Source organism: Narcine bancroftii, chromosome 1 (genome assembly GCF_036971445.1).
Source record: "Narcine bancroftii isolate sNarBan1 chromosome 1, sNarBan1.hap1, whole genome shotgun sequence".
NCBI classification, from domain to species: domain Eukaryota; kingdom Metazoa; phylum Chordata; class Chondrichthyes; order Torpediniformes; family Narcinidae; genus Narcine; species Narcine bancroftii.
In genome coordinates, this window is record NC_091469.1 from 280,553,912 (window position 1) to 281,707,344 (window position 1,153,433).

The following is a 1,153,433-nucleotide window of genomic DNA, read 5'->3' on the forward strand; positions in this document are numbered from 1 at the left end:
AAATGGCCTCTACAGATTCACAATTAAAGTGTTAGGAGCCCTGGATACCGATGAGAAAGGAGGTGTATTTTTTCAGTCACAGGAGCAAGTACCAAAAGCATGACCTACTGAGTTTCTCCAGCACATTTGTGAATTGTACTTGTCCCCTAGTATATGCAGATAATTTTGTTCAACTACATCCATGCTGCCCTAAGTTTAGCTTCTTCAAGTAGTTATTATGCTTTGCTATAAAATTATTAAATCTCTAATTTTATCTTGTCATCAATTTAAACTAAGGCTGGAAATGACTGAAAAATGGTGGCAGTTCTCCAACTGCTCTAGCTGTGCTCCAAAGTAGGAATCCCCAAGGAATCAAGTCACAGAGCACAAATTCTTATGCTAGAAAATTTACTGATCTAACTTACACTGGGTTAGACTTGAAGGAGGAATGGCAAGTAATTCATTTGAATAGAGTATTCTGGTTGAAAATGACAGAACAGATATGAGGTTATTTGCATTTTTAATGAATCAAATGACTTTTAATCTCTTTAACAACTTACTGGCATTTTAAGTGATTTTTTAAAAAATTGTTCAATTGATTTTAACTGTCAGTCATTCAGTTGATTTATCAACATGAATGATTTCAATAGCATGTGACAGAACCCAGCTAAAGTTGACTGGGAGAAGCTTCTAGAGGGAGAACAACCACCAATAGATGGATGGATGAGTTAGGATGTGCTAGTAAGGGCAAGAGGCAAAGATAGTTAACAAAGGCTTGATCAAGAAAAAGGAAAAATATGTTGGCCTTGGCATTTGGTTTCAACTGAGACTTTTTAAAGTTTATAGGGGATATCAGAGAGAACCTAAGAAAGAAATTAACAGGCCCAAGGGCCATGAAATTATCTTGGCAAAAAGAACTAAGAAGAATCCTAAAAACTATAAATCACACAATAAATGGCATGGTTAGCATAGCGGTTAGTGCAACACTATTACAGGGCCAATCACTGGGGTTCAAGTCCGGCGCTGTCAGTAAGGAGTTTGTACGTTCTCCCAGAGTATGCATGGGTTTATTCCAGGTGCTCCAGTTTCCTCCCACACTTTGAAACATACTGGGACAGTAGATTAATGAGTTTAATTGGGCAGCATGGGCTTGTGGGCTGAAAGAGCCTGTTATCATGCTGTATGTCAGAATCAGAATTTATTCTCATGAACAAGCCATGAAATTCAGTGTTTTGCAGCAGCATCTTAGTCCAGATATATATATTATCACCATCTTATGACATTACTGTATATAAAAAAAACAATAATAGGGCACAAAAAGTAAGGCAGGGTCTTTGGTTCATTGATTATTCAAGAATCTGATGGCAGTGGGGAAGAAGATGCCTAAATAAATCTAAAATTTAAGCAAAAGGATAGCTGGGGACAGCAGGAAAATCTGTGTAGAGAGTTAGGGGATAAGAGTGGGGACCTAAATGAATAAGTCTCATCCAACATTCATCAGGGAAAAATATAGGGAAAACAGAAAGTGAGTGGATAAATTCCCAGGGTATGACAAGATGCTAAGGGAAGTAAGGAAAGAGATTGCAAGAGTTATGATGGAGATTGTTTTCATCTTTGGTAACCTCAGGTGATGTCCAGAAGACTATAGGATGGCAAATATTGTTCCCTTATTCAAAAACAAGATAAACCAGGAAACTACAGTTGGTGAGCCTTGCATCAGTACAAGTGAAATTTTAACAGAATGGTTCCCCTGTTCAATACATGGTGTGGTCCTGAGCATTCAGGCACAGGGAAGACCATTATTTGATTCTTAACTACGCTGGGTTCTTTTTAGTTCAATAGATAGATTCATTGCCTAAAGCAGAAGAATGCAAATGAATAATTCCCTTTTCATTTCTGATTATTGTCCAGCGTGAGATTGCTAGAAATAGCAGTATATGCATGAGTGCACGATGAAGGCACAATAAACAAATCTGTGATGTTCCTTCACACAGAAGCATTATGGTGACTGATCTCACAAATGATCAGGGTCTTCAGAAAACCAATAACAAGAGTCACATAGCATGAAACAGACCCTTTGGCCCAACTCATCCATGGAAAGTTGGCTAGACCCAATTGCTTGTATTTGGTCTATATCTGTTCAAATCTGTCTTAAACATTGTTATTATACCTGCTTCTATAGCTTCCTCTGGCAGCTTATTTCAGATACGGCTACCTTCTTGGTGAAAATGTTGCCCTTTAGTCTCCTCTTAAGTCTCTCCGTCCTCTAGTTCTAGACATCTACCCTAGGAAAAAGACTGTGAGCATTCCCCATAACCCCATGATTTTATAAGCCTCTATAGAGGTCACCCTCAGATCCTAAATTCCAGTGAATAAAGACCGAGCCTATCCAGCTGCTCCCTTTAACTCCTGGCAACATCCGAGTTAATCTCCTCTGCACCCCTTCCAACTTATCTTTCCTATAGAGAGACGCTCAGAACTTAGCCTTTGGCTTCAAGTTCTTCACGTTGTTGTCTTACTGCTGTTGTCCTATCACTGTGCTCTCAGGAACCTATCCACCTGTGAAAGATGAGACGAGTCCAGTTTCCAAGATGTCCTGTCTGCTTAGTCAACATGGACAGACCCAACCGACTCAGAATGGAGAACGGGTAGAATTTCAGTAACTGGTAGCATTTGGTGTTCGTATCCCAGACTCTATGCACAACTGTGGCCCACACTCAGTGTAGTATTTGGAAAGCTCTTTAGCCTTTCCATGTCATCCTCTAAATAAATAGAAGATTTTTTAAACCAAAAATAGACTTTACGCACATAGGTGGAGATGAGCCTATCATCAGATCAGCCATGATCTCATTGAATGGCAGAGCAGGCTCGATGGGCCGGATTGTTGACTCCTGATCCTATTCTTGTGTTTTTATGTTTATTCACAATAAATTATTTACAAAAGGAAAACTATTCAAATTATCTTTCCACCCTTAGCTTCATATCTATACATTTCCATCACTGTACATTGTAACTTTAATTTATATTTACACCATTACCACCATTGTGGTGCCTTGTCATTACTCCTCCTTGGTTTCAGCCCTTTAATGCCTAGTAGTGGAAGGACTCAAGACTGCAGTCCTTCCCCTCAGTGCCCTCACGTTGGCTATGCCAACCCTCAGGGCATTCTTCAACACATACTTCTCCATCCTGGAATCTGCCAGTTGGCAGCATTCAAGCACCAAGATCTCCGTGTGCTGAAAGACCAATAGGTTTCAGGCACACCAAAGTGCATCTTTCACCAAGTTGATGATCTTTCCAGCAGTTCTGGATAATGAGTGAATGTGACAACAATATTATATTGCTGTGGGGAACAAAGAGGACTTAAGCTTGTACAGCAACACTATCAATAAGTCACTAAGTTCACATTGGCTATGGAAAGGGAAGGTATCATCCACATTGATACTTGGCTTTGTTGATTTGTCCCCACTTTTTGGTGCAAGCTTGGGGGGCCCAAACCAGATCTTGTTGCACTTTATGATGAAAAGTATAAAGGACTGGCTGACCCAACTATCAAATACATGATCTTATTTCTGCTCTGGTTCATCCTGTTGCCCGAGGCCAGTTCGAAATGGTCAATGATGCCCATGAACCTGCCGAATGACTGCTCAGTAAAAAAAAAAAAGAAAGAGATGTCATGGTTTCTGTGCTGAATATGAATGCAACTACTGCCTGGGATAGTCACCACCACCTTAACACCAGCCTCCACCGCTCTTCCATCCTTCCCCCCCCCCCCCCACCTCTAGATACCTGTGATTTGTTGGAAACATGCACAATACCACAAATGAAAAAAGTCAATAGACTGCAGTTCTACACAATTCCAGATTGTACTGGAAATCTCTTAAACTAATGATTAGAACTCTGCCATAAATGTTATAAACAATTGTATGGAATAACAGACTCTCCTCACAACTCTTTGAAGAAAGCAAGACTAACATTTACATGCAAGATATTCTGCTATTATTTTGGGCTGAATATGTCCAGTACATATCCACAAGTAGCAGGAAACTTCCAGCTCGGTATCATACAGGTCCAGTTAAGATATGGGTTACTTGCTCTAATGCAGCTGAGTATTGTGCCAATGGCCTTAGAGAAAACCCTGTCATCAATAAATAGGTTGCTAATTTAATTCCTTTACAACTTTTGCATGTAGGTTAGGACGACCATGTCTTTCTGGAGATTGCATAAAGGTGTGCCTCATTTCCACCTGATGTGCATATTTTAGTCTGATCAGGTTGAGGATGTGTGAAACAGTAGGACAAGAACCCTTCTTCAGTCAAGATCAGTAACGGATTTCGGCAGAAAATCTTGCATGTGAATACTGGCCTTGCTCTCCTCAAAGGAACTGGAAGGAGAACATGTCATTAGATCCAAATGTTCTCATACACACTCATAGGAAAGTTATAATCATTGGGTTATAGAGATTTCCAAGATGTGGAACTGTCCACTCTTTGTGATCTTTTTCAGTCAATACTTCATCATCTTCACATTTATTTTCGTAGGCAGTTTCTTGGGACTGAATCAATTTCATTTTGTGGGTTGGAGGTAGCTAACAAAGCCAAAGAGAATTGCAGACACTTCAAAAGAAACTAACCAACATGTCTGCAACAGAACAAATCTCATGAAAACTACCTGTAATGTTAATCAACCATACATGGTACTAAGCAGTGGAGTCACAGACCTTTTACTGCAGTAACAACATACATAGACCACAAAAAGGATTTAAAAACACCTTCATTTCCCACAGAAAATAAGATGCTTAAATAAAATTATGTTATAATGATTGGGAAAGAACAGACTGGTTGAGAAGTACTTTGCATCAGAAAAGTGTGCAGCTGACAACAGCGAGCAGTCTTTGTGGTTTTAATAAGATGTGTAAGTACAGCTCGTGCTTAGTCATCCACTGCCTGACCCTCTTCTGAGAGCAGCTGAGAACACTTCAAATGAATCAGATAAAGAGGCTGCATTTCATGTGCAGCCTCTTTGATATTCAAGGAACCACAGTGAAATGCCCTCAACTACCCTGATAAGCTACTCTGAAATCTAACCATTTTCTAAAAAAGGCTTTGCATTTTGATGAAAAAGATTCAAAGCAAATTAATTATGTCACACATTACACATCCAACTAACAATGGCTTATTAATTCTTCTCTTCTCCTTTACTGAAGGTGGAGCAAAGCAGTGCTTTATTTAAAATAGGTGGTCATTGTTGAATGGACCATATGACGATTGGCAGACATTTCAATCAAAACATTATAACTGGGTTTAATCCCTAGCCCATTACCACACATTAGTTAAGTCAACTCTAGCCCTCCCTATTTTTCACTTTGCAGTCAGTTGACAGATTAGGATTTAAGTGGAATTCAAGATGGAAGTGAAGCTTTATGCGGAATTTGCAAGCCTGTGTATAGCATCGAATCCATGCTGCTGAAGACCCAACTGCGCTGGGTGGGTCACGTCTCCAGAATGAAGGACCATCGCCTTCCCAAGATCGTGTTCTATGGCGAGCTCTCCACTGGCCACCGAAACAGAGATGCACCAAAGAAGAAGTACAAGGACTGCTTAAAGAAATCTCATGGTGCCTGCCACATTGACCACCGCCAGTGGGCTGATCTCGCCTCCAACCGTGCATCTTGGCGCCTCACAGTTCGGCGGGCAGCAACCTCCTTTGAAGAAGACCGCAGAGTCCACCTCACTGACAAAAGACAAAGGAGGAAAAACCCAACACCCAACCAATTTTCCCTTGCAACCGCTGCAACCGTGCCTGCCTGTCCCGCATCAGACTTGTCAGTCACCAACAAGCCTGCAGCAGACGTGGACATCACCCTCCATAAATCTTCGTCCGCGTAGCCAAGCCAAAGAAGAAAAAGAAAAGAAGTATAGATAGATATATTTTCCATGTTTTTGAAGGTTGCTTGCAAATAGGTTCTGGTTTCCACAACCATAAAGGAGCAAATGCAATTGGGCAAATACTTCATTGCTCTCTTAAACATCTTTGAGTTTTGAAAATGATGATAATGTAAATGCAAATCTTTACTCTCATGTACTGTTCCTCCAATCTCATATCTGCACTCACTCAGTTCTCCAATCTTCCCTTTTCCCTCAAAAGAGTCTCTTGTAACATAGCTGGACCACACACAGTACCAGCCTCGATTATGCTTATACAATAAATAATAGACAAAAGCTGGGGTACTGAAATGGAGGGAAGTATGGAAGATTCAAGCCTGTATCAGCAGCCACAAACATTTCAACTCAAATATTGACTGGAGATATTTGGTATTGTAATGCATATGCACTCAATCTTTCACAGGACCACAAGTCAGAGCTAACTCGTTCCCTCAGGCTTCCTCTTACAAACTTATCATAACTGACTAGTGCTACCTGTTTTTCTTTATCTTTTATTCAAAACATTGTAGTCATCATTGTTCTCATTTTAATGATCTTCAAATTTGAGTTGGTATGTTTTTTGGTTTAAAAGCACTTGCTTTCTCCACTTCCACTAGAGGATGCACCATACCTGGATTCAGTGAAAGTGTAATTAACATTCATTCAAGGTGTTTGTTACCAGCATCTCTGTAGCCTTTCAGGCATAAGGACTCTTTAACATATAACAGTTTTCATTAACGGCTAGTCTTTCATCTCTGGTCAAACCAAGAAATAGCAGCCAAGGAGAACAGCTTCAAACTCTACTCACTCAACCAATTAGTTACAAACCATAGAAGAGAACCATTCAGAAATGAAATAAAGACTATGTTTAAAAGACATTTAGATGGGAACATGGACAGGAAAGATTTAGAGGAATATGGGCAAACCTCAGGCAAATGGGACAAGATCAGATGAGCAACTAGATTGCATGGATCAGTTGGGCCAAATAACCTTTTCCATGCTGTAGAACTCATACATCAGGAAGCTCTTTATCAGCATTCAATATCATCATCCCTCAAAACTGATCAGCAAACCCCAAGACCTGGGTCTCAATACCCCACTGTGTAATTGTACCCCACTGAGATTTCCTCACCTCCAGACCACAATCAGTCAGGATTAGTAAGAACATCTCATCCACAATCTCCATCAGTACTGGAGCACCACATGACTGTGTTTTTAGCTCCCTGGTCTACTCGCTTTACACAATGACTGTGTGGCTCAGTACAATAGCACCATCTACAAATTTGCTGATTATAACGTAATGGTTGATTGTATAAAAGGTGGCAATGAGTCAATATACAGGAGAGAGATTGAAAACTTGGCTGAATGGTATGCCAACAATAACCTCACATTCAATATCACCAAAATCAAGGGTGTGTTTGTGAACTTTAGGAGGGGAAAACCAGAGGTGTATGATCCAGTGATCATTGGGAGAGGTGGAGACGGTGAGCAAATTAAAATTCCTGGGAGTCACCATCTCAGAGGATATTTACTGGGCCCAAGACAAGGATGGCATCATGATGAAAGCACATTAGTCCCTCAACTTTCTCAGGAGTTTGTGGAGGTTTGGTAAAACATTGAAAATCTTGCCATACTTCAGAATCAGAATCGTGTCATGAAATTTGTTGTGTTCTTGGCAGCAGTATATTGCAGAACAAGATGCAAAAATTACTATAAAGTTACAATTACAAACTCTTCTACAGATGTGTTGTGGAACATGTGCTGACTGGCTGCATCGTGGTCTGGTGTGACAAAAGCCTTGCAAAAGGTAGTGGTCGCAGGCCAGTACATCACAGGCAAAAGTCTCCCCACCATTGAGAAATCTACCCTGAACTCTGCCATCAGAGTGTAGCAGCAATCATCAAAGATCCACACCATCCAGGACATTTTCTGTTCTCACTGCTGCCATCTGGAAGGAAGTATAGATGATACAAGACTCATACCACCAAATTCAGGAACAGTTGATAACTGCTACACCATTATTTGCCTGGCCTGAAGTGTTCAGAATTTAGAAAAGGTCACACAGGAATCACAAAGGATGCACTGCCTTGTGTAGACGGATAAAAGATTTGTTTGACTTACAGATAGACAATTACCATTAATATAAACAAATGCAGAAATATCGCACAGGAATGGCAAACACTAAAGAAACTTCCTTTGCTTTGTGTGCGTTAAAGATTTGATTTACCCTGCAGATAAATAATTAGCATTAGACAATAGGACTGAAACCAAAGCAACACAGATGCTTGAAACATATTAGAAACAAACCCTTGAGATGTTATCTTAAATATGTAAGGACCGAAACTTGAATCTGGATTAATGTGATTAACTGTTTGATGTCTCAATAATTTACATTCCTAAGAAAAAAAAACACAAAATACAGATGCTAATAAGAAAGAGGAACAATAAACTTTAAAAGCAATCTGTTTAACAACATGTAAAAAAGGTAGTGCCAAAAAGAACCATACAAGGTGTACCAAAATGCTATGCATTTTGAGTAAGGTTCAATGCAGAGAACGTGATACTGCCTACTCCTCTTTGCTTCCCTTACTCCTGCTAGCGTAATATAAAGAACTTGGTTGTATGCTCCGTGGTTCTGTTGTGACAGTGCAGGATGACTACCACAGAAGAAAAAAGAATCTCAGGGTTATTTGTGATGCCATGTATGTATTCAGACAATAAATCTGAACTTTGAACTTAAATACTGTGACTTTGTTTTAAAGATCCTAGACTGCCAAAGTTAGAGAGAATTTCTTAGAGGACGTGAAGCTAACTCTGCCTTTCATGCGCCAAAGTGCTTCACGCAGGTAATAAATTTTCAGAGCTTCTTTCGAGGCCTGCAACACCTCAACTCTTTACTCTGCATGGATACTTGACTGTTAGATCTGTCTAGCAATAGATCACTAAAATAAAACAAAGGGATAGATTTTATATAAGCAGCAAGCTCTGTTAGCTCAAGAAGAACTGCAAAAATATACGTATTTATCACAGTCCATCTTCCCAGTGAAAACTTGCTGATCACTAATATTTATTATTATAGAGCAGCACAATTAAGATATCTATCGGATTTTTATCAAACAAGGGAAAAACCAGATTGGACCAAGATAGAACTAGATAAAATAGGGGAGAAGGTACCAGAACATACACTTTATAAGTGGGATGAAAAATTGGTGCAATATAGAAGTTCACCAGTACTGCAGCATTTACTCAACATTTGGAAAAGTAATTAAAGCTATTGTTGGGCTATTTTTCAACTCTGAATTTTTCAGTTCAATTTTACTTACATTTATTCATTTTATTGGGTATTTTATGAATATTTTGTTTATAGTTCTATGAAAATGATTAATGTTATTATGCTTTCTTCCAATTAACTTTCATCTCCCATTTCAAAATGAAGAACAGCGAGCTACATATAAAGTACCAACAGTTGTTTAGGATTCAGTATAGAATAGGAAATGGGTTTTGGGGTTAAGTCATGTTTATTGTCATCTGATTGCACAAGTACAACCCGATGAAACAGCGTTCTCTGGTCCTCAGTGGAAAAACACACAGACACAAACAGACATAGCACATATACAGAAAAATAATACATATGCAGGACAAATATTCTATCTATGAAAAATAAGTAAATAGTTTCAAACCATAGGAGGATATGAAAAACATAGCATACTTTTTGATAGACTGAAAATTATCCATTACAATTGGTTAGACTCAAAAAATTCACTTCATATGTACCTGATATTTGATTACTGTTAAACAAAGTGGAGTTTAAATGTTAATTTTCATTAAATGATGAATCATCATCGTCAATCTATTGGCAATTATAGATTAGTCCAGCTACAATTCAATCAAAGCACCAGCTTTATCTTTATTTTTTTAAAGCATTATTGGAATGTTTACGAGTTTGCTCATTTATTTTATTATGACAGGCCTTCAAAAAGATCATGAAAGAGTGTAATCATGTACAAAACAAAGAATCCAACCTCGTTGGATTTGCTTTGCAGTGATATCAGAGCCTCCCACGGAGAATCAGGTCATTGACTCTTTGCAGATCTTTGCGCAAACCTCTTCCAGGTTTGCAAGATACACCTGAAAACTTTTGATGCATCTGCGATGGAAATTTCTGGTGTATCTGTGAATTATGAAATCATTAGTTTAAGGCAGACCACTGCTTTCTTCTTCTAGCTGTACTGCAACGTTTCACATCTGATTCCAAGGGTCAATTGAGAATAATATAGTGGTCTGGCATTAAGTGCATCAATAAAAAAGCATGGTGCATAAACTACAAAATAAATCCAGTTGTATTGGTTTCTTCTCCATGAGTCATTGTCCATTATCTTTAGTTTCAATATAAGGATCCACCTGTCAAGGATAAGGAGATGCGAGAAATGCAGGAACTTCAAGGCAGGGGAGGACTGTCACAGGATGCAGCTACAAAAGTTGAAAATGACTGACTCTAGCTGGAAAGCAAATGGATGATACTCTTATTATAAGAGAGGAGTCTTCACAACCCAAGAGATGCAAATAGTATGGTGGGATAGAAAGGTCAACTGTTCTGCACTCTGACAAGAGAAACAATTGGTCACATCTTGTGTGGTGAAGAAAGAAACAATTGTGATAAATCACTGCAATTACTGATAACATTACTGCTTGGAGTTCAGTTATCATGAAGGGGAACATGGAATGTGTATAGTGCTGAATTAAAGGCAAGTCCTACTTAACAACTAGCTGTGAGAATGTTTATCCTTAAAAGGCTTAGAGATAGCAAAATTGCTAGTCAGGCTTCTTTGAAAATGTTCCAAAAAGTTTCAATTGCAATCATTTGACCACTGCATTCACTTTACACTTTACAGCCCAACTGTTACTGAAACACCTTTATCATTTGACTTTTTCAATCCTCTCTTGGACCCCTGTTCATCATTTTATATACACTTCAGCATCTTTTAAGATTTTAGCTCCCATAATCCAGAAAGCCTCAATTATAGTTACCTCATTTCTCTACTTCTCAAACTAAAACTTAAATTTACTGAATTCCGTAGACTAGAATCATATTTATCTTTCTCCAGTGCATTAAGAAGAGTATTACCATAATACTACACATTTTTGTTGAAGAGTGATCAAGGATTAATGTCTTGTAAGTCTGATGCTTTACAGTCTGGAAAATTTGAGGAAAATTACACAATGCACTTTCCAATATAGAACAATTGATGAGGAAGTTGAATGAACCTTGGTTTTAGGAAGTAATAATTCCTGTTTAATTGTAGTATCTTGAAATCCATTTCCTACTAGCTCAGAGGTGACAGATGGTTGATCAATCTATTAGCTGTTATTTAAATACATGATACAAATGCCTGGCAACTGAAAACTTGTCACTAATCACAGGAAAACCCCAAAACAAATGCACACAGTTTAATAACTGTACCACTGATAACTTCAGCTCAAATATTAAATGATCAACACATCACATCCAGCACATCCTTGTACTTCTCACTGTCCTTTCATATATTCAGTCCTCTTTTCCCTCTGTGACTCAGTAATACCACATACAATGCCTCTGTGTCATGCTAAATCAATTACAACCCAGTTGTGCATCGCATTTTACATTTCACTCTTCATTCAGAATCAGTCTTCCGATGGATGGAATGGTGTTTTTACCACATTAAAATATTCCAAGCCACCTTACTGAACAAAAGTTAGCACAAAATTACATAAGATGATAGGACAGAGATTTAGCTTCAGGGAGAGAATATTTTGCATTGATTTGTTTTTCATTTTATTCTTGCATCAACCATCCCCAACTACAATATGGCACCATGAGTATAATGCTCCAGGAATATTTTATAGGACCCAACCAAATATAAACAACAAGCTGCAGAAAGAGATTAGCTCATACGATTAAAGCCTTATCTTAAGAGTTGACTTTAAGGGTTTTTATTTTGAAGGAGAGGAGCGATGTAATGAAATAAAAAAGATTTAGAAATTTGAGCAGCTAGCTGTGGCTAAGCCACCACAAGTGAAGTAGTCAAAAGTGTGAACATGCAGCAGGCCATACAGGACTAGTTCAGACATCTCAGGAAATTATAACACTACAGTAAGTTAAAGATAGGGAAGAAAGTAACCATGGAGTTTATAAGAGGAAGTATGGATCAGAAGTATGGTTGCTGTGAGGAAACCTCGAAAGCTTAGGGTTTGCCTAGACCATAAAGACCTCAATCAGAGAGTGAACCAGAGAAAACTGACGGAAAAGGATGTGAAATGGTTTTGGGGCACAGAACAAGAGTCAGCCTGCAACTGCATCAAGCACCTGGTCACTGCACCAGTGCAGAAGTACTATGATGTACACGATGAAGTGATGTTACAGTGTGATGCCAGGGAAACAGGCCTTAGAGCAATAGAAAAGGAATGTCTGGCAATTGTTTCTGCGTGTGAACACTTCAACAGGTACTTGTTTGGCAAAGAAAAGATCACTGTGGAAACAGACCACAAACTGCTGCAAACCATCTTCATGAAACCTCTACTAACATAATCCAAACACCTGCAAAGAATATTGTGAAAGTTACAGAAGTACAACCTGGATGTGAAGTATAAACAAGGAAAGCTCATGTACATAGCAGGCATATTATTGAGGTCAGCTCTACTACTGAAGAAAGCAGAAGATGGCACAGATTATCTTCACCATGAGTCAACACAGCAAAATTATGTGAGAAATCAAGGAAATAAACCCAGCTTCGATGCTCAAATTGACTGACAAAAGACTTCAGCAAATGAAAGAAATTACCTAAAGAGATGAAAAACTTCAAGTACACAAAGATATGGTGATGAGAGGCTGGCCAGATACAGTTGGCATATGCAAGTATTGGGTATACAGGGATGAGATTACAATTCATGATGGCATTCTCTACAAGGGTATGAGAGTCATAGTCCCTTAACAGATGAGAAGAGAGATGTGCAACGTGCCCATGCAAGCCACTAAGGAATTGAGTCAAGAATGAGGAAGGTTAGAGTTGTTGTATTCTGGCTCAACATGAGTCATGAGATAAGAGACAACATCAAGCAGTGCAGTGCTCATAATGAGTTTCAAGCCCTGCAAGCTAAAGGAACCCCTCTGGACTTATGCAATCCCAGACAGACTGTGGATGAAAGTAGGAACAGACCTATTCACACTGAATGGAAAAGACCATTCGATTACAGCTGATTAATACTCAGACTTCTGGGAAGTAGATGAGATGGAGTCAACTACATGTGCAGACATGATTATGTGTCTCAAATCACGTTACAGCCGCTATGGTATCCAGAATAAATTAATGAGTGATAACCAACCACAATACGCCAGTGATGAGTTTCAACACTTTATGGATGAGTGAGAAACAACACACAACATCATCCCCTCATCGTCTGCAATCCAACAGCAAGGCAGAGTCAGCTGTGAAGATTGCCAAAACAATCATGAAGAAATGAGCTCAGTCAGGAACAGATGTGCACAAAGCGATCCTCGAATGGAGAAATACTCCTACAGTAGGAATTGCCAGCAGTCCAGTGTGGAGATTAATATCACGGACAATATTACCAACAGCAAAACAATTCCTGAAGCCAAAGGTTGTGAAGGGAGTGCAGAGGAAGAAGGAAGAGAAAAATAGAAAGTCAAAATCACAGTATGACAGGTCAACAAGACATCTACAAGAACTGAAAGTGGGAGAAGCTGTCAGAGTGCAAGTCTTCAAAGCTCATGGTAAAGGACATCCTACGTGGCAGTTTGGGTGTATAGGAAAAAAGTGTCCCCTCGGTCATATTTGGTAAAAGCCAATGGGCAACTGTATTACTGAAATCAATCGACATATGAAGCACCCCCCCCCCCCCCCCCCACCAAAGACCTAGGCAGAACAGATAGCCATGTCGATGGAGATGTGCATACACAGGCAACTCCAACAACATCAAGTGCAACATCAGCAACTTCAGCAATAGTGCCTACAACTGCCGCCACAGTCAATATGGACATTGTCATCCCAACTCAACATGTGATCAGCAGTAGCAACATGATCAACAACTACCACAGGATGCAGCAAGAGACCAGTGAGATGCAGCAAGAGACCAGTGCGCATCAACACCACCACGACCAGTTCCAACACGCACGAGAACCATCAAAACACCAGCATGACACAAGGATTTAGTAAAATATTAAGAATTGACATTTTTCAAAGGAATTCATTGTAAGACTTGAGCTCAAAAAAGAACAATAAGAACAACTAAACAGTGAAATTATTAGTTTTTTATGGACTATGGAGATTTAAAGTCTGTTGGAAAAATATGATAATACATGTTTATGTTCATATCTTGATGTATAACTGGAAAAAATCACTTCTGGTTTTGAAAAAAATGAAGAGGAGGATGTTGGGATGAGGCTTTTTTCACCAGTGGCTTGCCATACATACACTGTAATGAGATACAGCATACCAGTGTTGACCCCAGGGATCACAATATGATAATAAAGGCTTGTCATGGATACACCACATGAAACCATGGCCATGTCTTAATAATCAGCATTTCTTGAAGCACTCATAAATGCTCTGCTCTGCTGAATAAACATCCCTGTACAGTCTTTCCCCTCACTGTATCCCCACCATGGCGTGGAACACACAGTTCCCTAAAGAGGTGTCACAAGTAGACAGTGTGGTGAAAGCAGGATTTGACATGGCATACAGGAGTTGAGATGTCATGTTATAATTGTACAAGATGTTTATAAGCCCACACTTGGAGCATTGTGTGCAATTCTGGTTGACCAGCTATAGGAAGGATTTCACTAACCTGAAAAAGGTGCAGAATAGATTCATGAGGATGTTGCCAGGACAGGAGAGCTTGATTTATTAAGGAGAGGCTGAATCAACTGGGACTTTTCTTCTGGAGGGTTGGAGACTCAAGAATGAACCTAAAAGCATGTAAAATCATGAGACCCATACATGAGGTAAATAGTTACGGTCTTTTTCTCAGAGCCAGGAAGTCTAAGAGCACATACACTGAAGGGGAGAAGGGGGAATAATTCAAAAAGGACCTCAGGGGCATCCTTTTCACACAGAGGGTGGTAGGTATGTTGGACAAGCTCCCAGAGGAAGTGATAGAGGTAGGTACAACTGCAAAATTGCAGACATTTCATAACACAGGTATATGGATAGGAAATGTTTAGAGCGATGTGAGCCAAACACAAGCAAATAAGATTAACTCAGATAGGTAACTTAGTTCGACAGGTGTTTCCATACAGTGAAAATCTATGAATCCATGACTATGTTCAGATCAAAATACAATTTATCTATCCAATTATTACAAAGAACTTCAAAACTGTATACTTTTCTTCCTGTTTTCTTTCGAACAGGAACTTTAAAAAACCTACACTTTACATCACCCAATTACTTTCTAATTCCTTATTATTTCTATATTTTCCTTTTATTGCTCCATGGCCTTTGGCTTTTACAGCATGGTTTCTCAGTTCAAAACGATGCTGGATTTAAATGACTTGATTGTTGTCTCAGATTTGCTGTGCTCTTATATGCTCAGTCCCATCAACAAACAATGTCTCCTAGCAATTCCCAACCATTGTTGGATCAGCTTATATTGAGTATTCCCAATAAATCTCCATACTTGCATCATATTTGAACGCTCTACCTCATAAATGATGTCACATACAATACAGCAATACTAATCTCACAATACATGATTGCCCAATATGTCATCTTAATATTTGTAGAATGACTTTGATATCAGCTCGACTAATTGAGACAGTTTGTTGCTGTCTTCATGCTTCATCTACTAAAAAAAATCTTTAATTATGACAGGTATCTTACTAAATAAACCTAAAAATGCAGGGAATATTTTTTGTTTATTTGTTAAAGTGCATCTGCAAGGCAAAGTGGTGGAGTGCTTGCTAGTTAGAGGGAGACCTTGTATAAGTCTGCCAACTGGATAGGTTCAAGACCTAGCCCAACAGATTTGCCGCCATATTTCAGATTTGGGTTGTTCAGAGAAAAATGTCTATTTGTCTGTTTGCCCATTGATGCGCTAACAATAATTCCAAAGAATAGAAGTTACCTAACTGATAGACGTTTATTACCATAAACTGATGGCACATTTCAGGTTGTTGACCTGAGATGCAAGCTTGTTCTGGGAGAGGGGTTATGACGTTGCTGCCTTTATTTGGAGAATCAAGGAGGAGGAGCCACAGGTACAAAATTAGGATGGGGGCAGGTCAGCCAGACATGGACAAACAATAATATAGTGATTCTACCACACCCATGTGTGGAGACATTAGTGAGAAAAATATTTGACTCAAAAAGCATTGTTCACATCCCCCTACCCCTGGTACACCAAACTCCAGTTGGTAGTGATCTTAAATATAAAAATACACAGAAGTGCTGGAGAAACTCAGCAGGACACGTATCATCAATAGGAAGCAAAGGGTAACCAATGTTTCAGGCCTGAGCCCCTCGTCATGTCATGGGGGAAAAAGCAGGCAGCCACCTGAATAATAAGGTGGGGAGCGAGGGGAGGAGAGAAGAGGGAGGAAGGGGCATGCTAACAGGTAAAGAGGTCATAGGTGGATTTATGTGGGAGAGTAGAAGGGAAAAATGTGTGAGATGTGATAGGGGGAGGGGATTACTTTCTGAATAAAGAGGGAAGGGGTGGGGAGCTAGAGGAAAGGAGATGGAGAGCTAGGGAAAGAGAGAGACTCAGGGGAGGGTCATCATGAAAATTGGAGATTGATGTTAATGCCATCTGGTTGGAGAGCACCCAGACAGAATATGGAGATTTTTTAAAACAAGTTATCTATTCAGGTGAAGCAAGTAGTAATTTCAAGCCTAAAAACATTGTAATTATATGTATAATAAATTCATTATCGTAAGATTTCTATTATTAACCACGGCTCTAGACCCAATTGTTACAGAAATATTTTGCTTGAGAAAAATTGACATTGGCCCAATTTTTTTGGAGTTATGAAACCTTGCACATAACAAGTCAATTAGGTACGAGTAAAACAGTGGTTTTGAACCTTCCCTTCCCACTCACATCCCACCTTAAGTAATCCCTTACTAATCACAGAGCACTAATGGCATTATGATTACTTAAGGTGGTATATGAGTGGAAAGAAAATGTTTGAAAAGCACTGTTTTAAATGCTGCTTAAGCACCGTGATTGTATCTGATTTCATCTCCTCCTTTGGCAGTGTTCCAGACACCAACCACTCAATCTAAAAAAAATCTCCCTTCAGATCTCCTTTAAAAATCCTTTCTCTCAGCTTAAAACTTTGCTGTGTTTTTTTAAACTCCTACTTTGTGGAAAAGATTCTACCTGCCCTATCCATTCCTCTCATAATTTTATATACCTGTCAGTTCACTCCTCACCTCCTTCACTCAAGGGAAAACACACCCAACTTATACAAGGTCTCCCTCTAACTAAAGCCCTCCAAACCAAGCTCCAGAGGACCACTAAATGGAGATCCTTGTGGGGGCCATACTGGGAGGTTTGAAAATGGAACTAGAAACACCTTGCCCCTTTCTCCATTCTCTCCTCTCCCCTCCCCTCCTTTTTTACTCAAGTGCTTTGATGAAGGGCTCAGGCCCGAAACATTGGCTGCCCTTTTCTTTCCATAGAGGCTGCACGACCTCCTGACTTTCTCAAGCACTCTATGTGTTTTGCATAAGCAACATCCTCGTCATCCCCTCTCCAGCAAGAACCACACACAATACTTCAAGTTGAAGAAAATAGAGATAATATCACTGTGATAGTTAACTAACCAGCAGTACACACAAGCTGTGAAATGTGAGAGAGAATTTTGAGAAACAAATGTGTGAAAATGAAGGCAAGCAGGAAATTTAGGTACAAGTTCGGAATGACAGAGATTGTTAATAGAAGATTAATTTGAAAACGATACACTGGACAGTGGCTGTCTAGTGAACTCCTAAAGCGGCATTTTTTACACTTGCACACTCTTGAGGTATTAATTAGACTTCTGACAATGCTGCAATCAGGTTCTTTGGCTTAAATGCCCTGATATTGATCCTTGCAGCCAACTGTTGTTCACTGGCCTCAAATGCTGGATATCTACCCACTCCACTAAGACCTCAAAAGCCAAATCACTTGAGTTCTCCCTATCAGCCATTGCTTTTAGATTCAAGATTCAATTTATTGACTGCAGATTCCAGAAGCCCAGAGCCTGCGTGGGTTCCTCGCCTCGAGTCGCCAACAGCCTGCATAGTTCCTTCGGTTGCAGAATCGCTCACCGATCTGCCACTGTGGTCACCATCCCATGGGGTTGTCTCCTCTGCCTCTCCTTCTCAGACAGGGGTGTGGGGGTCTCCCTATTTCCGTTGCCCTGCACCAGTCCTCTGCTTCCCTGGAGTCTGTAATTACCCCCTTGAATGCTGCTGATCAGAGGCTGCCAACCTGGGCATAACCCCCGCAGTCGCAGGATTTTAAATAAAACTACCATCGGAGTTAAAACTCCTTTAATGGAACGTTCAAAGCCTGAGATGACGGCAGTCAGACTGGGTGGTGGTTGGACCCTGTGGGAGAGCTCCGTCAGCACCGCTATTTTTTTTTAGCTACCCTTTCTGAATTATGTAAATACCCTTAGCAGGCAAAATGCAGCCCTTTCCCACCCTTAATTTCAGGTGGTACTGTTGAGCTTTAAAAAGATTCATAGATTTCTACAACATGGAACCAGGGCCTTGTCCTCCATCAATAAAGCTGGTGTCATTCTCCTGGGTTAAGTACATATCTCTCTAAACTTTCCCTATTCATTTGAACAGTACAAATGCCCCTGCTTCAACACTTCCTCTGGCAGCTCTATATTCCAACACTCTTGTGTGAAGAAGATGCCTCACAGATCCCTTTTAAATCTTTCCTCTCTAACCTTAAATGTTATTCTCTCTAGTTTAGATTCTCCTACCCTAGTAGAAATGGTTATTTACCTTATCTATGTCCCTCATGATTTTATAAACCTCTATGTTGTCCCTCCTTTGCCTCCTACACTCCAGAGAAAAGTCCCAGCTTACTCAGCTTCTCCTTATACTAGAAGCCTATCTGTTCTAGTAATGTTTTGTGAACAGCACAGTGTCCTGATGCTTTTGACCACTTTTTATCCCTTCTGATGCTCCTCAAGAAGGAACAGCATAACAAATTACATATAACCCAACAGAGATCAATGAAAACTTCAAGGAATTCTATGAGCAATTATACTGAACTGAGAACGGAGGGAAAAAAGACAAAATAGATGAGTTTTTAGATAAAATTTAACTACCAAAATTGCAAGAAAAGGAGCAAAACAAATTGATAAAACCATTTGATATAGAGCAAATACAGGATATATTAAAAAAGCTACTGAACAATAAAACACCTGGAGAGGATGGACTCCCAATAGAATTCTATAAAACATTTAAAGAGTTATTAATTCCTCCTTTCCTGGAAGTAATGAACCAGTAAAACTTGCCAGATTCATGTAAAACAGCAATAATTTAAGTAATATCAAAGACGGGGAAAGATTCACTAACACCAGCATCGTATAGACCAATATCTCTACTTAACTCACATTATAAGATAATTCCAAAACTATTAGCAAACAGATTGGCTGACTGTGTACCAAAAATAGTAAAACTAGATCAAACTGGACTCATTAAGAAAAAGCAAACAATGGACAATGTTAACTGAATCCATGCAGTATAAGGAAATAAGATACCAACAGTGGCTGTTACTTAAGACGCAGAGAAAGACTTTCACAGGGTAGAATGGAATTATTTATTCAAAGTATTACAGAGGTTCAACCTACCAGAGAAATATATTGATTGGATTAAAGCATTATATAAGGGACCAATGGCGAAGGTGACATTAAATGGATATATATCGAAACAATATAAATTAAGCAGGTCAATTAGGCAGGGATCTCCACAATATCCCTCACTTTAGCAATAGAACCATTGGCAGAACTAATAAGAACAGAAAATAAAATAAAATGGATAAAAATAAAAGAGAAGGAATATAAAATCAGTTTATTTGCAGATGACACCATAGTATACTTAACAGAACCAGAATTATCAATAAAAGAATTACATAAGAAATTGAAGGAATATGGAGAAATATCGGGGTACAAAATCAACGCAAATAAAAGTGAAGCGATGCCAATGAATAATGCGGATTACACAGAGTTTAGAAAAGAATCACCATTTAAATGACAAACACAAGCAATCCGATACCTAGGTATTAGATTAGACAATAATTTAGGCCTCTATACAAATTTAATTATCAGCCATTAATGAAGAAATTACAAGATGACTTAGAACATTGGAAAGATTTACCACTAACACTGATAGGAAGGGTAAATTGCATTAAAATTAATATCTTCCCAAGGATACAATACCTACTTCAATCGTTACCAATTCCCTTAACAGAGAAATTCTTCAATGAACTAAAGAGAATAATAAGGAAATTCTTATGGAAAGGGGGGAAACCGAGGATAGCACTAGATAAATTAACAGAATGGTACAAACAAGATGGTTTGCAGCTACAAAACTTTAAGAATTATTATAGAGCAGCACAATTACGATATCTATCGGATTTTTATCAAACAAGGGAAAAACCAGATTGGACCAAGAAAGAACTAGATAAAATAGGGGAGCAGGTACCAGAACATACACTTTATAAGTGGGATGAAAAATTGGTGCAATATAGAAGTTCACCAGTACTACACCATTTACTCAACATTTGGAAGAAGATTCACGTAGAAAGGAAAAAAACAAATTACCAACTACCAAAATTATTATTGACGTAAAAATCAACTAATCCCTTTCACAATAGATAACCTTTCCTTTAGAGAATGGGAGAGAAAAGGAATTAAAAGAATAGAAAATTGTTTTTTGGGAAATAATTTATTATCATTTGAACAAATGAAGTACAAATATGGAAGAACTCATGGTACAATGTTTGGATACCACCAACTGAAAACCTACTTAAAGGATAAATTGGGAAGCAGACTGAGATTACCAGAAGGAAGCGCTTTGAATATGTGATTACAGAAACAACAATAATAAAAAGATTTATAACAAACATGTACATCAAGCTGCAAGAGAAAGAAAATGATGAAATAAGCTATAAACCCAACCAAAAATGGGAAAAAAATCTAAACATAAAGATAAAAGATGAAATATGGGAAAAGTTATGCTCCAGAACTATGAGAAATATAATAAACACAAGGTTACTCATGACACAATATAATTGGTTACACAGGTTATACACCACGCCCCAAAAGTTAAAAAAAATGGGATCCAACATTATCAGATAGATGTTTTCGCTGTAAGAAGGAAACGGGAACAATAGTACATGCAATTTGGGCATGTGAGAAAGTGAAAACATTTTGGGAAGATCTAAATCAGATATTAAATAAAATCACAAAAAGCAACATACCAAAAAATCCAGAGATCTTTCTTCTAAGTAATATAAGAAGTAAAGGATTAGGCCTTAAACTGGATGAAGCGCAAAAAAGATTTATTATGATAGCCTTAGCTGTAGCAAAATAATGTATAATGTCAACTTGGATATCAGAAGAGAGCCTGAGAGTACAGCATAGAAATGAATAAATGTATTCCATTTGAAAAAATAACATATAATTTAAAAAATTATTTGAACAAATTTGGGAACTGTACATGGAACATAACAGAGAGGGCTTGCCTCGGACCTCCACCCCCCAAAATGATAGAATGATAAGAAGACGAAATGAACTGACCCAGTGTGTAAAAGTAGATGACACAATTTTCTTGTTTATTTTCATTGTGTGATGACATTGCTTAATGGGTTTATTGTATTGTATATATTGAATGTTTAATGGGTTTGGAAGGGGGATGGGAAGGAGGAAGGGAGGAAAAAGGGGAGAAAATGACACTGAGTATATTCAAGAGGGAAATGTTTGTGTGTATTTTGATTAATATGGTTCATAATGTGAAAAATTTTTTAAATGTTTTAAAAAGAACAGCATATTTATTACTACCCGTGTGCAACAATGATGAACGTGAGAAACAACAAAAAAAAATAACCACAGCATATATGCCAAGATGCAAAGCAGGATACAGGACATCATATTCAAGGCACCTGTATCTGGGACTGTCCAATTTAGCCACTCCTCGTTTCAAAAAGAATACCCAGCAGATGAAGCATTAGAGATAAAACCTGTACTGACAACTCTGTGATTTAGGGTATTGGAAATCCTCCAAGGGAAAACCTAGGAGAGATCAATCAGATGTAACCTGAAACAGTTACAATGCTGCAGACAGAAATGAACAAGAGCTGAAACTCATCATCATCAGTATATCCTGTTCAATGATTATCTTTTAGTGTCCTTTTGCAGGAGGTAAGAGATTAAAAGTCCTTTGCACGTTTAAGAGGAAAAAATTATTGCATATGAAAGTGAGAATCTGATTGGTGTGAGAGTTCCAAATGACTGGCAATTTCTGGCAAAGTTCATTTTACTAATTCACCAGTTAAAGAGAAAGGCAAAACCATTAGAGTAGGACAAGAGTAGAACTCTCCAAATAATCTTCAATCACCAAGGAATTGTATAGTTTTGATCCAATTCTAAGCAGACATAAACTTTAAAAAAAAATCAACTCAACTAGAAACCCCAAGAAATTAAAAAGCACTGCCGACATAATTCAATACATAGAATTCACATCTTCAGGATTTGAATAGGCAAACAGGAAATATCGAATGTTATTAATGTACAGAGAACTTTTGTAATGTGGGATTGGAGCCTGACTGTTAATATGTGAGTATCCACTGAGCATATTAACTACACAACAGTAGCATGAAGTTTCCTTTACCATCAACAGTTAACTTACATAGTATTTCCAACTCATTTTTGCTCTAGGGACTGCTGGAATGGAATAATGGTCAGAGATGTCAAACTATATTATATATCAGTGTTTCCATAGTCTTAGTGCATCTGAGGTATGGCAAACTGCAGTAAGCTTTTCACACAAGAAGGATCTTGTCATTCTAATAAAAATAAATGCCAATATGTTGAAAATGAGCCTGGAGTGATCCTTCAAGCACCTGTCTCTTTCAATAATACTTCATTGTTGAATGACAGAATAAAGATTTTGAAAGGAACTCAACAAAGATTTCACATCCATAAAGTTCATTGGCTAAACAACCTTGTTCAATTTTTAATTATTTGCCTAATTTTCCTCATTGTTTTGTTGGTTTCATTTTGCACAATCTGGTTGGATGCACAAAATCAAGACATTGAAAGCAAATGCCTATTTTTTTCTTCCCCTGAAGTTACTTCAGAAGGCTCGGTTTCTGGAGTCTAAAACAAGGCCCATTGGTTCACACAAGAACACAGACAGGCCCTTCAAGTCTGCCCTATCATTCAATATAATCATGGCTGATTCTCCAACTTTCCATTCAAGGAATATTAATTGTTAAATATGCTCCATTATATGGAACTGTTTGTTATTTAAATACTAAAGTCGAAACAAAAAAGTAACTACAAGAACCCAGTCCAGAATTGCTCTGTCCTCATTTGACTTCCTAATATCCTCTTATCCAACACACATATTCATAATTACTCTTTAAGGAGGGTCCACTTCACAAAAACCTTTAATGCAAGAACCACATGATGTACTTATTGTAATTACTGTTCCTTCTGGTCATCTGCCCTTCCAAACACATGGGGATTCAGGCTTGGAGACCCTTGCCCACTTCTTCCTTCCGCTTTGACCTCTTCATTTGGAATTGCCCACTCCTTTGGCACACCTGACCTTGTTTTCAGCCTCACTCCAGTATCCTGCTTTGACGTCGGACATGTTCCGGCCATCAGGTCTTGGACCATGATCCGGGCCTTGTTCTGCCCCTTAACTCCTGTTGTACACCTGCTCCCCCTCCTCAGCAGCACTATCCCCCAGCTATGGCTGTGTTCGAACACAACCAGCTCCAGTTGACCTTGTTCTTGGAATACTTCTGGAGTTCTCCTTATCATTGACGGTTCCTAGTGCTGATGTAGGCTCACATACTTGCCCATTACGTAGTATAGAACATAACTGATAATCCAGTCATCTGCCTCACCCCACCATCTACCCCCTCCCAATCTCTCGCCATCACTGCGCACCAACTAGCCCTTCATTTAACCAAAACAACTTGCCCTGCATGAAATAGAATGAAAAGCCAAGACCACTTTCTGTATTCAATTATGGGCAAAGCTTTGAATTAATACGTTTTATATGGTGCTATGAAAATAAATGTATCATTTCATCTGTGTACCTATCCTTAGTGAAATATAATTATTTGAATTTACATTTGATCCTGCTTCTGTTAAATCTAATTCAGTGCTAAGGTAGAAGTAGACTTCTCCAATGCCAGCATACAGACTGGACATCTGGGATATTACGTGTTGCTCAATACTTTAAGAAATGGAAGCTTGAGTTGTTAGTACAGTGGCTCATCTGCCTCACAGCTCCAGGGTTTTGTGGGTGAAATTTGTACTATCTCCAACCTCCCTGTCAATTTCCTCACATAAACCGAAGATGCACTGTTTAGTTGGGTACTGTAAATGATACCCAGTGTAGACTGGGAGGAGAATCAGGATGGAGTTAGTGGGCACATAGAAGAAAATAATTAACGAGAATAAATGGGGAAATGGAATTGATAGGGTTGCTCTGCGAGCAGAATAGACTCAATGGCCTTCTATAATATATTTTAAAAATGAGTAGTCCATTCAGCCTCTAGTACCTGCTCGGATATTAAATTTGATCCTGGTGTGAATCTTAAAGATTTTGCATTTACAGAATATGTGGGGCCCTGAATAAGATTTAGGGAGTTTCAACAGATGAGAAGTGAGAACACTCTGAATGAAATTTTGTTGTCTGTATTCCTTCTATGGAGCAATGTTATATTATTCCCACTGTTCTACTGTTGGTTAAGTTTTTACAAAGCTTCTAGAATTCCCTTTCTCCGTGACAGTTCCAAGTTCTGATGAAGGGACTTCACCCTTAAACATTAACTTTCTGATTGACTTGCTGAGGGCCTCCAGCATTTTCTGTGTTCATTCCCCCAATTCACTGATCTAGAGGCCACTATATTTGCATAATATTTCTACATTACACTCAAAATTTGTGTGATTTTTCATTGCATTTATAACTCTTCAATGTAGAATTCCATTCTTGTGATTTCAGGTTCAAATGGACTTTGAAAATTGCAACATTCCTAATCTATCCTCATTATTTTCAGATGAAATTAATTTATGATATTCCTCTCACAACATGATCTTTTTACATGATACTCTTGATCCAGAAGATTGGCTAAAAATTCATCACCAGGCATTACCAGTCTTTCCTAGTCTAGTGTTCAAAACATTTTTCCATATAGTGCTTTTATACATTTCCAAGAGATGAAAATACCCTGCATCAATCTTTATAGCTCAATTACTGCAATCATGAAGATGCTCTTCCAAAAGTAAAATTCATCATATTCAAACTAATACAACATCAAAAAGCACACAAAAATATATATGAAATAATACATTGAAATCTAATAGTGTACACATCTAGGCTTGCAGAAGAATTATTTTGAAAAAGCTATTTTGGTTATTCACACCTTTCTACAAGATACACAAGGATTTATACCTAGATCGTCCTTTATGTTTGCAGGGTATTGACTCGGCTTCACATTAGCAGCTGTAAGGTAGTGGCATTTCAAATAATGTGCAGCCTTAATTGAAGTCATGGAAAATATGAAATGTTTAATTAAAGATGAATTGATAGACTGTGTTCTTTGTGATGCAGATAAACAAAGTGGATGCTGAAAGGTTAATGAAATGGAAAACTCAGTGCTGGATAAAGAATTTCAACAATAAGTTGAAGGGACATTCTAGTCTAAGAGGCTGTTCCTGAGGGAAGGAGACATTTTGAACAGATGTTGACTGATCTTAAGAGTTTTCAAAACAGAGAATCGAGCAGTGAGCTGAAGGTCAATTTTGGAGGGTTGTGTTAAGTGATGGTTAATGCACAATCAGGCAAGTTCAATTTTTCAACCTATTAAAACCTGGTAGGAAGTGACTACCAGGGTGAAGAAGCAGGGATTAATGTTTGGGCTACAGCTATGGACAATATACATCATTGATTTGGATAAGGGAACTGAGAGCAAAATTTCCTAATTTGACCCAAAGCTGGGTGGAGAGATGACTAGTGGGGTGCTGTGAGGAGAATACAAAGTGGCTCTGACATGCTTTAGACAAATTGGTGAATGGGCAGAAATATAACATGGATGTGTCATTATCAACTTTGATTCTGAAAACACAAATACCTTAATATCTGAATAGAGATGGTCTTGGAAAAGGAATGGTGCCATTAGACCTGGGGATCCTTGGAGACAAGATGCAGAAAGAAACTGTTTAAAATGGGTAAGGCAAATGATAGGTTGGTCTTCATAGCTCGAGTATTTAAGTACAGGAGCAAGGAGGACATTGTGAGACTATACCTGGAATATTTTGTGCAGTTTGGCATTATTTTTTTTTAAATTTAGACATACAGCATGGTAACAGGCCATTTCAGCTCACGGGTCTGTACTGTCCAATTTGCAACCAATTAACTGACATCGCCAGTACATTTCAAATGGTGGGAGGAAACTGGAGCCTCCGGAGAAAACTCACGTAGCCACGGGGAGAATGTACAAACTTCTTACAGACAACGTGGGATTCCAACCCCGGTCCCGATCGCTGGCGGTGTAAAGGTGCCGCCCATCTAAGGAAAGAGGGTACAGAATAGAGTTTTACCAAACTGATTTTTGAAATGGAAAGACTGATGTTCAAGAGATTAGATTGACATAGATGTCTGTGGGAGGGAATCCCATAGTCTTGTAACTGTTGTTAACCACAATCAAATTACTGGTCAGGTGCACTGTCACTTTTAACTCCCCAGTTTGTGTTTGAAATACATGCTGTTGCTTCTGATTATAAATATTTGCACACTTCACGGCATCTTAACAAGTCACCTATACTTGTATCTATCTAGAGAACCATTCTTTTTCTGAACATATCACTGCAGAACATTTATAGAAGTGGTTCCACGTGTCAACAATCCTCCAGATAGATCGAGGGACATTAGACCTGATTAAACTAAAATCAAGCAATCTGAGAAATCAAGTATCTTTATCATGACCATATCTTGCTAACATGATTCATGTGCCTATCCCAAAACCACACTGATTCACTGCTTTCAATGCTCCCTTATGCCATCTTATATGGTCCCCATGAAAAGTGCCTGTCTTCCTGGAAATAAACATGAGGTGTGTGGCCTGGATAGGAGCAGGGCCTCTGGGGGTGCAGTGGAGATCCAAATTGAATAACCGTCCTGAAAAATTAAAATGCCAGCAAAATTCTGCTTCTAATGGCTGTAAAAGCTGAATTACGTTTAATCATCTTCAACTGCCTTTGATAATTAAAGAATTTCAAAACAATTAAAATTAAGTCAGGTAACTGTTTTTTGAAATAAAAATAAAATCACAGAATTAAAAACATCAGAGTGAATTAAGAAAAGCAACATACCTTCTCCCTTGCTTCCTAATCCACTGCTCTATATCCTCATTGAAACCAAGCCAGTCTCAGATTCTAATCAAGTCCTGAGCTTCTATTTTCAATACCTGAAGCCCACGTTCACAGGTTTTGAGCCTCCTTCTAGTACATAGACTACATGATGTTGGGAATGCACATAGAGTCTATTTCCTTCCCTGACGGGCAGTGCACCAATCTTGAGCATTTTTGCAGTTTAATCAGAACAGTCATATGGGAATGGAAATGTACAGTAGGCCTCCTGGTATCTGGCAAATATGGGATTGGTAGATGGCAGATAAGTGCTTGAGATGACAGATTGCATGATTGGCGAACTAACTGCTCGGTGCCAATTTTTTGGTAATACTTTCGCATTTTTTACCTTTTCTTTGCCAGATGCTTGAGGCTACCAGCTGCTTGAATTCCAGCTAACAGGGATTTTACTCTCCATCTTTTTCAAAAAAAACAATTTCAGCAAAAGGGTAAAGAATCTGGAAATCTACTGCACAGTACTTCTCCTTTAGCCCACAGTGTTGTGCTAACCTACTCTAACAACTGCTAAGAATTTCCCTACTGTATAACCTTCCATTTTTCACAGTTCCACGTACTTATCTAATAGTAAATCACAAAAAACTTTTGACACTGTTGAAGTAAAAGCACAAAATACTGGAGAAGCTCAGCAGGTCAGTGTCCTTGATGTACCAAAGGAAAAGATACATAACTGACGCTTTGGACTTGAGCCCATCATCGAAGTATAAGAAAATGCCGGCAAGCGTCTGAACAATAGGGGGGAAGGCAGGGTAGCAAGGCAGGAGATGATAGGTGGAGAAAGGAGGGAGGGGACATCAGCATCAATGAAGGGGAGGGGGAATAGTGTGGGTGAAAGAGCTGGAAGGACAGGAAAGGAGATGGAGGAAGGAAAGGCAAGCAGGCTTAATGGAAAGCAGTAAAGTCAAAGTTCATGTCATGTAGCTGGAGGGTGCCCAGCTGGAAAATAAGGTGTTGTTCCTCCAATCAGCTGGTGGTCAGGGTGGGACACTACACAAGACCACGGACAGATATGTGAGCGTGGGAGTGTGACCCAGAATTGAAATGATTGGCTACTGGGAAGTCATGGTTGCGAACAAAGCGGAGGTGCTGAGCGAAGCGATCTCCCAGTCTGCGACGGTCTCTTCAACGTAGAGATTGCTTCAAGGGGTGCACCAGATAAGTCCTCTGGATGTACAAGTGATCTCTTAAAAGGTCCTATGTATTTACCTCTACAACTGTTGCGAGCAGCCCATTACATGGACCCAACACTCTTGTGAAAAACTTACCTCTTACATCCCCCCCTGTACTTACTCCCAGACACCTTAGAACTATGCCCCTTCACTTTAGTTATTTCAGTCCTGGGAAAAAGCCTCTGGCCATCTACACAATCAGTGCCTCTCATCATCTTGCACACTTCTTGCACCCTCCTCTGTGGCTCCAAATTCAACTCAACCAATCCTCATAAGCCATGATCTCCAATCCAGGCAGCATCCTTGTAAAGATCTAGTATTTAAACAGAATCAGTAGAATGACTGGCTATTTAATGGGTTACCATGTGTATTATTATTATCTGTAATGCTCTAGCTTGAAGTGTGATGAAATTAGTGTGACAATAATTTAATTTATTATACCAAATTGAACATCACATAAATGCTGAAGTACCAAGAGAGAGAAACTAGGGTCAACCTTCTGAAAACATGATGTCTGATTAGATTATGATATGAGTACCAGATGACTATGAAGAGTCAAAATGTGAAATGAAGAACTTTCAACACCTCTTGATTGTGACACAGTTTCATCATGGAATAATCTGGCCAAATGAATACAACAAATGACAGAAATGCAACTCTCAAATCAACACCAATTTTATTTCTGTACATTAGTAAAGTACTCAAAGCTCTAATTACGTGGGTTACATTCAACTATCCTGCACTTACACTGCCGCCAAGTGGCAAGTTAACTTTTCACATTTGCAGCAAGGGGCCATTAATGCAGAGGTGAAAATTAGTCAGTGGAGCAAACTGATGCATCAGTACAAATCAGTTAAATCTGCAACGGTAATGATTCCATCTCATCAGTAAGAAATTTGTTACTTTTACCCCACCTGAATTAGGACAATATTGTAAATTGGATCCTACAAAGTAATTCATGAACTTAATGCTATAATATCAAAGCCAATTGCATGCACAGAATATATAAAATTAATTTTAAAATTATAAAAATATTAAGACAGAGCTTTTATGACTTCAAGTATGGTCCACATTATTATTTATTCAAAGTACTACAAAAATTCAGCCTACCAGAGAAATATATTAATTGGATTAAAGCATATAAGGGGCCATTGGCGAAAGTGACAGTAAGTGGATATATATCAAAACAATTTAACTTAAAGCAGATCAACAAGGCAGGGATGTCCACTATCTCCCTCACTGTTCGCGTTAGCTATAGAACCACTAGCAGAACTGATAAGAACAGAAAATAAAATAAGAGGGATAAAAATAAAAGAGAAGGAATATAAAATCAGTCTATTGGCAGATGACGTTATAATATACTTAACAGAACCAGAAATATCAATAAAAGAATTACATAATGTAGTTTGTTTCGACAATACTATGTGAAACTATATAAATCAGAATTAGTAGGAGATGAAAATGAAATGGAAGAATTTTTAATAAATGTTGAACTCCCTAAACTAGAAGAGAGAAAAAGATGACTTAGATGCACCTTTTACAAGGGAAGAAATAGAGAAAGCTCTGGGTACTTTACAAGCTAATAGTCCTTGGGAGAAGATGGGTTCCCTCCTGAGTTCTATTGACAATTTAAAGATTTGTTGATGTCGCTTTTGATGGATGTGTTAGACCAGGTGGTGGAGACCCAAACTCTCCCAGAAAGAACAAGTATTTACCATCTATTTTTCTCTTGAGTAGATCAAGTAAACAGCGGTGTCGCCTATCTCCAGCTTATTCATACTAGCTATTGAACCTATAGCAGAGATTAGAAGAGATCCGGATATTGAGGGCTTCAAAGTTGGACAGGAAGAACATAAATTAGTTTATTTGCTGATGATGTGGTATTATATATGTCTGACCCAGCTGAATCACTGAGAAGATTACAAACAATGTTAGAAAAATATCGAAGAATATCAAGATATAAAATAAATAAGAATAAAAGCGAGATAATGCCATTGCAAAATTTTGATTATGAAAGATACCAGAAAGGTGGTAGATTTAAATGGAAGATGGAATTAAATACTTAAGAATAATGACATAATAATTGACATAATTTAGATAATCTTAGTTATACCCTTCTATTATAAAAAAATTAGAAAAAGGCCCACTGAAATGGAACGATCTATTACATTAATAGGAAGGGTAAATTGTATAAAAATGAAGGTAATGCCAAGACTACAGTATCTCTGTCAATCGGTGTCTATTGTACTCACTAAAATTTTCTTTAAATTATTACATAATTGTATAAGATAATTCCTATGGAATAACAAAGTATCATGAATTGCACTGGAAAAGTTAACATGGGACTATAAATTGGGAGGACTTAGACTACTGGATTTTAAGAAGTGCTCTCTATCAGCACAAGCAAGATTTTGATCATCTTTCTTTGAAGAAAACAGCCCCACTTTGTGGATTCGAATGGGATTGAATTCAATAAAAGACTTAATTTATGTGGAATGTTGTCAATAATTAAAAAAAGGATAATCTTATATTAATACACATGATTAGAATATGGCAAGAAATAAATGAATGTATCAGGAAAAAATGTACTACTGCCTATGAATCTGAGTAACAAAATACTGAATTCATGGTATGATAGGAATATGATGATGACTGCTATATGGAAGGATCTCTTTTGTCTTTGAACAATTAAGAAATAAATGTGAAGTAGTTAATGGGAGATTCTTTTGTTTTCTCCAGTTAAGATTGTTGTTAAGAGAAAGATGAGGACCAAACTTGGCCCCACCTGAAATTAGTGAAATGGAATGATCGATTTGGCTGGGGAACACACCTAAATTTATATCTAAAATGTACTTTGCTCTCCAAAATGAAAGTGCAAAACCAGGTTTACAGAGATCGAGAGAGAGATCAGAGATCGAGAGAGAGATGGGAGTCAGATTTAGGAGTTGTAGTAATGGAAAAATGTTAGTCTGATTGGAGTTTGGATAACATGTCGTCAATTATACAATATAATTTTCTACACCAATTATACCATAAACCATAAAAGTTACATAAATAAGAAATGGAAATATCAAAGATGTGTATTAAATGTGAAATAGGAATGTTTGTACATGCTATGTGGTTGTGTATGAAAGTAAAACCTTTCTGGCAGGATAGAATGAAATACTAACTGGAGCTTTATCCTTTGGGCAATGTTATTGAAATAATTAATAAATTTCATTTGTTTAAATAGATTTAGCTGTGGTTATAAATGTATTACGATTACTTGGAAATCTGACTCCCCTCTACAGACAGCACGATGGAAGACTGAGATGAACAGTTATATACCTATGGGGGGGGGGGGGGGAAATCACATATAATCTAAAGAACAAATATAACAAATTTAGAGATAAAATATACAAGTATCTAGAGAGACCATGTCTGAACAGGAACATACATCCGATTTGTGCGTGGAAGGTCTTGTTGAATTTTTTGAAGAGGTGACTAGGTACGTTAATGAGGGTAGAGCAGTGGATGTTGTGTATATGGACCAGTAAGGCCTTCGATAAGGTTCCACATGGAAGGTTAGTTAAGAAGGTTCAGTCACGAGGTATTTTGAGATAGTCAAATGGATTCAACAGTGGCTGGAAGGGAGATGCCAGAGAGTTGTAGTGGATAACTGTTTGGCTGGAGGCTGTTAACAAGCGGTGTACCCCAGGGATCTGTATTGGGTTATTTACATTAATGATCTGGATGATGGGGTTCTAAATTGGATTAGTAAATATGCAGATGATACTAAAATAGGTGGAATTGTGGATAATGAACAAGGTTTTCAAAGATTGCAGGAGAATTTGGACTGGTTAGAAGAGTGGGCTGAAAGATGGCAGATGTAGTTTAATGCTGAAAAGTGTGAAGTGCTTCATTTTGGAAGGAATAATAAAAACCGGACATGCGTAGGAAATGTGAGGACATTGAAGAATACAGTGGAGCAGAAAGATCAAGGAATAATGGTTCATCGTTCCCTGAGGGTAGAATCTCATGTGGTGAAGAAGGCTTTCAGTATGCTGGCCTTTATAAATCAAAGCATAGAATACAGGAGTTGGGAAATGATGTTGAAACTGTTCAAGGCATTGATAAGGCCAAATTTGGAATTTGTGTGTGCAGTTCTGGTCATCAAGATATAGGAAGGATATCAACAAAGTAGAGAGAGTGCAGAGAAGATTCATGAAAATGTTACCTGGGTTTTAGAGTCTAGATTACAAAGATAGATTGAGCAGATTAGGTCTTTATTCTTTGAAGGTTGAGAGGGGATTTGATGAAGACATTTAAGATTATGAGGGGGATAGAATGAGTTGATGCGAATAGGATTTTTCCTTTGAAGGTCGGAGAGATTGAAACAAGAGGTCATGAGTTAGGTGTTACGGGGCATGTTTAGAAGTAACACGAGGGGTAACTTCTTTACTCATAGAGTGGTGGCTGTGTGGAATGAGCTTCCGGGAGAAATAGTGGGGGCAGGGTCCATTTTGTAATTTAAGGAAAAATTAGATGGATATAAGGATGGGAGAGGTTATGGGTAAAGTGCAGATTGGTGGGACTAGAGGAGAGTACTTAGTTCGGTGCGGACTAGAAGGGCCGAAATGGCCTGTTTCCGTGCTGTAATTATATGGTTATAAAAATATGGCAACCGTATATATAGGAAATTGAAGGAATATGGAGAAGTATCGGGGTACAAGATCAACGCAAATAAAAGTGAAGCAATGCCAATGAATAATGCGGATTTCACAAAGTTTAAGAAAGAATCACCATTTAGATGGCAAACACAAGTAATGCGATACCTAGGTATACAACTAAATAAAAATCTTGGCCATCTATATAAACTAAATTATCATCCATTAATGAAAAAATTACAAGACGACTTAGAGCATTGGAAAGACTTACCACTAACACTGATAGGAAGGATAAACTGTATTAAAATGAACATCTTCCCAAGGATACAATACCTATTTCAGTCATTACCAATTCACCTAACAAGAAATTCTTCAAGGAACTAAAGAAAATAATAAGGAAATTCTTATGGAAAGGGGGGAAACCGAGGATAGCACTAGATAAATTAACAGAATGGTACAAACAAGGAGGCTTACAACTACCAAACTTTAAGAATTATTATAGAGCCACACAATTAAGATACCTATCAGATTTTTATCAAACAAGGGAAAAACCAGATTGGACCAGATTAGAACTAGATAAAATAGGGGAGATACCTGAACATATACTATATAAATGGGATGAAAAATTGGTGCAACGTAGGAATTCACCGGTATTGCATCATCTGCTCAACATTTGGAAGAAGATTCATGTAGAAAGGAATAAAACAAATTACCAACTACCAAAACTAATATTGACACAAAATCAACTAATCCCTTTCACAATAGATAACCTTTCCTTCAGAGAATGGGAGAGAAAATGGATCAAAAGAATAGAAAATTGTTTTTCAGGAAATAAATTATTATCCTTTGAACAAATGAAGGATAAATATAATATAACTCACGATACAATGTTTGCATACCACCAACTGAAAACCTACTTGAAGGACAAATTGGGAAACAGTCTGAGGTTACCAGAAGGAAGCAATTTTGAATATGTGATTACAGACACAATGATAATTTTAAAATTTGTAACAAACATGTACATCAAACTGCAAGAAAAGGAGAACGAGGAAACAAACGGTAAACCTAAACAAAAATGGGAACAAGATCTAAACATAAAGATAAAGAATGAAACATGGGAAAAGCTATGCTCCAGAACTATGAGAAATACAATAAACACGAGGTTACCATGATACAATATAATTGGATACACAGGCTATACATCACACCTCAAAAGTTAAATAAATGGGACCCAACAGTATCAGACAGATGTTTTCGCTGTAAAAAGGAAACAGGAACCACAATTCATGCAATTTGGACATGTGAGAAAGTGAAAAAATTTTGGGAAGATCTAAACCAGATATTAAATAAAATCACAAAAACCAATATACCTAAAAACCCAGAGATCTTCCTCCTAAGTAATATAAGAAATAAAGAATTTGGACTCGATTTGGATGGAGCACAAAAAAGATTTGTTATGATAGCCCTAGCTGTAGTGATCAAAAGAATAGAAAATTGTTTTTCAGGAAATAGATTATTATCCTTTGAACTAATGAAGGATAAATATAATATAACTCAAGATACAGTGATGGCATATTACCAAATGAGATCCTACTTGAAGGACAAATTAGGAAGCAGTCTGAGGTTACCAGAGGGAAGTAACTTTGAATATGTGATTACAGATACAATGATAATCAAAAGATTTATAACAAATATGTATATTAAACTGCAAGAAAAGGAGAATGAGGAAACAAATGGTAAAACTAAACAAAAATGGGTACAAGATTTAAATATAAAGATAAAGTAGGAAACATGGGAGAAGTTATGCTCTGGAACGATGAGAAATACAATAAACACGAGGTTACGTATGATACAATATAACTGGATACACAGGCTATACATTACACCTCAAAAGTTAAATAAATGGGACCCAACAGTATCTGATAGATGTTTTTGTTGTAAAAAAGAAATGGGAACAACAATTCATGCAATCTGGACATGTGAGAAATTAGAAAAATTTTGGGAAGATCTAAACCAGATATTAAATAAAATTACAGAAAACAATATACTAAAAAACCCAGAGATCTTCCTCCTAAGTAACATAAAAAACAAAGAATTTGGACTTGATTTGGATGGTGCACAAAAAAGATTTGTTAAGATAGCTCTAGCCATAGCAAAAAAATGTATTATGTCAACCTGGAAATTAGAAGATAATTTGGGAATACAACAATGGTACATAGAAATGAATAAATGTATTCCATTAGAAAAAATAACATATAATTTAAGAAATAACATCACAATATTCGAACAAATATGGGAGCCATACATGAAACACAATAGAGAAATCCTACCATGGACTTCCACCACCTAAAATGACAGAAGGAGAAGACAACGAAAAGAACTGACTCAGTAAAATTTCTTGTTTATTTTTATTAAGTGACAACATTGTTTAACGGGTTTAATGTATCTTATAGATTGAACTTCAAATAAATGGGAAGAGGGGTGAGGGAGGGAGGGAAGGGAGGGGGAAAAAGGGGGAGAAAATGACACTGTATATATTCAAGAGAAAAAACATCTGTATGTATCTTGGTCAATATGGTTTATAGTGTGAAAAATAAAAAAAAATTAAAAAAAGTATGGTCCACATTAAGGATTGTTGATTAGTTGAGTTGCAATAGTATTAAGGTGAAAATATGTAAAAGATTCTATAGCTACTTTGAATTTTATATCCAGTGGCATATTAAGTGCATCAATGTCAACTGCAGGGTAGGGTGGAGGGAGGGAGAGGCAAGGAAAGGACCCAAGTCGATAATGTTATCCTCTCTGCTGATCTTATGGTCCTATGGATTGACCTCCAATCCAGTTCTCTACAGCAACCATAATCCACTGTGATGCAGTTGGCCAGGATGCCTCAATAGAGCTCCTGTAGAAAGTTGACAGGATGGTGTCCAGTAACCTTGCCTGCCTTACTCTTAGGAAGTGCAGTCGTTGTTGCACCTTCCTGACAAGTGAGAAGATGTAGTTCCAGGATAGGTCATTTATTAAGTGGGCTCCAAGGAATTTGGCACACTCTATAAATGAGTTATTAATGTTTAGTGGAGGGCAGTTGTTCCTGATCTTTCTGAAGTCCACGATCATCTCTTTTGTCTTATCCACCTTGATACTCAGGTTGTTATTCTCACACATCACCGGATTTTCCATCTCTTCTCTGTAGTGCGACTCATCATTGTTGCTGATGAGGCCAACTACTGTCATGTCATCTGCAAACTTGATGACACCATTAGTGATGCGGTCATGGACCAGTGGTATGAACAAGAGTGGGCTGAACACACAGCCCTGAGGCGTTCCAGAACTCACCATGCTTCTGACCCTGAAATTAATTAATTTTGCATCATTTGTCATTTGTAAAAGGGTCAAAATTTCTACCACTTTCAGCATTTAAAGTACTTCCTACTAACACTCTAGTTCTTGTGGCTGCTAAGCCACTAAACTGAAAGGAATACGCTGAGCCTTCCAGAGTTCTGGAGTAACTGCTTTACTGGCTTGAAATTGCATGCTTACCACCCAGCTCCAGAGTCCTTAGCATCCCACCAGGGAGATGTGACGTCAGCTTTGGGCTGCAGCTTTGCCCCATGCTGTGCGTCTCTGTGGATGCCACTGGCAGCAGACTTAACCGTGGCTGCAGGCGCAGGAACCGTAACCTGTATTGTCTGTTTTGAGTGGTTGGCCTCGTATCTTAGCAGATGGTGTAACTGGTTGTTCAATATTTAGGTGTGCCTGTCTGAGATGGTTGATGGTAAATGTTTAAATGTTTTTTCCTGGCCCCCAATGACCAAAACACAGTCTGTCCCATTGTGTTGCACTGCCCTGAAGGGTCCTTCGATCAGCCATTGTAGGGGTGGTCTGTGTGCTCCTCTGTGGATGAACACATACTCACTATGCCACAGGTCATCGGGTACAAAGGAGGGTGCTGCTCCGTGGCGGAACTGGAGCCAGTGTCTCTATTCTCTCCCGGAGCTTGGCCAGCACCTCTGTCAGTGTGTCTCCTTGGCTGTGGTGTGCAGGCATGAACTCGCCAGGTAATGTGAGTGATGAACCATAAACCATAAACCAACTCAATGACACTGCTAGGCCTTCTTTGAGTGCTGTGCAGATGCTCAGCAGCACCCAGAGGAGCTCATTTACCAGCCGGGTCCTAGGACTCGTGCCATCAGGGCTGATTTTAGATGCCTGTTGAAATGCTCCACAAGGCCTATCGATTGGGATGGTGCACAGTTGTTCGGTGTAGCTAGATTCCAGGAGCTGTGCCATCGCAGACCACAGGGTTGAGGTGAACTGCGCATCTCTGTCTGAAGTGCTGTGGGCAGGGAAGCCAAACCTTGCCACCAAGGTTGTCATCAGGGTCCTGGCATATGTCTCTGTTGTTGTGTCACTGATTGAAACAGCTTTCAGCTATCTCGTGAATCTGTTCAGAGGTACCTTGCCCCTCTTGAAACAGGTAGAGGGCCAACAATGTCCACCTGCACATACTCGAACCTCCTCTGCATTGGATGGAAGTGTTGCAGTGGCGCTTTCATGTGTCTCTGGATCTTGGAGGTTTGGCAATGCATGTGCTGGTGCAATGTCTGACCTGTTTGCGTAGGCCATGTCACATGAACTGTCCCACAATTAGCTGGGTGGTCACCCAGATGGAAGGCTGGGCCAACTCAAGTTAGGCGTTGAACACTCAGCACCTCCAGGCAGGAGGTACAATAGGCCGTGGGTGCCCAATGGAGGCATTGGGGAGGAGTTTGTTACCTCTGGGCCCAATGGGTACATCTTCAAGGCAGAGGCCAGTGAGCATGGTTCGGTATGCCAGTATTTTGCTGTCCTCCTTCTGTGCTGCATAATCCACTCCTGGGGCTGGGGTTTAAAGAACCTCTTATCTGTCCACCTAACTATGGAATCCCCTATCACTAAAGCTCACCTCTTCTCCTCCCTTCCTTTTTTAGCCACAGGACTAGACTCCATGCCATAGACCTGAATGCCATAGCTTATCCCTGGTAGATGGCAACCCCCCCCCCCCCCCCACCAGAAGTGCCCTGCACTGCCTGCCTATTCCCTTTCCTTCTCCTGTTTGTCACCCATCTACCCTCCTTCTGCCTCCTAGGTGTGAAACCCCTGATTTTACCCACCCCGATTTAACATGAATTCGGATATAACGCGATGTGTCATTCGACTTGGGCGTCAGGATCCCGGCAGGTGTGGGTACCTCGGGCAAATGCAAGTACAGTGAAACCCCAATTTAGCTCGACCCTACTTCTTCGTGATGAAATTTTATGGACCCCAATGATCGCGTTATAACAGGGTTTCACTGTATTGTCCCTGTAACTCCTGTCCATCACCCCTTCTGCCTCCCAAATGATCCGGAGTTCATCCAAATCCAGCTCTAATTCCTTATCAGAAGCTACAGCTGGATGCAATTCTCACAGATGAAGTCGTCAGGGATACTGCTGGTTTCCCTGATGACACACATTCTGCAAGAGGTGAATTCCCCTGCCTTGGCTGCCATTCCCATTGTTTATGACTAGAGGAACAAAATATATGATATATGAAACCTTCCCTTATCTGTGCCTACCTGCCAAATCGTTTTTTCGTTCCTTGAGAAGGGTAGTCCTTTCTTACTTCAACTCCCACTATCCCTCACCAAAGCCTTACTACTCTGGATCAGCCCACACTGACAATGATCACTCTGTCAAAAAGATGTGATCATAGATTTATTTATAACTATTACCTAACAAGTACTTCTGAAAATATATCACACTAATGCAATAGAATTTGTTCTTTTTAAGTTTAAAATAAAACAAAAAGCATAAATGGAATGAGAGGTTTCACTTTTGCTGTACCCTGCTGAAGTGAGCATGCTCTGGCATATCTTGTAAGCTTGACAATGTCATTATTATCTTCAAGCATATACATTACAGTCTTTATGTTCTCATTGGAAATGGATGAGCAAGGAATACATCTGTTGCCCTATCTATATCCTCTTCACAAATTCGGCTTTCATTTTTCTTTTTTTTCCAATTTTGGTAGAGTTTAATGAGTTTTATTTTAAATGATATTTTTTAAACTGTTTATGTTATTAAAACTTTCAATCAAGATATGTATAAAATTTCAGTCTCTATAAAATATACCTCAATTGAAATCGCCAAAAATAACATGCTTTGAGATCTATTGGAGATGTATTTTAAACAAGCTTAATGACTGAAGCAGCAAATTCTGCACACTTGGGATTTATTACCAACAAGACAATCTAACAGTGAGGAAAAGAAAAACAAAATTTTCCAAGCAGATATTCAGGGGTGTTTCTTAAATATTTAAATTAGATATAAGAGGTTTCTAGATAGACAAATTAAATACAAGAAATATCAAAATATCAATCATGTGTACGAGAGATTTAGCTTATTGGTGTAAACATCACAGGCAAAAGGGCCTATTCCTGTTCTGTAATATTCTATGTAAAACTGGAAAAAAAATTGGTCTGAAAGGGTGTATCATTGCGTAGCACACAAGTTCTTAACTCTTGTTTCAATACAATTCCCAAATTAGAATAATTGAAAAGTCCTGAGAAAATGCTTTCTTGACTGTTTATTTCATCCCACTTAACTTGAAATCAATCGTGAAAATAGGTGAAAGAATGGAATTTAATTGTGAGTTGCAAGGTAAAACAGTTTGGACTTGCACAGTAAATAACAAGGATCATAGAACAGAGTCTCCATGAAATACCGGTCCTTGAAAGTGGTGACACGAGTAGACAACATGTTGAAGAAGGTGTATGGCACGTTTGCCTTCATCAGATAGGTCACTGAGTACAAGTGTTGGAATGTCGTGTCATGTCATAGCTCCATAGGATGTTGGTGAGACCACACATGGAATTTTGTGTATTCTGGATTCCAAACTATAGGAAGGATATGGTTAAGCTAGAGAACATGCAGAAAAGATTCACAAGGATGTTGCCAGGACTGAAGTGCTTGAGTTGCAAGGAGAGATTGGATAGGCTGGGACTGTTTTCCCTGGAATGAAGGAAGGTGAGAAGTGACTTTATAGAGGTTTATTAAAAAAACATGAAGATTATAGACAAGGTGGATGGTCACAGTCTTTTTCCAAAGGCATAGGAGTCTAAAATAAGAAGGCATAGATTATGGTAAGAGAAAATATTTTAAGGGGACCCGAAAAGCAAGTTTCATCACAGTAGATGGTGAGTTTATGGAATGAGCCACCAGAGGAAGTGGTAGAAGTGAGTAGAATTATATTATTTATAAAATTTTGAGACATTTACATGGATAGAAAAGTTGTAGATGGATATGTAGGCAAATGGAACCAGCTTAGGAAAACATCTTAGTCAGCATGGACAAATTAGGCCAAAGGGCTTGTTTCCATGCTATGTCACACTATGACTCGAAGTGCTCAGCCATATGTAGCAATTCCAGTGCTATCACTTTGGCTAAATATTTTTACCCATAGAAATATCAAGTTGATGTAGATCGAAGCCTGTTGTGACCTGAACTTATTCTCAACTATTTATGTAAAGTGAGACACGTCAACCAGATTAAAACATTTTTTAATTTACATATACTAACACTAATAAAAAGAAAATGAAAAATTAGGATATTTTAATACTCTGTGCTTAACATATAGTCCATCAGTATAGGTGAAATCATCAAAATGCCGCTGGTAGGGCAATTACTGAGCTTAACAGAGGTTTTCAGAGGTTGCAGACACATGAAAGCTACAAGTACCAGTTGTTAGTTTCTAGTTCTGTCACCATAAGGTACAAGATGAATTTGCTGATCTACTAATATATTATCCAGAGGCTAGAAAAAGAGAGACCCTTTGTTTCCAAACTTCACAGTGACACTAAGCGGAAAAAATTAAGATACATTTCAATAAAAATTGTAATCAAACTAAACCATCGGGCAACTGATGCTCAGAAACTATGTTGAAATGTCTGCAGCTAAAACTACTTAAATGCAGTTCTGTTCATGTGGTACCTCTTAAATTGACAAGGCTCCAGTCATCAGTCTATGCGCCATCAAAAGACATTTACATTTATAGAGCTAGAGTTTGTAGCCCTTGACCATCTGCTCCCAACTCAACACAGCTCCTTCTCAGCATTGGTAATAAGTCCTGGTCAAGATTGGAGACTGTGGGACTTCAATTGTAATTGCTCTGCAGTGTCTGGTTGTACTTCTTTTAAGATATCATGTAACCTTTCAACCTGGAAGAGATTAAACTTAATCAGTCAGTTGTGACAATTTGAAATGGGATGAAATGTACAAGAATCTTATTAAATTTTACTTGGCACAACTGCTTTGTTCTCATTAATTTGAGGAACATTATTCCAAAGAAAGGAACATCTTTCTTAATAGATATAAGCAATACACATACCCTCTCAGAATGATGCAGTGCTGTTTGGAGCTGATTATTGCAAGGCCCAAAGTGTTCCATTCACCATGCGTTGTGGTTTAATGCAGAGTAACATGGTTCATTAGTGCAGCTTTGGGAGTGCATCTTTCCATCACCTACCACAATCACCCCATTCATAGAACATGACAGCATAGTACCAGCCTTTCGGCACATGATGTTGGCTGACCAATAGAAATCTTCTTAAAAAAACCTAATATCTGACTATCTCATAACCTTCTATTTTTCTTTCATCCATGTGCCTGTCTGATAGTCTCTTAAATGTTCCTATTGTTCCAGCCTCCACTGTCACCACAGGGCACCCACAACTCTACGTGTAACAAACTTATCCCTGATGTCTCCTCTAAAGTTTCCTACCTTCACTCTGACCAGACGTCTCTGGTGTTTGCTACTCCTGTGACCTGGAAACAAGGTGCTGGCTGTCTACCTTATCTGTGCCTCCCATAATCTTGTAGACATCTATTAAGTCACCCCTCATCCAAAGAGAAATGCCCCAGCTCTGCTAACCCTGCCTCATAAGACATTTTCCAATCCTGGCAACATTTTGGTGAATCTCCTCTGTGCCCTCTCCATAGCTTCCACAGCTTTCTTGTAATGAGGTGACCAGAAATGAACACAATATTCTACGTGTGGTCTCTCCAGAGATTTATGAAGCTGCCACATCACCTCATGACCCCCAAACTCAATCCCCTAACTAATGAAACCCAGTATACCAGCCTTCTTAATTATCTTATCAACCTGTATGGAAACTTTGGGAGATCTATGGTTTTGGACCCCAAGGTCTTTCTGTTCTTCCATACTGTTCAGTATCCTACGATTAACTATGTACTCTGCCTTCAAGTCTGATCTTCCAAAATGCATTGAACTCCATCTACCACTTTTCCACCAACTCTGCATCCTGTTTATCTCCTTTTGTAACCCATGACAACCTTCAACATTATCCACTACTCCTCCAACCTTCATATCATTTGCAAACTTACTGACCCATCCCCTTCCATCTTCATTTAGGTCACTGATAAAAAAAAATAACAAATATCAGGAGTCTCAGAACAGATCCTCATGGAACACCACTAGTCACTGACCTCCAGGCAGAATACTTTCTGTCACTACTACTCCCTGGTTTCTACAGGCAAGCAAATTCTGAATCCACGCAGCCAAGGTTCCATGGATCCCATGCCTTATGACTTTCTGAACGCATCTCCCATGGGGGACCTTGTCAAATCCATATACACCTCATCTTCCACCCTAGTTTCATTATTTTATTACTATTGATCTACTATGGAATCTCAGTCACTCGAAGAACAACTATTTTTGACAAAGGGGAAAAACCAAGTTCAACACTTCCTCATCATTATGCACTGATCTCAGATAAAACACATAAACAATGACCAAATTTGCTGCATTATCAAGTGATTTGTAAACATTCAATAGTTACTGTCCACTCCCAAAATTAAGCTGCAGAGAAATGAGGATCAGCTAGAAATCAAAAGATACAAATGAGAGAGAAGTGAATAAAAACATTAAATTCAGATTATGTTTAAACAAAAAGGCATGATTCTCAAAAGAGCAAAGGTTAGTATTTTTTCCTTTGTACTAACTCATAGTTGATCAGTTGTAAAGAAACTCTTTGATTGCTGAAAAAGCTGGCAGCTTTGGATAGAGGGCATAGATGTTCACATGTCAACTCGATGGAAGGTTTGCCACTTGAAATGTTGAACTGTTTTTTTTCCAGATTATGAGAATCCCATGATTCAGTTGTGCCAGCAAGATTCCCCCAGACAAAGAATCAGGGCTGAAATTGTAATTGTTCTTTGATTGTGATTTTGTGAGTGCAAATTCAGGATTATTATGTCTTAGAGTCTAGCCAAGAGTAAATGTTCACAACAAATTTAAAACAGACATGCAGAAATACTCACCGCAGTGGTATACAGAGGAAGAAGATGATGAACAGCACAGATACACATCTTCTGATTCAGATATCCTTCTTCAAAGCTTTTCATCACAAGCTCCTAGAGAAGAGAGGATCAGAGTTAACACAGTGCAACATGATTCTTTTTGACTTGCAATGAGGCAACTACACCACTAGTCAGTCATACCAAGATCAATGGTTAGTTTACAAACAGTTTTCACAAGTCCTCTAAACACAAGCTTCCTCACTGAATGTTAGATAATCTCTGCTCACCAAACAAACCCATTTTTGCAGCATCTTCAACTCCATGGACTTGCCCACCTACACCTCACTTCCTCCATTTAACCCTCTTGTAACCCCAGTGGAATTTCCACTCCCTACTGGGAATCTTATCACATTTATTCCTTTCTCCCCAACCAACACAAAATTATTACTTATCCTTCATAATGACCATCTTACTGAAGTTCCCAACTTAATTTTACCTTAGAAATGTCCATGAAAATTTCAGAGAGGAATTCACAACAGATATTCAGCAGAATTTTCATGTGGAAGCCTCCTTCCTGTCTTTTCCCTTTCTGAGCTCCTACCGGAGATGGGACAGACCATTTGTCTGCACTGGGTCGCCTTGTTCCTTCTGGTGGTTTCTTCGGACATTCTTCTGCATAGAATAGAACACGCAGCAATGTACCGAGCAAGGGAAGATCTGCACCCAACAGAAAACAAAGCAAGGAATGAAATGGCAAGATGAAGTGAACCAAGTAAAGATCCAACAGAATAAGGCAGAGACCTATGACCACAAAGATGGCAATCAATATAGTACTTGTCAAAAAGAATAACAATTAACATTGCAGTTCTCAGTCATCAATAATTGTGCCTAATTAGAAAAGAGCATTTAACATCGGCATAAAAACTAATACAAAGCACTCACAGTGATAAGACAAAGAAAATGTTGGCAGAGTAAAGAGAGGCAGTGGGGAAGTCCATTAAAAAAAAAATTGGCCCAAGCAGTAAATCTTAAAGCAGAGTAAGGAAACTGAATGATACAATTAGTTCAGCTCTTCTGTTCTATTACTACTTGAGTAATACAACAAATATAATATACAAACCATATTATATATTGAATCTCCTTTTTGACAGTACAATGATAAAATCTAAGTTCTGGCTCATACTGTTATAAAACAGATTAGCAACTTCACCAAAGGTTGGAATTTTTTGTCCTCCCAAAATCATTCAAAATTTCTACTAAATGAGACCTTGGCTCAATTGTTTTTTTCTCTATATGTTGACCAACATAATGTTTCAAAAATAATTTGCTAACGTTATTCTGTGGACAAATTGATCATTGTTCAAAGTACAATACAAAGATTTAAATGATTGACAATGTCCAATTTTACCCGCTGAATAAGCAATGAACTTGTCCCAATCACCTAAACTCATCATGGATGAGCTGGTTTTATTAAAACAGTGGTTTTCAAATTTTTTGTTTTCACTCACTTACCACCTGAAGTAATCCCTTTGTAATCACAGAGCACCCATGGCATAGGGATTACTTCAGGTGGTATGTGAGTGGAAAGGAAGTTTGAAAACCACTGTATTAAAGCAATTAGTTCACATTTGGTGTCCCCAAGTTCCATAGTTAACCTTCTACCAATACGTTTAGGTTGCTGCAAAAGGCTATAAGGATCCAAGTGGCAACTGCTTTCTTGTGAATGAAGTAAGATTGGAATTCTTAAACTACCAATCAATTTCATAAATGCCTTAATTAATAGTTGGCCATCTCAGATCACAATCTTATTTATGCTCACAAGATACAAGGGCTGAATTTATTTTTCTCTGAACCTCAATCTCAATATTTTCCATAAACTGCTGAACTCACTTTGCTCAACCTTGCTGAACTTCTCCATGTGTGAGGCAAATATCACAGATAAGATAGCCACAGCAGAGGACAGCACACTAGCCTGCTCTTCTATGATTATTGATGGGTCATCATCCTGGCAAAGGTCAGTGCAAACTATATCACACAGTAGAGTCCAGGTTGCCTCTCCCTTGTCTGGAGTTCTCACTACAAGGAGAAAAATATACAATAATGCAGTTAACGAACAGCATTCTACTCTTTAAAATTATGCCCCAAGCAATGAAAATCTGTTCGGTATTATTTCAAATGCCCCTTTTATAGCAGTTTTCAAATATATTATCTTGATATTACGTTTAAAAAAATGCAAGTTCTATTTTCTATCAAAATCAAATGGAGATTCTACATAAAAATAGATAATGGAAAGGATTATACCAGTGTTGTTCCACTAAAAGCAAGAGTAGAAACAGGACTTTGAATGAACTAAGATAATTTAAATTAATTGCAGAAAAAAATCTCACTGATTTATACAAGATTATTTTTCATTCCTTTACATTTAAGTGGACTTTAAGTTATCACCCCATTGCTCCTCATATATCTGTTTTGCCATCACAGAAACTATTTGAGGAAATTTTGCTACATTTTCTCCATGGTGAAAACATCCTTCCTCAGATAAGGAGACCAAAACTGAACATGCTGCTCCAGTTGAGATTTCAATACGTCTCTGTACAAGTGCGGCAAGGTTTCCTTACTCATGCACTCAAATCCTGTTGCAACAAAGGCCAACAATACACTTACCTTCCTAACTGCTTGCTTATACCAACCATTTTCATCAATTATTAAAAGCAATTGGATAAAGAAACACAATTTTTACAAGTGGGCTTCGCACTGCAGATTTCAGTTGCTACATTTTAAACGGAGTTAAACTACTACATTCAGAGATTAAATGAATTCCATGCACAGTAAGTTGCTTTGGATGGATTTCAATTGTAATGTAATGTCAATTGTCTTGCATAACTCTGCTGCAGTGTTAACTTTGTTTATCTGCTGAGTATTTTGATCATTTTCTGTTTCTGGGTAAAGTGCCTTAATTACCAACAATAACTTACAATGCCACTGAATTACAATCGATCCGTTTGTTTACAACCTCAAAAGCAACAGATATCCAAAAGAAATACCACTGTAAAGTAATAGAATAATGCCGGACTGTAGAGCTGTAGTTAAGAATGTTGAAAATAAGCCATTTACCAATTGCTTGGATCCCTTCATCTATTGTAGTGAGAAGTTGGAGTATATGAACATAAACTTCTAGCCCCCCAACACTATCTGACCTAAACAAAAGGAAAAAAAAACAATGAGATTAAAGAAGACTTTCTACATAGAGCAGTAGGTGGAAAGATTAAATATTTGTAATTGTGATAACTAAGTACCTCAAAGATCCACACATCCATTATGTGCCAATCAAATTTTACATCGATGTAACCATGGAGCTTTCCACCTCACCATTCTCCAAACTCATTAGCACTGATCATCCAACATCTCACAGAGCTGAGCAGTTCAAGACTGCCAATCAACGCTGATATTTTATTCTTCTACCAACTGCAATGTTCAGCCATTTACAAATGTTTTCAGTTCCAACAAAATGAGTCATGATGGTACTGGGAAACATGTTGCTTTCAATTTCAACACAGCATAGATCAAATGTAAAATAAAGCACTAATAGTGCACCTTGACACCAATTTCATAAAACACTGCTCCATTTTTATGATAATAATGTCAATCAGCACTGCATTAGGGGGCTTTTAAATTTTTCTAGGTGAAATCAAGGAAATGTTTGGTTTAAGCAATTCTTTTTTTAAATTATTTTATTTTATTTTTCACACTGTGAACCATATCAACCAAAATACATACAAACATTTCCCTCTTAAATATACACAGTGGCATTTTTCTCTCCTTTTTTTCCCCCTACCTTCCTTCCCCCCCTTCCCACCCCCCTCCAAAACCAAAAAACGTTCAACATATACAATACAATAAAACCATTAAACAATGTCATCACACAATGAAAATAAACAAGAAAACTGTGTCATCTACTTTTACACACTGGATCAAGTCATTTTGTCTTCTTATCATTTTATCATTTTAGGGGGTGGAGGTCAGAGGCAAGCCCTCTCTGTTATGTTCCATGTATAGTTGCCAAATTTGTTCAAATAATGTGACTTTATTTTTGAAATTATATGTTATTTTTTCCAATGGAATACTTTTATTCATTTCCATGTACCATTGCTGTACTCTCAGACTCTCTTCCATTTTCCAAGTTGACATTATACTTTTTTTGCTACAGCTAAGGCTATCATAATGAATCTTTTTTGCGCTTCATCCAGTTTGAGGCCTAATTACTTACTTAGAAGAAAGATCTCTGGATTTCTTGGTATGTTGCTTTTTGTGATTTTATTTAATATCCGATTTAGATCTTCCCAAAACTTTTTCACTTTCTCACATGCCCAAATTGCATGTACTGTTGTTTCCATTTCCTTCTTACAACGAAAACATCTATCTGATAATCTTGGATCCCATTCTTTTAATTTTTGAGGAGTGATATGCAACCTATGTAACCAATTATACTGTATCATGCGTAACCTTGTGTTTATTATATTCTTCATAGTTCCAGAACATAACTTTTCCCATGTTTCATTTTTTATCTTTATATTTAAATCTCTTTCCCACTTTTGTTTGGGTTTATAGCTTATTTTATCATTTCCCTTCTCTTACAGCATGATGTATATGTTTGTTATAAATCTTTTAATTATCATTGTGTCTGTAATCACATATTCAAAGCTGCTTCCTTCTGGTAATCTCAGTCTGCTTCCCAATTTGTCCTTTAAATAAGCTTTCAGTTGGTGATATGCAAACATTGTACCATGAGTTATTCCATATTTGTACTTCAATTACTCAAATGTTAATAATTATTTCCCAAAAAACAATTTTCTATTCTTTTAATTCCTTTTCTCTCCCACTCTCTAAAGGAAAGGTTATCTATTGTAAAAGGGATTAGCTGATTTTGCGTCAATAATAATTTTGGAATTTGGTAATTTGTTTTTTTTTCCTTTCTAAGTGAATCTTCTTCCATATATTGAGTAAATGATGCAGTACTGATGAGCTTTTATATTGCACCAACTTTTCATCCCATTTATAAAGTATATGTTCCGGTACCTTCTCCCCTATTTTATCTAGCTCTATCTTAGTCCAATTTGATTTTTCCCTTGTCTGATAAAAATCTGATAAATACCTTAATTGTGCTGCTCTATAATAATTTTTAAAGTTTGGTAACTGCAAACCACCATGGTTGTACCTCTCTGTTAATTTATCTAACACTATCCTCGGTTTCCCCCCTTTCCACAAAAATGTCCTTATTATTCTCTTTAGTTCATTAAAGAATTTCTCTGTTAAGGGAATTGGTAACGATTGAAATAAGTATTGTATCAAGGATACATTCATTTTAATGCAATTTACCCTTCCTGTCAGTGTTAGTAGTAAATCTTTCCAATGTTCTAAGTCATCTTGTAATTTCTTCATTAATGGCTGATAATTTAATTTGTATAGATGCCTAAATTATTATCTAATCTAATACCTAGGTATCGGATTGCTTGTGTTTGCCACTTAAATGGTGATTCTTTTCTAAACTTTCTGTAATCCGCATTATTCATTGGCATCGCTTCACTTTATTTGATTTGATCTTGTACCCCGATATTTCTCCATATTCCTTCAATTTCTTATGTAATTCTTTTATTGATAATTCTGGTTCTGTTAAGTATACTATGATGTCATCTGCAAATAGATTGATTTTATATTCCTTCTCTTTTATTTTTATCCCTTTTATTTTGTTTTCTGTTCTTATCAGTTCTGCCAATGGTTCTATTGCTAAAGCGAACAGTGAGGGAGATAGTGGACATCCCAGCCTAGTTGACCTGCTTAATTTAAATTGGTTTGATATATATCCATTTACTGTCACCTTCACCATTGGTCCCTTATATAATGATTTAATCCAATCAATATATTTCTCTGATAGGTTAAACCTCTGTAATACTTTGAATAAATAATTCCATTCTACCCTGTCAAAGGCTTTTTCTGCATCTAAAGCAACAGCCACTGTTGGCATCTTATTTCCTTGAACTGCATGAATTAAATTAATAAATTTACAGACATTATCCACTGTTCGTCTTTTCTTAATAAATCCAGTTTTATCCTGTTTTATTATTTTAGGTACACAATCGGCCGATCTGTTTGCTAATAATTTTGTTATTATCTTATAATCTGAATTAAGTAGAGATATTGGTCTATATGATGCTGGTGTTAGTGGATCCTTCCCTGTCTTTGGTATTATTGTAATTATTGCTGTCTTACATGAATCTGGCAAGTTTTGTGTTTCTTATATCTGTTTCATTACTTCCAGGAGAGGAGGAATTAATAACTCTTTAAATGTTTTATAGAATTCTATTGGGAATCCATCCTCTCCAGGCGTTTTATTGTTCGGCAGCTTTTTTTAAAATATATCCTGTACTTATTCTATTTCAAATGGTTTTATCAGTTTGTTTTGTTCCTCTTGCAATTTCGGCAGTTCAATTTTAGCTAAAAACTCTTCTATTTTATCATCTTTCCCCTCGTTCTCAGTTTGGTATAATTGTTCATAAAATTCCTTAAAGTTCTCATTAATCTCCATTGGATTATATATAATTTGTTTGTCCTTTTTCCTTGATGCCAATATAGTTCTTTTAGCTTGTTCTGTTTTAAGTTGCCAGGCTAATATTTTGTGTGTTTTTTCTCATATTTTGTGTGCTTTTACAGAAGTCTTCTCCACCTTATATGTTTGTAATGTTACGTATTTTAATTTTTTTGTCCGCCAATTCTCTTCTCTTTGTTATATCATCCCTTTTTGCTAGTTCCTTTTCTGTACTTAATATCTCCCTTTCCAACTGTTCTATTTCCTGATTGTAATCCTTTTTCATCTTGGTTACAGTTCAAGCAATTCTTGTAGGACAGTCATTCCTCCAGTGAATATTTTCCATATATGAGAGTTAGCTCTATCAGGAGCCTTCCTCCCATCAAAGTAATTGAGAGCAATTCCAAGTTCAAGAATAGAGGTTCTATGGAACTCAACTATGTACACAAAAGAGAGAACAGTAATAAGTACACACTGTGAAATATCCATCTTGCACATATATAGCTCAGAATAGTTTTCCATCCAGGGTTTGTTCCTGCCAGCAAGTACTTCACCATCTACAGATTTTGAAGGGACAACTTTATTGATGGCAGGGCCAAATGTTACCTTAATACCATCAAACAAAGTGCAGGGATTTCCATTGTTATGAGTAATCTGAACTTTCTGATGTAAAAATGATCAAGTACCAGAGTTCACAATTGCCTTGCCTCCGTTTAGAATGATATTTATTTTAGAATATGGACTGTGTAATTTCACACCAATCAGGTAAGAGTGCACCCAGTTGCACAATGTAGCTTTAGAGTGGAAAGTCCAAGAGCCGACACTATCAACTTGATACGTCAACCACAAAGGCAGTGGAGGGAGCAGCAAACACCACTCACTGGTTTCTGAATTTATGTCACCGAAGCATTTGACACCATCAACATGCCAGTTCTTTACGAGACATTGGCAAAAATTGGTTGTGCCCCCCCAAAACTTTTAAGTTTCCTGCATTCCTTTAAGGTCAACATGCAACGTTTCTTACAGTTTTGAAGTGAGTAATGGAATGAAATGGGCTGTTTTAGTCCTGACGCTTAGCATTTTTTCTGTACTCTTGAAGGTCTATGCAGACATGGAAAGATTCTTTCTTCATACAAGATCGAGCTGTTCTTCATCTGTTCAGGCTGAAAACTAAGACCTGATAAGAGAACTCGTTACCCTGATAAAAGATCAACTTCAGTGCACTCATGCACCTTCTCCCTCTCTAATGAATGTCAAGAAAACATGAATTGCCTTGGCTCATTCCTCATGAGCTGATACAACAACTGGGAATGGTCCACAAAATTTGTTTCCTTATGTCCTTTATGCCAGATATTTCACTGAGAAGGACAATATGCCTATTCTCTTTTTGATTTCCATCCTTCTACAAACATTCCCTTTGTTCTCACCCCATATTCTCCTATTTTGCATCTTGAAATTTGTCAAAATTATTTCCCGTTCTGATAAAGGTCATCAACTTGAAATGTTAAATTTGTTTCTCTCTTCTCAAATTATGCCTGTTAAGTATTTCCCAAAGTTTAAAGTTTTTATTTCAAGTACCTTACTATTTTTCAAGCACCAAATTAAATGAATAGTTGTGTCTATCTAAGGATGTGTGTTAATGAAGAAACTATTGTTGAGTTTGCAGAATTATCTTGTAATTCCAAATATATGGGATACATTCCTTTTCTCAAAACTTACCTGACTTGCCTGGCTGCTTCCAGTAAACAAGGGACCAATAAAATCTCAGCTGTTTTTTCCTGCTCTGTCACTGTTGCAGAAGGCTCATTTGATTCCCCGATCCAGCTCAGCATTAGCTCCTTGTCCAAGTCAAAGAGTTTATCAATCATCTCACCAATCTTTCCCAACAAATCAGCTGACAAGACAAAAAATAAAATTAGTATGTTTACAAAATGTTTGGCCAAACTGCTCCATTGCAATTGGATGTCTCACAGTTATAACCATATAACTATTTATGGAGCGGAAACAGACCATGTTGGCCTTTCGAGTCCGCACCGGTTCACTGATTTTGTGCGCCCTCTTCAGGCAATAGTCCCGATGGGTTTGGCCCTCGAATTCCAACTTCAGTGGCTGAATTCTTCCATTATGACTTCTCAACTTGTGAACTCAATTCCTCTATTTAATGAAGCCCGACATCCCATAGGTCTTAACTATCCTATCAATGTATGCAGCGACCTTGAGGAATGTATAGATTTGGTTGACATCCAGCTGAGTTGAGGTGTATTCCATGGCAATAAATGGATCTGAACATGCATGAAGCTTTGCATGAAGAAAAGCATTACCCTGATCTGCAAACAGAAGCAGGAGAGGCAAGAGGTTGGAAAGTATTGACAATCTCACTACTTGACATTGGTCCATCCAAAACCCAGCATTCAGAACAAGTCTTCCCTTGGGATGGCTTGAGAGATATTCAGCAAAATCTCCTTACTTCATTTCATTTGAGAGGATAGACAGTCTAGATTTAACTCTTACTCAAAGACAGCATTCAGTTACTCTATCACAGCAGAACTCTACACTCCATTTTCAGTCGAGATTTTGTGGTCTCAAGACTGATAATCAAATACAGTAGAAACCTGAGTGGCTGACTAGCTCCCACAGGTCAATGTAACAGTGTAAAATTTTCAGTCAAAAATTGCATTTATCCATTCTTCCCCATATTACAGATGTATCTAAACAATGCATTGTTATACCCAACTTTACTCTTTTCTTCCACTACCCTTAAAATCTTCACCAAGATTCTTCCTTAAGTTGCATAAAACTAAAAATAAGGTTGATGTTAATATTGTGTGTGAGACCACTTACTATTTGTGGAGCTCTGCATTATGAAGCATACGTTATCCCGAACAGCAGGTTGCTTATGGATTTGGTCAACCCAGATGGTGGCAACATCTGGCTGAGAAAGGCATGTTAGTATTAACCTGCCAAAGAAAGACAGTTACCTTAATATTTACCATCATGGAAAGGCCAGTGGTTCTGTCAATGCAACTGTATCAATAAATTTGTAAATATGAACACTTCTTGCTGTTTCTCAAACGCATACAAGATGAAATTTAATTCTATGGTTAGTTGTGCCTTACAATTAACGAGGCAGTCATTTTTATATTTTGCAGTATTTCCAGGTCAACCAGTACCCATAAAGAACTCACACTGCTTGTAATTAGGAATTATCACAGTTTTCACATGTAGGAATGAGACCATGGGCATAATGGCATTGTCACAGGCAAATCCTCTATTATCAATATAACGGAGAGGGAAAAGGATGACCATCATTGACCAGATACACAGCTGGATCAACCAAAAAAATACCGTGGTTATAAGAACAGGTCAGAGACTGGGTATCCTACCAGTGACTCACTTCCTGGCATCCCAAAGTCTTCCCATCATCTACAAGGCACATGTCATAATGAATGCAGTGCAAACAACTCTCAAGCAATCTGATACTATCCAGGACAAAGCAACCTGCAATGTTTCACAGTGGATATATAGTATACCATCAATAAAGTGCACTGCAGTTAGTTGCCCAGCTTGCTCTAACAACACCTTTCAAACCTACAATCTCTTTCACCACGAAGGACAAAGCCTCCAAGTTCACTCCATGATGTATACATCCTGATTTGGAAACAAATCTTCAATTCTTAATTGTCACTGGGTCTAAATCTTGGAATTCACTGCCTAATAGAATTGTGGAAACATTTTCATTTGGGGAAAAAAAAAATCAGTGATTCAAGAAAGACAGGGCTCACTACCACCTCCAAAGGGCAATCAGGATGAGTAATATATTCTGGTCTTGCTTCAATAACTAGATCGTGAAACTGAATACAGTAAAACCCCTGATATCTAGAATTCAAGCAAATGGCAGCCCCAAGCAACCGGCAAAAAAAAAATCTATATTCAACTTGTCTGGTTAGAAGAAATCAGCAAATCATGAGGCAGTGGATGTTTTAGTTGGGCATTGTAAGAATAACTCTCAACCAATCCTCATTGGTGCCAGTTACCAGGGGATTTTACTGAATATAAAAAAAACTGCAACCAGGTCAAAGCAGACAGACTTTGGATCCATATTAACATATTAAGTGAATCAGCTAATTAGGTAATTAAGCATCATGCAATCTTCACAACTTCAATACACAGAATTATGCAGATAAAGCAATATTCAAGTATATACCTGCTGGTCTCCAAGAGAGTCGGTGGATCAGAATCTCCCAGTAGCAACAGCAACACCTCACTATCGGACATAAAAGAAACACACCATCAGTCCAGACTCCCTCAACTCCAAATCAAAGGAGCATATAATTTTCCATAAGTTAATTTAACATCAATTTCTCTCTGGTCATCTTCCTCAAGCAATTATCTCTTGCAAATATGGGACAATTACAAGAATAGTCCTACGTGAAAAAACAGAAACAGAGAAAGACCAAAAGCATTCTTAGTGCCAGGCACAGCTCAACTTGCCACCTTAGTTTCTTGAATCCAGAAGATAAGTCAGATCCAAAAAAACACCAAAAAGGCAGCATAAACCTTACCTGCATAAGACCTTACTTCTACAATTCACAGCTCAAACCTAAAAGTGCAGCATGATGGAACAGGAATCTTTCCAGATTAATGGACTGCATCATCCAGAAGAATTAGTAAATTTATAAAATTAATATGGTACAGATGCATCCATTCATCCCATCAAGTCTGTGGCATCCCATCACAATGAAAGAGCCACAAACATATCATCATCATACTTCTAATCAATTTTGTACTATTTAATAAATTATTTGCCAACGTTTGTATTTTTCAAGAGGGGTGAGCAGGGGGGAAGTGGCAGCACTAAGGCAGGGGTGGCGGCGGCAGCACTGAGAGGGTATGACACTGATACCAGCTCTCATGAGAATGCTTTGTTGCCATTTATTTTGCTCACTTCTGCCACCCCAAGTCTAGCCAGAAAATTACTGCACTGGCTTCTTCATTAAACTTTGCAGTAGACTGAATAATAACAAGACTGAAGGTTTGGAATGTCCCTTTTTCCCTGACCGCCCCCTTGAATCTTTCCACTTTCGGAATCATTATTCCATACCATTCCATGATTTGTGTCCCAACTGCACCAAGAGCAACATTCACAAGGTTGAAGTGCAAGGACTCCATATGCAATTGCACAAAGCTAATGTGTTTTCTCCATATGAAGTGGCTTATGTATTTTTTTTTTAATCCTACATATCTAATACAAACTGGATTTAGACAACTCAATATAGAACTCTGCAGGATATTTATTCTGTCTGGGCTGGATTCTAAGCTATGATTCAAAGTAAAAAGACTCCTATTATGCAAGTGGTTCTCACCTATGTTTTGCCCACAGACCACCATATCACTTATCACAGATCACCTATATAAACCCACAGACCATCAACAGGCGGAGGGAGCTGGCCAGCTGGATCCCTTTCCCGGACCGCTGATGGGATTTTTTTGTTTTTTTTTGCTGTGGGATCATTTTTTGAGAATTTTTATTACCAAATTTACCACCTTATTTTACAAATTCATTTATCACTTACATTGGTCTTCGGTGTAGATCACCCAGAACAAGCCCAAGGGCCATCAGTTAAGAAATAGTGCTGTTTTTTTCTCATTAAAATAGCCTTTTTTTAAAAAATTACAGCCATAAACTGTAAATCCCTATAGTGCAACCAAGGTTTTCATTGTTTTTCAAATGGAAAACAAGTAGCAGAATTTATTTGTGCACTGAGTTTATCATAATGTAGGAGGCATTATGGGGGTGACACAGTTAAGGGAATCAGCGCCAGCGACCTGGGTTCGAATCTGGTGCTGTCTGTCAGGAGCTTGTACATTTTCCCAGATACTCTGGATCTTCCCACCCTTCAAAACATACCAGGAGTTGCAAGTTAACTGGGTGGAAATTGGGTAGCATGGGGTCATGTATAGGAAGGGCCTGTTACCGTGCTGGATGTCTAAATAAATAAATACATAAGCATTTTTTTGTTTGCAGCTCAAACTACTTTCAAAATTGCGTGACGTGTAAGGTTGCGAAGAATAAAGAAAGACAATATCTTTGATTTAAGACCAATCCTCTCATGAAGCTTTTCTATTGTTGTGAACATATATGATTTACCCCACTCAATATATAAAGTATACAGGGAAAATGGGAAAACAAAGTAGACAAAATTGGAGATAAGGAAATTAGATTTTATCCATTTTTTCCCCAAAATATCACAATGATATCAAGATTTAATATTATCAGAAGCATGATACAAGAAAACACCAAAAAGGCAGCACAGGAAGCCGAGCAGTACTCACACTAGATTATCATTGTTTGTGATCGACTGACAAGTTTCCTTATAACAAGCCATGTTGCCCAAGATACCAACGCAGATCTCCTAACCTCAAAGAAAAGTAATGTTATTAAATAATTTCACAGTACTGCTGATTAAAAAAAACAAGGACAATCTCTTAGCTGAGAGCAGAAAACATACAATTCCTCTGTTAATTTCTGCAGGACAAATTCTGTACATCTCAGGACGGGACGAGAGGGCTGGGAGAGTCAGGAGGCAGCTCAAGGTGAGTGCCTTTAAAATGCAAGTGAAGCGGGACTCAGGTCACAAACACCTTGGGACCATTACTGAAAAAAAAAGCGATGTGGGACTTGAGAAAGAGCTGGGAGTGTCAGGAACCAGTTTGAAGGGAGTGCCTTTAAAAAGTGAGTGGAAAGCAAGTTAAGGGTTAAACAGAACAGTGATTGGTGGGAGCAGTAATTAAGGGGAAGTGACAAATAAAAAGAGGGATAGCTCAAGAGGAGTGGCCAGTGTGAGAATGGCTCAGGATAGGAGTGGGACTTAAGAGGCTTTGACTCATGAGGTTTTGGGAAGTAGAGGACGAGCTTGATTCCAGTAAGGCAAGATCTTTGAATTTAAATTAGAGAGTTAATGGAGACAACAGCTAGGGCAGTAGAATGCTCCAAATGTAGGATGTGGGAAATCTCTGACGATTATACCTGCAAGAGGTGCATCCAGCTAGAGCTCCTGGGAGACTGAGTTAGTGAACTGGAGCTGGAGCTAGATGACCTATGGATCATTCAGGAGGCAAAGGTAGTGATAGAGAGGAGCTTCAGGGAGACAGTCATCCCTAAAAGTCAGGAGGCAGGTAACTGGATGACTGTTAAGAGAGGGAAGGGGAATAAGCAGACAGTGTAGAGTACCCCTGCAGCCATTCCCCTCAACAAGTATACTGTTTTGGATACGGTTGGGAGGAACGATCTCCCAGGGATGAGCTGTGGTGGTCACATCTCGGGTGCAGAGGCTGGCCCTTCAATTCAGAAGGGAAATGGTGGGGGGGGGGGGGGAAGAAGAGGAGAGCTATGTTAATTGGGAACATTGGTTTGGAGAGCAGATAGGAGGTTTTGTGAACAAGAACAAAGCTCCAGGGTAGAATGTTGCCTCCCAGGTGCCAGAGTAAGGGACGTCTTCACAGCGTTCTGAAATGGGGGGAGGATGAGCAGTTAAATGTCATGGTTCATGTGGGGACCAATGACATAGATAGGAGTAGGGATGAGATCCTGAAGAGGGAATATAGAGTTAGGAAATAAGTTAAAAAGCAGGACCTCAAGGGTGGTAATCTTAGGATTGGTGCCTGTGCCACGTCCCAGAGGATAGGAATAGGAAGTTGTGGCAGATGAATGCATGGCTGAAGAGTTGATGCAGGGAGCAGATTTGTGAATTGAAGAGATTAGGGTAGGTCAAAAGTATGATGCCATGCATTCTGAGTTTGTGAGGAAGGACAGACAGAGGACAAAACATAAATGAAGGTGGATAGAGGGGTTGAAATGTGTCTATTTCAATAATAGGAGTATTAGGAATAAAGGGGAAGTACGATATTATGGTCATTACAGAGACTTGGCTGGAGGAAGGGCAGGATTGGCTGATGCAGGTACTGGGGTTTTGGTGTTTTAAAAGGAACAGGATGGAAGGTGAGTAGTCAGGGATAGCATCACGGCTATAGAAAGGGAGGACACCGCGAGGGAGTGTCAACTGAGTCAGTATGGGTGGAAGTCAGAAATAGGAAGGGAGCAATCACTGTACTGGGAGTAATCTATAGGATGCCAAATAGCCCTCAGGATACTGAGGAGCAGATAAGCAGGCAGATTTCGGAACGATGCAGGGTTGTAGTTATGGGTGATTTCAACTTCCCTAATATTGATTGGCACCTCCTAACTGCAAAAGTTCTGGCTAATGAACCTGGTCAGGTGGCAGACCATTTGGTGTTCAAGCATTTTGGTGAGAGTGACCACAACTCCCTTTGCTTCAGCATAGCTATGGAAAAGGATAAAAATAGACAAAATGGGAAAGTGCTTAATTGGGAGCCAATTACGAAGGGATGAGGCAGAAACTAGCAAGAGTAAATTGGAAACAGATGTTCAAGGATGAAAGCACAGAAGTAATGTGGAGGAATTTAGGTTTGTCCTATTGGGACAAGGAAAAGAGGGTAGGAAAAAGGAACCATGGCTGACATAACAATGGAAAAAGGAAGCATATATTAGACATAGGAAGCAAAAAACAGGAAAGGCTTATGAGAAGTATATGGTAGCCAGGAAGGAGCTTACAAAAGGACTTAGGAGAGCTCAAAGGGGGCATGAGAAAGCCTTGGTATGTAGAATTAAGGAGAATCCCAAGACGTTCTATGCATATGTGAAGAACAGAAGGATCACAAATGAAATTGTAAGTGGGGCCACTAAAGGATAAAGATGGCAACATGTGCCTGGAAGCGGAGGAGACTGAGGAGATCCTAAGTGAATACTTCAGGCTCATCCAGAAAGTCATGAAGCATGGGATCAGTGGAAGCCTGGCTGTGTGGAGAAAAAATTGGCTTGCAGAAAGAAAGCAGAGAGTTGTAGTGGAAGGAAAGTATTCTGCCTGGAGGTCAGTGACTAGTGGAGTTCCACAAAGATCTGTTCTGGGACCCCTGCTCTTTGTGATTTTCATAAATTACCTGGATGCAGAAGGATGGGTGAATAAGTTTGCATATGACATGAAGGTTGGAGAAGTTGTGGATAGAGCTGAAGGTCCTCCATCAGCCAGCTCCCCACCATGACTACCAGCCCCCCCACATCTCCATCGGGCACACAAAACTCAAAACGGTCAACCAGTTTACCTATCTCGGCTGCACCATTTCATCAGATGCAAGGATCGACAACGAGATAGACAACAGACTCGCCAAGGCAAATAGCGCCTTTGGAAGACTACACAAAAGAGTCTGGAAAAACAACCAACTGAAAAACCTCACAAAGATAAGCGTATACAGAGCCGTTGTCATACCCACACTCCTGTTCGGCTCCGAATCATGGGTCCTCTACCGGCATCACCTACGGCTCCTAGAGCGCTTCCACCAGCGTTGTCTCCGCTCCATCCTCAACATTCATTGGAGCGACTTCATCCCTAACATCGAAGTACTCGAGATGGCAGAGGTCAACAGCATCGAGTCCACGCTGCTGAAGATCCAGCTGCGCTGGGTGGGTCATGTCTCCAGAATGGAGGACCATCGCCTTCCCAAGATCGTGTTATATGGCGAGCTCTCCACTGGCCACCGTGACAGAGGTGCACCAAAGAAGAGGTACAAGGACTGCCTAAAGAAATCTCTTGGTGCCTGCCACATTGACCACCGCCAGTGGGCTGATATCGCCTCAAACCGTACATCTTGGCGCCTCACAGTTCGGCGGACAGCAACCTCCTTTGAAGAAGACCGCAGAGCCCACCTCACTGACAAAAGACAAAGGAGGAAAAACCCAACACCCAATCCCAACCAACCAATTTTCCCCTGCAACCGTGTCTGCCTGTCCCGCATCGGACTTGTCAGCCACAAACAAGCCTGAAGCTGACGTGGACATTTACCCCCTCCATAAATCTTCGTCCGCGAAGCCAAGCCAAAGGATAGAGCTGAAGGGTGTCGAAGGTTACAAGAGGATACAGGCAAGATGCAGAGCTGGGAAGAAAAGTGGCAGATGGAGATCAATCAGAATAAGTGTGAGGTGATGCATTTTGGAAGGACTAACCAGAAGCATGAGTATAGGGTTAATGGTTGGTTATTTAAGAATGTGGATGAACAGAGGGGACTTGGGGTTCAAATCCATACATCCCTCAAGGTTGTCACACAGGTTGATAGGATAGTTAAGAAGGCCTATGGGATGCTGGGCTTCATTAATAGGGGAATTGAGTTCAAGATTAGAGAGATCATGTTACAACTCTACAAATCTCTGGTAAGACCACACTTTAGAGTACTGTGTTTAGTTCTGGTCACCTCATTATAGGATGGATGTGGAAGCAATGGAGAGGGTGCTGATGAGATTTACCAGGATGTTAACTGCATTGGAAAACAAGTCTTGAGGCAAGGTTAGCAGAGCTGGGATTTTTCTCTTTGGAATGTAGAAGGATGAGAGGAGTCTTAATAGAGGTCTACAAGATTATGAGAGACATTGATAGAGTGGACAGCCAGTGCTCGTTTCCCTGGGCAGAAATAGCAAAAACCAGAGTACTTATGTACAAAGAGAAGGGACGAAAGTTTAGGGGAAACATCAGGGGTAATTTTTTTTTATACAAGCATAGAGAGTTGTGGATGCCTGGAATGCCTTGCCAGGGATGGTGGTGGAGGCTCAAACATTAGGACCATTTAATAGACTCTTAGATGGGCACATGGATGGAGGTAATTATAGTGGACAACAATTTATTTTCTTAACATGTTTGCTTCCTGAAATAATTGAGGATTATGATAGACAACTTCAAGCTGAACTCAAAAATAATTCCAGATTAGATGTATCATGTAGGAAGTTGGAGAAACATTAAATGAACTTTTATTGAAATTAGCATGTTTAATTGCATAATGATGCTGAGACAGTTAGATCAACTGACATAAAAATATTTTGCCACTGATTTTTATTTGTACTCAGCATCTGATGCCTCTCATGTCAGTGTCCAACAATAGTCAGCCAGCATTGATGGGATTCCAGTTGCCCTGGTACTGCTTTTCCATGGTCGCAATGTCTTGGTGAAACCTTTCACTATATTCATTACTGACTGCACCAAGATCAGCAGGGAAGTGGTCCAAGTGTGAATACAAAAAAATGAATTTTCAATGACATGTTGTACTTCGTGGTTTTTATGCTTGAAAATAGGCTTAAGACAGGAAATCTCAAAAATATGTTGTATCTAAAAAAAAGTATGCGATAGGAAGATTTTAAGGTGATTTTGTGATCAGCAGCTCAAACTCCATCAAATACACCTAAAAGTATTCAGGAAGCAAAATCTTCATTGTCCAGTATTAGTTACTATGAACATAATACACTTATTGGAGCCAAGTATCATTATAAACTACATAACATTGCTGTGTGTAATATTATAATAGAGACCAATGGACAATTTTGATCGGCAACTCAACTCCTCAGACACAGTACAATTGATGAAACTATAACAGACCTTACAATGTGTGTGCAATTACTGACAGAATTCAGTACAAAGTTGTAATGGAGCAACACTGGAATTAACCCCAGACTTGCTACACAATTCACTTACCGTTAGTCGAGGACACTTAGATTTACCAATGATTCCTAATAAAATGTCTGTTACATTGAATTCTTCCAGAAACAGAGTAACATCCTGCAATACAACACAAGCTTGCATTAGCAGACTGTAAGAGATCCAAGTCTGCATCTATGAGTAAAAAGCATTAGATTGGAGGTGAGACACATTCAAAAGTCACAAAGCAGTACTGCATCTGCCATTGTGCAAAGTGCTTTTTTTTCTTCCCCAAAAAGAAAAAGACAAATCCAGCAGGGCCATATATTTTGTTAGCACGGATCATGCATCACAAACATCAGAGACAATGACCACACTAACTGGGAAAACCCAAACGTTTTTCCTGAATGAAAAGTGTGCTGCCGTGGCAAAATAAAATTTCACTAATGCTCTAGAACGATGACTTTTTTCATCTTAAAACTCCTTGGTATCTCAGTGTGCCACATTACAGTGAAGATAAATATTAATATTTTGACTTCCCCATCGCACCTTAACTTTCCCCCAGAGAAAATGAATGATGTCAAAATAAAAACTCAGATACTTCAACTAGGTGATGTTAAGATTCATTTGTAAAGCTAGATACCAAATCAGCTACTTGTTCACTGATCTTAGAGATGGTGTGGAGCCAGAGAGAAGAATGCAAAGAAAGAACAACCTGTGGCAAAAAAAATTACATGGTAATTTTAAGTGAACAACCATATCCTAGTCATAGTCTGGTTGCCTTTCAGATGCATTTTGCTCCAACACAGAGTAAATAACCTATTTTCAAACAGTTTTTAATTATGATGACATTCAAGTTCCACCACTGCTCTTTGGTTACCTCATCCATAGACATGTCCCAGACTTTACAGATCTCATTCTCAAGGTCCTCATCCAATTGTGTTTCAGTTTTCAAAACTTCTGTCTCTTCGCCCTCAGTAGAGACAAACTAGGAAAGCAAAATGGGATAGTTAATATTCTGGGCACTTAACACTTTGTTGGCATTGTACATGTACGTTTTTGAAAAGAAACCCAGTAAAATAGTAAAAATTATAAAATGCAATGAAGTTAAGTTCATACAAGTCAATAGAAGAGCTCTCTTCTCTCGCACAAAATAAAAACTTTAAACAGATAAAAGCAATGAGTATCACTTTCTTTTTGTCATTAAGTAGCCCAAACAACTCATGTTTGGCACATTCATGAGCCAAGATGCATCAGGAAGGTTTGTATCTGCTATAAATTTTATTTGTTTTGTAATCCCAGGTTGATTTAATCCTGCTCATTCAACTAAAGACAATAGAAATTCATATTCATTTTTAAATTTGGAGCTGAATACTAATTCAAGTCTGTTGAAGTACCACCTTCTGCAATGACTGACTCAAGTCATTCAAGTCCAAGTCATTGAATATTTTCAAGGAAGTGGTGGAAATGGACAAAACACAAAAGGCTTAAAGGTTTAGAATGATGATATCAATAAGCCCTGTGTGTTAAGTCAGGTTCAGACATATTCTGGTTGAATCAAGTTTTAATTTTAGACCTCTTTAAAACTCCTTAGGATATTACAGGTATGGAATATCCTTACTGACACATTAACTGTGAGTTGGTAAATAGTCTTAGCCAAGTATTCAATCCATGATGTATATAACTGAATAAAAGACCATTGGATTTGGAACTTGAGTTTCCAAACAAGTTAAAAGATCAAGTTACCATTGAACAAGTATGCTCTGATGTCACATCATAGTACAAGCTGTATTTTTGTGTGCACATGATGCGGATGTTACCTTGATTAGCTGCATGAGTGTGCTAAACAGCCAGTGCTTGCTATATACTGTGCTTCCAATTGCATCATCTCCAGTGGTCTCACTATCACTTTCATCGTTTGGAGGTGGGGATGGATTGCGATCCATCCCCGCTACTTTAATCAATCCTACCAAGAGAAACATAGGAAAATGTATTAATTCATCAGGAGGATTTGATGGGTTAGAAGACAGCCTAGATATTTTTTCCAAAAAAACAGGCTAAATAATATTGAACCACCCATACTACTCTCACCATGAACTACTCCAGGATCACTAAAAGATCTGTCTGTGTTATTAAAGCATCGCTTTTTATTTGCACTAACTTCAACTACGGATATTTTTTTTTCTATCATTTTAACATATATCATATGTGGAAATTTAATTTATTCTATTGTTGGTGTGTTTTCTTTTCCTGTGTTTGCAGCAAGTGAGATTTTCAGTGCATCTGCACATTGTACTTGTGCAGAGAACAATAACCTCTTAGAATGCCCAAACTCTGCAGCTATAAAAACAGCATTCAATTTATAAAATGAATACAGATCTGTAGAAAGACACAGCAGTGCTCACATCAGAAATATCAATTAACCTTTTAACATTTATCAAGATATGATGTTTTTTTTGTTTAATATATTTCCAGGGTGAAGATATTCATCACCAGTCACCTAACCCAGCTTGTGAGGCGTGAAAACTGCACTGTTTTAACATTTTAATTTTAGTCTGCTTTCCAGCAGTCTGCCACTATCCTTCTGTCGGTCAGCATCCCACCGATTATTGCCCTCATGCAGCGCTTCTACTTACAGCAAAGGCTGAGTAAAGTTCATCTCCCACCCTCCATCCTCAATACATTCTAGAGCACACATGTCAAACTCTGGCCCGCGGGCCAAATTTGGCCCGCAATATAATTATATTTGGCCCACAAGATCATATTAAATATATATTAGAGTTGGCCCGCTGGCCGCCGCGCCAGTATAGCGCATGCACACTGAAGGTGAAAATGAAGATGCCGGAGGTGTGGAGGGATCTCAGAGTCCCGAATCCTGGGGATTGGAGCACCGCACTCAGCCCGCCTGGCTCCCGGACACACAGACGCGGCTGGAGTTGGGGACCATCCTCGTTGGGTCTGCGCTTCAGCGGCGACTCCAGACCGAACGTCTCGTTGGCGATGCCTTCCCCCTCGCTCCGTGCGCGGCGGACCCTGCCTCCCGCTCCTTTTGTTGGAGACGAGCCCGGCGCCGTGAGATCGCAGTTAAATCCCTCTCCAACCATGGGAGGGGGTTGGGAGCAACGCGCTCTTCTCAGCCAATTCCTCCACCGCCCCGGACACCGGCGTTTCAACGGGGGGGTCGGGTGCCTTCGTCAGGCGACCGACCTGTTGGTCCAAGACAAGGGGAGAGCGTACAAACTCCACACAGACAGCACCTGAACTCGGGTGAAAGTGGAGCTGCGACCCCACATTCCACATCAGGACTGTGTGTAAGATTGGGAGCAGTGAGACGGAAGCTTATTTTGTTCCTGTGATTTAAGCCTTTCTTGGGGTGGGGTCCTTCTCTGACCACTTGCCTAACAATTAACCTAATCAGATGTGGAGTTACCAGAATACAACAGTTCTCAACCTTTTTCTTTCCACTCGCGTCCCTGTGCCATTGGTGCTCTGTGATTAGTAAGGGATTGCTTAAGGTGGTCTGTGGGTGGGAAGAAAAAGTTTGAAGACCATTGCTTTAATCATCCCTCATTGACTCGTCATGTGCACGGTTTCAGAACACTAAAGGAAATGGGCCAATGACAATTTTTCTCAAGCAAAATATTTCAGTAACAATTGGGTCTAGAGCAGTGATTCTCACCCTTTCCTTCCCATTCACATCCCACCTTAAGCAATCCCTTACTAATTACAGAGTTCCGATGGCATAGGGCACACATGTCAAACTCTGGCCCGGGGGCCAAATTTGGCCCGCGATATAATTATATTTGGCCCGCAAGATCATTTCAAAAATGTATTAGAGGTGGCCCGCTAGCTGCTGCGCCAGTATAGCGCATGCACAGTAATACAACAAATCCCAGAATGCATTGGCGTCAGCCTGCTAATCGCCCCCACCTCCTCAGTTTACGTTGCAGGGTCTCACCGTGGACTCTGGTTTTGGGGCCTGGCCGGTGTCAGGGGAAGCCAAGGCCGCTTCCCAGCGCCCGGAACCGGAGGCCTCGGGCCTGACCTCGCCAGGACCGTTGCCCACTCCCCCTCCCTGCCGCAGGCCGACCCGCGACTCACGGTGACAGGGCCGCTGATCCGCCGAGATGCCGCCCTGCAGCGAGAGCCGATGCCCCTGCACTGTCGTTGTCCAACCCGATCGCCCGCAAACCCCGCCCTCCCGCACACAGGCCTGAGTAAGGATTATGAACTTTAATCTCAGGATAAAACGATCTTCCAATAGTTTCAGGTCACAGTGATAAATATATTCCTGGTTAAAAATGGTCCTGCACCTGGATACAAGCTCATTAGGCATAAAACTTGAAAAGTGTGTAAATCAAAGGATATCTGTACCAATGGAAAAAGGGCATGGCAAATAACCCTGCTAGAGTTCATGCCCACAATCAGTCACCCATTTGATTGTTTCAGGAATCATGTTATTCTCCCACATTCTCAATAGCCCTCAGATTTTACTATTCGACAGCACACTAGCAACATTTGACAAATCCTCTATAGAGAAATATTATTTATTGAATATTTTATTTCTCATTTGTTAATGCTTCTGGAAAGAGTTTATCCAAAACTATTATTAAACATTTATTTTAATAAGAAAAAGTTTAACGTTACATATGTTGAAAGAAGAGAAAACATGCAGATGTTGTTGAAAATTTTCAATTAATATTTAGTTCGGCCCTCGACTTAGTCCAAGTTTTTAATTTTGGCCCTCCATGAATTTGAGTTTGACACCCCTGTTCTAGAGGATGTATTGAGAGCATCCTGTACAACTGCATCACCTCCTGGTTTGGAAGCTGCAGCATAAGACTCTGCAGAGGATAGTGAAGACGGCGGAAAGGCCATTGGGGGAATCTCTTCCCTCCTTCAAGGACATCTACAGCGCTCGAAAGGCACTAAACATTGTGAAGAACTCCACACACCCCTAATGTAAACTGTTCTCCCTTCTGCCAAGTGGTTGGAGGTACCGTGGCACTCAGGCCCTTTCGTCCAGATTGGGCAACAGTTTTTTTCCCCTCAAGCCATCAGACCCCTGAATTCCCAGAACATATGTGGCTAGTGTACCGTGGACTTTTACTGTATACATCTTAATGGGTTTAACTTCTATTCTAATTTATATTTATGCAAATATGCTCTGTGGTCCTGGAGAAAGGTGACCTCATCTTTACCATGCTATGAACGATAAATGATGGAGACTCGACTTGATTTAATACCACTGCTGCCCCCAGCGACCCCTCCCCTTCCCCGGGTCTCAGGTGTAAAAATCTGCAAGCAAATAGCCAGAACTGAGCAGATCCAAGTTTGCTTGGGCAGGATGACAGCTCCAACCTGCCATGGATTCGTGCGTGATGTTCCGCTCCTCTGCCTTCCACTCCACCGGCCAGGAAACCCACCTGCTGCCGGGTAGAGGGCGAGTGAGCCCCTCCCTCACACCGGGCTGCAGACGGCTCAGGGGCCCCGTCGGTCGCCATTACTCACCAAGGGCCGCTTCCTAATGGCTGATGGCGCTCAACCCCTCTTCACACCAACAGAAAATGCGATCTACTGCCCTGCGCAGCCATCATCCTTTTAAACGTTTCACCCTCCCTCTGCAGCGCCCCCAGTCGGCTCGGCGTCACACCACGTTTTTCCCCCTGCAGCGCCCTCCGTCGGCTCGGCGTCACACCACGTTTTTCCCCCTGCAGCGCCCTCCGTCGGCTCAGCGTCACTTCACACCTTCCCCTTCCGGAGCCATCCACCGGATCGGCAACATTCTGCACACCCTCCCATCACACGACCCCATCCACCCTCAGATGATCTCCCATCACAATGTTAGTGGATGTTTGCAGATTCCCCAAGTTTAACTACTTGTATTTCCCCACATGACAAAGTCTTGTGTCAATAAACCACGGGCGACAAGTGAAGTCATCCATTCGAAATGCTCCCTGTTGGTAGTGAACACAAAAAATACCACTAATTGACCTTGGATTGGGAAGGAACTTTATCCATGACTGAACCTCTCCAGTCATCCCATACAGGAAAGGGCTAAAGAAAAAAAAGGCACAAAGAATATCTTATCATTCCTGACTAGGTAATTGCATCTAAAAGGTTCTCTTTCAGTAGTCGACAAACAAAAATGTTCCTTCTCACTTGGCTTGTCCATATCCTGCTGGTCTCAAAAGACGAATTACCCAAGCACACCTGTTGCCCAAGAACTCTCAAGGTACATCATCAATACTGATGTCTCAATTAGACATATAGAAATGGATTTTGTTATACCTTCTATTGGTGAGCAAGGTATTGGTGGGGTATTTTCATTCAAGAATTTTCACATTAATTGCCATTGGAATCAAAGGTCAATCAAAACATGCAACTGGTCAATAAGTTATTTTAAACCAAAACACTACACAAACAGAAGGATTCCTTCCAACCTTCCATCATCCATTCCAAATTAGACATGTCATGGTTTGCACAGCGGTTATGACGCTATTACAGCACCAGTGATCTAGGTTTGAATCTGGTACTGCCTGTAAGGAGTTTGCACACTCTCCCTGTGACCTGCATGGGTTTTCTCCAAATGCTCTGGTTTCCTCCCACCATCCAAAACATAGTGTTTGTAGGTTAATTGGGTGTAATTAGGCAGCACAGATTTCATGGACCAGAAAGGCCTTCTATCATGCTTTATCATAAAAAATTTAAAAAGGAGTGGTCCTCTTGCGATATCAGTATGAGGGAAATTATTGGCAAGGCCAATTCCAATGGTGTCCTTCAACTTAGCTGCAAAGTTATTCTTCAACTCTGCAAATGTATGGACCATGGCCTTGTGGCCACAAACATCTTCAGACATTTAGCAAAACTGCTTGGGCACCCCTCCATTTAAAATAAAAACACTTCTTGGGCAACATCATTGTAAGATTATGAGATCCAAGAGATTTCAACTGATCTGTGTCATGAGAGAAATTGACAACTGTTGAGTGGTTTGGTGAAGTCAAACTTGTCTATCAGGCATGCATTAAAACACAGAAAACAACCCAAATCTCATACATAGCATGAGAGCTTCAGTAGTAAGTACACCAAAGGAAATTTCTAGCACTCTTCAGTGAAAAACTGCCCACGTGTACAGTGCCCTCCATAAATTTTTGGGAGACAACTTTTTCCTTTATTTGCTCTGTGCTCCCAATTTCAAATTGTAATCAATATACATGTGATTAAAGTGCACATTCCAGATTTTATTCAAGGATATTTGTGTATATTTTGGTTTGACCAAGTAGAAATTACATAGTCCCCTATTTCAGGGCACCATAATGTTTGTGACATTTGGCTTCACAGGTGTTTGTAATTACTGAGGTGTTTGTAATTACTCAGGTATATTTAATTGCTTCATTGGTGCAGGTATAAGAGCTAGGCTTGCTTCTAAGCTTTTGATCACCTTTGGAGTCTCTTGTTGCCATTTTTCAACATGCGGACCAGAATTATGCCAATGAAAGTTAAAGAAGCCATTATGAGGCTGAAAAACATGATTAAAACTGTAAGAGACATCGGTCATACCTTAGGATTACCTAATCAACTGCTTGGAACATCATTAATAAAGAACATACTTGTGAGCTCAGTAATCAGTAAGGGATTGGTAGGGCAAGGAAGACCTCCACTGCTCAGTGGCACCACGAGGGTTGGTGTCACCTAGTGCGGTAACATTGTGTCATCCCCCACCCCGTGGACTGAGTGTACAAGTATACCAAGCATAAAAGAAACAGATGTGTCCACTTTGTATGTCTGGGGTGGGGGGGCTGCAGCACTGAGTGGGGGGAGGGGGGGGGGAAGAGGGCTCCGATTGGAGCGCATTATAAGGTTCATAAAGTAAATTAGCTTAGAGTTTTAGCCTTGTAAGTATATTGATACATATGAGCTGGGGTTACAAAAAAATTGTTGTAACTAAATACAAGGTTATTTTTATTTTAAAAAATTCTACTGAAATATTTTAGTCATCTCTTCTGTGTCACCTGGTGCATTCCGCACCTCCCTTGTGATGCCACCGCCATTGCTGATGACAGAAGAATTCTCATCATAATGGAGAAAAATCCCAGGAAAATGTTGGATGTTGTAGGAATGTTGTCTTGTAAAGAGTTGAAAATAAGAAAACAGAAATGGAAAAGGAGGAAAGGTAATGATGGAAAAACGGAAAGAGAAGATAAACAAAATATAAAATGGCTACGCTGAACTATATGACTTTAAATATTAATGGAATACATAACCAAATTAAAAGGAAGAAACTACTAAATTTACTGAAAAAGGAAAAAATAGATATAGCATTTGTCCAAGAAACACACTTAACTGAATTGGAGCACAAGAAATTAAAGAGAGATTGGGTAGGACATGTAACAGCAGCATCGTATAATTCAAAAGCAAGAGGAGTGGCTATATTAATTAGCAAAAATGTGCCATTTAAAATAGAAGAGGAAATAATAGATCCAGCAGGGAGATATGTTATGATAAAATGTCAGATATATTCGGAGCATTGGAATCTACTTAATATATATTCACCTAACGAAGAAGATCAAAAGTTTATGCAAGATATCTTTTTGAAGGTAGCTAATACGCAAGGGAACATACTAATAGGAGGGGATTTCAATCTGAATTTGGATCCAAATATGGATAAAACGGGGAAAAAAATTAACAGGAAGAACAAAGTAACCAAATTTATAATTAAATCAATGCAAGAAATGAAACTTGTGGACATATGGAGGAAACAAAACCCAAAAGAAAAGGAATACTCATACTACTCGACTAGACATAAAACATACTCAAGAATAGACCTATTTTTGTTATCAGCTAGTATGCAGGATAGAGTAAGAAAAACAGAATATAAAGCGAGAATGCTATCGGACCATTCACCCTTAATACTGACAGTAAAGCTAGAATGTATAGATGGAGATTAAACCCCATGCTACTTAAAAGACAGGATTTTAGAGAATTTATTGAAAAACAATTAAAAATGTATTTTGAAGTAAATACGGAATCAGTGGAAGATAAGTTTATACTATGGGACGCAATGAAAGCATTCATTAGAGGGCAAATAATAAGTTATGTAACCAAGATGAAGAAGGACTACAATCAGGAAACAGAGCAGTTGGAAAGGGAAATAGTAAACAGAAAAAAAATTAGCAATGAAGGAAGATACAACTAAAAGAAGAGAATTGGCAGATAAAAAAATAAAATATGAAACATTACAAACATATAAGGTGGAGAAGAATATAATGAAGACAAAACAGAAATATTATGAACTAGGTGAAAAAACACACAAAATCTTAGCATGGCAGCTTAAGACAGAGCAAACTAAGAAAATGGTATTGGCAACAAGGAAAAAAGACAAACAAATTACATATAATCCGAAAGAAATTAAGGAAAACTTCAGAGAATTCTATGAACATTTATACCGAACTGAAAACGAAGGGAAAGAAGGGAAAATAGATGAATTTTTGACTAAAATTGAACTACCAAAACTACAAATAGAGGAACAAAATAAATTAACAGAACCATTTGGAACAGTAGAAATACAAGAGATAATAAAAAAAATTACCAAATAATAAGAGACCAGGAGAGGATGGACTCCCAATAGAATTCTACAAAACATTTAAAGACCTATTAATACCGCCCCTCCTGGATGTAATCAACCAGATTGATGAGACACAAAACTTACCAGATTCATGTAAAACAGCAATAATTACAGTGATACTAAAACAAGGGAAAGATCCACTCTCACCAGCGTCATATAGACCAATATCTTTGCTAAACACAGATTATAAGATAATAGCTAAACTATTAGCAAACAGATTAGCAGAACAGGTACCAAAAATGGTAAATTTAGACCAAACTGGATTTATCAAAAAAAGACGCACAACAGACAATATTTGTAAATTTATTAACTTAATTCATGCAGTAGAAGGAAATAAAGCACCTGCAGTAGCAGTTGCTTTAGACGCAGAGAAGGCCTTCGACAGAGTAGAATGGAATTATTTGTTCAAAGTATTGCAAAAATTCAGTTTACCGGAGAAGTATATTAATTGGATTAAAGCATTATATAAGGGACCGTTAGCGAAAGTGACAGTAAATGGACATGTATCAAAGCAATTTAACTTAAGCAGGTCAACGCGGCAGGGATGCCCACTATCACCGTTATTGTTTGCGCTAGCTATAGAACCACTAGCAGAATTGAAAAGAATAGATAATAATATAAAAGGAATAAAAATAAAAGACAGGGAATATAAAATCAGTCTATTTGCGGATGATGTGATAGTGTACTTAACAGAACCAGAACTATCAATAAAAGAATTATATAAGAAATTGAAGGAATATGGAGAAGTGTCGGGATACAAGATAAACGTAAATAAAAGTGAAGCAATGCCTATGAATAACACGGATTTCTCAAAATTTAAGAAGGAATCCCCATTCAGATGGCAAACGCAGGCAATAAGATACCTAGGTGTACAAATAAACAAAAATCTAGGCCAATTATATAAACTCAATTACAATCCACTAATGAAAAAATTACAGGAAGATTTAGAGCAATGGAAAGAGTTACCACTAACACTGATAGGAAGGATAAACTGTATTAAAATGAACATTTTTCCAAGGATACTATACTTATTTCAGGCATTGCCAATACAACTGACAGAAAAATTCTTCAAAGAGTTAAAGAAAATAATAAGGAAATTTTTATGGAGAGGGGGGAAACCGAGGATAGCACTAGATAAATTAACAGAATGGTATAAACAAGGAGGCTTACAACTGCCAAACTTCAAAAATTATTATAGAGCCGCACAATTAAGATACCTATCAGATTTTTATCAAACAAGGGAAAAACCAGACTGGACGAGATTAGAATTAGATAAAATAGGGGAAAAGATACCTGAACACATATTATATAAATGGGACGAAAAATTGGTACAACATAGAACTTCTCCAGTATTACACCATCTCCTCAATATTTGGAAAAAGATTCATGTAGAAAGAAATAAAACAAATTATCAATTACCAAAACTAATATTGACGCAAAATAAGCTACTCCCTTTTACAATAGACAACCTTTCCTTTAGAAAATGGGAAAAAAAAGGGATTAAAAGAATAGAAAATTGTTTTTCAGGAAGTAGATTGTTATCCTTTGAACAAATGAGAGATAAGTACAATATAACTGGAGATACAGCGCTGGCATATTACCAACTGAGATCCTACTTGAAAGATAAATTAGGAAGCAATTTGAGTTTACCAGAGGGAAGTAACCTTGAATATGTGATTACAGATACAATGTTAATCAAAAGATTTATAACAAATATGTATATTAAACTGCAAGAAAAGGAGAATAAGGAAACAAATGGTAAAACTAAACAAAAATGGGAACAAGATTTAAATATAAAGATAAAAAAGGAAACATGGGAGAAATTATGTTCTGGAACGATGAGAAATACAATAAATACGAGGCTACGTATGATACAATATAATTGGTTACACAGACTATACATTACACCGCAAAAGTTAAATAAATGGGACCCAACAGTATCTGATAGATGTTTTCGATGTAAAAAAGAAAGGGGAACAACAATTCATGCAATCTGGACATGTGAGAGAGTAGAAAAATTTTGGGATGATCTCAATCAGATATTAAATAAAATAACAGAAAACAATATACCAAAGAATCCAGAGATCTTTCTCCTAAGTAACATAAAAAATAAAGAATTTGGAATTGACTTGGAGGATGCACAAAAAAGATTTGTTAAGATAGCCCTAGCCGTAGCAAAAAAATGTATTATGTCAACCTGGAAATTGGAAGATAATTTGAAAATACAACAATGGTATATAGAAATGAATAAATGTATTCCATTAGAAAAAATAACATATAGTTTAAGAAATAATATTGAAATATTCGAACAAGTATGGGAGCCTTACATTAAATACAATAGCGAAAACCTACCGGGAACAAACATTACCTAAGTTGATGGAAGGAGAAGAGAAGAAAAGAATGGACTCAGTAGAATTTCTGGTGTATTTTTGTTGAATGACAACATTGTCTGACTGGCTTAAGATTGTATACCTAAAATGGATGAGGGGGGGTGGTGGGGGGGGGGGGGGCTTGGGAGGAGGGAGGGGGGGGGGAGAAAAAGTCACTGTATATGTGTGAAAAAGAAAAAGTGTATATAATGGCTAACGTGATTTATGGTGTGAAAAATAAAAAAATTAAAAATAATGGAGAAAAATCCCCAAATGCCTGTCTGACAGATCAGAAACACTCTTCAGGAGTCAGGTGTGGATGTGTCAATAACTAATGTCGGCAGAAGACTTCATGAACAGAAATTCAGACCACTGCAAGATGCAAACCACTAGTTAACCACAGAAACAGGATGGTCAGATTACAGTTTGCCAAGAAGTATTTAAAGTAAGCTGCAGAAATCTGGAAAAAGATCTTGTGGATAGATGAGACCATCTGTATCAGATTGATGGCGAGGGCAAATTGCGGAGGTGAAAAGGAACTGCCCAAGATCCAAAGCATCCCACCTCATCTGTGAAACATGGTGGTGGGGGTGTTATGGCCTAGGCAAGTATGGCTGTCAAAGGTATCGGTGCGCTCATCTTCATTGATGATGTAACTGCTGATAACAGTAGCAAAATGAATTCTGAGGTGTATAAAAACATCTTCTCTGCTGAAGTTCGAGCAAATGCCTCCAAACTCATTGAACGGTGTTTCATCCTACAGCAAGACAATGATCCCAAACATACACAAAGGAGTTTGTTCAAAGCTAAAAACTGGAAAATTACTAAATGGCCAAGTCAATCACCCGAACCAAATCCAATAGAGTTTACCTCTGATATGTTGAGGAGAAAACTTAAGGGGACAAGCCCCCGAAACAAGCAGAAGCTGAAGATGGCTGCAATAGAGGCCTAGCAGCATCACCAGAGAAGATACTCTATGAATCACAGACTTCAAGTAGTCAAGGGATATACAACAAAGTACTAAACATGACTACCTTAATATACCTGTACATACCATTGCTATGTCTGTACAAAAACAAAGGCAAGAAATCAGACTGCTCAAACTACAGGGGAATCACGTTGCTCTCCATTGCAGGCAAAATCTTCGCTTGGATTCTACTAAATAGAATAATACCTAGTGTCGCCGAGAATATTCTCCCACAATCACAGTGCGGCTTTCGCGCAAACAGAGGAACTACTGACATGGTCTTTGCCCTCAGACAGCTCCAAGAAAAGTGCAGAGAACAAAACAAAGGACTCTACATCACCTTTGTTGACCTCACCAAAGCCTTCGACACCGTGAGCAGGAAAGGGCTTTGGCAAATACTAGAGCGCATCGGATGTCCCCCCAAGTTCCTCAACATGATTATCCAACTGCACGAAAACCAACAAGGTCGGGTCAGATACAGCAATGAGCTCTCTGAACCCTTCTCCATTAACAATGGCGTGAAGCAAGGCTGTGTTCTGGCACCAACCCTCTTTTCAATCTTCTTCAGCATGATGCTGAACCAAGCCATGAAAGACCCCAACAATGAAGACGCTGTTTACATCCGGTACCGCACGGATGGCAGTCTCTTCAATCTGAGGCGCCTGCAAGCTCACACCAAGACACAAGAGAAACTTGTCCGTGAACTACTCTTTGCAGACGATGCCGCTTTAGTTGCCCATTCAGAGCCAGCTCTTCAGCGCTTGACGTCCTGCTTTGCGGAAACTGCCAAAATGTTTGGCCTGGAAGTCAGCCTGAAGAAAACTGAGGTCCTCCATCAGCCAGCTCCCCACTATGACTACCAGCCCCCCCACATCTCCATCGGGCACACAGAACTCAAAACGGTCAACCAGTTTACCTATCTCGGCTGCACCATTTCATCAGATGCAAGGATCGACAATGAGATAGACAACAGACTCGCCAAGGCAAATAGCGCCTTTGGAAGACTACACAAAAGAGTCTGGAAAAACAACCAACTGAAAAACCTCACAAAGATAAGCGTATACAGAGCCGTTGTCATACCCACACTCCTGTTCGGCTCCGAATCATGGGTCCTCTACCAGCACCACCTACGGCTCCTAGAAAGCTTCCACCAGCGTTGTCTCCGCTCCATCCTCAACATCCATTGGAGCGCTTTCATCCCTAACGTCGAAGTACTCGAGATGGCAGAGGTCGACAGCATCGAGTCCACGCTGCTGAAGATCCAGCCGCGCTGGATGGGTCACGTCTCCAGAATGGAGGACCATCGCCTTCCCAAGATCGTGTTATATGGCGAGCTCTCCACTGGCCACCGTGACAGAGGTGCACCAAAGAAAAGGTACAAGGACTGCCTAAAGAAATCTCTTGGTGCCTGCCACATTGACCACTGCCAGTGGGCTGATAACGCCTCAAACCGTGCATCTTGGCGCCTCACAGTTTGGCGGGCAGCAACCTCCTTTGAAGAAGACCACAGAGCCCACCTCACTGACAAAAGGCAAAGGAGGAAAAACCCAACACCCAACCCCAACCAACCAATTTTCCCCTGCAACCGTGTCTGCCTGTCCCGCATCGGACTTGTCAGCCACAAACGAGCCTGCAGCTGACGTGGACTTTTTACCCCCTCCATAAATCTTCGTCCGCGAAGCCAAGCCAAAGAAGAAACATGACTACCTTAATATACCTGTACCATTGCTATGTCCCAAATATTATGATGCCCTGAAATGAGGGGGCTAGGTATAAAAAGTGCTGTAATTTCTACATGGTCAAATCAAAATGTATGCAAATAACCTTGAATAAAATTTTGAATGTGCACTTTAATCACATGTAAATCACTCGATTACATATTTAAAACTGTGGAGCACAGGGGAAAATAAAGGGAAAAAAGTGTCTTTGTCCCAAACATGATGGAGAACACTGCATATACTTGGAAACAACACCATTGTTAAAGGCTGGAAAACTTACCATCATCACAAATGGTTCAATGACTTTAACAATGATGACAGTCTTTTTGTTCAGAAAAGGAAAGCTTTCTTTAATTTTCAAAACCTCCTTCTATCAAGTCAAGAGATCCTTACATCAGCTCCAAATCAATGTTCTGAGGCAAATTTAAGAACTCAAAAACATGTGGTAAACAAAGTAACAGAAATTTGGGTTTCTGCTGACAGACAAAAAGTGTAATTTTCTTTTGATGATCAAATCTAGACCAAGGTCATGTTGAGGTCTCAAACAGCTGAGGTCTGAAGATGGCCTACTTTTAAAAATATTGAATGCACAGTGTGCTGGAAGGAATACTTCCATCAGCTTCTAAGTTGAAAATCTATTGTGATAAATTACAGCATTAACTTAATCTCAGAATAAAAGTGTAATGAGATCTGTTTTTTTTAAAATTCAGTTTACGAGCAACTGTGAACTGTTAATCCAAGATAGTTTGCCACATGGCATTTGATTCCAAATATCAGGCTGATGCCAACTTCTTCACCCTTTCTTGCCCTCTAACATCCAAGTAAGACCTGTAACAATAATCAAACTCACTATGTTTATTGCACATTTTAAAGGTCCAGTTTCCCTGGAGTTTAGTATAGCCTAAGATTCTTCATCAAGCTCTGATGGATATAGCTTCTAGATTTAGCCTGCAGTTCACATAAGCCACGATACAACCAAACAACCCCCCCACACTGAACTAGCAGCCTCTTCCCAATTATTTCATTGCAGTCTGAATTCTGATGTTTACTCAATAATGTTGAAAATTTCCTGAGGTGAGTTGTTTGCAAAAAGATCAAATCCAATCCAACCAATTACTGACCAAACAGTATACTCACTTCAGTCAAGTTATAGAAAGCATTGTTGACAGGATTTATTAAACAATGCTTGCTTGCTCATATTCATTTTGGTGCTTCACAGGAGCACTTAGCTCCACGTCCTCACAATTCCAGTGGCAAGGTGACCAAGACTATCCATAACATCAAGGCATCGACTGAACGCACAATAAAAAATACAAGTAAAAATTAAATCTCTCCAATGTTTAAAATTATAGAATTTCTCAGGGTTTTAGGTCTGACTATCTTATCAATGGCCTCTCCTCCACCATAATTCAAATTTAGGGATGTTTCAACAAGATTGCCTAATGTTAAATTCTATTTGTAGTTCTTCAGCAAATAAAGGAACCCACAGTTGCATGTGGGGAAGTGTAATTGTGTTTCCTCAGAGAACTATGGTTTAATGGATAGTACCATTTCAGGCGAAATCTATGCAGATTGCCATTTATGAAAATATATGCATATTTTCACAACTGAAAACCAAATTTAATGACCTGTAACAGTTTTCTAAATTTTCCCCTGATGCAAAAATAAGTGGTAGAGCATACCACGATGAGGATATTGTGCTTCCGCAAGGGAATAAAGGGAAATTGAGAGACTGAGAGCAAACCTGGCAATAGAGTTCATGTGGTACAGTGTAAGAGGAAGCAGGCAAGTCCAAAAGTAGTTATAATGGGAAACGGCATGTCAGCCTTTAAGAATATGTAGGTTTTGTAACAATTGTACAGATTGCAAAAGGAAAACTATAGTTCAAAGACCAACAAATGAGATTGATTACTATTAAGTTAATTAGCGTGAAACCATCTTATTTATGTAATTTTTTTAGAAATGGAGAATAATAACATTTTTAATCATCCTTGCTGAAAGGAACTAATAATTTGTGCTCAGATTTGGTAGCAGCTGGGGTCCAAGTGGCCCTGAAATGGGGAAATTCCTGATCACTACTGTATCTCCCTGCTGCAAAGTGAGCTGTGAATAGATGTGGAGAGGACGGGAATGCTCAAACAAGTCATTAGCACTCATCATCCTGACTCATACATGAAGAGCTGCACCTTCATAAGAGGACATTAAATTGACAATATATATCAGCTTTATTTGTTGTCTGTCAGTGACTTTAAAACATTGGAAGTGCTTTTTACTTATGCACATACCCAGAGTGTAAAATGAGCATTTAGACATTTTAATTCAGAAAACTTTGACAACTTTTCTCCGCCCAAATTTTAAAAAGTGGGAGGACACTATTTGCCATTAGTTTAAATCAACATGATCCAGTGGGTATATAAAATATGATATCTCTTCATACTTCCAGATTGTGAACACACCATTTCATTATCTGTCAATTTCAAGGCAAAGTAAATGGCATCATTTCAATACAAGCCTCTGACAAACAAGGACCAGTGAATAATCCAGTTGGGTTCTCAAAGCAATAATGCAAAAGGGAAAGCAGAATCATTGAACACTGGAGATCAGCATGAAGCAAGTTTGCTTCCATTTCATAGGGTTCTCTATGCTTGGTTAGACAACAGGAAACGATCACATCGCTCCAGCATAGCCTGCACAAGGGCCCTGCAACAGAAAATACAAAGTCAGACATAACACAAAGCAGCTTGCCATTTATTTATTTATTTTTCATTTATCTTTTCCCAGGCCTGGGGATTGACTGCGGTGTCATGTCTATCTACTATGGAGAATTGATAGTAAACTTTGCGATAAGATTAAAAAGGCTTGGGAATTGAAACTTGCAACACCCTTATCGGAGGATCTATGGTGGGACAAGATTCTTAAACTGGTGAATAAATCTTCAATATGTGCATGACATTCATTAATCCAATTTAAAGAGGTACATCTTGTTCACATGGCCAAAGGTAAATTGGTTTGTATCTTTTCTAATATTAACCTTAATTGTGACAGATGCAAATCTGATATTGCTACATTGACATATTTTTTGGTCTTGTCCATCCTTAGAAATCTACTGGAAATAAAATTTTTTACATCTTTTCAACTGTACTTCAGGTGGAGGCACAACCCAATCCAATAACTGTTCTTCTTGGGGTTATCAAACCAGACGTAGGGAGACTTTCTGTACCTGTGCAATGGGTTGTGACCTTCTCTACATTGTTGGCTAGAAGAGCCATCTTATTAAGATGGAAAGACTCTAGACCAGGGGTGTCAAACTCAAATTCACGGAGGGCCAAAATTAAAAACTTGGACTAAGTCGAGGGCCGAACTAAATATTTATTGAAAATTTTCAACAACATCTGCACGTTTTCTCTTCTTTCAACATATGTAATGTTAAACTTTAGGATATAACTTTAGGAGGATAATGTTACAGGTCAGGAGTAGGTAGCTCAAGTTCACCCTTTGCTTGACCTGAGGGAAACATATTTGGTCCCTGTGGAGATGTAGTCAGCATTCACAGGCTGTGTCCATTTTGGCCTGCATCAGGACTCAGCATTTCCTGCTCACTCCTCAGGCTCTAGGCCTCTATTCACCCTCGACCCACCATCCCTCTACCTGACCAGTCCTTTACCCAACCTCTACTCACCCCTCACTCTGCCTCTACCCACCCCATCCTATACACGCCCCTCTACTGCCTCTCCCCTCAACCTGTTCCTCCCTCTACCTGTCTCTCACCCTCTAATCACCCCTCCCCTACTCGCCCTGCCCCTCCCCTTTTACCTCTTCCCTATCCACCCCTCCTTCTACTCATCCCTCCCTCTAACTGCCCCTCGCACCACCATAACTTCTCCTGCCCATTACTCCTCACCTACACCCTCTGCCCACCCCTGCTTACCCACCCACTCAGGCCCAGCGCGCTGCCGATCAGCCTTTGCAGACTGCCACTATCTCTCTCTTCACGTGCAGGGCCGAACCAGCCGTCCCTGGGGTCCGCGCGGGTGCAAGCGCTGAAGGCCGTGCCGACCGGGAGAAGTGTGCTCGCGCTGTGGAAGGGCCGTCCGGTACCAGTCGCACGGGGTTCGTGCTGCCCGGGGGCCGTGCGCAGCCTGCCATGCCCGTCGCGCCGACAGGAAATCACAGGCGCTCGCCAATCCGCCGCACCGCTCGACAGGTGGGAGAAGTGACTGGTTGTGCGGGGAGCCTTCCAACTGGCTTGCCGGCTGATGACATCGACAGACTTCTCGTGTTACAATTTCTCGTGTTACAATGGGGAAGGATGTGCAATGAAGGGGGAGGATGGTGGGGGTGACATTACCAAAAAACAGCATCGGCTCTCGCTGCAGGGCGGGCCACCTCTAATATATTTTTGAAATGATCTTGCGGGCCAATCCCGCGGGCCAGAGTTTGACATGTGTGCTCTAGACCTGTCCTTTTTAAGTTCAGAAAAAATTAGATATCAAGTATTTTGTTGAATATCATGATATCGTTGAAATTTGAAGCTACATGGGGACCTTTTATGTCTTATTTTCATTTGATGTAAATGTTTCTAATGCGATAAAATGTATTTACTCTTCCAGATGAGATATAGTTTTACTTTTGTTTTTTGATTCACGGTATGAATCAAAAATTACAAAAGACATGTGACCCTCAGGATAAGATGCTCAGATTTTTTTTTGGTTAATTTTTTTTTAATAGAGTAGGTTAGGTGGGGTATATATAAAATATAAAATATTTTTGATGTCTTTTCTGGTTGCATCCAGTGCAGTGAAAGGGGGATCTGACTTTATACTGTTTGAAGTTTTATCTGTTCTGTTCCCTTTTCTTCATTGTATTTTTTATAAAAACCAATAAAAAAGAGTAATGATAATGATGCTTAATCTTTTTCCTACCTACACCATAGACATGAAATCTTCCAGTTGGAGTTAAGAGGTCATGCTTGTGCAGACAAAAACACTCCATATCACTTCACAGAGGTGAAACAGGTTACAAACTTGGTGAGTTAAAAGGGACCAAAGGTCAATCAGAATCGTGTATTTGAGCGTAAAAGGCAATAGTCTCCAGATTATATTGTGATGGACAAAAAGCATCTCCATGGCTGCCATACTATTGGCAAAGGTGTTATTATTTAATTTACCTTGCCCCAGCAATACGGCATTTTGAGGATATTACCGATCATCCTTGGTACGGGATAGAGTAAAAAGAGATATTGTGGTCAGTGTGCTATGCAGTGAATAAAAGAAAAACCACACAGAAACTATGAGTGAGCTGAACCAACCAAATGACTTTCCTGGAACTCTCCAAAACCTTATCAGAACGGTCCCCATGATCCTTTGCGCCCCCCACCCCAACCCGGTCCATTGCGATGTCAGCCCAGCTTGCGGATCAGTGCAGCCCGCTACATGACCCCACTCGGAGGTGTTGAGTCCGCAGTTCGTACGTTCGGAAGGCCGACCTCTCTGCCACAGGGCTGGAAGTTACTGGTTGGTCAAGGTGTGCTGGTTTGAGGTGGTCAACCATGAACGTTTCCTGCCTACCCCCAATGTCCAAAGGCACATAGTCCAATTGTGTCGCAACACCTTGTATCCACCCTCATATGGGTGGTAAAGGGGTGTCCTGTGCATGCTTCTCCTTATGAAGATGTATTTGCAGTCTTCAAAATCCTTTGAGACGTAGAGCTGTGGCATGAGGTTGGGACGGGAGCAAGGGTACCCACCTTCTCGCAAAGTTGCGTTAGCAGGGCCGTAGTTGTTTCCTCTTGGCCACGTGCTGCTGACACAAACTATTCCAGGTCTGTCAGTGGGGCCCCATAGACAAGCTCAGCAGAGGATGTGGTCAAATCCACCTTTAACTCTGTGCGGATGTCAAGGAGCACGCAAGGCAGGCATCCACCCAATCTGGGCCTCAGAGCTGCACCAGGAGAGCAGTCTTTAAATACCGAAGGAACATTAGACTGTGGGTGGTAGGCCATGGTGAGATGTAACTGAGTCTCTAGGAGCTGTGTCAGTGGTGCCCATAGGCCAGACGTGAACTGTGCCTCCCGTCCGACGTGATATTGGAAGGAAGGCCAAAACGGGCTATCCAGTTGGCGAATAGGGCCCTGGTGCAAGGTGTTGTGGAAGTGTCCAAGAGTGGAACAGCTTACGGTCATCTAGTGAACTTGTTCACCATCGAGAACAAGTACTTGGCGCTTCTGGAAACCGGCAGCTGCCCGACGATGTCCATGTGAATGTGGTCAAATTATATGTGTGTCAGCAGGAAGGACTGAAGAGGGGCTGTCACGTGCCTCTGCACTTTGGATGTCTGACTGTGCAGGCAAGTTCTGGCCCAGTGGCCATGCTGCATTAATCTGTCTGCAACCAGTCGAATTGTCACCTGGATGGATGGTTGGGTGCACCAACCCATGTAGCATGTCGAAGACGCGACACTTCCACACAGAAGAAGCGATGGGCCTAGGTTGTCCGATGGAAACATCACAGAGAAGTGTTGCTTTGGATAGCCCAAATCGCAGGTCTTCCAGCTGTAGCCCAAAGATTGCAGTGTGGTAGGCAGATATCTTGCCATCCTGCCGCTGGGCCACTGGGAGTTCTGTATAGTCGATTCCGGGGGACAGGGAGTGCACAGACTGGACGAACGTATAGAACAGAGTGTCAACCATGAGGTTGTTCTTGCCAGAAATGTGCTTGATATCTGTCGTGTACTCCGAGATACAAGAGAGATGATGTTGCTGCCTTGCTGACCATGGGTCCGACACCTTGGCAAAGGAAAAAGCAAGGAGTTTGTGATCGGTGAAGACCATGATACCTCGTTCTTCGAGGAAACAGCAGAAATGGCGTACAGCAAGGTAGAGGGCCAGCAACTTCCTGTTGAACGCACTATTGCTCCGGAGGTCGCAGTAATCTATTGATGAAAGTGAGCAGTCTCCAATGTTCATCAATCAGCTACTCTAGGATGCTGCTGATGGCTGTATTGGATGCGTCGACTGTGAGGGTGGTGGGCACATCAATGCGCGGATGCACTAGAGGGGTGGCATTGGCCAGAGTGTCTTTGGCCTGGTCCCAGCTGAGTTCTTTAGTCTGACTGGACAGCTGGTCAAAAAGAGGTCGCATGATCCTGGCAGCTGATGGAAGGAAACGATGGTAGAATTTGACTATCCCAACAAACTCCTGCAAAATGACAGTACTTGGCTTATGAATGACCTCAACCTTTGACAGAAGAGGGAACACCTCATGTCAATCAATGCGGTGCCCAAGGAAATCCATGGCCATCAGGCCAAACTGGCATTTTGCTGGATTGATGGCTAGGCCGCAGTCACTCAGTCACTGGCAGAGCAGCTGCAGGTGTGCCTGTCATGAATTACTGGCAATGAGAATGTCATCTAGGTAGATAAAAATGAAATCCAGGACGAGCTCCACCGAATCCACGAGTCTCTGAAAAGTCTGCGCTGCGCTTTTGAGGTCAAATGGCATGCAAAGGAACTCGAAAAGGCCGAATGGAATGATGAGGGCTGTCTTGGGGATGTCGCCAGGGTGCATGAGGATCTGGTGATACCTCGAGACCAGGTCCATTTTTGAAAAGATCCTCGCTCTGTGTAGATTGGTCTTGAAGCCCTGGATGAGGTGAACCGGGTACCAGTCAGCTGTCATGGCGTCACTGAGCAAGCGGTAGTCCCCACAAGATCTCTATCCCCCAGAAGACTTCAACACCACATGTAGATGAGAGGCCCATGGGCTGTCCGAGTGCTATATGATTTTCACCTTCCTGAATTCTTCCTTCGCGAGCCACAGCCTGTTGGAAGTTTGCATGACTGGGCATGTAGTGGTGGTTCCTGCATGGGGATATGGTGCTGGACACCACATGTGGTGGAGAACTGAAGTGTTAAATTGGCTGGGAATCCTGTCAGGATTCTGACAAAATCATTGACCATACTGTTCTCGAAACTTGTGCTAGATGCTTTCCTGAATCTACAAATTACAGGTCACGCGAATAATCGTGAACAGGGCTGTAAATGGGAAACTAAACCATATATAAAGACTTGTGCCCATCTGCTTATAGGCTTTCTTGCAGAAAGAACCCTGTTGTAGGTTACAACAGGTCTTCTTGTGTAACAGAGAACCCAGTGTGCAAAGCTAACAAAGTTGTGTTTACTCGCATTAGTTGACAATCTCTTCTTTATATTTGATTGAAGTAACAGTACAAGCTTAAAAATTATGCAGTGATAACCAAAATTATTTTCTCAGTGAACCAAATGGAACAAAGTCCATTTAAATTAACATGCTACAGTTCAGAAATGTGTCAGCTTCTGCTCTACGTGGCTTGTACTCTGCTAAGTACTTTAAAGCAGCAAGAGTAAGATATTTCCAATACCTTATAAACAGGTTAATGTAACTTTCTGCCCAACTCACCTCTGTCTTTTTTCTGCAATCCTTAATATGTTGCAAACCTTGAGAAATCTCTCTGACATGTTTCCATGCAGGTTGCTGTCCTGTAACACAGTGAGTGCTTGGTCCGGGCCTACTGCCTTTGCAAGGAGAAGAGCCACATTTTCCAGAGTGATGCAATTTGACCAATCAGAATGATCCTCGATGAGACTGTCTCCATTCTGCATAGCAGCACAGTGAGTAATGTCATGGTGATTCTGAACCAGCTCCATAATAAATTTCCACTCCTCCAGGGTCTCTGGCATTACACCTGAACAAAATAGTCATGGTGTTAAAATTTTCTCCCACTGGTTCAATTAGTAGTTCGAAATGGACAATACAACAGGCACATTCATTTTATCCAGCTTATGTTAGGCATGGTGATACGGAGACAGTCTACAACTAGACAAATGTGTGCAGTACGAATATATTTTCAAAATAAAAAAGTAATTGAATTGTTTGTGACAAAATACTAGAGCAAAATACAGTAAGAAGCCTAATTTTTCCTATCTAAGCAATCCAACTCCTAAAGCTGATTGTGCAATAATAACAAATATTTTGTGTAGTATAGATACTCCCCGATTTTGGCCATAATTGGGACCAAAGGATCAATTGTATCTTGGAATGGACGTAAGTAGGTATTTTGCCTGTGCACGTGGAGTACTGAAGTCTTAAAGCAAACTTTTTAATCAAATGTTGTATTTGACAGGCTATAACAGGGATAGAGGGCATGTAAAAGCCAAAATGTGCATACTTAGCTTGTTAGTCGGCGTCCTGGGGTCCATAGGCTGGACGTGGCCATCTTGATTCCTGAGCGCATGCACGAGTCTTCGGTTAGTGCAAACGCAGTGGGTTATGTATTGGAGTTTGGTTGGCGCATGCGCGAGAGTTAAGCACCCTGACATTATTAAATTCACATCCTTAACTCTCGCGCATGCGCCAACTGAACTCCAGTACGTGAACCCACCACGCACGCGCCAATCAAACTCCAATTCGCGAATCCATCGCACATGCGCCAACCGAAGATTCGACTAACAAGGTAAGTACGTACATTTTGGCTCTTGCATGCCCTGCATCCTGTTATAGTTTGTCATATACAACGTAAACTGCGTAAATTTTATATTTTTTCTTACATATTTTTTTTTTAATTTGGTTGTATGTGTGGATGAACGTAACTAGCATAAATCACACATCAAGGAGTACCAGTATTAAATATAAGTGCAGAGAGTATTGTAACAAGTCAAATAATGCAGGATATGGAGAAAAGTTTTTAAAAGTGCAGAGAAAAGAGAAAAATACAGTTGTAAAAGACAGCGCATAGGCATCATCTTCTGCTAATGTGTGATACATTCCATAGCACAAGGAAAGGAACAGCCATACAGAGTGGGACAGATCCAACCAAACTAGAATTACTCAGAACAAGATATGAGGACACTCTGCCTTAGATGTAGAACATGTCAAGAAGCAAACTAACATAACATGATGACATGGAAAGACTTGGTTTTGCCTGTGATATTCAGAAAGGGAACTAAGAATTCTAGCAACATGAAGTAGATACCGTATATGCTGTCATATAAGGTGACCTGACACTTAAAAATTTTGCCCTAAAACCTGGGTCACCCTATATGTCATGTCTAAAATGCGTTCCTTGATGGCAAGTCTCAACACCACCATCATCTTCCCGCTGGGTCTGATGCAATCTTACTTATGCCCTGTTAGTTATTTGCGAAGTCGCAGTCCTTCTCTGCAGGGTCCATCTGCCAAGTCCGACTGCCGTTGGCTCTGTACAGGTTTTAAATGGCCTGTTACAGGAACCAATAGTGGATTATTTTAAAACATCCAAACAAAATTAAACCTTTACTTTGTAATTTGTTATTAAAATTATTGTCATTTCCTTTTAAAAGGCATCCACTTGTCAGCATAAGTGTCAGATTTGGGGATCACTCAAAACCAAGACTTTAGGTGGAAATTCCAGGGTTGTCCTATACAACAGCATATACAGTTCTTATCACTTCTTCACATATATCTATGCCTTAACATTTTTTCAATTGAACTCCTCAATCATATCTGACTTTTGGGGAATATTATGAGCATAGCAAAAGGGAAATTAAATGAATATTGAAATTATTTTGGGAAAGTCTGCTTGAAAATACAAACTCCAAAATAAATATCAATTCAATTTTTAGATGATGAAATACAAACCATTTTGTGAATCAAGAAGGCTTATATCATCAAGATAAACAATGACAGTGAAAGCTTCAGTTCTGCGCTCCAGCTGCAGACAAAGTGATAGATAACCAGGCCAGAACCTGAGGACACAAACGACTCAATGTTAAAAACAAATCATTACTCCAGCTAAAAAAATACCAACACCATATGGACATATAGCTTACAGATCTCACTTTATCTCACTCCATTTCCTAACTTGCCCTTTGCAACCCTCTCACAGATCTTTCCTTTCTGCCTTTCTCAGAATATGGGCTCATTTCAACAATTACCCTGATCCTCCCACAGTATGCTCCCATGGAACACTTTTCTCTCTGCCTCCCTGTAACTCTCTTTATTGGAGACTACCTTTTTCCTTTCTGTTATTCATTGTGGCCAATTATACCCTCCTGTAGTCCTCTTTCACAGGTTGCTAGATGTCTTCCATCCATTTCTTACCATGGTTTTTCCCTTTCTAAACTGGAGGAGTGCCGGTTCTTGGAGAACCCTTCACCAATCTGCAAGACTACTTAAATTCACCTCCACTTCAGCCGTGATTCAAACCACCAGGAGCACCCAAAACCAGTGCCAACTGAAGTCAAGAAAGGACAAACGGAGAACAAATTAAGGGGCAGAAGCGGCACGTGACAGATTATGTTACATTTTATATTGTATATAGATATGTTTTAAAAAGGGATAAATTGTGGCAGGTTTTTTTGGGGTAGGTCACATACAAACACTTCAAAACAAATCTCATTTAAAATGCCAGAGCTCAAGCCAAACAGTCCAGGCTCCGGGTGCCTTTGCACAGACTTTGAAGAATACCTATAAGGACTTCATAAGTAGGTGTTAATTGGACATGCTGTGGAGTAATGGATTATTGTTTTGGAAAGCAACAGATGAATGAACTCAGAAGATTATGCCTGGAGCCGCTGTCTGTCTGAGTGTATTTGGCTGTTCTAAGAGGGTGATGTGGTTTTCTCTAAATGTGTGTGAGGGAGAATTCAGTTCCACAGATCAGCAGCTGGGACTGGAACATGACAAGCTGGCAAGCTTGTGGAGAAACCCCATTTTGAAGACGGGTTGTGAGTTTTTAGTTCAGCCTGGTCAAAGTCCTTGTGGTCCATATAAGAGGAGAGGACTGGCTGCATAATGTTTCACTTGAAATAAGGGAAACAAAAAGGAATTCTGTGGTGACCTGAAAGAAAGAGGTTATTATCTGGAAGATCTTGATGGGGCACGTTTCTTTGGCAAGACACTGAAGTGGCTGATCAGAAGGAATCAATTGTGGGTGTCCAACAAGCAAGAAATCTCTCTGAAAACTGACAACAACCTTCCTGAGTGGTAACCATTTACCTTTCAAGCACCAAAGCCTGGTGAACTTTATAAATGTTAAATTCTGTGCACAGTATAAGAATTGCCCGATACCAGTGAATTTGGAGGATTGAGAAGTGAGATTGGACTGCAAATCAAAGAACTTTTCTGAACTTACATGCACATTACCTACACGTGTGCTTAGAATTAGAAGGGGGGGGGGTTAAGATAGCTTAAGTTAATAGTAACAAGTTAAAGTTTAATCCTCTTTATGTTTAAAGACAATTAAAAGCAAATTTTGTTTACGTAACCATTTGTCTTGGTGAATTTCTATTGTTGCTGGGCTTTGGGGTCCTCTGGGCTCATAACATACTTACCTGTTAAATGGAACGCCCTAGGATTCGTAGGACGTCCACGGCCAGCTGGCGCATGCACGATGAGGGGAAATGTGACTGCAACGCTCAGAAGCTGGATGGGGGGGGGTAGGGAGGTGCTATTTTAAATCAACCCAGTGTTATCGCCCCCCCCCCCCTTTTAACTCCTTGGCATTTATCGCCCCTCCCCCGACCACTTTGGAGATCCCTAGTTTAACCTCTGTCAGCTCCACTCAAGTCACTAGAAATGCAGATATCAAGCCTGGAATAAGCAGATGATGCTTGCAAACAATCATATCGAGGCTAAACTTAAAACCATCAATGATGCATTCATTGAAGACTCTGAGAGAAGAGTCTGAATTCCTGTGAAATAAAAGTCCTCTACCAAACTGTCTCTACTTCACACCAGTTTCTTTCAGATACAAGTTTCAAGATCAGAACCTGGAAAAAGTGGATCACGTTTCTTATTTTGAGAACCACCTCTCAATGCAGGCAGACAAGGAATGCAGAGCAGTCTTCAACCACCCAGGAAAAAGTGTTTGGAAAGTACTCATCAGAGAACCCTGTCTTCCTGTATATTCTGGAGACATGAAATTCCTACAATAGCCACCCAAAGCACTCAAGACCTCCCACCAAACGTGGCACTCAAGACCTCCCTCCAAATTCACTGGTAGAATAAACAAACCAACGAGCACTCTCTCCAAAATGAACATCCAGTTTCAAAGCTCTAATCAAACTGAGGTGGCTTATTTGAGTGGACTCCTAGGTATGCCATTGTTTAAAATGGAGAACTGTGGGAAGGTGATAAAGAACCTCAAAATTATTTGTCAGAAGCATGCTGAAACCCAGAGGAAATGGAAGAAGCATAGCATCCCTCAAACTTTTGCCCTCTTGCACATTTCAGCTCTTTTCCTGTATCAACTGTGGGAAAGTCCGCGAACTTGTAATGATATCATTAATCACCTCAGAACTTTCAAAATTAGCGAAAAAGCAAGTCATTATTGAGTCTTACTTTCGGCCTGAGGAGAAACTTTCCTCTCTTACACCCAACATGCTGTTCACCTCAACATGCTGTTCACTGCTGTTAATTTGATTTGGATTCTTTAGGAATCGTAAACAATTTAAAATGGAGAAATAAATTGCAGACTCAGTCTCTCACCATCAGCTTCGGTGATGCTTGGCTACACTCAAGTCAATTTGCTACCTGTCCTCCACTGTTAATTACCTGTTTTTAAGACATTTTAAAGAATTCTCACTTTCTTCACATTCGATTCCTCATTGACAGGATTCAGTTTGCTTCATTTTTGATTGATTAGTAGTTTTTTGGCTTTGTCTATGTCCCAACTCACAGACAGCAGGTGCTCTGGTTTCCTACCACCTTTCAAAACATATGGTGGTTGTAGGTTAATGAGGGTATTTGGGCAGAACAAGGCCGTGAGCAAGAAGGGCCTGTGACTGTGCTGCATGCCTAAAAATTAAATTAAATAATTAAATTTCCCCTCCAAATTGCTAGCTGGTTTGAAGAGCGCTGGTTATTTTACGGATCCAATTTCACAGGTGCCAACCTCTTCCCAGTCCTTCAGCTAATTCTTCAAGAGAGAATGGACAGTGGTGCTGAGGGGCTCTTCAAAAGTTGTGATATCTTAGAAAATGCTTACCCTAATATATTCCATCAGGATGAAACCAAAAGCTTTCTAAAATAACAAAAAAGGATATCCATTACGTCTTCCTCTATAATCCAAATAGTTTGGATCCATTTTCGCTCTTGAAATGCTGAGATTGACTGACCTAGAGCTTTCTGATTTTTACAGGGTAGTAGTACCCACTGTACACAACTGGTACAGAACAGAGACGCAGCAGCTAAGTACAGAAAGAAAAAGATTGGGTTGACTTACCCATGAGATCTGCAGATGTCCAACATGTTTTCCTTTGTAGCAAGATCTCCTGGCAGCTGAATAAAGTAACTGATCAGTTGAGCATAGCCCCAGGTAAATCGGTGGGAATGCACCCTGGGAGAAACAACAGAAGCAATTATCTACATCAAAACCCCACTATTGGATTAGCATTCCCATATTCTCAACTTTGATTTAGAATCAAACGTTGTACGTGTAGTTCCAGTCCATGGACTTGAAGAGAGTAATAGTAAGAGCCACTTCGCCGTTGCAGTTGCCATCATTTCGATAAGACGTTAGACTAATGCTCAACCCTCAGAGATGAAAAAGAAAACACATCCCGGAGCACTTATTCAAAGATGAGCAACACACAAAAACAAATGACCTGGTCAGTATCAAATAGATGTTTTGGCATGTCACATATCCTGCCTTGTAAATGATAAGTGTTCCCTGGTTGTACTTGTTTCTGTAAGATGATAATTAGACTTTTCTTTCTTTTGAAGTGATATTTTCTCACGTGCTTGGATTCTGTTGTCTCCCAGATTTTGGTAATTTTTTTCCAAAATCTCCAGATAAGACTTTTCATTGTTACCTCTCCACTGACAGCCTATCCATAGCCTTTAGAATAGTTGATCACACCATCCTACTCCAAATGCCTGTCCACAGTCCTCTTTCAGGGTATGTAACTTGCTTCACGCTTATCCATCTCTGAGAATCATCTCCTCCAGTTCCATAAGATCTATTTTTGGCCCCCCACTACTTCTCATCTACATGTTGTCCCTTGGTGACATTAACTAAAAACAACTATTTTCATTAGCACACTGAGAAGGAGCCCCCTCTCTACCATTTCTATCTTGTCATAACTACGATTCATGAGCATCATTTTCCTCCAAATTTTGGGATATAAATTTCAGTTCATGGGAGCCTCAGTCTGCTTGGCACAGCTGTAAATCTATCATGGAATAAGAGAAAAGTATTGAGAAGCAATAAATTGTAACAAGGAGAAAGTGTGCTTCTGCTCAATGCTAAACCATTTCTTAAGATGTCAAGAAAGCAGCCTCTATCCTCAAGGACCCCCACCCCTTAGTCCATGCCCTCTTCACTCTGCTACCATCCAGAAAAAGGTTTAGGGGCCTAAAGACGAGCACTCAGTGGCACAAGGACAGCTTCTTCCCCTCTGCCATCAGATTTCTGAACGAACAATGAACCATAGACACTACCTCACTTTGTCTTTTGTTTTTCTTGCACTATTTTTATTTATTTCAAAATGTGGTTTATAGAAATCTTTGCACTGTGATACTGCTGCAAAACAATGAATTTTGTGACATGTTCAAGACAATAAATTCTGAATCTGATTTCAAAACCTGGATCTTGACATAACACTTATTAAACACAAATGCTGAACCTCTTAACATATTTATGCAATTTGAAATTTATTCAAAGGTTATGCAAAATATAAAAGTATTTAATAAAATGCAAAAGTAAGCCAGGTCAATTGTGGTGCCAATAATTTATCAGTATCATTTACTGTAAAGAGCATCTTTAATGCATGGATTGCAGTCGTTCAACATCTTTTTCCAAAGATAATTAGTGGCTAGGAAATGCTAACTAAAAACACATATCTTATTAAAATGAAACAAAATCCTATAGTAAATTAATCTGAGAAAACCTGCAAAATTTGGAAAACAAACCACATTGCAAATGGTCAGATATTTTTCAGAACGTCTGGTAGATGCTACACTGTGTCAAATGATTTTCTCTCTTTATAATCCGAGCACACTGTGCTGCAGGGTCATAAATGAGATTAATGTGCACTGCAGTGTGTGTTAAGCCAGCATAGAGATCGTGAAAAAAATGCCCCCTACCTGGGATTTTCATCAATGTCTGTGGTGTCAGCCCTCTGAGGGGCGTCATGAGACACAGCAAGTTGCAGCCAATCCAATTTCCTACATTTTGGCTGAAGGATAGCCTCTAACAGGTTCAATCTGTTCATTAGAAACGCAAAAAAATCAGAAAATAGGTGTAGAACATGGGTAATCACATTTCCAGACAGCCCCATCTTATTTAATTTGTTTTTTTTTTAATTTTAACTTTTTAAAATATTTTAAAATTTTGAGTTACTTTAATTGACTAACAGGCTGCTGCCATCAGGGAAGAGGTATAGGTGCCACGAAGACTTGAATCTCCAGGTTCAGGAATATTTGAGATATTCATCTCAGACTCCAGAACAACAGATGAGACTCATTTAAGAACTCTTACTTTGCTCTTTATTATTTTCTGTATTTGTGTAGTCAGGTTGTTTATATTTCTTTCTTTTGTAAATATTTCTTTCTTCTTGAGTACAGCTTGTAGTTGCTGGTAATTGGAAATTATGCCTCACCAGCAGGAAAAAGAATCTCACGATTGTGTGATGTCATGTATATACTCTGACAATAAATTTGAACTTTGAACTTAAACTGTTTGTGGTTGTAAGGCCCTCTATCCAATTTGCAATAAAACATTTTTGCTCAACTTCCATCTTTTCAGGTCTCTCCACACTGGACAGAACAATGTTGCAGCTACGAAAGCCTTGATCTCACAGCTTCAGAAAACAAAGCTTAAGAGCCTCGTAACAACTAGGAAGAAAACTGGTTTGTGCACATGCACCTTCTGCTTGACAGAAGGGGAGGAATAATAGAGCATGTCTGGGTTGGGATGGTTCCTGTAATGTGACAGAGTTGACAGAGGAGAGATGGGTTTGTGTGATAACCTGAGCTGCATTTACAACTCTGCAGCTTCTTGTGGTCTTGGGCAGAGCAGTTCGCGTAGTAAGCTGTGATGTATCCAGCCAGGATGTTTTTTATGGTGTATCTATAAAAGTTGGTATGAAGCCTCAGGAATATGCTGAATTTTCTCAGGTTTCTGAGAAAGTAGAACCTTTAGTGCATTTTCCTGGTTGTAACATCGACATGATTGAATAAAAACAGTTGATGTTATTTCCTCCTTAGAACTTGAAGCTAAAAATCTGGATATAGTTGATGTAAAGGTGGGGAGAATAAAATTGAATTGGCATAGGCTTAGTGTAAATGGGTATTTGATGATCAGCACAGATTCGAGGATCCTGTTTCCGAGGTCACTCACCTCAGGTGATTATAGCAAATCTCTTCTGCACCCTCCATTAGATCTTCCCATCTTTCCTGAAGTCCAGAAATGCACACACCTGTGTTTGAACTGTTCTTGTATTCTACATCTCCATTAATAAAGCCCAAGATCCCCATGTTTTTAATTACTTTCTCAAACAATTCTATAACTTGCAAAAATTTGTGTACACACACACATCCTTCTCTTCTTTTATCTTATTTAGAATGGTGCTGTCTTATTTACATTGCTATTTGTAGTTATTATTGATTTATTGCAAAATGAAACTCACTTGTAAAGCTTTCAACAATCTGAATAGTTTCTGAAAAAACTGAAAGTTGCAGGAATACCTGCAAACACATGCACTTTGCAGAAAACTAAACAAAGCTCGTGATTGATTTTAACAGGGATCCTGAATCTAAACATTTCAATTTTGGAAAAGGATATTAGACTAGTGATCATCTACCGTACATTTCAAGGCTTACATTGATCAAACACCAACCTTTGATCCTCTGGCTTTGATTTAACCAGGTGGTCAATGTATGCCAACAAGTGACCTGGTTGATTCCTACACAATTCCTTTATGTCAGACGGGAGAATGTGGGGGTGGAACTGGACAAGAGATCTCAATGCAAGTTCACCAAATTTCTCGTACATTCTGCAGAGATTACAAACACAAGTTACGTGGAGGGACAACCTTCAATGTTATCTTAAACATTGGCTTTTACTGCACTGCATGTTCTCAACCTCCATAGCACTGCAATGTAGTGTAGAAGCATGGAATTCTAAAAGGTCACCAACATCCAAGAGCATTCCATAACTTGCTAAGCTGAAGGGCTGGAAATGCTTTGTATCTAAACCCTTAGCTTTAAGACAACCATACGTTGTGTATCATCTATAGATTTGAATAGGCTCACCAACATTAACTAAAAAGGTAAGCAAAGACAAGATTTAAAAAAAAACTTGAATATTAGTGTTATTAATTTGTATGTTTCTACTTATAAGACATTCAGAAAGAGCGAGAAAAGCCTTCTATGAATGGGGGTCTCTGTTTATCCTTCCTTCCACCTGACTTGCTACTTGCAATCCTCTTTGCCTGAAGGATGTACCAGCAAGGTCTGCAGGTCGATGCAACCATGTCTTTGAGAGGCAACTGTAAAGCATGGGGTGGGTCCAAGATGTTTCAGCCCATTATATTGCAGGTCAGCAAATGCACAGACAGCAACCTCAATTGCAAGAAGTGAACATAGTTCTGACCAAAAGTTCTGTAAATCATTCCATTGAAAAAGGTTCCTTTACCTCTTGTAAGGAAACTCGTTCCAAGTAGGATTCATTTAATAGGAATCGAAATGAATTAAGACATAAAACAAATCCTAGAAAGCCTGAAATCTCACAGAATAAGAAGTCTGTAAAAAGTTTGCAAACCATGGAATAATTGTGATTTGTAATGTAGGGACATATTAAAGAAGGCTAACCTGCTGAAAGTTTGAGGTTATTGGAGACAGGAAAGATCAAACTAAGCTAACACTCAATGGAAGGTGAATTGAATGAGAGAAATCTTCATACATTTTAGCAATGTTGATTAAAAGTGGCCAGACTTACCTCACTGCATGAGCTAGTATGAAAGAACTCCCTAACATCTTTTCATCACTGAATAATTTCAGTACTTTTCGCAGGTCCCCATCATTAATGGCGGTAGTAATTGGGTCTGAATGCGTTATCTCTGAAATATGAATAAATCGAATCTAACAACAGTTTCTCACAGCCCCTGTCATAATACTTGTTCTTACTTCACGGTTTTAGCAGATAATGTCATTATCTAACACCAACACAGTTCAAAACAGCTCCTACAAGTAATGCCTATATAATATAAAACCCAGCTAACCCTAAAGAGAAAAATTTAATTCCCAACCCTTGCCATGGATCTCCCTAATTATGGATACCACAGTTTCATATACTGTAGATCTCATCTCGTCACAGTGCAAGGCCTCCTTCTTCAGCACCAAAGTTGCAATGCCAGCTAGTGCCACCACAATTGGTTCACCATCTGCAAATTTATCCCTGATTCTACCCAATTGATTACCCTGCCAGAGATTCAAATATGATGGTAAGTGCACCCTTCATTAACATACAGCTCCAAGGCAGATTTTGGCCAATTCTATTTTGTCTTTCTCATTATGGCAGTGGCCATTATCAAGCCTAGTTCTGTATTCTTTCAATATCTGGATGCCCTCAGTGCTCACTGAACAACAATCCAGAGCAGACATTTTGTCTAATATTCCATTCCCAACGTCAATTAAAAAAGGAATACTGCAGTGCAATTTCAATCAATTAACTTTGAAACATACATCCAGCAAAGGTGAAATACAGGATCTTTCAAGTCTTTGCAACTCAACTGCTTGCTGGATAAGATATTGAGATTCACCTGTTATCTTTAACCAAAAATATTTTTCCAGTGAGATCACCGGAGAGATTAAAAGGAACAAGTTCTTTAATTCTCCCTAAATTCAGATTGAACCAGTTCAGTAAGCTAAAAGAGGATCAATGTTTATCCTCTCAGCAATGATGAGGTTTCTTATGAAATCAGAAGAATTTATTCTGCAAACTCCTCTCAAAGTCTTTGACTAGGGGACATGGAAAAGGATATCACTGAGCAAAATGGAGATTGAGAAAAACAAGATTGAAAGGTAGATTGAGAATAAAGAGAACAAAGTGCATACAAAGAAACAGGTTACAATTACCTTTCAAACCAAGGATGAAAGTTTGCCACAATAGTGGAGTGGCCCAGTTACAAGTCGTGATGCAGCGCCTCACTCGCATCAAGTCTAGCAGGAAGAAATAACTGCGCATGAACAGACAGGCCTGAGTTTCAGTCTCAGTTCCAGGTAATTCTCTTTCAATGTCCTCAGTCACAGTTTGAAATATTCTTAGCTCAAAACACAAGGTAGCAAGTTCCACCATGTCCTTGAATAGATCTGCTTGCAAGCTACAGAAAGGGACCATCACAAAGGGCACAGTAGACAAATCAGCTGAAACCTGCACTTTGTCAACCATTGAGCCCTTCAGAATGGCTCTCTGTTCTACCATTTCTTCTTCATGGTTTTGTTCTGACTCTGTCTCCAGCTCCTGGTGGGCAAATTGTCCTGAACTTTCCTTCTGCTCTTGGTGCTCAACTGATTCCAAATCCATCCCTTGCTCTCCATGGCTAGGAAGGGAAGACAGTTGTTCCTCCTCTTTAGGACAGAATGCAGACAATCCCTCCTGCTCCTCTGAATATGGCAAAGCTGGTTTCTTTTCATCCTCTGCATACCCAAATGTTTCTAGCCTCTCTTCATCCTCTTGATGCCTGAGTGCTTCTGGCACTTCCATCTCTCGATGTCTAAATGCTTCAGCATCACATTTCTTTTGATAGTTAACTGTTACTGGTTCCTCCTCCCCATTGTCTCGATGGCGATATGCTGTTAATTCCTCTAAGGTGGCATTAGCATTCACAGATTGAGTTATCACATTGGATTGAAATATTTTTTCCAAATTTCGTAGCCAGCATCGCACAGTATTTTTCAGATGTGTTGTCTCAAACAAAACAGAGGGGTCCTGTAACTTGTATCTGGAAAAAAAAGAAGATCCTTAATTCTTAAACTTCTCCAAACAGTTGTCCAGCTCCTGTCATAAGTACAGGCATTACTAATTAAAGAAGAAACATTTTAACCATTACTCAGTGTTCTTTACTAGATTTAGATTAATCAATATTCAAACAATTCAGTGCTAATTAATTTAGGACAGAAAGAACCAAGTTCAAATAAAGGTTCAGGGCAATTTAACTGCTTTGCAGTTGGGACTGCAAAGAGTGGTGTGTCACTGGTACAGTATCTGAGTTTTAGCTCAGAAAAGAGAAAAAAAAGTGACATCTTCAAGGGAAGAGATGTGGCTCAAGTAAATTGAAAGAAAAGCTTGGCGGGCAAAACTATAATTGAACAATCATAAACAAGTGGACAGTACAAAGAGAACAAATGTCATTGGTGACATTGGTTAACAACTAAGAGACAAAGAACGAAGGTGGCTGGCAGGATGGACAAAACTAACAAAAAGGAAAAGTGTCTTAAACAGCAAGAGGTTAGGATCAGGAATTCACTGCAAGGAGTACAGGGAACAGGATTTGATCTAGCACTGTACAATGAGACCTGGTTTCAGTAATAATATAACATATCACCTGGGGAAGAGTGATGACAAAATTTCACATCAGGTTTGAGAGTAATGAGGCTAATACTTAAAGGAAACTATAGAGCTATGAGGGAAGGTATCCAAGATATTTGGAGAAATTAAAAGATATTATAGCATTAAAATAATATCAATTAATATTCATTTCCATAACAGATAAATACCACGAGAAGGACAGTATTAGTTTATATGCTTACATTTTTGTCAAAAGTTAGCATGATGACTGAAAAGATTTTCAAAAGAAGAAAAAAAACACAAAATTTATATGCCAAAGTTTCTATTGGTATTACAAAAAATTAACAAATTAATTGTGTATCTCTTAAAAACATGAACTAAAATGTACTTTGCATTTGTTTTCACGGTAGAATACATTAATAACTACCAGAAATGATAAAGAATCAAATAACTAATTGTTATAATCCTTTATTTATTATCCCTCATCTAAGTGTTTTTGAATGAATAATAAAACATTTCCCAGTGTAATATTGCCAAAACTATATAATTGCAATGATTTCTTTACCTTCTCTTCCAAACCTCATGAAATAATCATTTATCCTCCTATTTTCTATCTTTAGCTGCATTTTGACTTTGTAAATTCTGTCTGAGGACAGCCATATACCAATGCTATAATTTACTAGTTTCACACACTTCAATATTTAGTTTTCCATCCACTCAAATGGAGTGGATAATTTTACATTTCCCAACATTAGACTCAAAATCTTTTTTGTCATGTGACCAGATATATTTTGGTTCCCCCTTATATTCCTGCTCAAGGTTTACTTTCCTGCCAAGGATTGCATTGTTAACCCTAATTTAGCTATTGATATAGCTTTCAAATACCCAAAATCCAAGAATGCATTTCTGTAGTATTCCCATAATTACATTCTGTCATCCTAAATTCACACTTTAATTTTTACTCCATTGTTTATTTGTTCGTTAACTATTTCACTTTCCTAGAAAACATGCCAGTCCTTATTCTGAGGTTACACAACCTCTTGTGTAGGACCTTAATAGAATGCTTTTCGAAAAAAAAATTATACTATATCATTTTTATACATGTGCCCTGCAAATACTCCCAAGGATTTGTCAAATACCATGATACTACAGGTAGTCCTCAATTTACGATGGGATTACATTCTGGCATTCCCATCGTTAGTCAAAAAGAGGCAGTGTGATCAGTGTAGGAACTGATAGTGCGCTGTCAGGAGAGAGCAGGGCAGTGCAGTGGGATCAGTGAGGAGACTGACACGGGGCTGTTGGGAGAGAGCAGAGCAGTGCAGTGGGATCAGCGTGGAGTCTTATAGCAGGCTGTTGGGAGAGAGTGGGGCAGTGCAGTGGGATCAGTGTGGGGACTCATACAGAGCTGTCGAGAGAGAGCAGGGACAGTGCAGTGAGATTAGTGTGGGGACTGACACGGGACTGCCGGGAGAGAGCTGGGCAGTGCAGTGGGATCAGTGTGGGGATGGATAGCAGGCTGTCGGGTGAGAGTGGGGCAATGCAGTGGGATCAGTGTGGGGACTGAACATCATAGTCTACCCTAGCTAAAATTCAAAGTACAGTACAGATTCTACCATCATGTTTGAAAAATTGTAAATCAGACCATCGTAAAATGGAGACTACCTGTATTCACAAAATTGTATTGACTCTGCCGAATCATAACATGATTTTTCAAGTTCCTTATTATCATGTCCTTAATATATTCTAGCAAGTTTCTTGCTATTAATTGCATGTTAATTGGGTTTAATGTTGTTTTTTTTTCTTGCATGGACAAGTCAAATTTGCTACATTTCAATCCTTGAGAACATGTAGAATCAAATAATATGGTAAAATTGAAACCAATGAGGCCATTTCTTTTAAACCCTTTAAGATTTGTGGGTCATTAGGTCCAACTTATTTTCACATTTTAGTCCCATTAATTACTCCCATTCACCCTGGTCTTGGCAATGCGATATCCATGCCAATGGTCAAATACAGATTCATGGGAAGAAAGATTTACATGCCTGTTTTTAGCTTACTTCATGCCTAATACTGAAAACATGTGCCCAAGATGACAGATATTTCATACCTCATCACTCATTAAACTAATAATGATCACAGCATCCTTGCTCATACTCACAGAGCTTCCTCTGTTGCCTGTCGCAAATCCCAAAGTTTATCTTCCCCCCGCAAAATGTCATCAGTCCTCATCCTGTGTGAATTGGACAGTGAATCATAGTTATCAATAACAATCCTTCAGATGAGGAGAGATATAAGTAAAGGAAGTAGGATAGAAATCCTGAATTGCAGACAGGATTGGTATCCCATCTTAACAAGCGAAAGAATCAATAACAATGGCAGTTTTCCTACAAAATGTTTCAAGAGGTGTAAAAGGAGGGGAAAGTGATTTTACATCAGCAAAGCATTCTGGAAACACTCAGCAGATTAAGCAGTATTTATGTAGATAGAGTCGACATTTAATTTCAAGGACCTCAACAGTAGAGGGAGAGGAGTGAAAAGCACCACGAATGCTGAAATCACTTAAAAGTTAGCTCTTAAAAAAGAAAATAGATATTCTCTCTGTCCCTTGTGCCTCTCTCAAATTAAAACACATTTGCTTTTTTTTCCCCCACTTTTCCAGTTCTGACGAAGTGTCCTTAATCTGAGTTTCATTTTCTCCGCATATATGCTTGACCTGTTGAATGTTTCCAGTTTTCTGTTTAAGCATTGGATTTCCAGCATTTGCAATGCTTTGTTCCAAAAGTGTCTTCAGTACACTTGGTGAACCTTGGAAGAGAAAAGAGTTTTCTTACTTATGCTGAACGTGAGGTGAATTTGCCACTGCAGTAATCTGAATCTCACTCTGTGGATCACCAATTTTCAATTCTGGTTTGACTCGGCAGTCAGAATTGGGATGAAGCGTGCCAATAGTTTCTTTTGTTTTTCGGACAAAACTAGAGACGCTGTAAAACAAATGAGAGAGTTCAAGAACCAACATGGAAGACACTGCCTCCTCGGGGATGTAGATGATTTCATAAAATAGAGGCATTCCCTGTAGCTCCAACCCAGTAACAAAGGAATGAAAATCAAAGAGTGACCTACTTTGTCTCTCCCTTATGCATAATGATGTAATTGACAGATGGTTGCATGAGACAAGTATCCAGTTGAAAAAGACTGTCTAAAGAGGTGGCCAAACTTTTAATTTTTAATTTAGACATACAGCACGGTAACAGACCATACAAATCCGTGCTGCCTAATTAACCTACTCGTGGGCTGAAATGACCTGTTACCGTACTCATTCCAACAGGACGCTGCCATTTTCACTGGAGACAAAGTTCCATGTTCTATTACTTAAATACACACAGGGTGGCCAATCAGATAAGTAGGTGAACTTTTATCTGGTCAGAAAGCACAATGTGTGAGCTCCCAGAGCGAAAATCAACAGACAGAATTGTATGAGGAAACAACAGGACTCTACCAGACCACATGTCAAATATTTCACATCTGTGACCCAATACCCTTCCTGAAAATATGCTACCACCCTTTCTGTAAAGAAATGTCTCCTGCCATTTGAGCTACAATCGTGGTTCCCACCAGAATGTTTTTAATGATTATTTTGCAGGTATTGTTGATATTTATTGACCATTTCCAATCACCAAGGAAGTGATGGTGATCAATCTTTGTGTGTGCCTGCAGTGCTTCTAGTGAAGGAACTTCCATGATGCTGTGGAATAGGGAGTATCAGGATTCTGACGCAATGACAATGAAGAAACATATATTTCCATGTCCTGATGTTATGTGACTTGCAGGGGAACCTCTAAGTGGTAATGTCTTGCATGTGCCTTAATGAGTATCAACACACATTTTCCATCTTCTGGGATGCTTCAATTTGAAAGGTTCAGTCAGAGTAGCTTTGGAGAGTCATTGCATTACATTTTGTAGATGGCAGAAACGTTCCAGACAAAATATGGAGGAGATGAATGTTTAGGATAGTGATTGGGTGCTAAACAAGCAAGGTACTTTGTCTGGATGGCGCTGAGCTTTTGGAATACTGATGATGCTGCACCAAACCAGGCGCATGGAAAATATTCCCTAACACTCTTGATTTGTGCTTTGCAGATGGTCCAAGGATTTGGGGGCTTTGGGATTTCAGGAAACAAATCATTCAACAGAAGAGGTCAGTGTTGGGCCTGCACCAGCAGCTAAAGAAAAGGTTCTGTTCAATGGTGATTCTCAGTACATTAATAGTAGGGTATTAAGCAACAGCATTGAATGTCAAAGGAAGATGGTTACACTCTCTTGTTGAAGACACCCATTGCCCAAGACTTTGATGGCCCAAATGTTATTTTCTGCTTGACTTTCCTGCATGCAGGCTTAGGCTGCTTTATTTGCTGAGGAGTTGTGAATTGAATCTAATATTCTACAATCATCAGTAAACACCCATGTATTGTACCTTACAGTAGGACAAGTTCACTGATGAAGCAATTATTTCTGAGGAACTCCAGCATTTATCTCCTTGGACAGGCAAGATTGCACTAACAAGCATGGTGACATTCTTTACATTTGGAGTGCTTCTTTCTTAATACCAAGTGACTTGTCGCAGAACCAGTCTGACAGCTATATCTTTCAGGACTTAGTCAGCAAACAGTACTGTTGCTACCAGTATACTCTTGGATAGAGAGGTTGAAGTCCTCCAACCAAATTACATTCTGTGCCCTTGTTATTTTCATTGCTTCTTAGTGTGTTCATTGGTTGCAGGGGAATGTTAAGTAATAACACTAGAACTTGCCCATTTTTAACTTGATGACAAGATATCCACACAGGGTGTTTCTGTGTCACCCTCCTGACAACTCTGATGGCTCTGGTCAACCTGAAGGGCTAATCATACCCTGGGATTATGATAGGGATCTAACATGTTATTTATAACAGTATGTTACTGTCAGTTTCTGAAGATGACATGCAGGCCACCTTCAGGAGAATGAATCCAAGGAAAGTATTCAGTCTGGACAGAGTACCCGGCCGAGCACTAAAAATCTGTGCTGACCAACTTGCCAATATATTTATGGATATCTTCAACAATTTACTTTGGCAGGGCAAACAGGCCTCAATCATACCAGAGAGTGTGGTAACCTGCCTAAATGACTACTGACCAGTGGTGCTCACATGCAGTGATAAAGTGTTTTGAGAGGCTGGTGTTGAAGCATATCAGTTCCAGAGAGGTGACATGGATCCGTTCAAATTTGTCTAGCAGGGCAATAGGTCTATGGTGGATGCCATCTCACTGGCTCTTCGCAAAATGCTACAACACCTGGTCAGCTAAGATGCTCTTTATCAACTACAGTGTGGTGTTCAACACCATCATCTTGCCAAAACAAATCATCAAACTCCAAGACCTGGGCCTCAGTACTCCACATTGGAATTGGATCCTGGATTTCATGTTCAGTCCCTAATCAGTGCAGATAGGCAAGAACATCTCCTCCACAATCTCCATCAGCACCAAAGCACCACAGGGCTGTGTTCTTATCCCCCTGCTCTACTTGCATTACATGTATGCCTGTGTGGCTCGGTACAACAATAGCCACATTTAAAAATTTTCTGACAATACCACAGTAGTGGGATGTATAAAAAGGGGTGATGAGTCAACATACAGAAAACTTGGCTCAATGGTTAACTAATAACAATCTCTCACTCAATGTCACCAAAACCAAATCATTAATAGTATACTTTAGAAAGGGAAAACCAGAGGTGTCTGATCCAGAGATCATTGGAGGATGAGAGGTGGAGAGGGTGAGCAAATTTAAACTACTGGGAATCACTATATTGGAGGGCCTTTCCTGGACCTAACATCCTAATGTCATCATGAAGAAAGCACGTCAGCACCTCTATGTCCTCAGGAGTTTGCAGGGGTTTAGTTTGACAACCGTGGCAAACTTCTACAGATGTGTCATGGAAACTGTGCTGACCAGCTGCATCATGGGACACTAATATCACTGCAAAAAGTAGCGGATGCAACCCAGTACCCTCCTCATCATCGAGAAAATCTACGTGGAACGCTGCCAAGGGAGAGCAGCAACAATTATCACACATTGACCACCGCCAGTGGGCTGATATCGCCTCAAACCGTGCATCTTGGCACCTCACAGTTCGGCGGGCAGCAACCTCCTTTGAAGAAGACCGCAGAGCCCACCTCACTGACAAAAGACAAAGGAGGAAAAACCCAACACCCAACCTCAACCCACCAATTTTCCGCTGCAACCGTGTCTGCCTGTCCCGCATCGGACTTGTCGGCCACAAACGAGCCTGCAGCTGACGTGGACATTTTACCCCCTCCATAAATCTTCGTCCGCGAAGCCAAGCCAAAGAAGAAGACACCACCCAGGACATGCTCTGTTCTCACTGCTGCCATCAGGAAAGAGGTCGAGGTGCCACAAAACTCATACCTCCAGGTTCAGGAACAGCTGCTTCCCCTCCACCATCAAACTCCTCAACAACAAACTCAATCAGAGACTCATTTAAGGGCTCTTACTTTGCATATTATTTATTACTGAATTTTTTTTCTCAGTATTACATAGCCAGTTTGTTTACATTTATTTCTTTGTTGACATTTATCTCTTTGGTATACGCATCTTTCTTCTCGTGTATAGTTTACAGTTAATGACAAGTATAAATTCTGCTTGACCCAGAGGAAAATGGATCTCAGGCATGTGTGTGATGTCATGCATGGACTCAGAAATTAAATTTAAACTTTATAAGAATGATTCGGTGTGTACAAGTTATCAAGTCATCTGCCTGTGAGACACCTCTTCCAGTTTAGGCACTAGGCCCCAAATCATCATGAGGGGGACACTGGGCCGTGAGAAACATTTGTGGCAAGGGGAATGTGAAACTGTCCATCTGGTTTTATTCTTTAAAATGGTTTGACATAATACTGTGGTGAAACCTAAACATTTGACAGGTCATTTCAGAGATCATTAAAGAGTTTGTAAGTTAGATATCACATGCAAGGCACACCTAGTATGGATGAGAAATTCTGAGGACTGGATGGGCTTTTATAAACATGTGATAGTTTCCTGGTAGATTATTTGGCCATCTGAGCCTTCTCTGCGATTCAATACAATTGTGGCTGATTGTCTAAATATTCCCACTCTCTCCCTAACTCCTCTAATACCTTTTTATTCCAGAAATCCACTTCTATCCTCTTTGAATGTATTTAGTAATTTGGCCTCCACCTCATTCTGTGCCTAGAAAATTCCACAAGTTCACTACCTCTAAGAGAAAAGATTTCTCTTCATCTCAATCTTAAATGAGTTATCCCACATCCTGAGACTATGGCACTTCATTATGCCCCTCACCTCAACCAGGGGAAACATCCTCCCTATACATTCTGCCTCACCCTGTCAGAATTTTGCACATTTAAATGCAATTCACTTTCACTGGGTCAGAACGTGAACTTGATCACTATGGATAATTTGGGCCAAAGGACCTGAGTATATGACTCTATATAATCTCTTTGAAATTCATTCTCATGTTTATAAACTCATGCGAGTACAGGCTAGTCAGCCCAATCTTTCCTCGCACAACAATCCTGCCATGCCACAAATGAATCTGGTAAACCTTCAATGTACTCCCTCTTTCTCGACTGCATCTTTTCTTGGGGAAGGAGTTTGAGACTGCACACATTTTCCAGATCTGACTCATCAAGCCTTTGTAAACCTGTAGCAAGAAATACCTTCTCCTCTCCTCAAAGCCTCTTGTAATGTGAATCAATACATCAGGCCTTCTAAAATTCCAAATGCACCTCATTCACCCATCTATTCTCCTTGTTGGTGTCCTATCAAACATTGATCCATCAGAATATTAAAGGACAGAGAGGGAACACCACTAATATGGTTTGATGGATTTTATAACTATAACAGTGGACTTCGTCCCAGCATCCCCCACCTTTCAACCAAGTTGAGAAGATTGCAAGGTGTTACATAACCCACAATAAATGTGACATGAGGCAGTCACTTTTTCCATAAATAACACAGCTATCCAACAGGATCAGGTCCACAGGAAACTTAAAGGATTTTAAAATGTGAATAAATATGAATTCATAAATGAAATGTTGGAATACAAGTCAAAAATGTAGAATAATAAATATGAATTCATAAATGAAATGTTGGAATACAAGTCAAAAATGTAGAATAATAAATATGAATTCATAAATGAAATGTTGGAATACAAGTCAAAAATTATTTCATTTGTGCTTGTTTACTCCTCTTCCTCTAGATACCAGTGAACTTTCTTTCATTTTTTACTTCTTTTTCAGATGTAAATTAGGCAGTGGATGCTAATGGACTATCTGATCAGGAGAAGCCACAGCAGAGAACTACCTTGTCATTATACTGTCATGTTATATTATATTGTCATGTACATCTTTCAATGGTGGACATTGGCTCACGTTTTTCTTTCTTAACTCAGTAACAAGAAAATTTATTCGCCGGGGGTACAAATTAAGATTCAACCCCAACATCCCATGCTATATGATTTAGGTACATGAGGGAGGAATTGTATTTATTGGTGTCTCACGCAATATCTAAACTGGGGGTGCCAGAATGATCGCTGAGGTTACCTTTCCTTCACAGCTTGCAAAGAGACTCGTGATGCAGTGGAACGAAATGACAATGGAAGATGGAATGGAATCAGTGTCTCGCTCCGATCACCTTCAATGTTCAGGAAAGAATGGGAGACATTGTCTAACAAATGAAAACAGAAAGAATATCAATGGACAACAACACAGAGAATAACTAGTTTCTATCAGGGCAGTTGGCAGGATTTTACTTTTGCCAGCCATTGAAATGGGTGAATGTCTACCTGCATGTACATCTATAACCTTGATGATAAAATGGGAGGGCTGTGCACCAGCAAACTCCACCTTTGACAGAGAACCCTCCATATACTACATATTCTCTCTTCAATATGCATTGTATTTATGTAAATGTAGGTGTTGCCATTTTATTGCAATAAACTGAACCGACAATGAGACCGATGTTCTCTGCAATATTTCTCAACTGCGCAAATCTCATTGAAGCCAATCAAGCAGAAATCCTGCAAAGCACAAATTATATTTAGCTGCAGTCTAATGCTCCTTTCCTAGTTCATCATCTATCCTTACCCTGCTCTCCTTGCTCTTCCTCCTGCACCAAAGCCAATTCCCTCAGCCTCTCCTCTTCAGACAGGTGGCTGTGCAACGAACCAGAATCCTCATCTGATTGACTGCCCCGACGACTAATCACACGATAAATACCAGAATCCAAGACATTAAAACTCTCCTGGAAGAAAGGAGGCACTAAACTTAAAACTCTGAGAAGCTAATCATTTGAAATTCTGTCGCAAAGCCTTTCTTAAACAAAGTGCCTTACAAGTCATGTTGTAGCATTTTGAAGTCTCAAATTACATTTGGGGAGCATATTCTCCTTCTGCATGAACACCCTTCCCAGGTGGCACGGTTAGTGTAGCAGTTAGTGCAATGCTATTACAGAGCCAACAACCTGTGTTCAAATCTGGAGCTGACTCCAAGGAGTTTGGGTGTAATTGGAAAGCATGGGTATCAATAGCTGCAATCGGCTTCTACTGCGTTGAAAATAAAAAAATTAAATTATCATTTTTTCTGCTGCAATAAAAAGGGAGACCCAACCAGTCTGGCTGGTAAGAAGAGTAGCAGGGATTGTTGGGAGTGGAGAGGAAGGACAGAGCCAGGGGTTGAAGATGTGGAGAAGTAGAGTAATAGGCAAGGCCAATTGTAAGGACCCTCTCCACTTCAATCCAAAGGTCTGGCACTACAGAACACAGCAATTCCCTGGGCATTGGTGCGTCATTTAACTGGTTATTCTTCCTCGGTAAATCTAGACAATGAATATCAATAAATTGTTCAACCCCAAAGGGACGGTACATTTGATCCAGTGTTGACATCTCTTTGGGAGAAACCAGGAAGAAACTTATCTCAATTGCACAAGAAATTGGCTAATCCATTAAAAAAACAATTAAACCAGTAACAAGTTTCATTTCCCCATCAAGTAAATTCTGAAACTGATATACAGTAAACTCCCCGGTATCCGGCACCTATGGGGATTGGCTGATGCCAGATAAGTGAATTTGCCAGTTGCTTGAGAATGTGTGTGGCTGCTAGGGTGGTGCCGATTTTAAACTTTCATATTTTTTTACCTATTTATTTTCTGCAATTTTTTTTTGCCGGTTGTTTGAATTCCAGATAATGGGGATTTTACTGCATTGTTAAAAATGGCCGGGCATCATTATTAACATGTCCCATTCCTATCTGGGTAGGCCCCCACCATCCTCCACCAGTCCATTGATCCTACAGATCACAATCTTAACAAATAACTTGCAAGGATGTAATGTCATCACAAAAACATACATGAGAAGAAAAGCTGCTCCTACGACTGCTGCAGGCTGAGTCAAAGGGCTCCAGCTTCACCAAAACTTCTTCTAAGTGGGCAACAAGGTGGCTCTGCGTGGCTGAATCCAGTTGTGCCTTCAGATGTTCCAATCTATCCACAGGCAACAGTTTACGGGTCTGAGGAAATGAACATCATCGGTAAGGTCAACAAAATGAAACAAAATGAAATGCCTCATATTCAAAACAGGATCTTTCACAATCTTTGCATTACATGACTCAACTTCTGCCTGGTCTACATTTTACATCTCAATGCATACATGTAACAATCATCATATCTTTCCACATGATCAACTTACGCACATTCCACCTTCCTTTCCATTTGGAAATATACTGGATTCCAAGGAGACATTAGAAACTGCAGATGCTAGAATCTAGAGTAAAGGCAGGGTCAGGCAGCATCAATAGAGCAAAATGGACAGACAATATGTCAGGTTGCATCCCTACTTCAGGACTGAGAGAGGGGAAACAGGCAGTAATAAAGAGAAAGGGAGGGATCAGTAGGCTTTAGGCTGACCAAGAAGGGGTGAAGGAGGACGGACAGATGGGGAGGAGAAGGGATGGAGATGGGAGACAGACACAGCAAGTGATAGCTGAAAGCAAAGGGGGAGAAAAAGCAGATGGAGCAAGGAGAGGGGAGGGGAAGCTGAAGGAGGAGGCAGTTGCTGAAGGATCCATACAAGAGAAGGATGGTGGTCAGACAGGAACAGTGGGGCGGGGGATAGGTGTGTGGGTGGAGAAGGTGGGGGCAGGTAAATAAACTGGCTAAAAGAGGTCCAGGGGAGGGAGGGTTTGAAAAGAAGGGTGTGAGACGATCTAGTTGAATGAGAAGGAGAAAAAAAAGGACAGAGGGGAATTGGATGACTTAAAATAGGAGAATTCAATGTACATGTCAATGGGTTATAGTTTATCTGGGAAAAATATGCTGCATTTTCTTACATTTGGCTTCACTCCAGCAATGGAAGAGGCAGAAGAGAGATAGATTGGTGTGGGAATGGGAAGTAAAATGGTTGGCAAATAGGAGCTCCAACTGGCACGCAAGGATAGAGCGCCAGGTGCTCATCAAACAGTTGCTTCATCTGTGCTTTGTCTCATCAATGTAGAAGAGGCTACATCGAGAGCACCATATGCATAAAAGATGTTGGAAGAGGTGCAATGATACGATGGTGATGATGGTCAAACATAAGTACAATGTACAAATACAATGAAAATCTCCCTAGCTGTAGTTACACAAGTATGTAAAATGCACTAACAAACAATAAGTATAAATTAAATTACCGAACGAGAAAAAAAAGGTAATAAATTTTCTCTTAGCTTAGATGGTGGTAAATCTGTGGAATTTTAGGAGGAGTCACGTGATGGAGTAGTGGCCGGACGGAGAACTCCAGCCCTCTCCAGAAAAGTCAGGAAAAACAAGAGAAAATACAAAGGCACAGAAATAAAAGTTAAAGAAAAGTGAGTATAAAGGTGGAAAGAAGATGGAGACAAAAAAGAAAAATCAAAATCAACGGAAAGAAGAGAGGAAGAGAAGACAACGGAGGAAAAAGGTGAAAGCCTTACCTGTCTGAAGAGGCCCACTGTGGAGAGAGGAGCCCGCATCCTCAGGTCGGTGGAAAAAGAACTACAACAATGGCTCGCAGAGCCGAGTAAAAGTGCGCAACCGCGCATGAAAAAAGACACACCGACAGGAGGGGGGACCAGCTGGGGAGTCGATCTCCACAGCCGGCAACGATAGCTGCAGAACACCTGCAGCAAGAAGAGACCACAGAAGACAATAGAAACAAGAAAGAAGAGAAGGAAAGGGCAACAAAGAAACAACAGATGGCCAACCCAGAGGAAGAAGAAGAGGAAGAAGAAGAGGAAGAATACAGTGAAATAGATGAAGGGAAAGGCAAGGTAAAGGATATACTTTCTCTTGGAGTCATTTAAAGAATGGCAAACACAGGAATTCAATGATTTAAGAAGAAGAATAAACAACACAGAAGAGAAAGTGAATAAAATAGATATGACCTTAACAGAAATGGGGAAAAAAATGGACAAGATGGAAGAATGGGCAGTAGCAGCAGAAATGGAGGTAGAAGACTTAAAAAAGAAATTGGAGGAATCTAATAAAAAAACTAAAGAGACACAAGAACTACAAGCTCAAAAAATAGATATAATGGAAAATTATAACAGAAGAAATAACATAAAGATAGCGGGCCTTAAGGAAGATGAAGAAGGCAAGAATATGAGGGAGTTTATAAAAGAGTGGATCCCTAAGACCCTAGGATGTCCAGAACTACAGCAAGAAATGGAAATAGAAAGGGCACATAGAGCATTGGCCTCTAAACCACAACCACAACAAAAACCAAGATCTATTGTAGTAAAATTCCTAAGATATACTACAAGAGAAAAGGTACTGGAGAAGACAATGGAAAAAGTAAGAGAGGGCAACAAACCACTGAAATATAAAGGGCAAAAAATCTTCATTTATCCAGATATAAGTTTTGAACTCCTAAAGAAGAGAAAAGAGTTCAATACAGCAAAGGCGATTTTATGGAAGAAAGGGTATAAATTTATACTGAAGCATCCTGCGGTATTGAAAATATTTATTCCAGGACAACAAAACAGACTATTCTCGGATCCAGAAGAAGCACGAAAATTTGCAGAACAATTACAAAAATAGACTGAGGGATGAAGACGGGTAATGAGAGTAAAAATGATCACGATTGATATGTATGTGGGTAAAGACAAAAATAGACTGAGGGATGAAGACGGGTAATGAGGGTAAAAATGACCACGATTGATATGTATGCGGGTAAAGAGGTATAAGAGTGAATAGAGACAATGTGCATACGTGAATGTATCTGTAATTAGAGGAAAATATAGATAGTATAGACAAGAATTAATAAGGGAAGGTAATGGAATAGAGAGAATAAGGAGGGAATTAAAAGAGTGACCTTTGTGACATATGAAAAGTGAAATCTTTTCTGGGGGGGGCTGGGTGGGGGAAAATAGCGGTCACTGCAAAATCAGTTGACGCTTGCGAGTGGATTCGCAAATCCAAATGGAGAGGGGAGATGTGGTTGTCCGACAAGGGATAAAGGACAACTCAGGAGGGGAAGGGGACATTGGGGATAAAGAAGATAGAAATAGGAGAATAAGGAAAATGTTGGATGTTGTAGGAATGTTGTCTTGTAAAGAGTTGAAAATAAGAAAACAGAAATGGAAAAGGAGGAAAGGTAATGATGGAAAAACGGAAAGAGAAGATAAACAAAATATAAAATGGCTACGCTGAACTATATGACTTTAAATATTAATGGAATACATAACCAAATTAAAAGGAAGAAACTACTAAATTTACTGAAAAAGGAAAAAATAGATATAGCATTTGTCCAAGAAACACACTTAACTGAATTGGAGCACAAGAAATTAAAGAGAGATTGGGTAGGACATGTAACAGCAGCATTGTATAATTCAAAAGCAAGAGGAGTGGCTATATTAATTAGCAAAAATGTGCCATTTAAAATAGAAGAGGAAATAATAGATCCAGCAGGGAGATATGTTATGATAAAATGTCAGATATATTCGGAGCTTTGGAATCTAATTAATATATATTCACCTAACGAAGAAGATCAAAAGTTTATGCAAGATATCTTTTTGAAGGTAGCTAATACGCAAGGGAACATACTAATAGGAGGGGATTTCAATCTGAATTTGGATCCAAATATGGATAAAACGGGGAAAAAAATTAACAGGAAGAACAAAGTAACCAAATTTATAATTAAATCAATGCAAGAAATGAAACTTGTGGACATATGGAGGAAACAAAACCCAAAAGAAAAGGAATATTCATACTACTCGACTAGACATAAAACATACTCAAGAATAGACCTATTTTTGTTATCAGCTAGTATGCAGGATAGAGTAAGAAAAACAGAATATAAAGCGAGAATGCTATCGGACCATTCACCCTTAATACTGACAGTAAAGCTAGAGGACATCCCTCCAAGAATGTATAGATGGAGATTAAACCCCATGCTACTTAAAAGACAGGATTTTAGAGAATTTATTGAAAAACAATTAAAAATGTATTTTGAAGTAAATACGGAATCAGTGGAAGATAAGTTTATACTATGGGACGCAATGAAAGCATTCATTAGAGGGCAAATAATAAGTTATGTAACCAAGATGAAGAAGGACTACAATCAGGAAACAGAGCAGTTGGAAAGGGAAATAGTAAACAGAAAAAAAATTAGCAATGAAGGAAGATACAACTAAAAGAAGAGAATTGGCGGATAAAAAAATAAAATATGAAACATTACAAACATATAAGGTGGAGAAGAATATAATGAAGACAAAACAGAAATATTATGAACTAGGTGAAAAAACACACAAAATCTTAGCATGGCAGCTTAAGACAGAGCAAACTAAGAAAATGGTATTGGCAACAAGGAAAAAAGACAAACAAATTACATATAATCCGAAAGAAATTAAGGAAAACTTCAGAGAATTCTATGAACATTTATACCGAACTGAAAACGAAGGGAAAGAAGGGAAAATAGATGAATTTTTGACTAAAATTGAACTACCAAAACTACAAATAGAGGAACAAAATAAATTAACAGAACCATTTGGAACAGTAGAAATACAAGAGATAATAAAAAAAATTACCAAATAATAAGAGACCAGGAGAGGATGGACTCCCAATAGAATTCTACAAAACATTTAAAGACCTATTAATACCGCCCCTCCTGGATGTAATCAACCAGATTGATGAGACACAAAACTTACCAGATTCATGTAAAACAGCAATAATTACAGTGATACTAAAACAAGGGAAAGATCCACTCTCACCAGCGTCATATAGACCAATATCTTTGCTAAACACAGATTATAAGATAATAGCTAAACTATTAGCAAACAGATTAGCAGAACAGGTACCAAAAATGGTAAATTTAGACCAAACTGGATTTATCAAAAAAAGATGCACAACAGACAATATTTGTAAATTTATTAACTTAATTCATGCAGTAGAAGGAAATAAAGCACCTGCAGTAGCAGTTGCTTTAGACGCAGAGAAGGCCTTCGACAGAGTAGAATGGAATTATTTGTTCAAAGTATTGCAAAAATTCAGTTTACCGGAGAAGTATATTAATTGGATTAAAGCATTATATAAGGGACCGTTAGCGAAAGTGACAGTAAATGGACATGTATCAAAGCAATTTAACTTAAGCAGGTCAACGCGGCAGGGATGCCCACTATCACCGTTATTGTTTGCGCTAGCTATAGAACCACTAGCAGAATTGATAAGAATAGATAATAATATAAAAGGAATAAAAATAAAAGACAGGGAATATAAAATCAGTCTATTTGCGGATGATGTGATAGTGTACTTAACAGAACCAGAACTATCAATAAAAGAATTATATAAGAAATTGAAGGAATATGGAGAAGTGTCGGGATACAAGATAAACGTAAATAAAAGTGAAGCAATGCCTATGAATAACGCGGATTTCTCAAAATTTAAGAAGGAATCCCCATTCAGATGGCAAATGCAGGCAATAAGATACCTAGGTGTACAAATAAACAAAAATCTAGGCCAATTATATAAACTCAATTACAATCCACTAATGAAAAAATTACAGGACGATTTAGAGCATTGGAAAGAGCTACCACTAACACTGATAGGAAGGATAAACTGTATTAAAATGAACATTTTTCCAAGGATACTATACTTATTTCAGGCATTGCCAATACAACTGACAGAAAAACTCTTCAAAGAGTTAAAGAAAATAATAAGGAATTTTTTATGGAGAGGGGGGAAACCGAGGATAGCACTAGATAAATTAACAGAATGGTATAAACAAGGAGGCTTACAATTGCCAAACTTCAAAAATTATTATAGAGCCGCACAATTAAGATACCTATCAGATTTTTATCAAACAAGGGAAAAACCAGACTGGACGAGATTAGAATTAGATAAAATAGGGGAAAAGATACCTGAACACATATTATATAAATGGGACGAAAAATTGGTACAACATAGAACTTCTCCAGTATTACACCATCTCCTCAATATTTGGAAAAAGATTCATGTAGAAAGAAATAAAACAAATTATCAATTACCAAAACTAATATTGACGCAAAATAAGCTACTCCCTTTTACAATAGACAACCTTTCCTTTAGAAAATGGGAAAAAAAAGGGATTAAAAGAATAGAAAATTGTTTTTCAGGAAGTAGATTGTTATCCTTTGAACAAATGAGAGATAAGTACAATATAACTGGAGATACAGCGCTGGCATATTACCAACTGAGATCCTACTTGAAAGATAAATTAGGAAGCAATTTGAGTTTACCAGAGGGAAGTAACCTTGAATATGTGATTACAGATACAATGTTAATCAAAAGATTTATAACAAATATGTATATTAAACTGCAAGAAAAGGAGAATAAGGAAACAAATGGTAAAACTAAACAAAAATGGGAACAAGATTTAAATATAAAGATAAAAAAGGAAACATGGGAGAAATTATGTTCTGGAACGATGAGAAATACAATAAATACGAGGCTACGTATGATACAATATAATTGGTTACACAGACTATACATTACACCGCAAAAGTTAAATAAATGGGACCCAACAGTATCTGATAGATGTTTTCGATGTAAAAAAGAAAGGGGAACAACAATTCATGCAATCTGGAGATGTGAGAAAGTAGAAAAATTTTGGGATGATCTCAATCAGATATTAAATAAAATAACAGAAAACAATATACCAAAGAATCCAGAGATCTTTCTCCTAAGTAACATAAAAAATAAAGAATTTGAAATTGACTTGGAGGATGCACAAAAAAGATTTGTTAAGATAGCCCTAGCCGTAGCAAAAAAATGTATTATGTCAACCTGGAAATTGGAAGATAATTTGAAAATACAACAATGGTATATAGAAATGAATAAATGTATTCCATTAGAAAAAATAACATAGTTTAAGAAATAATATTGAAATATTCGAACAAGTATGGGAGCCTTACATTAAATACAATAGCGAAAACCTACCGGGAACAAACATTACCTAAGTTGATGGAAGGAGAAAAGAAGAAAAGAATGGACTCAGTAGAATTTCTGGTGTATTTTTGTTGAATGACAACATTGTCTGACTGGCTTAATGCAACCTAGATTGTATACCTAAAATGGATGAGAGGGGGGGGTGGGGGGGTGGCTTGGGAGGTGGGAGGGGGGGGGGAGAAAAAGTCACTGTATATGTGTGAAAAAGAAAAAGTGTATATAATGGCTAACGTGATTTATGGTGTGAAAAATAAAAAATTAAAAAATAAAAAAAAAATCTGTGGAATTTTCTTGCAGGTTTCCAGAACTGGGATAGATCCATTTATGGACGAAGAGGGAAACCAAGATTTATAAGAATCAGGAAGTAAAGTGAAGCCAATATTGAAAAGCAGGGCAGTATGAAAAAGTCCTGCGATAACACAAAGGTGCCAGTCAATACAGTAGCCCATGAATTACATCCGCACTTCACATCCACTTTGAATAGTAGCTCCAATTGCAATTCTCACAAGAGGAAGTTCATCGAAGTTCACACAACAGAACACCTTGTCGTGAGGTGGCCCTGTGAAATGTAGAAAGGGGATGAAAGGGGAAGATGCGACTGGTGATAGGATCACGGAGCTGGCAGAATGTGAAGACTGGCGAAGAGGAAGGTGAGGACTGGGGAATTATCTTTGCTCTGCCCCATGGGGAAGGAATGAGAGCAATTATCTGGGAAACAGAATAAATGCAGTTTAACCAGGCCTGTGTCAAGTAAACCCTACCTTATTATCACCAGCGTGTAATCTGCTGTATCACTGGTCCCAGTGCACTTAATCGCTGCTGGTATGCCAAGGAAGGCATACCAGTCTTTCCCAAGACCGCAGTTTGGCAAGTTGGATCACCTGCCTTCATATTGATAATACCCAAAAAGAGGCTCCAGAAATCAAAAAAGCCAGAAGATGGTTGCGGGAGGCGGAAGAACAGCTACAGGACTGTCTCAACTCAGTGGATTGTGCGGTGCTCAAGAGCTCAGATGAGAATCTGAATGATTTCACCGGGGATGTTACAGACTTTATCAAAACAGCTGTGGATGAGTGTGTCCCCACCAAATCGATCAGGGTTACCAAGCCAGATGCACTGGATGAACAATGAAACCTGCAGAGAACCAGATCACAGGCATTCAAGTCCAGAGATACAGAACACTACACAAAAAGGAGGTATGATCTACGAAAAGCCACCTCCCAGTTTAAGTGCAGATTCCAGACAAGAATGGAAATAGTGAAGGACGCCCAACAGCTGTGGCAGGGCCTAAATGAGATAACCTGCTACAGAACCAGGTCCAGTGCAGTTGGAACAGAAAGGTTTCACTCCAAGATGAACTCAGTGCCTTCGACACCCAATTTGACAGCCAGAACAAGGAAGAACTACTGCGCTCCCCCATGATGATCTTCTACTGTCAGTATCCGAGAAAGACGTGCTGGCTGCCTTTGGGATGTGCTGGCTGCTTTTGGGAAAGCATCCAGTCTGGCAGAGTACCCAGCCGAGAACGGAAAACCTGTGCTGACCAACTTGTCAATGTGTACAGATATCTTCCACATCTCACTCCAGCAGAGCATGGTACCCACCTATTTCAAACAGGCCTTAATTGTGCCAGTACCTAGAAAGAGCATGGTAACCTGCCTAAATGATAACCGACCAATGGCACTCACATCCACAGTGAAGAAGTGTTTTGAGTGGCTGGTGTTGAAGCATATCAGCTCCTCTCTGAGTGGCGACATGGGTCCATTTAATCGACCCCAACAATAGGTCTATGACATTTGCTATCTTACCAGCATGGATGGCGTAGTGGTTAGGAAAATGCCTTTACAGTAACAGCGATCAGGACCGGACTGGGGTTCACATCCTGCACTGTCTGTAAGGAGTTTGTATGTTCTCCCCGTGTCTGTGTGGGGTTCCTCCGGGTACTCCAGTTTCCTCCCACTATTCAAAAAAAAAATGTACTGGAGATGTAGGTTGGGGTGTAAATTGGGCAGCATGGACTTGTGAGCCAAAATGGCCTGTTACTGGCTGGATAGTTATTTTTTTTTTAATTAAATACAAAACCTGGAATACCAGGACAGCAAAGATGCATACATCAGGATGCTCTTTATCAACTACAGTTCTCTTGCATATATATCATTTCTTCTCCTCAAAACTGATCAGCAAACTGAGCCTCAATACCCCACTGTGTAATTTGATCCTGGATGTCCTCACCTCCGAACTACAATCAGTGTGAATTGATAAGAACATCTAATGCACAATTTCCATCAGTACCAGAGCACCACAGGGATGTGAACTTAGCCTCCTGCTCTACTCACTATACACCAATGACAGCATGACTCTGTACAACTACACCACCTATAAATTTGCTGATCATACCACAGTAGTGGGTTGAATAAAAAGGGGCAATTAGTCAGCATACAGGAGGGAGAATGAAAACTTGGCTGAATGGTGCACCAACAACACCTTCCACTCAATGTCAGCAAAACTAATCATCTTTGGAATTGGACTTTGGAATTGGAAAACCAGAGGTATAAAATCCAGTGATCAGTGGGGGATCAGAAGTGGAGAGCGTGAGAAAATTTAAATTCTGCGGAGTCACCATCTTGAAGGACATTTCCTGGACTCAACACACTAATGTCATCGTGAAGAAAGCACATCAGTGCCTCTACTTCTTCAAGAGTTTACAGAGGATTGGTATGACAATGGAAACGGTGGCAAACTTCTACAGATTTGTAGTGGATAGTGTGCAGACTGGCTGCATCAAGGCTTGGTTGGGAGTACCAGTACCACTGAATGGAAAGCGTGCAAAAGGTCATGGAAACAGGCCAGTATATCACAGGCAAAACTCTCCCCACCATCGAGAAAATCTACATCGAATACTGCCATTGAACAGCAGCAGCAATAATTGAGGATCCACTCTACCTAGGACATGCTAAGTTCTCACTGCTGCCATCAGGAAAGAGGTATAGGTGCCACAAGATTTGTACCTATCATACCACCATCAGACCCCTTAACAACAAACTCAATCAGAGACTCATTTGACTCTTACTTTTGCACATTATTAATGAATATGTATCTTTTTGAATTGCAGAGTTTTACATTTATTTCTCTTGCATATATATCATTTCTTGAGTACAGTTACTTGCACTATCAATAAATAGAAATTCTGCCTGGCCTGCAGCAATCTCATATTTGTAAGGATATACGCGTGTAATAGTTGATATTGTGTAAAATTCGACCCCCTATTTTTGGCCCAAATTTCTGATATTTTCAATACATCCTGTGTAAAAGTCAACCCCACTATATCTGGCTCTAGCCGCCCACCTACTGGAGTTTCTGACACCCTAACCACCCAGCTAGTGGAGCTCCCGATGCCATGCCTCCGGCCACCTGTTCATCTGAACCCCTGTCATCCTGACCAGACTCTCTCCTAGGCCTCGCTTGCTCATCTGGGTTACTGACACCCTGACCGCCATCCCTCGCCCAGGCTCCAACTGCCCATCAGAGATACCGATACCTCAACTGCCGTCCCATGCCCCGACCCCAGCCACCCACCCATCAGAAATCCCAAAGACTCGGCTATGGACTCTCACTTAGGCCTCCAGGCTACTGATACCCCAACCGCCATCCTTTACCCAGGCCCCAGCCACCCGCCCATCTGAGCTTCAGACACTCCAACCACAGACTCACACCTTGGACTTGGCCGCCCTCCCACTAGAGCTCCCAACTCCCCAACCATTTGCCCAGCAGAGTTCCCAATGCCCCAACTGCTGTCTCTCACCCAAGCCCAAGCCGCCCACACATCCAAGCTCCTGACACCCTGGCTACTCCCTCATCTGAGCTCCTGATGCCCAGACAACACAGGTACTTACTACAGTCAAAAGTAGCATGTGTGTACTATTCAACCCTCTAAATTTTACCCAAAAAAATTAGTCCACAAAATTAGACTATTACATGCATATATACAATATGTGATGTAAAGTACTGTATGTTCTCTGACAATAAATGTGAACTTTGAAAACTTCATTCGCTACAGCAGAGGAAGGTGCCTTTGAGAAATAAGAAAACTGCTTGACCAGCATTTCTGTTTTTGTTGTAATGTTTTGGATCAGAAGTGCAATCTTTCAAATGAGACATTAAACCTAGTATCCTTCTGCCAGAACATTTGTACCCTGACATAACATTAACTTACGAAGTTGTACTACCTGATAACAACTGTGCTTCATACTGCAGTAATAAACACCTTAATTGGAAACTTCTTAACAATGTGAAAGGCTATATGCACAAGTGTACATCTTTCAGAGCCCAAGATTGCCAATCTCCACTCAAACACTAACAGCATATACTCACCCTGCTCAGAATAATGGAATGTTGGAAGAGACAACAGACTTGGGCAGCCAGTGTCCACATCTCCAGCCGAAGGAGACGCTCTATACAACGCTCCCCTGACAGCAAACATAGATGAGTTATCCGCCCATCATCGTGGAGACAGAACAGTTTGTTTTTAAAGACAGTCACATTTTGAACATCTGAAAAAGCAAACAGAAGGATAAATCTTGATAAGAGGAAGTGTGTAGTTACCGGAAATTGAGCCTCACAGAACTTTGAAGTAGTAGGAGTAATTTATGCACACTGACACGCTAACTTCGATATCTGTGCTTTCTCAGAAAAAAATATTAAAATTCCCCGATAATGTAATATAGGGCCAAAACACGCTGGATTTTTTTCCACAGTTCACACCAGCCCATACTGACCCAGAATAGACACATTGGCCTGATACTTTCAATAGTACCTAGGTTTCCCCAAAATCTCGAGGCCTTGCCATCCTCCCCCACAATGTTCCAACAGCCCTCATATAGAACCAAGTTAAAGACCTTCACCATCTGTCAAAGTTGTCATGAAACATTTAAACATTATTATTATTTTAACTAATTTAAAGTAAACCTTTAAGAAATAAGATTTATTGAAAACATGTTAAAATACTAATAACTTTAAACTATAAAAACAAAGTAAATTAAGCTATCAACAAATTTGCAGATGACTCTAAGATTGGGAATGTAGTGAACAGTAGGATCTGAACCAACTGGAAAAATGGCAGATGGAATTCAATGTGGTCAAGTATATAAATGGAGAGAACTAAAGAGTGCAGCGGAAAAGAGGGATTTAGGAATACCAATACATAAATCCTTGAAAGTGGTGTCACAGATATATAGTCGTAAAGAAAGCCTTTGGCACACTGGCTTTAATAAATCAAAGCATGCAGTACAAGAGTTGAGTTGCTGAAGTTGTGTAAGACATTGGTGAGGCCAAATGTGGAGCATTGTGTGCAGTTTTGGTCACCTACCTCCAGGAAAGATATCAATAAGATTGAAAGAGTGCAGAGAAAATTGACAAGATATTGCCAGGACTTGAAGAGCTGAGTTGTAGGGAAAGGTTGAACAGATGAGGACTTTATTTCCTGGACTGCTGGAGAATAAATGGATATTTGATGGAGGTATATAAAATTATGAGGGGTACAGATAATGCACTGATGTTGGGTGAGATGTGAACTATAGGACGTTGGTTAAGGGTGAAAAGTGAATGTTTAAGGGAAAATTAAGGGGAACTTTTTCATTCAGAGGGTGGTGAAAGTGTAGAACAAGCTGCCAGTAGAGGTGGTAGAAGTGGGTTCAATTTCAACATTTAAGAACAGAATGGATAGGTACATGGATGGGAAGGGAATGGAGGGCTACAGTTTGGATGCAGGACAATAGGACTTGGTGGAAAAATAGTTTGCCATGGATGAGATGGGCCAAAGGGCCTGCTTTTTGGTGTTCTATGATTCTAAATAAAGAATAAATGGACTTCTCAGCTCACCACCGCCCAAGTCTCATTCAAATGAATGGGAAGACCTATATTACGAATGCAAGATCACAAAAGTAGATTCCATACCATAATATGTGGAAACCACTCGCGTGGAGCGACTGATGGACTGACATCCATCAATCTGCTCGTCCCAGATTTATGGGAAAGTCTCTCAAGCACAAGATGTACTTAACTGCAAGCAGCAGAATATCTTCTAAATTCAGTGAATATTATGCAGTACGTACATATCTGGAAAGTGGGAGGAGCCAGGCAAACTCATTGGTTGAAAAAGGATCAGTATGACAAGATGCATCTTAAGAATTGCCTTCCAACTAATGCTACTTCAATAATCCAGATATATAATGAAGCTGAAGAAAACCCACTTGACACTAAAAGGTTCAATCAATTAATAAAACTTATTCGATATTACACTGCGTGGTAGATAATAGTAAAAAACTAAGAAGTGACATTAATTGTAAGAGAAATAGAGAACATTAATCACAAATTAACAAGTTAATGGGATAACATAATGACTGGACTGGTTCAATCTTGTAGATTCCTATGATTTTTTAGATAGAATTTGTGTGATTTTACCGGTCTGAAGAATGTCCAACATGTCAGCATGTGTGAACGACCAAAACTCGAAATTTCGGTTTCTTTACGCAAGTTTAGACAGCATACCATAAGTGCAGTAATTAAAGAGGCAGGACTTGCAATGCATGTTATTGATATGTGCTATTCATTAGCCCGTTGTTCATGAAATGCCTGCAGTTAACTTTAGATTGCAGGCATTCCAGAAAATTTACAAGGGGTCTAGGAAGTAAAATATTGGAAAGGGAATGGCACCCTCATTCCTGTTCTGACCTTTTTACACTGCACGCATTCCTGGACAATGGCGATAATTTCCTGGAACTCAGCGGCTGTGTAAAAAACATATCCAATAGCTGAATGCAGGCACTAATTACCTGAACTCATATGAAGAATACTCAGAGTTAATGATGTTCCGCCAGCACAAGTCAAAATACAAGGAGAGGATACGATCACTAACAGTTCACTAAAGAAATGCAAACAAAAAGCTCTGGAACACAATATCGCACCTTTTAACTCAGTCCAGAGGAGCAGCTGAACACAGTGTGGAATAAACACATAAATCCCTTGGTCTGTCCAGCTTAGAACATAATTTTCACTGTTGGAGAAGAAAACAAAAAAAAAGTCAATTGTTAATATTTGTCTAATAACTATTCCCAAGTCCATGCTATGTTCCATTCTCGGATACTCACTTGAAACACAAAAGTCGAGGAAAAGAGATAGATTGTGGAGAGCAGGAAGTCATGTTGTATTGTAGATCACACCTAGAAAATAAATGAGTATTTTTCTGAAAAAGTACCAAAATTCAAAGGAAAGAAATATCAGGGACTGCAACAAAAAAAACGTCCTATGTACTTTGCGACAGAAAATAACAGGAATTCAACAAAACTGTTTCGGATGCACCTGAACACTTGGATTGGAAACATTGATAAACTTTCATTGACCCAGTTGAACCTATGCACACATTTCATAGTGGACATGCACTACTGTTGAATCTATTACTAATTCTTTAGGATAGATTTAATCAATGGTTCTCTATCTTTTTCTTTCCACTCACATACAACTTTAAGTAATCCCAATGCCACAAGTGCTCTGTGTTTAGTAAGGGATGGCTTAAGGTGGTATGTGAATGGGAATGGAAGGTTGAGAATCACTGCTCTAGACCCAATTGTTTCTGAAATATTTTGCTTGAGAAAAATTGTCAATGGCCCATTTCCTTTGGAGTTATGAAACCATGCACATAGCCAGTCAATTAGGTACGACTAAAACAGTGGTTTTCAACCTTTTTCTTTCCACCCACATACCACCTTAAGCCATCCCTTACTAATCAGAGCACCTCTGGCATAGGGAATACTTAAAGTGGTATGTGAGTGGAAAGAAAAAGGTTGAGAACCACTGGATTACATACTGAAAGAACAAAAACAGCATAAATTATTTTGAGTTGAACCAGAAATTATTTAATTTGTAGCTAAGGAAAGCTCAGCAAATGTTATGTACTTCAATGTCATTGAGTAATATAGTGCTACAAATTCAACAACCTCTGAGGGGAAATGGAAATCATCTCAAGAGTTCACATAGAGGAAGCACTCTTTAAAGTGGTCAGTTTTATGTCTATATTGTAATAATAATTAAATGATTTAAAAGTAGGAATAGAAGCAAAACCATGTTATATTGTATCACCAGACAGAGCATAATCCTGCTACAACCTCTTATCCAGGCAGATGAAACCAAAGAACATTTCTGTTAGGAAGTAAAGATATATAACCAACGTTTCAGGCCTGAGCCCTTCGTCAATGTATGAACAAAAAGGAGGCATAAAAGATGTGGGGAGGAGGAAAGAAGGGGTGGAGGGAGGAGCACAGGCTAACAGGCCAGAAGTCATAGGTGGGAGAGCAGGAGAAAAAAAAAGCTGAGGAGTGATAGGGCGAGGGGGGTAGCTCTGTGAATGGAGTGGGAAGCTGGTAGAAAGGAGGCAGAGGGATAGAGAAAGAGAGAAATAGGGGAAACAACAGGAGTCCATGATAATGGCATCTAGATGGAGAATGCCCAGACAGAATATTAGGTGCAGCCCCGAAACAGTTATACATCTTTGCTTCCTATGAATGCTGCATTACCTGCCGAGTTCATCCAGCACTTTTGTGTATTAAACTACAATCATACAATCTGCAGACTTTCTTGTTTAAACAATAATTTTGTTAGGATTTGTCAAGGTTCAAAGCCAAGAAAATCAGGATAAAAGTAATGGCAAATTTAATTTTGGATTGTGGGTTTTTGCATCTTAGTGGCTGAAAGGTCAACTCAAAACATTAACTGTTTTCTCTGCAGGGATGCTGCATGACCTGCTGAGTATTTTCAGCATTTTTTGCTTTTAAAAATGAGGAATGGTGCAGAATCACAGGACATGCAGCTGATAAAGATGGCAAATAGCTCAAAAGACATTTGGAGCATAGATCAAAACTGAAAAGGTAAAACGCTGGTTGATACAGGAAGCCAGTGATTATCCTCTTGGGATCCAGCACAGAATAGGGGAAAAAGATGCAGCAAAGAAATTTAGGTGACACACATATAAATCATTAAAAGGTACTCAATAAGGACAAAAAAATTACCAAGGTCCAAAAGAATGTTTGGCATTTTTAAATAAGGGGATTGGAATTCAAAAACTTAAAAAAATATTAACTTCTAAATGATTAAACTGTTCAAGTATTCAAATTTTGACACCAAATATCAGGAAAAAGGTATTTACTCTGAAAACCAGAACAAAAGGAGACAAATTTAAAATGACGTTTAGCCATCAGGACACACTATTTCATCAGTGAACAAAGTAGTCATGAAAATCTGAAACTTACACCTCCAAATAGCTAGGGATTCTGAATGAATTAAAATCTTCACATTTGAGAACATCCATCAAAGGTCAAGAAGCAAGAAGTGGCAAAGGGAAATTGAGGTATGGTCAGCTTTAACATGGCAGAGTGGCATGCCAGTTGGTAGTCTCACATTCAATCCTGATCTCTGCTGCTGTCTATGTGGAGTTTGAATGTTCTTCTTTTGACCACATGGGTTTTTCCTGGTTTCTTTTTACATCCAAAAAAATGTTCTGATTGCCCGGTTACTGGGCCTCTGTAATTTGGTTCTTGTGTAGGTGACTTGTAGGATTAATGGCCAAATGACAGAGAATTTGGAACTCCTCTGAGTTGTGGGCCGAATACCATTTTTCTTCGTCATGAGGAAATATTATATTTTCGTTAGAAATTATAGCAAAGAAAGAAGTGTGTCAGACAAGCACACAAATACCTGCGGGAGATGATGGGAAGTGGAGGTGTTCCCAATAACTGCTTGAATTGGTGAGTGCTCAACACTTCCCCTTCAATGTTCACCTCCCACATCCGTGATCCTGGGCGTGCACAGAAAATGACTGGCTGAGAGATTCCCACACTCTTTGGAACTGGTAAGAAACAGGCTCCAAATTCTCCATCTCGTTCCTTGTTCCCAATTTTACAGAACTTCTCTCTGTTATTGAAAAAGTATTGACAAAGTAAATCAGATTACGTCCAACCCTTTGTTTTGTAACTTTGATACTGTAATTATAAACTCTAAAAGCCACTCAACCTAGTATTTCATCAGTCGCACTATGTCAAACTCTCATCTCTTTAGTGCTACTTTTTGGTGCTTTCTTTTCCTTCATTTAGCTTCTGCTTGACTCAGCTAGAGTAACTGTAGTCCCAATTGAAGCCCTGTTTTGTTTTTACACTAGATGATCAGTTCTTTCAATGAAAGAAAACTGGAGTTATCAGCATGCTTTTACAGAAGTCAAATCTTGAATCTGAATAGAAATGTGAAATTATGATCTTCGGCATAAGTCTGATACTCAATGCGAGAAAATAGATCAGATCAGTGGTTTGTCTGACAGTGAACGTGATTAAAACAGTGAGCAACTTGATCATGTAGAATGCCTAAAGGTCAATGACTCTAAATAAAATATTGTTTGAGCGCATAGACTGGTATAACCAGAGACTAATGCAAGGGAGGAGCTGAAAGAAATCAGTATCTCTAAGGACATGGTCTTGGGGAAATTGATGGGATTGAAGGCAGATAAATCCCAAGGGCCTGATAATCTACATCCTAGGGTACTTAAGGAAGTGGCCATTCAGATAGCAGATGCTTTAAGAATTATTTTCCAGAACTCGATAGACTCAGGATCAGTACCCATGGATTGGAGGGTAGCTAATGTTACCCCACTATTTAAAAAGGGGGAATAGAGAAAAAGCGGGGAATTATAGGCCGGTGAGCCTTACATCAGTCGTGGGCAGTCTGAGTGGCAGGCGGTGACCAGTGGGGTACCACAGGGATCTGTCCTGGGACTCCAGCTGTTCACAATTTACATTAATGATCTGGATGAGGGGATTGGATGTAATATCTCCAAATTTGCAGATGACACTAAGCTAGGAGAGGTTGTGTGCACGGAAGAGGGGGTCAGGAAGCTCCAGTGTGATTTGGATAAATTGAGGGACTGGGCAGATCCATGGCAAATGCACTACAATGTGGATAAATGTGAGGTTATCCACTTTGGTAATACAAACCGGAGGGCAGATTACTATTTGAATGGCAATAGATTAAGAGATGAGGAAGTGCAGAGAGACCTAGGGGTACTTGTACATCAGTCTCTGAAGGCGAGCATGCAGGTACAGCAAGTGGTTAAAAAGGCAAATGGTATGTTGGCCTTCATATCAAGAGGGTTTGAGTATAGGAACAAGGATACCTTACTGCAGCTGTACAGGGCCTTGGTGAGACCCCACCTGGAGTATTGTGTGCAGTTTTGCTCACCTTATCTAAGGAAAGATGTTCTTGCAATGGAGGAAGTGCAGAGGCGATTCACCAGGCTGATACCTGGAATGGCAGGAATGACTTATGAGGAAAGATTGCACAAATTGGGATTGTACTCGCTGGAGTTTAGAAGATTGAGAGGGGATCTCATAGAGACGTATAAAATTTTGGCAGGACTGGACAGAATGGATGCAGATGGGGTATTTCCAATGATGGGAAAATCCAGAACCCGGGGCCATGGTTTGAGGATAATAGGCAAACCGTTTAGGACCGAGATGAGGAGGAATTTCTTTACCCAGAGGGTGGTGAATCTGTGGAATTCAGTGCCACAGAGGGCAGTAGAGGCAGGTTCATTAAATATATTTAAGAGGGAATTAGATCTATTTCTTCAGTATAAGGGTATTAAAGGTTACGGAGAGAAGGCGGGGACGGGGTACTGAACTTTAAGATCAGCCATGATCTCGTTGAATGGCGGAGCAGGCTCGAAGGGTCGAATGACCTACTCCTGCTTCTATCTTCTATGTTTCTATAAAACATGCACAGAACTTGGACTGAATTTTTAGTCTCAGCAAGATTAACGCTATGTTAAAAAAAAACTTTTCTAAGCTTTACCCCCACAGGCAGTTTACTAATGCAATGAATAGGTGAGTGGAGGGGATGTAATTTTCTTAAACAATTGTACTCTTGCCCAATACGCATTTAGCTCTGACCCAAGTATGATTATCCTTATATATCGATTCGGGACAATCTCTGACACTGTTGTCATAAACTCCTTAACTATATGAGCCCCCGTCAAATCCACCATGTGTTTTCATGAAATTACAGTATGCACCAAAAATTGGAAGGTGTTTGTGAAACAATGTCCTAGCAAGAATCAAGACTTCCTGCAGAGGTAAAGCTAAGAAAGGTGTTTCCTTTTAATGTGGTATGACCTAACTAGCTGAAAATCAACTTGCTCTGATCCATCACACCTGACTCAACAGCGCACATTCTTCACAATCCAGCCATCAGATGCTGCCTTATACTAAAGGAAAGCAGAAAAATCTGCAAAGTGATTGAAGAAAGCAGCACAAGCTAGCGTCCAACCAATGTTATAAAGTTCACTTGTATTCATTTCAGTGGAACAGTTGATCAAAACCAAATCAGGGATAAAGGCAGGCCTGCCTCAGTAAGAATACAAGAAAAATCATAATGCCAATAATCAAGGTCATCATGTATGTGGAAATCTAGCAAATACCTCTCTGTGTCACACAGATAACAACGAGTGAGAGAGGAGATCAGCAACCTGCCCTCCAGGTAGTCAAGCTGCACCACTCGTGAGTCCACTGTTGTAATCACCTGAACTGGAAACATCACAAATCCAGCAGCCTAGTTCAGAATAGGAAAGTAATCAATAAAATGTATTTGAATGGTCCATGCAGCATCAGTCTAGCCAACATCCTCTCATCCCCCAACTGTTTCTTCCCCCAACACATACTTTTGATCTGCTGAATATTTTCTGTATTTCTTTTTTTTTGTTCTTTGTCTGGAGATCTGTGGCCAGGGGTGTTCAGATCAATGCTCGGATCTCTTGCTTGTTATAGTAAATGGCAGACAGAGTTTAATTTGGACAAGTGTATTTTGGGAGGTTAAATGAAAGAGGAAAGACTACAGTCAATGGCAAAACCTCTCGGGGCATTGATGTACAGGAGGAACTTAGGGTGAAAGTTCAGAGCTTCCTGAAAGTGGTGATACAAGTAGATGAACTGATAAAGGTGGTGTATGGCATTCCTGCCTTCATTAGCCAAGGCACTGAATAGAAAAGTTGCAATTCGAAAAAATTTGGATTGGTCATATTTAGAATATTGTGTACTGTTCTAGTTGTGACACTGTAGGAAGAACGTGAAGGCTTTGGAGAGAGTGCAGACGAGGTTTATCACAATGTCATCTGGACAAGAGTGTTCGTTTTCAGTAGAAGTTGGACAGTTTTTGCTGGAGTATTAGAGGATGTAGGGTGACCCAATAGAAGTTTATAAAATTAAGAGAAGCACAGATTTGGTTCATCTATGCTATGCTGCATCTCAGAGCAATTCCATTCCCTGGTACCTATTTTCTCACAGATACCCATTAGCATCCCTCCCACACACCAATTCAACTTGTATACTCAGGGTAAGTTTGAGCAGCAATTAACATAATAGCCAATATGTTTTTAGGACATGGGAAGAAACCCACATAGCCACACACAAGTTACACATGGACAACACTAGAGATAAAGATTAAACTCATGTTTTTGTAGCTGTGAGACAACAGCACTGTAGCATCAATATTTTGAAGCCCTTTGCAGTACAAACCTAGACTAGCTAACAGCAGACCTGGAGAAATTAATTCTGTGATGAATTGGCTTGTGGAGTCCGTTGGATCAAAAGAGCTGACCCTCAAAGTGTGCCATAGAAACAGTACACATTGTATGGAGTGGAAGTCATTACACAGCAATTGTTTCATCACTGGAAGTAAAAGAATACAAACCTTTCCCTGTTTTGAGGAATTAACTTTCAGGACAGAAACTTTTCCCAAACCGTCTCCCACAAAGATCCTGAGAGCAGCTATATCCCAGCAGAGGGCAGTAACCTGTCTACCCTTGTGCTCTGATGACACACAAATTCTTTCAGGTTTTCCGCGCCGCTCTTGATGCAACTCCCATACAATCACGTGACCTTGGCTGAAAGAGGAAACAGACCAATAATTGCAAAACTGTCATCATGGGGTTTATTTAGTAGAATCAAGATCAAATAATCTATTAACCAAATAACCTGTCACTGAAGTGTATTTGTAACTATATACAGATTTTTCTCTCTGCACCATCCATCAATCACAAATGAAATTATGCTGCCATTGAGATTTGTCCTTTCACTCACCCACTCTAAGGGGTGGATCACTCAGTACATCCATTCATTCTGCTGTACCCGAGCTTTCTCTCTCTTAGAACAGGGCATCACCAAGTACATATCCCATGATAGGCACATTACCTAATGATATGGACTCATTAATCCTGTAATTCAAAAACATGTCATTCTGCTGGTATATGAGGAGTAAAATCAACTTGATAAAGCAGTTGTTTATTCTTTCCTTGAAAATCAAAAAAAATAACTGAAGAGCCAGAAATTTGAGATTACAGGTAGTTAAATTTCAAGATTCCTTTATTGTAATACAGAAAATGAAATAGTACAGAAAATTTCCTTTTCCTGCTGTAAGGCAAATAAAAAGTCACCATTAGTATTGCCTGGAGCCCCTTTCAGTAAGAGAAAGAGAAGCAAAAGAGAATTCCTTCAGAGACACTGTGTGTGTGAATTTGCCTCCAGCATTCCCACAGCCTCTGCATTTGCACATACCCCTGTTCGAATCTTTGGCAACCCAAGCTCCAGAACAAAACCTCTGACATAATCAAGAAGTCTTCAGCACCATGGGCCCTTCAGGTGCCCTTCTTGCCCTCAACACCCTAACAAATCTCAGTTCCAATATCAATACCTGGCTCCCACGAACCAGTCTCCAGCAGCCCACAGCGTGCCTGGGTCCTTTGGCCGCAGGTTGCTACCAGCCTGCAGTGAGAGTCCCTCGACCACAAGTCGCTGACCGCCTGCAGCCTGTGTGGGTCCTTCAGTTGATGAGTCCCTCGCTCATCTGCTGCCATGGTCACCATCCTGTATGGTTGTCTCTTTCTCAATGGTGAATGTTCTCCCCGTTTCTGGTGCCCTGTGCCAGTCCACTGCTCCCCCTGGTATCTGCAACCCCTCATGGCTGCTGCTGAGCACAGATGCTGCCATCTTGGGTACAGACCCTGCAGTTGCAGGATTTAAATTAAAAACACCATTTAAAGTCTGTATGGAGCTGCTGGTATTATAACCGGATGTTGGGCCCTGTGGAGCAGCTCTATATCTTTGCTCCCTGCTCTCTTGTGTCCGCACTAGGGGCAATGCTTACATCACAACAACATCGCCGTATTTTTTTTAAATTTTCAACTAAACTTGCCAGTTATGTCACAAAGAAAGCCATATTCACTACGTCCCAAAGGCTGCAACATTCCAGATGGAAGATGAAAATGCTTATTCTTTGCTAAGTCTCTTCCTACCATCATTCAGTATGCAGCAATGACCCTGGGCTTCTTGTTGTCTGCCACATTAATTCTCCATCCATTGCCAGTTCAAATTATCTGTGGCCTCCTGACTGTGTCAATGAGGCCCAATGCAAGCTTGAAGAACAGTGCATTATTTTCAAATCATCTACAAATCCTAGCTCTCATATTCTGACAGCATTCTTGTCCACAAGATATTCCAGGTGCAGTCTCACTGACATCTTGTACAGCTGTAACATGACGTCCCAACTCTTGTACTCAATGGCAGTTCAATAAAGGCCAGTGTGCCACAGACCCTCTTGTCTATGCACTTTCAGGAAACTATGTAGTAATATTCTTTGATCAGACACGTTTACATTCTGCTTACTTAACCAGCTTAAATTCCAAATAAAATAAACTGTGCGATTTGTTCCAACGTGCTTTTGATTGGCAATTCCCTCTGAATCAGTAGCCAAACATTAAACCATGTCTTAATCACTGTTTTCAAGGTATTCATTAATTATTTCTCACAGTAAAACACCCCGATCAAAACAGATTTTTTTTTAAACAGTTGACTTTTGAAACCACAATGTTGTGCAGGAAAGTGAATCTCTAGTGTCAGCTTCAAATTTAACAGGAAAAGAATATATTGTTTCAATATATTGTTAAGGGTTATGGGGATAAGGCTGGAAAGGGGTACTGATGGTAGTGATCAGCCATGATCTGTAAAATGGCGGTGCTGGCTCGACGGGCCGAAGGGCCTACTCCAGCTCCTGTTGTCTATTGTCTATAATTAGTACTGGTTTATTCCAATTCTATGATATACCTAATAGTTGTCAGTGGCAGCCTTGAGAATAACTACTCCAAGGTTTCTGAGCATACCAAGCAATCAGTGAAGGTACATGCCTGAACTCGTAATAAAAATAATCTAAAAAAAAATGCTACCAGAGAATACTATAGATTTTAACTGGTTAACCAGATAACTGAAAAACCTTGCATTCAATATGAACAACTCGGCTTTCAAATGTGAAAGTAAAAATATAAGGAAGGATAAAGATTAAAGAAAACAAGGTAAAATAATGTTATCCATTGCAATATCTCACAGAAAAGCATGAAAAGGCTCCTGTAGACTACAGGAATAATCCAAAAATGAAAGCTTACTAATAGAGCACACTCACCTAGTTGATACAGCAACATAGTCCTCATCATGCTGACAGCAAGCAACATGGGTGAGAGCTCCTTCCTGAAGGACAACAAAATATTAGAAATTCACAACCTGATGCACAGCACCTCTAGGCCCCACTTATTTTTCTGCTTATATTGTGTTTTTATGGTTGACTGCAATGCTGCTTGAGGCACTTAAGGAGGTGGAGGAAGGCAGAAACCTGCAGCATTGCAAGAGCTGGTAGCAGATGTTTCACTCATGAGCTGCTTTAAATAAAGATACTGTCAGGTAGAAATGAAAATGTAAATACTCCTATACTACAGATGCAAATCTACTATCATTAAACTTTTGCAATGAATTTCACAAGATTATACAAACATTTCATTTATATTTGTCAGATAGAAAATATAGAACACATAGCATTCACAAAAAAATCAGCCCTCAGCTTCACCCTCCACATTGTCCATTACTCTCTTTTTTAAACTCACCTTATGAGTTAACATAATTCTCTGCTTCCAACCTTCTTTGTAAATGAGATGAAGTCCACCAGCTGAGGTGCCCAGTGCCAGCCATTTCCGTGATACTGACAAACAGGTACACTAAGAAAAGGAAGAAGCTTTTAAATGAACGGCTTAATACTTCCTTGGCCACAATTTAATTATTCTCTCTAATTCATCTGCTCACCATTATAGTGAATTATTCAGTCCAATTCACTACCCCCAATCCATTCTTGCGACAAGCCAACCCTATCATGTAGTTTTGAGCTCATTCCCCAAAATTACATCACCCATGAAAAGTATTAATTAATTCCTGGCTGATTCCATATTTATACTCTATACCTTTGAAGTTTTGATTTTTTTTTAGGTATAATTCCAAGAGTGCTGACAAACTTGACAAACAGTCTGGTTACATCACTGCCTGGTATCCGCCAACTCTCAGGACAAGAATCAACTCCAGAGAGTTGTTAACTTGGCCTGCGACATCACAGGCACCAGACTTCACTCTATCGATGACATCAAGATGAGACGGTGTCTTAAAAAAGCAGCCTCTATCCTCAAAGGCCACCACCACCACCATCCAGGCCCTCTTCAGTCTGCTACCATAGGGAAAAAGGTACAGGAGCCTAAAGGCAAGCACAAGGATAGCTCCTTTCCCACTGCTATCAGATTCTTGAATCCACTATTATTATTTTTTTATTTATAGTAAATATGGTTATAAGATGGCTACAATATGTACGTTTGCACTAGGATGCTGCCACAAAACACTAAATTTCATGACTTGTTCATGACAAATTCTGATTCCAGAATCTGATTCTAAAACTCCAACACCACCATTTTTCATAGTTCCATAAGGCATGGGAGCAGAATTAGGCCATTTGGCCCATTGAGTCTTCTCTGCCATTCTTTAGAATTGAGGAGAGCGAGGGGAGACTTAATTGCAGTATATAATATTATGAGGGGCCTTGATGTATTAAATGGGAATTATCTGACCAGAGGGACCAAAATACATAAAAGTTGTGATAGTAATTGATGGCAGAATTAACAGTTTTTCACCCATATGACCAAAGGGGTCTGCAGCTCACTGCCTGAATGGATGGTAGAAGCGCCATTATCACACTGAAATAATATCTAATGTGATCTTGAGCAGCCATGGCCTGCAAAGCCAAGGACCTGATCCTGAAAGTTGGGATTAGTCAGGCTAACTCATTTTCAATAAGCATCAATGAGATGGATCAAATGATATTTCTTTCATGAAAATTATATGATCCCACATGTGACATGAAGGTAGAAACTCACGTGAATAGGGTGGTGAAGAAGGCTTTTAGTATGCTGGCCTTTATCAATCATTGCATGGAATATAGGAGTTGGGAGGTGATGTTGAGACTGTATAAGACGTTGGTGCGGCCTAATTTGGAGTTCTGTGTGCAGTTCTGGTCGCCTAATTATAGGAAGGATATAAACAGAGTGGAGAGAGTGCAGAGAAGGTTTACCAGAATGTTACCTGGGTTTAAGCATCTAGAGTATAGGGAGAGATTGGACAGATTAGGTCTTTATTCTTTGGAGCGTAGAAGGTTGAGAGGGGATTTGATAGAAGTATTTAAGATTATGAAAGGGATAGACAGAGTGGATGTGGATAGACTATTTCCGTTACAAGGAGGAAAGATTAAAACAAGAGGACATGAGTTAAGAATTAAAGGGCAGAGGTTTAGAGGTAACATGAGGGGGAACTTCTTTACTCAGAGAGTGGTAGACGTGTGGAATGAGCTTCCGGGAGAAATAGTGGCGGCGGAGTCAATTGTACTATTTAAGAAAAGGTTGGACAGGTATATGGATGAGAAGAAGATGGAGGGTTATGGGCATTGTGCAGGGAGGTGGGACTAGAGAGGGGTGTTTGGTTCGGTGCGGACTAGAAGGGCCTAATGGCCTGTTTCCGTGCTGTAAATTGTTATGTTATATATGATTCAATTTATTGTCATTATGCTAGTATACCAGCCAATGAAGCATAATCAGCCTCAAACGGAATGTAAAATAGAGTTACATACATTACAGTAAACACATACAATAAAAAAACCCACAAAAACCACAATAAACCATGTACAATTAAAACCACATTATTCTAAAATGAATTGTTAAAAAAAAATTACTGATTCTGAAAGATAGGTGCAGCACCGCTCAACATCATGAATTGGTATTTAACAACATCACGGCTTCATGAAAAAAGCTTTTTAAATCTGGTAGTTCTCGAGTGAACGCTCCTATAGCGTCTGCCTGGTGGTAGGAGAGTAAATAGTTCATGATTAAGGTATGTGTTGCATCTTTAATGATATTCCTCATCCTGCCCAAACATCGTCCCCTACAGATTCAATGGAAGGCAATTGCATTCCAGCAATCCATTGGGAAGTTTTCACTACCTGCTGGAGTGTCTTCCTATCTTGAGCAGAACAATTCCCAAACCATAACGAAATACGGTAAGTCAGCACACTCTCAATAGTACATCTATAGAAATTCAACAGTATTCAAGGGCAGCAGTGTAACTTCCTCATCCATTTCAAAAAATCGTTGTGCCTTTTTGAGGCACAATTCCAAGTATTATGTCTTTTAAACATTGATGAATTCAAAGACCAAATGAGATCATCAGAGATATGGACCCCTCCCCCCCCCCCCTGCCTACCCAGGAATATGAAGCTCTGTAACTGCTCCACCACCACTCCATTGATGTAAATCAGGACATGCCTGTGGCTTCCCACCCATCTAAAATCCACAATTATCTCTTTTGTCTTCTGGTAATTTGCTTTGGAGTTGTAAATATTAATTCCAAATCCAATTAAGTTTATAGCATTACGTTAAACATAGACAAGGAAACCTTCACTTAAATACCAAGTTCCCTTAGCATTCCTCCATGTTCAATAACACATGGCAGAGGTACAGAGAAGCAGGAGCAGAAAATACACTCTGGTTTGGGGACTCACCAAGAATGGGTCAGCAGTTCCATCAATGATCAAGCCAAGTCCAAAGAGACAGGCCCTAAGCGATAAATCTTTCTAAACTCACCTTCACCAATCTATATCTATATAAATGATGTATCTGATGACCTTCAGAGAATTGGTAGGAATCATCACCATATACATCTTGTGCTGGCCAAGTTCTACCTTCACTCCAATGCTATCTTCAATGAGTATTGTGCAAAACTACCTATAATCTACTAAATACAGTAAAAATCCTGGTATCTAGAATTCAAGCAATCCGCAGCCTCAAGCAATTAGCAAAAAAAATTAGAGGAAAATAAATTTTAAACTTTAAATAAATAAGAATAACAGGTAAAAAAATACACAAGTTTAAAATTGTAAAAGTAAATGTTTTCTGAAGTAACACATAAGCCTTTGGTGAAGATGAGAGCAAACATTCAGCTGCGAAGTGCCTTGGTCATGCTTTATTCATAGTAGCTGTTTGAATAAAGTTGAGTGAAATACAAATGGCGTCACTCAGGATGAAGAGCTGGTTGATGCTGCTCGCTGTTGGGGTAACTCTCTTAAAGTGTCTCTTTATCCCTGCTTAGTAAAGCCCTGGTCAGAGACTTTATCTGGAAACTTGGAGGAGAGGGGCGGGGTTCATTATCTGTAATGTTATTGTTCGTCTTTCGGGTGGCTCCATGGAGGGGGAGGAAACTGCAGATGTAGGAATAGTTAAATGTTTTCAAAGAATGTGACTACAAATACATTTTTTAAGGTTTATATATTCATGGAAGTGAAGTTTGATCAATGTAAGAAGAGTATTGCATTTTTGTCTTTTAAACTGTTTATTCTTAATGCAGGTATATTAGTTAGGCATTGAAAGAGTAAGTCCCAAGCGACCAGAAAATAGACTTAATCAGCATCTACCAATCTCCCTAGAAGCCGGATACCAGAGGTTTTAGTGTAGAATAAACTGAGAACAGATTTAGCAATTCAAAATTGGGTATATATGAGAAAACAAGGGTCATCAGTAGCAACAGCATTATGTTCCACTGCAATGTGAAACTTCTTAGCCTAGCATATCACTCACTCTATTACTGTCAAGCCATGGGTTCAATTAGGTGCACACAAGAGTTTACCCAAGATACCAAGTGTACCTAAAATATGTGCTAACCTTGCAAGGTTGCTATTATGCTAACCTGGCAACAATCATGAGTGCTTAACAGCAAAAGCAAACTGTAATAGATAGATCCCATATCACATCCAGTCATGAATGGTGTTGGACAATTAAAACAGCAAATAAAAGGAAGTGGTTCTGCAAACATCCTTATTTCAGCACCCCTTTTCTCACTGCCGACCCGCCTAAGGAATGGGAAAAATTTCAGGGCAAGCTGAACCCAGCAACATTTCACATTGCACCATTATTTGCAGGTAATTCTGCTACTCGGGATTTTAAGGGGGGGTCCCACCCCCAGCGGTGACTTCGTGAGTGATATATTATGTACAGCGCTCTGACAGCCGAGCTGAGTGCACAGTGACATTTCACAGCTGTCAGAGCTTTGGATATTATGATCTTCATAAACACAAAATTATAGGGGGGGGGGGGGGGGGGCGTGGCAAGATGGCGTAGAGCATGTAATCTCGACCTCTCTGGCCAGACTTTTAAGAACCCGTTTTTAACTCTTTGTTTTCAGGTTTAAATTTTTTAAAACTTTGTTTAAAGTATCAAGGAATTGTTATGGCCATTAATGGTAAAAAGATTAAACCTCAAGTACAGAAGAAACTACATTTTCGGAGTGTTGAATATTTAGGGCCTAAACAGCCTGCTATAACTTCAGGTTTACTTTCTTTCAAACCTAAACCACAAAGATTGCCTGTGGGAGCTGAAAAAATGACTATTACTCACCAGGAGAAGGACATCGCTGGAATTACCCATTCTCAGAAGGAAGATGCGTGTGCCCCCGATGTGAATCCCGATCCTGGCAGCCTGCCGACTTTAACGGAGGGGGCACGCAAGAAGACGATTCCATTGCTTGAAATGCCCCAGGAAATACTCCAATCTGAATATTTTGATCTTTTTTGTGAGTTTTTGAAGCAACAACGGGTTGCGGAGGGAGAACAGCATCGGCCCCCTGAGGAAGTCGGGGTGGCGTCGCTGGGAGTCAAGACCCGTAGTAAAACTGTTAAACTGCCTGTTGTTGACATGCAGCAGGAGCTGCAGTTACCTGGTTCTGCCACTACGCAAGAGAAAGCAGGGCTGAGCTTTTCTGAATTACAATGTAAACAGCTAAGCCTTATCATTCAGCCTATGCTGAATGAAATGTCTCAAAGGCTCAGTTTGGAACTGGATACAGTTAAAATACGTGTGGAAGCATCTTGTGAGGATTTTTTAAAATTTCAGGCTGCTTTTTTGAAATGTCAACAACAAGTGGCTTCTAATACAGAAAAAGTGTTGGAGGTGGAAGAATCCGTTAAAGAATTGCGAGAACGTGAGAGGGAGTTAGAGAGGAAAGTAGATTATTTAGAGAATCAAAGTAGAAGGAATAATGTGAAGATTGTTAGTTTGCCAGAAGGTATGGAAGAACAAGATCCTCTTTGTTTTTTTACCGAATGGATTCCACAAATACTGGGGCAGGAATTTTTCTCTGGAGGTCTGGTATTGGAAAGAGCTCATAGAGCCTTAAGAAGAAGACCTCTGTCTGGTCAACCACCGAGACCCGTGATAATTCAATGTTTGAATTACTTAGACAGAGAAACGATACTTCGTCTAGCAGTGCAAAAAGCGAGACAACGACAAGCCCCGTTAATGATTCAGAATAGTAGAGTTTTTTTCTATCCTGATTTGAGTCAAGAGGTTATTCAGCGTCGGCGTTGATTTAATCCAGTTAAAGAAGTTTTGTGGCGTAAAGGTTATAGGTCTACTTTTCGCTATCCGGCAGTGTTGAAGGTGTTTTATGGAGACTTTCAATCTCAGTTTTTTGAGAATGAGCATAAAGCAATGAGTTCTGCTGATTCATTGCCAGATGTAAGAGGACAAAGATGTAGCCCACCATTGTCTCCTAAAGAAAAATCTGGTTGTTCTGGAAATGGAAGAAATGACAGAAATGTGAGAAATGGGAATGGAAAGAGTCCGTTCCCTTGAAATGGGGCCACCGAATCTGGAATCTCTTGGATGAATAGAACTTTTTTATTTTTACTTTCTTTTTATGTCATTATGATATCTTGTTGCTATTCTTTGTTTGGCTGGGGAGGGAGAGATTTGCTCTATGTTCTACGAGTCATCAGCCACACCCAAGTTTTGTTTAGGGATTACTATCTTTTGGTAGTTTTTTTTTGGGGGGGGGTTCTTTTTCCTTTTATCTTTTTTTTTAATTTTCATTTTATTTAGACTTTAATTTGTGGTTTCTTTTTCTCCTATTGGAGGGCCTATTTACGTTGTTCTGAGTCTTTATATATTGATATTATTAGTTTTTAGTAATATTAGTGGATATGTCAAAGTTGAAGTTTGCTACTTTCAATGTTCGGGGTTTAAACAGTCCGATTAAGCGTAAGCGTATTTTTATCAAGTTCGATCTTTGGTTAAACATGTGTTCGGTAGAGATATGATTTTACCTGAAATGATTAAATTTGAGACTTCTTATGAGGGTACCAGAGAAGGGTTATATTTTAGTTATGTATCAAATATTACAGGATGGTATGGATAAAAAGGGTTGGGATAAATCTAAAGGTAAATGGGAAGTCGATATTGGTTTTATTTTTTCCGAGGATGATTGGTCAGATATTTGTTATGATAGTGTAACTAGACTGATAAATGCACGTTATGCGATGATTAATTATAATTTTTTACATCAACTATATTTAACACCTGAAAAATTGAAAAAATATGGTCTTTAGGAATCAGATTTGTGTTTTAGATGTGGTAACGTTGTTGGAATTTTTTTTCATGCGGTTTGGGACTAGATAAACTTCAATTTGCTTTTGTGTATTTAGCACTATCTGTAGCAAAAAAATGTATTGCTAGTACGTGGAAAGATATGAATATGATTGATATTAATAGATGGCATAATAAGATGAAATATTGTTTAATGGAAAAAATTACATCGGTGGTTGTTATATTCAGAATATTTACATTTTGATTTATAGTGACTAGATTTTAATATGTATGCTTTACTTTTCTTTATTTTTTTTTCTCTCTTCTTTATGGCTCTCCTTAGAAGAGTTGGCTGAAGGTGGGGGGGGGGTTTCTTTTTTTATATATATAAAATATAACGTTCATGCTTTGTTTATTGTTATATATGTTACTTATTATCTGTAATTTGAATGAATAAATAAAGTTTAAAAAAAACACAAAATCATAATCAGATTAATTTGTCAAATGTTCATTGTTGAAATGTTAACGCCAACTGTACCCTTAACAGAAAATACCTTTTGTGTCATTTTTCAATGAAAAGCTTTCTAAATATTGATCAATAGTTCACCCTGGGCCAGCTCATCAGTGGCAAGTGAGTGAATGAGTAGCCAGCATCGGCTGCTCAGAGCTGGTGGCCAAATGGGGTAGAAGGCCGGATATCAGGTGGGGTCAGGTGGGCTCTGGCATCCCTTCGTGGTGGTGCTCGGGGTCCATCACAGCAGACCAGCCCCCCGCTTCCTGCAAGCAGGACACCACCGCCGCCATGTCGCTAGTGCCTAGGAACGCACACAGCACCTCGGCAGAACAGCTCCTTAAGCCAGATCTGCTACCCCGTCACGCTCCCCTCACATCGGGCCCACTCCCCACGCTGCCTGCTCCTTCACGCCACCAACTCCCCTGCCCTACTCCCTCATGCCACCCACTGTCTGCTCCCTCATGCTTCTCCCTTGGATAACACAACTGTTATTCGAAGAGGAAGTGGTGGTTGCTTTCAAGGGACTTAAACCATAGAGGAGAGCTCAGTTTGTGCTTGGATAGTGGGATAAGTCTCAGGTAGTGGTAAGTCTCAGAGCGTGGTTGTCAGAGTGGGGCTCAGGCAAAGGGGAAAGGGGTTGTCAGGGCGGGGCTCGGGCCGCAGGGCGGGGCTCGGGCCGCAGGGCGGGGCTCGGGCCGCAGGGCGGGGCTCGGGCCGCAGGGCGGGGCTCGGGCCGCAGGGCGGGGCTCGGGCCGCAGGGCGGGGCTCGGGCCGCAGGGCGGGGCTCGGGCCGCAGGGCGGGTGGCTGTCAGAGCGAGGCTCAGCCAGCGGGGACCTGGCAGTGAAGCGGGGGGCTGTCATTCCACTATGAAATTTACCTGCCAGACTGACAGAAGCACACAGGCACTAACATCATTAATTGTACCTGGTAGGACTGGTTGTCATTTCACATTGCCAGATGGCGATTGGTGAGTTAACTCGGTTGGGCTCTCAACTCTGCTCCGAACAGAGTGAGAACCCATTTGAAATTGACTCACCCTGCCCAGTTATTTCTTTTCACACCACATGATTCCCGTGATTTAACCCTCCAATTTGGAGGATTAACTCACATGTACACGGCGGTGTGAAAAGTGATGCCACAGTTCAGAATGAGAGCTATGGACAAGGCTGAAACTTTTGCAACCACAATCTTCCAAAAATGCTGAGTGGGTCAATTTCTTCTTCTTCCAGGGACCCACACTATCACAGAAGCAAGTTATTTGCCAATTCCTATAATTCCAAGTGATGGCTCATCAAACTGGATACAAAACATTGTGAGACTAAACACCATTCCAAAATTGTACTCAATCTGCCCAAAATGTTCCAGTACAGTTAAGATACTGGCACCTACCTGATACCATGTAAAATTACTCAGTTGCGTCCTACCCACAAAACAAAGGCCAAATCTAGCAGACTAATTACTCTCCAGTCTTCCTACACTCAGTCATCTAAATGAAACAAGGTGTAGTCATCAATATTGTTGTGGCAGTTGGTCACCGATAACATTCTCACCAATACTCAATTTTGATCCTGACAGGATGATTCAACTTCAGACCCACTCACAGTTTTGCACCAAATAGGGATTGGACCTTAATTCTAGATGTCAGGGAAGAGTGATTGCCAACAATAACCAGCAGAAAGTGTGGCATTCAAAAGCAATGCAAAACTTAAGTACAAAGTAATCGAGTGGATTCACAACTCTTACAAAAGAATGTGGCTGTGGTCATTGTAGGCTATTCATCTCAGATCAGGAAATGGTTTTGGGAGTTCCAGAGGATCATTTACATCGTAGTTGAATGGAACATGGGGACATAGCCTTAAGATTTGTTTGGGGGGGCGGGGGAGGGAGGGAGTAGATTTAAGGCAGAAATGAAGGGGAACTGTATTTTCCAGAGTAGTGAATCTATAGAATTCTCTGCCAACAGAAGCAGTAAAGGTTACCCCATTATTTCAGACACAGATGTATTGTTATACAGTGGGGGAATTAAGGGGAAAAGTCAAAGGAGCTGAATATGTCCAGATCAGCCATGATTTTACTGAATGGCGGAGCAAGCTTGATGGGCCAGATGGCCTGCTCCTCAATAATCACACCTGTAAAATAAACAGCATAATGTTTATTTCAAAAAGCTCTTTAATTTCTACTTTATGTAAAGACCTTGAATGACATCACTGTGTTACCCAACCATCTGAAGACTTCAAGAAAGTTTCTCCTTAGATCAGTACACCCACGAACCTCCCTCTTATTAATATAATGCATCTACTCCTTTAATTAGAGCAAGTATTGGAAGTGTCTTTCTCTCACCTTCAGCCTGTTTGAATCTAGTCTGAGAGATGATAACAGAGGATCCAGAGAGTCCAGTTCAGCTAAAATATGACTACATGATTCTGGGAGCACTGGTAATGACATTGTAGAATATTCACAGCAGCTCTAAGAAAACTGATAGAAACTTCTGTAATCACGCTTACAGTCTTCATTATAGATATGTTGCACTCATGCTGTAGAAAACAGATAAAACAAATATGCAATGAGTCTACTCATCCAGCATTATTTACATTTGTTCAGATATTTAAAAACATTTTTGCTCCTTTTCCAATCTCAGGCTCAATAATACATGATGTATCCAACCAGATGGATCAAAGAAAAATCATCTTCATCTTGTCCAAGATACTTCATCCTACCTTAATGAAGGGCTCAAGCCTGAACGTTGGTTAAGCATCTTTATCTTTGTTATACAAGGTACACTGTTTGACTGGTTTCTCCAGCAGTGTGTTTTTATTTCAAGCACGATGCCTGGAGACTTTTGTGTTTTACTTTTTAAAATCAAATCTGGTTGTAATTCAAAAATGTAACAGAATTAGCTGCCAACTTCAGAGTTTCCCAAATTATTTTCTTTCCAATGAAATAGATCATTAATAAAATTTTAAAACAATCTTAAACAGTTGCAAGAGAAACCCTGCAGAATCCAATTGCAGAATCAGCTAAAAGAAAAGTCAAACTCAGCCTGAATATAAGAACATGGAAATGCTGGAGGAACTCAGCAGGTCTTGCAGCGTCCATAGGAGGTAGATATATAACCAATATAGATGGCCTGTCCCCTTCTTCAAGGAACGAGTAAAAAGCAGGGAGGTGCCTGAATTAAAAGGCTGGGAAGAGGGGAAAAAACAAGAGCAGGGGAGAAACACAAACCAACAAACATAGGGCCTGCCTTTTTGTTGGCAATGTGGAGCAATCCATGCTACAAGCCTACACAGGCAATGCCCCTAAACTCTTCCTCTGCTTCAATGACCACTACATTAGTGCTGTCTCATGCACCCAAGATGTTATCCACTTTGCTGCCAACTTTCATCCCGACATCAAATTCACTTGATCCATTGCTAGCAACATTCTCCCCTTTCTTGATCTGTCTTCATATTGACTAAATCCTTCATGGTACTCTGATCCAGAAGGTAAAGATACATGGGATCTATGGTGAATTGATAGCTTGGATTCAAAATCAGATGGCTTTTGAAATATAAAGTGTAATGGCAGAAAGCTGTTATTCTAACTAGAGACCTGGGACCAGTGGTGTTCTGCAGGGATCAGTGTTATGACTTCTGTTCTTTATGCTATATATAAACAACTTGGATCAAAGTTTACAGTTAATACTTTTCTTTCTTTTTCAATCTTTTTATTAATCATATTAACGGTAAATAATATGAGAATCGGAGTATATAATCAAAAAGGGGAAAAATATCACTATATGACATCATATAACATAACTGCATCACACCACAATTAATGAATATGTTCTCATCTCTTCAAACTGAAATCTTCAAAAAGAAAATTTTCTTTGTTATATAAAACCCCACCTAATCTTAAAAAAAATAAAAAGACTGGACACCCCATCCTGAGAATTTATTAATAAAAAATTTGTCTAATCTTCACCAACAAAGGGAAAAGAAATATACTCTGGATGGGAAAATAATTATACTTAGTCATGTGGAAATAATTTACAAAAGGTCGCCAAGTCACTTCAAATTTAACAGAAGTACAGTTGACACTTAAGATTGGTAGAGTTATGGACAGTGAAGAGAGCAATCAAATAATACAAAAGAAACAGCAGATGAAGTTTAATTCACACAAAAAGTGTGAGTGTTGCACTTTGGGAGGTCATATATAAGTGAAATAGGAGTTAATGGGAGCCCTCTTAAAAGCTTTGATGTAAGGAGTTTCAGATCTTTTGAAAGAGGCCAAGCCTGTAGATAGGGTGGTACAGAAGAAGTAGATATCCTTGCCTTTATTGGATGGAATGTTAAACATAAGTAAGGAAGTCGTGCTGCAGCTACATAAAACTTTGGACAGGGTGCACTTGGAACATTGTGTGCAATTTTGGTTGCACAATTACAGAAAGGATCTGCAAATTTAAGAGAGTACAGAAAAGACACAAGGTTGCTGTCTCGATTAGAGGGTATACAGGTAAGTTATGAGGAGAGATTGAACAAACAGGGATTATGTTCTCTGGAGTATCAGAGGCTGAGGGGAGACCTGATATTTATAAAATTATGAGGCATTGATAGAGTAGACAGAATCTTTCTCCCCCTTCCAGAGTAAAATGTCACATATAAAAGAACATATGTTTAAGGCAAGGGGAAGGAAGTTTTATAATTTTTTTATTTGGCTTAACATGGTTATCATAGATTAATTCATTTACTTGTTTCTTATGTGGACTAAGTAAGAAACAGTCAATGTAGTTCCATCAGTTTTTAAAAAAAATTTTTTGTACTTATATGTATATGAGATTACTTGTTATGTGTTTTTCTTAAAATTTTGTGTGTGTTTATATGTTAACTCAAAATATTTTAAAAAAGAAAAAAATAGGAAACATGATGCATAGTTGTGCAATTACAGTGCAAGACATATTAAATAGATCAACTTGTATTTTTGCTCTCCATCACATGCATATGACTTAAGCCTCGAGAAACCAGGGTCTCATGATTCCAGTTCCAGGACAGTAATTGTAGATGTGCGGAGCCTTTTTGGATTTTCTAATCTTAGCTCTTGCCGTAGGTTAATGTGACATTCATTTCTTTTTCATTCTAGGTAGAGTTTGTACAATCACAGCTTTGTAATGAGAAAAGTGACAAACGTTAAGAGTATCTGATAATCTGGACTTGGGTGGTGCAATTACAGTGCAAGACATATTTTTATATAGTATTAGTATAAATTCCCTAATGAACCCAATAAATTTAAAAGATTCACAGGAAATGGGACTGATCAGTCTCAAGGCAGTGTGGGAAACAGATCCCTGGTGAGTCACATGGAGCAAGGGGACTAGTGGAGAGAAAGTGGGGCCTCAGCAAGTGGAAATGAAGCTTGGGTAACAGGTCCTCAATAAGTTGCAAGAGAGTGCAGCAAACATTATCTGGTGAACAAGCAGTCGAAATCAGGATTGTACAGCAAATTATCAGTTTCACTGCACCATTTAATACATGGCATTAGCGGCTGCCCTTGCGTAAATCAAATCAAATCGACTAAATGAAACTAAATTATAGGCTACAGCAAATTTGTTATCGCCAGTCTATATGTAAATAGTATCCAGATACCACAGGTGAAGTTTTGATGTCCAACACATACTGTATATTCTCAATATGGATGGTTCGGAAGACCCAGCACAGCATCGCAATTAGTGACTGCAGGCAGAAGATGCACCAAGATACAATGCATAACCATTTAACAGTCCAGGGAACCAGATTACAGATGGGCATTTACTGAAGACTAAATATGTAGACAGGTGTTGAAAGACTTAATAATACAACATGCAAACTGAACGATTCATCACTTGAGTTACACAAGCCTTACACCCAATGCAAAGTGTGTGAGTATTTTAATCACTGAAAATATCTGGGGCAATACCTGGCAGACAGCAAGAAAAAAATACCTTGGATATATAATGAAAACTGACAGAGTGAAAATCATAATTCACACACAAGCAATGCAGTGGGGTGAAAATGACAATAACCTTTCAGAGGAGTCTTTTCATTTGACAGTCCATAATCAGACTTGCTTTAGGCAGTTGCCTGTGTGAGATCTATTTTAACATGGGATATCCATTGCTCACTTGCCTGTAAGCAGTTCTGAGGAAGAGATTGTGGTCCAAAATGACAGAAAGTCAGGATCTCTCTCCCTTTCCCCAAACTACTTATCTTAGCTCTTCATAGCATTTCCAGAAGACATATTTCACAGCCTTGAGTGCACCTTTTCCCATTCGGCTAGTTTAAAAGTGGACCACAACTGTTGATTAGACATGGAGGGGAGTGAGAACTTTGCTCTCGTCCCTGCAGGTGGGAGTAGAATACAGGCGGCCTTGCGCTGGACTGGGGAGGGAAGGGTATGGTGCAGGAAGTCTGCCCTAGCATGTCGGGGAATGAGGGCGAGCCATCCTCCAGAGGTGGGTAGAAGAGTCAACACCGCCAACCAGCTGCAGGCAGGGAGTGCGGAGGCCAGCATGTCTCGCTGTCAACCTGCCGGCCTGTCATGTTTGGGGCGGCCTGTCTATCCCGGCTTTGCTGGGACTCGGACATTCCTGCTGCTGGGGCGGGAGGATGGAACCGCATTCATGCCGTGGGCGGCCTTTGATGGCGGGGGGGGGGGGGGGGGGGAGGGGGGGGAAGAGATGGGTAGAGCAATGGGCTCAGTTCCGGCCCACCATGCGGCCGCGCCTCCACCGGCGGGTTCACCGTCTGACCGACCCCCCAGCGAACCTGGCTCCTTTCCGCGGGCCGAACAGCGAGCCCGGATATTCGCCTGCACTTACCTGCCACGGCCCCAGGACAGCCGGCGACTGCAACTCCGTTAAGGTTAAGCCTTGCCCCCTAATGTGTGGTGAACTTCCCTGACCAGGCCCCTCCCCCAGGATGCCCCGCCTCTCGGGATCTCCGGCCACCGCAAGCATTGTCCAAGGGGGTTCCAGTCATTGCAGGGCAGGAGAAAAATCTGGGTGATGTCCTCAGTGCAGGGGGTGCATTCAGTTACTGGACCTCACATGTGCAATTAAACTCCAGAACATTTCTTCAGAATGGGGTTTTTTTTTCAATAACGATATTCACTATAAAAACAAACATTTTCCTTAATATAACAAAATATTGCATTAAATCAATGATTAAATATTTACGAGATTGACAGATGGAAATGAAATTAGTTAATCCTTGCAATACAAAATAATTTGTGTATACATAAAGAACAATTTAACTGGAATAGATTCACTGCAGAAATATCTCATTGAGGAAAAATGTTTTACAGAATTCATAGGCACTTGCATTTCTAGATACAAGATGCACAAATATATATTTGAATGCAACTCTGGGTAAGCATTATCCAAATTCAAGGTCAAGTATGTATTTAGCAGCCCATGCACAAGTTTTCAAGATTAAATGGGGCAGACTATTGTAGGTATTAAGCTTGACTAATTGCAGCATGAATATAAACCTTTGTGATTGTAGTTTCGATGATGTTTTAATCTTTTAAAAATATTTATGATAAATATTGAGAAGGGCCAAATTAATTTCACATTTATTCTTTATTTAAAATATCCACATCTTCCATTCCCCTCAGTTACAAACAGGATCCAAAAACATAGAGCTACACTTCTGAAAAAGTTGCACATTTACATGGTGCCATTCTGGTTTAAAACTTTACACAAAAAAAAATGAAAAAACTGTTTAGGCTAGAAAGACTGTTTCTAAATATATTCAGTTATTGTTTGACAGGATTTTTTTGTGTGCACAGAGGCAGCACTGACTTCCCAAGCTGTCTTACACAAGAATTTGTCCTGTAGCTCCCTCCAGTTTTGGTCAGTTGGTGAGAGCCACCCCGAGTGGTCCACCTTATTGCATTTCTTTCTCCCAGTGTGCAACTCTGTGTAAATTACGATGAGTCTCTGCAATATTGAAAGGCTCCCAGCTCCCTGTTCAGTGCAGCAGTTTTAGTGAACAAGTATCAAGTTGTGCTGGGACTTTGCAGATAACAATAGGTCATATTCTCAAATATCTTGAAATAATCAGTATCACGTCTTCTTCAGCATTCGTTTTGATTGCCAGGTATGATACTTATTGAAGGCTACCTGTAACATATCTTCTAAATGACCAGTAAACTGTAAAGAGAGAAAATAATGAACATGAACAACCTTCACAATACATGGAAGCTTAAAGTGAAGTGTACCATCTGCATCACACAGTTAGGATCATTCAAGAGCATTCCAATCTGAAATATTCAATGAAGACTGCTGCTTCAAGCAGCTGACACAAAAACATATTCGAAATGCCAATTATTCAAAGTCAACCCATTTTTTAAAAAAGTTTCTTTTAAACAGATCCCATATCCCTTCCTCAACCACATTAAATTATCTTGTATCTATGTTATCTGGTTACACAGCTTCCTGTCATTGGAAACAGTTTCTCCTTATTCACCATTCATGTGATTAACTATTGAATTTCCCCTCAATCTTCTCTGCTTTGACCCTCTGAGTTTCTTAACACAACTTGGTCTTTCATCTTTGATACCACTATGGAAAACCTCTTTATCATTTCTTAACATCTCAATGTCCTTCCAAAGATGTAGTTATCCAACCTTAGGCATGGGATTAGTACTTCCAACTTCTTCCATTCCCTTCTTAAATGTCTGGTTTTTTTTTTTTACTTCCCTAGATGATGCTCCTTAGCTTTTTTGTCATCAATGAATATTCTGTCTTATCAGATCTTGTGTGATAATGCTCACAGTACCTTGAGATGTTTTACATCACTTTCTGATCAAGATCAGGAAAGCCCCATCTGGAGGGACACTCTGTACAGAGGAAGCTATGATAGCTTGATAACACATTGGCACTTCATTAATAACTCCATCAAAAACCTACACAGTATCCATATAATGTATAAATTCCACTTTCAAACCTACATTTGTAAGCTGGAAAAAAATCTTACTCAATGTCACATAAACAATGAATTCAAGCACACAAGTATATTTACACTCCTTTCAAAATTTACAAATAAATCATTCCTACCAAAGCTGCATTTAACATAAATATTTGGTCAGCTCTGAAAGTTAAAGTCACATTGAAAAGGAATGAGCTTGGTTGAAAAGGACAAGTATTGATATCACTGGAAAACTATTCCCCCCCCCCCTCCCCCCCTCCAAAGATTTGTTTCCTGAAAATAAATATTGGGGATTATGATAGACAACTTCAAGAGGAACACAAAGCTAATTTCAGATTTGCTCTATCACGTAGAAAGTTGGAGAAACATTAAATGAACTTTTATTGAATTTAGCAGGTTTAACCACATAATGATGCTGACACATTGCGTTAGTTCAACTGACCTAAAAATGTTTTGTCGCTGATTTTCTTTTGTACTCAGCACCTGTTGCCTCTCATATCAGTGTCCAACAATAATCAGCCAGCATTGATGGATTCCAGTTGGTCTGTTACCGCTTTTCCATGGTTGCAATGTCCTGGTGAAATCTTTCACCATGTTCTTCAATGATAGCACCAAGATCAGCAGGGAAGAAGTGCAAGTGCAAATGCAGAAAATGGATTTTCAGTGACATGTTACATTATGCTTGAAGCATGTTTTCAATCATCTGGATGTAGTATGATGCTCTGTTTTTGTCAAGATTGAGCTGCTTTTATTGTCTGTCTGCATCTTTCCTGACTTAGCATGCCCAAGGATAAGACAATATTTGCATAGGACCTGCACTGAGTCCATGCCTGGACTGACCAAAACAGCTTGCTTTGTGGGCAGTATTCTAGTAGACTTAAAATATGACAGGAAATCACAAAAATAGGTTATAGCTAAGAATCAGTATGTAATAGGAAAATGTTATGGTGATTTTCGTGATCAGCAGCCCAAAATCTATAAAATGCACCCAGAAGTGTTCAGGAAACAAAATCGTTGCTGTCCAGTGTATTCAATTGTCTTGGATCACCTGGTAGACACCCGTGTCAAATTTAAGATTGCCATGGATTTAGAATTGTGCTCACTTCTGAATATAATAAGTGATAATCCATTTGTGTAAATAAACTAATTTCCAAAATATTCCTTGTCCAGTCAAATCAATTGCTGGACAACATCAGTGGAGTAAAATCTAAATCTAGCAGCAAAAAGAGATAATGTACTAAAATTATTGATCAAATAATTGAGAAGCTTGGACTAATGATATGATCACATGAAAATCCCAACATAGCAACTGTAAATTTTAAATTCAGTTAACCGAGTTATTTGAGTTAAAAACCTCGACAAGAAATAGCGACCATGAAACCACCAGCCTATTGCAAAAATACAGCTGGTTCATGAAATAGTGTTTTGAAAAGGAAATTTGATGTTTATATCCATTCTGGATTGCATGCAACTCAAAATCAAGAGCCGTGTAGTTGACTAACCCAACTAAAAACATATGAGATTAGCAACTCAAAGTAAAATTCCTGGTATCTGGCATCTACAGGGATTGGTAGATGCCGGTTAAGTGAGTTTCCTGGTTACTTGAAACTCACTCTTACAATGCCTAACTAATACACCTGCATTAAGAATAAACAGTTTAAAAGACAAAAATACTATACTGTACTTACACAGAACAAACTTCATTTGCATGAAATATATAAACCTTAAATAATTTTACTTTATTTTTAGTCACATTCTTTGAAAACATTTAACCATCGCTGCATCTGTAGGTTCCTCCCCCTCCATAGAGATGCTCAAAAGACTAACAATAGCATAATAATCAACTCCCCGCTCCCCCAAGTTTACAAATATACTAATAAAGAATAAAGACTCTTACTAAGCAGGAATAAGGAGAAACTTTAATTAAAAGATCAAACTCAACTTTATTCAAACAGCTGTTCTGAGCAAGCACGACCAAGACACTCCACTGGCTGAATATTTGCTCCCATCTTCACCTAGGATTTATGTATTACTTCAGAGAACATTTACTTTTACAATTTTAAGTTTCTATTTAATATTTTATTTATATTTATTTTCCAATTTTTTTTTGCTGGTTACTTGAATTCTAGATAACAGGGTTTTATTGTATAATTCATAATGGACATTGAAGAAAATTGCTGTCATACCTAGCATGAATTAGGACATGTTTCAGGACACCAGAGTAATAGTTGCTTATGGTGCTGTCCTAAGCTCAAATTTCTACAAATACCCTCCATTCACAACCCTTCAGATAGTAATAAATCATAATAAGCTCCATTCAGGCCACATATGGAGAATAAAGTGTAAACTGTTAAATGGGAAATAATAACCACATTACCCTAATATTGAGCAATGACCCATTCCAAACAGAGTTTAACAAGATACCCTTGAAATTAGCTGTCTGACAATAACATCCATGCCCCATTCACTCATCTTATTGTACGTTAATGCTCAGACTCACATTTGTACTGATGTATAGCTTCTGCAATTTTTCCCGAAACGGCCTCAGTTTTGTCAATTGAAATCTCTCCAGGCTATTCATCATTTTCCCAACCTGCCATACCAAACAAAAAAATATTATCCCACATAACAATATAAACCAGTGGAACGCCATCAAGTATTACTGAAGACTTCTCGGGAGTTTCCAAGATAACCTCAACTTTTAATTTTAATTCAGTATATTTAATATGGAACTTCATATGCTTCTATTGCTAGATATCAAATATTTTGCTGAAGTTTCAAATTTGATCCATATAAGTGCAGCATTAATACAATCTTGGTTTAGAAGCAAGACATAAAAAAAACTAGAAATAAGCAGCAAATGGGTGACACCATGAGTGAACATGCTGTTGATCATTATTTAGTGACCTTTTGATGTACACCCAAATGTTACCCAACTTTCCACTGCTTGCAATAAAGGTGCTAGAAATGTTCAGTTTCTACAAAGAAGAAAGTTAGATCTACGAGATAAGTTAAAGATGGATTATGCCGTGTCTTAACTTCACTGAGACAAATTTTAAAGTGAATGCACAACACAGAAGAGTGCATATAAGTCTATGGAAGGGATTCATTATCTGCAAAAGTGAAATAAAAGTGAAAACAAAACCATGAGGAATGGAAAGTGTAATTCAAAAATAAAGACCTCCTTTGAATGATCTTGGTTTGTCACAATAAAACTTAACTTACAGTATATACATTTAGTCAATATGCCAGAAATCCTACACAAGATGGCTGGCATAGCAGTTAGTGTGCTGCCTTTACAGCACCAGTGATTGGGACCGGGATTTGAATCCCACATTGTCTGTAAGGACTTTGCACATTCTCCCGGTCTGTGTGGGTTTTTTCTGGGGGTTCCAGTTTCCTCCCACTGTTCAAAAACCTACCAGGGTGTAGGTCAATCGGGTATAATTGGGCGGCACAGGCTCGTAGGCCGAAATGGCCTGTTACCATGCTGTATGTCTAAATTTTTTTAAAAATTGATATTAGCTTTGTTCTCATTTCAGAAACATGATCCAATTATATGAAATAGTTCTTAAAATTTAAAATCCAAAATGATGTATGAATGGGGCACTGCCAGCTTTGACTTTATCTCACCTTCTCCTCAAGGAATGGTGTGTTGACAGGAAAGCAGGACCAGAAGTGCCTGAGTAACTCTGCTACAGCTACGTACAAGTGTTTGAGTTCCATCTGGACATCACTTGGCACCATCTCTGCAACAAAAGCCACAAAGTAAGAAAGCAGAAACTGAAATAATTAAGATCACCCACCCATGTTTTTGATTTTCGAAGACTCACACAAATCCAAAACAGTACAATCTTCTCAACAATGATATATTCAGAGTCCATTCCACCTCCCAGCCCATCCCTTTCCTCCTATACCCTAATACCACAAGGAAAAGATTATGTAAATTAAATAAACATAAAGAACCAAAAATCTATTATAGAGTATGGGCAGTGTGGAATACGAGGAGTCCAGAGGCTATAGTTTCTCAGGCACTGTTACTAGAAATGATTTTTGTTTTGGCATATTACCATTATAGACCTTACAGTTTTTGAACTTCAAGTTTGTCTTGACAATTCAATCCCTATCATTCAGTCCATCTCTCAACAGTCTCCTTTTGCAATCATTCTAGAATTTCCTCGTCACTGTGATTCTCTTGTCCACTCATCCTTCCCTACCCACCTCCCTGTAACCCTGTACTTTCCCCTGCAACCACAGGAAATGTAACATTTGCTTTTAAACATCCTCCCTCACCATCTTTCAGGGACCTACTCAGGCAAAGATTCACCTGCATATCATTTAACCTCCCTCCTTAATCTCTAGTCTTTAGTTAAGATGCTTGCCTGACTTTTGCTTATACCTTAAAAGGCTCAGCCCCGAAACATTAGTAATATATCTTTACCTCCTACTGATGCTGTAAGACTGGCTGAATTCCTCCAGCAGTTGTGTTTTTACTACTGTTACGGGCCCAGAGGATCCCAAAACCCAACAGCAATAAAAATTCACAAGACAAATGGTTACTTAAACAAAAGTTGCTTTTAATGATCTTTAAACATGAAAACAGGATCAAACTCTAACTTATTACTATTAACTTAACTGAACCTAACTAATTCTAAGCGCATGTGTATGTAATGTGTGTGCAAGTTCAGAAAAGTTCTTTGATTCACAGTCCAATCTCACTTCTCACTCCTCCAAGTTCACTGGTATCAGGCAATTCTCATACTGTGCACAGAAGTTAACATTTATGAAATTCACCAGGCTTTGGTGCTTGAAATGGTCACCACTCAGGAAGGTTCTTGTCGATTTTCAGAGAGAGATTTGTTGCTCATTGGACACAAACTGGTTTCTTCCAATCAGCCACTTCAATGTCTTGCCAAAGAAACTTGTCCCATCAGGGTTTTCCAGATGATAACCTCTTTCTTTCATGTCACCACAGAGTTCCTTTTTGTTTCCCTTATTGCAAGTGAAACATTATACAGCCAGCCATCTCCTCTTGTACAGACCACAAGGGCTTTGAATAGGTTGAAGTCAGAACTCATAACCCATCTTCCAAAATGGGGTTTTTCCACAAGCTGCCAGCTTGTCCTGTTCCAGTTCCAGCTGCTGCTGCTGAACTGTAGAACTGAACTCTCTCTCTCTCTCTGCTTGCAAAACCACATGACCTTCCTAGAACAGCAAAGTGCAATCAGACAGAATGTGGCACCGGACTTAAATCTTCGAGTCCGTTCATCTGTTGCTTTCCAAAACAATAATCCATTACTCCATAGCATGTCCAATTAACACCTACTTGTGAAGTCTCTATAGGCATTCTTCAAAGATTTTGCCAAGGCACTTGGAGACTGGACTGCCTAGCTTGATCAGAGCTCCAGCATTTTAAATGAGATCCATTTTGAAGTGTTTGTATCTGTGTGACCTAACTAAAAACCCCACAATTTATCTCCTTTAAAACATCTATTTACAATATAAAATATAACAATCTGTTACACAGCAATATCAGCTTCTGCAGACTTTTGTGTTTCACTCCTTTCAATCCTTTAACTCTGCCATTCTCAATGGGGCCCTACGATCTCCCAGGGGGCCACAGTCACTTAATTAAAAGCCTTGTTTTCTCGTCACCATGCAACAAATATTTCTATGTTTTTTTATGTAGTCAGTAGGAGAGAAGTATGAAAGAAACCAAAACTTGACTGCTTCACATGGAAGGGGGCGCATGAACATTGAGCAGAGTTCTAGATTCATAGCCGATAAAAGGTTGAGAATGGCTGCTTTAACCCAGCAATGGACAACGGGGGACCGAACGGCCTCCCTGGTGGCCATATCACATTTAAGTGGAGATGGGTGGGTGGGGGTAAACAGACTGAATTCATAAAATATTTTTTATGTGTTTTATGTAGCTAGTAGGAGAGAAAAACAGAAGAAACCAATTAAACTTGACTGCTTCACAGGAAAGAGGGCCCATAAACTTTGAGTAGAGTCATTTGGGAGAGGGGGTGGAGGCACATACATAAAAAAACATTGAGAATGACTGCTTTAACCTCATCCACAGCCTCAATGTAGCCTCCTCTACATCTTCAAGAACAAATGCAGGCCAGCACCATAATGCAAAGTATCTGTGCTTTGCCCAAACTCCTGGTGTGTGCCTTTTCAAATCCCCTTCCTATTGTCACTTCGGCCTGTCTGTCTTGGTCATTCATAACTGCCAGAGTGAGGCCCAGTGTCAGCTCCAAGAGGTGAATCTTCCACAGGCATTGCTCCCCACCACCCCAAGCAAGGTGCTGTCTCCTCCCCCCACCCCCCAAACAGTCACGGTCATTGCCCCCCAACTCCCTCCCACTTCACTGTCATCTAGCTTGACACACACTAGTGACTCTCCACCTGCCCCTGGCTGCGTCACTAGCGTGTGTCAAGCATCGGGGCAGATGTTGTTAATGTTCGTCAAGAATTAGGTCTTGAGTCCTGGCTAGCAACCCCCTCCCCATTGACAGGTAGGTCCCGGCTAGCACCCCCTCCACCCCGAATGAGCCCCCCTATAATATTCATTCTGGTGTCGACCCTGGTGAGGCCCAATGTAAACTGGAGGAAAAACATCTCATGTTGCACCTGGTAGTCCACAGATTAATGAGCTGAACATAGATTTTTTAATTTCAAAAATTGATTCGCCCTCTCTTCTGTACCCCTTCTGATCTTCACACCTCCCTTCTGATCAGATTTCAGCACTGATAGTCTTTGTCTTCTAATCACCCACTCCACCTTGTCTGACTCATTGATACTAGTTATATATGTCTTGTATCTAAGGATTGATCCTAGGTTAAAGAGGAGATTGGCATTGTCTCTGTTTTAATATGCGGGTTAGAGTGTGCTTCTATTCTTTAGATAATCTAAAAGGATCATTTAAAAACAATCCCCTAACATATATATTTAAAATGAATAGTATAATAAGAAAACACAAGATATTTTTTAAAGTAAGATTTTTTTTCTTTTTTGATTTTGCTTTCTATTTTTTTTGAAAATAAGATTTTCAAAACAAGGTAGATAAATGGGAGGGCAAGAAGCAATCTAATTCATTATATAAGCATGCGATACAATACCTGAACACAACAGTTGAGAGTCATTAGACAAGTGTAGATATTAAAGAAATTCTATTTACAAGACATTTTATCAATCAGAACTTCATGTAATAAAGATGGAATGCAAGGGTAATGACCATTGAAGCAGACTTCTAAATGATCAAACTATATGGACAGCTATTATAATGCTATTAAACAGCCAGCGACCCAGATTCAAATCCTCTGCTGTCTGTAAGGAGTTTGTACGTTATCTCTGTGTCAGTTGCTGTTTAAATGGTGTGTTTGCATGGCATGGGTTCATGCAGGGAAGGCCTTTTACTGTATCTCTAAATTAAATACAATATTAACTAGTAATCCAAGATACATTCAAGATATGGGGAAAAAATAGATAAAACCAAGTGTTCCAAAATTATTCTAACAATAACAAAATTGATATCAAGTGAGTTATGCAGAAGAATGCTTGCAAATTGCTATAAATCAAGACAGTAGAACCAGCAACACAGCCAGTCACTCCGGAGGAAAAACGTGCTCTCACAATTGATAATTATCTCATTAATTTCTAAAATATCAACCAGTTGTTTGACCAATCTACTGGGGGCTAACTGAATAGTTGTTTGAGATCCTGTATCACTTTATAAATAGTGCATGACAGCTATTTGATTAAAGTCATGTATGAAATTCTCTCATTACACCAATAAAGTTCACTAGCAAATATTCATACCAAATGAGACTCCATTTTGAAGTGAGTGCCCTCATCCTCCCTTTGTGCTGGACACTCATTATTACAATTTAAGATAGTATACTGGGGCCACTATCCCAAAGTCCAATTAGCTAAATTTGATTCTAATCTCTCTTCTATATGTGACAAATGTATAACTGAAAAAGGTACATTTTATCATCTGTCCTTCTCTTTCCAATTTTTGGGAAGGTTTTTTTTCATACCTAGTCTTTAGTTCTTAACATTACTTTGACTCCAAATCCTTTCCTTGCTCTTTTTGGAATTAGTATTGACTGCTTCACAATCCCTTGCTTCCCTTATCGTGTGAAGGGACATATTAATGAGATGGAAAGATGCTGTCCCTTCCACTCAATATGATATGATGGCATGTTTGACTTTGGAAAAAAAAATAGATGCTCATCTACTGAAATTAATCTTTACTTTGTTTCTTTATGGGGTTCTTTTCTTAATTATTTTCAAAATTTGTAAGATTAGTTAACTTTTGGTTTTTGACCCCATTGATTACCTTTTTATTGTCAGGTAGTGGAATGCTTCTGTTTAGCCAGTGACCTCTAATTAGTCTAGTTTTTTTTAAATTATATGTTATTTTTAAAATATTTTATTATGTCCCTATGTAACATTTACTTGTCAAACCAATAAAACCATTGAAAAGAAATATTCATAAAGTTCCAGTGATAGATTATTCCAAAAAGCATCGTCAAGAGTGTTCTCCATGAACGATTGGCAAAAAGGACTTGCAATATTTGGAGTATATAATTTTGCAAATATCTGTCAAATTCAGATCCAGCTTCATTAAAGAAATTCACGTAATACCACTTGGGATTCCATGTTTGGAACTGTTAGAGCAGTAGTGACTTCTGGAAATTTCCTAGAAATCTAAGGGAAATAAAATCTGCCAGTATGTAAGTAGACACAGCTACTTCTTCCCAGGACAATCTGACTTAGCTGCTTCAAAACTGATAATATATGTGGATAACTGCTTTTGCTTTTTTGTCAATACAAATTTACATTCTTTTGAAAAATTGATATTTTAAGCAATGAGACTGGAAAACTATAGTAGGAAAACCCAGATTAAAGTTATAAATCTAAATATTTCAAAAACAAATTTGATAATTGATTAAATAATATGGCCCAGATATTTATACCAGCAAAAGCTAAAATGTTTGTTAGATTACTGATTTACCTGCAAAAATTCTCCTCCCAAATATCAACTTCTACTTCATTATTTTCTTACCACTGAGGGAATGAACAAAGGATAACATTTCTTTTCTCATTTATGCCTCCTCTCTCATGGTTACTCGAATAAAGATCAGCTCAGAACAATTACGTATCATGGAGCATTCTTATTCTACACCATCCATTATTGTGTAATTCTGAACCACAACACAGAACTCTGAGAACTGTTTCTGTGTAATCTCTAAATTAATCTCATGGTTAGCTGGTATGCATGATTTTTAGATAAAGGTTATGGTGAACAGTGAGGAGTTGTAATATAGTCATGCAAACTCCACTTTAGTGACATTTGCACAAATTTTTATGATGTGCTTTTGGACAAATACTTACGATTTATCGCTTGTGATGTTCCTCCCTGCATAAGCACGCCACCAGGTGAAAGGTCAGTTATTGCACTGCTGACCACACTGTTGGACAGAACCTATCAAGTAACATGGATATCAGTGAATTACCTTTTATTTCTGTCCCATAGATGATGAGATGTAAATAAAAACTCTATTACAGTTGATACCTATGCCATCAACCAGATAGTAGACTAGTAGTAAATTGAATTTTTCAGACTGCCTTTGTGTATCAAAAAAATACTGCTGATTTTCAAAGCTAGAAAGGCAGCTGCATAATGCACATGCACCTGAGCTAAGGAAGAGTAAGAACATTACTTGAAAGGACACTGGAAAAGGATACAAGCAGGCTTCCATAGGATTGAGTTTGGAGACATTTACTATCAAAAAATTAATGACAAGAGCAGATAGGTTAAGGATTTTGATGGATAATACAATGCTAAAATTCAAAGGGCAGCAATTTCTAGATTACTCCACTGCTGCCGTTGATGTACAGTAGAACAAGACAGATTAACATGTGATGTGGGATAGGAATTGTTTTCATATTTTTGGACCCTTGGTATAGGAACATAGGAAGTAGGAACAGGAATAGGCCAAAAATGGCCCATCGACCCTGCTCCGCCATTCAATACAATCATGGCTGATCTAATTTATGACCTAACTCCACCTACCTGCCTTCTCCCCATATCCCCTAATTCCCCTATCATGTAAAAATTTATCTAACCAAATTTTAAATATGTTTAATGAGGCAGCCTCAACCATTTCCCTGGTTAGATAATTCCAAACATTCACTACTCTCTGGGAAAAACTATTTTTCCTCATCTCTGTCCTAAATCTACTCCCCCGAATCTTGAGACTGTGTCCTCTCATTTTAGTTACCCCGGCCAGCTCAAAAAACCTTCCTACATCTATCCTATCCATACCCTTCATAATCAGATGACAGCAATGATATGTTCAAGTTGGGTGGATTACATCTCAATATAGCTGGATCCAGTCTATGTGAGAAATAAACCAGTGCAGTAGGAAAGGCTTTTAACTAATTCAATAGGGGTGTACAACAAAACTAACACTATACAGTAGGAACAAGGTACATTAAGCATCAGAAGACACTTAAAAAGACATCAAAAACAAGAAGGCAATGTGCCAGAAAGAAAAGGGTTAGAATTATGAAATTCTGAAGCTACATTTCTTGCAATGTTAGGTAAAGTAAAACTGAAAGACTTGAAATTTTACTATTTATCTTTCTTCTTCTTTGGCTTGGCTTCGCGAACGAAGATTTATGGAGGGGGTAAATGTCCACGTCAGCTGCAGGCTCGTTTGTGGCTGACAAGTCCGATGCAGGACAGGCAGACATGGTTGCAGGGGAAAATTGGTTGGTTGGGATTGGGTGTTGGGTTTTTCCTCCTTTGCCTTTTGTCAGTGAGGTGGGCTCTGCGGTCTTCTTCAAAGGAGGTTGCTGCCCACCGAACTGTGAGGCGCCAAGATGCACGGTTTGAGGCGATATCAGCCCACTGGTGGTGGTCAATGTGGCAGGCACCAAGAGATTTCTTTAGGCAGTCCTTGTACCTCTTCTTTGGTGCACCTTTGTCACGGTGGCCAGTGGAGAGCTCGCCATATAACACGATCTTGGGAAGGTGATGGTCCTCCATTCTGGAGACGTGACCCACCCAGCGCAGCTGGATCTTCAGCAGCGTGGACTCGATGCTGTCGACCTCTGCCATCTCGAGTACTTCGACGTTAGGGATGAAAGCGCTCCAGTGAATGTTGAGGATGGAGCTGAGACAACGCTGGTGGAAGCGTTCTAGGAGCCGTAGGTGATGCCGGTAGAGGACCCATGATTCGGAGCCGAACAGGAGTCTGGGTATGACAACGGCTCTGTATACGCTTGTCTTTGTGAGGTTTTTCAGTTGGTTGTTTTTCCAGACTCTTTTGTGTAGTCTTCCAAAGGCGCTCTTTGCCTTGGCGAGTCTGTTGTCTATCTCGTTGTCGATTCTTGCATCTGATGAAATGGTGCAGCCGAGATAGGTAAACTGGTTGACCGTTTTGAGTTTTGTGTGCCCGATGGAGATGTGGGGGGGGCTGGTAGTCATGGTGGGGAGCTGGCTGATGGAGAACCTCAGTTTTCTTCAGGCTGACTTCCAGGCCAAACATTTTGGCAGTTTCCGCAAAACAGGACGTCAAGCGCTGAAGAGCTGGCTCTGAATGGGCAACTAAAGCGGCATCGTCTGCAAAGAGTAATTCACAGACAAGTTTCTCTTGTGTCTTGGTGTGAGCTTGCAGGCGCCTCAGATTGAAGAGACTGCCATCCGTGCGGTACCGGATGTAAACAGCGTCTTCATTGTTGAGGTCTTTAATGGCTTGGTTCAGCATCATAAATAATGATAAAAGCAAAGAAAAGCAAGTTCTAAATCTGAAGTGTTACTAAAAGCTTATTTCAATGGGTTTTTTTTTGGTCAGTAGAAGATGGCAGTCCAGGAATTATTTCAGAGTTTCAGTGCAAGAGTATTTGAAGAAAAGTGGTTTCATTATGTTCAGAAGAGTCAGTCATACAGCCTTTTGTAACAACCTGTCCACACCAACCAAATATGTTCCACCCATACTAGTACCACCTGTCTGCATTTGGGTTGTATATCTCTAAACCTATCCTATCCATGTATCCATCTAAATGTTTCTTAAATGTTGCAATAGTACTGTCTCAACTACCTCCTCTGCACCCACCACCCTTTGCATTAATAAAAGTTACCCCTCCTATATTCCTATAAAATCACTGCCTCCTCACCTTAAACCCGTTCTCAGTTTCTCAATTGCTCCACTTTGGGCAAAAAAACTCTATGTTTACCAGAATTATTCCTCTCATGACATGGGAGAAAAAGAAACATTTTTAACTAGAGAGTGGATAACAAATGAGGAAATGTCTGACTGAAATTACAAACTGAGCTAATAGGAAGTCAAAAATTAGATGTCTTCAAAAGCTTTCAAGCTAACACAGCTTATTGTTCAGTTCTATAGATTCTTGCCTGGTTTAAATACCTCGTTGAAGTGAACTTTCTGTGAGACTATATGAAAGCAAGGGTGAGAATATCAGCTAATGTTGATCTGACGTAACATGGAGTCAGCAGCAAACAATCAAGCTCAGTTTCTCTATATCAGGGGCACTGAAGCAAATTGTTGATTCCTATTTGCCACTTCAACTACAGTGTTGGCCTGAAATAGAGGATTTCAAAATTTAATGTCTTATTCCTATAATAAACTTGTTGAAAATTCAATTTGTATAAATTAAAAGAGAGACCAACAGATTTGAACGAGCTTTGCAAATGAGAAGCAAGAACCACATCTACAAAGATGGATCCAATATTTTAATCTTTTCAATCTTCAGCATGTTGTTAAGTGGAAGGATAAATATTAAACATACAGTTCACATTATTATTAAACTCAGTAGTTCCCCATAATTGGTGTGCCGAATTTAAAAAGTCAATATTGCAGATGCTGGAAACACAAATATTTAAAGCATTTTCCGTCAAATGTAAGATTTATATAATAGTTTGCCTGTCAAAGGAGATCTTAATTATCTCAGTGGTTTAGCTTACATTTACAAAAATTATTTCTACTGTGCTCTGACCTTTTGGAAACTACACATGCGCAAACATGACAGGATTAGGCATAAAACATTTCTGTTTAATATTTTTAGACATATAATCATACCTGAGTAAGTCTGGGGCTATAGTTAGACATTTCTTGTTGAATACAGTGGACTGAGTTTATAATATCCTGACTAGATGCATAGTGCTGAGAATGAACAGGTGTTGGGCCATGAAAATACCTGAAAATAATTAAAAAAAGAATGTTTGGTATTCACCACAATATGTGAAGAAAACTTCCATTTTGTTAGTAGATCTCTAATTTTGTTGTATGAGAGCAATTTCCAGAACATTAAGAAACAACATACCGTATTTGACTTTCATATTTCATGAAACAATATCTCTGTTCATTCCAATCATAAACAGATTCAGAATGGCTCATAAATGTTCCCAGGTAAAATATTATAAACAATACAAAGTGCACATGATGCTGAATTTTTTTTTCCAAAAACATTATTTACTCATAAAATATAAAGCAAAGCAATCAGGACATACCATCTTTATTCCCTTCACCAAGCAATTCAAAGGAATTACTCAAAGTGTCAAGATATTAATATTTCTTCTTCAAACATTTCAATGAAGTGTTTGAAGGGATGTTATGCTGGGCTCAGCTTCAGTAGATCCCTATACTATTGTTTCTCCCTGTAGAGCCTTGCTGCAGTGCATCAGTCAGTACATACTCAGTGGAACGTGTCATTCAGCAGCATTTAGTTACTGACATTTTCTTCACTAGAAACTGCTTCTTCCATTAAGTTGATGATCTTCCAGCAGTTGTAATATTGGAATGTGTCCTCTTTGGAACAATCCAGAATTTTGTCATGCAGTTGTTTCAGATGAAATTTGACAGTGACCATAGTCAGACCAGTTGTTAAAGTACAACTGCTTTCTTTTACTGCAATTGACTTCACCTTCCTTCCCTTCCCATGACAAGTTCAAACTAGCTATTGATGTTGATCCATCTCCACACCAACAGGGGGCTCATGCAGGCAAATGAGACATAGATGACATACAAGAAAGCTTTGTCTCAAGTACCATCACCTCCTGAGAATATCATTCCTTTATACAAATGTCCTTCCCAATGGATTTATCAAATGGTTCAATAAAGCCCCAGAAGAAAAGATGGTGCCCAGTTTTTACATGGTATTCTCCTGACCCTGAATTAAATACAAAGCTGAAATTGAGGCAGAAACATCCAAAGAGGATGCCCTTAAATCTTAGGGCAGATAGGTTGCAGCATGGAAAGAAGTAATTTGGTTAATCAAGTCCATGCCAGCTCTATGCAAGAGCAATCAAGCTGATGCCATTTCCCATATTCTCTCCATAAATCTGCACTTTTTCTTCTCAAGTACCTATCCAGGTTCACTTTAAACAATGTTTGAATTTGCCTCCACCAGCCCACGGCATTCCAAATTTTAACTGCTGAGTACTTGAAGAGCTTTTCCCCAGAATCACTTTTGGTTCTTCAGGCAATTTGCTTCATACATTCTCTGGTTTTTGTTCATTCTGCCCATAGAAACAGTTTCCTTTTATATCTGTAGATTCATAATTATACTTCTCTCAGATCTCTGCACCATTGAGAACTGCCCAACCTTCACCAGTCTATCCACATTAATTCCCATTCTTGAATTACCTAACTGCCTATTGCCTTCCATGGATTCCACCTGACCTGCTGAGTTCCTCTAACACTTTGTGCTACTTTCCCTGGAATTTTTCGACTGTCTATTTGGGGATCGCCAAGATTTTCACAACTTTCCTTCAGCATGGTTAGACAACATGGCAGTTCAGAGACCAAAAGCAAGGCTCCCATATGCTTTAATTCTTTTCTATACCTATTATGGCACTTTCAAAGATTTTTGTACATATATCCATAGATTGCTGTTCCTGGGGCACATTTATAATATTTTGAAAAAAGAATTCTATTATTAATTCTCCTCATTTTTTCTACAATATGCGGTAATAAACTTAAAATAATGGTAGAATTATTCAGTATGGGAGTTGGTTATTACAAAGCTTGGACAGCATCAGCTAAATAATTTTTATTTATCAGCACAAGTCAATTAAACCTATCAACATCTGCTTTAAACATATCCCATAACTTCGCTTTCGCAGTCGTTTGTGGCAATAGATTCACTGATTCATCTCTCTCTGGCTGAAGAAACATCTTATCTGTTTTAAAGCGATGCCCTATTATTCCAAGGCTTTGCCCTCTGGTACTAGACTCTCCCACCACTGGAAACTTCTCTACATGCACTCGATCAACCCCTTTCAATATTCAGTATGTTTCAATGAAATCCCCCCCCATCCTTTTGAGCAGCAGCAGGTACAGGCCCAGAGCCATCAAGTGTTCTTTATACATTAATTTTGAGATGTAGAACACCTTTCCTGAGATATGGGATACAAAGTTGTTCACAATACTCCAAATGTGGTCTGGCTAATGCCTCATAAAGCCTCAGTATAACATCTTTACCTTTCTATTCTAGTCCTCTCAAAATGAATGCAAACAGTGTATTTACCTTCCTTACTACTGAATCAACCTGCAAGTTCGGCTTTTGGGAATCCTGCACTAGGAGTCCTAAATCCCTTTGGACTTCAGCTTTCTGAATTCTCTCCTCATTTAGAAAATAGTCTATGCCTTTACTCCTTCTACTGGAGTTCATGACAATACACTTCCCAATGTTGTATTCTATCTGCCATTTAACCATATAACAATTACAGCACAGAAACAGGCCAACTTGGCCCTTCTGGTCCTTGCCAAACACTTTCTGCCACCAAACCCTACTGAACTATATAACCATTCTTTGCCTATTCTCCCAATCCAAGTTCCTGTGCAGACAATCTAATTCCCCAGCATTACCTGCCTCTCCAATAACCATATAACAATTACAGTATGGAAACACGCCATCTCGGCTCCTCTAGTCTGTACTGATCTCCTCTAGTCCCACCTACCTGCACTTTGCCCATAACCCTCCAATCCCCTCCTACCCATAGACCTATCCAACATTTCCTTGAATGACAAAATTGACTTTGCAGTGACCACCTCCTCCGGAAGGTTATTCCACTCAGCCACCACTCTCTGAGTGAAGAGGTTCCCTCTCAAGTTACTTCTAAACTTTTGCCCCCAACTCTCAACCATGAACTCTCGTTTGAATCTCACCTACCCTCAAGGGAAAGAGCCTATTCACATCAATTCTATCTATCCCCCTCATCATTTTAAATATCAAATCCTCCCTCAACCTTCTACACTCCAATGAATAAAGACCTAATCAACTCAATCTTTCTTGGTAATCTAGATTCTGAAATCCGGGCAACATTTTAGTAAATCTTCTCCGCACCCTCTCTACCTTATTGATATTCTTTCTATAATTTGGTGACCAGAATTGTACACAGTATTCCAAATTTGGCCTCACCAATGCCTTGAATAGTCTCAACATCACTTCCCAACTCCTATATTCTATGCTTTGATTTATAAAGGCCAGCATACCAAAAGCTTTCTTCACCACTCTATCCACGAGATTTCACCTTCAAAGAACGATGAACCGTTATTCCTAGATCTTTCTGTTCTTCTGCATTCCTCAATGCTCTCCCCTTTACTGCATATGTCCTGTTTTGATTATTCTTTCCAAAATGAAGCACTTCATACTTACCTGTATTAAACTCCATCTGCCATCTTTCAGCCCACTCTTCTAATCAGTCCAAATCTTTCTACAATCTCGGAAAACCTTCACCATCCACAACTCCACCTATTTTTGTATCATCTGCATATTTAATAATCCAGTTTACCACTCCATCATCCAAATCATTAATGTAAATGACAAATAACAAGGAACCCAATACTGATCTCTGAGGCACACTGTTTGTTACTGGCCTCTATCCTGACAGATAGTTATCCACCATGACTCCCTGGCATCTACCTTCTAGCCACTCAAAATTAAAACCTAGCACCTGAACCTTCCTTACCAACCTTCCATGTGGAATCTTATCAAAGGCCTTACTGAAATCCAGATAGACAATATCTACTGCTTTACCCTCATCAACATTCCTAGTCACCACCTCAAAGAAATTTGTCAAATGTGACCTTCCATGCACAAACCCATGATGAGTATTCCTGATCAGACCCTGTCTCTCTAGAATCTTGTGTCTATATATCATCTCTAAGAATACTCTCCATTAGCTTACCGGCCACAGATGTCAAACTTACAGGCCTATAATTGCTAGGCTTACTCCTCGAACCCTTTTTAAACAAAGGAACCACATGTTCTATACGCCAATCCTCCGGCACTATGCCCCTCTCTAATGACTTGAAAAATCACTGTAAAAGCCTCCGCTCTTTCTTCCCTGACTTCCTTCAAGGTCCTGGGGAAAATTCCATCGGGACCCGGAGACTTATTCATCTCTATATGCTTCAAAAGCTCCAATACCCCCTCTTTCCTAATCCCTACATTTTCCATAATCACTCCTTTTGCTTCTCTTATCCTACACAATTCCATATTGTTTTCCCTAGTGAATACCGAAGAAAATAACTTGTTCAATATCTCCCTCATCTCATTTGGCTCCACCCACAATTGTCCACTCTGATTCTCTAAGGGACCAATTTTATCCTTCACTCTCCTTTTGCTATTTATATATTTGTAAAAATCCTTTGGATTTATTTTCACCCTGTTTGCTATAGCCAACTCGTCCCTTCTTTTTGCTTTCCCAATTTCTTTTTTAAGAATCTTTTTACAATCCATGTATTTTCCAAGCATCTCATTTACACCTTGTTTCTTATATTAAATGTAGGCCTCCCTTTTTATTCAAACCAAATTTCTAATATCCCTTGAAAACCATGGCTCTTTTGAACTTTTGGCTCTGCCTTTTATCCTAACAGGAACATAAAGATTCTGTACCCTCAAAATCTCACCTTTAAAAGACTTCCAATTCTCCTCTACATCCTTCCCATAAAACAAATCATCCCAATCCACTCCTCACAAATCCTTTCTCATCTCTTCAAATCTGGCTTTTCCCCAATCACAAACCTTAATCTTTGGACCAGACCTATCACTTTCCATAATTATATTGAAACTAATGGTACTATGATCACTGGATCTGAAGTGCTCTCAACACATACCTCTGTCACCTGCCCTATCTCATTCCCTAACAGTAGATCCAACACTGTCCCTTCTCTAGTCGTTACCTCAATGTGATGCTGCAAAAAACTAGCCTGCACACATTTTACAAATTCTAATCCATCCAGCCCTTTCACAGAATGTGTTTCCCAATCTATATTCGGGAAACTAAAATCCCCCACTAACACAACCCTGTCCTTATTACAAATCTCTGCTATTTCCTTACAAATTTGCTTGTCTATTCCTCATTCCCCACTAGGTAGTCTATAATACACCCCTACAAGTCCAACTTCTCCTTTCCCATTTCTCAATTCCACCCATACCACCTCCCTTGACGAGCCTTCCATTCTATCTTGCCTAAGCACCGCTGTAATATTTTCCCTGACAAGCAAAGCTACACCACCCCCTCTTGCCCCTCCAATTCTATCACACCTAAAGCAGCGAAATCCAGGAATATTTAGCTGTCAGTCACAACCCTCCTGCAACCACATTTCACTAATCGCTACCACGCCATACTGACAAGTGTTTAACCATATCGTCAACTTGTCCATTTTCCTTACAATACTCCTAGCATTAAAGTAAATGCATTTCAGAGATTTCTCACATCTTTCTCTTTGTTTGTCCCCATCTTTACAGTCAACTCTATTATTTCTTTCCATCTCTCCTCCATCACTGTACTGATCATTTTCCTTCTCAATCACCTGTCTATCCACCCCCAAATTTTGTCTACAAGCCTTCTCTATCTTTGTATCCTTTTCGACCTTGGCCACAAACCATCAATTCTATCATCTAAATCATTCTAAGGCAGCGTGAAAAGTAGCAGACCCAACACTGACCACTGTGAAACACGACTAGTTATCAGCAGTCAGCCAGAAAAGACCTACTTTCCCCACCACTCTAAGCATTCTCCCAGTCACCCTATCTTCTATCCAAGTTCTTTCCCATGATACCACAAGCTCCCATCTTGTTTAGCAGCCTCATGTGCTTCACCTTGTCAAAGGCCTTCTGAAAATCCAAGTAAACAACGTACACTGACTTTCTTTTGTTGATCATTTTCATTACTTTCTCAAAGAACTCCATCAGATTTGTAAGGCAACATCTCCCCTGAAGGAAACCATGCCAACTTCAATCCATGTTTCAAGTATTCCAAAACGTCATCCTTAATAATTGATTGAGAATCTTGCCAACCACTAAAGTTGGGCTCACTGGCCTATAATTTCCTGTCTTTTGCCTCTCTCCCTTCTTAAAGGGTGGACTAACATTTGCAATTTTTCAGTCCTCTGGAATCAGTCTCGACTCTAGGGATTCCTGAAAGATCACTACTAATGCATTCACAATCACTTCAGCTAAGTCTTTCTGAATCCTGGGGTATGGTCCATCCAGTCCAGGTGACTTATCCACCTTTATCTTCCCAAACACCTTCTCCTTCATAATAGCAGCGATACTCACTTCTGGCCCCTGACACTCTCGAATTTCTGATCTATCACTGCTGTCTTCCACAGTGAAGACTGATGCAAAATACCTATTCAGTTCATCGGCCATTTCTTTGTTCCCCATTGCAACTTCTCTAGTCTCATTTTCCAGCAGTCCGATGTCCACTCTTGACTCCCTTTTACTCTTCATATATCTGAAAAAATATTTGGTGTTCTCTTTCATGTTATTGCCAATCTTACTTTCCTACTTCATCTTTTTGTTGCCTTCTGTTGGTTTTTAAAAGCTATTCGATCCTCTGGTTTCCTGCTAATTGTTGCAAAACTGTATCTCACCCTCCCTTTAGAATGCTGTTTCTTCTCTGGGATTAAACAATTCAGTGTCTTTCAAATTATTTCTAGAAACTCCTGCCATTGCTGCACATCATCTTCCCTGCTAGTGTCCCTTCCAATTAACTTGATCAAATCCTCTCTCATGCCTCCATAGTAACTGTAATACCGATACATTCAACTTTAGCTTGACCACAAACTGACCTAAAAAGCTATCTCATATGCATTCCACAAATTCTCTCTCTCTTGGGATCCAGCACTAACCAGGTTTTCCCAGTCTACCTGCACATTGAAGTCCCCCATGACCATTGTATCATTGCCTTTTCACATCCCTTCTCTAACTTTTGTAATTTGAACCCCACATCCTGACTGCCTGTATGCAACTCCTATCAGTTTTTTTTTAACCCTTGCAGTTTCTTAACTCTACCCACAATGATTCAACAACCTTTGATCCAATGTTACTTTCAGTAAGGATCTTATTTCATTTTATTTTAAAAGCAATAGTGTCACCCAACCCCCTCTGCCCCCAGCCTGTCATTTCAATAGGATGTGTATCCTCGGTTGTTTGCTTCCAGATGTGATCCTCCTTCTGCAAAGTCTTTGTTATACACATATCATACCTGCCAATTTCTAACTGTGCTTTAAGATCACCTACCATGTTTTATCTATTTATTTATTTTACACTACCTTGATCTATAAATCAATCTATTTATTTATTTAACACACCCCGCAGGCATTTAAATACAACACTGTTGTATTAAATGTCCTTCTCACATTTGCCTCTGTGGTGCCAAAGTCCAAATTTTTATTCTTTTCTAAACTTTCTGACCTATCTTTTACTCTGGAGGCTTTAATAACCTTTCCTGTACTCTCTTTCCCTTTAACTTTACCCATACTTGTCCAAACTGTTAAACCCACCACCCTCAATTTATAGCCCTATCCAGCAGTTTCCTACTAAGCATTAATATCAACTTCCAATTTCCCTTAACCTCCTTCCCCTCATCCAGCTGCTCCCTTTCTTCATCTCCCTCGCTCCTTCCTTTCCTTCTCCCATCATACATCTATCTTTCTTCGCCCTCTGCCCTTTCCTCCTATCATCTCTCAGCTCCTTTCTCTTGTTCCCTCTTGGACTGGCATCCACCTATCACCCACCAGCCGATGCTCCTCCCCCTTCCCTTCTCCCTCCCATTTTCTTTCCATGACAATAGATTCTGGTATTTGTATGACTTGGAACATGATTGCTACTTTCAAAAGCAAAGGACAAATCTGGGTCCAGAATAAGAAATTGCATGAAGAAAATTTTGATGTCTAATTAAAAATTTTATTACAGGAATGTAGACCATGTTAAAGTGCTATTTCTTAAATGATTATAGATTCATCTTCCAGAGACACTGTTAGGAGAACGAGTTGCTTATTTTCTTAAAATAAATGTGAAAGGTTTTGGGGAAGAATAAGCAGTCTCTTATGTTCTCCCAAAAATATCACAAAACAGTGCAAGATTGAAAGATCCTCACAGTATCCTCCCAGAGCAAGTTCATTAAAGAATAAATTTTAAATGTTATCTGAAATGCATAGAACCAGAAGTGTTTTGGATTACGGATTTTTTTGGATTTTGGAACACCATTTAACAAATGCACTCAATCACTCAGACTTAAAGATACATGCATTCACATTACAATAGAAATATTTACATATGCATCCACACTATATAATGCACTACTTATGTCCGCTAAATTCCTTTCTCCGAACTCTATTACGTATTACCTTATGGGATCATGGACGAAAAAAGTTTCAGATTATAGATCATTTCAGATATTCGACTACGGGGTACTCAACCTGTACCAAAACATTTTTCATTATGTGTTTAATTTGACTACAAACTTAGGTCACGTCATCCTTAATAATGGATCCATGTTAAAAACTCTACCTGTCAGCCTTCTTCAAATTTAGTGCAACAGTCTTTTTTGTGTTCTTTTCTCCAAGGTCTTCATATTCTATGGCTTCTTGTAACTTCACCTTTGCAAAAGAAATGTAACAATATAATGGATATGTTCATTGTAAAAGGACTGGATGGCTTAAGAGTTTGTCAGGAATTTTTTTTTTAATTCAGTATATCAAAGTATCAATGGGAGAGTGCAATATTGACCTCCTATTAGGGAATGAGACAGGACAGGTAGCAGAAGTATAAATAGGGGAATATTTTGAGTCCAATGATCAAAATGCCATTAGTTTCAAGATAATTATGGATAAGGATAGGTCTGGTCTTAGGCTTGAGATTCAGAATTGGAAAAAGACCAATTTTGAGGAAATGAGAAGGAATCTAAAAAGAATGATTGGGCTAGATTGTTTTCTGGCAAGTAAGTGGAAGGTCTTCAAAGCTACAATTTTGAGAGTAAAGTGTTTGTACATTTCTGGAAGGATGAAAGGCAATGTTAACAGACAAGAAAACCTTGGTTTTCAAGAGATATTGGGGATCTGGTTAAGAGGAAAGATGTGTATTGCAGATAGAGGCAACAAAGAGCAAATAAGGTACTAGAGGGGTATAAAAAATGCAGGAAACAACTTGAAGGAATCAGGAGGGCTAGAGGTACCTCTATATGCAGACAAGATGAAGGAAAATCCTAAGGGTTCCTACAGGTATATTAACTACTATAATATTAGGATATTAGGGACAAAATTGGTCCTCTTAAAGATTAGTTGTTGGCTATGTATGGAGCCATAAGAGATGGGGGAGATCATAATTTTTTTCATCTGTATTTACTCAGCAAACTGTTATAGAGTCGACGGATGTGAGGCAAACAGCCAACAAGGTCATGGAACCTAGGGAGTTTAAAGAAGAGGAAATGCTTGCTGTCTTAAACCAAATAACAGTGGATAAATCCCCAGGGCCTGATGGAGGCTAGTGCAGAAATTTCAGGGCAAATACATTTAAAAGTCGCAGGTAAAGTTCTGGAGGACTGGAGAGTGGCACATGTTGTTCCATTGTTTAAAAAGGATCCAAATATAACCCAGGAAATTTTAGACTGGTGAGCCTGACATCAGTAGCAGATAATTTATTGAAAGGTACTCGAAGAAATCAAATAGACAAGTATTTGGATAATCAGGGACAAGTTTGGAATAGACAACATGGCTTTGTGTGTGTTAAGTCATGTTTAACATACCTTATAGAGTTTTTCCAAGGCGATTACCAGGAAAGTTGATGAAGACAAGGCTGTGGATGTTGTTACGGGTCCAGAGGACCCCAAAACCCAGCAGCAATAGAAATTCACCATGACAAATGGATACTTAAACAAAAGTTGCTTTTAATTGTCTTTAAACATAAAAAGAGGATCTAACTTTAACTCATTACTATTAACTTAACCTCCTTCTAATTCTAAGCACACATGTATAAATGTGTGTGTAAGTTCAGAAAAGTTATTTGATTCATAGTCCAATCTCACTTCTCACTCCTCCAAGTTCACTGGTATCAGGCCATTGTTATACTGTGCACAGAATTTAACATTTATGAATTTCACCAGGCTTTGGTGTTTGAAAGGTAAATGGTTAATGCTCAGGAAGGTTCTTGTTGGTTTTCAGAAAGAGATTTGTTGCTCATTGGACACAAACTGGTTCCTTCCGATCAGCCCCTTCAGTGTCTTGCCAAAGAAACTTGTCCCATCAGGGTTTTCCAGATAATAACCTCTTTCTTTCAGGTCACCATAGAGTTCCTTTTTGTTTCCTTTATTTCAAGTGAAACATTATGCAGCCAGTCCTCTCCTCTTGTATGGACCACAAGGGCTTTGACCAGACTGAACTAAGAGCTCACAAACTGTCTTCAAAATGGCATTTTTCCCAAGCTTGCCAGCTTGTCCTGTTCCAGTCCCAGCTGCTGCTGCTGAACTGTAGAACTGAAATCTCTCTCACTCTCTCTGAGAAAAAAACCTGTTTGTCTCTCTCTGCTTGCAAAACCACATGAGCTTCTTAGAACAGCAAACTGCATTCAAACAGACTGTGGCACCAGACCCAATCTTCTGAATCCATTCTCCTGTTGCTTTCCAAAACAATAATCCATTACTCCACAGCATATCCAATGAACACCTACTTGTGAAGTCCTTCAGCAAAGCAATTTCCATTGTCTTTACCAAGGCATTGGGAGCCTTGACTGTCTGGTTTGAGCAGAGCTCTGGCATTTTAAATGAAATCTGTGTTGTGAAGTGTTTGTATGACCTGCACTAAGAAAACCCACAATTTATCTCCTTTAAAACATATCTATATACAATATAAAATATAACATAATCTGTCACAATGTTGTCTACATGGACTTTAGTAAGGCCTTTGACAAGGTCCCGCATGGAAGGTGAATCAGGAAGGTTCAGTCGCTCAGTATTCATGATGAGGTAATAAACTGGATTTGACATTGGCTTTATGGAAGAAGCCAGAGAGTAGTGGTGGATGATTGCTTCTCAGATTGGAAGCCTGTGACTAGTAGTGCGCCTCAAGGATTGGTGCTGGGTCCATTGTTTGTTGTCATCTATATCAATGATCTAGATGATATTGTGGTAAATTGGATTAGCAAGTTTGCAGATGGTACAAAGAATGAAAGTGTAGTGGACAACAAGGAAGTTTTTCAAAGCTTGCAGAGGGATCTGGACCAGCTGGAAAAATGGGCTATTATATGGCAGATGGAATTTAATGCAGACAAGTGTGAGGTGTTGCATTTGGAAGGATAAACCAAGGTAGGACATACACAGTAAATGGTATGGCACTGAGGAACATGGTAGAAAAAATTAATCTGGGAATATAGATACATAATTCCCTGAAAGTGGCATCATGGGTAGATAGGATCATAAAGAGCTTTTGCACATCAGTCTTCATAAGTCAAAATATACAGTCTAAGAGTTGGGATGCTATAGTAAAGTTATATAAAACATTGGTTTGAGGCCATATTTGGAGTATTGTGTGCAGTTTTGGTCAAGTAACTACAGGAAGGATATCAATAAGATTGAAAGAGTACAGAAAATATTTACTGGTATGTTGTTGGGACATGATAAACTGAGTTACAGTTAAAGGTTAAACAAACAGGATAGGACTTCATTCCCTGAAGCGTAGAAGAACAAGGGGAGATTTGATAGAGGTATACAAAATTATGATTGCTATTGACAGAGCAAATGCAAGGAGGCTTTTTACTCTGAGGTTAGGTGAGACACAAACAAGAGGGCATAAGTTCAGGATAAAAGGGGAAAAGTTTAGAGGAATTTCTTCATATAAAGAGTGGTGGGAGTATGGAACAACCTACCATCTGAAGTGGTGAATGTGGGCTCAATTTTAACATTTATGAAAAATATGGATACCTACATGGATGGTAGGGGTATGCAGGGATGTGGAATGGGTGCAAGTCAGTGGGTCAAGTCAGAATAATAGTTTTGCACAGACTAGAAGGGACATTTTCTGTGCCGTAATCCTGAAAAATTGCAATAAATTTTCACAGTCAACTATGGGAATTAGAACCAAGATTAAATGCAAAAGATTCTGAACAAAATGCAATCAAAACTTATTAACACAGAAATATGAACAAATTTAAACATTTAGAATCACAGAGTTCTATTACATGGAAACAGTCCTATCGTCCCAACTTCTTTACACCAACCAAGCTAGTCCTACAAGTTTCAGCCCACATTCCTCTAAGCATATCCCATTTATGTACCTGTCTAAATGTCTTATGAACATTATAATTGTCCTTGCTTCTACCATTTATTCTGTCTTCTCTGTGTGAAGGTGTGTCGTGGTCGCGTACTTATCTTCGTCGGGAGCAGTGCGCCGCTAATAATGTAAGCGATGCGCGGGAGTAATAGCGCACATGTACGAATCTGTTAAGCGTCAGTATACAGGTGATGAATCTCAGATACAGGAGGAGAGTGAGAGCGTTAGGATCACACGTGTGGCAGTGAGCCAATGAGGTCAAAGGAGTTTAGCTAGGTGGTGTTTGGGTACTTGAAAAATACAATGTTGTGTCTAGTAAATATTAAAAGTCAATGTGCTGAAACGAGTGAGTGTATTCTTTATAAGCTGTGGTAAATCAGTGCTTTTACAAGTGGTGACCCCATGAATTTACAGTACCTTCTAATTTAAAATGAATAGTGATGAAGATAAATCCATAACAGGAGCAGTTGGGGAGGTCAAACTAAAGATTCTCCCTTTTTTATTAATAATGCACCAGCATGGTTCACGATCCTCGAAGCACGTTTCTCTGCCCTCAATGTGACGAGTCAGAAGAAAAAATAGGGTTTACTTGTGGAGTGTCTTCCAGAACAGATTGCCTGTGGAGGATGTCTTAGTGGATCCAGATGGTAATCTGCTATATGACATGGTTAAGGAGATTTTTGAGGCACTTCACAATTTATCGCATCCTGGCAGAAGAACATCAATCAAACTAGCTACAGAACATTTTACCTGGCCTCGGATTGTAGGCAAAGACCTGCCTGCCTTGTCAAAGCTCCTAAAGTCTCCAGACACACGAAATCCAAGCTGGGGGATTTTGTTGTGCCGGATTCCTGTTTCTAGCACATGCACCTAGACTTGGTAGTCCTGCTTCTGCCATCTCAGGGATATACTTATCTGCTCATGTGAGAAGACCAGACTATCAGGTGGCAGGAGGCCATTCCTATCATTGATATCTCTGTGGAGACAGTCGCTAGGGCTTTCATGAATCGTTGGATTCCATCTTTCGGTGTTCTGGTCACTATTACAATGGATAGAGGGTCTCAGTTCAAGTCAACATTGTTTCAAGCTCTCACTGATCTTTGCACTATGGCTTACCATCCATAGGCCAATGGCCTCGCTGAGCATTTCATCGACAATTGATGGCAGCATTAATAGCAGGTGGTGATGCATCTATATGGAGTGAACATTTGCCCATGGTTCTCTGTGGAGTACTCTCCCAAATCCCACTATTTACTGTGCAAATCCTTCCCTGGTATAACCGACAAAATTGCAACATCACACATTTATCCAGGTTAAATTCCATTTACCTTGGCCCACTTTTCCACTTCCTGAAGATGCTGTTTGTCCTTTCGGAATAAACAGCCACAAAAAATACTCTTATCACAATTTAAAATGCATTACCAGGTTGAAGGAAAAGAGCTGAATAGGATATAGAAAAAGTGTGGGCAATTGTAATTGGGACTGGTTGAAATGAATGACTATCAGTTACAAGGAGCTGGTCCTGTACTTCCTTCTTTGCAGAAGTTCAGTGTGGTGCCCCTATTGTTGCCACATTGGAAACCAACCAATTATTATTATTTTTTTTTTAAATCAAACAATAGTCTATCCTGGAGTATGTGACACTTGGATGCTCTTAGTGAAAGTTGCCAAGTCATCCGGGAAGAGTAACAAATTATTGACTGAAGTGAGTAAACAGTTTCCAGAAGAAATCAAAATAAGTCTCATGGATGGTTGTATTCAACACTAAAGACATTTTGTCAGCTGCCATCCTAACTACTACTAACTATTTACTGAAGTATGATCCTCATTAATCAGTATGGTTCACACTTTAGAAGGCAGCATTTTCCCAATTTTATATACTGCAGTATTTCTTCTGGGTTTTTGCTATATCCTCACCTTTTTGACTGGTGGCTGGAAACAATCAGAATCTCGAGAATTACCATCAGTGTTATTATTCTCACTGTTCTGATCATTGTGCAGTTCTCTGCAAAAGAGAGACAAAAATGAATATGTTACATAGGCATCCTTCCTCTGATCACTTGTTCATCCATCATCGGCAGTTGCCATTGCAGGATTAATGCCATTAACCTACCTTTCATAGGAAATAATTTAACTTATTTGATTTGTGTACTTTTTTTAAAAATAAAAAACTGCTTTATATGGTGAAATAGCCATACAGACATAATAAAGTAATTACTTTGTCAATTAATCAGACCACACTACTGCAAGTGACAAAGATGAACAATTCATTTGCAATTTTCCTTCAATTTGCACTTTTCTAACAAAGTTCCTTGCTGGAAAATGTGGCTGTAGTTTGTTTTGATTTCCTCTACTTTTTAATGTTCACTAAGTAAAAAGACTTTGTTTGCTGAGATCGTACCACTGGCAGATATTGACAATAAAACAAACAATTTTTTTTAAAAATCAACCTTAAAACGTATTTGAAAGATGTTCTCTTTTCTCAGTTTAGTAGACAGGAAATAAATTTTCCACCTTTGAAGCTGCAACTTGCAAGCCACAAGGCAAAAAATATGCACGTACAGTCAGAGTTAATCAATAGCAACAGACAAGATGGAAGCTGTGTTATCATAATTAATTGTGAATCGGTGTGGTGGGAAATCATATATGCCACCGCTGTCATCTGAATTCTGTGCTTCAATAGGCATCTCCAGAAGAAAGATCTGTTGCCTTGTGCACTGAACCTCCATAAAACTGCCAACGTGGCCAATGTATTTTTGAAAATTCCATAAATAGTTCAATTGCAATTTTCAGAATCGAAGCCCTAAGGCAAAATATCTATGCTTTTTTGGCAAAAAGGAAGCCTTAAAATAAGTAAGATGAAAGAATGTGTAACTGGACGAATTTAAATCTTAACAAAAAAATTAATTTAAAAAATGCTTAATTTTATTTTGAACCTGATAAACTAATTACTGAGAATACTGGCAGAAGTATGAGAACTATTAAATAATATGGAAAATATGTGATACTATGTAAAAGATTTCTAGAGTCATTGATTAAATTCACATCAGAATTTGAATGGTACACTAAAACTCTGGAACCTGCATCTGGCCATTCATTAGTCTGGAATGTGAGATGGGAGTCCAAAGTGTAAGCAGAATGTGCAGCCAAAGCTGAAAACCATGGTCAAGAACATGGTTCGCTGGCAGCACAACCCAGGGTCTGCAGTGTTTGCAGATTTTCTACTCCCTTTAATTCATAATTATAATCACTTTGTGGTATATGAAATAAAAACATTTGGATATTTATAGAGAAAAAAAATCTGGAAAATTTGCCAGTATATTGTCAAACCACTACTCAGTGTCTTGATAGTTAAACAGCCAAGTATTGACAAATTTAGTTCTCAGAGAATGTGTTAATATTGTTTCAATATTTTTCTTGCTTCATTCAAAACAAAGCAAAGCCTTAATGAACTGAGTGCAGACTAATGGAACTCCAAGGTAAAGTTCCAGATTACATTTGCAGCACATGATGTTTCAGCTGAACTCAATTGAGCAGTAATGAAACTGGATAGACTTGAGGCTTTGGACCACCAAAAAGACCCAGATGGTATTCAAGCACTTGATTTTTAGTCAGGAAAAGCTCCACTAGATAAGAAAACCCCACAAGAAAGCTGATGCATTTTGGGATCTCAAATGCATAAGGAATGGAAAGACCCTTAGGAGCACTGATGTACAGAGGTATTGGGATGTGCCAATAGCTTCTTGAAAATGGCAACACAAATGGATAGATAGTAAAGAAGGTGTAGAACAAGTTTGCTTTCATTGGTCAGGATATTGAATATAAAAGTTAGCAAGTCAAAAGTTAGCAGCTGTACAAAACTTTGGTTAGGCCACACGTGCAATTATGTGCAATTCTGGTTGCCACAAAACAGGAAGGATGTGGAGACTTTGGAGAGTATGCAGAAGAGGTTCACTAGGTTGTCGCTTGTATTGTACTGTGCTAGCTAAAAGGAGAGGTTGGAAAAACTTGGATTGTTTCCTCTGGAGTGTCAGAGACTGAGGCACCACCTGATGGAACCATTACACAATTGTGAAAGCAGTAAATAGCCTTGCTAGTAAGATTCTTCTTCCCACCCCCCCCCCACCCCCCACCCCAGATGGAAATGTCAAATGCAGGAGAGCATGGGTTTCAGGTGAGAAAGGAAAGTTTAAAGAACATTTGTACGATTTATTTAAACCTAGAGGGTCGTAGGTGGCTGCAACCCATTGTCAGGGGAGGTGGCAGAAGCAAATACAACAGTCATATTCAAGAGACATTAGACAAGTGAAAGGTAGGGGAAATACAGATATGGGCCACATACAGGAAGTTGGGACTAGTTGAGAATTATATCATATGGTGGGCCTATCTCTGCACTATTCTTTTCTAAGTTTTAGAAAGACACAGGCTTGAGTGTTCATTCTTCTTTATATAGGTTGGAGCAGGGAGAGAGAGAAGGTGTGAAAAAGACGGACAGAGATTTATAGAGGAAGTTGCAGTAAAAGAAAGTGATACATACTGTCTACGGAGGACAGCTGCCAGCACCATGGCACTGTGATGGTTGAAGCGACGGATTATAGCAGCATTGCTGCTCTCCCTATTGGATTTGGATGACGACTGTGCTGAAGAAGATCCATAACCCTGGGAACAACAATTTTCCACATATACAGTAGTTTTATTCGGCTTCCACACCAATGTAAACAACTTTGCAATGACTGCATGATAGCCACATAAAATTCTCCCCCTACACTATGCAAAATTAATTATCTGTGAGCAAACATATATACCTACTCTCACACATTACCCAAGTTAATCACACACACACACACACACACACACACACACACACACACACACACACACACACACACACACACACACACACACACACACACACACACACACACATTTCAGAATTTCTGTCAAATTTCAACACAGAGAAGTCTTGGGAGGTTAATCAAACATTTTTAAAGTTTTATCTAATACTTGTGGTTGTAAATGCCTGGAGTAGCAACGCACTGAGAATGTATGAAAGACAAATCAGTCATAAAATTTCTCATACACCACATATCAAGCTCAAACAGTCCATATAATTGAGGACAAGAGCATCTTTATGATCCTCACACAAGTCATCATTAATACAAGTTTGTGGTCAATTAGCTTTTGGGCTAGCCAATGACAACTCCCTTCTCCTGTTCACAGATAGGTGGGGGAGGTTAATTGCCCCAAAACTCCTTGACCAAAAGATATAGATACACGCCTACTTCAGAATATGAGCACACAATAGCAGCCTTCCAACTTCCTATGCAGTTTGGTGGAATTATTAAAATTGACAAAGGTGCACTCTTTTAGATTAAATTAACCTAAAATCCGAACAAAATACTGCAGATTCTGAAAATCTGAAACACAATAGAAACTGCTGGAAAATTGAAGAGGTTAAGCAACATTCATGCAGACAAAAAATATTAATGTTTTTGGTTGATAACAAATAATAGAAATGAAGTTTTCAATTGCACAAATAACAGAATTAAAATTTCCAAAGGTGAAATAAAAGATACAAGGAGCATATTAAAGGACAGAAAGATACAAAAAGGTTTTAAGTCTATGTAACTCAGAGAAAGGACTCTAATTGTTCAGATTTTTAAAAATCACAGATCGTCATTGGTGAGGCCAAATTTGGAGTACTGTGTAAAGTTTTGGTCACCAAATTATAGGAAAGATATAAACAAAATAGAGAGTGCAGAGAAGGTTCACGAGAATGTTGACATGCTAAAAATGTAGAAGGTTTCTGAAAGTGTGACAATTCTAAAAGTCAAGAGCATGCTAAATCAACAACCACTGAGGAAATTAGTTTTGGGTGACAGCAAACACTACAACATGAACAATGGATCAAGGTTTGAGTTACAGGGAAAGGTTGTGCAGACTAGGGCTTTTTTCTCTGGAGCGTAGAAGATTGAGAGGGGACTTGATAGAGGTGTTTAAGATTTTAAATGTGGATAGGCTTTTTCAATTAAGAGTGGGGGAGATTCAAACTAGAGGGCATGGTTTAAGATTGAAGGGGGAAAATTATAAGGGGAACATGAGGGGAAATTTCTTTACGCAAAGGGTAGTAGGGATGTGGAATGAGCTTCTGGAAGACGTGGTTGAGGCGGGATCATTGGTTACATTTAAGGATAGACTGGATAGTTACATGGAGAGGAGAGGACTGGAGGGGTATGGTCCGGGTGCTGGTCAGTGGGACTAGGAGGGTGGGGATTTGTTACGGCATGGACTAGTAGGGCCGAACTGGCCTGTTCTGCGCTGTAAGTAGTTATATGGTTATATGGTCAGAAAGTTAGAGGAAATATTGGAGTGAAAAATGTAGAAGGTTTCTGAAAGTGTGACAATTCTAAAAGTCAAGAGCATGCTAAATCAACAACCACTGAGGAAATTAGTTTTGGGTGACAGCAAACACTACAACATGAACAATGGATCAATTTTTAGAAATGACTCCTGATGCTGAACCTAATAGAGTATATTGTTAAGATTGGATATTAGTCATATTGAATATCCAGTTTATATACACAATACTCAACATACACAAGCCATGCTTGTGAAAGACAACTGCTCAGAATTCAATTTTAGAGATACAGCACAGTCACAGACCCACAAGGCTGCACTGCACAATAACACCCATACCATCAACTATATTACATTACTATAAAAGCGTTAACTACAAAGGAACTGCTGACACATTTTGATTGCGGTGTCTATTTTAGTTAATATTTTATCATGGTTTTTTCTCTTGCTTCAGATTTTGATTGTTCTCCATTCACTTAGATAGCCAGTGGTTTCTTTAAGCATTTGTGAGGAGATGGATGAGATGAGTGCAATTCTCTTCCCATTGGACCTTTATTTATACTACTTATGTAGATCCACACTCCCCACAACCATAAAGTCTTATGAGTGGAGGCAGGAGTAAGTAATTTAGATGTGTTCTTTTACTCCTGAGATTACAATCTAGCCAAACACTTGGCCAAGCGGTAATCACAATTTGCATCTGCATACCAAGATGTGTCTCACCATTTTGCCAGTTATGATCAAGACAGATGTAATTAATTACATGGCTGCTTTTGCATTTCCTCTACCTTGCTTTTTAGTTTATCACCAATAATAGGCAAATAGCTTACAAACCAGTGCTCCTGCTGCAAGTGACAAGCTCCACAAAATTTATGATTTTATCAGCTAGATGCAGGTCATATTGCTTATGAATTCTCTCATTCCAGTAACAGGAATTAATGCTCACCTCACCCAGTGATTTGTCCTCCAACGATGTCAAGTCCACTAAAGGGTTGCTCACTCCCTGACTAACCAGAGTCTTTAAACCTGACCAAAGAAAAACATTAGACCATTCCCCCTTGGATAGAGCACAAACGACATTAATGCAAAGCAAAATCCATGTCACCAAAAAAAAAGGTCATTTTAAAAGGACAGTCATAGGGGATCGCGTAACAGGAGAACGGAGATAATGATTCCTTTAGTTATTCTTGCAAGCATGGCTATCAAATATTCCTGCCAAAAAGGAGCAGCTCAGGGGCAAGATAACCATTAGACATCCAAACAATATCCTAAATTTATTTTAATAATATAGTCAGCCCTGACTAAACTGAATCAATTGATTTTAATATTTGTAAGGAGGATGATTGGGATGAATAAATCAGAATTCAACGTATCCATAATGAAGAAAGCACAAGGAATATAAATATTTATCTCTTAAAGCAGTGTATACAATAATTTAAATTTGCATGGTATCATATATTGCAAATCTGTATAAGTAATAGGTTGATTATTGGAAGGGTCTTGTGCCCCTCCTGGCAACATCATAACTAGTGGTGTACCTCAGGGATCGGTACTGGGACCTTTGATGTTTGTCTTCTAGATCAATGATCTGGGTGATAAATGTGGTAAATTGGATCAGCAAATTTGCAGATGACACAAAGTTTGGAAGCATTGTGGTCAGCAAGGAAGATTTTCAAAGCTTGCAGAGGGATCTGGACCAGATGGAAAAATAGGCTGAAAAATGGCAGATAGATTTAATGCAGACAAATGTGAGGTGTTGCAATTTGGAAGGACAAACCAAGGAATACCCAATAAATGGTAGGGCACTGAGGAGTGCAGCAGAACAGGGGGATCTGGGAATACAGCACATTATTCCCTGAAAGTGGTGCCACAGGTAGATAGGGTTGTAAAGAGAGCTTTTGGCATATTGGCCTTCATAAATCAAAGTATTGAGTATAGAAGCTTGGCTGTTATGGCAAAGTTGTATAAAACTGTGAGGCCAAATTTGGAGTATTGTGTGCATTTTTGGTCACCCAACTGCAGGAAAGATATCATTAAGATAGAAAGAGTGCCGAGAGGATTTAACAGGATGTTGCTGGGACTTTAGGAACTGAGTTACAGGGAAATGTTAAATAGGTTAGGATTTTATTCCCTGGAGCGTAGAAGAACAAGGAGAAATCTGGTAGAGCTATACAAAATTATGAGGGTACAGAGTAAATGCAAGGAGGCCATTTCCACTGAGGTTAGGTGAGATTCAAATCAGAGGACATTGGTTAAGGGTTCAAGTGGAAAAGTTTAGGAGAAACATAAGGGGGAAGTTCTTCATACAGAGAATTGTGGGAGTGTGGAGTGGTGAATGCGGGATCAATTTTCATATCTAAGAAAAATTTGGACAGGTACATGAATGAGAAATGTATGGAGGCCTATGGACTGGGGGTGCAGGCAGAATAATAGTGCGGTACAGACTAGAAGGGATTTTTTCTGTACTTTTATTTTATGGTTCTATCTTGCACATGATTCTGGGAAGAGATTTTCTACATGTTTACCACATTTTTTTTGTACTGACATCCATATTCAAGACTGCATCATTATCTAGTGAAGTCCCTTCTTCGAGCTTGAGCTGGAGGTTAAGGCTTACCTTTCTCATCAATCCTGGCACACTCAGAGAAGAGATCCTTCGAACCAGCATTAATCCTGTCCCTGTGGAAGTAGTGAGACTGAAAGAAGCGTGTCCAGAATTCCTTCTCTGTCATGTTGTGGGGAACATTCTCCGCATATTTTTGTTTCACTGCCAAGAAAAATGATGAATCCTTTATTCAAACTCATGTGCATTACTAGGAAATATTCCTGCCAAAAATGGTAGCATTGATCAGAAAATTATTGCACTGCATCGGAGGTTAATAGTAAAAGAAAGGCATCCTTCAGCCCCTCTCACCTGTCTGAAGAAAGTCATGAATCTTCTAGTGAACCAATATTTACCTGCAGGATATGTCCTAAATATTGACTCGATTATATCGGAGGTCAGATTATACCGTAGGCCATTACAGCCATCGGTCTGTGGTCGGATGTCCGCCTAGAAGGAAAGCAGGAAATGCTTAATTTGATATGGTAGCAAGCATTTTCAAATAGTTATTTCTGTTTCAAATGGAATAGTAAAATTTTACAAAGTAGTGAATGTCCTCGTTCCAATCCCCATTAGAACATGCCACATTTCCACCTACTTATCTTTTTCACACCTCAACCAATACTACTCACATTTACTCTCCTTCCCCACAAATGCCATTCTGAAACACACTTCTGTTCTCTCCTCTGCCATACCAACATATGCCAGACATCTTAACATAAATTCCCACATTCAGCCCATCCTCAGCACAAGCAGCCCTTCCCACTTTTTTTTTGCGCAAATATAGCAATATCAACAAGGAAAAGAATACCAAGCCAAAAATAAACCCTCACCAGGAATGCAGCAGAAATTCCAATATTTTGCTTGTTATTTGACATAGAATGATCCATGGAACTCCCAGTAAGACGATTGGCCCAGAATTCCTCAGCACTGATTACTTGGCTCACAACTAAATCTTTATAGAGTTGAAAGAGAACTGGGTCCTCTTGCAGCATCCTAAAATAGAGAAATGGATAGAGAGAGGCACACACACAAACACAGTGGGTACAAGTTATAAATAGATAATGGTATCACTGCATTTTTTTTTTGTTTGGGGGGGGGGGGGGGGGGGGGAGGTGTTTATTCTATCCAGAACTCTGAAAGCATCATAACCAACCATCTCAGCAAAGGGAACACTCTCTATGTTAATGCCAATAAGTATTATTGGGAGTTAAGGCTGGGGGATGCTAGTAAAGAGAAAAAGATGTTGCAGAATATACAAAATGAATCAGTAATTGGATTATTGAGTCAAAGTATGTTCCCTTTCCAATAGGATGATAGCAAAACATTTTGTCTATTTGCTCGCTCAGCGGCATCAACATCATTCATGTTTTTCCAGGTGCACAATCAGAAATTAACTGATGTCCCTCCAAGAGAGTTCATAATTGGAAATTAAATACTTCCATTAACATATAATAAATACATTAAGAAAGTCTACAGTGATTAACTTCATTTTGTAACAAGAAAGACGAGGATAGCTCTGTGAGGTTAGCTCACCTCAGTGCTGATCAGAACACTTCATAAGGAAGGTTTCAAGGAGAATTTATTAGGAAAGAAAGTCATTACGGAACTCTGATCTCTGCTAACTAAAAGCTTAAAAAAACCTAACATCTCCATTTGTTAACCTGATTCACCTGCACTAAATTTCAGTCAGAAATATAGTGTGGCACATGCTGTGAAAATGAATCAATTCTCTGATTAAAACTAATAAGATTTCCTCTCACTAGGTTTTAGTACTCCATCTATGAATTTAAAATAACAATTAATTATTCAAGATTAAACTGCTGTTTAAAAAAAAAACTCATTATGGAAATAGCGGGGATGGCACAATTAACACAACACTGTTTCAGCACCAGCGACCGGGGATCAAAACTGGCACTGTCTACAAGGGGTTTGTATATTCTGCGTGGCTTTCTTCTGGGTGATCCGGTTTCCTCTCACCCTTCCAAACATACCGGGGTTGTAAGTCAATTAGGTGTAATTGGGCAACATGGGCTGGAAGGGCCTGTTACCGTGCTGTAGGTCTTAAAAAATATATGTAAAACACATTGGAATTTGCAGCGTTTTCATGCTGATGAAATTTTTCAAAATAGCTTTTTGTAATTCAGTTGTAAAGCAGCAAGATCTGTCATTTTATCTCAACTCTTCTTATGATCCAAAAATACAAACACTCCTTCCAGGTGAAGTAGCAATTCATTTACATTTCTTACAATTTAGTGCTTTTATTTTATGCTTTCTGAGTGGTCTTCTATACAACTGCAGAAGCCAAACACAAATTGTACAACATCTTTCAGCCCTCGAGGTTAGTTTCCTGTTTGTACCAGAACTTGCTAGTTCTGATGTTAGAGCATCCAACTCTAACATCAAATCAAATTTTCTCTCTTCAAAAAAAATGTTACCAGATATGTTGAGTATTTTCTTTTATTTAAATTTTTCAGTCATTGCTCTGTTTTGCATATCAGTTTCAACAGTATTTTTTTATACTGTATTCATTATTCTTCCTCAATTTACATTCCTCCAGAGATCAAATATAATTATAAATCATTTGCTTCTCAGTGGCACCAAATGTAACGGTGTCAACTGGACAAACTTGGCTCAGACCCATCACAAATATTCTCTTCATACTATCCACTGATTTCCAACTTTCCAACTAAAAATACACTTGTTCACACACTTTTCCAATTCTAATAGTCATTGATTCAAAATGTTAATTCTTTATATTTCCGTCTCTGTCGCCTGGCCTGCTGAGAATTTCAAGCATTTTCCATTTTTATTTTGTATTTCAGTACCTGTTTTTTTCCTCCAATTCCTTATTTGCTTTTTTCTTGAACTTAGGAAGCAACTGTTGGAGCAGCTCTTTAGCAGCATCACGGTCTTTAGCTGCTGCAATAGCACTGTTCTCATTGGTAAAATGGAAGATCGTAGTGTCACCTGTATGCAAGATCAACTGAAGCTGCACCTTAGCTTTGCCTTCAGGGCTGATTTTCTGACCTAGAATTCAACCAACATAGTATTTGTAATGAAGAAACTATGAAAGCAGTTCAGTCTATGATATGAAGCAACTGTAAATTAAATTGATAAATTTCTACTCTAATTTTTATACTGTTTGTTACACTCCCCAGCAAAAATTAGGAGGCACATAAACAATGGTTAGGCTTAACACAAAATTTATTAACAAACTAACAATAATGGAATTAACCCGATAAACTTGATGCCTGAACACCAGCCTCAATACCAACTCTGTATACACAACAGATTATACAGTGTTTGTGGGGGAAAAAACCCAGACTGTTTGACTCTAGCTTGACTCTCAGCTGAAATGCCCCGAAAAATCATCATAATTCCCAAAACAAAACCCCCACGTCAGTCACATCAAGTCTGTCAAGAAGAAACAACTCACGGATCTGGTCTACAAGCTTGGTATTATTAGTTTTCCTGGTCTTTTAGTGTGAGGCTGTATCCAGATGACTGTGGTCCCTATAGACTTTCAACCCTGTCAGGGGAACACGAGACTGGCTTGAGTTTCAAATGTGGCCACAACCACCTTTACCTTCTTCACCTGTGAATTTCACTGTGACCTCCTGGTCACAATGAAATTCACACCTCTAAATCCCTCTTTAGTTAACAAATGACTTTCTGTCACGCAAGTCCTCTCCTTTGGACACCCTGGCTTGAGTAGTCCCATGACTCCTGTCACACAAAGTCCTCCTCTTGAAAGGGAATGGGAGAGGCACTGTTCAGTCCCACACACACTCTGGGTATCAGAGTTCTCCAACCTGCTGTCAGAACAGTGATAGCACCCATGACAAAGTATCTCAGTCTTCCTTTTCCCACTGAAGCTACTAGGTGAGCACACTGACATACAGCTCGACGGCAGTCTAGCACCTGTGAACAAAACAGCGTGTGGCTTGCTGAAGCTGCTGGGTGAGCACGCACAGTCAGACTGACTGTCTGACTGCCCTGCAGTCCAATCCACTGACTAACCTCTTCAAAACCAGCGCGCTATGCTTTTTAAAATGCCCAGCGCGTGCTTCCAACTCTCCCCATTGGTGGAGAGAGGTTAACAGATGCAGGCTCACTCTCCTGCAAGCCCGCGGACTACAGCTGTCAAAGTTCCCTAGCGGTAGCGCTACCACAGCACCTAGCAGCTGTCAAATCCTCCGCAGTAGGTTCAGTCCTGTTCTCAGTCAAAAATAAAATTATCCAAGATCCATGACAGGTTTCTGTGATGAAGGTGAAAGTCTCTTTCTAACACACAAAGACAAACTAGAATATCCTTAATTCAGTACAATACCACATTGCTTCTTCTACCTTCCTCCATTGCCAATCATTGGGACTACATTACCTTGCCCCCTCACTTCACTTCACCCAAAGAGATGGGAAAGAATTCCACCTGGTCTTGCTCCACCCAGGTATTGCAATTCACTCCATTAATACATTGCAGGCTCCCATCCTATCCTTTAATTCCCTCCAACCTCAGCATTTCTGCACATCCCAGCTTCTTCAATCTAATCACCACTCTCTACTCTGCCTTCCATTGGTTCAGACCCTATTCTACAACCTATTCCCCTAAGGGGATTTCATTTTCTTAGACTACATCCACTCCTTTCTCGCCCTTATTAACCTCAGCATCACCAAAACCAACCTCTCCCCTCTCACTTCTAGTCACCATAGATCTCTTCCTCAGCCCACCATCTCCAAGGGGTTCTCTCATTTCTCTAATGAATGCCCTTTCCATACCCACAAAACAGATTAATGTGCAAAATTAAAGCACAGGGGTGGGAAGTGCACTGTCCTAGCAGAACAGAAAACTGCTTGCAGACACGAAATAAAGGGAATAAATAGGTCTTTTTCAGGTGGCAAGTACCAGTGCTGAGAAGAGTGTTTGAGTTTCAACTATAATATATGTCATTGATCTGGATGAGAGAACTGTAATACTTTCAGGTTTGCTGACAATTGAAAATTGGCTGGGATTAAGATTTGCGATGATAATACAATAAGTGTGCAAGGCATTTTGGACAATGTGTGTGGTGGACAAATACATGAGAAATGGTACATAATATGATTAAATATGAAGTTATCTACTTTGGTAGAAAAAACAGGCAACAGTTTATTTAAACAGAAATAGATTTGAGTATCATTGTGCACAAAAGGAACCTGGATTTTACATAAATCAGTCACTAAAGACTAGTAAGTCTTTACTGCAATAAGTTTTACATTCAAATCCTTCTAATGTCCAAGAAAGAAAATAATTGCTAAAGTGAATGCAGTGAAGGTTCAGCAGACCAATCCCCAAGACATCATGTCTATTGTACAAGGTGAAATTGGGTCAACTGAAAAGAGTTCATAGAGCTAGATGGACCTGATTTTGGGAAATTGTTTCCCATGATTGGGAGGTCTAGAAAATGGACTCTGTTTCAGAACACATTGCAAGATATTTAAGAAAAAGATAAGAATTAGAAAAATAATGCACTTGGTACAGGAGAATCCTCCAGGGAAGAATGTGGAGGCAACATTGCCAAATGTATTTAAGATTTTAAGACAAAAAAAGGCATCAGAGTGGGCTCAAAGGGTTTAACAGCCTATGCTTGTTATCTTCTGTATCTATTTCCACTTTCTCTGACCCAGAGATTCCAAACCCCTTTTCCTGAGGATATCACCCCCCCCCACAAAGCTGCCGCCTCCCCCCCCAGCCTCATCCCACCCCCAGCCTCATCCCACCCCCAGCCTCATCCCACCCCCAGCCTCATCCCACCCCCAGCCTCATCCCACCCCCAGCCTCATCCCACCCCCAGCCTCATCCCACCCCCAGCCTCATCCCACCCCCAGCCTCATCCCACCCCCAGCCTCATCCCACCCCCAGCCTCATCCCACCCCCAGCCTCATCCCACCCCCAGCCTCATCCCACCCCCAGCCTCATCCCACCCCCAGCCTCATCCCACCCCCAGCCTCATCCCACCCCCAGCCTCATCCCACCCCCAGCCTCATCCCACCCCCAGCCTCATCCCACCCCCAGCCTCATCCCACCCCCAGCCTCATCCCACCCCCAGCCTCATCCCACCCCCAGCCTCATCCCACCCCCAGCCTCATCCCACCCCCAGCCTCATCCCACCCCCAGCCTCATCCCACCCCCAGCCTCATCCCACCCCCAGCCTCATCCCACCCCCAGCCTCATCCCACCCCCAGCCTCATCCCACCCCCAGCCTCATCCCACCCCCAGCCTCATCCCACCCCCAGCCTCATCCCACCCCCAGCCTCATCCCACCCCCAGCCTCATCCCCCTACCTATCCTGGAAGCACCAAATAACTCACCAATGATGCTCCTCAGTCTTCCCTCCTTATCCATCTCACATCTGGGAAATCTAAAGCCCCTTCTCTTTCCCCTCATTCATCCTCAAAATTCAGAAATTGATATTTCTGATTCAAGATCCGAATCACAAGCTCAGACAAAAACATATCTGGATGGAAAGTGGGATTGATTCAGCAACAATCTGACATTGAAGTAATTTAGTTGCGATTCGTAAAAGGTTCACGTCACAGTTGAGACAACCTACCTGACCTTGTGCAGGGTCTCGACCTGAATTGCTGATTAGCCCTCTGAATTAATATCAAGCTGTGGGAAAAACTCCTCTAGAATATAGTCCCTTTCCTATATTTATTATGTGATTTGTTTGATTTTGTACTTTTTTTTGAATTTTATACTCATTTTGTTCTATTTTAATTATTTATATTATTCTATTTTGCTAATTTTGCATTACTCTGAAGTGATTTTTTTTAAAATATCATTCATCCAAGCATGAATGCCACATTTAGTGTAAATTGCAAGTAAAGAGGTATTTTGATGTCATGGCCCGATGCTACAAGGCTGACAATAGGCGAAACCTCTGAAGCCACAAGTTTGTACTGTATCTGAACTGTGATTAAACAACAGTCAATTGCTCTGATAAAAATACTTACAGCGGATGTCAGCGTACATGTGACTAATGACAAACCGGTCCTTCCCTTCTGGTGTCCAGGCTACACGCTCTGCCATCAAATATAGGGCCCCATCCTGTTTTTTGTGCCGTACCTTCTTCACAATTAGCAGAACCTCTTCTGATGAAGTGGCCATGATTTATGGTATGGAAGCAAGTTCTGCAAAGAAAACTCAAAATCATCACCTCTTCACATGGTTAATTTGAGATCATGAAAAAAAAACCAAATCAAGCCTTCAACTCTTTGTTTTGCATCCAACTTTATTCAATCAGATCTCTAATCTGTGTTGTCTGTTAGCCAGATATCCAGTTCAGCACCAACTACTGTAGAACTAAGGCTAGTGATTCATAACTTTGCAAATTATCAAAAACACTTAAAAGAGCTCCAGTGACGAAAGCAGGTTTTAGTCATACCTAACTACACACTAGTACACTGAATAACATATATAAAGACAAAAATGCCATAGTTTACCAAAGAAATATTTGTCTTACAATTTTAAGATTTAAAGTACTCGCAGCTTTAGTAATTGAAGCTCAGTTTAATTTGTAAAGACATTATAAATATACCAGTGGATAATTTCTCAAAGTAACATGGTAATATCATTTGGGGAACATCTGGCTTTATTCTGCATGTTGCCAGATGAGAAAAGTCTGGAAGAACCAAATACTGCTTCTACATGATCTTTAATTCAATTGGACAATTTGGATTTATTAAGATGCAGAATGGAGAAGGTATGCTTTCATGAAAGCCCTGCCAAAAACGCAACAATAATTCACAGCTCAGAGCCATACTTCTGTATATAATTCCTGATCAAACATAAAAATGAACAAATTCCCTTTGCTACAAAGAAAATCAGGACACTGTCGGTCGATTAGTTCAAGTTGACCACTGAATTCTACTGTTTCACCTGAAAATAGATCCATGAATAACCTCTGCATCTCAATGAAAGCTTGGGAAAAAAATACATCCAAATAAATATTTGAGGTTTTCTCTCAGCTTATAATTTCAATTCCTCTTTAAAAAGTCACAATTTGTTGGGCTTCACAAATGATAAATTTTCCTAAAGACTACATTGACATTATTTAAACTAGCAAGCTTTGTCCACGTTATAATCATAAATTGAAAATGTTTATTGATAATAAGCTATCAACTCCAGCAACACTCAAAATTTTAAAGCACCAGAACTTCTTTGTTCCTCATTTCAGACGATACGAAGGTTGAAGGTGTTGTGAATGGATTGTAGAAATTTGTCAGTGGTTACAACAGGATTTAGACAGGATGCACAATTGGGAGGAAAAGTGGCAAATGAATCCAGATAAGTGTGAAGGGATGCATTTTAGAAAGCTGAACTTGAAGGCAAAGTACATGGTTAATGGCAGTATTCTTAACATTGTGGAAACACAGAAGGACCTTGGGTCCAAACCCATAGATTACTCATGGGTGCTGCTCAGAATGATAGAGTAGTTAAGAAGACATGGTCTGCTGGCCTTCATGAATAGGAGGGATTGAGTTCAAAAGCAGTGAGGTAATATTGCAGCTCCATAAAACTCTGGTTAGACTACACATGGAATATTGTGTTCAGTTCTGGTCACCTCATTAAAGGAAGCATGTGGAAGCTTTGGAGAGAATGCAGAGGAGATTTAACAGGATGTTGCCTGGAATGGAGAATGTCTTATGAGGCTTTGCTCTTTGGAACGAAAAAGGATGAGAGGTGACTTAGAGGCCTACAAGAGTATGAGAGGCAGAGAAAGGGTGGATAGCCAACACCTTTTTCCCTGGGGCAACAGAGGCAAATACCAGGGGACATCTGTTTACAGTGAAAGTTTAGGGAGACATTACACACACACAAAAGTGGGTGCCTGGAATGCAATGCCAGGGGTGGTGGATGAGGCTGGTATAATAGAAACATTGAAAAGACTCAGGCACGTGGTGGCAAGAGGGTTATGAGTGTGAGGTAGGGAAAGTTTAGATCAGTGGTTTTCAAACCTTTTCTTTCCACTCACATACAACCTTAAATAATCCCTATGCCACAAGTGCTCTGTGTAAGGGATTACTTAAAGTGGTAATGTGAGTGGGGAAAAAAGGTTGAGAACTTCTGCTATTGAAATATTTTGCTTGAGAAAATTGTCATTGGAGTTATGAAACTGACTACATATGATTAAAGCAGTGGCTTTCAGTCTTTTTCTTTCCACTCAGATACCACCCAAAGTAATGACAGAGCATCTATGGTATGTGAGTGGAAAAGGTTGAGAACCAATGGTTTAGATTATTGAATAGGTTTATATAGGTTGGCACATCGTGACCCAAAGGGCCCGTACTGTGCTGCAATGTTCTATGTTCTTTCAAACCTACTGGCTTACGCAACAGAGGCTTGAAAGTACTTAACCACCACTTCCTGTTCAAACATATTTTCTCTTTTGCTTGTTTCCTGCTTCTGTATCCAAAGGCATTCATGTACTCTCTGCAAAGACAGCACTGCCCATAGAATACATGAAATTACAAAAAACAGAAGAAACAATGGCAAAAGTACAATTAGCCCCACAATACTCCCAAATCAGAAACTAAAACAATATACCAAAATTTGCCATCTGAACACTATCTCTGAAAAATGTGAACATACAACAGGTTCAGCTGAACATGCTTTCTGAATTATGGAAATAATGGACACTTACCAGCCAACCTTTAACTTTCAGCATGAGCAGGGTCGATAGATGCAGAGGTGGGGGGAGGGAGAGGGAAGCTAAGGAGAGGGAAAATGTTGTTTAGTGAAAAACGTTTGAGACATTTCTACTTTACATTAAACTGAGACAAAGTATAGAAAACGTTCTCATGGAAATCCAACAGTGGGAAATCAATGAAAAGCAATCAAAACAAGATGGACACAACACTAAAATATTCTGACAATGACAAAAAGATGAGTTTTATAGAAAAACAGTAGATGATGATTAAACAATTAAAACAACAATCAATGAAATTCTAAAGAAAGCAAGTGGAACAAGGAGTTTGGTGAATCTGGGAAAGTACAAACAAAAAGAAATAATGATATGTTTTTGCAATTAAAATAAATTAATAAAGATAACTGCCTAACAAATAAAACTGTATTTTAAATATCAGAAACAGCGAATAAGCCCTGATGACATGCTCCTTTGGCCGATAAGAAAAGAATTTTAAAATGCAAGGACAGAGGTTATTCTTTGTGAGAGTTGTTGGCAAGAACAATACTTATTCTCCACCTTATTAATGAAAATGTGGACTTCAGTAAGGCGTTGATAAGGTCCTGCAGGGAGGCTGGCCTGGAAGTTCAGATTGAGCAGAATCCTAGATGAGCTGACAAATTGGATGGTGGTTGTGGAGGGTTGCTATTCAAATTGGAGGCTGGTGTGCAGCAGCGATCAGGGTTGGGTCTACTGTTGTTTGTCATCAACAACTTGGAAGACAATGTAGTTAACATAGATAGTAAGTCAGTGGATGACACCAAATTGAGTGGTGTAGTAGGTAGTAAAGAATCTAAAGTTACAACAGGTCCAAAATGAAGTGGTTAAGTGGGCCAAGAAGTCGCAGATGGAAGTTAACTCAGATGAGTGTTACAATTTGGTCAGCTAAATCAGGGCAAAGTGAACAGTAGGGCTGAGGAATTCTGAAGAACAAAGAGACTTGGAGGTCCAGATACATAGTCCCATGAAAGTGATGACAAGATTTGACAGGGCTTTGAAGAAGACATTCACCACACTTGCATTTATTGGTCTATTTGAGTACAGAAGCAGAAAGGTCATGTTACAAATGTACAAGATATTAGTGAGACTGCACTTGCAGTATTGTGCACAGCTTTGACCACATTGGTCCAGGAAATCATTAAGCTGGAAAAGATTTAGAAAAGACTCTCCACCTATAATCTCCCACCCTCACCACCCCTCCCCCCTTTTGTTCATACATCTCTCATGTTACCCCACACCTTGATGAAGGGCTCAAGTCCAAAACATTGGTGATGTATCTTTACCTTTGCTACATTAAGGCATTGTTTGACCTGCTGAGATTCTCCAGCATTTGTGTGTTTTTTCACTTAACCACAGAATCCTGTGTTTTACCCCCTTCACAAAAAGGTTACTGGAACTGGGTAAGGGGGACTTAAATTATATGGAGATGCTGCTTAGGCATGAACCTTCTGCTAATCAGATGAAATATTTCTGCCTCAGAAAGACTACCCTTTCCTTCTTCCCATAACACAATTACTACAATGGTAATAAAGTGACAATGGAACACAGTTTCTAGATCAAAAATCCAAGATTGAATCATCTCACGTAAATTGTCTTCATCTACATCAAACTCCCAACCTCACTGAAATCTCTTCCCTTTTGCTTTCTCTTTGACACTTATCTGTCATTAATTTTCTGCTTTTATAAGCCATTTATTCTTAGTGTTTTATACTTTCACCATAACACAGTTCCACTGATGACTCCTGTTTTTGGATACCTCTGCCTCATCCTTTACATTATTCCACTGTAATCTCAAGAAAATATTTTATACAAATATGAGTTTCAGAATCAGAATTTATTGTCATGAACAAGTGCTAAAATTTGGTATTTTTGTGGCAGCGTCATAGTGCAAACATTCATGTTATTACCATCTTACAACATTATTATAAATAAAAAGAAAAATAATAATGCACGAAAGGTAAGGCAGCGACTTTGGTTCATTGATTATTCAGGAACGTGATGGCAGCGGGGAAGAAGCTCTCCTTGTGCTTGTCTTTAGGCTTCTATTCCTTTTTCCCATGGTAGCAGAATGAAGGAGAGGCCTGGGTGGTGGGGTCTTTGAAGATAGAGGCTGCCTTTTTAAGACACCACATCATGTAGATGTCCTCAATGGAGTGAAGTCTGGTGCCTGTGATGTCACAGGCCGAATTAACAACCCTCTTGAGTTTATTCCTGTCCTAAGAGTTGGCACCTCCATACAAGGCAGTGATGCAACCTGCCAAAATGCTCTCCATGGTACACCTGTAGAAGTTTGAGAGTTTTCAGTGATATACCGAATCTCCTCAGTGGTTTGGAAACCACTCAAAATTTCATCTTATTTCTCTTGTTCAATATCATCACTTAGTAGCATTACTTCATTCAATGGGAAGTGTGAATGCTGAATGACCAAAGGAACTGCTCACATTAACCACCTAAGGCTCATATTCATGAAACATATATATATATATATATATATATATATATATACACACACACATATATATATATATATATATACACATACACACACGCACATATACACACGATATACACACACATGAAAACACACACATACACACACACACACACATATATATATATACACACACACACACACATATATATATATATATACACACACACACACACATATATATATATATATATATATATACACACACACACACATATATACACACACATACACACACATATTTTTTTCTTTGGCTTAGCTTCGCGGATGAATATTTATGGAGGGGTATGTCCACGTCTGCTGCAGGCTCGTTGGTGACTGACAAATCCGATGTGGGACAGACAGGCGCGGTTGCAGCGGTTGCAAGGGAAAATTGGTGGTTGGGGTTGGGTGTTGGGTTTTTTCTCCTTTGTCTTTTGTCAGTGAGGTGGACTCTGCGGTCTTCTTCAAAGGAGGTTGCTGCCCGCCAAACTGTGTGGCGCCAAGATGCACGGTTGGTGGCGATATCAGCCCACTGGCGGTGGTCAATGTGGCAGGCACCAAGAGATTTCTTTAATCAGTCCTTGTACCTCTTCTCTGGTGCACCTCTGTCTCGGTGGCCAGTGGAGAGCTCGCCCTAGAACACGATCTTGGGAAGGCGATGGTTCTCAATTCTGGAGACGTGACCCACCCAGCGCAGTTGGGTCTTCAGCAGCATGGATTCAATGCTTGCGGACTCTGCCAGCTCGAGTACTTCGATGTTGGTGATGAAGTCATTCCAATGAATGTTGAGGATGGAGCGGAGACAGCGCTGATGGAAGCGTTCTAGGAGCCGTAGGTGATGCCAGTAGAGGACCCATGATTCGGAGCTGATGCCACTTTAGTTGCCCATTCAGAGCCAGCTCTCCAGCGCATGACGTCCTGTTTTGCGGAAACTGCCAAAATGTATGGCCTGGAAGTCAGCCTGAAGAAAATTGAGGTCCTCCATCAGCCAGCTCCCCACCATGACCACCAGCCCCCCCACATCTCCATCGGGCACACTGAACTCAAAATGCTCAACCAGTTTACCTACCTCGTCTGCACCATTTCATCTGATGCAAAGATCGACAAAGAGATAGACAACAGACTCGCCAAGGCAAATAGTGCCTTTGGAAGACTACACAAAAGAGTCTGGAAAAACAACCACCTGAAGAAACACACAAAGATCAGCATGTACAGAGCTGTTGTCACACACACACACACACACACACACACACACACATATACACACACATTATTCAAAAAAAAATATATATATACACATGCACATTATATATATATATACACACACACATTATATATATATATATACACACACTATATATATATATATATACACACACATATATATACATACATATATATATTTATACACATATATATACACACACATATATATATATATATATATATATACACACACATACATACATATACATATATGAATACATGTCCTGCTTATATATTGTTTGTCTGGAGCAGCTGGGGCCGAGGCACTATGTTTTGCAACAAGGATTAGAGAACACTGTTTCATCAGGTTATACTTGTGCATTAAGATGACAATAAACTGGACTAGTTATTGAAAATATCCATTACAATTTTCTCCAGCTAAACCCTATAATAGTCTTCAACTATTATAATTCTTTTTTTAAATTTTTTTATTTTTCACACTATAAACCATATTGACCAAGATACATACAAACGTTTTTTCTCTTGAATATATAGTGTCATTTTCTCGCCCTTTTTCCCCCTCCCTTCCCTCCCTCCCTCCATCACCCCCTTTCCCATTTATTTGAAGTTCAATCTATAAGATACATTTAACCCGTTAAACAATGTTGTCACTTAATAAAAATAAACAAGAAATTTTACTGAGTCAGTTCTTTTCGTTGTCTTCTCCTTCTGTCATTTTAGGTGGTGGAAGTCCATGGTAGGATTTCTCTATTGTATTTCATGTATGGTTCCCATATTTGTTCAAATATTGTGATGTTATTTCTTAAATTATGTTATTTTTTCTAATGGAATACATTTATTCATTTCTATGTACCATTGTTGTATTCTCAAGTTGTCTTCTAATTTCCAGGTTGACATAATACATTTTTTTGCTACAGCTAGGGCTATCATAACAAATCTTTTTTGTGCTCCATCCAAATCGAGTCCAAATTCTTTATTTCTTATATTACTTGGAGGAAGATCTCTGGGTTTTTTGGTATATTGCTTTTTGTGATTTTATTTAATATCTGGTTTAGATCTTCCCAAAATTTTTTCACTTTCTCACATGTCCAGATTGCATGAATTGTTGTTCCCGTTTCCTTTTTACAGCGAAAACATCTGTCTGATACTGTTGGGTCCCATTTATTTAACTTTTGAGGTGTGATGTATAGCCTGTGCATCCAGTTATATTGTATCATGCGTAACCTCGTGTTTATTGTATTTCTCATAGTTCCGGAGCATAGCTTTTCCCATGTTTCATTCTTTATCTTTATGTTTAGATCTTGTTCCCATTTTTGTTTAGGTTTACCGTTTGTTTCCTCGTTCTCCTTTTCTTGCAGTTTAATGTACATGTTTGTTACAAATTTTTTAATTATCATTTTGTCTGTAATCACATTTTCAAAATTGCTTCCTTCTGGTAACCTCAGACTGTTTCCCAATTTGTCCTTCAAGTAGGTTTTCAGTTGGTGGTATGCAAACATTGTATCGTGAGTTATATTATATTTATCCTTCATTTGTTCAAAGGATAATAATTTATTTCCTGAAAAACAATTTTCTATTCTTTTGATCCCTTTTCTCTCCCATTCTCTGAAGGAAAGGTTATCTATTGTGAAAGGGATTAGTTGATTTTGCGTCAATATTAGTTTTGGTAGTTGGTAATTTGTTTTATTCCTTTCTACATGTATCTTCTTCCAAATGTTGAGCAGATGATGCAATACCGGTGAATTCCTATGTTGCACCAATTTTTCACCCCATTTATATAGTATATGTTCAGGTATCTTCTCCCCTATTTTATCTAGTTCTAATCTGGTCCAATCTGGTTTTTCCCTTGTTTGATAAAAATCTGATAGGTATCTTAATTGTGCAGCTCTATAATAATTCTTAAAGTTTGGTAGTTGTAAGCCTCCTTGTTTGTACTATTCTGTTAATTTATCTAGTGCTATCCTCGGTTTCCCCCCTTTCCATAAGAATTTCCTTATTATTTTCTTTAGCTCCTTGAAGAATTTCTCTGTTAGGTGAATTGGTAATGACTGAAAAAGGTATTGTATCCTTGGGAAAATATTCATTTTAATACAGTTTATCCTTCCTATCAGTGTTAGTGGTAAGTCTTTCCAATGCTCTAAGTCGTCTTGTAATTTTTTCATTAATGGTTGATAATTTAGTTTACATAGATGGCCGAGATTTTTATTTAGTTGTATACCTAGGTATCGCAATGCTTGTGTTTGCCATCTAAATGGTGATTCTTTTCTAAACTCTCTGTAATACACATTATTCATTGGCATTGCTTCACTTTTATTTGCGTTGATCTTGTACCCCGATACTTCTCCATATTCCTTCAATTTCCTATGTAATTCTTTTATTGATATTTCTGGTTCTGTTAAGTATATTATAACGTCATCTGCAAATAGACTGATTTTATATTCCTTCTCTTTTATTTTTATCCCTCTTATTTTATTTTATGTTCTTATCAGTTCTGCTAGTGGTTCTATAGCTAACGCGAACAGTGAGGGAGATAGTGGACATCCCTGCCTTGTTGATCTGCTTAAGTTAAATTGTTTTGATATATATCCATTTACTGTCACTTTCGCCAATGGCCCCTTATATAATGCTTTAATCCAATTAATATATTTCTCTAGTTGGCTGAATTTTTGTAGTACTTTGAATAAATAATTCCATTCCACTCTGTCAAAGGCCTTCTCTGCGTCTAAAGCAACCGCTACTGTTGGAGTTTTATTTCCTTCTACTGCATGAATTAAGTTAATAAATTTACAGATATTGTCTGTTGTTCGTCTTTTTTTAATAAATCCAGTTTGGTCTAGTTTTACTATTTTTGGTACATAGTCAGCCAATCTGTTTGCTAATAGTTTAGCTATTATCTTATAATCTGTGTTAAGTAGAGATATTGGTCTATATGACACTGGTGCTAGTGGATCTTTCCCTGTCTTTGGTATTGCTGTTTTGCATGAATCTGGTATATTTTGTGTTTTATCAATCTGGTTGATTACTTCCAGGAGGGGAGGAATTAATAAGTCTTTAAATGTTTTATAGAATTCTATTAGAAATCCATCCTCTCCTGGTGTTTTATTGTTCGGTAGTTTTTTTTAATATCTCCTGTAATTCTTCTATTTCAAATGGTTTTATTAATTTATTTTGCTCCTCTGTTTGTAATTTCGGTAGTTCAATTTTAGTTAGAAATTCATCTATTTTGTCTTCTTTCCCTTCATTTTCAGTTTGATATAATAGTTCGTAGAATTCCCTGAAGTTTTCATTGATCTCTGTTGGATTATATATAATTTGTTTGTCCTTTTTCCTTAATGCCAATACCATTCTTTTAGTTTGTTCTGTCTTAAGCTGCCACGCTAGAATTTTGTGCATTTTTTCCCTAGCTCATAATATTTCTGTTTTGTCTTCATTATGTTCTTCTCCACCTTATATGTTTGTAGTGTTTCATATTTTATTTTTTTGACTGCCAATTCTCTTCTTCCTTTATTGCTAATTCTTTTTCTGTATTTGTTATTTCCCTTTCCAATTGTTCTGTTTTCCGATTGTAGTCCTTCTTCATCTTAGTTACAAAACTTATTATTTGCCCTCTGATGAATGCTTTCATTGCGTCCCATAGTATAAACTTATCTTTCACTGATTCCGTATTTATTTCAAAGTACATTTTAATTTATCGTTCAATGAATTCTCTAAATTCCTGTCTTTTAAGTAGCATGGAGTTTAATCTCCATCTATACATTCACGGTGGGATGTCCTCTAGCTCTATTGCCAATAACAGGGGTGAGTGATTCGATAATAGTCTAGCTTTATATTCCGTTTTCCTAACTCTCCCTTGAACGTGGGCTGATAACAGGAATAGGTCTATCCTTGAGTATGTTTTGTGTCTACCCGAATAATATGAATATTCCTTTTCCTTTGGGTGTTGTTTCCTCCATATATCCAAAAGTTGCATTTCTTACATCAATTTAATTATAAATTTGGTTACTTTGTTCTTTCTGTTAGTTTTTTTTCCAGTTTTATCCATGTTTGAGTCCAAATTAACTATTATAATTTTAACACTACTTCAGATTGTTCACTATCAAACAAATTTCATTCAAAGAGTTCAGAATTCACATCTAAAACTGTTTACTGAAATTCTCCTCTATGATTTAACTCCAAAATGCAATGCTGTTTTGGCCAAATTCCCACCTATCTTCCACACAAAAACCCTTAATTTTATGCACCGAACAACTTAATCCCCTGTATTAATGACTCTCAAAATTCCAAATTTAAAATTCATGTTTAAATAATTATTCCAGTCTCAGCCTACCCCAATTCTAAATCCTTGTGAACCTACCACTTTCCTCTAGTGGTGGCAGTACTGCAACACTTAGTCAAATACTATTTCTAGCCCTCCCATCAATATCTATATATCACTTGCTGGAGAACATCAAATTTTATGTAATGATAAAGTTGTCTGTTATTTCACGTGTAATAATTGAATAGTGTGGACCAATTTTTAGGGTAAAATTTGTAGGGGGAGGTCCATCTATTACACTTGTACGACATTTGATCATGATAAGTATCTGCATTATTCGAGGCATTTGGGTGGGCGACTGGCCAGGACCGTATTCAGGGCATCAGGAGCTTGAATGGGTGGATGACTGGGGTGTCGGGGCCGCAGATGGGCGGGCGGTCAGGGAATTGGGAACTCAGATGGGAGGACGGTCAGGGTATTGGGAGCATGGATAGATGGACAGCTGAGGTCTAAGCGAGAGTCTATGGTCGGGGCATCGGGAGCTCGGATGGGAGGGCGGCTGGGACATGGAGAGAAATGGTATCAAGTCTTCAGGAGCTTGGGAGGGGCAGGTGACTGGGGCCAAAAATAAGGGGGGGGGGGTCAACTTTTGCACGATATCAATTATTACATGCATGTATACAGTATATTTTTAATTTCAAAGAGTATTGAATCTTCTTCCAACCTAAGAAATTTTCATCAAAAAGAATACATCTGAAATCACCTTCTTGCCCACATCTATCGTACATCCAAAACACTTGCTCCATCTTCAAAACCTCAAACAGTTCTAAACTCTCAAAATTATACTCCAATCCTTTATTCTGAAGGGTCAATCCTCCTCATTTTCTGCAGCTGGCTTTCCTTTTTTTTCCTCAAAAATTGCTGGTATTTCCTTCAGCAGATTCTTCCAGACCAATTTAGCCTTTAGGACCAAACACTGTCTGCACTCCTCAATGCTTTGCTATTGACTTCTTTCTCATTTAACATTGTAAGTCATCATTCTCACCCTGCCTTAATATTTCTCATACATACAAATCCTTAACTCAAGCCATCTCATTTTGGCCCATATCCTTGCATTAAGCTTCTCAAAAGAAAAATCTTCCCTATTAAGCATTGGCTTTGTTTTATTTCTATTTATTGGTGATGACATCTTTCTAAAATGTGAAACTCTACAAAAATGAAAACTGATGCAATTGGTGATTGTACTGCCTGGATCGTATTACTTCCACCCATCTAAGGTACTGAGGGTACAAAAATCTATAATTATATATTTCTACTTCAAATCAAGATAAAACTCCACAGATGCTGGAAATTTCAAATGATAAAAAATGCTGAGGTTTAAAAAAAATTTGATGAAAGGCCATTAAATTTGTTTTTCTCTCCACCAATACTACCTGGCCTGCTGTGGAGCATTTTTCACTTTCATTGAATTTCTACTTTGTTTTCTTGTACTAATTAATAACTCATTCTTGTGTTCATCTGTGAGAAGAATATAGATGGGAAATTAAAATCTTCCATTTTTTAATTCAAAGAGGCAGTAGTAAGCATTTAAGAGTCAATCTAATACAGGAAGTAAATTTCCTTTCGCCCAAGAACACAATACGACTTGTGTTCAACCTTGGAGAATCCCACCGAGTCAGGATGTAATGCTCATCAATATTTTTTCATACCAGCCAGTTAGTAGCTTCAATGAGTCAGAATACCAGTTAATTTCAGAATGGTTCTGTTAAAACCCAGATGAAGTTATTGGCAAGTAGATGCTGCTGAATAATAATGTTAACAGCACCGTCCATCACTTAACTGATGATTAAGAAAATGTTTAGGGAAGTGTTTCAGGCCCCAAATAACAGAGAGGGAAGAGAAAGAGGAAAGTTGTGCTTTACCTTGTGACTGTACATAAAGGTGAGTTGCTACTGGTGTAGGAATAAAGAAATCTCTTGGTGCCTTCCACATTGATCACCGCCAGTGGGCTGATATCGCCTCCAACCGTGCATCTTGGCGCCTCACAGTTCGGCGGGCAGCAACCTCCTTTGAAGAAGACCGCAGAGCCCACCTCACTGACAAAAGACAAAGGAGGAAAAACCCAACACCCAACCAATTTTCCCTTGCAACCGCTGCAACCGTGCCTGCCTGTCCCGCATCAGACTTGTCAGTCACCAATGAGCCTGCAGCAGACGTGGACATACCCCTCCGTAAATCTTTGTCCGCGAAGCCAAGCCAAAGGAAGAAGAAAAAGGAAGAAAAATGAAAAAGACATGAATGGCAGTTAACAGGAGAGTGAAGGTTAACATGACACCATGTTGGATTAAGTATAATCTGTTGAATGCAAATTCTGCTTGAGTGGATGGTGATAACACAAGGAACCCTTTTGCAATTCTAGGCAAGAGGAGAAGGAACATGAGTGCAGGAAATTAGGTGGATGCAGATGAATTATAGTGAAGGGCAAGTTACAGTTGATATTACAAAGAAGCCTGACAGATGGAAATACTGATATGGTGAAATGATCAGAACAAATACAACTGAAAAAAAAGTCTTTCAGGTAGGAAAAAAATCTAAAAAGTAGCTGTGGGATAACACAAGTATAACCACCCACATGTACCTAATTGAAGTAAAATCACAAAGTGGGAGAAACTCAGCAGGTCAAACAATGTCCTTTATATAGCAAAGGTAAAAATACATAACTGACGTTTCAGGCTTGAACCCTTCATCAAGGTATCAGTCATTTTTTTCAATAAAAAGTTTAGCTATGGAAACCAAATATACCCAGCCTGATTTAATGCTACTGAGATGATCTTCCTCAACTATTTTCCTGGTACAATGGATAACTTCAACTGAGGCATTTCATGCTCTCATAATGACCCATGAGGTTTCTTCAATTAGCTGCCAATTTTCAAATTTCTGACTCTTTATTTCCTTGACTTTTCTATTTCCATTTCAGAGAAAACTAATGGATGTTGCTCCCATCCTCGTTCTTTCAAAAACTGCATTCCATTCTCCCCCAGTTTCTGACTTGTGCATTCTAATGATGCAACACGACACATGCTTTCAATTCATTCCTCATTTTCTTCAACTATAACTTATCCACCTTAGTTTACAGGGCTCTCAACCAAATGTGTTCTATATCCTGCATTATTGCTTCACTGTTCCATCTTAACAACCTCTACTTCATCACATACTATATCTCCAAAATTGTGTCACCAGAGTTTTTTTCCATTTATTCTTGACATGAACATCTCGTAATGCTTGCATTTATTGTCCATTCCTATCACCTCTAAACTGAGAAGGCAATTAATAGTCAACCACACTGATCTGGTGTCACCAAAAGTCAGATTGGACAATTATAGCAGATCTTCTTCTCTAATAGATAGCTTTCCCATCTGCTGATGTGTTTCCTTGCTCTCCTTCTCTACCTCCAGGATTCTCTGGTTCAATCTTCCATATTCACTTAATGTACTATCAAATGAACTTCTCCCTTCCCGATGTTCAGGGTTCTTAATATTTTATCACTTAGCCACCAAGTTCTTCCAATTAATGTGCTATATTCTCTGATCATATGGTGAACTTTAAAAAAAAAACATTTGTCAATGCACATGTCCAAACTTCTGGTTGCAAGCTCCCTGAATCCCATCTCCCAATTCCAACTCTTACACGTGTTCTTTGTGTTCAAATGAAATAAGTAAAAATTCTGTTACTAATCTATGGGGACAATATAGCCTCTAGATTCAACATCAAGTCCAATACAGTAACTTTAAATTATTATTCTGCTTCTCCCTTTTACACCCATTCCAGGCCAACATTTTCTTATTTACTCTCCAATTCACGTTACATTATCTCCTTTGTCATGTGCTTCAACGTGCATTTTACCCTATCATATGCTTTAACTGTATGCCCTTTTTGCTCCTTTCACTGTTCCTTAAAAACTGCTTTATCAAAAATAATCTAAGATGTTAACTCGTTTTCTTTGCCCACCTGACTGGAGGTTTTTCTGCTTTTTCTATTTCAGATTTCCAATAACTAATTCTACACTAATGTCATTGAAATGTCAGTAATACATGGTGTTATCCTCCTCACTGACATACCTGTACTTGAAAGTTTCCAAGGATAACAAGTACATAAGTGTGCAGATTATTCCTTGATTCTGCACTCCAAACATCCTACCTAGATGCTGAATTAAATCTCTATAATGCGATATTACTGAATGCATATTCCATTCCAAGAATACTGGCATCCTTTTGAAAGCAATGGTTGGTACACAAAATGGAATAAACAGCATCTACGAGGCATCCGATGCAAAACAGAAAATGCTGGAAGCACTCATCAACTCAGAAGGCATCTGTAGAAAGATACGAAGTGAAATCCAAGAATAGTTCTGACGAAGGATCCTCGCCTCGAAACGTTAACTCTCTTTCACAGATGCTGCCCGAATTGCCTGATGCTTCCAGCATTTTCTGTTTACACTTACACAAAATCCGGGTATCGTCACTATTAAATGCAGACACCATCTTGGATATAGTGGCACGATATTATATGTATATAATCTACCTCACGTTCACTAACACGCTAGTGGGTGTACTTTCTAGCCTAACACACTGCTGGGTGTAGTGTACACCGAACATCCTGCTACACGTACATTCTACACAAGATCAATTATTCCCGTGTTCGTGTCCCCGTGTCTTATTCTCAGATACCTGTTAACGCTTCTTTCCTTCAGAATCCGATTCCAAACTCGACTCCAACTTCTCTTACACCCACCATCAACATCACCTTTGCGTCTCTCCGAACCCCTCCCCCGGAACTGTACACCCACACAACTGGGCCGGGCACAATGGTTCCTAGCGGCGGCGGGCCCTCGATGCCACGTGACCGGCAGTGACGCATTGGGCTCGGTCGGAGGGCCGTGCGGCCTCCATTTCGGCGAGGAAATCTCATACTTGGGGTTAAATTGACGATTTGGCGTTGCTTTGCATTCCTGTTTGCATGTTCAGTTCGTACCGAATGAATGCCTTCAGGTAGAATTAGGAGAAAAAGAAGATTAAATGTCAAGCAATACCAGCTCGAGGACAAAAGCACTGCAGATGCTGAAGTCCGAAAGAGAAAGAAATTGATGATAAAAGAGAGAAGCAGCCAACGTTTCTGCAAGAATCGTTTTGTTCCAGATTTTAGGTGCGGTTGACACTTTGACCAACATTTCAATGCCCATGATGTTTTCAGTCAAATTCCTTTCCCAGCCCTTATTACTGCAAATTCAAGCGAATAACTAATTTCCCATGGAACTGTATACTGGACTAATTTTACTGCTACTTCAAGTAACAGCCTCGTGGGAGGAAAAGATTTATGCCTGTGCCTTTTGCTATTTATATTGACCTCTGCTTAGAATTCTCATCCTTCAAGATTTCAACGGCACTAAATCTCTCCTTGACCGCAAACCAATCCCATTTCCATTAATCTCATCATATTTTCCTGCTACTCTGCCTTAAAATCATATAAAAATGTAGTGATCAGATTCGGACAATTGTCCCGATGAAAGTAAATTAGTAGTTTATTAAAAAATCAATTTTGCTTATATAGTGTCCAAGACCCGCTTGAACAGTCAAAATGCGGAAGACCGAAGATTATAGGAAACTAGTTTCCTTCTTTCTCTATTTCCATGTCCTTTATAACTTCTGGCATGGATACATGGAGTACTGTATATGTTATACAATTCCTTATGGAACAGCTGGTTCCATAATACTGTTGAATTGAATCAATTTAATTATTTGCCTTAACAGTGACCCTCGTATCGTTCTTTGGCTTGGCTTCGCGGACGAAGATTTATGGAGGGGTAATGTCCACATCAGCTGCAGGCTCATTTGTGGCTGACAAGTCTGATGCGGGACAGGCAGGCACGGTTGCAGCGGTTGCAAGGGAAAATTGGTGGGTTGGGGTTGGGTGTTGGGTTTTTCCTCCTTTGTCTTTGTCAGTGAGGTGGGCTCTGCGGTCTTCTTCAAAGGAGGTTGCTGCCCGCCGAACTGTGAGGCGTCAAGATGCACAGTTTGAGGCGATATCAGCCCACTGGCGATGGTCAATCTGACCCTCCTATCAAACGTAATCAAAATAGCATATGGAAAATAGCCCTTGCACAGTGGTTCTGGACCTCCAGCTCAATATGCATTTTCTCCTGGAAGCTCATCTTTCACCTCTTCAATGTGAATCTGTGGAAATTTAACTTTTTTTGAAGGCGAGGGAATGTTTAATGGGTTTTTGTGTGCGCATAATAAATGGAACAAATCAGGAGCAAGGAGCGCTTTGCTTTGGGGGAAAAAGATTTTAGAAGTTCCAGGTAAATTCATGTAACCCATTTGAAAATACATCATAATGGCACCTCGGCTGTAAGACATTGCACAGTTTCCATCATCAACCTGTCCGATCTTGACTAGGAATCCTACCGGACGCTGAGGAAGCCGCGCTGTTGAGGTGACAGACAGACAAGCAAGAAGGCAGCGTGACAATACGTTTAAAAGAATGGCGATGCCTGACATTTTAATCACAATCCACGATTTGTGTCGAAAAGATTAGGAAAATTAGATATACCCAGTAAACGATATATTTCTGTGGCTGTGCACTTAATGGATAGGAATGTTTTAGAATAATCTATTAAATTACCTAAGTAGTTCGTGTCCCAAATTGTTTAATATATCCCATCCAACCACGTAATACGTGACTCCAGACACGATCTGCCTGATCAACCCCATTCTAATATAGCGGTAGGGCTCCGTCCTTTCTGGGCTCCTACCTTGCGTGACGTGTGGACAGAGGCGTGGTGGACTATGACGCAGGGTTTAAAATAGGAGCGTCTGCGAAGCTCAAGGCTCACTGCAGCATTTGGGCAGCGAAAAAGGAAAGGTAATAGAAAGAAAACGCTTCAATATTCGTAAATGGCTGCATGCAATTTTTCGGAACGAACTATTCCATCTTATAAGCGTAAATATTAACCTAAGTCGAGGTAACGGTTAGCACCAACGATCGGGACCAAGGTTGGAATCCCGACCTGTCTGTACTGACTTTATACGTTTACCTCAGTGGCTCCGGTTTCCTCCCACCAGGGAATTGGGCGGCACAGACTCGTGGGCCGAAAAGACCTGTTACCATATTGTTTCTTTAAGTAGTATTTGGGGGAGAGGATCGGTGGGGAGGAGGTGAGGGTCAGTGAGGAGGAGGAGAGCGTCGGTGAGGAGGAGGAGGAGGAGAGGGTCGGTGAGGAGGAGGAGGAGGAGAGGGTCGGTGAGGAGGAGAGGAGAGGGTCGGTGGAGGGAAAGAGAGGAGAGGGTCAGTGGAGGGAAAGAGAGGAGAGGGTCGATGGGGAGGAGGAGGAGGAGAGGGTCGGTGGGGGGGAGGAGGAGGAGAGGGTCGGTGGGGGGGAGGAGGAGGAGAGGGTCGGTGGGGGGGAGGAGGAGAGGGTCGGTGGGGGGGAGGAGGAGGAGAGGGTCGGTGGGGGGGAGGAGGAGGAGGAGGAGAGGGTCGGTGGGGGGGAGGAGGAGAGGGGGGAATCTTAGAGGCTTGGATGTTTTCAGTTAGGACATCAGAACCAAAATTCTGGGTCACTGTTATTTCTTCAGCATTGTGTTTTTCTCTGATATACGGGCTATTTTGGGGATGCACACTGAGTCAGAACTACTGGAAGGACCATTAACTCCGTGAAAAAGACACTTTGGTCTGCCTGAAACCTCTGGGTCTTTCAGTGGACAGAAATGTTGGTGCGGGAATGCTACTGACTAGCCAGTACGTGCTGAGGGGGCTCGCTGAAGCTTGGTGCAGCCATTGTTAGGGTGCTGTGGGGAAGGATCACAGTCCAGAGTTCTTTCATTCCTGGATATTGAGAGTCAGAGACTGAGGGGAATCCCCTCAAACAACAGAGGGGCAAGTAGTGACAAGATGCTAAAGTGATGACAATGGTGTAAATAGAAATGAATGTACAGTGATGGATATGTAACTAAGGGTGGGAACATACTTGGAACGGTTTTTCTTTTGTAAATAGTTTATTGTGAATAAAGTTTTTTTAAAAATCTTTACTTCGCATGGACACAAGACCTGCTGAATTCCTCCAGTATTTCTGTGTTTTTACAACATTGAGAATATCAATGTGATACAAAAGGCTTTTTTCAGAAATCCATTTGGATTGAGGAAAATTTGTTTCCACTCCAACTTGATTGGCTCTGCAAAGTCCTCTCAGATGACAGATTTTGCCATGTTAGGGTAGGGAAGCCTGAAGGGGTGAGTTCGTTTGGATGGCCTCCACATACTTTACCTTAGCGACTTGGCACCTTTCTAGATATTACTGTTCCATTTTGAATGACCACAAGCTGGGCTTTTCCATGAGTTTGTGAGGGGATTACATCTTTTAAATTGTTGCATTTTGTGAGCGGAGAGGGATAAGGAAAATGTACTTTCCTACAGTCACATAAGATGTACCTGTAATTTGCAATTGACAGGCCATTTTGTATATTTTGGGGATTAAACCTGATTAGAGGAATTGAAACATGGCTCTTGAAAAGATGGTCTTTGAAAAGAAAGGAAACTGGAGATGGGGCAGTAGTCCATGGGAATGAAGGGATCAAGAGTTGAATGGTTGAAGAAAGAAGTAATGGGATTTTGAGAGGGATCAGTATCCATTAACTATATTTGTTCAGAAGGAAAATTGGATGAGGAGCAGATCATTGGGATTAGAGTTAAGCGAGAAAGAAGAGGGTCTCATGAAGAAATGTAAATTTGGGATTGGTTCAAGGATTGGCAAATGAACTGTTCTTCAGTCTTGCTGACAGAACCATGAGAGTGAGTGTAGAGGAGATGGGATAGATAGACTTGATATTGTTTGCAGTACAAATCCACAATTCTTTCCAATCATAGAATAGTTTCAACAGATGAGCAAAACCCAATGCAATTGGGCCTGCACTGATGATTGAAAATGATTGAATGGTGATTTTAAATGACTGAACTTGGTTTCATGACAGTTACACTTCTCCTGTGAGGAAAATATTGAAGTTGCACCATTGAGCTTTTTTTAGAATTAATAAAAAATAATAATTCTCAAGGCATTGAAGAACTGGAAACGTTAGTAATTCTCTGACCCATTCACCCCTCATCAGTTGTAGACTTGCTATTTTTCTCATGTTTTAACTTAATTAAAAAAAGTTATAAGAATTTCATAATGCCTTATTTGCAAAGCTTTTTTGTTGAAATTCCTTTATTGTAAAAATGCAGTTCCTGTTGGATCAGTAGTTACAGCTGCTCTGTAGAGAGTTGACTTTGTCATTTATTAGAATTGTATAAATAAAATTGCATTAGACCTGACCATTGTACTTAAAAGTGCATAAATGTATCATAAACTAGGAGATTTAAAACTGAATATCCTTTGTGCAGAAATTCTATGGAGGTGCATTTGTTTGGGGGGGGGGGGAAGTTTTCATTCCTCTACACAATTCTGACTATTTTTGTGTTTATCATAAATTTCAAGTCTTGACTTGAAACCCATCAGTTCAATAAAGACTATTTCATTTCAACATTCAAAATGGATTCTGTTTGTATGCAATTTTTTTTTAAAGAAGAAAGTAGTTTTGACTTTGGCTTCAGCATTTGAATACCACTGTGTGGTTCAATGCAAGAGTCTGATGATTTGGCAATTTCCTCCCAATTTTTCTCTGAAACTTCTGCAATCTAATAGGCATATTAGCCATTGTTTGAATTTTAGTGTACATGAACATTTAGCTATAATTATTTAAGGTTGTTTCCCATGTGTAGTTTTGAATTATTGAGGTTAATCTTCCTCTGCTTAATCAGTTTGCTGTAGCATCGGAATTGTTTGGCTGCTTTAAAATTAACTTCACCTCTGTGACTGTGTAGCTGATTGGTGTGGTTGAGATAGATGACATTCATTTTAAAGATTATCTGCTTTTTAATAGCAGAATTATGACCTTCACAGTTAATTTGTTAATCATTGTTTTGGAATGTTGCAAATGCCTTGTCTTTGTGTAATATAGACATTTACTTTTTGCCTTGCACCACCATCTTCTCAAATTTTATTCCTCCTTACTGGACTGATGATAGCTGACATTATCTACAGTTAGGCAGTAGATAAGGATTGAAGATCTGCTTTGTCTCTGGTTCTTGTGGGCTCTAAGGTAGCTGATTAGGCATCTGTGGGAACTGTTCATTTATTTTTCTCTGACTATGCATGTACAACTGACAAAATGGTGTTTATCTGGACCATGGTGCACACACCTACACAATACAATCACAACAATTTTAAATTGCATAAACATTTCAGAATAATTCCATAAATCAAGCAAGTAGCTGATGAATATGTGAGTGGGTGAGATAGTGAGATGGTGTTTAGCCACATAAGGCTTCTCTGGCCCCTGTTTTCAATACCATCTCAAATAGTCCTCTATTTTTTTTAACCAATCATGGACCAGATACTCTCAGGAGAAGGTTATCAAATACTGTATCATCTTTTGTCAGTATACTGATATGAAACATGCAAGTGCTTTTCCAATGCTTCCTCTTCTTTCCCCATTCCCTTCCTAAATGGCTATCTGTACGTAAAGCAAGTGTTGCAGTCAATCAGCAGCTAGACTTGACACAGTTGTATATTAAAATAGTGGTGATCTCCATATTAAGTCAGTATTATTTGTGAAAGTCCAAAGAATTAATGCAAGTTTTGAAATCCATGAGTCAGAAACAATTAATAGAAATATGAGACTGAGGAAACAGTTACAAATAAAATGTTCCAGAGAGAAGCTACTACAACTATATAATGTACCTAATCTATTTATTGTCACAGCTTTTTAAAAATTAATACCTATTGAAGTGAGATCAAGAGATGTGCTCTAGAAATGTAGAGGTGCAGAGGACTGAAAGTCCTTGTGGTCTATTTTGAAAGTCAAATGTAATGCTTTACTTACTCCCCCTAATATAAAATGTTCACCAATCCTCCTGAAGTGGTTGTTTCTAAACTGCATATCTGACTTCCAAGCCTGACCAAGTGTTTCCTATTTCTGGAATATGTTGTAATAGATAAAAGTTAATTTGACCAAATGAGAAACAAATGGTATTTTCTGTCAGCCTTCCTATTCTCAGATGTATTGGACCTAATTCCATTATCCAGATTATTTGTTAAATGCCTTTTTAGCTTTGTATCCAGTGATCAAAATTGTTTGCAAGGTTTTTGTATATCTCCTTTTCATTTCCTTGTTCTCATTAAATTACATTTTGTCCCTATTTGGTGTTGTTTTGCTGACTTGATCCCTTCTGATTTCTTACCTCCAAACATTGTTTAATTCATAGTGCTGCTTGTCTTTTATAACTATACTGTGAACAGAAGTTATCCTGAACAGATACGTAAAACATTAAATTATGCCTTTGCAATATGTCAAAAAGCTAATCAGCTTTTTGACAGACTTTTAAACGTATTAGAAACTCTCATCATGAGGAGTGAGTTCTTGGTAAAGATGAGTCCAATTTATTTTGGCATTTTTTTTTTAAAAAAAAAAGAGCAAGGGATTTGAGTAATAAATGAGTGCATTCAATTAGTATGTTGCATCAAGCAATAAGGGCAATTACTGACCTTGCAACTTGGAATCAGAAACCAAAATGTCCTTAAAATTTGAATTTTTGGTTAATTTATAATAACTAGCTCTGGGAAACAAGTTAGAGATGAGCAAACTGATGTCTGTTGTTTCCTGTTGGCAGCAAAAATGGCAACCCTGAAGGAAAAGCTAATTGGCCAGTTGGAGACCAGCCAGCAGAAATGCTCACATAACAAGATAACAGTTGTTGGTGTTGGTGCAGTGGGAATGGCGTGTGCCATCAGCATCTTAATGAAGGTAAGCCAAGTGACAAGGTTGGGCTAATTTGTCTATCGACATGTGAGCCCAATGAACCACTTTAAGTTGAATTGAAGAATGACAAGAACATATTGAAGAGGTATTAACCAATCAAAAAATCTTCTTCCATGATTCCTCTGGAGGATGAAACTGAAATTCCTCTTCCCAGGCCCTTTTAATTTTATCATTAGAATTTGATTGCAATCTAACTTGTAAATGTTACCTTATGAGAAGGGTTCAAATGAAAAAATGTATCAACTAAATCCAGTTGGTACAATGTTGGAAAGTTAGGCAGTATTCAGAAAATTTCTAATTTGGAAGTATCTTGATAAAAAATGACTTGGGTATATTAATAAACAAATCTAAAAAAGAGGTGATTCCTTTATCTTTGCCAAAAGAGAAGGCTTCATCAGCTACAGACTATATGAAAAAAATTAAGAGAAATGGTATTAGATAAAATTAAAAATTTTCAAGTCAATGAACTTCCGAAATTGAAACTAAATCCGTAATGTATGTTTAAGTATTGGATTGAATGTATGCCTACTAATCTTGGAAGTGTAAAAGGAAAAGCTGCTCCCAATAAAGAGGCTACTGAATACCTCTGCACGGAATTTAATTCCAAATCTACTCAATAAGGGTATTCAATTTATTAGGATAGTAGATCTAGAATATAATATAGTGGATGTTAACTGACTAATAATAGAGTCTAAGATTAGGTAAAGCCATACAACCATCTTTCTTTCATTTCTGCAGATGGAATTTACTAAATCTGGCATTCTTTTTATTCCAAATATAAGAAGATATTTTGGTCAATATATGTATATAAAAAAAAAACCTTTGGAATAAAAACTGGGACTGCTTAAAATAAGCAGATCTTTAAATGTTTAGGTAATTTTAACCCCAAAATAGGTAAAATGATCTTTAACCACTCTAAAAGATATGCAAAAATAAACGGGTACATGCATGTTTATCAGGAATAATTTCCTTTTATTCAATTTATAGCCAGAGAAACTACCAAATTGGGAAAGTAAAGACAACATTGGAGGAATAAATTCCTCAGGATCTGAAATATATACTAAAATATCACCTGCACATAAGATACTTTGTGAATTCTATCTCTATTGATTTCCCCAAATGTCACTGAAATCCCGAAGTGCTATTCCTCGGGGTGTCAAAGCTAAATTTAATAAAAGTCTAAGAGGACAACACTGTCTAGTTCCTTGAAATAACCTAAAAAGATTTTTGATTTTGATAAATCAAGTTAATCCAAGATATGAAACTAGGGCCAAAATTAAATATTTTCAAAACTTCAAACACATATTTCCAAAACTTCAAACACATATTTCCATTCCACTCTATCAAAAGCCTTTTCTGCATCTAATGACACTACACATTCTGGAGTTTTTAAGCGATTGGGAATAAATTATATTCATTAATCTACCGATGTTAAAATGTGAATACTGATTCTCTATAAATTCTGTGTGGAAAATATTCTTCTTCAGATTATCTTTATAGACCCATCTATTAGCTAAAATCTTGGAAAGGATTTTAGAATCATATTCAATTGGCCTATAGGAAGTGCAATCAGAAGGGACTTCATCCTTTTTAGGAATTAAGGAAATAACATAGCATGCCTTTGGCAAGGTTCTTAAAAGATAAGAATTACTAAATACCTTAAAGTCAGGGGGTAATTATATTAGTAAAACATTTTTTAAAACTCAATAGAATAACGATCCAGACCTGGATCTTTGCCAGACTAAAGGGTGGAAATTGCTTTAAAGAATTTTTATCTCTGAAATTAGAGTTCTCAATAAAAGTTGATCATTAGGAGAAAGTTTAGGGATATTCAACCATTGCAGGAATCTGTCCATAGACAGAATTGTTGGGAAATTCAGATTAATACAAATCAGAATAGAATTCCTGAAATGCCTTATTAATTTGAACATGATGAAACACAATGCTACTGGGTTTTTTTTTAATGAATTTTAGTGATCTGTCTTTTAGCCATAGCTGATTTTAATTGACCAGCTAACAATTTGCCCAATTTATCCCCATGACTTTTAAGTTTAAGAAGTTGGTTTTCAATAGGGTATGTTAAAAGTTAATCATGTTGTGTTTAAAGTTCTACCCTTGTAAAGATCAGCATTAGGCATCCTTAAATATAGTCTATAAATTTATTTAATCTTAGTATTCAATAGTAATAATTCTTCCTTTATACATTTTCTTAACCTAGCTAAATAGGAAATTATTTGTCCCCAAAGGTATGCCCTGAATGTATCACAGTTAAACTCGACACCTCCTCAGTTAAATACGTTAAGAAAAAAAATAAGGTTTCCTCTTTAATAAATATAAAAATCTGATTTCCATTTTCTATCCCCCACTCATGAAGATGTTGACTCTCGTAGGTTTAAGGTTCATTTATTGTCAGGTATGCAAATACACAAAATTTGTTTACTTTAGTTGGCCTAACCAAGAAGAGGAAAAAAGAGCAAAGTCTCCTCAGAGATGTGAAGTGTCTCTGGATTCTGTTACCCCTGATCCCGCCACGTCCTGTACTCCTATAAACTCTGTGGCAACGCTGTAGTGAACCAGGGGTCCAGGAATGCAAGTCCCTCTCCCCCCACGCAGCCCCTGATTCTGAACCTGAAACTATTAGAAATCTTGTCAGCACCTAAGGTATTTCCGTTGCCTTGCTTGCCATCAGCAGCCTCATCGGTCCCAGACCCAACACCTGGTTCCCACAAGCCATTTTCCAACAGCCTGGTGTAAGTCCTTTGGTTGCTAAGCCACACACTGCTTCCCCACCGTGTCGGGACTCCTTCCCTTTTCTTCTTGTTTGGGCTGCCAAGCATGGGCACTGCCATCATGGGCATAGTCCTCTGGATTTTCTGATGCATTAAAGGCTCTGCTGGCTCTGTGCTACAGGTGAATTAAACCTGAACAGGCTGTCAGGCGAGGTGACCAGGTAGTAGGACCCTGCTGAGGAGTGCAGTAAGATGCATTTCTGCTCTTCTGGGTCTACACTAGCAGCAATGCTGTTGTTGAAAGTCATTTCTCTTTGTTCATCTGGCCTTTGTAGAAAGGCTTGCTTACTGGTTGTTCTACTATAAGAAACATGGTCCTGAGAGCAATCATAAATAGAAATTTTGTTTAATTTTGCCCATCCCTTTCCCCAACCTCCCCTCTCCTCCCCAACCTTGTTTTCAGACTCCCCAACCTTGTTTTCAGAGCTATTGAGGCATTTCTCAGTATATAAATTGCTCTCAGGATGAATATTGGGTAATGAAAGAGAATGGCAGACAAACAGTAAATACTGTTGGACACTATGGTAATAGGCCTTCAGAGTCTTGCCCTCTGGAACATAACTGATTCCAAGTTTCCTTGTTCCAGGATCTGGCAGATGAGTTGGCTCTGGTGGATGTAATGGAGGACAAATTAAAGGGAGAGATGATGGATTTACAGCACGGTTCCCTTTTCCTCCACACTTCCAAGATTGTGTCTGGCAAGGGTGAGTGTGATATTGTGGGCAGGAGGAATGGGTGAGGTAGGGGATTCTCTGAGAAGTGACAGCAAGTGTTAGGGGTGGTGGGGGGAACAGAAATGTGGGATTTGGGTAGAAAGATGGGTTGGGGGGGAAAAAATAACATCAAATTGGGTATGAGATTATTATCTCCTCAATTCTAGAACTAATAGTTTAAGTGAAGGATACTGCCTTGCCAACAGACATGCTTGCTTGGCTTTCTCCTGAATAGAGAGCTTCTGAAGCTTGCATTATAGCTTCATCAGTTAGTTACATAATACCATCTTTCAGAAGATGACAGGATTAGAATGACAGTATTCTCCATAAAATGATTACATGTTACAGATATTGCAGATTCATGCTTGGAATAACAGGTATTTCTTGTTTTCAGGCTTTGAAATTGATCAAGGCTCTTGGAGGTGATAGCACAAACTTGTTATGAATTGGCTCAAGTTTGAGGGGGTAGAGAAAAGGATTAAATGAAGGAGTGTGATCATTTGGATAGAATTCATAGACGAAATCCTATGTGACGATCACAAAGAATGTCATTGAATTAAACCATTAATGTCTTATGGTGAACTGGGTAGTTCAGATTTGTAGGACTCGATGATGTAACAATGGGCTTTTTCACCTTCCAAGTGGTGACTGAAATTTTAGTGTCAGGACCTATGGCTTAGAAGTGCTAATGTGCCTGTGGAGAAGGTGATGCAATTCTTTCAAACCCTTTATTAGTTTTGTTGGGTGAGATGTATATTGTTATTGGCAGATGGGACTAACTATTTTGTTCATTTGACAGATTATAGTGTCAGTGCTGGCTCAAAGCTGGTTGTGGTCACTGCTGGTGCTCGGCAGCAGGAGGGAGAAAGCCGCCTGAATCTGGTTCAACGTAATGTGAATATCTTCAAATTTATTATTCCGGATATTGTCAAGCATAGTCCAGACTGTGTCTTACTCATTGTGTCCAACCCAGGTGAGTGCTATCCACTTCCACTGGGGAAAGATCAAGGCCTTAGATTTATTGTGAGTTTGGGATTATAAAAAGGTCTTGTGGTCAAATACTTGCTCGAGGTTCTTTTAGCAGGGAAGCATGATTGATGAAAAGCTACCTGTTTCCACAAGCATGGTGGGATAGATGATCTGTTTTTCCCCCCCTCTCCCCAAGTAATACTTCCTTATTCTAACCAAATGTCAAATATTGAACATGGTCTTAAAAAGAAAATCCAACAAATCTAGCTAAATTGACATTTTAATTCAAAGATTAAATACTTAGACATTGCAGCATGTGTCATTAATCTAGATTCAGTTCATCTGGTCCTTGATTCTAGCTCCCTGCAGCGTTTGCCTAAAGACCTGCACAATTAACTATAACGGTTTTGTGGAGAAATCACTGACATTATGACATCTGCACACTATTTCTATTTCTAAATGGCAACATTTGTCACTGAAAAACCTCTATAGACTATTATCTGTTTGTCTTTAATGTGCCTCTGGTATGTAATTGGTTACATAGAGCATTACAGCACAGTACAGGCCCTTCGCCACATGATGATGTGCTGACCAATATAAACCTTGCACCCATAACCTTTTTTTTCTTGTATCCATGTGCCTGAGAATCTTTTAAATGTCCCCATTGTACTGCCCCCAGTCTGCACCAACTGCTTCAAATGATGGAATTAAAACATATTGGAAGTAGGTCACTTTAAATGATGATTGCAATCAAGCAAAAGAACTAACTTTAATGTATTCTGTTTGCATAATAGTACTAATTGTTACAAGTGATGAAATGATCAGATAAAATCAGTTGTTCTACATTTTTTCTTTCTCTTGCTCTACCCCCCTCAGTGGACATCCTGACTTATGTTGCATGGAAGCTGAGTGGCCTTCCCATGCACCGTGTTATTGGTAGTGGCTGCAACTTGGACTCTGCACGTTTCAGATACCTAATGGGGGAGAGACTGGGAATCCACAGCTCCAGCTGTCATGGCTGGGTGATTGGCGAGCATGGAGACTCTAGTGGTATGTCTTCAGGAGCTGTTCCAATTTATGCTTGAAATTGAAGTAGGTCAAATGTCACATTGGAACCAGACAGTTACTTTGCCTTGAGCTTTACAATCCTTTAACAAATGTGTGTAATAATAGTGAGAGACTTGGGGTTATATGCACTTAATTGTTAGATACATTTTTGAAAGATCAAGGAATTGACAGCAGGGGGAATGAGCATGGAATAAAGGACTGAGGCAGATCAGCTACAATCACGGAACAGCGATGCAAGCTTGAGGGTGCATGTGGCCTACTCCTGTTATTGTTTGAGCCATTGCATCTGATTTCACTGAGATAATGGAATGAAGGGGGGAAAAAAATACATTTATGTACACTACCAAGGAAGAGGTACCATATGTGCCAGTGTATAAGTTGGTCCTTGAATGTTCCCCTAAACCAAAGGTCATTTTATATGCAAGTATAAAATCAAACCTTAACAGCAAAGTCTCAGCGCTCCCCCATGGGCTCCATCCACCCAGACTGACTGTCGTCGGCTCTGTACAGGCTTATTTTAAAATATCCTCATAAAATTTAAACCTTTACTAGGTAATTTGCTTTTAAAATAGTGAATTAGTATATTGAAAGTGCCCAGCAGCATCACTCCACTGATCAGAAGTAACTACCAAAAATTGAGTATAACTCCAAACCTACATTTTAGGTAGAAATTCAGGGGTTGTCTTGTACACGAGTCATCTGAGATGCTTGCATAGACAATAATAGCAGAAATAAGCATCTGTAGGTAAAAACTATAATCATGCCAGACAACTGAAAATAAGTGCTAGGTATTATTTTGAGTTTGTGATGTGATCAATGTTGAGTCATTAAATACTGCTTCTGCATTAATATGCTGTATTTTTCTTGGTTATTTTATCAGTGCCGGTGTGGAGTGGCATGAATGTTGCAGGTGTGAATCTAAAGGAGCTTCACCCTGAAATAGGAACTGACAAGGACAAAGAGGACTGGAAGAAGGTGCACAAGGATGTGGTTGACAGGTGATAACTGCAGTAACTAAACACATTGACAATATATTGTAACCATCTTTTAATTTACATTTTTTATTGGCATACATTTTAGATGGAATTTGGAGAAGCTAGTAATATTTTTTATATTTTAAAAATACCATCATAACCTGTTCCTTGAAGCATCCATCTGCTGAGAAATTGCATTTTAATAATATTTTAACTTGAAACAGTGATCAGCAAAATTTGAAATTATGGTTTGGAGAAATGTGATCAACTGAAACAATATTTTCCAGTTGTGTAGATCTCTAACAAATGTTCTGGAATTTGGTAAGATTCCTGTTACATGTAAAAATGAAAGCTGCTTAGAGTGGATTCAAGACCACTAGAATACATTTAAGTATTACAAAAGTTCCTTTATTTTCATGTAGTAGTACAGACAATGTAATACTACACTAAATTGCCTTCTACCTGCCGTAAAGTAGATAAAGGTTTGCCGTTAGTGTTGCTTGATGCCACTTACAGTGAGAGAAAGAAAAGCAAATTGGAGACCCTTCAGAGTCACTGAGTGTCCTCCAGCACTCCTGCAGCTCCACAGCTCCAGTCATCGCCAACCTGGTTTGGATCTGAATGATCAGGAAGCCTTCAGCGCCTGAGATCCTTCATGAACTCATCTTGCCCTCAGGACCCTCTTCTAATTCCAGCTCTGATACCTGGTTCCCATGAGGTAGCCTCCAACTAAGTCACCCACAGCTTGTGTGGATCCCTCCACCCCTGAGAACCTCCCTGATTCACTGCTGTAGTCATCTCCTCTGCTTCTCCTTCTCAACAGGGGTGTTTTTCCCATTTCTCCTGACCTGCTGAACACAGGCCTCGGCGGTTGAGGATTTGACTTTCACTGTTGGCTCCTGTAGCAGACTGTCTAAAGCCTGTATGAAGCCACCAACATTAGGACTAATCAGTAAAACCCTGGAGTAACACTGCGCTTTGCTCGCCCAGGTGTGCACCAGCTGTGGTGCTATAATTTCTTTTGGAAATTATCTTAGTTACAGTACCCATTCCAGTAAAATTTCACAGTATTGCATAAATATTTATGAAGTACTAGTTAAGTAATTTTCATTTAAGAACTGTTTATGTAGTAGAATTAAACAATGCTCAGTGCAAGTTTATACATAGAGTGCTACTTGGTTAAGACTCTGCCATACTACAGGCAAAGTATGGGAGTGAATGAAAGTCGGTAGTAGTTCCCCCCCCCCCCCCAATAACTTTCTAATTGTATTTGTGAACATTACCAATTTAGTGACATTTTTTGGGAAGAAAGAAACATGTAGTTACCTGGTTTCAAATGAACATTTTATTTTTCTAAATGTAAGAGTTTCAGTTTTGCAATTTAATTCATTAATTTTAAATTAGATGGAAGAGAAAAATGACTAATTTGTCATTTGCTTGTTCCATAGTGCTTATGAGGTGATAAAACTGAAAGGCTACACATCCTGGGCTATTGGGATGTCCGTAGGAGATATGGCAGAAACAATTATGAAAAACCTTCATAGGGTTCATCCAGTTTCTACAATGGTTAAGGTAAGCAATGCTACATGCTGGATTGCATGGCATACAAATCAAGTGCAAGCAAGAAATAGAATTGGTATTATAAAATAGAAGCATAATTGTTCATGACTTCCTGGCCTAAGATGGTAATGCTTAATGAGGTGGGTGGGGGAGAGGAGTTGAATAAGAGCTTCAGCAGACTGACCATCCTGTTCTTCCTCTAGAATTTCTATGGTATTACCAATGAAGTGTTTCTGAGCCTCCCTAGTGTTTTGGATAATCATGGAATTTCTAATGTTGTGAAGATGACACTGAAACCCGACGAAGAAGCGAAGCTGCAGCAGAGCGCCACCACCTTGTGGAACATTCAGAAGGACCTTCAGTTCTGAACCTCTTGCTTTCCTACGTGAAAGTAAACTCCTCTGGTAATTCGCCAGGATGACTCTCCCAATAGCCCAGTTGCTTGTACCCCTGACCTTTCTGCCACGAATATTTGGAGTAAATTATGATTATTTTTCTAGCCCTGATAGTCTGAAGTATGATCATACTGTCTTTCTTACCCAAGCACCTCACTATTGAACATTGACTAGTTATGTAGAGCAGACAGCTTTGTCTGTGAATAAAGTCATTAGCAATTAAAACTTGAATTCATTCTTTTCAATTTTTGAAATAGCCTTATTCACCATTAAATTGGTTTAATTCAAGTAACCCTGTTAAGGAGTTGCATTTTATAACATGGTTTTAATCATCAAATGATCCATGGCTATGAAAGAAAACTCAGAATTCAAATAATTACGATAAGTGTCTGTTAAAGTACAATTTAAAGAATCTTTATTCCATTTCCTACCTCTCCTTAAAGGTTGCAGGGAAATACAAAGTGCCTTCAAAGAAAACAGTCAGTAAACATAATTTACAGTTAGAATATCCAATAACTTATCCTTTCTTTTGAAGTTGGTTAATTGCAAACATCGAAGAATTCTTCAGTACAAGTCACTGAGGCCCGCTGTCTTTCTTGCTTTCTGCATCAGTGCTCGAAGCTGGAATTGTTTGCGAGATAAGAGACGCACGTGCTGTAGAGAGGAGAAAATAAATCTGTTGAAGGCAGCTTTTTGTAAATGGTTAGAGGCCATTTTCTAATTCTGCATGATAAGATCAAACGGGTACAATAAAACCCTTGGTCCATCTTCAAAGGTTTGTGTTACTTCAGGGAACATTTATTATAATTTTAAACTTGTTCTTGGCCAGTTGAATTCAGGATACCAAGAGTTTTACTGTAGTATTTCCATTCTATTTCTTAAATTACCCCTATTCAACATGAATTAAAACTAAAGTATATAGAATAAAACTTGCTTCCCAATATGTTGATTATTAACAACTCTAGTGCATCAAATTCAAATTGGGAGGAGTGCAGAGGGACAAAACTGACAAGTTCATTAAAAAATGCAAACAGTGTTTTGGTAAGATTAGGGAAGTACAATTTAGAAGGTAACATGACCCAGACTTGTAACGAACAGTGTATGAAGTTACCAATGATTAAAAATTGTATATTCATAATTGATGCAAGCTCAATTACACAAAATGTATTAAGTGACCATCTAGCATTTTCAATTTCTCAGGCTTTCTGCAATAATTAATTTCCTTTCTTTTATGCTTGGCTTCCAGTCAAATTCCTGTTACAATTTGAACTGATTCCCTTAGCACTACTCAACAACTGGGATTTGTACCGTGCCCCTTATGTAGTAACTTTGCAAAATGTTTCACTTTAGCCTTAACCAAATTTGACAAGCCATAAGGGGGGTAACAGGTAATTTAAGTAGCATCTTGGAGCACAAACTTGAAGACTGACTTCCAGGGAATAAATTTCAGAAGTGGCCTCTGTTAAACAAGTACAGGTACACAATCCTTTATCCGGACATCTAAAATCCGGCAAATGGGGACTGGCGGTCAGGGAGACGGCAGAACAATTGGGCTGGGCTTTCCGGAATCTGGAACACACAGTCCCCCAAGGGTTCAAGATAAAGGATTGTGTACCTGTAATAGCAAAACAATTGCAATCACTTGGTCTAAAGGTGGAAGAATGGAAATTTAAATATTTGAAAATCAATGTAGGTCTTAGTTATGATCTGAAGTTTGACAATGAAATATAACCTGTATATAGACAATGTCATTCTTATCCATTTCAGAACATCCCAAGAGAATGTGTTTTAAGTAATCTTTCTATAGTGAGTCACAGTTTAACTGTGGAAAATACAGCAAGTTCTCAAATTTGTGCATACCAAATTATGGAAATTATAGCTGTTGTTGACTGAAGTATAAATATTGTTCTGTTGGCCTGTGCAGTTTCAGATAGTTTAAACCACTGGCCCACAATCTGATCGAGGTGACATATCTGAGTCCTGCACTGGCATGTCAGCTGTGATTTTGTTTTTCTTGTGTTCAAATATCTGGGAGGATGATTTGTGATTCAGAGCAAAGCTGGACAAAAAAAAAGTTCATTTTTAGGAAAGGAGAATTTTGATGGAAGCAGAGAGTATGGACTAATTAATGGGATAAGGAATCATTGAGAAATACTCAGAGGACAATAAGGGAGTAATAGGAAATAGATGCAACCTCAAAAACAGAGCTTCACCATACTGATTACAGAATGTGGAACATTCAAGTTGATCAGATAATACTATTTAGGTTTGCTAACCTACTGATGTTGAACCTGGAAAAATGAGATGGATGACAGAAGAACTTGTTACCACAGAAAATAAGCAGGGGATTAGAAACATATCTGTTAGCACACCAGTTCAGACTAGTCACCTTTAAGAAGACTTCCAAATCGATAACATCCCGCCTCAGGGCTTCACCCAGATAGAAAATAGTGTCCTCAATGGCATTCTCTTCTGCATAAAGATTAAGGATTTGTTTGTAGAGGGGTGCTGTTGGCACAACAACCTCGTCAATGTCATTATTTTCAGATTGACTTTCCATTTTCTCCAGCGCAATACTAAGCTCTTCATCCTTTTTCTTTAGTGCTTCGATGTTCTTGTCTACATCAGACTGAGAAAATTACAGGCTTTGAGTTAAAAGCTTGAAACATCTGAAGGAATGGCATTATAAAATACAAATAGGGATGCCAGTTTGCATGAATGATTTACAAACCACAAACAAGTTGACCATCTATTGAGGGTGATACAAGTAACACCACTGAAAATAATTTTCTGACAAGCTTTAGAATTAAGCATTCCAGTAGTGACAGGCAAGGGTGAAGGAAATGTACAAAGGATTGGCGAGATAATAATTTTAATCCAGGTCAGATTACCAAGATGCACAAACAACTCAGGTTTCCTGGGCCAACTGTTTACCATAATGTACAGATAATTACCACATTGCCCTTGTGACTCTTGATGAGATATAGCTGACTGCAAGCTTAAATTAAAACTTCATAATATAATTTGAAAGTTATTATCGCAATACTATTACAGCACCAGCGACCTGGGTTCAAATCTGGCACTGACTGCAGGAGTTTGTATGCTCTCTCCATGTCTGCGATGGTTTCTTCCACTTGCTCTAGTTTCCTACCACCCTTCAAAATGAACAGGGGTTGTAGGTTAATTAGGGTTGCATAGACTTGTGAGTGGAAGGCCCTGTTACTGTGATGCATACTTAAATTTATAAATTTGGAAATATGAAACTCATCATTTTAAATGAAGGTTGGCAATCCCCTGTTCAAATAGGTGGAATAAAACTGAAGGATTAGCTGCATAGCACAGGCAGCTGAATGATGCATCAGATGCACATGTGTCTGCCTGCCTTCTTGTATTCCAACACAGATATGAAAATCTCCCCAGTACTGCAGCTTCCCAGTGTTTCTCTACAGAATGCCTAGCTCTGGTCAAGGCACCAGAGGTGATTTGCAAAATGGGTGAAACTAAGAAAATTTGCTTCACTGGAACTGGCCCATTTTGTTGCAACCACCATCAGTGAACAGACTAAGCTCTTTTCTAAATTATAGGCCATTTTGAAAATACCATCTTACAGCCTAAAGTCGAGACTGATTTTAATGCATTGAGAGAATCATGAAGGAAGTGGGCCAACAATGGAATTCTGAGCTCACTAATATGTCTGGTTAAAAGTCTCATCAGAAGCTGATTTAAATAAAAATGATTGGGTTGATATTTCCAGCAAATTTATAGTGCTGTAAGTAATGAGACCTGCTTCCACTGTGCTCAGTTATAAAAGTTAGACATCTTTTTCAGACTTACCATTTCCTGATCCAAGTGACTGACCATCATTTCCAACTTCTGGTGGCCTTTCTTTAAGTCCTCCTCTGTTCGTTTGAGGGCATCAAGTTCAGCCTGGGCACGGTCCATTTCTTCTTTCATCCGCCAGCGCAGTTTATCACTAACTGCAGAGATCAGTGAAGCACGGATTGTGTCCTCACTGATAGTGTTATCTCTGGTAGGACCTGCAAAACAAAAAGCATGCCTGTTGCCAAATAATTAGTAACTGAGGAAATGTTCAGCAAACTGATCAGAACAAAAAATATATGCGTACCCTCGAGTCTTGGGATAGATTTAATTCAAGCATTGATTCATTTTCTCAGAAAGATACACCAAAAATCAACTCTCCTTCTAGTGTTAGATATCCTCAAAAAAGCTTTGAATAAAACTTTATCATCTTTGTTTTTCTAAATGGCAATGAAGTCAGTCTGCATGAATAAATGTTAATGCAAATGGGAAAAATTTAAATTGTGACATGGATGGACCTAAACAGAATTCTTTTAGTTGTGGGATGGTGAATAAACTGAAATTATCAAAAATATTCCCTGAGAAAGCAAAGGTAGGGTTAGGTAAGCTGAAGTTAAAAGTATTGGAAGATATTCCAATTTTTGTTATAGTGAAACCACATATTTGTCAAATAATTAAAAATATAGTGGACTCCCAACTAAAGGACAAATAAGATTTGCCGAACGGAACCTTTCACTATTTTCTCCAGTGGAGATCCTTCCTGAGGGAAAAATAGGGCCCTACAATGACTCCCAAATTTATATCCAGAATATACTTTGTATGTCAAAATGAAAGCCCAAAACGGATCTTGCAAAGATCAAGAGAGAGGTAGGAGTTGGACTTGGGAATAACAATTGATGAAGAGTGTTGGTCAGATTTATGTATGGAGAGCATGACATCAGTGATCAACATCAGATTTAGTTTGGTACAATACAATTTCTTACACCAATTATACCTGATATCACTAAAATTACATAAAGGGAAAACCAAGGATATCAGAAATTTAGTTCAGATGGAGGTTACAAATTGGTACTTTTATATATACACTCCACATGCACAAAGGAGAGACCCTTTTGGCTTGAATTATCTATTAACTAGGATTACGGAATAGACTTCCCACTGGACCCGGAGTTGGTTGTATTTTTTGGGAAACCTGGTGGACGTGGGCAGAAATTAACAAATTCCAAATTAATTTTGTAAATATCGCCCTGTCAGTAGCAAAAAAAGTACTGCAATCACCTGTAAGCCCGACTCCCCCCGCTCATCACTCGATGGTCCATGGAGATGCACAACTGTGCTCCCATGGAGAAGATAGCATAATTTAAGAAATAAATACAAACACTTTTGTCAAAATATGGCAACCTTATCTAGAGTACTTTGGTGCCCAGTTATAACAAGAGCTCACAGATCGAAAAAGAAATCAGACAAAACATGTAAAGACTGCAGCAGTGAAACACCTCAAAGAGTGGATATAGCTTAGAAAGACTGGTGGGACGCTGAATTTTTCTATACTATTTTCTAACTCTTTAGTTGCTTTGATTTCTTTTGATGTTTGGTGGGATATTGTACTTCAATCTCAGAAGAGATTTGTACTAAAAGAATAATGACTATGTTTTCAAAAATGATACATGCTCGTTTTGAAAAATGAAAATAAAATTTTCCAAAAAAAAAAAGTGGACTCCAAGTATATAATATGCTGAGTTGAGGGAAGCATTTTAATATTAAAGTTTTGAGATGAGCTTAAAATGCATGAGAAATGCACATCTTTTCTCCATGGTTTTATGGTCAGAGTAAATCTGAACAGAAACAAGCACTTGGGCGCAATTCATCCATGCAACCAAGTTGCCTATCTACATGCCCTTGTTTCATACTTTGCCTTAGCCAGAGGTAAAGACTGTCTATTCACCTAGTCTATGACCCTAATTATTTTCTCTCTGATAAGATCACCCCTCAGCCTCACCTTATAACTCAGGCCATCGAATTCAATTACATCCTCACAATCTATTTTGTGCCCTTTCTATTCTTAATGGCATCTTTCCTATAGCAGGGTGACCAAAACTGAACACAGTACCCTGAATATGCCCTTACCAATATCTAATACAGCTGTATGTAACATGGGATTGTATACAGACCACCCAATAGTAAATGAGAATTGGAGGAGCAAATCGGTAGAGATAGCAGACAACTTCAGGAAACACAAGATTGTGATTGTAGATTTCATCTTTCACATCGTGACTCAGACTCCCATACTGTAAAAGGGCTGGATGGCTTGGAGTTTGTCAATGTGTTTAGGAAAGTTTAAATCAAGATATAGAGGTGCCAACTTGAGAGAATGCAATAGTGGATCTCCTTTTAGGGAACAAGGCACAACAGGTGATGATGGGGAACATTTTGGGTCCGGTGATCATCATGCCATTAGATTCAAGTTAATTATGGAGAATGATAGGTCAGGGCCTCAAGCTGAGATTCTAAATTGGAGAAAGGCTAATTTTGAGGAAATGAGAAAGAATCCAGAATGCTTGAATTGGGATGTTGTTTTCTGGCAAGGATGTGCGAGTAAGGTGAAATGTTGAGAGTACAGAGTCTGTGCATATAAAAGAAATGCAAGAAAAACCTCAAAAAAGAAATCCAGAAAGGCTAAAAAAAAAATACAAGGTTGCTTTGGCAGACAATGAGAAAGAAAATTCCAAGGGTTCCTACAAGTATATAAAGAGCAAAAGAATAAGGAACAAAATTGGACCTCTTGAAGATCAGTGGTCAGCTATGTATGGAGCCAAAAGAGAAGGGGGGGGGGGGGGAAACACTTAAATGGTCTTTTTGCATCAGAATTCACTCAGGAAATTGGCAGTCAAGGGAAATATGAAAAACAAGCAGTGAGGTCATGGGACCTACACTGATTAAAAAGGTGGAGGTGCTTCCTGTCTTAAAGCAAATATGGGTGGATAAATCACCAGGGCCTGACAAGACATTCAATCAGACCTCGATGGAGGCTAGTGTGTAAATTGCAGGGGCTCTAGTAGAATTATTTAAAATGTCCTTAGCCATGGGAGTAGTGCCATGTGATTGGAGAGTAGCTCATATTGTTCCATTGTTTATAAAAGGCTCCAAAAGTAACCCTGGAAAATATAGGTCGGTGAGTCTGACGTCAGTAGTATATAAGTTATTGGAAGGTATTCCAAGAGATCAGATATATAATTATTTGGATAGCCAGGGACAGATTAGGGATAGTCAACATGGATTAGTGCTAGTAGGTTGTGTTTAACCAATCTGTTGAGTTTTCAAGGAGGTTACCAGGAAAGTTGATGAAGTAAAGTCCATGGATGCTGTCTACATGGACTTTAGTAAGGCCTTTGAAAGGTATCACATGGGAGGTTAGTCAGGAAAATTCAGACACTCGGTATTAATGATGAAGTAGTAAAATGGATTCTATAATGTCTGGACAGAAGAAGTAGTGGTGGATGATTGCTTCTCAGACTGGAGACTTGTAATTAGTGGTGTGCTTCAGGGATCGGTGCTGGGACCATTGTTTGTCATCTATATCAATGATCTGAATGATAATGTGGTAAATTGGATCAGCAAGTTTACTGATGACACAAAGATTGTGGACAGCTTGGAAACTTCAAAGCTTGCAGAGAGATCTGAATCAGCTGAAAAAATGGGCTGAAAAATGGCAGATGGAATTTAATGCAGACAAGTGTGAAATGTTGCATTTTAAAAGGACAAAGACGGTAAATGGTAGGGCATTGAGGAGTGCGGTAGAACAGAGGGACCTAGGAATATAGATACATAATTCCCTAAACAGATAGATAGGGTTGTAAAGAGAGCTTTTGGCATATTGGTCTTAATAAATCAAATTACTGAGTTTCAGAGTTGAGACGTTATGGTAAAGTTGTATAAGATATTGGTCATCAAGCGCTGAAGAGCTGGCTCTGAATGGCTCCTGCTTTGCGGAAACTGCCAAAATGTTTGGCCTGGAAGTCAGCCTGAAGAAAACTGAGGTCCTCCATCAGCCAGCTCCCCACCATGACTACCAGCCCCCCCACATCTCCATCGGGCACACAAAACTCAAAACGGTCAACCAGTTTACCTATCTCGGCTGCACCATTTCATCAGATGCAAGGATCGACAATGAGATAGACAACAGACTCGCCAAGGCAAATAGCGCCTTTGGAAGACTACACAAAAGAGTCTGGAAAAACAACCAACTGAAAAACCTCACAAAGATAAGCGTATACAGAGCCGTTGTCATACCCAGACTCCTGTTCGGCTCCGAATCATGGGTCCTCTACCGGCACCACCTACGGCTCCTAGAACGCTTCCACCAGCGTTGTCTCCGCTCCATCCTCAACATCCATTGGAGCGCTCACACCCCTAACGTCGAGGTACTCGAGATGGCAGAGGTCGACAGCATCGAGTCCACGCTGCTGAAGATCCAGCTGCGCTGGATGGGTCACGTCTCCAGAATGGAGGACCATCGCCTTCCCAAGATCGTATTATATGGCGAGCTCTCCACTGGCCACCGTGACAGAGGTGCACCAAAGAAAAGGTACAAGGACTGCCTAAAGAAATCTCTTGGTGCCTGCCACATTGACCACCGCCAGTGGGCTGATAACGCCTCAAACCGTGCATCTTGGCGCCTCACAGTTTGGCGGGCAGCAGCCTCCTTTGAAGAAGACCGCAGAGCCCACCTCACTGACAAAAGGCAAAGGAGGAAAAACCCAACACCCAACCCCAACCAACCAATTTTCCCTTGCAACCGCTGCAATCGTGTCTGCCTGTCCCGCATCGGACTGGTCAGCCACAAACGAGCCTGCAGCTGACGTGGACTTTTTACCCCCTCCATAAATCTTCGTCCGCGAAGCCAAGCCAAAGAAGAGAGATAAGATATTGGTGAGACCAAATTTAGAGTATTATGTGCAGCTTCTGTCACGTAACTACAGGAAGGATATCAATAAGATAGAAAGAATGCAGAGGATGTTGCCCAGACTTCATGAACTTCAGGGAAAGATTAAACAGGTTAGGACTTTATTCCCTGGGGCATAGCAGAATGAGGGGAGACTTGATTGAGGTATTTAAAATTATGAGGGGGATAGACAGAGTAAATAAAGGTTGGCTTTTCCCACTGACGGTAGGTGAGATACAAAGGGGAAAAGTTTAGGGGAACTTCTTCAAAGTGGTGGGAGTGTGGAACAAGCTGCCAGCTGAAATGGTAAATGTGGGCTCAATTTTAACATTCAAAAAGAATGGGGACAGATACATGGATGGACTAGGTGCAGGTCAGTGGGACTAGGTAGAAAAATGGTTCGGCCCAGACGAGAAGGGCAGAAGTGGACTGTTTCTGTGCTGTAATGTTCTATGGTTCTAGTCTATGCCAAAACATTTTTCTGCTCAGTCCCACCAACTATAAATTTAAAAAAATTCTTATTACTATAAAAATTAGAGGTTTACAATGCTGGTTTTTATATTCAGGGGAATCTCAATTGGAATTCTGGTACAGGTATATTGTATTTAGTACAAGAGGCAAGTTTTCCCCTGCCTAGCAGTTGCTCATGGCTGTCTGTTAAGGTTAGAGTCAGCAAAATGTAAAAGATTCCTTTATGTTAAACTTAATAGGCTTCTGGTGCATGATAAATGTGAAGCTAGAGGTCAGCTATGATTCCAGTTCCTGATATAGCCCTGTGACATTAAGAAGCTGAGTTGGCTGACCTTTATTAACGCACCAGAGAATTAAAGAGGACTCTGGGTTCCTGGGCTAAGAGGGAAAAAGGCAACAGGGGTTCCTACTCTTGATCTCCACAATGATTTTTGTAAGCAAGCACACATGTGGGAATTCAATGTTGGACAGGTTTTGTTGTGACCAAATAACTGGCAAAGGGCTATTGCCCACTTGCCAGGAAATTGGAGATGAGCTTTAACCTGCATTTTATTTTTCCACTGCTATGCCTAAAGGAGAAGAATTAAGCACTATCCTATATTGCATTATCCTAAAAGGAGCCAATTAATAATTAGTCATATTCCAGCTTTTATATCATTTCCAGGTATCCATCAAGCATCATTGTTCTCTTACCAACACCTGCAGCAGGAGACTGGCTAGAATAAGGATGTTGCTGTGTAGTGCCTGTAGTTGGAGGATATGAACCTGAAGGGGGGTAGGGAAATCCTGGAAACCCACTGGAAGAAAGAAAATCAAGTTTAATTGCATTATAAAAATCAAGTGAAATCAGAGTACAATAACTGAAAGGAAGCACGCCAGCCTGAAAGTGGCACCAGCTGCCAGTGAAACGTCGATACAAGACCCCACCATGACATCTGGTCACAGGGTCAACCTGAAAGGTCCGAAGCAGGGAGAGGTGCCACGGAACAAACACTGGCTCCTGAGTCCCAGCCCCGACGTCTCGCGCCGGCCGCCCAGTCCCGACAGCAGTGGGGATTTGGGTCGCCAGCTGACTGTCATCAGCCCGGCCCCTGCTAGGCACCTGAAAGCTGCTAGCCACTTTGCCTGGTGTTGCTTTCAGATCCAACAGGGGATTCTCCAAGCCAGAGAATATACCTACAGGAGGAAGGTGAGGTAAGTGCTCCTCCTGGCCAGGTTCTCCACTTTCAGTGGCCACCCGACAGCTGGATTGGAGTAGAATAGGTAGCTTTACAATCGGGTATTCTGGCCACCTGAAAGTGGCTTTGTAGTCAGAGTATTCCCAAATTCTCATGCTTGCTGCTTGTATATTCACTAAACAATATCACCAGCAAGCAACTAGCCTTCATACTCCAAGTCAACAGTGCTGTGGGAATACCATGTGACTTGCAATAGTCCAAGACTTGCAACAGTTGCAACTTGCTTTCTCCTGGGCTGTTCGGGTTAGAGATAAAAAGTAATTCTGAAAGTGACCCCCACATCCCAATAAATTTTTAAAAAAAGGAAATTTTGCAATAAAAAAATGATCCATTGCTACATTTCATCGGGTATGGTTCTAGAACACTGAATACAGTTAAAATATTTCAGAGGGATCCATTTCCAGTGATTTGCATCTTTAATCTTGTCAAAAAGTCGGGAGGACAAGCTTCACTAGAGGATCATCACACTATTTTGGTCGTTCAAAAAGAAATATGGAAAATTTACATCAATCAGAAAGGAGAGAGGTGATTTTAACATCCAACAGCACTAAGAAATACCAACCAACATTACATGCCAAAATGTAGCATTCAAATAGGCATTTTAACACTTTTAAAATACAGCTCAGTATTACTTGGGTAAATATAAATCATACCTTGCACCGGGATGGCCTGATGGATATGGTGCCACTCCAGCTGTCAATCCAGGCATGTAGGAAGCTGAAATAAGAAAACAAATCAGCAAAGTATATTAATGTTGATTTGAAACAGCATACAGAACAATACGCATGCCCAACAGCACCACAAGTTCTTCAACAATTATTTTAACATTGTCAGAAAATATTGAACTGCACGTTTCACAAACATTTCTATGACTGATTCCACCTGCATTGAATTCGCCCATCGTTATTGAATGAAGATCTACTGAGACCAATGCCTGAAGAGGGCGCACAAAATCAGTGAACTGGTGCGGACTCGAAAGGCCAACATGGCCTGTTTCCGCTCCGTAAATGGTTATATGGTTATATGGATTAGACAATCCTGGTTGAGAACACGTGACTCTCATTCTTTCCCCTATTCTGGTGAGGAGCAGCAGGTTTAAAGGAGGTGTTCAGGGCAAATACTTTGCTCTGCTGTAGAAATCTTTCGTAAACCTGTCAGAAAAAACTGTGCCAACGGAACTGACTGATGTGCAGATTCCTGTTGCCCTAACGACTCTACATGTGGTACTTTCTGCTTAAGAAGGTGGATGGGTGCATCAGCAGAGTCCCCTCAGGCGACTGACAAACTACTGACCTTCCAACCATCCACTTGCCAGTCCATAATGCTGCTGGATAGGAATAAGGGAATATATATGGTAAGGCCTCATTTGACTTGGGAACAAGTTAGAGAGGTCACTCAGTTGACGGATGAGGAGAGGCCGTTAGAGAGCAAGAACATGCAGGATATTAGCAGAACTTGACCTGCTATTTTCTACATCCCTGTTCTACTCAACTTTTCAAGCTCCTTTTTTTTACTGCACCTGTTAGTTATCAACCAAATGACCTCCATAACCTTACCCCATAATGGAGAAAGACCATTCAGAAGAGTACAAAAGCCATGCAAAAGTGGTGTGAGGAGCCACTGCTGGTCCCACTGTGGAAAAGTATGCATTTCTTATACTGAAAAACCACAAAACCAGTCTGGAAGTAAGCCATCCTGAAGGAATGCTTAAAAAAGGTTTCTGAGAAGGAAAATTAAGGTAGTTCCTTCAGAAGTTACATTTATATTTAGTAAATTTGATACTGAAGAACTTAAATCTAGTTCTGCTCCTGTAGTTGCCATAACATTGGAAATGGATATCTGACACAAAAAGGAGAAATAAGCAACATTTTTGGACACTTAAGAAATTAAGATGTGTCATGGAAATAAATGGCACAAACAATTAGTCTTGACACAGTAGACAAGACTAGCTTCTTTTCTATAAAAATAAACAGATGGCGATTTATCATTATTTCAGACTATTAACGACACTTCCTAGACCACACATGTCAAACTCTGGCCCGCGGGCCAAATTTGGACCGCGATATAATTATATTTAGCCCATAAGATCATTTCAAAAATGTATTAGAGGTGGCCCGCTGGCTGCCGCGCCAGTATAGCGCATGCACAGTAATACTACAAATCCCAGAATGCATTGGCATCAGCCCGCTAATCGCCCCCACCACCTCTGATAACGTTGCAGGGTCTCACCGTGGACTATGGTTTTGGGGCCTGGCCGGTGTCAGGGGAAGACAAGGCCGCTTCCCAGCGCCCGGAACCGGAGGCCTCGGGCCTGACCTCACCAGGACCGTTGACAACTCCCCCTCCCTGCCGCAGGCCGAGCCGCGACTCACGGTGACGGGGCCGCTGATCCCCCGAGATGCCGCCCTGCAGCGAGAGCCGATGCCCCCGCACTGTCGTGTCCCCCCCACCCGCCCCCCCCACCGCAGCGCGGCCTGGCCGGTGTCAGGGGAAGCCAAGGCCGCTTCCCAGCGCCCGGAACCGGAGGCCGCGGGCCTGACCTCGCCAGGACCGTTGCCCACTCCCCCTCCCTGCCGCAGGCCGACCCGCGACTCACAGTGATGGGGCCGCTGATCTGCCGAGATACTCCCGCACTGTCGTGTCCCCCCCGCCCACTCCCCCACCGCAGCGCGGCCTGGCCGGTGTCAGGGGAAGCCAAAGCCACTTCCCAGCGCCCGGAACCGGAGGCCTCGGGCCTGACCTCGCCAGGACCGTTGACAACTCCCCCTCCCTGCCGCAGGCTGAGCCGCGACTCACGATGACGGGGCCGCTGATCTGCCGAGATGCTCCCGCACTGTCGTGTCCCCCCCACCGCAGCGCGGCCTGGCCGGTGTCAGGGGAAGCCAAGTCCGCTTCCCAGCGCCCAGAACCGGAGGCCTCGGGCCTGACCTCGCCAGGACCGTTGCCCACTCCCCCTCCCTGCCGCAGGACGACCCGCGGCTCACGGTGACGGGGCCGCTGATCCGCCGAAATGCCGCCCTGCAGCGAGAGCCGATGCCCCCGCACTGTCGTTGTCCAACCCGATCGCCCGCAAACCCCGCCCTCCCGCACACAGGCCTGAGTAAGTATTATGAACTTTAATCTCAGGATAAAATGATCTTCCAATAGTTTCATGTCACAGTGATAAATATATTCCTGGTTAAAAATGGTCCTGCTCCTGGATACAAGCTCATTAGGCATAAAACTTGAAAAGTGTGTCAATCAAAGGAACCAATGGAAAAAGAGTATGGCAAATAACCCTGCTAGAGTTCATGCCCACAATCAGTCACCCATTTGATTGTTTCAGGAATCATGTTATTCTCCCACATTCTCAATAGCCCTCAGATTTTACTATTCGACAGCACACTAGCAACATTTGACAAATCCTCTATAGAGAAATATTATTTATTGAATATTTTATTTCTCATTTGTTAATGCTTCTGGAAAGAGTTTATCCAAAACTATGATTAAACATTTATTTTAATAAGAAAAAGTTTAACATTACATATGTTGAAAGAAGAGAAAACATGCAGATGTTGTTGAAAATTTTCAATAAATATTTAGTTCGGCCCTCGACTTAGTCCAAGTTTTTAATTTTGGCCCTCCGTGAATTTGAGTTTGACACCCCTGTCCTAGACGATACTAAGTAACTAGTCTGTCCACATCAGCTCACAGCAGTTATTTAATGACCGTTAATATTAAAGCACATTCATGTAATTTGTTAACATCTGCTAAACATGGAGGCTGCCCTTCAAATGTTCTTACATCAGTCTCTGACATTAATTTCCATTATACATTTTGGAGCATCACCAAGATTAAATATTTATTACCTTTGAAATACAAGATTTATTGTGAATTAACAGCATCTAAAGATTTGAATAGTTTATTTTAAGGGTTAATATGATTTTCATTTTGTGGTTTCCCATTATGCTAATAAATTGGAATAAAATGTAAATGTAAATTCATTTTCTGCTGGAGCATGATCAGGTCCTTTATATGCGATAATTGAGATCATTTATGTGCAAAAATTAAAACAGCCTGGTCATATCCAGACATATTAACACAGACATGCACTGAATGGTGAACTCTATAATAATGCCTCAACATGGAGTCCAAGTTTAAGAATTTACTTGCCACCCTAAATTAATACAGAAAATCCTTTCAATAGATATTCAGGTAACATAAATTTCCCCTTAAGAATTCACAAATCACTCTGCAAAAATTTGAGATAGGAATAAAATTCTCGCTCACAGAATTCGCTGGATAAAAAAAAACAAAACTTATTTATCTTTAACTTGGATTTCTTGACACAAATGCAGATGATGTGGCTATACACTTTGGAAATAAAAGCACAACATGGGCTGTTTTTAGGAACATTTTTTCGTTGGCTTGGCTTCGCGGACGAAGATTTATGGAGGGGGTAAAAATCCACGTCAGCAGCAGGCTCGTTTGTGGCTGACAAGTCCGATGCGGGACAGGCAGACACGGTTGCAGCGGCTGCAGGGGAAAATTGGTTGGTTGGGGTTGGGTGTTGGGTTTTTCCTCCTTTGCCTTTTGTCAGTGAGGTGGGCTCTGCGGTCTTCTTCAAAGGAGGTTGCTGCCCGCCAAACTGTGAGGCGCCAAGATGCACGGTTTGAGGCGTTATCAGCCCACTGGCGGTGGTCAATGTGGCAGGCACCAAGAGATTTCTTTAGGCAGTCCTTGTACCTTTTCTTTGGTGCACCTCTGTCACGGTGGCCAGTGGAGAGCTCGCCATATAACACGATCTTGGGAAGGCGATGGTCCTCCATTCTGGAGACATGACCCATCCAGCGCAGCTGGATCTTCAGCAGCGTGGACTCGATGCTGTCGACCTCTGCCATCTCGAGTACTTCGACGTTAGGGATGAAAGCGCTCCAATTGATGTTGAGAATGGAGCGGAGACAACGCTGGTGGAAGCGTTCCTAGGAGCCGTAGGTGATGCCGGTAGAGGACCCATGATTCGGAGCCGAACAGGAGTGTGGATATGACAACGGCTCTGTATACGCTTATCTTTGTGAGGTTTTTCAGTTGGTTGTTTTTCCAGACTCTTTTGTGTAGTCTTCCAAAGGCGCTATTTGCCTTGGCGAGTCTGTTGTCTATCTCATTGACGATCCTTGCATCTGATGAAATGGTGCAGCCGAGATAGGTAAACTGGTTGACCGTTTTGAGTTTTGTGTGCCCAATGGAGATGTGGGGGGGCTGGTAGTCATAGTGGGGAGCTGGCTGATGGAGGACCTCAGTTTTCTTCAGGCTGACTTCCAGGCCAAACATTTTGGCAGTTTCCGCAAAGCAGGACGTCAAGCGCTGAAGAGCTGGCTCTGAATGGGCAACTAAAGTGGCATCGTCTGCAAAGAGTAGTTCACGGACAAGTTTCTCTTGTGTCTTGGTGTGAGCTTGCAGGCGCCTCAGATTGAAGAGACTGCCATCCGTGCGGTACCGGATGTAAACAGCGTCTTCATTGTTGGGGTCTTTCATGGCTTGGTTCAGCATCATGCTGAAGAAGATTGAAAAGAGGGTTGGTGCGAGAACACAGCCTTGCTTCACGCCATTCTTAATGGAGAAGGGTTCAGAGAGCTCATTGCTGTATCTGACCCGACCTTGTTGGTTTTCGTGTAGTTGGATAATCATGTTGAGGAACTTTGGGGGACATCCGATGCGCTCTAGTATTTGCCAAAGCCCTTTCCTGCTCACGGTGTCGAAGGCTTTGGTGAGGTCAACAAAGGTGATGTAGAGTTCTTTGTTTTGTTCTCTGCACTTTTCTTGGAGCTGTCTGAGGGCAAAGACCATGTCAGTAGTTCCTCTGTTTGCGCGAAAGCCGCACTGTGATTCTGGGAGAATATTCTCGGCGACACTAGGTATTATTCTATTTAGTAGAATCCTAGCGAAGATTTTGCCTGCAATGGAGAGCAGCGTGATTCCCCTGTAGTTTGAGCAGTCTAATTTCTCGCCTTTGTTTTTGTACAGGGTGATGATGGTGGCATCACGAAGATCCTGAGGCAGTTTTCCTTGGTCCCAACAAACATAACACCCAAATAACACCCACCTCTAGACCCGTAACAAGGTGTTGGCATATGCAGGGTAATTTGCTTGTGATAACATTTTCTGACACCATGTACCAAGTGAAGGAGTGTTAAAGATAAGAGAATTAGGATGGAAACTACCAGAGGGCACATGGTCATTGTCTTACTGAGACTATTTTCAAAAAAAATATGCTTGATCCACAAATAGAAATTACTGGTTATTCCAAGTTAACATCAACTTAAAACTGCACACTCATGGGTTCCTACACACCAAATTTAGTATTGCAAACAAACAGCTTTAATCACAATGCCTACTTGAAAAAAGTTACTTACTAGCTGGTGGTCCTGTAGCTTGATATGGAGGATAGGTTGGAGGTGCAGCTGGTTTTGAAAAGACTGGAGGCTCCTCCCCAAACATGACAATCATCACCTGAATCAGTCCAAATAGATCAGAATGTGGCTGAAGGAGAAAAAGACAATCCATTGATTAGTGAAGTAAAACTCACTAAGATTCTTTGTTCCTGACTGCACATGGAAATATGAACAGAATTCCTCCAGGTCCATTTTCAAATATGACAACACAAATACAGTAGAATGCCAAAAATCCAGACTGCTCGGGGGATTGGGTCAATCTGGATTCTCGCGAAGTATTTTTCAAATTCAAATTTAAGAAATAAAGCTGTATGTGTTGCTTGTGGATGGAAACCTTCTCAGCTTCTGCAGAACCACTTGACCCTTCTTTTGGTTTCTTTAAATACATTTGTATTTTACTTTGTTTATGACTTTGTAAATTTTTGGTGATAAGATTATTCTGTAAGACATCTTGAAGACTGAAGCTATAGTTCTATTCCGTAAATGACTGTTTCCACGGACATTTCTGCAGTAGACTTCCTGAATTCGTATGTTTCCATTAGAACAGTATTACTCACACCACGTTCAAGATTCTTAATTATTTCAATTTTGTCACTCAATTTTAATATGTTGCTCTTTCTCTTCACACCACAAAATGTATCTATTTACAATCCATTATTATTGGACTACATACACGTTATGTCTGTTGTCACTGTGCACACGCAGATAAAAGCCAGCTAAATTTAAAAAGTTTAAGTTTTAGAAAAGTCCCAATTCTCAGGTGGTACAGATTTCTAGCATCCAGATTTTTGGACTTCTACTATAATGTCAATAAATAGGAGCCAGGTTAATAGCAAACCAAAGATTTAAACACCGTAAAGGTGTTGCAAGTAATCATATTTAATATATGCTGTGGTGAGATCATTTTTAAAGGCATGTGCTGATTAATGAATAGAACTTACTGAACGTTTGCTCTCTGACGCTGCCACAAAACACCGAATTTCATGACTTGCTCTTGGCAATAAATTCTGATTCTGAATTTTATCTTGCTGTCATATAGTATAAAGGGTGCAGTTCTCTCATGATCAGAAACAATGAATGTGGCCAGGAAAGCACCAAGAACATTCAGGTCCAAGGAGCACAAGTGAAAAGGTTGTGGAGAATACGGATTTCCAATGTGCCAATTTAGAAATATCATCTTGTGTCATAAACATCCAGCTCAGAAACAAGCTAGTTGGACAGTGTTTAAACTTCTTCATTCCTCTCAATTAATACCCACAACAGCAAGTTTTCTTCCAAATTTCTTGTTTGATTTTTCGATAATGTTAGACAGAAAGTTACTTCCCCCAGTGGAAGAACTTCGTAACTACTCTTTCAAATATTCATAATTTTTAAAAATCCTCTTGTGCTGCCTTCAGCCTTCTCAAAATAAATAACCAACATACAAATTATTTTGTATCTCAAAATGTGCTAGTAAGAACAAGAGCAAAGAAAATCAATACTATTCCCATCACAACTATCAGTCCTAGGCTCTTTCCTGTGTTGTTTATATTCAATGATTTTGTTTCCTGCTGGACCCTTACCCAGAATTCTAATTTCCAATGTTTTGTCACCTCTTTTTACCCTTTTCACCAGGACACTCCTGTTCCTGTTCAAGTTGAGCCCACCCAACTGGTACTGCCCCTTCCAGCCCAGAATCACTTACAGCAGCTGCAATAAAAAGCACAATTCTCACATACTGAAGAAAATCTGCAGCCTCACCGCCATATTCCTTACCCATACAAACTTCAGGTTCCCAATTTGGCCCTGGAAAGAATGCAATTAGACTAACTGAATCTACACTTGAGAAAACAGAGGTCCCAATCTAGGTACGAGACATGGTCCAATATCACCGATTTAAAAAGATAACAGATCTCACATGAGGGGCAGACAGAAATATTTTGGCAAGTTCCCTTTGTCCTTTGTAAAGCAGCAAAATGGAACTCTAATTTCAATCATTTCATCAGGCCCAATTCCTCTGATACATTTCTGGAGACTGTTATCCCAGTTAAAATTTCTCTCCCTCGGACAGTGGTGGCTGGAGTGTAAATTCACCATGATTCTGGAAACTTTGGCTAAGAAGTGCATTCCAAATGCACAGACAATGTTGCGTTAGAGCTCTGTGGGGACTCACTCCATCATTCAAAGAGTTTCCTCTTGCATTCGATTGTCTCATTCCACGTCGCCTAAAGGACTCCGATTTTCACTCGATGAACAGTACTTTTAAATTTAAATATGCAGCACCGCAACAGGCCCTTTCGGCCCACAATCCCCTGCCACCCAATTACACCAAATGACCTACAACGCACGGTAAATTTTAGTAATTTCCTGACAGTCCCTCATACACCACAGTTTAATTCCTTCCCAGCTTGAATTACAAAAACTATTTGTATCTGACCTTCTGACAATAGATGCCAACAACCTTCCCTTCCTAAGATCCTGGGTGTCAATATTTACTCTGCTATGGAACAGAGGCAAAATATTGGTCTTATTTAAAATCTCTAATACTCACATGTTTCCACTCATGCAGGTAAGGGAGGTAAATTTTCCCATTGGCATCAACATGTTTTCCTGTCCTAATCATCATGGTGCTGGTTGGTTTTACAAAACAGATTGGAGGGTTGTAAGGGTATGTGTCCAGTAACCAGACACATACAGGGATATTATACATATTTCCTGCAAAGATAAAGAAGTCAAACAGAGAACTCTCTTGCCTCCAAAATAAATGAAAGCTCATCTAAAAATCAGAAGATCAGGATTTGTTTCAAGCACAAATGAAACTGTTAATGATGGGGGGAAAAAAATATATATTCCACTCCAGGTCTTGGTACAAACACATAGGGCTCAATGCACTTGTGGAAGTGGAACAATACTCGTGGTGTGTGAAGTTTTCCACACTCCAAATTTTTCATTAGTCACAACCACTTCCCACTTTCTCCCCAACTATGCACCCAACTACACAAAAAAAAACCCACAAGTAAGCTTCACACAAGCCACACCCACCCAGTGACAGGAATTTGCAAGTCAAGTTGGTTCCAGGGTTATCTCAAACTCAAATGGTATTGCTCCAAGGTACATGGATCACACTCTTCCTTCAGTGATATAATTAGGGCTACCTATGAAACAGTTTGATGATGTCAAATTAGATTTTGAAAAGAGTATGTATTTGATATAATACTGATTATTCCTCCAAGACTTCACTTTATACTAGTAACTGCCACCCATTGCCAATTGTGATACAAATACTCAGGATATTCTTATTATACGAAACAGCAAAGTTCTGCACATTCTGTTAGATTGTCAAGAGGTTACTTTTATTTTTGATTATTTTACTTAGAGGTTTTTAATGTTTCTAAAAGTTATATTTAAATTAACTATTTTGAAATTGCAAATACCTTAAGAGACATTAAAACTGCTAAAATCAGCAACATCTTTGAAAGAAAACAGAGCACCGTTTCCACACATGTTCACAATGCTTCCTACCTCTGTAGCTAACTGGAATCGTTCCAGTGAGACTCATCAGCTCCTGAGAAGAACCGTTGTTAAATACTGAAATCACAAAAGGAAAAATTATCAATATTTCACTCAAACACAAAGATCAGAGGGAAAGGACTTGGATCCATGAAAACTCAAGTTTCACCAATACTCAATGAACCCATGCCACCTAGTGCAGCATATAACATCACAACAAGGAGTAATCAAAATTCTGCAAGTCATAAAGCAGCTAGTGGTGATGAGCTGAAAGTTTTCACCTTATGGGGCAAATCAAGCATGCACTAGTGCAGCAGTATGACCCCCACAGTCAAACAGAACAATGCTATTCAATAAGCACATTTCACATTTGACAAATAGTCATTAGAAAGAGGCAAATGGAATGGAAGTAGATCTCAGCTGCAGTGGAATTATCAGGAGCCAAGATGGGGGTTAACGTGCACACATAAACATTGAAATATAATTTTTTTTTTTAAAAAGATGGAGAAATACAGGATGGTAACAGTCCCTTCTGGCCCAGAAGCACACACCGCCCAAATACACCCACGCGATCAATTAACCGACTACCCCAATCATGTTTGGAATGTGGGAGGAAACAGGAGCACCCACAGTAAACCCAGACACAGGGAAAACGCACAAACTCCTCACCCAGGTCGGTGGTGCTGCAATAGGGTTACATTAACCGTGTACAAATGACTGAGGCTGGTAGAAAAATTGAAGCAATCAAAAAAACATTCTGAACTCAGCAAAGCAATCCAGTCAAAAGAGGATGTAAACTGCCTCTTAACTGCATTGTACAATGCATTGTAACCCACGTCAGTATATTTCAATAGCCGTTACAGCAGTCTTCGACTAATGTCTCATATAATTCAGCTTCTATATTTATTCATCACACAATGTGAACTTCCCCGATTGTTCCTTGAACCAAGAAGATTACTGGGCCATTTAAATTAACAGTAAAAATAAATCACACATCGGTGAGATGGAGCAAGGATGGCAGATTCCCATCCTCAAAAGAAAATAGGTGCACCTGATGGACTTTTAAAAGAACCCAGTAGATTTACATTAGAAAGTTCTTATTGAGAATTGAAATCTAATGGCGCCTTGGCTGGAAGAATGAAGAAAAACAACAAAATAAATGATACAATTTTGAAGAGGGTACAGAAACAGGTTCCTTTGAAAGATGTAACATATTTTACAAGGATATTAAAAATGGATGGAGTTTATAATATTTAAAATAAGGCAAGAGTTTAAAAGAAAAATGTACAAAATTTTTATTCAACACTTGCTAGGCTGCAAATATATTATGACCAATTCTGGAACAATAAAGAAAAAAAACGAAGACAAAGAGATAATACATTAGGACAGCTGAAACCTCTAAGTAAAATGAAGGGATTGGAAAAAGTGATGTGGAATGAGGAGATTCTGATGTGATTCAAAACTATTGAAGGATTTGACAGAATAAAAATAATTATTGCCATATGAGAAAAGAAGTGCTGTGGGTTTCACTGGATAATTCTCCAAAAACAAGCTCGGCCATTGATGAGATAAATTACCTCTTTCTGCATGACTTTAATCTGCAAATTGTATAACTTATTGAAAAATTGTGAACAATGCAGAAAACTCTTTGAAGACATCCGTAAATTTGGCTGTGATTTGAGTTTCCTTGTACTCCAATTTAGGCAAATACTTTCCCATCTAAAGAAACACAAGGAACTGCAGGTGCTAGAATCTTGAGCAAAGAGAAGCTGGAGGGACTCTGGAGTCAGCCACATCCATCGAGAGAACTGGATACTCAACATTTCAGCTTGGGACCCTTTTAAGATGGGAAATATTGACTATCCATTTCTCTCCATGGATGTTGCTTGACCCCACTGAGCCACTCATTCTTTGCTTGCTCAGTTTCCCAAGTGCTTAAAGTTTAGCATTTCAAACAAAACATTTAATTTAAAGACTAATCCTCTGGTTGATCCTTTTTATTATTACTGGGTGGGGGAGGTGGGGAGGAACGATAATCTTTTAACTCCAATTAAATGTCGTACTTTGTCTTTTGCATCTCTCCTGGCTAGACATGCAATACTGTTTAGGTAAGTCATTCCCAAAATGGAAGGTGCTGCTCTCCTGTGGGCAGCAGAAAGATCTAAAGGAGAGGTGAGAAAAAAGGGAGTAGTCTTGTTTCCAGCAAATTCAGCCTGCAATACTCATCAAGTAGCATCCAGGAGTGATGGCTCGTGTTTCCTTTGGATAACAAGAGATATTGTTTGTTTAGTCAAATAAAAAGGAAGTACATGTAGGTTTAGGAAGCTGAAAATCAGACAAGCCCATTGAGCACTATAAAGCAAGCACCAAAGAACTAAAACAAGGAATGAGGAAGGTTAAAAGGAGCAGTGAAGGTTTTTGGCAGGCGGTCTGGAATTTTATAGGTATATTTGGAGACTGAGGGTAGCCAGGGGAATGTTTAGTCCACATGAGAACAAAGAGAGAAATTTATGTATGGAGCCAGAGGAAGTGGGTGAGGTTCCTGGAGACACACAGGACATCGCAGGTGTGGGAACCTGACGCTGTGGAGGAACTCAGTGGGTCAAGAAGCAACAGTGAGAGAAAAAATGGGTGCCATTTTGACAATATTAACAAGCCTTGGGCTTCTCCACTGCCAGCGTAAACCCCAAAGTAAGCTTGAACAACTGCTTGGATAATCAACAGCCTAATAGAATGATCAAAAAATTTCTAATTTCAGGTAACGACTTACCTCTCTCTTCTTCTGTGGCCCTTCAGCTCTTCCCCCCCCTCTTGTTTTCTTCCCCTTTCCCACCCATTCATATCCCCCCTTCACTTTCCTTCCATATTCCTCCCCTGCGCCCCCCCGCCCATTCATATCCCCCCCTTCACTTTCCTTCCATATTCCTCCCCTGTGCCCCCCCGCCCCATCTCCCCACTGCATTCATCTGTTTGCTCTCTATCTCCTCTCTTCAGTTCAACCGGGTCTCTCTTTATTCCACCATTGTCACATTCACTTAACAGATCCTAGCCCTGGCAAACTTTCTCTTCTAATCACCCTCACTGTGTATGACTCATCTGCTTCCACTTGACCCCCTTGTTTTCTCATCTCTCTCCCCTTTCATCTGCCAATCTACTGCCTCTGTCTGTCATGTCCTGCCTCTATCCGGTTCACCATTCCCATGCTCCTCCAACCCTGTCCTCTTGTCTGCTTTCCCAATCTTGATGAAGGGCTCCAGCCCAAAACATCACCCATTCTTTTCCTCCCACTGATGCTGCTCAACCCACTGAGTTTCTCCAGAAAATTGCATCAAGTTTCTAAAGAGCACTTGCATCAGTACTCATCAAGGAAAACGACATGGTTGATGGTGAGATCAGTGAGGGGTATGTCAATATTTCAAGACATAGCAACATTAGGAGGTGGTGATGTTGGGCTTCTTGAAAAATGAAGTGGTTAAGACCCAGGGCCTAACAGGAACTATCCCAAGATACTGAAGGATGCAAGGAAGATGATTGGTGGGGCCTTGACAGATCTTTAGCCACAAATAGGATACCAGGTTAATGGAGAAAAAGCCAGTGTTGTTCCTTTGAAGAGCAACAGGAATAATTTAGGAAACTGTATCAGTAGTGGGTCCTTTATTGATATTCTTCGAAACATAATTTACTTACATTCAGATAAACATGGTCAATACCAGGAACTTCCAGTTTGAGTGTAGTTACGCTATCGTCACTCAGCACAGCGAGAGAGTATGCTGTATGAGATTCCAGCGCAATAATCACCCACTCCGAATCTAACATCGACACAATACTCTTATCTATATTAAGTTTGCTTTAAAAGTGGCACTTGAACCAACAGTTTACTTTAAAGGAGAAAAGCCCTGAAACTACTGTACATACATAATAACAAAGCATAAATCCAATGCAAATGCTGGTGATGCATCAAAGGAAAACGATCATGATTGAAAATAAAGTGGAAATAATAAAGTGATCAGAAAGAGGTGAAGTTATATCAGCCATTGGAAAAGCTTTGGGCTACAGTTGGTCAACGATCAGAACAATTTTAAGGAATAAAGTGAGAATAATGGAGCATGTGAAAGACCCTGCTACAATTATCACTAAACAATGCAGTGGTTTAATTATTGAAATGGAAAGGCTATTGATAATTTGGTGAGACAAACAAAATCAGCACGTTATGCCTATTAGCCTTACTTTAGTGCAAGATAAAGCTCAAAGCCTTTTCAATGATTTAAAAGCTGCACATACATCAAGTGAAGGTGATTTTGAAGAGTTTGTTGCAGGTAGGGGTTGGTTCCGTCGTTTCAAAGTGAGGGCAAATTTACATAATATTCGAGCAAAGTGAAGCAGCGAGTGCAGATGTAAATGCTGAGTGATTTCCCTGAAATGGTGAAAAAAAATTATGGAGGAGGGTTATTTGCCAGACCAAACATTCAATGAGGACGAGACTGTTTTATTTTGGAAAAAAAATGCCTGATAGGACCTTCATTTCAAAAGGAAAAAATGGCATCAACGGGGGTAATGCATCCGGGGATTTAAAGCTCAAGCCTTTGCTTGTCTATCGCTCCCTAAATCGGAGGGCACATCGCCATATCATTAAGGCATCTCTTCCCATTATTTGGAAGGCAAATGCAAAGGCGTGGGTTACAATTGCCATCTTTGAAGAATGGTTCTTGAACCATTTTGTCCCTGCTGTTGAGCGTTATTGCTTGGTCAAGAAAATTCCTTTCAAGATTCTCCTTGTGCTTGACGATGCACCCGGATATCCAAGCACTTTGGATGACCTTCACCCCGATGTAAAAGTGATTTTTACCCACCAACATCACATCCCTACTTCAGCCAATGGATCAAGAAGTAATTGCCTCTTAAGGCCTATTATTTACAGCACACCTCACAAGTAGTCAGGGCTCCCCAAGAAAATGTGATGAGCATAGGGGCAGTCTGGAGGAATTAGAACATCTACGATGCCATCAAAAATATTGCTGACTCTTGGGATGAAGTGAAGCAGTCAAATATGAAATGAATGTGGATCAAACTGTACCTCCAATTCACCACTGCTTTTCAGGGGTTTACAGCTGACATCGCCGAAGCCAGGCAAACTTTGGTTGATATTGGTAATCAACTGCAGTTAAGACATCAATGAAAATGATGTCAGAGTTACTCAACTCCCATGCCGAAGAAATGACCAATGAAGACCTTATGGAAGTAGAGCAGCAGATGACAGCATTTGAGGAAGACTCTGGCCTTAACTTTCCAGAACCAAAAAAGTTTTCGGCAAAACAGTTAGCTGAAGCCTTTCATCTCATTGAAGCAGGGATGGCAACATTTGAGAAGCAAGATCCTGAAACAGAGAGTTTCAAAAAAGTTGACCGTGCAGTTACCGAGGACCTTAGCAGCTACAAGGTGATTTATGATGAGGAAAAGCTCTGTACAAACCTCCCTTGATGCCTACTTCAAGAAATCGACCCCAGTAGTAAACCACCCCACCCTCCTGCCTTTCCAGCAGTTAAATCAAAATCTGACTCTCCAGCACCAGGACCATCCTCTCAAACAGTCGTCATCCCTCCATCTTCTCCCAAATCATCTAATTATGTACTGTATTATTATGTTTAGGATATCGTAGTGTGCTTGGAAGTGTTTAAGTGTTTTACATGCATAGAAGGGCAAAATAAATTCCATATATGCTATATACCAAGATAAACATCTAACTAACTGACGCTAAATCAGGACCATACTTGTTCCTACTTTAATTCAAATTCAAGTTAAGGACAGACCTAGTTAACCAAACTTGTACAGGGAAAGATGTGGAGGCTTTGCAGAGAGTGCAGAAAAGGATCATCGGGATGCTGCCTGGACTGGAGTGCATGAGCTATTAGAAGAGATTGGACAATCTTGGATTGTTTTCTCTGGACTAGCAACAGCTGAGAAGCTATCTGATAGCAGTATGTAAAATTACAAGGGGCACAAATATTGCTGACAGAAAATCTTTTTCACAAGATAGAAAAGGCCTTCTATAATTCCTCCAGCCCTATTTAACCAACAATCCCAGTTAAGGTTATCAATAAAACTGATTTTGGAAGGCAAGTATTTTGTTTTAATAACTTAGTTGAAGATGCCTGCAATGCCCTGCAAGAGAGGTGTTAGAAGCATATGTTTAAGATGCATTTGGATGGGAACATGAACAACCAGCAGGTGTTACACACTAACAACTCCTAATTATGTTTGGGACTAAAGGGTTTTTGTTAGCACTAACACAGGAACAGCCATAGAAAATTCACCAATAGCAAATTCAAAATAAGTTTTTATTAAACTATTAATAACAACATTTCTTACTCAACTCTAGACTTAGCCCCACTATGCACATATATATGTGTTCATATAACTCAACTCCCAATCAGAGAAGTCAATCTTTATAAGTTCAGCATCATTTTAGACTAGCTTGAAGGTCTTAAATTCACAGTTCAGAAATAATTACAAAGCGCTTTTAAACATACATCTGCAGGCCTCTTTACTCGCAAATTTTTTCCCACACAAAAAATCTGCCTTCTTCTCAAAGACAGCCAATGTGGCTATTTTCATCCACAATGAATTCACAAACCCAGACGAGGGTTAAACAACTGTGGTCATCTTCCTCCACGATGAAGACACAAACCAGACAAGGGTTAAATGAGTGGACAAACACAAAAATAGACCCAGTAGAATTCTGTCCTCTTTTTCAGAGACAGCAAAGTGGTCTTCATTAATTCAATAGCCACTAATTCTGTGTTCCCATTCTTCCAGGAGTAACACACAACAAATAGCCCATTTTTGGTTATTGTAACTCAACCCTGCTTTTCACAAAATTGCAACCCAGGGTTGCAAGTCACAGGGTTTTGACTTCAGTAAACTCAAAACGGAACTGTTCCAAACCCTGAACTCAAAATGTCTGAATTCGATAATAGATTTCTCCAAATCACGTGACTGTTACATAATCTTGGAAATCACATGACCATCAGTTTTATTTCTACCAAAATTCTGTTTCTTTTTTAAAAACCATTCCACATCCAATAACAACCTCTGACCTCATCTCTGATCAAATGACCCAAGTGGATTTGATTAAAAAACAGATAGCTTCCTCAACAGTTTTTGAATAATTAAAGCCACTTTCAGGTGCATTCTCCACTTTGAGGGTGGCTACAGGGGCGGATCCCAGTCTGAAGACTCATCTTTCAGGTGGCAGCCTTAAAAGGCTGCAAATGCCCACCTGAAAGGGCCTGCTTTTCCAGAGGCACCTCTTAGCGCCTCTGCATCAGAAGGAGGCGACTGGTGCCACCTGTCATAAATATGTGGCATAGCAATGGCTGTCTTCCCTACCCATAATCCCCAATGCATGTGGATCCGCTCAGTTTCTCACACAGTTCCAGCTGTGTGGGGGTTTATGGGTAGGGAAGACCACGATTACGATGCTGCATTTTAAGCAGCAGAGAGCGGCCCGCTGGGCTGTGACAGCCATCACCGCTGTCCCCTGCTGGCCACCTCCTTCCCACCATCCCCTGCCGGCCTACCCTGCCCTGAAGTCCCCTGCCCCCACTGCCTGAAGCTCCCTGCCCAACAGACCCTGCCTTATTGGGGTGGGGGCCAACGAGAGGGGGGCCGCAGGCTGATAGCGTCATCAGCCCACCCCTTAACAGCTGCTTTCAGGCAGCTGCATTCAGGTGCCTAGGGGGACTTCAGTGCTCTGGCAATTGTCCCTCCCAGAGGAGGGTTAGAAAGTGCGCCTCAAAGGCGCCTCCTTGTGGGTATCCCATGAGCCGCATAGGGGTAGAATATGGGGCTTTACATCAGGTTATTCTGGCCACCTGAAAAAGCCTTTAGACTCGCTTGAAATCCATTAGTTCTGCCTGTCCAAGTCATGACTCAAAGAATGAACTCTTTTCTCAGAAAACAATGGTTCTCTATAAATGTGCTGACCTGTGTGTGATCCTGTTCCAACCGACAGCTAACTTACCAAGAATAGATACAATACAGGTACAGATCCTTTATCTGGAACCCTTGGGGGACAGTGTGTTCCGAATTTCAGATTTTTCCAGATTTCGGAAAGCCCGCCCGGATTGTGCTGCCGTATCCACCCCCACCTCCCTTCCAGTCGCCTGGCCCCCTCCCCCAAGCGCCAGTTCCTTGGCCGCCCGGCCGCCTCCCCTAAGCGCCGGCCCCTTGGCCACCCGGCCACCTCCCCCCAAGCGCCAGCCACCTCTCTCCCCACTTACCAGATTTTGGAGCTTTCCGGATTTTAGATGCCCGGATAAAGGATCATGTACCTGTATCTTAACTCTATAATTTACCAAGACATTTTTATTAAAAAAGTTTAACATTAAAGGTTAACACAAATGCATTAGACAAGGAACTCCCTGTTCTCCCCCATTCCTTTATTTCCTTTCCTCCAGCTCTCCATCCCCTTCCTTCTGCATTCAGAGCTAATCCCTCCCTTATTCACTTGCTTGTGGTCCTGTGCTTCATTCCGTGCTCCTTTCCCACCCATTTTATTCAGGCACCTGCCTACATTTGGCTCGGTTCTTGATGAAGGGCTTGAGCCCAAAACATTACAAATCTTTATCTTTGCTATATAAAGTACATTGCTTGAGTTTCTCCAATCACTGCGACAAGACTTTCATATTTTATTCCAGAGAATAGAAGGATATGGATCATGTTCTGGCAAGTGGGATTTGTTAGATTGGGATCATGGACAGGCCAGACAATTACAGTACTAGGTTTAAAGTCCTGCTGGGAAAATGCTGTGTTCTTATATCCTCATTTCATCATTGGAAATTATGCTCCAGTAACAATTCCAACTGAACAGGAAGGTGGGATGTTTACTGCAATCACATCACACATCACTTATGAAGTAAAATTTTATTGTTGATGCTTTGTCTAGATCAACATTTAGTATAGACATAAAAAGTACAAATTTTACCAAAGGTTGTGCATTGCCTAAATTTTGATAACTATGTTAAAGTGTGTCAATCTGCAGTTAGCAGCAACATATTCCAAATAAGATTACATTTGGAATCCAATTGTCCTGCATTCCAACCAGAAAGGACCATCATATTCGCCTACTGACACTGTGCAATCCAGATTTTAACAACTCATTGGATTAAAGGAATCACACATTCATTATGCCTTCAAAGAATTCAAAATATCAATTTCCAAAATATTATTTATTTCGCAAGGTTTTCTTTTTACTCACCATATGCATCATTCATGGGCTTGAGGTCTTTGTAGGTGGACATAACGTTTAGGATTTCTCGTACTGTCAGATCCCTGTATTTATACTTAAAGAAAAAAAACATTTGAGTTCCCTCATCAGTGTTTTTCCCTCCCCACCACTCAATTCCTGCCCCCTTTCACTCTCTCCCCCCTTCCTGAATCTTCCCACCACTCAATTCCTGCCCCCTTTCACTCTCTCCCCCTTCCTGAATCTTCCCACCACTCAATTCCTGTCCCCTTTCACTCTCTCCCCCTTCCTGAATCTTCCCACCACTCGATTCCTGTCCCCTTTCACTCTCTCCCCCTTCCTGAATCTTCCCACCACTCAATTCCTGCCCCCTTTCACTCTCTCCCCCTTCCTGAATCTTCCCACCACTCAATTCCTGCCCCCTTTCACTCTCCCCCTCTTCCTGAATCTTCCCACCACTCAATTCCTGCCCCCTTTCACTCTCTTCCCCCCTCCCTGAATCTCCCCACCACTCAATTCCTGCCCCCTTTCACTCTCTTCCCCCCCTCCCTGAATCTCCCCACCACTCAATTCCTGCCCCCTTTCACTCTCTCCCCCCTTCCTGAATCTTCCCACCACTCAATTCCTGTCCCCTTTCATTCTCTCCCCCTTCCTGAATCTTCTCACCATTCAATTCCTGCCCCCTTTCACTCTCTCCCCCTTCCTGAATCTTCCCACCACTCAATTCCTGCCCCCTTTCACTCTCCCCTCTTCCTGAATCTTCCCACCACTCAATTCCTGCCCCCTTTCACTCTCTTCCCCCTCCCTGAATCTCCCCACCACTCAATTCCTGCCCCCTTTCACTCTCTTCTCCCCTCCCTGAATCTCCCCACCACTCAATTCCTGCCCCCTTTCACTCTCTCCCCCCTTCCTGAATCTTCCCACCACTCAATTCCTGCCCCCTTTCACTCTTTTCCCTCCCCATCATCCTCCTGAATCTCCCCACCACAATTCCTGCCCCATTTCATTATTACCCCCCCTTTCCCAATCCCTCCCTCTACCCACCGATGAATCGGCCCTTGTTCCGACCACTTGCTCTCCTTACCTTTGATACCATTTTTTTCAGCGCTCCCTCGGTAATCGCCATAGTTTGTTTGCTTTCCTTGTGTTTACTCTTCTGCGTCTTTGAATTTGCTTTTGCTTCCGTTTCCGCCCATGCAGATTCCCAACCGGAAGCACTCTTGGGGGGGGTCACCCGCTACACGTGACTAGCCGGAGAGATGTGATATTCTGCCCACGTCTCTCCTTGCTCAACTCCATTCAGTCGACCTTCTCCCCGCGGGGAACTTGCCCCTCATTTCACATCTATTCTTCATGACCTGGGGGTCCTTCTTCCCCCTCCCCACTTCTGGGCCTGGCCAGGAATATACATTCTCTTTAGCTCAATTACAACGTTACTGGCATAAAACACGCCCAATATAGGAGGAGCGGGAAAATGCTCAACAGTATAGTGATTGTGTACTCTCTAACATTTTTTTTTACATTATCTGCGTTTTATTCCCATTAACATTTTGCTACAATTGTGTGCGTATTTTATTCCGGTAACATTTTCCCATGCTCTTTTATAAATTGTGTGTGTTTTATTCCCATTAACATTTCGCCAGGATCTTCCTCAAATCGCGTGTTGATAAAACCTACGTGTGATCGCAAACCCTTGTGTCCAGACCCACCGACATATGCACCTGGTGGAGTCCCCTGCTCTACTCACTGTTCACTTATGACTGAACCTTTTCTGGACCCCACATCGTTCTCCCTTTGCCGTTTCGTCCCGGCATCATGGGTCGCACACTTTAGACTGGACCCGCGTCAATAAGCTCCACCGCTGATTGAAGTCTACCAACCGACCTTGGTGGATTGAAGACGGCTAAGTGTAGACCCCCACCTCCCCCCATCTGCCTTTGATGCTTTCACATAACACTCGAAAGATGGATAATACACGGCTTTCAAGCATTGTTGAAAAGAGGTAATTGTCTCAACTCGCTGTACTCATTACTGAAGGTCAAGATGTAAAAGAGTAAGCATTTAAGAGAGTAAATGTTAAGTTAACCTCTATTATGAGATGGACTGATTACAGGAAAAATGAAGTCTTATTGCAGTTGTATGGGGGCCTTGGTGAGATTGCACCTTAAATGCTGTGTACACTTTAAAAGATGACCTTGCCATAGAATGAATGCAATGAAGGTTCGAGGAATATGGGATTGCTGTATTAAGAGAGATTTGTTTAGAGGAACGAAAGATCAAATAGGAACGTACAAATTGTTTAAGGACTTGATAGGCTAGGTGCAGGGGTAGCGTTTCAAGAACTAAAAGCCAGCTTCAGAATAAGGTAACTTGCTTAGCAATGAGAGGAGAATTTTCTTTACATGGAGTGTCGTGAAATGGAATTCTCTAACCTGACACCTGGAACACAGAAAAATGGATTCAACGATGTGCTCAAAGCTTACTTGAAAAAGTGCAATATTCCTTCTGTCTCTTGAGAACCTCTGTCCCACAGCTAGACAAAGTGGGGAAGGAGTATTATAATCTCAAAGCCATACATTAGGAGTCAACAAAAGTTTACCACTTCCCAAACTACCCACCTGCTTGACCTATCTGCCACTTCTGTGGAAAAGTCTGTGTTCCTCAGTCACCACAAAAACTCAAAATTGAAGTGGAAGCAAGTCATCCTCAAGTCCAAGGTAGTGCCTAAGAAACAGTTAGAGAGAGTTTTGAACAGCCAAGAGAACATAGAGAAAGACAAAATGATCTGGAGCAGGTTACACTGAATATTTTGTTTCCTGAACACTTTTGGATGTATTTTATTAATTTAGGCTGCTGATCAAGAAAATCACCTTAAAACTTTACAACCACACATCATTTATAAGATGTAAAATATGACAGGAAATCACAAAAATAGATTAAGTTTACTTCAGGCATACAAAAAGATCTCATTGAAAATTCATTTTCTGCATTCACACTTGGACTTCTTCCCTGCTGATCTTGGTGCAGTCAGTGACAAGCATGATGAATGGTTTCATCAGGACATTGTGACCACAATGGAAAAGCGGTATTAGGGCAACTGGAATGCAGGCCAACTTTTGTTAGACTCTGACACGAGAGGCATCAGATGCTGAGTATAAATAAAAATCAGCGGCAAAACATTTTTAGGTCAGTTCAGCGGACACAATGTGTCAGCATCATTTTGCAATTAAAATGCTTAAATTCAATAAAGGTCAATGTTTCTCCAAGTTACTATGTAATAATGCAAATCTGAAGAAAAAAAAATTGTGTTCAGCTTGAAGTTGTCTATCATAATCCCCATTTTTTTTGTCAGGAAACAAACCTCTTGAAAAGAAAAATGTTGTCCAGTGTTAATGTTGGTGAATCAATCCTGGATCAAAGGATGGACTTAAAAAATAAATTCAAGAGAGAATATTGAATGGATGTCAAGATACGGTTTGAAAGAGGCCCAGAGGTCGAGTGCCAACAAAACCCTCCTTTAAAAGCACAGTGCAGATTGCAGCACTCAGTCATTATGTGGAAATAATTGGGAGAATATCAATTTGTTCTTTTTGTTGAGGGTTTTGTATGTGAGGTTAATGTAGGTGGGTAAGTTCCAAGAACACTTTATTGCTACCAACATCAAAACAGTTGTTTGGTGAAGGAAGAAGTGAGGAGTCCTAATTTTAGATTAGCTCAATAATGCCAAAGTATTTAAATCTGTTGGTGAAATGAGAAATTATAGAATGGTATAGGCTGAAACAGGGTGATCTTTACTTCAACCATGTTTCTGCAGAAGCAATATGGAGAAGTCTTTTCCTCAAATTGATTTTTATGGAGTTTTTCCTTTCCCCTCTGAGGATCCCTATGCTGTTCAGGCCACATTTTGTACAAAGTGCCAGACTTGGGCAATGCATTGTTGAGTTCAGCAGGAACACACAGGGCAAATGTGACATATCTGCATTCTTCCTGAATTCATCACAGGCACTGTTGTATGGGTGAGTGGGGAGGTTGGTAAGGGGCAACTTGATTTATACATCAATTTCATAATAAAAGCAATCAAATGGCCTTGAGAGTTGATAGCTGCCACGAGGACTTATGTGGTGGGCATTTTGGACTTGTGAAAAGTGCCAGAATTCATTAAACTTGATAGTTAAATATTCTTTGATGTTTAATTTAAAGAATGTTGACCAAGATACCGAAAGGAATTCCTTTTCCAATAGCTGTACAGGATCTTTCAATATGCACACAAAATCAGAAAACAAGAGAGCCAAGCTATGACACTCATGTTAAACAAGGACTACATGCCCATGGTTATATAAAGTGCTCTTGGCTGCAGGTACATTAAAGACAAACAGTTTCCAGTTGTAGAGTATATGATTTCTGGACATGGACACTGGAAGATGATGCATGTTCATCAGTTTATACATTAGTCATTTACATTTGAGGAGCAGTTCAAATCTTTAGTTGCTTAAGAAAGTTTTGGAGGGTTGCTGCACTTCTCTGCAACTTTTCTTCATCTTCCTCCACTAGCTTTGGTACACTTACACCGACCACTCCAGCCCTGGTTAGTACACATGGCAAGCTGAGGAACACCTCACTACTGATTCCATACCAGCCCTGTGGGTAGAATGCATGGTGGGTTAATGAAGTAATGAAGAAATTCAGCTGATCATCTAGGCCAAACTAAGCAATGTCCACCTCATTTCCTTTCCGTATTTTCCTCCTGCATTTTCCAATATCATCACCAGATTCTCCACCTACAGACAAATTAGCTGAAAACTCTCTGGAGAGATTATTTGTTCCAAACCACTCTAAATGCAGAATCAGAATAAAGATTGCTTCAATTTGTGCATTTCTTATCCTGCAGATGAGCTTGTTAATTTCAATCACAAAAGCAGAAGAATAAAAGGTGACATTCAGACAATAAACACACAGAGTTTAACATTTAATTTGATCACTTATTCTTGACATTCATCATGAAGTAAAGAAATTGCTGCAAACAATGAACGAACGGGACAGCAGACTCTTGGAGCCTGTTCCAGGATTCAATCAGATAAAAACTGGTTCCCTCACAACTAACCATCTAAACATAGGAATAGCTCTCAATTAAAATGTCTTTTTGGTTAACAGAAGCTTTTTTGAGGGGGGGGGGGCGAAGAGATGCAGTATCTTCTGTGTGGAGGAGAGCTTCCCGACATTTTCCTGAACAGTCAAGATCAAAATTTTGGTATGTTGGTATAGTGTTTTAATTAATGTTTGGAACTCACTTGCCAGTGAAGATAGTTTATATCAGTTACATCAACTGTATCAGTTGGGTCACACTTTACTCCATTAAACTCAATGGATTGCATCCCTATATATACAGGCCCTTACAGTATTTACAAGTTAACTTTCTATGCACATTCTGATGCATTAGTGTTACACTCTCTTCCAGGACAGTCCTATTTGTGATATCCAGAAATAAATGGTTTAATGTTCACGAATTTTAGTTGAATCTTCTCATCTTAAAGGTTCAACCTACTGATAGCTTATGGCTTTGAATTTGTGTGTAGAATTAAGCTGCTTGAATGCACTACTGACCAAGAACAAAAAATTCCAATTTGTTCTCTCGGGGTGAAAAACAAAATCTGCCTGCAAAGCTGCTAAAAGGAAACTGACAGCTTGTCCCTTACCTTAGCCAATCAAAGACAAATGGTCATCATATTCAAAAACATTATAAAATATTTAAATTTCAAAGATTCTTTTTAAGAAAGCATTTAAAAACTTAATCAAAACAATAAAAAATTCTGAGATTTACTTCAGCTATTCTGAAACCCATTTTTATACAAATGGACTACGAACACCATTGTGTTTCACTCACCTTAACCAGCGTGGTAACAGAGTGTGAATGCTCCATTTTTCTCAAGATAGTCTCAGTTAAATCGGCCACTGACAACCCAAGGGACCATGATCTTTGACTTTTCTCCTTTAACCCTTTAAAAGCACTAGAACACCAATGCAAAATATATAACTGTTGTACACCAGTAATAAATTTAATCCCACAAGTCAAAAGGAATGCATTCCACATTGAATCAATGTAAACCCCACTGAGGTTTCTCCTAATAAATCTGAGCCAAAATGGAGTATCGCATGTGAAGCTGGCTGATTAGAACTGGAGCTGCACCTCAGATGCTACAATCCACCTGAACTTCCTCTGAAAACTGAATGGACGACACTCAAGTGAGTTGTCATGTCCTGAATTGTGTTGAGTTTATCGAGTACTGTTACAAGCAAATGCTTTTCTTGTCCCCCCCACGCCCCCCCCCAAGAATATATATCCCACCCAAAACTCAAATGTATAGTCAAGTCCCATAACAAACCACTGTTACTCGATTACAAGTTTGGCTTTGATGTGTAGATGTGAAAAGATTTTGAGATGTTACTTGCCTAGGAGATTGAGTCTCTGACCTGGTTTTGTAGCAACCGTATTTGCATTGTTGCTCCTGTTAGATTCATAGTCAACAGAATAGGAGATAAAAACATCCTGATGGGACTTCTCTTTAGGCCTCCAAAGAGCAGGACGTGACTTACAAATTACAACAGGAGCTCGTGTTAACAAAGGAAATGTTACTGTGATCATAAGGGTCTTCAAGTTGACACGGGATCCAAAGAGAAGGAATTTGTAGAATGCCTACCAGATGGCTTTTTTAGAACAGCATGTGGTCGAGCCCACTAGGGAAAAAGCAATTCTGGATGTGGTGCTGTGCAATGTATCAGATTTGATCAGAAAGCTTAGGAGGCAGTGATCACGATAATATCATTGCTCAACTGTAATACCGCAGAGTGAATTCTAACTACCAAGGTATGAAAGAGGAGCTCACCAAAGTTGATTAGAAGGGGACCCTAGCAGGGATGGCGGCAGGAGTTTCTCGGAGTAATTCAGTAGACACAGGATCATTTTATCCCAAAGGAGAAGCATTCTAAAGGGAGGATGAGGTAATCGCAGCAGACAGGTAAAGTCAAAGACACAGCATAAAAGCAAAAGAGGGGGCAGACAACATTGCAAAAATCAGCAGGAACACAGAGGATTGGGAAACTTAAAAACTAAAGGAAGACCAGTGAAAAAGCAGTAAGGGGAAATATAAAAGTAAGCTAGCTAATAATATCAAAGAGGATAGCAACAGTTTTGAGTAAAACACAAAAGCCTACAGACGCCATGATTGAAGTACAAAGACAATGCTGGAGTCTTTTCTGTAAAAGATACCAGCAACACAACCGGGCTTCAATAGGGCAGAAGTGAGTTTAAATCACTATTATAAGGAGAAAGTTCTTGGGAAGATGAAGAGCTTGAAGGTGGATAAGTCAGCTAGAACAGATGGACAACACTCCAATGTTCTGTAAGAGGTAGCTGAAGAGATTGTGAACACATTTTTTTATTTTTTTAATTTAGACGTACAACATTGTAAACAGGCCAATTTGGCCCCGAGTCCATGCCGCCCAATTCACACCTCGTTAACCTACACCCTGGTACATTTTTGAAGGGTGGGAGGAAACCAGAGCCCCCAGAGGAAACCCATGCAGACACAGGGAGAATGTACAAACTCCTTCCAGACAGCATGGGATTCAAACTGTAAATGCGTTGCACTAACCACTACACCAACTGTGCCATTAGAAATGATCTCTAATCGTTAGGAATGGTTCCAGAGGCTTGGAAAACTGCAAATATCACTCCACTCTTTAAGAAGGGTAAGAGGCAAAATACAGGAAATTATAGGCTAGTTAGCCAGACTTCAGTGATTGGTAAGATTTTAGAATTCATTGTTAAGGATGAGGTTTCAGGGTACGTGACAGTGCGTGACAAAATAAGCCAAAGTCAGTTTGCTGTGAGTTTGCCTGTTAAATCGGATGGAATTTTTGGAGCAAGTAACAAAGCAAGATAGATAAAGAAGAGTGAGTGGATGTTGTTTTCTTGGATTTTCAACACACTTTTGACAAGGCAACTCACAAGGTGCAGAACAAGATGGGAGCTCATGGTATCACGGGAAAGGTACAGGCTTGAATAAAAGTTTGGCTGTCCGCCAGAAAGCATAGAGTGGGAATAAAGGAGGCCTTTTCTGATTGGCTGCTAGCGACACAGGTGCTCCCTCAACTTATGATGGGGCTACGTCCTGGCAAACCCATCTTTATGTCGAAAAAATCGTAAGTCGAAAAAGAATACAACACCTACCATTTTTTTTTAGAATTAAATTTTGAATACCTTTATTCCACAATGCAAAAACCATTGATGTGCACAGCTGAAGGCACACTGGGCATGAAGAATGTTCGAAGCATTGAACTAAAATTAATTGCTGGATGATGAGGATGGTAGGGATGCTAAAGCATCAATTTCACTCTCTTCTGATGATGCTCGAGAACAGCCTCTTATCCTTTAAGATGATTGCAATAGTTGATTGCGAAAGTCCTAACACACACGCTATAGCCACTACCTGCTTGCCGCTTTCATGCTGAACAAGTATTTGTGTTTTGGCTCTAGAGTAATTGCTTTCCTCTTTTCCTTCTCACCAGAAGCAGGAGACACACGTGGGCGTTTAGTAGAGATGATGGGTTGTTTACAGTGCACTCGTTCGCTACAGAGACTGTGAGCGTGGTTGAGTCAGCATCGCGAGAGAGGCGTGTACTGCATATCGCAAGCGTGGGAATGGATCGGAGTGCAAAATTGAAAGGACGGATTCAAACCATCGTAACTTTGAAACATCATAAGTCGGACTATCATAAGTGGAGGGAGCACCTGTAGTGGTATTTCATGGGGGTTGGTGTTGGGTCCGCTACCTTTTGTATTATAGGTCAATGATTTGGATGATGAAATTGATGGCATGGTGCCCAAATTTGCAAATGATACGAAGATAGGTGGAGGGGCAGGTAGTGCTGAAAAAGCAGGAAGTCTATAGAGGAATTTGATCTGTTTGGGAGAATGGGCAAAGAAGAGGCAGATGGAATACGGTGTAGGAAAGTGTATAGTCATGCACTTAGGTTAAAGGAACAAAAACATCAACTTTTTTTAAAATGAAAATTCAGAAAACAGAGTTCCAAAGGATTTAGGAGTCCTAGTGCATGATCCCCAAAAGGCTAACTTGAAGGTTGATTCAATAGTAAGGATTGTTAGTAATGCAGGTTTAGTAAAGAAGCCAAATACAAAGTTAGCAGGCACTTCAGGAGGACTAGAATATAAAGCAAGAATGAAATGCTGAGGCTTTAAAATGTGTTGGTCAGACTACATTTGGAGTACTGAGGAGCTTTGGGCCCCATCTGCAAGGTAGGATTTGCTGCCATTGGAGAGGGTCCAGAGGAGGTTTACAAGAATGATCCCAGGGATGAGAGGGTTAACGTACAACCTGCTCTGGGCCACTTCTCTCTGAAGTTTAGAAGGTTGTGGGAGGAATCTCATTGAAACTGACAGAATATTGAAAGGGTTAGCTAAAGTAGACTTGGAAAAGATGTTTTCAGTGATGGGAGCCTAGGACCAGGGGGCACGGACTCAGAATAAAAGAATATCTCCTTTGATCAGGGATGAGGAGAAATTTCTTCAGCCAGAGGGTGATGAATCTGTCAAATTTGTTGCAAAGGATGGCTATGGAGGCAAGTTATTGGGTATATTTTAAGTAGAGGTTGAGAAATTCTTCATTAGTCAGGGTTATGGGAAAAGAGCGGGAGAATGGGGTTTGAGAGGAAAGATACATCAGCTATGATTTGAATGGTGGAACAGACTTGATGGGACAAATGACCAAATTCTACTCCTTACATCTTATGGTCTTGATAGTGGGAAACTCAGTAATAGCAATGCTGATTAATAACAAGCCGGGCTCATGAGATACTTTGTTTTGCTGGATATGGTCACTGCCTGGCAATACCTGAATTCAATACCTGAATTTTGTCTAAATCTTGCTGCATTTAGTAAGTCTGTGCTATTTCATTTCCAAAGAGGTGCAAGAGGAATTGAACAATGAGCAATCATCAACCTTATGATGGAAGGAAGGTCATTAAGTAATCTCTTGTGAATGTAGTTAGACTGAGGACACTGTCCTGAGGATATTCTGTATCTTTTCCAGTCAATGGAGAATTTCCTTTGATGCCCACTGGGTTCAATTTTACCAGATTCCTCTCAGTCAAATGTAACTTTGATGACAAAGACAGCCAACATTCCCACTGCCTCTGGAACTCAACTCTTGTCTGTGTATGGACCAAGATGACAATTAGATTAGACCAAACAGTCCTGATGAGACCCAAACTGACCATCAATGAATAGGGGATTGTAATTTAGTTGTGCTTGATAACATTGCCAATGGTACATTCTATAAATTGATTGTAAATCTGAAGATAGTAATTAACCTGATTGTAAAACCTGCTTTTTTTTTAACTAAACATGCTTGGGTAACTGGTCTATGATTCTTGCTTATGAGAATGTTCTTGAAGCTGTTTTGTCCTGTTAATTATCCACAGCTAGTCAAGACTAATGTGGCAGAACTTCAGAGCTTATTTTTTTTTATTCATTAGTTGTCAGAATATTAATTACATTTTCTTTCCATGAAATAGGCAAGGGAAAATTGACTAGGGTTACCACCCAATGACCACTTAAAGTGATGGTGGTGAGAATCCTGTAGGTCATGAACAGGCTTCTCTGTGAATCTTCCTGTGAAATCCTAAAGGCCTACTGCCATCAGTCTTGAATGACCACTTGGCCTGTGGCAATATTGTCCTTTGAAGAGGAGAACACACCAGGAGAGACCAAAATATTTTTGTGTGACCGCTGGAATTATCGAGAGCTGGAATGCCTACCTGTGTGCCAGCTGCTTGTATTTGTCATGGTCTGTGATGATATCTGAGTTGATATTCTGCCCATCATGCATTTCCAAGCCCTTCCACACAGACACTGAAAGCCAAATGGGAAAAAAAAGCACACATTTCCAGGAATTATTAATCTCAAATATTTAATTATTCTCACCATCAAATATCCAAGAGGATAAAGATGTTTGTTTTGGAAATGATTATATCACATTTCCAAATAAGCCAAAAAATCTAAAATTCCTAATCCTTTAAATTTCTTAAATTGATGGTCTACAATGAAAAGTCAAGACAAAGCTCTAATGGTAACCTTTGAACATGTTTACTGGCAATACAGCTGGGAGAAATCACACAGTAAGCTCCTCAATCTAAATTGATGATGGCCTTTGTTTCAAGATTATTGTACATCCAACTTGGGGAACTGATCTCATTCCTTCAATCCAAGAAAAAGAATCTAAATTCCAAAAAAAAGAGAATTCCTGAATCAATGCCACAATTCACAGCTATCCAATTAGGCACCGAAATGGTCTAAATTCTAATATGTCCTATTTATTGGATTCATGACCATGTGGATTGAGAGCTTATCTGATACATTTACTCTTATGTAGAGTACACCCCTTCCCTGCGATACTGTACAAAATTATCAGAGACCTCAATTTCCTGCCCTCCCACCATCTACCAGCAACAACATTGAACATTCTCAGAAATTATGTTTGCCTACATTATTCAATTCATCAGCCTTGATTACTTGGATCCTAGATTCTGAATGAATCTGTCTGTTATTTTCATTGTTTGAGGATTATAACATTCCAATTCTCTTGTGTATGTATGTATGTGTATATATAAATATATATTCTTTTCTTCTTTGGCTTGGCTTCGTGGACGAAGATTTATGGAGGGGTATGTCCACGTCTGCTGCAGGCTTGTTGGTGACTGAAGAGTCCAATGCTGGACAGGCAGGCACGGTTGCAGCGGTTGGAAGGGAAAATTGGTTGCTTGGTGTTGGGTTTTTCCTCCTTTGTCTTTTGTCAGTGAGGTGGGCTCTGCGGTCTTCTTCAAAGGAGGTTGCTGCCTGCCGAACTGTGAGGCACCAAGATGCACAGTTGGAGGCGACTGACGGTGGTCAATGTGGCAGGCACCAAGAGATTTCTTTAAGCAGTCCTTGTACCTCTTCTTTGGTGCACCTCTATCTCGGTGGCCAGTGGAGAGCTCGTCATAGAACACGATCTTGGGAAGGCGATGGTCCTCCATTCTGGAGACGTGAACCACCCAGCGCAGTTGGGTCTTCAGCAGCATGGATTCAATAAAATATATTGTATATATAAGAGTGAAGACTATTCATTGTATGACTGTGGAAAAAGGATATTTTAAATTTTTTAATTTAGACCTAAAGCAGGGTAACATGCCATTTCAGCACATGAGTCCATGCTGGCCAATTAACACCCAATTAACCTACAACTCCCAGTATGATTCAAACAATGGGAGGAAATCGGAGCCCCTGAGGAAAATCCACACAGACACAAGGAGAATGTTAAAACTCTTACAGACAGTGCAGGATTTGAACCCAGGTTCCTATCCTGAATACCCAAAAAAGATAGGGCAAAAAGATTGGGTTCTGAGAGGGGTAAGTAACAATAATAATAGGGCACATGAACAACAAACTATAATTTTACTCCAATTAACTGTGAACAACTAGTATAATCAAAATATTGCAACTAATGGAACACGTACCTTCGTTATCCCCATGCTCTCCAATAATCCAGGCTTCACTTTCAGCTGGTGATATTTTCCTAGATTTCCCCAGGATGAACTGGAAGCGGCGAGTATCCAGGTTACAACCAGTCCCTATCACACGGTGCGAAGGAAACCCACTCAGCTTCCAGCTCACGTACGTCATCACTTCAACTGAGAATCCAGATGACATGTGTTAATCATCAAGGCAAAGTAAGACACAGCAATTCAATCTTATACACTTGGAGATGTTCTGCAATAGTTTAAAGTGAGAGGGGGGAATTGAAGAGAGATTAGAGGTGAAACTTTTAGATACAGAGGTTGATCCACATCTAGAAAGAGCTGCCAGAGTAAGGAAAAGAAGCATTCAAAAGGCATTTGGATAGTTATATGGAAAAAGATACAGACAAAATGCAAGCAAATGAGATGAGCCCAGAATGCCAATTTAGTCAGTATGGATGAGTTGTGCCAAAGGGCCTGTTCCATGCTGTATGACTCTATCTTAATTAATTATATCTAAATGCAGCTTGTGGCATCCGCACCTCTAACCCAGTGGTCTCCCATAAAACACCCATAGGTTTTAAGCACCCTCCAATCCCCCCACTTTATCCTGGATCTTCCACAACATTGGACATTATTGCTAATCCTTTTCCATCATTAGGCACCTGCATCGATACTCCATCATTTCTCCTGTGTAACTGCTATTGTTTCACTGCCATGACCTCCTATTGCTTTAAAATCTTCATCCCACCTCCTGGTTAAACCAATAGGCTGCATACCTGGCTGAGAAGCAATGATGAGAATACAATTGGGACTGTGTTGAACTACATTGGGAATGAGATTTCCGAACAAATCCACATTGCTTTGCAATGCTTCCAGGTAGGACTCCTCACCGGTCCAGGTGTTGGCAGTGATGATCACCACATCGGAGTCTGCTGACTTTGAGTAATCTGGTGGAAAGGAAAGAAAGGCTTTCAGTCAGGGAACGGTTTTGAAAAATCACCAGAAAATGTAATGGGTGGCAATTCTACGTGTTGATGAGAAGCAAATTTCAACAGACTTGTACTGTAACCCAGATCTCAAATGTGCTCTTTGCTGGTTTTGAACAATTATGACATTTTATTGAACCTCCCAGAGAATTTGTGAGTCAGCTTTTGTAATATAGATCACCCTATTAACACTTGATTGAGAATACATGATTTTTTCCCCAGTTTGTTTGATTAAACAAAAAACAATATCAAAGATTTTCTGCTAGATTTTTCCTATCAGTGGACACAAAGCTTCCAGTAATTTTTTAGGACCATTCTCCTCCACTAACACTCTCCTCCTCCTGGCAGAACTTCTTACCCTGAATATCTTCTCTTAATTTCTCTCACTTGCTACAAATCAAAGCTGTCATCATGGACCCCCACATAAGTAACAGTTACACCCGCCTTTTAATTGGCTCCATGTAGCAATCCTTGTTCCAAACAATCAAATACCAATCCACAATTCTGACCATTACATTTAAAACTACATTGCTTCCTCCTGCATCCATGGGGAACTAGTCAATGTTGTCAACTTCACCTCAAACTTCAATCCCACCCTCAAGTTCACTTGGAGTATTTCTTACATGATTCTGCATAGAATGGGTATTAAACATTTTAAAGATCTTTTTGTCAATAACAGTTTTGCATCATTTGAACAAATTTCGGAAAAGTTCAACCTACAATATACCTATTTTTTTCATATCTGCAAATCAGGCATTTTGTCCATCTCAGCTACCTACCTTTCCTGAGGTACCTGATACAAGCATCATTGATAGCTTTACAACTCTCATGCAAAGGTTAAATATCTGTTATTTATGATAATTTGGCAGGTTTAAGATGTGACACTCTTAACAAAATCAAAACTGCCTGGGAACAGGATTTAAGCCTTTCATTGTCTTTCATCCCTCTGTGCCCGACACTGTCTTTTGCAATTTAAAGTTGTGCATCGGGTGCAAAAGTCAAATGATCCCTTATTTATTTGGATGTACATTCTTGTAGTGACAAATGTAAGAGAGGTGAGGCTTCCCTTACTCACATGTTCTGGATGTGTCATAGCCTCTAAAAATACTGGAGGGATGTTTTCCAATCCTTATCCCTAATTCTTAATTTAAGTCGAGAACTCAACCCGTTGGTTGCCCTTTTTGGTTCCACTAGAGAGGATGACATTCGCTTGACTCCGATCAAATGTTGCATTCTGTCTTTTGCTTTTCTTTTGGCCAGATGTGCGGTATTGCTAAGATGGAAGGATGTAGCCCCACCCACCCAAGCTCAGTGGTTGAAGGACATTATGTCTTGTTTAAATCTAGAAAAGTTTCGCCACTCAGTTGGTAATTCTGACACAAGGTTCCAAAAGTTGAAGGGACCTTTCCTGAATTATTTTCAGAACCTCTAGTTATAATATAGAATCCGACTTCCAGCACCTTATTGTATTACTCCAGGAACAAAGTATACTTTTAATTATAAAACTCCAGCTTGGAGATGGGCTTCAGAGGCGAGGGAGAAAAAAATACTATTTAGGATAAAATTATAAAATGTGCTTTTATATCATGGATGTGCTCTATGTTAGGTAATTTTGTTGAGTTCTTTAAATTTGATATCTATTTTGTGCATTCTACAAATGTTCTGTATATATTTGTTTACTTATGTAAAATTCTATAAAAATAAACAAGGAGTATTTCTGACATCTCTCTTCACTTTCTGAACTTGTTAGGAGACAAACAAGCTACTGACATTTATTATAAACCCACTGAATCCCACAGGTACCTAGATGACACCTTTTCATCCCTTGTAGGGACAACATTTCTTTCTCTCAGTTTCTTTGAAGAAAGAACAGATGCCACATCTGTTCATAAGAGAAGACTTCAGGAAACACTTTGGCAAGAAAAATAAGAGCTGAATATTATTTAAAGGGTGAAAAACTACAGCATGCTGTTGTGCAGAGGGACTTGGGAGTGCTTGTGCATGAATCGCAAAAAGTTAGGTTGCAGGTGCAGCAGGTTATTAAGAAGGCCTTCATCGCTAGAGGAATTGAATTCAGGAGTAGGGAGGTAATGTTGCATCTGTATAAGGTACTGGTGAAACTGCACCTGGAGTACTGTGTCCAGTTCTGGTCTCCATATTTGAGGAAGGATATACTGGCTTTGGAGACGATCCAGAGGAGGTTTACTAGGTTGATCCCTGGGATGAAGGGGTTGACTTATGATGAAAGATTAAATCGTCTAGGATTGTATTCTCTCGAGTTCAGAAGAATGAGAGGAGATCTTATATAAACATATAGGATTATGAAGGATATGGCTAGGATAGATGTAGAAAGGTTTTTTGAGCTGGCCGGGGAAACTAAAACGAGAGGACACAGTCTCAAGATTCGGGGGAGTAGATTTAGGACAGAGATGAGGAAAAATAGTTTTTCCCAGAGAGTAGTGAATGTTTGGAATTCTCTAACCAGGGAAGTGGTTGAGGCTGCTTCATTAAACATATTTAAAATTCAGTTAGATAAATTTTTACATGATAGAGGAATTAGGGGATATGGGGAGAAGGCAGGTAGGTGGAGTTAGGTCATAAACTAAATCAGCCATGATCTTATTGAATGGCGGAGCAGGCTCGATGGGCCATTTTTGAACTACTCCTGTTCCTACTTCCTATGTTCCTATGTAACACGTTTTCACCATTATCTTGGTTGATGAAGCCCTCATTCACATCTTCTCCATGTCCCACAATTCTGCTTTCACCCTGTCCCTCCTCAGGAAGAGCAGAGATGGTGTTCCCTTAATCCTTACTTTTAACTCCATTAGCTTGCTCATCCAGCACATTGCTTTCATCATTCCTATTAGCTGCAATGTCATCCCACCACCTATCACATCTTCCCCTCTCCTCCTGTTATTGCTTTCCAGAACACCCTGGGTCACACATTCCTCCCCACTCATCCCTCACTGTCCCCTGCAACTGCAGAGAATGCAATACTTGTCCTTACTCCATCACTTCATCCAGGGATTTAATCGGCCCTTCTAAGTGAGGCAGAAATTCACATGCACCTTCTCCAATCTCTGCATTCCCCATCCCCTCTACACTCTCTGTCCTAATGCAGGTCTCGACCATACTATCCATCCCTCCGCCACCAATGTTTCTGCCTGACTTGTGTTCCTCCAGCTGCAATTTTCTTTGCTACAAATTCCAGCATTTTCGGTCTAACACAAACCTTTGCTGATTTCAACTTTAGGCAGATGGAAAATCTCCATGTCCAATGTTCCACTTTTCATTGCATTTTCTGTGGTAGAAATAAATACCAATTTTTCCACAATATCCTAAAATGGTTAAAAAAAATGGCATTATTTAATTTTGTCAATCTTCTGACCTAAACTTTCATCTTCCCACTGGACACAATTGCTGGTGTTGGCAACTTTACAATATCTTATCCATGCTATATGTTGAAGTCAGTATTGTAAGCTTTGTACACTCATATAGCTTCTCTGAATACACTGGTATGCAAAATTCAAGTGTTAGTAATTTCCACATGATGACCACTTCCTGAGTAATGAAGTCTTTCATGAACTATAATAATCATGAATCAGCAGAAAAGATACATTCCAGTTCTGGCTGGACTGATTATACCCAAGCTTGATGTATTAATTGCTTTACCTTTGCCAAGATGCTCATGGTACATGCCAGTCCCAAATCACCACCTCCAAGGACCGTAACTTTGCTGGACTGCTGGTCAACAGCTTGCACTTTTGGCTGAGGACTGACATTAGAGAGACCTGTATGGGATTAATAAAATGGTATCAAGCAGGATCACTCGTGTATAAAACTTATTTTTAAATAAATTGACTTATTTTCCAGCTGTCTTTTCATCTTTCCTCAAAGTAGTAACAAGTATCTTGTTATTTTAAATACACTCTCAGGATATGGAAGTCATTGGCCATACTGACACTCCATGAACGAGGAGGCAGATGGGGTTGACCATTTTGACAAACCCGGAAACATGCACAAGCCAGACAAATTAAGGCTACCAGACTTATTTTATTTGAAGTACACATGAGTCATTTATTTTCTCTTATTAATGACAATTCTTCACAGTTCATCTTGGAAAGCTATTCGGAGCTTTACTGGTGGTGAGGTGCTTTGGTAGGTCAGAACTTCATACTCACTCTCAACATCACACTCTGCCACATCCGAGATGACCTCCTGCAGAAAACTTGGTTTCCCCTCCGCTGCCATTAACTTAGCCCTCATCTGCAGTTCATCTATTTCTTGTACATCTGCCCTGGCTCCTCTCCCATTAGATGCACCAATGACTGGGTTACCCTTATCTTCACCAACCACCCTACTAGTCCCTGCATCCAACATATTCTTTGCAATTTCTGCCACCCATCACAAGATTGATCTTCCCTTTCCCTCCCCCCTTTGCTTTTTGAAGGTATTACTCCCTCCACAACTCCCTCATCCACTCATTCCCTCTCATCAATTGCCCCCTTGGAATCTTTTCCATGACTCAAGTACACCTGCACTTACACCTCCCCCCCCTCTCCACTATTCCAGGTTTGGAATAGGTTTGGTTTGGGTCACTTGCTGCATTTGGTGCTCCCGAGGTGGCCTCCTCTACATCAGGGACACTGGGCAAAGACTGGAAGATTGCATTGCAACAGCATGGACCATGACCTCCTATCTTTCTTAGTCTTCTGCCCTCTCTTCTTATCACTTATTAGCTTATTTATCTTCCAACTATATTCCTCTATTACGGTGGTTCTAAACCTTTTTTTTCCACTCACATACCACCTTAAGTAATCCCTAACTAACCATATTAGCACCTATGGCATAGGATGCCGTAAGTGCTCTGTGGTTAGTAAGGGATTACCTGTTAGCTTGTTTTACTCTTCTCCCTATCCCACTTTTTAAAATTCTGGCATCTGCCTGATTTTCTGCACCCCTGAAGAAGGGCTCAGGCCCGAAATGTGACCTGCCTTTTACTTTCCATGGATACTGCATGACCCAATGCACTTTTGTGCATTGAACTGCACACTGATGTGCACTCCCAATGTTGCTGGCCAGGAGTCCTGCATAGGAAATTCACCAGTGTGCCAAGGATTAATCACTAAGAACCCACAGAAATGAAGCTGGTCTTATCATAGATGCTGCAGATCTCTTAGAACTATGTCCTTTTTAAGTCTTTTTCCCATTCCAGCTTTCGATTTTATCAAACCTTTCTTTTGTTCAACTATCATTTTGCCTATTTTTTTTCCAAAGTCTTTATCATCTGCAAAAGTTCAGCCAGTCTTCTTCTGTTCCAACATAACATCTGCACTGATAATCCTTCTTCTTCGTTACTTTAATCAGCACATGATAACAGTAATATTTATTGTCATACACACAAGTACAATATGCAGCTAAACAGGTACCTTTATTTTAAAAAGTAGTACAGTGAAACCCCATTATAATGTGATTATTTGGGACCATAAAATGGCATCTCAAAAAAAGCAGGGTCGCACTAAATCGGGGTTTCACATATACGGCGAGAACATCAGCAGCAGCGTTTCAACCTGCCTCACCTCTATTTCGGCCAAATCCCTGTCCTACCTGCACAACCTGGCCACACTCCAGCTGCATTACCTGGGCATCAGATCCCTTTGCAGGAGTGGAACTTTTGCATCTGTACAAGCTGAGGGTGCTGGCCACGCTGGAAGAGAGCGCACTGCCGCCAGTGCGCAGCCTGTCCATGCTGCGCCTGGATAACAATCCGTTGTGCTGCGGCTGCCGCCTGCACTAGCTGCTGCGGTCAGACCAGCCCAGTTCTCAGCTTTGACCAGTAGCCGCTGGTCTCATATCTCTAATTGACCTATGGGGCAGCGGGCTGCTGGAGTTCCGCAGCACAGTGCTTCGCCGCTCACTGGCCTGCATTAAGCCCCGGATCCAGGAGTTATATCGGGTCATGTTAAATCTGGATTTCATTGTAGTATACATTAAATTACCCCGGTATGGAAAGAGAAAATAAGATAAACAGATCATAGTATTCAGTTACAGACAGGCGTTTCAATAGTGCACACAGATCTTTTTTTGTGGTTCTGGGATTAAGGTAATAAGGGGAGGTTAATAGCCTGATACCTGTTCGAAATAAACTGTTCTTAAATCTAGAGATGCTAGATTTCAGACTTCTGTTCCTTTTTTGTCTCAAAGATAACAGCAGGAAGAGACTGTGACCAAGTTGATGGGTTCCTTTATGATTTTCTTCTTGAGGCAACACCTCAGAGATGCCTTAAATGGATTGGAGGATAGAGCTTGTGATGGACTTGGCTACATTTGATACTTTCTGCCCCCTTCCACATTCCCAGGCACAAATTACCAAACTAGGTCTTGATGTAACTAGTCGGTATACTTTCCCGAGTAGTTGTAGAAGTTTGAAAGAGTATTTGACGACATGCCAATTCCCCAGATTCCAAGAAAGTAGAGGCATGTTTCTTCTTTATGGTTGTCTCAATGCGCTGGCTCCAGGAGAGATCCTCTGATATCTGCATTCCCTGGAACTTCAAGATATTAATCCTCTCCACCTCCATCTCATCAATGTGAACAGATGCGTGGTTCAAAATAGTTTATTTCTCATCCAATTGTACTAGTATAATACAACGAAACAGTGTACAGACACATACAGACAAACGATGCATATACACAGTACATATGTACGTATATTAAAATAAAAAGTCTTAATAAATTGTAGAGTTATGGAGAGTTGTTTTATCAGTCATCCAGCAGTCCCACTTCCTGTAGGATGAAGCTGTTCCTCGGCCTGGTGGTCTGGCTCTGATACTCCTGTGTTTCTTTCCCAGCCTCCTTTACAACTCAATAATAAGCTCCGTGATCTTATTGATGTTGAGAGCAAGATAGTTGTTCTGGCATCCAACCAGATTCTCAATGTCATCCTATATTTTAACTCATCATTTCCTGTTATTTGGCCAACAATGCAATCACAAGAGTAACATGATATGAACAAGGACTAAGCATGCAGCCTAGACGATCAGAGAGGAAGAGATAATGTTGTCGATCTGCACTTTTGGGGTCTGTTGGTAAGGCATGTTGAGGAGTCAGTTGCAGAAGGAGGAACAGAATTCCAGATCTTTTATTTTGATTGCATTTTGCTGGTGTGATGATGTTGAATGCTGAGCTCCAGTCAATGACTCAGGTGTTCTTCCCTTAGTTTGAAGACTAGTCATCTTCAATTCTCACTTTTACCCATATTAAATATGGGCACTTTTATTACTATTGCCTAGCCCTCACTGCTTCCTCATTATATACTCAATACGCTGAATTGTTACAAGTCATGCTACCAACCCAAAGTCCAAAGTGGTGGAAAGAAGAACTTGATGGAGTTGTTCATTTCTATCCTGGAGACAGTGTCAGATCCAAGCTATCCCAGCATTCCTTGTGTCAGTGTAAACCCTTTGTAAGTTCTCTAAGTGGCAGGAAACAAAAGATTTATTGTTCACAAACAAATGAAATAGATCTGAGATTTTAGACAGCAGATCATAATACCCAGTGCTGCTGCTCAAAGTTGAATCATACATTCAAATCTAGGGCCCAGTCATGATAAGATAGTGTGATAGTCATTCATATTTCTTTGTTTCAACAATTAATGAATGATTAGAATTTTCACTCACTGTCCAACTAGGAAAATCAGCTTTTAGGATGTGTGCTCAAATGAACAATGTCCCAAAGAGATGGTACGGTGCACAAATTAAGCCACTTGTATCCACTTCCTGCCTATTGGTCTGTGCACCTCCCCCTGCCCCTTCTTCCTTCCCCTCCTTCCCCATATAATCTTACTCATTTTGTGACAAAGGGCTCCAGGCCAAAACATTGGATCCATCCCTTTGCTTCCTATGGATGCTGCATGACCCTGCTGAGTTTCTCAGCACTTTTGGGTATTGCACAACAAAGCAAGCTCTGATGGTTTTGCAATGGTCATCAATCTTTCAATGGGAGCTTATTAGCATTTAGATAGCACTGAAGAATGCAACAAGAACAAGTGGGAATTGAATACACAAGGTTCTTGGGCAGAACACAGTGTTTCTGCTGGAGAAATAAAGATCATAGAAGGTCTTGTTAAGTGTTCAATATTTCAAATAATCTGAAGAAAGAGAATACTAATAAGTGGCCGGTCAAGGCAAAGGGAAGATGGAGTTAAACTATGACCAATAAGACTAGAATTAGCTACTCCACGCTAACCATATACATTACCCAAGGGCTAGGACATATTTTGGCAAATGTGTAAGTATTCTCGAGGAAGAAGTGAATGATTCTTGTGACCACAGCTGACACTCATTAGTGTTCTCCATTTCGATGTACTGATGTCCAAATGAAAGGGAAAAGTGTTCACAAACCTGAAGAAATGTTAGCCATAATGGTGTTGAGTTCTGTCATTAATGTCCCATCAGCAGAGGGCCTCATGTATAAAGGTGTTTCTTCCTCAAAGTTGGTGATGATTTCACTTAACAAACCGATCATATCCATCTTTGGCTAAAGGACATTGGAAAATTCAATTAGTGCACATTGCAAAAACAAAGTTAGTGCACATTTTCTCTCCTCTCCTTTCTCCATCATGTCACATATTGCGTGCCAGTGACAAAGCTAGGATGATGCTGGGAATTTTGATTTCTTACATAACTCCAGTGCTGCAGGTACGGTAAATAGATGCGTCCTTGGGTGTCCACATGCTTTCCAACCCGTATAACCATCTTTGATGTTGGACTCAGGAAACACAGAGGTGGACCAAAAGGATGAGAGTCAAGAATCCATATTCGAATAGGAATATTATAGGAAGATCCTAGATAATGAAGGAAAGAATTATGACTGAGATTTAAAGTTATCCAACTTGATGAAGGGCTCAAGCCCGAAACGTTGGCTATGTATCTTTATCTTTGCTGTATAAAGTACACTGTTTGACCTGCTGAGTTTCTCCAGCATTATGCTTTATCTTGTTTTGACTGAGATTTATATCTCATCAAGCAAATTACACCACCTGCCAAAATATCCTTTCAAAAAGAAACATTTTAATGGTCAAACTAACAATGATACATGGAAACCAGGCTAATAAATTGGATTAAATAGATGGACCAACAATAGTATCTAATATAAGAATGCTACAATAATTGGGCATCTCGTACAAATATTAAAAACAGTAAAGAAAAATCTAAAAGCCATTCAGGATAAATTAGATTCACAGATCCTTCAACACCAAAAGTCTATGAAGGATGAGCCAAATAATGTTTGCTCTGGCCCATGCAATCAAATGAACAGACACATTTTATTGGGAAACCTTTTACTTAAAATATGAATTTTGTTAAATTTCATAGCAATTAGATGGAGAGTGGGCATTTTACTTTCTGAGAATCTCACCTGACTTAGGTACTTTCTGTATAGTTAAAGCCATCTGGATCATTGCTCAATCAATGGTTCACAGACCTGTGAATTTTAGGATCATGTGACAATAACACTTACTAATGTCTGTGGCACCTTGAGACACCAAGTTCAACCCAGAACTTGGTTTAGATCTCAGGGAAAGTTCAACAATGTTTACTGTTCATCACTTCAGGTCTTGTTGATCATGGTGACCACTTTGCTTTCTTGAAATGTTACAGAGAGCACCCAAGAACAACATCCAGTGAAAAGGACTTTTACCAAAAGATAGAATAAATTCAGTACCCTTCAGGTGTTTTTGACCCTAAACAAATAAATTCATGAGCAATAGAGTAGTTCTGAATGTGCTAAATATAACAACAACTTGGTAAATGCCCAAACAAAAATTTCCAAGTTTTTATATAGTAATGTCAAAATATTTTGGTAAAAGAATTATAGCAGAAAGTAGTAACTTACGATATAAAAACCAAGAAGTGATGTATTCCTCTGGTAATAAATTCTCTGCTGAATGAATAATCTTTCCTCACCATAGTCCATTACATGCTTAGTACCAATATTAGTTTGTGAAGTATGAATAGCTCCCAGCTGATGGATTAAAGCTCACCTTAGTACTAGACTCATTTTTGACAAGGAAGATAAGTTTTACCTCCAGCAGGAACAGTTCCTTTCTCTAATATAGAGAAGGGGCTTACCTTGATATCGAACTGGAATGGTTCCAATTACATTCAACAATTCTTTCTGGGAGCCATCGCTGAAAGCTGTAATTTGGACACAAGTCTTTTTAGTTCCATTCATTTGGTAGAGCCTCACAATTTAAAAGAAGTAGATCACTTAGTTGGGAGTACATTGTCTCATTCTGTACTTTTACCATAAAGCATACCTCCCTATTCACCAACGTGATATTCATTTTCTTTCTGAATCAACACCATCTTTTACTTTAAGCCCAATTTCCTCCTCTCTTCTCCAATGCAACTCTGCAAGACTGGGCACCTTGGCACAGTTGGTAAGATTATCAATTCCAGGCATACTCACATCTCATTGCATAATTAGAGGTGCAAACTTTAATATGTAACATCAAAACTTGGGTCCCCATCTGCTCTCTTTGTTAAATATAAATAAATTATATTGCATGCTTTTTGAAAATAGAAAGTCATCTTTGTTGTCCAGGGCATGTTTAGAGCTATGTTTAGAATTCCACGATAGCTAAAATTTATCCTTTTAGTTTTTATATGATTCCACAATCAGAACAGTGATTGAATTGGAAGCAACATTGATAGAAGCTGGTAATTTGGTGATTATAACTTGTCGGTTATATTTTCTGCCATATTTCCTGCATTATAATGGCAACTATAACTGAAAAGATAAAGAGTTTTAAGGGTTGTGAAAAAACATAATGCAGCACAGAAATAGGTCATTCGGCCAAAATGACCAAAGTGCCAATTCAGCTGATCTCATTTGCCCATATACCTCTCAACCCTCCCTATCCACATACCTTGACACATAATTTTGCCATGATTGTCATCTGGGTCTTGTTGCATGCCAGTATAGGCTTTTCACTTTCTAAGAGGTTGCTAATGTTGCAATCATAAGCAAACATCTTCACCTTTAATCACCTTATGCAAAAACAGTCATCGATGAAGAAGCAGAAGATGGTCAAACCTAGCACACTGCCTGAGGAACTTCTGGAGTGCTGAGCTGCAATGATTGACCTCCAAAAACCAGAAACATTTACTGCCAAAATGTTGAGATTGCACATGCAAATCTTGGTTGATTATTGTTACCCCTACAGATGATACAAATTTAAGCAGTCACATCAGTATCTCCACCAGATCCACAGGTTGAACCTCACTTTGGAGTTTCAAAACATTAGCACTGTTTTCTGTTTCTTCCAGATTAACTATCATTGAGCAGTCAAACAAGTTGATCAGCTCGTCATTGACGTCTAGTGTAAACAGTAGGTATCCCACCGACCCTGTGACAGCTTTCCAATCGTAATAGGACCATCTATTCTGATAGTTTTCTGTCCATTAATCAGGCCTGAATTTTCATACATTACACTATTTTTACTAATTCTGTATTACACCATATTGTTGACCTGAAGTCCAAAGTTCAAATTCACTAGTTTGTTCTTTTTCATTCCACTGGGTACAACCTCAAAAAAACTATAACATGTTCATCAAACATGATTACCCTTTTATAAATATATTCAGTTCTACCTAATCCTCTTGTTTTACAAGTACCCTCCCTTAAAAAAGATTCCAGCATTTCCTTGACGAGTGGTATCACATTAATTAGTCTGCACTTCACTTTCTTTCTTAAATATTGGGATATATTAACTCCCTTCCATCCTGTTGGAACCACTCTCAATTCATGACATTTTATAATAGGTCAACCAATACTTCCACTACATCCATCGTCACCTCCTTCAAAATCCTCGGTCTGAGAGATTTGTTATATTTTTACCAACACATTTCAATTTTTAAAAAATGTAATAAATTTGAAAATACAAAATTTTGTTATTATCAAGTTATGAGATTTCTTTGTGAAATTTTTGGTCAAGATTTAGTATTACCACTGGAGAATGAAGTAGAATTATTATTAAGTAATAGGGATTAAAGAAATTTATTTCAGAGGTGTATATATTACAAAAGAAGGCTTGAAAAGAGGGAGTTCATAAATCAAAACATGAATAGTAGATTTAAATAAGATGAACATAGATGGATTCAGATATGTAAAGAGAGTATGAAAAGTACAATAAATTAGTTCAATATAATTTTATTCATCAGTTATATTTACCACAAAACTTACATAATATGAACTATACTTACTCAGATTTATGTTTTAGATGTGGATAAGAAGTTGGTACATTTTTGCATTCAACTTGGCAGTGTTCTACAATTAAACTTTTTTGGCTCGAAATGGGTAATTTATTAGAATGAATAACTGGAGTAAAATTCCCACTGGATCCAATGTTATTTTTACTGGGAGATATTAGAGGAATTAAACCTAAATTTAAATTGAATATGTATAAAGTATAAAGTAAAATTTGTTCATATTGCTTTGGCAATAGTTATAAAATGTATTGCTATAACTTGGAAGTCAGATATTTATTTGAAAACGGATAGATGGCATGTGGAAGTTTGGAGTTGTATTCCATTTGAGAAAATTACTTGTAATTTAAGAGGTAAATATCATACTTTTTGTGAAATATAGAACCCATATTTACAAATTGTTGAGCCCCTCATTCATGCTGGACCTGTAGTTTTGCTCAATTTTTCTTTTAAAAACATTTTTATTGCATTTAATAGAAAAAAATCCTTTACACAGGATCTTCTAATTAATAACATAAATGAAATCATATCATGTACATATCACATGAAAACTCTAAATAGGAAGTGTAACCATAATTATTTACTTAATTTATCCCATTCAAAACATCAAATTCTATGATTATATTGAGTTAACAATTAATCCATTCATCGTAATATAGCCAAAATTAATTTTGAATAGAAAACAGATATCATTAAGATTTACTTATATAAAAAGGGGGATTTTATACTACTCAGGTATTTTCATCTTATGATATTAATGATCCACAGTTAACCCCATTTTACCTAGTTTATCTCTACTGATAAAAAGAAAAAAAAATTAAAAACCATAATAATCCAACCCGTCCCTCTAAGCAAAGTTAATTTATGTAAATTATATAGATATGAATCGAATAACGACTTTCAGACACCAGGCAGGAAGTCTCCAGAGCATCCGTACACAAATAATAATAATTATAATAATCCATGAATGGGTTCCATGTCTTATCAAATTCAAACTTACATCTTTGATGTTATATCTAATTCCCCCCCCCCCCCAAACTTAGTAAGACACGATATCATGTAACCATTGAATACGAGTGGGTGAAAAGTTATCTTTCCAATTCATCAGAATTGCAAGGTAAAAGCTAAGATTTTCTTTTGGGTTGAAGTCAAGCCTCATCTTGAGAAAAACAAAATAAAGCAATTAAAGGGCAAATTTGCTCAATTTCAAAGAATTTTTCTGTGTCAACGAGAAAGGAATAAATATTTATTTAATTTCTTTGCTATTTCTGGACATCCCAACATCATTTCTCTCTGTCAGTATGGGACCCACACTAGCCATTTCCTTTGGCTGCCTGCTTTCAGCTTTCTCACTTGATTCATTCCTCTTCTATTCCCATACTCCTGCCCTCCTCCGAATCCAAAAGGCTATCGGAAATGCAATCTGATTGGCATCAAAAACACACATTTCTGGAAGACATCAGAAACCGCCCCCCCCCCCCCAAATATTTTTCTTTCTCTCTACCTAATTGCACGGACAGTGATTGTTTTTAATCTCGAGTTAACAATGGGAGACCGAATCAGTAAAATAATTGTAAAGCTTACTGTAAGTATCCAGAGAAGATTTAAGCTCAGGGAATTTTTTGTGCACATCCTTCAGTTCCTTGAGAGTCAGGTCCCGGAATTTATACTGAAACAGAGATAAGTGCAGTCAGAAGCTGGTGAGGTTGTGTCTGAGCGACACTTTCCATCAGTCTCAGTCTCTCCCACACAAACAGAAATCACTGTCGGTCCTCGTGTCCCTCTCCCACCCCGTCTGTCGCCGCTGAGAATTTCTCACCTTCCTCAGCTGTCTCTTTAGTATCTCTTCATTAAATTCCATCTCCTCAACATTACTTCAATTTAATTTCCTTCTGCGTAACTTCCGACTGTCACGTCTCATCACGATGAGACAAGTTGTGGGTCGGACCGGGCGCGGCGGGGCGGAGCTGTTCATTTGAACTGGGCACGGACCAGAGGTTGCGGAGGACGCGTTTGCTGGGGCAGGACCGAGGCCATGGTGAACCAATCCGTGGCGCTGACGGGCCACCAATGACAATGAATGACTCTATCGATTACTGCACACTTCACTGATCAACATCCCAGAAGATGACGACCTTCCATGATCATTTGCCTGCTGTGCCGACAGGAGCGCTGAAAGCGAGTAGACTGACTGCTGCCCAATTGGATTTGAACAGAAATGAATGTAACAATGCGCAGTGATGGAAATGTATGGATTCGAAACGAATGGTGGGGATTTGAACGGCGTTACGTTTGTCAAAAAATTGTGAATAATGTCTAGTTTTACTCCTTAAGCTGCAGGGTGTATACTGACTGATCACATCCTGGTTTGGTCAATCCTGTGCCCAGGAACACAGAAAAGTCTGCAAACGTAGCCAAGTGCATCACAGTATCCAACCTCCCATACACAACCTCTTCTGCTGCTATCTTCAGGAGAAGCCTGATTCAAGAAGTTTCTCTTTCAACTACATTAATCATTAACTTCTCTAACATCACAAAAAGATCTGTCTGCAATATTTTTCACTATTTACAGTGGTTGACATTAAATTAAAAAGAGATAAAGACAGACAGATAGATCTATAATCATGAATACTATTGAACAAGAAAAAGTTACAATACTACAGACAGATCTTTTTGTGATGTTGGAGAAGTTAATGATTAGTGTAGTAAGGGGAGGTTCAAGAGCCTGATAGCTGTTGAGAAAAAAAAACTGTTCTTGAATCAGGCTTCTCTCCCTTCAGCTGCAGTACATTGTACATTCGACAATAAACTCAAAGACAAGAGCTATATATTTTGATGTGGCATTTGAAATACAGCAACTGGAGTTGGTTGCAAGAGAGAATCAATTTATTGTCATGAACAAATCATGAAACTTGGTGTTTTGTGGCAGCATCACAGTGCAAACATACATATTATAACCATCTTACAACATTACTATAAAAAAATAATAATAATGCACAAAAAGTAAGGCAGTTTCTTTGGTTCATTGATTATTCAGGAATCTGATGGCGGCGGGAAAGAAGTTGTCCTTGTACCACTGCGTGCTTGACTTTAGGCTCCTGCACCCTCTTCTCTGATGGTAGCAAAGTGAAGAGGGCATGACCTGGGTGGTAGGGGTCTTTGAGGATAGAGGCTGCTTTCTAAAGACACAACCTCATGTAGATAGATGTCATCAATGGAGTGAAGTCTGGTGCCTGTGATATCGCAGGCCAAGTTAACAACCCTCTGGAGTTTATTCTTGTCCTGAGAGTTGGTGCCTCCATACCAGGCAGTGATGTAACCAGCCAGAATGCTCTCCACAATACACCTGTAGAAGTTTACAAGAGTCTTTGGTGACATACCGAATCTCCTCAGACACCTCACAATGTATAGCCACTAGTGAGCCTTCTTTGTGCCATCAATGTGGAGGCTCCAGGACAGATCCTTGGAGATGTTCACGTCCAGGAATTTGAAGTTCTTGACCCTCTCCACTACTGAGCCCTCAATGGATCACATTCCTCTGACTTCCTCAAATCCACAATCATCTCCTTTGTTTTACTGAAGTTGAGCACAAGGTTACTGTCATTACACCACTCAACAAGCTGATCTATCTCCCTCCTGTACGCTTCCTCATTGCTGTTTGTGATTCTGCCAACAACTGTGGCATCATCAGCAAACTTGTAGATGGCATTGGAATTGTACCTGGTTACACAGTCGTGGTGTATAGAGAGCAGTGGGCTAAGCACACATCCTTGGGGTGCACCTGTGTTGATGATCAGTGAGCAGGAGATGTTGTTTCCAATTTGTACTGACTGGTCTTCCGATGAGAAAGTCAGGTATCCAGTTGTAGAGTGGGGCACAGAGATCTAGAGTTTATAGCTTTTTGATCAACACTGAGGGAATAATGGTATTGAGGCCGAGCTGTATTTGATGAAGAACAACTGTATGTATGAATTGCTGTTTTCGAGATGATCCAGAGCTGAATGGAGAGCCAGTGATATTGCATCTGAGAGACTGCAGATACTGAAATCTTGAGCAAACAAGAAGCTGAAGGGACTCAGCAGATTTGGCAGCATCCTTGAATAGAAAGTCAACCCATCAATGTTGACAATCAGTTGACAACAGCTATGTATAGAATGTGGAACATTAAGAACGTGAAGTGCCTTTGCAACTGGTTTTCCTTTGTTTAGAATTTTAATGTGAATAAAGTTTATTTTTGAAATTAAAACATTAAGTTAATGTTGCCTTCACTCTGTACCAAATTATCCCTCTGTAATGGTGCACTTTTGCACTGTGTCTTATTCGTTGTTAAATGTATTAGATGTTTCCTGGTCTGCTCACAAAACCGCTAATGCTGCATCTAGGTATTACAAGACAATACACGTTAACTTGAGTTTGTAGTCGCTGAAGAGCTCTGGATTCACTTGTGGCAATGAGAGTGCATTATGGCTACAACTGAGCATTCCTGTAATATTTAGGAAGCCTAAAATATTGGACTGGATTTGGAAGGAAATGAATGAAGAGGATAAAATTTAAATATTTAAGTAGCGAGTATATGGATGTACTCAGGATGAGCAGCAAACATTCAATATAATTAGTGCTGGAGAAACTCAGCAGGTCACACAGCTTCCATAGGATGTAAAGGGGAACAAATATTTTGAGCCTGGGCCTTTTATCAAGTAAAAGCAAAATCAGGTGGGGGGGTGGGGTGGGGGAGGCTGTCAACTTCCATCCTGACATCAAATTCACTTGCTCCATTTCTCTGTCTACATCATGGAAAACAAACTTTTGACATTTCCTACAAACCTCTTCGCATCCTGTCCCCTGTAAGGATATTATTCCTTTCTTTGCAATTCCTCATCATACCTGCACTCAGGGCGAGATCTTACTGTACTTCTCCTTTAAAAATCATGGCTTGCCTCTTCTATCAGCAACTCAGCCCTCATCCGCATATCCTCCATTACCCACACATCTACTCTTTTCTCCTCCTTCCCCAGACTCAACAGGTCAGGATTTATCTCGTCTTTACCTAGCACCCCACCAGCCTCTGCGTGTAATATATCATCTTCACAATTTCCACCACCTTTGTGATCTAACCACCAGCCATATCTTCCCTGCATCTTCTTCTGCAGGCACCACTCTCTCTGTGACTCCCTTGTCCACTCATCCCTTGCCATCCATCACCCCCTTAATACTTATCTCTGTGACTGCAGGAAATGGTACACTTGCACCTACACCTCCACCCTCATCACTATTCGAGGCTCCAAACAGTCCTTCTAAGTGAAGTAACACTTCACTTGTGAATCTGCAGGGATCATCTACTGCAGCTGGTGCTTCTGTTGTGGCCTCCTCTACATTGGAGAGACTGGACGCAGACTGGAAGATAGCTTTATCGAGCACCTTTGCTCTCTGTCTGCCAAAATAGTGGGAATCTCCCAGAGGCAAACCATTTCAATTCTCTGCCTCATTCCCATGCTGACATGTCTATCCATGTCTCATGCACTGGAAAATTGAGACCCCCCACAAATTGGAGGAACAACAGCACATATTCAGTCTGGACACCCGTCAACCAGATGGCATTAAAATTGATTTCTACAGTTTATGGTAGCCCCCACACACCTCTGTCTCTCTCCTACCCTATTCCTGTTTCCTTCCAGCTCCCCACCCATGTCTCTCTTATCTCCATTTCCTTTCCTTCAGCTCTACATTCACATAGCTGCAACCCCCTCCCTCATTCAATTTTCAGTTTTTATCTCCTGCCCTTCTATCCATGTCCATCTATGGCAATGGTTCTCAACCTTTTGTTTTTCCCACTCACATACCACCTTAAGTAATCCATTATTATCCACAGAGCACCTAGAGGATGCCATAGGTTTTCTGTGGTTAATAAGGGATTACTTCAGGTCTGACCCGGGATGAATTGGGTGAAAAGTCATTTTGCAATTTTATCACAAGAAGGCCTATGCCTTTTGTGCCGGTGGCTACGAAGAAGGAAATTTTTGAGTCTCTTCACAATCTATTGTATCCTAGTAACGAGCATCAATCAAACTAGTTACAGAAAGTTTTAACTGGCCTCATGTTAAACAGGATGTTGGATTATGGGCAAGGACCTGCTTGTAGTGTCAAAGTTCTAAAGTCTCCAAACACACAAAATCCAAGCTGGGGGATTTCATTGTTCCAGATTCCTGTTTCCCACACTTTCGCCATCTTGGAGATATACTTGTCTCTTCACATGTGAAGACCAGACTTCCAGGTGGCAAGAGGCCATTCCTATCACTCACATCTCTGGAGAGACAGTCGCTAGGGCTTTTGTGGATCATTGGATTCCATCTTTCGGTGTTCCAGTCACTATTACACCAAATTAAGGGTCTCAGTTTGAGTTGGCGTTGTTCCGAACTCTCACTGATCTTCAAGGCACTACCCATATTCGTACTACAGCTTACCATTCGTAGGCCAATAGCCTTGTTGAACATTTCCATTGACAATTAAACGCAGCATAAACAACAGGTGGTCATGCATCTTCATGGAGTGAACATTTGCCCATGGTATTTCTTGGCAGTCATCCTGCTCTTAAGACAGATCTTGGATGTTCAGTGGCAGCGCTAAAAAATGGCACTACCTTAACCTTGCCAGGCGCATTTTGAATCCAAGTCCAAGCACAATGTTCTACGATCTAGCTAATGATGTTGATCATCTTCAGGAAAATGTAAAATTACTCCAACCTACACCTACATGGCAGGTGTCACCTGCAGTGTATGTGCCCAATGATTTACAACACTACTCGTGTTCCTCTGGTATGATGCTGTTCACAAACCACTTCAGCCTATTTATGATGGTCCTTTTCAGGTCTTAAAACGCCATCCAAAGACTTTTGTGATTGACAAGAATGAAAAAGCTGACATGGTTTCCATCAGCAAGTTGAAGTTGGCCTATGTCGATGGTCCATGTTCTGCATCAGAACCAGAGTCAGAGGGCCAGTCGCACCCTTGCCAGTCAGACTGTGCATTGCCTGTCTTGCACTATTGTACGAGGTCAGGCAGAACTGTCAGCCCTCTAGACCATTATGTAGCTTGGAGGCTGTGGGGGGGGGGGGGGCTGTCACAATCGGAAGCGGTGCCTGTCACCACTGATGACATACGCGAAGTGACACGCAGGAGTAATAGGATAGATGCGCTGGTGTGTTAAGCATCAGTATACGGGTGATGGATCTCAGACACAGGAGGAGGAGAGTGAGAGAATCAGGATCAACCAGTGTGGCGGTGAGCCAATGAGAAGATTAGAAGGGTTTGGCTGGGTGGTGTTTGGACAATTGAAGAATGCAATGTGTCTAGTGAAAAATAATGAAAGTTGAGTTAATGATGAGCTGAAAGAAATGAGTGAGTGTGTTCTTTATTTGTTTGTAAGCTGTGGTAAATCTGTGCCATTACAATGTGATTGGAGGAAAAAAAGTTTGAGAACCACTGGCCGAGAACGATCAAGTGTCCAACTCAAGATGAAATGGATATTGACTTTTACTTCTCATCTTCAGTTGGATATCCATCTCCAGAAAGCAATTGATTCTCACTACCAAGACTTCAAATAATGAACCAAGAATAAAATTAGTTGCTGCTTGATTTTATGCACAACCTCTATTTTATAGCACTTGTCAATATTTCATCACATAATCAAATTTCTAAATCAGCATCTTCAACACTGCAATGTTACTTTGGTACTATACTGGAGTGGTTGCTCAATCTCTTGCTTAACTTACTGGAGGGACAAACCATAACCAGTGCCTCAGGTGCTACCAGTGTACAAAAGCTGACATTTTTTTTGTGTGGAAGAAAATCTTTAAGAGGTCTGAATGAGTAAATCACCACAGATTATCCAAATGTTCATCTACTCAATGTTGAAAAGATCTATCTAATTCATATTTGATCAATACAATTCCAAGCATTGTTCGTTGACACTTGGAGATGATTATGTCCTGATACATGCTAGGGCAGTGTTTCTTTCCCCTTCACAAAAGGTCATTATTAAGATCATAAACCACTTTTATTTTCTATTTTGTTAGAGGATATTGATATTATTAGCAAGGCCAGTATTTATCTTTTTCATAACTGTCCTTGAGAAGGTTATAGCAGTGAGTTCCAAAATTCAGACTCCACAACAATAAAGGACCAGTGTTGCTTTCCAAGTCTGAACAATAGATTGAAACATGCAAATTTTTTCATGGCAACATCAAACTATGCTTGTGAGTATATAATTACTGAATAAGTGCTGCTTAGCAGCACTGTCAATTTCACCTTCAATGTTTCACGAGAATGTTGACAGGATTTCAAGGTCTGAGTTACAGGGAAAGGTTGTGCAGACTAGGGCTTTTTTCTCTGGAGCGTAGAAGATTGAGGGGGGACTTGATAGAGGTGTTTAAGATTTTAAAAGGGACAGACAGAGTAAATGTGGATAGGCTTTCTCAATTAAGAGTGGGGGAGATTCAAACTAGAGGGCATGGTTTAAGATTGAAGGGGGAAAATTATAAGGGGAACATGAGGGGAAATTTCTTTACGCAAAGGGTGGTAGGGATGTGGAATGAGCTTCCGGAAGACGTGGTTGAGGCGGGATCATTGGTTACATTTAAGGATAGACTGGATAGTTACATGGAGAGGAGAGGACTGGAGGGGTATGGTCCGGGTGCTGGTCAGTGCGACTAGGAGGGTGTGGATTTGTTACGGCATGGACTAGTAGGGCCGAACTGGCCTGTTCTGTGCTGTAAGTGGTTATATGGTTAAACATGGAAAATTTCCCATGTATTGGGACAGTTTGGGACTGAACTGGCAAGATGAATGGCTAGAATTCGAAAGCAGGTCTTTCACACAGCAGCTCAGATGTTGCCTAGTTCTTTCATCTTAGTTGACCTGTCCTCTGTTTTGTTTTCTCATGTGAAGTAAATTGAACTAGCTAAAGACTGACTACTATGATGACCATGGCTGGGAAATCTCAACAAGGCACCTTCACTTGGCAGACTTAGCTGAAGATTATAGCAGAGGTACTTGTGATGAAGTGTAAGTCCTGTGGTTGTGATGACTGGCTGACAATTACAATCATTTTCTAGCATGCCAGGTTCAACTCCATGTTTTAGAGGGTTTTTCTTTAGACCTTCATAACTTCAAATTAGCATAATTGATTAGTATATTTAAACAAAAAATTCTACCTCAACTACAAGGGCTAATTAAGCAAGAGTCATAACACCCGAGCTGGGCACATTGTCATCAACTTTGCATGGGCGGGGAATTTTCACCTCACCACAAAGCCATTTGTGCACCTAACTGCAACCCCAGTCAAAATAAATTAAATTCAAATGTGACAGATTATGTTATATTTTATATTATATATAGATATGTTTTAAAGGAGATAAATTGTGGGGAGTTTTTTTTAGTTAGGTCACAAAAAGACACAAACACTTCATAAAACAGCTCATTTAAAATGCCAGAGCTCTGCTCAAGCCAGACAGTCCAGGCTCCCAAAGCCTTTGTAAAGACAACGGAAACTGCTTTGCTGAAGGATTTCACAAGTAGGTGTCAATTGGACATGCTGAGGAGTAATGGATTATTGTTTTGGAAAGGCAACAGATGAACGGACTTAGATTGGGTCCGGTGCCGCTATCTGTTTGAAGGTAGTTTGTTGTTTTAGGAAGGTCACGTGGTTTTGCAAGCAGAGGGAGTCAAACAGGCTTTTTTTCTCTGAGTGTTACACAGAGAGAGAGAAAGACTGCTGGCTTTCTGCAGTGGCTTTTGAAAGCTTGTTTGAAAACCCCATTTTGAAGACAGGTTGTGAGTTCTGAGTTCAGCCTATTGGGAACCCTTATGGTCTATTCAAGAGAAGATGGCTGACTGTATAATGTTTCGCCTGAGATAAGGGAAACCGAAAAAGAACTCTGTGGTGACCTGAAAGAAAGAAGTTATCATCTGCAAAACCCTGATGGGGCAAGTTTCTTTGGCAAGTCACTGAAGAGGCTGATCAGAAGGAATCAGTTGTGTGTGTCCGACAAGCAACAAAGAACCTTCCTGAGTGGTAACCATTTACCTTTCAAGCACCAAACCCTGGTGAAGAATCATAATTGTTAAGTTCTATGCATGATATAAGAATTGCCTGATAGTGATGAATTTGGAGAAGTGAGCTTGGACTGTGAATCAAAGAACTTTTCTGAACTTACACACACATTACATGTACGTGTGCTTAGAATTAGAAGGGGGTTAAGTTGGGTTAAATTAAGTTAATAGTTATAAGTTTATGTTTGACTGTTTTTATGTTAAAGAAAATTAAAAGTAGCTTTTATTTAAGTATCCATTTGTCTTGGCGAATTTCTATTGCTGCTGGGTTTTGGTGTCCTCTGGGCCAATCACACAAACTAATATTTATAACGTTATGCCCTTTTTGGTGATGAACGTAGCTATGTATAGACGTTGAAAGGGAACCCCTGGAAATTATACTTTAAAAGTTCTAATGTAGACTAAATTATTGTTCTACACAATCTTAGCATGTGGGTGGCATTGGGGGGTGATCAGCATTTATTGCCTGTCCCTCTTTTTCAGAGAGAAGATGGTAAACTGCCTCTTTAAAATCCACACCCCAATGCAAAATACAGGATTTTAATCCAATCATAAAGAATTGACAAAATATTTTCATCATAATTTCATATGCCTTGAAGGGGACTTTCAGCTGGTGATATTAGCATATACCTTGACTAATATTTAAAAGACAAAATAATTTTAATTTTTACGTTTGAACTTTGTAACGGTGCAATTAACTTTATGGAATGCATTTAGATAGTTATATTTTGCATTATCTGTGCAGAGGCTTCAAACATTTTCATCACTGATGCCACCACATCAATTCATGAAGATAAAGTAGACAAAGATGTCTGAATGAAGAACTAAAAGTTTTTTTATAATAAATATCTAATATAAACTTTATTATTCAAATGTTCATTTTTAAGCACATTGTGAGATACCTGTAATATGAAATGGCATAGGACTAATAGTACTGAATCAGAATTAAGAGCTCTCTTCAGTCAAAACATCTTCTTTACATTAATAATTGACGTGGAAGTTTGGAGAAGGTCTCTGTCCATACGAGGAGTCATTGAGTGTAACAGCATTGATTGTGGTGTTGTCAATTTGCTGGGTGTGGGATCCTAATGAAATGAGGAAAATATATTTATTAGTTTTGTTATATGTTCTTTCAATTTTCTTGTGAAATAACTAGGCTTTGTCTAAATGTTTAGATAGACTTAAACAGAGATGCTTCAGTGCTTGGAGGGCTAATCTCACATGCTTGCAGATAATTGTACACTAAAATTGCTCCAGACTTTCATGAGAGGTGCTTTGTTTTTAAAGGGCCTGGCATTACCCAGCTGCTACTGTGTCCAACTTTTTCAAGTAGGTTCCTTCTTTAAATTTTCCCCTGAGTGTACATTTCCATTAAATCTTGTTGTGGTGGTTCTCTGACATCCACCACCCAATGCATTTCCCATTCACTTTTATACATTTTTCTCTTAATTCTCCCACTGGCCCCACAGAGGTCTCATTTTGTTTCCCCATTGTGTCCTATCTCAGCTCCATAGCCCAAAGTCTTAATGTTCTCTCCAATCTCAACTCTGTGATTATTCTTTTCTTGGTTGTCTCCTCAATATTTCCTCCAAAATCTCTCAGATCATTAAAAGAGAATATGCAGGAAATGGTCATCCATATTGTTCTGGGCCTTGTGCACAGAGGAAGACATGAACCTGAAAATTCTTCAATGAACCACGTTAAATGTTGCCTTATAGCAAATTGGAGTTAAGAGCCATAGGCAGGCCATTATGGCAAGAAATCACAGAAAGATTAACCAGAATAACAGGAGTGGCCTTCACGGGCAACCCAGAGCTTTATCTATTCAGTAATTTCATGGAAATAAATGACAAATTGACCAAATATCAAATCCATTTATAAAAATAGCACTGGCGGTAGTGAAAAAATGTATCACGATCACTTGGGAGTCTGATTCCCCTCTACTTATAGCTCAATGAACTGTGGAAATGAACAGCTGTATATCTATGGAAAATAAAATCACATACAACTTAAAGAATAAATATGACACTTTTGTAAAGGTCTGGCAGCCATACCTGGACCACATAGGGGCCCAGATATCGTAATAAAAAGGATATAAGTAACTGTTATATATACAAAAACAGTTTCCCTAACTGTACTCTATATAATTAAAATATACGCAAGCTCTGACGGTGAACGGATCCGTATGTATGGAAGAGGGGCGGGGGGGTGGGGTGGAGGGAGAGAGGGATTGTTTTGTTTTTGTTTGGCGTGTTTGTGAGAAAAATATTCATATTTAATGGTACTAACTACACAGCTCCAGAAACAGCTACCAGAGAATAGTCAACTACAAACTGTTTTTTATTTTATAAAGGGGAGTGACGTCAGCGCGCCTCATAAAGGGGAGTGAAGTCAACACACCTCATAAAGGGGAGTGATGTCAGTCTGGTTCATAAAGGGAAGTGATGTCAGTGTGCTTCATTAAGGGGAGTGATGTCAGCGCACTTCATAAAGTGGAGTGATGTCAGTGCGCTTCATAAAGGGGAGTGATGTCAGCGTGCCTCACAAAGGGGAGTGAAGTTAACATGCTGCAGAGTCATTGTCGTTCTAGCATCATATGCTAGCAGGGAAGCAATGTGCTCTGTCTGCTCCTGGGCAAAGAAGGGGAACCCGCACCATTCTGTGCCAGCCGCTTGGTGCAGTGATTCTGCTTGTCCAGCTGTGCGGCCGCTCGGTCTGCCACATCATCCCCCTCCCCAGAATCATAGTATGGCTGCAATGTCACAACTTAGGTATTTTAGGAGGGCATCCCCGGCACTTGGGAGGTGGACATGCACATGTCCATGTGTGCAGGCTTCAGTCTGTCTCATGTAAAAAGTTCTGGTCGACCACCAATGTCCAATAGCACCATGGATCCATTGTGCTGCAGCACTTTATAAGGTCCCTCATAAGGTTGCTTCAGGAGTGTAGCATGGAATGGATGTTGAACAAAGATGTAAGAAGTAGAGTTGAGAGCAGCAGGAATGTGTGTAGGCGACGATTCATGGTGAGTTGCTGGAACTGGAGCCAGGAAACCCATCGTGTTTCTTAGTTCTTGTAATTCCTCTGTAACCGAGGATCTATCTTTGGCTGGAGAAGGAGTTGTGTCTGCCAGTTCTAGGAGTGGAGCACCGTAAGCTAATTCTGCTGAAGAGGTCTCCTGGTCATCCTTAGGTGCCATTCTAATATCTAACAGTACCCACGGTAACTCATCTGCCCAGTGAGGCCCATTAAGGCTTGCTCGCGAGGCTTGTTTCAGATGCTGATGGAAACATTCCATTAGCCTGTAGGTGGTACGCCATAGTATGGTGTAATTGCGTACCGCAAAGTCTCACCAGGTTTACCCACAAGGTTGAAGTAAACTGAGTTCCCCTGTCAGAGGTTAGATGGACTGGTAATCCAAGTCGAGCAACCCAGGTCGAGAGAAAAGTCTGAGCACGTTTCAGCCGTGATATCCATCATTGTAATAGCTTCCGGCCAGTGGGTAAAATTATCAACCATTGTTAGTATATACCGTTGAACTCTGGACACAGGCAGCGGGCCCCACAATGTCTATGTGTACGTGTTTAAACCTTTGAGTCATAGGTGGAAATTGTTGAAGCGCTGCCATTGGACCTAGCTGCCTGGCAGGATGCATGTTCATGCCCAGTGAGTGACCTGCTTCCTTAAGCCATGTCAGATGTATTTTAGAGGACATAAGCTTGATGGTTGTGAAGACAGATGGATGGGACAGGCCGTGAATGTGGTTGAAAAGTTTCCTCTGCCAAGACAGTGGGATGATTGGTCATGGGTGACCAGTTGAAGTATCACAAAGTAAGTTCACCTGGTTGGGGCCCTATGGAATGTCAGCTAAGAGCAGATCCATAATAGCTGTACGGAAAGCTTGTACCTCCTGGTTCTCTTGTTGGGCTATTGCAATAGCCCAGAGATCCAGCCCTCCTGTAATCACATTAATCTCTGTCCTGGACAAGGCAGCAGCTACAACATTGTTTTTACTGGACAAATGCACACATCAGAGATAAATTCAGAAATATAGGCTAGATGCCTCTGTTGGCACGCCAACCAGGGATCCGTAATCTTGGCAAGGGCAAACGTTAGAGGCTTATGGACAGTAAATGCAGTAAAATGCCTGCCCTTGAGAATATATCTGAAAAGTTTGATGGCCAGATAAAGCACTAACAACTCTCAGTCAAAACACTGTACGGTGTAGGTGATTTTCTGTTCTAGGACTGCCCCCATGGCGATCTCCATTGTGTCTGACGTGAGCGCAAGTGAAGCATGCGTATGGGGATGGGGCAACATGGTTACCTCTTTTGCTTTGTCAAATGCTTCTGTGGCCTTCGTAGTCCAGAGCAGTTTAGGTTTGCCAGTGAGGATGTGGAACAAGGGCTTCATGATCCTGGCAGCTGCTGGGAGGAACCTGTTAAAAAAGTTAACCATTCCCAGGAATTCTTGTAGCCCTTTAACTGTAGTGGGCTTTGGAAAGGCCTGAATGGCTGATACTTTGTCTGGAAGTGGGGTTGCGCCTGCGTTTGAAATCCTGTGTCTCAAAAAGTCAATTGTGTGTTTGCCAAATGCACACTTTGCAAGGTTGATAGAAAGGCCGAAATCCCGAAGCCCCTAGAATAATTGTCACAGGTGTTGTCTGTTCTCTTGTGTTGACTCGTTGGCCACTAAGATCTCATCGAGGTAGACGAAAAGGAAAAGCAAATCTCTCATGACGGCGTCCATTAAATGTTGGAACATCTGAGCTGTGTTCTTAAGGCCAAAAGAAACTCAAATAGACCAAATGGAGTAATAATGGCTGTTTTAGGGATGTCCTCTGGATGGACAGGGATTGGTGATAACCTTTTACTGTCTACCTTCAAGAAATATGTTTGCCATGGAGGTTGGCGGCGAAATCTTGAATGTATGGTATTGGATACCTATCTGGCACAGTTGCGCCGTTGGTAATTTCCACAAGGTCTTAGGCCATCGGCTGCTTTGGGCACGATATGGAGAGGTGATGTCCAAGGAATATCGGACCTTCGGATGATGCCTAATCCTCCACTGTTTTGAAGACTTTTTTGGCCTGTAGTAGCCGGTCAGGGGGAAGTCTGCATGCCTTGGAGTGTAGGGGAGGGTCGGTGGTGATTATAGAAATAGTGCTGAACCCCATGATGTGGAGAGACTAAATGGAAATCTGGTGTAAGTAGTTCAGGAAACTCTGCTAATAAGTTCGCAAAATCATCAGTGGCGAGTGTTTGCATACATAGCAGTGTTGCTAGCTGATGACCTGAAGAAAGTGCGCATGTGTGGTATGTGGTGGCGTGGACTACATGGCACCCTTTCACATCTACCAACAAGTCATGTGCCCTCAGGATGTCTGCTCCAAAAATGGGTAGTCCTACGGCCACTAGCGTGTACGTCTAGCAGTAAGGTGTGTCACCTAATACCAGTTGTATCAACTTGGTACCATAACTGCTAATCATAGTGTCATTGGCAGCACACAAGTCATCTTGAGGCACTCGAGATTCCCTCTTGTAAGAGAGGATGGTGGGAAGATACTGAGCTGAGGACCGGTGTTAACTGGTAGTTTGCATCCTGTGCACTGATCAGTGGCATATAACAGGCCGGTCTGGTTGCCAACCGCCAAGGCCATCAGTGGCGGTTGGCATTGTCGTTTCTCTGGGAGTCAACCACGTAACTGCACAGTGGCACACATTCCTGCCCCACTTTTTGTGGTAGGAACACCACTCACTGTTCTCCAATGGCTTTTTCTTCCTCTGTAGCTTATGGAGTGCCATAGAACTGGCAGCTGCATTGACTTGACTGTCAAAGGTGACCTGTTGAAACTTTGCCATGGAAGGCTGCGGTACCCTTTGAAGTCTGTCTGCCTCCCTCACCTCTTCCCTTAATTTGAAGTCAGCAGAAGAGAGCAGCAGGGCGATGTCACAAGGGAGCTGCCTTGAACATTAAGCAGTTGAAATGACCATCTGCAAACACAAGCATTTCATTCATCAGTTCTGATGGCCTTCTGTACCCCAAATCGTCGAGATGGAGTAAGTGTGTGCCTCTTTCTAGATCAGACATGCCAAAAGTCGTGAGGACATGTGCCTTAAAAATGCTACATTGATCCTCCTTGGGCGGGTTGTCGATAAATTCATCTACCTTGGCAGCAGAATCTTCATCTAATGAGGCGACTACATGCCAGAATTTGGTGGCTTAATTTGTCATGTTCTTGTTGTGGAACTGGGCCTCAGCCTGTTGGAACCATGGACGTGGTCTGTGAGGCCAGAGAGTGGGCAGTTTCACAGCTACTGTGTGCAGCGCAGCAGTGGCATCCATTCTGCAGGCTTTCTCACTATGTTTCACTGTTGGGGCTCAAAAGACTTTGAATACCCGACGGGGTCACCAATTTAGTGGGACTAACTGCAAAGTTCAAGAAACACAGCTACCAGAGAAGAGTCAACTACCAACTGATTTTTATTTTAAACAATCGTGCGCCTCACAAAGGGGAGTGAAGTTAGCAATCATTGTCTCTCTGGCAACATGCCAGCAGGGGAGCAACGAAACCCATATGGGTCTGCAAATATGGGCTTCTCCTGGGCAAAGAAGGGGAGCCTGCAACCTTCTGTGCCGGCTGCTCGGTGCGGCGATTCGGCCTGTCTAGCTGTGCAGCCGCTTGGTCCGCCACAAATATATTGTATATTTAAAATTTTACTATGTATAAATTAAAAAAAAACAAAAATAAAATATTCAACAAAAAAAAGAGCCATAACTGACAATTTCTTGGATGTCACATAATCCACCATTGTAAAATTGATGGATATTATAAATCTAGATTAGTGTGGTGATACACCACTGTATACTGTTACTTGGTTACTGGCACTGTGTATTTGTATGGTCCATATGTATGGGTGGCCCACCTTCCCTTGGTGACTCCACCCCCTGGAATCTCCTAATAAATGCAGTTAAGCCAAGTCCCTCCCTCAGTATGAGTCCTGGGATTGGGCCAGAACAGGAGCGTGGTCCAAGTCTTATGGTATCAAAAGCCTGTCGTCCAGCAATTCCAGTCTTTTGGTATTTTTTTTTAGTGTATCAGTTATGGTTGTATATGCATCTTTCAGGTTTTAATTCCTTCCATGACCATGTTCTGTCCATACTCAACATCTCTATATCTTGCATTAATTCTTCTGTCATTTTGCTTTGAATTTAATAAAATCATTTTTTTCTATTCTGATATTGACAGCTCATGACCCTCAATTCTATTTAAATGAATAGGACAAAATTGGAGGAATAATGTACAAATGATAAAAAGCCATTATGTTAAAAGTCAAGTTAAATCAAGTGCTCTTTGACAAATAAAGTGTAATTCTATATGCAAGACTATACCATGTTGTTGAGTTCAATCTGGCTAGTACTGTAAGCATCTGCATAACCGGTTCCTTTTGAGACTGAAATAAAATTATAGAATATAACAATTAAAATTATCAACTTTCTGGAATTTCTCACTGGTTAACAGAGCCATGAGAAATTCAACTGAATTTGCATTAAATTATTACTACATATTTACAAATTTCTAGCATGTTAATGCTAACCCAGATTTTGATGAATCTACTTCATCAAAACAGAATAACAATTAGCCTCATGGCCAAATTAAATCTAATGATGCAATAGATGAAGTCCACAGAATGCACTATCACTCCTGTCACTTCCTCAACCCCCTCCTACAACCATTTGTGCGCACCCCCAAACATTTATTGCTGCAAACCCCTCACCCCAACCAGACCATCCACAACTAGTAAAATACAAGAACATGAAGATCATCCCAGAACTCTACAATACATTGGTTAGGTCAGGTTAAGTACTGTTGTGCAGTTCTCATCAATACATGACAGAAAGTGTCTAAAATCATTGGAAATGACACAGAGGAAATTTACAAGAATCTTGTTAAAGATGGAAAATTTACATTCAAGAGGAGGTTCTAACTGGAATGAGATTATTTTCTTTGGAGATTTAAATGAACTTTATATAATTGAGAGTAGATTTAATAAGCTGAATAGAAATTATTCATTTCTATTAGCAAACAATTCTGAAGGGCATAGAAGTAAGGTGAGAGATTAGATTTTTTCATTCAGAGCACTGAGATTTTAGAAGCAGACATCACTTTTAAAAAGTACCTGGATGAGAATTTGAGATCCATAACCTTAGAGGCTATGGGGTAAGAGGCTTCATGACCATAGGTGAGTTCTACTGCATCTGAAGTATAAAGCACGAGTCAGAAAGTAAGCTTGGTTACTTACATATGGTTCAATGGCAGATAATCACCTCCTTGGCTAAATGCTTTGCTTGTCTGGTAGGATCCGCAAAAATTGACTATTTTGATCAGCAGGTTGTGAAGGAGGCAGCTTATTATGGGTCAAGGATTGTTATTGTTCCTTTCACTGGAGAGCATGCAGGGCACTTCAGCAAAGATGCAACCATTCAAACATCAACCAGAGGACCTAAGTGACAGTCTCTACTATGCTCCTGGCTATTGCAAAAATTATACTTTGTTGAACTAACCAGAGAACTAACAGCAATTATAGTCCACAGTAGACTCTAAGGAAATCCCAGACTTGTTTTCAAAAAGATTGGGAAAGGATTACCTGTGGAACATTGAATTTCAAAGAGGAATAAGCCAAAATAAATAACAATAATGAAGAAACATTGATCAAGATTAGATACCTTCAGAACCATATAGTTTCTGCACCATAGCATGAAAAGAGTTATGAATGCTTGGTGGAAAAAAATGAGGCTTTACTCTCTTGCCTTTCTATTCTGGGTAGATGAGAAATTAATAGCAACACTATTATGTTATCAAAGAGGTAATACAATTTATTCATTTTACCAGCCAACTATATTACAACAGTTTTGCTTACCAGATTTCTGTTGATGTGAATGTTTTAAGCAAGGACCGCCATTGCATTCTTTTAAATATTTTATGCCTGAACCGACAACCAACACTTTATTTATATTAGCTAATCCCAGCACCTGAGATATTTGCAGAAAGTCAACATATGTTAAGCACTGCCAAAGAAAATTTCAAAGAAATTCCAAATTCAAGTACACTTTCTACAAATTAACAAATATACTAGATTCATTTGTTCCCTTTTATCCACCCTGCATGCTACTGCCTCAAAAAACTAAGTTTGTCAAACATGATTTCCCTTTCATAAAGCCATGTGGACACCCTTGACTTAATTACAATTTTCCCAATGAAAGCCATCAGATGAAATGGCCTCTTGCTGCTTTCCTGAATAAGGGCATTGCATATGAAGTTTTCAAATCTGCTTGGAACCTTAGCCGTAACTTGAATTTTGAAAGATCACAATCAAATTCAATGTCATTGTAGCCACTTCTTTAAACATATTTTAACATCTGGAGAATCTGTTCACTTTAGCCCCATTACTTTTCCAATAAATTTTAGATTAGTTTATGCTTCTGCCTTTCTTTTTTCCTCTTGATTTTCTTTTATTGTGATACCTTGGGTCTCTTCTATCATGAATATAGATACAAAATATTTGTTCAAAGTTTCTCATATTTAGATATTTCCAATTATTTATTCGCTCGTCTCATCATTCAAGGAATAATATTCATCCTTTTCACTTGAATGAGGATGATGTCACTGCCCAAAGAAGAAAATTAAAGAATTATGCCCTTTGAGGGAAGAAATTCCTCCTCATGGCTATCTTAAATGAGAAACCTTTTATTCTAAAGCTATGTTTTCTTGAATGAATGAAAAATGAATGAATGAAAACAGTCTCTACCTTGTCAAGGCATCTTACAAAACAACATAACATCAGCTCTTGTTAACGCCCAACCTGTTTAACTTTATGTCCAACATGTCAGCCCAGAATCAACTTGGTGAACCTGGTCTAAACTGACCTCAAATGCAAGTGTATCCATCTTTAACAGGTTTACAAAAATAAAGTAGAATTTATTTGATCAAATACTCTTTATGATATTGCATTGCAAGGCATTGCTGTGGCAGATAAATGAAATAGTGCAAAGATCAATTTTGATGATGAAGTTTGGATCATATGAGTGTGTGTTAACTGAGGGTGAAGTTAATGAGATAGGCAGGGTACTCAAAGGAAGATCGGGGCTCTGGCGTTCTCAAAACAATAAGCCAGCCATTCTGGGGGCCACAGCACATTTAAATAAAAGCCTTGTTTTCTTTTAACGTCATGTAACATAAATATTTTTTATATAGGTGGCAGGAACAAAGTACAGAAGTAACTAAAACTTGACTGTTTCACAAGGAAGAGGGGCCCATAAACATTGAGCAGAATCCTTGGGTGTGTGGGGGGTGGGGGGCATAGCTGAAAAAAGGTTGACAATGCCATGGAAATCAATGGGATCTACTGCATCTTGTGAATCAGATAGGTATTCTGATCATCTGATCATGGGCTACAATGAAAATTATGGCAAAAATAAGTAATTCCTCACTACTTTGGGTGGCGATAAATTAGTATTAAGAATTTCTTCACTATATAAAAAAATGTTCATGTTCATTTTTAATTGCTGTATATGTCATATATTATTTGATTTTTGAACGAATAAATTAAGTTTTTAAAAAAAGAATATCTTCACTTAATCTGTTTTAATCAAAAGAATACATGTCACAAAACATTATTGTAATAATGATTTCAACAAAGAAACACATAATATAAACTATTCCCCCTCTTATGTGGGTCAGATAAGATCTGAAAAGCATTGATATTTCTGTAAAGTTACTAAATGAAGGGTGCAATAGTTGGGTCTAAAACCAGAGTATTCTACCTAAACAAGGGAAACTACAAGGGAATGAGGGAGGAGTTGGTCAGTGACTGGGAACACTGGCAACATGGCAGGTCAGTTGAGGGATCGAAGAAGATTTTAAAAGAGATTTTTCACGGTGCTCAACAAAAGTATATTCCAATTAAAAGTGAGGACAGTAAGGGTGGGGATAACTAGCTTTGGATAACTAAGAAATAAAAGAATGCATCTGTGGTGATATGCCATTACACCACTAGGTCACCAGGGGCCACCATCTGACACCCCTGTATATAATGCCAATTGGAGCTCATGCACCTCCTTCTGACCTGGGCTTGCACAGAGGCAAGACCTAGCTGTATATATCACTCTATTAAATCCTGCATTTAACCTTCACTCTGCTTCGCGTGATTGATGTCAGTCACAATTTAATAGAGTGATTTATATCCGGGATGGAAGCTACTCCTGTCCTTGCCCAGGCTCCCGACTCCACTGAAACCAAATCTAAGGATCCGAAAATGGAGATGTCCCCCATGCACGTGCAGCCGAGTATGGACCAGGCGGGGAGCCACGGGACCGAAGCCGTGGTGGAGAGAGGGACTCGGCCAGTGACCAAGGACTGCGAGAGGGACAGAAGCACCTGGGAGCAGGTAAAGAATGGTCCAGAGCTCTGCCTGTTAAGTAACTCTCCAGGACCACTGGGCTCCTGCTCGATAGCCAAGGGTTGCAATAAGCGTGGGTAGATGGCGTGTGGCAAGTATCGCTCCCAATCTCGATCTACCGCCAGGACTGCAAGGACAGCCGCTCTCCCAGAGACAACCCCAGCTAACTCTGACTCCCCAGAGGGCACCCATGCTTCCCCAGGATCGAGTGGTCACGTGGGGAAGGGATCAGGTCCTGGCAGATTGGAAAACAGCGAATGTCATGCCACTATACAAAAAAGGATGAAGGCAAAAGGAAGGGAACTGGAGGCCAGTTGGTTTCATATCTGAAGTTGGGGAAAATGCTTGAAGTTATCATTAAAGAGGATACAGTGAAGCATCTGGAACAAAATGGATCTATCAGGCAGACAAAAGGCATGTCCTGTTTGACAAACTTACTGGAGTTCTTGGAGGATAAAATGAGGGCAGTACATAGAGGGGAACAGATGAACATTGTTTACTTGGAAAGACATCTACAGGATAAAAATGCCTGGGGGATGATGTATTAGCATGGATAGAGGATTGGTTAACCAACAGAAAACAGAGAGTTGGGATACATGGGTGGTTTTTTTTAGTTGGCAGTCAGTGGAGAACAGTTTGCTGCAAGGGTTGGTGCTGGTCTTTCATGATATACATTAATGATCTAGGACAGGAGGCAAAGTGCAGTGTATCTCAGTTTGCTGATGACACAAAACGCAAATTATGAAAAGTATACTGAGAGTCTGCAGACAGATACAAATACGTTCAGTGAGTAGGTAGATGGAGTACAATATTGGTAACTATGAGGTTTCCACTTTGCAAGGAAAAATGTAAGATTGGATTATTATTTAAATGGCAAGCAATTGCAGCGTGCTGCTGTGCAGAAGAACTTGGGTGTTCTTGTGCATGAATCGCAAAGAGTGGGTTTGTAGGTGCATCAGGCTATCACAAAGACAAATAGAATGTTGATCTTCTTTGCGAGAGGGATTGAATTTAGAAGCAGGGAGGTTATGCTGCAACTGTATAAGGTCTTGGTGAGGCCATATCTGGAGTACTGCATGCAATTCTGGTCTCCTTACTTAAGGAAGGATATACTGGCTTTGGAGGCAGTGCAGAGGAGGTTCACCAGGTTGATTCCAGAGATTGGGGGTGGGGTTGGCCTATGAGAGAGATTGAGTTGTCTGGGACTCGCTGGAATTTAGAAAAATGAGAGGGGATCTTATAGAAATGTACAAAATAATGAAATGCACAATCAAGATAGAGGTACAGGTGCTTAACCTTTTATCTGGGATTGTCAGGACCGGACAACTGCTGTTGTTCAGAATCTTCCGGATTTTGAAATAATTTTGATTTTGGTCCCTTTGAGCAAATTTGTCGCTTCTAGCACCCCCCTCCAGCACATCAGTCAGATGGAGGCAGCGGGATAGACCAGGAGCTCGATCAAAAAGGCAGCCAGCGTCGACACGAGATGCAGAGCTGCAGGAGAACCAGGCTGTTGGAGTGGTGGAGCTGAGCGCAGGCAGCTTTCAGGAGCACCACTAGCTCATTAGGCAGGCCCTCAGGCACTCCCTGGCAACACAGCACCATCAGTTCTACCCCTCCCCCATCTAACTCCCAATGTGGCAGCAGGGGTGCAGTGCTACCATGCCAAAAATTTATGAGGTGCCAAGCCAGCTCAAAGTGGCCGTTTTAGTTAACCCATAATCTCCCATGTATCTGGAACTGCTCTGCCAATGCCAGAGCAATTCCAGCTGCGTGGAAAATTATGGGAAGGAAGACAGCCATTATTCCTATGTTGAGCCAACAGCCGCCTGCTTCTCTCCCAATAGGTGCTGGGGTCTGAGAGTCACCTTTCCACTGAAAGTAAGAGAGGGCACACACGAGGGTGATGAGGAATGGGGGAGGGGGTGTCTCCCTTTGAAATTGGAGAATAAATTATGGGAAATTAACGTAAATATGTGAAATATCATCTACCGAAAATAGTGCTGGTATTTGGAGGTTGCCGGTGTTAGGTACCTGTAGTAAGTTGTTTCCATTGGTGGGGGAGACTAGAACGAGGGGACATAGTCTCAATATTGAGAGTAGTATAATTAAAACGGAAATGAGGAGGAACTGCTTTTTCTATTTTCTGCCCATTGAAGCAGTGGAAGCTACCAAGGTTGGAAAGATTTTTACATATTAGGGAAATTAAGGGATATGGGGAAAAGGCAGTTAGGTGGAGATGAGCCAATCATTAGATCAGCCATGATCTTATTGAATGGCAGAGCATGCTTGACAGGCCAGATGGCCGACTCTTGCTCTGATCTCTTATGTACAAATACAGTACAACATTATACTTCCAGCAAAAAAATTCATTATATAAAAATTAGTTTCATACCTGGTGTGTAGCTTTGGAAATGTAACAAGGAGCATTATATTCTTTCTGTGACTGTATATCCTCAGCGCTTCCATAAACAAGAAATGTACCATCTACTGTCCCATCATAAAGATCAAATTTGTTGTTTTTCTCTATATCCACTATATAAGAATGAGCCATGTAAGCACAGATGCTGTTATATGTCCAACGCTGGAATAAAATTAATCACTGAATTCAGGCAGAAATACATTTGCAGTTTTTTTTAAATCAGTCGTCAATGAGAGTATTCTTGCCCCTGAGTCATAGTCTATCTTGTAATCCAGTGCAACATTTTAGGGAGTCTGCAGAAGATGGGAAAACCAACATCCTCCTCTAAAATTTATTTGATTACTTTAAGTTAAATTCTTCAGTCGTCATGATGAGACTTGAACTCATGACTCACAGTCATGCATTCACAATTCTGAATCCTAAATCAGTAAATTAATGCACCACCACATCCCTTACATCAACAAAGAATATACCCAACAAGGGATGAGTACATGTCCATTTTACTGATGGTCAGTGTGCGAGTCAAATATTTTTATAATGACAGCAGTAACATACAAAGGCGGGGGTTACCCATTATTGAAACTTTTGTGCCACAAGGTCATGAAACAACCCTGTAGAAATAAGTAAACCAGAGAATAAGACCAGGATGAAATGTCCAACAGTAATCTGTACTCCATGAACAGTCGAAGCCTAGAATGTCATCTAGACAGTGATTTAAACATTTTTGGACCAATGCAAATCTGTGACAACAAGCAATGCAGAGGAAGTTTGTTTGGACAATGTGTGGAAGTCAAGAATTTCAGGACAAAATTTTCATTACAAAAATCTATATAATGAGTTCAACAAAGTGTGTTGTGAGGTCATTCTAACTGGCATGAATAATGCTCTGTAGAGTGAGTTCTGGTAAAAACTTATATGCACACAATGGTTTTATAGTTTACCGAATGGTCTGAATTGATTGAGATAGAAATGGATGATTAAGATGGACTTAATTGCAATATGGAGGCTGTTCAAAAGCTCTCATGTAATTATGACAATTCACAATTATGGACTCACTATTGGTCAAAGGAGCAACACTACAGTGTTCTTGCTTCTAATTCTGATCCATATTCTATTGGAAGGTAACTGCATGTACAGAGTGCAGCTTTGAAAAGTTGTCTATATTTTTAATGAATAAGTAGTTACCTCACAGGTGAATTGCAGTATGATTTGAAGGACAAAATTCATAGTTACCTGATAAGTAATATCTTCCATCATAATAGTAACAGCAATACGAATGCCCAATTCCAACCAGATTTTATATTCAAGAGAAGGGAATTCAGAGAAGACATCAAAAGCTTCAAAGAGATCATCAATGGAGATGTAACAGGTCTAAACAAGGATTAAAAGTAACATGCCCAAAGAAATAGTATCAAGAAAAGTAGTCAATATTTTCTGATAACTAAATCTACAAATATTTTACATGTGAATTTTAACTTTAAACAATTTTTGTGGAAAGATAAATCAGAATGATAAGAAATATTCAGATTAACTTAGTCACAAATTATGTACATCTTAATCTTCATCAAGTTTGTTTCCACCTTTTTAATTTTACTTTTTGGAAGTATTTTTACTAAACACCAGGAAATTTTGGATGAAGATTTATGAGCTTCATTGGATAAATGATGAAATGTTTATCTTTTTATGTGTTCATTTTTGTGCAATTATTACTTGATTTTGCATTGACTATTTTCTGATCTTTGAGCTGTATTCCAAAGGGACAGAGTTGCAATAATTTTTAAGAATGCTTGACAGATTAATGTGCCCTTTTTTCTTTTATTTTTGTTTAACCATCAGTAATAATATTGAAAGGAATACAATGGTTTAAAAATATACAGCTTAAAAATTGGAATACAATGCCCATGTTTTTCTTTTCTTTCTTTCTTTCTTTCTTTTTCAATCTTTTTATTATTATTATAATTTATAAACACATACAGTTCAAAGAGATATAAAAAAATACATAGTAAGTAATGAATTAATACAGAGATATTAAACAATAATATTACAGAATAAAAATATATCATAAAAAATTTTTTTGATCAGTTTAGGGTGTGAACTATCTCTAAACAAAAAGCTATAATTAATAACAATATATGAAAAAAAGAGAAAAAAAACCCCAAAAAAGAAAAAACAAATCTGAATTTAAAAAAAACTTTAAAAAAAACTTTAAAAAAAAACCTACAGATATAGCTAAACCACGCCGATCACTCCGATCTCATCTTACAGCCCAATTATCATATATAATCATATAAAGAAAACAGAGCCAGATCAACTCACCACAAATGAAAATATTGAATAAATGGTCGCCAGGTTAACTCAAACTTAGAAGGGGATTCATAGACAGAGTTTCTAATTTTCTCTAAATTTAAACATAGTATAGTTTGGGTAAACCATTGGAAAACAGTGGGAGGATTTACCTCTTTCCAATTTAATAGTATAGATCTTCTAGCCAACTGTTTTTCTATTTGTTGATGCAAATCACACACAAAAGCTACCTTATGTAGTTTATAAATCAACTGTGCCCATTTTCAACAAAGTACAACCCACCAGAGATTTATACTGAGCATCTCCAGGTACTATAGTGATGGATTACATCATTTTATATGTTTTAAAGGAGATAAATTGTGGAGGTTTTTTTATTGCAGGTCACAAACACAAAACAGATCTCATGTAAAATGTAAGAGCTCTGCTCAAATTAGACACCTGGGACCCAGTGCCTTTGTAAAGACAATGGAAACTGCTCTGCTGAAGGACTTCCCAAGTAGGTGCTAATTGGACATGCTGTGGAGTAATGGATTATTGTTTTGAAAGCAATAGAGACCTGCAGAAGAAGTTATCATTTCGATAACCCTGATGGGACAAGTTTCTTCAGCAAGCAACTGAAGTGGCTGATCAGAGAGAATCAGTTTGTGTGTCCAACAAGCAACAAATCTCGCTCTGAAACTAACGAGAACCTTCCTGAGCGGTAACCAAAATGTTAAATGTTAAATTCTGTGCACAGCATAAGAATTGTCTGATACCAGTGAACTGATACCAGTGAAGTGAGATTGGACTGTGAATCAAAGAACTTTGCTGAACTTATTCACATTACATAGAATTAGAAGGGGGTTAAGTTAGGTTGTTAATAGTAATAAGTTAAAATTTGATCCTGTTTTTATGGTTAAAGAAAATTTTAAAAAACTTTTGTTTATGTAACTATTTGTCTTGGTGAATTACTATTGCTGCTGGGTTTTGGGGTCCTCTGGGCCCGTAACATGTATTGACTTTTACACATTTGACATTATTTCACCTACACTCGTGTATGATTACAGAAGTCATAACATGAAACCCAAGCCTTGGCTGGTAAAATGTGCAAACTTCACAATCAGGAGTCATGCATTGAAACTGCCAACTCTCAACCGCTGCATCATTATCTGATTGTTTTTAATGCTGCACAAATTTGTTAAATAATCACTGGTTTCACAGTGCTTATTACTTTCAAACCCTACCAGAGCACAGATATGCTACAATAATTGCCTGAATAAAGCACCCATGCTTCACAGTGCCAGAGGGTCATTTATAACATGGAACTCCATCTAAGAGGACAATGATAAGGGAGGGAGTGTTATCACACAAAGTGAAGACATATGTCTCCTTCCCTCCCAAGTTTTTGCTCACCTCTATAGCAATCTTTTATCCTACTGTACCATGGTTACCAAGAACAGGTCCATACTCGCTTCTCATGGTTTCTGGCTCCATTAGCAACTGCTTAGGTCCTAACATAAAAATCAGGATGAAAACCATCCTAATGATTTTTTTAAGTAAATGTTTCAGTTTTTAAAATTTTCTAGGGTGAAGATTCCAAATTTGGTAAATGCAGCACCAGTTATGCAAACAAAATAAGGGTGAAATCCAATTTCTTTGTCAGGTGTGTTCAATGTTTACATGATCTCAAATCCTTAAGTCATGTTTTTTGATAAACAAGTTGGATAAATCCTGACATTTCCAACCTAACATCATTTTGGAAGAATTAAGAGGACTTCCATTTGACTCTATTCTGCTTAACTGAAACCTCAATTGTGCTCAAGGACCTGGTAGAACAGGTCATGGAAGGGAGGGCAATGGAAGAATCTGGGGTTGACTGAAAGACCAAGACTGTGAATATGACTATCAGGCAGATCCGTGATCAGTCTGAAGGATTTAAAATATGGACTTAAAATGTTCAAAGCTAGTCAAGAATGACTGTTCTTTCTATTAACAGCATAACCTGATAATAAATTTAAAACATTTTTTTCATTCCTGTACTTAAGAACCAGTTCCTAGTTTTAGTGCAAAGATTTTTTTTAAAAATAGAGACAATAGTTATGTCTCTGAGAGTTCCAAAGATTTTCTGCAGCTTTCCAGGAGACAAGACAGGTCTGCACCAGTATTACATGCAGGACAAGTATTCACAGTGAACACAAAAGGTGGAAACCTGTTTAGACACTTGCCAAATTTGGAAATAATCCCTCAGACTGGTCAAGGATTTGCCTGACAATCATATTCACAGGTTTGTATCTTTCAGTCAACCCAGATTCATCCCATTGCCCTCCCTTATATGTCCTGTTCTCCCAGGTCCTTAAACATAATTGAGGTTTCAATTAAGCAGAATACAGTCAGATGGAAGTCTTCTGAATCCTCATGTCATTTAATTTAAAAAAAAAATTTAGACATATAGGTCGGAAACAGGCTATTTCAGCCCACAAGTCCATCCCGCCCAATTTACACCCAATTATTCTAGCTTCAACAAAACCGCATGAAGAGCTGATTGGTCCGTCATCTTCGGATCCAACTGTGGTTGGACATGCCGGGGTCACTAATGAAGTGGGCATGCTGCCACGATGTGTGGAAAGAATGATACGCACCCAAGAAGTCGAAGACTGATTCATTGCACTGGCAGCTCTGCTTATATTCTCTCTCCACTGTTGACTATAAGGAATGACATCACAGCAGCACCGGCCTTGGATTGATTGGTGTTCCCACCCTTACTCATTGTTTCCCGCTATGCAGGTTGTCACCTGGGACAAAGGTTGTTGGCCCCCACAGGGTCTGTGTGTTCGCTGCGTTCGTTGGCCATCTTGTATACCGGGTCACATCCTGGTTAGCAGGCCGCTACAATGCCAATATCTCTTGAAAGAATTAAAGAAAATGCCTATACATTTTCTGTTTTATTGTCCTGGCACTCAGCTGCATGGAGTTCAACAAATGATTTTGAGTTTTAACCTTAGACTTCATCAGTCCAGAGACTTTCATTAGATTGCAAAAGTAGACTGCAAATAGGACATTTGAGAGTAATTACTCCTTAGATTGATTGGAAGAATTTGTTGTTGCTGGTTGCAACTCCCAAGGTCACTAAAAATTCCCAGTTGTTGCCAGATTGTAATAAATATATCAAAATGCTGGGGGAATTCAGCTGGTCTCTTCAGCATCTATAGGAGACAAAGATATATTGCTGACATTTCAGGCCTGAACCCTTCTCCCTTGAAGAAGGGTTAGGGTTAAGAAATGTTGGCAATATATCTTTGTGTGCTTCCTACAATCTCAGTGTCTGCAGCCTATCATGTTTCTCTCATTGCCAGATTGTAAAGCAAGAGGGTGGTGGGGATGTGGAATGAGCTTCCGGCAGATGTGGTCAAGGCGAGATCATTGGTTACATTTAAGGAAAGACTGGATCATTACATGGATAGGAGGGGACTAGAGGGGTATGGACCGGGTGCTGGTCAGTGGGACTAGGAGGGTGGGGATTTGCTACGGCATGGACTAGTAGAGCCGAACTGGCCTGTTCTGTGCTGAAAGTGGTTATATGGTTATAAGTTCCGTTTAGCAAGCAGCTCAGCTAAGAGGCAAATGTGCTTGGAATGTCAAAAACTGAATACAGCATGAATTACCTTTGGTTCACTGGAATAGTTTCCTAACAATTAGCAATATGGACCAATGTTTCCTTCCACCATAATTGTTAACTAAACAATTCTTTAGCTATTTCAATAAATTAAACATTTGGGCTGAATTTTGGTATAAAAATTTATAAAAATGTATTAACCTAGAAAAAAATGTTGCTTCTGAAGGTGTCACTGACGACTTGAAGAAATGCTGCAAAACCTGTATTGCAAAAGTGCCAGCCTTCAAATGGTTTAAGCTTGTTTTGTTTAACTTTTCATGATCCAACATATTTTTATGGTAGAATTTCACATTCAACTTTAAATTTATTTTGCAACCAATTCCTTTGCAGCACACACATGTACAAATAATAATATCAGCATTTCAGCATCCACTTTTAGATTGATATTTATGTATCCCCCTCAAATGATTCCATTTATTAATTTAAATTTTTTTTAAATTGTTTAAATAATCATTAGTAGTGCCAGAGAAAGGGTGGTTCCTAACCTGTGCCACAGTTTCACAGGTAACAGTCACTTCCATCTTTTGCTGAGTTAGACAGTTCAGCTCTCCAATAATGGCTCCGCTGCTCCTGTAATCTGTGAAGGTGGGCCTGATTTTATCAGTCATTATGTTCTCATCTTCTTCTTCGTCATCCATATCCAGGCCTTTACTGCTGGTTCCAAGTGAGGGTTTGACACCCTGAAGCTATAAAACATGGGGCAAGCATAAGAAAACAGAATAAATTAACCATTCAAAAATACTTCAAATATTAAATTGATAATTTTTTTAAAAGGCTCAAATCTCAGTTATGTCTTGTACCATCATTTCAATACTCTTATACCTCTAAGAAAAAAACATCACTTTCCTCAACTGAAAACTAAGGTGGTCAGATAAAGTGAGATCACCATCTTAGAATAACAGCAAAGCCAATTGCAATAATCACAAAAGAACATTAAAAATTGTGTTGGATTTAAAGTTAGTGCTAAATATTCCTTGGGCATTTCATAAAATAATGTGTTGTAGCAGTACACTTGGAAGGAGTGGGCATTTCCTGTCTTGTGACAGCTAGACAACAGTCTCCTATCTACTGGTAACTAGCCACTACAGCCACGAGGCATAGTGACTGAACAGCACCCGTAGGTCTAATGAGAAGTCCTGGCCTACTCAACGTAGCTACGTCATGAGGTTTTTAGCCCCTCAGATATCATGACGCCAGGTCACATGTTATGTGTCTATATCAAGCCTGATAACACTGTAATAAACACTTCTCTTTGCTGGCTGACAACTTTAGGTATGGTCTCGCTATTTCAACATGATGGCGTATGAGGACAAACATCATCCGCCGCACTGTTGTCTTTTTGGTGACAAAAATTGATGTAATATTTAAGGTCATGTTCCTTGTGTTCTGCGTGGGTGATCATGACTTTCCATCCATCATGGTCTCTGACCCTCTGAATTGTCGTTGTTGCCTCCCTGTTTCTAATCATGATGTTAATCCATCTATCATTTTCATTCTGTCTGCTTGTTTCTTTTTCCTTCCAGCTTTCCAGCTGTAACTAAATGTTCTAATGTATCGCTTCATATAATGTGTCCAAAGAATTTTGTTTTCTGATTCTTTTAAGTAATGTAAGCTTTGTTTTCGTTCTTTGTAGATCTTCTTCATTTGTTATCCTGTCTGTATATGATCTGCGTAGCATTCTTCAGAGTAACCACTTCTCTGCTGCATTGATTCTTGTTGCCATTGCATTTGTGATGGTCCATGACTCGCAACCATACATCAATATAGGAAGAATGAGGAAGATGAGAGTTCTAAGGCAGATGGCAACTGCTATTTTCTTGTTCGTTAGGATGTTTCTCATTTCTATAAATTATGATCTTGCAGGTCAATAAATTCATTAAAACAGACAGAAACCCAAGGATGATGAAATTACCTGAGTTGAACCACAATTGATTTCACAATAATCAGAGGAGAGGACACTGGATATCTGTGGAGCTTTAACATGTCTGAACACATGAAATAGGGAGATGGTTATCTGATGACAAAACTAGCTGCCAACCATATTGGGGGTGTGGCCATCCAAAGGACTTAGACAGACATGTTTTGGTTGAACTCCCCATGAAAAATATTAAATAGACAGTCAAAACTTAAAAATCAAGATTTTCTTATTCAAAAATAGATAAAACTAGTATGAAGAAGCCAAAGCAACCAAAAAAAAGACTGAAGATGCTCCTATTCAACCAGGAATATTGGGAGAAATCCCAAAAGGGAGCAGTGCAAAAATGGCAACAGGCTGGCAGTACCAGTTAAAACTGGGGAGTCGGGTCAAGAATTGACCATCATACTGGAAAAAAATTGAGAATTTGAGAAACTGAATCATAAGTGTTGAAACAGTGATGAGAGATATGACGGAAAAAATGACCAAAATAAAAGAGATTGTTAAAGACCTGATGGAAAGAATAGGTTAAGCAGAGATGGAACTGACAAAAATGCAGGAAAAACTTGAGGCTTTGGAAAAAATAGCTAAAAAATGGGAGTTGGATAAAAATGGACTGCTGGACAAAATTGACCATGCAGAGAACTTTAGTCAATGTAATAATGTCCGAATCATTGGACCGAAGGAAGGAATAGAGGGAAGAGACCAAGTAAACATTTTTTAAAAATGGATCCCAGAATGTTGGGAGAAGACAAGTTTGGAGAAAAATTACATATAGAGAGAGAGCTCACTGAACACTCAGACCCAGAAGAGCCAGGCTGGTGGTCAGAGACCAAGACCAGTTCTGGTGAGACTTTTAAGCTACTGAGAACAGGAGATAATTCTGGGAGCAGCATATGATTACTCTGAGCAGAATAATGGCCTGCCCAAGCTTGATCATGAAAAGGCATTATTTTTTCAAGACTTTAGCCCGACCTTGATAAAACAAAGAAAAGAATTTGATGATGCAAAAAGACAACTATGTGCTAAAAACTTGAAATACTCAATGATTTACCCTGCAACTTTGAGGGTCAAAGTAGCAGAAGGGAATTGCCGATTTTTCAAGAATAAGAACGAGGTGGAAGTGGGGAGGGGGTCTCCCATGATCCTTTCTGCCACTCTTATAATCCTGTGGATAGACCTCTGATCTATTTCTCTGCAACAACCATATCATGGATTGATGCAGCTGGCGAGGATGCTGTCAAAAGAGCTCCAATAGAAGATTGACATTATGGTGTTCGGTAGCCTTGTCTTCTCAGGAAGTGAGGTCGCTGTTGCATCTTCCTGACAAGTGAGTGTTCATGACAGGCCACTAGTTAAGTGAACTCCAAGGAACTTGGTGCTCTCCACTCTCTCTACTGCACAGTTGTTGATGAGCAGAGGAGAGTGGTCATTCCTGGTCCTTCTGAAGTCCACGATCATCTACTTGTCCACATTGAGACTCAGGTTGCTACTCTCACAGTATTTTACAAGATTTTCCACCTCTCCTCTGTAGTGCGATTCATTGTTGTTGCTGATGAGGCCAACTACAGTTGTGTCATCTCCAAACTTGATGACACTGCTGGATCTGGCAATGTAGTCGTGGGTCAGTAGCGTGAATAGGAATGGGCTGAGCATACAGGCCTGAGGTACGCCAGTGTCTTTTGACAGAGATGCTCTCTGATCCATTAAATATTTCCAGCATAATCTGATTTTATTGTTGCATTATTTCTCTAAACTGTAGGTGACAGCAGGCCTCCATTATTTCACAGAATACAATGGAGTTACAGAATACAAGGGAAAAATATAAGTCATGTCTTTACACCCAAGCAAAAAAGAATGTAGCACCTGCTGCGGCAATGCTACAGAATAAAGAGATGTCCACATTGCGTGAGGGTGAACCCAAGAATGACTTTATTGGTTTGAATTTGACGCATCTCTGTGCTGGCCCACCCACTTCCAGTGATGTACCTGCTGGCCTCTGGAAGTGATGTCATCGTGTCACGGTGTCACTTTCTGCCCAGCAGGCCACTACACAGAAGTGGAGGGCTCCTTAGCCTGCACGTGGCGCTAGGCACGGACTCCCCTTCACTGCCAAGGAGCCTGTGCCATCTTGGACCTGCAGCATATTGGGGCGATTCGGCCAGTTTACTCGCACGGTCGCTCAGCCCGCTACACCACCACCCCCCACCTCCAGAATCGCCACTGCTCTCTGATTGGTCTGACTTACAGTCTTTGGGCAGTCTACCTCTGTGTTTGACCCAGGAGTCTGGGGCTGGCAGGTCAGAGTCCAGGTGCATGACTTTGAGGCAGTCAACTGTGAATCTGTCCTGTTGGTTGCCAATATCCAATGTGAACACCATGCTGTCTCATCGCAGTACCTTGAAGGGGCCTTCGTATGGGCACTGTAGAAAGGTCCCTTGCTGTCCTCTGCATACGAAAACGTAGTGGGTGGACTGCAGATCCGATGGAACATGGCTGGGTAGCGAGCCATGTCTGGATGGTGGCAGTGGGGTTGTCCACCCACTTGCTCTCTCAGCCTGTGCAGGACGTCTAATGCACTGGTCTGTGGGCCTGGGGGGGGGGGGGGGGGGGTGGTTGAAATGTAGGTCCCCTGGAACGGAGAGTGGTGCACCGTACACCATCTCTGAGGACGATGTTGGCAGGTCCTCCTTCGGTGCCATGCTAATCCCGAGCAGTACCCATGGGAGCTCGTCCATCCAGTTTGGCTGAGTCAGTTGGGCTTTCAACGTGGCCTTCAGGTGATGGTAGAACCATTCGACCAGTCTGTTTGCTTGGGGATGGTAGCCCATCGTATGGTGGACCTGGCTCCCGCAGAATTTCGCCAGGTTGGACCAGAGGGAGGAGGTGAACTCCACTCCTCGGTCTGATGTGATGTGGGTCGGGACTCTGAAATGCATGACCCAGGTGGCAAGGAAAGCCTGAGCACACGTTTCTTGTGTCGCACACAGCTATGGGTATCGCCTCTGGCCAGCAGGTGAATCTGTCGATGGTTGTGAACAAGTACCTCACTGGGAGGGGGCTGATGATGTCGACGTGGACACATTCGAACCTGCGTTGCACCGGTTCAAAAGTCTGTAGGGGGGCTTTGGTGTACTGATGCACCTTGACGCGCTGGCACTGGAAGCAGGTTCAGGCCCATAGGGTAACATCTTGATGGAGGCCATGCCACATGAACTTGTCCAAGAGCAGGCAGACCATGGATCTTATGGAGGGGTGCGATAAGCCATGGATCTGGTTGAAAACCCGCAGTCACCAGGTCGCGGGTAGGATCGTTCTTGGGGATCCGGTGGAGATGTCGCACAACAGGGTTGGTGCTCCTGGTGCGGGGCAGGTATCTGACCTTCAGGCTGGTGATTGCTGTCCAGTACCTCCCCCTGGTCCTTGGCGAGCTGGGTAATGTCAAGCCCTCCGCAGGTTGCGGTGACAGCAGCCGGGTCAGCACGTCAGCTACTACATTGGCCTTGCTGGTGATCTGGTGGACATCCGTGCTGAATTCCGATACATGGGAGAGGTGCCGTTACTGTCTTGCCGACCATGGGTCTGAGACCTTGCTCAGCACGTAGTTTGTGGTCTGCGTAAGTGGTGAACATTCTCCCCTCTAGTATGTAACTGAAATGCCATATCACAAGGTACAAGGCCAGCAGTTCGCAGTTGAATGCGCTGTATTTGAGCTCTGGTGTTCGGAGGTGTTTACTGAAGAAGGTGAGCATCGCCAGTGCTCGTCGACCCATTGGTCTAGCACTGCACCCATTACTCTGTCCGAAGCGTCCGTTGTGAGGGCCGGGGGGAGGTGGGATCCAGGTGTACCAGTACTGTGGCCCTTGCCAGTGCTGACTTGGTGGCATGGAAAGCCTCCGTAGCCTCCAGCATCCATTGCAGCATCTTGTTGCTGAGTTTGACGAGGCCAAACAGGGGCTGCATGAGGGTGGCCACACCCGGGAGGAAATGATGGTAGAAGTTGACCATCCCCAGGAATTCTTTGGTCATGCTCGGCTTAAGGAAGTTCTGGATGACCTCCACCTTGTCAGGTAGTGGCATGGCACCTTCTGGGGTGATGTGATGCCCCAGGAAGTCTATTGTTTGCAGGTCAAACTGGCACTTGGCTGGATTCACTGTGAGCCCGAACTGCAGCAGTCTGTCGAACAGGCGGGTGAGATGAGTCCTGTGGGTGCTAGCATCGGGGCTGGCGATAAGGATATCATCTAGATAAATGAAGATGAAGTTGAAGTCCCTGCCAACCATGTCCATTGGCTGCTGGAATGTCTGAAAGGCATTCTTAGGATTTCGAAGAGGCCAAAAGGTGTGATGATGGCCGTCTTCTGGATGTCACTGGGGTATACTGGGATTTGGTGGTATTCCTTTATGAGATCCATCTTGGAGGTAACCCTGCAGCCCCATGGCAAAATCCTGGACATATAGGATGGGGTACCTATCCGGGACCATCACCTCATTTAGATGTCAGTAGTCGCCACACGGATGCCAAACGCTGGAGTTCTTCTGCACCATGTGGAGCATGGAGGCCATGAGATGTTGCAACAGAGGGCGATTGCCGACTCCTCCATGGTGGCAAACTCAGCCTTGGCTTGTTGGAGCTTGTCTGGCGGGAGGCACTGGGATTGTGCCTGCAATGGGGGGAGCTGGCGATTCTATGTGGTGCTCTACGCCACGTGGTGAGGGAGTCATGGGAGGTCGGTGCCAATAAAGCTGGGTATTTGGCCAGTAGGGAGGCATACTTGTCTTGTTCCAAGATGTGTTCCAGGAAGGTTGTGGCATTTACTAATTGGCATCTCATCACGTCTACTAGCAGTTTGTGATCCTGGAGGAAATCCACTCTGAGTAGTGCCTGTCCCTCAGCCTCAATGGTGTACTTCCACTGGAAAATAGTGTCTGCAATGTGGATGGTGACCAGGTGGGTCCCATAGCTGGGAATGGAGGACCCACTGGTTGTTTGCAGGGGAAAGCCTTTGGTGTTGTGTCTCACCTCAAAGTATGCGGGTGGGATGATGAGGCTAATCTCTGCGCCCATGTTGATGAGTAAGTCTTCTTGGTCCTCTGAGGTAGAGTCGGCCTTTCTGTGTACCAACCACCGAGGCTACTATCAGCGGCCAGTCTGCAGTGGGGTATGAGAATGGGGTTGGAGGGGAGTGCACCACCAGGCGTTCTTGCCCCATGGGCGGTGGTAGAAACAGTAATCGCTGTTCTTCTCCATGTGCCCTTGATGTTGTCACTGTGACGCAGCTACCGCTGGTGTTTCTGGTGAACTGGACAGGGTGGCGGCGCTGATTGCTTAGATTGGTTGCATGTGGAGACAGCTCTGCTGTGGCATGAGGAACAGCCTCTGCCTCCTTGGCTATGAAGTGTAGGGCGCTGAAATCCATGTCCGAAACTGCTGATGATACGCGTACTAGTAGTTTCGAGAGGAATAGGGCCTCGAACAGAAAGCAGTCTGTGTGCCCGTCTGCCAGGGCCACCATCTTGTGCATTAGCTTGGAGGGGTTTCTGTTGCTCAGGCCCTTCATGTTGAGGATTCTGATGGCACTCTTGTGCCGGCTGAACTCTAGGGTGTAGAGGAGGAAACATTATAAGTCCACCACCAGCCAGAGATAAATGGGGAAATCGGCACAGTCCCTAGAATAAAAAAGAAAACAAATGAGAAATTCACTAGGATGAATGGGGGTCACAATACCTTGTTTGGGGGGGTGGCAATGCCCCTGAATGTGCCCTCTTGACACTAACCCTATTGCCAGCCTTCTCCTTCCAATGGAATACAATGTTTTCTTTTCCAAAGAAAATTCAACTTTCATTAATTCTACCTCTGCTCTATCATCTGATTTCTGAAAAGAACCATTGCAAAAGTGGCTGGATAGAAACCCTCCAAGCTGATAAATTCAAATAAAATGAGAAGTGTGAAAGTTGTAGAATTTGGGAAAATATTAATAAAACTTCGCTAGCTCACATTCAATGACAATGTTCGTCATGGTTACACAGACTATACATCACACCCCAAAAGTTAAATAAATGGGACCCAACAGTATCAGACAGATGTTTTCGCTTTAAAAAGGAAACGGGAACAACAATTCATGCAATTTGGACAAGTGAGAAAGTGGAAAATTTTGGGAAGATCTAAACCAGATATTAAATAAAATCACAAAAAGCAATATACCAAAAAACCCAGAGATCTTCCTTCTAAGTAATATAAGAAATAAAGAATTTGGACTCAATTTGGATGGAGCACAGAAAATATTTATTATGATAGCCCTAGCTGTAGCAAAAAAATGTATTATGTCAACCTGGAAATTAGAAGACAACTTGAGAATACAACAATGGTATATAGAAATAAATAAATGTATTCCATTAGAAAAAATAACATATAATTTAAGAAATAACATCACAGTATTCGAACAAATATGGGAACCATACATGAAATACAATAGAGAAATCCTACCATGAACCTCCACCACCTAAAATGACAGAAGGAGAAGACAACAAAATGAACTGACTCAGTATATAAAAGTAAAAGATAAAAATTTCTTGTTTATTTTATTAAGTGATGACATTGTTTAACAGATTTAATGTATCTTATAGATTGAACTTTAAATAAATGGGAAGGGGGGAGAGGGAGGGAGGGAAGGGAGGGGGGAAAAAGGGGAGAAAATGACTGTATATATTCAAGAGAAAAATGTCTTTTGAATGTATTTTGATCAATATGGTTTATTGTGTAAAAAATAAAAAATTTAAAAAAAAATCAGTCAGAACTTTACCACTAACACTGGAGTTTTAGAAAGAAAACAGTAAAGAGTTTAATTTGGAGGGCATTTTTTTAATGGGGGGATGCACTGATGTCAGTGGCAGACCTAGGGCACCACTTTACCTAGGTCTGCCACTGCAGACAAGTGAGATGTTGTGTGTCTAAAATAGGTCACTACTTAAGTGGTCTCCGAGGAACTTGGCGCTCTCTACTCTCTCCACTACCAAGTTATTAATTGGTAGTGGAAGCTGATCATTCCTGATCCTTCTGAAGTTCACGATCATCTCCTTTGTCTTGTTTACATTGAGACTCATGTTGTTATTTTCGCACTACGAGATTTTCCACCACTTCTCTGTCTTGCAATTCATCATTGTTGCTGATGAGGCCAACCACTGTTGTGTTATCTGTAAATTTAATGACCGTTGAAGCTGGATCTGGCATGGCAGTCGTGGATCAGTAGCGTGAACAGAAGTGGGCAGAGTACATAGCCCTGAGGTGTGCCAGTGCTCAATGTGATGGTACTTGACATTCTACTGCTTTCTCTTAGGAAGTCCAGATTCCAGCTACAGAGAGGGGCATTGAGTCCCTCTGAGGATAGTTTCTCCACTTGTCTCTGAGGAATGATCACATTAAATGTCAAGCTGAAGTTGATAAACAGCAGCCTGGCGTATGTGGCATCGTTCTTCAGGTGGGTCAGGACAGAGTGGAGGGACAGGCTATAGCATAATCAGTGGAATGGTTTCATCTACAGGCAAATTGAAATAAGTCCAGTGTATCTGGGAGATGATTGAAGCATTTCATCATGGTCGAGGTCAGAGCTACAGGGCAGTAGTCATCGAGGTCTGTTGCTGACAAACTCTTTGGTACCAGGATGAAGGTTGCTGTCTTGAGATAAAGATGACAAAAACACCAGTCAAAGATTTCTAGACCAAGAGAAGGGAATAATAGTCTTGGCTTCACCTAAACATTAAGAGTGAAGTATAATGGTGCTAGAAGGTCAAAGGTATTGTCTGGGTCAATAATAATGCAGAAGAGGATGGGATGTATGGGATCACTTGCAGTTGCCCAATTAACTTATGTGATTAACAGTTTGTACATGTATGTACTGAGATTAGTCAGCAAAATAAAGTATTTTGGCAAGGTGTGAAGCTTAACAACACATCCTCAAAGGTTGTGGAATTTGTTTTAATTTTGTTCCATTAAATTAGACTACTCTCTGGTAAAGTCCATTTTATGAAACCTTTGCCAAGTTATGTTTGGAAGAAGTGGTAGCTAACACCCTGGTGGCTACTGTACATTTAAGTAAAAACTGTGTTTTCTTTTCACCTCACTTAACACAAATATGCTTCATGATTTTTTTTTTAATGGAATCAGTAGAAGTATGGAAGAAACCAAAACTTGACTGCTTCCTAAGGAAAGGGGTCCATGAATTTTGAGCAGAGTTCTAAGCAGGGTCAGCATCATGGGGGAGTGGGGTGCATTCATAAGCCATGCCTCACCCCCCCCCCCACCCCCCAAATGAGTCTGTGTGCCTCCCTCACCCTCCTGCAGCACCAACATCACTAGAAGGTTGCGGACCGCACTGGGTGACGCTATCAGAGGGGGTATCACCAAATTGAATCACCTGGTTTCATCTCCACGCATGGTAAACGCGGATTTGTCTGTAACGTCGGAGGAAGGTAGAAGGAAGTGTGACGCTGACACACAGAGAAGGTTTAACGGCAGTATGGCACCTGCTCTCCCCCCACCCACGGTTACCCTAATGCCATCTGATTAGACTTGTTTGCCCCACCCCACCCACCCACAGTTACCCTAATGCCACCTGATTAGACTTGATCCAATGCTGACTCTGGTCCTAGCCAAAGAAAATGGTGAGAAAGGCTGGGTTATTTGGCACTTGGTGCTGCTACAATCCAATAATAGTGAGATCTTTTATTTCAGCATGAATTTATTGCACTAATTTCATTTGTTTTCATTCCTACAGTATCAAAAATCTCTTGATTGTTGCCTTGAACATACACAGCAATTGAATGCTCACACCCCCACTACATAGTTAACTGCAAAGAGTCACTGTCATCTCAGTGAAGAAATTTATAATTTCTGTCCTTATTTTAAAATTGAGACATCTGGTTCTTCATTCTGGCCAAAGAAACATGCACTCTGCATTTACCTTACAGGTTCTGTAAGCGTTTTGTGTCGTTCAATAGGATAAGTCTAATCTGCTTAATCTCACCTGACATCTCACAAATCCATCTCTTTAGTGCATCCATTCTATTGCAATCACATTCTTTTTGAGGGAAACTGAATCAGTGCACAATATTCCAGGCGCAGTCTCATGCATAAAGATGGGTCTTACTTCAGATTTGCACGTTGGATCTAATGATGTCATCAGTGCCTGACCTACAGTTTTGTGCTGAAGAGTGGAGAGAGATGGGTCAGCATTATAATGCTCCTTGGAACAGGAGAATCAAGGAATGTTTTTAAAGAATTGAGGTTTTGACAAAAAGAAACTAGTAACCAGAAGAGAAAGATTTACAAGTAATGAAATGAGGTAATTCTTTACGTACTCATTTATTCTTGAATTCACTGCCTGAAAATGCGAAGAAAGCAGATTCAATAGTCATTTTCAAAAGAGAACTAGAACACATTCATTTGAGAAAATTGTTCAGATTATTATGAAAAAGAAAGAAATTGGGACTCTTTCAAAGTATCAGCATAACAAGCTCAATTATCTGTCTTCTCTTTGCAGTAATACTTTACAAATCCAATATGCACAGATTAAATTTAGCAATTCCTGTGTGCAAATGCCTACAACACTGTTAAAAACTACTTCTTCAACTTGTTAGCCTTATTAATGGAGATTGGATATGGCAGCACAGGTTCAATTGATTTACCCAATAATTGGCCTTCTGATTAGTGTTTATTGGGTGCAATATCTTGATTTGAAGCTAATACTATCAGGAATTATTAAATCTGATCACAGAATTATACATAATATTAGTCCACGTATTTCCTTGAGCAAATGAAAGGCTTGCATTAACGTAATGGTGTTCCCATATCTTTAGAATGTTCCATATCTTCAAGAATGTTCCAGACATCTTGTACATTTGAAGCAAGGGTAATGTATTAATGTAGCACCAGACAAAAAGACAGGGGATAATTTTCAACTTCATAGTTCAAGCAAGGAACTTCAGCCACCAACAATGTACATTAAACCCCCGGTATCCGGCACTTATGTGGATTGGTAGATGCTGGATAAATGTATTTTCCGGTTGCTTGAGATTGCATGTTGCCCGATTGGCAAACTAACCTCTAAAATTTCTGTAATTTTTTTTAACCTATTTATTTTCCACAATTATTTTGCCGGGGGATTTTATTGTATATAGAAAATGGTCTGTATAAAGTGTCTACTGGCTGTGCTTTATCACAAAGGCTATGGAGGCTGAACATGTACAGTATAACTACAGAAATTTCCCATCTTAATCCATTTCAGAAAATTATTCATTGTTAGAGGCTCTGTGGTGATATGTAATTACACCACTAGGTCACCAGGGGTCATCCTGGTGACCTTGTATATAAAGCAGTCCAGAGCTACAGTCAAGCCTTCCAGGTTTGTCTTGCAGAGAGACAAGACCTCTTAGTGTACATATTAGTTTATTAAATTGTACTGACAGGCTCCACCTCTTTAAATTGATTTCTGAGCTTTAGCCTTTCACTTTTGTCTTGCAGATGGAGCAAAACATTGGAGGTGTTGGAAAGCGCAAAAGAAGAATGCTGGGAAGCCATTAGTGGGGAGAGAAACAGAATGGATGTTTGAATCAAGGATCTTGCTGAACTGGAAAAGTGAGGACAAGTGTTTTGAGTTACAGACAGGGGAATAATGAAAGAACACAGGGAATGTTTGTGACAGACACCAGAACTAAATTGTTGACATAATTATTTTAAAAACGCAGATAGAACAAAATGATGTAACAGTAGGTCAAGTCACCTTTATTGTTCATACCACACGGTAAAGAAGAGATAGCATTTCTCCAGGACCACAGAGCTTATTTACATAAATTTAAGTTTGATTTTAACTTTCTTAATATTGCCTGGGACAGCCTTAATCTTAAAGGATAGATAGGGCAAAGTGTTCTGTATATCTAGAAGTTTTCTGAGGCAAAAAACAGATGACCATGCTAAAAAACAATCTTATTAATTGGAGAAGCAGACTATGACAAGGTATCTCATGAGAGGCTTGAACAAGGGCTCAGGATTGAAACGTTGGTAATACAGTGTACGTTTCCCATATCTGAAAAGCTAGGGACTGGATGGTTTTTGGCTATGGGTTTTATCGGTTCATGGAACAATGGCTTTAAGCAGCACAATACCATCAGCAGAATACTTGTATCAGCGGTTACACAACAAAAAGAAAATGGCAGGCTTTTTGAGCATGAAATAACGTTTAATACATACCAAAAAACAACTTGATCTCTGCCTATTATGAACCACAAGAGCTCCATTGTTATCAAAATGGTACCAACAGAATGTCAAAGCCCCACATGGGCAAGTCAAGTGGTAAACTTTTTTCACATGTGACATCATGTCGGCACACAAAAAAAGTTCGGTTAATGGATCATTTTGGTTAACAGAACTTCAGATAAGGGGAAACATATTGTATATCTTTACCTCCTATGGATGCTGTGAGACCTACTGAGTTCCTCCAGCATTTCTGTGTTTTTAGCTCGAGAGGCTGGCTGGGAAAGATGGAACACATGGGATCCAAGATGCATTAGCAAACTGGATACAACATCATTTTGATGGTTGGAGGCAGAGAGTGGTTGAGAGTGTTTTTCAGATTAGAGGCCTATGACTTCTATAATGCCACAGGGATTGTTACTGGGACATCTATCTCATACACATTAATAATATAGGAAGCATGATTGATAAGTTTGCAGATGACATCAACATTGATAAAAAAAAACAAGAGACAGTGAAGAAATTTTATCAACTAGGAAAGTGATCAAAAGAATAGCTGATGGAATTAAACTCAGAGGTATAATATATTTGAGAAGTTAAACCAAAGCAGGACATACACAGTGAATGGTCCTGGGAGCACTACAACTACCTGATGTGATGAATGATTTACATGATGCTTTTTGTATTCACAGGACATCTGGTTAAATTTTGCAGGCAATAAATTACTCTTTTAATATTTAATTACTATTATATTGTAGGCAACCACAGTAGTCATATTTTTTTCATGAAAATTGAGTAAAGTTTAAGTATATATTCCCCATTCTTAGTTGTCCTTTTACATGACCATGATCTGCCTTTCCAAACTGCTGCAAATGTAATGAAGAAACTTCCATGGGAATGTTAAACTGAAAGGTCCAAGTTATTAGTCTAATTATAATGAGAGATCAATGAATCATTTCCAAGCAAAATGGATGACATGGACAGAAACTTACAGATGGTTACAGTTCGGAACTGGTCTTCGCCAAGAACTTCCTTAGACAGCTCAAACAATTACTAACTGCAATTCACTGTATCAAAGTCCACAAACATTCAGATTAGGAAGAGAACTCAGTCCTTTAAGCCTGGTCAACCATTAATACAATCATGGTTGATCTGTTTGTAACCTCAACTCAGTATTCCTGTTTATTCATCATAAACTTTCATTTCATGAGCATGTGCAATGCACTGAATCTTCCAACAAAAAATAGTATGAATCTCAATGTCACAATAGGAACAATGAATATTTATGTTTCAGCTTGCAGAAACAGACTGTATTGAGAATTACATTCAGTTTCAGATGTCATGACTTGAAAAGACAGCATGTAAGACGGTGCAGATTCATCAGAATTATACTGAGCTTACAAGGTTAAACTAATTCTATAAATCTAATCTATAATCCAATATTGTATTTAATAGGTTGTGGATGATCTCACCAACTGCTTAAAATAAAAGGATTCCATAATATAAACAATAAAGTATTGAGAACAAGACATAATGCTAAAATTGGAAATAGGGCATTTTAGGAATGAAATTAGGAAACAAAATATTCTACAAGAAAATTATCAAAAGTTAGCAACATCCCCACAAAATATTTTGCACAATAGATTAATTAATTATTTTTAAGAGTAGGTCTGTGTGGAACTAACCAAAAGACTTGGTTAGAAGAAGAAAAGCCACAGACTTTTTTGCAATCCGACACATACTGATGGAGCAATAAAAGGATTAAAAATTTTAATTTAGACATATAGCACAGTAACAGGCCATTTCAGCCCATGAGTCTATGCCGCCCAACTTAAACCCAATTAACCTACACCCCAAGTACATTTCAAACTGTAGGTGAAAAATGGAACCCCCAGGAAAAACTCACGCAGACATGGGAAAATATACAAACTCCTTACAGAAAGCACGGGTTTTTGAACCCCAGTTCTGATCTCTGGTGCTGTAAGGCATTGTGCTAACTGCTATGCCAACCATGCCACCCCATGACCCAAGGGCACCTTTACTGAGTAATAACACAAATAACAAATGTTAGTCATTAATGATTTTGCATTAATGCAAATCTGACTGGTTGACTTGAGACTTACTCTAACCATTCCTGATACAATCAGATGAATTCCTCTTGGCGGATCTCCTTGATGCACAACAACATCACCATAATCGAAATAAAGCAGTTTTGCTCTATACTAAAGTAAGGAAAATAGTTCAAATTAAATTTCAAATACAAAATATTCAAGAACATCAATAATTAAATACAAATTCAGTTTTAACCATAAATCTAATAAACAGTGCTTGCTTCTTACATTTGAGCTTAACGACACAGCAAAATGGGCTTGTCTCCGTTGCTCTATCTTATCTGGTGAAGGATCCATAGTTGCATCTGAAAATCAGAGTGATGCATCTTTGCTCTGCTCCAAAAGATTTATGGCAAACTTTCCCGGACCTTGGAATGACCTCCTCCCTTTCAGAGCAGGAGGCAGAATGTCGGTCCAGAACTATTCGTTCAAAAACTCTACCCGTGAATACACACTTTGCCAAAGACAATTAATTGGCTTTGGCTCAATACTACAATCATAATAATAAGTTAAGGACCACATGAGTGAATAATTTCAGTTCTACAAAATACTGAATTTATCCTCTATATTATTCATTCATGTTTGACATGATAACATGGGGAATATTTCCATTAGTGACCAGCTATTTCTTCATTGTTATAGAACAAGTCAGCTGGTGTGGGAGTCACTGAAATGATCAATACATCAATTCAAGATGTGCAACATACTCTAAGCACTAATGGGTATTGAATATTGTAAGAAGAATATTAGTACTACTCCAATTCATGCAACCAAAACTAATCAGCCTTGGGTGCCCTTGGTTCGCAACTGCCCTTGGTCAGAAAATTCTATTTTGTTCATCTTGTTTCCTGAGGTGGATAGATAAACTTCTTTTACTGGGGAGGATCAAAGATTTAAAAGATCAGTATGAAACCAAAAGCTACTCCTATCTTTCATAAGCTCCAATGTGCTCTTTACTTGAAAGCTGTTGAGGATGAATGATATCATCCAAACATTATGACATCATTTTATGTATCACAAAGAGTGAATGGGCAGCTCGCATTGTGGTGAATACAAGGTCATAGAAAATCAGGGGATAAGATTAAGCTTGTCTATTAGCTAATGCAGAGAATTTACTTGCATCTTTGGCTGCTGGAAGGTTCTTCGGAAATTACACTGCATTTAGCTTTCTTGGAAATTGGACCAGGGTTAGGTGTCTACTGAATGTCAACATCCACAAAGGGTTTGTCTTGGGTAAACTTATACCTCTCATTTTGTTCATTTTAGATTGGTCACAGTGTTTGAGCTACCGAAAGAAAATAGACACACACACCGAGAGCAGTTCAGTTTATACAAAAGTTTATTACTAATTTAAAAGCTGATTTCACACTACAATATGCAAGCCCTTTCCAACTATACTTATCAACGCTTGGACTGGTCCCAACTGCCAAAGCGAGGCAACGATTGCACACTTGTAGTAGGTTGTCAGGGCGCCGGTAGCAGCTTCTCCACCTCCCCCGACCGGGACGTTGCTCGGACTCTGGCTGTTCTTCCTTCTTGACAAGGGGTGTTCCCACCCCTCGGAGAGTCTAAACTTCAGCAGCAGGACCACAGGCTTATATACCCCAAAAACAATTAATCATGCGCCTACTCCTTCTAATATTTGTCAGTCAAAATCAAAACTGAACATTACATTCTACAATTTAGAAGATTAATTATTATGGAACCAGGATGTTATGATTTCCTGGTTTATCTCGTAGATACAAAGACTTATTAAAACTTCTCAAGCAAGACAGGTTGTGACCAATTCGTCAATTTCAGAGTGTTGCATTTGACAACTGCTTTCCCTGGGCCTCACAGTGGAATTCCATTTCAAAGTGTATCTTCAGATAAGTCCCCATGGCTGAGTTTAATTACATCTGCTAGTTCTGAAAGTAAGGTGACCTGCGTGTGGACCCAGTGTCGTCAGTTCCACATAAGCAAAAAGCATCTGGGTACATGGTTTTAATCCTCCATTACAGGGTTCCACATGCATATTCACTCAAGTTTCAACAGCACCAGTATTTCTTCCAGGATGATGAACCCTATTTTGCAGTGGCTAGACCATGTTGATCCTAGGTTCAACATGTTGTAGTCAAGAGTGAAACTCAACTACTGAAGAATAGAAGAATAATCAGTTTTTCAGCCTGAAAAAAAACATTTGGAAGCTGCTATATTCAAGGATGCAATGGTCCACTCTAAAATGGTAAAAAAAATTACCAGCATGGAACTGATAACAACTTAATCATTACAAACAGAGCCATGATGGTATTAGTCTTTATGACATAAAGATATATTTCAAGAGTACAAGCACCAGCTTTTGAATACCATAAGCATTTGAGACTTGTATGCTTACACATCCCCATATGGAATGCAGTGTAGTCATCTCACACATATTACCTTCAGTCATAAAGCATTCAATTGTTTTTGCTTCCAGAACCTGACACTAAGTGTGTAAAATTGCTCTTAAAATTAAAAAAAATATTAGGGGTCAAGAAATTTCACTAAAATTTGTTAGGTTGAAAATTTTGTTTCCAAACACATTTCAAATTCTTTTGACCTTACATGGATCAAAGTCAGCATTTCACCACTTTCTGAATAAAGTCCTGAAGTTTGTCTATATTGAATAGAAACATTCTCAGGACCATACAAATACTGATTGGATGTCTTGATTGCCTGGTAAAATAAATTCAGAAAATGTAGCTTGTGGAGTTGTATTTCAGGTACCACTTATTTACCTATCTGCATCATCACACATCAAGTGTCATTTGGTGGGATAGAAACATGACAAACTCTGTCCTTTCAAAAGCAATGGATTTAATCCTGATGAGCAGGCCCAACTTCCTGAGAGATGCAACACTCCATTTTTTCTTTGATAAGATACTATTTTTTCAGTATTTCAGAATCATTATAGCTTCAAATGTAAATCACGGGGCTGATCTTCATGAATTTCACCTTGGCATTTCTTGCTTGAATGTCTTGATCCAATGTTGTCTCTAGGGGGCAAGACTGAATCAAGACAGAATTTAGTCAGTCAATATCAGCGATGCTATTTAAAAAAAGTTTCTGCATCGCTGCATCCAGACTCCAAAACAACTCCACTGTGGGATCACATTAATGTGGATTACACTGAAGAGGTCAAGCAACATTTTCTGTTGATTGACATCCACTGGAAATGGCTGGACATGCTTCCCAAACAAGTGACAACTACTGAGGGACTGTGAGAGGCATTTTACTACATCTATGTATTACCAAAATAGCATGGATCACACAACAATCTTCAGTTTATTGTATGTGAACTTAAATTTTCCATGAAACAGAATATGGCACATTTTGTCACTGCCACATCAGCCCACAACAGTGCAGATGAATGAGCTGTATGAACAGGATTTGCAGTCCATTATTTCTTTCTGAAAATTTTCTCAGTTTATATTTACACACTGGAGCACATGTCACACAGTGACCTAAAGGATGCCTGCTGAGTTCTTAAAACAACAATTTTGCATTGAGCAAGCCTTGATTCCAAACATCAACAGCTAATTCATAATAGGTTGATTCTAGCCTGTGGAGAGGCCATTGGAGACTTCAGATTTCTGGAGAGATGGTCAAGCGTAATTTGACCGACACAGAGAATTAAAAATAAACAATTGCCAGAGAAATTCAGATCAATATTTGATTGTTGCTGATTATACTCTCAATAACCTCATATCAACACAAAATGGGCAAATTTGTAGTTCAATCCAATATTTTGCAAAGCTTTCCCGATTGGCTCATACATTCAGAAACAAATACTTTACAGAGATCAAAATATCTGTTATGAATTCTATTTTTGTATGACATTTATTTTCTTTTGAATTAGTTTCACGTTTTGCAGGGTTGTTTGACATCTTTATTTGTATGATATTGAAAAATGCAACATTTTTTAAAAAGTCAATAAATAAATACCTTAATGAACTCAATCTGCTTCTCTTCATTCTGCAACCATGGCAAATTTTTCAGCAGTTCTTCTGCAGTTGGAGGTTGTATTGAAGGAGGGAATTTCAGAAGATGCTTCATCTTTACTTCAATCATCTATTTCAACAAAAGTAACAGGGAATAAAACAGTCCAAATTAATACCAATGCACAAATAGAATAAAACTTTATAATTCAACATCCATGGGAAAATTGGTGTCAGGGGATTGGGTGCTTGTTCATTGAATACCAGCTAGTTAAGGGATAAGTCTATTCTCAATGAATCAAATATACTGAAGACTAGAGAAAGGAAATGTTTACTCATGACTTGGCACCATTACTGAGCAGGAAAGAAAAAGAGACAGACAATGTGCAGCAGCACGAGATGTCTGGATCCTCCCTCAGTACAAATACCCTGATTTTATCCACTTCTTGTGTTTATGGTAGCACCCTGCTTTGGCCCAAAACTGGAAAATACCAGATAGTGAAGTTAAAAAGGAATGTCTGCAGACATTGTGATTGTAGTGCAATGCACAAAAGTGCTTGAGAAACTCAATAGGTCATGCAGTATCTACATCGAGTCCACGCTGCTGAAGATCCAGCTGCGCTGGGTGGGTCACGTCTCCAGAATGGAGGACCATCGCCTTCCCAAGATCATGTTATATGGCGAGCTCTCCACTGGCCACCATGACAGAGGTGCACCAAAGAAAAGGTACAAGGACTGCCTAAAAAAATCTCTTGGTGCCTGCCACATTGACCACCGCCAGTGGGCTGATATCGCCTCAAACCATGCATCTTGGCGCCTCACAGTTTTGCGGGCAGCAACCTCCTTTGAAGAAGACCGCAGAGCCCACCTCACTGACAAAAGGCAAAGGAGGAAAAACCCAACACCCAACCCCAACCAACCAGTTTTCCCCTGCAGCCGCTGCAACCGTGTCTGCCTGTCCCGCATCGGACTTGTCAGCCACAAACGAGCCTGCAGCTGACGTGGACTTTTACCCCCTCCATAAATCTTCGTCCGCGAAGCCAAGCCAAAGAAGAAGAAGAACAAAAAGCGCGCTACGCAGCTCAGACGGCAAAGTCCTCCTCAGCGACAAGATCTCCATCCTCAACCGATGGTCAGAACACTTCCAATCTCTTTTCAGTGCCAACCGCTCAGTCCAAGAATCCGCTCTGCTCCAGCTCCCTCAACAGCCCTTAAGGCTAGAGCTGGATGAGGTCCTCACTCGGGAAGAGACATATAAGGCAATTGAACAACTGAAAAGTGGCAAAGCAGCAGGTATGGATGGAATCCCCCCAGAGGTCTGGAAGGCTGGCGGCAAAACTCTGCATGCCAAACTGCACGAGTTTTTCAAGCTCTGCTGGGACCAAGGAAAGCTGCCTCAGAACCTTCGTGATGCCATCATCATCATCCTGTACAAAAACAAAGGTGAGAAATCAGACTGCTCAAACTACAGGGGAATCACGCTGCTCTCCATTGCAAGCAAAATCTTCGCTAGGATTCTCCTAAATAGAATAATAGTGTCGCCGAAAATGTTCTCCCAGAATCACAGTGCGGCTTTCGCGCAAACAGAGGAACTACTGACATGGTCTTTGCCCTCAGACAGCTCCAAAAGTGCAGAGAACAAAACAAAGGACTCTACATCACCTTTGTTGACCTCACCAAAGCCTTCGACACCGTGAGTAGGAAAGGGCTTTGGCAAATACTAGAGAGCCTCGGATGCCCCCCAAAGTCCCTCAACATGGTAATCCAACTGCACGAAAACCAACAAGGTCGGGTCAGATACAGCAATGAGCTCTCTGAACCCTTCTCCATTAACAATGGCATGAAGCAAGGCTGCGTTCTTGCACCAACCCTCTTTTCAATCTTCTTCAGCATGATGCTGAACCAAGCCATGAAAGACCCCAACAATGAAGACGCTGTTTACATCCGGTACCGCACGGATGGCAGTCTCTTCAATCTGAGGCGCCTGCAAGCTCACACCAAGACACAAGAGCAACTTGTCCGTGAACTACTCTTTGCAGACGATGCCGCTTTAGTTGCCCATTCAGAGCCAGCTCTTCAGCGCTTGACGTCCTGTTTTGCGGAAACTGCCAAAATGTTTGGCCTGGAAGTCAGCCTGAAGAAAACTGAGGTCCTCCATCAGCCAGCTCCCCACCATGACTACCAGCCCCCCCACATCTCCATCGGGCACACAAAACTCAAAATGGTCAATTTACCTATCTCGGCTGCACCATTTCATCGGATGCAAGGATCAACAATGAGATAGACAACAGACTCACCAAGGCAAATAGCGCCTTTGGAAGACTACACAAAAGAGTCTGGAAAAACAACCAACTGAAAAACCTCACAAAGATTAGCGTATACAGAGCCGTTGTCATACCCACACTCCTGTTCGGCTCCGAATCATGGGTCCTTTACCGGCATCACCTACAGCTCCTAGAACGCTTCCACTAACGTTGTCTCCGCTCCATCCTCAACATTCATTGGAGCGACTTCATCTCCAATATCGAAGTACTTGAGATGGCAGAGGCCGACAGCATCGAATCCACGCTGCTGAAGATCAAACTGCGCTGGGTAGGTCACGTCTCTAGAATGGAGGACCATCGCCTTCCCAAGATCGTGTTAATGGCGAGCTGTCCACTGGCCACCGAGACAGAGGTGCACCAAAGAAAAGGTACAAGGACTGCCTAAAGAAAGCTCTTGGTGCCTGCCACATTGACCATCGCCAGTGGGCTGATATCGCCTCAAACCGTGCATCTTGGCACCTCACAGTTCGGCGGGCAGCAACCTCCTTTGAAGAAGACCGCAGAGCCCACCTCACTGTCAAAAGACAAAGGAGGAAAAGCCCAACACCCAACCCCAACCAACCAATTTTTCCTTGCAACCCCTGCAACCGTGTCTGCCTGTCCCGCATCGGACTTGTCAGCCACAAACGAGCCTGCAGCTGACGTGGACATTACCCCTCCATAAATCTTCATCTGCGAAGCCAAGCCAAAGAAGAACAAAAAGCAAGCAAACACCTGAATAAAAAAAACTGTGTGGAAGGGGCTGGGGTAACAGGTAAGAAGTCACATATTGGTGGGAGGATAGAAGAGAACAAAAATTGATGTGATGGGGAGGGGGTAGCTCTCTGAATGGTGAAGGAAGGAAAGAGGATGGGAAGCTGGAGGAAAGGAGATGGGGCATAAAAGAAACTCAGGGGGGGAGAAATGGGGGTTCAATGGAAACTAGAGAAATCAGTTAATGCCATCTGGTTGGAGAACGACCAGATGGAATATTAGGTGTGTTCCTCCAATTTGATAGCATCCTCGGATTGGCAGTGCACAAGGCCATGCACAGACATATAGGTGTGAAAATAGATTGTGGAATTAAAGTGGTTGGGCACTGAGAGGTCCCTGTTATTGCAAAAGACAGAACAAAGGTGCTCAATGAAACAATTTCCCAGTCTGTGTCCAGTCTATCCAATGTAGAGGAGACCACAAGGAGAGCGGTGGATGACCCCCGCAGATTCATGCATTGCTTGACTTGGAAGGACTGTTTGGGGCCTAGAGATGCTGCATGACCTGTTAAATTTCTTCAGCACTTTTGTGCATTGCACCAGATAATGAATTGCCAGACAACTAAGTTTTTACATCTGTGTCAGTCAAGAAATTTAGTGCAATTGTTGTACTTAGAAGGTGGCTGGTTGTTCAGTAATTCTCTATCAAATCAGTATCAAAATCACACATAGTCGACCATTCATTAGAATAATCACAGTAACTGACTGGTCAGAACAAGGATTTACAGAAGCATTAACTGTAGCTACAATTTTGTGTCATTTTGTGCATTAAAGTGTAATATACGTGGCAATGGTTCACAATTAATAGGTGCTATTCTCCCACTGTTAAAATTTACAATTATGAAGTGTTTATAATTACAGTATATGATTCAATAACAGTTTCTTGGGAACAGGGTAATTATATTTCCAAATTATTAATATCAAATTCTGAAATAACGATGTGGAGTTAAGAGCTCGAAACCCATGTAGTCAATTGGGAAATTAAAATTCCAGTAATCCAATAACCTGTTATCAGTAATAGCATTTAAGAAACTCCAGGGTTGTTGTAAAATGCAAATGATTCATGCAGATAAATTATCTATCACTAACATTATCTATTTGTGAACAACAAATATTTTAGCAAATAAAATGAGAATTAAACTCTCAGGAAAAACAATAAAGCTGGATGATCCATAAATCAAACTAAGCACCAGTTTTACCAAAGTTATAAACAGTCCACATGACTTTGAAAATATTCTTTCTGAGGGTATGGAATAAAACACAAGAAGATAATATTCTGATTTGCACTCCATTTTTGTGGTCCTGAACACCATTAGCTTTTTCAAGGCCTTACATACTTCGCTTCAAGCAATGAACCAGGGCACACTCTGCTGTGGGTCAGTAATTCATAAAACCTCCAGATTAAAACAGGTTTCCTTCGACAAGGTGGCTCTCAAATTGACACCTGAAGTCAAGAATATTCATAGATTTGGAAATCAACATGGCAAATTTCATTTTCTTCTGATACCCAACCTAATGAAATGAGTGAGCATTGTACACAAGTTGTTTGAATTTAAGATATTTAAATCACTGCATGGGTTTGAGACTTCATGTCATTTCAGTAATGATGATTTCAATTTTGACTACTTTCAGGATGACTAACTAAGCAAACCTTTGCTAATTGGTGGATGAAAGATCACCTCTGTCTTTTTGATTATATTCCACTTTTCTTTGAAGTTTCGGGAACTTCTGTTTCATCCTGAACTTTGGTGCTGAGGAGTTTGAATGTTCTCTTCCTACTATATATGTTTCTGCCAGGTGCTTCAGTTTCCTCCAACATCCTCAAAACAAGCTGTTGAGTTAATTGACAACTGCAAATGATCCCTTTGTATTAATAAATGACAAAAAAAAATCAAACGAGAGTTGTTGAGAATATGGCCAAAAAATTGTCCAAACAATTGCCTCCAAACATTTCAGCTTGATCTTTGTCAATCTGAATGATTCATATTGAGTATCTTCCTTCACAGTCTCCTCCTTGTCAACTGTCTACCTTTATGCTGTCATGTTCAGCTTCTCGTCAGCAATAGAGATGTTTGCATATTACTGTCTGATGTTTCATCCCATTTATAACTCTTCTGATTATTAAGCCATTCTCTGCATGCAGCAAGATGTGGATGGTGTTATTAAGTGATAAACAATATTTATGCAACAGGTGTCAAGATACAACCATATCCAATAAATAAAAATCTATCTACCTCCACTTCAAATTCAACATAATACCCCTCCTAAAAATCTTGTAGACTATCATTGAACAAGACATTAATTGGATCTGTAAATGGAGATCAGACAGTGGGTTCAGTGCAACAAGCCTTTCACTCATCCACAAGATACTTCAGAAATAGATTTAGCTCCAATAATACTCAAAAAGCAAAAAAAAAAACAACTTGACATCATCCAGAATAAAACGCCTTGCATCTACCTTGCAAAACTCTAATTTTCCACATCAAGAGATGGAGGGTTAAAAGTCCAAAGGGACAGAAGAATATCACCATCTGTATGTTCCTTTCCAAGTTACACATTTCTTAACTTTGAAATGTATTCATGTGCTAGGTAACCTAAAAGTCCTTGCATTACAGTATTGTTGGAGCAGGCAGGCAGTTCAACATCACATTATTCAAATGTAAGTCAATTAATTCTAACATTGCAACAATACTAATTTCCAAACAAAAAATCATTTTCTTGTGGTGATGAAGGTATCAACACAAAATACTGGAAGTAAATGACAGAAGACAGAAATAGATTTCATAACTGCTTTTGAAAATGGCAAGAAAGGAGGGCATGGCGTGATAGTGTAGGTTGGAGATATGGAAATATGTCTCTCTTGACAGAATTAATTAAAAACCAACTTAAAATACTTTTTTTCAAGTTTTATTAAACTTAAAAACTTTGGGAATTTATTTCCAAATTAACATACCATGGCTTCAAGGAAAGGGATAATTCAAATGACTAAAAAAGCAGTTGTTAAAGAGGTTAGTATAGCTGAAGAAATTGGCTCTACCTTAACGAAGGAGCCTCAGACTCAAGTTCCTCCTCCCCCAGAATGACTTGCGCTGTGATGGCACAGATCTATATGACTCCAACATCATTTCTCTGGGGAGCCTGGGAAGATGGCACTGGAGTCCAGAAGAAGATGACTGAACTACAGACACCACAGGAACACTGCACATGCGCACAACGGAACAGGCTGTTTCCCTATGGGAAAGCTGTCGTTAGCAGCATTGCTAGCCAGACACAGCCATTAATTCAACTAGATATTGAAGCGGGATTATCTAGAAGTGACTCAAATAGACAAAAGGATCAAGATAAAGAAAAGGAAAAAAAGGTTATGAAGAATTGGAGGGAGCAGGAGCAGAATATGAAAAAGGTGAAGTCCAAATGATACAAGGGATTGAGCTATACAGTTCAGATATCCTAAAGCCAGAGCTCAAGGTATGGAAGCACAAGAATAAACTTCTATAATTATCAATCAAAGGCAGTTAATGTGTAAACATATTGATCTGCAATATGTATCTGTCAGCAGTGATGTTAAAGATAATCTAAAAATGTCAAGGGTGAAACAAAAAATATTAAAGAAAAAATGGCAATATAAACCGAACCTGTCGATAAAGTTAAAATTCAAGTTCAGAAAATTGAAGATGATATTCAAGACTATCATTACGAAGTGGAACAATGCAAAGATACAGTTAATAAAATGGAAGATTCTTTTATGGCATGGGATGTGCAAAGGAAAAAAGTTATACAAAAGATTGATGTATTGGAAAATTACAGTTGCAGAAATAACGTGAAGACTGTAGGGTTGGTTGAAAAATTCGAAGGCTCTAATCCAGTACAATTTTTAAAAAAATGAATTCCAGATGTTCTGGATCCTGAGAACTTTCCAAATGGACTTGAATTGGATAGAGTGCATAGGGTAAATAGAAAGAAACCATTCCCAGGACAAGCACCATGCTCAGTTTTGATTACATGCTTATGTTATAAAGATAAAGAAATGATATTAAGAGTGGCTGTACAAAATGCCCAAAAATATCAAGGTGGATTAACAGTGGCAAATAATAAAGTATTTTTCTATGCAGATTTAACCATATCAATAGTGAAAAGAATGTTTTCTGGAGAAAATCAATTATGGTTCTTTGCAGCTTTCGAATTTGTGAATTCTCCAAATATTAAACAGGATCAATGAATGGATGTGTAGAGTTCAGGTACCTAGCAAGTTTCAGACTGATCTGAGACAATGCAAATTGCAGAACAGGTGTCGAAGCAGCAAGAATCGGTTGAGATTGATGTTGAGCAAGTGAATAAAGACTTTGAAGAAGGTCTCTACACTTATAAGTGAACTGTTTAATTAAAGTAATGCATATTCTGTCCAGAAGGTGTGGACTTTTTATCCTCTCCTTCCGTAACCATGTGCCACTTTGTGGCAAGGGCCACTTTCCGCATAATAGAGGGAAGTAGTACTGGTCTTTTTTCATCAGTACTTATTTTTTCATGATTTTTTTTCAGTTTTTCTTTCTTTTTCTTTTCATTTACTTCTGGTTGGAGATATCAAGTATAATTGATGGTTTTATGGAGTTGGGGGTCCAATGGGGTCAGGAGTAGCGAGAGTTCTTTAATTTTTGGATTTAAGAAATGGCAGGTATTAAATTTTGTAAGTTTTAATATAAATGGGATTAATAGTAAAATTAAGAGAAAAATGATTTTACCTTATATTAAAAAATGAAAATTGATATTGCTTTTTTACAAGAGAAATTTTTAAAAGAAAGCAAAAATGGCAAGAAGAACAGACTGCAAAGTACAAAGGCAGATTTGATGAAAGTGAACAATCCCAGGTTGATGAATGTGATTTTCTGTCCAATATTTAGAGATGTTCTAAATTAAAGCTGAACATAGTAAAACAAATTTTAAAAAGGAATCCAGTAATCAATAGAAAGAGGTGAATGTGTTGTTCGCATGCCATAATAATTACTATTTTCAAAGAAAGAGATAAGTTCAACTGTGGAGCCTCCCTGCTGTCTGCCATTGAGAAAGTCATAACTATGGCCCCCTCCAACAACCTCAGAGCAACATCAGCCACAGTACTTGACCTTCTTCAAACTCACTAAATCTTTTATCCTCCTCATAGAAATTCAACTCCATCTTGTATTTGCTCCTTGTCAGCATGCAAGGCATTTTACCAAACATGTCTACAATTGAACCACATAGTGGCTGGTTCAGGTGGTTAGATCACTTGGGATACAGAATGACTTTGCCAAATAGATACAAAATTGGTTTGGTTTTAGGAATCCAAGGGCAATAGCATAAGGTTCCTTTTCAGATTGGAGGCCTGTTGCTCATCATTCACATTAACAATTTGGCTGAAAATGTGGGTGAAATGGTTAGCAAGTTTATTGATGACTCTAAATTGGATGGTGTAAAGGACAATGAAGGTTATCAAAGACTACAACATGATCTTTGGGAAAGTGGGCCAAGGATGACAGATGGAATTTAATTTTGACATGCAAGATGTTTATTTTAGGAAGTTTAACAATAGCAGGACTTGCATGTCAAGCATGCCTTGCTGTTTTGTCTAACAGAGAGACCAAGGGGTACTCTAGGAAGAATGTCAATACCCTAGAAAGGATCAAGAAAAGATTCACCAGCATATTACCAAAAATGAGAGGCATGAATTAAGAATAGAGATCGGATAGGATGAAGATTCCCCCTGCTCTCCCCCTGCCCCATACCAAAGAACATTGTTGAATTGGCTAGTTGTAACCTTTAAAGGAAGACTTTCCCATGTATGTACTGGGATCAGCACAAAACTTACTGCATCAACAAGATACCAGATGCTCTTGGACAAATTGCCACAGTATGTGTCACCTTGGTTGTTATTACCTCTCAATTTGGAAACAAGTGTCTAAATTGAGCAGGATGCCACAGACTCCCATTATCATTGTGGCAAATGACAGAATATCAGCCAATCACACTAACAACAAAGGACCAAGATTGCTGCTTTACATTCAGTAAATTCATCAATGTTCAGAAATGGTTTTTATGATCACCATTATCCTCAATGTGAGGGTTCCCAAAGGAACATGTAATTTGCAATATGCATTAAATATATGTATTAATGTGTACAACAATAAATAATTAGTACACATTACTGAATGGTTATGCATTAAAGTGTATGCTTTAATATAGGTACAATTAGGAACAAAGGCTTAATAAAATCTATTATAACATTGGTAAAATAAAACATTTCTAGAATTTTTTTTAAAGTCAGCATTACCATTTCTAGTTTTGATGCTTCTGCATCATCAAGAAGACCTCCAGACATTAAAGCATGGATTGTGTCCCTGGCACTGTTAAGCACAGTTCGGACTGCCTGTCTGGTCTTTACTGATATTGCTATCTCTGGGTGGTCACGTTGTAGAAGACCTAAACAAACAACAAAACTATTATTTTCAGTGTTATTTTACAGAACTTGTCAGCTATGTTTTATTTTCACATTGGATTCTTCACATCTGAAACATAATGGACAATTACAATTTGACAAGCTAAGAAATGCAGTAAATTAAAAAAATATAAAGCAGAATATGATGTTTTAAGACTGTTGAACTAATTCAAACAGAATTATAAAGTTTGAGTAAAATGAATTGGTCGGATAGTGTTCAGAATACAAAAAGTATTCCCAATACAAAAAGACACATACAAAAAGGAATATCCTTTTATGTAATTATTTATCCTATTGGGCAGCACTGTTAGTGCTGGGCAGCACGGATAGCGCAACACTGCTATAATGCTAGTGACCAAGGTTCAAATCCAATTCTGTCTGTAAGGAGTTTGTACATTCTCCCCATTTCTGCCTGGGTTTCGTCCAGGTACAGCCACAAAGGAGGGTGCCGAGGGGGCCAATTGGTTTGGAGGAATGAGTTGTCAAGGAAGTCATGGAGAGAGAGGTCCCTACGGAAGACAGAGAGGGGAAGATGGGTCTGATAGTGGGGTCATGTTGTAGATGGAGGATAATATGTTGGATGTGGAGGCTGTTGAGGTGGTAGATAAGGACAAGGGGAATCCTGTGGTTGTTATGTCTGGGAGCAGTGTGGGTCTGAGCAGATGAGCAGGAAATGGAGGAGATGCAGGTAAGGGTTGACTTGGTGGTGGTGGAGGGCAAGGCAGATTTGTGGAAGAAGGCAAACATTTCAGATGATCTGGACTGGAAGACCTCATCTTGGGAAGAGATGCAGTGGAGATGGAGAAATTGCGAGAGAGAAATAGAATCCTTGCAGGGGACTGGATGTGAAGAAGTGTTGTGAGGTAGTTTTGGGAGTTAGTGGGTTTTTTAAATAAGTCTGTGGAAAGTTTGTCTCTCAAGATGGAGATAGAGAGATCAAGAAATGGGAGTGCATTGTCTGAGATGGACCAGGTGAATTTGAGATCAAGGTGGAAGCTGGCAGCAAAGATGTTGACAATCTCATCATGGGTGCATAAGGCAGCCCCGATGTAGTTGTTAATATAGCAGATGAAGAGTTGAGGGGCCTTGCCTGCATAGGCTTTTAGCATGGATTACTCCTCAAAGCCCACAAACAGGCATGCTTTGCAGGGAATTTACCCATGGTTCCTCTTTTGATTTGAGAGAAGTGCGATGAGTCAAAGGAGGTTATTCAGTGAGAACAAGTTCTACCAGGTGGAGGTGAATGGTGACTAGTTGGGTCTCTTGGCAAGAAACAAAGTGCTTTGAGACCTTCTGTATGGGAGATGGAGGTGTAAAGGGATTGGATGTCCATCACAAAAGTAAAGTTCAAGAAATTTAAAGCCATTAAAGAGATGGAGGGCATAAGAGGTATCGCAGGTGTAGGTGGGGAGGGACTGGCCCAGAGGAAAAAAGATGGAGTCAAGATAAGACAATTGGGTTTGAAGGTTATCATAGGTCAGACTAGATACTGGGGAATTGGTGAAGTAGGTAATTTTATTTTAATATAATGTAGCAATTTCATGGTTGTGTCTTTGAAACATTTAAATTCAGTTATTTGTATCAATTCAGAATTTAAATTACTCAGTTGCAGTCATGGAAATTGGTCCTATAGTGAGTTTAAACTTCTGCATTATTAGTACATTACACTACCTGAGGAAAAAAACTGCAGATGATAAAAATCTGAAATTAAAACATTAATGGCAAAAATAGATTAAACAAAAATTGTGAAGACGAAAAATGTTTCAAGTTGATTAGCTTTCTTCAGATGAGAAATTATTGAAATACACTTATTTAGATTTCAAAGGAAGAGAAGGAAGAATGTCCACAGAAGGGAGAAGATGAAGAGAAAGTGGATGATAAAGAATAGAGTCAACTCAGAGAGGGTGACCAAGTCTTGTTAGCAGTAGCTAATTTACCTAGAGGAAGTACAAGCACAAGTAGAACAAAGAAGATGCACCAAAAACTGCTGGAATTGAGATGAGAGAGACACATCCCAACAGTTGCAGAGAATTTGAAATAGAGGAAACTACTGGGAAAGTCCAAGTTAAGGCAACAAATATATAGAGAAAAAAATGAGCTACATAAGAAATAGCCAAATGTAAAAATTGCAGATCTTGGAAATAAGATAAAACAGGAAATTTGAGAAATACTTGGCAGTTCAACCAGCGTTTGTGGAAAGAAATTGAGATAGAAAGAGTGTTAATCCATATTGACAAACTTAAACCACTCGACATACCCACAACTCCCAGAGCTTCACAACACGTGATGAAAATCTTGGTAATCTCACAAAACACTACCTGACTGAAATCTTTCAGAACACCTTGCTTTTAACTACAACTAAATTTAAAAAAAATAATTAGGAATAATACCTACAAAACTGTTCCTATGGATCACTGGGACCTTTTTTGGGGGAGTTGGGATCTGTACCAAACGGACGGGTTGCATCTGAATCCCAGAGGGACCAGGATTTAAACTAGTACAGTTGAGGGAAGGGGCCCATATAAATGAGAACTACAAAAATGTTTGTCCGCAAATAGAAAAGGCTTGTAGACAAAGTTTGGGGGGTGGAAAGACAAGTGATCGAGAAGGAAAATGATGGGTGCCGTGATGGAGGGGGAATGATGGTAATAAATAATAGTTATCCATAAAGATGGGGACAAGCAGAAGGAAAGATGTGGGAAATCTCTGAAATGCAGTTATTTCAATGCTAGGAATATTGTAAGGAAGATGGACAAGCTGAAGATAGCTACTTAGGAGTATGACGTGGTGGCGATTAGTGAGACATGGTTGCAAGAGGGTTGTGACTGGTAGCTAAATATTCTGGGATTTCACTGCTTTAAGTGTGATAGAATTGGAGGGGTAAGAGGGAGTGGTGTGGCATTGTTTTTCAGGGAAAATATTACAGCGGTGCTGATGCGAGATTGATTGAAGGGCTCATCAAGGGAGGTGGTATGGGTGGAATTAAAAATTGGAAAAGGAGAAATTACAATTATAGGGGTGTATTATAGACTATCTAGTTGGGAGCCAAGAAAAGTGCAGAGAACAAAACAAAGGACTCTACATCACCTTTGTTGACCTCACCAAAGCCTTCGACACCGTGAGCAGGAAAGGGCTTTGGCAAATACTAGAGCGCATCGGATGTCCCCCAAAGTTCCTCAACATGATTATCCAACTGCACGAAAACCAACAAGGTCGGGTCAGATACAGCAATGAGCTCTCTGAACCCTTCTCCATTAACAATGGCGTGAAGCAAGGCTGTGTTCTCACACCAACCCTCTTTTCAATCTTCTTCAGCATGATGCTGAACCAAGCCATGAAAGACCCCAACAATGAAGACGCTGTTTACATCCGGTACCGCACGGATGGCAGTCTCTTCAATCTGAGGCGCCTGCAAGCTCACACCAAGACACAAGAGAAACTTGTCCGTGAACTACTCTTTGCAGATGATGCCGCTTTAGTTGCCCATTCAGAGCCAGCTCTTCAGCGCTTGACGTCCTGCTTTGCGGAAACTGCCAAAATGTTTGGCCTGGAAGTCAGCCTGAAGAAAACTGAGGTCCTCCATCAGCCAGCTCCCCACCATGACTACCAGCCCCCCCACATCTCCATCGGGCACACAAAACTCAAAACGGTCAACCAGTTTACCTATCTCGGCTGCACCATTTCATCAGATGCAAGGATCGACAATGAGATAGACAACAGACTCGCCAAGGCAAATAGCGCCTTTGGAAGACTACACAAAAGAGTCTGGAAAAACAACCAACTGAAAAACCTCACAAAGATAAGCGTATACAGAGCCGTTGTCATACCCACACTCCTGTTCGGCTCCGAATCATGGGTCCTCTACCGGCACCACCTACGGCTCCTAGAACGCTTCCACCAGCGTTGTCTCCGCTCCATCCTCAACATCCATTGGAGCGCTCACACCCCTAACGTCGAGGTACTCGAGATGGCAGAGGTCGACAGCATCGAGTCCACGCTGCTGAAGATCCAGCTGCGCTGGATGGGTCACGTCTCCAGAATGGAGGACCATCGCCTTCCCAAGATCGTATTATATGGCGAGCTCTCCACTGGCCACCGTGACAGAGGTGCACCAAAGAAAAGGTACAAGGACTGCCTAAAGAAATCTCTTGGTGCCTGCCACATTGACCACCGCCAGTGGGCTGATAACGCCTCAAACCGTGCATCTTGGCGCCTCACAGTTTGGCGGGCAGCAGCCTCCTTTGAAGAAGACCGCAGAGCCCACCTCACTGACAAAAGGCAAAGGAGGAAAAACCCAACACCCAACCCCAACCAACCAATTTTCCCTTGCAACCGCTGCAATCGTGTCTGCCTGTCCCGCATCGGACTGGTCAGCCACAAACGAGCCTGCAGCTGACGTGGACTTTTTACCCCCTCCATGGATCTTCGTCCGCGAAGCCAAGCCAAAGAGAAGAAGAAAGAGAAGAGTTGGGAGCGAGAAATAGAGGAGCAGAGATTTGTAATAACCACAGGGTTGTGTTAGTGGGGGATTTTAATTTTCCTAATATAGATTGGGAAACAAATTCTGTGAAGGAGCTGGATGGATTAGAATTTGTAAAATGTGCGCAGGATAGTTTTTTGCAGCAATACGTTGAGGTACCAACTAGAGAAGGGACAGTGTTGGATCAATTGTTGGGGAATGAGATAGGGCAGATGACAGAGGTATGTGTTGGGGAGCACTTCAGATCCAGTGATCATGGTTCTATTAGTTTCAATATAATTATGGAAAGGAATAGGTCTGGTCCAAAGATTAAGGTTTTTGAGTGGGGGGAAAGCCAGATTTTATGAAATGAGAAGGGATTTGCAAGGAGTAGTTTGGGTTGATTTGTTTTATGGGAAGGAGGAGGAGGAGAATTGGAGGTATTTTAAAGGTGAGATTTTGAGGGTGAAGTATCTTTATGTTCCAGTTAGGATAAAAGGCAGAGCCAAAAGTTCGAGAGAGCTGTGGTTTTCAAGGGAGATTAGAAAGTTGGTTTGAAATAAAAGGGAACCCTACATTAAATATAAGAAACAATGTGATATAAGAAACAAGATGCTTGGAAAATACATGGATTGTAAAAAGAAGCTTAAGAAAGAAATTAGGAAAGCAAAAAGAAGGTATGAGGTAGCTATAGCGAACAGGGTGAAAGTAAATCCAAAGGGTTTTTACAAATATGTAAATAGCAAAAGGAGAGTGAAGGATAAAATTGGTCCCTTAGAGAAACAGAGTGGACAACTGTGTGCGGAGCTGAATGAGATGGGGGAGATATTGAATAAGTTCTTCTCTTCGGTATTCACCAGAGAAAACAATATGGAATCGTGTAGGATAAGAGAAGCAAAAGGGGTGATTATAGAAAATGTAGGGATTAGGAAAGAGGGGGTGTTGGAACTTTTGAGGCATATAAAGGTGGACAAGTCTCCAGTCCCAACAGGATTTTCCCCAGGACTTTGAGGGAAGCAGGGAGGAAATAGCAGAGGCTATTTTTGAAGTCACTTGAGGGGGGCATGAGCCGCAGGATTAACATATTGCAAACGTGCTTCCTCTGTTTAAAAAGAGCTCCAGGTCTAGGCCCAGCAATTATAGCCCAGTAAGTTTGATGTCGGTGGTCAGTAAACTAATGGAAAGTATTCTTAGAGGTAATATGTATAAGTATCTAGAGAGGCAGGGACTGATCAGGGACACCCAATATGGGTTTGTGCGGGAAAGATCATGTTTAACAAATCTTGCTGAATGTTTTGAGGAGGTGACTGGGAAGGTAGATGAGGGAAGAGCTGTAGATATAGTCTATATAGATTTCAGTAAGGCTTTTGATAAGGTTCCACATGGAAGGAAGGTTGGGAAGGAAGGTTCAGGCGTTAAGTATTAATGTTGAGATAGTCAAATGGGTTCAATGGTGGCTAGAAGGTAGATGCTAGAGAGTCATGGTGGACAACTACCTGTCAGGATGGAGGCTGGTGACGAGCGGTGTGCCTCAGGAATTGGTGTTGGGTCCCTTGTTGTATGTCATTTACATTAATGATTTGGATGATGGAGTGGTAAATTGGGTTAGTAAATATGCAGATGATACAAAAATAGGGGGAGTTGTGGATCATGAAGATGGTTTTCAGAGACTAAAGAAGGATTTGGACTGCTTAGAAGAGTGGGCTGAAAGATGGCAGATGGACTTTAATACAGATAAGTATGAAGTGCTTCATTTTGGGAAGAATAATCAAAACAGGACATATGCAGTGAAGGGGAGGACATTGAGGAATGCAGAGGAACAGAGAGATTTTGGAATAATGATTCATCGTTCTTTGAAAGTGGAATCTCATGTGGATAGAGTGGTAAAGAAGGCTTCTAGTATGCTGGCCTTCAGAAATCAAAGCATAGAATATAGGAATTGGGAAGTGATGTTGAAACTATTCAAGGCATTGGTGAGACCGAATTTGTAATACTGTGTACAGTTCTGGTCCCCAAATTATAGGAAGGTTATCAATAAGGTAGAGAGGGTGCAGAGAAGATTTACTAAAATGTTGCCTGAAGTTCAGAATCTAGATTACAAAGAAAGATTAAGTTGAAGGTTGAGGGGGGATTTGATAGAAGAATTTAAAATTATGAGGGGGATAGAGTAGATGTGAATAGGCTCTTCCCCTTGAGGGTAGGTGAGATTGGAATGAGGGGTCATAAGTTAAGGGTTAGGTGGAAAAAGTTTAGCAGTAACATCAGGGGGGGCTTCTTCACTCAGAGAGTGGTGGCTGAGTGGAATGACCTTCTAGAAGAGGTGGTTGTAGCAAGGTCAATTTTGTCATTTAAGAAAACGTTGGATAGGTGCATGGATGTGAGGGAATTGGAGGGTTATGGGCAGGGAACAGGTAAGTGGGACCAGAGGAGATCACTTAAATTGGTACAGACTAAAGGGTCTGAGATGGCCTGTAATTGTTATATGGTAATAAAATCTATTTGTTTCACAAATATTCTGAAAGAGAAGAAAGATGCTATCCTTACCAAGTCTGTTTTTTAAAGTGATCCGGTTGGAAGTGGTCGAGTTGGAAGTGCACTAACAAGCTATTCACTTCAACAACTTCAGAACAATTAAAAAGGAGTGATAAACATTCTGACTGTATCTCTAAAAAGTGAATAATTCTAAAAATACCACCCACTCAAAGAAATCAACTACCTCCTGTAGTTCCTCATGAAAGAGCTTTGGGGAAAAGGAAAGGTTGATAGAGCATTTACAGTTCCCATCAAATGCTGTAAAGGAAGGGGAGAGTTGCAATGTGATCGAATTGGTTGGTTAAGATGACAAATTTTGCAAAGAATTATACAATAAAACCCCTGTAATCTGGAATACAAGCAACTGGTACCCTCCAGCAACCAGGTAAAAAAGTACGAACGTTTAAAATTGGTGTGCCTCGCCATTAGTTCACCAATCAAGCAACTAGAAAATGCACTTATCCAGAATCTACCAATTTCCATAGGTGCCAGATACCAGGGGTTTTACTGTACATAGAAAATGGAGACTAATGGGATGTATTTCTGTCCTTGCTCAGGGAGAGAGTGAGAGCAAAAATGCAGGAAAACAAGATGCTTTGACATTTTTATGTAAAACTAGCACAATTTTTTCCCTTCTAATTAGCATGAGCTAACCTACTTGGCATTTTTTATATTCTGCAGTCAACATCTTTTACAATCATTTACTTGTTCACCCTTTCTACCTCCCTTCATTTCTTCAATTTTTTTTCTTTTAATCATGCTCTTCCTCTGCTGCCTGCATGAATTTATCAATTGTATGACTACATCTACAGTTTAGCTCAACATTAATCATGGCCTCAACCAACACAGATAATCGCATGACTTTATCGCCACCTTCTCCACTATCTACAATTTAAAAATCAACTTGTTTCCAGCATTTTTTTTACTGTTTTGCAAGATTCTATTCCAATATGAATAACATCTGTAATGGTTCATGCTGTTGTTCAATATATGTTTAAGAAATAATTTTATATGGAACAAAACTGCATTAAATTTGATACAATTTTAAATGTAAAGCACAAAATCAATGTTTTGATTTACACTGTTTTCATTTATAAAAAATATAACAGTTGAGTTTATGTTACAGCTTCTGATAAAATTATAACCTTTTCCTTTTGATTGCACATTTATATACTGGTGTTTAGCCAATTCATCCTATTCATCCTATCCACAGCAAGACAATGATCAGAGAAGTTCTGTTGGTCTGATTACATCTGGTGTTTCACATATTTAATGGTCTTGAATTGTTTCTGACCTGCTTAAGTAAATCTGATTTGAGAGCCTCATTTCTCCATATAATCAGCTCATTTGTCCAGATTTAATGGACAAAAATAGCTTAATTACATTCTGGATATATTACTGTGAAATATATTAAATCTAGCCTCACAGTGAAATTTCAATAACTCAATTCCATTTAGTGTTATTATCTGACTTCCATCTCAGTTCCCTTACAACTAATTATTGGCTTTTAGCAATAATTAGTTTTTTGGTAAGAGATCGTTCATGATGATTATTTTAAAAGCTGTAAAATGCACTCTCCTAGCATTACTGAACCAACTAATAGCCGAACAAAGTGGATAAAAAAGTACCAAAAAACCAAAAAATATAACAGGCTGACAGTTATATTGAAGCCTGAGAATTGAATGGTACCATGCTCTTTTATCTTATTGTAGAAATCAAAGTAACAAGACTTAAATAGCCGCAGGCTTTTGAACACCAAGAAAACAATTAAACCTCGGATGTTGGGCTTTTGGTGTGAAATCACACTTTTATCAACAATTCCTCATATCATACATTTGAAATAAATTTATCTGCATTCCAAATTCATGTTTTTTTATTTAGAAAGATCTTAACAATTTAAATATTTAAAATCAAATAATTTCCCTCATTTGAATATCACCAACTGGGGAATTTTAAAGCAAAAAAAATTAAGATGCAAGGGTGTAAATGTAATTATAAATGGGTTGGAGAACTGATGAAGCAAGTTAGCTCTCAACAAATAATAATGGTAGCCAATTGCTCCTGATGCAAGTAATACATGTACAAATGTATTTGAATGGCTGCTCATCACAGAAGTGACACATTTCTGGGTAAAGCTTCTTAGAGTAAAACAACCTTTTGATATTAAGATGCGTTGTGGCAGCAGCAGATGTCACCAGGCATTCTCTGTTGCTCACTCTGTTGAATGATATTAAAGAATGGGAGATGGAAGTTTATAGTACAGGCCTTGATTGAGAAGGCAAAGAAGACATGAGATTTGCTATTTTGTAAGGAATTGGTACGCCCTCCAGAAGAACCCTCAGTGAATTCATCTTTTAATGCAACATCTTACCAATTTAAATTAGCTATTTAAAAGCATCAAATGTTTGCCATACTCCCATAACATACAAATCATTAATATCAATCCTAAAAAGTTTGAGATGAGTGACCTTCACTCGTGATAAGCAATACATGGCTGAGTCTTCCCTGCAGATCCCTGTCATTGCTACTTGAGAAAAAGAGGCAGTATGGTTAGCCCAGCACTGTTAAAGTGCCAGTGACCCAGGTTGGAATCTAGCACTGGAGTAAGGAGTTTGAATGTTCTCTCAGAGTCTGCATGGGTTTCCTCCAGGCCCCTTCAAAATGTACGGAGGTTGTAGGTTAATTGGTTGTATTTGGGCAGCACAAGCGCTTGGGCCAGAAGGGTCATTTATCATGCTGTATGTCTATATTAAAGCTAAAATTAAAAAATATTTGCTCCAGCTGCGAAACTCAAGATAGCAGTGTGCTTCCTGTTTATTGTTGGCCAATGGATGTGCAGCCTTAAACCCTTCTTCCACTCCTCCTTCGCAGGTCTTGAGCACCTTAGCCTTGCTAGTTCAACTTATGCAGCAAATTCAACAGAATAACCCCAAATGTTATGGCAGAGTGGTAACAACTGGAGAAATGTCAGTGGATTTCACTTAAAGTCAATGTGCAGTTCATAGCAGCCTCCTTCGTATGTGGAATCACTAGACAAACAGGGAAACAGATGTCAAAACAGAAAAGTTAAACCAGATGGACAAATGAGATCAGCTAGGAATTGAGTTTACTTTCAAAGCAGTAGACAAGCAATTCTCAGTGGGGCCCACTCCCAGGCCACAGCATATTTAAGGGGGGGGGGGTCAATAATTGGAATCCTTAATGGGAGGGCAAGGTATGTAAGGGGCATGGAAACTGAATAGATTAAATATTTTTGGAGTAAGGAAAGGAGCTTGCTGCTAGGCTTTGCCGAAGAACGCAAGATTTTTTCAAAGTTGGAGACAATGGAGACAGCCTAGAATGTCCTAAATAAATGCAGAAAATGAAGAATGTTTTCAGAGCATTTCTTGCGTTTGACTGACATAGAATCAGGCTGTGAATTGCCTTCCATGTAATTGTCTTTTGTTCTATTGCCTTCAATTCAATGAATAAGCATGCAGGTCAAAAGGTTTTGCTCCATATTTCTTGCATCTGCAAGCGCCCTTATTTTGGTTCGAGTTTTTGTGATGAGTAGCGACTGTATTGTCCTTCTGCTCGATTTTATTGAAGAAGGTATTTATTGTTCATCATTTTAAAATTTATATCAACTTTTGAGCTAACTCTTGTAAAAAGTACTTTTGTTTTGTATAGTTAATTTTGTTACTTTCAGAAATAATTTTACCTGTGAGTGCCTCAGCAAAAACATGTCAGTAGTATTCTGTGTAATATTTATCGTATAGTTTCATTACATATCGCAAAATCCTTTTCTGCCCATATGTTTGAATACATTTTCAAATGAAAGCATGAGGCCAAGCAAGCTGAAACAACATTTAGGGATGTACATAAAGAGAAGATAAACTCTTCAATTACTTCAAAACCCTTTGAGATAAATTCAAGAGCAGGCCAATGCACAGAAATTAGAAAGGGCCTTCTTGGATCATACAAGATAAGTGAATTAATTCCTAAAAGTGAAAATGCTCAAAATGTCCCTGAGTCACTCATTTTGCCTTCAGTGCCCATAATAATATCTGACGTCATGAACCTAAATGTGAAAGAAACTATTCAAGCAATGCCACTGAATAATTCCACTGTTTCTAGAAAAATTGATGAGATGGCAAGGGGCATTGAAAAACAATGAGTTATTTCATTACAATTCCAGAAATTCTCTTTACAGTTAGCTGAATTCACTCTGCAAGAGAATTATGTTCTTCTCATGGCTTATGCCAGATTCTGGAATGGAACTGAGTGGATATAAAACAGAAGAATTAAAACAGATACTAAGGGACTGACCATTTTCTAAGTTAAGAATTACATTATTTCATTGGCAAACATAGTGTAGCTGATGGTGCAACTTCAATAGTGGGAAGATATAGAGACCTGAAAAATGTTATACCTTCAGTCCTTACAGTTTATTGCATCATTCAGAGTGAGTACTTAGTGGCTAAATACTTGAGGACATATAAATGCTTAATTTCAATTGCCTTAAAGTGGGGATGACAAAACCGTGGCTCACGAGCCATGTGCAACTATTTGACATCTAATGCATAGCTCGTCGAAATATGTCGGCTGGAGGAGATATCAGTGAAACAGAAAATCCCTGCAGTGAAACAAATAATTTCAGTGAAACAAAAAATCCCTGCAGCCAGACCAGGGGATCCCAGAATGGTCACAACCCAGACTGAATGACAAGAAGAGGGAAGAGGGAGTGGGCACTGGAGAAATGGCCCCTGCAGAGGAGTGGAGCGAGCAATACACGCCGAAGTTGGGTTCTCCTCAGTTAGGCCAGGCTAAACCATAGCAGAGCCCCACCAATGTGGGGGTTTGCGGTAGGAGAGTTGGCCCAAAGCTGAGTGACCTTTGCAGGGAGTGGCCACAGAGATCAGAAAGCTGGGGGTGGGCCAGGCCAGGAGAGCTCCAATAAGGCATGGCCTGCCCCAGAGGTTGGTGTCTGTTCAGGTACTCTATCAGGGGAGAAGCAAGATGACAGAGATGGGGGGAGGAGAGTCTGGAAGGTGTCCCCAGATGCCAAGATAGGACAGAACTGAAGCTGGCAGCAGCAGTGAAGGTTCTGTCAGTGGCCATGGGCAAGCCCTGGTCCCACCAGATGTAGTCAGCACCAGACAGCACAGAAGTTAGACTGCTCCATACCCCAGCCTCTGCTTCCTCCCATCCTGCTGGTGACTGGGAAAAGGGGGAGCAGAGGGTGGGATGGCAGGAGCAGAACTGTGGGCTCCCTGGCTTCACCCTGCTGCAGAAGGCAGCTTTGTATCGGGCTGCTTCCTGCATCGTGCTCTCAGCTGCGGATGCTACAATGGTGCAGGTATCTGCAGAGCCCAGTGGCAGCAGCATTCCCATAGAGAACACATCAGGAACAGAACCAGGAGTCTTCTACCTGGCCTGTCGAGCCTGCTACCACATTCAGTGAGTTCACAGCTAATCTGACTGTGCACCCAGCTCTGCCATTCCCCATAACCTTTAATTCCTCTACAATGCAAAAATATATCTTACTATATCTTAAAAATATTTAATGAGGCAGCCTCTACTGCTTCCTTGGACAGAGATTTCCACAGAAAATCAGTCAGGATTTTGAAAATATTTGGTATGTATTTGTTTACTTTTTGATTATTGAAATTAATACAAATTAGCTGTATGTAAACTACATATATGAATAAATATTATTTACCTGCATGGGTATTTCTTAATATTTATATTAAGTGTAAAAACATGTATATTTTTTCATGTCTTGTGGCTCTCAAACACCTGAAGTTTATCATATTACATTAAGTAAGTTTGACCTCCCCTGCCGTAAAGACAGTGAACTTCATAAAATCACATCCACTTCAAGATAGTCTATTCCAGCAGTTGTGCAAAGAAAATGACAAACATTTCCAGATGCTGCTCCTGCGTACCGAGATGAAGCGGCTATTCAAAGGAAATTGACTTTGTAGTTTTGTTGCACTCTGGGAAATGATTGGTTCCTTTCTTTCTCTTAACAATCATGAGAAAATCTTGTTGATGTAAAGGCAGACATATTTTATCTGACAGATATCTTTGACAAACTCAATTTATTGAACAAGACCGTACAGGATAAACTCAATAACCTCACTGATAGTAATGAAGCCATTGTTTCTCTCCGTAAAAAGCTCGAAGTGTACTGGAGCAATAACAGACATCAGGAATTGTTACAATATCAAAATCTGAACACAAACACTGAGGCGCTGAAAGACAATGAGATAACGATGGCAGCACAGTTAGCATAGCAATCAACACAATGCTATTACATCACCAGCAACCTGGGTCCAAATCTGGTCCTGTCTGTAAGGAATTGGTATATTCTCCCTTTGTCTGCATGGGTTTCCTCCGGGTGCTCTGGTTTCCTCCCACCCTCCAAAGATGCACCAAGGTTGTAGGTTAATTGGGTGGCCCAGGTCTATGGGATGGAAGGGCCAGTTGCCATACTTTATGTCTAAATTTAAAATGCAAAACTGTTTACGTGAAACACCTAAAGCAAGTACACAGAGATGTGCAGGAAAGATTTAATGACCTGTTAAACCTTAATATCCTGTATTACATATTAGATCCATTTGAGGAACAATCCACCGACATAAATTGACACATAAATTCAAGAGAAAATGTTTTCTAAATTGTATCCATATCCTCAAAGTATGTTTAACCGTTGGATTATTAAATTTATTTAGAGATATAGGAAAAGAGGATCCAAGACGAGAAATGAGAGAAAATTTTGTAACAGAATTAGATTCCAAAGATATCCATATTGGACAGACTTCATGGTGATTATAAAATAACCAAAATGTAAGGTTTCATATATTGACTGCCCAATAATAAAACCTCAAGTCTGGTAAAGCTAAACCTTCATTTTAAAGAATGGTATAGATTGGGCATAACATGTTTTAAAGATTTATTTGTCAAGGGAAGTCTTATTTCCTTTGAACAACTTTCAGATAAATACGGTCCACCAAATACTCATTTTTACCGTTATCTATAGATTAGATATTTTTTAACAATCTGAATTACATACATTTCCGAAGAGGATGGATAAGAATTTAATTGTTGTAATTTTTAATTTACAACCTTTCTTTAATGATTCGATATCTATATTGTTGGGAATAAGAGAGGCTCCCTCAAATAACATTTAAAAACTCTGGGAACAGGTCCTATTGCTTATAATTCCTGAAGAAACTTGAAATGTAATTTTCAAATTGGTCACTACTCTTCTTTATGTGCCCACCACTCTCTCCTACAATCTAAAGTAATCCATAGGGCTCACATGTCCAAAGCCAAACTCTCTCGATTTTATATGGATGTATTTCCTCGTTATGATAAATCAACCAATGGAGATGTTTCATTAATTCATATTTTTTGGACATGCTAGAGTCTTGAGAAATATTGGATCAAAGTATTTCAAACTTTCTCTGCACTTTTTAAAGTTAATTTTAAGCCTAAACCCTTAACTGCTTTATTTATTATTGTTGGAGAGAGTGACACAAGGTTAATGACATTTGAGCAACATGTATTTAGCTTTTATTTCTCTCATGGATAGGGCGGTGTCGCTCAGATGAAAGGATGTTACCCTGCCTAATCACGCTCAATGGCTATGTGACATCATGTCATGTTTAAACTTAGAGAAGATTAGATGCTCAATTTCCGATTTGAATTTAAATTTTCAAACACTGTGGGAACCCTTTTGGAATTACTTTTATAATCTTTAATTTGTTAAGAAGGTAGAAATGTTGACTAATGAGGTAAAGTATAACCTTGATTATCTGAAATCGGATTCTCCAAAATCCTCATTTATTCAAATATTTTTTTAAATTTTGGATAAATGAGGATATCTGAAACAAATCAGAAATCTTCATTTATCCAAAATTTTTTCAGAGCCAAACTGACCTCATAGGTTGAAAAAAAATTCACTCAGCATGAAATTAGAATGACAATTGTCCTCGTTTTTCAGCTAACTCCCTCTCCTCTCTTTCCATTTCTTCTTTTCCTTCCCCTATTGACTTTTCTCTCCAACTCTCCCTCTCAAACTGCGTGCCATTGTCTCCCAGCTGTAAGTGGTCAGAAGAATCCCTTGCTCAGTGTCATCAAGGAGAACAGCCTCCCAGGCAGGATTGAGACCTTGGCTCAGTGGTGTTCCCTCCCCTTCCCTCCCTCCTCAGCACACCGGACGCTGACTCCAAACCCTCCCCATGGACTACGACCACACATACACACCAGACTCCCCAGTGTGTGTGTGGAGCAGATCTAGGGGAAGATTTCGGAGTCAGGACTTGGACATTGGGATCAGGAGCTCTGGTGACCAGGGAGACAGGAGTCCGCCAACTCACCAGTGAGTCTTCCACCGACTGGCCTGGGTACTCTCCCTGGCATTCGGCCAGCATTTTTTTTGATGAGAATTAAACATTATTTTAATGCTTAAAAAGCTTCCCTTTTTGTTTTTTTTTAAATATTTTATTTAAGAATTTTATAACCACATCCATGTAGACATATTCAATAAAGCCACAAGAAAGAAAAAAAATTACTCATGAGGTGTATGTGTATATTCTTCCACCCTCCACCCACCCTCCCTCTCAGAATATATCAAAATATAAAAAAAGAAAGAATTGGGAGAATTTCAAAAATAAATATAAAGTATCAATACTAATAATAATGGAACTGGGGGTTTCAGAGAGTCCTTCAAGTTTTCATATCAGCGTACCCTAAGTATGGGCTCCATATTTTCAAAAAAAATTGATACTTTGTTAATAAATTGTTATTTTCTCTAATGCACACATGTCAAACTCTGGCCCGCGGGCCAAATTTGGCCCGCGATATAATTATATTTGGCCCGCAAGATCATATCAAAAATGTATTAGAGGTGGCCCGCTGGCCGCCGCGCCAGTATAGCGCATGCACAGTAACCGCTGTGTCCCAGGGTGAGAGAGAGAGAAAAATCCTGGTCCTTGAAAAGTAGTGGTGGGTGGTTTTATAAACACGCTGTCGTGTCCCCCCACCCACCCCCCCACCGCAGCGCGGCCTGGCCGGTGTCAGGGGAAGCCAAGGCCGCTTCCCAGCGCCCAGAACCCCAGTGGCACAGTGTTTCTTGGAGCTGCAGATGGAGTCAGGACGCCGGAGGGAAGATTGGGGCTCCCCGCCAGGCGATGGGGGCGCCGGCCGCCCTGCGCCTTCCCACCGGACCAGCGGTGGGTGCCCGGAGTACATGTGGAGAGCGAGGCTGGTCGGGAAGGTAGGGTGGAACCCCCTGCCAATCTCGGGAGTGGCGTGGGCTGGATCGGGATTAGCCGCGCTCACCTGCTCCTCCACCGCTGACCAGGATCCCAGTGCGGTCCTGAGCGTGGAGACTGCCCTGGAAAGGTCCTGGGACACCGGCACAGAAAGAAGAGCAGGGTCTGTAGAACATTACAGATCAGAAACAGGCCCTTCGGCCCTTTGACTCTACCTCATGAAAACCCAACACTGGAGAAACTCAGCGGGTTAAACAATATCCTTTATCCAGTAGAGAGGTACCTGACAATGTTTGGCCCTTGATCCCCCTCATCAATGTAAGAGCGAAAGTCTGTGATTCTCGTAAAAACACCAGAAGGGAGAAACTCAGCAGGTCAAAGGGGGTCCGGGAGAAACTCAGCAGGTCAAAGGGGGATCCGGGAGAAACTCAGCAGGTCAAAGGGGTGTCCGAGAGAAACTCAGCAGGTCAAGGGGGAGGGGTCCGGGAGAAACTCAGAAGGTCAAGGGGAGGGGGTCCGGGAGAAACTCAGCAGGTCAATGGGGGTCTGGGAGAAACTCAGCAGGTCAAGGAATGTCCGGGAGAAACTCAGCAGGTCAAGGGGGATCCGGCAGAAACTCAGCAGGTCAAGGGGGGTCCGGGAGAAACTCAGCAGATCAAGGGGGGGTCTGGCAGAAACTCAGGGGGACCTGACCTCGCCAGGACCGTTGCCCATTCCCCTTCCCTGCCGCAGGCCGACCCGCGACTCACGGTGACAGGGCCGCTGATCCGCCGAGATGCCGCCCTGCAGCGAGAGCCGATGCCCCCGCACTGTCGTTGTCCAACCCGATCGCCCGCAAACCCCGCCCTCCCGCACACAGGCCTGAGTAAGGATTATGAACTTTAATCTCAGGATAAAATGATCTTCCAATAGTTTCATGTCACAGTGATAAATATATTCCTGGTTAAAAATGGTCCTGCACCTGGATACAAGCTCATTAGGCATAAAACTTGAAAAGTGTGTAAATCAAAGGATATCTTTACCAAAGGAAAAAGGGCATGGCAAATAACCCTGCTAGAGTTCATGCCCACAATCAGTCACCCATTTGATTGTTTCAGGAATCATGTTATTCTCCCACATTCTCAATAGCCCTCAGATTTTACTATTCGACAGCACATTAGCAACATTTGACAAATCCTTTATAGAGAAATATTATTTATTGAATATTTTATTTCTCATTTGTTAATGCTTCTGGAAAGAGTTTATCCAAAACTATTATTAAACATTTATTTTAATAAGAAAAAGTTTAACATTACATATGTTGAAAGAAGAGAAAACATGCAGATGTTGTTGAAAATTTTCAATAAATATTTAGTTCGGCCCTCGACTTAGTCCAAGTTTTTAATTTTGGCCCTCCGTGAATTTGAGTTTGACACCCCTGCTCTAATGGAATACAAGTATGCAATTCAGCATGCCATCTCTCCATCCCTAAATCTGTATCTGATTTCTATGTAATGGCTATGCACTTCTGAGAAATAGCTAAAGATAATCGTAAAAATTCAATTTGATGCATCGTTAACCTTAATTTAGGTCGAACCACTTTAAAATTACCCAACAAAAATGACCAGTTCTCTGAAAAAACTGTTTATCTGGCATAGGCCCAGTCTCAACTATTTTAAATAATTGGAGTTGTACTATAATTTATCACTCTGATAGGAATTATTTTTTTCTGGCCAAACAGCTTCTTTCTTGGTAGTGGGTTTAGATTTTCTTTTTTTTAAAATAATAAATAATATAATATTTATACAATATAATCTGTCTGATTAACATGTGGAGTGCCTTGGATGAAATGATATGATTTAAGTGTAATGTATCCTTTTTAATTTTAACATATATCCATATGTATTCTGCATTTTTAGGTGTGAAATTTCAATGTTAATAAAAGTATTGAAAAAGAAAATTTTGGGGTTTAGAGTCATTGTCGAAATAGATTGCCAAAACTGGGAAAAGGCCAAAATATTTTCCATTGTCTTTCCCGCAACATATTTAATTGAATGTGGATTCAGTTTTCTTGACAAAATCCAGGAACAGAGGCTGATCTTTGACTAGCACTATCCAATTTGGAGCCTAACATCAAAAAGCTTCCACAGGAACATCAAGCTCATGGATCTCTGTAAAATTTTAATTTTATAAGAATTATTTTTGTAAGTTCTTATTATTCAGTTTTCATATCCTTGAGTTCATGCTGAATATTCTCAAATGACTCAACATGTACAAACCATTGCGGTTTAAGAATCTTCCTTAATTTTTTTAAAATACAGTACGAATGTTCATGTTTTCTTCTTTCCTACATTTCATACGAATAATTTCCTATTTGTCTCTTTGATCTGGAATCATAAGCCATGGTTATGCTCAGAATAAAAGCCTTGTTTTCTTTTCACCTTACATTACAAATATTTTTCATGTTTTTTAAGTAGTCAGTAGGAGAGAAGTACAGAAGAAACCAACTAAACTTGATTGCTTCACAGGGGGCCCATAAACTTTCAGCAGAGTCCTAAAGGGGCCATAGCCAAAAGAAAGTAGAGAATGGCTGTGGTTGACTTTATAAACACAAAAGGAACACTGCCTAAACAGGGAAATTTGTTGGTCTCGCAGTAGTTTGACATCATCTCACATGGAATAATTTATTATGGACAACCTATCAGTTCCCTTCATTACAATAGAACAATAGAAGGACACAATATATCCAATCAGAAAACAGACCCAGATGTAGAAATTCAATGGTAAGACAGAAGGATTAACCTTAGGAGTCCTCAATGTGACATTGGAACAAAGGTGGGCAAGAAAATCTCTGCCTTATTTCCACTATCTTTAGATAATAAATCCCCCTTCATTGAACAGCACTTTAATGAATATTTATTACCTATCTCTTGTATTTAGTTTTTTTCATGAAGTACCTATTGCCTGCACCAAGAATTTCAGTGCACATTAACATTGTACAATGTGTATGACAAATTCATATTACCATTCAGATGCTCTGAAAGTAGAAACAATTACAAAACGTACTTGAGGTGAGAGTCTTGAAATTACATCACCAAAAGTGCTTAGTTAACATTATTGATTGCCAAAACCTCAGCCATCAGATGGGATAAGTGGCAGGTTCTGAGTATATCACACAAGTATAAACTAACTTGACCTCATCCTCATGAAGTCTTTGTGACAGATGAAGTTAACCATGGCAGCATTAATGGAAATGTCCACTGTAAACCTTAGTCAATATTCCCATGTTAACAATTAACTTAAAAACTCTATATGTCTTTAGAACATGGCAGGAAATCAGAGAAAACCAATGCATTGTAGACAGAGGCAGAATTGATCAAGTTCAAGTTCAAACTGCAAGTTCAAAATTCTTTAGGCCAGGCAGAATTTCTACTTATTGGTAACTGTGAACTGCACTCAGAGAAATGCAAACAAAGAAATAAATGTAATCCCAAACTGACTGTGCAAACAAAAGAAAACTAAATATTCAGTAATAAACAATGAGAAAAGCAAGAGTCCTTAAATTAGTCTCTGATTGAGTCTGTTGTTTAAGAGTCTGATGTTTGAGGGGTAGCAATTGTTCCTGAACCTGGTGGTAAGAGTCCTGTGGTACCTATACCTCTTTCCTGACGGTAGCAGAGAGAACAGAGGATTACGAGAGTGGTGTGGAATCTTGATGACTGCTGCTGCACTCCGATGACAGTGTTCAGGGGTACAATGCTGCAGGAGCTCACAGGACCGCTGCTCCAGCACCTCATGGGGCTGCTCCAGGCTGCTTATGGAGAAGCTCTGGCACCTCCTTGTCGCCATTTTTGGTGAGCTCCTGCACCTAAAATATTAGCACTGCACCAATGACAGTGTTCCATGTAGATGTTCTCGTTGGTGGGAAGAGTTTTGCTGTAACGTATTGGGCTGCATTCACTACCTTTTCCACGGCTGTCATTCAAAGATATTGGTACTCCCATACCAGGCCATGATGCTGTTAGCACACTTTCCACTGCACATCTGTAGACATTTTCCAAGGTTTCCAAAGACATACTGAACCTCTACAAATTCCTGAGGAAGTGAGGTGAAGACATGCTTTCTTCATGATGACGTTAAATTTAATATGATGAGTCCAGGAAAGATCCTATGAGAGAGTAACTCCCAGGAATTTAAATTTGCTCACCCTCTCCACCTCTGATACTCCAATGATCACTGGATCGTACACTTCTGGTTTTCCTTTCCTAAAGTCTACAATCAATCAGTTCCTCAATCTTGACGAGTGAGGCTGATATTAGTTCACCATTGAGCCAAGTTTTTAAAATCTCTCCTGTATGCTGACTCATCTCATATTCTTTCTAAAATCCACAACATCAGAGAAGGCGGCCCTCAGTTAATTTGATTCATTTTAACATCAAGAAAAGGCTGTGAATACTAGACACAGAGTCTATGAAACAAGACAGTAAAAAATTCCCAGTATCCAGAATTCAAGCAACCACCAACCCAAGCAAATAAATAAAAAATTCAATTGTAAAAGGAAATTTTCTCTGAAACAACACACAAACCCTTAGTGAAGATAGGAGCAAACACTTAGCCATCAGAGTGCTCCAGTTGTGCCCTGCCTGCAGCAGCCTTTGATCAAAGTTTGAATAAAGTTGCATTTTAATTAAATGGCAGCTCCCATGATGAAGAACTGCCTGATGCCACTCACTGCTTGGTCAATTTTATGTTATTAAAATTGATACACTATCAATAATACTAAAAGACTGGAGATGCTGGACGACAGGCTTTTAATACTATAAGACTTGGACCATGCTCCTGTTCTGGCGCAATCCCAGGACTGATACTGAGGGAGCCAGTTGGCTTAACTGCCTTCATTAGGGGGTTCTAGAGGGTGGAGACACTGAGGGAATGCAGACCAGGCATACATATGAAGTAGACATATACATAATGCCAGTAACCAAACAACAGTATACGGTGATGTATCACCACAAATGTTATACAAAATTTCCCACACTTTTAGTTTCAAACTTAAAGTTTTACATAGTTATAATTTATTGACAAACAAGGCTATTCAGCCCATCAAGTCCAAACCATTTCCCAAGCCACTCACTCGCACGTAAAGTTGCCAGTGCACAACTAGTGATAACAGCAGATCAATGACAAGAATCAGCACTTTTATAATAGAAGACCAACTAGCTGATACTGGAGCGCTTGGTGTAGAATTCATGGCCTGCAGTGACACAGAAGCGACTGAAGACACTGAGCTCATTATTAATCTTTATACTTGTATTCCACTTCTTTTTCAGATCTCTTATTGCATATGATATTATTATGTCCTCTTTCTACACCTCTCCCTGTCACTGCATCTTTCTGCTTTCATGTTGCCAAATTGGAGCTGAGAAACCAGCCATCAGTGGATGATTAAGGGAATGCTTTTGATTATCAAAGGAGTTTTTGAAATAATTTCTTCGAGATGGACATTGTCATTTGTGTTTGAACATTACTTGTCATTTATCAGAAAGTTTCTTTCTGAAAATAGCAATTACATCCTTCTCTCCCACAATGTATTGGCTAGTAAGTACCTCCAATGCCATCTCCTCCTTCCCCTTTTTATCCTCCAACAACTCTTCCCCAGCTGCAAGCAGGAACTGAACTGCATGATGACCAAATTTTACAGGATGCAAAGAATACAAATTGAGGCAGATGCTCTCTGCTTTTATGTAAGGCTTCTCGCATGTTGTTCAGACAGTAGAGGTGCTTCTTATTTATTGCACACAATTTTCAGGCAGCAAATGGTTGCCACTGGCTCCATCCTTTCTTTTCTCGACCAGTTTTGGATAAATGAGAGGAGCCAGATGTTCAATGAATATCTATTACTTACAATTTAGTAGTGAAAGACAGACAGCAGGATCAGCGGATATTACATTATGAAAGCATTGTGCCTATTCCTTAAGTACTGAACACTGGCCACCATAAATTTTCAGCCATGATTGTGGATGACCTACACTTCTTATTCATGAAGATCTCAGGATTCTGGTACAGTCTGCACTGTGAGTTTGTTGTCTATTTTCTGTACTACAGTGGAGTTTGCTATTCTGAAAAAAAATACTTCCTCACATTGTTTGTTGTTCTCTAACCAAGAAAAAGATTAATACGATTTTTCTGAGTGGACAGCATTCAAAATTTTCTTATGGAGTGATGTGTTTGTTTGTTAAGTGCAACATGCCAGAGCTATCAAAATGCAGCACAACTTACTTTCACTGACAGCAGATGTGGTTGTAGCATGGCACATATCGATGAAAACCTACTTGCTAAGTCTTCTCAGGTACTTGATTGCCAGGCAATTGAATGAAGGAGTTGTGTTCATAGAAAAAGCATACTTTGTAGCTCGCTTCCCTCTCAGAGCTCTTCTCCCTATCCATAACACCTCCAACTCTTTCCTCCCTCTCCCTTCTTCCCATTAAGGTTAAGACAGAACTTCCAAATTTTCCCATAATCCATAATGCTCACTCAAGATTTCTAAACAAGTGTTCAACTGTGTAAATCAAGCATGTTGACATATCAAATTAACAATCACCAGCATATTTTCAAGTCATTATGAATCCCTTCAAACACATGTGAACTGACTTCTCTATATATTCAAACTTCACATGTCATTTGCAATATCACTACCACTGACCAATCTGATGTCAAATAATTATTTTGTCATTATTTTCTCATCTGCGTATTTTTAACATGCGCAAGTGATGCATATGGAACTTTGCTAATGAATGTTCCAAATATCACCAGCTGTTATAGAAATTGGTAGCAAATTTGAACCATTGCACCAAAATAATGCTACACAGCCAACTTTAGTATTCATGCCCTTCTTTGCCAAACAAGTGAAAAAAAAAGTAGATTACCCTCATGTAGAATAGAGTTGACAACAACTATGCATTGGCAGTTATAAATCGTCCAATTATAAATGTTGTTCCAAAGATACAAATATGAATTTTGTCTTGAGTTACATTTTAAACTTGTATTGACAGATAAATAAACTGGGAATATGATTTAAATCTATTCAAATTTCTTGAATTTTCAAATGACTGTTTCAGAGCCAGTTTCTAGTTTGACTTGCTATTTTGGTTTAAGTCTAACACTGTATCTCATCCTATTTTGGTAGAATCTGAAAACTTCTTACTCACCCAATTCTTTTATTGCCTCTTGATGATTTCTCTCCACGATACTTCTCAGTTGCTTAAAAAAATGAACCTTTCAGTTAATGTGTTAGAATTTGTGACATTTTTCCTTGTTTTGAAAATATAGTATCTTTGCAGTATGATTCCATAAACACTGTCAGCCCTTTGAAATGTGACCCATTACCATACTATTTAATCAAGAACATAAACCTAAATTTGATCCTATCCTCAATGCATAAGTATATTTTTCAGTAAACATAGTGGAGGTTGAGAGAAAGAAAGTGTAGTCAAGTTAGTTGTGAGAGTTAGAGGGTTTATAATATATATTGGTGGAAAGCTCGTCTCCCAAGATGGAGTCAGAGAGATCCAGGAAGGGGAGAGTGTTGTCTTGAGAAAGTGAAGTCAAAGTATTTGCCATTATTGATCTTCTCTCTCCCTAACCGAAGGTCCTTTGCATCTAAAATTCTTGTCCCAATATCCTAGCCAAGGTAGCGCAAACTCCAAAAGGCTTTTATATCACAACAAAGGAGGAGGACATTTGGCCCATCATGCCTTTCCATGTTCTTTGAGGGAACTATACGATATTGCATCACATAACAATCTTACCCACATTGCCGCAAATCAGTCTTTTCAGATAAATCCCAATTGACATTCTGTAAATTCCAAAGGAAAGTTCTTGTAAAATGCTTTAGGTGTGCATGCCTGTGCTTACCCCCAGGACACTTAAGAATTTACACCCTCCATAAAATCACACAATTACTATTAAGTGCTTCTCCAAACTAGTTTTTCCATACTGCAACACACAATAAATTAATTCTACAATCAGCCAACATCACCAATTAACCCTGATACTCATTACCTTGTAATTTATTAAATTGTCAGGTTGTAGCGGCACTATGGCAGCACTGTAACTCCCAGAAGGCATCAAACTGGCTATGTGACGTCAGTGCGTGATGACTTCAATGCGTGTCGAGGATGTGATTCTGACTTTTAAAAGGTTGTGTGGGTTATGAAGAGTAAATCTGTTTGATTCACTCTAAAAACACCTTGTGTAATTATTTTGCCATGTCCACTGTGATTCAGTGGCCACAATTGGTGACTCCAACAAGTGCAAAAATGTATTTTTCACAAACATGGACATTGATGTGAAGCTACCACCTTTCTGGACAGCTGAGCCTGAACTGTGGTTCCAAAAGGCTGAAGCATAATTTCACCTTCGCAAAGTTGAATTGGACACTACTCGTTAATACCATTTTGTCAGTGCCCTGGACCAGGCCATCACTAAGAGGGCCAACAACTTCTTATGGGATCCACCATGTACCAGCAAGTATGATGCCTTAAAAGCACTTTTATTATAAGTACATGGTAGGGAAAGGGCAGCTTAACTACTGTATCCCAATGGGTTGGGAGACCATACTCCTTCAGAACTAATGGATGAGATGCTGCTCCTGGCAGCTGGTGAAAGGCCCAAGATGTTATTTCAGCAGCTCTTTTTAGAGCGAATTCCAGATGATACTAGGTTCTCATAATCCAAGTATTCATTTGAAGACCCAAGGGCTGTAGCGGCTGAATCAGACATCTTATGACTGGCTAAAAAGCACAGCAAGGATAGACAGATCTGCACAATCAACCCTTTCATTATTAACCCTATGTCACACTCTAGTGCTCTTAGCACATCACTCCGTACAAGCAGGCAACACCACAACCAAGCAGCCTGTGGACACCTCGTCTTGGTGTTATTATCACAGGCATTGGGGAGTAAATGCCCAAGTGCCTTCCACCCTGCTCAGCTGCGGGAAACGCCCAGGCTGTGGCAGTTGGCTAGAAACATGCAAGCCTACTGTATGGGACCAGATGCCCCAGCAAAAATTTCAGGTGGATACAGGTTCAGAAGTTAGTGTTATTTCCACCCACCAGTTTTGACACACACCATCCTACCCTGGACCTGCAACTAAGAGCAGTTAACAGTTCCAATATTCTGACCTTTGGCACCAGGAAGATGAATGTCATTCGAGAATCATCTTTACACTTGCCCATTTATTATAGCAGCAGTATCTTAACCTTTGCTTGGTGCAGATTTTCTTCGGGCTCAGTCATTCCTCATCGACTTAAAAGGGTGCCGGCTAATAGATGGAACTACTTTTCAGACTATTCCTCTGGCAGACACCTGTACCCCTGCTCTGCACCTCCAAACATTAAGTAAACCAGTAGATGAATTCTCCAAGCTTTTGGAAGATTTCCCTGAGATTACTATTCCAAAATTTTCTGCTTCCACTGCAAAGCACAGTAATACTCACCGCATTTGTACTAAGGGCCCGCCTATCCATGCTAAAGTGTGTCACTTGCCTCCAGAGAAGCAGTGTTTAGCTAAGGAAGAATTTGCCAAGATGGACAAACTAGGCATAATTCGAAGGCCCGACAGTTGCCAAAATGGACAAATTAGGCATAATTCGTAGGTCCAACAATCCCTGGGCATCTCCATTACATATGGTCCCGAAACACAATGGAGGACAACGACCATAAATAAACAAAAGCTTTTAAATGTCCAATCTTAAAATCATGCTTGCATTCCACAATTATGCCAAATTCTCTTTTATTCCTTAGAATTTCAACAAAAGACATTATTATTCCATGAATAAAAGCTGAAAATTTGAGAAAATGCTCATGAGATCACACAGCATCAGAAATGTGAAAGGGCAGAGGATTATGTGTTTGATAATGACATAACAAATTGAAGTTCTTGAAATCACAGAGGATGATCTGTTGAAAGTGCAAGTGAATAGCGTATTTATCTTTTAATTGATCAAAAGAAAAAAGATCCTAAGAAATAATATTTTATTCTCTGTATACTTTTACTATACCAATGATCAAATAAAGAATTATTCAAAGTAAAGGAAGAAGTTGATTTTTTTTAACAATATTTTTGGTAATTGATCATTTTTAATTCCTCTCTCAATATGAATTCTATTCCAGATGTTTAAAATATGTTTCAATACGGAAAAATCTTTAGTTCCTTTAAACGACTCAGTATTCCACTTATACAAAATTAACTCTGGAATAATTTCACCAATTTTATTCATTTCTATTTGAATCCAAGTTGGTTTTTCATCCTGTTAATAACAGAAGGACAAAAACCACAATTGAACTGCTTTAAAATAATTCTTAAAATTTGGTAGTCTTCGTCCACCCTGATTAAATTTTTACATTAATTTTTAAACCAATTCTTGACATCTTACCTTTCCAAAGAAATGCACGTATTATTTTATTCAAGTTTCGAAATAAACATTCTGGTACTTGAATGGGCAATGATTGAAACAAATATTGTATCCTTGGAAAAATATTCATTTTAATACAATTTACTCATCCTATTAACATTATTGGTAAATCTTTCCATCTTTTCCAATTTTTTAACAATGGCAAATAATTTATTTTAAACAAATTACTTATATTTCTACTAATTTCAATTTCTAAGTATTTAATTGCTTCATTTTGCCATTTAAATTCTGTCAATCTTTTACATTGAGAGTAAATCCATATCCACCATAGGCATTACTTCACTTTTATCAACATTTACTTTATAACCCGATACTAACCCATACTCTTTTAATCTCTCAATATTTTAGCTATAATAACAGAAAATTTGGCAAAAACAGTGAATATAAAAACACCAGCAGCAACAAAACAACACCACATGTAAACAAATCCATGTGATTTAAAGTGCCATTGTAATTGGGTAGTAATGACCAGAGCGCATTAGAATGTTCAAGAGTTTTAGCCTTGTAGATGTATTGATACGTGTAGCGACGCCCTACTCGAAAGATGACACACATAAATGTAGTGTAGTCAAGTTAAGCTCCAAGTTTCATTAGGGCTCAGGCCTGACTTTTATACTTACACTGTTCCCACTGTGGCTCCCCTTGGCTGACATCACAACCCGCAAAAGCGGGTTTCCCGTGCATGGGCACTTTATTACATAACAATGCCCTTCCCCGTGCGCTGTCCTTGTCTGTTGGCTGAGCAGCAAGGCCAGCGCCATTTTTGGGTCACTAGTCTTTAAGCTGCCCTTGTCGTTCATTCATTGATTCACTTGTTGGAGCCAGTGTTGCTGCATGGGCTGCTGGCCTTTGGTTGCACTCACCACCCAGAGTGCCGGCTCGATTGCCGTGGTGGTGAGCTGCCACACGTATAAGACGGGTTTATGAAAAATGTTAACTCCAGGGATATTTTTTAGATAAAAAAATTTCTGCTGAAAGAATGCACAAAAATTTTATAGACAGTCATTTTGGTATCACCCCCTCTAATGGTGTCAACTGGTGTGGTCCGCAACTCCTTTGTGACACCAGTGAGGAAGTGAATAAGAACCCTGTCTGCATTGACCTCTCTATCTTTATCCTGAACACTGTTGCAGTCAAACTGAATCCAAGTTCAAGAAACAGCATCTAACATCCTGATTCAATACAGCCTCTTGGATTCAACAATCAATTTAAGAATTTCAAATAAGGAGCTATTCCAATCTTGTATCTCACATCAAGGGTGTTTTCATCTCTCAGCTTCTGGTACTTCAGATTTCATTGTCTTATTTTTATTTACATCCATAATTTGGTTTTCAGTAATTTTCACCTCCTCTTTTAGTTGGCTGCACCTCTGCTACTTCTGCCACTCACTCTTTCCTAGTCTCTACCTTATTATTGACCTTTTCTTTGTTTTCTTCATTCCTATTTCCCCCTTTGTCTGCAATTTTTAATAAATTTCATTTTGAAATTCAGTTTGAAACATTATTTCTCCATTCACAAATGCTATCTGACCAGCTGAGTATTTCTAGAATTTTCCATTTTTATTACAGATTTCCACCACCTGCTTGCTTTTCATCATCTTGCTTTTCAAATACAACCTGTGATAGTACAGACCTATCACCAATGTATATAGTGTATATAGTTACAGTATCTAGACTGTGCTTACAGCAATTTGCTGAGAGCTTAGCCACGCCTACTGTCTGGGCCTTAAAGGGTTATGTCCCAAGCCGGGTCAGATCATTCCGGACTGGTCGGCCACCTGTGAAGAGCTCCTGTCTCTTGCTAATAAAAGCCTTGGTTTGGATCAACAAGTCTTTGTTTGATTCTTTCGACGAGCTCTACACAACCCAAATTTGATTTTCCCAGAGCCTATCAATCCAATAAATATTATCAGATCTCCAGTGGTGGTCATCATGAAACTGCCAGCGTATGCATGGACTTCAGCCTCACTTGTGAATACAAAGCAACATCTTGTGTTTGTCAATTTAATTTCCTCAATCTTCCAGTTCTGCTGTACTGTTTATTGAGGAAATCTTGATCATGTAGAAAAGTAAATCTCTCAGGTGAAATTGTGAAAGGTAACCTCATTCTGATTGTTGTGCTATTTAACCATAACGACATAATCTCATATTCTTACAACTTTTTTCTTGTTATATTTACCTGAGAGATCACTCTCTGGTCTGAAATGTGATCAATAAGATTACTAACATCCTCTTCTCCAACGACATACCCTTTTCCAATATCATATCCAAAGCATAATTGTTTGTTAATCTGTTTGTTGAGAAGGTGTATGAAGGTCGGTAACATAATCTGAAAAATAACACATTATTCAGGATTAATGGGTTGTCGGCCTAATATGGATTTTGCTGCCCAATGCATTATTGGTCCATTATTTATGGAATCTTCCGAGACTGCATCTGCCATCTGGAATTGCTGATTTTTCTCTTCCGATGCCCATATCTTTTGATACAGATATGTAGATACAACTTTGTGAATCTGACAAGTGCCCAATGAGGCAAAACCTGAACTAGGACTCTGACAATTTAGGACACCTGGAAAGAAGCTAGAGGGCAGTATTTCAGCTTCTGTCAAAGTTGTTGAGGAATTTAACAATTTTTAAAGGTTAAACACAGGATTCTGCTGACACTGTGGTTAAGTGAAAAAACACACAAATGCTGTAGAAACTCAGCAAGTCAAACAGTGCCTTTATGTAGCAAAGGTGAAGATATATCACCAAAGTTCCGGGCTTGAGCCCTTCATCAAGGTGTGGGGGAACATGAGAGATGTCCGAACAAAAGGGGGAAGGGGGGTGGTGCAAATGAAAGATGATAGGTGGGGGAGGGGGAGGACCGCAGGAAGTGGGGGGAGTAGGCTAGGTGGAGAGAGAAAGGAAGTACGAAATGGAATAACTAGTTAAAGATGTGGGGGGGGGGAGGGCAAGCTAATTAGTGGAATGCAGTGAACTCAAAGTTCATGCCCTGGGATTGGAGAGTCCCCAGACAAAAGTGAGTTGTTGTTCCTCCAATCAGCAGGTAGACAGGGTGGGGTAGTGTGAAAGGCCATGGACAGACGTGAGCTTGAGAGTGTGACTCAGAATTGAAAAGGTTGGCTACGGGGAAGTTATTTTTGCTGCGGATGGAGAAGAGGTGCTGGGCAAAACGATCTTCTAATCTACGACCAGTCTCTCCAATGTAGAAAAGGCCACAGAGAGTGCACCGGATGCAGTAAATGAGTCTTTGGAGATACAGGTGAATTGTTGCTTCACCTGAAAGGTGTGTTTGGGACTTTGGACCGTGGTGATGGAGGAAGTGTGGGTGCAGGTATTACACCTCCTACAACCACAGTGGAAGGTGTCGGGGTTGGGGGGATGAGTGCACAAAGGAGTCACAGAGGTAGTGGTCCCTACAGAAGGCTGAGAGGGGAGGAGGAGGAGGAAAAATGTGTCTGGTGATGGGGTCCTGTAGTAAGAGACAATGGGTCTGCCCAGATGGTTAGGTTCATGTATCTTGGTTAGCAGGTAGAAATGGGAAGACAATGAAGTTGGTGACCATGAGGGGGGGAGGGGGAGGTGCCCAGAGTCGATGAGGTGAGAGATGGTGATGGAGACAGTGGCTTGATGGGTGATGGTGGTTCCTGTGGGAGGGGTTAATAGGAGGAGGTGTCTGACAGCTGTCAACTGGCCTCAGCAAGATATAGGTCAGTGCGCCAGACTACAACAGTACCACCATTGTCTGATAGTGAGGTTAAGGTTGCTGCAGAGAGAATGGAGGGTGGAGCATTCTAAGGAGGTGAGGTCAGAGTATGAGAGAGGGGTAGTGAAGTTGAGACAGTTAATGTCCCGGCGGCAGCTGGAAATAAAAAGATCCAGAGCGGGCAGCTGGCCAGGAAGAGGTGTCCAGGAGGAGGAAAAGGTCTTGAAGCAGGAGAAAGGATGTTGGAGAGTTGCGGCCAAGGTAGTGAGCCTGGAGGCAGAGGCGACTGAAGAAGAGTTCAGCATCACAGTGTGCGCGGAACTCATTGAGCTATGGACGGAGGGGGACGAAGGTGAGATCTCTGCTGAGGATAGACCACTCCGCCTCCAAGAGGGGAAGGTCAGAGGGGATAGTAAAAACCAGGCAAGAGTCAGAGTTGGAGTCAGTATGGTGGAGGGGAGGAGGGGGAGGGTTGGAGAGGTCCAACGATGGAGAAGTGAAGTTGGGGAAGTTGGAGGGATGTGTCTTTTGACACATATCTAAAAACAGGCAAAATTGAATATAAATTATTTAAAAAATAAAATCCCTTTAAATATAAATCAATTTGTGAAGGTTAAAACATATGGAAACTTATCCAAGTTACAATATAATTACTTCCTTTCCCATTCTATGATGGAGAATTCCCATCAACTGAATGGGATCTCTGATTCTGTCACAATTGTGACCAAGAATGAGGAAAGACTAACAGCATAATGGAAGCAAAACCCAACCAGGAAGTTTCTGCACTTCACTAAACATCAGATCCCCCACCTTTAATTCAATGTACTTACTACCTGCATGTGTTAACTGAATTTTCAATGAGTATCTCAGTTTTAAAATCCTATACATAGCATGCCCTTCAACCAGGAGCAAATGTTAAATGCACTTAAATTCCACTTTATGGGAGGAAGGAGGTGAAGAGGGATGGCATTGGTGAAAATACTGATGAGTCATGGGTAGATGGAGGTTAGCGTTAGGATTATTTTAGCGTCTGGATTTCTGATTCTCAGCCTAATGGCAGGTCTTACACTGGATTAAAAAATATATAGATATAATTGAGGTTCTCAAAGAAAGAAAATGACAGACTGGTAAAAGGTTCACTGTATTTACAAGCATAAAGAACTTTACATGTATTGAAAAGAAAACTAGAATCTAATGATCAGCAATTCATAAAAGAATAAATTCAGAGAACAGTGAGAATCTTAAGCCAAGCAAGCTGCACTCCATATATATTTGAGACTGGATAAATCATGAAGTAGAATTAAGGTTTATACCAATTTTGGAGCGAGTCCAATGGAACATAAACATGAGCTTGAACTACTTGGCCAAAATAACCAGTTTTTGAACAGTATGTTTGCTTTCTCCATCAAGGAGTTAACATCTCAACCCCAAAATACTCATCAAAAATTCAAATGAAGCAAACTGAGAATCCATTGGGCACTTCAATAAACCAGAGGTCAGTGTGAAATTCAGTCTTATAAACTAGAACAGAAAATTAATGTTTTAAATGCATGATAACCATAAGCTATGTACAGTAATCAGTTAATGCACTAAATTAGTGAATATTATTATTCACAGATAAATGTTCCTGCATGTTCTTAATAAATCAGTTGTAATTTTCACTGAATGTGTAGGTCATTAGAGATGCAAATATATTGTTTTTTATAATTTTTTAATTTAATACTTCATTATGAACCATGTTAATAACAATATATATAAATATTCATCATTAAAATATACACAGTGACATTTTCATTTCCCACCCCTTCCTCCCACCCTCCCCACCCCCTATAACTTAAAGCAAGAAATGAAAGGGAAAAGAAGAAAAATAAACAATAGAAGAACACAAAAGAAAAAGAAATAGTCATCCAAAATTTCATATTCATGTTTTCGTACTTGTATCTTATCCATTTAAGAGATGGAGGTCCAAAATTGGCGGTTTCTAATATACTCTATGTATAGTTCCCATATTTGTTCAAATAAAGTATATTTGTCTTTTAGATTGTAGGTAATTTTTTCTAATGGAATACACTTGTTAATTTCTATGTACCATTGTTGTATTTTTAAGGTTGCTTCCATCTTTCATTAAGCACTTCTTTGCTGCTGTAAGCGCAATCATAATAAATCTTTTTTTGAGCACTGTCTAATTTTAGGCCTAATTCTTTGTCTTTTATGTTGTTTAACAGGAAGATTTTTGAATATTTTGGTATCCTATTTTTTGTAATTCTATTTAATATTAGGTTTAAATCCTCCCAAAAAAAATTTCACTTTTGGCCATGTCCAAATTGCATGTAATGTTGTTCCAATTTCTTGTTTACAACAGAAGCATCTGTCCGATATTGTTGGATTCCAATCTTATAACTTTTGAGGTGTAACGTATAATCTATGTAGCCAATTGTATTGTATTATACAAAACCAAGAATTTATTGCATTACTTAGGGTCCCTGCACATAGATCCTTCCATGTTTCATTCTTTATTTGTATATTTAAGTCTTTTTCCCAACCTTGTTTGGGTTTATATATTGCTTCATCATTTTCCTTGTATTGCAACTTGCTATACATGTTTGAAATAAATTTTTTTTACTATCACAGTATCTGTAATTAAGTATTCATAGCAGCTAATCTCAGGTAATCTTAGACTAGTTCCTAACTTTTCTTTTAAATAGGTTTACAGCTGATAGTATGAAAATATTGTACCATGTGATATTCCGTATTTATTTTTTAACTGTTCAAATGTTAATAAATTATTTCCCAAAAAGCAATCTTTTATTCTTTTAATCCCTTTTCTTACCCATTCCTTAAAAAAGTAAATTGTCTATTGTAAAAGGAATTAATGGGTTTTGCGTTAGTAACATTTTTGTATTTGATAATTTATCATCTTTCGCTCCAGAAGTATTCTCTTCCATATTTTTAGTATATGATGTAGCACTGGTAGATCATTGAGTTGGACCAGTTTTCTCATCCCATTTATAGAGTAAATGTTCAGGGACTTTTTCTCCTAATTTAGATAAAAATCTGATAGACATCTTAACTGTGCTGCCCTGTAATAGTTTTTTGAAATTTGGTAGCTGCAATCCTCTTTGTTTATACACCCATGTTAATTTTTCCAAAGCCACTCTTGATTTTTTTATCCTTCCATGAAAACTTTTGTATTAATTTATTTAGTTTCATTAAAAAAAATTCCCGTTAAGGGAATTGGTATTGTTTGGAACAAATATTGCAGCCGTGGAAATACATTCATCTTGATGCAGTTTACTCTCCCTATTAATGGTAAATCTTTCCATTTCTCTGAATCTTCCTGTATTTTTTTAACAGTTGGTAATTTAATTTATACAAATGATTTAAATTATTATCTATCCTGATACCAAGAGAGTGTAAGACCTGTGATTGCCATTTAAAAAGGGGGTTCCTTTTTACATTTTGTAAAATTGACTTTGTTCATCTGCATCACTTCACTTTTATCAATATTAACCTTGTATCCTGATTTCGCCTCATATTCTTTCAATTTTGTATATAACCTTTTTATTGATTTATCTGGGTCTGTTAAATATACTATATCATCTGCAAACAAATTAATTTTAAATTATTCCTCTTTTACGTTTATTCCCTTTATTATAGGCTCCCTTCTTATCAGCTCTGCCAATGGTTCTATAGCCAAAGCATCCCTGCCTTGTTGATTTACTCAATTTAAAGTGGTCTGAAACATATCCACTTGTTATCACTTTTGCCAAAGGACCATTTTACAGAGCTCTAATCCAATTAATAAAATTTTCTGGTAATTTGAATTTCTGTAGTCATTTAAATAGATAATTCCATTCCACCATGTCAAAACCTTTCTCTGCATCAAGAGCTACTGCCACAGTTGGTGTTTCATTTATTTGTGCTGTATGGATTAAATTAATAAATTTACAGATATTATCTGCCGCTCTTCTATTTTTAACAAATCCTGTCTGATCGAGCATCACTAATTTCGATACATAGTCTGAAAATCTATTCGCTAGTAATTTTGCTATTAATTTATAATCCATATTTAGTAAAGATATTAGTCTATATGAATCCAGTGACAGCAGATCTTTTCCTGTTTTTGGAATAACTGTAATTATTACCATTTAACAAGTTAGACAAATTCTGGGTCTCTTCCACTTCATCACTTCGTTTTCTCATGTCTGCCATAGCACTCTCCATTCTTTGCATTTTTACATCTGTCTCTTGCATGGTTTTTTTTTTAAATAGTACTGAACTCAGCCATTACTGTTTCCATTAGAATCTTTATTTGACTGTAAAATATTCCTTATCAATCATCTGGTTCTGTTTTTTACTTTGCATTTTTTCTTATGTCTTTATCTTCCTCTTGATCTTCTTTCTCCAGCTCCATTTCTTAGCTTTGTGTTGATCCTGCTCTTATCGGTGTCTTCTCCGCGGCCTCTCCCATTGCCGAGTCAGCGTCTTGCTGTCGCCATCCGTTCCCACTGGCGTCTTCTTTACGATGCGTACCGCACATGCACGAGGCATTTCTTTTTCAGGTTCTGCAAGCCAACGTTCCAGACCATCCCGGGGGATGTCGCCGTCCAGCTGCCCGCCTACCGGCTTCACCGTTTAGCCCATCCTCTTGGGGAGAGCTCCCTGCTCCTCTTTTTTCTCCAGCGATTTCTTTATCTCTTCTTTACTTGTCATTGTAGTCTTTTCCTTCTTTGGAGTCACCTTCAAGTTCTTATACTTTTTTATCTTGTGACCTTTTTATGTTTTTCTCTGCCTTGTTTTTCCTACCTTTTTTTCCAACTTTCTCTGTGGAGGGCTGGTTTTCCCTAACCAGCCATTACTCCATCACGTGTCCCCTCCCATGCAAAAATATTGTTGAGAACCAGAAGTAAACTTTAGTCTAGTGATTCCCAAAGTGAACACTGGCATCTCCTTGTGGGCAGTGGAAAGATCCAAGGGGGCAATGAGGGGAAAAGGGACAGTTAGAGGGAGGTGAGGAAAAAGGTGGGGGGGGGGGGGTGCTCTGAATGTTCAGTCTTGTTATTATTCAGTTTGCTGCAAAGCTTAATGAAGAAGCCAGTGCAGTAATTTTCTGGCCAGTCTTGGGGTGGCAGTAGTTAGTAAAATAAACAGCGATAAGGCATTCTGACAAGAGCTGGTCTCTGTGGCTGCTATGTCGTGCTGGTGTCACTACCCTCCACTCAGCCCAGCCACTACCCCACCCCCTCAGCACCACCACTTCACCCCCCCTCAGCACTGCCATTACCCCCTTCTCAGAGCCGCCACTAGCCTCCACCCCCCCCCCCCAGCCCCATTGTATGGGATTGTTCAGGAGGAGGCCGAAAAAGTTTGAGAACCACTGCTTTAATCAATTAATAAAGCAGTTATTGGCATCCTGATAAACACCAGTTCTGATTGATGTTCCCAAACATATGAACCTAATGAAAATCATCAAAAAGCCTTGATTTCTCCAAAACATCAATTTGCTAAAAGATCTAAAATTAGAGGTCTGCATCATATTCCTTTTAACATACATTGCCTGCATTTCCCTAATTGTAGTATCTTAATCTTGCAATATTTATGATCTACCATTACAAAGAGACTTGCCTTTAAAAGTCGCAAAACTCTGGCAAAGCGTATCAATCTGAAAACTCGAACTGTTCGGACCTTGTGCTCACTGTGTTGAAAGAGGTGATCAATTATGATATCAGCTGTTGCTAATATGATGATGAACAGGTCAAACTGGTTCCAGTGATCAAAGATATAGCCTTTACGCACAGCAAGAATCTGAAATACATACAGATGCTTATTATTATACACCTATCAACAAGAGATTCTCAATATTACTTTATTGAGGGATAAAATGTGTTTGCAAATATTTTTGAGTGGATATATTCCTTCCAAAAATATACTAAACCCTTCCTACCTCATAAACCTCTATTTTTATTTTGTCCATGTGCCTGTCTTAGTATCTTAAATGCCCCTAATATTTCACCCTCCACCACCACCACTGGCAAGGCATTCCAGGCACCCACAAAGCTTTGTGTAAAAAAACTTACTCCTGATGTCTCCCCTAAACTTTCCCTTCACTTTGTATATATGTCCTCTGGTGCTTGCTATTCCTGCCCTGGACAAAAGTTGCTGGTTGACTATCTTACCTATACCTCTCAGAATCTTGTAGATCTCTATTAAGCAACCTCTCATCCTTCATCGTTCCAAAAAGAAAAGTCCTAGCTCTGCTAAACTTACCTCATAAGACATTTCCCAATCCAGGTAACATCCTGGTAAGTCTTCTCTGAACCCTCTCCATAGCTTCCACACCCTTCCTTATTATGAGGTGACCACAACTGAACAAAATGTGGTCTCACCAGAGATTTGTAGAGCAGCAACATGACTCTCAGCTCTTAAACTCAATCCCCCGACTAATGAAACCCAGTATCCCTTAGGCATTCTTAACTATCCCATATAATTTCTATCCTACAAATGTTCTATCCCATAAAATGATATATTCACTGCAAAGTTATTCAGCAGTAAAGCTATTTAAAGATCATGTCCTGGAGTAGGTCACAGGTTGTCTTTGGGAAACTGATCAATGTCTATCTGCTTTATTCAATCATTCTCTTCACCTCTCAATCCTTCATTGATTTTTACTCAGGGAGTGATTTTGCCACCCAACCCTACCTCCCGTCAATCAAAATCACAATATTAATCAACTCCACATAAACTCTTTCCAGGTTCCTTTTGACAAACATCTCCAATCAAGGCCCTGATATTTGGGCATTCTCCTCAGTCAAATTTCTAGTTTGCACTGAACGCCCATGCCTACACCAATTTTCAGATGTTCTCGACATACTCCAAAAGTCCTCAATCACCTGAAGCACACCCATGTCTTGGCCTGGATTTTCAAATAACACAATGACAACTTGTGGTGTGCTGAGGTAGCAGCAAGCAAGCACAAAACTCAGAAGACTGTACACCAGTTCATACTTCGGTGGCTCCTGTGTGACTGGCTCAGGAGGGGCCAGCTCAGGTCTATATTCGGGTCGGCTGATTGACAGCCGGCCAGGTGGAGTCAGCCCTTAGGTGGTCTTCCTGCAGATACAGAGATCACCCCCTGCAGTAGGCTGGTGGTCATATCACCACACAACTAAATAAGCCCTGGGATCCCTGAACACCCAGACTACATCACCACCAGCCCTCACTCCCCACTGATTCTCTGACCCAATTCAGTTCCTGATGCACTAATGTTTTTCACTCACAGGCCAATTTACAATGTACAATCAGTATTGCCCATCATATTTGGCCTTGCTGTTGAATTTTGCTTGCATTATCCTATGAGGAAATTACATTTTACACTGGCATTGGAGGTAAATATCTAGGTCAGAGAGTCCAACATTAAAAATTAACAATCATCCTTGGAAATGATATTAATGATTTTGAACGGGAAAAAATGCTTGTGTATGGATATTATTTCAATCAACTGTATCACTGTCAACCCTCTGCAATAAATAAGCCATTTCTTGTAACTATGCACTTTTTCAAAAAAAATGTTGAAGCACATGCAGTGATTGTCCCTTCATTCCACATGAAGGAGTCATCTCAGAATACCTTTTTGACGGAAAGTTTGCCACTTTTGATGTTTGAGTGGCCATTACACTAACAGAAAAGTACAGTTAACAGGTAATCCTGAGTGTCCCATTTGACTAAATACTAATTCCAATGAGCTCTCCAGTTTGCAGCTGTGCCTTTTTTTTGCTGTCATACCCTTATGCCATTCTGTGTGCCTGAAATTCATTCTATAAAACATAGAAATTACCTAAAATTACATAGAATCACAAGAAACCAAAAGCTTATCTGTATCAGATCACAATATTTGATTAAAAGTTCCAAACTCCAGCATGTAGTTCTGTCACTGACTTGAAATATTCACTTTTTCTCCTCATAAATAATACCTATGCTGCTGAGAATTTCAGCGTCTACATCATTTTGCTTTTGATTAAGAACAGATTGCTGAATTTTATAATCCATAATTTTTACCTTTAAATGTTACAAATTATTGTACCCAACATGACATATTTTTGGAATGTATTTTTTTTTTAATACTGTACATCTAAAAAGAACTGACTGCACAGTGATAAACCAATGTCTTGCAAGGTAGCAGGGTGGTAGAAACACTTCCTCGCAGCACCAGTGACTGATGCAATCCTGACTTTGGGTGCTGTCCTTGTGAAAGTTGCTTGTTCCCTGAAGCATCCAAGGGTTTCCTTTGGGTGCTCTGACTTCATATCGCAAACAACCAGTTTTGAAGGTTGGTATATTAATTGGCCATAATAAATTTCCCCTAGTCAGCATGGTTGGCATAACTGTTAGTGCAACACCTTTACAGTCCCAGTGATCAGGACAGGGTGTTCAAATCCCATGCTGTCTGTAAGGAGTTTGTATGTTCTCTCTGTCTGTTTGGGTTTTCCCAAGGGCTCCAGTTTCCTCCCACCATTCGAAACGTATCAGGCGTGTAGATTAATTCTTTCTTTTTCAATCATATTATAAGTAAACAATACATGAAGAGAATAGAATACAGAATCGAATAGTAAAAACAGAAACATCAATATATTGCAATACATAATACAATGTGAAACATAACATATTGAATAATATTATTGTGACAGAATATAGATATGTTTTTGGTAGATAAATTGGGGCAAGGTTTGTTAGTGTAGGTCACATAAAAACACTTTAAAACAGATCTTATTTAAAATACTGGAGCTCTGCTCATGCTAGACATGTTGAGGCCATAGTCTTTGCAAAAGCTTTGGAGAGTGCCCAAGAGACTTCATTAATGGACTGTTGTTTACAAAAGGGCAACAGATGAAAAAGCTTGTCAGAGCTGAATATCGTCTGGAAGGGAACTTGCTGTTCTAAGAGGATCATGTAGTTTTGCAAGCAGAGTGAGTCAAACAGGCTTTCTCTCTGAGCACGGGAGAGGGAGAGAGAGAGAGAGAGAGAGAGAGAGAGATTTGTGTTCCAGGACCTCCACAACTGATTCCTTTTTAATCAGCCACTTATCTCTTTCTCTCAGAGAGAAAGCCTGTAGATGAATTAGGATCTTTCCATTTAAATAAAATGGCTTTGCTGGCCAACAGTGTAGTAAAGGCCACAACCCAATGTGCAGAAGTGGGAACTCGACCGAATTCTGGAACTATAATGCCAAAAATCGCTAAACACCCTACACAACTGAGACATTAGTATGTTCACAAAGCATTAAAAAAAACTCAACAATATAACTAACCATTTGGACAGGCCTGGGACTTTGCTAGATTGAAAAGAGGAAATGGCTTTAAAAGTTTCCATTTCTGATATTGGAGCTTCCAATAAAAGTTGATCATTAGAATAAATTTTAGGAATAATATTCAGTCATTGCAGGAATCTATCCATACTTATAGTATTATCAGGAAATTGAGATTTATATAAATCAGAATAGAAATCATGAAATTCCTTATTAATTTCATCATGATCGCATACAATAATGTCATCTCTTTAAGAATCTTAGGAATCTGTCTTTTAGCCATAGCTGCCTTTAGTTGTCCAGCTAATAATTTACTTGATTTATCTCCATATACATAAAAGTGGCTTTTTGATTTAAACAATTGTCTTTCAATAGGATATGTTAATAATAAATCATATTGTGTTGGGAGTTCTACTCTTTCATTATAGGGATCCATATTATGTTTCCTCGAATATTCTCTATCAATTTCTTTAATTTTTTTTAACTCAGTAATAACAACTGTTCTACTGTACATTTCTTTAACCCTGCTGAATAAGAACTTACATGTCCTCACAGGTATATCTTAAATGTATCCCAAATTTAGGCTTGACAATCCCTCAGTTGAATTTGTTTTAAAAAAATGGAAATTTTCTCCTTAATAAAGTCTACAAGCTTCTCATCTTGAAGGAAAGTTGAATTGAACTGCCACTGCTGAGCTTCAGAAATGGCATCAGAAAATTTAAATGAATTTCAAGGGCGCATGATCGAAAACAGCAATTGCATCATATACACAGTTCATTACCAAGGGAACCAGAAAAGTTACAATAAAGAAATAATCAAACCTAGAATAACTATGATAAAAAAGAGAAGTCTTTGTCCTTAGGATGCAAAGGCCTCTATATATCAACCAATCTATAACCAATCAAAAAAGACTTAATAGAAGTAGATTTAAGAAGTGACTGATTATAGGAAGACCTATCAATCATGGATAAGACAACAGTTAAAATCTCCACCCATCATCAGTATATATTCATTTATATTTGGTAAAGAAGCAATCACCTTCTTTAAAAAACCCAAATCGTCAACATTAGGAGCATATTTTTTAACCAAGGCAACTCTTTTATTATTCAATGTACCTGTAAATATTAAGAATCTTCCCATAACTGTTTTAAAATGCACAAAGAAAACTTTAGCATCAATAAAGATCAATACACCTTTAATTTAAACTGAGACAAAATGAAATTGTAAACCTCTCCAGAACTTTAAAACCCGATTTTCATCCTCTTTGTGAATATGCATCTCTTGCAGATTAAAAAGACAAAAAATATCTAGTTTCAAATTCTACATTTCAAAACAAATACACAAGACTAATGTATAGATCAAATAACATCCACATATTATATTAATTAAAAATAACACCAAGGAAGGGAAAGAGAAAGGATTATATATGTTAAAAAAAGAAAAAAAGTTATATTAAATCAAGCAGCCCAATTCAAACTGGCAGTAGTCTGACCTCTGTTTAAGAATACTAGCTTAATAATTATAACAGACTAAACAACCAAGCCAATAGATTCAGGTTGGTTGTAAAGCAAATTTTTCTTGAAGGAACTTCCATATAGCCTCTGGGGGAAATTCAACCACAGAGGTTGACCATCCTGTGGAAAGATCTTCAAACACTCAAGAAACCAGAAGGAATGTCTGCATTGCCATTTGTAGAGCTCAGCTATTACTTCTTTGAATTTGCCTCTAAGAACTTCTTGTGAATAATCTTACATGAAGGAATGGCAGTTCCTTTATATTCAATAGTCCCACACTGGGTAGCAGGTTAATTGGGTGTTAATTGGGTGGCATGAATTCGAAGGCCAGAATGGCCAGTTACCATGCTGCATGTCCAAATCTAAGGTGAGTTGAATGGAACACAAGAATAAAAATTAATGCAGTATCAGTGTAAATAGGTAGTCCATAGATTGGTGCAGTGTCAATGGTCTGAAGACAAACAGCCTGTTTTATGCTTTTTTGCTCAATTTAAAGTGTGCGTGAGAGTATGTCTGTGTCTGGGCATGTGTGAGAGCAAGTATGTGTGTGAGATAGTATGCTTGTGGCATGTGAGAGCAAATATGTATGTGTGTGGCATGTGTGAGAATGTGTGTGGTGTGTGTAAGTAGGTGGGGTGTCTGTGAGAATGTATGTGTGTGGCATGTTTGATAATGTATGTGTGGCATGTATGAGAACATGTGTGTGGTGTGTGTAAGTAGGTGGGGCTTGTGTGAGAACGTATGTGTGTGGCGTGTGTGAGAATGTATGTGTGGCATGTGTGAGAATGTATGTGTGTGAGAGAGTATGTGTGTGGCGGTGTGTGAGAGTACATATGTGTTGATGTGTGTGAGAGGGTGCATTGGAGGTTGCGCATGATAGCGTGTGTGAGATATGTATGTGGTGTGTGCGTGAGAGAGTGCAATAGAATGTGAGAGAGCATGAAAAAGAGCATGATCGAGCAATAAGAATACATATATTTCTGGCAGAAGTGAGCAGGCTCATGAATCCACTTTGGTATTCAAGAAGATCAATTTTGCTCCTTGCTATCCATGAAATGAACTTGTGAACATCAAACTTTTATTTACCATACTATGGTATTTGAAAGTGGCTTTTTCCCCATTATTTTCTTTGCAGGAGTCTTCAGGAAAGGCAATAAGCTCATTGCACCTAACAAGTTAAAAGTGTAGAATATTTAATAGTTCTGTACTACTCTCAACTATAAGACTCTTCAAGATGATAACGCAGTCCTGGGATAGTTGACAAAACCTTTTGTATTTGCATTTTCTCTATTTGTTCATATTTCCTCTGTGCAGTAACTAATTCTGTTTCTTCGAATTGTATATTGTAAGAACTTTGAGTAAGTCTCATTTGATATAACAAAAAAAGTCCATTCAATCCAAGGAGTGGCACAATGGACAACAATTGACTTGTACTAGGAAAGAGCAAAAAGTAATGGTCAATAGTTTTAGTGACTGAAGGGTTACATGCAATGCTATTCTGCAGACCCTTGTTTTTCATGGTTTATATTAATAACGGATAATTAATGAGTTTGATACAAAAACTAATATTGTGGTTAGAGGAAGAAAGTTTTTAAGTGTAGGAAGCTATTAATGATTAGGCGAGCACAAAAGTAATGAATGGAAATTAAATAATAGGCATGAGATATGAATTTTGGGAGGGCAAGTATAGGTTAGCACAATATCATGGGCCATGTTCTAAATGCCAAAAGAAAAGAAATTGAGCAAAAAAAATGTAAAATGAATGCCAGATCATAAGTTGTTTGCAAAGTATATAACGAAACAGAGTGTAACTAACCTTCATAATTGCTTCTATTACAAATATTGCCAAGAAAACATAATTGGTCATTCGTAGTTCTAATGCATATAATACATTCATCTCAGGAATGTATTCCAGGATGGTTGGGAAGATGTTAATTAGTATAACCATGTACATGAAACATTCAAATGCATTGTTGTATACCATACGATGGCAAAATTTTGAAATTCTGCTTCTGTAAAATAAAAAATTAGAATAAGGACATATTCAGTTTAATACTCCAATTAAGCACATGCTTGCAATAAGATTATTTTTGGTCAATTGTAATTTTTCCACTAATTTCAAATGATGAAAACTTAGTTTGTGATGTACAATTTTTGAATTTGGAACTTCCTTGCACAAATTTATATTGGCAACAACCAAAAATATTTACTTCATACAATATGCTGATGGTTGATTAAAATATGAAAAAGGAACCTTAACATAATTATTTTTGTAATAAATAACTGAACTCCAGGTAAAATTACAAAAATTACAATGGAATAATTCTGACTGAAAAAACATGAATTTTAAGATGTAATTTATCACTGAACCTTCAAATCAAAAGTGACTTCAATTTCTATTATGTCCGATATTGCTAAATAACATCCACAATGCAATGCTAAAGTATATGCATAACATTTGATATTTACTGGAGACTTACATATGTATGGTGGCAGCTTTGCATTTTGTATTGCTACAAACGAAACTCAAGAAGTCACTGGTTATGAATAGAAGACTGATTTATGGATGGGATTTGAAGAATTGGAATCATCACAAAAGTACAATAAATTGTCATTTATATAGTGTATTCCACACTATTTTCAGAATGTCCCAGAAAACTTCAGAGTACCTATGAAGCATGGTTACTATTGAAGACACAGCAACAAATCTATGCACAATAAGATCCCAAAATACTACCATAATAAAGGCCAGATCGTTTTCATTTACGATATGTTGGCCTGGGTATTTGAGATGGCCCTTCTATTCTTCTCAAAAGTGGTGCTATGGGATCCTCAACATGCACTTGAGAGGACAGTATTCAGTTGAACACATCAGACAGGTAGCATGTGAAACAGTAGAGCACTCCTTCAGAACACCAGTGTAGTGTTACCATGATTATATCCTCCAGTCTCTGGAGTATGACCTCGATCCAGATGACTTGTAGATAAAAAGAGATTAATCGTTATTGAGCCAGAGCACAGAAATAAGCTTTTTCACTCACTTTGCCCATGATGACCATCAAATACCCATCATACTAATCCCATTTACCAACACTTTCCTAGATCATCTAGATACGAAAATGCTGTGAGAACCTCTACCTCCACCACCATTTCAGACAGAGTATTCCAAACTCCAACCACCTTTGAGATGAAAGTCTTCCTTATGTCTAAGGTAAGCTTTCTTTAAAGTGCCTTTAAACTTTGATGTTTCCAAACTTTCCCTTGAAAAGTTTCTAAAGAAGATGTGTAGGGCAAGTCTTTCTGCACAGAGAGTGGTGGGTGCCTGGAACAGACTGCCAGCGGTAGAGGTGGAAGCAGATACAGTAATATTGTTTTACAAGCATCTAGATAAAAACATGATTATGCAGGGAACAGAGTGATATGCATCATGTGCAAGCATATTTTTTGTTTAATTTGGGCGTAGCGTTTGAAGCTATGGAGCATAATCTACAGGAAGTGCTGCCGTCAGAGAGCAGTAGCAATCAAAGACCCACACCACCCAGCACACACTCTGTTCTCATTGCTGCGATCAGGAAAGAGGTGTAGATGCCAAAAGACTTGCATCACGAGGTTCAGGAACAGCTGCTACCCCTCCACCATCAGACTCCTCAATGACAAACTCAATCAGAGATTCATTTAAGGACTCTTACTTGTACACTTTATTGATTTTCTTTTAGTTCTCTCTGCATTGCAGTTTGTCTACAGTTCTTTGTTTACATGTTTTACGCTGTGTACAGTTTATTTTTTTGCACTACTAATTAGTCGTAATTCTACCACGCCTGCTGGAAAAAGGAATCTCAGGGTTGTACGTGATGTCATGTATGTACTCTGACAATAAATCTAAATCTGAAATCTGACACAAATTGTGGAAAGAAGATCTTGTTCCTGTGCTGCTATTCTAGACTCCCTTTAAACTTCTAAATCCATACCTTTCACCTACATCCTCTGATAATAGATGCCTGTAGGGAAATGTTTATTTCTATAAACCTCATGATAGGCTCTATCAATAACTTCAAAACTATAGACGGAGGAATAATAGGCTTTATTATATTTTAGACGTGGCTAGACTGATTCTAAGTGCTCAACTGAGGACAGGGAGAGGGAGGTTGACCTTTATTCCAGGGTCACAAGGGGAGGAGTTACTAGGAAGCGAGTCACCAGTGGGGGATGGGCCAGGTACCCATTGACATTCACATATTCACATTACCACATTCACCCCATCTTTTAAAAAACCCCACTGTTAAAAATCCTAGCGGCTCAGCCAGTCAGGTGATCTCCTTTGCCTCTGTGATTGGCGCTGTTCCGCCAATGGTATTATGGTCGGCTCCAATGCCAGTCATGTGTCCTGAGGCTGGGGAGGGAAGGCTGGTTCCGTCAGAGGTTTGTTGTATGTGGGGGCAGTCATGGTGGTCAAAGTAGCTGGAGCAGGGCTGATCTGCACCAAGTCCCTGAGGGGGGCAGTATGAATATAGGTAGGACCTAGGTTGAAGGGCGTGGGGAGTGAACAGGGGTCTCCGGCATATGCCAGGTCCTGGACAGGGACTATGTCCTCATGGCCATGAAGGTTGGCATGCAGAAGTTGCACCTCTTCGACCAACGGGTCAGACGTGACCCCTCACATGTGTTTGTAGCAGGATGGGTATGATAGCCAGTGTGGCAGTGTGGTCCAGTCATCAACCTGGGGAAGGAAAACAGATGTTCATGTGGGGTTGTGTTGGTAGCAGAGCATAACAGAGATCGGATGGCATGGAGTGCTTCTAGCAGGACTTCCTGCCAATGGGACACTGCCAGGCCTTTTGATTTAAGAGCCAGGAGGACAACTTTCCAAACTGTGGCATTTTCTCTCTCTACCTGGCCATTTCCCCAGGGTTTGTAACTGGTCATCCTTCTAGTGGCATAGTTGTAGGTGGAGAGCTTGATTCTCCACCTCAGAATTTTTTCATTTTTGATCTTACCCCGCAATTTGCTATTGAACATGAACGCAGCGCCTCATTGGTCTGTTAGCAGGGTAAATCTCTTCCTGGCCAGGTAATGATGCTAGTGGCATACCACCTCCAATGATGGCCTGCGCCTCCTTCTCAACAGAAGATTGCCATGTCTCAGGACTGTGAAGGGTACGGGGGAAAAAAAAGGCTACTGACCTGCCTGTCTGGTTGAGAGTGACGGCCAGCATGAAGTCAGAGGCATTGATTTCCACCTGAAATGGGATGGATTTGTCCACGGCATGCATCATGGCTTTGGCAATGTCTTCCTTGATCTGGGTGAAGGCTGCCCAGGCTTCTGCCAATAAGGGGAAGGTTGTGGATCTTACCAGGGTAGGCTTTATCAACATATTTGGACACCCATTGGGTGTAATAGAAAAAGAACCCCATCACCTTTTTATCACCTGCAGGTTGTGTGGGATTGGGAGTTCCATAAGAGGATGCATGCGGTCAGGGTCGGGGGCAGTGACACCATGTGCCATGGAGCATCCGAGGGCCAGGCAAGTTGTGCTAACTTGTCCTTTTAGGTCAGATTGAGGGACTTAGCAATGTGGAGGTATTTGGAAAGGTTCGTGTTATGGTCCTGCTGGTCGTGGCCACAGATGGTGACATTATCTAGATAGGGGAACATGGCCATCAGTTTGTGCTTGTCCACCATCCAATCCATTTCCCTTTGAAAGATGGAGACACCATAGGTGACTCCAAAGGGGCTCCAGAGGATGTGGTAGAGCCTGCCATCTGCTTCGAATGTGGTATACTAACAGTCTCCTGGGCAAAGGGGAAATAGGTGTAGGTGGTATGCCGACTTTAGGACAATGGTGGAGAACATCCTGCATTGGGCGATCTTGTTACCAAGTCAGTGATTCCGAGGAAAGAGGCATGTGTCAAACTGCATGAAATGAAGGATCGAATGGCTATAGTTGATCACCATACAGGGTTTACTTCCGTCCCTGGGTCAGGTTCTCAAACAATGATGGTAGGAGAGATCACAGGCGGGGGCTGGCTGCCATTGGGAGGGGGGGTTCCATGAGCTGGGGGTTGTAAACAGTGATGGGTGGTTGGGGACCGACTGAGTACCATTGTGACACTCCTGAGCAGGTTTTGGAAGTCCAGCCTCAGAAGGATCGGTGCACAGAGCTGAGGGATTAATAGTAAATAGAAATTGTCATAATGTTCACCCTGCACTCTTAACAACCCAACACAATACCCATGGATCTTGGCAGATTGATCCTTTGTAGGCATTGATATTGTGCTGCTCATTGGTCTGAGAATTTGTGAGTAGTGTTGGGATGGTGGAAGCCTTCAGTGCTTCCACTGTCGAACAGGTAGTTAGTTCATTTCCCATTTACCTCAATCTTCATCATCGAGTGGGTGATTTGGTGAGGACTGCCAGATCCAAGATGATGGACACCAGTACTGGGTCACTGTTGCTGTTGGTAAGGTGGTGGACCTCACGTTGACCACACAGTCGCACCAGAGAGTTGGATTAAGGCAGAAGTGACGTCATCCACAATGGCGGAAGTGGAATCAGGTAAGATGGTGACCCCAGGAACATGCACACCATTGAGCTGTTCAAGACTGGAAGTGATGTCATCACCATGGAGGAAGTGAAGTTGGGTCCGATGGCTGACCCCCGAGGGTGCTCTCGGTACTGCTCGGTAGGGAAGGCTTCGACTTTCACACTCTCTCATAGTGTCCTTTCTTCCTGCATCTGAAGCAGGTGGCTTCTCTCGCTGGGCAGCATCACCAGAGGTGCTTCTGCTGACTACAGAAGTAGCACTTCGGGTGCTTGGCTGTGGCGGCGGCAGGCTCGGGGCCTCTCTGTACGGGGGCAGTCTGTGATGCCGAGTCCCAAAATGGCTGCACCCATGGCCCGCAGGTAGAGGGCCTGTTGCCAGCCGTGATGGATTCAGTGTTGCAGAGGGTTGAATCTAAAGTCTTAGCAAGCTAAAGAGGTCTCTGGGATAGCAGCCTGTCTTCCTCTAGCAGTCACTGGTGGATGTAATCGGACCTCACCCCAGCCATATAGGTGTCCCGGATCAGCTCTTCCACATATTGGTCAGCCAATACTGGGGCAGGGATATTGCCCCTGCATTCTCGCCCCATATCATGTAGGACCCAAAAGAAATCGTCCAGAGACTCACTGGGTTGCTGTTTTCTCGAGGCCAGGAGGTACCGTGAGTAGACCATTTACCACAGTCTGCAGAAGTTGCAGAGCTCAGTCATGGCTGCGGAGTAAGTCGTGCAGCCCCTGATCACCAAGTACGCCGGCGGCCAACCCTCACTCACGGTAATTTCAGTCTCTTCTCGTCAGAGTCCATGAAGTCCTCAGAAGCTCCAGGAAGTCTGCAAAACACTTGATCCACTCCTTCAGGTGTCTATGGGTTGTCTAATCTGTTGGATCGCAGCAGTTTGTCCATTCCATGTGGAAGATTTAAAGTATTATAAATTGATAGGCCCTATCAATAACTTCAAAGGCATAGGGTGAAGAATGATAGGCTTCATTATACTTTAAACTTGGCCCAATTCCATGTGCTCGACTGAGGACAGGGACAGGAAGGTCGACCTTTATTCCAGGGTCACAAGAGGAGGAGTTACCAGGGAGCAAGTCACCAGTGGGGGACGGGCCAGCTACCATTGACAGTCACATATTCATATCATCACACCTCAATTTTATATACTTCTACCATGTTCCCTTCCGAACTACCAAATGATTCATGGTTGATATTTTAATAATTAATTTTCAAAATGGAGGCCAAGGAAATAACATAAAGAGATGTATACCTGAATATTGATCAAATACTAACAAAAGTCACAAATGTTAGAAATATTATTGAAACTGAATAAAGTCAAAGTCATTTATTAAACCAAGATTAAAAAAGGAGAAACTAAATTGGAGCATATTTAGAACAAGGAAATAAGAGTAGCAGGAGGTCATGTGGACCCTAAAATCTAATTCATCAATCAATATGATTCTGGCTCACCTATGTGAGCCTCAACCTTTTTTTGTGCCAGTTCCGAACATTCTCCACACCACAATCTTCCAAAACTTAACAAACTCAACTTTAAATATTTCCATTGACCTGGCCTCCACAACTCTCTGCAGTAGAAAATTTCAGAAATCCACTGCAAAAGGAAATTTCTACAAACCTGTTTTAAATGAGTAGTATTTTACCTTATAATAACATTCCCCTGTTCAAGACATTCCTACTGATCAATATCCATCCTGCCAAGCCTCTTCAGAAATTTGTAGATCCCAGTAAGGTCACCCCACATACTTTCAAACTCAAAGAATACAGACTCCAAGAGTTTAGTCTCACTAAGACAATCCTCTCATCCCAGAAATTAGCATGGAAGATGTGGACTGCCTCTAATACAACCATATTGTTTTTTCAGCAAAGGGACCAGGAATATTGGTACCCCGGGTGTGACTTCACCAAAACCCTGAATAATGTTAATCAAAATACTGCAACAAATGTCAGGAAGTAAAAAAAAAATTTCTGAATAACTGTGCAGTGGAACAAGATAGTTTGCAGACACTATGATTTTAGTAAATACACAAAAGTCCTAGTCCAGCAGCATTCATAGGAGACAAAGGTATATAACAGGAGTGGCCAAACCACAGCTTGCAAGCCTCTTGTGGCTCTTTGACATGTAATGTGCAAGTCATGGAAATATATTGGCTGGAGGAGATACCAGTGCTCCCAAAGCCACCCAAGGATGCTACAAATCCCTGTAGTCAGGCCAAGGGGTCCCAGGACTGTTACAACCTGGGCCGTTTGACAAGGAAAGGGAAAAGGGAATAGGCACTAGAGCAGGGGTGGGCAATTAGTTTTCCCAAGGGACCACATGAGAAACAGAAAATATTGTGGCGGGCCAGACCAATAGGCTGAACTAAATTATGCTTAATATTAATTCTATCTCTTTATAAAAGCAGTAAATTGCATCGTTTTGACAAGATGCAACTGGTTAGAGTAAATGTGATGATTAAGCAATGGAAAATAAGCTTAGGAAAAACATCATTTACTCAATCAAAATTACCAAAACAATTGCAAACAAAATGTGCATGTTCAGAAATGTTCCATTTTTGAGAGACTAGCATTAAATCAGCTTTATACAAATTGTTATTACCATTTTGCTTGTAGTCCAACCACCTCATTTGCTGTTTTTCAGTTCTTTTTGCTTGTTCAGTGAGAGAAATCTTGTCTCTGCTGGGCTTGAACAAGTGTATCGAAGTCAGGCTGAATGTTTGAGGTGGATATGCGAAGGACAGTTGACAGATGATCATCAGAGAGGATCTATACCTAAATTTGTTAAACTTCATCACTGAGAATGTTTGTTCAGATATTGATCCAAAGAGAACCAACATCTTCTGAGCATGCCTCCTCATGTGTGGAAAGTTCTCCTCGAGAGAAGAATAAAAATCCAGCAGTGATAATGACTTTATCTTACATCTGTTTCAAAAGTTCAAAATTTTTCTCCATTAGATTTGGACAACCATCCGTTGTAACATCTGCCAGTCTGTCCCATTTCAGTCCCAGCTTGTCCAGGCATGCATTTACCTCCGTGAACAAATCACTCCCTGTCGTTGTCCCTTTCATTGACCACATTGCCGCCAGCTCCTCCATAATCTTTTGTTATCCCACGGACAAAGACGAGTAACTGGGCTGTGTCGCGGACATCACAAGTCTCGTCCGAAGCCAAAGAGAAAAAAATCTATATTGTCCACTTTATTTTGCAGCTGAAGCTCCAGATTTCTCACAATGTCCTCGATCCTTTTCGTCACGGTTCATCTGGAGAGGGGCACATTCTCGAATGCTTCTTTTTTCTCGGGGCATATTAGCGCTGCAGAGTCCACCAAACACTCTTTGATGAACTCCCCCTCAGGGGGGAGCCTTGTTGCTTTTGCAGCTTAGCTTGCAAAGCTTCAGATGTCCGTGCCTGTTCAGCATCAGTCAGGTTTTTGTATTTCTCCACGTGTTTAGTCTCATAATGACAATTCAAATTGTAGTCCTTAAACATGGCAATCTGCTTTTCACAAACTAAACACACAGCTTTACCGCTGACTTCAGTAAATAAATACTTCCTAGTCCATGTTTTGTGAAAAACTCTGTATTCTGCATCAATCTTTCTTTTTTTAACAGGAGCGGACATTTTTGTGGGCTAACACTCAAACTGAGTAAAAGTAAAGATATGCTCACGCACGGATTTATATACGTAGGCTACTACATGCGTACATAACTTGCGGGGGACAGAGGGTCTATCAGCAGCATACCAGGCTTGAGTAGCACTGTTTAGGGAATAAGCTAATAAAATTGTAGCGCGAGAGAGAACAAACTTTTATTAGCTTATAACTTTGGGTGGGGTCTCACAGTAGTCTTCAGAAGGGTTCTGGGTTTAGGTGGGAATCCAGGATTATATGTGAGCAGATGGGGGCAGAGCCAGCCATCAGCATAACACACCACCAGTGAATCCCAGTTCACTGTAAGGTAGTTAGATGCCTGTTTGCTGGGTGACGAACTTGGAATTGTGTGAAAAGTAAAACTAAAACTGGAGAAGAAAGGAAACAAATTAAAAAAAAGAATGAGCTGATTAGAAATTTAGTTAAAAAGACTCATCTGTGAACGCAATACAGATCTCTAAGATGATGTAAATTTGCTTGGCAGGAAAATTGCAGAGAAGATATTTCACCTTGTGAGGGACAGCACAACTGGAAAGGCAATAAAGTAAAATGAAATCAAAGAGAGAATTCTGTAGTTGCTATTTTACCTTGTAAGAGGTTAGAATATGGAATTCATTCTCACAGTAAAAGGACATCCCTTTAGAACAGAGATGGGGAGAAATTTCTTAAGCCAGGAAGGTAATGAGATCTGTAGAATTTATTGTTACAATGAGCTGTGGAGGCCATGTCAATGTGTATATTGAAAGCAAATGTTGACAGATTCTTGATTAGTAAGGGTGTCAAAGGTTATGGGGAGAAGGGAGAGTAGGAACCAAAAGTGCTCTACTTACCTTTCTTGGGTTTGTTGTGTGTCATTTGAAATATTGGACCTGTGTATACCTGATCTGCTATATCGTATTGAGAACTGCAAACCAGTGTTTGTTGAAGAAACTGATTGCTTGTGGTTAAGACACTGTCCCAAAGACTTTAAAACCCAGGACAGAAATGGTCTTACATCAGACACAACAAAGTCTGCCTTTTACAGGAGACTGAGGAACTTTGACAAGTCCAAATTGATTTTATTTTATTGTGTATTCTACCTTGCTCCCTACACAGGCTACAGACTTTACTGGTCCAGAGTGGTGACAGAGATCACTCTTTTTTAAGACTATGTGCTGGTAACTCTGGCCTTATGACGAATGAAGAAAGAAGATCTGTGTAATGTTTGACTGTTCTGTAGCTAATTGTTGTTTATGATTGATTGAATAATGGTGTAAATAATATTTGAGCCATTGTGTCAAATTATAATAATTAGAGACTGGTATTGTAGGAGCCAAAAGTGCTCTACTTACCTTTTGGGTTTGTTGTAGGCTTTTGCAGTGCCCTGTCGACGATGTTGCCATTTTCCAGCATCATGTTACATCTGCACATGTGCAGTGGGTTTCGCATATTAGGGATGGATGGAGCATGCACAGGAGTTTGGGCACTATTGCTCAGAGTTCGTTAGTCCAAAGACTAGTGTGGCGGGTTAAAAATTAAGAGGGTGAGTGAGGCTCAATTTTTTGTTGTTGATTGTTACCACACATAGTTATTTATAGACTTTTCATAGAACATTTAAGAAGTTTGTTACAAAAGTCATTATTATTGGAATGTTACATTATTATTGATCACTATGTCTTTTATGTGTTAATAATAAACCATTTAAACTCATCTGGACTTCATGGTGAATCAATCGAAATGTGTCACAAACAAGAGCCCCATCTAAACTCCAAGTGGCTTTTATGAATAGTATTTGCTACATGGAGAGAATGGGATTGAGAGGAAAAAAATACATCAGATATGATTCTAATGATAGAATAGAATCAATGGGTCAAATGGCTTAATTCAACTCCCATGTCTTATGGTCTTAGAAAATCCTGTAAACACTCAGCAGGTCAAACAGCATTGTGAATAAAGAAACAAAATAAACACTTCAGGTCCATAACCCTTAATAGTAAAGTGATAAAAGGCTGTTGAACAGAACCCCCTCTCCCTACTTTCTGAGCTCCTGAGTAGTTTCAGCAATGGTGTTATTGTTTTTAATTTCGAACGTGAATTACAATTTTTTTTAATTATGGTTAGAACGTGGAATTTTCTGCCACAAGATGTGACTGAAACTAAGCATATAATTTGATTTTAGGAACAATGAAGAAGAAGGAATAAGAGAAGCTGAAGAATTATACAAAGGTGCATAAAAAAGGAGTGCAAATATTGGGAAGGGCCAGGCAGGCACAATAGCCCGTTTTTGTACAATAAATATTTGTAGTTATTTGAAAACACCAGAATACATACTAACTAGACTCAAAAATTTCTATTATGTGTAAACAGAGAACATACAGTATTTTATGTCAATAATGAAAGCAAACAAGCCCATAGGCTGCTTTAAAATGAAATTAATGAATTATTTTTCTTAATAGAATAATACCTCTAATCTTCTCCAAAGCTTACAAAATTAATTCTAAACAATGGTGCAAAACATCAACATGGTTTTCACTCCAAAAGATGAACCATAATTCAGACTGCATACTTTTCAATACAAGGAGTCATAGTTCAATGCAGCTACAGCCACTGCTGTTCAGCATTCAGAAAAATAGCCTTCAAAAGCATTCAGAAGCATAGATTTGTTCAAGTTTACTGTGATAGAAAATATCACATTAAAGAGGACATGTCTGTATCAAACTTATTGCCCAAATTAAACTAAACAGCTGGTTGAATAGGATCCATATCCCTTAGTTTTTTGCATGTTCATGTACCTATCTAGAAGATTTTTAAATATTTTTATTATAAACATTACGATTATATCTACTTCCATTTCTACTCCTGGCATCCAGTTCCATTCTGTGTAGATTGTTACAGAAGCATCTACCATTCCCAAGAGATTCAATAGCATGCAGTTTCTGGAGATTAATATTTCCTCTATCAAGAAATGACGAATTCACTTCCCACCATGTTCTTTCAGGTGATAACTCATAATCATCTATCCCAGACTATTTCAATTGGTCAACACTAAAACTCTGAAAATGGTCTATCTTGGTCAAAAGTTTCTTGTGCGTCACCAAGAAAATCTGCCTTCCAGAAATTAGATAGCAGCCTCTGAAGGGGTGTTTTAATGCAGCATATGAACAACCTGTTCACATTGTTGCTAAATTTAAAAGCATCATAACATTTAACCAAATGAACTGATGTCATAATCTTCATTTATCTTTTATCTAATTTTGCTTTGTTACAAATCATTCTCAAGGCAATAAACATTTAAATGGATTCTCCTACATCCTTTAAAAACAAATCACTTTGATCTGTCAACTTTTGATGCTGTTGTATTCTGTGATCCTCCACACAGAGAGACTGGTAATTCTCCACCTATTACCTCCTGCCTTTGGGATCATGCTCTTCACCAGCCCCTTACCATTTTGATCGGACACCTGCCAACATTTTTCCATACCTTGATGGATCCAGAAATGTCAGTTATATATCTTTATCTTTGCTATTAAAGGACACTGTTTGACCCGCAAAGTTTCTCCAGCAGTGTTTTCACCATCACCTTAACTTCCAGAAATGTAGCATCACGGAATGAGCACATGACCACAGGTCCTATTGTGCTTTTCTGGTTACAGACTTTAAAAACTTAAACCAAAGAACACCTTGATTTAGAGACGTCAAAATGAAAGACAGTGTTGGCCTTGTCTTGAACCAGTATATTGAGGTCCAGAACTTAACAAAATGGTCTAACATACCCATCCCCAAGCCTATAAGTTAGAGAGTACAGTACAACTCTGATTATCCAAAATCCTCAGTTATCAGAAATGTTTTTGGATCTGGAAGGGACATCTGTTCAGCTCCAAAATGTTTTTTGGGTAATTGAGGATTTAAAAAAATCAGAAATCTCATTTATCCAAAAAATTTCAAAGCCAAAATGACATCATTTTGTCTCCGAAAAATTTTGGATAAATGAGGATGTCCAAAACAATAAGAAATCCTCAGTTATCTGAGATCTTTTCAGAGCCGAACTGACGTCACAGGTTGAAAAAGTTTTGGAATTTTGGAAAAAAAAACCTCAGAGTAGGTGGAGTTAGGTCATAAATTAGATCAGCCATGATCTTATTGAATGGCGGAGCAGGCTCGATGGGCCATTTTTGGCCTAATCCTGTTCCTACTTCCGATGTTCCTATGTAATTTTGAGTTTTTGGTGTTGGATTTATCTTATTTTGGGTTTTTTTTGGTGAGAATTAAATATTATTTCATACTTAAAAAGCCTTCCCTTGTTTGTTGTTGTTTAAACAGTTACAAGTGATTTGCTGTTGTTTTTTGGCTGATTTTTAAAAAATGACCAGTTATCCAATAATTTATCTACAATAGGCCCAGTCCCGGCCATTTTGAATAACCTGTACTATCATCACTGTAGCATCCACTAATGAGCAGATCAGCAACCAAATGTTTTGGAAGAAAGAAAAATCCCTTTTAGTTGTTGCTCACTTTGTGGGCTTTGGAAAGTATCTGAAACGCATGCATACAGTTCTGAAGTTGCTCAGAACACCCAATTTCAGCAGTAAGAACATAGGAATATGAACCGCCTGATCCTCACAAATATGAAGTATGGTGGGAATAACTGAAACTGTAACCAAAACAGAACTGTTGGAACCCAAAGAACAGGCAATTTTGAGTTCATCACCCATTATCATAAGTATCCTCATACAAAACTTTCCCATTTTAACTATCTTATGGTATTTAAAGATATTTCCCTTTTTTAAATTTTGTACTACACTGTGACAAATGTTTTGCTATTTATGGTTGGTCCATAGCATGACAAAGTATCTATAATCAACAAAAAAATGCCAATTAAATATAATGTTAATGTCATAGTTACAGAAAGTGCACTGTTTAAAAATATTCTACTTGCTTGGATGGTTTATATTTATCCACTTTGACATTATACACCCAGTCTTCCAGCTTTTTTTTGATGGTTGCATAAATTCCTTTGGCTTCCCATTGTTGTTTGACATCTACTACTGTCATAAATCTAAATACAAAAAAAATTAAAGTTGCTTTGCATATTCCACTCAACAAAAACAGCTACAAAAATAATTAATACAGAACTCTACAAATCTTTAATCAATTAAGGAAAAATTGAATAGTCACTGGTAAATGTTCATGTAATTATTTCCTGAGTAGCTAAGATCATTGTAGATTTGGTGATTCTGTACAGACGAGATGCTCTTTTCAGAATTTGCCTCCTGGAACTGTTTTAAAATAATACTTAGAGGATCACGGGGAAGTTGGGTTTATCACCAAAATGTCTTTGAAAAAAATTGTCCTGCCATTACTGAAAAAGACCTTTTGCAGCTACTGCATCCCTATCTGTCCTTGGATGGGAATTAACATAGGTCTCCAGTCTGTAAGAACATCTCTTCAGAGCAGTATGGTGGCAAACAATGGCACTTCTTTGAAGGAATCTGTGCATAATAATAATATTTTGGATATTTTCTAGTATGGTCTGGTGGGGAGTTTATATTACCTTTTGGTGCAATCATGCACAACTTCAGTTTTGATTTCAAAGGAAAACTCACAGAATTCAACATTTTTTAACTAAAGCAAATGGAAAAGATGAACCAAATATCATATCTGCAGCAATATAGTTGACTTTTTTTAGTTCTGATACAATGAAGATAATTGAGTACAGTCTAAGCATGTTTTGTCAAGGTATTGACACTTAAAGCACTCGATTGGGTAAAAGATATGAGGAAAAAGAATTTCAATCACTTCTTGAGTTACCATTTCACGAAACGCACTTTATGCACATATTAATTGATTTTTCAATTAATGCTCCATCTCAATATCATTTACTTGCCTTTGCTCCAAATTTATTTTAGCAAGCCCAAATTTACAAACTTTGGTGCTGAACATTTTCATTACCTACTCACACCCAGAACCTTTGGACAGTCACACATTCTCACCTCCCTCTGGGTTTCAGACTCATGTCTTCACCTAACATGATGTCCTAGTTAAAAATCCAGCATCCTTTGAAAACATTTTAAAATAAAGCCTTCATGCCTAGTCTGTAGCATTTGGAGCATGAATTAAAAAGGAACATACGGTATGTCTCAGATTTTCTTTAGCATTCTGAATGTGTACAGTCAAACCTGCTTCTTAATTAAATTCAATGCAAAAATAAGGATATAAACTTGTACCTAGAATTCCCAACATTTTGCACTTACCTTCCCGAATCAATCGTGTTCTCAGTGATACTAATCAGCTTACGTGCTGCTTGGCGGTTAAGCATACCAGCACTATATTGCCGCCAATAACTGGTCTAAATGAATCACAATAAAATAGAAAACAGTTAAAATATTTGATAGCCAACAATATTAAATTTAAACTTAGGCATTTAGCACAGTAATGGGTCATTTCAGACCACGAGTCCATTAGCCAAATTTACACCCAATTAACACACCCCCAGTACCTTTTGAACAGTGGGAGTAAACTCACATAGACATGGGGTGAACATATAAACTCCTTACAGATTGCACGGGATTCAAATCCAGACTCAATCGCTGGCTGCTACACCAACCATGCCACCCAAAACAAAGATGATCAATAAGGAGACAACATATTTACAAGCAATTATAAAAACATTCTAACATGATAAACTACATAATTTAACCTTTTGAGCCTTTAAAAGACGTATCCTGGCTTCTTCCATCATATCGTCAATCTCACGAATGGTAGGTTCCCAGGTAATGGCCTTTTCACAGTCGGGGCAGCGAGCCATTTTTGTGCTTGGCAAAATTTCATCAATGTTCACCTCAAAACCAAGGAGAACATTTTCAATTTGGAGAAATGCAAATGCAAATTACTTACTACATTTTGACTCACAATTATGAAACTGATTTATGCAAATGTAATATGCGAAGCAAAGATTAATTCCTTCACCACCACTTTCAACCATTTTAGTCATCTTTTAATAGAGGTAGTTTTAAAAATCACATTTCAGGATGTGAGAGATCATGACACGCCTTGTATTTAAAGCTCCTGCTCAATTTTCCACAAAATTCTGATGGACTTTCATAAACTATTCCTGTTCATGTAATCATTCACGAAGAAACTATTCCACAAATAGAAATACATTGTTTATATGGAAAACAAAATGGGGAATTTAAAGGTTTTGAACCATCAATAAACAATTGATCATATATGTCAAAATTAATTTCAATGGCATTCCGTCATTAACAGATCTTTGAAGCAAAGCTGCAGCATCTCCATCCAACAAATTTATGACTCGTAGTAATACATCTACACTAAAACATTATCTTATTTTTATTTTTCCAAAAGATGGATGAAAGTTACTTATTCTTTAGTCCTGGGCTGTTGAGGAAGAGTTTCACTTTAAATATTTTACAATCTAAAAGCATAAGCAACTGATCTTGCCTGTACTTCAAAGACTTGTTACAGGAATTAATTTCCTTTAATGTAACAGACTGGCCAGCAAATCATATTAATGTCAATACAGAAGGAAAGAAAAACTTTGAGAGATGCAAAAATTCTTCACTTCAATTATATTAAAACATATCTACATCAGGAGATCAGTGAGAATGACATTTTAAAATTAAAATAGCAATCAAAATTTATTTATACAAAATATTCACAATAGGCAAAACAAACATCTATAAATGAGATAATCAACCTGTTCTGCGATTGAAAGGTTAACAAAATGTCATAGCCTGAAACCCTGATTCAGCAGCTATCCTTTCAAGATATCAAATATGTTTTTGTAGCTGCCAAACACTGACATCAGGCTCTTAAAAGAACATACAAATGCAAGTCACTCTCTTCAAAATGCCATTTATTGAGGTAGATGGGTGAGTTCTCCCAGGGAGTCAAAAGGTCATGGTCATGGCTGATGGGAAACAGTATCTGAGGGACTATTTTATTTTTGCTGGGGAATATTGTGACCTCTACAGCCAAGCAAACTTGGCAGGAGGTTGCCAGCAAACCACAAGTATGCAGTCGACGAATGTTGAAATTTTGAGGAAGTTAGCAATGTGCACAATTCCTGTGCCTGTAGCACCAGCTCCTGTGGACTGAAGAATAAAAAAAGTCTTCTCTCCTGAAAGCCTTCTCTCCTGGAGTATGGTATTTCCATACAGCAGTGAGCTTCAAACTGTGAGAAAAGGCATAGATCAGGAGTGGCAACAGCAGTCTGGAAAGATAATTAATTGGCTTAACTTGACCTTTCTTTTCAATGTTTAAGGTGAAAGGAGATCACTGATGAAATAGAGATAAAGCAAACAATTTGAGTGTCAGTCCTGTAAATCAGCCATTCTCAACTTATTTTAGCTATGACCCCTACCCCCCAAAAAGGATTCTGCTTGAAGTTTATGGGCCCCCTTCCCAGTGAAGTAGTCAAGCTTTGGTTTCTTCCACACCTCACTTTTACCAACTACATAAAAAAAACAAAAAGAAAATCTATGTTATGCGAGGTGAAAAGAAAACAGCTTTTACTGGTTTGCTTTGGCCCCTGGTTTTTTTTGGGGTGGGGGGAAGGGGGAGGCTGCAGAGACCCCATTGAGAATGGCTGCTTTAAATAACACGTTTCCAGAAAAATTTTTAGTTAAGTCTCTGTAAGCAAATAGCAACAGTATTTCTCAGACCAAAGTTTGAAAATCATTCCAGAGATTAATTTTAGCTGTTACGCAACTGTTAACAGCACTTGTGAGAATTCACATTTTAGCTCAAATAGGAGCCCATTTAACAATTTTATCAGATTGGCAATCAAAAGCGTTCAGAATATTGCTCTATTGTAACTTATAACTTTTATTTGCTCAGCACTGTTTTTCTAAGTAAAATAAAGGAATTTCTATGAAATCATGCAGATGTCAAAAATTAGTAAAGTTTACAAAATTTTAATAACATTATTTAAATACGTGGCAATTGGCACTTTGCTTTGACAGCACCAGCAATCGGGACCAGCATTCGAATTCAACTATGTCTGTAATGAGTTTGTACGTTCTCCTTGAGTCTGCGTGGGTTTACCCTGGGGCTCCGGTTTCCTCCCACCATTCGAAACATACCGGGGTCATAGGTCAATTGGGTGTAAATTGAGAGGAATGGACTTGTGGGCCGAAATGGTCTGTTAGCGTGCTGTATATCTAAATTTAAAATTTATAAATTATGTAATTAGTCATGTTTAAAGTTGTACCAAAAATTTTAAGGATATGTAATTTATCAATTTAAAAAAATACTCACATTTTTTTTATATCTTCTGTATGGGTCATCAATCTGCACTAATTTTTCTGCCATTACCCAGTTTGCATCTGCAAGGAATCTATCCATTTTCAATAAAGAAAATGTGTTGGCCTCACTTTCTCGGATACGCTGAATTGCACTATACATAGCCATGCGCTTCGGGGCTGGAATATCACTAAGACCTTGAAAATGAACAAAAAGTGCAATACATATTAATTTAAATCTTAGAATTTTGCAGTTCAGCCTAAGGCCATGGCACTTGCCATGCCTGTGTAAGGTCATTCAAATGGCATGAAACACTGAAGTCATCAGACACAATGATTGTAGTAAAAACACACAAAAATGCAGGAGGAACTCTGCAGGTCTTGCAGCATCCATAGAAGGTAAAGATATATTACCATTGTTTCAGGCCTGACCTCCTCTTCAAGTTATAATAAAGGAGAATTAGAGAAACAGATCAATGAGTTAGAAAAGGAATTTCAGAAAGATGCTACAGAAGATCAGAAAATAGAATTATCTAGGCTGAAATTGAAATATAATACCTTGCAATCTTATCAATTTGAATGTGTGATTAATAGGACTAAACAACAGTATTACGAATGGGGAGAGAAAGCACACGGCGTGATAATTAAAGAAAGAACAGATATCGAGGACTATTTATGCTGTTAGACAGAATTCTCTTATAAATCTCGTGAGATTAATGATGAATTTTATTCATTTTATTAAAAGTTATATACATCTGAAGGATTGATTTCTTTTATCACAGTTGAATTTACCGATATTAGAGGATGCAGATATACAGGAGTTAGAAGAACCATTTACTGATTGGGAAATTAAAATGGCTATGCTGGAAATGCCGAATGATAGATTGCCTGGTGATGATGGATTTTCGGTTGAATTTTATAAAATTTTTAATAATGATTTAACTACAGTGTTTGGGGATGTATTACGTCAAGTTGAAGAACATTATGATTTACCTGAGTCTTGTTCTAGTGCTTTAATTACAGTCATTCCTAAACAAAATAGAGATCCTTTGAAAGTATCTTCATATAGACCAATTTCATTGTTAAATGTAGATTACAAAATAATAGCTAAAGTATTAGCGAATAGATTGGCTAAATTTTTACCAAAATTGATTCATATTGATCAAACAGGTTTTATAAAGAATAGATATGCTTCAGATAATATTTTGCGAGTGATTAGTTTGATTAATAGATTTCGACAATCTTTAGATCATCCGATGGTGATATCCTTAGATGCAGAAAAAGCATTTGATAGAGTTGAATGGAATTTTTTGTTTAAAGTTTTGGAGAAATTTAAGTTTGGTCCTTCTTTTATTGGTTGGATTAGGGCTCTATATAGTAAACCGGTAGCTAGAGAATTGACGAATGGTTTGATTTCGGAATCTTTTAAGTTAACTCGATCAACTCATCAAGGTTGTCCTTTATCACCAGCTTTGTTTGTGTTAGTGATTGAACCTTTAGCACAGTTGATAAGACAAAATACACAGCTACAAGGTATGAAAGTTTTAGATGAGGAGTATAAAATTAATTTATTTGCTGATGATATATTGGTGTAAATAAACCCAGCTCAGTCACTTTTGCATTTGAAGGAATGTTTAATACAATATGGATATCTTTCTGGATATAAAGTTAATTGGGGAAAAAAGTGAAATATTATCGGTAAGTGAAGGAGATTATTCAGTTTATAAGAATATTATTAATTTGAAGTGGACTGATCAAATTAAATATCTGGGTACAATTTTGAATGTTAATTATCAATCTTTATATAAATTAAATTATGCTCCATTAGTGAAAAAAATTAAAATTGATTTGATTAAATGGAAAGATTTACCTATTAATTTAATGGGAAGGATAAATACAATTAAGATATCTTTCCGCGTATACAATATTTGTTTCAATCTATTCCATATTTACTTGATAAAATTTTTTTTTCGAGATTTAAATAAAATGGTTAGGGAGTTTTTATGGAGGGGTAAATTTTCGAGAGTAGCTTTGAATATATTAACTTGGAAATATGAGTTAGGGGATTACGTTTACCACATTTTCAAAATTATTATGAGACAGCCCAACTTAAATTTATTAGATCATTGATGGATTTGGCATGGCCTCCTAGTTGGGCTAAAATTGAGATGGCAAGTATTTCTGAATTTGAAATACATCAATTTTTGTTTAGGTGGAATATGAATTTGTTACAACAATATAATGTGCCTATACTAAAACATTTAATGAAGTTATGGATAAAGAAAAATAAAATGATAGGTTCTAGGGGTAAATTATTGGCTTTGACTCCATTGTAATAATAATCAACTTATTTCTTTTTTTCTTTTTCAATACATAATCAAAGTTTATTGCATTCGAGATTTAAAGGTGTGAAAATTTTGGGAGATTGTTTTAAAGAGGGTAAGTTTTTATCTTTTAATCAGATGAGGGAAGATTTTGGTATTGATAAGAATTCTTTATTTCTTTATTATCGAATTCGATCTTTGATAAAATGTATGTTTGGTAGAGAGATGATTTTACCTAAAATGACTAAATTTGAGACTTTTCTTATGAAGGTACCAGAGAAGGGTTATATTTCATTTATGTATCAAATATTACAGGATGGTATGGATAAAAAGGGTTGGGATAGATCTAAAATTAAATGGGAAGCGGATATTGGTTTTATTTTTTCTGAAGAGGATTGGTTAGATATCTGTTATGATAGTGTAACTAGATTGATAAATGCACATTATGCAATTATTAATTATAATTTTTTACATCAATTATATTTGACACCTGAAAAATTTTTAAAATATGGTTTTAATGAATCAGATCTGTGTTTTAGATGTGGTGATACGGTTGGAACTTTTTTTCATGCTGTTTGGTCATGTATACATATACAATCTTTTTGGAAAAAAATCCAATAATTTTTAGAATATCTGTATAAGATTAAAATAGTTTTAGATCCAACTGTATTTTTATTGGGTAGTTTGCAACCTCTGAAAGGCTTGGGATTAAATAAGTTTCAGCTTGCTTTTGTATATTTAGCTTTATCTTTAGTGAAAAAATGTATTGCTAGTATGTGGAAATATACAAATATGATTTATATTAATAGATGGCATAATGAGATTAAATATTGTTTAATAATGGAAAAAATCACGTATGTAAAAAAAATAACTTTTTTATTAATAAGTGGCTGTTATACTCGGAATATTTACATTTCAATTTATATTGATTAGATTTTAATATGTATATTTAACTTTTTTTAAAATATCCTTTCTTTTTTCTGGCTCTCCTTAGGAGAGTTGGCTAAAGTGGGGGGGGGGGGAATTTTTTTCATTTTTTTAAATATATATTAAAAAAATGTTCATGTTCATGTTTAATTGCTGTATATGTCATATATTATTTGTTTTTTGAATGAATAAATAAAGTTTTTTTTAAGTTATAATAAAGGAGGCAGGCGACTGAATAAAGACTGGGGAAAGGGGAAGAATGGAACACAAAGGAGCCCAGACCAAAAGATATATGTTGTTAATTGGATAAGAATAAACCCTTTCTCCTTTCCTATAGTTCTCACCCTCTGCCCCCCCCCCCACCATCTTCATCCCGTCCTTTACCTCTCGTTCTCTATTTCATTTCCCTTTGTTTCCTTTCACAGACAAAAATCAATTTTCCTTTCCTTTTATATCGAATTAACTTTTTGTCTGTTGATCTGGACTCCTCCTCCTCCTCCCATTCCTCCCCCTTTCTCTCATCAGTCTTAATTCATACACCTGCCTGTCGAGAAGCATGGGAGATGACCCTATAATGAAGTTGAACATGGCAGAGGATCAGCGAGGACCTCAGAGGCTGAAGGACCAACATTGTTGAAGACTCACAGCAACTGCAGGCAATGCAGTTGAAGGATCATACAGGCTGCTGGAGCTTGGCTCATGGGAACCAGGTATTAGAACCCGGATTTGAGAGGGTGCCGAGATCCAGAGGGGCTCCCGAAGGGCCTTGAGCATTGAAAACTTCCTGATCATATCAGAGGCTTGGATCTGGAGGTTGAGTTGTCAAGAGTTTGAACAGTTGCCTCTGAGGCTCCAGATGCACTAGAGGTGAATCCATAGACACTCAGTGTCTCTGAAGGGACTCTCTTTCTCTTATTGCCTGGGGTGCTGGGGTATGATCATGGAGACTCTTTGCCTTACAGCAGACAAAAGTTGATGTCGTGTATCTTGTATTTTTATGTATTATTATGTGATTATAGAAGGAATCTTGACCTTACCTTGAAAATCTATTTTTTCTCAGGTTTAATCACAAAATGACAATTCACTGGTATACAAAATTCCAAAAATTTACCCACCAGCAAATTTATTCCAATTTGAGTCCCAAGTAGTTGATTCTTTATCCTGAACGCCAAGGTCTGGACTTCTCCCCAACAAGGACAGTATGGTTGGAGTAGCGGTTACACCTTTACAATGCCAGTGATCAGGATTTGAGTCCCATACTGCTTGTAAGAAGTTTGTACACTTATTCATTTTAAAAAGAGTTAGGAGCGGAACTTAGTGCCATTTGGATTGCAGGAGCGTTGAAGCAAGAGGAGGAGTGAAAGGCTCCGCAGAGAGAGAGGTGAGTGGAAGTAAGGCTGTTTTAAAATGAATTAGGAGGGCAACTGTAGGGTTAAACAGAGTGTTGATTTGTGGGAGTGAGTAATGGAGGTAATTGGCAGGGACAAATAAAAGGGAGGGAAGCTAAAGAGGAGCAGCCAGTGAGTGAGTGGCCTGGGTAGGTGTGGAGAATTTTTTTTGAATATTTTATTTTATTTTTCCAAACATATATCAAATATACATCTTTTACTTAAATATAGTAAAATAGTCTATATGCCACTTACATACAAAATAAAAATCCTTCTTAAAAAATACAAATTTTCATAAATTTTGTAACAAAAACCAACCAAAAAAATAAAATTTCCAAGCAATAAACATTCAAGCCCCCCCCGCTACCTCTGCTACCTCCCCTTCCCCATAAACAGGATAAATGGATACAGGGTCTTACCATCCATCACTGGAGTTTACAGTCTATTTTACTAAAAAAAAGTATAAAATCGATGGAAAAGATCATAAATTTACACAGTAACATTATATTTGTTCACCAATATAATTCAAATTCAGTTGCCAGGTCTTGAGGAATGTATCATGTTTGTTTCGCAAATTATAAGTGATCTTTTCCATAGGGATACAACTGTCCACTTCTGATATCCATCTTGCCAAAGAGATCGGTGTATTGGACTTCCAAGTCACTGCCACACATTTCTTGGCTATCGCCAGTGCAATCTTAGTAAACGATATTTAATACTCTGTAAGATTATTACTAATATCTATAAAATTCCCCAATAAATATAATTCTGGATTACCAGGAAAATTAACTCCAGTAATCTTTGTTAAGACTTCTGACACTTCTTGCCAGAAAGAATGGAGCTTGGTACATGATCAGAATGAATGAAGAGAAGTTCCTTCCTCTATTTTGCATCAAAAACATCTGTCTGGTATTTCTGGTTTTGATTTGTGCAATCTTTGCAGAGTCAAGTATAATTGATGCAAAAAATTATATTGCACCACACTGTACTTCGCATTGATAATTGAAGTTACCCATCTTTACACCATTCAGCCCAAGATTGTTCCAATATGTTCACTGCCAGATCTGCTTCCCATCTTTCTCTTGACCTATGTATTTCATACTTCTTCCTGTCCATTTGTAGGGAATAATATATTCAAGTAATAAATTTAGGTATTCTACCCATCCATAATGTACATTCCAATTGACTTATTCCCATTGGAGTCATATCATTTCCCCAAGTTTCTCTTAGAAAAGCCCTTAGTTGTAAATAACAAAGAAAGGTGCCATTTGGAATACCATAGTTTGCTTTATTTGTTCAAATGACATTAAAACCCCATCTTTGTAGAGTCAGCAATATAGCAAATCCCTTTCGATGACCATTTATTTAAAATCCTATTTCCTATTATCATAGGCAACATCAGATTATTACATAGTGGAGATCTTTAAGATATTCCAGTTTTCTTTCCTATATTATCATTAATATCTTGCCAGATATTAAATGAACCAATATAGGGTTTGAGGTTTTTCTCTTAATTAATTTCCAATTCCATCGATAGATAAAATCTTTAAGCAATGTTTCATTCATCTCATGCAGTGCCATATGAACCCATTTTGGTAGTTTCGAAGAAAAATGCCAAAAATCTCAATTGTGAAGCCAGATGTTTTTTTTTTTAAATCTGGGATCCTCAATCCCCCTAATTTATGATGCCTTGTCAATTTTTCAAATGCTATTCTAGGTACTTTATTATTCCATAAAAATTATCTTACCAAACCATTTATTATTTTTAAAAACCTGTTTGGTAAATATATTGGTATTGACTGGAACAAATATTGAATCTTTGGGATAATCTTCATTTTAATACAAATAACTTTCCCCATTAACGTTAGGGGCAGTCCCTCCATTTCCGTAAATTTTCTATTTTCATCAGCAGAGGGGAATAATTTAACTTATACAAGTTGTTATCGAGCATAATTCCCAACAATTTAATCCCTTCACTTTTCCATTTAATTGTAGGAGCTTTGACTTGAGAGGCTTCAGAGAGCAGAGGCTGAGGAATAGCTTGCTCCCAGTAAGGTAAAGCCAGTATGTTTCTTTAATTAATTTAGGACTACGTAATGGAGGCAGTAGTTAGGGCAGTCCAGTGCTCCAAGTGTGGGATGTGGGAAGTCAGGGACAGCATGTTTGTTCCTGATGACTACACATGCAAAAGGTGCATCCAGCTACAGCTCCTGACAAACTGAGTTAGGAAACTGGAGCTGGATGAACTTCAAATCTTAAAGGAAGCAGAGGTAGTGACAGATAGAAGTTTCAGGAAGATGGTCACCCCTAAAAATCAGGAGAGTTAACTGGGTCTCTCTCAGGAGTGGGAAAGGGAAGCGGCAGAAAGAGCCAATCACCCCTGTGGCTGTTGCCCTCAACAAGCATATTGTTTTAGATATTGTTGGGGGGGAAAATGATCTATCAGGGCAAGTTGAGGTGGTTACGTCTCCAGTACAGAGGCTGGTTCTCCTGACTCAGAAGGGGAGAGGAGAGCTATGGTAATTGGGGACTCAATGGTTATATTTTTGCAGTGTCTAAATTAAACATCTCAATGAATTGCTTAAAATCCTCAAACTCCAGAGAGTACAAGATCAATCCACTTAACTGCTCCTCCAAAGATTAGCATAAATCCCAGGAATCAACCAAGTGATCCTTCACCACCTTATCTCAAAGGCTATCCAATATATGCAGTACACCAGAGTGGCCTCACCAAAGTCCTGAATAGATGAAACAAGACATCCTCATTTTTTTGTTTAAACTTAATTTACCTTTCAATAAAGGCTAACCTTCCACTTGTCTTCAAAGTATTTGCACACTGTTATGCTAACTTTGTACTCCTTGAAAGAGTTTACACTGACTTTTCTAAACAACAAGTTTTGCACACAACTTGCATATTCTACTTTATTATTATTCCTAACCAAGTGGATAGTCTCTCCATTCCCCACATGCCATGTTTTTCCCCACTTACTTAACCTTCAGAGTAAACATGGCACAGGTGTGATAGGGATGTAGATTAGCAAGGAGCAGGGGTTGCCATTTTGATAAGTTAAAAGGTTAAAGTTTGCATTTATTAACAGAATATGTACAAGATATTACACACATCCCTGAAATTTTTTCTGCAGGCCAGGCAGAATTTCTACTTATTGGTAGAGCAACAAAACTATACTCAAGAAAAGAGAATATACAAAAAAGGGAAATGTAAACAGACTGCAAAACAGAAAAAAATTCAGTAATAAATAATGAGTTTCTAATCGAGTTTGTTGTATGGTGGAGAGGTAGCAATTGTTCCTGAACCTGGTGGGAAGTCTTGCAGTACCTATACCCCTTTCCTTATAGCAGCAGCGAGAACAGAGAATGTCCTGGGTGGTGTGGGTCCTTGATGATTGCTAGTGCTCTTTGACAGGAGCATTACAAATAATTTTTTCTAATGCTGGAGAGTTTTGCCTGTGATGTGCTGTCTGAATCCACTACCTTTTGCAGGGCTTTCCACTCAGAGATATTGGCACCCCCTTAATGGGCTGCGATGAAGCTGGTCAGCACATTTTCCACTACATAACTGTAGAAGTTTGCCAAGGTTTTCAATGCCATATCAAACTCCTAAGGAAGTAAAGTTGCTATTGTGCTTTCTTCACAATGACATTCGTGTGTTAGATCTAGGAAGGGTCCTCTGAGATAGTGACTCCCAGGAATTTAAATTTGGTCACTGGATCGTACACCTCTGGTTTTCCATTCCTAAAGTCCACTAACAGCTTCTTGGTTTTGGTGACATATAATGCAAGGTTGTTGTTAGAGGGAGTGCATAATAAGTGTTTAGAAAGGATATTTTTGGGGAATTGTTCATTGACATTAAATGGGTAGAACTTAGAAACAAAAAGAGAATGATCACATTGATACGAGTGTATTAGAAGAACCTCAAATTGTCAATGGGAATTAGAGTAGATGTGTTGGTCAAAATTGCTGCTAGCTGGAGGAAATAATAGAGTGGTACAGTGAAACCACGCTATAACGCAATCGTTTGGGTCAATAATATAGCATTGCAAAAAAAGCAGGTTGTGCTAAATCGGGGTTTAACATATACAGCAAGAACATCAGCAGCAGCATTTCAATCTGTCTCATCTCAATTTCGGCCGAATCCCTGTCCTACCTGCAACTTGTGCCACATTCTGGCTGCATTATTTGGGCATCAGTTCCCTGTGCAAGAGCAGAACTTTTGCAGCTGTACAAGCTGAGGGAGCTGGTCACGATGGAAGAGAGTGCACTGCTGCCAGCATGCAGCCTGTCTGTGCTGTGCCTGGATAATATCCCATTGTGCTGCCTACACTGGCTGCTGTGGACAGACCAGCCCAGCTCTCAGCTTCAACCAGTGGCCACTGGTGTGCGCACCTCCAGCAGGCCTGAGAGGCAGCTGGCTGCCAGAGTTCCGCATTGCTACACTTCACCATTTGCTGGTCTGCCACAAACCCTGGATCCAGGAGCAGGTCACGTTATATGTGATTTTGTGTTAAATTGTGGCACGTTAAACTGGGGTTTCACTGTATTACTGTGAGATTTTTTTTACACTTCCTGGACATTGACTGGTTCACCCATGATGTAAAAGCCTTGGACAAGGTGAATTTTTTCTTTAAGTATGACCAAGATAGTTTTCTTAATCAATATAGAGGTTCTACAAGAGAGGGTACAAAAATGAACCTCCTCATGGGGAGAATTAGGGCAAGTGAGTGAAGTAAAAACTCTGCTGGAGAAACTCAGCAGGTCAAACAGTGTACTTTATATTACCAATGTTTTGAAATTGAGCCCTTTATCAAGGTATGCAAAAAGGTTGGGGGAAGGAGGGATGGGGAGGAACACAGTCGCAAAGGCAGGAGGTAATAGGTGGAGAAGGGAGGGAGGGCACAGCAGCAAGCAGGGAGAGGAAAAATGGCTCGGTGAATAGAAGTAAGGGGGTGGAGAGCTAAGGGAAAGAAGACAAGGGGAAGGGAAGGAGAATGGAGAGGTTAGAGGAAACCAAAGAAGTTTATGTTAATGCCATTTAGTTGACGAGTGCCCACAAGTGTTGTTCCTCCAATTCACAGGTGGTCTTGGTGGGATAGTAGAAGGCCATGGACAGACATGCAAGTATGGATGTGGGATGCAGTATTGAATGGAAGTGGTGATCACTGACACTGATGCTGACAGAGCAAAGTGATCACCCAGTCTGTGCCCAGTCTCTCCGATGTAGAGAAGGCCATAAATGTAGTACCAGATGCAGTAGATCACAGATAGAAAAGGGAAGTGTTGCTTCACTTGAAAGGCCTGTTTGAGGCCCCGAACTGTTGGGAGGTCAGGTGTGTGAGCACTGGTGCTGCACTTCCTGTGCTTCTTGCATCTGGGGGGGCATAGGGGCCAGATCAGATGAGCGGGAAAATGAGAAGATGTGGGTGAGGGCTAAATTGATAGTGGTGGACAGGAAGCCACATTTGTGGAAGAAGGTGGACATTTCAGATGATCTGGACAGGAAGACCACATCTTGAGAACAGATGCGGCGGAAATTGAAAAATTACAGGAAGAACTCCAGTGGAGGATCGGTTCCCGCCTGAGTTCTACAAGGAATTTAAAGATTTATTGATACCTTTTTACGGAGGTGGTAGACCAGGCTATTGAGACCCTGACTGTCCAAGAATCCTTTTCGACAGCATTTATCATGGTAATTCTCAAAAAAGGCAAGGATCCATTGAAACTGTCCTCTTACAGACAAGTCTCCAAGTACTATCAATCACATTATAATTTAATTAACTTACTTTTGAAGTAAGGATTTAAGATCTATTGAAGCCAGGCATGGTCCAGGTCGACCCTCTGTCCCCAGAGGAATTTGCCTACTGGTTGGAGTGCTTACAGACCTACATATTAGCCATCCAAGAAGTCTTCCACTCCGATAGCCTCCCTCGCACTACGAGGCCCCAGAATGACATGTTGGTGAGACACCGACTCTCACAATGTTGGCAATGACTGGGTGAATCGCTGGATGACTAAATTCTAGAACTATGGACACTGACGAGAAAGTGCCACTACGAGGCAGTCTCAGCCTGGATTAGGGAAGAGGCACAAATCCGAGATACTCTCATGGCTGGAGTGAGTTCAAGGAGTTGGGGAAGAAGGACCTTGCCAGTGCCCTTGATCTAGCAAAATCCCTCAAAGAGGTCCATCTGGGTGCGGACCACATCGCCAACAAAAGTGGCGCCTTCTCAGGAAGCCAGGCCTATGGAGCACAGGTGTCCCAGGTACCAACTACTGTGGCCACATGCAACTGGGAATGCTACTTCTGTGGACAAGCCAAACACCCTCACACCAGATGCCCCATAAGAGACTCCATGTGTCCTGGATGCAGTAAGATGGGACACTGGGTGAAAGTCTGTCAGACAAAGGGGAACCTTGGGAAGGCTACTGCATGCACAGCCCCCGAAGAGTCGTACACCCCGTGTCCAAGCCCAGAGGCACGGACCCACGCCTCATCATAGTATTCACCACCGCCTTCTTGTTGCACCTCATGGTGGGAACCGCGACCAGAAATGAAGCAACAGCAGGAATGGTGGTCATCACCACTACTAGAAGAGAAGCCACGGCAGGAAAGGTAAACATCTTGCCACTTCCCGTGGTCAATGCCACCTCTCTGTCCTTCAGATCAAGACGACATAGCCTCTGGAGTGCTGGCATCAATTGTTCTCAACCAAGCAAAACCCCGATGTCATGATAATGAATATGTATGAGATATACCGGAAGTAACGTGGTATGAGAGAGAGATAAGAGCACAAGCAGGAGAACAAAGGAAACTGGAAAATAAAGACCCTGAGAAGTTTACCTGATAAAACTTGTGTTTAATGTTTTATTAACTTCACATTTCGGGCCACAAATGTGACATTGGCGACGAGGATGAAAGAAGCTTGAAGAAAATTAAAGACTAAACAAGATTACAGAGGATTAAAGAGAACTTCAAGGTGATAAGAATTTTCTCTTTGACTCAGTACTTTTGGGGCTGGAATATTTCCTCATGGCTGGTGCAGACGGTGACTTTCTAGCACATAGTGGAATTGCTCATTTTGACCCAACGGGTGATGCAAGCACTGTAAGTGTGAAGTGGAAGGCATGGCTGGATGAATTTGAATCCTACGCCGACAGTCGTGGCCTATTTCTAGATACCGGTACAGTTGAACAAAAAGCGCAGAGAAGGGCGTTACTTCTTTTCACTGCTGGACCCGCAGTTCGGGAAACATTTAAGACACTTTTGAATACTGGAAGAAAGGATGAGTACCGGAAAGCGGTAGATGCATTAAATGCACACTATGTAGTGACACCGAATGCTACATTTCAACGCCATTTGTTTCGGAGAACGAGACAAGAAGATGGCCAGACAATTGCTCAGTACGTGACGAGACTACGCCAGCTAGCTGTTGGATGCAATTACATGCCAGCTGATTTGGACAACCAATTATTGGATCAAGTCGTACAGCACTGCAGATCAGATAAACTCAGAAGACGTCTACTGGAAAGAGGGAGTGAGTTGGAATTCACCGATGCTTTAACCATTGCTGCTGCATTAGAGGCTGTTGAAGGGCAATTTCATACCATGACCCTGAAAGACAACTCAAGCCAGCAAATTAAGAGGCTCTCACATCGCCATAACCAGCCAAGATATACGTTGACACAGGACGTGGAGTGTTATAGATGTGGAAACCGAGGTCACTTTGGAAAAGACCCATATTGCCCAGCCAAAGGCAAAGTTTGCAGAAAGTGTGGAGGTAAGGACCACTTTGCAAAGAAGTGCAAAAGCAAGTCCAATGCAGACCAGAAGAGGAAGAGTACAACTTCCAAAGGCAAAGCCTGGGGGAAAGGAAAGTATCCTGGAAAGAAAGATACCATTCGCCAGATAGACGGTGATGATTATGATACCCAGGAGGAACAGAGTTGTTACCAATTTACGTTGAATGAAGTACATCATGAGAAGGTCCCAGTGATCATTGGTGGAGTGACAGTGCAGGTTATTGTAGACTCAGGCAGTGACAGTAATGTGATTGATCGACATTTATGGGAGAAGTTGAAAAGGAAAAAGATCATCTGTACCTCAAAGAAGTGTTCCAAGAAACTGTATCCATACACAGCAATCAAGCCATTGCAGACCATTGGATGTTTTACTGCAACTGTTGAAGCTGGAGATAAGTACACCGAAGCAGAGTTTATGGTCATGGAAGAGAGGGGAGAACCATTGCTGAGTAGAATCACAGCGCAAGACCTGGCAATACTTCATATTGGAGCTTGTGTCAATTCAATTCAGTCATACGAGGATATGAAGCAAGAATTCCCTGCAGTCTTCCAAGGAATAGGAAAGCTGAAAGGTCGACAATTGAAGCTAGCGGTAGATGAAACGGTCAAACCCAAGGCACAACCAATGCGCCGAACTCCGTTTGGACTTCGTGGGAAAGTCAAAGCCAAAATTAAAGAATTGATCGAACAAGACATTATTGAACCGGTGGAACATTCGACACAATGGGTCAGTCCCGTAGTGATTGTGCCCAAACCAAAGGGTGACATAAGACTATGTGTTGACATGAGAATGGCCAATGAAGCTATAATTAGAGAACGACACCCTATACCAACAGTGGAGGAAATACTTCAAGAACTAACTACCAGCAAGGTATTCTCAAAAATTGATCTGAAATGGGGCTATCATCAATTAGAGCTGGATCCAGGTTCCCAAGATATAACAACATTTGTGACTCACTGTGGATTGTATCGTTACAAGAGACTATCATTTGGAATTAATGCAGCTTCGGAGATCTACCAGTATGAAATCCATCGAGTGATTCAAGGCATTCCTGGAGTTGCCAACATTTCTGACAACATCATAGTCCATGCACCAACGAAGGAAGAGCATGACAAATGGTTGAGGCGTGTACTATCTAGACTACAGGAGGCAGGCCTTACCGTGAATGGAAACAAGTGCCAGTTCGGTGTGTCAGAAATGGACTTCATGGGACACAGACTTACACGGGAAGGACTAAACCCTGCAGAGGCCAAGGTGAAAGCTATTGCAGAGGCACGTGCACCTCAGAACGCAACAGAGGTGAGGAGTTTCCTGGGATTGGTCAATTTTTGTGCAAAGTTCATTCCTAATTTCGCTACAGTGGCAGAACCACTAAGGAAACTAACCAGGAAATGTGTACCATTTCATTTTGGATCTGAGCAGAAGAAAGCGTTCACAGCGCTGAAGCAAAGCCTGACAGATGCAAAAACTTGTGGATATTACGATCCGGTGGCATCAACCAAAGCCATAGCAGATGCCAGCCCGGTTGGTTTAGGAGCCATGTTGGTCCAGATGCATGATGGAGGACCAAGAATCATTGCCTATGCCAGCAGATTGTTATCAGATGTGGAGAGAAGATACTCTCAGACAGAGAAAGAAGCACTTGGACTTGTATGGGCCTGTGAGAGGTTCCATGCATATTTATACGGCATTGAATTTGAACTCATCACAGATCATAAGCCATTAGAGGTGATCTATGCACCTAGATCCAAATCATGTGCCAGAATAGAGAGATGGGTACTCAGACTACAACCCTACAAATATAAAGTAATCCACATTGCAGGGAAAACAAACATTGCTGATCCGCTGTCCAGATGGGTGAAGGATGGTGGTCCACAATCCAAGTCAGAATTGAGAACAGAAACAGAGAGCTTTGTACGCTTCGTAGCTATTCAGTCGACACTGAAAGCTGTGACTACGAAGGAGGTCGAGAGAGAATCCGAACGTGATCCAGAACTCAGGGAAGTAAGAGAATGCATATAGAGTGGACAATGGGACAAGGGTACTCACAAGGCTTACATTCTCATTAGAGACGAACTTTGTTGCATCGGACAGTGTGTATTAAGAGGTTGCAGATTGGTGATACCGCAAAGATTGAGACCGAAGATCGTATCCTTAGCGCATGAAGGACACCTAGGTATTATTGGTACCAAGCAAAACCTCAGGACCAAGGTATGGTGGCCAGGTTGTGATAAAGACGCAGAGAAATTTGTTAAAACTTGTCACGGATGTCAAATCACAAGTAGGAGTAATCCGCCAGAACCAATCCGGAGTACGCAACTCCCGACAGGACCATGGATCGACGTAGCTGTTGATTTTCTTGGACCTTTACCGACGGGTGAATCAATTATGGTAGTGATAGATTACTACAGCAGATACTATGAGTACGTGGTGTTGAAGTCCACAACCACTGAAAAAACAATACAAGCATTAGCAGAGATATTCGCAAGATATGGATTACCTGTTACATTATACTCTGACAATGGTCCACAATTCATTTCAGAGACATTTGCGAATACATGAGGACCACAGGTATCCACCATCATAAAGTAACTCCGAAATGGCCGCAAGCCAACGGAGAAGTAGAGAGACAAAATCAGTCCATTGAAAAACGATTGAGGATTGCACACGCTGAAGGACAAAATTGGCAAGAAGCATTGCTATCTTATGTGGCTGTCTATCGAGCAACGCCTCATGCAACCACTGGAAAAAGTCCTGCAGAAGCATTTTTTGGGAGAAAAATCCGCACAAAAATGCCAGAAATAAAGGAAATCCGAGACGACCAGGAGATGAGGGACCACGATGCTGAAAAGAAAGGTGCAGCAAAGCTGTACACAGATTCGAAACGTGGAGCCAAGTACTCAGACATCATGCCAGGAGATAATGTTCTAGTGAGGCATGAAACTGGTGGTAAGCTAGACACACCTTATTACCATCAACCCTATACTGTCGTATCCAGAAGTGGCAGTATGGTGACAGTCAAGTCTCCGACTGGAGTCCTGTATAAGAGAAATGTATCAGGTGTAAAAAGGTACCAGTCCAGAGATACATCGAGTGAAGAGGTTGAAAGGCCAATACGAGATGCTGAAACTGAGAGACCTGATGATGTTCCAGAGGCAGTTACCAGCACTCCTGATGAAGTGACTAGAGCGCCAGAAACACCCGAAGCCGTGGCGAGCAGTATTTCCGACGCTAAGAGTGAACAACCGAGAAGCGACGACAATATCGCAGGCAGGCCGAAACGAAACCGGAAAGCGCCCAAACGATACGAAGACTTTGTGCCATCGTTTTAATAAGAACTTTGGGACAGTATTTAATCTTATATCATAAAGTGCATGTATGAGTGCTGTAGGAAGTAAATTTTATGTAGTTGAGTTATAGTATTACCATTAGTTACGATGTTTGTAGGTTTCCGAGGGATATTGGTAAGTGAAGGTAAAGTTTATTTCTGATTAAAGGAGGGATGTCATGATAATGAATATGTATGAGATATACCAGAAGTCACGTGGTATGAGAGAGAGATAAGAGCACAAGCAGGAGAACAAAGGAAACTGGAAAATAAAGACCCTGAGAAGTTTACCTGATAAAACATGTGTTTAATGTTTTATTAACTTCACATTTCGGGCCACAAATGTGACACCCTCCAGCTGAGTAACTCAACACTGGAATATCTATCTAGTGTCACAATTGTATTCGGCGACTATTCCTGGGTATTGTACAATGCACTTATCTGTAAAAGGGAAAGGTTTGTGTGCTTGTGTTGTTTGCCCTAGACTTCCTGTGTCACGTTAAAAGCGTAACCACGACCATGGAGTACTCAGGCCCACTTCCTCCAATCATAGTGCAAAATGGACTAAAAACCCAGACACTACATGCAGTCTCTCCACACTGAATGTTGAACCCCCCCGCCCCCATTTCAGAACATAACCCCTGACGGTAAGCTGATAGTCACAAAGAGCAAGTGATACAGTGCAAGGGACAGAGAATTTATTACAACCAAAACACAGTGGCTGCTTAAGGAAAAAAAAGCGTTGAGCCCAGTAACAGCCCATGGAGAGCCCAGATAGTAGTTGTTAGAAGGGGAGAAAAGCCCAGGCTAGTGATCGACTATAGCCAAACTATTAATCATTTTAAGCTTATGGACACATACCCTCTCCCCCGAATCTCAGACACGGTGAATTAAATTGTTCAGTACGAGGTCGATTCAACCTGAAAGCTGCATATCACCAGTTACCAATCTTTTCCAAGGACCACCTAACACTATATTTGAGGCAGATGGATGGCTTTATCAGTTCCCGAGGATCCCTTACGGCTTTACAAATTGAGTCTCGGTCTTCCGGAGGCAGATGGACAAAGTGGTAAACAAGTACAGGCTAAGGGCTATCTTCCCCTATCTCGACAACGTCATCATTTGCGGACATGATCTGGAGGACCACAACGCCAATCTCCAGAAATTTCTCCACACAGACAAATCCCTGAACCTCATGTACTATGCCAGTAAGTGCGTGTTCATGACCAAATGCCTAGCAATCCTGGGCTATGTGGTGGAGAATGGCATTATTGGCCCAGACCCCGAGCGTATGCACCCCCTCTAGACCTCTCTATCCTGCATACCATGAAGGCACTAAGGAGGCATCCAGTGGGTACCTCATTATGTTGACAAGGTCCACCCTCTCTTAAAATCTACCTCCTTCCCATTGTCAGCCAAAGCCTAGGCAGCTTTTAACTACATCAAAAGCTACATCGCTCTATTCCAGGTGGAGAGTGATGCCTCCGACATAGCTCTGGCTGCAACCCTTAACCAGACAGGCAGGCCAGTAGCTTTCTTTTCCCGCACCCTACTATGGTGCGCTGAGGTAGCAGCAAGCACAAACTCAGAAAAGACTGTACAACAGGCTTTATTCCAGTAAAAGTCTGAACACCAGATCATGCCTTGGTGGCTCCCCATGTGACTGGCTGAGAAGGGGCCGGCTCAGGTTTATATTCAGGTCAGCTGATTGACAGTCAGCCAGGTGGTGTCACCCCCTCAAGTGGTCTTCCTGAAGGTGCAGAGATCACCCCTGCAGTAGGCTGGTGGTTGTATCACCACACCTACAAGGTCATAAGCTCCAAAGCCCATCTGTGGAAAAGGAGGCTCAGACCATTGAGGAGGCCATCAGGCACTGGAGGCACTACCTGGCCAGCAGAAAATTCACTCTGCTCACTGAACAGTGATCTATAGCATTCACGTTCAATAATACAAATTCTGATATTACATAACTTAGACTGCACTTTTACTGATGAATGCTCTTTCTAGCACACTCTGCATGTCATTCCCTTGTTTATCAAGCACATGCCCTTAAAGTTGCTGATGAGAATGTTTCCAGATAACAGTCTTTTCCAGAATTTGTTTGTGGAAGTGAAATGTTTGAGCATCTCTTTGGACTCCATATTCCGGTTTTCCGGGATTACCAACAAGTGCATATACTCCATGCCCTGGTTTTCTGGGACTGGTTTTATACCCAACCACCAGCTGGTTTGTACTGTACTTTACTAATGTGAAGGTTTACCCATGGACTCAGTCCGAAGTATATATTACAAAAGGTTAAAAATGGCTGGAGTCCAAAGGTTCATATACTGATTCAGTTTTTGAAGTGTCAAATTTGTGATTTTTCCCATTAATTTTCTCTAAAAAAGGTCATCAATATTCAAAATGAAAAACTTATAATAGAAATTAAAAATAAAAATAAGAAAAAATGTTAAAATGAATCAAAATCACAAATGATGGGAGAATTAATAGAATGGCGAACCCTCAAAAATATAATCAATTTTCTGGCTATCCAAATAGGTTATCTTCCTATCCATACTATGCAGATTAACGTGCTGTATCTTAGTTCACAGTATGTTTACCCAAGGTATTGATGATCCATCCCATTGTGGTACCATTGATTAGCAGTGTCAATACCACAGACCCCGATACATGCAGCAGTATCTGAAAAAGAGAAATGATGTTAACCAAATAATTTAAAATGAAATATATTTTATAACTTCCATTGCAAGAGACTATCACATTAATAACATGAGTAAAATGAGGGATCACAGCAGAAGGAGCATGGAGACTTGTAAGACAGTAACCATCAATTCTCCAGCCATGAGAGTTCAGACCAAAGCCATCCTATGCACCAAAACACCAATATCTCCAATACACCAAAAGTCCCACATTTTTTCATAATTATCTCAATTCATATAATCCCATTTCCTACCTACCTTCAGTTCATCCACAAGTCAATTATAGTGAACTAAATGAAAGTGAGGCAATGGCTTTGCTGGCAAAGTGGACCTTCTAGATGTTAAGTACAGTTATTTAAAAAGTCTAAGTATTAAAAGACATGTTGGTGACTGGTCTTACTATGAAGCACTTACATTTGGAATGGGATTGTGACAAAATTGTGTTGTTAATCTTTTGTTATTATATATATTAGTAAAGCTATTTTGTGGGTTCCAATCTCTTTTCAGTACCAACCGCTCAGTCCAAGATTCCGCCCTGCTCCAGCTCCCTCAACAGCCCCTAAGGCTAGAGCTGGATGAGGTTCCCACCCTGGATGAGACATATAAGGCAATCGAACAACTGAAAAGTGGCAAAGCAGCAGGTATGGATGGAATCCCCCCAGAAGTCTGGAAGGCTGGCAGCAAAACTCTGCATGCCAAACTGCATGAGTTTTTCAAGCTTTGTTGGGACCAAGGTAAACTGCCTCAGGATCTTCGTGATGCCACCATCATCACCCTGTACAAAAACAAAGGCGAGAAATCAGACTGCTCAAACTACAGGGGAATCACGTTGCTCTCCATTGCAGGCAAAATCTTCGCTAGGATTCTACTAAATAGAATAATACCTAGTGTCGCTGAGAATATTCTCCCAGAATCACAGTGCGGCTTTCGCGCTAACAGAGGAACCACTGACATGGTCTTTGCCCTCAGACAGCTCCAAGAAAAGTGTAGAGAACAAAACAAAGGACTCTACATCACCTTTGTTGACCTCACCAAAGCCTTCGACACCGTGAGCAGGAAAGGGCTTTGGCAAATACTAGAGCGCATCGGATGTCCCCCAAAGTTCCTCAACATGATTATCCAACTGCACGAAAACCAACAAGGTCGGGTCAGATACAGCAATGAGCTCTCTGAACCCTTCTCCATTAACAATGGCGTGAAGCAAGGCTGTGTTCTCGCACCAACCCTCTTTTCAATCTTCTTCAGCATGATGCTGAACCAAGCCATGAAAGACCCCAACAATGAAGACGCTGTTTACATCCGGTACCGCACGGATGGCAGTCTCTTCAATCTGAGGCGCCTGCAAGCTCACACCAAGACACAAGAGAAACTTGTCCGTGAACTACTCTTTGCAGATGATGCCGCTTTAGTTGCCCATTCAGAGCCAGCTCTTCAGCGCTTGACGTCCTGCTTTGCGGAAACTGCCAAAATGTTTGGCCTGGAAGTCAGCCTGAAGAAAACGGAGGTCCTCCATCAGCCAGCTCCCCACCATGACTACCAGCCCCCCCACATCTCCATCGGGCACACAAAACTCAAAACGGTCAACCAGTTTACCTATCTCGGCTGCACCATTTCATCAGATGCAAGGATCGACAATGAGATAGACAGCAGACTCGCCAAGGCAAATAGCGCCTTTGGAAGACTACACAAAAGAGTCTGGAAAAACAACCAACTGAAAAACCTCACAAAGATAAGCGTATACAGAGCCGTTGTCATACCCACACTCCTGTTCGGCTCCGAATCATGGGTCCTCTACCGGCACCACCTACGGCTCCTAGAACGCTTCCACCAGCGTTGTCTCTGCTCCATCCTCAACATCCATTGGAGCGCTCACACCCCTAACGTCGAGGTACTCGAGATGGCAGAGGTCGACAGCATCGAGTCCACGCTGCTGAAGATCCAGCTGCGCTGGATGGGTCACGTCTCCAGAATGGAGGACCATCGCCTTCCCAAGATCGTATTATATGGCGAGCTCTCCACTGGCCACCGTGACAGAGGTGCACCAAAGAAAAGGTACAAGGACTGCCTAAAGAAATCTCTTGGTGCCTGCCACATTGACCACCGCCAGTGGGCTGATAACGCCTCAAACCGTGCATCTTGGCGCCTCACAGTTTGGCGGGCAGCAGCCTCCTTTGAAGAAGACCGCAGAGCCCACCTCACTGACAAAAGGCAAAGGAGGAAAAACCCAACACCCAACCCCAACCAACCAATTTTCCCTTGCAACCGCTGCAATCGTGTCTGCCTGTCCCGCATCGGACTGGTCAGCCACAAACGAGCCTGCAGCTGACGTGGACTTTTTACCCCCTCCATAAATCTTCGTCCGCGAAGCCAAGCCAAAGAGAAAGAGATAAAGACACACACACATAATTCTTTGAGATGGCAGATGGCAAGCCATTTTTGGAGTCAAATTGTCTGGAAAAAACAGCAATAAAAATTAAAATTGAATGCTTCATTAAATTGCTGAAACAATAGTGCACTGAGATGGCAACTGTTCAAATAAGCAAGTTCTTGATTCAATGACCTGTGCAGACAGGCCAGAGTCCATTGGCTCATGATTTATACTTTTGAAGAAGGCATGATAAACTTCAAATGATATCACGTGTCATGTGATGAGACATTTTAGAGAAACTTAATACTGAACCAGAGGCATTTTGAAACCAGAAGAAGTTGACCATTCTGTGGGGACAACAGGATTAAAAATACAATAGCCAGAAAATATTCTGTTACATGTTACTCCTGGTCAAAGGAGAACACAGAATAAGTGGCTTTTGAAGGAGGAAGGCCACTTCTGACTGTCTCTAAGATAAAGAGGGCAGCCTCATTGTGTCCATGGAAATGGTCACTTTTGATTAAGAGAGCAAAAGTCATCTTACATTTGAAACATAACCATTTTTAGATGGTTACTTTGTTCAGCCCTTGCCTGGGCTTGTGAAATCATCATGAAAAAAAATAGCCACTTTATTGTCTTTTTGAAAAGAGGACAGATTTATTGTGTGGAACACAGATTCCAAAACTTCCATGCAAAAGAGAGGTTTGTGAAAAATCACTTGTATGAAGAAACATTGGTGTGAAAACAACTCATCAAGAAATTCATGAGTTTTAAAGAGGTCTGATGACTTGATGTTTCAAAATACTTCATAACTACTGTTGAGCAAAAATTTTATAGAATCTGAGTTTCAAAACAAAATTGACTGAACTTTAAAATCATCTCTTCAGACTTACACCCAAACTATAATGGTTTATATATATATATATATATATATATATATATGAGTTTAAGTTTAGAGTTAAGTAAGAAGTATTATGTTATTAATAATAAAATTATTGCTTTTGGAAATACCATGGTGATTTTGCTTAATTTCTGGTTTAGTTCATAATGAGTGGTGGGGGGGGGGCGGGGGTAAGATCCCAATCAAACAATATCCCTGCTGAAATCTCCACAGAATCCTCATGCAATATCCACCTTCTATAAATGGGTCCTGCTAGACAAATTAACCTCAGGAATTCTAACTTCTAACTTCTGAGGAAAGAATTTAGTTGAAAGAAATTTAGCTCTCAGTGTTACTTGAATACTGTGACAGAGTATTTTGATACATTTTTGGGACATAAATTGGAAAAAGTTTGTTAGAGTGGGTTACATACAAATACTTTAAAACAGATTTTATTTAAAATACTGGAGCTCTGCCCCATGCTAGACATATTGTCTCCACAACTTTTGCAAGAGCTTTGGAGAGTGCTCAAGAGACTTTACTAATGAAAGATCATATTGGAGCTGCAGATTTTCTGGAAGATAACGTTGTTCTAAGTGGGTCATGTGGTTTTGCAAGCAGAGAGAGGGTCAAACAGATTTTCTCAGAGAGAGAGAGAGAGAGAAAGAGAGAGAGAGAGAGAGAGAGAGAGAGAAACAGGACAAGCTGGCAAGCTTGTGGAAAGCATTTTGGAAGACAGCCTGGTCAAAGTCATTGTATTTCATGCAAGAGGAGAGGACTGGCTGTCTAATGTTTCATTTGGAATAAGTGAAACAAGAAGAAACTCGTGGTGACTTGAAAGAAAGAGGTTATCATCTGGAGAACCCTGATGGGACAAGTTTTGTCAGCAAGACACTGGAATTGCTGATTAAAAGGAATCAGTTGTGGATGTCCTGGAACAACAAATCCCTCTCTAAACTGACAAGTACCTTCCTGAGCAGTAACCATTTACCTTTCAAGCACCAAAGCCTGGTGAATTTCATAAATGTTAAATACTGTGCACAGTATAAGAATTGCCTGCAACCAGTGAACTTGGAGGAATGAGAAGTGAGATTGGACTGTGAACCAAAGAACTTTTCTGAATTTACACACACATTATATACACGTGCGCTTAGAATTAGAAGGGGGTTAAATTAGGTTAAGTAAGTTAGTGATAAGCTAAAATTTGATTCTATTTTCATGTTTAAAGATAATTAAAAACAACTTTTGTTTTAGTAACCATTTATCTTGGTGAATATCTATTGCTGCTGGGTTTTGGGGTCCTCTGGGCTCGTAACAATACACACTTGTATACAGCACTAGAAGGCATCTTTCTTCCCTCCACCCCACCCCCACATAAGCACCAAAACATGAGCTCTTCCAGGTGATAACAATTCCCTTCCATGCATTTGCCCAGGATATGGAGCATGTTCTGGAGTTGCCTTCCTGATGAGCTCAGTCAGGTTTACCTTTATTAGAAGAGATCAGTAAACAGAAGCTAGAACAGCTGCTATTCCCTTCACTGCAGAATTTTGAACTTTGAAAGCAGTATTAAGAGTAGGCATAATGGATTATCTTTTGGTCAACTATATGTAATGAGTGAAACAAGAAAGTCTGCAGAATCTGTGATTGTAGTAAAAATTCAAAAGTGTTGGAGAAACTTAGCAGGTCCCACAACAAACACAAGTCTAACTATTTTCTCCAAGGGTTGTTTTTGATTTGTAATTCTTCCAAAAACAACAACAGAAGCAGACATTGAATATTTTGAAGGCATAAGTGGATAAACACATGATAAGGGCATGAAAGATTACCAGGTAAACAGAAATGCAGACTTGAATGAATGGCACAGCAGGCTAGAACGTCTTCCTAGCCTATTGCTGATACATACATTTGTGTACAATCTGTGGAACTAGATTCTGTGTGACTTCCAAGACTTCCACAACATCATTTGGGCAAGGAAAGGACAACAAGTTGAAAATCAAAAGTACTTTTTCACATCATTCAGCTTTTTTAAAAAATAAATTACCACTCAAATTAATTCCCATTCCAACTTGTATAAAATGACTAGTTTTAAAAGACAGCAGTATTTAATATTCACTGAAAAACTGTTTGATTACCTTGTTTCTGACATTCACTTCGTCAAGTCCTTCCAACCGATATGCCAACAAAGCTAAACTTAATGTAAATGCCCCTTTTGTACCGCTCCACATGCAAACAGCTGCCCAGCGCCAATTGAAACCATAGCCCAAACGTGCTAACAATGGTGACAAACTGACCATCATCAACAACCTAGAAAAAATCCACAAAAATATTCACTGCTCACTCTGTACAGCTTTGATGTAACATAAAAATGTTGCACTTACTATCTGTACATAGAGTAACAAGGTTACTATTTCTCAGTGGAATTTGATAAAATTGGAAAGATATATTTGCATATTTTATTCTGTATGCTAACTAGTAAAATTCTGATGATCCTTGAGACATTTTTGGTGCCAGACTAGCAGAATACATTCTATTAATACATCACCATTTTGTTTTCCTCCCCCAGATGCTCTATAGTTACAGTAAATAACAACATTTCCAGTGGTTGCAGCAAGCTTTAGGGGAAATAGAAACACACACAAACAGTGGGATTTCTGTCCAATACAATAACAAAACATCAGAGCTTTACTAAAATAATAAAATCTCAATTTAATCATAATCAGCAAGGTTTCTTTCAAACATGGGAAAAATAATTATACAACCACATTAAAAGTCAATGTCAACAAATACACAATTTTACTCAGTTGGGATACAAAATTAATAATTACAATTAATTCCAATACAGAATTCAAACTACTTGTGAAAAAGAAATGAATTTGTGTGGAGATTAGCTTGTGAAGGTCAGAAATAAAGAGATCATTTCTCAGCCAATACTCAATGAATCAGAGAAGCAACTTTGACTTAACACCGCCATTGAAAAGTTGGTATCAATTTTAACTTTGACTGATATTATCCTCTGCTGAGTTTCAAAATACAATAGATGAAGACAATTCCAATCCAAATTCATCTTCAGGACTCATACAATTGGGCCTGGTATTGACAAGATTCAAGACTTCGGAATGCTAAATAATGCTGAGAGTGAAAAGCTCAAAGAGCAGTACTAAATGACAACAGGTGACCATCCTATTTTTCTCATCTTAATGCACTGTGCTGCTCTCAATACATTAAATGGGCCCCTAATAAAAACAAAAAATGCTGGAAAAACTAAGGTTAATTAATATCAGAATAGAGTTCTAAAGGATCAAGTGAAACATGAAAGTCTACAGACACTGTGATTGTAGTAAAAACACACCAAAATGCTGGAGGAATTCAGCCGGTCTTTTCAGCATCCTTAGGAGACAAAGATATATTGCTGACATTTCGGGCCTGAGCACTTCTTTAAGGAATAAGCAGAATGAGCCAGAAGCACGGAATCTCAGAATTCAGACAATGCTGACCTGGGGAGGAATCCAGACCAACAAAATGAGTTAATTGGATATGATAAGTGATGATCCAATGTTATGGAGTCCAGAGGACCCCAAAAACCAGCAGCAATAGATATGCACCACAACACAGGATTACTTAAATAAAAGTTGTTTTTAATTATGTTTGAACAAGAAAACATAATTAAACTTTAACTTATTACTTAAGCTACCTAACTATTTAATCCCCCTCTAATACTATGTGCAGGTGTGTGTAATGTATATTTAAGATTAGAAAAGTTCTTTGGATCACAGTCCATTCTCACTGGTTGCAGGCAATTCTTGTACTGTGCACAGAAGTTAGCATTAACAAAGTTCACCGGTCTTTGGTGCTTAACAGGCAAATGGTTACCACTCAGGAGGGTTCTTGCTGGTTTTCAGAGAGAGATACCTTTTCCAGGACATTCTCAACTGATTCCTTCTCAATCAGTCTTGCTGACTAAACTTTCCCCCTTCAGGGTTCTTCAGATGATCCTCTTTCTTTCAGGTCACCTTTCACACTGCCAGTCTTCTCCTTTGACCAGGCAGCCTTCCAAAGTTTGCCAGCTTGTCCCTCTGGAATGGATTTCTGTCTCTCTCCTCTCTGTTTCACACCCTTCCTATCTAAGAGCAAAACTCTTCTCTGCCTGCAAAGATCACATGCTGTCCCAGGCAAACCGCTGTCGATACTTTGTTACCTCCTGCAAAAAACACTCTGCAAAAGTCCTGCAAATATTCTGTGTTTTACAATGTATGTGTGTAAGCTTCCCTAACAATTCCTCCTAAACCACCTCTAGATGCACTGTCACAGTAAGAATTGATTAAGTTTGTGCGAAAGGAGACAGAAGAGAGAGCTCAGGAAAGGTGATGGGAGAAGAAGAGAAGAGCGGGGATTTAAACAAAAGCCAGAGAAGTCGATATTTATGCTATCTAGTTGAAGGGTACCAAGTTGGAAGATGAGATCTCCCATTCCGCATCCACTTTCTCTGATGTAGAGGAGGCCACAACAGGAGCACCAGATGCAATAGATAACTGGACGCAGACTGGGAGATCGCTTTGTTGAGTGCCTCAGCTCTGTCCCCTGCAATAGCGTGTATCTCCCAGTTCATTCCCTTGCTGACATGTCTGTCCACGGTCTCATGCACTGCCAAAATGAGACCATCCGCAAGTTGGAGGAACAACATCTCATCTTCTTACTTAGTTCCTTATCATATCCAATTAACAAGGGTTTAGATTCTTCCCCTAGCCAGCATGGTCTGAATTTTGAGACTTTGAGATTTCCTGGTTCTGGCTCATTCTGCTTGTTCCTTTTAGAAGGGCCCAGGCCCGAAACATCAGTAATATTTCTTTGTCTCCAATGGATGCTGAAAAGACCGGCTGTGCTCCTCCAGCATTTCAGTGTGTTTATACGATCAGTAACCTAAATACATTCATCATTTCTCTTGCCATTGATAGTATGTTGATTGGAGATATCTGTACTTTTATATTGGAAATCAAAACATCATAAAATAGAAATGTTTTCATTTATGACTTTTTCCAATATTCATCAAATTTACACCAGTTTGAGTGGCTTGTGGTGTAACTGGAAAACAAATAAACCACACTGAAAACTCAAAATGAATGCACTCCAATGTCAGCAATTATATTTTACCACATGAATAAAAACATGAGAAAGTAAATAAAAATCACAAAAGAGTTGCAAGTAGAGAATTTGAGATAAGTATAGATACATTCATTGTGGCAATCCCTTTAATTCAAAGTCACATCTCTAACATTTAAGGAAATTTGCTCACCGCACAGTATTGAGTCCAAAGTAAAGTACAATGATGAAAAAGCCATCAACGAGAGACACATTTAGGAATGCTCTTTGTGATAGGACAACGCCAACAATCATGAAGATGAGACTATTACCTAGGTACGTCAGCATTTCCCAAAAACTGCAAGAGATTTAAAATTCAAATTATCACATTATAACCAAAATGCTGAAGAAACTTGTATTTAAATAACTTCATTATGGTAGCTCAAAGTCTAAATGTATCATCTTACTGAACAAGAAAGAGTGCTGTAGTTAGCTGAGCAAATTCATTTCATAAAAAAACCCAACTTCCGAATGAGTTTTGTAATCTTAAAGAAAGTAATAGTTCTCATAATACAATAAAAAAATAAAACTTAGGAGTTTTGAACACAGACTCTGACCATTTCCCCAATGAATATTCAATGGTAAATACAATTGTGTATCTTCCGTCAAAAATATTTTAAAATATCAGCACATTTAACACAAATTAACTAAACAGTTTCAAAAATAAATAATTAAGAAACCAAACCTACAAAAGCATACAAATCTTAGATAATTTTATATTTTAGGCATAACCAAATTACCATCACCAAATCTATGAACATTCTGGGAATTTACCATTAAATAGTAATTCAACTGGAAAATCGTATACTACAATTCATAGGTTGGGTATTCTGCAGTCTCATTACCTTATTCTCCAAATTCAGAAGTACAAGAGAATACTGTGGCCTTATTAAATTCAGCTGCAAGAAGCTCAACTTCTTCAGAATAATTGTCATGTCTACACAAAGATACACTTCAACCATCTACTAGCAGTGCACCCCAATCTTCAAGCTCCACCAAGCAGATACACAGGCACATCATTAATTTCAACCCATACATTGTCCTCACGCTGAAAGGCCCTGCTGATTAATCAAATTTTAAATCCTTGACAAGCAGAAATGTGACAGTCCCTTTCTTACAACTGCATAAGTTCAAAAGATACACCACCACCATTATCTCACAGACAACTACATAATCATGATAAATACCAGAGATAATTCAAGAAAGGAAGAATATTTCTCATTTCATTTTTTAAAATGAGAAAAAATTCTCTATTGAAATAAGTAATTTCTTCCCTTCAAATTGTATCAACAATAAGTATCCTTAGATTACATAAGGGATATCAAATAAAATGTATTATTGTTCTTCCCTATTCAAGTACAGGAGTCGACAGGTCAGGTAAACAAATGGAAAGGTTTTTTTTGCACATTCTTGATTTGTTGTTTTGAGGACAAAGTGATTAAATTGATTGATCAAGAGGAAAATCAAGATAACATAAATGGGTTGCTTTTCCTGCACAAGGAAAGCAGTCATTATAGAATGCAGAAGCATTGCAAGTTTTCAAGAATATGGACATGGAAATTAGTGCAATCTACAAGATGGAGCTGGAATCCCAGAAGAATTCAAAGACAATGCGATATTAATGGTACATTACAAGGCACTGCCATTGTAATATGATGCTGCTCATTCACAAGGACAGTGGGGAAAGCTTTCCTGCAATAAAATATTGGAATTATTTATGTTCTCATGAGTGGGAAGAGCACATCAGTTACAATCTAATATGAAAGGCAAGACCTGACAGGACAAAACCAGCTAAATTCTGCACTTGTCTCTTCTAGTCCAGGTTTAAAACCACCTCTCAGAAATGTGATACCAAATGGTCCCAGTCTTCCACCTAATCTTCCTCCAGAAGCCTTGGTTATGCTGAATGCCACTGTTTATACAAAATTTCCACTGATTTAAAGAATATGTTTCTGAGATAGTTTTATGGAAAAGTCTTCAAGTTTCCCTTACTCCAGATGTTTGCAAGCGATCAAGGCTCTCCAATGGTCTTTGAAGCACAAAAGCCACAAGCTAATCTCAGAGTTCTGATCCAATTGAACATAGGTTTTCTTCTCCTGATGCAAAGTTCTAGAGACAGGTTTGCAAGTTTTAACAAGTCATTCAAATTATCTGCAAGGGAAAACATGCAGCTAGCTTTTTTTCCACTGCTCGAATTAGGACTAACTGAACAACACATGGTAAAATGAATATTCACATTCTAATGATATGCTTTCCAAAACATAATGCTGTTCACTCAATTTCCCACACACCACTTCCACCAAACCTCAAAGGCTTTCACTGTTTAAATGATTCCAACTGATTCAAGAAGATTGTTCATACAATTGCTGTAAGAGGCACTTAATCAGATGGTCATTAAATTTATTACATGTGTGGAATTATCTGTTCACAGATATAATTATAGAACAGTTACAAAGTCTGTAGAGTTAGCCATACTGTTGGAAAATTGGGTCACCTTGTATCCATGGACCTGAAATGTTAGGTTCAAAATATAGTTTCCTTAAATCTATTTTACCATTATCTTCCAGAAGCCATACATGCACAACCAAATATAAACTGTCAACATCTCTTTGAAATCGATCTTCAAATGGAGCAAATATATAGTTTGAAATCTATTTTGCCATTTACACGACAGTTCTGGGATTTAACAATCAAAAAAGTTTTATTGCATCAAAAAGAGCAAATACAAAGCATCAAAACATATCTTTTGAAAAAAATTGGAAGCTTATTAATATCAAGAATCATTAGCCCACTGCCTTTGTTCAAAAGAAAAACTGGTTTCTCTAGTTTTTTTCCCCCCATACAATTTATTTCTTCATTATTGCAATTATATTCTGAAATGATTTTGGCTATACAGCATAATTTAGACATTCTTGATTTAATTCACATGCATTGTCCTTTTCCAGATAGCACAGCAGGATTCCCTAGTTCTAACTCTGATGTGATCTTGCCTATTGTTGCTGGGTGGTCTCATGTCTTAGATCAAAAAGAAGGAACTTAGGCACCTTGCCAGTGTTCTTGCATTCCAATGAATTGGCTCCTGGTTCTTACATAAGGGTGTTGACCTCTCCAAGACTTCCTCCAAATTTCTTATTAACTTTTACAATTAACAATGATTCGGAAATTACTGAATATAATCTGCAACATCTATGAAAATTTCACCCCCCCAAAATGCAGTTTACAAAATGATCAATTTCACCAACTTCATTTCATATTTAATAAAATCAGTTGAAGTACAACAAATTAGTGCCAATACTCACCGTAATAAGAATACTTCAATCTCTGGGCTGAAACTCACTGTATCCATAAATAGCCCCATAAATGTAACAGATATTACACCAGACATACCAACCCATTCACCTGGAAATTAAGTTACATTCAAATGGTCACAAAAAACTTGATGCATTAATTTCTCAATTTATGACAAGTCTACTTGTTAAGTTTATGTGCAAGAATTATACCATAGGCAACACAATGCAAAAGATTAAAGCGTCCAAATATCACTAGTACAAAACCCAAAATTAATAACATCCCAAAACTGTCCCAGATACAGGGTAGATGCTTCTAATAAAAATTTTAAACACTGGGGATATGCCAAGACATCAGATATTCTCTTTACCAATAAAATGGTATGGATGATTTGGAGACTTATGTCCTCTGCTTGTTTGCCTTTTCTATTCATGTTATGCATTCAAAATGACACTGTGTATATTCAAGAGGGAAATGTTTGTATGTATTTTGGTTAGTATGGTTCATAGTGTGAAAAATTAAAAATTTTTTTAAAAAAAACAAGTTCATGTTTATTAGCAGGTTTGAATTGCATAGTGGCTCAACAGTGCACCACAGAAAACCACATAATCACAATTTTGCAAAATCAGCTTAATTCAAACTCAAACTGCACACCTTCTGGACACCACAACCACAAGTATGATTTGATTCCACATTCGCCAGACAACTGCCAACACCACAAATTACTACTATGTGGTCAGTGCATTGGATCAGGAAACCGCCAGGCACATCATCAATTACTTTCACCAGCCACAACAAGTACGAAGGAATCAAAATGCTCCTCAAACATACATTCCATCTCTCCTGCCACGACAGGGCAGCAAACCATGCTCATGAACGAAATGCTCACCCTGATGGATGAACATGGGACCTGCCTCCTCTTCGAACAGGTTTTCCCTTGAGAAAGTGCCTGAGAACATCAGCCTGCTCCTCTCAGATGACGATTTCACTGACCCCTGATGGCTGGCAGTCTGTGCAGATTGTAGCAAGCCAAACAGCAGGGGGAAGCAACAATCAACCAGGATGACAGCGATGTCAACCTCAAATAGCGCCAGTAAGGACTAGTGATGTTACTATCACCAAAGATGGGGCTCAGTGGCCCACCGATTCCGACCACCCCGCACGCATCCAGGAAGCAGCGGTAATGGCGGCCGGCCAAAAAGATCAACTCCTCTAGGATCATCATTTGGAACGGCTTTTTCTCGGGAGCATTGGTCAGTGTGCTGCCCGTTCTGGAAAGAAGGGGTCTTCCCTGACTGCCGCCAACAGCAGCAGCATCAAGACATAGGGGGTCAGCATGATCCCACTCAACTTCAATTTCTGTCATTTTAAATGGACCTTTACCATCGGAAATGTCTCACAACCACTGCTGGATGCTGATTTCCTTTGGGTGCACTCCCTGCAGTTAATTTGAAAGGACAATGTCTCGTCAATTCCAAGATGTTCAAATTGATCGCCTTGCGTCCTGCTGATTTGACTTACCCCACCTTGGCTTGGCGACCTTCTCCAACAATGAGTATGCCAGGATCCTAGCCAATTTTCCAGACATCATAACTCCCCAGTTCACAACAGCCAGCCCCAAGCATGGGAGGCGACACCATATCCCCACCACCAGCCACTCCTAACGAGTTTCAACTAACTAAAGACAAATTCCGCAGGATGGAGGGAATGGGAATAGTTCGCCACTCAGAGAGCCCATGGGCATCCCCACTTCACATGGTCCCCAAAACGAGGAGACTACCACCATCTTAATGAGGTCACAACAGATGACCAGTACCCCATTCCTCACATTGGGAATTCACAGCAAACTTGGATGGTGCCAAGGTATTTTCCAAGATCGATCTGGTAAGCAGCTACCATCAGATTTCAGTCCACCCAGACAACATTCCCAAGATGGCTCTCATCACCCCATTCGGGCTCTGAGCTCCTGCGCATGCCTTTCGGCCACAAGAACGCTGCCAAAGCTTTCCGAAGGCTTATGAACATGATAGGCCACGGGCTCAAATTTATGTTCATCTACCTTGATGACATCCTCATCGCCAGCCACTCTTGCCAGGAGCACGGCGCACACCTCTGACAGTTCTGCCAGTGTCAGTTTGACCTCACTTCCATCAACTTCCTCAGCCACCACATAAACCAGCACAGAGTGGTTCTTCTTCTGTCCAAAGTGGAGGCCATTTACAAGTTTCCCAAACCCTCTACTGTGAAGGGACTCTGAGAGTTTGTTGGCATGGTCAACTTCTATAGCCATTGCGTGACAGCAGCAGCCCGGATAATGCAACCACTTTTCAAGTTCCTGGCCAACAATCCTCAAGAGCTAGTTTGGGACAATGTGGCCATGACCACATTCGACAAAGCCAAGGAAGTGCTGGCAAAGGCAACAATGTTGGTATAACCATAGGCCAACGCACTGACCACTCTCACGGTCGAAGTATCTGGCATAGCCATGGGTGTTGGAGCAACTAATCAATGGTAGCTGTCAGCCTTCGCCTTTTTCAGTTGTCACTGAGACTCCCCGAGTAGAAATACAGCGGTTTTGACCAGGAACTCTTCACTCTCTATCTCACTATACGGCATTTCCACTACTTTCTTGAGGGCAGGGATTTCACAGCTTTACAGACCACAAGCTACTCACTTTTGCCTTTGCCAAAGTGCCTGATCCTTGGTCAGCCTGACAGCTGTGCCAATTGACCAACATCTGGAATACACAACTTCCATCCAGCACATCGGAGGCAAGAGCAACCAGGTCGCAGATGCGTTATCACATACAACCATCAATGCCATCCATGTTTTAGCCCCAGGTGTCGACTATACAGCTGTGGAAGCCACCTAGTGAAATGCATGCCTACCGCACTGCCATCTCAAACCTAAAGTTAGAGAATGTGAGATTTGGATCCATTGACACCACAATCCTCTGCAATGTGTCTACGGGACCCATCATTCCTGTTGCCTGGCAAACACCAGATCTTCAACATGATTCATGGCCTAACTCACCCTTCCATTCAGGCAACAAAGAAACATTGCAGCCAAGTTCATGTGGCATAGGTTGCACAAGCAAATCAACAACTGGGCCAGAGAGTGCATCCTCCATCAAATCTCCAAGATTCAGTGACCCATCAAGTCACCACTACAGAACTTCACCTCAACACATTGACATTTTGACCACATCCACGTTGGCATCATGGGACCACTGCCTCCATCCAGAGGTGTCATCCACCTTTTCACCAGCATGGACAGATTCATGAAATGGCCAGAGGCCGTCCCACTCTCGAACACCTCCACTGTGAGCTGTGCACGTGCCCTCATCGCACATCGGATAGCCTGTTTTGGCTTGCCAGTAGACATCACCTCCAACAGAGGTGCGCAGTTCATGCCTGGGCTGTTGTCAGCAATGACTTGGCTGCATGGTACTCAGCTGCACCACACAACGGCCTACCACCTGCAACCAAACAGCATAGTGGAACGTTTTCATTGGCACATGAAGGCATCCCTCAAGGCACAGCTCATGGGCCCAGACTGGATGGACGAATTGCTGTGGGTCATGCTAGGCTTACATAGTGCCCCAAAGGTGGACTTGGCAACTTTCTTGGCCAAGCTGGTGTACAGCATCCTGCTTGCTGTACCAGGGAACTTCATCCTAGCAGCACGTGGACATCAAGAACCAAGCACAATCATGCTGACACATCTCTGTGAGAAGGTAGGCACACTTTCTCCATTCCCAGCATCCCAACACAGTCTCACAACCATGTGCATCCAACCCAACCTCCAGGACTGCTGGTATGTTTTCCTTTGCTGAGATTCCCACCATACACCTCTGCAAAAGCCATATGAGACACCAGAGTACTACAAAACGATGCCACGATTTTCATAATTGGCATGGGCAGCGGACCCAAGATTGTCTTTGTGGACTGTCTCAAGCCAGCACACTTGGACATTGATCAACCGGTGCAAGTGGCACAACCCCACCGCAGAGGACATCCACCATCACGAGCAAACCATCCTCAACTCGACAACCTAACCGCCTCCAATACTCCAGTTCTTTGGGGGTATATCATGTAGTGGATCACGCCACTTAGTTCTCGAACCATTATCCAAAGGTTCAGGCTCTCATGGGAACCTGGCACGTGATAGGTTGGAAGAAGTGTACTGGAAGCGCAAGGCTGAGCAGTTATTTTACCTCTCTCAATCGCCAGGTCGACTCACGTTTTCAACCATGGATAACGATATTTGAAATGAACTGTTGAATTATTAAACAATTTTTGAACCAAATTGTTAAACAATTAAACTTAGTTTTTGTCCAACCCATAAATGACAACATAATATATAATACAGAAAAACTGTCAACATCTAAGAGGCAAGTGTGATGGATTAACTGAATTTTACCTTTCTACTCTCAGATTTTTTTTTACAAAGTTGGTGAAACTAGCTAGAGCAGCCATTCTCAATTTTTTTTGACAATGGCTCTATTCAGACTCTACTCAGTTTATGGATCTCCTTTTCCTGTGAAGTAGTCAAGTTTAGTTGCTTTCTTCCATATTTCTCTCCTACTGACTACATATAAAACAAAATAAATTGTTCCATGTGGTGAAAAGAAAATAAGCTTTTACTCTGAATAACAAGTGTGGCTTGTGGATTCCAGAACAAACAAATAGGAAATCATTCTTATTGAACATGTAGGAAAGAAGAATTTCAGAGAACAGCTGAACTGGAAATCAAATGGGAAAATGAATCTATTATGGTTAAAGAAGTCAAGGATGATTTCTTGGCTCTTAGTTGTTTACTATTTAGATTAATGACCTGGAAAAGAATATGAAATAAAAGGATTCCAATTTTATTGATGATGTGAAAATTGGTGCAAGAGCAAATTGTGATGAGGACATGATGATCAAGTAAAAACCTGGTAAGTGGAGTTTAAATGTGGGGAAGCCAGAGGTCTTGCACTTCAGTAAGAGGAATTGAAAGGCTGATTAAAGAGAGAGAGAGAGAGAGAGAGAGAGAGAGAGAGAGAGAGAGAGAGAGAGAGAGAGAGAGAGAGTGTAAACAAGTGATGTTCAGAGAGAGCTGGTGTCCACTGCACGAAACACAAAAAACAAGCAGACAGATCCAACTAGCAATTAAAGCAAAGAAGTTAAATATATAAATAGAGAGGTTTTATTCCAGTTGTATCTGCTGTTTTTTTGGTCCTTTTCCCAAAAAGAGTTATACTGTACTAGCATGGGAGTCAGTCCAGAAAAGACTCACCAGGCTAAGACCTGGAATGAAAGGGTTGTCCTACCTAGAGTTTGAAAATGTATTCCTCAGAGTTTATAAAATTGAGCAAGGTTCAAAGAGAGTTTAACTGGGTAGCTGTTGAGAGATTTCCATTATTGGGAATATCACAAAAAAGATGGCTCCAAAATAAGGCGACAATCATTTAATATAGGAACTTTTACTCTCAGAGGGCAGTTGAACAATGGAATTCTCTGTTCCCAAGGGAGGTACAAGCCAGATCATTTGTTATATTTAAGGTGGTCATAGATAAACAAAATTATGGGGAACTACCACAGAAGAAAAGCCAAGGCCAGCAAAGATCATACAATCTTATTGAATTGTGTGAAGTAAGCTTTATTCCTGCTCATACTTTCTTGCGTTCTTGTGCAATGACATACAATTCACTTAAAATGAGTGAGTACAAATGTAATGAGTGAGTACAAATGTAATGACACTCAAAATGTTTATCAAAACCCATGACCAAGAAACTAACTTGGTAATTATCATCAGTACCCTCAGTTTTTCGGCAGCACTCACCCACTCTTTAAAAATAGCTTTAACAGCATCTCTCAAACAATATAATCCCCATCTATTATTTAAGTAATGGGAGCACGCCTATGAGGACACCAATACATGCATATATCTTTCAAACTACAAACTTTCGGGACTTGAAAATACATCACAAATTCTTCATTACTGGATCACAGTTATACAACTCCAGAAACACAATGGCTGCAATAGTTCAAGACTCATTACCATATTTACAAGGGCAATTAGGGATGAACAATGATCATTGATCTTTTTAATGGCATCCACAATTGACAAAGTAATAAAGTTTCTCAGAACATCTAACCATGTTTTGTGAGTGCCAAATATCAAAATATATGAGTAGCTGAAGTTCACTCGCAATATAAATTATTAGCAGATCACAGAAGAACAAAACAAATTTGATGATCAATAATCTTCATATGTGGTAGGATAACAATAAAAATCAAAAAAATGCTTACCAACGTAGAATGTTATGTATGTAATTGCCAAACTCATTATTATTTCTGTTAAACCATCGTTAAAAATATAGGTTAGGCAAAGCATGGTGATTTTGGCCATTGCATATCCAAATATTGGGCTGACAAGCATCTTCAGCATCAGTTTTACAGCAAGTTCTGTAGCTGTACAAAAATAGAAAACATTGGTTTAAAAAAATTTTCATTCAAACGATATCAGCATGTCACATATCACATTTCAAGAACTTTCATCTTCCTTGCAGTTTACCTGTCAATCACTTCATTAAATTCAATGACTCTGCCTCCATAGCAAATTCCAAAGATTCATGATCTATGAAATAATTTTTCTTCATCTCCATCTTATTCCAAAACTATGCCCTATCATTCTTGATTCCACTCCACCCCTCTAAATAGTAGAGCATCCACTTAGAATCCATCATTTCAATAAAATCACATCTGAACTCCAACCAATTCAAAATCTCTGCATAAAACCCTTCATCCCAGGAACCAATCTTGCCAAACCTTTTCTGTACTGCTGTCAATGGAAGTATATCCATCCTTAAATATTGATATCAAAATTACCAGCAACTTTCCAGGGGCAGTTTCACCAGTACTCAATACAGTTGCATGAAAACTTCCCTACTTTTATATTCTAAATCTCTTGCAAGAAAAAGGTTCAACGTTCTGTTAGCCTCCCAAATTACTTGCAGTACTTGCATTCTAACATTGTATTGCATGTACTAACACTCACACATCCTTTTGTACAATGACACTTTGCAATGTAGATCTTAACTTGTTTTTTCATTCTTTCTAAAGTGGATAATCTCAATTTTCCCATGTTATTTTTGGTCATTTGTTTAAATTATTTACAAATACATGCATTATCTTTGTATCCACCTCACAACATGCTAATCTGCGTTTGGGCAAGTACATTCAGTGATCCAATTCATTACAAAGGTGGTAGAGGTCCAAGCACTGATCCCCATGGTACATCACAAGATGCTCATGGCCACTTGAAACATTCTGTATTTTCTTAGTTAGTCACTACCTTATCCTTGCTAATAAATTACCTCAGTTCCTATGCAGTTTTTTTTACCTTGTGCAATAACCTTATGGCGCATAATCAAATGCCCATTGAAAATCCACATCTACTGGTTCCACTTTCTATATCTTCCAAGAAAGAACTCCAGCAAATCTGTCAAATACAATAATTTTCCATTTTCTCCCCATTTAGAAAGTAGTCTGCCTGTTTATTTCTTCTAATAAAGGAATAAACAAGCAGACTACTTTCTAAATGGGGAGAAAATGGAAAATTACTGTATTTGACAGATGTACCGATAGAAGGGCCTTCTATAAAGCAAAAAAATCCGAACATAAAGGCAGAGATTTTCCGCCCTTACGCCAGAAAATATACCTTCATGAATGCTCCCCAAACGGTTCCAAGGTGCTGACTCCAATTCTTCTCTGAGGTAGTGTCAGCGGCAGAGCGGAGCGTTCTGCCACACTTCATGAATGCACTGCCGCTGCAAGTGGCTGGCTGGGGCCGGTCTGATGACATCATAATGATGCCATCTGCCCTCAACTCATCTCACCTTTCTCTCTCCCACTCACTCACCCCTCTCCCTCCATGACCCCCTCAGGACAGAGGCAGCTGGTGGGGGCCATCAGGGCCAGAATAGGCTGTGATCCACTTCGGCCTTCGTGTCGCTTGTCAGTGCCAGCGGCTCAAAACATGGCAGAGAAATGGCTGTCTACTCTGCCCATATTTCCCCACGTAAATAGAATCATTCTGGGAAACAGAGCGGTTCCAGCTGCGTGAGGGATTATGGGTAAGTCGGCCATTGCTTGCCGTGTATGTATGGTATCACGGCACCAGTAGCCATGCCTCCTGAATGCCACAGCAATGCCCCTGCCAACTCTAGGCTGAAAGGGGACATTGAAGCAGGAGGCTGACTATGAAAAAGCCAAGTGATTGATAGAGGCTAGAAGCTGATAAATAGAAACAAACAGTTGCAGATTATGGAATCTGATAATAAAGGAAGGTGATGAGTGAAATTAATCGAATCAGGATATATTTCATCCCAAAACATCAACAATTATTTTTCTCACACTAATGCTGCTCAACCTGCTGATTTCCTCCAGCGCAGGGGCAGGCAACCTTTTACCATGCTTGGGCCAGATGGGGCATCAGTAGTAAAACGGCAGGCCACACTGGTGCTACCATAAATGAAATAAGTACTGAAACACAGACAATATGTAATTGAGGTTTTCAATTGTCTCTGCTTGCAGTACATAATGTACAATGTATGAACATATCTGATGATAATTTATATTTTTTTTAAATCCACAGAAAAAGTTCAAGCAATGAGATCAACCATATTTCTTCCAAAAACTACAATGATGCATTTCAGGTCAGGGATAAATAAGAAATAGAACATTACAGCACAGTAAAGGCCCTTCAATCCTTGATGTTATTCCGACCTATATATTCCTGCCAAAAAAGAACTAAGCCTTTCCTACCTCGTAACCCTCTATTTTTCTTTCATCCATATGCCTGTCAAAAGACCGTGGGGAAAAAAGCAATGGTGGACCTGACTCCCAGAATGCCATGCGGCAGAGAAACCCTTCTATGAATGCTCCATGCATGCAGCCAGGCATACAGCCCTTTCTCTGCTGCATGGCACTCTGGGAGGATAGGTCTGCCATCGCTTTTTCCCCATGGTATTTATAAATAGTATGTAATAGTGCTACCAACTTTCCCATCCTGTTTAAATTGTACGCGATAGTGCTACCAATTATCCCATGCTATATAAATTGTGCACTATAGCACGACAAACCTTCCCACACTGTATAAATTGAGCGTTATAGCGCAACCAACTTTCCCACCATGTTTAACAATTGTCCGTTATTGCTATTTATTGCTAGCATTTTCCCATGGTCCCTTATAAAGGTTTATATAGGTTGGCACGACAACAACAGGAGCTGAAAGGCTCATATTGTGCTGTACATAAAGCTTAATTATTTTATAATTAGGCATGATTAATTTTGTTCAAAGATCATAATACATTGATCAGGATTTAGGGCAGGTCCACCATCATTCAATGAGTTATTATATCACCGGTAGAAGGTAAAATAGTCCTAACCCCAGGGATGGCTCCTTGCAAGTGTGAAAATGTTCCAGTTAGGAGTGGTTAAGTGGTAAAAAGCATAACCCCCATTCCTATCCCAGGACATTGAACAGCCAATTTAGTGGGATGTAAGTGTGAAAGGGGCTTGTATGTGTCTGTGTGTGTTATACCCAGACCATTACAGTGCAGACCAAAATCTAGAAAGTTACTTCAAAGTTCAGTCTTTCAAATTCAGTGTTGAAGCATTGGCCTTTGAAATTTGATCCCCAGAATTAAAGGGAAAACTGATGGGAAGACTGGAGTTGTGGTTGCTATAGATTCACAAATTCTTCTTGCGTTGCCTTTGAAATGTCCATCCACACGAGCAGTGGTCACAACACTCCTGGTCCTTTTGTAGGCAAGACTCAAACTGGCTGGCCTCCACAAAGTTTCCAAGACCCTGGCACCAGTCTCTCCAAGTAAATTCACTGCTAGTCACAATTAAAATGAAGCTTTGCTCTGAATTCCACAAAAATTACTGGCCACAAGAGCCGCTTCAAAAAAAAGCTGTTTTCTCTTTAGCAGTCAGAATGGTTCTCTCCTTTGCAAAATCACAATGGGGGTGTTTCTACTGAGCTGGAAAAAGTGCGGTGATGCGAGGTAATGCAAGGTGAAGCGTGGTGATGCGCGGTGACACCTCGAATCTGGCTGCATCACCTCGCATCACCCTGCATCACTGCGTATTCATCGCTTGGTAGAAACAGTTCGGGTAGTCCTAAAATGCGCGGTGATGCGAGGGACAAAAAACCGCGGTGATGCAAGGTGATGCGGGGTGATGCGAGGTGTCCTTAGTATAAACACACACAATGTCTTTGCAAATGTATTGAATTCTGGAACAGATTGTGACAAACTTTCTCTCAGTTCCTCCAATGTATCGAATTATCACTGGGCTGTGACTTGTGTATTGTTGTGTGAAATGTGACCATTCAGCCCATCTTGTCTATACTATCCATTACAGTGATAGACCGGTTTTACTAAAACGGGAGCTTGTAATGAGGTACAAAAAAACTCCCTATGTCTGTATCAATAACCCCGAAAAGAGCAGTTATTGGATTGGGTCATAGCTCCACCAGAGGCATAGTTGAAAAGATATTAAAAATTTATTTCCGATAGTTTCCAAAGGATGAACAAGACCAAAACATATGTGTCAATGTAGCAATTTAAGATTTGCATCTATCACAAATAGGGTTAATATTAGAGAAAACAATTACTAGCCAATTGGACACGTGAACATGATGCATCACTTTGAATTGAATTAATGAATGTTGGGCAAATATAGAAGAGGTATTTACCAGTTTAAAAGTCTAGTCCCATACATCCCCCTCAGATAAGGGTCCTGCATGTTCCAGTTCCCAAGCCTTTTTAATCTTCTCATGAAGTACTGGATGCAATTATCAAAAATATTATCAAATATTATGAAAAATACATTCAAAATGGAAAATCCAGTAATATGGTATTTAAGAAATTTCTATTCTGTAAATATCTTTAAAAAATGAGAATTTGGTGTGTGCAGTGTCATAAATCATCCAGCACATACACTGCAATTGCATGCTCTCCCATAATAGGTTGACATAAATTGTCGGTTCATAGAGCACAGTCACAGTACACAGTTGAACAAATTTGCCAGGAAGAGTCAATGTGGTACCATTTCCCAGTGCTGTAGCTGAAAAACAAATGTCCACTTCTACAGCAGTGTGCATGCCAAGGAGCATCATGGGCAAATGCTCGCTCGACAGAGATGTATCGCCACCCAATGTCAATGCTACTTTCAAGGGCAATGGAAATGCTCAATGAAGCTGTTGATCAGTGGATGGTAGGATGTAGTCTGAATTTGTGTAGTGCCCAAAAGATCAGAGAGAGCTCAGTACAGCACCAACTCAACTGAGACCCTCAGACCGTCATAATGGTGCCTGGGACATCAAAAGCCAGAATCCAACAATCAAAGAAACCCCTACCAATGGTCTCTTCAGAGATGTTGGTGACAGGAATTACCTCCTGCCACTTGGTAGCTTAGATCTCACATACAAATAGATAAGTGGGAGTGGACCAACCAAGTCCAGGTGCACGTGATTGAAACAAGAATCTGGAATAGGAAAATCTCCATGTCTGGATTTCATGTGACTGGTGATTTTAAGAATGCTGACACGGCATGCAAGTCCTTGTCCATAAGCCAATATCCCACTTAATATGAGGTCAGGTAAACCACTCTGTAATTAGGGGAGGGCACTGAACACTTCCCAGCACATTGACACAAGGCCTGGGTCTGCTTGTGGAAAAGTTGCAAGCTAGAGTTTCACCTGAGTCACCCAGGCATACAGCTCTTAACCTGTGTTGATCTGGTGGTACTGGTTGAGATCGGGATCAGTGTGCGGTGCACAAACCATGAATGTGAAATTGACGGTAGCTGTCTATGTCTCGCCTGAATAGGACATTGGCCACCTCATTCGCCTTCCCTTAGATGTGTCGGACATCCGAGAAAAATTGCAGGATGAAATCCAAGTGCTGCATTTCATGTGGTGCGTGTTTGTTCACGCAGTATGCACAAGAGGTTAGTGGTTAGTAAAAGAGCAGCCTTCTACCAAAAAAACAGAAGTGCCTCAGTGAGGTAGATAGATGGCAGTTCTTACCCAATCGTTTTGTATCTCACCTGGGCAGGTGACAGGTTAACTGAAAAGAACACCAGAGGCTCCAACTTTTTCTTCTAACACGGCACTGATGAGAGAGAACAAGGCATTGGGCTTCTGGTGTTTAAACATCTCAGTATCCGCAAGAGCAGTCTTCACATTCAAAGCTGCCACCATTGTCCCCGTGTCAAAGAAGTCATCTATGTCCTGCCTCAATGACGACTGCCCTGATGAACTCACATCCATTATCATGAAGTACAAGAGGCTCATCATAGGGCACATCAAGCCCCTGCTGCCCTCAACACTGGACCCCCTGCAGCTCACATACATATCCAACTGCTCTACAGATGATGCCATCACTGCTGTCTGTCCTCCATCTAGTCCTGTTAAATAAAGATTCATATGTTCGAATGCTGTTTATTGACTTCAGTTCGGCATTCAACAATCAGTATCTGATCAGGAAGTTAAGCCTGCTGGGTCTAAACATCTCCCTCTGCAAATGGATTTTTGTCTTCCTGTCGGGGAGACTTCAAGCAGTCTGGATTGATAATAGCACTTCCAAGATCATTTCACTGAGCACAGGAATTTGCTATATTCGCGACCATGAAATCCCACCAAAACAGCTTACTGAGTCCAAAATCCACCTTGAGTGACCTCTGGCTGTACGTCTGAATATGAGGATCATTTGCGGCAGACTGAATGCAAGACATATTAGGGAGTCTGTGCTCGACGAGTTGGAGGGACCACAAAAATTTCTGCATCAAATGAACTGACTGTCCGAGAGACTTGAGGAAAAGACAGTGGCAGAATCACCCATGAGCAGCAGTTGCCTCTACTGCCAGAACTCATCGTTTCCCGGTTACCATTTGTAGAAGTTGCAAGGTGGCTGGCATGACCAGGCTGCAGCACCAAATTTCTAGTGCTACCAACAAATATGCCTTGCGTCGCTTCTGCTGCATCCCCTGACCCACATGATTCCAACTAAGGGTAATTCTATTGGGTGGTTAAAGCCTGGACGCGCACTGAGTGCTGCCATTTGCTGCTTGAATTGTGCACTGACCGACGCCATTTGTTGCTCCAGTTCAGTTTTCTCCCACTGACTGGGGCAGTTGTGAATGCCTCTAACTGGATTGCAGAGATTGTGGCTATAATGATTCATCAAGCATGGACACCTGAAAGACATTTGAATTTCAGGAGGAAAATGGTGGAGAAATCTCTGTTTCCATAATCCCCCTTCAAGGGGGGCTTCTCCAGCCAGCCTGCGCCATCTTCTTTGCATCTGTGATGGCCTCCTGACACCAAAGCTATAGTCGCCTAGCAGTTCTGCAATGTGATAGTCCTGAGACGGCTGTGTTTGCTCCAAATAGCATCCTTAGGATGTTGTATGGGACGTTATTAGCTGGATTAACTAGAACATCTTCCACTTCACATGCAATGTGCTCTGAGAGTCGCCTTCATGCAAACCAACTTTTGTCTTCTGACTCGTCACATTTAGTGATGAGAAACTTGCCTGCGCATTGTTTGACCTCCCTCACTGCCCCCTTAATGGTTCTATCCTCATGCCTTTCCAGTTTTACTGAGAAGGTACAGTAAGAATGGAAAGGATCACCACTTGTAGGCACTGTAAGCTTTTTCCTCAGCACAAAAAAAGGTTTCAACCTTTTTATTATTCCAAAAATAGCAACCCCCCCTTTCCAGAAAGCACCTCTCACAAAAGCCCCTGCACTTTTCCACTGGCTCTCTGCCACTCAGGTGACGGCAACACTCCTATTCTCCTCCTCATGTAACCTTGCGCATGTGTGTGGACCACCACACTGTTAGCACTCTTTGTTCCGATCGCATATACGTGCTATCTCTCACGTGTTGCCACAGATGCATCACCAGCAGCGACCAGCTCACACTTGCGTGTTACTTCTCTTGCGCATCACCCTGGATACTTCACTAGAGTTGACCAGCTCTACTACTGGCCCACGCAAGTACACGACCATAAGAGGTCCTTCAGCTGAGGAAGTTATATTATTGTTGTGCTTTCTTGGCCATGGCATCAAAATGGTTGAATCGGGACAGGTTAATGGCAACGTTCAATGGTCACACTAATCAGTGAGGATTGGTAAGAACATCTCCCCAATCTCCATCTGCACCAGAGCATCACAGAGCTGCAGACTTAACCCCCTGCTCTATTCGCTTTACACCCAAGACTGAATGGCTCAGTATGACACGATTAACAAATTTACTGACAATACCACAGGAGTGAGCTGTATAAAAAGGAGCGATAAGTCAGCATACAGGAGGGTGATTGAAAACTTGACAATGAATAGTACACTAATAGCAACCTCTCACTCAATGTCACCAAAACCAAGGAGCTGACTATAGACTTTAGGAAGGGAAAATCAAAGGTGTACACTCCATGATCACTGGGGGATCAGAGGTGGAGTGGGTGAGCAAATTTAAATTCCCAGGAGTCACTGTATTGGAGGACCTTTCCTGGAGTTAAAATACAAAAGTCATCGTTAAGAAAGCACGTCAGTGCCTCGACATCCTCAGGAGTTTGCATAGGTCCAGTATGATGTCAGATACCTTGGCAAACTTCTACATAGATGTAAAGTGTGCTGAGCAGCTGCTTCACAGTCTGGTATAGGAGTAGCAATACCTCTGAATGGAAAACCTACAAAGGTATTGGACACAGCCCAATACATCACAGGCAAAACTCTATCATCGAGAAAATCTATGTGGAACACTGCCAATGGAGAGGAGCAGCAATCACCAAGGATGCACAGCACCCAGGACAAGCAGGAGATTGCTTTAGAACCACCAGAGTTGATGGTCCACAAAATTTCACTTTCTGTGCTGAACCATTATAATTTTACGCAAGATTTTTTCCTTAAAGGGATGAAGCTGAATTCCCAACATAAATGTGTTAATATCAAGAACGTGGCTTTGGAATTCAAATATGACACAGAAGGAAGAGGATTGTGAAATATCAAGACACAATTTTAACAAAATCAGGATACCATGCTCATCTGATTCATGTTAAACTGAAACCACAATGTGGAAAAAGAGTGAATACTGGAGTCTATTTATTGAGTAAAGCCTTTATCTGCATTCCCTATACCTCCTTGATTCAGTCCTGAGACTGCTCCCTTACAAAACAGCCACAAGAAAGTCTCCCATTCATTTACTGATATATATTAATATACAGTATTTGCATTAAAATTAAAGCACAATTTCTTTTTCAGTCAATCCCCATCTCAATTCCTCAAAATTTAAGGACTTGAATACAAGTGTTAGAAAGTTTTTATGGAAAGGGAAAATGGCGAGAGTTTCTTTGGAAAAATTGACTTGGAAGTTTGAATTGGGAGGTTTACAACTTTCCCACTTTGAGAACTATTATAAGGCAGCTCAATTGAGATTTATTAATGTATTGTTTGGAGTAAACAAAATTCCTGCTTGGGTTAATATAGAACTTAGTAAAATAGGAAAATTAATATACAGGATTTTATTCAAAATTGTTGGTAGGAAATAAAGTAACACCTATTTTGAAACATTTGATGAATTATGGAATAAAATTGATTATTAAATAGGCACAAAAAGCTTAATTTCAGGAAAAATCCTTTATGTCAAAATAAGCATTCAATTTTCTATGAATAATCAATTTTTGAAGACTTAGATACGGATGGGTATTGAGAGGATAGAGGATGGTTTTGAAGCTGGAAGATTTATAACATTTGAGTAAATGATGAATAAATTTATTTGGCACATCCTCAGGAGTTTGCATAGGTCCAGTATGATGTCAGATACCTTGGCAAACTTCTACATAGATGTAAAGTGTGCTGAGCAGCTGCTTCACAGTCTGGTATAGGAGTAGCAATACCTCTGAATGGAAAACCTACAAAGGTATTGGACACAGCCCAATACATCACAGGCAAAACTCTATCATCGAGAAAATCTATGTGGAACACTGCCAATGGAGAGAATGCATTCTTGGCAATGCATTCAGGCACCCATCACTCTGAAAAAAAATACTTATTTTCTGTTATTATCAAGTTAAAGATTTTTTGACTGATAAAATAAGTCCAAGTTTGACGTTCCTTAGTCAGAGTGAATTGGAAATAATGATTTGTGGTGGTGTGAGTAGTGGAAGAAACACAGCTGCTCAGCACACTTTACATCTATGTAGAAGTTTGCCAAGGTATCTGACATCATACTGGACCTATGCAAACTCCTGAGGATGTCGAGGCACTGACGTGCTTTCTTAACGATGACTTTTGTATTTTAACTCCAGGAAAGGTCCTCCAATACAGTGACTCCTGGGAATTTAAATTTGCTCACCCACTCCACCTCTGATCCCCCAGTGATCATGGAGTGTACACCTTTGATTTTCCCTTCCTAAAGTCTATAGTCAGCTCTTTGGTTTTGGTGACATTGAGTGAGAGGTTGCTATTAGTGTACTATTCATTGTCAAGTTGAGGGGCATTAACGACTGTTTTTATTCAAATTCAGCACGCCCCTTTACGGGCAGCATGAGCTCAGTCACCTGGTGCATTGTGATATCATAATTGCTGCCCAGGGTGCGCGCTGGAAGGGATACTGGAGACAGAGAGAAACCTCTGATGACACCATTTCCCCATGGCTGTCCTGCCACGTAGCAATACAAACGGGGCTGGTTTGCCATGAGGATGTGCACTGCCACACATTCATAATAGTAATGTAAATAAATTTTTCTGTAATATATAGTTTACTTCAAAGTAACACCCCTAAAATAGAAGTGCATAAATCGAGATTAAGATGGAAAGCGGATTTAAATAGACAAATAAATAAAAAGATTGGATGCAATTATGTTAGATAATATGACAAAAATTATTAATATTAGATATAGGTTGGTTCAATATAATTTTTGGATCAGTTTAAATACTTAAATAATTAAATACTCAAAAACATTTTAAAGATTGAACCTTGCATTATCAGATTTATGTTTTAGATGTGATCAAGAGACTGGATTATTTTTTTCATTCTACTTGGAAGTGTCCTAAAGTTAAACATTTTTGGCTGGAAGTTGAACATTTTTTTGGAACAAATAACAGGGTTAAGTTCCCACAAGATCCAATGTTATTTCTGTTGGGTAATATTAGGACTATAAGACCTAAATTGAAATAAATTATGTATCAATTTGATTTTGTACAAATTGCTTTAGCAGTTTCTAGGAAGTGTATATCAATTGCTTGGAAATTGGACATAGATTTAGGGATGGAGAGATGGCATGCAGAACTTCATAGCTGTATTCCTCTTGAGAAGATTACTTAAAATTTATGAAATAAATATTAGATATTTTGGAAAATATGGCACCCATATTTGCAAAATGTCGATATGAATGTTTAACAGTCTCTCTGAAGACCTCAGCTCTTGGTAACTTCCAGCATTATCATTATTATTAAAAACCATGATATATAGTTTATCCTCTTGACATTCCCCACTCTTTCTCTTTTTCTTTTTTGGAAGTTTGGGGAGGGAGGAGAAGGAGGAGGTTTTGTATACCACATATGTAATTTTTGAAGTCTTTTATTGAATGAAATGCACTTACTGTTGTGGTTTAAAAATTGTAAAATAAAAAGGATAATTGTTCTTACCTTCAACATCATCTGGTTCAAGGGCAAGATCCCGAAAGACCTCAAACATGACAATGGAAGTTCCATCATTCAGCAAAGATTCCCCTTCGATTAATAGAGTAAGAGCTTTAGATACATCTATATTGGATGCAAACAAGTACATCTTCAATATCAAACATTACATTTTAATTCCCACTTCTCAACTTAATAACTTAATTGATTTTAAAATGTTACATGAGGAGAAGTTTGATGGCTATTTAAACACGAAGCAAAATCATGAAGGCAGCAGAGAATATTTTTCTTGTATAATCTTCAGTTAATTTGACTTATTTGCAACTGGAATGGTGTCAATTACAGGTTACTCTAGAATAGTACCATTGAAAAAAAGTGCAACTAGAAAATCAAAAACTGCTCAAAGGTCTTATTGGTATGTAGAGATTTATTGCCCTGTACTATTTACAATAGCTTTACAACAAAACTCAGTGTTCCTCCTCAGCTCACCAACCCTTCCTCTTCATTAGAGAATGTTCCATGTCATAACAATGTGGCAACTTGAAATTGATACTATATCTAAAGTTCTCTCAGCTTGTCAGCAGTTTCAGTTTTCAGTTGTTAAAACTTCAATACATCTTTAGTTTCCAAAGTTCTGCCACACACAGAAGACTAAAATTGAGTGACAGGTAGCACAACATTGTTCATTGCACTTTATTCAATTTCACACAAGACCAAAGATCGAGCACAAATGGCATAGGAATTGCCTCGCTGAGCCAACACGATCCTGAAAATCTGGAGGCAAAGAGAAAGTATTTCTTTTAAAAAAAAATACTTCAGTGTTTTTTTAATTATATTGAAGAGTTTTGTAATTTTAATTCCTTCAATTTTGGTAAACTTTAAATTCCACCAAATTTTAGAAACAAAGAAAGGTCACAAAATCCGCTTACAGCTACGATACAAGGCAATAGCTCCACCTGCAGCCTTGCCCTATATCAGGATCATTCTTGAGGCAAGGTTGCAGTAGTAATAAGCACTGAGAGTCAATACACACAATTCAGATGGTCAGTTATAACCATGAAGAATAGTTTCAATGTTTTTATGTAGGTCTTTAAGTGTAGATCGGTATTGAAAAGCATTTTCCTGCCATCAGTGTTTCCTCATGTCAATTATTATTTTTTGCTATAATGACAAAAATGCTGGATGTTTTTAGAGTACTAATTCAATACTTTGGCTTAACTCTTCTCCACCAGATGTCGAAAATGAACTTAGACCTCAATTTAGTTTTTCTTTGCTGCCAAAGCTTCATTGCACACAAATCACAGCAATGAAACAACTCCATAAAACCCAGCAAAATTTTGCTGCACAATAAAAATCATTACTGACCCCAGCAAAATGACAGAAACCAATACTGGAAAAAGAATCTTCAGCAATACCCTTATCAACTATTTTCAGGCACTTCTTTGGATCATCAAAAACTGTTTAATTTGTACAAAGTAGCCAGTGCTCTTCAGAATTTTATCTTACCTGATGCTGCAGCAAGCATGTAACTACATCATCTATATTCTTCTTCTCAGTATTTATTGGCTTCCTTTGAGACAAAGGTTTCTTTGCAAATATACTGTATAATGGCCATCAACATGATTATGACAGTGGGTGGAAGAAAACAAGTTTACTCCACTCTACCTCCACAACATGAGAAGAAAATTTTAACTTATAAAATAAATGTTAAAATTACACTCCTTCTGTTTAATCACATTATTCAACACAACACAAAAGGAATTGATGGGCACCAGCCCAATATTTTGCCGATTTAATAAATATCAGTACAGTATGGGCCCTTCAGCCCACAATGTTATGCTGACCAATTATAAACCTGTTCTAGAATCAATCTAACCCCTCCCAACCTCACCGTCCATATCCCTCTATTTTTCTTACATCCAGCAAGATCAAGGAGCCCTTTAAATGTCCCTGCAGTGCACAAAAGTGCTGAAGAAACTGAATAGGTCAGGCAACATTCGTAGAAAGTGAAAGGCAGTCAACATTTCAGCCCTGAGCTCCTCTTTCGGACTCATAAAAGTTTTAAACATTCCTATTGTACCAACTTCCACCATCATTCTTGGCAATGCATTCAGGCACCCATCACTCTCAAAAAAAATACCTCTGACATCTCCCCTAAAGTTTTGTCCACTCACCTTCAAAAGATGTACTCTGGTATTAGCCAGGGTAAAATGTGCTGCTTTACCACCCAATGTACGACTCTCAATCTCATACACCTTAGTTAAGTAATCACTCATCTTCCATAACCCCAGCTTGGTTAACTCTTCTTTATCAGGCACATTTGCCAAACCAGGTAACACCCTTGCTAAACTTTCAGAACCTTTCAATTATGAGGTAATCAAACAGATAATATTACTCCAAATATGGTCTATCCAGAGTTTTAAAGAGCTGCAACATTATTTCACAGCTCTTAAACTTAATCCCTTAAGTCAAGGCCAGCACACTATCACTTTCTTTTCCAGCCCATCCAATATGCACACACAGCAACCCTGAGGAATCTATGGATTTGTTCCTCCACAGTGTTAAGAATCTTGCCATTAACATGTACTCCACCTTCAAGTTCGACCTTTTAAAATGCATCTGTTCACTCTTTTCCAGATTGAATTCCATCTGCCACGTCTCTGCCCCATCCTACATCCTATCCATATCTAGTTCTAACCTGCAACATCCTCCGCGCTATCCTCAACACCTCGACCTGTACTCTGCAATTACAGACTAGACTACCATCAGGATGGATTGTGACAAGGGCTTCCCACCTACAGCACAGCAAGTAGGTCCTTTCATCAACAAATTAAGAACCATACAGCGGCTGAGAAAGGATCATCAACCTGAAATCTTAACAGTTTCTCTCCCCAATTGTACCTGGTCAAAAATATTTCCATAAATTTTTCCCCCATCAGATCAGCCACAATCTTGTTGACTGACAAAACAGGCATTAAAAATCACATGTCCTTTGCTTTCCAGAACAGCAGCTAAGCAATTATTCAATGAGTGCCATGTTTCTGTGCAAAAAAAAAAGCTATCAGACTTGCAATAGGACTCCTTGAAGCAGTGGCATTATTGTCTTGATAAAATTAGAGATGTCCTACAATTCAGTCCAAAGAAAGTTTCCAATCTCAGACAACTGTGGAACAAGTTAAATGTTTAATCAAAACAGAGGTGGTGGCAGAGATAAATTATTTTGAGAAAGTAACATTTATTAATGAGGGTACTGCAGTCAATGTAGTTTACATGCACCTCAGTAAAGTCTTTGACAAGGTCCAACATTGAAGAATGGGATCCAAAGCAAACTGGAATCAAAACTAGCTTGACACCATGGACATGGTAGAGGGCTGTTTTTGTGATTGGATGTCTGTGAGTTATGTTGTTCCACAGGAATAAGTGTTGAGACAGATAGGGTTTATATTATACATGAAATGAACTAGAGTGCATAGTTTTACAGTAAGGGACAAGAGATTTAGAGAGGATCGAAGAAGAGCCTTCACTAATGTGGCAAGTGCCTGGAATGCACTCCCAGAGGGAAGAGTGGAAGCAGAGTCACTAACAGCACTTAAGAGATGTCTTTATGAATATTGAATTGTATAGGCATTGAAGGCAACAGACCAAGTGTTGGAAGATGGAATACACTTGGGTGCCCACTGGTTGTGTAAATGTGGAGGGTTGAAAGGCATGATTCCATGTTATCTGACTTCTACAAAGTGAAAATATCACTAGCCCCTTTTAGACAATGCAATCAGATGATGGAGAATTCTTTGCTAGGATTCTCCTAAATAGAATAATACCTAGTGTCGCCGAGAATGTTCTCCCACAATCACAGTGCGGCTTTCGCGTAAACAGAGGAACTACTGACATGGTCTTTGCCCTCAGACAGCTCCAAGAAAAGTGCAGAGAACAAAACAAAGGACTCTACATCACCTTTGTTGACCTCACCAAAGCCTTCGACACCGTGAGCAGGAAATGGCTTTGGCAAATACTAGAGAGCCTCGGATGCCCCCCAAAGTCCCTCGACGTGGTTATCCAACTGCAAGAAAACCAACAAGGTCGGGTCAGATACAGCAATGAGCTCTCTGAACCCTTCTCCATTAACAATGGCGTGAAGCAAGGCTGCGTTCTCGCACCAACCCTCTTTTCAATCTTCATCAGCATGATGCTGAACCAAGCCATGAAAGACCTCAACAATGAAGACGCTGTTTACATCCGGTACCGCACGGATGGCAGTCTCTTCAATCTGAAGCGCCTGCAAGCTCACACCAAGACACAAGAGCAACTTGTCCGTGAACTACTCTTTGCAGACGATGCCGCTTTAGTTGCCCATTCAGAGCCAGCTCTTCAACGCTTGACGTCCTGTTTTGCGGAAACTGCCAAAATGTTTGGTCTGGAAGTCAGCCTGAAGAAAACTGAGGTCCTCCATCAGCCAGCTCCCCACCATGACTACCAGCCCCCCCACATCTCCATCGGGCACACAAAACTCAAAACGGTCAACCAGTTTACCTATCTCGGCTGCACCATTTCATCGGATGCAAGGATCGACAACGAGATAGACAACAGACTCGCCAAGGCAAATAGCGCCTTTGGAAGACTACACAAAAGAGTCTGGAAAAACAACCAACTGAAAAACCTCACAAAGATAAGCATATACAGAGCCGTTGTCATACCCACACTCCTGTTCAGCTCCGAATCATGGGTCCTCTACCGGAATCACCTACGGCTCCTAGAACGCTTCCACCAGCGTTGTCTCCACTCCATCCTCAACATTCATTGGAGTGACTTCATCCCTAACATCGAAGTACTCGAGATGGCAGAGGCCGACAGCATCGAATCCACACTGTTGAAGATCCAACTGCGCTGGGTAGGTTACGTCTCCAGAATGGAGGACAATCACCTTCCCAAGATTGTGTTATACGGCGAGCTCTCCACTGGCCATCGTGTCAGAGGTGCACCAAAGATGAGGTACAAGACTGCCTAAAGAAATCTCTTGGTGCCTGCCACATTGACCACCGCCAGTGGGCTGATATCGCCTCAAACCGTGCATCTTGGCACCTCACAGTTCGGCGGGCAGCAACCTCCTTTGAAGAAGACCGCAGAGCCCACCTCACTGACAAAAGACAAAGGAGGAAAAACCCAACACCCAACCCCAACCAACCAAATTTCCCCTGCAACCGTGTCTGCCTGTCCCGCATCGGACTTGTCAGCCACAAACAAGCCTGCAGCTGACGTGGACATTTACCCCTCCATAAATCTTCGTCCGCGAAGCCAAGCCAAGAATACCTCCTAAAAGTGCCATATCTATTGCAGAACCTATTTTAACTTTCTAATGAACCACACTACAGTGCTCAACTTCCACAATATTTCTATAAACAAAGAATAATGAACAACCTGCATCAACTGGGCACCCCTGTGTACTTCTTGCTACTTCTCAAATATGTACTGATATCCAGTGCCTGTTCTATGTTTGGTCAAAATTTGTTAACTGAAACAGGAAACAACTGCAGATAATTGTGAAAATAAGCCCAGACTGTAGCAGGCTAGATCTTAGCATCCTCCAGTAGGTGGTAATCTGGGCTGATGGACAGAAAACAGAAAAGGTATTGTGTGGTGGTACACCACCGGCCTACTGCAGGGGGCAACCTCTGTACCTGCAAGTGTGTAAGGGGACAGGACAACATCTGGCTGGCTGTCAATCAGTCCCCTGAATGGATCAAGCCAAACACAGTTGGATGTCAATCACCCTCCGGGATATCCCGAAGTCTCACTCAGAGTTACTGCAGCTACAGCCAGCCTGGCTCTGTGGAAGTCTTTGTGGATTAAAGCCTGTTGTACAGTCTTTACCTTGTGTGTATCTAATTCTGACTAACACTGCACCACATATTGGTAATGTTGCTGAGTGAGGGTTATGTGATGCAAGTAGAGTTAGAGGAAGCAAAACCCTGGAGCTCCCAAGATCCACAAGGTATAAACCTAGAAAAATGTCAAAATATTCACTAGTGGTGCAGGAAGACATCAAGAGTAGCAAGATAACAAAAAGAAATTAAACTGCAGTAAGGAATCAGTTCCAATGCCAAGAGATTATCCTGAGATGCCTCATGGTTGGGACCAGCAAATGGATGGCAGGAGCCCATGAAGTGGCTTGGAGTTTTGGGGGGGGGGGGGTTTCAGTCCCCCCTCCCCGCAGCGCGAGCAGGTCGGGTGCTCTCGTGTCAAGCGCAACTTGCACATTACAGCCAGCAGGAGCAACAGTAGCAGAACGGAGCGACCAGAAAGCACAGGGACAGAGTCGAGTCTGGAAGCGAGAGGCTCAAGGAGATCCAGCGTCGGGTTGGAAGACGTGGTAAGCGTCTAGCAACAGGATTGGCGACAACAAAGACCACAATGGAGGCGGAAACTGCAATAATAAAAAAGAAATCCACGAGGTCTGGAAAGGATGTTAGCAAAGTCAAAGAGAAAAGGAGGGCTCAGAGCCCTCCTTGCACAATGTGGTGGAGGCTTGGGTCTCATGGAGGAGAGACTGTTCCAGGCAGTGGACAGGAGAGCCCAGGACATGGCAAAAAAACTAGACAAGGTGTCGCATGTCCTCTCAGGTTTAACTGGGTGAATGGCAGAGCAGAGGACAGAGCAGGCACAAACAAGGACAGAATAAGTAGGATGGAAGATGAATTGGATGCTCTGGTGAAGGAAAGGGAACATGTCTGGGATAAAATGGATGCCCTGGAAAATTATAGCCATAGAAATAATATAAAAATAGAGGGGTTGAGGGAAGACACTGAGGGGAAAAACTTGTGGATCCCCTAAATGCTGGACAGAGACAAATTGAGAGACAGGGTGGATGTGAAGAGGACTTTTTATGCCGAACTGGGAAAAGCACAGCAATTTGCCAAGGAATTGACAGCACTTGGGGAAAAAATAAAATTAATGTATATCACCATAACAAATGCTACAAAATGTAAAGTATTTTGATGTAAATATGTGTAAATATTCGGTTTATGAAAATGTATTGCAAATGAGAAATGGGAAGGGATGGGAGATGTGATCACCCGAGGTTGGGGGGGGTAGGGGGAGAGAATTGGAGAAGGGAATATGGAGAAGGGGGTCGGAGTTTGTTGCTGTACTGTGTGTTGTCTTTAGCCACTTTCAGGTGGAATCGCCTGGAGAATGAGGCTCCGGAGCAGGTTACGTGTGTCTGCGAAGGGACATTCAGGTGGCAGCACTGAAGGAGGTGTTCTGCCACCTGAAAGGTCTGAAGCTGGGAGAGGGGCCGCAGAGCAAACGCCGGCTCCTGAGTCCGGGCAGGGGCAGCCATCGGACAGCTTGACTCCCCGCCTCCTGACAGCCCCCCGGTGCGGGACTGCAGGGCTGGGGCAGCCGGCAGGAGACTGCGGGTTTCAACTGTCCATTGTGTTCGGCGCTGATGTGGGGGCTAAAGTGTCTGAACTGCACTATTTTAAAACCTAATTTTCAAACGATCCAGCACTGCTGCTGATGGAGAGGTCAGCGTCCGACTGCTGAAACGTGACAGAAATCTGTGACATTGTTTTTCGTGCTGAAGCACCTCATGGAGGTTAATATTTCCCTTCCATTGTCCCCTCCCAGCATCATAGATGAGGGGCGGCCAGCAGGGGACTATGGCTCTCTTCCTACCATGAAGGACATCTACAACATTCGATGCAGGCAAAAGGCAATAAACATTGTGAGGGACTTCACACACCCCTCACGTAAACTGTTCTCCCTTCTGCCATTTGGTAGGAGGTACTGTAGCAGTTGGGCCCTAACATCCACATTGGGCAACAGGTTTTTCCCCAAGTCATCTGGCTCCTGAATTCCCAGAAAATATGTGGATAGCGTCCCATGGACTTTTACTGTTTACATCTTAATATTTTAATATGCTTAAATTCTATTCTAACTTATATTTATGTAAATGTGGATGTGGAAAATTCTTATCATACCTAGGTTCCTAAGCAGAGCAACGGCTGTAATAGGGTCGGAGCAGGCAAGAATTGACCCAAACATCATGCCAACATACCAATCCCAGTTGAATGTGTAAACCTGAACAGCCAAAACAGCAATCAATGCACCACTCAGGATCAAACCAGGACCAGCCAAAAGCACCACCTGTCAGAAATTCAGCCAATGGGAGATTAAGTATTAGAAACTATTTTCAATACATTATTTTCCAAATCAAAATATTGCAACACTTGTTATTTTAAATATATACAGCTACTTTACAATTTAAATTTTTAAAACTTAGACTTACAGCATTGTGTGTGTTTCTTAAAGAGGAAATGTATGTGTTGGAAATGTCTTTTAATAAGGAAATGTTATGACAGTATTTAGAAAATTGGGAAGATATTATTGATATACAATATTTGTTTGAAAAATGGTATGGATAAACACTAAAGTTTATTAGTCTTACTATTAATGGGATAAATAGGATGGTGAAGAGGAAGAGGGTCTTGGCATATTTAAAGAAATTAAAAGCGAATATAATCTTTTTGCAAGAAACACATCTTACCTAATTGGAACATGATAAATTAAAAAGAGGATGGGTGAGACAAATAATATGTCTTCCTTTGGTTCAAAGGCAAGAGGGGTGGCTATTCTAATTAATAAAAACACACCAGTGTTAATAGAAGATACCTCGAATGATCAAGCTGGAAGGTATTTAATGGCACATTGTAACATTTATGAAGAAGCATGGACATTTATGAATATTTATGCCCTGAATTATGAATGATATCTTCTTAAAAACAGCAGAGGGAAGACAAAACATTTTAGTTGGAGGAGACTAATTTCTGTTTGGACCCAATACCAGATTAATCGGCAAGAACAATATCAAGTGTGAAAGCAGCAAAAACCACAATTTCATATATGAAGATCTAAATCTTACTGATGTATGGAGGCCATTAAATCCTTTTACTCAAGGGTGCATGACTCACATAGAAGGAATGATTTATTTTTAAACGTCTGCCCAGTTAAAAAGTAGAGTGATAAAAACAGAATATCTAGCGAGGCTTCTATTAGACCCTTCTCCATTAATATTAACTATAGCAATAATGGAAAAGCAAGAGAATGTATACAGATGGCGTCTCAAATCTACATTGCTTAAAAGAACAGACTTCTGTGAATTTATAAAGAGACAGGTAGAAGTATTTTGTGTAACAAATCTGCCATCTACTAATAATAGTTTTCTGATATGAGATACGCTTAAAGCATATTTAAGGGGACAAATTATATCCTAGATTAAGAATCTCAAGTGGGAACGTATGGCAGAAGTTAACAGTTTGGAAAAGGATATTAAAGAATTAGAAAAAAAAATCAAAGAACAGGACTACAAGAAGAATACAGATTACTGGAGAGTAAAAAGTTAAGTTATAATACAATACAAACATAGAGGACAGAAAAAAACAGTATTAAAAACTAAATGGATGCATACAGTTTTAGCTTGGCAGATTAAAATAGAGGAGTCATTAAGAATTATAAATGCTATAAAAACAGAAACAGACACTTTAGTACACAAGCAAAAATAAATTAATGACACTTTTTAGTCAATATTACACAAAACTATTCAAATCGGAATTACTAGGAGATCAGAATGAATGGAAGAATTTTTGCTGAATGTCGAACTTCAAAGACTGGAAGAGAGTGAAGGGATAGACTTAGATACTCTCTTCACAAGGAAAGAAATTAAAAATTAAAAAGGCTATGGACACCCTGCAGGCTAATAAATCACTGGGAGAGGATTGATTTCCACCTGACTTTTATTAATTCAAAGAATTATTAATGTCCCTGTTAATTAATGTCCTGGGCCACAAAAAACTTCAGACCAATATTCCTGTTAAATGTTGATTATAAGCTACTAGTGAAAGCATTGGCTAATAGGTTAAGACGTTACTTACCAGAACATACGGACAAAGCAGGATTTGTTAAAGGAAGGCATTCCTCAAAAATCTTGGTATTGGTAGAACAAATAAATTGGATTTTAAAAGAAATTTATACCATAAATCACAAGCTAAAATAATAACAAATAATCAGATGGTGGTGTTCCCCTGAGTAGATTGAGCAGTCAGGATGCCCCCTGTCCCAAGCACTTTTTATTTTAGTGATTGAACTGCTAACAGAGATAATAAGAAGGGTTCCGGATATAAAGGGCTTCAAATATTGGGCAAGCAGAAACCAAAATCAGTCTATTCGTCAATGAACTGGCTAAATCATTGGAAAAATTACAAATATCCCTCTACCTAAAAACTTTTTAAACTACTAAACAACCATATTAGACAATAAGGTACCACAAATTGCATTAGAAAAACTGACATGGCACTATGGGCTGGGAGGACTCATCCAGATTTCAAAAAATATTACTTAGCTGCACAGTCTAGATTTCTTGTCCACAGTCTTGGGTTCAAATAGGAATGTACTCAATGGAGGAGGGGGAAGCAAAGGACTTTATCTATAAATGGAGTGTAAAAAATCACTAAAGAAAAAGATGGATAACTCCATTCTAATACATATGATTAGAATGTGGCAAGAAATGAATGAATGTATCGGAAAAAAAAGTAGGGATATCAATAAAAGCATGTGTAAAAATGTGTTATTGCCATGAACATGGGCGATAGAATATTAAATTTGTAGTATGACAAAGGTACAAGATATATTAAGGACTGTTACACAGAAGGAACTCTTGTGTTCTTTGAACAATTAAAACACAAATACAGAATTGCCAATGGGACCTTCTTCTGTTGTCTCCAGCTTAGATCATTCTTAAGAGAAAGATGGAGACCAACATTGATCCCACCTGAAATCAGTAAAACTGAATGGACAGTCTGGATGGGGAATACACCCAAATTTATAGCAAAAATGTACTGTGCACTCCAGAGTGTAAGTGTAAAACCAGGGTTACAGAAGTCAAGGAGAAGATAGGAGTTGGACTTGGGTGTGGTGATTTCAGAAAGAAGCTGGTCAGAATGGTGTAAGGACAGCATGACATCAATTATAAATGTAAGATATGGACTAGTTCAGTATAATGATTTGCACCAATTATATCTTACCCCACAAAAGTTACACAGATCAAAAGCTGAAATTTCAGAGATGTGTTTCAGATGTGGGACTGAGACAGGAACTTTTCTACATGCCACATGGTCATGTGTGAAATTGAGGCCATTTTGGCAAGAAATCACAGAAAAATTAACCAGTATAACAGGAGTGGCCTTCACGGGCAACCCGGAGCAATATCTATTAGATAATTTCATGGAAATAAGCAATAAACTGGCCAAATACCAAATTTCATTTATAAAAATAGCACAGGCGGTAGCAAAAAAAATGTATCGCAATCACTCAGAAGTCCGACTCCTTTCTACTCATAGCACGATGGACTGCAGAAATGAACCTATGGGGGGGAAAAAAATCACATATATCACATTAATAGAATGTGATATTATAGAATAATATAGAATTATTATAGAATAAAAAAATCACATTATAACTTAAAGAATAACTATGACACTTCTGTAAAGGTCTGACAGCCACACCTGGACCACATCGAGGCCCAGATACAGTAATAAAAGGGAAAAAAAGGCTATAAAAGTATCTATTATATATACAAAAACAGTTTCCCCAACTGTACTCTATATCTTTAAAATATATGTAAGCTCTGACGGTTAATGGATCTGTATGTTTGGAAGGGAGGGAGGGACTGTTTCATTTTTGCTTTTGTTTGTTGTGTTTGTGAGAAAAAAATTAATATATTGCATATTTAAAATGTTACTATGTAAATTTTTTGAAAAAAATTCAAAAACTCAACACCTTCAGAATAGAGGATAACAAGAATAACAGGATACAATGTACATAGCATCTTTTTTGCCAATCATTAAAAAATGATTTCATCCCATTTGTTTTGGCTGTTGTAGAAATGTGATACAGTAACAGATACCGTGACTATGTTTCATCCTTCGACTTGGTTGATAAAATTATGAGTTATGGTATGTCTCGCGAGGTGATGCAAGTTATAGGTTTGGTAATTGCTATCAAAGAAGTCTTAGAAAATTGCTGCAATGCATCAAATGTAACAATAGCACAAGAAGTCATTTGGCTTTCTGAATTTAAGCTATCCATTAGAAAAATGAAGCTGATCTTGTTTTGTCTGAAGCACTGCAAGTTATTCTTCCAAGTACTGGCTCATTTACATCTTAAAGCATAATTTAAAACTGCCTCCAACATCTTCATGTGATGTGTTCCATGTGCTCACCCCTTAAAACCCAGGACATGCTCTGTTCTCACTGCTGCCTTCAGAAAGAGGTATAGGTGCCACAAGACTCATATCACAAGGTTCAGCAGTTGCTACCCCTCTACCATCAAACTCCTAAATTACAAACTCAATCAGAGTCTCATTTAAGGATTCTTACTTTTGCACTTTATTTTTTTTTCTCTCTGTATTGCACAGTTTGCTTGCACTTCTTGCTTATTTACATTTCTCTCTCTGGTACACAGATCTTTTCTTGAGTACAGTTTTTTTGCACTACCGACAAGTAGAAAATGTGCCTGGCCTGCAGGGTTGAATGTTGTGTCATGTTTGTACTCTGACAATAAATCTGAACTTTGTTTTCTTCATGTCAGTTTTAACTTTTTGACCCATCTATGTACTGCAGTTCTTGACCCTTGAACCATTTTGGGTCTTCACCACTCACAATATATTTCCATTACCTGTTCTTATGAAACATAAGTTTAATTTTTCACCATTTGCATAACACTTCAACATTCAATCTTCTGATCAGCTGAAGACTTATCACTATCCTCCTCACTGCACATTGTGTTTCCAAATCTTGATTTTGCCTCTGCTCTCTCTCTCTCAAATTCAAGCTCTAAATACCAGCATTGCTCTCAGCATTGACCCCAGCCAACAACAATCTAATTTCCTCCAATCAAAAGTAAACTGCTCACTACCCAGTGGTTTGTGTCATTTATCCTATTTTTAATTCTTGGTTCTATTAGTCTTTTTAATTAATGAGCTTTAAACTGAAAAAAAAATCTACTACCTCCTATTTTAATGAGACATTTTGCAAACACATCCACACCAGGTCATGTGCACTGCCCTCATCTACTTCATTACAATGTCAAAATAAAAATTCAGATGAAATTCAATTTGCTTCTTTACATATCAATTTTGGCTTCCATTAACTAATCTATTCTCAAAAGTGACTATTATTTTTGTCACAGATTATTTATCTAAAAGCTTTCCCATCGCAAAAGATAAATTGCCTGGTTTACAATTAGTGGAAGGTCATTTTTGATTTTTTTAAAATCTGCAATTCCCATCCTGTCATCACCCCATATTTACAGTGTGACAAATACTTCTGCAGCTCATTTCCATCAGCATCCAACAATATTATCACATGCAGACCAAATTTACTGTACACACACACCAAAATGTTGGAGGAACTCAGCCAGTTTACCTGTAGAACCAAGCCTCCGTCACAAACTCCCATCCGAGCTCTGGGAGCGCATGGGGTTCTCCCTCCTCCCTCTGAATTTCCAAATCCTCCCCTTCCTTGGACCCTCCCCTCCCTTGGACCCTTCCTCCCCTCCCCAACACACTCCACCACACTGAACCTTCCCCTAACCCCTGCTTGGACTTTATTATCCCCTCCCACATTCCCCTCTTGGAGACTGAGCGCTTTGTCCTCAGTTAAGGCCTCACCTTCATCCCCCTTCGCCCACGCCTCGACGGGTCCGTGCATGTCATGATGCTGATCTCTTCTGTTGGCTCCGTTTCCATGCTTACATTCACAACCACAATTCCCCACCACCCCCCCCCCCCCCCCTCCATATCACAGATCCCTTCTCCCACTTTAAACCTTCGCCTGCTCTGGATCTTTAGGTTCCCAAATGCTGCCGTGACATCAACTGATTCGACTTCACTTGAAATGCCTAGCTGTCCTCTCTCTCTTCACCCATCTGAACCTCGTTATCAAACCTGCAGCCAAGGGTGGCGCTGTTGTGGTCTGGTGCACTGACCTCTGGCCAAAGCCTGATGATAACTCTCAAACACCTCCTCACCTATCACCCTCTGCATCCAACACATTCTCCTTTGCCATTTCTGCCACCTACTACATGATCCACCACTAGACACATAGTCCCTTCTCCTCCCCTCTCCACCTTCTGCAAGGACCGCTCCGTCCGTGAATCCTTTGTCTACTCCTCCCTCCCACTAATCATCCCCTTGGTACCTACCCATGTGACTGCTCCACTTACATTCAAACCTCCCCCTCTCACCAATACTTGGGACCCCAAACAGACTTTCCAAGTGAATCAATATTTCATGCGAATCCGCAGGGGTCATCTACTGCATCCTGTTCTCCCGTTGTGGTCTCCTCTACATCAGAGAGGGTAGGCGCAGACTGGGATATCACTTTGTTGAGCACTTCGGCTCTGTCCACTGCAATAACATGGAGCTCTAAGTGGCTACCTGTTGTGAGTGAGGAAACAGGTTTGGCAGGTCTCAAAGGCAAGGACTCTACACAGCTTTGATAGGGAAGGATTTTATTTACAGAAGTGTGGGAAATGTTAATAGATTCAGTATTCACACACACAGTTTACTGCAGCCATGGGAAAGTAATAGTGGACAATTAATAACGAACATGGGGAAAATAGCGTTGGAACAAAATACACACATACAATGAAATAGTATATACAGTGATCAAATAAAAATCACTATGATGTCCCACCACCCCTTGACTCAGTGCAGGTATGGCTTTATGATACAAAGCTCCTAACCCTTAACAGTGCACATCTTACCAACAGTTTTTCCAGCACCCTTTCACACTTCTAGGCCTGGAGTGAAGCAGGGTGGTCCCAAGTTGGCAAAGAGAGAACAAAGAACACATGGCATCTTTGTAGTGTTGGAGGGACCAGTCAGGTCGTTAGCAGGAAACAATGGCTCAGTGCTAGGAGTGTTAATCCAATTACAACAGCCAATGACCCAAGGCCAAGCAGGCTGGAGAGTCCAGTCCAGGTAATTTACATGGATGTGCACTATTGGGTGCAGCAGAACCAAACCTTGATTGGCAGCTGGTGTGACCTTCGAATAGATAGGGGGAAGTGCTGTCACATGACAGCCCCAACCCTTCCCAATACACCACCCATTTCAATTCCCCATTTCATTCCCTTGCTGACATGTCTGCCTATGATCTCATGCACTGCCAAACTGAGACCACCTGCAACCAGATGGCATTAATATAGACTTTTCTGGCTTTCGTTGAACCCCTCCCCTCCCCCTGTTCCACTTCTTCCTCCATCACCTACCCCCAACTCTATCTCTCTCCCCTTTCCTGGTCTCCTTTAACAAAATCAATTCTCACCTCTCCTCTTATCATATCCAATTAACACCTCCTCCTCCCCCAGCCAACACTATCTCTAATTCTGAGATTTCCTGCTTGTTTTGCTTATTCTGCTGTTCTTTGCTTGTTCCTTCAAGAAGGGCTCAGGCCCAAAACATCGACAATATATAGACCTATTGAGTTCCGCCAGCATTTTGGTGTGTTTTTACTACAATATTAGCATCTGCAGACTTGAGTGTTTCACTCAAAGTTACAGTAGTGACAGCCTTCCCAGCTGCTTCACTTACCAAGTCTTCCCTTCTTACTACTCTGTATTTTGGATAAGCTAAGATAACCATACTTCAACCTTACCCCTTATCTTTGTATAATATTTTTAACTATTTCTGTAAATTTTAGAATAATTGAGATTCTTCATTAACACTTCTCTATAGCTCCTACTCTGCAAATTCTTTATTTGGGTCATCAAAAAGATTCTCCATATTATGTACTTCAGCTACCTTACCAGAATCGGATTTTTAAATTAATGGAGAGTTAATCAAAAACTGCTTTGGCCTGGCTAGCATTAAGCTGCATCATTTTAGGAATCATACACAATAGTCATTTGGATGGAGTCATTGATCAGCTTTAATTGTCATACACCCACATTTATAATTTGTAAATTTCAGCAGCACAGCAAGATATATAGAGAGAACATTATAAAAGGAACTAACTACTACAGAGTCAGAATCAGAGTTGAGTCATACAGCATGGGAACAGGTCCTTCAGACCAACTCGCCCGCACTGACCAAAATGTCTCACCCTAATGTGCCTCTGTGTGGCCCATATCCCTCAAAACCTATTCACGTGTTGTGGAAAATTCCAATTCTACACATAACAAAGAGGCTGGACTAATTCTGCCACATTTCCCTCCTTGTTGATCTTCTAGATCAGTGGTTCCCAACCTTTTTGTTCCAACTCACATACCATTTTAAGTATTCTCTAAAGCAATCCTTTACTAATCACAAAGCACCTATGGCATAGGGATTACTTAAAAGTGGTATGTGAGTTGGAACAAAAAGGTTGGGAACCACTGTTCTTTTTTTTTTAAATTTTTTATTTTTCACACCATAAATCACATTAACCATGGTACACACTTTTTCCTTTTCACACATATACAGTGCCATTTTCTCCCCTCCCCTCCCTCCTCCCAACGCACCCTCCCCACCCCACCCCCTCCATTTAAGGTATACAATCTAGGATACATTTAACCAGTCAGATAATGTTGTCACTCAACAAAAATACACCAGAAATTCTACTGAGTCCATTCTTTTCATTTCCTTCTCCTTCCATCAACTTAGGTAATGATTGTCCCCGGTAGGTTTTCGCTATTGTATTTAATGTAAGGCTCCCATATTTGTTCAAATATTTCAATATTATTTCTTAAACTATATGTTATTTTTTCTAATGGAATACATTTATTCATTTCTATATACCATTGTTGTATTTTCAAATTATCTTTCGATTTCCAGGTTGACATAATACATTTTTTTGCTACGGCTAGAGCTATCTTAACAAATCTTTTTTGTGCACCATCCAAATCAATTCCAAATTCTTTGTTTTTTATGTTACTTAGGAGGAAGATCTCTGGATTTTTTGGTATATTGTTTTCTGTAATTTTATTGAATATCTGGTTTAGATCTTCCCAAAATTTTTCTACTTTCTCACATGTCCAGATTGCATGAATTGTTGTTCCCATTTCTTTTTTACATCGAAAACATCTATCAGATACTGTTGGGTCCCATTTATTTAACTTTTGAGGTGTAATGTATAGCCTGTGTATCCAGTTATATTCTATCATACGTAACCTCGTATTTATTGTATTTCTCATCGTTCCAGAACATAGCTTCTCCCATGTTTCCTTTTTTATCTTTATATTTAAATCTTGTTCCCATTTTTGTTTAGTTTTACCATTTGTTTCCTCATTCTCCTTTTCTTGCAGTTTAATATACATATTTGTTATAAATCTTTTGATTATCATTGTATCTGTAATCACATATTCAAAGTTACTTGCCTCTGGCAAACTCAAACTGCTTCCTAATTTATCCTTCAAGTAGGATCTCAATTGGTAATATGCCAGCGCTGTATCTTGAGTTATATTGTACTTATCTTTCATTTGTTCAAAGGATAAGAATCTACTTCCTGAAAAACAATTTTCTATTCTTTTAATCCCATTTTTTTCCCATTCTCTAAAGGAAAGGTTATCTATTGTAAAAGGGAGTAACTTGTTTTGCGTCAATATTAGTTTTGGTAATTGATAATTTGTTTTATTTCTTTCTACATGAATCTTCTTCCAAATATTGAGGAGATGATGTAATACTGGAGAACTTCTATGTTGTACCAATTTTTCATCCCATTTATATATTATGTGTTCAGGTATCTTTTCCCCTATTTTATCTAATTCTAATCTCGTCCAATCTGGCTTTTCCCTTGTTTGATAAAAATCTGATAGGTATCTTAATTGTGCGGCTCTATAATAATTTTTAAAGTTTGGCAGTTGTAAGCCTCCTTGTTTATACCATTCTGTTAATTTATTTAGTGCTATCCTCAGTTTCCCCCCTCTCCATAAAAATTTCCTTATTATTTTCTTTAACTCCTTGAAGAATTTCTCTGTCAGTTGTATTGGCAATGCCTGAAATAAGTATAATATCCTTGGAAAAATGTTCATTTTAATACAGTTTATCCTTCCTATTAGTGTTAGTGGTAAATCTTTCCAATGCTCTAAATCGTCCTGTAATTTTTTCATTAGTGGATAATAATTGAGTTTATATAGTTGGCCGAGATTTTTGTTTATTTGTACACCTAGGTATCTTATTGTTTGCATTTGCCATCTAAATGGTGATTCCTTCTTAAATTTTGAGAAATCCGCATTATTCATAGGCATTGCTTCACTTTTATTTACATTTATCTTGTAACCCGACACTTCTCCATATTCCTTCAATTTCATCCGCAAATAAACTGATTTTATATTCCTTGTCTTTTATTTTCATTCCTTTTATATTATTATCTATTCTTATCAGTTCTGCTAGTGGTTCTATAGCTAACGCAAACAATAAAGGTGATAGTGGGCATCCCTGCCATGCTGACCTGCTTAAGTTAAATTGCTTTAATACATGTCCATTTACTGTCACTTTCGCTAATGGTCCCTTATATAATGCTTTAATCCAATTAATATACTTCTCTGGTAAACTGAATTTTTGCAATACTTTGAACAAATAATTCCATTCTACTCTGTCAAAGGCCTTCTCTGCGTCTAAAGCAACTGCTACTGTAGGTGCTTTATTTCCTTCTACTGCATGAATTAAGTTAATAAATTTGCAAATATTGTCTGTTGTGCGTCTTTTTTTGATAAATCCAGTTTGGTCTAAATTTACCATTTTCGGTACATGCTCTGCTAATCTGTTTGCTAATAGTTTAGCTATTATCTAATAATCTGTGTTAAGTAAAGATATTGGTCTATATGACGCTGGTGAGAGTGGATCTTTCCCTTGCTTTAGTATTACTGTAATTATTGCTGTTTTACATGAATCTGGTAAGCTTTGTGTTTCATCAATCTGGTTGATTACTTCCAGGATGGGCAGAATTAATAAGTCTTTAAATGTTTTGTAGAATTCTATTGGGAATCCATCCTCTCCTGGTGTCTTATTATTTGGTAATTTTTTTATTATCTCTTGTATTTCTACTATTCCAAATGGCTCTGTTAATTTATTTTGTTCCTCTATTTATAGTTTTGGTAGTTCAATTTTAGTCAGAAATTCATCTATTTTCCCTTCTTTCCCTTCGTTTTCAGTTCGGTATAATTGTTCATAGAATTCTCTAAAGTTTTCCTTAATTTCTTTTGGATTATATGTAATTTGTTTGTCTTTTTTCCTTGATGCCAATACCATTTTCTTAGCTTGTTCTGTCTTAAGCTGCCATGCTAGGATTTTGTGTGTTTTTTCACCTAATTCATAATATTTCTGTTTTGTCTTCATTATATTTTTCTCCACCTTATATGTTTGTAGTGTTTCATATTTTATTTTTTTATCCACCAATTCTCTTCTTTTAGTAATATCTTCCTTCATTACTAATTATTTTTCTATATTTACTATTTCCCTTTCCAACTGCTCTGTTTCCTGATTATAGTCCTTCTTCATCTTGGTTACATAACTTATTATTTGCCCTCTAATGAATGCTTTCATTGCATCCCATAGTATAAAATTATCTTCCACTGATTCCGTATTTATTTCAAAATACATTTTAATTTGTTTTTCAATAAATTCTCTAAAATCCTGCCTTTTAAGCAACATGGGGTTTAATCTCATCTATACATTCTTGGAGGGATGTCCTCTAACTTTACTGTCAATATTAAGGGTGAATGGTCTGATAATATTCTAGCTTTATATTCTGGTTTTTTTTTACTCTATCTTGCATACGAGCTGATAACAAAAATAGGTCTATTCTTGAGTATGTTTTATGTCTAGCCGAGTAATATAAATATTCCTTTTCCTTTGGGTGTTGTTTCCTCCATATATCCAAAAGTTGCATTTCTTCCATCGATTTAATTATAAATTTGGTTACTTTGTTCTTTCTGTTAATTTTTTTCCCAGTTTTGTCCATATTTGAATCCAAATTCAGGTTGAAATCCCCTCCTATTAATATGTTCCCTTGCATATCTGCTATCTTCAAAAAGATATCTTGCATGAACTTTTGATCTTCTTCGTTAGGTGAATATTTTAAATGGCACATTTTTACTAATTAATATAGCTACTCCTCTTGCTTTTGAATTATACGATGCTGCTGTTACGTGTCCTACCCAATCTCTCTTTAATTTCTTATGTTCCAATTCAGTTAAATGTGTTTCTTGCACAAATGCTATATCAATTTTTTCTTTTTTCAGTAAATTTAGCAGTTTCTTCCTTTTAATTTGGTTATGTATTCCATTAATATTTAAAGTCATATAGTTCAACGTAGCAATTTTATACTTTGTTTATCTTCCCTTTCCGTTTCTCCATCATTACTTTTCCTTCTTATCCATTTCTGTTTTCTTGTTTTGAATCCTTTATAAGACAACATTCCTAAAACATCAAACATTTTCCTTATTCTCCTATTTAAAACTTCTTTAGCCCCAATCCCCCCTTCCCCTCCTGAGTTGTCCTTTATCCCTTGTCGGACAACCACATCTCCCCTCTCCATTTGGATTTGCGAATTCACTCGCAAGCGTCAGCTGATTTTGCAGTGACCGTAATACCCCCCCACCCAGACCCCATACAGAAAAGATTTCGCTTTTCATATGTGACAAAGGTCACTCTTTTAATTCCCTCCTTATTCCCTCTATTCCTTTTCCTTCCCTTATTAATTCTTGTCTATACTATCTATATTTCCCTCTAAATACGGATACATTCATGTATGCACATTATACATATACACACATATACCTCTTTACCCACATACATACAAATCGTGGTCATTTTTACTCTTATTACATGTCTTCATCTCTCTGTTTGTTTTGTAGTTGTTCTGCAAATTTCCTTGCTTCCTCTGGATCCGAGAATAGTTTTTTTTCCCATAAGATCATTTTCGATGTTTTGAACTCTTTCCTCCTCTTCAGGAGCTCAAAACTTATGTCTTTTTAGTTTGCAGTCTTTTGTACTCTCGTTACACGTCTTCATCTCTCAGTCTATTTTGTAATTGTTCTGCAAATTTTCGTGCTTCCTCTGGATCCGAGAATAGTCTGTTTTGTTGTCCTGGAATAAATATTTTCAATACCGCTGGATGCTTTAGTATAAATTTATACCCTTTCTTCCATAAAATCGCCTTTGCTGTATTGAACTCCTTTCTCTTCTTGAGGAGTTCAAAACTTATATCTGGATAAATGAAGATTTTTTGCCCTTTGTACTCCAGTGGCTTATTGTCCTCTCTTACTTTTTCCATTGTTTTCTCCAGAACCTTTTCTCTTGTAGTATATCTTAGGAATTTTACTAAAACAGATCTTGGCTTTTGTTGTGATTGTGGTTTAAAGGCCAATGCTCTATGTGCCCTTTCTATTTCCATTTCTTGCTGTAGTTCTGGACATCCTAGGATCCTAGGGATCCAATCTTTTATAAACTCTCTCATATTCTTGCCTTCTTCATCTTCCTTAAGGCCCACTATCTTTATGTTATTTCTTCTGTTATAATTTTCCATTATATCTATTTTCTGAGCTAACAGTTCTTGTGTCTCTTTAACTTTTTTATTAGATTCCTCTAATTTCTTTTTTAAGTCCTCTACCTCCATTTCTACTGCTGCTTCTCGTTCTTGCACCTTGTCCATTCTTTTTCCCATTTCTGATAAGGTCATATCTATTTTATTCATTTTCTCTTCTGTATTGTTTATTCTTCTTAAATCATCAAATTCCTGCGCTTGCCATTCTTTAAATGACTCCATGTATTCTTTAATAAGAGAAAGTAAATCCTTTATCTTGCCTTTCCCTTCTTCTTCTATTTCACTGTACTCTTCCTCTTACTCTTCTTCTTCCTCTGGGTTGGCCATCTGTTGTTTCTTTGTTGCCCTTTTCTTCTCTTCTTTCTTGTTTTCGTTGTCTTCTGTGTTCTCCTCTTGCTGCAGGTGTTCTGCAGCTGTCGTTGCCGGCTGTGGAGATCGACTCCCCAGCTGGTCACCCCTCCTGTCGATGTGTTTTTTTTCTTGCGCATTGCGCATGCGCGACTCCTCGCGCATGCGCGGTTGCGCACTTTTACTCGGCTCAGCGAGCCATTTTTGTAGTCCATATTCTACCAACCTGAGGGAGCGGGTTTCTCTCTCCACCGCGGGCCTCTTCGAACAAGTAAGGCCTTTTCCTTCATCTTCCGTTGTCTTCTCTTCCTCTCTTCTTACCGTTGGTTTCGACTTTTCTTTTTTCGTCGCCATCTTCTTTCCACCTTTATATTCACTTTACTTTGATTTTTATTTCTGTGCCTTTGTGTTTTGCTTTGTTTTTTCTGACTTTTCTGGAGAGGGCTGGAGTTCACCGTCCGGCCACTACTCCATCACGTGACTCCTCGGGAACCACTGTTCTAAATCAACATTTTTAATAAGCATGTTCCATGAACAGGGGATGGTAACACACCAGAAAGGATCTCATTTTCAAAGATTTTTCATCATCGAAACCATCCTCCTATTCGTCCTCTGGATTCTCGGATCCATTGCTTACATTGATAACACTAACAATGAAGATTTTGCATCCTGAACACTTTTGGGAGCATTTTATGGATTTTGGGTGACTGATCACGAAAATCATTTTAAAATTTTCCTATCACTTTTTTTTTTAAGATACAAACTATTTTTGTGATTTCCTGTCATATTTTAAACAGACTTCAAACATACAAAACAATGAAGTGCAATATGTCATTGAAAACTCATTTTCTGCATTCTCACTTTGACTTCCTCGATGATCTTGGTGCAGTGACAAATAAAATCAGGATTTTTTGTCATGAACAAGTCATGAAATTCGTTGTTTTGCACAGCATCTTAGTGAAAACATTCATATTATAACCATCTTACAACATTACTATTAAAAAAAAAACAATAATAGTGTCTGGTTCATTGATTATTCAGGGATCTGATGACAGCAGGGAAGAAGCTGTCCTCATGCCATTAAGTGGTCCTGTACCTTTTTCCCAATGGTAGCAGAGTGAAGAGGGCATGGTGGGGGTCTGAGGATAGAGGCTACTTTTTTAATGTAGATGTCCTTGATAGGAGTGAAGTCTGGTGCCTTTGATGTCGCCAGCCGTGTTAACAACTCTCTGGAGTTTATTCTTGTCCTGAGATTTGGCACCTCCATTCCAAGCAGTAATGCAACCAGCCACAATACTCTCCGCAGTACACCTGTAGAAGTTTACGAGGGTCTTCAGTGATATACCAAATCTCCTTAGACACCTCACAAAATATAGCTGTTAGCAAGCCTTATTTGTGACTACATCAAATGTGGAGGCTCCAGGACAGATCCTCGGAGATAGTGATACCCAGGAATTTGAAGTTCTTGATCTTCTCCACTACCGAGCCCTCAATGAGGACTGGATCATGTTCCTAAATCCTCCTGAAGTCCACAATCATCTCCTTGGTTATGCTAACAGGTTATTGTCATTACATCATTCAACGAGCTGATCTATCTCCCTCCTGTACACTTCCTCATTGCCTTTTGTGATTCTGCCAACAACTGTGATGCATTAGCAAACATAGATGGCATTGGAATTGTGCCTGGCCACACAGTCATGGATGTATAACGAGTGGAGCAGTTGGCTAAGCACGCATCCTTGGGGCGTGCTTGTGTTGATGATCAGTGAGCAGGAGACGTTGTTTTCAATCATACTGTGGTCTTCTTATAAACTGAATAATCTCCTTCACTTACCGGTAATATTTCACTTTTTTCCCCAATTAATTTTATATCCAGAAAGATATCCATATTGTATTAAACATTCCTTCAAGCAAAAATGACTGAGCTGGGTTTATTAAATACACCAATACATCATCAGCAAATAAATTAATTTTATACTCCTCATCTAAAACTTGCATACCTTGTAGCTGTGTATTTTGTCTTATCAACTCTGCTAAAGGTTCAATCACTAACGCAAACCAAGCTAGTGATGAAGGACAACCATGACGAGTTGATCGAGTTAACTTAAAAGATTCCGAAATCAAACCATTCGTCAATACTCTAGCTACCGGTTTACTATATAGATCCTTAATCCAACCAATAAAAGAAGGACCAAACTTAAATTTCTCCAAATCTTTAAACAAAAAATACCATTCAACTCTATCAAATGCTTTTTCTACATCTAAGGATATCACCATCGGGTGATCTAAAGATTGTCGAAATCTATTAATCAAACTAATCACTTGCAAAATGTTATCTGAAGCATATCTATTCTTTATAAAACCTGTTTGATCAATATGAATCAACTTGGGTAAAATTTAGCCAATCTATTCATTAATATTTTAGCTATTATTTTATAATCTACATTTAACAACGAAATTGATCTATATGAAGATACTTTCAAAGGATCTCTATCTGTTTTAGGAATTACTATAATTAAAGCACTAGAACAAGACTCAGGTAATTCATAATGTTCTCCAACTTGATGTAATACATCACCAAACACCTTAGATAAATCAATATAAAAAATTTTATAAAATTCAACCAAAAATCCATCATCACCAGGCGATTTATCGTTCGGCATTTCCAGCATAGTCATATTAATTTCTGAATCAGTAAATGGTTCTTCTAACTCCTGTATATCTCCATCCTCTAATATCAGTAAATTCAACTGTGATTAAAAAAGATCAATTGATCCAGTTTCCTGTTTTCCTTCATATGTATATAACTTTTTATAAAATGAATAAAATTCATCATTAATCTCACGAGGTTTATAAGTAATAAGAGAATTCCGTCTAACAGCATTACTAGTCCTCAATATCCGTTCTTTCTTTAATTGCCACGCCAATAGCTTTTGTGCTTTCTCTCCCCATTCGTAATACCGTTGTTTAGTCCTATTAATCTCACATTCAAATTGATAAGATTGCAAAGTATTATATTTCAATTTCAGTCTAGATAATTCTATTTTCTGATCTTCTGTAGCATCTTTCTGAAATTCCTTTTCTAACTCATCGATCTGTTTCTCTAATTCAAGACTCTGATTTAATCGATTCTTTTTTATTTTAGAAGTATAACTAATTATTTGTCCTCTCAAATAGGCTTTCATAGCATCCCATAATACAAACTTAATTTGAACAGAATTAGAATTTTCTTTCAAAAAAAATTAATTTGTTTTATCAAAAAATCAATAAATTCCATATTTTTAACAACCTTGTATTAAATCTCCAATGATAAGCTATTTGAATTTTCTCAGAAGTTTCATATGTAAAATATAACAGAGAATGATCTGAAATCACCCTACTTTTATATTCCGCTTGTTGTATTTTCCCTTGTAAATGTGCCAATACTAAAAAGTCAATCCTTGAAAATGATTCATGTCTAGATGAATAAAAGGAAAAATCTTTCTCTGTCGGATTAAGACGTCTCCAAATATCTACTAAGTTAAGATCTTTCATCAACACTTGGACCTGAATTACCATCTTGGATTTTTTAACTTTCTTCGGAGATTTATCTAATAAAGATTCCAAAACACAATTAAAATCACCACCAACTAAAATATTATCATTAGCCTGACGAAAACATAAAGATGCATCTGAAATAAATATTTCATCATCTGCATTTGGGGCATAAATATTAAGTAAAGTCCAAAATTCACTAAAAATCTTACAATTCAATTTAAGAATACATCCTGCCTTTCCCTCCATTGATTGCAATTCAAAAGATAAATTTTTATGTCACAAAATTGCTACACTTTTAGCTCTACAATTAAATGAAGAAGAATATACATGCCCAACCCAGTCCCTTTTTAATTTCACGCTTTCCTTCACATTCAAATGTGTTTCTTGTAAAAAGGCAATATCAATTTTCATTTTCTTAATACACGCCAAGACTTGCTTACGCTTAATTGAACTATTTAATCCTCGAACATTAAAAGTAGCAAACCTCAACTTTGACATATCTACTATTATTAGCATCGAGTCCACGCTGCTGAAGATCCAGCTGCGCTGGGTGGGTCACCTCTCCAGAATGGAGGACCATCGCCTTCCCAAGAAGATCGTGTTATATGGCGAGCTCTCCACTGGCCACCGTGACAGAGGTGCACCAAAGAAAAGGTACAAGGACTGCCTAAAGAAATCTCTTGGTGCCTGCCACATTGACCATCGCCAGTGGGCTGATATCGCCTCAAACCGTGCATCTTGGCGTCTCACAGTTCGGCGGGCAGCAACCTCCTTTGAAGAAGACTGCAGAGCCCACCTCACTGACAAAAGGCAAAGGAGGAAAAACCCAACACCCAACCCCAACCAACAAATTTTCCCCTGCAACCGCTGCAACCGTGTCTGCCTGTCCCGCGTCGGACTTGTCAGCCACAAACGAGCCTGCAGCTGACGTGGACATTTACCCCCTCCATAAATCTTCATCCGCGAAGCCAAGCCAAAGAAAGAAACTAAATACCAATAATATCTTTATATAAAAACTCAAAATCAACATATGTAGGCCCTCCAATAGAAAAAAAACAAATTAAAAACTAAATAAAATGAAAATAAAAAAACAATAAAGAAAAAAAAGAAAATCCCCCCGCCCAAAAAACTACCAAAAGGTAGTCATCCCCTAAACAAAAATTGGGTGTGGGTCACTCACCGGTGGCTGATGACTAGTAAAGAACTTAGTGCAAATCTCTCCCTCCCCAGCCAGTCAATAACATCAAAATATCATAATAACAAAAGAAAAAAATAGAATAAGAAAATTCTTCTTTTCATCCAGAAGATTCCAATCTCGAAGATCCCATTTCAGAAAGAGATAGACTCTTTCCATTCCTGTTTTTCCCATTTCTGTCATTTCTTCCATTTCCAGAGCAACCAGATTTTTCTTTAGGAGATAATGGTGGACTACGTCTTTGTCCTCTTATATCTGGCAATGAATCAGCAAAAATCATTGCTTCACGATCAGTTTCAAAAAAAACAAAATTGATAGTCTTCATAAAACATCTTCGACACTGCAGGGTAACGAAAAGTAGACTTATAACCTTTACGCCACAAAACCTCTTTAACTGGATTGAATCGACGTCGACGTTGAATGACCTCTTGACTCAAATCAGGATTTAAAAAAAGACTCTGCTATTCTGAATCAATAATGGGGTTTGTCATTGTCTCGCATTTTGTACTGCAAGTTGAAGTATTGCTTCTCTGTCCAAAAACCTCAAACATCGAATTATTACCGGTCTCGGTGGTTGACCAGCTGAGGGTGTTCTTCTTAAAGCTCTATGGGCTCTTTCCAGTACAAATCCCTCAGAGAAAAATTCTTGCCCTAATATTTGCGGAATCCAGTCTTTAAAGAAATGAAGAGGATCTTGTCTTTCTATAACTTCTGGCAAACCAACAATTTTCACATTATTCCTTCTGCTTTGATTCTCCAAGTAATCTATTTTTCTTTCTTGCTCCTTCTCACATTCTCCTAGTTCTATGATTGATTTTTCCACCTTCAACACTTTTTCTGTTAGAAGTCACTTGTAGTTTACAGTTCAAATAAGCAGTCTGAATTTTTTTTAATTCTTCATAAGATGCATCCACACGTGTCTTAACCATATTTAATTCTGAACTTATACCAGCATTCATTTGAACCATTTCATTCATTTGACATGTCAACAAAGGTTTTATAACCGCTTGAATAACTTCATTTAATTGCATACACTGTGATTCAGTAAAGCTCAGCTCTGCTCTCTCTGACATAGTGGCAGAACAAGGTAACTGCAGCTCCTGCTGCAACTCAACAGAAGGCATTTTAAAAATTTTACTGCGAGTCTGGACTCCCAGTGACGGCACTCCGACTTCCTCAGGGAGTCGCTGCTGGTCTCCCCTCTTATCTCGTTATTTTTTACATCAATTCACAAAGAAAAACGATTTCTTCAGATTGAATGCTACCTGATGCATTGCCACCACATAACTTCCTGTGTGCTCCCTCCATTGAAATCGAAAGGCTTTCCAAATCGGGGTCCACTTCTTGGGAACAGGCACCTTCTTCCTGAGAATGGGTATTTCCAGCGCCATCCTTCATTTGGTGAGTAATAGTTTTTTTTTTCAGCCCCCACAGGCAATCTTTGGTGTTTAGACAATGAAGAGATTGAGCCTGGGGCTGTATCAAGACGTCAAGGCCCCAAATCTTCAACACTTCGAAAATGTAACTTCTTCTGAACTTGAGGTTTAGTCTTTTTACCATTAGTGGCCATAATAATTCCTTAATACTTTAAACTAAAATTTAAAAAGTTTAAACTTGAAAACAAAGGGTTAAAAAAACAGGTATTTAGAAGTATGTCCAGAGAAGTCGAGATTGCACGTCTAGACTCTACGCCATCTTGCCACGCCCCCGTACTGTGGTCTTCCAATGAGAAAGTCAAAGATCCAGTTGCAGAGGGAATAATGGTATTGAAGGCTGAGCTGTAGTCTATGAAGAGCCGCTGTACTTATGAATTGCCGTTTTCAAGGTGATCCAAATCGGAGTGGAGAACCAGCGATATTGCATCTGCCGTGGAGTGATTGTGATGATAGGGTAATTGCAGTGCGTCCAGATCTTTAGTTAGGTACATGTTAATTCTGGCTAAGCCAAGCCTCTCAAACTATTTACTCACAGTAAAAGTTAGTGCTACTGGGCGGTAGTCATTGAGCCAGCAACTGGGTACAGGGATGATTCTTGCCCTTTTGAACATGTGGGAACCTCTTAACTGCCACAAATGAGAGGTAGAAAATGCCCATGAGCACTCCAGCTAGTTGGATGGTGCAGATTTTCAGTACCTGCCAGGTACTCCATCAGGATCTTGTGGTGCGATCAATGACCACTTGCAAACATAAAGCAAGAGTCAAAAGCTTTATTGATCAGAAGACCCAGACACGCCTCTACATGCTGCTGGCTCACGTTCAAGGCAGGTATGAGGGAGGAGACAAGGGCTCTCGGCCTTTATTAGGGGATCTTATGGGGAGGGTCTACAGGTATAGAAGGCAGGCCACCCTCCCCAGCCCAGTAGGGACATGCCAGTAATACCGTGTTCCACCATATTCACCCCTTTTTTGAATGAAGAATGGCAGTGTGATGCGGGGCAATGTCCATTGGCATGAGTCTTGTAGTCCATACAGTTCAGCTGCTCTGGCAGTTTTATTCAGTGCTGAGATATCCAAAGTACTGCTGGCTGTATCATTGGCTTGTTCACTCGGCTGGGTGTTGGAGGACTAAACAGCGTCTGTGTCTATCGGGTCCATAGGGGATGGGGAATTTGCTTGTAACAGTGGCGGGGGGGGGGGAAAGAGGGAAAAAAAAACTTGGGGGCCGTGATGGAGATGGGATCACTACTTCGTCTGTCAAGATGATCCCTGGATACGTCACTGCTCAGGGGTATCGGGTCCACATCCCTTGCTGGGACCCCGCTGATACCATGTCCAAGATGGACACTGTATCATTCCATCTCTCCAGGTACTTTACCAGTTCATACTGGGGGCTTCACATGCAGGAGGTGCATTCTAACATGCTTCCGGAGAAGCACTAACCGTGGGGTCATCAGCCAGACTGGCAGCATGTTCCCGACACCAACCTCCGAGGGAAGGAGAACAATTTTTAATGGCATCACATTGCCATTCTTCATTCAAAAAAGGGGTGAATATGGTGGGACACGGTATTACTGGCATGTCCCCACTGGGCTGGGGAGGGTGGCCTGCCTTCTATACATGTTGCATTTGTGGCCGTGCAAAGTAGGAACCTGGTGGCATGCAGCACTTCAGGAAGGACCTCTTGCCACTGGAATAATGGCATCCCTTTTGACTTGAGGGCCAAAAGGACTACCTTCCAGAACATACCATTCTCCCTCTCCACCTGCCCATTACTGTGAGGGTTGTAGCAGGTTTTTCTATTCATGTCTATGCCCTTGGAAAGGAAGTATTGCCTCAACTCCTCAGTCATGAAGGCAGATCCCCAGTTGCTATGAGCATAACTGGGGTACCCGAACAGAGTGAATACTGTGCGGAGTGCTTTAATGACCGTGGATGTGGTTATGTTGGGGCAGGAGATGGTGAATGAGAAACGTGAATACTTGTCCACAATGTTCAGGAAGTAGATGTTCTGATTCATGAACAGGAGGAGCCCAGATGTGTATGCTGAGACATTCGAAGGGGCAAGTGGCCTTGATGAGTTGGGCTCTCTCTAGTCTGTAAAATTGCAGATTGCATTCCGCACAGACCGAGCAATTGGAAATCAGCTCTCTGACTTCCTCCACTGAGAAGGGGAGGTTACAGGCCCTCACAAAATGGTGTAGTCTTGTGATCCCAGGATGGCAGAGACTATCATGGAGAATATGGAGGTAATTAATGCACCCTGGTGCAGGTTACGCTGGACAAGGCATCAGGTGGTTCATTGAGCTTGCCCTGCCAGTACAAGATCTCATAATTTTAGCTGGACAACTCAATCTCCACCTCATGATCTTGTCATTTTTGATTTTACCCCACTGTTTATTATTAAATATAAAAGCAACAACTTTCTGGTCTGTCAGCAGGGTGAATAGTCTGCCAGCCAAGTAGTGCTCTCCAATGACGCATAGCCTCCACTATAGCTTGAGGCTCCTTCTCGACAGCAGAGTGCTTGCATTCGGGGCCTTGGAGGGCGTGGAAAAATGCCACTGGCCTTCCTGCTTGGTTCAGTGTGGTGGCCAGAGTAAAGTCTGAGACATCACTTTCCACTTGGAACAGGATGGATTCATCAATGGCTGCATCCCTGCCTTGGCAATCTCGTCCCTGATGTCCCCGAAAGCCTTACGGGCCTCCATCGATGGGGGAAAGGTAGTAGTTTTCACTAGGGGTTGGGCCTTGACTGTATAGTTGGGGATCCATTGGGCATAATACAAAAAGAGCCCCAGGCACCTTTCTAAACCCTTGGGGTTCTGTGGCAGAGGTAATTCCAGAAGGGGCCGCATGCACTATGTTCCATCACATAACTCAGATTTGCCAGCTGCTTGGTGCTAAACATGCAATTTGTCTCATTTTATGTGAGATTGAGGACCTTTGCAGAGGCCAGGAACCTCTGCAGGTTCTCGTTGTGTTCCTTCTGGTCATGGCCGCAGATACATAGCCTTTAGTTCATTGTCATCCACCATGCAGTTAATATCCCTTTGGAACACCAACACCCCATTTGTGAGGCTGAATGGGACCCGTAAGAAATGATAGAATTGGCTATTGGCCACAAAGGGTCTTTTTGGCGAATTGGGATTTGGTGGTACACTGATTTGAGGTCTCTGGTAGAGAAGACCCTATACTTGGCGATCTACTTCACCATATCAACTATGCAGGGCAAAGGGTAGGCATCCAGAAAGGTGAACCAGTTGATGGTCTGACTGTAGTCTATCACGATCCAGTAATTCTCCTCATTCTTCACCACCACTGCTTGCACCCTCAAGGGACTGTTACTCAGATCTATTATGCCCTCCCCCAGTAGCCACTCCACCACCGTCTTGATGAATTTCCTGTCCTCGGACCTGTATCACCTGCTCTTAGTGGCCACAGGTTTGCAGTCCAGGGTAGGTTTTGGAACAGCAGATCTGGAAGGTGGCCAGTCTGCAGGTTGGGAGCACAGCCCAGCATTTGGGTGACGATTGGGCTCTTTGGGGGGAGGGGAGGGACCTCAACTTTGATTAATCTGAATTGTATGTCTCTTTTATATTGCACACAGTGAGTGGGCATTCAGAGCGAAGCAATATCAGAATACTGCTGGGTTCTGCCACCACAACCTGGACAAAAGTAATAAATGCTGTTCTGTTTAACTAACGTGCTAATTGTATTTGGGTTTTTTTTAAACAAGGGAACAAACTTTAACATGATCTCCTAAAAATGTAATCCCATTTCATTCTATGTAATCCCTCCTTCATTCTACAAATGTACTAATGTCTCGTGATTCCTTTCTATTTATACCAGTGGTCCACAATCTTTTTTTTTTGACTCACATACCACCTTAAGCAATTTCTTACTAATCACAGAGCACCTATGGCATAGGGAATACTTAAAGCGGTATGTGAGTGGAAAGAAAAAGGTTGATAACCACTGATTTATACCCACCACTGAATTGTAATTAGAGCTGAGAAACAAAAACTGCAGATGATGAAATCTTGAATGAGCAAAGAGAAGCTAGAGTGATTCTGCAGGTTAATTTGAGCAGGGCTGATGAACGCAAGAGACATAATCCACTGTGAATTCATCCATTTGTGTTAACAGCCATGAGTGCTTATATACAGTACAACTCGATTATCCAAAATGGTCGGGACCATTATCTGACTATGTCAGATAAATGGTTTTCTCGGAGAACTGGTCATTTTTTTTAAAATAACTCAGTAGCAACACCAAATCACTTGTATCAATGTTTAAACAACAAACAAGGGAAGGTTTTTTAAGCATTAAAATTATATTTAATTCTTACCAACAAAATGTTGGCCGCCACCAATCACAGAAATGAATCCAACGCATCCGCCAAGCACTGCCGATCCCTAATATGAACCTACCGCTGCCGCTGATCCCTGGGGAGGCCTCCTGAGCTGATGGAACACTCACTGGTGAGTCAGTGGGCTCTCGTCTCCCCAGTGGCCAGAGTCCCGACTCCAAATCCTTCCCTAGGCTGTTCATACACAGGGGAAGTAGGCCAAGGGGACGATTCTGAGTCGGCATCCAGTGTGCCTAAGAGGGAGGGAGGGAAGAGGATAGGAGAGAAGGGAACACCACTGAGTCTGAGGTCCTAGCTCCCGCCCAGGAGGCCATTCTCTAAGGACACCAGGACAAGGGATTCTTCCAACCGCTTGTAGCTGGGAGACTTTGGCACACAGTTTGAGATGGAGAGCTGGAGAGGAATGTCAATAGGGGAAGGTGAAAAAGAAATGGAAAGAGAGAGGGGACCGTTATCTGAAATGAGGACAAATATTATTCTAATTTCATATCAGGTGAATTTATTTTCAACCTGAGGTCAGTTTGGCTCCAAAAAAATTCAGATAAATGAGAATTTTTGATTTGTCTCCAATATCCTTGTTTATCTGAAAATGTTAAAAATTTTCAGATAAATGAGGATTTTGGATAATCAGTTGTACTCTACTCCAAATACCAACAGAGAGCCAAGTACATGTTCAAATTGAGATTTCCAGTCAATTGCAAATCTGAAAAAATTTATAAATGGGTTCATACTTCTATTTACTCTGCACGGTTAGTTTCAATAATCAAAGACAAACTGCAACAGACATCTAAACAGTGTAAAAAAAAGTTTAAAAACAGACCTGTGAGAGTGATTTCAAAAATATGTGAGATTCAATTTCAAATGCACTGCTAAATATCAGGATTGGCATAAATGTATGAATAAGCAGCAATGGATCAATGTTTGAAATGGTTCCACTGTATTGGCGAACCTACAAAAAAATGTAGATAGAATAATTAGACATCGAGAGCAATATATATTAAATAGAATTGATTTACCACCCGTTATATTAATTCTATACCAAATCTTTAGACTCTTTAAAGCAATTATCTGTTAACACAAATCACTTTCTGCACTGAAATTCTATTCTTTACATCTACTAGGATTCTCTGATATATCACACCATTAATAAGCTACTGTACAATAAAGCACATGCTATCAAATCCACATCCCACATTTTGAAAATTCTCTTCAATAACAATTTGAGCTCCATTACATCATGACACAAGCTGCTAGTCTTATTTCATCCCAATTCCCCCAGCATTTTCACCTAATGTAGACAATATCTGTTGCCTCTCATGTCATGCGAGTAAATTCATTGATATTAAACTTGCAGGCAAGTTTTTCTACAACTTTGTAATACCCTGCTTCTTCAAACCCTACATCTTTCATTCTTCTTGCTTATGTGCACATTACATGTCACCTCCTAGCTCCCCCACAACTTACTGTTGGAAACAATCCAAACTCCTTGCTATCATTACATTAAGAGAATTCAGCTGCATCAGGCAATACCTCTTGCAAGCAGAAGAGAATTGAACATTTCAATTACATCTGGAGTTTGTTATTGCAACAATGATTAATTTTATTTTAAAACTATCCTTTACTCTCTGTATTTCTTTGCATAATTAGGTTTATTTGCAAATAGCATTTACTTCAATTGCTGTTAGAATGTTGCCCATGTTTCAATTTTCAGTCACATCTGTTTTAGTTTTCAATCTATTTTAAAATAAATCCCAAACACTGATACGATACCCAGTTATTTAAACAAATAGATTTGTTTGCCAAATTTTCTTCTCCATCACATTTTGGTGCATTATCATAGGACTTATTATTGGCCAATGTTTCAACTGACAAATACCTCAATTATCCAAAAATCTTTCCAGATTTCTACAATACCTTCCATCATTAAAATCAGCTTCAATTTTAACACTATAGCATGTATTAAGTAACTGCCATAGTCATTCTAATTTGTGCCTTATAACATGCAGATATTGTCAACTTGTTTGTCAAGCATCTTCAAATAGTTTGTCCAGACCAGCGTTTCCCAAACTGGGTTCCATGGAACCTGGGAGTTCCGATGAAAGGGGTAGGGGTTCTGCGGAAAAAATGACTGAATAATAATGATCTACCTGCTTTTCTTTTAAAAACTTTTTACTTCTGCTTTAATTAAATTTGTTTTTGGGGTGGTGGGGGAGACAATATGGTGGCCACAGTGTGGGGAGAAGGGGGTGAGGGGAGGGGGGAGCCAACCAGACTCAGGAAACCTGGGATGCTTGGTCTTTTCAAAGTGACTGAGGTGAACATCACAGAACACCAAACACTGCAGCAGCCAGTTTCATGGCCATCAGAAATACCCAGAAACCTTTAAGAACCTTATCTCTGCCGAAGGACCCAAGGGTGTAGTCATGACTCAGAAGTGACCCAAGGAGAATGTGCAGTGTTCTCCAAACCCCATCTCTGCATGGGTGAAGCCGGTAATTGTGGGCCAGAGTCGGTGCCATGCCGTTGCCGGGATGATGCGCATGGTGGTTTCTGGGAGCTGGTGGCAGCAGCATAAAGATTTGCGGTATGTGTGAGGAGGGGGTTCCAAAATATTGGTGTCCACCCTATCATCTGTAGTAAATGAACAACAGGAGGGGTGCAATGAACTGGGATTCACTGGTAGTATGTTGTGCTTTTGACTGGCTCCATCTCCATCTGCTCACATATAATCCTGGTTTCCTGCCTAAACCCAGAACTCTTCTGTGATGAATCTGCATCATGCTGTCAGTCTTTCGCTCTGCTTAGACTGCTCTACTGACATTGGACGTGTATTATCTCTACCACTAAAGACAGTCCCTTTGGCTATAACTGTACACGCACCCATTATCATTTATTATTGGGCTACTGAGTTTCTACTAATAAAAGCCATGATTCCTGGTTAACTACACAGCCTTCGATTTCTTCATTAACTGGCACTTAACCTTCCGAAGACTACTGTGAGACCCTACTCCTCCAATCATGAGGTTTTATTCAGGCTACAATTTTATTAGCTTATTCCTTAAATGATGGAAGCACTACTCAAGCCTGGTATGCTGCTCATAGATGCTCTGTTCCCCGACGCAGCTGAGGAATTCACATACCGGCTAGACGGCTTCCAGACCTACCCGAGCACGACCTGAGATGTCTTCCACACTGATGAACTCAGGATGTCTGCACTCAATTCAAGGGTAGGAACAAAAGGGAATGCAGTCATCAGGGACTGCACTATTTATGATGCTGCCATCAAGACATTGAAGGCTCAGTACCTGAAGTCACAAAATGAGGTACTAGTGAGGCACCAATTCTCTCTCCGTCACCAACAGTCAGGAGAGACCATCGATGACTACCTGCTGGATCTGTGGATACTTGCCAAGAAGTGCAGGTACAAAGCGGCTACGAAGAACAGATCCAGGACATTCTAGTCACAGGGGCATGAGGCAGCGACTACTTAAGTCAGGTAAGAAGAACCTGGCTAGCCACGTTGAACTGGCCAAATAGTTGGAACAGGCCAAGCTCAAGAACGCGACCTCAAAGCCAGCGAGCTCGGTCACCCAGGTACCTCTTCCAAGGACAGGCTGCTCCTGCTACTCCAGCACTAACGGCTGCCACTTCCCATGCTAGGAAGTACTTTTTCTGTGGCAAGAGCCAACATCCCCGATCTCGTTGCCTGGCTAAAGACTTGGTGTGTTCCAGTTCTGGCAAGAAAGGCCAATGGGGGAGGGTTTGCTGTGCGAGGAGAAGCCTGGGGAAGTCTGCGGTCTGCACCACAACCGGATCCAATTCCAGCCCCAAGCCATCAGCCCCGAATTCACCCAAACCCACTTGCTGTACTACACGCCAACAGAGGGTGGCAGTAGCAGTGAGGAAAAAGGTGCAAAAAGGCTCAGCAGCCATCTTGCCGTGACCCAAATTCAACCTCAGCACCACGAGGTCAACGCCATCTTACCCATGCAGGGCAACCCAGGACCGTTGGGGGCACTCAAGTGAGGAGTATGGAGTCTCCGGGGTCCTAGCCTCAATGGTCCTAGATCAGGACAGACCTCACCAGCTCAGCAACTCCATAGTGACTGTGAAGGTAAAATGGCAATCCACTAGATGCCTAATCGACACAGGCTCTACTGAAAGCTTCATAGACTGAGAGTGTGCAAAAGTATCACCTATCGATGTATCCTTCCAATTATCACATATTCCTTGCATCTCATTTGCATTCTATGAATATTCAACAACATTGTACATCTGTCATTTGAAGTGGGAGGGGGGGAGATTCTGAAAGATTCACCTGTATGTACTTGATGAATTGTGTGCTCCGGTGCTGTTGGGTCAGGACTTCCTGTATCATCTTAAAAGTGTGACCTTGGAACATTCTGGTCCCCTCCCCCCGTAATGGTTCGGAACGGAGGGCCCCTAAAATCAGAACCCACATGCAGACTCTCCACAATGAATATCATCCCCTCCCCCCAACCTCTTTTCCCGAATTTGCCCTCAGACTGAAAACCTATTGCTACCAAGAGCAGGAGGTAAAGCACAACAGACCAAGATTTCTTAAAGTCTGAGACACAATGTCTGCTTGACGAAGATATAATTGAACCTAGCACCAGCCTGTGGAGATCGCAAGTGATAGTGGTAAAAGGGGAAAACAAGTCCAGGCTAGTAATTGACTTTAGCCAAACTATTAATCAGTTCACACTCTGGATGCATACCTCGAATTTCAGACATAGTGAAAGATATTGAGCAGTATCAATCATCGACCTGATAGATGCTCATCACCAGTTGCTAATCCGTTCTAAGGACCATCAATATACGGCAACTGAGGCTAACGGTCATCTCTATCATATTTTTTCATATTACATCCAGTGGAGGTTCACCGTCTCTTAAAAGCCACTAATTTCCCCTTCTCAGTTGATGCCCAAATGGCTTTTAACTAACTCCGGAATCACAGTGTGAAAACCACCATGCACGCGATGGAGTAGTATGTACCTTTCCAAATGGAAAGTGATGATTCAGATGTAGCCCTGGTCGCCACCCTTGACCAGGCGGGCAGGCCGGTTGCATTGTTTTCTTCTTGGACATTACAAGGCCATGAGCTCTGGAACCCATCTGTGGAAAAGGAGGCTCAAGCCATTGTCAAAACATGAGGCATTGGAGACACTACCTGGCTGGTAGGAAATTTACGCTCCTCACTGACCAGCCCTGTGGCATTCATGTTTAATAATGTCAAGGGCAAAATCAAAAATGACAAAATTGCTAGGTGGAGGATCGAGCTCTCCACCTACAATTATGACATTGCCTATCGGACAGGAGCTCTTAATGACCTCCGGCCAACTGCAGTCTCTGCATAATGAGCTCTGCCATCCAGGGGTTACCCACATGGCTCATTTTGTCAAGGCGTGCAATCTGCCCTACTCCATGGAAGACGTCAGGGAAATGACCAATTCTTGCCAGGTCTGCACGGAATGCAAACCGCACTTCTACTGCTCCGCAAAGGTACACCTGATCAAGTCATCCAGGCCCTTCAAATGGCTCAGTGTTGATTTTAGGGATCGCTCCCCTGCACGAGCGGGAACACTTTCTTCCTCTCTATCATTCATGAGTACTCCCGATTCCCATTCGCCATTCCGTGTCCAGACATGACTACTTCATCAGTCATAAAGGACCTAGATTCCATTTTCACCCTGTTCAGGTATCCCAGCTATATTCATAGCAGCCAGGGCTCATCATTATGAGTGACAAGCTATGTCAGTACCTGCTGGTGAGGGGCATCACATCCAGCAAGACTACTAGCTACAATCCCCGGGGGAATGGGGAGGTTGAAAAGGAGAATGCCACTGTCTTGAAGGCTGTCAAACTAGCCCTGAAGTCAAAAGACCTTCCAAACTCATGCTGGCAGGAAGTCATCCATATGGTGCTCCATTCCATCCATTTGCTACTATGTTCCATGACCAATGCTACTCATGAGCTCCTATTCAATTTTGAAAGAAGATCAGCATCAGGAACTATACTCCCAACCTGGCTCACCACTCCTGGACCAATCCTTCTCAGGAAGCACACGAGGAGAAGCAACACGACCCCCTGGTGGAAAGGGTGAAACTGCTCCATGCCAATCCCATGTATGCCTATGTGGAGTAACCAGATGGCAGAGAGAACAGGGTCTCCATCAGGGCCCTGGCACCCACCATACAGAGGTTCCGTTGCCTCAAGTGCCCTGCGAGCCACTGAGCTCATTCTCATCATCCCCAGTCAGGGCCTCAGGGGATCCAGTTCAGGAGGAAAGCGCATCCCTCTCCATCATTGAGCCGGAAACCCAACCCTCCTCTCCTCCCTCACAAGGAGACCAGGAGATCCAAGGACCCCCAGTGCTAAGGCACTCCATCAGGATCTCCAGACCCCTGGACCACTTAAATCTGTAAATTTGTAAATAACTGTACATCTTTTGACATTTTTTTCCCAGATTTCATGTTCTCTGTCTCTGTTCTCTGCGCAGGGTGCAAGGGGTGGCAGGGGCAAGCCAGGCCTGTGGTGGAGAGCAAGGGGTGCCGTGGGTAGCCCGGGTTCCTGGCAAGGTCGGGTGTGGGTGGGGGGGGGGGAGTTTGCCTTTCTAAAGCTCAGCCTAGCCCCAGGTGGTAGTTAATCTGCTACTGGTGAGTTTATCTACTTTCTTACTATGCTTGTGTATATACTAGGTCTCTTAAACTGTAATTGACGATGTTCTGTGATTTCCAAGTCCTCCCCAAAAGAGTCCCGTGAGTTTAAAAGTTTGGGAAACCCTGCTCCAGATGAAATGCTATAATAGAAATATAGAGTGCCCTCCATAACATTTGAGATGGAGACACTTTTTTTTCTTCTTTATTTGCTCTTGTGCTCCACAGTTTTTAATTTGTAATCAAACAACTCACATGTGATTCAGGTGCATATTCCAGATTTTATTGTATATTTGAGTATATTTTGATTTGACCATATGGAAATTACAGCAGTTTTTATCCATAGTTCCCCCATTTCAGGGCACCATGATGTTTGTGACATTTGGCTTCACAGGTGTTTGTAATTACTCGGTTATGTTTAATTGCTTCATTAGTGCAGGTATAACAGAGCTAGGTTTGCTTCTAAGCTTTTGATCACCTTTGGAGTCTATAGCTACCATTTTATTTTTAAATCAGGAGGACCAGAGTTGTACCAATGAAAATCAAAGAAGCCATTATGAAACTGAAAAACAAGAATAAAACAGTGAGGGATATTGCCCAAGCTTTAGGATTACCAAAATCAACTGTTTGGAACATCATTAAGAAGAAAGAACGTGGGGGGCGTGGCAAGATGGCGTAGGGAACAGACGTGCCTTCCAGACCTCTCCTGATTCTGATTTATTTTTTTGTCTTTAAGTGCCCGTTAAAGTTCTTTTAAAAGTTTATAAATAAAAAGAGGTGCTGGATTAGTGCCTAATGGTCTATATGCAAAAAAAAAAGGTAAAAGAAAACATCAACAGACTGTTAAAAAACTACATTTTCCAAAATTGTCTGAGCCTACTTGTTTACAAGAAGCCAGGACTCAGCGTAGAATGGATCCAGAAGAAGATGTACAGAATTCGGCATTGAAACTCCGTTTTAAACTGGTAAGGCTCTCTGAAGGTCGCACTCAACAGCTTTCAGAACAAAGGGCTGGCCGGGTGCCAGTATTTCACACAACAGCCACTGTGAGTGCTGTTACTGAGACTTTGACAGTTGAATCAGCTGGGGCGCCACCAGCTGGAGAGTTAAAGAGCTGTCATTCGACTGCTACAGTGGTGGCACTGCAAAATGCATCTTCAATTACAACGGTTTTTCCAGACATCGATTCAGTGAAGATGATTAAAGAGATTTGGCTTCAAGATAACCCTGATCTTCAGTCTCCTGGCATTGCTGGGGGGACTTTGAGGGATTTTTATACGAAGTCAAACTGCTAGAAAAGATATTAAATTAAGGGAAGAGACAGAAGATCTCGTGGTCTCTAAGGAACAGCAAGACCCCATTATGCCTGAATCTACTTCTGTTGAAATGTTTGTTAAGGATCTTGAAGATAAGATATATTCTGTATTGAGTCACTTAGCTAATTTTGTGAACCCGTTTATTTCCAAGATTAATGCGATGGCGGAAGCCATTAATGGAGCTTTTAAGCTTGAAACCATTGAAAGATTTGAAATGTGTGATCAAGGTTTAGTCGATGTACAGGATCAACTGCAAGATGAAAATAGAATAATTGAAACATTGCAGATCCAAAATAAAAATTTAGCAAAAAAGGTTGATTATTTGGAGAATTAATCTAGACGGAACAACGTGAAAATTGTTGGTTTGCCAGAAGGCATAGAAGGACCAGATCCAAGAAAATTTTTTACTGAATGGATTCCACGAGTGTTAGGACAGGATAAATTCCCTGAAGGTTTAATACTGGAACATGCTCAGAGTTTTAAGAAGAAAATCTTTTTCAGGACAGAATCCAAGACCTGTTCTGATCCGTTGTTTAAACTATTGTGACAGAGAAACAATTTTACGTACGGCTATTAGAAATGCCCAGCAAAATAGATCTCCTTTGATGGTTCAGAATAATCCTGTTTTCTTCTATCAAGATTTGAGTCAAGAAATTATGTTTCAACGACGCAAATTTAATTCTGTGAAAGAACGGTTGTGGAAAAAAAGACATAAGGCAACATTCAGGTATTCTGCAGTACTGAAGATTTTTCAGGATGGAAATCAGCCAAAGTTCTTTGATAATCCTAAAGAGGTTTTGGACTTTGCTCAGTCTCTACCAATCATGCAGTTTCAGGAACTATGTAGTCCTTTAAGGTCTCCAAAGAGAGTAGAGATGTAAGGTGGGATCCAGATTTTTAAAAGAAATGGAAGCAATGGTGACCGAAGTGGTAACGTTGATTTAAAAAAATAAATCTTTTTTTTTTGAGAAGAGTTTAAATAGTTTAAATAATGATGATAGTTTAATGAAATGGGAGTTGGGAGAGGGAACTGGGTGGGCACTAGTTTCCAGAAGTCATCAGCTACCTGTGAGTTATCTCACACCCAATATTTTGGGGGAGTTACAGCTTTGGGCGGTTTAAACAGGAGGAGGTAGTCGTGACCTCCGACCTGTTTTTTTTTTCTTTTTAATTTTTGGGTTAAGAAGTGAAGGTTTTTTTTTATTATTTTTTAAAAAATAAATAATTTTTTTAAACTATTTGTTTTCTGATTGTAATTGAAAGGGAATTAGGTTTTTTTCCTCTCCTTTTTTTTCTCTTTTTTTTGGGGGGGGGGGTTCCTCTTTTTTCTCTCTTTTTTAAGAGGATGATGTCACAGAAGATAAGTCAAAAACTGAGGATGTTGAATTAGATGAAGAGGAAGATGAGGGGAAAGGTGATAAGAAGAAAATCAAGTACAAATACATTGAGGGAGAAGAGTTTAATAAAATTAAGTTAATTTCGATAGAGAATTTTGAAGATGTAATAAATGAAGAATATGGAGAATTTTATAAGAGTTTGAACTTTTTTTTTCTTTTTTTATATAAGGGGAGGGGAAGGGAATAAAAAGTTTATCTGATTGTTTTTCTAAGGGATCTTTTTGTTCTCTCGATGAAATTATAAAGGAAACTTGGTGTTAATAGAAATTCTGTATTTATGTATTATTAATTATGATTTTTTGTATAACAGATATGTGGTTGATATATGATTTTAATATTTGAACTTAGTTTTAAAGTGGATTTCATTTGTTAAATATATGTATTATGTTTGATTTAAATATATGTTTAAGGGTATTATTTTAGTATTGATTTTTTTTGTTGTTAGTAATTTTTTTTGTTGTTAAGTTTTATTCTTTTTATGTAAGTGGGGTTTTTTCTATTTTATTTACAACATTGTTAATTAATTCTTCACTCTTTATTTTGGGGGGAGGGTTGGACTAATTTTAAATTAGATGATTAATGTTGTGTTATAATTATTGGGGGGGTTAATGTGTAGTTTAATGATGTAGTATTCTAATTTTTATTATCTTATTTTTTATTATTTCTTTAAATGTAATTTTTATTTTATTCATGTCATAAAATTTTAAATAAAGTTTTTTAAAAAAGAAGAAAGAACGTACTGGTGAGCTCAGTAATTGCATAGCATCTGGTATTCAAAGGAAGACCTCCATTGCTGATGACAAAAAAAATTCTCAACATAATGGAAAAAAAAATCCCCAAGCACCTGTCTGACAGATCAGAAACATCCTTCAGGAGGCAGGTGTGGATGTATCTACTGTCCACAGAATACTTCATGAATAGAAATACTGCAAGATGCAAACCATTAGTTTGCTGTGGAAACAGGATGGCCAGATTACAGTTCACCAAGTATTTAAAAGAGCCTACAGAATTCTGAAAAAAAAGTCTTGTGGACAGACGAGATCAAGATTAACCTGTATCAGATTGGCGGCAAGAGTAAAGTGTGGAGACATAAAGTAACTGCCCAAGATCCAAAGCATACAACTCATCTGTAAAACATCGTGTTGGGGGTGTTTTGGCCTGGGGCTATGGCTGTCACAGGTACTAGTGGACTTATCTTCATTAATGATATAACTATTGATGGCAGTTGCAAAATGAATTCTGAGCTCTATCTTATCTGCTCAAGTTCAAGCAAATACCTCCAAACTCATTGGACGACACTTCATCCTTCAGTAAAACAATGATCCCAAACACATTACTAAAGCAACAAAGGAGTTTTTCCAAAGCTAAATCCTGGATATGTCTTGAATGGCCAAGTCAGTCACCTCATCTAAATCCATTTGAGCATGCCTTCTACATGCTGAAGAGAAAACTTAAGGGAGCAAGCAGGAGCTGAAGATGCAGTAGAAGCCTGACAGAGCTTTACCAGAGAAGATACTCAGCACCTGGGAATGTCAATGAATCAAGCAATCATTACATCCAAAGGATATGCAACAAAGTACTAAGCATAACTACTTTAATATGCATACCATTGCTATGCCCCAAATATTATGGGGCCCTGAAATAAGGAAACTATGTATAAATAGTGCTGTATGATTACAAATTTTAAACTGTGGACCACAGGGGCAAAGAAAGGAAAAATGTGTCTTTGTCCCAAACTTTATAGAGGGCACTGTAGTTGTCAAAGCAGTGCTTTTATAGTGATGATTCAGGAATCTGACTCGTTCCCAACACTTGGATCTCATTATCTGAAGCATATTTGAGAAACTAAGGTTATAAAATCTCAAATCACATTATGAAAGGAATTTAAAAACCCAACAGAATATCATGCAAACAAGCATACAACTTTGAACCAAATTTAAACAAAGTTAGACATAACATTAAAATTAAGATTCATACCCATGGATACTTGACAGTCAATGTTCCAAAAGCAATTCCAAACATGCAGATAATTACAGCATAAGGAACCTTTGTTCTGTTTAGCAGGGTTCTGACCACAGCTGAAAAATAGAGAATATCAAATTCTCACAAGCTGAATAAAAATACCACTAAATGGTACAAATAAATAAAAAATCAATTCAACCAATAATTTAAATGGCTAAACATGTATAGCTTGTGTACTAATGATTTTATTATGGCATCTCAGAATTTTTCACTAATTAGTTCTATTCAAGAGAGAGAATGTTAAAATGCAAGTATAATAAAATCAATCCAGGACAACAATAAATCTAAAATACCATTGTTTTCCACAAAATATTCAGAACACTGACAAGATATTTAACACCTTTAATTAAGTAATTTAAACCCCACAAAAGACAATGCAATGCACTATTACAATGCAAATTATATCAATTTTGATTCAGGCACCTATTCAATAACTCATAACAAAAAAAGTTAACAACTGCAGGGTTTGCAAGATGGCTCTGAAAGAGGGAAATGTTTAAGAAATGTAAAAAGGAAATTCTATATTAAGAGGCCAAAATAGTTGGTTCAGTAACATTTGGAGGGGGAAACAGCTAAACAAAGGAGAGGGAAAATCCAAGTCAGAGAGATATAAAATTTTTAATTTTCATTGAATTGCTTTTCCTGCTTTCAAGTGTTATTAATAGAGTTTTTATTTATGTACCCCATTTAAAGAGATAATTTGTGTATTTTTTAACCCAGAGCTGTGAGTGAAAGTTAAATTTATACTGCACATTCTTGGTCCAGCCACACTAAAGAAGTTTGTTTTCTGTACTACCACCCCCAACCTTTGAACTCCTCCAAAATAATTTACAAATAATTTTTTTTAAAAACAAAATAATCCTTTTAAAGAATAAAAGAACATCTTTGAGAGAAATCTGATTGAGAAACTACAAAAAATATAATCATGTAATAATGGAATAAATCATTCCCAATCTTGAAAACTTCCATTAGATTATTCCTCATCTTCAGTTTCCAAACTGAAGAGTCTTAACTTTTACAACTTTCCATAACAAAAATCCTTCATCCCCATTTAATATACAGTCAAACCCTTCAAGCAAGTAGCAGCCTCAAGGAACTGGCAAAAAAAAAGGAAAATAAATTTTAAAAATTAAAATAAATAAGAATAAAATAATAGGTGAAAACTGTAAAACTAAATGTCCTCTGAAGAAACAAATAAACCTTTGGTGAAGATTAGATTAAATATTCACCCAGCAGAGGGCTTTGCTTGTTGCAGCTGTTTGTGAAAAGTTGTGTGAAACAGCAATGGCGTCACCCAGGGTGAAAAGCTGGTTGATCCCACTCGCTGTTGGGGTGACTCTTCTTATCCCCTGCTTAGTAAAAGTCACCCTGGTCAGAGGCTTTATTTGTCAGCTTGAAGGAGGAGGAGTTAATTATCTATAATGTTATTATTTATCATTCGGGCAGCTCTGTTGACAGCAAAGGTTAAATGTTTCTAAAGAATGTGACTGAAAATAAAGTAAAATGTCTCAAGATTTATATGTTCACGCAAGTGAAGTTTGTTTAGAGCAAGTATAGTATTTTGTCTTAAACCTCTTTTTTCTTAATGCAGGTCTATTAGTTAGGCAATGTAAAAGTCTCAAGCAACCAGAAAATATTCTTATCTGGTATCTAGCAATCCCCATAGGTACCAGATATCAGAAGTTTTACTGCACATGAAAATCTCAAAATCTTTGTTTAAAGGTGGATCCCACAAAATGATATACAATACTGCAACAAAACTTAATCAGTGATACAAAAAGTTATAAAACAATCTCTTTGGTGGCAAACTATATTCTTCTCAAGATTAAGCCAACTGAAAAGCATGAAAAAATTTTATGAACTTTCCACATCACATTTGAATATTTGTGTACTTGAACAAGAGTTTATCAAAATTCTGCCATTTATAGTTTAAAGCTTAGAAATTCATGAGAATCCAGGAAATCTGCTAAAGGGCCATTTGCCCAGCTTCTTTCCAAGAAAAGAATTAAACTGAAAATTATTGAATGTGGGGATTTAAGACTTCTTCGTGCCTTCCAGCCTGGTTTAAAAGCTGATATCCCTGCACCAAGTACATCCATCCTATTAAAACTCCGAACACAATGACACTGTGTATATTCAAGAGGGAAATGTTTGTTTGTTTTTGGTCAGTATGGTTCATAGTGTGAAAAATTTTTAAAAATTTTAAAAAAACTTTCAGAAATGGAAAACCATTGGAAATGTGTTTACTAGCACAATGTTTACTAGCACTTCGCAACAATCTAGTGATGGTGTGTGCATCATACAACATCTCATTGCTGATTGCTAGATCTGGTAAGCCTCATACAATTGGAGAAAAGCTGTAAAGGTTAAACCCTTATGTTTTTTAACTCTTAGTTTATTTGGTGCCTATTTCTTTAAGAGACTGGTTTGTAGTGTTGCCATAGTTACAAAGATGTAATGTGTCGTAATATCCACGCAGACTAACAGCTTGCTCATTTTTCTTCAGGATGTGAAGGCATGAGCACGAGAGATTTTTCTTTGAATTTTTTGCATCTCTAAATATTTTCTGTTTCTCTTTAAATTTCTTTAAATATATATATGTATATATATATTCTAAATCTCTTTAAAGTTTGAGCTTCTTTGTTTTATATCTTATATAATAAATGCTTGTTCATTGTTATGAAAGTCTTAATGTGAAGTTATGCAAAATGTTTATCCATTTTATCAATGAATTAAAGCTACATGAAGTAGCTGCACAGAGTGGGATTTATTGAATTAAAGAGATCAAAATTTGGAATGTAGCTCATGCTTTTGGAAGATGATGCTTTGAAATTAGGATACATTAGAGTAAGGGAAGTGTTGCCTATAGAGCTTATTCAACTTGACAAATCACCTGAACAAATGATTAATGCTATTCCTCTCAGTGATAACTTGTTCAAAGAGTGGATGAAATGGCTGAAAACATTGAAGGCACATTGTGCAACATGCCTAGGACAACAGCATTTGGCTTACAATTAGATGAGCCTACTCTGCCAGGCAATAAATCTTTGCTTCTTACTTGTATTCATTTTATCAGAGATGAAAGTTTGGTTCAAGAGTTGTTATTTGTAAGATGATTAGAAACAGATACAAAAGGGGAGATAGAACCAGTAGGCTGATAAACAGATTCTTCCCACGGGCAGTGAGATTGCTGAATGACTGATAAACTGCTCATATAAACATCTAATTTGCTACTATTTATTTGACTATTTATTTATTTTAATATATGTATATACTTGCTGCATATAAATCATTTGTCTGAATGTATGTTTGCATGTTTTTGCACCGAGGACTGAAGAATGCTGTTTTGTCAGGTTGTACTAGTACGGCTCTGTATACGCTTATCTTTGTGAGGTTTTTCAGTTGGTTGTTTTTCCAGACTCTTTTGTGTAGTCTTCCAAAGGCGCTATTTGCCTTGGCGAGTCTGTTGTCTATCTCATTGTCGATCCTTGCATCTGATGAAATGGTGCAGCCGAGATAGGTAAACTGGTTGACCGTTTTGAGTTTTGTGTGCCCGATGGAGATGTGGGGGGGCTGGTAGTCATGGTGGGGAGCTGGCTGATGGAGGACCTCAGTTTTCTTCAGGCTGACTTCCAGGCCAAACATTTTGGCAGTTTCCGCAAAGCAGGACGTCAAGCGCTGAAGAGCTGAAGAGCTGGCTCTGAATGGGCAACACAAAGATAAGCGTATACAGAGCCGTTGTCATACCCACACTCCTGTTCGGCTCCGAATCATGGGTCCTCTACCGGCACCACCTACGGCTCCTAGAACGCTTCCACCAGCGTTGTCTCCGCTCCATCCTCAACATCCATTGGAGCGCTCACACCCCTAACGTCGAGGTACTCGAGATGGCAGAGGTCGACAGCATCGAGTCCACGCTGCTGAAGATCCAGCTGCGCTGGATGGGTCACGTCTCCAGAATGGAGGACCATCGCCTTCCCAAGATCGTATTATATGGCGAGCTCTCCACTGGCCACCGTGACAGAGGTGCACCAAAGAAAAGGTACAAGGACTGCCTAAAGAAATCTCTTGGTGCCTGCCACATTGACCACCGCCAGTGGGCTGATAACGCCTCAAACCGTGCATCTTGGCGCCTCACAGTTTGGCGGGCAGCAGCCTCCCTTGAAGAAGACCGCAGAGCCCACCTCACTGACAAAAGGCAAAGGAGGAAAAACCCAACACCCAACCCCAACCAACCAATTTTCCCTTGCAACCGCTGCAATCGTGTCTGCCTGTCCCGCATCGGACTGGTCAGCCACAAACGAGCCTGCAGCTGACGTGGACTTTTTACCCCCTCCATAAATCTTCGTCCGCGAAGCCAAGCCAAAGACTAGTACAATCAGATGGTAATAAATTTGAACAAGTTTATGTCTAGATTTGTCCAATTAAGATTCTGCCCTTATCATAGTAAGAAAACTCCGAACCAAAAATCACAACTTACAATCACTTTGATTATAACTGTTTTACATGATCCGACATCAAACTTCTTGAATTCTCACCACCTTTTAGCAGTTCAGCATACTGTGCTCCTCAGGCTCTACTCCTTTGCTGTCAAGCTGACTGGGGCAATATTGATGGTTCATTCAATCAAAGGAGATCTCCAGCAAATATTTTCTGCATCTACAACAGTGGTTCCCAAACTTATTCGTGCTGCCGCCCCCTTCGCTCCCAAGCCATGTCCCAAGCGCCCCACCCCCACTACACACACAATGATCACACATCTCTTTCTTGGTATTAGGTCTACCACAAATTTCAAGCAACAACTAATCTAACACTATATACAGGCATATGTATTTCACAATTAAAATGTTTTGTAAACCAATTTATTTAGCAACATGAAAGGGTAAATTTACATCTACATTGTATTCGGAGTTTTAATAGGATGGATGTGCTTGGTGCAGGGATATCAGCTTTTAAACCAGGCTGGAAGGCACGAAGAAGTCTTAAATCCCCACATTCAATAATTTTCAGTTTAATTCTTTTCTTGTCATTTTCTCCCTTTTCCCCCCTCCCTTCCCTCCCTCCTTCACCCCCCCCCCTCACCACCCACACAACATTCAACATATATGATATATTAAACCCATTAAACAATGTCATCACACAATGAAACTAAACAAGAAAATTATGTCTTCTACTTTTACATACTGGGTCAGTTCATTTCATCTTCTTCTCCTTCTGTCATACCAAAAAATCCAGAGATCTTTCTTCTAAATAATATAAGTAAAGAACTTGGACTCGATTTGAATGGAGTACAAAAAAGATTTATTATGATAGCCTTAGCAAGGGGGCGTGGCAAGATGGCGTAGAGTCTAGATGTGTAATCTCGACATCTCTGGCCAGACTTTTAAGAACCCATATTTAACTCTTTGTTTTCAGGTTTAAATTTTTTAAAACTTAGTTTAAAGTATCAAGGAATTGTTATGGCTATTAATGGTAAAAAGATTAAACCTCAAGTACAGAAGAAACTACATTTTCGGAGTGTTGAAGATTTAGAGCCTAAACAGTCTGCTACAACTTCAGGTTTGCTTTCTTTCAAGCCTAAACCACAGAGATTGCCTGTGGGAGCTGAAAAAATGACTACTACTCACCAGGAGAAGGACATCGCTGGAATTACCCATTCTCAGGAGGAAGATGCGTGTGTCCCCAATGTGGATCCTGATTCTGGGAGCCTGCCGACTTTAATGGAGAGGGCACGCAAGAAGACGATTCCATTGCTTGAAATACCCCAGGAAATACTCCAAACTGAATATTTTGGTCTTTTTTGTGAGTTTTTGAAGCAACAATGGGTTGCGGGGTGAGAACAGCGTCGGCCCCCTAAGGAAGTCGGGGTGTCGTCGCTGGGAGTCCACACCCGCAGTAAAACTATTAAACTGCCTGTTGTTGACATGCAGCAAGAGCTGCAGTCACCTGGTTCTGCCACTACGCAAGAGAAAGCAGGGCTGAGCTTTTCTGAATTACAATGTAAACAGCTAAGCCTTATTATTCAGCCTATGCTGAATGAAATGTCTCAGAGGTTCAGTTTGTTACTGAATACAGTTAAAATACGTGTGGAAGCATCTTGTGAGGATTTTAAACAATTTCAGACTGCTTTTTTGAAATGTCAACAACAAGTGGCTTCTAATACACAAAAAGTGTTGGAGGTGGAAGAATCCATTAAAGAATCGCGAGAACGTGAGAGGGAGTGAGAGAGGAAAGTAGATTATTTGGAGAATCAAAGTAGAAGGAATAATGTGAAGATTGTTGGTTTGCCAGAAGGAATGGAAGAACAAGATCCTCTTCGTTTTTTTACCGAATGGATTCCACAAATACTGGGGCAGGAATTTTTCTCTGGAGGTCTGGTATTGGAAGAGCTCATAGAGCTTTAAGAAGAAGACCTTTGTCTGGTCAACCACCTAGACCCATGATAATGCGATGCTTGAATTATTTGGACAGAGAAACGATACTTCATCTAGCAGTGCAAAATGCGAGACAATAACAAGCCCCGTTAATGATTCAGAATAGTAGAGTTTTTTCTATCCTGATTTGAGTCAAGAAGTTATTCAGCGTCGGCGTCGATTTAATCCAGTTAAAGAAGTTTTGTGGCGTAAAGGTTATAAGTCTACTTTTCGCTATCCGGCAGTGTTGAAGGTGTTTTGTGGAGACTTTCAATCTCGGTTTTTTGAGAATGAGTGCGAAGCAATGAGTTTTGCTGATTCATTGCCAGATGTAAGAGGACAAAGATGTAGTCCACCATTGTCTCCTAAAGAAAAATCTGGTTGTTCTGGAAATGGAAGAAATGGCAGAAATGGGAGAAATGGGAATGGAAAGAGTACGTTTCCTTGAAATGGGGTCGCCGAGTCTGGAATTTCTTGGATTGAATAGAAGAACTTTTTTATTTTTATTTTCTTTTTATGTCATTATTCATTATGATATCTTGTTGTTATTCTTTGTTTGGCTGGGGAGGGAGAAATTTGCTCTATGTTCTACTAGTCATCAGCCACTCGTGGGTGATCCACACTCAACTTTTGTTCAGGGATTACTACCTTTTGGTAGTTTTTTTTTGGGCAGGGGATTTCCTTTTTATCTTTTTTTTTCATTTTATTTAGACTTTAATTTGTGGTTTCCTTTTCTCCTATTGGAGGGCCTATTTACATTGATCTGAGTCTTTATATATTGATATTATTAGTTTTTAGTAATATTAGTGGATATGTCAAAGTTGAAGTTTGCTACTTTTAATGTTCGGGATTTAAACAGTCCGATTAAGCGTAAGTGTATTTTTATCAAGTTCAATCTTTGGTAAAACATGTGTTCGGTAGAGATATGATTTTACCTGAAATGATTAAATTTGAGACTTTTGGCATAATAAGATGAAATATTGTTTAATAATGGGAAAAATTACATATGTTTCGCAGATAACTATAGTTTTTTTATGAATAGGTGGTTGTTATATTCAGAATATTTACATTTTTATTTATATTGACTAGATTTTAATATGTATGCTTTACTTTTCTTTTTTTTTCTTTTTTCTTTATGGTTCTCCTTAGGAGAGTTGCCTGAAAGAGGGGGGGGTTCTTTCCTTTTTTTTTTAATATATAATAAAATATAACATTCATGCTTTGTTTATTGTTATATAATGTTACTTATTATCTGTATTTTGAACAAATAAATAGTTTAAAAAAAATGATAGCTTTAGCTGTAGCAAAAAAATGTATTATGTCAACCTGGAAATTAGAAGATAGCCTGAGAATACAGCAATGATACATAGAAATGAATAAATGTATTCCATTGGAAAAAATAATGTATAATGTAAGAAATAACATCACAGTACTCGAACAAATTTGGGAACCGTACATGGAACACAACAGAGAAGTCCTACCGCGGATCTTCACCACCTAAAATTTTGAAAGTTTTCTTGAAGTGACTGAAAATATGTTGTTTTTGTCTTTTTTCAGTGTATTTTCTTAAAATATTCAAGAAGCTTTCATGGCTTCATTTGAAAAGACTTTTACACAGTAAGCTCATGGATTTCTGCTGGCTATTTGGTGCTGATACAAATCCATTTTGCAGATATTCTACACTATATTACCTACACTTTTTTGCTTTGCTATGATGAGGCCATATTTTATTCTGCCAAAAATATATATGTCCTTTGTAAATATCATGCCAATCACAAGAAAATGCACCAGAAAAACATAAGGAAATATAATATAAATGCAATTACCTCTGCAGTCCACTCTCAGGTTCCCCATCCGCAGATGAAAATAGCCAAAAAATTACAGAAATTTCCAAAAAGCGCACGCCAATCACCATGCCAGTAACACAACATAGCCTATATATGTATAACATGTATATGTGCACTTATGAAATACAAGTTAATGCTGCCTGATGTACATAAATATAAATAAAATGAATATATTGTGTGCCACTACAGAGGAAAAAGACAAAAAGATTTCTAGCCAAAAAAATGTAAATCACTGCAAAACACAGCAGAAAAATAAAAGGAAATAATGTGAGGTTCCTCCAATCATGGCCAGGCCCAAGGACCCATTGTTGGAAGCTCAATGGGCGTGTGGCCGGGTCCGAGGACCCGCAGATGGGCCATCAGTTTAATTGGAGGGCAGCCAGGGTGAGGACCCGCAATTGGGCTGCAGGGAGCGAGATGGAGGGACAGTTTGGTCCAAAAATAGTGCAGGGGGGGTGTGGTCAGTGTATTTATACACAATTTAAAAGTATATGAAGATCATTTAAATTCTTACAAATCTGGAGCATTGGGCCTTGCAGATGTGAATGTGGCATGTGTCCTGTCCAGAGCACATAAACAAGAAACAAACAAACATTCACCGCCCCCTTTTTCTTCACCGCCCCCTTGGATCTTTCCATCTCCCTCGCAACCCCACCCATCCACACACCCGGGGGGTCGGCAGCGCCCACTTTGGGAATCACTACACCATTACTACTAGTTTTTCTTTGATTTTCTTTTCTCTGATCAGTATGTCATCTCTTGACATCACCAAAAGACATTGTGCAAGGTTGCAAATCCCCCAAAAAAATTAAGATCTCTCAATCACAGAACAATACAGCACAGAAACAAGCCTCTTTGGTCCTTCTAATCTGTGCCAAACCATTTTTTATTTGCCTAGTCCCATCGACCTGCAACCAACCCTTAGCCCTCCATACCTCTCCCAAATTCTTCTTCAATGTTAAAAAGGACCCCACATTCAACACTTCTCCTACCACTCTCTGGGTGAAGTTTCCCCTCATTTTTCCCCCTAAACTTTTTCCCTTTCACCCTTAATCCATATCCTGTGGTTTGTATCTCACCTACCCTCAGTGGAAAAAGCCCATCTACATTTACTCTGTCTATCCCTCTCAATTTTAAATACCACTATCAAATCTCCCTTCATTCTTCTACGCTCCAGAGAAAAAAGTCCTAAGCTGTTTAACCTTTCCCTGAAGTCCAGGCAACATCTTAGTAAATCCTCTGCATTCTTTCTATCTTATTAATATCCTTCCTGCAGTTAGGTGACCAAAACTGCACACAATACTCCATATTTGGCCTCACCAATGTCTTATACAACTTTACCATAACATCAGGGGTGCAGTGCTGCCACAGCTCACTGGAGCGCCACTCCCTCACCTCACTAGGCCCCTCCAGCATCTCACCAGGCTGCTTTGGGAACGCTGCAGAAGCACTCCGGCAGTAGAGGCAGCGACATCCACTGCAGCGCCTGCTCCCCCCATTCTCAAGCCTCAGCAAACCACCTTGTCATCATTTTGATGAGCTCCAGCACCTAAAAATTTACCAAATTTACCACTGCATAACATCCTAACACCTATACTCAAGACATTGATTTATGAAGCCCAATATGCCAAAATCTCTCTTTACAACCCCATCCATCTGTGCCCTACCATTTAGTTCCTTTCTTGGTTTGTCCTTCCAAAATGTAATACATCACACCTGTCTACATTAAATTCCATCTGCCATTTTTCAGCCCTTCTTTCCAGCTGGTCCAAATCCTTCTGCAAGCTTTGAAAACCTTCCACAATGCCTCAAATCTTAGTGTCATCTGCAAACATGCTGATACAATTTACCACATTACCATCCAGATCATGGATACAGATGACAACAATGGCCCCAGCACCAATCCCAAAGGCACACCACTAGTCACAGGCCTCCTATCTGAGAAGCAATCATCCACCACTACTCTCTGGCTTCTCCCGTCTAGCCATTGTCAAATTCAGTTCACTACTTCACCATGAATAACTAGCATCTGAACCTTCCTGACTAACCTCCCATGTGGGACTTTGTCAAAGGCCTTTACTGAAGTCCATGTAGATAACATCTACATCCTTCCTTTTGTAAACTTTCCTGGTAACCTACTCAAAAATCTCTCAGATTGGTTAAACACAACCTACCAGGCACAAAGCCATACTGACTATCCCTAATCAGTTTCTGGCTATCCAAATAATTGTATATCCAATCTCTTAGAACACCTTCCAATAATTTACCTACTACTGACATCAGGCTCACCAGCCTATAATTTCCAGGGTTATTTTTGGAGCCTTTGTTAAACAACAGAACAATGTGAGATACCCTCCAACCCACCAGCGCCACACCCATAGCTAAGGACATTTTAAATATTTCTGCCAGAACCCCTGCAATTTCTACACTAGCCTCCCTCAAAGTCCAAGGGAATATCTTGTCAGGCCCTGGGGATTTATCTACCCTTATTTGTTTTAAGACAGCTCACACTTCCTCCTCTTTAATCTGTATATGTTCCAATATCTCACTGCTTTTTTTCCTTACTTCCCATGACTTTGTGCCCCTTTTCCTAAATGAATAATGATGACAAAAAACATTTAAGATCTCCCCCACCTCTTTTGGATCCATATTGAGATGACTATTCTGATCTTTAAGAGGACCAATCTTGTTCCTTACTATCCTTTTGCTCTTAATATACTTGTAGAACCCCTTATATTTTCCTCCACATTGTCTGCCAAAGCAACCTTATGCCCTCTTCTAGCCTCCCTGATTTCTTTCAAGGTTTTTCCTGCATTTTGTTTATACTCCTCAAGTACCTCATTTGCTCCATGTTGCCTATACCTGCTATACACCTCTCTCTTCTTCCAAACCAGATCCGCAATATATCTCAAAAACCAAGGTTACCTATGCCTCCTAACCTTGCCTTTAATCCTGACAGGAACATACAAACTCTGAGCTCTTAAAATTTCACCTTTGAAGGTTCTCCACTTCCCTCACACATCTTTGCCCAAAAACATCCCAATCCACACATTCTAGATCCTTTCTCATTTCCTTAAAATTGGCCTATTTCCAATTTAGAATCTCAACCCAAGGCCCAAACCTATCCTTCTCTATAATTAACTTGAAACTAATAGCATTATGATCACTGGTCCAAAAAATGTTCCCCAACACATACTCTGTCACCTGTCCTGTCTCTCCCTAATAGGAGATCCAGTATTCGACTCTCTCTAGTTCAGTGGTTCTCAACCTTTTCTTTCCACTCACATACCACCTTAACCAATCCCTTACTAATCACAAAACACCTATGGCACAGGGAATACTTAAAGTGGTATGTGAGTGGAAAGAAAAAGGTTAAGAACCATTACTCTAGTTGGTACCTCTATGATTTAGAAAAGTTTCCTGAACACATTTGACAAACCAAGCCATCCAGCGCTTTTATAGTATGGGAGTCCCACTCAATATGTAGAAAATTTAAATCTCCTATCAACCTTATGTTTCCTGCAGCTGTCTGCAATCTCTCTACAGATTTGGTCCAACAATTTTCGTTGACTATTGGGAAGTCTACAATACAACCCCATAAGTGTGGTTGTTGTGTATGCATTCATACAATTAAAAATTGGGAGATGTGATACTTTCTCACCCCTCACTTCTATTAGACTAACATGGCTACTGACCCACAGGGTTTTAAATATATGGAATGGTGACATCATGACGTGGGCTTATACCCAACACTCTTCTTGCCTCGCCTTGCCTCTTCTCTCCTCTTTCCTCTTTCCCCCCCCCCCTCCACCCCCCATTGCAGTAAATGCTGACTGGGCCCCTTTGAACTAATAAGATTACACCAGGTTAAGGACTACAAGTGAGAATTAGAATACATCTTGAGTAATTATAATAATAAAAGGGAAAGTATTTAATATTAATCAGGGCACATAGTCCTTAAAGGGTTCAAGTGGTCTTCTTTCTCTTTTGGACCACCTCAGCGTGGTTTGCTGTGCCAACCTTTGCTCAGGACGTGCAGATAGTTGAGTTGGCAGTCAAGTCAGCGGCGACTGTCCGTCTTCGCTGCCCAACCTGACTGCGTGTCTATTACTGGACTGCTTGGCTCTGCAACTGTCTCTGACCCCCTCACTCAATCTGAGGGGTGGGGTAGTCATGGCAGGCCCCAGCAGGTTTGATTCCATCTCCTCCAGTTCATGGTCCTTGGTGTCAGTCAATTCTTGTAATTGGTCAATGTGTCACTTCCACAATCTGTTCCCCACTAGAACAGAGTATGAGTAGGGGCTCAATTTTTGTAAGATTATTCCTACCACCCATGGATCTTTATATTGTCTATAATCTTGTACCAGAACCCTCTTGGCCACTTCCAATGTTCTAGGTGAGGTCTGTGGTGCTGCTGTTTTTTTACCCCCCAATCGGAGACCCAGATCTGGATGAACTGTGGACAGCCGGGTCCGCAGGTGGCGGCCAAACATTAGTTCTGCTGGGATGCGTTTTGTGGTAGGGTTACACCAAAAATTACTGTCAATCCTTCTAGTTGGGCATAATTGTGTTCACTTGTGGTTAATGTTCGCGAAGCATACGCTAACTGGTTGCTCACAGTGGTCATACCTTTACCATTCCTCAGCTGTACCCATATAGCCTCAGTAAACGAGCCCTTGGTCTGACCTGCCTTAGCACAGCTGTGAAATTTTCCCTGATGAGTAATACCACTGCTCTCCCTTATTGTTCCATTCTGATACATACTCCTGTGGCATTCTGATGAAAGTCTTTCTGTCCAACATCTGGCAAAACACCATATATTCACCAAAGTGGAACACCCAAGTCTGCAGATACTGAGATAGTATTGCGACAGATTATGTTGTGTTTTATAATTGTTTATAGATATGTTTTGGGGAGATAAAGCATGGCAAGTTTTTTTTAGTGTGGCTCACACACAAACATTTCAGATCTCATTTAAAATACTAGAGCTCTGCTCAAGCTAGACAGGCCGGCTCAGAGTGCCTTTGCAAAAGCTTTGGGGAGTGCCTATAGAGACTTCACTAATGGATTGTTGTTTTGGAAAGCAACAGATGAAAGAACTCTGAGGGTTAGGTTCTTCAGAGCCTCAGGCTGAGTGCAGCTTGCTGTTCTAAGATGTTCATGTGGTTTTGCAAGCAGAGAGAGAAAATTCAGTTTAGCAGCAGCAGCTGGGACTGAAACAAGACAAGCTGGCAAGCTTGTGGAAAACCCCCATTTTGAAGACTGGTTTGAGTGCTTAGTTCAGCCTGGTCAAAGCCCTTGTGGTCCATACAAGAGGAGAGGACTGGCTGCATAATGTTTAACTTGAAATAAGGGAAACAAAAAGGAACTCTGTGGTGACCTGAAAGAAAGAGGCTATCATCTGGAAAACCCTGAAGGGGCAGGTTTCTTCAGCAAAACACTGACATGGCCGATTAGAAGGAGTCAGTCAGAAGGAGTCAGTTGTCCAACAAGCAACAAATCTCTCTCTGAAAACCGACAAGAATCTTCCTGAGTGGTGTAATGGAAGATTCTAACCTATTTTTAAACTTGCTTTTTCTTAATTTCCAGCTCTTCCAAGCCCCCTGTGAACGGGACTTATTGGGTTTGTGGGTCTGGCGCCTATGCCTGGCTGCCCCTTACCTGAGGTGGTTGCTGCTATTTAGCATATGCCGTCCCCTACCTGCACCATATTTCCCGTTTACAGGACCATCCCTCGCTTATGCATAGGTCCACTGTCCTTCGGCATAGATGTCACCTTTCAGGTGCCGAGATTGTCCTTGGCGCCTTGATGCCAGGTTATGGTGATATTCGCATTTCCCTAGAGATTCACAAATTATATGATCTGATGAACTCTATTGCCAATGAGACATCCTTTGCTCTTTTGTCTGTAAATCAGGGCCTCAGTGATCTTAATGATGAACTCTCTGCTGTTAGGACAGTGGCTTTACAGAATCGTATGGCCTTGGATTTTCTGTTAGCAAAACAGGGTGGCACATGTGCCGTTGTTGGTTCTGAATGTTGCTCATATATTCCTAATGTAACCACCAATATTTCTGTTATTATTCAGCATGTCTCGAAGTCTGTTCGTGAGCTCCAGCGTCTGGGTATTGTGGCCAACAAGGATAATTTGAGCCTTGGTTGGAATCCTTTTTCATGGTTAGCTGGTACATTCGGGGGGGGTTGGGCCACCATATTCTCCGTTGGTTGCTCGCTCTATTGCTTGTTTTTGTGATTATTGTAGTTTTGATTTCTCTTTTACGCTCTTTTTGTACTCAAATGCTTGTCAAGTCTTGTGTCTGACACCCTGTGACCAAGGGGTGGAATGTAATGGAAGATTCTAACCTATTTTTCAACCTGTTTTTTCTTAATTTCCAGCTCTTGGTTCTGCAGAGCTGAGAACCTTTTTTTAGAACTTGCAGCTTTGGGTTCTGCAAGGCTGAGAACCTCATTGTTTTTAGAATCAGCAGACATAAGCAAAATTCCACCGAGGGGCCAGAGATGCTGTTATCTGAAGAAAGGACATCTGTGTACCGAGAACATTTAATTTTCCTGCTTGTTTTGGTCACAGACTGTCAGAAGCCTAGCCTTGATGTAGAATAAACCATTGTATTCAAAATGATAAGCTGAAAATTATGTTATTCGTTAATTAACCTAGCATGCTAGCTTGCTTGCTTATCTTTCTTGCTGTGCTGGGAATAGGTGCTTGGGTAAGCAGTTTTTGGGTAATATAAGGCATGGTCCCACTGCTGAAGTTTGAGACCCTCCGAGAGGTGGCAACATCTCTCAGCAAGAAGAAGAACTTCTGGAGTCCAGCCAACGTCCCGGTCAGGGGAGGTGGAGAAGCTGCTACCGGCGCTCTGACAACCTACTACAAGTGTGCAGTCGTTGCCTCGCTTCGGCAGTTGGGACCAGTCCAAGCGTTGATAAGTATAGTTGGGAAGGGCTTGCATATTGTAGTGTGAAATCAGCTTTTGAATTTGTAATAAACATTTGTATAATCTGAACTGCTCTCGGTGTGTGTGTCTATTTTCTTTCGGTAGTTCAAACACTGTGACCAATCTAAAACAAACAAAGTGAGAGGTACAAGTTTACCCAAGACGATTGGCGCTGCGAGCAGGGTTGGTCTCAAGATGTTTCGCCGAAAGAAAGAGGTGAGCCCTGAGCAGTTCTTGATTCCAGGATGGACTTCCAAAGACGATGGGTTTGGCATGTTGGCCTATACCCTGTCTTTGTTGAGACCACCCATTAGTTGGGATGAGAAGTTAGATTCATCAAGTGCACCTCTGGGAGAGTGGGTTGCCACTCTCCTTCGAGAAAGAAAATTTCCTGATTAAAAAGGGGACGCTGACGGATGGTTTTTGGTTGCTGGCCACAGCCTCGCGCCACTTCGTTCAGCGTAAAGTAGAATCAGTTCAAAGAGAAGTAGAATCTCAGCACAAGAGAAAGCAATTAGAGGAGGAGCTAGAAGCCATGCGACAACGCTGCTCCATGATGAGCGAAATTGTTCGCACCAGTCAGGACAGAGCCAAAGAATTGGAAGATAAGCATGTCCAAACAATCTGCCGTAATATTAAACTCCGGCAGCAGCTCTGTGCAGATAAGGAAAGGCAAGGAGTAGAACCCGATCCATATCGTATACGTGCCATGATAATGAATGGTGACGATCCTGATGTAATTGAGGATTGGGATGGGAATATCTGGAATGATGACAATGGTAATAATGCAGATACTCCTCAGCATGTGTTAACATACTACCCTCTCCACCTGCTGTTCACGCCCGCCCCATAAGGCAGCAGACTTCCCAAACAGACAGAAGGGGGGGATGATGCAAGGGTAGAGATTGAAGGGATAGATAGCCCGATCTCCCAAGTGGACCCAGGGGAAAATACCCGAACCCCTGCTTATACTCAATGGCCCACCCCCTCTACGGGATGGCCTAGGCCTCGTCCCGTCCACTGGGAAAAGGACCCTGTGGGCCAAAGTGGGAACAGGGGTCGGAAACAGTCAATGATACGTGACTTCTCTGTAAAAGAGCTGGCTGCCATTGGAGATCGATTTAGGCAAAAGGCAGGAGAAACTCTGGCAGCCTGGCTCCTGCGTGTCTGGGAACAAGGAGGGGGTAATGTATTTTTAACCCCTGAGGAATTGTTGGGATTAGGAACATTGTCTACTGATATCAGGGTCACTGCTGAGCTGCGGGGTAGAGGGAGAGAGATGGATTACTTACTACTCTAGGAGATGCCCTGCTACGAGTATACCCATCACCAGTAGATTGGGATTTACATTTGCAGAACAATTGGAGAACCCCAGAGGAGGGTGTAGCAGTAATTCGTCAACAGGTCCTGGCCTCTGCCTTGTATGCAGGGCGTTTGAGGCTGTGGGTACACGGTGGGGGAGCCCTGATGAAGAGATATTCACGGCCGGAATGCATACCAGATTGGTTCGTTCCGCCCAACCCACTACACGGGGGCTGGTTCTGTCCATAACTAGTCCATTAATTAGGCACCCTATGTCTGAGGCGGTGCATGCCTTATCTGGGCTTTGAGAATTAGAGTTGGGAGGTAAAATCCACTCATGTACAGCCCAGGTTAAATCAGACAAGCAGGATGAAAAGAGAGGGGCTGCTGCTAATAACGGACCGACAAGAAAGGACCTTTTTCTAACCTTGTTAAAGTTAGGCGTACCTAAAAGTGATATTGATGGGAAACCTACTGCAGTCCCTTATGCCCTTTATAAGAGAAAAGCAGGGGAACATCATCCCCAGCTGCTAAGTCCTCCTGGCCCAGCTGTGCCCTCTGCTCCCCCTGCTGCTTCTATCGAGCCGGCTTCTCCTGCTCCAGTTACCCGTGATGAGATACAACAAATGGTTAACAAGGCTCTTATGGATAATAGTGGCATCTGCGCCTGGAAGCCCCCGAACCCTACTAAAGCATGAAGGTGTGGCAGGGCTCCCGTGTCTACACCATTGAGATACAGCGGATACACGGGGACCCACGGCCCTACATACCGTTAACAATCCATTGGGGTGGGGGTAATGACCGCCAATATTTGGCCTTGGTTGATACGGGTGCGAAGCACTCGGTGATTCCGGGTAACCCCGACCTCTGGACTGGACCGACCTTTCGAATAGAGGGGTTGGGAGGAGCGGTCACCCTGGCAAAGGAAACAAAAGTCCGTGCCACGGTGGGTGATAGCCCTTCCCCTATCTGGTTACATGCCCTCGTGGATGCTACTGACGAGTGTATCCTGGGTATTAATATGTTGGCCGGTACGGCCCTTAATACTAGCCAAGGGGGATTTTCATTTGGAATTCGGACTATTACAAAAAAACTAGTAGTGGGTCAGGCTAAGTGGGATCCTGTGATGGTGCCACCCCCCATGAAACCAGGGTGCATTCCACAATATCACCTCCCTGGAGGGCAAAAAGAGATTAGTGCCACCATTGATGCTTTGCAAGAAGAAGGGGTAGTGAGGCCCGCAACGTCACCCTTTAATAGCCCTGTTTGGCTGGTCCAGAAGCCGGACGGCTCCTGGAGAATGACAGTTGATTATCGCTTTTTGAACAAACATGCCCCACCACTTGCTTCAGCAGTTCCGGACATTGTTACCCTTATTGAAAACATTGCTACTTGGAACTCAGGAACATGGTATGCTGTCATTGATCTTGCTAACGCCTTCTTCAGTATTCTTATAGCTGAGGACTCACAGGATCAGTTTGCCTTTACCTGGAAGGGGCACCAGTATACCTTCACTCACCTCCCTCAGGGTTATGTACACTCTCCCACTATTTACCACAGCCTAATTGCCCGTGACCTGGAGACAGTGCCAGTATCGCCTTCCCGCTCAATTCACCATTATATTGATGATGTGATGATCCAAGTGACCACAGAAGAGATGGTACAGGGAGGTTTGGAGAGTGTCCAAGATACCCTGATGCAAAGAGGGTGGGCCATTAACCCCGCCAAGGTACAGGGCCCGTCCCAGACAGTTATTTTCCTTGGAATTCAGTGGCATGCTGGAGAACAAGTGGTTCCCGATAAAGTTTGCAATAAAATCGCAGACTTGGCCACTCCTACTAACAAAAAAGAGACCCAGCGTTTCCTGGGATTATTGGGATATTGGCGACGCCATATTCCACACTTGGCATTGCTTTTACGTCCTCTGTATAAGGTTACCCGAAAGAAAACAGACTTTGTATGGGGTGACGATCAGGAAAGGGCGTTCCAGTCCACCAAGCAGGCTATTCTTCAGGCCCTGCCCATTGCTCCCCGCATCCCAGACACCCCCTACGAACTACAGGTCTCCGTTACTGATGATGTGGCCTGCTGGAGCCTCTGGCAGAAACAAGAGGGTCGCCGAGTCCCGCTGGGATTCTGGTCACGTACCATGCCTGAGGCTGCCACTCGTTATTCTGCTTTTGAACAACAGTTACTAGCCTGTTACTGGGCCCTGCTGGAGACTGAAAGAATGACAGGTGATGCAGATGTTCAATTGAGACCTGCACTTCCAATAATGAATTGGGTTCTGGCTAATGATGCTAATCTAAAGATCGGGCGGGTGCAGCAGTTTTCTATTGTTAAATGGAAGTGGTATATTCAGAGTCATGCAACCAGAGGGCCTGAAGGGGTGGGCCGCATACACGAACAGGTGGCTGATCTTCCGTCTCATCATGAGGATGTTGAACCTGCCTTGCCCCCTCCTTTACCCCCTTCACCAGTTCAGTGGGGTAAACCATATGATTTGTTCACTCCAGCAGAACAAGAGGATGCCTGGTTTACTGATGGTAGCAGCCGGTGGGTGCAAGGAAAGCAAAAGTGGAAGGCAGTGGCTTACCATCCCAAGTCAGGAACTCACTTATCAGAGGAGAGGGATGGTGGCTCCAGTCAGTATGCTGAGTTGAAGGCAGTCACTTTACCACTAGATCCCCATGATCACCCTCTTCGCCTGTTTACTGATTCCTGGGCTGTGGCTAATGGACTTGTAGTATGGATGCCTGATTGGCAAAAGAATGACTGGATGATACATGACCGCCCAGTGTGGGGAAAAGAGCTGTGGCAGCTGTTGTGGGATGCTTCCCACCACCGTGAGATAACTGTGTATCACGTTGATGCCCATACTAATGTGGCGACTAACATGGCACAACATAATGCAGTTGCAGATCAGCTTGCTACCATCAGCCGTGCTGATACCGTCCCCCTGGCTCGATGGGCACATGAACAGAGTGGTCATTTGGGGGAGAAGGGATCAGCTATGTGGGCCAGAACAAATGCTTTACCCGTCCATCAAGATGATGTCCACATGGTCGTGCGTACATGCCCAGAATGTCAACTTGTGAAGTCCCGTGTCATTCCTCCTGGTCCTCATGGCCGAATAAAACGGGGTGCTCGCCCAGCTGCGGTTTGGCAAATTGATTACATAGGCCCCATGCCAGACTGTATGGGTAACGGTTAACACCTTTTCGGGCCTGGTTTTTGCCTTTCCCACCAAGACGGCTGACCAAGCTAGTACTATCCAAGGACTAAATCATTTAATTTCTCATTATGGTGTTCCAGAGGAGATTCACTCTGATAATGGCTCGCACTTCTCCGGGAAGGCAATCTGAGATTGGGCAAATGACAACTATATCTTATGGGTTCACCATATTCCTTATTACCCACAGGCAGCTGGGTTAGTTGAACGAATGAATGGCTTACTGAAGGAACAAATTCGTTTGTTAACACCACTGGGAACCCTGAAGGGGTGGTGTCATGTGCTGCAGCAAGCAGTCGACAATTTAAATTATCGCCCTTTAAAAGGAGGTACACCTTTCCACTGCCTTCTTCAAGCCTCTGAACTACAGCCTATTCCAGAGGAAAAACAATCATTGCCCCCCCACTCCTGAACTAGAGAATGCCGGACAAAAGGTATGGGTGGCACCACCAGGTAGTGGCCCTCCTGTTAAAGGAGAAATAGTGACACCTGCCCAGGGTAACACTCAATGGGTAGCTATTGAGGGACAGGATGACTTAGTCTGTTTAAACACTGAACGCTTACAGTATCGTGAGTGACATGTGTCAGGCTTCTTTGTTCCAGGTTCTCCGTTTTACGCTCCTGGTGATCTGGCTTAACAGCTGCTTTGGTGCCAACAACTGGATTTGTAATAACGAGGACATTCCGAGGGAGTTGTCCGTGGGAGACACAGTCTGGTGCATTACATCAAGGAAGTCCTCAGTCACCCACCTCAAGTGCAGCTTATCTCTTCTTTGGCTTGGCTTCGCGGACGAAGATTTATGGAGGGGGTAAAAGTCCACGTCAGCCGCAGGCTCGTTTGTGGCTGACAAGTCCGATGCGGGACAGGCAGACACGGTTGCAGTGGCTGCAGGGGAAAATTGGTTGGTTGGGGTTGGGTGTTGGGTTTTTCCTCCTTTGCCTTTTGTCAGTGAGGTGGGCTCTGCGGTCTTCTTCAAAGGAGGTTGCTGCCCGCCAAACTGTGAGGCGCCAAGATGCACGGTTTGAGGCGATATCAGCCCACTGGCGGTGGTCAATGTGGCAGGCACCAAGAGATTTCTTTAGGCAGTCCTTGTACCTTTTCTTTGGTGCACCTCTGTCACGGTGGCCAGTGGAGAGCTCGCCATATAACACGATCTTGGGAAGGCGATGGTCCTCCATTCTGGAGACATGACCCACCCAGCGCAGCTGGATCTTCAGCAGCGTGGACTCGATGCTGTCGACCTCTGCCATCTCGAGTACTTCGACGTTAGGGATGAAAGCGCTCCAATGGATGTTGAGGATGGAGCGGAGACAACGCTGGTGGAAGCGTTCTAGGAGCCGTAGGTGATGCCGGTAGAGTGCAGCTTATATAGATATGTTATTGACAGTGTCGGTTCTTATATTTTGTTTGTAGGTGTACCAACTGAAGAGGTTGCCCCCTACTTCTGTGATGGTCATTTTTGTGCTCGCTTTGTATCTTGTAATAACTCTGCTCCACCTGTTGCTAAGTGGCGGAAGGATTCCAGTTCTGTGGAGGATTGGTGGTCTACCTCGCCATCAAACATTCCTTCAGATTTGTCTGACAATTCCTTTCTCCATGTTTCCTATGCATACGCTCACCGATTAAATGTTTCTGATTGTTGGGTTTGTACCATAGGCCCTTTGCATGCTGGTACAGGCATTCCCATGATCCCCATTCCTTTCACCCGAAAGGAAGTTGCTGCCTGGAAATATATTGACCCCTCCAAAGGCAGAGTTTACATTGATGTTGATCAGCCTGTGCCTGAGGAGGCTCGTTTCTTTAATCAAAGTGATATTTTGGATATTTTCCGAGGATGGCATATTTCTACCTTCTCTCATAATATCACACCTCCCTATTTTATTGTTTCCCAATATGTGAAGGGCTCTGTCTGTTTTTGCAAATTCCCTGCCAAACCTGCGGATTCACTGGGATTCAGTGATTGTCTGACATATTCCCTTTTCATTTCCAAGCCCCCTGTGAACGGGACTTATTGGGTTTGTGGGTCTGGCGCCTATGCCTGGCTGCCCCTTACCTGAGGTGGTTGCTGCTATTTAGCATATGCCGTCCCCTACCTGCACCATATTTCCCGTTTACAGGACCATCCCTCGCTTATGCATAGGTCCACTGTCCTTCGGCATAGATGTCACCTTTCAGGTGCCGAGATTGTCCTTGGCGCCTTGATGCCAGGTTATGGTGATATTCGCATTTCCCTAGAGATTCACAAATTATATGATCTGATGAACTCTATTGCCAATGAGACATCCTTTGCTCTTTTGTCTGTAAATCAGGGCCTCAGTGATCTTAATGATGAACTCTCTGCTGTTAGGACAGTGGCTTTACAGAATCGTATGGCCTTGGATTTTCTGTTAGCAAAACAGGGTGGCACATGTGCCGTTGTTGGTTCTGAATGTTGCTCATATATTCCTAATGTAACCACCAATATTTCTGTTATTATTCAGCATGTCTCGAAGTCTGTTCGTGAGCTCCAGCGTCTGGGTATTGTGGCCAACAAGGATAATTTGAGCCTTGGTTGGAATCCTTTTTCATGGTTAGCTGGTACATTCGGGGGGGGTTGGGCCACCATATTCTCCGTTGGTTGCTCGCTCTATTGCTTGTTTTTGTGATTATTGTAGTTTTGATTTCTCTTTTACGCTCTTTTTGTACTCAAATGCTTGTCAAGTCTTGTGTCTGACACCCTGTGACCAAGGGGTGGAATGTAATGGAAGATTCTAACCTATTTTTCAACCTGTTTTTTCTTAATTTCCAGCTCTTGGTTCTGCAGAGCTGAGAACCTTTTTTTAGAACTTGCAGCTTTGGGTTCTGCAAGGCTGAGAACCTCATTGTTTTTAGAATCAGCAGACATAAGCAAAATTCCACTGAGGGGCCAGAGATGCTGTTATCTGAAGAAAGGACATCTGTGTACTGAGAACATTTAATCTTCCTGCTTGTTTTGGTCACAGACTGTCAGAGGCCTAGCCTTGATGTAGAATAAACCATTGTATTCAAAATGATAAGATGAAAATTATGTTATTCGTTAATTAACCTAGCATGCTAGCTTGCTTGCTTATCTTTCTCGCTGTGCTAGGAATAGGTGCTTGGGTAAGCAATTTTTGGGTAATATAAGGCATGGTCCCGCTGCTGAAGTTTGAGACTCTCCGAGAGGTGGCAACATCTCTCAGCAAGAAGAAGAAGAACTTCTGGAGTCCAGCCAACGTCCTGGTCAGGGGAGGTGGAGAAGCTGCTACCGGCGCTCTGACAACCTACTACAAGTGTGCAGTCGTTGCCTCGCTTCGGCAGTTGGGACTAGTCCAAGCGTTGATGTATAGTTGGGAAGGGCTTGCATATTGTAGTGTGAAATCAGCTTTTGAATTTGTAATAAACATTTGTATAATCTGAACTGCTCTCGGTGTGTGTGTCTATTTTCTTTCGGTAGTTCAAACCCTGTGACCAATCTAAAACGAACAAAGTGAGAGGTACAAGTTTACCCAAGACAAGTAGTAACCATTTACCTTTCAAGCACCAAAGTCTGGTGAAATTCATAAACATTAAATTCTGTGCACAGTACAAGAAATGCCTGCAACCAGTGAACTTGGAGGAGTGAGAAGTGAGATTGGACTGTAAATCAAAGAACTTTTCTAAACTTACACGCACATTACATACACGTGCACTTAGAATTAGAAGGGGGTCAAGTTAAGTGAAGTGTAATAAGTGAGTTTGATCCGGTTTTCATGTCTAAAGATAATTAAACTGAACTTTTGTTTAAGTCATCATTTGTCTTGGTGAATATCTATTGCTGCTGGCTTTTGGGGTCCTCTGGGTTCGTAACGTAGACACACTAAAATGCTGGAGGATCTCAGCTGGTCTTGTAGAATCTTTAAGAGGTAATGACATATAACTGTTTTGGGCCTGAGCCCTTCATCAAGATAGGAACAAAAGGCAGCAGAATTAAAAGGGTGGGGGAGGAGGAGCACAGGCCAAATGACATGGATAGGAGGAAAAGAGAGGAAAGGTGAGAACTGGTCAGAGAAGGATGACTCTGCAAATGCAGAGCTGGTGGAAAACAGACAGAGGGAGCAGGAGAGAAGGAGGCAAAGCTATTGGAAAGGAGACCTAGGGATAGGGAAACAGAGAGACGGGAGTGAGGGGATAACAGAAGCCAGAGAACTCGATGTTAACACCATCTGCTTGACTGGCGCCTGGACGGAAGAGAAAGGAGGATGTTCCTTCAACACGTGGTCTGTCTGTCAGTCCATGAAATCACGGACGGACTGATCAACAAGAGAATAGGGCGGGGAGTTGTAATGGGTGGCCACTGCGCGATGGCCAGTGTTGCATCGGACAGGGCGAATGTGCTCAGCGACACATTCTGCCGTTAATGATCACTATTTCCAAGTCATGCAGTTGTCTCAATCCCGAGGTCCTATCTGACCCACAGCTCGGCTTAATCCAGTCTAAAGGCGCCACAGTGCACCCGCTAAAGCGAAGTAGCGAACGCTTTGACAAAGGCGAATGGGACGACCGACAGGGACTTGTATTGCTCCATTCTGTCAACTCACTTGGGGGGGGGGTTATTATTTTACCTCCAAACAGCAAAGTTCCAAAGATGAAAAAAATGACATGCGGCAGATCGTAATCGATGATTCCGAACTTATCTCTTCGGGAAAGCAGATGCGTCTTTGTTCCACTCTTCTCCGATACCCCAGAGTCCAAGTCGACTTCATCACCACCCTCTCCGAGAGTGGGCCACGACGGGCCTCGCGTAACGTTGAGCAGCAAGTCCATGATTCCCACCCTCTCTAATGGCGCCCCGGCCGGCAGTTCGCCAACAGCCACGCGCTCCGAATTCAACGTGCGTTTGAACCAAGTGCAGACACCACAGTGCATGCGACGCCACGCATCCGCGCGGGGTTCGATCACGTGATGCCTCCAGGCGTCGCTGTGCGCCCCCTTTCCCGCCAGACTTTCATCCGTTCTCTCCGTTTGTCCGTTTCCTATTTGGATGGTGCTCCTACTCTTGGTCGTGCATTTCCCTCTTGGATGGACGTCTATCTGTTCGTGGCCATGAAGGAAAGAGGTTGTAACATTGTTAAATCACGACCGTATTGAAAGGAAGAGTCATCGTTCAGTTTTACACGACCAAGAACTTTTATAGCGGGGTGTTCGAATTTTGGGGTTATTTTTAAATTATTATTTTGGGACCGATCATTGAAAGACTGGCAATTGTGCGTTTCGCTTTTATTAAACACAAAGATTAAACTGCCTAAAGAAAGCTCTTGGTGCCTGCCACATTGACCACCGCCAGTGGGCTGATATCACCTCCAACCGTGCATCTTGGCGCCTCACAGTTCGGCGGGCAGCAACCTCCTCTGAAGAAGACCGCAGAGCCCACCTCAATGACAAAAGACAAAGGAGGAAAAACCCAACACCCAACCAACCAATTTTCCCTTGCAACCGCTGCAACCGTGTCTGCCTGTCCCGCATCGGACTTGTCAGCCACAAATGAGCCTGTAGCTGACGTGGACATTACCCCCTCCATAAATCTTCGTCCGCGAAGCCAAGCCAAAGAAAAGAAAGAAAACCCCTTCAACATGATTGCCAATGATCGAGGGTTGCTTGAGAAAAGAAATATTGAGTCTGAATGGCATATGGTAATAATTGAATTATAAACCGGGTTAATGAGAGTTTTTAGTCAATATGTAGTAAGAAAGGTAGGGGAAATGAAGAGTTTTGTGGAGAGCATTCTAACTTTTGCACACAAAACAATGTGCAACTAGTCTTAAAGATGCTCAAGGGCCCCAAGTTTTAAGAGGACATGTTGTTACGAGCCCAGAGGACCCCAAAACCCAGCAGCAATAGATATTCACCAAGACAAATGGTTATTCAAACAAAAGTTACTTTTAATTATGTTTAAACATGAAAACACTTTAACTTATCACTATTGTCTTCACTCACCTAACTTAACCCCCTTCTAATTCTAAGCGCACCTGCATGCAAGTTCAGAAAAGTTCTTTGGTTCACAGTCCGATCTCACTTCTCATTCCTCCAAGTTCATTGGTTGCAGGCAATTCTTATACTGTGCACAGAATTTAACATTTATAAAGTTCACCAGGCTTTGGTGCTTGAAAGGTAAATGGTCACCGCTCAGGAAGGTTCTTGTCGGTTTTCAGAGAGAGATTTGTTGTTCCAGGACAACCACAACTGATTTACTTCCCTCACCCACTTCAGTGTCTTGCTGAAGAAACTTGCCCCTCAGGTTTCTCCTCTTTCAGGTCACCACAGAGCTCCTTCTTGTTTCTCTAATTCCAAGTGAAGCATTAGGCAGTCGGTCCTCTCCTCTTACATGAACCACAAGGGCTTTGACCAGGCTGAACTAAGAATTCACAACCCATCTTCCAAATGGGGTTTTCCACAAGCTTGCCATCTTGTCCTGTTCCAGTCCCAGCTGCTGTTACTGTCTGTAACACTTTAGAAATTATCTGTGTGTGTCTCTTCTCACAGAGAGAAAGCCTGTTTGACTCTCTCTGCTTGCAAAACCACTTGACCCTCAGAACAGCAAGTTCCACTCAAGACTGTCCGTGGCTCCAACAAGCTCTTTCATCTATTGCCTTTTTGTAAACAACAATCTATTAGTGAAGTCTCTTGGGCACTCTCCAAAACTTTTGCAAAGGCTCTGAGGCCCCCGACATGTCTAGCATTAGCAGAGCTCCAGTATTTTTAATAAAATCTTTTTTAAAGTGTTTGGATGTAACCTACACTAAAACCTGCCCAAATTTACCTCCCCAAAAAATATCTATATACTGTCACAACATTCCATGAAATATGATGGAACTGGATGAAGTTGTTGAGTTAGGAAGGTGCAAAAATATTGTAGGATTTAAAAACAGACCTCATTTACCACGAGTTCTATAATCTTTCAAGATATATGCATACTTAAAATTCTGGCGTCTTGAGTTTCTGTAAGCATAATTGTTACACTGCTTATGGGTCTCTTTAGACACATAGCACAGTAACAGGCCCTTCTGGCCCAAGAGCTTGTTAGTTGTCATTAAACATAAAAATTATAATTGAAAGTAACTTGAAAGTAGCACATTTTATAAGATTTCAAGTTAATGTAGAATTAAATGAGGAAAGCAAGATATTGGAATATTCAAATCTAAAGATAGCAAAAGTAGAAAGGGTATTTCAGAAACAAATGAGCTATGACAAAGGTGGAATCACATTTTATGGAAATAAGGTCAAAATATTTGTGACTATTTAAGAATTATCAATAGATGGACATTGCATTGAAAATAAAACTTAATGAGAAAATCGATCATCCAATGGCTTACTCAAGTGATTAGGGACTGAATAAAATTAAATTAGAAATTAATGGTTGGGTCTTATGGTTTATTGAAGAAGAGAGGGATCTTGATGTATAAGTCCTTCTTTCTTTAAACATGGCAATACACAGATAATGAGGGAGACTAGCTTTCATTTGTTAGGGTATCAAATACAGAAAAAGGGAGGTTAAGCTCCATCTTCATAAAATCTTAGACCTCACCTGGAGTGCAGTTCTGGTTGCCATTGCTATAAGAAGCGTATGAAATGGTTGGAGATGATGCAGGGATGATGTGCCAGGATATTGACTGAGATGGAGTAGTTCAGTTAGGAAGGAATGGAGAAGCTGAATATGTTCTCCAATTCCAACCATTTAGTATTACCCTTGGTGCCCATTGACCTCTGTTTTCCAGGCCTCTTTCATGCCATAGTTAGTTTAAAGATGTTTTGATGGCAAGAAAACCCATTAATTCACTCTGTGTTTAATTTCTTTGGTCCATGTTTGCATCAAAGCTATGAAGAGATCTGAATCAAGCATTACACATATGTAATAAGGTCCTTAGAATGTTATAATGACTCTGAACTTCTCCCCTACCTTAGCAATAATGGCAGATGTGTGCTATGTATTCCAAAAGAAGTTCCATATTCCAGTAATGGCATCTATCTAAATCAGCCATTCTCAATTTTTTTGGCTGTGATCCCCTTGAGCAAAGTTTTTGGACCCCCTTCCATATTTCTCTCCAACTACATAACAAACAAAAAATATTTTATAATTTTATTCGGTGCCCGCTCCCCCACTTAAATGTGTGGTGGCCCCAGTTTTTTTTTGGGGGGGTGTTGCTGTATGGCTCCTGTTGAGAAAGGTTAGTCTAAATGGACTATGGTTCTTTCTGCTTTGCCACCTGTCTGTTGACAGCCTCTGCATTGCTTCATTGAACTCTTATACAGTTTTGAGCTGAAAAATGAGACTCCGACAGCACAGCACTATCCATTCAAATCAGTGTGAGATATTAAGAGTGAGTTAAATGGTTGTAGTTTTATTATACGTTTCATTTAGTTTTAATTACTTTTATTTGTGGATTTGCTTTTATGCTTTAAAATGTAAGGAAGAATATTGATAATGTTAACTGTTTCCAGAGGGTTATTGAAAATGAATGTTAGAGATGTTTGCTAACATTCAGTAGCCTCAACCACATGACTGGCAGTCTGATTTAGGTGGGCAGATTCTTGGGTATTGTAGTTGAAGAGTGTGAGTGCAAATAGCTGTCTACGTTCAAACAGAACCCCTGCTGTGTTGTGCCATGCCAGAGTGCAAGGAGCCAGACTCCTGGCAGAAGACTGTCCCAGACACTATGTTAGAACAGGGACAGGCAAACATTGATTTGGGGACAATTGGAGATCTGCCACAATTTGATTAGGCAGAGTCAACATTGCTTTATGAAATAAAAATCCTAATTGACAAATCTAATGGCTTTTTAAAGATGCAATTTGCAAAGTATGAGCGAATATAGTATTTGTGAATTTCAAAGGACATGATAAATTACAATATGAAATTTGTAGCATAAATGCGGACTTGTATGCTTGCGGTAATATTAAATGGAGTCTTGCAAGCTTGGAGTAACACTGCCTTACTTTTCATGTACTATTATTTTTATTTTTTGTAGTAATGTAAAATGATTATAATATGAATGTTTGCACTATGATGCTGCCACAAAAAAAAACAGATTTCATGTCTTGTTCATGACAAATTCTGATTCTGATGATATAGCAAAATATTGTTAAAGATCAAACAGTGACAATCAAGTGGAATCGAGAGATGTGTGGCAGTGAATTTTAATGCTGAAAAGTAAAAACTGATACATTTGGCAGTGTTAGAAATAGAAGTACCTTTAAAGAAATTGCTCGAGACAAAAATTGAGAACAAAGAACATTTATTACAGCAACAATGCAAAGTTGGGTGCTTCCCCTTACCCTGGAAATACACACATACACTGGGGCTCACCCAACTTTTATACAGAAAATTTCAGTATCAGAATACCCTCCCCCTTACATTCTTTCTGCCCCCTGGATGGGTTTGGCAGAGGCAATCCTTCCTGCCTACATGCAGTTTCAGTATACTTGGAGGACCAGGGGGTATCCTGTCGGTGTCCCTTCATGTTATTGTCCTTATTCACACCTTCTTGATTCTCGGAGCTACAGTCTCTTGGTATGTAGAGTTGGCTCATCCTGTCTAGGGTTGGCTAATTTAATATGTATAACTTTGTAAATCTGTGTAAGGTTAACTAATTAGATATGTAGAACTTGGCACTTCTGTCTATCCAGACTACCTCAACTTCCTACATTCTATTGTTCCTTACCGCTCCTTATCTTATTCTTATGGTGGCTCATTGATCTTGTCACAAAGACTAGAAGATTCTTATGTTAATCGTGCTGACTCTGCTTTCCTGCATCCTAATTCCCAAACTCATCCTGTTTGTACTGGTTTCATTCATTTACTTATGTATCAATTTTATTTTCTTCATTTCTTCATGTTCATATTGTAATGTCAGTTTTTCTCATCTCTCACGATCCTCACTTTTCTTTTAGATCAGTAATACTGATCTCACACAATGATCAGTGTTACTGATCTCAGTGTTACTGGTCTCTCACAATCCTCCGTTTTCTTTTAGATCAGTATCACTGATGCGGTAAAGTGGAACTTGTTGGTTTTCCCAGCTGGTCAATAATCGGATAGCAGTTTCCATGTCCTCAGAAAGATGTTGGGAATTGTACATCCTTTGGGTGTAAGTGTTCTGATGAAAGGGTTGATGAGTTAAACGATGTGTAACAGTCTGTATGTAGGGAAGCAGTAAGATGGTGAGAGTAATGAGTCCAGCTGTTAAAAGGGTTGCGAGTATCAGACTCCAGTAACCGGTGAAAAGTCCAGTCCATCCCGCAGAGGACCGAGGTTGCAAAGTCTGTCCCTGGGCATGGGAAGATTTTCGACGTCCTGAAGAAGTGTTCTTAACCGCCTGCCCGTTGTGAGTAGTGTCTTTAAGGAGTCTTTCACAAGTGCTGCGTTCAGCAGCGAAGCTGTAATCGAGAGGCAGGCGGTGTTGTTGAAGTGTGTCTGGTAAACGTTGTTTATCTTCAGCCCGTAACCTCAGGGCCATTGTGTTGTGTTGGATGATAATGCCCAAGGCTGCATGGAGTCTGATTAGATGTTTCAGATGGCAAGGAGTGTTAGCGATCTGTAGCTGCTGTTGCCGTTTATAACTGGAACTTCCCTTAACGATGCAGTAGTAAGGATTGTGAATGCCGGCGGAACCCAAAGGATGTTTGAGAAAAGACTAGTCTGGGGAGGATTGTGCATTACGATCAGAGATGTGTGTAACAGTATGAGTAGTGGAAGCCTGTCTGTGTACATTAGCAAACGTCTTCTCTTTCTCTCTCTGACAGGTGCATTGGTTACTAACATTCAGTGTGTCTGTGTCATATCGCTCTCTTTGTGCTACAGGTTTAGAACTCATACCTTTAATATCTATGTGGGAAGTTAAGTGATGGTCTCTACAGCTGTTCTGGTCCCCTGGTCTGTATTGGAATCCCTTATTAAAACATATCTTACTAAGGCTAAAAACTAAATCTACACCTTGTCTAAACTCTAAAGGAAAAAAAATTGTGACCTCTGCTGCCCCTATTCCAGGAGGACTTAATACATTGTGAGTAATTAAGTGATGTCCCAGAAATGGAGAAGCAACAATTAAACAATACAATAAAGAATAAAAACAACATTACGTCACTTTTTCACGGCGTAGTGTAAGTTTCAGGTCAGAAGGATGAGGCACTGCACGCCAGGTGGAGGGTTGAGTTTGACTGTCGTGATCCTGTGGTTCGGTAGCTGGTTTAATCCGTTGGATGTGGGTCCAGCCTTTTTCTCTTGTTCGCACGGCAGCGTCTGAAATCAAAAGTACACAGTAGGGACCATCCCAGGCAGGTTTCAGTTGATTATCTTGCCATGCTTTGACATAAACCCAATCACCAGGTTTAATAGAATGGATAGGAAATTCCAGGGGTGGAGTTTGGGCTAATAATCCCTTCTGTTTCAGGTCGTGTATAGAATACATTTGTATACAATACATTTGAAATGTATTGATCATTAGCCTCAGGGATAGGGGTATCAGTGTGGAATCCCATAAATGGAAGTCCAAACATCATTTCGTATGGTGAGACTGCAAGGTCTTTACGAGGGGCTGTGCGAATTCTAAGCAGGGCTAATGGTAAAGATTTAATCCAGGAGAGGCCAGTCTCTTCATGAAGTCGAGTGAGTTGATTTTTCAAAGTTTGATTCATTCTTTCAACTCGACCTGAACTTTGGGGGTGCCATGGGGTATGTAGTTGCCAGTCTATTCCCAGTTTCTTGCAGTCACCCTGGAGAACCTGAGAGGTAAAATGTGTTCCTCGGTCTGAATCAATGGTTTGAATCAGACCATATCTTGGAATCACAGATTCAATAAGTATTCTGATTACAGTGATAGCTCGATCATTCGGGGTGGGGAAAGCTTCAACCCATCGTGTAAAATGATCTACCATGACTAGAAGGTATTTGTAAATACCAATTTTAGGAAGTTCTGTGAAATCAACTTGTATGCGTTGAAACGGGCGAACTGCTGATCTACCACTTGGCGGGCTAATGCTTTGTTAAGGACTTGACGTCTGTCTACTGTCCACCACAACCCGTCGACAGTTTGGCGAAATCCCTGATCTTTCATTGAGACCTCCTCTTCCCGTGAAAAGATGGGGGGTTTTTTAATCTCTAGTGGTGTGGGCAGTAATAGGTGGATGTGAATTTTTTCCGCAAGTGCAGCCTGTTTGGCAGCTGCATCAGCCTGTCTGTTGCCGTTAGCTTCAGGACTGTCACCACTTTCATGTCCTCGGACATGTACTACGGCTATTTCAGTCGGGAGCGTCAGAGCATCTAGGGATTGGACAATTAAGTGTTCATGGGCTAACTTCTGTCCTTTACCAGTTATCATTCCCCGTTCTTTCCAGATCTTCCCAAAGGTGTGGACTACACCAAAAGCGTACTTAGAGTCAGTGTAGATAGTGCCTATCTTGTTCTCTAAGCCGTGGAGTGCTCTACATAGGGCGTATAATTCACAGGATTGCGCTGACCAATGACCAGGGAGGCGACCGGCTTCAATCACTAGTCCTTGCTTCCCATCCACTACACTATACCCACTATAGCGAGTTCCTGCAATGCATCGTGAAGAGCCGTCAATAAACCATCTTTCACCTTCTTTTAAAGGGACATCAGTTAGATCTTCCCTAATTTTGGTTTGTAGGTCTATGACTTCTAAGCACTCATGTTCTAATTCATTTGTGGAATTGTCCAAATTTGGAGCAACGAGGAAGGCTGCTGGGTTAAGGGTTTTAGTCGTGAGCAAGGTCAAATCATCCCTATCCATTAGGATCGTTTCATATTTTAAAATTCTAGGGTCCGTGAGCCATCTCCCAGCACGTTGTAAGAGAATAGTGCGGACTGTGTGAGGGGTGTGAACTATCATAGGGGCGCCGAAAGTAATTTTTCGTCCTTCCTCAACTAAAACAGCAGTGGCTGCGATGGCTTGTACACATTCTGGCCAGCCATGACAAACGGGGTCTAAAATCTTTGATAGAAAAGCCACTGGTTGTCTATAGCCTGCCCTGTCCTGGGTTAGTACTCCGGTGGCTACACCTCCTTTGGCATTAGTATATAAATCAAAAGGCTTATTTAAGTCGGGTAGTGCCAAGACTGGGGCACGCGTAAGGCTATGTTTAACGAAGTCAAAATCTTTAATCTCATCGTCTGTCCAGACTAGAGCTTCGGTCTCTATAGTCGTGAGTTTATCGTAAAGAAATTTGACAAGGCTAGAATAATTTTCCATCCAGATTCTACAGAATCCCACTAAGCCAAGGAATTTCCTAAGTTCCTTGGCATTTTTGGGAGGGGGAATCTGCAGAATACCACGTATCCTCTCTGGACTTATTTTCCTAGTTCCCTGACTTACCAGATGACCTAAGTATTTAACTTCTGATTGAACAAATTGTAATTTGGATTCGCTCACTCTAAGACCTTTCTTTTCTAAAAAATTTAAAAGTGCAACAGTAAATTCTTTAGCCAATTCGTATGTTCTTCCAGTAATTAACAAGTTGTCTACGTATTGTATTAGCTGGCAATTGTCTCTCCGTGGAGCCTCATCTAGTATCTGTTCCAGGACCTGACCGAATAAATTTGGAGATTCTGTAAAGCCTTGAGGAAGGACAGTCCACCAGTATTGATTTTTACGTCCAGTAAAAGGGTTTTCCCATTCAAAGGCAAACATGTCTCTGCTTTCTGTTGCTAACGGACAGGTCCAGAAAGCATCTTTGAGGTCAATCACACTAAACCATTTACTATGGGGATCGATTTTACTCATGATCGTATAGGGATTAGGTACAACAGGGTGACGGGTTAGAATGATTTTGTTCAACTCCCTTAAGTCCTGTACTAATCGATAGGTACCGTCTGGTTTCTGGACAGGTAAAATCGGGGTATTAAAGGGTGACATACAAGGTTCGAGTATACCATCCTTAAGCAGCTGGTCAATTACGGGCTGCAGACCTTTGCGGCCAGCCATAGGAATTGGGTACTGTTTTCTTCTAATTGTTTGTTGCGAGTCTTTTAAAGTAACTTGGAGGGGAGGAATGTCTATTGCCTTTTTCTGCCCATACTCTTGGATTGATAAGTTCTCGATCTTCCTCGCTTAAAATATAAAATTGAACCACGATGCCTGATTCTAGTGGTCTGGTACCGATAGCCAATTGGTCCTGTAAGTCTCGTCCTAATAAGCATACTCCAGCCTGGGGAAGTAGTAGAAGATCCTCTACTATTACCTTATTTCCCATTTGGATTCTGACCTCTCTTAATACAGGGACTGTGAAGTCTCTTCCTCCCACCCCTGAAACTATCATTGTCCCTTCTATTTTAACTCCCTTTGGTTGGTGTAAAATACTAGATCGGGCTGCTCCAGAATCAACTAAAAATATCATGTTGTCACTGTGGGGTCCTATGCATAAATTAACTAATGGTTCTCCGTGCAGCCCCACAGTGCGTATTGACTGAGAACTGTGACCCCCCTATTCATAATCTGCTTCCATCAGGGCATAGGATCGTGTGTCCCTGGCTTGCAGTGGGCAATCCTTTTTAAAGTGTCCTTCCTTTTTACAATGGAAACAGACAAATGTTCCCGTTTCCCAATCTCTACCTGGGTTTCTAAGGTGCCCCGGGAAGGGTCGTCGTCCCCAGAATCCCCCTCTACACCTCCATCCACTGGGGTCCGCACTTCCCCACCCGTGGCTTCCCTCACCGCATACAGGAGCTGGCACACAGTCCCTATCCTTTTTAGGTCGCTCATCTACTACTTCTCTGACTGCTTGGATTAATGTTTTTGCCTTCCCTATTTGCTTATCTTCAGACCTCTGGACAAATGCTTTTTGTGCGATCTGTAGAAGCTGGGTTATTCCCTGCTCATGCCAATTTTCTGTGTTTTGTAATTTTATTCTAATGTCTGGGGCTGAGTTGGTAACAAAACCAGTTAGTACAAATTGTTGCCCTGCTGGGGATTCTATGTTGAGACCCCCATATTGCTGTATTGCCGTGCGCAATCTATTCAGAAATGCGGAAGGGGTCTCGTCGGGACCTTGGGGAACCTCAAAGGCTTTCTTGAAATTCTGTCCCTTTGGGACAGATTCCTTGATTCCTCTTATCAAATTAACCCTGTACTCTTCCATCAATACCCGACCGTCATTGGTATTTTTATCCCAATTAGGTCTTGCCAAGGGGAATTTAGTTTCTCCTGGTACCGCATCTAGTCCCCCTTGGTGATCCCTATCCCAGACTTTAATCCCTGCTTGGCGGATCATTCCACGCTCATCCAAAGTAAACAGGGTCCTAAAGATAGATGTTAACTCCTCCCAAGTATATAGATTTGGTCCCAAAAATTGGTCTAACTGTTCGGCACATCCCTGGGGATCTTCTATCAGGGAGGTGAGTTCTTTCTTAAAGTTACGCACTTCAGTACTGGTCAGGGGCACATTTACGAAGCCGAGATCCTCTCCTACGGGAACTTCCCGCAGGGGTCGCATCCAGTTGGTTTCTGGCTTATTAGGTCTGGGTTCCTGCTCCCTGGGAGATGGATTGGGGGGCTCTGCCCTTTCTTCCCGAAGAGTCTCACACTGTTCTGAATTAAAGTTTCCTCTCTCTCCTGTCAACGGGGGTGGTAATCGAGTGCTTTGTGAGCGAGTCATCATACCACTCCTGCTCTCTTCTCTCTTCTCTAGTGGTGGGGGAGGTGGGGAAGGTGCAGAAGGGTAGGTTATAGGAGGGGGAGGAAAGATAGGAGCCGGCATAGGAGGAACATAAGGTGGAGGGAGGGAATGTAGCACATCCCACCCTTGTGGTTCAGGGACAAAAGGTTCCTCCTCTCTCTTGTCCCTGTACTCTTTTTCTTTCAAAACCAATTGATCACACGATCCCCTAAGCCAGCAGGCTGCATATTCTCTGCTCTCTAGGTTATCTCTCTGGTTTTGATAGAGCCAGATGTTCAAAGCTTGATACATCCAGTCATCCTCGGATCCGAGTTTTGGCCAGTACACGGAGCTCCCTTTTATCGGGTATTTAACCCAGTCCCTACAACAATACCAGACCATGGTCAGTTTGTCCTTTCCACGGGTCCTTCCCGTGCCCCAGTCAGATAACATCAACCCATGTGGGCTGTGCGTAGTTATCTGATCCTCACATCCTGAACCAGGACTCTCTTCCTTGCTACCCATATTTCCCATACTGAGAGGCAAGTAAAATTCCTCTTACCGGGTTCCAGTAGCAAGGTTCTTGCGCGCTCCTTAATGTTTCTTCCGTCGTTTGTTCTCAATGCCTCTTCTTGGATATCACTCACTTCTTCCACTGACCAGCCACCCGTCGTCCGTGAGTCCAGCTGAATCAGCTGGGGTGCACCTACTCTCGTCATCGGGCACTCTGTCAGTGGAGGGAGTGTGATCCCGGACGAGCCCCCATTTGTTAGAAATAGAAGTACCTTTAAAGAAATTGCTCGAGACAAAAATTGAGAACAAAGAACATTTATTACAGCGACAATGCAAAGTTGGGTGCTTCCCCTTACCCTGGGAATACACACATACACTGGGGCTCACCCAACTTTTATACAGAAAATTTCAGTATCAGAATACCCTCCCCCTTACATTCTTTCTGCCCCCTGGATGGGTTTGGCAGAGGCAATCCTTCCTGCCTACATGCAGTTTCAGTATACTTGGAGGACCAGGGGGTATCCTGTTGGTGTCCCTTCATGTTATTGTCCTTATTCACACCTTCCTGATTCTCGGAGCTACAGTCTCTTGGTATGTAGAGTTGGCTCATCCTGTCTAGGGTTGGCTAATTTAATATGTATAACTTTGTAAATCTGTGTAAGGTTAACTAATTAGATATGTAGAACTTGGTACTTCTGTCTATCCAGACTACCTCAACTTCCTACATTCTATTGTTCCTTACCGCTCCTTATCTTATTCTTATGGTGGCTCATTGATCTTGTCACAAAGACTAGAAGATTATGTTAATCGTGCTGACTCTGCTTTCCTGCATCCTAATTCCCAAACTCATCCTGTTTGTACTGGTTTCATTCATTTACTTATGTATCAATTGTATTTTCTTCATTTCTTCATGTTCATATTGCAATGTCAGTTTTTCTCATCTCTCACAGCAGGAAAGAGAATGTGGACATTGCAGATAATATAGTTGCATCAACAGGGACGAGTTTGGGTGTCTGTGTGAATAATTCTTTGAAATTGGCAGGATAGTTTGAGAAAGTGGTTAAAACATTTGTCATCCTGGGCTACATCAATTCAATAGAATACAAAAACAAGGCCTCTAATGTTGGTCACTGTTTTCTGGTAAGGATTTGAAAACTGAAGAAAAGGTGCAAAGAGAATTATGAGAATAATTTCACAATTTCATTCACAAGGAAATGCAAGAAAATTTGAGGTGCCTCTTGGTTTCATAGATTCAAAACCTTCTTGGATTCAAATAAGCTAATCAACAGACTATTCCCTTTGGCAGTGGCTTCAAGGGCCATACTTCATAGATTCTTGAAACTGCCAAAAAGATCCAAATGAAGGAAACACATGTTTCATACAAAGATTGCTGGAAGTGTAATTTATGCAAATTCTAATGTGACTTTTGAAAGGGAATTGAATAATTGATTATATGTAAGGTTGCAGGGAAGAATGAGGAATAGAACTAACTGTGCTCCATCAACAGCTGGTACAGACTCAATGGCAATAACAATTCTATAACTTAGTGAGATTTCAGGGATAAGTATCAGCCTTTCATGACTCAGATTAAATTAATAAATTGAATGAAAAGGCAAAGTATTGAAATGAATAAGTAAAAACACAAAATGCTGGAGAAACTCAGCAGATCAAACAATGTCCTTTATGTTGCAATGGTCAAAAATAAATAACTAACATTTCGGGCTTGAACCCTTCATCAAGGTATGGAAGAATGTCAGCAGGCAACCAAAAAAAAAGGATGAGGGGGGTAAAGGCAGGAGATGATAGATGGAGAAGGAAGGGAGGGAGGTGACAGCAGCAATCAGGGGAAGGATGAATGGTTGGGTGGGTGGAGGGGAAAGGGAGGGGGAGAACTGGAAAAACTGGAAAGGAGGAGGGGTAAAAAGCTGAGCAGGTTAGTAGAAAGCAGAGAAGTCAATCTTAATGCCCTCCGGCTGGAGAATGCCCAGACAGAAAATAAGGTGTTGCTCCTCCAATCTGCAGGTGTTCAGGGTGGGATAGGCCCTGGACAGACATGGGAGTGTGACTTAGAATTAAAATGGTTGACTATTGGGAGCTCTCTGTTGTAGCAGAGGTGCTCAGCGAAGTGAACTCCCAATTTGTGACTGGTCTCTCCGATGTAGAGAAAGCCACAAAGGGGTCACTGAATGCAGTAAATCAGTCCCCTTCCTGTATCTCTCTGACTCCATCTCTGGAGACAAGCTTTCCAATGACATATTACAACCTCCAACTCCTACAACTACCTTGACTACTCTTACTCGCAGCCTGCCCCCTGCAAGGATTCCATCCCCTTCTCTCAATTTCTCCATCTCTGCTGCATCTGTTTCCAAGATGAGGCCTTCCAGTCTAGATCTTCTAAAAATGCCTGCCTTCTTCCACAAATGTAGCTTCACCTCCATTACCAGCAACTCACCCTTCACCTACATCTCCTCCATTTCCCGCTTATCTGCCCTGGCCCCCTCTGCTCCCAGATGTAACAAACATAGAATCACCCTCATCCTCACCTACCACCCCACCAGCCTCTGCATCCAACACATTATGCGCCAGAATTTCCAGCATTGACTACAGGATCCCACCAGACCCATTTTCCCTTCTCCCTTCTCTGCTTTCCATAGAAACCACTCCCTTGTGATTCCCTCATGCACTCAACCCTCCCCACCTATCTTCCCCTGTGGCTGCAGTAGGTGCAACATTTGTGCCCATACTTCCTCCCTTACTACTGTTCAGGGCCCCAAGCAGGCCTTTCAAGTGAAGCAATACTGCTTGTTTATCCACAGGACTGATTTACTACATCCAGTACTCTCTGTGGTCTTCTCTACAGTGGAAAGACCAGTCACAAATTGGGAGTTCGCTTCACTGAGCACCTCCGCTACAACAGAGGCTTCCCAGAAGTCAACAATTTCAATTCTGAGTCACACTCCTATCCTTACATGTCTGTCCATGGCCTATGTACTATCCCACCCTGACCACCTACAGATCGGAGGAGCAATACCTTATTTTCTGTCTGGGCACTCTCCAGCCAGATGCCATTAACATCAACTTCTCTGCTTTCTGCTAACCTGCTTATTTTTTTCCCTCCCCCTTTCCAGTTTTTCCAGTTCTCCCCCTCCCTTTCCACCCACCCAGCCATCCCTCCTCCCCCTGATTGCTGCTGTCCCCTCCCTTTCCCCTTCACCCACCCAGCCATCCCTCCTCCCCCTGATTGCTGCTGTCCCCTCCCTCCCTTCTCCACCTATCATTTCCTGCCTTTGCCCCCCTTCCCCCATCCTTCTTTTTGGTTGCCTACGATATTCTTCCTTACCTTGATGAAGGGCTCAAGTCCAAAACGTCAGTTATTTGTTTTTACCATTGCTGCACAAAGGACACTGTTTGACCTGCTGAGTTTCTCCAGCATTTTGTGTTTTTACTTCAACCACAGCGTCTACAGATTTTCGTGATTCACCTCAAAGTATTGAAACATTGGTAATAACAAGCTGGAAGTTAAAGTGCACTTTAGGGAATATACAGATATTTTAATAAATAAAAAAGTGGAGAAAATATATGGTTATTTCGTGGAAAGAGTAAGACAACACATTTAATGGTGAACAACTAGGTTTGAAGAATCTATGTGTGCTGGTTTATAAAATCCAAAGTAAACAAGCAATTAGGGAGGCAAATCATAAACTGTACACCAAAGATTGAAGAAAAACCAAAGGAAATTTGTATATAAAGGCATAGTAAAATCTCATGGAGCTTTGTGTGTAGTTTTGTCCTCTGTAACCAAAAAATGTACATTTAAATTATTGTGTGTACCATAAATTCACTCATCTGATTCCTGACAAAAAGATTGTTTCTGAATTAAATAAGATTGCTCTTTACTCAGAATCTGTTTCTCTCCTTGGAAATCGAAGAGTAGGACACATCATCTCTGAAAATAAGATCACCAATTTGGAACTGAGATGAGAAATGTATTGACACCACTTGTAAAACTTTGGAATTGACCACCTCAGAGGGCTGCGGATGATGTCCTTGGGTGAAACTGAAATGTTAGTGGCAAAAAGGAAAGAATCATAGAATGACTGTACTACACAATGACATCGCAGCCAGTCGAGTGTGTGTAGCATACACAAAACAAAAAACAACACGAGGATTAGCCAAGACCTCTGGAACAATTAACTAAATTCATCAAGCAGGATGGAGTTCTGCTACTTCTACATTTGCTCTTAACCTTGTGTTGAACGTAACGCGAAGATCGCGAAGTTTGGTTCATCTAAAAATGATCATTGAGAAAAAGGATTCACTCAATTTCTGGTGAATCATATTTGTGACAAGGACTGAAGACAATTGACTGGTCTTGCCAGTGTTTCGTTTGAGGGATTTTTTTGTTCATCCAAGGTTGTCCATCGAAAAGATCTGTTGAATTCGCAATGTGTTAATTTGGACTGAATTATTTACTTTTGCAAGAAGTGAAAAGATGCTTCCGAATTCAATAAATATCATCTGCATCAGATATTATAATCATTTTTCTCATGTTTCCTCTTTGAAAGTAACTTGTAACAGGAATCCATAGGTTTTTCTTTCGTCTGCTCTCTTTGGATGGTTGAGAGATTGAGATCGAAGAGGTTTTGATCCGTAATACTGATTCACTGGTCACGGGGAGGGAGTAAATATATAATATTGAGCAAGGTATTTGTTAACATTTTAGTCACTGTATAATTTAGAAAGTAATCATATCAGGCACTGAAAATATAATACATCGGAGAAGCCAAAATCTTTAGAAATATATGTCCTGCAGTTCGTTGAGTGTGCGTGGCAGGCAATTTGTGCTCTGTGTAGTCAGCCTTCGGGACTGTGTGTACTCATCAAATGTAATTATGTGATTCGTGTCTATCTGCCGCCAAATTATCTAAAAGTATACTTAATTTAATAGGTGTAATTTTGGTTCCAATGGGGTGACATACAGAGTAAATAGAGCTCGTGACGTGGAAGAGAGATTGATGCTTATCGCCTTTCCTATAAAAGTGCGCCTCCTTCTCCGGTTTTTCGAACAATTTGTGTTAGTAGCGATCGTTCCCATCGAGAACTCACTGTTGGTTCGATAATTGCCAGGGCTCCAATCGCATTAAAAGAAGAAAACGTACCACCACCAAATCAAGGTAAGATCACAACAGTAGAACAATAATTTTTAGTTTGCTTCTGTTTTCTCAAAACGTTAGTTGTCTCTTTTTTTTAGAACACTCGAGGCACATTGCCGTTTTATTCTACCTTTCATTTTCAGATGCCGAGCTGCGCCAATCTCCTGTGTGTGGCCCTCGTTCTGTGTATCGCAGTCTCTCATTCATGTGGGCTTGTGCTCTCTGTGAGTTTTTTTTAAAGATTTCAAGTCTTATGTGGGGTTTATGTGACTGGACATTGCTCTCTCTAATAATGTTTATTGAAAAAAAAATGAGACTTCTGATGTAGGGATCACTAATGAACAATTGTTCAAAATATATGTGGGAGTAGAAACCTTGATCCTCATGTTATGAAATGAGAAAAAAAATTGTAAGTTCTACATCTGATGGAAGAAGGGCCCTAATTCAAATGTTACCCTTACTGAGGAATCTGATCAATGTTTATCTAAATATGGCTGGTTTATTAAATTTATTACATTTTGGGTCAGTTGAAATTGACTGAAAATATCAATTTTTTTTCTAACTTGAAGATGCCATTATTTCTGAGTGTGACTTTTCTCTTTTTAATTTTTTTTATTTTTCACACTATGAACCATACTGACCAAAATACACACAAATTAGTAACTTTCAACTGGGAGTGGATTTAGGCAGGCAAAAAAATTTCCCCAGCATGAAAACCTGATAATTTTAACTCTTTATGGTTTCATCTTCATTCTGTCAAACATTAAAATTACATCAAAAACATCATTAAATCCATATCTGTATTGTTACGTGTTATGCCCAGAGAGTGGCCTAAAACTGGATTAGTAAAGTGATCTGGTAAATCAGTGTAAAATTCAGCAGAAGATTCTCTGGAAAGAGAGTTAACATTTCAGGCAAAAACCCTTTTATCAGTTGCTTTGACATCAGGTGATGTCAGAAGCATTTAAAAAAACATTTAAATCAGAAGATGAGGCAGTGTGTTGGAAATGCTCACAATTTTTAGGAAAGGTTGGCTGGATTCAGCTAGAATTTGGCATTGAAATTGTGTTTTGTTAGTCTTGACTTTTGTTCCTTAAAAATATTTGATTTCATTATTGTAGTGACTGATTCTTTATTATTTGAGTGCTCTGAAGAACACCGTAAAGGTAATGTGGAGATATTTTTTCCCACAGGCAAAAGAGAAAAGGGGTTGGACACTAAACAGTGCAGGATACCTTCTAGGACCACGTGAGTATACCATGAAAATAGTATAAACTCTAAACATAATTTCCTAGCTGTTTGACGAATGTGTTTGTGCCCACTCCTAAGTATTAAGTGTACCTTGTCAATGATACATCATGGTAATTTTGCAAATTGTGGTGTTCATGTGGCCTGTCTACTCCCTGGAACATGAAGAGAAAGTGCTGCTGCCTTCAGCTCATTCTTTCACTGTAATTATTGCTGACTCTTGATGCAGGCTTTAAACATGAGGAGCAAATAGAAATATAGCATCATAGTTAAATTACAAAACTGGTTCTGAATCTTTGATCGAGAGATACTCATTCAAATCCTGTCATGCCACCTGAGGAATTTGAATTAAAATACACAAGGAACTTTCAATAAATTTCTGTCTTGTAATTGTAAAAATGAAGCTATATGATTGCCATTACACAAACCTGCAAGTTATTAGATTTAATTTTGAGGGAAATACAAGTCTTCATTTAGATATTGAGGACTATTTGTATGAATTTCTTCAGGGAAGATAATGTAAGAATAATTAATATTTTTGCAAGAAGGTAACAAAGGAAATTTGATGATAGTAGTGTATTTGATATGATCTGCATGGATTTTAGTAAATCTTTTGCCAAGGTAAAAATAGCAAGCTGATGAAAAAAAATTCAAACGAATGTCAGGAACCAAAGGTTTATGAATATTAATGGGAGTTTTTGTGTGTGGTACTAGTGAGGTTTCACAATATTCAGTCTCTTTCTATTTATAGTTTGCATGTTTAGAATCAAATGATCGACGCATGATAAAGAAGCTTGCAGATGATACAAAAATTGGTCATGCAGTTGATCCATGAGGATGTGACCTTTGATGTGCAAACAAGGTCCACACAGTTATGCAGAAAATTGCATGAAATTCAATCTGGAGAAGTGTGATGTAATGACTTGGGAAGATGCAAGAAGACCAAAAAATGCACAATAAATGGAAGAACAAATTTATTTGGAGAGTTTATCCACAGAATCTCACAGGTTGCAGAACAAGCCAAGAAAGCTGTTTAAAGAGCTCCGTGGCTTCATAGCATACTTTGTCTTTAGATGAGGCATAGACTGAAAAAACCAGGAAGTTTCATTAGAATGGTCTATCACTATTTCAGCAACAACTGTTTAAGAACCTTCTCACAAAATTACCAGAAAGATGCAATTACATTGGAGAGGATGTAGAGGAGATTTAAGTGTGTTTCCTGGACAAGAAAATTTAGCTAAGAGGTCAGATTGAATTGGACATTATTTCTTATTTTAAAAGAGACATTTCTTTTTACACACTTCAATTATCAAAGTGAATAGTAAGAACTCATTTCCCAGAGGAGAAGAGTTACAAACCAGACAAGAAAATCACAGAACAGAACCACGGAAAACATGTGGCACAGAAATAAATCATTCAGCTTATTGTAAGTGTGCCTTTCCAAGAACGACCCAACTTGATGCCAGCTTCAAACGCCCAGAGTCAGTTTTTTTAAGTACACATCTAATTATTTGTGATGTTTTCTGATTCTGCCATTTTTTTTTCAGGCTATGAGTTCCAAAGGCTTTGAAAATATTTTCCTCATGACCTCTTTCTGCCCCACAAATTTGCTATGAATCTGTCTCCAATACATCTTTTTTAGGAAGATCAAAACTGTGTAGAACTCCAAATGAGGTTAAAATGTCCTTATTTTTGTACCAATTTCCTTGCATAATTTTAGCTTTGATTCCTTGTTGTCACTGTATGCATGCACATACAGTAATTTTGATTTCTGATTTTCACACAAAAATGTGCACATGTATATAACGCACAAAAAAAATCATAAATTGTGTGTAAAAAAAATTTTTTGTATAATATGCGCACGCATGCATATACTGCATACTGACGTATACTTTTGTACTGACAAAAGCAATTTGCATTTAAATGGGACATGAGACACAAAACACATACCAGTATCTACCACAGTCAAACTCCCACAATCAACACCCAATCAACTTCCCCCAGAGGTGTCATTCACCCATTATATATAGAGATGAGATCCTGCTTTCTTTGATTCACTCTCCTGAAGACCTCTGCATGCCATCCTGGAATTCGGCAGTGAGAGTTTCTAAGCTCCTATAATTGTCATCCTTTTTGTTATTTGATCACCAACAGAAGAGGCAATTCCTCATATTTATTGAACAAGTTCAAAAGCAAAGGCTTCTGCAGTCTAATAATGATAAACCATTATTTTTGGAAAATCCAGTATCTATATAAAAAATAGACTTTTATATTTATTGATATTTTGTTGTTGCAGAGGTACATTTTGAATAGATTGATATTCTCCGTTTCATTTTGTAAATCTTCTGTTCACAGATGCGATGGATAGTTACCAATTTTTAAATGAAAAGCAAGGCCTTACTGGCAAACGTAACCTTCAAATTGAAGATATTAAACCCGGTATGAAATTATTTCTCATAACTTAAGTGATTAAGATTGTCAGTTGCATCTTTCATTGTATGAGTGAAGGTAATGAAATACGTGGTAGTAGGTAAAATGTACAAGGGTTTTTAAAAAAAAATAGAGAAATCTGAAAAAAAATTGAATTTTTAGCAATTTCTCAATTTTGTTTTTGAATATTTGAAATAACTCTATTACAATGACCTTTGCCAAATAAATAACACCTATTTTTCCATCAGTGGGTATGATCGGACAATGTGCAAAGTTTTAAGTTGGATTAAGTGCCTGACATGTTTGATAATCTATGATTATAGGAGTACATTACAGGTGCCTATCCTATAATCCGGGATTGTCAGGACTGGACACCTGCCATTGTTCGGAATCTTCTGGATTTCCAAATCATTTTAAAGGCAGTCACTTAAAGCAAATGCCTCACTCCTAGCCCCCGCCATCTGATCACCCCCCTCTGCCATTGCCTCCCAACCCCCTAGGCCCAGTGCCAGACTATTTTGCACCATAGGTTGAGGGGGGAGGGGCTGCTGACTGGGCTGAGCTGTGGTTGGACATGCGCCATACAGGAGGCTCTCGACCAGCGTGGAGGTCAGAGGCGATGGGGTGGCGCAGGGGTTCGGCCAGCATTGGCTGCTCAGAGCCAATGGCCAAGCAGGGCAGAAGGCAGAACACGAGGTGGAGAATCAAGGTCAGGTGGATCTGGTGAGAGTCCATGACTCCAGCCAGAGAGGCCACCCCTTCATTACAGAGCTGCAGGAGGAGTGGGCCATCGGGTGGTGGAGTTGGGTACCATCATCTTTCAGGTGCTCCACCAGCTCAACAGACCGGCCCTCAGGCACACTCTTGCAGCACAGCGCTGTCCATCATGTCCACCCCCCCCCCCCCCCATCTAACTCCAGACACAGCAGCAGGTGTGCAGTGCTGCCGAGCCCAGAGTTCACTGGAGCACCACACCGCATTGCAGCAATGGCTCAATGCAGGAGCAATGGCCCATCTTTGTTACACATAATTCCCCATATAGCTGAAACCGCTCTGCCTGATTTGAGTGAGAATTTGTTGAAGAGAAGGAAAGAATTTAATACTGCTAAGAAGATGCTATATGAGAAAGGTTAAAGTTTGTTCTTCAATACCCAGTAACTTTGAAGATTTTTGTTCCGTGGCAACAGAATATATTTTTTATAAACTTTGTACAAGCAGAAGAGTATATTCAGAGTCTTCCTCAAGTTCAACCTTAATTACTACAGACTTGATGGAATTAATCCACTTTTTCCTTTATTTTAATTTCTTAAATGGAATGGAAGAATTTAATATAAAGGAAGAAATAAATTAAGTGATTTAAGCTTGCATATTGAATATACCAATGGAGTTGGGAGGAGTGAGAGGTGTTGATTTCTGATGGATTGTGTGTGTGTTTGTGACCTTAGTCACAACTTGCAAAATGGAGGGAGATGGTGTTATTTTGGACAACACTTGTTGGGAGGGTTTATTTTTTGTATTGTTAAGTACAGTTTTATTAGGAGATATATATTTTTTCTTGTATTATTGTTTTTCTATGGATTGCTAGAAGAGGTGCCACCTCCTAATTCCTATATTTATGCATATTGGATCAAGCATCACAAACTTCAAGAATAATTTTCGATGGCAATAATTAATGAGATCCCTAAAAATAAAAGCCAGATATTTTGAAAACTTCATCGTATGGACCTATTTCATTATTAAATGTAGATTATAAAATAGTAGCAAATGTTTTGTCAAGTAGAATGAATAGTTTGTTACCTAAATTAATTAATATGGATCAGACTGGGTTTTTTTTTAAAAAGACAATCTTCAGAAAATGTTGCAAGGGTTGCTTAGCATAATTCGTTTAGTGAAAAAAAGGTGATTGAGTTTTGGAGTGGCTTTAATTGCAGAAAAGGCATTTGATAGATTAGAATGGGATTTTTTTTGTTTAAAGTATTAGAAAAGTTTGGATTTGGATTCATTTTTTAAAATTGGATCAAAGCATTTTATAATACTCCTAAAGCTAAAGCAGTAACAAATGGACAGGTATCTAAACCATATAATTTAACAAGATCAAGTAAACAAGGGTGTCCTTTATTACCAGCTTTATTTGTTTTAGCAATAGAATTACTTGCCCAGGTGATTTGCTCAGATTTACAAATTGAGGATTTTAGGGTAGGTCAAGAAAAACATAAAATTTGTTTATTTGCAGATTATGTTTTAATACATTTGACTGAACCAGAGTCATCTTTACCTAGATTATATGTCAAACTGGAAGAATATGAGAAAGTTTTAGGCTATAAAATAAATTGGGATAAAAGTTAAATTATGCTTTTGACAAAAGATGATAATGCCCAGTGTCAGAGAGATACCCAGTTTAAATGGCCAAAGGAAGGTATTAAATATTTAAGAATACATACAAATAATAATTTGAATAATTTATTTAAATTGAATTATTTATCTTAAAAAAAAAATTGAGGAAGATTTTTAAAAATGGATAATTTTACCTTTTACTTTAATCAGAAGGGTGAATTGTATAAAGATGATATTCCAAGGATACAATATCTTTTTCAGACATTACCAATATTAATACTTCAAAAACCAGGTAGGTAGAGTCAATGATCAGATCAGCCATGATCTTGTGCTCCAAACTTTTTTCAAGAATTAAATAAACAAATAAGGAAATTTCTTTGGAAAGGTGAAATGGCAAGAGTTTTTATAGAGAAATTAACATGGAAATATGAATTAGGAGGACTACAGTTCCCTAATTTTAAGAATTATTGAGCAGCACAGATGAGATTCCTTGCTTCTTTATTTGAAAAAGTAAAACTGACATGGGTTAATATAGTACTGAATAAAATTGGAGAAAATAATTCAGAAGAATTTGTATATGTGGGAATCAAAACTGATTGCTGATAAAGATCACTTTTCAAAATATTTTATTTAATGTAAAACCACTTAACAAACATATCACAATATTTCAAACTTAATGAAAATACAAGTGGTACCTTGTGTATATATAAAAGGTAAATAATACAAAATAAAGAAAAACCTCTAAATCCCTTGCCCACAACCTACAAACTAAGATAAAGGGACAAGGAAACCGCAACAGGAGCACTTCACTTTCCAATACTTTTAAACTATATATCTATTAATAGAGACCAATGAGAGAAAGGGAATGTTTGAGATTCATTTAAATTTTAATACCAACAGTTTGTAAATATGGACTCCATATTTCACAAAAAAGACATAACACTATTGAAGCATTTACTCAATGTTTAGAATAAAATGAATCAGGATCTTTATCACATAAAATGCCATTGATTAATCTTCTTTTAGCTTCACAAGAGATAATAATTTTTTTAATATATAGAGTTGTTAATGTGGAAGACTGCTATGAGAGATGACAATTAATGTCATTTAAACAATTAAGGAAAACCTGAAAAAAATACACAAATGCTGGAGAAACTCAGTAGATCAAACAGTGCCTTTATGTGGCAAAGGTAAAGATACAGCATCAACGTTTTAGGCTTGAGCCCTTCATCAAGGTGTTGTGATATACCACATACTACTCTTTTTTTGTCATTTTCAATTAAGGGCATATTTGAGAGATAAATTAGGGCCAGCAATGTTTTTGTCTAATTGTACTGAGGTAGAACAACTTGTTAGGAGTGGGAATGTCAAAAGATTATCTGTTATATTTTTTATTGCAAGAGGAAACTCCTAAATTAGGATTAGATAAACCGAGGCAAAGATGGGAAGGAGACTTAAATGTTATGATAAATCAACAAATTTGGGTAAATTTATGTTGAGACTCTGACTAATACTCGTAATGTAAGGTACAGGTTAGTTCAATACTTTTTTTAAACATTAATTATTTCTTAAACCACAGAAGTTGAATAGATTGACTTCAGACTTATCAGATGAATGTTTTAGGTGTGGTGAGGATGTAGGATCTTTCATACATTCAACATGGTCTTGTCCAAATGTGAGACCCTTTTGGGTGACTAGGTAAATTTTCTATACAAATTACAGGAGTTTTTTTCCATTAAATCCTGATCTGTTTCTATTAGGAAATATTGAAGGTACAACTCCTAAATTGAAATGATCAATTTATCAATTGAACTTTGTTAAATTAGCATTAGCAGTTGTGAGAAAAGGTTTTGCAATTATTTGGAAATCAGATACATCTTTAACATTGTTCCAAGTTGTATTCCTTTGCAAAAAATTACTTATAATTTAAGAAATAAATTTTACAAATTTGGCACAACATCTCACTCTGCAATCCAAGATTCTTTAGTACTTTTTCTATTTTTTCATATACTTTATTTTTCATTTTCTATATTTTTATATTTTTTTCTTTTTGTGGGGTGGGAAGGAGGGAATTTGGGATGGATTGAACGTGTGTGTAATCAATTTGTTCTTTTTTATATCTGTATATTGTAATAATTGGAACACTCAACTTGTAAAACCACATTTCTGGACTAAACAAATCTTTACAATTTCAAGGTAACTTGTTACAAACCCTCCCTGATGAAAGCATTGCTCGTATTGCTATTGAATTTCTCATTTACCTGCATCTAAAAGGTAAGAATATTTAACACTAGAAACTTGTTTAAAATGGATAGTGAAGCAAAAGTTGGAGAAACTGTTAAGGTGTCATGGTTTCAACCTGGTGAATGGTCTACTCTTTATCTTTTTATTCAAATAACACTTGCAGATTACTGTTCAGAATAAAAGGCAATTAATTCCTAGTTAACTCTTAAACATTTATATTTCTGTAAAGTTCATCGTAGTGGAATTAGGAAAAAAAACTGATATTACAGGAAATACTGGGATTTTTAAAATGTGCAAGACTTCCAATTCCCTGAGTTGTTCAAGATGATGAATTATTTGGAAATTAATTGCAAATTAGTTCAAGTCTAGATTTACATCACCATAGGTGAATGCAAAGTTTGAATGGATTAGTTTCAAGGGAAAGACTGCAAATATGCACAAGGCTCTTCCAGGCAGAAGTGGAAACATTTGAAATTGCTATTGATATGAAAAATATGACTCTAGGTTTAAAATTAGAAATCCATTACACTTAACATCCAAAATCAACAAGATCTCTATCTTACCAAATTAACGTAAGTTTGTTGATTCTGAATATCCTACATAATTAATAATCGCTAACCTCAGAAACAGAAGGTCCTAATGTGCGATAATTACAATCATGTTGAGCCAGAAGTCCTGAGTGGATGATTCATCTCGTCTTGCTCTTGAAATCCATACCATTTCAGAAACCAGATCAACTTGTATCAAATGATGTCAAAAATTGCCTAAAACACTATGGAAAGCAAAGGGTATGAGATCATATAGATTTCTGGCTGTAGTATTGAAGACTTGTTCATAAACCAGTCATATCTCAATAACAAATTTATTCATGTAGATATAACACTGTCATTTAGCCAACAATGTGGAAAATTTATCAATTATGTGATTGTTCTCAAAAAGGGCAAATCCAATTTGACTGATTACCTCTCAATCAGTTCTCTCAATCAGCAGGGATGGAAAGTGTCACTAATGGTACTATCAAGCATGCTTAGGAACCACTCAGTTCCAAAAAGTAATCAGTAACTAATGTATGTATTTCTTTAAAAACTTCGACTGCTAATTAATTGAGTTATTTCATCTGATTCATTGTGGTAGGAAGAAAATATTGTCTTAATCGGTTGTCATTTCAATTTTGTAAAATGAATAAGTTTGCTGTCAAACTAGTTGCTTTGGGTACAGGTGAATACTTAGCTTCAAAAAAACTGTTCAACAGCAAATGACAATTTGTAAACTCAAAAGAAACTGATAGCTCTGGTGATACTGAAGAGATTTTTAAAAATATCAGGATGTGAAAAGGCATCATTACTCTGAAACAAATTAAATTATAATCCCTATCAGTGAACTTGATGCTAGCACTTGATGTTGGAAATAGAAAATTGTAAATCTCTTGCTTTATAGACAGGTATTGGTACAAGAATAGGAAATGTTTAGAGAGATACAGGCCAAACAAAGGCAAATGTGACTATCTCTGGTAGATAACTCGGTTGGCATAGACAAGTTGGACTAATGAGCCTGTTTCCATGCTATAATATTTATTGATGCCAAGATGTTCAATTTTTCTGGAATGAACAACTCAATTAAGTGGAAAAACCAGAAATGAAATATACCGCTGAACATGAAATTCTGTCCCTGAGGGACACTGCCATAAATACAGCTTCTAAATAATAGTTTGTTGTCTAAGCTTGACACTATTATTTGTTTCAGAAATCGGTGCACTGGACAACTTGCCATCATTATTACCGTCAGAAGTTGGCCAGTCATAACCTATTGGAGAAGACTTTCTGGAATATGACAGAATGGTATGAGCAACTTCTATGGTGAACAAATCAAACGTTAAACATGATATTTTAAAATAAATTGCATTTAGATGGCTGAAAATATTAATTTATATTATTTTTGAGTTGGTATTTATTTTTTGTGCAATTAAGTTCTCACTGAGGAGAATGTGAAGACAAATAAAATTAGCAGCTGCAATGATTTCATAGCTTGGACATTTTTTTTCACATGTCACTGATCTTTCTCTGCAATAATGGAATTGAAGTAACAACTAGAAGTCTTATCAGCATGATATTGATGAATGTACTTCTAGCCCAAAGAAGAACGACCACTGAGCTATTTTTCATGTCTTCAGATATTACACTACAATATTAAACACAAAACTGGTTTTATTATACAGCTGTAATTTTAACAAATTCGAAGAGCTGTATTCATATCAAAGAGTCATCATATTATCAAAAATATAAACAAAAGTTAAATCTGTCATGTTTTTTAAAATTGCATCATTTGAAAACAGCACATTTTGTTCAAATGCAAGCGTGTACATTATAATCCTCGTGTAGATATAATCAGAATCAGAATTTATTGTCATGAACAAGTCATGAAATTTAATATTTTGCATCAGCGTTATATAGTACAAGCATTCACATTAATAATAATGCAAGATAGTTATTTTAAAAAGTAAAAATAATAGTGCACGAAAAGTAAGGTTCATTGGTTATTCCGGAATCTGATGGCAGCGGGGAAGAAGCTGTCCTTGTGCTGCCGAGTGCTTGTCTTTAGGCTTCTGTACCTTTTTCCCCGATGGTAGCAGAGTGAAGAGGGCATGGCTTGGGTGGTGGGGGTCTTTGAGGATAGAGGCTGCTTTTTTAAGACACTGCTTCATGTAAATGTTCTCGATGGAGTGAAGTCTGGTGCCTGTGATGTTGCAGGCCGAGTTAACAACCCTCTGGAGTTTATTCTTGTCCTGAGAGTTGACACCTTCGTACCAGGCAGTGATGAAGCCAGCCAGAATGCTCACCTGTAGAAATTTACCAGAGTCTTCGGTGACATACAGAATCTCCTCAGACACCTCAAAGTATCGCCACTGGCAAACCTTTGTGATTGCTTCAACGTGGAGGCTCCAGGACAGATTCTCAGAGATGGTCACACCCACGAATTTGAAGTTCTTGAACCTCTCCACTACTGAGCCTTTCATGAGGACTGGGTTGTGTTCCCCTAACTTCCTCCTGAAGTCCACAATCATCTCCTTGGTTTTGTTGTTGAGTGCAAGATTGTTGTCATTACACCATTCAACAAGTTGACCTATCTCCCTCCTGTATGCTTCCTCATTGCCATTTGTGTTTCCGCTGACAACTGTGGTCTCTTGGGCAAACTTGGAGATGGCACTGGAATTGTGTCTGGCCACACAGTCATGGGTGTATAATATCTCTGCTGAGGTTCTGTTGCTCCCAAGCTTTCAGCCTGTCAAGACAAAATGAAAACTCCAAGTGATAGGAGTGGGATTAGTTTAGTAGGCAACTTGTTTAGCAAAAGGGCCTGCTGATGTGCTGTAAACCTCTAACTATAATTGCTTCTGGTACATTGCAATCCTCTGGTGCTAGGATTTGGTACTTGGTTAAGAGTCACAACAGACGGGAAGTTGAATGTTGGAGGAGCTAGCACAAAGGAGAACACTATGTTTGAGTCAGATTTTAGAGAGAGTTACACTAACTGGGTTTATAGGACATACCAGAAATATGTGATGGATTTTTGATGATCAATCAAAGGATATATTTTTATAACAAGTAAAATAATATTCTAAATCATATACAAAAAAGGATATTTTCAAACTTTTTGGCCTTAGTAACCTGTGAAGATATACCAGGAAGATATACCTCCTACAATTCAAGTTGCAATCACGAATAGATCTTGGTGTCCAGACTTGGCAATCCATCCCAAATTACCATGCTTAGAAAAATCACTGACTAGGATAATATGCCTTCATTCACAAAACTGAAATTCAAGTTTACACTGATCCAAAGTATGAAGCTTTATTCTTAAAAACAATCTTGCATCATTTTGTGTGGAATGGTTGTCTTGTGAGGAATCTTTGAGATTAGAAATGGCTAGTTTTGGCCTGCAATTTAGAAGCTATCAACATTTTAAGATTGCTTACCTTTGCAATAAAATAAGTACATCATTTACCATATTTTAATAAATTAACTAGGTGTGTCTGTACAGATTGGGTAAGATTGTTGTCATAGATGCTACCAAATCATGTTATAAGTATTTAACATTCACGAAATGCCACCTGCGTCAGATATATATTCTGGCCCATTTTAAGACAAATTCTGCAGTTTTACTTACCTCAAAATATAAGATTGATCAAATAAATCTTCAGATAACAATGACAAATACTTCAGAAGTCTGGAGAATGATCAAACACGCAAACCAAACACATCTTCAATTGGCTGAAAGGGAGAGGCCAGAGAGTGGTAGTGGATAATTGTCTGTCACGTTGGAGGCCGGTGACCAGTGGTGTGCCTCAAGGATCTGTATTGGGCCCATTGTTGTTCGTTATATACATTAATGATCTAGATGATGGGGTGGTGAATTGGATTAGTAAATATGCAGACGATACTAAGATAGGTGGAATAGTGGATAATGAAGAAGGTTTTCAAGGATTGCAGAGCGATTTGGGCTGCTTAGAAAAGTGGGCTGAAAAATGGCAGATGGAATTTAATGCTGATAAGTGTGAGGTGCTTCATTTTGGTAAGAAGAATCAGAATAGGACATATGTGGTAAATGGGAGAGCATTGAGGAATACAGAAGAGCAGAAAGATTTAGGAGTAACGGTACATCGTTCCCTGAAGGTAGAAACTCACGTGAATAGGGTGGTGAAGAAGGCTTTTAGTATGCTGGCCTTTATCAATCATTGCATGGAATATAGGAGTTGGGAGGTGATGTTGAGATTGTATAAGACGTTGGTGCGGCTTAATTTGGAGTTCTGTGTGCAGTTCTGGTCGCCTAATTATAGGAAGGATATAAACAGAGTGGAGAGAGTGCAGAGAAGGTTTACCAGAATGTTGCCTGGGTTTAAGCATCTGGAGTATGGGGAGAGATTAGACAGATTGGGTCTTTATTCTTTGGAGCGTAGAAGGTTGAGAGGGGATTTGATAGAAGTATTTAAGATTATGAAAGGGATAGACAGAATGGATGTGGATAGACTATTTCCGCTAAGAGGAGGAAAGATTAAAACAAGAGGACATGAGTTAAGAATTAGGGGGCAGAGGTTTAGAGGTAACATGAGGGGGAACTTCTTTACCCAGAGAGTGGTAGCTGTGTGGAATCATCTTCCGGGAGAAATAGTGGCGGCGGAGTCAATTGTATTATTTAAGAAAAGGTTGGACAGGTATATGGATGAGAAGAAGATGGAGGGTTATGGGCATTGTGCAGGGAGGTGGGACTAAAAAGGGGTGTTTGGTTCGGTGCGGACTAGAAGGGCCTAATGGCCTGTTTCCGTGCTGTAATTGTTATGTTATATGTTATTCCAAGCTTGGAAACGAGCATCTTGTCAGGGGTAAAACACAATAGTCTGCGCACACACAGGGCTGGATTAAGGTCGTGAGAGGCCTGCAGCATATATTATAAAGGGGCCTAAATTTTGCCAGCTGGTGGATGCACAATGAGGGGGAAATGTGACAGTGGTGTCCATCTCCCCTTCTTCCCTCCTCCACACCCCCCCACCCCAAGATAATTTTTGACACTGACTCTGCATGTCCTCTCTTTTGGTAAGTTTGAAATAGTCTTAATTATTCTTAACAAAATGATGCTACCTTTCTCAGATCACTACATATTCATTGATTACATCCTTGATGAAAGGTTATAATAATTTTCACTACCACCCCTTTAAGCTTTCATATTACTCACCAATCCCCACCAAACTGCCATTATATAACACTGATAGTATTACTTTACATATAGGTATCAATTTCAAATGTCAAAAGTATTTGCTCGAGAAATGTGCCCCAATATTTTTGTTCAGTCTCCATTTCTTTCACAATTTGGAAATTGACCAATTGGGCAGCCTGCAGCAGCTTTGAGATACCACACTGATAGTCATGTTAATAACCCAGATTAAAGATGATAATTGGCTAAAATGGCTATCCTTAATAGCATATGCTACTTTTGCTACTCCATTAATCTGGCCCTGTGCACACACTGTAATTGAAGTAAAAACACTGCTAGAGAAACTCAACAAATCAAACAATGTACTTTATATAGTGAAGATAAAGATACATAACCAATGTTTTGGGCTTAAGCCCATCACCAAGGTATGGAAAAATGTTGGCAGGCAACAGAACAAAATTGTGTGTGGGGGAGGGGGAAGAGGGGCAGGAAGGAACACAGTCCCAAAGGTAGCAGGACAAGGGAGGGAGGGCACAGCAGCAAGCAGAGGGAGAAGGATGGTTCTATGGATGGAGTGGGAAGGGGGTATTGAGCTGGAGGAAAGAAAGGGAAGGGGGGGAGAAGAGAGGGAAGGGGGGGAGAAACTGGAGAAATCAATGTTAAAGCCATCAAGTCAGAGAGTTGCCAGACGGAAAATTAATTGTTGCTCCTCCAAATTACAGGTGGTCTTGTTGGGACAGTACGAGGCCAGAGACAGTATGGGAGTGGGGTGCAGAAATTACAATAATGTGGAGCATTTGTTTCAGTTTTAGCAACCCTGCCAGGAAAAAAAGCAGGTGCTTCTGCTTCATACTATTGAAGTCATGGAGTTAAGATGATTCAGAGAAGAAAGCAAAGTTGTAAGAATCTTGACAATACTGCATGAACAATGAATATACTGGGGTAATGAAAAGAGAGAGCCATGTAAAGAAGTGGAGAAGAGGAACATGCAACCAAATGGAGGTCATTGGTATTTTCATTATGAAGATCAGTAAATAAAAGCAAAGGCAAAAGAAAAAGATACTTCCATTAATTTCTTAGCCAATAATTTTGTACAAAATAGGAGGCAGTGGTTTATCATTGCAGGGTATTGAAGCCACATTCATACACATACAAGCCCTCTTGAAATGCTTAAGGCTCAGGTCTGAAACTTTGGTTAAATATATTTACCTACTATGGACACTACGTGACTAGCTAAGTTCCTCCAGCTTATTTGTATGTCACCTCTTACAAGATGACATATATTAAAAAAGTAGGAGAGCAATGCCCTCCCCTTTTAATAGCATTTTGTTAAAGGTGTGCTGGAATAAAATAATAGTAATATAATTTAATGCTAAATATCAATGCAGCTACATTTTGTTGTCTATATTGCACAACTTCAGTGGAACTGCACAATATTTAAGTGTTTTACATAATGTATTTCTGACTGCCCTCACAGTGATAGTACTTTTACCTTTCCACCAGAAATTTGTCTTTCAATCAAAAATGTGGGTTAACCTAGTATGTTGATGACTGGAGTTACGGGAATGGGAGAGAACAAAATGGGTTCTTTTTTTAAATATTTTTTTATTTTTCACACTGTGAACCATATCAACCAAAATATGTACTAACGTTTCTAATTATACACAGTGGCATTATCTCCCTTTTCTTCCCCCTTACCTCCCTCCCCACTTTCCACCCCCTTCAAAGCCAATAAATATTCAACATATACAATGCAATAAAACCATTAAACAATGTCTTCACACAAAGGAAAATAAACAAGAAAAGTGCGTCATCTACTTTTACACACTGAATCGAGTCGTTTTGTCTTCTTATCATTTTAGGGGATGGAGGTCCGAGGCAAGCTCTCTCTGTTATGTTCCATGTATGGTTCCCAAATTTGTTCAAACAATGTGACTTTATTTTTTAAATTATATGTTATTTTTTCCAATGGAATACATTTATTCATTTCCATGTACCATTGCTGTATTCTCAGGCTCTCTTCCATTTTCCAGGTTGACATTATACATCTTTTTGCTACTGCTAAGGCTATCATAATGAATCTTTTTTTGCACTTTATCCAATTTGAGGCCTAATTCTTTACTTCTTATGTTACTTAAAAGAAAGATCTCTGGATTTTTTTGTATGTTATTTTTTGTGATTTTATTTAATCTCTGATTTAGTTCTTCCCAAAACGTATTCACTTTCATACATGCCCAAATTGCACGTATTGTTGTTCCCATTTCCTTCTTACAGCGAAAACATCTATTTGATAATGTTGGATCCCATTCTTTTAATTTTTGAGGAGTGATATATACCCTGTGGAACCAATTATACTGTATCAAGCGTAACCTTGTGTTTATTGTATTCTTCATAGTTCCAAAGCATAACTTTTCCCATGTTTCATTTTTTATCTTTATGTTTAAATCCTTTTCCCACTTTTGTTTAGCTTTATAGCTTATTTCATCATTTTCTTTATTTTGCAGCTTTATGTACATGTTCGTTATAAATCTTTTAATTATCATTGTGTCTGTAATCACATATTCAAAGCTGCTTCCTTCTGGTAATCTCAGTCTGTTTCCCAATTTTTCCTTTAAATAAGCTTTCAGTTGATGATATGCAAACATTGTACCATGAGTTATTCCATATTTGTACTTCAACTGTTCAAATGTTAATAAATTATTTCCCAAAAAGCAATTCTCTATTCTTTAGATTCCTTTTCTCTCCCATTCTCTCAAGGAAATTTTATCTATTGTAAAAGGGATTAGTGGATTTTCCGTCAATAATAATTTTGGTATTTGGTAATTTGTTTTTTTCCTTTCTAAATGGATCTTCTTCCATATATTAAGTAAATGATGCAATACTGGTGAGCTTTTATATTGCACCAACTTTTCATCCCACTTATAAAGTATATGTTCAGGTACCTTCTCCCCTATATTATCTAATTCTATCTTAGTCCAGTCTGGTTTATCCCTTGTCTGGTAAAAATCTGATAAATACCTTAATTGTGCGGCTCTATAATAATTTCTGAAGTTTGGTAACTGCAAACCACCTTGGTTATACCTCTCTGTTAATTTATCTAACGCTACCCTCAGTTTCCCCCTTTCCACAAGAATTTCCTTATTATTCTCTTTAGTTCTTTAAAGAATTTCTCTGTTAAGGGAATTGATAGCATTTGAAATAGGTATTGTATCCTTGGGAACACATTCATTTTAAAGCAGTTTACCCTCTCTATCAATGTTAGCGGTAATTCTTTCCAACGTTCTAAGTCTTTCTGCAATTTCTTTATTAGTGGCTGATAATTTAGTTTGTACAAGCGGCTTAAGATATTATCTAACCTGATACCTTGGTATTGGATTGCTCGTGCTTGCCATTTAAATGTTGATTCTTTTTAAAATTCTGTATAATCCGCATTACTCATTGGCATCACTTCACTTTTCTTTGCGTTGATCTTGTACCACGATATTTCTCCATATTCCTTCAATTTCTTATGTAATTCTTTTATTGATATCTCTGGTTCTGTTAGGTATACTATGATGTCATCTGCAAATAAGCTGATTTTATACTCCTCCTTTATTTTTATCCCTTTTATTTTATTTTCTGTTCTTATCAGTTCTGCCAGTGGTTCTATTGCTAAGGCGAACAATTAGGGGGATAATGGGCATCCCTGTCTAGTTGACCTACTTAATTTAAATTGGTTCGAAACAGGTCCATTTACTGATACCTTTGCCAACAGTCCATTTAATATATTTTTCTGGTAGATTGAACCTCTGTAATACTTTAAATAAGTAGTTCCACTCTACTCTGTCAAAGGATTTTTCTGCGTCTAAAGCAACAGCCACTGTTGGCTTCTTATTTCCTGGAACTGTATGAATTAGATTAATAAGTTTACAGACATTATCCGCTGTTAATCTTTTCTTAATAAATCCAGTTTGATCTTGTTTTACTATTTTTGGTACACAATCGGCCAATCTGTTTGCTAATAATTTCACTATTATCTTATAATCTGAGTTAAGTAGAGATATTGGTCAATATGATGCTGGTGTTCATGGATCCTTCCCTGTCTTTGGTATTACTGTAATTATTGCTGTCTGACATGAATCTGGCAAGCTTTGTGTTTCTTGTACCTGGTTCATTACTTCCAGGAGAGGAGGAATTAATAACTCTTTAAATATTTTATAAAATTCTATTGGAAATCCATCCTTTCTTGGTGTTTTATTGTTTGCTAGCTTTTTTAATATATCCTGTACTTCCTCTATTTCAAATGGTTTTATCAGTTTGTTTTGTTCCTCTTGCAATTTCGGCAGTTCAATTTTTAGCTAAGAACTCTTCTATTTTATCATCTTTCCCCTCGTTCTCGGTTTGGTATAATTGTTCTTAAAATTCCTTAAAGTTCTCATTAATCTACATTAGATTATATGTAATTTGATTGTCCTTTTTCCTTGATTTCAATACAGTTCCTTTAGCTTGTTCTGTTTTAAGTTGCCAGGCTAATATTTTATGTGTTTATTCTCCCAGTTCGTAATACTTTTGCTTTGTTTTCATTATGTTCTTCACCACCTTAAACGTTTGTAATGTTTCGTATTTTATTTTTTTGTCTGCCAATTCTCTCTTTTTCATTATATCATCCCTTTTTACTAGTTCCTTTTCTGTACTTACTATCTCCCTTTCCAACTGCTTTATTTCCCGATTCTAATCCTTTTACATCTTATTTATATAACTTATTATCTGTCCTCTAATTAAGGCTTTCATTGCATCCCATAATATAAATTTGTCTTTCACTGATTCTGTGTTTATTTCAAAATATGTTTTAATTTGGCGTTCAATAAACTCTCTAAATTCCTGCCTTTTAAGTAGCATGGAGTTTAACCTCCATTTATATGTTCTTGGTGGGATGTCCTCCAGTTCTATTGCTAATAACAGGGTTGAATGATCTGATAGTAGTCTAGCTTTATACTCAGTTTTCCTAACTCTCCCTTGAATATGAGCTGACAACAAAAACTTATCAATCCTTGAGTATGTTTTATGCCTACTTGAATAATATGAATATTCCTTCTCTCTTGGGTGTTGTCTCCTCCATATATCCATAAGTTTCATTTCCTGCATTGATTTAACCATAAATTTGGCCACTTTATTCTTTTTGCTTGTCTTTTGTCCAGTTTTATCCAACATTGGATCCAAATTAAGGTTAAAATCCCCTCCTTTCAATCTATTTCCTTGTGTGTCTGCAATCTTCAAAAAATATCCTGCATAAACTTTTGATCCTCCTCGTTAAGCGCATATATATTGAGCAAATTCCAAAATTCTGAGTATATCTGACACTTTATCATTACATACCTCCCTGCTGGATATATTATTTCCTCCTCTATTTTGATTGGTACATTTTTTGTTAATATGGCTACAGTAGAGCTCGTCGAAAGAACCAAAGACTTGTTGATCCAAACCAAGGCTTTTATTAGCAAAAGACAGGAGCTCTTCACAGGTGGCCAACCAGTCCGAAATGATCTGACCTGGCTAGGGACACAACCCTTTAAGGCCCAGACAGTAGGCGTGGCTAAGCTCTCAGCCAATTGCAGTAAGCACAGTCATTACACTCTAGATACTGTAACTATATACATTGGTGATAGGTCTGTACTATCACAGCTACACCTCTAGCTTTTGAATTATATGATGCTGCCGCTATGTGTCCTACCCAGTCTCTCTTTAATTTGTTATGTTCCATTTCAGTTAGATGCATTTCCTGCACAAATGCTATATCCATTTTGTGTCTTCTTCTCTTCTTTGTATCTGTGTCTCTTCTGTTTTTCCTGATGAATTGCTTGTATCTCTTTGTCAGGCCTCCTCTTGCTGTTGGTCCTCCCCTCCTGGGTTGCCCGTCTGTCGGGCCTCCTGCTGTTGATCCTCTTATCGGTCACCCCGCTGTCTTTCTCCCTCGCTTGGTTCCTCACTCCCTCCCCTGCTGCCATCCTCATCCTCCAGCTGAGCGCCCATCGGTGTTTTCTTTTTCATTTGATTGCGCACTCTTGTTTGGCTCTGAGAGCCATTTTTGAAGTCCACCGGTCGGGAGGTCGCAACTCTGCAGGGCAGCCACCAACTTCGGAGATTGGACACTCTTCACCACCACATCTCCCTGTTCCTTCGTGCAGGTAAGGCCTTCTTCTTTCTTCTCCGGTGACTTTTCTTTTTTTCCTGTTCTTTTTACTTTCTCCTTCTTGGGTGTCATTTTCATTCTCTTCTCTGTAACTTTATCTTCTATTTCTTTTGTTTTATATTTGTTGAGCTTTGTCTTTTCCTGACTTTTTTTCTGGAGAGGGCAGGTTTTACCTGACCATCCTGTGACTCCTCCGTGTAAATGGGTTCTTAAAGGTCAGCACGAACACAGTGAGCCAAACAGTCTGTTTCCTTGTGTGAGGTAACGCAGTACCCAGGAAGGGAAAAAGGTAATATTTCTGATTGATGACCTTTCCCCAGAATGTTTCTATGGGACATAATCCAATGTCGTCAATTGATGGCGCTGGCCGACATCATTGTCAATCAGTTCAAAGTGGCTGAAAGATTTGGAGCCAGCATTGTGAGGAGTTCTCTTTGGCTTCCACCATAAGGCACATTGGTAACCAAGGAACAGGCAAAATTAAGAAGTACCAAGTGAGCGACATTTGTAGTAAATGAAATGCTATCAGGAGGAACTGACACTGGCAGTTGCTGAAGGTACTCAAACATTTAACCTTTTGCAGGACGTGCAATAGTGCCACGGCAAGATTCACATCAAGTAAAAACACAATACTGGAGAAACTCAGCAAGTCATGCAGTGTCCTTTATATAGCAAAGTTAAAAAAATACACAACGAACATTTTGGGATTAAACTACCATTGGCGGAGAGCAAATGCATTGGAGAAGGATTAAAGTCTTTCCCCAGTTTCCTTCTCTGCAGAATGGGTTCATGCGAATGAGATGTCAAGCGCTGAAACAACACCTTGGCGCGTGCAGAAAGTGAATGCAGACAAATGAGTTTATCACATTAATTTCATTTCAGTATGAAGTCATGATCAGTATTTGAGGTAACATTGACCTTGCATTGCAACTCAAATGGTCTTTTCAAGTTTACTGATCTCTGTCTTCACATCTTAATTGTGTCCATACCAGAAATGACCACAAAATGAACTCTGCTTCCAATCCACATGGGAAGAAAAGCATGAGGTCGCTAAATGGCCTCTTGAGATTGCCATAGCAGCATTTTCTGTAGCAATTCTATGATTCATCTCAATGCCCTTGTTTTTTTTTAATTCTTTTTGATCCCAAGGGTCTCCAATACAGGCTTCAGTGACTGATCATTAACAACTTTGGAAAATTATGTTAAAATCCTGCATTGTTGAAAAATTATGGGGAACAAGGAAATCCAAATATTTTGCATCAGTCAATATGGTAGAAGGTTCTATGAACATCTCCTAATACTGAATCAATTGAAATTGAGGAAGGAAATGACATCACTAGAAAAATAGGTGGCAAAAAGCCACTTTCAGGTGGCCACAATACCAGACTATAAAGCAGCCTATTGTACTCCTATGCAGCTGTCGGGTGGCCACCTGAAAGTGGAGAACCCGGCCAGTAGGTTTACCTACCTAACCCTTTTGTAGATATAATAACCTGCTCTGAGAATCCCCCATTACACCTGAAAGCAGCTCAGGCAAAGCTGCTATCAGCTTTAAGGTTCCTAGCTGCAGGCTCTGCTGCCCCTCTCCCCACTTCAGACCTTTCAGATGGCAGAACACCTCCTTCAGCGCTGCCACCTGAACGTCCCTTCGCAGACACCCACAGCCTGCTCCGGAGCCGCATTCTCCAGGTTATTCCATCCGAAAACAGCTATAGTAATGAGGTTAGAGACAGATAAATCCCTGAGCACAGGTGAGTTGTATTTAAAAAGTGATTACTGAGTATTTTCATTGTAATCTTCTTAAAGTCTTTAGATTCCAGAGAAGTATCAGAAGATTGGAAAACTGCCAAATTTATTGCCCTAGTTCAAATTGAAGCAAAAATCAGGTGAAAGACCATCTAGTCTCTCATCTATTGTTGGAAACATTTTAAAATCAGTATCAACTCCGTTACTGCAAGACATTTGGGAAATCATAATAAAATCAAACAGAGACAACATTTATCTCTGATAAAGTTATTAGACCTTTTTGGGTAATACACAAAGGGAAACAAAGTGCCACATAAAAAGGAAGCACACAAGACCTCTTGGTAACATATTACCCTTGATGACGTAGGATTGTATTGTAATATCCCCAGGCATGTGAGTAGTGCAATTTATCCCAATAGTTGCAAACATTTACATTTAGTTTTGTGAGAAAACATTGCATTTGAGGAAAGGATTAAAATGCAAGGATGAAAATATGACCCGTTTGAATGTTGTGTGTTATTTTATCACCACTTGGTGGCAGTAAATCATTATAAATCTTGATTACATGACCCTGTGTGGAAATGGTTCCTCTGGGACTGGAAGGTCTTTTGATGACATTAAACGCTGTTATGAAATATAAAAATGACATTTTCAAAGAATTAACACTGAAAGCAATTACTTTTAAATTAACTCAATTAATTCAAATGTGCAACTTAGCAGTAATGTGTCCATTATGGGGCCATTCATCTCCACTAAATGAATGGAGTACTGTCAATGCCAGGTCAATTCAGCATTAAAAGACAAATTTCCCAGTGTACAGTAAAATCCCTGGCATCCAGAATTCAAGAAAATGATTTAAAAAACCGAGGAAAATAAATTTGACAATGAAAATAAATAAGAATAAAATAAAAGCTAAAAAGTACGCTCTATGTTATTTCTTTCTCAATCTGTTTATTGAGTTATATCAAACATACATATGAGGAGAGTTACATTATTCATGTATTGACAAGTGTATAAGAAAAAACTAACATTAGTATTTAACATATATATTAACCATAAAAAAATTTCTCCTCGTAAAACCAAAAGAAAAAGGAGAGAGAAAAAAAAATTATTTTTTATTACAAAATCCCCTCTGACTAATCCAAAAAAATAAAAGAGAAAGGGACTGGTCAGCCCATTCTGAGAGTAAAGTAGGATAACAAAGGGTTTCTTGGTTAAAACCAAATTTACCGTATGAAACTTGGAGAGAATCCAGCATAAAATTATGATTCTTAAACTATATGGAAATATTGAATAGTCACCAAACTTCAAATTTAAAAAAGGGGTATCAAATGTCTGACTCCTAATTTTCTCCAAACTTCAACACGATATGACAGCAGAGAGCCATTGAAGTAGAGTAGGTGGGTTAGGATCCTTCCCTTTAAGTAGTGTGGCTTTTCTAGCCAATAAAGTTGAAAAGGCAAGTATTCGCTGTGTGGAGACAGGCCCATTCTCTGCTGGTATGATTCCAAAAATAGCTGTTAATAGTTTTGGTTGTAATTCTAATCCTAGAACATTTGTTCGGGTTTCAAAAGATACCTTTCCAGAAATTATCTAGTTTTGAACATGACCAAAACATACGAGTTAAAGTGGCTACCCTCAACTTTGCACCTATCACAAGTAAGATTTACATTGGGAAAAATACAAGCCAACTTATCTTTAGATATGTGCCCGATGTACCACCTTGACAGGCACAAATTGATGAAGTATTTACTAGTCAAAAAATATTCCATTGATCGACAGAGGCAATTCTTGGAATTCCAATTCCCAAACACCTCTAATTTTATCTTTGGATAAGTAATCAATTATATATTGAGCTATTAACCCTTTTTGAAGTGGATACATCTGAAAAGGGGTGTCTGTCATATTAGGCAGGTAAGCAGAAGGATAGTTTGGAAGTAAAGTGTACAGAAAGTCCCTAATTTGAAAATACCTAAAAAATTGTGCCTTGCTAAAATCGTATTTGTCTGCTAACTGATTGAAAGGCATTAAGCCGTCTCCTGCAAATAGGTCTGAAAAGTTTATTACTCCTTTAGTTTTCCATATTGAAAACACCTGATCAATAATATTTTGAAAATGAAATTAAGATGTATTTTTACTAGATAAAACAAAATTATTAAACCCCAAAAATTTATGAAACTGGAATCAAATCCTCATTGTATGCTTAAGATCTCATCTCTCAATTTTGGATAATGCAAAGAGTAGAGGTGCTCCTAGAAATGAGGCCAACAAGTACTGCCTAACTGAATTCTTCATCAAATCTACCTATAAAGGACATTCATATATGTCTGAATAATAAATCCAAAAGGTAATATATCAGATATTAGTAGCCCAATAATAAAATCTAAAATTAGGGAGATCCATTCCTCCAATTTTATTCTATTCCGCAATAAAGATTTGTTTAATCTAGGATTTTTATTATTTCAAATGTAAGAAGATATCTTACAGTATACCTTGTCAAAAAATATTTTAGGGACGAAGGAAGGTACTGCTTGAAAAGTATACAAAACCTTGGTAAAATTATCATTTTAATTGTGTTAATATGGCCAACTAATCATAGTGCCATTGGAATTATATGTTCTCTGAAGTAACACATAAACCTTTGATGAAGATGGGATATACAAATAATTAGCTAAAGGAGTGCCTTGGTTATGCTTGGATAAAGTTTGAATAAAGTTGTATTTCAATAAAATGGCATTGCTCAGGGCGAGGAGCTGGTTGATGCTGCTTGCCACTAGGGTTTCTTAAAATGTCTTCTTATCCCTCTTACTAAGCGTGGCCCTGGTCAGAGGCTTCATCTGTATGCTTGTGGAAGGGGGTTTAATTGTCTATTATGTTATCGTTCATCTTTTTGGGTGGCTCTGTGGAGGGGGAGGAACCTACAGATGCAGCAACAGTTAAATGTTTTCAAAGAATGTGACTGAAAATGAAGTAAAATGCCTTAATGTTAATCTATTCATGCAAGTGAAGTTTGTTCAGTGTAAGTGCTTAACATCCATAATATGTTCTGTGAAATTGGGCACTATGTGATTATGGACATTGCTAAGTGTATCATATGGAGTTTGCACAAAGTTATATGGAATACTGTACTTTACCTGTAAACTTTTTATTTGTAAGTAGGGATCAGTGTGGGGACTGACACGGGGTTGTGGGGAGAGAGCGGGGCACTGGGATCAGTGTGGGGACCGACACGAGGCTTTGGGGAGAGAGCGGGGCACTGGGATCAGTGTGGGTATACAGTATACAATTTCCTATAGCTAGTGATCTCTTTTACCAAATTGCTCACAGTAACTGAATAATTATGGAACCATGGACATATATGTGGTCAGACGTTACACAAACGGATGTTATGTGACACAAACCTGTATAATATTTTTGTCTTTTAAACTGTTTACTCTTAACGCAAGTATATTAGTTAGGCATTGTAAGTCTCAAGTAACCGAAAAATACACTTAACTGGTACCTACTAATCCCCATAGGTGTTGAATACCAGGGGTTTTACTATAATTGTTTCTCAACAGATTTATCTCAGTAGCGATAAAGTCCATCCAGTATCAATTCATCACATATTTGTATTTGTTAAGGACTTCCAGCCCATTCAAATGCTTCATGAAGCTCCAAGGATTAGGGCCTTAGCAGAGAAAAAGTTTCACAGGGGTAAAACATTAAAATCTGCAGACACACCATGAAAGAAATAAAAACACAGAGCTGGAGAAACTCAGCAGGTCAAGATAGCAATGGTAAAAATACTTAAATGTTTTGGGCTTGAACCCTTCATCAAAGTATCACAAAATGTTTCTGATTCGTCAAGCAACAGTCTAACATTGTCCAAGCAATATTTTGCTTTCATCCATCATTCTGTCTTGTGTCACCTGCAGAAGTTGCATTAGAGATATGGCACATTTATATATAGAGGGTCCTAGGAGATCCTGGCATTAGTTGAGAATCTGTTTCATGGGATAGGGTGAAAAATATATTAACATGCTAATTATCCCTCAGCATTGTCCCTGAATGGAAATGGTAAAGAATGTACTTTGTGCAGACATTTTTTCTTTGCAGGATTGGCTCAATGGCACCATGACTAAGTGAAATGATCAAAGCTGCCAGACAATTAAGTGGTGACAGAACCAAGAGGTGGGTCCACATCCTTCCTGAGATAGTTGATTTTCCCCATAACCAGCCTCTCAAAGCATTTCATCATAGTTTTTTTTTTAAAGACTTTATTTAAAATTTTTATAACATGAATACAATAAAGAATTACATTTAAAGAAAAATAGAAAAAATTTTTAAAAAGGTATGATTACAATATTACATCAGAAAACTACACAAAATAACCCCCCCCCCCCGTTAATTGTAACACAATATTAATAGTCTAACCTAAAATTAGTCCAACCCTCCCCCCAAAATAAAGAGTGAAGAGTTAATAAAATTGACATTATATATGAAAAAAATACCCACTTACAAAAGAGATAAAACTTAACCTAAAAAAATTCTAACAAAAAAAAATTGTCAATACTAAAATATCACACTTAAACATATATTTAAATGAAACTTAAATGCATATAATTAGCAAACAGAGTCCACTTTAACTTATAAAAAGACATCTTATCCTGAATTGAAAAAGATATCCTTTCCATAGTCAAACAAAATTTCATTTCCAAATACCACTTATCTAAAGTTAGTATATTTCTATCTTTCCAAGTAAGTGCTATACATTTCTTAGCCACAACTAAAGCTAAATAAATAAATGAAATCTGATAATCCTCTAAACCTAAATCGATTAATGATTGCATGTTCCCTAATAAAAATATATCGGGATCTAATACAAGATGGATATTATATAAATTGTTAAAAACAGATTGAATACCTTTCCAAAACTGTTGCAATCGATCACAAAGCCAAACAGTATGCAAAAAAGTATTGGCCGTCTGATCACATCGAAAACAAGAATCCAACTTACTAAAACCAATTTTTTTTAATTTCTCCGGCGTTAAATATAGCTGATGAATAAAATTATAATTAATCATTGCTAGTCTAGCATTAATTAATTTCCGAATACTATTCTGACAAATTTCCATCCAAGTTTCTTCAGCTATTTTATGTCCTAAATCTTTTTCCCATTTCCCAGTCTTTTTTACTATCAATTTCTTGTAAAATACAATACAAATCAGATATATATCCCTTTTTTGGTATTGAAAGTACATATTCTTCAAAACTAGATTCAGGCAATAAAATCATATGTCGGCCACATAACTGTTTTACAAAAGATCTTAATTGATAATATACAAATATAGAATTTGCACTAATACCATTTTTCCTTTGTAATTCGTCAAAGGAACAAAAACAACTCTCAGAAAAACAATCAGATAAATTTTTTATTCCCTTCTTTTCCCATTGTTTCAAAGTGGCATTGGAGACCGTAAAAGGAACAAGTTGATTATTATATAATGGCAATCTTCCAGAATATATATTTTTAAGTCCCAATTTTTTAAGTTTACTTGTCCATAAATTCAATAAATGTTTCAATATTGGCACATCATAAGTTCGTAATAAATTTTTATTCCATCGAAACAAAAACTCATGAGGAAATTTTTCTAAAATAACCACCATTTCTATCTTTACCCAACTAGGTGGGTCGTCCATATTCATTAATGCACTAAGAAATTTGAATTGAGCTGCTTCATAATAATGCTGAAAATTCGGTAATCTTAAACCTCGAAATTGAAAATCCCACATCAATTTTCTCATTGCTACTCTCGGAAATTTTCCCTTCCATAAGAATTCTCTAATCGCTTTATATAAATCCTTAAAAAAACTTTAAAAAAAAAATAAGGAATTGAAACAAATATTGTATTCTAGGAAAAATATTCATTTTTATGGTATTAATCCTCCCTAGTAAACCCAAAGGTAGATCCCTCCACCTAATCAAATCTAATTTAATCCTTTTTATTAAAGGAAAATAATTAATTGAATATAATTCTTGAAATTCCGTATTAACATTAATTCCTAAATATTTAATTTGTGTAGTCCACTTCAAATTTGTAATATTTTTATGTACTGAATAATCACCTTTACAAATTGGTAAAATTTCACTTTTAGCCCAATTTACTTTGTAACCAGATAATTGGCCATAAATTTCTAAACATTCTTGAATTGCAGGTAAAGAAATATCTGGATCCACCAAATATAATAAAACATTATCAGCAAATAAATTAATCTTATATTCCTCATTCAGAACTCTCATACCTTTAATATTTTCATGCATTTCATCAGAGTTGATGTAAATGCCACTGCTCAGATATTGAGGTAGATTACCTTGATCTTCTTAGGCACCAGAATAATGGCTGTCCTTTTGAAGCAGGTGGGGACCTCTGACCATTGTAAGAAGAGATTGATAATGTCTGCAAAAACTCCAGCCAGTTGATTCACACAGGTTTTACAGACACTGCCAGGTACACAATCTGTAAAAATCAACTTTTTGCCTTGTTGAAGTTATTTCTTCAAAACAGTATTAAGATACACAACATACTTTGTGCTACATAATTCTACAATTTTAGTGACTATTATAGATTCTTACGTGAGAAAGCATTGAACTAACTGCATGTAATTTTGTACAAGTTTAATATTCGTGTCTTGCTTTAACAGTTTGACATATATTTAAGTTATTTCATAACTACCCACATTTCAAAATATTTTACTTTCATTTCCTAATTCCTGTACACTCTATAATTTATTGCCCATCAGTTTGATAGTAATGAATTTCTCTCGTGTCTGCATACCCATCCTCATCAAATTACTTAATTTATCTGAACATGCTTCTTACAATCTCCAATATCTTGTATCTGTGCATAATTTAATCCCTGTATATAAAGAAATTATATACTTTCACCCTTATGACCAATATTGCTGGGTTGGATTAACTTAACTAACCTAACCTCCTTCTAATTCTAAGCGCACGTGTGTGTAAATTTAAAAGTTCTTTGGTTCACAGTTCAATCTCATTCTTCCAAGTTCACTAGTTGCAGGCAATTCTTATACTGTGCACAGAATTTAACATGTATAAAGTTCACCAGGCTTTGGTGCTCGAAAGGTAGTTGAGGGAGTGATAGTAATTCCTTGTTAATCATCTTTTCCCTGGAACCTAAAATACATTTTCACTGTCTGTCATGATCTTGTGTTCCTCCCTATCACTGGAGACTCAGCACATCATTATGATCTTTTATCTGCTACCACAAGCAGTTTAAGCAGCGTTAAATTATCTTTAGAATTTATCCTCATGTTCCACTGGACCAATTAAGCAGCAAAATTACTTGCCAAGTGGTATGCTTAATTATGCCAGGAAGCATGCTCTGTGAAGCCTTTTGTTTTTGCAATTAACATTCCATAAAATAATTGAAAAGTTTATAGTGAGCTTTTAAGTAAACCCATACACAGGGCAGATTACAACCCACTAATCAGTTGGGGTCATGTGTGAAAATTGGCTTTTAATATGGATCTCATCAATTGAAACAAGTAATTGGTGCAGGCTGGATATCAGCTCCCTTTAAAATGATCCAGCAACATCATCAGTGTTAAAACAGGTCACTTTTGATCCCATTTTATGACTGTTGGTCACTGAAAAAAATCAGCTACTAGTTTTCAAACTTTTTCTTTCTACTCACATACCACTTTAAGTAATCCCTATGCCATAGGTGATCTGTCATTAGTAAGGACTTGCTTTCGGTGGGATGTGAGTGGGGGAAAAAAATGTTTGAAAACCTCATTGACTTGTTATGTGCACGGTTTCAGAACTCCAAAGGAAATGGGCCAATGACAAATTTTCTCAAGCAGAATATTTCAGTAACAATTGTGTCTAGAACAGTGGTTCTCAACTTTTTTCCTCCCACTCACATACCACCCTAAAAAAGTAATTCCTTACTTTGCACAGAGCACCTATGTCATCAAGATTACTTCGGGTAGTGGAAAGAAAAAGTTTGAAAACCACTGGTCAACATAGACAACAAAACCTGCTCTACTGCACAATCAGCACCACCTCAAAAAAAGCTTGTGAGGCAGGTATGACCTGTCTGCACAAAGCAAGATGGACTATTTCTAATATGGCCATGCTTTTCCAAATACAAGTGAATCTGTTGCCTAAGAATCCTTCAAATAGCTTTCCTTCCACTGCTCATTAGCCCATAATTTGCTGGATTTTCCTTATAGGCCTTTTGTGAATGGAGAGGATTATGTAGAAATGCCCAGCAATCTCCTCCCTTCCTTCCCTCAATAACCTGCAATAGATCCCATTCAGCCCTGGGGACCTATTAACCTTAATGTTTGCCAATAGATGGATATATAATTACCTCAAAATATCGGCATCAGAATGATCACATTAACATTAATAGGAATTGCTGTTTGGCAAGCTAATTGAAACACCACTTTTCTATTACTACAGATGTTTGTGCATCAAAAAGCAACTTGGAGCTCTCCTAAATTCAGAAGCAGACTAAAGTTTAATTACAGAACAAAAAATAAGAAATCCATTCCATCTTCTTGATCCCTCCTGCCTGCAACTGCATATCTGGGAATCAGTACTGGGGCAAAAATTTGTATGTTGAAATGGAGAACTTACAATTGTATTGTAGCTTATTTGTCAGCAGTTTAGGCACTGCAAATATTACTTTTAATTTTAGTACCTGCAAAAAAATGAGCTAGGCTTTTCAACCTTGCCATAGGGGTATGCAGTAGGATCTTTTGTAACGAAACCCAACTCAATCTTGGGATGAGCAAAGGAATAGCAGCCATGCTCTCTCTACTAACAGGCCACCATAGCAAATCACAGCAAGGAAATGACAGATTGGAAGCACAGAATATTGATACTTATCACATTTAGAAAATCTGGTAACAGATGTCTGGAATATAATCCTGGTGGAACTGAACTGCAGTTAAGATCAACTCTGGGATACACACATGACTGAATACTTCCTGTCAAAGCTATCAGGAATTTGTCCTTATCAGAAAATCAAAGTAATCCTCATTCATTAACACTTAGGTATTCTGTGCAAACCAAACCTGAAATTAACTTGGACAAAATCAGTCACATACAGTATATCTGTAATGTGGCGCACAAAATTCTCCATGCAACGATTTAACTACCATTCCATATATTGCGGTATACAGGCAATTTTAAAAAATCTGTTGTTCACGTTGGCGTGGGATGTTTACAACTTCCATTTTGCCCATATCTGCATTGAGCACATGACCTTCCTTGGTTACATCTCCAATTCTTCAACTCAACACCCAGCAATTGTTCTTGCATCTGCATCAACTTTTCATTTCCCACATTATTCCTATACTTAAGAATAACTTGTAAGGTAGGTCTATGCACATCATTGACATCAATCATTTTCATTGTTACGAGCCCAAAGGACTCCAAAACCCAGCAGCAATATTCAACATGACAAATAGTTACTTAAACAAAAGTTGTTTTTATTATCTTTAAACATGAAATCAGAATCAAACTTTTAACTTATTACTAACTTAACTAACCTAACCCCCTTCTAATTCTAAGTGCACATGTATGTAGTGTGTGTATAAATTTAAGAAAAGTTCTTTGGTTCATAGTTCAATCTCATTCTTCCAAGGTCACTGGTTGCAGGCAATTCTTATACTGTGCACAGAATTTAACATGTATAAAGTTCACCAGGCTTTGGTGCTCGAAAGGTAAATGGTTACTGCTCAGGAAGGTTCTTGTAGGTTTGCAGAGAGAGATATGTTGTTCCAGGATTTCCGCAACTGAGGTACCACCATCAGTCACCTCAATGTCTTGCTGATGAAACTTGCCCCATCAGGGTTCTCCAGATGATAATCTCTCTCTTTCAGGCTACCACAGAGTCTCTTTCTGTTCCTTAAAGAGAAACATCAGACAGATAGCACTTCCAACCATCCGTCACTCTGGAGCTTCCTTTTCAGTTCCAACAAGCTTCTCCTGGCTTGTTACAGCTGTCACACATAGTCAAAGACTCCCTTCTGTCTCTCTCTCTCTCTGAGACTTAAACTGCCAGGCATCATGTCCTCTCTCTCACTTGCAAAGCTCCTGACCTTCTCCAGCAAACAATAGGAATTTGCCTTTTGGTCAATCTGTTGTTTTTAGGTTAACAAGTGAGCACTTCACAGAGGTCAAAAGCCTTGCAAAAAGGTCCAAAACAGACAACCTTGCTCTAGCCGTTCTTCCAAGACAATAATCCATTCATGTCATCATTTCAATTTTCACCTACTTGTGAAATATGCATAGTTCCTTTTCAAAGTACTGTGGATATGAATTCTCCAATATTTTAAATAAGATCTGTTTTAAAGTGTGTGTATGTAACCTACTCCAATTTTACCAATTTATCTCCCAAAAGCATTCCCAGATATTCCGTCATATCATGCAATCTTCGTTGCCAGAAGAAGGTATCTTTCAGTATATCTTAATCATATTTGAACCCTTCTTAAACTTGACCTTTCGATAAGTTTGCTGGACAAATTAAAATAACGCAATACACTTTGAAACAGAAATTTATTGATGAAAATAACAAAATTCATTAGAAGGTTCAAGCACAGTGCACGTTTGTTCATTATTTATAAAGCAGTTATATCTTCAGCCTACAAAAGGGCACATTTTTTAGTTAAACAACCACAATGGGAAAAATTAAGATTTTCTTCCAGGTATCATGAAAGGAGCTTGAAATCAAAAAGTAGACATACACCACCATACTATGCACTTTTTGCAGACCATCTTCATGGTGATCACATCTTGGGATTTTGGACCCAGGTTCACAAAGGGCTCTGGAACAAGTTTCAAATGGAAGTGACCATCATATCATCTTGTTCAATGTAGTTATTTAAAAACAAAATATAAACCAACGTATTGAGATATGCCGTGGTTATTGCTGTAACCATTGCACATTGAATGGGTTGAGTGGACGTTGGCATACAATTTACAGTTTAAAAAAAATAAATTAAATCCCAAAGCAGGCCATGGAATCCAGCTTCCTGGTTTAGAAGAGTTGGAGACAAAAAGTTTGTTGGTTAGTGGAGGTCATCAAAACTGAAATTCTCCAACATGTGTTTTATATTAACCTCTCTGTGCGTCTCCTGAGTTTTATTCTCTTTTTGACAAATCTGCCAGCTTTTTTTTTAAACTTGAATATTTGATTTTCAGTTATTTTAAAAATTCATCAGGTCAGATTTTTTTTTAAAATAAGGATACAGTGGGTAATACAGAATTCTTGGTAAACCAATGTCATCTTCTACCTTCAAGCAAATAGCAGGCTCAAAATAACATTTAACACTATCTGAATCAATGCGATGCAGAATTTCTCTCTTTATTTTTACCACCACAATCTGGAAATAATATGCAATAAGCAGTTAAGGGTTTTAATTTTCTTTATACATGGTCACTGTCAGGCATTCATTTCATCTTGCTTTGCACCATTGGTAGGTAAAGCTTAAATGTGTAAAATATGCCTGTTGTATGGTTGAATCTTAACCTGATATTTTAGCTGTTTTAACTCTGTAGTTGTGCTGTTATTATGAACCATAGCATGTGACAATTATAGCCATTCACATTCTTTGCAAAATACTTGGTACAACTTGATACTTGTCCTTAGCCATGTAAATATCAACCAGAGTAGTTTGTGAAGAAGCCTGGAGTGTTCACCGACAAGAAATGCACATAATTTTCACAGTATGAAAGCAATGAGATAACAAGCCAATGTATGCACATTGGGCAAAGGTCAGCTCCCAACTATGTTGGTACCTATGTGCAAATAATTTAATTAACTTTTTTAATGTATTGTTGGTTAAGGCAGAATGTTTTTAAGCATTATCAACACCATGTTATGGTAACACATGTTAATTAAAAGTAAAGGCTACTTCAATACTGTCCTCAATAAGTCTTAATGTTAATTTCGGAAAAATACCCAGCACTTCTTTGCATATTTTCACACTAGCCACTTAGAGTGAGATTGTCAGCTTGGTAACATTGTTCAGCATAGAACTCTCCCAGTTCAACAATACCAACATTAGAGCCAAATTTAATTATGATATGATAGTTACAAAGAAAAGAGAGGAATTTTCAAGGCAAACTGGCTCTCGATTAAAATTGAGCAGGTTGAAGCTTGACATCAAATAGTCCCAAAATCATTACTTGGCTTTTCTGCCTACCAGCACTCCAAATAGCAAAACACACCTTATTAATTTTGTAATAAGGGATGACAGTTATTGAATAACATATGTTTTGTAGGTAATTTCATATTTAATTTTTGCTTTGTGTTATGCCTGACGTTAAGGAAATGTGATTTTTGTGAGTTTCCCTGGAGTTCTTATCCACATGAACAATAATGTCGTAACAGCAGCTCAGGACAGAGTGATGAAACACAACTGTGAGTGAAGAAACATTATGTCCCAGACATTATTGGTTCATATCACAAATGCTCTGTAGTTCTTAAATGTTTACTAAGGTTCACTGCAGCCCTCCAACAATATCAGCACATCTCCAGTGTTTGGCTAATGTATTCTAGTTAATTCTTCAACAATTTTTATCAGATCATCTACAGTTGCTTCTCTCTTCATTCCACTTCCATCATCAATCTGGAAAAAAAAGACTATCAGTTGAAATTCCACGTTCATTGCTTTGGGAACTAAGCAAGTTTCCACCAAAATAATCTAACAAGTGCAAACTGAATAGCAGGTAACTATAATTCAAACCATGTATCAACAAGAGATGCACTACATGTCCTCAAAAATACAGCTTAGTATTTGGCTGGGAGTGGCATTTCTTATTAGACACAAAGATATGGACAAGACAGTCAAATAACTAAAGAACAAATGAGTTTTGCTGCGAGAACAGTTGAATTATACATCATCTTACACTCTTAAAATGATCACTAGATATTGTAAATTATTTCTACAAAATCAAAATATAATTCTCATTTTGTACAAAGTCTAAACATTACTATACTCTAAGCTATTCATTTGGAATACTAATTTTAAATCTCGTTCTGAACATGAATTAGTGCTTTTGTTCACATCTTACGTTGCAGTGATTTCAACTGCCAATGTGCTGTGTGCAAAAAAGCACTTTGATGCTTTATACAAATAGATTAAATAGTTTCATCTATGGACACTGTCAAACATGTTTCTATTATAAATTCTTACTTCCAAACCATTAAATATGTTGCTATAAAATTGCTATACTATAATCACTTTTTCCTCAAAAGTACATAGATAATTTCCAATAGAAATCAGCAGGTAAATAATAACGGGCAAAGCACATTTATTATTCTTGGGAAATGGAAATTTAAAAGGTCAGTCTGGAGATCTGTAAAATGATATTAAACAAGTATATTTCATTATTGTAATTTAGAACATTACAGCACAGTACAGGCCCTTAGGCCCATGATGTGCTGACCTATATATACCAACCAAAAAAAAAGGCCCTTCTTACCTCCTTTTCTTTCATCCTTGTGCTTGTCTTAGAATCTCTGAAATGCCCCCATTGTTCCAGCCTCTACCACCACCCTTGGTAATGCATTCCAGGCACCACCGACTTTCTGTGTAAAAAAAACTTACCCCTGATGTCCTCCCTACACTTTTCTCCCTTAATTTTGTAATGATATCCTCTGGTGTTTGCTACTCCCACCATGGGAGAAAGGTGCTGGCTGTCTACCTTATCTCTGCCTCGCAATTTTGTAGATCTCTATTAAGTTACCTCTTATCCTTCTTCGCTCCAAAGAGAAAAGGGATACTCTGCTAACCTTGCCTCACAAGACATTTTCCAATTCAAGCAACATACTGGTAAATCTTTTCTGTACCATAGCTTCCACATCCTTTCTGTAATGAGTTGACCAGAACTGACACAATAGTCTTGTGTGGTCTCACCAGAAATGTATTGAGCTGCAACATTACCTCATGACTCTTGAACTCAATCCCCCAACTAATGAAACCCAGCATACCATAGGCCTTCTTAACTATCCAATCAACCTGCATGGCCACCTTGAGAAATCTTTGGATTTGGTCCCAAGTACCATTCACCATGCACTCTGACTTCAAGCTTGATCTTCCAAAATGATCACTTCATACTTATCCAGACTGAACTCCTGCCACTTTTCCACCCAACTTTATGTATCCTGTTATAACCTGTGACACCCTTCAACTATGGACAACACCTCCAACCTTATTATCATCTGCAAACTTACTAATCCATTCCTCTACTTCTTCGTCCAGGTTATTTATAAAAATCATAAAGGGCAGGGGTCCAAGATCAGGTCCCTGCAGAACTCCACTAGTCACTGACCTCCAAACAAAACATGTTCCATCCACAACTATTCTCTGCTTTCTACAGGCAAGCCAATTCTGAATCCACACAGCCAAGGTTCCATGGATCTGATATATCATGACTTTCTGAACGAGTCTCCCATGGGGGAGCTAGCATAGCAGTTAGCACAATGCTGATCCAGCGCCAGTGACCTTTGTTCGAATCCTGCGCGGTCTGTAAGTTTGGATGTTCTCCCTATGTCTGTGTGGGATTCCTGCTGGTGCTCCGGCTTCCTCCCACCATTCAAAATGTACCAGGGTTGTAGGTTAATTGGGTGTAATTGGACAGCATGGGTTCATAGGCCAAAAATTAAAATTTAAAATCTACATATATACATCGACCACCCTTCCTTCAACAATTTCTCATTACCTCCTCAAAACAAAACTCAATCACCTCACAAAGCATGCTCACTATCCCTGAGATGACTGTACTTCTCCATATACTTAAAATCCTGTCCTGAAGAATCCTCTCCAATCATTTGGCCACTGTTGTAAGACTCGCTGGTTTCTCCCCATTACTTTTTTAAAAACAACAGAAATACATTTGCCTTTCTCCAATACTTCGATGCATCCCCTGTAGTCAAAGATGACCCAAAGATGATCATCAACACCCCAACATCTCTTTCATTACAACCTAAGATTAATCTCGTCCAGTCCCAGAAATTTATCAATCCTAATGTCTGTAAGAGGATCCAGCACTTCCTCTCAACATTGTCCAGCACACACTTTTATACTATTCCGGCCTCACCCTGATCAAGGTTTTTATTTCTCTGGAGAATACGAAACAAAGTATTAATTTAGGACCTCCCCAACCTCATCCGCCTCCAGGCACATGTTGCCTCCTTTATCCTTAAACGGCCCACCTTCACTCTCTTCATCCTTCTGTTCTTTATGTATGCATAGAACCCCTTTGAGTTTTCATTAATCCTACTTGCCAAGGCTTTCTTATGCCCCCTTCCAGCAATCCCAAATTCCTTTCTTAAATTTCTTCCTGGCTATCATATAATTCTCATGATTCCCTCCTGTTTTTGGGTTCCTAAATCTAATGTATGCTTCCTTCTTCCTCTTAACTAGCTGCCTCGCCTGCTTTGTCAACCACGGTTCCCTTTTCCTACCATCTTGTCATGCCCTCAGTGGATCAAACCTATCCAAAGCCCTGTGCAAATGGTCCCTAAACATCTGCCACATGACTTCTGTGCTTTCTCCCATGAACAACTGTTCCTAATTTACTCTCCCTAGTTCCTGCCTCATCCCATCGAATTAGCCCTTCCCCAATTAAAAACTTTACCATTTTGTCTGCTTGTCCATAGCTATGCTAAATCTCCAGGAGTATGGATCACTATCGCCAAAACAGTCCCCCAGCAAGAGGTCTGCACCTGACCTAGTACTAGATCTAGTATAGCCTCTCCTCCAGTCAGCTGGTTCACAATTTGTGTCAACTATCCTTTTTGGACACTCCTAACAAATACTGCCCCATCTATCCCAATATAATGATTGCTACCTTCCCATTTCTGACTTCCACCCACACCGACTCAGTGGATGATCCCTCCACAGCATCCTCCCTTTCTGCAGCTGTGATACTATCCCTGACATGTAATGCTACTCCACCCTTCTTTTACCTTCCATCTTATCCCTTTTTAAACATCTAAATCCCAGTACCTGCATCAGTCAATCCTGTCCTTGAGTCAGCCAAGTCTCTGTAATGGCCACAACATCATAATTCCTTGTGCTGACCAAATTCTTTGCCATCATCTTTATTCTCAATTATCCTTCTATTGAAATGACACATTTCAAACCCTCCAACTGTCTACATTTATGCTTCCTCTCCTGCATTTCCTTCCTCACAAACCCACAACACATTGCATCATGCTTTCCACCTTCATCTCTATTTATTGCCTTCACACTCTGGTTCCCTTCCCCCTACAAACGAGTTTAAACTCTCTCCAACAGTTCTAGCAAACCTGCCCACCACAATATTGATCCCTCTCCAGTTCAGATGCATCCTTTTTGTATTGGTCATTCCTTCACAAAAAAAATCCCAATGATCTACAAATCAAAACCTTTTCCCCCTGTACTAACACTTCAGCCACAACTTCATATTCCTACCCTCACTGGCCCGTAGCACAGGCAACAATCCTTGAGGTCCTGCTTTTCAGATTCCTTCCTAACTCTCTATATTCCAATTTCAGGACTTCTTCCTACTCCTATCTATGCCATTGATAACACTGTGGTCCACAATATGTGACGACTGACCCTCCCCTTCAGAATGCTGTGAACTCAATCAGAGACGTCCCTGACCCTGTCACCTTGGAGGCAACATACCATCTGGGAGACTCCATCTTGTTCACAGAACCTCCCAACTATTCACCTATAAAATCCTCAACCACTCTAGCTCTCCTATTCTTTCCCATTCTGAACCGAAGGGTCAGACTCCCTGTGAGAGACCTGACCACTATGACATATCTCTAATAGATTGTGCCGCCACCCCCCCCCCCCCAACAGTATCTAAAACAATATACTTATTGTTGAGGGGAATGGACACAGGGGTGCTTTGCACTGACTGCCTATTCCCCTTTCCTCTGCACACAGTCACACAGTAAGCTGCCTCTTGCCTTTTGGGTGTGACTGTCTCCTTATAGCTTCTGTATCACCCACACTGCCTCCTGAATGATCCTGTGTTTATCCAGCTACAGCTCAAGTTTCCTCACGTGGTTTGTAAGGAACTGCAGCTAAATGCACCTCCTGCATGTGTAGTCATCAGGAACAATTGTGCTCTCCCAGATTTCCCACATCCTGCAATCAGAGCAGTCCGATGCCCTAGTTGCAACTCCACTATCTACTCTTTATTACTGTGCAAAGATCTTACCTGACCGTATCTGTGGCACATCCTCAGCCTCTGCTCACAGAAGCCTCTCAAGCCAAAGTCTCTAAATCCCCACTCCACACTGGCCACTTCGCTTGAGCATCCCTTTTTAATGACTACAGCTAATTTCTCTCACATTTGTATATTACAGTTATTTGTACCATCATTCAAGTAAAACTGGCATATCCAGTGTATTTCACACACCTTGCTGCATTACAAAAAAAAAGGCAATGGGACAATCTTGTTACACCCAGAAAAAATGAAATCAAACAACCCCTGTGTGCCACCGAATAGTCGCTCTGAATCTACAATAACTTTGTGATCTCATGGCTCAGAAAGACAAAGGCTTCAGTTCCAGAGGTGTTCCCCAGGTGGATCATGCTACAAATAATGACCAACCCTTTGGATGATGCATTCAGACAATCCAGTCCCAACACTACTCTGACCAACTGTCTTTTTTTAATATTAGACATTCAGCACTGAAAAGGCCAATTCAGGCCTACAAGTCCATGCCACCCAACCAATTTACACCCATTAACCGATATCCCCCCCCCCACCCCCACACCAGTATGTTTTTGAAAGGTGGGAGGAAACCGAAGCCCCTGGAGAAAACACACACAGACATGGGGAAAGTGTACAAACTCCTTACAGAGAAACTGGAATTCAAACCCAGGTCTGGTCCCAATCATTGCGCTAATTGCTATCCCAACCATGTTGTTGGTTGTTTGATTTTTATTTTCAAATACTTGTTGAAATTAATTTTAAAAATCAAAAAATATTTTAAACTATTGTAAATTAAAAACTAGAACACAGTAAAATATAATAAAAAAATTTAAAATATGGCTAAATTTAAAATATGGCTAAGTTTATCTGGTCTCTCAGCTCAGTTATTTACAGAATACTCTTGGACGCAATTGTAAATCCTGGCTTGGAGCAAGAGGTTTGTTTGGTATGTTCTGTACTTCCACACCACAGTGTAGAAGTGTGGGAGTCCATTACACACTCACACTTGCACTGCATCCAGCTAATTGCTCCACAGTATTACCAGCTAGTTCTCAACTCAACCTGATGCAATGTCATTCTACTTTCAATTTCATACCTTTGGACGTGAACATTATTTGTTATTTTGAAGCAATCTTATGAAAGAGCATTCCTATATGGCACACTCAGTTAGTAACGTTGTCATGCATTACCTGCAAGCCTGCAGCAACCTCCTGCATTTTAGGTCGGCTGAGATCCAAGAAGCTTTCTATAAGATCTCCATCTATGAATCCTGCAGCAGGTTCAGTCTTCCTTTCAGAGTGAAATGATCTCCAAGTATGGTGAAGTCAAGGAAGAACTTATTTCAATAGTGGTTTGTTAGCAGAAAACAGCCAAAAAAAGTCATACTGAACCATACACAAAACAGCAAAACTATCCTTCTCCTTCTCAAAATATTACTCAGTCCTTAGAGCTCTCAGTTCCCAATTTCACTGAGATGCAGAGTACCAGAACTATTGATGCATTCTGAAGCAGCATTTGTTTTGTGTCTTAGGAAAATGTAATAACCTCATACAACATGAGCATTTTATGAAGCATTTTCAAGACAATGTAAGTAGTCAGATGTGGACCTCATACTCAAAGAATTAATGTGAAACAAAGGTGAACTTTATTCTTATGGTTGCAACGAAGAGGACAATAAGGAAGATGACACCAAAATGAGTATACAAATAAGGGGAATGAATTTGATATCATCTTTAGAAAAGGATCGAGGTGTTTAAAATGATGAAAGATCGAGAGAATGCTTCCAATGAGTGGAACAGAAGAATGGAGCCATCAATCCAAGAAATTCCAAGAGCAGTGACAATGTGGAACCAATCAACACAGGGAGAGAGTACAGTGAATATTTTATTTCCATTTAAGGAGTAGCTATCTAAGAATGAGGAAGATAAGAGTAAAGGGTGATGCTGATAGATGTAGATATGAAAATATAATGGGCTCAAGTGCAGCAGAAGAGCCAGCATAAACTGGCTAAGACAGTCTGTCTCTGTGAAATCCATCATTTGTAAACCCATATCATCCGATGCTGAATTACTTCCTGGAAAAGATATAATGAATGTTCAATCTTGCCCACGCTTTTTATAACTTTATTCAGTCGATTCTGGACTTCAAAAAGGAAGTTATACCAGCTCTCAGATAATGAGGTAACTAAACCTGTAAAATAATAATAATCAGTGAAATAACTACCAGTAAATATAAAATTGTGGAAAAAATTAAATTACCTTGACTTACATTCATGAATTTTTTTACAAGAAGCAGTGTTGCAGCAACAATTCCACTGACAGCAAATGCGACTTCATCTGCCAAATTCTACCCCCCCAACCAAAAATCCACCTCACTTTCCTTATTGCACATCATTATTTAAAATTTCCAACACTTTTGATCAACATTTTCGTCACCTGTTCAAAACATCTCTTTTTGTGGATCAATTAACCATGTTATTTGCCTGCCACGTATTTTACCTCCACCCCATTCTAGGGGTGCCTTTCTATGAGTGCCTTTCTATGAGCTGGTTTTTTTTTTAAGGTTTAAATCCCTTATAAACTTTCTTGAAAGAAAAAGTATTTGTCCATTTCTCCAACTAACCTTGAATGATTACTATTCTTTCCAATTTTACCTAAATTGATTTTAAATGAGTGACGATACAATTTATCCAATGTGGGAAATCAAATGGTATCAACCTTTTGCAACTTTATTTGCATCAGTTCTTAACCATTATGAATCACACGAAATTCATACAGTAGACAAAGTTAAAAATCCTGCGTAATGTCCTTCCTGAAAACCAGAATGAAACTCCAATATGATTCCAACCCTATTACTTTGAGATTAAATAGTTTATTTTTCTTCTTGGAAAGAAAATGCTCTCAGTGGTTTAGAGCTGATGATTACATCTTTTCTTTCACTTGTAGTTACAGACTAATGTCATTCAGGAGTGGGAATAAAAATAAAATCGAACAAAACAGCAAGAGACAGCAGTGGGATCAAAATACATGATGGAGAGATTTGTTGGCAATATTGACAAGCTTTACAAAGTAAGATAATGGAAGTGCAACCAGAAACAGTAAATCTATTCAAATTACAAAACTGTATTATTCTGCCATGGACCATATTTGCAACAACAACTGCTAACAATTGTTGAGATGAGCTGACATGGATTACTTGTTCCTCACATGATTTGAGATTTTTTATTCCAGTCATCAAAGCAGGTTATAGGAATAAACATGTTCAGGTAAATTTTGTTGCACTTAATCTTCAACTTTCATCTACAGACTTACCAATCATACCATTGACAGTACCAAACAGCACTGAACCCAGGGTCGGTGTTGACGTCTCACCAAGATTTTGCATGACCAGAGATCCATGACAAAACACATTAACAAACTCGCCAAGATGGAACAGACCAACTTCCTGGAGGTGCTGTCTTTCCTCGTCTGTAGTAGCTGCACTGAAAACAAAAATGCAAACCTGTTGCTACAAATACAATGCAATCACTTCTCAATTTATAACCAGAGAAGGAACAGCTCAGTTGAACCGACACATAACCTGCAATTCCACAGTGCTTTTCACATTGAGAAAGAAATCTCATAGCACTATATATAATTTAGAAAATATTCACATTGAGTTCTCTGAATATTTTAGATTTTTAGCAGTAAACAAAGATGTGCAGTGGACAGTGTTAATGGAAAAAAAACAGGAGGTGCTGCAATGTGGAACAGGAGTCATAGAAAATGTAAATGAGAAATTTAAACGACATCTCACTGACATGGGAAGTCAGTGGAGCTTTGGTTTAGGAAGTCAAACTATAGCAGAAATGTTGACTACGGCATACACACAAAAATTTCAATTAAGAAATAATTTAAAAGTGATTCTGTTGGAAAGATCAAATAGAAAAGTTATGAAAATTGAAGCGGAAGAGGATAAAGTAAATATTAAGAATTGTGCCTGTACTAAGGGTTTAAAAAAAAGTGTCTGAGGAATAGTGTTTGGAATTGAATAATTAATTTTAGACATCCAATGGCTCTGGCTGAGAAAGTTCATCTTGATATTGTCCAATGTTTCAAGTTTTTAGCCTTGCATTTTTTATTCTCTCGGATGGTAGTGTGGCAGGTGGAATGGAAAAAGGGAGGGAGATGCAAGCATTGATGTTGATTTTAAAGAATGAACATACAAAATGACATTAATAATTTATTAAATGATATATCATTGCCTGTGCAAAAAACAAAAATCTGATGAAACAAAAAGGCATAAAAATTGAAATGTACAAAATAACTAAAATGATTATTGTACTTCATGCTTGGAATAATTACCTGATTAAGGAAAGAAATGATTCAGTTGCCTTAATGAAAGGAAATAGAATGACAGCAGAATAAATTTGGTTCAATAGCAAATACCAAAGTTATAGACTCAGAGTTAACAATTAAACTTCCTGGAATAAGAATATACCAGTTTATTTTCTTCATAGCCTCGTCATCAAGGATGCGTTACCATATATATTCATGTATAAGTCAAATTTTGTAGGCTAATTTTTAACGTTAAATTTATGGGGTCAACTATTACATGGATACTACTTTCAACGACATTAAGTATCTGCAGCATTAGAGGTGCTGGGAATTCCAATGCGTGGGTAGCCAGGACCTGGTAGGAAGGTCATGTTTGAGGTGTTGGGAGCTCTGCTTGTCAGGTGACCAGAACCGAGGTGAAAATTTGTGACCGAGGCGTCAGGAGCTCTGGTCTGTGGGTGACGGGGATGAGATGAGAGACGGGCTAACTTTTAAATGCGATATATGGAAAATACCAGATTTTGGTAGCCAAAAATAGGTGGGGGGGGTGGTCGACTTTTCCATAAATATATACAGTACTTCCACTTTTGTATTGTAGGTTCCATGGTGAAGTTTGGGAGAACATTGAAGGTGTGACAGGGCAGGTGGGTGGTTACTTTCTGAAGTGGTGGGCTCCTTCTGCCTTTTATGCAGGGCTTGATTGTGCCAGAGACATTCAGGTCCCTAATACCTCCCGAATGCTTCTTCACGGGAACAGATTCACATGATTTTCGAAGAAGATTTGAACACATCCTTGAATCTTTCCCTCTATCTATCTAAACACCTCTTTTTGCAATAGCACTTGGAAATACATTTTGAAAATAAAGAATCTGCTGTTGAGAAACAATGTTTTTTCCACTACAGGGAATGTAATTAGTGCCTCAGTGTAGGGGATATTAGCATGACTGACATCGACTGGTTTCTTCTTTCAGTGAATTCGAAGATCAAGGTTTCTTTCTTGCCAGGTACACAAAATACACAATGAAACAATAATTTTTTTATTCTTTCCTAACTCACCCCCCACCCCCCCAAAGAAGAGAAAAAAAAACACCTAATTTGACATATATAACATTACTAACATATATAGTATTCATTGACTATTTTTTAATAATTACTAATTGAGAAGGCTGGAGAATGGAGGTTGGGATGGACTTTTATTCATAAAATCCATATATGGTTCCTGAATTTTATAAAAATTTTCAATTCGATTCTTTAAACTATAAGTAATTTTTTTCTAAAGGTATACAATTTTGCATTTCGATATGCCATCTGTCTATTTTTAACCAAATTCTCAGTTTTCCACGTTACTGCTATATTTTTCTTTGCTATCGCTACGGCTATATTTTAAAATTTTTCTTGATCTTTATCCAATTTCCATTTTATATCTTCTTCATATATATTCCCAAGAAAAAATATTCTTGGATCTTTTTGTATCTTTATTTTCATAATTTGTCCTAACAATGCACTCAAATCTTTCTAAAATTATTCCACTTTCACATAGGACCATAACAAATATAAAAAAGTCCTTATTTCCTTGTAACATCGAAAACACTTATCTGGATAATTAGAATTAAGCCCATTCAATTTATGTGGAGTATAATATAATTGATGAAGAAAATCATATTGAACCATTTGATATCTAGCATTAACTGTATTTTTAACACTCTCTTGACACAATTTTGACCATATTTCCTCTTGGATTTGCATATTTAAATCTTTCTTCCATCATAATTTTGATTTATATAATAAATCTTTTTTCCTTTTAGTTTTTTGTAATTTTATATACATATTAGTAATAAATTTCTTGATAATAAATGTATCTGTTACGACACATTCAAATTGACTTTGTTCCGTGAGTCTCAAATTTGTTCCTAATTTCTTTTTAATTATGGTTTTAGTTGATAATATGCAAAACTTGTATTATTTTGTATATTTCTCTTTTAATTATTAAAAGTTAAAAACATCCTAAATAAAATCTTTTATTCTCAGTCTTCTTCTTTGGCTTGGCTTCGCGGACGAAGATTTATGGAGGGGGTAAAAAGTCCACGTCAGCTGCAGGCTCGTTTGTGGCTGACAAGTCCGATGCGGGACAGGCAGACACGGTTGCAGCGGTTGCAGGGGAAAATTGGTTGGTTGGGGTTGGGTGTTGGGTTTTTCCTCCTTTGCCTTTTGTCAGTGAGGTGGGCTCTGCGGTCTTCTTCAAAGGAGGTTGCTGCCCGCCAAACTGTGAGGCGCCAAGATGCACGGTTTGAGGCGTTATCAGCCCACTGGCGGTGGTCAATGTGGCAGGCACCAAGAGATTTCTTTAGGCAGTCCTTGTACCTTTTCTTTGGTGCACCTCTGTCACGGTGGCCAGTGGAGAGCTCGCCATATAACACGATCTTGGGAAGGCGATGGTCCTCCATTCTGGAGACGTGACCCATCCAGCGCAGCTGGATCTTCAGCAGCGTGGACTCGATGCTGTCGACCTCTGCATCTCGAGTACTTCGACGTTAGGGATGAAAGCGCTCCAATGGATGTTGAGGATGGAGCGGAGACAACGCTGGTGGAAGCGTTCTAGGAGCCGTAGGTGGTGCCGGTAGAGGACCCATGATTCGGAGCCGAACAGGAGTCTGGGTATGACAACGGCTCTGTATACGCTTATCTTTGTGAGGTACCTTTACTATATCAATTCAACTGAACTATTCAAAGTGAAAGGAATGTTGATTTTGTTTTAACAACATTTTAGGTCATTGATAATTTTTAATCCCTCTCTCCATATGAATCCGATTCCATATTTTTAATACATTTTTAAAATTGGTACTTCCATTTTTCATTTAAACAATTCACTATTCTATTTATACAAAATTTGTCCTGGGATAGTTTCTCCAATTTTATTCATTTCAATCTGAACCCAAGCTGTTTTCTCACCCATTTGATAGCAGGATGACAAAAATCTTAATTGAGCTGCTTCATATTAATTTTTAAAATTTGGTAATCTTAGTCCTCCCTGATTAAATTTCCATGTTAATTTTTCAAGATCAATTCTTGGCTTTTTAACCTTTCCAAATAAATTCTCATATAATTTTATTCAAACTCTGAAAAAAATGTTTCTTGCACATGAATGGGTAATTATTGAAATAAATATGATATTCTTGGGAAAATATTAATCTTAATACAATTCACCCATCCTATTAATGTTATTGGTAGTTATTAGTTATTTCCATATTCTCAGATCTTCTTCAATCTTTTTTAATAGTAGTGAGTAATTTAGCTTAAATAAATTATTTATATTTCTATCAATTTTTAATCCTAAATATTTAATTGTTTTATTTTGCCACTTGAATTTTGCCAATCTCTTACATTGTGAATAATTTATATCAACCATAGGCATCACCTCACTTTTATTAATATTAACTTTATAACCTGATACTAATCCATATTCTATTAATCTTATATTCAACAATATTTCTGGTCTTGTTAAATATACTATGACATAGTCCACAAACAAACTAATTTTATGCTCTTTATTGGCCCTTATTTTCTTTATAACTTCTAATTATTTCCACCAACTGTTCTATTGCTAATGAAAATAAAAAAGGTGACAATGGACAACCTTGTCTAGATGACATCTCTAGCAAAAAATGTTTTGATACGTCTATTCATAATCACTTTTGCTTTTGGCTGATCATATAACAAATGTATTAAGTACTTCAAACAAAAAAATCCCACTCCAATCTATCAAATGCTTTCTCTGCATCTAACGCGACCACTACTGCTGATATCTTTCTATTTTGTGCTACATTTATCAAACTTTAATATTGAACTACATTTTCTGCCGCTCTCCTATTTTTAATAAAATCAGTTTAATTTTGGTAAAAATTTAGCTAACTAATTAGCTAATAATTTTGATACAATTTTATAATCCATATTAATCAGTGATATAGGCCTATATGAAGAAGGTTGTAGACAACCTTTCCATTTCTCCAGAATTACTGTTATTAACACGGTTTTGTAAGATTATGATAGATCATTTTCCTCTTTCATTTGGTCTAATACCCCCATTAATACAGGTACTAATAATTCCTTCAATTATTTATAAAATTCTGGTGGGAAACCATCTTCACCTGGTGTTTTATTATTCTGTAATGAAATTAAGGTCTCATAAACTTCTAGTTCAGAAAAAGTATTAGATAATTCTAATTCTTCATCTTCATCTAACATAAGCAATTTAATTTGTTAAAAATATTCTTCTATTTTATTATCATCTTTCAAAGATTCTGATTGATAAAATTTGGCATAAAATTCCTTAAAATGATCATTTATTTCCTGTGTTTTATAAGTAACTTGACCAGTATTTTTCTTAGTAGCATTATTGTTCTAGAAAATTGCTCTGTTTTTAATTGCCATGCTAATACTTTGAGGCTTTCACCCCAGTTCATCATATTTTTATTGTGACCTCATTATATTTCTGTCCATTCTGTAAGTTTGTATTGTATTAAATCTTAATTTTTAAAAATTCTAACAATATTCTTTTCTCCTCATTCTTTTTTGCATTTGTAGTTCCTTCTCTAATTTCACTATTTTTTTTCCAACTGATCCCTTTTTCATATATTCCTTCTTTACTTTTGAAGTATAACATTATTTGACCTCTTAGATATGCCTTCATAGAATCCCATATTATAAACTTACTCATTCAACCTTTTGCACTCTAGATTAAAATTGTGCAGAAATTAAAAACATGTCTATTCGTGAATATGTTTTATGCCGAAAAGAACAAAAAGAATAATCTCTTTCTCTTGGATGAATTCTTCTCCATAAATCCACTAACCAGATATCTTTCATTATATCTATTGCTATTTTAGCTACTTTATTTTTCATCATTTTAATCAGCTGACCTATGCAGTTTTGGGTCCAAAGTAAAATTAAAATCTCCTACCAATATAATTTTTCCCTTAGCATTTGATAATTGCATAAAAATATCTTGTACCTACATTAGGTGCGTATACATTCATTAGAGTCCATTGTTCTGAATAAATCTGACAATTTACCACAACATATTTCCTGCTGTATCTACAATTGTGTCCAGTATTTTCACTGGTAACTTTTTATTTATCAATATTGCTGTGCCCTTAGCTTTTGAATTAAATGACAATGCCAATACAGTTTCTACCCAATCTCTTTTTAATTTTTCATGGTTTTTTTTTCTGTCAAATGTGTTTGTTGTAAAAAGGCAATGTCTATTTTTGCTTTTTTCATATACACTAATAATTGTTTCTGCTTTATTTGATTCTGTATCCCATTAAAATTAATTCTAATAAAATTCAATTTTCCAGCCATCAGATCTATTTACTAAATCTACTAACCATCCATCTTTCCACTCCCATCCCTCTCATTTTTATAACACTAGTAATCTATTTCTTAATGTTCTTGATATATTTTGGTGTATTAAGAAAAAAAAAGAAAACCAGAACCCAGCCCCCAAAATGCGTACATTACTAAAATTGTCTTTAAAACCCTGATTTATATGATTTGCAATCAAAACCACACCAGCATTCGTGATTGTGAAAAAAGTTAGTCATTCACTCCCAACTAACTATTGAATTACTGTTGCATTACATCTATATACTCTTTAACCATTTACGAATTTTTACTTATTTATAGATCCTTCAGGTTAGACTTTCCTCCCCAATAATCTCTGGCAAAAAATTTTTTTTAGTATTTCCTTTTTCCCCTCTCTGTATTATCAGCTATAATCATTCAGTATTATCCCTCATTTCAAGCGTCACCCACTGCTTGTCTCTCTTTCTCAGGCAATGAGTCTGCAAACACCTTTGCCTCATTGGGTTCCGTAAAGAATCTATTTTTCCTGTCTGGAACAAAAACTTTCAATACTGCTGCTAGATACCATAAGACAAAGTTATAGTCTTTCTTCCACAATACATTTTTAACAGTATTGAATTCTTTTCTCTTTTTCAACAAATCAAAACTTGTATCAGGGGAAAAGATCTTATTTCCATTGTAAATTAATGGTGATTGTCACCATCAGTTCTAAGATCTTTTCTCTCATTTCAAAATGAAGCAATTTAGCCAATATTAAACATGGACTTTGATCTGGTTGTGGCTTCGACCATAACGTTCTATGAGCTCTTTCAATATCAATATCTCCTTGAAATTCAGTTACCCCCAAAGATTGCAGAATCCAACGCTGCAGAAACGTCTTCATTTCTTGGGCTTCATCACCTTCTTTAAGTCCAACAATTTTTATATTATTTCTTCAACTAAAGTTTTCTAAAAAGTCTAATTTTTTGAGTTAGTTGGTCTTTTGTTGCAGCCACTTCAGCTTGAATTTTTTTTCATCTGTTCTTTAACATTTTGAATTTCAAATTCATTTCCTTTAATTTTCTCTTCCACAACTTCAAATTTTTTATCTACTTGCTGCATCATTCTTACCATCTTCTTTGTAAAATTCTTATTTTCAACCATACTCTCACTGCACCTTTTAACTTCTGTTAATTGCACCAATGATTGTTGTAAGTTTTCCATATAATTATTAATTTCAGCTGTAAATATACGTCTCTAATTTTTTCTCTTTTTAGTAATAGCTCTTTGTTCTAGATTCCCATTCTTCATCCTGTTCACTGGAGCTGGAAGTTCCATGGTTTTTTTAAAATTGCCTCCTTTTTTCTGTGCTCTGTGCACGTGCGAGGAGTTGCGCATGCAGAGTCACTTCTTCTCTCGTAACAGGTGGACATTGTCGGGGGAGACCTTGTACAGCAATGTCCAAGGGCTCCCGAGCTCCGGGATTATCTCCATGGGCTCCTACCTTCCAGACAGCTCCAGAATCCTTCTTCAAGGTAGGACCCTCTTCCTTATCTGTCTCTTTTTCTTGTTCAGTTTCTTGAGCAGTTACAGCTGTTTTTTATTTCTTTGGTGACATCTTGTGTTATTTATTTGACCTTCTGACAACTTTTCCTTTTTTTTTTTAAATTTCTTCGACCTTTATTAACTCTTTTTTAAAAATTTTTCGGAGAGAAAAGGGATTCAGTCTAACCCCACATCATCACATGGCACGCCCTCTGTAAGAAGCTAGATTTGATTTGGGATATCAAAGTAAAAGAACCAGTGATCATAATACGATAGAATTCACCATGCAACGTGAAAGGAAGAAGCTAAAATCAGCTATATTGGTAAAGGTAACTAGAGACATGACAGAGGAGCTGGCCAAAGTTGACTGAAAGGGGGCCTCAGCACAGATCATGGCAAGAGTGGACATCAGACCACGAGGAAATGACTGTGGAGAAGTATGAATAGGGAACAAAGAAATGGAGGATAAACTGCACAGGTATTTTGCATTTATATTCACTGTGGAAGGTACATGAAAGGGAACAGAGGTTGGTCACAGCACATTTACAGAGAAACATTGTACTCAGAGAGAAAGTTCATTCTCGGAGTCAGCGCATCTGGAAAGCAGAGCCATAATGAAATTGAAGTGCTCTTAATTGAAACTCAAGTACCAGGTGTGGTTCTTAAAAACTATTTTTATGTACAATCAACATTATGCTGGCTGCTGTTCCAAACATCAAGAATCATTTGACCTGCGTAAACTTTCCTGAACCAAACCACTTAAGCCTCTTGAAACCGAGATGAGGTCAAAAGTTTTATGGATATGGAGTGCTTTTGAAGAAAGGCAGGAGGTTTTGCACAAATGAAACTAAAAGTGTAGTGATGTCAGAGAGCTACATACTGAAGAAAGAATCAGAAGACTTAAGAGACTGACATCCTAGAAAGACAAGATTGGAGCAATAATCTCTAGAAAGAGAGAGAGAGCTGCTGTTCTGCATTGCATTGTCCTTATCATAGGAGATACACAGCGTAAATGGCTTCTAAATAAGTATGACCACTTCTGACTGCTCTTTTAAGAGAGGCAGCCTCATGTGCCCAGAAGACGGTCACTCCTGATTAAGAAATAACTCATCGTGAAGATCACAGATCCTAATGAAGCAAGGTATATGCCGATTCACTGCCTGCTAAAGACCAACAGATGGTTGTTACCTGAATTAATTGCACAATTGAAAGTTTTCTGCTGTAACTGAAAGTATATTATGTTTCGAGCGAGCTTAAGAGTGAGGAAGGTTTAAGCTATAATGTGCTTGATCTATAATATTTGATAAGATTAATGGATAATAAGGTCTATTGAAAAGATTATTGTAAGTGATGGTATGGTATTTCGAGTGAGTTAGTGGGGAATATGATGCTGACCACTTCGGAGTCATGGGCACAACATACTTCTTGCATCCCGCATAGGTCAGGGGAGTAGAGACACTTTAACATCATGTGCCTCTGGGGTTTTTATTTACTTTTTTCTTCTCTTTTCCTTTCTCTATCTTCTTTTTTTGTTTTAAGCCGGGGCTGATTATATATGCAGTATATTATATAGGGAGGATTGTAGTGAGTAGGGAGGAGGAAGGGAGACGCTGGATGGACAAATGCTTTAATTTTGGTGTCTAATGGGGGAGAAATGATCTTTTATTAGTATTAATATTAATGGAATTCAGAATCCAATAAAGAGAAGGTTATTAAGCCACAAGAAACTCATTTAACAGAAACAGAACATGCAAAATTAAAGAGAGACTGGGTAGGAATGGTATTGTCTTCATTTAATTCTAAAGCTAGGGGAGTGGCAATATTACTAAATAAAAATTTACCAATTAAAATATTGGATGTAATTATTGATAAAGTGGGAAAGAGATTTAAATATACAAATTCAAGAAGTATGGTCAAAATTATGTCATGAAAGTGTAACTAATAGAATTAATGTTAGATACCAAATGGTACAATTTAATTTTTTACATCAATTATACTCCATATAAATTACATGGCATTAATTTAAATTGTTCTGATCAATGTTTTAGATGTAATAAAGAAGCAGGAACTTTTCTCCATGCAGTCTGACAATGTGAAAAAGTAGGAAAATTTTGGGATGATTATAAGTATTTTATTGGGACGAGTTATGAAGTTGCAAGTTTTGAAAGATTCCAAAATATTTTTCATTAGGAGATATTTTTGATATGAAGTTAGAAACTTATCAGAAGAAGTTTTTAAGTGTAGCAATAGCGAAGAAATGTATAACTGTAACGTGGAAACTACACAATAATGTGGGGTTGAATAAATGGCAAATGGAACTACTAAATTGTATACGATTAGAGAAATAACAGATAATTTATGGAATCAACCAGAAAAATTTGATAAGATTTTATTCCTATGACTTCATCTACCATTCCCACTCCAGCTCACCTTAGTTAATTCATGGCTCAAGATCATTATGTAAATTTGAAATTTAAAATTTAATTAATCATGAGGTTATTTGATTATCAACCAGGCTTTTTTTTCCTTTTCTTCTATCTTTCCTACTTTTTTGGGGAGGGAGGGGGAAAGAGAAAATATGAAATTATGCATTCTTTTTGCACTTATTAAAATTATTTTCTATGATATGGATAAATACTGTATTTGTATTGATGCAAATGAAAAATAAAATTTACAAAAAAAAATTGAACCTTAAAGGTGTTTGGGAAACAGAAAGATCCAAAGGTGGACAAGGGAGAGAGATAAAAGATAGGAATTTACAAGCGAGTTAGCTAAACTTCAATGATTGCTAAGATAGTAAGAGTCCATTATGAAGATCAGGACTCTGGGTACAGGTGCCTAACCTTTTATCCAGGATCATTGGGACCGGACACCTACCATTCTTTGGAATCTTCCAAATTTTGGAATTATTTTGATTTCCATCCCTTTAAGTCTGCCCAAGTCATGCTGTCATCTCTCTCCCACCCCTTGTCTGCCTGAGTCGTGCTGTCGTTCTCTTTCTTCCCTCGTCCGCCCAAGTAACGTTGCCGTCTCTTCCCACTCTCACCTGCCTGAGTCATGGTGCTGTTTCTCTCCCTCTCGCTTGTGTTGTGCTGCTGTTTCTACCCCTTGCCGGCCCAAGTTGCGCTGCCGTCTCTGTCCGCCTGAGTCGTGCAGCCATCTCTCTCCCCCTCGCCTGCCAGTCGAACTGCCATCTCTCCCCCCAATGCCTAACCGAGTCACGCTGCCATCTCTCCCCTTCATCCAACTGAGTCGCAGTACCGTCTCTCTCTCAGTCTCTCCAGCCCCCGCACCCCACTGTACCAGCACCAGGAGAATAGCCCCTTTCTCTGTTCCCCTGCATTGGCGCTGGTACAGTGATTTCAGCAGTGTGGGGGTTTGTGGGTAGCGACGATGGCCATTGAGCCACCATTGGGCCAACTGAAAGCACCGCAACGCTTGACTAGCATCTGTATAGGTGATTCGGAGGTGCTTGTAAAGTAACGGAAGCGACAGGATACACGGCTGGTCATGTTTGGTGCCAAACTCCATCTTTGATGAGCAGATGTCATCTACTGATAAAAGTGCAGGATTTTGGAGGTTGCCAGTTTTTGGAATTACAGGTAAAAGATTAGGCATCTGTTCTTGGAAGCGCGTGATAATATAGGCTAAGAATGGGAGGTCTGGCCTGACAAATTTGTTGAAGTTCTTTGAGGAAGTAACAAACAGGACAAAGAAGAATCAGTGGATGCTGTTAACTTGGATTTTTAGAAGGCCTTTGTCAAGATAAAGCAAATTAAGCTGCTTAACAAAATAGAACCCCATTGTATTAATGGAAAGCTACCACCATGGATGGAAGATTGACTGAATGGCTGAAGGCAAAGAATGGGAATAAAGGATTTTTTTTCTGGCTGGAGTTCCACAGAGGTTAATGTTGCATCTGGTTCTTTTCACGTTATATCTGTATCACAGAGCTGAAGGCTTTGTGACTGAGTCTATGAATGACTCAAAGATAGGTAGAGAGGGGAGTAATGCTGCATAACCAGGGAGACTGTAGAAAGACTTGGACATGTTGGAAGAATGGGCAAAGAAGTGACAAATGGAATGCAACACAGTTCTCAGCCTCAGGAATGTGCCACAGTGCAGTTAAGCTCCATGGTGGTTCCAAAACCCAGAGTTCAAAGCATCAAATCCTGAGACAGTTCTTGCACATGCAGTTGTTTGAAAGTCTCCATGGCTTCCCACAAGGCACAGAATACACAATGCATGCAGCGGAACTTTCCTTCCAGAATTCACCTCTACACACAATTTATAATTCACTCCACCAGGTGATTCTTTCATAACTCAAATCAGAGGCCACAGTTTACGTCATACAAGAGACAAAATTTTAAGAATGGAATGATTTTTACAGAACTGCTCACCTGTCTTTTTGACATACAAATAAATTGAAGGAGTTTTCTGCACCTAAGAAATTATCATCATCCAGTATCTCCACAGCACTCATCCAATTTGGGTTGAAGTCTCGAGCAATCTAAAGCAAAAAAGTAAAAGGAGCCAAATAAATTTTCCATTTCATTAATATGCCAGGTTGAGGCATGGTGGTACTAACAATGAGACATTGAACTGTGGCATTCCTCATTTGTCCCAATCCACTGAAGATCTGAAATTGCTCCAACATTAATTTCTGGCCAAGGGAAGGGGGTTGGGGGTTGTTGAGGAAATAGCAAACAAGACATTAGTGCAGTGTTTCTCAACCAGGGTTCCCCGGAACGCTAGGGTTCCGCGAGAAACAGTGATAAATAGGCTAATGCATTTTTTAGTAAATTTTGTTTAATTTTAAATTCATAATTTTACTATACACGGATGGCATATTGTTGGAAACTCCTTGGTTATTATAATAAAAGCTTCAACCTCACAATTATTTAAAATGAAAATCGCGGTGTGATGTCTAAAATGAGCAGTATGTTTTTTTGCATTGCCAATAAATTTGACAAAAAAGGGTAATTTTTTCCTTAAACTAGTTATCCGAACAAAAAAAATGTTTACCATGTGAACTACGATAAAAGTACAAAAGAGATAGATATTAATAATGGTATATAATCATTTTAATGCAGCAGTTCCCTGAGACATGAACACTATTTCAAGGGGTCCACAAGGGTAAAAAGGTTGAAAAACGTTGCATTGGTGCGTTGGTGTATCATGAAGACATGGAAAGTGCAGTGAAAATATATTTTGAGTTCGTAAAGTGAAATTATGTGGCTTCGTCAACAACAATAATTTCCATGGAGTAGAATGTTGTGAAGGAGCATGTACCATTTCAGATAATTTATTTACTTTTATTTAATTCAACTATATTATATCAGAGCCTGAAGGTTCACCCGATAAGAATTTTATAGAATTATGATTGTCTTTCTTCCAAGGACGGAAATTTCAATTACTTGAAAACATAGCTTTGAGATGAAAGGGAAGTTTTAAAGAAAATGTGCAAGATAAATTTTTCCACTACAGTGTAAATGCCTGGAATGCACTACCAGGAGAAGAGCTGAAGCACATATGATAGAAGTGCATAAGAGGCATTTGGACAGTCAAATGAACAGGCAGGTAATTGTGAGGGTGGGGGTGAGAATCTAGACAATGTTCAGGCAGCGTGCAGTCTGCATCATAAGTTCCTTTCACACTTGCAAGTGATCCCAGGAATTAACCGCCAATTGGCCTTTAAAGTGCCTGGTGTGAAAGCAAAATCAGCTCAGTGCAGGCGTCAGATGACATCAGCTCATGCCAGGGATTGACGGCCTCAATCCCTAGTGCAATCCCCGGTGTCTGCAGACACCAGCGTTGCAATCAGGCAAGTGTGAAACAGGTAATTGCATTTGGGATTAAAATGACCCAAGTTCTTGTGCGAGTGCAGGAAGAAAAGATTAAAATGAATGTATAAACTTTCCCATAGGAAAGTCACAGTGGGGTGGAACGGGGGGGGGGGGGGGGGGAGAGGGGGGGGGGAAGAAAGAGAGAGAGAGAGAGGGGGGCAATAAATAGCAATAGCAGACAATTTTTAAACAGCGTGAGAAAATTGATAGCTATCACGCACAATTTATAAAGACCGTGGGGAACAAGTGATGGCGGACCTGCCCTCCCAGAATGCCATGTGTTAGAGAAAAGGCTGCATGTTTGAAGTATTCATAGAGAGGTTTCTCTGCCACATGGCATTCTGGGAAGTCAGGTCCACCATTGCTTCCCCCCCCATGGTCTTTAAAAATTGTGCACGATAGTGCTACCAACAATCCCATGCTGTATAAAGTGAGCGCTATAGCGCTGCCAAATTTCGCACCATGTTTAAAAATTGTCCACTCATGCTATTTATTGCTAGCACTAGCATTTTCTCACAGTCTCTTGTGAAGGTTTTTAAAGGTCGGCACAACAACGGGCTGAAGGGCCCATACTGTGCTGTACATAAAGCTTAATTATGTTAAAATTTTGATTAATTTTGTTCAAATATAAGATCACAATACAGTGATCAGGGTTTAGGGTAGGTCCACTATCTCTCGATGCGACATAACTTCACCAGTAGAAAGTAGAACAGTCCTAACACCAGAGATGGCTCCTTGCAAGTGTGAAAGTGTTCACTGTCCCAGTTAGGAGAGATCAAGTGTGAAAAGCCAAACCCCCATTCCTATTCCAGGACACTGAAAGGCCAATTTAGTGGGATGCAAGTGTGAAAGGGACTATAGTTAGCACAAGGCACTTTCAAACAGGGAAAACACCTGCCTGTAAAGGCGGAGGTTCTTTGGCCTTATGACTAAAGATGTACCTTTCTGAGTGCGCCTTGGCCGGCTCTGAGGTATCGATGCCAACCTTTCTCGGGGAAGGATAATCGGCGGAGCACTGTGCTCTGCTGCCTGACCTGAGCATACAGCCACTGCAAGCGGTTGGTTAGGGGTGGGCTGATGATGTTAGCCCACAACCCATCTCCTCACTCACCCTTCTCCCTCCATTTTCCCCTCAATGCAGGTGCTGCGCTGGGAGCTGTCCAGGCAACAGAGGCCAGCAGGAGCCGTTGGGAACCAATAGAGGGTACCTGGTGCCGTCTGGAGCTCAAAACGTGGGAGAACAATGGCTGTCTCCCCGACCCATAATCCCCCATGCAGCTGCAACTGTTCTGGGAACCTCAGAGTGGTTCCAGCTGAGAGGGGGATTATGGGTAGGGAAAACGACCATTGCTCTGCTGCATATTTATGATGGGTGGTGCTACAGCACCAGTCGCCTCACCTCCATTGGCGCTGCGAGGCGCCAATGAATGGGACATTGGAGCAGCCTTTTAGGGCTGATGTCTGAAAGGTAAGTTTTAAGTTTCAGATCCGCTCTTGTATCCGCTCTTGACATGAAATGGTCTATAGACATCACGAGCCAAACAGCCTGTTGCTATGTGGCACTGTTCTATGCCAAGGTCATCTGATACTTAAACAGATAATCCAAGCAAGCCTTTGGCCCTGAATGTTATGGGCAGTTTGTCAATGTTAAAAATCACTATGGCTTTCCTGAAGGCCACTGATGAAAGAAACCATTGATAATTTGGATCTTTTCATGTCCATCCACATGGAAGTTGTGAAGTAACGTAAGCAACCCATAAACTGTTCCAACCATAGCAGAAAATGCCAGAAAAAAGGCAATTTGTTTAGTCACATACAGCTTGAAATCTCATTCTCACAAAAAGAGCAAATAATAGGAGTATAAATATCTTTCCATTTCATGGAACACTTTTGTGTGTGGGGGAGGGGGTGCGTAGAGAGAAAATGAGAGATTAAACATTCAATTTTTCCAAATAAAGGCTCTATTTAGAGAGCTAGATGACACCAACATGAACCAATGTTACTTAATAAATCTGGAGTGGGGGAAATATTTGATTATAAATTAACCATCATCATTTGTCTTGGTATCAATACCTGTATGACTAAGTTTCAGCAAACAGATTGTCAAAAATGCATGGACACCACTACAAAATCTTTAGTTTTCCAAGATGCCTGTCATTGAAGAGAAAGTCTGGAATGAGGAGGCTGCACAAGGCAACTTTCAAACATAGCAAACCATATATCAATGCATAGCAATGCCATATATCCAAGCTAAATAGCAACATCAAAACACAGTCAAGACATACTTAGAAAATATTCTGTCAGTCGGATGTCATATGCTAGCAGAACATTTTTCATTACGTCTGTCTTTAATTTGAAATAAAACAGACCAGATATGATGCAATTGGATTCTCCAAAATACGGGATTTTGGAAATAAAATGTACAAGGAGCGATACAACTCTAATGATCAAGTGTTTACGACGGCATGGGGACGAGTTGCCTGGTTCAGATACAGCAACAATTGCAATGTCATGAAAAAATTAACCTTTTCTCAAAGTTGGTCTTGGCATTAGATTAAGTACATGACAAATTGGATTAAGAATGGACTATAAATGCCTTTCTATCCTGTTCAGCTAGTCAAAACACACAGATGAATATTTATATCAAGTCCCCTTCTTTCTTTATGCTCATATGTGTCAATTTCCTTCATACCCAAAATCAAATGTCCTCAATCTTGAGTTTATTTAATAACTGAGCAAACACAGAACCTGGAAACAGAAAAGCAAATATTCAAAACCACGCATGAAAGTTTCCTTTATCTTCAGCTTAACTCCTAATCCAAGATTCTGCAATTAGGAAAAGACAATAATTTCCTTCAACATCCAACTCAATATCGACCTATTCTACTTGCACCTTTCCTTACACAGGAGGTGGGAGGGGCTGCCAGATCCTATCTCTGATGAGTAAAGAGACAGCACTCCTCCATAGGGTCTGGTCATAATGCCAACAGCTCAAAAAGGTTTTAAACAAGTCTATTTAAAGGGTCAAAGGTGTTTTTTATTAAAACAGATTCAAAACCATGGAGGTCAGTGCCCAATACATGCTTGCATGCATGCTTGGCTACAGACGAGAATGGGTTTTAGACTCCACGAGATCAGCAGACGATTGCAAGGCACCAGAAGCAGGAGGACACACTCCACTAAAAAGCGTAACAAGCAGCCCTACGGGAAAGGTGAGCATGGCAGCAGACCAGAGGGTTGAGTGGCTGCAGGCTCTCAGGTATCAGGACCAGGATACGAAAAGGGCTCCCAAAGGGGCCTCAGGCGCTGAAAATTTCCTGATTATATAAGAGTTTCAGATCTGGGTGCCAATGGATCGTCAGGAAGCCAAGTAGCTGCAGGACCCCTGGAGGACATTCAGTGTCTTGCATGAAACGAGGAAATCTACGTCTGAATAAAAAGGCAGATGGAGGTGGAAGGGCAGCGTGTGGAGCACAGGCCAAGAGCTAAAGGCCATAAGTGGACATGGATTGGAGAGTCGAAGAGAAAAGCTGAGAACTGATTGGTCGGTGGGGGGGGGGGGGGGGGGGTGTGGTTAGCGAGTGTGGGTCAATACATGGTCATAGAACTTGAGAATAGCAGGGAGTGCATGTGCAGAGCAGTGAGACTCTCTGGATCTCTCAAGGGACTCTTTTGCTTCTTTTCTCTTATTGTTTGGGGCAGGGGGTGTGCCAGGCAATGCTAATTTTGTGGCAGGTAAAAATTGACAAAATATTATATTATTAGTACATGACAATATAGGAGTTTTGAATCATCCCAAGATTATATCTAATGATCCTTTACTCCACTGCTAGAGAAATTATGTTATTCCTCCAAAAGATCCAAAGCCAAGCAGATATTCTTTTTGAAAAATGGATGAATATTCGCCCAACAACAATTTAAAAGCCTATACATTGGAGGACAAAATTGTTTGGTCTTTAAGAGTGCAGAAAATGCAAAATAAAAATGCTATACAAATTCAATTTAAATTGTACCTCTTCAAAATTGCCTTCCATTGGTTTATAAGCAAGCAGCAGCACTGAGCGCATCAAATCTCCCACAAGGATAAAGTCTCCCTTTGTTTTCAAGTAAAGGGCCATGATATTATTGTAGTGATTACATTCTGTGCGTAGCTCTTTTTCAGCAGTCCATTCATATAATCGCACCTATAATGACATATTTTTGCAACATGTGTGAAGAAATAACAATTAGGTTGCTTACAATGCCATAATTAGAAAAACAAACATTTTGGTTATGACTTTCAACTAGCTTTCAGCCTATATTTAACAGATGAAAACCGTATTTAGATTCTCACACTGAAAGATTTGATGGGAGATGAATTGCAATTTCAGTTTGGTGGGTCCAGCTTTGGTGCCTAAACTCAATATGAAAACAATTTAGTCATGCCTTTTAAATTGTCCTCTATATAGGGAGAGAAAGCAGAGAAATTAGACACTTTCAAGCAGGGAAAACACCCGTCTGTAAAAAAAGCGGAGGTTCTTCGCCCTTACGCCTAAAGACTTACCTCTCTGAATGCACGTGGCTGGCTCCGAGGCGCCGATTCCAACTCTTCTCGGGAAAGGATAATCGGCAGAGTGCTGCACTCCACCATGTGACCCGAATGTACAGCCACTAAAAGCGACTGGTTAGGAGCAGGCTTGGTGGGCGGGAGCCAACAGGCAGCAGGGGCTGTCAGGGCAGCGGGGGCCAGCTGATGCAGGCTGTGACAACCTCACTGGGCCGCTTCGGCCTTCGGGGCCATTCTCTGCAGCTCAAAACGCAGCAGAGCAATGGTAGTCTTCCCAACCCATAATCTCCCACACAGTCCCACCTCTGTCAGATCCGGAGGGTGCTACGAGGAGCCTCTCAATATGAATGCGACGCTGGAGCAGCCTTTTAGGGCTGCTGTCTGAAAGGTAAATCTTAAGTTTTCAATCCGCTCTTGTAGCCAGCCTTCAGGCAGAGGCCTGACATGAAATGGCCTGAAGAAAATACTCCCACACTAACCCAAGGACAAGATACGTGTTCTCTAGGGAAATTGAATATTCAGTAAGGGATTATATGCAGCAATTGCATGCAACTTTTTTAAAGATGCACAGTGGCAAAGAACACTCTTGTTACAATTTTCACATAGTAAAACAAGAGCCTGCATCACAGAAAAGTTTACATCAACTGTTGGACTAATATAAAAAAAAGACCCTCGAATTGAAAAAACGGTTATAAAAGTCTCACACAGATTTACACACCGTGCTGTTGATGCTTGCTAACAACTTGCCATTGAACTCCACCATGGAATATACAGCACCTTTGACTTCTTTTTCTGCTACTGTCTGAAGTTTACCTGTGGAACAAAACAATTAAAATTATGCAATTTATCGGGTATTCAAAAATGAATCAGTAATATTTGCAGAGAAACTAAATTAATCAATAAATAAAAAGTAATGCAGAGTATGCAAGCAATTTAACTGGAACAAGGCCTGTGACAATGTTATTTTATCTCCTTAACTGCACTGGAAAAGCAGCATGAAATTTCTTATTACATCTGGAACAGAAACATTCTAAGGAGTAATTCTGGCTTGGATCTGGATTCATCCCTAAATCTGCAGACTTATAAACATGGGTCAGTACCGCTCTTTAATGAACAGAAAATGATTTACATGCTAACACTGCACAGGCAAAATACACTGGAACCTCTCAATTCTAAAATTCACTGCCAGAGCACAGATCAAATATGAATGCTTCAGCAACCTCAATTATAAGCTATGGATTAGCAATGTTCAATTTTGATGCAAGACAAGCTTCAGGTATGCATCACAACTGCAGTGCCTTGGAGCCCAATCCCATCATTTGCTTATTGTGAAGTGTACCAGGATTTTGGGCTTGAGGCTGGATGAAAGCCAAAAAGTGATTATTCAATAATTCATCAACATTAAATACAAGCTGAACATTTAGCCTACCATCAGAGTACTGGAACACAATAATTCGTCCTTGTTTTGGTTCTGCTTCTTCAGGATAAACCATTGCTGTGCCCACAACAAAGTAAGTGTTGGGATCTTTGCTTAATTTGCAGGACACAATACTCAATGCATACTCATTTTGAAGAAATTGGTGAGCATGAAGAACTGAAAACAGCAGAAAAAGCTTTTATTAAGATCACAGAATATCAAAACTACACTCTATTGAAGTATAAACCAGTTAAAAAAAAAACTAAACAAACCCATAAAAACTTTCATTCTCAAAGGTACAAATCAAATGCTTTAACTAAAGTTGCTGCAAATCCAGAGAGATTAAAAAAAAAGATTTTGTTTCTTTTCACAATTACAACGATTTGACGAGAAGTAGAAATAGACACGCTGATCATCAGAGTTATCTTGTTCATTAGTGGTTCCCACAATGGATGAGGGGTTTGAAATTAGCTAGCATCCCAAGCATTAAAACACTTTCGGACTCGTTACCTGGAGAGCACAAAAAAAAACTACCAACACTATTTTATTTTTTACCCAAGCTCCAAAATAAAACTTTGATTCTGCATAACTGAAATATCAACAGTCCGATGGCTGATAAAATGCATAATAATGTATAAAATGTATTCATCATCTTTCATGAATTTCAGCAGAAATTTGAATAAAAGAAACAGACATGCCTTTTTGTGGCCTCTATACAATCAAAAAATAATTTTAAAGATGACCATAAAGAACTTCAAGCAAGACAGGCACGTCATACATATGAGTATCTAATAATGAAGTTACGTACAATAAATTATTTATAAACCGAGCTTATTTGTATTTACCAATGTCCCTCGTACTTGTTAGCAAAATCATTCATTTTCTTTGGGGGAAAAAATAAACTTTCATGGTTTAAGTACTGTAACATTCATTTTGGTAAATGAAAATTACTACATTTGAAAAGTGCTATGGGACAACATATGGATGCCATAAATCAAGCTTTTTCGGTTGCCAATCAATGGAGTGACAGATAGAAGAATATTATAGTAACACCCTGTTATCTGGAATTCAAGCAACCAGCAGCCTCAAACAACTGGCAAAAGAATTGTAGAAAATAAATAGGTTAAAAAATGGAGAAGTTTAAAATTGGTGAACTAACAGCGAGGCGTGCCAATAACGCAACATGCAACCTCAAGCAACCGAAAAATTCACTTATCCAGCATCTACCAATCCTCATATGCGTTGGATACCAGGGGTTTTACTGAACATCTCTTGCTATTTATCTCCTACTTATTCTCAGTGTTTGTATGTTGAGCAATTAAATTATGGATACCTTGAGAGTACAACACAGATAATTAAAAATCATAACTAATTAGTTTATTAAAAAGTCATAATATAGCAAATAAGTAATTCAGAACGAGGTTCTAAATTATTTGACCATGCCTCTGAACAACTTTGCGGGGAAGAGCTGTAAAACTTGTAGGTGGTTGAAATCGGAACATGCAGAAGATTGCCGAGTCCACGCAAACACCAAGCAAAAAGTAGATTCCAAGTAAGTGCTACCTTTACCTTCAAATGTATGCTGATCTATGATTAATAAATTGTGCACTTCCACTTCATCCCCAAATGAGCTCTCATGCTGCGAAGTACTACTTGGGAAAAGCTTACTGGAACTGACGCTGGTGGAAAGAGCCTTAAAATGGGAATGCAAAGAATTCTCAAGTAAAACATGACTATGAAGTAACAATCAAGAACATTTCCAGATAAGACCATTTTCTATTTGTAACATATTACTAATTAACCCCTCCTCACTTGGATTCACCAATCACTTGCCAGCTATTGTCCCACTCCTACCCTTCACCTATTTATACTGGGTGTCTTGACAGAGGATGCCTGACCCACTGAGTTCCACAAGCAGTTTGTTTGTTCCCCACTTCCTCCATGACCACTGCAAATCTGTTGTAAAATTTATCTCCCATTACTTTCAACATAGGTACCACAGTTTCAGTGATTCTTTTCCCTTGGTCATTCTAAAGTTCCAACATGGATTCTTCTTAACTGCATGTTAAATTTTACTAACTGACCCACAGTCCAAAGATGAGTTCCTCTTCTTTGTATCACCAGTTCAATGCTGCAAAACTGTCTCTCTAACATGCAATTATAGATCGACTATTATTTCCCCAAATTCAGACCATTGATAATGCCAAAGATCCTGCAAAGACTTCAAATCCATAATTCTTCCAGATTGTTTGTTGGGCTAAGTCAAATGGATGCAACCACATTATTCCAAATAATCCAGAATCAAGCTTTAAATTCATATTTTATGTAGTTATCACAATCATTTACTTTACCCCTGACACATTTCCCCATTCCATCATTTTTTCATTACCACAGATACTGAACTAAATCTCTGACTGTCAGTTAATGACTAATGTGTTTATTTTTTTAAATTGAAATATGCACCCCCAGACTTCAATTTACCAATGTCCTGCCAAACTCCCCAAATTGCAAATCATTAATTCTGCAGCTGATATAATTTCCTGAACAAAACCCAAATCGCTCATTATCCTAAGCCTCATAACTTACATCAACTCCCTAAATACATTTCTCCTTTTCCAGCAGATTAAAGTCAAAATCTATTAGAACTAATAAAATCCCAACATGACTTCTTTTCTACAAATTTATTTTCTCCACTTTCAACATCTGATCCATTGACAATCAGCCCATCATATTCTATCATTGATCCTTTGCCTAGTTAACTTCTTTGCTGTCACCAATTACACTGATCTGTTTATTACCCAAGAATCTATATTTTCATCCTTGAATATATTCAGCAACGAGCAAAAGAATTCAAAAGATTGGATCTCCCCCATATAGGAATGTGTCATGATATTAAGTGCAAGGAGGATACTGATAAATATCAGCAAGATATAAATAGGTCGAAGGTTGATAGATGAGATTTAAAGTGGGGAAATCCAGGGTGATAGATTTTGTATAAAAGTACGTGGAGTCAATACAGAATAAAGAATCTTGTTCTAAGAGGGGTGGAATAGAAGAACGAGAGTATGTGTGTAGAGAAAAGTGAGAAATTAATTAACAAGGCATACGCATTTCTAGCGTTAAATACAATGGCATACAAATCATGTTAAACCTTTATAAAACACCGTCAAAGGCTCAATCAGATTACATTTAATTCTATGTATTACAGGAATCACGATAAGGCATTAGAGAGAGTCCTGGGATGAAAGACTACAATTACAAACACTGTTTAGCGACTGGAACTGTTTTTTTCAGAGAAGAGAGTGTAGATGGAAGTACTGATAGAAACGCATAAAATGATAAGATTTGGACAGAGTGGAAAGCTGTTCTTGTTGCTTAAGGGATTGAGAACCACAGGTCACAGGGATAATAAGTTTTTTTTTTAAATAAGCACAAGTTTTTTTTCCCCCAAAATTCTGCATGAGGCTGGAATCTGGAATTCATTGTTGGCATGTGTGGAAGATGCAAGTCTCATTGCAGCCTTCAAGAGTGAATTGGCAAGATTACAGAGAAAAGGCCAGGTGTGGAACAAGGGTGTTGCGCTAATTGAGCTGGTTCTACATGATGGGCTGAATACTGTTATCATTCTACATTTTCCTTCAAGTGGTTGATACACTATCCTGAATCCATGTCCAATAATTCTGGACTTCCTACACTCAGCAGTTCTATGATCAATTCCAAATAATTTATTATTCAGTGAGATTACTCCTCATGTTTTTCTTGTTAACTCAAATGCCAAGGTTCCTCAATTGCTCTTTACAGGACAATTTCCTCATCCCACAAATTAATCTTTTGTGCACTGACAAGATCTGTTTATCCTTTTTCAAATCTAAAACTGTATCAACTCTGACTTCTTGTGTATACCCACCACCACATTCATGCAACATTTTCAGCTGCCTTCACTCCATTCTTTGGCAACTCCTCTCCAAACCACGAGCTCTTTATCTTCCTTAGACATTTACAATGTTAACATCTGTGACTAAGCTCCTATTCACATCACCATGTCCTTTCACAAAGGCTTGGTGCTGCTTTTATTCCCTCTGTTGCACTTGAGATAGTTTTCTAGATTAAAAAAATTAATTAAACAGTAAAAAGGACTTTAATTTCTAAAAAAAATTATTTTACCTGAGTGCTGGCACTTGGTCTCAGGACAGAAGTGCCGCCACTGGGATCTAATACTTCCACTCTACTGCTTACTAGCCCAAAGCATTGTGATGCCTCTTGGTAACAGATTCTCCTGCACAAGAAATAGAAGTAAGATAAAGCACAAAAACAGGATCAAAAAGAAATTCAGCGGTGCAAATGTACAAGAAATGTTAAAATTACCAACATGAATCAATATTACATCAATAATGTTCACTGAACAAAATATTGAGCAATGTCATGCCATTCCTGTTTTTCCATATTTCTACTGTTTCTTTGTTTCTCCATAATGGTCAGTGTGCACAACATATGGAAACATAACTGAGTTTCTCTATTAGTTAAAGGAATAATGGATAGACAATGAAATTTAAATATAGTCACCACAGCTGCTGTAAAACTCCACATTCATTTGTAAAATGGTAACCTTGTTTAGCAAAACCATTGGTTGAACAAGCACATTGTTGAAGCAGCAAAAAGCAAGCTTAAAACTGACAGAGGTGTAGGTAAGACTCTATTCCATAGTATTAACAAAAACCTTGTAATGATCTTATAAATTCACAGACAATACATTAAAAATTGTAAGGACTGTAACATTAAGTTTAAGGGAGCCATTAATCCTCATAATACTGCATTTTTTCTTCTGATATTGTTGTATTATATTTGTTGACAACCACCTACTATCCTGCATTGACAAAATCAAAACACTGATCTTGTTTATTTGCTTCATCAAGTCACCCTCAATTCTAGTTGGTTGAACTGTCATTGATAATGTTGTTTACTTTTGAAAAATAATCAAATCCAAAGTTTTTTAAAAAAACCCTATTATTTGGTGTTATTTTACAATAGTTCCGTCAGGTCACAACTAAAATACAAATCTGTTATTTCTTATTTGCTAACTAATCTGTTGAGCATTTTTTTTTGTTTTTATTATGTAAAATCAGCATTGAGTGTTTCAGTGTATTACAATTCAAATTAGTGATGTCAAAAATGACTCAATCATGTGTTTCAAACAATCTAATTGTGAGTTCATTGCAATTTTAAATACTTAAGGAGCAATGGGATATGGATATTGAGATTGCTCTGGTTATTAATGACAGAACCTGACTGACATGAATTGGTCTATTTTGAAAAGGGGAGTAAGAGGGAAAGGATAGATGGTGGTGAAAAACAGGGTAAGGGGAACTGCAAACGAAATAACATGTCAATATTGAATACCTCAATTGAGATCACTAAATATGATTATTCCTGTGTCTTAAAGCAAGGATCAAGGTGCTATAGAGTTGGGAGAGGTCATAAAAACATTCAGCACAGAAACAGCCCCTTCATCTCAATAATTGTGCTGATTACAAAGCACCCATTCACGTTAATCCTATTCCTCCACATTCCTCTCAAAAAAAATTACCTAGCTGCACAAGCTAGATTTCTTGCAGCCTTCTTCACTGAAGACAACCCCCCATCTTGGGTTCAAATAGGAATGTACTCAATGGAGGAGGGGGAAGCAAAGGACTTTATCTATGGAGCATAAAAATCACTAAAGAAAAAGATGGATAACTCCATTCTAATACATTAGAACATGGCAAGAAATTAATTAATGTATAGGAAAAAAAAAGTCGGGATATCAATAAAATCATCAGTGTAAAAATGTGTTATTGCCCATGAACATGGGCGATAGAATATTAAATTTGTGGTATGACAAAGGTGTAACTGTTACACGGAAGGAACTCCTATGGCCTTTGAACAATTAAAACACAAAAACGGAGTAGCCAATGGGACCTTTGTTGTTTTCTCCAGCTTAGATCGATCGTAAGAGAAAGGTGGGGACCAACGTTGGCCCCACCTGAAATTAGTGAAACTGAACAAACAGGATGGGGAATACATCCAAATTTATAACAAAAATGTACTATGCTCTCCAGAGCAAAAGGTTAAAACCAGGCTTACAGAAGTTAAGGGAAAGATGGAAGTCAGACTTGGGTATAGTGATTTCAGAAAGAAGCTGGTCAGGTTAGTGCAAGGACAGCATGACATCAATTATAAATGCAAGATGTGGACTAGTTCAATATAATGTTTTGCACCAATTATATCTTACCCCACAAAAGTTACATAGATCAAAAGCCGAAATTTCAGAGATGTGTTTCAGATGTGGGACTGAGACAGGGACTTTTCGACATGCCACATGGTTGTGTGTGAAATTGAGGCCATTTTGGCAAGAAATCACAGAAAAATTAACCAGTATAACAGGAGTGGCCTTCAAGGGCAACCCGGAGCAATATCTATTAGGTAATTTCATGGAAATAAGCTACAAATTGACCAAATATCAAATCTCATTTATAAAAATAGCACTGACAGCAGCAAAAAAAATGTATTGCGATCACTTGGAAGTTCGACTCATAGCATGATGAATGGCAGAAATGAACAGCTGTATACCTATGGGGGAAAAAAAATCACATACAACTTAAAAAAAATAAATCTGACACTTTTGTAAAGGTCTGGTAGGCCCACGTGGAGGCCCAGATACAGTAATAAAAAGAAACAAAAAAGGGTATAAAAGTAACTATTATATATTGTAACAGAGTTCTGTGTTGTGTATAGGCCTAAGTGTTGTGTGGTTTTATGTTTAAAAAGTGACAGTTTGCCTTAGAGAACCAAGGTGAAGGTGGACTGCTGAGAGAGTGGGAGATGGACTGAGCAGGTGTAGAAAATGATCTAAAAATTTCTGGACTTGGACGACAGGTGCTGTGGAGTGGAAGAAGGCCCAGAGCATGAGTCATGGTCTGGAGGACAGTTTAGAATGTTGGGATTTCAAAAAGGATGAACATTCCAAAAGCAGCCAGAAGGATCCAGACCAAGCCAGTGGTTCCTCTCTCCGCAAGCAACACAAGACCACTTCAAATTTTGTGCTCTCTCTTTCTCTCAAAGATCTTTTGGCTTCAGTTTACCAAACAAACTGAATTTTGTTTATGATATTTGCTTCAGTTGAGATCGAAGTTATGTGAGTCTTGTGTGTTTTGTGTTTGTTTTGTGTCTAAGTTTTTCTATGGGCTGGTTGGAAGTATAACTTCGACTTTAATTACATATATTATATTTAGGCTGGGGAATTTATTAGTTTTACACTGTTATAGAAATTTGCATAGTAACCAGTGGGCATTGTTATAAAAGGGGGGATTTTGGAATTAAAGTTTGAAGGTGAATTTTTTGTTAATAAAATAATTGTTCATCTTTACCTCTGTGTATGATATGCCTTCTTTGTGGTTGCTGGTTTGATCTTGTAACAATATATAAAAACATAGTTTCCCCAACTGTACTCTATATACTTAAAATATATGTAAGCTCTGACGGTGAACAAATCTGTATGTATGGAAGGGGAGGAGGGAGAGAATGACTGTTTTGTTTTTGTGTTTGTGAGAAAAAGTTTCATATATTTTTTTTTAAACTTTATTTAAGATTTTTTTTTTCTTTTTTTTTTATAACATGAATAACATATAGGATTACATTTAAAAAAATTAAGAATAAAATAATAAAATTACAATACAATATCAGTAATCTAAATAAACTATACCCTCCCCAATAATTATTACACATTAATAACCCAACTCAAATTAGTCCAATCCCCCTTTCCCCCCAAAATAAAGAGTGAAGAATTAATAAAGTTAATAATATATGAGAAAAAAACCCACTTACAAAAAAAACAAAAACATAACCAATTAAAATACTAACAAAAAGAAAAGTAATTAATACTAAAATATCAGACTTAAAAAACATATTTAAATCAAACTTAAATGCATATATTTAACAAACGGAGTTAAGATTAAACATATATTTAACTCTAACTTAATATAAAAAATTAGTAAAGTTAGTAACATTATGTATCAAAAATTCTTAAACAATAATCAATTCTTAAAAAAAATTGTAGCATGAAAAAAAAGATGAAAAAAAAACTTTCTCTATAGAGATAAACCTTCACCAAATATCAACTAACTTCACATCTATCATCATATTAGTCACATAAACCACCATCTTAAAACAAAATTCAAACCTCATTAAGTATTGTACAATTCAATTTTAGTACTCTTCCACCATTTTTCCCTTTTACTCTTAGTTATCCAATAAAAGCTCCAATAAAAGTTTCATATATTTTATATTTAAAATGTGACTATGTATAATTTTTGAAATAAAAACAAAAATAAAAATATTCAAAAATAAAAAAGGAGGCAATTACCTCTCAGTCTGCAACTTAATTTTTTCTAATCATTAGCTGGTGATTTGAAGCCTATGTATAGGTGGACAAGGTAATTTAGCAAAGTGGGCATGATCATTCATTGCTGTCCTCCATTCTTCACCACCCAATTGATAATGAATTATATACAGCAATATTTTTTATCTCCCGAACTTAAGGCTAACTATAGGACACCCAAGTAACTCCTGAACCAGAAATGCTGCTTAATTTAAAAAGTTAACATTAAAAATGAAGAATCTGAAGACTTGTTATGCAAGGACTAAACAGTGAGACAAACATGAAGAGTTATCATTACTGTACATGGAAAAGCTATGTGGAAATTCAGATGTTAATGCATGAAGTAACAGCAGTCCCTGATAAATAGTAATTATGTATTCTAATATTTCTCTTGATAAATATTTTATACTGCATTTGCATTTTATTCTTCAATGCAAACCTCTGCAAAGATATGCTTATTTGTTATTGCTTAAAAGGCAGTCAGTGCCTCAAAGCAAAATACTTCTCTGATCTTCCCAAAGACAGCACAGATCACTTTCAATTACCCATTGGTGCCAAATTTGTGCACCTATATAGGTTCAACATTAAACAAATTATTTATTCAGGCTGGATCAAGTAACTTCATTGACTTTTTCCTTTTTATATTTTAAAAGAATATCTTTAACGAATGTGCTTAACAAAGGGTTAGTGAGTTGGGTGAGTAAATAGTTGCTTTGCAACATGCTGGGAATGTAATTGCCTTCTAACATGACCTTCCCTGTGCTGTAGTGAGATAGTAGCTAACATCACAAAGAATGTAGTAAAATAAACCAAGAGTAAGGACAAAATTATATTTCCCAGCCATTTGCAGACACCACAAGGGAATATGTTTTTATAAAAACAAGAATCGCTAGCTGTGTGAAACTTGTAGAACATAGACCCCTGCCAAAAGGTGTATAAAAGTAGGGTGAACACACTGTATGCTTTGAATTGGGGCTCAGTATAGAGGACGAGTTACTGACTCTTTCTTTGTACCCCTCACTTCCGCTAGCATTATCAAGGTTGAATAAAGAAACTGTTATATGCTTAATTGATTCTGCTGTTTGTTTTATTGCAGTGTGGGCTGACTTTCATAATATTCTCAGACATGGGAGTTTACAGGTGTATTGTCACCATTTAAAACAGGAAAAGACCTCCATCATTCATAAAGTTTCCAATTACCCCACTACAGTTTTTTAAAAAATTTTATTTAAAACAATCTTCATACTAGTATAAAAATCTAACTTGCCTCAAGCAAGGTAACAGCTGTTACCTGTTATGCTATCTTCATATAAATAACTATCAGTCACTAAAAAAAATATTGTACAGATAGTGTTAGGTCTGCTTTGTTCATGAATGAGTGAGACAAACACCAGACTGAGTCGAAATCAGGGTTCTTTGTTCTTTATTACCGGATTGTAACACTTGCAACTAAACATGTTAGTTGGAGAATGCATTCTGCCGTTATCAGCAAAATGGTGATTTTTTATACCCTTGGATACGTGCTTAGAACATCATCATATCATTACTTGTCCAATGACTAAAACTGTTGCTATCCTTTCCCTGCTAGCTTCCTGCCTCTTGTAAGGTAAAACATCATGAGATGGGAATGTGTAGGGAGTTACCCTGTACAGGGCAGTAACAAGAAGGGGAGGTGTCCTTGTACTCCTGTTAGGTAAAACATCATGAGATGGGACCGGAGAAGGAGTCACCCAGTACTAAGGAGTAACAGAATGCATCCTTGTACTTACAAGATAAGAGAGACATTGATGGATTGAGAGGCAGGAAGCTAGCAGGGAAAGGATAGCAACAGTTTTAGTCATTGGACAAGTAATGATATGATGATGTTCTAAGCATGTATCCAAGGGTATAAAAAATCACCATTTTGCTGATAACGGCAGAATGCATTCTCCGACTAACTTTGTTGGTCGCAAGTGTTACAATCCGGTAATAAAGAACAAAGAACCCTGATTTCGACTCAGCCTGGTGTTTGTCTCACTCATTCATGAACAAAGCAGACCTAACAATTTGGTGACCCCGACGTGATGGGTGAGTGAACACTGGACGACGGTTTCTGTTTTTTCTGACAATCATCTCAGCCGGCTGATAAAAAGGTCCAGAGAAGCCTGTTTTAACAAAATTCTCTTTTTTTTTTTTAAATCTTTATGATTGTCAGTAAGAACTGGAGATCGGACAAATTAGACGACCACAATTGAAGGTCGCATGCCAGGATTGTAACACGTAAGTGATTACAGACAAGATAAAAGTCCTTAAGGTGTTTGAATGACATTTATTAAGTGCTTCGCAAGAAACTACTAGAGTTTAAAAGTCTTTATTGTGTCGTTGCAAAGTCCAATAGAGTGAGAAGGTGGTCTATAAACAATTGAGGACCTGAGTTTTCTGCCCTAAACTGGTTATTAAGAGGAGAAATCTCCCACGTGAAGGTTGGGCTTTGAAAGAAAACAAAGGTTCAGGCTTATTGGCCTCAATTGTATCTGAGAGACTGACTTATAAATGTCCGGTAGGTATGATAATGTCTGTACACTTGAGAAGTTAAGAATTTATTTCCCCAATTCGCCGTGGTGGAATACCACAGCAGACACTAGAGACCTTGAGACAACAAAAAAAGTACTCAGGGACGCCTGCCTGGTGAACAAGAACGACGACAGAAGGCTGCGACAGCTGTGTCCGGATCAGGTAGGAGATATTAATGAAAAAGTTGACAAACTCCTAAGAGACACCCAGTTTATTCGAAATACTTTTGATAAGTTAAATGAGGGTATTCCCAACATCACCAAGGAGATAAAGTTACGTAAATTCATAGATTGGTACAGGGAAACAGGACAAAAGTATAGCCCAAATATTTGGTTTTCTAGTTGTAATTTAACTTTCAGACCCCTTTGGGAAAACAGAGAGTGGAAAACGAGCAATCAGAGTATACAGGACAGTCTGAAGTCAATTGGAGGACAAGACTTCGAGACTGTTCTTTTAAAAGATATTAGTCATCCAGCTTGCAAGGGGACATTTTTAAAAGCAATTTTCGTTGACATAGATCCCCTAAACAGACAAAAACCTAAATTAAAACAGGCATTAGAAAGCGGTCCCGCAGCTATGGCTGTACAGTTGCCTGCTAAGACTTTTGACCAAGTTATTAAGGAAATTAATCAGGAATTAGAGGAGCGAAATACCAGTAATGCGGCATTGGAAAAACAAAAAATGCTCCGAAAATGTGTAGACCGCTGGAGGAAGAGGGGTTGGTTACCCGGGGGCACTGAGATGTTCCTGACAGGTGAGAGAAAAAAAAATTTTAAAACGTAGTGTCTTAGATAAGCTGGAAGAAACAAAACACAGAAGGGAAAGGAAAAGTGCCTGTTTCCAGTTTCCAGCCACGAAGTGTCCGGGTTTGCTCTCTCCCTCCCTCCTTTCACCCTCCCCCCTCTCTCTTCTCTCCCCCTCTCTCTCTTCTCCCCCCCCTCCTCTCTCACCCACTCCCCCTCCCAATCCCAATCTGTGGCGGTGCTGCCCTGAAATCCCCAGGTTGGGCAGGGCAGAGAAATACAATTTGGTTTTAATTTTGTGCCCACAATTCCAGCTCCGCATCAAATGGGATCCTGTTTTATCCTCTCTCCCTCCCTTTTTCCCGTACCCCCACCATTGCGGGATCAGGGCAGACATTGTGGGCTGACGTGTAGCTCACTCGAGGTGGGAGGGAAGGAAGGAGTGATAGTTCCCAGTGGTGGGAGACCCAATCTGATCCAGACCAGTGATCACAGGATGAGAACCTTTTAAAACCTTTGAAACGAAAGTGTTAATCTGAAGACTTTTCTCCCAGTGGGGCCAGTGCAAGGCATTTTCTCTCTCTATCTCTTGTGCTCTGTGTATCTGCCTCTCTATCTCTTTCTCTCGCTATGCTCTCTCTCTCTCTCTCTCTCTCTCTCTCTCTCCCTGACACCCCAGATGGGATACTGGAGTCACGTCCCTTATATCCAGATATTGAGACACTGGGGTGTGACAAGAACCACGGGAATAGGGACACATCAGACGAGGTACAGGCCCCTTTAATAAAAATAGAAGGGGGAGTAATAGATGTAGAGACCCCTCTGGAGTCCAAGAAAATAGAAAAGGAGTTAGAGATACAGAAATGGAACATGAAAAAGGTTCAGGATAACATTAAAAACTTAAACAGAGATATTAATGTGCTGGGGCAGATCAGTGAGGATCAAAAAGAATTAATGATAGGTGTATTTAAGGAAGTGGAAAAGATAACTACAACACTGTCAGGAGAAATTAAAGCTGAAGGAATGGTAATAGGAGTAAAGGACGAAAAGTGTAGTACAGATGAGGAAACGAGATACGATCCACCATGGGAGGAAAGTAAAAGGAAAAGACTCGGGAGGGAGAAAAATAGACATGCCTACCTGGACATAGTTAGAACAAAAGAGAAAGATGTGAAACAACTAAACTATGGCCGAAAAGATTATCTTAGAGATGAACGTGACCAATATACCTTTGACCCTGAGACATTGGAAGCTGATAGGGACAGTGACAGTGACGAAGAAGAGTCAGAACAAGGTGGGATAAATAAATGCATGCCAAGAGTAAAGAAGGAGCAGAAATCCCCAAAATTGAGATATCAATGCCCATTACTGATCACGGGACGGGGAACTCAAAAATATATACCCTGGTCACGAATGGACTTAGAGAGTTTAATGAAAAAACTACCTCCGTTGAGTAATGGGGCTAGTCCATGGATTTCTTGTTTTGAGCGAGAAACCTGCCAAGAACAATTAGCACTCGCAGATGTCAGAACTATCATGATAAAATTAAAGGCAGAAGGGGCCCTGAAGCAAATAGAGAGAATTGTAAGAAGCAGTAAATTGGGGGATGAAATAGAATTTAACCCACTTCGGAATAAATTTTGGGAAGCACTTAGAGAAACATTTCCTACACCCTATAGTTTGGATGCCTTGGTAACCCTTCAACTAAAGGAAGGAGAGACTGCACACGAGTATTTCACTCGAGCATGGGACTTATGGGAAACAGGGACTGGAGAAAGACCCGACCACAGCCCCTTAGGAAGGGCTCACTTTCGTAATGGGATAATAAACGGACTACCTGCTACGGTTCAAGCAAAATTAAGGGACATTGTGGGATTAGAGACAATGTCAGAGGATTTGTGGAAAAGACACCTGACACATGCAATCAAACGACATCGTCAATCAGAGCATGCTAAGTCAGAAAGTGCGTCCCAGAAGGAGGTGGACAAAACAACCGATAAATTGGTGAGAGCCATAGAACATATAGGGGTTAAATTAGCGGCCCAACAGATAGTCCCACAGGTCATGGGGCCAGTGATAAATCCGGGACCCCAAGTAAGAAATGGTTGGGAAAGACAGCTAGGTACAATGTATAGAGGGGAACATGCAGTATGCTGGTACTGCCAAAATCCTGGACACTACCAGCGGAACTGTCCGGAGGCTGGGAGAGCAAGGGGAAAAAGATTACCCTCTATTAGAGGCTATCGGGGAAGAGGAGGAAACTTAAGAGGACAAGAAAGGGGTAGGGGTGGACATATTGATGGGCCCCAGAGAATCGGGGGGTGGCAGAGTGATCAACAAGTCCAGGCACCTCAGTGTAATGACTATATTGAGGAAAGTGCTGAATTTGATTATTGAAGGTGCCCTGGAGAATCAAAAATCACGCCTCCCTGGGAGCCACCAAAAATTTGGGGGACGGTAAATGGAGAAAAAATTGAATTTATGGTTGACACAGGGGCAGCAGTTACGACAGTGATTAAAAAACCCCCAGGGAGCACATTTTCGGGCAAAGCATTATCTACAATAGGATTCTCCGGAATAAGGGAAACACAGCCCTATACAGATAACATCGACATGACATTTGGACGACAAAGGGTTAAAACGCCTGTCCTGGTTGTGCCAAGTTGCCCCATTAATTTATTAGCAAGGGACATTCTTACCAAACTAGGAATAACCATACAATGTTCTGAGAAGGGCCTTCGGTTAACATACCCAGGGGATACAATAAGAAGGGGAGGACAGTTTATAGTAATGACCCCATCTAACGCTTCAGAAGTATTTTCTGGAGTCGGCTACTGTATGATGAACCAGGCCCAGGGCTGATTAAACAGTTTTTTGAGTGGAGGGCCAGTATTCCTCGGTATGGGGATTACCATTATCCACTAGATCCTATGCATGTTACATTAAACTACACCATCCACCCGGACCAGGAATATGAGGAGAGGTGGGACTCTCTAAAAGAAGGGAAGACAGAAACGATACATTGTCCATTTATCTTTGTAGGTAAGGAGGGAATAGCTGCTATGGTTGTCATGACAGAAGAACAAATGGAGTGGTTCTGCTTAGGAGTAGAAAGTGTGCCTCATGTGACCTTGGGTATTGCCAAAGATCATCACGCTCGACAGCTGGGTCCGATGGTAAAGGAAGCGATAGGGTGTGAATACAGGCAGACAGAAATCCCGGGATATTCCACCTCGGAGGGAGGAAAATTTGTCAGACTGAATATTGAAGCATGGGACCAGGTAGTGAATGAGAAAGTAGAAAGAGACCAAGCCATAGAAGGAGAAAATATTGATCACAGAGACTCAGACAAATATCTTTCTAATCTGAGTCCACATATATGGACAACGGGGCCCTATGATGTGGGAGTAATAAAAGGAGAGGTATTTCTAGAATTGGCCAACCCCGGGCAGAAACCAATATGGAGAAAACAATACCGCTTGTCGCCCAGTCAGGAGGAGGGTATTAAAGGAACGATAGAAGGGTTAATGGAGTCAGGGGTTTTAAGGGCGGCACCTGACAGTATGTGGAACACGCCCATCATGCCTGTTCCCAAACCGGGTAGAAAAGACTGGTACACGACCTCCGGGAGATTAACTTGGCTACCAAGACCATCGGGAGACCAGTCCCAGACCCATATGTAGCACTTAGGGCTCTGAGTCCGGAGCACGAATACTATACTGTCATTGATCTGGCAAACGCATTCTTCTGCTTGAATTTAGCTGAGGAATGGCAAGACTGGTTAACTTTCACTTACCAAGCACATCGGTACACATACACTAGATTACCTCAGGGTTATAAGGACAGTCCAGGACTGTTCAATCAGGCCCTTAGCGAAATCCTAATGAAATTAAAGCTCCCGGAAGATGTTACACTGATTCAGTATGTAGACGACCTACTATTAGCAGGGAAAACGCCACATGGGTGCCTGACAGGGCAGCCAAACAGGTTACTGGTTATCATGAACATATACAGGGGATGATTTTGAGGTCCCATAACAAAAAAAATGAATCTGAAACTAAGGAGACTTGTAGCAGATTGAATGACTACACAGATGAGTTTTGTGGAGGAAGAGTGCTGTACAACTGGCTCCCCGCTAACTGGGATGGTCGGTGTGCTCTAGTAACCCTTAATGCGCCAGTGCTGATTGTCAAAATGCAGGAGGGAGACGAGGATTCCCTAGAATTGCGCCACACAGAGAGTTGGCTGTGGAGAAAAAGGAGGAGTGTTGGACTCTTGGGGCCGGGAGGAAGGAACCCTGATGGGGTATGGATTGATGCCATTGGCCAAGCCCGGAATATTCCGGATGAATTTAAATTAGCCGATGAGATTGCAGCTGGGTTTGAAAGCTTTCCTGTTTTTAGTGCAATATTTCCCATCACTGTAAATAAGAATATTAATAGGATCAACCTTATTCACTATAATGTCCAGCGCCTTGCAAATTTGACCAGGGACGTTGTTGAGGCAATACATCAACAACTGTCAGAAACTTCCCTTATGACACTTCAGAATAGGATAGCGATTGATATGGTCCTGGCAGAGAAAGGTGGAGTGTGTGCTATGTTTGGAGATCTATGCTGCACTTCTATCTCTAATAACACAGGGCCAGATGGATCACTCACTAAGGGGTTAACGAAACTTAGGGCATTGGCGAAAGAATTAAAAGCCCAGTCTGGAGTCTCCAATCCTGTTTTATCCTGGTTACAGGGAGTGTTTGGGAGATGGAGCACATTGTTAGGACAACTTTTGCTGGGTTTGTTCATTTCTGTATCAATTTTTATCACTTGTGGCTGTTGTTGTATTCCATGCATTCGAACGCTGGTCACGAGGACCATAGAGAAAGCCTTTGCTGACCGTGATGAACTGCCTCCGAAATATCAAGCTGTGCAGGCTGTGGAGCAAGACTATCTCACATTACAGGAGGCGGAGAAAGTTGCTGAGATCGATCTGGAGTCTGAAGGGGAATGTGATGGGAAGGAGGGATTGTGAATTAGATTGTTACACATATAATTTTAACCTTGCTTGTAACCCAAATATTATAACATTGATTGTAACACAAACATTATTAATCAGATTGTAGAACAAGTATTATGAATTAGATTGTAGACCATATGTTAACTTGGGAATTTACTAATGTACGGGGGGTTAGCTAGTTTTTTGCTTGGGGGCAAATGGGATGAAACTTGTAAACGGGCAATGGGATCGGGGTGACGGATGGGGGGTGTACGCAAAGGAGGGTTGGGGGAGCCCTCGCCCACCAGCCGAACTGCCCTGTGAACAGAACCCGTATAGAGCTTGGCAATAATAGGCGAACTAATGTAACGCGGTGGTAGCATAGTCAGGGCGAGATTGTCCTCTAAAGAGGACAAAGGAGGGATTGTAAGGTAAAACATCATGAGATGGGAATGTGTAGGGAGTTACCCTGTACAGGGCAGTAACAAGAAGGGGAGGTGTCCTTGTACTCCTGTTAGGTAAAACATCATGAGATGGGACCGGAGAAGGAGTCACCCAGTACTAAGGAGTAACAGAATGCATCCTTGTACTTACAAGATAAGAGAGACATTGATGGATTGAGAGGCAGGAAGCTAGCAGGGAAAGGATAGCAACAGTTTTAGTCATTGGACAAGTAATGATATGATGATGTTCTAAGCATGTATCCAAGGGTATAAAAAATCACCATTTTGCTGATAACGGCAGAATGCATTCTCCGACTAACTTTGTTGGTCGCAAGTGTTACAATCCGGTAATAAAGAACAAAGAACCCTGATTTCGACTCAGCCTGGTGTTTGTCTCACTCATTCATGAACAAAGCAGACCTAACACTCTCAATCCATCAATGTCTCTCTTATCTTGTAAGTACAAGGATGCATTCACATCTTGTTACAGCCCTGCACAGGGTAACTCCTTACACATTCCCATCTCATGATGTTTTACCTTACAATAGTCAACATATTGAAACAAATTTTGCTTTGCTGAGATACACAGTTGTTGAGGAACACTTACTTTGGAGATTCGTTAAGTGGTACTGTGCGGATGTGTAGTTTCTGAATCTCATCAATGGTTCCAATGGTTAAAGTGCTGTTGTTGGCCAAAGCCAAACTATGAGACAGAAACAAGACAAAATTAGATAGAAAGCATAACTGTTTAAACAACACCCAGAAGGAAAACAACTTGAATGCCAAGTTTTTCTTAATCACTCAGAAACAGCTTTAACTAAAATTTTCTAAGATATTACACAAAACTTTGTGTACAGAGCACGAAATATATAGATATAATACTTCAGGGAAAGTAGAAGCAGCTATTCAAATTTTTAAAAAAAGGTTGACAAAATAAAAATTAAAGGACATTCCAGGATGACATTGAATTTGGAGAAATGGCTGAGGAGTCAAGACTAGCAGCAATCATCTATTATCATATTGAATGGCTACGCAGGCTTGAGGGGTTGAGAGGCCTGCTCCACCTTGTGGAATGGGGAGAAGGATTGATATAAATAAATTAATTAGATAATTTCACAGGAACACATTGGATCAAAAGCCTTCTCTTCCAATGCACCATGCAATGATTATGACAGGAAAAGGAAAAATTACCATGGTTATGACAGAGTATGAAAACACATAGAAAATTAAATATGTGAACAGCTGAGACATTCAAAAAGTTACAGGATTGCAGTTCCATGAAAAACCCTTGTAAGAAATTGCCAGGGGAAAAAAAAACAGCATTAAAGCTCAAACCCATTTGAAAGCGAGACTGCAGGGGCAGAGAGGTTGTGATGAGCTACTGCTACAGATACAAGTTCAGGATACTATTCAGAACTCAATAGAAGTAAAAGTACAAACATTAGCAAACCCAAGCATGGGGGGGGGGGAACGGGACTCTTTTTTGCAGTGATCATGATTCATTTGGGAATCTTGGTTGTGATTCATCACAGGAATCTCCAAAAGGGGCTTGAATTTTATGATTTACAAAGTTGGCAAAAAGGAAAATGAGATTATATCAAAAAGAAAAGTTAGAAATCTTGGTTATGTATCTGGATCTTTGCAAAGTAACATATGTTGTTTGACCTGATGAGTTTCTCCAACAAAGTGTTTTTATTTCAATCAATGCAACTGCAGATTTTCATGTTTCACTCCATGAAACTATATTAAACTTCTCTGATCATAATAAAACTAAAATATCAAATGATCTCAGGTAGATCAGTGAATATTTCATAGAAAATTAAACATCTTGCACATTCACTCAAGAACACATGTTATCTCACTGGTTCATTAGGTTCTGAGATTAATCATAAGCCCTTTTCACACTGGCACTTGACACCCAATCTACTGGTTAAGGGTCTAGTGTGAAAACTTTTTAATTAAGCAACCACGTGTCATTAGACACTGGGGATAATGAAAAAAATATCTGCTTAAAAGTCTAGCATCAAGCATTCAAGCAAATTGTCTTGCCGATCAAAACCAGCGAAGTATAATTAAGACCTCAAGACATAATTCAATTAAAAACTGACAAAACTGATTAGCAAAGAAAATCAACAAATATTGACTTGATGTACTTTTAAAATCTGCACCCACAGTTGCATCTGCAGGAATAGTTTATTTCCTTTCAGAGACATTTCAGTTTTTTTTCATGATGATAATTTACATTTTGTCATTTGGTAAAACATTGTAAGAATCACAAGGAATAGGAGCAGAAATAGGCCATCTGGTTGTTCCAACAGATCATGGATGATCTGGCTCCATCAAAGTGCCTTTTCCCATACCCCTCAATTTCCTCTATAAAAATCTACCTGTGTCTTGAACATACTTAATAAGGCAGTCTTCGCTGCTTCCTTGGGCGGGGGGAAATTCCAGATTTAATTTTCTCTGGGAAAAACAGTTTCTCTGCATCTCTGTCTTAAATCTATTCCCCCAAAATTGGGGGCTATGTCCCTTAGTTTTAGTCTTGCCTGCCAGTAGAAACAACTTATTTGCTTCTATTTTATCTATCCCTTTCCAATTTTATGTTTCTAGACAATCCCCTCTTTCTTCTGAATTCCAATGAGCAGAGTTCCAAGCTACTCTATCTCTCCTCGTATTCTAATCCCCTCCATCTCTGGAGTCAACTTGGTGAACCTTCTCTGCGCCATTTCCAAAGCCTGTACATCTTTTCTCAAGTAAGACCACACAGTAATCTAGGTGCAACTTCATTAGTACCCTGTACAGTTGCAGCAGAACTTCCCTGCTCTTAAATTCAATCCCTCTCACAATAAAAGGCAAAATTCCATTTACCTTCTTGATTATCCATTGCACCTGCAAACAAAACTTTTGAGATTCATCCACAAGCACTCCCAAATTCCTCTGCAAAACAGTTTCTCACTCTTTAAATAATAATTAGATCTTCTATTTTTCCTTCCATAGTGTATAATCTTGCATTTACCAACATTGTAAATGTCTCCATCTGCCAGACTTGTCCACTCACTTGCCACACTCAGTCCCCTCTCCCAAGTCATTAATGTAAACCAGGCCCACTGCCAATCCCTGCAGCACTCTATTCACCACTGATTGCCAACCAGAGAAACACCTATTTATTCCAACTCTCTACTTTCTATTGGTTAACCAATTCTGTATCCATGCTGACACATTATCCCACCACATCTCATCGAAAAGTCCATTATGTGGCACCTTAATGAACACTTTCTGAGAAAACAAGCAGACAACATCCACCTATTTCTCTCTATGTATTGCATTCATTACCTCCTCAAAGAACTCCAGCAACTTTGTCAGATCAAATTTTCCAAGCAAAACTATGGCACATCCCTTTTACTCAATCTAAATAAATGAAAGTAACACTTATTTGCAATGTAACAATAGTTACAGGACAGGCATCAGGGTGATTTTTAAAGATGCAACTGCTCAGGATTTTTAAGTGATGTTCGCACACTTTAAGGCTTCTTCAATCAGTTACAAAGCAATAATGAACTGGCAAAAATCAAAGGCTGAAGTTGTTGATCACGGAAACACACATTTATATCGTTTCTTTCCTTACCCAAGAATATTTAAATTCATGTTTATTGTTATCCATACAACCTGATGAAACAGTGTTTCACCGTATCATGGTATTTTAAACAGAATTCAAAGAATTCTTAAGGAACCATTGAACATTACTGCACAGAAAACAGCCCCTTCAGCCTTTCTAGTCTGTGCCAAACTATTATTCTGCACCCAGTCCATAATTCATCCTTGTCCCTTCCATCCATATGCCTGTCCAAATTTGTCTTACATATTAAAATTAAACCCATGTTCACTACTTCAGCTCGTTCCATTTTTCCACCTCTCTGCGCCAAGATATTCCCCCTAATGTTCCCCCTAAACTTCTCCCCTTTCATCCTTAACCCATGTCCTCCAGTTTGTATCTCACTTAATCTCAGTGGAAAAAGCCTACATGCATTTATTTTTATCTCAACCCATCATAATTTTATATACCTCTATCAAATCATTCTTCTACACTCAGGAAATAAAGTCCTAACCTGTTTATCCTTTTTCTGCAACTCAGTTCAAGTCCAGCAACATTCTAGTAAATCTCTGCACTCTTTCTTGTAGTTAGGTAACCAAAACTGCACACAATACTCAAAATTTGGCCTCGTCAATATCATGAGCAACTTTACCATACATCCCAGCTTCTATGCTCAATACTTTACCATACATCCCAGCTTCTATGCTCAATACTTTACCATACATCCCAGCTTCTATGCTCAATACTTTACCATACATCCCAGCTTCTATGCTCAATACTTTACCATACATCCCAGCTTCTCTACTCAATACTTTGATTTATGAAGGGCAATGTGTCAAAAGCTCTCTTTACAACCCAATCTACCCATAATGCCCCTGTCACCAAATTATGTATCTGTATTCCCAGATCCTTCTGTTCTTTTGCAGTCCTCAGTACCTGACTCTTTACCATGCATGTCCTACCTTGGTTTGACCTTCCAAAATGCAATACTTCACACCCATCTGCATTAAATTCCATCTACAATTTTATTATCCATTTTTCCAGCCGGTCCATATCCCTCTAAAAGATTTGAAAGTCTTCCTTGCTGACCACAACACTGCCAAACTTTGTATCATCTGCAAACTTCCTGATCCAATTTACCACACTATCATTTAGATCATTGATTACAAATGATAAATAACAATGAAGATCCAGCTCCAATCCTTGAGGAACACCACTAGTCACATGCCTCCAGTCAGAGGCAATTATCCATTATCACTCTTTGGCGTCTCCCATAAAGCCAATATTGAATCCAGTTTACTACTTCACCATGAATAACCTGACTAACCTCCCATGTGGGATCTTGTCAAAGGCCTTAGTAAAGTCCATGAAGACAACATCCACAGCCTTTCCTTCATCAACTTTTCTGGTAAACTCCTAAAAAAACTAACACATTCTACCATGCACAAAGCCATGTTGACTATCCAAATACTTGTATATCTGATTGCTTAGAACACCTTCCAATAACTTACCGAGGACTGAAGTAAGGCTCACCACTTTTAATTTCTTGGGTTATTTTTGAAGTCTTTTTTAAACAATAGAACAACATAAGCTACTCTCCAATCCTCTGGCACCTCACCAGTGGCAAAGGACATTTTAAATATATCTGTCAAGGCTCTTATAATTCTGCACTATCCTAGGGAATACCTTGTCAGGCTCTGTGGTTTTATCCACCTTTATTCGCTTTAAGACAGCAAGCAACTTGTTCTCTTTAATCTGTACTGCTTCCATGCCTCACTTCCAAAAACTATAACAGTTTGCCAAGTACAGATGCAAAAATCAATTTAAGATCTTCCCCCATCTCTTTTGGCTCCATACATAGCCAACCCCCTGAATCTTCAAGGAGCAAATTTTTCCTTGACTATCCTTTTGCTCAACATACCTGTGGAAGCCCTTAGGATTTTCCTTTGCCTTGTCTGCCAAAACAACCTCATGTGTTATTTTAGCCCCGCAATTTCCCTTTCGCCCCCTGAGATTTTTATACTTTTTAAATACCTCATTTGCTCTTTGTTGCCTATACCTGCTACACACCTCTCTCTTCTTCTAAACCAGATCCACAATATCGCTCGAAAACCAAGGTGCCTTATGCCTGTTAACTTTACCTGACAAACTCTGTACTCTCAAAATTTCACCTCTGAAGGCCTTCACCTTACTGAACACATCCTTGCCAGGAAACAACCTAGCCCTATCCATGCTTTCAAGATCCTTTCTCATTTCCTCAAAATTGACCTTTCTCCAATTTAAAATCTCAACTCAAGGACCAAACATATCTTTATCCATAATTATTTTGAAACTATTGGCATTATGAACACTGGTCCAAAAGTATTCCTTCCACATACTTCTATAATCTGTCCTTTCTTGATCCCTAATAGGAGATCCAGCTCTCTCTAGTTGGAACTCAATATATTGAATCTGAAAACTGTGAACACATCTGACAAATTCTAAACCATCCAGCCCTTTTAGAATACGGGAGTCCCAGTCAATATGTGGAAAATTACAATCACCTACTATAATCATACTATATCACCTAGATAGCCTTCTGCTATCTCCCTGCAGACTTGCTTCTCCAATTTTCTACTTGTCCGATCTCTACCATCTATCACATATTATCTTTCACCTATATCCATCAGGAATGTGGAACAGTAGAATCAAAATCAGAAATGCCAGGCTGGGAAATAGCTTCTCACTACAAAATATGATATTGATACTTATAGACCCTTATAAATTAAACTGAATAATTATTTCAGAATACATATCTATTTTATAATTCATGTATGTGATTATCATGTGCTATATGGGAAATGTATCATTTATGTGTGCATCTATTACAGCCAAATAAATGCTTTTAATGTGTGCAATTTGTAAATACCCAAGCTTGATACCTTTCAAAATAAAATACCAGAATATTAATTTCCTCCATTAATCATGTAGCATGGGTGCAGAAGGTACAATTTGCAAGATGCAATGTTTCATCTCATTGCCTACATTTTCTTCATTAAAATCCAAAAAATACAATGTTGCAATGATGGTTCTTGGTCTGTACATTTTGAATGTTGAAAGACCTGGACAGAGGAGATGTGGGAAAGTTGTTTTCCATGGTAGGGGAGTCTTGGACAAGAGAGCACAACTTCAGGATTGAAGGGTATCCTTTTAAAATAGAGGTGCAGAGGAGTTTCTTTTGCCAGAGAGTGGTGGTCACCTTCTGGAATTTGCTACCATGGGCGGCTGTGGAGGCCAAGTTGTTGAGTGTATTTAAGGCAGAGATTGATAGGTATTTGAACAGTCAGGGTATCAAAGGTTATGGGGATAAGGAAGAATGGATCAGCTCACAATGGAATGCCAGAGAGGACTCGATGGGCTCAATGGCCTAATTCTGCACCTTTTTTAAAATATTTTCAGTTTTTATGGACTCAAAGCAATTCAACAACCAATACCATCTTTTATAACATTCATATAACGAATGGAGTCTGTATTTATCCCCCTCCCCCTTGCCCCCAAACATATAATTATACAAATTATGCAAATACTCATGGGGTTCACAGCCCCCATCAAAACCGAAGAAAAAAACAACCTAGCTAACTAAATAACAAAGGTAAGGAATAAAAATAATAAAAAAACAAAACTACAAAAACAAACTAAAAAAAAAAAAATACGTCACCTGCACCATGTCCCACTTTCTTAACCCTATTCCTTTCCCTGCTGGGAAAGATTTTTTATTGTGACAATATTTCAAAGGGAGAGGGATCTAGTTAATCTGTGTTACAATGTATTTCATAGGGTTGCCACACTTTAACGAATGTGTTATGTTTCCTCCTTAGATTGTAAGTGATTTTCTCCAAGGGCATGCAATTCTACATTCCCATATTCTATCATGTGACATTTAATTGGGAGTTGGTCTTCCGTGTAACCGCAAAATACTTCCTGGCTACCAACAAGGTGACCTTCACGAACTGAATTTGATATTTGGACAGTCTAAAACTCACGTCCCCAACATCTCCCAGAAGGTACATCTCCGGAGCTTGTGCAAAATCCACTTTTGTACTTTTTTTCAGAATATCCCCCAGGTCCTCCCAGAAGGATCTCAGCTTTCTACAACATAACCAGGTAGAGTGGACAAAGGTTCCAATCTCCACACCACACCTGAAGCACATTTCCAAAATTTCTGGCTTTGATTTATGTAATTTTTATGGTGCAAAGTTTAGTTGGTGCAAGTAGTTGCATTGCACCAACCTGTATCTGGCATTGATGGCTCCAGTAACACTATTCAGACACAGGTCTTGCCACTACTCTTCATTGATTGTGGTGCCCAAGTCTGATCCCATCTTTCCCTCGACCTGTGTAATCCTAGCTTCGGGTCCTCACATTGAAATATGTAATACATTCGAGTAAATTTACACACATTCCCCATTAAATTAGAATCTCCACATTACTACATCTTGGTATGGTCAGAGACACTCCTAATTTTTTCCCTTAAGAAAGATCTTATTTGCAGATAGCAAAAGAATGTGCTATTAGACAAACCAGATTCATTCCTCAACTGCTCAAATGACATGAGCCGTCTTTGTTTGTAACAGTCCTCAATAAACCTGATCCCTTTCTGGCACCAAGTGTCCAGGATCTTATTAACCAGAGTCTTGGGTATTAACTTATTCTGGGTCAAAGGCATTTTAGGAAATATCCCCACCTTCCATTCAATACATTGATTTATTCTTTGCCATATCTGAAGTATATGCTTTAGTATGGGGTTATCTCTTTTCTTTGAAATTAATTTAGTGTCTACTCTTAAATTTTATCGTCTTCTGGTCAAAGTCTCTTCCTAACAATTTAACTGCATGCACTGTAGTGATCTTCTGCAGAGATAGACAGTAATGTACTGGCCACAGCAATATTTACATCCCACACATCAACTTTTAAAAACTACATCCAATAAACTTTTAAAATATCCACAGAGACTATCCATTCACAACAAACCTATCAGGGTATCCCTCGGAGTTAAGAGGACACATGTAGTTTACTTCCTTGAGGTTAACGTTTGAGAATACCAGCTTGTGATTGCTGCTATAAATGACAGTAGGACGATCAGAACATGCAAACACATTAGTGGTGGACAACGATCTGAATGTCCGCAGCACCGTTGGTTGGGTTCCCAGTGTGACCTTCTTACGATCACTCAGCAAACCTAATAATAAAAAAAACGTACCAAATGTTAGTTTATTAGCATCAGTAAAACAAGTAATTAAGAGCTCATTCTACTTCTCTTCTATTCTAATTTCCTAAGGTGTACACTTTCAAATGTACTTGCTACTTAAATGCAATTAAATTATTCGACAATTGTGAGAACAGCTGAGCTTGACTATGTCTCCTGAAATCAACTTTCAGTAAGTCAAAGGAGATTGAACGGTTGCAAAATTCAATAGTTTTTCTATCCATTAAATAGTCAGAGGGATATTTATCAGTTTTCAAAATAAGAATCAAGATTTCTTTATTGACATGTAATAAAACAGGTACAACATAACAAAATTGGCTTTATTCTGACTTTGTCAGATAATATTGCGATCAGCAGAAATTGTCCAGTGTCCCTTACAGTAAGAGAAAGCGAAGCAAAGGAGAAACTCCCCAGTCACTGAGTGTTCATAGATTCACCTCAGAACTCCAGCAGCAACACAGCCTTCCATTGCACCTATGCTCCAGATCCAAACCTCCGACACGATCAGTAAGCCTTCAGCACCCTCTCTCATCCCGATTCCAATACCCGGTACCCATTTCAACCAGTCTCGAGCCAGCCTAGTGCAAATCCTCTGATCATAGTCACTAGCAGTCGCAGCCTCCATGGGTTCCTCGCTCGAATCACCAATAGCCTTTTCTTTTCTTTCTTTTTCAATCTTTTTATTATTATTATAATTTATAAACACAAACAGTTCAAAGAGATATAAAAAATACATAGTGAGTAATGAATTAATACAGAGATATTAAACAATAATATTACAGAATAAAAATATATCATAAAAAAATTTTTTTGATCAGTTTAGGGTGTGAACTATCTCTAAAAAAAAGATATAATTAATAACAATATATGAAAAAAAGAAAAAAAAAAACCCCAAAAAAGAAGAAAAAACAAATCTGAATTAAAAAAAACTTTTAAAAAACTTTTTAAAAAACCTACAGATATAGCTAAACCACGCCTATCACTCCGATCTCATCTTACAGCCCAATTATCATACATAATCATAAAAAGAAAACAGAGCCAGATCAACTCACCACAAATGAAAATATTGAACAAATGGTCGCCAGGTTAACTCAAACTTAGAAGGGGATTCATAGACAGAGTTTCTAATTTTCTCTAAATTTAAACATAGTATAGTTTGGGTAAACCATTGGAAAACAGTGGGAGGATTAACCTCTTTCCAATTCAATAGTATAGATCTTCTAGCCATTAGTGTAAGAAAAGCAATCATACGATCCGCAGGAAGAGATAAATAAGTCAAATCTATCATAGGTAATCCAAAAATTGCAGTAATGGGATGTGGTTGTAAATCAATATTCAAAACAGTAGATATAATGGAAAAAATTTCCTTCCAATAATTCTGTAAAGAGGGACAGGACCAAAACATATGTGTAAGGGAAGCTATTTCCAATTGACATTTATCACATATAGGATCGATATGAGAATAAAAGCGATGGAGTTTATCTTTAGACATATGAGCTCTATGAACAACTTTAAACTGTATTAGTGAATGTTTTGCACATAGAGAAGAAGAGTTTACCAGTCGCAGAATTTTATTCCAATTTTCATTAGAAATATGAAGGTTGAGTTCTCTTTCCCAATCATTTTTAAACTTTTCAAAAGTCCCAGAATTTATTTTTGTAATTATATTATATAATTTAGATATCACACCTTTTGGAGGGAATTTTGAATATAGTATATTCTCTAAAACAGTCGTAGTCTCCCGATTGGGAAAAGAGGGTAAAGTCGAAACTAAGAAACTCCTAATCTGCAAATATCGAAAGAAATGAGATCGAGGTAAATCATATTTCATGGATAATTGTTCAAATGTCATGAAAGAGTTATCCAAGAATAAATCTGAAAAGCATGTTATACCTTTAACTTTCCAGAGTAAATAAGCTTGATCAATTAGAGAGGGATGAAAAAGGAAATTTAGTACAATAGGAGTTTCCAAGATAAAATGACTTTGGCCAAAAAATCTCCAGAATTGAAACCATATACGTAGTGTATGTTTAGCCATTGGATTATCAATTTGTTTATATAATTTAGTAAGAGTAAAAGGGAGAGCAGCTCCCAAAATAGAGCTAATTGAAAAATTTTGTATCGGTTTAATTTCTAAATTTACCCAATGGGGATTTAGAGATAATTCTGAATAATTCAACCAATACCTTAAGTAACTAATATTAATTGCCCAGTAATAAATTCTAAAGTTGGGTAATGCCAACCCTCCCTCTAGTTTAGATTTCTGTAAATATTTTTTCCCCAATCTAGGATTCTTGTTTTGCCAGATATACGAGGACAATTTAGAATCGACCTTATCAAAAAAAGATTTAGGAACAAAAATAGGTATAGCTTGGAATATATATAAAAATTTAGGTAAGATCATCATCTTAATAGCATTAATTCGGCCTATCATGGATAGGGATAATGGTGACCAATTGGTAAGTAAACTGCCGATCAGGTCCAATTGAGGGAAAAAATTAGTCCTAAACAAATCTTTATGTTTTTTAGTAATCTTAATCCTAAATATATAAAATGGTCTCTAGCTATTTTAAAAGGTAAACTATCATAAATAGGAACCCATCCATTAAAAGGGAATAATTCACTTTTATTTAAGTTCAGTTTATATCCCGAAAAATTACTAAATTGGGCTAATAAAGATAAAACTGCAGGAATAGAATTTTCAGGATTGGAAATATATAACAATAAATCATCTGCATATAGTGATACTTTATGAATATCCCTGCAACGAATAATACCAGTAATAATGGGTGCTTCTCTGATAGCAATTGCCAAAGGTTCTAAAGCTAAGTTAAATAATAAAGGGCTAAGGGGGCACCCTTGCCTGGTGCCCCGAAATAATCGAAAATATGGCGATCTTTGGGTATTAGTAAAAACCGAGGCAACTGGGGAATTATAAAGAAGTTTAATCCAAGATATAAATATCGAACTAAAATTAAATTTTTCAAGAACTGTAAATAAATAAGGCCATTCTACTCTATCGAAGGCCTTCTCAGCTTCTAGTGAAATAACACATTCTGAAGACTTATGTGAAGGAGTGTAAATAATATTCATCAATCTTCTAATATTAAAGGAGGAATAACGATTTTTAATGAATCCAGTCTGGTCTTCAGAGATAATATATGGTAATATCTTCTCTAGCCTTGTCGCTAGAATTTTAGAGAAGATCTTAGAATCAACATTCAACAAAGAAATAGGTCTATAAGAAGAACATTCGGTCGGGTCTTTATTTTTTTTCAAGATTAGAGAAATCGTAGCTCTGTAAAATGATTGTGGTAGTTTACCCAATGTGATAGATTCATCAAACATCTTAATCAGCCAGGGAGAGAGAGTAGAAGAAAAAGCTTTATAAAATTCCACAGAATATCCATCGGGACCTGGTGCTTTCCCCGAGTTCAGTGAGAAAATAATATTATTGATCTCCGAATCTGTAATGGGTTTACTTAATTCTAAGTTATCTTGAGGTAATACTTTTGGGAGTTTCAAATGTTCTAAAAAATTAAACATATTACTAAGGTCTTGAGGGGATTCTGTACTATATAAGGATGTATAAAAATTTTGGAAAGATTGATTTATCTCTTCCTGGTTAACAGTCAGTTCTCCATTCTGTTTGCGAATCTCCACAATTTGGCGTCTAGCTGAAATATTCTTCAGATGATTAGCCAACAGTTTACCCGATTTCTCACTATGCACATAAAAATCAGATTTAGATCTAATTAGCTGGTTTTCAATCGAAGATGTAAGTAACAAATTATATTCCATCTGCAGTTCAATTCTTTGTTTGTAAAGTTCTTCAGTAGGATCAGTCACATATTTCTTATCAATGTCTTTAATCTTCTCAACCAATAGATGAATCTTGTTTTTGATGCATTTCTTCAAAGCTACTGAGTAAGAAATAATTTGACCACGAATATAAGCCTTGAATGTATCCCACAATATTCCATAAGAAATTTCCGTAGTGTAATTTGTTGAAAAGAAAAAGTTAATTTGTTCTTTCATAAATTTAACAAAGTCTAAATCTTGCAATAATGTAACATCAAAATCCCAGTGCTTAATAGTAGAAACAGAGTCTTTGAATTTAAGAGAGAGTTGTAATGGAGAGTGATCCGAAATGGCTATAATGTCATACTTACAAGCAGTTACAAGTGGAATAAAACGTGAATCAATAAAAAAGTGATCAATTCTCGAGTATGAATGGTATACATGAGAAAAAAAGGAAAACTCTTTATCTGTCGGGTGAAGAAATCTCCAAATATCAACAGCTCCAGAGTTAGTAAGGAAAGAGTTAATATATGTAGCCGATTTATTCGGTAGGAGCTGTGAAGGTTTCGACCTATCTAGCAGGGGATTCAGACAACAGTTAGAATCCCCACCCATTATTAAATGATATTCATTTAGATTGGGTAAAATAGTAAACAAAGATCTAAAAAACTCAGGGTGATCTACATTCGGGCCATAAACATTAACCATGACAACCTTAATATTGAATAATAACCCAGTAACCAATAAAAATCTGCCGTTAGGGTCTACAGTGATGTCATGTTGAACAAATGTAATAGAGGGATCAATAAAAATAGATACACCTCGAGTCTTAGAGCATGAGTTGGCATGAAATTGTGGGCCTTTCCAAGATTTAAAAAACGCAGATTATCCTCCTTCCTCACATGAGTCTCCTGTAAAAAAATAATCTGTGCTTTCAGTCTCTGGAATACTTTAAAGACCTTCCTCCTTTTAAACATGTTGTTTAGACCATTAGCATTCCAAGAGACAAAATTAATGTTTTGATCCATTACTTAGGTCAACCCTCCAGTATATAAAGGGTTAACCAAAGCAGGGACCCATGCGCCCGGAAGAAGAATTAAGGAAGGACCGGAAATGACGACGTGTCAGCCATATCTGTAGTTCTAAAAGAAAAATCAAGAAAAAACGAAAGAAAATGAAACATAAAAACCCCTGAAAGAAAAACAAAACCCACCCCCCACCCACAAAGCCCCCCATCTGACCAGAGAGTGATCAGAGAAAAAAGAGATAATACTAAACCTTCCCCCATGTCTTCAGACGGCAGCTCCTAATATTAAGATAAGATCCACCACCTAAACTTATAAAAAGGATAACTCAAGCTAAAATCAAATGCTAAATATTCAAAGAAAAATATTTAAAAAGAAATAAAAGAAAAATCGTAATTGTGTAGTACCTGCTGATAAAACAAAGTCATAAAGAGTTAAATCATTTTAAAATTACTTTATGAAGAAAGACAGAGAAAATGGCGAATGTAAAAAAAACCATGAAAAGTTTTAATAAACAAAAAATAAAAAAATCGCCATTTTCAGTAACTCAGAAATAAAATAGTAAAGAATGTAATCATATTATTAGTATAGATTAATATAAAATTAAACATACACTTATATATTTAAAAAAAAATTTCTCACAGAGGAGAAAGAAAATATATAAAAATGTGTTAAAGATGAACAGGATAATTAGAGCTATAATGATCTATTACTTTTCGAATGGTCAGAAATCAGAATCTGACTATTAACCTAAAAAAGACCGATATCTACCACATTTTTTCTCGGTCACTCGGGCTGAGAGGTCGCGCTAGACGGGAAATTAGCCGACAGGTAGTTCCGTGCTGCAGACACGGAGTCGAATATTTGACGAGCTTGGTTCTCCGGAGAAATCCTGAGCCTCGCAGGATACAGGAGCGCAGGTTTCAGTTTCTTCTCAAAACATTCGGACATCAGATCTTTAAACAGTCTTCAAGCCCGTACTACCTCCGGACTAAAATCTTCGTAGGCTCTTAGACTAAAGCCACGAACAGTCACATTTCCAAGTCTTCTGGCTGTACGAATCAATCTATCCTTTGTACTCACGTAACGCATACGGACCATCACCACTCTGGGTTTGGAAGCTTCAGCATTTCGGTTCCAGATACGATGTATTCTATCGAGTAGCGGTGGATCAGCAGGGAATTCGGATGGGTATGCTTCTTTTAAAAGCTCAGCAAAAAACGTCAGGAGATCTCCTTTCTCAATGCCTTCAGGAATTCCAACCAAACGAATATTTTGTCTTCTGGAACGGTTCTCTGAATCAATACTTTTCAGCTGGAGCGCTTCTAGCTGTTTAATTGCTTTGGAAAGTTTCTGTTCGACCTCAGTCAGTCTAATCTCTTTTTGTTGAACTTCAGTTTGAAGAGCTGCAATTAAGGTATGTTGTTTTTTGGTTTCAGCTTCTGAGGCAATTAAAGCTGTACGAAGTTCAGCTAGGTCTTTTTTGCGACAAACATCTTTGAATTCATCACGAAAGAATTTTTAAAAGTCAGTGAAGGTCATCTCACTTAGTTTAATGTCTGGTTGTTTCTCCTCTCGGCCGTCACCTTCTTCTGCCCGGGTTTTAGCTCGTGTAGCTTTTCCTTCAGTCATTTCTTCAAAATTTTCAGACTCAAGTATAATTAGAGAAATAATAAAGATCTTTCTGACTTCTGTGAAGTTAGTTCAAAGGTGGATACAAGTTAAAAATAGTATATTTTATGGAGCAAAAACCAAAACGTGTTAACTCCATGAGCGCCACCTGGAGACCAATAGCCTTTTCATTCTTCAACCGCAGAGCCCCCTCATTCGTCCACCACTTTGGTCACTGTCCCATATGGTCATCTCTTCTCCCTATCAAATGTGGATGGTCTCCACATCCCCCCCCCACCCCCCCAATGGGTCCACATCAGCACTGCAATTGCAGCAACTCCGCCACCATTTTTTAAAGTATTTGATATAGTTACTCCATAATGCTATTTAAGAGTTGTAGCCACAAATCTTAATATTTGTTCACCATAAGTTTTGGCTGATGTTTTATCAGCTATCACTATATTTAGAAGTGATAAATTCAAATGCAACTACATCTCCTGTACCACAGGTAATGCACAAAATTTTCTAACTTGTTTTCCTATGTGGAGCCTAGCATATAGCACTTGAGTGGATTTCAAAATACATGATAATCTTTTAAAACAAAAGCAGATCTCGAAGCATCAACATTCCTGCTGAATTGTTCTTCCTTTTTTAATCCTCTTAAATACATTCAACCAATGGAAAGGCTTTAATAGATTTTTTAAAATTTGCATTTTGCAATCTCCCTTTATTCAATGCAAAGATACCAAGTGTTTACCTAAGCTTCAAACATTAAGTATGGAGCTATTAATATACCTGTTTCTATTTCAAGTCCAAAGTAAAAGAGAGCTCCATCTCCCAGAGCACACAACAGGTAATGGCTGCCTTCAAATGTTGTCATCAAAATGGACCGTGGAATGATCTCTGCAATAAAATAGAAAAAAAAGAAATGGAGTAAGTGTTTACATTTTTAAAAAAACAGTAAATTATACTATAATTATATCACAGCAGCAGCCTGAATTTATGTTTGTTGCTGGCAGTTCATTTGGAACTGTGAGAATTTTTCAACTGAAGAAATGTGGCTCCATCAGTGGATTCCTGAAAGAGTGAACAGAACAGCAGGACTGTTCAGCCTTCCAAGCATTTACAGAAGACTACCTGTTCTTGGATCCCAAACCAATTTGTTGAATGGGAAATTGCACAGCTGTGGAGAAAATAAAAAAGGCAAAGCCACCTTTAGTGGCTTTGGGAGATTTTAAAAATAACTTTTATTATTAAAAAAAGTTATTTCATTTTCAATAAAAACTGACCGCTTTAACAGATACTGGAGAAACACGAGAGACTGCAGATGCAGGAATGTGAGTCCTGATAAAGACACATTTTGATCAGAAACATCAATCTTTTTTTTCCCCCCCCACTAATGCTGCTGGACCTGCTAAGTAACTCCAGCGGATTGTGTTTAGCTTTGAAAGATAAAGCTAGGGATAATGACAGATGTTCGCAGCCTACTGTGCCACCTTGTTGTATCCTTTGAGATTTAGGCTCTGATGGGAGCTTTACTAGTGACTTTAGCATCCTCAGGGTCAATGACATTCACATTCCAAAATCTAGGAATGAGGAAATAAGAATTGTGAGTTGGCAAAGGGCCACCCTCAGGAAAATACAAGTTGGTATTAAACCCTGCTGTAAAAGTACAGATCAGAGGCCCTCTAAAATCTTTTTGACTACAAATCTTTAATTTTGCAGCAGTAAATGTGCAGAGATAAACAGTAAAATAAAGATTAATTCGAGATTTGATTTAGAAAAATCTTCACATGTACATCCCTTTCATCATCAGGCAAAGGCCAAAGCAAAAGAATTTTTATTTCTTTGAATTCTCAAAGAAATATGGAATGAAGGTTCATCATGATCTAACACCTGATAAGGTTTCTGTCACACTAAGCATACATTTAGATTGCAAATAATCTAAAACAGGTACTGAAAAGGAACATTATTTTGTGTAAAACTACAATCATTTGGCAATAAAAATAAATGCTTCAAATTTTTAGAAGTTAACACCTTAAGTTTAATTAGTATAAAACTACACTTATTTCATTTGCAATTTACAGTCTGATCCCCAATCTTTTTATCAAGCAACCTTTCTTCAAAACAGAATTTAAATAATTGTATGATCATGATGTTTCATTTGCATTGTTAAACAATAACTGAATGCAAATATTTTGAATAATCCAATGGAAATGCTTTGCCTTCATAATCATTCATATCAACTTATAAATTAGAAGAGAAGCCTAATGGCCCCTCAAAAGTCCTGCCATTTACTAACACTGTGACTGATATGACTGAAATTTTAACCCTGCATTTCTACCCACCCATGGTATCCTTTCACTCTCTTACATTATGAATTTATCAACCTCATTCTTAGAATCTTTCAAACTCTCTTCTTCAAGAGGTAGTGGAAAAAAAAACAATTCCAAAGACTCAACTCTCTGTGGAAAAATAAATCAACTAATTTCTCTCCTCAGGTCACAAAAGCAGTTTTGTTTCCCAAAATGTTGACTATCCATTCCCTGCTATGGATGGTGCCTGACCCAATGAGTTACTCCATCGCTGAACGTATAAGCACAGTACAGGCCCTCCAGCCCACGATGCTGTCCTGACATATAAACCTTCTCAACAAACTCAACCTTCCCATCCTCACACCAAAATCCCTCTACTTTTCTTGCATCGATTTGCCTGTCTAAAAGTATTTTAAATGTCCCATTTGTATCAGGTTCCATCACCACCCTTGATAATGCATTCCAAATGCTCAATACTCTGTGTTAAAAAAAAACTTACACCTGACATCCCTCCAAAACTTTACTTCCCTCATCTTATACAGATATTCTCTGGGGTTTGCGACTCTCACCTCGAGAAAATGGTGTTGGCTTTCCACTCAATCTATTCCTTTCAATCTTGCAGGCCTCTATTCAGCCACCCTTCATCCTTCTCTGCTCCAAAGAGAAAAACCCTAGCCCTATTAACCCTTGCCTCATAAAACCATTGTCCAATCCAGGTTAACCTCCTCTGCAACCAGAACGGATCACAATATTCCAAGCGTGATCTTGCCAGTTTTATTGAGCTGCAATATTACCTCTCAACTCTTAAACAACTTGCACAGCAACTTTGAGAGATGAATTTGGACCCAAAGGTCCCTCTGTTCTTCCACCTTTTTAAGAAGTCTGCCTTCACATTTGACCTTCTTAGCCAGATCAAACTTCATCTACTACTTTACCTCCCAACTTTGCATCCTGTCTATATCCTGCTGTAACCTACGACAATCTTCTACAATTTCCAATCTACAAACACTTCCAATCTTTGTATCAGGTGCAATCTTACTAACCCATCCCTCTACTTCGTCCAGGTCATTTATAAAAATCAGAAAGAGCAGGGGTCCAAAAACAGATCACTGTGGAACTTCACTAGTCACTGACCTCCAGGCAGAATACTTTCCATCCACTACTACCCTCAGCTTTCTCCAGGCAAGCCAATTCTGAATCCACACAGCCAAGGTTCCACAGATCCCATACTTCACAACTTTCTGAACAAGTCTCCCATTGGGAGACTTTGTAAAATGCTTTATTAAAATCCATATACACTTTATCTGCTACATCAATTTTTTTATAACTTCTTCAAAGAACTCAATTAGGCTTGTGAAGCATGACCTAACCCTCACAAAGCCATGCTGACTATCTCTGAGAAGGCTAGACTTCTCTAAATACTCATAAATCCTGTTCCAAAGAATCCTCCCCAATAGTTTTCCCACCACTGGCGGAAGACTCACTGTCTAAATTCCCAGAATTCTCCCTATGACCTTTTTTAAACAAGGGGACTATATATGCCATTCTCCAATACTCCAGTATCTCTCTTGCAGTTTTATTTTGTTACTCATTTCTCAGAGTTATGCGACTCATTTCTAAAGGCTGAAGTCAAACTTCTGAAGCTGAACAGAAGAAACCTCCATTGCATCCGATATATTTCAAATCAAGTTCCTTTTCATCTTTATAAACTCACATGGAAAGAATCCTGGCACAGGGGAGGAGTCACGTGATGGAGTAGTGGCCGGTAGGGGAACTCCAGCCCTCTCCAGAAAAGTAAAAAAAAAGATAGAGAAAAAACAAAGGCACAAACATAGAAACCACAACAAAGTGAAAGTGTGGAGAAAATGGCAGCGAAGAAAAAAAACCCAAAACAACGGGAAGAAAAGAAGGAGGAAGGACATCGGAGGAGGAAGGTGAAGGCCTTACCGGTACGAGGAGGTCCGCGGTGGAGAGAATAGCCTGCTCCCTGAGATCAGTGGAAACCCCGAACTCAGGACTACAAAAATGGATCACAGAGCCAAACAAAAGTGCGCTACCGCGCATGCGCGAATCCTCGCGCATGCAAGATGCGCAAGTCAAAAATAACACTGACGGGAGGGGGGACCAGCTGAGGAGTAAATCTCCACAGCTGAAACAGACAACTACAACACAACACCAAGACTCTCAACAGGAAAACATAGAAAATAACGAGAACAAGAAGAAAGAGAATAAAAATAAGAAATCAAAGAAACAACAGATGACCAACCCAGAGAAAGAAGACCAACACCAAGACACTTTTAATAAAAATAAGAAGACCAAATATACCCAACAAAATACAACAAACAACCCAACAAGAAAACCAGAAGAGACAGAGGTAAAGGACACAGATCCTGGAGTGGACTCAGAAGAGGAGGAAGAACACAGAGAAATGGAAGATGAAGGGAAGGGCAAGTACATGGATATATATTTTTTTAAAGAATATATGGAAACAGTAAAAGAATGGGAGTCACAAGAATTCAGTGAAATAAAAAGAAGAATAAAAAGTACAGAAGAAAAAGTGAATAGATTAGAGATGATCATGAAAGATATAGGAAAAAGAGTAGACAAGGTGGAAGAACGAGAAACAGCCATAGAAATGGAAGTAGATGACTTAAAAAAGAAATTAGAAGAATCTGATTAAAAAGTTAAAGAAACACAGGAGCTATTAGCTCAGAAGATAGATATAATGGAAAATTATAATAGAAGAAACAATATAAAGATAGTGGTCCTTAAGGAAGATGAAGAAGGCAAAAATATAAAAGAATTTATAAAAGAATGGATCCCCAGGGTCCTAGGAAGACCAGCATTACAGGAAGAAATGGAAATAGAAAGGGCACACAGAACATTAGACCCTAAACCACAACCACAACAAAAACCAAGATCCATTCTAGTAAAATTCCTAAGATATACAACAAGAGAAAATATATTGGAGAAGGCAATGAAAAAAATAAGAGAAGACAAAAAACCACTGGAATACAAGGGTCAAAAATTTTTTTTCTATCCAGATATAAGTTTTGAACTCCTGAAGAAGAGGAAGGAGTTCAATGCAGCATAAACGACCCTATGGAAAAAAGGTTATACATTTATGTTAAAATACCCAGCGGTACTTAAAATAGTTATTCCAGGGCAGCAAAGCAAACTTTTCTCGGATCCGGAGGAAGCACGAAAATTTGCAGAACAACTACAAAACAGACAGAGAGATGAAGAGATGTAACAAGAACAAAAATGATAACAAACTACGTATATATATATATATATATATATATATATATATATATGTATATCTGTGTATGTATATATATGTGTATATATAAAAAATAGAGTATAGGTAAGAACTAAGAAGGGAAAGAAAGGGAAAAAAGGAAGTAAAGAGGGAATTAACCTTTGTTATATATGAAGATTAAAATCTTTTCTGGGGGGGCTGGGTGGGGAAGAATAACAGTCACTGCGAAATCAGTTGACGCTTGCGAGCAGATTCGCAAATCCTAATGGAGAGGTGAGATGTGATTGCCGACAAGGGACAAAAGGCAACTCAGAAAGGAGAGGGACTATTGGGGTTAAAGGAATTTTAGATATGAGAATAGTGGAAATATTTTATGTTTTAGAAATATTGTCTTATAATGTGTTCAAAAAAAGAAAGTAGAAATGGATAAGAAGGGAAGGTGGTGATGAGGAAACGGAAAGGAAAGATAAACAAAGTATGAAATGTTGAACTATATGACTTTAAATATTAATGGAATACATAACCAAATCAAAAGGAAGAAACTGTTAAATTTACTGAAAAAAGAAAAAATTGATATAGCATTCGTACAAGAAACACATCTAACTGAAGTGTAACACAAGAAATTAAAGAGAGATTGGATAGGACATATAACAGCAGCATCATATAATTCAAAAGCCAGAGGAGTAGCTATATTAATCAATAAAAATGTACCAATCAAAATAGAAGAGGAAATAATAGATCCAGCAGGGAGATAGAAAATGATAAAATGTCAGATATATTCAGAATTTTGCAATTTATTCAATGTATATTCACCTAATGAAGAAGATCAAAAATTTATGCAAGATATCTTTTTGAAGATAGCAGATACGCAAGGGAACATACTAATAGGAGGGGATTTTAACCTTAATTTGGACTCAAACATAGATAAAACTGGAAAAAAAATTAACAGAAAGAACAAAGTAACCAAATTTATAATTAAATCGATTCAAGAAATGCAACTTTTGGATATATGGAGGAAACAACACCCAAAGGAAAAGGAATATTCATATTATTCGGGTAGACATAAAACATACTCAAGGATAGACCTATTCCTGTTATCAGCCCACATTCAAGAGAGAGTTAGGAAAACGGAATATAAAGCTAGACTATTATCGGACCACTCACCCCTGTTATTGGCAATAGAGCTAGAGGACATCCCACCAAGAATGTATAGATGGAGATTAAACTCCCTGCTACTTAAAGGACAGGATTTTAGAGAATTAATTGAACGACAAATTAAAATGTACTTTGAAATAAATACGGAATCAGTGAAAGATAAGTTTATACTATGGGACGCAATGAAAGCGTTCATCAGAGGGCAAATAATAAGTTATGTAACTAAGATGAAGAAGGACTACAATTGGGAAACAGAACAGTTGGAAAGGGAAATAACAAATAAAGAAAAAGAATTAGCAATAAAGGAAGATACAACTAAAAGAAGAGAATTGGCAGATAAAAAAATAAAATATGAAACACTACAAACATATAAGGTGGAGAAGAACATAACTAGCAGAACTGATAAAAACAGAAAATAAAATAAGAGGGATAAAAATAAAACAGAAGGAATATAAAATCAGTCTACTTGCAGATGACGTTATAATATACTTAACAGAACCAGAAATATCAATAAAAGAATTACATAGGAAATTGAAGGAATATGGAGAAGTATCGGGGTACAAGATCAACGCAAATAAAAGTGAAGCAATGCCAATGAATAATGCGGATTTCACAAAGTTTAAGAAAGAATCGCCATTTAGATGGCAAACACAAGCAATGCAATACCTAGGTATACAACTAAATAAAAACCTCGGCTATCTATATAAACTCAATTACCATCCATTAATGAAAAAATTACAAGATGACTTGGAGCATTGGAAAGACTTACCACTAACACTGATAGGAAGGATAAACTGCATTAAAATGAATATTTTCCCAAGGATACAAATTTTGTTAACTTTGGTTTGTGATCATTGTATATTGACTTCAAATAATCTCCTTTGAAGACTAATATTTTACCTTGAATATTTTACAGTAAGAGGAATTGTTTTCAACATTAACAAAAAATGTGTAGTTTTTAAGTTCTGAAATAAAAACCATTTAAACCTCAATAATTAACCTTATGTTGCCTTTCTCTTACCTCCTCCGAGCATCTCCTTATGAAGGATTTCAAAGGATGGCAGTCTGAGTATCTGGGCTGAAATATCTGTCCAAAGGCCCACAGAGCAGAGGGGTGATATACTGCTTCCCTCAGTCAATGGAGTGATATCCAAGCAGGCCACTTCATGTTCCATCTTTATAAAACTGGTGGAATTTTAAGAAAGGTAGAATGTCACATTCCATGACTTTATATAAAAGAGTGACAATAAATCTATCTCACAAAATCAAACATTATTGATTTTTTTCCCCCATAAAATTTAAAGCATTTTGTCAGGCTACGAATTTTTCCCCCAGATGAGGAATTCATTTTTCTTCCATTAGAACTTGTACATTTTCTCGATTCCTACCAGATATCAGATATCCATTAAAGATCAGGTTACAAATTGGAAAACTGAGCAATGACACTATTCTTTGAAGGGTAATGAATATCACTTTGTTCACATTTTCTTAAAGGTTGTTAAGTTCCCAAGCATAGCTTTGAAACTGTTATATTCAACTGCAGTCCATATACACTCTACTGAGTAGATAACAAACTTCCTTCTTAACGTTGCATATTTTATATTTCAAGTTACTTTAAATTCTAATGAAAAATCAACTTTTCCCCACAATAACTCAGTATTTCCTGATTCTTATTTTAAATTTTAATTTCAGAATTCTAGCATTCATATTAATTTGTTTGGACAATTGTTCATCTGAACCAGTGATTTTCAAATATTTTCTTTCCAATCATATACCATCTTAAGTAATCCCAATTCCATAGGTGCTCTGTAATTAGTAAGGAATGCTTAAGGTGGTATGTGAGTGGAAAGAAAAAGTTTGAAAACCACTGACCTGAACTAAAAACAAACATGTACAGGCCATCCCTAGGTAATGAATGGGTTCCATTTCTACAGACACCCATAAGTTAATTTTGTCCACAAGTCAGAAAATACACAAAAATCACTCAGTATGGTAACCAATACCTTTCCAATACTGTGATGAATAGCATAAAAAGCATGCAAAACAGATACAAAAGTGATTAAAAGTGGAGAGAACATAAATTAATTCCTATGAATGGCAGAACTAGTTTATGTTAGCACATAGGACTCTTTTAAATTTAGACAAACAGCAAGGTTACAGGCCACTTCAGCTTATGAGTCCATGCTGCCCAATTTTTACATCCAATTAACCTGCACTCCTGGTATGTTTTGAATGGTAGGAGGAAACTGGAGTCCCCAGGGAAAACCCTTGCAGACACGGGGAGAACATACAAACTCCTTACAGGCAGCAAGGAATTTGAACCACTAAGCGCTACACCAATTGTGCCATTGAATTTAATGATATTATGAAAGCTAGGTCATAACCCTGGGATGGCCTTTAGTATGCTTGGTTAATGGGGATAAAATTATGACATGTTTCAATCTAAGATGTGGATTCAAGTTCATCTTAGAAAGATGAAGTGAATGTTTACAGCAAATGATCCAAAAATATTTTCTTAATCTCAGCTCTCTTCAAAAATGTGAAAAATTAAACTCGCTCCAAAACATTACCAAACAATTAAATGAAGCAATAACTCATTGATACACCTAAACAATATTTTAAATGAAGCAAATTCAAAAGATATGAAGAAAAACGACTTTAACCATGGTCAAACCAGTAGAGGAACAGAGGGAAGGAATTTCAGAGTAGAGCCTTCAGCTATCAAAGAAGGGATGAGGAAGGGCTTGGAGCCGAAACTGTAGGAGCACAGAGAACTCAAAAGGGTTAAAGAATCAAGGGTGGAATGGACAAGGCCACTGATTCTTTTTTAAAGTAAATTGAGGAATTATTTTACAAAAGTAGGTCCACAAACTTAAGGACGCTAGAATTTAGGAACATGCAATAAATTTTTTGAATCAGAAATTTTTTTTAAAAAAAGGTCAGAAGGTTGACAGGCAGGCACAGATGTGGTCCAGAATCCACATAGAGTTTGTATGTGACTTCTTGGTTCCTGTTGGTGTTCACTTGGGTTTGGACCAACATTGGGAACAGAGAAATTTCAGTGGCTCAAGTGAAGTCAATTATTATGATTCTAGAGAAAGTCACGGGATGGAGTAGTGGCTGGTTGAGTGGAACCAGCCCTCTCCAGAGAAAAGAAAAAAAAAAGTTTGAAAAAAGGCCCATTGTTGTTCGTTATATACATTAATGATCTAGATGATGGGGTGGTGAATTGGATTAGTAAATATGCAGACGATACTAAGATAGGTGGAATAGTGGATAATGAAGAAGGTTTTCAAGGATTGCAGAGCGATTTGGGCTGCTTAGAAAAGTGGGCTGAAAAATGGCAGATGGAATTTAATGCTGATAAGTGTGAGGTGCTTCATTTTGGTAAGAAGAATCAGAATAGGACATATGTGGTAAATGGGAGAGCATTGAGGAATACAGAAGAGCAGAAAGATTTAGGAGTAACGGTACATCGTTCCCTGAAGGTAGAAACTCACGTGAATAGGGTGGTGAAGAAGGCTTTTAGTATGCTGGCCTTTATCAATCATTGCATGGAATATAGGAGTTGGGAGGTGATGTTGAGATTGTATAAGACGTTGGTGCGGCCTAATTTGGAGTTCTGTGTGCAGTTCTGGTCACCTAATTATAGGAAGGATATAAACAGAGTGGAGAGAGTGCAGAGAAGGTTTACCAGAATGTAACCTGGGTTTAAGCATCTAGAGTATAGGGAGAGATTGGACAGATTAGGTCTTTATTCTTTGGAGCGTAGAAGGTTGAGAGGGGATTTGATAGAAGTATTTAAGATTATGAAAGGGATAGACAGAGTTGATGTGGATAGACTATTTCGTTAAGAGGAGGAAAGATTAAAACAAGAGGACATGAGTTAAAAATTAAGGGGCAGCGGTTTAGAGATAACATGAGGGGGAACTTCTTTACTCAGAGAGTGGTAGCCGTGTGGAATGAGCTTCCGGGAGAAATAGTGGCGGCGGAGTCAATTGTATTATTTAAGAAAAGGTTGGACAGGTATATGGATGAGAAGAAGATGGAGGGTTATGGGCATTGTGCAGGGAGGTGGGACTAGAAAGGGGTGTTTGGTTCGGTGCGGACTAGAAGGGCCTAATGGCCTGTTTCCGTGCTGTAATTGTTATGTTATGTTATAATAAACATAAAATACAGGAAGAGAAAGATAAATGTACAGAGAAGAGACAGAAGATGGAACCTAAAATAGAAAAAGTAAGAATAACAGAGAAAAGGAAATAAGGAAAATCACTGGAGAAGAAAGAAGGCCTTACCTGCATATCGGAGAGGACAGGCCGGTCTCCGGTGTTAGTGAGTCCCCAGAGGAGCAGTGTCCTCCCGACCAGCGGACTTCAAAAATGGCTCTCAGAGCAAAGAAGAGGTGCGCAAATGTGCATGCGCGAAGAGTTGCGCATGCACAATGCACAAGTTAAAGAAAAGATTAACGCCGGCGGGAGGGGGACTCAGCTGGGGAGCGGTCGGTCAGCTGCGGAGCGGCCAGCTGAGAGACACCCAATATCGGGACGTTCGGCTGGGGGAAGTAAGCAAGAAAGAAGAAGAGTGGTGAGAAAGAGAATGAAGGGCTGGAAGAGGGTGAGCAACAACGGAGCAAATGGCAGGTGGACGACCTGCAGCAGGAGGCCCAGTGGTGGGTCGGCCTGCAGCAGGGGGCCCAGCAGTGGGTCGGCCTGCAGCAGGCGGCCCAGCAGTGGGTCGGCCTGCAGCAGGGGGCCCAGCAAGTGGGTCGGCCTGCAGCAGGGGGCCCAGCAGTGGGTCGGCCTGCAGCAGGGGGCCCAGCAGTGGGTCGGCCTGTAGCAGGGGGCCCAGCAGTGGGTCGGCCTGCAGCAGGGGGTCCAACAACGGGTCGACCTGCAGCAGAAAGCCCAACAGCTGGAAGCCCAGCAAGGATACAGAAGCAGCTCACCAGAGAAGGATGAAGATACACAGATACAGAGAAGAGAAGAAGATGACACAGACATAGATACAAACACGGAAGAAGAAGGTAAAAAAGGACAAAATTTAGATAAAGCCTTTATTGAAGAACAAATGAGGTAATTAAAAAAATGGCTATCATTAGAATTTTGTTCAATCAAGAGAAAAATGAAAAGAGCTGAAGACAGAATGCAAAGCTTAGAATTGGTCATGACTGAAATAGGGAAAAGAGTAGAAAAGGTGGAGGAACGAGAAGCTGCTGTAGAAATGGAGATAAATGATTTAAGAGGGAAGTTGGAAGAGAGTGAAAAAAAAATAAAAGAGACACAAGATTTATTGTCACAAAAAATTGACGTATTGGAAAACTATAGTAGACAAAACAACAAAAATAGTGGGCCTGAAAGAAGGCAAAGAAGGGTCAGATATGAAGTAATTTATAAAAGGATGGATCCAGAAGGTGCTGGGAATGACAGATTCACATGAAGAAATAGAAATCGAAAGGGCGCATAGAGCGCTAGTACCGAAACTGCCACAACATCAAAAACAGAGATCAATATTGGTAGAACTTCTAAGATATACGACAAGAGAAAACATACTGGAGCAGGCAAGAAAGAAGGTTAGAGAAGACAATAAGCCGTTGGAATATAAGATACAAAAAATATTTTTTTTACCCAGACACAAGCTTCGAATTTTTAAAGAAAAGGAACGAATTCAACATGCCGAAAACAATCTTATGGAAGAAAGGTTATAACTTTATATTAAGACATCCAGCAGTACTCAAAGTATTTATTCCTGGGGAATGGAATAGACTGTTGTCGGATCCAAAGAAAGCCCAAGAATTTGCTAAACATTTGCAAGACAGAAGAGAGGAGGAAGAGTGACAAGAAGGAAGACCGGCAAGAAAACATACAAAAATATGTACAAATATAAAGTAAAGATAATGTATATATAAAGATTAAAAGATGGATAAGAGAAGGGGAAGAAGGGGAAAAAAAGAGCTTTGTTATATTTATAGGAAAATAGTGTTCTCTGGGGGGGCTGGGGGTGGGAGAATAATGGTCACTACGAAATCGGTTGACGCTTGCGAGTAAGTGCACAAACCAAATAGCAAGGGGAGTTGTGGTTGCCATCAAGGGACAAGGGGCAATCCAAGGAGGGGAGGTTCATTTGGGGTTAAAGGGTTATTGCTTGTGGGGATTGTTGGAGTATTTCATGTCTTAAGTGCATTATCATATATTGAGATTAAAAAGGAAAACTTAAAAAACAGTAATGGAAAAAAAGGGGATGGAGGTGGTGAAGAGGCAGAAAAGAAGTGAAAATAAAGATATAAGATAGCCACATTGGACTATATGACTACAAACATTAATGGAATATATAACCAAGTTTAAGGGTATCCCATTGGGGAAAAAAAATTTTAAAGACAAAGTTACAATGTTTGGAAAAAACCTGGGAACCATATATGGAACATAACAGAAAGAGCAAGCCTCAGACCACTACCACCTAAAATGATATGAAGATAAACACGATCAGATTTAATGTGAATAAGTAGATGATACGTCTTTTTTGTTTGTATTCCTTTTGTATAAAGATATTGTTTATTGTATTTTATATGTTCAATATTTATTGTTTTTGGAGGGGGTGGGAAGGGGGGAATGGAGGAATGGGGGAAAAAAAGAGAAAATATCACTGTGAATATTTAAAGATATGCATCCATAAATATATTGGTTGATATGGTTCATAGTGCGATAAATAAAGAATTACCAACAAAAAAAAATTATTATGATTCTAAAGGATTCATTACCTGATTTGTTTGAGTTCTCTTGGGTGGATTTCCAGGTAATACAATACACGACCCACTGCCACTACTACCTGGCTGTTATTACAGGATGCGACACTGATATTCTTTCCATTTGGTTCCTTCCATTCACTAACCAGAGACTTGGGTTCTTGGCTAACTAGTCGTACTGAACCAGATGTTATCTGCAAAGTACAACAGTCATCAGTGCTCTGAGTACATTACAATACATGTCACAGCTGACATTTTTAATGGGAGTACAAGCTGATTACTCACTCTTAACCAGAAAAAGCCCATTACCAGATAACCATATAACCATTTACGGAGCGGAAACAGGCCATGTTGGCCTTTCGAGTCCGCACCAGTTCACTGATTTTGTGCACCCTCTTCAGGCATTGGTGATTTTAAGTGTAGTGTATCGTTGAGAATTTTAATATCTATCCATAGGTACTCTGTACTTTGGATGTGAAATCTCATATCAAAATATTCAAAAACATCGGCTGTGTGGGAGAAGCCAGTGAGTGGCCGTGGACAATTACTTCTCAGACTGGAGGCCTGTGACTTGTGGTGTGCTGCAGGGAAATCCAAAAAGTTTTAGAAAGCTAAAAGAACAAATCCATCAACAATAAAATCTGAGCTGCGGGTCACTTGTATAATGTAGGATTTTTATTTTCTCATCATGGTGAACCCTCTAGGGACTCTAGTATGCAATACTGGCAGATTCTTATACATCATAAACCATTTCAATCAGATATCTGGTCTTAATTACATCACTTTAATTTTCAGTGACAACAGTGATATCTTATCAGATTGTCATATGGGAAAATACTTCACCTCACCATTATATATTTCAGCTTGATCCACTGTTCCCAACAATATAAAAAATATTCCTAAGCATAAAATTTTTTAGGAATCTTGCAAAGAATAATCCAAACAAATTGATAAAAGTATGCAAGTTTCTACAAGTTCAAAATGTAGACGAATGGGAACAATTAAAAGCATGCACAAGAAGAAAATGTACAATAATTGTAGATACCTTACAAACATTGAAAACATGGAAATACAGAAATGGCTGAGAAATTAAACAAATATTTTTATCTCTTCAACATAAGAGCGATAATTAACATAATGAAGACAAAGCAGAAGTATTATGAGCTAGGAGAAAAAACGCACAAAATAGTAGCTTGGCAGCTTAAGACAGAACAAACTGAAAGAACAGTATTGGCATCAAGGAAAAAGGGCAAATAAATTACATATAACCCAATGGAGATCAATCAAAACTTCAAAGAATTCTACGAGCAACTATATCGAACTGAGAACGAAGGGAAAGAAGACAAAATAGATGAGTTTCTAGCTAAAATTGAACTACTGAAATTGCAAGGAGGAGCAAAATAAATTAATAAAATCATTTGAAATAGAGGAAATACAGGATATATTAAAAAAACTACCGAACAATAAAACGCTGGGAGAGGATGGACTCCCAATAGAATTCTATAAAACATTTAAAGATTTATTAATTCCTCCTCTCCTGGAAGTAATGAACCAGACTGAAGAAACACAAAACATGCCAGATTCATGCTAAACACCAATAATTACAGTAATACCAAAGACGGGGAAAGATCCACCAACACCAGCATAGTATAGACCAATATATCGACTTAACACAGATTATAAGATAATAGATAAACTATTAGCAAACAGATTGGACGACTGTGTACCAAAAATAGTAAAACTAGATCAAACTGGATTTATTAAGAAAAGATGAACAACGGACAATATCTGTAAGTTCATTAACTTAATCCATGCAGTACAAGGAAACAAGACGCCAACAGTGGAGGTTGCCTTAGATGCAGAGAAAGCCTTTGAAAGAGTAGAATGGAATTATTTATTCAAAGTACTACAGAGGTTCAACCTACCAGATAAATATATTAATTGGATTAAAGGATTATATAAGGGACCATTGGCGAAGGTGACAGTAAATGGATATATATCAAACCATAATAGTCTGGAAACAGAAAACATTGAAACACGTAAAATTGAACTCCTGCAAGATCTGAGATTCTTTCTCAATGTTTGAACCCATTTGTTCTCTCTGTACCAATAAAAATATAACTTCTGCAGTGATACTGCAGTTGTCTTGATGAAATTCATACTGCCTACCAATATTTAGTGAAGAACAAATGTTAAGATATTTTGATAAAACGTGCTTGCACTTGAAAAATAATGTTATATCTGGAGTCCCACTCACCTGAATTAGCTGCTGATGGGCCACATTGCCACAATAAAATGTCTGTTGGTCATCAACAAATCCAGGCATTTCAGTCTCCTCTACCTCCTCCCCATTAAGCATCAGCACACTGTGATGACAAAACAGGTAAGTACATGCTCTGAAAATTTCAGTTAAATTTCATCCCAACACCCCTCCCCCCCCCCCACACCCGCCTCAACAATCTTCCATTTGACTATTGAACTACGTCTGAGTAAAACTGAAGTCCACTTAAGTGGAGCCCCTGTTCAGGAAGCCCATTATGACAGAACATTTAGGCACAGCACTTATATCCATGCTCTCTGTATAATGGGACACATTGTCCTCATTTTTTCCATGTAGACATACACATTATTTTGCTTTGATTGCTAATCCAGTTTCCTTTTGTGACACTTGATTGTTTCCACCATAAGCAATATGTTCCAGATCATAATCACTGTGTAAAGAACTTTCTCTTCATCTTCCCCAGAAGATTTTCTACACAACCCTTTAATTTTGTCCATATCTTTGAAACCATGCAGAAAAGTTTCACAGGAACATTCCGTGAATGGGATGATTTGAGTTATAAGGAGAGAATAGGTTGGGGTTGTTTTCCATGGATGAAACAAAGCTGAAAGATCTTAAGGAGGTCTTGAAAAGGGGCCGAAATAGGGTCAATAGTCACAGTCTTTTTCCCATGGTACAGGATTCTAAAATGAGTTGGCATAGGTTTAAAATGAGAGGTAAAACATTTAAAAGATCTGAGAGTAAAGGTTTTCCACACAAGAGAGGTGGAATGAGCTACCAGAGTAAATTGTACAGAGAAGTACAATTACAATGTTCAGCTAACATTTTGACAAGGTTATGGATAGGATGTTTATATGAGCTAAATGCTGGAAATGGGCTTAACGTGGATTTGCATTTTGATCAGCATGGACAAATTGGGACAGAGGTCCATTTACATTCTGTATAACTCGATGAATCTGTTACATAATGGTACCTTTCTTCCAATTTTATTATTTCTTTCTTTCTTTGGCTTGGCTTCGCGGACAAAGATTTATGGAGGAGTATGTCTACGTCTGCTGCAGGCTCGTTGGTGACTGACAAGTCCGAGGCGGGACAGGCAAGCACGGTTGCAGCAGTTGCAAGGGAAAATTGGTTGGTTGGGGTTGGGTGTTGGGTTTTTCCTCCTTTGTCTTTTGTCAGTAAGGTGGGCTCTGCGGTCTTCTTCAAAGGAGGTTGCTGCCCGCTGAACTGTGAGGCGCCAAGATGCACGGTTGGAGGCGATATCAGCCCACTGGCGGTGGTCAATGTTGCAGTCACCAAGAGATTTCTTTAAGCAGTCCTTGTACCTCTTCTTTGGTGCACCTCTGTCGCAGTGGCTAGTGGAGAGCTCGCCATATAACACGATCTTGGGAAGGCGATGGTCCTCAATTCTGGAGACGTGGCCCACCCAGCGCAGTTGGATCTACAGCAGCGTGGATTCGATGCTTGAAGACTCTGCCAGCTCGAGTACATCGATGTTGGTGATGAAGTCACTCCAATGAATGTTGAGGATGGAGCGGAGACAACACTGGTGGAAGCGTTCTAGGAGCCGTAGGTGATGCCGGTAGAGGACCCATGATTCAGAGCCGAACAGGAGGGTGGGTATGACAACAGCTCTGTACACGCTGATCTTTCTGTGTTTCTTCAGGTGATTGTTTTTTTCCAGACTCTTTTGTGTAGTCTTCCAAAGGCGCTATTTGCCTTGGCGAGTCTGTTGTCTATCTCATTGTTGATTCTTACATCAGATGAAATGGTGCAGCCGAGGTAGGTAAACTGGTTGACCGTTTTGAGTTCTATGTGCCCGATGGAGATGTGGGGGGGGGGCTGGTAGTCATGGTGGGGAGCTGGCTGATGGAGGACCTCAGTTTTCTTCAGGCTGACTTCCAGGCCAAACATTTTGGCAGTTTCTGCAAAACAGGACGTCATGTGCTGGAGAGCTGGCTCTGAATGGGCAACTAAAGCGGCATCATCTGCAAAGAGTAGTTCACGGACAAGTTGCTCTTGTGTCTTGGTGTGACCGTGCAGGCGCCTCAGATTGAAGAGACTGCCATCCGTGCGGTACCAGATATAAACAGTGTCTTCATTGTTGAGGTCTTTCATGGCTTGTTTCAGCATCATGCTGAAAAAGATAGTAAAGAGGGTTGGTGTGAGGACGCAGCCTTGCTTCATGCCATTGTTAATGGAAAAGGGTTCAGAGAGCTCATTGCTGTATCTGACCCGACCTTGTTGATTTTCGTGCAGTTGGACAACCATGTTGAGGAACTTAGGGAAGCATCCGATGCGCTCTAATATTTACCAAAGCCCTTTCCTGCTCACGGTGTCAAAGGCTTTGTGGAGGTCAACAAAGGTGATGTAGAGTCCTTTGTTTTGTTCTCTGCACTTTTCTTGGAGCTGTCTGAGGGAAAAGACCATGTCAGTAGTTCCTCTGTTTGCGCGAAAGCCACACTGTGATTCTGGGAGGACATTTTCAGCGACACTAGGTAGTAGTCTATTAAGGAGAATCCTAGCGAAGAATTTGCCTGCAATGGAGAGCGCCGTGATTCCCCTGTAGTTTGAGCAGTCTGATTTTTCGCCTTTATTTTTGTACAGGGTGATGATGATGGCATCACGAAGTTCCTGAGGCAGCTTTCCTTGGTCCCAGCAGAGCATGAAAAACTCATGCAGTTTGGCATGCAGAGTTTTGCCACCAGCCTTCCACACCTCTGGGGGGTGGGGGGGGGGGGGGGGTGGGGGGGAAATTCCATCCATACCTGCTGCTTTGCTACTTTTCAGTTGGTCAATTGCCTTATATGTCTCTTCCCGGGTAAGCACCTCATCCAGCTCTAGACTCAAGGGCTGTTGAGGGAGCTGGAGCAGGGCGGATTCTTGGACTGAGCGGTTGGCACTGAAAAGAGATTGGAAGTGTTCTGACCATCGATTGAGGATGGAGATCTTGTCGCTGAGGAGGACTTCGCCGTCTGAGCTGCGCAGAGGGCTTTGGACGGGGTGACGGGCTGTACACCGCCTTTCTTTAGCTTGGCTTCACAGACGAAGATTTATGGAGGGGGTAAAAAGTCCACGTCAGCTGTAGGCTCGTTTGTGGCTGACAAGTCCGATGCGGGACAGGCAGGCACGATTGCAGCGGTTGCAGGGGAAAATTGGTTGGTTGGGGTTGGGTTTTTCCTCCTTTGCCTTTTGTCAGTGAGGTGGGCTCTGCGGTCTTCTTCAAAGGAGGTTGCTGCCCGCCAAACGGTGAGGCGCCAAGATGCACGGTTTGAGGCGTTATCAGCCCACTGGCGGTGGTCAATGTGGCAGGCACCAAGAGATTTCTTTAGGCAGTCCTTGTACCTTTTCTTTGGTGCACCTCTCTCACGGTGGCCAGTGGAGAGCTCGCCATATAACACGATCTTGGGAAGGCGATGGTCCTCCATTCTGGAGACGTGACCCATCCAGCGCAGCTGGATCTTCAGCAGCGTGGACTCGATGCTGTTGACCTCTGCCATCTCGAGTACTTCGACGTTAGGGATGTAAGCGCTCCAATGGATGTTGAGGATGGAGCGGAGACAACGCTGGTGGAAGCGTTCTAGGAGCCGTAGGTGGTGCCGGTAGAGGACCCATGATCAGGAGCCGAACAGGAGTGTGGGTATGACAATGGCTCTGTATACGCTTATCTTTGTGAGGTTTTTCAGTTGGTTGTTTTTCCAGACTCTTTTGTGTAGTCTTCCAAAGGCGCTATTTGCCTTGGCGAGTCTGTTGTCTATCTCATTGTCGATCCTTGCATCTGATGAAATGGTGCAGCCGAGATAGATAAACTGGTTGACCGTTTTGAGTTTTGTGTGCCCGATGGAGATGTGGGGGGGCTGGTAATCATGGTGGGAAGCTGGCTGATGGAGGACCTCAGTTTTCTTCAGGCTGACTTCCAGGCCAAACATTTTGGCAGTTTCCGCAAAGCAGGACGTCAAGCGCTGTAGAGCTGGCTCTGAATGGGCAACTAAAGCGGCATCGTCTGCAAAGAGTAGTTCACGGACAAGTTTCTCTTGTGTCTTGGTGTGAGCTTGCAGGCGCCTCAGATTGAAGAGACTGCCATCCGTGCGGTACCGGATGTAAACAGCGTCTTCATTGTTGGGGTCTTTCATGGCTTGGTTCAGCATAATGCTGAAGAAGATTGAAAAGAGGGTTGGTGCGAGAACACAGCCTTGCTTCACGCCATTGTTAATGGAGAAGGGTTCAGAGAGCTCATTACTGTATCTGACCCGACCTTGTTGGTTTTCGTGCAGTTGGATAATCATGTTGAGGAACTTCTGGGGACATCCGATGCGCTCTAGTATTTGCCAAAGCCTTTCCTGCTCACGGTGTCGAAGGCTTTGGTGAGGTCAACAAAGGTGACGTAGAGTCCTTTGTTTTGTTCTCTGCACTTTTCTTGGAGCTGTCTGAGGGCAAAGACCTCAGACACTAGTTCCTCTGTTTGCGCGAAAGCCGCACTGTGATTCTGGGAGAATATTCTCGGCGACACTAGGTATTATTCTATTTAGTAGAATCCTAGCGAAGATTTTGCCTGCAATGGAGAGCAACGTGACTCCCCTGTAGTTTGAGCAGTCTGATTTCTCGCCTTTGTTTTTGTACAGGGTGATGATGGTGGCATCACGAAGATCCTGAGGCAGTTTACCTTGGTCCCAACAAAGCTTGAAAAACTCATGCAGTTTGGCATGCAGAGTTTTGCCGCCAGCCTTCCAGACTTCTGGGGGGATTCCATCCATACCTGCTGCTTTGCCACTTTTCAGTTGTTTGATTGCCTTATATGTCTCATCCAGGGTGGGAACCTCATCCAGCTCTAGCCTTAGGGGCTGTTGAGGGAGCTGGAGCAGGGCGGAATCTTGGACTGAGCGGTTGGCACTGAAAAGAGATTGGAAGTGTTCTGACCATCGGTTGAGGATGGAGATCTTGTCGCTGAGGAGGACTTTGCCGTCTGAGCTGCGCAGCGGGCTTTGGACTTGGGGTGAGGGGCCGTACACAGCCTTTAGAGCCTCGTAGAAACCCCTGAAGTCGCCAATGTCCGCGCTGAGCTGGGTTCGTTTGGCGAGGCTAGTCCACCACTCATTTTGGATCTCCCGGAGTTTGCGCTGAAGATGGCTGCATGCGCGACGGAAGGCTTGTTTCTTCTCTGGACAGGACGGCTTTCTAAGGTGAGCCTGGTGGGCAGCTCGCTTCTTTGCCAGCAGCTCCTGGATTTCCTGGCTGTTTTCGTCAAACCAGTCCTTGTTTTTCCTGGAGGAGAAGCCCAGTACCTCTTCAGTGGATTGCAGTATGGTAGTCTTCAACTGATCCCAGAGGGTTTCAGGGGACGGGTCCGTGAGGCGGGTTGCATCGTCGAGCTTTGCTTTGAGGTTTGCCTGGAAGTTTCCTCTCGCTTCGTCTGACTGCAGGTTTCCAACATTGAACCTCTTTCTGGGGGCTTTATTGTTCCTGGGCTTTGGCTTGAAGTGAAGGTTGAGCTTGCAGCGAACCAGCCGGTGGTCAGTGTGGCATTCCGCGCTAGGCATGACCCTGGTGTGGAGCACATCTCGTTTGTCACTTTCTCGCACCAGGATGTAGTCCAGGAGGTGCCAGTGTTTGGATCGGGGATGCATCCAGGTGGTCTTAAAGCTGTCCCTCTGCTGAAAAAGGGTGTTTGTAATGACAAGCCGCTGTTCTGCGCAGAGCTCCAACAGGAGGCGCCCACTGTCGTTGCACTTGCCGACGCCATGCTTGCCCAGGATTCCTGGCCAGGTTTCTGAGTCTTTGCCGACATGAGCGTTGAAGTCGCCCAGGATGACAACCTTGTCGGCTATAGGGGTGCGTTGGATGAGGTTGCGCAGGTCGGTGTAGAACTTGTCCTTTTCTGCTGGTTCCGCCTGGAGGGTTGGAGCATAGACACTGATGAGGGTGATGTGACGCTTGTTTTGAAGGGGGAGTCGCATGGACATGATTCGGTCCGAGGGGCCTGTCGGAAGGTTTTCAAGTTTGGAGGCAATGAAGCTCTTGACCATGAAGCCTACACCAGATAGGCGTCGTTCATCCGAAGGCTTGCCAGACCAGTAGAGTGTGTAGCCCGCGCCGCGTTCTTGGAGGCTGCCTACATCTGCCAGGCGGACTTCACTGAGAGCGGCTATGTCGATGTCACCGCCTTTAGTGTCCCATAAAAACCCCCGAAGTCACCAATGTCAGCGCTAAGCTGGGTTCCTTTGGCGAGGCGAGTCCACCACTCATTTTGGATCTCCCGGAGTTTGAGCTGAAGATGGCTGCATGCAAGACAGAAGGCTCGTTTTTTTTCTCTGGCCAGGAAGGCTTTGCAAGATGAGCCTGGTGGGTAGAGGTCTACTAGACAAGGATGCCCATTGTCACCTGTTTTATTCGCTATAGTTATTGAACCTTTGGCACAATTAATACACCAAAACAAAAATGTTAAAGGTATGAGAGTTTTGAATGAGGAACATAAGATTAATTTATTTGCTGATGATGTTTTATTATACTTGGTGGATCCAGGTATTTCTTTACCAGCAATTCAAGAATGTTTAGAAAATTATGGTCAATTATCTGGTTATAAAGTAAATTGGGCCAAAACTGAAATTCTATCAATTTGTAAAGATGATTATTCAATATATAAAAGTATTACCAATTTGAAGTGGACTACACAAATTAAATATTTAGGAATTAATGTTAATACGGAATTTCAAGATTTATATTCAATTAATTATCTTCCTTTAATAAAAAGGATTAAATTAGATTTGATTAGGTGGAAGGATTTACCTTTGGGTTTATTAGGGAGGATTAATACTATAAAAATGAATATCTTTCCTCGAATACAATATTTGTTTCAATCAATTCTTTATTTTTTTTTAAACAAAAGTTTTTTTAAGGATTTATATAAAGCAATTAGAGACTTCTTATGGAAGGGAAAATTTCCGAGGGTAGCGATGAGAAAGTTGATGTGGGCTTTCCAATTTGGAGGTTTAAGATTACCGAATTTTCAGCATTATTATGAAGCAGCTCAATTTAAATTTCTTAGTGCATTAATGAATATGGATGATCCGCCCAGTTGGGCAAAGGTAGAAATGCCGGTTATTTTAGAAAAATTTCCTCATGAGTTTTTGTTTCGATGGAATAAAAATTTATTACGAACTTATGATGTACCAATATTGAAGCATTTATTGAATCTATGGACAAGTAAAATTAACAAATTGGGGCTCAAAAATAAATGGTCTGGACGATTGCCATTATATAATAATCAACTTGTTCCTTTTACAGTCTCCAATATCACCTTGAAACAATGGGAAAGGAAGGGAATAAAAAATTTATCTGATTGTTTTTCTGAGGGATGTTTTTGTTCCTTTGATGAATTACAAAGGAAATTTGGTATTAGTGGAAATTCTGTATTTGTGTATTATCAATTAAGATCTTTTGTAAAACAGATATGTGGTCGTCATATGATCTTACTGCCTGATTCTAATTTTGAGGAATATGTACTTTCAATACCACAAAAGGGATATATATCTGATTTGTATTGTATTTTACACGAAACTGAAAGTAAAAAAGATTGGGATAAAGATAAGTTGAAATGAGAAAAAGATTTAGGTTTTACAATAGCTGAAGAAGCCTAGATGGAAATTTGCCAGAATAGTATTCGGAAATTGATTAATGCTAGATTAGCAATGATTAATTATAATTTTATACATCAGTTATATTTAACACCGGAGAAACTAAAAAAGTTTGGCCTTAGTAAGTCGGATTGCTGTTTTCGTTGTGACCAGACGGCTAATACTTTTTTTGCACACTGTCTGGCTTTGTGATCGATTGCAACAGTTTTGGAAAGGTATTCAATCTATACTTAATAGTTTATATAATATCTGTCTTGTATTAGATCCTGATATATTTTGATTAGGGAATATGCAATCACTAATTGATTTAGTTTAAAGGATTATCAGATTTCCTTTATCTATTTAGCTTTAGCTGTGGCCAAGAAATGTATAGCACTTACTTGGAAAGACAGAAATATATTAACTTTAGATAGGTGGCATTTGGAGATGAAATCCTGTTTGACCATGGAAAGGATATCTTTTTCAATTCAGGATAGGATGTCTTTTTATAGGTTAAAATGGACTCCGTTTGTTAAATATATGCATTTAAGTTTGCTTTAAATATGTTTTTAAGTATGATATTTTAGTATTGATAACTTTTTTTTGTTAGTATCTTTATTTGTTATGTTTTATCTTTTTTTTGTAAGTGGGCTTTTTTTTCTTATATATAATATTGTTCACTTTATTAACTCTTCAATCTTTATTTGGGGGGGTTAGACTAATTTTAAGTTAGGTTATTAATGTTGTGTAATAATTATTGGGGGGGGGGTAGTTTATTTAGTTTACCGATGTGGTACTGTGATTTTATTATCTTACTTTTATTCTTTTTAAATGTAATCTTCTATTTTATTCATGTTATAAAATCTTAAATAAAGTTTTAAAAAAAAAGAGCCTGGTGGGTAGATCGCTTCTTTGCCAGCAGCTCCTGTATTTCCTGGTTGTTTTCGTCAAAACAGTCCTTGTTTTTCCTGGAGGAGAAGCCCAGTACCTCTTCAGTGGATTGCAGTATGGTCATTTTCAGCTGATCCCAGAGGGTTTCAGGAGACGTGTCCATGAGGCAGTTTGCTTCCTCGAGCTTTGCTTGGAGGTTTGCCTGGAAGTTTCCTCTCACTTCGTCCGACTGCAAGTTTCCAACATTGAACCTCATAGTCCGCATTTTATTATAATCTGACTATATATATACAACCCAATGAACAGCACTTCTCTGGGCCATGGTATACACATACATAATACAGAATAATCACATACTGTATATACATAAAGGTACAATTCAGAATACATATATAAAAATATTTCAAAATGATTTAGTCAGTTACAGGATACCATTCATCAATCCTGCAGCCTATGGACAGAAGCTATTTCCCAGACTTTGATGCCCTTGTACCTCTTTCTTCACAGTATTGAGTCAAAGATACTGTGTGCTGGATGGAAAAGGTCTTAAAAAATTCTTTGAGCCCAATTTAAGCAATATTCCAGGTAAATTACATGAAGAGAGTTGACTTCCGATCCAACGCTTTGCAGCTACCAGACCATGCAAAGGTACAGCCAAACAGGACACTCTTAATTGTGCTTCTGTAAAAGGTTGTCAGGATGGGGGCCAGTTGCTTGCCCTCTCAACCTCCTTAGGAAATGTAGGTTCTGCTGCACCTCCGTGACTAATGAAGAGGTGTGGATCCAGGTTAAGTTGTCCTTTATGTGCACGCCAAGGAACTTTGTGCTCTTTAATCAATTAAGGCTCATGGGATTGGGGGCAAAGTATTAATGTGGATTGAGAGCTGGCTGGCAGGTAGAAAACAGAGTTAGGATAAATGGCTCGTTTTCTGAGTGGCAGGCGGTGACCAGTGGGGTGCCACAGGGATCTGTACTGGGACTCCAGCTGTTCACAATTTACATTAATGATCTGGATGAGGGGATTGGATGTAATATCTCCAAATTTGCAGATGACACTAAGCTAGGAGGGGTTATGTGCATGGAAGAGAGGGTCAGGAAGCTCCAGAGTGATTTGGATAAATTGAGGGACTGGGCAGATCCAAGGCAAATGCACTACAATGTGGATAAATGTGAGGTTATCCACTTTGGTAATACAAACCGGAGGGCAGATTACTATTTGAATGGTAATAGATTAAGAGATGGGACCTAGGGGTACTTGTACACCAGTCTCTGAAGGCGAGCATGCAGGTACAGCAGGCGGTTAAAAAGGCAAATGGTATGTTGGCCTTCATATCAAGAGGGTTTGAGTATAGGAACAAGGATACCTTACTGCAGCTGTATAGGGCCTTGGTGAGACCCCACCTGGAGTATTGTGTGCAGTTTTGGTCACCTTATCTAAGGAAGGATGTTCTTGCAATGGAGGGAGTACAGAGGCGATTCACCAGGCTGATACCTAGAATGGCAGGAATGACTTATGAGGAAAGATTGCGCAAATTGGGATTGTACTCGCTGGAATTTAGAAGATTGAGAGGGGATCTCATAGAGACATATAAAATTCTGGCAGGACTGGACAGAATGGATGCAGATGGGATGTTTCCAATAATGGGAAAATCCAGATCCCGGGGCCATGGTTTGAGGATAATAGGCAAACCATTTAGGACCGAGATGAGGAGGAATTTCTTGGCCCAGAGGGTGCTGAATCTGTGGAATTCATTGCCACAGAGGGCAGTATAGGCAGGTTCATTAAATATATTTAAGAGGAAATTAGATATATTTCTTCAGTATAAGGGTATTAAAGGTTACGGAGAGAAGGCGGAGACGCGGTACTGAACTTTAAGATCAGCCATGATCTCGTTGAATGGCGGAGCAGGCTCGAAGGGTCGAATGACCTACTCCTGCTCCTATCTTCTATGTTTCTATGACGGAACAATTGATGTGTGGTGAAGAATAGTCAATCTTTGTCTTCCTGAAGTCCACAATCATCTTTGTCTCATCCACAATGAGGCTTAGGTTGTTAATCTTGCATCATTTCACAAGCTGCCAACTTTCTGCAAGCCAATTCATCATTGTTGCCGACGAAAACAACTACCAATTTCATCCGAAACTTGATGCTTCTGTTGGAAATGAATCTGGCAGTGCAGTGTGCGTCAGCTGTGTGAAGAGTAGCAGGCTAAGTATACAGTACTGAGGTGCACCAGTGCTTAATGTGGTTTTGTTATCAATTTGGACTGACTGTAGTCTTTCAGTCAAGAAGTCCAGAATCCAGTTGCAGAGAGATACATTCAGTCCCAGTGAGTTCAATTTACCCACCAGCCTCATGTTGTACGCCAAGCTGAAGTCAATGAACAACAGTCTGGCATATGAGGCATCATTCTTTAAGTGGGTCAGGACGGGGTGCAAGGTCAAAGATATTGCATCATCTCTGGGCCGGTTTTTGATGGGAGCCAAAATGAAACAGGTCCAATGTTGCTGGAAAGTGCAATTTGATGTGTCTCATTAGTTGCTCAAAGCACATCCTGATCATAGAGGTCTGTGCCATTGGGCAGTCATCACTTAGTCAGTTACCATCACTCTCTTGGGCACCAGAATGATGATGGCTGCCTTGAATCCTATGGCAAAAGTGGACTGTTACAGTAAAATGTTGAAGATGTCTGTTGGACCTGTGTCAGCTGGGCCACACAGTCTCTTAGTACCCAACCAGGCATGTTGTCTGGACCTGCTGCTTTGCGCGAATTCACGCTGGATAGGATCTCCGCACTTCAGCCATGGCTATGCAGGGTGTCTGCTCTTTGGGGGAAAACTAGGCTTTCTTTCATGTCACATTGTTTTTCTCATCAAACGGTGCATTGAAGGTATTCACCCTGTGAGGAGGAAAGGCACCATTGTCGCTGTCCTGCCAGGTTGACTTATCATCAGTTATGGTTTGAATACCCTTCATCATATTACCCATGTCACACAGGTGTCTGTGGATTCTCTGTGCATCCCCAAGTTTTGCCTTTCTGATTGCATGGGAGAGTTCAGCCCTTGCTGATCTTATGGCACTGGGTCACCCAACCCAAAGGCAATGTCACAAGCATGAACCTTCGCCTCAACCCATAGTTTTTGATTTGCCCAGCATTTGATCACCATAATATCCTTAATATACTTGCCTCAGTAGCTAGTCACTGAGCTTGTATATTCATCAATGTTGATACTGTTGTCGTAGGTGACCACATCCCTGAATCCAAATTCTACAACTGGTGGCAATCAAAACCTGAGAGCTTTTCTTATTTCATCAATTATTCTCATGATTTGTTGCTGAAAGCCATGGTGAAATTCAAGTCAGGAGACCCAACCTTCGAGAAGAAATACAAGTGCAATCTCCACAAGGCCATGAGAGAAACCAAGAGACTGGGCCACACTAAACTCAAGTTCCCAGAGAACAGAGCAAACATGACAGGACATGTATGCTATCACGGAAATCAAAGCAAAGCTGAGCAATACACCACGACACTCCTCAATAAGTTAAATATATTTTATGCTTGCTTTGAACAGAGAGCCAGCAGGAAGGTGACATCAACATCAACTACTGCATGAAGTTGTACCAATGGTACTGCTGCTGTCAGGGTGGCCCTCCAGTCAGAGAGCTTGCAGGAAATGACTGATCCAATTGGAGACTCAGGATGTGTCTGAAGAGCTTGTACAGATCAACTGGTGGACGTATTCACAGACTAGTGTCGTATTCACAGCAATCTTTAATTTCTCACGACAACAGCTAAAAATTCCCATTTGCTTCAAGGCCACCATCATATCAGTACCAAAGAAAAGCATAATAATGGATATAAAAGGCCACCAACCAGTGGCTTTGGCATCAATCATCATGAAGTGCTTTGAGATGCTGGTCATTCCTCACATCAACTTCAGACTTCCAGCCAGCCTCGACCCACTTCTATTTGCCTATTGGCCAAACAGACCCACAAAAATGCCCTGTCTTGAGCTAAAATAAAAAGTAAAAACACAATGCTGGACAAACTCAGCAGATCAAACCTTATCTTTTATATAGCAAAGATAAAAATACATAACCAACATTTTGGGCTTGAGTCCTTCATCAAGGAATAGAAAAATGTTAGCAAGATGTCCAAATAAAAAGTTTTGGGGGGTGGGGGGGGAGAGGAGCATGGTAGCTAAGGCAGGAGATAATAGGTGGAGAAGGGAGGGAGGGAGGGCACAGCAGTAAGCAAGGGGAGGAAGTGAATCATGCCCCCCACCCCCAGCATCTTCCCCTGTGGCCGCAGGAGGTGCCACACTTACGCCCATACCTCCTCCTTCACTACAGTCCAGGCCCCAGACAGGCCTTTCAAGTGAAGCAACACTTCATGTGTGTCCACGGGAATGATTTAATGCATCCAGTACTCCCTTTGTGGCCTTCTCTACATTGGAGAGGGCACAGACTGGGAGATCATTTCACTGAGCACCTTCGCTCTGTCTGCACCAGTGACAGGGACCTTCCAGTGGCCAACCATTTCAGTTGTGTTCCACTCCCATACTCGCATGTCTATCATTGGCCTCCTTAACTATACTTAGCTTAGACCACCCGTAAATTGGAGGAACGGCACCTCATTTCCCGTACTCTCCAGCCTCCCCTCTTAATGACGCCTGCCGACATTTTTCCATACCTTGATGAACTTAAGCCCAAAATGCTGGTTACATATTTTATCGTTGCTATATAAAAGACACTGTTTGACCTGCTGAGTTTCTCCAGTATTGTGTTTTACTTCAATCACGGTGTCTGCATACTTTTGTCATGGATGCTGAGGACAGCCTTGTTCAACTACTACTCACACACTACAGCTCTGCCTTCAATACCATAGTCACTAGCATACCCATTCCAAAACTCGGGATCGAAACCTCGCTGCTCTCTCTGCAATTACATCCATGACTTCTTCTCTAACAGATCACACACAATTTTAAGATTGGCAACAACGTCTTCTCCACTCAACACTGTTGCTTCTCAAGAATCTGTATTTACTCTCCTACTCTGCCCCCTCTAGCCCATGACTGTATAGCAAAATATCACTCCAACTACATCTTCAAATTTGCCATCGCAACAGTAGCAGGCCAGATATCAAATAACGATGAGACGGAATACAGGAAAGAGTTTGTAAGTCTCATGGCGTGGCATCGAGATAACCTCTCTTTCAACGTCAATAAGATGAAGATATGATGAGTTCAGGAGAGGGGACAGAGTCCACACTCCTGTCCAAATAAATGGCACTAAAGTTGAAAGAATAGGTAACTTCAAGTTTCTCAAAATAAATATCTCCATTGACCTGATTTGGGACAAATATAGACACAATAGTCAAGAAATCACTCCAATTCCTCTATTTACTGAGAAGACTGAGGAAGTCTTCCCTTGAAATTAGTTTATTGTGCAGATATCAAGGATTAGACTTTAATGCAGTCTTTTAGTCTGTTTCATCTGGAAGCACAGCCCACAATACTGTACGTGCTTTCTAAACCAATGGCACTACATTTGGGGTTTGATGCCCCTGAACAAACTCAAATCTCAGTGCATGTCCTCCCTTGTCCCTTCACAGCTTCTGAGGTACACCATTAAAAGCATATTTGCTGGATGCATCACAATATGGTATGGAAGCTGCTTTGTTCAAGGTTGAAAAAAGCTACAGAAGGTAGTGAAAGCTTCCCTCTACTCCATGGGCTCCAATAACATCTCTCCCTACCAAGAAAAGGCAGCTAACAAACTGAAAGAGTCACCACACATTGCAATCCTATCCTCTATAAATTGTGCACTGTGCCAGCTATATGAATACAAGAGATAACCTGTTAGTATGTTCTCAGAATAACCCTTTTCATTGCACTAGATATTAGGACAAATAAACAAACTTAAATAAAGTGCAAATATACAAGCACTGGCCACATACAGTACCTGAGCACCTGAATGACCCAATTGGAGTGTCCGTGGTTCTGGAGTGAGAGTGACATTGGTTGAGCATGGGTGACTGAGGTTGAACAATTTTACATTTGTCCTGCTGATGACCTCCATTCCAGCAAGAATCATGCTGAAAGTGAGATGTAGCTTCAAAGACTTGAGGAGATTAATTATTTGACATCAGTCTGCACTGAGATTTGAGTTTGTTCAGGGGCACAATAAACTAATTTCAAACCAAACATTGTTACACCTGAAAATATTGAGAAAATACTCAACCATCTGAGGGGGCAAGTGCCTTTAAAATACAATGAATATAATTTGAGAATGACTGCATGGGAATCACAAAATAATAAAGTTAATTAAACTTAACATGGAATAGAGATAATGTATTCAGCATGAACATTTCATTCTTTTTTTGGTAGAAAATAAAGATTACTTTTTAAACAATCAAAATTTTCATTACTGTACTTGACAATGCTAAAGATAAGAAATTAGTACTCAATGTTCAATGAAAGTAAAAAGCAACATACATAATGATAAAGCAACTTCTTACCGTGTCTGTCCAACAAATGAGAGTACCAACATATCGTCAGTATCACGAGAAGAATCAGAACGCAATGGCCACAGACCTAAAGGAAAAAGCACGTCAAGGAGAAGTTGTTAATAACAATATTAAACATCTAATTCACATTTCAAATTACCTCACAAACAATCAAAGCAATTCAACAATATTACAATCACAGCAAAATCCCTCAAATAGGAATGACGCAAGACCCTTTGATCAGCTTTTTGATTTAAGCAGAACAGACTAGGTATCTGATCTGAAGGATGAAATACCCAAAAATACAGCAAATCGTGTGATCCCAAAATTAAAAATAGATGAGTTCAAAATTATGTAGAGCATAAACTCCTTTTATCCACCCAATTTCTCCCGTCCTTTCCAGTAACTCACTCTAGCTGCTCCGCAGTTCAAGTGTCTTCTGGCACGCGAGTCTTAGAACATTACCAAATCTTGAAAAAAGATCATTTCTATCAGGGCCTTTCCACCAGTTTTTCTGAATTAATCAAAATCCATACCAGTGGCAGAATGTGAACATTCCATACATAATTTTGTTCAAGTATTAGAGCAGCAAAACAAGAAAAATTGTAATTCAAGATAATTTCAAACACTTGAATAAAATTGTAAAACTGAGTAAACATTGACACACGAGGTATCCAGCCTGATTAAAATTGTGTGATACTTATTCAGTGTTTTTTTTTTAATTTTTAGACCACATACCTTTAATACCAGGAAGATCAATGCTAGCATGTTCATGGATCCCAATTCCATTTCGGATTATCCTGAGTGACCCTTCCTTAAATGCTCCTGAACAAGTAACTAGCTGAATTAACAGAAATATAATGTCATCAGTCACAAAGGCAGAGTACTGCAAGGCAATGTCACAAATGCTGCTTGAACCAGGTTCATTCTCGCTGGATAAAATTTGAAATCTAGATTTTGTCATTTTCTTTACCTATGAAGAAAAATTGAAAGAGCAAAATTTTTAAAACAAGAATATTTCCTGCAATGTTTTGCCTTAGACTTTCTGCAGTACAATCGTAATTTGTGTTCCTGCAAATTGTCAAGTCTTCTATCTGAGTCTAAAGAAAATGAGGCTACCTGACCAAAACACTTTCAAGAGAAAACAAAATTATGCCTTGATCCAGTCCAAAAACCTAATTACTTGCACAAGCATGAAATTTTAGCTAATTTTCTCTCAAAAGTATATTTTTGTACAACCAACATCTTGTTCTCAATTTCTGCACAAAAAAGGATGTCCTCAACAATTCTTCCTAAACCAGAGATGATGATGTTAATATCGCAAAAAATTATCAGGGAGCTAGAATAGATGGAAGCCTTTAAAACTAAAAGAATCCAGACCAACAAAACATGTAGATTTTATTTAAAATCCTGTGACTGCAAGGTCTTGGCCCAAGATGGCGACACCTGTGTTCGGCAGCAGCCTCGAGGGGCACCAGTAACAGAGAGAACATCCTCCCTTGAAAAGGAGAAACAGAGGAGATTACCCCAAGGATGGTGATGGACCAGCAAGTAGTTCTGTGAATGAAGCGGCGAGCTACTGTCAGAGGTTTGGATCAGGGCTTGAGTTGCCAATGGTTTGGACTGAACTGGAGTCTTGTGTGGCTGCAGAGGATGTGGGAACGCTAGAGGGAAATTCACAGAGTCAATAACTCAGAAGGGAACTCTCTTTTGCTACTCCTTCTCTAACTGTAAGGGGCGCTCTACAATGCTATTGCTCATGCTGAATTTTTGCCTTATGGTAGACCAAAGGCAATTTCATATAATATATTTCTGTTTTATTACACAACAATAAATAGTATCTGATCTGAAGTAGAAATTCTGCCTGGCTGGCAGGAAAAAGTCTCAGGGTTGTATGTGATGTCATTTGTGTACACTGCCAATAAATTTTAACCTTGAAACTCGGGACCATTTTGGATAATTTTTTTTGGCGACCTGGTCCTTTTTTTTATATAAACAGCCCAACAGCAAACACTTGTAACAGTGCTCAAGGTGCCTGCTGCTGCCGCCAGTAGCATGACATTCCCAGTCAATTCGACTCTAAAAAAAATTCTGATAAATGACGATATCAAATTTGCTTCAGATATCCTCATTTATCCGAAATTTCTTAAAAATTTCGGATAAATGAGTATTTCAGAAAATCCAATTTTGATAATCAGAGTTGTAATGTTTTTGGTATGTTTCAATGAGATTTCACCCCTACTCCTAAACTCAAGAGAATATAGACCCATAGCCTTCAAATGCTCCTTATATGTTAACCCTCTCATCCCCATGACTATTCTTGTAAACCTCCACTGTACCCTTTCTAATGCTAGCAATGTTTTTGTAGATACATGGCCAAAAAATGAACAGTTTTTGAAATAATCCAAAGATTCAAAGAAATACAAATGAAAATAGTTGTATGCTCTTTGCTGGTAGTGCAGGGAACGAAAGCTTTAGGTGCTGGATTTGATTCCAAATAAATTGACTACTTTGTTCTGAGAAGCATTCAGCTTCATCCATGTTGTTGGAGCTCTGCTCAGCCCAGCAAATTAAAGGTATCCCATTGCATTCCTGACATGTGCCTTGAAAAGGCTTCACATGTCAGAACACATCACTTACCATAGAATACTCAGCTCACAACTTATTTTTGTTGCTACAGTATTTAAATTGCTAGTCAATGGTTATCACCGAAATGTTGAGGGTGGAGCTAGTAATGCTGTTGAATGCCAAGGGTACGGAGGGAGACTTTCCAGAGTCTCACATTCACGAAGTTACAACATTGATGGACATATTCACACAAAAGACTCACCACATTAAAAGACATGGCTTTTGAATGTTATCAATTAACAGGTGAAACAGGCTCATTGTAAATTGTGAATGAGGCAACAAAAGATCCTTCTTTCACATCATGCAGACCTATGGTTAGTGGATAGAAAATGGAGGGGAGAATTTTTTTCACCTTACCTGGCCCTGTCCTTGCCTTTCCAGATCAACTACACACATATCTACAATTGGACCCAAATTGGTGAAGGTTTCCATGCCAGCCACATAAGACCCCTGCTCGTTGCTGTCCACATTTAGCTGCAACCAAAAAAAGAATTAAGGATGATTTTATTTCTTTTTGTGCGATGCTTTATGTCATCTTAAAGCCACATTAAATAAATCTTGAGTAACTTAATCTTGGCCTATAATTGTATTCCTGAAATCCACAGAAAAAAGACAGAATGAACTGAACAAACAATTCTTTTGGTTTGAGACTATTCTTTTTCCAATAAATTATCTGAAACACTTGAAGGCAAAAGCACAGAATCTTCTGATGCTCCTAAAACAAAGAGTGAAATATTCTGCAGCAAAACAATTCCATGTAAATACTTTCCCAAAGATTATATTTCAATGTTAGCTCTCTGATGACAGAGTATTTTCAAAGTTAAAATCAGATGGGCAATCATCTGAGGTCAATTTACTTTACTGGAGGTAAGGGTAGCAATATTTCTAGCAAAGGCACAAAAGCAGACAAAAATACTATTCAGTACAATAGAGCACCGCAAAGACAAATTTCTATGCAGAAAACTTATTCAACATATCATTTCATTTAAAAGATTAACAAATTGAACAACACATTTGTTACACTGACTAATAATACTGCTAGTTAGGAAATTTCTCCTTTCCTATCCATCTCAACACGCAGAAAAAAATTAGCTTCTTCCAATGTTACTTTTGCATCAGGTGTTGGGAGGTTTGAAAGTAGTAGACTTCACATTGAATTCCAGAACAGAATCATGACATGGAAAAGCTGAATGTTACAGTAACTGGTAGAGACATGCTAATTCTGTTATTTGTGTAAAATACTTCCCAAAGTTGCAGGTTAAGTGTGTCAGTGCCATTAAAACACTCACCTTAACAAGCTGCGAATCTCCAAGACGAGACCCAACAAATACAACTCCATTGTCCAAGTATGTCAAACATTCGGCAATTGATGTCTGTGAAGTATAGATGTGATTGAGGACATGAGTATAATTTTCATACTATCAAATGAACTAAGCTATTCATTATAAATTTATACGCCACTTCTGAGAATAGAACAATGAAAGACTGAATGCTGTAGCATACTGAACCAATAAATTTGCTGATTGGTCTGATATTGAATTCATTGCTGCCTTGATTCAAACATGAAAAAAATTTCATCGGCACATTGTTACAAAACAATTAGCATGATAAAAAGAATAAAACGTAGGATCAAAATTACTTTTGGAAAGTGGATTAAGGCTTAATGTGACAGAGAGCTATTTTTACAGCTCTCCAAAATACTTCAGAGTCACAACAAGGAGTCCTAAACTCTTAGCTATCCCCTCAAGTAACTTGGATGAAAGGAAAGAATGCAACAAATACAAGCCCCTTGAATGAGACAAACCTTGATGAAAAAGTGAATGGGATAATTTTAAATTATTAATTTCATATAAAGAATGGAATTAAATAAAGGATTTCAACACAATATTCACCCATTTATTACAAATTAAATTTCATTTCTACCATAACAATAACTTTATCGTTTGAATTCTTGTGCTACGCGCAGGGAAACACTCGCTTCTGGTGACGTGTGTGCCAGCTTCCGGAATTGACGTCAGCACGTTGCAGTGTCACTCCCTAACTGGTTGTGCGCCACCCAGAAACAGTGATGTCCACTGGGCCACACGTGTCGTTAACCACAGGCTTCTCCTTGGGAGTGAAGGGGGATCTATGCCATTTTGAGTCGGATGACTAGGGCGGCGATTTGGCCTATCTAATCACGCAGTTGCTCAGCCCACTACACTGGCAGGATTTGTTAAAGGAAGACGTTCTTCAAATAGTCTAAGTGGACTATGCAATACAAATGGCAAAATAAAAGTTGAATCCAAGTATAACTATCTCCCTAGATGCAGAAAAAGCATTCGACTGATTAGAATGGTCTTTCCTATTCAAAACATTGGAAAAATTTGGTAAAGATAGAAAATTTATAAATTGGATAAAAACTCTATCATAAACCACAAGCCAAAATTATAAATAATAATCAGATGTCAGTGGTTTTCCCCTTGAGTAGATCAAGTGGACAAAGGTGCCCTCTGTCCCCAGCACTTTTTATCCAAGCTATCAAGCCAATGGCAGAGATTATGAGGAGAGATCCTGATATTAAAAGCTTCAAAGTTAGACAGGAAGGACATGAAATTAGCTTATTTGCTGATGATGTCATTAAGTATATCTGAACCAGTTGAATCCTTGATAAAATTACAAACAATATTAGAAAAATATGGAAGTGTATCAGGATATAAAATAAATATGGACAAGAGTGAGATAATGCCATTGAAGAATTTTGATTATGAAAGATATCAAAAAGGTAGATTTAAATGGAAGACAGATGGAATAATGACATAATAATTTACAGAACTTGTATAAATGTAACTACACTCCTTTTTTAGAAACAAGAGTAAGATTTACAAAAATGGAAAGACCTGCCGATTACTTTAGTTGGAAGAATAAATTGTATTAAAATGAAGGTGATGCCAAGATTACATTATCTTTTTCAATCGTTACCTATTGCACTACCTAAAAAATAATTTAATTATTGAATAATTACATAAGGCAATTCCTATGGAATAACAAAGTGCTGAAGATTTCATTGGAAAAGGTAACATGGGACTATAAACTGGGACAACTTGGGGTTCCTGATTTTAAGGACTATTATTTATCAGCACAAGCAAGATTTTTATCATTCTTTTTTGAAGAAGACAGTCTTAGATCGAAATTCAATAAAAGCGGAGTCAGAGAAGGACTTTATTTACAAGTGGAATGTTAAGTTAATAACAAAAAAGTCCGATAACCCTATATTAACACACATGATTAGAATATGGCAAGAAATAAATGAGTGTATTGGAAAAAAAAAAGCAGGTATATCATTAAGAACCCCATTATGTAAAAATATGTTGCTTCCTATGAATCTGGGTAAGAAAATATTGAATTCATGGTATGATAAAGGAATATGGCATATTGATGACTGTTATGTGGAGGGATCTCGTATGTCTTTAGAACAATTAAGAAATAAATATGGAATAGCTAATTGGCCTTTTTTTTTCAATCTTTTCCAGCTAAAAAAGTTCCTAAGTGAAAGATGGGGGCCAAATTTGGTCCCACTTAAAATTAGTGAAATGGAACAAACAATTTAGGTGGGAGATACACCTGAATTTATAAATAAGATGTACTACGCTCTCCAGGATGAAAGTGCAAAACCAGGTTTACAGAGATCAAGAGAAAGAGATGGGAATCGGATCTAGAAGTTGCAATAATGGAAATATGTTGTTCTGATTGGTGCTTGGATAGCATGATATCAATTATAAATGCAAGATATGGATTAGAGCAATATAATTTTCTACACCAATTATATCTCACATAAATCATAAGTTGCATAAATCAAAATCTGAAATATCGGAGATGTGTTTTAGGTGTGGGTCAGAAATAGGACCATTTTTACATGCTGTGTGGTCATGTGTGAATGTGAGATCTTTCTGGCAGGATATTACTGAAATATTAAGGTAATAGGGGTGGCCTTCACAGGCGATCCAGAGCTTTATCTTTTAAGCAACTTCATTGAAATAAGCCATAAACTAACTAAATTTCAAATTTCTTTTGTTAAAATACCCTTAGCAGTGGCTAAGAAATGTATTACAATTACTTGGAAATCCAACTCTCCTTTACATATGGACTGCTGAGATGAATAGTTGTACACCTAGGGAAAAAAATTACATATAATTTAAAAGAACAAATATGACATGTTTATCAAGATATGGTAGTCATATTTGGATCATATAGCTCAATTATAACTACAATTATAACTCCTGTTATTGTATAAATGCTAGTGACTTCTCCACTGAGAATTTTTTTTTATGGCCAACATAAATGTGAGCCCTGACGGTGGGTGGATCTATTTTGAGAGGGAGGGTTGTTTAGTTTGTTTTCTGTAAGAAAAAGTTTTTTTTTAAATATATAGATAGATATTTGAGAGTTTACTATTAGTATTTATAGAAAAAAAATTTAAAAATGTCAAAAGAGCATTTTAAATTGCTACTATCACCATCAACCATTAGTATTGGAAAAAGTCAGACATTAATTAAGAGACAGCTCTGCATTGCTAACCTCTCCCAGTAGTTCAACACGGAGGTCTTTGACAGTGATGTTCCCATCCATTTGTTCCTCCCTCTCCAGCAGCAGCATAAATAAACGTCCCTCCATATCTCCCAAAAGATACCGAGAACCATTGGGATCCACGCGATTATGACAAACAATTGTGCTTTGCTGCCAAGGGAAAAAAACAAAGTTATACTTGCTTTCAAAGGCCTTCTTCAAGAAACTAAATTTGTCAGCCATTTCTTTCCAGTAATCATTCAACAGGTTTTAAAGGGAAATAGTGAGATTATATTACTTTGTTTATTATGAAAAGATCAAATCAAATTCAGATTGTTTTTATTTCCCATTTCTAGAACTTGCAGGTATTTTCGCCTTTAGCTAATTATGCACTATCCTTCCACTGATCAACCCAGTTTCTCAAATTGTTCTCAATACAGATTTGTATTGACAGAATTGTAATAAGTACTTCATCCACTTTTATGCAACTCAAAATCCTCTCTTGACATTACATGCATTTGCAAGAGCAGAATCTAAAGTTGGTCAATCTTAGAACATGAACACAGAATATTTTAGCACATTACATGCCTTTGGCTCACGATGTTGACCTACTCCAATTCAAAAAGAAATTTAAAAATGCCTAGAATTATAATTTATCATATTTAAATTATCTTGTTCCTTATGCAAAGCAAAATGCAAAACTAACAGCTAACAAAAATATTGCTATAATAATTTATATAAAATTCCACGTTATAACAAGACACAGCAAGACAACAAAGTGCAGAGCATAAGCAATATTAAATCTACACTCCTAAACTGAGTTATACTTTAGAAATAAAGAAGTGAATGTGACTTCTCTCTTAATTAGATCCCTGAAATGTTTCTGATCCAATTTTTTTCAAGTGCCTTTCAATTTTAGCCTAAAACCCAAATACTTATCAAAAAAAAACAGAATGCCCATTTATTGGATTCCTTTTTTGTCCACAAGCCAAAGTACTTTGGAATTAATAACTATGCTGACATTATTACAAAGGTAGGTTTCACAACTAAAATGTTTTTCATAAAAATTCAAAATTCAAGGTAAATGACCAGTTAATTCGTGGTGATACATAAAGAGCGGTAGATTCAATTAGAATGTACAGTCACCTGGGACTCATAAGCAATGTGATGAGTCGTACTCTGGAGAAGAGGTGGAAAATCTCATGCGAGAGTAATAACCTGAGCCTCAACATGGACAAGACGAAAGAGATAATCGTAGATTTCATGAGGACCAGGAACGACCCAACTACCACGACACATCAATAACTCTATAGTGGAGAGCACCAAGTTCCTTGAAGTTCACTTAACTAGTGACCTATCGTGGACACTCAACATTTCCTCACTTATCAGGAAAGCACAATAGGGATGGCATTTCCTGAGAAGACTGAAATAGGAAAGGCTACCGGCCACCATAATCTACCAAATTCTTGTCTGAATAGAGTGCGCAAAATCATTGAGTACCCTTTCCACCCTGCAAACAGCATCCTTTAGCTGCTCCTGTCCGAGGAAGAGATACAGGAGTATCAGAGCCAGCTCCACAAGGCTGAGGAATATCTTCTTCCCTCAGGCAGTGAGAATGCTGACACTAACCATCCAAGACTCTCATATTCATGAAACAATATTTATCTAGATATATAGATAAAATACTTGTCCTGCATATTTATTTTTTGTCTTGTCACCTTTTTTTATCATTCATACCATGCTCATACAGTAAAGACAAGATAATGTTTCTCTAGGACCACGAAGCATATTTGCATAAATATGAGTCAGAATAGAAGTTAAACACATGGAAATATTAAAATATTAAGACATACACATTAAAAGTCCATGATACTCTATCCACATATGCTCTTAGAATTCAGGAGCCTGTGGCTTGGGAGAAAAAAAACTGTTGCCTAATCTGGACACAATGGCCCCAGTGCCATTGGTATCTCCTAGCAGATGACAGAAGGGAGAACAGTTTACATGAGGGGTGTATGGAGTCCCTCACAATGTTTATTGCCTTTTGCCTGCATTGAGTGTTGTAGATGTACTTCATGGTAAGAAGAGGGCCCCATAGTCCCCCACCAGCCGCCCCTCTTCTACGGGGCTGGGAGGGGACAAAGGAAGGGATTTCATTATTATTTGAAATAACCTCCACGGATTCGCTTCAGCACGAAAAACAAGGTCACAGATTTCCGTCACGTTTCAGCAGTCGGACGCTGACCTCTCCATCAGCAGCAGTGCTGGACTGTTTGAAAGTTAGGTTTTATAATAGTGCAGTTCAGCTCAGGTTCAGGCACCTCAGCCCCCACATCAGCGCCGAACAGTTGAAACCCATAGTCTCCCGCCAGTCCCCAATGATCTTTTCCACTGACTTCACTATCCTCTGCAGGGTCTTGCGGTCCAAGATGATACAGCTTCCAAACTAGGAGGTGATGCAGTTCCACATGATCCTCTCAGTACATCCTCTGTAGAATGTAGTGAAGATAGAGTATGTTATGTGTGTAATGACTGGTTGTGTCTAAATGCTTTGCACTGGGAACTGGAGAACGCTGTTTCATTGGGCTGCACTTGTACAATCAGATGACAATAAACTTGACTTTCAAATGAAGGATGTCAAACAATGCAGTACATTTTAATATTGCATGGAAAGCCAAGATGGATCTTGGATTCAAATGTTTACAAATGGCTTTGAATCTATAAATGTTCTGATTTAAAGGTAACTATACCGCAAGTAAACTAAAACAACAATTCAAATTTGAGAACCAATCTAGTAGAACGAATACTCGAAAACTCCCAAACATCAGACACTGTGCTACTACCAGGACAAAGTTTTCTTGTTCAGGACTGGAATGGACAAATAAGTAATAGAAAAGTCAGGAGTCTCTGGATTACCTTCTGTGTTCAATACAAAATAATTTTTTTTCATTACAAAAAATTCATCTGTACACATTGTCCTCTTTCTTACTTACCTTTTAAACAAAATAAGCCCTAATAAATAGCAACTGTGTAACATCTTATAAAAACTAGATACAGACTGGATAATTAAGCATGCTAAAGAGATCAAAGAATCCAAACACATCAATTATTTTTCCAAGGTATTTTGTTACTTCACAGAGAATTTCTGTAATCCCTGCTATTTCCTACCTTGATAGCTGGTGGTGCAATTGCCAGATATTTGTCTCCATTGTGGTACGTGATAGATTCTTGGCCTATAATTAGTGCTCCTCCAAATGGATCTGGAACTGAGCAAAAATTACATCTGTACCAGTTATAACTGTTATGCAACTGTACTTTATTTTTGTTAAAGATACTGTTTTAATTTAACCACTGAGGGATCTGAATGAGAAAGGATGATCAATATTTTTTTTTAAATTAAACAGCCTCTGAAATACAGAGAACCTCTGGAAAACAGGAACTAAAGTAGTTCAAAGGAAGGAAGAAAGATGCCCTTATAAAATTAGTTTTTGCATTACTTGGAAGACTTTCTGTGGGTCAACTTTCATTAAAAATACGACAATATATCTTTATCGCTGATTAATTTATAATTAGCCAAGGTACCAGGAAAAATCCATATTCCTCCTCAAAATGGTGCAGTTATCTTTTGCATCCACCTCAGAAAGTAGCCTGGACATTCAAAAGACTGCACAACTATTTGACATGTACCAAGACATTAATCTAGATTTATATGCCTGATTTGGTAGAGTGCAATCAAATCAAGTCAGAATCACTTTTGATTATAAGAGCTGTCAACAGTTTTGAAGTTTAAAATACTTTCTGATTTAATTCACCAACAGATCAGAAGGATATCATGGTCAATCCTGATCATGTGCTTGTCAGTCTAAGCCTGGAACAGTAGATCAAATTCAACAAGTTGATCAAGGGGAAATAGTCAATCAGAACTACCATTTCCATCTATTTATTGACCACATTAAGTGCAAGAGCATATAATACAGTTCATACTAAAATCAAATTTTGTTGCGACATAATTGGTTCAGTTTTCAATACAATTTGCTGAAACTCCAGTTAGAAAAATGACAAAAATTACCACCGACTTTAGGTATCCCATGGCTGCCTGCACATTGGAACAAAAAAATGTCCTCTCCTCAGTGTAAGGAGATCAAAATGCAGGAATGTCAACTCAAAATTCTTGTTTTTGTGCAGGATGTGTTGATTCTGACAATGCATCTTCTTGCAGTTGTTTCCAACTAATTTTCCTTTTGAAGAAGTCATTACACTGCCAGATCAAAATGAGCTATAGTGCTTTTTAACTTCAAAAACTGGGTATCAGTGTTTAAAGTGGATAACTCCTCGTCATTGTTTTAGAAAAAACAATATCAACCTGCAATGACCATTGATGCTTCAGCTTCCACATTTTCCTGCTTCCAGGGTCCCTTGTTGAATTCTTTTTCTCTCAAAGATACTTCATATGTCTTTACATGTCGACCCTGGGGATCCTAAAAAAATAAATGAAGTGAAAGTCCTCAATAAACATGTTCCCAGACCTCAGAACAAGGTCAACTCATTATCTCTCACTGATGCACCCCAAATTTAAAAACATATATTGGATGGAACCTCAGAAAATAAAACACACTACAGTACTGGGGACAATTAAGAATGAATGGGATCAAATGTATGAGAATACTCCACCTATTTTTAAGTATGGTAGAACACTGGACAAAAAAAAAATCAATAACATTGACCTGTTATAGCTCAAGCTGAACATTGAGCAAAATACAATATTCTATTACAATGCCATGCCTTGCCTCAATCCAAGGACAGTATTTCTTACAGGACGTACAACTGAGGAATTATTTGTTCTTTTTCCATCTCACCATCAGAGTTCAACCGTTAACCAGAGTTAAACAATGAGGAGTTTGTGCTGGAGACTTTCCTCAGCATTCCCTTATTGTCTGTACTTCTTCCCATGGACAGTGAGACTGTTGAATGATTGCAAAAACAACTCGCCATGACTCTACTATTTCATTAATATTTATTTTAATATATGCACTGTGTTTATGTGCCATTTGTCTGTATGCATGTTATGTCTATACATGTTTGCAACATGGACCAGGAAAAATGTCACATCGCCATCACTACATTGTGAAATTTAAAAGTACAGTAGGGGACATTCAGGAGTATGCATATTCACAAAGAACCATGGGAATCCAGAAGTTGCTGTCAGTAATTTCCCACTGCTCAGCAGGTTGTCTGTTTTGAAGCTTAACTTGGCATTGCGTAATTTTCAGCGATTTTACATTATTTACAAACAGTTACGATTTTTTTAAAAATCATCCTATGAAACAGTAAAGTTTCTCTGAGATATAAAGATTTTAATTATGTATTAGTATCATGGCCTTTAAATAGATTATGATTATTTCAAATAATTATAAACGTTAACGACGCTTACCTTAAATTTACTTTATTTAGCCAATATATAGTCTCTAGAAAATAAAATTGAGGGATCGAGGGCAAGATTACAGTACCAGAGGGACGTGAAATATTGCAGCGTACTCTGGTTCAAGTGATATGGCTCTCCCTTAACTCAGCCTTTCAGTTTAAGGTTTCTCCCTACATCACATGGATCAGATGGTAAAGGTAGAGAGGGGGAAGTCTGCTACATGAATAACTCTGGTGCTTAGCTGTGTCAACTGTTACAACCCCAGAGGACCCCAAAACCCAGCAGCAATAGATATTCACCAAGACAAATGGTTACTTAAACAAAAGTTGCTTTTAATTATCTTTAAACATGAAAACAGAATCACGCTTTAACTTATCACTATTGACTTAACTAACCTAACTTAACCCCCTTTGAATTCTAAGCACGTGTATGTAATGTGTGTGTAAGTTCAGAAAAGTTATTTGAATCACAGTCAAATCTCACTTCTCATTCCTCTAAGTTCACTGGTTGTAGGCAATTCTTATACTGTGCACAGAATTTAACATTTATGAAGTTCACCAGGCTTTGGTGCTTAAAAGGAAAATGGTTACCACTCAGGAAGGTTCTTGTCGGTTTTCAGAGAGATTTGTTGTTCGCTGGACACCCAAAACTGATTCTTTTTAATCAGCCACTTCAGTGTCTTGCCAAAGAAACTTGCCACCTCAGGGTTCTCCAGATGATAACCTCTTTCTTTCAGGCCACCACAGAGTTCCTTTTAGTTTCTCATATTTCAAGTGAAACATTAAACAGCCAGTCCTCTCCTCTTGCATGAACCACAAGGGCTTTGACCAGGCTGAACCAAGCAATCACTACCCTTCTTCCAAATGGGGTTTTCCCACAAGCTTGCCAGCTTGTCCTGTTTCAGTACCAGCTACTGCTGCTGACTGTAACACTGTAGAACTGATCTCTGTGTGTCTCAATCTCCCTCTCTCTCTCTCTGAGAGAAAGCCTGTTTGACTCTCTCTGCTTGCAAAACCACATGACTCTCTTAGAACAGCAAGTTCCCCTCCAGACAATCTGCGGCTCTGACAAGTTCTTTCATCTGCTGCCTTTTTGTAAACAACAATCCATTAGTGAAGTATCTTGGGCACTCTCCAAAGCTTTTGCAAAGGCTATTGGCCCCGACATGTCTAGCATGAGCAGAGCTCCAGTATTTTAAATAAGATTTGTTTTAAATGTAACCTAAAGAACCTGCCCCAATTTATCTCCCAAAAACATATCTATATTCTGTCATATAACCATATCTGAAGAGTGCTCCCCTCATCTGGAGCATCTGGTGCTGAAGTGCCAATCTTTTTCTCTCCAAAGGGAATTCACCACCATTGCCTGACTGCTGATTACATCCCTCCCACGGGCAGACGTTAAGCTAGCATTGGAGGACCTACGTACTGTGATCCAATAAATAACATAATACACATCTTGTTGCCTTTTCAGTCATCACCAGGGATTTCAGCAAGGCCAGCTTAAAGATGGTACACCCAAATTATCACAGCAACTCTCTATGACAGCAGGGGATCAAACACTCTCAACCAATGCATATTAGCATAAAGGATGTCCACTGATCCATTCTGGGCTGTGCTCTTCCTTCCTGCATACAGACAAGTTGGAGCACAGAACCAGCAGTGAAGACTGTAGAAGTGGTCTAGAGAAGGAGAAGATTAGCTTTGTGATGGTCTGGAGTCGGCGAACTGGGCAACATTCAAGGAATCGACAGCAGATCTGAACGAATATGCTAGTTATTACCGACTTGATCAGGAAATGCATGGATGTTTGTGTTCCTACTAAGACTATCTGAGTGTAACCAAATCAAAAGCCATTGATGAACCAAGAGATACACAACTGTTGATCTGTGCTATTCAGGACTAGAGGTTCAGAAGCATTCAGAAAGTCCATGTACAACCTCTGGAAGGGCATCACCAACTCAAAGAGACAATTCCAGACAAAGCTGGAGTCTCAGACAGATGCTAGACAACTTGCACATCATCACATCCTATAGGGTAAAGCAAGGAGCATTATCAATTGTGATGCATCTCTTCTGGGAAACTTCACTGCTTGCTTCAAAACACACAGGTTATTATCCTGAACCATCCTGGTCAGATAGCTCCTGGCTATTCCCCAGTACTTGATTGTCATATTGCCCACATTGCCTGCAAGTTCAATGAGCTGAGGGAGAAGATTGATCGTCGATCTGGTAAGAAATTGGAAGATTTCCCCAAATTTGTAAAGTCAGGAGATGCTGCCATTGTTGACATGATTCCAAATAAGCCCATGTGTGTGGAGAGCTTTTCTGAATATCCACCTCCAGGTCACTTTGCTGTTCGCGACATGAGACAGACTGTGGCCGTGGGAGTGATTAAGTCAGTTAATAAGAAAGAAACTACTGTTAAAAGCACCAGGTCTGCCATCAAAATATTAAAGAAGTGAATAGCACCACTGACCAAGATTTGGCAAACCCCAAGACGGACATCAGGAAAATGTTTGTTCATTACCAGCCAAACATGTGTTTTAATGAGGGACTGGATATTGATCAAGATGCATCAAAAGAAATTCAGAAGGAAAGGATAAGGATGGATTCTGTTTATTCCAGAAATATCTAATTTTGAATGTGCTTTCACTAATTAGCTGTTTTTATCCGCATAGATACTGGTGACTCTGTCCTCTCAATCTCTGAAGCTGAAATAAATAGAATGTTCAGAAGGGCAATTCCTCAGACATTTATACCTCTCTGGACTCCCCACCTCCTTCAAAAGGTGCTGTAACCAAAAAATGAAAGGTGACTAGCCTTAATGACTATCAGCTAGTGATATTGATACCTGCTGTTATAAAGCTCTTTAAGAATGCAGCAGACTTCAACAGAGATTTTATCTAAAAGCTGCACCTGGCAATTGGAGTCAGGTGAGTCAGGCAGTTGTATTTGAAAAGCTCAGATCTGCAAGAAGCAGTTAAGGGAACAAAAATCAAGTGATCCAGGGAACTTGTGACACAGGGTGGTATTAATTCACTTCAACTCAGCAGTCTAGAGCAGTGGTTCTCAACCTTTTTCTTTCCACTCACATGCCACTTTATGTATTCCCTATGCCATAGGTGCTGTGATAGTAAGGGATTGCTTAAGGTGATATGTGGGTGGAAAGAAAAAGTTTGAAAACCATTGTTTTAATCTAACCTAATTGACTCGTCATGTGCATGGTTTCATAACTCCAAAGGAAATGGGCCAATGACAATTTTTCTCAAGCAAAATATTTCAGTAACAATTGGGTCGAGAGCAGTGATTCTCAACCTTCCCTTCCCACTCACATACCACTTTAAGCAATCCCTTACTAATCACAGATTATCGATGACATAGGGATTACTTAAAGTGATATGTGAGTGGAAAGAAAAAGGTTGAGAACCACTGGTCTAGAGGGACAGTACTTTTTGGCTGGAGTTCCACACAGTACATGCAGCTATGTGTAGGAAGTTTTCAACCAACTAGCTTTTCTTCCTACAAGCGGTTGATTATGAAGCAAATCAACTTCAATTTCACAAAGGACACAGATCAACTTCAGTTTGCAACAGGCCAACTGCAAATGTCATCTCGCTGGCCCTTCCCTCAGCATTAGATCCATAGATTCTAGTCCACAGGAGCACCTATGCCAGGTTGGTATTCAGTGACTACAATTCGGCTTTCAACACGTCATACCACCAAACTAAGGACTGAGTTCAAAGACCTGGGACACTGCAACTGGATCTTTAATTTTATCATCAGCAATCTGCAGAGCAGCATCATCACCTTCTCCTCTCTGACCATCAGCACAGGGACACCCCCAAGGCTGCATGCTCAGTCCCCTACTCTATTCCTTGTACACCCAATGACTGCATAACCAAGTTTAGTTCCAATGCAATCTACAAATTCTTAAATGACACCACCACTGTTGGCTGAATAACCCGAAATAGGAGTCAGAATATTGGATGGAGATTGTGAATCTGGCAGAGTGGTGTCAGAACAACAATGTTGCTCTCAAAGTCACTAAGACCAAGGAGCTTATTGTTGATTTTAGAGGCCAAGGGACCACGCACATGAATTCACTGATGGGAAGGAGGTGGAGAGAGTCATAAACCAAGTTCTTGGGAGTCCATATTTCAGAAGGGCTTTACTGAAGTCAGCATCGAAGCAACTGTAAAGAAAGCATACCAATGCCTCTACTTTCCAAGGAGTGAGACGAGATTAGACATATCATTGGATACTCGATCAAACTTCTACAGGTATAGTGTGGAAAGTATAATAGCTGGTTGCAACACAACCTGGATTGCCAATTCAATTGCCCAGAACACAGAAGGGAGTAAACATAGACAGGTCCAACAGGTTCTGACCTCCCAATCACTGCAGAAATCTATGAGAGGAGCTGACCCAACAGGGCAACTGACATCATAAAGGATTCCCACCATCCAGATCACAACTTTGTCTCACTGCTTCCTTTGGGCAGAAGCCTGAAAACGACCACCTCTAGGTTCAAGGAGAGTTTCTTTCTAACAACCATCAAACTCTTGAACCTCCCTTGGAGCAGTAATCATGGCCTGCTCTGACAGTACAAAAAGACCGTCAGCATGATTGCAAGTCACTCTTCTTAGCTCGAGGATTACTGTGAATATTTATTATCTGTGCTATGTATTTATTATCTCTTTCAATTTAAATTGAATTGGTGTTCCTTCTTTACAAGGACCTGTTCGGCTGCAGCAAATACTAATTTTGGTTCATATGTTCATATGTGCATGACAATAAACTCATCATTATTACAGAAAAGTATATTTCAATTAAACAGTCTAATCTTTATTTCATGCAAAACAAAATATTTAACATTGATTGAAAATCATGCTTTATACTTCCTGATTTCCTGTGAATGGTTGGCAGTTTGATGACAAACTGTCAGAGTTCCTCCAAAAAAAATTCAATATGAGCAGGATACCTGGCATTGCCCGGGAAATAAAACACTCAGTTGTTAACTACATAGTTGAAACAAAATTTCATGGTAATTGAGTTGCTGTTCTGTTTCCCACTGTGTGCTCCTTGTCTGTTTGGAGGCCTGAGCACTGAGATGGGGTTATCGCTACTTTTCTGTTTCCTGCTGCCTGTTCCTTGCAGGCCTGGAAGCATCAACAGTGAGGCGAGACTGATATTCCTCTGCTGTCTCTTCCTTTCTCCTTTGTCTAACTCAATGAGCTGGTGAAGAGCTTCTGCCAATGTTGCTTTGCTTTTTTGGGCCCATATTGAACTGGGTTTGGCCACTTGTTTTTATTCTGAATGTACAGCACTATAACTAATTGATGCAAGTTCAATTTTTTTTTAATTCATATGACCTTAATATTAAATTTTTTTTTCCATCTTTTTTATTTATTTTATAATAAATACCATCAAGAAAAGGGAACAAAATTGAAATCACAATATCACATATGTACCATATACATAAAGGGTATAAACTCAGTCTCCCCACCAACCCCCCCTCTGCCCTCCCACTGCACTGGATGAAAACAGAAGACGTCAAGAATATTTTAAATATAAGCTACACTATTGGAAAAAAAACTAACCAAAAAAAAATCTGAGCAGCTTAAATTCAATGTGGTCATGACATTCAGCATCAAATGTTACCCCTACTGAACCTCCTTGGACATTTCTAGAATGCTCCATAATGATTTGGATCGAGAACAGACAAACAATCAGACATACATATATATATATATATATATATATACACACAAATATATATTATTAGATAAATTGACGATAAAAGGAGAATTCCACACCAGAAATCAATACATCCATGTGGACAGTTTTATTCAGAGTCAGTTACTTTGTGGTTAATCATAAAAACTGATCCATTACTAATGGGTACAAAGAAAGACTTTTAGTTGTCCATTTATCTGCTTTGCAAATTTTTCTTTTCACTGCTTTTCTTTGTCTTTGATAGAAAAATCTACTCAGATATGTAATCCTGTTGTGCCTCAGCTTTCTTTCTGGAATATTGGTAAAAAGCTCATCTAAAAATGAGCTTTGACGATAACTCTTGAAAATAATGAATCTCTGTATCACTTCAAACTCTTGACTTCTTACCTGATAGACAAAGCAAATGGTTGGGATCTGACAGCCATAGAGAAACTTCACATCAATTACATGAAGCTCTTCCAGACGGATATTAAATGCTTTCAACTCTTTGTTGTCTCTGTCTAATGGAATCACCTTGAAGAGCCCATCATATAATCTGAGACCTATCATGCGACACTCAGGGTCTACAATACCTATTATTCCAGTCTCAGAGGGGCGGCCAATACGATCCTGAAAGGAACAAAAGAATATTAATGTAATTTATAGAACAAACAGCAAGTGTTAAAGTGCACAGGAAACTAAAATGGATTATTTAAAATTTTCACATAGCACAAAAAAATTAAAAAGCCCTCAGTCAACAAGAAATGTCACATATGTTCTGATTAACTATGTTGAATAAAAGTTTGTTTTACCTGCACATTTCCATGGGCTCTAGTGATTATATCAATGTTTTCTCCATTCTGTTTATATTCAAGAATACAGGCATTGTATTTCGCAGTCAGAATGAAAAGCAGGTCCTTCCCTTCTCCCTGGTTGAAGAAAGATGCATAGCCATTATATATTTTCTCCATAAACTAGTGAACAAATCGGAGCAGAAAACTTGCCCAGATGCAATAATATTTTAAGTAAATATAAAGTATTTAAAGTTTTTTTTTAATGCATCAGGAGATACTTAGCAGGATGAAATACACTGAAACACTCAGATTTTCAATTGGCCCCATTCATTTAGCGATCTATAAAGGTTTGGGCTGTTCCCATTGGCAAAGCAGAGATCCTAAGACTTGTTCTTTGCTTGTCCCAAGTTTGTTGACTTTAATGGGCATATCAATTAGATTAAACAATCACCTTCATCTCCAAAGGCTGGAAAGAAAATCAGATGATGTTCCCGCTCCTGGTTTACCATTCAGTGTCCTCACTGGAAGTGAGTATTTTACCTTAATTTTTGGGCCATGTTGTGATTCTATCATGTCAATATTTGCTATTAAATGAAGATGCGATGATGATTTAAAGGTGGCCCCTTGAACCTTCTCTAACATTTAATAGGTCATGGCTGGTCTGACTGCAATTTCCCATCTACCTGCATTCTGCATTCCCATCAACCCATCTTTCAAGCTTTGCTGATAAGAAATATTTATTTTCACAATGTTTCCACTGTGTTCACAAATGTTTTGTTTCCACTGGTTTTCATGAAAGAGACCTCCAAAGAATAATGACACACAGGGAAAAAAAATCTGCCTTTAGTGGATACTCACTTACTTTTAAACCATTCGATCCAGATTATCCTATTTATTGAAACATTGCCAAGAAGGATGATACATTTCAATCAAGTAAAACTCACTCTCCTAAATACCAGTAGATATTGCCTGTTCATTCACCATTACATTTATCAGTCTCAGAAATCTTCTGTGATCAGCATCCAAACCAAGATCTAAGTTGCAGAGAATGAACCAAATAAGGTCCATAGCACGGAAATTTGACATTTTGGGACCAAGTTGTCTGCCTGAACTAGTCCAATTCTCTTGTGTTTGGCCACATTTCCAATCAATCTCCAAATGTATTTTAAACACTACAATTGTCCCTGCTTCTATCACTTCTTCAGAAAGTTCCAAATACCTACCACACAATGTATAGAAGGTAGCCCTAAGGTCCTTTTTAATTCTTTCCCCTCTAACCCCGAGTCTACGCTTTCTAGCTTTAATTACCTTACATTCAGAAAAAAGGCTATAGATGTTTCCCTCATCTGTGCCCAAAGGAGAAAAGTCTCAGCCCATCCAGTCTCTCCTTGCAATTCAAGCTCATCAGTCCAGGTAACATTTTTGTGAATGTTATCTTTTAATAATTGCTTTGCCTACATAGAAGAACACCCCAGGACATCTTGACCCCTCTGCATTTTGGAACTATGCAAATTCTCATCATTGAGGTAATGTGCTCTATTTTTTTTCTGACAAAATAGATAACCCTTAGCATGCTGGGTGTTATGGGCCCAGAGGACCCCTGGGATTTCTGAGTCAGATGTTCTGGAAGAAGTCCAGAAAACCCAGCAGCAATAGAAATTCACCAAGACAAATGGTTACTTAAACAAAAGTTGCTTTTAATTATCTTTAAACATGAAAACAGGATCAAACTCTCACTAAACCCCTTCTAATTCTAAGAGCATGTGCATGTAATGTGTGTATAAGTTTAAAAGAGATCTTTAATTCACAGTCCAGTCTCACTTCTCACTCCTCCAAGTTCACTGGTATGAGGCAATTCTTAAACTGCACACAGAATTTAACCTTCCTCTCAGAAAGGTTCTTGTCAGTTTTGAGAGAGAGAGAGAGAGAGAGAGAGAGAGATTTGTTGCTCGTTGGACACAAACTGGTTTCTTCTGATCAGCCACTTCAGTGTCTTGCTGAAGAAACTTGCCCCATCAGGGTTTTCCAGATGATAATCTCTTTCTTTCAGGTCACCACAGAATTCCTTTTTGTTTCCCTTTTTTTCAAGTGAAACATTATAGAGCCAGCCATCTCCTCTTGTATGGACCCCAAGGGCTTTGAATAGGCTGAACTAAGAACTCACAACCCATCTTCAAAATGAGATTTTTCCACAAACTTGCCAACTTGTCCAGTTCCAGTCCCAGCTGCTGCTGAACTGTAGAACTGAATTCTCTCTCTCACTCAGAGAGTGAGCCACCTATTTCAATTCTCCATCCCATTCCCTTGCTGACATATCAGTCCATGGTCTTATGCACTGCCAGAATGATACCACCAGTAAATTGGAGAAACAACACCCAACTAGGCACCCTCCAACTGGATGTCATTAATATTGATTTCTCTGGTTGTTGTTAAGCCCCACATCCCCAACTTTTTTCCCCCGTCGCCTTTCCCCAACTGTCTCTCCATTCTGTCTCCATACGCACAAACATGATAAGTTCTTTCCTCGCATCATATCCAATTATCATCTTTTGTTGGTCTGAATCCTCCCCATTGTTCGAATTAAGACTTTCTGAGATTTCCTGCTTCTGGCTTATCCTGCTTATTCCTTGAAGGGCTCAGGCTTGAAATGTTGCCAATATATCTTTGTCTCCTATAGACACTGAAAAGACCATCCAAGTCCTTCAGCATTTCAGCGTGTGTTTTTAATACAATCACAGTAGGCACTTATAGGTGGCCAATTTCCCCACGTGTAAAGCCGCATGTTTAGGCAATATGCGGCTGTTTTGAGGCCACCTGAATGTGCAGGAGGCGCTCTTGAGGCAAGCTATGTAACCCTCCTCTGAGAGGGATAATCAGCTCAGTTCAGTGGCTCCCCCAGCCACCTGAATGCAGCTGGCAGAAAGAGGATGTTAAAGGGTCAGGCTGCTGATGTGGCAGTGATGTCATCAGCCTGAGATGCCTGGCGCGAATCTTGAAGCACATTGTGCAGGCAGGCTAGTGCAGATTCAGTCGTTTTGTTTTAGCAATGAAGGGAAACAGTGCATTTGAACAATGGTTCCAAGAAAGGCTTGTAACTGGTATGAAGAAGAGGGAAGACTTCTTCCAGAACATCTGACTCAGAAATCCCAGGAAAAGCTCACTGGGACAGTTAGGGATGGTCCCACTTTTGAGTGGCTGTCCGGAGTGCTCGCAGCACAAGGGCTCAAGCGCAGTAAAAATCAGATGGTCACGAAGCTGAAGAGCATGAGGAAGAAATTCCACGCAGTCCTGAACCACAACAGGAGGAGTGGCAATGGGCGCAAGGAGTGGCAGTACTTCGACCAGCGCCACACTCTCTTGGGGGCTAGCTACTCCCTTGAATGTAGCCAGCGCTCTGGAGACCCCAGAATCCCCAGAGCTCAGCCCTGAGGGATCTCAGGGTTCACACAGGGGCAATGGAGGAGACATGCCGGTCCAGTAGGAGGAGACCACCGCTGAGGACCCGGCAGCCACGGATTTGGATGCCTCCGAGAAAGTGCAGAGGTCACTGTCCCTGGAAGTGGCGATGCAACACTCTCAACAGAGAACTCAGGTACTGTAGCATTGAGGTTGTGTTTATGGAGAAGCACTTAAGTCCAAAGCTGATGTTTCCTGTTTCCACCCACAACCACTGCTCCCAGACACAAGCACTGGCGACTGACGAAGAGACAGGTTCTCACGAAGGAGCTGCAGGCAATGATGTTGGCAATTGACAGGGAGGACAGTGAGAGAGACGGCCAGCGTACAGAGGCAGCAGCAGCGCTGGATCACGAGAGAGTCATGTTCGCCGACCAGAGGGAGGATGAGGAAGCAATGCGCCACTCCAAAGTGGAAAAGCATGCCCAGTCAATGTCTGAGTTTGCAGCTTCTCTGCGGGGACTGAGTGCCGCAATGGACAGGCAGTCAGTCATCTTCAACAGATTGATCATGTGATTGGAGGCCTCCCCATCCCCATAGTCATATGGTCAGCCTTATCCCATGTACTTGGTCCCTCCATCCAGCATGCCATTTCGTTCCACACCAGTGCATCAGGCATGACTGAGATGCTGGGGTCCGGGACAGGTTCCTCTTCCCCCCCCCAACTCATTCCTCTCAATGCTGGAATGAGGTTTGTGTCGGAATAAACATCCTTAATGCTGGTAACTCACTGTTCACTTTTGTTGTTCATGAAGCCCCACATAAGTGCAATGTTATGTGCGACACTTTAAGGATGTAAACATTCAGCAGTGAGATGCTATGGTGCCGGGTGGTTGTGTTTACTGTTTTAGTATTTGATCTGCTGTGTTCAAATGTGGAGTGGATTTGCACTGTTATTTGTCCATTCCATGGTTTCCTTCAAGTTTAAGAATGATGTGAAATGTTAACGTTGCGCTATCTACCTCATTTATATATGAGGCATTGTGATTTCTAAAAGGATGTCTTTTATAAAATTTTAGACAAGCACACAAGTCACAAGTTTAATTTATATGCACCCGTTCATTCGCGAGAGCACATAACATGCCAGCAGCAGGCTCATGTCACCAATTGAAAACGGATGGCCTGGTGCCCATGGCCTTGCTGATCAGCACAATCTGTGCTATTGGGTGGAGGACCATCTGCATCAACCAATGTCCACTCTGAAGGGAAATCTTCCTGGTTAATCTCATATATATTGTGCAGTACACAGCAGGCAAACACAACATCTGGGACTAAGGCGGTAGAGATATCTAAACGCTTGGACAGGCACCGCCAGCGGCCTTTTAGACGGCCAAATGCATGTTCCACCACTATCCTTGCTGAATTAAGGGCCTTGTTAAATCTTCGCTGATCCTGATCCAGTACTCGGTGCTGTGTGAACCCCCTTCATCAGCCTGCTTCGTAGGGGGTTATGCCACATCTCCCACAAGATGCGCTGGAATCTCCACTCCCTCAACATCTTTGGACACCTGCAGGCACAACAATGCAGAAATGTAGTTAATTCATGCACCTGAACATTGACACAGTAAGCATGCATAACATATTGAAACACAGAGCTTTGAAGGGTGAACACTCACATCACGTGGGAAGAGGTATCCGCCCTGGTCCTCTGCTTTTCTATACAGAGGAGAGTTGACAAGCATTTGGGCATCATGCATGCGGCCCAGCCACCCCACAAACACATCTGAGAAGCTGTAACATGAATGGAAATCACAGTTGAAATCACACAGTGAAATTATAGTCATTGGAAATATGATGTGATGTACATCAACAAAGGCTTAACTCACCAGAATCTGTGGTCAACCACCGCTTGCAGAACCATCGAATGCCACCATCTGCAATTGTAGTAGGCGCAGCATCCACGCTGTGTGTGATAATGGGAATGTGTGACCCATCAATGGCACCAGCACACATTGGGTATCCCCCTTGGGCAAAGCCATCAATGGTCTCCTAGAGATGTGTTCCACTTGGCAGGAAGATGAAATGTTTACCGAGGATCTTTCTCAAGGGAGCAGACACCTCTTGCATCACCATGCACACGGTGCTGACGCCTATTCCAAAAATGGTACTGATGGATCGATACTCACAAGAGGTGGCATACCACTACAAGGCCAAAGCTAATCGAAGTCCAGGCTCCAATGGTCGCTGCAAGTCTGGTCTATGCGCCTTCAGGTGAGGTCCTATGAGTTCCAGCACGAAGTGAAAGGTGCCATGTGACATACGAAAGTGTCTGCTCCAATCAGCATCAAATTTGGTGAGGACATTATTCCACGCGCCTTTTGACCGCTAACTCCTGTCTTCTTGCCCTCAACCTTTGCAGGAAGGAGTCACGTGATGGAGTAATGGCCGGTCAGGGAACTCCAGCCCTCTCCGGAAAAGTTTTTAAAAAATACACAAAACACAAAGGTACAAGAATAAAAATTAAAACAAAGTAAAAGTAAAGGTGGAAAGAAAATGGCAGCGAAGAGAGAAAAGTCGAAAGCAACGGGAAGAAGAGAAGAAGAAAGAACGTCGAAAGAAGAAGGTGAAGGCCTTACCTGTCCGAGGAGGCCCACCGAGGAGAGAGAAGTCCGCTCCCTAAGGTCGGTGGAAGTCCCGAACTCGGGACTACAAAAATGGTTCGCGGAGCCGAGTAAAGATGCGCAACCGCGCATGAAAAAAAACACACTGACGGGAGGGGGAACAGCTGAGGAGTCGATCTCCACAGCTGAGGATGACAGCTGCAACACAGCAACAGTAAGAGAACACAGAAAACAACGAGAACAAGAAAGAGAGTAAAAAGAAAACAAGGAAACAACAGATGGCCAACCCAGAGGAAGAAGAAGAAGAACATAGAGAAATTGAAGAAGGGAAAGGCAAGACAATAGATTTTTTTTTAAAGAATATATGGAATCAGTAAAAGAATGGCAATTACAAGAATTTAATGCAATAAAAAGAAGAATTAAAAGTGCATAAGAAAAAAATGAATAAAATAGAGATGGTCATGTCAGATATAGGAAAAAGAGTGGACAATGTGGAAGAATGAGAAACAATCGTAGAAATGGAAGAAGAGGACTTAAAAGAGAAATTAGAAGAATCTAATAAAAAAGTTAAAGAGGCACAAGAGCTGTTAGCTCAGAAGACAGATATAATGAAAAACTATAATAGAAGAAATAATATAAAGATAGTGGGCCTAAAGGAAGATGAAGAAGGCAAGAATATGAGAGAATTTATAAAAGATTGGATCCCCAGGGTCCTAGGAAGACCAGAATTACAGGAAGAAATGGAAATAGAAAGGGCACATAGAACATTAGCCCTGAAACCACAGCCGCAGCAAAAACCAAGATCCATTTTAGTAAAATTCTTAAGACATACAACAAGAGAAAATATATTGGAGAAAGCAATGAAGGAAATAAGAGAAGACAAAAAGCCACTGGAATACAAAGGTCAAAAACTTTTTTTCTATCCAGACATAAGTTTTGAACTCCTGAAGAAGAGAAAGGAGTTTAATACAGCAAAACCGATCCTATGGAAAAAAGGATATAAATTTATGTTAAAGTACGCAGCGGTACTTAAAATAGTTATTCCAGGGCAGCAAAACAGACCATTCTCGGATCCGGAGGTAGCACGAAAATTTGCAGAACAACTACAAAACAGGCAGAGAGATGAAGACATGCAACAAGAGTAAAAATGACCACAAACTATATGGAGATGTGGGGGGGCTGGTAGTCATGGTGGGGAGCTGGCTGATGGAGGACCTCAGTTTTCTTCAGGCTGACTTCCAGGCCAAACATTTTGGCAGTTTCCGCAAAGCAGGACGTCAAGCGCTGAAGAGCTAGCTCTGAATGGGCAACTAAACATCGGGCACTCAAAACGGTCAACCAGTTTACCTATCTCAGCTGCACCATTTCATCAGATGCAAGGATCGACAATGAGATAGACAACAGACTCGCCAAGGCAAATAGCGCCTTTGGAAGACTACACAAAAGAGTCTGGAAAAACAACCAACTGAAAAACCTCACAAAGATAAGCGTATACAGAGCCATTGTCATACCCACACTCCTGTTCGGCTCCGAATCATGGGTCCTCTACCGGCACCACCTACGGCTCCTAGAACGCTTCCACCAGCGTTGTCTCCGCTCCATCCTCAACATCCATTGGAGCGCTTACACCCCTAACGTCGAAGTACTCGAGATGGCAGAGGTCGACAGCATCGAGTCCACGCTTATGAAGATCCAGCTGCGATGGATGGGTCACGTCTCCAGAATGGAGGACCATCGCCTTCCCAAGATCGTATTATATGGCGAGCTCTCCACTGGCCACCGTGACAGAGGTGCACCAAAGAAAAGGTACAAGGACTGCCTAAAGAAATCTCTTGGTGCCTGCCACATTGACCACCAGTGGGCTAATAACGCCTCAAACCGTGCATCTTGGCGCCTCACAGTTTGGCGGGCAGCAACCTCCTTTGAAGAAGACCGCAGAGCCCACCTCACTGACAAAAGGCAAAGGAGGAAAAACCCAACACCCAACCCCAACCAACTAATTTTCCCTTGCAACCGCTGCAATCGTGTCTGCCTGTCCCGCATCGGACTTGTCAGCCACAAACGAGCCTGCAGCTGACGTGGACTTTTTACCCCCTCCATAAATCTTCGTCCGCGAAGCCAAGCCAAAGAAGAAGAAGAAGATATATATATATAGATGTGTATGAATATATGTGTGTACGTGAGTGTATCCGTATTTAGAGGAAAATATATAGAGTATAGATGAATTAATAAGGGAAAGAAAGGGAACAGAGGAAGTAAGGAGGGAATTAAAAGAGTGACCTTTGTTATATATGAAAATTGAAATCATTTCCGGGGGGAGTTGGGTGGGGAGGAGTTACGGTCACTGCAAAATCAGTTGATGCTTGCGAGTGAATTTGCAAATCCAAATGGAGAGGGGAGATGTGGTTGCCCAACAAGGGATAAAGGGCAACTCAGGAGGGGGAGGGGAGAATGGGGTTAAAGAAGTTTTAAATAGGAGAATAAGGAAAATGTTTGATGTTTTAGAAATGTTGTCTTATAAAGTGTTCAAAACAAGAAAGCAGAAATGGATAAGAAGGAAAGGTGATGATGAGGAAACGGAAAGGGAAGATAAACAAAGTATGAAATGGCTACGTTGAACTATATGACTTTAAATATTAACGGAATACATAACCAAGTCAAAAGGAAGAAACTGCTAAATTTACTGAAAAAAGAAAAAATTGATATAGCATTTGTGCAAGAAACACATTTAACTGAAATGGAGCATAAGAAATTAAAGAGAGATTGCGTAGAACATGTAACTGCAGCGTCATATAAATCAACAGCTAGAGGAGTAGCTATATTAATCAGTAAAAATGTACCAATTAAAATAGAAGAGGAAATAATAGATCCAGCAGGGAGATATGTAATGATAAAATGTCAGATATATTGAGAGTTTTGGAATTTACTCAATGTATATTCACCTAACGAAGAAGATCAAAAATTTATGCAAGATATTTTTTTGAAGATAGCAGACACGCAAGGGAACATATTAATAGGAGGGGATTTCAACCTTAATTTGGATTCAAATATGGATAAAACTGGGAAAAAAAATTAACAGAAAGAACAAAGTAACCAAATTTATAATTAAATCGATGCAAGAAATGCAACTTTTGGATATATGGAGGAAACAACACCCAAAGGAAAAGGAATATTCACATTATTCGGGTAGACATAAAACATACTCAAGAATATACCTATTTCTGTTATCAGGTCGTATGCAAGATAGAGTAAGAAAAACAGAATATAAAGCTAGAATATTATCGGACCATTCACCCTTGATATTGACAATAGAGTTAGAGGACATCCCTCCAAGAATGTATGGATGGATATTAAAGTCCATGCTACTTAAAAGACAGGATTTTAGAGAATTCATTGAAAGACAAATTAAAATGTACTTTGAAATAAATACGGAATCAGTGAAAGATACGTTTATACTATGGGGTGCAATGAAAGCGTTCATCAGAGGGCAAATAATAAGTTATGTAACCAAGATGAAGGACTACAATCAGGAAACAGAGCAGTTGGAAAGGGAAATAGTAAATATAGAAAAATTAGCAATGAAGGAAGACAACTAAAAGAAGAGAATTGGCAGATAAAAAAATAAAATATAGAACACTACAAACATATAAGGTGGAGAAGAACATAATGAAGACAAAACAGAAATATTATGAACTAGGAGAAAAAACGCACAAAAGTCTAGCATGGCAGCTTAAGACAGAACAAGCTAAGAGAATGGTATTGGCATCAAGGAAAAAAGACAAACAAATCACATATAATCCAACGGAGATTAATGAAAACTTCAGAGAATTCTATGAACAATTATACCAAACTGAAAACGAAGGGAAAGAAGACAAAATAGATGAATTTTTAACTAAAATTGAACTACCAAAATTACAAATAGAAGAACAAAATAAATTAACAGAACCATTTGAAATAGTAGAAATACAAGAGATAATAAAAAAACTACCAAATAATAAAACAACAGGAGAGGATGGATTCCCAATAGAATTCTATAAAACATTTAAAGATTTATTAATTCCTCCCCTCCTGGAAGTAATCAACCAGACTGACAAAACATAAAACTTACCAGATTCATGCAAAACATCAATAATTACAGTAATACCAAAGACAGGGAAAGATCCACTCGCACCAGCGCCATATAGACCAATATCATTACTTAACACAGATTATAAGATAATAGCTAAACTATTAGCAAACAGATTAGCCTACTATGTACCTAAAATAGTAAATCTAGACCAAACTGGATTTATTAAAAAAAGACGAACAACAGACAATATTTGTAAATTTATCAACTTAATTCATGCAGTAGAAGGGAGTAAAGCGCCAACAGTAACAGTTGCTTTAGACGCAGAGAAGGCCTTTGACAGAGTAGAATGGAATTATTTATTCAAAGTATTACAAAAATTCAGTTTACCAGAGAAGTATATTAATTGGATTAAAGCATTATATAAGGGGCCATTGGCGAAAGTGACAGTAAATGGATATATATCAAAGCAATTTAACTTAAGCAGATCAACAAGGCAGGGATGCCCACTATCACCCTTATTGTTCGCGTTAGCTATAGAACCAATAGCAGAATTGATAATAACAGAAAATAAAATAAAAAGGATGAAAATAAAAGACAAGGAATATAAAATCAGTTTATTTGCAGATGACGTTTTAGTATACTTAACAGAACCAGAACTATCAATAAAAGAATTACATGAGAAATTTAAGGAATATGGAGAAGTGTCAGGTTACAAGATTAACACAAATAAAAGTGAAGCAATGCCAATGAATAATGCGGATTTCTCAAAATTTAAGAAAGAATCACCATTCAGATGGCAAAAGCAAGCAATAAGATACCTAGGTATACAAATAAATAAAAACCTCGGCCATCTATATAAACTCAATTATTATCCACTAATGAAAAAATTACAGGACGACTTAGAGCATTGGAAAGACTTACCACTAACACTAATAGGAAGGATTAACTGTATTAAAATGAACATTTTCCCAAGGATACAATACCTATTTCAGGCATTGCCAATACACTTGACAGAGAAATTCTTCAAGGAGTTAAAGAAAATAATAAGGAAATTTTTATGGAAAGGGGGGGAAACCGAGGATAGCACTGGATAAATTAACAGAATGGTATAAACAAGGAGGCTTACAACTGCCAAACTTTAAGAATTATTATAGAGCCGCACAATTAAGATACCTATCAGATTTTTATCAAACAAGGGAAAAGCCAGATTGGACTAGATTAGAACTAGATAAAATAGGGGAGAAGATACCTGAACATATATGATATAAATGGGATGAAAAATTGGTACAACATAGGAATTCTCCAGTATTACATCATCTGCTCAATATTTGGAAGAAGATTCATGTAGAAAGGAATAAAACAAATTATCAATTACCAAAACTAATACTGACTCAAAATCAGTTAATCCCTTTTACAATAGATAACCTTTCCTTAAGAGAATGGGAGAAAAAAGGGATCAAAAGAATAGAAAATTGTTTTTCAGGAAATAAATTACTATCCTTTGAACAAATGAAGGATAAATATAATATAACTCAAGATACAGTGTTGGCATACTACCAACTGAGATCCTACTTGAAGGACAAATTGGGAAGCAGTCTGAGGTTACCAGAGGGAAGTAATTTTGAATATGTGATTACAGATACAATGATAATCAAAAAATTTATCACAAATATGTATATTAAACTGCAAGAAAAGGAGAATGAGGAAACAAATGGTAAAACTAAACAAAAATGGGAACAAGATTTAAACATAAAGATAAAGGAAACATGGGAGAAGTTATGCTCTGGAACTATGAGAAATACAATAAACACGAGGTTACGCATGATACAATATAACTGGATACACAGGCTATACATTACACCTCAAAAGTTAAATAAATGGGACCCAACAGTATCTGACAGATGTTTTCGTTGTAAAAAAGAAATGGGAACAACAATTCATGCAATCTGGACATGTGAGAAAGTGAAAAAATTTTGGGAAGATCTAAACCAGATATTAAATAAAATCACAAAAAGCAATATACCAAAAAACCCAGAGATCTTCCTCCTAAGTAACATAAAAAACAAAGAATTTGGACTTGTTTTGGATGGTGCACAAAAAAGATTTGTTATGATAGTTCTAGCCGTAGCAAAAATATGTATTATGTCAGCCTGGAAATTAGAAGATAACTTGAGAATACAACAATGGTATATAGAAATGAATAAATGTATTCCATTAGAAAAAATAACATATAATTTAAGAAATAATTTTGAAATATTTGAACAAATATGGGAGCCATACATGAATCACAATAGAGAAAACCTACCGGGGACATCTACCACCTAAAATAACTGATGGAGAAGGAAATGAAAAGAATTGACTCAGTGGAATTTCTTGTTTATTTTTATTGAGTGACAACATTGTTTGACTGGTTTAATGTATCTTAGATTCTGTACTTTAAATGAATGGGAGTGGAGGTAGGGAGAGTGGGATGGGAAGGGGGGGGGGAAACGACACTGTATATATTTGAAAAGGAAAATGTATGTATCTTGGTCAATGTAGTTTATGGTGTGAAAAATAAAAAAATTTTTAAAAACAAACTTTGCAGGAACCTTCTGATTGCACCCATTCGATTTTCAGATCTCAAGGATGATTGAAGAGCTTCAACAGCACAAATAGCCTTACCAAGGATCTGCTGTATCTCATTCTGAACACTCAGAAGTGCTGAAATCATCATCATTATGTCTCCTTTCTGCACAGGATTTGCCATTGTCCTGACATTACGTCAGTGGGCGGGATCACAGCTGACACTGGGCAGGAGCCGGAGTGTGCTCAGAGCCGCATCCTGTGCAGGTGTGTCCTTCAGGTGGCCAGCGTTGCGCTTTAAATGCTGCCTCCTGAACGGCAATTTAAAGGGCCGCTTCTGCTTCTTCAGGTGCATTCTTAGCATAGAATGCACCTGAAAAAGCCTAGTGTTAGCAAACTTTTGTGTTTCACTCCTTTCGACCCATGAGCTCATGCCACCCAACTACACACAACTGACCAACAACTCCTAGTACATTTTTGAAGTGTGGGAGGAAATCGGAGAACCCAGAGGAAACCATGCAGACACGAGAAGAACCTTAAAGACAGCGCCAGATTTGAACCCAGGTCTCTGGCACTCTAACAGTGTTGCGCTAACCACATGCTTGCTGTGCTGTACTTTCTCCAGATTTGCCAGATCATAACTTATTTTCCTGCTCATCTTTTATCATCAACAAATTTAACAAACATGACTTTCATTCCAAGTCACCAAAATGAATTGCAAAAGGATGGGGCATTAGCACTGTGATACACTTCATAAAATCTCAAGTGTAGGGTATGTATAGGAAAGGGTTTAGAGATATGGGTTAAACACAACAAATGGGACTAGCCCAGGAAAGCACTTTGGTTGCCATGGATGATTTGGGCAAAAAGGCCATTTTTCATGCTCTGTTACATACGTCTTTCAAAAAAGTCCTGAATTAAGCAATATTCCATAAAATGCCCAGCACGATCAAGAAGTGAGGATGGAAGGAGAAAGAATATACATCTTGCACATATCAGTAAATTAGACTGCTGTCTAATCATTGAACATCATACCTTTGGTCGGAAGAGCTCCATCACAGCTATCTTGCCATACATCCCTACTTCTTTAACGGGGCGCAAACCTTCTGGAGTCACGACATAAATCTCTAACCTTGTATTCTTGGCAATCAACAGATTTAAATCATCTGCTGAGGTGAAATGACCTACATAAAAAAAAATTTAGATCATTTTTGTTTCAACATAGGTTGCACCAAGTGAACCGCATCTCAGTAAATTGTCTTGCACTTCATAAACTCATTTGGTGAGCGGAACAACACAGTGCTATTAAATTGCTTGGTCAGAAATCCAGGAATTCTGACCAAACAATTACCATTTGTGTACATTCTTCTGAAGATTCATCCAAAATAAAATAAATTTGTTGAAGATTCACATCACAACTCAAGAAAATTTTCAAAGATTTTTATTTTTGAGAAATGGCAAAAGGTGCAGATGGCCAAAAATTATTCTTGGGAGTCCAGCATAACGTGAAAAATTTTCAAGCATCTTCGAAAAAACTTATAACATCATTAATTAAAAAATAAAGAGTGAACACTTGAATTTACTGAAGATATTTTGAATGAACTAGTTTTAAAGTCAAACTATGTTGGAATAAATCTTTCCAAGAGTCTCACAGAAGTGAAAATAAGCACTGGAAGGATAAAAAGGTCAATTTTCCAAGCAAAAGCTTCAAAAAGTCAAGGTTTCCAATTCAATGTGCTACCTAATGACATTTTACAAGACCTTCCCCTTCATGCCATGAAACAACAATCCAACAGCCTGCTGACATATATTCTGTATACTAACTGAAGTGAATTTGACAAGATGCTGTAACCCATGGAACTAACTTTTTGTGAGCATATTCAAAAATGAAGAAAATTGGAAGATTACTATCAAGACAGATTTTGTTCCCTGCAATCCAGCTTTTGTTATAATAAAAATACTGTGGTCAAGATTTTCAAGCTGCTTTACTGTACTTTCACAATCCCTTCTCACTTGTTTTTAATCTTCTACTCACATTTCTGCAATTACTTGCTCAAACAGACTTACACCTCTGCCTTGAACTTCATCAAAACCATTGTCCTTCCATGGCCAAACCATTCCCTCATTTCCACTTCCTTGCACTAAGGATTCAGACTTCATGAGCAATGACATTCAATGGTTTGGACATTCACAAAGTACTCAGCTCCTACACTTATCTGTCAAAACAACTCATTACTTCAGCTTCTTCATCCAATACAAAAATAATTCCTGTTTCAAAACTCTCCCCCCATCTTCATCCTAAAGTGCAAGGATTTCTGTCAATTAGATCAAGAAGAGGTCTTTTACCATTTGTTACTTTCCACTAACTCACCTGATTAAAGCGTGACACAAGACTCTGATCTGGGGGATACATGCATAGACATGCACCCAAGAGGTGCTAAAAGATCATCCACTCATACAAGACACCCTTTGGTCTGGTCAAAACTCAATGATATTTCAGCACACTGAAGTATCGGTGAGAGAATCCTGCCAACTGCATTCTCTCACTGACATGCTGGGAAACACACTGGAACTTGGTGCAATCAACGCAAGGACCTTTTGGATCCTAAAAGCGCTGGGGGAGGGGGATGGGAAGTATCAACATGATGCCAAATAGAGAACAAATATAATGATGTACATTAATGGAAATGTATGGATATGACACTGAGAATATGAAAAGACTTTGAACTATTTTCTTTTTTGTTAATAATTTCTTGGGAATCAAGTTTATTTTTGGAAAAAAAATGATCAAAATCTACAAATTTCTCCAACTTTGAACTTTTGAATTTTTCTCTTATTTTCCCATGAAACATATTTATTTTACCTTCACCTTATTTCAACTAAACCAAATGCCAATCTCTCTTCCAGGCTCTCAAATTCATTAATTTTGTTGACAGTTTTATCCTCAAAGGGTTCCCAACCTTCCTTCACACTTGTTGTCAATACACCCTCTTCTCAAAAAATTGGCTTTCAACTCATCCATTCTTGCAAACTTTCTCCATTTCTAACTTCACCTTTTACTCAAAAGTTCTTGCCAATTACTTCAAAAATCCCATGTCTGCAAACAGATTTGCACCCTGCCAAAGTACCAACAAGTCTTTATTGAAATCAGAGCTGCAAATTACATCTATCGGATGGTGACTAATGTTATTTCTCTGCATCCTTTGACATTGTTACCCATCAATCTGCAACATCCCCAAACTACCATCCAGAAAAAGGGCCATAATCACCTGCTGACATTTTTTTATCCACCCAACGTAAGCAGAATTCACCTGCTTATCTTCCTACTCCCACTGCCTTATCTCAGGTAAAGACCATTGCTCTGTATTTCTGATCTGCATGCCAGTCAACAACTGCCTTTGAAAACACACACAAGTTGAAAATGCCGGGCTCTACCTTACCAGTAACTCTCATGATTCCACTGCCACTAATTTGCCAGAAAACAGTAACAGTTAGTGCAACATTATTACAGTGCCAGAGACACAGGCTGCAATTTGGCACTGTCAGTAAGGAGGTTGTATGTTCTCCTCACTTTCCAAACCTACGGGGTTTGTAGGTTAATTGGTGTATTTGGATGGCACAGGCTCATGGGGCAGTTGCCATGCTCTTTCTCCAAAATGTAAAAATAAATATCTAGCCACGAAAAACTTGAACATTCCTCCAGTATAAGTAAAATACACATCAACATCAGTCCCTGCAACAAATTCTGATCTTGTCCGAATCTACACCTCAGAATTTTGTTGTCATATCTGATGAGGATTGAATTTCCAATCATAATCACTGCTGTATCTGAAATTTCTTCTTTCCTGTCAAACACAGATGGCCATTAGATCTATGTCATCTCACAGATTAATCCTATTCTCCCATTAATTGTCCAATAACATGGATTTATTGATTATTAATGTCATAGCTACATCCTGTCTTGATGATTGCTGGTAGGACTGGACCTATATTACACCCTTTGTAAATGTGATATCATCCAAGTATCTGCCCTCCATTTCCAAATTGTATTACAAGTAGACTGCTGCTTGTTGAGATGTTTTAATTTTTAAACCCTCCGATCTTAAATTTAGGGTTTTTTTTCCAGATCCTTCAAAGATTATGCCCTCTCAATATACTTCTCCCCTTACAATCTAATGATGTCTACTCTGATCCAACTATGACCTCTTCACCAATTAAAATTTATTACTGGTAATCTTCGCTTTTGGATGACAAAACACAGCTCCGAAATTCTCTCAGTTTTCCTTTTTAAGGTGTTCCTCAAAACTTAACAGTTTGACCAATTTTTGGTTATAAGCCTTAACTTTTGTTTATTTTTTTAGGATGCCAAATTGTGTCTGCTTTTATAATCCACATAATAACACGTTGTCATGAAAGCAAAATGCTGCAGATGTCAGGATCTGAAGTAAAAGATTAAGAATAAGAAACTATTCATCAGCTCAGAAATACAGAGAAAGAAATGGACAACTCAAGTGATGGCTTCTTATCAAAACTTCAAAATATTAGAGATCTACAAATGCTGAAAGTGCTGGAGAGGAAAGAACAAAAAAGGAGAGATGGTTCCAGACAATGGGGAAAGATATTGGATCAAGATGACAAAGAAATGGCCCAGAAATGTGAAAATACAAGGGACAGATGGAGCCAGATGCTGTAATGTCTTCGCTATAAGGAAAGATATGGTTTCTTAAGATGCTCAGAACACAGGGAAAACTTCCCTCCCCTCCCCTCCATGGACTCCATCTGCATCTTCTGCTGTTTCGGAAAGGGAGCCAACATACTAAAAGACCCAACATCAGGGAGAGGGTTTGAGTGTCAAACCAGAGACCAACTGGCTTAAGGACAGTTTCTTCCCCTTAGCCATTAGGGTCCTGAATGAACCCATAGAGTGCCATCATGCTGCCTTATCTAGTGTTAACTTACTGTTCTTTTCATGATAAGCCTCTGCTCTAAACTGTTCTATTTACATGGCCAGATGAACATAACAGATTGTTCACAAAAAAACCCTCACATTTACAGTTTTCAGCTTTTCCTTTGGATTACCAATATCTCCAGTAATTTGGTCTAACTAATACAGTAGAAAGAAGTTAAAGCATTTCATGTATGTTACATTCTAAATTGCATGAAAATAATGGAACTTTTACCTTTTAAGTATTTTATTACAAATTAACTTAAATTTATATTGACCTTCATTGAAACTCGTCCTCTCCTTATCCAGGAAACTGCTTTGATTTAGTTGACTGAACATTCATTCAACCATACTAGTTCCATTTTCCACACTTCTCTCAACCTTTTCCAAACCTCACATAACCACAAAAACAATGATCCTTCCAAACACAATGATGGGTTCAACAATTTCAGATAATATTCTAGTTTCCAATTATCTTCAATCGGAACCACCTACTTCATTTATTATTTTCACCAGCTTTTTTTTTGTCTTGAACTGTCTTCTTGTGTCATCATCTTTCACTGCTGCTCATTTCTTCTGCAACTTTAAACTGACCACATCTCTAACCTTTTAGTTTTAATCAAATGACAACAATGTAAAATTTTAATTCTCTCCAGATCAGCCTCAACCACTATTGTTTGTGGTAACCTGTTACTACTCTGAACAATATTTTGAGCTATATTTGGAAAATGTATCGTAATAGCCATCTACTTAAATAGTTCCTTGAAGTTCCTTTCAAACAAGAAAATTAAAGAAACCAATATCTTGCAGAAAAGTTGTGGTCTTTTTATTTTCATGTAGAAAATTATATCACAACTATTCCAGAGGCTATTTTTCCAAAGTCATTATTGAAATTTATAAACAAAATAATACAAACTGCCTTACCTCCCATTTTAAAAGCACTGATTTAACATTAACTTTATTTGTAATATTAAACGATATGAATTAATTAATGGTGCACTGTACATTTCCTGATTGCTTCGTAGACTCATGCGGCGCATTCTCCTGCAGTGTATTGAATGTTATGTCTAGGCCCTATTTGAGGCCTAATCCTGTCAGCCAAAACCCACCAAATCTCATTCCCTTGTTCCTTCGGCGGACAGATGAAATGCGAGGCCCGAGTTTCCATTCACACAGAGAGTATTTACCGGTAATGCAGGCATTCACCGCAGTCGGTTTCTGCGCTGTCACAACATAGTTGTAGGACATGGTGGCGGCCCGTGCTGAAGCAATTCCAGCTTCAAAGCCTGACTCGGTTAATCGCGTTCCTCCCACAGACTCCTCCAGCTTCGCGCCCTCGCCACCCTCATCACGTGTCAAAGACCACAGCTTCGGCCTCGCTCGCTCACAGTCGCCATCTTTGATCGGGGCAAAGCATGATAAGCCGCGACCGACGATCAAATAGGTGAAGTCACTGATGGTGTGTGCTCGAAAGCCAACTCTGGACTTTCAACAAGAGAATACGTTGATGGATCAAGAAAAGTAGCTATACGGCCTCTCTCCTTTCTTTCTTTTTTCTTTCTCTCTTTTTCTTTCTTGTGACCTCTCTCTGGCCGGTGGGGTGGTGAGTGGGAATGGGAGGGGGTGAAATATCTATGTAGGCAGATTGCTCTGTAACAGTCAGTCTTTGGCTTGGCTTCGCGGACGAAGATTTATGGAGGGGGTAAAAAGTCCACGTCAGCTGCAGGCTCGTTTGTGGCTGACAAGTCCGATGCGGGACAGGCAGACACGATTGCAGCGGTTGCAAGGGAAAATTGGTTGGTTGGGGTTGGGTGTTGGGTTTTTCCTCCTTTGCCTTTTGTCAGTGAGGTGGGCTCTGCGGTCTTCTTCAAAGGAGGTTGCTGCCCGCCAAACTGTGAGGCGCCAAGATGCACGGTTTGAGGCGTTATCAGCCCACTGGCGGTGGTCAATGGGGCAGGCACCAAGAGATTTCTTTAGGCAGTCCTTGTACCTTTTCTTTGGTGCACCTCTGTCACGGTGGCCAGTGGAGAGCTCGCCATATAACACGATCTTGGGAAGGCGATGGTCCTCCATTCTGGAGACGTGACCCATCCAGCGCAGCTGGATCTTCAGCAGCGTGGATTCGATGCTGTCGACCTCTGCCATCTCGAGTACTTCGACGTTAGGGGTGTAAGCGCTCCAATGGATGTTGAGGATGGAGCGGAGACAACGCTGGTGGAAGCGTTCTAGGAGCCGTAGGTGGTGCCGGTAGAGGACCCATGATTTGGAGCCGAACAGGAGTGTGGGTATGACAACGGCTCTGTATACGCTTATCTTTGTGAGGTTTTTCAGTTGGTTGTTTTTCCAGACTCTTTTGTGTAGTCTTCCAAAGGCGCTATTTGCCTTGGCGAGTCTGTTGTCTATCTCATTGTCGATCCTTGCATCTGATGAAATGGTGCAGCCGAGATAGGTAAACTGGTTGACCGTTTTGAGTTTTGTGTGCCCGATGGAGATGTGGGGGGGCTGGTAGTCATGGTGGGGAGCTGGCTGATGGAGGACCTCAGTTTTCTTGAGGACCTCAGTTTTCTTCAGGCTGACTTCCAGGCCAAACATTTTGGCAGTTTCCGCAAAGCAGGACGTCAAGCGCTGAAGAGCTGGCTCTGAATGGGCAACTAAAGCGGCATCTGCAAAGAGTAGTTCACGGACAAGTTTCTCTTGTGTCTTGGTGTGAGCTTGCAGGCGCCTCAGATTGAAGAGACTGCCATCCGTGCGGTACTGGATGTAAACAGCGTCTTCATTGTTGGGGTCTTTCATGGCTTGGTTCAGCATCATGCTGAAGAAGATTGAAAAGAGGGTTGGTGCGAGAACACAGCCTTGCTTCACGCCATTGTTAATGGAGAAGGGTTCAGAGAGCTCATTTCTGTATCTGACCCGACCTTGTTGGTTTTCGTGCAGTTGGATAATCATGTTGAGGAACTTTGGGGGACATCCGATGCGCTCTAGTATTTGCCAAAGCCCTTTCCTGCTCACGGTGTCGAAGGCTTTGGTGAGGTCAACAAAGGTGATGTAGAGTCCTTTGTTTTGTTCTCTGCACTTTTCTTGGAGGGGTGGGGCCAGTACTGCGTGCACTGCACTCCACCTAAAAGCTCCTTTGCGCAGGCCCGAGGACAGGTCCACGTCCTCCCCCTCCACGTCCTCCCCCTCCACGTCCTCCCCCTCCACGTCCTCCCCCTCCACGTCCTCCCCCTCCACGTCCTCCCCCTCCACGTCCTCCCCCTCCACGTCCTCCCCCTCCACGTCCTCCCCCTCCACGTCCTCCCCCTCCACGTCCTCCCCCTCCACGTCCTCCCCCTCCACGTCCTCCCCCTCCACGTCCTCCCCCTCCACGTCCTCCCCCTCCACGTCCTCCCCCTCCACGTCCTCCCCCTCCACGTCCTCCCCCTCCACGTCCTCCCCCTCCACGTCCTCCCCCTCCACGTCCTCCCCCTCCACGTCCTCCCCCTCCACGTCCTCCCCCTCCACGTCCTCCCCCTCCACGTCCTCCCCCTCCACGTCCTCCCCCTCCACGTCCTCCCCCTCCACGTCCTCCCCCTCCACGTCCTCCCCCTCCACGTCCTCCCCCTCCACGTCCTCCCCCTCCACGTCCTCCCCCTCCACGTCCTCCCCCTCCACGTCCTCCCCCTCCACGTCCTCCCCCTCCACGTCCTCCCCCTCCACGTCCTCCCCCTCCACGTCCTCCCCCTCCACGTCCTCCCCCTCCACGTCCTCCCCTTCCACGTCCTCCCCCTCAAAAGATGCTCACAAACTCAAGCTAGCATGCTGGAACATCAGAACCATGCTAGACAAGGCTGACAGCCACCGACCTGAACCTCGGTCTGCCCTCATTGCACATGAACTCCTCAGACTTGACATCGACATAGCCGCTCTCAGTGAAGTCCGCCTGGCAGATGTAGGCAGCCTCCAAGAACGTGGCGCGGGCTTCACACTCTACTGGTCTGGCAAGCCTTCGGATGAACGACGCCTATCTGGTGTAGGCTTCATGGTCAAGAGCTTCATTGCCTCCAAACCCGAAAACCTTCCGACAGGCCCCTCGGACCGAATCATGTCCATGCGACTCCCACTTCAAAACAAGCGTCACATCACCCTCATCAGTGTCTATGCTCCAACCCTCCAGGCGGAACCAGCAGAAAAGAACAAGTTCTACACCGACCTGCGCAACCTCATCCAACGTACCCCTACAGCCGACAAGGTTGTCATCCTGGGCGACTTCAACGCTCGTGTCGGCAAAGACTCAGAAACCTGGCCAGGAATCCTGGGCAAGCATGGCGTCGGCAAGTGCAACGACAATGGGCGCCTCCTGTTGGAGCTCTGCGCAGAACAGCGACTTGTCATTACAAACACCCTTTTTCAGCAGAGGGACAGCCTTAAGACCACCTGGATGCATCCCCGATCCAAACACTGGCACCTCCTGGACTACATCCTGGTGCGAGAAAGTGACAAACAAGATGTGCTCCACACCAGGGTCATGCCTAGCGCGGAATGCCACACTGACCACCGGCTGGTTCGCTGCAAGCTCAACCTTCACTTCAAGCCAAAGCCCAGGAACAATAAAGCCCCCAGAAAGAGGTTCAATGTTGGAAACCTGCAGTCAGACGAAGCGAGAGGAAACTTCCAGGCAAACCTCAAAGCAAAGCTCGACGTTGCAACCCGCCTCACGGACCCGTCCCCTGAAACCCTCTGGGATCAGTTGAAGACTACCATACTGCAATCCACTGAAGATGTACTGGGCTTCTCCTCCAGGAAAAACAAGGACTGGTTTGACGAAAACAGCCAGGAAATCCAGGAGCTGCTGGCAAAGAAGCGAGCTGCCCACCAGGCTCACCTTACAAAGCCGTCCTGTCCAGAGAAGAAACAAGCCTTCCGTCGCGCATGCAGCCATCTTCAGCGCAAACTCCGGGAGATCCAAAATGAGTGGTGGACTAGCCTCGCCAAACAAACCCAGCTCAGCGCGGACATTGGCGACTTCAGGGGTTTCTACGAGGCTCTAAAGGCTGTGTACGGCCCCTCACCCCAAGTCCAAAGCCCGCTGCGCAGCTCAGACGGCAAAGTCCTCCTCAGCGACAAGATCTCCATCCTCAACCGATGGTCAGAACACTTCCAATCTCTTTTCAGTGCCAACCGCTCAGTCCAAGATTCCGCCCTGCTCCAGCTCCCTCAACAGCCCCTAAGGCTAGAGCTGGATGAGGTTCCCACCCTGGATGAGACATATAAGGCAATCGAACAACTGAAAAGTGGCAAAGCAGCAGGTATGGATGGAATCCCCCCAGAAGTCTGGAAGGCTGGCGGCAAAACTCTGCATGCCAAACTGCATGAGTTTTTCAAGCTTTGTTGGGACCAAGGTAAACTGCCTCAGGATCTTTGTGATGCCACCATCATCACCCTGTACAAAAACAAAGGCGAGAAATCAGACTGCTCAAACTACAGGGGAATCACGTTACTCTCCATTGCAGGCAAAATCTTCGCTAGGATTCTACTAAATAGAATAATACCTAGTGTCGCCGAGAATATTCTCCCAGAATCACAGTGCGGCTTTCGCGCAAACAGTGGAACCACTGACATGGTCTTTGCCCTCAGACAGTAACAGTCAGTGATGTGTTGTTTAATGATGGAAAATCAAAAATATTCAGAAAAGAGGGAAAATGTTGGATTCTATTATTTGGCTTGGCTTCGCAGACAAAGATTAATGGAGGGGTAATGTCCACGTCTGCTGCAGGCTCCTTGGTGACTGACAAGTCCGATGTGGAACAGGCAGGCACGGTTGCAGCGGTTGCAAGGGAAAACCATATTTTTCCTCCTTTGTCTTTTGTCAGTGAGGTGGGCTCTGCGGTCTTCTTCAAAGGAGGTTGCTGCCCGCCAAACTGTGAGGCGCCAAGATGCACGGTTGGAGCCGATATCAGCCCCCTGGCGGTGGTCAATGTGGCAGGCACCAAGAGATTTCTTTAAGCAGTCCTTGTACCTCTTCTTTGGTGCACCTCTGTCACGGTGGCCAGTGGAGAGCTCGCCATAGAACACGATCTTGGGAAGGCGATAGTCCTCCATTCTGGAGACATGACCCACCCAGTGCAGTTGGGTCTTCAGCAGCATGGATTCGATGCTTGCGGACTCTGCCAGCTCGAGTACTTCGATGTTGGTGATGAAGTCATTCCAATGAATGTTGAGGATGGAGCGGAGACAGCACTGATGGAAGCGTTCTAGGAGCCATAGGTGATGCCGGTAGAGGACCCATGATTCGGAGCCGAACAGGATTCTATAATGAAGGATATAATAATTGATCTCCTAGTGAAGGATAATAGGGATGAAAAGAATCAAGGAAATTTTATGAAAAGGAAATACAAGCATCTTCTGAGAATGTTGGTGGGTGGAATAAAAAGAAACCAATGTATTCATTTTTCCTTGGACTTTCGTTTATGTCCTACAAAGGAGATTGATCAACAAGATTAGAACACATGGAATTTGGAGAATGTACTGGCATGGATTGAGTGGATTTGATGTAGTGGAGAGGGACAAGAACTTCAAATTCCTGGGTGTCAACTTCTCCGAGGTTCTGTCAGGATCTGTCATGGAGGCTCCACACCACATTGGTGTAATCATGAAGCAGGCTTGCCAGCGGCTACACTTTGTGAGGTGTCTGAGGAGATTTGGTATGTCACCGAAGACTTGTAAATCTCCTCAGGTGTACGATGGAGTGCATTCTGGCTGGTTTCATCACTGCCTGGTATGGAGGCACCAACTCTCAAAACAAGAAAAACTCCAGAGGATTGTTAACTCGCCCCGCAACATCTCAGGCACCAGACTTCACTCCATCAAGGACATCTACATGAGGCTGTGTCTTTAAAAAGCAGCCTCTATCCTCAAAGACCACCACCACCCAGACTATGTCCTCCTCACTCTGCTACCATAAAGAAAGAGGTACAGGAGCCTAAAGATGAGCACTCATCAGCACAAGGACAGCTTCTTCCCCACTGCTGTCAGATATCTGAATAATCAATGAACCATAACCACTGTCTTACTTTTTGTGCACTGTTATTTTTACTTCTTTTAATAATAATGGCGTAAGATGGTTATAATATGTACGTTTGCACTTTGATGCAAAACAACAAATTTCATGACTTGTTCATGACAAAAGAATCTGATTCTTAAAATAAACAGACTGGTGGACTGTGCCCAATAGTCTACTACCCAGATGAGGTAAAGGGTGTTAACCTTTGGAATTTTCAATGCAGAAAGTGCTGTGGAGACTTGATCATTGACTTCATTCAAAGCAGTGAATCTTTGAATATCAAGATTTAAGTTTCAATTTATTGTCATAGTAATAAAAGAGTGTCATATTACATGACAGATTTTCCACCAGCAGGAATTGCTAAACTGCTTCTTAAGAGTCATATATTCAGATTTACAGAGAGAGAGAAAGAAAGAAGCAAAAGAAAGTCCCCTAGAGTTTCTGTGTCCATAGATTCGCCTCCAGCTCTTCCGCAGCCACACAGAATCCAGTCCAAACCACTGGCAACCTGAGCTCCAGATCTGAACTTCCGACATGGTCAAGGATCCTCCAGCACCCTCAGCATCTCCTTTCATCCCGATTCCAATACCTGGTACCCCTCCAGCTAGTTTGAGCAAATCTCCAGCAGTCCGCAGCCCAGCACAAGTCTCTCAACAGGAGTCTCCAGCAGCCCACAGTTTCCACAGGTTCTTTGCCTCGAGTCACCAGCAGCCTGCTACATCCACTGGTCCCTCAGCCGCAAAGCCCCATCACTGGTTCACTGTCATAGTCACCGTCCCTGTGGGTCGTCTCCTCCACTTCTCTCTCTCAGAGACAGTGTATGATCTTCCTATCCTCTGGTGCCCTGCTCCAGTCCTCTGCTTCCCCAGAGTCTGCAACCCCTCGTGGCTACTGCTGACTAATAGACACTGCCATCTTGGGCACAGACCCGCAGTCGTGGGATTTCAACTAAAACCATTGATGGTTCCCTCAATGGGCCATTCAAAGCCCGTGCAGAGCCAAGAGCAGTCGACTGGGCGGCTGGACACAACAGGAGCACTGATTCTCTCCTCCCTCGCACTCTGTAGGTCCGCACCAGTGGCAGCACTGCTGCTACAATAGCTCGGGTGGTGCTGCCATCTTACCATATGATTAAGGGAATTGAGAACAAAGGCATAATGCAAGAACTAGCCCTTGGGTATTTGTTGCACAGCTAAGAAGCTTGAAAAGCTAGTAATCCACTCCTGCTTGTGTTCAGGTGACCGGAAAAACTAAAAAACTTTTCAATCTTTCCATTTAGCAAGATTTCTTCAAAATTGTGATGAAACTCTTGTCTCACCCAACCACTGTAGAAAAAGTCTGCTCACATTTTCCCCCACTATACCCCTGTCTTGGGTAAACTTATACCTCTCATTTTGTTCATTTTAGATTGGTCACAGTGTTTGAGCTACCGAAAGAAAATAGACACACACACCGAGAGCAGTTCAGTTTATACAAAAGTTTATTACTAATTTAAAAGCTGATTTCACACTACAATATGCAAGCCCTTTCCAACTATACTTATCAACGCTTGGACTGGTCCCAACTGCCAAAGCGAGGCAACGACTGCACACTTGTAGTAGGTTGTCAGGGCGCCGGTAGCAGCTTCTCCACCTCCCCTGACCGGGACGTTGCTCAGACTCTGGCTGTTCTTCCTTCTTGACAAGGGGTGTTCCCACCCCTCGGAGAGTCTAAACTTCAGCAGCAGGACCACAGGCTTATATACCCCAAAAACAATTAATCATGCGCCTACTCCTTCTAATATTTGTCAGTCAAAATCAAAACTGAACATTACATTCTACAATTTAGAAGATTAATTATTATGGAACCAGGATGTTATAATTTCCTGGTTTATCTCGTAGATACAAATACTTATTAAAACTTCTTGAGCAAGACAGGTTGTGACCAATTCGTCAATATCAGAGTGTTGCATTTGACAACTGCTTTCCCTGGGCCTCACAGTGGAATTCCATTTCAAAGTGTATCTTCAGATAAGTCCACATGGCTGAGTTTAATTACATCTGCTAGTTCTGAAAGTAAGGTGACCTGCGTGTGGACCCAGTGTCGTCAGTTCCACATAAGCAAAAAGCATCTGGGTACATGGTTTTAATCCTCCATTACATCCCACCCCTTGGTCACAATCTGTCATTTGCGAGGCCTAACCAGTATTTGAGTACAGAGGGAGCGAAAAAAGAGAAATCAAAACAACAATTACAAAGATAAGCAATGACGCGAGCAACCAACGGAGGATAGTGTGGCCCACCCCCCCAAATGTAGCAGTTAGCCATGAGAAAGGATTCCAACCAAGGCTCAAATTATCCTTGTTGGCCACAATACTCAGGTACTGGAGCTCACGAACAGATTTTGAAACATGCTGAACAATAACATATTTATATAAGCTGCACTTGAGGCTGGTGACCGAGGACTTCCTTGGTGTAATGCATCGGACCGTGTTTCCCACGGGGAACTCCCTTGGAACGTCCTCGACATTACAAATCCAATTGCTGGCATCAAAGCAGCTGTTAAGCCAGATCACCAGGAGTGTAAAATGGAGAACCTGGAACAAAGAAGCCTGACACATGTCACTCACGATACCATAAGCGTTCAGTGTTTAAACAGACTAAATCATCCTGTCCCTCAATAGCTACCCACTGAGTGTTACCCTGGGCAGGTGTCACTATTTCCCCTTTTACAGGAGGGCCACTACCTGGTGGTGCCACCCATACCTTTTGTCCAACATTCTCTAGTTCGGGGATGGGGGCAATGACTGTTATTCCTCTGGAATAGGCTGTAATTCAGGAGCGTGAAGAAGTCGGTGGAAAGGTGTACCTCCTTTTAAAGGGCGATGATTCAAATTGTCGACTGCCTGCTGCAGCACATGGCACCATCCCTTCTGGGTCCCCAGTGATGTTTCCAAACGAATTTGTTCCTTCAGTAAGCCGTTCATTTGTTCAACTAACCCGGCAGCCTGCGGGTAATAAGGAATATGGTGGACCCATAAAATACCGTTGTCATTTGCCCAATCACAGATTGCTTTCCCGGAGAAGTGCGAGCCATTATCAGAGTGAATCTCCTCTGGAACATCATAACGATAAATCAAATGGTTTAGTCCTTGGATAGTGCTAGCTTGGTCAGCCGTCTTGGTGGGAAAAGTAAAAACCAGGCCCGAAAAGGTGTCAACCATTACTAGGATGTAATATTTACCCATACAGTCTAGCATGGGGCCTATGTAATCAATTTGCCAGACCGCAGCTGAGTGAGCACCCCGTTTTATTCGGCCATGTGGACCAGGTGGAATGGTATGGAACTTCACAAGCTGACATTCTGGGCATGTACGTACGACCATGCGGACATCATCCTGATGGACGGATAAAGCATGTGTACGGGACCACATAGCTGATCCCTTCTCCCCCAAATGACCACTCTGTTCATGTGCCCATCGAGCCAGGGGGACGGTATCAGCACAGCTGATAGTGGCAAGCTGATCTGCTAATGCATTATGTTGAGCCATGTTAGTCGCCATATTGGTATGGGCATCAACGTGATAAACGGTTATCTCACGATGGTGGGAAGCATCCCACAACAGCTGCCACAACTCTTTGCCCCATACTGGGCGGTCATGTATCATCCAGTTGTTCTTTTGCAAATCAGGCATCCATACCACAAGTCCATTAGCCAAAGCCCAGGAATCAGTAAACAGGCGAAGAGGGTGATCATGGGGATCTAGTGGTAAAGTGACTGCCTTCAACTCAGCATACTGACTGGAGCCACCATCCCCCTCCTCCGATAAGTGAGTTCCTGACCTGGGATGGTAAGCCACCTGTTCGTGTACGCGGCCCATCCCTTCAGGCCCTCTGGTCGCACGACTCTGAATATACCACTTCCATTTAACAATAGAAGACTGCTGAGCCCGCCCGATCTTTAGATTAGCATCATTAGCCAGGACCCAATTCATTATAGGAAGTGCAGGTCGCAATTGAACATCTGCATCACCTGTCATTCTTTCAGTCTCTAGCAGGGCCCAGTAACAGGCTAGTAACTGTTGTTCAAAAACAGAATAACGAGTGGCAGCCTCAGGCATGGTACGTGACCAGAATCCCAGTGGGACTCGGCGACCCTCTTGTTTCTGCCAGAGGCTCCAGGAGGCCACATCATCAATATAATGGTGAATTGAGAGGGAAGGCGATACTGGAAGGTGGGTGAAGGTATACTGGTGCCCCTTCCAGGTAAAGGCGATCTGATCCTGTGAGTCCTCAGCTATAAGAATACTGAAGAAGGCGTTAGCAAGAATAATGACAGCATACCATGTTCCTGAGTTCCCAGTAGCAATGTTTTCAGTAAGGGTGACAATGTCCGGAACTGCTGAAGCAAGTGGTGGGGCATGTTTGTTCAAAAAACGATAATCAACTGTCATTCTCCAGGAGCCGTCCGGCTTCTGGACCGGCCAAACAGGGCTATTAAAGGGCGACGTTGTGGGCCTCACTACCCCTTCTTCTTTCAGAGCATCGATGGTGGCAGTAATCTCTTCCTGCCCCCCAGGGAGACGATATTGTGGAATGCACACTGGTTTCATGGGGGCTGGCACCATCACAGGATCCCACTTAACCTGACCCACTACTAGTTTTTTTGTAATAGTTCGAATTCCAAATTCAAATCCCCCTTGGCTAGTATTAAGGGCCATACCGGCCAACATATTAATACCCAGGATACACTCGTCAGTAGCAGCCACCAGGGCATGTAACCAGACAGGGGAAGGGCTATCACCCACCATGGCACAGACTTTTATTTCCTTTGCCAGGGTGACCGCTCCTCCCAACCCCTCTATTCGAAAGGCCGGTCCAGTCCAGAGGTCGGGATTACCAGGAATCACCGAGTGCTCTGCACCGGTGTCGACCAAAGCCAAGTATTGGCGATCATTACCCCCACCCCAGTGGATTGTTAACGGTATGTAGGGCCGCGGATCCCCGTGTGTGCGCCGTGTCTTGATGGAGTAGACACGGGAATCCTGCCCACACCTTCAGGCTTCAGAAGGGTTCGGGGGCTTCCAGGACCACATGCTATTGTTATCTTTAAGAGCCTGTTTAACCCATTGTTTTACCTCATCATGAGTAACTGGAGCAGGAGAAGCCAGCTCGATAGAAGCAGCAGTGGGAGCAGAAAGCACAGCTGGGCCAGGAGGACTCAGCAGCTGGGGATGATGTTCCCCTGCTTTTTGCCTAAATCGATCTCCAATAGCAGCCAGCTTTTTTACAGAGAAATCACGGATCATTGACTCCTTCCGACCCCTGTTCCCACTTTGGCTCACAGGGTCCTCCACCCAGTCTAGGGGAGGAGGTGGAGGCCATCCAACAGAGGGAGTAGGCCATAGAGCATAAGCAGGGGTTTGGGTATTTTCCCCTGGGTCCACATGGGAAACCGGGGTATCTATCCCTTCCATCTCTACCCTTACATCATCCCCCCTTCTGTCTGTTTGGGAAATCTGCTGCCTTATAGGGCGGGCGTGAACAGCAGATGGAGAGGGTAGTATGTTAGACACATGCTGAGGAGTATCTGCATTATTACCATTGTCATTCCAGATATTCCCATCCCAATCCTCAATTACATCAGGATCGTCACCATTCCTTATCATGGCATGAATACGATATGGATCGGGTTCAACTCCATGCCTTTCCTTACCTGCACAGAGCTGCTGCCGGAGTTTAATATTACGGCAAATCATTTGGACATGCTTATCTTCCCATTCTTTGGCTCTGTCCTGACTGGTGCGAACAATCTCGCTCATCATGGAACAGCATTGTCGCAGGACTTCTAGCTCCTCCTCTAATTGCTTTCTTTTGCACTGAGATTCTACTTCTCTTTGAATTAATTCTGCTTCACGCTGAACGGAGTGGCGTAATGCTGTGGCCAGCAACCAAAAACCATTCGTCAGCGTTCCCTTTTTATCAGGAAATTTACTTTCTCGAAGGAGAGTGGCAACCCGCTCTCCCAGAGGTGCACTTGATGAGTCTAACTTCTCATCCCAACTAATGGGTGGTCCCAACAAAGACAGGGTATTGGCCAACATGCCAAACCCATCGTCTTTGGAAGTCCATCCAGGAATCAAGAACTGCTCAGGGCTCACCTCTTTCTTTCGGCGAAACATCTTGAGACCAACCCTGCTCGCAGCGCCAATTGTCTTGGGTAAACTTATACCTCTCATTTTGTTCATTTTAGATTGGTCACAGTGTTTGAGCTACCGAAAGAAAATAGACACACACACCGAGAGCAGTTCAGTTTATACAAAAGTTTATTACTAATTTAAAAGCTGATTTCACACTACAATATGCAAGCCCTTTCCAACTATACTTATCAACGCTTGGACTGGTCCCAACTGCCAAAGCGAGGCAACGACTGCACACTTGTAGTAGGTTGTCAGGGCGCCGGTAGCAGCTTCTCCACCTCCCCTGACCGGGACGTTGCTCAGACTCTGGCTGTTCTTCCTTCTTGACAAGGGGTGTTCCCACCCCTCGGAGAGTCTAAACTTCAGCAGCAGGACCACAGGCTTATATACCCCAAAAACAATTAATCATGCGCCTACTCCTTCTAATATTTGTCAGTCAAAATCAAAACTGAACATTACATTCTACAATTTAGAAGATTAATTATTATGGAACCAGGATGTTATAATTTCCTGGTTTATCTCGTAGATACAAATACTTATTAAAACTTCTTGAGCAAGACAGGTTGTGACCAATTCGTCAATATCAGAGTGTTGCATTTGACAACTGCTTTCCCTGGGCCTCACAGTGGAATTCCATTTCAAAGTGTATCTTCAGATAAGTCCACATGGCTGAGTTTAATTACATCTGCTAGTTCTGAAAGTAAGGTGACCTGCGTGTGGACCCAGTGTCGTCAGTTCCACATAAGCAAAAAGCATCTGGGTACATGGTTTTAATCCTCCATTACAACCCCTCATAATTGTATCTACTTCTATCAAATCTCCCCTTATTCTCTGACACTTCAGGGAACAAAGTCCTTACTAATTCAACCTTTCCCCATAACTTATCTCCCAAGGTCCAGCAACATCTCCATAATTTTTCTCTGCACTCTTTCAATCTTATTGATATCTTTTGTACAAGTAGGTGATTAAAACTGCACACAATACTCCAAATATAGTCTTACTGATGCTTTGTAGAATTCAACATAACATCTCAACTCATGTCTTCAATATTTTGATTTATGAAGGCCTATGTGCCAAAAGCTCTCTTTTCAACCTGATCGACCCGTTATGCTACTTTCTAAGAATTATGGATCTGTACTCCCAGATCCCATAGTGCCCCGCTATTTACCTATCCTGTTGTCATCCCAAAATGCAAAGTGTGGATGGAATTCCATCTGCCATTTTGCAGCCCATCTTTCCAACTGGTTCAGATAACCAATCTGAATGTCATCTGCAAATTTGCTAATTTAACATATTATCATCCAGATCATTGATATAGATGAGAAACCACAAAGGACCCAGCACGTGAGGTAGACCACCAGTCACACACCTCCAAACAGAGAGGTAATCCTCTACTACCTTTCTCTGGCTACTCCCGCAAACCCAACATGTCGTCTAATTTATTATTCCATCCTGAATATCAAGTGACTGAACACTGTTGACCAACCTTGCAAAGTCAATGCAGACAACATCCACTCTCTTTATCAACTCTCCTGGTAGCCTCTTAAAAAAACTCTTAAGATTGGTTAGTCATTTCCTGTCATACCCAAAGCCACACATTATTCCAAATCCATGTACATATATATCTGGTCTCTTAGGACACCTTCCAATAATTCCCACAATTTGTGTGGCTCACAGGCCCACAATTTCTTTAATTATTCTTGGAGTCTTTCTTAAACAATGGAACAACATTAGCTATCCTCCAATACCTTATCCATGGCTCTGGACATTTGAAATACTTCTGCTGGGGTCCCTGCAATCTCTGCATTAGCCTCCCTCAAGGACCAAGAAAATATCTTGCAAGGCCATGGAAGTTAATCCACACTTATTTGCCTCGACACCAAGCACCTCCTCCTCTATGACCTGTATAGGTTCCATGTCCTCACTGTTTAGTGTTACTTCTATCTACTGTCCATTTCCAAAGTAAATGCAGGTGGAAGAAAAGCCCATTCAATATCTCCATCTCTTTTGGCTCCTTACATAGATGACCACTCTGGCCTTTAATTGGAAAAATGTGGCCCAAGCTATCCTTTTGCTGTTAAAATGTCTTGTAGAACCCTGGAGGAATTTCTTCACTTTCTGCCAGAGCCACCTCATTTCTGCTTTTAACCTTCCAGATTCCCTCAAATGTTTTCTTGCATTTTCTATAATCTCAGAACAAAATGTCCTTACAGCTGTTAGTCTTACTACTTATATCTCTGACAGGAACATAGCAACTCTATATTCTCAAAATGTAACCTTTGATGATCTCCCACTTACCAAGCACACCTTTGCCAAAAAACGTACCAATCCTTAACGTGTATGGGTGTGTCTTTCTCCCTCTTCAGTTCAGGTGCAAACCCTCCCACCAGTACAGGTCTCACTTTCCCTGGAATGATCCAGATATCTGAAGCTCTCCCTTCTGAGCCATCTCTTTAGCCACAGTTAAAAATGCATTAACTTCCTATTTCTAATCATCTCTAGCAGGTGGCACGAGTAGCAATCCTGAGATTATAATCCTGGAAGTCCTGTCCTTCAATTTAGTACCTAACTTGCTGAACTCTCTTTGCAAGACCTCATCACCCTTCCTACTCAAGACATTGGTTCCAACATTTGGCTGCGTATCTTCCCTCTTGAGAATGCTGTGAACTCAGTCTGAGACATCCCAGAGCCTGGCACCTGGGAGGCAACATACTATCTGGGATTCTCACTCTATTCCACAGAACTTCTTATCTGTTCTCCTTAATATTGATTCCCCACTCCAGCAACAACTGTAACTCCATCACTACAACTCACTTCTCCCTTCCCTTCTTAGCTGCAAGGTCAAGCTCCGTGCCAGAGACCGGACCTCTGTGCCTTGTCCTTGGTAGGCTGGCTCCCTCAATTTTATCCAAAACAGTAAATGTGTTATTGAGGAGAGCAGCAACAGTGGTACCCTGCACTGCCTTCCTGTTCCCTTTCTTCCTCCTGACTGTCACCTAGCTACCTTCCTCCAGCCTCCCAGATATGGTTGCTTCCTTGTAACTCCTGTATATCACCCCCTCAGCCTCCTGAATGTCTGGAGTTCATCCAGCTCCCTAACAGTTTGTAAAGAGCTTCAGCTGGAAGCAGTTCCACCAAATAAAGTCCCTTTCTAAAATTAGGCACAATGCAATAGTGTGAATCTCTCAGTAGCCACCCATTTCAATTCCCCACCTCATTCCCTTGCCGACATGTCTGTCCATGGTCTCATGCACTGCCAGACTGAGACCACCTGCAAATTGGAGAAACACCTCGTATTTCATCTGGGAACCTCCATCTGAAAGGCATTAACCCATTAACCTCTGGTTTCCATTCGATTTCCCCCCCCCCTCACACACACACCTTCCGCATTTTCCCCTTGTCTCCTGTCCTCATTCAGTCTCTCTCTCTTCCCTTTACCCTCTGTCTTCTTTCAGAACTAAAATCAATTCTCACCTTTCCTCCTGTCCCCTTATCATATCCAATTAATATTTTTGGCTGTTGGTCTGCACTCCTCCCTCCCCTAGCCTTTGAATACAGATGCCTCTCTTTTTGACTCATACCTTGAAGAGGGGCTCAGGCCTGAAACATCAGTAATATAGTTTTACTTCTTATGGACCCTGAAAGGCCAGTTGAGATCATCCAGTATCTGTGTTTTCACAGATGAAGATGCCAGGGATATTATTTGGTTCCTTGATGATCCACTTACTGCAAGAGCATATCCCTGACATGGCTGCCATCCCCACTGTCTATGAAATACAGAAAAAAAATCTGTCCATACCTGTGTCTTCTTGCTGAATCCTTTTGTTCCTCAGGAGGCTTGTCTTACCTTAACTCCTGCACCTGGGGGGAGTCACGTGATGGAGTAGTGGCCAGTCAGGGAACTCCAGCCCTCTCCAGAAAAGTTGGGAAAAAAAACGCACAAAACACAAAGGTACAAGAATAAAAATTAAAACAAAGTAAAAGTAAAGGTGAGAAGAAAATGGCAGCGAAGAGAGAAAAGTCGAAAACAACGGGAAGAAGAGAAGATGAAAGAACGTCGGAAGAAGGTGAAGGTCTTACCTGTCCGAGGAGGCCCGCCGCGGAGAGAGAAGCCCGCTCCCTGAGGTCAGTGGAAGTCCCGAGCTCGGGACTACAAAAATGGCTCACGGAGCCGAGTAAAAGTACGCGACTCCTCGCGCATGCGCGATGCGCATGAAAAAGAACACACTGACGGGAGGGGGGAACAGCTGCTGAGTCGAACTCAACAGCTGAGTGACAGCTGCAACATAGCAACAGGAGCAGAACATAGAAAATAACGACAACAAGAAAGAAGAGAGCAAAAAGAAAACAAGGAAACAACAGATGGCCAACCCAGAGGAAGAGGAAGAAGAAGAACATAGAGAAATGGAAGAAAAAGAGAAAGGCAAGACAATGGATATATCTTTTTTTAAAGAATATATGGAATCAGTGAAAGAATGGCAATTACAAGAATTTAATGAGATAAAAAGAAGAATTAAGAGTGCAGAAGAAAATATGAATAAAATAGAAATGGTCATATCAGAGATAGGAAAAAGAGTGGATAATGTGTAAGAACGAGAAATAATCGTAGAAATGGAAATAGAGGACTTAAAAGAGAAATTAGAAGAATCTAATAAAAAAGTTAAAGAGGGACATGAGCTGTTAGCTCAGAAGATAGATATAATGGAAAACTGTAATAGAAGAAATAATATAAAGATAGTGGGCCTTAAGGAAGATGAAGAAGGCAAGAATATGAGAGAATTTATAAAAGATTGGATCCCCAGGGTCCTAGGAAGACCAGAATTACAGGAAGAAATGGAAATAGAGAGGGCACATAGAACATTAGCCCCGAAACCACAACTGCAGAAAAAACCAAGATCCATTTTAGTAAAATTCTTAAGATATACAACAAGAGAAAATGTATTGGAGAAAGCAATGAAGAAAATAAGAGAAGACAAAAAGCCACTGGAATACAAAGGTCAAAAACTTTTTTTCTATCCAGACATAAGTTTTGAACTCCTGAAGAAGAGGAAGGAGTTCAATACAGCAAAAACGATCTTATGGAAAAAAGGATATAAATTTATGTTAAAGTACCCAGCGGTACTTAAAATAGTTATTCCAGGGCAACAAAACAGACTATTCTTGGATCCAGAGGAAGCACGAAAATTTGCAGAACAACTACAAAACAAGCAGAAAGATGAAGACATGTAATGAGAGTAAAAATGAACATGAACTATATGTATGTTTGTATATGGGTACATATATATATATCTTCTCTTTGGCTTGGCTTCGCGGACGAAGATTTATGGAGGGGGTAAAAAGTCCACGTCAGCTGCAGGCTCGTTTGTGGCTGAAAAGTCCGATGCGGGACAGGCAGACACGATTGCAGCGGTTGCAAGGGAAAATTGGTTGGTTGGGGTTGGGTGTTGGGTTTATCCTCCTTTGTCTTTTGTCAGTGAGGTGGGCTCTGCGGTCTTCTTCAAAGGAGGTTGCTGCCCGCCAAACTGTGAGGCGCCAAGATGCACGGTTTGAGGCGTTATCAGCCCACTGGCGGTGGTCAATGGGGCAGGCACCAAGAGATTTCTTTAGGCAGTCCTTGTACCTTTTCTTTGGTGCACCTCTGTCACGGTGGCCAGTGGAGAGCTCGCCATATAACACGATCTTGGGAAGGCGATGGTCCTCCATTCTGGAGACGTGACCCATCCAGCGCAGCTGGATCTTCAGCAGCGTGGACTCGATGCTGTCGACCTCTGCCATCTCGAGTACTTCGACGTTAGGGATGAAAGCACTCCAATGGATGATGAGGATGGAGTGGAGACAACGCTGGTGGAATCGTTCTAGGAGCCGTAGGTGGTGCCGGTAGAGGACCCATGATTCGGAGCCGAACAGGAGTGTGGGTATGACAACGGCTCTGTATACGCTTATCTTTGTGAGGTTTTTCAGTTGGTTGTTTTTCCAGACTCTTTTGTGTAGTCTTCCAAAGGCGCTATTTGCCTTGGCGAGTCTGTTGTCTATCTCATTGTCGATCCTTGCATCTGATGAAATGGTGCAGCCGAGATAGGTAAACTGGTTGACCGTTTTGAGTTTTGTGTGCCCGATGGAGATGTGGGGGGGCTGGTAGTCATGGTGGGGAGCTGGCTGATGGAGGACCTCAGTTTTCTTCAGGCTGACTTCCAGGCCAAACATTTTGGCAGTTTCCGCAAAGCAGGACGTCAAGCGCTGAAGAGCTGGCTCTGAATGGGCAACTAAAGCGGCATCATCTGCAAAGAGTAGTTCACGGACATATATATATATATATATATATATATATATATAGATGTGTATGTATATATGTGTATACATGAGTGTATCCGTATTTAGAGGAAAATGTATAGAGTATAGATAAGAATTAATAAGGGAATGAAAGGGAATTGAGGGAATAAGGAGGGAATTAAAAGAGTGACCTTTGTTATATATGAAAATTGAAATCTTTTCCGGGGGGTGCTGGGTGGGGAGGAGTTACGGTCACTGCAAAATCAGTTGACGCTTGCGAGTGAATTCGCAAATCCAAATGGATAGGGGAGATGTGGTTGCCCGACAAGGGATAAAGGGCAACTCAGGAGGGGGAGGGGAGAATGGGGTTAAAGAAGTTTTAAATAGGAGAATAAGGAAAATGTTTGATGTTTTAGAAATGTCTAAAAAGTGTTCAAAACAAGAAAGCAGAAATGGATAAGAAGGAAAGGTGATGATGAGGAAACGGAAAGGGAAGATAAACAAAGTATGAAATGGCTACTTTGAACTATATGACTTTAAATATTAACGGAATACATAACCAAATCAAAAGGAAGAAACTGCTAAATTTACTGAAAAAAGAAAAAATTGATATAGCATTTGTGCAAGAAACACATTTAACTGAAATGGAGCACAAGAAATTGAAGAGAGATTGGGTAGGACATGTAACAGCAGCGTCGTATAATTCAAAAGCAAGAGGAGTAGCTATATTAATCAGTAAAAATGTACCAATTAAAATAGAAGAGGAAATAATAGATCCAGCAGGGAGATATGTAATGATAAAATGTCAGATATATTCGGAGTTTTGGAATCTACTCAATGTATATTCACCTGATGAAGAAGATCAAAAGTTTATGCAAGATATTTTTTTGAAGATAGCAGATACGCAAGGGAACATATTAATAGGAGGGGTTTTCAACCTTAATTTGGATTCAAATATGGATAAAACTGGGAAAAAAATTAACAGAAAGAACAAAGTAACCAAATTTATAATTAAATCAATGCAAGAAATGCAACTTTTGGATATATGGAGGAAACAACACCCAAAGGAAAAGGAATATTCATATTATTCGGGTAGACATAAAACATACTCAAGAATAGACCTATTTCTGTTATCAGCTCGTATGCAAGATAGAGTAAGAAAAACAGAATATAAAGCTAGAATATTATCGGGCCATTCACCCTTGATATTGACAATAGAGTTAGAGGACATCCCTCCAAGAATGTATAGATGGAGATTAAACTCCATGCTACTTAAAAGGCAGGATTTTAGAGAATTCATTGAAAGACAAATTAAAATGTACTTTGAAATAAATACGGAATCAGTGAAAGATAAGTTTATACTATGGGAAGCAATGAAAGCGTTCATCAGAGGGCAAATAATAAGTTATGTAACCAAGATGAAGAAGGACTACAATCAGGAAACAGAGCAGTTGGAAAGGGAAATAGTAAATATAGAAAAAGAATTAGCAATGAAGGAAGACAACTAAAAGAAGAGAATTGGCATATAAAAAAATAAAATATGAAACACTACAAACATATAAGGTGGAGAAGAACATAATGAAGACAAAACAGAAATGTTATGAACTAGGAGAAAAAACGCACAAAAGTCTAGCATGGCAGCTTAAGACAGAACAAGCTAAGAGAATGGTATTGGCATCAAGGAAAAAAAGACAAATAAATCACATATAATCCAACGGAAATTAATGAAAACTTCAGAGAATTCTATGAACAATTATACCAAACTGAAAACGAAGGGAAAGACAAAATACATGAATTTTTAACTAAAATTAAACTACCAAAATTACAAATAGAGGAACAAAATAAATTAACAGAACCATTTGAAATAGTAGAAATACAAGAGATAATAAAAAAAATCTACCAAATAATAAAACACCAGGAGAGGATGGATTCCCAATAGAATTCTATAAAACATTTAAAGATTTATTAATTCCTCCCCTCCTGGAAGTAATCAACCAGATTGACAAAACACAAAGCTTACCAGATTCATGCAAAACAGCAATAATTACAGTAATACCAAAGACAGGGAAAGATCAACTTGCACCAGCGTCATTATAGACCAATATCTTTACTTAACACAGATTATAAGATAATAGCTAAACTATTAGCAAACAGATTAGCCGACTATGTACCAAAAATAGTAAATCTAGACCAAACTGGATTTATTACAAAAAGACGAACAACAGACAATATTTGTAAATTTATTAACTTAATTCATGCCGTAGAAGGGAGTAAAGCGCCAACAGTAACAGTTGCTTTAGACGCAGAGAAGGCCTTTGACAGAGTAGAATGGAATTATTTATTCAAAGTATTACAAAAATTCAGTTTACCAGAGAAGTATATTAATTGGATTAAAGCATTATATAAGGGGCCATTGGCAAAAGTGACAGTAAATGGATATATATCAAAGCAATTTAACTTGAGCAGATCAACAAGGCAGGGATGCCCATTATCACCCTTATTGTTCGCGTTAGCTATAGAACCACTAGCAGAATTGATAAGAACAGAAAATAAAATAAAATGGAAAAAAATAAAAGACAAGGAATATAAAATCAGTTTATTTGCAGATGACGTTATAGTATACTTAACAGAACCAGAATTATCAATAAAAGAATTACATAAGAAATTGAAGGAATATGGAGAAGTGTCAGGTTACAAGATTAACGCAAATAAAAGTGAAGCAATGCCAATGAATAATGCGGATTTCTCAAAATTTAAGAAAGAATCACCATTCAAATGGCAAACGCAAGCAATAAGATACCTAGGTATACAAATAAATAAAAACCTCGGCCATCTATATAAACTCAATTATTATCCACTAATGAAAAAATTACAGGATGACTTAGAGCATTGGAAGGACTTACCACTAACACTAATAGGAAGGATAAACTGTATTAAAATGAACATTTTCCCAAGGATACAATACCTATTTCAGGCATTGCCAATACACTTGACAGAGAAATTCTTCAAGGAGTTAAAGAAAATAATAAGGAAATTTTTATGGAAAGGGGGGAAACCGAGGATAGCACTAGATAAATTAACAGAATGGTATAAACAAGGAGGCTTACAACTGCCAAACTTTAAGAATTATTATAGAGCCGCACAATTAAGATACCTATCAGATTTTTATCAAACAAGGGAAAAGCCAGATTGGACTAGATTAGAACTAGATAAAATAGGGGAGAAGATACCTGAACATATATTATATAAATGGGATGAAAAATTGGTACAACGTAGGAATTCTCCAGTATTACATCATCTGCTCAATATTTGGAAGAAGATTCATGTAGAAAGGAATAAAACAAATTACCAACTACCAAAACTAATACTGACGCAAAATCAGCTAATCCCTTTTACAATAGATAACCTTTCCTTTAGAGAATGGGAGAAAAAAGGGATCCAAAGAATAGAAAATTGTTTTTCAGGAAATAAATTACTATCCTTTGAACAAATGAAGGATAAATATAATATTACTCAAGATACAGTGTTGGCATACTACCAACTGAGATCCTACTTGAAGGACAAATTGGGAAGCAGTCTGAGGTTACCAGAGGGAAGTAATTTTGAATATGTGATTACAGATGCAATGATAATCAAAACATTTATAACAAATACGTATATTAAACTGCAAGAAAAGGAGAATGAGGAAACAAATGGTAAAACTAAACAAAAACAGGAACAAGATTTAAACATAAAGATAAAGAAGGAAACATGGGAGAAGTTATGCTCTGGAACTATGAGAAATACAATAAACACGAGGTTACATATGATACAATATAACTGGATACACAGGCTATACATTACACCTCAAAAGTTAAATAAATGGGACCCAACAGTATCTGACAGATGTTTTCATTGTAAAAAAGAAATGGGAACAACAATTCATGCAATCTGGACATGTGAGAAGGTGAAAAAATTTTGGGAAGATCTAAACCAGATATTAAATAAAATTACAGAAAGCAATATACCAAAAAACCCAGAGATCTTCCTCCTAAGTAACATAAAAAACAAAGAATTTGGACTTGATTTGGATGGTGCACAAAAAAGATTTGTTATGATAGCTCTAGCCGTAGCAAAAAAATGTATTATGTCAGCCTGGAAATTAGAAGATAACTTGAGAATACAACAATGGTATATAGAAATAAATAAATGTATTCCATTAGAAAAAATAACTTATAATTTAAGAAATAATTTTGAAATATTTGAACAAATATGGGAGCCATACATGAAACACAATAGAGAAAACCTACCGGGGACATCTACCACCTAAAATAATGGAAGGAGAAGGAAATGAAAAGAATTGACTCAGTGGAATTTCTTGTTTATTTTTATTGAGTGACAACATTGTTTGACTGGTTTAATGTATCTTAGATTCTGTACTTTAAATGAATGGGAGGGGAGGTAGGGAGGGTGGGATGGGAAGATGAGGGGGGGGAGAGAAAACGACACTGTATATATTTGAAAAGGAAAATGTATGTATCTTGGTCAATGTGGTGTATGGTGTGAAAAATAAAAAAATTTAAAAAAACTCCTGCACCTCCAGTTCAGCTTCTTGCATCCATTTACTAGTTACACCCTTATATTAATATGGTGCTGTCACTTGCATTAAAGGCAAGGCATTGATGTAATCTGCTGTTAGTGTTAAAAATACAAATATCTAGCAAATCCATTGTGATTACTTTGAAATAGGTTTAGACATTACATTTTGTCCTTTCCTGTAAGATATGAGAAAGATCCACTTGGAATCAGGAGCTCAGTGTTTTGTAACAATACTTTTGAGCCTGGCTAACATCCAGAATTACTTTTTAGAAAATGTTGACAATAAAGTGTGTGTTTTGGGAGAATTTTAGTGAATTGGTTGTGTTCAATAGGTGGATTTCAAAGCTAAAGTATTTATTGTTCTCCTGTTATATCAGAACGATAAAAAACAAAATTTTGTGCAAATCCATACTTCAGTGTTGTTCACAACATACTACTGACAGTAAATCTCAACATTTTTTCACTCTATAAAATCTACCAACAGAATATCAAATTATCTTTTCTTTGCAAGCGCTGAAGAGACACATTATGTATATGGACTTGAAGAAATACCACCATTTTTATTTACTTTAAAATAAGCAGTAAATGTTCATCCATTTTTAAAAAAAAATCTATGTGGGAATTGACATACAAATGCCATTCCCCTGAAATGGAGATTCCAGATGAGAATGGAAATAATTAAGGTCAGTTGTGGCAATGCCTATATGATATAACCTGCTACAAAACTAAATCCGATGCAATAGGAGACACCAAAGCTTTACGTCCTAGATAAGCTCAATGCCTTTTATGCCAGATTTGACCACCAGAACAAGGAAGAACCGCTGCAAACCCACCCCCACATCTGCTCATGACCCTCTTCTGTCCGTATCCAAAGATGATGCACAGGCTGCCTTCAAGTCAGTGAATCCAAGGAAAGCCTCTGGTCAAGACAGAATTCCTGGCCAAATACTAAAAACCTGTGCTGACCAACTGGCCAATGTTTTCATGGATATCCTCAACATCTCACTCTGATAGGCATGGTACCCACCAGTTTCAAACAGGCCTCAATTATACTGGTAACCAAGTAGAATGTGGTAACCTGCCAAAATGACTACCAACCAGTGGCACTCATATCCACAGTGATAAAGTGTTTTTGAGAGGCTGGTGTTAAAGCATATCAGCTCCTGTCTGAGAGGCGACATGGATCTGTTCAATTTGCCTACTGCAGCAACAAGTCTAGAGCAGGTGCCATCACATATGCTAGACATCAAACCTTGGATCACCTGGATAGAATCAGAATCACAATTTTATTGTCATGAGCTGTCATGAAATTCATTTATCAGCATTAATGTGCAAATATTGCTATAAAATTAATTTTAAAATAAATAAATTGGTGCAAAAATAAGAGAAAGTGAGGTAATGTCTGTGGTTCATTGTCTATACAGAAATCGGATGGCAGGGGGAAGAAGCTGTCCTCATGCCTTTGGGTGTTTGTCCTCTGGCTTCTGTCTCTCTTTCCTGATAGGAGCTGTGTGAAGAGGGCATGACCAGAGTAGTGAGGGTCCTTGAGGATAGAGAAAAAACAATGCTGGAGAAATTCAGCAGGTCAAATAGTGTCCTTTATATAGCAACAGCAAAATAAGATATGGAAAATGTCAGCAGGCATCCAAGCAAGAGCAAGAGTAAGGGGAGGGGGGGGGCGGGAGGAGATAATAGTTGCAAAGGCTGGAGTCAGTAGATGGAGAAGGGAGGGAGGGGACAACAGCGATCAAGGAGAGGAGGGATGGCTAAGTGAAGGGAGGTTGGAGAACTGGAAAGGGGAAGGGGGGTAGAAGAGGAGAGCAGGTTAGTAAAAACCAGAAAAGTCAACGTTAATGCCATCTGGTTGGAGAGTGCCCAGGCGAAAAATCAGGTGTTATTCTGCCATTTTGCAAGTGGTCATGGTGGGATAGTACCTAAGGCCATGGACAGACATACTCACATCTTCCTATACCATCTGGAAAGAGTTATATAGGTGCCACAAGATTCATACCACCAGGTTCAAGAATAGTTGCTACCCCTCCAACATCAGATTTCTAAACAACAGTCTCAACCAGAGACTCATTAAATGACTCAAGTTGCACTTTTAATACTGAATATTTTTTTTTTCTGCATTTACATAGTTTGTTTACATTTGTATCTTTTGTATACTTATCTTTTTCTTGATTACAATTTACACTACCAGAAAGGAGAAACACTGCCTGGCCCACAGGAACAAGAATTTCAGGGTTCTTGGTGATGTCATGCATGTACTCTGACAATAAATTTGAATCCAAAATGATTCAAGCAATAAACTAAAAGCTGCAAACCAATCAAAAATTAAACTAGTTATTATGTTTATGGTATTAAAAATAGATGAAAAACATCCAAATTTACCTTAATGGTTTATTCCTATTCATCATCAGAAAACAAGGTTCCTGCATATAGTGAATGTTCAAACATTTTTTTCCAATGGAAGATTTGTGCTTAACAAATGTAACACTGCAAAATAAGGCAGTTTACTAATATTCACTGCAGGGAATTTTTAGTCCATCATGAAGGATTTGCCACCTAAACAATGAGTCATTTAAAATGACATTATCTTCCCATCTAAATTTTATACACAGTTGGGTCAATAGACTTGATCTGAAAGCTGCATGAGCCAAACTTTGATTTATTCTGTTTGTGAAAGCTGTGACAAATATGATAGATAGATTCAGCAGTAATCCATCATTAAAAGCTTATGGAATAATGTAGAAGCCACTGATTATGTTGTGATTTTTGCGGATGTCTCTCCAGCTCCACCTCAGAAGCTGAAAGCAGGAACCAACTGTTGACCTAACTGAACTTTCACAAAGTGGTTTAATGTATAATGTATGTTAATCCTCAAAATAATTCAAATACTTTAGTTACTTACCTACACTAAATTCACATTCCATCCAAGGAGATAGTTTTCAGATGTGCTTAGTTTCACCCAAATTATTTTGTTATTTCCTTCCTGGACCAATATAGGGAGAAAGGGAATCTGAATTTCCGCTGAGAATATCTCCCAATTTCTGCTTGTAGTTGCAAATTGGATCGGTAGATTTTTAAAAATTGATTTAATAATGGAATGAAATAAGGTCACTAATGCCAAGATTAAGGCATAGAAATATAGCACTAAATTGCACAAATAGTCTTTTGGATAAAGTGTTAAACCTGTTCAGCAGTGCCAAAAAAATTCCTTGAAACTATTTGCAAGAACTGCTAAATTTACTGAGGTCATGGCTAACATTTACCTCGCAACTGACAACAAAAAATGCATGTCCTAGAATTCTAGATTATAACATCAAATATTTAATTTGCTCTTAAGCTTTCTGGAAAATATCACAAAGGCATTCATTGTTTTTAGAAAGCAGAAGCAAGTAATTAAGTGGACAGTTTCCCTTATATTGCCAGCTGAGAATTTGTCATTGACTACATGCAAGGCTGAAATTTAAACCATAATCCACTGAATATTTAATATAGCTAAGATGTAATTATCTACCTCTTGATGAATCTGGCAATATTTTGAATCTTCAATTGCTTGTTCACCCAATTGAACCTTAATATCCAAACACTCTTAAATCACAAGACTTTCTCACAAATGTTGAAACAAAAAGTCCAATGCATTTCAAATGTGTGTGCACAATTTTCATGAACAGTTTACAATACAGTGACATACAATGAGAAATCATTCATTTATTAAAATACATAAATTTAACAATTAAAGTGATAAAAAATGTTTTAAAAATTTATAAATCATTTTATTTAAAAATTATTTTTGGTTACTGTTTCCATCATAATTTTAGTGTTTTTCATGAAAGGCTCCAGTCCTTTTCCTCTTCTGTTTTTTTTCCTCCTGTCTGCGAAGTTGAGTTGTACATTTCATCCACGCTGCTACTCCCCATCGCCATTGGGTCGGAGTCATCCCTGCTGTCGCTGGAGCATCATCATTTTGCCTGGGATTCGTCCCTCTCCACAGATAAGGGTAAATCTGTGGTGTTATTTGCACCTTTTCTTGCTCTTTGCTCTTTTGGCACAAAGCCTTGAATGCTCGCGCTTCCCTTCACCCTTCCATCGACCCCCATGCCTATGGCATCCTCGGCCCTCTTCCCCCACCCCCACAAGTGGGGCTCACCTAGTTGTGTGGGCAGTTTCTTCTGCTGCAGCGCCAGCATTTTCCTCCAAGTCTATCCATCCATTTAGACTGCTTCCTTGGGACCTCAGGGGGATGATTTTAGCGGGCTGTCCGCCTGCAGAACAGGTCGTGACTCCATCATCTTCTCTTCTCCTGTGTGCTTCGGGTAGGCTCCGCCATTTTCGCTGCCACAGGGCCGTCACGCAGGATCATCATGGGGATATTAAGGCAATAATTTCTTTACCATTCATCATCATCTCCTTCCCCATCATTTTGTTGATTATTTGATTCTTCTTGTACTTTCTTTTAATGTTAAGAGTCTTTTTGGCCATTTTAAAAAATTATTTTGCTTGGTTTTCCTTGGAGCTTAGTTTTTCTATTCCTACTCCCTCTTCAACATCACCTTCAATTAAGATCCTTTTTGAGGGACAAATTAGGTCCATCTAATTTGAAGGGAAATCACACGCAAATTCATTTCAGTTTTGTATCTCCTGTTCGAAAACAAGAGCCCGAAACCCGGTCTCCATAAAGCAAGGCAAAGATAGGAGTCAGATCTAGAAACAATTCCTGAATTACACTGGTCTGACTTCTGCCAGGACAGCATGAAGGCAGTTACTATCGCAAGATATTGACTGGTGCAATACAATTTTTTTCACCAGCTCTACGATTTTTTAAATAATTTTTTATTTTTCAAACTGTGAACAATATCAACCAAAATACATACAAACATTTCCCTCTTAAATTTACACAGTGGCATTTTCTCCCCTTTTTTTACCCCCTCCCTCCTTCCCACCCTCCTCCAAAACCATTAAATGTTCAACATGTACAATAAACCCATTAAACAATGTCATCTCACAGTGAAAAATAAGCAAGAAAAATGTGTCATCTACTTTTACACACTGGGTTAAGTCATTTTGTCTTATCATTTTAGGGGTGGTGGTCCGAGGCAAGCCCTCTCTGTTATGTTCCATGTACGGTTCCCAAATCTGTTCAAATAATGTGACTTTATTTTTTAAATTGTATGTTATTTTTTTCCAATGGAATACATTCATTTCCATGTACCATTACTGTATTCTCAGGCTCTCTTCTGATTTCCAAGTTGACATTATACATTTTTTTGCTGCAGCTAAGGCTATCATAATATATCTTTTTTGCACTTCATCCAGTTTGAGGCCTAATTCTTTATGTATATTACTTAGAAGAAAAATCTCTGGATTTTTTGGTATGTTGTTTTTTGTGATTTTATTTAATACCTGATTTAGATCTTCCCAAAACTTTTTTACTTTCTCACATGCCCAAATTGCATGTACTGTTGTTCTCATTTCCTTCTTACAGCAAAAACATCTATCTGATAATGTTGGATCCCATTTATTTAACTTTTGGGGCCTGATATATAACATGTGTAACCAATTATACTGTATCATGCATAACCTTGTTTATATTCTTCATAGTTCCAGAACATAACTTTTCCCATGTTTCATTTTTTATCTTTATGTTTAAATCTTTTCCCCACTTTTGTTTGGGTTTATAGCTTATTTCATCATTTTCCTTCTCTTGCAGCTTGATGTACATGTTTGTGATAAATCTTTTTATTATCATTGTGTCTGTAATCACATATTCAAAGCTGCTTCCTTCTGGTAATTTCAGTCTGCTTCCCAATTTATCCTTTAAGTAGGCTTTCAGTTGATGGTATGCAAACATTGTTCCATGAGTTTTTCCATATTTGTACTTCATTTATTCAAATGTTAATAAATTATTTCCCAAAAAACAATTTTCTTTTTTTTTAATTCCTTTTCTCTCCCATTCTCTAAAGGAAAGGTTATTTATTGTAAAAAGGATTAGCTGATTTTGCATCAATAATAATTTTGGTATTTGGTAATTTGTTTTTTCCCTTTCTAGGTGAATCTTCTTCTATATATTTAGTAAATGATGCAATACTAGTGAGGTTTTATACTGTACCAGCTTTTCATCCCACTTATAAAGTATATGTTCTGGTACCTTCTCTCCTATTTTATCTAGCTCTATCTTGGTCCAATCTGGTTTGTCCCTTGTCTGATAAAAATCTGATAAATACCTCAATTGTGCTGCTCTATAATAATTTTTAAAGTTTGTAACTGCAAACCACCTTGGTTGTACCTCTCTGTTAATTTATTTAATGTAATCCTCGGATTCCCCCTTTCCATAAAAATTTCATTATTCTCTTTAGTTCATTAAGGAATTGGTAATGATTGAAATAAGTATTGTATCCTTGAGAAGACATTCATTTTAATGCAATTTACCCTCCCTATCAACGTTAGCGATAATTCTTTCCAATGTTCTAAGTCTTCCTGCAATTTCTCTATTAGTGGCTGATAATTTAATTTGTACAAGTGGCTTAAATTATTATCTAACCTAATACCTAGATATCAGATTGCTTGTGTTTGCCATTTAAATGGTGATTCTTTTTTTTAAATTCTGTATAATCTGCATTACTCATTGCCATCACTTTTATTTGCATTGATTTTGTACCCCGATATTTCTCCATATTCCTTCAATTTCTTATGTAGTTCTTTTATTGATATTTCTGGTTCTGTTAAGTATACTATGATGTCATCTGCAAATAAACTGCTTTATACTCCTCCTTTATTTTTATCCCTTTTATTTTATTTTCAGTTCTTATCAGTTCTGCCAATGGTTCTATTGCTAAAGCGAACAGTGAGGGAGATAATGGGCATCCCTGCCTAGTTGACACACTTAATTTAAATTGGTTCGACACATATCCATTTACTGTTACTTTGGTCAATGGTCCATTTTATAATGCTTTAATCCAATATATTTTTCTGGTAGATTGAACCTCTAATACTTTGAATAAATAATTCCATTCTACCCTGTCAAAGGCTTTTTCTGCGTCTAAAGCAACAGCCACTGTTGGTTTCTTATTTCCTTGAACTGCATGAATTAGATTAATAAATTTACAGACAATATCCGCTGTTCGTCTTTTCTTAATAAATCCAGTTTGATCTTGTTTTACTATTTTTGGTACACAGACAGCCAATCTGTTTGCTAATAATTTTGCTTGTTCTGTTTTAAGTTGCCAGGCTAATATTTTGTGTTTTTTCTCCTAGTTCATAATATTTTTGTTTTATTTTCATTATGTTCTCCTCCTTATAAGTTTGTAATGTTTCGTATTTTATTTTTTTGACTGCCAATTCTCTTTTTGTTTCATCATCCCTTGTTGCTAGTTATTTTTCTGTACTTACTATCTCCCTTTCCAACTGTTCTATTTCCCAATTGTAGTCCTTTTTCATCTTAGTTACATAACTTATTATCTGCCCTCTAATGAAATCTTTAATTGCATCCCATAATATAAATTTGTCTTTCACTGATTTAGTATTTATTTCAAAGTATATTTTAATTTGGCATTCAATAAACTCTCTAAATTCCTACCTTTTAAGTAAAATGGAGTTTAACCACCATCTATATGTTCTTGGTGGGATGTCCTCCAGTTCTATTGCTAATAACAGGGGTGAGTGATCAGATAGCAATCTAGCTTTATATTCAGTTTTCTTAACTCTCCCTTGAATATGGGCCGACAACAAAAACATATCAATCCTTGATTATGTTTTATGCCTACTTGAATAATATGAGTATTCCTTCTCCCTTGGGTGCTGCCTCCTCCATATATCTACAAGTTTCATTTCCTGCATTGATTTAACCATAAATTTGGCCACTTTATTCTTTTTGCTTGTCTTTTGTCCAGTTTTATCCAACATTGGATCCAAATTAAGGTTAAAATCCCCTCCTATCAATATATTCCCTTGCATATCTACAATCTTCAAAAATAACTTGCATAAATTTTTGATCCTCTTCATTACGTGCATATATATTGAGCAAATTCCCAAATTCTGAATATATCTGACATTTTATCATTACAAACCTCCCTGCTGGATCTATTATTTCCTCCTCTATTTTTGATTGGTACATTTTTATTAATTAATATAGCTACACCACCAGCTCTACCTTATGCAGCAAAAATTGAATAAGGTTAAACCAGAAATCCATGAATTGTGTTTTAGATGTGGCATTGAGAGAGGCACTTTAGTACGTTCAACATGGGTGTGCACCAAGGATGAGCCCCTTCTGGGTAGAATGTGGGGACATTTTGAAAAAGATTACAGGGATAGAGTATCCCCAGGATCCAGCACTGGGATATTATGGAAGTGAGTCCTAGATTGCCCAAACACTAAATACAATTTATGAAGGTAGCCTTGGCTGTGGTCAGGAAATGCATAATGGTTACCTGAAAATCTGACTCAGCTCAGCAGAGCAAGATGGAACACAGAAATGAAGACCTATATTCCCCTGGAGAAAATTATTTACAACTTGAGGGATATGATACATTCATTGAGGTGTGGTGACACATCCAAACACAGGGGTGATTAGCCTTCTCAGGGCCTTTCTCAATAGCAATACAGTGAATAACAGGATCACATAAGCCCTGAAATACTGAGAACGAGGAAACAATTTGGAAGTCCTGAGGGGACCCCGCCCCCCCCCAACTTTTCTTTCCTTTTTTTTTTAAAACTTTATTTAAGATTTTATAACATGAATAACATATAGGATTACATTTTAAAAAAATTAAGAATAAAATAATAAAATTACAATACAGTATCAGTAATCTAAATAAACTATACCCTCCCCAATAATTATTACACATTAATAACCCAACTCAAATTAGTCCAACCCCCCCTTTCCCCCCAAAATAAAGAGTGAAGAATTAATAAAGTTAATAATATGTGAGAAAAAACCCACTTACAAAAAAAACCAAAAACATAACCGATTAAAATACTAACAAAAAGAAAAGTAATTATTACTAAGATATCAGACTTTAAAAAAATTTAAATCAAACTTAAATGCATATATTTAACAAACAGAGTTAAGATGAAACATATATTTAACTCAAACTTAATATAAAAAATTAGTAAAGTTAGTAATATTATCTATCAAAAATTCTTAAACAATAATCAATTCTTAAAAAAAATTGTAGCATGAAAAAAAGATTTAAAAAACTTTCTCTATAGAGATAAACCTTCACCAAATATCAACCAACATCACATCTATCATCATATTAGTCACATAAACCACCAACTTAAAACAAAATTCAAACCTCATTAAGCATTGTACAATTCGATTTTAGTACTCTTCCACCATTTTTCCCTTTTACTCTTGAATAGTTATCCAATAAAAGCTCCAATACCACATTTAAATATCCCCAATCATTACGTTAAAATTCAGATATCCAAATAATAAAAACACATCTACAACGAAATCTATATCTTCAACAAATGGAGCATAAACAACAAACAAAATTCAAGCCTCATTAAGAATTGTACAATTCAATTTATAACTTTCACCATTATTCCCTTCGTTCTATAACTAAAATAGCAAAATAATATACACCAGAATTACCACTCCTTTCACCTTAAAGTTAAAGAAAAAATATAAAAAAACTTATCCATCCCATTCACATTTAAATTTCAGATATTCCTTATCTACTGAAGAAACTTTACAAAAAAACCACATCAATTTTTAGTTTTTTAAACAATCAAATACTTTCTTATGCTTTTTTTTTTAAAAAAAAAACAAAAAAAACCCTTCACTCTTTAATCTAATAATACAAAAAGGAAAAAAAACGGGTAGGAGGTTAAAAATACCCCCTCCCATCTAAACCGCGCAATGCGGTAACTCCCAAAAAAAAATGGGTGTGAGATAACTCACACATAGCAGATGACTTTCAGGAAATAGTGCCTATCCAGTTCTCTCCCCAACTCTCACTTCATCTTAAACTAACATCATCACTATTTAATATCCCTTTTTTTTTTAAAAAAAAACATTAGAAAAAAAAGGACAACTCTTCTTTTAATCAGCTCCAACTGCCGAGTCACCATTACGACCATTCCTTCTTGGAGCACGGCTCTTTTCTTCCATCTCTTGTCTCCTTAGAGATCGCGGCGGACTATGTCTCTGTTGAAACTGAGTAATTGGGAGCTCTTGAGCAAATGCTATAGCTTCCTTTGGAGAATCAAAGAACTTTGGTTGGTAACCATCTTGAAAAACCTTCAAAACAGCTGGATATCTAAAGGTTGCCTTGTAACCTTTCTTCCACAACAACTCTTTAGCAGGGTTGAATTCCCGTCGTTGGAACATAACTTCTTGACTCAAATCCGCATAGAAGAAAACTCGATTATTTTGAATCATCAAGGGTGATTTTCTCTGTTGTGCATTTCTAATAGCCACTCGTAAAATTATTTCTCTGTCGTAATAATTCAAGCAACGAACCAAAACAGGTCTTGGACTTTGACCTGAAATAGGTCTTCTACGCAAGGCTCTGTGAGCACGTTCCAGTATTATACCTTCCGGGAAATGTTCTTGACCCAGCACCTGCAGAATCCATTCAGTAAAAAATTTTCTTGGGTCTGGTCCCTCCATACCTTCCGGCAAACCAATAATCTTTATATTGTTCCGTCTGGATTGGTTTTCCAAATAATCAATCTTTTTCACCAAATTTTTATTTTGAGTTTGTAAGTCTTCAACCATTTTGGTCACATCAACCACTTTTATTTCCTCATGTATTTGCATAGTTATTTTTAATAATTGATTTTTATGCTTTTACTTGGGTTGAAATGGGAGGGAGGGTGAATGATGGTTTGGGGGGGGGGGGAGGAGGAAAAAGAGAACTCAGCAAACAATGACCTGTAAAAGGGGAGGATTCTTCATCTAGAATATTTGGCTAATACGAGTCTGTAAAACTACAAATAGAATTTTCAAAAAAATGTATATTTTTGGTCATAATTTTCAAATTTTTTTTGCCACCTGCCACCCACTTTCAACAAAATGTTGTACTAATATTTCTCAAGTTTCAGGCACATTATTCTTTCAAAAAAAGCTGTTGTGACAATAAGTGATTTATCACTGAGGTGTGGAATTAGCAACAATTTCTTGTCATTTTATTATTTTAAGACCCACAAGTGACAATAGTATACCAATTACACATTTGGGCTAAAAGCATATCTCAATACAGAAACCTATATTAATTTAATCATGTACCTTAAGCATCAAGAGGACTTTCAATCTCACACTCTGGATTGGATTCAAATCTAATTCCAAAGTCAAGCACATCTAAAATCTTGAGAAAATTATAAACTAGTTCCATTCATTCTGAATAGATTCTGAAATTATGAAAATATCCCCATCAGCAACAGTAATTTGTTTCAAGAGTAAACCATAACACACATTATTTAAGTTTAGAAAGAATATACTCAAGGGGAAAAAAATACACAGCTTCTGGCTTGAGTTAATTATTCAATTCATATTAGATGCCCTCAAATGTAGATGGTAAATCAAGAATCCATTTAATCAGTTTGGCTACCCAACTACCCCAATCTTTTCCGAAAGTTTCTTGAAGACTACACTGTCGTATCTTAAAGGCTTTTTAGAAAAGAGTTCTTCTTCTCTCCCTCGGACATTATGAATTTTTATTTACAATTCCACTATTGAAAGAAATTATCAACTTGGTGATGATCACAACCTTGACCCGATGATTCTTGCCATAGCAAAATGTGTCAGTGCTAAAATGTTCAACTCAATGGTCTGACCCCAAGACCATCAATTCTTGGTAAACCTAATTCAATAGAAGGGCATAACATTAGTTCACCTTGCAAGACAAGTTCTTGTGACTGGATTGAAAAATTTGTAAATATTTTCCTCATTTAATTTTCACTCAGAAGTGGCTGTGAAAAAATTCAAAAACAAGATTAGTTTGGATTTGGCAGTCATATTCATAAAAACACCTTTCAATTAATTCTTGCAGCAAAAAAAGGCAGCATTTGATTAACCAGTTGCTATTGAATGCCTACTGCCATAATTTCTTTGCCCAATATCATGCATATATAAATGACATCTCATGTCAGTTCATGGTCATTCTAAATCAAATTCCTTTACTTTGAAAAAAAACTTGTTGTATGCAAACATATAGGTCAAAATATACATCTCCATTAATGCCCATTAAAATAAAGTTAAATAACTTTTTAAAAAGTGTTGATCAACCAATTTTGTTGCATTCATCTGCCATTTTTCCTCATTAGCCCTTTAATCTTACCCAAATGCCTACGTGATCCAAGCCAGCCAGTACTGACTGGACCAGCGTCACGTCCAATCCTGCCTTCAGCCCATGCATCTATGTAGCTTCAATGCATTGCTAGCTATGAAATAGTCACCCAGATAAATTAAGTATGCACCACATGTTTAGTGGTGGTCACCAAAGATACATTGGGGAGAAACATTGCACTCTTTTTTGTCAAAAAACATAACATTGAAGTAAATGCACATATCAGACTAATTCTTAAAAGGTGTATTTAACAGCTTACTGCAGGGCAAGATCTTGCAATCAAATTACTTTTTTCAAGAATGATATGCTGGGAAACTTAGTTCTTTCTATCCCACAGCTGATAGTCAAACCACCTGAATTCCTCATTTAATTTTTTTTATATATCAAAACAGGAGCCATCAGGGTTTTCATTGAAATAAACTAATTTTTCCTGACTGGGAAAATTATCAGAAGAATAGACAAAATCACCTCACCTACTGTGTATACCTGGCAGATATCACCAACAATGGTACTGGTGATAGCAGTGCCACTCCACACCTTTCAGAATGCAAAGAGCATAAACATACTGGAAAGCAGAAGTTAAAAGCTGTAGGTCCACCATTAATTACCTCTGAAGAATCGCCAAGTGCCAGTGTGTAAGGGGTTGGTCGCTTCCATTCACGTTTGTAGAGCATCCAGGCGACAGTCAGGAAGAAACATAACAATATAACTCCCAAAACATTAGCTACATATGCCTCAGGTGGAAGCTTCATGTAGGGAATAGATGAGTTGGCAGAATTTCTAAAGAAAATCAGGACCATTTAAAGATATTGATTTTAATATAATTACATTGAATATGCAGGTCCAAATATTTTAGGACCTGTATTTTTTTTTGCTTCTATTTCCCCAGAACACACAATTCTGCATAGAAAATATACCCTGCCCTGATAATGCTTTGAGGTAGTTAGATAATATAGGTCATCAGATCAGTAAGCAACACAGTGGCCCAGCCAGTGGAATAGCTGTCTCATAGCTAAGGCAACCCACCCCCTATCCTGACCTCCTGTGCTGTTTGTATATTATCTCTGTAAACAATGTTTCTGTGCATGCTCTGGTTTCCTTCCAGAGACATTGAGGTAGCTAAGGCTGGTCACTGTAAATCGCCCCTGGCATACAAGTGAGTGGTAGAATTTGAAGAGAGGATGCAGAGTTGATAGGAAAATAAATGGGATTAGTGAAAGATTAATATAACTGTGCGACTGCATGACAAATAATTTACAGATATCCTTTAAGTAAAACATCTCCAAGTACTTCACAAGTGTGTTCATAAAAAATTAACATCAATGTTAGAGAAGGGGGAGGGGGGTCAAAAACCCTTTCCTTTACAGAGGGAAATTATGACTTCCTTTCGTTGAACAAATAACATCTCGTCATTCCTGAAGAACTTCTCTAGGGTTTGCTTTGGGCATATAAAAAGAGAAGTTGGACTTGGCACATTTCTGTTCCCTATTCTAGGAAAGTGAGCCATTTTTATTTATCTTTACCCTTTATATGGTTACCCTTTCACAACATCAGGATGCTTCAAGCACCATACAAATAATTAAGACATTTTGGTTGTTACTATAGTAAAGTAAGAAAAGGAACAGTCCACAAGATCTGAAACAATAATGCAAAACAACAAAATATACCAACACTCAGTGGGTAATTACATGATTATGTTAATATCTGTTTTACTAATGTGATAAAGGGATAAATATTGATGAAGGGTTCAGTGATAATTCTTTACTCTTTGAAATGAGAATATGCCTACTCAGCAAGAAAAATAAACCTTAAGTTTTCGAATAAAAGATGCACTGCCAATAATAGAGCAATCCTTTAGTACTGCACCAAGTTGTCAGCTGAGATTTTAAGCTCATTTTTGGGGTAGGCATAACTTTCTAATTCAAGTAGGAGTGCCGGACCTAGCTCTGTGTGCCGGTTTGAACTCAAAACTATTTTGAAACAAAATTTCTTCTTCCAAGGGCCTTTTATTTACTACTGTTGTTCAAGCATTAACCAGATCCTAACATTACATTCATGCCTGCAGACTGCTAATCAGGCATTATGGGTAATCATAGTCTAGCCCAAGGAAGTCATCACCTGACTTTTTCATGAGAGGATACTACTGAAAAGCCAACAGAATGGAAGTTTCAGCTCAGCTACTGAATAATGGAATTTGTTGGAAAAGTAAAAAAAAAAATTCAATTTATCAATTTTTTGAAACACTAATAGTATTCCAAATGAAGGATAAGTGTGTGATAGATCCACTTTTATCAAGAATGATTCATTATCTTTATAGTCAACAAAATTTGCTTTGATATTGAAAATTCACTTACAGCACAAATATTAATTTCTCATTAATTCCTGAAAGACAAGCAGCAATAGTCATTGCTAAAATGCAAATTCCAAAAAATTCATGCACATCTTTGTATGCAGCCCGAAGCCAGTGTGGAACACAGGACAACAAAAAGGATAGAAATCCCAGGAGCCACTGCAAATTAAAAAAATAACAAGTTAGAAAATCCTAGCATGAAAGTAATTCCAGAAAGGAGGACCTGCAAAGGAACGCATTAAATGAAGAGTCACGAGTTTGGTCGATTCCTCATTCAAGGAATATCTTCTTTTCAGGTCAGTCTTAGTGGTTAGTGGACCATGATAAAGTTTGCAATTCATTGAGGTGATGACAACATGTGGGGTGGATGATGAATGGAAAGTTATTATGTTGGAAAGTTTGAAAGAGCAATCCAAGTACATTGGAAATCTTTTCCTCCTGAGGGCCAGACACAGAAGCACAGAACTAGATTCAGAATTACTAGTTAAAGATAAATGAACATCCTGGGAAGGAATTTTGTTAACTTTACCTAGTTTAGTGTATCTGTGATTCCAGAACCATAACAATGTGATTGACTCTCTGTTTACCTCATCAGTTCAAGGGCAATGTTTGATGCACAGTGTAGCCAAATCTCCATGTAATATCAATGAGTAAAAAAATTTCCAGATGTGTACGATGAGAAAGCTCAATCAGAAATGGCCTTGTATGCAGTAAAGATAATAGGGAAGCGAATGTCACTAGGAGGATTATTGAATTTAGAGCACAGGTCAAGTGAAGGCTGCAAGTTTCAGATAGTGATGCAAGATGAGATGAGAATTGATGGATGAACATGTTTGAGAATTTAAAAATAAAAGTTCTGTGGATAATAATGAAATTCAGAGAGGAAAACCATGAAATTGGATTCATGAAGAATGTCATTCCAAAATGAAATGCAAGATGCTTTGGGGAGAAATTTGAGAAAAGATTATTTTCTTTTAAATAAGGGAGAGACGGGCTTATTAAAAAAAAGGATGCAAAAGGAAGATGTAATGTAGTTATGTGGTTTACCTAACTAGGAGGTCATATTGGAGGCATGCAAGAGGCATCTCCTGCATGTCAACAGAGTAGTCTATGAGAATAGAAAAGCACAGTCTTGTTCAGATGGCCAGAGATAGTAACAAATGATGCAACAACCTACTCATTCAATAGACTCTTAAACATGAGATTGACTAAACAATGGTTTACTTTGGAGTGATGCAGGAGTCTCACAGCATCACAGTGTAAAAGGTCATGTCTATTTTGAAATCAAAAGTTGTCACAGTCACTAAGATTCATAAGAAAAGCAGTAGTGGATTTTGTAATAGTGGTCAATATTTAGATTTATAAGAAATGCATTTAATGGTTAACTTTTACTGCTTCTTACCTGCAAGCTAAAGAGGATGACTGCTGCAAATCCCACCCAACTGTGTATGGAATACAAATTGGGAATATGCATCTTATTGTGGAATCCAAATGCTGCTAACAATCCAAAGACAGCGAGAGTCAGTGCAGCCAGATTTAGTGTAGCATGAACCAACTTTAGGATCATTTTGCTGCTGGACCATGTAAAAGGCAACCTGTACACAAGTATGGCTGGGAGAAAATAAATCAAAGTATAGTTAGTCTTTTCCAAATTATAAAAAATTTAAATTATTTTTTTTAAAAGAATGCTGGTAATATACAGCTGTTAAAGTGAACCTGAATTTATTTGAAAGAAAACACATACAGCTGCAAAAACAAACTTTTAATTATTTTGCAAAGAGCGAGAACTTTACAGCAAGCAGCACTGTAATGAGCAGCTTACTTCCTGCAAAGGAGACTGGCTTGTGACTTAATATCACCTTATTTATATTTTCTAATCTCTAATTTTCTGGAATATTCTAACAGACTGCTTCATACAAGTACAGGTATACGCTCCTTAACGTCCATGATACGTTGTGAAAATGGATGTTATGCAATGTGGATGTTGTGCAAACACCATATTACTATATATACACTTAGCAGATCTATATGGCATAATGAACTTATGATAAATTAAACCGTTTAATTTTTTTTCACTTTTTAAAACTTTTATGAAAACACTTCATTAGCCTACATCAAATACAAATTAACAAAGAGATCAGTATCATCATCCACATCATTGTACTCTGCTTTCCTCAGTGTTCCAGAGTTTCAGGTGAAATATCCTCCATTGATGCACTATCACTCTGTGATGTCTGAAGGACCTGGCTGAGGCTTTTCTTGGGGAGGTGTTGGCTTCTTCAGGAAGATGTCCATTGTTGGCCTAGTTTGCTTTGTCTTTTCTTCAAAAATTTCCTTATATGCAGCAAACACTGCATGAGGATTCCTTTCTTTCAGTAAAAAGTGTTCAGTGTTTGGGTCTATCTTTTCACCACTCTTCAGCAAGCTGTTACGGTCTGCAAAGAATTTGGCCAACCCCTTAACAGTGAACCTCTTCTGCACCTGTTTTTCTTCTGCAGTTTCCTTTTCCTCCTCTCAGTTCTGGTGAGGTCCACTACATCCCATCCTTGCATTCTCAATCGGGATTTCTGACTAAACTCCATTATAACCCTATCGGACCACGGTCGACAGACACGTGCGGTCGGATGTTGCCCAATCGGACATTAAGCGGCACACACCTGTACATGTTCCTTAAAAGTTCTCTTGGGATTCATCAGTTAGTCTCATCCCAACCAACCAAATAAGGAGTTCATCATCAGCTTTCAAGCTGATATGTGGTACAGATGCTGAACTTAGAATAAAAAAAGTTCACAAGATATGAAGCAAGGTTGCCCGCAGCTTATTTTACTCATCCTACTCATTAAATAGTGAGATGAACATTTCCATTTTGTGCATGACCGTCATCCAATAGACCACAACTTTTTTTTTTTTAAAACATGCATTCTGATCATGGAATTAATTTAATCAACAGCAAATTCATTTTGGTTTTTCTATTGCTTTAATTATCATCAGATTCAGAATAGTCTAAGTAATCTAACAAAGGCATCAGCATCGTTGTAAAATTTCACACCACTGTTCAGTATTGATATCAAGTGATTGCTTAAACCGTATGCAAGAGTGCAAAATAATAAACTCAAATGGACTTGTAGGTAATGACAAAACCAGAATATCTCAAGTGAGCAGTTTGACAATCTCAACACCGACCTTGCTGCAGATGTAACATCTGGCCTGAAGATCCTGGATCTTAGATCAAAAAAAAAATCAGGTGATGCCCCTATTCTTAATTGTAAGATCAATTGCACTAAATTGCCAAAGATGACCAGGCAATTCATCCATTCTCACAATGCCTCAGCAATTATTTTAAGTTATCGGCTCCATAGAAACCAGATAGTCAACACAATGACCCACAAATTGGATTGAGATGATCAACAATATTTAGTGGTGCTGTATGAAGAATTATATTAATAAGAGCACCTCTGAATTTATTGAAATCCATCTCAATGTACAGTTACAGCTCAGGACCTCTTAGAAGAAATACTTTTGATAATGCTATATTCACTGTGCCACAAAACATAGTAGCTAAATTGTAACAGCTCATTATTAAAAGGGCAGTAACTCTGAACTACAGCTATAGTACATTATGGCAAGATATTCCAAGCTTACCATTTCCATAGAGCACAAACCAAGAGACCATGCAAAGAGGGTGCCAATTAAACATGTTTGCTGTTCCATCCCATGCAAAGCCTCCTCGATACCATGTATTCCAGGCAATCACTATAACTATACAAATTATGCCAAGGAGGAGAGTCAAGCCGTAGACTAAGTAAAACACGTTGCTACTTTTCATCTTTGCCCTACAAAGTAACAAAAGGAATCTTCAGTTTTTCTAACTGATGTGATCTCATTTCATAAACATTGCCCATCCTCCATACAAATAACATTATTCAAATAAAGATGAAAAATGAACAATTACTGAATAATTTTAAAAAAATTTTACAAAATGAAGCAGATCGTATAATGTTTACTGGAAAATTATAATTGTAACCCTAAACTTACACATGTGCATTTCTGCATGAATGTGGATTCACAATGAGATGAGATTCCCCAGTGTTAGCATTTCTCCAATAATCCTTCTAAGTGTGCAAATCAAATTGGTATTATAGTAACAAATTATTTGATGTGATGAAAGTTGATGAAAGAAAGGCATCAGTCAACCTGTAGAAAAACTGGAGGAAAATAATGAACAGAAATTACTAATGCAGATAAATACTTCCTCTAGCAAGTTAATCCCACAGAGCACAGCCTTAAAATGCAAGATATAGAGTTCAAAAGTAATGTCAGAAAATACTTCTTCACATGAAGGATACTGGAACTCACCAACCCCCTCAAAACATGTGAAGTGCTGTCAACTGAATTTTCAAAAGAACATTAAAAATTATATTACAGTTACACAACTACAGTTGGTAGAATGAAGTCAGGTTGAAATTAATCTATGATATAATTGACTGGTATATCTGAATGGCTATCCCTGTTCTAATTTTCTTAATTCCTACTTTCTTAGTCCAATTATTCAAAGGCCAATTGCAACAAGCTAAACAAATGTTTTTAAATTGACACCTTTTACCTCCTCTAGCTCAGTGCCACAAATATAAACCAAGTTGAATGAAATTACCAACTCCAGAAAAACTTTGTATTGTTAAACAAAGAAACAGAGTACAATCAAAATTTTTTTTTGAAGGCTGATTTTAATATTTACTAACACCACAACAAACAAGTAATTAGGGCCATATTATTGTATGATTATGGAATAATTTCCTGTCACAGAACATTATAGCATAGGAACAGGCCTCTTTGGCCTTTCTAGTCTGTGCCAATCTATTTGTTTAGCCTGCACCCAGTCCATAGTACTCCATACTTCTCCCATCCATGTACTTATCCAAATTCCTCCTAAATGTTAAAATTGAGCCTGCATTCACCATGTCAGCTGGCAGCTCATTCTACACCCCCACCACTGTGTCATCATATTGAAGCACTCATTGTTAATGACTACATGTGTAATAATCACATAGAATATCTCCTCCTCTACTTCAATTTACTGCAATTAGAACAACCATAATGTCCTTTCCAAAATCCTCTCTATTGTTAACCAGGTATTATTTATTATGCATATAGACAGAATCACCTGCAATAGTTTATCTTCCATTATTATTTATGATATCTCCTTTGGATCTCTTGTTTGACCTTCCTCAATCTCTCCAATGTCACTGAATAATTGCCCATCTTAAAAGTGAATAAAAGATTCCTTCGTTAAATATTCAGCAGGCCAATATCATTTAATCTCAAATTCCTAGAAATTAACTCTATTATATTCATTATTCAACAAAGGGAAAACAGTAGTTTGTTAGCATTTGCCAGTTTTTATTTAGAGACACATTTACCATGCACACTTTGGATCTTTTCTCAGATAAGATACTTCCAAATAAATATCACAATAAAAGTCTCCATACCACCAATATAACACAAATATTAAAGTCATATGAATACAATTAATAGACTGGTTCCCAATTCTGAACATTCATTTTAAAATGTTGTTTTTGACATATTGTTCCAGATTTTGGCAAAAATCCACAATCATTCTGACAATATATCACCAAATTCTACTCTTGCAGTATTACAGCAATTCTTAAAATGGTTTATATCCTTGTCTATTTTAAGCACCCATCACTGGTATCCCTTATTCTGTCCTTTGAATCAACTTGGCCAATCAAAACTAAGCTACTATGGTAGATGCTACTAAATAAAGACAAACACACACAAAGGTAGTCATCCCAAGACTGGTTTATTGCAGCCATACACAGACCTTTTATTCTCTGCCTGTTAATGAGCTTGTTAGTGAACAGCTGCTGGTCCTGTGGACCAGCAGGTTAAAGTTATGAGCCATTAGTGCCCTCTACCTTTAGGCAGGGGCTTCATCTGATCCACCTGTTGCACTTTGGCACCCAGCATTGTTAGCCTATGATGTGTCATGTAAGTCTGTGAACTGATGGTGGTGGTTTGCAATACTGTGCAATATTCCCACACACTAGCTTTGGTCAATAACAGTGTAATATGACACTCCATCAGGCTCTGTTTTCCATCTCTGAAGTTCCTTAGATTTAAACTCAAGAATTAGAATGCAAAGGCAAACCATAATTATAATAAAATTCTGATAATACAGCATCCAATTGTCCCTGAGAGTTTGGCAACTAACTCTCTCATTCGTGTTGTGCATAAGCCAGGATCCAGATTGGAAGTGGAATTTGCTGTCAGACTGTGGGAGTGGGGTCCAGAATACCTGGGACCAGGAATGTGGGTATGTTTTTGACCAAGTTATGGAGAAATGGTAATATTTCCTTCTCCCTTTCAAGTTACTGGATTCACTACAATATTTATTTTACAAATTTGCAAAATAATTTAATGAAAGTGTGTCTGACTACTAACCGGTCGGTGCAAATCCAATCAGCTGGCACAATGAATCCTAGACATGACTTGTTAGGGTTGTGCTGTTCTTTACACATGGATCACTAAATCATCACATCTGTGCTTGATTGGCTCCCTATTAACAGTTCCAATTTTTTAAACCTTACATTGCTTCAAATTCCTTTCATGGCAACGCCTTTCCCATTCAAATTTCATGCAGCAACGTTGCTCTTGTAAGAGAATTCCATTTCTGCAGTTGATTAGTGACAGTGTTTTCAGTTGAAGCTGGCCTCAACTTTTGAATCCTATGGTAGGATTCATTTTTAAACCTTCTTCCACCTGACTTTACTTCTGAACATCCACTCCAAAATTCCCAAACGAGGTTCAATAATCTAATTGGAAAGCACATGGGATGCTTTGTTGCATTAAACGTGCTTTACAAATATAAATTGTGTCGAATTTTTATGAAAACGTTATACCTTTTGATTGTATGACAACACTCGTAATTGAAATGAAAATAACAAGACAAATGGCATAGCTTTTTTACACTTCTACGCGTTAAAATATCATGATTTTTTTTCCCAGCCAGGAATGGCTACTTTGAATTTAAAGGAACATTGTGTCCTTGAAGCTTCAAATTTCTTCCTAGAATGAGAACTCTGCTTCTATTTTCATACCAAACAGACGAAGCTAGAAGAATCTGAAATTATCAAGACGAACCACAACTGCTCTTTCTTACCTTCGTTGGTTAAATTGCTATTAAAATCGCTTTTAAACTCGGCCTTCGCGCTCTAAATATTACCTGTCTTAAGCGCATTTCTTTTCCGATGCATGATGAGAGTTGTAGTAGAGTTCAATATTTGACTACAACTCCCACAATGCAACTTCATCATGGCGTGCTTTTAATTTTAAAGGAGAACCTACGCCCAAACTTGAGCAACATCGCAACTTGTTAGTATAATTTCTGCTTCACCTCCCGGGGGTTCGGCGGTTCCAGCGAGGAGGGGAATTTGAAAGTTTTTTTTTATTTTAAAGAATGCTTGGCCACCCATGTTACACTAATAAAGGGGTCCAGATATATAATGTTCTCCTTCACGTGAGGCCAAAAAAATAATGATCTTCTGAAATGGCCGAATGAATCACTTCGTTCAGGAAACGAGGAAGAATTTGCAAAAAAAATCAGTTTTGCAGTGAAAGTCGTACTGCAAGAACAAAATTAAAAACACATTTGGCATGGGTTGACCCCAATAATTGCAATGACAAAGACTTGAGGGGAACAATCGGCTTTATTGCACAAAAGACACAAACTAGCCCAGATCCAAACGAGGGAAGTGCCTGGAAGGGAAAGGGGCCTGACCTTTATGGCCTGGGTCCCAGGGGAGGAGTCCAAGTAAGAGTGTCATCAGGGGGCGGGCCAAACTGAGCTAATTAGCATATACAATCCATACTATTACAGCATGTTGCTTGTATCTTGTATTTTAGAACTTTCCAGGTAATGTGGACAATATCTGGACTGTCCTGGTTGAAATATGATAATTCTGTTCTTCCATTCCACCAAGCAATGGCTGTTAATTTTATAAACATAGGTAATCTTTCATGTTTTTAAGCTGTTAAATCAGAATGTAAATCCAGTGCCTCGGCTGACAATGTGTTATTCAGTCATGCTATGTCCTCCAAAGGCAATAATTTTATTGAATTAATCCAAGCTAAACTAACCACACGTTAATTGTTCTTTAATCAGGAAGCTTTACAAAAGTATAAAATATTTATCAAGTAAAGATCAAAAGCACACTTGTTTTTTTCCCCCCCAAGATTAGTTTGTAGATAAGCCAATATTTATTCCCTCATCAAAATAGTTAAAATTAGTTACCATGAAGTGCTATTTATAAAAGGTTGCTATATACAAATTAACTGCCAAAAACCATGGGGTTCTGAAGAAAATTGTAAATGCATGTCTATTTTATCTGCAAACATTTGTGTACAAGTGTGTAATAAGCTGAGATATTACTTTTATCTTTTTCCAGACTGGTGCCCAAAAGCAGACAGCAAATACCCTGTTTTATACAGACAAAATCATACTATATTAAACATAATTGGTTATCCTGTCTAAAATGGAACAATATTTTTTCATTATGGGAATGCCATGAAGAGTTATTATTGAAATAAATGTTCAGTTGGTTTACAGCTTACATTGTAGACATTTTGGCTCCATAATTAAATTTGAATTTGATTTTGTGGCGTCCAGAAAATGACATCTGGAGTAGTGATGTGCTCTTTTCTAAGTTTTGTACTGAAAAAGAGAAAAGAAAATTATATTGTCATCCCTCATTAATGTATGAATCCAATTTTTGTGCAATTGTCTTTGTCACAGAAAATGCAGGCATATAGTATGGACACGTATGATGAAAATTACTGACCCTTGAAACCTGATTTGTTTTCCTGTTTGCTCATTTTCCTTTCCTTAACCTTTCATCTGCTCCTCTCACTCCTTGATTCAATGAAACTCTCTGGTGTTGCCTGTTGTTAGCCAAGCTATCCAAACTTGAACAATGATGATAAATATTTTCCAGACACTTTATCAAATGTCTTTAAACTTGAAACCTAGAATCTTAACAATCTTAAAGCATCTTGTTTAAAGCGGGCTCGCAAAATCATTGAGGATCCTATCACCCTGTGCACAGCATCTTCCAGCTACTCCTTTCAGGAAAGAGATACAGAATATCAGAACCAGAATCACCAGGCTGAGAGGGGAGAGGGCAGGGGACTAAGCATGCACCCTTGAAAGCCTGCAACGAAGAGTGATGTTGCCAATCAGCATAAATTGAACATCCAGTTACAAAGGGACAAAGAGATCCCCAAATATCCGAGTTCAATTATTAGTTTTCTAAGTGATGGTGTTAAACATCGAATATTGATGTCAATATTCTTGTGGTATGGCGAGCTCTCCACTGGCCACCGTGACAGAGGTGCACCAAAGAAAAGGTACAAGGACTGCCTAAAGAAATCTCTTGGTGCCTGCCACATTGACCACCGCCAGTGGGCTGATAACGCCTCAAACCGTGCATCTTGGCGCCTCACAGTTTGGCGGGCAGCAACCTCCTTTGAAGAAGACTGCAGAGCCCACCTCACTGACAAAAGGCAAAGGAGGAAAAACCCAACACCCAACCCCAACCAACCAATTTTCCCCTGCAACCGCTGCAATCGTGTCTGCCTGTCCCGCATCGGACTTGTCAGCCACAAACGAGCCTGCAGCTGACGTGGACTTTTTACCCCCTCCATAAATCTTCGTCCGCGAAGCCAAGCCAAAGAAGACAGGTGATGTAATGCAGAATGGAGACCAGTGAGATGGCATTCGCTGCTGACCTGTTGTGATGAGAGGCAAATTGAAGTAGGTCAAGAATCTTCCTGAGACAGGAGTTATTCTGCTTCATAACCAACCTCCCAAAGAACTTCATCACGATAAATGTAAGTGCCAGTAACTGTAGTTATTGTAGCAGTTCACCTTGATGTTCTTGGGCACTGGTATAATGGATGTCTTTTTAAGCAGATAGGGACCAAAGACTGTGGCAGTAAAAGGTGAAAAATCTCGATTTAAAAACTCCAGCTGTTTGGTCCACGCAGGTTTCCAAACAATGCAGGCAGGTACACTGTCTGGGCCAGATACAGATACTCTTGGAAATATTCCACAGATAAGGTAAGTGAGATAAAGAAAATACACTTTTCAAGTCAATAACTTTTCATTAAAATATTGCAAAAGTAGTTGCTATATTTTCAATATAAAAACTTCTTACCAAGGAATGATCAATTATATAATAGAAGTAAAGCTGTGGTAGAATTTCTGTTCAATTTCTAACATAACGTTAGCTGCAGAAACATGCAGTGTGATTTGTTACCATCATCATTGTCAATGGAAAATATTCTCAAAGACTAGTATCTGTCATCAGCTACCTGTGAGTTATCTCACACCCAATATTTTGGGGGAGTTACCACTTTGGGCGGTTTAAACAGGAGTAGGTAGTCGTGACCTCCGACCTGTTTTTTTTTCTTTTTAATTTTTGGGTTAAGAAGTAAAGGTTTTTTTTATTATTTTTTTTAATAATTTTTTTTTAACTCTTTTTGTTTTCTGATTGTAATTGAGAGGGAATTAGGAGGTTTTTTTTCTCCTTTTTTTTCTCTTTTTTTTGGGGGGGGGTTTCTCTTTTTTCTTTCTTTTTTAAGAGGATGATGTCACAGAAGATAATAAGTCAAATATTGAGGATGTTGAATTAGATGAAGAGGAAGATGAGGGGAAAGGTGATAAGAAGAAAAAGAAGAAAATTAAGTACAAATACATTGAGGGAGAAGAGTTTAATAAAATTAAGTTAATTTCGATAGAGAATTTTGAAGATGTTATAAATGAAGAATATGGAGAATTTTATAAGAGTTTGGACTTTTCTTTTTTTTATATAAGGGGAGGGGAAGGGAATAAAAAGTTTATCTGATTGTTTTTCTAAGGGATGTTTTTGTTCTCTCGATTAATTATAAAGGAAACTTGGTATTAATGGAAATTCTGTATTTATGTATTATTAATTATGATTTTTTTGTATAACATATATGTGGTTGATATATGATTTTAATATTTGAACTTAGTTTTAAAGTGGATTTCATTTGTTAAATACATGTATTATGTTTGATTTAAGTATATGTTTAAGGGTATTATTTTAGTATTGATTTTTTTTGTTGTTAGTAATTTTTTTTGTTAAGTTTTATCCTTTTTTTGTAAGTGGGGTTTTTTCTATTTTATTTACAACATTGTTAATTAATTCTTCACTCTTTATTTTGGGGGGAGGGTTGGACTAATTTTAAATTAGATGATTAATATTGTGTTATAATTATTGGGAGGGTTAATTTGTGTAGTTTAATGATGTAGTATTCTAATTTTTATTATCATATTTTTTATTATTTCTTTAAATGTAATTTTTATTTTATTCATGTCATAAAATTTTAAATAAAGTTTAAAAAAAAGACTAGTATCTCAAATGTGCCATAAAATACACACCCAAATTCTTCCAAAAAAATTGATCAATTCTCATAAAACTCCCATGAATCTGTTCTTCCACTCTTAAATGGGATCAAGTAATGTTCCCCGTTCCTCTCTTAATACTGAAATCTTTCTTAAATATTTCCATACATTACATCACTGATATAATGAAGATATAACTGATACAAAGGCATTGAAGATACTATTTTGTATGGTGCTACTTACACCTTCTTTTGCTCAGCTGAGCAGTATTTTATTCTCTTTAATACAACTTTTGAAATATATTATTGTAAGTAAGAAGAGAAGAGTAGAATTATTGATACTAGTTCAGAAATGCCTGATTCTGTTGGATTTCCAAAACTCTGCAAGAGTGAGGTTGGTTAATATTTGGACATAGAATACAGAAGAATACAGAGCATGTGAAGAAACAAAACTTCATCTTCAGTCTGGAGAAAGATCTTAAATATTTTGGAAATATTTTTACTGGTGAAAAAGTAGGAGAGGGAAGGGACAGTTAGCCTTGAGCATGTTTGCATCACTCATGAAGAATTGTGAGTAGTCATCGACTGGTGGATAAACCTCCTGGCCCAGCCCAAGTGCATCCCAGATATTGTAGTAAGAAAGGAAGGAATTTTTTGTGGCCTTGACAGACATTTTTCACTCATCACTGAGGTCAGAAGTTCCAGATGACAGGAGGATAACAAATATGATGCCATTGTTTAAAAAAGGTTGTGAGAATAATAGATAACGACAGACCTGTTAGTCTTTCTACAGTGGTAGGGAAATTGCTGGAGATGATTCTGACAGAATCAATTAACATTTTGATGGTCAGGGGAAAATTAAGGAGAACCAGCATGGGTTAAGGAATGGTAGATGCAGTGCAGTTCAGGGATGTGCAAGGTTCTGGGTTTGTGTAAATCCAACCAGGACAAAATGTATTCTGTTAATGGCAGGACCGTAAAGAACGTAATGGAGCAGAGGGACCCAAGGGTGAAGATACATAGTGCAGTGAACTGGAATTCATTGTCTGTATGTAGATGGCAGACCCCTCCTCTTGACTCCGCCCCCGTTGGTCTCGATATAAACCCTGTTTTCCTGCCTTACCCCAGATACAATTGATGACTTCTGTAAATACTGGCTGTTAGTTGTAAGTTAATAAAAGCATGTTTGTGGTCCTCACGTCTCCGAGTATGAACGATCACTTTACAATTTTATTAACGGGATGGAAACCCTATTGAAGCCAGGCATCCTACAGGTTGACCCTCTGTTCCCAGAGGCCCCCCAGAGGAATTTGCTTCCAGTCCTACATAATGGCCACCCAAGAAGTCTTCCACTTCGATGGCCTCCAGAGTTTGGCACTCCACTCTTGAGTCGGCCCCAAGGGATACGCAGTCATCAGAGACTGCACGACATATGAGACTGCCATCAAAGGCCTGAAAGCCCACTACTGAGGCCCCACAATGACATGCTGGCAAGACACAGACTCTCACAACGTTGGGAACGACCAGGTGAATCATTGGATTACTGCGTTCTGGGACTATGGACACTGATGAGAAAGTGCCAATATGAGGCAGTCTCAGCCCACGTGAGGTAAGAGGAATGTCCAAGAGGTACGTGAGGCAGTGACTGTTGGAGTTGGGGAAGAAGGACCTTGCCAGTACCCATGATCTAACGAAATCCCGTGAACAGGCCCAAATGGGAGTGGACCACCTCGCTAACGAAAGCGGCACCTTCTCAGAAAGCCAGGCCTACAGAGCACAGCTGTCCCAGATACCAACTACTGCGGCTACATGCGACCGGGAGTGCTACTTCTGCAGACGAGCCAAACAATCCCACGCCAGATGCCCCATGAAAGACTCCATGTGTTCCAGATGTGGTACGAGGGGACACTGGGAGAAAGTCTGTCAGACAAAGGGGAACCTCGGAAAGGCTACATATGCACGGCTCCCGAACAGTCGTACACCCCGTGCCCAAGCCCAGAGGCATGACCCCTGCCTCTCCATGCTGCTTGCTGCCACCATCCTGATGCGCCTCATGGCGGGAACCACTACCGGAAGAGAAGCAATGATGGGAACAGTGGCCATCACCTCTACCAGAAGAGAAACAATGCTGGGAACCGTGGCCATCTTGCTGCTACTCATGGTCAACGCCACCTCTCCGGCCTTTGGATCAAGACTACAGCAGCAGAGGGAGGGATGCAGTCTCTGGAAGCTGGCATTAGTCATCCTCGACCAAGTGAAACCCCTCCAGCTGAGTAACTCAATTTTGGAGGTGAGGGTAAACAGACATCTGACGGACTGTTTAATAGAAACTGGCTTGAAGGAGAGCTTTATAAACCCTATGACCGCTTGGCAGTACAAATTAAAGGTCTCCCTCATTGACTACCATATCTATCTAGCATTCCAATCATATTTGGTGGCTATCCAGGGGTATTGTATGGTGCACATCTGTAAAAGGGGGGAATTTTGCAAGTTCCAACTATGTATTGAAAGGTTTGTGTGCTTCTGTGCTGTTGGGCCTAGAGTTTCTGTGTCACCTTAAAAGCGTGACCATGGAGCACTCAGGCCCACTTCCCCCAATCAAAGTGTGGAACAGAAGGTCCCAAAACCCAGGCACTACATGTGGTCTCTCCACACTGAACATTGACTCCCACCCCCCCCCCCCCCCCCCCCCCCCCCCCCCGGTGTGGTGGTATGTAATTACACCACTAGGTCACCAGGGGTCATCCCGGTGACCTTGTATATAAAGCAGTCCAGAGCTACAGTTTAGCCTTCCAGGTTCGTCTTGCAGATAGACAAGACCTCTTAGTGTACATATTAGTTTATTAAAGCTCTTATACTCGCACTGCTGGTGTGGTTATTGTCAGTACACCCCCCTCCTTGTTGCAGAACCTAACCCCTGACAGTAATCCGATAGCCACAAAGAGCAGGCAATACAGTGCTGGGGACAGAGAATTTATTAGAGCCAAAACATAGTGGCTGCTGAAGAAAAAAAAATCATAGAACCCAGCAACAGCCTGTGGAGAGCCCAGGTAGTAGTCGTTAGAGGGGGTGAAAAGCCCAGGCTAGTGATTGACTATAGCCAAACTATTAATTGCTTTGCACTCCTAGACACATGCCCCCTCCCCTGAATCTTGGATATGGTGAATGAAATTGCACAGTACTGGGTCTATTCGACCATCGACCTGAAAGCTGACCAATCCGTCCCGAGGACCACCCCTACACCACATTCAAGGCAGACAGATGGCTTTATCAGTTCCTGAGGGTCCCTTTTGGCATTATGAACGGGGTCTCAGTCTTCCAGAGGTAGATGGATAATATAGTAGATAAGTACGGGCTAAGGGCTACCTTCTCCTATCTTGACAATGTCACCATTTGCAGTCATGATCTGGAGGACCACGATACCAATCTCCAGAAAGTTCTCCACACAGCTAAATGCCTGAACCTCATGTACAATGCCAGTAAGTGAGTGTTCAGGACCAAACCCCTAGCTATCCTGGGCTATGTGGTGGAGAACAGCATCATTGGCCCAGACCCCAAGTTTATGCATCTCCTCTTAGACCTTCCTATTCCGCAGACCATGAAGGCACTAAGTAGGTGCACGGGCTTCTTTTCATACTTCGCCCAGTGGGTACCTCATTACGCTGACAAGATCTGCCCCCTTTTAAAATCCACCTCTTTCCCATTGTCAGCTGAAGTCCAGGTGGCTTTTAACTACGTCAGGAGCTACATTGCAAAAACCACCTTGCATGCAGTGGACAAAAATGCACCATTCTAAGTGGAGAGTGATTCCTCCGACGTAGCTTTGGCCATGACCCTTAACAAGGTGGGAAGACCAGTAGCTTTCTTTTCCTGCACTCTACAAGGCCACGAGCTCCAAAACCCATCTGTGGAAAAGGAAGCTCAGGCCATTGTGGAGGCCATCAGGCACTGGAGGCACTACCTGGCAGGCAGGAAATTCACTCTGCCAACTGATCAGTGATCTGTCGCATTCATGTTCAATAATATCAACAGGGGTAAAATAAAGAATGACAAGATTGTGAGGTGGAGGATCGAAGTCTCCACCTATAACTGAGATAGTGTATAGGCCAGGTACCCTCATTGAGCCTCCAGATGCCCTATTCCGAGGAAGGTGTGCTGCTACACACACCAGTCAGTTGCGGTCACTTCAGGATGAGCTTCTGCCACCTGGGCATCACTCACATGGCCCAGTTCGTGGCCACGTAACCTACCCTTCTCTATCGAAGACATCAGGAAAATGACCGGTTCATGCCAGGTCTGTGCTGAGTTCAAACCGCACTTCTTCTGCCCCAACAAAGTACACATGATAAAAGCTTCCTGCCCCTTCAAACAACTTAGCGTAGACTTCAAGGAACCCCTTACCTGCACTAACGGAAACATACTTTCTTAACATTATAGATGATTACTTGTGTTTTCCATTCAATCTCCCCTGCCCAGACAACTCCACTCCCACAGTCCTCAAAGCTCTGCACTCCATTTTCACCTTGTTTGAGTATCCCAGCTATATTCATAGCAACTGGTGCTCACCGTTTATCAGCGAAGAACTATACCAGTACCTGCTCGCAAGAGGCATCACTTCAAGCAGGACAACTAGCTACAACCCCTGAGGGAACGGACAAATTGAAAAGGAGAATACCATAGTCTGGAAGGCTGTAAAGCTAGCTCTCTGGTCTAAAGGCCTTCCAGACTCATGCTAGCAAGAGGCTTTGCCCACCGCACTCCACTCCATAAGGTCGCTTCTCTGAAGCACGACCAATGGCGACTCCTCACAAACTAATGTTTGCATTCCCGAGGAAATCGATGTCAGAGGTCACTCTTTCAGCCTGGCTAACAACACCAGGGCTGGTCCTACTGAAAAAGCACGAGGAGAAGCACCTACTTCATGCAAATCCTGTTTGCCTATGTGGCATATCCAGATGGCAGGGAGGACACAGTCTTGATCAGAGACCTGGCACCTTCATAAATTGAGGTCCCGACATCCACAATAACCTTGGAACCTGCAAACTCCCCGCACAGAGTTCCAGATGACGTGGTTGCAATGGAGTTACCATTGGACCCAGAACTCCAGAGCTGCCCCTCTGAGCCCCACAATCCAAGAACCACAGGAGGCACAGGAATTTCTGGAAGAACAAGGCCCACCAGTGCTAAGACGCTTGACCAGAATAACCAGGCTCCCTGACAGACTCAACTTGTAAATAACTTTTTTTAAAAATTCTGAATGTGGTCTCTGTTTTTGCCTGCAGGTTCTAAAGGAAGGGGTGAATGCAGTGAATTGGAATTCACTGACTGTGTGTAAAGTTGACTGCCGACCCCTCCTCTTGGCTCTGCCCCCATTGGTCCTGATATAAACCCTGTTTCACTGCCTTACCCCAGATTCACCTGAAGACCTCTGTAAATACTGGTTGTCAGTTGTATGGCAGGCTGTGCCAAAGGAAAACACAAGTACAATATAGTTTGAGGCAACACCGCTTTATTCCACTCACATAAATATCTAGAGAGCACACGGTCAGGACCTTGGGTTTATACCATGGGCCCTTTGAGCCCGCCTGGTGGTTAGATGTCATTAGGCCAGGTGCCGTGTCTCTAGGCCACCTGTTAGCTGAGTGATGTACCACAGCGTATCATCACATTCACCTCCTTTAAAAAAAGTCCTGGTATTACCCTCCTAGGGAGGGTGCGTGGTTTGGCCTGGGGGAGCTAGTTGTTCGGTCAGGTGTTGTGGGTATACTGGATGGGTTGGGGATCCCCAGTGGGGTGGCGTTTGGCCTCTGCGGTGCGGCGAGGAGGGTGTGGGTGCTTGGAGGGGTACCGACAGTACATCGATTGGATCGAACTGGGGTTCTTTTGGTTCTTCCTCTTCTTCGGCTGGTGCCAGGTCCCTCATGTCCCTCATGGAGACAGAGTCCTCCCTCCCATCGGGGAACGTCACAAACGCGTAGTTCTGGTTCGATTGGATCAGCTCTCCCCTCTCGACCAGCGGGTCCGTCTTATGCGTTCGGCCATGTTTCTTGATTAGCACTGGGCCCAGTGAGATCATCCAACGTGTCCTCTCTGAGCTCGGGGTCAATTTCCTTGTGAAAGAGAAAAATCTGTCATGTGGGGTCATGTTTGTGGCAGTACACAATAATGAGCATATCGCATGTAACGCCTCAGATAACACTTCCTGCCACCTGGAGGTCCTTTGACTTTAATATCAGAGGACCATCTTCAAATGGTTCCATTCTCCCTCTACTTGCCCGTTCCCTTGGGGGTTGTAGCTTGTGGTGCGGCTGGTCGCAATCCCCCCCACCCTCGGAAGTATTGCTGCAGCTCGGCACTCATGAAGGCTGCCCCCATGTCTGTGTGGATGTAGTTAGGGTATCCACATATGCTGAAGATGGGTTTAAGGCACTTAATTACTGCTGCCGTGGACACGTAGGTGTAGGGGATGGCGAAGGGGAACTGGGAAAACTCATCTATCACAGTGAGGAAGTAACAGTTGTTATTGGTGGATGGGAGGGGGCCTTTAAAATTGATGTTGAAACACTCTAATGGCCGTTCTTAATGAAGTGGAATATCCTGGTCACTCTGGGGGTGTCCCAGCTCACTGTGGATGTTCTGAAGCTGGGACATGTGTTGAGTGGCTGCGCAAGTACCCCTGGACAGCACGTCCGGGGGTTCATTGAACTTACTGGGGCATTATCGGATGTCAAACAAGTAAGTAGATAGTTCGATCTTCCAATGTAAGATTTTATCATTCTTAATTTTCCCCCTGTTCTGATTGTAAAACTTGAAAGCTTCAAACTGTTGGTCTGTGACCAGTGTAAAACAGCTGCTAGCCAGGTAGTACCTCCAGTGCCTTACTGCCTCCATTGAGTGCATGGTTTCTGAGCCCTGCAGCGTTCGAGAAAAGAAAGCCACTGGGCATCCCTCTTGGTTCAGGGTGGCTGCTATGGCTACATCAAAGGCGTCGCTCTCCACCTGGAAGGGGAGTGTTTCGTCTACAGCCCTCATGGTGATGTGAGCCAAGTGGTCGCGCAGTCTGTTAAATGCCTGGACCATCTCACTGGGCAGAGGGAATACTTTTGCTCTCATCAGTGGCCGGGCCCTGTCTTCGTAATGGGGTATCCACTGCACATAATAGGCAAATAATCCCAGGCATCTTTTGAGCAATTTGGATGGGGATGGGTAAGTCCATCAGGGCCTGCATACGAGCCAGATCTGGTCCCACCTCCCCGTTCTGTACTACGTAAGCTAACAGAGCCAGCTTCCTAGCCCTGAACACATAACTTGCCTTTGGTGTATGTCAGGTTGTGTTCTTTGTGAGTAAAATAAATTGTGGCAGGCTGGAGGCGATCTTTGCTTGCTGGCCATTTTTATGTGAGTGGAATAAATTGTGGCAGGCTGCGCCAAAGGAAAACACAAACACAATGCCGTTTGAGGCAACACAGCTTTATTCCACTCATATAAATATCTAGTTGGAGGCTAGCTGTGCTTACAGAGGGAGAGAGAGAGCACGTGGTTGGGACCTCGGCTTTATACCATGGTCCCTCTGGGCCCACCTGGAGGTCGGGTGTCATTAGGCTGGGTGCCGCGTCTCTAGGCCACCTGTTGGCCGAGTGATGTACCATGTATCATCACAAGTTGTAAGTTAATAAAAGGAGGTTTGTGCTTCTCACAAGTCTCCGAGTACTATCGATCACGTTACTCATAGCTCTTTAAAGATGGTAGCACAGATAGTAGGGAAGGGAGTGTTTGGGACGCTTTTCATTGGTCACAGCATTGAATACAAGTATTGGGACATCTTGTTGAAATTGTACAATATGTTGGTCAGACCTCATTTGGAATATTGCATACAGTTTTGGTCACCCAAAGGTATCATAAATTTGGAAAGGGTACAGAAGAGATTAACGAAGTTGTTGCCAGGCTTAGGAAGTATTATTGTGAGAGACTGGAAAAACTGGACATTTTCCTCGGAGCTTATGAGGAGGAGAGGGGATTTTATTGAGATCTGTTTAAAAAAAATGTGGGGCTTTAATAAGGTAAATAGTCTGTTTCGTAGATTTATGAGAATGTAAAATGAAAGGGCCCACGTTTATAGAGAGAGGGGTGAGATTTAGTTGGGGTGTGAGAGGACAGTGGTGGGCAGGTAGAACGAGTAGTGGCGGCAAGTACAGTGTGTGAGGTTCCTAAAAAAAACACTTTGATGTCTCCGTGGAAGAAAGCGGAGCGATGTGGGCTTCAAGGGTGTGGGTGGGACAAAAGCACATTGGTTCGTACGGTAGAACTTGAAGGCAAAAAAGAAACAACGTTGACGTTTCCCATCTGTTCGTCAGCACATGAGAACAACGTGAGTGATTCTTATTTATCGTCCCACTGAGACCTCTGTCCTGCCCTGCCCACAATTCATCGTATTCTCTGTTTTCGACGCTGATCAAAGGTGTTGAGGAAACGATGAACATGCCTCCCCGGCGATAGATGTCGCTGCAGCGGAAGTGCCACCCACCAGCACCAGAGGGGGGTGGGCCCGCATGCGCAGAAAGGGAATGAGCCCGCATGCTCAGAAGGGGAAGGAGCCCGCATGCGCAGAAGGGGAAGGAGCCCGCATGCGCAGAAGGGGAAGGAGCCCGCATGCGCAGAAGGGGAAGGAGCCCGCATGCGCAGAAGGGGAAGGAGCCCGCATGCGCAGAAGGGGAAGGAGCGGTGGGTCTGGTTTTTGAGGTGAGTCGGCAGTGGAGGGATGGCGTTGGAGCGATTTGTGTTATATTTTGGTTTGCTCCACCGAGGCTGCTCTTTATTTTAATTTCGTATGCGGTTTTCCCTGTCGGGGAGGATTGGAAACGTTTTATGCATTCTATTATTTGCGTATGGAGCAAGAGCATCAGAACTTTGTTTTGGGGTGTTGGCTGACTTTCCAATGGTAGCAGGAGCAATGAATGGAATCCATGGGGAAGGGAAGGGAAGGGAAGGGGGGGACGGGGGGGGACGGTTATGTTTGATGGCTTGCACGTTCACAACCCTCTGTGGTTTTTTGCAATATTGGACTGAGCATTTCCCATAACACGTGGGAAACGGTTCTTTTTAAAAATTTTTATTTATTTTTCACACTGTGAACCATATCAATCAAAATACATACAAACATTTCCCTCTTAAATATACACAGTGGCATTTTCTCCCCTTTTTTCCCCCAACCCATTAAACGTTTAACATAAACAATACAATAAAACCATTAAACAAGGTCATCACACAATGAAATTAAACAAGAAAATTGTGTCATCTACTTTTACTGGATCAAGTCATTTTAGGGGGTGGAGGTCTGAGGCAAGCCCTCTCTGTTATGTTCCATGTATGGCTCCCAAATTTGTTCAAATAATGTGCCTTTATTTTTTTTAATTATATGTTTTTTTTCCAATGGAATACATTTATTCATTTCCATGTACCATTGCTGTATTCTCAGGCTCTCTTCTAATTTCCAAGTTGACATACATATTTTTGCTACAGCTAAGGCTGTCATAAATCTTTTTTGCGCTTCATCCAGTTTGAGGCCTAATTCTTTACTTCTTGTATTACTTAGAAGAAAGATCTCTGGATGTTTTGGTATGTTTTTTGTGATTTTTATTTAATACCTGATTTAGTTCTTCCCAAAACTTTTTCACTTTCTCACATGCCCAAATTGCATGTACTGTTGTTCGCATTTCCTTCTTACAGTGAAAACATCTATCTGATAATGTTGGATCCCATTTATTTAACTTTTGGGGTGCGATATATAACCTGTGTAACCAATTATACTGTATCATACGTAACCTTGTGTTTATTCTTCATAGTTCCAGAACATAACTTTTCCCATGTTTCATTTTTTATCTTCATGTTTAAATCTTTTTCCCACTTTTTGGGTTTATAGCTTATTTCTTCATTTTCCTTCACTTGCAGCTTGATGTACATGTTTGTTATAAATCTTTTTATTATCATTGTTTCTGTAATCACATATTCAAAACTGCTTCCTTTTGGTAATCTCAAGTCTGTTTCCCAATTTATCCTATAAGTAGGCTTTCAGTTGATGGTATGCAAACATTGTACCATGAGTTATTCCATATTTGTACTTCATTTGTTCAAATGTTAATAAATTATTTCCCAAAAAACAATTTCCTATTCTTCACGAAACAGTTCTTGAGGGATGCTGGAGACATGCCGAATTTCCTTTGGTTTTTGAGAAACTGGAGGCATTTGTGAATATTCTTAGCCGTTACATTGACGTGGATGGACTGGGACTGAATAGCCTGTCACCCTAGCGTACTCGATTTTAAGATTGCAGAACATTTTAATCATAGGAACCATGGCATTGTTATCTAAATTCAACCTGGCATGGTGTGAAAATAAGAACAGAAATGGAAGCAAAAGTAGGCCATTTTGCAACCGAGGTTCGAAGATCATGGGAAATATTTGATGTCAGCACAACTAACCTTAATAACTAAAAATTCATTCTCCTCTGTGTGATTACACTGAGTGACTAAGCTGGCACAGCCCTTTTGGAAGAGAATCCCAAAGATTCACCACTTTCTTACCTCTGTCATGATTGACCAGCCTCTTATTTTGAGAGTCACTACTGGATATGGATATTCCAAACAGGAAAAACATCAATTCTATCGCAAGCACTCTAAGAATTTTACTTTTTGTTTTATGTTGCACACCAACCAGGTGTTGTGATCAGTTTTCTCTTTTCTATACAGCTGAATGGAGTTCAATTTAAATGGCTACCTCTAGTCAGTATGTACAAAGTAAGACCCAGGGGAAAGATCGGTTTGATTACCTACAAGCTCTTGTGACTGAATTTCAGGATACTGACAGTCAAGGTAAGAATACAAAAAATGAAGGGTGGTGAACCATGATTATCTGTCATATTTTAAGATAAGAATTTAATGAGCCTAAATAACAAATATTCAAAAAGAATGTTCACAGGGAAAAGAATAAAGGTTACTGAAGGAGTAGGCCAAGACATCCCTTATACCTGCTTTGTCATTCAATGTCTTGATTGATCCTGTACCTTATGCATATTCCTGTTTGGTTCCATTAGTATCCAGAAATCTTTCAATTTCATCCAAGAATATATTCTGCAACTGGCATCAACAATCCTCTCAGTAAAGACATTTCCCTTGTTGTTAAATTCTTTCATGTTATACTTCATTGGCCGTTCACTTAATGAGTCCATATCCCTTTGCAGACTCCTTGTATCAGCTGATTTGGTATTATCAGCAAGGTTACAACTGTTATACTTTATAGTTTTAAAATTCAGACATGCATCATGGTAACAGGCCCTTCTAGCCCACATGCCTATGCTGCACAAATACACCCAATTAACCTACAACTCCCCATATGTTTTGAAGGGTGGGAGGAAACCATGCAGACACTGGGAAAATGTACAAACTCCTTACAGACGGTGCTGAATTTGAACCTCAGTTGCTGATGCTGTAATAGCATTGCACTAACCGCACCACCCTTTTCATTCAAGTCATTCAAATTCTGAACTCGTACTGATCCTCAGGGTTTCCTTAAGGAACAATTATACTTTGTTAAGCTTTGTTTTGCATGCTGCCTAGGCAAGTCAACTCATACAGCAGATAATGCAATGATTTTTTTAAAGATTTAAAAAAGCAGTGCAGGTAGTATTACAATAAGGCAAATATAATAGGGTTATGGGAAGAGAAATGAGCTCTCTGAACCCTTCTCCATTAACAATGGCGTGAAGCAAGGCTGTGTTCTCGCACCAACCCTCTTTTCAATCTTCTTCAGCATGATGCTGAACCAAGCCATGAAAGACCCCAACAATGAAGACGCTGTTTACATCCGGTACCACACGGATGGCAGTCTCTTCAATCTGAGGCGCCTGCAAGCTCACACCAAGACACAAGAGAAACTTGTCCGTGAACTACTCTTTGCAGATGATGCCGCTTTAGTTGCCCATTCAGAGCCAGCTCTTCAGCGCTTGACGTCCTGCTTTGCGGAAACTGCCAAAATGTTTGGCCTGGAAGTCAGCCTGAAGAAAACTGAGGTCCTCCATCAGCCAGCTCCCCACCATGACTACCAGCCCCCCCACATCTCCATCGGGCACACAAAACTCAAAACGGTCAACCAGTTTACCTATCTCGGCTGCACCATTTCATCAGATGCAAGGATCGACAATGAGATAGACAACAGACTCGCCAAGGCAAATAGCGCCTTTGGAAGACTACACAAAAGAGTCTGGAAAAACAACCAACTGAAAAACCTCACAAAGATAAGCGTATACAGAGCCGTTGTCATACCCACACTCCTGTTCGGCTCCGAATCATGGGTCCTCTACCGGCACCACCTACGGCTCCTAGAACGCTTCCACCAGCGTTGTCTCTGCTCCATCCTCAACATCCATTGGAGCGCTTACACCCCTAACGTCGAAGTACTCGAGATGGCAGAGGTCGACAGCATCGAGTCCACGCTGCTGAAGATCCAGCTGCGCTGGATGGGTCACGTCTCCAGAATGGAGGACCATCGCCTTCCCAAGATCGTGTTATATGGCGAGCTCTCCACTGGCCACCGTGACAGAGGTGCACCAAAGAAAAGGTACAAGGACTGCCTAAAGAAATCTCTTGGTGCCTGCCACATTGACCACCGCCAGTGGGCTGATAACGCCTCAAACCGTGCATCTTGGCGCCTCACAGTTTGGCGGGCAGCAACCTCCTTTGAAGAAGACCGCAGAGCCCACCTCACTGACAAAAGGCAAAGGAGGAAAAACCCAACACCCAACCCCAACCAACCAATTTTCCCTTGCAACCGCTGCAATCGTGTCTGCCTGTCCCGCGTCGGACTTGTCAGCCACAAATGAGCCTGCAGCTGACGTGGACTTTTTACCCCCTCCATAAATCTTCGTCCGCGAAGCCAAGCCAAAGAAAAAAAAAAAAAAAAATGGGAAGAGAGAAAAATGTAGGCATAAATAGTGCAAGAGGATCATCTTTTATCATTGAGAGATCCATTTAAGAGTTAATAATACAGCAAAGAAACTGTCTTTGAATCTGGAGGTCTGTGTTTTCAAGCTCAAATATAATCAGATTGATAGAATGGGGGAATAAGGATTGGTGGATCCTTTAATATTTTGCCAATTTTCCCAGGACAGTGGTAAGTTTAGACAAAGTTGATGGTGGGGAGAATGCTTTGCGTGATAGCCCAAGCTGCATTTACACCTTGTTTCTTGCAGTCTTGGGCAAAGCAATTTCAGTACCAAGCTGTTACATATCTGGACAAGATACTTTCTCTGTTGCATTTGCACCAGTGGTTAAGTGACCTCACCAACTCTATTTACTTAATCACAACACTCCAGTTAGTGGGGATATTGTTGCCTTTACAGACACCTGCATGTATGATCTTTCAAAGTGGGAATGCAGTGTGCACAAGTGACACCCACAGATATTGGATCAGAAGCAGTCTTAGTGGACCAAGGTCATCTTCAAGTTACTGCAGTCCTCATCCATCTTCAAAATTGCACTGAATTGGCAAGTTCTTGAATTGTCTGTTGGATCTTGAGAAATTTGAACCGTATTCTTCTGGAACTTCAAATTAGACTTCTTTGCATAGGGTTGTTTTTCAAGGCATACAAGACTCCAAACAACATACCAATGAGAGTCATTGAAACATTGTACCATAGCCACCTGACATAATTAAGGTCCATGTAGAGCAGCATTTTTCAGTGGAATTTTTACTAAGTTGTTGAAGTTATTGTTTTATACAGAAAATGACATTTTGTGATAAATACGATGCTTACTGAGACTGATAAACATATTGATAAGTTGAGTGATAGCCCTGTCTATTTACTGTGCATAAGCACTAACTTTATGGTACTCTTAACTTCTCAGAGTCAAAGGAGCAAGTTCTGGCAAACCTGGCTAATTTTGCATATGATCCCAGTAACTATCAGTATCTTCGACAGCTACAGGTCATTGACCTATTCCTGGACATGCTCACAGAAGAAAATGAAAGATTTGTAGAATTTGGAATAGGTAAAAATAAAGTTTATGTTTAACTACCTCACCTCTTGCTCCTATAATTGTATAATCTCAATCTTCCAAATGTGGTTTATTCTAAGCCTCTTGTCAGAGGAGAAAATGCTTTTGTTGTTCTACTTTTATATAAAAAAATTTTGACAGGCCATTTCTGTGATGTTTTGTGTAGTTTATGGATGGGTATTCTGAGTTCTCGAACATTATTTAACTGATAATCAGACCTGTCCCTTTAATACAGCTGCCCAAGAATTCCCCAAAAAAATTGTTTTATTTTGAATTACTTGTTATTTAAATGGGATGCATACAACTCTGGACAAATACTTCCATCACTGATACCACAGAAATTGACTTGACTTGGACATAACTTGAAGAGAGCAGATAGTCCTCAATTGAATGCGCATAAGCCATGGACAATATGCGCGTCTGCTTACCAAAAGGTAGATGAGACAAAATATTACTGTGACCCAGATCAAGAAAGGTGTATCAATTTACAGGAGGTATTTTTTTTTAATCCATTTGGGATCTCAAGAGGCATTTGAGTGGATTGATAAATTAGTGAACCAAGTGCAGGACTTTTCCTGTGTATGAAAGAAAAGGATTGTTCCTGAAATAATTTTATGGATAGTTTAGGGTTTATAACTTTTCTAATCATCTTGGTAGCTAACCTGTAATTGATGCATATAAATGATTGGTTTTTATTTTGAGATAAAAATAGCCACTCTTTACAGTTTCTCAAAGACATCACAGAGTGATAATGATCACTCTGTAGATTTTCTCAAGTGAAGTCAGAAATGTGTGTTTGAAGTTGCATTTGTGTCTCCACACTTCTGGACTGATGTATAATTGGTGGCATTTTTTAAATTTAGTTTTATGCCACAGAAATGGGCATATCTTAAATATTGCATTTGTACTTGCCTCTCCCTCTTACTGTGGCGGCATGGTAATGAGCTATTACAACACCAGCGACCCAGATTCAAATCCACTGCTGTCTATAAGGAGTTTCTACATTCTCCTAGTGTCCACTTTGGTTTCCTCCAGGTGGTCAAGTTTTTTCCCCATGTTCTAAAGACATATATGGTTTGTAGGTTAATTCGTCACATGGGTGTATTTGGGTGACACATGCTCATGGGCTGGAAGGGCCTGTAATGGTGCTGCATCTCTAAATTAAAATTAAATATGCACATTACCCTCTGCCTCTTGGGTCCCTTTTAAATCTTTTTCTTCTTTCTTTAAATCAGTGCTCTCTAGTTCTGACTATTTACATTATCTATTATAAAGTTTTTATACTAAATTGTTAAATTTAGACATGCAATATAGCTATGGGCTCTTCTGACCCATGAACCTATGTTGCCCAATAACCGACCACCTCCATACGTTTTGAAGGGTGGGAGGAAACCAGAGTGCCCAGAGAAAACCCATGCAGACACAGGGAGAATATAGAAACACCTTACAGACAGCTCTGGATATGAACCCAGATCACAAGCTCTGTAACAGCATTGTGCTAACTGCTACACTAACCTTGCTGCCCATTTATTTCCCTCATGATTTTATATACTTCTGGAATGTCACTTCCTTTGTTTCCGACACTCTGGGAGAAAAGTCATGGCTATCCAGTCTCTCTGACTTCTCGTCAGGTTGAGCCAAAAGGCCCATTTCTGTGGCATAAAACTAAATTTTCTTTACTCTTTCCAGCTTAATGATATCTTTCCAAAACTAGGTGTCCGGAACTAGACAAAATATCTCAATATTTTAATGAGAAGGGAAATATGTAACATTAACAGCAAAGTTCATGTTTAATGTGCATTGACATTCATAATATTCTAACCCATAATGTTTTGTAAATGATCTCCCTTTTGTGGACTTGTTTTCATAAATGCAAGCATTGAAAATGTTTTGATTTGCAGGTGGTCTCTGTAACTTGTGCCTGGACAAACAAAACAAGGAATATATTTTACAGAACAATGGAGTTCAAGCAGTGTTGGACTGTTTATCCAGCACAAATGAGGACACTGTGCTATCTGCCATTACTACATTAATGTACCTGATGACTCCTTTGTCACAAGAAGAAATAACAGCAATGCCAGTTATTCAGTGTATGCTACGTTTTTCCTTGTCCAATAACAAACGTCTGAGTAACTTAGCAACCCTATTTCTAGAAGATGTCTGCTCTTCAGAGGAAGTAGAAAAGGCCAGAAATCTGCAGAATCACACAGCTCTGGGAATACCACTTCCAAAAGAATAGGCTCAGAAAATATATGGACTTGTCATAGGGTGAAGAGGTACATCTGAATTATTTACTATCTCAATTATTTGTGGTATAATGTGTCATTACAGATGCCAGTTGAAGATCTTACTCTTTTAGGTGGACAATTAGATTCCATAACATTATTTTAAAGAAGTGCTGGAGAGTTTCCTCCATTGCTTGGCCAATATGTATCCCTCACTTATCTTTTATCAAAAATTATTTTACAGTGAATTGCAGAAATTTAGCGTTCCACAATTTGACTGAACATTTTTACATTTATAATATTGACCACTTCACTGCCTGCTTGGGTGATTTGTAAATGCGAACCCTTTATAACAATAAGAATGTTCCATTATATTTTATTCCTGGACCTCAATCTTATTTTTACATGATGTGGATGTTGCTCAAGATGCAATTTGGATGAGTTGCCACATAAAGGCTGACAGTGAATTAATGTTGTTTTGCTGATGCTGTCATCATCCTTCAGCTTAGATATTGAAACTTTATCCTGTTCAGGACATTTGAGACCACTGTGTCAACAATGAATAAACAAAAAAAGTTTAATTGGTCATTCATAGCTTTGATGTTTATGGCTCAGATGTTTTCTGTTTGTTATGCTCAATATAATAACGAATAATTTACTGTGGGATACTGCAATGTTATTAATGCTACTTGAGTACAAATTGCACCTAGAGAGTAGTGATGAAATGATGCACATGACTTTGGTCTGACCTTGCTTGCATCCTGATATTTGGGCTGATTGAGGCTCTGTCTATTCTCTGTTAAACACACTAGGCCATTTCCTGCACCATTTCAACTCACCTGTTCACTGGAAAATGTGTTGCATTGCGGTGTAATAAATTTTTAAAATTTGATTGAGGTGTGTTTGTGTGTCCAGTCGTCCGGAAAACGTGCCAATCCTGCACCACCAAAACCCCTTGGGTACCGGATGCTTTGACTTCAGTGGATCATGATTTGAAAGGGCTTCGCGCTTTTTTTTTCTATGCCGATAGGGGTCGTTACTTCAGCAGAAAGATGATGTGCTTGGACGGCTGCTGACGTAACCATTCGAGATGGTGTCGGATCTCCTATCCCGAGGGGGGTCGCTGGTGTGCGGCTGCGGAGATGCCGCCGATCGGCGCTGAAGCTGCCATGAGTACGCGCATGCTCAATGATGTCGCGTCCCGGTTTCCACGAAATCCTGAATTGTTGCCAGCGTTGCGGACTGCAAGGCCCGGAGACGAGGTGAGGCATTTTTTAAAATTCAGATGTATCCCTGGCTTCTTGCCGGGCGCCAGAAAGTCCCACGGTTCGAGGTTGGGAAAGTACATTTAATATACGGACATGGCTAAGAAACTGGCTGGCAAAGTAAGCTGCCTTTTGTTGCTGGGGGAATGGGGTGGGAGAGCACTCAAATAATGAGATCCCCCTGAAATATTAACGTCATTTGACCTACATAATTGATCCTCGCAGAGATCGACATTTACTTGTTAAATTAGTTCAATGCTTTTCCATGAGTTATCGAGGTGTTTGGATAAAAGAATGTTCTGATGCTCAAGGTACCAATCCGTTTCAAAACTTTTTTTATCATTTTTGTTTTCTATCAAATTGTATGAATAAGCTTTTTCTACGCATTCCTCAAAGATCCTTGGCTGATACTTCTGCTGAAAAATCCATCCGCTCTTTTGCCCTTTGATACTCAAAGTAGTTTGTTACCCGATGAAATGTAATTGCTGTTTTGTCTTGGACATTTTATAACATTGAATCAATCAGATCTCTGGAACTTCATAATTAGGTATTGTAAAATGATTCTGTATCCAGAGGGTTTTGGATTAAGATCATTAAAAATAAAAATGCTGAGATCTTTGAAATGTAAAAAAAATTGTAAATAAATTGAGTTTTTGGGAGGAAGACTGAGCTGAAGTCTTTTTTGGAAAGAAATAGGATTTTGTGGGAAGAAATTGCAGGAACCTTGCTAGAAATACAGTATTTGTATTATCATTAGTCACAAATGAAGTGCTGGAAGACTGGAAGCTGTCTAATGTGCATTATTTTAAAAAGACTGTAAGAACAAGCCAGGGAACTACAGGAGGGAATTCTGAGGGAGAAAATCTATCTATTGGTTGGATCATGCATTTGGAAAGATAAGGACTGATTAGGATTCTCACAATGGCTTTGTATGTGTGAATTTGACTCTGTTTTTTGAACAAGTAAATGAGGGCAAGTCAGAAGAAGTTGTCTATATGGATTGTAGTAAGATCTTTGACAAGGTCCCACATCGTAGGCTGGTCTGGAAGGTCCAATTGCACACAATTGAGAGTGAAATGGAAAACTGAATATAGAATTGGCTTGATTGTTGGAGTCAGAGGGTGAGAGTGGAGAGTTGTTTATTACATGGGAGGCCTGTAATCAGTGTTGTGGATTGGTGTCGGCTCCATTGTTGTTTCTTATCTCTATTAATGACTTGGATGGCAATTTAGTTAGCATGATTAGTAAGTTTGTGGATGACACTAAAATTGCTGGTATTCTTCTTTGGCTTGGCTTCGCGGAAAAGATTTATGGAGGGGTATGTCCACATCTGCTGCAGGCTCGTTGGTGACTGACAAGTCCGATGCGGGACAGGCAGGCACGGTTGCAGCGGTTGCAAGGGAAAATTGGTTGGGGTTGGGTGTTGGGTTTTTCCTCCTTTGTCTTTTGTCAGTGAGGTGGGCTCTGCAGTCTTCTTCAAAGGAGGTTGCTGCCCCCCGAACTGTGAGGCACCAAGATGCACAGTTGGAGGCGATATCAGCCCTCTGGTGGTGGTCAATGTGGCAGGCACCAAGAGATTTCTTTAATCAGTCCTTGTACCTCTTCTTTGGTGCACCTCTGTCTCGGTGGCCAGTGGAGAGCTCGCCATATAACACGATCTTGGGAAGGTGATGGTCCTCCATTCTGGAGACATGACCCACCCAGCACAGTTGGGTCTTCAGCAGCGTGGATTTGATGCTTGCGGACTCTGCCAGCTCGAGTACTTCGATGTTGGTGATGAAGTCACTCCAATGAATGTTGAGGTTGGAGCGGAGACAGCGCTGATGGAAGCGTTCTAGGAGCCGTAGATGATGCCGGTAGAGGACCCATGATTCGGAGCCGAACAGGAGCGTGGGTATGACAACAGCTCTGTACACGCTGATCTTTGTGTGTTTCTTCAGGTGGTTGTTTTTCCAGACTCTTTTGTGTAGCCTTCCAAAGGTGCTATTTGCCTTGGCGAGTCTGTTGTCTATCTCGTTGTCGATCCTTGCATCAGATGAAATGGTGCAGCCGTGGTAGGTAAACTGGTTGACCGTTTTGAGTTCTGTGTGCCTGATGTAGATGTGGGGGGGCTGGTAGTCATGGTGGGAAGCTGGCTGATGGAGGACCTCAGTTTTCTTCAGGCTGACTTCCAGGCCAAACATTTTGGCAGTTTCCGCAAAACAGGACGTCATGTGCTGGAGAGCTGGCTCTGAATGGGCAACTAAAGCGACATCGTCTGCAAAGAGTAGTTCACGGACAAGTTGCTCTTGTATCTTGGTGTGACCTTGCAGGCACCTCAGATTGAAGAGACTGCCATCCGTGCGGTACCGGATATAAACAGCGTCTTCATTGTTGAGGTCTTTCATGGCTTGTTTCAGCATCATGCTGAAGAAGATAGTAAAGAGGGTTGGTGCGAGGACGCAGCCTTGCTTCATGCCGTTGTCAATGGAGAAGGGTTCAGAGAGCTCATTGCTGTATCTGACCCAACCTTGTTGGTTTTTGTGCAGTTGGATAACCATGTTGAAGAACTTGGGGGGGGGGGGCATCCAAGGCGCTCTAGTATTTGCCAAAGCCCTTTCCTGCTCACGGTGTCGAAAGCTTTGGTGAGGTCAACAAAGGTGATGTAGAGTCCTTTGTTTTGTTCTCTGCACTTTTCTTGGAGCTGTCTGAGGGCAAAGACCATGTCAGTAGTTCCTCTGTTTGCACGAAAGCCACACTGTGATTCTGGGAGGACATTTTCGGCGACACTAGGTAGTAGTCTATTAAGGAGAATCCTCGCGAAGATTTTGCCTGCAATGGAGAGCAGCGTGATTCTCCTTTAGTTTGAGCTATATAGTGAACAGCAAAGAACATCATCTGAGATTACAATACGATCTTGTGGGCTAAGGAATAACAGTTAAAATTTAACTCAGACAAGTGTAAGGTATGGCACTTTGATAGATTAATCCGATCAGGAATTACACAGTTAATAGTTGGACCCTTAAGAGTGGGTAGAACAGAAAGATTTCAAGATACAGTTATGTAATTCCATGTAAGTGGTAACAGAGATAGAATAGTGAAGAAAGCTTTTGAGCATGCTTGCTTCATTAGTTGCGACACTGAGCGCAGGGGCACAGACATCATGTTGCAAGTATACAAGATGTTGGTCAGAGCACACTTGGGAGTATTGTGTGCTGTTCTGGTCATGCAACAGGAAAGATATTAAGCTGGAAAAGATGCAGGAAGCATTTACAAGAATGTTACTGAGAATGGTGGGCTTCAATTATAAAGATATGCTGGGACTTGTCTCCCTGGAGTTTAGAAGGCCAAGAGTTAACCTTTGATGAGCACAGTCAAGAGGGGCAGAGATAAGATTACATTTTTTTTGGTATTCTGTCATTCAGTTGATTTTTGTGTTTTTATTTTATTGCAGAGACCATGACTTTGTACCACAGGGCTGCTGATTCTCTGTATTGTTCACACTGACTTCACCGGGGAATGCTCCAAGTATCAAACTACAGCCTTGTGCTGTCAATACAGTTCATAATAATGATCTTCGATCTGTTTGCCAATTCCTTCTCTGAACTGTTATTAATGGAACCTGTCATTCCTCTAATAATATTCATGTGAGTGTTATTCGGTATATTAACACTAATAGATGAGTGAGGCTATTTATGGAATTATTAATGTGGAGGGACGTTTAATGGTATTCTGTCCTTAAATTTACATTCACTGTACTGAATTTGTAACTGGCTACCTTTCTTATTAGTAAAAACAATGTTGGAAAAACTGCAGGTCAAACATTTATATGGCAAAGATGAAGATACATAACTGATTTTCGGGCTTGAGCCCTTCATCAAGGTATTACTATGGAACTCAACTTCTATGTTCACTTGTCTATTTTTCTTATAGTTTAAGATGCAAGCTTTGTTTCACAAAAACCTTTTGTCTCACGTTTTGTTTCAACTAGTTAAATATTTCTTCAATGCTATATTCATAATTGTTCTCCTTGCAAATGATAAAGATGACTTAATGTGCACGATGAAAAAAGCAGAAATACTTGTAACTGTGACGACAATTGAATTGTTCAAGTCCTTTTATTATTCATTTATTCATGAATTGTAGTTTTTGTTAACAAGGTTGAGCGTTATTTTGCATTCATGATTACATTCATAATTGCTCTGAACTGAGAATGCAGGAAAGAGTCAATTGGATAGTCTGCAGTCACATTGGCCAGAAGTGGTAAGGATAGGCTTTTTCCTTCCTTGAAGGATATATAGTGAACCATTATTGAGACTTTTTGTTCATAAATTTGGATGTTTTGAATTTGCAGCTCTGGATTAATGTTCTAAATCTGTGGAAGTGGATTCCCAATAATTATGAATAAATCTTGTGGTTTCTAACCCAAGTCTGCGATAAAAGTTTTAAATTACTTGACATTTTGAATAGACATATTGGTGAAATTTCTTTATTTGTTGTCACCCATATTTGTAATAGTGCCCTCTCATTTGGTCATAGTTCTTCAGCTGGTTATTTCCGTTTCAAAATGTTAAACAGCATCCTGATAGATGTGATCATTTGTGAATCTTGAAAGTCTATCAATCTTCATTCCTCTCATCCAAAAGAATGTAGGCAGAGCCATGTTGTGAAAAAAATATATAGTTTTTAATATGGTTATGACAATTTAAAACATTTTTTGCTCTTCTCTTCCACATTGTAAAATTTCACATAAATCAGAATTACACTTTTCTGGAGTTGGAACTCTTTAGCTTCATGCAAGTTGAAGAAACTCTCATCACTAAAAATATACAGGTATATCTCTAAATTAATATCACTGAAAAGTGCTGATCTGGTTTATATTGCAGTTTTTGAAAAGTTCGTGCACAAAATGACTGCCACATTTTCCGTGTTACAATAATGACATTTCAATAGTATAGGCATCAAGCACTTTTGTAGGAGGAGCTATAAAATGCAAGTCTACCTTTATTTGCTGTTTTGTTTTAAATGTCATTGTTCCTGTGGAATTGTTGTGGAACTAAAAAATTTTTTTCTATTTTTAGTATACAAGACATCGGAATCCTCTTTAATATCATCATCATCTTCCTCATGTTCTTCAACACATTTGTCTTTCAAGCGGGGTTGGTCAAATTGTTGATTCACAGGTTTACAGGAACCATTATTGTCTCTGGTATTTACTTTATTCTGAGTGTCAGCTTTCATGTTTGGATTCAGGTATGCAAGACGTGCAGGAATTGGACATGTTCATTTTTCTGCATCTATTAAGTTGCTACATTTGTTGGCAAGAAGTGTTGAAGTTTATGTAAATGTAACCTTTTCAAATTTTACGTGGAGAGTCTAATTTTTTTTCAACTTTATTATCATTGTGCCAAGTACAGATCCAAAGCCAATAAAATGCAATTAGCATCTAGTCAGAAATACAAAGAATAGTGCTATTTAGCTCATTTCTTGATATTTTGGGAACTAGAAATGATAGAAAAACAGGAAGTCCTTAATTCAAAGCTTTGGAAATAAATTAGTTTTCATCCCAACCTGTGACAATTGGAGCATGTGGTAGCTAAAGCTGATGTGAACTGCTGGTCAAGTCATCTGTTTCCATATTTTTAATTCCAGAGACCTATTTCTTTTTTCCCCACACACATATTTGGTTTATTATTTTGTCCTTTCCTGCTTTTGCATTCTTCTATTTTACCTGTTCCTTACGAAGCATCTCAGATGTGTAAGAATTGTGGCAAGAATACTTTTCAGTCAGTTTTCGAACCATTCTATTCTGAATGCACTGCCTTCTTGCAAGTTAGAATTTCTTGGATCTTGCCTGACTATCTGATTCATAAGGGAATAATTAACATAAAAAAGGATATTGTTTTGAAAGAAATTACCACTGGACTCGATATTGTTTGAACTGCACTGGAGCACTGATTGCTTGATGGAACTCATAAGCAGAAACATTAATTTACTTTCTCCTTTCCAACCTTTGGCAGTGCCACCAATGTTTCACTGTTGTGATCAACAAACAGTATGCAAATTTTAATCTGGGATATTCCTCTTCTGGATCTTTCAGTTACCAATTGAATAAACTTGCTGAGCCATCAGGGAAACTACATTGAATTTATTGAGAAAATCTAATCATTTGCAGGACATCAACAACATTGAAAAGAGAATGACACAGAATGAGGCAAATCACACAATAGTGATTAAGTGTTAGCATTGTTTAATTTTAAATCATTTTAAAATTATAGGACAAATGATTAAGGATCAAGCAATTGTAATGAGTTCATGGAAAGGTAACTTTTATAAGGTGGTGAAAATGTAGGGAAAAGGATGGTATAGCATGCTTAGGAAGAAAAAAGAATTCTACATACCGTTCAATTGCTTCAGCAAAATAGATCAAGATAATACTCACAGTAATGATATAATATGTATGTTTATACCATTTATTAGTCATATGTCCTTCAATTCAGATTGATTTAATGCAGCTTAGGGATTTCTTGGTTTTACTTAGAGCTGAATAATGAAAGTACAAAGACTCATAGTAGGTACAAAGAAACAAAGCCCAAGATAAAATTAAATAATAGAATTGTCAAATGTTGCAAATCATTTGATCTATTGGCCATTGCACCATTTTTTCAAATATCAATTTATTTAATTTCACTTCCCCGCTCCTTCAAATCCCAACAATTTCACCCACCTTCTTTATCTAACTCTTGAAAATTGCTTTTGAATCTTATCCACCACGTTAAGGAATTTATGTGAACTAAAATGTTCCACATAATGATATTAAGAAGCAAAAAGACTGAGAAAAAATAAATGGGGAAAAAATGGGTAAAAGTGGGAGTGAAAAATGGGGAATAAAAATCAGACATTCATCTTTTAGAGCCATGGAAAGAAAATAAAAAAAGTGAGAGCATTGTTTATCCATACAGACTATTTAGTGCCTTATGATATATTACAATTATAATGTTTTGAAAATTCATCTATTTGTAAATAAATTGGAAAATTAATTTCCATGCATTCTGGTTGTTCTGATCAGGCTTGGTGTCTTTTGGAGAAGATGGGAGTATATGATGGGATACCATAAATCTCCAGGATCATAATCAAAGGATAATTCTGATCAACTGTTTTAGCGTTAGCATGAAGTGCAGATTTTAGTTCATGTAAACAGTTTCCTTTGAACTTCAAAAGTAATGTGGGGAAAAAAGCATGAATATTGGATTGGGACTCAAAAATGATGGCAGTGTTCATTTCTCAATTATGTCTTAGATAAGAAAGAAGGTCAAAAGGATTTGGCTTTCTTAGACAGATAATCTTATTTGGTGATGCACAGGTGTCATGTTGTTAAATGCACTTCTAAATCTGTCTGCATGTCAATTAAAATTGTTGTACATGTTTCTATAATTATTTCTTTGAGTACTTAATCTTATTCATCACAAGTGTCTTAATTTAATTTTCATTTCCAACAGAATCTACGATGGCGAAACCGGAATAAGTTTGTGTGGACAAATGGGCTTCAAGCACTTTTTGTCTTCCAACGGTTTGGTAAGCAAGCTGTCTGCAATATGGTTGAGGATTTTTTAATTAACTTTTTTTCATGCAGGTAGGATTCTTTGCCAATGATCATGTATAAAAACACCACTAGCACCTGGGCATTTCATTGTTGAATCTTAGCCGTTCTTATTCAATATGCACACACACTGTTGCTTTTGTGGGTATATTGGTTAGTAGATGAGATCAAGAACGCAGCTGCCAAAAAAACTCCATTGGCATTTATTAGGAATAATTTTGGAGATCAGTGATTAGATTCACAATTATACCTCATTTAAAGGCATGGTTAGGGGAACACTATTACAGAGCAGGTGACCCAGGTAGGAATCCAGTGCTGTCTGTCAGGAGTTTGTATGTTCTCCCCATGTCTGCATGGGTTTCCCCCAGGTGCTCCAGCTTCCTCCCACCCTACAAACCGTTCAAGATTATAGGTTAATTTGGATGTAATTGAGTAGCATGGGTATAAATAGCTGAAATAACCTTCTACCGTGTTATAAATAAAATTTAAACAAAACTGGAGAAATGTAATGTGAACTTACTGTGGTAGCAGATAGTAGGACTGTAATATGGACATTGTAAATTCATTAAGACACAGACATAAGTGAAATACAGGAGTAATCCTCCACATATTCCATGTTGAAGATGTGTGATTTTGATGTTCTTGAGATAATGGAGGAGTACCAAGGTGGAACTCCATTGAACCATAGAATATTACAGCACTGAAACAGGCCCCTTCGGCCCTTCCAGACTATGCCAAACCATTTTATTTTGCCTAGTCCCACTGACCTGCACCTAGTCCATATAGCCCTCCATACGTCTCCTATCCATGTACTTGTTTAAATTCTTCTTAAATGTTAAAATTGAGCCTGTACTCCCACCACCCTCTGTGTGAAGAAGTTCCCCCTGAACTTTTCCCCTTTCACCCTTAACACATGTCCTCTGATTTGTATCTCATTGACCCTGAGTGGAAAAAAGGCTATTTATAAATACCTCAAATTTCCCCTTCATTCTTCTATGTTCAAGGGAATAAAGTCCTAACCTGTTTAACTTTTCTCTGTAACTCAGTTCCTGAAGTCTGGGCAACATCCTAGAAATCTTTTCTGCACTCTTTCTATCTTATTGATATCTCTCCTGTACTTAGGTGTCCAAAACTGCACACAATACTCAAAATTTGGCCTCACCAATGTCTTGTAGAACTTTACCATAATATCCCATCTCCTATACTCAATACTTTGATTTTATAAAGGCCAATATGCCAAAAGCTCTCTATCCACCTGTGATGCCACTTTCAGGGAATTATGTATCTGTATTCCTCAGTGCTCTACCATTTACTGTGAGTGCACTTTCTTGATTTGTCCTTCCAAAATGCAACACCTCACTCTTGTCTGAATTAAGGGTGGCATGGTTGGCATACCAGTTAGCGCAATACCTTTACAGTGCCAGCAATGGGAACAGAATTTGAATCCCGCGCTGTAAGGAGTTTGTACGTTCTCCCTGTGTTTGCGTGGGTTTTCTCTGGGGGCTCCGGTTTCCTCCCACCGTTCGAAACATACCAGGGGTGTAAATTGGGCCGAAATAGTCTGTTACCATGCTGTATTGTCTACAATTTTCAAAAAATTCAAATTCACATTCACATTTTTCAGCCCATTTTTCCACCTGGTCTAGATCCCTCTGCAAGCTTTGAAAACTTTCTTTACTGTCCACAATGCCTCCAGTCTTAGTGTCATCTGAAAACTTGCTGATCCAATTTACCACATTATCATCCAGATCATTGATATAGATGACAAACAACAATGGTCCCAGCACAATCACTAGTCAGGCCTCCAGTCTGAGAAGCAATCATCCACCACTACTCTTTGGCTTCTCCTGTTCAGTACTTCACCATGAATATCTAGCATCTGAAACTTCCTGTCTAACCTCCCATGTGGGACTTTGTCAAAGTCCACATAGACAACATCCACAACCTTTCCTTTGTTAACTTTTCTCGTAACATTGAAAAACTCTAAGATTAAACACGTTCCCTAATTAGTTCCTGGCTATCCAAATAACTGTATATCCAATCTCTCAGAACATCTTGCAATAATTTACCTACTACTGATGTCAGTCTCACTGACCCATAATTTCCAGGTTTACTTTTGAAGCCATTTTTAAACAACAGAACAAAGTGAGCTACCCTCCAATCCTCCAGCACCACACCTGTGGCTAAGGACATTTTAAATGAGCCCCTGCAATTTCTACACTAGCCTCCATCAAGGTCCGTGGGAATATCTTGTCAGGCCCTGGGGATTTATCCACCGTTATTTGCTTTAAGACAGCAAGCACTTCCTCCTTTTTAATCTGTATAGGTTCCATGACCTCACTGCTTGTTTTCCTTACTTCCGACAACTCTGTGCCTGTTTCACGAGTGAATACTGACGAGAATTTTTTTTTAAGATTTCTTCCCGCTTTTGGCTCCATACAAAGCAGTATACTCTCAACTTCAAAGGGACCAATTTTGTCCCTTACTATCCTTTTTCTCTCCATAATTAACTTGAAACTAATGGCATTGTGATCACTAGACTCAAAATTTTCCCCTACACTTACTTCATCACCTGTCCTGTCTTGTTCCCTAATAGGAGGTCCAGTAGTTGGTACCTCTATATATTGATGTAGAAAAGTTTTCTGAACACATTTGACAAACTCCAAGCCCTTTTACAGTATGGGAATCCCAATCGATATGTGGAAAATTAAAATCCTCTACTATCACAACCTTGTGTTTCCTGCAGCTGTCTGCTCTCTCTCTACAGATTTGCTCCTCCAATTCTTGTTGAGTATAGGGCGGTCTACAATACAACCCCATGAGTGTGGTCATCCCTTTCTCATTCCACAGATAGATCCACCCATATGACTTCAGTAGACAAGCCTGCTGGCTGGTCTGTCCTGCCTAAGCACAGCTGTGATATTTATCTTGATGAGCAATGCCACTCCTCCCTCAACATTCTATTGCATTGGAAGCACGGAACATTAAGCTGTCAGTCCTGCAACCATGTTTCACTAATGACCACAATATCATAATTCCACATGCCAATCCACACTCTTAGCTTGTCTGCCTTTCCTGCAATAACTGTTGCATTGAAATAGATGCACATGAGAACATTTCCATCATGTCCAACCCATTGACCTCTAACAGTGCATGAAATTTTCACATAATCTTTTTCCTCCTCTATCTGCTCTGGCACTCTGGTTCCCACCCACTTGCAAATCTAGTTTAAATCCACCAAAGCAGCACTAGCAAACATTCCTGCAAAAAGATATTAGTTCCCCCTCCAGTTCAGATGCAAACCGTCCTGTTGGAACAGGTCCCATCTTACCTGGAAGAAAGCCGAATGATCCAGAAGCTTGAAGCCCTCCCTCCTGTACCATGTCTTTAGCCACTTGTTAAGCTGCATTATTTTATGTCTTTTTTAAAAAACTTTATTTATTCGTTCAAAAAACAAATAGTACATAACATGTACAACAATTAACCATAAACATGAATGTTATTTTTTATATTTCGAAAAAAAAAGAAAAGAACCCCCCCTTCAGCGAACTCTTCTAAGGAGAGCCATAAAGAAAGAAAAAATATTAAAGAAAAATTAAACATGCATATTAAGATCTAATCAATATAAATTGAAATGTAAATATTCTGAGTATAACAACCACTTGTTAATAAAAAAACTATAATTATCACGCGAAACGTGTAATTTTTTTCCATTATTAATCAATATTTCATCTCATTATGCCATCTATTAATATCAATCATATTTGTATCTTTCCACATACTAGCAAGCATTATTCTGTGTCTGACCTTATTAGCATGTGGCATGGGTAGCAATCCTAAGATCACAACCCTGGAAGTCCTGTCCTTCATTCCAGTGCCTAACTCCCTAAATGCTCCTTGTAGGACTTCCTCGCTTTTCCTACTCACATCATTGGTCCCAGTATGGACCACGACATTTGCCTGCTCATCTTCCTTCCTGAGAATGCCGTGAATTCGATCTGAGATATCTTGAACCCTGGCACCAGGGAGGCAACCTATTATCTGGGATACTCTATTTCTTCCACAGAACTTCTTATCTGTCCCCCTAACTGTGGAATCCCCTATCACTACAGCTCACCTCTTCTCCTCCCTTCGCCGCAGGAGCAGACACCATGCCAGAGAGCTCATTGCTATGGCTTGGCCCTTGTAGGTTGTTCCCCCCCAACAGTATCCAAAATGGAATACTTTTTTATTGAGGGGTACAACCACAGAGGTGCCCTGCACTGCATGGCTGTTCCCTTTCCCTCTTCTGACTGTCAGCCAACTAGCCTCCTCCTGCCTCCTAGGTGTGCTAATGTCCCTGTAACTCTTGTCTGTCACTGCCTCCCAAATGATCCGGAGTTCATCCAACTCTAGCTCCAATTCCTTAACTGGCTAGATGCACTTCTCGCACATGAAGTAATCAGGGATACTACTAACTTTCCTGATAACCCACATTCTGCAAGAGGAGCATCCCACTCCTTGGCTGCCATTTTCATTGTATATCGTTGGAGGAAAAAATTATGATATCCAAAACCTGCCCTTACCTGTGCCTATCTGCTAAATCATTTTTATTCCTCGAATAGGATAATCCTCTCTTACTTCAGTTCCTGCACCTCCACCTCAAGCTCTTCTCACCGAATCCCCTTGAGCCAAAGCATTGCCTCTATGACACAGTCCATTCCAACAATGACCACTCCCTCATGTGATTTTTGTTGGAAGGAAATAAATATTTGAAAGCATCACTCTAAATGTTGGCTCACAAAATGTTATTTTGCCACAAGTAGAGAACCAGATTTTGCCCTGAATCAGGGCATTGCAGATGAATATAGAATATAAAGCCAATATTGTTTTCCATGTTACCCAATGAGTATTTAAAAAAAAACATTCATGGTTTTAAAAAAAAATGCCAACTTGCAAATTTGGCGGGGGGAGGGGGGGGTCGATATACCTAGTTAGCCCACTTGCCAAGAACATTTATTTCATGGCTCTTCATTCTTCGTTTAAGTTCTTCACTCATTACTTGATTTTCCTCAAAGGTCTTGTCTGATTCAGCATGCTAAACCTTGCTTTTTTTTTAACTAAAATTACAATATCACATCATCTAAGGTCCCCCAACCTTGCTTTCCTTACCTTTCATTCTCACAGGAATGCTGGCCCTGAACTCTAATAAGTTAGCGTTGAAAAGACCATGTCAAATATGGATTTACCACAAAACAGCTACTTCCAATCCACCCTCTTGATGCTGTGATAATTAGCCTTCCTCCAATTTATTACTTCCACCCTATGTCCAGTCTTATCCATAACTATCTTAAAACTTGTGGAATTAAAATCTTTGTTCCCAACATGCTCCCCCACTGAAAGTTCCATCATATGGACAGCCTAATCCCCAGAATGAGGTCTAATACAATTCTTACTCTGGTTGGACTCGCTCATATTGTTAAAATAAACCATCTTGGTTACAAATAACAACGTGGTTGCCAGAAATAAAATTTGACTCTGTGTTCCTTTGCAGCAATCTACTTCTTCAATGACTTATTCTTTTCTCATACTCACTTTTCTGACCTTGCTTGATTGCAAATGCAAGAGTAGCATGCATGTTTCTGTACCCCATCAAGTAATTTTTTTGTCTCATTTGAATTTTTCAAGCTGTTTATAAAAATCCAATAGGCCAACATAAATCTGATCTTGAATTTTTTTGCCATTTGCACCTGCAATCAGGAACAATAGTTGAAGGCTGATTTGGCCTCAACACTCTTCTTTGCTCAGTTATCAAATGTAGTATCTAAATCTAACTTTAATCAATTGTTTTGGACCCTGGTTTATTTCATGTATGTCACCAGAAAAAAAAAATTGATTTCCTTACAATGCTTTGTGCTTGTTAATTTCTATATGTGATGTACTAACCTGAATCAATTCTTAATCTTCCATTCACAGCTGCTGTTTTATATTATTACTCCTACAAAAGAACTACTCTTTGCCTTGGAGACCCTCGATTATATGAAGACTCAGAATGGCTCCGAAATGAATTTTTCCGTGTCCGGAAATGAAATAGCAGAGCAATGCAATGCTTGATATTAAAAATATAGCATTAAATATTTGCAAATTTCTGAGTTACCTGGAACATTTTTAACTTATGAATTTCCTATTTGTATTTGTAGAAAATAAAATATTGTTTTAAGACTGTTACAATATTAGTAATTATTTTTATCTGGTATATTAAGGTTATTATTAAGGTCTGAAACATTTCACTGCTGAATCTTGCCATTTCTTTTTTTCCTGTTAATTTTTTTCAGCTCTCACTGATAAAGAATTTTTTTCTAGTTTTATTATATTTGTATTGAAGACTTACTTTTGCTGTGGGAGACTTCTGTGGCATTCCCAATTCATCATTTGATTGAAGGTCCATGTTTTTTTACCTCAGCATTTTTCATGCTTTCTAAAAATAACAAGATTTTTATAGTCATTCCAATTGAACCTCTTTCATATTATGTTGAATAACACCATGAAATGTTGTCCCCTATATATGTTCTACTTAATGTTTTATTGAAGTAGTTTTGGGTTATTTGCAAAGTACTTGTTGGGATAAAAAGGGAATTGTTAGAATTTTGCAATCTTTGTTGAATTACAGGAGGGGGGAGCAAATTGAGAGGTTTTGTATATTTATTCAGAAAAGGAATGATGACCTGTGCCTCTGAGCTGGTTCCCACCAAAAACATTACAAAGGAGGTACTGATTATCTTTATGCAGTACATGGAAGACAGGCCACCAATCATTTTGAATTGTTGCTCTATATTTTAATGTTGTATTTATTATTTAGAGCCTTATTTTTAAAATTTTTACTCTTTTTGGGTTAGAATGTTATGCAATACTTGTTTGCTCTGATGTACAATTCCATTTCTGCAATTTAATTTGCAAAATATTGTATGAGCATTTAAATTCTGCTAATTTTACTACATTTATTTTGTGAAATAGTGGTATGAAAGCATTTATATTAGATTATTTTCTGAAATATTTCTGTATTATAATTGTTTTGTATTAAATATGTAAAGAAAGTTCTCAAGCTTCACTTAATTTATTTTTACACCAATTTCCTTGCAGGTAATCTGGTTGTTTATTATTGCCCTAAAGTTCACTTTCTGTTTATACATCTCAGCAAATGAGTGATTATTCTATCATCTATCTCATTTTATTAGCGAGATTAGTTCTTAAGTTTAGGGTTTTTTTTTTGGAGCCCATATATGTAAAGTTTAGGGATAAATATGTAAAAATGTACTTTCGGCCTCTTAAGACCTGAAATAATCTTCTTCCCTAAAGTCATTTAATATAAATACTTTAAGATCCCAGTGTGGGAGCTAATCCTTTGTGAAATCCATATAATTCTTTTATATAACTATTTATCTATTTTTATCATTATAACTTTTATAGTGAGAAGGGATAAAAGGGAGGGGAGGACAGGTAAGGTGAAGGGATTTCAATGTAATCAATGCAATCTTAAATTTAACTAAATATTGACTCTGTTCAAAAAAAAATTCCATCCACGTAATTATATAAATATTTTTTTTAAAGTTTAGGGCTTTTCAACACGTTCAATTGTTGAAACATACCAGAGTGCATTCCGTACTTCGAGATGTAAGAATTTGTATTAACCCGGGTGTCAAGTCTATTAGTAGCAATACTACACTGGAAATAATTGTGTACACAAATCTGTACATGCACATATCTGAAGAGATTGAAATATCAAATAATAAAGTAATTTTGTAAGTGTACAATATTAATTTACGTATAATCAATTTATAGAAGAAAAATTAGAAATTACAACAAAAGAATGAAGAACCCAGTTAATTTAAGTTTAGTTTGAATTTTTAGCTTAAAATTGCTTTTAAAAAATTTATATGTTACTGTATACATGCTACAAAAGAGAGTGAACCCCAAGCATTCATTGAATTGAATTCATTAAAATTTTGATAATTCTTTTGGTGTATTAGCCATGGCAGTTTGTTTTTATATATTTACAGACTGCACCAGTTGAGAGTGTAGTTTTAAGAAGGAATTTAATTCAATAGCATCAATGAATTGGTGTAGAGGTGAGTCAGTTTGCAATAGAGTATTTAGAAGCGTAAAGTTAAAAAAAAATGGATTCTACTAATTTTTTTTAAATATATGGCATTGGAACATTGGTGTAGTCAAGTATAAAACATTGGTGTGGTCAAGTATAAAACACAGCCATCTTACTTAAAGCTTCCAGTGTTAAAGTATGACTTGCTTCCCTTTCTGTTTTGGGGTGATGTGTGATACTGAAATGAACAAATTAAGGAAGGAAGGAAATGCAAACACAAAAATCCGAAAACTGCATTTCACAAAACGAGGATGATGCATTCCAACAATTAAGCACCTGGAAAATTGTAGGGCAACTCTCAAATGTCAAGGTAGTAGTTTGACCTACTATTCACCAGTTTATCCGTGATTGCACAGGGTGTGAAGAGGCGATGGCCCTGCTCCAGCAGAAGTATGGGGCACCGAGGAACACCAGGTACATGCGCTTCCAGCTTGGCTCCCGATGCCAAGGCCTGGGTGAGTCAGTCGATGAGTTTGTGTAGGCCATACAGAAGCTGGGACGTGATGGCGGTGGAGTACCAGGAAGAGCTCATCTGCGACAGGTTGGTTGCTGGGTTCCGCTCCCAACACATTTGCGAATGACTCCTGGAGAGGGCGATCGATCTGTTCAGGTTGTGCAGATGGCCTAGGCCATAGAGAAAAATAACATGGAGGCCTATGCCAAGGGTCATGCTGCCCGCAGATATCTTGAGATTCGGGGCCCCTGCCCCTGACTCCTGCCGCAACTTCCAAGCTATCGCCTTTAATAACAGACAGCGGGGAAAAATTAAAAATGTTAAGATCATGCAGTGGAGAATTGAGCTGTCCACCTATAATTACAAGATCTTTTATTGGCAGGGTAAGCTCAACGAACCACCCAATGTGATGTCTTGGGGAACCTGTGCCAGGGTGCAAGTGGATCGCTTCCGTGCCAGGGTGCAAGTAGGTCGCCTCCACGCCTTCCATGATAGCCTCTGCCATCCCGGGGTCACAAAACTACTACTCAGTTGAGGAAATCAGAGAGCTGACACCCAATTGCCCAGTCGGTGCGGAAATCAAGCTGCAGTTTTGCAGGCCAGAAAGAGCCCACCTCATCAAAGCCATTCGCCCTTTTGAACGCCTCAGCATACACGTCAAGGGGTCCCTCTAGTCAACGAATCAGAACAGCTATTTCCTGAACATTGTGGATGAATACTCACGCTTCCCATTCGCCATTCCCTGCCCAGACATGACCACAACCACGGTCAATAGAGCACTCCGCACTATATTCACTTTGTTCAGGTATCCCGCGTACGTGCACAGTGACCGGGGTTCAGCGTTCGTGAGTGAGTCTCCAGGGGCACAGCAACGAGTCGAACCATCAGTTACAACCCCCCGAGGGAATGGCCAGGTAGAGAGGGCAAACGGCACCATTTGGAGGGCCGTCCCGTTGGCCCTAAAGTTAAAAGGGATGAATGTGTCCCACTGGCAAGAGGTACTCCTGGAAGTGCTGCATGGCACCATGTCCCAACTCTCTACTGCTACGAATGTAACACCCCAGCGTCAGGAACCACGCTGCCCGTCTGGCTGACGGCCCCGGGGCCGTGCTCCTCCAGAAGCACGTTGGGACCCACGAGTGGAGGGGGGTGCACCTCCTGCATGCGATCTACCAGAATGCGCTGGTCAGATACCCAGCAGGACGGGACCGATATTTGGGATCTGGCGTGAGCAGGAATCTCAGCGCAGGAGGTGCATCCGATACCCTGGGGCAGCGACCAGCTGGCCCCGGGGACCACCCGGGTTGATGATCAATAAAGCCTTTGGCCCTTACTTCGTGTCTGTGAGTGGTCATTGGTCGCGCTACAGGTACTTCGCCCAAGACGAGACCGAAAAGCTGAAACTGTTCTAGGAGTCGAGGTGAACAGGCGCTTCCATTCGATCTGTTTAAAAAAAGATTTCGCATCAAATGAAACACTGATACCGGTTTCCCCCTCCAGAATTTCTCTGAACTCAAAGATCCCCAAAATCTGTGATACTTCCACTGCAGTGGTTATAATTTTTAATGCTCTTACTTTATCGGAGGCTGATAAAATTGAGTTGGAAAGCCCGTCAAGCGGAAGCAGGGGGACTGGTGACCAGGAAATGACGGAAGGTGGCGGGAAAGCTGTTGTTATGGTGAGGCAAAATGGCGCGAGGTGAGTGGAGCGGACGCGACTTAGGCCCGGGCGGTTAAGGGGATCTTGATTTCCAGAGTAACTCAACACTGAGGTATTACTGGTTTATTACACAAAAAAAAACACAGGAAAATGCAAAAAGGAGTTGCATCTTGAAATCGAATTAATAAAATGTCAACGTTGAGGCAATTATCAGAACATAGTAAGCAATTAGCTCGAAAGAGATGGAAACGAGTAATCTCGTGTGCCGACCAAGACAAAATCACGGGGGATCATTGACAACTGAGAAGGGATTCTGTCCGCTAATGACACTTCATTAGTAGTGAAGAGCGCCAGGTTTTCCCCCACAGTAATTCACCATCGCTTGTGTTTAACATTATTTACTTAATTCACTCTCCCTCGCTCTTCCAACGTAAATGCCCATCATTTATCTTGTTTAACTTCGGAAAATGAGGAAAATACTCGAGCTGGTCAGACATCTCTGTGCTGACTTTTCATCTTTGACAACTTCACTTTCGTGGCATTTTTCCTGCCTCCACCCAGTCCTGTGCTTATGTCCTTTCTTGACATCTGAAGACTTAATTTACCTCGTGTTTTCTGTTGTTAGTAAATAGGAATAAATTGAAACATAAAAACGGTTTTTTTCCCCCAAAAATGCTATTTGATCTGAACAGGGTTTAATTTTAAAAAGTGCCTTTATTTTAATTTTAGAAATGTGCAGTGCCTTGGTCAATTCCCAAGCATTGTTAATTACCAAATGACAATTGATCCTGGGTCTATCAGTGCTAATGACCAAAGTTTGGTTTGAGGGGCTTTTGATGATTGTAAAAGGAGAAAAGAAAGATGGGCAGAAAAGATTGAGGAAAAAATTGGGAAATTTATGGCCTTGAATGGAACATTCAGCCAAAAGTGAAGTAATTGTAATGTTCAAAGCAAGAATTAGAATGAAATTATCTTGAAGAGTGGAAGGACCAGAGATCTTAAGGATAAAAGCAAAGATGAGGGATGGCTTAACAATAGCTAATGTGATTCAGTAAGCACAGAGGTCATCAATAAAAAGGATGGTGCAGACTAGAAGCCACAAAAAAAAAACACAGATACTGGAATTTTGAGAAAATAGAAACTGGAAAACTCAGTGGGTTAGGCAGCATCCATGGAAAGAAATGACCAGTCACTATTTTCAGTCAGGTTTCTTTTCCTTCCTTAGACTTGAAGAAACATCCCAAATTGGCTGGCTATTGCATGACCTGCTCAGTATCTCCAGCTCCTCTTTGCTTTGTGTAGCCTAGAAAGGAGGTAGCAAAAATTTAGGTTTGCAGAAGGTAGAACAGGCAAGAATAGCCCAGGGTGCACCATAATAGTCAACCTGTAAGGCACAAAGGCCTTGCAGATGAACTGAGATTTAACCTGAGACAAGTGATATAATGTTGGCAGGCTTTGTATGGCACAGAAGTATTTTCATGGTGTTGTATGATATCAAGATTGCAACCATTTTGGTCCAACACCAGACATTTGTCAGGAAGAGAAATGTAATTGGTGACTGGGTAAATGGATTTCTCACTGTGACTGAAGCCATTAGTTCAGCTCAAAGTTCATGCTCATCCCTTGTGAGATCAGTGTGATTGAGCAAGCCACTCAGATGCCAACAGTGATTATCAATGTTGGCTTTGCCACAGTGTCTTCTAGACTCTAAGAATAAATATATTTAAAGTCAGACAGATGATGGTAAAGTAGAAATGTGTGTTATAGCATACAGTATATGTGAGAGATCATGTGTTTTTGGAAAGTATTACCAAAGGACAGCATGTTGATAACAGGGAAGAGCTCAGTAAAGGTATTTAAGCAATACCAAAAGTGAAGGTCAAGCAGGAAATGAAATAATTGAAGATGATCCTGTCCCATTATGGTGGAGACATAAGCATGAAATAAGGATTATGTAGTTGCACTGAACTTGTTGCCTGCATTGAACAAAAATAGTATGGTCAAAGACTGCAAGCTACCCAATACTATTTTATTTGTGACATGGAAAAGAGCCATTTTAGCAAGGCAGAAATCTATGTGGAATTATTTTAAAAATTGTTCAGTGAAGCAATGGCTTATATTTGGCAGCTAGCAACTCCAGTCTTCTTTGGCTTGGCTTCGCAGACGAAGATTTATGGAGGGGGTAAATGTCCACGTCAGCTGCAGGCTCGTTTGTGGCTGACAAGTCTGATGCGGGACAGGCAGACACGGTTGCAGCGGTTGCAGGGGAAAATTGGTTGGTTGGGGTTGGGTGTTGGGTTTTTCCTCCTTTGCCTTTTGTCAGTGAGGTGGGCTCTGCGGTCTTCTTCAAAGGAGGTTGCTGCCCGCCAAACTGTGAGGCGCCAAGATGCACGGTTTGAGGCGATATCAGCCCACTGGCAGTGGTCAATGTGGCAGGCACCAAGAGATTTCTTTAGGCAGTCCTTGTACCTTTTCTTTGGTGCACCTCTGTCACGGTGGCCAGTGGAGAGCTCGCCATATAACACGATCTTGGGAAGGCGATGGTCCTCCATTCTGGAGACGTGACCCACCCAGCGCAGCTGGATCTTCATCAGCGTGGACTCGATGCTGTCGACCTCTGCCATCTCGAGTACTTCGACGTTAGGGATGAAAGCGCTCCAATGAATGTAATTGACTTGAAACAACCTTGAAATGAACACATGCTTCAAAGAAGGTCAAATTTGGACTTTCCTGATCGAGATAACTTTGCCATAATTTCAATCACGCTTGATTTTTGAAATCAGTACTTTGTGGAGGACATGTTTCTAATAATTGTTTTTTTTTAAATAGGAAAACCACCCCCAGTTGTATCCTTTTATAAATTAAATATTACTCTTGATGTGCATGGAATTGAGAATTCTCCAGCTTCAAAGTTTTCACTCTGTTGATGACGTCGTTGCAGCATGAAATTGAGTTTTGGCTATTTGAAATACAGTTGATGTGTTGATAACAAACCTGCTTGTGCTGAGTTGACAGACTTATTTAAAAAAAACTTTTGATTTCTGAATAGTTGGCTACAATTCTGAAATTTCAGTTAGTTGAAAGAGAAGCTTCGATTGATAAATATTTTACATATGTGACCTTTCCTTAATTTTTTTCCAATAGCTCTCTTTAACCCCACTGGAAATTCTCCTTATTCTCAACGGCTGGTACTATGCAGCATACTTTGTAGCAGAAATTCTTCTTTTCATTTATAAAAGTAGGTTCTGAATCCTGTGCTTTGAGTTTTAATTGTTACTTTGCAATCTGTATATGATATATCTATTCACATTTATGTTTATCACTTAAATTGATGATTAGAGGATAAAACTAAAATTGAAGACAATGGTCTTCCTTATATTTTGTCTTTTTATTGTTTCTAAGGAAAGTGTAGACCTTGATTCTTTTAAAATGAACAATTTAAAAATAAAAGTTAACCATTTTAACTGAACAAAAGCTCACTGAATATATATTTTCCTGTTACTTAAAGTAATTTATGCTCATTTGCAATTCAACTAATGTCTTTTAAATAGCCATTGTTCACTTGTTGGATTAGTTTGTTATTTTAAAGATACCAAGCATAATCAAGTTGTTTTATGAGCTAGGGTAGAGAATGCCAACAAGTTAGATTAGAAATCATTACCGCTGAACTCAAATATGTTATCTTACTGGTATCTAAGTACTCATATATATTTTAAGGCAGGATAATCAGATATTCATGAGTGGGGAAACATGAGGAAAGGAGCTGAGGCAGGATGGAAATGAAAATAATCTGTCCATCTGAGAGGATATGAGATGGGGTATGAAGCTCGGAATCAGACATACTGCCAAAGTTGGAACAAGTGTTATTCAGCCATGGGAACAAAGTGTATTGTTTCTGAATGCATTGACTGGTTTTACCAGTATTTATTTGGAAACTGTTCTTGCTCATCCAATTTTGGATGCTGAGTTATAAATGTAAGAAATCCACTGGGAAGTAAAAAGGTTTGGTCATCATGAGACAGAGTCATTCAGGTCTACACTGCAATTCAATATCATGGTTTATCCTCTTTATTAAGGCCACTTATTAGCAGATACCCATGTCCCTTGATTTCCTTTGTACAAAAATGTAGTTGGCAATATAATCAGCAACTAAACATTCTAGGGTGTAAAATTGCAAAGATTCACAATCCTTAAATTTTAGAAATTTCTCCCCCTCTCAGTTTTAAATTATTATCAATGTCTCCTACTAGACAAAACCAAGGTAAAAGTGCATCAACATCCAATTTGTCTATCCCTTTTTTTATTTTGTATGTTTCAGTGAAATCATCTACTCTGTTGCACTGTAAGCACAGGCCAGCATGACGACACAGGACAAAATCCCTATTCCAGAATCAGTGAATCTGTACTCCAAATTATTCAGCCTCAAAAGCAATACATTTTTTGAAAATGAGACTGTAATCAAGGTGCCACATTAGTAATTTATTTTTCAGTGGAATGTTTGAGAATTATGAAATGATTGTAAAAAATAGTTCCATTATTAATCTATAGCAAGCTCTTGAATTAAATTTTCCAATTTACCTCGGTCAGCCTCTCTCACATTTTCTACAACTCTAAAAGAGAAAAACAGTATGGAAACATCTGTTTTGGCCCATTCAGTTCACACCATTCAATTTGCAATAATCCTATCGTAATTTTCTTTATTCTCCCCATCCCCACATTCTCTTTAATTCCCTCTGGACTATACCGTTTATCTGCACACATCAGGCAAAATAACCTACCAAGCTGCACGACTTTGGGACATGGAAGGAAACCAGAGTGCTCAGACAGAGAAGGTGCAAACTTCACAGATACCACTTAGAGTTGAAATTGCAACAATTCCTGGCATTGTGAGGTAACAGCTCCACTTGCTGCATGACTGTATGGCCTTCTTCTCAAGCAGTTCTTTGGTGTCAAGGAGGAATTGCTTTGAATTCAGTTTCATATTTAGTTAGCTGAAGAGTCCTGTATGGGAACCACAGATGGGTGGATAAGTGGTTCTTGAAGCAGTGGGTGGATGATTTGTTTAGGACATCATGTATTCCTTTGGCTGGTTGGTTTGTTTTCTGCTTGCTTCCATTTTTTTTTTTTTTTCATTTTTTTTTCACACCATAAATCACGTTAGCCATGATATACACTTTTTCTTTTTCACACATATACAGTGACTTTTTCTCCCTCCTCCCAAGCCACCCCCCCACCCCCCCCTCTCATCCATTTTAGGTATAGAATCTAGGTTGCATTAAGCCAGTCAGACAATGTTGTCATTCAACAAAAATACACCAGAAATTCTACTGAGTCCATTCTTTTCTTTTCTTCTCCTTCCATCAACTTAGGTAATGTTTGTTCCCGGTAGGTTTTCGCTATTGTATTTAATGTAAGGCTCCCATACTTGTTCGAATATTTCAATATTATTTCTTAAACTATATGTTATTTTTTCTAATGGAATACATTTATTCATTTCTATATACCATTGTTGTATTTTCAAATTATCTTCCAATTTCCAGGTTGACATAATACATTTTTTTGCTACGGCTAGGGCTATCTTAACAAATCTTTTTTGTGCATCTTCCAAGTCAATTCCAAATTCTTTATTTTTTATGTTACTTAGGAGAAAGATCTCTGGATTCTTTGGTATATTGTTTTCTGTTATTTTATTTAATATCTGATTGAGATCATCCCAAAATTTTTCTACTCTCTCACATGTCCAGATTGCATGAATTGTTGTTCCCCTTTCTTTTTTACATCGAAAACATCTATCAGATACTGTTGGGTCCCATTTATTTAACTTTTGCGGTGTAATGTATAGTCTGTGTAACCAATTATATTGTATCATACGCAGCCTCGTATTTATTGTATTTCTCATCGTTCCAGAACGTAATTTCTCCCATGTTTCCTTTTTTATCTTTATATTTAAATCTTGTTCCCATTTTTGTTTAGTTTTACCACTTGTTTCCTCATTCTCCTTTTCTTGCAGTTTAATATACATATTTGTTATAAATCTTTTGATTAACATTGTATCTGTAATCACATATTCAAGGTTACTTCCCTCTGGTAAACTCAAATTGCTTCCTAATTTATCTTTCAAGTAGGATCTCAGTTGGTAATATGCCAGCGCTGTATCTCCAGTTGTATTGTACTTATCTCTCATTTGTTCAAAGGATAAGAATCTACTTCCTGAAAAACAATTTCCTGTTCTTTTAATCCCTTTTTTTTCCCATTTTGTAAAGGAAAGGTTGTCTATTGTAAAAGGGAGTAGCTTATTTTGCGTCAATATTAGTTTTGGTAATTGATAATTTGTTTTATTTCTTTCTACATGAATCTTCTTCCATATATTGAGGAGATGGTGTATTACTGGAGAAGTTCTATGTTGTACCAATTTTTCATCCCATTTATATAATATGTGTTCAGGTATCTTTTCCCCTATTTTATCTAATTCTAATCTCGTCCAGTCTGGTTTTTCCCTTGTTTGATAAAAATCTGATAGGTACCTTAATTGTGCGGCTCTATAATAATTTTTGAAGTTTGGCAATTGTAAGCCTCCTTGTTTATACCATTCTGTTAATTTATCTAGTGCTATCCTTGGTTTCCCCCCTCTCCATAAAAATTTCCTTATTATTTTCTTTAACTCTTTGAAGAATTTTTCTGTCAGTTGTATTGGCAATGCCTGAAATAAGTATAGTATCCTTGGAAAAATGTTAATTTTAATACAGTTTATCCTTCCTATCAGTGTTAGTGGTAGCTCTTTCTTTCCAATGCTCTAAATCGTCCTGTAATTTTTTCATTAGTGGATTGTAATTGAGTTTATATAATTGGCCTAGATTTTTGTTTATTTGTACACCTAGGTATCTTATTGCCTGCATTTGCCATCTGAATGGGGATTCCTTCTTAAATTTTGAGAAATCCGCGTTATTCACAGGCATTGCTTCACTTTTATTTACGTTTATCTTGTATCCCGACACTTCTCCATACTCCTTCAATTTCTTATATAGTTCTTTTATTGATAGTTCTGGTTCTGTTAAGTACACTATCACATCATCCGCAAATAGTCTAATTTTTATTCCTGTCTTTTATTTTTATTCCTTTTATATTATTATCTATTCTTATCGATTCTGCTAGTGGTTCTATAGCTAGCGCAAACAATAATGGTGATAGTGGGCATCCCTGCCGCGTTGACCTGCTTAAGTTAAATTGCTTTGATACATGTCCATTTACTGTCACTTTCGCTAACGGTCCCTTATATAATGCTTTAATCCAATTAATATACTTCTCCGGTAAACTGAATTTTTGCAATACTTTGAACAAATAATTCCATTCTACTCTGTCGAAGGCCTTCTCTGCGTCTAAAGCAACTGCTACTGCAGGTGCTTTATTTCCTTCTACTGCATGAATTAAGTTAATAAATTTACAAATATTGTCTGTTGTGCGTCTTTTTTTGATAAATCCAGTTTGGTCTAAATTTACCATTTTCGGTACCTGTTCTGCTAATCTGTTTGCTAATAGTTTAGCTATTATCTTATAATCTGTGTTTAGCAAAGATATTGGTCTATATGACGCTGGTGAGAGTGGATCTTTCCCTTGTTTTAGTATCACTGTAATTATTGCTGTTTTACATGAATCTGGTAAGTTTTGTGTCTCATCAATCTGGTTGATTACATCCAGGAGGGGCGGTATTAATAGGTCTTTAAATGTTTTGTAGAATTCTATTGGGAGTCCATCCTCTCCTGGTGTCTTATTATTTGGTAATTTTTTTTATTATCTCTTGTATTTCTACTGTTCCAAATGGTTCTGTTAATTTATTTTGTTCCTCTATTTGTAGTTTTGGTAGTTCAATTTTAGTCAAAAATTCATCTATTTTCCCTTCTTTCCCTTTGTTTTCAGTTCGGTATGATTGTTCATAGAATTCTCTGAAGTTTTCCTTAATTTCTTTTGGATTATATGTAATTTGTTTGTCTTTTTTCCTTGTTGCCAATACCATTTTCTTAGTTTGCTCTGTCTTAAGCTGCCATGCTAAGATTTTGTGTGTTTTTTAACCTAGTTCATAATATTTCTGTTTTGTCTTCATTATATTCTTCTCCACCTTATATGTTTGTAATGTTTCATATTTTATTTTTTTATCCGCCATTTCTCTTCTTTTGGTTGTATCTTCCTTTATTGCTAATTTTTTTTCTATGTTTACTATTTCCCTTTCCAACTGCTCTGTTTCCTGATTATAGTCTTTCCTCATCTTGGTTACATAACTTATTATTTGCCCTCTAATGAATGCTTTCATTGCGTCCCATAGTATAAACTTATCTTCCACTGATTCCGTATTTACTTCAAAATACATTTTTAATTGTTTTTCAATAAATTCTCTAAAATCCTGTCTTTTAAGTAGCATGGGGTTTAATCTCCATCTATACATTCTTGGAGGGATGTCCTCTAGCTTTACTGTCAGTATTAAGGGTGAATGGTCCGATAGCATTCTCGCTTTATATTCTGTTTTTCTTACTCTATCCTGCATACTAGCTGATAACAAAAATAGGTCTATTCTTGAGTATGTTTTATGTCTAGTCGAGTAGTATGAGTATTCCTTTTCTTTTGGGTTTTGTTTCCTCCATATGTCCACAAGTTTCATTTCTTGCATTGATTTAATTATAAATTTGGTTACTTTGTTCTTCCTGTTAATTTTTTTCCCCGTTTTATCCATATTTGGATCCAAATTCAGATTGAAATCCCCTCCTATTAGTATGTTCCCTTGCGTATTAGCTACCTTCAAAAAGATATCTTGCATAAACTTTTGATCTTCTTCGTTAGGTGAATATATATTAAGTAGATTCCAAAGCTCCGAATATATCTGACATTTTATCATAACATATCTCCCTGCTGGATCTATTATTTCCTCTTCTATTTTAAATGGCACATTTTTGCTAATTAATTTAGCCACTCCTCTTGCTTTTGAATTATACGATGCTGCTGTTACATGTCCTACCCAATCTCTCTTTAATTTCTTGTGCTCCAATTCAGTTAAGTGTGTTTCTTGGACAAATGCTATATCAATTTTTTCCTTTTTCAGTAAATTTAGTAGTTTCTTCCTTTTAATTTGGTTATGTATTCCATTAATATTTAAAGTCATATAGTTCAGCGTAGCCATTTTATATTTTGTTTATCTTCTCTTTCCGTTTTTCCATCATTACCTTTCCTTCTTTTCCATTTCTGTTTTCTTATTTTCAACTCTTTACAAGACAACATTCCTACAACATCCAACATTTTCCTTATTCTCCTATTTCTGTCTTCTTTATCCCCAATGTCCCCTTCCCCTCCTGAGTTGTCCTTTATCCCTTGTCGGACAACCACATCTCCCCTCTCCATTTGGATTTGCGAATCCACTCGCAAGCGTCAACTGATTTTGCAGTGACCGCTCTTTTTCCCCCACCCAGCCCCCCCCAGAAAAGATTTCACTTTTCATATGCCACAAAGGTCACTCTTTTAATTCCCTCCTTATTCTCTCTATTCCATTACCTTCCCTTATTAATTCTTGTCTATACTATCTATATTTTCCTCTAATTACAGATACTTTCACGTATGCATATTGTCTCTATTCACTCTTATACCTCTTTACCCGCATACATATCAATCGTGGTCATTTTTACCCTCATTACCCGTCTTCATCCCTCAGTCTATTTTTGTCTTTACCCACATACATATCAATCGTGATCATTTTTACTCTCATTACCCGTCTTCATCCCTCAGTCTATTTTTGTAATTGTTCTGCAAATTTTCGTGCTTCTTCTGGATCCGAGAACAGTCTGTTTTGTTGTCCTGGAATAAATATTTTCAATACCGCAGGATGCTTCAGTATAAATTTATACCCTTTCTTCCATAAAATCGCCTTTGCTGTATTGAATTCTTTTCTCTTCTTTAGGAGTTCAAAACTTATATCTGAATAAATGAAGATTTTTTGCCCTTTATACTCCAGTGGTTTGTTGCCCTCTCTTACTTTTTCCATTGTCTTCTCCAGTACCTTTTCTCTTGTAGTATATCTTAGGAATTTTACTACAATAGATCTTGGTTTTTGTTGTGGTTGTGGTTTAGAGGCCAAAGCTCTATGTGCCCTTTCTATTTCCATTTCTTGCTGTAGTTCTGGACATCCTAGGGTCTTAGGGATCCACTCTTTTATAAACTCCCTCATATTCTTGCCTTCTTCATCTTCCTTAAGGCCCACTATCTTTATATTATTTCTTCTGTTATAATTTTTCATTATATCTATTTTTTGAGCTAGTAGTTCTTGTGTCTCTTTAGTTTTTTTATTAGATTCCTCCAATTTCTTTTTTAAGTCTTCTACCTCCATTTCTGCTGCTACTGCCTGTTCTTCCATCTTGTCCATTTTTTTCCCCTTTTCTGTTAAGGTCATATCTATTTTATTCACTTTCTCTTCTGTGTTGTTTATTCTTCTTCTTAAATCATTGAATTCCTGTGTTTGCCATTCTTTAAATGACTCCATGTATCCTCTAACAAGAGCAAGTATATCATTTACCTTGCCTTTCCCTTCATCTATTTCACTGTATTCTTCCTCTTCTTCTTCCTCTGGGTTGGCCATCTGTTGTTTCTTTGTTGCCCTTTCCTTCTCTTCTTTCTTGTTTTCATTGTTTTCTGTGGTCTCTTCTTGCTGCAGGTGTTCTGCAGCTGTCGTTGCCGGCTGTGGAGATCGACTCCCCAGCTGGTCCCTCCTCCCGTCGGTGTGTTTTTTCTCATGCGCGGTTGCGCACTTTTACTCGGCTCTGTGAGCCATTGTTGTAGTTCTTTTTCTACCGACCTGAGGTAGCGGGCTCCTCTCTCCACAGCGGGCCTCTTCGGACAGGTAAGGCCTTCACCTTTTTCCTCCGTTGTCTTCTCTTCCTCTCTTCTTACCGTTGATTTTGATTTTTCTTCTTTTGTCTCCATCTTCTTTCCACCTTTATACTCACTTTTCTTTAACTTTTATTTCTGTGCCTTTGTATTTTCTCTTGTTTTTCCCGACTTTTCTGGAGAGGGCTGGAGTTCTCCGTCCGGCCACTACTCCATCACGTGACTCCTCCCCCTGCTTGCTTCCATTTTAGAAGTTTGATGCTTCGTTAATTTCCAAATGCTCCTCCATTTTAAGGGGTCATTGACCAGGGATTTCCATTAACTATTGAAAGTGTTGGATTTTTTTTAACTTGACCAAGAATATTCTTTTTTTTTCACACTGTGAACCATATCAACCAAAATACATGCAAACATTTCCCTCTTAAATATACACAGTGGCATTTTCTCCCCTTTTCCCCCCCTACCTTCCCTCCCCCCTTCCCACCCCCCCTCCAAAACCAATAAACATTCAACATATACCACACAATAAATCCATTAAACAATGTCATCACACAATGAAAATAAACAAGAAAAATGTATCATCTACTTTTACACACTGGATCAGGTCATTTTGTCTTCTTATCATTTTAGTGGGTGGAGGTCTGAGGCAAGCCCTCTCTGTTATGTTCCATGTATGGCTCCCAAATTTGTTCAAATAATGTGACTTTATTTTTTAAATTATATGTTATTTTTTCCAATGGAATACATTTATTCATTTCCATGTACCTTTGCTGTACTCTCAGGCTCTCTTCTGATTTCCAAGTTGACATTATACATTTTTTTGCTACAGCTAAGGCTATCATAATAAATCTTTTTTGCGCTTCATCCAATTTGAGGCCTAATTCTTTCCTTCTTTTATTACTTGGAAGAAAGATCTCTGGACTTTTTGGTATGTTGCTTTTTGTGATTTTATTTAATACCTGATTTAGATCTTCCCAAAACATTGTCACTTTCTCACATGCCCAAATTGCATGTACTGTTATCATTTCCTTCTTACAGCGAAAACATCTATCTGATAATGTTGGATCCCATTTTTTAAACTTTTGGGGCATGTAACCAATTATACTGTATCATGTGTTTATTATATTCTTCATAGTTCCAAAACATAACTTTTCCCATATTTCATTTTTTATCTTTATGTTTAAATCTTTTTCCCACTTTTGTTTGGGTTTATTTCATCATTTTCCTTCTCTTGAAGCTTGATGTACATGTTCATTATAAATCTTTTAATTATCATTGTGTCTATAATCACATATTCAAAGCTGGTTCCTTCTGGTAAACTCAGTCTCTTTCCAAATTTATCCTTTAAGTTGATGGCATGCAAACATTGTACCATGAGTTATTCCATATTTGTACTTAATTTGTTCAAATGTTAATAAATTATTTCCCAAAAAACAATTTTCTATTCTTTTAATTCCTTGTCTCTCCCATTCTCTAAAGGAAAGGTTATTTATTGTAAAAGGGATTAGCTGATTTTGTATCAATAATAATTTTGGTATTTGGTCATTTGTTTTTTTTCCTTTCTAAGTGGATCTTCTTCCATATATTGAGTAAATGATGCAATACTGGTGAGCTTTTATATCATACCAGCTTTTCATCCCACTTATAAATTATATGGACCAAGAATGTTCTTGAAGCATTTTTTCTTGCCATGCAATCTTGCTGTGAGGGAACATAGCATTTTATTTTACAGTTATGTAGTCAGACGTGGGCAATGTGTTCCACTTCCTGAAGCTGGTCAAGTGTTCACACTTCACTTCACACTTGTATCCATTTAAGTTAAATGTTCTAGTTTCTAACTTGTATGTATTCCTCACAGGCTCAATGTAAGTTTCAATCTTATTGTAATTAGGTTACAAATTAATCAAAGAGCAAATATTGTCTTTTCTCTCACTCATTCCATGATGCATTGCTTTTGAAAACTTGTTCAAAATGCATTCTGTGAATTTATCCCCTAAATACTATTGCCAACTTGATTTATCTTACAATAACATTAACATTCTAATCTTCATAAAAGTATTTTCTTTACTACATACTGCCTATTAATCCTCTTTAGGAAAATACAGTTCCAGTTCACAATTCTATAAGCTATTCTGTTATTCAATTGGAGAATGACTACTAGAGATCAAGTATTTTCTCCTTTCTATGCCATGTTTATGTACTGTTTATTTGAATAATCCTAACTAAAAATATTTTAAAGGAACAGACACATTACTAATCAGTCTGTGAATACTTCTTTCATGTGTTTGTTGACAGTTGTTCAGACCTATACTGACTTAAAAGATGATTTATTATTTAATCCAAAAAATAACTGAGCATGAATAAACGATTATATGGTAAAGTCAATGTTGTTGGGGAAAGGCAGTACTGTAAATGCAAACCTTGCCAGTGACCTATGCAACCCTTGATGATTTTTAAAAAATAAACCTGTTTTATAATTTTAGCAAAATGATTCCATTGAAGTAATTTTGGCTGATAGTGATCTGATTCCAAAACAACTTAAGTGGAATATTTTTAGGACATTTACATAGATGAATTAGTTTATTTAAATTTCATTTTTGGGTCTATGGATGTCATTGCCAAGATCATCATTTACTGTCCCTCCTATTTGTTTTTGAAAGTTGTGGTGAGTCACTGCCTTGAACAACTGCAGCCCTGTTTCATGAAGGTACTTCAACAATCCCGAGACTTAGACCAGTCTAGATGTGGCAACAGTAAGATGTGTCAAAATTAAGATTATATGTGTCTCAGAGAAAAATCTGCAAATGGTTGTATTCTCATTAGCATTTGTCCTCGGCATTCTTGGTGGTTGAGTAGGAGTGGAATTAATGCATCCACTGTTTGTCTTGGTCAATCTTCTGTGTGTACTAATAGCAAACAATAACTGCTTCAATTTTTTGTTTGAATATTTTAATTTTGATTTTCATAGACTCATTAAAAAAATTCAACCAAACAACACAATCCCTTTCAACACTCATTTATAACATTCAGAGTCTATATTAATCCCCAACCCCCTACCCAAATACAAGCAGTCATATAAATTATACAGATACAAATACTAATGGGGTCCATGATCCCTACAGAAACCTAGGAAAAACAACCAGGTTGACTAAATAACAAAGGTAAGGAAGAAAAAGTAAAAAAAACTAAAAAAGCATGTTGCCTGCACTATGTCCTACTTCCTTAATTCCACTCATTTCCCTGCTGGGACGGATTATTTCAGTGCCCATATTTTGAAGAGGGGGAAGGGGAGCTAGTCAGATCTGTGTGCCAATGTATTTCATATAGGATTGCCACACTCTAATGAATGTGTCATATTTCCTCCTTAGATTGTATGTGATTTTTCTCCAAAGGAATGCAATTCTGCATTTCCATATTCCATTGTGTAGTATTTAAATGGGAGTCGGACTTCCACGTAACCACTTCCTGGCTACTGACAGAGCAATCTTCATGAACTGAATTTGGTATTTGAACAGTCTAGAACTCACATTCTCAATATCTCCCACAAGGTACAGCTCTAAATCCTGTGGAAAATCCACTTTTGTATTTTTTTTTCCCAAATGCTCCCCAGGTCCTCCCAGAAGGATCTCACCCTTGCACCTAGTTGCAGTGGTAAAGATTCCAATCTCCACACCATACCTAAAGCACATTTCCATAATTTTTGGATTTGATTTATGTAATTTTTGTGGTGTGAGGTTCAGCTGGTACAAGAAGTTGTATTGCACCAACCTGTATCTGGCAGTAATGCTATTTAGACACATGTCTTACCATCACTCTTTGATTGTTGTGCCCAAGTCTGACTCCCATCTCTCCCTTGACCTGAGTAAGCCTGGTCTGGGCCCTCACTTTGGAAAATAATACATCTTAAAGATAAATTTACACACATTCCCTATTGAATTAGAATATCCATGTTACTACATTGAGGTAGGCTCATAGATAGTCCCATTTGTTTACCTTTCAGAAAGATCTTATTTGCAGATATCAAAAATGTTCTATTAGACAAATTGTATTTGTTCCTCAACTGCTTGAATAACCTAAGTTGCCTTTGCTTGTAACAATCTTCGATACATCTGATCCCTTTCTGGCTCCAGGTGTCCAGGATCCAGAGTCAAAGGTATTAAGTTGTTTGGGTCATATACGTTTTGGGAGATATCCCCACCTTCAATCCAATATATTGATTTATTCTTTGCCATATCTGAAGTATATGCTTTAATATGGAGTTATCTATTTTCTGACAATTCACTGAGTATCTTGGAAAAAAAACCCTGAGGCAATGAAGTGGGTAACAATTGAAAAAGATACTGGAGCCTTGGCATCACCTTCATGTGATACAGTTAACTCTGCCCACCAGTGTTATGGGCAGAGTCCTCCATCTAGCAAGGTTCTCCTCAATCTTCCAGAGCAAAGGGAGATAATTAAGTTTGTATAAGTTGCTTAAATCTATGTCTACCTTTATCTCCAGATATTTAATGACTTTTTGTGGCCATTTAAATGGACTTTTGTTGATATTGTTTATAATCTCCGTTCATCAAAGCCATAATCTCACTTTTGTCCAAATTTACCTTATACTCCAAGACCTCCCACATCCTCCAGTGGTCCTCAGCCTGGGCAAAGACCTCTCCAACACCTGGGCCTGTCAAATATACTAACACATCATCAGCGAAAAGATTGATTTTTGTGTTCCACCTGGCCCACCCTGAACCCCTTTATTTCTGGATCCCGCTGAATGGCTTCTGCCAGTGGCTCAATTGCCAGTATGAACCGCGCTGGGGACAATGGACAACCCTGTCTACTGGACTTGCTCAATGGAAACACTAGAGACATCTGCCTATTTGTAATAATTTTTACTTTGGGTGTACAATAAAATGTCCTCACACAATTAATAAATGTTTGACCCAATCCAAATTTCTCCAGTTCATCGAACAAAATGTCCCACCCCAATCTGTCAAAGGCCTTCTCTGCAGCCAGAGCCACGGCCATTATTGGATGCACTCCTGACTGTGCCAGATGTACTATCTTATGCAATCTAGCTCGGTTTAACTGCTTCAATCTTGCCACGTTTTGCTAATATTCTTCTCCTGTGGCAAATTTGGGCTTGACGAATTATTTCCTTGTATAACTCTGTTTTTATCCAACCTGTTATGCTCTTTTCTCTGTAATATAGGTCTGCTCTTGCCCTATGCCCATGCAAACCTGGCTTTGGATCTTGTGCTGCTCTTCCTGTATCTTGGGGTTGAAATAATGAGGATATTTTTTGGTAAGCAGCTTTAAACTAATTCTGAAACTTTGTATGCATTTGAATCTTAGGGACATTTTCTCAGATTTTTCTATGTCATAACTCACGAAGGTCGATCATTTAAATTTCTGGCCAGCTCCATGAAGCAAAAGACAGAGGAAAATCTAATTTTTATCCACTTTTTCTCTTTCTTTGAAAGCTGGCATGCAGTTTTGTTTATCTTGTATATTACTATGTCAATTTATGAATAAAGTTAAAATAATTTATGTTTTAAAAGTGGTAAAGTACTAAGGGCACTAAAATGCAGCAGGTCAGACAATACCTGTGGAGAGTGACACAAAGGTAATGTTTCATATTGAACCTGTCAATCTTGAATGTTAAATTAGAGATATTACAAATTTTAGAATTCAGGAAATGGCAGGAGAGAATAAAACAAAAGAATGTGTTTGGATAGAAGATAGAAAACAGTAAATGACAAAGCATACACTGTCAGGCAAAAAGGGATGAGAAGAAAGTGAAAATACGTCAAGAGGAGATATACCGTATATTCATGTGTAATAATCATATTTTGTGGACTAATTTTTAGGGTAAAATTTAATTGGTCAATTATTACGTGTGTTACTTTTGACTGCGATAAATGCCTGCGTTGTTTGAGGTGTCAGGAGCTCAGATGGGCAAGTGGCTGGGACCAGATGGTAAGTTTGCGTTGGGGGCATCAGGAGCTTGGATGGACAGACGGCCAGGGCCTAGGTGTCCAGTGCTCGAATAGGTTGGTGTCCGGGGCCTGGGAGAGAGACGGCGGGAGTTTGGATGAGCTATCTGTGAGGGCTTTGGGAGCTTGGATGGGTGGGAAGCCGGGATCTGGGTGTCAGGGGCATCAGGAACTCAAATAGGTGAGCGGCAGGGGCCTGGACGAGAGGCAGCGACTGGGGCGTCGGGAATTCTGGTAGGTGGTTGGTGGGGGCCGAGGTGAGATTCCATGTTTGAATCGTCAGGAGCTCAGATGGGCAGGTGGCTGGCGCCAAAAATAGGGGTGTTGGGGTTAAATTTTTCACACGATATATGGAAAATACTAGATTTTTAGGCCAAAAATAGGGGGTTGACTTTTACATGACATCAACTTACATGCATATATGCCGTATTTCAGAATACTAAAATTATTAAAAACAACCGCTTTCATTAGACACTACAACCCCTTTGCCTTTCAGCATGCCAAAACTACAATTTTGTTCCATTTCCCCAGTTCCCTCTTCCATATTTGTCAGATGGAAATAAACTTTAATTTGTACTCCTTCCTTTTCTTACAGCATGTAACTGTTGATGATACATCATCAATCTTCCATTACTTCTCTTCCCTTACCATCATCCACTAACGAAATCAATCTTTCCAGGTGAAATAGTGATTCACTGTCATCAGTTCCAAATTATACTGCCATTGTTCTTCACTATATGGGCTCCTCTATATTAGAGAAAGCAAATGCACATTAGGTGAATGGTTTGCAGTGCACCTTCAGTTCAGTCTGCAAAGATAATGAGCTTTATCTGGTCTGCAGTTTGTGTCCGTTAAACTCTCTTTCTGACCTCTCCCTCTTTAGCCTGTTATATTATTTAATTGAAGTCCAATGTAAATTTAAGTGAATTGAAGTGAATCCAGGATTGAACAGTTTCAGATAACTAGCTCTTTCAGTTTGTCCCAGAACTGATGTTCTGGTGAAATATTATCAGTCAAAGTGATATTATCTCCATTTTTCATTCTCCACAGATGTTGCCTGAGTACTTTCAGCATTCACCTTCTCTCAGATTTCCAGCAACTATTTTTTCTTGATCTTTTATTCTCATTGAATAAAAGACAGATTAGCTGCGGTTATTAAGCGGTCGGTCACCTCCTTCTCTCATCAAGCATTACCAGCAGTGACTTGTGTCATTCAGTCACTTGGTCTCAATGCAATCACAAAAAAATTATTTTTTTCTCTTCAGCCTCCATAAAGAAATTCAAACTTTTCCTAGTTCTAATGAAAGGTCATTAACCTACAGAGATAACTCTCTTTCCCTCTTACCTGATTTGCTGAGTATCTCTAGCATGCTTTTGTTTTTGTGGTTGTTAAGCATAATGATGAAAATCAGGAATAAAGTGCTATTACTTGAGTTTGTATTGTTTAACTGTAACGCTGTTTCATCTGTGTGCACAAATTGCAGCTTTTGGTCACCGCATTAGTGCTCTTGACTTACTTTCCAGTAACCTTGTTCTTAGTTTGCTGCACCTTATCAGTGGAGTTCATTGAAGAGCATCTCCTTTTACAATGAGCCATTATGCAGTTTTCGGGACTCACTGATTTTTCAGCAATTCCAGATAATGAATGATCCTGCTGGTCAAATCTAAAAACTGTCTTAGTGAAAACATGCATCCTTCTGCATCAGTTGTGGGTTTGTTAGCAAATGGAATAGCCTCTGTGGGTAACAGTAAGGCATTTTGTAGATGGTACACATGGCAGTTTTTGTGTGCCAGTAGAGGAAAAGAATATTTAGACTGTGATCAAGTTGCTTTTACCTGGATGTTGTCAAGATCCTTAAGAGTTATTGATCATAGGCTGAAAATATGCCAGGGCGTAACATCATTCTCAACCTCCAAAGCCTTTCTGATTTTTTTTTTTCAAAATATATACATTGAGCATCAAAGACAACTTCATACACATAATAAAGATGTACATTGTGGTCCTATATTTTTTTTTAAAACAGTAAAACCAACATACATATACACATGTTCACATAGACCCTCAGATACATGCCCAGAAACCCCATCCCATGACCACCTTGGCACCTTTGCTGATAGAATCATCGATATATTACAGAATCACAGTTAGTCTTTTATTCTGAAAGCACTCATAATTCAGAGAAATAATGCATAAAGAGTTGCCATTTGTGGAAAAATTTTCTGGTGGACCCTCTTAACATCTATTTGATTTTCTCCAGTTTAATAAAGAAACTGATGTCCTCAATTCATTAATGAAGGACCCCTATCAGTCTTCCAGTGTAACAAGGTTAGATACTTGGCTAATAGGAATGTAAAAGCTATCGTATCTTTCTGCAGGGACTTTAGGGAGTTGTCAGAGATTCCAAATATTGCAGTCAACAGGCAGGGTTGCAAATTGACTTTAAGCATTTCAGATAGTGGGCTATAAAGACTGCACCAGAACCCTTGTATTTTGGGACACTGATAAAACATGTGATTTAGGAGGCAAGGGGAGCCAATACACCTATTTCAGGATAAATGGCTGACAATCTGGATTTTGAAAAGTGAACCCTGTGCAGCACCTTGAACTGAATAAATTCCAAGCAAGCGCAGGAGGTGATAGAACAAATTATCTCAATAGCCTCTTCCCGCAGTTTCTCCTCCATTTCCATTTCCAATTCATGCCCCTAATTTTCTTTATTTTGGAAAGTGAATGACTTTTAATTGACAGAATAGAGCTATAAATTTTTGAAATTGTACCTCTCACTCCTCATTTAGGTGATATTAGATCTTTCCAGGGTTGTTTGGAAGAGCCTTTGCATTATCTATATGAAAGGAGCAGGGTACTGGAATAGTCTCCACTTGCCCAGCTGGGTGCAGCCCCAAAAACAGGTGCTTGACATTGAGATGTGGGATTTCTCCATCCCATTAAACTAAAAACCTTTGTGATTGAGCTGATTCTATCCATAAAGCTCATTTAGTATTTTGATTTGAATATCATGGCCCAAAAGAAAGAAGATATGGATGCTGAATGAGTGTTGAGAGAAATGAAAAGCGTTGAGCATTTGAAATGCAGTAAAGGAGCCAAAGAGTAGAATGCATTAACCTAATGGATTAGATTTGAGAAGTAGTAGAGCACTGAGTAAGTAAATAGTTCTGTTAAAAAGGAAACCATTCAATAATGGAGAGACACTATGGAAAAATTAGCACAGTGATTGGGGAATGCAGGTGTACAGGAAACACAATGAATGAGACAAAACTGCTGACAACAAGGCATTCATGATCCAGCAAGGTCAGCATCCAATTTGGTTTTGATTCCAAATAATTTTTCAGGATCAAAAGAGAAAATAGCAATTTGGGCATCAGTGGCTGGAACTGCATTGCTGAAATTAATTGCCATTTTCCTGGTGTTCAATGCAAGAAACTATTTCTAATGGGATTTTTATTTTTGCATTAGGTTCCAAGGGGAATCTGACTCAACGCAAGGTGCCTCTTACTATTAGCCTGATGCTTCTTGGGCCATCTGCAATAATGGCAGTTTATTATCTCCTACTACAGACTTATGTTCTAAGGCTGGAAGTGACCATCAATGCAATATTATTGGTGTTTTATGTATTTGAGTTGGTTCTGTACATTGTGGGCTTGATGAGCTTCCCAAGGTGAGAAAAACAATATATCTAGATTTCTAGATGTTCGTCATAAAATAATCACACTTGTTTGCATAAATACTGTGAATCTAAGCATTTATACATTTTTGTACATGACTGAAGTTCTGAGGAGTTTCACTCAAATTAGAATGAACTTCTTTTGTTGTATGTTAGGTTGCCCAATTTTAGTCAGGTTCCAGGAACTGATTGAAGTGGTTAATCTAATGCCTGACATGGACTCTGCTCAATTCTCTTCTTGCACATTTGTTAATTAAGGAATAATAGATTGGAAACTGGAGGAACCCTGATTTAGTTAGTATTCCTCCTTCAAATCAGAGGCATTGTCCTTGCTCTAATTGAGATAACTGAGCCTGGCACTAAGCAGAATAGGATTTAGAATCTTCTGGGTGTGTAGTTCGTTCTATATTAAACCACCACTTTCACTGTCAGCCTGTTCCACGCTCAACACCCCCTAAGTGAAGGTTCCTCTTCAACTTTTCACCCTTTACCCATGATATCTCAAGACCTCTAGTTCTTGTCTCACCCAACCTCACTGGAAAAGGCCTGTTTCCATATCAATCATAATTTTGTATACCTTTATCAAATATCCCCTCATCCAAGGAATAAAGTTCCTCACCAATTCATCCTTTTCCTATAACTCCACTTTACAATACCCTTGTAAATTTTCTCTGCACTCTTTTAGCCTTATCAATATATATCGTGTAGGTAGTTCACCAAAACTGCACACAATACTCCAAATTTGGCCTGACCAATGTCTTGTACAACTTCAACATAACATCCCAACTCCTGTACTTAATATGTTGATATTTATGAAAGTCAATGTCTCAAAAGCTCTCGTTATGATCCATTCTACCTGTGATACTGCTTTCAAAGTATAAAGAATAGGATTGCCCAACCCATTAACTTTCCCATCCATTTCACAGTGAACATCCCCAGTCCAGTGATATGACCTATAGTGAAAAGCTTTTTAAAAAAAAAATCATATATAACCAATTCACACACAACTGGAAAAAAAAAATCTCTCATTAATACAAAAAAGTATATTCCAGGATACTAAACCTGACCATAATGGGCTGTCCAAATAAACAGAGCATTTTCCTGTACACCTTGCACAGAAGAGGATTCAGGCCAGCATTGATCAGGCATGATCATATTTTATGGCAGGGGTGGATTGAGGGGCTGACTTGTTGTTGTGCTTATTTTTCAGTGGGTAATAACCAAAAATCCAAACTAATCCATGTGTTTACTGCCTTTAGTTCAATTACTCTGTGATATATTAACATATATTTGTTGTACCTGAATGATATTCATAATATTTCACTTTATTTTCTTAGTGTATTCATCGCTGACTAAGAATTTGAAGGGGACATCCCTTTGGGTTAATGAACACTCCATGCCAGCTAATCCATATTTGTAATACATTTTATAATATTTTTGTAAGTAGCTATCTTATGAATAATGTTTCCAACATGTTATATAGTTATTTTTAGTGATTTGTTGTATTTTTGCTATCGTGTAAATGTTTTATTTTGGTTCTCCTCTCCTTCACAGTAGTGGAAATGTTGTCTAGCTGTAAAAGGTGTTCATGAGCCAGTTTTATTGGACGCATTAGAAATCATCTCTACTTCCTCTCAATTTGTACATGAACGTAATATTTACTTGAACAACTTTCTTAATTTTCACAATGCTCATTCGTTTGTTCAATGTATCTTCAAAATAATGATACTTGCAAATAACAGTAAAACATTTTGAACTCCATGATGAACTTTATGGTGACTGTTAATCAGAGAAGAAAGTGTTAACAATGGAAGACATCAAAGTCAAATCTAATTCAACTCAGTCAAGTCCATGTATATTTTGTGGTTTCTTGAGGTGGCCTGACAAGTACTTCAAACCTGTATAATTTTTCATTTCACTTCTCCAAGGATACCGTCATCAACTGATTCCCTACTAAATCAGTTATTTCAACACAAGCAAGACATCAAATATTTTTGGTATTTATAGCTTTGTATTTTTCATGTAATGTATTCAATGTTATACATTTTGTTTAGCACATCTGGATCATTTTTAACACTGCAGTGGTAAACTGCAAGTTTCCTGGTTTTGGAAGACTGAGTGGTTAGGACATGGAATGGTATTTTACAGTGTGATATTCCATTGCTAAAGGAAATGTTTTACTGCTTTTAATAGTCTCTGGAACAGCTTACTAATAATTAGCAACTTTCTACTTATCTGGACCCGCTAAATTGTATTCTGAATTGGTTCAAAATGTCTTTGAATAAGCTGTGCTCCTGGTCACTGGTGAAGCCTCTAAACTTGCACAATGGTAATCCCACATTGGTTCAAAGTTCAAATTTATTGTCAGAGTACATATACAGATACCAGAAATCTGGTTCACCTGAGAATCTGGACTTCTCGAACTCTCGGCATTTGCGTGCATGCATGTGTAAGCAGCGCAGATGTACAGCGGCAACAAGCAACCACGTGGAAGTCGCAGAAATGTAAGAAAAATTTGTTTTTTTTGTACTTTGTATTTTATATGAAAAAATATTTTGTTAATAAACAATCAAAATTTACCTGTTTATGCTCCATACATTTTAAAAGTACTGCCTAAGAATCTTGAAAATCTGGATCGACCCAAACCCCAAGCAGTCTGGATTTTCAGTCTTTTACTGTATAGCATCACATACAACCCTGACATTTTTATTCCTGCAGTCCAGGCAGAATTTCTATTTTATGGTGGTGCAAAAAAACTGTACTCAAGAAAAGATACATGTTCAAAATTCAGATTTATTGTCAGAACATGCATGATACAACCTTGCCATTCCTTCTTCTGCGGGCCAGGCAGAATTTCTAAATGCTGATAGCTGTAAACTGTACTCAAGAGGAAAAAAATGGAAACAAAAGATATAAATGTAAACAAACTGCAAATGCAGAAAATAAATAATGAGCAAAGTAAGAATCTTTAAATGAGTCTACTGTTCAAGAGTTTGGACCAATTGTACCTTGGCTCCAAGTAATTACACACAAAGTGCATTTTAACAATTAAACAATTAAGCAATTCCAGTAAAACTCTATCTTGTTTTGCTGTCTTAAATAACTTAATCACAGTTTTGAAAATAGTATGTCATTTGCTTCCAATATACGATGACCATTTTGAGACTGATCACCCTGCACTGGAATCGAATGTATCAGCATCAGACTAAGAAAAAAGGGAATAATCTGACAGCATCTGTAGGAAGGATGTCTATCTGCAGCTCTTCAAGGAATGTGCTACGGCATTGAAGCTGGAGTTGGATGAATTTGGGATCATCCAAGAGGCATAAACGGTCATGGATTGCAGCTATACCTCAGGTACAACTGACCACACAGGGAAAAAGGCAGACAGAATAGAGATTCCCTGTGGCCATTCCCCTCAGTAACAAGTGTACCATTTTGGAGACTGCTGGGGGCTTTTGGCCTAGCAGAGGGTAGCAGCAGCAGCCAGGTTTTTGGCACCATGACTGGCTCTGAGGACAAATATTTCTTCAGTTACTGGTCTGGCCAGTTCATCATCCCCTTCATAGTTGGATTTGACCACCTGCATGTCTTGATCTGGTTCATGCCGAGGCATGCAACAAAAATTAGTTGGAGCAGTTCGCAAAAGTTATCCAGAGATGGGGGAAGTGGGTTCTCCCTCTCAATAATAGGGAAGAACTTGGTCATCAGGTGTGAGGTGCTCTTGCAACTGCTATACGTGGTGCATGTGTGGACCATCTACTTCACTTCTGTCCTGGCAGTCACCAGAGCTGTTTTCTGGTTCATGTGGGGATCCATGATGAAAAAGATCTGAAGGGTTGCCAGACAATGGTGGCAAGGGCATACCCAAAGTGGCCCTCATCCTATTGACTACCTTTGTGTGCAGGTGCATCAGGCTGTGCGAGGATCCAAAGAATGAGGGTACCAAGTGTTGCTAGGTCCTGAGGTTCCATCTGTCCCAGCTGTTGCGAAGGATGGGCCTGGCCCTGTTGCAGTGCAATGTCCTAGTCAGCTGGACTTTGCTATACTACCTATCCTTCATGGAAAAGTTTTTTTTTCCAGACTAACACCTTTGACTACAAGGCAATTGGGCAGTGGTCAGCATGGAACATCCTGCAGACACTGAAAGACTAAGACTCAATGGACATGGTGGGGTGGTTCCCTGAGCAAACCACCCAGGACATCTGGCGATATGCCTCATCACCAGGGCTCGCAAACAAGCACCAGGTCTGGCTGGCAGTAAGAGGAGCTCTCACAGTCAAATCCTTCCTGTACAACTGGAACACCACCCACCATGCACATTGTTCCTGAGATGACTGCGATGGAGTGGAGACAGTCACTCACCTCTTTGAGAATGCAGATTCACTAATAGTGTGTGGAAAAGGATACAAATATCCTTGTCACTATTTATTCCCAGCAGCAATGTGACAGAGGACAGAGTCAGACATCCAGAACTGCTGGAAAATCATCAACTCGGTGAAAGATGTGCTTTAGTCTGCCTGAAACCTCTTGGTCTTTCATATGGAGATATTGATGTGGCAATGCTGCTGACTGGCACATTCCAGGCTGCAGGAGTATGTACTGTGGGATGCACTGAGTCATGGCGCAGCCATTGTGAGGGCACTGTGGGGAAGGACCACACTAGAGTCCTCCCATTACTGTGCATTGAAGGGCTGAGACTGAGGGGAAGACCCTCAAACAGCAGAACAGGGGAGAAGCGACAAGGTGGTCATGGTGTAAAGAGAATGAAATATAATAATGCATAGTGATGGAATGTGTGGATATGAAAGTAAGGGTTGAAATTAACTCTGAATGGTTTTCCTTTTATAAATAATTGATTACGAATAAAGTCTATTTTTGGTTTTAAAAAATCAGCAGAGAGGGCGAAGTTCGGTGGAGTGATATTGGTAGGAGACTCCATTTTCTGGAGCTGTAAGACAGACTCCAGGTGTTGCCTTCCCTGGTGCCAGGGTCCAGCATGTCTCTGAATTACAGGAAATTCTGAGGGTAGTGGAAGAAGAGCTGCAGGTCGTAGCCCATACTGATACTGGTGTAGAAAGGAAAGCAAATGTGGTTCTGCAGTAAGTTGAAAAGCAGGACTTGTCAATTGGTAAACTCAGGATTATTACTCATGTCACGTGCCAGTGAAGCAAGAAGTAGAAAGATGATGGGTCACGTCTCCAGAATGGAGGACCATCGCCTTCCCAAGATCGTATTATATGGCGAGCTCTCCACTGGCCACCGTGACAGAGGTGCACCAAAGAAAAGGTACAAGGACTGCCTAAAGAAATCTCTTGGTGCCTGCCACATTGACCACCGCCAGTGGGCTGATAACGCCTCAAACCGTGCATCTTGGCGCCTCACAGTTTGGCGGGCAGCAGCCTCCTTTGAAGAAGACCGCAGAGCCCACCTCACTGACAAAAGGCAAAGGAGGAAAAACCCAACACCCAACCCCAACCAACCAATTTTCCCTTGCAACCGCTGCAATCGTGTCTGCCTGTCCCGCATCGGACTGGTCAGCCACAAACGAGCCTGCAGCTGACGTGGACTTTTTACCCCCTCCATAAATCTTCGTCCGCGAAGCCAAGCCAAAGAAAAGAAGGAGCTGATGTAGGAGAGAAGGATTCAGATATTTGGATCATTGTGCTCTCTTCCAGGGAAGGTACAATTTGTTCAAGAGAGATGGGTTACACCAGAACTGGAGGGGGACAATAGCCTTGTGGAGAATTCACTAGTGCTGGTACAGAGGAGTTAAACAATGGCAGGAGGATGGGAATCTGAGCAGCAGGGTAATAAATGGGAGGAGTTGAAGGTATGACAAGCAAGCCTGAAAGGAAGAAGAACAAAGGACAGTGCAGTTACAGCAAGACCGATTGGCTGAAGTGTATTTTCATGCAAGGAGTATTGTTGGTAAGGCAGAAGGACTTTGGTACTAAGAATTACCACATCGTTGTGTTGACGTGGCTATAAGAGGGACGATTGGTAGCTCAATGTTCCTGGGTTTCATGGTTTTAGACAGGATAGCAAAGGAGGTAAAAGAGGAGGATACATTGCATTGCTAATCAGCGAGAGTGTCGCAGCTGCACTCAAAGAGGACCTAATGGTAGGCTCGACTACTGAGGCAGTGTGGGAAGTGATCAAAAATAAGAAAGGTGTAATCAATCAGAACAGGGCTATTCCATACGCCTCCCAATTTCCCCCAGGAAATTGAGGTACAGATATGTAGTCAAATCATGGACGTTGCAAAAGCAATAGGTTTGTTGTAGTGGGATAATATTTCCCCCATATTGGCTACGACGTTCTTTGTGCCTGAGGCTTGGATGGGGCAGAATTTGTTAACAGCATTCAGGAAAGTTAGATAGTGCATCCAGGAAGAGGACCATACTAGATGTTGTGTTTATAAATAAGTCAGGTTAGGTAATCAGAGTTTAAATGGGAGAACATTTTGGGAATGGTGATCATTCTTCCTTAAATTTCAAGATAGTAGGAGACAAGGAAAAGCTTGGGCCTTGAAAAATAAAAACTAAATTGTAGGAGGGCATATTATGGGAGTAAACTGGGAAGAGTTCTTATTGGACAAGCCCTCAACTGAAATGTGGAAGTTGTTCAGGACAAATTGATTAGAGTCCAAGGCTAGCATGTTCCAGTACAAAGGAAAGATAAGGATTGTTAGATAAGAGAACTTGGATGATGAGTGAGCTCATGAACTTAAGTCAAGAAAATCTGACAGGGCTTTGGAGACTACAGGAATAAACTTGAACAGGGCATTAGGAAGACCAGAAAAGGCCATAAACAATTTCCTTAGCAATCAGAATTAAAGAAAATCCCCAAGGCTTTCTATATTTGCATTAAAATCAAAAGGGTTATGAGGGAGAGGTTAGGACCACTTCAGGACAAAGCTTGGAGGCAGAGGAATTGGGTGAAGTACTAAGTAGTTTACATTAGTATTTACCAAGAAGAAGGACATGGACAGTTATAGGGAGTGTAATGTGTCGAATATTCATGCATTATGGCATTTTGAAATTAAGGAAGAAATTGTGACGTGTCCATTGTGGAGCATTGAGAAGGATGACCCCTGGACTTGATGGGATATATCCCTGGTTATTGAGAGAGGCAAGTGAGGAGATTGCTGGAGTCTTGGGAGTGGCTAAAGTTGTACATTTGTTTAGAATGGGAAATGAGGATAATCCAGGAAATTATAGGTGCATAAACCTCATATTGGTAGAAGGTAAACAGTTGGAAAGGATACTTGTGGATAGGATTGATGTACATTTGGAAAATCACGGTCAGATTAGGGATATTATAACTGTGAGGGGCAGGTGGCGTCTTAATCTGATTGGGTTTTTTTGAGGAGGTGATTTAAAAAGTGCCCATTCAGAGCCAGCTCTTCAGCGCTTGACGTCCTGTTTTGCGGAAACTGCCAAAATATTTGGCCTGGAAGTCAGCCTGAAGAAAACTGAGGTCCTCCATCAGCCAGCACCCCACCATGACTACCAGCCCCCCCACATCTCCATCGGGCACACAAAACTCAAAACGGTCAACCAGTTTACCTATCTCGGCTGCACCATTTCATCAGATGCAAGGATCGACAATGAGATAGACAACAGACTCGCCAAGGCAAATAGCGCCTTTGGAAGACTACAAAAAAGAGTCTGGAAAAACAACCAACTGAAAAACCTCACAAAGATAAGCGTATACAGAGCCGTTGTCATACCCACACTCCTGTTCGACTCCGAATCATGGGTCCTCTACCGGAATCACCTACGGCTCCTAGAACGCTTCCACCAGCGTTGTCTCCGCTCCATCCTCAACATCCATTGGAGCGCTTTCATCCCTAACGTTGAAGTACTCAAGATGGCAGAGGTCGACAGCATCGAGTCCACGCTGCTGAAGATCCAGCTGCGCTGGGTGGGTCACGTCTCCAGAATGGAGGACCATCGCCTTCCCAAGATCGTGTTATATGGCGAGCTCTCCACTGGCCACCGTGACAGAGGTGCACCAAAGAAAAGGTACAAGGACTGCCTAAAGAAATCTCTTGGTGCCTGCCACATTGACCACCGCCAGTGGGCTGATATCGCCTCAAACCGTGCATCTTGGCGCCTCACAGTTCGGCGGGCAGCAACCTCCTTTGAAGAAGACCGCAGAGCCCACCTCACTGACAAACGGCAAAGGAGGAAAAACCCAACACCCAACCCCAACCAACCAATTTTCCCCTGCAACCGTGTCTGCCTGTCCCGCATCGGACTTGTCAGCCACAAATGAGCCTGCAACTGACGTGGACATTTACCCCCTCCATAAATCTTCGTCCACGAAGCCAAGCCAAAGAAAGAAGAATTAAGGATAGAACAGTGGATGTTGTGCCAATGGACTTCAGTGGGACATTTAACAAAGTTGGATGATTCAGAAGGTGCGGATGCATGGAATTCATTGTGAGCTGACAGTTTGGATACAAAAGTGGCTTGCCCATAGAAGATAGAAGTGAGTGTGGAAGGCTGTTGTTTGGGCTGGAGCCCTGTGACCACTGGTGGTCCACAGGGATTGATGTTGGGACTCATGTTCTTTGTAACATATAAAAAGCTTGGATGAAAAAGTAGGTGGATGGGTTAGTAAGTTTGCACGTGATACAATGATTGGTGGAGTTGTGGACAATGTAGATGGAGCGAAACATGAAAATATGCAGATAAAAGCACAATACTGGAGAAACTCAGCAGGCCACACAGTATTTTATATAGCAAAGATAAAGATACATAACCAATATTTTGTACATCAAGATGTGAGCAAAATAAAGGCAGGTGCCTGAATAAAATGGTCGGGGGAGGGGCACAGGCTCCCAGTCAAGAGGTAATAGGTGCATAAGGGAGGGAGGGCACAAGAGAAAATGGGGATAGCTCTGTGAATGGAGAGGGAAAGGGGTGGAGAATCAGAGGAAAGGAGATAGAGGGATAAGGAAGAGTGGGAGAATGGGGAGTGATCCAGAGAAGAAGTCAACATTTCAGTGCTCAAGTGGAATAGATGGTTATAAGAAAAATACTACAGGATATAGTTACTGATACAGGCAGAGAAATAGCAGGGGGGTTTAATCCAGAAAGTCAAAGGTATTGCAGTTTGGAACGTTAAATATAAGGGGAAATATATACAGTTAGTGAGTGGTTCTTAAAAGTATTGATGTGGGTCAAAAATGGGGGGAGAGAAAGAGGAATGGTTGTTCAGAAGAGAGAGGGGACATGTTAACTGAAATTGAAAAATATAGTGTTCATACCATTGTTTTGTTTTTATTCCCATTTTTCATTGTTATTCAAATGGAAAATATGATGCAAATAGCATGGTATAGAGTCCAATTAAAAGTAAAATGCAGAAATTCTTACCACATGCAACTACCCTTTACCCCTACACCTCACTTTTGTCTCTTCTGTCCTCCCATTTGATTCCACTTATTACCTCTTAACTGTTAGCCTGTGCTCCTCCCTGTTCCCATATCTTCTTCCTCCCCACTCCTCCATCATTTTATTTATTAATGTTTTTTTTCTTAGACTTCAAGAAGGGCCCAGACCTGAAACTTTGGCTACCCTTTACTTCTTATGGATGCTGGGTGAGCTGCTGAGTTTCTCCAGCATTCGATCCCAGCATATTTGTGCATTGACCTCAATCCCAACATCTGCAGATATTCTTGTATAACTCCATTCCATTCTCCCAGTTTTTATCTCTGTGTGGTACCTGATGTCTCGATGCAAGTTGTTTTTCCATGACTGCAGTTTACTGCAGTTGACAGATTTCTGGCCTGTATCTTCTATTTCCTGCTCTTCTCTCTCCCAAGCAAAGAAATTCTCTTGACATTGCAAAAACTAAAAATGCTGGACATGTGAAACAAAATCAGGAAAATGTGATTATACTTAGCAGATGAAATAATAACTAAGATTTGTGAAACAGCTTACATTTCAGATGGAAGTGATCATGATTGAACTGGCCAATGCCTCTTTTTTATGATTGGCGAGTAGTAATGGACTGTTATCATTTAAAACAAATTTAATTTTGATAAAAATGTATTGTTTCTAATGAGCTCCAGGTTTGCTGTAACTTTACGGGAAATGAACAGAATCGCGATTTTAATGGAAAAACGTTAAACTCCAAAGCCTGGATTGGATCTTCATCATATTGAGAGAGAGAGAGAAAATGAATCAGTCTAGTTTTTGATTTGCAACGTGTCTTTTTTAAATTCTCGGAGAGAACACGTTGCACATTCTTGCTGAATGAAAAGTTCGGCGCTGCTCGTTACCGGGGGCGGTGCTACATCGCGAAATGACCGTGCGGAGGTTGATGGGATACTGGAGGACCATTAAGTCGGAGAACATGGTGTTGAAGAAAGGTGAGGCAGTGAGAGCCATGTTGCTGTGGCAACTGACGTGGTTTTTAGTTCCCCAAGTTACTTTGCAATAACAAGATTGAGTTAATAGCAAGGGGTTTTAAGAAGTCTTAATAAGCTTTTGAGCGACAGAGTGCTTAGAACCACGTGGATTCTGTAAAATTCACTCGGTGATTTATGTGAATTGAAAAATATTGTCTGTTTATGAGATTTATGTGAAAGGAAACGGCAGTGCATTTTATCATCCAATCCTTTTCTAAATTCGCTAACTGTCTTGGATGTGTTTGTGTAAATATCAGCCAGCTTGGGAATTTTTGGGTTTCCAAACACCCTTTAGGTCATGGACAGTAGCTGCAGTAACGACTAAACCCGACCCAGAAGGAGATTAATGTTGAATTGTGGTGTCTTCAGTATTCACTGGAGTATCCATTGGAATTTAGGAAAGGGCCAGGGGGGTTTGTGAGTCTTTTTATCAGTTAAAGACAAGATTGGTGTCTTGGGTAAACTTATACCTCTCATTTTGTTCGTTTTAGATTGGTCACAGTGTTTGAGCTACCGAAAGAAAATAGACACACACACCAAGAGCAGTTCAGTTTAAACAAATGTTTATTACAAATTCAAAAGCTGATTTCACACTACAATATGCAAGCCCTTCCCAACTATACTTATCAACGCTTGGACTGGTCCCACTGCCGAAGCAAGGCAACGATGGCACACTTGTAGTAGGTTGTCAGGGCGCCGGTAGCAGCTTCTCCACCTCCCCCGACCGGGACGTTGCTCGGAATCTGGCTGTTCTTCCTTCTTGACAAGGGGTGTTCCCACCCCTCAGAGAGTCTAAACTTCAGCAGCAGGACCACAGGCTTATATACCCCAAAAACAATTAATCATGCGCCTACTCCTTCTAACATTTGTTAGTCAAAATCAAAGCTGAACATACTATCCTACAATTTAGAAGATTAATTATTATGGAACCAGGATGTTATGATATCCTGGTTTATCTTGTAGATACAAACTTCTCGAGCAAGACAGGTTGTGACCAATTTGTCAATTTCAGAGTGTGGCGTTTGACAACTGCTTTCCCTGGGCCTCACAGTGGAATTCCATTTCAAAGTGCATCCTCAGATAAATCCCCATGGCTGAATTTAATTACATCTGCTAGTTCTGACAGTAAGGTGACCTGAGTGTGGCCCCTAGTGTCGTCAGTTCCACATAAGCAAAAAGCATCTGGGCACATGGTTTTAATCCTCCATTACAATTGGGAGGATTGCTTCTTGGAACATAGAATATAGAACAATACAACACAAGGGCATATCCTTCACCGCATGTGTCGGTGCTGAAGATGATGCCCAAGTTAAACTGAAACTTTGCTTCTTGCACGTGGTACAAATCCCTCCATTGCCTGCATATTCATGTACTTACCTGAAAGCCTCTCAAACGTTACTATTTGCTTCCACCTCTTCTCCAGGTATCTTCCTTTCTCCACACCAAAAATCTTGCCCAGCACATTTTTAAACGACCTCTAATATGTGATTTTTTTTCTTACCCTGAGTAAAAGATTTTGTCTTCCCTAGCAATGCCTCCTGTAATTTTAGAGGAAATGACCTGCATATTCAATCTCTAATAGCTTATACCTTCTAAACTTGCTTCTCTTTATCTACCTTTAGAGACCAGAAGTGTGAGTGGCACACAGTCTCTTTCAAATCATGAAATCCCTTGGATTATTTTCACTTATGGCAGAACTCTGCACCCCAAACTCCTGATCTATCAATACCATATGGGAGCCACCCCTGTCCCACTCCTCACATCCTGTCCTCTTTACTGGCTTTTCATTACATTTAAATAAAAATCTTGTTAAAGGACTTCAGGTCAAAACATTGACCATTCTTTTTCTCCCACAGATGTTGTTTGACCTGCTGAGTTCCTCCAATAGAGTGTGTTTAGCTTCAGATTCCAGTTTCTGCAATCTCTTGTGAGCTTCTAGTATCTCTTCAATATGCTAGCTAAAATGCAAAGAACAATATTTGTATGGTGTATTTCATGTAGCAAATTGTCCCAAGGTATTTTAAAGTGGGGTCGTCAAGCAGAATTTGACACCAAGCCACGCGAGGAAACATTAGGACAGCTGTCCAAAGGCTTGTTGTAGAGATGTGTTTTGGGGGTGGGGGAGTCTCAGAGGAAAAATGGGACTTGGGTGAATAAATTTACAACTGAAATTATGGCCTTGGTGAAGCAATAAAATTTTGGGGGCAGAATTGGAAGTGACAAATATGTAATTATCTCAGAAGGTTGTAATGTTAATGCAGAATTCTGCTGGAATTAGTAGATGTGAATTTTCAGAACATTCTGGAGCATAGGAAGCTGAGGGAGGAAACGAAGAGGTAAATAAAAATCATGTGGGCCAGATAAAGTCAATAATTATCCTTTTTTTCCCCCCAAGGTATGGAAATCTAAAACTAGAGGGCAGAATTTCAGGTGAAAGGGGAACAATATTAAAAACAACCTAAAGGACACCTTCACACAGAGGGTGGTGGGTAAAAAGAATGAGCTGTCAGTGACAATTGTTTTATTCAAAAGACATTTAGACAGGTATATGGAGTGAAATGGTTTACACGGAATGGGCTGAATGCAGGCAAACAGGACTAGCTTGGTCAGCATAGCCAAATTCCATGCTGTGGAGCTCTGATTCTGGTTATAGTGATAGAAGAGATAAATGTTTGGCTTCACAGGTGTTGATGAGTACTCAGATAGGTTTAATTGCTTCATTGCTGCATGTATAAGAGAGCTAGTTTTGCTTCTAAATTTATGATCGCCTTTGGAGTCTGTAGTTGCCATTTTTCAACATAAGGACCAAAGTTGTGCCAATGAAAGTCAAAGAAGCCATTATGAAGCTGAAAAACAAGAATAAAACAGTAAGAGACATCACTAAAACCTTATAATTACCAAAATAAACAGTTTGGAACATCATAAAGAAGAATGAACATACTCAGTAAACAAACCTGAGTATTCACAAACACCAGTAAAGCCAAATGCCCCAAACATTATGGTGCTGTAATTTCTAAATGTATACAAATAACCTTGAATAAAATCTGGAATGTGCACTTTAATCATGTGTGAATTGTTTGATTACAAATATAAAACTGGAGTACAGGGACAAATCAAGGAAAAAAGTGTGCTGCTGAGAAACTAAAACTCTGCCTTCAGAGTGGGCGATAAGGTAACCTTGGCTATTCAAGGTCACCTGGAAAGCAAAGTGTGCACATGCCCAGTGCATTCATAGTCACTTCCTGGTTAGCAAGGACATGTGATGCATCTGGAAGGCATCCAAGATGTCAGCAACCTCAGGACTACACCATCTGCCTGTGCTGGTGATGTCTCCCTCCCAGATGCACTGAACAACTTCTCTGCATGTTTTGAGGAGAAAAGCGATGTGGCTGTGAAGTTGACCACCTCTCCTCCAAATGATCAGTTGCTGTGTCTTACAGTGGTTGATGTGAGAAGAGTGTTGGGCAAGGTCAACCCATGGAAAACTGCTGGACTGGATAATGTTACCAGCAGAGTGCTCGGGATGTGCGGCTCAGATGGAAGATATTCTCACTGACATCCTTAACATCTCCCTGAGAAACACCGTGGTCCCAACGTGCTACAAAGCCACCACCATTGTCACTGAGGCGAAGAAGTTGTCTATGATCTGCCTCAATGACTACCGCCCTTCCGCACTCACATCTAACATCATGAATTGCTTTGAGAGGCTCATCATGGGACACATCAAGCTCCTGCTGCTCTATGGATGATGCTATCGCCACTGTCCTACAACTAGCCCTGCCCACCTGGAAAATAAGGATGTATTTTCGAAAGCTGTTTATTGACTTCATTTTGATACTCAACACAATCAAACCACAGTACCTGCAATTGGATTCTTGACTTCCTTTTGGGGAGACTCAAGGTCTGGATCTGAAAGAGCATTTCCAAGACCATCACACTGATTACAGGGGCTCGAACCACGTCATCAAGTTCACTGATGACATGACTGTGGTGGGCCTTATTAGTAAGAGTGATGAATCAGTGTTCAGAGATGAAGTGCAGTTGCTAATGGGCTGGTGCAGAGTGAACAAACTGTGTCTGAACATTAATAAAACAAAAGAGATGGTTATTGACTTCAGGAAGGCTCGGGAGAATCACTCTACTGTTGAAGTTATCAAGGGTATAAAGTTCCTTGGTGTGCACTTGGTGGAGAATCTCGTCTGGTTCCTTAACACCAGCTCCATAGCCAAGAAAGCCCAACAGCACCTCTACTTCCTGCAAAGGCTGTGAGGAAAATTAATCTCTCCCCCCACCCCACCCCCATCCTCATTACATTCTACCGAGGATGTATTGAGAGCATTCGGAGCAATTGCATCACTGCCTAGTTTGGAAGCTGCACTACCTCAGACTGTAAGACCCTGCAGAGGACAGTGGTCAGAAGAAAATATCATTGGGGGCTCTCCTACCATGATAGACATCTACAACACATGATGCAGGTGAAAAGCAATAAACGTTGTGAAGGAAGGCCTTCACACACCTCATGTAAACTTTTCTCCCTTTTGCCGTCCAGTAGGAGATACCATAGCACTCGGGGCCTTGTGTCCAGATTGGGCAACATTTTTTTTCTCCCAAGCTATCAGGCTCCTGAATTCCCAAAACGTATGTGGATAGTGTACCATGAACTTTTATTGTATATGCCTTAATATTTTAACATCTATTTTATGCTATCTTGTTTTTACCATGCAATGCATGATATGAATGACAAATAAAGGTGACTTGACTTGCAACTAGTTAGTAGACTGGAGAATAATATTTATTTTTCTGTGCTTGAGTGAATGGGTGCGAAAGTAAATTGTAATCCAAAATTGTATCTTCTTTTACAGTTAATTCTACTACTGTTGTATCCTTTGGAATAAAATTTAACCAGTAATTGAAATGCAACATTTACTCTAGAATGGTAGCTGTTGTATCAATGTCTTCATTAAAGACATTGTACATAAATTTGTTTCTCTGAGTTGTTTGACCTTTCTTATTGACTGCTATGTGGATTTTAAATTTTAATTGCGTTTCTAAAATTACACAAATTTTCTCCATGGACAAGAAATGATGCATATTTCAGTTTTTTTTTAATAATTTTTTTTATTTTCACACTGTGAACCATATCAACCAAAATATGTACAAACGTTTCTCATTAAATATACACAGTGGCATTTTACATATTTCAAAGTTGAGACCAGTTAACTTGCCACAGATTTGAAATTGAAACTGAATTTATCCTGGTACTCATAATGAGTTGATTTACCCACAAATTCATCAAATTACCAATTATACTTATGTTCATTTTGATACAGTTGTAAGAACAAGAATGCTTTTTAATGAGTGTAATGAGGTTTCTTGAATAATGTCCTGTTTGGGGGGTGGATTTGGGCAAGCATTTTACTCTTTTAATTGTTCCTAAGAAATGTCATTTGAACTCGCAAGTGTTTTTTTAGGTTGCACTGCAGGGAGATATTTGGCAAGTTTGAGAAAGTAGTTGATATTTTTATCACTGTTAACTGCAAAGAGAAAAATGAAATCTTTTCAGTCATTGTGTTTCTCAGGACAGAGATCACCTGACTCTACACAGAATGGTAACTGCTGTTGTGGATACTTGAATTTAATATGTTTTAGAAAGTTAAGTCAATGTTGCTGCATTTTATTATCCAGTGTCCAGCTCACGTTGCTCTTGAGAAGGTGGAAGTGAGCTATTTGATGCAGTCTATGTACTGGTTGTACTCCTAAAGTCCTATCAGATGGAGAGCCCACAAGTGACACCACAATTTTGAAAACCCTGAAAGTTCAGGTTAGAGGTATGGCAATGGGGAAAACTTGCCTTTGTTTCTTTGCTAAATGAAATTCTGCATTAATCCAAATGCATAATGCACAAAATATATGTTTTCTATTGTCAAAAGAAATGGAAAATTGTTGAAAAAATAATCAGCTTATTTTGAAAATTATCTATTTGCAAAGTAATTTATCCCTCTATAATTTCAAAAAGTCTGCTTAGAAACTGAGGACTCCAGGTATTTGAGAACGTTAAGTGGTCCAGGTTGATGATGTGCATAACTTTCATTGCTGTCAAATTGCCTTAACCAGGATTTCAACAGCTTTCTTCTATACCTCTGCAGATGATTTATTATTTCAATATATTTTATTTTATTTTTTATATTCTTGCCACTTTCCTAATGGTTATCTACAAAAGTAAGTTTTCACTTCAATTTTACAATAACTATTTTAAAAAATGCTCATGTTTAAAACTTTGAGTTCCAGGCATTTTTAAAATATATTACCTGTATATGTTTCAGGTCAGGTTTTCACTTTCCCAGGTGGTTATCTGGCTCTTGATTTAGTTCTTCTGATTCTAATGATAATTCTAGAAGTGACACGGCTATACCATGGTAAGATGTTATATTAAATTGTATATATTGTGTTGAACCTCTATATAATGAGTGATGTGAATTTTAGAGAATTTGGAGCTATATTAACCTGATGACTTTCAAGGAATGTGCTCTACTTTTTTGTGAAGTTAAAGATCTATTCATTTGGGAATAATTGTTTTCACTGTGAAAGCTTCCTCTATATAAGCATCTACTCTTGGAGATAGCTTTGTTTGAAAGATTTTTTTTAAAGATTTCAAAATTATTTTATTGTCATGTAATAAATCTGAAAATGTAATTTTACACAAAATTTCCTGTAGTCTACTGTAAGGCAGACTAATTTGCTATCAGCAAAAATTGTCCAGCGCTCCTTACATCCAGAGAAAGAAAAGCAGAAGAGAGTCCCCCCAGAGTCACTGAAAATCCATGGCTTCACCTCCAGCGCTTCTGCATCCTCCACAGCCACACAGCTTTCAGTCCAAGTCATCTGCAATACAAGCTCCAGATGCAAACTTCTGACATAATCAGGAAGCCTCCAACACCCTCAGCACCCTTTTTGATTAATTCGTGAAAGCAAAATCTGGCCTCAGTTTAGGAGGTGTAGGCAGGAACAGGCGATGCAGCCCTCAAATCTGTTCCATCATTCTATTAGGATCACAGTTCACCTGATCATGGCATGAGTTTTATTTTGCGAAATGCTCTATGATAGTGGAAAATCAAAAGATTTCCTAATAAAAAATTTCTAACAAGAATTCTAAAAATTAAATATCTGCCTAGAAGAAGTATCTTGAATGCTTGACTACATGTTCTGAAATTTGCCCCAATGTTTTAACTCTTCCCATGGAGGGAAACATCCTTCCAGCTTCCACCCTGTCAAGTGGGCTAGGACCCCTTGATGTTTCTATAGGATTATCTCTGCTTCCTCTGAATGTAAATGAGTGAAAGCTATAAAACTGACAATTTTGCCCCCTAAAATGAGCCAAGTTAGCCTTTACTGAACTACCTCCAAATGAAAGTTTACCCTTGGGGTGTGAACTCATGTACACCTTGTACAGTTGCTAGTAAGATCTTCTTAATTTAGGATTCTATGGTTTTGGCAATAAAGACCAACATATTTGGTATGCGTATGCTAACCTTCTCTCTTTCAACCATGATAATGATTTCTAGATACCACTATCACAGCATTCTGCAGTTTCTCCCAATTTTCTGACCTTTCCCATTATTCTCGATTCTAATTGAAACATTGAATTTAAAATATTTTTATATCTGTACTCCCTATTTTAAAGTTTACTATTCTAGCTGGAGAGGGAGTGGCCTGGCCTCCATCTTAAGAACATAACAGCAGAAGAAATAGGAGGAGCCTTCAAACCTGTTCATTCATGAGGATCATAGCTTATCTGATGTTGGCCTGAACTTTGCTCTCTATCTACTCCTGTAAACTTGGATTTCCAATTTTGATTTTCTGTTCTTTCTATCAAAGGGATCAAACTTGTTTCGCGCATTCTAGTATATTTGAGAATTTTTAGCCACTTAACCTATTTATTCTCACTGAAGAGACACCTATCTTTATTATCATAAAGCAAACCTGACTACATCAACTCCAGTAAGAAAGCTTGTTCATATAGATTATAAATAATTGTGGCCAGAATACTGATTCCTGTGGAAATTACCTCTTTACAATTTGCCAACTTGAAGATAAATATATCTATCCCATCTGTTTTCTGTTAGCCAACATTCTATTCATGTCACCAATATCATCACCGACGTGACGAGTTCTCACTTTGTGCAGTAACTTTTGACCACAATAAATGGGGATTTTCCCATCATAAAACCACATTGCCATAACATTTTCTTAAAGTTATGTGAATATTTTCTCACAGTGGATTCTTTCTTTCTTTTTCAATCTTTTTATTATTATTATAATTTATAAATACATACAGTTCAAAGAGATATTAAAAAAATACATAGTAAGTAATGAATTAATACAGAGATATTAAACAATAATATTACAGAATAAAAATATATCATAAAAAAAAATTTTTTGATCAGTTTAGGGTGTGAACTATCTCTAAAAAAAAAAGATATAATTAATAACAATATATGAAAAAAGAGAAAAAAAAACCCCAAAAAAGAAGAAAAAACAAATCTGAATTAAAAAAAACTTTAAAAAAAAACTTAAAAAAAAACCTACAGATATAGCTAAACCACGCCGATCACTCCGATCTCATCTTACAGCCCAATTATCATACATAATCATAGAAAGAAAACAGAGCCAGATCAACTCACCACAAATGAAAATATTGAATAAATGGTCGCCAGGTTAACTCAAACTTAGAAGGGGATTCATAGACAGAGTTTCTAATTTTCTCTAAATTTAAACATAGTATAGTTTGGGTAAACCATTGGAAAACAGTGGGAGGATTTACCTCTTTCCAATTTAGTAGTATAGATCTTCTAGCCATTAGTGTAAGAAAAGCAATCATATGATCCGCAGGAAGAGATAAATAAGTCAAATCTATCATAGGTAATCCAAAAATTGCAGTAATGGGATGTGGTTGTAAATCAATATTCAAAACAGTAGATATAATGGAAAAAATTTCCTTCCAATAATTCTGTAAAGAGGGACAGGACCAAAACATATGTGTAAGGGAAGCTATTTCCAATTGACATTTATCACATATAGGATCGATATGAGAATAAAAGCGATGGAGTTTATCTTTAGACATATGAGCTCTATGAACAACTTTAAACTGTATTAGTGAATGTTTTGCACATAGAGAAGAAGAGTTTACCAGTCGCTGAATTTTATTCCAATTTTCATTAGAAATATGAAGGTTGAGTTCTCTTTCCCAATCATTTTTAAACTTTTCAAAAGTCCCAGAATTTATTTTTGTAATTATATTTTATAATTTAGATATCACACCTTTTGGAGGGAATTTTGAATATAGTATATCCTCTAAAACAGTCGTAGTCTCCCGATTGGGAAAAGAGGGTAAAGTCGAAACTAAGAAACTCCTAATCTGCAAATATTGAAAGAAATGAGATCGAGGTAAATCATATTTCATGGATAATTGTTCAAATGACATGAAAGAGTTATCCAAGAATAAATCCGAAAAGCATGTTATACCTTTAACTTTCCAGAGTAAATAAGCTTGATCAATTAGAGAGGGATGAAAAAGGAAATTTAGTACAATAGGAGTTTCCAAGATAAAATGACTTAGGCCAAAAAATCTCTGGAATTGAAACCATATACGTAGTGTATGTTTAGCCATTGGATTATCAATTTGTTTATATAATTTAGTAAGAGTAAAAGGGAGAGCAGCTCCCAAAATAGAGCTAATTGAAAAATTTTGTATCGGTTTAATTTCTAAATTTACCCAATGGGGATTTAGAGATAATTCTGAATAATTCACCCAATACCTTAAGTAACTAATATTAATTGCCCAGTAATAAATTCTAAAGTTGGTTAATGCCAACCCTCCCTCTAGTTTAGATTTCTGTAAATATTTTTTCCCCAATCTAGGATTCTTGTTTTGCCAGATATACGAGAACAATTTAGAATCGACCTTATCAAAAAAAGATTTAGGAACAAAAATAGGTATAGCTTGGAATATATATAAAAATTTAGGTAAGATCATCATCTTAGTAGCATTAATTCGGCCTATCATGGATAGGGATAATGGTGACCAATTGGTAAGTAAACTGCCGATCAGGTCCAATAGAGGGAAAAAATTAGTCCTAAACAAATCTTTATGTTTTTTAGTAATCTTAATCCCTCTCACAGTGGATTCTAGCAAAATGGAATGGCCTAATGCAAGTACAGTGGTCTGTTTTTTTTTCCATTGTTGATCCTTTCTTGAGTAAACATTTGTAGTTTTTCCATTCTGCTGTGATCTTTCCAGAACTCCAGGAATTATGAAAGATCACCACAAATTATTAATAATTAATCATTATCCCCACAGCATTTCTTTAAAATAAGTGATACATGCCATAAGGTTCAGGAGCTATTACTCAACATTAATTCACCTAATTTTTTTTCTTTGGTGATAATTATTTGTTTCAATTCCTCCTTCTCTTGCATCCAGATTTTCTACAGTAACTGATAGTTAAAGCAGTTAACTATCTTCTGCTGTGATGTAGTAAGTTATAAATTGATGCTGAAAATATTCTAATATTCCAGAAATTTGGACAGTGTTTTGCCTTGTTTTCAGTCTTTGTGAGTACACCTTACAATTGAAGGACATTTTAAAAAAAAAAATCAGAAATGCTGGAAAACTCAGCAGGTCTTGCAGCATCTAAAGGAGGTAAAGATATATAACCAACGTTTTGGCCTGAGCCCTTCCTCAAGGTATGAGTAAAAGCGGACAGGTGCCTGAATATAAAGGCTGGGGGAGGAGCACAGACTGACAAAAAAGAGGTGATAATTGGATATGGATAGGAGAAAAGGTGAAAATTGATCAAGGGAAGGGGTGGCTCTGTGAATGCAGAGCTGGAGGAAAGGAGATAGAGGGAAAAAGAGATAAGGCACTTTCAGGTACACCAAACACTCGTTTGTAAAGGTGGAGGTTAATTGCCTATGTGGCTAAAGACGTACCTTCCTGAATGTGCAGTGGCTTGTTGTGAGGTGCCCATTCCAACCCTTCTCGGGGAGGGATAATCAGCAGAGCACTGCATTCTGCTGCTTGACCTGAATACACAGCCGCTGCAAGCAGCTGGTTAGGAGCAGGCTGATGATGCCGTCAGCTCGTGACCTATCTCCCCACTTACCCCTCTCTCTCCAAGATGGGGGCAGCAGGGACCGTTGGGGCAGTGTGAGCTGTCACTGAGAGCCCTCGGGGCAGCAGGAGCTGTCAGTGAGGGCCCTTGGGTCAGTGGGGACCGTCGGGGCAGTGGGGACTGTCGGGGCAGCAGGGACTGTCAATGGGGGCCGTCGAGGCAGTGTGAGCTGTCAGCGAGGGCACTTTTGGCAGGGGTGACCATCGGGACAGTGGGGACCGTCGGGGCAGTGGGGACCGTCGGGGCAGTGGGGACCGTCAGGGCAGTGGGGACTATCGGAGCAGTGGGCGTGGTCAGCAGGGCTGCTTTGGCCTTCAGGGCCGCTCCCTGTGGCTCAGAACATGGCAGAGCAATGACCGTCTTCCCTACCCATAATCCCCCAGGCAGCTGGAACCATTCTGTGGTTCCCAAAACAGTGCCAGCTGCCTGGGGGATTATGGGTAGGGAAGACGGTTATTGCTCCACTACAGTTTTATGACAGGTGGTGCTACGGCACCAGTTGCCTCACCTTCATCAGATCTGGAGGGCACAACAAGGCATCTCTGGATATGAATGGGACACTGGAGCAGCCTTTTAGGGCTGCTGTCTGAAAGATAAATACTTAAGTTTTTCATCCACTCCTGTAGCTGGCCTCAAGGCAGGGCCTGACATGAAATGGCCTATAGAGACCAAGCTAAATAAAAAATAGGGATAGAAGAAGGGGAGATCCAAATTGAAACAGAAGTTGGTCAATGCCATCTGGTTGGAGGGTATTCTGACAGAATACAATGTTTTGTTCCTCCAATTTGTGGGTGGTCTCCATCTGATATTGCATGGACTGATGTGTCGGCATGGGAATGGGGCGGGGAATTTAAATGAGTTGCCATTGGGAAATCCCCGCTATTGTTGCAGACAGAGCAACGGTGCTGAATGAAGCCATCTTCCTGTCTCTGTTCAGTCTCGCCAATGTTGAGGAGACCACAACAGGAGCACCGGATGCAGTAGATGACCCTTGCAGATTCATAAGTAAAATGTTTCTTCACTTAGAAGGACTGTTTGGATCCCCGAATGGTAGTGACGGAGGAGGAGTGGGCACAAGTGTAGCACTTCCTGTGGTTTCATGTGTAGGTTACAAGGGGGCAAGTAGGGAAAGTAGACAACTTTCTGTTAAATCTCTTCTGCACCCCCTTAAAAAAATTCCATGTCTTTCCTCTAATGTGGTAACCAGAATTGCATACAAGATTCCAAATGTGGCCTGACCAAAATATTATTTGGTTGCAAACATGATTTTCCAACTTTAAATTCACTGAACAATAAAAGCAATCATTCTGTACAAATATCCTTGTGGGAAAGTAGGAGTGGACAAGAGAGTCATGGAGGGAGAGGACCAGTGGAAGGTGGAGAGGGAAAGATGTGTCTATTGGTGGAATTACGTATAAAGTGGCCAAAATTGTAGAGGATGATACGGAAGCTAGTGGGGTGGTAGGTGAGGACCAGGGAAATCCTGTTCTTGTTGCACGTTGACGGGGAGTATGTGCTTTTACAGTGTCAGTGACTGGAGTTTGAATTTAAATTGAGTAATTGTGGGAATTACCTGAATAAAGTGAACTTTTCATAATTAAGGACAATACTACTCTTTTTTTCAAATTACTTTACATTTTGCACTGTCTTTTAAACTGTTTGTTCTTAATGTAGGTGTATTAGGCATTGTAAGAGCGTCTCTCAGGCAACCGGAAAATGCACAATCGACAATCCCTGTGGGTGCTTGATACAGGAAAACAACTAGAGTAAAATCCCCTTTGTAAAATAAAAATGTGTGTCCACCATAAAAACTGTTTTGATATATTTTCTTAATCTGTTCCTTAGGTTTCAAAGGGAATCTAACTGAAGAAACAGTTCCAATAGTAATTAACCTAGTTTTGACGATTGGAAGCATGTTGCTTTCCTTGTACTACTTGTTGTGGCAGACCTATGTGCTGAAAGCAGATGTAATAATGAATGCAATCCTTCTGATAATTTATGGATTGGAGGAAATATTGGACATAATTGCTGTTTCATCTTTTGCCAGGTAAATTTTGATTTGCCTTGTATCTCATTTAAGTCCAAATGTCATTGATATCGATGTAACATTGATAACTATTTCTTGTTCATCTTTGAACAAGGTTGCATTATTTGGAAGTTCTAAAAATCTGGTGAAATTTCAGTTGGCTAACTTAAGATAACTGAACTATTTAGGCAAGTTAATTTCTTCTTAGTAAAGTTTATATCATTGGTAGTTTGTGATTTATGATCAGCATCAGTCAGATTTCCTACCACTGATCTTCATTCAATTACAGGTATTCCAGTTAGAAATCATATGTGGCGTCATAACTTGCAATAGTTTTAAAATTCAGTACTGTTTTATTTGTGCTTTTATCCTATAGTACAAATATAAAAAGCCTTACTTTGATCATTCAACATCAGTATCTCATGCAAAAATATTAATGCAGTGCAGAAACATTGAAAAACACAGGACAATACTCCACTGATTATGAATCCAAATCCCACCTACCTGCATGTGGTCTCTATCCCTCCATTTTTTGTTCATGTGTCTGTTCAAATATCGCTCAGACATTGCTTTTATCATCTCCTTGGCTGCACATTCCAGGCAACTTCCACATTCTCTTTGTTAAAAAAAAAAAATTTGCAAATCTCCTTTGAACTTTCCCTCTCTTGTATTTGACATTTCCATCCTGAGAAAAAGATTCTATCTACCCTAAAAATGTCAACATTTTGTATATTTCTTTGAGGACATCCCTCATCTTCTGAATCATGAAAACAATCCAAATTTGTCCTTTCCAATCCAGACAACTTTCTGTTAAATCTCTCCTGCACCCCCTTAAAAAATTCCATGTCTTTCCTCTAATGTGGTAAGCAGAATTGCATACAAGATTCCAAATGTGGCCTGACCAAAATATTATTTGGTTGCAAACATGAGTTTCCAACTTTAAATTCACTGAACAATGAAAGCAATCATTCTGTACAAATATCCTTGTTAAAGCATTGGCAGTTTCTTCCCTTTCTTACCTCCATATCCTGGGATAGATCCCATCAGGGCCTTTGGAGTCAGGTTGCTCACAGTGAGAGGTTATGTAGAGAATGATTAGATATTTCAGGCTATCCAGAGAAATTACATGCAAATTAATGCTTTCTAAATAACCATTGGCCTTGAGATGGGTTGAACTAACATCTACTTCATCCTGAAGTATGCATCAGACCAGAACATGCAAAGAAGACCAATTCTCTCCCAAATGATCAGGTGCTGTGTCTTGAAGTGGCCAATGTGAAGAGAGAGTTGGGCAAGGTCAGCCCATGGAAAGCCTATGTTAACATTCCTGGCAGAGTGCTTAGGGGATGTGCAGCTTAGCTAGCAGATGTTCTCACTGTCATCTTTAACATCTCCCTGAGAAGTGCCGAGATCCCAACGTGCTTTGAAGCCACCACCAATGTCTCTGTGCTGAAGGCTTCTGAGTCCTGCCTCAATGACATCTATCGTAACGAAGTGCTTCGAGAGGCTTGTTCATCAAGCTCCTGCTGCCCCCGTCATTGGACCTACTGTAGTTTGCACATAGATCCAACTGCTCTAATGGACAATACCACTGCCCTACATCTAGCTCTCACCCACCTGGAAAATAAGGACTCTTATGCTCAAATGCAGTTTATTGACTTCAGTTCAGCATTCAAAACAATCAATACCTCAGTATTTGATAAAGAAATTGCTGGGTCTAAAACACCTCCCTCTGCAATTGGATTCTTGACTTTCTGTCTGGGAGACCTCAGGCAGTCCAGATCGAACATCACTTCGAAGACCATCACATTGAGTATGGGGGACTCCAGGACTGTGTGCGTAGCCCACTGCTGTTCACTCTGCTGACCCACGACTGTGCAGCTAAACACAGCTTGAACCACAACATTAAGTTCGCTGACGACATGACCGTGGTGGGCCTGATTAGCAAGAATGACAAGTCAGCATAGAGAGATGAGATGCAGTCACTAATTGGCTGGTGCAGAGCCAACAACCTGTAATGAATATTAAAAAAAAACAAGAGAAGGTTGTTGACTTCAGGAGGGCTTGGCAGTCCACACTCTGGTGACCAGTGATAGGTTGACCGTTGAGGTCATCAAGAGTATCAAGTTCCTTGAAGTGCACTTGGCGAAGAATCTCTCCTGGTCCCTTAACACCAGCTCCATAGCCAAGAAAGCCCAGCAGCGCCTCTACTTCCTGAAGAGGCTAAGGAAAGTTAATCTCCCACCCTCCATCCTCACTACATTCTGCAGAGGATGTATTGAGAGCATCCGATGCAACTGCATCACTGCCTGGTTTGGAAGCTATACTACCTCAGACCACAACCTGACTGCAGAGGATAGTGAAGTCAGTGAAAAAGATAATTGGGAACTCTCTTTCTACCATGAAGGACATCTACAACATTCGGCAGGCAAAAGATAATAAATCTTGTGAAGGACTCCACACACGCCTCACGTATTCTCCCTTCTGCCATTTGGTAGGAGGTACCGTAGCACTTGGGCTCCAATGTCCAGATTGGGCAAGTTTTTTTCCCCCACCAAGCCATCAGGCTCCTGAATTCCCAGAATATAGGTGGATAGTGCACCATGGACTTTTACTGTATTCGCTTTAATATTTTATTATGTTTAACATATTTATGTCAATATCAAACATGGTCCTGGAGAAACACTATCTCATCTTTACCGTGCAAGCATGGTATGAATGAAAAATAAAGATGATGACTTCTCTGCTGTAATATATTCTGGTTTCTCTCAACAGCTAAATGTTGGTCACTTAAAAAGTGAAAATTACTATTTTTTAACTGAATTAAGCAGAATTTAGTGGGGGACCTGTTTCCTAGAAATTGAATTGTGAACTTATTTCATGTTGTATCAATAGCCAATAGAAAGCCATTGCTTAGCAACTTTTTGCAGAAAGTAGCTTGTGTTCATTGAAGTAATAATTCTGACTGATAAGATGTTAAGATGAGGTTTTATAAATTTAAACAAGCTCATGATTGTGCGCATTGTCATTAGACTAGAAGAAATAGTTATTCCATCCATTTAACTGGATTCACTTTGCTGTTGATGGGACTGTGAAAAGTTAGCATATTACAGTATTTATCTTTATTTTGTCCAGGACCTACACATGAAGTGATTGGAATGATGCAACGTTCATTTATCCACTATTCCCACTCCTGAAAGATTTTGCAGTTTGTCAAATAGGATCAAAACCTTTGGAAAAATTAAAGTTTCTGCAAGGATATTGCGTAAATATAGGGTGATATTCTGATTTTGCATTTCTAATTAATCTGATACCTGCCTCCAAAAAGATCTACAAACTTCATTCAGACTGCTTTTCCTTCAGCATCAGAAACTCTATCGTGTATTAAATGATGAAACTGCACTGCCAAGAGACAATGTCCTACATTCAGTGTCATTCATGTTGAAAACGAAGGTGATGACCCTGCATCTGAAGCTTTGTGCTTTGCACCAAGTGCCAAATTACGTTGCCAGTTGATTGAGAGCAAAATCTTTAAATTCAGTTCTTTGGAAGAAAAACAAACATTCTTTAAGGGGGTATGTTGTGGACCTCAAGGATGCTTCTAATCATTAGTAAATTTATTATAATAAAACTTAATGTTATATATACATGAATTACATTTTAGCTGGTTGATGTAAAGATTAATTTGAATATTGTGTGGGATAATCATCAAGATTTTTGTGTGATGATCCATTTTGCTGCAAAAAATCATTTACATTGTGGTTTTTTTGTGTGGAAGAATGAAGTTTGCTGCTGCATTGATGATGTGCTTTTGCATGTAGTAGAAACGTTTGAGGAGTTTCCAGTCAATCGGGATTGTGAGCATTGTTGACATGAAGTCTGGTGTTCCGCATCAGTATCCAACAAGCGTTTAGTTAAAGATATGACCATTTAAGATCCAGGATTTTTTTTGTAAGTATCTTGGATTACATTGAACAATTTTCATATCAGTCACTGTACATGTGCTTGTTTATTAAATAATAGGAGCACTGCAGAAATTACTTATGCAGCAACTTCCATTTATTGATACAATTTTTAGATGAAGGTCATAGTCACACAAAGTGGAAACTTGCCTATGCTGACCAAAATGTCTAACTTCCACTTGTCCAACTTATCTGCGTTTGGCCCATATCCCTCTAAACCAATTTAATCCCTGTGTCTGTCTAATTTTTTATTAAACTTTTCAACATTACCTGCCTCAACCACCTCCGGCAGCCCATTCCATACACCTACCACCCAATATGTTAAAAAAAAAACTTTGCCCTCAGGTTTCTGTTAAATTTCTTCTCCCTCCACCCCCCTCAATCCTATATCCTCTAATTACTGATTTTTTCTACTTTAGTAAAAAGGCTCTCTGCATTCACCTGATCTGTTCCTCTCATGATTTTGTATACTCTTGAGATCACTTCATTCTCCTGTGCTCCAAGGAGTAAAGCTCGAGCCTGCTCAAACTCTCCCTGTCACTCAGGTAATGAAGTAAATCACAGTGTCAGCTTGGATGACATCAAGAGGCTTTTAAACTTTATCATGCAACTTCATCCTTTAGTTTTTTAAAGTCTTTGCTTTCCCCAGCCAAATGAAAGTACTGGGAATAGCAGATTGAAATATTGTATATTGCTCTGAACATGAAAACAAACATTGCAAGCCATCTATCATTCTATGTTTTGTGTATTTATACTAATATTGGAACATTGTACGGCTGAAGCAATTTCAAGTGTTTGATAATCCAAAAAGTAATAAAAGATTGCTTAAGACATCTCAGTAGTTTTCATTCTGGTTGGCAAAATTATGGACATTTCAGCAGCCAATGTAGACTTTCATGGGAAAGTACTTTATTTTCTCCATTTTTTTTCAGTTATGCAGTTCTGTTAATAATAACCTTCAAGTACCATGAAAAGATCCTTGTAATCTCAGTCTTCTACATCCCCAAATTCCAGTTGTACTTAGGGCAAGAGCTCTAACCATCATTCTTCTCTCTTGCTCACAAATTTTTCCTGTGAAGAAATAGGTTGGAGGATTTGCTAATTCCAATCATATTTTCTCTGCTCATGTGCAATTTATTACCACATCCATGTTACCCTTAACTACAGCTAATTAGGAATGTTATATTAAATAGATAACATCACCTTTATGAAAATAACAACTACTTTCAATAGATCAGCTTTTTATTTTCTTTTTACACAATCATAAATAAAACCAGGTCAATTTAGTTATCACACAGAAACTTCAATAGGGAATATTTGAATTGTCCAATTTTTGTGTCTGGGGATTTACATTTGAGCAGTTCATATATCTCAGAAAAAATGGTCTATATTTTTTATTTAAAAGTGCAAACCATAATATTTGATTATACAAATTTCTGTGTATACCACTACTTAATATTTCCAAAAACAAAAGTCATCTATCATCAACACTTCATGCAGAGCAACATAAACTCATTTTAGTTTTTGTCTTCAAAGAGATAGTCGAGAGCAGGCTGCCCAGCTCTATGCTCCATATTATGATTTTTCGCAAATTCTTTCAACAAAGTCATCACTTCATTATCAAATTCTGGAGGAGTGGGCTTGGTTTCTGTTTGAGTGAAAAAGGAAAAGAAAAGGTCAAATAAGATAAACTGTACAGTTCTTTGGCTCAAAAGATGCCCATTGTAGATCAAATTATCTCGGCTCAGAAATTTTGCATCAGTATTTAACTGATAGTAGAGATGATTAATTATAGTCTAGTCCGATGCTTCCTGATCTGTAAACTGTCATGTTTGATTTACTCTGGAGGTTCCAGCATTATTCATAGAACCAAGATCACTCACTACCCCTCCATCACCATCTCTATGCCCTCCATTTCTTCCCAACCCAAGATAAATGGATAGATTGAGGAAGGTCCCTTTAATCCTAGTTTCAGCCTTTCCCAGCAAAGACATAGTTCAGACTCAAGAAGATATTTAACCCCATATAGCTTTTGTTCGGGGCAGAATCAAGATCCAGTTATCAGTCACCAGCAGCACTGACCTCCAATGCATTAACTGTGACACAATCACAGGCCTAACTTTTCATTGGTTAGAGTTACTTTTCCACAGAACTTTCATGATGGCTGGAGTTTGCATCTTTAGATGTAAAGGCAGTTTTAAAAGGAATGAAGTCACTCAGCAATTGGTTTTGCATCTGGGTGAAAGATAGAAAAAATGAGTAGAATAAGCAATTGTATCTGTACAAACCTGTCATCCAGTAGTAAATATCCCAGTCATTGGTTGGTTTATTAATCAAGTTATCGTATAAACTCAACTGCTTCTCAGTCATTACGTTCAGGTACTTTTTTGCAAAGAAACTAAAATTAAAAAAAATGTTGTTAGCAACTGAATGAAACAAAATAAAATGCCAAGTTTTTTCTGGCACTGATTAGATTAATGTCTTGCCCAATATAAAGCAAAAATTGGATTACTGGAAATTGATCTTTGTATCTGTTAGCATGAAATTACTTTGAGTTGAGAAATGTTAATTTTTACTTAAATGTTTCTGAATTCTTGGGTAACTATTTTTATGTTGTTAATAGCAATTTATGTGGAATTTTGCATCTTAAGTACGTCAGTGCCTCAAAAATACAGAATAGCACTAAATGCATCTTTAGTAGAAATCCAGTTCATATCAAGATTTCATCCAGGGAATACTCTTCCCCACAGTTTTCATGCTTGTTCAAAATTTCTGTTACATGTGCGAGATTTTTTTGTCATGGGGAAAAAATGCATTCTACTCAAGGCAGGAGAACCTGTGAAAAAATACTTTCATTCAAGGCAAAATGTAAAATTAAACTTCCTCCATGTTATCTCAGATAACAATTTAAAACTAGATATGGAATACAGTCCAATAAAATCCGCAAATCACACTCAACAGAAATGTTGATGGCATGGCATCTGGCTCACAATGTTTCCTCTGCTCCCTTTTCATTCATTGGAGTCCACGCTTCCACACTCACTTTTCACATATTGAAGCCCCCACTTATTACCTACCCATACCTGATTCACCGAAAAAATTACAGTCGTGTAACATCTGAAAGAGGATTGAAGTATCATAATGAATAGAATTCACTCATCTTAAAAATTTGCCAATGCAGCATTACCAAAATTCTGAGTGTCAGATTATCAGTGTTTTACTCTAATACTGTGAATGAGATGCAGTGACACCAAGAACAGCAATAAGTCATTAATATGTCATCAAATTGTAACACAAAAGGGTCAATTTTTCATATTCAAGGAGCATTTGTACCTCAGTAAAATGCAATTTTCTAACATTCCACGCTTACGGCTCTCATACAGGAGACGTGCTCGTTTTGTGTCCAGTGGCTCATTGGTTCTCTCTATCCATGGAGGCAGTGGTATTTGTACAATGTCTGTCATATCATCAGTGGTATCACCATGATATGCTCGGATAGGGAAATTACCAGATATGGACAGTGCAACCTTTTTTCTGGTCCAGCACCAAACCTGTGGAAAAAAAAGACGGAAAGTCTGTTAACCTCTGTACAGTAAAATCCCTGGTATCCAGCACCCACAGGGATTGGTAGATGATGGATAAGCAAGTTTTCAGCTTGTTTGAGACTCACTCTTACAATGCCTAACTAATACACCTGCAGTAAGAATAAACAGTTTAAAAGACAAAAATACTATACTTACACTGAACAAACTTCACTTGCATGGATATATAAACCTTAAAAACTTTTTACTTTATTTTCAGCACATTTAGCTACATCTGGAGGTTTCTACCCTGCACAGATATGCCCGAAAGAACAATAACATTATAGATAATTAACACAACCCCCACCCCAGGCCAGGGCTGGTGCCAGACTATTTTGCACCCTACGCCAAGCCATCTACTTGCACCGCCCCCCCCCCCCCACAAAAAAGAAAAGCACAAAATTTGAAACTGCTACATTTATTTTAAATTGCAAGAATAAGCAATACATCAATCTTTGATCATCTTTCTCAAATGCAAAAGGAAATATTTTGGCACACAAATAATTTTAAACTAAAGGGCACTTGGTAGAATGCATACCTCCACCAAGGGCAACACAACATTAAAACCTTTTACTTCACACATCTTTAAATCTATATACATTCCAGTGTCCATTTTTTTTCCTACAAGAATGATGCAGTATGAAAATGCCCCTTTGTCCCATCAAGTTTGCTCTGACTTTCCTGTCATCATTTTTACAAATCTATGCTATTCCCTTTTTTATTTCCCCAGATTTCTATAATTTCCCCCAGATTCTACAACTCACTTACACACGACAACAATGGCCAATCATCTAAATGCCCACATCTTTGAGATTCCAGAGGAAGCTGACAATGGTCATAGGGAGAATGTGCAAACTGCACACAGACAGGGCCAGAGTTCAGGGCAGAAGCCAGATCACTGGAGTTGTGAGGTAGTCGCTCTATTTAAACTGCACCACTATGAGACAGCATCAACTAGAGCAATAATAAAGCTGATTACATGTCTCTTTAAGAACTGCCTGGAAGGAGAGTATCTCCATATTACACAATTATGATAGAGAACCCTGAGCAAAATGTAACTTATATGATTTCAGCATGGCTTTACACACGGAAATTCAAGAATGCTTTTCTGTTAGTCTGCCTTTTAAAGTTCTCATGTTTTACAGAGAATGTGGAGAGGCTGCAGAAGGATATAGTTAAGTTAGGTGAGTGGGCAAAGGTCTGGCAGATGGAGTACAATGTTAGTAGTCGAGAGATCATCCACTTTGGTAGGAAAAATAGAAGAGCAGATTTTGATATAAATAGTGAAAAACTGTGGCATGCTGTAGTGCAGAAGGACTTGGGAGTGCTTGTGCATGAATTTCAAAAAGTTAAGTTGCAGGTATAACAGGTTATTAAGAAGGTAAATGGAATGTTGGCCCTCATCACTGCAGGAATTGAATTCAAGAGCAGGGAGGTCATGCTGCAACTGTACAAAGAACTGGTGAGGCTGCACCTGGACTACTATGTGCAGTTCTGGTCTCCATACTTGAGGAACTGCCTTGGAGGCAGTCCAGAGGAGGTTCACCAGGTTGATCCCAGAGATGAGGGGGTTGACCTATGAGGAAAGACTAAATTGCCCAGGATTAAACTCACTCGAATTCAGCAAAATGAGAGGAGATCTTATAGAAACATAACATTATGAAAGGGATAGATAAGATAGAGGAAGGAAAATTTTCACTGGTAGGTGAGACCAGAACTGGGGAATACAGCCTCAAGATTCAGTGGAGTAGATTTAAGACTGAGATGAGGAAAAACTTTTCCCCAGAGTGTAGTGAATCAATGGAATTCTCTGCCCAGGGAAGCAGTTGAGGCTACTTCATTAAACATGTTTAAAGTTCCATTTGATAGATTTTTACATAAAAATGGAATGAAGGGATATGGGGAAAAGGCAGGTAGGTGAAGTTAAGTCAATGATCAGATCAGCCATGATGTCAATGAATGGCGGAGCAGGCTCAATGGGCTGTATGGCCGACTCCTGCTCCTATTTCTTATGTTCTATGTTTATGAAACATAGATAACTAAGATAAACAAAATAATTAATATAATGACAAGAATAGCATAGAGTAACTGCTGATTATTTCTTTCTTTTAAGATTTTATATGGGGGGAGGGGGTGTCATGTGACGGTGTAGTGTCAGTTCAAAGAACCTAGCTCTCCTGGAAAAAGTTTTTTTAAAAGTGTTAAAGAAAATAAACAGAAGGAAAAGAGGAAAAAAAATAGCATTTAAATTAAACGGAGAACATCCTAAAGATGTCTCCAAAGAAAGAAAAAGCAGCTGGTGGCTCAAAAGAAAATTACAAGATAAAGGAGAGAGGCCTACCTCGAAGTTGGATCTGGGAGCTGCTCCAAAGGTAGCAACCAGCTTGAAGAAGTCCGTGGTTGGACCTCCAACAATGGCCAGAGGTCCTGAAAAAAGAAGCTTCTCTGTGCATACGCAACCTCGTGCATGCTGAGAACACATAAAAAGGCAGTCGTGCTGGAAGAAGGACAAAGATACAAACTGCTTCAACAAGAAGAAGAAACAGAAGAAGAATCAAATTCAAGTGATTCTGAGGAGGTTTTACAATCAGAAGAAGAATCAAATTCAAGTGATTCTGAGGAGGTTTTACAATCAGAAGAAGAATCAAATTCAAGTGATTCTGAGAAGGTTTTACAATCAGAAGAAGAATCAAATTCAAGTGATTTTACAATCAGAAGAAGAATCAAATTGAAGTGATTCTGAGGAGGTTTTACAATCAGAAGAAGAAACAAATTCAAGTGATTCTGAGGAGGTTTTACAATCAGAAGAAGAATCAAATTGAAGTGATTCTAAGGAGGTTTTACAATCAGAAGAAGAATCAAATTGAAGTGATTCTGAGGAGGTTTTACAATCAGAAGAAGAATCAAATTCAAGTGATTCTGAGGAGGTTTTACAATCAGAAGAAGAATCAAATTCAAGTGATTCTGAGGAGGTTTTACAATCAGAAGAAGAATCAAATTCAAGTGATTCTGAGGAGGTTTTACAATCAGAGGAAGAATCAAATTCAAGTGATTCTGAGGAGGTTTTACAATCAGAAGAAGAATCAAATTCAAGTGATTCTGAGGAGGTTTTACAATCAGAAGAAGAATCAAATTCAAGTGATTTTACAATCAGAAGAAGAATCAAATTGAAGTGATTCTGAGGAGGTTTTACAATCAGAAGAAGAAACAAATTCAAGTGATTCTGAGGAGGTTTTACAATCAGAAGAAGAATCAAATTGAAGTGATTCTGAGGAGGTTTTACAATCAGAGGAAGAATCAAATTCAAGTGATTCTGAGGAGGTTTTACAATCAGAGGAAGAATCAAATTCAAGTGATTCTGAGGAGGTTTTACAATCAGAGGAAGAATCAAATTCAAGTGATTCTGAGGAGGTTTTACAATCAGAAGAAGAATATAATCAGAACAGAACCAGTAGACATTTGAAAGTTAGAAAAGGTAAAACTGTTGACTTTAAGTATGTATGATTTGGATAGGCAAATGAAGGCAATAATGAAATAAATAAAGCAAATTGGGGCTTTAATGTTAAAATCAGAAGTTGGAACTAAACTTGTAGAGGAAATAGTAGTAAATATACAAAAATGATTTGAAGAGCTTGAAGAGTTAAAAGAACAGAATTTGAAATTGATTCAATTAAAGATCAGATGGGCAATATGCAAACTAATTTTACTACTGTTCAAGATCATATGGCCCAAAAACTGGATGCTTTAGAAAATTTTAGTAGAAGAAATAATACAAATAATTGGACTAAAGAAGGGGATTAAGGGAGGAGTCACGTGATGGAGTAGTGGCCGGACGGTGAACTCCAGCCCTCTCCAGAAAAGTCGGAAAAAATAAAGGAAAACACAAAGGCACAAAAATAAAAATTAAAGTAAAGTGAGTATAAAGGTAGAAAGAAGATGGCGACGAAAAAAGAAAAATCGAAACCAACGGTAAGAAGAGAGGAAGAGAAGACAACGGAAGAAGAAGGAGAAGGCCGTACCAGTTCGAAGAGGCCCGTGGTGGAGAGAGAAACCCGCTCCCTCAGGTCGGTAGAAAGTGGACTACAAAAATGGCTCGCTGAGCCGAGTAAAAGTGCGCATGCAAAAAAACACACCGACGGGAGGGGTGACCAGCTGGGGAGTCGATCTCCACAGCCGGCAACGACAGCTGCAGAACAGCAGCAGCAAGAGGAGAACATAGAAGACAATGGAAACAAGAAAGAAGAGAAGAAAAGGACAACAAAGAAACAACAGATGGCCAACCCAGAGGAAGAAGAAGAGGAAGAGGAAGAATACAGTGAAATAGAAGAAAGGCAAGACAAAGGATATACTTTCTCTTATTAAAGAATACATGGAGTCATTTAAAGAATGGCAAGCGCAAGAATTTAATGATTTAAGAAGAAGAATAAACAGTACAGAAGAGAAAATGAATAAAATAGATATGACCTTATCAGAAATGGGAAAAAGAATGGACAAGGTGGAAGAACGAGAAGCAGCAGTAGAAATGGAGGTAGAGGACTTAAAAAAGAAATTAGAGGAATCTAATAAAAAAGTTAAAGAGCTGTTAGCTCAGAAAATAGATATAATGGAAAATTATAACAGAAGAAATAACATAAAGATAATGGGCCTTAAGGAAGATGAAGAAGGCAAGAATATGCGAGAGTTTATAAAAGATTGGATCCCTAGGATCCTAGGATGTCCAGAACTACAGCAAGAAATGGAAATAGAAAGGGCACATAGAGCAGTGGCCTGTAAACCACAACCACAACAAAAGCCAAGATCTATTTTAGTAAAATTCCTAAGATATACTACAAGAGAAAAGGTACTGGAGAAAACAATGGAAAAAGTAAGAGAGGACAACAAGCCACTGGAGTACAAAGGGTGAAAAATCTTCATTTATCCAGATATAAGTTTTGAACTCCTGAAGAAGAGAAAGGAGTTCAATACAGCAAAGGCGATTTTATGGAAGAAAGGGTATAAATTTATACTAAAGCATCCAGCGGTATTGAAAATATTTATTCCAGGACAGCAAAACAGACTATTCTCGGATCCAGAGGAAGCACGAAAATTTGCAGAACAATTACCAAATAGACTGAGAGATGAAGACGTGTAACGAGAGTACAAAAGACTGCGAACTAAAAAGACACATAAGTTTTGAACTCCTGAAGAAGAGGAAGGAGTTCAATACAGCGAAAACGATCTTATGGAAAAAAACTATTCTCGGATCCAGAGGAAGCAAGGAAATTTGCAGAACAACTACAAAACAAGCAGAGAGATGAAGACATGTAATAAGAGTAAAAATGACCACGATTTATATGTATGTGGGCAAAGAGGTATATGTGTGTATATGTATAGTGTGCATACATGAATGTATCCGTATTTAGAGGAAAATATAGAGAGTATAGACAAGAATTAATAAGGGAAGGAAATGGAATAGAGGGAATAAGGAGGGAATTAAAAGAGTGACCTTTGTTACATATGAAAAGTGAAATCTTTTCTGGGGGGGCTGGGTGGGGAGGAGTTACGGTCACTGCAAAATCAGCTGACGCTTGTGAGTGAATTCGCAAATCCAAATGGAGAGGAGAGATGTGGTTGTCCGACAAGGGATAAAGGACAACTCAGGAGGGGAAGGGGAGATTGGGGCTAAAGAAGTTTTAAATAGGAGAATAAGGAAAATGTTTGATGTTTTAGGAATGTTGTCTTATAAAGGGTTCAAAACAAGAAAACAGAAATGGATAAGGAGGAAAGGTAATGATGGAGAAACGGAAAGGGAAGATAAACAAAGTATAAAATGGCTACGTTGAACTATATGACTTTAAATATTAATGGAATACATAACCAAATTAAAAGGAAGAAACTGCTAAATTTACTGAAAAAAGAAAAAATTGATATAGCATTTGTGCAAGAAATACATTTAACTGAATTGGAGCATAAGAAATTAAAGAGAGATTGGGTAGGACACGTAACAGCAGCATCGTATAATTCAAAAGCAAGAGGAGTAGCTATATTAATTAGTAAAAATGTGCCATTTAAAATAGAAGAGGAAATAATAGATCCAGCAGAGAGATATGTAATGATAAAATGTCAGATATATTCGGAGTTTTGGAATCTACTCAATGTATATTCACCTAACGAAGAAGATCAAAAGTTTATGCAAGATATCTTTTTGAAGATAGCAGATACACAAGGGAACATATTAATAGGAGGGGATTTCAACCTGAATTTGGATTCAAATATGGACAAAACTGGGAAAAAAATTAACATAAAGAACAAAGTAACCAAATTTATAATTAAATCGATGGAAGAAATGCAACTTTTGGATATATGGAGGAAACAACACACAAAGGAAAAGGAATATTCATATTACTCGGCTAGACATAAAACATACTCCAGAATAGACCTATTTTTGTTATCAGCTCGTATGCAAGATAGAGTAAGAAAAACAGAATATAAAGCTAGAATACTATCGGACCATTCACCCTTAATATTGACAGTAAAGTTAGAGGACATCCCTCCAAGAATGTATAGATGGAGATTAAACCCCATGTTACTTAAAAGGCAGGATTTTAGAGAATTTATTGAAAGACAAATTAAAATGTATTTTGAAATAAATACGAAATCAGTGAAAGATAAGTTTATACTATGGGATGCAATGAAAGCATTCATTAGAGGGCAAATAATAAGTTATGTAACCAAGATGAAAAAGGTCTATAATCAGGAAACAGAGCAGTTGGAAAGGGAAATAGTAAATATAGAAAAAGAATTAGCAATGAAGGAAGATACAACTAAAAGAAGAGAATTGGCAGATAAAAAAATAAAATATGAAACACTACAAACATATAAGGTGGAGAAGAATATAATGAAGACAAAACAGAAATATTATGAACTAGGTGAAAAAACGCACAAAATCCTAGCATGGCAGCTTAAGACAGAACAAGCTAAGAAAATGGTATTGGCATCAAGGAAAAAAGACAAACAAATTACATATAATCCAAAAGAAATTTAGGAAAACTTTCGAGAATTCTACGAACAATTATACCGAACTGAAAACGAAGGGAAAGAAGGGTAAATAGATGAATTTCTAACTAAAATTGAACTACCAAAACTACAAATAGAGGAACAAAATAAATTAACAGAGCCATTTGGAATAGTAGAAATACAAGAGATAATAAAAAAATTACCAAATAATAAGACACCAGGAGAGGATGGATTCCCAATAGAATTCTATAAAACATTTAAAGACTTATTAATTCTGCCCCTCCTGGAAGTAATCAACCAGATTGATAAAACACAAAGCTTACCAGATTCATGTAAAACAGCAATAATTACAGTAAAACTAAAGCAAGGGAAAGATCCACTCACACCAGCGTCATATAGACCAATATCTTTACTTAACACAGATTATAAGATAATAGCTAAACTATTAGCAAACAGATTAGCAGAGTATGTACCGAAAATGGTAAATCTAGACCAAACTGGATTTATCAAAAAAAGACGCACAACAGACAATATTTGTAAATTTATTAACTTAATTCATGCAGTAGAAGGGAATAAAGCGCCAACAGTAGCAGTTGCTTTAGACGCAGAGAAGGCCTTTGACAGAGTAGAATGGAATTATTTGTTCAAAGTATTGCAAAAATTCAGTTTACCGGAGAAGTATATTAATTGGATTAAAGCATTATATAAGGGACCATTAGCGAAAGTGACAGTAAATGAACATGTATCAAAGCAATTTTACTTAAGCAGGTCAACACGGCAGGGATGCCCACTATCACCTTTATTGTTTGCGTTAGCTATAGAACCACTAGCAGAATTGATAAGAACAGAAAATAATATAAAAGGGATGAAAATAAAAGACAAGGAATATAAAATCAGTTTATTTGCGGATGATGTTATAGTATACTTAACAGAACCAGAACTATCAATAAAAGAATTATATAAGAAATTGAAGGAATATGGAGAAGTGTCGGGTTACAAGATCAATGTAAATGAAAGTGAAGCAATGCCTATGAATAATGCGGATTTCTCAAAATTTAAGAAGGAATCACCATTTAGATGCAAATGCAAGCAATAAGATACCTAGGTGTACAAATAAATAAAAATCTCGGCCAACTATATAAACTCAATTATTATCCACTAATGAAAAAATTACAGGACGATTTAGAGCATTGGAAAGATTTACCACTAACACTAATAGGAAGGATAAACTGTATTAAAATGAACATTTTTCCAAGGATATTATACCTATTTCAGGCATTGCCAATACAACTGACAGAGAAATTCTTCAAGGAGTTAAAGAAAATAATATGGAAATTTTTATGGAAAGGGGGGAAACCGAGGATAGCACTAGATAAATTAACAGAATGGTATAAACAAGGAGGCTTACAACTGCCAAACTTTAAAAATTATTATAGAGCCGCACAATTAAGATACTTATCAGATTTTTATCAAAAAAGGGAAAAGCCAGATTGGACCAGATTAGACCAGATTAGAATTAGATAAAATAGGGGAAAAGATACCTGAACATTTAAATGGGATGAAAAATTGGTACAACATAGAAGTTCTCCAGTATTACATCATCTACTCAATATTTGGAAGAAGATTCATGTAGAAAGAAATAAAACAAATTATCAATTACCAAAACTAATATTGACGCAAAACAAGTTACTCCCTTTTACAATAGATAACCTTTCCTTTAGAGAATGGGAGAAAAAAGGGATTAAAAGAATAGAAAATTGTTTTTCAGGAAATAGATTATTATCCTTTGAACAAATGAAAGATAAATACAATATAACTCAAGATACAGCGCTGGCATATTACCAATTGAGATCCTACTTGAAGGATAAATTAGGAAGCAGTTTGAGTTTGCCAGAGGCAAGTAACTTTGAATATGTGATTACAGATACAATGATAATCAAAAGATTTATAACAAATATGTATATTAAACTGCAAGAAAAGGAGAATGAGGAAACAAATGGTAAAACTAAACAAAAATGGGAACAAGATTTAAATATAAAGATAAAAAAGGAAACATGGGAGAAGTTATGCTCTGTAACGATGAGAAATACAATAAATACGAGGTTACGTATGATACAATATAACTGGATACACAGGCTATACATTACACCTCAAAAGTTAAATAAATGGGACCCAACAGCATCTGATAGATGTTTTTGATGTAAAAAAGAAATGGGAACAACAATTCATGCAATCTGGACATGTGAGAAAGTAGAAAAATTTTGGGAAGATCTAAATCAGATATTAAATAAAATAACAGAAAACAATATACCAAAGAATCCAGAGATCTTCCTCCTAAGTAACATAAAAAACAAAGAATTTGGAATGGATTTGGAGGATGCACAAAAAAGATTTGTTAAGATAGCTCTAGCCGTATCAAAAAAATGTATTATGTCAACCTGGAAATTGGAAGATAATTTGAAAATACAACAATGGTATATAGAAATGAATAAATGTATTCCATTAGAAAAAATAACATATAGTTTAAGAAATAATATTGAAATATTCGAACAAATATGGGAGCCTTACATGAAACACAATAGCGAAAACCTACCGGGGACAATCACTACCTAAGTTAACGGAAGGAAAAGGAAATGAAAAGAATGGACTCAGTGGAATTTCTGGTGTATTTTTATTGAATGACAACATTGTCTGACTGGTTTAATGTATCCTAGATTTTGTACCTTAAATGGATGGGAGGGGGGAGATAGGGAGGGTGGGATGGGAGGAGGGGGGGAGAAAATGGCACTGTATATGTGTGAAAAGGAAAAAGTGTGTATCATGGTTAATGTGATTTATGGTGTGAAAAATAAAAAATTGAAAAAAACAAAAAAAAGAAGGGGATTAAGGAGATGATATTAGAAAATGTTTGCAATGTTGGATCCCACAAAGTCTTGGACCCAAAGAATTTTAGGGAGATATTGAGATAGAAAGATCACATCGAGCTTTAAGACCTCAACCACAACCAGATCAAAAGCCACATCCAATACTGGTTAAATTCCTTTTAATCAAGTAAGAGAGAAGGAACGACAATGAATTTTGGAATATAATGGAAATAAGATCTTTTTCTATCCAGATACAAGTTTAGAACTGTTGAAGAAAAAAAAGGAATTTATCTATTTTTATTTGTAATCTATGAATATTGATAGATATTCTGCTATTAGAAACCAGACAATACCTGTCCTGAGCTATCCTTAACGAGTTACCCTAGACCATCTTGGACTCAAATCTGTTTGGTTCCTCTTCTCATGTTTTATGATCCTCTAAGAAGGGGGCTTTTCATGGACCAACTGACTTTTTAAAAAATTTTTTTTATTTTTCACACTATGAACCATATTAACCAAAATACACACAAACATTTCTCTCATGAATATAGCGTGTCATTTTCTCCCCTTTTCCCCCTCCCTCCTTCCCACCCCCCTCCAAACCCATTAAACGTTCATCATATATAATACAATAAACCCATTAAACAATGTCATCACACAATGAAAATAAACAAGAAAATTGTGTCATCTACTTTTACACACTGGGTCAGTTCATTTCGTCTTCTCATTCTATCATTTTAGGGGGTGGAGGTCCGTGGTCGGCCCTCTCTGTTGTGTTCCATGTACGGTTCCCAAATTTGTTCAAATAATGTGACTTTATTTTTTAAATTATATGTTATTTTTTCCAATGGAATACATTTATTCATTTCTATGTACCATTGCTGTACTCTCAGGCTCTCTTCTGATTTCCACGTTGACATGATGCATTTTTTTGCTACTCATCTCCCCTTCCAGGCTATCATAATAAATCTTTTTTGTGCTTCATCCAGTTTGAGACCTAATTCTTTACTTCTTATATTACTTAAAGAAAGATCTCTGGATTTTTTGGAATGTTGCTTTTTGTGATTTTATTTAATACCTGATTTAGATTTTCCCAACACTTTCTCACATGCCAAAATTACATGTACTGTTGTTCCCGTTTCCTTCTTACAGCGAAAACATCTATCTGATACTGTTGGGTCTCATTAATTTAACTTTTGGGGCGTGATATATAGCCTGTGTAACCAATTATATTGTATCATGTGTAACCTCGTGTTTATTGTATTTCTCATAGTTCTGGAGAATAGCTTTTCCCATATTTCATTTTTTATCTTTATGTTTAGATCTTTTTCCCACTTTTGTTTGGGGTTATAGCTTATTTCATCATTTTCTTTCTCTTGCAGCTTGATGTACATGTTTGTTATAAATCTTTTAATTATCATTGTGTCACATATTCAAAGCTGCTTCCTTCTGGTAACCTCAGTCTGCTTCCCAATTTGTCTAAGTAGGTTTTCAGTTGGTGGTCTGTAAACATTGTACCGTGAGTTATTTCATATTTGTACTTCATTTGTTCAAATGATAATAAATTATTACCCAAAAAACAATTTTCTATTCTTTTAATCCATTTTCTCTCCCATTCTCTAAAGGAAAGGTTATCTATTGTGAAAGGGATTAGTTGATTTTGCGTCAATAATAATTTTGGTAGTTGGTAATTTGGTTTTTCCTTTGTACTTGAATCTTCTTCCAAATGTTGAGCAGATGGTGCAGTCCTGGTGAACTTCTATATTGCACCAGTTTTTCATCCCACTTATAAAGTATATGTTCTGGAACCTTCTCCCCTATTTTATCTAGCTCTATCCTGGTCCAATCTTGTTTTTCTTTTGTTTAATAAAAATCTGATAAATATCTTAATTGTGCTGCTCTATAGTAATTTTAATAACAAGTTTAGAAGCTGCAAACCCCCTTGTTTGTATTATTCTGTTAATTTATTTAGCGCTATCCTCAGTTTTCCCGCTTTCCATAAGAATTTCCTTATTATTTTCTTTAGCTCATTGAAGAATTTCTCCGTTAAGGGAATTGGTAACGATTGAAAGAGGTATTGTATCCTTGGGAAGACATTCATTTTAATGCAATTTACCCTTCCTATCAGTATTAGTGGTAAATCTTTCCAATGTTCTAAGTCATCTTGTAATTTCTTCATTAATGGCCGATAATTTAATTTGTATAGATGGCCAAAATTATTATCTAGTTGAATTCCTAGGTATCGGATTGCTTGTGTTTGCCATTTGAATGGTGATTCTTTTTTAAACTTTGTGAAATCCGCATTATTCATTGGCATCGCTTCACTTTTATTTGTGTTGATCTTGTACCCCGATATTTCTCCATATTCCTTCAATTTCTTATGTAATTCTTTTATTGATAATTCTGGTTCTGTTAAGTATACTATGATGTCATCTGCAAATAAACTGATTTTATATTCCTTCTCTTTTATTTTTATCCCTTTTATTTTCTGTTCTTATCAGTTCTGCCAATGGTTCTATTGCTAAAGCGAACAGTGAGGGAGATAGTGGACATCCCTGCCAAGCTGACGTGCTTAATTTAAATTGGTTCGATATATATCCATTTACTGTCACCTTCGCCATTGGACCCTTATATAATGCTTTAATCCAATTAATAAATTTCTCTGGTAGGTTGAACCTCTGTAATACTTTGAATAAATAATTCCATTCTACCCTGTCAAAGGCCTTCTCTGCATCTAAAGCAACAGCCAATGTTGGCGTCTTATTTCCTTGTACTGCATGGATTAAGTTAATGAACTTACAGACATTGTCTGTTGTTCGTCTTTTCTTAATAAATCCATTTTTATCTCGTTTTACTATTTTTGGTACACAGTCGGCCAATCTGTTTGCTAATAGTTTTGCTATTATCTTATAATCTGAGTTAAGTAGAGATATTGGTCTAAACGATGCTGTTGTTAGTGGATCTTTCCCCGTCTTTGGTATTACTGTAATTATTGCTGTTTTACATGAATCTGGCATGTTTTGTGTTTCTTCAATCTGGTTCATTATTTCCTGGAGAGGAGGAATTAGGAACTCTTTAAATGTTTTATAGAATTCTATTGGGAGCCTCTCCTCCCCAGGCATTTTATTGTTTGGTAGCTTTTTTTAATATATCTTGTATTTCCTCTATTTCAAATGGTTTTATCAATTTGTTTTGCTCCTCTTGTAATTTCGGTAGTTCAATTTTAGCTAGAAACTCATCTATTTTGTCTTCTTTCCCTTCATTCTCAGTTCAGTAGAATTCCTTAAAGTTTTCATTGAACTCTGTTGGGTTATATGTAATTTGTTTGTCCTTTTTCCTTGATGCCAGTACCGTTCTTTTAGCTTGTTCTGTTTTAAGCTGTCAAGCCAGTATTTTGTGCGTTTTTTTCTCTTAGCTCGTAATACTTCTGCTTTATTTTCATTATGTTCTTCTCCACCTTATACATTTGTAGTGTTTCGTATTTTATGTTTTTGTCTGCCAATTCTCTTCTTTTTGTTGTATCTTCCCTTGTTGCTAGTTCTTTTTCTGTACTTACTATTTCCCTTTCCAGCTGTTGACCAACTGACTTTTCTTGATGAAGTATTAATAAATTGCTCAAATCAATGTCAGAATCATTGGAATAATAATCACTTATTCAAACATTCAAATATACATTTAGGCTTACATAAGACTCCCCATGGCAGTTGGCACAAAGTCACACACCAGAGTTTCCAACTCTGATTTCGAACCCTCCCCTTGGCCTACCACACACCAGAGTCTGGGAGCTCTGGTGTAGGCCAAGGGGAGGGTTCAGTGTTGGATGTCGGGAGCTCCCAGCTCTAGTGACTGAAGCTCCTGAAGCCCAACTCCAAACCCTTGCCTCGGCAGTCAGCCTGTAGGCACACACCAGAGTTCCCAACTTCGAATCCGAACCCTCCCCTCGGCCTACCTGAACTGTGGGGCACAATTTGCTCTTTTCAACATCACTCCTCTGAGGCCTGCCTCGTATGCCTAATGGTAGCGCTGGTCCTGAAACCTCACCCACCCCAACCCCAATAAGTTTACAGATAAAGCCTTACTAATAGACAATATACTGAGAAAGTCTCTTACTAAGCAGGGATAAAGAGACACTTTAAGAGAGCTACCCAATGGCGAGTGTATCAACCAGCTCTTCAACCTGCGCAACGGCATTTTCTTTAAACACAACTTATTTAAACAGCTGCTATGAGCAAAGCATGACCAAGGCACTCTACTAGCTGAATATTTGCTCCCATCTTCACCAAAGGATTATGCATTACTTCAAAGAACATTTACTTTTATAATTTTAAACATTTATTTAAATGTTATTTATTCTTATTTATTTTCCTTGATTTTTTTTTGCCAGTTGCTTGAGGCTGCAGGTTGCTTGAATTCCAAATAATTGGGGTTTTACTGTATTAATTTACACCATTACATGAAACCCTCCACCTCACAGATGTTGGTATAGTACAGATGAATATTCAGCACTGGTGGATTCAACAAGGCCAGGCCATCATATCATATGACACCATAGTTCCTAGAACTGAGTGAAGGCTTAGTAGAAAAGATACATTTTAGAGATACAAGTGAATGCAGATGCTGGAATGAAAAAAATAAACTGCTTGAAGAACTAACCCACTGAGTTCTTCCAGCAGTTTATTTTCTGCTACATTTTAAACTTATTCATACAAAATAAATTTACAGTTCATGGAGCCAAGACAATTGACTCTTATTTTGGAGTTCTGATGAAAGTAGGAAAAAAGTAGATTTGTTTGCCTGGGAGAAGGATGCACCAATCCAAGAGCAACAGAACTGAAAATTGTACATGGAATCTAAAAAACAGAAGCAGCAAAATTGTTGAGACAGCGACAAAGAGGTGAAAAATGGCACCAAACACATACATTTGAAAATTGAATTTGTAACTGAAGATGATGTGAACAAAGTGAAACATGTGTATTAAGGATTATGAATAGTATTACAGAATAAATCAGCATGGAGGAGGCCGTTTTTCTCAATCAGTCTGCAAGAGCAATTCAGATGGAAATTCTGGAACTGGAGATAAAGATGCAGAGTTGAATGAGGCTTTTGGGAGTGACTCAAAACCTAAGACCGTAAATCAATAAGACATAAGAGCAGAAATAAGTCATTATTCAGCCCATCGAGACTGCCCCGCCATTTAATCATGAGCTGATCCATTTCCCCACTCAACCCCACTGTCTGGCCTTCACCCCATAACCTTGATGCCTTGGGTAATCAAGAACCTATCAATCTCTGCCTTAAATGCACCCAGTTAACCTGGTTTCCACAACCATCTGTGGCAATAAATGCCACAAATTTACCACACTCTGGCTAAAGATATTCCTCTGCATCTCTGTTTTAAGTGGACACCCTTCAGTCCTGAAGTTGTGCCCTCTTGTCCTGGACTCTTATGGGAAACAACCTTTCTCAATCTACTCTGTCCACACCTTTCAACATTCCATTCAAAATGTTTCCATAAGATCCCTCCTTATTCTCCTAAATTCTAGAGAATACAGGCCATAAGGTGTCAAACGCTTCTGATGATACCCTTTCATTGCCAGAATAATCCGAGTGAACCTCCTTTGAACCCTCTCCAATGTTAGCACATCTTTTCCTAAATGAGCCCAAAACTGCTCACGATACTCCAAGGTCTCACCAGTGCCTTATAAAGCCTGAACATCATATCCCTGCTCTTTCATTTTATTCCTCTTGAATTGAATGTCAGCATTGCATTTGCCTTCTTTATCACCATCTCAACATGCAAGTTTACCTTCAGGCTAACCTGCACAAGGACTATGATGGTCCCAGCTATGCTTGCCTGTTTATGGAGAAATCCATGCTGCAAGCCTACACAGGCAAGGCCACTTAACTCTTCCTCTGCTATATTGAGGACTATTTCAGCACTGCCTCATGCACCCATGATGAGATCATTAACTTCATTCACTTTCCTGCCAGCTTTCACCTCGACGTCAAATTCACTTGGTCCATCTCAGGAGACACTCTCCTCTTTCTTAATTTCTCTGTCTCCATCTTGGGAGACAAGCTTTCCAGAGACTTTTTTTTTTATACAAAGAGACTCCCACAACTACCTTGACCACACTTCTTTACATCCAATCCTCTGTAAGGATTTTATTCTTTCTCTCAATATCTCCTTCTCTGTCATATCTATTCTCAAGATGATTTCTTCCAGTCCAGGTCATCTGAAATGACCTCCTTCTTCCAAAAATGTGGCTTCCCTTCCACCACTCAGCCTTTACTTGCATCTCCTCCATTTCCCACTTATTTTCCTGGCCACCCTGACCCCAGATGCAACAAAAGCAGGATTCCCCTTATCCTCATCTACCACCCAATGCAATATCCTCCTTAATTTCCACTTCTACTAACTTACAACATGATCCCATATCTTCCCCTCTCTGACTTCACTAAGGGCCTCTACCTCTGTGACTCCCTCATCCACTCAACCCTCCCCATTAATTTCCCCCTTGGCAACCACTTGCGACCACAGGAAGTGCTACACTTGTACCCACACCACCATTCAGTCAACATGGCTTTGTGCAAGGTAAGTCATGTTTAACCAATCTCAGAGTCTTTTGAGAAAGTAACCAGGAAAGTTGATGAAGGAAAGGCTCTGGATATTGTCTACATGGACTTCAGTAAAGCCTTTGACAAGGTCCCACATGGGTGGTTAGTCAAGACAATAGGTATTCATAGTGAAGTAGTGAACTGGATTCAACAATGGCTGAATGGATTACAGACACAATGATAATTAAAAGATTTATAACGAACATGTACATCAAGCTGCAAGAGAAGGAAAATGATGAAATAAGCTATAAACCCAAACAGAAGTGGGAAAAAGATTTAAACATAAAGATAAAAAAATGAAACATGGGAAAAGTTATTGTTCTCGAACTATGAAGAATATAATAAACGCAAGGTTACGCATGATACAGTATAATTGGTTACACAGGTTATATATCATGCCCCAAAAGTTAAAAAAAATGGGATCCAACATTATCAGATAGATGTTTTCGCTATAAGAAGGAAATGAGAACAACAGTACATGCAATTTGGGCATGTGAGAAAGTGAAAATGTTTTGGGAGGATCTAAATCAGGTATTAAATAAAATCACAAAAAACAACATACCAAAAAATCCAGAGATCTTTCTTCTAAGTAATACAAAAAGTAAAAAATTAGGCCTCAAACTGGATGAAATGCAAAAAAGATTTATTATGATAGCCTTAGCTGTAGCAAAAAAATGTATAATGTCAACTTGGAAATCAGAAGAGAGCCTGAGAATACAGCAATGGTACATGGAAATGAATAAATATATTCCATTGGAAAAAATAACATATAATTTAAAAAATAAAGTCACATTATTTGAACAAATTTGGGAGCCGTACATGGAACATAACAGAGAGGGCTTGCCTCGGACCTCCACCCCAAAAAATGATAAGAAGACAAAATGACTTGATCCAGTGTGTAAAAGTAGATGACACATTTTACTTGTTTATTTTCATTTTGCGATGACATTGTTTAATGCTTTTATTGTATTGTATATGTTGAATGTTTATTGGTTTTGGAGGGGCGAGGGAAGGTAGGGGAGAAAATGCACTGTGTATATTTAAGAGGGAAATGTTTGTATGTATTTTGGTTGATATGGTTCACAGACCGAAAAAAAACAATGGCTGGATGGGAGAAGCTAGAGAGTAGTGGTGGATGATTGCTTCTCAGATTGGAGGCATGTGACTAATAGTTTGCCTCAGCGAAGAAGCTTTTCAAAGCTTGTGAAGAGATCTGGACCAGCTAGAAAAATGGGCCGAAAAATTACAGATGGAATTTAGACAGACAAGTTTTTTTTAAATTTTTTTATTTTTCACACCATAAACCACACTGACCAAGATACATACATTTTCCTTTTCAAATATATACAGTGTCATTTTCTCCTCCCCCTCCCTCCTCCCATCCCACCCTCCCTACCTCCCCCCCCATTCATTTAAAGTACAAAATCTAAGACACATTAAACCAGTCAAACAATGTTGTCATTCAATAAAAATAAACAAGAAATTCCATTGAGTCAATTCTTTTCATTTCCTTCTCCTTTCATTAATTTAGGTGGTAGATGTCCCCGGTAGGTTTTCTCTATTGTGTTTCATGTATGGCTCCCATATTTGTTCAAATATTTCAATATTATTTCTTAAATTATATGTTATTTTTTCTAATGGAATACATTTATTCATTTCTACATACCATTGTTGTATTCTCAAATTATCTTCCAATTTCCAGGTAGACATAATACATTTTTTTGCTACGGCTAGAGCTATCTTAACAAATCTTTTTTGTGCACCATCCAAATCAAGTCCAAATTCTTTATTTTTATGTTACTTAGGAGGAAGATCTCTGGGTTTTTTTGGTATATTGTTTTCTGTAATTTTATTTAATATCTGGTTTAGATCTTCCCAAACTTTTTCTACTTTCTCACATGTCCAGATTGCATGAATTGTTGTTCCCATTTCTTTTTTACAACGAAAACATCTGTCAGATACTGTTGGGTCCCATTTATTTAACTTTTGAGGTGTAATGTATAGCCTGTGTATCCAGTTATATTGTATCATGCGTAACCTCGTGTTTATTGTATTTCTCATCGTTCCAGAGCATAACTTCTCCCATGTTTCCTTCTTTATCTTTATTTTTAAATCTTGTTCCCATTTTTGTTTAGTTTTACCATTTGTTTCCTCATTCTCCTTTTCTTGCAGTTTAATATACATATTTGTTATAAATCTTTTGATTGTCATTGTATCTGTAATCACATATTCAAAGTTACTTCCCTCTGGTAACCTCAGACTACTTCCAAATTTGTCCTTAAAGTAGGATCTCAATTGGTAATATGCCAACACTATCTTGAGTTATATTATATTTATCCTTCATTTGTTCAAAGGATAATAATCTATTTCCTGAAAAACAATTTTCTATTCTTTTGATCCCTTTTTTCTCCCATTCTCTAAAGGTTATCTATTGTAAAAGGGAGTAACTGATTTTACGTCATTATTAGTTTTGGTAATTGGTAATTTGTTTTATTCTACTCTGTCAAAGGATTTCTCTGCGTCTCAAGCAACCGCTACTGTTGGAATTTTGTTTCCTTGTACTGCATGGATTAAGTTAATAAATTTACAAATATTGTCTGTTGTTCGTCTTTTTTTAAATAAATCCAGTTTGGTCTAGATTTACTATTTTAGGTACATAGTCGGCTAATCTGTTTGCTAATAGTTTAGCTATTATCTTATAATCTGTGTTAAGTAAAGATATTGGTCTATATGACGCTGGTGCGAGTGGATCTTTCCCTGTCTTTGGTATTACTGTAATTATTGCTGTTTTGCATGAATCTGGTAAGCTTTGTGTTTTGTCAATCTGGTTGATTACTTCCAGGAGGGGAGGAATTAATAAATCTTTAAATGTTTTATAGAATTCTATTGGGAATCCATCCTCTCCTGGTGTTTTATTATTTGGTAGATTTTTTTTATTATCTCTTCTATTTCTACTATTTCAAATGGTTCTGTTAATTTATTTTGTTCCTCTATTTGTAATTTTGGTAGTTCAATTTTAGTTAAAAATTCATCTATTTTGCCTTCTTTCCCTTCGTTTTCAGTTTGGTATAATTGTTCATAGAATTCTCTAAAGTTTTCATTAATCTCCGTTGGATTATATGTGATTTGTTTGTCTTTTTTCCTTGATGCCAATACCATTTTCTTAGCTTGTTCTGTCTTAAGCTGCCATGCTAGAATTTTATGTGTTTTTTCCCCGTTCATAATATTTCTGTTTTGTCTTCATTATGTTCTTCTCCACCTTATATGTTTGTAGTGTTTCATATTTTATTTTTTTATCTGCCAATTCTCTTCTTTTAGTTGTATCTTCCTTCATTGCTAATTCTTTTTCTATATTTACTATTTCCCTTTCCAACTGCTCTGTTTCCTGATTGTAGTCCTTCTTCAGCTTGGTTACATAATTTATTATTTGCCCTCTAATGAACGCTTTCATTGCATCCCATAGTATAAACTTATCTTTCACTGATTCTGTATTTATTTCAAAGTACATTTTAATTTTTCTTTCAATGAATTCTCTAAAATCCTGCCTTTTAAGTAGCATGGAGTTTAATCTCCATCTATACATTCTTGGAGGGATGTCTTCTAACTCTATTCTCAATATCAAGGGTGAATGGTCCGATAATATTCTAGCTTTATATTCTGTTTTTCTTACTCTATCTTGCATACGAGCTGATAACAGAAATAGCTCTATTCTTGAGTATGTTTTATGTCTACCCGAATAATATGAATATTCCTTTTCCTTTGGGTGTTGTTTCCTCCATATATCCAAAAGTTGCATTTCTTCCATTGATTTAATTATAAATTTGGTTACTTTGTTCTTTCTGTTAATTTTTTTCCCAGTTTTATCCATATTTGAATCCAAATTAAGGTTGAAATCTCCTCCTATTAATATGTTCCCTTGCGTATCTCCTATCTTCAAAAAAATATCTTGCATAAACTTTTGATCTTCTTTGTTAGGTAAATATACATTGAGTAGATTCCAAAACTCCGAATATATCTGACATTTTATCATTACATATCTCCCTGATGGATCTATTATTTCCTCTTCTATTTTAATTGGTATATTTTTACTGATTAATATAGCTACTCCTCTTGCTTTTGAATTATACGACGCTGCTGTTACATGTCCTACCCAATCTCTCTTTAATTTCTTGTGCTCCATTTCAGTTAAATGTGTTTCTTGCACAAATGCTATATCAATTTTTTTATTTTTTCAGTAAATTTAGCAGTTTCTTCCTTTTGATTTGGTTATGTATTCCGTTAATATTTAAAGTCATATAGTTCAACGTAGCCATTTCATACTTTATCTTCCCTTTCCGTTTTTCCATCATCACCTTTCCTTCTTATCCATTTCTGCTTTCTTGTTTTGAACACTTTATAAGACAACATTTCTAAAACCTCAAATATTTTCCTTATTCTCCTATTTAAAACTTCTTTAACACCATTCTCCCCTCCCCCTCCTGAGTTGCCCTTTATCCCTTGTCGGGCAACCACATCTCCCCTCTCCATTTGGATTTGCGAATTCACTCGCAAGCGTCAACTGATTTTGCAGTGACCGTAACTCCTCTCCACCCAGCCCCCCCCGGAAAAGATTTCAATTTTCATATATAACAAAGGTCACTCTTTTAATTCCTTCCTTATTCCCTCTATTCCCTTTCATTCCCTTATTAATTCTTAACTGTACTCTATATATCTTCTTCTAAATACGGATACACTCATGAATACACACACACACATATATATATATATATATATATATATATATATATATATATATATACACCCATATACACACATACATATAGTTCGTGGTCATTTTTACTCTCAATACATGTCTTCATCTCTCTGCTTGTTTTGTAGTTATTCTGCAAATTTTCATGCTTCCTCTGGATCCGAGAATAGTCTGTTTTGTTGCCCTGGAATAACTATTTTAAGTACCGCTGGGTACTTTAACATAAATTTATATCCTTTTTTCCATAAGATCATTTTTGCTGTATTGAACTCCTTCCTCTTCTTCAGGAGTTCAAAATTTATGTCTGGATAGAAAAAAATTTTTTGAACTTTGTATTCCAGTGGCTTTTTGTCTTCTCTTATTTTCTTCATTGCTTTCTCCAATATATTTTCTCTTGTTGTATATCTTAAAAATTTTACTAAAATGGATCTTGGTTTTCGCTGCGGTTGAGACAAGTTTGAGGTGTTGGATTTTGGAAGGACAAACCAAGAAAGGACATACAGGGTGAATGATAGGGCACTGAGGAGTGAGGTAGAACAGAGGGATCTTGGATTACAGACACATAATTCCCTGAAAGTTGCATCATCAGTGGATAGGGTTGAAAAGAGCTTTTGGTATATTGGCCTTCATAAATTAAAGTATGGAGTATCGGAATTGGGATTTTATGGCAAAGTTGTATAAGACATTGGTGAGGCCAAATTTGGAGTATTGTGTGCAGTTTTGGTCACCTAATGACAGGAAAGCTATCAGTAAGATTGAAAGAATGCAGAGATTTACTTCAAGAACTGCGTGCACTTCTGGTTCCCACATTATACTAAGGATGCCACTATATTGGAAGAAATGCAAATAAGATTGACCAAGGAGTTCCTCGAAATGGTACATTTCAGCAGTGAGAGACTATCAATTTGTTTCTTTTGACATGGAGAAAGCTAGGGATGGGTGACCCAATTGATGAATACAGAAAGTGAGAAATCTTTTCATTTAGCAGACATGGCTATCACTAGGGATTATCAATTTAAGGTAAGAGAGGGATTTTGAGGATGAGGGTTTTTTTTTGTCAGAATAATGGACTTTACTGCTTGAGGAATGGTAGAGGTTGATACCTAAATAACATTTAGATATTTAGATCAGTCTTTGAAATGCTTGACATAAAAGGCTGCAGGGCAAGTGTTGGAAAGTAGGATTAGGACAAGAACAGACAGACAATAGCCTATCACAGACACGATTGGCAGAAGACCCTGTTTCTCAGAGACCGAAGAGGCTGGAATATGAAGCTAAATGTACTCTGCTGGTCAAGCAGCATAGTCGACATTTTGAGCTGAAGTCCTTAATCTCATAAAAGGTCTTCGGATCCAAGCAAATGACCATTCTTTATCTCACTGATACTCTCTGACTTGCCGAGTTCCTCCAGCAGCGTGTGTTTATCTGTGCAATATCGACAGAACGAAGGCAGATGAATGAAGATTGTTTTTTTCTCTCTCTCTCGACAAGGTGTTCACTGCAGATGACGACTCAAATCAGTTCTAAACACCGCACCTCAACTCCACGTCTGCTTTAACAATCTTACAAAACATGAATCTTTCTAAAAACAAACCCAAAAAAATCTGTGTGCTTCTGAATTCTTTCGTTCCAGAATCGGTTCTGTATTTTTTTTATGGCCAATCGATACGTTAACCATTTGTTACGATAAAAATCTGCTGAATAGGGAACATCAGGGAGTGAGTGACCCTTCAGGAGAATTTACCTGTCTTCATGGTTAACGAATGGGCCCTTGAATGAATCCGCGTTCTCAGATTTTCACAACCGTGGAGGTTTCGTTCTGCTTTTACTCACATTTCGTACTATCGACATCTTTCGCCTTGTAACTGTACCGGCTGACAATGGTGGCACAACCCGGAGGTTACCCACAGCAACACACGTAAATCGTTCGGCCGGCCCAAGGAGTCCGTTCACGGAACCAAGAGGGGAGCGGAAGGACCCTGGTGTCGCAGACAATCGGGTCCGTCTCTCCAGCGCAGTTGGGTCCGTCCCTGAAAGGCGTCCGGGCGTTTAATTGTCCATATTCGCGCGGCGCGGCGCGATTGAGGGGAATGGCTGAGGGAGCCGACTTAATCGACATTTACGCGGATGAGGAGTTTAATCAGGTAGGCGAGCACGAGTTCTGGGAAAGTGGAGGGGGACTGAAAGTGGAGCGGAGGCAACAAGAATCGAAAGATTAATTGGAGGTCTCGCTCGGAGAGTGGATAGGATTGGAGATCTCCGGATCAGGCCTTGGCTCGATTTAGGAAACCGGGGCGATCCCTTTCGTGGGCCGAGTATTTGCACTTTAGAACCACCGGGAGGCGAGACCTAGCAGCTTTAGGGGGAACGAAGCCCTTGCAAGTTGAGATGAAGCATAATAATTCATTTGACCAAAAATGTAGAAAATCTGAATTGGCCTTGGTTGATCCTGTTGATAATTTCACCTGAAGAAAATAGTGGATAGTTCGATGTGTGGTTTACACCTCCATTGTGTTAGGCATGATATAGCGATGCGTGCATTTGAAAGAAGCAATTTCATAAATGACTAAAATAACTTCGCAGAAATCAAAAAGTAAGCATGATGTTAACACACCATATGCCAACATCTTAAAAAGAGAAAAGTTGCTTTAATTTTTCAGATCTTCACAATGATTGAACTATTTGCTGATGATTTTTGTTTCATGATTGTATGTGAGTTTGTCTGTGCACTGGCAGCATGCAGCAAACTTATCCTTGATTGATCATTACAAAGCAAGAAACAGAGAAAGTAGTGGAGGAACTCATCGGGCAGGCAGCATCTGTGGAAAGCAATAGATTGTCAACGTTTCGGGTTGAAAATGCTTCATCAGGAAAGGGTGTATCATTCTAAACGTTGTTCAACGTGCATGTTTGATGGGGGCTGGGGGGAGTGGTGGTGGTGAAATTGCTCTAAAAAGGGAAAATGTAAAATTTGCAAATATGAAATAAAACCAAACAATACTGAAAGCTTCATATTTAGCATTTATAGTTGTAACTAAGAAAAATTATGGGTGAAATACTTTAGATTAATACCTTATTTGTCATGATCAAAGTCAGTGCCTTGGGGTGTTTTTAAGTGGTGACCTCTTTGTCATTTTAGTCGCTGTGAGTTATAAATTCATGGAATTTGAATACTTATGAAAGAGAAGGCCTCCATTTACTCATCCTAATGCAAATCCATAACCAAAAAAAAAGCTGCCTTGTCTAATTCTACCATCCTTCACTCGAGCCCTATATGTCATGGCTCTTTAATGACACATCCAAATATTTATTTATATTTTTCTACCTATTAAGGCAGTAAGTATGCTCAAGACCACTACCACCCTTCTAGTGATTTTCTTTTACCCTTCCCAATAAATCTACAAATTACTTTGAATCTCTTCCTTTATTCCAAAGAAAAGAAACTCGATTGATCTAATTTTTATTGGAGCTAAAAATTTGGAGTCCTGGTAACAGCTTTGCATGTCTCCTCTGTACCCTCCTCATTGCAATGATACCTTTTCTGCAATGTATTAACTATAATTATTATACTTAACTATGCCCTAAAAATAGGATTTTATATAATTCCATAATTTACCTATGTCTTGACTAATATTGTAAAACATTCCATATTTTATTTTAATACCTTATTGACTTCTGTCATTGTTAAAGATCTCTGACCATACACTGCATTATTTTTGTGTTGCACTCACACCTCTTAATATGTACTCCTGCCACATTCTCTAATTTGTATTACTTCTTTCTGTATTATATATTTGCAATATTTTATTTTACTGTTCTAATATATTTATTATTGACCCGGAGTTTTCTACAATGTATTTAAAAATTGATATTGAACCAAACAGTGCTGATTGAAAACTAGTCTTCCAAAAGGGAGTCAATGGCATTCAATTGTTTACAGCTCTGAATAATTCAGCTGCACATATGCAGAAGTCTGAGATGTGCGGAATGCCAACTGAAAGCACCTTGGAATCCAGTGGTGGAACAATAAACCTCATTGTTTATTAAAACCCAAAGTGTGAGAAACACTCAGAAGATCAAGCAACAGTTATGAAGAGAGAAAAACAGAGTTAGAATTTCAGATTGACAACCATTTTACAACATTTTCTATTTCTGTTTGATAAAATTTCAGATCGAGAACCTTTTTTGCAGTTTTTTTTTAAATTTGGCTTTTGGAAAAAAAATTGTATGTTTTGTGGGGAGTCCAAATGGAGGAGTTTGAACTAAACACACCTATAAATGAATTCCCCAATTGAATTCCCGGCAAATATCTTCACTTTGCCCCTGGGTACAATCTTGCACTCAAGATACATCGGTGACAATAATTTGCATCTATGCAGCACTTCAGCATTGTCTTGAGGAAGCATTTTTCAAGGAAAATTTGACACTGACACCAAAAAAGACATGAGGTGGTGTCTGAGACTTTGCACATAGCTGGTTTGAAGATGTGTTCTCTAGGAGAACAGTGGAGAAGTTTAGGGGAAGAAAACTCTAGTGTAGGCCCCTTGCAGTAGAAAACATGCCCATAAGAGGTGGAGCAATTAAACTGAAGGACCATAGGTGCCTAAAATGGAATGGGCTGCCAGAGGAAATGGTAAGGGCAGATATAATTATGACGTTTAAAGGACATTTGGATCGTTACATGTCCAGGAAAGATTTGAGGCACAATACTTAACTGTATGTTCAGACAAAACAGGAGTTCATGCGGCTGCAGGAGTGCTGGAGGTGAATCCTCACACACTCAGTGCCTCTGAAGCAACTCTTTTTCTTCTTTCTCTCTTATTTAGGGGGTACTGGGCAATATTAATGGCAATTCTTTGTCTGCCCTTACAGCAGGCAAAATTTAAAGTATATCATGTATGTTCCATTTTTAATGTATTATTACACCATAATAAAAGGAACCTTGAACCTTGAAGTAAGTGGGATGAGCTTGAATGGTATGAACAAGTTAGACCAAAGGTCCTTTTTCTGTGTAAATTGTTTCATGAAGGAAGACATTTGGCCTGCTGCTTCTCTCTAGAAAGGCAATGAGGATACAGCTTACAACTCCAACTTGAATAGGGTATCAAACTCAAGCAAAAGATAGATGGAGTCAAAAATTTATCTTTCTTTATGTTAATTATCTATTTCTGCTTTAATGTGATTTAATGTGTCATTTTTAAAAATTAATGTATTTGAATGTTTTAAAAGATTTGAATGTCAGAGATATTTTTAAATTGTTAAGAAGCCTTTGAAAGCCAGCAGTGTCTTTGAAAAGGTAGCTCGTGTATGGAGCCAGTTCAGCCATGCCAGATGCCTGTTACGTGGGGGAATTGGCTCATCTGATCTTCTGCATCTGGTAAAAATAAGTATGGAAGGATACCAGAAGTAACAGATCCAAGGGCAATCTGGTGTATACATGAAAATGGCTGTCTTGTCGCAACATGAATGTTCATGATACTTCATTGATAAAATGTCTGACTACTGATCCCTTAAGAGTAAAATTGCAGGCAAACCACAAAACTGTGATTAAAATAATGCTCATAAGAAACAATGACCCTATACTAATCATAATTTTGGCTTTTAGAAAAGTATTTTTGTTTTTAACAGAAGCTTGAGAGCAAATACCTTATCAGTTTCTAAATGAGTTGTGTAATTCCATGATGAAAGAAGCAATTGTAGATTGTAAGGGAGAGGCTTGGTAATTTATTAGTCATCAGGGATTGCAGTTTTTTCTCCAGTTTTTCATAATGCTGTGTTCAAAGACTTGCATTAATTGAAATATAAATAAGGACTGTAGTTTGCCAGCTGTTTTCATAGTATGAAGTCGAAATAAGCCCATGCAAACTGCATAACCACGTTTATTTTAAGATGAAGCCATCTTAAGAATTGTTTCAGTGGTTCACAGCAGGTAGATTCTAGTTTAAAAATTATTGACTGGAGATGGATGGGTAATGGAGACCACGTACGCTTTCAAATTAATTTTTCTGTCAACTATTATATATCTGGAGTTAGCAGCAAGAATGCATATTGATGTTCAAATTTGTCTGACAAATAACAACAATCTGTTCCAATTTGTCAGCCTTTTATTTCAAACAGGCCAAATTTGTATCACGAATATAATCTTGTGATTCAACTACAAAGACGGTTTGTTCTTGGCTGTAGGTTTGACACCTCAGATGTGCAGTTTATTAATCTGGGGAAGTGTTACTGACTGCAATGCCTGTTGGACAAGGAGTTTAATGTGGCTAAGATAAAGACTGTTTTAAGCTTGGTAATAATGTTATTTAAAGAGAGACTTGCATTTGTGTAAAACCTTTCATGTCTCATTTGGACCTCCAAGTAAAGTGTTTTTTGAAATGTAATCACTCTTAATTTAGGAAATGTCGAAAACAATGTGCTCCCATAAACACTAATGTGATAAATCACCAGCTGATCTGTTTTTGATCATGTTGAGTGAGGGATGAATAGTGGCCAGGAAAATGAGGATAATTCCCTTGCTGTTGGATCAGCAAACAAAGGCTTGGTTGAACACTTCATCAGCAAGACAATTCTTCTGATAGTGGAGCTCCACTTAGTTGTTACCCTGGGGTATAAGCATAAGCTGATGATATCAACAAGAAATCAATTCATTTACAAAAGTTTTGAGTATCTCATACTTCAATGTTTTGAATGTCAACTTTGTATTTATTTAAAAAATTAAAAATATATATACAGCATGAAAGCAGGCCCTTTTGGCCCATAAGCCCATGTTGCCCAAATAGCCCAATTTTACCTACAACCCCGCCCCCCCCCACCCACCCACTCCCCGCCCCCAGTACACAGTACATTTTGAAGGGTCGGAGGAAACTGGAGCATCCGGAGTAAACCCATGCAGACATGGGGAGAATGTACAAAACTTACAGACAGCGCCAGATTCCAACTCGGGTCGCTGACGCTGTAATAGAGTTGTTCTAATAGTTACGTTAACCATGTGTGTATGCTCAGTTGACCAGTTGAGGATGGAAGTTTACTTGTAACTGAAAATGTTTTTTTCTTGAACATCAATTAATTTTTAATTGCTTCATATATATATATATATATGTGTGTGTATGTGTGTGTGTGTGTGTGTGTGTGTGTGTGTGTATTATTAGACCATGTGTTATTGAAAGGATGAGCTGATTTTTTAATATACTCTAGTAGGAAGTATTGGTCTCAAGATCAAGCTGCTGGAGTAACTTGGCTCGGTTGAGCAGCATCTGGAGAGGCAAAGGGATAGATGACATCTCAGGTTAAGATCCTGTATCAGGAGTCTCAATTAAATCATTTGCTCCACTATTTGCTGGTGCTTGTGTTTTAAATCTTATTTCATTGGGTCTTAGCATTTTTATTTTACCTCATTCACAAATCTAACATCTTTTCAGCGTTACTCTCCATCACAGGGCTTTGAAATGGCCTCAATTTTTCCTAATTATCTTAAACTATATTAGACGATAACTTTAAACTTACAATTATAATCTCATTAATACAGTGCTATTACAGCACAAGCGACCCAGGTTTGAATCTGGTGGTGTCTGTAAGGAGTTTATATGTTCTCCCAAAAACGTACAAGGTTTGTGGGTTAATTGGTGTATTTGAGCGACACAGGCTCGTGGGCCACAAGGGACTGTTACTCTGCTCTTCTAAATTTTTTAAAATGTAATCTTGAATGGAGGATGCAGCATTATTTTAGGTATTGCATTGAACAGAACAGATGCCAAAATGAACAAGATCTTTTCTGCATTCACATCATTCATATCCCTGCAAATTCCCACAGATTTATGTCTCTTCAGAAGCCTCTTAATGCTGCCATTGAGTTTTCCATCATTGGCAGCCCATTCCAGGCGCCTACCCTTCTCCATATATACAGAATAATTTTCCCTGCATATCTCCTTTGAACTTTTCTCCTCTCAGTTGAAATTTGCTGTTTTGTCCTGCAATAAAAATTTTGACTGTCCACTCTGTTTATGCCTCATATAATTTTATACCTTTCCATAAGGTCTCCCCTTATACTCTGAGGCTCCAGAGGAAATAACCCAAGTTTTAAAATTAATTTAAAGTGGTATTCCTTTCTACTTTTATAATCGAATATCAAATGAGTAATGTGCATATTAGATGGTAGTCCATCCACTATTTGGTTGTATTGTCTGCTTTGAATGGGGGAAAGATGCAGCAGTGATCCGATAGTGGTCATAACTGGGAACTCTTATCTGATTTTTCTTTTACTGAAGAACATCATCCCACTTATTTATCTTGTATTATCAGTTAACATGGATTGAACCTCAGAGCATCTTTTTAGATTTAATACCACTTACTTGTGCCTTTCTGTGTAAGTCTTGGGCAAAGCCTTGATAGGGTGGATTTAGTTTTGCATTTTTAGTTTTGTTCCAAAACCACAGATTCTTTTAAATGTTTGTGGTTTGCACAGGAAGTATTGTTAGTAAATACTGAACATTCTCAATTGTATTTTTGCACTTGGAGGTATTTGGGATTTCCCTGCACCACCACAGATGCTGTGTGAACAGTTAAATATTTGCAACATTTTATGCTTTGATCCACACTTTCAACTTTTACACTATTTTGCTTTTTGCAGTTTCATTCTGAGATTTTCTATTAGTTCATTTCTAATGGAAATGGAAACTTGATCATCCACTCTGAATTAGGAATTTTACTTTGAGCTGCATTATTCTCAAACAAATTATTTTCCAGTGTACTTGAGATGTACTCTGTTGTCCCTACTTTCTCAAATATCAATAATCTTTTATTTTCTTGTGATAGAGAAGGTGATTTGGCTTCTTGAGTAAGCTCTTAGAAGAAGTATATCAATTCCCATTTGTTCTGCACCTCATATTCTCTCAAATGTGCATCATTCAATTTTCCTAACAAAGTCCTTTTGCTCATGAGTCCGTGCTGTCTAAAAACACCCAATAAACTTACAACCCCCAGTACATTTTTGGTGGGAGGAAACTGGAGCCCCTGGTGAAAACCCATGCAGACATAGGGGAAACGTACAAACTCCTTACAGACAGTGTGGGATTCAGTCCATATCGCTGGCTTTGTAACAGTGTTGATCTAACCGTGCTGCCTAATATTGAACCAAGGTTGCTGGAGCTATGAGACACGGACATTACTTGCTGCAGTACTGTACTGTACTCAAAGCCATATGTTTTCTCAAGTTTAGAATAATTAGAAGTGATCTCATTAAAGCTTACAAAGTTCTAATGAGGCTCAACAAGGTGGGTGCAAGGAGGATGTTTCCTTTGCTCAGGAGTCCAGAACCATGGGTTACAGTTTTGGAATAGGTTTTTGGTAATTTATGATTAAAGTAAGGAGAATTTCTTAATCTTGAAGATGTGGAATTATCTACCCAATTGAGTTCTTTATTAAAATGATATTTGAAGTAAAAGAAAAATAATGCAGATTGGTAGTTCTTGTCTATGTAAATATGAAATTATTTTAAATTTATAACTCTTTGTATCATCTGTTTCATAGTGGTCAGCTAAATGCACTTCAGTGTTTACAGCTCTCAAAATGCGGTAAGCAAAGTACTGCAGATACTAGAAACTTGAAATAAATTGAAAATCTTGTGAATTGTTAGAGCTTGCTGTGATGTGATTAGTAGACAGAAGTGTGTACAATATAGGCATGTGTAAATATAATAATGCATTATTTCCCATGTATTTTTTTTAAAAAAGCTGTTAATGTAAATGTTTAAAGAGTGAGGCATGTATTTTGTGTTCTCTCTGGGAAGCAAAAAAGATTCTTTCAAGACTCTGTGGAAACACTCCTGGGTCTGAGTAAGAAGTTTGCTGCGTCCTGCTTCACTGGAAAATGGACACCCAAGTCTCGGCTAGTGTTCCAATACAGTGCTGAGGAAGTGTTGCATTGTCAAAAGTGTCCCTGCAATATTGTAACGAGTTTCAGGTATGCTTTATCAAGTGATTTGCAAGGTTATGAAATGCAGCCAGATGGAAATACAAAAGGTCAGTCTGGAGGAACTGTAGATCAGAGATGTGAAATGTTGTAAGTTGTTTAATCACATAATGATCCTGACACATTACGTTAGTTCAGCTGACCTAAAAATGTTTTGCCGTTGATTTTCATTTGTACTCCGCATCTGATGCCTCCCATGCCAGTGTCCAACAATAATTGGCCAGCTTTGATGAATTCCATTTTCCCTGATACTGCTTTTCCTTGGTTGCTCGTCCTGATGAAATCTTTCACTATGTTCATCACTGACTGCACCTGGATCAGCAGGGAAGATGTCCAACTGTGAAGGTAGAAAATGAATTTTCAATGACATGTTGCACTTCATGGTTTGTATACTTGAAGCACGTTAAAAAAGTGACAGGAAATCACAAAAATAAGTTATATCTAAAAAAAACAGTTTGTGATAAGAATATTTGAAAGTGATTTTCATGATCAGCAGGCTAATATCCATAAAATACACCCAAAAATATTTAGGAAGCAAAATCTTCCTCGTCCAATGTAATGAATTAGTGGAGATTGTTTTCCAGATCAATGTATTGAAGAAATAATGAAAAGACTGTTGATTTTAGATCCAGCTTTGACTAATGAGAAAAGATTAATTATAAAGCCCATGTTAAGGATGCCACATTGAATATATTTTCAATTTGAATCTAGGATCTTGTGACAAAACAAGGCAAACTATAATGGTATGAGGTGCAAGTTGGGTTCAGTAGATAAGAAAACTACATTAAAAGATATGACAGTAAATGAGCAATGGGTTGATTTTGAGGAAATAATAGAGTTTCTAAGAAATCTCTTAAGCACCGAAAAAAATCAGGAGGGAATGTGCTTTTGGGTAAAAAGAGGAGCAGAAGATAGACTTTGAGTGCATAGACAAAGGCTTATAGTGGAGCAACAAGGAAAGGTAAGCCTGATGCCTCAGACATTTTCAGAATTTGGGAGGGAAGGAACAAGATATTAATAAAGAAAGTAGATGTTTAGTATAAATTGACAAGGATTGTAAAAAAAATTAACATTTCAATGGGCATGTAAAGAAAAAATTAGCTAAATTAATGGGTCTTTTTCAGACAGATGAAATTACATTGGGAAATAAAGAAATTGCAAGAGAAATTCACAAAGATTTTAAGTATGTCTGTACAGATGACACTGAAAGCAGGCAAATAACAAAGCGAAGAAGAATTAGCCTGAGCAATAAAATAAACACAAGTAAAATTGAAGTCTTGGATAAATTATAAAGACTGAAAGCAGAGAAATCTTAAGATATAGTGACTTGATGTGTAATTCCAAGGATTTGAAAGAATTAGCTATGGAGGTTGGAAATGGTTTTCAGCATATTTAATTTCAAAGATAAGGTACTGTTCCTCCAGATTTTAAAGTAACAAGTGTACTCTACCCTATTTAAATCAATTGGTCAAGAGAAAGCAGGGGATTACAGGCCAGTTGGCCTAATGTGGATAATGCAGAAAGTGTTAAAATCAATCACTAAAGAAATGATCATGGGATAATTAAAAAATAATATTAAATTTGGGCATTATGGTACGAAAGGGAAATTATATTGGATAAATCTGTAGGAATTTATTGAGCTTGTCACTATTAAAATAGATTAGGGAATAACAGCGTATATGGTGCATTTGGATTTCCAGAAGGCCTTCCAAAAGGTGCAACACCACATGTTATTAAGCAGAGTTAGAGCACATGGGATCATGGGTAATAGACCAAGAACTAATTTACTGACATGAAAAGGGAATAAATGGCTAATTTTGGTTTGGAAGCTCTAATTAGTGGTTTGCATTGGAATTTATGCAAGGATCCTAGCTGTTAATTTATCCAAGGTGATGATGCAAAGCTGTGTGGCAGTAAGAGTAGTAGGATGATGTACATAAGCTTCAGAGGGAAAGAGAAAGGCAAAAATGGTGAGGGCAGATGGAATATAAATAGGAAACTTAGAAAAGTTATGAGATTTGATGTTTGAGGGACCCAGGTGTCTTTGCACATTAATCATTGAAAAGCAACTGTGCTCGGGTTGCAATGGCTATCTTGAGCCATTTTAACTCTCATCTCTATTCCCACACCAAGTATTTAAAAAGTCCTTTATCGTACGAGGATTTGAGTACAAGAGTAAGCGTATCTTATTGCAGTTATTGAGACTGAACCTAATCTGGTCAGTTAGCCTTATGGAATATGTACTTGCAATAGAGAGTTCGATGAAAACCCACCAGATTTATTATTGGCATGATTATTTTGTCCCATCAAGACAGATTAAGTAGATTGACCCTCTCCTCTCTGATTTAAAAGAATGAATGGTAATCGGGGCAGCACGGTTGGCATAGCGATTAGTGCAACACCTTTACAATGTCATTGCTTTAAAAAACTGACAGTTCTTAAAGAGCTTAACAGAGGAGATGCAAGGATAATGTTTATGCTGGTGCTATTGTCTAGAACCAGGAGCAATTTTACCCTGAACATCAGGAATCTTGTATAAAGGTGCTTATCCTTTTAAACAAAATTCTTGGGATTGGACACTTCTTGGTATTAGGATGATTTCGGATTATGGAATTAACATAGGAGCGGTACAGATTCGCGTGAAACATAAGACTCATTGAAGTCAGCTCAATGAGCAATGGCCATTATGGTGACTTCGATCCAATAAATAGTCGCTTGAAGGCTAAGTGAGGCACTTATTCGTGACGTGTTTTCATTTAGTTTCAGTACAGTCCAGATGTATTTTAATCTCTTATTTAACACGTAAACTGGAAATGATATTCTTTAACATTGACATGAAATATTCGTAAATAACTTCTGCACTGATGCTCTGTGAATACAGAGTAACCTTCGTGCTAATGGTCAACTAAAGTTATGAGCGTTTCACTCACCCTCCTCTGTCGCTATGCTTATAATATTCTATCTGAAGCTCTCCTAGCGCGTCATACATTACTGCGCATGCTCCAACTGGCTCTCTGACACCGGAAACCGCGCATGCTCACAACTACAAAGATGGTTACGCCCAGCCAAAATGCACTCGGGGCACTACAAACACCCGCAGGGACCAACAGGACATCGACCTAACAAGTAAACAAATAAAACCAATTTTGGTTCTTATGTACCAGCCCAAATTATTATGATTAGACATAAATGTCTTTAATAATAATTACACAATAATACAAATAACATATAAAACATATAACATTTTGTAGCGGGCTGCACTGACCTGCAAACGAACTGGGTCATGGAGATGGAGGCTCACACTGCGCTGACATCACAATGGTCCTGGTGAAGGAATCGCAAAGGATAAACTCTCGGAGAGTTCCAGTAAAGTCATTTGTTTGGTTCAACTCACTTCGAGCTACTGTGTGGTTTATTTTCTTTCGTTCGTTGCACTGGATACCGACCACAATTCAAACAATATACTACTTTCTTTCTTCGTAAGGCCAGAGGTTATCAGCACATAGCCTTGAAAAAGAGTGATCTTTACCACCACTGGATAAATAAAGTCTGTAACCTGTGTAGTATGCAAACAACAAAATAAAGTTAGGTTGGACATAAAAGTTCCTTTGTCTCCAGAATCTTTGAGTTAAAATGCCGATCAGTAAACCTAAACTCTTCCTCAGACAAAAGAGACACAGCTTTGCCTTTGAGTTTAACGTGAGGTACCTCTTCAGCATGTCTTGGCTTTTTTCTGCATTCTACTTCTCATAGGAAGAATTTGAACTCTTAACATCAAATTGATCCTCGATTTTAATGAGTCTCTTTAACCTTTCCACATATATCGCAGTTCTTCTCTAAGATCCACAACCTTCATGTCTTTAATATGTTGCTCCTTAACATCAACAGCAAAGTCAGTAGCTGCTTCAGCCATTTTTACTCCTCTTGTTCCATCATCTTTCGAGCCCACACAACACCAGCCAAATCAACATTCACTAAGGGACGAGCAGCAGCAAAATTCAAACTGTATTCAAACTTTCCACTGACTTAAGCATGCCACTTCTGATGTCTGTAACCTGCTACTTTTAACAAACTAGTTTTCACTGTAGTATCTGTCAAAAATATCGCTGATTTTCAAGAAATGGTTTCACCTACGTGATTATAAGATATTTGCTACTAGATTAGAACCTTTAATCCCTCTCTGGCTAATACTCATAGAGGATGGATGTGGGTTACAAACTCCCCCCAACTCAAGGCATTTCCAAAATGGCCAACATATAACTTTCAATTTCAATCCGCAGAGAGTTTCTTTTCTACTATGCTTCAATTGTCTGTTCCAAACAATAAACTTTAGTTGACTAAATATAGCGACTATGATCCAGTAAAAAAGTTGCTTGAAGGCTAAGAGAGACACTTGTATTGAAACTAATTGAAAATGTGTCATTAACAAGTCCAGATGTATTTTAATCTCTTATTTAACACGTAAAGTTGAAATGATCTTCTTTAACGTTGACATGAAATATTCATAAATTACATCTGCACTGATGCTCCGTGAATACAGAGTAACATGAGTGCGATTGGTCAACTAAAGTTATGAGCGTTTCACTCCCCCTTCTCTTTCGCCATGTTTATAATATCTGAAGCTCTCTAGCACACATACATTACCGCACATGCTCCAACCTGCACTCTAATACCCAAATGCACTGTGCAAGCTTCGGGAACCATGCATGCTCTTAACTACAAAGATGGTCGTGTCCAGCCAAAAAGCACTCAGGCGCCTCTGACGCCCATGAGGACCAACAGGATTTCGACCTAACAAGTTAAGTAAACAAATTAAACCGATTTTGGCTCTTACAACCATCTTCATTATCCATAATACCCCATGCAGCTGGAATCACTGGGAAATGCAGAGTGGTCCCAGCTGCACGGGGGATTATGGGTAACAAAGACGACCATTGTCTCCATTAAAACCAAAAGAGGCTCACCCCGCCGGGCCCTTGTTTGTCTCCTTCCAGCCGGGCTCGGTTGCTCTCTTCCTGCTCGCTGCCTGAGTCATGTTCTCTCCCTGCTTGCCACCTGAGCCATGTTCTCTCCTCATTCTCTTCCCACTTGCCCTCACGAGTCGTGCTGCCACTCTCTTCCGACTCGCTCACCCAAGTTGTGCTGCCGCTCTCCACTCACCACCAGGGCTGTGTTTCTCCCTGCTTGCCGCCCGAGCCTTGTTCTCTCCTCCCTCTCTAGAACACCTGAAAATATACAGTACATGCAGAAAAAAAAGTTTGGTTTTTGGAATCCCAGATAAAGGGATAAAGACCTGGGTTGTGATGTATTTATCTTGATGAGTTAATCCTTAGTAAAAATTTAAGGTTAATGAGTTTCACAAATGTTAGATTTAAGTAAATTAATGAGAAGGTAAATCTAAGCTTTATTTGAGGAACTTTGGGTGAGATAGGCAATGGTTGTTATTCTTTGTTGGATAATAAATAATAACAGCTGTAGAATTTTTCAAGACTGATCAAAAGGATTTTGGATATTAAAGGAATATGAGGATTGTCAAGAAAGTGAAATGGAATCTGAATATCATCCATGATCATTTTGAATTGTGGGCAAGCACAGGGAGATGAATTGCTTAGTTTGGCTTTGGTTATGTTTTAGTTTTCAAAGCATGCAGATTTTGAGAACTGTTTTTATCTTAAGTGAATAAATAATTTGATATTTGTCACCAATGATAGATTCAAATAGATTTAAGCTTTATATTAAAACCCTAAGCATTGGGTTAAACAGAGATTCACCACCTCCAACCTTATCTATTGTATTCAGTGCTCTGGATATGATCTTCTCTACATTAGTGAGAACCACAGAATAGGTGACAGCTTTAGTTAGCAACTGGACTCCAGTGCACTGGCTGTCTTTAGCTCCCCATTGCAATTCCTCTTCATTCCCACACCAACCAGTCTGTCCTCAATCTCCTCTACTGCATGGGTGAGGAACAGCTTCTCACATTCTATTTGTAAACTCTACAAACCAATGGCATGAACATTAAATTCACCAATTTCAGGTAACCAGTACCCTGTCTCTTTCTCTCTCCTGATTTACCCAAGTTCTCTCAAACTTTTATTGCTACCCCTCCCCCCTTTAACCAAGTCTCTATCCACTCTCACTCCCTATTACCCACACATTCAATCTACTAGTAAAACATGAAAGTCTGTAAACACCGTGGTTTAAGTAAAAATGCATTGCTGGAGAAATTCAGCAGGCCAAACAGTGTCCTTTGTATAGCAAAGATAAAGATACAGGACATATTTGATATTTCGGGCTTGAACCTTCATCAGGGTATGGCGAAGGATATACCAAGGTATGGTGAAGGACCTTGATGAGGGGCTCAAGCCTGAAACGTTGGTTAGGTATCTTTATATTTTCTATACAAAAGACATTGTTGGACCTGCTAAGTTTCTCCAGCATTGTGTTTTTACTCAGTCTTCTATGTTCCCTATCACCTTCCCCAATTTGTTTACCATTGTTTTCTACCTGGTTCCACTCACCACTTCCTTTCTTATAAGATTGCATAATCTCCAGCTCTTTACCACATCTGCCAGCCTCCCTTCCCTTCCCTCCACCTCCTGGCTCCATCTGCATTTTTTTGCTCCACAGCATCTGCATTCTCTTTTGTCTCCTGTTGGATATGTGACTTGTGGGAAGATAAATGTTCCAACTGCAGAATTTTTATTTCAGCATGCCTATTGTCCCCACTATGAGCAAGCGTACTGTAGGGGTACTGTACAGCAAAGAGAGCTTTTTTTAATTAAAAAAAGGACAAACTATCTCAGGAATAGAAGCACACTTGCTAAAATTCACATTTTGGATTGCATAAGAATAGCTGCACAACAGAAGCTTTAATCCATTTACTTTAAAGATTCTATGGGTATGGTTAGAAAGAAACTCTTTCTGGACATCAAGAATGATGTAACTGTTTGCAACCCATTGGATAAGACCAAAGAGATAGCAACAGAATGAGGCTATTCTGCTGATTGAGTCTGCTCTGCATTCAAATCTTGGCTGAAGTATTCTTCCTTTCAAGCCCATTTCCTGCATTCTCCTTATAACCTTTGATGCCCTTGATCAAGAATCGATCTACCTCTCCTTTAAATCTACCCAATAAGTTGGCAATGAATTCCACAGATTCACTATCTATTGGTTGAAGAAATTTCTCTTCATCTTTGTTCTAAAGGATGTCCTTTTATTCTGAGGCTGTGCCCTCTGCTCCTCGACTCTCCCACTTTTAGAAACCTCTTCTCCATGTCCATTCAATCCAGGCATTTCAATATTTGATATGTTTCAATAAGGTTCCGCCTCATCCTTGTAACCTAGCAAGTCCCAGTGGACCTCTGCTTTCTTTGTTCATTTTATCAACTTGTTCAAGTTCCTTTGCAGACTCCTTGCTTGTTCACAGTACCCACCCCTCCATCTATGTTTGTATCATTTGGCCATAAAGACATCAATTCCATCATCTAAGATTCTAAATCATTTATGTATGTGAAAACTTGTGGAGCCAAAACCCTCAGGGAACCGCTGAGACCATTCAGTGCACTGTGACCGTGCCATTTGAGAAAGGTCGATCATTCTGAATCCCACATACCACCACTTGTTCATAAACTTTGCACGTCATGGCCTTAAAAGAATACACCTGAGCACCTTTTAGCTATCCCTTCACCATTCTTTGCTTGCACAATCATTTTCATTCTTTTCATGGCTCAGATTGGCTTTGAATTACTGTAAATACTTGTATAATTGTTGATACCATGTTAGAATCAACCCCTTCCCCATTTTCTGGCCCAAAAATCGTGCTTTTCTTTGTATGGCCCGTGTAAAAGTCGACCCCCCCCCCCCCCTCCATGTTTAGGCTCCCGACCTACTGCCACAGTGGACCCTTTCTGCAGCCATCCGCCCACCGCAGTTCCTAACGTCCCAGCCGCCCACCCATCCGAGCTCCCAACACCGAATTCCTGACATCCCAGCCATCTGCCCATCCAAACTCCCAACCGTGCATCCTCGCCCTGGCTTCCCGCCCATCCACCTGACGCTCTGGATGCCTGCCTATCTGAACTCCCGATCGTGTATCCTTGTACCAGCTGCTCATCTGAGCTCCCGGCTGCGGATTCTCACCCTAGCTGTTGTCCATCCGAATTCCCAACCATGGATCCTCAACTTGGCCGCCCACCCATCCAAATTCTCAACCATGGATCCTGGCCCGGACACCCGCATATCCTAGCCCCCGCTGCCAGCCCATCCAAATCCCAGACATTCCACCCGCCTGTCCGAACTCCCGACCGTGGATCCTTGCTCAATCTAGTGCTCCCGTTGCCCAAATGCAGACTTACCACCCGGTTCTGGCCATTCAAGCTCTCGATGCCTGAACGATGTAGGTACTTCATGAGGGCAAAAGTACCCCCCCTCTTTCTTTGGCCCGAAAAAATCTAAATATTTTGACGGTTACACAAGTATATATGATGCTAATTGAATACCAGTCTCTCCAATTTCATCTCACCTCATACTCTTTCATCTTCTCTATAAACTATAGGTTGTATGCTTGACTTTTCCATGCTGCAAATTCACCAATTTCGAGTCCAAAACAACCTCTGATCTCAGTTCCAGTTCTTTCCCAAGGTGGTCTTTCACCACCATATCCCTTCATGGTTCAGACACCCTCAACACACAGCCTCTCCCCTATTCACCCTTCCCTGCTCCCTGTTTCTCTCTAGCCTATACCAGATTAATTTTCTGTTTGCTCATTATATAACCGTATAACCGTTTACAGCATGGAAACAGGCCATGTCGGCCCTTCAAGTCCGTACCGGTTCACTTGAACAACTCCACTAGCTCCTCCGCAAACTCCTGAGGAAGTAGAGGCTTTCTTCATGATGCCATTGGTGTGTTGCCTGGCATTAATACGAACAATCCCCAATAATATAAAGAATTTTTGTATTATTGTGGTTCACATTAAGACCTTGTAGATCTCTCAAAATCCAGGCCCTAGAGTCAAATGAAATTTCAATTTTTATAATATCTGAGGTCTTATAATATCTAAAGTCTTCCAGATAAGAGCAATTCCAAAGCTTATGAAATAAATCTCCATCGCAAGTTTTACATCTCTGACAACTGGAAGAGGGGTTATGGTATCTTTTGTGCAGTCTATTTGAAGTTTAGTAGGTCCTATTAAAGATATTAAACTATATTTGTCTGTTTAGTTGAGAATAATATAGTTTGAGACATTTGAAGGATATTACACATCGTAATTGCATTCAAGATCTGATTCCCATTTATTTTTAATGTCACTCTTAGTATAGATTGGCAAGCTACTGTTTGACATAACCATTCTCTTTTGTGCCTCCACTTCTCACTGTAGACCCCCAACCTCCGTGGGAAATGGATTCTACCTCCCTTACAGATGTTTTTCATAATTCTTTATACCTCTATCATATCTCCTCTCAGCAAATCCTTTGTTCACTTTTTAAAAAATTTCATCTATATAACCTTGTAACAGTGGACAACCTTCTTCACTGTCCAATGGACCACCAACTTTGGTGTCATCTGCAAACTAATCATGCCACCTTCATCCTCATCCAAATAATTAATATACATGATGAAAAAAAAACCAGAGGATTGATTCCTATTGCACATCACTGGTCACTGGTCAATCTGAGAAACAACCCTCTCTACCACTCTCTGCTTCCAGCCATCAAGCCAAGTTGTATTGGATTGGTCAGCTTGCCCTGGATTCCACAACCCTCCTGACCAGCCTCCCAGGCAGGGTCTCATCAGAGGCATTGCAGACAGAAGTCCATGCAGACAACTTCTACTGTCAGGCATTATCAATGCTCTTGGTAAAACATGATTTTCCATGCATAAAGCCATGCTGGTTCATCCCTAATTAATCTTTGCCTTTCCAATCTTCAGAATCCCTTCCAGTAACTTTCCTACTTTTTTTTTATTGGCCTGTAGTTCCTTGCAGCCAAGGACCCATCCAACCGTGGCCATGATCTCCTCTCCCTCCTACAGTAGGAAGAAGGTTCAAGAGTGAAATCACACTCCAACAAGCTCAGACCTTTTCTTTCCAACACTCATCGGACTTCTGAATGAACCTCACAATAGTGTTTTACTGTACTCACTGTCATGAGCTCTTGTTCTTCTGTTTACACTGTTGCATGAATATTGGAGTTGACTTGCTGAACTGCTCACGAAATATCAGATACATTATTTTGTAACAATAATCTTGAACAATGAAACTTATTCCTGCTCTCCTTCTTGAATTAAAAGCACAGAACTAGCTCTCCTTTGGTACCTCATCTATGACTAACAAAGATGCAAAAATCTCCTTCCTCACCTTCATAACATCCAAGGATATATCTTGTCATACTTCAAAAAATCCAATGTCTCCTCCTTTGTTTGTATTGATAAGCTCCAGGACATCACTGTTTCCTCTGAATTCAACTGCTTTCATGTCCTTCTCCATTGTAAATACAGCAGAGAAATATTCATTTAAGAGCTCGCTATTTCCTGTGGGCTCACGCCTAGATCATGACACTGATGTTTAAGGGGACCTGCTCTCTCCTGAGTTACCCTATTACTATTAACACTTGTGGAATCTACTCTGATTCTTCTTTATCTTGTCTATCAGGGATATATCATGACCCACTTTGGCATCCTAGTTTCCTTCTTGCATGTACCCCTGCAAATTCCATATTTGTCAAGGGACCTGCTTGATCCCAGCTGCCAACACCTGACATGTGCTTTGTCGTTTTCCTGACCAGATCCTCAGTGTCCATGATCAACCAAAGATTTCCTAATCGTACCAGCTTTGCTTTCACTCTCAGGAACATGCTAGCCCTGAATTCTTCTACTTTTTAAAAAATATCCTTTTTACCTATATTCCTTTACCTATAAACTGCCTCTCTCAATCATTTTTGAGAGTTCCTGTCTGATGTTATCTAAATTAGCCTCCCCTTTCCCCCACCCCACCTCCCATTAAAGATTTTAATTTGAGGGCCAATCCTATTTTTCTCCATTAATGTCTTGAAACTAATAAAATTATGGTCACTGGCCCCAAGTGCACCTTTAAAAATTAATTATAAACATCCCATTGAGAATAGATGTACATGCCTTGGTGGTCATTATCATAGATCAGTGTACTCTAGCAAAAAATCCAATCAGTCAAGTGTGCCATTAACCTCAGAGACATTAGGGAGAAGTGTAAAATTGTACAAGTTGACAATCCTTGCAGTGCACTAAGGAATGTGCTTCTGCTACTTTGTATGATTTAAAAAAGACAATGCATTATAAATATTGTTCATCCTTGTTTAATTCTACTGACCTGAATGAAATGTGTGGTTTTCTTTCAGGAGACTGATTACGTTGCAAATGATCAAGTTGACCTTTATGATGATGTAATAGCAGCTGCTGATGGTAATAACCATGAAGATCAAAGTTTCGATGAGCTTTTACCGCGGACACCTGGTGAGAACCAGAAAACAGAAAATAGCACCAGGCCAACCATAGTTTATACATATGGAGGCAAACGGCAAGCTGTCTATGTGGGAAACTTAACATGGGTGAGTGAATGTTATTTTGATGTATGTTAGAATATAGTGAACGACAGCTGTGCTTGGGCAATCTGAAAGGTTTCTGAATGTATTAACTTTTTCTGTCATTATGTTAACTTCTTAGATCAAACAAATTTATTTTTCCTTTTCTTGCTTTAGACTACTGCTTGAACATCATTACTCCTGGTTCTTCCGAATGATCAAGTACCCTTATTCCTGTTATGTCAAATCGTTCCCACAAATCTGTCATCTTGCCCATTTCTCCTAAAAGCAAAGAATCTAATTCGTGTAAACAGGAGTGAAATTACTAACTTGCACTTGCTAGAAACAATAATTTCACTCATTAAGAACTTAATTTTCTGATTATAATATGAATTTACTTAAGTTTTCCAATGACCTATAAGTAAATAAATATGATAAACAAAAAAAAAGATCAGCAGGTCCCAATGAGTCTGCTCTTTGTCAAGATAGTGCAAATTAACACATTGACCCTTCACTCTCTTCTTCCAGTCCCCACACTGCATAAATTGGTAATGTGTTTCAAAGATTATTGACTTTACAAAAAGAAAATGTTCCTGATATCTAATCTGACTGCACCTTTCTCTGGTGTTCTCTGGTCTATTTATTAAATAGAAACCCATATGAACCACATCTAATCCTTTAATTATTTTGAAAGATTGCTAATCATATCTTCTCAAATTCAATGCTTTCAGGCAGAATTAAAGCCATGGTTTCTAAGCTAAATTTTATTTAGAGAGGAAAATTGATAATGATACAAGGACTGTTCCATGCATCCTACAAAGAGACAGGCATAGCTTAGACCCATGCAATAGCTTTTTTTTTTGATTTGGAGATAGTGAATGGCACTAAAGAAAGAGTTGAGTAATGCAAGAATCAGTTTAACCAGGTGAAGAAAGGATGCAGTTTTCAAGAAACCTAAAACCCTTAGGCTGTCTCGGTGTGGTAGAAATGAAAAGGGTTTGAATGTGCTTGATGAAATTGAGCCAGGTAGAACTAAAAAAAAAATGGAAACTCTCAAGGTGGTGGAAGTCGTGAGATTTCTCACACCTCAAGATGCTTCTGTTCTACAAGATCATCAAGCAATATCATTCTGCAATATTGAATTAAAATATCAAATTTGCCTGGAAATGTTATAGATGTGCACTTTGAGGAATTGTTTTGCTGCATTTCATGATGAACTTTTTTCAGTCTATATGAAGGTTGATTCCTATGATTACTGTATTCTATTGTATCCAGTGCTCCTGTTGTGGTCTCCTCTACATTGGAAAGACTGGACACAAACTGGGAGATCACTTCATTGATTACTTTTGCTCAGTCCGCTGCAATAATGGGGTTTCCCGGTGGCAACCCATTTCGGTTCCCCTCCCCGTTACCTTGCCGACAAGTCTATCTATTGTCTCATGCCTTGCCAGACTGAGACTACTGGCAAATGGGAGGAACACACCTCATATTTCATCTGGGCACCCTCCAACAGGAAGGCATTAATATCGACTTCTCCGGTTTCTGTTAACCTCCCCCATCTTTCCCTATCTCCTTTCCTGTGTTCGTTCTTCCCTTTTCTCTCTGTTTCCTTTATCACAGCCCTGCATTCACAGAGCCAACAACTGCCCCCTGCAATCATTTGTCACCTTTCCTTTCCTTCTGGCCTCTTGTCTATATTCAGTTATCACCTTTTATCTGTTGTTTGTACTCATCTCCCTGATATTTCTTTTATTTAGGGGTCTGCTTGCTTTTTCTCGAACCTTGAATAAGTGCTCAGGCCCGAAACATTAGCAATATATCTTTACCTCTTATGAATATTGCGAAACCTACTGAGTTCTTCCAGCATTTCTGAATTTTTATTGTATTTCATCCGTCTATTTTTTTATTTATATTGTGCCCAAGATTATGACTACTGAGTAGTTCCTGTTTTAATTCACTCCCACTGTTTTTTTTTGTTTTGTTTTTAGCTTTTCTGAAAATGATTTGTCGAGGTTTTCCAGTTTTGTATCCTTTCAGCTTTTTATTCCATTCTTTGCCCTATCTTCCTCATTTTCATTGCAAATGTTTTTATCCACATTTAGCTTTAGCTTTTCTTTTTATTCCAGATGTGACCTAAGTCATGAATGTTCGGTGTTATTTTTTTCATTCCTGACCCTTTTTTGGATTGCTACTTTACTCTTTAGCTTTTAGTTCACAGTTATTATTTAATTATTTCCTCTTTCTTGAATTCTTCAACCTTTTTGTCTTTTCTCTCTGCTACCCCTTTTCATTTGTACAAATTTAATATTGAGTGTGTGGACAACATTGTATGAAACAAAAGAAGATAGGTTCTGTTGACAAGACCTTTCTAATTATCCTCAGGAGGTTGTGGTAATCTTAAAATGTCTAATAATTTGCTGCTTCAGAGTATAGTTAAATGGAAACTACCATATTTGACAGCATAAAAGACCCACTTTTTTCCCCAAAAATTGGCTCAAAAATATCCCCCAGGTCTTGTATGCGAAGTTGAAATTGAGCAGATCGCCAGCTACTCGCTGTCCTGGGTAAATTTTACCTCTCACTTTGTTCGTTTTAGATTGGTCACAGTGTTTGAGCTACCGAAAGAAAATAGACACACACACCGAGAGCAGTTCAGTTTATACAAATGTTTATTACAAATTCAAAAGCTGATTTCAAACTACAATATGCTAGCCTTCCCAACTATACTTATCAACGCCTGGACTGGTCCCAACTGCCGAAGCGAGGCAACGACTGCACACTTGTAGTAGGTTGTCGGGGCGCTGGTAGGAGCTTCTCCACCTCCCTCGACCGGGACATTAGCTGGACTCTAGAAGTTCTTCTTGCTGAGAGATATTGCCACCTCTCGGAGAGTCTCAAACTTCAGCAGCGGGACCATGGCTTATATTACCCAAAAACTGCTTACCCAAGCACCTATTCCCAGCACAGTAAGAAAGATAAGCGAGCAAGCTAGCATGCCTAGGCTTCTATCGAATAACGTAATTTTTAGCTTATCACTTTAAATACAATGGTTTATTTTGCATCAAGGCTAGGCCTCTGACAGTCTGTGACCAAAACAAGCAGGAATATTAAATGTTCTTGGTACACAGATGTCCTTTTGTCAGATAACTGCATCTCTTGCCCCTCGGTGGAATTTAGCTTGTGTCTGCTGATTCTAAAAAAAACAAGCAGGTTCTCAGCCTTGCAGAAGCAAAGGCTGCAAAAGTAAAAAAACATGGTTAGAATCTTCCATTACACTCGCCCAGCTTCAAGAAGTTCGCGGAGGTGCTATGGCTGACCAGGAAGTGGGCCCACAGCTTCGCAGACCTTCCTTGGGTGGCCTGTGCTTTCTCGAGTCAGTGCTCACTTTCCCCAGTGAGAGGGCTGACCAGGGTGGCCTCTGCCAGCAGCATAAGACTGTGCTTTCTAGAGCCGCCACCGCTCACTCTCCCTGCTGAGAAGGCTAACCGTGGTGACCCCTGCCAGCAGTGCAAGAGATGCAGGAGGAACCTGTTTACCAATTAAATACATTTAAAAAAATTCTTAATATTCCCTGCTGAAGTGGTGGGATTTATATGCCCATGGGTCTTGTATGCCATCATTTGAATTACCACTCATCTCAAATGTCCAGACCAGTAACAAAAACTAATTTCCAAGCCAATAGTCTGGAACAAAATTAAAAACAGACCTAATCACATGTAGTTCAAGCTCTACCCAATTTCAGGTGCTTAGTTGTTTTCTATATTCAATGCAAATGACCCAGTCAGTGTTACAGAATTTCAAGTTTCATTGACCAGTTTAATGATAAATTAAAACATTGACAGAGAACACCTGGGAATACTGAACAAATCACTTAAGTCCAACTTGAAACTTTATCGTGATTAATCCAAACCCATCTCCAGGACACATGTAGTTGGATCTAATCAGGCTTGGGTTAACTTGTCAGCCTCAGCCAAATTAATAAATTGATAGTGTTTTTTCAATTTTAAGACTTTCTGATTTTTTTTGGTATTTACAAACATTTTAAAGCTTGAATTTGCAAAGTCTATGTTTTTAAATGGTGAGGAACAAGCAAATTTGTGTTATTAAAATAAAAAGGAAGATAATTATAGTGCCAGTATTATGTGCAATTTTAGATATCTTCAATTAATTTTAAAAATTGTGAGTTAATTTTTCAAATGCAAGGGAAAAAAATAGCGCAAGTTCTGGCTTTAGAAACAGTTGAGAAGATGCTGAAAATCTTGTCCTTTAATTTTAGCTGGCTAGTGCCTTTCTAACTTTGATTTCTGTCATTCAGTGGACAACAGATCAAGATGTGGCAGATGCTGTCCATTCAGTTGGTGTGCAGGATCTATTGGAAATCAAGTTCTATGAAAACCGTGCCAATGGGCAATCAAAAGGGTAAGTGCAGGTGAAAATCCAACGACTTCATGAGATACTCTTGTCTTTACCAAAAATTTTTAAACATCAGAAATCTTAATTTATGTGCAATCTGATTAAATCTCAGAACTAACTCCATGCTTCAACCACAGTAAACGTGCTTGTATCACAGTGGTTAATTGAGATATTGAAAAGTAGTGTATCGATATTTTGTGATAAGCAAGCTCCCTATGATTCTGGCCATGGAACTCCATACTGTAATTTCAGTATTGCAGTGGAATCAGAGCACATTTATTGATTAGCGGTCATGTGCACCTTTCATTGCTGTTATTAACCTGCTGATATGTGTAAACCAGGCAACACTGAAATAAATGCTTAAATGCTAACTGGAAATCAAATTTTAATTTATGTTTGAGAATATTGCAGGCCAAGTCATCCTTGAGTGAGATTCTTTGAGTTACCTAGACAAAGAAAGGAATTACGGGATGTACATTTTTTAAAAATTGAGTGAATGAGGAATTATGATTTAATTTTAGGACTCTTAATTTGTATTAATTTTAATCTTCCTTTTGAGTTAATATGGATATAACTAAGATGAAAAATTGGAAGAAAGAGATTCAGAAATTGGTTAGAAGGCAGCTAGGTTTCAGCCTGAAAATTTATTATCACTGGAATTTTATCATTCTGGGTTAAGTATTTCAGTTTCCTTCCAATTGCAGCTTTAACATTTTTTTTTCATTTTGTGTTCATTTTTATCTTCCATTTGGTCCTCTCTTCTCCAAATTAATTAGAAAAATAGTTGCTTAGCTAATATCATCTAGCAAATTCTACACCGGTGAAAGAAAGCATAGACTTGGAGCAGCTACACTCCACAATAGCCATCTCAAGTTTCCAATTGCATGTCAGTTTAACACTCTTTCTCATTCCTATACGAATCTGCATGTCCTCCATTTTCTCCGTCGCTGTGCAATGGACAAATTGACTCCGAGGCACATCATCTCATATTTTGTGTGGATAGGTTACAGCTCAGTGATACGAATGTTGAATTTTCAAATTTCAGGTTATCTATGCCTAAGTGTTCTCCTCCCATACACACTCACTCAATTGCCTAGTTTTCTTCTTTTGCTCATCCTTCCCCATCTTCTCCCCATTGGTTCTACTTCTTACCTCCCAGCCTCTATCCTAACCCTGTACCCCAAGATTGCTATATACTGGCAACTTTTCCTTTCGCCTTCAGTCCTGATGTAAAACCTTAACCCAAAACATAGATTTTTGCCTCTACAGTTGTTGCTTGACCTAGTCAGTTCTTCGAGCTTTCTGTTTCTTGTTACAGCAGTTCACTATTATTTTAAAGCAGATTTAATGGAGACTTTTAGGATTCTCACTGATACTTAGAATTATCTCAAATAAAAATTCTGGCACAATGAGATTTGAAGATTAGAGGGATGGTTTGTAAATATTGAATGAAAGAAAAGATGGAAATAGTTTTTGGTGTAATTATGGGAGATTTGGAGGAGTCACGTGATGGAGTAGTGGCCGGTAGGGTAAAACCAGCCCTCTCCAGAAAAGAAGAAAAAAAGTTAAGAAAAGACAAAGTTCAATAAATACAAAATATAAGAAATAAAAGATAAAGTTGTAGAGAAAAGAAAGAAAATGGCACCTAAGAAGGAAAAAGTAAAAACAATCAGAAAAAAAGGAAAAGACACCGAAAAGAAAGGAGAAGGCCTTACCTGCACGAAGAAACAGGGAGCTGTGGTGGAGAAGAGTGCCTGATCTCCGAGGTTGGTGACGGCCCCACGGAGTTGCAACCGCTGGTCTGCAAAAATGGATCTCTGAGCCAAATAAAAGTGTGCAGTGCGCAATCTAAGGAGAAGGAGAACACTGACGTGAGGGGGGCTCAGCTGAGGAGCAGGCAACCACTAGAGCGACCAGCTGAGGGATGCCTGACACCAGAGCTCTCAGCTGGAGGAGGAGGAAAGCGGCAGGAGAGGAAGTGAGGAACCAGGCGAGGAAGAAAGTTGACGGGGTGTACGGCAAGAGGAGCAGCAGCAGGATGCTCGACAGATGAGCAGCTCAGAAGAAGAGAACCAACAGCAAGAGACCAAGCAAGAGGAGGCCGGTCAAAGTGAGACAAGGAACTCATCAGAAAAATCAGAAGAGACACAGATACAAAGAAGAGAAGAAGAAGACACAAACACAGGTACAGACCCCAAAGAAGAGGAAGAAGAAGACCAAGATCTTCACAGAGAGAGAAGGTAAAACAGTTGGACAGAATATAGATAAAGTTTTTTTTGAAGAGCAAATGAGAGCATTAAAAGAATGATTGTCATTAGAATTTAGTGCAATTAAAAGAAAAGTGAAAAGAATAGAAGATAAAATGCAAAGATTAGAGCTAGTCATGAAAGAAATAGGGAAAAGAGTAGAAAATTTGGAAGAAGGAGAAATGGCTGTAGAAATGGAACTAAACGACGTAAGAGGAAAATTGGAAGAAAGTGATAAAAAAATTGAAGAGACACAAGAGTTGTTAGCTCAGAAAATGGATATGTTGGAAAATTATAGTAGGCGAAACAACATAAAAATAGTGGGCCTAAAGGAAGATGAAGAAGGCACAGACATGAAGGAATTTATAAAAGAATGGATCCCGAAGGTCCTGGGATTGACAGAAATGCAGGAAGGAATGGAAATAGAAAGGGCACACAGAACACAAGCTCCGAAATCATTGAGACATCAAAAACAAAGATCCGTTTTAGTAAAATTTTTGAGATATACGACAAGAGAAAATATACTGGAGCGGGCAAGGAATAAAATTAGAGAAGACAATAAACCATTGGAATACAAGGGTCAAAAAATATTTTTTTACCCAGACATAAGTTTTGAACTCTTAAAGAAGATGAAGGAGTTTATTATAGCAAAATCAATCCTATAGAAAAAAAGGTTATATAAAGGTTAAGACATCCAGCTGTGCTAAAAATATTTATCCCCGGGGAGCAAAACAGACTGTTCTCGGATCCAGAGGAAGCACAAGAATTTGCATAACGCTTGCAGGACAGAAGGAGAGATGAAGAGATGTAACAAGAGTGAAGAACGGCGATTAAAAAATATATATATATAAAGATGTAAAAACAATATATATGTAAAGAACTAAAGAAGGGAAAGAGAAGGGAAGAAAGGAAGTAAGGGGAAAAAAGGGAGAACTTTGTTATATGTGTAAAAAAGAAAGTGTTTTCTGGGAAGGTTGGGGGGGAGAGAATAACTGTCACTGCGAAATCAGTTGACGCTTGCGTCAAATGGAAAGGGGAGTTGTGGTTGCCCGGCAAGGGATAAGGGGCAACTCAGAGAGAGGGGGGGGTGGATATTTGGGGTTAAGGGTATATTGAATGTGGGAGTTGTTGGAGTATCTTGTTTTAAATGTGTTGTCATACATTGAGTTTAAAAAGGGAAAATTGAGAGATGAAAATGGGGAAAAGGGGGATAGTGGTGGTGAGGAAGCGAAAATGAGGTGTAAACAGGATATGAGATGGCCATGTTGAACAATATGACTATAAACATTAATGGAATACATAACCAAATTAAAAGGTAGAGGCTATTAAATTTACTGAAAAAAGAAAAAAATAGATATAGCATTTGTGCAGGAAACGAACCTAACTGAAGTGGAACATAACAAATTAAAGAGAGACTGGGTAGGGCATGTAGTGGCAGCATCATATAATTCAAAAGCTAGAGGTGTAGCTATATTAATTAATAAAAATGTACCAATCAAAATAGAGGAGGAAATAATAGATCCAGCAAGGAGGTATGTAATGATAAAGTGTCAGATATATTCAGAATTTTGGAATTTGCTCAATATATATGCACTTACTGAGGAGGATCAAAAGTTTATGCAAGACTTTTTTTTAAACTTTATTTAAGATTTTATAACATGAATAACATATAGGATTACATTTTAAAAAAATTAAGAATAAAATAATAAAATTACAATACAATATCAGTAATCTAAATAAACTATACCCTCCCCAATAATTATTACACGTTAATAACTCAACTCAAATTAGTCCAACCCCCCCCCCCCTTTCCCCCCCAAAATAAAGAGTGAGGAATTAATAAAGTTAATAATATATGTGAGAAAAAAAACCCACTTACAAAAAAAACCAAAAACATAACCGAAAAGGTTGGACAGGTATATGGATGAGAAGAAGATGGAGGGTTATGGGCATTGTGCAGGGAGGTGGGACTAGAGAGGGGTGTTTGGTTCGGTGCGGACTAGAAGGGCCTAATGGCCTATATCCGTGCTGTAAATTGTTATGTTTATGTTAAAATTCTAACAAAAAGAAAAGTAATTAATACTAAGATATCAGACTTAAAAAACATATTTAAATCAAACTTAAATGCATATATTTAACAAACGGAGTTAAGATGAAACATATATTTAACTCAAACTTAATATAAAAAATTAGTAAAGTTAGTAACATTATCTGTCAAAAATTCTTATACAATAATCAATTCTTAAAAAAAATTGTAGCATGAAAAAAAAGATGAAAAAAAACATTCTTTATAGAGATAAACCTTCACCAAATATCAACTAACTTCACATCTATCATCATATTAGTCACATAAACCACCATCTTAAAACAAAATTCAAACCTCATTAAGCATTGTACAATTCAATTTTAGTACTCTTCCACCATCTTTCCCTTTTACTCTTGAATAGTTATCCGCAGAGCCTACCTCACTGACAAAAGGCAAAGGAGGAAAAACCCAACACCCAACCCCAACCCACCAATTTTCCCCTGCAACCGCTGCAATCGTGTCTGCCTGTCCCGCATCGGACTTGTCAGCCACAAACGAGCCTGCAGCTGACGTGGACTTTTTACCCCCTCCATAAATCTTCGTCCGCGAAGCCAAGCCAAAGAAAAAGAGTTATCCAATAAAAGCTCCAATACCACATTTAAATATCCCCAATCATTACGTTAAAATTCAGATATCCAAATAATAAAAACACATCTACAACGAAATCTATATCTTCAACAAATGGAGCATAAACAACAAACAAAATTCAAGCCTCATTAAGAATTGTACAATTCAATTTATAACTTTCACCATTATTCCCTTCGTTCTATAACTAAAATAGCAAAATAATATACACCAGAATTACCACTCCTTTCACCTTAGTTAAAGAAAAAATATAAAAAAAACTTATCCATCCCATTCACATTTAAATTTCAGATATTCCTTATCTACTGAATAAACTTTACAAAAAAACCACATCAATTTTTAGTTTTTTAAACAATCAAATACTTTCTTATGCTTTTTTTTATATTTAAACAAAAAAAAACCCCTTCACTCTTTAATCTAATAATACAAAAAAAAGGGGAAAAAAACGAGTAGGAGGTTAAAAATACCCCCTCCCGTCTAAACCGCGCAATGCGGTAACTCCCAAAAAAAAATGGATGTGAGATAACTCACACGTAGCAGATGACTTTCAGGAAATAGTGCCTATCCAGTTCTCTCCCCCAACTCTCACTTCATCTTAAACTAAGATCATCATTATTTAATATCCCTTTTTTTTAAAAAAAAACATTAGAAAAAAAAAAGGACAACTCTTCTTTTAATCAGCTCCAACTGCCGAGTCACCATTACGACCATTCCTTCTTGGAGCACGGCTCTTTTCTTCCATCTCTTGTCTCCTTAGAGATCGCGGCGGACTATGTCTCTGTTGAAACTGAGTAATTGGCAGCTCTTGAGCAAATGCTATAGCTTCCTTTGGAGAATCAAAGAACTTTGGTTGGCAACCATCTTGGAAAACCTTCAAAACAGCTGGATATCTAAAGGTTGCCTTGTAACCTTTCTTCCACAACAACTCTTTAGCAGGATTGAATTCCTGTCGTTGGAACATAACTTCTTGACTCAAATCCGCATAGAAGAAAACTCAATTATTTTGAATCATCAAGGGTGATTTTCTCTGTTGTGCATTTCGAATAGCCACTCGTAAAATTATTTCTCTGTCGTAATAATTCAAGCAACAAACCAAAACAGGTCTTGGACTTTGACCTGAAATAGGTCTTCTACGCAAGGCTCTGTGAGCACGTTCCAGTATTATACCTTCCGGGAAATGTTCTTGACCCAGCACCTGTGGAATCCATTCAGTAAAAAATTTTCTTGGGTCTGGTCCCTCCATACCTTCCGGCAAACCAATAATCTTTATATTATTCCGTCTGGATTGGTTTTCCAAATAATCAATCTTTTTCACCAAATTTTTATTTTGAGTTTGTAAGTCTTCGACCATTTTGGTCACATCAAAAACTTGATCCCGTATTTCGTCTATATCTTCTTCACACGAATTAAATTTATCTCTCACTTCAAGCTTAAAAGCTCCAAACTCAGCCATCTGTTGAGAATGTATTTTCACCAAAGTATTAAACCTAGTACTAAGTTCAGTCATAATCTTGAATAATCGCTGCATTGTATAAGATAATTTAGATTCAAGATTCACAAAAATCTTTTCAATTGGAAGAGATTTTGGCTCAACAGATTCCTGCTTCTTCTCCAAAGGATCTTCTATTCCTTTCTTCATTCTGGTTGCCTTCCTTGTAGTATGACTGCGTGTGGAAACCCCAGCCACAGCCTCTCCAGCAATGACTGGAGGACGCTGGCCGGGGTTTTCCCCAGTCCATAATGTATTAAATTCACCCAGTACATCAAGTTGTATAGGTTCTTGTATCTCAAGAGATGCAGTTTGCAGCGCCACCTCTACAGTTGACAAATGCCTTTGAGTAACTCTTTGTTCTAAAGGCTGTTTGGCGCCCTCTTTAGGGGGCTCTACCGATGTAACATAGAGCTCTACATCCGAACACTATACCTCTCTCCTGGGATCCATTTCACGCTGAGTCCCGGTGTCTTTCCTGTAGGTAGGCTCCAAAACTTGAACTTTTGGAAAATGTAGTTTTTTGATGATCTGTTGTCTTTTTTTTTGCTCTTTTCCACCAATTGTACCATCATAAGTTAAATTAACAGCATTGAAATTATCTAAACTTTTAAAGAATTTTAACGGGCATTTCTAGACAAAACAATAGGATAGAGTCAGGAGAGGACTGTAAGGCACGCCTGATCCTTACGCCATCTTGCCACGCCCCCACAAGATTTTTTTTGAAGATTGTAGAAACACAAGGAAATTGATAGGAGGGGATTTTAACCTTAATTCGTATCCAATGTTGTATAAAACTGGACAAAAGACAAGCAAAAATAATAAAATGGCCAAATTTATTGTTAAATCAATGCAGGAAATGAAACTTATGGATATATGGAGGAGACAGCACCCAAGAGAGAAGGAATACTCATATTATTCAAGTAGGCATAAAACATTCAAAGTTTGATATGTTTTTGTTGTTGGCCCATATTCAAGGGAGAGTTAGGAAAACTGAATATAAAGCTCGATTGCTATCTGATCATTCACCCCTATTATTAGCAATCAAACTGAAGGACATCCCACCAAGAACATATAGATGGAGGTTAAACTCCATGCTACTTAAAAGGCAGGAATTTAGAGAGTTTATTGAATGCCAAATTAAAACATATTTTGAAATAAATATGGAATCAGTGAAAGACAAATTTATATTATGGGATGCATTGAAAGCCTTCATTAGAGGACAGATAATAAGTTATGTAACTAAGATGAAAAAGCACTACAATCGGGAAATAGAGCAGTTGGAAAGGGAGATAGTAAGTACAGAAAAGGAATTAGTAAAAAGGGATGATATAACGAAAGGGAGAGAATTGGCGGACAAAAAAAATAAAATACAAAACATTACAAACGTTTAAGGTGGAGAAGAACATAATGAAAATAAAGCAAAAGTATTACGAACTAGGAGAAAAAACACATAAAATATTGGCCTGGCAACTTAAAACAGAACAAGTTAAAAGAACTGTATTTGCATCAAGGAAAAAGGACAAACAACTTACCTATAACCCAATATAGATTAATGAGAACTTTAAGAACAATTATACCAAACTGAGAACGAGGGGAAAGATGATAAAATAGAAGAGTTCTTAGCTAAAAATGGAACTGCCGAAATTGCAAGAAGAGGAACAAAACAAATTGATAAAACCATTTGAAATAGTTGAAGTACAGGATATATTAAAAAAGCTGCCGAACAATAAAATGCTTGGAGAGAATGGATTCCCAATAGAATTCTATAAAACATTTAAAGAGTTATTAATTCCTCCTCTCCTGGAAGTAATGAACCAGATTGAAGAAACACAAAACTTGCCAGATTCATGTAAGACAGCAATAATTACAGTAATACCAAAGATGGGGAAGGATCCACTAACACCAGCATCATATAGACCAATATCTCTACTTAATTCAGATTATAAAATAATAGTGAAATTATCAGCAGATTGGCGATTGTGTACCAAAAATAGTAAAACAAGATCAAACTGGATTTATTAAGAAAAGACGAACAGCGGATAATGTCTGTAAACTTATTAGTCTAATTCATGCAGTTCAAGGAAACAAGAAGCCAACAGTGGCTGTTGCTTTAGATGCAGAAAAAGCCTTTGACAGAGTAGAATGGAATTATTTATTTAAAGTATTACAGAGGTTCAATCTACCAGAAAGATATATTAATTGGATTATAGCATTATGTAATGGACCATTGGTGAAGGTAACAGTAAATGGATATGTATCAAACCAATTTAAATTAAGTAGGTCAACTAGACAAGGATGTCCATTATCCCCCTCACTGTTCGCTTTAGCAATAGAACCATTGGCAGAACTGATAAAAACAGAAAATAAAATAAAAGGGATAAAAATAAAGGAGAAGGGGTATAAAATCATTTTATTTGCAGATGACATTATAGTGTACTTAACAGAACCAGAATTATCAATAAAAGAATTATATAAGAAATTGAAGGAGTATGGAGAAATATCGGGGTACAAGATCAACGCAAGTAAAAGTGAGGTGATGCCAATGAGTAATGTGGATTATACAGAATTTAAAAAGGAATCACCATTTAAATGGCAAACACAAGCAATCCGATACCTAGGTATTAGGTTATATAATAACTTAAGCCACCTGTACAAATTAAATTATCAGCCACTAATAAATAAATTGCAGGAAGACTTAGAACATTGGAAAGAATTACCGCTAACGTTGATAGAGAGGGTAAATTGCATTAAAATGAATGTCTTCCCAAGGATACAATACTTATTTCAATCATTAGCAATTCCCTTAACAGAGAAATTCTTTAGTGAACTAAAGAGAATAATAAGGAAATTCTTGTGGAAAGGGGGGAAACCGAGGATAGCGTTAGATAAATTAACAGAGGTACAACCAAAGTGGTTAGCAGTTACCAAACTTTAAAAATTATTATAGAGCAGCACAATTAAAGTATTTATCAGATTTTTACCAGACAAGGGAAAAACCAGACTGGACTAAGATAGAATTAGATAATATCGGGGAGAAGGTACCTGAACATATACTTTACAAGTGGGATGAAAAGTTGGTGCAATATAAAAGCTCACCAGTATTGCATCATTTACTAAATATATGGAAGAAGATCCACTTAGAAAGGAAAAAAAAATGAATTACCAAATATCAAAATTGTTACTGACACAAAACCCACTAATCCCTTTTACAATAGATAACCTTTCCTTTAGAGAATGGGAGAGAAAAGGAATCAAAAGAATAGAAAATTGTTTTTTGGGAAATAATTTATTAACATTTGAACAGTTGAAGTACAAATATGGAATAACTCATGGTACAATGTTTGCATATCATCAATTGAAAACTTATTTAAAGGATAAATTGGGAAACAGACTGAGATTACCAGAAGGAAGCAGCTTTGAATATGTGATTACAGACACAATGATAATTAAAAGATTTATAACGATCATGTACATTAAGCTGCAAGAGAAGGAATATGATGAAATAAGATATAAACGCAAACAAAAGTGGGAAAAGGATTTAAACATAAAGATAAAAAATGAAACATGGGAAAAGTTATGTTCTGGAACTATGAAGAATATAATAAACACAAGGTTATGCATAATACAGTATAATTGGTTACACAAGTTATATATCACGCCCCAAAAGTTTTTTATAAATGGGATCCAACATTATCAGATAGATGTTTTCGCTGTAAGAAGGAAATGAGAACAACAGTACATGCAATTTGGGCATGTGAGAAAGTGAAAATGTTTTGGGAAGATCTAAATCAGATATTAAATACAATCACAAAAAATAACATACCAAAAAATCCAGAGATCTTTCTTCTCAGTAATATAAGTAAGGAATTAGGCCTCAAATTGTATAAAGTGCAAAAAAGGTTTATTATGATAGCCTTAGCAGTAGCAAAAAAATGTATAATGTCAACTTGGAAAATGGAAGAGAGCCTGAGAATACAGTAATGGTACATGGAAATGAATAAATGTATTCCATTGGGAAAAAAAACTGAACGAGGTCCCTGCCCAGGAGCAAGCTGATGTTATAAAGAGCAATGTGCTCTATCAATCATTGGGGGAGATGAAAGAAACTCCTTACCAAATCCCTCAAAAAGGAACTCTGAAAAGAATTTAATAGGTTGCCCACTTCCTGTGGATTCAGGCAAGCCCAGGATTTGTAAATTCTTTGGTCCTACTTTCCAGATCAATGACTTTCTTCGTAAGTATCAAATTATTGTCATTTAATCTGGAGCATATATTTCCACTTCATCAACCCATTGAATTAATTTGCTCAGTTCCTCAGCAACCGTTGTCAAACATTCACCATGTTCTTTAGTTGTTTTCTGTACTTGGTGAGTGCATTGTTAATATGACCCAAGACTTCTTGAAGATCATCAGTTACAGTCTGTGCTGATTGAGTATCTCCATGGTCAGAATTGTTAACAGTTCTTTCTTCCTAAATTTGCTTTTTGTAGCCATTTCAATATAAGTAGATACAAAGGAAAGAAATGCAAGGAATGTGAAGCATTTTAGTTGTAAAATAAGGAGGTAAGTAAATGGAAGAAATGAAAAGTGATTTGGAGTGTTAGATTGCTGTTTTTACCCCATGAGCAGCCACCGGAAGTTAGCATCCGAACTAAGATTTATTTTACAGGAAGGAATATTCAATTCCAAAAGTGTCAGCTCCTTTGCTCAGGACACCATTAAGGAGTGAGGTTGGATAAATGATCCACCCTCCAAACCATAATCTAAACTGATTAAACATGAAATGTATCATTCTAGATTATTTCCCCCCCAAAGGATCATTGATTCTTCTCTCCAAATAATTAGCAAACATAATCTTTTTTCTTATTAAAAAAAAAAGCAACATTGATTAATAAAAAAACAAACAGGTAATAAGAATGAAACACTGGTCTTTTTTTTAAACAGGCCAATACAGAACACAATTGTGAGGGGGGGTAGATATTTTCCTCTCCACAACATTTAGTGTATATAATAATGTAATTTCTGTCATGATGCTGATTTTGAGGACATACATTTCCAACACTTGTTGGTGACCATTTGCTTCTTGATTTGTATTGATTCATGTTCACAAATACACCATAAACCACAAGAACACAGACCATTCCTCATCAAGGGGTCAGCAGTGGAGAGAGTAAGGAACTTCAAATTCCTGGGTGTCAAAATCTCCGAAGATGTATCCTGAGGCTATCACGTCCATGCATGATGAAGGCAGCTCGCTAGTGGCTATGTTTTGTTAGATGTTTGAGGAGATGTAGTATGTCACCAAAGACTCTTGCAGATTGCTACAGGTGTATCGTGGAGACCATTCTGACTGGTTGCATCACCGGTGTGGAGGTGCCAATGCACAGGACAGAAAAAGCTAGAGAGTTGTAAACTCAGCCAGCATTATTATGAGCATTTGCCTTCACTCCATTAAGGACATTTTTAAGAGATGGTGTTTCAAGAAAGCAGTCTCTCTCATCAAGGACCCTCACCATCTAGGCCATGCCCTTTTCTCACTGCTACCATCAGGAAGGAGGTATAAGAGCCTGAAGACACACACCTAATGTTTCAAAAACAGCTCCTTTCCCTCCACCATCAGATTTCTGAATAAACAAAGAACCTGGATAAATATGACTTTGTTTTTTTTTCTACTAATTAGTTTTTTAAAAATCTTGTATTTATGGAACTGTATTGTGACAAGTTTTGTGACACATGTTCATGACAATAGACCTGATTTTTAATTGTATAAAATTGATTGGGATTTCATCTATTTTAGAATGATTTCTGAATAGGAAAACTAATTTGAAAATCTTTATTTTTCATACTTTATTCATTTATTGGATGTAAACATCACTGACAATGCTAGAATTTATTGTCCTTAATTAACTTTAAGCAGTGGTGAGCAATTTTTTGATTGAGTACATTCTTTGCAGTGAAGGTAAAGATCGTAGAATATTATACAATGGTTTTGATACACGTGAACATGTTACTAAACTGTTACAGAACACAATTAAAATTTAACACATGGAAGCAAAACAGATTGAATAGTGGCAGGTAGTGATTTAAAACAGTGGTTTTCAACCTTTTCCTTTCTGCTCACATACCACTTTAAGTAATCCCTATGCCATAGGTGCTCTGTGATTAGTAAGGGATTACTTAAAGTGGTTTGTGAGTGGAAAGAAAAAGGTTGAAAACCACTGGAATAGAGAGAAAAAACACACAAATGCTGGAGAAACTCAGCAGATCAAACTTGGGGGCAACACCTCGATGAAGGGCTAAGCCCAAAACATTGGTGATGTACCTAAAGGCACCCTTTGACCTCCTGAGTTTCTCCAGCATTTGTGTGTTTTTTTTTCCACTTAACCACCGTGTCAACAGAATCCTGTGTTTTACACTGGAATAGAGAGGATGGAGATTTTCCTCCCACCAACAGTTAGTGTATCAATTTTGATTTTGTAATAATCCAATTTTACAATCCATTCTCAAAAGAATGGTCATATTATTTATTTCATTGTCATCAAATTGACTCAATATATTTTTGTCAAAGAAAGAAGCAATTATTCTGGTAATAATAAGGCAATATGACAGGATTTGAACAGATTCTGGATTTTCTATCCAAAGTTCCAGATAGCTAATTCAATAATTTGAACACTCCATCCATCACCTTTCCCATCGTGCATGATTTTAAGTTTGTGAAAGTGAACTTTTGCTATACTGAGAATCACAAATTGATAACTAAGCCTAGTTTAATGACCCACACATCTATGATCTCAAGATACTATGTCCATATTTATTCTGTTAAAAAAGTGAATTGGTTTGAGTTTCTTCTGACAGCAATCCAATGTGCGTTATGACAGTGAACAAGGCAGTAATCAAGTTTCATTGTGATGTCCATCATGTTTAGATAGCCAGTCACAATGTAGCAGTAAATTTGCTTATTTCAGTTATGGGTTAAGGATAGTCATGTGAATATGCTACAGCAGGCTTCAATGTGCTGAATTATATTACAAAAAGATAAGTAGATTGTACTTATTTAAAATTCAGTTTCCGTTTCAATATTTCCAAGTTTTATGTTCAGGGGAAGGCCACAGGTTTAAAGTGATCTATTTAATCATTTTATTTGTCCAACTCCATACAAGCATTTTAACAAATCAGGATGTTCTGTCTAATTTATTGCAATGATATTCAATTAAATTGCTGCTTCTGGGTATTAGAACAAAATAGCAACATAATTTGTTCTGTAGAACAGGTAGGTAAATGATAACTGGCCCAGCCTTTCTGCTGCTTCTTAAATCACACAAGCAGAACCTGAGGAGTAAGAGGCCGGTGATGAAATTCATTCAATGATAGTCAGAAGATACAGATGACATTTTACATGACTGATTAGTCAATATACTGATTCATATTCAAGGATTTGGCAAACAGCCTCTGAATATACAATGCTATCACCACCTTCATCAGAAGACTGCGTGACCAAGAAGACGATAAAGTTATTCCCCTATTGGAAACCATGGGTGAACCAGAAAGTAGACTCATTGCTGTGGGCCATATTAGTGGAATTTCAGTCAGGAGACCTACCCTCCACATGAAATCCAAGTACAAGCTGCACAAGGGTATTCTCATTAGAGAAGCCAAGAGATGGTACTGCACCAAGCTCAAGTCTCGAGAGAACATCTCAGACAGGCACACTGCAACTATGCCAGGGAATGTCTGCTATCATGGAATACAAAGCAGAGCCTAACCCTAACCCTAACCCTAATAGCATTGAACTAACCTCTATGCTAACAGTGAAATGCTCCCTACTGAGCTATGCATATTCTTTAGCTTGCTTCAAATGGGGAGAAAACAAGGAGGTGACACAGATTAATTACTACAAGTTGTATTACACCCATGGTCACTGTTGGTGAAATTATGGGGTACTTCCAGGGGTTGAGCCCACAGAAAGCGAGTTGTCTAGATGGAGTCCCAGGATGTGTCCTGAGAGCCTATGCAGGTCAACTCGCAGATGTATTTTCAGATATCTTTAATCTCTCATTACAACAAGCCAAACTCCCCAGTTGCTTCAAGGCTATAATCATACTGAAGAACATCATAATAGGCCCTAATTGAGTACTGACCATTGGCTTTGATATGCATCATCATGAAGTGATTTGGGAGGTTGGTCATAGCTTACATCAATTCTAGCCGACCAGCCAGCCTCAACCCACTTCAATTTGACAATTGGCCAAACAAATACACACCAGATGTAATCTCCCCAGCTCTTCACTCAACCCTAGAACAGCTCTGCCTTCAATACCTCAATATAAAGCAAACTCATTCCCATACATCAGGAGCTAGGCCTCAGTGCCCCCATGCAATTGGATCCTTGATTTCCTGTCTATGAAAACACAATCTGTAAAGATGGATAACAACACCCCCTTCACAATTGCACTCAGCACTGGCAGTCCTCAAGGATGTGTACTCAGTCTACTGCTATACCCCCTCTACACCCACAACTGTTAAGCTAAATGCTGTTCAGAATCAAAATCCTAATTTATTGTCATGAAATTTGTTGTTTTGTAGCATATTACAGTGCACAAATTACATTTTAAATAAATTTGATTCAAGTTATTGTCATGGTAATAAAACAGTGTCATGTTACATGAAATTTCTTTTTGCCTGCTGCAAGGCAGACGGATTTGGCACTGGCAGGAATTGCTTAAGCGCCTCTTACAGTCAGACTTGTATTCAGACAGAGAGAAGCAAAAGAGAGTTCTTTCCCAGAATCAGAGGGTCTGTAGATTCGCCTCCAGCGCTTCTGCAGCCCCTGCAGCCACACGGAGTCCAGTCAAAATCATTGGTAACCCGAGCTCCAGATCTGAACCTTTGACACGGCCATGGACCCTCAAGGGTCCTTGGCACCTCCTTGTATCCCTCCAGCTAATTCAAGCCAGTCCACAGCCTGGCGTGAGTCTCCCAACAGCGGTCTCCAGCAACACAGGTTCCTCACCTTGATTTGCTTGCAGCTTGCCGCATGCACTGGTCCCTCAGCCCCCTCACTGGTTTGCTGCCGTGATCACTGTCTCCGCGGGTCATCTCCTCCGCTTCTCCCTCTCAGACGGTATGCGGTCTTCCCATCCTCTGGTGCCCTGTCAACCACCTCGTGGCTGCTGCCAATTAATAGGCGCCGCCATCTTGGGCACAGACCCGCAGTCACGAGATTTCAACTAAAACCACTGTCAACTCCCTCAACAGGCTGTTCAAAACTCGTGCGGAATTGGTGCAAAAGAAGAGAAAAGTGAGGTCTATGGTTCATCGTCCATTCAGAAATCTGATGGCAAGGGAAGAAGCTGTCCTTGTGCTACTGGGTGTTCACCTTTAGGCTCCTGTACCTCCTTCCTAACAGTAGCAGTGTGAAGAGGGCATAGCCTGGGTAGTGATGATCCTTAAGGATAAAGGGCTTCTTGATGAAATGAAGATTGATTAGTTCATAACCTTCTATAGTTTTTTGTGTCCTGTGCATTGACACGTCCATACCAGACAGTGAGGAAACCAGTCAGATTGCTCTCCAGAGAACACCTGTAGAAATTTCAAGAGTCTTTGGTGACATACCAACTCTCAAACTCCTCACCAAGAACAGCCACTGACGAAGCCTTCTTCGTGATTGAATTGACACTAAGGCCCCAGGGCCAGATCTTCAGAGATGTTGACACCCAGGAATTTGAAGTTTATAACCCTTTCCACTGCTGACCCCTCGATGAGGACTGGTTTAGGTTCTCCTGATTTCCCCCTCCCGAAGTCCACAATCAGCTCCTTAGTTTTGCTAACGTAGAGTGCAAGGCTTTTGTGACACCACTCGACAAGCTGATCTCTCCCTCCTGTACGTTTCCTCATTGCGTCTGTGATTCTGCCGAGGACTGTGGTGGCATCGGCAAATCTGTAGATGGCATTTGAATTGTGCCTAGCGACCCAATTATGGGTGTAGGGTGAGTAGAACAGTGGGGTAAGCTCGCATCGTTGAGGTGCGCCTGTGTTGATTGTCAATGAGGAGTCATTGTTTCTGACTTTTGCCTTCTGATGAGGAAGTCAAGGATCCAGTTGCAGAGGGAAGTGCAGAGGCCTGGGTTTTGGAAATTGTTGACCAGATTGAGGGTATGATGTTGTCGAATCCTGAGCTGTAGTTGATGTCCTTGATGTCTATGTTGCTGTTGTCAAGATGATCCAGGACTGAGTGGAGAGCCAGTGAGTGATATTTGAATTTACTTTGAAGCGATTGTGACAGGAGGCAAGTATGGGTTAATTCTGGCCATGACCAACCTCAAAGCATTCTCTGCTCTGCTTGGGCACTGGGATGATTGATGCCATTTTGAAGCAGGTGGGAACCTCCAGCTGCCCTAATGAGAGATTGAAAATGTCTGTGAACACTCTGGCTTTCCAGAAACTTGCCAGGTACGGCATCAGGGCCTGACACCTTGTGAGGAATCTCCCCTTGAAAGATGTTCTCACATTGGCCTCAGAGATTGATATTACAGGGTCGTCAGATTCGACAGGAATTCTCAGCGGTACTGCCGAGTTCTTCTCAAAGTGAGCATAGAAGGTGTTCAGTTAATTGGATAATGAAGCATCACAACCATTTATGGCGTTCAGCCTTGCCTTGTTGGGTGTGATGGCCTAAAATCCCTGCCAAAGCTGGTGAGTATCCAACTTTGTCTTCAGCTTCCCTCAGAATTACCTCTGGTGCTGAGATGGCCTTCTGTAAGTTGAACCTGAAACTTCCTGTTGAGATCTGGATCATTGGTCTTAAGCACCATCAATCTTGCCCTCAGCAGGCTGAGAATCTTTTGATTTATCCACAGCTTCTGGTTGGGATACTCTCCGTATTTGTGCTTGGGCGCACACTCATGCAAGCAAGTCTTGATGAAGTTGGTGACAGCTGTGGCATATTCATTCAAATTTGAGGATGAGTCCTTGAATATGGTCCTGTCTAACAATTTGAAGTTCCAACTCCATCTTCAAATTTGCTGATGACACCACAGTAGTGGGCTGGGTATTAAATAAGGAAAGAGACTGAAAGTCTTATGAGATAATAACCTCTTCCTCAACAACAGTTAGACAGGGAAGACTAATATTGATTTCAGTGGAGGGGAAAGAGCCCACATTAATGTCGGTGAAGTCAAAAGAGTAGATAACTTAAAGTTCTTCAAAATAAATGTCTTCAATGACATGATCTGGGACAAACACATTGACATGACGATCAAGAAAGTGCACCAATACCTCAATTTTCTTCGATGACTAAGGAAGTTAGTCTCCCATGTCACTAAACACCTTCTGCAGGCACACACCATCAAAAGAATACATTCTGGATGGATCACAGTGTGGTATGGGAGCTGGTCTTCTCAAGATTGGAAGAAACTAGAGAAGTAGTGAATGCAGCTCACTCCATAACAAAAACTTATCTCCTCCTATATCACCATCTGTGTCTTATGCTGCCTAGGAAAGGCAGTCAACATACTAAAATATCCGTCACATCCTGAACATATTCAGGAGAGGACCCATGAGTGTGAAAACATGCATCAGCAGACTTGGACAGGGTCCTGAATGAATCCCATTACAGAGCTCTTGTGCTGCCATTGCTTGGTGCTAATTGATTTTCCTTTCCATGGTAATCCTATACTCTGTAAATTATGTTGTTTACACCAATGGTAGAGATAAGAGAAGCCTTCTCACTGCACTGGGTATTTTGTGACAAACAAATTTAAACCTAAAGAGGCACACTGTTGATGGTTCATGCCCATTGTGATATTTGGACAGGCAATATGTTGTGTCCATTTAGAATTTTTAAGAAAAGCCCATGGTGACCAGATGAACAATAATGCATGTTGTGCTACAAAGCCATGCTGACTAAGAAGATAATACATGGCTAATGTAAAGTCTCATTTTCTATGGGGCCTTAAAAGAGTTCTGTTTTATAGGAAAAAACTAGATTTGGTTGTGATGACCTCACAGTTTTTTTTAAAGGGTTTTTTCTAACACTTGCAGAACTCCATCAAAAATGCTTAATAATTAGAGGTAATATAAAAAAGAGAGGAATGAAGTAGGAGATTGTGGTTTAATTTTGTTGTTAATGAAATTAGAATGACTGTTACTGCCTACTTCTGCACAAGTGATTTAGTGTTCCATTTATTGTTTTCTCTAACACACACACACACCACACACACACTCCGTACCCATAACATCATCCAAGTATTGTGTCAGTGTTCATTTTCAAGTAGGAGTTTGGATTGTGAACAGTATATTAGTACAGTATTGTCACAGTAAGTTTGAAGCTATTTTTCTCCACATCAGGATAGCAGTCAGGATAGCAGTCACATCAGGATAGCCAAGAATTTCTAATTATCTTTTTTTTTCATATACACTCCATGAATACACAATGGTGGTGCTAAAGTTGTTTAATGGGTAAAAATTCTACAGGGCATAGACATAAAATAGACAAAATGGATGGCAAGTATGCATTGCCACTTTATGCTCTGAGTCTTCGCTTTTGCTGAAGTGCTCAATGTCACCTTGGAATTGCATTTATACATTCAAAGTTGTCAAGGGAAAGTTAGCAAGTGCTGCCATTCCTGATCTCCATTTAACATATTCTGTTGAAGAATGTATTATAGGTAGTTGGTTTGTCGTCAAGGCAGAATCAAATTAGATTGTTTTCCAAATTTGAAGAGTACTGATGCTCCTTTAGTGTACTGATTCTTCTTTTCTACATGCCCTATGCATGAGTTGAAATAAATACAAGGTTATAGGAAACCATCTCAAAATCACTTGCTAATATGCTGTTTTCTGATGAATAATAGATATTTTTCTCTTTATTTTCTGACCAGGTTTGCTGAAGTATATCTGGGATCTGAAAGTTCTGTTCGGCGCCTCATGGAATTACTTCCACAAAGAGAACTTCATGGACAAAGACCAGAGGTCATGCCTTGCAACAAACAGAATCTCAACCAGTTTGAAGCGCAATCCAAGAAAAGTAAATCTTTGGAAATTCTACACTACATTAGATCTTCATTAATCTCTTTAAAAATTTGTATTTTTATGACCCAGAGTAATACCTGCTGTGGTGGAATTATAAATAACTCTTTCTTGTCCATATATGTCAGGGATTACTCTGGTCACTTACAGATATGCCCAATACAATTACTGTCTTTATACAGTAGCATGTGTTTATTTTTAATTAATCTCGCACACAAAATATTAAGTACAAGTATTGTCATTAGATAATGAAACAGTTTAATGGATTCTAAATTTGGTTCTATGACTTTGTCATATTAAGTTTAACAAGGGCAAGAATATGATCTGAGGAACTTGTTTCTATTAATTAGCAGCAGTGCATAACAGACAATGTGAATGCTTCTCTATATTATAGGAGATGTTCTTCAGTTGTGGATACACTGTAAAATTGGATTGGTAAATTTAGGATGGGGGAATTGTTGGGAGTATTAATTTTTGGACTTGCAATTGCTTTCACTGGCTCCTGCCCAACAGTTTAATATGACAAATGTTTCTATTTTCATATTTGTGAACTGTAAATGTGTTTTTAAATGGATTATTGAAAAAATGATGGAAGGAAAGTGAAATATCCTTATTCTTTCAAACGATTTCTTGTTGTGTTATGCCAATGTTGGCCTTTGCCGTCAGTGTTCCCAGAGTCCATAAACTCCTGCATGTTGATGTTGAAATAAAATCTTGTATTCATGCAATTCACTGCACCAAGGTCTATCTGTGCTGTGCATTTGAGGTGGGGAAGAGAAACAAAGCTCTTCATTATGGCAACTGTTGAGACTTCAAACTGATCGGGTGATGTCTTGCATGTTGTGCATCATTTCTCTTTACCCTTCAAGGGTTGGAATTTCTCCATCCCCCAAATGCTGAAAATGCCATTTGCACCACTATAAAACATTACTCAATTTGAATTTCAGCCACAGACCAGAATTGCTTCTTAGTCTAGTGGTTCTTTTAGTCTTCTCAATTTCAATGTTTCCCATGTTCAAAAATGCTTGCAATGGAATTGCTTAATTTTTTTTAAAACACTTTGAAAAATAATACTTTGTGAATATAATTTATTAGAGGCAAAATCAACACTGATCTCCCACTTATAGTTTCTTTAAAAATGTAATATTTTTGAATGGAAAGTGCTGTTGGCATTGGGAACCAGCAGGGAAGAATCCAATGGTATAAGACTTAATTAGCATGCAGGTAATTTATTTCTATTTAATTTATCAATAATACTATAATCAATGTACCTCTGAACTTCCTTTTACCCCTCTTTTACCATGTCCCAGCTTGCTCACATTGAGTCAAAATCCAGAAGCATTGTATGGTGGTGTCAGAGTCTAACTTTTCCCCATACTTCAGAACTGTAGAATTACTTACCTACTTTCAGACTTTTTTTTTTGCATAAAGGCTAGAAGTTTTAAGTTCCAAGCTTGACATTGCTATTTCTCATATTTTTCATCCTTGGTTATCCTATTAATGAATGGGCTTGCCCCTCATCCAGTCATCTTTTACAAAGTAACTTGAGGTGAATATCCTGATAATATTTATCACTGTCCGACCTCAGCTCCCTCACACTGTCAGGCTCAGTCTGTCAGTTTTGGAGGAGTGAGCAAACTTTAGTATTTTTGCTTTAAGCTCCGATAATATGCTTGATTTTTAGACTGCGTTTGTACCTGTGTGTGATAACTGTTGTATCTTTAAAATAAAACACGTTGATCACACAAATCTATCATGAGGCCTGATGATACATCATGCCATAAAATATATTCTCTTTGATTTTACTTTGCAATGTTCTTCTGTCTGTAGTTCTGGAAATTCTGGTAAGTTGACAAGATCATCAACATGAAATAATCAGTAGAAACTGAACTTTTAAAAACTTGGATCAGACTTTAAACATCTTGACATCAGAAAAATGGTCAAGATTGTTGGCTGGCCATAAAACTAGCAGTGATTGTGATTTTTTTTTTGTATTGAGTATGAAGTTACCCAATATGTCCTACCATTTGTGAGGTACTTGTTACCTCTTGCACTGTGCCAGGAAACAGAAAGGTACCTGTATGGGATGCATGTTGATATTCAATATTCCAACAGTCTATTGAATATACCTCCAGTTCAGAAGATTAATTTGAATCTTTTATTTTCTAAAAATAAGGATTATTTTTGTATTGGAAACTTGTTTGCCTGACTGATCTATTTGTGATTGTCTCTGCTGGTATGAAATTAAATAATGGAACTTCCCATTGGACGTTTACAATTCCTTACTTTCCCTTTTCTTCCTCTTTTCTGATTTTCCAGCCTTTTATCTCCTATTAATTTCTTTCTTCTTTTAATTTATTTCTCATTTGTACCCTGATTTTTTTTTCCATTCATTTCTGCTGCCTCACTGCATCCTTGTTCCCTCTTTCCTCGTCTCTTCATTTTCCTTTTAACCTATTCCGAGCTTTCCTTCTCCATGCCACTTTTGTCTGTTCCACCCAACTGCCACTTTTCACCTCATCTTCTTTCTGGTCCTTCTCCCTTCTAATTTTTTTTTTCTCAGTCAGCTGTCTTCCTTTCCCATTTCAGCCACTCTCACCATCCTATTCTATCCCACCTGTTATTCATTTTGTATCCCTCCCCTCTTCCCCATCATCTTCTTCCCTGCATTGTTCCATGATGCTCTACTATCCTATCTTTTCCGCTTGCCCTCTTTCCTCATCCTCCTTTCAACCTCATCAGCATGCCTCACTTCCCACCACTTCCCTCCCAATGTTCCACATCCCATATCTTCCCCCATCATTTTCTGCTCCTTCCCACAATTCCTTCTTGCTCCCGTTCTGCACTATTTTCTGACTGGCTCTTCACAATCCCTCTATCCCCTTCTTCATACCTTTGTTTTAGCTTGTGAAATTCCATCTCTTCCTGAATTAGATTCCTCTGGGCACCCATCTTAGATAATTTTTTTTTGAACCTGGGTCTCTTCAGCCCTTTAAGGTTTAGTACAACAATAATGGGCAAAAGAAATCCTTAAACTTTTCATTGCAGAAACTTGTTTTTGAATGATGTGTGAAAACCGTTGAATTGATGGTGAGGGAGAAACAATTTGCAAAGTTAAAGAAGCCACAAAAAAAACACCCTGTATCCCAAGAATGTTCTACAACACAAAAGTACTAGATAATTTCAGTTTGAAATTTTTCTTGTCTAAGTCCACCAGTTTTCCCCATTCTAGGAAGCTATTGATTAAAATGAACTCTTGTCAATTTCAGTGCTTATTGTTCACTCGCTGTTTTCAAGGAACTGACTGTAAACATTTGGTTCCATGGACATCATCACCACTTTGACATTTAACTCAAATGCCCATTCTTTATAGACAAGTCCAGAAGTAGCCAATTTCTGAATGAGAGAATTTTCTATGTATTAATATTTAAGAAACTATAAACTACTTTTACAAGAGCAGTGACAGATCACCAAAAGGAACCCAGTTCAATATGTACTTTAATTACAGAAAATGCAGTTGTAAATTGTATACAGTTAAAAATGTGGTTACTTTTGATATCTGATGGGATTCTCTGATTGAGCCCAGAAATTTGAGTCCCTGGGACATGTTGTGGGCTTTGTTTTAACATATATCAAGAAATAACCATTACTTAAATACATAAGTAACAAAGCCCCAAAATAAAAATATAAAGGAAAGGAAAAAAAATAGATAAGAGAAGAAAAAGAAAAAAAATGAAAAGAGAAGGAACTGTATAGATCTGGAATCCAGAGGATCTAATTCCTTTCCTTGTCTAGATCTCAAATAGGGGAAAGAACCAGGATGTAGAACTCAGAAACAGAATAAATCTCCCTAAATATTCAACCCTGTGTTCCGCAAGTATGACTGCAAAAATTATATTTATTCCTTAGATTATAAGTAATTTTCTCTCGGGGAATACAACTGTGCGTTTCCACATTCCATCGGGCTATATCCAGATAGGAATCAGATTTCTAAGTAACTGCAATACACTTCCTACAATGCAATTTTAAGAAATTCTAATTGGTACTTGGACAGCCTCATTTTGGGTCTTATGTCCACAGTATTTCCTAGGAGAAACAATTCTGGACTGTATAGCAATTGTTTCCCAATAATCTGGTCTAATAAAATTCTTAAATTTTCCCAAAAAAATTTTACTGTAGAGCAGTGTTCTCAACCAGGGTTCCCCGGAACGCTAGAGGTTGCTTGGGGTTTTGCGAGAAACAGTGAGAAATAGGCTAATGCATTTTTGAGTACTTTTTGTTTAATTTTATATTCATAATTTTGCTATACACGGATGGCATATTGTTGGAAACTCCTTGGTTATTATAATAAAAGCCTCAACCTCATATTTAAAATGAAAACCTCAGTGTGAGATCTCATAAACAAGCAGAATGATTTTTTTAAAAATTGCTAATAAATTTGACAAAAATAGGGGTCATTTTTTCCTCAAACAAGTTATCTGAAAAAAATATATAATGTTTACCACATGAACTACAATAAAAATAGAAACGAGATAGATATTAATAATGGTATATAATTTTTATGCAGGTGTTCCCTGAGACATGAAAACTATTTCAAGGGTTCCACAAGGGTAAAAAAGTTGAGAAACGCTGCTTTAGAGCATGGCCAGGTGGAATGTAAAAAAATTCCTGTTTCTTCTCCGCATCTAAAACATATATCCAATATATTAGAATTTAATTTATGTAATTTCTGTGGGGTAAGATATCGCTGATGCAAATAGTTATATTACACCAATCTATATCTGACATTTATTGTATTGGTCATGTAGTCCTGACATAAATCATATTAATTCTTATCTCCAATTCTGATATTCAAGTCTGATTCCCATCTTTGTTTTGATTTATATAACTCCCGCTTGGGAGTTCCCAACTGAAGTAAGGAATACATTACAAATGTAAACTTCTTTGTGTTCTCCTTTCAAATCAGAATCATTTCACTGCATTCTGGTAATGTCATGGCCGGTCCTAATTCATCTCTGAAAAAAGCTCTCAATTGAAAGTAGCAGAAGATTGTGTTGTTAAGAATATTATAATTTTATTATCTATTAATCTATTTTGAGTTGAGGGCATTTTTGGAGATTTTTCCCTTTGTTTCAATTAAATTATTCAATTTGTACCAAATATTCAAAATATCCTTTGTTAAAGGTGCTTCTTTTCCACCAGAAATAGATTTAGTATCCATTTATATATGAGATCTTCTGCTACTCTCTCTCTGACTTTATGCAGTTCAAATTCCACCCATGATGTCTTGTCTCTTCCGTAAAAAAGGAAGTGACAAATTTCATCTGGGCATCCCAATAGTAATATTTAAAATTTGGGAGTTGCAAACTACCCCCCATATGATATCTCCAAGTTAATTTTTCCTTGGCGACTCTGGCTAACTTATCTTTCCAAAGAAGTTTACTAACTAATTTATTCAAATCTTGAAAAAACTTCTGTGGTAAAGGTATTGGAAGAGTATGAAAGAGGTACTGTTCATGCAGGAATATATTCATTTTAACACTTTTAACTTCCAGTTAAAGTGTTCTGAAGAGTTATCCATTTATTTAAATCTTCAACTTAGTTAAGCAATGGATGGTAGTTCATTTTATAAATTTTTCAAGTCATTATCTGTTTTGATCCCCAAATACTTAATCCTATTCTTTATCCATCTTAATTGCATATTTCTTTGACAATTTGTATAATTGCCATCAATTAATGACATAATCTCACTTTTATCCTAATTTATTTTATATCCAGAGATTCTCCCATAATCTTCCAGTTGTAAATGCATCTTTTGCAAAGTTTCCAGTTCTGTCAGTTATACATCATTTGTAAACAGACTGCAGATTGATTTTATGTTCATCTTAGTCGACCCTGAACCCCGTAATGTCTGGATCCTGTTGAATAATTTCACCAAAGGTTCTATAGCTAATACGAAAAGAGCTAGAGATAATGGACATCCTTGTTTGCTAGATCTGTACAGTGGGAATGCTGGAGATACTTTCCCATTTGTTGCAACTTTGGCCTTAAGTTCATTAGGGCTTGATTCCAATTTATAAAGTTTTGATCTAATCCAAATCTTACCGGCATTTTAAATAAAAAATCCCACTCAAGTCTATCAAAAGCATCCAAGGCAACTGCCACAATTAAATCACCTCTTTTCTGGACAAATGTAGTTACATTGTCTGCTGATTGCCTTTTTTTTTAACAAATCCTGTTTGATCTTAATTTTATCAATTTTGGCAAAAATTTCACCAATCTGTTTGCCAAAGCTTTGGCTAGAATTTTATAGTCCGTATTCAACAAAGAAATTGGTCTATATGATGACTTTTTTTTTTATGATGACTTTTTCAATGGATCTCTATCTTTTTGTGGAATTACTGTTATCATTGTTGTTAAGAAAGAGTCCGGCAGGGTGTGTGATCCAACTGCTTGATTTAATACCTCCATAAAGAGAGGCATTACAAATCCTTAAATTCTTTATAGAATTCCAGTGGGAAACCATCCTCACCAGGAGATCTATTAATGTGCAAATAATTCAATGTTTCCTCTATCTCCAATTGAGTAAAAGATGCATTGAGTTCCTTCTGCTCTACCAAATTCACATTTGGGAAGACCAATTGTGACAATTATTTATTTTATTAATATCTCCTTGAGATTCCGATTTATTTAATTTGGAGGACGCGTTGTGGTTGAGCATCCTTGTGTTCTCAGCTGACGTGTATGTGATGGTGCCAAGGCTGCTTCAATGGAGGTGAATCAACTGAGTCTTAATCTGGAATTCAACGTGGAACTTTTCTCGATCACATTTTATCCTATGCTTAACCTGTCATAATTAATTCACAACATATTTAATATCCATCAAATTTTGTAATTCATGTCACATGATGTTTCTGAATAAACCATGAATAGTGAGGTTATTAAGTTTCCTGCCAGCAAGATTTCTCCTTGATCCTTATCAGTGTAGAAGAAATGAATAAAATCTTGTGAAGCTGACTTTGGAGAGCAAGAATGTGTCAATTTGATAAATGGGTGCCTAGGCAATAGTTTGGTAGAAACATTAGGCTTGTGTATATTCTAAATTTTCCTCATCTCATGCTTTCAGACATAATGATTGACATTTAATTCAAGAATTCTCTATGTTGCCATTGTGTTAACAAATTTCTATTTATTGTTTATTCAACAGAGTAATGCTGAACTTTGATTTTCCAATTAAACTTTTTTTTGCAATGTTGCCAAAGATAAATCTTTTCAACAAAAGGCACAAGCATTTTCTGATGTTTAAGATTTTTTAGATGGTATATGCTGCACAGCTATCAGCCATTCAGTTACGAAAACATTATATTCCTGCTGTCAAATGAGAGTTCTAAACTTGCAACTTTTCTTAGCTTTATATTTCTTAATCAAAATCAGTGTACACTAATGATAACGAAGCTTTACCACTTTCATTGTGTTATCTGACATCAAATCATGGATGGTCTTTACATGTAGCACTTCCTTCAGCTCCCATTATCATTCGAATCACCTAGTTTCCCTCCCTCCCTGTTGATGCTTAGGCTAAACCCATTGATGATCACTGTTCTAATTTTTGAATCATTTCAAACCTTCACATCTGGTCCAGCACCAAGAGCATTTCCTATCGATCAACTATTGGCCAGAACTGGTTCTTTAGTTTTGTAAAATCCTTCAAGTTTCATTCTTTATCTCTCTAATGGTGACTTCTTGATTTTTAATTCCTATAACAACTGATCTGCGTAATAGTACTTGTGTCTTGCATGAAAGATAAATGGATTGAATAGTATTCTTGTCACTCTTGCCCACTGCAATTCTTTCCATAACAAATGGATTAAAAAGAAACACGATAGCTGCAGACATTGTGATTTAGTAAAAACACCAGAATGCAACAGGAACTTCACTGGTTTATTCAGCATCTAGGATTTTTTTGACAAAAATATATTGCTAATGTTTCAGGGCTGAGCCCTTGAAAATCCTTATTCACATTTATGAATCCCTTTGCCTAATCCTACACCTCCTCTCTTTAGCGTTGCATGGCTCTCACTCCTTGTGTTTTCAAATGTGTTCTCTATGTTAATTTTTTTATCTTGTCTATTTTTATAAACTTCAGTTATATTGCCATTACACTCTGGAATTTTTTTTAAAACCCTCTCATTTTCAACAGTTTCCTTCAAATCTATTTTTCCCAATCACTTCTCAAATTTTTTTAAAATTGCAATTCCATCTGGATGCATCAGCAATGATTAAATGCCGTTGTTGCCATACTTGAGTTTTAAAAGCTTATAATAAAAGTTAAGTTTCTAGTAATGATTGGGTGCAATAAAATTCTGATTTTAACACTAAAGCCCCAGGAAAAAGAAAGATCAGAAATATGGTGCATTTGTAGCTAGTAAGGGAGAAGATAGAAAAGTTCAAATTATAATAACTAGTACAGTAAAATCCCTGTTATCCAGAATTCAAGCAACTGGCAAAAAAAAAGGAAAATAAATGAGTAGAAAATATGGAAGTTTAAAATTGGCATTTAAAAAGTTCTCCATTCATGCAACACGCAGTTTCAAGCAACCAGAAAACTCACTTATCCAGCATCAATAAATCCCTGAAGGTGTTTGTACTGTAACAATAAAATGGAGACTATGTTTAGTATCCAGTGAGAAACATGAGGATTGAATGTCACTTAAGCCTTTTACCTTTATCCTGCATTTGAGTACAGATTGGTGTTGGAAAAATTCCAATACATGAAAACTGTATAAAAAGACTTGGCCAGACAAAGTCTTATTTAATAGCTGATGGGCATGAAAAAAGCTTCACAAAATCAAAGTCACGCTAAACATTTGTTTATATCTTTCACTGGATACAAACAGAATGAATTAAAAATACTTTCCTGGGTTACATGTTGTTGCTGTTATCGTCAAGCTAAAAAGATTTGTGGAAAGAATAAGAGCTCCGGAAGAAAAGTAAACCTGCCTGAGAGGAAGTCACTCATGAAAACAGGCTGGAGGAACTTTCCTACCAGAAAGAATACTTTGGTCAACATTGTTAGTGAGTTGCAGTGGAAATCTGCATACCCATTTTCCAAGAGATTTTAGCATATTTTGAATGAGTAGGAATAAAATTTCCCTTCTGACTCACAAGCTTACAGAAAGAAGAGAGACCAAACAAGAAAGGAACAAAAGATGGGGAAAAAATAATCAAAGAAACATTGGAGTAAATAATGCATCGTTGTCTGGAGGGAAAGATTGATGGCTTACCTGAAAATGAGTGGAAAAACAGGCAAAATGCAATTGAAACTGGTTTCTGTATCTTTGAATCACAGGAATTTGCAAATCAAATTCACACCCTCAAATTTTGAATACATCATCTGTCTATATTTCGGTGTGTCTGACACATTAAAATTTGTTGCACCTTTACAATATTCAAATCTGAAATTCTTCCAGTGTAAAGTGTTATCGTATTGGAAATTTTAAATTAAACATCTTTTAATATCTTTTCAAGTAACCAATCCACTCTTGCAACAAGTGACTTTTGCATTGTCAGCTTTCTTAAATATACCACCTCTTTTTTTGGATGGCCCGTAGTATCTTCCCCATATGCAATTTAAATTGATATTTTGTCCAAAGTATTTCACAGGCTGTTACAATAGTGTAATAAAAATACTTCACTTTCTCTATAATTGAAGCTGTTTCTGTGAGAGTTGGGGGATTTAAAAACTGATGTGAGAGAAAGAAAATTAATTATCTCTGCAAATTTATACAATGATCATTTTTCTTTAGCTCTTTCTAGTTTATAATGAAGTGTGGTTGAATGAGTAAAGATGAGTCAATTATTGCCATTGAAGTGAACAAGGAACATTGTCCATTACTGTTTCGTAGCTTTTGATCATACTGTAGATTCTCCCTTGATTCCATGTCTTTAGGGTCTTATTTCTTTTAAGTCCACATTGAGCAAGTGTTCTGATGATTTTTGGGTCACATAAACGTGACAAGAGCCGGCTGATTATAAACTTCCTTTGTTGATTGTATGTTGCTTGGTGTCTGTTCAACATTTCCTTTCCCTGTGCCAGCATAATTAACAATACAATAGGAGAGATCAAATCCTTGCCTCCTTTTTCCAAGTTTCACAATTGGTGACAAAACTTTGTTTGCCCTGGAAATTTTCAGAATCCTTTTCAACATTTTAACTTTTTTGTCTTTCTTAACTCAATGGAGAGAGTGAAACATTAAAGTTTGCAAAAGCTTTGATTGTAGTAGAAACACACAGAAATGCTGGTGGAACTCAGCCAGTTTCGCAGCATTCTTAGGAGGTAAAGATATATCATTGAGGTTTTGGGCCTGAGCCTTGAAGAAGGGCTCGGGCTTGAAATGCTGGTAATGGATGTTGCGAGACTGGCTGAGTTCCACCAGAATTTCTGTTTGTTTTTAACTAAATGGAGAGTCTAGGTCGGATTCCACCTGAGGTGGGGGAAGAGCAAAGGAGAATAAAATTCTCTCTCTTTATTGTGACTGCTTTCAAATCTTTACATTCTTTTTATGAAAATGAAAAGATCATCTGCTTCACTGCACTGTGGTCTCTGTACTGAGTTTTACTGTCACTTCCTAATCTGTTGGTTTCTGCTACATTTTGTGTATAAAAAATTACACTGCGCATATAGGAGAAATAGATTCTGGGTGAATTACTTATGATTGTTGAAGGTCTTACATAAATGAATATTTTTGTAGTGAGCTATTGCAACTTGCCTCAATTTTCTTGCACAAGTCTGACCCTCCATCTATAATCTTAAAATCAAAATGTGGTGCCTATTCCACAGAAGAGTATCAACTAGTATCAGGTTACTCCCCTCAAGTGGTACCATGCTGTCTTAGTATCCTCAGATAAGATACAAATACATTACTGGAAGATGGAAATAAATTTGGAAACTATTTTTGTCAAGGACCTCAATATTGCAATTAAGGAAACTTTCTTTGAGCTTCTTCCTATATGTGCCCTATTTCTATATAAGAGTTTAATTTGTGATATTCCTAATCACCTGGTGTTCAGCAGTAGGAAGTAATTGTTGCTTTGGCTTTGTTTCAATATTTCATTATGAAGTCACTGAAGTATTTGTGACTTTTTTTCTTCAAACATATTTTTAACTTTGTTCTTTTATAATTATGAACTAGCAGGGATGTCTGAAGAGAGAGGAGAATATTCAGTCTATTAGGCCTGATTACACTGATCACCTTTAAACATAACTGCACAGGAGGAGGCCATTCACCTCATTGTGCCTCTACAATCTCTGACAGAATCGTTTCCCTGCTCTGGCCATGTTGCTCTCTGCAAGTTATCTTTCCTCACACAATGAACCAATCCCCTTTTTAAGGAACTTTTTTTCCATTTATCAAAGCTTATTTATAACTGTGCAGATGAATGGGAGCAAATTATAAGTTAATGCCGTTTCTGAACATAAACAGGAGCAGGAGTAGACCATCCGGCTCGTCAAGCCTGCTCCGCCATTCAATGTGATCATGGTTGATCTGATAATAGGCTCATCTCCGCCAACCTGTCTTAATTCCCTTACTATGTAAAAATCTATCTAATACATTTTCTGAGGTCACCTCCACTGCTTCAAAATAGTTTCTAAGTTTATTTCTATCTTCCAGTCGTGTCTTTGTATCTTATCCAAGGATACTAAGACAGCATGGTGGCACTTGATGTTTTACAATGTTGCATCATTTTTGCACTACTTTATGGGAGGGCGCCTGCAGAAATTTAAATTTGAATACTTTTGCAAGGAAATGTCAAGTATACACATGCCACGTGTATATAAAATAGATGTCCTGGACTCGCTTAATGATTGTTAGAAGGCTTGTTCCCATGTGGCTCCCCATTACACATGTTCCTACTAACTGATTCTCTTTTACTCTTTTTGACATTGATGTACAAAAATAAGAGCTGTATTATTTTTTTTTAAATTTTTTATTTTGCTCATTATGAACCATATTAATCAAAATACACACAAACATTTCCCTCTTGAATATACAGTGTCATTTTCTCCACTTTTTTCCCCTCTCCCATCCCTCCCTCCCTCCCACCCCCCTCCAAACCCCTTAAACATTCAACATATACAATACAATAAACCCATTAAACAATGTCATCACACAATGAAAATAAACAAGAAAATTGTGTCATCTACTTTTACACACTGGGTCAGTTCATTTCATCTTCTTCTCATTCTATCATTTTAGGGGGTGGAGGTCCGCGGTAGGCCCTCTCTGTTGTGTTCCATGTACGGATCCCAAATTTGTTCAAATAATGTGACTTTATTTTTTAAATTACATTTATTTTTTTCCAGTGGAATACATTTATTCATTTCCATGTACCATTGCTGTACCATTCCATGTACCATTGCTCTCTTCTGATTTTCAAGTTGACATTATACATTTTTTTGCTACAGCTAAGGCTATCATAATAAATCTTTTTTGTGCTTCATCCAGCTTAAGGCCTAATTCTTTACTTCTTATATTACTTAAAAGAAAGATCACTGGATTTTTTGGTATGTTTTTTGTGATTTTATTTAATATCTGATTTAGATCTTCCCAAAATTTTTTCACTTTCTCACATGCCCAAATTGCATGTACTGTTGTTCCTGTTTCCTTCTAACAGCGAAAACATCTATCTGATACTGTTGGATCCCATTTATTTAACTTTTGGGGCGTGATACATAGCCTGTGTAACCAATTATACTGTATCATGCGTAACCTCATATTTATTATATTTCTCATAGTTCCGGAGCATAACTTTTCCCATATTTCATTTTTTATCTTTATGTTTAGATCTTTTTCCCACTTTTGTTTGGGGTTATAGCTTATTTCATTATTTTCTTTCTCTTGCAGCTTGATGTACATGTTTGTTATAAATATTTTAATTATCAAAGCTGCTTCCTTCTGGTAATCTCAGTCTGCTTCCCAATTTGTCCTTTAAGTAGGTTTTCAGTTGGTGGTATGCAAACATTGTACCATGAGTTATTCCATATTTGTATTTCATTTGTTCTCTTTGGCTTGGCTTTGCGGACGAAGATTTATGGAGGGGCAATGTCCACGTCAGCTGCAGGCTCGTTTGTGGCTGACAAGTCCAATGCGGGACAGGCAGACACGGTTGCAGCGGTTGCAAGGGAAAATTGGTTGGTTGGGGTTGGGGGTTGAGTTTTTCCTCCTTTGTCTTTTGTCAGTGAGGTGGGCTCTGTGGTCTTCTTCAAAGGAGGTTGCTGCCCGCCGAACTGTGAGGCGCCAAGATGCACGGTTTGAGGCGATATCAGCCCACTGGCGGTGGTCAATGTGGCAGGCACCAAGAGATTTCTTTAGGCAGTCCTTGTACCTCTTCTTTGGTGCACCTCTGTCACGGTGGCCAGTGGAGAGCTCGCCATATAATACGATCTTGGGAAGGCGATGGTCCTCCATTCTGGAGACGTGACCTACCCAGCGCAGTTGGATCTTCAGCAGCGTGGATTCGATGCTGTCGGCCTCTGCCACCTTGAGTACTTTGATGTTAGGGATGAAGTCGCTCCAATGAATGTTGAGGATGGAGCGGAGACAACGCTGGTGGAAGCGTTCTAGGAGCCATAGGTGATGCCGGTAGAGGACCCATGATTCAGAGCAGAACAGGAGTGTGGGTATGACAACGGCTCTGTATACACTAATCTTTGTGAGGTTTTTCAGTTTGTTCAAATGATAATAAATTATTTCTCAAAAAACAATTTTCTATTCTTTTAATTCCTTTTCTCTCCCATTCTCTAAAGGAAAGGTTATCTATTGTGAAAGGGATTAGTTGATTTTGCATCAATAATAATTTTGGTAGTGGGTAATTTGTTTTTTTTTCTTTCTACATGAATCTTCTTCCAGATGTTGAATAGATGGTGCAGTACTGGTGAACTTCTATACTGCAACAGTTTTTCATCCCACTTATAAAGTATATGTTCTGGTACCTTCTCCCTATTTTATCTAGCTCTATCTTGGTCCAATCTGGTTTTTCCCTTGTTTGATAAAAATCTGATAGATATCTTAATTGTGCTGCTCTATAATAATTTTTAAAGTTTGGTAGCTGGAAACCACCTTGTTTGTACCATTCTTTTAATTTACCTAGTGCTATCCTCGGTTTCCCCCCTTTCCACAAGAATTTCCTTATTATTCTCTTTAAGTCATTGAAGAATTTCTCTGTTAAAGGAATTGGTAACGATTGAAATAGGTATTGTATCCTTGGGAAGATATTTATTTTAATGCAATTTACCCTTCCTATCAGTGTTTGTGGTAAATCTTTCCAATGTTCTAAGTCATCTTGTAATTTCTTCATTAATGGCTGATAATTTAATTTGTATAGATGGCCTAGATTATTATCTAGTCTAATACCTAGGGATCTGATTGCTTGTATTTGCCATTTAAATGGTGATTCTTTTCTAAACTTTGTGTAATCCGCATTATTCATTGGCATCGCTTCACTTTTATTTGCGTTGATCTTGTACCCCGATATTTCTCGATATTCCTACAATTTCTTATACAATTCTTTTATTGATAATTCTGGTTCTGTTAAGTATACTATGATGTCATCTGCAAATAGTCTGATTTTATATTCCTTCTCTTTTATTTTTATCCATTTTATTTTATTTTCTGTTCTTATCAGTTCTGTCATTGGTTCTATTGCTAAAGCGAACAGTGAGGGAGATAGTGGACATCCCTGCCTAGTTGCCCTGCTTAATTTAAATTTGTTTGATATATATCCATTTACTGTCACCTTAACCATTGGTCCCTTATATAATGCTTTCATCCAATTAATATATTTCTCTGGTAGGTTGAACCTCTGTAATATTTTGAATCAATAATTCCATTCTACTCTGTCAAAGGCTTTCTCTGCATCTAAAGCAACAGCCACTGTTGGCGTCTTATTTCCTTGTGCTGCATGAATTAAGTTAATGAACTTACAGACATTGTCCATTGTTCATCTTTTCTTAATAAATCCAGTTCGATATAGTTTTACTATTTTTGGTACACAGCCAATCTTTTTGCCAATAATTTTGCTATTATCTTATAATGTGAGTTAAGTAGACATATTGGTCTATACGATGCTGGTGTTAGTGGATCTTTCCCTATCTTTGGTATTACTGTAATTATTGCTGTTTTTCATGAATCTGGCATGTTTTGTGTTTCTTCTATCTGGTTCATTACTTCCAGGAGAGGAGGAATTAATAACTCTTTAAATGTTTTATAGAATTCTATTGGGAGTCCATCCTCTCCAGGTGTTTTATTGCTCGGTCGTTTTTTTTTAATATATCCTGTATTTCCTCTATTTCAAATGGTTTTATCAATTTGTTTTGCTCTTCTTGCAATTTCGGTAGTTCAATTTTATCTATAAACTCATCTATTTTGTCTTCTTTCCCTTCATTCTCAGTTCGGTATAATTGCTCGTAGAATTCCTTGAAGGTTTCATTGATCTCTGTTGGGTTATATGTAATTTGTTTGTCCTTTTTCCTAGATGCCAATACAGTTCTTTTAGCTTGTTCTGTTTTAAGCTGCCAAGCTAGTATTTTGAGCGTTTTTTTTCTCCTAGCTCATAATACTTCTGCTTTATTTTCATTATGTTCTTCTCCACCTTATACGTTTGTAGTGTTTCATATTTTATGTTTTTGTCTGCCAATTCTCTTCTTTTTGTTGTATCTTCCCTTGTTGCTACTTCTTTTTCTGTACTTACTATTTCCCTTTCCAGCTGTTCTATTTCCCGATTGTAGTCCTTCTTCATCTTAGTTACATAACTTATTATCTGCCCTCTGATGAAGGCTTTCATTGCATCCCATAATATAAATTTGTCTTTCACTGATTCTGTATTTATTTCAAAGTACATTTTAATTTGGCGTTCAATAAATTCTCTAAATTTCTGTCTTTTAAGTAACATGGAGTTTAATCTCCATCTATATGTTCTTGGTGGGATGTCCTCCAGTTCTATTGTTAATAACAAGGGTGAGTGATCAGATAACAATCTAGCTTTATATTCTATTTTCCTAACTCTCCCTTGGATATGGGCTGACAACAGGAACAGGTCAACCCTTGAGTATGTTTTATGTCTACTTGAATAATATGAGTATTCCTTCTCCTTTGCGTATTGTCTCCTCCATATATCCAAAAGTTGCATTTCCTGCATTGATGTAACCATAAATTTGGCTACTTTGTTCTTTTTGCTAGTCTTTTGTCCAGTTTTATCCATCTTTGAATCCAAATTAAGTTTAAAGTCCCCTCCTATCAATATATTCCTCTGCATATCTACAATCTTCAAAAAAATATCTTGCATAAACTTTTGATCCTCTTCGTTAGGTGCATATATATTGACCAAATTCCAGAGTTGTGAATATATCTGACACCTTATCATTACATATCTCCCTATTATTTCCTCCTCTATTTTGATTGGTATATTTTTATTGATTAATATAGCTACACCTCTGGCTTTTGAGTTATATGATGCTGCCGTTACGTGTCCTACCCAGTCTCTCCTTAATTTATTGTGTTCCACTTCAGTTAGATGCGTTTCCTGCACGAATGCTATATCTATTTTTTTCTTTTTTCAGTAAATGTAATAGCTTCTTCCTTCTGATTTGGTTATGTATTCCATTAATATTTATAGTCATATTGTTCAACATGGCCATCTCATACTCTGTTTACATCTCATTTCCACTTCCTCACCACCACCTTTCCCCTTTTCCCCATTTTCATTTCTCAATTTTCCTTTTTTGAATTCAGTGTATGACAACACTTCTAAAACAAAATACTTCACCCGCTCCCACATCTAAAATTCCCTTAACTCCAAGTTTCCCCCCCTCTCTAAGTCGCCTCTTGTCCCTTGCCGGGCAACCACAACTCCCCTCTCGGACTGCGAACCCGTTCGCAAGTGTCAACTGATTTTGCAGTGACTGTTATTCTCTCCCACCCAACCCCCTCCAGGAAAGACTTTTATCTTCACATTAAAACAAAGCTCCCCCTCTTTTCTTCTCTTTTTCTTTTTCATTTTTTTACCCCCCTCTTTTTTTCCCCCTTCTCCCTTACTTCCCTTTTCTTCCCTCCTTTAGTTCTTACTTATACATTATTTTTACATCTTTATATGTAGTTTGTCGTTGTTCTTCGTTCTTGTTACATTTCTTCATCTCTCTCTGTCTTGCAGGCGTTCTGCAAATTTTCATGCTCTCTCTGAATCCGAGAACGGTCTGTTTTGCTCCCCCGGGATAACTACTTTAAGCACCGCTGGATATCTTAACATAAATTTATAGCCTTTTTTCCATAGGATAGATTTTGCAGTGTTAAACTCCTTCCTCTTCTTCAGGAGCTCAAAACTTGTGTCTGGTAGAAAAATTTTTTTTTGACCTTTGTACTCCAGTGGTTTTTTTTTTGTCTTCTCTAATTTTATTCATTGCCTTCTCCAATATATTTTCTCTTGTGTATCTCAGAAATTTTACAAAAACGTATCTTGGTTTTTGTTGTGACTGTAGTTTCGGGGCTAATGTTCTGTGTGTCCTTTCTATTTCCATTCCTTCCTGCATTTTTGGGATTCCCAGGACTTTTGGGATCCATTCTCTTATAAATTCTTTCATATCTTTGCCTTCTTCATCTTCCTTTAGGCCCACTATCTTTATATTGTTTCACCTACTATAGTTTTCCATTATATCCATCTTCTGAGCTAACAACTCAGTTACAAAAGTGTTTCTTTAACTTTTTTGTTACTTTCTTCCAATTTTCTTCTTAAGTCGTTCACTTCCATTTCTACCGCCATTACACATTCTTCCACATTTTCTAATCCTTTCCCTACATCTGTTATGACCAGCTCTATTCTACTCACTTTTTCTTCTGTACTTTCATTTTTCTTTTCATTTCACTAAATTTTAGTGTCAGTCATTCTTTTAATGCTTTCATTTGTTCTTGAAATTTTTTAAAATCTATGTACTGTCCATTCATTTTACCTCCTATTCCTCTGTGCAGAGCTTGGTGTTCTTCTTTCTCTTCTTCTGTGTCTGGACTTGTGTTTGTGTCTTCTACTTCTCTGCCTTGTATCTGTGTCTCTTCTGACTTTCCTGTTGAGTTGCTTGCCTCACTTTGCTGGGCTTCTTGCTTGGCTTCTTGCTCTTGGTCCTCTTCTTCTGGGCTAGTCATCTGTTGGGCCTCCTGTTGCTGTTTTTCTTCCCTATCACTCCCTTTCCTGTCGCTTTCCTCTTCTTCCAGCTGGTGTCGGGCATCCCTCAGTGTCATTCTTCTGTGTCTGCTCTTGGGTTTGTGTCTTCTACTTCTCTTCCTTGTAACTGTCTCTTCTGACTTTCTTGTTGAGCTGCTTGTCTCAGTTTGTTGGGTTTTTTTTTCATGGTTTCTTGATGTTGGTCTTCTTCTTCTGGGCTGGTTATCTGTTGGGCCTCCTGCTTCTGTTTTTCTTTCTAATCCTTCCCTTTCCCATTGCTTTCTTTTTCTTCCAGCTGGGAGCCCTGCTGTCGGGCATCTCTCAGCTGTTCGTGCTGTGTAGTTTCACTCTACAGCTGGTTCCCCCCTCTCGTCGATGTTCTCCTTGTCCTTGTTGTGTGCATCACGCACCTCTGTTTGGCTCAGTGAGCTATTTTTGCAGTCCCGTGGTCGGTAGGTTGCGACCCTGCCGGGTTGCCACTAACCTCGGGGAGCGGGCTCCTCTTTCCACAGCGGGTCCCTGCTTTTTCGTGCAGGTAAGGCCTTTTCCTTTCTCTTCTGGCGTCTTTCCTTCTTTTTTTCCCATTGTTTTTGGTTTTTCTTTCTTACGTGCCATTTTCTTTCTTTTCTCCACACCTTTATCTTTTATTTGTTGTGTTCTGTGTATCTGGGGCTTTGCTTTTCTTTCACTTTTTTTCTTCTTTTCTGGAGAGGGCTGGTGTTCCCCTACCGGCCACTACTCCATCTCGTGACTCCTCCATGAGCTATATTATTGAGTCAACAAGTAAATGAAAAATAATTTTACATTCAAAATAATCTTGAGGACAAGGGATGAAGAGTAAACATTCAGCCTCTTGAACCCATTTTACTGTTTGGTGAGATAAGATCTGCTTACCTGTTCTAACTACATAATCTTCAGCTGTTGGAATTGTTAATTGAATTAGCATCAACTGTTCATTGTGGGAGAAAGTTCCAGGCTTTACCGAGATGATTTGTGTGCGAAAGTGTATCTTAACTTCCAGAATGGCCTGTTTCTGATTTTGCTGCATCACGTTATTCGCCTTGTCTGGGGTACTCTTCAGCAGAAGTTGTTTCTCTCCATCCACGTTCAAATTCCTAAAAAAAAACGTGCATTAGTTACTCCTTAAAAAAATCTATCATCCTGGGAATACAGACTTAATTTAGTAACATACTGATGAATCTGTTCTCTAGCCAATTTATCATTTTGTAAGTCTAGGGCCTTCCAGATGTGGTCTAACCAAGAACTTTGTTTATTTGCAGAAAAAGAATTCTCATTATTTCTTCAATCTCTAAACTTCCTAGATTTCATAATTTAAAAGACATTCATCATTTTTTTTGGATTTAACACAATTCTGTCCATTCTGTCTCAAGAATTTATGCCCCCGTTTCCATCACTTATAATTGCGTCACCCATCTTTCCACTCACTTGTGTACGTGAATCATTGTTGTCGTAGAAAGTCATTAAAAAAATGTAACAGTCGAAAGCCCAGCACGAATCTGGGGACATCAATATGAGCACTTACCCAATCAATCGAATTTCTATCTTTGAACAAGATGAATAATTTGAGATGAGCTTTAGCTAACAAACTTTTTTTATGTGGAACCAGGTAAAATGTCTTTGAAGTAGTGACATTCCCTGTCTATTTGTTTTATTTCCTGAGGTGTCGTTTATTGGTTTGTTTGACTTAGATCTAAACGTATGTTGAATTAAAGAAAGCACAACCACCTGAAGAACCTTCCAATGGAAGAGTAGTTGGTAAGGATCCATTGTTTCAGGAGGCAAGAAAGGGAACAGTGTAAAGGAAGCAGATTCTTCTGGGATGAAGGGTACCAGCAAGTCATAACAGCAGACATTATGTCACTGGCCACATTTCTCTTCAATTTTGTTTCAGAAGATTTTAAACTGCTATGAGTTTTAAAAGTTGGCTTTCATAGTTGAAATAAAGTTTAAAAAAAAAACACTGCTATCACATGACAGCCCTATCCACAACTGAAAAAGGGGTAGTTGTTAGGCAAGTTATTACCCAAACTATTTTTACTTTTTATGATAGATCTGTGAGTAGTTAGGTAGTTAATACATTTCAAAAGACAGTATTTTTCTGTTCCCTTCACTGGAATTTTTCCAATCCTGATGCATGTTGCTTCTGGAATGGAGACTTTGAAAACCTTTTCTCCACAGATAAATCATTATTTTGATGAATTTTGTAAGAATCTCCTTTCTCCCCTAAAAGTTATGAAATTGGAGGAAAATGTTTCTTTCAATTGAATTTTTAAGAGGCCTTTAATTACAGAGAAAAGCGTGCAGTTCATCCATTTTACAGGAAGATGTCCAGAATAGGTTTTATTAGAATGATGGATCAGGGCATTTTCTTCTCTGTGATTGGAGCTTGCACCCAGCATAACCTGAGAAGACTTGGTCCTTTGAGAAAACTATTCCAAAATCTCAAGTGATCATTTTGCAACAATACTTGATTGGTTGGTTCCAATTTGGTACCAAGTGTTAGGCAAGAGATCGGTTGTTGGGCCAGTGAGTGGCACAGCTTTGAAAGTGGAAGGTCTGAATTGCTGCTTACTATCTGGCATTGTGCCTTAACTATTCTTTACTAATGTGCAAAGGGTCTCATATTTGAGAGCACATTTATCAAAATGGAATGCTGATGTTGTGTTATGTTTTTTGCAGGACAGAATCCTCAGAGAAGCCAGTCACATGACTCAATAAATTCTCCAGACCACCGAGATTCCCCATTGCCCCGGAGAGGACCATCGCCAGCTGAAAATGCAGCTGCTCCTCCCAGGAGGGATAAGTTACTACCTTCCTTCCACATGTCTGGCCGGTCTCCATTCGGTGACATTCCACAAGGAATTCCACCTCCAGGCCTCCTTCCCCCTCTGATGCCACTTCCCCTCAATTCCAGATATGGACCACCACATCAGATGCAGCCAGGACCCTTGCCCCCACCAGGTTCATTCTTAGCACGGCCTGGTCATCCAGGATCTATTGTACCTCCATTACCACCTGGACTTCCTCCGCATCTTGTAGTGCCTCCTCCAGGTGCTCTTCCACCTGCGCCCCACATCAATCCAGCATTCTTTATACCACCAAATGCTGGCTTGCCTCCACCAATGGATAATAGAGGACTTCCACCACTCCCATCAGATGCTTTTGGAAGACCACCGCCAATTCATTACAACAGAGAGGAATTCAAACGTGGAAGGTAAGAGTAATTTGAAGGAGTCCATACTTGAGCTTCATGACCTGGTTTTATTTAATTTTCTAACTTTGTACTGAAGTGAGAGAAACTAATATCATGGTTTTAGCCAATTTACTTCATCATAATGTTGGGGACTAGGATCAATCATCAAGCTCTGGTGTTTCTGTCAGTAACAGTTTTTGGATTGTTTAGATGTTAGATATGTAGAGACAGGGGCTTGGTTGGGGCAAAAATTGCAAGGCTAATTTTTCTGGTTGCTGATGTAACTGAGTTGTTCTTTTCATTGCATCATCTGGTTTACAATTTGTGTACAATGGGTGAAAAGAGCAAAATTTCTCAGAAATATTTAGAACTCCAAAGTTGATGCATTAAGTTGATGTCAGTGGGTAGTACATGCTGAAATTCCACTGTGTTGTGATTTAGACTTGTTTGCTGTGTTGACGTCTGCTTCAGCATTGAGCATAGTTCAAATGTACTTGATTCAACATCAAGTTTTTTGAGACATCAAAAATGATAAAGGACACGATATTGTGCTGTCATTTTAGTGTGAAAATCTTTCCTCATAAAAATTGCAGAAAAATATCTTTATATCGCAGACTGACATATCTTAGCTTGTATTTTGGAATCTATTAATGAATGAAGCTCAGAGCATTTTAAATAATAATGACTTGTGGGGCAATAAAGTAAACTTCTAACAATGCAGCTGTAGCCTTAACTTTAAAATCTATAGCGTGAGAGAGAAGTGGCTGAGTGGTAAAAAGTTGTCTAGCCAACATCTTTCAAAGACATGCAATTAAGTATCTTTGATGGTCTGAAATATCCTCTCTGGATGTTTTGAAAATTAGGTTGCCACATTTATCCACTGTTATCCAGCAAAACACTGAAAATTGTGACAGGCAAATAATGTAGGGAAGTGTGAAGTTATATACTTTGGTAAGAAAATTCAAAAGACAGATTGAGATTGAAAGTGAGTGAAGTACAGAGGGATCTTGGTGTTCGATGTATGAATCTCAGAAAACTAGCAGATAGGTACAACAAGTAGTTAAGGAGGCAGACAACATTTTAGCCTTCATTGCAAAGGAGTTGGAGGCATTGTTCAATTATATAGTAGGAGTATTAAAAACAAGGGGAATGGGTTTAAGGTGAAGAAAGTGTTTTAAATGAATGAGTGTAATGTTTTTCATAAAATTATTGATATCAGAAACTGACTGCCAAAGGAACTGGTGGAATCAAATAAAATCATTGAATTTCGAGACATTTAGACAAGCACTTGAACAGGAAAAGGCACAGGAGGATACAGGCGTTACACAAGCAAATGGAATTAGGGTAAATGGATAAAAAGATCGGCATGGACCCTTCTGTATTGTCAACTCTATGACTCTTTAGGTCCTTGAGTCTGCTTTGTTCTTCATTAGTATCAGAACTAATTCTACATTTTATCTATTTACTTTCCAACAATTATCCCTTGATTCCCTAAATATTCAAAATTCTGGGGATCGACTCACCCAAGTGGCATGCTGACTCGCACCTTATATTGAGTTCTGGGCTCTTCGACCTTTAGAAGTAATATTTTAATAGCTACTGTCAGATTCTTGAATGTTTCAATGAAAACATCTCTAATTTTTCTAAAATCCAGTGTGTTTACATGAGTCTACCTCATTCTCTCTTATGATACAACCTCCTCAACCCAGGAGACACTAAAGTGAATCTATGACAGACTAACTCCTTCCTTGGAATAAGAGACCCAAATTGCATTCTTAGTGTGATCTCGTCAAAGCTCTATACAGATATAGCAGGACTTATTTATTTTGTACTCAATCCCTTTGCACTGAAGTTTAGGTGATATTTTTCTTAACTCCATTTTAAGACAATTTTCTCATTGAGAGAATTGACCTGAGATAAGCAACTTTAACTTTACTTGTAGAAATGTGATACATTAATGCCACATCTGCCTGGATTGGGATGTCACTGCTCATTGAGTGAGGGATAATCTCCATGCCATTGTTTGCTTGTATTGTAATCTGAAATTAAGAGTATGTTTAGATGCATTGATGCTAATATGCCCCCCAATGCAGTCGAATAGTGGTAAACATGGTTGATTTGCTGTTGGGCAGTTCATTGACGCTTCTGAAAAATTGTTATTCCAAGATCAGAAGATGCAGGCTTTTTTTATTGTATGATTTTCTGATTCATCAGTTCTTAATTTTAGCTTTTTGTAAAGAGTATGACATGTGAAATGTGACAGATGCACTGGACAATGAATTAGAGAATGTCACAGCACATAAAATGATTATTTCACCCCACAAGCAATCACACAGAATGGAGCAATGAGTTCCATAGTTTGGTCATTTTATAATAATGGAAACCAAATTTTCCTTAAATATTGAAGAATAAAGTAATGGGACTGATTATCTGTACAAATATTTTAATTAGATGTATTCATTTGCCATTTGGATGCAATTGAAACATTCTTTATATCCCTCTTAGAATTTCAGTATTGTAATTCACTGTGGAGTAAGTCAGGTGATGGATCATCTTCATCACTGCTCAGTGAACACCCGATGAACAACCACTCAAGCTATAAGTATAAATGAAAATTGTTGTAATTGCTCAACTCAGGCAGCATTTGTGATGATAAATAAATTATTTAAATGTTTCATGATTGTGGCCTTTCATTGGAACCAGAAAAGTTAGAAGTAAGTTGTAATCTTTAGTAAAACTTTGTGAGGTGAATGGTGGCCAGTACAGTGCTGCAGAAGGTAGAGATGCTGACCCACAGCTCCAGCAACACAGTTCAGTCTTAACCTTCAGTGCTGTCTATGTGGTTTGTACATTCTCCTTGTGATTGCATGGGTTTACTCTGAGTGTTCTTGTTTCCTCCCACATTCTAAAGATGTGTGTTGGTACTTTAATTGGCCACTGTAAATTGATAGAATTTGGGGGAGTTCATGGAAATATGGGTACACAAGGTTGCAGGGAAAATTCGTGGGGGAATGGGATAGTACTGTGAGGTACCGTACGTAGACTTAATTGAAATAGCAACCTCCTATAGGACATAAGACATAGGAGCAGAAGTGGGCTATTCAGCTCATTGAGACTGATCCATTATCCCATCTCCCTATAACCTTTGATGTTCTGGCTAATCAAGAATCTATTCTGACTTGGCCTCCAGAACTGCCCATGCCAATAAATTCCACAGATTCACCACCCTCTGGCTAAAGAAATCTTTATGCTTCTCTGTTCTGAGTGGACTCCCTTCAATCCTGAAGTTGTGCATTTTTGTCCTGGATTCTCCCACCATGGGAACCAACTTTTCTATCTCAGCTCTGTCCACAGTGGCGTATCTAGGTAAAATAATGCCTATGGTAAACACGGAAATTGCCCCCCCTGTTTTAAAAAAACACATAAAATTGACAGTTGGGTGATTTTCACACACAATTGGGATGACATTAACTGCGACACCAACCATGTCACCTGACATATCCTTGTAAATTTCACACGTTGTGTTGTAATTTACTAGAGATGAACTCCCACCAGGGCCCCTAGGCTGAGTTTTAATAAGGCCCCCCACTTCTTGCTATCCCAATTCTCACTCCCCCCTCTTCTCACTCCCCCCTCCTCTCACTCCCCCCAGCTCCCCCCTCACTAACAGAACCCTCGCTGAGGTTTATTATTCCCAGTTGCCAAGATGTGGGACAATCCAGCCAAGTTGAAGCAACCCAAGACTTGGTGTTTATTACATGTTGTTCCCAGCTGGAAGCTGCAGCCTCCACAGGAAAAATGGCTGCCATCCTTACCCATAATTCCCCCACACAACTGGAACTGCTCTGCGTTTCTCTGGCACTGGCGAGCAGTTCCAGCTGCGTGGGGGATTATGGGTAAGGAAGATGGCTATTGCTCAGTTTACCCGTGCTCAAGGGTATGTGAATATTTCAATTCAAAAATTAAAAATTGTGGACAGAATCTTTGAATTCTATAAAATACAATGTTTTTTTGACTTTTCATTTCTGTTCTTATCTCCATTATACACACTTTGATTAGGAATGCATTTTAACAATCTGTTCACTCACAAGATGATCCGTGCTTGTGTGTGTGATGTTTAACCATGTGAAAATACATTTATAGGTAGCTCCCATGAAAGTCAGATGCTGGAGCTTGCACTCAGAAACACTGCAAATGTGAGTGTAGACAGCGGAAGAAGCGATAATCCCCTTCCACTCACTCAGCATCACGGGCGGTCTGTTTGCATTCACTTGGCTCCACGGAGATACCTGTAGTCCTCGGGATTTTTGGCATATTTTCTTTTATTATTGGGTACACTGAGCAAAAGCCCATATTTGGACAAAGTATCTCAAGAAACGGCTTTACAAGTATGATGTAAGCTTTAGGTGTAAGCTTGACAAATCCAGATTGCCCTGTTGCTTGAGGACAATCGGTGACAAAACAGTCCTTTTCATTTTTAGTGGGTTCAGTCTGAAACAAAAACCCTTTTACACATTTGAATGTGAATTAAGTCACATTTGTTCCCACATTCTTTTGGACGTGTCTTTTTAAAGGAAAAAAAACACAAAAGAAATATTCAAGTCAGAGTGGGGTGCTCGGAGGGGTCTTGCTAAAATCCCATATGAAACTGAAGCTGATTGTTCCTTACACATCATCTGATCTCTGACCACCAAGGAAATCTCCCCTTACCACTCCTACCTCTGCTTGTTAACTTTATAAAGGAGTTCTCCAAGGTAACTTACTGGAGGTCAGAAATGGTGGGAGCAGATTTAGCATTAGGCAACCCTGCTGTCACTCTCAGCGGCAGTGCTGAAGTTCGCCTGGCTATGGCGATGTTGCCACTTCTCCTGGCGCTGCTGTGCTTCTCGGTGAACCACCTTGCCAGTGCTTGGGAGAGGGCTGGGGTGCCGGAGATGAGCTATCGGATGGATGGCTGCTACTGCGTGAAGAGCTCTGCCATACCAAGCACCGCAGGGCTGCTGATCTTCACTCAAATGAGCGACAGTGCAAAGATGGTCAAAGCCATTTTGCTCACTCCAGCACATATTAATGTACTGTGTATATGTTTTCTATGCTTTATATTGAACTGTAAATTAAATGTAAAAGGCAATCCATTTTCCTGGAAATGTTATATGGTAGTAGGTTTGGTATCTCTTCTAATACTCCTAAAATTTGTTTTATAGTCTATATAAGTTTCAATAAATATTTTAATTAATAATTAAAGAAAGCGCCTTCAGATAGCATGTCGATCCTTAACTTAATGAAGCGTTGCTTGCACAGTTTAGCATCTGGATGATGTTTGTGACATAATTTGTGCCATGGTCTAGTGTCTTCGTCAAGTTTTAGCATTTTCAGACATGGACTGCATTCCTAAGCTTCAAGACAAATAAGGTATAAATTCATGCAAACATAAAACTGTGGTGTGACTTCCTGGTATGAAATTTTGATTGGGAGTTTGGCTTAGGTACTGTGACAATGATTTGTGATCTAACATTAACGTGGTTGTTGATCTATTCATGGCTTTATATTGAGACTAGTCGATAAGCTTCGTGGGTCTCCTAAATCGCCTGTTTATAAATCAGTTCAACTTGTTGACACATACACTGGCTTGATTTCTATCAGAAAGCAAAATGTGACAGTGTCATTAAAGAACAACACACCAACCCATACCTCGAGGTTCTTTTGTCAAATGGAAATTCTTTGTTGGGCTCATGGGTTTAATATTGGTCAGTTGAGGCGAGGACAGTGCCCCTCCCCCCCCCCCCCAAGAGACGCCCAGGGCATATGCCATGGCTGCCTTACCCTAGATACACTATGTCTGTCCATGTCTTTCAACATTTGGAATGTTTCAATGAGATTTACCCTCCCTTCTCCTAAATTCCAACAAATACAGGCTAAGGGCCGTCAACCTTTCCTCATATGATAACCCTTTTATTCTTGGAATCATTTTTGTGAACCTCCTCAGAACCCTCTCCAACATCAGCACCCTCTCCAACATCAGCACATGCTTTCATAATGAGGAACCCAAAACTGCTCCAAGTGAAGTCTCACCAGTGACTAATAAAGCCTTACCATCACATCCCTGCTCTTACCTTCTATTCCTCTTGACATGCACGCCACCATTGCATTTGCCTTCTTCACCACCAACTCAACTGCAAGTTTACCTTCAAGGTATTCTGCACAAGGACCCATAAGCCCCTTTGCATCTAGGAATTTTCAATTTTCTCCCCATTTAAAAACTAGTCCATCTGTTTATTCCTTCAAATGCTTCACCCTATACTTTCCGACATTGTATTTCATTTGCCACTTCTCTACCATTCTCCTAATCTGTCTCAGTCCTTCAGCATTCTCAACAGTACCTCCTCCTCCACCTATCTTTGTATCATCTGAAAACCTGGCCACAAAGTCATTCATTCCATAATCTTAATCATTGATATACAACATAAAAAAGTAGCCTTAACACAGATCCCTGTGGAACACCATTAGCAACTGGTAACCAATCAGAATATGATCCCTGTACTCTGACTCTACTTCCTGCTAATCAGCCAATGCTCTGCCCATGCTAGAATGTTTCCTGTTATACCATAGGCTCTAGTCAAGTAGCCTTATGTGCAGCACCTTGTCAAGGCCTTCTGAAAATCCATTGACTCCTTTTCCTCTTGTTTCTTGTGTAAATATGTATATATACAAATTGTTGGTGGCATTGGGTGAGAAGAGGTGTGGTATCACATTGGAGGTATCTGAAATTGCAGAGGATGGTTTGTTGAATATGAAAGTTTATCAGATGCAAGATTGGAAGAATGGAACTCCTCCTATTTTCTGAGTGGAAATAGAAGTGCAGAAATTATGGTGGAGGGGCAACTATGAATGAGATAAAAGGAAGACACTGGTTTGGAAACATTAATCATCTAAGCAAATGCATTGGAGGCAGGAATTGTGAAAACAGAGTGAAATTTGAGCAGCAATTAGGATTGGAAGAAGGGATGTGTTTAAAGTAGCTGTGGGCATCCCATTTTTTTTGTGGATGTTGCTCACCAACCTATTCGCTAAAATGGAAAAGGAGAATCAAGAAGACGAAGGTGGACCAGGTGAAAGTGAGAGCAGGATCAAAATTGAGGCATAGATGATTAAACTTTTGAGTTCTGAATGAGATCAGGGAGCAGCACTAATTTTGAGTTTGTAATGGCAGTGATTTACCACAGCTTGCAAACAAATTAAGAATATACTCACTCATTTCTTTCAGTCAACTTTCTTTTATTATTCACTAGACACAACATTGCCTTCTTCAACTCCCAACACCCCCTAGCTAAACTCCTCTGACCTTCTCATTGGCTCACTGCCACACGGGTGATCCTGACGCTCTCACTCTCCTCCTCCCAATGAAAATAAGTACGCAACCACTACAAGTTCTTTACAGGATCAGGAAGAAGAACCATAGCTGAAATTGATACACCAGAAAAAGAGCAAATGAGAGCATGAAAGAAAAGGCGATAAAGGAATGGACTGTGTATCCCACAAAGAGACTAGTATAACTTGGACCCGTGTGGGTTTTCATAGATTTACAATTAATGAGGAGGGTGAATAGAGTTTAAGAGAAAGTTGTTCAGTGTAAGAACAAATTCAACCAGGTGAAGGAGAGCAGCTGGAGGAGGGTAGGGAACTGGAAGATGGCAGACTGCAGTATCCTGTTGTGCAGACAGATTTAGGAGTGCTTCTGGATGAATTATGTTAGTGTAGCGATAAGCACCACACTGTAACAGTGCCAGCGACCCGGGTCTGAATCTGGTGCTTTCTGTAAGGATTATGTATATTCTCCCTGTGTCTGTGTGGGTTTCATCAGGGTGCTCTGGTTTTCTCACACCCTTCAAAATGTACGGAGGTTGTAACAGGTTAATTGGATGGCATGGGCATGTACGCCGGAATGGCCTGTCACCGTGCTGTATGTCTAAAAATATTGATAAAGCTTGGTTTGCAAGTGCAAGAGATAATCAAGAAGGCAAATGGAATGTTGGCCTTCATTGATCAAGGATTTGAATTTATGAACAGGACAGGTTTGACAATAACTGTACAGGCCACTGGTTTGGCCACACCTGAAGTACTATGTGCAGATCTGGATTCCTTACTTGAGTAAAAATATACTGGCTTTGGTGCAGAGGAGATTAAGGGGATCATATCAAAATTATGAAAGGATAGACAAGATTGAGGCAGGAAAGTTGTTTGCATTGGTAAGTGAGACGATAAAACAAGGAGTCATAGCCTCAGGATTTGGGGGAATAAATTTAGGATGGAAATGAGGAGGAACTGCTTCTCCCAAAGAGTTGTGAATCAGTGGAATTTTATGCCCAAGGAAGAAGCAGTGAATGAAGCCAGATCAGTCATGATCTTATTGATTGGAGGAGCAGGGTCGATGGGTCAGGTGGCCTACTTCTCTTTCTTGTATTCAAAGAAGAAGCAAAGTGTCCTAAGGCCATCCTGCTGTGGGATAGCGATATGGAGGGACTGGTCATCCTTGGTGAAATTTAGCTGTTTGGTACCAGGGAATAAGAAACTATTGTTTATACAAATGTGTCTCTTATATTTTACACCTTATTACGAAGCTTCTCTTGAAACTAATGTAGCTTTTACAAATCTCATTAAAGGTAATTGATTGAAATGTTAATTTTGTTTGTCCACCCACAAATGTTGCCTGCTGTGCTGAGATTTTCCAGCTTTTTCTGTTTTTTATTTCCCAAATTTCCAGAATCTACAGTATTTTGCTTTTGATGCTAAGAATGAAGGTTTCCAGGTAGACAGTGAACCAAGAATATCAGGGAATTTAATACCTACTGAAAAACCAGGTCTTTGATAAACTAATATGCATTTTCTATCAATATATTAATGAAATATTCCAAATTACAGCCTGTGCAGCATATGTTTGAGGTGTTGTTGTCTTTATTTTGATTTCTGTAGTAGTAATGATATGTTCTCTCCCTGCCATGTAGAGATCCCAACCTGAGTAGTCCTCCTTTGAATGAAATAGAGTTTGAAGAGATGATGAACAAAAATAGAGCAATCTCCAGTAGTGCGATCTCCAAAGCTGTGGCCGGGGCCAGCACAGGTTTGTGATTTTTCTGGATGAAAGTCGTTGCACCCAATCATTCAGCAACTTGTTAGTTCAAAAGAAACATATTTGCTTCGTAGAGATTCAGTGTCGCAGTTTTAATAAATTTCACTTTCACCTTTTGCTCATATCCTGCCCACCTTGAATGATGGGTATTTTTTCCTGAGTATTTTTCAGAAATTTTGCAGGTAACTTATGATAAATTAAATTCAATAACATGATGCAATGTATATATGATGACGTATATGGAGATGAGAAAGGACAAAAGAGGAGTTTTTGAAGGAATAATATTAATCAAAGCAGCTTATTATGTAACAGTGCCTGCAGGAAGAGGGACATGATTATGATCAGGTTGGTAAAAGTGAAACCAAATGAAATCAGTCTTTTTGAGCTGTAGAATATTGAGTGAGGATGCTTTGTGTTCTCATTAATTACATCTGTTTCAATATATTGTTCGAACTTGTGTAATCACACCTTAATAATCAGTGCATCATGTTAGTCGATTAACAATAGATATAAATAGATACATGTCAGACCATATTGCATTGGATTTTTATATACTGTATGCAGCCAAACTACAAATAAGACCCTCTGAGGATTTTACTTTAGATTTACCAAACCCATGTGGGAAACGGTATAGAGTTTAAAAGGTGTCTCATTCTTTCACTTTTTTTTAAATCACGTAGGAGATTATGGGAATGCGATCGAGACATTGCTTACAGCCATAGCATTGATCAGACAGTCAAAAGTTGCAGCAGATGACCGCTGCAAGGTACTAGTCAGTTCCTTGCAGGACTGCCTTCATGGAATTGAATCCAAATCATACGGGTCAGGATCCAGGTATGCAGATATTGAGCTTGTCTTGGTTGGAAATAATATCATTTTTGGAGCTAGGGGGGATTATTCTTGTAGTACTTGGAATTAATTGTCCAACAATTTTGAAAGACAAAAGCTGGTACAGGCAGACTTACCTTCTTAGACTGAGAAGAATGGATTGTGTTTAACCCAAAGTTAAAAATTACAGTTTTCTTTTTTTTTCCCTCCCTTGGTTCAAGATCATGGGTTTTTATCAATGGTCTAACTTAGGCATCTGATCTTTCCTGAACCTTTTTATTGACCATAATCTTGCCACTTTCAAACAACTATTTGTTAAATTTAATATACCCAGACACTATTTCTTTCATTATTTATAGGTTGGGAATTTTTTGAACTCATTATCTTTGAGACTTCCTCAGGACTTGGTGTTTAATGTTATGGGGAAAATGTATAATTTTGAACTGGACCATAAACAGCTGTTGTCTTTCCTCTATGAATACTTTTGCAATCTAAGGTTAATTCTCTGGATGGAATTAAAAAACAATGGGTACATTATTTCCAACAAATATTTTCTGAGACTAGATGGGATTCTATTTTGAGACGTATTCATTCATCTTCTCTTTGCGCTAGGGACTCACTATTTCAATTTAAGGTACTACATCATGCCCACTATTCCAAAACCTTAATGACTAAATTCTATCCTAACTTGTCTTCTAAATGCACTAAATGTAAACCTGAAGATGGTTTCATTGTATCATATGTTTTGCTTATGTCCTTCTCTTCCCAATTATTGGGAAAACGTATTTCATACACTAACTTAGTCCTTAATATTAACTTGGCTCCATCTACTTTTATTGCCTTGATATTGAATTCTTCACAATCCCACGTAGTAGCTTTTGCCTCCCTGATTCCCTAATGAAATGGAAAGATGCTGTCCCTCCCATTCACATTAAATGGCTGTCTGATATGATGGCTTGTTTGTCTTTAGAAAAAAATTAGATGTTCCACTACTGGAATGAATGTAAACTTTATTTCTTTATGGGATTCTTTTCTTAATTATTTCCCAAATTTGTAAGCTTAACTAATTTTTGATTCTTGACCTCATTGTTTATTTTTTTCCATTATTAGATAGTGGACCATGTATCTTTCCAACAGCCTTCTGTAGGTTGGGGGGTCGAATTTGTAGATTAGCCAGTTTTTTTTCCCCCCCTCTTTGCGTTTTTTTTTAAATGTAACGTAGGTTTTGTCATTATTGAGATTAGTATCATATAAATTTGATTATTGTTCTATTCTTGTTTATGTATCAATGTAACATTTGCTAAATAAAATTAATAAAAATATTGGAAAAGAAAAATTACAATTTTCTTACATAAGAAATAAGAGCAGGACTAGGCCAGGCCAGGCTGTACATTTCAGGAACCTGGATGAACTTTTACATAAATTCTACTTTTCCACCCTATTTTAATGTTCTTTGATTTCTAAAGGGCCAGAAGAAAATTGATCTTATAATCTTAAATCAATTTCTATAGGGTGATGTATATATATATATATGTGTGTGTGTGTGTGTGTGTGTGTGTGTATATATATATATATATGTGTGTGTGTATATATATATATATATATATATATCTATATATATATATATACACACACACACACATCTCTCTCTCTCTCTCTCTATATATATATATATACATATATATAAATAAATCAAATTATTTACTTATTTATTTAAAGTAGTACATAAAAATCACTGCACAAGGTAAGAATGTACAGGGATTGGGAATAATATATTGACATCTAAAGAGGAATAGTTCATGAAGAAAAAAAACAAAAGGTCTGGATAAATGGGTCATTTCCTGTGGCAATCACAGGATCAATGCTGGGGTCTTAACAATTTGCAATTTATATTAATGAATTGGATGAATAGAAAGAGTGTACTGTGGCTAAATCTGCTAGTGCTGCACTATTAAGTGGGTTAACAAAATTGTGAAGACACTCAATTCCTAGAAAAGGATACAGGTGTATGTGAAGAGAGTATTGCAAGAAATGGGCAGGCTGAGTATCTTATGAGAACATGTCAGGTTCTTCGCTTCAAAAGAGTGAAAAAGCAAATTGTCGTTTAAATTGAGTGAGTCTACAAAATGCGCAGTATGAGGGCACCCAGAAACTGTGGGACATGAAACACAAAAGGTTAATATTTCAAATCAGCAACTAATTGATGATGCCCTTTACTGTAGTGGGGGGAGGCGTCTGAAGGAAAAAAATAATGGGGAAGTTTGATGCAACTTTAAAGAGCCAGCTTAAAGAATTTGACATTTATTTGGCTAATGTGTGGCTATCTGCTACTTTGGCGATACTTCCTGTCATGTGCAGTAATCATCCTCTACAGCAGCATTAGCATTGCACAAAAAATTAAAATTGTGCTTCAAAATGTTGAGTTCAAATCATTTATGCCAATTGTGAATAACTATGAATTCAGCATCAACATTTTTGGGGCACCACTTTTCTCCTTTTGCCAACATGAGTAATTCTTTTAATCAACTTCTTTCTCTTCTGTTGAGTGGCCAGTTTGCTGTCCATTTGCTGATTCGACATACACTGACCACAACCATAGGTTTACTTAAAGAAGAGACTTACATCAAAGTCTTTTGGAGATCAGAATATATAAATCTATATCTATACTATACTATATTTTTTCCAAGACTTCAGTAACATTAAGTGTGACCTTCATTTTTAAATCATGGTAACTGAGCTGTATTTTCAATTTCTGTTGTTTTTAATTATATTTCTGAGAAAGGATTTTTATCATCTTTCCTGCCTTCAACTAACATTTATAATTCCATAGATTTTTCAAAAAATTTAAACATACAGCATGGTAACAGGTTCTTCCAGCCCACTAGCCTGTGCCGCCCAAATACCCAATTAACCTACAATCCCTATGTTTTGAAGGGTGGGAGAAAATGGAGCACCTGAAGGAAACCCATGCAGACACTGTGAGAACGTACAAACTCCATACAGACAGCGCCAGATTCAAACCCAGATAGTTGGCACTGTAATAGCATTGTGCTAACTGCTCCATTAATATGCCCTATTGTTTTGTCTCTCTCTAAATATAGGAATCCTATTACATGTCTGCTAATCTCATTGAAATGAGTCCCTTTCCAATTAATTTATATCTTATTTCTGTATAATAGTGTATTATGAATAGTTAATTATCTTGTACTTTCTATCATTGCATATACAGAAAAAGAGATCGATCAAGAGACCGAGAATATAGTCGCTCTCACGACAGAAGCCGCAGGCACAGGGATCGCTCTCACAGTGAAGATCGACATGAAGATTATTATCGTGAGAGAAGCAGGGAACGTGAAAGACATCGAGACCGAGAAAGAGATCGGGAAAGGGAATATAGGCACCGCTAAGGTATGATTAGAAAATAAGAACAGTTGAAATCTGTTCATTACATTGTCTTCATCTTATAATTCAAACCCAATTAATTACCATGTGATCAAAAGGTTCTTGGTATGAAGCCAAATAAAAAACTGCTTTGTCTGTCAGATTCCCAAAATGAGCGGCAAGTTGATGATGTTGATTAAATACAAATTTTTAGCGACTTCTTTAGTCTTCAAAGAACTATAGAAATCTTATGCCAGATCTGAAGGACCAACCTCTAAAATTGCAATGTTCCCTCCATTCTGCTTTAAAGGATTAGTCAAATGGATGCCACAGGTGTACTCTTCAAGCTGGAAGTAGAAAAACTAACCAATTGCCTCATCATCAATTGGACTCTCTCACCACATCATTTTCTGCCTTCCCTTTCTACTCAATCCCTCCATGGCACTGCACAAAAAGGCTAGATAGGCAAGGTGGAAGATGTATCAATAACAACTATTACAGCAAGGCACTGGCTTCAAAGGAGGGGAAGAATGTTGGGAAGTGGGAGATCAACGTGATTATAAAGAGGAAGGGTGGATACAAATAGTTTCAGTTCTCAAAAGATCTTACCTAGTTGAATTAAATAACTCATTCTCTCTCTTCCTTCCCCTCTTTCTGCCATCAATTTGTAGAGTTTTCATCTTTGTACAGATCCTGGATCAGCAGAATTTTTTTTTTAAATCAGGAAGACATTTTGAAACGAGTGAAGAAAGGACCTGAACTCTTGGGAGAGTTGTGTACAGCAAGGGTTGCAGAAAGTGAAAGCACACACACAACTGCAACTTAGAGAACTCCAGATGGGAATGGATTTCTGGAACATACGTTGAACAACTTGTTTTCAGCAATTACATTAAAAATGTTATCCACAATTTCTTTGAAGATTGCAGGCTGGTCAAATTGTTTTTCTATATAGGTCCAGATGACTGGGAGGGCATTTTCCAAAGGAGCTTGCATGTTTGACTGTCTACCATGTTACCCGAGCCAATCTTTTCATTGTTCCCTGATGACAATTAGTCTCAAACCCTCTGAAAGTCACTCGGAGAACTTTTAGGCTCTAATGTCATCAGTAATGTGCATCATCTGAATAAAACCCTATAACAAATGTCATCTGTTTTGTTTTCTGTGGGTAGCAATGGAATAGTTCCTTTGGTCTCTCATGATTTCATTGACAACACCAATCAAAAGAAAATATTCCTACATTGAACTGCAACACCTTTCATGTTGCAAATGCACAGGTGAATAGTGACACTCAGTGTCTGCCAAGGAGTAAATACTTTTTTTAAATCTTTTGTACTTAGAGAGGATGAGATGCAAGTCATTTGCACCCATGTGCCAAAATGACTGAAGACCTCATTAAAAAAAATTATATACATACACATATGTGTGTGTGTGTTTGTGTATGTGTGTGTATATATATAAAAATACACACACACGCGCGCACACACACACACACACACACACACACACACACACACACACACAGATATACATATATATGCTGTAATCACCCAGATGCCCACATGTGTTATAATGCCAAGTTGGTTCATATCCAGCCAACAGAATTCAAATTTTTTTGTGATAATAGAGTTACAAATGTATTTTAGTTGTAAATTTGAAAAAAAAACTAACTGATGTTTTTAAGTATATTTTACAAGAAAATTCAGATTTTTCAGTAAAGAAGCCCCTATAATTTCTTGTCATCAACAGAATTTAGTTTTTTTTAAAACTAAATTGCAGGCTGCTTAATTATCTCAGTCTGTTAAAGTAACAAAAGAATTCTCTTTTAGTCATTCTGAGTAAGTTTTCCCAAAAGCAGCGAGCTTAGTTCTTGGAAATCCTCACAAGCTACCAAGCTTAGTGTTGATTTATATTATTGTTACTTTAAAGGCAGGAAATCTTGTTGAACTTATTTTTTAAACAGATTTTTTTTTAATTGCAAAAATTACAATTATCAGTTTAATTGGCTTAGAATGTTGTTACGTATTTGTGAGGAAGTGATGAGAACAGTTTCAGATGCAGTCAGCAAGGTGAATCATCCCCTTCCAGAGATGTAAGAAAAAAAACATTTAATTTTTTAAAGCCTTTATGACTTGTGCGTTGTACGGTACGTTGCAGCTGCAACTATGCCACCATCAAAATCTTTGCTCCTTGCCACTGAAGAGTCTTTGTGAACTCTTGGAATGACACTTCAGTAGCTCCAATTTTTGTAAATGAAAGTCCCATTTATAAAAATAATACATGCTCTCACCCAGAAATGGCTGATGTCATGAGCTGATACTTTTAAAGGGCTGCAGTTTGACCCAGGAACTTTAAATGTACTTTCTTGTAAACCATCTAATTAAAGCCCCATGGATTTCTGTTGTCATCCACTCCTTCTCTCCCTGAAGAAAAGGGGTCACACACCCCAGATTGAGATACACTGATATGCATTGTAAATTAGTGCACATTGATGGCATCTGGTGGTAAACATTTTAGTTTAAACTGCGTTTTCTGCTGGCAAGGCCAATCATTGTTTTATGAACAGTTTTCCACCTATATATAGCTTTAAAGCGACATACTTTTTAATAGTTCGAAGGAGGCTAAAGAATTATACACTATGCTGTGTAATAATATCTTTAATGGACAATAATTTGCAATTATATCATGATGGAAGCCAGAGATGGAAATTTGAATAGTACACAAATTGCTCTTAAGGTACTCTTTTGGAAGTTTCTGCATGATGCTTAGTGTAGTGTAGTTGACCATGAAGGATTTGTAAATAACGACTAAGACTAACTAATCAGTGCTGAAAACCAGTTAATCAAGTAATTAATTTCAAAGCCCACCTTAATGACATGTTGAACATGGGGAGATTTTCTGAAAATTGCCAGCAGACTTTGTGTGAAAGGTTTTTCTTTAAAGCCCTGATGTAGATTGATCTTCTTTGACTATTTGATATTATTGTTTTGCATTCTGGAGAGTTAGGAAATGGAAATACCATGACTATTCTGGGACTTGCAGCTGGGTTGGCACTTGCTGGCCTGGTGCTACTGCAGTTGGTGCCAGCACTTCAGGGGAGGAGAGGAATGCAGGAAAAATAATGAAAGAGCTCAAGCATTCCACATAGAACTTGAATCTTTCTTCACTCGGGACAGTTTTCTGCTTTCTTTTTTAAAATGGTAAAAATATTTTTTTTAGTTATACCAATTTAAGGACAAGCAATTTGTCAGTGACTTTGTATTGTGTTTGTGCGTTTTCTGTGAAATTTAAAAAAAAAATAAAATTGTTGTGTGTTTTCTTTTGTAGCTTGTTACTCTGTATATTTTATTGACACAAAATACACTCCAACGCATTAAAATGTAGATTTCCTGTTACCTTGCTGTCCTCTTCTTTATAAAAGAGCTGTGTGAAATGTTCAGAAGTGCTGAGAATGTATTTCTACTCAGAATAAAAGGTTGCCTCATTAAAGTGAAAAAGGAGGAATTTCTTATGAAAAAGAGTCAATGCTTCAGTTTGGAGGCCTGTTACAGTAACAGTCTGATGGTGTCTCTGCCCTGAAATGTTGGCGCTCTTTTCCACTGATGTTTCCTGAACTTCTGAGTTGATTTAACACTAAAGCACACACCATGGACATTATTTACAATGGTCTTCAACTTACTGCCAATAACAATCTATGCATGGGCAAGCTGAAAAGATAAAAGCAACTGCTGATAATGCCACCTCTTGCAGTTCCTCAAAATTAAGTAGAAGTAAAATTTTCTTAATGGAACAAATAGAAAAGCTGAAGATCAAAATCAGTAAAATATTCTAATGAGCTTAATGATTATTCGGCATCTCTAAATTTGTGTTTGAAGACTGAAGTTCAAAGGTTGGAAGTTTTCAAGCGTGTATGGGACATTTTCAATCATAACATTATAATTTTCAAACCATTAAAGTAGCAGGTGAGCCTGAAGATTCTGTTTTTGCTGAAAGATTTCCCAAGAAATTTAAGAAAAATTATTGAGAAAGAAGGTATAACTTCTCTCTGAAGTAAGTTTTCAAAGGTGGTAGATAGGGTTTGCATTTCTTATGAAAGGAAGACTGCTTGAATTAAAGCAATGAATGACCAATTAAATTTGTTGCTTTGGGCTAATGTTCCTGGTGACTTACAGATGAAACCTTTCCTGGTCTTCAGGGCTATAAACCCTTGTACCCTCAGAGATTACATGGAACATTTTTCAGTAACTTTCAAGGAAAACAACAAAATGGTCGACTGCCATCTTTAACCAAGATGCCTTTCCCTCCTTTACACAATATTGTGCTAAAGACAGAATTTGAACATTCTTATTACTCTCAATTGTCTTGCAAACCTTCCCAACTTCAATGATTTAACTGGCCACGTGGAGGTTCATTTCCTCTCTCCATGAATGATCTTTTGATACCACATATTGTCCAAGGTATCAATACCACATTCAAGTAATGCTTTTAATGACCAACACCTCAAGGCTGCTGATTGGATAAATCATTAGTCTGCGATTAATAAGGTGAAGCTACCATCCTCCTTTGTGTCAACAATCGTGTTTAAGTTTGGGAAGACACTTGTGTCAGTTCTTTGAATGATGTCTGATGTAAACCTTGGCTGGGGCTCCTTGATAATTTTAGAGACTTCAGTGATACTGTACAATGAGAAATTACATCCCTGGGTTTGTTAGAAAGATAGGATTCAAAGAGATGGAAACCAGAAGTATTCAGGAAGAGCTCTCAACCATTTTGAGAAATCTCAAAAGAGATTTATAATTTGACCTGCTGTCAAGATATAGATAAAGTTTTTCATGATATTTATGATTTTTCTCTCTTTTATTCTGATGGTCTGCTACAGTAATAACAATTAATTATTTTTAATTACACAATTTCAAGTCAGCAGTAAACTTCAATTATCTGGATTAGGACACACTGAATCAATGCTTTTGTTTGGAAAAATATTTTCTTTGAAATTAAGAAGATGAAATTCAGAAATATCTCAAGACAATCCATGATATAACAATCTCTCCATATTTTATGCATCAGGTTCACAGTGATTTTCCTTGATGTCATAATGATATGTTTTGTCACTGTAGTTACCCGGCTCCAATACATCGATGATGTCACTGAGGTACAAAAATAACATTACAGTGGTAACACTTGCAGCTTAAAGTGTGAACAAGGGAAGATGGTTTATAGAGTGCTTCCAGCTGGCCTGATCAACTCAGCCCAGAAATATTTGACAGCAGAGAACTTCAATTTCAAGGTGCATGCTACTAGTTCAACTTTGAACATAAAACAGATCTGGACCATTGAGTTTTTGAAGGAAAACTCTCCCTTGGTTCAGATCAGGAGCTCTCTGAGAAGGTACTTGGCTGGAGATAATAATGGGAAGATCACTTGTGACTGGGAGGTCCCCAATCCTTACAACAAGTTTCAGATGATTATGCATCCAGATGGCAAGGTCTCCTTCCAGTCTGAGGAAACTAAACGTTATTTGGGAGGAGCAGAGGACAATATCATGTGTTTTGCACAGGTAATCACAGAAAGTGAGAAATGGGTGGTACACCTAGCTATTCATCCCAACATCAACCTGTTCAACCAGGGCAAGAAGAAATACCTGCGTTATGATGCCAATGAGAAGGCAGTACAATGTGACAGTGAATTACCCTGGGGTCAAGACTGTGTTATGGCACTCATCTTTAACATCAAAGGTACAAGAACCAGTGAAACTTTAAATGTTTATTCTTAACACCATAGTGCGCTTTGCATTATAATTCTCAATTTCCTGTTGGTTTGTATGGCTATTGATCTGATTCACCCACTGGTATTATGTTTTCTCTATTTTTCCCTCTATAATCTCAGCAATGTGCTTAATAATGTTCTATGCTTGAGGAAAACAGGAGAATTTTAGACAGTAGTGATGAAACTGACAAGTTTTTGTTCCAATTTTCTCACTCTATTCCTCCATTTCCTCACTCCAATGTGGTTATTCATGCTCAAGTTTGGAGCATAAGGGTTGCCAAGAACTTTCATGAGATGGACCGACATTTATTGTTTCCACCAGGTGATAATGGAGCTGAAATCTTAGCTCAGAGGAAATGATGGCTTTTGTAGAGATCATGTTGTCATAATAGAAGCTACTAACACAATACCCTGCATTTGTATGGAAGCTTTAATGCAGCTAAACAATCCTGACTGCTTTACAACATTATAATACAAAATTTAATAGCATAGCATATAAGAAAATATAGTGGACAGCTGACCAAAATTTGGTCAAAGAGGATAGGTTTGTGAAACAGGTTAAAGGAAGAGTCTTTAATAAACACACATGAATTTAAAACTGGCGGCTGAAAGAGGCCAAATCTGCAGGAATATCCAGCAACAAAAAAAGGAGATTCTATCAAATAAAGGATAATTGGAGTGTTTTGAAGGTGGGGGGTGTCGGACTCTGGCTTTACCTTACCCTCAATTTAGTTTATGTGTCGTCTGAGTCTAGAGTGCTCGTTGAATGAAGTGATAGGAGAAGGTATTCGGTTCAACAATCAGTTTATTATACAGCACAAGAATAAAACTTAACAGAGCTCTGGGTCAGTCGTTAGTTCATAGGTCACCTGCAGAGTGAGCTATTCCCCAAGACTGACCCCTATTGTTCAGTTGGCTCAGTTTATATAGATCAACCTTATCATACAGAACAAAAGTTGGCTTCCTTTGCTAGATCTTTTTGCATAAGGGTTATCACAAGTCATCTCCTGTTTTGCAGATATCTGGGGTGTAGCACTCCCATCTTAATCCTCCAAGCCAGACTATCCTGTTGATTGGATCAGAAATTAATTCATCCCCAGATATTTCTAATCACCATTCTGTCCCTGTCTGGCCAATTTCTGCTGTTCTCTTTAACACCTCCTCCTGCCTTCATCTTCCTCCTAGACTGGTTTTCCATTCCCTTTGTTTCTTGCAGGCCATTCTTTGTTCTGGTCTGGCCTGTGTCTCCTGTGCTACTCACCACCTCCTTCAGTTTGAGCATTCCTCCTAAATCGTTTTATGCATTTCCTCTCCCTGTATTTGGGAGAGACCATTTTGCTCGGCCAACTTTGCTCCATGCTGTGATTGCCACTTAATCACATTCCTCTTTTTCCCTGAACCATGCAGTAAATATAAAATTATTAATTAATCATTTCTTTCATAATGTTTTCACCCCTAGATTCTAACAGGGGGGGGGGGGTGTTGGGGTAGGGCAGAACAGGAGGAGGCTGACAGAAATGCTGAAGCAGTGGAAAATTATGAATTTGAACAATTATTGGATTTGGAGGTCAAAAACATGTCTAACCTTGGCTGGCTTTAGGTTGAGCAGAGCTTTATGTAAGTGCAAGCAAAGTTTGAATGTGCTGTTTTTTTAGATTACTGAAGCAACTAAGTATGGAAACAAAAGAAGCATGAACATTAATGGAAGCAGCGGATGTATAAGGTGATAATGAGGAGGGGATCAAGGATAGTTCACTGGGGAATATAGAGGGAACTGCAGAAGTAGAATGAAAAGTCTTTGCAGTTGAGTTTTTGACTGTGATAGCATTGATGAATGCAATATGGCAGATGTCTCTCATTCAGGCAGTGGGGGGAAAGACAATGAAGACGTTAATCCAGTCAACATTACCAAAGGCCACAGACATGTTTGGAAGAATGAAAATGAATAGTACGTGATAAACAATGACATTGGGTATAATACACTGAGCATCACTTCTATGTTGTGTTCTATGTTTCAAATATGTGCATGGATTTAAGAAATGATCTGTTCAAAGAATAAGAAAAGTACACTGGAGAGGTAGTCTGAGAGGTCACAGAAGTTAAGAACAAGAGCAATTTCAATCAGAGCAATGATGTAATTTGTTGTCTTTAACCAATTCACGTGAGAACTATTAAAATAATTTGTTAAAAATTTGATATTATTTAAAATGTTTTTGCCTTTCATCGTATTCTTGAAGAGAAAAAATACAGCATAAGGACAAGTAGTGGAGATCTTATTGCCTGCAATGGAAAGCTTGAGGGATACCAGTCATCAAGGACCTTGTACATCCCACAAATAAAGTGTGGAATGTTCTGCTTAAAAGACAATGAAGGAAGATTTCTGAGTGGAAGGGACAGCTATATTAAAACCTTTAAAACTGAAAGTCCCAGTCTGGATGAACTCTTTTCTCTTGACCCAAGCCCTGGGCAGGTCAGCATTCGATCTTTGTTAAGCTGCAAATATGTCAGTCTTGGACCAGGTAAGAAGCAAAATATTATGGCATCAATAAACGTGATGGAATCTTTCTTTAACAACTTAGATGCTGATTTTTGGGGTTTTAATTATTTTAGTTTCTCCATCAAGTTTAAGGTGAATGTCTTTCGTTTTGTTACACTAACACCAAATTTTCTTTTTTCTTTGGCTTGGCTTCGCGGACGAAGATTTCTGGAGGGGTATGTCCACGTCAGCTGCAGGCTCGTTTGTGGCTGACAAGTCCGATGCGGGACAGGCAGACACGGTTGCAGCGGTTGCAAGGGAAAATTGGTTGGTTGGGATTGGGTGTTGGATTTTTCCTCCTTTGTCTTTTGTCAGTGAGGTGGGCTCTGCGGTCTTTTTCAAAGGAGGTTGCTGCCCGCCGAACTGTGAGGTGCCAAGATGCACGGTTGGAGGCGATATCAGCCCACTGGCGGTGGTCAATGTGGCAGGCACCAAGAGCTTTCTTTAGGCAGTCCTTGTACCTCTTCTTTGGTGCACCTCTGTCTCGGTAGCCAGTGGAGTGCTCGCCATATAACACAATCTTGGGAAGGCGATGGTCCTCCATTCTGGAGACGTGACCTACCCAGCGCAGTTTGATCTTCAGCAGCGTGGATTCGATGCTGTCAGCCTCTGCCATCTCGAGTACTTCGATGTTGGTGATGAAGTCGCTCCAATGAATGTTGAGGATGGAGCGGAGACAACACTGGTGGAAGCATTCTAGGAGGCGTAGGTGATGCCGGTAGAGGACCCATGATTTGGACCCGAACAGGAGTGTGGGTATGACAACAGCTCTGTACAAGCTAATCTTTGTGAGGTTTTTCAGTGCTTGTTTTTCCAGACTCTTTTGTGTACTCTTCCAAAGGCGCTATTTGCCTTGGCTAGTCTGTTGTCTATCTCGTTGTCGATCCTTGCATCCGATGAAATGGTGCACCAAATACTGGAATCTGAAATGTCAGTCAATATTGGTTCCAGTTAATATTTCCATTCAACTGTTCTTTTTGTCTCCTGAATTTTTCACAATATTTTCCAGAACAAAACAAAATTATGTTCTAAATCAGCAAGTGTACATGGTCAAGGAGCCTGATCTCCTTTCACCATCTCAACAAGAAAATTAGTAAGGTGTTTCCTCTCCAAGAAATTTGGAAAAATTTTCCTGCAAGTCATTTGAAAAATATTTCAGAAAGTTTTTTTGATAATCTCTGTTAGAAATCCAGGTCTGTTCTGGGTAACAAGTCAGATTCAATGGTCCCAGTCAGTTTCATGAGCAACAAGTTCCATAATTGTCTTTAGTGTTATATTATTTTTATTAAAATTATTAATTCAATTTTGTTTAATTAATCAAACTCACTGATCGAATCTAACTTCGTAGATTTAAAAAATCAGAAAAAATCTTGCAACTATTCTGCATTTCTCTTTGAATAATGACATCCTTGCAGATTTACTGTTTTAAAAAAGTCTTTACTGCTTGCCCATGTACTTGATCCTCTCTCAATTTTTTTAATCAATAGATTCATGAAATTTCTAGGACATCGGATGGTAACGCTGTTAGCAATTGTGAAAATATATTCCCTAAATGCTGATTTTCAGTTAATAAAACCACAACATCAAAACTAATGAATATACTAGAATCTGAAACTATGCACAATCTGCTGGAAGAACTCAGCAGGTCAAGTGGCGAATAAAAGAATATTCAATATTTCGAGCTGAAATGCTTTGGCTCAAAACATCTTCTACTGATGCTGCTCGGTAGATTATGTTTGGTTTTGCTTTAAAGTAACTCTTCATAAAATAGGTTCAATGATAAATGAACAAAAGGACTTCAAATATTGCAAATGGACTTGCGTGGTTTTTTTATGATTGAGAAGTAATTAACTCTAAAGTTAGTAGGAAAAGAGTCAGCTAGGGTTATCAAAAATTATCTTGATAGAAGAGTACCGTAAGAATAAAGGTTAAGTATTTGACAAACCTCCCCAAGATATTTTTCAAACCTGTCTGTTCATAAGATGTAGATGTTGGTGATAGGTTGAACTATTGACCAGTTTGTTAGTTTTGCATCTGCATTGGATTATTAATGTATCCTGAGTCAGCATTGTTCAATATTCAGAATCTAGGCCACCAATTATAATTATAATTCATAGCAAGTGTTTACTGCTGTAAAATCCTATTCTGGAAACTTCTCTGGATTAAATAATCTGTTACTTGCAGTTTCAGCAAAGGTGATGACCTGTGCACCATTTATGCAAAAGGTCACCTAACAATCCTGAATTTTTTTTGACAAGAAGCTGTTTAGATCTATTCAAAACGTGACCATAACGTGAAAATAATTCTAAGAATAACTTCATAACTTGAAACTTTCTGTCTTTAATATTATATCTGATTTTATCTAAACTTAAATAGGACATTACATCATATAACCATTGCATATGAGTAGGGGATCCATCTTCTCTTCATTTCAATAAAATAGCTCACCTGGCTATCAATGTGGTAAAAGCTAAGACTTTTTCTTGAGATGCTGATAAAGGTTCATCTGAGTCATGAGAAAAACCAAACAAACAAATTTCCAAGTGAATCTTGAACATTGTTCATTGTTAAGAGTGTTTGAAAAATCTCTTTCCAGAATCTCTCCAAGTTCAGGCATTCCCAGAACATATGAATCAAAGAGGCTTCAAAAAATTTTACATTTCTCACAAAATGAATCACTGTCTGCATAAAATCGGGATAATTTATAATTTAGACATATGAATTCTGTGCATCACCTTAAATTGTAATAAGCAATGTCTTGCCCTAAGAAAATAAATATTCAATAATAAATAATGTGCAAAATAAAAGTCCTTTAAATGAGTCTCTGGTCGAGTTTGTTGTTGAGGAGTCTGATGTGGAGAGGAAGCAACTGTTCATGAGAAAAGAAGGGCTCAGGCTCAAAACATCAGTTATATATATTTACCTCATAAAGATGCTGCAAGACCTGCTGAGTTCCTCCAGCATTTCTATGTTTTTATAGCACCTGTTCCTTAACCTGGTGGTACAAATACTGTGGCACTTATACCTCTTTCCTGATGGCACCAATGAGGGCAGAGCATGTTCTGGGTGGTGGGTCTTTGATGATTGCTGCTGCTCTCTAATAGCAGCGTTCCACATAGATTTTCTCGAAGGAGGGGAGAGTTTTGCTTGTGATGTACTGGGCTGTGTCCACTACCCTATGCAGGGCTTTCCTCTCAGAGGTATTGTTGCCACCCCCCCCCCCATACCAGGCCTTGAAGCAGATGGTCAGCACACTTGCCAAGGATTTTGATGTCATACCAAACCTCTGCAAACTCTTGAGAAAGAGGAGGCACTAATGTGCTTTCTTCACGAGAGGATAGAAACGCTGGGGTGGAAAAATAAAGTTGTAACATGGAAAATGCGTGAAGATCACACACTTTTTCACTAAAATATTGTGATCCTTTGATAGGTACCGATGTCTATGCTCATGAGACACAAGTAACGGAAACTGAGATCTTTCAGATAATCATCAATAACACGACCAGAAAAGCTTGCTTTCGTGGTATTTCAATGGATTATCTTTCAGTGGCAAGTAATAACATACAGGCCTTCAAACTGGCTGATTATTCAGTGACTATAATAGGGGAAATTTGGTAGTTTTATTGATTTGATTTGAAATCCTTACAATGTGGAAGTTAAAGGGCTAGAAAGCATATCAGAGTTTTAGCTAATAGTGTAAAAGAGCTGAATTAATATCAATCCAAAGGCATCCCAGATGTAGGAAATGTTTTGTGACTGATGTATATTATCTGTTAGTGCAATTGTTTCTTTTGTTAGTGGCTTGAGAAATTGCACCATGTCTTTAACCAATCCATTATTGTACATACCATACTTAAAGTTCAGTTGAGAGTCGATGGCCACAACTCCATTCTTTAAAAAAAGTTGGAAATGCTGGAATTAATTAGCTAATCTGGCAGGGTAGCATCTGTGAAGATAGAAGCAGAGTAACATTTCAGATCATTTAAATATGGAAAATTAGTAATCCAAAACATTTGAAAGTGCAGAAAGCAAAGGGTATGTCGGTGGTGGGGAGATCCAACAAAGTCTGAATGATGCAAGTGCTGGTAACTCCAACTAAGGCAGGGTAGTTAAGACAAATATTCACAGGAGAGAAAAAATACTGCAGGAACTTGATATGTAAAACACTGCCATTGTTGGAAATCATTTGCACTTTCATTTGGACCACCATGTTTTCTACCTTAATTGCAAGACACAGGCTAGTAACTACCAAGTATGCAAGGTCCCATAGGTATCTTGAGTATACTTCCATCCTAATTCCTACAAGGACTCCATTCCATTCTCCCATTTCTCAAGTATTTGTTCTGATAATGATACTCTTTCACATCAACACTTCTGAGATGTTTTCCTTTTTGTGGTTGTTCTCTCACTTGTGTCTCTTCTGTTTCCAACACCTTTGCACTCATTCTCTGTCCACCCACCCAGACAAAGGGTTCCCATTCTGTTCCACAGGCCTTCAAATTCAGTATATTGTTCTCCATCAATGTGATCTCACCATCAGATTCATCACCCTTTTCTTTGGCCTATCGGAATTCAGAAGGATCTAATCTGTCATATCCTGATTCACTCTTCTGTCTCCAACAATACCCAATCTCCTCACCCTACCTTTCTATTAAACTCTAACAGGTGCAACATCTACCCTTTTAACCTTTCCCTTGCCATCAACCTAACCCAACATATTTTCTGAGAGAAACATAAATTCATTTGTTTCTCTTTCAATTTCATGTCCTGCATTCAACACTCAGGATTTGGAGAAAAACATGCAGATTGGGTGACAGCTTTACAGAACACCTCCATTGTCCAGAGGGATGACATTGCACTTCCAGTTGCTTGTTACTTTAGTTTTCCATTCTATTTCTGCGGACTTCTCCCTTTATCTTTGGCCTGCTGCGATAAAGTCCAATGTAAGCTCAAGGAAGAGCATCTCATTTTCTGAACTGCCAACAGGATCTTGCACTGAATTTAGTGATTTCAGTAAAGCAGCTTTTCCAGTTTTAAATGTTTTTTTTTCCTCCCTCTAATCAAGGTTAACTGTAGAAATGTGAAAATATGGATTGAATAGTGACCTGTAGACACGAGACAAAATCTCTGGAGCATCCAGATTTCTTAAATCTTCCAATTATGATAGTAATCTATGAATGGCCCCCATATCTTGTCAAAATGAAACTTTCTATCTTTAATGTTGTATCTAATTTTCTCCAAGCTTAAACAGGACATAACATCATGTAACCACTGGGCATGAGTAGGTGGAAAGTCATCCTTCCATTTAATTAAAATTGCTCATTTAGCTATCAACAAGGTAAAAGCTAAAATTTTCACCTGGGTTGAAGTCAAGAATATATCCTCTTCTCGAGAAAAGCCAAACAAACCAATGAGAGGGCATGGTTCTAATTTGATCTTTAAAATCTATGATAAAGTCTGAAAAATATCTTTTCAAAATTTGCTAAATTAGGGCATTCCCAAAACAAATGATTCAGCGAGGCTTCAAAGATTTTACACTATGGCCTAAAGGATCAACATCTGGGTAAAAATGAGATAGTTTAACTTTGGAGATATGTAATCTATGCACCACCATAAATTGGAACAAACAATGTTGTGCACAAAATGAGGATTCATTAATCAAGATAAGAGTGGAAAACCAATCTTGATCTGAAAAAGATATATTCAAATCACGTTCCCAATTATTCTTAAAGCCAGTAATTAAAGCTAGTTAAATATAATATTATTATAAATAATTGATATTAATCCACACTGGGAGAACTGCAAATCAAAAAGTATATCAATATATATTTTACGAGATTCAAGAGAAATCAAAAAGCTTAGCCTAAACAAAATGTATAACTTGTAAATAACTTTAAAAATGTCTATTAGGAAGTTGAAATTTGGCTTTCAATTGTTCAAAAGAACCAAACTTCTTTTGAATAAAAATATTTCTATAACTTTTGATACCTAATCGAAACCATTCCTTAAAACCTGCATCTAACAAAGAAGGTTGAAAAAGATGGTTATCCATAATAGAGAAAAACTATTATAGCCAAAAAATTTCTAAATTGTGTCCCTGTTCTCAACCTATTTCTGATTATCAGATTATGTGTCAATTTAGAAAAGGAAAGAGGTAAAGAAGAACCTAAAATAACAAACATTGATGAATTTTAAGAGAAATTTAATTCCATTTCTACCTAGGAAGGGTGGTTCAGTAGTTTATCAAAACATAACAGTAAAAGTAGATTACATACATTAACCACCCAATAATAAAATCTATGATTTGGAAATGATAATTCCCCATTCCATTTAATCTTTTGAAGATGAGCCTTATTTATATGAGGTTATTTTCCTTGTCATATATATAAGGAAACAAACAAGTCCTCTGAATAAAAAAAAAGATTTAGGAATGAAGATGGGTAAAGCTTGAAAAAGATATAGAAATTTAGGTAAAGTGTTCATTTTGATCGAATTGATACAGTACACCCAATCATTGTAATGGACAAAAGTGACCATCCCAATAATAATTCTTTAATCTGATTAAATAATACCAAAAAGTTTTCTTTCAATAGATTTTTATGACTTCTTGTAATTGTAATTCCAAAATATCTAAATTGGTTTTTCACTATTTTAAACGGAAAGTTAGAATATCTTGAAAAAGATTGTTTTACTTAATTTATAACCTGAAAACTTGCTAACTTAGGTAAGCAAAATTAATATGGTTTGTATAGAAACTTCAAGGTTTGAGATAAAGAGCAGAAGATCGTCAGCATATAAGGATATGTTATGTTCAACTCCATTTCTAGTTATATCTGTAAAATCTATGCTCTCATGAAGACCAACAGCCAAGGGCTCCAGTACAAAATTAAAAAGTAAAGGACTTGGTGGGTAACTTTGTCGAGTTCCCCTATATAGCCAAAAAAGTTTTGATTGTTGTGAATTGAAGCATACGATATGAATAATTTAATAAAAGCTGGACCAAAACTAAATTACTGGGTGGACAATTAAAGGGAATCTCAGTTTAAAAAAAAACAAATTAACAAAATTCAGATGAGAGATGGCAGAATGACAACAGATCATTTTAAAATTAATGAGACTTTTAGAGAATTTTACTTGAACCTTTATAACTCTGAATTTAATAATAATTTCACTTCAATATCAGATTTCTTAGATCAAATTTACTTACCAACCCTTCCTCAGGATCAGCATGTAAGTCTGGAGGCACTTATTTCTCAGGGGGAAATATCTTTAGCTATTTTCTCATTACAGTCTGGTAAATCTCCAGGGCCAGACAGGTATCCTGCTGAATTTTATAAATCTTTCTCCAAATGGCTTGTACCTTATTTAAGCTCTGTGTTTGATGACTCATTTAAGGATGAGAAGCTTCCTTCATCTTTTAATGAGGCTAGCTCATTAATGTGCATCTTATTTCATTAGTCAATGTTGAAATGAAGATATTATCTAAAGTTCTAGCTCATAGACTAGAAAATATTTTACTATTAATTAGTGATTCCAACAAAACTTGCTTTATTAAATATCGTTATTCTTATTGTAACATACATCACCTAGGGATGGTATGCATTAGATACTGAGGAACCATTTGATAGGGTGGAATGGGAATATTTGTTTGCCACATTAGGACCCCATTATTATTGAGTCTATCTTTTTTATTTTTATATACTTTTTATGTTGACATAATTTGTTTGTTTTCCTCTGCCCTTCTCATATTCTTCATTAACTTTTCTTGTATGTTTTCTGTTCCTGATAATCAATCATTTTTCTCTTTTTTTAGAATTTCTTTTCTTATTAAGAGAACTTGATACTTGTGGTACATGCATCGTGAAAACCTGCTATTGGAAATTTACTATTTTCTCTGTCAAACTGTCTCCAGAATGAGATACACCTTTCTTCTTTGCTGGAAACACAGAAATTAAGTACTATTGTACATGCTTTAGCTCTTCATCTGCCTGACCTTTTGGGTTGTTATTTCCCCAGTCCATTTCAGTATGAATAGTTCCCAGCTATTATTATACTTTAACTCCTTAATTCTTTTTGATTTTACTGACAAATTTGTTCTGTTGGATCACTCTCAGTATTTAAGGATCTGCTATACTCTCCTATAGAATATAATTTTATATTTGAACAATACTGTTATCTCCTATTTACCTGGCCCTTTATTTAAATTTTAATTTTCATTCAGCCATGAGTCACACTCTTATTTATTGATGATTGTTCCATCTTCAACACCATAGTCCCAAACAAACTGATCTCAACGTTCAAGTGAATCCTCAAGTTCATAACCCATAGACCACAATCAGTGAGGATTGGTAACAACACCTCCTCCATGATAATTCTTAACACCAATGCCCCACAATGTTGCCTTTTAAATCCTTACTATATTCCTTGTACACTCATGAATGTGTGGCCCAAATATTGCTCTAACACCATCTGCAGGTTTACAAATGGCAATAGTATTGTAGACTGGATCTCAAATAATGATGAGACTGAAGAAGTTAGAGAATCTAGTGGCAGGGTGATGCGACAACCATCAATATCAGGAAAAACAAAGTAGCTGGTCGTTGACTTTAGAGAATGGAGTAAAGCACATGTCCTTGTCTGTATCAAGTTTCAAATATATACCAGGTACAGTGAGAAGGGTTCTTCAGTGAGCGATCTAACAGATCAACTTTAACATTTATACAGCCATATAAAGAGGAAGGGCAAGAGAACAATTATAGAGTGTCATGTCAAGCCAAGCAAAGCCAGGGCAAGTTTATTGTCATCTGCTTGCACAAGTACAACCCGACAAAACTATGTTCTCCAGTGCTCAGTGCAAAACATGCAGATACACAACCAGATATAACACACATTTTGACAAACAATGGATATGCAGGATAAGTATTCATATATACAGATAAATAAATGGATATTGTTTCATGAATATGAGAGTCTCAGATAGTTAGTGTGAGCAGTTCCTCTGGTTGTTCAGCATTCTCATTGCCTATGGGAAGAGGCTGTTCCTCAGCCTGGTGTCATTGCAATAAGAAAGATACATTTGTACAAAGCATCCGCAGCATGACAGCATTGTGGTGGGTTCATTTATGTGATGGCTTTTAATTCTGTTGGTGCATGATTTCACACTCTTCAACCTCCTCTGAGGGAGGAGAGAAAATAGTCTCTCTGTGATGGGTCCTTTAGTATATTCATCCTGCCTTTCCCAGGAACCAGGAGATGTAAATGGAGTCAATGGAGAGGAGGGAAGTTTGCGTGATATTCTGAGCTGCATTCAACACCTGCAGCTTTTTCTGATTTTGAGCAGAGCAGTTCACATACCGTTCTGAGATGCATCCAACAAATATGCTTCTAATGGTTCACCTGTAGAAGTTGTTGAGTGACATGTGGGACATACCCAACTTTCCAAGTCTTGTTAGAAAGTTGTCATGTTTTCTTGACCATCATGTCAATATGGTTAGTTAATGGAAATGTTTATTCCCAAGAACTTGAAGCTACTCCGCTGCAGCACCATTGATTTGCACAAGGTGTGTCTCTACCCCCTCTCCTGAAGCCTATGATCAATTCTTTTGTCTTATCGATGATAAGAGAGGGGTTATTTTCTTGGCAACATTTCACTAAACTTTCAGTTTCCTTTCTGTACTCTGTCTCTTTTTTTTGATACCTGGCCTTCAACTGTGGTTTCATCAGCAAATTTGAAGGTGGAGTTGGAATGGTGTATCTACAGTTGTGTGTGAAGAAAGAGTAGAGTGGTGGACTGAGTACACATCTTTGTGGATTGCCTATGTTGAGTGTGATCATGGAAGAGATGTTGTTATCATTCTTCACTGATTATAGTCCATTAGACAGTAAGTCAAGGATCCTGTTGCAGAAGAGGCTTCTGAGGTGAAGATGGTGTGGAGGTTTTAAGTTTTTAGGTGACACAGGAGAATTTAGAGGGAAACATCTTTCCTTCCCAATTTCTTAAATACCTGACCCTTATCATGATGAGTCCTCAGTTTCAAACTCATGCCTCTAACCCATGACTGCAACGCCAGATCCAGCTCTAACAGAGTCATCCAGTTTGTAGATGACACAATAGTAGTTGCCTCATCAGCAACAATGATGAGTTGGACTACAGAGAAGAGGTGGAAAATCTCATGAAAAAACAACCCTGAGACTCAATATGGAGAAGACAAAGGAGATTGTGGACTTTGGGAGGACCAAGGCAACCATCTTCCACTCCACATTAATAGCTTGGTAGTGAATAGAGTAGAGAGCACCAAATTCCTCAGAGTCCATTTAAGAAGTGATCTGGACACATTACATCTCACTTGCCAAGAAAGCACAACAGTGCATGTACTTCCTGAGAAGCTGAGGCAGGTAAGGCTACCGGCCACCATCCTGCCAACTTTCTACAGGAGCTCTATCGAGTAAGTTCTGGCCACCTGCATCACAATGTAGTATGGCTGCTGTAGAGCAGTGGTTTTCAGACTTTTTCTTTTCACTAATCCCTATGCCATAGGTGCTTTGTGATTAGTAAGGGATTACTTAAGGTGGGTTGTGAGTGGGAAGAAAAAGACTGAGAATCACTGCTCTAGACTTGATTGTTACCTAAATATCTTGCTTGAGAAAAATTGTCATTGGCCCATTTCCTTTGGAGTTATGAAACTGTGCATATAACAAGCCAATTAGGTACGATTAAAGCAATGGTTGTCAAACTTTTTCCTTCCATTCACATAAGCAACCCCTTACTATCACAGAGCACTTATGGCATAGGGATTGCTTAAGATGGTATGTGAGTAGAAAGAAAACATTTGAAAACCCCTGATCTTGAGTATTGGATCAGAGGACAATCCACAGGACCATAGCAGTGGCAGAGAGGATCACTGGCATCTCCACTCCCCCCCTCCCCCCCCACAAATTGATGTGATCAACTGGGAATATTGTTTGAAGAAGGCTCACAAAATCTTTGAGGACTCCTATCACCCTGCATGCAGCATCTTCCTGCTATTCCCATCAGGAAAGAGATACAGGAGGATCAGAGGCAGAACCACCAGGCTGAGGATCAGCTTCTTCCCACGGGCAGCGAGTCTGCTGAACGACTGATGGATGAACTGCTCACACAAACCCTCTGAGACTCTGCTATTAATTTAACAATATTTATTCATTTATTTTTATATCTGTATGGAAGTATTGTATATGTATCATTTGTATGAGTGTTTTGACTCAATGTGTGTTTGCATGTTTTTACACCAGGGACCAGAGAACGTTATTTTGTCGGGTTGTACTTGTAGAATCGGATGATAATAAATCTGAACATGAAATTTCACTGGCCTGGTTCAGGTGTGAATTGCTTTCTTCCATGCTTGTTCTTCCACAATGATTTGCAGCTCAGCTGCTGTAATGGCACCCTTGTATGCTTCTTGCTGCAGTTTCATGTAACTACTTTTTTTGTTGTACTTTAAAAACCGACAGTGATTCTTTGCATTGATGCACAAGTGACAGATACTCTGCAAGCATTCAGTGATAATTGGTTTTATCAAAAAAATTCCCATTGAATATCTAATTATGGGTAATCCTGAATATGATGGAGGATTTAAATCATGCTTTTGCTTATGCAAGGCTGAGTATTAGTATTAGTAACCTACTTTGAGAATAATGTAAGAATCAACAGACATAAGCTAAATTCCACCATGGGGCCCAGAGATGCAGTTATCTGACAAAAAGACATCTAGTACCAAGAACGTTTAATCTTCCTGCTTGTTAGCCGGTTGCTGTTTGAGACTGATGGGATTTTGTTGGTCGCAGACTGTCAAGCGAGACCTCGCAGCTAAGTAGATCATTGTATTCGAAGTGATAAGCTAGATGTCTTTAAGCTAAGTAAATCATTGTATTCAAAGTGATAAGCTAGAAAGTTGTGGCATTTGATAGAAGCCTAGGCTGCTCGGTTATCTTTTTTTTGTGCTGGGAATAGGTGCTTTGGTAAGCAGTTTTTGGGTAATATAAGCCACGGTCCCGCTGCTGAAGTCTCAGACTCCCTGAGGGGTGGCAACATCTCTCAGCAAGATGAAGAACTTCTAAAGTCCAACCAACGTCCCGGTCAGGGGAGGCGGAGAAGATGCTACCGGCACCCCGGCAACCTACTACAAGTGTGCGGTCATTGCCTTGCTTCGGCAGTTGGGACCAGTCCAGACGTTGATAAGTATAATTAGGAAGGGCTTGGATATTGTAGTTTGAAATCAGCTTTAGATTTAGTAATAAAGATTTGTATAAACTGAAGTGCTCTCGGTGTGTGTGTGTCTGTTTTCTTTCGGTAGCTCAAACACTGTGACCAATCTAAAATGAACAAAGTGAGAGGTAAATTCCCATTGAATAACTAATTATGGGTAACCATGAATATGATTGGGGGGCCAATGTGGCACTATTACTCAGGCCTTTGGTACAAGGAAATTAGATTCACATTTATTAGTATCAATTTTATGGTATAACTGGGAGGCTGGAATTCTGAAACTGCTACAGCAATCCAATGACTTCTGGTGGATAGTTCAAAGCAGGGATATTAAGCTGATGTCTTTAATCCTGGGTATAATGTTTATTATCACATTAAGATGTCAAAGAAATGTTATGATATTCAGTTCAGAAAAATTGAACACTTGAAGGATGCATTGAAACATTGACAACAACACTGGTGATACCATATTTCAGATGTAAGCTTCAAGAGGCAAGAGAAATATTTTAAAAAATTGAGTACAAATATACAATCAGACACTTGCATCAAATGACCTTTAAAATCTCTTTAGGGTCCTCAAAATACAATTGTGACAAGCCGAATTGTGACTGATGATTGTTGGTTTAATATTGTGTACAAAGGGCCAAAAGTGATTATTAAAACAGGAGATGGAAAAATCCTCACCACACAGTCCACTGGCCAGCTTGGGGTAGGACACTCTACAGCTGGTGAGTTACAATTTATTATTCATTTATTGCCTGCAATGTGTATATTAATAAATGTTGTTATATGCCTCATCATACAAAAGTTGTAAGCCATGCTTAGTTTGAAGAGATTCTGCTGGGACACAATTTTTATATTCTTCCACAAACACCGTCCAGCCATTTTAATGTAACAAGATTTCATTGCATGCAGTACTGAACGAGACCAAACCATCTCCATACTGATTTCTCGAGGTCAAAGATGCCTCAGTCAGTGGTCCCACGACTGTACCCATCTGCATTGGCTTTGGCATCATTAGCCCACTCTGTGCACACAACAACCCCTTCCACACCACTTGCTGATTTTTTTAAATTCCTCACTTGCAGGCAGGAATCACTTAGCCAAAGCCCATGCTGATTGTGGTATTGTACCCAATGAAACCACTCCATATTGCTGGACTGATAAACACCACCATCCAAAATTACTCCATTCCCCAATCTTTTCCTTCCCCATTCCACCCCTTTTTGTCTCTGACAAACCTTGTAGTTTTGGTAACAACAGTGACTTGCTTTATAGTGGGAAATGAGACATCTGCTGCAAACCTTTCAGTGACTGAACAAGATGGTTTATCTTGCCAGTATCCAACTTGAAGCAGTTCTGAATATCCATGTTAAGTTACTTTTGCACCACCATAAATGAGAAATATGGTGATTATTTTGAAAGTGCTCCATTCTATCAGGTGCCATGTAGTGTCTGCAATAATTCTCAGGATCATATAGGAACAGCATGACCCCATTAGTCCGTGAGGGGAACACGAAAGTCTGCAGATGCTGTGAATGTAGTAAAAGCTCACCAAAATGTTCAAGAAACTCAGCTGGTTTTGCAGCACCCATAGGAGATAAAGATATATTGCAGACATTTCGGGCCTGAGCCCTTCTTCTTCAAGGAATAAGCAAAAAGCAGGAAATCTCAGAATAGAGACATTGTTTTCTGGGGGAGGAGTCCAGACCAACAAAAGGTGTTAATTGGATATGATAAGGGGAGAGGTGAGAATTGAGTTTGTCTGTGAGAAAGGAGACAGGGAAAATGGAGAGAGAGAGAGAGACGGGGAAGGCAATGGGGGAAGAAGTTAGGGGAAAGTTTGATGAAAGCCAGAGAATGTCGATGTTAATGCCATCCAGTTGGAGGGTGCACAGATGGAAGTTGAGGTGTTGTTCCTCCAATTTGCAGGTGTTCTCAGTCTGGCAGTGCATGAGACCATGGACAGACATATTAGCAAAGGAATGGGATGGGGAATTGAAATGGATGACCACTGGGAGATCTATGCTATTGCAGCAGAGCTGAGGTGCTCAATTAACCAATCTCCCAGTCTGTGCCCAGTCTCTCCAGTGTAGAGGAAACCACAACAGGAGGATCGGATGTAGTTGGTGACCCCTGCAGATTCACAAGTGAAATGTCCCTGACACACTCCAAGTATCCACATCTGCAAATTATGCCAAATGACCACAAAACATGATCGACTGACTGCTAACCAAAACGTTAAAAGGAAAATAAATTACAACAATGATGAGAGGAAAAATTCAAATATGTATTCTAATAAAATTTGCTCAGCAATTCATCAAATGAAGATCTTGAGGAAGATTGAATCTGCAAGTTATGATGATAATATTTTGATGTGCTGGTTTGCAGATGATTCACAAGAATTTATTCTGAAACTCGTCAACCGACCTCTCCTAATATTGAAAAGTGATTTTGGCTTTGTGGCATTTGGTTCTGGGACACAAAGGTTAGATGGAAACAGGCCAATGTATGAGGCAAGTAGGATGACCTCTGATGAAGATGGCTACTACCAATTCAAACTTGGTGAGTTCATCATCTCTTTATTTAGTATCATATTCCTTTTGGATAAACCTTCACTATTTCTGATTTATGAGACAATTCTAATTAACTCCAAGATAAAACTTCATTTTCTGATTTTTTTTTCACCTTTTCTTTGACTGCTGAGGTGGGTCTTCCAAAATAAAAACACATGCACACAAAATAGGAAATGCCAACCAGCTCATCCATCAGGGCAGCACGGAAAGAGAAAATGTTTCAGGTCAATCACCCTTCCTCAGAACCAGAAAGAGAGTGGAGAGTTTACAGCTTCAAAACCCTCAGCTCTCCCCTTCCTCCCACCCCAAGTTTGAGGAAGGTTCATTGGCTTAAAACGTTGACTGATTTCTCTCCAAGTTCTGGCCAAGTTGTTCTCACATTTATGTTTTTGTTTCAAGTTCCAACATTTGTATTCCTCGCAAAAGTGAGCCAGTCTTCCTTTGTCAACTTTTTCATTGAGAGATAAATATATATTCTTTCTTGGCTTCGCGGACGAAGATTTATGGAGGGGTAATGTCCACGTCAGCTGCAGGCTCGCTTGTGGCTGACAAGTCCGATGCGGGACAGGCAGACACGGTTGCAGCGGTTGCAAGGGAAAATTGGTTGGTTGGGGTTGGGTGTTGGGTTTTTTCTCCTTTGTCTTTTGACAGTGAGGTGGGCTCTGCAGTCTGATTCAAAGGAGGTTGCTGCCCGCCGAACTGTGAGGCACCAAGATGCACGGTTTGAGGCGATATCAGCCCACTGGCAATGGTCAATGTGGCAGGCACCAAGAGCTTCATTGTGTAATGTACCACAAGCAAATCTAATTCTCTGCAAAGAATGAACCGCTGGAGAAACTCAGCAAGTCAAGGAGTATCCATGAACAGAAATGGTCAGTCGTTGTTTTGGGACAAGACCCTTTATCAAGGCTAAAGTTTAAAAAAGAAGCGGGTGATGTGTTTTTGAAAGGGGAAAGAAGTTGGGGAGAGTCCAGGAAGTGATGTTATTGGACAGAAGATGAGAGAAATAAAGATACAAGAAGAGGGAGAGGCCATTGGCGTGGTGCGGGGGTGGGGGATGTTAAACTGATATAATACTATGTAGGTTGAAGTGTTTTTGCATTTTGTAAATGTTTTTTGCAGGTTAGATGATGGGCTGTTAAAATCGGATGGACAAAGGAGAGGGGGATAATTAAGACAGTGGCAGGTGATGGGGAAAACATATGAAAATAAGGTTAGTTGCAGATATGTGAAACCAAATAGGGACTGAAGATGGGCATATTACTGCCTATTTTTTCCTTTTACCGGCCTCTGTCTCAACACTCTCTCCCCTACCTGGATTCATCTGCCCATCAACCTTCATACCACCACCATTGACTTCACTGTTGTCTCTCCTCCACTTTCTCAGCCTCTCCTTTCACTTCTATATACTGGCTATTTTCTCAGCATTTTCTGTCCTCATACAGGATCTCCCTTTTGTTTTGAATATTTTATAACAATTTCCAGTAATCAATCACAAATAACAGTTATCCAGTATATACAAATTTCGCTGTTGAGTGTGAGCCATTTTTTTTCTTCTCCTCCCCACACCCAGCAGACCACAATGACATACAACATTCAAGACACCCACAACAAAAGTTGGGAACACACCAGAGACTTGTTGGATCTCCCTTCCTAATATTGACCATCCCTTTGGCTCTACAGATGCTTCTCAACTTGCTGAGCTCCTCCTGCAGTTTATTTTTCAATTTTTCCAAGCAGATATACAAGATTGTAATAAAAACCATAGCCATATTCCCAAACTGTTTAATTAAAGTGGATTGGGCTCCAGTGAATTTATTTTTATCTCACAAACACCATATTAAAAATGTAGCATTTCATTCTTATCACTGATCCCCTTTTTCTGCTTTCCCTATCCCTAGAATATTTATTGTGTTTTCTCTTTATTTTTCTGTACCTCATTTCATATTTATCTTTCTCTGGAATTTGTAAGTGTTTCATTAGATTTTCCAAGGCTGGAAACTGAGGCAGTACTGAAGACAGGGCTATTCATAAGAATAGAGAAATCTCTCTGTAAAGCTAGAAAGTACAATCCTGGATGAACAGTTATATGTGAAAGTGCCACCTCAAACACTCAGGCATGAAGTAATCAAGAGATATAAATAAATGCTTTGAGTGTTCCCTGTATTAATCAACAGTTATTTGACAATTCTAGCAAATCCATATTTTAATTTTTTATATTTTAAATTTAGACATTCAGACATGGTAACAGGCCATTTCAGCTCACTGAGTCTAAACTGCCCAATTTACACCCGATAAATCAACACTGTCGGGTATGCTTTGAATGGTGGCAGAAAACCAGAGCCCCCAGGGAAAACCCACGCAGACACGGGGAGAACATACAAACTCCTTACAGACAGCATGGGATCTGAACCCCGGTCCTGATCGCTGGTGCTGAAAAGGCGTTGCACTAACTGTTACGCCATTTGTGCCTCTCTTATCTTCTGTTTTATATTATGTTCTCTCTTCAGTCCATTGGACCTATCTTAAAATCCTCAATTAAAACTTATCAATTGACTCTTTGATCTAAATTATAGTAAATTCCAAGTTAACATTAGTCTGCTTCTTTGTGTTCTGACTCAGTGTCCACAGATAAATACTGGGAATTAGATAAAGATGGCTACATCACTGGTACAGGAGAGCAGCCTATCAACTTCATTATCCAACTGGTTGGTTCCAATGTTCTGATCCTGAAGGGTCCCAATGGCAAGTACATAATAACACATCAGAGCGGAGACTTCAAAGCAACAGGGGAAGATGCCAAATCTGCTACAATGTTTCTTTATTGATCAACATCAGAAGATATATTCTTGAAAAAAAGACACATTAAAGTCTTGAACAAGTCAGATTTCAGATTTATTGTCAGAGTACATACATGATATCACATACAACCCTGAGATTCCTTTTTCCTGTGGGCGTGGCAGAATTACCACTAATTGTTAGTGCTAAAAAAAATCTGTACACAGCGTAAACCTATAAACAAATAAAAGAACTGTAAACAGATAACAAATATAAACAAACTGCAATACAGAGAGAACAAAAGAAAATCAATAAAGTGCACAAGTAAGAGTCCTTAAATGAGGAGTCTGGTGGTGGAGGGGTAGCAGCTGTTCCTGAACCTGGTAGTGCAGTCTTGTGGCACCTATACCTCTTTCCTGATGGCAGCAGTGAGAACTGAGTGTGTGCTGGGGAGTGTGGGCCTTTCACGATTGCTGCTGCTCTCTAATGGCAGCGTTTCCTGTAGATGTACTCAATAGTGGGGAGGTTTTGCCTATGATGTCCTGGGCTGTGTCCACTACCCTTTGGAGGGCTTTATGCTCAAGGATATTGGTGTCCCCCATTCCAGACCATGATGCAGCCAGTTAGCACAATTTCCACCACACCTCTGTAGAAATTTGCCAGGGTTTCTGGTGTCATACCAAATTTCTGCAAACTCTTTAAGAAATAAAGGTGCTGACGTGCTTTCTTTACGATGCCATTAATGTGTTATGTCCAAGAAAGATCCACCAAGATAGTGACTCCCAAGAACTTAATTTGCTCTTCCTCTCCACCTCTGATCCCCCAATGACACTGGATTGTATACCTCTGGCTTTCCTTTCCTAGTCAACAATCAGCTCTTTAGTTTTGGTGATACTGAGTGCAAGTTTGTTGTTGGTGCATCATTCAGCCATTTTTAATCTACATCCTGTAGGCTGACTCATTCTCTTCCTTTATACAACCCACTACTGTGGTATTGTTGACAGATCTGTAGATGGTGTTATTGTCGTACGGAGCTACACAATCATAGGTGTAAAGTGAATAGAGCAGGGGGCTAAGAACACAGCCCTGTGGTGCTCCAATACATCGAGATTGTCGAGGAGATGTTCTTCCCAATCTCCACTGATTGTGGTCTGGAGGTGAGGAATCCATGATCCAATTACACAGTGGGATGTTAACTCCCAGGTCTTTGAGTTTGCTGAGCAGATTTGAGGGGATGATGATATTGAGGATCTTTGCTGTCCAGGTGTTCCAGGGCTTTGTGTAGAGCCAGTGAGATAGCTGTATGAATAGCTAGAAAAATTACTTATACTATAAAGTAATTTTATAGGATATAAAATGTTATATCCTATAAAAGTACTTATACTAATTACTTCTCAGTGATCTTGTACTTTAAGATCTCTTTTTTTTTAATCAGGCTAATTTTGGATGGGCATGCTAATCAAGTCCAGGTCATTTACAGTTGCTTTCTGAAACAATTTTTCAAAATGTAAAAACCAAATTAGAGATCTGGATTTCCTGTTTAAATTGTACTTTCAAAACAGTCGTCAAAAAGTTGAAGATGTGATTTTATGACATTGAGGTTGAGTTGCAAAGCTCAGAATCATATAGTTCACAGTGTTTCCATAATCTAAAAGGGTCAAGAATGATTAAAAAGTTCCAGTTTGAAAAATCCACAAATTAGTTAATAAAGGAGGTAGCATAAACATATTAATTTTTAAAGCAATTTGAATGAACATGCAAGTAATACCAGATGAGGAAGAACAAGAATTAGGGCAGTGATTCTCAACCTTTTTTGCCCTAGGTCCCACTTTAATTTTTCAAAAAAATGTTCGCCCCACCATGAGCAGAAAAAAGTTATATATTCAGAAGAAGTTTTAATTAAATCATTTACTGCAAGTATGTTTCAGTGCAATTAATGTCGGGAATAAACTGCAACATATATTTCATATTCAACTACTACCTCAATATGTCAACTATCTCAAACACACATTCAACAACTGTCAACACTTCATTAGGAGCCTTGCCCCTGATGCTGGCTGCAGATTTTTTTGATTCGAGGTACTAATTTTGTTAGTTTCAACCTTAAATCTCCATATTTTGTAATTTACAGTTAGTTTCTCTTAGCTTGTAGCAAATCACTAACTGCACTTAAGCCACATTCTACTAAATAGTTTCCTTGCTAAAGAAGTCGAGTTTGGGTATTTCTTTTCAATCTCGTTAGACCAGTGGTTCTCAACCTTTTTCTTTTCACTTTAAGCAATCCCTATCCCATCGGTGCTCTGTGATTAGTAAGGGATTGCTTAAGGTGGTATGTGAGTGGGAAGGGAAGGTAGAGAACCACTGCTCTAGACCTAATTGTTACAGAAATATTTTGCTTGAGAAAAATTGTCATTGGCCCATTTCCTTTGAAGTTATGAAACCGTGCACATAATGAGTCAATTAGGTATGATTAAAACAGTGGTTTTCAATCATTTTCTTTCCACCCACATACCACCTTAAGCAAGGGATTGCTTAAGGTGGTATGTGAGTGGAAAAAAAAGGTTGAGAACCACTGCGTTAGACAACCACATCATGGCTCCTTTTATTTTGAACAGAGTTTTCATAGATTTATCATATTGTAACTCAGATAACTCCTCTTGGTATTGCACTGAAACTTCAGATAAACCCACAGCAATAGCTGAGTTAACCAAGAGGGAAAATCCATTGCCCTTAAATCACAAAATCTATTACTGAAGTCGGTAATCAACATTTTCAAATGGTCAGCAATGATGTTTGTAGTAGCATTGGTTACCTCACACTTATTCAACCAATAGAATTGACTGAAATTTCTTGCAGAAATATTCCTTTGATGGAGGAGTCACGTGATGGAGTAGTGGCCGGTCAGGGAACTCCAGCCCTCTCCGGAAAAGTTTTAAAAAAATACACAAAACACAAAGTTACAAGAATAAAAATTAAAACAAAGTAAAAGTAAAGGTGGGAAGAAAATGGCAGTGAAGAGAGAAAAGTCGAAAGCAACAGGAAGAAGAGAAGAAGAAAGAATGTCGGAAGAAGGTGAAGGCCTTACCTGTCCGAGGAGGCCTGCCGCAGAGAGAGAAGCCCGCTCCCTAAGGTCAGTGGAAGTCCTGAGCTCGGGTCTACAAAAATGGCTCGTGGAGCCGAGTAAAAGTGCGCAACCGCGCATGAAAAAAAACACACTGACGGGAGGGGGGAATAGCTGAGGAGTCGATCTCCACAGCTGAGGATGACAGCTGCAACACAGCAACAGGAAGAGAACACAGAAAACAACGAGAACAAGAAAGAAGAAAGTAAAAAGGAAACAAGGAAACAACAGATGACCAACCCAGAGGAAGAAGAAGAAGAACATAGAGAAATGGAAGAAGAAAGGAAAGGCAAGACAATGGATATATTTTTTTTTTAAAGAATATATGGAATCAGTAAAAGAATGGCAATTACAAAAATTTAATGAAATAAAAAGAAGAATTAAAAGTGCAGAAGAAAAAATGAATAAAATAGAGATGGTCATGCAAGATATAGGAAAAAGAATGGACAATGTGGAAGAACGAGAAACAATCGTAGAAATGGAAGTAGAGGACTTAAAAGAGAAATTAGAAGAATCTAATAAAAAAGTTAAAGAGGCACAAGAGCTGTTAGCTCAGAAGATAGATATAATGGAAAACTATAATAGAAGAAATAATATAAAGATAGTGGGCCTTAAGGAAGATGAAGAAGGCAAGAATATGAGAGAATTTATAAAAGATTGGATCCCCAGGGTCTTAGGAAGAGCAGAATTACAGGAAGAAATGGAAATAGAGAGGGCACATAGAACATTAGCCCTGAAACCACAGCCACAGCAAAAACCAAGATCCATTTTAGTAAAATTCTTAAGATATACAACAAGAGAAAATATATTGGAGAAAGCAATGAAGAAAATAAGAGAAGACAAAAAGCCACTGGAATACAAAGGTCAAAAATTTTTTTTCTATCTAGACATAAGTTTTGAACTCCTGAAGAAGAGAAAGGAGTTTAATACAGCAAAAACGATCCTATGGAAAAAAGGATATAAATTTATGTTAAAGTACCCAGCGGTACTTAAAATAATTATTCCAGGGCAGCAAAACAGACTATTCTCGGATCTGGAGGAAGCACGAAAATTTGCAGAACAACTACAAAACAGGCAGAGAGATGAAGACATGTAACGAGAGTAAAAATGACCACGAACTATATATATATGTGTGTACATGAGTGTATCTGTATTTAGAGGAAAATATATAGAGTATAGATAAGAATTAATAAGGGAATGAAAGGGAACAGAGGAAGTAAGGAGGGAATTAAAAGAGTGACCTTTGTTATATATGAAAATTGAAATCTTTTCCGGGGGGGGCTGGGTGGGGAGGAGTTACAGTCACTGCAAAATCAGTTGACGCTTGCGAGTGAATTCTCAAATCCAAATGGAGAGGGGAGATGTGGTTGCCCGACAAGGGATAAAGGGCAACTCAGGAGGGGGAGGGGAGAATGGGGTTAAAGAAATTTTAGATAGGAGAATAAGGGAAATGTTTGATGTTTTAGAAATGTTGTCTTATAAAGTGTTCAAAAACAAGAAAGCAGAAATGGATAAGAAGGAAAGGTGATGATGAGGAAACGGAAAGGGAAGATAAACAAAGTATGAAATGGCTACGTTGAACTATATGACTTTAAATATTAACGGAATACATAACCAAATCAAAAGGAAGAAACTGCTAAATTTACTGAAAAAAGAAAAAATTGATATAGCATTCGTGCAAGAAACACATTTAACTGAAATGGAGCATAAGAAATTAAAGAGAGATTGGGTAGGACATGTAACAGCAGCATCATATAATTCAAAAGCAAGAGGAGTAGCTATATTAATCAGTAAAAATGTACCAATTAAAATAGAAGAGGAAATAATAGATCTAGCAGGGAGATATGTCATGATAAAATGTCAGATATATTTGGAGTTTTGGAATTTACTCAATGTATATTCACCTAACGAAGAAGATCAAAAATTTATGCAAGATATTTTTTTGAAGATAGCAGACACGCAAGGGAACATATTAATAGGAGGGGATTTCAACCTTAATTTGGATTCAAACATGGATAAAACTGGGAAAAAAATTAACAGAAAGAACAAAGTAACCAAATTTATAATTAAATCGATGCAAGAAATGCAACTTTTGGATATATGGAGGAAACAACACCCAAAGGAAAAGGAATATTCATATTATTCGGGTAAACATAAAATATACTCAAGAATAGACCTATTCCTGTTATCAGCTCGTATGCAAGACAGAGTAAGAAAAACAGAATATAAAGCTAGAATATTATCGGACCATTCACCCTTGATATTGACAATAGAGTTAGAGGACATCCCTCCAAAAATGTATAGATGGAGATTAAACTCCATGCTACATAAAAGACAGGATTTTAGAGAATTCATTGAAAGACAAATTAAAATGTACTTTGAAATAAATACGGAATCAGTGAAAGATAAGTTTATACTATGGGACGCAATGAAAGCGTTCATCAGAGGGCAAATAATAAGTTATGTAACCAAGATGAAGAAGGACTACAATCAGGAAACAGAGCAGTTGGAAAGGGAAATAGTAAAAATAGAAAAAGAATTAGCAATGAAGGAAGACACAACTAAAAGAAGAGAATTGGCAGATAAAAAAATAAAACATGAAACACTACAAACATTTAAGGTGGAGAAGAACATAATGAAGACAAAACAGAAATATTATGAACTAGGAGAAAAAATGCACAAAATTCTAGCATGGCAGCTTAAGACAGAACAAACTAAGAGAATGGTATTGGCATCAAGGAAGAAAGACAAACAAATCACATATAATCCAACGGAGATTAATGAAAACTTCAGAGAATTCTATGAACAATTATACCAAACTGAAAACGAAGGGAAAGAAGACAAAATAGATGAATTTTTAACTAAAATTGAACTACCAAAATTACAAATAGAGGAACAAAATAAATTAACAGAACCATTTGAAATAGTAGAAATACAAGAGATAATAAAAAAAACTACCAAATAATAAAACACCAGGAGAGGATGGATTCCCAATAGAATTCTATAAAACATTTAAAGATTTATTAATTCCTCCCCTCCTGGAAGTAATCAACCAGATTGACAAAACACAAAGCTTACCAGATTCATGCAAAACAGCAATAATTACAGTTATACCAAAGACAGGGAAAGATCCACTCGCACCAGCGTCATATAGACCAATATCTATACTTAACACAGATTATAAGATAATAGCTAAACTATTAGCAAACAGATTAGCCGACTATGTACCTAAAATAGTAAATCTAGACCAAACTGGATTTATTAAAAAAAGACGAACAACAGACAATATTTGTAAATTTATTAACTTAATTCATGCAGTAGAAGGGAGTGAAGCGCCAACAGTAGTGGTTGCTTTAGACGCAGAGAAGGCCTTTGACAGAGTAGAATGGAATTATTTATTCAAAGTATTACAAAAATTCAGTTTACCAGAGTATATTAATTGGATTAAAGCATTATATAAGGGGCCATTGGCGAAAGTGACAGTAAATGGATATATATCAAAGCAATTTAACTTAAGCAGATCAACAAGGCAGGGATGCCCACTATCACCCTTATTGTTCGCGTTAGCTATAGAACCATTAGCAGAATTGATAAGAACAGAAAATAAAAGGGATAAAAATAAAAGACAAGGAATATAAAATCAGTTTATTTGCAGATGACGTTATAGTATACTTAACAGAACCAGAATTATCAATAAAAGAATTACATAAGAAATTGAAGGAATATGGAGAAGTGTTGGGTTACAAGATTAACGCAAATAAAAGTGAAGCAATTCCAATGAATAATGCGGATTTCTCAAAATTTAAGAAAGAATCACCATTCAGATGGCAAATACAAGCAATAAGATACCTAGGTATACGAATAAATAAAAACCTCGGCCATCTATATAAACTCAATTATCATCCACTAATGAAAAAATTACAGGATGACTTAGAGCATTGGAAAGACTTACCACTAACACTAATAGGTAGGATAAACGGTATTAAAATGAACATTTTCCCAAGGATACAATACCTATTTCAGGCATTGCCAATACACTTGACAGAGAAATTCTTCAAGGAGTTAAAGAAAATAATAAGGAAATTTTTATGGAAAGGGGAGAAACCGAGGATAGCACTAGATAAATTAACAGAATGGTATAACCAAGGAGGCTTACAACTGCCAAACTTTAAAAATTATTATAGAGCCGCACACTTGAGATACCTATCAGATTTTTATCAAACAAGGGAAAAGCCAGATTGGACTAGATTAGAACTAGATAAAATAGGGGAGAAGATACCTGAACATATATTATATAAATGGGATGAAAAATTGGTACAACGTAGGAATTCTCCAGTATTACATCATCTGCTCAATATTTGGAAGAAGATTCATGTAGAAAGGAATAAAACAAATTACCAATTACCAAAACTAATTCTGACGCAAAATCAGTTAATCCCTTTTACAATAGATAACCTTTCCTTTAGAGAATGGGAGAAAAAAGGGATCAAAAGAATAGAAAATTGTTTTTCAGGAAATAAATTACTATCCTTTGAACAAATGAAGGATAAATATAATATAACTCAAGATACAGTGTTGGCATACTACCAACTGAGATCCTACTTGAAGGACAAATTGGGAAGCAGTCTGAGGTTACCAGAGGGAAGTAATTTTGAATATGTGATTACAGATACAATGATAATCAAAACATTTATAACAAATATGTATATTAAACTGCAAGAAAAGGAGAATGAGGAAACAAATGGTAAAACTAAACAAAAATGGGAACAAGATTTAAACATAAAGGTAAAGAAGGAAACATGGGAGAAGTTATGCTCTGGAACTATGAGAAATACAATAAACACGAGGTTACGTATGATACAATATAACTGGATACACAGGCTATACATTACACCTCAAAAGTTAAATAAATGGGACCCAACAGTATCTGACAGATATTTTCGTTGTAAAAAAGAAATGGGAACAACAATTCATGCAATCTGGACATGTGAGAAAGTGAAAAAATTTTGGGAAGATCTAAACCAGATATTAAATAAAATTACAGAAAGCAATATACCAAAAAAACCCCAGAGATCTTCCTCCTAAGTAACATTAAAAACCAAGAATTTGGACTTGATTTGGATGGTGCACAAAAAAGATTTGTTATGATAGCTCTAGCCGTAGCAAAAAAATGTATTATGTCAGCCTGGAAATTAGAAGATTTTGAGAATACAACAATGGTATATAGAAATGAATAAATGTATTCCATTGGAAAAAATAACATATAATTTAAGAAATAATATTGAGAAAACCTACCGGGGACATTTACCACCTAAAATAATGGAAGGAGAAGGAAATGAAAAGAATTGACTCAGTGGAATTTCTTGTTTATTTTTATTGAGTGACAAGATTGTTTGACTGGTTTAATGTATCTTAGATTCTGTACTTTAAATGAATGGGAGGGGAGGTAGGGAGGGTGGGATGGGAAGAGCGGGGGGAGGGGGGAAAAAAACGACACTGTATATATTTGAAAAGGAAAATGTATGTATCTTGGTCAATGTGGTTTATGGTATGAAAAATAAAAAATTTAAAAAAAAAGAATATATTCTGGATGGAATTGGGTATTCCTCTTGAAAACCAAGATACAAGGGGAAAGACAGTTTTGGGGTGAAAAACGTGATTTTTAAAAAAAATGTTATTTTAATTTGGACATTGTGGTGAATGTCTGGCAAGCTGCCTGTCTCCCCCCCACTCTGGCGAGCCTTGCTGTACTAACATTGGCTGTGCATTATCTCTACTGTTAAGGACACTCCCCTTGTATCTGTAATCACATATTCAAAATTACTTCCCTCTGGTAACTGTGTATGCACCAATTGTCTTTCATCATTGTACCATGAGTTTCTACTAATAAAAGCCATGATTATTGTTCGAAAAAAAAAGAAATATTCGTTTGGCATAATTCCAGAAGTGTCATGAATCCAAATATCTTTGTTTTTGCATCAACAAGCGTCATATTTGCTTCTTGAAGTTGCTTGTTCAATGTACTTAGTTTCTCAAAAATGTCATTCAAGTAACTCACATAAGCTTTGCCATCTGGTGTTAGCAAGAGCTTCATTTCAGGTTTGTTCTTCAAAAACTCGCTGAGGAGATCAAACAGTTCCATAAACCTTTTGAAGCAGTTTCTCTTTACTTCACACTGAAGTAAGGTGTTTGTCAATAATCTCACATGTTCTGCATTTTTATCAACACAAAACAGATATTCGCAGAAGTTTTCTTGGTTGCACAACCAACGTGTTTGGATTTTCATCATTAATTTTTTTTTACCCATCATAGCAGGTGCACCATCTGAAGCACAAGATACAATATTTCCTTTTGGTATTTCATTTTCATCCAAATAATTTTGAACTTGCTGTAGATATCAATTGTAGTAGTGGTTATTTCTAATGATTAACAAAACAACATCTCTTATTGAAATACTTCCTAATCAATTTATCTCACGTATGCAAAGAACAGAGCCTCACTGTCCCGTATGGTTGATTCATCCAGTTGTATTGAGAACTTTTGTGATTTCAGCTTCTCAATAAGCTCTTTTTCAACATCTTGACCCATGTCATCTGTTCTGCTGCAGACAGTACTATTACTCAATGGCATCTTTGTCATCCTTTTGCAGAACTGTTTAGAGAAACAATTATATGGTGGGTTTAATCACTTCCTCCCCAATCGTATGATTCTTCCTATGTTTTGCTATCAGCAGAGAAATTTCATAGCTAACTTCAAGGGACCGATGAAGGGCTGTAGTTTGCGCAGCGAATAATGAAGTAATTTTTGATCTATTTTCAAACTTCTCTTTCAGTGGTTTAAAATATTCCAATTTCGAATTGACATGATTAGGATGTTTTACCCTGAAATGAGCTTCAAGATGGCCTGGTTTCATTGATTAATTAGTCAAAGTCTTTGGCATAATAGGCAAAAAGGTGCATGTTCATCGTGTACAGCAGGTATAAACTTAAACTTCAAGAACTCCACTGAATATTGACAAACCTTTTGCTTGCTTGGTCTGCTCGTTTTGAATATACAACAGCAGGAGCTCCCTGAAACAGATTAATCAACATTTTATTATATCTTAGAATTGAAAAATGTAATAAAAGTTATGATCAAATGAAAGGAAGAAAACTGACCCTAAAAAAGCATGAAAAAAAAACCACTAGTGCAGTTTCTTACATTTCTCGCAGAGGGGGCATCAAAACTGTGCTAGCCTCGTGCTTTTCCTTCTGTGGTCCTTATTGTTTTTCCGATTTTGGCATAAATGCCAGCCTTGGGGAGGAGGGCAAGGAGCACCAAGGTTCGGGTGAGGTCCAGAGCCTCATCTGCCCACAGTCAGGCTGGTGCTGGGAGGGGGTGGGGGGGGTGAGAGCAGGGACCGTGCCTCCTGTTATATGTAAAATGCAGGAATGTGGCAATTTATACATGACTTATTTGTGTTCTCCAACACTTCAGAGATGGATGCAAAAGCTTCCTTCTCAAGAAGAGCGCATAGAATTTACCTCTGCAGACCAACATTCTGCTTAACAGATTAAAAGTCATCTCATTCGATGACTTGTTCTCCACAAAACTAGCTTGATTTTATATACATAACATCAATAGTATCTCATGAAGTAACTCAGCTGGAGATGCATTCAACTCTAAGTCTTGTGTTGAGGAGCTCAAGCCACACTGTAGAGATTTGAGCACAAAATCATTTCAGCTCTTGTTCCAAGATAGAAGAGAGCACTGTGGGAGTTGCTGTCTTTTAGTTGAAATAATTTTCTACATTTCTCTCAGGTCACCAGCCAGTCTCGTCTGCTTCAAGGCAAATAAACCCAGCCTATCCATCTTTCCTGAAACCTGAAATGCCCTAATCCATGCAAAATCCTGGATTATCTCTCTCTCTCTCTCTCTCTCTCTCTCTCTCCACATCCCTCTGTTTCCTTTCCTCCAGCTCTCCCATCTTCTTCCCTTTCCTCATTCAGAAAGCTACCTTTTCCCCCCATCACTTAGTGATTCCCAAGAACTTAAATTTAACTACGTCAGAGGATCTTTCTTGGACCCAACACACTAATAGCATTGTGAAGAAAGCACATCAGCACCTCTACTGCCTCAGGAGTTTGTGGAGGTTTGGTATGACATTGGAAACCCTGACAAATTTCTACAGATGTGTGGTGGAAAGTGTGCTGACCGTCTGCATCATGGCCTGGTACGGGGACACCAATATCCCTGAGCGGAAAACCCTGCAGAAGATAGAGGACACAGCACCCGTACAATCACAGGAAAATCTCTCCCCACTAAAGGGAACATCTTTCGAGAATACTGCTGTTAGAGAGCAGCAGCAATCTTCATCAACCAGCACACACTCTGTTTTCACTGCTACCATCAGGAAAGAGGTAGAGGTGCTACAAGACTCATGCGACCAGGTTCAGGAACAGTTATGACCCCTCCACAATCAGACTCCTCAACCACAAACTCAATCAGAGATTCAAATAAGGACTCTTATTGTACACTTTATTTTTTTTCTCTATATTGCACATTCAGTTTGTTTTGTTTACATTTCTTTGTTTACATGTGTACATATCTTCTTGAGTACCATTTTTTGTGGTAATTCTGCCTTTCCCACAGGAAAAATAATCTCAGTGTTGTATGTAATATCATTATGTACTCTGACAATAAATCTGTTCTTTGAACTTCCCAGCTTTCTTCTCCGACCCTCCCATTTCTATCTACCTATTGTGGTGATTTGGAGTTGGTGATCCTCCTGATCACTGGAGGGCATCAGAGACAGAGTGTCCCACCTCGGGTTAGATGTACAAAATGATGTGTCCCTCAAGGTCATGGGAATGTCGACCATGATTGGCAGTTGTTCAAACTCGAAAACAAACTGGATGTAAGGAGGATTGCACTGCTACTTACCATGATGGGACCTCAAGCACTAGAGGTTTTCAGCACATTTGTTTTTGCTGAAGCAAAAAAGACAAGTTTGACAAAGTTATCGAGATGTTCGATGGACGCTGCTCACAGAAGGAAAATGAGAGCTTTGATACTTTTTTATCAGAATTGAAATTGAAAGCAAGAAAATGCAATTTTGAATTGCTGCAAGATTCTAGGATCTGTGATCACATTGTGTTTGGAATTATTGACAAAAAAGTGAGAGAGATGTTGCTACGAGAGACAGAGCTTACCTTAGCTGGAGCTGTGAAAAAGTTCAGTGATCACTGAGTGCAAGTGCCGGTGAAAACGAACGCACAACCATAGCCACAGTGACTGGATGCACACATAAACAGGGAACGAGATATAGGAAACAACAAGAGGACAGAGGGACATTCAATTGTAAATGATGTAGCACTAAACATGCACCAGAACAATGCCCTGCCTATGACCATAACTGATTTACCAGAGGAGCCGTGGCAGAAAGTTTGGGACTGATCTGTAAGAAGTGCAAAGGACAGAATCACTACACAAAGCAATGTTTTACCAAAGGGAAAGTGTGCATGCTATAGAAGAAACTGCCCTCAGTGATGCCATGGTAACGCAGGAAGGTTTCAAACCAATTGACACTGAAGAGCCAAGAATGAACAGAGTTGAGCAGGACAAATGGATGGTGCAAATGATGCTGATATTCCTTTTAAACTGGACACAGGGGCAAAGGCCAATTTGATCTGTAAGTGCGACATCAGGCCAATAAAGATAAAGCCACACATCCATCCAAATTCTGTTCAGGTTAGGCCAACGCATTGACACGAAAGGCACATGTAGACTCAAGGTGAAAGTTAAAGGTAAAGAGCACCACCTCATGTTTGTAGTAGTCCTAGATGGACATGCTTGGTGACAAAGCAGGTGAAAACTTAGGCTTAGTCAAGAGGGTAAACTCCATTAACAGTGCCAATGCACAGAACAGCGTAGAGCAAATACTGGATCAATTGCCCAACATCTTCAAGGGGTTTGGTGTTCTACCATTCACCTATAAGATAAAATTAAAGGAGGATGCACAGCCAGTAGTGCATGCCCTGAGGCAGGTTCCAGCACCACTAAAAGACAAGGTCAGCAGGAACTCGTCCGAATGATGTCACTTGGGGTCATAAAGAAAGTGGAGGAGCCCACAGAATGGGTGAATTCAATGGTGTGTGTCAAAAAGAACAGTGACCTACGCATCTGCATGGACCCAAAAGAATATAAATGCCGCTATAAAGAGGGAACATTATCAGATTCCAACCAGGGAGGAGTCACGTGATGGAGTAGTGGCCGGACGGTGAACTCCAGCCCTCTCCAGAAAAGTCGGGAAAAACAAAGGAAAACACAAAGGCACAGAAATAAAAGTTACAGAAAAGTGAGTATAAAGGTGGAAAGAAGATGGCGACAAAAAAAGAAAAATCGAAAGCAACGGTAAGAAGAGAGGAAGAGAAGACAAAGGAGGAAAAAGGTGAAGGCCTTACCTGTCCGAAGAGGCCCGCTGCGGAGAGAGAAACCCGCTCCCTCAGGTCGGTAAATAATGGACTACAAAAATGGCTCGCTGAGCCGAGTAAAAGTGCGCGATGCGAATGAAAAAAAACACACCGACGGGAGGGGGGACCAGCTGGGGAGTCGATCTCCACAGCCGGCAATGACAGCTGCAGAACACCTGCAGCAAGAAGAGACCTCAGAAGACAATAGAAACAAGAAAGAAGAGAAGGAAAGGGAACCAAAGAAACAACAGATGGCCAACCCAGAGGAAGAAGAAGAGGAAGAGGAAGAGTACAGTGAAATAGAAGAAGAAAAGAAAGGCAAGATAAAGGATATACTTTCTCTTATTAAAGGATACATGGAGTCATTTAAAGAATGGCAAACACAGGAATTTAATGATTTAAGAAAAGGAATAAACAACACAGAAGAGAAAATGAATAAAATAGAGATGACCTTAACAGAAATGGGAAAGAAAATGGACAAGATGGAAGAGCGGGCAGTAGCAGCAGAAATGGAGGTAGAAGACTTAAAAAAGAAATTGGAGGAATCTAATAAAAAAACTAAAGAGACACAAGAACTACTAGCTCAAAAAATAGATATAATGGAAAATTATAACAGAAGAAATAACATAAAGATAGTGGGCCTTAAGGAAGATGAAGAAGGCAAGAATATGAGGGAGTTTATAAAAGAGTGGATCCCTAAGACCCTAGGATGTCCAGAACTACAGCAAGAAATGGAAATAGAAAGGGCACATTGAGTATTGGCCTCTAAACCACAACCACAACAAAAACCAAGATCTATTGTAGTAAAATTCCTAAGATATACTACAAGAGAAAAGGTACTGGAGAAGACAATGGAAAAAGTAAGAGAGGGCAACAAACCACTGGAGTATAAAGGGCAAAAAATCTTCATTTATCCAGATATAAGTTTTGAACTCCTAAAGAAGAGAAAAGAGTTCAATACAGCAAAGGCGATTTTATGGAAGAAAGGGTATAAATTTATACTAAAGCATCCAGCGGTATTGAAAATATTTATTCCAGGACAACAAAACAGACTATTCTCGGATCCAGAAGAAGCACGAAAATTTGCAGAACAATTACAAAAATAGACTGAGGGAGGAAGACGGGTAATGAGAGTTAAAATGATCACGATTGATATGTATGTGGGTAAAGACAAAAATAGACTGAGGGATGAAGACGGGTAATGAGAGTAAAAATGATCACGATTGATATGTATGCGGGTAAAGAGGTATAAGAGTGAATAGAGACAATGTGCATACGTGAATGTATCTGTACTTAGAGGAAAATATAGATAGTATAGACAAGAATTAATAAGGGAAGGTAATGGAATAGAGAGAATAAGGAGGGAATTAAAAGAGTGACCTTTGTGACATATGAAAAGTGAAATCTTTTCTGGGGGAGGCGGGGTGGGGGGAAATAGCGGTCACTGCAAAATCAGTTGACGCTTGCGAGTGGATTCGCAAATCCAAATGGAGAGGGGAGATGTAGTTGTCCGACAAGGGATAAAGGACAACTCAGGAGGGGAAGGGGAGATTGGGGATAAATAAGATAGAAATAGGAGAATAAGGAAAATGTTGGATGTTGTAGGAATGTTGTCTTATAAAGAGTTGAAAATAAGAAAACAGAAATGGAAAAGGAGGAAAGGTAATGATGGAAAAACGGAAAGAGAAGATAAACAAAATATAAAAGGGCTACGCTGAACTATATGACTTTAAATATTAATGGAATACATAACCAAATTAAAAGGAAGAAACTACTAAATTTAAATGAATAAATGTATTCCATTAGAAAAAATAACATATAGGTTAAGAAATAATATTGAAATATTCGAACAAGTATAGGAGCCTTACATTAAATACAATAGCGAAAACCTACCGGGGACAAACATTACCTAAGTTGATGGAAGGAGAAGGAAAGAAAAGAATGGACTCAGTAGAATTTTTGTTGAATGACAACATTGTCTGACTGGCTTAATGCAACCTAGATTGTATACCTAAAATGGATGAGAGGGGGGGGGTGGGGGGGTGGCTTGGGAGGAGGGAGGGGGGGAGAAAAAGTCACTGTATATGTGTGAAAAAGAAATAGTGTATATCGTGGCTAATGTGATTTATGGTGTGAAAAATAAAAAAATTAAAAAAAAAGATTCCAACCAGGGATGAAATTACAAGTGAGAGGATCAGTGCAAAGTTTTTCACCAAATTGGATGCATGCCTGGGCTTCTGGTAATTAAAACTGCATGAAGATACCACAAAATAGTGTATATTTAATACACAGTTTGGCTGATACTCCTGTTTAAGAATGCCTTTTGGAATTTCCTCAGCTCCGGAAGTGGACAATGGAGAACATCATAGAAGGCATAAATGGGATATGCATGTACATGGATGACATGATCCTGTGGGGATCCACACAGGAGCAACATGACAAGAGACCCATCAAAGAGTTACAATGCATCCAGAAGCAAGGATTAAAGCTAAACAGTGCAAAATGTCAGTTTGGTGTGAAGGAGATCACCTTACGTGGAGCCATACAAGAGCAAGGTGAAAGCAATTCTAGAGATGCCCAGACCCACTGACAAAAAGGGCATATTGAGAGTGATGGGAATGATCAATTTCATTGGTAAATTCATACCATACCTATCTTCCAAAACAATGTACCTGAGGAAGTTGGTACATGACAAATGTGAATTCAAGTGGATGCCAACCGCGAGGAAGAATGGGGACAACTGAAGACCACTCTAACTACAGAACTGGAGCTTTTGATGTTCTTTGACCCATCCAGAAGGAAAAAAATATCTACATGTATCAAAAGATGAAGAGGTGCTGTACCACTTCAGGCTGTGGGAGAAGATTGGAGGCCAGTTACATATGCATCAAGGACAATGACCACATCTGAATGTCGAGATGCATAGATAGAGAAAGAGTATCTAGATCTGGTCTATGGACTTGAGAAATTCCACAGTTACGTGTATGATCTACCAACATTCATGGCAACCTCAGTGGGATGTCGCCGCGAATTCAAAGACTGATAATGAAGCTACAATATTATGACTTTGAATTGGTGTAAACCCTAGGGAAACTTATTGTGCTGGTTGATACATTCTCCAGGGCGACAATGCAAAGTGAAGCACACATTAAGAGTTCCACAGAGACAGGTGTGAATCTGCACGTGAACCTGATCACTGAATCTCTTCCCCTATCTGACATGAAATCCAAGCAGATCGCAGCTGAAACAGAAAAGGACATAGTTCTACAGAAGATCATCAAGAATCTGAATGAAGATTGGCCTGGAGGTAAATGTCAGCCATACTACAACATCAGAGCAGAGCTGAGTTTTGTCAATGGGCTTCTACTCAGGCAGAGCAGAATTATCATTCCTCAATCACTGTGACAAAATGTGCTGAAAAGGTTGCACGAGGGGCACCTTGGACTGGAAAAATGCAAGAGAATAAATGCATAACTGCTCACCGACAGAATGGTCTCAAGCTGTGAGACCTGATGAAATATTATGCAAAGCAGCCAAAGGTACCTATGACCATAACTGATTTACCAGAGGAGCCATGGCAGAAAGTTTGGGACTGATCTGTTCAACTTGGATGGAAAGAAGTACCTGCTGGTTATTGACTATTTTCCAACTATCCTGAGATTGCACTGCTTTCCAACATGTTTGTGGCCTGTATGATCAGATACATGAAGTCGATCTTTGCAAGACAGTGAATTCCTCAAATCATCTACAGTGACAATGGACCATGCTACAGTTGTAGAGAATTCCAGGACACTGCAGTAGAGTATTATTTTGACATGTGACTTTAAGTCCTCTCCATCCACAGTCAAATGGTAAAACAGAGAAAGGAGTTCACATATTTAAACAGCTGCTTAAGAAAACACAAGACAGTGGGTCAAATCCTTATCTAGCTCTGTTGAGATACTGGGCTGAGCTCCTGATGAGACGTAGACCACATACCACACTTCCCTACTCTGCAGATCCAAACATGAACAGAGATGTCAAATGGAAACAAAAAGGTCTGCAAGGGAGCCAGAAAGCAAACTATGACAAGTCAGCGAGAAAATTAGGGCACAACACGACACAGTGAGACTCAGAGATTCCAACACTTGGGATGAAAAGGCTACTGTTCTGTTGGAAGTCAATCCCTGCTCCTACATGGTCAGAATAGAGGATGATCAAATATTGAGGAGGATTTGAAAGAGCCGACTGAAAACGCAAGAGATACTGCAGGAAGAGACAGATGCAGAAGGTCCAGCCTGCACAGCAACAGAGGAAGCGCCACCTGTTCTGGACAGTAGTCGACCAGCAGAGATGACACACGCAGCTGTGTTAAGAAGATCCACATGTGCTGTCAAAGCACCTGACAGACCAAATCTCAAAAAGAGAAAGAACTGCACACTTAAAAAGTTTCTATTGAATTTTAAATTTAATGTGTCATGTGTAGAGCACGTCGAAAGAGAACCAAAGGCTTGTTGATCCAAACCAAGGCTTTTATTAACTAAAGGACTGGCGCATATCACATGTTGGTCGACCAGTCCAGAATGACCTGGTCTGGCTAGGAGCAACCCTTTAAGACCTGTCAGTAGGTGTGGCTATGCTCTCATCCTGCACTACAATCTGTAAATATATACATTGCTGATAGAATCTGTGCTATCACATCATGTTGTTAAAGATAAAAGATCTTAAGGAAAGGGGATGTAATGATAGCACGCTGCCACTAGGAGGAGTCGAAGATGAGTTTGTGGCATCTTGGGGTTTCAAGATGGATGCCTCCACATGAGGTCTTAGTGCTGTGTGTTTTGGCTGATATCGTTTAAAAAGAACCCAAGTTTATTGTTAAAAAAAACAATAAAAGGAACATTACAACGTGCTTATTATTCTGACCCTTTATACGGTGCGTCAATCTATGGTGTGTTGGAATCTAGGGGTTAAAACATCATGGAATATATGACTATTTAACAATCTTATATTTACTTCATGTTTACAATATCTCCATAAATCTTCGTCCGCGAAGCCAAGCCAAAGCAAACAATATATATGACTATGTAACAATATTATATTTGCGTCATGTTTACTGGTGGAATCTAGGGGTTAAAATATCACGGAATATATGATGTAACAATTTTATATTTACTTCATGGTTAAGGGAAAAGAGTAATGTAATTAAGAGGCAATCACAGCATAGAGCAAAGTTGGCTGAGTACAGTAGGGGTAGAATTGTCTGCTCCCAAAATACAAGGGAGAGGAAATGTATGAAACGATTTAGGAGGATTGCTCAAACTGAAGGAGGTGTTGAGTAGCACAGGAGACACAGGTCAGACCAGAACAAAGAGTATCCTGTAAGAAACAAAGGGAATGGAAAACCAGTCTAGGAGGAAGATTAAGGCATGAGGAGGTGTTAAAGAGAACAGCAGAAATTGGCCAGACAGGAACAGAATGGTGATTAGAAATATCTGGGGATGAATTAATTTCTGATCAAAACAACAGGATAGTCTGGCCTGGAGGATTAAGATGGGAGCGCTACACCCCAGATATCTGCAAAACAGGAGATGACTTGTGATAACCCTTATGCAAAAAGATCTAGCAAAGGAAGGCAACTTTTGTTCTGTATGATAAGGTGTTAAGGAGAACAGAAGAAATTGGCCAGACAGGACAGAATGATGATTGGAAATATCTGGGGTAGGAATTGATTTCAAAACAATAGGATGGTCTGATCTTGAGGATTTAAGATAAGAGGTCTACACCCGAGATAAACTGTAGAATAGGAAAAATTGCTGGTGATATACTTTATTAAAAAATCTAGCAAAGGAAGCCAACTTTTGTTCTGTATGGTAATTTGGATCTATATAAACTGAGCAGACTGGACAATAGGGGTCAGACTTGGGGAATAGCTCACTGTGGAGGTGACCTCCACAGTGACCCAGAGCTCGACTAAGCTTTATTCTTGTGCTGTGTAATAAACTGATTGTTACACCGAATACCTTCTCCTATCACTTCATTCTAAAGAACACGCTGGACTCAGACAACACAAAGACTAAATTAAGGGTAGGGTAAAGCCAGAGTCCGACAGGTGTGACCAAAACCTCTTAATGATACTTTGAAAATCTCTGAATGATGGGTATTGCATTTTTGGGGGGGATGTCGACAAATTCGGTTCATGATGTGTTCCAGTGATTTTCACCGGTGAAGCACCTAATTTTTTTTTAAGGTGTGGTAGATTTCAATGTTTAGTCAGGCACATGCTTTTTTTATGGAGCAAGGAGTGCAATGTGCCGCCTGCATTTAGTATGCGAAAACTCCACACAAATTCGTCACCGAATGAAACGCATCAGTGGTTCGTGTTATCAAAATGAGATACACCACCCTGCCTCCTGGAACCAGCCGACCGACCCGCAATAGATCTTGTCTGAACACGTTCGACTTGAGCAGGAATGAGAAATTCCCGGCGCGTTTCTTTTCCCGTTGAATGGGGCTTTACCAGTTCAGATGCATTCGACATTTAACAATTAAAAAAACCCTCAATTTAGATGCAATCGACATTTAACCATAAAAAGACACCTCCAATGCGGACCGCGTCGCATTTCCTCTCCTCGACCAGCGCTGGAGGTTTGTTGCAACCCGCCCCCCCGACGCTACGCTCCCGTATCGAGTTACCCAGTGACGTATTCTCCACGCGCAGTGTCGGAGGCGCCCGGGCCAACTTCTCCCCTCTCCCACCATTACCGGCACACTCTTCCTTTGAGCTCACGTCTTCTTTTGGCAACTTTCATTTCATCCCGTAAAAACCGTGAATAAACTGAATGGTGATCACGGTCGTCAAGGATGGCGAGGAGAGCGAGTAAGAATTGGGGAGACCAAGAGATCAAAGGCTTGTTGTCCATTTGGAAAGACAGGTCCATTCAGGATCAGCTGGCCGGCAAAGTCAGGAATAAAGATGTGTTCGTGAGGATCTCCAATAGCCTGAAAGAATTGGGGGTCAATCGCGATTGGAAGCAATGCCGGGCCAAGGTGAAGAACCTGAAGTACGAATACAGGATCATGGTGAATCAAAGGAAATCCGGCCGGAGGTGCAAATCCATGCGCTTCTACAGTGAAATAGACGCGGTGTTGGGGTGCCGACCTCTCCAGGCCGAGAGAGCACCGGAGAAAACCTTCCTTCATGTCGTGGTCAAAGAGGAAGAGGCGGACAATAAATTCCAAAATGCACCGCCCCGGGCTTCTTCGCCCTCGGAAAACATGACAGGTCAGAATTTTAAGCCGCTTTGACAGCGGGGGAAATAACAATCGCCCCATTTTAGAATGTTTTCTTTTATCAGGATGCCTCCTGATAAAAGGAGAGGGTAGACATCGGTTTAAAGAGGTTGAAGAGCGCATTGTGGGCGTCCGAGAAATGTATTGCAGTCATTTTTAAAGATCGAGCCCCCGGTTTTCCGAGCCTACACACCACCTGCTGTCAGGCAAGGCTTGTCAGCATTACGCCACTCCTCCTGTGTGTCACCTTTCAGATCCTCCTGTGCAATCGTCACGGCGCTTCTGCTGACCATAATATTCATAATATTCCAAATACAGGCACCAGTTCTTTTCAGAGATCATGAAATTGTTTTTAGATCTGTTCCTGCTTGGAGGAGTGCAGGCAGTGTTTGGAAATTGCTTGATTTTGTGTCTCTTAATTTGGGGCTTTTTTTTGGTATCATGTTAATTTCAATGGCTGGCGACTGCTGCATCGATGCTCCCGATGCATGTGACTGCGTGACATGCGGGCAATTTCCACTCACATGAAGAGCACTGATGTCCACAGTCACCATTTCAAGCTGTGGAGGAGACATCCTCTCCAGCCAAAGATAATTGTTTCCAGCTCATTTTTTTTTTGACGTGCTTGGTTCTTCTACTCCAGGAGGTGGCCAAACGTTTTTGGTTGTGGGCCTCATGCAGAAAGATATCAGGAGTCACGGGCCAAACAATATTAAGCCCGGCAGTTTTCAACCAGTTCCACTGCAAGAAAAACGGTGTTTGTGGACCAGAAAATCCTGTGCCATTGAAAATTAATTTTCTATCAAAATAACTGAACAGTTTTAACTGTTGACGTTACAGCAGTTTATTGATATGTTTATATATTGCAGTAGGCATTACTGTATTTGCTGCTCTTTAAATGAATACAATAATACTCTCATTCAAAAAGCAGTGCAATATTGAAAAGCTGGTTGCAAAATAAGAACAGGACAAGACAGTCTCCAACATTCCTCCACAACTCTCAATGAATGTAGATCAAAGCAATGTGGAAATCTATGGATATTAAATATAGGCTTTTAAAGTTAACTGATTCCTTGCAAATCAAACCAACACACTTCCTCATGACTTTTATTGAAAAGTATTCGTTTTCCCATGGTGTCTGAAATTTTTGGCATTCCCTTGCTATTTTCCATCTTTTTGGTTCCACCATGTTTAATTAACTGAGGTAAATGTTTTTTTTTAAACATTTTCATGGATGAGTAGTATTGCAAAATGGTAGCAACATCTAGTATTGAAACTAAAAACTGCAATGTACATACAGTGCAATTTATTTTGAATTCCATTGACGTGTTAAATTCTATGCATGACTTCATGGTGTTAGAGAGGGAATGCAACACAGTATTCTGATTTATTTTAGAGTCAAATGATCCTGTATTTGCAGCACTTTTGTCTTAATTTCATATTTTGCATAGTTTAATGATCCACTTCACAGTTAAAAGTTGTAAATGACTTAACTGATCTGATACTTTATGACATTGATTTTGATTCTCCCCCCCCCCATGTGTAATCTGTGCATCCTGCTAACATATACTTACAAATAAGCCTCTTACATAGTCACATCATTCCTTGCCTTTTGGTGCTATGTTGATGTTTGGATGTTACATTGATTTTAATATTGCAGACATTTGTTCTATTTGTTACTTGTCCTCTTATGAATGGTGGTACAAAGTTTGCATCTGCCAGATCTTCTACAGTGGAATTTAAATTTGGGTGAACCATCAGCCTGTTGAGTGAATGTGCTGGTCATCACAAACTTGGTTGGCCCAATGACTGCGTTGTACAATACAAAATGTTTGGTGTTTTACCTCCAATCTACATTGAGCTTCGGAGGTTGCTCTGGACACTAGGAAGTGAAATATTGTAAACTTGGGTACACTTTATTTGGGAAAGGAAATTTGAGAATTTCTGTTCTTTTTATTCACTGAGCTTGACAATAATAGATGGATTGGTTGGAGAATTGGATTCAGGAGCCCGTTTAGGTTGAATATCAGTGATGCCACCAAAGACAAATTGTGTTCATTGGGTGAGGTATCAAAAGCCCCTTTCACAGCACTGATTCCGTGTGGGTTAACCAGCTAATTTATTGGGTCCGTTCCCGGTAATCTGGTGGTACAAAACATCCCAACTGTGCAGGGTGAGTTAAATTCAACCAGGGTCTGACTTTTGGTGAGTGTAAGAGTCAGAACCTGGCTGAGTTATTAACTCGCTAACCGCCTTCTGGCAATGTGAAAGGACAACCAGTCTTATCTGGTATGATTAGAAATATAGAAACATATAAAACATAGAAGATAGGAGCAGGAGTAGGTCATTGGTGACCAAAACTGCACACAATACTCCAGGTGGGGTCTCACCAAGGCCCTGTACAGCTGCAGTAAGGTATCCTTGTTCCATTACTCAAACCCTCTTGATATGAAGGCCAACATACCATTTGCCTTTTTAACTGCCTGCTGTACCTGCATGCTCGCCTTCAGAGACTGGTGTACAAGTACCCCTAGGTCTCTCTGCACTTCCCCATCTTTTAATCTATTGCCATTCAAATAGTAATCTGCCCTCCAGTTTGTATTACCAAAGTGGATAACCTCACATTTATCCACATTGTAGTGCATTTGCCATGGATCTGCCCAGTCCCTCAATTTATCCAAATCACACTGGAGCTTCCTGACCCCATCTTCCGTGCACACAACCCCTCCTAGCTTAGTGTCATCTGCAAATTTGGAGATATTACATCCAATCCCCTCATCCAGATCATTAATGTAAATTGTGAACAGCTGGGGTCCCAGGACAGATCCCTGTGGCACCCCACTGGTCACCGCCTGCCACTCAGAAAACGAGCCATTTATCCCAACTCTGTCTTCTACCTGCCAGCCAGTTCTCAATCCACATCAATACTTTGCCCCCAATCCCATGAGCCTTGATTTTGGAAGCCAGTCGTTTATGCGGGACCTTATCGAAGGCCTTTTGGAAGTCCAGGTACACCACATCCACTGGCTCTCTCCCATCTATTTTACCTGTCACCATCTCAAAGTATTCCAATAGATCTGTCAAGCACGATTTACCTTTTGTAAATCCATGTTGACTCCATCCGATCCACGTCTGACTCCATCCGATCCACGTCTGATGTAAGGCTCAGCGGCCTATAATTCCCTGCTTTTTCTCTATTCCCCCTTTTTAAATAGTGGGGTAACATTAGCTACCCTCCAATCCATGGGTACTGATCCTGAGTCTATCGAGTTCTGGAAAATAATTCTTAAAGCATCTGCTATCTGAATGGCCACTTCCTTAAGTACCCTAGGATGTAGATTATCAGGCCCTTGCGATTTATCTGCCTTCAATCCCATCAATTTCCCCAAGACCATGTCCTTAGAGATACTGATTTCTTTCAGTTCCTCCTTTGCATTAGTCTCTATGTTTCCCAACATCCTTGAGAGGTTATTTGTATCCTCTCTTGTAAAAACAGAACTAAAGTAAGAATTTAATTGGTCTGCCATTTCCTTATTTCCCATTATATATTCCCGATTCCGACTGCAAGGGACTTATGCTGGATTTCACCAATCTTTTCCTCTTGACATATTTATAAAAGCTTTTGCAGTCGGTTTTTATATTTGCCGCAAGCTTACTTTCGTAATTTATTTTTGCTCTCTTGATTAATCCCTTTGTCCTCCTTTGGTGCATCTTGAACTGCTCCCAGTCTTCGGTTGTGGTACTTTTTTTGGCCAATTGATATGCTCTCTCTTTGGACCTAATGCTGTCTCTAATTTCCCTTGTTATCCACGGTTGAGTCACCTTTTTTGGTTTATTTTTATGCCAAAACGGTATAAACGATTTTTGCAATTTCTCCATTAGATCTGTGAATGCTTTCCATTGTCTATCCACAGTCAACTCCCCCATAAACACCACCCAATCAATCTTACTCAACTCCCGTCTCATACCATCATAATTCCCTTTATTTAAATTCAGGACCTTAGTCTCGGTTTTAATTTCATCACTCTCCATGTCGAGAATTCGATCATATTGTGATCTCTCCTACCTAAAGGGCCTAAAGATTGTTGATTAGCCCCTTATCATTGCATAATACCCAATGTAAAATGGCCTGCTCCCGAGTTGGTTCCTCGATATATTGGTCTAGATAACCGTCCCGTAAACATTCAAGGAATTCCTCCTCAGTATTTTTACCAATTTGACTAGTCCAATCTATATGCAAATTAAAGTCTCCCATGATGACAGCTGTTCCCTTATTGCACGCTTTTCCAATTTCTCTTTAAATGCCTTCCCTCACCTCTACACTACTATTTGGAGGCCTATATACCACCCCCACTAACGTTTTCCGCCCCTTGCTATTCCTCAGTTCTACCCATATAGATTCCGCATCTTCTGAGTTGATATCCTTTCTGTCAATCGTGTCGGTCCCTTCTCTCACCATCAATACTACCCCACCCCCTTTTCTTTCTTGCCGATCCCTCCTAAATATCGTATACCCAAGGATGTTAAGTTCCCAGGCTTGCCCACCCTGCAGCCATGTTTCTGTAATCCCAATCATGCTGAGTGACCTCAGCATGTGTGTGCGTCACGTTGGCGGGAAGGAGGAAGAAAGGTTAGTGAACTCTTGTGTTTGGAAACGTGCTTGTCAACGTGCAGTCTAGTTCTACTGCAATTTTCACTTCTAGAGTAAGGATTTAGTTCATCTGTCAGAGAACAGTCTGTTCTGACAGTCTAGAAGTCTTAGGAATTTGTTAAAAGTACAGAAAAGACCTGAATTCAGGATTTTCAGATCACATGATGGCTGGCAACTGGTGGGGGGATGCCAAGGTCAGGGAGATGCTCGTGATAAGGTGTAGCCTGATGTGGCCAAAATATTTCACGGACTGTGAAAGATGGGCCGATGTACAAGCAGATCAGGGGTGGTCAGGCTGCAGGACGCAGGCATTCAGAAGAATAAGGTGCAGGTAATTATCAAACTGAAAAACCTGTGAAAGAAGTTCATGCAGGCCAATGGCCACAACAGCAGGAGTGGCAAAGGCAGAATGGAGTGGCCTTACTTCAACTTGTCCTCTCAGATTTTGGTGTCAACCCATCGGCATCCTCTCTGGCCTTGCACTCTAACATGGAGAGGCCGGGGACCACTGACAGCCACCATGCCAGTGAGGCAGGCACCTCTACAGCACAGCTACCTCCCATGACTCCGGAACCCCAATGGAAAGCTGCAGAGTGACATCCATCCTCTGCGAGCCGAGTGCTGCAGCACAGGCCAATGGGATAGAGAACCCCATGGATGCCCGCCCAGGCAATGCGACACCCAGTGCCAGCACAAGAAGCCCAGAGCCTGTGCCATCAACAAGTGCGAGGAGGGATATGTCCACAGATTCCTCGAATGCCCCCAGCCGTGCAGGGCAGAGGCGCATCAATAACAAGGTAAGACTGCATTGCACATAAATACAAGTTTTCCTTAGTGTTTGCACGGTGTTTTTGCCCGTGAGGAGTCCCGTGACTTATTTCACGTGTTCCATTGTTCTGCAGGATTGGAGAGGAGGAGACACACCTGGGCATAGGAGGTAATCTCTGAGATCCATAGGCTCCTAAGGGAGATGGAGGATAAGGACCAGGGGCGTGGCCACGTGCAGCAGTAGAGGAGGACAGACCAGGATCAGAATCATTACAGCAAGCAAAATGTGTTGGGGCGCAGCATCGATAGGTTTGCTGGCATGCTGACAACCCTTCAGGATGACTTACGTGAGCAGACTGGCATGATGTGGGAGATGATGCACATGATGAGTTATTCTGTTCCACTACACCTCCACCCTCCCAATCTGCCTTCCATCCTCTGCTCTTCTCCATTCTTTCTCTGTCTCCTATAAGTCAGCATGCTGATAAGTATCTCATGACTACCCAATAATGGTCAGTCATTAACCTCATTGTTTTATGTCAATGATCTGTTGCATAATTAGTTCTCAAGGTATGTCCACTATAACCATATATGGTCAAATGTAAGCTCTCTACAGCTATGACTGAACTTCCTAGGAATGTGACTTGACCACCACTTAGTCCATGTGCTATGTAAATAAACCACTTGAGTTTTAGATCTCAAGTTATATGTGCCGTGTCTCTGTTCTTTTGACTGTGTACATTAACTACTGGAACATCAAACTATACTCATAGTTTCTCCAGTGCTCAAAACCAACAACATCCATCTCCCACATTGAACCCAAGACAGCACTCCCAGAACACATGTGCCACCCCAGCGCAGCAGCACTCCTATCCAGAGAGTGGGGAGGGCAGCAGGCCTCAATTTGGGGAAGGGAGCGAGTTTTTCACTCCCCCCTTCTTCCTCACCCTATCTGCCGTGCATGCACGAAGATTAAGTTAGTTCACTAGATGTTTTTGTACTGTGGAAAAAATTTTATTCCTGCACTGTTAACAATTTTTTCCAAGGTGACAGTTGCAAATGTTTATTATTATGTGTTTAACCTTTTGTATATAGTTTTGTACTATGAACATTTAGTGTTGCTACAATGTTACACAAGGCTTTCAAAGGTAATCGCTAGCAATGTTTATTATTATAAGTATTAAACCTTGACATGATGTTTTTTGTCCCCCTCTTTTGTCCATTTATCATGCGCACTCGTCTTTTTACATTTTGCACTGACGTTGCACACCTTTGTATTGGCAGAAGTGCTATCTCTTTTACCTTTCTGATTTGGACCTCATGTCTTGTTAAATTTTGCACTGCTTTTGCACCCCTTTTTACTGGCAGCAGTTCTACCTCCTATAGCCTACATTTCTAATGGGCTTTTGTAACATTTGAAATTGCACCCCTTTTTACCGACAACAGTTCCACATTCTACCTCTTTTACATTTGTGATTTGCACTACTTTCCTTGTTACATTTTGTAATAAAGTGGAAATGAAAAACCATATTTTTACAGAGTGGAGATAATAGCCTCGTGAATAGCCAGGGCACCATGTGCTGTTGAACCCGGAGCAGGATCTCTCTCTGGCTGAGGGAGGACCTGTTCCCTGTTAATGTTACACGCTGCCAAGAAGTGATCTTTGTAAATCTCACATGTATTATGTCTATGACTGGACTGCCTATCTTCTTCCTCCTTCTTCCTGATTCTCCTCATATGATCCCTAAACAACCTGTCTTCTTCGGCCAGTGATTCCAACATACCATTGATAACTTTGTTGATGAGACTTGCCTGCTTTACAATAGATCCACAGAGTTGCAGGGCCAGCATCCAAAAATCATTCGCCATTATTATTAATAGTACGATTAGACTTCATTCGTGATGACACTGCTGGAGGTGGGACCCCCACCCCCTCCAAATACCGGGTTGCCAATTTACCAGTAAATCATGGTGTAGTGGGAAAGGCTTCAGAGGTGCTGCATGTCCAGTAAGTTACCTGCTTCCTCGGAGGGTTGGCAGAGTGAAAGGGGCTAAAGAGTACTGTTTTCTAATGGGATGAAGGACTTGTCTAATGAGCAGGTTGGGCCTATGCACAATGGAGTTTAGGTACCATAGAGTATCATTTTCCAGTGGAACTGCGCCTGAATGAAAGTGAAGTAGGAGAAAGAGGAAAATAAGGGTTTGGAAACAGAATATTTATGAATGCTACTCTTTATGAAAACAGTATAACTTGACTGTGCAATGCTGTTAATCCTGATATCTCTACCAAAATTTTAAATTCGGGAATGTCTCATTGCCTTTAAATTTGCCTGAGCAAATGTATTTTACACAATGAATTTTAAAATCCCACAGCATGCTGTACCTATCCAGTCCCAACCATCAGTAGAGATGAGGAAGATGATGAAATTCTGCCTGAACCGCAGTCTGGAGCAGATGGTGTAACGGGTATGTTTCAAGTTTCGTGATAAATAATGAAGGGAAGGTTAGAAGCCAGTGTTCACCCAGCCAGAATTTTGGCATTTTACTCTTGTGGAAGGAAGAATGGTCTTTTGTAAGTTTGATTTTGAAAGCTGTAGTTTCATATAGTTTGAAAAGGGTGTTGGCTTAAGTTTGTTTCTAAATAAGCACAAAAAGGATGTTTCATTTTTTTTTAGTATTTTTGTTTACACTGAACCCACATCTGCCCTTCCATTGTTAAAGATCTGATAGTACACTTTTTAAAAAAAAGAGTTGGAAGTTGTCGCTTATTTAAAAATTAATATAAAATAGGTATGCAGTGATGAGCCTGATGTCTGTGAGAGATTGCAGAACCAATTGCTATTCCTATCTTGTAGTAAATCTTCACACATTCTCTCTAAGTGTAATCACATTCTGCATTTGTAAATGTGGAAAAGGAGCAGACAGGAACTCTGTGATTCCAAGAGCCTGCTTTGCCATTCATTAAGGTGATGATTGATTCAATCTTGGCCTCAAATGAACTTTCCTGCCTGTTCCCCTTAAACCTTGATTCTCTTTTTATTCAAAAATCCGCATCTCTTGGGGATCGAGAAATGCAAAGAAGCCTAAACCTCTAAGAAGAGGTTGAACCAGTTTTCTGAAATAATTTGGCCAGTGAATTCCTCTCAGTATCTATTTTTCAAAACCCCCTTTGAGCCCTCTATACAATATCAATTCTCATTCCTTGAAGCTCAAATGTTATAATTTGCAAGTGAGAAGGAAGAAAAGACATTGTTCATTTTTGTCTGTCCTACAAAACCAAATTGAAGAGAAAATTTAAAAAAATATATGGAAGGAGAAATGTTGTACCAATGCTTAGGCCTTAAAGCTTAGAACGGGGACTAATGTCATGGTATGTAATTGATATCACTGGGCAACATTTTTTTTCAAATGGTTTAATTCCTGTTTTTTAAAAAAAAATTGGGGATAAAGTTGGACAACTTAATGCTGAACACAAAGATAATTTTAGATTTGCAGGACCTGGGAGAAACATTAAATTAACTTTTCTTGAATTAAGCATGTTTAATCTCATAATGATGCTGACACATTGCATTCGTTCAACTGTCTTAAAAATGTTTTGCCACTGATTTTTGTTTGTACTCAGTGTCTGATGCCTCTTGTGTCAATGTCCAACAATAGTCTGCAGCATTAATCGATACCAGTTGCCCTGATGCCGCTTTTCTATGGTTGCAATGTCCTGATGAAAACTTTCATCCTGTTTGTCACTGACTGTTCAGCAGGGAAGAAGTCCAAGGGCTAATGCAGAAAATCAAATGACATATTGCACTTCATGATTTTGTATTCTTGAAGTATGTTGTCAATCAGCTGGATGTGGTTTGGTGCTCTGTAGTTGTAAAATAATTCTCAACAACTTCTTTAAATGCCTTCCAAGCATGCTCAGGGCTTAGATAACATTTGCATAGCACCTGCACTCAGGGCCAGTGCTATCATTAGGCGAAATAGGTTGCTGCCCAGGGTGCAGAGTTCAAGGAGAGCGCTGTCAGGATGGCCGGATTGTGTACAATAATGGCTGTGAGCTTTATAAAATTTAAAAATCTAATGGAATTGATTAATTGTGCCAATTTTTGAAAGTGGAGTGGAGTTTTCGGTGCACATTTCAGAAGCAAAAAGATCACAGACTGTGGTGAATAACTCACCAAGAAGACTTTGGAAGTTCTTGAGATGAAAATATTTTGTTAAATGCCCCATTTTGCATTTTGTTCAAATTTACCATTTCAGTGATGTTCAAGGTTACAAATTTAAGGCAGGGGAACGTTTGGTCAGTGATGTCCCGTGGTGGCAAGAGGGTAAAGTAGGGAGAGCGCGGAGAACATTCTGTTGCTCACTCTGTTTTCAAAGTAGCTCAAAAAAAATTGTTACAGATGAACTCCTGCCAGAAATTCACATGAATTTCCTCTGCAGATGATTTAAGGATCGCTGAATCTCTTGCTTTAAGTGTGAGGACCTTTTTTTAATACAAATGCCCTTTTGGGGAGACAGAGGTTGCCTTTGCAGGGAGGAAGCTTGGTAACTGACATCCATTTTCATTCCCGTTCATGTTCCTCCTCCACCCTGGCCTGAACCAGCTAACAAGTGATCGATGGGGTAAAAGCCAACTAAACCACAGGTGGGAATATAACCCACAGATTTCAGTGCCTATTTTGCCTTGCAAACAAGGACTTAACTGGAGGGAGATTAGAAACCATGTAACGTTCGTTTTGGTGATACCTTAATGATTTAAATTTTAATTTGGAGATACAGCATGTTAACAGCCCTTTCTGGCCCATGTGGCCCAATTACACTCAAGTGACCAATTCCAATTAACCTAATCCTGTATGGCTTTAGATCTAAAATGGATACCTGCCATTGTAATAGTGGGCAGTATAATATGAAGGAGGGTGTCAAAAGTTCCAGAAGTGTGTAAGTTTATTAAACTTCCTAAAGGTCTAGGTTTAAGGATGGGTTAAGTTGCCTGAACAGTCTCAATGCCATTTTCCTGGGTTCTGTTTGATTTTCCCCAGTGAGCATATTTGCATAGTCCAAAGAAATAGGTTGAGAAATTATATTCAGGATTTGGGGGCAGCAAAGTGGTTTGGGTTCGGTAATCGTTTGCTACCACAAAGTCCCAACAATGAGACAAGCCCCATTTTCTTTTTTTTTTAAACTTTATTTATTCGTTCAAAATACAGATAATAAGTAGCATATATAACAATAAACTAAACATGAACGATATATTTTATATATATATAAAAGAAAAAAAAAAGAACCCTCCCCCCCTTTCAGCCAACACTCCTAAGGAGAGCCATAAAGAGAGAAAAAAAATAAAGAAAAATTAAGCATACATATTAAGATTTAATCAATGTAAATCAAAATGTAAATATTCTGAATCTAACAACCACTTATTAATAAAAAAATTATAGTTATCACACGAAACATGTGATTTTTTCCATTATTAAACAATATTTCATCTCATTATGCCATCTATTAATATCAATCATATTTGTATCTTTCCACGTAGTAGCAATACATTTCTTCGCTACAGATAATGCTAAATATACAAAAGTAAGTTGAAATTTATCTAATCCCAAACCTTTCAGAGGTTGCAAACTACCCAATAAAAATACTGTCGGATCTAAAGGTATTTTAATCTTGTACAGGTATTCCAGAAACAATTGTACTTTCTTCCAAAAAGATTGTATATATATACATGACCAAACCGCATGAAAAAAGTTCCAACAGCGTTACCACATCTAAAACACAAATCTGATTCATGAAATCCATATTTTTTTAGCTTTTCAGGTGTAAGTATAATTGAAATAAAAATTATAATTAATCATTGCATAACGTGCATTTATCAGTCTAGTTACACTAACATAACAAATATCTGACCAATCATCCTCGGAAAAAATAAAACCAATTTCCGCTTCCCATTTACCTTTAGATTTATCCCAACCCTTTTTATCCATACCATCCTGTAATATTTGATACATAACTGAAATATAACCCTTCTCTGGTACCTTCATAAGAAAAGTCTCAAATTTAGTCATTTCAGGTAAAATCATATCTCTACCAAACACATGCTTTATTAAGGATCGAATTTGATAATAAAGAAACAAAGAATTCTTATCAATACCATAACTGTCCCTTATCAAAAGATAAAAATTTACCTTCTTTAAAGCAATCTCGCAAATTTTCCACATTTTAAAATCTCCAATATAATAAACTTCGATTATGTATTGAGAAAGTAATAAGTTGATTATTATACAACGGAGTCAAGGCCGACAATTCACCACTAGAACCTATCATTTTACGAGCCCCATTTTCAAGACAAAAACGATTTAAAGTTGGAAAGAATTTCACAGGTTCCTTTCCGTGTGCCAGGTGTTGAGAAGCTGCATCAGAAATCACACTCAAGACAGTAGATTTGCAGTTAGTATTGATGTTTGTTAAGTGAGAGAAGGTCCAAATTGCAGTAAATGAAAAATGTGCCATGCAGCTCAGGCAAAAAGATAAAAACCGTCAATGTTTTAATTTGATTAAATAACGGACAATGAGATTCAATGGAAAAATAGGAAAAAAAAGTGCAGGTGCTAGAATCCTGACAAACAAATCGAAGCTGGAGGGATTCTGCAGGTTAGGCTGCATCCATGGGTAGAAATGGTCAGTTAACGTTCCCTTCATGAGACCAAAGAAACTGGAGGGGCTGATATTACGTGTCGAAGATAGAAATGTGCAATTCACTGCCGTTGAGCCCATAGCAAATTCAAAATTTGAAAAGGAATTAAACCCATAAATTAACAACCCCAAGCAGGAAGAGAATCTTTTCCAAACATAAGTGGTGTTTGTAATCTCAGTTTCCACTGGGGCTGCACTTATGCTCTAACTTTTAACTGCACACGTCCCATTGTTCAAAAATAAGTCTTCGGCATATCAATATTAAAATTTTAGTACTAATCATTGGTTCTATTTTTTTTTAAAAAAGCACATCTATGTAATCGATGCAATCAGGTTTTTTTTCAACAAACTGTACCAGTTGCTGATAGTTTCCCAAGATTTTAAGGACGTAATGTCAAATTAAAATTCAATGGTTAGATGTTTTTAACTCCTGAAGTTATAAGTAGCTGAGAAGAGACTGAATGAATTGGCAATGGTCTAAGAAAATGTCTAGTGTCCCAGCAATGTATATAACCTAATAATTTTTGGGGGTGGGGGGGTGCAAGTTTTTGGCCTTGCCTAGGGCGCAAAATAGCCTGACCCGAGTGCACACCCAGAAATGGCTTGGACTGACCAAACAAGTTTCCCACTTGTTCTGTGGGAAATATGCTTAAAATATCACAAAAATATTCTGTATCTAAAATAATTATATGTGATAGGAAAATTTTAAGGTGATTTTTGTGATCAACAGCTAAAAATCCACAAAATACACCCAAAAGTGTTCAGGAAGCAAAATCTTTGTGGTCCAGTGTATAGGGATATTAGAACTTGCCATTTGGGACATGAGACTTCAGGAAGAGTTAAAGGCAGAGTCAAGGATCCTTTTATATAATGTAGAGCACATTCAGGAAGACTACAATATGAATTCACTTCAGGATTATTGAGATTTTGGATTATATTGTGGCTGGATCAATCAATAACATTCTAGTTCAATGGCATTGGGCATTAATGAGACTGGTTCATTTGGGTTTCATTTGAGAATAGTTTGGTTGTGTACTGTTAGATTGGGATTAGAGAATTTACTGTTGTTGCTTTTGTGATTCCTTATTCAGCAGAAACAGAAGCTCCGGTGGAAGATGAAAAAATTAGCACAAGCTCAGAGGATCCTGGCACTACAAGCAGAAAAAGGACTGAACCTGAACATGGTGTGTATCTGATAAATGATCACTATTGTGAATAAATGGTTGGGAATTACTGGGACAATCAAAATTAGAAGATAGTGACTGTGCCCATTGACATATGGCTTCTCTTTTTTTTCATCAAAGACTTCCCACTCCATCATGTTGGTATACTATTTGGCTAGAGGCTGTTCTGGCCTGCCTTTCTCTACCCAACTCCTACAAATTTTCCAGGTCTTCAAGTTGAGCAAAAGAGCATTGAGCTGTGAACATCGATTTTATTCTAAATTGGATTTAAACACTTCTAGTCTCAAAAACAAGCCAAAACAAAACACAATACTTTGTCAGCATTAACACCATCAAATGTAGCACCGAGCCACTGAAATCAGAAGATGACCTTATTGGGTGATCTCAGCTGAAACTGTATATCCAACTAAATCCATCAGCTCTCTTGTGAGCGCAGCTATGCTAAGGAGTGAAAAAATGTCTTTTGGTAATTTATGCCTGATTTAAAGAGATGGCTGTAGTCTTCAAAACTAAACATAGTGTTACTATCTTAACTCAGTTTAACCCCACAACATGCTCTAAGCTGCAGGCTGAGTAAAATCATGTCAGTGCCCTTTCCCACTCTCATTGTCTTAGCATCAAGGCTCTCATGACATGCATCTGTCTCCAATGGATAGTCATGTTGTTCTTGATACCAGAAGCAGTTGCTCTCCACCGAGTTTCATCAAGGCAAAACGTTACCAGTGATGATAGGAAATACAGTACAGTACCCCGATTCAGAAATGTTTAGGACCAGACGTTTTTCGATTATTGTGTTTTTTTTCTGGAACTCAGCTTCAGCAGAATAGCTTCAGCAGAATACCTGTATCAGTGGTTAAACAACACAGGCTTTTTGAACGCCAACATGATGCCACAAGTGGGAAAATTCACATTAAATAATGTTTAATATGTACCAAAAAAATCTCTGCTTACAAAATAAGATAAATGCAGCACCAACACTAGAAACTCTCCTCAATGGCTCTTTCAAATGTTTCCTCCAGTGTCAACTGCCTCATTAACAATGGTTTTTATCTTCGAGGTCTCTCTTTGAAGTTATAAACTGACATGATTTCTTGTTTTGTTATGTATGCACGCTGCTTAGCCCTTCAATACACATTTTCACCATGTTTGTCTATAGGCGCTTTTTCTGCAGTGTCAACTAAGTCATTTTCATCGTGATCATTTTAATGCAGAACAATTTCAGCTATTCCACCATTGGTTAGTGAATGAACAACTGGAGCCTCATTATCGATGTTAAAATTTTCCTCAATATCCACTTCTTCGGGGAGTCACGTGATGGAGTAGTGGCTGGTAGGAGAATACCAGCCCTCTCCAGAAAACAAGAAATAAAGTGAAGAAAACACAAAATTCAAGAAACACAAAACATAAATAAAAGATAAAGTTGTAGAGAAAAGAAAGAAAATGGCACCCAAGAAGGAAAAAGTAAAAACAACGGGTAAAAAAAGAAAAGATGCCAGAAGAGAAAGGAGAAGGCCTTATCTGCATGAAGAAACAGGGAGCCGTCGTGGAGAAGAGAGCCCGTTTCCCAAGGTTGGTGAAGACCCTGCAGAGTCACAACCTCCCAACCGCTGGACTGCAAAAATGGCTCTCTGAGCCAAATAAAAGCGCGCAACTGCGCTCACTGAGGAAAAAGAGAACACCGACGGGAGGGGGACCCAGCTGAGGAGCGGGCAAACACAGCGCAACCAGCTGAGGGATGCCCGACACCTGGGCTCTCAGCTGGAAGAAGAGGAAAGCGACAGGAAAGGGAGTGATAAGGAAGAAAAACAGCAACAGGAGGCCCAACAGATGACTAGCCCAGAAGAAGAGGACCAAGAGCAAGAAGCCAAGCAAGAAGCCCAGCAAAGTGAGGCAAGCAAGTCAACAGGAAAGTCAGAAGAGACACAGATACAAGGAAGAGAAGTAGAAGACACAAACACAGGTCCAGACACAGAAGAAGAGAAAGAAGAAAACCAAGATCTGCACAGTGAAATAGAAGGTAAAATAGATGTACAGAATATAGATTTAAAAAATTTTCAAGAACAAATGAGAGCATTAAAAGAATGGTTGACACTAGAATTTAGTGAAATGAAAAGAAAAATGAAAAGTACAGAAGAAAAAGTGAGTAGAATAGAGCTGGTCATAACAGAAATAGGGAAAAGATTAGAAAATGTGGAAGAATGAGAAATGGCGGTAGAAATGGAAGTGAATGACTTAAGAAGAAAATTGGAAGAAAGTAACAAAAAAGTTAGTCACAAGAGTTGTTAGCTCAGAAGATTGATATGATGGAAAACTATAGTAGGCGAAACAACATAAAGATAGTGGGCCTAAAGGAAGATGAAGAAGGCACAAATATGAAAGAATTTATAAAAGAATGGATCCCAAAGGTCCTGGGAATGACAGAAATACAGGAAGGAATGGAAATAGAAAGGGCACACAGAACACTAGCTCCGAAACCACAGACACAGCAAAAACCAAGATCCATTTTAGTAAAATTTCTGAGATATATGACACGAGAAAATATACTGGAGAGGGCAAGGAATAAGATTAGAGAAGATAATAAACCATTGGAATACAAGGGTCAAAAAATATTTTTTTACCCAGATACAAGTTTTGAACTTAAAGAAGAGGAAGGAGTTTATTACAGCAAAATCGATCCTATGGAAAAAAGGTTATAAATTCATGTTAAGACATCCAGCTATGCTTAAAATATTTATCCTGAGGGAGAAAAACAGACTGTTCTTGGATCCGGAGGAAGCACGAGAATTTGCAGAATCCCTGCAGGACAGAAGAAGAGATGAACAGATGTAACAAGAACGAAGAACGACGATAAAATACATATAAAGATGTAAAAATAATGTATAAGTAAGAACTAAAAAAGGGAAAGAAAAGGGAAGAAAAGAAGTAAGGAAGAAAAAAAAGAGAGAGTGAGCTTTGTTATATGTGAAGATAAAAGTTTTCTGGAGGGGTTGGGTGGGAGAGAATAACTGTCACTGAAATCAGTTGACGCTTGTGAGCGGGTTCGGACTCCAAATGGAGAGGGGAGTTGTGGTTGCCCGACAAGGGATAAAGGGCATCTCAGAGAGGGGGGGGGGAGGCATTTGGGGTTAAGGGAATATTAGATGTGGGAGTTGAAGTATTTTATGTTTTAAAAGTATTGTTATACATTGAGTTCAAAAAGGGAAAACAGATGAAAATGGGGAAAAGGGGGATGGTGGTGGTGAGGAAGCGGATATGAGATGGCCATGTTGAACTATCTGACTATAAATATTAATGGAATACATAACCAAATTAAATGAAAAAAGCTTAAATTTCCTGAAAAAAAAGAAAAAATAGAAACACTTATAACTGAAGTGGAACATAATAAATTAAGGAGAGACTGGGTAGGGCACTTAGTGGCAGCATCAAATAATTCAAAAGCCAGTGGTGTAGCTATATTAATTAATAAAAATGTACCAATCAAAATAGAGGAGGAAATAATGGATCCAACGGGGAGGTATGTAATGATAAGGTGTCAGATATATTCAGAACTCTGGAATTTGGTCAATATATATGCACCTAATGAAGAGGATCAGAAGTTTATGCAGGATATTTTTTGATGATTGTAGATAGGCAGGGGAATATATAGATTGGAGGGGATTTTAACCATAATTTGGATCCAATGTTGGCTAAAACTGGACAAAAGACTAGCAAAAAGAATAAAGTGGCCAAATTTATGGTTAAATCAATGCAGGAAATGAAACTTATGGATATATGGAGGAGGCAGCACCCAAGAGAGAAGGAATATTCATATTATTCAAATAGGCATAAAACATACTCAAGGATTGATATGTTTTTGTTGTCGGCCTATATTCAGGGAGAGTTAGGAAAACTGAATATAAAGCTAGATTGCTATCTGATCATTCACCCCTGTTATTAGCAATAGAACTGGAGGACATCCAACCAAGAACATATAGATGGAGGTTAAACTCCATGCTACTTAAAAGACAGGAATTTAGAGAATTTATTGAACGCCAAGTTAAAATGTACTTTGAAATAAATACGGAATCAGTGAAAGACAAATTTATATTATGGAATACAATGAAAGCCTTCATTAGAGGGCAGATAATAAGTTATGTAACTAAGATGAAAAAGGACTACAATCGGGAAATAGAACAGTTGGAAAGGGAGATAGTAAGTACAGAAAAAGAATAAGCAACAAGGGACGAAATAACAAAAAAAGAGAATTGGCGGACAATAAAATAAAATATGAAACATTACTAATGTTTAAGGTGGAGAAGAACATAATGAAAATAAAGCAAAAGTATTATGAGCTAGGAGAAAAAACACACAAAGTAGTTAAAAGAACAGTATTTGCATCAAGGAAAAAGGACAAACAAATTACATAATCCAATGGAGATTAATGAGAACTTTAAGGAATTTTATGAACAATTATACCAAACTGAGAACGAGGGGAAAGATGATAAAATAGAAGAGTTTTTAGCTAAAATTGAACTGCAGAAATTGCAAGAGGAGCAAAACCAACTGATAAAACCATTTTAAATAGAGGAAGTACAGAATATATTAAAAAAGCTGCCGAACAATAAAACGTCTGGAGAGGATGGATTCCCAATAGAATTCTATAAAACATTTAAAGAGTTATTAATTCCTCCTCTCCTGGAAGTAATGAACCAGATAGAAGAAACACAAAACTTGCCAGATTCATGTAAGACAGCAATAATTACAGTAATACCAAAGACGGGGAAGGATCCACTAACACCAGCATCATATAGACCAATATCTCTACTTAATTCAGATTATAAGATAATAGCAAAATTATTAGCAAACAGATTGGCCGACTGTGTACCAAAAATAATAAAACAAGATCAAACTGGATTTATTAAGCAAAGACGAATAGTGGATAATGTCTGTAAATTTATTAATTTAATTCATGCCATTCAAGGAAATAAGATGCCAACAGTGGCTGTTCCTTTAGACGCAGAAAAAGCCTTTGACAGGGTAGAATGGAATTATTTATTCAAAGTATTACAGAGGTTCAATCTACCAGAAAAATATATTAATTGGATTAAAGCATTATATAATGGACCATTGGCAAACAGTAAATGGATATGTATCAAACCAATTTAAATTAAGTAGGTCAACTAGGCAGGGATGTCCACTATCTCCCTCACTGTTCGCTTTAGCAATAGAACTATTGGCAGAACTGATAAGAGCAGAAAATAAAATAAAAGGGATAAAAATAAAGGAGGAGTATAAAATCAGTTTATTTGCAGATGATATCGTAGTATACTTAACAGAACCAGAATTATCAATAAAAGAACTACATAAGAAATTGAAGGAATATGGAGAAATATCGGGGTACAAGATCAATAAAAGTGAGGTGATGCCAATGAGTACTGCGGATTATACAGAATTTTAAAAAGAATCACCATTTAAATGGCAAACACAAGCAATCTGATACCTAGGTATTAGATTAGATAATAATTTAAGCCACCTGTACAAATTAAATTATCAGCCACTAATAAATAAATTGTAGGAAGACTTACAACATTGGAAAGAATTACCACTAACGTTGATAGGGAGGGTAAATTGCATTAAAATGAATGTCTTCCCAAGGATACAATATTTATTTCAATCGTTACCAATCCCTTAACAGAGAAATTCTTTAATGAACTAAAGAAAATAATAAGGAAATTTTTATGGAAAGGGGGGAAACCGAGGATAGCGAGATACAACCAATGTGGTTTGCAGTTACTAAACTTTAAAAATGATTATAGAGCAGCACAATTAAGGTATTTATCAGATTTTTATCAGACAAGGGAAAAACCAGACTGGACTAAGATTGAGCTAGATGAAATAGGGAAGAAGGTACCGGAACATATATTTTATAAGCGGGATGAAAAGCTTATACGATATAAGCTCACCAGTATTGCATCATTTACTCAATATATATATATGTGGAAGAAGATTCACTTAGAAAGGAAAAAAAACAAATGACCAACTACCAAAATTATTATTGATGCAAAATCAGCTAATCCCTTTTACAATAGATAACGTTTCCTTTAGAGAATGGGAGAGAAAAGGAATTAAAAGAATAGAAAATTGTTTTTTGGGAAATAATTTATTAACATTTGAACAAATTAAGTACAAATATGGAATAACTCATGGTACAATGTTTGCATACTTATGAACTGAACACCTACTTAAAGGATAAATTGGGAAATAGATTGAGATACCAGAAGGAAGCAGCTTTGAATATGTGATTACAGAAACAATGATAATAAAAAGATTTATAACGAACATGTACATCAAGCTGCAAGGGAAGGAAAATGATGAAATAAGCTATAAACCCAAACAAAAGTGGGAAAAAGATTTAAACATGGAGATAAAAAAATGAAACATGGGAAAAGTTATGCTCTGGAACTATGAAGAATATAATAAACATAAGGTTACGTATGATACAGTATAATTGGTGACACAGGTTATATATCACACCCCAAAAGTTAAAAAAAAATGGGATCCAACATTATCAGATAGATGTTTTCGCTGTAAGAAGGAAACGGGAACAACAGTACATGCAATTTGGGCATGTAAGAAAGTGAAAAAGTTTTGGGAATATCTAAGTCAGGTATTAAATAAAATTACAAAAACCAACATACCAAAAAAATCCAGAGATCTTTCTTCTAAGTAATACAAGAAGTAAAGAATTAGGCCTTAAACTGGATGAAGCACAAAAAACATTTATTATGATAGCCTTAGCTGTAGCAAAAAAATGTATAATGTCAACTTGGAAATCAGAAGAAAGCCTGAGAGTACAGCAATGGTACATGGAAATGAATAAATGTATTCCATTGGAAAAAAATAGCATATAATTTAAAAAATAAAGTTACATTATTTCAATAAATTTGGGAACCGTACATGGAATATAACAGGCTTGCCTCGGACCTCCACCCCCTAAAATGATAAGAAGACAAAATGACTTGATCCAGTGTGTAAAAGTAGATGACACAATTATCTTGTTTATTTTCATTGTGTGATGACATTGTTTAATGGTTTTATTGTATTGTATATGTTGAATGTTTAATGGTTTGGAGGGGGGAGGGAAGGTAGGGAGGGAAAAAAGGGGAGAAAATGCCACTGTATATTTCGGAGGGAAGTGTTTGTATGTATTTTGATTGAAAAGGTTCACAGGGTGAAAAAAAAATCCTCTTCTTCCAGCTGGCTAACAGACTCTTAACATATATCTTTTGCACATGTAAAGGAGATCACATTTTTTTTTCCTCAACTGACATACGAAATCCTTCAAAATCACCATCTTGTTCATCATTTTTGCCATTTTCTTTTGTCCAGCAGAGCTTTGTTGTTACCAAAATGGCATCAGCAGAGTGTCAGAGCCCCACATGGGCAAGTCACATGGTGAATTTTTTTCCAACTTGTGGCATCATGTTGGCACTTTAAAAAAAGTTTGGATCTTTTCGATTTTCAGAACTTCAGATAAGGGGTACTCGATCTGTACTTCAAGAATGTTCTCAAAGCCTCCCTGAAAAATGTATCAACACTGACAATATGACAATCAAAGTGCCATGATGACTCTCATCTTACTTTGTTGGAATCATGGGCAAAGCTTGCACAAATGACAAAGCACCTGACATCCCAATCTACCCAATTCTTCCCCACCTGCACAAGAGCCTACAGATTCCTTGTGGGACTGATCAACCACCAAAAAACCTGCAAACAGGACAAGATGCATCCCAGACCCTGAGGAACCCTCCAGAGGGTCAAATCCACATCTAAATAGCTGCATGTATAAAATAAAATCTTTTCATTTCCATATCCAAGAAAAGATTTACTTGGATGGGAGGAAGTACATCGCAGATTCTTGATTGATGATTTGGATGAGGGGATAGTCCTGTGAGTGGGGAATTTTATCAAGATTGACCTATTCTCATGAAAATTACAAGACATTCTCAATTTGAAGATTTTTAACAGTATTGACAGGTTAAATTCTGAGAGGCTGGTTCCTCAGACCATGGTATTGAACCAGGTGGCCTAAGCCCAGAAATTCCACACCACTAATTTGGCAACCATGCAACTTTGTAGGTCATCCTTGCATTGATTGCGAAAGGAATAAGAATTTCAGTTGAGAATTCAGAGAGGTCATCAGGCCAAAGGATGAAGGGCAAGGATCAAAATTATTTAAAAATATTTAAAGCAATAGAATCATACAGTACTGCAGGAACTCACTTGGGTCATTGACTGTGGCTCAGTGTTATACTTACTACAGCATAGAAAGATGTCATTTGGCTCCTCAAAGTCTATGCCAGCTCTTCAGCAGTGCAGGCTCATAAGTCCAAATTTCCCTATGGCCCTGTAATTTTATTCTCTCTCACATGCCCACTTACCTCCCTTTTGATTTCTTTTGCCATGTAACATCACAAAGAAATAATTTATAGCTTCCAATTCACCATCTATAATTGGAGTGGTGGGAGGAAACTGGAGTATCCAGAGGAAAACCACCCAGTCAAGGGGAGAATGTATAAGGCCTACAGAGACACAGGGTCAGGATCAAATCTGGATTCCTAAGGCTGAGACCACCTCCAGAGACCTGACAAAATTCTCCCTTGATATATTTAGTGGAATAATGAGCTGATGTTAGATTGCCAGATAAATTTTAAATTTAAACTTTTATAAATTTTTAAAAATTTATAGATTTAAATTTAGGCATACAGTACGGTAACAGGCCATTTCAGCCCATGAGTCCATGCTGCCCATTTAATCTAAACCCCTGGTACATTTCGAACAGTGGGAGGAAACCGGAGCCCGGAGAAAACCCATAGAGACACAGGGAGAACGTATAATATCCTTAACCTTCGGCGCGGGATTTGAACCCCTGCTCCTGATAGCTGGTGCTTAAAGGTGTTGCACTAACTGCTATGCCAATCATATGTAATTTTTTTGAATGAGACAATTCAAGACGCGTCCTGACCTGTTTCCTCAGAGAAGTGTAAACCAAAATGTAAAATAAATCATGAAATTAAATGAAGAAAAATTGAGAATTTTCCCCAGTATCAAGTTCCATATGATTAGTTCAATCAAAATAACTAAAATAAATCATTTTGTTACTAGATTGTCTTTCTGTATGTTTGCAGGCACACAGTTGTGTCTTGCCTTTCCTTGTTAAAATGACATTAATAGGGCATTGGCTGTAAAACACTGAAATGTATTGAGTCACTAAATTAATGCAAATCATTCCTCTGAAGCATCTGATAATTAACTTTTGTCTTTCTATAGATTGCTCTGTGCCAAAGAAGAGGATGAAGGTGAAGAGAGGCACCATGTTTAAGAGACATATTGGGACTATTATTAACACCTTCATGGACTATCAAAGGAAAGCTGAAGAAAGATTCTACAAATGGGAAGAAGAGAGGAGGAGGGAGGAACGTGAGCATGAGCTGCGGATTATCCAGTTGTTGCTTGATCATTCCAGATCCTCGATGATTCAGACACCTCAAACTCCAGATTACCTGAGATCACTGCACAACCAGAACACCCACATATTCACACCTTCTCCCTCAAACAATTAATATTTCAGTTTTATGTTTATTGCTTAAATAACTTTCTGCTTATGGTGCTTTGGTCTTTTCACCCTACGGTAACTAGAAATGGTTAAGCTGCAGTTTATTTCTTTACTTCCAATATATTTCCTGCAGGATCCAAGTTTATAAAGAAGTAGTAGGGGTAGAGATCAGGTTGTCCTGGTCATGTTTCCTTGTTAAACTAACCATTAACCTCTGACACTAACTTACATTCGGACACACTGAGTTGACTGAATTCTATTTTGAGGTCTTATGATGCACTTCTGCCTTGAGCAGGGAGCAGACAAATTCCCACAGACCATTCTGATGATGTCTTCAGTTTAAAAATATATGTATGGGTGTTGGGGGAGATTAAAATAGGGTACCGATAAAAGTAACCCCCTCCTCAGTTGAAAATCCTGCTAATATTTGTTGCTCAGGTTTACAAGTGAACAATTGGGCTGAATACCAGAAATGCTATCCCTGCATAAATTTATGCCATCAGGAGAGGAAGGAAAATTCAATTGTAGAAGTAAATAGTTGAGATCAAAAGCCTCAAAGAGAAAGAATTGGTGTATATTTTGGACAACACTCAAAAAGTCTCCCTTGAACTATTCAGGTCTTTTTTTGTTGACTTTACATTGCATTTGTTGGATTCTTTATAAAGTCTGATGCTGTGGTTTTCAATTGCCATGAGGAAGGAGAACAACATTCGACCGTCACAGGATGTTGAATGATGTTTATTTGAACACAAACAAGCCAATCACTGATTCTCAGCGTAAACTAAAGAGTAGCCAGTGTTAGTTAATGGACAAAAACTGGAGGGGAAAGTAGATCCAGAATAATAGATAGTTTCATTAATCGTTTTATTTTAATTTATTTGTTAACCATATGTGGACACCACTGACAATACTGGGATTTATTATCTGTCCCTAATTGTCCCTCAATTGAAGCAATTACAATTCAACAACATTAGGATTTGGAGTTGCACGGAGGCCAGATTGGGCAAGGACCGCAGATTTCCTTCTCTTAAGGGTAATTAGGAACCAGATAGGTTTTTACAACAATTCAGTGATTTCATGGTCTCCTTTACTGAGATTAACTTTTTAAATAATTTACAGTGTTGTCATTGCATCATGTTACCCACTGTTAGTGAAGGAAAATTGTCATAAGCTGTTGGGTTAAGTTGGTATTTCTTGTTATTAGAACCAAACAATTAAAATACTTGGACTCAGTTCACGATGATACATTTTCAGAAAATAATTTCTGGCCTTTGATTAATAATACATGAAAACTACATAAATTAGAACAATTTGAAATTAAGAGTCATGCATCATTATGATACAGTAAGATGATGAGCCATGCATCATTATTGTTAGAAAACAGAAATACCTTCACAGAAATTGCTCAAGACAAAAATTGAGAACAAAGAACATTTATTATACAACAATGCAAAGTTGGGTGCTTTCCCTTACCCTGGGAATACACGCATACACTGGGGCTCACCCAACTTTTATACAGTTTATTTCAGTATAGGAATACCCTCCCCCTTATATTCTTCTGCCTCCCGGATAGGTTTGGCATTAGGCAATCCTGCCTGCCTACCTGCTGTTTCTGTGAACTTGGAGGACCAGGGGGTATCCTGTTGGTGTCTCATGTCATTATCCTCATTGTCCTTATTCACAAACCTGTCTTTGTTCTAATTTACACCTTCCCAACTCTCAGGGCTACAACCTCTTCATATGCAGAACTTGCTAATACTGTCTAGGGCTTACTAATTACATATGCAAAACCTGCTAATTCTATCTAGGGCTAGAAGACCCTTATCTTATTCAGTCTAACTCTACTTCCCACATTCTAATATCCATTTCTTATCCTGTTCATACTGGCTTATTCATTTACCCATATATCTATATTAGTTTCCTCATCTTCATATTTTTATATCAGTTTTACTCATTTCTCACAATCCTCACTTTTCTTTTAGATCAGTGATACTGATCTCTCACAATGATCAGTGTTACTGATCTCTTACAACCCTCACTTTTCTTTTAGATCAGTATTACTGATCACTCAACTGAAATGTATTACTTGCAAACTTGGTCTTTTTCCCAGCTGGTCAGTAAACAAACTGCAGTCTCAGTATCATTAGACAGAATTAGGGAAACATACATCCTTTGGGTTATAGTGTTCTGACGAGGGGTTCGATGAATTAAATACTGCACACAAGTCTTTAGGCAGGGGAGCATCATAATGGTCAGAATAGCGAGTGCAGCTGCTATAAGGGCTGTGGGTATCAGACTCCAGCTACCAATAAAAAGTCTAGTTCATCCCACACTGGAAAGGTTGCCACGTCTGAACCTGGGCATGGGAAGATTTTCGAACTCCTGAAGAAGTGTCTTTAACCTCCTGACCGTTGTGAGCATTGTCCTTAACCAGTCTTTCACAAATGCTGCCTTCAGCAGCCAACGAGTAATCGAGAGCCAGGCGGTTTTGTTGAACTGTGGCTCATATCTCTCGTTTTTCTTCAGCCCCTAAATTCAGGACCATTGCTATCTGTTCGGTGATGATCTCCAAGGCTGCTTGGAGTCTGATTAAACGATTTAAATGCCAAGCAGCTTTAGTATTCTGGAGCAGCTTGCTTCATTTACAGCTGGAACTCCCCTTACAGTGGTGGTTTTTTTTAACATTCTGAATGTCTGTGTGACCCAAAGGATGCTTTACAGGAGACCAAGTTGGGGAGGGGTGTTTCTTGTCACTTAACCTGTGAGTTGCAGCTTGTCTGCGAACATTGTTCAGAGTAGGTCCTTTGCAGTCGGAATCAGGGGAATATATAATGGGGAATAAGGAAATGGCAGACCAATTAAATTCTTACTTTAGTTCTGTTTTTACAAGAGAGGATACAAATAACCTCCCAAGGATGTTGGGAAACATAGAGACTAATGCAAGGGAGGAACTGAATGAAATCAGTATCTCTAAGGGCATGGTCTTGGGTAAATTGAAGGCAGATAAATTCCAAGGGCCTGATAATCTACATCCTAGGGTACTCAAGGAAGTGGCCATTCAGATAGCAGATGCTTTAAGAATTATTTTCTGGAACTCGATAGACTCAGGATCAGTACCCATGGATTGGAGGGTAGCTAATGTTACCCCACTATTTAAAAATGGGGGTAGAGAAAAAGCGGGGAATTATCGGCCGGTGAGCCTTACATCAGTCGTGGGCAAAATGATGGAATCCATTATTAAGGATGTAATAGCGGAGCATATGACTAGCTGAGAAGGGATCGGACGGAGTCAACATGGATTTACAAAAGGTAAATCGTGCTTGACAGATCTATTGGAATTCTTTGAGATGGTGACAGGTAAAATAGATGGGGGAGAGCCAGTGGATGTGGTGTACCTGGACTTCCAAAAGGCCTTCGATAAGGTCCCGCATAAACGACTGGCTTCCAAAATCAAGGCTCATGGGATTGGGGGCAAAGTATTGATGTGGATTGAGAACTGGCTGGCAGGTAGAAGACAGAGTTGGGATAAATGGCTCGTTTTCTGAGTGGCAGGCGGTGACCAGTGGGGTACCACAGGGATCTGTCCTGGGACCCCAGCTGTTCACAATTTACATTAATGATCTGGATGAGGGGATTGGATGTAATATCTCCAAATTTGCAGATGACACTAAGCTAGGAGGGGTTGTGTGCACGGAAGAGGGGGTCAGGAAGCTCCAGTGTGATTTGGATAAATTGAGGGACTGGGCAGATCCATGGCAAATGCACTACAATGTGGATAAATGTGAGGTTATCCACTTTGGTAATACAAACCGGAGGGCAGATTACTATTTGAATGGCAATAGATTAAAAGATGGGGAAGTGCAGAGAGACCTAGGGGTACTTGTACACCAGTCTCTGAAGGCGAGCATGCAGGTACAGCAGGCGGTTAAAAAGGCAAATGGTATGTTGGCCTTCATATCAAGAGCGTTTGAGTATAGGAACAAGGATACCTTACTGCAGCTGTACAGGGCCTTGGTGAGACCACACCTGAAGTATTGTGTGCAGTTTTGGTCACCTTATCTAAGGAAGGATGTTCTTGCAATGGAGGGAGTGCAGAGGCAATTCACCAGGCTGATACCTGGAATGGCAGGAATGACTTATGAGGAAAGATTGCACAAATTGGGATTGTACTCCCTGGAGTTTAGAAGATTGAGAGGGGATCTCATAGAGACATATAAAATTCTGGCAGGACTGGACAGAATGGATGCAGATGGGATGTTTCCAATGATGGGAAAATCCAGAACCCAGGGCCATGGTTTGAGGATAATAGGCAAACCATTTAGGACCGAGATGAGGAGGAATTTCTTTACCCAGAGGGTGGTGAATCTGTGGAATTCATTGCCACAGAGGGCAGTAGAGGCAGGTTCATTAGATATATTTCTTCAGAATAAGGGTATTAAAGGTTACGGAGAGAAGGCGGGGATGGGGTACTGAACTTTAAGATCAGCCATGATCTCGTTGAATGGCGGAGCAGGCTCGAAGGGTCGAATGACCTACTCCTGCTCCTATCTTCTATGTTTCTATTAGCATAAGTATCACTGAGCCTGTGAGTTGCAGCCTGTCTGTGAACATTAGCATATGTATTAACTCTATCTCTGCCACATGTACAATCCTGACTACCATTCTGTCTGTCTTTGTCCCACCATCTCCTTTGTGCTATCCCTTTAAAACTCCTCTCTTTAATACCTGTAGAGGCCAAAATACAAATCAAATCTACTCCTCTAGAGCCATTCTGTTCCCCTGGTCCATGTTGGGATCCTATATTAACCCATACCCAACTATGACTATACTTTATATCTATGCCCTGTCTACATTCTAAAGGTAAATAATTGTCACCTCTGCTGCCCCTATTCCAGGAGGACTTTATACATCGTTAGTAATTTAGGGATGTCCCAAAAACGGAACCAACAAGATAAACAATACAGTAAATGGTAAAAACATTACAGCACTTTTTCCTGGCATAGTGCAACTTTCAGATCAGAAGGATGAAGGACAGCATGCCAGGTGGAGGGTAGATTATCAATGTCTTTAGTCCGTGGATCAGCAGCTTGTTTAATTCGTTGTATTTGAGTCCACCCCTTTTCTTTCGTTCGCAGTGCAGTGTCTGTAATCAAAAGTACACAATAGGGGCCATCCCAGACAGGTTTTAGTTGATCTTGCCATGCTTTTACATATACCCAATCACCAGGTTTAATAGAATGAATAGGATACTTCAGGGGTGGGCAGTAACAGCTGCATGTCTATTTTCTCCGTGAGCGCAGCCTGTTTGGCAGCTGCATCTGCCTGTCTGTTCCCCTGTGCTTCAGGACTGTCACCACTTTGATGGCTCCGTACATGAACTACAGCTATTTCCTCAGGTAATGTAAGAGAATCTAGAGATTGGACAATTAAGTTTTCATGGATCAACTTTTGTCCTTTTCCAGTTATCATTCCCCGCTCTTTCTAGATCTTCCCAAAGGTGTGCACTACACCAAAAGCATACTCTGAGTCTGTGTAGAAGGTGCCTGGAGAGCTCTACAGAGGGCATACAATTCACAAGATTGTGCTGACCAATGACCGGGAAGGTGACCGGCTTCAATCACCACTCCTTCTTTCCCATCCACTGCACTATTCCCGCTATAGCGAGTGCCATCAATGCAACGAGAAGATCCATCAATAAACCACCTTTCACCCTACTGTAAAGGCTCATAACTTAAATCCTCTCTAATTTTGGTCTGTAAATCTATTACCTCTAAACATACATGCTTTAACTCATTTATGGTATTGTCAGAATTTGGAGAAACCAAGAAAGCTGCTGGATTGTGTTCTTTATTCGTAATCAGGGTCAAATCATCCCTATCCATTAGGATCGCTTCATATTTTAAAATTCTAGAGTCTGTGAGCCACCTTCCAGCATGTTGTAAGAGAATATTGCGGACTGTGTGAGGGGTGTGAACTATCATCGGGGCACCAAACATAATCTTTCGTCCTTCCTCAACTAAAATAGCAGTGGCTGCGATGGCTTGCACACATTCTGGCCAACCACAACAAACAGGGTCTAAAAACTTTTGACAGAAAAGTTTGAGGCTGTCTACAGCCTGCCCTCTCTTGTGTTAGTACTCCGGAAGCTTGGGGTGAGGGGCCGTACACAGCCTTTAGAGCCTCGTAGAAACCCCTGAAGTCGCTAATGTCCGCACTGAGCTGGGTTCGTTTGGCGAGGCTAGTCCACCACTCATTTTGGATCTCCCGGAGTTTGCGCTGAAGATGGTTGCATGCGCGACGGAAGGCTTGTTTCTTCTCTGGACAGGACGGCTTTGTAAGGTGAGCCTGGTGGGCAGCTCGCTTCTTTGCCAGCAGCTCCTGGATTTCCTGGCTGTTTTCGTCAAACCAGTCCTTGTTTTTCCTGGAGGAGAAGCCCAGTACCTCTTCAGTGGATTGCAGTATGGTAGTCTTCAACTGATCCCAGAGGGTTTCAGGGGACGGGTCTGTGAGGCGGGTTGCATCGTCGAGCTTAGCTTTGAGGTTTGCCTGGAAGTTTCCTCTCGCTTCGTCTGACTGCAGGTTTCCAACATTGAACCTCTTTCTGGGGGCTTTACTGTTCCTGGGCTTTGGCTTGAAGTGAAGGTTGAGCTTGCAGCGAACCAGCCGGTGGTCAGTGTGGCATTCCGCGCTGGCATGACCCTGGTGTGGAGCACATCTCGTTTGTCTCTTTCTCGCACCAGGATGTAGTCCAGGAGGTGCCAGTGTTTGGATCGGGGATGCATCCAGGTAGTCTTCAGGCTGTCCCTCTGCTGAAAAAGGGTGTTTGTGATGACAAGCCACTGTTCTGCGCAGAGCTCCAACAGGAGGCGCCCATTGTCGTTGCACTTGCCGACGCCATGCTTGCCCAGGATTCCTGGCCAGGTTTCTGAGTCTTTGCCGACGCGAGCGTTGAAGTCGCTAAGGATGACAACCTTGTCGGCTGTAGGGATGCGTTGGATGAGGTTGCGCAGGTCGGTGTAGAACTTGTCCTTTTCTGCTGGTTCCGCCTGGAGGGTTGGAGCATAGATACTGATGAGGGTGATGCAACGCTTGTTTTGAAGGGGGAGTCGCATGGACATGATTCGGTCCGAGTGGCCTGTCGGAAGGTTTTCGAGTTTGGAGGCAATGAAGTTCTTGACCATGAAGCCTACACCAGATAGGCGTCGTTCATCCGAAGGCTTGCCAGACCAGTAGAGTGTGTAGCCCGCGCCGCGTTCTTGGAGGCTGCCTGCATCTGCCAGGCGGACTTCACTGAGAGCGGCTATGTCGATGTCAAGTCTGAGGAGTTCATGTGCAATGAGGGCAGTCCGAGGTTCAGGTCGGTGGCTGTCAGTCTTGTCTAGCATGGTTCTGATGTTCCAGCATGCTAGCTTGAGTTTGTGAGCATCTTTTGAGGGGGAGGACGTGGAGGGGGAGGACGTGGAGGGGGAGGACGTGGACCTGTCCTCGGGCCTGCGCAAAGGAGCTTTTAGGTGGAGTGCAGTGCGCGCAGTACTGGCCCCACCCTTTACACCCATGGTTCGTGTGCCGTGGCCAAGCAAGCTGGGATGTGGCAGCGAGGTCCTTGGGTCGTAGGTTTTATATCGGAGTGGCCTTCTCCTATGCAGATTTCTTACCCAGGCTGGAGGGGTCTGTCTCCCCTCCTAGGTCGGTCCATACTGCCCGGACCGGGGCCGGGGTCACCGCTGCTCTCTCTGTGCCCGGACTGGGGCCGCCGCCTCCCACTCTCTGCCCGGATCGGGGCCTCCGCCTGCCTTACTAGGCCAGGGCCGCCGTCTCCCCCTTGCTCCTGCCCGGATCGGAGCCGCCGCCACCTACACTTCGCCCGGACCGGGGCCGGGGCCGCCGCTGCTCTCTCTGTGCCCCGGACTGGGGCTGCCGCCTCCCACTCTCTGCCTGGATCGGGGCCTCCGCCTGCCTCACTCGACCGAGGTCGGGGCGGCCGTCTCCCCCTTGCTCCTGCCCGGATCGGGGCCGCCGCAGCCTACCCTTCGCCCAGACCGGGGCCGGGGCCGCTGCTGCTCTCTCTGTGCCCCGGACTGGGGCCACCGCCTCCCACTCTCTGCCCGGATCGGGGCTTCCGCCTGCCTCACTCGACCGAGGCCGGGGCCGCCGTCTCCCCCTTGCTCCTGCCCGGATCGGGGTCGCCGCCGCCTACCCTTCGCCGGGGCCGGGGCCACTCTCTCTGTGCCCCGGACCCCCAAGTCCAAAGCCCGCTGCGCAGCTCAGACGGCAAAGTCCTCCTCAGCGACAAGATCTCCATCCTCAACCGATGGTCAGAACACTTCCAATCTCTTTTCAGTGCCAACCGCTCAGTCCAAGATTCCGCCCTGCTCCAGCTCCCTCAACAGCCCCTAAGGCTAGAGCTGGATGAGGTCCTCACCCAGGATGAGACATATAAGGCAATCGAACAACTGAAAAGTGGCAAAGCAGCAGGCATGGATGGAATCCCCCCAGAGGTCTGGAAGGCTGGCGGCAAAACTCTGCATGCCAAACTGCATGAGTTTTTCAAGCTTTGTTGGGACCAAGGAAAACTGCCTCAGGACCTTCGTGATGCTACCATCATCACCCTGTACAAAAACAAAGGTGAGAAATCAGACTGCTCAAACTACAGGGGAATCACGCTGCTCTCCATTGCAGGCAAAATCGCTAGGATTCTACTAAATAGAATAATACCTAGTGTCGCCGAGAATATTCTCCCAGAATCACAGTGCGGCTTTCGCGCAAACAGAGGAACTACTGACATGGTCTTTGCCCTCAGACAGCTCCAAGAAAAGTGCAGAGAACAAAACAAAGGACTCTACATCTCCTTTGTTGACCTCACCAAAGCCTTCGACACCGTGAGCAGGAAAGGGCTTTGGCAAATACTAGAGCGCATCGGATGTCCCCCAAAGTTCCTCAACGTGATTATCCAACAAAAACCAACAAGGTCGGGTCAGATACAGCAATGTGCTCTCTGAACCCTTCTCCATTAACAATGGCGTGAAGCAAGGCTGTGTTCTTGCACCAACCCTCTTTTCAATCTTCTTCAGCATGATGCTGAACCAAGCCATGAAAGACCCCAACAATGAAGACGCTGTTTACATCCGGTACCGCACGGATGGCAGTCTCTTCAATCTGATGCGCCTGCAAGCTCACACCAAGACACAAGAGAAACTTGTCCGTGAACTACTCTTTGCAGACGACGCCGCTTTAGTTGCCCATTCAGAGCCAGCTCTTCAGCGCTTGACGTCCTGCTTTGCGGAAACTGCCAAAGTGTTTGGCCTGGAAGTCAGCCTGAAGAAAACTGAGGTCCTCCATCAGCCAGCTCCCCACCATGACTACCAGCCCCCCCACATCTCCATCGGGCACACAAAACTCAAAACGGTCAACCAGTTTATCTATCTCGGCTGCACCATTTCATCAGATGCAAGGATCGACAATGAGATAGACAACAGACTCGCCAAGGCAAATAGCGCCTTTGGAAGACTGCACAAAAGAGTCTGGAAAAACAACCAACTGAAAAACCTCACAAAGATAAGCGTATACAGAGCCGTTGTCATACCCACACTCGTGTTCGGCTCCGAATCATGGGTCCTCTACCGGCATCACCTACGGCTCCTAGAACGCTTCCACCAGCGTTGTCTCCGCTCCATCCTCAACATCCATTGGAGCGCTTTCATCCCTAACGTCGAAGTACTCGAGATGGCAGAGGTTGACAGCATCGAGTCCACGCTGCTGAAGATCCAGCTGCGCTGGGTGGGTCACGTCTCCAGAATGGAGGACCATCGCCTTCCCAAGATCGTGTTATATGGCGAGCTCTCCACTGGCCACCGTGACAGAGGTGCACCAAAGAAAAGGTACAAGGACTGCCTAAAGAAATCTCTTGGTGCCTGCCACATTGACCACCGCCAGTGGGCTGATATCGCCTCAAACCGTGCATCTTGGCGCCTCACAGTTTGGCGGGCAGCAACCTCCTTTGAAGAAGAGTGCAGAGCCCACCTCACTGACAAAAGGCAAAGGAGGAAAAACCCAACACCCAACCCCAACCAACCAATTTTCCCCTGCAGCCGCTGCAACCGTGTCTGCCTGTCCCGCATCGGACTTGTCAGCCACAAACGAGCCTGCAGCTGACGTGGACTTTTACCCCCTCCATAAATCTTCGTCCGTGAAGCCAAGCCAAAGAACTCCGGTGGCTACACCTCCTTTCGCATTGGTATATAGGTCAAATGGCTTATTTAGGTTGGGTAAAGCCAACACTGGGGCACTAATAAGGTGCTGTTTCACCAAGTTAAAATCTTTAATCTCTTCTTCTGTCCAGACAACAGCTTCGCCCCCTAGAACCTTGAGTTTATCATAGAGAAATCTGACCAGGCTAGAATAATTTTCAATCCAGATTCTACAGTATCCCACTAAACCAAGGAATTTCCTAAGTTCTTGGTCATTCTTGGGAGGGGGGATCTGTAGAATACCACGTATCCTCTCTGGACTTATTTTCCTAGTTCCCTGACTTACCAGATGACCGAAGTATTTAACTTCTGATTGAACAAATTGTAATTTGGATTCGCTCACCCTGAGACCCTTATTCTCCAGAAAATTCAAAAGTTCAACAGTATACTGTTTAACTAATTCGTAAGTTTTTCTCGTAATTAACAAATCATCAACGTATTGTATCAACTAACAATTCTCTCTCTGAGGAACCTCATCTAGTATTTGTTCTGGCCGAATAAATTTGGCGATTCTGTAAAGCCCTGGGGAAGGACCGTCCACCTGTATTGATTCTTGCGTCCAGTAAAAGGATTTTCCCATTCAAAGGCAAACATGTCTCTGCTCTCTGTTGCTAACGGACAGGCCCAGAAAGCATCTTTGAGGTCAATCACACTAAACCATTTACTATGGGGATCGATTTTACCCATTATTGTATAGGGATTAGGTACAACCGGGTGACGGGTGAGAATAATTTTGTTCAGCTCCCTCAAGTCCTGCACTAATTGATAGGTACCGTCTGGTTTTTGGACAGGTAAAATTGGGGTATTAAAAGGTGACATACAAGGTTTGATTATTATATCTTTTACCAACTGGTCAATTACTGGCTGCAGCCCCTTTCGGCCGGCCATCGGAATTGGATACTGCTTTCGTCTAATTACTTGTTCAGAATCTTTTAAAGTGACTTGCAGGGGAGGAATATCTAACACTCCTCTATTGCCTCTTTCTGCCCATACTCCAGGATTTATTAGTTCTCGATCTTCCTCGGTTAATACATACAATTGAACCCCGATACCTGATTCCAGTGGCCTGGTGCCGATAGCCAATTGGTCCTGTAAATCTCGTCCTAACAAACAAACTCCAGCTTGGGGAACTAGTAAAATATCCTCTGTTATTATCTTTTCTCCCATTTGTATTCTTACATCTCTTAATACAGGGACTGTAAAGTCTCTTCCTCCTACTCCCGAAATCATCACTGTCCCCTCTATCTTAACACCCTCGGGTGGTTGTAAAATACTAGACCAGGCTGCCCCAGAATCTACTAAAAAGGTCATCTTGTCACTGTGGGGTCCTATGCTTAAATTTACCAATGGTTCTCCGTGCAGCCCCACGGTGTGTATTGACTGAGAACCGTGACCCCCCCCCCCCCTAATCATAATCTGCTTCCATCTGTCGGACTCTGGCTGTACCCTACCCTTAATTTAGTCTGTGTCATCTGAGTCCAGCGTCTTTGTTAAATGAAGTGATAGGAGAATCAGTTTATTACACAGCATAAGAATAAAGCTTTGGTTCAGTCATTAGTTCATAGGTCACCTGCACAGTGAGCTATTCCCCAAGACTGACCTCTACTGTCCAGTCTCTACAGTTTACATTGCTCAACCTTATACAGAACAAAAGTTGGCTTCCTTTGCTAGATTTCTTGCATGAGATTTATCACAAGTAATTTCTAGAATATCCTGTTGTTTTGATCAGAAATCAATTCATATCCCAGATATTTCTAATTATTTCTTTGTTCTCATCTGGCCATATTCTTCTGTTCTTCTAAACACCTCCTTCTGTCTTAGCTTCTTACTGATTCCATTGTCTTTGTTTCTGACAGTCTCTGTCAGGATTCTTTTTGTTTGTGCTAATCAACACCTCCTTTTGCCTTAACATAATAATTCTAAACCTACTGTAATCAGCCAACTTTGCTACATACTGTGGCTGCCCCTTACTTACATTACTCCTTCCCTTCACCATGAGGTAAATATTAAATTGTTACATAGTACTGAATTCATGTATACAAACTGAATAGTACATAAGACATATTTTCTATGATTAATTAACCCATATATTCTAACACATCAGTGCGTAATGTCGCGTCTCCCTGGCTTGCATTGGGCATTCTCTCTTAAAATTACGCACCTCCGGACTAGTCAGGGGCACATTTACAAAACCGAGACCCCCTCCCATGGGAACTTCCCGTAAAGGTCTCATCCAGTTAATTTCTGGCTTATTATGTCTAGGTTCCTGCTCTCTGGGAAATGAATCAAAGGGTTCTGCCCTTTCTTCCCGGAGGGTCTCACACTGCTCTGAATTAAAGTCGCCTCTCTCTCTTGTCAATAGAGGTAATGGAGTACTTTGTGGAGGGTCATCATACCACTCCTACTTTCTTCTCCTTTCTTTATCTGTGGGGGAGGAGGGGAAGGGTCAGAAGGGTAGAGCATAGAGGGGGGGGGGGGGGGGGTAGATAGGAGCCGGCATAGGAGGAGCATAAGGTGGAGGAAGGGAATGTAACACATCCCATTCTTGTGTTTCAGGGACAAAAGGTTCCTTATCTTTCTTGTCCATGCATTCCTTTTCATTCAAAACCAGTTGATCAAACGATCCCCTGAGCCTGCAGGCTGCATATTCCCTGCTCTCAAGATTATCTCTTTGGTTTTGATAGAGCCAGATGTTCAATGCTTGACACATCCAGTCATCCTCGGATCCGAGCTTTGGCCAATATACAGAGCTCCCCTTAATATACAGAGCTCCCCTTAATTGGGCTTTTAACCCATTCCAAACAACAATACCTGACCATGGCCAGTTTGACCCTTCCACGGGTTCTCCCCGCACCCATGCATCATTACGATACAGTAAGATGATGAGCCATGCATCATTATGATACAGTAAGTTGATGAGTCATGCATCATTATGATACAGTAAAATGATGAGCCATGCATCATGATACAGTAAGATGATGAGCCATGCATCATTATGATACAGTAAGTTGATGAGCCATGCATCATTATGATACAGTAAGTTGATGAGCCATGCATCATTGATACAGTAAGATGATGAGCCATGCATCATTATGATACACTAAGTTGAGCCATGCATCATCATGATACAGTAAGATGATGAGCCATGCATCATTATGATACAGTAGATTGATGAGTCATGCATCATTATGATACAGTAACTTGATGAGCCATGCATCATCATGATACAGTAACTTGATGAGCCATGCATCATTATGATACAGTAAGTTGATGAGCCATGCATCATTGATACAGTAAGATGATGAGCCATGCATCATTATGATACACTAAGTTGAGCCATGCATCATTATGATACAGTAACATGATGAGCCATGCATCATTATGATACAGTAAGATGATGAGCCATGCATCATTATGATACAGTAAGTTGATAGTATATTGCAAGATCCAGCATTGGATTGTGTATGTTAATTGATGCTTTATCGATGGAATGCTCCATCACACATGCTGTACAAAAATAATGGAAGTGGCAAAGCTAGCTATCTACTGTTTTATTAAAAATTAATTACCGTAAATGTTTTTAGATCTAGCGTAACAGAAACTTTACAGGATCATCTATATTAAGTTGAATATTCTGCAGCAAGTAACTGACTTCCTGCCATCTACAAGGCACATCAAGAATGTGATTGTTAGAAATTAAAGTACCTTTAAAGAAATTGCTCGAGACAAAAATTGAGAACAAAGAACATTTATTACTACAACAATGCAAAGTTGGGTGCTTCCCCTTACCCTGGGAATACACACACATACTGGGGCTCACCCAACTTTTATACAGTCAATTTCAGTATCAGAGTGCCCTCCCCCTTACATTCTTCTGCCCCCTGGATGGGTTTGGCATAGGTAATCCTTCCTGCCTACTTGCAGTTTCAGTACACTTGGAGGACCAGGGGGTATCCTGTGGGTGTCCTTATTCACACCTTCCTGATTCTCGGGGCTACAATCTCTTGGTATGCGGAGTTGACTCATTCTATCTAGGGTTGGCTAATTTCATATGTATAAATCTGTGTATGGTTAGCTAATTAGATATGTAGGACTTGGTACTTCTGTCCAGGGCTAGGAGACCTTTATCTGATCCAGACTACCTCAACTTCCTACATTCTATTGTAACTTACCATTCCTTTTCTTAGTCTTATGGTCTTGTCACAAAGACTAGAAGATTCTTATGTTAATCGTGCTGACTCTTCTTTCCTGCATCCTAATCCCCAAGCTCATCCTGTTTGTACTGGTTACAGCCATTAACTGATGAATTTTAGTTTCTTCCATGTTCATAATTTTAGATCAATTTTCCCATCTCTCACATGATGGAACAATTTCAACTTGTTTGGATGTATTAAATTGTTACAAAAGTTCAGAAGTTTCTCATCATCCTGGAGAAAGCAGCCTGCTCAGTATCCACACTCCTGAACCATGTGTCCTGATTGCTGTCTGTGCCATCTATGAATTGCGCTGTAGCAATCCTGCCAAGTGACAACAGCCCTCTTCAAACCATGAGCTTTGCTACCTAGGATTGTGGTCAGCCCATATTTAAATGGTTGTGTGTGTATGATCCACACATAATATGTATTCCATTATCTGTCACATCATTTATTGTGTGTTTGAACATAATTCAACTAAATAGTATAGCTGATTTGTTCAGTCCATCACTGCCCTACACACTATGAAAGATGTGGAGTTATTAATTCAGTGCTGGCTGTTCAAGCTGTATCAGATGTTCCAAGGACATTGGATAAGAACATTTCCCACAGGAATGTTAATTGCATTATTACCTTGTAAACAGGAAGGTGGGGTAAAAAGAGCTTAGTGGATAGGAATAATAAATCATGTGTTTCAAGGATTAGGTCTGCTTGGGAGAACAAAGACATTTGTTCAGGTCTAAGTACAGGATGTTGAGAATATTATACTGACCACTAGCAATATTCATGTTAGTTTGGTATTAAGGTCTTTGTTTATATGGTCTCCCGGGCAAAGTGGAGATAGCGGACAAGAGTGGAAACAATGAAGGATACCTGACAGCTGGGCAGGGTCTAAATGACAAACTGCTACAAAACCAAATCTGGTGCAGTAGGAGACAGCACAGCTTCACTCCCAGATTAACCCAATGACTTTTTTGCCTGATAGCACCAGAACAAGGAAAAGCCACTGCATCCCCATGTCCCCTGATCATCCTCTGTCAGTATCTGAGGATGATGTGTGGGCTGCCTTCAGGAGAGTGAATCCAAGGAAAGCATCTGGTCTGGATGGAATACCCGGCCAAGTAAAGAAAACCTGTGCTGACAAACTGGCCTTTGTTTTCATGGATATCTTCAACATCCCACTCCCAACAGGCACGTGATACCTCTGTTTCAAACAGGCCTCAATCATACCTGTGCCCAAGAAGAGTGTTGTAACCTGCCTAAATGACTACTGACCAGTGCAACTCACACAAACTGTGATGGTGTTTCGAGAGGTTGAAGCATATCTGTTCCTGTCTGAATGGCAACATGGATATGTTCCAATTTGCCTACCGCAGAAACAGGTCTATGGCAGATGCCAGCTCCCTGGCTCTACACAAATCCCTGGAACACCTGGACAGCAAGGATGCATACATCCGGATGCTCTTTATTGACTACAGTTCAGCTTTTAACAGCATCTTTCCCTCAAAACTAATCAACAAACTTCAAGACCTGGGCTTCAATTCTCCACTGTGCAATTAGATCCTGGATTTCCTCAGACACAGATCACAATCAGTGAGAATTGGTAAGAACATCTCCACAATCTCAGTTGGTTCCTGAACACCACAGGCCTGTGTTCTTAGCCCCCTGCTCTATTTGCTTTATACCTATGACTGTGTTAATAACACTACAAATTTGCTGATAATACCATCGAATTGGGTTGGATAAAAAGGGGAAATGAGTCAGCATACAGGAGGGAGATTGAAAACTTGGCTGAAAGGTGTTCAAACAACTTACCTTGCACTCAATGTCACTAAAACCAAGGAGCTGATTGTGGACTTTAGGAGAGGAAAACTAGGAGGTGTATCATCTAGTGGTCATCAGAGGTGGAGAGAGTGAGCAAATTTAAATCCCTGGGAGTCATTATCTCAGAGGACCTTTCCTTGACCCAACACACTGTCATCATTTTCTCAGGAATTTGTGAATGTTTGGTATGACTTTGTTAGAAATAGAAGTACCTTTAAAGAAATTGCTCGAGACAAAAATTGAGAACAAAGAACATTTATTACAACAACAATGCAAAGTTGGGTGCTTCCCCTTACCCTGGGAATACACACATACACTGGGGCTCACCCAACTTTTATACAGTTGATTTCAGTATAGGAATACCCTCCCCCTTACATTCTTCTGCCTCCTGCTGGAGAGGTTTGGCATTAGGCATTCCTTCCTCCCTACGTGCAGTTTCAGTATATTTGGAGGACCAGGGGGTATCCTGTCGGTGTCCCTTCATGTTATTGTCCTTATTCACACCTTCCTGATTCTCGGGGCTACAGTCTCTTGGTATGCAGAGTTGGCTCATCCTGTCTAGGGTTGGCTAATTTAATATGTATAAATCTGTGTAAGGTTAGCTAATTAGTTATGTAGGACTTGGTACTTCTGTCCAGGGCTAGGAGACCCTTATCTGATCCAGACTACCTCAACTTCCTACATTCTATTGTTCCTTACCACTCCTTATCTTAGTCTTATGGTGGCTCTTGTCACAAAGAAGATTTTATGTTAATTGTGCTGATTCTGCTTTCCTGCATCCTAATCCCCAAGCTCATCCTGTTTGTACTGGTTACAGCCATTAACTGATGTATGAATTTTAGTTTCCTTCATGTTCATAATTTTAGATCAGTTTTCCCATCTCTCACATCAAAAAGTTTTACAAACTTCTACAGTTGTCGAGTAGAAAGAGTACTTACCAGCTGCATCATGGTCTAGTAATGGAGGCACCAGTACACCTGAGTGGAAAGGCCTGCAACAGCTAGAGGACAGCCTAGCACATCACAGGAAAAATACTCCCCACCATTGAGAAAATCTACAGGGAATGCTGCTGTTGGAGAGCAGCAGCAATCATAAAGAATCCACACCACCCAGGATGCTCTGTTCTCACTGCTGCCATCAGGAAAAAGCTATTGGTGCCACAAGATTTGCACCACCAGGATCAGGAACAGTGGCTAACCTTCCACCACCAGACTCCAAAACAAAGTCAAGGACTCCTACTTTGCATGTTATTTATTATTGAATATTTCTTTACTGTATTGCAGATTGATTGCACTTTCCTTTGTTTACATTTCTCCCTTTTGTATTTGTACGTCTTGAGTTCATTTTTTTTTTGCACTACCGATAATTCTGCCTGGCCCGCAGGAAAAAGAATCTCAGAGTTGTATGTGATGCCATGTATGTACTCTGACAATAAATTTGAACTTTAGAAATCTGTAATGAAAAGTGGATATGCTGACAATCAATGGTGTTGCATACAGAGAGACATTTAAGCCGAAGCAGCCCCTTCAGCTCTCCATGTTTGTGCTGCTGACCATGTTGCCCAGCTAAACAAATCCATTTTGCTTAAATGTAGTCCTTGACTGTTCAATGTATCTGTCTAAACGCCTCTGAAGCATTGCTTTTGTATATGCTTCCACCTCATCCCTGGGAGCACGTTCCAAGGAATTTACTCTCTGCAGCAATTTTCTTTTAAATGTTCCCCCTCTCACTTTAAGACATGCACTTTCACCCTGGCAATAACACGATCTCTCCTTATCCATGTTTCTGATAATTTTTTTAGTTTACTACAGATTCTAACTTGTATGATCTGTGACAGAGTATATAGTTGTGTTTTTGGGAGATAAATTGGGAAAGGGTTGTCAGAGTAGGTTACATACAAACACTTTAAAACAGATCTTATTTGAAATACTGGAGCTCTGCTAATGCTAGACATATCTGGGCCTCTGATGTTTTGCAAGGACTTTGAAGAGTGCTCAAGAGACTTCTAATGGATTGTTGTTTATAAAAGGCAACCGATGAAAGATTTCGCTGGAACTGCTGCTGTCTGGAAGAGAGGTTGCTGTTGTAAGAGGGTCATGTGGTTTTGCAAGATCAAACAGGTTTTCTCTCAGAGAGAGAGAGAGATCACTTGTACAGTGTTATAGCCAGCAGACAACAGCTGGAACTGGAACAGGACAAGCTGACAAGCCCGTTTGGAAGACGGCCTGGTCAAAGCCCTTGTAGATCATGCAAGAGGAGAGGACTGGCTGTCTAATGTTTCACTTGGAATAAGAGAAACAAAAAGGAATTCTGTGATGACCTGAAAGAAAGAGGTTATCATCTGGAGAACCCTGACGGGACAAGTTTCTTCGGCAAGACACTGAAGTGGCTGAAGGAAGTAAAAGGAACAACAAATCTCATTCTGAAAACTGACAAAAACCTTCCTGAGCAGTAACTGTGGTGCACTGTTAGCCAGAATCAGACACACACAAAGGTAAAGACTGTACAACAGGCTTTAATCCACAAAGACTTCCACAGAGCCAGGCTGGCTGTGGCTGCAGCAACTCTGAGTGAGGCCTTGGGAGGCCGGTGCAGGCTTATATCCATTCAGGCCAACTGATTGGCAGCCGGCCAGGTGTTGTCCTGTCCCCTTACACTCCTGCAGGTACAGAGGTTTCCCCCTGCAGTAGGCCGGTGGTGTACCACCACATTCACCCCCTCTTTAAAATTGTCCCAGGGGGGCAGTAACAAGGAATCGCACCCATTATGTACATACAATATTTACAGGTTGAGACGACTCGGCGGCCGCTGGGGTCTCTGTGACCGTCGTAGGACTGGCTCCTGGCCAGAGGGGAAGTGGGGGGGCTGGTGGTAGGGGTGTGTGTGGCTGGTGTGGTGCTGTGCAGTGGGGTGGCCAGGGGGGCCGGGGTCGACGTATGCCGGTCGTATTGGATGGGTGGGGGGGGTGCGGGTTTGTCTCCTAAGGCTGAAGCGGGCCCCTGGTGGTCAAGGAGGCCCTGTGTGGTGTGGTGGGTGCTCCTGCTGGTGCCAGGTCGTCCCTGGTTGAGACGGTGTCCTCCCTGCCATTGTTGAACCTAACGTAGGCGTAGTTCGGGTTTGCATGGAGGAAAACATGCTCTACCAAGGCTTCGGCCTTGTGTGTCCATACATGCTTACGCAGAAGCACCGGTCCTGGGGACGTGAGCCATGCTGGGAGTGACATTTCAGTCGCCGACCTCCTGGGGAATGAGACAGGCGTTCTTGAGGGGTCTTGTTGGTAGCCGTGCACAGCAGTGACTGAATGGCATGGAGTGTCTCAGGCAGGGTGTCGTGCCAGTACTCAACGGCCCATCTTTTTGACCTGAGCCAGGAGGATTGCCTTCCAAACCACCCCATTCTCGTGTTCCACTTGCCCGTTGCCTCTCAGGTTATGGCTTGTTGTGCGACTGGTTGCGATACCCCTCGCCGTTAGGTACTAGCGCAGCTCGTCGCTCATGAAACTACACCCCCCCCCCCCCCCCCCCCGGTCGCTGTGGATGAAGGTGGGGTAGCCAAACATGGTAAAAATCTGCCCCAAGGCCCTGATGACAGTGGCCGTGGAGGTGTCTGGACAAGGGATGGCGAAAGGGAAGCATGAGTACTCGTCCACTACCATGAGGAAGTAAACGTTTCGGTTTGTGGAAGGCAGGGGCCCTTTGAAGTCCTTGCCAAGACGCTAGAAAGGCCAAGTAGCCTTTACAACGTGGGCCTGGGGGGGGGGGGGGGCGGAAGAAGCGGGGTTTACACTCTGCACAGACCCTACAGGCCTCGGTCATGACCCTGACATCACTGATGGTATATGGTAGATTTCGGGACTTAACGAAATGGTACAACTGGGTGACGCCCGGATGGCAGAGGGACTCATGCAATGCCTGCAACCTGTCGTTATGCATAGACGCGCAGGTGCGAGAGACGGCATCAGGGGAGTCGTTAAACTTCCTGGGGGGGTACTGGATGTTGTAGCTGTAGGTTGCCAGCTCAACTCCAGCGCAGGATCTTGTCATTCTTGATCTTGCTCTTGTGGGTAGTGTTAAACATGAATGCCACGGCCCACTGGTCTGTGAGGAGCGTGAATCTCCTGCCGGCCAGGTAGTGGCATCAGTGGCGGACCGCTTCCACAATCGCCTGGCCCTCCTTTTCAATGGCGGAGTGCCCTAGCTCAGAGCCGTGGACGGTCCTGGAGAAGAAGGTGATAGGGCACCCTGCTTGGTTGAGGGTAGCAGCGAGGGCCACCTCGGAGGCATCGCTCTCCACCTGGAAGGGGGAGTCCTCATCCACAGCCTACATCGTGGCATGCGTGATGTCTTGCCTGATGCGGGTGAAGGCTGTCTGCACCTCAGGTGGGAGGGGAAAAGTTGTGGCTTGGGCCAGTAAGTGGACCTTGTCCGAGAAGCGAGGGACCCACTGCGAGTAATAAGAGAACAAGCCCAGGAACCTGCAGAGGGCCTTTAGCGTGGGGGGAGGGGTAACTCCATTAAGGGGCGCATCCTTTCTGGATCTGGGCCGACGACTCAGTGGGCCACAATGTACCCCAGTATGGCGAGGCGGGTGGTGCTGAACACACACTTCTCCTTGTTGTAAGTGAGGTTCAGCTCTGCGGCCATCTGGAGGAATTTTTCCAGGTTAGCATCATGGTCCTGCTGGTCATGGCCGCAGATGGTGACATTATCCAGATATGGGAAAGTCGCCTTCAGCTTGTGCCAGTCTACCATGCAGTCTCCATCTCCCGCTGGGAGATGGAGACCCCATTCGTGACACCAAAAAGAACCCGGCGGAACTGGTACAGGCACCCATCCGCCTCAAAGGCAGTGTAGGGCTTGTCCTTCGGGTGGATAGGGATTTGATGATACGTCGACTTCAGGTCAATCGTGGAGAAAACCCGGTACCGGGCTATCTCATTGACCATATCAGTGATCCTCGGCAAGGGGTAGGCATCCAGCTGGGTGTACCGATTAATGGTCTAGCTGTAATTCACGACCATCCTCAGCTTACTTTCCCCTTTGACCACCAGGACTTGGGCTCTCCAAGGGCTGTTACTGGGCTCTATAACACCTTCCGTCAGGAGTTGCCGCACCTCTGCCTTGATGAAGTCCCTGTTTGCAGTACAATAGCGCCTACTTCTGGTGGCGATTGGCTTGCAGCCTAGTACAAGGTGTGGAAAGAGCGCCAGTGTGGTGATGCGCAGTGTGGAGAGGCCGTAGGTTGGCTAGGGCTGGTAGGTTGGCATGCTGTGCGATGTGAGTGGAGGTTGGGGCCCCCCCGAAGGCAAGGGTGACACTCTTCAGGTGGCACTGGAAATCCAGGCCCAGGAGGAGTGGCGCGCAGAGTTTGAGCATGACCAGGAGCCTGAATCCTGTGTAACTCTCCTTTCTCACTGTTATTTTGACCGAACAGTGCCCGAGGGAACCAACGGTCTTATTCTTGGCGGCGAGAGCGATTGAGCAGGTGGTGGGGTGGACTTTTAATCTCAGTGAGTGGGCCACGCTCGGGTGAATGAAGCTCTTGGTGCTGCCACTGTCCAACAGGCACTTTGTTACCTACCCATTGACTCGCACGTCCACCATCGAGTGCCTGAGATCGTGGAGGATGTCCCTGATTAGCGTGGTGGCAGCCAGGACCGTCTCAGAGTTGGAGTCGTCGATATCCAGAGGGATGGGGAGGGTCGATAAGGCGGCCTTGTCATCGCCTGTGTTGACCACATTGCCGTCGGTTGCTGGGTGTGGCGTGCGGCAGCTGATGGCACCCGGAGTTGTGGGGAGCATCGGTAGGGCAGCCTGGTCATCGCTAGTGTTGACCACGTTGTTCTCAACATCGTTGGGGGCCCTCCGTTTCGGGCGGTGCCTGGCCCAAGATGGCGGTGGCACGTGGGAGGCCGCTGCGTGGCTGGACTCCTTCCCCAGCCGTGTCCGCTGCGCCGGGGGAAGTGACGTCATCACGGCCGGTGGCAGTGATGTCTTTACGTCAGCTGGAAGTGACATCGTGCAATGAGCCAGAAGTGACGTCGCTGTAGTTCTCAGCGGTGAGGGCGGGGGCTGATGCAGATGCTTGGGGCACACGCTGTGACAGTCGCTGGCGGGGCCGGATGTTGAAATGGTCGAAGTCAGGGAAGGGGGAAGTCGTCGCGGGGACAATGGTGCCGCCCGGCACATGCACGTGGGGGGGGGGGGGGGTCCGCTCGGGAGGTGGGGAGGTCATAGAGGGCCGCTGAGCTGCTGGCAGGTTTAGAGAGGAACACTTTTGCAAAATGGCCTTTCTTGCCGCATCGGGAACAATACTGGTTCCTAGCTGGGCAGTTTTGGCGCGATCGTCGATCTGACCTACACCAGGACCCACAGCACTTACAGGGGCGGCGGGCGCCTGCCGCTGTGACGTTCTCCTCCCCAGCTTGGCCTTGGGCTGCAGCTGCAGTGTGAGAGGGCTATGAGGGAGCCTTTGGGAACCTGGAATCGAAGGCTTCAACGTGCAGGGCTGCTGCTTCCAGGGTTTGGACCACTTTTACAGTCCTGGTTAGGGCATAGATGTTGTCTTCCAGGAGCTTCTGCCGGATGGCCCTCAGGCATAGCCCTCTGACAAAGGCGTCCCAGATCAGCCTCTCGACCTCCTCTACACCTACCCCGGGTTCCGCCAGACACGGTCGGGCTAACTCTCGCACGTGTCGCAAGTAAGACTCAGCCATCTCCCCGCGTTGCTGGGCTCGGGTGTTGAGGAGGTACCTTGCACAGACCACATTCATGGGGGGGCTTGTACAAGTTCTCGAGAGTATCCATTGCGCTCTTGTACGTGGAGCAGCCTTTGGTTACCTGGAAGGCGCGGGGACCCAGCTTTGACCGGAGTAGGACCAACCTGATCGGAATCCAGGATGTCGCCCTCATGTGCCTCGATGATTGCCTCACCGTGTGCTGCCAGATCTCGAAGTGTGTTTGGGCTTCCGGGTAGCGTGGGTCGACCTCGAGGCTCCCTGCGCACAGGAGTTTTTCCATAGCCGCTGTGGCAAAATTTTGTCGATTAAATTGTGGTGCGCTGTTAGCCAGAATCAGATACACACAAGGCAAAGACTGTTCAACAGGCAATAAGAATTGCCTGCAACCAGTGAACTTGGAGGAATGAGAAGTGAGATTGGACTGTGAACCAAAGAACTTTTCTGAACTTACACACTCGTGTGCTTAGAATTAGAAGGGGGCTAAGTAAGTTAATAGAGATAAGTTAAAGTTTGATTCTATTTTCATGTTTAAAGATAATTAAAAGCAACTTTTGTTTAAGTAACCGTTTGTCTTGGTGAATATCTATTGCTGCTGGGTTTTGGGGTCCTCTGGGTTCGTAACAGAGCATTTTGGCTGAATCTCCAGCTCTGGACCTGGAAGTGCTGATCTATCCACAACAGTTGTCAGATCCATTTCCCGGGGTGGCTGGCAGAGGGGCGACGGTTGGGACGGATCCTCAGTACTGAGAAGACGCAACCCCCCGCCGCTCAGTGTTTGTGCTGGTAAATATAGGTTTTGAATTTTTTTTTCCAAAGTTAAACGCTCCAATTTGTGCCGGGAGCCCCTCTATCCGGTCATGTTTCTGATCCAGCGGCGCCTAGATGAAGGAAAGTTTGCTGCCTTCTCCCAGCCGTGGGCGATCCCCGGGGCCGGCGTGTTCATCCTGATCCGAGCGAGCCCCGCAGCCGGGCTTCCCTGAACTGCCAGCGGGTGACAAAACCCGGCGGCGGGAGCTGCCCAGATGGAGTCTGAAGTTCGCCGTTTCCAGAGGGAGGAGGAACGATCAAGTTTCTTTCACCAAAGTTGGCAGGAAGGGGGGAGGCTGGACGGGTCGCGTCGACCGGCCCATTAAGTGCATGAAGATTCAGCTTCCCTCGGCGGGTCATGGGCCCGGCTCGGTCAGTCGGGTCTGCGGGCAAAAGGGCCAAGTGGGCGACCGAGGATCCGCCCCAGCAGAGCGGAGAAGGCCTGTTCCTCCCTCAGAGCTGAACTCGACACATCTCCAAGTGTTCATCAGGAGCTTTAACGAAGAAAGATGCATTTGCGACCCACATGTAACAATTTCTTTTAACAGATTGTAGTGAATGCGCTTCCCAGAGCATCATGAAGGGCAGATTACAGGAGGTATGAAACAAGGGGGCTCCCTTGGCTATTTCTCCTCGCGATAGGAGGAGAGAGTAGGAATCTCGTTCATCATTTGGCCGTTTTGAAACACTTGTCAGAACTAGGAGCAATTTTCGTAGTCTACCGTGTTATATTCACAAAGTCAATAGGCCACTACCTAGTTATAGAGGGAAGGGTTGAGGGGCCCAAAGTTAATGGCCAGTTAGACCGTGGCCATACCCCCTCAGTTTCCTGTTTATAGTATCAGGTAACTGAGGGGCTATGGCACCAAAAAAAATCACGTTGAATGTGATTTGAAGTGACCCTATGTTCCTTCTGTGCTCTTCATTTGTCAGTGCAGCTGCTTCCTTTAGTGCAGTTGGTTCAATGGCTTGGACATTTCTCAAAGGCGGGTCCTCCATGTCCATTTCACTGACTAACAGATCGTTATTCCACACTGGCACTGTGGCACAGGTTGATCATCACTTTCGAGGCATGCAGTCCTATTCCAGCAGATGGTAACCTCACACCACTAACTCCCCAACCAAGTGTGCACACCAAGTGTCCAAAACTGCTGCAGGATTCTCTTCTTTTATACTTTTTCTTTGGCTTGGCTTCGCGGACGAAGATTTATGGAGGGGTATGTCCATGACTGCTGCAGGCTCGTTGGTGTCTGACAAGTCCGACGCGGGACAGGCAGGCACGGTTGCAGCGGTTGCAAGGGAAAATTAGTTGGTTGGGGTTGGGTGTTGGGTTTTTCCTCCTTTGTCTTTTGTCAATGAGGTGGGCTCTGCGGTCTTCTTCAAAGGAGGTTGCAGCCCGCTGAACTGTGAGGCGCCAAGATGCACGGTTGGAGGCTATATCAGCCCACTGGCGGTGGTCAATGTTACAGACACCAAGAGATTTCTTTAAGCAGTCCTTGTACCTCTTTGGTGCACCTCTGTCTCGGTGGCCAGTGGAGAGCTCGCCTTATAACACGATTTTGGGAAGGCGATGGTCCTCCATTCTGGAGACGTGACCCACCCAGTGCAGTTGGGTCTTCAGCAGCGTGGATTCGATGCTTACGGACTCTGCCAGCTCGAGTACTTCGATGTTGGTGATGAAGTCATTCCAATGAATGTTGAGGATGGAGCGGAGACAGCGCTGATGGAAGCGTTCTAGGAGCCGTAGGTGATGCCGGAAGAGGACCCATGATTCGGAGCTGAACAGGAGCGTGGGTATGACAATGGCTCTGTACACGCTGATCTTTGTGTGTTTCTTCCGGTGGTTGTTTTTCCAGACTCTTTTGTGTAGTCTTCCAAAGGTGCCATTTGCTTTGGCGAGTCTGTTGTCTATCTCATTGTCGATTCTTACATCAGATGAAATGGTGCAGCCGAGGTAGGTAAACTGGTTGACCGTTTTGAGATCTGTGTGCCCGATGCAGATGTGGGGGGGCTGGTAGTCATGGTGGGGAGCTGGCTGATGGAGGACCTCAGTTTTCTTCAGGCTGACTTCCAGGCCAAACATTTTGGCAGTTTCCGCAAAACAGGACGTCATGCGCTGGAGAGCTGGCTCTGAATGGGCAACTAAAGCGGCATCATCTCCAAAGAGTAGTTCACGGACAAGTTGCTCTTGTGTCTTGGTGTGAGCTTGCAGGCGCCTCAGATTGAAGAGACTGCCATCCGTGCGGTACCGGATGTAAACAGCGTCTTCATTGTTGAGGTCTTTCATGGCTTGGTTCAGCATCATGCTGAAGAAGATTGAAAAGAGGGTTGGTGCGAGAACACAGCCTTGCTTCACGCCATTGTTAATGGAGAAGGGTTCAGAGAGCTCATTGCTGTATCTGACCCGACCTTGTTGGTTTTCGTGCAGTTGGATAACCATGTTGAGGAACTTGGGGGGGCATCCGAGGCGCTCTAGTATTTGCCAAAGGTGATGTAGAGTCCTTTGTTTTGTTCTCTGCACTTTTCTTGGAGCTGTCTGAGGGCAAAGACCATGTCAGTAGTTCCTCTGTTTGCGCGAAAGCCACACTGTGATTCTGGGAGGGCATTTTCGGTGACACTAGGTATTAGTCTATTAAGGAGAATCCTCGCGAAGATTTTGCCTGCAATGGAGAGCAGCGTGATTCCCCTGTAGTTTGAGCAGTCTGATTCTCGCCTTTGTTTTTGTACAGGGTGATGATGATGGCATCACAAAGGTCCTGAGGCAGCTTTCCTTGGTCCCAGCAGAGCATGAAAAACTCATGCAGTGTGGTATGCAGAGCTTTGCTGCCAGCCTTCTAGACCTCTTGGGGGGATTTCATCCATACCTGCTGCTTTGCCACTTTTCAGTCTCTTCCCGGGTAAAGACCTCATCCAGCTCTAGATTCAAGGGTTGTTGAGGGAGCTGTAGCAGGGTGGATTCTTGGACTGAGTGGTTGGCACTGAAAAGGGATTGGAAGTGTTCTGACCATCGATTGAGGATGGAGATCTTGTCGCTGAGGAGGACTTCACCATCTGAGCTGTGCAGAGGGCTTTGGACTTGGGGTGAGGGGCCGTACACCGCCTTTAGTGTCTCATAAAAACCACTGAAGTCGTCAGTGTCGGCACTAAGCTGGGTTTGTTTGGCAAGGCTAGTCCACCACTCATTTTGGATCTCCCGGAGTTTGCGCTGAAGATGGCTGCATGCAAGACGGAAGCCTCATTTTTTTCTCTGGCCAGGAACGCTCTGCAAGGTGAGCCTGGTGGCCAGATCGCTTCTTTGCCAGCAGCTCCTGGATTTCCTGGTTGTTTTCGTCAAACCAGTCCTTGTTTTTCCTGGAGGAGAAACCAGTGGATTGCAGTATGGCCATTTTCAGCTGATCCCAGAGGGTTTCAGGAGACGTGTCCGTGAGGCAGTTTGCATCCTCGGGCTTTGCTTGGAGATATGCCTGGAGGTTTCCTCTCACTACGTCTGACTGCAAGTTTCTAACATTGAGCCTCTTTCTGGAGCCTCCACTGTTCTTGAACTTTGGCTTGAAGTGAAGGTTGAGCTTTCAGCGAACAAGCCGGTGGTCAGTGTGGCATTCCGCGCTGGGCATGACTCTGGTGTGGAGCACATCTCATTTATCTCTTCCTCGCACCAGAACCTAGTCCAGGAGGTATCAGTGTTTGGATCGGGGATGCATCCAGGTAGTCTTCAGGCTGTCTGTCTGCTGGAAAAGGGTGTTAGTAATGACAAGCCATTGTTCTGCGCAGAGTTCCAACAGGAGGCGCCCGTTGTCATTGCACTTGCCGACACCATGCTTGCCAAGGATTCCTGCCAGGTTTCTGAGTCTTTGCCGACGCGAGCGTTAAAGTCGCCAAGGATGACAACCTTGTCGGCTGTAGGGGTGCGTTGGATGAGGTTGCGCAGATCAGTGTAGAACTTGTCCTTTTCTGCTGGTTCCGCCTGGAGGGTTGGAGCATAGACACTGATGAGGGTGATGCGTCACTTGTTTTGAAGGGGGAGTCGCATGGACGTGATCCGGTCAGAGTGGCCTGTCGGGAGGTTTTCGAGTTTGGAGGCAATGGATTCTTGACCATGAAGCCAACACCAGATAGGTGTCGTTCAGTCTGAGGCTTGCCAGACCAGTAGAGTGTGTAGCCCACGGCGTGTTCTTGGAGGCTGCCTACATCTGCAAGGCGGACTTCGCTGAGAGCGGCTATGTCGATGTTGAGTCTGAGGAGTTCATGTGCGATGAGGGCAGACCGACGTTCAGGTCGATGGCTGTCAGCCTTGTCTAGCATGGTTCTGATATTCCAGCATGCTAGCTTGAGTTTGTGTGCATCTTTTGAGGGGGAGGATGTGGACCTGTCCTCAGGCCTGTGCAAAGGAGCTTTTAGGTGGAGTGCAGTGTGCTTAGTACTGGCCCCACCCTTTACACCCATGGTTCGTGTGCCGTGGCCAAGCAAGCTGGGACGTGGCAGCAAGGTCCTTGGGTCGTAGGTTTTATATCAGAGTGACCTTCTCCTATGCAGGTTGCTTAACTGGGCTGAAGAGGCCTGCCTCCCCATTTTAGGTTGAACCATTTCTGGAGATCTACGACCGTTGTCCACAGTTATGGAGCGGTGCGCCCTGGAATCGGCTTGCATGCGTTTACTCCTGCCGCGGCCGAGTAAAGGGGATGCAGCATTGGTTGAGGATCAGAAAGAAAAGTTCTAGTAGAAAAAATTTTTTTAAGACTGGAGAGAACTCTGCAATGGAGTTCACAGTTGTTAGTGTTTAGACTATTGGTTTTTGAGGTGTGTATTAAACTCTGAAATACACTAAACAGTTCTCATTGACTGCTCCCGGCCTGGGGCTTGGCTGCCAACGGTCGGGCTGTGCGGGCTGCCAGGGTTTGCCTGGTGACGGCGGCCTGTGTTCGGTGCTCGGGCATCGGTGCGGGCAGGCCGGTCTCGGCTGGCTGTCTCTCCCCGCGATGCGGCCGTTACCTCAGGCAGACTCAGGCAGGACCTCGGGCCCCCTCGGGCGGCAGCGGGTCCTCGGGCCTCCGGCGGTGGCAGCAACAGGACCTCGGGCCCCCCGGGCGGCAGCGGGTCCTCGGGCCTCCGGTGGCGGCAGCAACAGGACCTCGGGCCTTACTGGAACAACACAGTAAGAGAAAACTAATCAGTCTCACGATGGTCTAAATCCAGCTCCAACACTTTGTGAATTCTGCTTCACAATGATAGGAAGAAGCTGTTCTGATGTTGAACCAAAATCAGATTATTTTGTTCTGAATTAGAACCCAAAGAAGGTTAAATTTCGTTGGTGTATTTGCTCCCTCACTTTCTGAAGAGTGCATTGGATCCACTGACAATGTGAAGGAACGGGTCAGTGCACAAATTGCTGGAGAAACTCAGCAGGTCATGCAGCATCCAGAGAAACTCAAAGGTTCATCACCCAGGTGTCATTCGCCTTTGGCATTGATAGATAGAGTCTTAAATTAATCTTTTATTGGTAAAAGATGTGGTTTTCCTTGCAGGTAGAACACAGAATTCTGTTGGCACTGTGGTTAAGTGAAAAAGCACACAAATGCTGGAGAATCTCAGCAGGTCAAACAGTGCCTTTATGTAGCAAAGGTAAAGATACATCACCAACATTTCAGGCTTGAGCCCTTCATCAAGCCTTGATCACATGCTTCCAGATCTCAAAGTATGCTGGAGTGTCTGGGTGCTGAGGGTCTATGTCCAGCCTCTCAAGGAGGAGGAATCTCTTCATGGTCCTCAAAATTTTAAGATGTTTAAATTGTGGTGCAGCAAACAAACACAAAATTCGAGAAGACTGTATTACAGGATTGAATCAGCTTAAAGTTGAACACCAATGTGAACACCAGGTCTGTACAGCCTCTGGTTCCACGTCCGATTGATTTAGGAAGGGGCCTGCACGAGTCTTTATATAGGCCGGTGATTGACAGCCGTCATGGTGGAGACAGCCTCCCAGGTTGCCTTCCAGAAGGCGCAGTGGTTGCCCCCTGCGGCTGTAGTAGTGGTTGTATCACCACACATTCCAAATTACCTCATTGGCGATGATTCCAAATGATCTCAACAATCATGTCTCTGTCCATACCCCTGTACATTTTCAGTTCAGTAGTGAGAGACCTGTATCTCTATGTATCTTTGTGCACTAGCGTATTGATGGAGTGGGGGGGGGGGTCCACCTCAGAGGATGTCAAAATCGTAAAAAATGGAACCACAGAAAGTAAAGTACGAGGCTAGCGCAGAAACCACGCTAGTGGTTTTTTCATGCTTTTTTAGGGTCAGTTTTCTTACTTTGATTTGATCATAACTTTTATTAAATTTTTCAATTCTAAGACATAATGAAATATGGATTAATCTGTTTCAGTGATCTCGTGCTGTTGTATATTCAAAATGAGCAGACCAAGCAAGCAAAAGGTTCGTCAATATTCAATGTGTTCTCGAAGTTTGGGTTTATACCTGCTGTACACGATGAACGTGCATTTTTTTGCCTATTATGCTAACAGACTTTGACAAATTAATCAATGAAAGCAGGCCGTCTTGAAGCTCATTTCAGGATAAAACATCCTAACCATGTCAATTCAAAATTAGAATATTTTAAATCACTGAAAGAAAAGTTTGAAAATAGATCAAAAATCATGTTATTATTTGTTGTGCAAACTACAGCCCTGAATCGTACCCTTGAAGTTAGCTATGAAATTTCTTTGCTGATAGTAAAACATGGGAAGAATCATACGATTGAGGAGGAAGTGATTAAATCCACAATATCATTGATTCTCAAAACAGTTCTGCAAAAGGATGTCAAAGATATCCGAGTAATGCCATTGTGTTGTCCACTGAGAAAACTTTGTTGCCAAGTAAGTTTCCCCTGTTCTACACAAGATACTGCATTCTGTGATCAAGTGTATCAATGCCAAATGTGAACATCTGTTTAAGCAGTTTTGTGCCAATAAAAATGCTGAACATGTGAGAGATGGTTGTCAAAGGGAAACTGCTTCAAAAGGTTTATGGAACTGTTTGATCTCAGCAAGTTTTTGAAGGACAAACCTGAAATGAAGCTCTTGCTAACACCAGATGGCAAAGCTTATGTGAGTTACTTGAATGACATTTTTGAGAAACTAAGTACATTGAGCAAGCAACTTCAAGTAGCAAATATTACACTCGTTGATGCAAAAACAAAGATATTTGGATTCATGTCACTTCTGGAATTATGCCAAAGGAATATTTCTGCAAGAAATTTCAGTCAATTCTATTGGTTGAATAAGTGTGAGGTAACCAATGCTGTTACAAACGTCATTGTTGACCATTTGAAAATGTTGGTTACTGACTTCAGTGATAGATTTTGTGATTTAAAGGCAATGGATTTTCCCTCTTGGTTAACTCAGCCATTGCTGGTGGACTTATCTGAAGTTCCAGTGCAATACCAAGAGGAATTATCTGAGTTGCAACATGATAAATCTGTGAAATCTCTGTTCAAAGTGAAAGCAAACATGGTGTGGCTGTCTAAAGAGATTGAAAAGAAATACCCAAACTCGACTTCTTTAGCAAGGGAACTATTGATATATTTTTCATCGTCTTATTTAGTAGAATGTGGCTTCAGTGCTGTTAATGATTTGCTGCAAGCTGAGAGGAACCAACTGGAAATTACAAAACATGGTGATTTAAAGTTGAAACTAACAAAATTAGTCCCTCGAATCAAAGAAATCTAAAGGGGCAAGGTTCCCACTGAAGTGACAACAATTGTTGAATGTCTGTTTGAGATGGTTGACAAATTGAAGTAGTTGTTGAATATATAATGTGTTCCAGTGTATTCCGGCTTTAATTGCACTGAAACACACTTGCAATAAATGATTAATTAAAACTTCTTTTGAATATATAACTTTTTTCCGCTAATGGTGGGATGTACACATGACAATTAATATAACTATTCTTTTTAAAATTGAGTAGTGATGCATGAACCTGTATGTTTCAGATCAATTGCTTTGAATGACTATTGATCAGTTCCAGGATATTATCATTTTCTATTTCACAAATATATAGCTGTACTCACTGAATTGGCCATGTTTACAAAGGAGTTTTTGTTGCCTTGTTGACAGTTTTGGCAAATACTGTATTTTCTTACCGATGACAAAAGCACTGTCCATAATAAGTCAGTAAACAATGTTCCTTGCAAATGTCTTTCATGTGCTGTTCAGTACGAAATTTAACTGAAGTCGCTTTGCTCAAAGTAGCAGGTATTACGAGCAACCCCTGCCTCTCCCATGATGCAACCATATTCCTGATAATATCAGAATTTTCATGGCAGCTAGAAAAAAAATCATATGAAATGGAGTTTGAATTGAATTTAGTGTATGGTTGTGCTGAGGTAGAATAATTGCCTATCTTTACATACTTTTGGGAGTGAAGAATTTTCAGCATGAAGGTATTCGCCATAATCTGAACATTTTTCTTCCCTTCCTCCTTTGCACTAATAAATCTAGTGCAACCAACATAAGAAAATGACTGATCCTACTCACTCCTTCATAATGGGACTATTAGTTATCTCCCAGTTTCCTGAGGTTCAAGAATCTGCAAGAATAATGCACTTGCAATACACAAAAGTGCTGGAGAAAATAATGCAGCATCCAATAAAGCACCTGGTTTGTAAGAGGTTTTGGTAAACTTTGAGCATTGCATGCCACCATTTGCTGGTCCAGCACCTACCTTGGCCATAAACCAACGAACATCAGGTTAATATTGCCTGTGCACCAAAATCATTTTAACAAACATATTTGATGTGCTGCCTTTATCTGCTCAAACAAGCCTGGGTCAATTACATATGATAATCCTACCATTCATTTATGGGGATTATCCAATGTGGCTCCTCACCATCACTGTGATTTTTCAGCGTGCAGAAGACTTCTAATTTAGAGTATCATCGGAACATAAAGATAGAACAGAAATCTTCAGCACAGTGCAGGGCCTTTGGCCCATCACATTGTTCCACCCTAAAAACTTACTCTAGCAACTGCCTAGAATTTCCCTACTGCATAACCCTCCTTTATTCAGTTCCACGTACCCATCTAATAGGTACATACGGGACATTTTCAAACTGCATTTAGCTTAAGATGTAGATTTATTTCCCATACAATTCCAGCTAATGTATACTGGAGGCAGTTGTCCAGAGTTTCTGTTAAGTGTTGTGCCAGTTTTTTTATTTGATATTAATACTGACTTTCAGAAACTTAGTTTGCAGTTAATAGCTTGAGTCACTAAATTGAGAAGAGCGTTCCTTCATTATCTGAAGACAATATAAGCACAAGCAATGGCAACATTATAACTTGGTGATGCAAGCAGATAAAGCTTTCGGAACAATGAATGTTTCTGGTCAATAGCTTCGATCTGTTCCTAAACCTGCATGTTGAGTGGCAGAAGTAAACTGCTGTTGTCATTAGGTGTATTACCATCGACATAGCAACTGAGTTGATTTCAAAGGAGTGGGGCAGAAATATATTAAAATTGTTAAGTCTATTATGAAGGTTTATTTTTCAATTGCCCTTCCTCTTCACAGAACAATCTTTAGTCTCTGCACCTGTATCTATTGCATATTCATTGTGTCTGCTTCTTCCAGATATTTTGACTTCTGTGTCTTTGTTAATTAAGATTCTGAAAGGGGAAATATGGCAGCACCAATGAAGCTCCTTTTGAAGTATATAAAATCTGCAAATCAGAACATTACAATGGGGGGAAAAAGAATTCTTGTCAGAATACTTCTGATAGCAAAGACATAGTAATTAGTTAATAAATAATTTCCAGGATAAAATAGCAAACTGCAATACATCAAATTTGGTGATGTCATCATTTTGTTTTCCCTCTTTGGTAGAGAACACAATATGTCTGAATATGAAGATGACCCAGCAGTGTTTTCTAGCGACACCTTGCCCTCTGACCTTCGTTTCATGGCAACAGTTGGCAATGGATACATTGGCACGAGAATATATGCCAACGTAATGCACATTAATGGGGTATATAATGGTGAAAGAGAAGACTGCTGTCGGGCAGATGTACCATCTACTGTTAATGTCAGACTGATTATAACTGATGATAGCACTGCAAAGAAAACTTTCACCTTAAACACCAGGACAGGTATGTAGTTTAACTGGTTTAAAATCGGCATACTATTTCTCAGTATTTTGTTGAAGATGATGCTTTTCCATTTGACAGAATAGGATGTTCATTGTTGGGTTGATGTATCATTTTTCAGATTTTGTTTTGTATTAAGGTGGGGAAAATGTGCACTGAAAAATTGAATAGTTTCCAATTTCACCCTCAGTGAAGCAAGAACAACCAAATTCAGATCAATTGCAAAGTGGTTAGATCCAGAGTGACGCACCCTCTACAATGTTTTACCTCACATAATGTGACATTTTTAATTAGTGCACCAGCAAATTTATGATATTTAAAAATTATCAAAATAAAATTCTGTCACTTATTCATCATCAATGAGTTGAAAATCTAAGTCTTGTATATGCAGATGAATATGATTGTATAAAAATGACCACTTTTTATATATAGAGTTAAACAGGAAAGTCTGAAGATGCAATACATAAAAGTGCTGGAGAAACTCAGCAGGTCATGCAGGCATCTATAGGAAACAAAGGGATATAACCAACGTTTGGGCCTGAACCCTTCATCAAAGTATGAGTCAAAAGCAGGCAGGCGCCGGAATAAATAGATGGGGGGAGGAGAGGAGAGGAAGGAAGAAGTGTACATGCCAACAGGCAAGAGGTCATAGATGGACATGGGTGGGAGGGCAGGAGCAAAACCTGAGAAGTGAAAGGGGAGGGTGTAGCTCTCAATTTAGAGGGAAGGGAGTGGGGAGCTAGAGGAAAGGAGAGAGGGATAGGGAAAGAGAGAGATGGGGAGGGGAAACAATAGAAACTGGAGAAGTTGATGTTAAGGGCATCTGGTTGGAGAATGCCTAGACAAAATATTGGGTGGTGTTCCTCCAATTTGCAGGTGGCATTGAACGTGTGTGCAGATAAAAATAACAAGGCACAACATATTCCCTGAAGAAGAAGCACAAGGTTCTAATGGCTAGAAAAGAATATGGAATCCTGGGATTCATAAATAGAAACAAAGCATGCAAAAACAGGGCAGATATTTTGAGCTGTTTAAAGCATTGGTAAATTTGTTAACTATTCTGATCATTTAACTTGTGAAAGGAGCATTCTTTAAAAAAAAGGATGTGTGGTTGACCTTGGAATAAAGAAGGCGAGGGGAGATTTGTTAGTTACATACATGATTAGTTTAGACAAAGTAAATGAAAGGATGAAATTCATATTAGTGTCTGGTTCAAGGAGCATCAATTTAAAATGTTGGGCAAAAGGCACAAAGGGATTATGACTAAAATCTGTTTCAAGAGAAGTGATGGTCTCCCATTCACTGCCTGAAAAATTGGTATAAATAATATCAATTGGTAACTTTAAAAAGTAATCGGAAAATATAGAATAACATTTAAAATTTAACAATGAAAGAGCTTGGGATTGGCATTTGTGGAATTTCTGTGCTTTAGCTGGCAATGATTCAGTGACTGACTGCCTTTCTTTTTGGGGCAGCACAGTTAGTGGGGCGGTTAGTGCAACGCTGTTACAGCGCCAGCGATCAGGACTGTCTGTAAGGAGCGTGTACATTCTCCTGTGTCTGCGTGGGTTTCCTCCAGGTGCTCTGTTTTCCTCCCACTGTTCAAAATGTAGGTGAATTAGGTGTAATTGGGCCAAAAGGGCCTGTTACCGTTGTGTATGTCTAATTTTTAAAAATTTAAACAATTCAATGATTCTATGACTGAAATGGTTTGGATGAATTGGCCTCATGATGCTACTTCCCTTTTGTTTTCCACATTTCTTTATTCACGGTCATCAGATTCACTCTTGTATCATGTGTGAATTCTTTCATAGCCTTGGGAGGCTAGCTTGAGTAATCCAGGAGAGAAAGCATGATTTTTTTTTGTTCAACACGTGCTTCTTAAGAGATTAAATGTTTTTTCTGCCATGGCTTCATTAAAGGAGAACTTTAGGAATGGTGATTCGTTTCCAACATTCCTTTCTCTCTGATGTTTAATGGTTTATTCTTTCCTTTTTCCAGGAACATTTTATACTACTATAGAGACCAAAGATTTTAAGGTGACCCAGCAGATATTTGCCCATCGCAATCGGGTCCATCTCATGGTTCTCACCATAACTTTAGAAGGGAAGACTATTTCCAAGGACCAGTTCACAGTGGAGATAAATTCATTGTTTGTTCCTCACAGCCAGAACATTAACTTTGTGAAAGGACCAGACTTTATTGGAGCAATGTAAGTGTCAGACAATGATTCTTTGTGGAATATCTTGAATTAGGGGGGCAGCATTGCACATGCAGTAAAAGCTCAAATATCAAGCACAAGGCAGACTTGATCTGAGCCATTTCTTCCAATGATTTACAACTCCTTAGCAGTCATGATCTTGGAGCAGATTACACATAAAACACAGGTAACAGCTTGCTTTTTTTGGATCAAAATAGAACGCAAAGTGTTCAGGGACTCAGGAAGTGGCATCGAGATCATGTGGACACTTTGTCTTGCAGCCCCTTTAACTTCTGGAATAAGTGTTTCTCCATGGATATACCTACATTACAAAGAAAATTGATAAAGAGAGTGAAACATGAAAGTCTGCTGTGATTATAGTTAAAAAAAACACAAAAATGCAGTATCTTGTTTCTGCAAATTTGAGGATTATATCGAATCTGAACTAGGAGGAGTCCAAATACTTTTATCCTTGAAGATCATCTTCAAAGTCTTTGCCATTTTTCTTTTCAACTTCTCAGAATTTATTACACTGTCTATAATTTCTGTACCCTTAAAATATTTGCATCCTCGACTTCTTTATCCAGTTCAGTCCATGCTTCTAAATTGTTAAAACTTCCTTTTTCCCCTGGGTTTGTGAGGGTACATTCTTTCCTTTGTTAACTCTTTTTGCAATAGTTGATTTCTGCCCCCCCTCTAACATATGGTCTGGCTCTGACCCTGCAGTTAATGGAGAATAATAAACTGCTTTGCAAGGTCACAAGATACTGGACAGTACAACATGATGGACGGTAAAGTGCAGGATACGTGGTCTTTTACTGTGGTACTGTGGATATTGCCTTGCCTGCTGACTATTTCCAAAGTTTTGTTCTTTTACCGTCATACTATTGAATCAATATTTCCTTTTTACCTCTCTATTTTGCCATTCCTATATTGTCATGTAACAATACAAAAAATGGGATGTACATGAAACTTTTGCCTGCCATAAAGGCAAACAAAGAGTCATCATGAATATTGTCTGTCACTGCCTATCAGAAAGAGAAAGAATAGCAAATGAGAGTCCCTTCAAAGATGCTGAGTGTCTGTACATTCATCTTCAGTGCTCCTGTAGCCTCTGTCGTCTCACAGACTCCTGTTCAATTGTTCTAGGTCCAAACTTCCGATACAATCAGGATGCTGTTAGCGCCCGAGGCCCTAAGTGAGCCCTTCTTGCCCTCAGCCCTCTCTCAAATGCCAGTTCCAATACCTCATTCCCATAAGCAAGTCTCTAGTGGCCCACAGACTGGTGTGAGTCCTTCAGCAGCAAGTACCTAGGAGCCTGCAGCCTCTGTGAGACCCGCATTGAGTGCTGTGGGCACCTTCCCTGTAGATTTATCTCTCAGACTACTTCACAGTCGGGTTAGGGAGAGGGGTGGTGGGGGGGGTTCTCCCCATTCTGGTTTCCTGCACTAGTCCACTGCTCCCCTGGGGTCTGCACCTACCTCGTGGTCCGCTGCCCAGCACAAGTGTTGCCAATTTGGGCACAGACCTCTGTGGTTACAGGATGCTAAAAAAAATTGTTGGCTCCTGTAACAGGCTGTTTAAAGCCTGTACGAAGCCGTTGTCATCATGACTGGGCAGGATGCCGTGGAGCAGTGCTGTTGCTGATACAGGCACTCAAAACGGCACTGTCAATCCTCCTGTAGCTCATTCAAGTGTCTACTGTGTGTGAGTGGACTGTAGGGGCCTTGCTATGTTGTTCACTCTGGAGTATTTTCCAGCCGAGTATTTTTTCTCATTATATAAATCATGAGACAGAAAATTGTGGTAGAAATTGGAGCTGAGCCTAATAGTAGTTCTCCCTAATGTCTATGTATTTTTCATTGAAAGTTGTAGAATAAACTATACCAGTTTTTTTTAACTTGGTGAGACCATAATTTGACATTAAACATTTTATCTGACATTTATCTAATTACACACTAATGTAGCAAAATATTATATTTGAAAATGCCAAATAATTATGCAAAGTAAATACAAAATACAGAAGGCTATGTATTTATGTATTTAATCCCAGGTATGAACATAACTTCCTCCAGTGTTCCTATTTTAATCGTATCTATTGCAAGGATAAATATTTACTTGGAATTAGTTTTCATAAATTGTCAGTATAAATTCTGTGCCTCTTTCTATTTCTGTATGCCATAATTCTGTCTAACAAATATTATTAATGAAATAATCAAATAAGATTTTTTTTTAATGGTGGATATATCAATATAGTATCTTACCTGGTGTTTTTTTTTAATATTCCCAAATCTTGATGAAATATCACATTTTTAGTCAGGTCTTATTTGTCTCTTCAACCTAAGATATACCCAACCCAGATGAGTGACTTGTTTACTTTAAAGTATTCTTAAAAACATAAAAATGCTGGAGAAACTCAGCAGGTCTTGCAGCGTCCAATAGAGGTAAAGGTGCATGACCAATATTTCAGGCCTCTGCATTTTTGTTTTTTTTACTATAATCACAGCAGACTTTCATGTTTCACTCTCTTTATCAATTTTCTTTGTAATGTAGGTATATCCATGGAGAAACACTTATTCCAGAAGTCAAAGGGGCTGCAAGACAAAGTGTCCACATGATCTCGATGCCACTTCCTGAGTCCCTGACCCTGCTACCTAATGAGCAGAGTAGGTCATGGACATTCCTGACTGCTGTTGCCAACACAGAAGAGCAAGCTAAAGAGTGCTTTGTTGAAGGACAGACCCTGGTCCAATCAAATCAACTTTTCTCATCACATGTATTAGCATGGGCTGCAGTGTGGAAGCAGAGCTGCATCAGTGTGAGAGGCTGCAGGAGGCTAAATCAATCCCTACATGGGTGTCTATATTATATTCTTAGTGCTCTCCCCCCGGTGGAACCCACAAACTTTCAGTACATTGGACTAAGTCCTGGGGGTCTTTCCAATGGAGGTAATGGAGAAGACTACTTTGGTCACATCTTCTGGGATCAGGTAGGAGATTTTGGATAAGAATAGCCAGCTCATTTGAAAAAACATTTGAAGATACATGACATGAGTTTTTTTTCTTACTCCAGTGGTTGAGCAATGCTGGATCAGGGTAACCTCAGTTTTTTGATATAGTTACCATTGCTGTTGTGGGAATTTACATTGGCAGTGAGATAGCTATAAAATGGCAGAGGCAAGGCAAAGCATTTGATATGGAACACCATGGCTTTACTCTGGGTGGTTGCAATTTAAGTCTTTCTTAAGATATTTAAAGTTTTTTACCAAGGTAATATGAAAGGCTACAGTTTCGAAAACATATTGGTAAAAGAAAATCATTTGATTTACGACTGAAATTGGTCCAGAGATAATGTTTATGCCTGAGTCAGATTTGGGTTACAGAAAATGGGCACGTTCTCCAGACTGACCCCTTACTGATGTTCTAATGGAGTTTGGTTACTGTGGGATTGCTGACAAATGGCATGTTAATTTGATCCAGCAGGTTCCATTTGAAGAAGATCAGGGAAATTCACCTGATGTTCGGGTAGCCATTAACCCAAAGCCAACATCATCAAATAAGACATTGATCTCTTTGCTGTCTGTTGGATTTACATGGGGTCAGATTGTTTAATTTGCCTGAAAACAACAGTGTTTAACTTGAAAGGTCCCCCACAGCAATCCAACATTTGGGATTGCTTGAATCTAACCATCCATATGGCCTGATTGTGGACCTTTGAAAGTGTTGTGGATTTGGAAATTGCAGCTGGAAAGGTTAAGTGAATTAAATACATTTTCAATGGGAAACTAGTTTCAGCAGTAATGGCGACCATGAAAATACCAGATTGTGACAAGACCTTTCTGCTTCATTTAGGGTCGAAAAGAAAGAAAATTACACCATCCTTCCCCTGTATGATTTCAGGCTCACCAGTGGAGTTGACCCTTATCTATCCTCTGTAATGCTCTGGCAAACCATTCATGTCAAGGGCAATCAGGAGTGGATGATGAGTGATGTTTTGTTAGCAACATCCAAATCCCATCCATGAAAGAACTGGAAATAATTTTGGAAGTGCATCTACATTCCTTCGTCAACACTTAACCCTTATCGTAAAAGTCCAGACAGGACTAAAAGTCGCTTTTATAAAAAGATTGTAAAAGTTACATCTGCTCCTTGCCTTCTACTCCTGGGATTGGCATTAAGTGCTGGCCTTGCTAACAGTATCCACATTCCGTGAATGACTCGGGCATGACAAACAGAAAAGCTGCTAATGCTGGGAAATCTGAAGTAAACACTCTGTAGATTTAGGCTATGCACGTGCTCTTGACCTGCTGAGTGGTTAAAAAAAAAATTTCCAATCAGCCTTGTGCCTTGTAGCCACTGTAGGATAACACTGATATTCATCCTTTTTAAAATCTTTACACAGTAGCAGAAAAGGAGTTCATAATAAAAATACTACATTCTTTATTCTTACAATATTTTGTTTAGATAAGATCCACTAATTAGTCCACAAAATGCATGACTGTACACTTTCCGGCATTATATTTCATGCAGTATCATTGAATTGCAGAGACAATATGTGCTGACAATACAGATTGAACTTTCCTGAAGTAATTTGTTCTCACTTCATGTATCCCATCGACTCTTTTGTGTTGCTCTCCTCTAAGGTGAAAAGCAAGGGAAGAGCTACCAACAAGATGTCCTGAATTGAAGGTAATCAGCACTGAATGGCTGGTACGATAGTCCTCAAAAGTCATACACTCTTAACACATAGTTCTCAAAAGTAGATTCACATTCATAGAAATCGCATACCTCTAAGGAGTCAAATACTTCACTGAATTCTGACCACCATCAAATAAGCATTGATTGGGGCTCAGATCTCAGGCTCAGTAACAAGTCATATGATACATTAAACTCCTGTGAAAGCCAGTTGTTCAATCCTAAACTGACTGTCCATCCTGAAATGTTAGCTCTGTTTTCCCTTCTACGGATTCTGGCTGACCTGCTGAGTATTTCCCAGATTTTCTTCTTTCGTTTCAGATTGCAGATCCAAAAATGTATGGGCTTTGCAGGTTATTTGGTGGCATGGCCTCGTGGGCCAGAAGGGCCTGTCGCCATGCTGTATTTCTGAAGATTAAAAAAAATTAAAAATCAGTATCTGATCATTATTTTGTTTTTTTTAAATGACTGTCAGTTTGTGATTGATGCTCTTCTTTTATTTAAATTATTTAAAGATTTATGCTGCCAAATACAAGCCGCCAAGACCTCATTAAATGCTTTACATTGCTTGTTTCAGGAGATATGGCTGTACCCTGTTGTGCTTGCGTTCTATCCAGAACTAGCTGGAATCCTTCTGAAGAACCGAATTCGAACGTTGCCTGCTTCTAAGATCATTGCAGTGCAACAAGGATACTTGGTAAGGGAATGCTAGACCACTGGCACTGAGGACTTGCTGCCTTCTACCTACATTCATTTGTAAAATATTTTATCTTGCCCAATTATACAGGTGAAGCTTTTCTTTCTTGGGCAGTAAAGCTGTTGTATTTTTCCTTGCAACCACAGATGTTGCCTGATGTGCTGCGTTCCGCCATCAGTTAGTTTTTTGTTTCAAATTAGTCTCTGTGCCTCCAAACACCTGATGATAATGAAAATAAAAGAAAGAAAATAGCATAGTGTTGAATAATTTACTGTTACAAGATCAAACCAGCAACCACAAAGAAGGCATATCACACAGGGGTAAAGATGAACAATTACTTTATTAACAAAAAATTCACCTTCAAACTTTAATTCAAGACCCCCCTTTTATAACAATGCCCACTGGTTACTATGCAAATTTCTATAACAGTGTAAAACTAATAAATTCCCCAGCCTAAGAGGTGGTCGCAGCAGGGTCAGTTTTGTCATTTAAGAGAAGGTTGGTTAAGAGCATGGATGTGAGGGGGTTGGTGGGTTATGGACAGAGAAACAGGTAGGTGGGACTAGAGGAGATCACTTAAATCAATGCGGACTAGAGGGGCTGAGATGGCCTGTTTCCGTACTGTAATTGTTTTCTGGTTAAACGAGACTCTTGGAGTTTGCCAAGGTGGAATAATGGAAGAATTCAGCCACTGAAGTTGGAATTCGAGGGCCAAACCCATCGGGACCATTGCCTGAAGAGGGCGCACAAAATCAGTGAACCGGTGCGGACTCGAAAGGCCAACATGGCCTGTTTCCGCTGCGTAAAATGGTTATATGGTTAACTCACTTGGGAGGTAACATTTACCTGGTGTATTCCCTTCATTGCTTTAAGCATTGAAGTTGCCAATGTGGATTTTTGACGAATGGATTTTGCTATCCACCTGATTTTTTTCTCATCCTTCAACCAGTGTGTTGTGCTTCTGAGAACCGATCCAGAGATATCTCCCTGATAAACAATTGCCCAGGGAACAGATTTAAAAAAAAAATAAGTTCAGATATTTTCTCCAAATGTGGTTCCCTTCCACTACCATAATATTTAATTCAATGAGGATCAGAGAGATAATGGACTGAGAAGATGGGTAACAGGATAGCTTTTGCATGCACTTTTAGCAAGAAACAGAGTAGAGTTCATCCCACATTATTTCCAAAGGACAAGTATCTATTTAAGCCTAGTTTTGACATATAGAACCATAGAACACTATAGCACAGAAACAAGCTCCTTCTGCCCTTCTAGTCTGTGCTGAACCATTTTTTTTTTGCCTTGTCCTACTGACCTGCACCCAGTCCATAGCCCTCCATACCCCTTCCATCCATGTACCTGTCCAAATTCTTCTTAAATATTAAAATTGAGCCTCCACTCATCACCTCAGCACACACTCCCACCACTCTCTGTGTGAAGAAGTTCCTCCTCATGTTCTCCCTCAACTTTTCCCCTTTTGCTCTTAACCCATGTCCTCAAGTTAGTATCTCACCTACACTCAGTGGAAAAAACCTATCTACATTTACTCTGTCTATCCCCCTCATAATTTTAAATACCTCTATCAAATCTCCCTTCATTTTTCTATGCTCCAGGGAATAAAATCCTAACCGGTTTAACCTTTCCCTGTAACTCAGTTCCTGAAGTCCAGGCAACATCCAAGTAAATCTTCTTGTACTCTTTCTATGTTATTGATATCTTTCCTGTAGTTAGTTGACCAAAATGGAACATAATACTCCAAATTTGGCTTCATCAATGTCTTATACAACTTTACCATAACATCCCAACACTGATACCCAATACTTTGATTTATGAAGGCCAATATGCCAAAAGCTCTCTTTACAACCCAATTCCCCATGTGTTGCCACTTTCAGGGAATTATGTGTCTGTATTCTCAGATCCTTCGGTCCTACTGCACTCCTCAGTGCCCTACCATTGACCGTGTATGTCCTTTCTTGGCTTGTCCTTCCAAAATGAAGCACCTCACACTTGTCTGCATTAAATTCCATCTGCCATTTTTCCTCTTATTTTTCCACCTGGTCTAGATCCCTCTGGAAGCTTTGAAACCTTCGCTGTCCACAACGCCTCCTTTGATTAAATAAAATTGCACTTTGCAAAATAATTCGTTTACAAGCACAGAGCACACCAAATTTTGAATAGGCTTCCTTCTTTTTACTCAAGTCATGTAATAAGGTTGAAACAGAAATAAACAGTTAAATTAAGTAAAATAAAAATAAAAATGAGCCCTTGTATTTGTGGTGTGGACATAATGTATTACTTTTACTTATCAGGGAAGTATAAATGGGTTCCAAGACAGATTTCTTTATGGCCAGGAATGATTTATTCCCTTAAATATTTTGGAAAACAATACTGAAACATTTTGGATATTTTATTTGGTTGATGTAATTATATAGATTCAGAATTAGGAGTATTTTAACCTCACCTCAATTATTTTTTTCACTGGCAGTATAGATATCTTTAAAGTTAAATAAAAACTGAAGGAAATTAAATATTTCTTCTTATGTAAGGGTGCCAAATATCCATGGGAAAGTGCTGTGACTGGATTTGAGGTCTGCAATGAAGATATTTATGGGTTGAGAGAAATTCACATAAACAATGATATCTCATTTGCATTTCAACAATATTTTTATCTCACCCAGGTGAGTACATTTTAAATTAACAGATAATCATGTTTTATTGTTATGTCACTCGGGAACAGTTGGATAAGGACTATTATCAGATCTGTAAACAGGATACAAAATGATCTTGTCAGATACTGTATAATCCGTCAGATATTTCTGGATCTGACTTATTTCTTGTTATGTGTAGTTAGCTCTAAATTTTTATTCTGCTCATAAACTGTTAATGTATCGTCTGACTTGCTCTTCCTGTTCATTACATTCATAATGTGACATCAAGACTCGTTGCATAATATCTTCACTCATCGCTTCCCAGCATCTGAAAATGGTTGAACTCACTAACTTCCCATTATTTAAAGATCTTTTTATTCCTGTCCTGTTGGATCCAAGTTCTTTACCTTGGCTTTTAACTTTAAAGAATTTTTTTTTTTAGCTTTTCTTTTTTTTTCTCCTGTGGTAGAAAATATAAAAATAGGAAATAGTTCACACTTTTGAAATCCTGTGCACCTGGGTAAGGACAAATGGGTGCAGAATTTCTCCAGTACATCAATCAGCTGGTTGTGCCTGCCACTTCCATACTCAAACTGCCCTTACCTGCCTTATCTCCCAACTAATGCTTGGGAAGGTCTTTTTATTCTGACATTAAAAATACCTGTACAAAACATGATAAGTTAAAGCACTTGAAAAATATTATAGTAATTAAATATAAATACAAATACAATTACATACATGTATATTAGTTGTGGAAGAAAGACCATGAATGTAGATTTGCAAGATGCGATAATGGTTTTACGTTTGTTGCTGGGCAACCTTTGTTCAGTTAGTAAGTTTCTACCAGGCTGGAGTTTCCTAATTAAGGTGGAAGAACAATGGCCGACGAAAGGGGAACCTAATTGCGTGATTGGTTCACTTAAGGATACAATTTGCAGATGAATAGTGTGCAGCTTAATGTTGATAGGGTCATGCTTGTCACATGGGAGAAGACTGTTTATTTCAGTGGTCAAGTCAGATTGTGGTGGGGTATACAAACCGATGCAATTGTGGGGGTGATGAACCTCCCACAGGCCTGTGTAATGAGTAAAAGGATTTGGCTGAAAAAAAGTCTGTCTGGTTCCTTCATTCCTCAGGAGAGTAAATTGTTGATTCGGATCTCACCCCAGAACTTGGATAGAGGATAGACATCATCGTTCTTCTTGATGTTCCTGGCCTGTCTTCTGGGTTGTTGCAGGTGATGACGTCACAACCATGCGACAAAGCTGTCCTGCGTTCTTGAAGGCACAGTCCTCCATAATCTGCCCCTACTTGATTAACATAAGCATCTTCATTGCAAAAATGTGAAAGAATATTTCAATATCATCAAATGAGGGCTTATAACTGTTGGAAAGGTCCTGATTTATTTGCTTCCATACTGGATATATATGCAGGACTAAATTCTCCTCTCCGGCCAGGGCAGAGACCTTTGTCCATGTTCTCCACAGGTAAATCACTTGGCCTGGAACACATGCCCTGTGTGCTCAGCAGGGGCTACTGGTCCTTTGTTCAGAAGGCTGCAACTCACTGGCATGCTTTAACAATTCTCATTTCGTCAGCCCAAACCTGCGACCAATTCCACGAACCCCTTAAACTCAAAAATCACTCTTTTTACTTTTCTTGTACTTTTCTCCCTTTTCTATTTCACCCGTTCACTTCTCTTTTTTTATATTTTTTTTAGGTTAATTCAGTGGCGGGCGAGAAAGGAGAACATCTCCTTTCTCATAGTATCAATGCATCCCATGGTTCACCTCTTTTCTAAGGCTGTTTCAGTGGTGGGCACAGCCAAAAACTCAACCCTTGGGTACATCCAGTGAGGGCTCAGCCCACAGATGGCAGTCTACAGCTGACGGTATGGCAGGCACAGCACATGAAGTGGCAGCCTAAGCTCGCAATATGGCAGGCACAGCCCACAAATGATGTGGCAGCCTACAACTGACAGTGTGATGGGTGCAGCTCACAATGGTAACCTACCGCTCACTATTCAGCCTAGTGGCGGCCTTCAGCTCACGATTCTTAAAACTCTTCCCTTCTCTTAATCTCTCATTCTTCACTTACTTCACATCTCATGTTATCCAATTTTTTATACTTAAAATCCCTTACATTTTAACATATGGCTCTTAGCCATTCATTCCTCTCCTTACATGGAGCCTTCTTCACAGACTTCTATGAAAAAGGTGTCTGCTTACCTTATCCTAAATTGGCCAGTTATCTACTGGTAGAACCCTGCAGTCTCGCCAAGATACTGGACTCACCAGTATTTATGGAGTATCAGGTTCTGGGGTGAGATCTGAATCAACAATTTACTCTCCTGGGGAATGAAGGACTTGGACTTTACTTTATCCAATTCCCTTTATTCTTTACACAGGCCCGTGGGAGGTCCATCACCCCCCGTAGGGGATCCAGGAGCTCTCTCAACATACAATTGCATCGGTTTGTAAACCCCGCCACAATCTGACTTGACCAATGAAAAAAAAATCTTCTCCCACGTGACAAGCATTACCCTATCAACAGTAACCTACACACTATTCATCTGCAAATTGCATCAATATGTCAACCAATCACGCAACCAGGTTCCCCTTTCATTGGGCATTATTCTTGCACCTGAATTAGGAAACTTCAGGCTGGTAGAAATTACTAAATTGCTGCCCAACAACAAACAGCAAACCATTGTCACATAGCTCATTACTAGCTGGACAGGGGTTGCCCAGCAACAAAAGTCAAACCATTATCGCATCGCTCAAATTTACATTCATGATTCCATTACATTGTTCAGGGTCTTACTTTCATATTGTACTTTAAAAAAAAATAATCATGTTAACAACTCACCTGAAACTTATCTTTCTCCCTCTCTGCTCCTTCTTTAAATCTAAATGAGGGGTGGTCAAACTATGGCCCCCCCAGGCCAACTGTGGCCTGTTGTGCATTTTTAAGTGGGCCGTTAGAACATAGTCTCTCACAATAAATTGAACTATAGGTTCATTACACTTCTTAGTTTCAACACTAGATGTTGCTGCCATTTTGAACAATTACTAGACCAACTGTGAAATTACTCATCAGTGAAAAGTTTACCTCAGTTGATTAAATATGGCAGAACCAAAAAAGATGGAAAATAACAAGGGAGTGCTGAAACTTTCAGACACCGTGGGAAAATGAATACCTTTTCACAGAAATCGAAGGGAAATGTGTTTGTTGAATTTGCAAAGAATCTGTTAACTTTAATAGCTTATTTCAGCTTTGCATGTGGCGTCATAATCATTAAAAGGTGGACACTTTGGACCATGAACTGTATTCACTGCGAGTTATGGAGGAATGTTGGAGACGGCCTTGTCCCGTTCTTGATCTTTTCTCCTGTTCTTATTTTGCAATAATTTAAAAAAATTTTGCACTGCTTTTTGAATGAGTTTTAAAAAGTTATATTGATTTTATTTAAATTAAATGAATAGCAGCAGATACAGAAATGCCTATTGCAATATGCGAGCACATCAATAAACTACTGTAATGTCAACAGTTCAACCATGTCATATAATTATTTTGATAGAAAATGAATTTTCAATGGCACGGGATTTTCTGGTGTAAAAACACCATTTATTCTTGCAGTGTAAATTGGTTGAAAACTGCCAGTCCAAATATTGTTTGGCCTGTGACTTCTTATTTTTTTTTGTATGTGGCCCACAACGAAAAAAATCTGGGCACCCCCGATCTAAATACTGGAATTGAAGATCGGGCCTCCTTTAATGCAAGTTTCAATGCTGCTGTTTAAGCCATTTTAAACATGCAAGGCCTGCATCATTTTTGAGATCACGCATCCATGATAATTCTGTACAAACAGAATCATAAAATGTATTGCACACATTTGCCGTCACTGTGCCTGCCTGGTGACCTCTGTATATCGTGTGCACCACAATCACAAGCACTTGGAGCAAAAAAAACCACAAGTGTGATTCCACTGCACGTTTTATGTTTTTATACAATTCCATTGCATTGTGTAAAACAAAGTTGGGTTGTATGAAAGAATTTTAAGATTTCTAACTCACTCAGATTTCTGGATCAGTTTGATCTTCTGGGGAAGGTGGTGGGGGAATCTAGGATCAGATGATATGGCCTCAGAATACAAAAAATAACCCTTTAGAACAGAGATGAAGGAATTTCCCTGCCCAAAGAGTGGTGTTAGAGATTGAATTTGTCACTGCACATGGCTGTAGAGCCCAAGTAATTGTATATATTTAAGACAAATTTAGACAAGTTCTTGATTCAGAAGGGAATTGAGGGTTATGGGGCGAAGGCAGAAGAATCAGGTTAAAAAAGATAGTAAATTAGCCATGGTAAAATGATGGGACAGATTTGATGTGTCAAGAGGCCTTCTGGACATAGAAAAAGTCAAAATTGCTTTATTGTCTGCCCTGACTTTTGGCAAATAAGGTAGCTTAGCAGGAGATGTGTACACTTGTGATTTACACACATAAGTAATGAAATTATCAATGAGGTGGGTTCCATAAAAATCCCAAAGAGAGAAAAATAGACATTTGCTATTTGTCCACTCTATCCAGACCCATCTTATATTCTAACATAGACTTATCTGATACCTTACTTTACAAAATGCAAATTTCAGCCTGCTATTTCATCTGAACAAAATCAATCAGAATCTAATTCTTGAGATGCATTTTATAAAGGGAACATTTTTTTTCACTGAAGTTTCCATAATTACAGTAATTTTTGTTGGTTGTTTCTTGGATATTTGTTTATGTTTCTTGATTTCTTTTTGATTTTAGGACCTAGAGTTTTTCCAGAAGGAAGGGGGTTGGGATGTAGTATGCAGCATTGCTCAGTTTTGGAGCAGTCGAGTGACTTGGAATCCTTCCGAGATGTGCTATGATATTAAAGGTACTCCACTTCAGATGTCCAATAGGTTGCAGACAGAAATGAAATTTCTCTTCTGTGCTTTCATTATCCTTACAGAGAAACTACGAACATAGGGCGAAGCCCAATTGCTCAAAGAATACAATAAGTTAAAAAGGCATTTTTGTGTTGTAAATTTCCACATTTCTATAAACCCCAAGCTCATAACAACTTTTATTTGTTGTTTAGAGAGTTGAGGTGGGTCAGATTTTAATTTTATACTGAATAGATCCCTAAAATTTTGGTTTTGTTAGCAATACATCTTAATTAAGGCAGTCTGTGGGGAGTCATCCAATCGAGTTGGGAACCCATTTTGTGAAATTGTGAATCACTGATTATTTAACTCCATACAATTTCTTTAAGGAGTGATGCCACCTGATGAATATCAATCCAATGTTACAAATTCAGTCTTCACTGCCGTAGGTGCCAAGTACAGGTGAGAATGGAGCAGAAAGAAGTGGGATTTTTATTAAGTTTTCAAAAGTTAGCAGTTTCAACAATGAGAATGAACTGAAAATTATGAATAATTATTTAAAAATACTTAAGTTGATTTATGAGCTAACTTTGCTTTATGTCGGCATAAAGGGAAGATGTTTGAAAACGTATTGTGTGATAAGTATTTTGTAGGGATGCTCTATCTGCACTAAATACACTAACTGCTGAACTATTCACTAATCCCAGGGTTACCTTTAGCACAAGCTTCATCCAGGCCACTCTTACCATCCTGTTCCATGTGGTTGCCCATACTTCCAGTTGGATAACTACAAATGCATTCTTCCCAAAACACTTTTCCATTGTTGAGGAAGAGAAGCCTGCCTTTTTTTTAAGCAGATGATTTATGTAATGACTCATTATTAGCTTCGCCTTCATTAACCAGGAGTTTTCTGCTGTGCATGAGAGTGATCAGGTAGATAAATAATTCCTTAGTGTTTTGTCTTTGGGAGCTTTAGAATTGTACTCAGTAATTCTGGTGTCTTTATTTTAAGCAATTATCGTTTTACCTTTCCAGATTGAAACTTTTCACATTATACCAATCATAGTTTGTTTATTTTCTCATTAATTAATGGGATTTACATTACATTTTTGCAGCCTCCAGTTTGCTACTGAGATGGCATCTCATTTGCAAATTGAAGTTCCATCAGAATGGATGAAAATAGCTGAGAAAATCAAAGTGCCTTTTGACCCTGAGAAGCAGTATCATCCTGAGTTTGATGGGTATAAACCAGGTGATATATTTCGGACATCTTTAATTTATTGACGTATTTCTTTATGACACAAGTGGAGGCCATTTGGCCCATTGAATCCATGCCAGCTGTCAGATCAATCTAATCACCCAAGTTGCTTTCCAATGACCTGTTTTCTTTCACATGCCCAATAAATCACTTTACACTTCCATTACCTATTTACACTAGAGGCAATTTGCAGTAGCCAAATACTTTCAAAATTCCTTGGAATGTTGGAGAAAACTCAGGGGAATTAAATTATTTTTTTGTATTCAGCAAATTATTTTAATATCATCCTTATATACAGGGGTACAAGATTTCAATAAACTAATGAATCACTTGCCAGAGAAAGATTCTACACAAGGCATCACATAGTTCTGCTTTTCATCCCAAAGTAATCACAGTGACATAGACAGAATGTTATTGTGTATTACAGGTGTAGCACCCAAATCACAATAGACTTTGTTGCCCATTATTCTCTTACGGCAAAACTGTTGTCAGGGCGTGATTCCAAGGGGACCTTCAGATATTTAGAGTGAACTGAATATTATGTACACAGGATGAAAGGGTGCTCAAGAGAAAGTATAAACATGAAAAAAAATCAGATCCTCCTGCACAAATTACAGAAGAAGTTTTTGAATTTAAATTTCGACATATAGCATGGTAACAGGCCATTTCAGCCCATGAATCTGTGCTGCCCAATTTACACACAATTAACCTATACCCACAGAACGTTTCGAATGGTGGGAGGAAACAAGCTTCCAGAGAAAACCCATGCAGACACATACAAACTCTACAGACAGCGCAGGATTCAAACCACGGTCCCAATCATTGGTGGTGTAAAAGTATTCCGCCAACCGTGCCATGGGAAGTCCAGATGATCACAGGAAAAAGTGCAAACTCCCCCAAACAGCATTGGAGATCAGGTTTCAACCCAGGTCCCTGAAGATGTAAGACAGTCATGCTTCTCAATTGAATTTCAGCTTTCAACAGAACAGAGTGTACAACGAAAATAATGCAAGCCAAGATCAGTACTGGGTACTAACTGAACAGCTCTTTCTAAAGCCCAGCTGTAACATACTGAATTTATGGTTTGCATACCGTGTACACATGTAAACATACACACATGTAGACACCACACGCATGGCAGTTGGTCATGAGTGCTTGACAGAAGAGATCTCAGCCCCTGACATGTTCCCCCTCCTCATACATCCATGGCAGTCTTCTAAGCCTCTATAACAGTCATGTGAGAGTCCATTTAAGGCCTGATGCCCTTCCAGGTCAGGAGTGCAAAGATGCTACAGTTGGGAGAATTTTAATCAGAGATTATACAGGTCCTATTTTAGTGTATGATTGTGGGTGAAGAGTGCCAATGTGATTTAAACAATATTTTTGGCCACTTTCATGATTCCATGCAGACGATCCAACTGGTTTGCACATCAAAAAAAAGGAATAAAATTTGTGAATAGTTGTTTCTTCATTACAGGGGAAGTTGTGAAACAGGCAGATGTAGTGTTGCTTGGTTACCCACTCATGTATCCCATGAGCCCTCAGGTGCGGGAGAATGACTTGGTGATGTATGAAGCTGTGACAGATCCTGAAGGACCAGCCATGACCTGGGTTAGTAAAAATTTGATTCTCAACCTTAACAGCCACAGGGAAGGGACTTCCTTTAAATCTGACCAATCAATAATACAACGGCAATAGAGGTGACTATGACCCTTCTTTGTTTGTATACTGAGTTGGTCAGCTGACTATACTATGGTTTGAGAGAGTACAAATGAAATGTGAAATTCTCAGTGCCTTTTTAAAAATCCTTATCTCCCTGTGATGCCTTTTTCAAGGTACGATGGACCTGTACTCATTGATTCCTCTGCTCTGCAACATTCCCTACCATTCATTGGGCAGGAACAACTCCTGTTAGATTTCACAAAATACAAAATTTCACATTTCAAATTGCATCAGCCATTCCTCTGCCCAATCAATCAAGATCCTGCTGCAATATTTGGCAAATGTCTTCCCTATCTACAACACCAGACACTTTAGTGTCATCTACAAACTTGCTTATGCCATGTAAATTTTCATCTAAATCCATTCTTTTTCTGAAACATAATCAATCCAATGGATATTTTGTTCAAGGTGCAAATATTTTTCAAGGGAATGATATCTCCAAACTTTTTTGAAAAATATTCTATTTACCACCTCTTGGAAATACAGATTTCTAGAATCAGTCTATTTTTTTGAGTCACCTGGTTGGAAAACACAGAAGCAGGCCCTTTGGCCCACTTTCCATCTATATGAATCCTGTTTTCTCCTTTCTTAACTCCTTTGATTATTAGCCTGCAGCAAGCAAAAAGAGAACATATGACTATACTGCAGACTATTTGTTGGTTTAAAACATGATTGGGAGACAAATAAAGGGAGAGAGGGATAAAAGTATGAACAGCAAAAACACAGGAAGACTTAGAAATCGGTTTATGGAAAAATCACCTATATTGCTGCCTAACACCATAAAAATTAATTAGATTTTGAATAAAACATGAGTTCATAATTATTCCCTTCACACTGTCACATCTCAAATCCAACTGGACGCGATCGTGTCATTATGGTCATCTTAAAGACATTAAATTTGTCATCTTGAGATGTGACAGTAGTGAAGGGAAATAAAGCTTACTAGTAATCTTGAGAGAGAACACAAAACTGTTGCCAATTAAATGCAGCATTTTGTAAACCACACCAGACAATACCTTTGTCTTTTAACTTTATTTCTTTATTTATACAATATGCAGCACAAACTCATTAACTCAGCGATTATCAGGAATTATCAAAGTTTAGTCTTGCATTTTGTACCAGATGGCTGCTGGTACATAATTTCTCAAAACAACCTCATTATCTCAGTTTTGGGGGATAGTGGATGCAAACATTCACAGTGTTGTATGTAGAGATGTTAATTGCTGCAGTTGCCTTCCCCCACTGACACCAAGCAGATGCCAGGCATGACTTGATGTTGCACCATCCCTTCACCTTCATGCCAACCAAATCTTCTCTGTTGTTTCCAATTCATCTATTGAACTGTTTCTTTTCTCCATTTTCTCTACAGCTGTCTGCAAAGCCATTTAATATATTTAGAAAAATTAACAAACTTATTTTCTGTACAGCAGGGCAGGAGAAATCAATTGGAAAGATTTGGGAACAATATTACCTCTTTTTACACCAGTTCAAAGATTATCAAAGGGTTTCATATGTGCTGAAGATTTGCAAGTCAGTGGTGGATGAAAATGAAAGGGTTGGAAGAGGGGCCAAAAGTTAGGCTGGTTTTGAATATGCTTCACATTCATGTTTCTGCTGAATATTGCAGTAAGTTCATGACAGCGTATACCAGTCAGAAAAAAACTAAACAAAGTTTTGATAATTCTGGTCCTTAATGGTGATGTGAAATTCCATATTTGTCCACTCACTGGACAGATAAGGTACCATTTTCCCTGCTTTACACATAAATTGAATGGTGTGGATGCGCTGTCAATAACTCAAAAGATTAGCGCTGTGGAACCATAAGCTTTATTTACAATAAATTTGAAGGTCATCCTGTGCTATGACCCAGGCTTTCTGGGGAGGGGTTATGGTGTTGGAGGATCAAAAGGGAGGAGCCACAGGGACAGTCACAGGAGGGGGCGGAGGCAGATTCAATGGAATTTTAATAGGACAAACTAATAAAAAAATACAATTACAAATAAACTCAAGTTATCTTGGCAATGTGAAACAGACTTCAAGGGCATAATTGCTCTATGGATAAGACATGTTGAAACTCCATATTCTCCACAGTCAAAGTCTTTTATAGCATAGGGACTGAATGAAGTTATATTTTTACCAACAATTCTTAATGACTGTTGAGTTCGATGTTACCAGTGAGACCCAAAACAAAGTAACTGGAAGAAATCAGGATGAGTGGCTCTGGTGACTTTTAAGGTAGAGAATTTTTCATGTTAACAGATGTAATAATGATCCCACCAGCGTGACATGTTCACCATCCAGCAATTGATTTACAGAGCATCTGGCCTCTGTCTTCATGTGACAGTTGGAGACCCCGGTTGTCAGCCACTTTAATTCCCCTTTGCATTTCTTTACTGACTTGTCTGACCCTAGCCCCCTCCATTGCTAGGGCGAGGACAGACAAATGTGAATCTGAGGACTAGTTCCTCATCTACTGCCCAAAGCATGAATGTTTAATTCTTCCATTTGAAGTAACCCTGTCCCATTTTGTCTTTTCCTTCTTCCATTCAGCTCATCTGACACTCCCCTTCTTTCCAATCCCATCCCCACCCCATGGCCTCCTGATTCCTCACTTTTTATCCTTCTCCAAAACACCAGGCACACACCTTTCCCTCTATATTCTCTCCTCAGCTGTAGCTGTTCTTGTCGGCCCACTATCCCTCCTTTACATCTTTCCTGCAGCAGCTGTCTCCACCTTCACTCTCTCTTACCCCCATCTCAATTTGTGTCCCTCCCTTCTTTTTTTAATTTCTCGTTTATCGCTGTCTCCCAACTCCATCCCACCTGGGTCCATCTGTGTGTCATTCTTCACCCCCATGGACTCCTCTCCTTATCTTTAACACTGCCTGTTGCCCCTCTCTCAGTATTGAAGCAGGATTTCAACCCAAAATATCTATACACTTTATGGATGCCGTCCAACCTGCTGAGTTCAGCCGTTGTTTTTTTTAATCTGTGTGATGTGAGGAACAAGTTCATCGGGTTTGAGAAGCAAGGAGTCTGGACACAAATTGATTATAACAAAAAACCTTTATTTGCCTGCGAGGGAAAGTCACCATATCACACACATAAACACACACACACAAACAAAATAAGCCCTTCATCCATTACTGGCATACACCTTGGGATTAATTCTCCAGCTCATGACCTGGAGTGGAACTTGGGTTCAAAGACACCCAGCTACTCCACATGTTGGGCTTTATAACCCCCTACTGGCCAGAAGGGCCGACCCAGGTACAGTATGCCTAAACTAGGGCAGGTGATTAAAGGAGCAAGAGGCGATGTGTGTGTGTTCTTTTAAAAGGACCAATGGCAAGGTGAGTGCTCAGCATGGGTGGTGTTAACCTTGACAAACAGATGTGGTGGCTTCCAACCAAGTTCCCGCTGGAAGGGGTCACATGATCCTCCACACGACACTTTAGATTCCAGCATCTGCAGTGTTGTGTGTCTATTAAGCTATATCATGTTTGGCTGCATGTGATCCATTCATTTCACATGCAATCAATTTGGTGCTGCTCCAAAATGAAGTGCTTTAAAAAATCAACAGGAGTAAACAATTATAATTATAATTATAATCTATAATCTATATATAATTATAATCTGATATGAGCACCATTTCCTCTCTTTCCTTGTAGCCCACTCTTGAACTTGCTAATATTTAATGAAATTTACTCATGCCTGCAATGAAACTGAACATTCTGGAAATACTTGGCAGGTCTGGAAAGAATCTGTGGAAATAGAAGCAGAGCTTGTTTTATAATTATGGAAGGATTACAGCAAAAAGAAGCCATTCAACCTATCACGTCATCAATGATTCTCTACCAGAGCAACTGTCAATTTCTATCCCTGAGGCCTTTATCTGTACTGTGGCAAATTAAATGTTATCGACACAAAATGTTAACTCTCTCCACAGATATTGCCTATACATGTCTGGACATGTTATTTCAAGGTGTGTTTCACTTTCAGAGCATGTTTGCAATTGGTTGGTTGGAGTTGAAGAATGCAACTCAAGCTCAGAAGCAACTGAACAAATGTTATAGCAATATTCAGGATCCATTCAAGGTAAATGTTGCCATGAAAAACTTCTCATGATTCTGTCCAGTTAGTTTCATCCAAACTAAAATTATTAAAAGCAGTCTTAAGCCCCTTTTACACAGCCAGTTCAATGCAGGAATATTGCGCCACACCCTCTGTGTAAAGATACAAATACGGAAGGGGGGGGTTTGAAAGAGTGGAAAGTGCAGGTTTTTTTTAGAAGAAAAGACATCCTCACCTGTGATGTGCTGCAGTGCAAACAAACAAGCTCAAACTACGAAGGCTGTACTACAGACTTTAATTAGCTTAAAACTTGCACCCAAGGTTCAGTATCCCTTCTGGCTGCATGTGCTCTACTGCCTACACAAGGGCCGGCTTGAGCCTTTATCAGGGGGCCAGTGATTGGCAGGGAGTAGGCGGAGCCAGCCTCCCAGATTACCTCACTGCAGGTACAGTGGGTTGCCCCCTGCAGTAGGCAGGTAGGAATGCAGACGCAATCACAAAGGCCCAGTGGTTGTATCACCTCTTCACCCTTCATTTGTGTCTCTGTCAAGATGTAAGTGTGATCATCTGTGATTTGCTCATGGATACATACAGCCTTCTTCATTCATGAATGTGTTCTAAAGTGACATGTAGAGATTCAGTATTGGGAATCTGAATGATTCAAATTGTTGATAAAGTGGAACAACAATTCCACTTTGTAAGTGCAACAAAACTGAAGTAAAGCAGGTGGTCTAGGCTGAAGACAAGAATGATTTATTTTGGGAAAGATCAGTATTGTATTTCCATAACTAAAACCTCCTGTAATTTTGGTTCCTTCATAAATATAGTCTTTAACATGTGATAGTTGCCCAGAATTTTCAAAGCAAGTGTGGTAGAAACATCCTTGTGGAATTTGCAACAACAATGCTCTCCCTCTCTATCATGGGTGGCTGTCAGTGCATTTCCCTGCTGAGACGGGATTTTGACCTTCCAGGCCTAGACATTCACTTGGATGAGAAACATGAATCAAAATATGATCAAAGTGCTTGAATGACAGTTTTCAGGATATGCTATCTTTTTTCTCTGCCTGTTTCAGGTTTGGAGTGAAAATGCTGATGGGTCAGGGGCTGTGAATTTCCTAACAGGAATGGGTGGCTTTTTACAGACTGTACTGTTTGGCTACACAGGATTCAGGTCAGTGCCGTACTTTTCTGGAATTTTTGAAATTTGCAACAATTTATTTTATTATGCTCAAACACTTTTGATGTATATTCTTTTCCTTGAACTTTCTGTCCTCCACTTAAGTATGCATTGACTCCTTAGTGGCACATAATTCCTTGAATTCATTGATGTTCAATTGTTGGTATCTCAAGCAATAGAAGTTTTTCACAAGCAAATCTAGCCAGTCAACAATATTTGGCTACTAGACCATGGACAGTACTAAATATGAGAGTAACCTTTGTTCACGCTCCCAAAATTTCCATACTTGGTCTTTGGATGTCCACTGGACCAGTGGTGTATCTAGGTAAAGTGGTGCCCTAGGGCTGCTACTGACATCAGTGCCCCCCCCCCCCCCGTTTAAAAAAAAAAGCACAAAAAACCGCCACACACCGATTGTGTCATTGCCGCCCACATAGTTTCCATTTTAAACATAGACATATAGGGACAGAGGCGGGCAGAGGGGTTGATTTGTCTGAAATTTTACTTAGGGCCCGCATGGCAGCACTGGACCTAGCCAGTGCAGCCCTGGATCTGGCCATTGTAGCCCTAGACCCTGGATCTGGCCATTGTAGCCCTGGATCCTGGTCCAGGCTAGTGCAGTCCTTGACCCAGCCAGTGTACCCCTTGACCTTGACATGACCCCCTAGTTTTGACCAGAACGGTGGTTCCTGCTGTTTACACACTGCACACTGATGCTTGGATACCACATGTATGCAGGTCAGGGCAACGAGCATGGCGCATCCTGCTCACCTCCCTTCCTCCTGGGTCTGATGCTTGGCTCTCCCTCCCAGGGCTGACCTGCTGAGGACAGGAGAGCATCACCTCTCAGTGCCTGCACAGAGCGGTGAAATTCAGCAGTAACAGACCTGGCCCTGCCCCAGCTTCCCCCTCCACTCACTGCTCGTGTCCTCCTTCCCCAACCATGCTTCTGCTCCTCCTCTGCCCGGGAGTCTATGAGTCGGGCTGCTGACCATTCTGACGGAGACCCCTTCGTCCTGCACCCTGAACCACTGAATGCTTACCCTAAACCAGATAAAGGGATTCTCCTTGAATGAGACACAGACAAGGGTGGTGGGGGGGGGGGGTTAACTTGCTGCCATTCAACCCATCGTGTCCATGCTTGGCAAGGAACTCCATTACCTTATCCCACCTCCTTCCCTTGTTCTAGCGCCCTTTTCCAATTCTTGGAAAGCACATCGAGTAAACATTTTTCCTGTAATCCATCGACTAAATGTTTTCAAATTCTCCTCTGCTGAAAGACAGAAATCCTAGTATTTACAGAGGTGCTGGGCCCTTCAAAATGTTGGACCTATAGCATTTGCTGCTTTTGCGTCGGCGGGCAGCTGGCTTCTCCGGATGGTTGACGAGCCTGACTGAACCTGAGGCATCGCAGCTGGACATCTGCGCCATTAATCCTCGGCTCACCAAACTGCGCATGGCGTAGTTGACCTGTTTGAGTTGTGGTGCTCCAGGTTGTAGCCACTGGCCATGAGGATCTTCTTCATGGCAGGCAGCGATTGCCTGTGCCGCTCCTTACCTTGGTCATGGGCACCACCTTCACAATCTATTCAGCCACTGTCACTGTGTAGCCAAACTTCTTGTGCTGCCCAGCCTCCGCTTCTTCTTCTTTGCCATCGTGTCTGGTGCCTCCACCGCTGCGGAGAGCTCCCTGCTCATCTCTGCCATCCAGTGACCACGTGCTGGCATTGCTACTACTCGCCGCAGCTCTGCTCAATGCAGGATGAATGGGCAAAATAGCCGTCTTTGTCTTCCTTACCCATAATCCCCCTCATAGTTGGAACTGTCTGCTAGCACCAGGGAAACGCAGAGTAGTTCCAGCTTTGTGTGGGATTATGGGCAAGGAAGAAGAAAATTGCCATTTTTCCCATTCATCCTGCATTGAGCGAGGTGCCAGAGCAGCCCCAAAATGACCCGATGAGATGCACTTCGGGGCGCTCAAGTGAGCACCCCTGGGATGGAAATGTATTATTGGGCTAGGGACTCATATACTGAATGCCCACCTGAAATTTTTAATTACTTTCCCATTGAAGGATTAAATAATTATGGGCTACTCATATTGACTCATCTTCATGACATTTTCCTATCCTGATCTGCCTGATCAGCATTATTCCAAGATACCATAGGTGAAAAAAGTATCTCACTCTCTGTGAAATTCTTCTTCTACAGCACACTATTGAGGAGCTGCACTTCTGAAGATGATTGTTCACAGAATGAACATAATTTTTACTCCCTGAACAAGGAAACACAGTTGAGGAAAATCTTTTTATTAGAGTGACTGCCATTCTCTGATGTTGATCTCATCCTGTATCAAAAATTAATCCTGATTTTACTTTACTTTCTGTTTTGCAGAATCACAAAGAATTGTTTGCTCTTTGATCCCATTCTCCCAGAGGATATTGATGAATTACAGATTATTGGAATTAATTATCTTGGAAATGTACTACAACTTCAACTTTCAAAGGAGCAGGCAACTGTTAGTTTGACAAGATGTTGTGAAGTTCAGCACATGGCCTTGGAAATTGTTCTGCAGGATTCAGGAAAGACTTTTGTTTTAAATGGAGGTACAGGAAAACTCATCGTAATTCAACTGGGGCAATGTTGAATGTCTTAGGCTGTGCACAATGTAGAGGATGTCTGAAATGGAAGCACAAACGAGGGGCATGCCAATATTTCACTTCCCAGCTGCAAATCTGTGTGGCATCATTATTTGCTTTTCCTAATTGAAATGATTCTAGCTACTTCTTCCAGGAATTATTTTTATAAATAATCATGGCACCTTTCCTATCCTCTCACTTGGAAAAACATGTAATGTACAAAAGTGCTGGAAAAACTCAGAAGGTCACACACACCATCCATAGCAACTAAAAGGCAATCAACATTTTGTCAGAATTCTGGAAAAACAGATATACACGTGAAATAAAAAGGTGAGGGAATGAGGAGAAGAGAGGAGGGAAGGAGGGGCATGGGAAGAGCACAGGCTAACAGGGACGAGGTAATAGTTGGAAACAGCAGGAGGGTAGAAGAGAAAGAAGTTGAGGTAATTGTGTGAGAGGGTAGTGGGCTAAGAAGGGTAATTCTCTGATAGGAGAAGAAAAGGAAGGAGTTGGGGAAAGGAGACAGAGGGGCAGGGAAAGAGAAAAATGTGGGGAGGGATGGTTAACAGAAATTGAAGAAGTTGTTATTGATGCCGTCTGATTGGAGACTGCTGAGATAGAATATTAGGTGGTCCTCCAATTTGCAGATGGTCTTTATTTAGTAGTAATTGGACCATGGACCATGAGACCATGGACAGACAATGTTGTGGCAATGTTGTATGGAAGGAAAATGGTTCTTGCTGATGCAGTGGACAGAGCAAATTATTTCTCAGTCTACTTCCAGGCTCTCTGATATCGTTTCTTCAGCACTTTTGTATAATGTATTCAACCCAGCATCTACAAATTTCCTTGTTTAACGACATGGAAAAATATGCCAATTACCTTGCTCAAAGTAAGCTCTTGAGAATAACAAATTAGCAAAACAACTCATCCATCTTATGATGTTGATTTCTTTATTTTCCATGGTAAAACACAGGATTCTGTTGACACCATGGTTAATGAAAAAACACAGTCTCTCCAGCATTTGTGTGTTTTTTTTCTTATTTTCCATTTTTACTTGATATTAACCCAAAGAGCACTTCTGTGAGTGAGAGAATGGAAGTGTGCTGGCATTAACTAAGAGGGTGAAATTGTGGCATGAATTATGGTGGGGTGGAGTGAATGATAGCTGACATTGAAAGGGACACATATTGGGAACTTGAAAGGATGGAAAAGAAGAAAATGGGAGGGAAAACAGGTTTGATGGGTCCAAACAGCAGCCTGAGCACAGGCTGGTTATAACAGTGATCTTACACACACACACACACACACACACACACACACACACACACACACACACACACACACACACACACACACACAAGATTTGGACAATAAAATTGCATCGGACACAACACACACACTCACTCATAAGATTCGGACAATAAAATTGCATCGGACACACACACACACACACACACTCTTTCACAAGATTCGGACAATAAAATTGCATCGGACACACACACTTTCTCAAGATTCGGACAATAAAATTGCATCGGATGCAAAAGCTACTTAATACTTGCAACAACCTGCAGAGAAGTAGCTGTACAGTCAAAGAATACAATACAATGCCCACTGCCCCTTGATACAGTGCAGGCACAGCTCTTTGGAACACTAAACGAGGCTTACAATAACAGTCATCTATACCACCCTTTGTCAGTGCACACCTTACCAATGATATTCCAGCATTGCTCATTATTCGCAACCTAGAGTTGAGGTCAGGTTCATCCCAGGGGTAAAAAAGCAGATGGTCCTCAATTGGGGTTTTTCGAGTGCAATTGGCTGGAGAGTCTGGCCCAGGTATGAGTTAGGTGGTTAAAGGGGCCAGTGGTCAGGTGTGTGCTAATCTGTGGGTGGAGCTTAACTTTTATTAGCAGGTGATGTGACTTCTGAATAGGTGCCTGTCGATAGGATCATGTGACACACGTGAACCTCCATATTACAGTGTGACAACAGATTCAGGATAAGAGACCATATTTCTGGCATATTTGGAAGAAAAATGTCTTTGGAAGGGTTTAGTGCTGGGGAGCATCATCTGTGTGAACTGGTTCAGGAGTCGAAAAAATGCCTGGTGTGGTGAGTGCAACTGAAGGAGATTGGTGCACAATCAGTTACACAAAGACTGAAGTTACTGGAACTGAAGGCTTTTATTAGCAAGAGATGGACGGCATCCTTTGTGTTCCTTGCTTTCCCTGACCCGGACTCGAACTGGGTGCTGGGTTGTGGCATGATAGCCTTTATGGGGAATAAAGAGGAGTCATGAGCTGGCCAGTGAGAGCAGGGTCAAACATAAAAGGTCATATCATTTACATATACAATAGTGGTTTCACCACAGAGATGACTACGTTTATAATTCACTAAAGTATATGAGAATGGGTTTTCCAAAAACTATCTGCAATGAAAGGACCTCTACCAACTTTCTCTTACTATATAACACTAGCCACCAGAGCAAAACTCCATGGCATAGAAAATAAATAGAAGCAGAAATTGGTCATTCAGACCCTTGAGTCTGCTCAGTCATTCAGTGAGATTATGACAATCTTTTCCTCCTTTCACCTTTGATGGCATTAATATCCAAGCATCTATTTATTTTTATCTTGAAAGCACTCTGCATAAATATAAACTGGAGCAAAATATCACTGTAAATTGTACTCGGTTCCTCTTGAAAGAAAAGTCAATGAACCATTTGCTTTCCTAATTGGTCGCTGAACCTGCATATTAAATGACTTGTGCACATTGACATCCAAGTCTTTCTGAACATAAATATCCTTTCAATCTTTCATCTCTTAAAAAATTCTCTGCCTTGCTATTTTTTTTAACCAACAAGGAGAAGAAATATCTGGGTCGATACTGAGGAACTTAACTCTCTTGTCAGGAGACGCCAAGCTGAAATAATGGATCACCTCCCCGATTATTGACCTACTTGTCCCATCAGGCACCTCCTGCCCACTTGTGGCAGGGTCCATGGGTCTAACATTGGCTTCTTCAGTTACCTCGGAACCCAAACCACTGGAGTGGAAGCAAATCATGCTTAACCCCAAAGAATGGCTAAGAATAAGGGAGTGGCACAGTTAGTGTAGCGGTTTGCAATGCTGTTGCAGCACCAGTGACCTGGGTTAAAATCTAGCACTGTCTGTAAGGTGTTTGTATAATCTCCCTGTGACTGCATGGGCTTCCTTCGTGTGCTCCGCTTTCCTCCCTCTTTTCAAAAAACATACCAGGTTGTAGGTTAATTGGGTAGCATAGGCTCAAGAGCCGAAAGAGCCTGCTACCTTGCAGTATGTCTCATTTTTAAAAAAATTAAAGGATTGCATTTACAGTATTTTCAAAATATCAATTAATCCAAACATAAAAATGATTTTGATGAATAAATGTATCTTCAGCATCTTTTTCTAGACTCTCTAAAGCCATTATGTTGGGAGGATTGAGTGGAAAATACAAAAATTATAATTTGAAGGTAATAGTAAAAAGAATGATCATTATTTAATTTGTGTTTTCCATTTGGCCACTTTCTTCTGTAACCCTTTCTTCTATGTAACCCTTTGGGATCTTTGTCAATCTCCATCAGGATCTTTGGGAAACCACTGGCTAGGGACTATGAGCAATTGGATGGCAGAGGGATGAACTGCCAGGATTGGAGAGTTTGTATATACACACTGGTAGGTCAGTGTATCGGGGACTGAGTCTCATGGAGCTGGAAACATAATTTTGTTGGTGTTGGATGTGACTCCTCCAATTAGGTCCTTTTCCAATGCTGCAAATATGATTGTACTGAGGGGTCTTAATGAACGTTACTCCCAGGATGTTAGTCTGGCTCTCCCTGCAATGCTCCAACAAAATAATCCCACACATTACTACTGGGAAAACTGTATCTGTATTGCAAGGGTGACTTGTGTCAGTAAATGTCAGATGGACTTTCCAGAGTATCTCAAAATCTGTTGAAAATATTTTCAATTTATTTTGTTCCGCAGAAAGTCAATTTTCAATTGCGTAATTTAAAAAAAAGACGTGCATTATAAATTTAAATACCTAGGCCATGGTTATATTTGGAAATTCTTGAGCAAAGAGCAGGGTTCTGTAGCTTCCAACCACTCTGGATGTGAACAGAAATAAAAGCAGAGACATGAATACTCACTGACACTGAGCTTTTCAAGTAGAAAGTTTAAAGCCTACTTTTTCACAAGGGCATCAGGTATGGAATGGTAATTACAAATTGTATTATTCAATTCAAACAAGATGGGTCTTGAGGAATGCTTAGTATATTAATTATTTTGAATTATTATGTAAACACACATTCTAATATAATTGAGAAGATCAGATTGTAGCTTGCTGTGAAATTAATGATTGTGTTTAGTCTGATCCTATCAAGTGAGTGAAACAAAGTGATATTGAATCTAGCTGAATGTAAACAGAACCTTGATAGTGACAAGATACATAAATATGTAGTTCGGATCATATGGGGAACAGTGGTTACAATCTTATGCATTCTAATTATTTTTTTGAAAATTAATGAGCACACCAAGGCATGAGAAACACTGAAAGGCATCAAATCATATGGGGAGAGATGAAGTATATTATTGAGATGGAGGATGGGACATGAACATAAGGAATAGCAGAGCAAGCTCAAGAGTCAAATGCTTCTAAGACGAAATACTTTTATGACAATTCACTACAATCTATTTCATTCTTTTTTTTACAGATCAACCTGTGTCCTTTCTTTTGGGACCTGGAAAGATTCAAGCCAAGTGTCACAATGAATTATTAACAATATAGCATATACACGAGCAATTCTTTCATTTGTAAGGAACAGCTTCTGGTAATTTATAGGAATTAAAATTTGAAAAACATTTACATGCCATTGAGAATGAAAGCTTTACACTGAATTTTTTCTTTATCCAGCCTTCCTCCGCCAAAGATACGGATTATTGCTGAGGTGCATTGTTTTCTAGTATTGTCTGTTACCATTCCATAATATATAAGCTTAAACAATGAGTGACAGTAGCATGTCTTACTTCAGAGTTGAACCTGAAGCTGTGCTTGCATGTCATATTTTGAGTGGAGTCATTGTATATGGGATGAAGGGTGGGAACCTGGACTAATTCCCTCTACTCCACTCCTAGCTTCTTGTTAACAACACCAGATAGCCAATTACTGACTGAATCTGCAATCTTTTCACTTCAGGTGTATACGACTACATGACTCATTTTATCCAGAGTGATTGGAAGCTACAGAACCTAATCTGATCCATTCATACATGTATTTTATCCAAATAACCATATATTTCTCAAACTTAAAACAATATTTAAAATTTCATATAAAGAAGTTCAATAAATAATATCAATTGACTTGTATTTCATTGATTAGTGCATTTACTTTTAACCAGCATTTGCTGGATTAAACTATATTCCCCATGATGTCCTGGCTTTTTCTCACTACACCATTATTATCAGACCAGGGTATTATTCCTGGTTCAGTGAGCTGTGCAGATGGGTATACTGAGCATCACCAGGCATACTGACAAATAAGGGGCCAACTTGGTGGTGTTGAAACATGTGTGCCAGATAGCATATGACTAAACCCCAGAATCAAACTTGGCAATCTTGTCATAACTAGTTTTGAATGTTGGTGGGGATTCCTCAACATGGCATTGACTGGCTAAGACAAGATTAAAACATATGCAACCATCTTTAGCTGGAAGTCCACACCATAAAATAAGCCTATTTTCATACAAATGAATATAAAGATATTGCTAAAAGTACTGGATACAACAAATCAGATTTCAGATTTATTGTCAGAGTACATATATGACATCACATACAACCCTGAGTTTCTTTTTCCAAAGGGGAAGGCAGAATTGCTACTTACTGGTAGTGCAAAAAAAAACTACTCAATGTACACGAGTAAACAAATAAAGAAATGTAAACACACTGTGCAATACACAGAAAAAAGCAATCAATTAAGTGCAAAAGTCCGAGACCTTAAATGAGTTCACGAGTGAGTTTGTTGTTAAGGAATCTGATCATGGAGGGGTAGCAGCTGTTTCTGGACCTGGTGGGTTAGGTCTTGAGGAACCTGTACTTTTTTCATGATGATAGCAGTGAGAACAGAGCATGTGCTGGTTGGTGTGGATCCTTGACGATTGCTACGTTTTGCAGGGTTTTACATTCAGGGGCATTGATGTCCCTATACCAGTCCATGATGCAGTACATTTCCACTCACATCTGTAGAAATTTGCTAGGGTTTCCGAAGTCATACCAAACCTCCGCAAACTCCTGAGAAGGTAGAGGCCCTGACGTGCGCTTTCTTCACGACGTCATTAGTGTGTTAGTTGGACATTTTAGCCCTCACAGTTTGACGCCCACAATTTGGCGGCGGACATTTTGGTGCCTACAGATTGGTGCTGGACATTTTGGCCCACCACTCCACTCACTGTATGCTGGCTGACTTCGTCCCGCCGGCTGCAAACTGACAGCCCCTCTGGTCGTTCCTGTTACAGCTCCACCAGCTGCCCTGTGACAGCCCTGCTGGCTGCATGCTGACAGCCCCTGTCACAGGTCAGCCAGCTGACTTGTCAGTGCATGGCTGGCATTTCTGAAATGCTGCAATGCTGAGGATTGCCGGGCCAGTGGCAAACTGTGGGGGACAAAATGTCCGAAGGGCTACAAAAGTATTTTTTTTCAATATGGCTGGTGTCAAAATGTCCAATTCTGTCGTGTGTTTGGTCCAGGAATGATCCTCCTAGATAGTCACTCCAAAGAACTTAAATTTGCTCACCTTCTTCACCTCTGATTCCCCCCTCTCCCCCCCACCCCCCCACCACTGATCACTGGATCGTACACCTCTGGTTTTTCCTTCCTGAAGTCAACAATCAGCTCTTTGGTTTAGGTGACATTGAGTGTGAGGTTGTTGGTGGTGAACCATTCAGCCAGGTTTTCAATCTCCCTCCTTTATGCTGACTCATTGCTTTTTTTTATACATCCCACTAGTGGATTGATATGGAATGAAATGCTACTAAACGTAGCATTATCTCTTGTCCAGCTATTTGGGTCCCTCAGTGGTGAGAAGGGAAGAAATAAAAGGGTAGGTATTGTATCTTCTTTGATTGCATGGACAATAGGCCCTTTCAAACTGCCGTATAAAATGGGGTTAACCAGGAAATTTGCCCAGTTAGTGCCCCAGTTACGTGGCAGTAAGAAAGGGTCCCATCTGGTCAACCCTGTCGGAATCCAACTGGGTCCATGATCTACCTCAGAGGTAGTCAGAGAACCTAGTTAAACAGGTGATTTGAACAGGAAAATGGCCGACCTGCTTATTCTGGTGACGTCAGTGCTTGCGTGCGTGCGTCACTGGGCAGCCAGCGTTTGAACATCTGGCAGTATTTCTGATGAGTGCGTGACGTGTCATTGAGGGGGTGGGATCCCCCTTAAATTGTCTGGTTGGCGATTTAATGGGTTGATCCCCCTGCAATTTAAAAGGTGCTTCCAGCACCTTTGCCCCAGTAATCACACCCGGGTCCCAGGAGGGCAATCCAGGTGCTGCAATTTAAAAGGGGGTAATGGTGCAGTGGGAAAAGCTCCTGGGTTTGAATTTTTGAGGAAGGTTAGCAGTGTGAAAGGGACTCTTGATTCACTTTTCTATGTCTAACAGCTCCTTATATCGTTATGTCATTTCACACCGCGCGATTCACGCGATTTAACCCGCCAAATTGAAGGGTTAACTCACATGTGGAAGGACTCATGAAAGGGTTCTATTGGAAAATGCCATGAGAAGGGGAGTAATTGTTGGTGGAGTTAGAAAAGGGATACAAGACCTCAGGAAGCCGCCAAAACCACCTGATTTTCCATTTACATCCCTCAGATTTCAAAACTGAATTTAATATTTTAGATGTTCCTTCCATGATTCTGACAGAAACAGTTTTTCTGGAATGAAACCTGTTCTTATCAACAAGGATACACAATAGAAGTAGGAAGAATGTCAGAAAAAAAAAATCACTTTATATGCAGAGGAGTGATTAAAAACAAGACTGAGTAGGATTTTGTAGAGGAATTGGAAAAATGCAAGGATAAAAGGGGGAGTTGATATGTCTGCTCTGCCAGGTGTCAACATGGTGCAGCAGGGGTTCTTTTTGTGACAGAATTATTCAATGAGTCTACATAGCTAAACTGAAGCGCATTGCTTATTTGGTATTAGCAAAATCTTCATGACTTCTGCTCGTCCCGGTACTGTATATTGTTCCTGCAAATGTTGCATCTGTAATTCTAATTCCTGGGCTCAGTTCATTGATGTATAAGTTATTGGGCAGGCTCGTAGAATACGAGATCATTCATATCGAGATGAATTCACATCCAACCATGACAGCCATGGAAGTTAACTTCAAGGAGTTAAATAAATTGGTACTTTAAAAAAAATCTCAGGAAATGTTTCAGCAGGAATGAGGAGGGGCAGAGTGGGAAATTTAAAAAGTGGCAATTAAGATCTTAGAACATTGAATCAGTAAGCGCATTATGGGCCCCTCGGCCCACAATATGTTGTCGACCTCAGATGACCAGCAGCACCACCCGCTGTTCAGTGCCACCACTCCATCCAGCGCCAACACCCACTGTTCAGCGCCGCCACACCCCCATCCAGTGCTGCAACCCCCTATCCAGCACTACCCCTCTTCTATACAGCACCACCGCCCCCCCCCCCCCATCCACGCTGCCAAACCCTCAACCAGTGCTGGGATTCCACGCCTGGGGGTCGATGAGGGGGTCAAATATTCCATGAAGGGGTCGATAATCTAAAAAGTATGGGGACCCCTGCTCTAGCTGATGGGAATTGCTTTGGTCTTATGCAGCACAGACAATAATACAGACTTTGGGTGGTAATCAGTAGTTTGTTTCTTGGGTTTTCAGGAATGAGCTAGTGAATTAAGATTAAGATTACCAACATCAAAAGAGTTTTGGACATCATTAAGAAGAGCTTACTGGTGAGCTCAGTAATTGCAAAGAGACTGATGACAGAAGAATTCTCATCACAATGAAAATAAATCCCCAAATGCCCATATGATAAATCAGAAACACTTCTCAGGAGGCAGGTGTAGATGCATCAATGACTACTGTCTGGAGGAGTCACGTGATGGAGTAGTGGCCGGACGGTGAACTCCAGCCCTCTCCAGAAAAGTCGGGAAAAACAAAGGAAAACACAAAGGCACAGAAATAAAAGTTACAGAAAAGTGAGTATAAAGGTGGAAAGAAGATGGCGACAAAAAAAGAAAAATCGAAAGCAACGGTAAGAAGAGAGGAAGAGAAGACAAAGGAGGAAAAAGGTGAAGGCCTTACCTGTCCGAAGAGGCCCGCTGCGGAGAGAGAAACCCGCTCCCTCAGGTCGGTAAATAATGGACTACAAAAATGGCTCGCTGAGCCGAGTAAAAGTGCGCAACCGCGCATGCGCGATGCGAATGAAAAAAAACACACCGACGGGAGGGGGGACCAGCTGGGAAGTCGATCTCCACAGCCGGCAACGACAGCTGCAGAACACCTGCAGCAAGAAGAGACCACAGAAGACAATAGAAACAAGAAAGAAGAGAAGGAAAGGGCAACAAAGAAACAACAGATGGCCAACCCAGAGGAAGAAGAAGAGGAAGAGGAAGAGTACAGTGAAATAGAAGAAGAAAAGAAAGGCAAGATAAAGAAGGTACTTTCTCTTATTAAAGGATACATGGAGTCATTTAAAGAATGGCAAACACAGGAATTTAATGATTTAAGAAAAAGAATAAACAACACAGAAGAGAAAATGAATAAAATAGAGATGACCTTAACAGAAATGGGAAAGAAAATGGACAAGATGGAAGAGCGGGCAGTAGCAGCAGAAATGGAGGTAGAAGACTTAAAAAAGAAATTGGAGGAATCTAATAAAAAAACTAAAGAGACACAAGAACTACTAGCTCAAAAAATAGATATAATGGAAAATTATAACAGAAGAAATAACATAAAGATAGTGGGCCTTAAGGAAGATGAAGAAGGCAAGAATATGAGGGAGTTTATAAAAGAGTGGATCCCTAAGACCCTAGGATGTCCAGAACTACAGCAAGAAATGGAAATAGAAAGGGCACATAGAGTATTGGCCTCTAAACCACAACCACAACAAAAACCAAGATCTATTGTAGTAAAATTCCTAAGATATACTACAAGAGAAAAGGTACTGGAGAAGACAATGGAAAAAGTAAGAGAGGGCAACAAACCACTGGAGTATAAAGGGCAAAAAATCTTCATTTATCCAGATATAAGTTTTGAACTCCTAAAGAAGAGAAAAGAGTTCAATACAGCAAAGGCGATTTTATGGAAGAAAGGGTATAAATTTATACTAAAGCATCCAGCGGTATTGAAAATATTTATTCCAGGACAACAAAACAGACTATTCTCGGATCCAGAAGAAGCACGAAAATTTGCAGAACAATTACAAAAATAGACGGGAGGAAGACGGGTAATGAGAGTAAAAATGATCACGATTGATATGTATGCGGGTAAAGAGGTATAAGAGTGAATAGAGACAATGTGCATACGTGAATGTATCTGTACTTAGAGGAAAATATAGATAGTATAGACAAGAATTAATAAGGGAAGGTAATGGAATAGAGAGAATAAGGAGGGAATTAAAAGAGTGACCTTTGTGACATATGAAAAGTGAAATCTTTTCTGGGGGGGCGGGGTGGGGGGAAATAGCGGTCACTGCAAAATCAGTTGACGCTTGCGAGTGGATTTGCAAATCCAAATGGAGAGGGGAGATGTGGTTGTCCGACAAGGGATAAAGGACAACTCAGGAGGGGAAGGGGAGATTGGGGATAAATAAGATAGAAATAGGAGAATAAGGAAAATGTTGGATGTTGTAGGGATGTTGTCTCTATAAAGAGTTGAAAATAAGAAAACAGAAATGGAAAAGGAGGAAAGGTAATGATGGAAAAACGGAAAGAGAAGATAAACAAAATATAAAAGGGCTACGCTGAACTATATGACTTTAAATATTAATGGAATACATAACCAAATTAAAAGGAAGAAACTACTAAATTTAAATGAATAAATGTATTCCATTAGAAAAAATAACATATAGGCTAAGAAATAATATTGAAATATTCGAACAAGTATAGGAGCCTTACATTAAATACAATAGCGAAAACCTACCGGGGACAAACATTACCTAAGTTGATGGAAGGAGAAGGAAAGAAAAGAATGGACTCAGTAGAATTTCTGGTGTATTTTTGTTGAATGACAACATTGTCTGACTGGCTTAATGCAACCTAGATTGTATACCTAAAATGGATGAGAGGGGGGGATGGGGGGGTGGCTTGGGAGGAGGGGGGGGGAAGAAAAAGTCACTGTATATGTGTGAAAAAGAAATAGTGTATATCATGGCTAATGTGATTTATGGTGTGAAAAAAAAAATAAAAAAAAACAAAACTTGGCTTTTGGGTCTCATGAGGACAATTTTCAAGTGACAGTGAAAAAAAAATTAACATCAACATTGTGGGTTCAGTCAAAAGCCTGAGGGCTGCAAGGAAGAAAACGATTTTAAGCCTGTTTGCGCACACATTCACACTCTTGAACCTTCTCCTTGATGGGAGAAGGGAGAGAGAGTGGTGATTAGGATTTAATGGGTTTGTTGGCTGCCTTTCTTAAACAGCAGGAGATGCAGCTGGAGTCATTGGAGAGAATTCAAGTTTGTGTGATGTTCTGAGCTGCATTAATCACCTTCTGCAGCTTCTAATCTTGAGCAGAGCAGCTCATGTCCCACACTGTGTTGCATCCATAAAGTATGCTTTCAATTGTGGCCTTGTGTAAGTTGTTAAGGGGAACATGCCAGACTTCCTTAGTCTTCTCAGAAAGACTAGTCTTCTTTATCTCCCCTTTGTACTACAATTCTTACTGGCAGGAAAACCTGAGCTTGTGGTTATCTCCTGTCACTTAAAAGTGAGCTTGGTATTAATGGCTGTGAATTTGACATCTTAAGTAAATAATGTCTGCAAATATTTTAAATACATGCTTACTGAAGGGAAGTTGACCGTCGATTTTTCGGAAGAGTCTCTACGTGTCGTCTCGGGTTCTACTAGTAGTTTATGTTTTTTAGCTGCAATCAAATAAATAAACAAGTGCTTGCACTGGGAAAAAAAAAATGACTACTGTCTGCAGAATACTTCATCAACAGGAATGCAGAGGCTACACTGCAAGATACAAACCACTAGTTAACCGCAGAAATGGGATGATCAGATTACAGTTTGTTGAGAAGTATTTAAAAGAACCTGCAGAATTCTGGGAAAAGCTCAATAAGACCAAGATTAACAAGAGTGATGGAAGAGCAGAGTGTGGAGGTGTAAAGGAACTGCCCAAGATCCAAAGCATACCACCTCATCTGTGAAACATGGTGGTGCGGATGTTTTGGCTTGGGCATGTATGGCTGCTCCAGGAACTGGTGCACTTATATTCATTGATGATGTAACTGCTGATGGCAGTAGCAAAATTAATTCTGAAGGTGTATAGAAACATCTGCTCAAGTTCAAGCAAATGCCTCCAAACTCATTGGACAGTGCTTCATCCTCCAGAAGACAATGACTAAGTCAACACTGTATGTCTCCAACAATGAGGCCTCCCTGTGTATGGGCATTATGAGAAATTTTGCATCTCAATTCAGTATTTAGAGAGAATTTAAACAAATTGTTGAGAAAAGTTTCAGATGCACAAGGTGTTCTGAGACAAGAGGTCTGGAAGGCTCGAGTGATTTATGGACAAGAAGAGATAATGTTCCGTGTAAAGAATGAAATGTGGATATGTGAATGGGAGAATTAAATTTTTTTTATTAATTGAAGGAAAATAAAGTTGACATTTAACAAGCACTTTGACAGATACATGGATGGGAAAGGTATGGAGGGCTATGGACTGGGCGCAGGTCAGTGGGACTAAGCAAAAACAAATGGTTCGGCACAGACTAGAAGGGCCAAAGGGGCCTGTTTCTGTGCTGTAATGCTCTATGGAATGCAGATTACATAAAATGGTGAATTCAAAAGGCTGCTTAGTTGAAAGATTAAATGATGTTTTTCAAGCTTTTGTTGAGCTTCATTGGAACTGTGTAGGAGGTCAGAATAATAGCAGGATGAGGGGGACAGTTAATGAGAAGCTTGGAGTCATGCACACAGACTAAATAGCAAAGTAGTCATCAAAACTGCATTTTATTTCCCTGAGACCACATTGAGCAATATATTCAATAAATTAAACTGAATGAAATCAAATTCACATGGAACAAATGTTTTGAACTATGTTCCAGTGAGGAGCTGGAATTAATTGGGGAGGTGGTGGGGGGGTGGAGAGCAGGGTGCTATACCTCCTAGGAAGGAGAGTGAAAAATGGTATAATTGTTCAGAAAAAAACAGCATCTCGAGAGGTAAAAGCTCTGAAATGCTGAGAGAGGAGGGAAAGGGAAAATGTGTTTTGATTGACTATGAAGTGATGTTCAAAAAATAGAATTATATAAATTTTAAACTCAGACGGAGGTCATTTGGCCCATTTTTCCCATGCCAGTCCAACATATAGCTTTTCAGATGACTAATTTCATGGCCAGTGGTCTGTTTCTTTGCAGCTTTCACATGTTCAACTAAATAAAGTAATAAAATCTGGATGTCAGAAATCCGGATCACCTGAGAATCCAGACTTCTCGAAAACTCTCAAGCATTTTAAATTTAGCAGGCTTTTGTGTGTGCGCATACATTTGTAAGCGCCATGGATGCACGGAAGTAGCATAATTGAACAATAAATATTTATTTGTATTTTTGTCGTACTTTGCATTTTATACGAAAAAAAATTTTGTTAATAAAACTATCAAAATTCACCTGTTCATCTCTCCCTTATTCTCCTCAAATTTTAATTTTAAAAATACTGCCTGAGAATCCGTAAAATCCAAAGAATCCCAATCCCTGAACAGTCCGGATTTTAGGAATTTTACTGTACCCTTTTAATGTGATGAAGCAGTCCTGTGTTTTAACGTGTGGTGATCATTCCTATATATGACATACCATTTGTGGCCTAGCTGGTGTTCTATATAGTTCTGAGTAATCTCCTTGCTCTTACACTTTTTATCAAGGCCTTTTAAAGGCAAGAAAAATCAACATTCCTTCCCCCCCACAAAAAAACCGATAAAATCCATGCAGGTCCCTTGCAGAGCAATCCATTCAATCACATTTTTTTCTCATAACCCTGTTATTTTTCTCTCAAGTACCTCTGCAAATTCCCATTTCAAGCCCTTGGGTTATACAGCCCCCTCCACCCTTACATCATCACTACACTGCATAAAAAATATTTTCTTCATATCTTCCCTGAAATTTTTTGCTCTCCACTTTTAAGTGTAAACCCTGGGCCTTGAACCTCTTACATTGATCTTCAGAACTGATTTTCCAATTTTCTCATTTTTAATTGGCCAGTGAAGTATTTGATTACAGTTTATACAGCCTTTGGTGTCAGCAGCAGTAATTTTGTCCATATCGATTTCAGATAAACTTAATTTTTAATTGTGAAAAGGAATTATTTATCACTTGAGGTTATTTGGGAAAGAAGAGAACTGCAAGAGTTAAACGATAAACTTTAGTTTGCCAAGGTGTCCTGCCTTGGGAATATTAGTCTGACCTGTAACTCTTTTATCTTTTTATTCTTTTTCAATAATAGTACATTTGCAGTTGACCAGTCTTGCAGTAGCATTGGAAAATGACAGGAGGTGAATTATTTCTTCCATGGCTTATTATGAGAACATGAGGTACCATTTATCTGGACTTAATGTTTAACCATTTTAAAAGATTTTAGAACCCTTATTTGTCTCTCCCATCTCTATACACACGCTACTATTTTATTCTTGAATAGGACGTCCTCTTTGCTGTATTTTCATGCACTGTTTTTGTCTTACCAGTTCCCTTTTTAATTTCAAATTGATTATTCGTTATTTTTCTGGGCTTTTTGCACATTGAATTCTCACTGTTTGTCAAAAGGTTTCACTATTGCTAATGGTTTTCTGTCATTCAATATCAACTGGAGTATTGTATTTATTTTTGCTTGCTGGAAAAGATATGAAGCCAGAGAAAAAAGTTCAGAAACAGTTTATGGAATTGGTTCTATAGAGAATGAATTCCAGTTGGAAGTTTAGAAGAGAAAAAAAGGTTAATCTCAGAGCATAGAAGAATGAGAAAAATTGATAAATAATTCAAGTTCATGTATGGTTCATCTTCAAGGAATATCTCCCCATTGATCAATAGCATATTTTTTTTTAATCTGAGAAAATACAATGGTTGGGATCTGAAATAATTATCTGTAATGGTCATGGAATTAAACAATTAATGCCTTTTAAACGAGATTGGATAGGGACTGGAGAGAGAATAACTTGCCAGGCAATCAAGAAAGAGTGGAGGTTTGAGATTAATGGGTTGTGAGCAGAACATTCATCCTATCAACAACAGCATTGATAATAGTGACTAATGGCAGAACTGATATTTCCATGATAAAGAAGGGAAGAGGGTTATATTGTTAAGATTGATGTGGAAATCTTTAGCATTGTATTGGAGATTTGCTGCCATCTTATCCCTTGAAATAGAGATGTTGGAAGACAAGAGGTAAAGAGACCACTTGAAATTTAAAGCAAGAAGTGAGAATTTTACACCTTTAAATACACGCTCTATTAATTTACACATTGTCCTGCTCATCTGAGCAAACAGCCAATTGTGATACAAATATGTGAATGGGTAGCTGACCTGTCCCCCACTGGTAACTCACTCCCTGGTAACTCCTCCCCTTGTGACCCTGGAATAAAGGTTGACCTGTCCTCAGTCGAGCACTTGGAATCGGGCCAACTACGTCTGAAGTGTAATAAAGCCAATCGTTCCTCACTCTACAGCTTTGGAGTCATTGATTAGAGCGTATCACATCCTTAACTTCCCACTATGTGGACTATCCATCTGTTGGGTCTCAAATAAATGGAAAATTTACAACAAGTGAGAGAAACACAAAGGCTGCAGATGGTAGAATCTTGAGCAAGCAAAGTATTATTGAAGGAATTCAGGTCAGACAGCATCCATAGATAGAAATGGTCCCCCACTCTCCCCCACCATGGCAGGGACTTCAGCCTTGGGTTTCCCTGTGATGGCAGTGGGCACAACCTAGTTAAGTTTAATTGGGTTCCCTGACTACCTCTGAGGTAGGTCAGGTACCCGGTTGGATTAGGACCACGCTTACCAGGTTGGACCCTTTCAAGCTGCCGCATGAGTGGGGCGCTAACTGGGCAAATTGCCTGGTTAACCCCATTATACATGGCAGCTTGAAAGGGCCTATTGGTTATGTTTCCTTTGCTATATAAAGGACACTACTGGATCTGCTGAGGTTCTCCAGCATTGTTTTTTTTATTTTCTACTCATGGGTGTTCTGACCTGCTCCTGAAAATAAAAAAGTAAAAACACAATGCTGGAGAAATCCAGGAGATCCAACAGAATACTTGATTTGGCCAAGATAAAGACACAGAACCAGCATTTCAAGGCGTCATTAATGCACACCTTGATGAAGGGCTCAAGCCCGAAACGTTGGTTCTTTGCTACATAAAGGACGCTGTTTGACCTGCTGAGTTTCTCCAGCATTTTGTGTTTACTTGAACCACTGCTCCAGCAAATCTTTGATCAATTTAAAGCTAAATGCCACAGGCAATCCGATCTTTAGCCTTTACGAAAAAAATAAACATAATTACCAAGCGTTCTCGAAAATATCGCTATTTGCGGGTTGGGATTTTGAAGCAACATTTGCAAATACAAATTCCAGCACCATCCACTACGCTGGGTGGCCAGCTCCTGCTGGCATAATTAATATCGCGAGACATGCTGGTGTCCGCGAGCTTTGCGTCGGGTGAAGCGACGTCATGCGTGCGCGTCACGACGGGCCGCCTTTCTGGGATTGGCTGTTTCAGTAACTGCCGCTAAATTTGAACGTTTAAACGGCCGAGGGCGCGCGTTGACTCGGAGCTGAGGTCTTGCTGCTGCGCTCCCAGTGTGTCCGCAGCTTTGGTTGGTCCCGATGGCTCCGGTAAATGGCTCGATGAGGTCTCAGTGAGGGTGACGTGCGCGGTGAGGCCGAAGGTGGCGCTGAGTTTGCCCGCGGTGGTGTGGAGGGGATCGGGGACCGGGGACAGCGGCAGCCCTGGGCCAACAAAGCCCGCCCCTTGGCCAGTAGCCCCTGAGCGGTCACTGGGAGCTAAAGGGAGGATGGGATGAGTGCCACTGGTTTAGCTGCCGGTGCGGCGAGATACTTCTGTACGATGTACGAGCGGGGCCTGAGACCGGGCACGCAGCTTGGGGTAGAAGTCAACTTCCTGAAACGGGGTGCTGGTTCATTTTCCGTCACACCCTCTCTTTCTGCTCAGACCCGCGTTGGTGTTGCCACTTGTGGGCAAGATCCTTGAACTTCAGATGAAATTAATCTCTATTAATCCTTCAACGCTGTCTTTGTGCCTCCCTCATCTCCGAATCACTTAATTAGCGCCTTTCATGGACTGGTTGCTTCTCCGCTGTTCCCACTTGCGAAATCTGCTTTAAAAACGCGCTTGTGTAAATCCCATCTAATGCTTCTGGGATTTCCCCCCGATCCTTTTGTGTGTTTAAACACTATATGGCTACTTGATGCCCCTACTTACGACACATGACTAATGTCACGTGGGTCCTTAAAGCTACCCTGACATTCAATGCTATCTTTGATTGGCTTCATGTTGCTCCTTCTGTGCGAGTTCTCCCTGGTCCTCCCTTCCTTGATCATTTAAAAAAAAATACTTGCCCTCCTTTGACTATCAACTAAAGCCTCTGAGTTTTACCAGCCATTCACCTTCCTTTGTGACAAGATATTCCTGCCGATCCTGGCTTTAAATGATTGTTCATGCAACTGTGCTCACTTGTTTGACTCCCAGCACCTTGGTCATTTCACAGTCAGCCTTGTCATGCTCAGTTAGGATGGTGTATGTTTGAATAAGGTCATTCTTTATTTTTCTAAACTCCAACAAATCTAGATTAAATTCTATTAGCTGTTCATGACATTTCACTCATTCCAGGAATTACCCTAATGAATTTCTTGAGCTATTGTAACAATGGTAATTAAATAAAGTTTTCAGATGCTGGGGTTGAGTGCAATGTACAAATGTGATGGACAAACTTGACAGGAGTGACACAACCTGCTGAGTTTCTCAAGTTCTTTTGTGTATTATCTCCTCATTTGTTATGATGTTTGATGTGAGTGATTCCAGCTCCCTCATCTGCAATTGGTTTCCATTCCTGCTGATATCCTTCAATGCTCCTTTTGATCACTCTCCGGTATTCTGATTATTTATATAGTCCATATTTTCCCAACACTGAATATTTGCTTTCAGGCACCTGAATCATAGTGCCTTAAATGTTTCCCAGATGTGATTAGGTAGCATGGTGCTACATTAATTCTAAATAGCTCATTGCACTTTTCCTTGGGGGATACAGTAATACCATATGGGCACAATATGCAAAATTTATTGTGAAAACCTTAAAATGTAACTGTTGAAATGTATTTGTTTCTCCCACCTTGCCACCATTTTTAAAAAAACTCTTGTTATTCAGAAGACCGTGCCTTCCACAATGACAATCACAATGGTGGATACTGATAACATGTTGAAGAGTTTTGGTGAGAAGCTCAATGCTGTCATTGAAGGCTTTAAAGAAAATACAGTGTGGCTGAAAGAAATCCAAGAAGAAGCTGAGAGAATGTTTATCAGGTAACGTGTGTCCTTTGATATGGCGAATGTAATTTTGATTAAACAGAAATGTAGTTGTTGACAAGTGGGGAAGAACAGAGAGACTTTCAAATTCATTGATTTCTCAAGGTTGATAGGGTAATTAAGAAGACATGGTATGCTAGGCTTCATTAGTCAGGAGATTGAATTCATGAGTCATGTTGTGGCTCGATAAAACTGGTTAGACCACACATGTCAAACTCTGGCCCGCGGGCCAAATTTGGCCCGCGTTATAATTATATTTGGCCCACAAGATCATTTCAAAAATGTATTAGATGTGGCCCGCCCTGCAGTGAGAGCCGATTTTGGTAATGTCACCCCCACCATCCTCCCCCTTCATTGCACATCCTTCCCCATTGTAACACGAGAAATTGTAACACGAGAAGTCTGTCGATGTCATCAGCCGGCAAGCCAGTTGGAAGGCTCCCCGCACAACCAGTCATTTCTCCCACCCGTCGAGCGGTGCGGCGGATTGGCGAGCGCCTGTGATTTCCTGTCGGCGCGACGGACATGACAGGCTGCGCACGGCCCCCGCTGTTCCGCAAAGGCTGATCGGCAGCGTGCTGGGCCTGAGTGGGTGGGTAAGCAGGGGTGGGCAGAGGGTGTAGGTAAGGAGTAATGGGCAGAGGAAATTATGGTGGTGTGAGGGGCAGTTAGAGGGAGGGATGAGTAGAAGGAGGGATGGATGGGGAAGAGGTAAAAGGGGAGGGGCAGGGCGAGTAGGGGAGGGGTGATTAGAGGGTGAGAGACGGGTAGAGGGAGGAACAGGTTGAGGGGAGAGGCAGTAGAGGGGCGTGTATAGGATGGGGTGGGTAGAGGCAGAGTGAGTGGAGTGAGGGGTGAGTAGAGGTTGGGTAAAGGACTGGTCAGGTAGAGGGATGGTGGGTCGAGGGTGAATAGAGGCCTAGAGCCTGAGGAGTGAGCAGGAAATGCTGACCCTGATGCAGGCCAAAATGGACACAGCCTGTGAATGCTGACTACATCTCCACAGGGACCAAATATGTTTCCCTCAGGTCAAGCAAAGGGTGAACTTGAGCTACCTACTCCTGACCTGTAACATTATCCTCCTAAAGTTATATCCTAAAGTTTAACATTACATATGTTGAAAGAAGAGAAAACATGCAGATGTTGTTGAAAATTTTCAATAAATATTTAGTTCGGCCCTCGACTTAGTCCAAGTTTTTAATTTTGGCCCTCCGTGAATTTGAGTTTGACACCCCTGGGTTAGACCAACTTGGAATATTCTATTCAGTTCCAGTTACCTCATTACAGGAAGCATGTGGAAGCTATAGAGAGGGCACAGAGGAGATCTATCAGGATAAGTCTTGTCTTGTGAGGCAAGGTTAACAAGAGCTGGGTCTTTACTCTTTGGAGTAAAGAAGAATGAGAGGTGACTTGTTAGAGGTTTACAAGACTGAGGGGCATAGATGGGGTAGACAGCCAGCACCTTTTTCCCTGGTCGACGGCAGAGAACACATGAGATGTCTGTGGTACAAGGTGAGGGGAGACATTGGGGATAAAAGGGTAGTGGAGGCTCATACGATCTGGACATTTAAAAGGCTCTTAATCAGGCACATGGATAAAAGAAAAATAGAGGGTTATGAGGTAAGGAAGGTTTATATTTTTGAGTAGGTTTATGGAGGGCGGCATAACATCTTCGGCTGAAGGGACTGTGCTGTAATGTTTGATGTTCTAAGGTCATAAGTTCTTTTTTAATAATTGGTTATGAGTTTTCATTCTTTGGATGTTCTCATTAGGCAAGGAAGGGCTCATACTATAGTGGAAACAGCAATATAGAATGTACAAAAAAAAGAGTTTTAATACTATGATTGAGACCTTTATTTTTATAAAATTGTGCTTTTTAGTGATTTTAGTGCAGAGCCTGAATTGATGCCAAAAACTCCTTCAGAGAGAAAACAGAGTAGGAGACGTCCATCTGTGGCTTTACATCGCAGTAAAAGGTGAGGGCAATGATGGTGCTCAATGGTAAGAGATGCAGTTCAAAGGTGTTATTCACTTGCTCTATGGTCCATGTCTTGTCTTTTTCAGAAAGTTTAAATTTTATTTTGGGCTGGATCATCTTTGGATCGTGTAATGTTTCTAAATAATCAGATTTTAGATGAGATTAGAATAACATTTTTAATTATGATCAAATTCCAGTGGTGTGTGAATAGAAAACCTGTTTTCATTAGTCTTTTTGTTGTTTTATGTATGATGGCTAATCCATTTGAGAATTTGTTCTCCTTGGTTAAGGACAAGTGTTTTCATTTCCACATTATAAATCACAAATGTAGATTAATCCTGGTTATATTTCATCAGTTTATGATTTTTATCAACATTGATACTTGGTTTCTCAAATGAATCAGTGAGTTGTTGAAATACTGTAATTAAATTTTTCTCTAGGTTTTCTAAAAGTAGAAAAAATTTAAGGCACTCATCAATTCAGAGAAGAATGCTGGAAAATAAACGCTTTGAGGAAAACGATGGTGGCTGCAATAAAATTGTGGAGCAGGCAATGCCTATGACACGCTCAGCAGCACGTGCAGCAATAGCTGCAAATCAAGAAAATGAACAAAACAGCAAGACTGTCGTTGTACCGAATAATGGTAGAATGCCTTTGATTGACCTGTCATCAAATGACTGTAAGACTATGGAGTTGCATGAGAAAGGTCAAGTGGTAAACTTAATCCAAACTCCACTCCCTTTTGAAGATGTCAAATTGTGTCAAAAGGCGTGCACTATAAAATTTGATCTTTCACATGAAGCTGGTGTGGAAATATTGTCTCCTGCTGGCACTGTTGAGATTGTCAGAAGGCCAAGTCGTGCAGCAACCAAGTTGAAATTGGCAGAGCCTGTGAATTTGCAAGAAAATGGAATGGAGAGGGCATCTGCGTTAACTGTCCAGGAGTTGAATGATGTTCCGGAGGTATCAACTAATGTCGAGAATTGTATCCCTGAAAATGAAAGCAAGGCTCTACGAAGATCAGTGCGAAAACGTAGCAGATCCAAGTCCATTAGTTTGGTGGATAAATATTCATTAAATGTTCAACAGTCTGATTTAAAAAAGAAATCCATGAAGAAGTCATTGAGCAAATCCAGCACGAGAAAGAAGATTGTGCTTGAATCTTCTAGCTGTGAGTATAACCTATCTAGTAGATTTCATTATCTGACTATTGTGGCCAGTTTTGTCCCCAGTGCACATGATCAAGAGACATTGACTAGAGTCGTCTATGATCAGGAAACTGAAGTTTTTAAAATCTTGTTAAGGGAACATATAGCCTTCCTATAGTGGGTGAGGGGTGCAGTTTGCCCTGATGTAAAAATTTTGAATGTTCCTTTTGCATTTTGTAGGTGATGTTCAGGACCTAACTTAATACATAATACAGTCTATTCAGGATTTTCATCCTCTATTTACTAAATTAGCACTGTCACTTGCTCAAAATTAAATCCTGCTTTACTTTCTCAACTGCCCTTTTCTAACAGATCACTGAATGACTTGTTTCTTATCGCTTCTTTTTTTAAAATTCACAAATCAGTATTCTGTCTCTGCCCTAGGATTAAAATGGTCAAAGACTGGTTGCAGAAAACTGCTGACTGTGGTCCATGATTCCTGCATGATGTGCCTGCATCAACTCCGTGATCATACTTTTTACTTTGTCTATTGGGTGGACTACCATTGCTTGAGAGGTTCACATTTGATTATCTCCCTTGGTTCTTCAAGGATATAAAGCACGGTACCAGGCCCTATCAGCCCATGAACCTGTGCCACCCTATAACACAAATTCACCTACAACTGCTGAATGTTTTGAAAGGAAACCGGAGCATCCAGAGGAAACCCAAGTAGATATGGGGGTAAATGTACAGACTCCTTACAGAAAGGACAGGATTCAAACCTCAATTCCAGTCACTGGTGTTGTAACAGCGTTGTGCTAATCACTACAAGATGATATTATATCAACTTCTCCAATTTTTGTTAGGTCCTTCCTCTGTCTCTGTGTGTGTCTCTCTGTGCCCTCAACTACCCATTGCCGAGGGGAGTCAAGTGATGGAGTAGTAGTTGGTTGGGTGGAAACAGCCCTCTCTAGAGAAAACAGAAGTGTGAAAAAGCAGAACTCAATAAACATAAAATACAGGAAGAGAAAGATAAAGTTACAGAGAAGAGACAGAAGATTGCACCCAAAAGAGAAAAAAGTAAGAATAACAGTGAAAAGGGAAGAAGGAAAATCACCGGAGAAGAAAGAAGGCCTTACTTGCATGTCAGAGCAGAGAGCCACCATGTAGAGGAGCAGCTGATCTCCTGTGTTGGTGAGTCCCCAGAGGAGCGGTGTCCTCCCGACCAGCGGACTTCAAAAATGGCACTCAGAGCTAAGAAGAGGTGCGCAACTTCGCGCGAGCAAAGAGGTGCGCAACTTCGCGCGAGCAAAGAGGTGCGCAACTTCGCGCGCGCAAAGAGGTGCGCAACTTCGCGCGCGCGAAGAGGTGCCCAGTGCGCAAGTAAAATAAAAGGTTAATGCCGGCGGGAGGGGGACTCAGCTGATGAGCGGCCAGTATCTGGGCGTTCGGCTGGGGTAAGTAAACAAGAAAAGAAAAAAAGTGGTGAGAAAGAGAATGAAGGGCTGGAAGAGGGTGAGCAGCAATGGGGTGACTGACAGAGGGATGACCTGCAGCAGGAGGCCCAGCAAGGATACAGAAGCAGCTCACCAGAGAAGGATGATACACAGATACAGAGAAGAGAAGAAGATGACACAGACATAGATACAGACATAGATACAGACACAGAAGAAGAGGAGGAAGAAGACCAAGAATTTCAAAGGAAAGAAGGAAAAATAGAAGGACAAAGTTTAGATAAAGCCTTTTTCAAAGAACAAATGTGTGTAGTGTGCATCGAAAGAACCAAAGATTTATTGATCCAAACTAAGGCTTTTTTTAATTAACTAAAAGACTGGAGCATATCACAAGTAGGTCGACCAGTCCAGAATGACCTGGTCTGGCTAGGAGCAATCCTTTAAGACCTGCCAGTAGGTGTGGCTACACTCTCAGCCAATCACAGTCATCCTACACTACCATCTGTACATATGTACAAATACACATTGGTGATAGAATCTGTACTATCACAATGAGGTAATTAAAAGAATGACTATTAGAATTTAGTTCAATCAAAAGAAAAATGAAAAGAGCTGAAGACAGAATGCAAAGCTTAGTCATGACAGAAATAGGGGAAAGAGTAGAAAATGTGGAGGAATGAAAAGCTGCTGTAGAAATGGAGATAAATGATTTAAGAGGGAAGTTGGAAGAGAGTGGAAAAAAAAAATTAGAGACACAACATTTGTTGTCACAAAAAATTGACCTATTGGAAAACTATAGTAGGCGAAACAACATAAAAATAGTGGGCCTGAAAGAAGGCAAAGAAGGGTCAGATATGAAGAAATTTATAAAAGGATGGATCCTGAAGGTGCTGGGAATGACAGATTCACATGAAGAACAGAAATCGAAAGGGCGCATAGAGTGCTAGTACCGAAACCACCACCACATCAAAAACTGAGATCTATATTGGTAAAATTTCTAAGATACACGACAAGAGAAAACATACTGGAGCAGACAAGAAAGAAGGTTAGAGAAGACAATAAGCCGTTGGAATATAAGGGACAAAAAAATAATTTTTTTACCTGGACATAAGCTTCGAACTTTTAAAGAAGAGGAAGGAATTCTACACGGCGAAAACAAGCTTATGGAAGAAAGGGTATAACTTTATATTAAGACATCCAGCAGTACTCAAAGTATTTATTTCTGGGGAATGGAATAGACTGTTTTTGGACCCAAAGAAAGCCCAAGAATTTGCTGAACATTTGCAAGACAGGAGGAGAGGAGGAGGAGTGACAAGAAGGATGAAAATATACAAAAATATGTAAAAATATAAAGATAATGTATATATAAAGATGGATAAGAGAAGGGGAAGAAGGAAGCAAAAAAAAAGAGCTTTGTTATAAGTATAGGAAAATGGTGTTCTCTGGGAGTGGGAGAATAATGGTCACTGCAAAATCAGTTGGCGCTTGCAGGTAAGTTCGCGAATGGAAAGGGGAGTTGTGGTTGCTGTCAAGGGACAAAGGACAAACCAAGGAGGGGAGGTTTATTTGGGGTTAAAGGGTTATTGCTTGTGAGGATCGTTGGGGTATTTCATGTCTTAAATGCATTGTCATATATTGAGATTAAAAAGGAAAACAAAAAAAGTAATGGAAAAAAGGGATGGAGATGGTGAAGAGGTGGAAAAGAAGATGGCCACGTTGGACCATATGACTATAAACATTAACAGAATATATAACCAAGTTTAAGTGTATCCCATTGGAAAAATAAACAATCACATATAATTTAAAAGACAAAGTTCCAATGATTGAAAAAACCTGGGAACCATATATTGAACATAACAGAAAGAGCAGGCCAAGGATCTTTGGCTTGGCTTCGCGGACTAAGATTTATGGAGGGGTAAAGTCCACGTCAGCTGCAGGCTCGTTGGTGGCTGACAAGTCCGATGCGGGACAGGCAGACACGGTTGCAAGGGAAAATTGGTTGGTTGGGGTTGAGTGTTGGGATTTTCCTCTTTTGTCTTTTGACAGTGAGGTGGGCTCTGCGGTCTTCTTCAAAGGAGGTTGCTGTGAGGCGCCAAGATGCACGGTTTGAGGCGATATCAGCCCACTGGTGGTGGTCAATGTGGCAGGCACCAAGAGCTTTCTTTAGGCAGTCCTTGTACCTCTTCTTTGGTGCACCTCTGTCTTGGTGGCCAGTGGAGAGCTCGCCATATAACACTATTTAGGGAAGGTGATGGTCCTCCATTCTGGAGACATGACCTACCCAGCGCAGTTTGATCTTCAGCAGCGTGGATCACCACCACCTAAAATGATAAGAAGATAAACACGATCAGATTTAACGTGTTTGTATTCCTTTTGTATAAAGATATTGTTTTATTGTATTTTATATGTTCAATATTTACTGTTTTTGGAGGGGGGGAAGGGGGAAGGGAGGGATTGGGGGGGAAAAAAGAGAAAATGTCACTGTGAATATTTAAAGAGATGCATCTGTAAATATATTGGTTGAAATGGTTCATAGTGCGATAAATAAAGAATTACAAAAAAAACCCCTCCCCATTGCCTGCCTTTGCCATTTGGAAAGCTACCCCTTCCCCATCACCAGCTTTTTTTTCTCTTCTGCTCTCTCACCTATGACCTCTTGTTGGTGTCAACTCTTTCCCCTTGCTCCTTCCATCCTTTCCTCCCCAACCTTTTTATTTGGCCATCTGCCTACTCTTTACTTGTACCTTAATGCCTGAAATATTGGTTTTATCCTTTTGCTTCCTACTGATGGTGGATGATAGCTGAGGTTTCTCCAGCACTTTTGTTTATTGATCTAAGAACAATAGGCACTTTCAGATAGGGCAAAAATCCAAATGCAAAGGTGGAGAACCTCCACCAAAATGCATAACCACGCACCTCTCTCAATGTGTGGAGGCAGTCTCCAAGCTGCATAATCTAACCCCTCTCGGAGAGGAATAATCAGTGGAGTGCTCCACTCTGCCGATAGTTCTGAATGTACAGTCACACTAAGCAGCTGTTTAGGGGCGGGCTGGTGATGTCGTCAGCCCACAACCTATATCCCCACTCATCCCTCTCCCTCCAAGTCAGGGGTGGTGGAAGCCATCCAGGGTGGGGGGGGGGGGTGGGGTTGGTGGCCAGTGCAGGCTTGGATAGCCACACTGCTTTGGCCTTTGGGGCTGCTCTCTGCAGCTCAAAGCGTGGCAGACCAATAGCGTCTTCCCCATCCATAATCCCTCACAGTGGCTCCAGTTGCCTGTGGCATTATGGGTAGGGAAGATGGCCATTGCTCTGCCGCTATAAGACGGGTGACGCTACCCACCAGTCACCCCGCCTCTGTCAGATCTGGAGGATGCTATGAAGCACCTCTGGATATGAATGGGATGCTGGAGCAGCCTTTTAAGGCTGCTGTCTGACAGGTAAGTTCTTAGTTTTCCATCCCCTCTTGTAGCATAGCATGTCATTTTTTAATTTGTGCCCTTTTCTCATTAAAAATCTAATCAATGTGAATATTCTTATCAATTAAACTTTCACCACTAATTGGTGTGGAGAATTGTTTAAAAGATAATTAATCTGAGTGAAGAAATTCCATTCCATCTTGTTCTTAATTGCCAACTATCTATTTTTCTGACGCTGTTTCAAACACTATAGCTAGGCCACAAAACTCAGCATCGATCCTCCAACCCTTTGAAAACATTTCAAAATAACTCATTTTGAATTTCAGAGAATAAAGCCTTCAGCTGGATAATTCATCTCGGGAAACAATTTCATGAACCTTTGTTGCCCCCATCATTTATTGCATATTAAAGTGCCTTAATGTAATGTTAGAGTGCCACGTAATTGCAACAAGGCATTCTGTGCCATTGCCTTTATTGCTTTAACTATATAGTACTTTATGAATAAGCTCACTCTAAGTAAGAACAATTATTGAGCTCCAAATATGGAAGGATTTTACAGGTGTATAATTATTTCCCAGATCTTGTGTTTGTGCAGGTACAATGAAGTTCTTTGGGAGTGGCCGGGGAGGGGGGGGGGGGTTAATTTTTATGAACCTCACTGGCCAAATTGATGGTGTTCAATAGTGTATTTATTGGTTGAAGAGGGTTTTGTTTGGGGAAGCAACCATTTTTTAAAAATTGACAATTTGTTGCTGATGTGCCATTTTGCAGCAAAGCATTTAAGCCATTGCAGTAGAAATTGGAGATTTTATATCTAATCTCCATTATTGGAGATCAATCCATTTCAGAACTTTTTGTACAATCTTATTTTGTGCTCTGCTTTTAGGTGAAAATGGCAATGATTTTGGAGGAGTTGGTGAGAAAGAAAGGTAAGAAATTTTTATGAAAATGTATATATCTTCTGTTCAGTGGAGTCTGATACATGTTAATCTAGAAAAATATGAAGTGTTCGTCATTTCTAATCACAACTGTTTAAATGAAACTTTTTTTGGTTTAGGATTTGAAAGTTGCTATCCTGCAGCAGGAATTGAATGCAGTTAATTTCCTGAAAATCTGAATTTAACATCTATAAGGCTTTGAATTTAAAAGCTAATTGGAATTGTTGTGCTGGACAAAGTACTAGGTGGCATTGTATGGAAAATGCCCTGTTGGAGGAGTATTTGGTCTCTATGTATGTCAGTTCTATACTATCAATTTAAGATGTGATCAGATTCGTATTCTGGCAGACTATGAAATGTACTAACTTGAAAATGTTCAATGAGTAAAATAACTTTGTGTTTTTACACTTCCATTCTAGGCACTTTGGTGAAGAATAAAAATTAAAACTGTGCTAACTGAGACAGTAAGGGAATGGTGTTCATTAAGACCTCACTAACCTTGCAGTAATAACTAATCTGTTCTTGGCTGAAGAATAAATACTGGCCAGGGCACCGTAGTTGGTCTAATAATTTACTTTTTTTCTTGAACAGTGAAATCAAGAAATCTTCTACAGAGGATACCACAAGCATGTAAGTTAAATTGTAGTAAATAATGGTTTTTTTTAATTAAAAAAAGTGGTACTCTCTCCCATGGTAATTGCTTGAAAGAATGATACCTTGTGTTTTATACAACACTTGTATGGCTGCTTAACAGACCTCATTCCACTTTTTTGTGCCTGTGAATGCATTGGAATGCATAAGATTAGATGAGAATATTTAAAGCTGAGATTTATTTGGTCAAAACTTGACCGATCTGAATTATTCATGTTTGTGACAGTTGATAAAATGTGATCAATATTATCTCTAAACACCTGGCCAAAAGAAAAGGCTGAAAAACATTGTATTTTAAGCTGAAATTTCACCACACATTTTTAAGCCTTGAACTTTTGAAACTCATTTTTTTTCAGAATCGTGTAATGTTTTCCATACACTTTGAAGTAATTTATTTTCTAAATTCCCTTTGTAGATTCTAGAATTAACTTTCCACCGGAATTCTACAGCTGAAAAATGGCTGAATTAAAGTTTTTATTTAATCTATGTTGATGAGTTACTGGATGTTAAACTGCTGAAGCTGATTTGTGTGTATTTATATAAAAAAAACACTTGCTAATCATACAAGAAATGGTTGTTGTTAAACGCTAAAGTAATCTTCAAAAGATTTGAAACTTGTCAGAAGGAATCAACTTGGGCATTGTAACATCCCCACAAAGGATAATCAGCAAGTGGAAACTCAACGGAGATTCATTCATCCTTTCTCATGGCCTCCTTAGTTTACCTATTGGTATAGTGCAGTGTAAAATTAGGACAATGAAATTTGCACTTAAACAACTATTTTCAGCCAGTCACCAATTTTTGTACTTGACATATAATATTGTTCTTATCATTGCAGCATTAAAGTCGTTTCTAACCATCTGTCTGACCTTGAGGAGCCAAAGGAAGAGAAATCGCCAGATATGTTGGTTGGTACAGATTGGGTCTTCATAGCAAAGAAATCAGTAATTTTTTTGCATTATTTTCATTTTGTTGTTAAAACCTATAAAATACTTCTAAACTCCTACTCTTCACAGATTCCTGAAAATCGAGAATGTAGACAAACACTGAATGTTACAAAAGTTGACATTGTTAATCTGGAGAATGAGGTGGAACCTACTCAGCCACAACCTTCAAGAACTCAGAAAAATGGTTTGTATATTAGTCAATTTCATGGCTCTTTTTCATTTTTCTTCTGCATAAGCTCCATGTAATTTTGTGATACCTTTTTAGCTCACAAATGGCTTTGCAGAGAACATCTTGAACAGCAATGTCCCATTGTATATTGCAGGCAGCTATATACAATGAAAGTGGTGATTGTATTTTTATTAAAATGAAACTTTTGGCACAAATGTCTATTTAATAGTAATCAGAAAAGTCAGCTCAAGGAGATACAAGATTAGCTGAATTACAAAAAAAATTTCAACAATGTATGCTTTGAATGTGTTATTTTAATGCATTACTTTTCAATATACTACATGTTTTAAATCACACAAACTAGAAGGTAAAGCTGTATGGCGAGAGGGTAAAGATTTAAAGGGGACCTGAGAGATGCCCTCTTCTTCATATGGACGAGAGTGGTGGTTATTTAGACACACTGTGTGGAAACAGTAGAAGCAAAAAATGATTGTTTTGTGGTATTTAGATCAGTAACTGAATAGAAATGATTTAGAGGGATAACAGCAAATGAAGGTTGCTTGGTCTGCATGGACATATTAGTCTTAAGGACCCATTTCAGTGCTGTAGAGCTCTGACTGCCGAACTTGGGTTAATGTATAAATAGGTACAAAATATTTTAATGAAAATGAGTTTTTAAAAAATTTGCGAGTTTGCTTTAATGTATTTTATGACCTTAAGTTAAAACGATTGAAAAGTTAAATTATTTAATGATAGGAAGTAAATTAATTTTGTTTGATAGAATACTACACCTTAAGAGGTCTAACTCGGCCCTTGTTTTGAATTAGTGACTTTGAAGGCCTTGGAGTTGACCAGTTCTACAGTGCCAGATAAAGGAAAAGGAGCTGTCAAAACAGTCATTAGGCTGATTTTTAAAAATAAAATCTTTTTTACCATGTTTCTGTCAAATTTTAGTATTCTAGGCAAAACTCTTTTTGTTTTCAGAAGATGTACCCATAGTAGCGCTCTGAAAACAGTGGAAGATTTATTTTCTCTGATAGTGACTTTTCCTTTTTTGTATTTTTTTAAAAAGAAAGTGATTGCCTCGGAAAAATGCTGGTGTGGACCCACAGGAAGCGGAGACACAACGCTCCCCCTGTAGGGTCCAGCCACCCAGTCTAGTTGCTGTCAGCTCCGTACAAGTTAAAAATTGCCTGTTAATGGAGCTAATAGTGGTTTGTTTAAAATCCAATGATCGCAGGGTCTGAGCTCAAGATGGCAGTGCAGCAACCACAAGGGGGTTGCAGACTCTGGGGACTGCATAATGCACCAGAAAATGGGGAGAAACCCCCCCACCTTCCAATCTGAGACGCAGAGGAGATGACCCATAGGATGGTGACTATGACAGCTAGTGATGGGTTCTGTGGTCGAGGAACAAGCAGGTGGCAGCAGTTGGTGACAGGTGGCAGAAGGGAGGAACCCACACTTGGGTCGAAGAATTCACACCAGGTGGCAGACTGCTGGAGATTGGCTTGAGACTAGCTGAAGGGGTACCAGATATCGGAAATGGGGATGCACTTCAGGCAATTTCTGCCAATGGTGAATCTGTCTGCCTTATGGCAGACAAAAGTGAATTTTATGTCATATTGGGACTGTTTTTATTTCATGACAATAAATTGAATCTTAAAAATGGTTGTTTAATCGGATCAGACGGCCATTGAAATGGAAAGAGCAAAATTTCCAGGGCATGCAGTTAGCTCAATGCTGTTCTAGTTCCAGCAACTGGGGTTTGAATCTGGTGCTGTCTGTAAGGAATTTGTATGTTCTCCATGCATCTTTGTGGGATTCCTCCGGTCCTTCTGTTTCCTCCCACTGCTTAAAATGTATCAGGGTTGTTAGTCAATTGGGTGTAATTGGGCAGCATGGGTGTGGGCTGGAAGGGCCTGTTACTGTGTTATCTAAATTTAAAAAAATTAAATTAAAATGTATGAAGTGGCATTGTACATTTTAAGATTGCATGTAATGAGCTATTAAGATAAGCACTCGCTGGCTCTTGTTTTAAATACAGGTAGCAGTGATTGTGGTAAATCAAACTTCTCTGATGGCCAAAGTGTTGGGTGAGTATAATTGTTGAATTTCTGTGAAGGACTCAATTAGCTTGCATCTAAATCCTACACCCTGCAAATTTTGTTGCCGAGTGTATAATGAAGGTCTTGTGGCTGTTAGGAGAAAATTCCTACAATAATGTACACAATTCTCCAGTACATAACTGGTTGCAATCTTGCACCAAGAAGGAATGAGATATTGATTAGGATTTCTTTGTACAATTGTGGAAAAAAATTTGTTCGTTAGAGTTTTGTTCCCTTAAATAAAGACAAAATAAAGTGGTGATGAGATTTCTATAGCGTGATTACATCTTGACTGTTCTGCCTCCAAGCATGAATGGAATCAGAAAAGCCCACGTCTGTTCTGTTCCATTTGAATTATGTGGCTGGTTGAAGTGCAACATAATAATCAAAGAAATAAGTTCATCCAATCAGAATTTCAAGTACTCTCAAGTAGACTGTTCTAGGCTGAAGTACAGCTGTAAATAAAATTTACTGAAAATACTCAAAGCAGCAAAGTAGGTTTAGTTCATACTTCATCATATTTAAAGGATTAACTTCATATTTTCTTAGGCGGAAACGAAGTTACAAGTGTGCAGTGGCAAATGAGGATAGTTACTCTGAGGAATTGGAAAAGGTGAATTCTCCACCAAGAAAGAAGACTCCTTCACCAGACTTTGCAACTAATAAGGTGTGAGCAAAACATTCTCTTCTTTTGGTATGCAAGTATCTTGGGCTCTTTTTGTTGTGAAAATTGAGTCTATCTTTTCAGTTGTCTCTCCTGTGGTCTACCCAGCATTGAAATCAAATTTTTAATTCTATGTCTTTGCCCAAACTTCTCCATGAGATCTAGCTCTTGCCTCTTCCCTCTTCATTTTCTGGCCCCTTGCTTTTTTAAATGTTCAAATTGTGACATTCTTTCCTAATGTTCAGCCACAACAGACACTTTCATTGTTCCTGTGATGAGATTATAGAATAGTACCACATAGGAACCTGCCTTTTGGCCCACAGTGTCTGTGCAAATCATAATGCCAGTCTTTACTAATCCTATCTGCCTGCATCTGGTCTCTCCCTTCTCATTTCATATTTCTGTCTAAACACTTCTCAAACATGGCTATCAAATCTGTTTCTACTACCTTCCCTAGTAGTGTCTTCCAGATGCCTAACACTCTGCAACAATAATAAAATCTCACATCTCCTTTAAGCTTTCCCACCTCTGTCCTTAATATTTGATATTTCCACTCCAAGTAAAGGACTATGACTACTTTCCCTGTAACTTTCATAATTGTTTGTACTTCATCAAGCTGCCTCTTGGTCTCTGGTCCAAAGATCATTCAGATTTATTGTCAGAGTGCATACATGACATCATTTACAACCCTGAGATTCTTTTTTCCTGTGAGTTACCACTAACTGGTAGTGCAAAAAATAAACTGTACACAGTGTAAGCATGTAAGAAAATAAAAGAACTGTAAACAGATAATGAATGTGAACAAACTGTACAATACAGAGAGAACAAAAGAAAATCAAAGTGCACAGTAAGTCCTTACATGAGTCTGAATTTGTCGTTAAAGGAGTCTGATGGTGGATGGGTTGTAGCTGTTTTTGAACCTGGTGATGCGAGTCTTATGGCAACTATACCTCTTTCATGGTGGCAGCAGCAAAAACAGTGTGTGCTGAGTGGTGTCGGTCTTTGATTGCTGCTGCCCTCTGATGGCAGAGCTCCCTGTAGATGCACTCAATAGTGGGGAGAGTTCTGTCTGTGATGTCCTGGGCTGTGTCAACCACCTTTTGGATGGCTTTGTGCTCAGGGGTATTGGTGTTCCCATACCAGACCATGATGCAGCCAGTCAGCACTCTTTCCACCACACATCTGTAAAAATTTGCCAGGGTTTCACGTGCCATACCAAACCTTTGCAGACTCCTGAGGAAGTAGAGGCGATGACGTGGTTTCTTCTCGATGCATTTGGGTCCAGGAAAGATCCTCTGAGATAGTGACTCCCAAGAACCTAAATTTGCTCACCCTCTCCACCTGATTTTTTTTTCCCCCTCCCTCCCCCTGCCCCCCAATGATTGGATTGTATACCTCAAATTTGTTGAACCTTGTTCATGTTACTCTTTATGTTCTTTTATTTTTCAGTCATTTAAATCATCCTCCAATACCCAACAATTCCCATTTTGACTTTTTTCCTTAAGAACTCTCTTGAAAGCAAACTTGTTGCAGACCAGCTCGAATGCAAGACCATTTTTAACTGTTCACAAGTCAACTTGTCCCATATTTAGATTTCTAGAACTTTCCTTATCACTAATGTCAACATGGTTACTCTGAGATATTTAAAGTGATGAGTGACTTCGGAAAGCGAGAAAGTGTGCTAGAGAGGGAGCAGAGTATATTTACTTGGATGTTGCCTGGGATGGAACATTTTGGTTGTGAGAAAAAACGGCATTGACTAGGTTTGTTTTCTTTGTCTCAGAACAGACTGAAGGGGACCTCCTAATGGAGGAGACCAAATCATGAGAGGTATAGATACATGGATAGAGAAGCTTCCCCCCCCCACCCCCTCTAAAACCAGAGGACAAAGGTCTGAGGTGAAAGGGAAGAGGGTTGGAGCAGATTGGAGCAAAAATGTTTTTTTGCCTATAGATGGGTTGCAATTGGCAATGCACAGCTTGAGAAGCTGATGGAGTTGGGAACACATAACATTTTAAGTTTCTGGAGGAACATTTGAATTGCAGGACTTGATGGGTAATAGATCTGGTAAATGGGATTAATTTTGAATGCTGGATGTCAGGGCCCTCCAAAGGACCCATTTCTGTGCTATATGGCTGACGTCTAAATTAAATCTTATTTTAAAAATGTAGAAAGACTTTAAAGTTCAAATATGATTGAAGTACGGATCGTCAAAAACTCCATGGTACAAAAGCAGGTGCAGAGGAGATTTGGCTTATGCGATCAATGCTCTGATTTATTAGTATTTTCATGCCACCCCTAACCCTGTCTTGCAGTTCCTGCCATCAGGCAGATAATGGTCAAGGCTTTGAGTCAATTTTTCATCAATGTGCTACAGATAAGAAGTCCTGAAACCTTCATTGTATTTTTTAGGAGGGATGTCAGAACTATATCAAATTTGAGTTGATAGTTGCACCTAAAGAAAGAATGGAGTGTTAAAGTAGTTATGAAGCTAATGTAGTATTTGATTTCTCTTGGATTGTTTTATAAATCTCTTGAATATTAAACTATCTTACTTTTGTATTTAACATTGATATGGACACCACTGGCAATGTGATGCCCATATTTGGTGCTTTTGCTCTTGAAGGTGAGCCATTTTAATTAATCACTTTGAGTGAAAGTCCACACCACCTCCACCCCAGGATTAGTTGGGAGTGTCATGATGCCCAATTAAGAAAATTAAGTATTTCAAGACTAGAAAATGGGTGATTCAAGAGGAACTTGCAGATTGATAGAAATGCTTCTGAAGAAAATGTAAATTGTGGATTTTAGTTGTCTGGCTACTTGTTTTAAAATTAATAAAGGAGGCACAAAGGGGTCAATTTAAATCAGTCAATAAATTACATTGGAGAAAGTTAAGTGAAACCCAATGAAGAAAAGGGTGACAAAAAGAGCAGTGTTGACTAAAAGTGTAAAGGATAACCCAGAGTTCTTTGAGGACAGATCATGGAAATGTACAGTAGTTATTTACCATTTGTCATCCTAATGCTTTAAAATTTCCTATTACATTGATCTGTGACTCATTCTTAGTATTTCACTTGTTTCTTTGCAAACTTGTTTATTTCCATTTCTTCAGCCATCTTGGTCTTTATTCCTTAATTTTCATAATCTCATTTGTATTTGTAGTATTTTGAATTCTGGAACAAAGTGTGTGAGAATTGTCTATTTTGTTTGCTAGATTTACATGGACAATTTATTTTTGTAGGTGGTTCGACCAAAACACAAAACTTTCCTCCATACAGTCCAGAAGAATCAATTATTGATGACTCCTGTTTCAGTTAGCCGTTACATGGTGAAGACCTTCATTAAACGTAATACTCCACTGAAAGTAGATCTCAAGGTATTGGTATAAATGAGAATTTAAATATAAACATATTTTCAATATTGCTCATCTATGTACTCCTCTCAATTCTTGTCCCTGTTGTAGGTTTCCTGATTTATCTTGAATTTACTCAACTCAATCTCCATAACTGACTTGCAGCTTCCAAGAGTTTGGGCTCAGTAACTCCATAGGTGTACCCATTCTATTTTTAAGAATCTTCTTTGACAGACTATTTCATTACCTGACATTAACATGTATTTGATGGGGGATTCAGTATCACAATTATTTCAATAATGTTCCCGTGAACCAATTTGTCTTTGGCAAAAGGTCCCAATGAACATACCACATTACAGCGCAGTACAAACCCTTCAGCCCATGATGTTGTACCAAGCTACTCAGTAATTTAACCCTTCCTTTCCCATAATGCTCTGCAGGAGAAATCCAAAAATCCATTCAGCTTGAGGTTTGGGTTGGTCTGGATTCTCAAGCAGTACTTTTAAAATTCAAATTATGGAGGAATAAAGAGATGATTATTCATTAGCAAATACAGTATGCTTCATTTATTAAAATGAGCAGATTTAAAGAAAATTATCGTGTTGTCACAGTTTGATAGCTCATTTCAAAATGGTGCCCGTGACATCACATTCTCAGGTGGTATGGATTTCTGGCCTCTGGGTTTTTGGACTTCTACTCTATTTTTCTTGCATCCATGTGCCTTTCTAACATTCTCTTTAAATCTCCCTATTCAACCAACCTCTCCCACAGCCCTTGGCAATGCATTCCAGGCACCAACTACTCTTGTGCCTGTCTGTCTCAGAACCTGCCCCTGATGTCTCTGCTCAACTTTCCTCCCCTCATGTGATCTCTGCTATTTGCTACTTTTTCTCCATGGAAAAGGTGGTGAGTGTCCACCCTATCTATGCCTCTCATAATCTTGAAGACCTCTAAGTCGCCTCCCATTCTTCAGCTGAGTACCTGTTACAATTCCTGTTGTAGGATCAGCTCATTTGGCAATTTTTTTAATATCACAGGGCTGAAACAATTGGGTTTACTTCAACAACACCCCAAACAAAACATTTTTCTGTCTTGATATTCTAGGAACAGGAAAAAATACGTCTGGAAAATCTTAAGAAGAAAAAGGAACTGGAAGAAGAAAGAATACAGAAAGTGGAGGAACAGAAGAAGCGCAAAGTTGAAGAGTTCAAAAAGTAAGTGCACGTAGTGTGAATCTAATAAGAATATTCCAGGTATTAATGCAGAAGGCTTGTGCAATTAATTTCTGTACCAAAAGTATAATTTAAAGGATGACTTTTGACTCTTCTCTGAAAGATACCTGATCTTAAGGTGGTCATCAGTGAGGCAATTTTCATATTTGTGTCTATGCATTTACAGAATTAATTACTGTATTTGATGCCATTATAGCCCCCCCCCCCCCCCCATTTTAGCGTGAAATTTCAGGAAAAATTTATCTTGCTGTATTTACCTTCACTCACCTCATTTGGAAACCCTCCAGTCTTGCATGACTGAGATGCCGAAGCCTCCTTACACACGAGCAACAGCAGCAACTTGTCCTCCTGCCTTGTGCACGTCAAGATTCAGACTGCTTCTCCCCCACCCCCTCCCCCCCACCATACAAACACCTGTTGATTGACTGGCACATCAGGACCTGCGAATGAGCAAGGGAGGGAGAAAAGCCAAGGCAACAGGCAGGGCCCACGCCCATCATTACAAGGAGCAGACAATAGATCGCTTGCTTTGGGAGACCGCTGGGCCTTGGTGATCAGGCTCAATGACCACTGCTCCCTGAACAGTTTGAATGAGGCACAGGGGTGGGTGGAAGTGAGCGTGTGGCCTGTTAAACTGACCTTTTTCAATTTACTCAGGGGCTGTGCACATTGGGAGGGGGTGGGAAGGAGCAAGTGAGTGGGATCGAGTGAGCAGGCTTTCTCATTGGGGGAGGTGAACAGCGGTGGCAACTCCAGAAAGCACAGCCACCCGAGGGAAGGTGGTCTGTTAAGCTGCCGGCCTGTTTCCTGGACAGCCACAGCACCTTCGTGGGCTTCTTGAAGCTTTCATCCTGTTTCATCCTGTTGACATCTTGCAGAGGAAATCCTCTGCTATGTTTGTATTTCAATGCCCAAAATGGCAGTACTAAAATGTCACCTTCGCATTTGGGACTTTTTTTGAGGCTTTTTTTTGGGGGGGGGAGATGGGTGGAGGGGGTGTCTGATATGCCGTCAAATACTGTACTGAAAAGTGAACAGCAGCTCTGTATTTTCTTTTAGAAGAGGGAGCTTGTTCATGCTGGGCAGATTAGCCAATTGCTTTTTATGATGTACACAATCAGTTTTGTCTTGCTTCTGGTTATATCTGGCGATTAATCATTTGAGGTTCTGTAAGAATGAAGGATTTGTCCCAAAATCGTGGCTTTTTGCTGCTTTTAATGTACATTGAATTCTTTTAGCTGATCTTTTTGGCAAATGAATCCTTTTAAACACCATTAATTATACTTTGAAGCCACTCTATAGAGGTTTGGCATGTGTCATCACAAATGAACACACAGATGCCACCAGATGTTTTGGGGTCAGTTAACAAGTACTGTGCTCTAATAAATTGTTATAATTTCTGAACAAATGATTAGCTACAACTTAATTCTTGTGTTGCTAAAGAAGGAAATATTATACTATAAAGGTGTTTTAAACTGCAGGGATCCCAATATGGTGTTTGTTGAATCTGTTTGAAGCTCCCTATTACCTTATTGCCATGACATGCAGACAATTAATAAATTTAGCATCCTTGATTAGACTACCATTGCTTGTACTATTTTGATTTTTAGCACTTGACATCTGCGGCAGTTCACAAGATTTCTCGCTTATCTATCTAATTGTAACTTTCTGTTCCTTTGTCTCTGGTGCTTTTTTTTTTACAGCTTCTACAATCTATACTGCCTATGCCAACAACTGGTATCTGCAATATGCAGAAAGAAAAAATATGCAAACCTCAACTATCCAATCCATTCTGATATCACATTAGCTCTGAATAAAGATAGCTCTGGACTTTATATTTATTGGTTTTACAGTTTTAATTTCTGTCAGAAATTGAAATATTTTGGAGGACGAGTGCACTGATTCCCTTCCAAAATATCTCTTGTTAAGTTGCTCCTTATTTGTTCAATTTTCCCCATTGTGTATCCTGTTTTGGATATTAACAAAGCAAATCCCCTTTTGTGCTTCAGTGCCTTTTAAAATCATACAATATGGAAACTATACTATGTCAAGTACTACAGACATTAAAAAAAAACAAGTGCTCCAAATAAGTTTGCCTTTCTTCTCTGCTTTTAGATTGTATTCCATTTGAAGTAAACCTGTTAGTGCTTGGATTTCTATTTTAAAGGCTTGTTTATATGTCTGTATTCTTTTGGGTAGTTACCTGTTTCAAATAGTTGGTCACATACTATTGCATCCCCTCTTTCATCCTACTTGGTTTCCCCAATTAATTGTAACTAGTGTGAGTGTATCTTGTTGAAGGGTGCAATCAATTCAGAACCTTAAAATTAAACTATTCTTTAAAGGTCTATATTGATGTAAGCTCAGTTGCAATGTGAATGGATTAATCTGATAATGTAGTGTTTAAATCTCCAGTCCACTAAAGATATTAAGAATGTTAACTACATTAAAACAATAAAATATTTTGAGATATCAAATGGCTGCAAAAAAAATGTCCATACCTCTGATGAATTTGTTTCTTTGACTTGCAATGCCACCAATTTTTGTGATATCTGCAAACATGCTATTGATTTTATATAATAAGCTGAAGAAGTCAATACACTGATCTTTGTACATCAATGGTAATTGACTTCTAATCAGAAAGGAACTTAATCCTGTTTATTACTAAACCAGTTTTTGAATCCTATTTGTCCTGGATCACATGAATGCAGGACCTTGTTACAGGACTTTCTGAAGTACACCTAGACAACATCTACCACACTCCTCATCAACATGCCATTTTTTTTTAAAAAAAAAACCTATTTCAAATGAACAAAGCTATGCTTACTATCCCAGTTCAAACCCTGGTCTTCCAAGTATCCCCTTAGAATTTTTTCCAGCAGCTTCACTATCAATCACTAGCCTAACTTATCCCTGTTGTCTTTTAATAATGGAATAACATTTGCTATCTTCCAGTTATTCAGTACTTCACCTGCAGCTATCAAAGATGCAAAGTTGTTTGTCAGGGCCCCAGTAATCTCGTGCTTTGTCTCCCAAAGCGGTCAGTTGTATCTCATCAAGCCTGGAAAATTATCCATTTTTGTGTCCCAAGACCTGTGATAGCACCTTGTGCTAATGCTATCATGCTCTATAATATCACTGTTCCTCTCCTTGACCCTTCCTTCACCCTAACAAGCACCGATTCTAATTCATTTGGGACAGGAAACTACTGGAGGAACTCTGAAATAGAAGGGGAGAGGAGAAAGTTGAGCAGCATGTGAGGGGGAAGAGAAAAGAACTAATATTTTGGCCGGAGACCCTGCATCATATTGAGGGCAGAGGAGCTGAGATAGGACCAAAAGGTGAGGGGTGAACAATGGTGGGCAGGCAGGTCTTGAAATGATTTTTAAATTTAAAAAAAAAAAAAAAAAAAAAATCCACTGTGCTCATGATTGGATTTGGAGGTACTTACGCAGTAACTATGATTATTTAACCGAATATTTATCTTGTAAAGGAAGCGGGAAATGCAAGTAAAACGTGTTATGGAAACTCGTTCCCGAGTTCAACAGCAAGAGGAGGAGAAGAAAAAAAAAATCGAAGAAAAATTTGCTCAGATTGATGGGAAGAATGCAAAGGTATTTCAATGCTAACTTCAGATAACCTAGATATAAAAAGAGTAGAGACCATCCAATTCCTTTAATATTAAATGTGCACCTGTGCTTGGAGGTAATGCAGCATTTTATTTCTGTTCCCAGGTACGTGAAGAAAGATTTGCTGAAGAGAAAGCAAAAAGAAAAGCAGCTGCCAAGAGGATGGAGGAAGCAGAAGCTCGGAGGCGGCAAGAGGAAGAAGCACGAAAACAGAAATTGCAACAGCTGGTATGGCTGAAGTAGTGAAGAACCATTTTTTCATTGGTTGCTTTTCTTTTGTCTGCCAGTTACATGGCTTTGGATACACCTGGATGTTGTGAAATCCTAAGTGCCAATTTTCTTTTGCCAGGTTCATTTGCAGACTGAAGTCCAATTTAAGACAGATTAAACTTGCTTCAAATTTAATTATTTACTATAGCTTCTAATTATTTTTATTCTATTCATTCTTCACCCTATTACCTTTTGGATTGGATAGTTCAGGTTTGCATATTTTTTCTTTCTGCATATTTGCAGGAGCAGACCATCTTCAAATTTTGTTTGCTGTAGTCTGTTCTAATGGTACAGCAGTTTTGATAAGAGTTTTACAAATTTATTTTTAAAAAAAAAAAAGGGATTGGTTCCAATCCTATTGATTAACACTCAGTCATCTGTTAATCTTGCAGGTGTCCAGCAAGATATTAAATGCTTAATTCTGAAATGGGGCAATTGTCTGAAAATGTTTTTTTCATTGTTTCTTGTATAGGAGGAAGAAAGGCAAGAATTATTGCAACGCAAGAAGGAGGAAGAATTGGAGCGGCAGCGCAAAATTGTGGAAGCCAGAAAGCTTCAAGAACAACGGCAAGCTGAGCTAGAGAGAGAGAAACAGCGTGAATGGCAATTGGCTGCAGATAGAGAGAAGGAAAGGAAGAAAGAACAGGAGAATATTCAAGCAGAGAAGTAAGAATTAGTTGTCTTGGATGATATTGTAATAACTTTTAGGTCTTATTCTTCATGATGCTTTTTACCAAGTCCACATGTTTCCTGCTACTATATTTGAAACTTGGAAGAATCAATACCTTTTTGTACAATTCAAAGTGCTATGTCCATAAACACAAGTTGAGGAGAAAATCTAATTATGTGCTGCCTATGTACACAAATCAAATGGCTATAAAATGGAAAACACCATAAAAATTCTCAAACCAATGGAGTACAATAGTAAATGCTGTTTAATACTTTGCAACTTGAATTGGCAGTGTTGCTGATGTGTTCCAAGACTTTTTTTCCAGATTTCTTTAAGACAAGAAAAAGTTTCACATTTTAAATTTGGAAAAAAGTTATGCTATACAACTGTTCCCTCATATTCAACTTAAATGCAAGAATAGGTAGATTTTTATACCAATTTGATCAGTTATTTTTGGTGCTGTAGTTGGTGCAATTAAAGTTACAAGCCAAAAGCATAAAGTGCAGATGCTTGAATCTTGAATGTGATGAGAACATATTGGGGTCGGGGGGTTGTGGAGGAGGAGAAGAAAAAGTAGCAATAAATGTTTTTCTTTGTTTTGGATTTCCAGCAATGGTGTTGGCACCTCCGTTCCAGGATCTTTTTAAACTTTAGAGAAAGTTTTTTCCTTTCTATTAACACTTTTTCCAGACACCTTGGTTATAATTAACACAATCATCACTCTCTTTTGGTATCAACAGCATTTTTCATTCCGGCAGTTTTGGTCTCCACACTATCTCAGATAATTTTTTGTTCTTTGTCCCCACCTTCCTCCTTTTTGCAACTCAGTTCTGAAGGAAGATCATTGACTTGAAATGTTAATTATTTTTCTCGTCCTTGCTGCCTGGTTTGTTGAATAGCTCCAGCAATTTGTGAAAAACATCATTTATATTATGAATAGTACATAGTGAGGAATGGATGCTGCTTTTCGATCAGGTAAAATAGCTATGAACTATATTACAAAACAGGTAGATATTGCCGAATTTGTTGGCCTCCCCACTTATAGCCCCAGGAACCTCTCTACTTGCAACACAGTGTTGGAGGAACTCTACTTTAGTTTTTCAGCCTCTGCAGACTTGTTTACAATCTTTGTTCTCTAGCAATGAATGTTGTAAGCAACCTAATGTAGTCATTTTTTCTCCAAGTTTGTATTTTGCTGTTTGTCTTTGCGTAAAGTGCTATTTCCATCGTGCAAGTCCAGAGATGAATAATTGTAGGGAAGGAAAGTTCCAAGGATCTCCATTATTGAGTTTTGTTGTTTAATGGGTTTCCAATGTGTCAAATTTCCTTCTATTAATGAAATGTTCTATTGTTCCTCAAATGAACATGCTGCATGAGTAATGCATTTACCTTCTAACAGAGAACGTGCACGCTTGGAGAAAGAGAAAGCCCTCCAGCTGCAACGAGAACTGGAACGAACAGCAAGGGAGGATGCAGCACTCCATGCTGAGCGAGAAAAGGCTGAAAAAGAAAAGCTTTACAAAGAAGCAAGAAAAAAAACAAAGCTGGTGAGCATTTTTATCTAAGGTATTCTGATGCACAAACCACTTCCTTGACTCTTCATGTCACTTTATTCCCATGACTCACCTTGCAAAAAGTGTATGAATTAATTTTTTAAAATAACCAAGTACTTGTGTGCAACATTTGAAGAAGTAGGTGGCATAGAGAGGCAGAGCTTTTATTCAATATTAATTTGCATGATTCTGGTTATTTCTGATGATTCGGAGGCATTGAAAATATATTAAAATCAATTCAAGTTAATACTTCAAGGAAAAGAAAAACTCTTTAATTTAGAATTGCAACAATTCAATTTATTAATTGAGCAGTGCAGATCTAAAAGTTGTTTGGTTGTGGTAAATTACTTGATTACTTCCATTGGGATAAAATACAAGTTCTTTAATTCTCAAAGATTTTCAAATATTTCCTCAAATCAGTACATTTTCTGTAGAAGGGGCAAGTTCAGTTTTGAAAGCATGATTTTTTAAAAACTGGTCCATGTACCACTGACCCTCAACTATATACCTGTGAATGAAGATCATGCTGAACAATAGCAGGGTCATTCTGCCCTAGTAAGTGGCTCAATAGAGATCAGATAGGAGTTTATTCATCAAGGTAAAACACTGTAGTCATTGTGGTTGAGTAAAAACAATGCTAGAGAAGCTCAGCAGGTCAAACAGTGTACTATGCGTAGCAAAGAAAAAGATACGTAATTAGTTTCTGACTTGAGGCATTTGTCCAGGTATGAAAAATTATAGGCAGGTGCCTGAACACAGTAGGGATGGTGGGGTGTGGCAGAGGGGCAGGGGAGGAGTACAATCCCAAAGGCAGGAGGGAGAGCAGAGCACACCAGCAAGCAGAGGGATGAGGGATAGCTCTGAATGGAAAGGGGTGGAGAGCTGCATGAAAGAAGAATAAAAGGGAGGGAGAACAGTCTAGGCTAGCAGAAAACCGAGAAGTTGATGTTAATGCCATCTGGTTGGAGAGTGCCCAGATGGAAAATGTGTTGTTCCTCCAATTTATGGGTGGTCTTGGTGGGACAGTACATAAGGCCTTGGACAGACACCTATTTACTTTGCCAACTTCCATCTTCAGCACCACTCTCCCCTTTTTTTGATCTCTCATCTCCATCTCAGGAGGCAAGTTTTCCACTTGCATTTTACAAATTTATGAACTCCTACAACTACCTCTACTGCACTTCACACCCAGTTCCTTGCAAGGATTCTATTCCTTTCTCCCAATTTCTCTGTCTCAGCCACATCTGTTCCAAAGACTAATTTTTCCAGTCCAGATCATCTGAAATGCCCTCCTTCCAAAAATGTGGCTTCCCTTCCACCATCAACTTGGCCCTCATCCACATCTCCATTTCCTGCTCATCTTCCCTGGCCCCCTCTGCCCCCAGACACAAAAGACAGAGGATTCCCCTTGACCTCACCTACCACCCTACTAGCCTCCACATCCAACACATTGCCCTTTGTAATTTCAGTTACCTTCAACATGATCCCACCACCAGACACCTCTCCCCTTCTCTGCCTTCCATAGGGACCGCTTCCTCTATGGCTCCCTCGTTCACTCATCCCTTCCCACCAATTGCCCCCTTTGTACTTTCCCCATTGACCACAAGATGTGCCACACCTGTGCCCACACCACCATTTGGGGTCCAAATCATCCTTTCAAGTGAAGCAACTTGTGTCTCTATGGAAGTTGTATTTGCTGCTCCCATTGTGGCCTTCTCTACATCAGAGAGAGCAGATGCAGACTGGGAGATAACTTTGCTGAGCACCTTCTCCCTGTCTGCATTAGTGACAGGGATCTCACAGTGGCCAATTCTGCACCCCACTCCCATGCTGATGTGTCTGTCCATGGACTCGTGCACTTTCCCACCAGGGCCACCCATAAATTGGAGGAGCAACACTTAATTTTGTGTCTGGATGGCATGAGCATAGAGTCCTCCGGATCCTGCTAGTTTACACTCTGTACTCCTTTTTTACCCTTTGTCTTCTTTCCCTCTAGCTCTCTGCCTTCTTCATTCATAGAGCCGTCCCTCCTTTATCCACCTATTACTTCCTGCCTTTGGGACTTTGCTCCTCCCCAGCCCCTCCACCCACCAGCACCACCATTGTGTTCAGTTGCCTGTCTGCATTTTTTTTATACCTTGATAAATGCCTCAAGCCTGAAATGTTAGTTATGAATCTTTGTCACATTAAGTACACTGCTTGACCAGCTGAGTTTCTCCAGCATGGTCTTTTTCCACATCATTCTTTATTCTAGTTATGGGCTTGTCTGACTAGTTTAAAGCCAATGAACCCACCTGATGGGCTGTCTGGACTAAGTATTTTGGGAACTGTTTGTATTATACATTTGTAGCTCCACTAATCCAGAAACACTCAAGGTTAATGTCTCTGCTTGCAGGAAGAACAGCAATTAGCAGAGCTGGAAAGGCAGCATTTGGAGAAAGAGATTAGAAAGGAACAAGAAATAAAAGAACAAGAGAAGAGAGATCGTGAAAATGAGGAAAGAAAATGGAAGGAAGGACAAGACAAGGAAGCGGAGGTGGAAATTGCAAGCAAAAATACACTGAATGTGACTGTGGAAGTTCATGTGAGTAGGATGAATCTGAGAGATGGACAGCAAATGTTTGATTAAGCTTTACATTTTGCTCAGTTATTTGGGTTTTTAATCTTTCAAATAAGAATGAATAACTAGTGCATTGTTACTTACTGGCCCTAAACAATGTGTTCATGCCTTGCTTTTGACTGATGGTTGAAGGTGAAACATTTGACAGAACTCTTCTATTTGAATTGTTCTAAGTGTTATTTTCCACCTGAAGGAAATTGGAATTTTCATTTTAATACCTTGGAAACTACATTTAAAATGTTTTAATTCCTCTGATGATTTGCACATTTTTATCATTATCTGCAAGAGGAAACTGAACCTATTTGCCCCCTGTTAATGAAGTACCTGTTGTCGAAAATTAGATTTGTGTGATTAGTGGTGGTGGGGAAAAAAGTCTTGTGTTGGATAAGAACTGGGATAGCAAGGAAACGAGGGAAAGACTGTTTAATTGTGATTTTTTTTTTACTGGGAATTGTGCTACAGTTTGGGCTTTTAACAGTTGAACTTATTCTCCAGCACACACCACCTCCACAGTCTTACTCAATGACTCCCAATGTTAAAGTCAAATTGCCCAAAGTAAATTTGGAGGATTATGGAATGGACTTGAATAGTGATGACTCGACTGATGACGAGGGAGCACCACGTAAGCCAATCCCTGCTTGGGCTTCTGGTAAGTGACATCAAATTAAATTGAAAGCAAATCTGTCCTGAACTTTGAAATAAATTGGTGTTTATTGCAAATGGAAGTCATTAATTGGTTAATATGATCATTGATACCTGTTCAGTCAAAATTTGTGATGAGATTATGAAATCCCCTGAATAGATGAAGTATAATTGTTGCTATGAATATAACAAATTAACATTTTAACCAGGATATTTTAAAAGTCTGAAATTGTTCTCCCCAGACCTGGAGAATAATAGATTGAATCATTTTAAAATATTAATCTTTTTAGTTATTTGATCAATTCTGCATGGTTTCTTGCCAAGAATCTAACTACAGATTGAATGCCTCTTATTTGAAATACTCGGGACAGTGGAACTAAGCACAGTAGCATTAGCAGAATACCTGGATCAACTGTTAAACAGCAATAACAAACAATGGCAGGCTTTTTGAGCACTGACATGATGTCACAAGTGGCAAATTCACATGAAATAATGTTTAGCACTTACAAAAAAAAAAATCTCTGCTTACAAAAGAAGACCATTTCCTTAACTTGCTCCTGCCAGGCTCCTGCCTGGGAGCCAAAGGTCCCCACTCCTGCCCAGCAGCCCGAGGTGTCTTCTTCAATGCTGACAGCCCTGTACCTAATGTTGAGAATGGAATTGCTGTCTGCAGCCAAGGCTGAATACTTGGACCCAGCTCTGTTGGATATCTTCCTGGCCAGAAGCAAAAGATTTTTTGTACCACAGATCACTGTTATCAAACTGGTGTCACAGGCTATCAGATAAGTCGAGAGTTGAATTTTTTTCCACTTGTGATGTCATGTCGGTGCTAAAAACAAAATTGGTTTTTGCATGTTTTCCGATCTTCGGATAAGGGGCATTCAACCTGTATTCAAAGTTGAATACTGGAAAAATCATCCTGCAAATTGGGTTGGATCAGTGCAGGAGATATGGGTATGGGCCATTTTGTTCTAGTCAATTGTATTTAAAGTACCTTTTCCTCTCAAGCATTTCAAAGGAACAACAACATCAACTAAACATGTTTTCATGTTACAAATTTGGTTTGAATATCTTAATTGTAATGGATATTTTTTTTTTGCTAAAAGGTAACGAATTAAAGAAAGCCCTCATGAAGCAATATTATCATCCAATTGACCTGGACAAATTCTTCGGAACCATCCAACCACCCAACCTAGAGACCATATTCAAAAAAAGCAAGCCACGTTATCTGAAACGTACTAGTTCTGCAGTGTGGCATTCACCACCTTTGAACAGATTTAATGCACCCTATGAATTTAAGAAATACTGAATTTTTAAATTTTACAGTAATAATCCAGATGCTGTAAAATGTGAAACCACCTCCTTTCCTTGACTACAGTATCATGATTTTCTATCTTGTCTATTTGCCTTGTGTTTGTACAATAAAGGCTTTAAGCAGAAGACTGGTCATCTGCTTCTCAGGAATCTTTTTGTGGGACTGCCTTGAGGAATTTTACATGCTAGTTTGCAGGGATTTTGTACTTTTTTCAATCCAGTGGGTTGAGTGCCCTTTCATAAATTTTACATTCAATTGAAGCTTAGCCTTTAAGTTTTCTTGACTGCAGTAAGACATTGGTATCAAGTCTCTTTAATTATTGGAATACCATAGTGAAGAATTGATGAAATATTTCAAATAGTTAATTTCTTTATTTGTGTTGGAAGTAGAATTTAAAATCGCTCAAACTGGGAATCTGGCATGATTTTCCAAGTTACTGGGACCACATTGTGCTTCTGAATAAACACCTGACTAAGAGGTTGATATTTGAAATGAGCCAAATTCCTGTCCTGAATCCTGTCTAATTGCAAAACAAGTATCATATGTTGGGATATGCTAATAATGAAGACTACTTCAATTCATTGAGTTATGTTGGAGGCATCTCAATGTCAAAATCTGTTTTGTTCCCTTTCGGCTTAGCAATGGGGAAATGCAAAAACTTCTACAGTAGTTTGTGCAGAAGGATCTGATTTTTTTTTTCATGTTTATACTTTCTTCCAAGCACCCTTTCATCCTGTGTACATAATATTCAGTTCACTCAAATATCTGAAGGTCCCCATGGAATCACGCCCTGACAAGTTTTCTCTTGACAAACGAGAATAATGGGCAACAAAGTCTATTGTGATTTGGGTGCTACACCTGTAACACACAATAACATTCTGTCTATGTCACTGTGATTACTTTGGGATGAAAAGCAGAACTATGTGATGCCTTGTGTAGAATCTTTCTATGGCAAGTGATTTATTAGTTTATTGAAATCTTGTACCCCTGTATATAAGGATGATATTAAAAGAACTTGTTGAATACTAATTTTGGTGTTTTTCTTTTTTTTCATAGCTTTGGTTTTATCAACTTTAATAGCTAATTGCATTAGTTGCAATAATATTAAAAGGGTGCCAGTATGATGAAGAACATCTCCAGATAGTATCTCCAGATGAAATAGTCTGGAGTTGAGGGTTAGGTCATTTAGTCTTTGTAACCTGTTATGACCCTAGGTTTATTGGCAGGAGTTTCCTGCTACTTCCTAACTTGTTAAAAATCTCCATTTGTTATTAAATTTGCTAAAAGTCAGTCATAACATGGTTCTAGTGGAGCCTGTCCCCATAAAATCACGCCCTGACAAGGTTTTTTCTGTGAAAGCCCAGCAAGTCAAAACCCACATCTCTCATACTGATCTTTTGTGTCAGGCACTCACTCCTCTTATTCTAATGTCCTAACCTGTGTAATCAAATGCCTTCACTGATTGAAGTTGATACACAGTTTGATAACTCATTCATTTTTAGCAACTGGATTCAAATTTAATCTGAACTAAAGTGCAGATTCCTTCATCATTGCTGCACCTCACCTTGAATGCATGCCATTTCATAAATGCTAAAATTTTTCTATTGTAGTTTATGCATGAGGATCTGATTTTTTTTTTCCCCCCCTCATGTTTATACTTTCTTCTGAGCATCCTTGTTTCATGTTAATTCTCATTTTAACAAATGCGTTAAGTCACTTGAAGTATTTTTTTAAAAAGTTCTGATTTGGTGCAATTTAAAAAAAAAAAAAAAAAAATTCACCCAGCAACATAACCAATGCCTGTCATTTACATTACTGAGTTCCAGGGTCTATGAATATCCATGTATGAATGGAACAGTGAGTACAGAAGAATGACAAAGTCTTTTAAGCACAGACTATTTGCCTTAATACATGAGCTTTTTGTTTGGGAAGTCCTTATATTTGCCAAGGTTAACATGATGGCAGCCAGTAGCCTGGCCAACTTCAGTCTTTTCAGGAAGTGCAGTCGCTGTTGTGCCTTCCTGACAATTGAGATATTGTGTGTCCACAAGAGGTCAATAGTTAAGTAAACTCCAAGGAACTTAGTGCATCATATTTGCAGGGACCACTGTATACAGTACTTTTAATACAAAATATGTGCTTGTACAGTAGTTTTGTAAAGATTTTGGTATGTACAGGTGGACATAATTCACATAGGTCAGGAGTCGAAGACTACCTGTATACTATTTATTAGATATTGTATCAAAAATATTAAACATTCATCCTATAAACATCTGAAAAATGGACAATTCCTTTCTTATCCAAAAAGAAAAAGCTTCATCCATTACAGACAAAAAATATGCACTTTCAAAATAGAATCAGGATTGTTATGGCACAATTATTTGTACCACTGAGTCTGTACCAGCCCTTTATAGAGCACTCTGGTTTAATATCAATGTTGACTCTTTCCACCAGTCTTTATTATGGTGTGTTTTTAATTTGCATCTTCCATACATCTTTTACCCACCAATTAAATTGCCTCCTGTTCCTTGAACCAAATCTGAAATTAAAAACTATGATGGAAACCAAACCAGGCAATATTTGTAGAGGGGATAAAGTGAGCATTTCAAGTTTTAATATTCTATGAGAAGAAATGAACAGGTAGAATATTTTTGAAATTAGGAGAGACTGAAAGTATCATTGCTTGGTGGGAATTGTGTCCTTGTGCATGTATCAGTGAAAGTCAACCTGCAAGCAATGAGGACTGTAAATGATGCATTGGCCTTTATTCCAAAACAAATTTAAGTAGAATTGAGAGATCTTGTTAGTTATATATCTTCTTGTGGTTTCATCTGCATTGTATGCAGGTATGGTATTTGTATCCAAGGAAGAATATCTTTGAGAAAAAAAGTACAGTAAAGTTGGAGATGGCTGAATTTGTCAAATGAGAGATTAACCAAGTCCAGTCTGCCCAGGTGGGTAGCAGAACATTGAGCAATGTCACACTAAACCCTGGTGCACCTCAGTGCTTTGTGGTCAGCCTGCTCCTGTTCACACTACTGACCCATGACTGCAATATCAATTTTGCAGATGACACAACTGTAGTTGGCCTCATCAACAAGTCAGACTACAGAGGTGGAAAATCTCATGATATGATGTGCGAGAACAACCTGAGTCTCAATGTGGACTTCAGGTGGACCAGGAATGTCCACCCGCCACTACGCATCAATAACTCTAGTGGAAAGCACCAAGTTCCTTAGAGTTTACTTAACTAGTGACCTCTTGTGGACACACAATATCTTAATTGACAGGAAGGCACAACAGCGACTGCACTTCCTGAAAAGACTGAAGTGGGCCAGGGTACTGGCTGCCATCATGTTAACCTTGGACAGGACGCTCTAACAAGAGCGTCCTGTCCAGCTGTGTCACGATGTGGTAGGTTGCTGCAAATAAATGGATCAAGGGTTAATCCATAGGACCATAAGGCAGAGAGGATCGCTAGAGTCTCCCTCCCCATTGACGTGAAACCAGGATTGTTGTTTGTAGGGTGTGCACAATCATTGAGGACCCTCATCTTTCAGCAGCTCCTGTCGGGAGAGAGATACAGGAGTATTAGAGCCAGCACCACCAGGCTGAGAGCAGCTTCTTCCCACAGGCAGTGAGAATGCTGAACAACCAAAGGAACTTCTCATACTAACCACCTGAGACTCTCATATTACAAAACAATACTTACTTATATAAATGAATACTGTCTTGCAAATTGTTTGTGTGTGTATTATGTCTGGTTGTGTGTCTGCATGTTTTGCACTGAGAACTGGCGAACACATTCGTCAGGTTGTATTTGTGCAATCAGATGACAATAAACTTGATAAAACCATCAGCTTTATTACTCTAGTGAGTAAGGGAGAATGATAGGTGTTGAAACAAAATTAGAACATTCACAACACTAAGTTAAGATACTTCTTTGTTCTAAACAGACTACCTCGATCTTTGAGACTTTGTCCATTTCTTGGCCATGAAGAAACATCTTCCCTAAAAATGTTTTAACAATTTTGTATGTTTCAAAAGATCAACATCATTCCAGAGAGCAGAGACCTAATCTACTCAGTTGTTCCAGCTTGACATCTCAGTCAAGTTGGTGGGAATGTCAGCCTCATCAGTGCTCCTGTCTCCTGGAGCTGTGGGGGGGGGGGGGGAGGGTGTGGGAATAATTTGAACAGCATCGACCCTGTTCCCAAAGCTGGGTGTCATTGGGTGCTGTTCCTCCCATCATCTGGCTACCTTGTAATACATTTTCCTCCTTTCTTCTTCATCTTTGCACTTTGTCTTCATCCAATGTTTGTAATGCTTCATCCTCAGATGATGTCAAGAGGTCGCTGGCTTCTGTTTGAGCTTTTTGCCTTGCTTGCAGTGTCAGTTGATATCTTGGGGCTTTGGATGTTTTCTTCTATTTCCTCACCAGCTGTCACTTACCCTCCACAGCCCCCTCCTTCAACGATTACCTCCTCAAGTAAGGCCTTTGGCCACGTGACTGCATTTTGAGGGCTGAAGGTCAATGTACTTGGGGTTTCGTCTCTCCTGGTATCATTCCCTGTCGGCATCTCTTGTCGCAGTCAAGGCTGAGAGGAGGTTGACCTTGCTTATCTTCTGTGCAAGTGCAGATTGGCTACATATTTTGGGCAGACTCTGTCCAGGTGCCCTGCTTCCCCACACTTGCAGCACTTGCTCTCCACATTCCTTGATCTGGTAGCCTTCCTGCTTGCAGTTTTTGAGAGATCCACATTGTCCAGGCTTATTGCACACCCTGTAGATCAGGAACCCACGGTTCCTGTAGTGGCCAACACCCAGCTCAAATCCCCCAGAGAAGGAACATTATAGCTCTCCATAGCGGTTCATTGATCTGCAGAAAAACGTAAACATGACATCGCGAGAACTGACCCTGCCGAAGTCACGGATGGGCGTGACGTCATCCGTTATCTTTTCTGTGATTGGCTGGTTCTGTTCCTGCCGCTGAATTTGAAAGCCGACGCGGCTGAGGGCGTCCTCGCCTTGACTTGGAGTCTGCTCGACAATACGTGAACTAGGGCTGGACGTGCGGTGGGTTGACGTCGTGGCGCCGAGCCGCCCAGGCGGGTGGATTCAGCAGCGGAGGGAGGCCTGGGAGGGAACCGAGAGCCCGCTGCCCTCTTCCTCCCTCAGGTCTGCACGTTCGTTCCTTGAGCGGATGGTTTCGGTCCCCGGGCAATATTGCATCTTCAGCAGCGAGATGAACGTGGCTGAGTGGAGAAAGGGCACGGGCAAGAGATTGAGGAAGCCCACCCACCATTCTGTGCCAGGGCCAGTGGTGCATCCAACACTGAACAAGCTCGACGGATATATCCTCTCCTTCATCCCAAAGCAGTTCTGATGTGCTCATTGAAACGTTGTTTCTTTCTCCCGCGGCGCTGCCGGGCCAGCTGTGTATTCCTGGCAATTTGTTTTATTTTGGAGGTCCCATTGTCCCAATTATTAGTTATTATCCGTCATGGCGGTTTAATCAGCCTTTCCTGATGAATGGAGCCACTCATTTTTGATGTTGTTCCTACACGTGTTGTATCCTCTCCATTGCATCAATATCCATTCCATTTCGGGTAGCGGAGCTGCCAATGATCCGACTATGCTTTGAATTAAGTTTAGCGTAACCTCGACGGCATTGACTCCCCTTCAGTCTTTTGCAAATTGCCATCGTTCTTTTAAATCTTGGTACGGAATCGAAGTTTTAAAAAAAATTGCATGATAGCGGAAGATGCGAACGATATTGTCACTTAAACTATCTCTTTCGCTTGGCTTCACGGACGAAGATTTATGGAGAGGGTAAATGTCCACGTCAGCTGCAGGCTCGTTTGTGGCTGACAAGTCCGATGCGGGACAGGCAGACACGGTTGCAGGGGAAAATTGGTTGGTTGGGTGTTGGGTTTTTCCTCCTTTGTCTTTTGTCAGTGAGGTGCGCTCTGCGGTCTTCTTCAAAGGAGGTTGCTGCCCACCAAACTGTGAGGTGCCAAGATGCACAGTTGGAGGCGATATCAGCCCACTGGCGGTGGTCAATGTGGCAGGCACCAAGAGCTTTCTTTAGGCAGTCCTTGTACCTCTTCTTTGGTGCACCTCAGTCTTGGTGGCCAGTGGAGAGCTCGCCATAGAACACGATCTTGGGAAGGCAATGGTCCTCCATTCTGGAGACGTGACCCACCCAGCGCAGTTAGGTCTTCAGCAACGTGGATTTGAAGCTTGCGGACTCTGCCAGCTCGAGTACTTTGATGTTGGTGATGAAGTCACTCCAATGAATGTTGAGGATGGAGCGGAGACAACGCTGGTGGAAGCGTTCTAGGAGCCGTAGGTGATGCCGGTAGAGGACCCATGATTCGGAGCCGAACAGGAGTGTGGGTATGACAACGGCTCTGTATATGCTTATCTTTGTGAGGTTTTTCAGTTGGTTGTTTTTCCAGACTCATTTGTGTAGTCTTCCAAAGGCGCTATTTGCCTTGGCGAGTCTGTTATCTATCTTGTCGATCCTTGCATCAGATGAAATGGTGCAGCCGAGATAGGTAAACTGGTTGACCGTTTTGAGTTTTGTGAGCCCAATGGAGATGTGGGGGGGCTGGCAGTCATGGTGGGGAGCTGGCTGATGGAGGACCTCAGTTTTCTTCAGGCTGACTTCCAGGCCAAACATTTTGGCAGTTTCCACAAAACAGGACGTCATGCGCTGGAGAGCTGGCTCTGAATGGGCAACTAAAGCGGCATCATCTGCAAAGAGTAGTTCACGGACAAGTTGTCCTTATGTCTTGGTGTGAGTTTCAGGCACCTCAGATTGAAGAGACTACCATCCGTGCGGTACCGGATGTAAACAGCGCCTTCATTGTTGAGGTCTTTCATGGCTTTTAGTACACAGGCTATATGGGTGGAGCTGAGGAATGGGAAATGTAGAACGCTCTTGGGGTTGTATTATTATAGACGGCCCAATAGTCAAAAAGAATTGGAGGAGCTAGGGGTGCTTTGGGTGAGAAGCCTCCAAACACCAATTTGACCATTGAGTTTATTCCAAATTGCAATAATATATTTTAGTAAGGAGGCTTCCTTAAGACCAGATAGTAATTTAGAATTCCATTTATGAAGTTCGCCACCTCCCTCTTTGATGGAGGAGACAAGTCTTTTTGGGTAAAGTTGGAACTGCATAAGATTGGTGAGAAGATGGCAGAAAATTTTATACATAAATAAATTCCTCAGCTCCACCCATATAGCCTCAGTGTACTAAAACGACACAGCTATAATATTTTCCCTGACAAGTAATGTCACTCCCCACCCCTGTTCTATCGCGTCTGAATCAATGGAAGCCTCGAACATTGAGGTGCCAGTCCTGCCCCTCCTGTAACCAAGTTTCACTAATGGCCACAATGTCATAATTTGTAGATGTGTAGTTAACTCTCATATATGTATTTGGCATTTACATGATTATTATTGACACCACTGCTGGCAAACTCCTTGGATCTTTGGTCAAGGCAATTCTGTTTGAGAATTCTATTATCTATGAAGCCATAGTAGTGAGTAGGAATATGATGAGGCAGGTAGTAACGTGCTCTCTCATCTCCAGGCACCTTGGGTTTGATCCTGACTTTTAGTGCTAAGGTGCATTTGTATACATATGTTGTTTCATCTGGTTTTGGTAAAGCTTTTGCAAATATCTTAACTTATGACTGCAAACTACTTTTTGTGCGACAAAAGGATGAAAGGTATTGTTGCTATACATGGGGGGGGGGGGTGGGGGGGTGGTAGGAGGTTGAAATTGAACTAACTTCAAGGAAATGAAGAGCAGAAATAACTGATGGGATTGATGTGCTGGGATCTTGCACAGACCTGAAGAGGTGAATGGTAGCTTCTTGGAAGTAAATGGATCACTTGCATTTTAATTTTAACCTCTAAGAATAGCCAACATCTCTGTTTTCATAACAACAGAATTGCTGTTGAGGTGCTCAACAATACTTTGGTATAAAGCCTGGAAGTAACCAGTCTTCCACGTTCCATCACCAACATTGGTTTGGACAGGTTGCATCTTATGCTTATTTTCCTACACCCACTGAGATGCATTGATTCCCATCATCAAAACAACTTTCAGTTTAAAATGATTATATTGTCTTTTTTCCTCCTGCCACTTCAAATAATTTGTTCTTCCTGCTGTTCCTTATCTTTCACTATTTCAACAGACATAATTGGTATAGTGATTGACATCTTTAATTTACCTCTTGTTCATGGTAGATTTCAAATTGCAACAATTCATGATGGCTTGTTCCCACTAGCATACAATGGATCACTGAGCATACAAACTTGTGATCACAAGTATTCTGTTTTATGAGTCTGAACAAGGAAGAGGTTGGATTAAATGAGTGGTTCTTCAATGAAATTTGTGTCGCAATGGGGTTAATGGGGTTTAGAATGTTCTGTTTAAGTTTCTCTCTGTGCTCTCCAAAATGGTCTTTGGAGAGGGATTCCAAAATTGGAATAAACTGCTTTACATGGACATCTGTAGCACAGCCCAAATCAATGGGTGGAAAACATCACTTCCCCATCAAGTCTGGAGTTAGCCAAGGCTGGCTGCTTTCACCAGTCCCATTTGTGTGCTGTATCGAGCTCTTTGCTGAATCCATGAGGAAGGATGAAGCACAAGAAGAGTGATGTCAGGTAGAGGAGCCGCTCAGGTCAAGGCCTCCTTGAGCATGGACGATATTGCCATATTTTGTTCAGACACAGAACTGGACTGCAACATCTGCGTCTAGTTTGAGTTGGTATCAGGTGCCAGTGTAAACTAGAACAAGAGAGAGGCAATGCACTTAAGTAACTTGTATGATAGGTGTGGTCCATCCCCTACACCTGCCCTGGCGGTCAATGTTTTCTGGTTAATATGGGGATTCAAGATGGAAAGGGTCTGAAGGGTCAACATATACAAGTCACCAGACAATGGGGCCAAGGATGTATCCAATGTGGCCCTCGTTCTGATGGCCACCTTCATGTGTGGTTGCTTTAGGCTGTGGAAATTGAACTAACTTCAAGGAAATGAAGAGCAGAAATAACTGATGGGATTGAAAGTACATGGGCACCAAGTGTTTTTATGCGCTGAGGTTCTACTTGTCCCAGGTGTTGACAAGAATAGGTCTGGCCCTGTTGCATGCAATGTTCCAGATAGTAGGACTTTGTCACACCACTTATCCTTCATGGCAAAGTTTTTCCAGACCAATACTTTTGACCACAAGGCCATTGGGAAGTAGTTAGCACAAAACATCCTACAGACACAGAAAAGGACTTGATGGACCTGGTAGGATGGTTCACTAGCAGACAGTCTAGGTCATTTGGTGGAATACCTTGTCACCAGTGCTCTCAAACAAGCATCAAGACTTGGCCTGGAAGGCAGTGAGAGGTACCCTCCTAGTCAGATCCTTCCTGTATGACTGGAACATCACCCATCATGCATGTTCACAAGAATATGCAGTGGAGTGGAAAAAGGCATTCACCTCTTTTCTGAATGCAGATTCGCTGAGTGTGTGGAGAAGGTCCTTGTCACAAATCATCCCCAGCAGCAGCATGACAGAGGACTCTGGTCTACAGGCTGTTCCCAGAAACGCATAGAATCTGACATCCAGAATGGCACTGTTGGCATAGCAGTCAACACAATGGCATTGCTGCACCAGTGATTGAGACGGGTTAGAATCCCCCCGTGTCAGTGTGAATTTTCCCTGGGGGCTCTGGTTTCCGCCCACCATTCAAAACGTACTGGGGGTATAGGTTAATTGGGTGGTACGGGCTCGTGGGCTGAATTGGCCTATTTTCATGCTGTATGTCTAAATTTAAATTTAGAATTGCTGGAAGACCATCAATGGTGAAAGGCCCACTTTGGTCTGCTGAAACCTGTTGGCCTTTCAGCACATGGAGATGTCGGTGAGGGAATGCTGCAGGAGTATGTGCTGAGGTACATACTGAAACATCTGCTGTGGGAAAGGACCACAGTAGAGTCCTCCCATTACTGTGCATTGAGGTGCTGAGACCGAGGGAAAGTCCCTCAAACAAAGGTGGGAGAGGTGACAAGGTGCCACAGTGGTGGTCATGGTGTAAAAAATCAAGTTACAGGAATGAAAGTAAGGGATGGAACAGACTCTGAATGGTTTTCCTTTTATAAATAATTGTGAATAAAGTTTATTTTTCGTCAAAAACCTCCCTCAAAGCATTCTTGGTCCTGATGTGCCACAGATAAAACTGAAAATTTAATAATGATTGTTCCCAGATCTTTTAAGACTATGCATTGCTTAAATGACTTTTTTTTTTAAACGTGAGAAGAAAAATCTAAGACATTGAGTTTGGGCCTCCTAAAATTGGTCTCATTATTAGTGCTACACAGTTTCTATTTTCAGTGTGTGATTAAACACAGGTTAGTACAACAGTGTTATGGTTGAGTGGTTCAAATTTAAATGCTGACTTTGGGTTCGAAGATCAGCTCTCTGATTTGGAAGTAGCCAACCTCTTGCCCATTAACTATTGTTCTTGAAGATGATGGTGGTGAATTACCACCTTGGAACTGCTGCATTTCTCCTCAGAAGGTACACTATTGGGTAGGGAGTTCCATGATTTGGTTAAAGCAATGATGATGGTGACATTTCTGAGTCAAGATTCTGAACTAAAGGGAAGATAAAGTTCCTGTTCACCGACTGCCTTTTATTCTATTTAGTTGGAGAGGTTGCAGGTTTGGAAAATGTGGTAGCCTAAGCAAGGAGATGGTTTCCACTGTAGCTGTGATGTGCTTGTGGGAGAGTGAATGAATAAATAGTTGCGGTAATGCATTTTATCTTGATGGTGTCCGTTTCTTGCACAATTAGTTACGTTCATGAAGGTAAGTGAAGAATTTATTTGCCATAACCATGATTTGTTCTTTGGAGTAAAGATTTAAGGATGTCAGGAAATCCAGCTTCTGATTTGGTCTTGTAGCCACAGAATTTTGTGACTGATCCAAATCAACACAGAAAGCCCTGGGATATTGGTGATAGGGGACATTACAATAGTAGTTCCACCAAATGTCAAGCACATGGTTTTACACTCCCCTGCCTGAAGCAGGCATTCACCCTTGTGCAAACGAAATATTTCTTGTCACTTTTGACCCAATGGCAAAATCTTGTCTACACCTTGTGGAGTGTAGGGGTGGCCTCCAATCATTGGTTTATTTTTTGTTTTTCTTCCACTGATCTTGTGATGAAAGGTAGATAATTGATGGAACAGTTAAAGATGTTTGTGTCTTGGACAATGCTAGAATGATATCCTGAGGTTCTATTGACTGACCTTCATCAATCTTTAACATCTTCATTAAAAAGAAAATTTACAATACTCAATCATTTGGCCTATTAGGTCTGTGCTAATTGAAAGAACTATTTCCTCTAATCTCCAGGATGAGGCCTTGCTGGTCACAGATTTTTATATATTCACGTAGAATTTAAATGCAGTGCTACTTTTGCAGTTTTGAGTTTCAGCCCCTAACTTCTTTCCAAACTAATTTTTTTGTTGGTTATTTGAAATGTACCCTGTGCCTCTTAACTAATTGCTAAAGGAAATGAACCTTCCAATTATAGAGCTCGCATAATTCTGTACATCCCTAATTGTCTCCCTTCAACCTCTGCGGCAAAAAATAGCCAAGCTCATCCAGATTGTCTTTATTGCTTCAATGCAGTCTTGGGATTGTCATAATTTTCATCTGTACTCTTTCCAATCATTTCTCTTCTGTTTTGTGGGAACCAGAATGATATGCAGTATATCCAACTAATCGTGTATACATTTCTACATTTCTAGTATTACCTCTGATTTTAATTTTATGCCTTGAATATTTTAATGTTTCCTGTATGCTTTTTAGTCCTTTTTAGATTTATTGTCGGAGTACATTCATGATATCACATTCAACCCTGAGTTCTTTTTCCTCTGGGTAAGGTAGAATTACCTCTTATTGGCAGTGCAAAAATAACTGACTCAATGTACACATGTGAACAAATGAAGAAATGTAAACGAACTGGGCAATATAGAGATAGAAAAATATCAATAAAGTGCAAAAGTAAGAGTCCTTAAATAAATCCCTAGTTGATTTTGTTGTTGAGGAAACTATTGGTGGAGGGATACCAGCTTTTCCTGAACCTGGTGGTGTGGATCTTATGGCAGCTATACACTTTCCTGATGGTAATAGTGAGTACAGAGTGTGTGTGTTGGGTAGTGTGGATCATCGATGATTGCTGCTGTTCTCTGACAGCAGTGTTCCATGTTTTTTTTTAAATTTTATTTTTCACACTATAAACCATATTGACCAAGATACATACAGACATTTTTTTTCTCTTGAATATATACAGTGTCATTTTCTCCCCCTTTTCCCCCCTCCCTTCCCTCCCTCCCTAACCCCCTTTCCCATTTATTTGAAGTTCAATCTATAAGATACATTAAACCCGTTAAACAATGTTGTCACTTAATAAAAATAAACAAGAAATTTTACTGAGTCATTTCTTTTTGTTGTCTTCTCCTTCTGTCATTTTAGGTGGTGGAAGTCCATGGTAGGATTTCTCTATTGTATTTCATGTATGGCTCCCATATTTGTTCGAATATTGTGATGTTATTTCTTAAATTATATGTTATTTTTTCTAATGGAATACATTTATTCAATTCTATGTACCATTGTTGTATTCTCAAGTTGTCTTCTAATTTCCAAGTTGACATAATACATTTTTTTGCTACAGCTAGGGCTATCATATCAAATCTTTTTTGTGCTCCATCCAAATCGAGTCCAAATTCTTTATTTCTATTACTTAGGAGGAAGATCTCTGGGTTTTTTGGTATATTGCTTTTTGTGATTTTATTTAATATCTGGTTTAGATCTTCCCAAAATTTTTCCACTTTCTCACATGTCCAAATTGCATGAATTGTTGTTCCTGTTTCCTTTTTATAGCGAAAACACCTGATACTGTTGGGTCCCGTTTATTTAACTTTTGAGGTGTGATGTATAGCCTGTGTATCCAGTTATATTGTATCATGCGTAACCTCGTGTTTATTGTATTTCTCATAATTCCGGAGCATAGCTTTTCCCATGTTTCATTCTTTATCTTTATGTTTAGATCTTGTTCCCATTTTTGTTTAGGTTTACCGTTTGTTTCCTTGTTCTCCTTTTCTTGCAGTTTGATGTACATGTTTGTTATAAATTTTTAAATTATCATTGTGTCTGTAATCACATATTCAAAATTGCTTCCTTCTGGTGACCTCAGACTGTTTCCCAATTTGTCCTTAAATTAGGTTTTCAGTTGGTGGTATGCAAACAATGTATCGTGAGTTATATTTGTTCAAAGGATAATAATTTATTTCCCGAAAAACAATTTTCTATTCTTTTGATCCCTTTTCTCTCCCATTCTCTGAAGGAAAGGTTATCTATTGTGAAAGGGATTAGTTGATTTTGCATCAATATTAGTTTTGGTAGTTGGTAATTTGTATTATTCCTTTCTATGTGAATCTTCTTCCAAAGGTTGAGCAGATGATGCAATACCGGTGAATTCCTACGTTGCAACAATTTTTCATCGCATTTATATAGTATATGTTCAGGTATCTTCTCCCCTATTTTATCTAGTTCTAATCTGGTCCAATCTGGTTTTTCCCTTGTTTGATAAAAATCTGATAGGTGTCTTAATTGTGCGGCTCTATAATAATTCTTAAAGTTTGGTATTTGTAAGCCTCCTTGTTTGTACCATTCTGTTAATTTATCTAGTGCTATCCTCGGTTTCCCCCCTTTCCATAAGCATTTCCTTATTATTTTCTTTAGCTCCTTGAAGAATTTCTGTTAGGTGAATTGGTAATGACTGAAATAGGTATTGTATCCTTGGGAAAATGTTCATTTTAATACAGTTTATCCTTCCTATCAGTGTTAGTGTCTTTCCAATGCTCTAAGTCGTCTTGTAATTTTTTCATTAATGGATGATAATTTAGTTTACATAAATGGCCGAGATTTTTATTTAGTTGTATACCTAGGTATCGCATTGCTTGTGTTTGCCATCTAAATGGTGATTCTTTCTTAAACTTTGTGAAATCCGCATTATTCATTGGCATTGCTTCACTTTTATTTGTGTTGATCTTGTACCCCGATACTTCTCCATATTCCTTCAATTTCCTATGTAATTCTTTTATTGATATTTCTGGTTCTGTTAAGTATATTATAATGTCATCTGCAAATAGACTGATTTTATATTCCTTGTCTTTTATTTTTATCCCTCTTATTTTATTTTCTGTTCTTATCAGTTCTGCTAGTGGTTCTATAGCTAACATGAACAGTGAGGGAGATAGTGGACATCCCTGCCTTGTTGATCTGCTGAAGTTAAATTGTTTTGATATATATCCATTTACTGTCACTTTCGCCAATGGCCCCTTATATAATGCTTTAATCCAATTAATATATTTCTCTGGTAAACTGAATTTTTGTAGTACTTTGAATAAATAATTCCATTCTACTCTGTCAAAGGCCTTCTCTGCGTCTAAAGCAACCGCTACTGTTGGAGTTTTATTTCCTTCTACTGCATGAATTAAGTTAATACATTTACAGATATTGTCCGTTGTTCGTCTTTTTTTAATAAATCCACTTTGGTCTAGATTTACTATTTTTGGTACATAGTCGGTCAATCTGTTTGCTAATAGTTTAGCTATTATCTTATAATCTGTGTTAAGTAGAGATATTGGTCTATATGACGCTGGTGCTAGTGGATCTTTCCCTGTCTTTGGTATTACTGTAATTATTGCTGTTTTGCATGAATCTGGTATGTTTTGTGTTTTATCAATCTGGTTGATTACTTCCAGGAGGGGAGGAATTACTAAGTCTTTAAATGTTTTATAGAATTCTATTGGGAATCCATCCTCTCCTGGTGTTTTATTGTTTGGTAGTTTTTTTTAATATCTCCTGTAATTCTTCTATGTGAAATAGTTTTATTTATTTATTTATTTTACTCCTCTGTTTGTAATTTCGTTGGGTCAATTTTAGTTAGAAATTCATCAGTTTTGTCTCCTTTCTCTTGTTTTCAGTGTGATATAGTTGCTCGTAGAATTCTCTGAAGTTTTCATTGATCTCCGTTGGATTATATGTAATTTGTTTGTCCTTTTTCCTTAATGCCAATACCATTCTTTTAGTTTGTTCTGTCTTAAGCTGCCACGCTAGAATTTTGTGCGTTTTTTTTCCTAGCTCATAATATTTCTGTTTTGTCTTCATTATGTTCTTCTCCACCTTATGTTTGTAGTGTTTCATATTTTATTTTTTTATCTGTCAATTCTCTTCTTTTAGTTGTGTCTTCCTTCATTACTAATTCTTTTTCTATATTTGCTATTTCCCTTTCCAACTGTTCTGTTTCCCGATTGTAGACCTTCTTCATCTTGGTTATGTAACTTATTATCTGCCCTCTGATGAACGCTTTCATTGCGTCCCATAGTATAAACTTATCTTTCACTGATTCCGTATTTATTTCAAAGTACATTTTAATTTGTCGTTCAATTAATTCTCTAAAATCCTGTCTTTTAAGTAGCATGGAGTTTAATCTCCATCTATACATTCTTGGAGGGATGTCCTCTAACTCTATTGTCAATATCAAGGGTGAATGGTCTGATAATATTCTAGCTTTATATTCTGTTTTTCTTACTCTGTCTTGCATACGAGCTGATAACAGGAATAGGTCTATCCTTGAGTATGTTTTGTGTCTACCCAAATAATATGAATATTCCTTTTCCTTTGGGTGTTGTTTCCTCCATATATCCAAAAGTTGCATTTCTTGCATCGATTTAATTATAAAATTGGTTACTTTGTACTTTCTGTTAGTTTTTTTTTACAGTTTTATCCATGTTTGAGTCCAAATTAAGGTTAAAATCCCCTCCTATTAGTATGTTCCCTTGCGTATCTGCTATCTTCCAAAAGATTTCTTGCATAAATTTTTGATCTTCTTCTTTAGGTGAATATACATTGAGTAAATTCCAAAATTCTGAATATATCTGACATTTTATCATACATATCTCCCTGCTGGATCTATTATTTCCTCTTCTATTTTGATTGGTACATTTTCATTGATTAATATAGCTACTCCTCTGGCATTTGAATTATATGATGCTGCTGTTTCATGTCCTATCCAATCTCTCTTTAATTTCTTGTGTTCCACTTCAGTTAGATGTGTTTCTTGTACGAATGCTATATCAATTTTTTCTTTTTTCAGTAAATTTAACAGTTTCTTCCTTTTGATTTGGTTATGTATTCCATTAATATTTAAAGTCATATAGTTCAACATAGTCATTTCGTACTTTGTTTATCTTTCCTTCCGTTTCCTCATCACCACCTTCCCTTCTTATCCATTTCTGCTTTCTTTTTTTGAACACATTATAAAACAACATTTCTAAAACATAAAATATTTCCACTATTCTCATATCTAAAATTCCTTTAACCCCAATAGTTCCTCCCCTTTTTGAGTTGCCCTTTGTCCCTTGTTGGGCAACCACATCTCCCCTCTCCATTTGGATTTGCGAATCCGCTCGCAAGCGTCAACTGATTTCGCAGTGACTGTTATTCTTCCCCACCCAGCCCCCCCAGAAAAGATTTTAATCTTCATATATAACAAAGGTCACTCTCTTAATTCCCTCCTTACTTCCTTTCTTCCCTTTCTTTCCCTTCTTAGTTCTTACTTATACTCTATTTTTTTATATACACATATATATATATATATATATGTGTGTGTGTGTGTATATATATATAGATATATATATAGATATATATATAGATATATATATAGATCTATATATAGATATATATATAGATATAGATCTATATATCTAGATATATATAGATCTATATATATAGATCTATATATATATAGAGAGAGAGAGAGAGAGAGATATGTATAGTTTGTTGTCATTTTTGTTCTTGTTACATCTCATCTTTCTGTCTGTTTTGTAGTTGTTCTGCAAATTTTTGTGCTTTTTCCGGATCTGAGAATAGTTTGCTTTGTTGCCCCAGGATAACTATTTTAAGTACCGCTGGGTATTTTTACTTAAATTTATAACCTTTTTTTCCATAGGGTCTTTTTTGCTGCATTAAACTCCTTCCTCTTCTTCAGGAGTTCAAAACATATATCTGGATAGAACAAAAATTTTTGACCCTTGTATTCCAGTGGTTTTTTGTCTTCTCTTATTTTTTTCATTGCCTTCTCCAATATATTTTCTCTTGTTGTATATCTTAGGAATTTTTCTAGAATGGATCTTGGTTTTTGTTGTGGTTGTGGTTTAGGGGCTAATGTTCTGTGTGCCTTTTCTATTTTCATTTCTTCCTGTAATTCTGGCCTTACTAGGACCCTGGGGATCCATTCTTTTATAAATTCTTTCATATTTTTGCCTTCTTCATCTTCCTTAAGGACCACTATCTTTATATTGTTTCTTCTATTATCATTTTCCATTATATCTATCTTCTGAGCTAACAGCTCCTGTGTTTCTTTAACTTTTTTTTATCAGATTCTTCTAATTTCTTTTTTAAGTCATCTACCTCCATTTCTATGGCTGTTTCTCATTCTTCCACCTTGTCATCTCTAACCTATTCACTTTCTCTTCTGTACTTTTTATTCTTCTTTTTATTTCACTGAATTTGTGTCAGCCATTCTTTTACTGTTTCCATATATTCTTTAAAAAAAATATATCCATGTACTTGCCCTTCCCTTCATCTTCCATTTCTCTGTGTTCTCCCTCCTCTTCTTCTGGCTCCACTCCAGGATCTGTGTCTTTTACCTCTGTCTCTTCTGATCTTCTTGTTGGGTTGTTTATTTTATTTTGTTGGGTATTTTTGATCTTCTTATTTTTATTAAAAGTGTCTTGGTGTTGGTCTTCTTCCTCTGAGTTGGTCATCTGTTGTTTCTTTGATTTCCTATTTTTATTCTCTTTCTTCTTGTTCCCGTTATTTTCTATGTTTTCCTGTTGAAAGTCTTGCTGTCGTGTTATACTTGTCTGTTTTGGCTTTGGAGATTTACTCCTCAGCTGGTCCCCCCTCCCGTCGGTGTTGTTTTTGTCTTGTGCATCGCGCATGTGCAAGGATTCGCGCATGCGCAGTTGCGCACTTTTGTTTGGCTCCGTGAGCCATCTTTGTAGTCCTAAGTTCGGGGTTTCCACTGACCTCAGGGAGCGGGCTTCTCTCTCCACGGCGGGCTTCACCTTCCTCTTCTGACGTCCTTCCTTCTTCTTTTCTTCCCGTTGTTTTTGGTTTTTCTTTCTTTGCTGCCATTTTCTCCACACTTTCACTTTCAATTTGTTATGGTTTGACTTTGTTTTTTCTCTACCTTTTTTTTACTTTTCTGGAGAGGGCTGGAGTTCCCCTACTGGCCACTACTCCATCACGTGTCTCCTCCAGTGTTCCATGTTAATGTTCTTGATAGTGGGACGGGTTTTGCCTGTGATGTCCTGGGCTGTGTTTACTACATTTTGCAGGGCTTTATGCTAGGAGTTTTTTAATGTTCCCATGATGAAGCTGGCCAGCAGATCTGGAAATTTGCCAAGTTTTCTGACGTCATACCAAACCTCCGCAAACTGAGGAAGTAGAGGCTTTGACATGCTTTCTTCATGAAACCATTAGTGTGTTGGGTCCAGGAAAGATCCTCTGAGATAGTGACTCACAAGAACTTAAATTTGCTGACCCTCTCCACCTCTCATCCTCCAATGATCACTGGATCAGACACCTCTGGTTTTCCCTTCCTCGTCTTTTTTTTAAAAAAAAGTATCTGAATGTACTATGTTTCATGTTCCACAACACCATTTATTATCGTTATTCAATACAAAAACAGGCCCTTTGGCCTAAATCCTCTATGCTGGCCATGTTGTTTATCTGAGCGCATCCCTGTTACCTGTGTTAGGCTCAAATATCAAAGAAATCTTATTCATATGCATGTCTAAATGTCTTTTTAACATTGCAATTGATCTTGTTGCTACTACTTCCTCTCGCTGCACAATCCTCATACCCACCATCCTCTGTTAGAAATGTTGCCCCATTGGTCCCCTTTGAAATCTACCATTCACCTTAAATTTGTGTCAGATTGTGCAGAACACCCCTGTGGCTGTTAGCTTCAAAAATAAGTACAAGTTTTGGATTCTGTTAGGGGAGGGGAATGATTTACCAGAGGCAAGACATACTGGTCAGGACTCTAGCAAAGGGTCTGGTACTTTGGCTAAGAAGGAAAGAGGAAAGGAGAGCAGATCTATAGTGATTGGGGATTTGATAGTTAAGTGAAGATTTCGGAGATTCTGTGAACAACATTGAGGCTCCTGGATGGTATGTTGCTTCCCAGGTGACAGGGTCAGGGGCGACACAGCATTCTGAAGTGGGAGGGTGAGCAACCAGATGTGGTGTCTGTTGGTACCAATGACATAGTTAGGAGTAGGGATAAGGTCCTGAAGAGGGAATATAGGGAGTTAGGAAGGAAGCTGAAAAGCAGGATCTCAAGGGTGGTAATCTTGGGATTTCTGCCTGTTCCATGTGCTAGTGAGGGTAGGAGATGGAACCAATATCCTGGCGGACAGGTTTTCTAGAATTGTGGGAAGAGTATAACTAGTTTAGCAGGTGGATGCAAAATAAATGTGAAGGCAGAGCATAGAGCAGAAGGTGGGAAAGATGGTGCAATATGTTGTGGATTTGTGAGGAAGGCAGGTGGATTTGAAATGTATGTATTTCAATGTATGGAGTATTAGGAATAAAGGAGATGATCTTGGAGCTAGGATCAGTACATGAAATTACATTGTTGTGCCAATTACAGTGACATGGCTAATGCAGGTACTGGGGTTTAGCTTTGTTGTCAGGGATAGTATCACAGCTGCAGAAAAGGAGGACTCTGGAGTGAGGGTCTAATGAGTTGGTGTGGGTATAAGTTTGAAATGGGAAGGGAGCACACCGTATAGGGAGTAGTGTATAGGCTTCCAAATAGCTCTTGGGACACTGGAATGAATAAGAAGATAGATTTTGGAATGGTGCAGAAATAACAGGGTTGTTGTTACGGGAAACTTTAATTTCTCAAATGTTGACTGGCACCTACTTACTGCACAAGGGATAAATAGGGAAGAATTTGTTGCGTGCTTCCAAGAAGGATTCTTGACACAGAATGTGGACCAGACAATTGGAGGAGAGGCCATACTGGATCTATTACTGGGTAATGAACCTGGTTAGGTGACAGAACTCTCAGTAGGGGAGCATTTTGCTAAAAGTGATCAATACTCCCTGAGATTTAGAATGGATAAAAGCTGGCAAAATTGGGGAAGGGCTAATTATCATAGGATGAAGGAGAAACTAAGGAGAGTAAATTGGGAACAATTGTTCTCAGGACAAAACATAGAAGTAATGTGTCAGATGTTTAGGGACCACTTGCAAGGGGACCTGGATTGGGTTGACTTAGAGAAAGGGAAAAAATGGTAGGATTAGGAAGCTGTGGTTGACAAAAAAGGTAAGGCAGCTTGTTAAGAGGAAGATGCATTAGAATTTGGAAGCATAAAAAAAGAAGGGTTCATGAGAATTATTTGGTCACCACGAAGGAACTTAGGATTTCGGTGAACAAGAAGGGGGCATAAGAAAGCCTTGCCAAGTAGGATTAAGGATAACCCAAATGTGTTCTTTGCATCAATGAAGAACAGAAAGATGACAAGAATCAAGGAGGCAACCTTTACCTGGAGGTGGTGAAGGTCCTCAGTGAATACTTTGCGTCAATAGTCACCAGAGAAGTGGACCTTGGTCAAGTTAAGGTCAGAATAGAACAAGCTTATGTGTTGGACCATGTTGAGATGAAGAAAGGAAGTGCTGGATATTTAAAAATTGGGATCGATAAGTCCCTGGGACTGGATGAGATATATCCCAGGAAACTATGAGAAGGGAAGAGTTTGCTGGGGCATTGGCAATGATCTTTGACCTTGGCCACAGAGGAGGTGCCAGAAGATTGGAAAATGGCAATATGGTCACCTTGTTTAAAAAAGAATCCTGGGAATTAGACCAGTGAGTCTTGTATTAGTGGTGGACAAATAATTGGAGAGGATTCTTAAAGACAGGATTTATATGAGCATTTAGAAAAGTACAATCTTTGGAATAGTAGCATGGCATGTAAACCTTCAGTGAAGATGATAGCAAATATTCAGCCAGTGGAGTTTCTTGGTTGTATTTTGCTCATAGCAGATGTTTGAATAAAGTTGTGTGGATGAAGATCTAGTTGATGCCACTCGCTGTTGGGTTGACTCAGTGTCTGCTTATCCTTGCTTAGGAAGAGTTGCCCTGGTCAGAAGCTCCATCTGTAAACTTGGTGGGGGGGGTTCATGATCTATAATATTATTAATCTTTTGGGTAGCTCTGTGGAGGGGAAGGCACCTGCAGATGTAGCGATGGTTAAATGTTTTCAAAGAATGCGACTAAAAATAAAGTAAATGCTTTCAGGTTTATAGTTCGAGCAAATGAAGTTTGTTCAGTGTAAGGACAGTATATTATTTTTGTCTTTTAAAGTGTTTATTCTTAATGCAGGTGTATTAGTTAGACATTGTAAGAGTAAGTCTCAGATAACTGGAAAATACATTTATCCGGCATTTACCAATCTTCATAGGTGCTGGATACCATGGGCTTTACTGTATAGAGAAAGGTAACTATAAATAAAAGTAAGAACTTAAGAAACAGGAGGAGGCTATCAGGCCAGTCAAGTCTGCTCTGCCATTCAATCAGGTTGGGGCTGATCTGGGTATGAACTCAGTTCCTCTTCCCTCCATAACCATTATTCAAAATCTGCCTGACTTAAATACTCATTGGTGTAGCTTCTACTGATTCCTTGGTCAAAGGTCTGCGACCATTGGGGAGAAGCCGTTCTTCTTTGTCTTTAAACTACTCCCTTGAATCCTAAGGGATTCTTGCTTCACCTGCTAATGGAAACAAACTCCCTGTTTCTATCTTTTCTCATCCTCTCATAATTTTGTCTCCAGAAGACCTCTCCCTAATCCTCTAAGCTCCAATGAGTCTAGTACTAGACTACTCATTTTCTCCTTGTAAGATGATCCTTTCACATTTTGGATCAATCAGGTGAACTTCCTCTAATGCCAGCATGTTCTGTCTCAAGTAAATTCAGAGCTGAACTCAGTGTTCCATGTGTGGCTTCTTTTGTAACCTGTAGAATTGCAGCAGAACCTCTCTGCCCTTCAATTCAATCTCTCAAGCAATGAAGGCTAACATTCTATTTTCCTTTTTGATTATCTGCTGCACCCGGAAAATAACGTTTTACAATTCATGCACGAGCACTCCCAGCTGTCTTTATGCAACAGAATCTGCAATTTTTATAGTCTGATCTACAATTTTTCTTTTCAAAGTATATAATCTCATATTTATTCATCTTCCCGATCCTTCTCCATTTGACATTAAATTGACCACAAAAGAAATTTGTGTAATTGGTAAACTTGGACATGATACAGTTATCCCCCTTTTATCGAAATGGTGTATATTGTGAACAGTTGTGGCCCAGCCCTGATCCCTGTAGCATTTCCATGAACAACTGGTAGCCATCAGAGAAACATCCATTTTCCCAGCTCTCTCCCTTCAATTGGAAACAATCATCTATCCATGGCTCTATAATACCTCCAACTATTTATCCTTGAAGAAGTCTTGTGCAAAATACCTGGAAATCTAAGTGTACCACTTTCACCTGCTGCCCTCTATTCACTGCTCAAAGAAATCTAACTCTTAGACCTCCTGTTCCTGAGTCAATGCTGATTCTGCAGATGGAACAATTTCTATTAGGATGCCTTGCTAATTTCTTCCTTGTAGTAAAGGAAATGGATGAAATTATTTTCACGACAAGTTTGAATGGATATTCTAGCTCGTCAATTTTATGTTTGTAAAATATTAAGTTTTCAGGATATCTAGCAGGAACTGATCATTTAAAAAGGAAAATTGTTAACTCTTGTGACTTCACCTACATCCCCATCCCTGAATATGGTGCACTGAATTAAAATGCAAAAAAATGCACCTGCTCCCCTGCTCCTGCTCCTGCAATCCTTCTCCTGCGCCCCTGCCCCTGCCCCTGCCCCTGCCCCTGCCCCTGCCCCTGCCCCTGCCCACATAACGAGCCAATTAGGTATGATTAAAACAGTGGTTTTTGATAGATCATGGGCAAGATAAAGAAAAAAATCCAATTTTGTAGTGTGTCCCCAGAAACCTTAGTGAATAAAGTGGAGAAGAGGAAAATTATCCTTCAACCCTTTACCAGACAGATTTGTCATGTGATCAAGCATCAGTGGGAGGAGTGGCCATTGACTTGAATCTGACTACTGTAATATCAAGGACATCGATGCAGGGTGTTGGATGGTGTTTCACGTCATGAAAGCCTCACTAAATCCCATGTGCTACAAGCTGCATTGCCAGCTTTAATACAGGTCACAGCACCATGCCCCATTATTCTCGCCAGCATTAGGCACTCAGAACTTGTGTTCATATAGCTCGCTCAAATATTCCCATCTGTAGCAGCATTCACAAGTTCATGAAGCTCCAGCAACTCAACCCTCACCTTACCAGAGGATATTTGTTGTAGGGATTAAAGATTTTGCAGAATCCGCAGTCAGTGGCAGAGCAAACATTACAAAGGTGTAATGAACTTAAACCTAACTCTCCATTCTCCCTTTCACATTCCACTTTCCTGTTCAGATTCAACAGTTGCAACTTATGTAACTTATGTAACTTATGTAAGTACCAAGTACCAATCAATGCCCCTCCCCTCACGATAGAGTTAATTGATAGTATTAATTGTACAACAGGTCCTCACTTAACATTGTTGATACATTCTTGGAAAGTGCTACTTTAAGCAAAACCATGTAAAACAAAACCAATTTTAAATCATGGTAAAATACCGTGGTATTTTAATTTTTATTTTTAAAATGTTTTTTCTCATCAATGTTATAATGAAATGATGTTGAACAAAACAATGTTATTCAATGCCTGAACAGAAAGGAGCTCCTAATATTGCCTTTTTTCCTTCCACTTTCTTCTCTATTTCTCATTTTGATGTACCTTATGTTGTTCAGTTGTTTAAAAAAAGGTTCCAAAAGTAAACCAGGAAATTACATGCCAGTGATCCTGATGTCAGTCATAGGTAAATTATTGGAAGGTGTTCTGAAAGATCGGGTATCCAAGTATTTGGACAGCTAAGAGCTGATTAGGGGTAGTCAGCATGGATTTGTGCATGGTAGGTCGTCTTTAATGAATCATTTAGAGTTTTTCAAGGAGGTTACTAAGTAGATGAAGGAAAGGTGTGGATATTGTCTATATGGACTTTGGTAAGGCCGTTGGCAACGTCCCACATGGGAGATTAGTTCAGAAAATTCAGACACTCGGTATCCATGGAGAGGTTGGAAACTGAATTCAAAATTGGCTGAATGGGAGAAGACAGAGAGTGGTACTGGATGATTGCTTCTCAAACTGGAGGCTGTGACTAGTGGTGGGCCTCAGGGATTGGTGCTGGGTCCATTGTTGTTTGTCATCTGTATCAATGATCTGGAATGATAATGCAGTAAATTAGATCAGCAAGTTTGCTGATGACACTAAGGTTAGAGGTGTTGTGGGCAGCAAGCAAAGCTTTCAAAGCTTGTAGAGGGATCTGGACCAACTGGAAAAATGGGCCAGAGTATGGCAGATGGAATTTAATGCAGAGAAGTGTGAGGTGTTGCATTTTGGAAGGACAAAACAAGAAATGACATCCCTAGTAAATGGTAGGGCACTGAGGAGTACAGAGGAACAAAGGGATCTGGGAATACAGTCACATAATTCCCTGAAAATGTCATCACAGGTAGACAGGATAGTGAAGGAAGCTTTTGGATGTTGACCTTCATCAATCAAAGTATTGAGTACAAGAGTTGGGATGTTGTGGTGAGGTTGTATAAGACATTGATGAGGCCAAATTTGGAGTATTGTGTGCAGTTCTGGTCTTCAAATTACAGGAAGGATATCAGTAAGATTGAAAGAGTGTAGAGAAGATTTACTAGGATGTTGCTGGGTCTTCAGGAAATGAGTTACAGGGAAATATTAAACATATTAGGACTTTATTCCTTGGAGCGTACAAGAATGTGGGAATATTACAAAATTATGAGGGGTATAAATAGAGTAAATGTGAGTAAGCTCTTTCCACTTAGATTAGGAGAGAGGACATGGCTTTAGGGTGAAAAGAGAAAGGTTTGGGGGGAACTTGTTCACTCAGATAGTGATGGGAATGTGGAATGAGCTGCCATCTGCTGTGGTAAATGGGGGGTCACTCTTAAGTGTTAAGAATAAATTGGAGAGATGCATGTATGGGAGAGATCTGGATGGTTATGGGATGGCTGCAGGTCAGTGGGACTAGTTGAACGAAGTTTTGGCACAGACTAGAAGGGCTGTATGACTTGTTTTCTGTGCTGAATGTTCTAAGGTTCTATTTTCTTCTTCTCCCCTTAATCTCCTCCCTTTCTTTATGCCCCTCTACTTCTTGCTTCGAATAGGTAGTCCTACTGTCTATTGGCCCCATAATCTAGTTCCCTTGGGAGTATGATTGCTGAAACCCTATGTTTGGCAGCAATAGGTTTTGGCTAACAATGCCTTTTGGCACACCACTCCCTGAATATTACTGTTTCTCTAAAGTTCTCTAAAGAGCAAATATAACAGCTTTTCCACAACCAATTCACCTTCCAAACAATTACCAACAAACCTGCAAGTGAATGGTAATTCTTCAGTTTTTCCAGCTTTTAAATGTAGAGTCCTAGAAAAACATTGATATATTCTTTAACACTGAGATCTAATCATTTTCAGCATTTAACACATCAAAACCAATAATTTTGAGGTTTACAAGTAAAGGAGGAGTTTTTGAATATCTGGAGTATTTTTTTAAACTTGATCCTTATAAAACATCTTTGAGCCATTTGTGAATTTCATTCATCACTCTGGCCAGGAGCCTTTGTGACAACTGTTAGATGTGACACATCAGGCATTTCACATTCCTTCCTGGTGTTTGCACATTTTTGGAGAGGAAGAAGGATGACTGAAGAGTTCCAAACCGATCAGGCTTTATTACTGACCCTCTGACTTCAACTATCAATATCCAACAACCTGCATTAACAACAATCGCAATTTCTTTTCACATAGCCTCTTACAATTGGAAAAGTATCTTAAGGCATTTCATGAGCAAATTGTTTAGCAAACTTCAAGGCTGAATCACCTAAGGACATATGACCAAACATAAGGCTTTCAAGGGCATTTTAAAAGTAGTATAAAGGTAAAGAAATAGACAAGTTCATAGGAGATAAACATGAAAATCTGCAGGCTTTGTGGTTGTCATGCAATGCACAAAAATATTGGCATGATTAGCATGGGGGAGGGGGGCGGCATGGTTAGTGAGGGACCAGCACAATTAGCGGAGCAGTTAGCACAGCTTCGGCGACTCAGGTTTGAATCTGGTGTTACCTGTAAGGAGTTTGTACGTTCACTCAATTTCTGTGTGGTTTTCCTCCGGATGCTCCAGTTTCCTCCCACCATTCAATTGGGAGTAATTGGGCACCATGACTGGAAGGGCTTGTTACAGTGTTATATGCCAAAATTTAAAAAAACTCACGCAACGTTTATAGAAAGCAAAGGATTGTAACCAACATTTCAGACCTGAGCTCTTTGTCAAGGTGTGAGCAGAAAGTGGGAAGACACCTTTCTGCTCATACCTTGACAAAAGGCTCTGGCCAAAAAGGTTGGCTAGATGGCTTTGCTTCTAATGGATTCTGTGTGACCTGTCAAGTTTCTCCAGCACTTTTGTGTGTTGAACAAGTTCATTGAGTTTATAGAGCATGAAATTCGATATGGATGTATATCCATTCATGGCAAGAGTGACTCTTCAAGCTAACTGGCAGCAAAATATTTGTGAACTAAATTTTTCCTGCAGGCATTTGATTTCTTTCAAATCGTTGTGTTCATAGTATTATGGAACTATATATATTTTTTATTTACAGTATGGAAGAAGCCAATTCCATCCATTTAAACGCAAGCCATCTAATCACACCCAGTTAACCTACAAGCATATTCAAGTGGTTTTAAAAATGCCCCCAAACTCACATTCTTCTTCTTTGGCTTGGCTTCGCGGACGAAGATTTATGGAGGGGTAAATGTCCACGTCAGCTGCAGGCTCGTTTGTGGCTGACAAGTTCGATGCGGGACAGGCAGACACGGTTGCAGGGGAAAATTGGTTGGTTGGGGTTGGGTGTTGGGTTTTTCCTCCTTTGTCTTTTGTCAGTGAGGTGGGCTCTGCGGTCTTCAAAGGAGGTTGCTGTGAGGCGCCAAGATGCACAGTTTGAGGCGATATCAGCCCACTGGCAGTGGTCAATGTGGCAGGCACCAAGAGATTTCTTTAGGCAGTCCTTGTACCTCTTCTTTGGTACACCTCTGACATGATGGCCAGTGGAGAGCTCGCCATATAACACGATCTTGGGAAGGCGATGGTCCTCCATTCTGGAGACGTGACCTACCCAGCGCAGTTGGATCTTCAACAGCGTGGATTCGATGCTGTCAGCCTCTGCCATCTCGAGTACTTCGATGTTAGGGATGAAGTCGCTCCAATGAATGTTGAGGATGGAGCGGAGACAACGCTGGTGGAAGCGTTTTAGGAGCCATAGGTGATGCCGGTAGAGGACCCATGATTCAGAGCCGAACAAACTCACGTACCATTTTAAGTAATCCCTATGCCATAAGTGCTCTGTGATTAGTAAGGGATTGCTTAAGGTGGTTTGTGAGTGAGAAGGGAAGATTAAGAACCACTGCTCTAGACCAAATTGTTACTGAAATACTTTGTTTGAGAAAATTTGTTTTTGGCCTATTTCCTCTGGAGTTATGAAACTGTTCATATAATAAGTCAATTAGGTACGATTAAAACATTGGTTTTCAAGTCTTTTCTTTCCATTCACATACCACCTTAAGCAATCCCTTACTAATCACAGAGCACCTATGGCTTGGGGATCACTTAAGGCGGAATGTGAGTTTAGGGGGGCAGTTTGAAAACCACTGTTCTACCCGTTATGTTACACATATGAGAATGGGAAAGTGGTTCTGCCAACCAAGGAACAGATAGTCATTCACCAAATCCACTACTGTATTTCTTCAGTGATATCCAGACCTCACTTCTTAGGATCGATGGTGAAAGTGGAAATTTCTGCAACCCCATTCATGGACTGAAAGTTGGTGGATGGGAGGGGGAATTCTCATTGAAACCTCCTGAATATTGCAAGGGCTAGAGAGCGCAGATGGGAAGAAGACCTTTCCAGCAAGGGGAACATCTAGGACTAGAGGGCACGGACTCTGAATAAAAGGAGGTTCCTTCAGAAGAGAAATGAGGAGGAATTTCTTCAGCCCGAGGATGGTGGATCAATGCAATTCATTGCCACAAATGGCTGTGGAGGCCAAATTATAGGATACATTTAAATTTTAAATTTAGACATACAGCACAGTAACAGGCCTTTCCGGCTCATGAGCCCGTGCCCCCCAATTACACCAACAACCCGCGGTACACTTTGCAAGATGGGAGGAAACTGAAACACCCCAGGGAAAACCCACGCAGAGATGGGGAGAATGTCCAAACTCCTTACAGACAGCATGGGATTTGAACCCCGGTCCCGATCATTGGTGCCATAACAGCTTTGTGCTAACCGCTACACTGATAGACTGATAGGTCCTTGATTAGTAAGGAAAAATACATCAGTCATGGTTCGATTGGTGGAACAGACTCGATGGGCCAAATAGCCTAATTCTGCCCCTACAGCTTATGGTCATGGAAATCTTTGCTCAGAAAATAACAAAAAGCTTTCTTCCTTCGAACCATCAAATTCATTGATAACAAGTGCGATTGAAAGGGAATGGAAATGTTTTATTTTAAATATGCCCGAACTAGTTGAATCAGTTTTCATTAATAAGTAGAATGATGTGTTCTCTGAAGTTTGACTAATATGATGATTTAGCAACTTTATGTTGCCAGACTGTGAAAGAGTAAAGCAGATGTTGGCAGGGAAAGTCCGTGGCTGATTGAGAAATCGTAAGTCAACAGTGAGTCATATTTAATGGAGTGTGAGCATATAGTACTTAGTATGCTCTGTTACACTCAGGATTATTATTGTCCAGAATTTGTTTGTGCAATGTCTGTGAGAAATCCACTATTCCTATCAATTTCCCATAAAAAGCAATGATTGGAATAGTTAGCAGGATGGACAATTTTAGTTCTGTTTTATATTTTACAGCCAAAACCTATGACTGATGTCTCATATATTTATTTGCCTCATCTTAACCAATAAATATAGTCACCTCATTGATCATTCTACCATAAGCTCAGAAGTGGTGATATTCTCTGATGATTGAACAATGTTCCAATCTATTTGCAGACCCTTAGAAAATGCCAGGCCTACATGCGCCAACCTAGATACTCATCAGTGTCAATTTCAGAAGTGGAAGCAATTTTCATCTCTGACTATTATTGTGCCAGTGACCCAGGTTCGAATCTTGTGCTGTCCATAAGGAGCTTCTATGTTCTCCCCGTGACCGGGTGGGTTTCCTCCTCCAGTTTTCTCCTTCACTCCAGAGTCATCTGGGTTCGCAGGTTAACTGGTCACATGCGTGTATTTGGGTGGAGCGGGCTCGTGGGACACAAGGACCTGTTTCTAAATTATCAAACAATGATCACCACCCAACAAAATAAAATCTAAAACCTCTCTCAAGTCACTTAATGACTTTACCATCATCACATCGGCTACCTCAAACATTCCAGAGATTACGATTGACAAGAAATTGAATTTGACTACCAAATACAGTAAGTAGGAGAACAGCTGTTACTCGCTGGCTGAAGCCCCAAAGACCTCTCAACATCTACAAAGCCCAAGTGGATGGAGTACTCTCCATTTCCCTAATGAATGCGGCCCCATCACCTCTGAAAAGGTACTGAGTACTCAAAACATGGTTGCTTGACGCCATTCAAGATGGAGCTTGCTCGGCACCCCAGCAACCAACTGTAGTGCTATCAATTAAACCCGACAGGCCGGAGTCAAGATTAATAGGCTTTTATCACTATAAACTTGCACTCATAGCTTACATGCTGTTGGCCCGATTCCAACTGAGGGAGGGGGATTGGGCGATACAGAGTTCCACCACACCAACCTAAACATATAATCCCTCTGACTACTGCACAGTCACTGCACCATGAAACATTTCCAAATGAACTGCAGATACTCTCAGAGGACCTTCCAAACTCCTGACCTCTACCGCTGAAAAAGGCAAGGGCAGCAGATGAGTGGGAACCCCATCACCTACAGAGACCTACCCAACTGAGCAGCAGTTTCATTTGGAAATCTATTGCAGTTGAGTAAGTTGTCATCAGGTCTTCATCCTGGAACTTCCATGTTACTGCATTATGAGAGAACCTTGAGCCAAGAAGACAATAGGTCACTTCAGCATAAATGAAAACGATGGCTCTAGTACTGGATGTGCAAAAGGCACATATTTATCTCACTCTTCACACTTTTCCTTCATAGGGCAGTGACTATTAAATGAGATATTTCTCTGTGATAGTATGGATACTATCACCAATGTATATATTTGTATAAATATTTACATATAGTAGTAGTGATTGGCTGAGAGCTGTAGCCATGCCCACTGGCAGGTCATAAAGGGCTGCTCCTATCCAGACCCAGGTCAGTCTGGACAGGTTGACCTCGATTTAATACGCGCCAGTCTTTTGCTAATAAAAGCCTTGGTTTGAGTCAACAAGTCTTTGGGTCATTCAATGCGCTACATTCCCTTACAGGTTTTTGTAACTGTATTAACTGTTTTACCCCTTCCAGTTCCTTGTATCTCATCCATTAGTCACCATTTGTATTTATGTGTGTTTTTTTTTTCATTTTAACTTTGATCTCTTTTGGTTAAGGTAGAATCTTTGTCCCTGAGAGCTATGGTATGGTATCATAGTGGCATCAAGATTGAACTATTTGAATAGAAAGTGTGGGCCTACAATGTGTGGAATTTAAATTCAGTTAATGATCTGCAGTTCGTAAAAGAGAAAAGAAAAAACAAAGCTGGTCTAAGTGATGACCATAAAACCATTGGATTGTTGTAAACCCTCAACTGTCTCATGCTATCTTGCCTGTATGTGAATCCAGACTCACTAATCTGGTGGATTGAAATGGCCCGGCAAACTATTCAATCCACGGGCAATTCGGGATGAGCAAATAAAAGATGACCTTACAGTGACCTCACAAAAACTTTGGAGTACATCAATCAGCAAGGATGATCTCAAATGTTTATGTGGCCACCTGCACCCCATTTTTGGTGGCATAAACACCCCCACACAAGCCAACTCTTACTCACTCTATAAATCACCACCCGCTCCTGTTACAACATACAGTGAAACCTCGTTAGAACACGATTCCTTAATCCGTGGAATCACTTATAGGTTTCTGCGGATCCCAAACTTTTAATGGGCGGGCTGATAACAATCAGCCAGAGACCCAACTCCCCGCGCCTGACAGCCCCAGTCCCTGTGCTTGTCAGCCCCCCTCCACACTGCCTGACAGCCCACCTCCCTACTGCGCCTGCCCCCCAGTGCAGGACTTCGGGGCAGGGGGTGCCAGTGCGGGATTTTGGGTCAGGGGCAGCTGGACGTCCCTGCCCCGATGTCCCGCGGTGGCTGCCCCAGCCCTGATGTCCCGCGCTGGCACCTCCTGCCCCAAAGTCCCGCACTGGCTGCCCCTGCATCTTTTCCACGACTCGGCTGTAACGCGGTATGAAATCTTGGCTCCAACTACAGTGTTCTAATGAGGTTTTACTGTATCTGCACATAAAATTCTGGAGGTTCCCTGATTTTAATAGATCTTTTACGGTAGACTCATTATCAACTGCCAATCTCTTAAGTTTTGTTAGTTGCTTACTAAACATCTCTGCTTCTCAACATTTAGTTCAAAACATTCCCTTAAACCTATTTCTTTATCAGTCAAGGGGGAAGGGCAGCATCACTCCTCTTCTGCCTTTGTCCTTCATGCTGGATTCAGCAAAGAGCTCTAGCAGCACATAAGCAAGACAGGAGAGAGTGGACAGCTCGGCCTGGTAGCAGACTTGCTGTGGAAGCAGTTTCCCACCCAGTGGAGCCTAGCAGGTTAGACAGCATCCATTGGTCAGATAATAGTTCAAGTTGAAACCCTTTATCAAGAATCAGATAAGAAGATGGTATTGCATATGTAAGAATTGAAAGAAGGTGGTAGAGGGATCCAAAGGTGATAGGGCAGAAGGTGGAAGGGGTGTGTGGTGATTGGGAGTTGGTGGGAAATGGAATGTCCCACCTCAGGTTAGATGCACCAAATGGATGTGTCCCACAAGGTCGTGAGCTGATAATAAAATATAAGTAATACAAAAAACATCTAAGTTTCTTTTACACATGGTGGGAGAGGAAAGAACTATTGGGAGGGTGGAAAAGTTAGAGATAAAAAAAACTAAGTACAAGAGCAGGTAAAGATGAGACCAGAATTCACTGGAATGGGATGGGGTGAGGGTTACATAGAATTAGAAAAAAATCATGTTAGTTAATCATTATAGTTAAGACTGCTTGTTCCTCAAGTTTATGATTAGTCTCACTCTAACGGTGGATAAGGCCGAGAATAAACATGCCACCGTAGGAATGGTTGGGGGAGTTGAAATTATTGGCTACTGGAAGCTCAGGTTTATGCCCACAAACAGAGGCTAGATGTTCAATTGAAATGGTTACCCAATCTGCATTTGGTCTCAATAATGTTTAGGAGGCCACACTGAGCACACTTTTGGAAGTACATTCATTTGGATGATGTGCATGTAAAGCTTTTCCTCACTGAGCAGGTCTGTTTGTGGCTCGGGTTGGAGGTGAGGGAGGAGATGTAGGGACAAAGGGTTGCACTTTCTGTGATAGCAGTAGCAAGTGCCGAACGGTAGGATGGAGTGGGGGGGGGAGGGGGCTCATGAGTCTCAGAGAGATTTATCCCTGCTGAAGGTGGATAAGGGTGGGGAGAGAAGAAAGTTGCAGATGCTGAAATCTTGACCTGCTGAGTTTCTCCAGCATGTCAAACCTTTTGCATTTCTCTGTAAACCTACTTTTTTAATGATGAACCAGGTAAGTTTGTGGATTTAAGTTATTTCTTTTTTAAACATTCCAATAAATTTGAGTAGTACTGTTAATGCAGCAGTTCAGTGAAAAACTATTACACAGTGTCAGTGACCTGGTTCAAATCCACTGCCGTCTGTGAGGAATACATATGTTCTCCCCCTAACCACATGGGTTTCCTCCCAGTACTCCAGTTTCCTTTCATGTTCTAAAGACATTCAGGGTGAGTGCATTCATTGGTCACATGTGTGTATTTGGGTGGTGTGGTCCCATGGGACTTTTTTTTTACAAATGATGTATCAATACAACTTTGTGTAGTTACATTATATTCAATGGGAAGTTTTTCTTCCACCCCCATAGACTGTATACTATGCCAAGATTGTCCCCGGACCCACTCCTCCCCACTTCCCTCGATCAGGACAACTCTCGCTCCATTTTCGCAAATACATCTTTTTCATTTTTTCTCTGCATTACATGATGCGCAAAAATGTTTTGTCAATCCTGGTTCTTATTCAAAACAGACAAAGCCCAGTAAATGATGTGAAAGCTTCAGAGGGAATCCAACTCATCATTTTGTACAGCCTTACTTAAATACCAGCTGCAACTGAGAATACTGAGCAGCTCACAGGAAAATATATGACATCCGCGCAGCAAAAAAAAGGACAAAGGCAGCAAAATCATTTTGCATTCACAACAAATATGCCCATATTTTGTGACAGAAAAATTCAATGTCATGGTTACTTTTGATGGAAAATCCAAGAATATTAAATTTCAATGTACAGTATGGGAACAAGTACTTCCAGACCATGAACTCATGCCCCTTAAGTACATCTTCAACCCCATATGGTTTGAAGGGTTGGTGGAAACCAGAACACTCAGGAGAAACCCATGCAGATGTGGGGAGAATGTCCTTACAGACAGCATGAGATGCGAAACTGCGTCACTCTAACTTCTGCTTTATCCGTGCCACCCAACAGATGGCTCATTGACTGCTTGGAGAATCTGAAAGATTCTCATTAAAAACATGCAATGGACAAACCAGACAATATTTTATAAATTGTGGTTGTTGTGGTGCTGTCGATCAAGACTTTCTGTGATGTGGGCTGCCTGGCACCTAAAACTGCAGAATGGAAACAATCATTTTAGCTTTCCTCAAAGTAATCGTAGCAAGTCATCATTCAGTCTGAGGCCTTGGTAGAGTGTCTGGAGTTCATCTTCTATGATGACCTAACCCTTCCAGAAGTCATGGCCTATGTGGTTGGAGAAGTGAACCACATTCACTGCATCCACTGTAAATAATCTCTTCATGATTATTATGTAAAATTTATAAATTATTTAATCGGAAGTGCATTCCTTTTAGACTCCATTTGGTTTTTTTTCACTTGTATCTCTTTCACCAAGAAAGAAAAGCAGTTCTTCAGCCATGTATCGAATTGCATCCGGGTTATGTTCTAAAAGTGGAGACCCAAATCGATTTGGGCCTAAGTCGATCATTATAGGTGAAATATACTGAACAACATAAGATAACATGACACACATACATATTTACCTAATAGAGGTCTAGGTATTTTATATCAGAGATTCTCAACCTTGTTCTTTCCATTCACATATTACCTGAAGTATTCCCTCTGCCAATAGGTGCTCTGTGGTTAGTAAGGGATTACTTCAGGTGGTATATGGAAGACTACACAAAAGAGTCTGGAAAAACAACCAACTGAAGAAACACACTAAGATCAGCGTGTACAGAGCCGTTGTCATACCCACGCTCCTGTTCGGTTCCGAATCATGGGTCCTCTACCGGCATCACCTACGGCTCCTAGAACGCTTCCACCAGCGCTGTCTCCGCTCCATCCTCAACATTCATTGGAGTGATTTCATCACCATCATCGAAGCACTTGAGCTGGCAGATGCAAGCATCGAATCCATGCTGCTGAAGACCCAACTGCGCTGGGTGGGTCATGTCTCCAGAATGGAGGACCATCACCTTCCCAAGATCGTGTTATATGGTGAGCTCTCCACTGGCCACCAAGACAGAGGTGCACCAAAGAAGAGGTACAAGGACTGCTTAAAGAAATCTCTTGATGCCTGTCACATTGACAACCGCCAGTGGGCTGATATCGCCTCCAACCGTGCATCTTGGCGCCTCACATTTCGGCGGGCAGCAACCTCCTTTGAAGAAGACCTCAGAGCCCACCTCACTGACAAAAGAGGAAAAACCCAACACCCAACCCCAACCAACCAATTTTCCCTTGCAACCACTGCAATCGTGCCTGCCTGTCCCGCATCGGACTTGTCAGTCACCAACGAGCCTGCAGCAGACATGGACATACCCCTCCATAAATCTTCGTCCGCGAAGCCAAGCCAAAGATGTGGAAAGAAAAAGTTTGAAAACCACTGTTCTAATTGTCCCTAATTGACTCGTTATGTGCACGGTTTCATAACTCCAAAGGAAATGGGCCAATGACAATTTTTCTCAGGCAAAATATTTCACAAACAAATGGATCAAGAGCAGTGGTTCTCAACCTTCCCTTTCCACCCACATACCATCTGAAGCAATCCCTTACTAATCACAGAGCACCAATGGCTCAGGGATTACTTAAAGTGGTTTGTGAGTGGAAAGAAAAAGTTGAGAACCATTGCTCTATATTGTACATATACATGCTTAAATACCATAGTTAATAAAATGTAAATATGGTACAGTACCTATAAAAATATACATACACAGGTAGTAATAGTAATAAGATTGTATTTGTACTGCACTTACGACAACTGGCATTGAAGAGAGAGTACACATTAACGTAATAACACAATAACAATAAAAATTACATACATATAGATTTCAGTTACATATATGTACTGTTCTATAAGTTAGAAGTATACTGTGTACCATTATACGGCTGACAGCACAATCCCTTTGGCTTTTGAGCCCGTATCGAATACTTGATGCATTTCTTAATGTCTGGTAACGCCTGCCAACGTGGGTCCCAGCATAAATTTTCATTAAGCCTTCATGGTGACCTCAAACATATCTGTGATCGGATGTTACTCGATCGGGCATAAATTGAGGTATGGTTGTATATAAAAATAAAACCTGCAGAAATTAAAAATCTGAAATAAACAGATTTACATATACTGAAGAAATACAAATCGAGTGTATTTTAATAAACAGAAATTTGTATTGAGTTGAATGGTGTATTGTCAATTGTTCCAAGACACAGTGAAAAGCTTTTGTTTTTTGTGCTACCCAGGCAAACCAACTAGTAAGTTGGGAGTGCAGGAGCAGTGTTACATTAAGTCAAAGAGTGACAGGTATGTTGTTACAAGGATGAAGTTAAGGGTACACTGAAAATGTACAATTAAAATGGTGCAAGGGTATCACCTTTTACCAATGAGAGGTCCATTGAAGAGTCTGGAATGGAGAGATCAAATTGAATATCTGTGAGGCTAAATTACTTAAAGATGGTGGGAAAGGTGGGGATGAAGGTTTGTTACTTACAGACATAAGTATATAAGAACATAGGAGCATAAGAAATTGGAGCAGGAGTTGGCCATCTGGCCTGTCGAGTCTGCTCTGCCATTCAATGTGATCACGCTGATCTGATATAAAACACGAAAGGCTGCAGACACTGTGGTTGAAGTAAAAACACAGTGCTGGAAAAATCTCAGCAGGTCAAAATGTGTACTTTTTGTAGCAAAGATAAAGATAGATAACCAACGGTTCAGGCTTGACCCCTTCATCAAGGTGTTAGGCTCATCTCCACCTACCTGCCTTTTCCCCATATCCCAAAATTCCCTTATTATGTAAAAAATTATCCAACTTTGTCTTAAATATATTTACTGAGGTTGCCTTCATTGCTTCAATAGGCAGCGAATTCCACAGATTCACCACCCTCAGGAAAAAGCAGTTCCTCCTCATCTCCATCCTAAATCTACTGCCCTGGATCTTGAGGCCCCCAGTTCTAGTCTCCACCACCAATGGGAACAACTTACTTACCTCTATCTTATCTTTGCCTTTCATCATTTTTAAAAATGTTTTTATAAGATCCCCCCTCATTCTTCTAATTTCCAGTGAGTACAGTTCCAAAAGATTCAATCTCTCCTCATACACTAACCCCCTCATCTCTAGAATCGACCTGGTGTACCTCCTCTGCATGACCTCCAAAGCCAGTACATTCTTCGTCAAGTAAAGAGACCAGAACCGCCTGCAGTACTCCGGATGTGGCCTCACCAGTACCTTGTACAGTTGCAGTGTACCCTCCCTGCTCCTAAATTCTATCCCTCTTGCAAATGAAGGACAATATTCCATTTCCCTTCTTTTTAGCCTGCTGCACCTTCAAACCAAACTTTTACGGTTCATGTACAAACTTGCAGGTCCTTCTGCACAGTGATACATTGCAATTGCTTTGCATTTAAATAATAATCTGATCTTCCATTTTTCCTTCCAAAGTGGACAACCTCACATTTACCAACATTGTGCTCCATCTGTCAGACCCTTTCCCACTCACTTCACCTATTTCTATTTCTCTGCAGACTCTCCATATCCTCTGCACAATTGACTATGCCACTCAGTTTAGTGCCATCAGCAAACGTAGATACACTACACTCTTCCCCCTCTTCCAGATCATTAATGGATATCGTGAACAGATGCAGGCCCAGCACCGACCCTTGCGGCACTATGCTCACCACAAATTTCAGATTTATTGTTAGAGGACATACATGACATTTCATACAACCCTGATATCCTTTTTACTGTGGGCAAGGAAGAATTATTATTTATTGGTGGTGTAAAAAAAAAACTGCACACAATGTACACATAAACAAATAAAAGAAATATAAACAAATGATGGCGCAATATAGAGAGGAAAATCAATAAAGTGCACAAGCGAGAGTCCTTAAGTGAGTCCCTGATTGAGTTTGTCATTGAGGAGTCTGATGGGGAGGGGCAGCAGCTCTTCCTGAACCTGGTGGTGTGAGTCTTGAAGCACCTAGTCCTCTTTCCTGATGGCAGCAGGGAGAACAGAGCAGGTGCTGAGTGGTGTGGATTCTTGATGATTGCTGCTGCTCCCCGTAGATGTTCTTGATGGTGGGGAAGGTTTTCCTGTGATGTCCTGGGCTGTGTCCACTACCTTTTGCAGGGCTTTGCACTCCGGGGTATTGGTGTCCCCATAACAGACCATGATGCAGCTGGACAGCACACTTTCCACCACACCTCTGAGGAAGTAGAGGTGCTGATGTACTTTATTCATAATGCCATTGGTGTGTTGGGTCCAGGAAAGGTCCTCCGAGATAGAACTTAAATCCTCCCAAGAACTTAAATTTGCTCACCCTCTCTACCTCTGATCCCCCAATGATCAGTGGATCGTACACCAATGGCTTTCCCTTCCTGAAGTCAACAATCATCTCTTTAATTTTGCTGAGATTGAGTGCAAGGTTGTGGTTGGTGCAACATTCAGCCAATCTCCCTTCTGAATGTTGACTCATTGCCATCCTTTATACAACCCAGTACTGTAATATCATCGGCAAATTTGTTGATGGTGTTATTGTCATACTGACCCTCAGCCCTTATCCTCAGAACCCCTGGTTCTGGTCTTCCCTAACTCGGAAACAACCTTCCAGTCCAATCCCTTACGAATTTTATACATTTCTATAAGATGTCACCTCAATCTTCTAAATTCCAGTGAATATAAACCTAGTCAATCCAGCCCTTATACCACGGTATCATCGGCAAATTTGTTGATGGTGTTATTGTCGTACTGACGCACATAGTAGTAGGCATAAACTGATTTGAGCAGGGGGCTAAGAACACAGCTCTGTGGTGCTCTGGTACAGATGGAGATTGTGGAGGAGAAAATCTTACCAATCTTCACTGATTGTAGTCTGGAGGTGAGGAAATCCGTGATCCAATGGTTCCAGGTCTTGGAGTTTGCTGATCACTTTTGAGGGACGATGGTGCTGAAATTTAGTCGACGAAGAGCATCCTGATATACGTCTTTGCTGGCCAGGTGCTCCTGCACTTTGTGTAGAGCCAATGAAATGGTGTCTGCCGTACACTTGTTGCTAAGATAGGCGAACTGGAACAGATCCATGTCATTGCTCAGACAGGCGCTGATAGGCTTCAACCCCAGCCTTTCAAAACACTTCATTACTGTTGATGTGTTATCGGTCAATAGTCATTAAGGCAGGTTACTACACTCTTCTTGGCCACCAGTATGATTGATGCCAGTTTGAAACAGGTGGGTACCACGGAATGAGATGATGAAATATCTGTGAATACATTGGTAAATTGGTCAACACATATTTTTAAAACTTGGGCAGGTACTCCATTTGTACCGATGCTTTCCTCAGGTTCACTCTCCTGACAGCACACATGTCATCCTCAGATATGGACAGGCCAGGGTCATCAGGGATTGTGGAAGTGCAGAGGGGTGGTTTTTCACTGTTATTGTGGTCAAATCAGGCATAGAAGGCATTGAGTTCCTCTGGGAGGGAAGCTTTTCTGTCTGCTACTTTGCCGGACTTGGTTTTGTAGTAGGTTATGACATTTAAACCCTGCCATAGCTTTCAGGTGCCCTTTGTTTTTTCAATTTTCATCTGAAATCACCAATTTGGCTGGGAGATAGCTTCTCATAGGTCATAACTCCACTTTCTGTATTGATCTTGTTCTCTGGATTTAAAAGCCTGTAATCTGGCTCTCAGCAAGTTTCCTTCTTACCTCCCTGCTCAGCAGACTTTTGCCCACTGGAATGGCAAAGCAAAGCACCACCTCAATTTACAGATGAAAGCCAGTTTTACCACTCAGTTTGTATCACAATGAACTAACATTGATACACTGTAGAGCATTTTTTACGATGGTTACCCATAGGTGGGTTTTACCCCACCTTTACCTGGTATTAGTGGTTTCAATATTAAAGCATGATTTGATATTAAAAAAATATGTATAAATTGGAGCAGGAATAGGCCACCTGTTCTGTCAAACCTGCACAGCCATTCATCAAGATGACGGTGAAGCAAATGGATTCAACTCCACTTACGTGCCTGCTACCCACAGCTCTGAATTCCCCTGCTGCTTAAAAGTACGATTGTATTTGTTTTTATCCTTTGTTGGTTTCAATTCTTCAGGTGATCATATTATCCCGATGGTTGCTCACGAGTACAGCCCCTTGTTGGTGTTACAAACAACCTGCAGTGGGAACTCAGCTGGTTGACCACCATCAATGGGAGAGGGGGTGGGGGGGAACAAAGAATTGGTGCTGCCTTGGGTCCGAGTCTCTACATCAGGACAAAGAGTGGAGAGGGGAGATACCAAATATGAGGAAAGGGCAGAGGGATGAGAGAGGAGCCACTCGGGGATTGGTGAATCAGGGATGGAGCAAAGGATGGCAGACAGATGGAGAGTGGGGAAGGGGAGGGGGAATGGTGGAGTTGATAGACATAGGCATATGAAACCACTTAAAGAAAAAGAAAAGAAAAAGGGAGTGGATGGAACAAGATGGGCATAGGTGGACTCAGCTGGTGGAGGGAGATAAGGCTACTAGTTCTGAAATGTGACAAGTAAAGAATGTCATAATGGTGGTAATGGGAGCTCTCAGGGAAGAAGAGACCAGATAGGACCAATTGTAACCAGAATGGGGCGAGGATATAATGAGAGAAATGTGAGCTTGAGGTTGTTGGAATCAGGAGGAGGAGAGAGTTGAGGGGATGGCGGGGGGGGGGGGTGCGTTTGGAATCTGGATTAAAAACCAAGTGATGGGAGGATCAAAGGTGGATCAGAAGGAGAATACAGTAAGCAAGGGTTACTTGGAATTGGAAAATTCATTGATCATGCCCTTGGGATTCAGACGACCCAGGTGGGATGTGAGGCGTTGTTTCTCTGGCTTGCGTCGGACCTTATCCTGGCAGTGGAGATGGCCGAGGATGGAGTGTGGAAATCTGAAGGAGAGGTGAACTCACCTGCAAATGGGAGCTCGGGGTGAGCATTGCAGACAGAGTGAAGGCGCTCTGTGAAACTTCTGCCAAGTCTGCACTTGGTCTTGCCAATGTAGAGGGGGGTGTCACATTGGGAGCACTGTTGTGGGAAGCAAGGTTAGGGGGAGTGCAGTGCATATTTGCTTCACCTGGATGGTGGTAAAGGAGAAGGTTTAAGGAGGATTGGACATACAAAGTGATGTGGCTGGTGATGGGAACTAGTTGCAGCTGGTAGAAATGAGGAAAGATGATGTGCACGATGTGGAGGTGGGTAGGGTGAAAGGTGAGGACTAGGTAAACTCTCTGTTCTGTTTGGAGGGGAGAGGAGAAATGGAGGAAATGTGAGAGAGGGGTCTGTCATTATACTATAGAAGGATATGGTTTCCTTGGAAAAAAGGACACTTCTGGAATGGAAGGTATCATCTTGCCAGCAGACACGGCAAGCATGGAGGAACTTGGAGGAGAAAAGGTGTCCTTACCAGACAGAAGGGAGATGGGTGGTCTGGGTATCTGTGGGATAACATCCTTTATTTCTAAATCTGAAAAAGGAGAATCTAATTTCCTCACATCATCTTCCCCTAATATTGGGGAATTTAATTCTGACAAAAAAGATTCAATCAATCTGTCATCTCGAACTCCCTCAGAAGTATATAATATCTGATAAAATTATAAAAAAAATTGGTCATTGATTTCCTGAGGTTTAAAAGTAACTGAATTATCTTTCCTCACAGCATTAATAGTTCTTGATATCTGTTCTGTTTTCAATTGCCAGGCCAAAATTTTATGGGCTCTATCCCTAACTCATAATAGCACTGTTTAGATCTTTGAATCAGACGTTCAAACTGATATGTTTGTAATGTATTATATCGTAACTTCAGTTTTGTCAAAACTGCCTTATTATCCTCTATACAATTCCTCTGGAATTCTTTTTCCAAATCAGCTGTTTCTCCAAAGACCAAGTCTCTGCCAAAAACTTCTTCTTTTCCTTTGTTGCGTAACTAATAATTTGACCACGTAAAAATGCCTTCAAAGCATCCCATAGAGTAAAATTGCTTTGAACTTTATTCCTATTCAGATCTAAAAAATAAGCAATTTGATCCTTAATAAATTTTACAAATTCCGTTTTTTTTTTTCAGTTACATTGCATTAAACCTCCAATGAAACATTGATTGACTAACTTCCAGTCCAACACAAGTAATAAATAACAATAAATGATCAGAAATAATTCTACTCTTATATTCAGCTTGAATAAAACATGATTGCAAATGTGCAGATACTAAAAAAAAGTCAATCCTTGTAAAAGAATTATGGCGTGGAGAGTAAAATAAAAAATCTTTCTCGGTAGGGTTTAATCTTCTCCAAACTTCTAACCGATTTAAATCTTTCATCAGTAACATCAATTTAACCGCTGCCTTTAATTTGTTCACAATTTTGGGGGATTTATCTAATAATGGATCTAATACACAATTAAAATCTCCCCCAATCAAAATATTTTCTTCAGCTTGACTTAAAGTTAGAAAAGCTTCAGACATAAATTGTTCATCATCAACATAAGGAGCGTACACATTCAGCAAAGACCATGCTTCCACGTAAAGTTTACAATTAATCATTAAAATTCCCCCAGCAGATTCCACCAAAGATTCAAATTCAAATGCTATCTTCTTATGGATTAGAATCGCCACTCCTCTCATTTTCGAATTAAAAGAAGATGAAAACACATGACCGACCCAATCTCTCTTTAATTTCAAATGTTCTCTTTCAGTTAAATGAGTTTCCTGTAGAAAAGCAATATCAATTTTCATCTTTTTTATATAAACTGAAACTCATTTTCATTTAATTGGGTTATTTAAACCCTGCACATTAAATGTTGCAAAATTCTGGTTGGACATTATTATCAAAATAAAGTAAAAACAAATTCAGAATCCCCTTTTTCTATTCCTTCCATTCACAACAAAAAAAAAGACCCCTGCCCTTCTCCAATAATAAAATTTAAAGCTCTCCTTGAAATATAATATAAATTAAAGAATCAATCAACCCCTATTTAACAAAGTAAAACTAGCACTAGAATAAAGTATTTGTTTTGTATAAATACTACAAAGGTAGTAACTCCCCACTTAACTGGGTGTGGAAAGAAATAAAATCCCTCCCACTAGTGGCGGAAAACTTCCGAAATCTTCAGCAAGCTCCATTCCCCCCAACTGGACTTACAAAATTATAAGTCTTAATCAGCTCACAACCCTTATGATTTCAGTCCCAAAACTTGCTCTGGATCATCAATATCAATCAAACATTTTGACATGTTAGTCAGAGATGCCTTCCCATTCCCATTTCCATTCTTCTCATCAGATATCTTCCTCTTAGGCGAAGAATGCCTAGACAGTAGCCCTGTCTAGCAAAGAATTGGCAAAAATTAGAGCATCGTGATCACTCTCAAAGAACTGTGATTGGAAATTCCCATAAAAGATCTTCAAAACTGCAGGGTATCTAAAAGAAAATTTATAACCCTTCCGCCAAAGCACTTCCTTAGCAGAATTAAATTCTTTACGCCTTTTAATAATTTCTTGACCTTAATCTGGGTAGAAGAAAACCTTGTTTCCTTGTACCATCAATGAGGATTGATATCTACGTGCATTTTGAACTGCAACTTTCAATATAGTTTCCCTATCTTGGTAGCGTAGACAATGAATCAAAACAGCTCTTGGAGGTTGACCCAAGTATGGTTTCCTTTGTAGAACCCTATGTGCTCTATCTAATTCCAAACCTTCTGAAACAAAAGCCAATCCTAATGCTTCGGGGATCCATTTTTAAAAAAAAAAATATTGGATCCAGACCTTCAATTCCTTCAGGAATTCTCACTATTTTAACATTATTCTAGCAACTTTGATTTTCCAAAGAGTCTATTTTCTTCAACAAGTCCTTCTTCTGAATTTCCCATCCGACCAAAGAATCTTCCACTTTTTCTATATTTTCTTTATTTCAGTCCACTTGTTCTTTACAAACTTGAAAGGCACCTTCTATCTTTTAAAAATTATCTTGAACTATATCCACTCTATTCAAGCACCTATTAACATCAGCTTTGACAACAGAGATAACTTTCTTAACAGAAACTTCTTCACAAATACTCTTCATTTTTTCAGTCATATTCATAAATCCATGACCAATCGAAGTAGACATTTGTGTTGACATGTTACCCATTTGATGATCTATCAATTTCAAAATTGTAAAAACAGCATCAAAAGTAGTATCTCTAGTTTCACCATGAGGCTGACCTTCTTTCCCTTCAGCAGCAGGCAGGATTTCTTCTTCTGTTTGTTCAGTTTGAGACAAGGCTTTAAACTGTTGTTCTTTTAATTCAGTTGTTCTTGTAACTGCACTCCTGCAGAACCAGACCCAGTATACTCAGAGCATTGCTGACTGACTTCCCCAACGAAGTCTAATAATTCACGTACTCTTGACGCACTGCGCATGCCTGGCAGTGCTGAGGCCCACGCAGGCGCGTCTTCTGACATGTTGCCTTGGGCCTCTGCGTTGACCCACAGCGATATCATGCTTTGGGGCCGACTCGATCAATTCTGGCACTTCTCCAGCGCGCCCGACATTGCGGGCGCACTGATCTTGAAAGGAAGAAAAAAAAATCGGAAGCCTGGTGCCATCTTTCAAGGGCGCCGGGGGTAATACTTAGCCGAGCTGGTACACGTTGTTGTTTAGGTAGCTGTCCAAGCGATTCCGTGGATTCCACTTGGTAAGTAGGCCTCATTTCTTCTGTACTTTTAAATGAAAGTTTCTTCTCAGTCTGTGTTTTTGACTTCTTTGTATTGGCAGCCATTGTAATCTTTTAACATTCAGACAACTTCTGAGCAGACTTTTTAAGTATTTTAATTTGGGTATTTATCAGTCCAACTGGGGGAAGACAGAATTACACCTCTTCTTCCTTCGCCATCAGGCCACACCCCTGTAATTTTTAAGTCTTGACTAAGAACTAAATCTCAGCAACATTGGCAAGTTCAGCAATAATTGCCAATCCCAAAATGACTTCACCAAATTGCTTTAGAGTTATTAATATATAAACCTGAACAAATAAGTATGGCAGATTTCCTCCCTGAATGACATTAGTAACCCAATAGGTGCTCATAATAATGAATGATTCTGGCCTCATCATGACTAATGTCTATTGTTTTTTTTCCCCCAATTTAGTCTTTACTTGTGCCTCTATATTATTAGTCCAGGAACTTAATTACTGCATTATTGTGAACGACTGGGCCCTGCAAAGTGTTAGAGAGCAGAGAGACGAGACAGTGCATGTACATAGTTCCACAAAAGTGAAGAGACAAGTAGAAAGTCTGATGAAGAAGGCATTTAGCAACTTGCATTCTCCAGTTAGGCCACTGAGTACAGCATGTTACAACTGGTGCAGAAAAGATTCACTTGAATTATAGGTTTACATTATAAGGAGAGGCTGGAGAAGGCAGGCAAGGTAAAAATAAATCCAAAGGGTTTCTACAGGTACATTAAAAATAAAAGAATAGTGAGGGATAAAATTGGGCCCCTTGAGGATCAGAGGGGTAGGCAATGTGAGGAGTCAGAAGAGACAGGGGAAATGTTAAATGATTTATTTTCTTTATTATTCACTAAGGAAAGGAATATTGAGTCTATTTTAAAGAGAATAAAGGTGGCTAAATCACTGATAAGATATTCTCTAGGACCTTGATGGAGGTTAATGAAAAAATAGTGGGGGCTCTTTCAGAAATATTTAAAATTTCAGTAGCCATGAGGGTGATGTCAGAGGATTGGAGGGTTGCTCATGTTGTTCCACTGTTTAAACAAAAGGACCTAACAGTAAACTGGATAATTATAGGCCCATGAGTCTGACATCAGTGGTAGGTACATAAATGGAGAGTGTTCTTAGAGGTGGAATATACAATTATTTGGATAGACAGGGACTGATTAGGAGTAGTCAACATGGTTTCATGCATGGTAGATCATGTTTAACAAATCTTATATAATATTTTGAGGCAGATACTAAGAAGGTTGACGAAAGGAAGGCTGTAGATGTTGTCTATGTGGATTTTAATAGGGTTCTGCATAAGAGGTTAATTAGGAAGGTTCAAGCATTAGGTATTAATGTTGAAGTAGTGAAATGGATTCAACAATGATTGGGTGGGAGATGCCAGAGAATAGTGGTGGAAAATTGGTTGTCAAATTGGAGGCCGGTGTCTAGTGGAATGCCTCAGTGATCAGTACTGGGTCCATTGTTGTTTGTCATATATATTAATGATCTGGATGGTAGGGTGATAAATATAATTAGTAAGTAAGCAGATGATACTAAGATTGGTGGTGTTGGGGACACTAAGGAAGGTTTTCAAAGCTTGCAATG

General features: G+C 39.5%; 20 protein-coding genes and 7 long non-coding RNA genes across 94 annotated transcripts; 13 read left to right on the forward strand and 14 right to left on the reverse strand.

Annotated features, from left to right (window-relative positions):
- Window positions 1-40,945: 40,945 nt before the first annotated feature.
- Window positions 40,946-78,636, reverse strand: saal1 (serum amyloid A-like 1). Of its 5 annotated transcripts, XM_069901363.1 has the most exons (14): window positions 67,348-67,470; window positions 63,657-63,802; window positions 62,717-62,824; window positions 61,894-61,977; window positions 56,636-56,715; window positions 54,507-54,566; window positions 53,144-53,259; window positions 52,022-52,196; window positions 46,834-46,916; window positions 45,610-45,795; window positions 44,216-44,436; window positions 43,741-43,833; window positions 41,789-43,300; window positions 41,531-41,618 (listed from the first exon to the last, which is right to left on the reverse strand). In XM_069901363.1, exons 2-13 carry the CDS (start codon window positions 63,780-63,782, stop codon window positions 43,256-43,258), a joined length of 1,377 nt encoding a protein of 458 aa, XP_069757464.1. In that variant the 5' UTR covers window positions 63,783-63,802; window positions 67,348-67,470; the 3' UTR covers window positions 41,531-41,618; window positions 41,789-43,255. The 5 variants fall into 5 exon arrangements, with proteins under 5 accessions (XP_069757457.1, XP_069757473.1, XP_069757449.1 ...); XM_069901356.1 differs by lacking the exons at window positions 41,789-43,300; window positions 67,348-67,470 and adding an exon at window positions 77,653-78,636 and having other exon boundaries at window positions 40,946-41,618; XM_069901372.1 differs by lacking the exon at window positions 41,789-43,300 and having other exon boundaries at window positions 40,946-41,618; window positions 44,216-44,391.
- Window positions 78,637-78,721: 85 nt separating this feature from the next.
- hps5 (HPS5 biogenesis of lysosomal organelles complex 2 subunit 2) lies at window positions 78,722-146,850 on the reverse strand. 4 transcript variants are annotated; one of them, XM_069901282.1, is made up of 23 exons: window positions 146,761-146,850; window positions 142,269-142,462; window positions 132,580-132,690; window positions 132,105-132,169; window positions 129,345-129,537; window positions 128,077-128,207; window positions 125,310-125,525; window positions 122,711-122,782; window positions 122,528-122,616; window positions 119,937-120,115; window positions 108,479-108,637; window positions 107,219-107,375; window positions 106,676-106,766; window positions 100,875-101,024; window positions 100,202-100,273; window positions 96,609-97,474; window positions 95,470-95,590; window positions 94,370-94,525; window positions 92,616-92,735; window positions 90,754-90,867; window positions 87,168-87,274; window positions 84,951-85,236; window positions 78,722-79,215 (listed from the first exon to the last, which is right to left on the reverse strand). In XM_069901282.1, exons 2-23 carry the CDS (start codon window positions 142,371-142,373, stop codon window positions 79,155-79,157), a joined length of 3,621 nt encoding a protein of 1,206 aa, XP_069757383.1. In that variant the 5' UTR covers window positions 142,374-142,462; window positions 146,761-146,850; the 3' UTR covers window positions 78,722-79,154. The 4 variants fall into 4 exon arrangements, with proteins under 4 accessions (XP_069757383.1, XP_069757376.1, XP_069757398.1 ...); XM_069901275.1 differs by having other exon boundaries at window positions 106,676-106,799; XM_069901297.1 differs by lacking the exon at window positions 142,269-142,462 and having other exon boundaries at window positions 106,676-106,799.
- Window positions 93,220-107,088, forward strand: LOC138744780 (uncharacterized). Its single transcript, XR_011345760.1, has 3 exons — window positions 93,220-93,380; window positions 102,181-102,238; window positions 106,689-107,088. It is a non-coding gene; the product is annotated as an uncharacterized lncRNA (long non-coding RNA).
- Window positions 144,355-221,721, forward strand: LOC138744767 (L-lactate dehydrogenase A chain). Of its 3 annotated transcripts, none has more exons than XM_069901430.1 (8): window positions 144,355-144,422; window positions 212,880-213,013; window positions 216,404-216,521; window positions 217,330-217,503; window positions 218,376-218,549; window positions 219,448-219,565; window positions 220,990-221,113; window positions 221,305-221,721. In XM_069901430.1, exons 2-8 carry the CDS (start codon window positions 212,885-212,887, stop codon window positions 221,467-221,469), a joined length of 1,002 nt encoding a protein of 333 aa, XP_069757531.1. In that variant the 5' UTR covers window positions 144,355-144,422; window positions 212,880-212,884; the 3' UTR covers window positions 221,470-221,721. The 3 variants fall into 3 exon arrangements, with proteins under 3 accessions (XP_069757531.1, XP_069757522.1, XP_069757512.1); XM_069901421.1 differs by lacking the exon at window positions 144,355-144,422 and adding an exon at window positions 206,042-206,318; XM_069901411.1 differs by lacking the exon at window positions 144,355-144,422 and adding an exon at window positions 207,930-208,037.
- gtf2h1 (general transcription factor IIH, polypeptide 1) lies at window positions 147,504-206,018 on the reverse strand. 4 transcript variants are annotated; one of them, XR_011345722.1, is made up of 17 exons: window positions 205,844-206,014; window positions 193,120-193,187; window positions 190,430-190,606; window positions 186,262-186,463; window positions 184,267-184,429; window positions 183,790-183,883; window positions 183,449-183,598; window positions 181,778-181,857; window positions 179,012-179,133; window positions 176,392-176,479; window positions 170,723-170,811; window positions 161,995-162,112; window positions 158,282-158,372; window positions 152,507-152,622; window positions 151,374-151,466; window positions 149,316-149,470; window positions 148,009-148,095 (listed from the first exon to the last, which is right to left on the reverse strand). XR_011345722.1 is itself a non-coding variant. In XM_069901316.1 (16 exons), the coding sequence occupies exons 3-16, from the start codon at window positions 190,581-190,583 to the stop codon at window positions 148,009-148,011; spliced, it is 1,647 nt and encodes a 548-aa protein (XP_069757417.1). In that variant the 5' UTR covers window positions 190,584-190,606; window positions 193,120-193,187; window positions 205,844-206,010; the 3' UTR covers window positions 147,504-148,008. The 4 variants fall into 4 exon arrangements, 1 of the variants encoding a protein (XP_069757417.1); XR_011345726.1 differs by lacking the exon at window positions 205,844-206,014 and adding an exon at window positions 203,039-203,159; XM_069901316.1 differs by lacking the exon at window positions 149,316-149,470 and having other exon boundaries at window positions 147,504-148,095; window positions 205,844-206,010.
- Window positions 221,722-221,888: 167 nt separating the features above from the next.
- Window positions 221,889-252,350, reverse strand: tsg101a (tumor susceptibility 101a). The gene is made up of 10 exons (XM_069901396.1): window positions 252,215-252,350; window positions 251,143-251,227; window positions 241,899-241,964; window positions 240,928-241,091; window positions 238,359-238,485; window positions 232,620-232,683; window positions 231,422-231,525; window positions 225,331-225,533; window positions 223,886-224,125; window positions 221,889-222,150 (listed from the first exon to the last, which is right to left on the reverse strand). Exons 1-10 carry the CDS (start codon window positions 252,254-252,256, stop codon window positions 222,061-222,063), a joined length of 1,185 nt encoding a protein of 394 aa, XP_069757497.1. The 5' UTR covers window positions 252,257-252,350; the 3' UTR covers window positions 221,889-222,060.
- A 1,587-nt stretch (window positions 252,351-253,937) lies between these two features.
- uevld (UEV and lactate/malate dehyrogenase domains) lies at window positions 253,938-278,931 on the reverse strand. 2 transcript variants are annotated; one of them, XM_069901335.1, is made up of 12 exons: window positions 278,781-278,931; window positions 278,546-278,630; window positions 274,823-274,888; window positions 273,374-273,537; window positions 273,095-273,230; window positions 268,365-268,483; window positions 267,925-268,030; window positions 264,594-264,650; window positions 263,701-263,874; window positions 261,964-262,057; window positions 257,012-257,135; window positions 253,938-255,768 (listed from the first exon to the last, which is right to left on the reverse strand). In XM_069901335.1, exons 1-12 carry the CDS (start codon window positions 278,820-278,822, stop codon window positions 255,604-255,606), a joined length of 1,332 nt encoding a protein of 443 aa, XP_069757436.1. In that variant the 5' UTR covers window positions 278,823-278,931; the 3' UTR covers window positions 253,938-255,603. The 2 variants fall into 2 exon arrangements, with proteins under 2 accessions (XP_069757436.1, XP_069757426.1); XM_069901325.1 differs by having other exon boundaries at window positions 264,480-264,650; window positions 278,781-278,928.
- An 8,967-nt stretch (window positions 278,932-287,898) lies between these two features.
- LOC138744666 (sperm-specific sodium:proton exchanger-like) lies at window positions 287,899-512,726 on the reverse strand. 11 transcript variants are annotated; one of them, XM_069901216.1, is made up of 27 exons: window positions 512,449-512,726; window positions 488,052-488,152; window positions 477,505-477,633; window positions 452,195-452,294; window positions 444,225-444,341; window positions 432,813-432,974; window positions 426,528-426,627; window positions 423,383-423,526; window positions 420,225-420,396; window positions 414,743-414,824; window positions 396,376-396,557; window positions 393,794-393,934; window positions 393,348-393,442; window positions 392,033-392,152; window positions 378,731-378,926; window positions 371,725-371,904; window positions 364,568-364,717; window positions 359,121-359,172; window positions 335,515-335,663; window positions 326,142-326,267; window positions 322,191-322,289; window positions 307,390-307,590; window positions 302,182-302,319; window positions 300,922-301,110; window positions 295,989-296,136; window positions 294,460-294,521; window positions 287,899-288,152 (listed from the first exon to the last, which is right to left on the reverse strand). In XM_069901216.1, the coding sequence occupies exons 1-27, from the start codon at window positions 512,648-512,650 to the stop codon at window positions 288,030-288,032; spliced, it is 3,660 nt and encodes a 1,219-aa protein (XP_069757317.1). In that variant the 5' UTR covers window positions 512,651-512,726; the 3' UTR covers window positions 287,899-288,029. The 11 variants fall into 11 exon arrangements, with proteins under 11 accessions (XP_069757317.1, XP_069757312.1, XP_069757295.1 ...); XM_069901211.1 differs by having other exon boundaries at window positions 444,225-444,308; window positions 452,195-452,360; XM_069901194.1 differs by having other exon boundaries at window positions 452,195-452,360.
- Window positions 434,447-452,380, forward strand: LOC138744783 (uncharacterized). 2 transcript variants are annotated; one of them, XR_011345761.1, is made up of 4 exons: window positions 434,447-434,638; window positions 435,160-435,220; window positions 446,853-447,024; window positions 452,199-452,380. It is a non-coding gene; the product is annotated as an uncharacterized lncRNA (long non-coding RNA). The 2 variants fall into 2 exon arrangements; XR_011345764.1 differs by lacking the exons at window positions 434,447-434,638; window positions 435,160-435,220 and adding exons at window positions 443,194-443,307; window positions 444,247-444,322.
- Window positions 512,727-512,847: 121 nt separating the features above from the next.
- Window positions 512,848-539,427, forward strand: gal (galanin/GMAP prepropeptide). 4 transcript variants are annotated; one of them, XM_069914138.1, is made up of 7 exons: window positions 512,848-513,516; window positions 528,951-529,176; window positions 529,299-529,379; window positions 530,349-530,403; window positions 532,759-532,842; window positions 537,364-537,441; window positions 539,155-539,427. In XM_069914138.1, the coding sequence occupies exons 3-7, from the start codon at window positions 529,299-529,301 to the stop codon at window positions 539,211-539,213; spliced, it is 357 nt and encodes a 118-aa protein (XP_069770239.1). In that variant the 5' UTR covers window positions 512,848-513,516; window positions 528,951-529,176; the 3' UTR covers window positions 539,214-539,427. The 4 variants fall into 4 exon arrangements, with proteins under 4 accessions (XP_069770239.1, XP_069770243.1, XP_069770229.1 ...); XM_069914142.1 differs by having other exon boundaries at window positions 512,848-512,942; XM_069914151.1 differs by lacking the exon at window positions 512,848-513,516 and adding an exon at window positions 515,867-516,048.
- Window positions 539,428-561,591: 22,164 nt separating this feature from the next.
- On the reverse strand, window positions 561,592-692,510 carry ddb1 (damage-specific DNA binding protein 1). 2 transcript variants are annotated; one of them, XM_069901467.1, is made up of 27 exons: window positions 692,353-692,510; window positions 687,256-687,404; window positions 673,588-673,704; window positions 673,184-673,405; window positions 666,001-666,115; window positions 664,806-664,897; window positions 661,650-661,808; window positions 658,382-658,465; window positions 657,450-657,566; window positions 655,203-655,305; window positions 654,477-654,552; window positions 639,431-639,539; window positions 637,189-637,367; window positions 631,456-631,619; window positions 624,498-624,605; window positions 617,031-617,238; window positions 609,036-609,131; window positions 595,449-595,560; window positions 592,854-592,977; window positions 591,297-591,461; window positions 590,586-590,680; window positions 589,335-589,505; window positions 583,876-583,985; window positions 571,586-571,755; window positions 570,362-570,464; window positions 569,465-569,588; window positions 561,592-563,683 (listed from the first exon to the last, which is right to left on the reverse strand). In XM_069901467.1, exons 1-27 carry the CDS (start codon window positions 692,411-692,413, stop codon window positions 563,600-563,602), a joined length of 3,417 nt encoding a protein of 1,138 aa, XP_069757568.1. In that variant the 5' UTR covers window positions 692,414-692,510; the 3' UTR covers window positions 561,592-563,599. The 2 variants fall into 2 exon arrangements, with proteins under 2 accessions (XP_069757568.1, XP_069757559.1); XM_069901458.1 differs by having other exon boundaries at window positions 664,806-664,903.
- Window positions 692,511-725,002: 32,492 nt separating this feature from the next.
- On the reverse strand, window positions 725,003-737,178 carry LOC138744798 (lysosomal membrane ascorbate-dependent ferrireductase CYB561A3-like). 5 transcript variants are annotated; one of them, XM_069901491.1, is made up of 8 exons: window positions 737,123-737,167; window positions 735,044-735,141; window positions 733,918-734,087; window positions 733,525-733,715; window positions 731,285-731,493; window positions 729,887-730,041; window positions 728,141-728,312; window positions 725,003-727,046 (listed from the first exon to the last, which is right to left on the reverse strand). In XM_069901491.1, exons 4-8 carry the CDS (start codon window positions 733,706-733,708, stop codon window positions 727,008-727,010), a joined length of 759 nt encoding a protein of 252 aa, XP_069757592.1. In that variant the 5' UTR covers window positions 733,709-733,715; window positions 733,918-734,087; window positions 735,044-735,141; window positions 737,123-737,167; the 3' UTR covers window positions 725,003-727,007. The 5 variants fall into 5 exon arrangements, with proteins under 5 accessions (XP_069757592.1, XP_069757583.1, XP_069757618.1 ...); XM_069901482.1 differs by having other exon boundaries at window positions 737,060-737,164; XM_069901517.1 differs by having other exon boundaries at window positions 725,003-727,155; window positions 737,060-737,164.
- Window positions 737,179-746,813: 9,635 nt separating this feature from the next.
- LOC138744877 (uncharacterized) lies at window positions 746,814-749,857 on the reverse strand. The gene is made up of 2 exons (XR_011345843.1): window positions 749,620-749,857; window positions 746,814-747,431 (listed from the first exon to the last, which is right to left on the reverse strand). It is a non-coding gene; the product is annotated as an uncharacterized lncRNA (long non-coding RNA).
- Window positions 749,858-750,004: 147 nt separating this feature from the next.
- Window positions 750,005-758,486, forward strand: armc7 (armadillo repeat containing 7). 2 transcript variants are annotated; one of them, XM_069901561.1, is made up of 4 exons: window positions 750,005-750,060; window positions 752,067-752,189; window positions 755,220-755,363; window positions 757,271-758,486. In XM_069901561.1, the coding sequence occupies exons 2-4, from the start codon at window positions 752,087-752,089 to the stop codon at window positions 757,606-757,608; spliced, it is 585 nt and encodes a 194-aa protein (XP_069757662.1). In that variant the 5' UTR covers window positions 750,005-750,060; window positions 752,067-752,086; the 3' UTR covers window positions 757,609-758,486. The 2 variants fall into 2 exon arrangements, with proteins under 2 accessions (XP_069757662.1, XP_069757668.1); XM_069901567.1 differs by lacking the exon at window positions 750,005-750,060 and adding an exon at window positions 750,108-750,204.
- Window positions 758,487-758,680: 194 nt separating this feature from the next.
- tmem138 (transmembrane protein 138) lies at window positions 758,681-773,439 on the forward strand. 6 transcript variants are annotated; one of them, XM_069901576.1, is made up of 6 exons: window positions 758,681-758,856; window positions 762,293-762,485; window positions 763,597-763,671; window positions 763,920-764,091; window positions 766,338-766,413; window positions 772,394-773,439. In XM_069901576.1, exons 2-6 carry the CDS (start codon window positions 762,358-762,360, stop codon window positions 772,504-772,506), a joined length of 564 nt encoding a protein of 187 aa, XP_069757677.1. In that variant the 5' UTR covers window positions 758,681-758,856; window positions 762,293-762,357; the 3' UTR covers window positions 772,507-773,439. The 6 variants fall into 6 exon arrangements, with proteins under 6 accessions (XP_069757677.1, XP_069757707.1, XP_069757695.1 ...); XM_069901594.1 differs by lacking the exon at window positions 758,681-758,856 and adding an exon at window positions 758,892-758,979; XM_069901601.1 differs by lacking the exon at window positions 758,681-758,856 and adding an exon at window positions 759,080-759,170.
- LOC138744885 (uncharacterized) lies at window positions 765,001-776,664 on the reverse strand. Of its 2 annotated transcripts, none has more exons than XR_011345849.1 (5): window positions 776,605-776,664; window positions 776,364-776,472; window positions 774,910-775,314; window positions 772,809-772,895; window positions 765,001-765,381 (listed from the first exon to the last, which is right to left on the reverse strand). It is a non-coding gene; the product is annotated as an uncharacterized lncRNA (long non-coding RNA). The 2 variants fall into 2 exon arrangements; XR_011345850.1 differs by having other exon boundaries at window positions 774,903-775,314.
- Window positions 776,665-776,667: 3 nt separating this feature from the next.
- LOC138744870 (transmembrane protein 216-like) lies at window positions 776,668-799,797 on the forward strand. Of its 3 annotated transcripts, XR_011345842.1 has the most exons (7): window positions 776,672-776,727; window positions 779,518-779,534; window positions 779,833-779,926; window positions 792,752-792,844; window positions 797,011-797,212; window positions 798,556-798,657; window positions 798,773-799,797. XR_011345842.1 is itself a non-coding variant. In XM_069901661.1 (6 exons), exons 1-6 carry the CDS (start codon window positions 776,718-776,720, stop codon window positions 798,572-798,574), a joined length of 435 nt encoding a protein of 144 aa, XP_069757762.1. In that variant the 5' UTR covers window positions 776,673-776,717; the 3' UTR covers window positions 798,575-799,797. The 3 variants fall into 3 exon arrangements, 2 of the variants coding, with proteins under 2 accessions (XP_069757777.1, XP_069757762.1); XM_069901661.1 differs by having other exon boundaries at window positions 776,673-776,727; window positions 798,556-799,797; XM_069901676.1 differs by lacking the exons at window positions 779,518-779,534; window positions 779,833-779,926 and having other exon boundaries at window positions 776,668-776,727; window positions 798,556-799,797.
- A 7,666-nt stretch (window positions 799,798-807,463) lies between these two features.
- Window positions 807,464-825,633, forward strand: LOC138744855 (transmembrane protein 80-like). Of its 3 annotated transcripts, none has more exons than XM_069901626.1 (6): window positions 807,472-807,602; window positions 812,504-812,520; window positions 813,767-813,860; window positions 813,965-814,057; window positions 820,658-820,859; window positions 823,974-825,633. In XM_069901626.1, exons 1-6 carry the CDS (start codon window positions 807,536-807,538, stop codon window positions 823,984-823,986), a joined length of 486 nt encoding a protein of 161 aa, XP_069757727.1. In that variant the 5' UTR covers window positions 807,472-807,535; the 3' UTR covers window positions 823,987-825,633. The 3 variants fall into 3 exon arrangements, with proteins under 3 accessions (XP_069757738.1, XP_069757727.1, XP_069757746.1); XM_069901645.1 differs by lacking the exon at window positions 807,472-807,602 and adding an exon at window positions 807,649-809,568; XM_069901637.1 differs by lacking the exon at window positions 823,974-825,633 and having other exon boundaries at window positions 807,464-807,602; window positions 820,658-820,863.
- A 391-nt stretch (window positions 825,634-826,024) lies between these two features.
- Window positions 826,025-851,610, reverse strand: sdhaf2 (succinate dehydrogenase complex assembly factor 2). The gene is made up of 4 exons (XM_069901656.1): window positions 851,443-851,610; window positions 828,134-828,351; window positions 827,089-827,198; window positions 826,025-826,448 (listed from the first exon to the last, which is right to left on the reverse strand). Exons 1-4 carry the CDS (start codon window positions 851,458-851,460, stop codon window positions 826,318-826,320), a joined length of 477 nt encoding a protein of 158 aa, XP_069757757.1. The 5' UTR covers window positions 851,461-851,610; the 3' UTR covers window positions 826,025-826,317.
- Window positions 851,611-851,645: 35 nt separating this feature from the next.
- LOC138744817 (cleavage and polyadenylation specificity factor subunit 6-like) lies at window positions 851,646-932,028 on the forward strand. Of its 3 annotated transcripts, XM_069901539.1 has the most exons (10): window positions 851,670-851,753; window positions 859,138-859,181; window positions 870,954-871,163; window positions 875,452-875,555; window positions 894,837-894,982; window positions 915,895-916,429; window positions 925,411-925,526; window positions 926,216-926,369; window positions 929,593-929,771; window positions 930,416-932,028. In XM_069901539.1, exons 2-9 carry the CDS (start codon window positions 859,149-859,151, stop codon window positions 929,768-929,770), a joined length of 1,476 nt encoding a protein of 491 aa, XP_069757640.1. In that variant the 5' UTR covers window positions 851,670-851,753; window positions 859,138-859,148; the 3' UTR covers window position 929,771; window positions 930,416-932,028. The 3 variants fall into 3 exon arrangements, with proteins under 3 accessions (XP_069757630.1, XP_069757648.1, XP_069757640.1); XM_069901529.1 differs by lacking the exon at window positions 859,138-859,181 and having other exon boundaries at window positions 851,646-851,753; XM_069901547.1 differs by lacking the exons at window positions 859,138-859,181; window positions 926,216-926,369 and having other exon boundaries at window positions 851,646-851,753.
- A 2,855-nt stretch (window positions 932,029-934,883) lies between these two features.
- On the forward strand, window positions 934,884-955,748 carry LOC138744894 (fascin-like). Of its 5 annotated transcripts, none has more exons than XM_069901713.1 (6): window positions 934,884-935,476; window positions 937,745-938,026; window positions 941,474-941,596; window positions 950,929-951,015; window positions 952,679-952,852; window positions 955,486-955,748. In XM_069901713.1, the coding sequence occupies exons 1-6, from the start codon at window positions 934,951-934,953 to the stop codon at window positions 955,689-955,691; spliced, it is 1,398 nt and encodes a 465-aa protein (XP_069757814.1). In that variant the 5' UTR covers window positions 934,884-934,950; the 3' UTR covers window positions 955,692-955,748. The 5 variants fall into 5 exon arrangements, with proteins under 5 accessions (XP_069757814.1, XP_069757833.1, XP_069757822.1 ...); XM_069901732.1 differs by lacking the exon at window positions 955,486-955,748 and adding an exon at window positions 953,986-954,052 and having other exon boundaries at window positions 941,474-941,592; window positions 950,859-951,015; XM_069901705.1 differs by having other exon boundaries at window positions 934,885-935,476; window positions 941,474-941,592; window positions 950,859-951,015.
- A 9,205-nt stretch (window positions 955,749-964,953) lies between these two features.
- LOC138744918 (uncharacterized) lies at window positions 964,954-982,347 on the reverse strand. The gene is made up of 3 exons (XR_011345870.1): window positions 982,252-982,347; window positions 965,783-965,832; window positions 964,954-965,413 (listed from the first exon to the last, which is right to left on the reverse strand). It is a non-coding gene; the product is annotated as an uncharacterized lncRNA (long non-coding RNA).
- Window positions 975,902-1,000,619, forward strand: LOC138744913 (zinc finger protein with KRAB and SCAN domains 2-like). The gene is made up of 4 exons (XM_069901748.1): window positions 975,902-976,477; window positions 984,278-984,370; window positions 989,689-989,781; window positions 999,091-1,000,619. Exons 1-4 carry the CDS (start codon window positions 976,057-976,059, stop codon window positions 999,381-999,383), a joined length of 900 nt encoding a protein of 299 aa, XP_069757849.1. The 5' UTR covers window positions 975,902-976,056; the 3' UTR covers window positions 999,384-1,000,619.
- Window positions 1,000,620-1,012,138: 11,519 nt separating this feature from the next.
- Window positions 1,012,139-1,064,743, forward strand: pgghg (protein-glucosylgalactosylhydroxylysine glucosidase). Of its 11 annotated transcripts, XM_069901821.1 has the most exons (16): window positions 1,025,982-1,026,083; window positions 1,029,569-1,029,618; window positions 1,029,916-1,030,058; window positions 1,033,064-1,033,326; window positions 1,035,325-1,035,535; window positions 1,038,077-1,038,512; window positions 1,040,795-1,040,914; window positions 1,043,461-1,043,592; window positions 1,048,374-1,048,485; window positions 1,048,864-1,048,936; window positions 1,049,590-1,049,726; window positions 1,051,210-1,051,343; window positions 1,055,457-1,055,552; window positions 1,056,604-1,056,701; window positions 1,059,099-1,059,310; window positions 1,062,766-1,064,073. In XM_069901821.1, the coding sequence occupies exons 4-16, from the start codon at window positions 1,033,074-1,033,076 to the stop codon at window positions 1,062,867-1,062,869; spliced, it is 2,118 nt and encodes a 705-aa protein (XP_069757922.1). In that variant the 5' UTR covers window positions 1,025,982-1,026,083; window positions 1,029,569-1,029,618; window positions 1,029,916-1,030,058; window positions 1,033,064-1,033,073; the 3' UTR covers window positions 1,062,870-1,064,073. The 11 variants fall into 11 exon arrangements, with proteins under 11 accessions (XP_069757930.1, XP_069757915.1, XP_069757969.1 ...); XM_069901829.1 differs by lacking the exons at window positions 1,025,982-1,026,083; window positions 1,029,916-1,030,058 and adding an exon at window positions 1,012,139-1,013,045; XM_069901868.1 differs by lacking the exons at window positions 1,025,982-1,026,083; window positions 1,029,569-1,029,618; window positions 1,029,916-1,030,058; window positions 1,062,766-1,064,073 and adding exons at window positions 1,012,141-1,013,045; window positions 1,064,082-1,064,198; window positions 1,064,282-1,064,743.
- LOC138744968 (uncharacterized) lies at window positions 1,039,959-1,046,181 on the reverse strand. Of its 5 annotated transcripts, none has more exons than XR_011345901.1 (4): window positions 1,044,301-1,046,181; window positions 1,041,761-1,041,901; window positions 1,040,966-1,041,133; window positions 1,039,959-1,040,625 (listed from the first exon to the last, which is right to left on the reverse strand). It is a non-coding gene; the product is annotated as an uncharacterized lncRNA (long non-coding RNA). The 5 variants fall into 5 exon arrangements; XR_011345899.1 differs by having other exon boundaries at window positions 1,040,810-1,041,133; XR_011345898.1 differs by lacking the exon at window positions 1,039,959-1,040,625 and adding an exon at window positions 1,043,376-1,043,504 and having other exon boundaries at window positions 1,040,633-1,041,133.
- Window positions 1,061,523-1,077,033, reverse strand: LOC138744976 (uncharacterized). 2 transcript variants are annotated; one of them, XR_011345902.1, is made up of 4 exons: window positions 1,076,123-1,077,033; window positions 1,071,405-1,071,484; window positions 1,063,412-1,063,475; window positions 1,061,523-1,061,617 (listed from the first exon to the last, which is right to left on the reverse strand). It is a non-coding gene; the product is annotated as an uncharacterized lncRNA (long non-coding RNA). The 2 variants fall into 2 exon arrangements; XR_011345908.1 differs by lacking the exon at window positions 1,071,405-1,071,484.
- Window positions 1,076,341-1,107,950, forward strand: incenp (inner centromere protein). Of its 4 annotated transcripts, none has more exons than XM_069901772.1 (19): window positions 1,076,341-1,076,454; window positions 1,078,005-1,078,159; window positions 1,080,043-1,080,138; window positions 1,080,581-1,081,311; window positions 1,087,045-1,087,087; window positions 1,087,688-1,087,726; window positions 1,088,586-1,088,655; window positions 1,088,764-1,088,878; window positions 1,090,911-1,090,959; window positions 1,091,521-1,091,638; window positions 1,094,880-1,095,014; window positions 1,096,095-1,096,204; window positions 1,099,716-1,099,836; window positions 1,099,957-1,100,079; window positions 1,100,594-1,100,787; window positions 1,102,191-1,102,338; window positions 1,104,740-1,104,928; window positions 1,105,460-1,105,613; window positions 1,106,713-1,107,950. In XM_069901772.1, exons 1-19 carry the CDS (start codon window positions 1,076,446-1,076,448, stop codon window positions 1,106,913-1,106,915), a joined length of 2,802 nt encoding a protein of 933 aa, XP_069757873.1. In that variant the 5' UTR covers window positions 1,076,341-1,076,445; the 3' UTR covers window positions 1,106,916-1,107,950. The 4 variants fall into 4 exon arrangements, with proteins under 4 accessions (XP_069757873.1, XP_069757884.1, XP_069757900.1 ...); XM_069901783.1 differs by having other exon boundaries at window positions 1,078,008-1,078,159; XM_069901799.1 differs by having other exon boundaries at window positions 1,076,365-1,076,471.
- Window positions 1,107,951-1,153,433: the final 45,483 nt, after the last annotated feature.

Excerpts from the sequence above, each read along its gene's own strand:
- saal1 (XM_069901356.1), bottom strand. The coding sequence starts at position 63,782 with ATGGATCGCAATCCATCCCCACCTCCAAACGATGAAAGTGATAGTGAG. Across the intron at positions 45,796-46,833 it reads TGAAGGGATCCAAGCAATTG|TGAGAACTCCAGACAAGGGA; the intron begins GTAAATGGCTTA and ends TTCTCCTTGTAG. Across the intron at positions 44,437-45,609 it reads GTTCAGCAAGGTTGAGCAAA|ATCTTCCCTTGCTCGGTACA; the intron begins GTGAGTTCAGCA and ends TGTTGGGTGCAG.
- hps5 (XM_069901275.1), bottom strand. The coding sequence starts at position 142,373 with ATGTCATTACCAGTGCTCCCAGAATCATGTAGTCATATTTTAGCTGAA. Across the intron at positions 132,691-142,268 it reads TAGATTCAAACAGGCTGAAG|TGTACCTGTTTGTCAGTATC; the intron begins GTGAGAGAAAGA and ends TCCTTTTCTTAG. Across the intron at positions 100,274-100,874 it reads TCACCTCACGTTCAGCATAA|GATGAGGACTGATGACATTT; the intron begins GTAAGAAAACTC and ends CAATTCACACAG.
- gtf2h1 (XM_069901316.1), bottom strand. The coding sequence starts at position 190,583 with ATGGCCACTTCATCAGAAGAGGTTCTGCTAATTGTGAAGAAGGTACGG. Across the intron at positions 181,858-183,448 it reads TGCCAGGATTGATGAGAAAG|GTTTAAAGACTCTGGTTAGT; the intron begins GTAAGCCTTAAC and ends TTCTTTGGTCAG. Across the intron at positions 151,467-152,506 it reads CACCATTCCTTGAGGAGAAG|GTTGGGAAAATGATGAATAG; the intron begins GTGAGATAAAGT and ends TTGGTATGGCAG.
- LOC138744767 (XM_069901430.1), top strand. The coding sequence starts at position 212,885 with ATGGCAACCCTGAAGGAAAAGCTAATTGGCCAGTTGGAGACCAGCCAG. Across the intron at positions 218,550-219,447 it reads CGAGCATGGAGACTCTAGTG|TGCCGGTGTGGAGTGGCATG; the intron begins GTATGTCTTCAG and ends TTATTTTATCAG. Across the intron at positions 221,114-221,304 it reads CAGTTTCTACAATGGTTAAG|AATTTCTATGGTATTACCAA; the intron begins GTAAGCAATGCT and ends TTCTTCCTCTAG.
- tsg101a (XM_069901396.1), bottom strand. The coding sequence starts at position 252,256 with ATGGCGATTACCGAGGGAGCGCTGAAAAAAATGGTATCAAAG. Across the intron at positions 251,228-252,214 it reads TGAAAAAAATGGTATCAAAG|TATAAATACAGGGATCTGAC; the intron begins GTAAGGAGAGCA and ends TTTTTCTTTAAG. Across the intron at positions 222,151-223,885 it reads ATTTGGAAGTCTTCTTAAAG|CACGTGCGTCTCTTATCTCG; the intron begins GTGACTAGTCTG and ends TCCTCTCTACAG.
- uevld (XM_069901325.1), bottom strand. The coding sequence starts at position 278,822 with ATGGAATTTAATGAAGAGATACTAAAGAGACAGCTGAGGAAG. Across the intron at positions 268,484-273,094 it reads TATGGCTAACATTTCTTCAG|GTCTCTCTAATGTCAGTCCT; the intron begins GTTTGTGAACAC and ends AATCCCATACAG. Across the intron at positions 262,058-263,700 it reads AGAGCATGGGGATAACGAAG|TGTCTGTGTGGAAGGGCTTG; the intron begins GTACGTGTTCCA and ends TTTGGCTTTCAG.
- LOC138744666 (XM_069901184.1), bottom strand. The coding sequence starts at position 512,650 with ATGGACTTGCTGCTCAACGTTACGCGAGGCCCGTCGTGGCCCACTCTC. Across the intron at positions 426,628-432,812 it reads ATACATAACATTCTACGTTG|GTGAATGGGTTGGTATGTCT; the intron begins GTAAGCATTTTT and ends CTTAATTTCCAG. Across the intron at positions 393,935-396,375 it reads ACAGAAGATATAAAAAAAAT|GTGAACATTGATGAAATTTT; the intron begins GTGAGTATTTTT and ends CTTGGTTTTGAG.
- gal (XM_069914128.1), top strand. The coding sequence starts at position 513,262 with ATGACAAAAGACAAAGGAGGAAAAACCCAACACCCAACCAACCAATTT. Across the intron at positions 513,517-529,298 it reads TTGAGTCTGAATGGCATATG|ATGCCGAGCTGCGCCAATCT; the intron begins GTAATAATTGAA and ends TTTCATTTTCAG. Across the intron at positions 537,442-539,154 it reads CATTTACCTGCATCTAAAAG|AAATCGGTGCACTGGACAAC; the intron begins GTAAGAATATTT and ends TATTTGTTTCAG.
- ddb1 (XM_069901458.1), bottom strand. The coding sequence starts at position 692,413 with ATGTCCTACAACTATGTTGTGACAGCGCAGAAACCGACTGCGGTGAAT. Across the intron at positions 639,540-654,476 it reads TCATTTGTTGGACAGACACG|TGTGCTGATGCTTAATGGGG; the intron begins GTAAGAAGTTGC and ends TTGTCATCACAG. Across the intron at positions 609,132-617,030 it reads TCCGAGGGATACCCTGATAG|TTTGGCTTTGGCCAACAACA; the intron begins GTTTGTTGTGAA and ends TCTGTCTCATAG.
- LOC138744798 (XM_069901499.1), bottom strand. The coding sequence starts at position 733,708 with ATGAAAAGTAGCAACGTGTTTTACTTAGTCTACGGCTTGACTCTCCTC. Across the intron at positions 731,494-733,524 it reads GTTTGTGCTCTATGGAAATG|CCATACTTGTGTACAGGTTG; the intron begins GTAAGCTTGGAA and ends ATTTTCTCCCAG. Across the intron at positions 730,042-731,284 it reads TCATCCTCTTTAGCTTGCAG|TGGCTCCTGGGATTTCTATC; the intron begins GTAAGAAGCAGT and ends TTTAATTTGCAG.
- armc7 (XM_069901561.1), top strand. The coding sequence starts at position 752,087 with ATGGCTACCTCTAGTCAGTATGTACAAAGTAAGACCCAGGGGAAAGAT. Across the intron at positions 752,190-755,219 it reads TCAGGATACTGACAGTCAAG|AGTCAAAGGAGCAAGTTCTG; the intron begins GTAAGAATACAA and ends TTAACTTCTCAG. Across the intron at positions 755,364-757,270 it reads ATTTGTAGAATTTGGAATAG|GTGGTCTCTGTAACTTGTGC; the intron begins GTAAAAATAAAG and ends TTTGATTTGCAG.
- tmem138 (XM_069901576.1), top strand. The coding sequence starts at position 762,358 with ATGCTCCAAGTATCAAACTACAGCCTTGTGCTGTCAATACAGTTCATA. Across the intron at positions 763,672-763,919 it reads TCATCACTAAAAATATACAG|TATACAAGACATCGGAATCC; the intron begins GTATATCTCTAA and ends TTCTATTTTTAG. Across the intron at positions 764,092-766,337 it reads GCTTTCATGTTTGGATTCAG|AATCTACGATGGCGAAACCG; the intron begins GTATGCAAGACG and ends CATTTCCAACAG.
- LOC138744870 (XM_069901661.1), top strand. Across the intron at positions 779,927-792,751 it reads TCTTCTTTTCATTTATAAAA|GTCTGCTCTTGCCCTATGCC; the intron begins GTAGGTTCTGAA and ends TCTGTAATATAG. Across the intron at positions 792,845-797,010 it reads AATAATGAGGATATTTTTTG|GTTCCAAGGGGAATCTGACT; the intron begins GTAAGCAGCTTT and ends TTTTTGCATTAG.
- LOC138744855 (XM_069901626.1), top strand. The coding sequence starts at position 807,536 with ATGACCGTGCGGAGGTTGATGGGATACTGGAGGACCATTAAGTCGGAG. Across the intron at positions 813,861-813,964 it reads CCTAATGGTTATCTACAAAA|GTCAGGTTTTCACTTTCCCA; the intron begins GTAAGTTTTCAC and ends TATATGTTTCAG. Across the intron at positions 814,058-820,657 it reads AGTGACACGGCTATACCATG|GTTTCAAAGGGAATCTAACT; the intron begins GTAAGATGTTAT and ends TCTGTTCCTTAG.
- sdhaf2 (XM_069901656.1), bottom strand. Across the intron at positions 827,199-828,133 it reads GAAAATTGCATTTTACTGAG|TTTCTTTGCAAAAAAGTACC; the intron begins GTACAAATGCTC and ends TTTTAATTTTAG. Across the intron at positions 826,449-827,088 it reads TATTTACTACTGGATGACAG|AAACCAAGCCCACTCCTCCA; the intron begins GTTTGTACAGAT and ends TCACTCAAACAG.
- LOC138744817 (XM_069901529.1), top strand. The coding sequence starts at position 851,700 with ATGGCTGAGGGAGCCGACTTAATCGACATTTACGCGGATGAGGAGTTT. Across the intron at positions 916,430-925,410 it reads GAGGAATTCAAACGTGGAAG|AGATCCCAACCTGAGTAGTC; the intron begins GTAAGAGTAATT and ends CCTGCCATGTAG. Across the intron at positions 925,527-926,215 it reads TGTGGCCGGGGCCAGCACAG|GAGATTATGGGAATGCGATC; the intron begins GTTTGTGATTTT and ends TAAATCACGTAG.
- LOC138744894 (XM_069901705.1), top strand. The coding sequence starts at position 934,951 with ATGGTTTATAGAGTGCTTCCAGCTGGCCTGATCAACTCAGCCCAGAAA. Across the intron at positions 935,477-937,744 it reads ACTCATCTTTAACATCAAAG|AGAAAAAATACAGCATAAGG; the intron begins GTACAAGAACCA and ends GTATTCTTGAAG. Across the intron at positions 951,016-952,678 it reads GGTAGGACACTCTACAGCTG|ATGATTCACAAGAATTTATT; the intron begins GTGAGTTACAAT and ends GCTGGTTTGCAG.
- LOC138744913 (XM_069901748.1), top strand. The coding sequence starts at position 976,057 with ATGGCGAGGAGAGCGAGTAAGAATTGGGGAGACCAAGAGATCAAAGGC. Across the intron at positions 984,371-989,688 it reads TGGAGCAGATGGTGTAACGG|CAGAAACAGAAGCTCCGGTG; the intron begins GTATGTTTCAAG and ends TTCCTTATTCAG. Across the intron at positions 989,782-999,090 it reads AAGGACTGAACCTGAACATG|ATTGCTCTGTGCCAAAGAAG; the intron begins GTGTGTATCTGA and ends GTCTTTCTATAG.
- pgghg (XM_069901814.1), top strand. Across the intron at positions 1,033,327-1,035,324 it reads CACCTTAAACACCAGGACAG|GAACATTTTATACTACTATA; the intron begins GTATGTAGTTTA and ends TCCTTTTTCCAG. Across the intron at positions 1,048,486-1,048,863 it reads GATGTGCTATGATATTAAAG|GAGTGATGCCACCTGATGAA; the intron begins GTACTCCACTTC and ends AATTTCTTTAAG.
- incenp (XM_069901772.1), top strand. Across the intron at positions 1,091,639-1,094,879 it reads CAGACTTTGCAACTAATAAG|GTGGTTCGACCAAAACACAA; the intron begins GTGTGAGCAAAA and ends TTATTTTTGTAG. Across the intron at positions 1,102,339-1,104,739 it reads CAAGAAAAAAAACAAAGCTG|GAAGAACAGCAATTAGCAGA; the intron begins GTGAGCATTTTT and ends CTCTGCTTGCAG.